At 44.9% G+C, this 1,133,822-nt stretch overlaps 2 protein-coding genes across 4 annotated transcripts in view; both read right to left on the bottom strand.

The window, feature by feature from the left end:
• Positions 1–210,127: 210,127 nt before the first annotated feature.
• Positions 210,128–713,250, bottom strand: SPTBN1 (spectrin beta, non-erythrocytic 1). 3 transcript variants are annotated; one of them, XM_078649481.1, is made up of 36 exons: positions 713,015–713,250; positions 606,016–606,205; positions 503,228–503,379; positions 441,680–441,853; positions 440,138–440,229; positions 437,987–438,067; positions 435,863–435,978; positions 426,590–426,702; positions 424,677–424,864; positions 420,572–420,689; positions 419,044–419,202; positions 418,469–418,771; positions 416,984–417,137; positions 414,789–415,659; positions 414,561–414,698; positions 412,175–412,931; positions 399,910–400,112; positions 376,554–376,644; positions 370,687–370,833; positions 361,916–362,179; positions 353,198–353,422; positions 352,707–352,796; positions 349,537–349,815; positions 349,130–349,260; positions 340,575–340,779; positions 336,207–336,581; positions 308,147–308,391; positions 285,854–285,992; positions 284,133–284,217; positions 264,952–265,148; positions 261,457–261,569; positions 260,535–260,601; positions 252,290–252,528; positions 238,016–238,189; positions 236,071–236,113; positions 210,128–211,520 (listed from the first exon to the last, which is right to left on the bottom strand). In XM_078649481.1, the coding sequence occupies exons 2-36, from the start codon at positions 606,155–606,157 to the stop codon at positions 211,305–211,307; spliced, it is 7,086 nt and encodes a 2,361-aa protein (XP_078505607.1). In that variant the 5' UTR covers positions 606,158–606,205; positions 713,015–713,250; the 3' UTR covers positions 210,128–211,304. The 3 variants fall into 3 exon arrangements, with proteins under 3 accessions (XP_078505607.1, XP_078505608.1, XP_078505609.1); XM_078649482.1 differs by lacking the exons at positions 606,016–606,205; positions 713,015–713,250 and adding an exon at positions 545,396–545,885; XM_078649483.1 differs by lacking the exons at positions 606,016–606,205; positions 713,015–713,250 and adding an exon at positions 506,674–506,692.
• Positions 713,251–1,075,208: 361,958 nt separating this feature from the next.
• The window catches only part of CIMIP6 (ciliary microtubule inner protein 6), a 245,957-nt gene continuing 187,343 nt past the window's right edge, over positions 1,075,209–1,133,822 (bottom strand). The window contains exon 5 of the mRNA XM_078647075.1: positions 1,075,209–1,076,415. Within this exon, the coding sequence (XP_078503201.1) occupies positions 1,075,927–1,076,415 (489 nt within the window). The 3' untranslated portion in view covers positions 1,075,209–1,075,926. The remainder of the gene's footprint in view (positions 1,076,416–1,133,822) is intronic.

Genomic DNA, 1,133,822 nt, shown 5'->3' with positions numbered 1-1,133,822 from the left:
CAGGGTCGTGACTCCTAACCAGTAAGGCTGAGCCCAAGTCTACTAGACAACAAAACAAATGCCAATACTAGATATCGCTTGATTAGTTTAGAAATAACCTATATGAGAAAAACATAAAGGTCCATTTTTTGATTTGCGTCACTAGTTTATTTATTTATTTGAACACTAGTGGAAAATTTGTTTTCATGAATAACCAACTTAATTTTAGTGTATATACAAAAGACAAGCACAGGAGAATATTTACAAATGATTCATGATATACAAAACAATGTTACAAAGTTTTCAACACATCCGAACTTTCACACTGGCCAAACCATTCATCCATCTACAATCATCCAACACAACAGTACAAATCCTAAAGGTCTAATGTCAAAAAGAAAATATGTATATTGGTTTCTTTATATGTACATATATACAATTTCACATTGCAACGTTTGTCCTAAATGTGATATATAGGCTCAAACCCTTTTTGAATGGACCTATTTAGAGAAATTATTTCAATTTTTGACAGAAAAAACCAAACCACTGGTCGACGCGTTTCGAACTCCCCAATGCGGAGTCCTCCTCAGGACCAACAATCTACAACGACAAACAAACATCTTTTAGAACTTATACAGTTAAAAATCCATCGGTGTGCATATGAATTAATCACCCGAGCCCTGAAGGAAAAGGGATAGGGGATCGCGAGTTACTAATATTACCGACTCGATGGACGCCCTTTATTCCAAACACCAAGGTGTTCACTTATCGATAGTTGCAGAAACCCGCATCCGAAATGGAGTTGCATGGTATGAGAAGCAATGTTGAATAACCAGCGCTGTTATTGGACTCGCGTGTGGTTACCTGGTCGCAAGCTCCGTAAGACTTTTAAAGCATTTAAAGCAATACCGCCCGAAATTGAGGAGTTTCAACAAAAACTTTATCGGTCGTATGCTAGTAATGGAGTTGCATCGTATCTAAATGCCATGTTGAACATCCAGCACTCATCTTAAACAAAGCCGAACTTCACGTGATCGCAAGCTCCGTGCGAATAAAGGAGAATTTAAATAACAATTTAAATAAGAATTTAAAGAAATCCCGCCTGTACTTGCGGAATTTCTAGCTATCTTGCCATTGCGGGACCCAAAGTTTTTATGGAGCAATATATTGATGGTAATTGTATACCGTTTATCAAACATTAATCATGTCCAGATTTGCTGTCTAAGCCATTTCCGCAGTTGTATTCAGGGACTGGCCAGGTGACTTCATTTGAATTATGTCCACATTACCGCACAATTAAGTCTGGTATATATACAATATTACCCAATAATGAAACCTGCACCTTTTCAGCCTAAACTCAAAAAAAGCCACTAACTACTAGCGTCCAGGACCTATTGGTGTACTAAGATTTTAGACATCCACCCTCATAATTTCCGAGATTTCATTGAGTCCCGTGATCGCGGTGTTGAATTTCATTATTAGCATGGCTTCTCGTTGGTTCAATCTTTCTTCTATATTGCCTCCACGAGTGTCACTCTCAATTTTCGAAATTATGGTCCACCGCAAATCTTCCTCCTTGTGTTGATGAGTGATCCAATGATGCACCAAGGGTGCATTAGGTGTCTCCTTTCTGAGTCTGGATTTATGTTGCGTGATCCGATGCCGGATCTCCTGAGTCGTCTTCCCTATATACAATTTAGGGCAAGGGCTCGTGACCCCATAGACCACGTTTTTGGTGAGACAATTGGTGAATGTATTGTGTTTCCAATATATACCATTGAAAGTGAACACTGGCCCTTCATTAGTTTGTGAACAACATAAGCAGTTCCCACACTTATGATGTCCCTGAATTGGGGGAAGACCAAGCATCCCTCTAAGTGAGGTTTTTTCTGCTTGGGGCAATGATGCCCTAACAATATGTTGTGCAATGCTTTTTTCTTTTTTAAAAGCAAAAAGTGGGATTTCATTAAGTTCACTGTTTAGGTCCTTAACCAAATGCCAGTTTTGGGTCACCATTTTCCGCAATAAATTGGCATGGGGACTGAAGGTCGACACACAAACAATTCTTTTTTGTTCTGAATGTATCCTCTTCTGGAGCAAGGTCTCCCGTGGTATCCACCACACGCGTTTTAACGTGCGCTTTAGCTATTGTTTTGGGTAACCTCTCAATGATAATTTCTGTACAAGTTCAGTTGCATGATGGAAGTATTCCTCCCTATTGGAACAATTTCTCCTTATACGAAGAAACTGCCCAAAAGGGAGGTTATCTTTCAGGCTTCTGGGATGATGGCTAGTATAATGTAAAGCCTTATTCCGGTCTGTAGATTTCCTGAATAATGTTGTTCCCAATGTACCTTCCGATACATACACTTTTATGTCCAGAAATGTAATGGTCTTATTGGATGAACAGTGGCTGAATTTTATATCCTCCGTCCTGTTATTAATCCAGATCATAAATTCCTCCAATTTATCTTGTGCTCCTGACCAGATGATAAAAACATCATCGATGAATCGAAGGTATTTTGTGATGTACTCAGAATATGGATTGTTATTGTAGATGAATTTCCTTTTCGTACAGGCCCATGAACAATAACGCTAATTCCGGCGCAAAGGGGCAGCCCATGGCCACCCCCTTGGTCTGAAAATAGAAATCCTTGTCAAACAAAAAGTAGTTCCTTTGTAAAGCAAATTTAGCAAGCCGTACAATAAAAGAGGTGGGAACTTGTGTTGGTTGCTCCCTTTGATCAAGGAAATAAGTGAGGGTCTCCAAAGCTTGGTCTTGGGGTATTTGAGTGTATAATGAAGTCACATCCATTGTCACCAAAAGCTGCGTTGATTCCTCAAATGGGACCGATGTTATCTGGTTCAAAAAATCTGTAGTGTCCCTTAGATGTGCCGGGACACTTGCCACCAATGGTTTCAGAAAGAAATCAATGTATTTTGAGACTGGCTCAATCAAAGATGCACACCCCGAACTAATCAAGCGATATCTAGTATTGGCACCTAAATACACCACAGCACCTATAGAACTCCCTAAACGTACCACCAATGGTTTCAGAAAGAAATCAATGTATTTTGAGACTGGCTCAATCAAAGATGCACACCCCGAACTAATCAAGCGATATCTAGTATTGGCACCTAAATACACCACAGCACCTATAGAACTCCCTAAACGTACCACTCTGCGGCTGTAGGGACATGGCTCATGTGCTACAGATCTAAGAAGCAGGGCGGTGTACACCGGAACACACTGTTGGTTTCTCACACAGAGACTACCACACCACCCTCCAGTGAATACATTTGCCTCAACATTTCAAGTAACCACCTACCGGTTTGGAAACTTCATACGTTCTACCACCCCCCAGGAGACAATCTCTCCTTCATTGAACAAATAATGGAAATCATCTAATCCAATGACGACTCGTCAGTGTCACAAATCTTCCTTGGTGATTTCAACCTTCACTGGTCTAACCCTAATGACCATGCAGTAACCTCCCTAGAATCATTCTTATTGGATCACAAGATGACCCAATTCTGTGAAAGGCCAACTCACAACAAAGGCGAAATTCTCGACCTCATCATATCAAAAGGAAACATCATCACAATGGATGACATTACCCTATGTGACTGGTCCGACCATTACATCATCTCCTTCCTTATTAACAGGGATGTAGCACTGAGGAGGATCAACCGAAAAAAATTAGGCAATCGAAAAAGGGACCTCAGGAATATCAACATGGATGATCTAACAACCCACTGCAAATTCGCCTTCTCTTCACAAATCGACATGACAGATGTTCTTGAACTCACTGACTTCTATAACTCTACTATCTCTAATATCACAGATTCCATAGTTACACTACAACAAAAAAATGCCTCTTCCAAAATATCCAAACCCTGGTTCAACTGCAATCTAAACTCAGATTGCCGCAAAGGGCAGTGGAATGATCCTAGAGATCCAAACCTTCCTCGGATCATTTAAAAGTCCTTAGATTAGTAAGGAGTTCCTATAATAAAAAAAATCAAGAGTGCTTAGGCTGATTACTTCAGATCCCAACTTAACCAAGCCACAAATCGCCCCAAGAAACGTTTTGAAATTGTTAAACAACAATCGGTGAAATCACCCAAACACTTTGTCCCAGGAGACGACTCACCTTCATGCCATGAACCGGCTGCTTTCTTTGAGGAGAAAACAAATCTCATCAGTACTGACCTTGAATCTAAGAAGGCTCTTCTGTCACCCTACTAGATAGGGTCTCCTCTGGCTCTTTCTGAGAGGCTCGAACCACTTAATCTTAGCACCAAGAACAATGTCTCATGGGGTACTTTTACTCCCCTAAGCGAAATAGACATCTTCAAAACCCTTCATAGTATCAACCCTTCTAATCACTTTAGCGATCCACTGCCACCAAAGGTATTCAAAGAAATTAAGTTTGCCTTCATTCCCCTGTGGACAAAGATTGTCAACGCTTCATTGTCACAAGGCACGATCCCTGAATGCCTAAAAGCAGCTCAGGTTACACCCATTCTAAAAAAACATAATGCAGATAGAACTGATCTCAACAACCTTCGCCCTATCTCCAACATCCCCACTCTGACTGAGCTCCTAGAAAAATGCGTGCAATCGCAACTCTGCACTCACTTAGAGAATTTCCAACTGCTGGATCAACATCAATCTGGTTTTCGGAGTGGGCATAGCACGGAATCGGCGCTCACTCACATTATGGATGACATTTAAAAAATGCTAGACCAAAACAAATCCTGCCTCCTAATCCTCTTAGACCTTTCTTCTGCGTTTGACACTGTTAATCATGACATCCTTTTATTCATTCTTGAGCACAGGACGGGCCTTTTCAGTCTGGTATTGCAATGGTTCTCGTCCTTCCTGCACAACAGATCCTAAAGAGTCAAGGTGAATCAATCCCTATCCCAGCCCTCTACTGTTTCCATGGGGGTATCACATGGGTCTGCCTTACCTCCCATACTCTTTAACTTATTCATGGAAACATTAGGAAATGTACCAAATTCCACCTCCTGCTCAACACCTCCAAAACAGAATTCCTTCTCATATCTCCGCCTAAACACTCCCCCGAGATAGACCGCTGGATGAAACTCCTCATAGCCTTCAACTGCACTCCTCACATTATTGACTCAGCCAAATCTCTCGGAATCACCCTGGACATACACCTGAACATGAATAATCATATTAGTAAGGTATGGAAGGGTGCTAACCACCAGATGAGGATACTTAGATGAGGATGCTTAAATGCCATCTTTTCCCTAGGGCAGTGTAATGGCGCTTCGCGCAGGTATCTACAGGGTCAAAGCGCCAGGATACCCTCTGGGTGACAGTCTGCGCTCTACAAGTATGCATTACATACATACATACATACATCCATACTTAGGAATCTCAAACCAGTCCTTTCACAAGATGACTTCAAGCAGGTGTTTCAAATGCTTGTTTTGCCGAGGCTAGACTATGGCAGTGCTACGCTCTGTGGCCTCCCCAAATGTACCTTGGCACCACTAAGGGCTTCCTTGAATGCCACAGCCAGATTGATCACGAGTAAAAATAGAAATGCTCACATTTCCCCATCCCTAAAATCCCTAAATTTGTTACCATTTGAAGCAAGATTACAACTAAAGATTGCCTGCATGACTCACAAAGCCCTCCATTTCAATACCCCCCATTACTTGGCAAAAAATCTAGAACAATCAGGAGGGGGTAGACCATCAAGAACTGCACTCGTTCCTCGTGAAACCACAGTTTTTGTGCAAAGAGAGAATGAGGCACAGAGCTTTCTCAGGCTCAGCCCCGAAGATCTGGAACTCTCTCCCACCGAAAGTACACAGAATCTCATCAACGGCTTCTTTCAAAAATGAAAGGAAAATAATCCTTATGAACAAGTTCTTGCCATAAATGACCATGGCTCATCTGTCTCACTCACCGCCCTTGGATTAACTACTATATTAGACTATCACTTGTGAAACCCAGAGTTGTTCCATTATTCTCTCATAAGTTATGTTTGTTCATCTCCCAGCACCCTTTGTATTATTTAAATGTGATGTTCTTTGATATTCCCTCGGTCCCTGTTCCTTGCATGCATTCTCAAATTACGTTGGTTTTACTCTCTTTCTTATTTATGACACTCCAAATTGTGAAGCGCTCTGATACCCATCTGGGTCTTGTTCGCGCTATACAAAACTTTATAAATAAATAAATACATTTGTGTAATAGATTTGATTTTCCATAATCCCTGTAACCATCAGGATTCAAGCAAGCCGGGCCGACGACGCCTGAAATGGCAGAAACCGGTCCCCGGAAGCTTGTGTCCTTCCCAGTATAAGAATTGGCTTGGTAGTTTGGTTTGCCCTGTTCCCATCATGCACTGGAACAGGAACAGACTAATTTGCATATAGCCAAGTTCTGAGCTGGGATGGTGCAGTGAGCTAAAAAACAGTGATGGATCAAGCCCTGATCTTTGGACTGGGTAAGAGTGGTCTGCTTAATTCAGGCACTCTGTTCATCACCACCCCCTTTTCTGAATCATTTTGTCCACCATAAGCGTGGAAGGGTATACTCAGATGTGAGTCCCTTGCTCATTGCACCATCAGGATTCAAGCAAGCCGGGCCGACGACGCCTGAAATGGCAGAAACCGGTCCCCGGAAGCTTGTGTCCTTCCCAGTATAAGAATTGGCTTGGTAGTTTGGTTTGCCCTGTTCCCATCATGCACTGGAACAGGAACAGACTAATTTGCATATAGCCAAGTTCTGAGCTGGGATGGTGCAGTGAGCTAAAAAACGGTGATGGATCAAGCCCTGATCTTTGGACTGGGTAAGAGTGGTCTGCTTAATTCAGGCACTCTGTTCATCACCACCCCCTTTTCTGAATCATTTTGTCCACCATAAGCGTGGAAGGGTATACTCAGATGTGAGTCCCTTGCTCATTGCACCATCAGGATTCAAGCAAGCCGGGCCGACGACGCCTGAAATGGCAGAAACCGGTCCCCGGAAGCTTGTGTCCTTCCCAGTATAAGAATTGGCTTGGTAGTTTGGTTTGCCCTGTTCCCATCATGCACTGGAACAGGAACAGACTAATTTGCATATAGCCAAGTTCTGAGCTGGGATGGTGCAGTGAGCTAAAAAATGGTGATGGATCAAGCCCTGATCTTTGGACTGGGTAAGAGTGGTTGCTTAATTCAGGCACTCTGTTCATCACCACCCCCTTTTCTGAATCAACAATGATGGCAGCACCCCCACTCTAGAAATGGTTGCAGCACCATTGCAGGGAGGTGGGTCAAAACGAGAAAAAGGGGTATAAGAGAAAAGGGGAAAGCAAGCATCACAGCGGTACCTTAGCAGTTGGAGAATGTGGGAAACATGTACAACCATGTATGCAACATATAAATTGTCACTGACAGCTGTTTTTGTGGTCCAATTAATGCCGCAAGTGTTCGTTTGGTTAGCTTTCAGGTGATTCAGGTGTCAGCGGTTAGTTCTATTGGTATCCAAAACCTCAAATCATTAAATGTAAACTGGGTTGCCAACCTATTTTTTAGCATTAGGCTCTTGATGAGTCAGAGCAAAGCCAAAGCCAGTCCCTACATTTTCTCAGGATTCCAACTGTTTCTTTGGGTTTTTAAGGAGCACTGTTGCATTTCAGACCCTGTTGTAATGATTCCCTTTGACCTGACAAATTCCCCTTTTACCTCCAAAATCCACTATCTGTAGGCCATTGTATTTTGCATAAAGCTTTAGGATCGCACTTGCAAAGCTGAAAGAAAAACAGCAACAAGCAATTTCTCTTTATAGTGTGGGTGGGAATTGCTGGCCACTAAAGAGTCCCATCTGTACCTGTTGACCCTCTATATGTCCCTCTTCCCTTTGCCCATCCCCCTTGATATGTCACACACCAGATCTGCTAGACCGCAACACACACTTCCCCAATGAGTCACTCACATACAATACTGGGTTTCTCAGACATCTTGAGAGTGCAGTTCGCAGGCTGTATGGCTCCTTTTATTAGTTAACGTGACAATATCAGGACCATACCATGTACATCTGTAGAGTGGGATAACACCCAGGGTTGGATTGGGATCACAATTCAGCCCGGGCCCTCCCAAAAAGTAGCCCACATTCCTGGATCCCACCTGTTCACTAAACAGCATTTGGCTAGTCTCATCGGGCTCATTTGAGAGAAATGTTTGATAAATTAGGTGCCTAACAGGGACGCTTATGCAAATGTTCCCCCCACCCCCACCACCAAGGCCTGAAAGACACTGTAGCCGAGGTGCCAACGACAGGCCCTCAGGAAGGCCTTTCACTTCTTCACCCCAGCCCAGCCAACTGCAGCCTCAGGGTGATGGCCTGGTAGGGGTGAAGAAAAGCACTGAGCTGCTGCTGCTCCAGGGGAGCCGAGGTGATAATGGCCCACAGCAGGGGAGTTGGACATAGCTTCTGGGCATCTGCGTCGGCCCCACGGGAGGCCAAGATAAAGTCTGCATCAGACAGAAAAATATTGGCCTAGCGACGCTGCTGAAACCAACCCCTTGCTCATGACGCTGCCCCCCCCCCCCCGTGGGCTTGTGGATGACTACTCAAGGCCGCATGACTTCTCCACTTCCCTCAGTTTCTTCATGGTCCTCATTATCCCCCCCCCCTTCTGACTGTCATTGAGTCTCCACCCATGGGTGGGGCCTCGAATGGTACCCAGAATTTGCTTCCTGGATATTTATCCATAAGAAGCACCTGGTCACCGTCATCCAAACAGGACTCTTTAGCCCTACATTGCAGGCTGGATTATTGATTCTTTTGCTGTCGTTAGTTGGCAACATAGTTGTAGTCCATCAGTGTAGGTATGGGGTGGTGTGGTATTGAGTCCCCCACTATTTGCCCAGAACACAATTGAATGGTGACCTTCTGGGTCGTACTGTGAGATGCCTGGCAGTACTTCTTTAGGGAGTTGCGAATCGCCCATACTGTGTGTGTTACCCTAGACAGTGCATACCACTATCACTATGGGGTGCCTAAACATTTTTGCCTCTCAGTTGGCCTTTAGACATGGAGGTCGATTGTCAGCCTGTATTTAATTAATCAGCCCATGCATGGCTACAATTTTCTCTATTTATGTAATCAGCTCATCAGCAGTGGTGCTGCTCGAGATTTCTAGTTGTGGATATTTTAAGTACTCACCAACCACTACTAATGTGTCACCCACGAGAAGGTTGTCAAAATCAGCACTAGCTCAGACCCATGGAGCCTTAGGTGTTTTCTCAGTGATAATGGGCACGTGAGGTTCCGGTTGACTGGTTGCCTCACATCCGGCACCCCTTTACCACCACCTCCACTTTCTCGTCCACCTGTGGGAACCAGACTTAGCTTTGGATGTGACTCTTGGATTTGACAATGCTTTGATGACCAGCATGGGCCAGCTGTATCACCCTCATGGTGATCTGGCAAAGCTTCCGAATTTGGTTCCCACAAAGAAGGCACCCTTCAGGAAACTCCACATGCTCATGCCACACCTGGTATAAGTATGACAATCTTTTCTGGGGTTCCACTCTTTTTCTTAGCAGATCACTTTGTAGGAACAGAATGAGAAAATTCCCAGACCCATATTTGAGCATAAATGCAACAAGAATGTTAAAGATCATGTGGTGAGATCTCGCTTTTAAATTGAGAAACCATTTGTCCAGCAGACTATAGATGGGAAAAATCCCATTGTAGGCAACCATAAATGCATCACATGCAAGGCATGAGATTCAGCCACTGAGACAGAAAGTTTTACCCTTGATTACTATACAGTTAACTTGAGAACGTTCAAAAACTGCAAAAGTAAAAATGTGCTGTATTTACTCCAATGTCCATGCGAGCTAGGCTATGTGGGCAAAACAGCTCGCCCTTTAGCCACACAACTCACTGAGCATCGTTCAGCCATTCACACAACCAAAAGATGGCCCCTCTAGACATGAGGAGAAACTCCAAGCAGCTAAAATCAGATGGCTGATCATAGAAAATATAGAGGGCAAACAAGGATGTGATCGCACAGCTGTGCGCAAAAGAAGGGACGTGTTTTGGACTTTTACCATAGAGACACATAAACGCGGACTGAATAATGAGATCCCTTGGGAAAATGCGATTAGATACAGTGCATCACAATATAATGAGTGGTTGCTTACCCTTTCTTTTCTATTAGCAGGACAGTCACGAGGTCAGGTATCTTTACGTGCACAGCTTCATGTTGCTCAGAGAGAAGCAGCCAGTTTTACATCCAGGTGGACTATCATCTCTTTATGCCTGTTAGGACCCTCACTCCCATGGTATCCTCCTGATATTTAGAGGACACCCTAGAGTATTTTGAAGATCAACCTTCAGCTTTTTTAATTCTCTGTTCTTGTAATCAGGAGTATTGAAAGATGGCCGATCATTGTGACAAGCAAAGGCACGTTGCCACTCAATTTCATGATACATCTTTTTAGAAAGTTTCCATACGCCTGTTTCAGGCTCAAAGGACCCAATGACTATGGATAATGTAGATGTAGCAATTTGTAAAGTATTTCAAGCAGTTCCTTATAATATACATTCAATAGGGTTGATGTTACTATGTACAATTTCCCTATTCTATGGCAACAATAGATATCTTTATAAGGCGCCGTATTCCACTCCAATTTGGCCGACCGCGTGGACGAAGTCGCCTGGATCTGTTACGCATGTCCGGATCACAGCCTGGGGGATCAGCAACCCCTTCCTTATTACAGTCGTGATCCGCATGTCCAGATCTCGGCCCAGGGAATCCGTAACTCCATCTCTATTTTCATTATCCGGTTATTGGACATGCCTTATAAGTCAGACTCCACACAGCGATATCTCTAGTTCCTTTCATTCCTTTTTGGATGTGGCAGTGACTACTAGTTTTTAGAATCTGATGTTTTACACCTTTACGAGCCGGTTACCCCAGGACGGCAAAGACAATATGAAGATGGGTACATTTATAGGATGTGCATGTTGGGGGCCACATTTGGGCAAGTGCCGATATTATTCTCCATATCTGATTACTTCTTACGTCACAGGCTGCGTGACCTTTGTGCATATCGTCTGTTACCTTGGAAGCGGGTTACGGTGGTAATCTCCCTGAGGCTTGCCATCCCTAGGCACTGTTGTCATTAAGGTCTTATAATGGTTTATATTGCTTATATTATTATCACCATCCTTAGCTTTTGCATGGATAGCCATGCCCCTACAAATTTTCGGGGCGTATGTATTCAACTATCGTTCACAGGAATGTGCAACACTGAAAGCTTACTGTGAACTTCGCCGCTTTCATGACCTTGGGTATACCATCCGCACCTTTCCATTTCACACTGTCATTATGCTATTAGGACAATACCATTGGTAATTTTTACTTTGTCCCTCTGGACCTAGGGTGCCTTGTTTCAATCAGCAGAATCGCATAGTGGCACTTTTGGGCTCCCCATTTGGCTATTCTGGCTTATCAGTCAGAGGTAGTTTTTTTTGCAGCATCTTGCACACTATATCATTGCACAGGTTCTGTTTTGTAATTAATCCAGTATATAACTATGTCTCAATTTTTTTTAAGTAACCTACCAATTAATTCCCCTTGGGTGCATATATACATATATCCCGTATATATGCTACTTAATAGCATCACAGCAAGTGAGTAACGTCTCATTAAGCCTTTTATATTATTATATCTTCTATCTTTACTTTTGTTCCAATTGGGGTTTTTTGGTAATTCACTTCTCTTGGCCTCTCCTGTTCAAGGGTTTCTGTGATATGCGCTACTTCAGTGGGGAACTTTTGGTGGTGGAAAATTTAAGATTGCGCATGCTTCTTCCTGGCTGTAAAATACAAGGTGTACTATTTATATGGATGTTTATTCTGGCTGGGTCTAGCTTTGGTGTTTGGCCATTGGTTACAAACCTGGTTATTTAGCTGTAAAGGGTTATCATTTAGTTGTATAAAGGGCTCTCACCAATGTATTGTGTAATTGCAGGTTCCTTTTAATCATTTGATGAAATTGTGGCTTTCCTGATGAAGGTGTTTTACCCGAAACCTGCTTAGAGACCAAATCCACTGGGAGACGGAAAGCAAGAGATTTGTTGTATCAATGTCATAATAGTACTGAATTATCTATATTCAGAATGTATGTGTAAAAAAACAGCAATACTATGTTAAAGAATCAATTGCCACATAAAACTTCATGTAATTTGACTGTATGTCTGGGTGAAACATATATGTTATGTTATGTTATGTTAATAACAATTTCTTAAGCGCACGTACACCCTTGGGTTTCTTGGCGCTGTGGAGTCAAGACACTAAGCACAATTCTAAGCGTAAGCCTGTTGGAAAAGCCACGTTTTTAAAGATTTTCGAAATGCCAATAAATCCTTGCTCTGTCTAATAGAAAGTGGGAGAGCATTCCAAAAAGAGGCAGCCAGATGGTAAAAACAGCTGCCACCCTGGTGTTTCCTCTTAAATGAAGAGACATTTGCAAGGCTTAGATGTGTGGAGCGTAAGTTGCGCTGAGGTGTATAGTTAGTAATGGTCTTCCTGATGAATGTAGGGCCATTATCATGGAGCTCCCTAAAAGTGATACACCGTGCTTTAAAAGCGATTCGCTGGGCCACTGGCAACCAGTGGAGTTTTGCCAGCCCGGCCCTGATTGATTGCCACTTGTGTTGCTTCCAGATGAGCCTAGCCGCCTGGTTTTGAACCATCTGGAGGCGTTTTAATAGGCCATTCAGAAGACCCAAGTAAAGGCTATTTGAAAAATCCAAACGGGAGAGGACAAGGGCAATCACTACTTGAATGAGTGCCGAGTGTGTTAAAAGGTGGGCAATTTTCCTAATCTTCCTAAGTTGAAAAAAACTAGAAGAAACCACCATTCCTACCTGCCCTTTAAGAGATAGATCCTCATTAAGTGTAATCCCTAAACTTTTGACCGAGTGGGTCTTTGTGGGAGGGATTCCCATATCCATAGGCCAAATTGTCGACCCCAACTCAGTCCACTGTCCCCAGGCAAGACCAATTCTGTCTTGCCTGGGTTAAGTTTGAGATGATTTTGAGTCATCCATCTCTGTATGTGTGACATTACGGACGAACATTTGGCCGCTGAGTCCGGGGTATTTAGGGGAATGATTAGCTGAAGATCGTCATCATAATTGTACAGGGTAATTTTATAATTTTTTAAAGAATGAATCAGTGGACGAAGATAAAGGTTAAATAATAAAGGGGAGAGTGACGAACCTTGGGGAACACTACAGGTAGATGACATCCTGGGGGCTGTGAAAGACCCTAATCTCACTGACTGTGTACGATTTGTGATGAAAGAGGCAGTCCAGTTCAGTGCGGGGCCCCTGAGGCCGGCCTGCTCGAAGATAGACGTGATTAAAGATGTGCTGGATAAGATGTGAACCTTTTAACTTCAAAGAGAAAGTATTTACACCTGTAGATGATTTTAGGCTGTAACTAAATGTCTTTCTATGTTTTTTAATTTTGCTAGTTATCAATAAAAAGATGTTTTGACAGTACCCGAGACATACATTATTGTGAGCTCTTCTTTATATAGATAGTTTGCTAAATCTAAATCTTTGAGTTGCCTGAGATTTGTGCACACTAACACTTTGTAGAATAGTCAATTGACCTCTCCTGGCGGCTTGGAGAGCAAACTGCAGACAGTCGTCAGCTTCCATACCTTTCTGAATTTCCTGCAGCGATCTAGTTAGGGACCAAGACCTCTCCATAACCAACCATACATGCTTCACTATGTCCTGAGCCCTCTCGTCCTTCTAAGGGGTGGCCGGAAGAGGGTACTGATAGAGGAAGTCCACTGGATTCTATGACCCTGGCTGGTATTTTATCTTGACTGACTATTTCTGTAATTGTTGGATCGATTGCTTTATCTGTTGGGGTGGTTTCAACGACAACCCCTGAAACAAAGGGATAATGGGCATGTGGTCAGTGAATACATTGAAAGTGTGTCCATATACCAGCCCACAGTAGATCACTATTGCCTCCCACTATATTTGGGAGTACCATTGCTCCATGAGGGTTAAGGCCCTCCTCGCATAGGCCACCGGGGCCCATTCACCACATGGCTGCCTTTAGGCAAATTTCACCCCTAGTCCAATGTGCCTGTCATCTGCTGCTAACTCAGAGTCCTTGGCAGGGTCATAATACATCAATGTTGTCTCTGCAGAGTGCATATATGTATGCCGAAATGCTTCTTCATGTGTCAGCTCCTATGACCATGCCGTGGGGCTGTGAGGGATGTCAAGCAATTTATAAACCTCTTGCAATAATTGACCATGCTTGAAGAAGTTCCCGACATCAGTGACAGAGGAGGGTGGCGATCTCAGTTTGATGTCTTGTACCTTGGCAGAGTCCATTCGCAGACAAGTGATAGCCAAAGAAGCTGATGCGATTCCGGGGAAACTCACATTACTTTCGATGGACAGTAAGGCCACCATCTTTGAGTCTTTGGAATACTTTCCAGAAGTGGACATGATGCTTTTCTGTAGATCGTAGATGACCCCTTCAAGGCCCCCTGAATGGTGTTCTAGGAGGATCTGGTGGTAGACAGAGCAGAATTCCATCTTTCAGAACAAGCATGCTCTGCTGTCTTTGGTGACCCAGTTGTCTACTGTTGGTGTCAGATGCCTTTCTCTCTTTATGGCAGTGTTTCGAAAACGTGTGTCTATACACAACCTGATCTTGCATGGTTGTTTGGGCTTGCAGATGATGATGATCATGGACAACCAAGGGATAGGTCCATCCACTCTTTTGATGATGTCAGCTGCCAGTTTTCCCAGCTCTTTATCCGCCATAGGGCGAAGGTGGAAAGCCACCTGCCAATGCCTCAGATCCATAATTTATGGAGATTTGTCACAGGGCCGGCTTTAAAGTTCATGGGACCCTATTCAACAATCTTTCTTGGCACCCTCCCCCCCAACAAACATTGATTATTTTTATGTTGAGTTCTCAGACACATAGCAAATATATGCTGACAAGGCAGGGAAGGTCCAAGGATTCCAAGGCTAAACAACGCTTAATAAGCTAGTTATATAAATAGATGGAGACACACTCGGAGCTCTGGACCTCTTGAGCTTCGTAAGATAAAACGAGTTTGAGAAAAGGGGAGTGTGTTTTCCGTGAGAGGTCAGCATTATACTTATTGGGATGAATGCCCGTTCTTTCAGTTTTTCATATAGGGGACACGACTACTTCAAATTGCAGTGTGACATCTTTATTGATTTGTTGTGACAGCCGACACGTGTTTCGCCCCCTGTTGGCGAGTTGCGCCGGGGCTCTTACCAAACATCGAGAGCCGCGAGCAGGGACCGGACTGCACTCTTCAGCATTCTGCAATCTCACAGAAGAATATTGCTTTGCGAGTATTGAAACTCTTGTCTTTGGAATTTTGAAAATATGGAAACAGTTGTATTATACGCTGCATTTGTGTAAATAGCCTTGAGAAAGCCCCGGCGTAACTCGCCACCAGGGGGCGAAACACGTGTCGGCTGTCTATGTCTCACAACAAATCAATAAAGATGTCACACTGCAATTTGAAGTAGTCGTGTCCCCTATATGAAAAACTGAAAGAATGGGCATTCATCCCAATAAGTATAATACTGACCTCTCACGGAAAACACACTCCCCTTTTCTCAAACATAGCAAATATATACAGGATCATTTAAGAGTTTGTAAAATATATGTCAAATACCATAAAAAAGGAACACGAAGATATAAGGAACAGATATTAAGCCTCTATCAGTCGAATATAACTTTTATTTTATAGCCTAAAATAATATACAATCTTGTTTATGTAATTATTAACATTTTCTGTGTTAATTTTGTAAAATACAATTTGCAGAAAATGTAAGTAAATTTAACTTTACAGGCTTTCTTTTCTGCAAATACCAAGATTGATACGGATAAGTACAGCTGTTGTACAATATCATTTTCAATGGACAGGAGTGCCAAAGATGATAGACTTTTATCTTTAATTGTTGATCTTAAGCATGTGTTAATTAACTTTAGCTTAGAAAAAAGTCTGTCTCCACTAACCGCTGTCACTGGAAGAATTAAAAGTCTTCGCAAAGCCACTCTAATATTAAGAAAGAAATCTTCCATACTCATGTCTGCAATGCTTCACAATGAATATTTTTACCATCAGGGAGAATGCATTGACCGTGTTTTAATTCTTCAAATGAGTCTAATGCATTTATATCAGAAGACTTGTCATCTGTAAGGGTTACATGGAAATCACAACTTTGTGTGATCACATAGTTGCTGGAAACGTCCTTTTAAAGATGTTAAACCTGCATTGACCATGGTGAGAAAAAATTCTCATTTGAATGTTTCCTCTGGGTTTTATTCATTTCATTGAAACTTTCATAATCAAACATCCTCTTCTTTTTACACCGTTATCTATCTTTGCAGGTAGTGTCTGTTTCAAGAGATGTGGCTAATATTTTTGCTTTTGTATTTGCTTCTTCATATCCATTCTCTCTTTATGAAGACAGTAAGTTTAGAGTACCCTCTATCAAAGCTGTTGCAGTTCTAAGATCTACTTTTTCGCTCTGCAATTGATTGCTAACAATATTGATTGTCATATTATACAGAAAGGGCTATCAGAAATTCCATAAGTTGCTCAGATAGACAATTTGCTTTGTATCGGGTGTATTTCTTGTAAGGCATCCAACATTTCTGTTGTTTGGGTGCATAATGCTTTTACGCTTTTGGTGCAGCTTTTCTAATGAGTTTTACTTAATGGCTTTAGAGTTAGTGTTGGTACATGATTTTGTAAAATCTCCCATCATTGAGTTGGAGCAGAAAACAGAGTGTAAGTACTCTGCAGCACTCCAAAACGTGAAAGAGCTTCTATAGGTGCTACAAGCTTCATCCAATATTACTAAATTCAGGGGATGACAACCTCATGGAAGAAAAAATACTCTTGTATTCATTCTGATTCTTCTTGCCGGGACACCTTTATTTTGACCATTCATGTTGGGCTGTCATCATAGCCTTGACCTCGTAGATCTTGTAAATTCAAGCTAAGGTTGTTCAGCACTCCTAACAAAATTTCTGTTAGTCCTTCACCTGTAGAGTCATTCACCTCTTTAAAACCAATAAAATGCTCTTTTACAGATATGTTTTTTTTGTTATATCAGGACACCGTATGGTCAGTTATAGCTTTTCCGAATGGCCTATGTCAGGTGTGCGGTCTAATATAACAGAAAAATATTGTGCTGCCTTTGCTCGAATTAGAATATATTTAAGCACATAGGGCCAGATGTAGGTAATTCCGATTTACCTACTATTAAATACCGACTCATACCGAATCGATATTTAAGAGTAGGTAAATAGGAAGGAGGCATATGTAGGTAAATCTCATTTCTTATTTACCGATTCTGTAACAGTCGGTATTTACCGATTCTGTAAATACCGAATCGGTATTTCACATTGATTCTTATGGGCCTTGAAGCCCATAGGAATCAATGTGAAATACCGATTCGGTATTTACAGAATCCGTAAATACCGATTCCTGCAAGGGTGCAAGGGGTGTCACTTTGACACCCTCTAGCACCCCAAGTACAGGCTTGTGTGAAATGTGGCACACATACATGCCCTAAGGGCATGTCTGTGTGTCACATTGCACAGGTGTGCATGCACAGATGTGCATGCACACCTGAATTCGGTATTTTACCACCCAATAAGATTAGGTGGTAAAATACCGACTCTTAAGGGCCTGTGGCACTCTTAGGAGTGTCAGCTACATATGGATTTACAGAATCGGTATGTTTACCGAATCGGTAAAATACCGAAGTGGTAAATTTACCCATTCGGTAAATATACCGATTCTGTAAATAACTACCCACCTACATCTCAAAAGCCGTTACCGACCGGTATTTGGCTACCTACATCTGGCCCTTGGTTTGCTAAAAGATTGATTATTTCATTCTGTATGTTTTCTCCAAGATAGTGATCAGTATTCTCCTTTTCACAAACACATCTCAAATGTTCTTGGGTCTAAACATCAAGAAGTTGCACTAATCCCAAGATATGTCCATTATTTGGCGCATGCAGCCTTTCAGAGGATTCCCTGGATTCCCTGAAGGCCCAGTCACACTCCAATAAAAATAAAATGACAGAAGCCTTTCTAGAACACCTCTCCAATTAATCATTTCTTGGTTTATCATTTGCTGATGTGACACATCCACACTTTTATTTAACCGAAGTCTTACCTCTGTTTCCATCCAAACACAATAAGATGTCATATGATATGTTGATTTTTCATACTCATTCTTCATGTGTCAGCTCCTATGACCATGCCGTGGGGCTGTGAGGGATGTCAAGCAATTTATAAACCTCTTGCAATAATTGACCATGCTTGAAGAAGTTCCCGACATCAGTGACAGAGGAGGGTGGCGATCTCAGTTTGATGTCTTGTACCTTGGCAGAGTCCTCTGGGTTTTATTCATTTCATTGAAACTTTCATAATCAAACATCCTCTTCTTTTTACACCGTTATCTATCTTTGCAGGTAGTGTCTGTTTCAAGAGATGTGGCTAATATTTTTGCTTTTGTATTTGCTTCTTCATATCCATTCTCTCTTTATGAAGACAGTAAGTTTAGAGTACCCTCTATCAAAGCTGTTGCAGTTCTAAGATCTACTTTTTCGCTCTGCAATTGATTGCTAACAATATTGATTGTCATATTATACAGAAAGGGCTATCAGAAATTCCATAAGTTGCTCAGATAGACAATTTGCTTTGTATCGGGTGTATTTCTTGTAAGGCATCCAACATTTCTGTTGTTTGGGTGCATAATGCTTTTACGCTTTTGGTGCAGCTTTTCTAATGAGTTTTACTTAATGGCTTTAGAGTTAGTGTTGGTACATGATTTTGTAAAATCTCCCATCATTGAGTTGGAGCAGAAAACAGAGTGTAAGTACTCTGCAGCACTCCAAAACGTGAAAGAGCTTCTATAGGTGCTACAAGCTTCATCCAATATTACTAAATTCAGGGGATGACAACCTCATGGAAGAAAAAATACTCTTGTATTCATTCTGATTCTTCTTGCCGGGACACCTTTATTTTGACCATTCATGTTGGGCTGTCATCATAGCCTTGACCTCGTAGATCTTGTAAATTCAAGCTAAGGTTGTTCAGCACTCCTAACAAAATTTCTGTTAGTCCTTCACCTGTAGAGTCATTCACCTCTTTAAAACCAATAAAATGCTCTTTTACAGATATGTTTTTTTTGTTATATCAGGACACCGTATGGTCAGTTATAGCTTTTCCGAATGGCCTATGTCAGGTGTGCGGTCTAATATAACAGAAAAATATTGTGCTGCCTTTGCTCGAATTAGAATATATTTAAGCACATAGGGCCAGATGTAGGTAATTCCGATTTACCTACTATTAAATACCGACTCATACCGAATCGATATTTAAGAGTAGGTAATTAGGAAGGAGGCATATGTAGGTAAATCTCATTTCTTATTTACCGATTCTGTAACAGTCGGTATTTACCGATTCTGTAAATACCGAATCGGTATTTCACATTGATTCTTATGGGCCTTGAAGCCCATAGGAATCAATGTGAAATACCGATTCGGTATTTACAGAATCCGTAAATACCGATTCCTGCAAGGGTGCAAGGGGTGTCACTTTGACACCCTCTAGCACCCCAAGTACAGGCTTGTGTGAAATGTGGCACACATACATGCCCTAAGGGCATGTCTGTGTGTCACATTGCACAGGTGTGCATGCACAGATGTGCATGCACACCTGAATTCGGTATTTTACCACCCAATAAGATTAGGTGGTAAAATACCGACTCTTAAGGGCCTGTGGCACTCTTAGGAGTGTCAGCTACATATGGATTTACAGAATCGGTATGTTTACCGAATCGGTAAAATACCGAAGTGGTAAATTTACCCATTCGGTAAATATACCGATTCTGTAAATAACTACCCACCTACATCTCAAAAGCCGTTACCGACCGGTATTTGGCTACCTACATCTGGCCCTTGGTTTGCTAAAAGATTGATTATTTCATTCTGTATGTTTTCTCCAAGATAGTGATCAGTATTCTCCTTTTCACAAACACATCTCAAATGTTCTTGGGTCTAAACATCAAGAAGTTGCACTAATCCCAAGATATGTCCATTATTTGGCGCATGCAGCCTTTCAGAGGATTCCCTGAAGGCCCAGTCACACTCCAATAAAAATAAAATGACAGAAGCCTTTCTAGAACACCTCTCCAATTAATCATTTCTTGGTTTATCATTTGCTGATGTGACACATCCACACTTTTATTTAACCGAAGTCTTACCTCTGTTTCCATCCAAACACAATAAGATGTCATATGATATGTTGATTTTTCATACTCATTCGAAAGAACACTAATCTGTCTCGAATCACGAAAACCTGTACTTCCTAGTGAAGTTTGTGACTTTTCTTGTGGATAAAGTTTGCAATAAAAACAATATTCTCAGGCTTAAGTTTTTGATTAAACCAGTCATCTCTGCTTTATTATTTCACCATTGTATAGTGTCCTCATCTAAAACATTTTAGAAAAACAACATTTTGTTGTCTAAAGGAAATGTTAAATTCTCATTTTCAGGTAGTCCTGAAGTTACAATATTATCCACAATTTAGAATTTAATTTGTCTGGCCACATTCCTAGATCAGCTGTATCTTATATGGGGGCTGACGAGGTAAAGTGCTCAGCGGACAGTGTACTAGTTTGACTATTTAGCGCAGTAGCTTAATTGGTTTCAAATTTTTTTCAACTGAAGCTAAAGATTACTCTAATTAACAATTTGTAGAATGCTCACACTCTGAGGAGGATGATGAGGCATTATGCTCAGCAGACAGGATACTAGCAGTTTGGTTACTTAGCATAACTGCCATGTGTTCTTCAACTTGTTTGTCAGTCGAAGCAAAAGATGAATAGAAAGTTATATGTTACTGTTTGTATTATTTTTTAACAGGCCATTCAATGATTGCATAAGATAAATTGTTGAACCAGTCTGAACTTCTATATGCTGCTGAGAGAAGAGCTTGGCTCTCCATGCCACTGCCAATGTCAAGATCAATTAAATGAACTCACCAACAGGAACATTCGCGCAAGACCTTTTCTTCTTCTCTCTGACTCCTGTGCTCACCACATAAGTAAATAATTCACTAGAATGCATGGGCCGACCATAAGACTCTGTCACCTCAGCAATCTGTTAACACTATTGTCTCTCTTCTATTTCTACAAAGACCAACGTTGTGGAAATGAAAGAGGGACAACAGTACCTGCTTATGGGCGATGCAACCAGTTTCGATTTCAGAGCACAAATGGCACCCTCTGACCTTGGCGACCGGTGCAGTGGCACCACTTGCACAGCCCTAAAGACAGCACTGATTTGTCACTATGAACAGGTGGAAATATCATTTCGAAATGAACCCCCTTTCTCGTCTGCAGCCGGTCCTGAATATTCATTCATATACTACAGGTGGCCTATGTTGCCCCAGGATGACAGAAGGGGACAGAATACTAGTGTTGCTCTCCTGCCAGATAAGATGTAATATATCTGTCCCACAAGGGTCTACTTTCCTGCACAATATTAGGGATGCCTTGGAAGGGGCGGGATGTACATAATATAGAAAGTAAAGCTAGCACAGGTGGAGGGTCTCTGTTATTGCAGCGTGCCTTTCCGGAGGCTTGATGGAGATACTGGGTGATCCTAACACTTTAGGCAACTACAAGGACATCCCAAAAGTTAATCTTGACAGTGAAAAAAGAAATCCTCAGGTCACAGGGCATCATTTCAGCAGGACATGACATAATGTGATGGAGCTCCTTAGTGGCCCAAGTAGCAGTTCAAATCCTGAGCAATTGTGTGGACTGTAACCTGGCTTCACTTTTACAGGAGCCTGACTCGAGAAAAGTCTGGAAACCCATTTTATATTAAATGAGCTATAATTAATTTAAGTGCTATTAGTTTGAATACCAACAGGGCAGCTCTATCTTTCTCAGATGGATATCAGCCGTTTGTTGAATTCACCGTATACACCTGGAACACCCGTAAGCTAACCCAACCTCTGTAATCAATAAATTTGCAGCATAAACGTATCCACAAAAGAGCTGTTAGTGTCATTTATTATGTTGCATACACGGTTGTAAGATTTGCATTTTCCCTAAATCCTCCAAAGGCTAGGATAGCAATGCTTTGCAGCCAGCCATGCTGCCCACAGGGTGATATAGAGGGTTCAGAATCTTAGTGTTGCACCCCTAGAAGTTAAGATGGAACAGATTTGTTCAACAAATATCTCCGTAGAAAAGGATGGTACCGTCTTCCATTCCTGTTGCGTGATGTCATGAGGGGTGTGATGCTGGAGCCAGTGTGTGAAGTGGTCCCACAAGGGTGTAACTGGGTGTCACACTGCTTCATAGGTGTAAATTGTATGCTACTGTTACGGCGGGATTTCTGATCTATTTCTATAGGTCTAGATCCCAACTCAGGTCGACTGAACCGTTGATACCTGTCATAGAGTAAAAGGCAATCCGCTACTAGGTCAATCAATTAAGGATTTACACCACTCTAAAGAACCACTTACTACGAATAAGTTTTAAAAATTTATTATAAAGCCAAAGTTAACTGGAGATACAAACATCTCAAAATAAGGTTCAAAAGATATACTGGTATCAATACAAACATAAATTTTCTAAATGCTCTTAGTCGGCAGAAGAATATCACCAAAACCAATTCAAAAATCATCAGAGTTGCAAGAATAGACACAAGCTGTAGCTTATGAGTCATTTACAGAAAGGAAGAAAATCCAGATTAGACTGTCCCTACACTAGACTAAGTGACATCCCTACTTAGTAAAATCTTAACCTAAAAAGGTGTCAGCCGTGGTGACTTCCAAAGAAGGTCACTCACTTCCCTTAGTCTTCGTTGTAAATCGGTGTCTCGCAGTTATCCTATCTGCCTACTCATCCGCTCTCTTAGGTTCCTCAGACCATCTGCCCTAACTCCACCCAGGAGTGCTGTCCCTAATACAAAAATCACATTTACAATAGAAACGCCCTTTAGAGACGCCCCTCACGTGGTGTCAGTTCTGGCATTTTCCATGCTGATACTCCTCTGGGCCCATCGTTAGCGTTGACCTTGCTTCTCAGGCTCTTCTCCGGCAGGATGGTACCCCCCAGGAAATTCCTGAAGCCTCCTCCAGGCCTGTGCCTGGCTCTCTGAACAAAACCCTATTCATCACTCTCTTGATTGGAACCTCCTCGCACCTGCAAACAGACACTTGTACAGTGGGCCCCAAATTCCGGCCTCCACCATATCTTCTAAGTCGTAAACCATCGAGCAGTCTCTGCAATTTAAGCTTAACATGACATTCCTCTAACTAACACATGCAGATCAAAAGAAATGAACTTATCTATTCAGGCCTATTAGAATTACATGAAACGGGCCTGTGCACTCTGTAAACCTTTAATTTCTTAGTCTAAACAGTATTCTAACTCATTACACACAATGGTTATATGAAACAATTCTATAAAACATATATTTCAGTTCTATGATCAATAATACTTTGAATTACAACAACATTAAAATCCATATCATGTGAGAGTGTAACAGCACCCTTCATTCTCTGTGAACTGCCATGTGGCCTACACATTTCTACGTTTAGCAGTATTACATTCTCCTCTACAACAACCACATAACATGGGATTTCAACATTGTTCCAACATCTTTACACACTTCTACATTAGCTTTTCACACAGATATATGCATTCTATTTTAATTAAACACTCTTATGTATTTTCACTCTATAAATTCGACACTCTTATGTAATCTTTACTAAACTAATGCAACGTGCTTGTAAATATGGTGCACTTCTAATTTTTTTTCTCGATTTGCGTTCTCTCAGTTCCCCCTTTGATGACTTTTAGTAGTCATCACCATCACAACACCATCTCTGAAGTATGAACTAAATCAAACTGCACTCGTTGCAGTACTCTCTCGTTTCATCATCTCTAGAGCCCTCAGTCTCCTGTATTGATTATCCTGCATCGCAGCTAATCTCCTCCCCTGCTCTCTCATGGATCTCTGCAACCTATTTGTTCTATACCATTGGTACAGCCGCACCAATCCCCACAAAGTGATTATACAAATCACTATTATGATGATAGGTTTCAGTATGTACCAAATGAAACCCTTTCCTAGGTTGGCAAACCAACCTCCAACCTTACCCATTCCATGACCTACTTTTTCCCACACATTTACCTGTGTCAAATCCTCAATCTCATGATGAATTTCAGTGATGTTCCGTATATACTTTTCTAGAGGTTTTGAATTGTCTGGAATGTAAGTACAACATTCCTGAACCTTCAAAGCCTTACAGACTCCTCCCTCTTTGGCTAACAGAACGTCTAGAGCAAGTCGGTTCTGAAGAACCATTGCCCTTATCGATTGCATCTCTCCCTCCACCAGCATTAATGATCTAGCAGTACTGGCGGACAACCTATCTACAACTGTTGCCAATCTTCTGATCTTGACATCATTCAGTACTATCCCTAAAAGAGGAAACATAGCACCAAATACGTCTCCAACTACCTCCTCATCGCTTACATCCCTTCTTCCTCTAGCTTGAGTTCCTCCCTCTATAATTTCTAAATCCTTAGCATGGTATATTTTGGGGAAGACAATTGCTAAGTAACATGATCCATACCAATTATCCGGTAGTTTCACGTATGCATTTCTTCCACAAACAAAATATACATTCGGGATCACCTGCATTCCCTTCAAGAAATCCTTGGTATAATATTCTAATTGGAAAGCATGTTCACAATTTACTTCTCCCACAAACACATTCTCATCATAGGTTTTACCCCTATATATACACAGTTTCCCTTTTTTCTCTCGATCTAAAGCTATTGGACCATTACTACCCTTTCTTTGGTGTGACCTTTCTTCCTCTGTCCAATCTGTTTTCCATTGGCCTGAAGCTTTTAAGATCTTCTGTCTCCTGTACCGATCATCCACCTGCCCTATAAACCTTTTCTCAATTTCCGACACTTTACAAGTCAAATTATTTCTTCGGGCATGTGAAGTATCTAACGTTTTCCAAGGAATGAAAAATGTCTTTAGTCTATCTTCACTCTTATAATAATCCCACTTGTTCATGTGCTTGTAGTTTGGAACTTCTGGTAAAACAGCATCAAAATTTGAAAAATAATACTCAAAACCATCACGTTCATAAAATATACTGACCAACAAACTACATGTGATTCCATAAGTCAATGGAAGATGATGATATCTAATACCTTCGTCTACAGAGGCTGGCAATTGCATACACACGTAGCAATCTTTTGCCTCCATAGCATCAATATATTCATAAAGCAATTTAGCATATGCATTTGACTTGAAATTTCCCTGTGATTCATCCATATGCAACCTACGAGTCTCTGCTGCTAGTAAAGCTTTATCTTTCTCTGTATTGTCCCCCCTTTGACCAGCAGTAGTAGGTTTCTGTATCGATACAATTGTTGCTTCCTTTGTAGCCTTTTCTTCATTTTCATGTCCCACTACATATGATATAGTAACTACTAAAACTATAAGAAAAATTACTCCCACTAAAAGTGTGCCTACTATGCATTTTGTCCTGCGGTTTGGGTTGCCGGCCTCCATGTTCTCAAGACAGTGTAGTTCTGATTTTTTTTTTTCACAACACAAAGTCTATTTTCTTTTGCTTATTCAGTCTTTCCGAACCACACCTGGAAGCTGATAATCCCTTCCGCAAGATCAGTCTTTAAGTTCTATAGCAACAGACAACCCTAGCCCTTCTCCGTCCACTAAATGGGAAGTCCCTAAATTTCTTCTTCTTCCACTTGGCGCTAGGTCATCTTTCAATTTGTTTATTTACAAAGTCTTTAACAATCTGGAATGATACGTGTTCCAGCGGCTCTAATCACGTATTCTAATATTTCCAAACGAAGAATGATCTCCTCGGGTGTTGGCCTCATTGAACAAAAAGTCGGAAATTCTATTCTGTTTAAAACCAGTTCTCTTATCCTGCTCAGATAAGGAGGGTTAGGAATAGTGAGTGTCAGCAACCCTTCGACCTCTACTCCGGGTATCAACAACACTACTTCCAATGTTATGATTGGGTCAGTACTGATCAATGTCACTTCCCTCACCCTCCCGGATCTCCGTGCACTGGACATCTGCTGCTAGGTAGGTCCACTCAGGAGTAGCGTATCTTCTGCAGGGCACTCGCACCCTCCTCGATCTTCTCGGACCTTCCTGTTCCTGTCTTTGTGCACCTTCGTCCAGATCCGAGTCTTCAGATATAGGAGCAAGAGTTCTCTCCGGAGTTGGCTTCAAGCTCGGCCTCTTCTTTCTTTCAGGCCAACTAGCTTCTCCATGCCTTGTTCTCCTATTTCTTGTCCTCACACTCGGTTCTTGATCACTCTTGTCTTGATCTGTGTCTGAGCCGTATTCACAGCAACTTTCTCCTTCGGTGGCAACTTCAGTTTCACTGTCGTCCGGTCTTTCTTCTTCTGGATCTGTAGCACTCCCAACTTCTTCCGACACCCCCACAGCTTGACTGATCCCCTCTAGTGGTTCGCCGTCCACAGCTGGATTTTCATCTGTGAGAGCAGCTGTTTCTTCTAAGGGTGCTGGAACTCTTCGAGTATGGGAAGCATGAATCCAGTTTGGTAGCCCTCCACACTTTACAGCAGTATTCGTTGTCAGGATTATTTGGTAGGGCCCCTTCCAACGCACGTCTAGGCAGTTCTTCCGGACGTGTTTTTTCACCAGGACCCAGTCACCCGGGCACAAGTCGTGACATAGGTCTCTTGAAGATGGAACTTCAGCAGCCTGCACCTGAAGAGACACAGAATGAATGACATCAGAAAGTCCCTTGCAATAATCCAAGATCAGGTCATCTGTAATATTCAACAAAGCTGTAGTTGGAACAGACGGAAGTCTCATGGCCCTCCCCATTAAAACCTCATGTGGAGAGAGACCTGTTCTCCTGTCTGGTGTGCTACGCATACTCATGAGTACCAAGGGCAGAGCATCAGGCCAGCTTAAGGACGTCGATGAACATACTTTGGCTATTCGGGACTTTAGAGTTCCGTTTATCTGCTCCACAATACCTGAAGCCTCTGGTCGATAGCTACAGTGCAACTTCTGATCAATGTTTAATGCAGAGCAAAGCATCTTCACAACTTCGCTGTTGAAATGAGTTCCTCTGTCTGATTCCAAGGAGGTCGGCACCCCAAAGCTCGGGATCAACTCTCTAAGCAACAACTTTGCTACTGTGAGTGTGTCGCACCTGCGTGTAGGGTATGCTTCAACCCATCTGGAAAATATGCATACAACCACCAGAACATACCTGAGGCGGTTGATTTTTGGCATCTCAATAAAATCTAATTGCATTCTGTTGAAAGGCCCCCAGACCTCCCAATGTGACTCATTGTAACTGGTGTTCTTTTCCCTACGTTCAATTGCTGGCAGGTGACACATCTCCGACACACTGCTTCTGCTGCAATCCTAAACCTAGGATTATACCAAGTCTGCCTAAATAACCTCAGCATGGCATCTCTTCCTAAGTGTACTGGACCATGTATCTGTCGTGCCATTGGACTCACTAGTTCATCTGGTAATACCGCCCTTCCATCTGCTGAAACCCACAAATCCATTTAACTTTTCACACAACCTGCTGTTTCCCATGCCTTTTTCTCAGAATCAGGTGCTTTCTCTTGCATGTCTTTTAAATCATCCCAAGTATCAACTGTTTCTAGCATCATGTTTAACTCTGTCTTTTCCTGAGTCCCACCTACTTCCACTTCCGTGAAAGAATATCCTTGCTCCGCGCAGTAGCGAGCAACTTCGTCTGCATATCGATTACCTTGCGACACAAAATCTGTATTTTTGGTGTGGGCTACACATTTAACGATCGCAATTGCTGCTGGACCTTGTAATGCTTCTAACAACAGTCACACAAATTCCCCATTTCGAATAGGCGAACCAGAGGAGGTCATGTAACCTCTCTGAGACCACAATTGCCCATAATCATGAACCACACCGAAACCATATTGGCTATCGGTATAAATGGTGACTCTAATTTTGCTACCTGCTAAACAGGCACGTGTCAATGCAATGATTTCGGCTACCTGAGCGGAGTGTACTCCTTCCAGGCAAGCGGCTTTTACAACTCCAGTAATGGTGCAAACAGCATAAGCTGCTCTCAACCGACCAGTATCGTCTCTTAAACATGAGCCATCAACAAAGAAAATTTCGTCAGGGTCAGTCAACGGCTCATCCACAATATCTGGTCTTGGCTTGGTGCATAGTTCAGTTACATCAAGGCAATCGTGATCTTCACATTCTTCGCCTTCTATATCATTAGGAAGTGGCATCAATGTAGCAGGATTCAAAACAGAGCACCTCTTAATGGTCACGTTCCCAGCAGCAAGAATAACTTGCTCGTAGCGCGTGAGCCTATTATTGGTTAAGTGATGTGTCTTGGTCCTGGTCATTAACAGTTCTACAGAATGAGGTACATACACCACTAATTGGTGTCCCATAATGATATTTTCACACCGTTCAATGCTGACACCTGTTGCAGCAACGGATTTGAGACATCCGGGCAACGCTGCGGCTACCGGATCTAAAGTAGCCGAAAAGTATGCAACTGGTCTACGGGCATTTCCATGAGTTTGTACTAAAACTGACAAAGCACAACCCTCTCTTTCGCAGCAGTAAAGTGAAAATGGTTTTTCGTAATCAGGCATCCCCAAAGCTGGAGCACGGCACAAGTCCTCTCTGAGCTGTAGGAACGACATCAAACAATCCTTGTCCCATGGTACCGGATCACTCACCTCCTTGTGCGTCAGTTTTTGTAAGGGTTTTGCTTTCAGGGAAAAGTTAGCTATCCACTGTCGGCAATAACCAACCATTCCTAGGAACATCCTGACTTCTCTCTGTGTCGTAGGCGCGTTCATCTTCATTATCGCCTCTATCCTATCTGGTGACACCTTGCGCTTTCCTTTTTCTATCCGGTGACCCAAGTACTGTACTTCTGTCAGACAGTACTGCAATTTGCTCGGAGATACTTTATGCCCATTTTCAGCTAAATGGTTCAGCAAGGCGATGGTATCAATCTTACAAGCTTCTTCCGTTCCTGACGCAACAAGTAGGTCGTCTATATACTGGACCAGAACCGAGTTCTGTGGCAGTACTAGACTTTCAAGGTTTTTCTTCAATAGCTGGTTGAAAATTGATGGGCTTTCTGTATACCCTTGTGGGATACGACACCATGTTAGGACACGATTTTCCAGCTTAAAAGCGAAAAGATACTGGCTTTCCTCATCTAATGGAATTGAAAAGAAAGCCTGACAAAGATCTATCACGGTGAACCACTCAGCTTGGAATGGTATCTGAAAGAATATCACTGATGGATTTGGTACCACTGGACAACATGAAACAACTATGTTATTAATCTTTCGAAGATCTTGCACTATTCTAAATTTCCCACTAGGTTTCTGCAAACCCATGATCGGGGAGTTGCATGGACTACCCACGATTTCCTTCAGTATTCCCTGTTGAATCATAGAGTCGATTACGGGTTTTATTCCTGCAATCGTCTCCGGGGTCAATTTGTATTGAGGCGTTCTTGGATATTCAACATTTGGCTTTACCATGATCTTCACTGGTTCTACTCCTTTGATCAATCCTATCTCTTCTCCAGTAAAATCCCATACCTCTGATGACACTGTATCTCGCAAGTCCCGAGGAAGGTCCTCCACAGTCAGGGTAGGATACAGTTCTACGCATACTCTCGAATTTGCAACTTTAAAGGTAGCATCCTCGTCTGTAGTCTGTACCTCTACTCCCTGAGGTGTGCAGTATATTGTGCAGTTCAGTTTGCACAATAAGTCTCTTCCTAACAGACACACAGGACTAGAATCACATACTACAAACTGATGTTCATAGTTGTGGTTTCCTATTTTCACTAGCACTGGTTCCGTCAAAGGGTTAGTCATTCTCCTATTTGCAACTCCTACCACTTGAATTGTTTCCCCCGACATTGGTAGATCTGGAACCACTGCCGATCTCAAAGTTGATCGAGTAGCTCCGGTATCTACTAAGAATGTTGTAGGACACCCTGCCACTTCAGCCTCAACAAACGGTCCTCTTTGATCCACCTCTAGAACTGCCCCGAGGGTACAGTCCTCCTCTCTACTTACACGTCGTCCCGTCAATGGATCAACGTAGTAACACTCTTCTTCGTCTATAAAAAGAGCCATTTGTCTATAGATCTTTCCCCCTGTCGTAATCTTTGGTGGCTGCGGGAACTGAGCTCGTGGAGCCGGAGTCCCCCCTTTGGCCACCTTACTCTTTGGCACTGTCACCCCTTGAACTGGAACTTCTCGAACTTCCTCCTCCTCCACTTCTAGCTCTCCGTTTTCAGGGTTATAGGGACACTCGCGTTTCCAATGTCCCACCTGGTGACACTGGTGACACTTTGTCGTTTTTTTCAATGTAGCAATGTCTATTCTAGGTCTTGAGTTTTCCTCGCTGTCCTTATTCTGATTATTTGGTTTCCGTCCCATTGTCCCTGTTCCCTGTTGCTGCTGTCCACCCCTTCCAGCCGACTGCATCTGCACCATCATCAGTTTCTCCTTTAGTTTCTTTGCTTTGGAATCTATTTCATCACTGCAATACCTTGCGTATCTCAAAATTTCATCCAATGGTTTGTTTTGCCAACAAATTAAATGTTGCTGAATCATCAAACAAATATCAGGTCTCAACCCCAAAACGAACTTTGATACAAACTGTCCTATATCCTTGGGATCCATTACATCTAATCCACTGTATTGTTTGAAAGTTTTCAGCAATCGCTCATAAAACTCATGAACTGTCTCCTTGGGTTCCTGTCTTGTTCGGTCTATTTTTACCCAATCTATATCTTGTGGTGGCACCTTCTCCTTCAGCCATGTCATCACCCTATCATATTTTAACATTACTGTTTCTGACGGTGCATTAGTACGAGCATCCCTTTCTGGTTCTGCAGTTGGCCATTCAGCACTAACCTTGCATGCTATCCACAAGTCTCCTGGGTCCACAATGTCAAATAGGGTGTTCAAATCAATCCACAATACCTTTGAAATCTTGACAAACCTCTCTACCTGCTTGTACCACTCTACAGGATTTTCCCTTAACTTCGGAAATGAGTTGGTGAATGCAGCCAAATCTCCCCTACTCCAGGGCACATGTACATAACTCCCATTCGCTATTTCTCGCAAAGGGAATGCCTCCATCTGCAGTAGCCTTCCCTCCGGAGACATCACATTTGCGCTCCGCCTAACAGTTCCCTTTTTGGACCACTTCTCTTCCCATTTGTCCAGATCTCTCCATGCTCTTATTCCTGTGATCAGTTCCCTTATGTGTGTTTTTAGTCCAGTTGTCCTCCTCTCATCTAAGTCCTGATCTGAATAATGCAACCTATGGTTACCCTGCAATGCCTTTGTTCTGGACAAATCTACCATATACTTGTCTGCCAGTTCAGACAGTTTCTCATGAGTTGCTCTGGCCTTCCGAGTAACATCCTTTGCTATAAACAGCAGCTCATCTTGTTCGTACATGTCAATCCTTTCTAAAGGCAACACACCATCTATTATCTCGTCCAGGTCAGATTTTAAGCTGGTCACATCGAGTCTTTTGGCTTTTATCACAGCTTTCAGTATGCTATCTCTAGAGAGTCCATTTACATCTCTCCCATCACAGCTCTGAGTCCTACGTCTGGGCTCAGGCGTGTTATGGGGAGTCCTCCCATGCTCCCATCACTCCAGGTCCCATGCAGTTCCATCCTCTCTGGGTGTATAGTGAAACACTTCTCTATTTCCCATAGTCCCACATTTCCCATTCTGCCTGGTTTCTCTCAGTGCATGGTAAGACATTTCATTATTCCCCATGCTTTCGCAATTTGTCTGTGATCTCTGATCACTCGACGCATGGCAAGATCCTTCGCGGTTCCCCATGTTCCCACAATTCCAGTACTGTACGTTATCATCAGGTGCGTGGAGAGTGCACTTAAACCTATCCCTGTACTCTTGTGTCCTTTGATCTCCCTCACTTTGAATGAGACGAGACGTCTCTCCACACTCCGCACTTCTACCTTTTTGCTCCTGCCCATTTCCACCGTCAATATGACGTGTAACTCCTCTATTCTCCTGACTTTTACCGTCCCACTCCTGACTGCTTTCGCTAGCCCCGCAGTGAGATAATGTCCCGTTGCCTCGACTTCCCCATCCAGCTTCTGCTCTTGACCTGTTGCTCGGCGCTTCTGTGGACCTATCCCATTCCTTCAAGTCAGCCCTCAACTCTTTATAGGATTTCGGCCATGGTCCCCTCAGGTCCATCGGTCCTCTCTGACCCCCCTGCTCTGCTACGGGATCCACTGCTGAATCCAATGTGGTGCTCCACGTTATCGGTCCTGGCAATTTCATCCAGGCATTTGTCGTGTTATTCCTCCTTTCCATCTCAACTCTTTCTCTGTCTAGCCGTACCTGTTCTTCCTCTCTCCCTTTCTCTGGGTGATAAACCGACACTATAGGACCTATGGTAACGGGTACTTGAAGAACATCTGGCAATCCATAAGACTCAACCCTCTCTGTTGCTGGCATCTTCTGCACCACAACCCTTCCGACTACTCTGTGTACAGGACTATGTTGAGGTGTCTCCTCACCTTTGGTAGGTACCCAATTCATTATAGGGAGTGGCCTGTTCTCTTCTATGTCAACCCTGTCTTCCCTTGGGAGTTCAGTACCTTCTATCTCCCTATTGTCCGGAGGCGGTCTATCTATCAACAACCTATTTATTAGGCCATCCTCCGACTCGCTCTCGTCATCCTCTTCTATGGGTCTTTTTTCTCCTGTAACCTCTCTCACTGGGTACAACTTATCCACTTCAATCGTCTGTACCCTCCATTTCTTGGCTTCCGCATCCCATTTGGCATCTTGCACTGCCCTTACTGATCGCCTTACCCTTTCTTGGCGCCTGTTCTGATTCCTGTCGTGCGCCGCCCTAATCCACGCATTAAGCGCCTCAAACTGTGTCGGTCTAGGCAAAGGTCTCAATGAGGACATAACTGCTTTCAGCTGATGCAACACTTCTAGTCTAAACGTTCCGTATTTCGAAAAAGTCAGTTCCTCATTCCCCTCTGTAATCTTACTCCAAGTACCAAGCCACAGTATAGTATGCAACCCAACATTCGTTGCCATATAGTGAGCTGGTGTACCCTCTGGCGGTGCCTCTTCCCCGTATTAAGATTCTCTTCTTTTTCTCTTAAAGATCGCTCTCAAACATTTAAAACACTTCATGTTCAAAATCTACAAAATTTCTATTTTCTCCGCGTTTGTTTACTTCCTGATGACAATCCACCAATCCCAGCGCGGTTCTCGCTAACTGGCCTATCACAGCGCGGCTTTCGCTGACGTCACACCAACCGGCCTATCTCAGCGCGGCTTCACACCAACTAGCCTATCACAGCGCGGCTGTCGCTGACGTCACTCCTACCGGCCTATCACAGCGCGGCTTCACACCAACCGGCCTATCTCAGCGCGGCTCTCGCTGACGTCACTCCTACCGGCCTATCACAGCGTGGCTTCACACCAACCGGCCTATCTCAGCGCGGCTCTCGCTGACGTCACTTGTCCCCCTTCGCAGCAGTTCCCCTCCTTTCTCCGCTCGTCTCCCGGTCATGCATGCGTCCCATTCATACTCTGAAAAATTATTACTTCCGACCAAGCGATCACTTTCCTTGACTGTACGCCCACAGTCTAACTGTAATTGTCACCTTAACTGACGAAATGTCTTTCCGTGTACGTCCAGACAATCGCCTTAACTGATAGGTTACTTACACACGGTAACTTTCGACCTGCGTCCGTTACCCACACACTCACTCTTGCGTTCCCCCTATCTCGGTCCTGCGGGCGATCAATGGTACCTCATGACCCCCTTTACTCTGGTCGACAACTACTCTGGATGTTCGATACACCCGAACCACTTAAGCTCTTCCCCGAACTTAAGATTTTCCCCCAGCCAGGTTGCGCGCGCTCACAACCCTCTCTCACTCACACTACAGGAATTCAACTCCGCATGACATTACAATACAGATACAACACAAAACACCGCAATCTGTCAACGCATGACCCTTGTTATACTCACTCTCGTACGACCCTGCTGCTTTTCTCTCGCACCGTCAGCACCTTCTTCGGCAGGCGATTCTTCCGCTGCTCATCTCTCGATCTCTAGGGACCCTGGGGTAATCTTAACCTAGTCTAGATCACCTTCCTCTAGAAGGTAACCATCCTCTGCTACCAACTGTTACGGCGGGATTTCTGATCTATTTCTATAGGTCTAGATCCCAACTCAGGTCGACTGAACCGTTGATACCTGTCATAGAGTAAAAGGCAATCCACTACTAGGTCAATCAATTAAGGATTTACACCACTCTAAAGAACCACTTACTACGAATACGTTTTAAAAATTTATTATAAAGCCAAAGTTAACTGGAGATACAAACATCTCAAAATAAGGTTCAAAAGATATACTGGTATCAATACAAACATACATTTTCTAAATGCTCTTAGTCGGCAGAAGAATATCACCAAAATCAATTCAAAAATCATCAGAGTTGCAAGAATAGACACAAGCTGTAGCTTATGAGTCATTTACAGAAAGGAAGAAAATCCAGATTAGACTGTCCCTACACTAGACTAAGTGACATCCCTACTTAGTAAAATCTTAACCTAAAAAGGTGTCAGCCGTGGTGACTTCCAAAGAAGATCACTCACTTCCCTTAGACTTCGTTGTAAATCGGTGTCTCGCAGTTATCCTATCTGCCTACCCATCCGCTCTCTTAGGTTCCTCAGACCATCTGCCCTAACTCCACCCAGGGGTGCTGTCCCTAATACAAAAATCACATTTACAATAGAAACGCCCTTTAGAGACGCCCCTCAGGTGGTGTCAGTTCTGGCATTTTCCATGCTGATACTCCTCTGGGCCCATCGTTAGCGTTGACCTTGCTTCTCAGGCTCTTCTCCAGCAGGACGGTACCCCCCAGGAAATTCCTGAAGCCTCCTCCAGGCCTGTGCCTGGCTCTCTGAACAAAACCCTATTCATCACTCTCTTGATTGGAACCTCCTCGCACCTGCAAACAGACACTTGTACAGTGGGCCCCAAATTCCGGCCTCCACCATATCTTCTAAGTCGTAAACCATCGAGCAGTCTCTGCAATTTAAGCTTAACATGACATTCCTCTAACTAACACATGCAGATCAAAAGAAATGAACTTATCTATTCAGGCCTATTAGAATTACATGAAACGGGCCTGTGCACTCTGTAAACCTTTAATTTCTTAGTCTAAACAGTATTCTAACTCATTACACACAATGGTTATATGAAACAATTCTATAAAACATATATTTCAGTTCTATGATCAATAATACTTTGAATTACAACAACATTAAAATCCATATCATGTGAGAGTTTAACAGCACCCTTCATTCTCTGTGAACTGCCATGTGGCCTACACATTTCTACGTTTAGCAGTATTACATTCTCCTCTACAACAGCCACATAACATGGGATTTCAACATTGTTCCAACATCTTTACACACTTCTACATTAGCTTTTCACACAGATATATGCATTCTATTTTAATTAAACACTCTTATGTATTTTCACTCTATAAATTCGACACTCTTATGTAATCTTTACTAAACTAATGCAACGTGCTTGTAAATATGGTGCACTTCTAATTTTTTTTCTCGATTTGCGCTCTCTCACTCCTGATTATGTCAAATTAAGTAATAAAAGGAGTCAGAAAGACTGTGAAAAGGACTGTCTTGTTGGCTAAGATATCCAGTGCTGTGTTTGTGTGACTCATTGTGGGAAGCACACATAGCCTAGCGGACCTGCTCTGGGACATAAAAATCACTGATCCAGGATGGCGGAACACTGTGAAAACCTCAAACCAGTGCACATGCTAGAGCACCCAACAGTATTCTGCTGCCTACCATTAAAGGAGGCATGTTGGGTCAATGATGTTGGCAAGCCAAAACGTGGAATCATGCCCACACTACACCACATGGGCGCTGCAGGTGCACAATGCATCAACTTGAGGTTCATCTTCAAACAGTGGAGAAGTGTGGCTCAATGGTTAGAGCGGCAGACCCTGAAGCAGAGGTCTGGCCCGGGACCAGGGTTCAATTCCCGCCTCAGCGGGTCTTGGGCTCAATTTCCTTGGACCTGATCATTCTCGCTTCGGTGCCTGTTCTAATCATGGGTCCCACTCTGCAACTCTGGGCAATAGCTTGCTTAATTTCCACAATGGCCCGAACAGCACTGGGATGCCTGACTTCACCTTGGGGGTGCCCAGGAGTGGGCATTTTACAGGGAAAAACCAGGAAGTGTTCCACAGCGGTATGCGTACAGCGCCAAGACACCTCAGGGTATAAGTGCGCTATACAAGTACAAATTCATTCATTCATTCATTTAAGACATCCTGACACAGGGGTGATCAAAAGAGCTCTCAATAGCTTGAGCGTCGCACATGGAAGCAGCATTACAAAAGTCAATCAATAGCCATTTGATCACATAACACAAGCACACATCACCCTAAAGGGAAGAGGCAGGCAAGGTACAAGAAAGATCTGTAGGTTTTGCAGAGGTCTATTCCCTCACCCATGGGAGTGCCCAGCAGCTGGCAAGAAATGTGCAGCTTGTGGAAAAGGAAACCATTTTGCCATGGTTGTCCTGCCACCGTAAAAGTTTCCAAAAGAAGTCACTGAACACAGTGGCCCAGGAACCCCAAGAAGTGGACATGGATGACCACGAGTAAAGGAAGGGACAGTGCACGTGGTCTACGCCATGGACCGACATCACAAATACATGAGAACGCTGATATGATGGCAAGTGCCAATTGGTGGCCAACCTATAACTGCCATCATAGACACCGGGCCCTCAATCAAGGTTGTGGCAAAAGACAGCTAAGAAAAGCTGATCATCTGACTGCAGCTGAAGACCACGTAAGTCTGGGTGTACGTCTACAGGCAACCCCGTCCACTTCCAGTAGTGGGGCTGTTCAACTACCAGGCAGTCCTCAAGGACGTTAAAGCCACAAGCAAAGGGCGCGTTACGCATGGAGGTATTGGCATGCTGCCCAGTTGTCAGACCGCAGAGAAGCTCCGCCTCATGCAGGTCACATTTGAAGATGACTCATTTTGAATAGATGTTTCTGCTTGTTAGCCTGAGTTAGGCAGAGTTAGGGACACTACTCTATGTCATCCTCAGGTGACCTAGGCCAGCTGCATTGTGCGGCTGAAGATGAGAAAGGGGCCTCATTTCGGATAGATGTTTCCACCTGTCATATACGGGACCGAATGCTGCCATCATGTGCACCCTTACTAAAACCAAAATGAATTCATGTGGTGCACGTTATTTTCTTTTGAATGAAGATAAAATGGTCCTAGGTCCTGCTCAAGGGCTCTTCTAGAACCTGTACATTTTTTGACCTTTCCTTATTGACTTTTCACTCTATCTCTAACTCCTTGTCACTTTATTTCTTGTTCACTATGTGTATTACTCTCTTTTCTTCCCTGTCACTCTTTCTGTCCCTATCACTCTTCTCTCCCCTGTGACTGTCTTTTCCACTCTTCCCCTACAATTGCTCGCTTGCCTGTCTCTCTTGCTGTGTCACATTCTGTAGATTCTTCTTTTCTCATTTTTCTTTGCTTTCTTTTTCCTGTCTCTCTGACTCTTTCAATTTTCCCTTTTACCTCCATGTCACTATCTCTCACATGTTACTGTGATTTCTTTTTTTGCCGCTAACTCTTTCTTACACTACTTTTCCTCCTGTGATGACCTTTTTTACACACCCAAACTCCACTCCACAGTTATCTTCTCTGGTTCAGATCATGTGTATTTGGCCCATGGAACTCTCTTTGAATTGCAGTATTTCATTTCGCATCTCTTCTGTTTTCTGATCTCTCACACATACAAACCTGCATGAGATCACTTGGAGGGGTTGTGGAGGGAGTTATTCCGAATTCCACCACTACTAATTACTAATGATGCGAAACCAAAGCCCTGTCTTCTCCCCAAACATAGCAAATTATGAACTTTCAACATTCATGGTCATTCAAGATTTAAATACAAATATTGCACTCGCACACATTATGAACATATTTTTTAAGGTAAAAAGCAATTATACTGTATGAAAGATGAGTCAACTTTGATAGAAAAGTGGTTTTGTTTTTTAGGAGTGGAAGTTTCTCAAGAGTTGTAAATCTCCTCCTGAAAGATGGGTGCATACATGCAACATTTAAAAACACTAAGAGGGAAATGTAACTACAAAATATCGGGACCTTTAACCTCCTTATTAACTTGCTTTAGAGGGGAGGAAGTCTTAAGCAAGAGAAATCAAAAATAGTCTTTGTTGTTTCAAAAATTGTGTGTTTAGTATGTATGTACAGAATGCTGTGGGTGGGTGGGGTGGAGGGAGTCAAAGAGCTGCACTGGATAAAGGCAATTCACCGAAGATGGGAATTGTCTTCTGACGGAGGGAATGTGCTACAATCATGACTTTTGAGGATGTCTAAGATTCCCATATTCGTACATATTTCTGATATCTCTGGATTCTACCACCCCTTCTTTCTTAGACATATCTTCCTCTGTCTACCCTCATTGTCACTCATTTTTATCTGACAGTACAGTCTATTGTGTTTCTGATTTTTTTCTGTAATTCCTCTTAGTGTGCGTACCTGACCTCACAGTCACAGTGCCAACACACATATTCTCTCCCACTGCATCACGCCATGATCAATGTATCTATCCCTTCCTCACCACCTTCCTCTGCAGCTCATCATATTTCTCTTTGAACCCAGTCTCATGGTCTTCCTCTGCCAGCACTCTGTCTCTCTCTATGCCTGCAATCCATCTGTCCTTACTTGACATGCACTCTCTCTGCCACCCCTCACACTTTCCCCTGCATGCCCTCATTCCTCCTTCCTCCCGCCCTTGGGTATCTTTCCACCTGCCCAAAGTTCTTTCTCTCTGCCCTCAGGTCTCTTTCTGCCTGCCATTGGGTCTCTTTCCTCCTGACCTCATGTCTCTTTCCATTTGACCTTGAATCCCCTACTGCCTGACCTTGGGTTTCTTTTTGCCTGACCTTGGGTCTCTTTCCGCCTGACCTTGGGTCTCTTTCCATCTGACCATTGGTCTCCTTCCGCCTGACCTCGAGTCTACTTCTGATAACCCTCACATCACCTTCTGTGTTTCCTTATGTCTCCTTCTGCTATCACTTCCCCTTCTACCTTTCTCATGCTTCCCTCTGCTGCCCTAATTTGTCCTTCTGCCTTCCATTAGGTCTCTCTCTGTCTGCCTTTAGTCACCTGTGTCTGGGGAGAAGGTGACCATATAGTAGTTGGCATTTCAAATGAATTTCTAAAAAACACAAACACAGTAAATCAACCCCACTATCATTAAGCAAGCCAGACCTCACAAACATTTCTGCCAACTGCCCAACCACTTCACAAAAACGATCATAACATCCACTATTACCCATTCTCACTTAATTTCACCCTGCCACGTATTCTATTCACTCTTCATCCCACCAGCTTTCAGTCTTGGATACTCTCATCCTGCTGGACGTTCCTGTCCTTTCATTAGTCCTGAGCCGGTTAGCTCTCCTACCTTCTTACCTGCTGGGGAAGGCACCAATGGCCTATGTACCCAACCAGTCTTTGTAATCTGAATTAAGGCTAACCACTCAGCGAGTCTACCATTGCTAAAACAAGGCAAGCCTCATTCCTCAGATCCTTGTCAGGGGTGTATCTTCAGGGGAGGGGGTGTTTGGGGTGTTACAACCCCTATATATGTATTAATTTATATATAGTTGGGTACAGGAGCTTTTAGTCAGGTATGATAAGGTGTCTGTCGGATTTCACCTGCGATTTTTAAATACTCACTCAGACAAAAACACACATACATGCTCGTCTCTGTTTTGAAGGTCTTAAAATATGTTTTTTTCCCATAGTGTACTGTGTTTCAAGTACCCCTCGCAATCTGCACTCCTTTCCCTTTCCACTGGCCCTTAAGCCCCCCTCATGTGCTGCTTCTCATATAATGATTAACATGACATGCCAGTGTGATTGTCAGAAAATTTGAAGTTCACCCCTCCCCCACAAGTCTTACTTACCAAGCTACGCCCCTGATCCATGTCCCACTAGTCAATAATCTAAACCTACCTACTCTTCTAAACTTCCTTGAAAGCACATTGTTTAATTTTGAATCTCAATACATTTTTCACATCTGCCTGTCATCAGCTCTCCTGCCGCCTGCTCTGTCCTCAGGTCTCTTCCCACCTGACCTCCTGTCTTTTATCACTTGCTATTGGGTGTCCTGCCCCCGACCCACATCTCCTGCCTATTCTCGCACCTCCTTCTGCCTTTCCTTCTTTCTCCCTCTGCCTGCCCTGATGTCTCCTTCCAGCTTCTTCCTGCTTCCCTCTACCTTGCCCTCACGTGCCACATTGTTTTTTTTAATCCGACCTCGAGTCCCAATTTGATTAATCATTGTTTCTGATCTTAGATGTTTTTTAAAATGTAAATTCCTGTAATACTATAATAAACTGCCAAAAGGAAAATCATTAAAAATGTTATGCCCTCCATCTGCTGCATGTTGACAAAGTATGCATAATTCATCTACTGTAGCCCTCCCCCACCTACCTGTAGTATTAACTCATGTATGATTACTCGTTCCTTTTAAACATACTTGTAATTAAGCTCATGAACCGCTGCGTCATTGATATCAGATTTGTGTGATGAGGTTTTAATGGGCCTTGTGTTTGCCATTATAAAATCAAGAAGTATTTAATTTAGGAAGAGAGGTGAAACGGTAAGGTGGTAGTGGGCTGATGATCAGGAGGGAGGGCCCTTATGGAATGCGTCCGACTGGCCCGCCCTGAGGGGGCTGGGCACATCGACCCCTGAGCCCAGTCAGAAGTGCTGGACATCCATGGGGGTCTATACAAGGGGGGAGGGGTACTCCCCCTGGAATTTTCACTTGCCCTTTAATGAATATGCCCCTGCCCTTTGACATTATCAAAAAGGGTTGGAGGATGGATGACGTTAAACTTATGCCCCCCCTGAAAACATTTCTGCTGACGCCCATGTGGACAGCCGTACCCGTAAGACCCCATTATGCTTGTGAATCCACAGGACACACCAGAGACACTTTTAAGACTGCCACCGGGGAAGCTGGTTGGATAAATGTAGAGTTACAGAGTTACAATGCTTTATTGGTAAATTAGAGCATGTAGTATGTTCAGATGACATAGCTGGGACCGGGTGGGTTCTTTCATGCAGAGCTGTAGGCTACCCGAATGAAAGAGTATGTGCCTAACTGACTGGTACACCTCATGGGAAATGTACTAGTGCGTATACCCACGAAGAGCTATACGGGCAATACCTGCCAATGTCTATATACATTAACTGTATGTGAAAATGAACAACCCACTGTTAACAGTGCAAAAACGACAAAAGATTTTTTAACCTGTTTACTGCGTCGGCCAACGGCCGCCGCGAGTACGGAAGGAGTTAAAAAAAATATTTAATTTAAAATACATTGACATAATTAAAAGTACGTTATTTATAATGGTACACCTTCTCCTGATTATTTACCATGGCTGCTTATAGCCAGTAATAATATTCATATTAATAATAATACTAAAAAGATTTGTAAAGTGCATAGCTACGTCAGCTGATGAGTCCCAGCGCTAGGGTATCAGTCCTACAATGCAGAGCAGAAATGTAAGAACCCTAATATATGTTGATCTGAAAAACATGTTTTTAGATTTTTGTGAAAAGCTGTTTCCGATCTTTCTGGCCTAAGCATAAGAAGAAGGGCGTTCCACATCTTGGCTGCCTAGTAGCTGAATGAGCGGCCTCTAATATGGACTCTTCCAACTCTTGGAATGTATGCAAGAGAAGCATCAGCTGATCTCAGATTTCTTTTAGGAAAGTAAGGTATAATCAGAGGGTGAAGATATTTAGGTCCTTTGTAGTGGAACATTATGTGGCAATAGCACATGGCTTTAAAGGACACCCGATGCCTTAATGGAAGCCAGTGCAACAGTGCCAGAGCTGCGACCGAAGATGAGCGTCTAGGCAGATTAATTAGCAGCTGAGCTGCCATGTTCTGCACACGCTGAATGCCTGTGACACCCCGACATACAGGACATTTTAGCAATCCAGTCTTGACATAATTAAGGACTGGACCACTGTCTTCCTTGCTGCTTTCAGCAGGAAAACAAGGATTTTTTTCAAGGTCTTTAAAATCCCAACGCATTGCCCTGCAAGACTCGTAATTTCATTATCAAAAGATAACTCTGAGTCAAACCAAATGCCTAGGTTTTTTACATATGGCTTAGGTATAGGTAACTCGCCCAGAGATTCCGGCCACCAGGCCGTTGACCAGATTGTAGGTTGTTTGCCAAGGATGAGGACCTCGGTCTTCCTGGTGTTGAGCTTCGGACAGCGAAGTCTCATCCATTCAGCCGCCTCTGACTGGCAGGAGCAGAGCTTCACCGTAGCTTTGGAGCATCTTGAGACATCGTGAATATCAGCCACGTATCGTCTGCAAACAACATGATGGAGAAGTCATAGCGCACAATGATATCAGCCAGGGGACTGCATGTACAGAATGAATAGTGTCAGGCTCAGGGAAGAACCCTGATGCACTCTCTGGTCTTTTCAGGTGATCTTTCAACTACAGCAATCATGTAAGAAGGAGGCTAGCCATTGCAAGGACTGTCCACCAATTCCATGGTTGTGCAGCCATTCAAGAAGTAAGCTGTGAGACACAGTATCAAATGCTGCGCTAAGGTCCAACAACAGCAAAACGGTGGCATCTCCCCTGTCACCTGCCTAACGGATGGATTCAGAGGTAAGCAGGAGCACTGACTCTGTGCTGCATTGAGGCCAAAAGTCAGACTGAGTCTTATGCAAGATGTCATGGGCTTCAATAAACAAAAAAAGCTGTGTATTTATGTATTTTCTGGTACTTTTGACACAAAGGGGAGCAGCAAGTTAGGCCTAAAGTTCTCAGATTTAGTGGCGTCAACATAGGTTTCTTTAGCGGTGCTACTAGAACAGCATGTTTCCAGGATTTGGGAACCTGTCCGATCCTGAAGGAGCTGTTTAAAAGGTCACATGGTACTGGGGCTAGGCATATCCTACCTTGCTCCAGAAAAGTTGGAGGTGCAGGATCTGAAGGAGCACTTGATTTAACAGAAGACATGATCGGAGTAAGTTCCTCTGATGTAATAACCTTGAAGCTAGACAGTGCTTCACGGTCCTCCAAGGGTTCAAACCATGCTTTAAGGCATGTAGCATTTCTGCCTCTTCAGTAAAGGAGGTGTAGATAGAGACAACCTTGTCAAAAAAGTACTGAGCAAGATGGTCTTCGGGTCGAGGGACTACCACAGAGAGGGGAGTGATAAAAAAGAAATTGCCACCACCAAAGCAGAATACTTTGCTGATGTAATTCTGCAGTCAGCTAACAGCACCAAAAGTATTTTCAGAATAGTAAAAGACATGGTCAGCCCTGAATGTATAAACAACAAGATCTTGCCTACACAGGAGTTATGTGATGAATTGGCATCCTTCTTTCAGGAGAAGATCAGTATGATTGTTGAAGGGCTGAAGGTATATGACTTATCTGGCACTATGACGCAGGATGATCATTAAAAAGGGCTTGGGTCAGGAACAGTGGGACTATGCCATTGAAGCAGGAAGGTTTCCTGGACCACTTTGAGTTGCACTCTGATGAGGAATTTATTGGGGTGGCTTCAGGAGTTTCATCTGGATCGCCTTTGGATCCCCTCCCTCACAAAATATGTAAGGAGCTAGGCTCCGAATTCTTTCCGGTTCTTTGCCAGTTGTGCGGACAGTCCTTTGGTAGTGGGGTGGTTCCATCATGCTGGAAGCTGGCGATAGTAACACCCCTTCTGAAGAAAGCAACCTTGGACCCCAAATGCCCAAAAAGCTACAGGACCATTTCTCTTCTTCCTTACCCAGTGAAGACCGTGGAGTATCTGGTGAGCAGGTCACTTCCCCATTTCTTGGAGGTCAACAACAAGTTGGAAGATAAGCAATTTGGGTTTTGCCCGGGACATGGGACGGAAACTGCCTTGATCACTGCTTTGGACGATCTTCGAAGGCATGCAGACAGGGGACAATAGGCTATTGTAATCCTGCTGGACCTGTCTGCCGCCTTCGATATAGTTAATCATGCGATTCTTCTAGCAAGGTTAGAAGAAATTGGGGTGATAGGTGTGACTTTAAGATGGTTGCAGTCTTATCTAGCCAACAGATGGCAGGCAGTGGCCCTTCCCCATTTTCAATCGGACTTTGTTGACACAGAGCTTGGGGTACCTCAGGGGTCCTTAATCAGCCCTATTCTATTCAATGCCTATATGAGGCTGCTGATAGGCATCATCAAATCATTTAACATTAGGTTGGTTAACTATGCCGATGATACCCAGCTCTTTTTGTCCTTGGAAGGCGACCATGCTGGCTCTCTGGAAAACTTCCACGCATGTATGTGAGAAATGGTTAATTGGTTAAGGGACAACTCCCTGCAATTCAATAATGTCAAAACTGAGATACTGCATTGTGGAGTAGGCAGAGTGTCGCCAGTTGTTGCAACCAATTTTTGGCCTATCCCCACGGATGTTCCTTTGGTACCTGTGGGGACGGTGCGAAATCTGGGGGTCAGCTTTAATGATAAGCTGAACCTAGAATCTCATGTCAACAAGCTGGTGGGGAGCTGTTATTCTCTTATCAGAGGATTACGGAAGGTGCTGCCAGTATTAACAACGCAGGCCAGAGCTCTAGTGGTCAGGAGTGTCATTATGAGCTGCATGGACTACTGTAATGCCTTGTTACTGGGGTCTCTGAGATATTTTCTCAAGAGGCTCCAGAAACTACAGGCGATAGCAGCAAAACTTGGCCTTATGAGACCACGTCGGTCATCTTCATCTCAGGCCTTGGCAGAGTTGCATTGGCTCCCGGTGGCTCAAAGGGTACAGTTTAAGTCTCTCTGCATTGTGTTTAAGGCTTTACACAGACTTGGGCCCAAACCAATACAGCACATGTTTGGGTGGTGTGCTCCTATACGAAGCCTCCGCTCCTCAACAGCCAATCTTGCAATCATACCTAAGACAAAGAGAGTAACTATGGGGGGAGAGCATTTGGCATGGCAGCTGCTCGTTTGTGGAATAGTCTCCCCACTGAACTGAGACAGATACCGGACTTGATGTTGTTTTGTTAGAAAATTAAGACCTGGCTTTTTCCCAGAGTATAATCTTAATCTGTCTGTGATACTCCTTCAGGGCAGAGCGGTAACTAGCTTTCTCAGCAGGATTGAAGTTTATACACCAAATGCACTCTAAGCGCTTAAACTTTTTCTTCAGAATAGATAACTCCTCACCAAACCATTCAGCTGATGGCTTCTTCCTTCTAGGAACTTGTTCAGTGGCTGGTGCTATCTGATCCAATGCACCCTTGATCCAATCCGTCACTTGGGAATCATCTGAGTCGATGCAATACTCAAAAGTGGGACAGTTCTCTTCCAGGACTTGGGTAAAAGCTATGGCCATCACTTTGGCCCATCTATTAACCTTGGAAGGCTGATCAGAGGAAGATGTAGGTAGCGAACAGCATGCAGGGATGCGAAAAGGTACAGCAAAATGGTCTGACCAAGGAAGCTGAATAGGAGGATCCACCACTAGATTGGTGAGATTAGCAACAACTGGATCCAACATGTGCCCCAACCCATGTGTCACTGTACCAACCAATTGCACTAACAGAAGTGCTATTAAATCTGCCACTAGAGCAGCAGTCGACTCACAATCAGGATCCTCGACATGGAGATTAAGGTCTCTGAGTACCTTAAGATTAGAGTACCTTTGAATATAGTTTGGCAATATATTGGCTAAGGAGGAGACAGTAAAGAACATTTCTTCCCTTGGTGAAATATTCACAAAAACAGGAGGGGAGACCCCAGACTGAATATCTGAGCCCACCCAATCAAGGATACACTGCGTTACTAAACTGACTAATACACTTCAGCAGCTGTAGTAAAACTCATTGTTTATTATATAATTTCTTTTTTTATATTTGTACAAATACAATCAATTAAAAACAATACATGCCAAATACGTTACTTTAAAATCTCACAGGATGAAACATCCACTCTGTGATACACATGAATTCAAAATACAATATAATCAATTGGCATATGACATTTAGTAAAATTGAGAAATAAGAAAAAGAAAAAGGAGAGACATACAAAAAGACAGTCAACTTGTCAATAGATTTTGCACGTTTCTGGAGTTTCACATGAACACAATCCTGAGGAACTATAATGGTTTGTCTACAGGCTAGGTCTTTACTCCCTTAATCGTGCAGTGGGGCGTCGACGCGTTTCGATGGTTTTATTGTTCTATTACCATCTTTATCAAGACTATAATGATACGTCTCTCCTATTTTATGGCACTGGTTGGTTGCCCGTGGTTTATGTTCTCCTTTTACATGTTACAGGGTTGCACAGGTTTTCAGATTGGATGGCCGGTTTTTCTTCCTGACCATTAGGTCTTCTTTCTTGTTCTGATTCTGGCGAGGTTGGGACGTTGTATCTCTCACACTTTCTTTATGTTAAAAACGAGCCTTCAATTTTAGTCTAGGTGGTGCTCTGTCCCCTTGTTCAATTTTCTGCAAAAAATCAGTCAGGATATTCTCATATTCCTTTTGCGTTGTAGCCAATATCCCTGTTCGTAGCGGTATTAGAGTGTCTATTTTCATCAGGGGCGGGTACCGTTTTGATATCCTCTGTACGTGTCGGTAAAGAGCTGAACCTTCGTCTCCCACGCCCCTCGTCTGCCTCAGCTTCTCGGCGAGTCGGGAACAAAACGTACTTGGCCACGAAACAAGGAGGAGATAAACATTGAGAACGAACCAGATGGCCAATATATTAGAAGCACGTTTTAAGGTAAAGTTGCCAAATATCGCAAGAGAGAAGAGTTTTGCCTCACAACCTGAAATAACAATCACAGAGAAGGTGCCCTGAAGGCTACGCTTGTAAATAATGGCAATCCCACCTCCCCTATGCAAGGGTCTATCCAGTCTGACAATTGAATATACCTGTGGGACAGCTGTGAGGACATCTGGAGCTGAGATTTATGACAGTAACATAACATGTGTATTTGTAAACCACATGTTCACCCGGAGGTATCTTGGCGCTGAATAACAGTTGTTTATTGTTACCCAACTCAATAGTACTCATTTTATCAACCTCAGATGTATGAAAGGCTGAGTGGACCCGCTGGGATTTGAACGTGTGACCATGAGGTCGAACAGAGGCCCCTGAAGTAGACGCAGGCGTCCACTGAGCCACCAGACCCCGACAGTAGAGAAGCCAGTGCTTCTCTATGGATACCACTGTGAAAAAGAAGGCATGAAATGCAAATGAAAAAAGTAGGGGGTCTCTCAGTAATAGTAATTGAGGACAGCAGTGAGGTGTGGAAGGGTGTGATTTTGGGGTTCATATAGTGACTGAGACTGAAATTCTAAAACATGTGGTGTTGGAGATGTTGAAGTACGGAAGATGGCCGAAAGAGATGTGCATTAATATGTGGTTACCATGACAATCACCTTACGGTCCTGGAATCTGTGGCCTAAACTGTCAGAGATTTAGTTGTCAACAAAAGGTTGTGGGGTCTTTAAAATGCTACTGTGTCAAATATTTGGGCACGTTGCACATATAGGAGGAAATAGCAGGAAATCAAGTAGGCGCACAAAGTATCCTGAATTGAAGAGATTTAAGAAAGAGATTATTTCACTGTGTTGTATTCCTGTAGCAGCACACACTGCATCCTTGGGGGGGGGGGGGGGGGTGCATTAAACTACTGAAAGCTAGATAGGGAGTGGATACAAAACTCAGTTATATAAGTTATGCTGATGTTGTGGCCCTGGAAAATGCAAGTGAGATGGTCGAAGGATGTCTGAAGAGGCAACAAAAATGGGTAGTGGTGCAAGTAGGGATACAAGAGAAATGGAGACAAGCTCCTAGGGAAGATGGAGTGATTAATATTAGAAAGAAGGCACTGTTGATCTTCATAATATCCACTATATGGATCGCAGCTGAGTACACGACTGGATAGGTCAAGTTTCAAACTATGGTAAATGTGGCTAAAATGTACCTGAATGTAAGTTATATAAGTGGAAACGACATTCATAGGATGTGTTTGCCTTCTGAAGTGATGAAAGGACACATTAGGTAACTAGTACTTTGGCTACAGAATGGGAGGCGCCTGTTGACGGAAGGTTAGGAGCTAATGTCGGAAAATCTTTTTTTTTTTAACTCTTTTTATTGATCAAAACAGCAAAAGACACTGCTGAACAATTATTAGCTTGACATTGGTATTCCAAACGTTTATGTTTACGATCTGAGACATTCCCAATAGTGTGTGCCTACCCCTTTTCATTTGGTAAGTCTACCAATCTTGCCTCCCTCCTGTCTAGCTCCGCCGCTGGGGACAAGCAGATATCGCCTCTGTATGTATTCCATGTTGTCCATTTCGATCCCATTTTTTGGGGCATCCCCTGTTTTTAAAGACGTCTTTCTCCGCTGTCATAGCCCTGTTCATGTCTGCCACCCATCCTTTTACGAGTGGTGGTTCCCCTATTCCCCATTTTTGAGCTATATTCCATTTTGCGAGAGCCCATCAAAATGATGCCCATGATTTTTCAGTTTGTGTTAGGTGGGTGGCTTCCCATAAGTTTAATAAACAGAGTTTCGGGGTGGCATTGAGCTTTTTTCCCTCCATACTTTCCATTTTTTATCTGACTGCTACCCAATGTGTTTGAATGACTGGGCATTCCTATATCGTGTGAAAGAAGGTTCCCTCATGGAAGCACTTTCGTAAGCAATGCGTGTCAGCTCTCCTCTTCATCTTACCCAGGACTATCACTGATAGGTAGACTAGGTGCTGCGTTTTGAGCTGAATTAGTCTGAGTCTCATGGGAATAGCGATTTCCCGGGGTGAGGTGAGTGCATCTCGCCAAACATCTTGCTCTAGGTCACCCAAATCTATCTCCCATTGTTGCCTTAAACCTATCAGTGGGTATGGTTGATTGTTAAGCAGTTTTTTATATGTTAGTGAGATAGCTTTCTTAGGCTTAGGGTCCAACAGTAATCTGTCTTCAAGAGGGGATGCTTCGGGTAGCAGGCTGCTCTCCGGTATTGCTGTTTTTAGGGCATGGCTAATTTGTAAGAAGGTCACCACTCCCTCTTTAGTCCACATTTCTCTCACTTACAAAATACCTGTCAAATCCCACTTGTCGAATCCGGGGCAAGTGCTCAAACGGCCAGGCCGCTCAGCCTCCCAGAATGGGGTCACTTGTGTAATCTTCTTGTACCACCCAAAGTTTTCTTTTGACTGAGTGCTAAATTTCTATTATGCGGGATGTTGGACCAGTGAGTCGTAAGCATTTAGGGTTAGTATAGAGTGCTCTTCTGAATCCTCCCTTTCACATTAGCCATCTATCGGTATGAAGGCATGGGTCCATTTGCGGGCCATGGACCCAGCGATTGATGATCATCATTTGAGATGCCCAATAATAGAGCTTGAGGTCAGGTAGGGCGATCCCGCCGTCATACCATCCTGCTGTTAATTTCTGTATAGCGATGTGTGATGCCCTTGCATCCCAGAGCAAGGTGCACACTGCGCTCTCAATAATCGCAAAATAGGAATCCGGGATCTTGAAAGGGGAGTTTCACAGTGCCTATAAAAAACGGGGTAGCACCAGCATCTTGCAGAGTGCTGCTCGCCCCAGGAGGGTCAGCGGGTGGGCTCGCCAATGTTTAATGCCTGTTCGCAACCGGGTTAGGGAACCCTGTAAGTTGGTATCATAAAATCATGATGAGTCAGTGGTGACATATATTCCCAGGTATCGGAACCCTTCTGTTGCTGTGGGAATACCGTATTTATGTGCCAGTCTAGGCTTTTCCCCATCTAATAGGAATAGGAGGGATTTAGACCAGTTTATTGTGTAACCTGAGTGGCTGCCAAAGATTCTAAATATGTGGAGTATACAATGGATAGACGATGAAGGCGACGCCATATACAGAATTATATCATCTGCATAGAAGGAGATTTTGTCCTTGTGGTCCTCCATCCATTTGATTCCATGTATCAAGGGGTCACCCCTTACCCATATCGCCAGAGGTTCCAGTACGAACGCAAAAATTAACTGCGATAGGGGGCACCCATGTCTGGTTCCTCTCCCCAGATGAATTGGCTGCAAGGCGTGTCGGTTTACCGCAATCTGTGCTTGTGGCTCGGTAATATAAGAGCTTAATCCACTTAATGAAATTGGGACCAAAACCCATTCGTTCCAGTACCGCGAATAGAAAAGACCATTCGATGGTATCAAAAGGCATCTTGGCGACAGAAGGGTTGCGTCTTCATGGATCGTGTCCACCATGCCAAACACCCCGTGGAGATGGCGCAGTTTTGAGACAAGGGTTTCCGCCTGACATAAAACCGGATTGATCAGGGTGCACCAGATTAGTAATTAGGGGGTTGAGTCTATCAGCTAGCACTTTAGCGAGAATTTTAGCCTCCGATGTTAGAAGTGAGATAGGTTGATAGGATTTGCAGTCCTCTGCAGGCTTACCATTTTTATGTATAACCACAATGGTGGCTAGCTGTATCTCGGAAATTCTATTTGATGGGTTGGTGGATGGGATATACTTTGTTGAGGAGCACTAGGGAAAAGGGTTTGCTATAGGAGAAGGGATAATTTGTAGAGAATTGGCTTTCACTGAATCTGTGGAACGGATTGGGCTCTTAATCAGGATTGAGTGGCTGCTGGTTTTTAACTATTTTAAACCCCACAAACATTTGTAGATCAATGTAAGGGAGCAGGCTTTAACGTACATAAAAAGTTTAGCATAGTAGGAAGAAATTTCAGTTCCCACAATTTTATGGCAATTTCGGCACTGATTGTATAGATAGGAAGTTGGAGCACTTGGTGGGTGATTTGGGTTGTACCTTTTGAATAGTAGGGCAGACAAGAGAAGCTAAGTCTGTGTGAGGAGGAGATCCTGATGAATTTGGTTTTGATAAGGAAGTTAATTATTATTTGGGGTGGATGGTAGCTCACCTCAAATAATAATGTCGCTAACCTATGAGGCCAAGGAAGAGGTTCTAGTAATTTAAGCCTGAGAAGATAACCCCTGGTAGCTATAGCAAAGAGCAGACAAGTTTAACTTAGAGAAATTGTATAAAACATTCACATGTACCAAAACTGTTTTAAATAATAAAAAAAAACATAAAACAATACAATCAAAACCTCACTCCAAATTATAAAATAGAGAAAAATGTAATGAGCAAAATGACAAAACAACAAGAAAAATCCAAAACGGGTATTCCCAAATTCTTCTTCAGAGATTTCATAATAAGTCAGTCTGGACACTACCACGACTCCCAGGACTGCAGAGACAGCACTTACTAGTCAGGACACACTCCAACAGAGGACACCAGCAGGGTCCACTCCTCTTCAAATTGCAAGTCACCATTTATTGAAAAGGGCTGCTTGTAGCTTGTTGTGCCCCTATAGCCAAACAGGAGGTCAACTAACTGGCCCTTGTAGCCACATCTTTGTCCTGTGTGAATGCGGGAGCAGGGCCAGAATTCATGGTTCCTCAAAGATCCCAAATAGGTGCAGTTCTACTTTTCGGAGCCTTATGCATGGTTGGCACTAGCTAGTGGAATGGGGTGACTGCTGGCTCCTCCTTAACCAATAGGTAAAAAGTTCAAAGAGGCAACCCCACTTATTTTATCAGCAGTGTCTGTTTTCCCTACTGCAAACAATTCCCACAGTGCACGACCCAAGATAACAAACCCCTATCTCCCTCCTACATATCCTGTGTCCGCACAGAAGTGTGCACAGGGAAATTAGTACCTCCCTACTTTGCGGTCACTCAAAACTTCTCTTTTCCTTCCCTCCAACCGGGTTTGAAGCCAGCCGGCTTGGGGGAAGAAGGGTTGGTTTCTCCATGTCTCACCTTACATTTATGTGTGCCAGGGCTGGCTCTTTACAAGTTAATACATTTTCTGGAGCTACTCAAGCTGGTCTTCCTGCAAGGGGAAGTAGAACACCTTCCCACACCCAGGCCATTGGCTCTGCACTTTGAGCAGTTTTCATACCTCATTATGGTCAAGAACAGGCTTTGCAAGTGCTGAAGAGCTAATGTAAAAGGTCCCAGAGGAGATTCAGGCAAGGGGGAAAGTAAACTAAGCTAAATGTAACTGGTCACGTTCTCTTGTAAAACTTTGAATCTCAGACTTAATCTGTTGAATTGCAAATTCTGATTGATATGAACTTCAACAAGCTGATCTAATGCTGTTTGCGCATCTTTGTTGGAAAATTCAACTTGTATCTACTGTGATGACAGATGGAATAGGAAGGGTGGCAAGTTTGGGTCTGCAACAGAGACCTCATGCTTTAGATATTGGCGAGGTCATCAGGATTTGGTACCCAGGATGGGTATTGCTAGTGACATGGGCAATAGAGAAATCAGTGGAATGCACTTCTAAATTGCTGGTGGCATCTAAGAGGAAGGTATGTGTTACATCTGAGCAAATACTGCTGAGAGTGTTAAGACCTTATCACATCCACCACAACGTGCTCTTCAATTATAAGGAATCAGCATTAAATTTGTTGAGGCCAAATAATGGGCTTTATATGTAGGGTTTTTGCTTTATCAGCCTTGCCGAAAGAGTGGGCTCATAGAATGAACTGCCTGTTGGGAGATACACAGGTAATCAATGAAGACGAATAAGATGACTTGAACTATGAGCTTGATGTATCAAATCTAAAACTAAGCAAGTAGCCATGTTTTGTATGCGTTATGAGAAGGCCCTTGTATAAAGTGTTCCCATAGTCATGAAAGGAGGCTACCATGGTTTGAATAACCATTATACGGTGCTATAAAAGCAACAGTAGAATTATTTTACGCAGAATTTTAAATGAGGGTAAGCAAAGGTCAGTTTGCAAATTTATGGCCTCAAGCAAAACGTCTTGATCACTTTGGGTCTGACTAAGGACCGATGAGGTTTCCTACACTGAGGGTCTCCGTTTTATTAGCAGTAAACTTAAGAGACTTCAAAGTCATCTATTTTGACATTCCTTTCAAGCACTTTGAAAATCCTGTTAGAAAAATTGATGATTGAGCATTCGAGCAGGTAATATGTTGGGGACCACATGATTCATTTGTAGAATAGAAACCCAAACAAACAGATCAGATGAGCAAGCTACAACAAATACTGACTTTAAACTCTGATTTGACCAAAAACAGCCTTTGCATATTCTAAAAGAGCACGATTTTCAAGAAACTGGGATAACACCTCATTGATAACACCCAGCAAATTCTTAGCTACAAAGAGATTGGGCGATTGTGTAACTTGAACTAACATAGAAATCAGTAGAGTCCTACTTTGGTTTCTGGAACTCCATTGATTAACAATGTGTTCCGACAGGACACCAGTGACATGCACCTATTCTCACCATGACTTTAGGACTGTGTCTAGGATATGCACTATTCACTTTGCTAGGGTGAGGCCATGTTGCATGGTTGGCTAGTGGAGTTTGGTGATTTATTTTGAGACATTGCTTTTATTGTTTGGTGCTGGAAGCTCATCAGCGGAGGCTTTAGTTTCCTGAGTTGTCCATCTTGGTAACAAAGGTTGGATGCATAGACAGACTTGGTCAAATAGCCTACATCTGTATTAATTCCACTAATCCTGAATCTATATAAGAACAAATCTTGTGCAGAGACCTAGACCTGGCTAGTTCAGGAGATCCATGTGCCAACCTGAGTGTAGCCCCATAGTATACATTGTAGATCCTATTTTTAACTATTTGGTTTCCTCATATGTGAATAAAACCCCTGTTCTTTTAATTTGAAGCTCTGGTTGTATGTTCAAGGTACTGAATGCTTTGCTGTCTAGAGAAAGTCAAGTGCCTAATTAGAGAAACTTGGTTGTCTAATTGGAGGAAATTATTTTTGGTAGCCTTGAGACACCAGTGGTAAATTACACCCTTTACATGGAGCCACTTGGTGTTCTACTCAAAGATAACAGCATCAAAACAATATGCAGATGATACACAACTCTCCTTGAAAGTGTGCTATGCATCAGACATGTAATGCCTCAATCACTGCTTGCAGATAATTCAGGTCTGGATATCCAGCTCCTTTCTGAAGTTCAATCCAACCAAGACTGAATTCCTGGTATTTTCCGAGAACAACACACACGATACAGAACAAACCTGGCTCAATTGTATTAACCTTTACGGCCTCAAACCCCAACTCCCACCAAATGCTTGGATTCATCCTGGAAACTAACCTCACTCTCAAGGATCACATTGCCAAAAAAAACACAAGGACAGCCTAGTACCAGTTTCCTCTTCTATAGAAAGTCAAACCAATGCTTCCCGAAAGTGACTTCAGAGCTGCTGTTCAATCACTTGTACTATTACATCTGGGTGGTGGCAATGGCCTACTCTCCGCCTCCCGGACTCCACAGTCACCTTTTAGAGACAGCCCACACTCCCAGTACATTTCATCACATCACATCACATCACCTCCATCCTAAAGGAACACCATTGGTTACCCTTGCTGCTCCCCACCATATTTAAAACCAATTGCATCATTTACAACGCCATCGCAACCAGCACCCCACTTATCTTTTAGGCAAACTCACTATTTCTGATGGGGTTTTTGGCACACTTGTAACCAGGACCCCATCAGACCACTAAGAAGTGTAAAAATGAAAAATGAGACAAGATTCCTTTTCCCTCTATGCAGGATTTGTAACAACAGCTCCATATTCATCAGGACTGCCTCAACGCTGCACCGCTTAAGGAAAGAGTTGAAGACTCACCTCTTTAAAGAACAAAACATCACAATGCATTAACGTTACACAACCCATCTTCCTCTCCTGTTAATTGTTGATGCAAAACTTGCCTTTGACCGTGTACAGTGTTCCGCTGCCTTTGGCCAAATTTGCGCTACAGAAATACCATATACAAACAAGCATGCATACATACATGACAGTAACACCACAATACTGCCTATCAATTGCTGACTACTCGAGTACACCAAGAAAAGGGCAAAAAGGAAGACCAAGACAAAAAGCTTTCTGCATCTGTGCTCACAGGATCTGTAACATTCTCATCAACATCAATACTGTCCCAACTCTTCTGCAATTCAGAAAGATGCTGAATTCCCACCTCTTTAAAGAACACATCCCTTCACAATATGATTTACCGCCCACGCGCATCCATTTTCATTGTAAAGATCTTGAGTCATTGTAAGGATGCTGAGCCCTAACTAAGGGTTCCCATCCTTATTCAGCTGACAATTGTTGTCTAGCAGATGCCTAAACACACTGGATGGCACTTTTTAGCTCGAGCCTAGGCAGAGTGCATGAGCTGTCTGAAAGACATGCTGTATCTCTTCTTTGGGCTTCAAGCACGCACATCGATTTCCATTTGTTCTTTCTTCTGCCATTCACAAATGCTGGGTTTTGATTGGTGCATTGCTTGTAATTGTCCCTCATTTGGGGCTTAGTTCCCGCCCATTGGATTTTACTCGTTGTTTCTTCTGGTTGGCCATCCAACACATTCACGGTTCCTCCAATCATGCCACGTAGCGTGTCTGGATATTTATTTCTTTTTATCTTATCAGCATTCCTTATTTTTTACCTTCCTGCTTGCCACATTACCTTCAACCCTTTGTGAAATTTGGTTGTACATTCCCAGAAACACTACACTGCCAACTCCCTTGTTAATCACTCCTCTCTCACACCTTTTCTGGCATATGACACACAGCTACATTAGGGCACATATTCGGTTGACAGGGTCCGTAGAAAAAGATAAATTAATGCAACTCCCAAGTGAACACACTTAAACAATGATGCGCTGTACCACGCCCTCTTGCTCGACACTTCCCGGCCGGGTTGATCCTTCTCCCACTACTGCACTCTTCAGGTGGGCTGCAGGCGATGGTGGATAGACTAATTCGACCCACCCATGGCCCCACAACACCAAACTAGTGGTGGCTCCAGGAGGTAGTTTTCACATTCATGCCGGGACTTATTTTAATGCGTTGCGCAAAAGGACTTTTAAATTTTATCGGCATTCCCTATTTTCACCTTCCTGCTCGCCACATTACCCTCAACCCTTTGTGGAATTTGTCTGTGCATTTCCAGAAACATTGCACTACCGACTCCCTTGTTAATCTCTCCTCTCGCACACCTTTTCTGGCAGGCGACCCACAGCTGCATTAGGGCACTTACTTTGTAAACGTCATACCGTTATCAGGGTACATAGAAATAGATTAATTAATATAACTCCCAAGTGAATCCACTTGACATTTCCATGGCCAGGATGACCTTTCTCCCCCTTTGGCACTCTCCAGGTGGGCTGCAGGCGATGGTGTATGGACTCCTTTGACCCACCCATGGCCCCACGACCCCATACTAGTGGTGGCCTCCAGGAGGTTGTTTTCACATTCTCGCCGGTACTGATTTTGGTTTCAGATCCAACCTTTTAAACTTCTGGCCATCATTCTCTGAGTATATGACAACCTCACCCAGTTGGTTAGGCACCAGCTGCAGAGATCTGTGTTTTTTGGGCAAATTCTACAATAGAATCTAACTCATGGCACTCTAGTCATGACCTACAGCTGAGACCGTGCTTCGTACTGACATCTCAGCCTAGACTAGCTTCTCATCGCATGCAGGCCAGACGGCCTCACATTTATACTCTCATCAAGACAGAGCATCACAACTCCTTATGCTGCGAAGACTACAATTCACACTTTCACTTCAGCCTAGACCGTGCCACACAGCCCTGACAGCATAGACTGTGGTTCTAAACATTCACTGTTAGGCAGACTGTGCCACACCTTGCGCTGTGGTCAATAGGGCAGCTCAAATCTTCACTGCATATAAGGAGAACCTCACTCCATGCCCGCCAAACGGTATGTACCGTTTACAACGAAATTTTTACAACGCACTACCATTATAACACAGGTATTACCACGCATACCATTACAACGCATTGCGCTGGGGGGGCGCTCTAGGATAGGTAATAAGTTTAATTTTCTATCCAACACCTTCCCTAGTGTCCACGGGGACTGGAGTTGGAATAGAAAATTATACTTACCTCTATCCAGCACCTCTAAGCGCTATGCGTTGTAATGGTATGCGTGGTAAAAACCGTGTTGTAAAGGTATGCGTGGTAAAAGTATGCATTGTAACATCATACATCCCCGCCAAACAGTGCCTCACACCTTACCCCACACCCAGACAGTGTCTCACACCTTCCCCTGCTGCCAGAGAGTGCCACACACCTTCTTCTGCAGACAGTGTCTCACACCTTCCACTGCAGCTAGATAGTGCCCCACACCTTTGTCTGCAGTCGGACAGTGCCTCGCCCCTTCTCTTGCAGCCACACATCTTCCACTACAGCCATACCTTTCCTCACACAGTGCTCTGCTGCCAGACAATGCATTACACCTTACAATGCAGCCAGACAGTAACTCACACATTCTGCTGCAGCCAGGCAGTGCCTCTCCCCTTGTTCTGCAGCCACACATCTTCCCCTGCAGATAGACAGTGCCACATACCTTGCCCTGCAGCCAGACAGTGCCTCAGATATGCTATTGGAGCCAGACACTGCCTAACCTCCTGCAGCAAGACAGTGCCTCACACCTTCACCTACTGTCAGAGAGTGCCACACATCTTCTTCTGCAGACAGACAGTGCCACACACCTTCCTCTGCAGCCAGACAGTGCCACACACATTTTTGCCTGCTGCCAGACACTGTTCTACACATTCCCCTGCAGCCAGACAGTGCCTCAATTGCACTTTCCTCTGCTGCCAGATGTGTGCCCCACACCTTCTCCTGCAGCTAGGCAGTTCCTCACCCCGTCCTCTGCTGCCAGACAGTGACTCACACCATCTGCTGTGTACCTCTCTCCTTATCCTGCAGCCACACATCTTCCCCTGCCAAAGGACAGTGCCACAGACCTTCCTTTGCTGGCAGACACTTATCTCTTCATCTATTTGATGGCTTTTTTCAACAGCATATTAATCATGTCTCCCGCCATTGATTTACCACAAACTTTGATGTGATTAATGGCTAATGTAATGTAATTAATAATGTGCTGCAGGGCTAAACACTTATAAGGTCTCAAAGGCGAGACCTATTGTCTGTGCCAATGCTCGTTACAGTTGAAGAGATTTCCCGCAACTGGAGTTTCAAGCACCAAATCTCTGGGTTTTGTAGATGACAGCATTTTGCTCTTCAAATTACATATAAAAACCATGATCAACTGTGTCATGAAGAAACATAAACACCATGTAATGAAAATACATACAAACAGTAGTGAGGGAACAGTTTTTCCCCAAGACACTGTAGGTTTAACATGCTCCTCCCCCTCTGACAAATGCTACTAGAATTAGGTCAAGGTAGATGGGAAATGCGTCCAGTTCTAGAATGTCTGTTGGCCTGAAGCCCTTTAGATTACTGAAGAGAGTGTATTTATTTTCCACTTGATGATAAGGAATTGAATTAGGAAAGAAAGGCATGGAAATGAAATGCTGAGAATTGACATAGCTGTATAACGTTGTTACATCCATGTACCATGCATTTACGTAAGCAATATTTGCCATACGTGTATTGCTAAACCCATGTACCATGCATTTACGTAGGCAATACTTGCCTTCAGTGGCGGCTCCCCAGCTAAGGCGGAGGAGCGTCACCCCACTGGTTCGGAATGCAAAAAATAAAATGATAATAACGTTTGTTATTATCTTTTTTTTTTTTAACATAAATTTTTATTGAAAGCATTGCAGAGTCAAAATCAGTGTACAATTGACATGGTCAAGCAAAGTCATGGTACATTCACAATAAGAAATTATTGCACAAATCAGCCCAGTAGTCTAGTCTGGCTCACTGCCAGTTCCACCGTGGGGGACTCACAGAGTTCACCTCGGTAAATGTTCCAGTGGCCCCATTTCTTGTCCCACTTTGCAGGGCAGCCACGTTGCTTGTAGACAGTTTTTTCGGCCAACATGCACCTGTCCAGTTCCGCCATCCATCCCACCACTAGAGGTCTATCGGCAGCACCCCACTTCATTGCAATTGAACGCTTAGCAATTAGGAAACTCAAAGCGGCCCATTGCAACTCTAGGTCATTTAGGTCTGTGGCACCCCAGATGTTGAGGACGGCCTCCTTTGGTGACAGTGAAATGGGTTTTCCCAGCGAATCTCTCAATTTTCGGACAGCCCCCTCCCAAAAGCATTGTATTACTTGACATTCCCATAATATATGGTAAAAGGTGCCAGTCAGATTGACTACTAGCACGCTAGCGCTTGGGTGTAGATCGCTTTGCACTGCGTCTAGGACACTTTTTAATATATGTGTTTTTAGCCTGTGTGATTTTAATACTTATAACGTGTGCAATATTTATTGTTACCTTACGAAGCTTAGCGCTGACTCCCCGGTCCACCGCAGCTCCTTTGTGCTGATTGAGTGGAGGGAGGAAGAGTGCTCATACTTCCTGCTTGTCCCTCGGCGGGCGGCCATCTTTAGAGGGTGACGCTCTAGTCTTCCCTCCCTCCCTGATTATTTAGGGCTTGAAACACTCGCGCTCGTGCAGATTGACTACTAGCACGCTAGCGCTTGGGTGTAGATCGCTTTGCACTGCGTCTAGGACACTTTTTAATATATGTGTTTTTAGCCTGTGTGATTTTAAAACTTATAACGTGTGCAATATTTGTTGTTACCTTACGAAGCTTAGCGCTGACTCCCCGGTCCACCGCAGCTCCTTTGTGCTGATTGAGTGGAGGGAGGAAGAGCGCTCATACTTCCTGCTTGTCCCTCGGCGGGCGGCCATCTTTAGAGGGTGACGCTCTAGTCTTCCCTCCCTCCCTGATTATTTAGGGCTTGAAACACTCGCGCTCGTGCAGATTGACTACTAGCACGCTAGCGCTTGGGTGTAGATCGCTTTGCACTGCGTCTAGGACACTTTTTAATATATGTGTTTTTAGCCTGTGTGATTTTAAAACTTATAACGTGTGCAATATTTGTTGTTACCTTACGAAGCTTAGCGCTGACTCCCCGGTCCACCGCAGATCCTTTGTGCTGATTGAGTGGAGGGAGGAAGAGCGCTCATACTTCCTGCTTGTCCCTCGGCGGGCGGCCATCTTTAGAGGGTGACGCTCTAGTCTTCCCTCCCTCACTGATTATTTAGGGCTTGAAACACTCACGCTCGTGCAGATTGACTACTAGCACGCTAGCGCTTGGGTGTAGATCGCTTTGCACTGCGTCTAGGACACTTTTTAATATATGTGTTTTTAGCCTGTGTGATTTTAAAACTTATAACGTGTGCAATATTTGTTGTTACCTTACGAAGCTTAGCGCTGACTCCCCGGTCCACCGCAGCTCCTTTGTGCTGATTGAGTGGAGGGAGAAAGAGCGCTCATACTTCCTGCTTGTCCCTCGGCGGGCGGCCATCTTTAGAGGGTGACGCTCTAGTCTTCCCTCCCTCCCTGATTATTTAGGGCTTGAAACACTCGCGCTCGTGCAGATTGACTACTAGCACGCTAGCGCTTGGGTGTAGATCGCTTTGCACTGCGTCTAGGACACTTTTTAATATATGTGGTTTTAGCCTGTGTGATTTTAAAACTTATAACGTGTGCAATATTTGTTGTTACCTTACGAAGCTTAGCGCTGACTCCCCGGTCCACCGCAGCTCCTTTGTGCTGATTGAGTGGAGGGAGGAAGAGCGCTCATACTTCCTGCTTGTCCCTCGGCGGGCGGCCATCTTTAGAGGGTGACGCTCTAGTCTTCCCTCCCTCCCTGATTATTTAGGGCTTGAAACACTCGCGCTCGTGCAGATTGACTACTAGCACGCTAGCGCTTGGGTGTAGATCGCTTTGCACTGCGTCTAGGACACTTTTTAATATATGTGTTATTAGCCTGTGTGATTTTAAAACTTATAACGTGTGCAATATTTGTTGTTACCTTACGAAGCTTAGCGCTGACTCCCCGGTCCACCGCAGCTCCTTTGTGCTGATTGAGTGGAGGGAGGAAGAGCGCTCATACTTCCTGCTTGTCCCTCGACGGGCGGCCATCTTTAGAGGGTGACGCTCTAGTCTTCCCTCCCTCCCTGATTATTTAGGGCTTGAAACACTCGCGCTCGTGCAGATTGACTACTAGCACGCTAGCGCTTGGGTGTAGATCGCTTTGCACTGCGTCTAGGACACTTTTTAATATATGTGTTTTTAGCCTGTGTGATTTTAAAACTTATAACGTGTGCAATATTTGTTGTTACCTTACGAAGCTTAGCGCTGACTCCCTGGTCCACCGCAGCTCCTTTGTGCTGCTTGAGTGGAGGGAGGAAGAGCGCTCATATTTCCTGCTTGTCCCTCGGCGGGCGGCCATCTTTAGAGGGTGACGCTCTAGTCTTCCCTCCCTCCCTGATTATTTAGGGCTTGAAACACTCGCGCTCGTGCAGATTGACTACTAGCACGCTAGCGCTTGGGTGTAGATCGCTTTGCACTGCGTCTAGGACACTTTTTAATATATGTGTTTTTAGCCTGTATGATTTTAAAACTTATAACGTGTGCAATATTTGTTGTTACCTTACGAAGCTTAGCGCTGACTCCCCGGTCCACCGCAGCTCCTTTGTGCTGATTGAGTGGAGGGAGGAAGAGCGCTCATACTTCCTGCTTGTCCCTCGGCGGGCGGCCATCTTTAGAGGGTGACGCTCTAGTCTTCCCTCCCTCCCTGATTATTTAGGGCTTGAAACACTCGCGCTCGTGCAGATTGACTACTAGCACGCTAGCGCTTGGGTGTAGATCGCTTTGCACTGCGTCTAGGACACTTTTTAATATATGTGTTTTTAGCCTGTGTGATTTTAAAACTTATAACGTGTGCAATATTTGTTGTTACCTTACGAAGCTTAGCGCTGACTCCCCGGTCCACCGCAGCTCCTTTGTGCTGATTGAGTGGAGGGAGGAAGAGCGCTCATACTTCCTGCTTGTCCCTCGGCGGGCGGCCATCTTTAGAGGGTGACGCTCTAGTCTTCCCTCCCTCCCTGATTATTTAGGGCTTGAAACACTTGCGCTCGTGCAGATTGACTACTAGCACGCTAGCGCTTGGGTGTAGATCGCTTTGCACTGCGTCTAGGACACTTTTTAATATATGTGTTTTTAGCCTGTGTGATTTTAAAACTTATAACGTGTGCAATATTTGTTGTTACCTTACGAAGCTTAGCGCTGACTCCCCGGTCCACCGCAGCTCCTTTGTGCTGATTGAGTGGAGGGAGAAAGAGCGCTCATACTTCCTGCTTGTCCCTCGGCGGGCGGCCATCTTTAGAGGGTGACGCTCTAGTCTTCCCTCCCTCCCTGATTAGTTAGGGCTTGAAACACTCGCGCTCGTGCAGATTGACTACTAGCACGCTAGCGCTTGGGTGTAGATCGCTTTGCACTGCGTCTAGGACACTTTTTAATATATGTGTTTTTAGCCTGTGTGATTTTAAAACTTATAACGTGTGCAATATTTGTTGTTACCTTACGAAGCTTAGCGCTGACTCCCCGGTCCACCGCAGCTCCTTTGTGCTGATTGAGTGGAGGGAGGAAGAGCTCTCATACTTCCTGCTTGTCCCTCGGCGGGCGGCCATCTTTAGAGGGTGACGCTCTAGTCTTCCCTCCCTCCCTGATTATTTAGGGCTTGAAACACTCGCGCTCGTGCAGATTGACTACTAGCACGCTAGCGCTTGGGTGTAGATCGCTTTGCACTGCGTCTAGGACACTTTTTAATATATGTGTTTTTAGCCTGTGTGATTTTAAAACTTATAACGTGTGCAATATTTGTTGTTACCTTACGAAGCTTAGCGCTGACTCCCTGGTCCACCGCAGCTCCTTTGTGCTGATTGAGTGGAGGGAGGAAGAGCGCTCATACTTCCTGCTTGTCCCTCGGCGGGCGGCCATCTTTAGAGGGTGACGCTCTAGTCTTCCCTCACCTCCCAATCTACAAATACTCTCCCCCCCCGCGCAGCGGTGACGCGCAGCGGGAGCGCCTTTGTTGCGCCTGAGAGGCGCCAGAGAGAAGCCAGTCTGCGCCAGTCCGCGTCCAGACGCCTCCAGCCCCAGCATTAGGCGTCTTTAGACACCATGGCAGGACCATGGCAGGACCACGCTTCACTTATAGTCCTGCCAGTCTTCACAGGTTATGTCCCCCCATTGATCCCTTATGCCTCCACTCGGTTCTTCCCACGAACACAGTGTCCCACTGTAAACGGTGCGCCTGGAGCACAGCTCCTATCTATACTGTAAAGCCTCAAACTCCCCACAATTGGAGAATGTTCCTTTTGAATTGTCGCTCACTTTCTAAGCACCATCTCGAACTTTCCATGTTGATTGAAGAGTTGAATCCAGAGGCTCTCTTCTTGACAGAGACCTGGCTTCAATTTGAAAGTGATCCTACCATAGTATGGGCGGTTCCACAGGGCTACACCTTTAAACGACTGGACCGTCAGACAGGAAGAGGTGGTGGTCTGGCCATAGTCTATAGAGACACGTATAAATGCCGCACCTCCTCCTCTACGATACCAGGCTGTGAGATGCTACATTTTAATCTTGAATTCTCCCCCAGTTTCACGTTTGGTGGCATGCTAGTTTATCGTCCTCCTGGTGCTCTTAACAATTTTACTCCCAATCTGATAGATTCTGTCACCAATGTCTTTTTAGCGTCGGCAAACTTTACTTTATTGGGTGATTTTAATATACACTTGGATGATCTCAATGATAGTCAAGTTACTAATTTCCGATCTAACCTGCAGTCCATCGAGTTGCACCAAAAGGGCTTTTTAATAACACACAACAAGGGCCATCTTTTAGACCATATCTACAGCAATTTGGATAATCTAAAGGTCGAGACCCCCATTCCTCTATCCTGGACCGACCATTTCTTGGTACCTTTCTCATGGTCCACAAATCTCCCTTCGACCTCCGATAATTTTAGTAAACATAAAGGGAGGAAATGGTCTTCACTCTCGCTCCCTGAGTGGGAAAGGGCCCTTATGAACCACCTACCTGGAAAATCCACCAATCCCAACATGGCTTCGACGAGTTTTGATAATTGGATCTGTAATACTCTGGACCAAGTCCTTCCTATAATCCCCCGGAAGTCTATAGTAAGATCTAAAGTAGCCCCATGGTACACCCCTGCCCTTAGAACCATGAAAATAACCTGCCGCAAACTAGAAAGAGCGTGGAGGCAGAATCGCTCCCAGCAGAGGAAGGATGAATATCGAGCTGCTCAATCTCTTTTTTATGAATCTAAAATTAATCTGGCCGCAAATGCTCCTAAGGAAAATTTTAAAATAGCCAAGTCCCTGATTTCTCCCCCCCCACCGAGCGCCCATCATTAGACGGAGCCCAGACCCGTTGCAATGATCTAGCTCTGTTTTTTTTCCAGAAAATTCAGGCTATCTACTCTACTTTTAGCATTGATAGGCCCACTCCCCCGACTGCTACCAATCATTCTTATCAGCTTGATAAATTTCCACTCCTTGATCTTCCCACTCTAGACAGGTTGATCCCGAAAATCACATCAGGATCCCCTAGCGATCAAGCTCCACCCCGGATTCTTACTAAGGTTATGAATATCATCCGTCCAGTGATTCTTGATGTCCTGAACGCTTCTATCACTTCCAGTCTGGTCCCTCCCTCCTGGAAATGTGCTAGGGTTAGAGCCCTATTGAAAAAGCCCACACTTGACCAGAACAATCTGGCCAATTACCGTCCCATCTCCTTGCTCCCCTGGATGAGCAAACTACTGGAGAGGCACGTTAATAACATCTTAGTGGACTACTTAGAAACCAACAGTCTGCTTCGTGCCTCTCAGACAGGGTTTCGCCCCCAGCAAGGAACTGAAACCGCCCTTCTGGCCGTGACTGAAGAGGCCAGAGCCGTGCTGGACCGGGGAGGAAAGGCTGCCATTATATTGCTCGACCTCAGCGCCGCATTCGACACGGTCAACCATGCCATATTATTACACCGGTTGAATGGCTTGGGCGTGTCGGGTGCGGCCCTGGAATGGCTTACCTCCTTCCTTGACGGCAGGTTCTTTCAGGTGTGCGAAGGGTGAGATAGTCTCCCCTAAACACCCACTTAGCTGTGGGGTGCCTCAGGGTTCTTCCCTGAGTCCCACCCTTTTTAATGCCTACATGGAACCCCTAGAAGGGATAGTCCACCCCTTCGGTGTGCGTATTGTGACCTACGCAGACGACACCCAACTGGTGGTCTCTCTTGACCACCCCGAGGGGTCGTCTTCCACCTTAGGTCCCTGCCTAGAGGCTATTGCCAGGTGGATGCAATCTTCCTTCCTGTCTCAAATTAAACGGGGAGAAAACAGACATCATCCTGCTGGGCAATTCCTCTCCATCTGCCCTTGCATCCACCTGGCCTCCATGTTTAGGCTTGCTCCCCCCTCCCAAATCCCAGATTAAGAGCCTGGGGATTTGGCTAGATAAGGCGCTGGATTTCTCAGCTCAAGCCACAAAAACTGCCTCTACTAGCATTGGACTGTTGAAAATGCTCCGCAAAGTGCTTCCTCTACTCCCATTCCAGGCCAGGAGAGTCATGGTCCAGGCCCTGATTCTCTCTCGCCTGGACTATGGGAACGCACTTTATTTAGGAGCCCCGGTAGCAGTCACCCGTAGGCTTCAGGTCATTCAAAATTGTGCTGCACGGCTCTTATATAACATCCCCCGCCGGCAGTCAGTGAGGAATGCTCTTAAAGAGCTTCACTGGCTCCCGGTAGCGGCTAGAGTACAGTTCAAGGCCATGTGCATAGTCCATAAATCATTTCATCGCACTGGCCCGACAATTCTGCATCCTATGGTTACGCCCTATGCACCGCCTAGAGCCTTACGCTCTGGCTCCCTTCAGCTTGTAACCACAACAAAAATCAATAGGGCTCGCTGGGGTGGTCGCTCTTTTTCCCATTCTGCGGCCAAACTTTGGAACTCCCCGCCCCTCCCCCTCCGAGAAAAAAAAATCTTATGTCCTTTAGAAAGGCCCTAAAAACGTACCTGTATGCACAAACGTGCTGACCTACCCGGTGCTCGCTGTAAAATAATCAATCTAAAGCGCTGCGAGGCCTCCGGGTAGTTACGCGCTATATAAGTGCAATAAAAAAAAAAAAAGCTTGTCCACAACCCCTTAGGCATCCGTCGTCCTCCCTCCTCCCGATTGTGGCTAACAGAGTTTCCGACATGTAGGTCCTATGTAGGATCTTCAGTTGGATCAGTCTGAATCGGTGGTTAATCCCCACTTCCCTGGGGGACATCAAGGCCGCCTGCCACTCGTCCTCTTCCAGGTCACCTAGGTCTGTCTGCCATTTATCTCGTAGGGGCTGAAATGTATTTGGGAGGTTATTGCAGAGCTTACGGTATGTGTAGGAAATGGCCTTTGTCGGGAGGGGTTCTGAGAGTAGTCTATCCTCCAGGGGGGAGGATTCAGGTAAGGAGGCAAGATCAGGGACGGCGGAGAGGAGGGCGTGTTTGATTTGGAGGTATCGGAAGGCCTCTGGTCTGTAAATCTGTAAAGGTTAAGAGTTTACCCTTCTGTATCAGGTCTCCTATTGTTGAGATGCCTATTGTGTCCCACTTGTCGAAACCCAACTGGAAGCAGAGGGAACCAAGCCGCTGTGATGCCCACAGTGGGGTGGCTTTAGTGAGTTTGTTCGACCATCCCAGACGAGCCGTGGCTTGATGCCATATAGTGACTGTGTGCGCCATAGGGCCAATGTATCTATTCTTTTTGGGCTTACTGTATAGGGCCCCAAAATACCCCTCCCGTCCAGTCTGATACCTGTCTAAGGGGAAGGCTGGGTCATTGGGTGAGCCGTATATCCAGTGGTTAGTGGCAACTAGTTGCGATGCCCAATAATAGAGGCGCAGGTTGGGGAGTGCAATGCCTCCGTCATACCAGCTCATTGTCAGCTTTTGCAGGGCAATACGAGCAGCTCTTCCATCCCACAGGAGAAGGCGGAGATCGCTCTCCACCGACTTGAAGTAGGAGTCAGGAATTGGGAAAGGGCAATTTTGGAGGGCATATAGGAAGTGTCAACATTTAAAACAGGGCTGCTCTACCTGCAAGGGACAATGGCAGGGATCGCCAATGTGCCACATCGTTGTGTAGTCTGCGCAATGGGGCGAATAGATTCCGTTCGTGAAAAAGGGCGGGATTTGAAGTGACGAAAATGCCTAAATACTTGAAGCCTTCCTGGGCCACCGGTATAGAGAATCCGCGGGGTTGTGAAGGGGGGGGCCATGCAACATGTATAGAGCCGATTTAGCCCAGTTGATTGAGTAACCTGAGTACTTCCCAAAGTTAGTCAAGACGTGGAACAGACTATTGATAGAAGATTTTGGTGAAGCTACGTAGATTAGGATATCGTCTGCATAGAGGGAGATCTTGTCGGTCACTTCGTTGTTCCAGCGGAGGCCTATGATGGAGGCGTCAGTGCGGATCCATTGGGCCAGAGGCTCCAGGGTTAAGTCAAATAACAGCGGTGACAGGGGGCATCCCTGACGGGTTCCTCTGTGAAGTCTAAATCGTCTGGACGTATGATTATTGACTCGGACCTGGCCCAGGAGGTCCATGTATAAAAGACGCCCCCATTGGACAAATTTAGGCCCAAAGCCAAATCGAAGAAGGACCTCGAACAGATAGGACCACTCTATTGAGTCAAACGCCATAGTGTCGTCGAGGGACAAGATAGCAGCGTCCTCTTGGATATATGGTTGTCTACTCAGGACATTGTTGACTCAGCGCAGATTTAGGGCCGTGTTTCGCCCTGGAAGAAATCCCGATTGGTCGGCGTGTATTAAAGAGGGGAGTATATCAAGGAGACGGTTGGCCAGTAATTTCGCCAGAACCTTGGCTTCTGAACTAATAAGGGAGATCGGTCTGTAGGAGCTACATTTGTTGGGTGGTTTATTTAGCTTGAGGATAACGACCACAGATCCAGCCGCTGGTCAAGAGGAAGGGAGCCAGTGTCTCGACCTTCCTCGAACATCTTTTGTAGGTGGGGGACGATTCCTGGGGACATAGCTTTTAAGAATTCGATCGGGACCCCGTTGGGACCAATGGCTTTACCTGATTTGATGGAAAAGATCGCCGACGTAAGTTCGTCCGCTGTAATATCAGCGTCGAGCATGTCTCGATCCGTCTCTGAGAGCGTCGGTAGTCGCATCTCCGCGAGGAGTTGCCTAGATTCTTCCGAGGTATAAATCGCCCTGGCAGTATAGATGTGTGCCAGGTGATCTGCGAAAGTCTCCGCCACCTCCTGTGGGCTAGAGGTCACCCATCCATCTAGGCGTGTAATAGAGGAAACCCATCTCGCCCCCTGTTTGCGACGCTCCAGCCAGGCCAGCATTTTCCCGGCTCGGTCACCGTGCTCATATATTCGATGTCACGTGTCGAGTAGCCGAGCCTGCGCCTTTTCTTGCGCTAGAGCCCGATAGTTAAGCTGCTGCACGTGGGCTCGGCAAGCCGATTCTGTCGAGCGGGATGCGTTGTGGGCCAGCTCCATCTGGAGGAGATCTGATTCGGCTTGCAGAACCTGTTCATTGTGTTGCCTGAGGTAACCTAGTTTGAGCGATAGAGATCTGCCCTTAATGACCGCCAGATACGCCTCCCATAGAGTTATTACCGACTGAACCGAACCTACATTTTCAGTAAAGTAGAATTCGGTATGTTCAATCAAGTCCTCTTTGATATCTGGAACTTGCAAAATCCAGGGATTAATGATTATGGGGCCGCGGGTAGTGTGATAATAGTATGTCAGTTCTACGCTGATGGGAGAGTGGTCGGAGATACCACGGGGAAGACCCTTGGGGTGGTTGAAGAATCCGATATCTGCTGTCGGACAAAAGAAATACTCGATACGGGACATACTGTTGTGTGCGTTAGAGTGGTGTGTGAAGTAGGGGACAGTTGGGTGGTGGGATCTCCATATATCTTCTAAACCCATGGCATGAGCAAATTCGGAAAGGTCCATACAGGATTTATGTGAGCGGCGTGTAGGTTTTCGTCCATCGTCATATTGAAGTCGCCCCCTACGAGAAGTGTGCCCATAGGAAGGGTCGCCAGGCGAGTCCCTAATTCCCGGAGGGAGTCCCGGCTCAGAGTCGGTGGGAGGTATACAGATATAAGATTCAAGGGACGCCCCTCCCAGGAGGTCTCGACCGATGCAAATCAGCCAAGAGGGTCAGCCCAAGTCTTTATGTCTGTGAGCGCCAGGGTTTTCCGAGCCAGGATCCCAACTCCGCGAGAACCGGACGAGAAACCTGCATGTACCAGTAGTCTATAACCCCCTCTCTGGAGTGCCTGGCATGTGCTGCCCACCAAATGTGTCTCTTGTAAGAACACTAAGTCAGGTGAGTGGCGTCGCAGGTATTGGAGGACTATGCCACGTTTTATTTTATGTCCCAGTCCATTTACATTCCACAACATGACGGTAAGGGACCTGGGCAGGGTCTGTGGATTACCGGTGGACGTCATGATGGAGGTACATATGTGTTAAAAGAAGCAGGATGTTTCGTCTTAAGTGAACGTGAGCAGTATGGGCAAGAGGCGTCTGGACCTTCGGGGGCCGTGAGGTCGCTAGTTGTGGAGGGACAGTGAGCCATGCCACCGTTGAATCTGGCCCAGAGCCTGGACCATTGCAAGAAAGGACTCAGCTAAGGACAAAGGTTACTACAAACAAAAACAAGAACAAACCCTCCCCTCCCGCCAACCCCAGCCCGTCCCACCCTGCCCCCCTGCCCGCGGACTTAGAACTATCCACTCCCCAACTAGGCAGAGTGCCTGTCGCCCTCCCAAACATAAGAGGGGTACTTGGTGAACCGTGGGGGTCCTCGCCATAGAGCATCATAGTCTAACAAATAATCAATAACATTTCGTAACCGACCTGTATACTTTGATATAGCATAAAGGAACATAGCATACGGTTTGGATGAGCGTCTCGTCCCGTGGAAACAACAGGACCACCTATAGAGTCCAGAGGTGAGAGTCATAAAGCATTGTCCACAACGCTACCGCCTCAATCAGGCCCAAGGCAGTCCAAGGCAGTGTTTATCGCAAAGGCTGTTGTCCATCTTTCCTGCATGAATAGTCTCACAGAGCAGCTTGTTCTCCCTCCGGCGGGTCCTCTCTGCGGTCCGGGGGGCAGTTGCGACGTTCACTCATTACGGCGCCATCGCGGTTGTTGATTTTCCAGCTTGGCGCCAACCCTCCAGCCTTTCCCATGCCATCTCCGGGGACTCGAAAAACCAAGTCTTGCCCTCTGCTTCCACGCGGAGTTTCGCAGGGAAGAGCATGGAGTATTTAATATCTTTATCATGCATGGCTTTTTTTACCTCAAGGAAGCTACGTCTTCGGGCCTGCGCCTTTACTGTGAAGTCCGGGAACAAAGTGATGTGTGCATCCTCCAAGCGTAGAGGTCCTCTCGTGCGGGCTGTCTGGAGGATGGAATCCCTGTTGCGAAAATTGAAGACTCTGGCGATAATGGGGCGCGGGGGAGCCCCCGGCCTTGGGCGGCCTCCGGGGACACGGTGGGCCCGTTCGATGGAGAAATATGTGGAGAGTCGTTTAGGTTTAAGATGTTTTTGGACAAGTTCCTCAACGAAGAGGTCTGTCGCCTGCCCCTCCATTCGTTCCGGAACTCCTAGGATGCGAACGTTGTTGCGTCTTGATCTACCTTGTAGTCATCCAGGAGTTCTCCCATGAGGAGTTGCTGTTTTTTTCATCTGGGCCATCTGTTGCTGAAGGGTCGACACGTCGTCGATAAGGGCGGTGGTTTTAACCTCCACATCTTTGACTTTGGAATCTATTTTGCGGAGGTCCGCACGCAGGAGGGTAACTTCAATGTTAACGGAGTCTATGCGCGTTTCCAGGGATGTACGTACGCCAGCGATGGCTTTCATCACGTCTTCAAGTGTGAGGGATTTCGTCGCCGGGGAGGAAAGTGCATCTGGTTGGTCCCCTTCGGAAGGACGGACCTTGTTTTCTCCTTTGGACGTCCAGGTGAATTTAGTGATCTGCTTCTGGGCGGTGGGTCGGTTACTTTTATTACCTGCCATCATGAGGTATCAAGATGGATATGTGGTCTACAGGCGCGCGTCCAAGTCCTGCAAGGCGACCGGTCTCAGAACCGGCCAGGGGATCAGTGAGATGTAGCAGTATGGACGGTGTCCGCAGCCGTCGGAGTTGCACACGCGACTTGGCACACGTATCCTGCGAGGGGAGGCACAGTCAGCGTTGTTATCACCGGCAAACAAAGGCCCTATGGATTCTCTTCAGGCGACAGTCTTATTTCTTTTTTGTTTTCCTTCTATTTTTTTTTCCCCCCGTCTACAGCCGTACAAGGCGGGTTTAGGAAGCCTCGGCTCGGGTCCAAAATCTGGATATGGGGGCACTCAGGTGAACTACAGCACAGTCTAAGGGGCCACAGTTGCGAGTCAGTGGCCACTCAGTGCCTTCCAGGTGGCAGGAGAAAGTCCAATTAGGGTCTTGTGCTCTATCTCACTGGAGCTTATCTGGTGGGGTGGAGTGGACCCTAGCGTATCATCTGTCTCTGGTCTCTTGTAGGGGCCCAGATGTAGTCCTTGCGACGCGATACCCCCGGGGCCCACACGTCGGTGTCGGAGGCACTAGATGGGGAACTTCTCGGTTAGCAAGATGAGCAGTGGGTGACTCTCGCCGAGGGCCTCCAGCCGGGGGCGGGAGAAGAGCGGCCCGTAGTAAGGCCTCTGAAGCGAGTCCCGGCGGCAGGCCAAGAAGCCGGGGACCCGCGTGTGCACTGTGGCCGGCGGCGGGGGCAAGTCAGATCTCCCAGCCCCGGGCCGCCGCCGATTGTTGTAGGGCAGGTGGGAGTTGCTCCGAACACGCCTGGGAGCCCTACGAAGCTCCAACAGCAGACAGGACTCGCGACCCACTTCGGTGGGTCGGGCAACGCGGAGAGTACTAGGCCCCTCGGTGGATCTCGAGCTGAGCTGCCATCTTCCCCCGCGCCGGCCCGGGCTCCGAGACGGGAGCGATCTCTGGAATGGCACGGCGAAGGAGGCTGGAATCACGCTCGTCATCAGGTCGGTTCCTTCTTCGATCCCTTAGGTGGTCATAGGGGTCGATCTCACAGCATTCGGAGAGATTTTTGGGCGGATTCACTGGCGAGGGCCGAGGAGCCGGTCTAGAACACGGCCATTCCTCACGGCTGCAAGCCACCTATCATTTGGTTTTTGCATTCAGCTTTCAGCTGAAACCAGGGGGGCGGGGCTGGGCTCCTGGCACATTACAGGGGAAGGAGTGATGGCTGTACCTAAATTGCGCATGGCGCTTTGACCAGCCCTCTCGGGCCGGCCAAAGCGTCATGCGCACTTTGCATTTTCTCCACCCAGGCTACATTACAGCTTGGGTGGAGTTCATGCAGAGCCTGCCAGGCCCTGTCTGAGCGCTGAACCACTGCGCTCAGACCAATCAAAACAGTGCTAAGGCAGCTTTGTGGTTGGTCAGGGGATTCTGGCAGGCTGGGTGCTTCCTGCCGAGTGAAGAGGAGGACGGAGAATAAAGAGGCGGCGGCCGCAGTCGGTGGAGAAAAGGTAAGTGCATTTTTTAAAATTATAATTTCCCTCTCCTCCCTCCTTCCTCCGTCCTCCGTCCTCTGTCCCCCGCCCCACCACCCATGGTTGGTAGTGGCTGCTACTGCTTGCCTTACTTGTATTGCTAAAACCTCATTTGTATTGTATTGCTGTATGACTGCCTATTCCCTAATATGCCTCTGAAAGCTTAGCAGGGCTGGGGGGGGGGGGGAGGGCGGAGCAACATGTAATCCCATGTCTGCTAAGTAGCCCTCACTGTCAGCACTGGTTTATTAGCAAGCAGCACATCACATGAAAATGTTTTGGATCATGCAGGTCAAATGGAAAAAAAAGCAAAACTACAAGTCCCAGAAGGCAGAGTAGTGCTGGATACAAAGCTCGGACTGGTGAATGTGTCACATCATATGTGCAGTTCGGCAGCACTGCAGACACCTCTCAGAATCCTCTCAGAGACACCAGCAGACTTGTAGCTGTGTATTTCTCGTATTAGCATTAACACTGGCAAGCTTGCTCAGCTGAGAACTAGTCATGTGACAGGATCATGTGTGAGAGGCAGGTAGGGCCTCACACAGCATCACACACACCTCTGAAATGGCGGCTGAGCTGGGCAGAATCAGTCACGTGCCAGTCTTGCATCAGAAAGGGCGTTAGACATGTTCCTTGCACATCTGACTGACTCCACCCCAACACTGCTGCCTCACACAATGACAATTAAGTACACAACAATATTGTAAATTAAAATAAATGTACCTAAAATATATATTTTACTCCTACTTTAACAACACAATTTGAATAAAGGCCTTTTGGGTCTAGGAACTTTATTCAGAATTCCATATTACGAGCTTACTGTTCATTTATCTTGTATACTTTTTCAAACTTACTGTTCTTTTATCTTGTATGTATATAGATTATGTTTCTTGATTCATATGTTTTGGCCTTCATTCACTTGTAAAGCGATCTGGTACCCGTGAGGGTTTGACAAAAATGGGGTGACCCTGTGTCCCTCAGAATCTGGGTATATCTTAATAAACAAAAAATGGTTCAGTCGGGTTATATGTCAGTTATTTCTGTCAGCGCACATTGTATCGCATACGTTATTATTTCCTATTTAACATTCGTATCTCAACTGCCTAAACATAGAAAACATTTTCGCAACCAATAAAGCACATCACTCAAATCGTTGTCTGCTGCTTATGTTTTTATCTGAATTAAATCATTCATATATATTCACATAAATATTCGCAGTTGTCAACACAGGTGAAATATTACAAGTAAGGGGTGATCAAGTGACATGTGTACTCAGTGCCTAGTGGTGTGCAATATATTCATAGTAGTAGAAATATATGTACATGTGGGTGATAGGCCAGATAATTCAAGAATCAAGGACTCTGCTGGCTAATGATTATGCTTCTATTGTGCAGAGCCTTGGTCAATTTGGGCCTTGCGTGGTCGTCGACGTTTCAACCCAAACTGTGGTCCACTGGATAGTCAAAAGCGTGTCTTCATCAGGACAGAACGGGGGATGGGTACTGACAGCCCAAAGAAAACCAGAGTGAATCCTGGTTTGAGGCCTGGAGGTAGAATCAGTGTTGCAAAAGACAAACTGCGATACTTATACAGGACGGATGCCTGTTTACCGGCCACAAGCATTGAATTTTCTGTGTCTAGATGATCCAAGACAATCATCACCTGGGCCAACACTGATTCTACCTCCAGGCCTCAACACAACTAAACACTATACATTTCAATGCAAACTAAGTTGTTTTAAACAATGAGCCTTGACAGAGTTGCGTGGCGGCACTACTCTTAGGTGGTGGCAGCCTTCCAGGTCAGCTCTAGAGAGGTGTTCTGGTGTCACCAAAGAAAAGGTACTCCCGGCTGTCAAGAGTAAGACGCCCACTGTGTTTGCACAATAATCTATCCCTAAAGTGGCATGCTCCTTCATAGGGCCCCCTCCTCACACTGACATGATAAATGCCAAGGTGGGCTACTGCCCTGCTGGGGGGAGCACTCAGTGTGTTTGTCATGTCCACAAGAGGAGTCTCCTACGTTGGAAAAGATGTGGGTGCATTAAAGATCGTATTGCGGGAGCAAAATCTAGGAAAGGTGCAGAATTTAAAATCATCTATTTGGTGGATGGATAATTGTGTTTGTATCCCCAGTGCTAGAATGGATAAAATGGTAATGGTAAAATAGTAGAATGCTGAGGCAGATGGGGTGTCATTGGTGGGAGGCGGGAGAGAAGTCAGCTTATTGGACACAACAAGTAAGCAGCTTACCCAATGTGATGTAGGGAAATTGGTGCAGCGGCTCATGTAGGAAGGTAGGCATAACAGGAGGCAGAAGCACCAGAGCACATGAAGCCCATTCTACAATGGAAACCACAGGTTACACAGAAGTGTTTTGCTTTTAAAGGGGGCATGGCCAAGCATGATACTCACCTCCATCCACCTAAAGGAACCGTAAGGGGGGGATTTTAAAAAAAGTTGCACAACGCAGCGCAGCCCTTCGCGAGGCTACACCCCGTTGCGCGACAGGGAGGGAGCAGGAGAGCACTATATTTTTAAAGATCTGGCTCTCTCCTCCCCTTTCCCTTGCGCCAGCGCTGATTTCAGCTGCCGTGCGCCATGTAAACACCTTAGGGCCGCAGCGCTAGGGTGTGTGCATGAGTGTAGCATAGGTTATGTACAGGAAGGGTACCCATGTAGAAAATAATATGCAAGGCACTATGCAAAGCTTTTCCCACTTTGCATACATGCTGCACAGTGCAGCCTGCATGGAAAGTCGGAAAAGCAGGAAGAAATAAAAGCATTTCTCCTGTTAGCGCCTCCTTTGAAGGGGCGTTAACTTTTGGTGCAATACTATGTTTACAAATATTTGTAAATATGGTTTTGTTTCAAAAGGCATGGGTGGTTGCATGGGAACACCCATGTACCACCCATGTGACACCCCCTCGGCGCAAAGCAATGCAAAGTCGTGCTTTGTGCTGGTTTGCGCTACTTAAAGAGTACTTTCCAGCGCAAAACAAGTTTTGCACTGGAAGGAAAATAGCAACAACAAAAAATTGTGCAGGTTTGCGTCACTTTTGTGATGCTAAACCAGCTCAAAAGTTTTGAAAATCTCCCCCTAGGAGTTAGGAGGACCACTCCCCACAAGTTTCCTTGTCTCAATTATTTTCAACCAAACTGTAATTCTGTTAACCTGCTTTTCCATTAAATAGGTTTTCATTTATTTTGTTTCTTAGAACCAGGTTTATATTATTGTGTTATGTATGAATTTACATCAGTGGTGACCAGCAGTCACGTGGTCTGGAGACCACTGCATCGGAAATTGTTGAAGGAAGGAAGGAAGATGGACCCACAAGGATTTCTTTTATGGAGTATTTACCCTGCTTTTCCATATAATAGGCAGACTGCCTCTGAAAGAGTTTTTTTTGTTTAGCCGTGTATGATTAATGTGTTTGAGACGAATGAGCACTGGCCCTACAAATTAGCCTGTCAGAGGAGATGAGGGATTCTTTTGTCCTTATTCATCTCTTCGAACTGGATATTCTGTAGACAAAGCGTCCACCTTTTTTGTTTCAGTTGACCTGGTAAAAAGTTAATTCAATTATTGGGTCCAGAAGAAATTAGAATATTTGTTCTGCCTCTTTATGCAGGTGGCAGCTCGAATGTACCCATTGTTTTGATGAACCGAAAGAACCACAATTTCATGATGACGCTTTCTATATTTTTTGACATATTTTATTAGATTTTTTAACATTCCATAGATCTCTGCACAATCAAGATAATAAATTAGTAAGGAAAGATGATCAACAGTAAGTTTAGATGAAAATGAGGTTTCATTGCTCTGTGATGCCAGACCAAATATGGGTGTGAAAGTAATCAAGGTATCAGTGTGCGTACCAGGTGAAAAGGAAACACCTACCAGTCCCATGCCACACCAAGGGCCATTTATTTCTAGGTGCCACAGTCAGTGTCCAGGGTGCACACATGCCCATGTCACCCTTCCATCCTACCCTTGATCATGCTTCCTGCCACTGCGCAGTTACCCCAGAAGGTCAACTTAGGAACCTGTCTATTACCCTGTTCATCACAGGTAGTATATATTTCACCCAAATATCTTCAGGGAAATGCTATTTCCAGGTGTGTCTAAGTTGGCTTGTCATCTGAATGTTTAGCCATTTGCATAATCATAGCATCACATGTGGAGGCCAGGTCAGAGCTTTCCATGTGAGTTCGCGATGGTCTCATGCTATGCATTTGGATTTTGTCCTCAGTTTGCCCTTCGCTGTACATTCAATTCTTGTCCTACCATCCTAGGCACTGAAACTGACAGCCATGTCATCATATCTAGCCTATGTTTTGCTAATAGAAACACTAGACCTGCAGTCCTGCTTCTTTCGCTTAGGAGTAGGCTTCATACCCAACAAACATACTTCCTTCAGGGACATCAAAGCTCTACAGGTTACCATAGATACCAGGTCACCCATTTGCAATCAGTAGGTATGAAGGACAGGGCATTTCATGCGGACAAAGAATCATCTTCACATTTCCATGTTCAGCATTTACGAGACAGGGAGGTGCCGCTTTTCTTCAGTCATTCCGCGGGTGGGTACACATGGTGTAGGTAATGAAACTGAATAGGTATGAATCAAGTAGTACAAGACACAGACACTGTCAAGGATATCATCATCATCATCATAACTTTATTTTCGATCACAAAGATCTTAAAAAGTGCATCACAGGGATATCACCTGATCCCAATCCTAACTAAAAAATAAGGACCCATATCAGCAGACCCTATTTGCACCGGTTACTTTCTTTTTTGTTACCTCAATATGCAACTGGGCGTTAGCCTTCTTCCAGTTTTCCAAATCTAACAGCACCCTCACATATTGGAAACGTTCACTTCTGAAAGGCCACAGTCAGGGTCGGATTGGTAACGTGGGTACTCGGGAAATGGCCGAAGGGCCGGTAGCTGAGTTCGGGCTGTGGGCTGCTTTTTTGGACAGCTTGGGGTCTGTCTGTGCTGTTGGGATGCCGCCATCGGCCCAGTGGGTGCCTGAGTGGTCTTTCTAGAGGCAGATGGGCGGAGGTATCACTCCCTCTCTCTCTCGCTGGGCCGGCCCATTAATGTATGCTGATTGAGCGGGGACAAGGGGCCTGAGCAGAAGTGGTCTCACTTGCATTCATATGTGGCCCAGCATTGTGAACTAATCTGTGCATTTTTTTAATCAAAGTGAAATTAATAAAATATGCCCCCTTTCTTTACGCTAAACTTCGCTGATCAATGTTTTGCAGAAAGGCAATACGCAAATGTGGCCCACTAATTTTTAGTGTGCCCGGGCCAATTTATGATCCCAATCCAACCCTGGCTACAATCCCATGCCAGACAGGCCCTCTATTCAAAGTACCCTATGTTAGGAACTGCCCCACTGCCAAATAACGTGTAGAATGCTGAGAAATGTGTACATATTTATGAAATCATAGAGATCTCCTACAGCATAAATGTCAGCCGCCATCCAAACCTCCATATGTGAGACATCCTATGAATTGTGGGTAAGCACCAGGGTACATCTGGAGCATTCACTTAGGGCTCCATGGTTCTGTTCAAACCCCATATCCAGCAATATCAAGTTCCCAAAGCTGGTGTCAGTGGAGGACCATGAAGTCACCCGCAGCCTAGGAGAGCTCACAGTTACATCATTGGGCACAGTTCCCGCTTAACATGCTCAGTCTCATAAGCTTTGGTGCCCACCGCCCATCCGGCCACCCACTGAACCTGAGCCGCCAGGTAATACTGTTAAAAAACAATGACACTCAGGCATTCCGCTGTCGGAGGTAGTTGGATCTTGGCCAGAGCCACTCTTCATCTCAATCCACCCCAGTTCAAGATGATCATCGGGGACCACGGTTCCCTAAAGAATATCTTTGGAAGGATCACCAAGATATTAACAAGGGGATATAGAAATCAATGAGCATCCCCATTTGAGGTGGTTGGAGAGCCCTTTCTAAAATAACACAGACCTACAGAGACTTACAGACCTACAGAGTACCAACATGTTTCAGAAAAAAATATCTGATATGAAGTCTTAGTGATAGACCCTTCTCTTTAAATATTTAAACATGGACTGGCCCCAGGAGTGGACACGGTACAAGGTATTGACACCTTTTGAGTCAACCACTGCCCAAAGAGGAAACAAACAACTATCACTCCAATTTACACAGAGAACCGAAATAAGACTAAAATGATTCATCCCTATCATCGCTGGTGGTAGGGAATTGGTGGTCCCCTGCACTTCAAGCAGCGTTATGTTATGTTAGTCTGAATTTGTAGAGCGCACGTTCACCGCATGGTTTCTTGGCGCTGAGTGCCGCTGGGGAGCCCGTCCTGGCTTTCCCTGTGAGATGGTCCCTGTTGGGCATCCCCAAGGTGAAGCCAGGCATCCCCAGCAGCGAGGGGGCCGTTGTGGAGATTAAGCAAGCTATTGCCCAGAGTTGCAGCGTGGGACCCATGGTTAGAGAGGCACCGAGGCAAGATTTATCGAGCCCGCTGACATTGGTTCCGTACCCTGCCGCGTCGGGAAATGAACCCTGGTCCCGGGCCGACCTCTGCTTCTGGGTCTGCCGCCTCTAACCGGTGAGCCACACTTCTCCACACATCATTAGCATACAGCAATGTATTGTTGTGTTGGCATTGCACATGGTGAGCGTCTATTGAATAATGTCCCCAGACAGACCACAACGGCATCCTTAATGGACAACAGCATGTTCTCATAAATGGTGTCATTAATCTTTCCAGGCGTGGATCTCCTTGCCTAAAAATACTACTGAGTAAAGTTGATTGTGAGGAGATTGGGGTTAGGACAGGCGTGCTCCCAAATATTTGGTGGATGAATGCCCATTTGGATGGTGCACGATCAGTGGATACCGGCCAACTCACACGGTGCCACCGTGTGACACGTGATATCGGCTCCCATCACACAGTTTCCTGGTGAGGAGCTGATATCACAAGGTGGCAGGGAAAACTAGCTGAAAACCACTGTAAATAGTAGTATTCCAGATGTTTTCAGAAGCTTTGAACTGCTGACGTCCATTAAGAGGTGTGAAAACACCCCAGGACATTGGCACCAGTCTCAGTACTTCTGGGCACTAGGGCCCACCCCTTTCAAGGCCCCTCCCCCTTCTCACACGGTGAGATTGGTCAAGTTGACAGGTATGTCAGTGCACTGGGAAAAATCTGATATCAAGCGTCTTCTATGTCTTTGGCCTTACTGAGTCCATCGAAACAGAGCTTTTTTCACAACAGATGAGCGAGAAATCATATGTAGATATCTCATAAACCCAGAAATCTCAGTGCGTCTTTGAGAGTCTACGGATGTGCCAAGCTAGGGTATATTTAAAATGTAAAGACCCAATGCCAATGAAATTCGCAATTTGTTAATTTATCATAATTAAGATGTTCCTGTAAATTCCTAAACAAAGCCTGCACAAATGTCACGTGATCTGGCTGGTAGACAAACAAATTACAAAATATGATTTATGCCCAAAGCTGGGGGTAATGCGCCCTCAAAAAAACGAGGCCCTGGAACAGCAAAAGAAATACAGAGCGCAAAAAAGCTTTTTTAAATATTATTCACTAGTTTGATTTAAAAGAGTGTTAATATCTTGCAAGCACCTCTAACTGAGGCATCATATATCAGTCCAAGAATTTAGGCCTCAGGCACAACTGCATCACAAGCCACCTGGCCTGTGGCTCAGGATTGCCACCTTTCCAAGAGAAACATATTGGCCATTTTTTCAAGAGCCTGGAAAGGCCTGGAAGTAATAGTAAATAGGTCTGTAAACAAAATCCTATTTATCCTTTTATTACATGCCTTTACTTGTTTTGTTTGCTTTAATTATTAGACATTTATTTATTTATTTATATAATTGATAGAGCACATGAATCACCCCAGCCGGGGTATCTCCGCGCTGTAACCGCCTTAGACAACCAAATAGGGAAAGATCAGAAGAGTGAGGTTTTTAACAGTTTTCTGAAAGATAAGTAGTTGGTGCAGGGACGTAGGTGGATGGGCAGTTGGTTCCAAAGTAATGGAGCCAAATAGGAAAAGGATTTACCCCCTAATCTAGCCTGTTTTATGCGAGGTATGAGGAGGAGCTCTTTGGACCCTGAGCGAAGGGTCCCAGAGGGAGTGTATCTGACAGCTTGTCCGTCATATATCTTGGTCCCATATTGTTTAGGGCTTTGAACACCATGCAGCAAATCTTGAAGTTGATTCTTTTGCAAATGAGTAGCCAATGTAGTTTACGGAGTTGGGGAAGTGAAGCTGTTCTGGGGGGGACGTTGGTCAATAAACGAGCTGCTGTATTCTGGACTACCTGAAGTCTGTTTAAGGAAGGTTCCTTGGCTGAGATCAACAGAGCATTGCAGTAGTCCAGACGGCTTAAGACCATTGCTTGTATCAGGCTTTTTCATTTGGATAATGGGAGTAGGGGGAAGACTTTGTGAAGAAGGCTTAATATATGGAAGCTGTCCCTAGTGGTTGAGGTAGCATGCTCCTCCATGCTTAACTTCTGGTCAATTTGGATCCCTATGTTCTTTACCACTTGTTTTGGGGACGGGCTGGGCACAGTTCGCCTGGCCACCAGTTGAGTGTCCGCCTCATTACTGCTTCTTTGAATAACATAATTTCTGTTTTCTCAGCATTTAACTTGTTGTTACTCATCCAATCAGTGATGGTTTTCATGCCCTCCGAGAAGGTAGCCTGAATATTTATGTTATTCTTGTCAAAAGGAGGAAGCAGTTGTGTGTCGTTGTCATGGATTATTAACGCAGTTCTAGAACACATTTAAAAGTCTTTTCTATTAATATTTTCTGTTTGAGGTATGTAGGGATAAAGGCTAAAAATATCGGCTTTAGGTGATTTTTCTTATTTTTGTACCAACCAAGACATTACAATACCAGTGGTGTCGGTAGAAAACCAGCCAGGAGGCAACACTTATACGGTTTGACTGTCGGGGTTGACAAGCAGCACGAATAATAAAAACAATGCCTGCAAAATGTAATAAATAGTTAATGGTCCACAGTGTTAAATGCTGATGGCAGGTTGAAAATGAGGTGGGCAGCCATGCTGTAGGAATCTACCATCTACTAGTGGTCATCCTAGATTGAAATTTTTACTCATTGGGTGCTTTTACTAAGGCAGACACCAGTCTATTTGTCAGAGATGGGGTTGTTTTATTCAAGGAAACCCAAATGTGTATTAAGGGTGCCCTTTCAGTGAGTGTCCTAGGAATGAAAAATTGGCTTTACTTTTCTAAGCCAAATTTATCAAATCCTTGGTTTTCTTTTAAAGTATCGGCTTAATTGGATATTTTAGTTCATTTGGTACCTCTCCAGGTAAGAGGAATGAGTTAAGGGTGAATCTGATTGGATAACAGAAGATGGTTGAAAGCAAGCAATGCAAGGACAATGTTTTTGAATAACTTTGGCGGGCATAGATCAGCTAGTAATCTGGAATAAAAGATTCCTATGGTCAATTCTACAATGTATTTTATGGCGAGCACCTTGAACATGCAGAGTTGCGGTTTAGTAGTTTTGGTACTTGGAATTTTCGAGAAGGAGTTGTCACTGATTGTTTTCGATTGTAAATGAAACTTAAGGCTGTTAGCACATTCACACTCATGATGTCACCAGCGCTGTGTGACAGAAGTCAGGTTGTCCAGGACTGTGGTTGTCACTTGTGTGTTACCCAGTCGTTACTGACCATCACCAGCACAGTCAATACTGTCCTCATGCAAGCACCTCAAAAGCTGTGACCATATGACCCATCTGAGTGGCAGGCTACAGCAGGGTTCAAGGATCTAATACAGGATACAAGGATCCCAGGGTTTGAGGATCTAATATAGAATTCAAGGATTCTGCAGTCTTTAAATGTCACACACAGCATGGTCAGGTGCTTGACTTTTCTTTCTTTAGAGGTGAGGGAGCTGCTAGTTGGGCTCTGCTCTTCAGCTGTGCTCTTTTCTTGAGCTCAGTTCTTCACCGATGGTGAAGCTTCCATTGGTGCAACAGGTGCAGTGGCACTGGGTCCAGAGGCCTGACGGGCCCACTGAACCCTGATTATTGCTGCATTTCACAGTTCAAACAAGGTTCAGGGGGCCATTTCTTCTTTTCACTCAGGCCCAACACATACAAGCTATGCCATTGCTCTTCGTCTATATTCGTGGCTCTCCAGTCGAGATTATCTTCAAGCGAGATGTCAAGTACGGCTTCCCAGAAGTTTTCTGTTTTCGTCAAATCTTGAAATTCCTTCTGCAGAATCACCTCAGATTTTTCTTGCATCCTTGGAAATATGAAAAACCTCTTCCAGCACTGCCTTCTGAGGGCTCATTTTAGTGATAACTAAGGGGAGTAGGGTCTACCTAGTCCTGTTGGGCCCCTGTACTGTCCCTTGCACCTACAGACTGGGATTCTGACATGCCCTTAGATTTCTTTTTTTTCTTTTTTTTTTATTAAAAGTTTTTATTTTCCAATGTTAGAAACCAATAAATGTTACAGCACACTTATAGATTACAAAAACAGGATCATTACAGCACTAATAACATCGTTTGCAGATAAATTGTAACTATATTTTTATACATAGCCGATTAAGGAAATACTAGAAAAAACAGAGAAAGCAAATTTCATACTTTTCACCCCATGTCCACTGGTAACTAACCGTTAGCCACAGACATCCCTTCCTGATTTTTCATTTTGTTTTTCCAATTTGCCACTGGCTGCCAAATCCTCTTACCCAGAGATCTGCCTTTTTACCCTTTCTATCGTAAATTGCTTTTTCTAAATTATAGGTTGACAATAACCGGCAATCCACATCTGATAGGTAGGTGGGACCCTGTCGAGCCATGATATTGCTATGCAAATTCGAAAGACTGCGGCCAACATAAATATAAACTCAAAAGGCGCCTCCTCAGTTCCTTCCGAGACCCCTAGCAATAATAAGTCATCTGTAAGCTTAATTTTAAGACCCAGCGATACATCAGAGAATTTCTCAATCTCTTTTTTGAGGGAAAACAATTGTGGGCATTGCGAAAACATATGTATAATGTCAGCATTGTCTGAGTCACACCGTGGGCATGTTATTCCTGTATTGCCCCCCCACTGTGCAATTCTAGCTGGGGTATGATATAGCGAGTATATAGTTTTATAGTGCTGTGACTGTAAAGTAGCAGAACATAAAACCGTTCGGCCCAGGTCAAGGGATAGCTGAAAACCTTCTGCCTGTACCCCCAGTTTATCCGCCCACTTCCTAGCATATTTCTCCCTGTCATAAGCTTTATATGTACACAATTCTGCGTATAAAAACAGAATCGTACAATGGGAGCTGCCCTCTATATAGTCCATTATGCGGCAATTCCCAAAGCGCAACGTTCCTCCCTGTTTATTTGCCAAATAACTTCTAATCTGTAAATATTTAAAAAAACTTTTATTTGTTACTTTAAATCTGCTTTGGATTTCTCGAAACTGTAGGATTTCCCCCTGTTGGTTCATAAGATTCCCTATCTTCTTAATCCCTTTGTTATGCCAGTCCCTCATCACCCTGTCACTGAATATATCACCAGAGAGAGATCTGTTAGTAAACATTCGTGTATACCTATTGAGTTTTCCTAGTCCCATCTTCTTTTGTAGCACCTTCCAGATACTATAGGCAGCTTTTAGAGTCTTAAAACTAGTATGCTTGAAGTAACTATAGTCAATTGTGTTTAAAAATCCGTCTTCAGCCCCTTCACCCAGCAGTGCAGTATAGACATTAATGTGTCCGTGAGTGTCTTCCTCTCCTACCTCTGTGCCGCCACCCCCTATTAGTCCCTGAAAATATTGCATAGCTGTGGCCCAATAGTAAACACGAAAATCAGGTGCCCCCCACCCCTCCTTTTCTCTTGGTAGTGTTAAATGACGATATGCTCTCCTGGTTTTACCTTGTGCCCAAATGAATTTGTTTAAAATTGCCTCTATTTTATTAAACCAAGAGTGATCAAAGAAAAGAGGGATTGCTCTAAATAAGTACAAAAATTTTGGAAAAGTAGTCATTTTAATCATGTTTATGCGGCCCATCAATGTCAAATGAAGCTTATGTATCCTTTCTGTATTTTCCTTTACTTTATTTACTAATGGTTTCATATTTATCTCTACTAAATTATCTAAATCTGAAGTAATTTTTATACCTAAGTATGTGGCTACTTTAACAACTCTGTTGTCTTGATATATCACATAGAAGTTTTGTACTATTTGTGTTTTCTCGCTATTAATTCTATATCCCGAGATTAGTCCAAAGCCTGTTGCTTCTCTCTCTATCTCAGGGAGAGCTATATCTGGGTTGTTAGTAATTATAGCCACGTCATCCGCATAAGCAAACACTTTGTAGCTGATATTGTATAATCTAATTGGGGAGATTCTACAGTTATTTTCGAGTCTACGCAGAATAGGATCAATGTACAGGGCGAATAACAGCGGAGATGCAGGGCACCCCTGCTTTGTGCCACGTTTGATTTGTACTGGGTCGGTATATGCTCTGTTGATCTTTATTCTAGCATTTGGTTCTGTGTACAATGCCTGGATTGCCTTAATGTATCCATTCCCCAGCCCAAACCATTTCATTACTTCCCATAAGTATTTCCAAGAGACCCTGTCAAAGGCCTTCTCGGCATCCAGAAATACGGCCGCGACAGGGTCCCCTGCAACTCCCATGGCATCTAAGATAGTAATCATCTGCCTTGTGTGCTGCGTGGTCCCCTTACCTGGGATAAACCCGTGCTGGGATGTGCACACCAAATGCTCTATAGTCTTACTTAGTCTTTAAGCAAGTGTTTGGAATAAATTTTGGCGTCTGCGTTCATAAGTGTTATTGGGCGGTATGACCCAGGTTCTAAAGGGGGTTTGCTTTTCTTTAATATAACAATTATATCAGCCCCTCCCCATGAAGGTGGAATTGATTTACCAGCCTGTGCCTGCAAAAGGGTTTCAAACATGTCCGCCCCCAATGCGTCCCAGAAGATTTTGTAGAATTCAGCTGGGATTTGATCTGGGCCTGTGGCTTTTCCAACTGGGAGGGTATTTACAGCTCCCTGTACTTCTTGTGCTGTAAAGCTGAGCTCTAGTTTTTCCTTCTCCTCAACTTGTAAACCTACGCATTGTATGTCTTCCAAATATTCCGAAATCTCTTGATCTGTGCTATTAAGTGTCTGCTCATAAAGTTTGGTGTAGAATTTTCTAAAAACCTCCTGTACTTCTGTTAAGTTATTTACAACCACACCTGCCTCGTTCTTTATCTCCTTTATTTGCCCTGCAGCCAAGTTCTGTCTAGTGCGAATTGCAAGAAGATGTCCAATTCTTTCATTATACTCGTAGCTTTTCTCCCTTTTAGCCAGATAATTAGCTGCTGTTCTCCTCACTATACTTTCGGATGTGTCTGCTTTGTACAGCTCTATTTTTAATAGTATATCTTCCAGAGGTTCTTGGTTAGAGATGGCTGAAATTAGGCGTTCTTCCAAATCCGTTAAATCCCTTAATATTTTAGCCAATTCCTCTTTCTCATTTTTAGACCTTTGTAGTGTATAGCATAGAGTTTCCCCCCTGACGCCCGCCTTAAAGGCGTCCCATACCATACCGGCCGAAGTTGAACCTCTGTTAACCTCCCAGAATTGACTAATCCATATTCTCATTCTATTCAGATAGTTTTCATCCTTTAAGAGCCCTCTTTCGAAAGTCCAATTGTAGGTCTTCCTCCCCCCTCCGACAACCAACGGGAGAGTTAACACAAGAGGGTTATGGTCTGATAATAACCTCGGGAGTCTCTCTAAATGACTATTGCCTAACAAAGAATTGGAAATCCAGAAATAATCCAATCTGGCCACCACTTTATGTGGAGCCGAATAGTATGTGCTCTCCGTCCCTTGTGGGTGTTTACAAGACCAGACATCCGATAATGCATTATGATGAGCAAGATTACAAACTGCTTTACAAACTTTCTTTTTCCTCCCCCCTACCCCCCTCCTCTCGACAAACCCAGACCCATTAACCCATTAACATTAAAATGCTTTATGTATGTTACTATTATCCTAACATGTTAGTGACTATTATACTGCTCCCATTATCTCTGTTCACTCCCACTACCCCTACCCTGTCTTTGTGAAGCGCTCTGATATCTGTAAGGATCTTGTTCGCGCTATTTAAAACTTTGAATCAATAAATAAATAAATAAACAAATAATCGGTTCAGGTCATAAAGATAATTCATGATCTAGGAGTTCAAAAACCTCCGGGTCATCCTCGTTCGAGCCATATATTGAAACAATAGTACAAAATCCTGCCTTTGATTCACCCTCAATCAAAACCCATCTCCCTCCTTGATCCTCTTTTTTCCTCTTTACTATAAACACCCCTTTTTTTGCTAGTATAGCCACCCCCTTCGTCTTAGTTTCTTGTCTGGTATAGGCTAATACCTCAAAACCCATTTGATCTAAAAGATATTTGTTATTACCTTCTATATGAGTCTCTTGTATGCATATTATGTCCAATTGCAACCTTTTTAACATGGCGGAGACTTTCTGTCTTTTTCCTCCATCATTTAATCCACAAATGTTAATAGTGGCTATCCTTATTGCCATCTTAGTTTTTTAAACGTTTCCTTCCTGCAAAACCAGACAAACTTTTTACAAATACCTGCAAAAGATGCTCCCTCCCAAAACTCCCTGTGTTCGTGAACTATGATTACTTCCTCTCTGAGTGCTGTACTTGCCTCCATTACTTCCTCCCCCCCTTTCCCCCCAACCTCCCCCCCTCTTCTCCCCCCCCTCTGAGATCCCACCCCCCTCATTACAGGCGAATAGGTCAATTGTGACCTATGTGTAGCCTCTATAGTCTGTAGTGTCGCCTCTCTCCCCTACCCAACCCTCGTAACTCATTCAAATTACAGTGGTAGTCTATTCATAGCTAACAATTAGCCAATGGTGTTTTAGGCGGGCTTCTTCCTCTATTGTCCCTTCCCTTATTCTGCTCGGTCAGCTCTGCTAGGAATTCACCTGCCTTAATTTCTGAGAAAAACATCCTAGAATGCCCCTTGTTAATAACTTTTAATCTTGATGGGTATAATAGGTATGCTTCTACGCCTTGCTTCTGGAAGGGGGTAATCAATTGCCTTAACTTCCACCTTCTCTCAACCGTGACATGGCAGAAGTCAGGCCTGGCAAAAAATGTAACCCCGTCAAATGTTTTCCTAGACTCTGGCCTGGCCCTGTCGATGATCTCTTGCCTTGCAAGAAAATTCCCTAGAAACACCAGCATTGCCCTGGGTAATGTGTTCTGTTGACCCCCTCGATGTTTCTTCATTGTTAATGGATATCTATGGGCTCTTTGAACTTCCACCTCCCACTGCCACTGGGACTCCGGGAAAGCCCCTTTCAGGAGTTTGATCACATACCCTCTAGGATCTTGCCCCTCCAACCCTTCTTCAAGTCCCAAGAGTCTCACGTTGTTCCGCCTTTGACGGTTTTCAAAGTCCTCGATCTTCCACTGGAGATCCTCCACTATCTTCCCTTGTTAATTTTTAAAAGCCTGCCAATCCGTCACCTCGTCTTCCATCCTCCCCGTCCGCTCTTCCACCTGTGTGACCCTCTCCTCAACCTCTTCATATTTTCTGTTTATTTTACGGAGTGATGCCTGTATCTTTTTCGTATCGCGTCTTGCCCTTCGGCTTTCTACCCTGGCTTCAGTTTGCATTTGTTTAAGGGTGCCAAACAGCATCTCCATTGTTACATTCTGGGAAGTAGACTTAAGTGGCAGCCCGCCACTAGCCCCTTCTCCTTGTCCGCTCTCTTGAAAAGTCCCTGAGGTGGTCGAATAGTCCCATGACAGCTTTTTGTTCATGCTGCACATAGACCCTCGTCCGTTTCTTCTTTCTCCAAGTTTCTTTCTCTTTTGCGTGCTTATGTCTCTTGAGCCCTTACTTGAATCTGAGCCGGTAGTAAGATCGATAGAGCTTCCCTCCTCCTGTTCAGGCTCGGTAACACTGGAAGAGTCAGACCTTTCATAAACTGAGAAGAACTCTGGAGACCCCCCCTCTATTGCCTTTGGTCCCAGCTTGCTCCAAGTCCTGCTCTTGCTGTGACTCGATGCTTAATAAGCTTCCCCATTTAGTTTCTGGAGGTTGGTTAATTTGTATGTGAAGCCCCGCTTCTACAGACAATAAAGCATCCAGCATTTGTATATTGTTATGCCTCTCAGTTTCCTCTAGGGCCCCCAGAGGCTCCACAGCCACCCCCATTGCGTCCTCGCTCGCTTTTGCCAAGTCAATGCTCACCTTTGGAACAGAGTCTCCTTCTCCTCTGAGGCTGGCGTCTTCCGCGAGATGCGTGCTGACTTCTGACTTGTTTGCCGGTTGCCCAGCAACTGGAACACCGCCGCTTGCGTCCTCGAGGACGTCTTTTTCGGCTTCCTCGATTTCAGATTCAGCGCGACAGTGGGCTGTGAATCTCCTTCCCGAATTTGGAGAGCTGGGGGCATTTTAGTGAAGGATTCCTGCAAGGTAGGCTGTCGCATAGCGTCTTTTTGCGGGGGCGGGGGGGTTGTATCCGATGTGATCTGCTTCCCTCGGCGTCCTTCGGGAGTTCTTTTGATATTTTGCTCAGACCGGTCGTGGAAAGCCTCGTCTCTGCTTTCCTTTCGGGTCTGTCACCTTTCTTTGCTTGTGGTGCCTTTGAAGAACGGGCAAGAGCATCCGTCTGCTTTTTGGTACCCATAAGTATTTTTGGCGTTGCTCCAGAGCGTAAGTCATCGCGGATTACCGAAGCTTTACTCGTCCCGGCAGCAGATGGAGGCTTTTCTTTCTCCTGCTTACTGCGCTGTGACATCGTATTAGCACTGAATATATTTTTCTAATAGTTATTCCACTCCTGTATTACTGCTAGAGCTGTCTGGCTTATCCTTCGCTTGCTGATTATTCCAGCTATTAGACAGTGCTTAAGACCGGCCGCTAACCGCATTCCTGCATTCAAACTACCAGCACCATAGTATCAGGGGCGGGAGAGAGAGAGTAGAGTGCGACTTACTCTACAGTACTACAGCGGCCATCTTGCCGCATGCCCTTAGATTTCTTCTGTAACAACTGTCTCTTAGGCCACTGACGTGTAATATGCTGATCCTGTGTGCAACAAGAAAATCTGAAAAAGACCAGCTAATTTCAATTATTTTGGCTCTGACAGAATAAAGCTACTGTGTAGTTGATATGTTGAATGTTTACTATTGTGCATCATTTAGTAGAGTACATCTTATGTACGTCTCATTTCCTTTGCAACGTTACCATCCATGCAAAATCCATGTAAGTGAAAAAACTGTATATTATAAGTAGATGTAAGAGCAGAGAGTAACAGTAGTTTTAGTGTGCAACTACTGTTACTAGTAAGAGATTGGCAAATCCAAGTGAATCTCCATCTGACAAGCTGTGTGACTACAAACCAACAGTGTCTATTTTGAGCCTTTCCATGTATTCCTATCCCTTTCCCACCTCTACACTGCAAGGCACAGTCTTGAACATGATCAGCACTGTCCATGGGGAAGGAGACTGGTGGATTCCTTGTTGTTCCCACAAGCAACATTGGGATCGTAGTTTGATAGACGTGACCCTGGATAATCTACTAAATCCAGGGTAATCTGTCTAGGCGATCCAACATGGAAGACAGTATGAACAATCTTGATACACCAAAGACACTATCAGTGCAGTAAGCCCATGAGGTCCTCTTAGAAGTGGAGTTGTACCGGATGAACCTCAAACATCACGGTAGCAAGTTATTGGAGTCTATCCAGAGGCAGGGTTGTGTAACCTGCAAGAGACTGTGTTGCCGTGGGGCTCCACAATCCAGTGGGACATGTTAAGTTAACTTTCAGAGGATGTGGTGAGATTGGGTCTGAGGGTGAAGAGGTGAGAGGGGCATAAGTTCTGGCTCTTGACCCTATTTACAACTAAATAGGGTCATTTTAAACAGATCATCTAAATGGATTAAATTACAGTCAAAAATGGAAATGTAAGTGAACATTATACAAATACCTCAGCACTTTGGAAGACAAACAATGTAACTGCAACCTTTCCTTTTTAGGGGACCTGCTGTCCATATGGATGTTATAGCTACTCAGCCTCCCTCCACACATTAATCCTGGAGAATGGGGATAAAAGGGAGAGAAAGGAGTGTAGGAATAATCAAACAATTTATATTCAACATAAGATGACTCATGGGCAGTCATTTTGGGGAACACTTCAGGAAGATCTCAAGCCACATTAGGTTGAATTTAAATTCAAGTGAACCTCTTCTCGCCAATCCCAAGTTGTGCAGGATGCCAAAGTGAAGCCTTCAATCCTTCTGCAATAAATTATTTTTTGACCCAAAGATCAAAAAACTGTGTAGCACAACACAAGCCAATAAAATGTACGGTTAATACTTTCCGTTTCGCCACTGCCATTATAAGTTCCTCCCTCTGTTGTGAAAATCCTAGGTCTACAATGATAGTTCTCTCGCCTACTAAGGATCTTGTAATAAGGATCTGGTATTTCTGTGTCTTAAAGAGCCACAGAAGTCTTGCCCTGGAAGACATCTGTTTTGAAGTAGTCTTAAGACAGGGGCACCACAACTTCTTCCAAAGACACCTGCTCCATATGGACCCTAATAATTTCAAAAAGGGGGGTGGTGATGGACAGAGTATCTGAGTTAATAAGAACACTCCTACCCAGTCAACAGATCAGGGCTTGATCCATCACCGTTTTTTAGCTCACTGCACCATCCCAGTTCAGAACCTGGCTACATGCAAAATAGTCTGTCCCTGGCCCAGTGGATCATGGGAACAGGGCAGACCAAACTACCAAGCCAATTCTTTACTGGAAAGGAAACAAGCTTCCGGGAAATATGATGTGAGTCCCTTGCTCATTGCACCATCAGGATTCAAGCAAGCCGGGCTGACGAGGCTGAAATGCCAGAAACCGGTCCCCGGTAGCTTGTTTCCTTCCCAGTATAAGAATTGGCTTGGTAGTTTGGTTTGCCCTGTTCCCATCATGCACTGGGACAGGAACAGACTAATTTGCATATAGCCAAGTTCTGAGCTGGTATGGTGCAGTGAGCTAAAAAACGGTGATGGATCAAGCCCTGATCTTTGGACTGGGTAAGAGTGGTCTGCTTAATTCAGGCACTCTGTTCATCACCACCCCCTTTTCTGAATCATTTTGTCCACCATAAGCGTGGAAGGGTATACTCAGATGTGAGTCCCTTGCTCATTGCACCATCAGGATTCAAGCAAGCCGGGCCGACGAGGCTGAAATGCCAGAAACCGGTCCCCGGTAGCTTGTTTCCTTCCCAGTATAAGAATTGGCTTGGTAGTTTGGTTTGCCCTGTTCCCATCATGCACTGGGACAGGAACAGACTAATTTGCATATAGCCAAGTTCTGAGCTGGGATGGTGCAGTGAGCTAAAAAACGGTGATGGATCAAGCCCTGATCTTTGGACTGGGTAAGAGTGGTCTGCTTAATTCAGGCACTCTGTTCATCACCACCCCCTTTTCTGAACCATATGGACCCTGGCAGCTTTCTCTAGTTCTACCTTGGAATACAGCAACATAACCCATGCAGTGGCAATTTCCGGTCCTGTATTAAAGTCTCATGTTTTTGGAGGTGCTTATCGGTGGCTCCCCCTTTAGTATTTAAGCCGTATAGTTCATGTTTTATGATCTTCCCTATGGAGGGAATCTGTGCTGGAACCGTCTCAGAAATGTTACTGCATGGTTTATTCAGGTCCTGCTGTATCTCATATCCCAAAGGCATTACTTCATGTGAGGAAGTCTGAGCAGGGGTTGATAGGTTCCCAATTGTGTCATCCCCAAATGAGTAGGGTCCATCTATTCTCTGGGAGGATTTACTCTGTTTTCTTTGGGAGGCAGTGGTGAGTCTTGATTGAAGGCAAAACATCACAAATGTTTATTAATTATTTTTTTCCATTAAAGTGTTGCTAAATTTACAAGCTGAACACCATGCAGGACATGATCCGTTAGGTGTTGGGAGCAGTAGCCAGAGCCAATGTGAAGGGATCTTGCCCATCAACCGCATACCTGTCTTTAGGCCACCCTTCTCCCCTTTGTGCCACACCTCACTATTAGACCCATCCACCACAGAGCTCCAGCAGCTTGGTGGTTCCAAATATCAGTAGGAAAGCAGAGCTTTGCAAAAGCAGTACAACCTCTCTGTATAGTGTCAGGGGGCAGTGGTACAGCAAACAGGCCAACGCCTTGCTTAACTCCACTCAGGTGCCGTTTGGGTCAGGTATTGCCATTGTTGAAAGCACACCAGTCATGCCCCCAGGGGCTAGTTGATACTAAGGGGAGTCTGATTTTGATCTGTGGGTTATCACCAACACTGCAACTCTGGGGAATATTCAAAACAGAATGGCAGAGCGCGGTGTTATGCCACAATTGGTAACACCACGCTCTGACATTCTGAAAACGCAGGAATGCCCCGTATTTTCAATCATACGATGTACCCCTGCATTTCCCCTAGTGCTAGTGCTAAATTTAGCTGCCTAGAGCCAACGCAGGTACCTTTGAACGATAATGCAGTACACATAGAAAAAGCAACACGGAGGAGAAATTAATCATTTCTCCTCACTGCGCCAGTTTAGGACCAGGTTTTCCCTGGTCTTATTTTTGGCGTGCCCCATATTTACACCAGCTTTGTAAATAGGGGACAGCATCAAAAAGTAATTGGTATTTCTGTGAGTGCTTGTGACCCTTATATGCAACTATGCAGACCGCTGTTTGGTATCAATAAAAATATTTAATAAAAAAAAAAAAGTAATTGGTATTGTGGTGGAAACCCCGCTGCAACACCCATTGCCCTTCCCTTTCACGCTAAGTGCTGCATGAAAAGGGGCATTTTTTACAAAGCGGCGTTAAGCCACACAAAAAAAGTGACGTTCTGGTGGCGATAACCCTTTGTAAATATGCCCCGAAGTGTCACAGGTTAATGTGCTGGAAACCTTATTTTCTTGCCTAGTGAAACCTCTAAAAGTCGACGATCCGTGCAAATCCAAGGCGGAAACATACAATGAAACGATTTGCTACTTATTAAATGAATTTATTTAGGCTGATTAAAAAGTTCCCATTAAATCCACTATCTTACGCCTGTTTCACTGCACATGCTTACTTAAGCCTTTGATCTAATATGATAGTTTTGAGTTCCAGAAAAATAGGCTTTGATACAAAAAATATATTCTCAACAGTTATGTTTCAACAAAATGACATTGTAGCACGCACACAAGCAAATATTCCTACTGTGGAGACTGTTGAACTTCAATTAACATTGGTTCCCCTCGGTGCACTCCTATCTCATTTCAATTACTGCATGGTCCTAGGAGAACATATGTTGGCAGAGGGCAAAAGGACAAGAATCACAAATTCAATTATATCCATACAAACAGGAGCGGCCCGTGAAGGTAAGAGTGTTGGGGCCATGTTATAAGGGGTTCGACAGACGACCACCTAAAAGGAAAATTAAATAAATAATTAATTTCCCCTCGTCGTCGTCTGTCGAAAACCCCTCCACCCTGCCTCACCGCCTCCCCGCTCTTACCTGCACAGGCCGCTGCTGCATACAAAATGAACTGAATCAGTATCACCTACACAATGTATCTTCTAAACATTTCCCAGTTCTTTACACTAATTTTTTTTAGGCTTAGTTTGGGATTTGCCTGTGTTTCTGTAGCATCTGAAATTTTGTCTATTCCCGACTTGTTGCTGGTAGAAAGCAAACCATAATCTAAAACCATGCTGCGTGTTTCAGAGGACTAGTCCCCACACATCCACACATTTCTCGTGCACGTTGTTGTATTAGTGTAAAAGGAAATTTATCAGGACAGGGTTGATAACATTCTATTAAACTTTATTAACATCAACAATATTTCAACATTATGCATCTTGACATATAACGGGACAGTTCCATGTTTCCTGCACCATTCACCCTCACCAGATTTCAGTACCCCAGATAGTCCATATCCTTGATTCATTCTTCCCCCTTTCACTCACTGAACTCGTTACATATACCCAGTCATTCCTTCACTTGCCCTACAAAACTCCTCCCTTGAAGACCCTTCCCTTGGTCGTCGCCTCCCGCACACCTCCTTCAGTCACCCGTGCTCACTCCCTCCCCCGCTGAGAAATGGATCTGGCAGCATATGACTCACCACCCCCCAAAATACTGCCAACCAGAAAAACCTTGCAGGACGTTTCCTGCCCCACCAGAAACACATGCACCTTTCACCTGTGGAAAAGTAAATTTTGCCATGTTCTGTGTCCCTACGTGTCATCCATCATATGTTATGTGTGCATGATTAAATATGCATATGTACTCCCCATGTCCGATTAAAAGACGCAATTACAGTTGTGTCCACTTCTAGTATGTCAGTTTCCAGTTCTCGTGAATACTACGAATATCAGGCCTATGTAAAGCTACGTTGCCACGTTTCTCAGTGTGCACGTTATTCTATTATAAAGTCCCCGTTTCTAGGCCTCAAAAGGGCCTGGACACTAGATTCAGCTCCTGTCTCCTGAAGCCTCGCTGAGGAGGGATACAGCCCCCACCTGTATCCTCGACCCTTCACTTACTTCCTGCCTCGCAGTGCCCGGTGCAGCCTGGCTCAGTCTCTGAGTCTGCCAAAGAATATGTTATGATTCCAGTTATCAGTTCAGTCCTCCTTCTCTGCATTCCTAAGCTACTGAACTGCATCAATAGTTTCCGTCATTGTCTAGCCTTCACGTCTCCACGTTAGAGAATACTGTATTTAATGGTCATTTAATATTCTTCATCACGCACTACATGTAGAATAATGCATGGTCCAGTCTTAGAATCAAGTTAGCCTTTCCTCTCCTGACTTCTAGTTTATATCAACATGTTCTCTAAACATCAGATACTAGATAGGGTTTAGGTACATGTCGCTCCGACCCTCCAGACTTCAGTCTCTGCTCCTAGCACAGAGTTCATAGCCCCCAGCTTCTCCTAGTGATACGTCATTGCCAGTTTGCGCGCACCATCAGGTTAGAGGTCCCGGCTCCTTAGGTAGCCCCCTCCATGGTTTCCGCCCCATTCATGACATATCCTGTTACGTCTGCACCACATGTCTATGTATACGCCCAGTTACACCTCTTTTCCCCCCTTATCTTTCGCGACTGCTACGCGTCACACCTTCTGCTCCACCCACTGCTACGCCTACTGCAATGTAATGCTATGTGTTTGCGTTATGTATATATGCTCATGTATTGTTATTAAAAGTTAGCGCGCTCATCCCAGATCCAGCCCCAGCAGCTGCTGGGCCCTGTCACCCTGTCATCCTATTCCTATGCAGGTTGTCCTGTTCCTGTCCTTATGCTGTATTAAACCTGCAAAACTCCTACTACCTCGAATCTTGACTCTTATTTATTGAGCTATCTGTTATGATATATGTCTAGTCAAAAAGAGAGGTATTATTTATTTATTTACCACATAATGGCGCCCGAACAGGGACAGTCCAGGTCACTTTATGTATCAGAAACATGGCATAAGTGCCATATTGTATCTAGATTTATGGGTAGAGTATACCAAACAGTTAGAAGAAAAGTATAGATGGCCCGTATCGGGTACATGGGATGCTGAATGCATCATGCGAGTAGAAGAAGCATTATGGAAAAAGAAAGCCAGACAGTCACAGAAAGATGCCATTGAGTTATGGCGTAAAGAAGCTCATAAAAGAACTGAAAAAGAAATCAGAAAATCAGAATTAAGTAGAGAATCCCAAGAGCGAGCCCAAGAAAAAGAATTAATCGAGATAGGTGAACAAGTCAAAACTGAACAGAGAGACAGACAGAGGAATGCCCTTATTAAGGGTATGTACCCTCTTCTTGCCGAGGGCTTGCCAAAAGCGACCCCAGAGGCATCCAGTAATTTCCCGCCACCATTAGTTCCGACCAAGCTACGTCACAAACCGACCGCAGCTGATATTTTTATTTCGTCCTATCTGGACGACACAGTCCCTGAATATGCAGATCCTGTTCGCGCTCCGCCAGTCCCTGTAAATCAGGCACATCCTGCTCCTCCAGACACCGGGGCACCCCATGCAGTACCTGCTACGGTACCCCCGGTCCAGCCAGCATTTCAATTTCCCGCTCCGCCACGAAGAATATCAGTCGACGATTCTAGTCTAGGGACAGGAGGAGGTCCTCCTCAAACCCCGCCGCCACGCAAGCGTTTATCAGCACTCGAATTACATGCTCAAGCATCACAGCGTACTCCTAAGAGTAATAAGTCTGTTGCAGAAATCAGGCAAGCCCTTGGCGAATGTGCTTATGACCCAGTCCCAGGCGAGAATAATAAGGTTTTATATTCAGTACGCGTAAGGAGGGTGACCGAGTATCTAGTCACCCTACCTAATGCAACGAGTGTTTGTTTACACCCCGATTACAAAGATGGAACTCCTCGAAATGAAGAAATTAATTCCCTGTCATGACAAAGATCCAGCAGGGTTCCATAGAGAATTAAAAGACATGCTCCGTATGGGAGAATACACTTACCCAGATATCATTAAAATGTTAAAGGTCCTGTTGCCCGCAGGGGTGTATGAAAAGCTAAAGGAAAAAGAATGGGAGGTGGGAGAGAAAAAGATCGATTGGGCAGTTCTAGAAGCTGAAGATAAGTCACGTGTACCAGGTACTGGTCTAGGAGAGAAATGTAAAGAATTACCAGAATTATTGATTCAAGTTTTACCCAGATTATTGACAACAAGAAAAGAAGACTGGGATGCAATCTCAGCCTGTAAACAGAAGCAAGATGAGGATATTAGTGATTTTTATTCTAGGTTTGAAAAATGTTTCAGTATCAACAGTGGCCTCAAGACAAGTAGTGAGTCATACCCTCACCTTTTTGTTACTAAATTAGTCGAGAATTCAAGCCCACAAGTTAAAAATCGAGTTTTGAAAGTCGAAAGCACCTGGCAAGCTAATACTCCGTCCCAGATGCTCCAGATGCTCCAGTACCACCAGAACAGAATCAGGGAAGAGCAAGAACACGAAAGAAAACGTATGAAAGACACGAAAATGAAAGTATTAGTTGCACAATCCGTTCCTCAAGACAGTCAGAAGAGGGGTCCGAATCAAGCCAGTCATCCTGCAGCTCCCGTTAAAGGGAATTGCAATTATTGTAAACAGCCAGGTCATTTTATAAACGAGTGTGCAGTTCTGAAACACAACATAGCTACTGGTAAGACTAAAGAAAGACCACGTCCGCCTAGACAAGAACAAGTTTCCCAGATTCCTCAGTCACAGAATGCACAACAGACAGTTCCAGCACCGCAGCCTATTGCTGCAACACAGCACGTCACACAGCAGATGTACCAGTATGCGCAGTCTGAGTATCCAGAGTACCAGCAGTATTCATGAAACAGCCTAGAGAGGGAGGTAGGCTTGCCTCTCATCGAGATACCTGTAGATCAAGAAGGTCCCTATGTTCACAGTCAAGTATTAGGGAAAGACAGAAAGTTTTTGATTGATACAGGGGCAAGTAGGACCACAATTAGTCACGCCGAAGTTCCAGGGGCTCCGCTCTCAGGCTCAAGAAATGTTTCCCTTGGATTTTCAGGAAAACCTATCGTAAATGAGATTTCAAAGCCAGTTACTCTAGAAGTAGGTCCATTGTCCCGCACTACTGATCTATTACTTACTAGGTCATGTCCAGAAAATCTATTAGGCATTAAAACACTGAAAGAGTTAGGTGCAGTTATATGCTGTTCCCCAGAGGGAATACGATTGTTCCTACGTGACTTCAAGGGTCACTATGTATTACGAGATTTTGATTTAAGACTGTCTAATGTTCCGCAGCACTTATGGGCGCAAGGTCCAACTGATGTAGGTTATATGCAAATCACACCCTATCGTGTGACTCTCAAGCCAGGTGTAGTGTTACCACGAATCAGACAGTACAGATTGCCACCTGAGGCTGTAGCAGCCTTATCCAAAATTATAGACGAGCTCATCGCTCAAGGAGTAGTTGTAGAAACTGACTCCAATGTATGTAATTCTCCGATCATTCCAGTCATGAAACGTACTGATCCAAATGCACCCCCAGTATATCGATTAGTGATAGACCTACGAGAGCTTAATAAATGTATTATTCCGCAGTATCCAGTTGTCCCAGACATCTCTTCCCTATTGACAGCCATTGATTCCGAAGCCACGTTCTTCACTGTCATAGACCTCAAGAACGCATTTTTTAGTGTTCCAATTCATCCAGACAGCCAGTTTCTTTTCGGATTCTGTTTAAATGGAAGGAGCTATATGTTTACACGAGCTCCTCAAGGTTTCACAGAAAGTCCTAGTATTTACAGTCAAGCACTTAAGAGACAACTAGACAACATTCACATGCCAACTGACACTGCCCTGCTCCAGTATGTCGATGATCTACTGATCACAGCCCGTTCTGAACGTGCTTGCGAGCGAGCATCACTCACAGTCTTGTATTTCCTAGCCGAGATGGGGCACAAGGTGTCCCCTTCTAAGCTTCAATTCTGTGTCCAGCAAGTGGTCTACTTAGGACACTTACTGTCCAAGAGGGGTAGGCAGTTGACACCAGACCGTATCCAGTTAATAGCGAGTCTTCCTCAGCCCAAGACCCAGAAAGAGGTACGTGCCTTTATCGGCCTTACTTCTTATTGTAGACAATGGATTCCTCAGTATGCATTTCTAGCCAAGCCACTGATACAGTTAACGACACAGCAGGCAGCCGCATCGACTGTCCTCCCTTGGACATCTGAACATACACTTAGTTTCAACGAGTTAAAGAAAGCCCTGTGCCAAGCTCCAGTTCTAGCTACACCGAACTACAGTAAGCCTTTTACACTTTTTGTCACTGAACGCGAAGGTACAGCATTATCTGTTCTCACACAAGATCAAGCAGGACAAAACAAGCCCTGTGCTTATTTTTCGAGCACATTAGATCCAGTCGCCCAGGCGTTGCCTGCGTGCCTCAAGTCAGTTGCAGCCACAGCACTAGCTATTAGACAAAGTGATTCCATAGTCTTAGGACACTTCTTGACAGTACAAGTCCCACACTCCGTGGAAGTTCTTTTAAACCGAACACAAACTCAGCACTTGACAATTGCACGTCTAACAGGTTATGAATTGACACTGTTCCAGCCACACATAGAAATCAGACGCTGCAACACCCTGAATCCTGCTACATTGTTACCATCAGCTAATTCAAATTCTGCCACACATGACTGTGTGGAAGTAGTTAACATTACGACAAAACCAAGACAAGATCTGACAGATATTCCATTACCAGACCCTGACCTGACACTTTATGTGGATGGTTCATGTATGAGAACTAGTACAGGAGAACTAGTCGCCGCGTATGCAGTGACTACTGACACTGACGTTATTAAAACACACCGTATTGACACTCTGTCCGCTCAAGCAGCAGAGCTAGTTGCTCTGACACAAGCCTGCATACACGCCAAGAACCTGAAAGTTAATATTTACACAGATTCACGCTACGCATTTGGAGTCGTACACGACTTTGGAGTGCTCTGGCAGGAGAGAGGTTTCATGACTTCTCATGGAACCAAGATTCAGCATGGTCTCCTTATTCAAGCTCTATTAGATGCAATACATTTACCGACATCCATTGCCATCATGAAGTGCAAGGCACACACGAAAGTCACTGACATTATTTCCCAGGGTAACGATCTAGCAGATCGCACAGCCAAGCTTACAGCCCAGACTCCAGACATTCCAGTTAACATGACACATACTCCAGATCCGATTACATGTATGACAGTTAAGGACCCTACTCAAGATGTCATAGATATCCAGTTACATGCTACTCCCGATGAAATCAAGAAATGGTCCGAACAAGGAGGGGTCCAGACAGATCAAGGATGGTTAACGAAGGGTAGAGCCACATGGTTTCTCCCCGACTCTATGGTTCAAGTCATTATCAACACCGCACATAGTCCAGCACATTTAGGAGAAAAAGCTATGTTAGATAGTATCCAGAACATTTGGTTCAACAAGCATTTACGAGCTGCAGCCAAGCAGAAAGTCCGTACCTGTATGATATGTTGTCAGTTTAATCCAGGTAAAAGTGTCCCGGTGGAACAAGGTGGTTTCCAGCCCCCTGATCACCCTTTTGAAGTCCTCCAGATGGATTATATTCAGATGGAGCGATGTCGAGGTTTCAAGTATGTCCTTGTAGTTGTATGCGCTTTGTCCAGGTGGACAGAAGCATATCCAGTCCCAGATTACACAGCCGCGACCACTGCCAAGCAGTTGGTTCGTGAATTCTTCCCTCGTTATGGACTCCCTAGAGTCGTATATTCTGATAACGGCCAGCCATTCTCCTCAGAGTTAATGAAGCACGTTTCCCTTTTGTTAGGGTACCAGTGGAAGTTCCATTGTGTACGCCATCCTGAAGCAGCCGGTCTCGTTGAGAGACATAATCAAACCCTGAAAATCCGCATCGCCAAAGTCTGTCAAGAAAAAGGTGTGGACTGGCTAGTAGCTCTGCCAGTTGCTCTATTTTACATGCGCATGGTCGCACATTCCAGATCAGGTCTGTCCCCGTACGAGGTCGTTTTCGGCCGCCCCCCAAATATGTGGGGTACTCCTAGACCCCGAAGTATTACCGATGTTTCAAGTAATATGCTGACAGATTACCTAGCTTCCTTGATGTCTGCCCTCAACTCATGTCGTTCACAGGTTGCCGCCGCATTTCCAGACAATACCGAGGTGGTACCGCACGAAATCGTTCCAGGATCCATGGTGATGGTCCGCAACTTTGACAGATCAAGTCCGCTGGAGCCTCGTTGGAAAGAGCCCCGACAGGTCCTCCTCACCACCCGTACAGCCGTGAAGTTGGAAGGACGCAAGGGCTGGGTGCACCTTTCTCATATTAAACTTTTTAATGGTCTGAAACCCGCCTTAAAGAACATTTCCCAGGATTCAAAGGATTGCCAGAATATTGTTCTCAAGGACTGTCCCGCAAATGACATTGCTACAACCCCTCCCCTGTTAGAGAAAACTCCGCAGCAGGAGTATAAGTTAAAACTACGGTCTAGTAAAATAAGTCAGTCAGTTTGATTGTCTAAGTCCTCCCCTAGGTGAAACGGTTAGACTGTTTCTGACATGTATAAAATAGACCCCCATAGTGAGAGAGTTAGTCCAAACTCAATCCGATGTATCGTTTTTCTATGTTTCATATTGTTTTCCAGCCTTATGATTTCCTGCACCAGTTATGCATTTTACCTATGTTTCCCAGTTTCACATGTAAATAAGTCTGCAAATGTTACAGTAGAGCACACGTTTAGTGATCTGCCTCCTCATGAACTCTCTTACCGCCTCGCCATGCGTAATAACTCATTTATCCGCATGTTACATTACTCACACCAGTCCAGCAATGCCACTAATTGTTGGGTGTGTGGTCGACTCCCCCCTTTCCAGACACCGAAGGGAGTTCTGCCACTTTTTCCTTATCCTTTTTCACATAATGGTTCGTGTGGGGCATGGTCCACGTTAACGTCATCCTCAACAGATATGTCTTTTCTTAATAGTACATGTTTCCCAGACAAGCAAGGTCTCCCTCACCGAACAGGTTTAGATCTAGAAAATGAAGTGTATAATTTAGGTAATTATTCGTCGAATTTCATGGTCCTGAATGTTCAGTCTGATACTACTCCAGACTTACCTGCTATTTCAGTACTACCAGTCAAAGGCGAATTATGTGTCCGAAATAATGGTTCCATACATGTAGGACATAGTGATTGTACTACTGTTGTCAAGTATAGTGACAGTGGGAAATCCATTTTTAAAGCTTCACGTCATTCATATTTTATTTGTGGTCAGACCGCATATGTTCGTCTGCCCCTCGATTGGGAGGGAACCTGTTACATTGCCTTCCTACTGCCACCAGTTTTTCTAGCCCCACCTGATTATCATAGAAATACACATCTAGTACACATTAGACATAGAAGGGAGTCCCCAATTGTCGATTATACTGAAACTGCTCTAGAACAATATACCGATTTCAATAGAGGTTTCTTCTTCTTTATAGGACCTATCCAGAATAGTAAGTTAATCCGTAGATTAACCAGAACCCTTGAAGCTGTAGTAAATGAGACTGCCTCTGCTCTAGGTAACTTAACTGAAGAGCAATCTGCTATGAGATTTGTCGTTTTACAGAATCGTCTCGTCCTTGACGTCATACTGGCCGATAGGGGCGGGGCCTGTAGAGTCATCGGATCTAGTTGCTGCATTTTCATTCCAAATAACGCGCCGTCTGTTTATTCAGCTATAACCAGACTCCATAAAATTGCCCATCTGTTACACCAAGATCCAGGCACCTGGACATGGTCCGGTTGGTTCTGGAATATAATTTCCGCATGGGGATGGAAAGTATTGTCCTTTCTAGGTATTGCAGTAGCGATCATATTCAGCTGCTGCCTCTGTATACAATGTGGCCCTGCGATTTGCGGCATTTGTGCTACCTCTTGTATTCCTAGTCCCAAGCCCCGTTCTAAATCCCGTTCCAGGATAATTCGAGACGAGCAAATGATACTGTATGAAATGATAGATGGTATCATGAATATTGATGTTTCCTGATGGAAACGTAGTGACAAGGAGGGAATGTGGAAAAGTAAATTTTGCCATGTTCTGTGTCCCTACGTGTCATCCATCATATGTTATGTGTGCATGATTAAATATGCATATGTACTCCCCATGTCCGATTAAAAGACGCAATTACAGTTGTGTCCACTTCTAGTATGTCAGTTTCCAGTTCTCGTGAATACTACGAATATCAGGCCTATGTAAAGCTACGTTGCCACGTTTCTCAGTGTGCACGTTATTCTATTATAAAGTCCCCGTTTCTAGGCCTCAAAAGGGCCTGGACACTAGATTCAGCTCCTGTCTCCTGAAGCCTCGCTGAGGAGGGATACAGCCCCCACCTGTATCCTCGACCCTTCACTTACTTCCTGCCTCGCAGTGCCCGGTGCAGCCTGGCTCAGTCTCTGAGTCTGCCAAAGAATATGTTATGATTCCAGTTATCAGTTCAGTCCTCCTTCTCTGCATTCCTAAGCTACTGAACTGCATCAATAGTTTCCGTCATTGTCTAGCCTTCACGTCTCCACGTTAGAGAATACTGTATTTAATGGTCATTTAATATTCTTCATCACGCACTACATGTAGAATAATGCATGGTCCAGTCTTAGAATCAAGTTAGCCTTTCCTCTCCTGACTTCTAGTTTATATCAACATGTTCTCTAAACATCAGATACTAGATAGGGTTTAGGTACATGTCGCTCCGACCCTCCAGACTTCAGTCTCTGCTCCTAGCACAGAGTTCATAGCCCCCAGCTTCTCCTAGTGATACGTCATTGCCAGTTGCGCGCACCATCAGGTTAGAGGTCCCGGCTCCTTAGGTAGCCCCCTCCATGGTTTCCGCCCCATTCATGACATATCCTGTTACGTCTGCACCACATGTCTATGTATACGCCCAGTTACACCTCTTTTCCCCCCTTATCTTTCGCGACTGCTACGCGTCACACCTTCTGCTCCACCCACTGCTACGCCTACTGCAATGTAATGCTATGTGTTTGCGTTATGTATATATGCTCATGTATTGTTATTAAAAGTTAGCGCGCTCATCCCAGATCCAGCCCCAGCAGCTGCTGGGCCCTGTCACCCTGTCATCCTATTCCTATGCAGGTTGTCCTGTTCCTGTCCTTATGCTGTATTAAACCTGCAAAACTCCTACTACCTCGAATCTTGACTCTTATTTATTGAGCTATCTGTTATGATATATGTCTAGTCAAAAAGAGAGGTATTATTTATTTATTTACCACACACCTCTCAGCAAGATGATCTGCAGCACTAAACAGACTCATTCCCTAGCACGCTCACTGCATCCCTCATTTCCATCATGTAATAAGCATTTACCAGGTACAAAAGGGGCACCCCATCCTGTCTTAAAAAACCTGGCTCCTTTTCTTTGAGCCCTTAATGCGTAATCACCTTGATGTTAGGAGCCTGACAGAAACCCCCACCCCAAATCCTGCGAGTTCAAGTTCTGGCATTTGTATAGCGCATTACTCACCCAGAGGGTCTCAAGGCGCTAGAGGGAGGGGTTCATTATTTGTCGAATAGCCAGGTTTTCAGTTCTTTTCTAAAGGAGATGTGGTTCTGAGTAAGGCGGAGGTGGGTGGGGAGTGAGTTCCAGGTTTTGGCAGCCAGGAAGGAGAATGATCTGCCACCCATGGTGGTTTTTCGGATGCGCGGGACTGCGGCGAGGGCTTGACTGGATGATCTTAGTTGGCGGGTGGGAATGTAGAAGGACAGTCGGGTGTTGAGGCATTCGGGTCCCAGATTATAATGGGCCTTGTGTGCATGGGTAAGAAGGCGGAAAGTAATTCTCTTGTTGACGGGAAGCCAGTGGAGATTTTTTAGGTGTCCAGTGATGTGCTCTTGGCGCGGGATGTCTAATATGAGTCTCGCTGACGCGTTTTGGATACGCTGGAGCTTTTTCAGCAATTTTGTTGTAATTCCGGCGTAAAGTGTGTTGCCACAGTCTAGTCGACTCGTGACCAGTGCATGGGTGACAGACTTTCTTGTCTCGAGGGGGATCCAGCGGAAGATCTTTTTGAGAATGCGAAGGACGTTAAAGCAGGAGGACGATATGGCGTTGACTTGTCTGGACATTGAGAGAGAGGAGTCTAGAATGAAGCCAAGGTTACGTGCATGGTCTGTGGGTGTGGGTGCTGATCCCAAAGCGGATGGCCACCATGAGTCGTCCCAAGCTGAGGGGGAGGATCCTAGGATGAGCACCTCCGTTTTGTCTGAGTTGAGTTTTAGGCGGCTCTGTTTCATCCATTCGGCTACTTCTTTCATACCTTTGTGAAGATTGGTTTTGGCGGTGTTGGGGTCTTTGGTGAGTGAAAGGATTAGCTGGGTGTCGTCGGCGTAGGAGATGATGTTGAGGTTGTGTTGACGTGCGATGGAGGCGAGAGGACTCATGTAGACGTTGAAGAGGGTGGGACTGAGTGAGGAGCCTTGAGGAACGCCGCAGATGACTTCGGTGGGCTCTGAGTAGAATGGGGGGAGTCGGACTCTCTGGGTTCTCCCAGCTAGGAAAGAGATGATCCATTCCAAGGCTTTTCCTTGTATGCCGATGTTGTTGAGGCGTTGTATGAGGGTGCTGTGGCAGACAGTGTCGAAGGCGGCAGAGAGGTCGAGTAGAATGAGGGCCACTGTTTCTCCGTTGTCTAGGAGTGCTCGGATGTCGTCGGTCGCCGCAATGAGGGCTGTTTCGGTGCTGTGTTTGGCTCGAAAGCCGTTCTGTGAGGGACAAGCTCAGTCCATACCACACATGTTCCTGAAAATTTCCTTTTGATTGCCTCCAAGTCCCTCTCCATATGTTGGAATAGGGACAGTCCTGACACTCGGAACAAGTTATTTTGCCCTAGATGAATTAGAAGCATGTCTGGGCAGCCCCTTTGCAGAACCAACTTAGTCAGCCAAGGTAACAAGGCACCCCAATGCATTCCCCACTTACCCCATCAAAGCACCTCGTGGTGGCTGCTCTGTAAGCACAGATTCCATCCATAAACTTGTTGGTCCGCATACTTGACTGTGCACAAAAGAATGTTCAACAATTCAGGTAACTGTTTTGGTCCCTGGACCGCTCACGCAGTCTATGGCAGAAAAAAAGAGACAATTAGGTCTGGAAACTCATCCCACCTCCCCTCCCCTGGGAAAATCGTCCCCAGTATTTTTCGCACGTACTGCTCACAGAATCACTACCCCTACCTGCCAATCTGATGAATCCGTCCCCAGGACCACCCCAAACGTGCGGCCACCATTGCTGCGCCAATCCAGAAAGAATGCATACCAAAATTGGATGGATCTGTATCCAGCCGGGTCAGGGCAATGCGCAACACTGCCAACAACTGAAAAGCATTAACTCTATTGCAGTCAGCAAGGCAGAATACTCCTAATAAACACCGGATAGGCAACAACTGGAAACCACACCATTCCCAGACAGGGGATACAGCCACACCCATTTTCCTCTGCCCGCTTGATTCGTCTTAGACTGCCGTAGCCAAATACCCAATCTCCCCTGTTCCAAACAAACATCTATGTACAACACTCCCCCTCGGCAAGCGGTACCCAAAACCTCAGAAACCCCCAAAAAACATCCAGATCATACACAGACGAAAAACCGCCACCTCAAACTTATCATAGCAACAAACAGGCAGCATAGCCAACACATCCCACAACAGCTCAAACGTAACAGCTACCCGCAATGCTACCCTACCCTTACCCCTCTCCCTTCCCCACCCTTTCAGAACCCGGCCCAAAATCTCATCCTTAGCAGGGTCAAAACCCAAATACAGCTTGCCATAGAAAGAGATTTCAGCCAGCTTGCCCGCAATAGTCGTGGGTGACAAACCGTTATCAGTACAAAACAAAACAAAACGTAACACTCCTTGCCCAGTGTCCAGACGCTCCAGTCTCATACTTTTGGAAGAAAAACCTGAGAACTCCCCAGATTTGCACCATGTCAGTAACTTCTGTAACTTCTCCTGGTGGTCTCTGACAAAGACCTCTCGACCAGTCCCAACACTCTCACTCCCCCCAGGCCCAGATATCTGCCAGCAACTCTGTCTCCTGGTGCCAGGTGGCGGAAATGTTGCCATTGCGAATAAGACAAGGAATCAGCTATATCATTGCTGGCCCCTGGCACATGTTTAGCTCTGAAAACCACATTTAGCCACAAGCACACCAGCATGAACCTCCTCAACAGCCTCAGCACCTTCAAATCCCTTGCTCGCTTCCGGCTCACCAAGTACACCACAGTCATATTGTCCACATGAAAGAGGACTATCCTGTTCCTCAGTTCACCACCCCAAACTGCCAATGCTACCAAAAGTGGAAAAAATCCAATAACGCAGTGCTCCTCCCCTGGGCCTTCCAATGTTGTGGCCATTCTTCTGCACTCCATCTTCCATCTCAAAAAAGGCCAAGGTCCAGTGCCCCAGCTGCATCCTAGAAGATTTGGACCTGCCTCACAGCGTTCTCCTCCAAAAATCCAAAGCCACACCATTGAACTAATCCAGGAATGTCTGCCGAACACACGTCAGCACGCACTGCCATAGAAATCCACACCTTGCTGTGTGGCAGAAATGCCTCCGACATGGCCGTGCTGGTACGCCTCCAAAAACTCCTCCCCGCTCTCACCTCCCGGCATGCAAGTTCAGGAAACCGAGCAGCTTCTGCACCGCCCTCAATTCAATCTTCCTCTCCCTCATCACGTGTCTCAGAAAGACCTGAATCTCCACCACCTTGTCCCTTGGCAAACAAACCTCCCAATTCACAGAGTCCAGCTCAGTTCCCAGAAACATCAACACCACACCAGGCCCTTCCATCTTCTCAGGAGCCAATGCCACATCAAAGTCCTGTGCCAAAGACTCAAAAAACCACAGCGCCCGCACACAGCTCCCAGAAGCTTGCATCCCAACAAACTGAAAAACGTCAAGGTAGTGAGACACTTCCAAGTGGGCACTGCTCTTGCTGAAAACCCAAACCGGGCACAAGAAATGGCACACCCAATTGGCAGTACTTTATCCATATAGATAGCGCCCCCATATTGCATGCCAGGTAGAGACAAATCAGTAGATGAATGGGCAGCAAGCGAAAGGTGGATTGGACATTGCACTTCGCCATTTTAGCCACCAGCCCACATTTCTGGACCAGGCGAATAGCATCGTCTACAGAGGCGTGCAACACTCCTCCTTGGCAATGAAATTGCCAGCCAGGAAAATGGTGAATCATCCTATATTTCCCCACCCCTTTCTTGGGCACACACCCAGTAAAGAGATAATCAAATCCGGTAGGGTCCACTCATAAAATGAACCTGCCACGCTGCCCTCAGCCACCTCCTTGATCAGTTTCACAACTACCCGCCGGGGGAGTTCCTCAGCCAACCTCAAATTGCCTGCCCACTGACACCCCCTGGGACTCTGATACCCCACCTGAAATCCTTCTGTAAACCCCTATTCTGATCGCAGTGCCGCCTCAGTTTCAGGGTACATGGAGAGCCAAGGTAACAAGGCTTCCACCTTAATTGGTGTAGGGGCCCTTAGGTCCACACTGGCCTGACCTCTAGAGGTCTTCTGTTTTTCCGCTGCACTGGTGAGTGTAAAACATTGCGTGATGGGGTTGAGAGTCCTGCGCTTGGAACATTCATGCTTAAATTTGCAGGGGTTTAGTGAACAGAAGCCGTTGTTGAAGTTCCAGCACACCCCAGTGGTGAGTGCTGCTGGCTTTGGAACATATCCTGCTCCCTGCGAAGTGGGACAGGCTGAAAGGACTGGTAAGTCATGGGCAGGCCGCTGGCTGTAACCATGGAAGCCGAGGATTGAGTGGACGACATCCACTGCATCCACAGTTCCGAATCCACCTCTCCCATGGCTTATCTGGGTTAATACTGACCCTAGCCCAAAACTCCTCGTCGTAGCTCAGCCATGCATAGCCCCAAAATGCATCTGGGCCTTGCGAATAATGTCCATGTATTTCAACTGTGCAATAGTCTTATCCAAGGATAAGTGGGCTAAAGAACGGTGATGGATCAAACCCAGATCTTTTGACTGGGTGTGAGTGTTTGATTGGTTCGGATGCTCTGTCCATGACCACCCCCTTTTGTACCGCTTTGGCCGCCATAAGTGTGGCAGGGTATGCTCAGACGTGAGTCCCTTGCTCACTTTGCCACTGGATTCAAGCAAGCCGGGCTGAAGACGGCTGGAATGCCAGAAACCGGTCCTCGGAAGCTTGTTCCTGGTCCAGGGAAGGCATGGCTTGGCAGTTCGGGCTGGACTGTTCCCATGAGGCACAGGGTCAGACTGATTTACATATAGCCATGTCTGAACTGGGGTGGCAGAGTGGGCTAAAGAACTGTGATGGATCAAACCCAGATCTTTTGACTGGGTGTGAGTGTTTGATTGGTTCAGATGCTCCGTCCATCACCACCCCCTTTTGTACCTTTCCCTATCACGCAGCACATCATGGTGACTTGCTGCACTGCGCTGCATGATATAATGATAAATGTGCCCCTTGATATGCAGGTCTGGATGAGGTGCAGGGTGTGTTTGAAGCGTTGGATGTCTGGGGCAAAGGAGACTCATGTAGAATTGTGTGATGTCAGCATATGGTGGATCTTGACACTGTGACCCGTAAGTAGAGCTGCAAGGAGCTCCATGTAGAGATTGAAAATGACAAGAGACAGTATGATGGAACCCTGGGGGACTCCACAGGAGATCTTTTGGGATCTGCAGGTGCCCATGTGAAAAAACTGGTGTTGAGTGGAAAAGCAGCAGGGGGAAAAGGAAGGACATAGCCAGTGAATTCTATTTGAGACAGTAGAATGTGGAAAAGGGTTGGATGCTCGACTGCATTGAAGGCAGCTGAGGTCCAGTAGTATCAAGAGGTTGAGCATGTCCGCAAGAGCTATAAGTAACAGCACGTCTGACCATTGCAAGAATCTACAAGAAGGGATGTATGTTAGAGGAGACATCTTTGAAGGACTTGAAAGGTTGGCATACTCTTTTGGATTGACCTTGGTTTGCTGATTGAATGATGAGCAATGAGATAGGGATGGCAAGGTGATTGATCCAGTTCAGGAGTATGGGTGGTTTGCCATTGATTGCTGGTGATGTTGAAAAGATGGAGCCATGGATGTGGCCTTTGGAGTTTGTTGGCTTGGTGATGTGCTGTACCACATTGAGTGAGTCAATGAGGCTGAGTGTGTCTCCTCTTTTTTGTTTTTGGCTTGTAGTGCACGGGAGGTTGAAGATGCCCTTGAGGGTAGTGTGGTTTTTTTTGATGGATCAGGTGCCGATGAGATAATAGAATTCATTAATGTAGTCCTTGTTCTTCCCAGGAGGCTTGAGATGCAAGGTGGTGGTCTGAGTTGCAGAAAGTGGGAATTGGCAAGCCAGTTGTTCCGTGTAGTTGGGTATGGCTTGCTTAGCTAGGATGTAGGACCAGGAGGACTTATGAATGACAGCGAGGCCTCCTCCCTTCTTATGTGCACTGTCCATGTGATGGATGCTGTAGTCTGTGGGGAGAAAGACATCTAGGATGTGTCTTGATGTGGGAGTCAATTGTTTTAATAATGAAGAGGGCATCAAACCTGTGTTAGGTGATGATGTCTGTGTTATCTGCTGCATGCAGTACTGTAAAGCAAACAGTAATGGTCATGAATTTGAGATTTTGGAGATTGGCAGTATGGGGTGCTGGGTGAGGCACATCATTATATCTTAAATTGTCAGTTTCCGTAAAACCAGGGATTTTTGTCCAAGGACCTTCCTGGCCCTAAAAAAACAAAATAGGCAATTACATTGTCTTTGTTTGCCCTCTACTCCGGGCGCTCAAGCAGTGGGATGCCACGAGGAGTTGACTGAGGTATAGAAAAGGCAGGAAGTGGCGTTACTTCCCCTACAATTGGATGATGGAAAATGCAGTGATGTCCCTTTTTGTGCGGATTGGTGATGGGAAATGAAGTCCCTTTGCCTGACTACTCTAAAGTTGTTTTTGGCAGAAAATAAGTTATGTCGTTTCTTGTGCAGGTGGAGGACAGGAAATTAAGTACTTTTGACTCCCTTATTCTTTTAAACAAGAAGGGTTTTTGAGTGTTAGCAATTTCTCCTGAAGTTAGTCTCAAGACTGCAACACAAATTGATTCCTTATTAGCTGAGCTATAAATTGACAAAACTCACAATCTGCACAGAGCCGAAACAGAAGTGTCAATACCTTCATGCAAAGGCTAAACCAGACTCAGTTGTTAATCAAAGTACAGCTCTAATATACACACCGCATCCTCAAACACTCCATCTCTTCTTCCTCTTCTCCTGCCTCTAAAGGTGACAAATGTTCTAGAACAGCTTGTCCTTAACCCCTAAAATGAATCTTTTGCGTTTAACACTCTCCCTGATCCCATCAATTTCACCCAAATATTTAGTGAATGCCCTTACCCAAATCTTCCATTTAGGGCGGAGGAGGATTTACACTCTGCATATTGTCCATAGGATCAATAAACACTTCTTAACAATGAGGTATGTGGAGGAGCCAAGCTGGCGTCCAAGATGGCCGCCTAGGCTCCCGGCTCCGTCGACCTCCTTCTCCTCCCACAATATCCTGCCACATATCCTGCGCCTATGCCGTGCCCTCGCATAGATGAGGCGAAATGATTCCCAACCGTGTAATCCCGAGTGATTTCCCAGCTCTGAGGACGGAGAAAAGTCGACGTGAAGTTTGCGGCCTACACTGGATTTGGAACCGGGGCCTTGAGTAGTTGGAAGGCCGGAGGCGAGTTTAACAACATCGGCTATATGAGATCGTAGAGTCCCGGTCGGTTCGGAAGTGAGCTGAGATTTGGCAATTTCAATGGCGGACCTCTGATGAATAACAGCTGCAAAGCGAGGTACTATTACCCTGACTGCCCCGGAGTGCTTTCTCACCGATTCAGTCAGTGGAAGGTACGGTGACTGACTAAAGGTCGCCCGAAAGTAACAAGGGTCCACCGGAGATAGACTGAGGAAGCCCGGCCCTTCATGATTTCGATCGTCGGTCGCTAAATAGGGGAGATTGGAAGACCTTGCCTTTGGGAACTGATCCATGTGAATGGAAGCACTACATGGTATGGCGCCCACAAGTGATTCGAGTGCCACCCGGTCCAGGTCCGCCACAGTGCCTGCAGAGGCCCAAGTGAGTTTTTCGGAACTGAATTTCCTGTCTGAGAGGGCTGTGGCGGTGAAGATGACCGCGTATACTGAGTGTGGCTACGCGGGACCAACCCTGAGTACTGTAATGGCGGCTGTGGTGAGGCTTCACTCCTCTGTGAGCATGAAAATGCAAGCCCTGGATGTTAAACTGGAAAATATCGCATCCGGGAGCGGGTTACAAAGTGCGGACCCCATTGATTTGAACGGCAAAATGGAAGTCCTTGAGTTCGAGGTGGATTCTTCAACAGATGTAGGGAACTCTGTGGAACAAGAGGTTTGGGAGTCTGCGGACAGTGAATTCGCGAGCCTTGGGTGTATGAATGTGGCTCTCTCTTTGCTCCTGGACCCTGCTACACTCCTTCAACAGAAACATTTGGACTTCCCACTGATACAGTGCAACTGCGAAGAACTCGGGGTCCGAGGTGCTTTGCGATTTTTGGTGAACCTTAACATACCAGTTCTGTATTCGGACTGCCATGACATTGCTGTGGGCGGGATGGGAATTGTTAATGCTCCTGATCGGTCAGGCCAAGGCTGAACTGTATGCGATTTCTCATGTTATTGGTGACTCGGTGGTGGTATGGGATCTTATCCTTTTAAGTGTACTATGCAAGAGGGGAGGCAGGCGAATGACGATCCCCCCCTTTGTCAGTGTATTATAAAGTTTAATGACTGGATTTGTTAGACGAGGGGAGGCTGAACTGTGGGGGGAGGGGAGGGTGCCGGGAGCCCGTACCAAGACCTCCTCCATTTTCTTCTTTTAGAATAGTTAGTTTCATTTTGGGGCGACGGGCACACTGCTAGTTGGGGACGGGCGAAAGCTAATGCAGGGTTGCAGGGTGGGGGGATGGGGTTTATGTTTAGTTTAGTTCCTTTTAGGCCGTGGCGTGTATATTTTTGTCAGTTATCCTGATCGTATCTCTCGTCTTGTGTGGCCACACACGCCAGCGCTGTTTATTCTTTGTTCATAGTATGCGCAATTATCCTTCGTTTCTCCTGATTTTGTATAGAGGTTTGTACTTTATCCTGGTCACTTTTAGTATATGGGTGCAATACAATGTTTTCTTATCCTGATTTGTCGGTGGGCGGGGTCTGAGGGCTGTGACGTATGGGTGTATCTGACATTGACATAGCGGCATATCTTACTGGTTATCAGTGCTGGGGTCTAAGTAATCCCTCTTGTTGTTTCGTAGATCTATTCTGACCAGACTTGCGTTTCTTGGGGCTGTGAATGCTCTAATATCCTGAAGAATTGAGTGGGCGGATCCCGAGGGCTGTAGCACTTCGATTCGGTCGTGCAATCGTATTGAGTGGTGTAACTTTTAATTGATTGCTAGCGTCTACGTCCTTTTCTATGTCTCCTGTTATTTGAAATTGCCCATCTTGCTTCATGACTGACCGTATTGTTCCTGATATGTTTAATAAAAAATAAAAAAACTATTAAAAAAATAAAAAACAATGAGGTATGTGTTGACACAAATCACTTAAAGTTTATGTAAGTGCTACAGTTCAAAAGTACAACACAACATAATACAACTGGAAATAAAGCAATGAGTGTAACTGCTGCGAAACACAGTGTTTTGTCCACCTGCTTTGCATTTTAAAATCAAATCAAATCCAGTGCTGCAGCACCTATCCACCACTGCCCCGACCCTTAAAGGGAATGTGGCAGAAGATAACAGTTTCTTTCAATGTCTGGACTGCTGACACGGCGTTAGATCCTGCACCGCCCATTGGCCCCAGAGATTACTGTCCTAAGCAGTCCCTGCCTTGGGTCTCCCTGGCACTACTTAAACGGAAGCACTAATGCAAACACTATGAATGTAAATGACACCTGTCCTACAGCACGGGTGACTTGTTTTGTTTCAGGCTCAGAAAATATACCATAAATTGATTAAAACAACAAAATCTTTTTTCACCACTAAAATTAAAGAGGCAACCAGGACCCCACATCTATTTTTAACATATCAAAAATGTTTCAGCAGTCTAAAACACTTTTTAAGAGAGATCCCCCTTCCCAGGCCCTTTGTGATCAGATCGCAACCTTTTTTGAGGAAAAGATCCAGGCAATACAACAGGGATTCACAGCCACCTCCATGACTGATTCTTTCGGAGGCCCGGCATCCAGAAGCCCCCACAATGGTATCAATGCCAGTCTGGCTGCATTTGAGAAATTGTTCCTGTCATTATCACAGCAGACTATCCTTTCATGTAAATCAGGCTTGCTGCACCATCCATTTTTCATGAGGCCATTGACAGGTAAATCCTCCCGTCAATCAAATCCTCAATACCTCCTTAGCTACAGCCAAAGTGCTATTAGCATGGAATCTGGCTGTTGTCAGGCCTCTAGAAAAAAAAGCCTCTAGCGGACCCCACCACTGTGTCCAACCTCAGGCCTATTTCCTTGCTGCCTGTACTAGCCAAAATTTGTGAAAATATCGTGAATCTGCAACTTACCACCTTTCTGGAAATTTACAATTTCCTCCACTCTGGTTTCTGACATAACATTCCACAGAGTCAGCCCTACTCGAGGACTCAGGCCCCATTAAAATGACCATGGATGGTGGGAAGGAAGCGGTATTGATACTGTTGGATCTCTCTGCAGCATTCAATACCATTTCACACGACATCGTCCTCCAGCGAATCCAAGCGGTAGGGATCTCCCAAAAAGCCCTATCCTGGATCAGGTCCTTCCTAACAAATAGGAGACAAACGGTTGTCCTGGAGGAATTTTCCTCCAAAGAAAACTGATCATTAGGGATGTACCACAGTGGTCATCCCGCAGCCCTGCCCTGTTTATTATCTACATTACCCCCCTTATATCTCAGATTGATTCCTATAGAATCGCAATGACTTCTTACATGGATGACACCCAGCTGGTCCTCTCTTTAGACAGAGGGTCTACGGTTCCAGAATTGAATTTCTAAAAGTGTCTATCCAACATTATTTCATGGATGCAAAAGAACCATCTCAACCGCAATTCCGAAAAAAATGAAATTCTTCGCTTTGGAAAATCTAATTCTTTTTCTCATATGCGCTGGTCGCCAAACTCAGTCCCTTCTCCCCAAGACACGTTACAGTAGGGAGTCAAATTGAACACTGAACTGTCTTTTTAACCTTAAGTGGCAGTGGTAGCAAGATGTGTTTTAACCTGATTAAATCTCTTCACAAATGCGTTCAATTCCTTCCCTGCACCACCAGGAACACCATAGCGTTTGCCCTCCTTACGTCAAGACTCAAGTATTGCAACAGCCTTCAAATAAGCAAATTCACAAGCTTCAGATGGTCCAACATCCTGCAGATAGACTGGTGTTACAGCTCCCTAGAAGGAGCTCAGTATCAGCCACTTTAAAAAGACTTCACTGGCTGCCTATGCATAAAAGAATCTTGTCCAAGACCCTGCTGATAGTTTTTAGAGAATTCAAGGCTACAGGCCAAAATATCTAATGGCCAGGTTTGGCCACCACAAGGCAAAGAAGTTTGGAATCAACTGCATATGCACCTTTGATTTATAGGCGCAGAAGATGCATTTAAAAATCCCTGAAGACATGGCTTTTCCATGTGCCTGATGCACTCTGTCATGCCCTCATCTAACTGTGCTATTTAGGTCCATGACAAGGCTCGCAATGCTACTCAGTACAGCACCAGTATGCTCAATTACGAGTTACAGTGCGCTCGAAAAATGCCTATTTCATTCATTCATTATTCACTCAAAATCACTTGACAATAACAGTAGAGAGACAATGACCTTTTTTTGTCAATGACCACCAATGGTAAGCATGCCTACTTCTACACTTGCCAGATAATACCATTCCGATGCACAGTGAGGCTGGGCAAAGCCGGCAGAGGAAATGTCACACAGTATGAAGAGTCTGCTGCACCGATGCACCATGAGGCAGAACACCAAAGCCCAAACTAAAATGGTGTTGCAATGCTCCTCAGATGAGGTTGATGAAGACAGACACCTCATCAAAATGGCAGAGATGTGGAACACAGTCACACCTCTGGTAACCGGACCAAAATGGTAGCGAATTGCTCCTAACGATGTCGCGAAATCTGTTTCTACACAACAGAAACTTTAGGAGAATCTTCATTAAGCAACTTCCGCTAGGAGGTTCCCATGAGATTAACATCGTCGTCATCACAAAATGGTGCTTGGTGTTTCACAGCTCAGACCCACAAGTGAGCGTATCAGTTGCTCCATATCTCACAGCCAGCCATAAGTGCTGCAGTTGTTTCTCTAACTTATGAACACCGCCCACAACGCTCAGAAGAAATGCAGCAACTCTCTCTCTGCAACTTATCTAGCAGCTTCAGTCATAAAGCCGAAAACTAGCAGGAATGAGATGATGGGCAGGGATACTTCGAAACAGGATCAATCAGCGGGACACAACCAGAGCAGGCGTCACAGTTAAAACAAGGCGTGGCTAAGGCTATGGTGAAACTCGTCATCAAATGTGTAGTATTTAACTTTGCCAGACGTAGGTAAGACGTACGTGTCCAGTTATTCACCACAGCCTCTTAGCCCCCAGCCAACTAATTGAAACAGAACACCTGTGGAACTTGAAAGGAAATAATCCAAAAAGAATTATTCATGTGCCCTTGTTTTTAGATGCAAAAATAACAAAGGATGGACGAAATGCTGAATAAATCAAACATTGATCCCAATCGCAGATCTAGGTTCAATCCATCGATTTTTTGCTCACCATGCAACCCCAGTTTGAACCCAGCCATACGCAAATCAGTCTTGGCCCTGCTCCTCATGGAAACAGTCCAGCCCAAACTGCCCGGCCAGGTCCTACCTGGACCAGAAACTAGCATCCTGGGACCTGTTTCGGTGTATCACTCCTCATCAGCCAGGCAAGCTTGACTACAATGTAATGGTGTGCACGAGGCCCATATCTGGGCTTACCGGTCCCAACCTGGGTGACAAATGCAAAAAGAACTGACGGATGGAATGCTGAACAATGTCAAACGTTCACCCTCAGTACAGAAATCCATAGTTGTTTTGTTTTTGCTCACCATGCCATTCCAGTTTGGACCCAGCCATATGCAATTCAGTCTTGATCCTGCTCCCCATGGAAATCGTCCAGCCCAAACTGCCAGGCCAGGTTTTCCCTGGACTAGAAACAAGCAAGCCATGCTGGAGCCGAATTTGGATTATCACCCCTCATCAGCCAAGCTAGCTTGACTCCGGTGACATGGTGAGCACAGGACCAACATCTGGGCATACCCTTCCCACTTGGGGTGACAAATGCAAAAAGAACAATTGATGGACGGAATGCTGAACAGTGTCAAATCTTCAAGCACAGTACAGAGATCTGGGCCTCAATTCGTCATTATTTTGCTCACCATGCCATTCCAGTTTGGACCCAGCCATATATAAATCAGTCTTGACCCTGCTCCGCATGGAAACAGTCCAGTCTTAATGATGTAACTAATCATGTGTTGTACATAAGTATGCTCATATTAAAACATGAGTCCTGTAGCACATACACACACATCTCTTCAGCTGTTTACCCTCCACTGGTAAACCTCTTTCCTTTTTTAATTTTTATTTTTTTATTAAGGAAGTTTTGTATAGCGCTAGCCAGACCGCAAGGTATCGGAGCGCTTCACATAATTACAAGGCGGTGCAAAAGAAAGCAAACAGAGCATAGCAAAGTACAATACAGTGCAAAGAGACATTCAAGGTGCGAGTCACAGTAGGAGGAAGAGGGAGAAATCCATTACATGGTTTTTGGCCATCCCCGTCCAGGCGGGGAGCAGAATCTCTTAGGACACTCCAGGGTGATCCTATCTGATAGTTAAGGAGCGATCAAGGAACGGGATTTTGAGCTGACTTTTGAATTTAGGGAAAGAAGGAATAGTTCTGATGTCGGGGGGATAGAGTTCCAAATTTTGGGTGCATTCCCGGCAAAGGACCGGTCCTTGGTTTTTTGTTTTCGAGTTTTAGTGGGATCAGGAGTAGGGTGTTAGAGCTTCTGAGGTTCCTGTTCTGACCCGCTTTTTTTTAAGTTTGGCTGCCAGATATTCAGGTTTGCCAGTGTGAAGGGCTTTGTGGGTGAGGCAGGCTGTTCTAAAGTTCGCCCGCAATTCTATGGTAACCATTTGAGTTCTTTCAGTGCCGGAGAGCTGTGGTCAAATTTCTTTATTCCAGTGACCATTCTGGCAGCCGCGTTGAGGGTTGTTTTCAGTGGAGCAAGATGTATTTTGGGTATTCCGGAGAGGATTGCATTCCCATAGTCAAGTCTTGATAACACCAATGCTTGGGTGGCTTGTTTGAGATCATTGGGTGGAATGAAAGGTTTTATTTTGCTTAGTAGCATCAGATTAAAGAAGGCGCTCCTAGCCGAGATCTTGATGTGTTTGGTCAGATCTAGTTTGGAGTCAAGTGTGATGCCTACTGATTTAACAGAGTCATCTAAGGAGAATGATTCAAGAAAGACTTATTTTACCCATATGTAAAGATAAATACAGACAGGGAAAACCGGTTATCTGTCTGCATTTATCTGTAAAGAGCTGTAAAAATGCAAAACTGGGAGCCTTAGTTATAATGATGCCCTGCTGACATCAAACCATGCCTTACCTTCCTTTGTGCCCACAATTATCTGGATTAATTGTATCTCACGTGTACTTGGGAAACACTGCAGCCACCCCAGAGCAAACATGTCTGCAAGGCTTGCAATTGAATAATTAACTTGAGGTGGTTATAGTTTGGACCTATTCAATTCGCTGTACCCTATTCATTCAAACATGTGGGGCACCCTATTTATTGGGTGAAGTGTGGGAAGGCAGGGTGGTAGAACAAGTCCAGTTCAGAGCAAATTTCGGTACATGTGACGAAATAGTGTTTCTGCTACACTTTGTCATCTGGAAGGCATTATGGTCAAAAAAGAGGTGCCACTGCTAAGCATGCTGGTCACACCTCCTGGCCTTCTCCAGGTTGTAAAGTTTGCAAAAATGTCTAAAATCACTAGAGATCACGGGTGTCAGCCAAAACCTACATCCTCCTAACAATGGCGGCTTCTCTGCTAAGGTGGAGGAGCGTCGCCCCACTGCCTCGGGTCAGGAAAAGAAAGGAAAAAATAAAATGATAATAACTAATGTTATTATCATTTTATTTTGATCTCCTGCTGCAACAGCTTGCGTGAGGGGGCGGGCGGGTCTGAAGAGCAGGGGAGGAGTGGTGCAACCCTCCTAAGTGCGCAATGACTGTTTGGCCGCCGAAACCAGTCATGCACACTTTCCCTGTTCTCCATTCAGGCTGCATTACAGTTTGTATGGAGAACATGCACACCCCTACAGCCCCTGACTGAGCGCCAGGGGCTCAGACCATTACAGCGTTATGATTGGCTGAGGGAGATTGGGAGTCCTGGTGCTCCCGCTTTCTGTTTCTGACAAGAATACAGGAAGAGGATGCAGGAGAGGCGATGGTGGCGGCTGGCCTAGTGGGCGACTGGGAGGTAAGTGATTTTTTTATAGTGATTATCCGCCACCCCCCGCTCACCCCTTACCCCACACCTGCCTGCTGCTTCCAGGCAGCAGCCACGACTGTCACCCAGCAAACCAGTTTGTTTCCCCCACACTATATACACCGACACACATGGGACAGCGTTACTAATGAGTTGTGTGTGGTAAGACATCGGTTGTCTACACTTGATTTTTTTATAAAATTTGTATCATTTCCAAGTGAGCAAAAAACTAATTTTGCTCAAATTCCCTCATGATCACATGGCTTTATTTGTATTATACATGTATGGGAGACACAAATCCCTCAAATTAAGACTTTCCCTGGATCCATTTGGATCAAATGAGTATCAAGTGTTTTCTAACAAACTATGAAAGCTATATGTCTCTGTGAATGGGGCAATTCTTGGGGAAATAATCGTGATATATAACTGTCAGATATTGGCCTTCTGGCCAGCAATTTCTCTCTTTTCCAATTTATATTCACTTTTTTGAAATCCGATTATAATTTAGTTTGGATAAACTTGGAACCAATCTATACAAATAGTCTCTTGCTAAATTCAGAATCTTGTCTAGTTTTTAGAAGTGTGCGGCTTTATGGGAACACCGTTGTCTTTCACACCTATTTTATACCACTATGTGCTCGTATATAGAATCAGCAAAATATCAACTATTGACTGCAGCTTTCAAATATTATGAAATAATGTTGAAAAAATATTTCTTTTTCTTTCTACCTATTTCAGAAACTTCAGATAAGTTGTATTTTACACAGCCAACAATCTGTTGATGACATTATTAGACAAGCATTTGCAATGCAATAGGTCTCGCATTATTTAAGTTTGAGCTATTATTATTGTAAATGGCAATGTTTTTTGCTTTATGCTATAGTTTTCTTATGTACATAAAAAGCTACATATAAAGTATTTGTTGTTAAAATTATTTATGCAGTATTTAAATTTGTTTGCATAAAAGATTTTTTTTTTGCAGTAGTTATGTTTTGTTTTTATAAAAAGGGACATATAAAATATGTTGCATATTGACATATAATGATGCAGCCCACCTATGACTTATGCAGCAGCAAAATGGCGTCTTCTGCATGATTATAGCCCCTCCCCTCCACATAATTCATCACTTGCCAAATAATGTATCACTTGCCACATAATTCATCGCTTGCCACATAATTTATCACTTGCCACATAATTCATGACACATAATTTATCACTTGCCACATAATGTATCACTTGCCACATAATTCATCGCTTGCCACATAATGTATCACTTGCCACATAATTCATGACACATAATTTATCACTTGCCACATAATTTATCACTAGCAAAATAATTTATCACTTGCCACATAATTCATCGCTTGCCACATAATGTATCACTTGCCACATAATTCATCGCTTGCCACATAATGTATCACTTGCCACATAATTCATGACACATAACCAGAAAATGCATAGAGAAAGATTGCTCGTTTAAAAAATACCATAGGCATGCCACGTCTCCATAACCTAATTATGTATCTACCACCTTTTGAGCTGTGTGCCAAGTTCAGCAATTGCACTTCACACTGCTACGTGATAAAGGACCAGTGCACTTTTACACTTCAGTTATCAGTAATCATAGTGCACGGAGTATGCGTTATGCCTCAATGTTCCAACAGCTGCAGAACCTACATAGCACTGACTACTTGATTATATATATATATATATATATAATATATATTTGTATTTATTTAGTTTTCTCTCTCTCGAGGACACTGCATGGCACACTGAGCAAGTGCTACAGTGGATATTCTGCACTGCACTCGTCTCTTTAATGCATTACAAAGCATTCTCTTATGCAGCCCGTTCCCACATGCTTCTGTCTCAGACCATTCTTAGGCAAAGCACCGCACCCCTAAGCTTTTGCGTATCCTAAGTGTGTGTAAATTGGGGGTCCTTTGAGGGGGAGCCTATTGAACTCAATTGAAGCATTTTTGGAAGGCGAGGAGGTTCCTCTGTGACCCTGTTGAAGTCCAAGGAAGGCATTGCTCGTTTGGAAGGTGAAGATGAGTCTAAGGTGTGTGGGACACCCCCCAAAATGAGGGTGAGTTGAAATGTATCACAGACAGAGTTCTTGAGTTCCCCATGGTCGTGAGTAAGTCATCAATTCAAGGATTTCCTTTGCATGCTGGGACTTGCAGTCCGGTTTACCCCTCCATAAAAAGAACTATTTTAAGTCCCAAAAAGCAAAGGAAAAACTTGGGCCGGGTGACCCACTACTTGCAGTCCGGTTTACCCCTCCATAAAAAGAACTATTCTAAGTCCCAAAAAGCAAAGGAAAAACTTGGGCCGGGTGACCCACTGAAGCATAGACTTAGGAAACTTGACAGCTCTGCATAACCTCCGCTCTTGCATTCCCTTCTCTGCCTCTTCTTGCAAGCCTGCATTGTCCCACTGTCTGTTTATTACAGCCCGGGTCTTTTCATGCACTCCCAGCCGACACACCCCTCCTTCTCTCCCACAACCCCCTTTCTTTCCCCACAGTCACCTTCTTGCTGCCGGCTCCCCTGACCGCCGCCGCCTTGTCGTAGACGTGACATTTGAGGACGGTGCTGCCCACGTCCACTGCCAGCACGTACCGGCCGTGCCCCTGGTAGCCATTCCTCTGCAGCGGCTCCATCCTCTCCCCGAGGTGGCCGGCCCCGGAGTCCACCCCAATCTGCCTTCCGGTTCCCAAGCCTTAAGCATACACTTATGATGCTACGGGTACTAGGTTTCAGTCTGCATCCACGTGACACCGGTTGTGGCCGGAGGAAAAGGGAGGCAGAATAAGAGAAGGAGATTTCCTCACGATCATCTAGTGGCAAACAAATAAGATTTGGATATCACACCACCGCTTACATGTCTAACCGCGGCGCTGCGAGGTGTTTTACTGCAGTTTCTTTTACTTAGCGCCACACCAGCCAGTAGTAGCGCTCTGCAGAAGGAAGGGCTGTACGAGCTTTAAGTCTAACTTCCAAAACATCAGCTGAACCATAGTAACCAATCGCCTTGCGTTTTACAGTTTTCTTCAGCCAATGGCGGTTACGCTGTCTCATCCAGCTGGGTGGCGACCTATGAGTGGGCATCGCATCATGGCATAAACAAGTCAAGACCGTTTATACATTAGAAGCCTATATATGTGACTACTTAGCTTTGTGGACTTATTTATCATTTTAATTGACTATATAGACATACAATTTAAAGTTGTAGAACATGCAAAAACTCACCGCCGCAGCCCGGCTCGAACAGGAAGCCAGGCAACCTGTGTTGGGACGGGGGCGGGGCCGCAAAAAGACAGGAAGCAGACGGGAGCCTACCCCGCGCTCCTGTGCCCGTGAGCCGGAAGATTGCCGGAAGATTTGCGTGTCAGCTAGCGGGGCTCCTGTGCTCGTGGAGAGCCCCGCCTGCTACTAGGATGACCCGCTGCCTGCCGCTGCCTGCCGAAGGAGAGAGGGAAGGAGAGAGGGACACACTAAAAGAACTCGGTGAGTGGGGTGTGAGGGGGGGGAGGGGACATGTGCGCGCGCGCGCATGTGTGTCTGTCTGTGTGCCTGTGTGTGCGTGTGTGCCTGTGCGTGCGCGTGTGTCTGTGTGTGTGTATGTATGCATGCATGCGTGCGTGTGTAAAAAAATCCGATGACTGGTGGGGGGGGTTGCAAAGTGAAAGTAAGCAGCGCGTGTGTATGTGCGCATGCGTGAGTGCTGTGTATGCGTGTGCCTGTGATGTGCGCATGCGTGAATGTTGGTGCGCGTGCAAGCAGCTGAATCCAGCCGGGGAGAAGCGCGTGACAGATTTTTGTCCGTCATTCCCCCGTGTCAGCTCGCTATAAGTCTCCGACCCTGGACGCATCCTTTGGATGCGAATTCCAGGGCGAGACCTAAAAAAGGGCATAGCTTCTTGCACATTACTTAGAATTTTGCATTTTTTTGGCTTTTTTTTATTTTTCGAATTTATATATAGCGCGAACTAGACCTGAGACATCGGGTATCAGAGCGCTTTACATGAGCACCAGTTTCGTTACAGATGGACATATTCATTTTTGTTAGGCACGGGGAGATGAAGCGATTTGCCCAGAATCATAGGATGTTGAGCGTCGTTGCCGAGACTCGAACCCGGTTCCCCAGTTTCCTGTTTATGTGCAGGAAGCGAACCCTTCCTGCACATAAACAAGCTCCCCACGACGCAGGTATCCTTGCACCATGGTGCAAGGGTGCCCGCGCAAACGCATGGCAGCCAATTGTGCGCCAGTGCAGGGGGAAGCACATAGATGTCTCTGGGCTTTGAAAGTGACTCAGTGCTGCGCAGCCAAATGGCTTGTGGCATGCACTGAGTCACTTTCCTTGTAAATATGCTTCATATTTCGGGTGCACCATGAGGAAGCAGCATATACTGAAGGAGACAGGGCTAGCCTATTGGTGGCGTGGCTGATAAAGTAACCATCTTCAAACACACCTATACTAGCCATGCATAGTCGACTGACGAATTAGTAGGTACACAAGAGGCGATTAACACAGCCTTCAGGGGCAGAAACATACACTGATAACACCACCACAGATAATGATGCCCTAGAAAGATTCCTCATGGATATAACACCCCCTCAGGCAACCCACAAACAAATAGAGGCGCTGAGATCACCTATCAATGAACAACAGATAAGGCAGGTGATCTGCTCTTAATCTAGAGGGAACGTTCCAGGGACAGACGAACAACCCATCGAATTCATACCACCTATGAATCGATGTTAGTGCCCAATCTACTTAAGCTGCATGAAGTAGCAAGAGATAGGAGATGCCACCCAGCCACAACCTGGGAAGCATAGTCACGTCTACATTAAAACCAGACCGTGAACCATCCAACATGGTCTGCTATTGGCCATTGCCCATATTAAACATGGACAACAAAAACGCAAGCAACAGCCTCTCTGGGAGGCTCCTCCCATTAATGCCTGGTCTCATACATCCAGATCAAAATGGGTTCATCCCATACAGAAGTACCTCCCTGCATCACATCCAAGAAGCAGCCAGAAAGATCTGGCCTAGCTCAGCATGCCTGGCAATAGATGTTGAACAAGCGTTTGATTCCATCAAATGGGAATACATATACAGAATCCTAAACTATTTCACAATTAGCGAACAAATGAGTTCTTGGATTAAGCTCCTGTACGTAGCCGCCAGAGTGAGAATGGGATGTCGTATATCGGATGCATATGCTGTTCCCTGGAGGACCAGACATGGGTGCCCATTATCCCCTATAGTACTTGCTCTGGCCATTGAACCACTAGCGAGCAAAATGAGGCTGCAAGGTCCAGCTTGGGGATACCACTGCAAGAAATAACACATACCATATCACTATATGCCAATGATAAGCGGCTATATGTGAGAGATGTAAAAATGGAAGTGACACAAATAGCCACTACCATGTCGGAGTTTCAGAAACTAATGGGCGTAATGATGAATTACAATAAGACGCAGGCATGTCCACTGAGGCAATTACAGCTGCAGCAACATTTCACCCTGGGAGAGAGGGTCCTGCACTAGGAGGCCTGCTCCTTTCGTTATTTGGTTCTAGACACCAAAAGTAAGTTGGTGTGATAGAGGGCAAGAAAAGGTGGTATGATCCCAAAGATCAAAGGTGGCCTATTGGCTCACTTTCCCATTTTCCGTGGGAGGGAACATCGAGGTTGACAAAATGGTTATGCTTCTGCAATTGCTATATTACTTTGATCATATGCCCTATGCGCTCCCAGCTGGGATATTCAAAGAGCTAGACACCCTACTGGGAACCTTGATCTGGGGGACTGGAAAGCAGACAGTAACCTTGGCAAAGCTAAAGGTACCGAAAGATAGAGGTGGTATGCGGACCCCAGACTTCAGAGGGTATTGCACAGCAGCTGAGCTCCAGTGGGTCGCGCTGTGGCTAGTGGAACACCACATAACCAAAACAGAATATACAAAAAGACCCCTAGAGAGGGAGCACTCCAAGCACTGTTACTTGCACCAACTAGGCCCAAAAGAGACCTTCCATTGCTGGTCAGAACGGCTCTGGAATGTGTGAAACAGGGCTTTGCCTATGCGAAACCAGCACGATCATACTCTCCGGTGATACCCCTGAGGGTCCTCCAAGCCATGACAGGACGCCTGTCCCACCATGACCTACATCATTAGGATATAGCAGGGTCTGATACTATTGGCCACATATTCGAAGACTGCACCCTCATAGACTTTCAGACCCTGGTGAATGAAAGGGATATTCTAAGGGGGTCAGTTTCTACTATATATATATATTTTTTTTTTTAATTTGTTTATTTGCATAGTAGTTAAAGCATAGCATGTTGTTTCCATCATACAAGTAACAGTTCAGTAATAAGTTCTATGCAGCATTTCGAAGGCATATGATGTATACATTTTCTGTTACGTTGCATCTGTAGGTAATTAAACAAGAACCCCACAACCCCCCCCCCCCTCCCCTTCCCTGGCATCTCCTCCCTAGGCATTCCATACGTAGAATTGAATATGTACATTGGTATTTGGCTACTCCCAAAAGCAGCTGCTGATAGATACAGTAGTCATTGCAATCAGCTAGAGGCATCACCGATATTATGGCGGGGTACCCCGGTTCAGTTGTGTTGTGGTGCACCATGGACGTCCGTGATAATTGACTATACATCACAGACAAGTTGTTAATTCAAACTGTGGGGGATGAGACATTAGATACATCGCCTCTCTCTGCCTCGAAAGCCCCTAGCAATGTGAACCAGTCCAGTGATATCAATATCTTCCCATGACCCCTGCGTTCTTCACGTTGTAGCACCTCTCCCTCCGCCCTGCTCTAGCGTACAACTTCAGACCTCCACATGTCAGGGTCAGGTGGTTTGGGCGATTTCCATCGCATGGTTATAGCACGTTTCGCAAGCAGCATAGCCAAGTCAGTGAAGCGTGTCGACACATTCCTTTTGCGCACCGCTGAACCCAGCCCCAATAGCGCACGTTCCGGGGTGTGTGGCAGTATGGGCGCACCCGCTTTAGTGAGCTCTTCCTGTACAGTGGTCCAGAAGTAGCCCAGCTTCGGGCAGTCCCAGAGCATGTGTAGCAGAGAGGCATCATCCGCAGTGCACCGAGGGCAGGAGTCTGTAGCATCAGGGAACATAGCGTGTATACGGTGAGGTGTGAGATACGCCCTATGCATTATCATCAATTGAATAAACTTGAACTTCGGGTTCCTAGCCACTGTCTTGGGGTATTGTAGGATACGCTCCCATTCCTTATCTTCGATCGGCCGTCCAACGTCAGCTTCCCATTTCGCCTTTAGATGCAACAGAGACGTCGCCCTCCCCGCTCTGATGCCGGTAGTAAGCCATCTAGTCAGGTGGCTACCCGTCCCCATTAGGTATTGCATCGTCAGCAGTGGGTTAATGGGAGGCTCATCACCATTTCGCGTCCACATCAGTGTCACAAAATGACGTAAACCAGCATGTAAGAGGAACGAACCTCCTGGTATATGATGTGCAGTCCGGAAGTCCTCAAAGGACAGCATGTGTCCATCTGCAAAGAGGTCACCAACGTGCATGACCCCTGCGTCGTGCCACGATGTTAGTCTTTGCACCGAGAGCGTTCCTGACTCTAGTGGAATACCCAGTAATGGGATCGTGGGGACGTATGAAGTCGCTGGGGCTGTGTACTTAACCGCCTTCCACCAGTATCGTACTGCGAGTCGGAGGAGAGGGGGGTGTCCCTAGGGAGTTCCGAATGGGGCAAGAGCAGGGCATGGATCGTCCCTTTGGAGCGATCCTCTTCCGTCATGTCTATCTCATGTAGGTTTCGGCCTGCTAGCCAGTATGCCAGCCAGTGTAGTTGACAGGCGAAATTATATGCCCGGAAGTCCGGTACTCCCAGTCCTCCTGTCCCAGTGGTCAGCTGCAATTTGGCAAGTCCTATGCGTCTCCGCCCCGACCCCCATATTAGCTCTGTCAGTAGTGTGTCCAGCATCCTGAAAGTTGGCGCTGGGATCAGGAACGGTAGGTTAGTGAAGAAGTAAATGAGTCTGGGGAGCACCAACATCTTAGAGATCGCTACCCTACCCATCACCGATAGGGGCAGCGATGCCCAAAACTGTACCTGCGACTTCAGCGCCCGTATTGCCCTGCCCAGGTTGCCGTCTATCATCTGCTCTTCACCTATGTAGATTTGAATTCCAAGATAGCGGAAAGTGGTTTCCGCCATTTGGAAAGTGTATGGCGGGAAAAGCAGTGGTGTAGATGGACCGGCAGCATGAAAGCAATAGCCATACGACTTGGGCCCGCTAATCGTTAGGCCCGACAGTAGTCGGTATTCCTCGAAAAGCGTGGGTATGGGGTCTAGGTCACCTCGTAGATCACGGAGGTATAGGATGATATCATCCGCATACGCGGACACCACATGAGTCTTCCCGCCTCTCTGAATGCCCCGGTGAGAAGCTTCCCCCCGTAGCCGGCAGAGGAGCGGCTCAAGCACCAGGACAAATAAGAGTGGTGAGAGCGGGCACCCCTGTCTGGTGCCTTTGAAAATGGCCAAGGGTTCAGAGATACATCTAGACGTACGCACCCGTGCTGTGGGCTGGGTGTACAGTAGTCGGACCCATGCAACATATTCCGGGGGTAGCCCGAATTTTGCAAATGCCGCAAACATGAAGTCCCATCTGAGGGAGTCGAAGGCTTGTTTCAGGTCTAGGGAGATACAACCCTCCGTGCACATGTCATCTCGGTCTCGTGGCATCCATTGGGCCAGTCTACGGAGGTTCATGGCTGTACTCCTACCAGGCACAAACCCGCATTGGTCGGGGTGGATCAACTGGGGGATATATTGCGCTAACCTAGTGGCCAATATCTTGCTCAGTATTTTGTAGTCAGTGTTAAGTAGGGGCAAGGGCCTGTAATTAGCCATGTGCATACCGTCGCTACCCGGTTTCAGGAGGGAAGTTATCAAGGCCTGTAGGGATGTCTAGGGTGGCAGTCCGCAGCGCCTCTCGATAAATAATCAGTAGCCGTGGGGCAAGTATGTCGGCAAATGCCTCATAGAATTCCACGGGCAAGCTGTCCGTCCCAGGGGTTTTATTCCTCGGGAGGGCACGTATAGCCTGTTTAATCTCCGCTGCGGTGATAGGACGTTTCAGGTCATCGCTCTGCCTAACTGTCAGCTGGGGGAGATCTAACCCCTCCAGGAAGTTCTCTAATGCTATTTGTGATACGGGCTGATGCCGGCCGTACAGTGTAGTGTAGTATTCCTTGAACGCAGTGTTGACTCCCAATTGAGTCGAGGTCAACGTGCCTCCCTGGTCCACGATTTCCAATATAGGACGGTGCGTCGGGGAGTCCCGTATGATGCGAGCTAATAGTGGTCCCGACCTATCAGCCTGCGTGTGTTGTCTGGCAGTGTGTTCTCGGTAGTCCAGTAAGCGTAAGTCCTCAAGCAGTTCAGCGTGTCTGATGTGTGCTTCCTGTAGCGGTGTAAAGGGTAGGTTCGTGCCCGCAGCCTCCCGCTCTAGCATGGCCAGTTTGCCCTCTATGTCCTTCAGGCCATCAATCACCTCCCGTTGCATACCCACTCGGGTGGCCATCGCCTCCCCTCTTATGTATGATTTAAACGCGTCCCACTCTATTTGTCTGGAGCTAGCAGTCTCAGCATTCGTATCAAAGTAGGTCTCTATGGCGGACGCTACTGATGATTTGAAGACCGCGTCTTCTAGTAGTTCTACAGGTAATCTCCACGTCGGGATTGGCGTCTGCCCTCTGCCCCATTGTAACGTCAGTTCCACAGGGTTGTGGTCTGAAAGCGTCTTCCCCATGTGTTGTGCCGTGAGGATCGCATCCAAGAGAGGGCGGGAGCAGAACACTCGGTCTATTCTGGTGTGTAGTTGATGTGGCGGAGAAAAGAAAGTGTACTCCTTGTCAGATAGGTGTTTATTGCGCCATGCATCTGTCAGGTCCCAACCCTCTGCCCATTGCGTCAGCGCAGCCGCCTGTTTCCTGCTGTCAGTGGCGTGTAGTGGTGGGTGTGATCTGTCCAATGTAACATCTAGCACAGCATTAAAATCCCCCCAACAATCCAGTGATAACCTGCCCAATCTACTAACACACCATTGAGACTGGCTAAAAAGTCTGATTGTCCTGAATTAGATGCATAGACACATCCGAGTACAACAGCGGCACCATCCAGCATACCCCTCACAAATACATATCTCCCCTCTCTGTCAATTCTCTGCTCCACAGGTTGAAAGGGCACAGAATTGCAAAGCCAGATAGCCGCCCCCCTCGAAAATGCAGAGTAGGACGTGGCAAAGAGTTGGCCCTTCCATTTCTTGGACAGTTTCGAGGCCTCAGCAGTGTTCAAATGTGTCTCTTGGAGGCAAGCTATCACGATCCCTCTTCGGTTGAGTTGTGCCAGTATTCTGTGTCTTTTGTAGACCGAGCCCATGCCCCTCACGTTCCAGGTGCACAAGGTGTAAACATTAAGTAGCCCCATGTCTGATCGCATATTGTGTCAATATTGTGCTCGTGGGTGAGCATACCAAGTGTACCCTACAGTAATGGGAGAGTGCCAGATAAACAGTTAACCCCTGAACAATGAGGTCCCCAGATAAACAGACCGGGGGTCCAAACCTCGGTACCCAACATGGGTGACAGTCAAACATAACCATGTTCATATGATGGGGGGTGCAGTCAATTTGATTCCGATCAGTGCTATGCCGCGGTGACACAGCAAGCCCTAAGCAGGTTTAACCCTTCAGGCCACCCACCTGTTCGTGGCCAATCATACCAGGCATACAGTTCATACTTTACCACCCAGTTAGTGTTCAAGGCGTCGGTGTCGGAATTCCGCAGCCATTTGCGCCGTAATCTTGGGGAAGAGCTGCAGGCTGTCCGCCGATCCCGAGACCTCAGTGCGTGTGCCCGATATGCTGGCGACGTCCCTCTCTGTGCCCGCATCATGAGCAGCCAGTGCTTCCTCCGTGAGTTTCACCACCTCCGGTTGCCCCTCCAATCCGGTCGCCGTTTCCTGTCTAGTCGGGGGGTTCCGAGTTGAGGGGGCTTGGCCAGTGACAGTAGTAGAGCGTCATCGGTCCGGCCGGTGTCGGTGACCGCTGTTCTCACCCTCGGCAAATGGGTCCTGCGATGTTGTTGGTGTGAGCGTTACTTCCATCCATTCCTCCGCTACTTCCGGTGAATCAAAAAAGTGTGATCTGTTGCCATGTAGAATCCTGAGACGGGCGGGAAACAGGAGGGCATATTTCAGCTCCCGCTCGCGGAGCTTGAGCTTTACCCCCAGAAAGGTGGATCTGGCTCGTTGTACTGCCGGCGTAAAGTCCGGGTACACCGACACAGTCTTGTCCTCATAACGGATTGGTGCTTTCTCCCGGGCTGCACGAAGGACTGTGTCCCGATCTTTGTAGTTGAGGAGGCGAGCGATCAATGGACACGGTGGTGCCCCTGGCTGTGGCGGTTTGGATGGCATCCTGTGCGCTCGTTCCACACTGTATAGGGCAGTCAGATCTTCCGGGCCTACCATCTGTTTGAGGCAGTCTTCCACAAATTGGGTAGGGTTCCTCCCCTCGCTGTGCTCCGGAATGCCCAAAATGCGGACGTTGTTGCGCCGGGCTCGCCCTTCCGCATCATCCACCTTGTCCCAAAGTTGTTTAAGTTGTTTTTCCATTCCCTCGATCTTCGTTGAGTGTTCTGTCTGTTGCGGTATCAGGTCATTAAGCGCTATCTTCTGTTCCGACACCCTCTCTGCAAGTTTGTTGTGATCTGCTCGGATCAGGGAGAGGCCCGTTGCCATGTTGTCCATGCGCGATTCAAGCGCTTCCCTCGTAGCCCTAATTTCATTCAGGATAAGGTCCAATTTGGCGTCCTGCGATCCTTTCCCGGTCGGCGGGATAACGTCCACGTTTGAGGAGGCCAGCGGGTCTTCCGAGCCGGTAGACAGCATGTCCATCGATGCGCCCTGGTCCTGGGCTTTGCCCCTGTGTCTTCCCATAGATCTGGTGTGCAGGGCGCTGCTGCGCTTGGCACTCACACCCCTCACAGTCCTCACAACGTGGCACTGGACAATGTCGTAGGGTCGGGTTGTCTTCGCAGCAGTCGGTCTGCGAGGAGATGGGATACCAATGGCGCAGGTGCTCGTGAGTAGTTAAGGAGCTTGCCGGTTCTATGACAAGTGTAGCGCTCTAGGCCGGTGCTGGTGCGCTACGCTGAGTGTCGACTGCGCTACAGTGGCGCGATTTGGGGCAGCGTGAGTCGGTGCAGGCTGGTTCGTCACGCCTAAGGGCAGTAGGAAGGGCCCTTGGTAATACTGCGCAGTAGCCCCTGCAGTGGTGTGTCAGGTCGCGGCGACCTCTCCCCTGTGACTCGACTCAGGGTGGCTCCGGGGTCCGCTAATTCCTGTGCGTGCTCATGGATTCTATGAGTGCCTCGATGTGCCCCTCCTGCCACTGTACATAGCTCGTACCTCTGGGCGCCGCGCCTGGTAACCCCTCTCGTTAATGGCGTGGCGGTCTGGCGTCCCTCAATGTAGATGCGGAGCAGGGTCCTGTCGTGCAGTCGCCGTCCGCCCTCGGGTCGACGCAGCAGGTCTCAGGACACCCCAGCACGTCCCAACGCTGGGCATCCGTCGTGCAGAGTGTCGGTCCCCAGAGGTGCACAGGCCTCGCTGCGGTGGGGTCGCGTCGGTGTGCCGGTCGGGGCCCGCCGTCAAGTGGGCTGGATCCGGTGGGTCAGGGGTAGTCCCTCCAGGTGGTTCAGGGGGGGGCCCAAGATAGTGGGTGTAGGGACAGGGAGTCAGGCGTGCAGCCGCTTCCCGTACCGTCAGGTACCTCCAGCAGTCCCGCTGCGTTTCGCTGGCCGTCCGCTGCAAGTCCGGGCGCGTTGGAAATCGAGGCCGCGGCTCCACTTGCTGGCGCAGGCCCAGGTAGTCAGCACGTCCTCACTCAGTCCCAAGCAGCGTCGGAAGGCAGCTGCCGGTCGTCGCTGCCTCGCCAGTTACCGCGGGGGTTCCCGGGGTGGAGACCGGATGGGTAGCGTGATCAGGGAGAAGGATTAACAGCAGGTATCGCGGGCTACGGACGGAGCTGAACAACTACACGTCCGCCATGATCGGCTCTTAGCCACACCCCCCCCCCAGTTTCTACTATATAATAGGTTTCATCTCTGCATCGTGGGCAGCCGAGGGAGTCTATGGGTATACCCAACCAATCTTGTAGGGGGTAACTTCACCCTGTGCAATATTTTGAACTGGATGTACCTAATGTGGGTGCTTTGGAAAACTTTTTGTGGGTATTCTAGAGCCCTTTAGCATTCCTTGTCATTGAACGCATGTCCCACTTGTCTATAGTGTATACACCACTGCATGAGTTGGTGATTTACTGTATCTATGTTCGACTGCTGCCTGAGGTCGTGTGCAGTTCGCAAATTTCCAGAATATGCTATAGAGCTGCCCAGCATTACAAAATTACTGGTGCACAGTACAAGACATCATTGGCCAAGCAATGGGAAGAAATGACATGAGGAACATAGAAGGTAGCTTATTTGGTATATATGTTACAGTCATAGTGTGAAATCCCGAATTCTATAGAATGCCTAGAAAATGTATAGAATGCCTGAAAATGCCTGAAAATCGAACGTCAAAGTATGAAATGATTGATATTTTATACATCGCCTAGGCATTGTATACTTTGCCGGATTGTCTGCCGGCAAAGTATATAATACGCCTAATCCCGCCATTTTATTCCCGCCCGGCAATGTGTGAAATCCGGCATTCTATAGAATGGCTAGGTAATGTATAGAATGTCTGTAAATCGAACGTCAAAGTATGAAATGATTGATATTTTATACATTGCCTAGGCATTGTATACTTTGCCGGATTGTCTGCCAGCAAAGTATATAATACACCTAATCCCAGAGACAGCACAAGTTATAAGCAAGCGAGGGGTAGAGACAGCACAGGTTATCAGCAAGCGAGGGGCAGAGACAGCACAAGTTGCCAGCAAGCGAGGGGCAGAGACAGCACAAGTAACCAGGCAAAGAGCAGGTGGCAGCCGTGCGGTGGTGTGGGAAGTGACCTGCCTGCAAGCAGGGTCAGAGGTTGTGTATAGCATCCGGCTGAGGTTCCACAGACGCTCTGCCGTCATCCTTTCCCGTGGTTCTTGTATCACCATGTCGGAAGGGAGTGTATTGCCAAGACAGGAATCACGCCATGCTGACATGCAACAACGGTTCTGCGATGAATTATCTCAAGTAAGAGCCAATGCTGCTAAAAACAGTGTTTTCCTAACCGAAACCAGTTACCAAAAGTTAGTGGACAATGTGAAAAAGGCTAAGACGACCATTAAGAAGGAACCACTGAACTATTGGCTGGTGAAACACTATGACGTAATGATGGTTGAGAATATGACTAAGTTGATCTATCCTGTTAAAGAAGGTACGAGTGCTATTCAGTTTTAAGTCGCGGACTCCAAGTTATTTGACGTACTCCATAAGGCCCATTTGGCTATTGGTCATGTAGGACGGGACAGGATGTTGAAAGAACTTTCACCCAAGTATAAGAACATTACCCGTCATAATATTGAGCTGTACATTTACCCTTGTGAGCCTTGCCAGAAGAAGCAAAAAGGTGTTAAAAAAGGTGTTGTGGTCAACCCAATGTTTTTTTCTGAATTCAACTCCCGTTGTCAGGTCGATCTCATCGATTTTCAGTCCCATCCTGACAGAGAGTACAAGTTTATAATGGTGTACCAAGATCATCTCACTAAGTTTGTTGTTCTCAGAGCTCTGAAATCAAAGAGAGCGGAAGAAGTAGCCTACAAGCTGGTCGACATATTTACGTTGCTTGGTGCTCCAACGATTCTACAGTCCGATAACGGAATTTGCAAACAATGTGGTAAGCAGCCTAAAGGAGTATTGGCCCACTGATAAAGATCAATTCAAAAATGGTCAGGCGATTTAGTTGATGTTTTCTAAGTTAAATTTGCCCGGCGTTAAACGCCTCTAATACCATACAAAGTTATCCAATAAAGAGGCAGGCGCTGGAGACAGGAAGACAGGAAACAAGTTTTATTCCGACGGAGCAGAACACGTCAGATCGGACAACAAGGTATCGTCTCGAGGTGCTCTAACAAGTTTCTCTGAGGCTTCGTCTTTTATACACTGGTTTAAGACATGTGAACACTCTTTTTTACAACAGAGACATTGTGAAGTATGAGGATGACATCCCCGGCACCCCCCCAGTTCCGGCCCATTCCAACATGACAACAGTAGAGGCCCTTACCCCTCATACAATAGGAGGGGGCTATCACGCAGCTGAGTGTTCTGCCGATTCCTTTGGAATGTGTGCGCCTGATCGAATCTCATGGGGTGGGGAGGTCATGATCAATAGTAGCTCCGTTGAAGAGGGGCGAGTGCATACAGTAGTGGGCAATAAACTGTATCCTCAGGCTGAGGGATGACCAGCGGTCCGTGCAGACAATCAGGCTCAGAGGTCGGGGTCATCAAAGGAGGGGTATTCATGGAAGGAAAGGAGGTGTTGGTCAGGCGCGGGGTGTGATTCTCAGAGACAGAGTCATGCGTGAGGGGAGGGCTCATGACTTGTGCATGTGAGAGCGGGGGCAGCCAGGGTGCATGGGGGATGCTCGCAGGGTCAGGGAAGTGCACTGACGGGCGATCGTAAACAGGGAGACCATGGTACCTAAAATGGCCGTCACGTTAGTTCATACGTGAGTCTGAGGGATGGGCAAGATGGCGCAGATGATGTTCAGCTCACGAACTAAAATTCCACACCACCTTGAAGATCGTCCATGGTAAGCCGCGTCACTCACAAAGTCAGGGGAGCGTCGAAAGAGCTAATCGGGACATTGAAAATATGCTGTGTGCTTGGATGCAAGATGAAAAAACTAGCTGCTGGAGTGAGGGATTGCGGTTCTTCCAACTTATGAAGAACAGAGCTTTTCATTCTGGGATTAAGAGGTCACCATACGAAGCTCTGTTCGGCTGCAAAGCTAGAGTAGGTCTCTAGACGTCGTCCCTGCCTGATGACGTTTTACAAGACGTAGAGACTGAGGAAGAGCTCGAAAAAATAATAGAGAGCATACAAACAACACAAAAGCAGGAAGAAAAACAAGATTAATCAATGCAAGAGGCACAGCTCCCTGCAGAAGACATAGCTGAGAATGCAATCCATGATGGAGGAAACCAAAACAGTGATGAAGCCATGGTTATCTAAGAGCCTTTCATTTCCGTGGTTACCGAAAATCCTTCTTCTTCCGCTATCTGTTGCGTCTGCTCAAAAGAAACCAGCTGTGCTCATACATGTCGAAAGTGTGGCCGAAACGTTTATGCCATCTGTGGACATTCTCCTAAAGATGATGACGGCGACGAAGTAGGAGGTTATGGGGTTAGCATTTTGTGCAATCTTTGCTTCAATATTGAGAAAGCTATCCAAAGTAAAATGGAATCGAAATCGAACCTTGAGATTCAGGCCCAAAAAATGAAAAGGGATTCTGACAAAAAAATTCCTCCTGTGCCTTTGGGTGCCACTGTGCGAGTTCCGATTCCCGACGTCGACAAAGGGTGGGGTGACTCACGCAATCTTTTGGCAGTTGTTATGAACGTGACGGAAGATGGCTTTTACCGACTTGGAACTGCACAAGGAATCTTGAAGCAACTCTACGCCAGATCACAATTCACCGGATGTCCAAAGAACTTAATGAAAATTGAAGACGTTCCTGACCACGAAATACCTCTCCGATCTGCAGCTACTTCTCAGTCCACAGGAAGCGGCCAAGGATTCGACAGGTGTATGTGCAAGATGAAATGCCAAAATATGAAGTGCCTTTGTGTGAAAAAGAAAATTAAGTGCAATTCAAAATGTCACTCTAGCCTTCCCTGCTGCAACAAGTAGGTCATGCCAGTTCTGCTTTGTGTTTCACCGCTAACAATATTCTGTTTGCATTCTTCTTTCAGTCGTAAAATGTATGTACACGATCAAAGTGCTAAAATTGAAAGGTGTTTTTGTGTTGCAACAAGTAGGTCATGCCAGTTCTGCTTTGTGTTTTATCGGTAACAATATTCTGTTCGCATTCTTCTTTAAGTCGTGAAATGTATGTACAAGATCAAAGTGCCAAAATAGAAGTTGTTTTTGTGCTGCAACAAGTAGGTCATGCCAGTTCTGCTTTGTGTTTTACCGGTAAGAATATTCTGTTCACATTCTGTAGGTCATGCCAGTTCTGCTTTGTGTTTTACCGGTAACAATATTCTGTTCGCATTCTTCTTTAAGTCGTGAAATGTATGTACAAGATCAAAGTGCCAAAATATAAGGTGTTTTTGTGTGAAGAATAAAAGTGAGTATAATTCCACATGTTACTCTGGCCTTTCTTAGTGTAACAAGTACTTCAATCTCAGTTCTGCTTTCATTGTTTTCCGGTAAGAATATCCTGTGCTTTATTTCGTAGTTTTGTTCTTTCAGTTTCAAATGCGTATTAATTAATAAAGGCTTCTTCTCATCTTGTGCCCTTTTAACACTTTGCGTAAATGGTACTGGTCATTCTGTATAATGCCTAGGAATTGTATAGAATGCCTAGGAAAAGTATGTAACATTTTCACAAAAAACGTATATTTTCTAGTTTGCCTCTAAACCATCAGGCATTCCATACATTACCTAGGCATTCTATACAATACCTGGATTTCACACTTTGCAGAATGCCTAGGAATCTCATCTTGTGGCCTTTTAACACGTTGCGTAAATGGTACTGGTCATTCTGTATAATGCCTAGGAATCGTATAGAATGCCTAGGAAAAATATGTAACATTTTCACAAAAAACTTATATTTCATAGTTTGCCGAAAACCATCAGGCATTCTATACATTACCTAGGCATTCTATACAATACCGGGATTTCACACTTTGACTGTAACATATACACACCCTCCAATAAATTGTTACTGGCTACGAATTGTGATTAAAGCTTATTCTGAAAACTCCAGAAGTGAATTACAACTAAATGTGATTATGGAAGAATAAAAAATAATGAATTATATCCAAGGAACACTGTGAGAAATCAGAAGGGTTTAGTTGGGGGCGGGCGGGCCTGCTCGAGGGCAGGGGAGGAGTGGCTAGCCCAATGCTGTGGGCCCTGACTGTTTGGTCATCCCTCTGGGGCTGACCAAACCAGTCATGCGCACTCTATACCTTCCCATGGACGCCTGTGTGTCTATGGGGCGTTTTGATTCGCTTAAGGGAGGGGAGGGAAGCTGCCTGCTTACTGTTGCAGAGGACGGTGCAGGACCGAAGACGCGGGACCGAACCGGCGAAGGTAAGTTTTTTATTTTAAATCAAACCTTCCCCCACCCGACCCCACGCCCCACCCACCCGTGAATCATGCCGGCCGCGACTGGATACTACTTTATAATGTGCGTATATATGTACATATGTGTATATATACATATATGTTTATATATACACATATGTGTACATATATAGATACATATATGTTTATATACATGTGTATATAAACACACACACACACTTACAAGGCTACGTTTACTAACATTAGCTAGGGTAAGAGTCAGACGTGCACCCTGAGCTACCCTCCCCTCCTCCCCACTCTGTCTCCCCTCTGCTGGGAGCATGCAGCTGACCTGCGCTGCAGGAAATAAACAGCTACATTATATCATGCATTAGAGTGGACCAGAGAAAAGAGAGTATACTTTCTATTCTGCTTTGCAGAATGACTTGACCCGTATCCCAAAAACTGGGACATGTATTTAAAGTGAAGAAAAGCATTGTGATGTTTGGAAAGTCCTCTGAAAACTGGAACTGTTACACGAAATCCAGGACGTCTGCTCACCCTACCTTAGGCTGACCAGGCATACCGGATTTGCCCAGACAGACCCAGTTTTTCATGGACTGTCCCAGCATTCTGACACTTTTTGCTGCGACAAAGATATGTTCCAGTTTTGGAGAGAGTCGGATGAGCGTGCATATTAATCACAGTCTGCTGCAGGCTCGCGTTTCCTCCGGCCCTCTCTTCACACCAGGGACAGAAGTTGAGCTGTTTAAAGAAAGAGTCACCTGCTGTGCTGCCTTGCTTCAGTGATGCAGCACAGCAAGAGTTAGTAAGAGGTGAACAGTGTCCTATCACCCAAGACTGGGATCACTAGCAGCCTGCTCCTGGGTCAAATCACACATGGTGGAAGAAACAAATATATGTATATAAACCTTCCCCCTCCTCTGGCTCTACGAGCCCTGGGCACCACCACCACCTCCCCGGGGCTTTATAAGTAAGAAGGAGAGGGGCAGTGTGGACCCCCATCCATTAATCCCCTGGGCCCCGTAACCACCACTTCCCTGGGGCCATGTATATAATAATGAGAGGGAGGTCATATATGCCGTTGGGGACCACCACTTCCCTGGGGGACGGCCTGTGCATTATAAAGAAGTGCGAGAGCAATGTCCAGCTCCTGTAGAAGGCACGAAGCCGGCTGGGACCACGGGGCCTTGAGGCTCCCCCCACAGTCCCCATCAAACCACACTCCACACTGGTTGCCCTAGGTGTGCTCCAGGGCAACCAGGGAGTCGTTCCCGGCCCCTCCCCCAGTGAATTATGGCAGGCCCCAGTGGATGGGGTCCCTGGGTCTGAAATCAGCCCAGGGAGGGGGACCACGTGCGCCACTGGATTCAAGATAGCCTGGCTGATGAGGATTATGAATCAGAAACCGGTCCCAGGATGCTTGTTTCCGGTCCAGGGAAGACATGGCTTGGCAGTTCGGGCTGGACTGTTCCCATGAGGAACAGGGTCAGACTGATTTGCATATGGCCATGTCTGAACTGGGGTGGCTGAGTGAGCTAAAGAATGGTGATGTATTAAACCCAGATCAGTTGACTGGGGGTGAGTGTTTGATTTGCTCAAACGCTCCGTCCATCATCCCCTTTTGTATCGCTTTGTTCGCCCTAAGTGTGCCAGGGTATGCTCAGACGTGAGTCCCTTACTCACTTGGCCACTGGATTCAAGATAGCCTGGCTGATGAGGATTATGAATCCGAAACCGTTCCCAGGATGCTTGTTTCCAGTCCAGGGAAGACATGGCTTGGCAGTTCGGGCTGGACTGTTCCCATGAGGAACAGGGTCAGACTGATTTGCATATGGCCATGTCTGAACTGGGGTGGCTGAGTGAGCTAAAGAATGGTGATGGATTAAACACAGATCAGTTGACTGGGGGTGAGTGTTTGATTTGCTCAAACGCTCCGTCCATCATCCCCTTTTGTATCGCTTTGTTCGCCCTAAGTGTGGCAGGGTATGCTCAGACGTGAGTCCCTTGCTCACTTGGCCACTGGATTCAAGATAGCCTGGCTGATGAGGATTATGAATCCGAAACCGATCCCAGGATGCTTGTTTCCAGGCCAGGGAAGACATGGCTTGGCAGTTCGGGCTGGACTGTTCCCATGAGGAACAGGGTCAGACTGATTTGCATATGGCCATGTCTAAACTGGGGTGGCTGAGTGAGCTAAAGAATGGTGATGGATTAAACCCAGATCAGTTGACTGGGGGTGAGTGTTTGATTTGCTCAAACGCCCCGTCCATCATCCCCTTTTGTATCGCTTTGTTCGCCCTAAGTGTGGCAGGGTATGCTCAGACGTGAGTCCCTTGCTCACTTGGCCACTGGATTCAAGATAGCCTGACTGATGAGGATTATGAATCCGAAACCGGGCCCAGGATGCTTGTTTCCGGCCCAGGGAAGACATGGCTTGGCAGTCCGGGCTGGACTGTTCCCATGAGGAACAGGGTCAGACTGATTTGCATATGGCCATGTCTGAACTGGGGTGGCTGAGTGAGCTAAAGAATGGTGATGGATTAAACCCAGATCAGTTGACTGTGGGTGAGTGTTTGATTTGCTCAGACGCTCTGTCCATCATCCCCTTTTGTACCCCATTAAATTATGGCCAGGCCCCAGAAAATGGGGTCCCCAGGGCCGAAATTAGCCTGAGGTGGGGAGCATGCAACCACTCTCCCTTTGGTTTAAAAAAAAAAAAATCATAACTTCTTGGGCCTGGGGAAAGAAAGAAAGTGTGTTTCCTCTTGTATCCAACAATGAAAAACAATCTGAAATCTTTAATGGGGGTGGCTGCATCGTTGATCTATTGGAACACAATCTTATCTTGGGTGACAGTGACGAGTGAGTTCTTTCTCATCTCTCCTGGTGAGAACAGAGTCCATGATTCTCCCTTTTACTTACCCTGAGTATGCAAATGCTCATAATTATCTGCAAGCTCTGCCGGTTTGGCCAAGTCCCGTTTTCCTTAGTAACCTTTTCCCACATTGATGGACAGCTCAACAAAAGGCCCTAGAGCGTGTTCCCACCAATTTTAGTGATGTGGTATTGATACAGAGGAATACGAGGACACCTCCACCATACAAATAAGCACTTACCTTCTTTAGTTAAGGGGAAGTACCCCTGTTTGGTGAAGATGCACCTCTTTGTTGTCTCATCATCTTCTCTTGACAAGAATTCACGTTATCACAGATTTGTGGATGAGGACGCTCAAGGAACAATCACACTGCTGAAATTACATGCACACCTTGTGATCCATAACAAGCTGTAGTGTAGAATATGCACAAGACGTTTACCCAACGATGTAGCACTTACTAATTAACCACAAGAAAGTACTCCAGTTGGGTAGACGTTTTTGGCAAAACTTCTAGGAAAATATGAGGTTCAATTCTGGCCCTGCTGCTGATTTCACTGAAATTAAACCTGAAAGGTAAGTTCTTACAAATATAAACATAGCAGATGCCCTAGTTGAAGCTCCACTTCAGTCACTCATAAACAGTCCTAACTTCTTGGACTTAGACAAGGCAAAGCAAGTGTGTTTCCTCTCGTATTACACATTGAAAAACGATATAAAATGCTTAAAGCAGGTAAATTCATCATCAATCTATTGGAGCACAATCTGATGTGTAGTGACTTTGATGAGTTGTTACTTTCTTGTTGTCTCCTGGTGAGAGCTGAGTCCATGGTTCTCCCTTTTAAATATCCTAAGTATGCAAATGCCCAAAATGCATAGCACCACTCACACACCCACTCACACACATACTCAGGCACTCATACACTAACTCACAGAGCCATACAGGCACTCACAGACCCACTCTAAGAGCCACACAGGCACTCACACGCCCAATCAGATACTCACACACCCACTCACAGACCCATACAGGCACTCACACACCCACTCACAGACCCACATGGGCACTCATGGACTCACTCACAGAGCTACACCGGCACTCACACACCCACTCAGACACACAAACAGGCCCTTACAGACCCACACAGGCATACAAACAGGCACTCACAGACCCACATAGACACTCACAAACCAACTAACAGACCCACACACGCACCTGACAGACCCACACAGGCACTCATACAACCACTTCCACAGGCACTCACAGTCCTACACAAACACTTCCATACCCACTCACACACACACATACAGGCATTAACATTCCCACTCACAGACCCAGACACTCACACACCCACAGGCGCTCACAGACCCACACAGCCACTCTCAAAGGTGACAGGTTACAGTTAGGATTTTAAAGTTTTTTAAAACGTAGAAATTCACTGGGAAAAAAAAAGGGTACAGGGACGTTATAGTTAGGAAATAGGCGTTTTTTAAACAACCTTAGAAATTCACAGAAAAAATCAAAGGTTACAGGGACATTATTGTTAAGCTCAGATTTCACTTGTACAAAACCAGTGAAATTCAGCAGTTATAGTTACCTGATCTAACTATAACTTACGCCCGCAGTGCACTGCTTATGACCTCACATATTACATCACTCATGACATAGTCAGTGACATCACTGATGACATCACTGATAATATCTAAAATGACATCACTGATGATATTATCGACACACCCACTCACACCCCCATGCAGTCTCTCATACACCCACTCAGATGTCCACATAAGCACTCTCATATCCATTCATAGCCCCATACAGCTACTCACACAACCACTCACTCATCCATGCAGAAACTGATGCACCCACTCACCCACACAGCCACTAACACACACACAACCACTCACTCACTCAGCCATACAGTCACTCATACAGCCACTCATACACCCAGACAGGCACTTACACATGCAGTCACTTACCCATGCAGGCACTCACTCAAGCACTCACCCATACAGACACTGACTTACCGACTCACTCATCCATATAGGCACTCAGAAACTCAGCTACTCACTCACCTACACATACACTGACACACATGCATGCACACACCCACACAACCACTCACACACCCACTCATACACCCACACAACCACTCGCACCCCCACTCACTCACCACCCACAACTCACACACCCACTCACATCCATACAATTACTGACACACCCATAAAACCACTTACACACAAACTTAAAAACCCATACATCAACTCACACACCCACTTACACAACTACTCACACATCCACAGAACCACACACACACCCACACACACAACCACTTGAAAAGCCACTCAGACAACCATTCACACACCTACTCAGAAACACACTCACTCACCCATACACCAACTCACACACCCATACTGGGACTCAGACACCCTATCACACAGATGGTCACACAGCTACTCAGATTACTTATGTTAGAAACACTATCACTCATCACTAGTACATCTAGTATACTAATCTAACTTGTGTAGTAGATTGGTATGTATTTTTAAAATTCTAACTCTTAGAAAACTCACTCACTTGATGTCATTAGTGATTTCATCAGTGATGTCATTTGAGAGGTCATCAGTGTCACTGACCATGTCATGAGTATTGTAATATGTGAGGATAAAAGCAGTGCATTCTGGAGCCTAAGTTATAGTTAGGTCAGGTAACTACAACTGCTGATATTCACTGATTTTGTATAAGTGAAATCTGAGCCCAACTATAACATTCCTGTAACATTTGTTTTTCATTGAAAAAAAAATATATATTTCTAAGTATTTTTAGTGTAGTCCTTTTGTGACCATGATCCAGCCCCAGCCAAAACCTAGTCGTATTTCTATATCTATGGCCGTCCTGGTTTTTCATTCGGAATATCTGGTCACCCTACCCTAACTATACTGAGCGGAAGTAGAAAGCAGAGCTATCGGAAGAACTAGTCCACACAAAGAAAGTGGGGTTAATGGCAACAGACCACCTTAGACTGTAGCAATGCCTACACAAATAGAATCCAGGATGTGGTGTAACAACCAGAGTAGCTGACTTTGGAACTGAGGAACCAGGTTTGAGTCTCGGCTTGGGCTCAACATCCTGTGATTCTGCGCAAATCACTTAATTTCCCATGCTTACAAAAAAATGTATGTGTCCTTGTATAATATAACTAGTGCATTTAAAGCGCTCCAATACCGTCTGGTCGAGTTTGCGCTATATAAAACTGCAAAAGATTTTTTTTTTTTAAATCAACCGAAAAGTCCATGGATATGCGCATGTATAGGAACGGCTCCCAGCAGCCCAGACAACACACTACACAAAAAAAGGAGAAGGAAAAAACACACTGTTGTAACCTTCCTTGTCGCACTCCACCTTCCCCCCCCCCCCCCCTGTCCTCTTCTTCCCTTGGTCTCTCCCTAGAACGTTCAGGTGAAGGCTTTCTTAGAACGTTGACAGTGCTTCACTCAGTTTAACCTGGTGCCAGCTGCTGGGGGTGCGCCTTATGAGTTGAACTTATAAACTCAATTGTGAAACTTGTTCGAAGTGTGGACTTACCTTACTACACTTTGTGGCGATGAGGACGGGATGCTGTGACAGGGACAGCGACGCATCCTCCCCTGTGGTCTTTCGTCTGGCTGGCGGTTCGAGGTTGTGAAGGGTCACTTCCGTCCCATGTCCAGGTGAGGCACAGGACCCAAGGTAAGGGTGGCGTGGTGACTTTCAACGTAGTGGTCCCGGTCTGCTTCATCTTGATTGTGGGACTGTTACCGGCAGCTGTCATCACGAGCGCTCCGCCTCATAAATTTCTACGGTGGTGGTGTGGCGGAGTGTGTCGAGTGTTCACTCGAGCTCCAACTCAGAACCTCTTTTAAGACTGACTTATTACCCGTTTAGTCATCAGTAACTTTGGGTAGTCTGTGCAGTATTTTATTGGCGTTCTGGTTGTCTTCCTTTTTCGTCCCTGCGGAGTCTTCTCGGCAGCGCTGGCGGTATGTTGGCATCTCCGTAGCGCTAGCCAGAAGTTGGTATCGTGTATAAGAATTGGGGACGGAGATTGTGGGTGATACTGCGCAGACAACATTGGCAGAGGGTCGTGGAGTGGCTCAGTACGATCTTGGCAGCATGGATAGCCCCTGGTTGGCGAGAGGAGACGGAGGAAGAGCGGTGCGTTAGGCAGCGTACACACGGCGAGCACTTCAGACACGGCGAGCACTTCAGACACGGCGAGCACTTCAGTTCTTACGGCGATTCCAGAGGGTTAATTCATTCCTGTCTAACCCTGGATGTTTTCAAAGCATTGTTGATGTACTTTAGGTGCTCAGGAAGTCAATAAAGATCCAAGGGCTCCAGGGTCTTCTGAGGAGAACCGTAACGCGACGTGCAGGGACTTCCTTGTTGTTCTCTCCTCACAGAGGAAGTTCCCGCCTCTTTTCTCCGGAGTGCTACTGCAAAAGCATTGTGGGGAAAGTAACAGAAAGAGGACTGGTGCTTGGTTCACGAGCTTACAGAGTGCATTTATCTCCACATGTTTGAGTGGTGTTAAAAAATACATGAAACATAAAGTGGAGATTTACATGGTAAAAACAAAGGAAGAAACTTCACATTGTCATTTGTAAAATTTGTGTGATGCCAAAATTATTTTCTTGCTTAGCAGTGTTACTATCAAGTGGCACTACTTAAAACTATTGTGTTTGCATTTTGTATAACTATTCTGTACAAGGCATTTCCCCATAGTTTTCGTGGTAGTTTTCTCCCAGTTTTCAAATGTACTCTGTCAACATGGCTTGTTCAGGCATGAATCAACCACCTCCTTTCTTAAATGAGTTGGGGGAGCCTGGCATACCGTGGAAAAGATGGGAAGGTATTTTTAAATTATATCTAATTGCAATAGGGGGGAAGAAACTATTCAAACATAAGAAAACAACATATATTATTACACAATTTGGGAATTCATGGCAGGAAAGTTTTTGAGGACATCACAGGAAGATTAGTGGATGATGAACCTTTGGAGGAAGAAGTAGGTGGGGATGTGTATGAGTATACGTTAAGGAAACTTGAGGCACATTTTAGGGTAAAAGTGAATGTGGTCTTGGAAAGGCACAAATTTTTCAAGAGAAGTCAAAACAAAGAAGAGAAAGTGTCTTCATACATTGCTGTACTAAGAGGAATGTCAGCTACTTGTGAATTTGGGCTGTTAACAGATTCCCTGATCAGAGATCAACTAGTCAGGTGTACAAATGATCAGAAGGTTCAAGAGGAGTTACTTACACGTAATCCGGATCTGGAGGAGGCTATCAGTATTGCAAAAGGGTTAGAACACACTGCTCATTGTATGAGAGAAATGAGAGGTTCGGAAATCTCTAAGGAAAAAAGTGAAATGAAAACTCCAAGTAGTGAAGAAGCTGTTTGTAAAGTAGGGGTTAAAGGCAAAGAGGAAGTTAAGAAGACAAGTGAGGGTTTACAATGCTATAGGTGTGGTAGCGTTAACCATTTAGCTAATAATTGGAAGTCCCCTGCTAGGAACATGATGTGCAGGAAATGTAACAGAAGAGGGCATTTCTTGAAGGTTTGTAATGTTTTTGGACCCAAAGTGCATCTGGTTGCGAATCCAGAAGTAGAGAAGGAGGAGTCTAAGAGTTATATTTTTCAGATAAAGGAGTCAGAGTAAGAGGAAAAAACACAGTATCCCACCCACCTGTGAAATTAATTTGGACGGTCAGAAATTTGTTGTGTATGCCGATTCTTGTTCTCCGTTTACACTGATTGATGAAAAAAGTTTCGAAGAGAAATTTGGGGGAAGTGACATAGAAATAGATAAGGCTGACATTTGTCCGGCAGGCTACAATAAGGAACCCATACCATTAGAAGGCATGGCAAGAATAAGGATTTCATTTAAAAACAGGCACACTGTAGGAAAGGTGAATATAACGAAACAGGGTTCCAGTTTGCTAGGGTGGAAGCACCAGAAGGAGTAAGGTATCCCCTGGATCCCAACAACCACAAACACGTTTTGTTGATAGAGCCCCCAGTAATAGGCACAGATTTAGTAGAGAAATTTCCAGATGTCTTTAATGATAATCTGGGAATATTAAAAAATTACATGCATAAAATTGTTCTCAAGGAGGGGGCAGTTCCAGTGGTACACAAAACTCGTTCAATTCCTTTGATGATGAGGGAACCTTTAAAAATGGAGATTGAAAGGTTGAAGAGACAAGGGGTTATTCAAGAAATTGAATGCTCGGCCTGGTTGGCGCCCATCGTCATTACAACTAAGGATGGGGGTCGAAGCATAATACTTTGTGTGGATTTGAGGTCCCTAAATGCCAATATTCAGGTTGACAGACATCCTTTGCCGAGGATAAATGAAATGTTAAGTACAATACAAGGTGCTAAGTTCTTCAGTGTCCTGGATTTATCCTCGGCCTATTATCAAATCAAGTTACATCCGGAATCCCAACCCATAACTGCTTTCACCACCCCATTTGGCAACTTAAAATTTTTGAGGATGCCTTTTGGGCTGGCATCAGCAGCCTCTGCGTTTCAAAGAGCAATTCAGCATGTATTGAAAGATTGCCCTAAAACCCTTTGTTTTCAGGATGATGTACTGATTTATGGCTCAGATGAGAAAGAACATGATCACAATGCACGTACTGTTCTTGAAGAATTGAGAAAGGTGGGATTCACAACGAAAAAGAGCAAGTGCAAAATTGGAGTGTCTTCAGTAGACTATCTTGGTCATACCATATCGGAAGAAGGAATAAAACCCAAGATCGATCTGGTTGAAGCTGTTAGGAGAGCTCCTGTTCTGACCAATAAAGATGAAATGTTGGCGTTTCTGGGGCAAGCAGAGTATATGTCAAAGTACATAAAAGACTTTGCTATGATCTCTCAACCACTCAGAGACCTTATTAAGAAGGATGTGGAGTTTACATGGGCTCAAGACCAAGTGAAGGCCTTAGAAAACATAAAGAAGGCAATTATTTCAGCTCCTTTCATAGGAAAGTTCAATGTGGAGAAGAATACTATAATCACTACTGATGCGAGAGCAAAAGGCATAGGAGCAGCTCTAGCACAAAGGCAGGACTCCAAGATTAATGTTGTGGCTTTTGCTTCAAGAACTCTCTCTGGGGCAGAGTTAAATTACTCCACAGTAGAAAAGGAAGCACTGGTGGTGTTTTGGGCAGTGAGACACTTCAGCTTCTACGTGTGGGGACTGCCGTTTGAAGTACATACAGACCATAAACCTCTATTGTCTTTGTTCAGCAAAAAAGAGGTAGAAAACATGACACCCGGATTGCTAAGTGGTCTATTGGTCTTCAGGGGTATAATTTCAAGATAGTACATGTTCCAGGTCAACAGAATAAGGTGGCTGATTTTTTGTCAAGGGCCCCTGTTCAAAATGACTTGGGTGAAGCCAAGGAAAATTACATGGTATTGGAAGTAAGATTTCCTGCTGTCACAAAAGATCTGTGGAATGTGAATATGGAGAATGATGCTGTGATAAAAAATGTAAAAAAATATGTTAACAATGGGTGGCCCAGTAAATGCAAAGAATTGCCCAGTGACATACAACCTTTTTGGAATGTAAGAGATGATTTATCCATAGTAGGAGAGAATTTGTACAAGTCAGGAAAGATTGTTCCTCCTGAAGGTTCATAAAGCCAAATTGTTGATCTCACACACGAGGAACATCTGGGCAGGAGTCTCTACAAGGCTAGATTAAGATCAGAGTATTGGTTCCCGAAAATTGATCAATTAATGGAAGAAAAGGTGAAAGAGTGTTATGCTTGTGGGCTAAGTGACAAATCCAGAACCATTAGGCGGGCTCCCCTTATTCCGGTACAAATACCAGAAATACCATGGGATAAGCTTGGTTTGGATATCACGGGGCCCATACACGTCAGGGGTACTCAGGAATGGTATCTACTAGTACTGGTTGATTATTATTCTAATTGGATCTCTTCTAAATTTGTAAACAATATGAACACTAAAGCCATTATAGTGTTCTTAAGTGACATCTTCTCGAAAGAAGGTATCCCTTCTACTTTAGTCACCGACAATGGAGTGCAGCTGGTGTCGGAGGAGAAGAGAGAATTTCTAAGAGATATGTCTGTAAATCATCTACGCACACCACTTTACTGTCCCAAGGCTAATGGCAAGGTCAAAAGAGCCAATAGAATGCTGAAAGAGGGCCTACAACTAGCAGGGAGGTCAGGTATACTTGTTGAGCTAGCCATCAGAGACATGTTAAGGTCGTATCATACGACACCCAGTCTCAGCACAGGTTATTCTAATCTTGAATTATTAAGGGGGAGGAAAGCTGGCACCAAGTTGTCTCCCAACTGGTTGTTTCCTAAAGAATCCATTAAAGTGAACAAAGATGATTTTCAGAGGGATGTGGAGTCACGTCAAGGGAGGTACAAAGCTTGGTTTGATAAGAAGTGGGGTACCAAAGAGAGGGTTCTGAGAAAAGGTCAGATGGTTTACATAAGGAAACCGGAAGGAGTGGGAAGAAAAGGTGACAAATACTGTGCCCCAGAAAGGATAAGGGATGTGCAGGAAAATGTGGTCACTTTGGAGAATGGAGGAAAGTGGAGTATGGACAGAGTGGCCACAGAGAACACAAGAGCAGTTCCAAGTGGGGGCAGCAGTTCTGAATCGCTAGATGTGCAGGAGGGGGTGCCTCCCTTGAGAAGGGGAACCAGGTCACGCAAAACCCCTTGGTGGCACAAGGAGTATCACAGAGAATAATGGTGTTGTTTACAGTTTACTCCATTTATTGACTTGTGGTCTACTGCGTTAGACCACTGCATTTCACCATGGTTTCATTCTTGTTTACCTCCTTTCCTCCACCAAAGTTTCTCTCTTTCTATCTCCACCTCACCTTACTGTTTGTTCCTCTCCCCCCCCCCCTGTTTCCTCCTCTCGCTGTGCTTCACCTTGCGCTCTCTTCCTTTGCTTCTTCTATGGGTAGGAAGAGGTGTTGTAACCTTCCTTGTCGCACTCCACCTTTTCCCTCCCCCTGTCCTCTTCTTCCCTTGGTCTCTCCCTAGAACGTTTAGGTGAAGGCTGTCTTAGAACGTTGACAGTGCTTCACTCAGTTTAACCTGGCGCCAGCTGCTGGGGGTGCGTCTTATGAGTTGAACTAATAAACTCAATTGTGAAACTTGTTCGAAGTGTGGACTTACCTTACTACACACACCATTGTAATTAAAGGGCTGCTTGTTACAGTAAAGCCACTAACACGGGAAAGAAGACTGCATGCAAATGGCTCCATAACCAGCACTAATAAGCTACATTAGTGTAAAACCAACATAGTATCTCTACAGGGTATTCATGCTCAGAGGTTGGGGGACAAAACAACCGACAAATAAAGCAAACTATATCACCACATGGCGTTGTCCTTCCTTGGTGATACCGAGGCTGTTGTGCAGTGCTTAATTTGTAACATATGAAGTACAGGTGCTCAAACATTTGTCGGAGGCCACACCCACTTTTCCTGTCTCCACCCACTTCCTCCACTGGCTCCACCCACATCCTCAACTGACAGGCTGAAAGCCAGATGTAATATACAATCTGAATTTCAGCAAGCAAGCCTTCCTCAAATAAGGTTTTGATAGGAGTTTCCTCCACCTTGCGAAAATTTTGAAAAAGATTACATCAAAAGTGCATGTCAATACTGGGGTATGTGAAAAAGTGCTTAGTTTTGTACTTTTCAGCAGAGTCTAATTGTGTGTAATGAGCTTAAAGATACAACTTTTACATACTTGCTAATATATCAGAATGGAATTATTCCCGCTGTAGCAAGTGGCTTACATCCCCCACTCATATTGTCCCCTGTGATGTTAAACACACCATCCCCACACCAGACCCAATCACTGATATCCTACCGTACCTGAACATCTGCAGCTATTATCGAGTTACATGGAATTCCATTTGTCACTACCTTTGCTAGGCTCAACAAGAACATTTCACACAGCCTGCGTCATGGGGAGATTGTTTTTGTGCAGGAAGGGTTCCCTTCCTGCATACAAACAATCACTACAGGCATTTTCCTCTTTGAATGCCTGCTGTAGAATGCAGCACGCATTGAAAGAGGAAAAAGAACGAGGAGAAATGAAAACATTTCTCCTCGTTGCGCCTCCCTATGCCTCTGGGGAGGCGTAGCATATTGACGCATTTCAAGATTTACGATACCTCGTACATCTGGAAATGTGTCTGGTTCCATGGGTGTTGCGTGGGAACACCCATAGCAACACCCATGGAACAGCCCTTTCACGCAAAGTGCTGCATGTAAAGGGGCCTTATTTACAAGGACAGGAAAAGCCACGTAGGGTGGCATTAAGCCACGCAGGTTGGCTTTTCCTGTCCTTGTAAATATGCAGCAGCGAAATATGCCACCAGTACGTCACAAAAAGTGATGCACTGGTGGCGCAGGGGGCTTGTAAATCTGCCACCATTTATTTTAAAAAGATGCAGTTTCTGGTGTTCAGCTAAGTTAGTCATGGATAGCAAGCATGCCTAAAAAGCACGCAGAAATAAAATGATCAACATAAATACAAAGATAAAAAAAACTAAATCAAATAAGTGCCTTGCGAATATAAAACAATCCTATAAAACTTTCAAACTGGCACACTTTATTAGAATAAAATATGCAAAATTTCAGCGTAGCAAGTGGCTTGAGTGATTTTAACATAACAAACAATCGGATAAACATAAAATTACTACAGTTAGTTAAAACAGTTTTCTAAAAACACAGTGCTTCTTATTACGAAAACTTACAATTTAACAGAAGAGCCATGCCACTTTGTAATACTTAATGCAACTCTAATGAAGTTTAAAAATAGCAAAACATACTTCAGGGGTTGCTAAATGTTGTAAAAAAATAAAAAGTAGGAGAAAGTGATAGCGCCTAACAGTGGCAGGTAAACAAGGGGCTAAGAGGCGCTTGAGGGATTAATATAAAGGGTGCAAAGAACGCAAAGTGACTGGTGCTGCGACTGGTCACAAGTGCAAGTAGAAAGTCGATCAAACCAGGTACCCTGGCATCGAAGCAAGCAAGAAATGCAAGGTAATTAATCTAAAGCGAGGGAGAAAAGACCCTTTACGGTGTGTTTGAAATAATCATCAGAAAGGGTGCAATACCATTTGAGATACAGAAAGCAGAATGAGCGGCAACAGACACAGTCTGCAATAATTGCGTCTTCTAGCTAAAATAGAGTTGTTTCCAAGCCACGTCGGACACAGATACCAACGAGAAGGGTGAGTGGTGGTAGTCAGGCACGCCGGTCAATGTGAAGGTGGGATTCATTTACAAAAAAACGGGATTTTTGGACACATGATCCAGCATTAACACATGAATAAAAGTGTTCTTCAAAATCAAATGTCTGGGGAAACTTAACCGCTCCGTCATCAGCGTCGGTTGAGCTGTGCTGATGACGGAGCGGTTCCGTCACGGCCCGCCCAGCTCGATAGAACGCTCATGCGCGGCGCGAATTCCGCGCCTGCGCTGAAGGTTCTATTGAGCGGGGCGGGCCGTGACGGAACCGCTCCGTCACGAGCACAGCTCAACCGACGCTCGTGACAGAGCGGCTCCGTCACGAGCATGCGGCCGCCGCGCGGCCGCTCAAAACCGTTAGCACTGCGGCGGAATAGCCGCCGCAGTGAAGGTGTTAAGCCAGGTTTTGTGCAACAAACGAAACAGTCCCGTGTGTGTACGGCATTGGCATTTGGCAACAGACTGTTGGGCCTGGCTAGATAGAGAGCCCCGAGCAGGCAGCTCTTGTTACTTTATGAAGCAAGCAAGTCCATTCTATATACAAAAAATCATACCTTTGATTTGAAAAGAATTTATAAAGCGCGGCTAACACCATTAGGTTTCTTGGCGCTGTGCTGGGGCGTGTTGAAAATAGATGGAAGAAAAAACAGGATCTAAGGATATGAGATAGTGAAAAGGAAGGATTTGAGGAGTGATCTGAAGCCAGAGTAAGAAGGTACCAATCTGAGGGAAGGAGGAAGGGAGTTCCAGAGGGATGGGGCCAAGAGAGAAAACCTTAAGCCCCCATGTTTTTTCCTCTTGAATCTGGGGACGGATAGCAGGGCCATTTGAGATGACCGTAAATTACGAGACGGAGTGTAGGAGTGGAGAAGAGAGGAGATAAAGGAGGGACCAAAACCAGAGAGAGACTTGAAAACAATGCAACCTAGTTTGAATTGGCAGCGGGCAGAGACCGGCAGCCAGTGAAGGCTTTTCAAGAGTGGACGGACGTGTTGATCTTTAGGCTGGTAGAAAATCAGGCGGGCAGCCTGATTCTGTATCAGCTGAAGTCTTCTCTGTTGGTACTCAGGAATACCGACGTATAGCGCGTTAGCATAGTCGAGTCGACTGATCACTAGCGCCAACAGTGCTAACGTAAGCGCTTCGATGGTGAGAAGGCGGGATATTTTCCGGAGTTTCCTGAGTTGAAAGTGGCTGGCGGACACCACTGCACTGATCTGAGGAGTCATTGAGAGGTCATTACTAATAATGACCCCCAGGCTTTTGGCAGAGTTGACTGGAGAGGGAGGGCTTCCAAGACTGGCAGGCCAGATGGAAGATTGCCATGGATTGGAGGCTCCCCCGACAAGAATTAATTCAGTCTTGTCGGGGTTGAGCTTCAGATGATTTGAGCTCATCCAGTCACTGATGAGACAGAGTGTATTTTGGAAGGTAGAGATGGAGTCCTCGGAAGAGTCAATATTAAAAATCAGTTGGATATCGTCCGCGTAGTTGAACGCAGTAACGCTCAACCCGCGGAGGGCACGGAGTAACGGGGCCAAGTACAAATTAAAGAGGAGAGGGGATAATGAAGAGCCCTGAGGGACGCCACAGGACAGCTCAACCTGAGTGGCAGAAAACTGGGACAGCCTGACAGCTTGTTTTCGTCCCGTCAAAAAGGACTGTATTGAATGCGGGTGCCACTGCCGGCGCTCATACTGCAGTTAACTAAACTGCGCAGTTTATGCTGGGGCGTGGCAACTGGTGGCAGCCTGCCAAGTGAAAAAAAATCTATGCTTTCCCCTACCCCCAACAGAACCTCAGCCCGGCCAAATACATTTGTGCGCGTTCTGAACTTCCGCGGCCCGCCCACCCACTGGCAAACTCAAAGAAACTGTCAACAAGTCTGTTGCGTCCACCATGATGAAACAAAACTTGGGTTACTTGGCTGCGGCTGCCTGGCACATTTGATATTAATATCAATATCAGTACTTACTAATAAATTATAATACTATTATTCGTCGACTCCCTTAGCCTGGGCAGGGGCATCTAGTGCTACTACTACCTAACCTACCTCACGTCACGTGCAGATGAAATGTGAGTTGCAGGCGGCCAGTACAGGTTGCGATGGAGGGGGAGGGGGGGGGGGGAGCTCGGGGCACTCACTCCACTCGACTCGCGCTAGCAACTAACTCGAGTTGCCCTCGCAAAACCGAAAAAACTGCACCCTGGCCTGACGTGACGCCGGTGATGATGACAGACTCTCACACACTTTGACTGCTATGACATGAAAAAACACGCTGCGGCCGCCGGCCGCCGGCCGGGCCTGGGGCCGCAGATAGTACAAGTAAAAAAAGAATAAAAGGTATATACCAATACCATATATATATTTTTACAAAACCTATTCATCCTTTGGGTGTGCGCACAGTAGACCCGGCCCTGACATTTAAGTGCCGGTGCTAAGCACCGGCACAAATTAAACATGATATATATATATACACACATATATATTACATCTCCTAAAATGATTCGGCACCGGTTCAAATTAAAGCTCTATGTAACAATAAGAAGTTCTTTAGGCAAATGGGGTCAGTGATAACCGCGTTCCTCTACTTCACCTAGATTGACTAAGGTTCATAGGATCTCTGTTGGTTGATTTACTTTATTCCCATTTTGCTTGATTTTTTGTTATTGTTTAATGAGATCTAGGCTCCCTTCACACCAGCATCTGTCTCTTGTTGGCTACTGTATTCAACTAATCTGTACCCTTCAGGCTGTAGCAAAGTAATCATATTGTGACGTCAAGTAACTGATGCGACCTTCGAACTTGTCAACTCGCTTTACAGTCCCGCTTGGGGTAGACTAACGGAGCGGATATTTTACATTTGTTAATTATGTGTTCATCAGGAATATGTGTTATCAGAGGGACGGCTCGGACAATATCCGGAGCCGGAAATGTATAGCCAGCGATTGTAAGTAATCGGTTCCACTTTTATTGCCCAGATAAATGAAAACGTTTGCGCATCAAACTCTGCTATAGGAAAAAACAGACCTAACTGGAGATCAAACATGTGACAAATCGAACTAGAAATCCGTTTTACTTTTTTCTGTATTCCTTTAAGTAAGAAGTGCATTATCTGTAAACATTTTCTACTTAAACCCTCCTGCGTATTGAAATAGATAACAAACTTGACAAGCCCGACCTCTAGTGGCCATTCTTCAATTTTACACCCGGGATTCAATTACGTGATTTCATTTGACATTTTCTGAGTTAATAGAAACAATTGTAGATACACTGTTTCTACTACTGATAATACGCATATTCAGTCTTTTTTGTTTTGTTTTTAATCTAGGATAAAACTTCCTGATAAAAGAATTTTGAATTTTTGAATTTAAAAGCATTTGTTCAGCGCACTTCTACCTAGCGGTTTCATGGCGCTATTCGACTAAAAGACTATACCGTGGCTGTCATTTGTACACTATTGCTAAGGACACATGCTACACAGTGAAAAGAACAGCTGAGTGGGGCCTGCAGATAGGGGTGTGACTGGAGTGGGAAGTTTTGTTTGGCAGCCAGGAGCAAAAAGAAGTCCCTGACACACCCTTCTCCTGCGGCTGCCTCCAGTAGTGAAGAAAGAAACAGAAAGGATGATACCTGAAAGGAGGGGGTGGAGGGAGGGGGGGGGGGTGGAATGTGTTCAATTCACACACCTGTGCTGAATGCAGGGCTTTAAGTGGGATGAAAAAACTGTGGGGGTCTCTCAAAGGGGCGTGGCCAGTGTAATTAGGGGCGTTACTTTAAAACACTTAGGCTAAAAATCTGTGTTTAGCATAGTGTTCTGCCCCACTTGTATGTTGCCGTTTCTGTCATTGCATACAGAAATGTGATACAAGTAACATCATACCTACAACAAGTCAGGACTATTGGCCTTGCCAATGGTTATTAGTTGCATAAGATAAATAAGCTGCAACCATGGCTTGTTACATAATATTGAAAAAGCTTACACTTAAAGCCCTGGTGACCCTATCACAATATTGCTGCTCTTGCGTTTCAGAAAGAGAAGGGAAATGCAGAGACAAAATGACTCTTTAAAGGATTTCCCTTCCCCTGTAACTCTCACCTGGCATGACGTCATGGTGTAACCTCCACTAGTGAGAAGTGAGCAGTCTGAGCACACGCACATCCATGTGCCTGCTGTCTCTAAAAGGGTCTCTATCGGCTGTTTTGCGCCCTGGTACTTTTTTCCGGACAGCAGTGACAGCAAACTGCTGTCACTGCAGTCCGGAAAAAAACGGACCACCTGTGCCAGGGCTCAAAACAGAGCCCGATAGAGACCCGTTTCGAGGCCCCCTTAAAAAAACTGCCGGTGCTCAGACCCCTTGAGACCCGGCCCACTTAAAGCCCTGGCTGAATGCGTGACCAGCAACATATTCGTAAAGACGAACATCACCAACACCCTTAATATATCCTGTCATTATTCCTTCGTCTCTGTCAGTTTCCCTCTCTTTTTGGGTTTCGCCTGCCGAAGGCTGCGCTCTGCGCAGCTCTTCAGCGCAGGTGAAATCCTATGTCGTCAATAAGGACTCCTGGAACGTCCCCCGGCTCTCATTGGTTAGCTCCATAAATGGAAGCTAGCCATTGAGTGCCGGATCTGTCCATCAAGGCTGGACCAGATTCGGGGGCGTTCCGGAGATTTTTTCCCAGGGCGGAGTTACATTTTCCCGTTCCCTCCCCTTTCACTGAAAGTGAATTCAGATGCGCTGTCCATTCCCGCCCCCTCCGTGTGCCTTTCCGCCGCCCTTGCTGTCCTGTGCACGTTTCCCGCCGTCCGTGTCCTCTCCCGCCCCCTCCCGCCGTCCGTGTCCTCTCCCGCCCCCCTCCCGCCGTTCGTGTCCTCTCCCGCCCCCCTCCCGCCGTTCGTGTCCTCTCCCGCCCCCTCCCGCCGTCCGTGTCCTCTCACGCCACCAGCGAGTGCCCACCTCGCGATTTCTGCCCGCCTGCCTGCCTAGCGAGGGCCGCCGCGCTGCCCGCGGCGACCCGGAAGTACCTGGCCGGCCGGCCAATCCCTTCGCGGCCGGCCGGAAGTCCCGCACCCGCAGCCCGGGGGAGGGAAAGGGAAGCCTTGCTGTTTGCCGCTTCCCCCTGCCTGGGGGAAGCCTTTGTCGGTGTTGCCGGTCTCCCATGCCTGGAGGGAGACCGGAGAGGAGCCTGACGAGGGTGGAGCGGAGGGGGCGCGGGGCACATTGTGGTGCCCGCCCCCACCGCAAATCCGTACCGGCAGCAAGGAGGAGGGCAGCAGCGATCAGGTAAGGATCAGCCTGGGCCTGCCTTTAGTCACGGCGCTTCCTCGAGCACTCCGCTGCCCCTGGCCACGAGCACAGCGTGGAGTTGCTGTGGCGTGGCGCGCCGCTGACTGACTGCCTGCCAGTGCGGGGCGTGTGAGTCCGGGAGGGATTTGAACCCTGCGGTGCAGAGCGGAGACAGCATGGCTGGAGTCTGAGGTGCCTTGTGTGGAAGAGGGTCCCCTACCCCAGCATCAGATAACGTCAGGAGGGCTTCTCGCCGCTGCAGGGCTGTCGTAGGGAGCATAACCTGGTTGGGGAATCCGGAGAGCAAGGGATAGTTCCGGCCGACAGGCGGCGTCCTGTCCAGCGCGGGAGGGTGCGCCACCATGGCACCCTGGCGCCCACCGCCGCAGCGTGCCCTGCTCTGGCTCACCTTTGGGATCCTGTGCTGCGCGCCCAGACCGGTAAGGGGGCAGCTGATGGCGGGTGGCGGCCCGGGGCACTACTGTCAGGAGGTGCTTGTTTGGCGACTCTGAACTGCCTCTCCAGTGGCATCCGGGATGTACAATGTGTTGTGGGTGACTTTGAGCAAGATGTAAGGGGGGCAGAGTGGCATGTCGTGATCGTGCCCTCAGAGGTTGTCATTAAGACAGGCTCGCATCATGTGCAGAATGTAACCCTGGGTTTGGCATCATGGCCACCTGGCAGAGTTCAGAGGTGTTTAAAGGAGAGGATGGAATGTACCAAGTGCTTTCATGAGTTGTCATTAAGTTAAGATGGCATGCCCAAAGTAGGCATGGGTGTGAATGAGGGCACCATGGCATGTCCTGGGTATTCCTCTGAGGTAGGCATTACGTGCTGAATGTGTCTTTCCAGTTGCCATAAGGTAGGAAGCCACATGCTGAGTGTTACTCTGAGGTTGGCATTAACGAGGAATGGCATACGAAGAGTGTTTTCTGGGTTTGACATGAGAGTAGGCTGGCATGGGCTGAATGTCTGCGTGGCTGGCATAAGGGGCATGTGCTGATGGTGTCTTTGCGGTTGGTGTTAAGATTGTGTCACTTGGAATAGCCACAGGACCGGCTGGTATGTGATGAAGGTGACTCTGGGGCTGGCATCATGACACCGTGGCATTTGTTTAGCGTGACTTGGCATCAAAACAGGATGAAGTGAACTTTTGGAGTTGGCATAAGGGAAACCAGGCCTCTGCTGAGGATCCTTAAGGAGTTGGAATGGGCTGAGCATGTCATTGTGGTTGGCAGCTCCATGGAACAGTGTGCATTAAAATGCGTACATGGTACCTAGCATGGCATTAGAACAAAATGTCACCAAATGTTATGGTTCTGATGCTCACATCGCTGTGTTTGGCATGGAACAGACTTGGGTGTGCAACATGTTGCCCTGAGTTTCACGTCATGACATCATGTGGCGCATTATGGACTTTTAGGGAGCATTTTAACTAGGCAAGGAGGAAATGTGCCAGGTGTGTCACAGGTGTGAGCTACGTATTAAAGGTAATGTCGAGTCCTTCTCTGACGCTGGTACAAAGGTGGGATGACGAACTGAGTCAATCAGTCAAATAACTTTATTCGCATTTCGTAAATGCATAAAAGTACAAGTAGTTATCACAGTACGAATTGATCAAGGAATAATTCAAAACAGTTAAAAATTAATTGTATACATTTTTCCTTTTAAAAGATATCAACATTTATATGCATCCACATTACTGGCGCTAGCAGCTATACATTTATGAGAGGAATATTTGCAGTAATCAATTTATGATGGTAACACCCTCACGTGTGGTTTGTTCAGAATAGCCATGCACTGGAAACATGGCTGTGCTTGCTTCCCTGCCCCCTGGCTGTGCTTTCTTCCCTGCCCCCTGGCTGTGCTTTCTTCCCTGCCCCCTGGCTGTGCTTTCTTCCCTGCCCCCTGGCTGTGCTTTCTTCCCTGCCCCCTGGCTGTGCTTTCTTCCCTGCCCCCTGGCTGTGCTTTCTTCCCTGCCCCCTGGCTGTGCTTTCTCCCCTGCCCCCTGGCTGTGCTTGCTGCCCCGCCCCCTGGCTGTGCTTGCTGCCCCGCCCCCTGGCTGTGCTTGCTTCCCCGCCCCCTGGCTCTGCTTGCTCTCCTGAGTGTGTGTGTGTGACTCTGGGTGGGTGTGTGTGGCTCTCGGTGGGTGTGTGTGGCTCTCGGTGGGTTGCTCCCCCGCCCCCTGGTTCCCCTTACCCTGGTTCCCATTCCCCTGGTTCCCCTTCCCCTGGTTCCCCTTCCCCTGGTTGTGCTTGCTTCCCTGCCACCTGGTTGTGCTTGCTTCCCTGCCACCTGGCTGTGCTTGCTTCCCTGCCACCTGGCTGTGCTTGCTTCCCTGCCCCCTCGCTGTGCTTGCTTCCCTGCCCCCTCGCTGTGCTTGCTTCCCTGCCCCCTCGCTGTGCTTGCTCTCCTGAGTGTGGGTGAGTGTGGCTCTGGGTGGGTGTGTGTGTGTGTGGCTCTGGGTGGGTGTGTGTGTGTGTGTGTGGCTCTGGGTGTGTGTGTGGCTGGCTCTGGGTGTGTGTGTGTGTGGCTGGCTCTGGGTGTGTGTGTGTGGCTCTGGGTGTGTGTGTCTGACTGTCTCTGGGTGTGTGTGGCTCTGGGTGTGTGTGTGTGGTAGTAATTGCTGTCTGCTGAGCTCGTCCGTAGGGTACAATAGGTCTCACATTTGCGAGAGATTAAGCTAATGGCAATGTAAATGACAATGCCATTTTTTTTTTTTTTTCAAAACCAACACATAAATACAAATTTTGTCATTTACAATGCCAAAAGCTCTAACTTTTCCAAAGGCGAAACCATTGCATTGTAAATGCTTGTTAACTTTTGGCAACAGTTTGTGGAGCTCTAATCCTGGGGGATGCTTCAAACTGCATATTGGTGCTTTTTAGGGACACTCTGTCTCCCTACCCTCTACACTCAAATGGGTAGCTCCCCTTGAACCATTCTGCACAAGTCCTGCCTGGTGGAGATAAGAGGCATGGTGGTCCTGGCTGGTGGAGATAAGAAGCATGGTGGTCCTGCCTGGTGGAGATAAGAGGCATGGTGGTCCTGGCCGGTGGAGATAAGAGGCATGGTGGTCCTGCCTGGTGGAGATAAGAGGCATGGTGGTCCTGCCTGGTGGAGATAAGAGGCATGGTGGTCCTGGCTGGTGGAAATAAGAGGCATGGTGATCCTGGCTGGTGGAGATAAGAGGCATGGTGGTCCTACCTGGTAGAGATAAGAGGCATGGTGGTCCTGGCTGGTGGAGATAAGAGGCATGGTGGTCCTGGCTGGTGGAGATAAGAGGCATGGTGGTCCTGCCTGATGGAGATAAGAGGCATGGTGGTCCTGGCTGGTGGAGATAAGAGGCATGGTGGTCCTGGCTGGTGGAGATAAGAGGCATGGTGGTCCTGCCTGGTAGAGATAAGAGGCATGGTGGTCCTGGCTGGTGGAGATAAGAGGCATGGTGGTCCTGGCTGGTGGAGATAAGAGGCATGGTGGTTCTGCCTGGTAGATATAAGAGGCATGGTGGTCCTACCTGGTGGAGATAAGAGGCATGGTGGTCCTGGCTGGTGGAGATAAGAGGCATGGTGGTCCTGCCTGGTGGAGATAAGAGGCATGGTGGTCCTGGCTGGTGGAGATAAGAGGCATGGTGGTCCTGCCTGGTAGAGATAAGAGGCATAGTGGTCCTACCTGGTGGAGATAAGAGGCATGGTGGTCCTGGCTGGTGGAGATAAGAGGCATGGTGGTCCTGCCTGGTGGAGATAAGAGGCATGGTGGTCCTGGCTGGTGGAGATAAGAGGCATGGTGGTCCTGCCTGGTGGAGATAAGAGGCATGGTGGTCCTGGCTGGTGGAGATAAGAGGCATGGTGGTCCTGCCTGGTAGAGATAAGAGGCATGGTGGTCCTACCTGGTGGAGATAAGAGGCATGGTGGTCCTGCCTGGTAGAGATAAGAGGCATGGTGGTCCTACCTGATGGAGATAAGAGGCATGGTGGTCCTGCCTGGTAGAGATAAGAGGCATGGTGGTCCTGGCTGGTGGAGATAAGAGGCATGGTGGTCCTGCCTGGTGGAGATAAGAGGCATGGTGGTCCTGCCTGGTGGAGATAAGAGGCATGGTGGTCCTGCCTGGTGGAGATAAGAGCCATGGTGGTCCTGGCTGGTGGAGCTAAGAAGCATGGTCGTCCTGCCTGGTGGAGATAAGAGGCATGGTGGTCCTGGCTGGTGGAGATAAGAGGCATGGTGGTCCTGCCTGGTGGAGATAAGAGGCATGGTGGTCCTGCCTGGTGGAGATAAGAGCCATGGTGGTCCTGGCTGGTGGAGCTAAGAAGCATGGTGGTCCTGCCTGGTGGAGATAAGAGGCATGGTGGTCCTGCCTGGTGGAGATAAGAGGCATGGTGGTCCTGGCTGGTGGAGATAAGAGGCATGGTGGTCCTGGCTGGTGGAGATAAGAGGCATGGTGGTCCTGCCTGGTGGAGATAAGAGGCATGGTGGTCCTGCCTGGTGGAGATAAGAGGCATGGTGGTCCTGCCTGGTAGAGATAAGAGGCATGGTGGCCCTGCCTGGTGGAGATAAGAGGCATGGTGGTCCTGCCTTGTGGAGATAAGAGGCATGGTGGTCCTGGCTGGTGGAGATAAGAAGCATGGTGGTCCTGCCTGGTGGAGATAAGAGGCATGGTGGTCCTGCCTGATGGAGATAAGAGGCATGGTGCAGAATGGGCTCCCTCCATCTTGTACAAATTATGCAGACATTGCAATATTAATTGGGATCATAACACCATGAACATATACTAAACACTTATCAGTGCACCTATCTTGAAGGTTACCCTTCGCTATTTTCAAAAATGTATTTATTTGTATTACTAGTGGTTGCAAGATGCATGTGTCAGACTCACGGTTGGGTCCATTGCAGTGATGTCTGGACTTTGATGCTGGTACATCTCACACACCTTGTATTCTGAGGAGGCTAAGAAGTCCCTCCCGACAACACAGTGGGAAAGGGGAATCTGGAAAGGCACATGTCACTGTGTAGCACCCTCTCATGAACCTGGTATGAAGTTGTCTTATGCGTTTGCGTCCTGAAGAGAATAAACAAACAACCCTTACTATAAAGTCTTCTTAACTGAACTATTTCTCTCTTTCTAAATACTTTGTATGATATACATTTTAGATTTGGGCAGCTCTCAATCAATCAGGGTTAGTAAAGCACCACTACTCACCCGTGAGGGTCTCAGGGTGCTGGGGGAGAGGGGGGCGGCTCCATTGAGTACTGGGGTCATCCGAAGAGCCAGGTCTTGAGGTCCTTCCTGAACTGGGACAATGTTTGATACTGATGGGGGTGGAGGGAGAGGGTGTTTCACTGCTCCACACTCTGCAGCTATGTGTGCTTGTCATGGGCAGGTCCCCGTAGTGGGTGTTAGAGCGCCACCCCATCTTTATTTTGCTGTCCTTTCCTGCCTTAAATTAAATATTAGAAAACGTAATGGTGATAAAAGACACACACAGTTGTGGCCATAGTAACTCTCAAAACCACACACACAGCCACTCACTCAATCACGCACACACACACAAGCACAGACGTACTCATGCACATGCACACAAACACCTCTACCCCCCTACTTTGCGCAGCCTTTCTTCTCAGGCTGCCATCAACAAACTGCTGGGCTGCCGATCTCACATCCCTGAGGTCATCAGGCCGTCATAGAACTAGCCCCCTGGGCTTAGTTTTGCCCCTTGAGGAAGTTTTATTAAAGTTAGCCCTGGGTGCTTCAGGCTAAATCCCTGCAGTGTCAGGGGCTTCATGTCAGAAAAGGTTTGGAACCATGCCACTTCACCTTTCCCTAACTCACAGGTTGGGGTGGGTTCACGGAGCCTCACGGACCCAACCCGTTCTGTGACAACTTGGGGGAGGGTGGGGCTAGAGGATGCAGGATGGATGCTGAGCACTCGATTCTGTGCAGTGTATCAGCTCGATTTATATTCAAACATATGTCTATTGATCATTGCATTACATACAGCGGCAGCAGAAAAGAAACAAATCAGAGGCGTTCCGACAGTTACACCAGAATGAGTACTTCCAACTTTGCATTTACACTGGGGGGGCAGAATCATTATACATTGATGCACATACAACAGCCTTTTACAATCAGGAGATACATCCCAATCCCTCCCTGTCAGCAGCGTGATACAGCCCAACACAAAAGGTGGCAACACAAACAGGACCACACCGCAGTCCTGCAGCGTCCCCACCATTTCAGTCAACCCCCGTCCTCTCATGTTCCTCCCTCGCTTCTTCTTTGGCGGACTTATCGGACAAGTATGCCCGAAATGGCTCCCAAAATATTTTTAGGTTTACAGCGAGTGGGCATAAGTGCATTGAAGTTTTCTGAGTGTGTGTTACAGCGAGATAGGTCGGCACACCACTCCTCTATTGTGGGTGTGGGGTCCTTCATCTATCGCATAGCAATCCTGCGCTTTGTTATTAGGATACACAGTGCTAATAATTTGCGTATGCCTTTGGGATACTCCATAGTGTAGCCTAGCAACACCTCCAGGGAGTCAATCTAATACCTACTCCCGCTATGTCCTGCTATGCAATGTGCAATGTCTCCCAAAACCTCTGAATCCCCGGGCAGCCCCATGCCATATGCGTGAAGTTTGCCTCTGCCGCCCCACATCTCATGCATTTGTCATCATCGCGGAGCCCGTACCTATGCAGACTAACTGGGTTGTAGTACACTCTCTGCAGAAACTTATAGTGTATTAAGCGATGTCTGCCATTTTGAGATATAGTCTTTGTGTCCCTGCAGCAATATACTTATTGTTCATCAGTAATATCTATCTGTAATTCTGTGCGCCATTCCTGAAGCGATTTTGAGGCAGGAGGGTCTGGCTCCACGTAAGCGAGTATGTACAATATCGAAATCATGTGTTGTGGGGCTCGTGCACTAAGCAAGTAAGTTAGAGGGGTAAATTCAGGTGGTTCTAACATGTCCGCCCCCAGTATTGTTCGAAGAGCATGCCTTGCTCGGAAAAAATGAAATCTTGCTATCAGGGAGGCTTCCAGGGATTCTGTGGAAAGCACATCCCATTGCTTGGCTGTCCCATCCAGAAAACAGTCACCCATAGTGATTATGCCCAACTCACGCAAGGCTGAGATAAATTCTTTCTCTTTTCTCATTGGCAACAACCCGCACATTTCCAATGGCAGTTTGGGAGAATAGAGTAGGGTAAGACCCCGCATTTCTGCCACCCTCCAGAGTAGGCTCCTCGTGCACCCGACTGGATCTACAACATGATAGCGCCTCTTCGGTGTCTCAGAAAGATACTGTGGTAATGAATAGGGTTCCACAGCCGCTTTTTCAATGTATACCTGTGGGCTATCCGAAGCCCCATGCAACAAATAAAATGCATGCATCTGTTGTGCGTCACAGTAATACAATTCAAAGTTTGGGGCTCTAAGCCCCCCTGCTGAATATGGTTTGGTAAGTGTCTCCCACCACACCCATGGCTGCTTCCCAGCCCAACCAGATGGAGCAGGAAGGAAAGCAGTGTGTGGAAGAAGGATTTCAGCATTAAAATAGGAACATTGGCAAAAGGGAACAGAAAACGTGGTAGTACTATCATTTTCAGGAGTGATATATGCTCCAACAAAGACAGTGGCAGGGGTATCCATTTCTCAATGGATTCGATAGTTTATTTATTGCTCTCCGGTAGTTCTCACGAATCACAACCTCTGGGTCAGTGTGGATTTGGATTCCCAAATAGTGAGTAGGTTCCATTGACCACGCAATAGGGTAAACAACTACGACCGGAGCCGTGCATGGGGTGAGAGAGAACGCCATAGATTTATTCCAATTAATGAGTAAACCTGAATGTTGACCAAATCTTTCCACTTCCTGCAGAACAGGCATTACATTCCGCGAGGGCTCTCTGACATATAGAAGTGTGTCGTATGCATAGGCAGCGAATACCAATGTGTACTGGGGGAACCTTAAGCCATGGTGCCCGTGGTACTGCCGCAATCCGCACGCCAGGGGCCCCGCCGCAAGCGCATACAGGAAAGGGGACAGAGGGCACCCCTGTCTTGTACCCCTTGTAATGTGTATTGGTTCTGAAAGTAACCCGTAAACTCTTACCTATGCTGTGGGCTTCTCATACAAAACTTCTACTAATTTGATAAAAAGCTCTCCTACACCAACCCTTCTCAGCACAGCCTTCAAGAAGCGCCATTCAATAGAGTATAAGGCCTTCTCTGCATCGAGAAAGACTGCTGCAGCTTGTGTCTCCGGGTTAATACTAGCCATCGTGCCAAATAGAGTACGCAAATTAATTGTTAGCGAATGGGTTGGCACAAAGCCTGACTGTTCTGGTGCCACCACAAAAGTGAAAAAGGGAGAGAGGCGGTTGGCAAGAATTTTGACAAATATCTTAGGGTCAGTATTAAGCAGCGAGAGCGGCCTGTATGAGGAGCATTGGTTCGAGGGTCTATCTTTCTTTAAGAGAGTGATCAGAGTGGCTTCTCTCAAACTGGGGGGGCATTATCCCATCGGTAGCCATCTCCTCAAATACATTCACCAGGTATGGTAGCAGTTGGTTGAGATACGCTTTGTAAAAAGCTACAGTTAGCCCGTCCAACCCCGGGGCCTTGTTATTGGCCATTGTTTTCAGTACTGCAGTAATTTCAGTAGGGCGTAGTGGTGCCATCAAATGTTCCCTGTGAGAGTTCATGAGCCATTTCATGGCTATATATGTTAAGTATTCTTCAACCGATTCATCAGTGTCAGATGACCGCGAACTGTAAAGTTCTGTGTAATAGGATCGGAATCTGTCCGCTATTCATACAGCTCTGTACAGTGTCGTGCCTTGGTCATCTTGAAACTCCAGCACTTCATTTGACTCATCAGCCGGCCTAGTCAGGGAAGCCAGCATTGTGCCTGGCCTGGCCTCCCCCCTCCCCATACACTTTTGCTGATGCATATTTACCCAGATGTACCACCTCGGCTTGGGCTTCATCGTTATATTTGTTTATCCAATCCCTGATCTACCATAGCACCTCTGGCGATGAGTCCACGGTCGTTTGGCGTTCCAATTCTGCCAATTCAATCTCAAGTCTATGTAGTCAACCCCTGATGGAGCGAAGCACTCCAGCGTGTTTTGAGATGACCACACCTCTAATAAAAACTTTAAATGTTTTCCATATAGTGGTCATCTTGGGAACACTGTCCAAATCGGTGGCGAAAAATAGATCAATCTCCTTAGAGACTTCCATCCTGAATACCTCATCGAACAGGGAATACTGGGGAAAATGCCACATTCAGTCCCTGGGCTGCATATCATCTATTTTCAATTGTAATTTGACTGGGGAATGGTCTGAATATGTAAGTGGACGGTGTGCACAATGTGTTATGAAAGGTATTAAAGCACAGGATACTAACCAGTAGTCTATGTGAGTGTGTATATCGTGTATCGATGAGTAGTGTGTGTACTCTCTGCCCGTTGGCGTCCGGTGCCTCCTTATGTCGACCAGATCGTCAAACCCCGCTATTGTTGCAATTGCTTTAGCAGCAGCTGAGGGAAAGAGCTGAGGATCCCGTGAGCGGCCAGCGCAGGGGATTGCACGCAGTTGAAGTCGCCTCCCCACAGAGTGGGCATTCTAGAATATTTGAGGAGTTTTGTATGCCGTGTGCAATAGAATGAGGATTGTCATAATTAGGGGTGGGCGGAATTTGCGTAGTCGCGCTCCGCAAAGCTCCGCGAAATGGTAAAAAATCTCCGCAAGCACGCCAAAGTTCAGCAAACATGTGGAATTGCTTGTTCTGCCCGTTCGTGATGCTTTTTTTCTGTTCGTGAATGCTATTTGCGTGCTCGGGGAGAAATATCACGTGAACACGCACTTAGCAAGTGCAAACAAGCAAAAAATTCCACGAAGCAGCGGATCGCGAAATTTCGGACAATTCCGCGTTCTCCGCGGAACGCAAAATTACCCAAATTCCGTGAGTGGAACGGAATTTACTGCCCAAGCCTAGTCATAATTTGGGCCATACGCTCCCACCACTCAAATGTCTAAGTTACCCTTGCGATAATGCACTATAACGTAGCAACCTTCGGGGTCCGACGCCACTGCTTGTATTGAGCTGTCTAACCCAAATCAGGACCCCCCCATGCAAGGGAAGTAAAGACGGCTGCCACGCATATATCCTTCTCTCTGACAACAGTCCGGTAGTGGGTGCAAGAGGAGTCTCTTGCAGCACTGCAACATTGATATGATGCCTAAGCAGGTATAGAACCCCCTTACGGATCTTACATTGGTCGTTTAATCCCTTGATGGTCCAGGTTTAGAAAGCTCAGTATGTGATCCCCTTGAGTGTCTGTGCAGTGACTAACCCCACTCATGTTTGTATGCTAAAGTGCCAGATACATGAAATACATAACTATCTGAATAAACACACTGCTCATCATCAAAACAGCCGCTGCACCAAAATGCAAACATTTCCCTCCCTCCCACCCACTTCCCATCCCCCAACATTTGACATGACGATGGAATCCCCTCCCTCAGAACAAAAAACCCCACTATGGAACTATGTGTAATACACTGTGGGGCGGAGAGTGCCCAACCAGTTGTGGTAAACTCTAACACCGCTACATTTACTACTTTCTAGTTGAGTGCTCCCGTGGCAGTCACCATTTAACTATAAGCCAGTAGGACGGTCTAGGTACAGTACATACTACCACTGATAAAATGGTGTACAATCCCAGGCATGTGTTTCCCACCCGTCATTGCCCAACTCGCCTGTCAAGTGCAAGAACAAAGCACAACATCCACAAGAGGTGTGGAATAGAACATCGTAATCCCAGGAGCATGGTACATGTAATGGTATCCAGGCAGGTTCCGCAGGAGCGTCAGGAATCCGAAGACAATTCCACAGCCTTCCCCTACGGCCTTCCGACTCTATCAAACACTAGAGTATCGAGAGGCTCGCCAGGGGAAAACAGGGAGACAAAACAAGGAAAGGTTGGGAAGAAACAAAAGAAGACTTGACTGTAATCTTCTGCGTGATTGGACAACCCGCTGTGAGGAATTCAGGAGGACGTCGGGCTGAAAGAAATATATGTTATCTAACAACAGCTTCTACTATACATAAGCCTTTATGTTTCTCTATATCAATATGACATACCACCAATGTTTTGTCTGATGTTCAGGACAGGTGTACAGGATGTGTAGAAATTCGTCTTGAGCTAAAACTAGAGTGATGGAACAAGATTGAGTGATAACTCTCTTCCAACAATGAACATATACTGTAAGTTCCTAAGCAAAACACTCTCACTTGTTTTGATGCACAAGACTGTCCAACGTATGTGGTACTCAACAGTACACTTGGCAAGCATTCAATGCCAACACCAGCACAGGGCAATGGAAATCTACAGAACAAAACACATGTATGAGAACCAATAATCATCAAATGTCTTGAATAAACAAATAGGCAGCGCACAGCGCTGTTACCGTGATTCTTTGACAAGTATGTGATATCTTGCACCTCAATTTGAATCCACGCAAGTAGCCCCAAGTACAGAAGATAGCTGGCCCAGATGATAGATGATGAAGGGCCAGCTGTAATGCAGTCAAGTACGGAATGGAGGGGACAAAAAAAGTGGACTTGCCTAATGGCAGAGGACAAGCCCAGCCTACAGGCGTACGCTGTGCAAAAATAACCTAAATACCTAAATAGAGGGAAATCCCCAGGCCACCCGGCCTGACGGCGGAGACCAAGCCCGGCCGTCGGGCAGAGTAGCAGCGAGGAGGCAAACGAAGGCAAGAAGCACTTGCTTGGCCAGACAGCGGAGACTAAGCCCGGCCGTCAGGTGAAGCAGCAAACAAATAGGTAAATGAGGGCAGGGATGCGTAGCCCGGCCGTACAGTGGAGACCAAGCCCGGCCGTCAGGCGAAGCAGCAAACAAATAGGTAAATGAGGGCAGGGATGCGTAGCCCGGCCGGACGGCGGAGACCAAGCCCGGCCGTCGGGCGGAGCAACAAACGGGAGTGGGAGCAGAGCAACAGTGCCCGGCCGGACGACGGAGACTAAGCCCGGCCGTCGGGCGGAGCATAGAAAGGGGAGACGAGTTAGTGAGCTCCAACAGAGTGGCAAGTGGGAGCCTAGTAAACACGTCCAGAACACGAAGGACAGAACACTTCCTTCTGAGTACACCAAGCGGAAGAGGACAAAAACCGGAAGTCAGGCACAAGGAACAGGACGGAACTGGAACACGGAGCTAGACGCAAGAACGTAAAGCGTCGCTCCCAGGGCTCATTTCTGATTTATAGTGGCTTGGTCTTAAAGGGACAGTACATGTACTTCTCGGGGCATGATTCTCGGGGCATGACAGTACAATGGAGAATAAGGAGCCTCAATTAACATAGAATCCCCTTGCTAAGAACGACCCCAATACTGCAGCAGTTAGCTCACACGTGCGTATATCAATCATTCTGGTCCAATGGACTTCCGGAGTTTTGGTCCACTTCTGCACCCTCAGTTGACTGGGGATTGTTCTGCACATTAGTGTAGGCTTTTAGTTCCTGCCGAGCACTTCCCGGGTCGGCATATACTTTCAATTTTCCACCAACTGTGATCTTCAGATGAGCTGGAAAGAGTATGGCGTAGCCAATGTTCATCTCTGTGAGCTTGAGCTTGACTGGTGCAAAATGTCTACGTGCCTCGTGAACCTGCGGGATGAAGTCTGGATACAGTGACAACACAGAGCCCTTGTAGTTAAGTGTTCAAAGCTTGTGCGCTCTCCGTAGAGTGGCATCCATGTCCCGATAATTAAGTACTCGGGCTATGATGGGGTGGGGAGGGGCCCCTGGGGGGGACTGGGCACAAACAATCTGTGTGCCCGCTCCACCACAAAGATAACGGAAAAGGTGCCAAGCCCCGGAAGAGTGGTAAGTAAATTCTCTACATAGAGTCCCATGACTCCCAATATGCGCGGATTGTTGCACCTAGAGCGTGCTTCAAGGTCTTCAGCTTTCGCCTGTAGTGACTCCATGATCTTCGCCACCTGTTTGTGTGCGCCCACGTTCTCAACCTGTTTATCTTCCATGTCAAATAACCGTCTCTCCACCATGTCAATTCTTTCTGCATGCTTATCCAGCCTCATCAGCTCGATTTTTGATGACCCATTCCGCAGAATCCAGTTCACAGCTTTCCATGTTTCTGTTCAAAATGCGCAGCCAAGGAAGGAATCTAGCTGGTTAGACTCTACACGAGAGATTGCGCTGCAGAGCTGAAGAGAGCAGTTTAGCTTTCACACTCCGTCTTGTGACTGTGAAGTGCAGGCTGCTTGAGGTGAGCAAATCATCAAATGAACAGCAGCACTGCCAAGTTTTCTGTCTTCTCGTGTGCGACATTTCCGTATTTAAAGTATGTTTGACAACTTCTGTGCCACTGCATTGCATAGGTAATCACTGCCACCGAGGAAATCCCTCACAAATTACAGGCTGCCAGCAATATAATCATAAATGCAATTAAGAGGAATTCCCCCAGTGACAGCAGGTATGGGGAAGTAGTACAATTGCCCCATTTGAAATGGTTTGAGCGGGAATCTGCCATCGTGCAGTATCTGTCCCAAATCTCTCTTCTTCATTCTTGCCAGCACTATAAGCCCATTCTTGTTTACCAATAGTGCTCCATCCCAACAAACACCTGAAGCATTCCTTCCTTTTGGCCTCTAGGGTCCTGCACGACTTGTTCCTTTCTCGAGCTATGGACACACCCTTTCTCATCACTTCTCTCTGCAGCACACCTTTCCTGTCCTCCACACTCCTTTATGCCTCAATCCTGGGGGATGTCACTCTCATTTCACCTTTCATATGCAGGACTTTGTTAAGTATGTACTGTTTTGTAGTGCCCTCCTCGTTCCAGGCATCTGCTGCATTTCTGTTTTCAAGCTCCTGCATTGCTACAATCCTTCCAGTTCCCTACAGTTATTCATCCCTCCAGGCTCCCCTTTCATTTTTCTGTCTCTTCGTTCAAACAGCCCTTTCTTTCTTGGATTTTCTCACAGCACATGCTTGCCCAGGCTCCGGAAGCACTTGCCTTCCTCTGCCCTCTCTCCATGCTCCTGAAACTTTTCCCAACCTGGAAGGCCCATGCTGCACTACTCTTGCGCTTGGCTCCTGAAGCAGCTTTCTTTTTGCGTGCATCCTCCAGTGCTGCACTCTAACAAGGTTCCTGCAGCTCTTTGCTCATTCAGGTCACTGCAGCCCTTGCCTCTTTCCTGGTTATTGCAACCCTTCTCTTCTTCCAGACCCCTGCTGTGCTGCTCCCTCCTTGCTGTAGTCCCCCACTTTTCGTTGTTGTTGCATCTATTTCCCCCTTCCAGGCTCCTATGGTACTTCCATTGCTCCAGGTTCTTGCAAGGTGCTCCTATATCCAGCCTGCTAAAGGGTCCACTCTAAGTTCCTACAACACTTCCATCTTTTCAGGTTCCTGCACCGTTTCTCCACCTGCAGGTTCCTGCAGTACGTCAGATAACGTGGAACAAATTTCCTTCAAGCTCTCAATTCAGTGTCCCACCAGATTCTTGTTTCATCACATCCTCCTTATGGCCTTATTCAGGCCCCCTCTTCAAGCACAGATGTCATACATGCACAGACTGTGTTGAGTGTGCTCTCCTAATCCTTCAGTAGCAGAAGCGTAGCTGCAATAGTGTAGTGGCACATGGGCCCAGAGACGCACTGAATTACTGTTAACTCGGCATTTTACCATTCATCCAGCAGAGTGGGGACCCGTTTTGCTTGCCTCAGTTAGCACCCATCCTTGAACCACCCAAACTCCCAAACACCCCTCTGGACAGTGGCGCTCGCTCAGGCAAAGTCATGCTTCCATTTTAAGCCTCACCAATTTCAAACTTCACCAGCCGCCACTGGTGCTTGTACATATACATGGTTCACTTGCAACACATATTATGAAATGTTAGTTTAACGTCTACCTCTTCTGTGGTGTGATGATATATGCATGCAGTACCTAATCCCTCAACTACCTTGTAAAATATTGAATGTGGCTTAGAATACATTAAGAAAACCAAATCAAATACATGAATCACAGTCTTTGGAAGATTTGGGATATTGATATTCCACAGAAAACAGCGGAATTTTCTTTCAATAGAATCAGTCATTAAATGATACCACTTTTGAAGGCGTCACTCTAACAACAATCAATTCCACTGTAGAAATGTAGCTGATGCCACCTACAGAGGATATGCATTCCAGAGATTATCATAGTATAATTCAGTCTTCAAACTGGGCAATACGCGAGCAGACAAAAACGGCCATTGAGAGCAAGGTGTGCTACAACTCAAAGACAGTCTCCACATTTTAGTTCATATTTGTTCTCGTTTGGAATGTGGATGCAATCATGGTTTGAGATAAATACCAAACGCTCCACATTTCGGCTTCCATCTTAGACGTATAGAACATTATTTAAATCTGTATTCTATATTAATTACAATATATAAATTTGCTAAATGGCAAAACATAGGAATTCATACATGCACTTCATGCCTAGTTCCATCTGCCTTGATTGGCCCCTGTGACAGAGCCTCTCCTACTCTGACCATGAGTAATGCAAACTGGGAAGAAGCTCCTGACAGGATCCTGCCCACAGGGGCTAACAAGGAAAGCTTCCAGGACTATACTTTGAAAATATATAGTGATTGCCACTAAAGCAAGCTAGAGGAGGTTTTGCCTGACTATATGGACTTATGCAGAGGTCACTGCATTTGGTTCTGGGAAGAGGGTCTTGAAGAAACCCTTTTGAGGACCAAAGTTTGATTGGCGGGACTTTTCAAATGTGGAAAGTGCATTGACTCCGATACGCAGGCTCGACTGCCTGGGCTTGGACATATACACTGGAGTGCCGCTTCATAACTGCTTTAGCACATCTTCGGACCAGGCATCTGTGGATCCTGCTGCTGTTGATGTTTCCAAAAAGTGAAATTGAGTACCTCCCATTTCTTCCTGACTAAGAACAAGCCTGAAGGCCACTTCTTAAGCTCATCCAAATTACTTCCTTCACTGACTTTGTCTATTTGGAAGCCCGTGGAGAGCTTAAGGTGTCCAGAGATGCCTTGAACTTCTCTCTACTCATCACCAGAGAGCAGAGGCAAGATACACAGAGAAACTGATATTACAAGTGTTAAGTGAGCTGAGTGCCGGGTGAGCATTCTCCTTCTCTGCAACAAATTTTACTACTTCCTTCTTCATTGACCCTGCTGCTTTGGCAATGTTTTAGCACCCAGCAGGCTAGACAGCTAGCTATATTGATAGAGATCTGCATAGTCTAGAGCCAGCCCAGGTGCCTATGGGTGTGCACCCATTGTTGTAAGTCAGACTGTGGTCTGCTTCCCCACCCGTGAGCGGCAAGCCTATGGCTTGGAACCAATAGGGCTTCCAGTTTGCCAAATGGCTTCATTTTAAGGGTCCTATTCTACCTAACCCTAAATTGCGTGGTTCCTGGTATCAGTAACTCTGTTTCCTGAACTGCAAGGCACTATACATTTATAGTGCAGGTCACTAATACACTGTATTTTCGTTTTCTTTGTTTCTGCTTTTTAGCTGCTTACTTTCAGTGTTTCGCAATAATAGATTCATGAAGACTATAGGTTTGAGATGTGTATCTCCGTTAAGGTGGGAGAATTGTGATCCTCTATTTCAGAGACGGGTGTTCGATACCAGGTTTCCACTGCTGCCAGGTCCTTTAATACCATGAATACTTCATCCAGTGGTGGTGTGCCAGGCAGGCAGTATTAGCAATAATGGCTGCTACAGTATTTTATTTAAATGTTTTGGAAGCCAATCAGTTCCTTTCTGATTCTCTCGAGATCTGCCAATCCGGAATGGCCAATAGCAGAAAAGGCTCCCTTGGCCGATAGGTTTTGTGTCTTTTTTAATGTTGTGATTCGAATATATCTGCAGACCTTCAGTGGTCCAGATATAAATATATTTTGTTAATTAGAACTCCTTGATGCACAACCTACACCCCTCTTTTAAAGATAATTTCTCAAACCTTGCTCAATAGATTTACTTCAAACAACAAAAGCACAATCTTTGAGTACATTTCCAACTTTGTGGCAAGTTTAGTGTAATTCTGTTCAGCTTGTGCTTTTTATATATATATATCAGAGAGCAAAACATCCTATGGGAATTAAAATGGAAAATCTACATTTTGGGACCCGCAATCCCTGCCCCACAAACACACCCTGCCCTATTTCTTCACCACTACTGGACAGATTGGCACAAAACTTTCCATGCAGGAACTAAACTGGGTGACCTTTTTTGGGATAGTTTTGTGCAGATTTTCTGAACAGCACCACAGTTATTAAGAAAACAAAATAATGCCATTTGAATGGAAACTCTGACCTAACCATAAACACTGTGGGGCACATTTACAAGCCTGTTGCGTCACTTTTATACCGCCGTTGCGTAACTTTTGTGACGCAGTGGCAGCGTAAACCATGCGCCATGTTGCACCCTATTTACAACGTGACGCATCTAGGGAGATGCTTCACGTTGTAAAGCCCTGCACCACATGAAACCTGAGTCAGGTTTCATATGGGCGTTCCGGCGCAGGGGGGGGGCGTTCCGGCGCAGGGGGGGGGGGCGTTCCTTCGCAGGAACGCCTCTGTAAAGTGCCTGATTGAAATTTTCAAGATTTCAATCAGTCACTTTTCTGACGCCGCTGCGTCAAAACCTTGCGCCTGCTTGAAGCAGGCGTAAGGCTTGACGCACCATGTTGGACTTAGGCAGGGTTGGAACAGTGCTGGAGTTGCGTTGCGCAACTCCAGCACTGAGCCAACCTTACGCCGGCAGATGAGACACGCATCTGTTTATCCTTGCGTCATGATGCAGCGCATTGTAAATGCGGCTCATCTGTGGTGGCGCAAGGGTAAACTTGCGTGACGCATCTTTCCTGGCGCATCCCTGCTGATTTGCAGGGATGCGTCAGGAAACGTAAATCTGCCCCTGTGTCGCTACTGGCAGTGTAAAATATATTAAATATATGCAAAAAAGATTATAAAGTAGTTTTAATTTCTGGTAATTGTCGCCCTCCTGTTGAGATTTGCCTGACCATGACGATGGATCACTAAAGGATCATGAGACAGTCTGTTTTCACTTTTTATTAGGATGTTTCCAAGTAGCTACAGGTGTACAATGTTTCTTGTTAGAACCAAAATGCATAGGGTCCACCATGCCATTACCAATTTGCTTAATACAAATTTCACTGGCACCCTTCTTGGATATATGTGGTTTGTTTGCTTTTACTACACAAAATGCAGTGGTATAAAAACCTGTATTTCACAGAGAACTGTGAAGTATGGAAAATATTTCAAGGGTTCCATCATCATCACTGAAGAGCTTTACAATTGTAAGAGATTACCTGAACTATGAAAAAAAAAATATTTTCATCTATTTGGACCAGGAACCATATTTTTGTGAATTCTGCAAATTATACTAATATTATGTCAGATATGATAAATCAGTAATAATGTGGTAAATGCTGTAATCACAAAATTGCCTAACTGTTCAAAAGGTAAACATGGGGTACACATTCTATTTCCAGTTAGTGCACATAGTTAACTGCACATTAGGGAAGGCCACTTTTTCATGCTAACTACTCCCAAAGTAAACATGTAATTAAAAACAACATATATATCACATAACATGTGTGACTGGGTTCTGATGACAATGCAACCCACTTATGATTTGATTATTTGAGATGTCACCAGAACTTTCAATCACATCCCCTGCTTGACAGATCACCCCGAAACGTTCCAGGAAGGAGTCGAGGTGGATGAACTTTTTTTAATGGAAAGTTTCATAAAGATTTGGCAAATGGTGTCAAAGTTATTAGCAAAATAAAATATGGTCTTCCTATGGAAATTCTGACTCACATTGCTGAGTTCCGCGGGGTCGAGGCAGTGCAAGTTTGTCTTTCTTTAAGCACCTGTGAGGGCCCTTTTTCATGTTCAGTTCTAATTTCGCACACTCTTCTTCCAGAAAGGCAAATTCTTCTGGCAAATCGCTGACTGTGTCTTCTAATTTACTTTTGAAGGTATATTTTTCATTTATTTTTTTAGAGATTTTTGCAGGGTACCCCTGCTGTACCTTTCTGTATGGGGTGTAAACGATAATCATCAGGGATTTCTATTATCAACAGTGTAAAAGCAACTTGCTCCTACTAGCTTTGATTGAGATTTCTGCTTAGAATTGTCCTTCAATGCTTAAATGTGGGGAGCCCTGAGATTGCTTTAGGTGTTGATTTGGGTTTTTGTGTCTACACACTGGTTGTTTAGAGAACTAGGGACAGACATTGACTTCTGAGATGGTTGTCAAAGTCTTTCCCGATTCCTGCAAGGCTCTTCAGGCCAGCATTTTTCCATTCCACACTGGAGTTGGTAACTTTTAGGCACTGAGCGTTGCGCATCGAGGAGCTAGTTGTGAATGAACTTCTCATTCACAATGGACATTGCAGAGTACTCTGTAAAACGCCCAGGAGAAACACTGATACCGATGATTCTGTTTTACAAATTAGAATAGGAATGTGATTTATAACCCCATGTTCTCCCTTTTTAACATGTTTTTCCCACCCAAATTCATCCAGGGGGAACTCAAAATCTCAAATTGAGTGCAAACAACGTTTGTGTCCAAATTGACATTTACAGAACAAATCAGAATTACCCTTCATTGCCTGCAGACATGTTTTTTTTTTATAACACACTTTTATTGGTTTTTCATATCAGACATACAAACAGAGCATGTCTACCTATCCATGTCTATATACATATCCTATGACATTCAGCTGTAAGAACTACTTGGCATGTCTACACATCAATCATCTGTGTTCATATACAATGTATGAAGAGAGATGACACCATCTTGTAAATGCGATTAACTTCGCACCAGTATTACTTTACACTGAGTATCTCCGATATTGAAGTGGGTCAGTGTGAACACAGTCGCAGACATGTTTCACCAACCTGGAGAAAACAATAAATATCCCTAAGAAGCTGAAAAAATGCTTGCACGGACAAAACATTAACTGACTACATTTTGTGTAAATATATCCCCGAATGTGTTGTTGACCACTATGGCTCACCCCTTTCTCGACAACTTTTACAAAGGTCTGGTCAGGTTTCAGGATATCTAGATAAAATACATTTAAATGCTATTGGTCTAAATTTATAGTGTGCATATCCAATGGCTGTGGTAAAAATCTGACATGGATTTGGCCCACTGGATCTACGCTGGGGACCCCCAGGGCCGGACTTTGAAACCAAAATCAGTCCAGGCAAACATGCTAAAACCAGCACAACACTGCAAAAGGTTGCAACTACTATGGTGCAAAGGAGCCATAACTGTCATGGTAGCCCATCCTCTAGCAGAAGACCAATTTCCTCAGGGGGGGCATGCCAGAGTGTTAGAAATATGCATGGAGGTTCAAGAGCTCAAAGTTCATCAAAAATCAGATGCCTTCAGAGCTGCTCAACATCCATTGTGAAAAAGATAACAGAGGGTCATTTATTGGCAAACAACTTCTTGATTCCTTTCAGTCTGGCTTCAGACAAAACTGCAGCACAGAAATGGCTCTCTTGCAAATTGTGGATGATGGTCTCCGATTCCTCGACTTCGTTATCTACTGTCTGCTTGTGCTTTTGGACCTCTTGGCTGCCTTTGATACAGTCATCCATGGTGTTGGGATTATTGTGCTGGATGAACAGATAGGAATCAGTGGTGCAGTCCTAAATTGATTCAAGTCATATTTGCCAACATGGTCACAAATAGCTAAAATAGGAAGCTTAGTTTCCAGCAGGACTGAATCAAAAAAACACGTTCTACTGGGTTCGATCCTATCCACAACCTTGTTTAATCTAGATGTCAAACACCTGGGAGAGAATCTGAGTGACTCTGAAATGCTTTATTATCAATGTGTGCTTGAAACGGCACTCTCTAAAATGAGCTATGGGAATTCTCTCCGGTCAACCCGAAGCACATATAGCAATCCAGAGAGCAGAGATTCATGTTGCTGCCCACTTTGTTACTGATCACAGAAAATGTGATTGCATTTTTTCTATCCTTCTCACTCTACAATGGCTTCATATTGAAGCAAGAGCCCAGTGTTATACTTCCTGCATCATCCTTGGAGATAGCACAACGCCACCCCATCCTGGTGCCTGCTTGGTCGGAAAACTGAAAATCTCTGGCTCTCAACTGGAATTGTGAAATACGAAAGCTCTCCTGCTGGAACCTCAGACATACAGACAAAAACACTTTATGAAACAGGCATTCTCTGGAACCACAACAAGGACTTGGGCCATGGGCGTAGGAACTGTGGGGGACGCGGGGGACATATCCCCCCCAGATTTTGGAGTGGGGGGGGACACAGGGGACAAGGGTGGGGGTGACGAGGGGTCAAACAAATTTCCCCTCTACCTCCTGAGAGGGAGATTGGCAGGCCATTAGCGCGCGAAAAAAAGTGCGAAGTGCGAGAGGTGATGTGTGTCCTAATGGCCCTGCATTTGACCTGGCGCCTCTCAAATGATCCGATAGTCACAGCATAAGGTGACGTCATAGGCCACTCGCCCCCCTGCCTCTGCTCTTTTGAAGTCTCTGTGTGGCGCAGCACCCCTGAGGCTCAGGGAATTATTTAGTTCTCACCTCAGCTGCCTGTAGCCAGTGCTCTTGCTGATTTGCTGGCTGACCTGACCTCGTCGTCGGACTTCTCTGTTGCCGGCTTGAAGACAGAAGGGCTGCAGGCAGCAGCACCCTCTGACGCTCGGTTAACTTGTAAGTAGGGGCAAGAGCTGTTACACTGCATTGCCAGGAGCGCCTGGTGACATTTGAAAGTGGTGGGGGTGTGGGGTTTACAAGTTGTGACTGAGTGGAGTCTGGAGTGCAGCCTGAGCCTCGGCTCAGCAGCCTCGCCCCCTCACCTCTGCTGCCAGTGCTGCTTTTTAATTTTTTTTATTTATAGTGCGTGAAAGCCCTCTCCTCGTCGCATTTTGTTTAAATTGTGCCCACGTATGTTCTGTCTTAATTCCGCACTTTGAATAACTCCCAATAACAAAGGGCCCTTTCATGCCGTGTTTCTGTAATTATAGATTGGAATTGTGTAAATGTCACCGCGGACTAGTGTTTGCAGGCCTGTCTCTAAATTCAGCTATTCACGGGCATTGTGGCTCAATATTCTTGCTTAAATGTGATACTTTTCTAATTATCTGAATGAGGCTTACAAAGTAGATTTAGTTTTATGAGCGCGGACGTGAGAAATCTAACCTCATAAGGACTGGGAATTAATCAGACGGCCGCTTACAAGGCTTTCAAGGGGCGAATGAAATATCTGCGAGGTAGGAAGATGGGAAAAGATTTTGGAGATTGTTGTGCGAAAATGGACATTCGTGTGTTTTTAACGCATAGGCTAGGGTTGCTAGCGCTACCTTCTGTTCTGTCATTCTTGTCACTGTCCATTTGTGAGCAGCGTCCTGCACCGCTGTTCTTGGCATGCAGTCAGTGCAGTGAGTGTATACATCGCAGCCCCAGGTCACCCCACACAGCCGCAGCTCCGCACACACCTTTGGTTCTCTGGGCACACCAGGTGCAGGTCTCTTCTCGGGCCCGGCGCGGCGCAGCCCAGCCGCAGATTGGACACTTATATAATGCTCTGTGTTGACGTGCTGTAGTGTTCTTTAAGAACTCTGAGGAAGCCTTTTGGAAATTTTCAAGACTTTCTTCCTTAAACTACTGTGATACTTAAGACTGTCAATGTTTTCAGTATAACTAGATTCGTACTGACACATCTGACATTAGGTCAAAGTTTTTTTTTTTAATATTCATTTAGGGGATGGTGCTAGACATTGCTGTATTACATTGTGTATTCAGATTTGTCAGTGTGTTAGATGATATGTGATCACCTTATGCCTACACTGTAATTTTCATTTAAAAGGCAGGGGCGGCTGGTGACATTTGAAAGTGGTGGGCGTAAATACTGCACTGTGATGAGCGCGCGCGCAGCGAGCGAGGCCCAACCACCTATGGGGGATTCGGGGGTTCTCCCACGAGAACATTTTGAAAAAAGAGTGGGCAAATGGTGCATTCTTAAGCACATTTGAGAAAGAGGTATCTTGGCCAATACATCTCTGGGAGAAGCCAGACAAGTCTCTTTGCACTTGCACAGATACATCTCTCTCCCTGCATTCGCACAGTCACCCTGCACTCATAGACCCATTGCTCGCCCTTCCCTGACACATCACTAAGCCAGCATTCACCCATCCACATCACTCACCCTGGACTCACACAGGCACACTGCTCAACCTGCACTCACACAGACATCACCCGCCCTGGACTCACACAGGCACACTGCTCACCATGCACTCACACAGACATCACTCACCCTGGACTCACACAGGCACACTGCTCACCATGCACTCACACAGACATCACTCACCCTGGACTCACACAGGCACACTGCTCACCCTGCGCTCACACAGACATCACTCGCCCTGGACTCACACAGGCACACTGCTCACCATGCACTCACACAGACATCACTCACCCTGGACTCACACAGGCACACTGCTCACCCTGCGCTCACACAGACATCACTCGCCCTGGACTCACACAGGCACACTGCTCACCATGCACTCACACAGACATCACTCACCCAGGACTCACACAGGCACACTGCTCACCATGCACTCACACAGACATCACTCACCCTGGACTCACACAGGCACACTGCTCACCCTGCGCTCACACAGACATCACCAACCCAGGACTTACACAGGCACACTACTCAACCTGCACTCACACAGACATCACTCACCCTGGACTCACACAGGCACACTGCTCACCATGCACTCACACAGACATCACTCACCCTGGACTCACACAGGCACACTGCTCACCCTGCGCTCACACAGACATCACCAACCCAGGACTTACACAGGCACACTACTCAACATGCACTCACACAGACATCACTCACCCAGGACTCACACTGGCACACTGCTCACCCTATACTCACACAGACATCACTCACCCTGCACTCACACAGGCACACTGCTCACCCTGCACTCACACGGACATCACTCACCCTGGACTCACACAGGCACACTGCTCACCCTGCGCTTACACAGACATCACCAACCCTGCACTGTCACAGACATCACTCACCCTGGACTCACACAGGCACACTGCTCACCCTATACTCACACAGACATCACTCACCCAGGACTCACACAGGCACAGTGCTCACCCTATACTCACACAGACATCACTCACCCTGGACTCACACAGGCACAGTGCTCACCCTATACTCACACAGACATCACTCACCCTGGACTCACACAGGCACACTGCTCACCATGCACTCACACAGACATCACTCACCCTGGACTCACACAGGCACACTGCTCACCCTATACTCACACAGACATCACTCACCCAGGACTCACACAGGCTCAGTGCTCACCCTATACTCACACAGACATCACTCACCCTGGACTCACACAGGCACACTGCTCACCCTGCACTCACACAGACATCACTCACCCTGGACTCACACAGGCACACTGCTCACCCTGCGCTCACACAGACATCACCGACCCTGCACTGTCACAGACATCACTCACACAGGCACACTGCTGACCCTGCGCTCACACAGACATCACTCACCAAGGACTCACACAGGCACACTGCTCACCCTATACTCACACAGACATCACTCACCCTTCAATGCACTGCACTCAATAGGTTTCATGTCTTTCAGCCTGTCTAGGCCCGACATTGCCTGGTGACAGACTCCAGTACATAACACCACGTCAGCTGGGGCCTCTGAGCAGCTGGGGGTGCTCAGCACAGACCCAAGAATGCAAGCAGCCCCCCACAGACACTGGTGTTATTGTAGGCTGTTCATCACTGCAACACCCTACACTGTGACTACTTGCCTGCCTTTCTCAATATTTCTCTTCATAACTATGCGATTGTATACGTTTAACGTGCGTACGGTCTCGCACAATGGGCGATTTGTATAGGGTCACTGGAAAGTCCACAAGGTTGTCCCTGTCCCCCCCAGAAATTTAGAGTCTCCTACGCCCATGACTTGGGCCTCCCTCTCACCAGGTCTTCGCACAACCTCTAGTCTTGCCACGTTTATGAAGGAACTTTTTTGAGAAAGTGGCTAGTTAAGGAACTTTCTGAGTGGACAGACACATTCAGTACAGTTAGAGTCCTTTGTCTGCAGAACCATATTTGGACAGGGGAGTGCCAAATGAATCTTTATTGAGGATTGTTATCCGGACTTCTTACTTTCTTCTAAAGCGCTCTGATACAAAGTTTGCGCTACATAAAACCGCAAAAATAGAAAGGGTAACATAAATTGGCAGTTTGTTATTGCAGAAATACCGTCATGCTAACGCCGACAATGCTGCGTGCTTTCTTTTTTTTCCTGAGTTTCGATGACAATTTAAAATATACCCACGAGGTGGCGGTATAGTGCCACAGAATCTAACAGATTCAAGCAAAAACAATACCGATGATCTTGGGGCGGTCTTTACTGAGGCACTCTCTTACCTAACCCACAAAAAATCACTTTAAGCGCAAGTCAGTTTTGGAAGGGAGCAATTGCCAATTTTTGAACTCGATCCAGCTTTCAATTAATTTAACCACAAGGCTCTCCTCAAACACTTACAGGCTCATTAAATACTGTCACCAGAATCGTGCTGTTTTGAGCGACACCATCATTCAGCGACCATAAGTGAGGTCAAACATGAGAAAAGTTCAGAACACAAAGTAGCGCCACAAAAGGAAAACATATGAAAAACATGTATCGAGAGTTTTCTAGGTAGGCTTAGGAAACACGCATTTGCCATGCAATAGGTCTCGCAATTGCGAGATTTTGAGCTATTGGTATTGTAAATGGCAATGCCTTTTATTTGGGTTTAAAAATAAATGCAATAATAAAAGGCCTTGTCATTTACAATACCAATAGGTCAAAGTTTCTAAAATGCGAGACCCATTGCATTGCAAATGCTTGTTGTTTACAAGCGCCCCATGCTGGCTTTCACGTTAATAGAGACCACGCCCCTTTCTTTAGATGATCCTCGGCGGCCGCTATTAAAGTGAAAGCGCGGTCTGGGGCGCTTTTACCAAACAAGCATTGGCATAGCCAATAGGTCTCGCATTTGGGACCTTATAAGTATTTAGTTATGCAGCGCAATATCCTTGGTGCAACAACATTAACTGTTGCATGGTTGAACACTTATAAGGTCCCAAAGGCGAGACCTATTGGCTATGCCAATGCTTGTTTTTTTGTTGTGATTGATTTATGTTATTCCATTTTGTTGGTGCATTCGACTGTATTGTTGTATTGCATTGAATATTTGTCGGTGTTTCAATGCTGCATTGTTTTGTTATTTACACCAAAGTGTGGTTATTCAAGGGTGTTGTAATATGGGTTTGTGTTATCGAAGTATTGCAACTATAGCTGGTCTTCTTAAATATACATACATATTCTTGTCACACATTAAATCCTTAAGAAAATCTGATTGAGGAATAAGGTGGTAAAAGGTGTTTGCACTAGTCACAAGCCTTATTACTCACCATCGACATGCAAACGTGCAAGCCAAAAATGTTTTTTGATCTGGCCCACTACTTTTAACTAATTTCTTTGACAAGTGTACATCTCTACAAGGAATATCCCTAATTTTCATGTATAGCATTCCTTCCGTGGCAAGAAGGGGAACTTGCCTTTCAGTTCTAGAGCCACTGAGTGCAGTGTGTTAGCCAAATGTGGTTTGCAGAGTAGCTCATGGAAACTCAAGATATTTATGCACCCGTTCACTGGAGCTGGATGCCTTCTCACTGCAAGAGGGCAGCGTTTAGTTCAATGTCAGGGTCGGTCAATGACTGCCACTTGAAATGAATTGGGCAACTTTGTAAGTCGCAGAGAAGTTTTTTATTTGCATGCACTGTGTTAAAGAAGATGCCCTCTTTTCTGACCCCAGAGGCAGGCAATTGCTATAAATGTGCCTTTTGTTTTCTGAAAAATGGCGAGGGCGCTCTGAGGTTAATTTTGCACGTGCGTTAGGGAACCTTGCATATGCAAACAGTTTGAGGTCCCAGGGCCATACTAACTATTTTAAGGGCAAGCTTCCAACAAGGGGTGACGCTGTCCATTGCCAACAGAAGTGAAAATTACTTGGAAGGAGGACGGAGACTGCATTTAAGAGTTGTTGAATAAACTGTGATGGGACCTTGGGCCGTAGTAAAGCTGGAAATTTAGAAATGCACAATAAAAATACAGAGAGATTGCAGAGGAGGTAAGTGTGTTGATGATCGTGAAAGCAGGCGCACAGCGAAGATTGAGACCGTACAGGGTGTAAACGTCAGGTGAGACACACAATAAGAACGCAAGATAAGCAGAAGAGACTGGCACCGCGCAAGACACGGAAGAAGACCGAAGCGCCGGCAGGGTGCAGCGGTTTGAATATAACGGATTATCTTCAAAAGCCACTTGCTCCGTTATTTGGAGGGGTTACTATGGCCTTGGGTGGCTACTTGGTACACTGACCAAAAAAGAAAGAAAAGCTGAGCTGTCTAATTGGGATCAACATTTCGTTACCCGCAGACCACGGCATAGTGCAATCTCGAGCGTTTAAAGCATTGAGGTATCTATCCCATCAATCTTGAGAAAAACACGGGCAACTGCTAATGGACCAGGTGCTTCGAGAAGAAAAAACTAGACCCATTGTGATCAACTGAAGGCACGCAGCAATTGCGCTGCTTGCTCGGGAGAGACGGTACGATAAACAGAGTAAAATGTGGCAGGGCGCCTGATACAACGCGTGGAATACGGACTGCCATCGAAATAAGTGCATCGAGATCAGCCCTCATTGACTTGTAAATAGTGCGGAGTGAGAGAAGACCTGCGCCGAGTGTGTCAGACAGGAGGATCACATGCTGACAGTTGTGAGTCAGACAAAGCACTGCAGAGCCACAGTGTGCAGAAGCTGGTGCTTGACTGCAGCAACAGGACAAAAAGTTTAAAAAAAAAAAAACACTGGGAGGGGGAGGAGAAACACGAGAGACGGCCTGTGGCCGTCAAAGTGAAAGTACGAGGAGAAATGCGACACGGCGGGCAGGGGAGGGGGCGGAGCGGGGAGAGCAGCATGAGGGTGTGAAGCAGCAGGGGCCTGAGACGCGGCCGCCTTTGATGTGGTAATGCGAGGCAGGCGGCTGGTGGCATTGTGCACGCGCTTTTTAGGGCTTGCGCTTGCGCAATGACCTAAAAAGCACATGCACTGCAAGAAATCGCCAGTGGAATCGCCAGTTAGGTAAACTCTCGATAAGCCCCTATATATCTCGCTCCCGCTCAATGCGCATGCGCATTGAGATAGGTCGCTCGACCTAAAAAGCACGTGTTTGTCAAGTTGACAAACATGCATTTTTTTTTGTAAAACCGCCCTGTGAAAGCGCTGAATGTTGCAGGAAAGCATGTAGTGCATGCAGCGGGAGAAACTATTAAATACTGCTTCCAGAGTAGGCACTATTATTAAATAACAAAATAATAAAGAAAGTCGTAATAAGACGTACTTTGTAACAACTGAAGTACAAGGGCCAGTTCTCTGGGGAGGTTATAAGTGAAGACAAGGCAGTACTAAGGAGGGACTAAAAAGCCTATTAACGAATCAGAAGCCAGCATTTGGAAAGGACAATGATACAAGCCAATGACAAATATGGGCGGAGAGTGGGCAGGGCTTCAAGTCCATACTCCAATACAGCATGGCTCGCAGAGCAGCGCATGCGTTGCCCAGGCTCAACCTAAAAAACAACTCTTGTGTTACCTTACTCACTGCCAGCTCTAGAGAGGGGCACGATAGGACCTGTGCCCCAGCTCCTTCTGCCCTCACCCCCAACTGACCCCGTGTTACAGCTATTGAAGGCAGCCTTAGTCTGAGTGGTAACAGAGTAAAAAAGAAAAAAACAGACACTGCACCTCGCCACGCACGTTTCACTGCAAAGCATCGATTGCTTGTGGCAACACACACACCTACCTACATGTTAGCTTAACATGTTTAAATATGCCTTTCAACATATGTCTACATACAAATGTGTGTATATGCATATGCATTACCTACTACCGGCCACCAGTAGGTAGTTATAGTTAGGACATAGTTTCCGTAGAAAAAGCGTTTCTTGACTTAATTATGTCTTTGACTTCGTTTGACGAACAAATCTTCGGAAAAGTTTCCAAAAAAGTGTCAAATTGGGTCTTGCTGTGCATAGAAAGTTTCGGGGCAATCCTTAAAGAGGGAGCATGGAAAAAGAGTGGTCCAAAAAAGTGCAGTTTCAATGTTAATTCCCATAGAGATTACGAACACGACTACAGCCCGAACCCCTGGACAGAATTACACCAAATTTGGCAGAAAGCTAGCTCTCGCAGCCCCCCTCCACTTGTTTAAAACAGAAGGATGCAGACTTCCTGAGCTTGGGGAAGGCACAGCAAATGTGTTTCTTCTTGTATTCCATGTTGAAATCTGAAATCCTCAATGGGGGTGGCTGCATCGTTGATCTTTTGGAGCGCAATTTGATCTGGGGTGACTGACAATTGTTTCTTTTCTCATCGTTTCCTGGTGAGAGCAAAGTTCATGATTCTCCCTTTTAATTAACCTGAGAACGCAAATGCCCAACATCATCTGTAAGGTCTTTGGCCATGCCCCGTTTTTCCTTAGCAGTATGCAAAGGTCTTCCCGCCTTGTCTCACATTGATGGACAGCTTAACAACAGGCCCGAGCCCGTTTGCAGCCGATTTTGGTGACACGTTATTGTGCAGAGGAATACAAGGACATCTCCACCAAACAAAGAATCACTTACATCATTTAGTTTAAGGGAAGTACCCCTGTTTGGTGGTGATTAACTTCTTTGTAGTCTCGTCATCTTCTCTTGACGAGGATGCATGTTATCACAGATTTGTGGATGAAAACACTCTAGAACAATCACATTGCTGAAATTACATGAACACCTTGTTGTCTTTTTCTCAGCTTTAGTGTAGAATATGCACAAGACTTTTACCCAACAAGGTAGCACTTACTAATTACCCAAAAGAAAGTACTCTAGTTGGGTAGACATTTGAGGCACAACTGCGGACTCTTCTTGGAAAAAATTAGGTTAGATTCTGGCCCCGGGGCTAAATTCACAGAACTTAAACCTCAAAGGTAAGCACTTCCAAATATAAACAAAGCAGGTTTCCCAATTGAATCTCCACTTCAGTAAAGTAGAAACAATCCTAACTTTTTGATCTTGGCAAAGGCAAAGCAAGTGTGTTTCCTATTGTATTCCACATTGAAAAATGATATGAAATCCTTAATGGAGGTGAATTCAGAATTGATCTATAGGAGCACAATATGATGTGTAGTGACTGTGACGAGTGGTTTCTTTCTTGTCATCTCCTGGTGAGAGCAGAGTTCATGATTCTCCCTTTTAAATACCCAAAGTATGCAAATGCCCAAAATGCACAGCAGCACTCACAAACCCACTCACAGACACACACCGGCATTCACACACCCACTCACACAGGTACTCATACACCCACTCCCAGACTCTCAGACACACACACAGGCACCCACAGACCCACTCATGTGCTAACAGTCACTCACACACCCACTCTCAAAGGTGACAGGTTAAAGTTAGGAGTAAAAGGTTTAAAAAACACAGAAATGCACTGAAAAAAACAAAGGTTACAGAGACGTTATAAACCTTAGAAATTTACTGAAAAAACAAAGGTTACAGGGACGTTATAGTTAGGCTCAGATGTGACTCACCTTGAAATCAAGGAGAGGGGTTTCTGTAAGCCAAAGAGATGGAGCTACCAATAACCATAAAGTTAGAAAAAGGATGCCCTTTGATCAAGGTCTATTTCGCACCATTCACGCCTCAAAGATACTCATACCCACCAACAAGCATCACTCCTCACTCCGAATGTATCAAAGCACTTATATAACACCAAATTATACAAAATATATAAATTTTTAATCAGTAAAAACATGTCTATATGTACAATTTATATCATGACAGTATATTAAAACACTTTAAAAAACACACATACATCAAAGACACAATTCTCAATGATTACAATATCTCTAAAGGAGAATGAAAACAGACAATCTACTTTGTCATATAGACATTATTTTGGATACATTATAAACAGCAGAGGGCATAAGTCTTGATTCCCAGTCTCTAACTGACCTCTGAGTTCTCCAAATTTAACAAAAAAGTTGGGCGTCGACACGTTTCAGACAAACCAGGGCCATGATCTCTTTGAATCGCTTTAGAGCGGAGTCCGCCTTGTCCCCAAAGAGGCAGGTCCCCGTCAAACGGCATGTCCATGAGGGAACTCTGGACCACACCTGAAAAAACAGTGGGCCATAGCCAAGCGTGGTTGTCAGTGGCGCAGTTGAGCTGCTCTCATCAGGTAATGGCAGTAAGGCTTCTTTCAAGAGTCCAGGCTTTGCTCCCAACCTGAGTAGAACCATAACACAGCAGGGGTTCAGTTCCTGATGATGCCTAAACAATACACAACTCACATGGACACTTGGAGGGCCCAGGCAGAAAGCCTGACCTAAGCCAAAAAGCTGTTTTTTAAAAAGTCGAGCACTTCTGCCAGTGCCGGAAACTTAATTTTCCTCTTCATCCTTTCGGTTTTCGAGAGCATACTCTAATATAAGATCACTTTAAACAGGTCATGGGTAAACTGCCCTAAGATGTAGTCAAGCAGAGAGCCACCATTGCTGAAAAATAGCAATCAACCAGGACGGGGCTGAAGGGTTTCCCCCAGGAATTTGCAATAAAAGATCAATTCTCCCAACATTGTAGGAAAGTCTCTTCATTTCTTTACAGTAGGAAGGTATATAGTAATTATGGATCACTCTACGGCATGCCTGCAACATTAATTGAGAGCACTGTGGGCCTTCTTTAGGGGCAACAGATTCATGGACAATGTATCAAAAACTGAAATCTTGGTATTTGGGAAAAGGAGTGTTTCATACAGGTGGTGTCTGGGTCCCATTAATGTATACACAGTTATGTCTTACAACTGTTTATTGTCTTTATTAGAAGGAAGGGTCTGTCAAAAGGTTTGATGAAGAAGCACAAATCAAAAGTGTCCGCTTTAATATTAGTAATGTAATAAACATACTGGAACTTTTATCTCCAACAATGGAGGTCATTTTGCAAGCTAAAGTTACGCACTTCATTTTTTATTGCAGCGGTCTGGTGGGTTGGATGGATGCTCTGTTTTGTAAATGTATACACTTTCTAGTCAACCTTGTCTTATGTTTGTCCTTCATCAAAGCTCTCTCTGTGGACACTCTCTCACCGCTCCTCAACATTGTCAATGGATCCCTCACTCAAGGCATATTCCCAGAAGTTCCTGAGGCTTGCCTGATCCTCCCATTCCTGATCCTCCCATACACTAGACCCTGATGATCTTGCTAACTACCAGCCTATGACTCCCCTACTATTCATTGAAAAGAACATTAAAATAAAATCTGTGTTCAACTCAAAGATGTTATGAATGCTACCCATTTCCTATATGACTACCAGTCTGACTTCAGATCACGCTGCAGCATAGCAACCACTACCATGCCATTGTAGACTATGCCCTCCTGACCACTGGTGAAGATGGCCCCTGCCTCCTGATATTGCTGAACCTCTGTGCTTGCTTCGACAGTCAACCATCCCATATTCATAAGCACCATTGAGTTTCAAAAGGGATTCACTGGCGAGGTCCTTCATAGGTTCTCCTCCCACCTTTCCAACCTACACCAGTTTGTTCACATGAGCACCTCCAGTTTTCAAAAGATCCCTTTCACCTATTAGGAATACCAAAATGGACCTCCATTAGGTCAGGTTTGGCTCAACTTCATTGGCTTCCAGTCAGATATAGAATATCGTTCAAAGCCCTGTGTTTTTCTCACTGGAGGGATCCCAACTACCTCTTTCCCCTGATCCAGGCATACACTCCCGCTAGAGCACTTTGATCGGGAGATGCAGCCCTGGCAGTGATCCCCAGAGTACGCCGGGCACGACTGTGGGGCTGCTCCTTTGGTCTTCTCGCCGCCCAGCTGAGGAACTCGGTAGCACTCAAACTAAGACTTGAACAGTCGGAAGCAAGCTTCCACAGAAATCTGAAGACGTGACTCTTTAGGCAGAGCTAGAGCCCATCTGGCCCTGACATTTTCCTGACCTGGACATGATGCTCCGTTCTGAGTAACCAGGCGCTCTATAAATGCTATATTCATTCATTCACCTGCGGAGTCCCCCAGGATTCCGTACTGTCCCCTTTCATCTTTAGTCTCTACATGGAGCAGCTTGGTGATCTACTCAGAGAATTTATTACATAAAATAGAAACCTGGCGCAACCTGCAGTATATGAAACAATGGTTCCATGTGGAAAAAGTAAATCACATAGCCAAACAATGTATACTTACCATAATGCTTTACAGGCAATGTACCCAGTGCTCCAGTGGCCACACAGTGTAAAGGACAAATATAACATATACAAATGCTTAACACAACCTTAAAGCAAGCAATTGAGGCAATATTGCCTCAGTTTGTACAGAAATTCTGTATCACAAACATAGGTGAGATGAATAAATTACAAGTCAAACTACTGCAGCCTCTATGGCGTTTTGACTGTGGATAATTTGGGGCTAGCATCAGGAATGAGAATGTTTGAGCTAAAGCAGTAGGAGGAGCCAGAAGTCAAAAAGATCCTATGGGCATGATGCTAGTCAGGTAGATGGCCGATCCATAATGTGAAGTTTAATCACAGTTGACAAATCAAAATATTGGCTTAAGGGCCGACGTGTTCAGAGAAATCTTAATGTAGTCCTTAACAGCGGGTGTCACAAGGGATTTAGAAAGCTCCACCACAACCGTCCAGGTCTGATGTCTGGGGATAAATCCAGGCAAACGCACTCGCAGATGAGCCATGTATATTCAGAAATTGACTTGATCATTGAGTTCTCTATATTTGCTAATTATTGTTAACCAATTCAAGCCAGGGCTTATGATTATTATATACTCATTGAGTATGTGATTTAATTTTTCCACAAGGAATCATTGTTTCATATGGTACTCATAGACAACAGCATCAAGATTCACAGATGATATACAGTTCTATCTAAAAGTCCCCCCCCCCGACTCAGAAACACAATGCCTTAAAAGCTGTCTGCAAATCTTCCGGACCTGGATGTTGAGCGCCTAGCTGAAGCTCAAGCCATCCAAGACATAATTCCTCTTATTTTCCAAGACATGAAATAATACAACTCTGGCTCAATGAGACAAAACTTGATTGTGTTAAACCACAAATGTTACAGTGTCCTACATACTGCAGCATGTCTTATCCACTGCATTAAGAACAATGAATCACCCCTATCCTGGTGGAAATCTATTGGCTACCCTTGCCAGGCCTCACAATCTTCAAAACCAGCTGCATCATTTACAAAGCCATCACAACCAGCACCCCTGCTTATCTTGAAGACAAACTCAGCACTTCTGGTCGTTCTCAGCACACCTGCAGTCGGGACACCTTCAGACTAAGAAATGTATAAAAATAAAAAAAGGCATCAGAACTTTTTCATCTATTCACCAAGGAGCTGGAACAACATCCCCACATCTATCAGAAATGCCCAGACTCTACTCTAATTTCAGAAAGAGTTGAACGCTCACCTCTTTAAAGAACACCACATCACAATGCATTAAAAGTCCACCGTCCACAAAGCACCTACCTCTCCCATCACTCATTGACTTTATGCTTTTCTTCGACCCTGTACAGCATTCATTGCTTCTTGACTTGGTTTGCGCTGTAGAAATATCACATGTAAACATAACCTCCCAAACGCTAGCTCACAAGCACAATAAGGAATGGAGCTTGCTTTGAGAAGTTATCAATTTTAGATGATTCCGCATATATAGAATACACTTTTAAACTGTGGAATAAAGCCTCAGATAAACTACAAAAATGCAAGAGTTTAATCCAAGCAACATATATCTGTTAACCTGTTTAAACAAATGGCACCATCTTAAATTAAGTTGGGTTTCAGTATCAGCTTACAGAAACTCTTGAATTGTTATTAAAAAACTGTAATAATGAAGCCATCTCAGGAGGCTCAACAACTGATACACAAAATGCACATAAAGAAATAAGTTTCAAAAATCCAAAAAGAATTAGTATTACAAGAATATCTTTGCAGTCTGTTTATCGTTCACAGATTTTATGAGTTAATGGCATCATGATACAATGCAACCATAAACTCCAAGGCCTGCAGATTTTATAGCTATAGGTTCTAACCATTATTGTATAATACGTGGCTGTGCGCGTTTTTTAAATTAAAATTTTTATTTTTATTTTTGGTGTTTTCTATAGCGCGAACATCACCCTGTACAGGGTATCAGAGCGCTTTACAGGGCCTTAAAACAACCCGACCCATACATATTCCGAGCCATTATTGGTTTGAAACATTTACAACTATGAAAGGCATAGTCAAATGTATAGTGTTTAACAGATAGACTACCATAGAGCCTCTAGTACTACAAACATCAGAGCACTTTACAGGGGCCTTAAAACATCCCGACCCATACCTATTCCGATCCATTACTCGATAGTGATATTACAATTACGAAAGGCATAATCATCTATGTAGTGTTCAACAGATGGACTACCATAACGCCTCTAGCACTATACAACATAATAAGACAAAACATGAATATACAGGTCCCGTAATTAACGTAATAAGACAAAACATGACTATACAGGTCCAGTAATTAACAGTGCGGGGCTTGTGTGAGCATACGAACAGCAGGGGAGCATGACATATATATAGTTCAGCTGCAAGGTATTAGGGAAGAAATTTCTTCATATAAAACAATTTTGCTTCCTTTTTGAATGTTGCGATGGAAGGTGAAAGGAAGTTTTTTTCTGCTGTTTGTTTTTAGAGCTACATTGATTAAAAAAAGGATGAATAAGGCACTTGAAAGTATTTTTGAAGATAAAAATGCAGAATCCATTCGGAAAAAATGCACTATAAGGACTGTGAAACAAAGAAAATAAATGTATTGTATTATAATTGCGATGATCAAATAATTTCAACTGACCAAACTAACTTGGTTTTCGATTCTAAATAAAAGTTACGGATCCATTTTAAATTCGTATATGGTAGTGTTGATTCGCAGATACAATACTTGAGTTTCCGCAGACCAGGGGGGACCCTACTCCGAAAAAAGGAAAAAGACAGAAGACTACATCCACTCAATAAGTGACAGTGGTTTGTCAGAGAAGGGGCAGTGCTCAGAATCTCACAGGCTTATCTTGCTCACATTGAACACCCACAGGGAGAACGCCTTGTGCACCCATGCCCAGAATCACCCAGCGGACGCCCAGCACCATTCACTTGTGTTACTGTGAAAACCTGCAGACAAAAGATATGGAATACATGATGCCTGCACTTGCCCCCATGTTAGGAAAAGTACAATTCATGGGTGACTGGATTGCTCTTTCATGGGGTAAATGAGTAGGCAATCTCCCTACAGTGGAGCAGGTAAAGATGCTCCTGACTCTGAACTAGAATCACTCTGCCAATCACTCATGGGCAGTCTAGACAAGGAATAGAGCATCAAGGCACAGCTCTTCTAAGCCACTTACAGGACATGTATTCACCAAAGAGCAAAGACGTTCTACTTTATCAAATGGGATTGGACCACCCACTATCTCGGATGGACACATGCCCTCCCTCTGCTGTTGTCGGCCAGCAGTGTCATCCTCTTCTAAGTTTCCTTCCAACTTCTGGTTTGTGCTATTGTTTATTTCCAGGTCCATTCTGATCCAACAACGCAAGAGAGAACATTTGTTAACACAACATGGAATGGCACTTCCTGCAGTCACCCAATGGCCCTATAATCTCTCAATTCGATTCCCATATAGGACTGCGCATGTCTCATTCTCGCCCTTTCAGCTCTGCAGACATTTAAGGCCTCATCATGTCCTGCCGGATCTCCATCTGCATATTGATCAACATGCAGTGCTTTTCTGTAATATCAACTGAGTGAATGAGAGCCTTCACCAAACTGGTCATCATTGTGGAGGTATTTAGGAATCTGCCATAACCATTCACACTTAGGCCACCCTGCTGAACCGCCTCTTCATCAACCAGAACCATCTTATCAGGTCTAAGCAAGGCACCCTGATCTGCAACAATCATTCAGCCATGACCATGAAACACCCCTTTAAATGGAAACTACCACACCGGCTCAGTATCCTATTGTACTCTCATACTGAGTGAATATACATGTGTGTTAAGATGGGCCAGGTCATCACGCATCTGTTGAGAGAAACACAGTCAAAACACAGTCGATTTCGGCACACCACAAGAACAGACATGCTCCATGCAACAGATATGTGACGTCTCCTTTTCAGGGGGCTACAACAGTGTTTCTCCAACGCTGGGTGTCGGGATCCACTGATGGGTCGCAAGCCAATGTTGGGTGGTCGCAACAGTCATGGTCTATATGCAAAGAATATTTAAAATGATTAGTCCTGTTTATGCACCGGTACAAAGGTGCGGAACAATGTCTGCACCATCTACTGGCAAGCCACAGCTTAGGAGAGTACTGCGTAGGCTCAACATTCTTTGATTCTGGGCAAATTATTTCATCTCTAGTACTAATAATAAAATTAATCTGACACTGTGTAATGTAATATGGTGCTCATGTAAAGTGCTCCGATGACCTTGGGCCTCGTTCACGATACATAATTAAGTCCAAAATGTCCCACTGGGCCTCGTTTTCACACAAAAATGGATATACTCTGGTGCAGAAGGGGTTTCTCAAATTTGCTAAAATCACTGGTATCAACTACAAGATTTTTCAGAAGCCTTACGATTTTTGTGAACGGATACCACAGGGCAGCACCCCACTTTGAAAAGTTTGTCAGCTCCAGACTCCACCATCTGCCACTTTTATGGGCAGAACAACATCTTGGCAACTGTCCAATCGTAAGACGGTGGTTCACACATTGGTAACCTCCCGTTGCGAAGTCTTTATTTTGGGCCTTCGTGCCTTTCTAATACGCAGACTTCAGTTGGTCCAAAATGCAGTAGCAAGACTGATCCGAAGAGTCCCCTATAAGGAGTCTATACCCCTCATCTGAAGCAACTTCATTGGCTGACAGTCATAAATCTGATTAAATTCAAAGCTCTTACACTCTGGCGTGTAGGGTCTTTTCTGGAGAGGGCCCTTTTTATTTGAAAGACTTCGTCTATATACGCAATGCAGATCGCTTATGTTGAATAATGTCTTATTGCTGCAGGTTCCCAAATTTGCCAAGGCTAGACAAGAAATGAGATCCTTCACGGTCCCAACAGCCAACTTGTGGAATGCACTCTCTGCGAGACTGCATAGGGCTGCCTCTGTTCCGACTTTCAAGAAAGAACTGAAACCTTTCTCTATGACAAAGGTTAGCCCCACCACACCCCTACGCACTGTACTCATTAGCCATCAGCCTTTCACTTGAGCGCTGGGACGCTTCTGACAAAACAGCTGTGGGCTGTACAAATGTATTTTGATTGATTGGTACTGAAGGAAATTATCAAGTTTGTGACGTTTACAATTGATGTTTTTACACAAAAAAATCACCCTGCCTCATGTCAATTAAAGCTAGGTAACCTGCGAAAATTTGTTGTTCTAAACATTGGGTTGTGGGTCTAAAATTTTTGGGATGTACTGGGCTGGGACATACACATATTCAAGTTAATGCGAGTTGTGGCTTTGTTCCTGGGACCGCAGAGACCATGTCGTTTAGTTTAGACTACTGATTGAATCCATAGGATCACTTTTCTGAAACCTTGACTTGAAAGGCCACTGGGCGAAAGACGTCAGCTGTTGTTGCCTTTTTCGTGTGATATCAATGTCGAAAAGAAACAATAAAAAAATGGCAACCTCTGCCTGATGAGAACTACAATACATAACTCTTGGAAATTATTATTCCGTTAATGATATCAGGATTAAGGGGCACAGACCTCCAACCACAACTCACATCATCTCTTTTCCAATGGCTTTTGGGTGTAGCCATTTGTGAGGTATGTGCCATCCCTACACTGGGTAACTACAAAGGTAGCGTGAATCCCAGATTTACTCACCCATCTTATCGTCCTCAACATATTCAAGTTACATGCCCTAGAAGGGCAGGTGAGTGAGGATGCTAGGGTTCAAATTCAATTGAACACTCCACCCTACCCAGAGTTATCTATATATTGAACGGTACTGAATAAAAACTTTGGAGTATTGATCATAACAGAAAGGCAATAACATGTAGCAAAATTATTAAACAAAAATATCCTCCAACCTAAAATTGCATGCATTAAATTGACCAGCTTTCTGAAGCTGCTAGCTTTCACATTCCAGGGGGAGATGGTCTAATCCCAGGACGATTTGCATGAAGTTCAGCTGATTGTGTGCGGAGGATGTCTCATCAGGGCAAAGTAACCCAAGACCTAGGAGATCCAGCAGCACAACAGTCAAGGAGAAGATCCGAACACTACACCATGGAGCCTCAACATTGCCAGGATATGAAAGGCTGGTATCCCTTAAAAATCCACAACCGACTCCATACCGAGAGATATTTCCCTTAGTCACAGAAGAACCAGAAGGTAGTTCTTTTCCCACCCCAGAACTTGGGTCTCATTCTGGCAGAGGGGATCATTTTGATTCTAGATCAATTTGAACTATCATTTAGCACATTTGATTAAAGAGATATGAACCGTTTAAATTGATGTTATGATCCTAACCCCAAGTCCAGTTCTCCGGTAGAACACTGGTGAAGCCGTTGGGGTCAGTGGATGCTTCTGGTCCTGGGTCTGTCTATCCAAGTAAACCTCATGACTGCAATGGGGAGCATCTGTGATAGAGGCCCACAGAGTTTATGCAACCTTTGCAAACCTTAATCGGTTTGGATCCAATAGCACTTCTGTTCCCATCATCTGTATCACTTGTGCAAATCCAAATTCCGTTCATGGAAATGTCCTTACAAGAAACAGGACATCTGATGAGTTATGAAGACCCCAGAGAAGGTTAAGAGCTGCACCATAGGATAGCATGGGCCATCAGCCCATAAGGTCAATGTAATAGAAAATGCTGTGCCTAGTATATGACATATAAAATGTTTGAGATTGCATTTCTGTCCCATAACAATCTAGCCCTCTGGCTTTTTGTGGTGAGCCTAGATGTAACTGTTCTATTTAACCTACTATCTGGTAAAAGTGATTTTTCTTTATAAAGACAAAGCAGTACTTGGACACTGAAGTTATTGAGTGTTATTTACGGTGTCATATTGTACCTGAGCCCCATCACCTTCTATAGTAAGCCTTCAGTGCTCACCCTACTAAGGGAGCCCTACTGGGAGAATGGAGAATGGTACCTACCCTGTAAGCATCTGTTCTGCCATATAGTTTTGGGCTTGGACATTTCCAACTTGTTTTTCTTTAAAGAAGTCTTTTAAGTCACTAGGTCTCAGTGACTCCTCCTCTGGTCGTGAATGTGCATGGGCACTGACACCATTGTTTGAATGTTGTTCACCCAGCGGGTGTGAGTAGGTATATAGTAGTCAGTAAAAATGGAAGAATGTGAAAGGTGAAAGATGCCTGTAGCAAACACTGGCTTCTGGGGAGGAAGTAGCGCATATGTGAATCTACAGGACTACATACAATCAACAGATGCGAACACGGTAACCGCCTCTTTGTAGCATGTGTGACTGTAGATACACATGCTCTGCATCGACTGTAAAGCAGTACTCCCCAAAGCGGTGGCTAGCCACGGACTGATGCAGAGGTCAGAAACAAAGCCCCGAGGACTGTTTCACCAACTCTAGCTTGCAAGACTCACTGTCCACACAATTATGCGTTGTGAATGTGTGGAGTGGACCAAGTGGCAGCTTTACGAATGTTGCCATGGGTATGTTACCATGAAAAGCCATTGTGACACCCTGTTTGCAGGTGGAGGGAGACCTGTGGTGGGTAGGTAGGGTTCTCTTCACTTTAATGTAGCAGATTTGGATGTATTTAATAATCCACCTAGAGATCCCTGCCTTAGAAATGGCGTGACCTTTATGCGGCTGTGAGCAGGGTACAAACAGCTGTTGTGTCTTGCAAAATAACTTAGGGCAATATATTTTCTTGGGGGTGGCACATTTCACCGCCAGGATGATGGAGTAAATTACTCAATCACCCTGGCAGGGATGCCGCCCACCTAATTCAGAAATGTCCTCCAACTGGCCGTCATTTCTAAAGCGCTGGCAGGAACCACCGTCACGGTGGTTGCCGTCAATGCCTTTTGCAGTTTGGTGCTGGGCTCCGTAAACATGTGCACCCCAGCTAGCTAACGATGAGTCCATGGTGATGGTCACCTTGGGAACAGGGTCTGTGAAGGGCATGCCTTGCAACAGATTGTTGCTGTTCCATCACAGCCCCCATCAACACTAGATCTTCCAACGGACCCTCTACTTGTGACTACTGGCCTGACAATTACTTCTGAAGTGGGCGCATATGGAGCCTGGCATGGGGTACTATGGCAATGCATGAGGCCATCATTACTTGAAGGGGCATTACTGTGCACACTGGAAGATGTCGGAGTGGCAGCAAAAGAGGCAGACACTGTTGGAATGCCTTTATCCTATGATCTCTGGGATAAGCTTTGACACGACTGTGTTTAGGACTGAACCAGGAAAGGTTGGACTTAGAGCAGCTCCAAGTGTGGTTTGGGGGTGTTCACTATGAACACCAGGCCATATAGGAGGGAAATTGCAGTCTGGGTGTTGGCGAGCATTCTTGATCAGCCAGTCGTCTAGGTCGGGGAAGACGCGAGTTCCTCCCCTCCTGATGTGAGCAGCTGTCACTGCTACGTACAGTGTGAACACCCTTTGGGCTGTGGTCATGCCAAAGGGTAGAGCTTTGAACTGTAGTTTTGACCGCTTACCGCGCAGGTAGCATTGATGTGCTGGCTGAATTGAATGTGAAAATAGGCATCCTTAAGGTAGAGTGTGGCCATAAAGTTGCCTAGCTGCAGCAGAGGGATGACATCTTGTAGGGTGACCATGTGAAAATGTTCCAAGGTGATGTATCTGTTGAGAGGCAGGAGGACGAGGACTGGTTTGAGAGAGCTGTGTTTTGGGGATGAGGAAGTATAAGGAGTAGACCCCTTTCCCCTGATGCTGAAGGGGCACTGGCTCTATGACTCACTAGATTAAAAGCACTTGAACCTCCTCTTGTAGTAAGGTGAGATGTACTGGGATAAGGGTGTCGGAGTTTGGTGGGATGTTTGGTGGGTTTGAAAGAAGGTACAGGCAGTATCCATGTTTGATGATGGATAGAACCCACTGATCTGTGGTGATTTCTTACCAATGGCGAAGAAACCCTTGAAGTCTCCCCCAGACAGGTGTAGTGTGATCGGGGAAGACATGCTGCAAGTCTGTTTTTGGAAGTAGAGGCTCCGTTACTGGGAGTACCTCTCCCCTGGCCCTGTTCTCTAACAAGCATTTGCACTGCAATAGGGCTCACATTTGCGAGAGCTTAAGCTATTGGCAATGCAAATGACAATGCCTTTTATTGATCTGAATTGCTAATTAACACATACATAAAAGGCATTGTCATTTACAATGCCAATAGCTCAAATCTTGTAAATGCAAGACCTATTCAAAGAAGTGGTCGCCTTTGTCCCGGGCTGCTTGGAAAGTGAAATTACACATGGAGTGCTGAATGTTGCAGGAAAGCATGTCGTGCCTGCAGTAGGAGAAACTCATTAAATAAAATAGTGCTTACAGTCAAAAAACATATGCACTGTGTAACAACCAAAGTAAAATGGCCAGTCCTCATGGGAGGTTACAAATGAAGACAAGGTGGTACTAACGAGGGACTAAGAAGTCTATTAACAAATCATAACCCAGCATTTACGAAGGGCAATGACACAAGCCAATGACAAATATAGGCGGAGAGTGGGCAGGGCTTCTATTCCATTCTCCAATCAACATGCAGCAGAGCAGCGCATGCACTGCCCAGGCTCGACCTAAAAAGAAGCCCCATGCATAACCTCTGCTACCCTGTTGCTGCCTGTGGTAGGGCGGGTTGGTTCTGGGGAAGAGGCTTTGGACCCACTTCTTGACTGCTTCTTCCAAAAGGAGCCCCCGCAGGAAGGAACCTGGAGGGGACTCATTGAATTTGTGGTGTCCTTTTTTCATTTTTTAAAGCATATTATCAAATTGCGGTGTGAAAAGGTGCTCCCCATAGAAAGGCAGGTTGACGAGATCCTGCTGTACCTCCGGCTTGAAGCCTGACACACAAAGTTAAGAGTGGTTACAGAGGATTACTGAGGTGTTCACCCCTCTGGCTGCCATGTCCGCTGAATCCAATGCGCACCTGATGGTAATGTGGGATATGGCTTTTACATCCTCAACTAATTATTTTGCTTTCTTGCGGTATCAGTCAGACAGATGTTGGAGGAGTCACTTTATCTCTTCTCAGTGAGCTCTGTATCATACCAGGAGAGGAGGCCCACCGAATTGGTGATGCATGAGTGCACCCACTGCTACTCATACCTGCAGCATCGATCCACGATCTCCTTGTCAGGAGGCAGAGTGTCACCCGTGACCTGGGCTGCTGCTTTTTTCCTGTCGGTGGTGGCAACCAGGGAGTCCGGTGGGATTTGACTCTGCTGGATAGTGGGTCGGAGGGTGCCAGCTTGTATTTTATTTCAATCCGGGGTGTTACCACCAGGATTTGACCGGATTATTGAAGATTTCAGGAGCAGATTTTATCATCCCATTGAGTATAGGGAGTTATTGGAGACAACGCTTTGTTTTGTAAAGTGTCTCGACCAAACAAATACTCATCCTCGGGGGTGACAAACACTTCCACCATATGATAGGCAGACATGCGTTGAACAATGCTGTTATACACCTTATAGTTATCTGGTGAGGAGGCCCTGACGGGAACGTGGTCTAGATCTGGGTTCCACTGAGTATCTACATCATATTCCTCTCAATGATAATCAGTGGGATGTGGGTGAACCGGGGCAAAGTCATCAGCTGGAGAGTAGAAACTAGGGCTGCCTGTATTGGCGGATGACTCCGGTGACCCCTGAACAGAAATCATAGGAGGAGAGCGAGGAGGTGGTGGTGGAGGAGAAAGTAGAGGTGGTGGTGGAAAAGGTGGAGGAGTAGGGGCAACAGCCTTGTCCCTAGGCCTTTTGAGGAAGGTGGAGGCACAAACGTGTCTGCAGGTGGAACATCTGCGTTTCTTAGGCAGTCTTGTCCGAGGCAGAGAACTTGCCTTTGCATGAATGGATGATGATACACCGCTGTCTCTAATCCAGCTTCTGTTAGTCTTTTGAGGATATGCCTTTTGTAAGAGTCAGTTGCCAATGGCTTTGGAACAGACTGTGGTTTCGGCATCAACAATGGCTTCGGCCTCAAAGGTTTAGTGTTGACATGTGCTTTCCGACTCGAGAGCTGTCTAGTTTTGAGGACCCTTGATGAGTCTCTCCTCTGTTCCGAGGGCTTGTTTTTGTGTCAACTTAACCAAGGATTTGGAGTGAGTCCACGATCGACCTTTGAGGACCCTTGATGAGTCTCTTCTCGGTTCCGAGGGCTTGTTTTTGTGTCAACTTAACCAAGGATTTTGAGTGAGTCCACGATCGACCCCAACTTCTGGACCGAAAATGGACTAGGACCATTCCCAAAGCAGGATCTTCTAATGCATGTTGATGTAGAGCCTCATCTCGTGGCTTAAATGGCCTTTAGATTCATCGATATGCAGTCACTGCAGGAATTAGAGCAGTGAGCCAACTGCAGGCACCACATGTAAACATGTTGGGGATGTGTCACAGACATTTGCTTGTGTCAATCCTTACAAGGTTTTAACCATGTTGTCTTGGGACGTGATATTTCCATTGCACACTACATTTAGAATTTTAAGGTAAACGGGTCTCAAGAGAGACGAGAGGTGGCTCTGGATCCATGTCTAGTGGGGCAAAAAGAAAGGCTGATGTCAGCGCGCTGGAGTGGCGACTATATCGCTTCCAAACATCATTTCCGGAGCAGAAGAGCCTCAGTGCAGAGGCACAAGTTACTACTTGTGTAACGATATATCTGTAAGAGACATTAGTTAGTGATAGATTCCTTACCTTAGAATATCCCCAGGCGTCTGACTGGATCCGGAAAATTTTGCGTAGCAATACCCCTGCGCGCCGGCAGGCGTCGTCCGTGGCTGCGCGTCCGTCGTCGGCGTCATTAGCGCCGGAATGACGTTGTCGGAGTACTTAGACGCCGCCCTCGCGCGCTGACGTCAGTTCTGATACACAGCTTTTCCGCGCCAGATACGCAGAGCCATGATAGAACCAACACTGGTGCCATGAAACTAGGGCCCTGAAAGGGGATGACCTTAACCCTAGACATCGGTTCGCAGAACGGGGAGGATGGGTCGGTCGGTAAGGAATCTATCACTAACTAATGTCTCTTACAGATATATTGTTACACAAGTAGTAACTTGTGCATCTGGAAGAGACACGTTAGTGATAGATTCCTTACCTTAGAATAGATACCCCAGCAATTCCAACCCCGGTGGTGGGTCTGCGAACCAATAATCACACCAGAAAGTCCTGGAGGACTGAACGGCCAAAGAAGCCATCCCTCCAGACTTGGCTGTCCAGGCAGTAGTGTCTTGCAAACGTGTGCAGCGAAGCCCACGTAGCTGCCTGACAATTGTCCTGCAAGGGAACTCCTCGGCCTAGGGCAGTCGTAGTCACCGTGGCCCGAGTGGAATGAGCTCCCAGCCCAACAGGAGGTTCCTTCTTGGCCAAGGAGTAACACGCCTGGATGCACAAGATGATCCACCAAGAGATGGTCCGCTTGTGCACCGCCCGTCCCTTCTTAGCGCCCATGTAACCAACAAAGAGTTGGTCATCCACCCGGAACTGGCGTGTGCAATCAGATAGTAGGAGAGCGCACGTTTTGGGTCCAGACGGTGGAGCCTCTCTTCCTCTTTCGAGGGATGCGGAGGCGGAAAGAAGGTGGGCAAGGTGATGAACTGCCCGATGTGAAAGGCCGTGACAACCTTGGGCAGGAAAGAGGGTCTCGTCCGCAATACAACCTTGTCCGGATGGACAGAGAGGAAAAGAGGTGTGGAAGAAAGAGCCTGGAGCTCACTCATTCTCCTGGCAGAGGTGATGGCAACCAGGAAAGCAGTCTTCAAAGTAAGAAGACGGAGAGGACAGTTATGGAGCGGCTCAAAGGGAGCACACATTAGATAAGTAAGTACAAGGTTCAAGTCCCACTGGGGCATCACAAAAGGAACAGGAGGAAACATGTGTGTGATGCCCTTCAAAAACCTATTTACAATTGGGGACTTGAACAAGGATGGCTGATCAGGTAGCCTTAAGAAGGCGGAAAGGGCAGCAAGGTAGCCCTTGATAGTGCCCAGAGCAGAGCCCTGCTGGGAAAGAGAGAGAAGGAAGAGGAGAACCTCAGAAAGGGGGGGCAGAGAGTGGATCCACAGCCTTTGCAGTGCACCATGCCACAAATCTGTTCCACCTGCAGGCGTATACAGACTTTGTGGAGGGACGCCTGGCTGCCAGAATGACATTACAGATTTCAGGAGGCAAGTCAAATGGCCTCAACTGTCGCCGCTCAATCTCCAAGCTTGTAGGTGGAGACTGGACAGGTTTGGGTGGAGGACCATTCCCTGCTGCTGCGACAGAAGGTCCTCCTGAAGAGGCAGACGAATCGGGGATCGACAGACATGCTGAGTAGCTCTGGATACCAATATCTTTGTGCCCAGTCCGGAGCCACAAGGATAACCTGGGCCAGGTCGCGCCTGATCTTCTTCACCACTCTGGGCAGAAGTGGTATAGGCGGAAAGACGTACAATAGACCTCAACTCCACTCGCGACGAAAAGCGTCTCCGAGCGAGTGCCGCCTTGGAAATTCCAACGCGCAGAACTGATGACATTGCGCGTTCTCTTCTGTGGCGAATAGATCTAACCAAGGCTCTCCCCACTGCTGAAAGAGACCTTGCGCCACGTCCGAGTTCAGACGCCATTCGTGATCCATCATGCACCGACGGCTGAGTTCGTCCGCCCTGGCGTTCAGAGAACCTGCTAGGTGTTGAACCACCGGGGTCACGCCCTGATGTTCCAGCCACTGCCAGAGACGCAGAGCCTCCTGGCATAGGGTCCACGACCCCACCCCGCCCTGTTTGTTGCAGTCCCACATGACGGTGGTGTTGTCCGTGAACACCTGCACTACACTCCCCCTGACAGAGGGGAGGAATGCCTTCAGTGCAAGTTGGATCGCCCGCAGCTCCAGAAGGTTGATGTGGAGCTGGAACTCCGCCGGAGACCAGAGGCCGCTGATCTCCGCCTCTGCCATGTGGCCCCCCCAGCCCTGGAGGGACGCGTCCGTCACAACTACGTGCTCCGGTTGGGGTAGGGAGAGGGATCTGCCACTGACCAAATCGCGGTCCGTGAGCCACAACTGCAACTGTCTTGCAGTGCCCTCCGAGATCAAGACATGGTCAGACAAGTTGCCCTGATGCTGGGCCCACTGAAACTTCAGGTCCCACTGCAGAGCCCGCATCCGCCACCGGGCGTGATGCACCAGAAGGATGCAGGAGGCCATCAGCCCCAGAAGCCGCAGTGTCAACCTGACCGAGACTCGGGATAAAGGCTGAAAGATCGGAATCAGAGCCTGAATATCCCGAACCCGCTGTTCGGGAGGATAAACCCGAAACTGCGCCGAGTCTAGAACCCCTCCAATGAAGAGGAGCTTCTGAGAGGGACACAGGTGTGACTTCGGCACATTGATGGAGAAGATCGGGAGATGCAGGAGATCGGCCGTAGTCTGGAGGTGGCTGACGACTGTCTGGGGCGAGCCTGCCTTCAACAACCAGTCGTCGAGGTAGGGGAAGACTGAGACCCCTAACCTGCGCAGATGAGCTGCGACCACCGCCATCACTTTCGGGAACACCCTTGGGGTGCTGGTAAGGCCGAAGGGGAGCACGGTAAACTGAAAGTGCTCGTGGCCTACCGTGAACCGTAGGTAACGCCGGCAGGACGGGGATGTGAAAATAAGCGTCCTGCAAGTCCAACGCTACCATCCAGTCTCCTGGGTCCAGGGCAGCTAAGACCTGAGCCAAAGTCAGCATCTTGAACTTCTCCTTTCGGAGGAAGCCGTTGACGTTCCGTAGGTCCAAGATAGGGCGTAGGCCCCCTTTGCCCTTCTTGGGTACCAGAAAGTAGTGGGAGTAACAACCACACCCTGCTTCCGGCCCAGGAACGCGCTCAATGGCCCCCATGGCCAAGAGGGCCGTGACTTCCTCTTGCAGAAGTTGCAAGTGATCCCCCGACACGCGGTGGAATTGCGGTGGCATGGCTGGAGGAGTCGCCTCGAAGGGGAGGGAGTAGCCCCTTCGGATGATTTGCAGCACCCACCTGTCCGACGTGACAGTGCGCCAGTGGAAGAGGTGATGGCGAACCCTGCCCCCCACTGGCGTCACATGGGCCAGAAAGCACGGACTAGGAGGGTTTTGAGGCAGGTGCTGCAGGGGAAGGTGTGGACTGGCCTCGCCGTTGTCCCCGACCGCCGCCACGGCGGTTTCCACGGCCGCCACCGCGCTGTGTAGCATTTTGAAGTGCGGGCTGGCAGCACGTGTGGGAGCGCCCCTCCCTTGGCCACGAAAGGAGCGAAAGGCACCCGTTAGCTGGCGTGGGGCCGAGAGGTCCAAGGACTTGGCTGTAGCCCGGGAGTCCTTAAAACGCTCAAGCGCATGGTCTGCCTTGTCGCCAAAGAGGCGACGGACATCAAACGGCATGTCCAGAAGTGTGGCCTGGAAATCGGCCGAAAAGTTGGCAGACCTCAACCAGGCGTGGCGTCGAACCACCAACGTCGATGCCATCGCTCTGCCCAGTGAGTCCGTGGTATCCAGCCCACACCGGATGGAATAGCGCGCTGCATCTCGACCCTCCGCAAGGGCTTGGGCGAGTTTAGCCCGGGCCTCCTCCGGACATTGTGGCAGCACGTCCGAGACCGTGTCACACAGGGTGTGGGTGTAGCGGCCCAAGAGGCATGCGGTATTGACTGACCACAGTCACAAACCCAGGGACGAGAACACTTTCTTTCCGAATTGCTTGTACCTCTTGGATTCCTGATCGGGCGGAGCCGTCGGGAATGTGGTCTGGGAAGTGGAGGCCTGGATGACCCGGCTCTCGGGTGTGGGATGGGTGGACAAAAAGCAAGGGTCGCCCGGGGCCGGGCGGTAGTGTCTGGCCACACTCCTATCTACAGGCTGACCTGTAGCGGGCTTGGACCAAGTGCCCACAAGAACGTCACACAAGGCCTCATTAAACGGCAGCAGAGGCTCAGTGGAGCATGCCTGCAGTTTAAGGACCTCAGTGAGGAGGTTAGTCTTCAAGGCCGCGACGGGGAGCGCCAGGCCCAAGGCCTTGGCCGCCCGCGTCAACACTACACTGTAGGCAGCCCCCTCCTCCGTAGCCACGGTGGGAGGGGAGACAAATCCAGTGTCTGGCGAAGTGTCAATTCCACTGGCCTCCCCAAGCTCATATGTCCAGTCCTGTTGAGACTGGCACTCCTGTGCCAGAGGGTCCACAGACCTCTCCCAATCACCCTCATCACCCATCTCCTGTAGTTCAGGTTCAACAGATGGGGCCGGTTGGTGGAAATAGAAATCTCCATACGACATCGAGAGCAGCGCCGGACCCGAATCGAGGGCAGGATCGGGGGCGGCGCCCGTAGGCGCCGCCGGGGGCGACACCTGCAGGGCCGGCGCCGGTGAGGTCGACCAGCAACGACCCGGATCCGGATCTAGCGAGGGGCGGCGGCGCCGGGACCGAAGTCGCCGGCGGCGCCGGGGCCGGAGCACCCGACGGCGTCGGAGCCGAAGCACCCGACCCGCTAGGCCCTCCAGCCGGGACCGTTGGGCCCGGAGGTGCCACGGAACCCGGCGGAGGAGGGAGGGACCTCATGGCCATGAGGTCCCGCTCGACCTCCTCTGGTGTTGCACCGTGCCCAGGGACCGGAAGGTGTGGGGCAGGTGGCGCCGTCCGCCACTCCGCCGGAGCCGCGTGGGTGGTGTCACCCGAACCCCCGGCCGCGTCGCGCGAGCGTCGGGGTGGGTCGGAAGATCGATGACGTCTGTCCGACCTCTCATGCCTCTTACTTGAGGACCTGGATCCTGAAGACCGATGCAGACTCTCGGAGCTACGAGGGCTCCGATCCCGCGACCGGTCCCTCGACCTCCTGTGGGACCGGTACCTGGAGCGGCCCGGGCCAACTGCTCCAGTCGCTTGCGGGACCGCTCCCGCCTAGCCTTAGACGTCAGGGCCCGGCAGTTGGAGCAGGTGCGGTCGTCGTGGTCGAGGCCTAGACACTGAAGACACGGGCGATGGGGGTCAGTAACCGACATCTGTCGGCTGCACTTCGAACAAGGTTTGAACCCGGGCATCCCTACCGGCACCGTAGGAGTCGAAGACTCGAGTAGAGAAATTATCAAAAAGACCAAAAAGTTTAGTCAAAAAATGACTACGGGGTAGAGCTTCTCCGGATCTGCGCTAACTGGCGCGAAAAAAAGAACTGACGTCCGCGCGCGAGGGCAGCGTCTAAGTACTCTATTCCATTCCGGCGCTAACGACGGACGCGGAGCCGCGGACGACGCCTGCCGGCGCGCAGGGGTATTGCTACGCAAAATTTTCCGGATCCAGTCTGACGCCTGGGGATATTCTAAGGTAAGGAATCTATCACTAACGTCTCTCTTACAGATCTGCATGGCACCACCTGGTGGTGTGCATTAGTATAACAAGTTCGCAGATCCACTCTGATGCCTGGGGACGTATTCAAAAGGTGAAAAATCTGCAGTTAGAAGTCTCTATCAAAAGCATGACCCACAATAGCACCAATTCACAGCAACTACTTTTCAAGACAACTTACAAAAATAGCATTTATGAAACACGTTAGGGAACCCAGGTGCTATTTTACAAAAGCATTGCCAATAAAGTTTTTTGCATTGTGATAGGCTGTATTTCAAAATTACGCTTTCACGCGGTTATTCCAGCAGGCTCTGAGTCACAAAGTCAACATCTTACAAACTGTCAAATGGACTATATTTTGCAGCTTCTATAGGGTTCAAAGTTCATCCTTCTGCCATTGTGGGGTTACAATCTTGTTGGGGGTAAAAAATCAGGCCTCACAGGAACTAGTAAATTAGCCTTTTATGAGAACTTAATGGTGAACATCCGCTAAAGTCCAACTGAGGAACACCAGGCTAGTAGAGGGCTAGGTTAAAACCTCACCACCCAGTTGTGGCAGACTCTTTCGCAAATCTTGAGGTCATTAGCCTACCACAAGCTCAGAACCCAGGAAATATTGGTCCTCAGTTTTCCACTGCATCTTTAGCTTTGGGCTACAGATAAATGTCCCTACTAAAGTAAACGGATAAGAGGGTATTTACTATAGAATTTGTGGAGGGGAAGATGATGAACAGACTTTCTCCCAGTGGCTCTTTTAGTCCTGCCCCGCTAGCTAACAATGTGACACTATCTCTAAACCTGTCAGTTTAGATTTCTTTCACTTTCACCTCCTCCCTTCTCCTGTTCCCAACCTCACCCGTGCCTTAGTTTCTTTCACATTATTCTTTGACCTGAACTCTATGGGCAGAAACACTGTTCAGTCCAGTGAGATCCCACAGTTTTGAAGATCACTTCATCAACAAGGCTGCATCCATATTCTCACGATCGGGAGCTCCCCTTTTCTCTTTTATGGTCTCTCTTTTCCATGTTCCCTCAGTGCTTTGAAGCCACGTATTGTGAAATAACGTGCTAGACAAAAAACCAACATAACACAGCATGGCACACATTATTGTTAACACTTTTGTGGAATTTCTTTCAATATCAATTTAGAAACACTACAGAGAAAGTTTGTTCTTTATTTTGACCTATTGCACATTATATGTTACCATTTGAAACCACAAAGAAAGGTTTCCAATACATATAGTTTTAAAAGCATTTAATGACATAGCATATATTTAACAGACAGGGTAGAAGTCTAGAGGTACAGTTCATACAACTGCAGCCATTGCCAGTACTACTCTGACTACAGGCCCAGTTTTTGTAAGGATTTCATTCCTAATAAATGTAATTTTTGATTGTGCAGTAAAATGAAAATCGTCATTACAATCGTTACAGTGACAGAAATGCACACTATGTATCAAATAAGCAAGGTAATGTAGCAAAATTATAACACACAGTGCTGTAGCTGACAAGCAAGTAACCATTTGAGTAACATTACTTTTTTTCCAGTAAATGCTTCGTTCCCACTTTTACATTTAACATCAATGATTTCAAACTGTTTATTATACATCTAGATGTATTATAGCTTGTACTAGAAGTATCTGAAACGTACGTACAATATGTTTTTCAGCAAAAAAAGGTTTAAAATTACAAATTTAAAATTGTTATCCATACGCAAATCCTTTTTGTGCACCACGGTGTGAAACAGTCACACACGGTGCATACAAAGGTCCAGGGTGTGTGTTAGTAATGGCGCCAGTGTACAGATGAGTGGCCTGTAAAATTAACATGGCGGTGCACTCTGTTACAGGAAAGATAAACACTATCATTTTAATAAAAGGTTAAGTCAGTGGCGGCAAAGTCTACTAGTCGAGGTTTAGCATAACAACCGTAAAGTAGATGACGGTGAACAATTCAGAAACTTTATACATTTGTCTTTAATGTGCACAGTAACTCGCTGCCTTGCATACCAAATGCACGCTATGTGTGGGTTGCTTCCAAGACAGCCTCACAAAATTGAGGAAAAGTTTAAATATTAAGTTCTAATCTACATTAAACTTCATCTTTTTAATAAAAAAAAAATCTGGTCCTCCTCCCTCTCACACAGAAGCTGCCCAATGCACCTCACACCTTTCTATCTGCAGAATTCTTTCTTGGAAACACTCCATAAATAAAAGGCTTAAATCACATTGAGGAACATTAGGCACAGAGAGTAATGTATTGGTTCTGAGCTGGCATGCTGGAATTTTACTGAAAAAAGGTAAGAGAAGTGCAGTGTGTTTCGAGATGAAGATCACTTCTTTTTGCCAAAAAGGCTGAACCTCTTTTCCTTGTCTTTTTCCTTGTCTTTCTCCCGTTTGCCAGGGCTGGACTCGGTGGTTACGGTGACGCTGGCTGGCATTGTCTGTGCCCGGCTCGTGGCTGGAGTGCTTTGTGTGCTTGTGGACAATTCTGTTTTGTCAGTGGTGATTGCAGTCGTGATCGCCTGAATCCAGGAATTCATTTCCTCCTGTTCAAAGTAAATTGTAGAGGGAACACTTTATTAAAATGAAAGTGAACTACAAGCATTTACAGGGTGCTGTATGTTATTTTAGAAAAAGTCGATAAAGGCAGTGATTGTGTTTGTATTTTGTATTGATATCTTAAAGCACGGACTATCACCCTAATTGGGTTTTGTGGTCCTAACCTATAAATACTATTTAAACAGGAAGTAAAAAGACAGCAATATTTAACCCCTTCCATGCGCATGACGGAACGGTTCCGTCATCAGCGTCGGTGCTCCGGTGCTGATGACGGAACATTTCCGTCATGAGCCAATATGATTTATGACCCTTCAGCAGTGCAGCGAAATTCGCGCAGCACTGAAGAGGTTAAGTGACTAAAACATGCTACACTTGTATATTAAGCCATATCTTTGTCAGCTTTCTAAAAGCTAAAAATATTTATTTTCTAGAGTTTCCAGGCATGTAGTCCTATAATATATCCGCTGTTAAAAAGAGCAAAATTATTTGATCTTAAACTTCGACCTGGCTTGTACACTCTACATTTTGTGGATATGTGATTTTCTTTTGTCATTTGAGCATGTGATCTGTTGTCATGCTTTTTGATGTTAAAGATAAGCCAAGCTGCTGCATTCTTTATCAATGGGAGCTTTTTGATTGTTTTTAATGGGAGATCAAGATACATAGTATTACAGTAATACAGACTCGATGATATAAATGCTTACAAGATGTGTATTATTCGCTCTTGGGAGAACAGATTTATTATCAGTTTCAGAAAGCGGATATGGTATAGACAGGACTTGGTTACTGTGTTCACTTGTTCTTCCATAGTGATTGCTACATCAAACTTTACCTCTAGATTATTCACAACTTGAACTGTACTGGGTGTTTCTCCTAAGGATAGAGGCAAAACCCATATTTCAAAACTCTTATCTCCTAAAAGGTCGCTAGTCTTGTATATTTCACCATTCAGCATCAGCCGACTAGTAGTCACCAACTACTGTATTCTGGCGATGCACCTATACAGGTTTTGTGTGTTGGTGGCAGGTCCCCCATCAAAGAAAGGCTATGGATGTCAACTGCATAAATCAAAGGCATACAAAAACTTTTTCCGTATACTTCATCTCAATTCATCAAGGCATTAAGACCAAATAATTGTATCAGATATGCTCCACTTAGACAACGCAAACAAAATTAAGTGGTTATCTTACGTTAAACAAGGTTTTCAGAATATCGGAAGACCAGAGCTCTTCCTTGTGCCAGAAAATATAACCGCAAAGGATGTAGCTTTAACAAAGGTGGCAATGCTACAGAGGTTGTCTTTGTGCAGAGAAGAGAAGGAGCTCAGAAAAACAACCATTAGATCCAGTTTTATGGTTTCAAATCCCCCAGGTCCTGAGCCCTACCTGGTTTTAGTCAACAGACCTTATCATAGATTTCTTTTAACGCGTTTCCGTTTAAATTTGATTTATCTGAATTTAGGTCAACTAACAGCATGGTGTACCCCTGATCAAGCGCCTCCGTGCTCCTGTGATAATTTTTCAAAACAGGATACAATGCATTTTTTAATGTTCTGTGGCCATTATATGGCTGCAAGGAGGAAGTTTCTTGTCCCCAACCTCAAGGAAGCAGGATTTATTCAGGCGAGGCCTGCTCTCCTATATTTGCAACTATTAAGCAGTCCCAGGGTCATCTCTCATGTTGCTAGTTTTTTGGTGGGGGCTGCCAGGGAGAGAAAAAAGATAATGAAACTCCACACTTGAACGTATTTTTATAATTCAAGCACTTTATGTATATAGTGTGTTTTTTAAATATGGATGGGATAGTACCTACTTTGTATATGTACTGACCTTTTTTCTAATATTTTTAATATTTATGAAATTTGTGAACTTTTTAATAATGTAACTAATTTATTTATATTGATCATCACTGTCTTTTTATGATATTGAATTATCGAATAAAGTAATTTGACTGACTGACTGACTGTATCAGATATGCCGGGGGACAATGTACAGGTTTAATAGTACAGGTGGAAGCACTGAGCCTTGGGGCACTCCCAATCTCATGTCATTCGCGTAGACAAAAAACTCTTCACTTATACTTGAACTATGTATCTAACCCAAAACCATTAAGACAATCAAGTAGCGCCTGATGATCAACAATGTCAAACGCCGCTGACAGATTGAGTATGATCAGGATCCCTGATCATATCATCTCAGAGATCAAACACTGCCGTAACTACCATCTCAGTGCTGTATCCTGCCCGAAATCCAGCCTGTAAATAATGCAGATTTTGAGATGTCAGAAAGCAAGATATCTCATTAAAACGGCTTGTTTAAAAACTTGCCCATAAATGGGATTTGGGATACTAGCCTACGATTGTCCACAGTCAGGATCCAGGGTTGCTTTTTAAAATAAGAGTGGACTATGTGCCCTTTTGGATCAGGCATACCCCTTTTTTATTTAGAGATTGATTAATGATTTTCTAGTTATAAGGTGAGACAATAGAAGCAATTCTATATAAAGCTAGCAAACAAGATATCAGTATCAGACCATGATAGTTTATTACTTTTTATCATGGATGCAAAATCTTCAGACGTTAACAGTGTGAACTGGAACAGAATTTCTTTAATCTCAGGGCTATATTCTATAATCCTGTCAGTTTCTTGGCGCGAGGTGACGTCGGCTCTTTCCTGAGATTTAAATTTTACTATTTACTAGTCAATGAACTTATTGCAAATGGGCTCTGACTCGGTTTCCACCCCTTGACCTGAAGTTTGTTTCAATTCATTGTTGCAAAAATTGTTTAGCAAGTTTAAAATCTTATTAGCATAATAGTTTGCTTTAGTCTCTCTAATCAGGTTATTTTAATCTTTATTTAAAAAAATCCATACATTTTTGTAGAGATAGCCTGGTCTTTTCACCAGCGGTCATCTTATTTACACAGTTTACGTTCTTGTTTCACTAGTTCTTGAATATACCACTTATTGTGTCCTCTCGTGACCTCCCTTTGACTTTTAGTCAGGGACTTAGTTCATTACCATTAGTTTCATTTGTTGATTGCACTGCTTTAGTAACATTTGGGGGACTTTTTAATCGGGTTCTCAGTGCTAACCTATTAACCCCTCCCATGCTGATGACGAGCTCAGCTCGTCATCAGCCACGGTGCTCGTGTGCTGATGACGAGCTGAGCTTGTCATGGCCGTTAGAACGCTCACACGCGGGGATAATTCCCCTGCTATGCTGAGCGTTCTAAGGAACGGGTGTGGCCGTGACGAGCTTAGCTCGTCATCCGCACACGAGCACCGTGGCTGATAACGAGCTGAGCTCGTAATCAGCACACAAGCACCATGGCTGATGACGAGCTGAGCTCGTCATCAGCACCGGGGCGCTGTGCGCGCCCCCGCCCCTCAGCACAGCGGGGGAATTACCCCCGCAGAGAAGGGGTTAATATCACTTTGGCACTAATTTTGAACTACCCTCTTTTGGCTCTTTCCCCAGATTTGATTTATATATGTTTGATTTATATATCCGATTTATTTATTTCTAACAAAAAAGTAGAACTATCTGTTCAGGGCACAGTAAAAGCACTTATTGCTGCAAATTATGCCTAATGTATGACCATCCTTGTGTACAGGTGTTACTTCTAATAAATGTAAGTAGCTTTTTTTGCTTGAGTTTATTTAAATTTTTTCTACTAGCTTTTCGGTGGTCTGTGACACAGTAACATTTTTCGGATAGGTTTACCAGGGTCATTCACCTTGGTATGAAGAATTTCTAAACTGGTATGAACGTCTTCAGTTATTTTTTCACATTTTATTTGCAGCTTTATAAATATCGCTAAATCACCCCAACTGGGCCATCCATTCTGCACAAATCATTCGGTGGTCTAGCCATACTAATTCATTTAACATCATCTGACACTCACCCATGTTTTTGTCAAAATGGCCATATCCAGGTTCCTCAAATTGAATCATGGATATTATGAGCTTTTGTCGCCACAAACCGAGAGAGCATTGATGAGTAAACCAGAGAACCCTTTTTTGTTTATTTCAGCCTCACCTCTTTTCGATCATGAATGCTGTGCTCTTTCCTCCCTCTAATAATCAACTGAGCTTGATTTATTGCATAGTTCTTAAATGGCATTAGTAGGCGTAGCTAGTTTCTGCTTTGTTGAAAAGTCTTCTATTTCTTTATTAATATACACATTGAACAGCTCCCATGCAGGATAAATGAGGCTCCCAGTCCCAGCCACTCCATCTAGGCAGAGAAGCATTTCTAGTTCATTGCTGCAGTCCAGGTGCAGCCACGCTTGCCCTCTGTGAGGTTTGTGTGCCCACATGTGTCAGGCCTGCTTAAATCCTCTCCCGGTACCATTCCCCAAGCAACAAGACTACTGCCCATAATGGGGTCTGCTAAGCACAAACAGGAGGGAAAATGTTAGTTACTCCTGTAGGCATCTGTTCATAGCTTGTAGTGCTATAGATCCACACATTCATGCCATCTAGTGTTGAGGTCGGACGTTTGCAGGTTGTTTTTCTTCGACTAAGGTACGGGGAGGGCTTGCATGTTAAGAGTTGTTATGGCACAAAAACTACCACTTTCCACCCTGTTACGAGCGGCGTTGCGAGTAATATACCCGTGCTTCCCTGAGGAACCACCAACTTTAGGGGCACTACAATTAATATACACGACGCAGACACGGGCCAAACTTGTTACTCGTTTATATAGAATTTCACAATCGGATGTTCTAGATGTTGGACTGGGCCCAATGGAGAAATGGAATAATATTTTGCCTCAGCCCTTAGAGGAAGATGAACGGATAGCGTGTTGCAAACTAACAGGCCAACTGACCGCAAATGGGAATCTCCGACTCATTCATTACAAATACATACACCAAATGTATTATACACCTGCACAACTCTATAAGTATGGTCTGAGAGACTCACATTGCTGTATAAGGTGTGGTGTGGAAAACGCCGACTTCCAACATTTGGCGTGGAGTTGTCCAAAGATACATGAATACTGGGGAAAGGTCACATGTGCGTTGACAGAAATTATAGGAGTAAGATAGAATGTACTCTGAAAGTATGTTTATTGGGTACTGTGAACAAGCTTAAAGTTGTTCCTTGACGCCTGGTGACCCTAGCTTTGCTTCTAGCAAAGCGTAGCGTCTCAATTCATTGGGGTGGCAGACCGGGCCCAAACATGAGCATTGGTTAAAAGATGTAGCATACTGTCGCAACCAACTTACATGTTATGCTGAAGAACTGCCAAGCACATCTAGGCCACGTGACATTTGGAGTCTATTCACTGAGTATATGATGACTAGAAGAGAGGACCAAGAACGTTCCATATGTTGACATTCTGCATACTGTATGTCAATGCCATTAACTTTGTTTTGCTATTACTGCCAAACTCTGCTACGATGTATCCAAGTAACGTTCTGTATTCTGTAAACCTATGCCAACAGCGATATATTTTTATGGTTGTTATACTATGAAAATCAATACATAAAATCACTTCTTTCAAAAAAGATTCCACCCTGGAGCGAGGGAACTCAGAGGAATGACTCTCTTATGGCCTTTCATGAAGGCTTTAACAAATAGTATGCAGGAAAGGGAGGAATGTTCCCTGTTTTGCAAATAGGCTGCCATGGCTCCTAAATGGAGACATGACTTTGAGATGCAGCACTTAACAGACGATACCTCAGACTGAAGGTTTTAGAGGGTGTAGTGGTGAACAAATACCTTTCATATTGCTAGATAGCGGTCTAGTGTGGTGGGTCTCCAAGACTCCTTTAGGTTGTCCTTGATTTTCAATGGGAGAAGCAGGTAGACCAACTCGACTGCTAGAATGAGCTGTTTGGAGTCTGGGTGTCTGATCTGACCTGGTTCCTGGTGAAAAGATTCGATCTGTTGGGGAGCTTCTAAATGGGTCGATTGATATCTAGAATAGTGCTGTGGCCCAAGTGAGGTGTACAAGGAGGAGAGTCTGAGATGTCTGTCTTGTTCTTTTGCACCACAAACTGAAGGAGTGGGAGAGGTGGAAAAGTATAAGCAAAGATCCCTGACCCACTGAACCATAGTGCATTGCCCATGGGCTGTGGGTACCTGGGGGTGAAGCTTGGGCATTTTGCATTTTCATGGGCGGGAAATATGTCAATTTGGGGAGTCCACCAACGCCGAAGTGTCGTAATTTAGCAGCGATTAGATTAAGCATTAGCAGAAGACATCCTGTATTTAGAGACTATCTTGTCTTTCTATGGAATCCATTTTGTATTTGGCAGCCATTTTAGATGGCCATGTGCTCACCATGTACTCAGTCCTATCTTGCTGTTCTCTGCTCGGTATATTTAGCCTCTTCCTTCTACTTTGCACATGCTCAGTTGTGCTTGCAGCTGCTAATATTCTGTAACTGTCAGGATGTGCTTGCTAGCATTGGCAAAACTGTTAGCTCCTCCTACTTGTCGACTGTGCATTTTCTGTATGACCATCTATGTGTGTAACTCTTCTTATGTGCACTTGTACTGCCCTTTTTTAGCCCCTGTGAGGGTATATAAGAGATACTGTGGCCTTCAGTCCTCAGACCATCTCATACAGAGTGCTGCGGCTTCTGTGTGACATGGCCTCACTTGTTGTAATTTAATAAATATGTTTCTCTTGATTACAGATTCTGTGCCAATTTTTTCATGCTGCTTTAAAGGATCAGGTGTTAGTGCAAACCCCTGAGATGGGATTTTTGATTTCCCTCATTTGGCGCGCCAACTTGGGGCTCATCAGAGCGGTGACTATCTGAAGGAGCGGTCAGGAGACAGAAGTTTACTGAGGAAGACAAGGCAGGATTCTACTAAAGGAGGTACCAATTCTGGGGGTTCTTAGTCTCTGTAGCCCAGTCTACTTCTGATCTTACTGATTTTTAATCCTCCACATGATGGCACCCCTGACTGAGAACATTTCTGGCGTGAATATTTTAAAAGAAAAGACTGTTAGGTCATTCAAAACTTGGCAGATAGAACCTGGACGCTCGTGCTTGGTAAGAACCATTGTATGGTAATTACTGTGAGCTTATGGTAGCCAGTGACTCGCAAGGCAGTTTTAGGATACGCTTGCTGTGGCTTATGGATATGGATATGGATATGTATGGATGATCGATCATATTTATGATATGGATTATGTGATATATGCGTTGCAACACATGTAGGCAGGTAATGTGGAGATGTTTCTCCATTTATGGTTATGAGCGGCGCAATGATTAAGTGCCATTTTAGATTATGATAATGCATATTTTGCATTCTGTTTGTTTGCATGCCTGTTCCAAACTCACATGTAAAATGTGTAGTTTTATGAGAGGTACCATAGTGAGATATGAATTGAATTAGCCGGCTTCCCCTAGAGGGAAAACTTAAAATAGGTTTTAGGTATGAAAACATATTTCTTCCTTGGTGAAATTTTTCCCCAGAGAATTTAAATATGCCCATAATACACATGAGGATCCTTTGTTCTGTGCAATTTTATGTATGAAGATATGCAGAGCGGTTTTTGGTGTTCTGCCAGCCTGAATTAGTGAATTGAGAGTATTTCTACTTCAGTTTTTAGAATACTGTTGAGAATAGGGTTTCTCCTTGTAAATATGACTTACAACTGGAATATACATAGGTGGTTTGGATGCAGTCTGCGGGCTGTCTTTTGTTTCTGGCTTTAGTGTTGACCCATGGTTTAAAAGGTGTGTTTAAATGTCTAGCTGGTTTGTGGTTTTTTTCCATTCATGTAACTTTTGCTTGTACATTGCGTCGTCGCTATTTACGAAACATGGCTAAAGCGCGCTGTATTGTGTGTCTTTTGTGTTTTACCCTTTTCTGTTTATGTCTGTACTGAGCTCAAATGCATTTTTGTGGGTATTTTTGATGTTTTCAGTCTGTTAAACATAATGTTAGATTACTTAATATTAGGGAAAAATTCGATAGAAATTCAGGAATGACCTATGTGATGTGCTAAACATAACTATATGTTTCTCCTCAAAGTTATAGGGTAAGGACTAGCGCACATGTACAATTGTTAAATGTTTAAGGGATAAACTTAAAATTCTTATTCACTAGGAATATTAAAGGCCTACAGCAGAAAAATGAAATGGTGTGTTTTTGTAGACGACACTCTCATAACATGTTTACTCCTATACATCGCATTAGATGTTAACAGGCAAAACAGTTTAGCTGGAGTGAGTTTTTCTGAACTTAAAATGTGTATTCTTAAACACGCATTTCAAAGCTTGGAATGTCTGTTTTTAGTAAGGCTGCCTCCAGGAAATTTAACACTGGGTAGGGCCTGCCGTCAAGGGCACAGCTGTTATTTTCGCAGGCCTCGTTTATTTAGCCAGGACTTCTTCCTTAGTTAAACGTGCAACTTTGCATCTCAGAGTGTTATTTTGGAAGCAAGGTTTACAAAAATAAGGTTAATTATTTGTATCACAGACAGACATTTCAATTTCGGTTTTCCTTCTCTTTTAGCATTTTTCTCGTCAGCACATGTCTGGCTCTGTTGCTAAAATCATTGTCCTTTTCAAACAAAAGTGGCGCGAAGTTGTCGTATATTTAAAATTGAGCTTATATACTTAGGCTTGTGAATAGGTGCTCTAAAAACATAAGCAAGGGGCAGATTTAGAATAGGGATGCAGCTTGGTTTTAAATATAGGATTATTACAAAAACGAAATATGGAGAGTAATTTTTTAATTATGACATTAAAAAAATATTTTGAAAAAAAATAAGTGCTTTTTAAAATCGTTTTTTGATATTCATAAAGCTTAATACTCATACTGTGACCTCCTAGCATTATAATTTAATTTAAGTTGTGCAGTACTGCATAATGAGGACATTTATGTATGGGACCTTCACTTGGCGCAGGCGTAAGAAGTCATTTTTTTTAAAGATCTATATGAGATATGTCTAAGTCTGATTTCTGCAATCTGTAAAGAACAATCTGAGGATGATTAATATGTAACACAGGTATAGGTTATTTATTTTTAAGTACCTCAAATTGCAAAAACGATATTGAGTTAAATAGACCATTTTAAAAGGCTTTCTTGCCATTTAAACTAGTTTTATAATGCCTTAGGCTTCAGTGAATGCATACATTCAAGTATAATACAAATGTGCACGTTTGCTTTTTCATAGCTTAGTGAGTTAATGTGCCCAGCGCAGAGGCTTATGTTTAATATCAGGGTTGAAAGTTTTTGACTTCAGCGGGGCCTACTGAGCCATTTATTTATTTAAGGTTGATACAATATTGCATGGGATAGTGACACACATTTATTATGAAGCTGGTATGGTGTGTTGTTATGTTCCATAAATTATTCACAGGCTCTGAGAATAAATAAATTGTAGTTCTCTAAAAGAAGTAATATATTTAAAATGTCTTTTTTTTAAATAGGGTTGATTATTGCACAGACTTGCAGAGACTTATTGTCTTTGTCAGTTTCACAGGGGGGTTACAAGAAAGCTTGGTGCTCCAGCCAGATTTTGACCTTTACGTCAGTGTGGTGGGGGCTTAGGAGTATGTGACAACAAATGGTGAAATGATTGCTTGGAAAAGCGTCACGCAAAGGAGCCATTCCCGTCGACATTTGAAGAGTGCATTCCTGACACGGCTTTTTATAAACAGCAGGGCCTAAACTGGGGGGTTGGTGTAAGGGACACGCAGAGGCTGTGAAAGAGTTTTTGCTTAAGATATTTTGTACATTTACAAAAGCTGGGTGGTTCCACTTGAGATTTTGCGTGTTATGTGAAGTATTGGCTGTATGATGAAACAAAGATGTGTTTTTATGACTTCTTTGAAATGAATTATTTGTGCATTTTCATGTTTTTTGCATTTCTTCCATGAATTTTCCCTGCTTTTCCTGTGTGTCTGACGCGACACAGTAAGTTATATTTGACAGCTGATCTTCCCTGACTGCTTGATCTGCTGTCAAAGGGGTGAGGATGGATTAAAAGAAGGTGTTATTTAGGTATAAGTCTGACAAAATTAAAATGGGCCCGAATGTTTTTTTTTAATGTTATTGGAGTGTTTATTGTGCAGAAAGTGCATGAAATGGTGTTGCATGCTATTGTGTTTTTTCTGTGCTTAGGTATACAGCAAAGTATATCTGATGGCTTGGCATGACATGTCCTATATTATGTATGTTTGTGATCCATGTTGGTGCTTTTGTAAGTTTTGCTGTGTTGTGAAGGGATGACATGACGATGTATATCCTTTGAGCAACAGTGGTTAAAACTTGTTAAGTGGTAAAACTTGCTGATACTAAATTATGATATATGATATTGTTATATTGTGAGCAAGAACAGACAGCATTTCACCAAGTGCATGCCTATGTGGTTATAATATATACAGCAAAGTGTGTCACCTTTACTCACGTTACTGCTCTTTTCCCTTAAGGAAAAGGCAGCCTCACATTTATATTTCCTTGATTGGACCTAAGGAAGCAATTATAGATCTGTGACTCTTATCCAAGGTGACCTAATTTCTATATAGTATTAGTTAAATGATGTTCTGTCTTAAAAGGAAACCAGGTTTCATTTTCCCCGAGAAAGGAAGGAATGGGATCACTAGCTGAGATTACCGTAGATGGTGTAGTGGCCAGCGGTAGAGTTATAATATGTGTACTATTTTTGACTTTTTTGTATCACCCATGCTCTTGGCATTATGTCACAAACTTGACTATCACCCAAGTACTTTTTGTCCTTCCTATAGATTTTTCTTTTGCTGCTTCTCCCCTGATTGATGTCACATTGTGCCTAGTTTTTGGGGATTTTAGCTGTGTTCTAGTCCTATTTTCTTTTTCGTTTTTCTTTCACCATTTAGAGGTTTACATTTCCAGACTACAGTGATGTATCAGGTTCCTCTATAATATGTGTAATTCCCTTTTGTATGACCAAACTGGTTTTCAAAATTTCTTCAGGCCTACTCTGATGTTTTCTAGTCTGACTGTTAGGGTAGTGATAGATTATAGTAAGATCAGTTGTCCACCTCAATAGGAGATACTTTCACGAGTATTTAGTATGACAAATTCAAATGCCTATTCTAATTTGGTTTTTAGTTCTTTTCCCCTGCTGCTTTAATTTTTGGTGGGATCAGATGTGTCCTAATGATGGAAATACCAGACCTCTAGTTCTTGTCTGTTGTTTCTACATTGCTATTAGCTTTTGTATTGTATAGTCCACCTGACGCACAATTAGTCTACATGTCCCTGATAATCTGTATTATGTGATTTCTCTTTTTGAGGTGTTCTAGATAAGGAATTTAGGAACACCTACACTTAATAATTGAGGACAGTGTCTTTACCCCCTTAGACAATGTCACTATGTGTAAAAACATCCACTCAAACAGAATTTTCTATGTAGCTGTCTACCTTTAGATGGTAGAGGGTATGCTCTCACATGGAAACACAATTGAAGAGGCTAGAGGTGCTGTTTTACCTACTACCTTTTGTCTTTGTACTCTATGACAATGACAGTATTTTGTTTTAGATCACTATAGTCCCATGGTGTATGGCCACTCCTTTGAAGATTGCAGGCCACCTGCTTGCAAATCCCCTGCAATGAATTGTTTTTTGTATACTTGCCAATAGGTCCAGCCTGTGTTTTTCTTTACTCTCACATAGATAGATGGAAGTGGTTCTTGGGTGCCTTGCTAATATATGGGGCATCCCAAGACTAGGAAGTATTTTCTAACACTCTGTTGATAGACTGTTTCTGTGCCTTGTCTAAAGACAATTTGTTCTGTCCACCAATAGATATTTGCTGCTGTATAAACCACTACCAGAGGGGCCCGGACATCAGATTCAGCCTGGGGAGTCAGTGTCATCACCAGTGCAGCTTGAAGCCAAAGTGAAGGTAACCAGCACAAGCATTGCTGGCAACTAGGACCTCAGTGAAGGCGGAAGCCCTGTGATTAAGTGTGTACCCCTGCCACTGTTTTGAGCGAAAGACGGGGTCACAAATCAGAAAGGAGAAATCGTGGATCATGCCCAGCTGAGAGTCACAGACCGACCAGAATGGCAAGGAGGCTTTTGCTTGAGGTGACCCCTTCTGAAATAAGGGTTGCTTCAGAGATCCTAGAATAAGGCCTCTGATTTCTGGTCCTAAAGTGAATACAAGTTTGCACCTTTGTTTGTTGGTTAAGAGATACCTGGGTACACTGGATGGAAATGTGTAGCCCCAACGAATGAGCAGTGCGCCAGCAGAGCAATATAGGAGACAGGGAAGGACTTGAGATTAGGGTTCAAGTGCTGTGTCTCTGGTGCCTGTTAGATTGAAGTGAAGAGAAGTGGTGCACTGTTTGAGACACTGGACAGGATCGCAAAGAGCATTTGCCTGTTGGGTGACTGCCCTATCCTGAAAGAAGAGACTTTTTTCCTTGAAACTGGACTGTGATTCTTGAGTTGCGAGTTGTGCAGCTCCACCGTGGAAACAACAAGAGCCTGCCTGTGAGGCTCAAACGGACACAGGGAGAAGACTCCCCCTCTGGTTGGTTGTACAGCAGATTCAATTTCCCCAAGGACTTCCTCTTTTTGTTAATAATGTATCCCTTTAGTTGTCCCATTTTTAAAGAGCAGTCCTTTGCAGCTCTTGGTCCTAATTCCTATGGCCCTGTGTGGTCCTCCTGGTCCCAGATATGCTTGATGTTCTAGCCGCCATAAAAGGAAAATGTAACAGTCAATTGGAAAATGTTTTTATTAGATATGAGCTGTTAGCTATTCTGAAATTTAAAATGAATAGTCACTGAAATGCATAGGAGCCCTGAAAATGTCTACTAGATGATTTTAGGATTTGCTTTAGCTTAGGCCAAGAAAAATGATAATTCTGTTTATAATAGTGGCCATTGCTTTCTCCTACTGTCTGTATGTTTATTATGATCCAATGCCCGTTTTTCTTGGATTCCTGCTGATACCCTTAGTGAAATGTTTAGACTGGAAAATGCTCCCCTAGCAATGAATTAGGATATTGATAAATTGTGAAAATGAATGTACAAATATTTTCTATGTTCTTACTGGATCATGGGAATGTCTTCACCTAATGCTGAAAGGGTCGTCTGTCGTAATTTAGCAGCGATTAGATTAAGCATTAGCAGAAGACATCCTGTATTTAGAGACTATCTTGTCTTTCTATGGAATCCATTTTGTATTTGGCAGCCATTTTAGATGGCCATGTGCTCACCATGTACTCAGTCCTATCTTGCTGTTCTCTGCTCGGTATATTTAGCCTCTTCCTTCTACTTTGCACATGCTCAGTTGTGCTTGCAGCTGCTAATATTCTGTAACTGTCAGGATGTGCTTGCTAGCATTGGCAAAACTGTTAGCTCCTCCTACTTGTCGACTGTGCATTTTCTGTATGACCATCTATGTGTGTAACTCTTCTTATGTGCACTTGTACTGCCCTTTTTTAGCCCCTGTGAGGGTATATAAGAGATACTGTGGCCTTCAGTCCTCAGACCATCTCATACAGAGTGCTGCGGCTTCTGTGTGACATGGCCTCACTTGTTGTAATTTAATAAATATGTTTCTCTTGATTACAGATTCTGTGCCAATTTTTTCATGCTGCTTTAAAGGATCAGGTGTTAGTGCAAACCCCTGAGATGGGATTTTTGATTTCCCTCAGAAGGAACTGGCTGAGGACTTATGAGTAGAGTTCCCACTCGTGGACTTGTTTATACTTTCTGTGCAGTTCTGTGAGGTACTTGCCTACCCCCAGAAAGTACTCCACCATCAGTAGGATGTGGAGGTGCCCAACACGAGGTGTTCTGTCCCATCAGGGAGAGGGGTGCCGTCCTGTGACTGTAGGTAGTACATGGCAGTCATGTAGTCCAGTGTTTCCCAAACTGCGGTCCGCGGACCCCCAGGGGTCCGTGACACATTCCCAGGGGGTCCGAAGGCAACAGTTTTAAAAGCACAGAAAAGTTTCTTGTGTAATTAGCAGCTTTCCCGCAACAATAAAAGTGTCAAGATAAAGCCAGTGATTAATGTACCTGCTGGAGAGCGAGGAGAGTTTTGTTTAGTGGCAGCTTTGTCTTAACTAATGTAGCAGAGAGGGTTAATGTGCCTACTGCAAAGAACGTGTAACATGCATTTTAAAAAGCAGCATTTTATGTGCATAGGTTCGTGGTTACTGCTTTTGTCACAGAGATTTTTTTGTTACTGTGCACTTCATAAGTGACAATCGTAATGTAGCAGAGGGACCTATAAACTGTCATCAAAGAGCAGCTTGCAAACTGCATGGTACCAGTTAGTAACTTTTGTTTTTAACCAGTTATTCATTATCCTGATGCTGCTAAAAAGATTTATTTGGGTGGAAATACATTTTTAATGTTAAAGTCACTGCTAGCCACTGTGTTATGTTCTGAATCCTGAGTTTGTGCTTTTCCAGACCAAGCACTCTTTAAACATTTTATATACACACTGATTTACATGTACAATTCAATGTCTCTATATGTGTGTGATGTAAAGTCCTCTGACATCCTACAATGGTATGAGAGATGCTATAAAACAAATGAAATACATGTGACAGAAGGGCTATTACTTCAATATAAACTACTAAGGGCCAGATTTACGATCCATTTTTATATGCGCGAACGGGTTCGTGAACCCGCTTTCACATGCAAAAACGTATTGGGCCATGTACATTGCCTATTTCGCGAGTCGCAATTTGTTTGCGACTCGCTAAATAGGTTTTGCAACTTGCAATTTGGAAGGGGCATTCCCTTCCAAATAGCGAGTCTTAAAACCATGTACAAATGTTTTGCGGTCGCAAAACACTCGCAATTACCATTTACTTTAAGTAGCTGGTAATGCATTCGCAAATGCATGCAAAATTATTTTTTAACGGCAGGCTTTGGTCCCAGGGACCTCTGTCTGCCCTTAGAATGCATGGTAAATGGGCTGCATTTTTTTTTAAACTGCTTTATTTAAAAGCAGTCCCAGACATGGTGGCCTGCAGAGCCCAGCAGACACCATACCTAGGAGGGCTGGCATTCCCAATAGGCTCGCACATTGCGAGAGGCTCATTAATGTTAATGAACCTCGCAATTTGCGACCCCATTGGGAACCCGAAACAGTGTTAAACACACTTGTACATTTCGTTTAGCGTCTCGCAATTTGTCACTCGCAATGTGTCGCCAATTGCGAGGCGCTAAATTAAATGGTCATACATCTGGCCCCAAAATCCTTAGGAGCAGATTTACAAGCCCCTTGCGCCTCTTTTACGCTGCCGTTGCGTCCCTTTCGTGATGCAGCGGTGGCGCAAAAGATGCGCCATGGTGCAGGGTATTTACAACGTGACGCATCTGGGAGATGCGCCACGTTGTAAAGCCCTGCGCCAAAAGGAGGCGTTCCGGCGCAGTAACGCCTCCTAAAAGTGGCTGAGTGAAATCTACAAGATTTCACTCAGTCACTTTGGGGCCCCAGGCTGCGTCAAAACCCTGTGCCTGCTTGAAGCAGGCGTAAGGATTGACGCAGCATTAACCAGATTCGGCCCCCCAGAGCATTGCTGGAGCTGTGTCGCACTTGCGACGCAACTCCAGCAATGCGCCACCTTTACGGCACAGATGCGTCATGCATCTGTGCTTTTTCCCTCTATGAGGCGCAGCATTGTAAATGCGGCGCATCAATGGTGGCGGAGTCATGGCGCACAATAAGTGGCGCATCCCTGCTGATATGCATGGATGCGTCACTTATTCTAAATCTGCCCCTAAGTACTTTGAGTATTTGTTTTGTGTGCACACGTGTGTATTTTTTTCGAATTTCTGTTTTAATATTTGAAATTTAACTCATACAAATTGCTTGGGGGTCCCCGGCTTCCAGTGGTGACTCAATGGGGGTCCTCAGGAGTCAAAAGTTTGGGAACCACTGATGTAGTCCATTCTGATGAGGATTACTTTGCCGTGAATGAGTGGAAGGAAAGTTTGAGGGTGATATGTATGGCGAGGAACTCAAAATACTTGATGTAGTGCCCCTGGTGATGAGGGATCCACACTCACTGCAGCTTGAGAGGCGTCCATGGTAATGGAAACTTGCGAAATAGGTTTCAGGAAAGGCATGCCCTGCAATAGGTGTTGTTCCACCACTGCAGAGAGCGATGTGTACTGGCCTTTACCAACACTACATCCTCCATGTGACAATTGGGCTGAAAGGCACTGCTGCAACAGGATCACATGCAGCTGAATTTGGGGTACTAAGGCGATGCATTACGCCATCATGCCTAGAAGGCACATAAAGTTTCTAAATGTGAGATGACGATTTGAATAAAAAAGAGTTGCTGGAGTATCATGACCCTGTGCGGGCTGGGGTAGGCTTGGTCTGTGATGGAATGGAGTATCACCCCTAAAAAGGCATGGATTTGGAAAGGTTTAGGTGATACTTGGTGAAATTTGCAGGGAATCTGAGGTAAGATGGTATCCTGCGTATGTACTAGGTACTGGTGCTTGCCTGCACTCTTGATCAGCCAATCGTCAAGGTATTGTATTGTAATTGTATTGTAATTGCATTTATATAGCGCTTACTACCCCTGACGAGGCGTCGAAGCGCTTTTTCGGCGGGTAGCACGCTACTACGGGACCCATAGAGGATTAGTGTTGAATTAGTATAGTGAAACATGCAAGTACATTTTAAGTGGTGGATAGGTTAGTCAGTTATTTGGATTTGGAATGATAGCAGAAGGATAGAGTAGGACAATGGTTTTTATTTATTTATCGCTCGCTTGTTGACGCATGCTATTCATGGAGCCTATAAAGGATTAGTGGTGAATTAATATGGTGAAATATGAGGTAATTTCAGTGGTGGATATTAGTCTGTTACTTGGAGTGAGAAGGATAGTGGATGGATAAAAGGGGAAGAAAGATTTGCATTCATATAGCACTTGTTACCCCTGATGGGTGTTGAAGCGCTTTTCTGGCGAGTAGCACGCCACTCCGGAACCCATAAAGGATTAGTGTTGAAAATGAGTATAGTATAAATATGAAGTAATTTGAGCAGTAGATATGTTATTCAGTTATTTGGGCAGTATATTAGTATAGTTGAATATGGAATATGGAATTTGAGAAGTGAACATGTTAGTCTGTTAATTTTGATTGAAAAAGGATAGTGCGGGGATAAAAGAGTGAAGGATTTTTTTATGTCTTAGCAGTAGGAAGAGGCTTTTGGATGAGTAAAAAGGAGTTTTGGAGGGAAGGAGTCAGAGGGGAGAGTTTAGAAATGTTTGTTTTAGGGGATCGGTGTATTATGGTAGAAGGGAGAGGAGGGTGTTTGTTGGACAACTGATGGAAGGATCAATATATATTTGTTAATGATAAAAGGTGGACTGTTAGGTGTAATTACAGCAGGGAGAGTGTGTCTGAGAGGGATGTAGTTATGTATGGTGTTGATTGGCGTTGTGTTAGTAATGAGTGTATTGGTTAGTGGTATAGGATAGAGTTGTGTACTGTTTGTGGGTTATGGTGGATATGAGTGGTAGTTGGGATAGTAGGGTGTGTAGATGTGGTTTGGTTGGGTTGGTGGTGCATGCTGGTACATTAATCTGTGCATAGTGTTGTGCGTGGTGTATATTTGGTGTGAGTGTGTTGCTCTGTTTGTGGTTGTGGATGGTGTGGGCTGGGTATTGTTAAATGAGAAAAAGGGCAGCATTTCTGGCCCTAGTACCGACCAGTCTCGAACAGGCTCAAACAGGCAACTACCCTGGTCCTCTACGTCCTTGACAGACTCAAACAGGCAACTACCCTTGTCCTCTCCGACCTTCGCCTCGACGCCCGGGCTGAGACGCCCTAAGCCTGGCCTTTTTTGTAGCCCTAGTAATCAGGTGACCCTTCAGCCAATGGGAACCCTAGCCCTAACACTATCCAATCACAACACTAGCCCTAACATCTAGAACTAATAGGAGACCAGGACCTTGCAGCCAATCTTTTTTTTTTTTGGTGTAAGACATTTATTATGCAAAAATAGACATAAGATATCACTGCGTCACGCCAACAACCCGGAGGCAGGCCGCTATGAATTATACACACCATAAAATATCATAAAGCATTAGGGGTAAACATAACCCAGCGGACCTTTGAACTCCCTGAGACATACGCAACACAGGAATAATTCGTACGTGAGCAATGCAACCTTAGCACGTTAAGTGGTCCTACTTTTATCAATGCTGTAGACACATAAGTGTAGTAGGAGGTAACAAGGCCGTCTCGGGCAAGCAGCAGACCTCAACCTGTTGGAACAGCAGATGTAAAGGGTGCGTCTAACAGCACATTTTTCACCCAACCTTCCCCAACACAAGAAAGAACCAGAAACAACTTAACATCGGTGCAAGTGTGTAAATCAACTACACAATATCCCACGCATTCATGGGGCTGTGCGTTCCTGCGTTGGACAACTATCAATGAAGGCGAGCAGCAGCGGGGGTGGAAGCGCGGCAGCCATCAAGCTTCCTCCGTAAAGAGGGAGGGGGGGGGGAGAGAGCAGGGGGGGGGGAGGAGGATGTCGAAACAGGGCAATCCAACGGGCCTCGAGGACATATGGGACAGGACGCGCCGAACGCGCAAAGGCAAGGGGGCAGCAGGTTTAGGGCACACCACCGCCATGGCAAGCCAGTGTCATGGCAGAACATCAGAGTTACATCAACATAATTCCGATTCCAAATTATTCAACCCATATCATCTGAAACACCCACCTCAGGCGACCCCCCAGGGGTGTCCGATCCTGCACACTCTCTGGTCCATTGTAGGAATGGTTCCCAAATGTCCTTTGGTCTAGAGGCGGTGGGCATCGTCTCCCAATAGTGAGTCAGTTGCGCATGCCCGTAAGTTACATCACTAATCCACCCTGTGAATAGTGGAAGAGCCTTCCTGCCCCAGTGTATTGAGATTTGCCGTTTTGCATAGAGGAGGAGTAATGCATGTAGTTTTCTGTCGCAGGGTTCCGTTTCTTTGACATAACCCAGCAAGCCTAGAAGTGGTGATGGCGTATCATTCCTATGCAAGATTTGGTTGATAGCTGTGAAGACGTCCGTCCAGTACCCACACAGTGTAGGGCAGCTCCATGCCACATGTATGAAGGACGCATCCTCCCTTCCACATTTCCAGCAGGAGGCATCCTCGCGGATGCCCATGCGGTGGAGCAGCATAGGTGTGCGATAATACCGGTGTAAAAATTTGAAATGGATTAGCTGCAGGCGATAGCTTGGAGACAGTGCCGTCAGCTGTGTACAGCAGTACTCCCATATCTCATCCGACAAAGGGACTTCCAGGTCTACAGCCCAAACCAGCTTGGCAGTGGCTACAGTTATTGGGGCCTGCTCTTGCATACTGTTGTATAGTCTCGACACTAGTTTTTTAGGGGAGGGTCTGGAAAGCAGGTTCTGAAGAGCATCCAGGGCTCGCGGCTCCTCCGGGAATTGGGCCTCAATCTTTTTGCAAGATTCCCTAAGGGAGTGATATAGCAGCGCGTCCGCAAAAGATTCAGGCTGGCCGTCATCTCTCGCGCCCAGCTCCACAAAAGTGCCGTCAGGATATAAATCAGCGAATGTCTGTAGTCTCTTCCCGCGGAGCATTAGGGAGTCTCCTCTGGCACTTAAGCAGGGTAGCATCGGGTTTCCACGCAGTGGACCTTGCAGCCAATCTTAACCCTAGTCCAAGCACCCAATCAGTTCAAAAACCCTGATCTCTACGTCCAATAAAGGCCTTAGCCCTACCACTAGTCCCAAGTCCAAGCAGCCAATGGTACAGGTAGCCCTAGTCCCTACTTCCAATAGAAAGCCTAACCCTACTCTTAGTCCCACAACTGGTCCAACAACCAATCACACCAGAAGCCCTAAATAGCTACTTTCACTTAAAGGTCTAACCCTAGCCCTAGTCCCACCCTACTCCCAACAACCAATAACATAGGAAGCCCTAGTCCCTACTTCCAATAGAAATCCTAACCGTAGCCCTAGTCCCAACCCTGCAATGATTGAATCACAGACCGACAAACCAATCAGAACCCGCAAATACCCAACCAATGAGGACATTAACCCTAACCCAATAGAAAACCAGATACAACCACCAATTAGTGTACACATGGGCCAACCACTAGCACACCATATAAGGTCCCAGAAACCTCAGACAAGGTTTGCTGGCCAGGGAGTTGAAGCTGCTTGCTCCTGTTCAGAATCACCAAGAGGGACGTGGAACAGTAAATGTTCAACATTACTGCTATCCATACCAACACAATTACTGTTACTTTGTGTGTTAAATTGCACAAATCACCTGCCAAATATAAATGGAATAAAAAGTGTGAACTTGTCAATGAGTAAACTGAACGTTTCAGGCATTTAAGACTAAATTTAAATGAAAATTCTTGCTAGCCTTCTCAAAATCAAGAAGGGAAAAAACATCTACCTGTCTAAATTATCTCTGTCATCCGAATCCTTAATCTCAGAGCTGGCACAGTAAGCCAACAAAGTCTTATTGAGGCTTGCATCACATAGAAACCTACTTGTTTTAGTGGCACACATCTTAATGATAAAATAAGACACTGAAGACTCACCTCTTTAAGTGGAGAACCACCACTGCTTGACACTTGGTGAAGACCCTTGGGGCAGAGGTGATGCCAAATGGAAGCACTTCAAACCGATGGTGCTGGCTTTGCGTACTATGAAGAGTAGGTACAGTAGAGCAGGATAAATGGGGATGTGAAAGTAGCCATCCTTGAGGCCTAACACCGCCATGTGGACTACTTGATGAAGGAGAGGGGTGACATACTGTGGCATTACCATATGGAAATGGGATATACCAGCTGAGGGGCCTGAGGCCCAGGATGGGCCTGAGGGAAGCATCCTTGTTGGGGATGAGGAATCTGAGAGAGAGAAAACCTCCTTGCCCTGCTGGTGGGGAGGCACAGGTTCTATGGCCCCTTTTTGAAGGAGAGTTTCGATCATTTCGTCCAGGAGTTTGAGATGTTCATTGAGGGGCGGGATGCTGGGAGGGGGTGTGATACGTTGTTAGCAGTAGATGTAGCAAACCACTGCTCATACTCACTTGCCTGATGTGATTTCCTGCCAGCAAAGGAAGTCCTCCCCCAACAGGTGTTCTGTGATCGGGGCAGAGAGGAGAGTCACTGTTTTGAGCTGGAGGCCCCGTTGACCCGGACGTTGTTGCCCCTGTAGGCACCCTTGGTGTACCCCCTTGGTGAAAGCTGGTGGTACGATTGTAGTTGACTCTAGTAGGAGGTGGAAGGGTCCGGGGAGGTGGCTTTAGAAGTCCCCCAATGTGGTGCCTCCAAAAGGAGCCTCTAGAGGATGAAGACTGGAGGGTGTCAATGGCATTGACAATATTTGTATCTTTCTTGATTATTTCTAACAACTAGTGGGCCAAAGAGATGTTTGCAATCGAAAGGCAGGTTGAGCAGATGTTGTTGGACTTTGGGTTCAAAACCGTATATACGGAGCCATATGTGGTGTCTGATATGGACGCTGGTGTTGACCCCTCAAAATGCCATGTTAGTGGCGTCCATGGCACAGCAAATAATGGCAGTGGAGATGGTTTTTCCTTCTGCCTCTTTTTGAACTCCTCTGGAAGATGCTTAACCAGTTCATGTACCTCATTCCACCGGCCCCTATCATAATGAGAGAGGAGGTCATCTGAGTTTGCTAACCTCCAGTGAATGGTGGATATTTAACTACCCTCTTCTCAGCAGCATCTAGCTTCTTGTTCTCCTTGTCGGCTGAGGGAGCGTCGCCTGTAGCCTGAGCAGAAGACCATTTGCATGCAAAATTGCATACGATTTATCCCGAGCAAAATCAAACAGTGTACAAAGCAACTATTAAATAAAGCATCTCATTCCAAATCTGGTGTCAATCTTCTTCTTTAATGTTCATTCTCTTTTGATTGCTAGCCAACACGTGTTTCGTCTAATTATAGCAGTCTATGCATTTAGACTTCATCAGGGCAGCATGTATATTTACGAGACTGTCTGTACCACTGATTCTTCGTTCCAAGTGGCGCAGTGCTAGTGAATTCGGAGTTTATAGGTCGATTCAGCGAAGAAGTAGCACCTCAATTTATGGAAAAGACGTAACCCACGTCAGGGCAAAGTCCAGTTGTAAAATCAGTATAAATGTCTTGTTCTTAATAACGGTGGCAGCACGAGTACGGCGTACTTGAAATGAGATGCTTTATTTAATAGTTGCTTTGTACACTGTTTGATTTTGCTCGGGATAAATCGTATGCAATTTTGTTGATGTGGTTTTACTACATTATTTATGACGGTAGATAGACGTCATTATTATCCCTAGTAGCAGCCCTGATAAGTTCTATCCTGTACTATTGACAATAGAGCGCGAGCATATAACCTTCTATCTATTGACCATTTGCATGCAATATGGACTACCAGGGACTCAGGAGGGACATGACCTCTGATAAAGGGTGGGCAATTGTGGGGGGGAGCTTGCAGTCTTCCTCAACCTGTGGCATTGCAACCCTCGTCTTGGTGGGTTTCTTGAAAGTGTCCGTGGCAGATTTTATCATGTCCTTCAGCATGGGGAGGAACTGAACTGTACTCTCGGATTTAGATAGCGTCTCCACTAGGAAGTCATCTTCCTCCTGGAGGACATGCATATTCAACATGTGAAAAGTGGCAGCCCTTTGAATCACCTCATGGTAATCAGTGGTGGTATCTAGGGTGATGCCCTTACAAGAAAGCGATCCAGATCTGGATCCCCCAGGGGACCACCATCATAGTTGACCCACGGTTCACTGATGAGCATTAGATTAAATGGTGCATCATAAAGGCCAGTGGGATGGAAAGGGCTGCTTTCGCCATAAGAGGTTTGGGGAACCCACTGGTAAATGTGGAGGTGGTGAATTATAAGATAGTGGTGGGTAAAGAAGAGGAGGAAGAAGGGATGGAGGGGGCTGGTTCCTCTGTTCTTGCACCTTTTGTGATTGAGAGTTGCGAAGTGCTCAAAAGCCAGCTCTTCATGGAAGGTTAATGCAAAGTCTCCATAGGCTATTTTGGAGGGAGCTTTGAAGAGATGTTTCCCTCTTTGGAGATGTATAAAGAGTCTCTTTTGCCTCATGTTAAACTCCTTTAGCCGCTGAAGGATGGGATGCTCAGTTATCGAAGCCTGCCATCAAAGGAGGCTTCGTTGATTGGGTCCTAAGACCCGAAGGCAGTGTTGACACCAATGGCATTTTCAGCACCAATGGCAGATTGAAGGGTCGTTTCAGTGCTGGTGTCAACATTGTATTCAGCTTCAAAGGGGCTGTAAACTTGTATAGGACCCTCAAGCTCAATGACAGCTATAAAGCCTTTGTCCAGAGCCGACCCAAGCCCGAAGGTGGTGGAGGGCTGGAAGGTTGTGCCTTAATTAGATTGCTCGATGCCTGACCCCTTCATAGGCGGTACTCCGCCTCAAATGTGGGCCTATTGGAAGGATTGGTATGTTTCTCACTGCTGGCCATACTGACCGTCGGTGCAGAGGTCTTCATCCGGGGACCAGAAGGCATGGAGGCGAGGGAGGTCACTCGGACCTTTTCTGGATCGGAGTAGGAGGAAAAGGCTGACTCTGGGTTGAGCGACGGCTGGTGGGGCAGAATGCCCCAGGGGCCGGCCTTTCCTATCTCCTCGATATCGAACTTAGAGCCCTGTGGTACATGTCCTAACCTGATGGTGGAAAAAAGCAATTGGTTCCCATGCACAATGCCAACTAAACGAGGAGTCACACTATACCTCATGAACCACAACACTTCTTTACAAAGACAACCTGCCAACATACAAGCCAATACTAGATGGCAGGAGGATTGCATGCAGAGCACGTGTATCCACAGCAACATACGCTATGAACATATGTTTTGCAACTAAACACAATCCAGAAATTTAGTCTGTTGAGACTAAAAATAAACATATTCTATTAACTGCCTGCTTCTGTTTGGCAGAACACATATGAATCAACCCTTACTGCAGGATTGCTTCAGGCTATATGCACTCCCAACTGAAAACATGATTACAGTCTAACACAAGAAAACAAGTTCTGTGTTGTGCCCAATCATAGCTAGTGTGCTTAGAATATCTCCAAAGATCACTTGGAAGATCAGGGTTATAATGACACAAGTGGAGTCCCACCCCTTTGGACATGAGGACAATTGTTGCAGGGAGTAAAAAAAAAAATAATCCACAGGTGGGATCTGTGTAATTTCAATTAGATTTCTAATCTAAACTCCTGTTTCTCTATGAGATCATGAAAAATGTCAAGACAATAAAACAGTATCCCTACAAAAACTTCTGAAGACACACCAGACGCAGAGTAGGTCCACGATGAGTTAATGATCGATCTAGTAAAACCAAGCTGGAGCATGTAACAATGCCACATACCTCCTCAATTGTGAAGTCATGCTGGCTGTTGTCTCATCTGGCAATATGATGCATAAATCAAGTTACCAAGCACCGGTGCTCAAGATCACAGGTAGATCTAGAGTGGTTTACTGTATGAGAGAGGCTAGTAATATAGCATAGGAAATGAACAGTAAATACATTTGTGGAATACTTACTTCGTCTTTGGCTTGGAAAAGGTACTCGTTGCCATCCAATAATCTGCAATAAAAACAAAGAACACTTAATAGTCAGAACAAAAATACCCTTTTCACAAGAATGTGCTCATGAATGCATACCATAGAAGAATAGAAAAATAGTGAAATTATCATGCATCACACTTAATGCTGCACCGTAAATAGTTTTAGGTTGCCATAATTTGCATATTATCCCCTTGTAACATTACGCAGTCTATAAATTCAGCACCTCACCTGTTTACCCAATGTGGCGCTTTACTTGCTCTCCACGGAACCGGGATGCATTGCAGGAGTTAGTGAAAAGTTTTGCAGTCAGAGCAAGATGCTTATCCAATACCAAATGTTGACATCTGTCATAACACTTTATGGATAAGTTAGGAAAAGAGGGTTTAACCTAGAGGTGCAACAGTCATGTCAATCCACTTGAGCAGTGATGGCTCTCTGTGGAAATCGAAGTACTGTTATGGTTAATTTGGGATTTTAGGTCAGCTGCCACCTCCATTCAGAAGGTTCCAATTGAAATGGATTTTTAAGCCAGTATTTATTTACTACTTTTTGCAGTATAGAATAACTGAATATGAAATAGAGGAACATTCAAAGCTGCTTCCTCTATCACTAATCAAGAAAAAATAATTTTTTGCTTGATAACTTAAATATTTGAGCAGCTGAATCTAATCGTCACCTCAACAATTTACTTTCTAATCTTCAAAACTCTGGGGTTCTGTCTGCTGATAGAAGACCTTGCCAACAATATCTAAGCCTCATGCAGATTGTGTGGCCGCCCAGCCCAATTCCAACATTCTGGCCAGATATTTGCTGTGCCTTTAGATGTGCAAGTACCCTGTGCTGACAACTAAAAGTGGTTCTAGAATGTTATTTTGAAACCAAGGAAGATTGAGATAGTCATCAGTTTCCAGTTTCTGTATAAGCTCCTATCCAGGATAATGCAGATGAAAAGTTCACTTTCAAATGTTGCCTCGCCCAAAGTTGTTAACAAGTCCTATAAAAAAGTCTTTAACAAAATGATTCACACTGGAGTAAGCTGCGACTTAATCACGGTTCGCCCCTCGTTGTCATCGGAGTCGTCCTCGACAGCTACGATGTCTTGATCATAGTCTTCGATATCGACGATTTGTTCTTCTTCGTCGATATAGTATTCAGAGTCGTTGTCGGAGTATTGTTCGTCTTGATCCGAGTCTTCGGCGAAGCCTACTTCTTCCTCATCGTCGAAGATATTCTCGGGCTCCGGTGCCGACCTCTGCATTTCTTGCCTCGCCGCCCGCCGATTCCGTATTGTCTTTTTGGATCGGAACTGGGCACAGGCTATACAGTTATCTTCGTTATGGTCTGGAGATAAACATTTGTTGCACACTGGATGCTTATCTGTGTGCGGGAACTTGAAGTTCCACTGCGGGCAGTATTTGAATGGACTTCGTTCCATCGACCGCCGGTCCACGTGTCGTCGAGAAGGCCTTAAGGCCCGATTCGACGACCGGAGTGCAACAAAGTTGTTGAAAGTCTTTCGGCACCGATCGCAAACAATACAGACGCAAGCGAAGGCCTTTTGGCCTTTTATGAAAGTTTTCTTGATTCCGAACTTGGAGTGCTGGAAGGTACATCCGAACCCAATGGCGGAAAAAATCTGGGGATGGAGAGGATGCCCATGCGCACTGTAGTCCAAGGGAGGAGCCACCTATCTCGTGATACTTCGAAGACTCTTCCAGGACAACAATGTGCAATCATCCGGACCAAACACTAGGCGGCGATCTATGCACAGATATCAATTCAGCAGCCCACATGCCTCGAACATACATATATATTAATTAAAATATATCTGAAAAGCATTACGCAAAAATTAATTTTACAATAGTAACATAACTTTAGTGCTGCTAAATTAATAGATTTTTCAAAGAAGTAAGGATCTTACTTGAGCTTAAATACGTGTTTCCTCTTTTTGTAGTCAATTGCAATTTCACAGACACCGTCTTTCAGGCTGACCGGGATCTCATTGTGGTAGGGAATACCTGAGGCAGCGTTTTTGGAATCTTTGTAGAAGCCCATTTCTTGATTGTTAATCACACAATACACATTGTGCCAAGACCTTTAAGAGTAAAAAAAGATTTTACTTACAACAAATATAACATTTCTTAAAGTGTTTATAACGTAACTGTTAATACTTCACCTAGGTATCGTTCTTGGGGAACACCTACTAAAGAACAAGTTACTTACCTTCGGTAACGCTTTTTCTGGTGAATACAGTATCTGCCTGTGGATTCCTCACCTTGTGAATATTCACTGCGCCAGCAGCATTCGGAAATTTTTTGTAGCTCTCCACGCCGACGTCACAGAAGCCCAGCTTCGCTCGCGACTCTGCTGACGTCACTAGAGCCATAAGAGAGCCTCGTTGGCGTGATGACATCAGTTCCGCCCTTTTTTCCCGTGCCTTCGAGGCACACGGACGGACCAACACCAATATGTACAGTATACATAGTACACAGGATTTGAAACAATACACACAGTGTAAAAACAATTCAGAAAAACACTTCCATTGAAAGTACAATTAAACAATATCAACATTGTAGGTATACAAGGATGGACAATGGGGAGGCGGGTGGGTCAGTGAGGAATCCACAGGCAGATACTGTATCCACCAGAAAAAGCCTTACCGAAGGTAAGTAACTTCTTCTTATGAAGAATACATCTGCCAGTGGATTCCTCACCTAGTGAATAGAGTCCCACAGCAGTCCCCACTCCCGGAGGAGGGTGTCCACCTTTCTATACCAAAAAGTCCTGTAGGACAAAGTGACCATCCCTCCTCACCTCGGAATCTAAGCAGTAATGCTTCGCGAAGGTGTGGAGGGAGGCCCAAGTTGCCACTTTACAAATGTCCTCTACAGGAACACCTCTAGACAAAGCAGATGTTGAAGACTTTGCTCTAGTAGAGTGAGCTCTAATACCCTCTGGAGGTTCCTAACCGGCCAAAGAGTAACAGATCTTGATGCACAAGATAATCCATCTTGAAAGGGTGCGCCTGTGCACCGCTCTCCCTTTCCTGCAGCCAGCAAAACCCACAAAGAGCTGGTTATCCACACGATAGTCTTTAGTCCTATCGAGGTAAAAACTCACCGCCCTCTTAGGGTCCAGGCGGTGAAGCAGCTCCTCCTCCTTGGAAGGGTGAGGGGAGGATAGATGGAAGGAAGGAAGGGTAATGGACTGTACCAGATAGAGGGGAGTTACCACCTTAGGCAGAAAATCAGCCCTGGTCCTAAGAACCATTCTATGAGCATGAATAGTCATGAATGGGGGTTTTGAGCTCAGAGCTCACATACCCTCCTTGCCGAGGTAAAGGCAACAAGAAATACAGTTTTTAAAGACAATAGTCTCAAGGGACACTTGTGTAAAGGCTCAAAAGGAGAACCCATCAAGTAGGTTAAGACAAGATTTAAGTCCCATTGAGGCACAATAAATGGAGTGGGCGGATATTTGTTGGTAAGGCCCTAAACCCCTTCCGTGCTCATGATGAGCTCAGCTTGTCATGATGCACGGTGCTCGTGTGCTCCTGACGAGCCGAGCTCGTCATGACCACACCCATTCCTATTATTGTCCAGCACAGGAGAGGAATATCTCAAGCAGCCATGAGGTTAACGAATCATTACACAATAGCCGATTTAAACAAGGACGGCTCATCCGAAAAGCAAAGGAACGCCGACAAAGACGATAAATAGCCCTTCACAGTAGGCACGGCAAAATCCAGACGGGCTAAAGAAAGAGCAAACTGAAGGATGTTGGATAAACGAGCCCTTAAGGGGTCAATGGACTTCTCTCGACACCAGGAGACAAATTTGGACCACCTATAGGAATTAATAGAGTTGGTGGAGTGTCGTCTGGCCGAAAGAATCACATCCACCACGTCAGGCGGGAGACAGAAAGAATTCAGATTGCCTCGTTCAATCTCCAGGCATGAAGGTGTAAGCTCAGGAGGTGGGGGTGTAGAACCTGCCCCTGCGACTGCGAGAGGAGGTCTGCCCTGAGAGGGAGACGGAGCGGAGGGCACGGGGAGAGGTGGAGAAGATGGATTAGTTACTTACCTGTAATCCTAGTTCTCTTCCAGGGGTATACTCATTAAAGTCATAAGCACTGTATAGTCATAAGCACTGAATTATCTCCGCCCATGAGCGGGAACCCGGAACACAAACAAAATACATATATATGTGTAAATATATCAAAAAGTACATAGTACTAAACTAATTATACACATATACATGTATAATAACCATAATATGCAGCCTAACATATATACATAGGCTAATAAAGCCAAACTTACACACGTTCTGTAGCATGAAAATATGCTATATATAAATGCAATAAACAGGCATGAGCCTAAAATGCATTTCATAACCATGAAAACCTTTTATTTTCATCAAAGAACCTGTTATAAACAGTTATTAGCCTAAAAGGCTGCATATGAAAAAATGTCTGTGTACAGAAAATCAGACTGGCACCCTTGCCTTTAAGGCCCCAGAGAATCAGCACTTTGCCTTTAAGGCCTCCAGGAGAACTCTGCTCCCATCATGCCCCACAGGTGACAGTTAGGTCAGTTATTTTGTACGGTACAGTAAACTTTAGCAGGAATCTGCACTTAAAAACTTCATAATACATATTGAAAAACCTCAATGCTACTGCTCGCCCGGGGAGGCGGGAGGGTGCTTATGACTTTAATGAGTATACCCCTGGAAGAGAACTAGGATTACAGGTAAGTAACTAATCCTTCTCTTCCAGGGGATACTCATTAATAGTCATAAGCACTGAATAGAGTAGCAAGCTCATACCCACCATAAGCGGGCAAACAGATAAGTGCATAGCCACACTTTTAAACCATAGTGTTCAGCTAGAATTAGCAAACAAATTTCTGAGGGATACTTGTCCCACTTGTGCATCAACCTGCGCATCAGAATCTAGACAGTAATGGCGTGTAAACGTATGCACTGAACGCCAAGTAGCTGCTTTACATATCTCTGCATAGCCACATTCCTAAGGAGAGCTGTGGTGGAAGCTTTCCCCCTCGTAGAATGCGCCCTAGGTCTACCTGATAAAGACTTGTGGGCTAGCTGATAAGCCAGTAGGATACATGACACTATCCATCTAGAAATGGACCTCTTGGACGCTGCCAAACCAGTATTTGTAGGACCATAGTTCACAAACAGACGGTCCGTGTGCCTCAAAGACTTTGTTCTGTTTAAGTAAAATTTCTAGACCCTTTTCAGATCTAACGAATGTAGAGCCCGTTCAGCCGGGCTCGAAGGGTTTGGGAAGAAAGTAGGCAATGTTATGGTTTGATTAATATGAAAATCCGACACCACCTTAGGCAGGAAAGCAGGATGAGTTCTGAGCACCACTCTGTTTCCATGAAAAATAGTGTACGGTTCCTTGCAACACAGAGCCTGAATTTCGCTCACCCTACGAGCAGAAGTGATGGCCACCAGGAACGCTACTTTCCAAGATAAGTGTTTTAAAGACGCTTTATGTATGGGTTCAAAGGGAGGACCCATTAACTTGGTCAACACCACATTAAGCTCCCAAGTTGGAGAAGGAGACCTGACTGGAGGATACACCTATCTTAAACCTTCCAAAAAAATCCTTCACCACAGGCATCCGAAAGAAAGATATCTGTGTTGGCGATTTTCTATAAGCAGTTATTGCAGCAAGATGGACTTTGATGGAATTAAACTGCAAACCAGATTCAGCAAGGTAAATCAGATAAGGTAAGATCACCTGTTCTTGACCATGAATAGGGTCAAGACCCTTACTCTGACACCAAAGGTAAAAGCGTTTCCACTTAAATCCATAGGATTGTCTTGTAGAAGGCCGCTTTGCCTCCTTAAGGATGTTCATACACTCCGGATTCAGCTGCAAGTGCCCGTACTGGATGACTTCAGGAGCCATGCTGCCAAGCGCAGGGAGGGCAGATTGGGATGAAACACTCGCCCCTCCTGTTTGGACAGAAGATCCGGGCGACAAGGCAATCTCCTGTGTGGCACTTCTGACAACTGGAGGAGATCTGGGAACCACCACTGGCGTGGCCACTCTGGGCAAATCAGTATCATTCTGGAGTCGGTCTTGTACATCTGGTTGATCACTGCCGGTATCAACGGTGTCGGTGGAAAGACGTACAGCATGTTGTGACACCAGTCTATCAAAAGGGCATTCCCTTGAGACCCTCTCTGGGAGAACCTGTACGCGAAGACGGGGCATTTTGTGTTTGCCGCGTCTGCGAACAGATCAATGTCTGGTGTTCCCCAAGCTTGGAAAATGCTGTGCGCGACGTCCTCGTTGAGAACCCAGTCGTGTGCCTCGACGAAGTCTCTGCTGAGGTCGTCCGCCTGTGAGTTGAGAATCCCTGGCAGATGAACCGCTGTTATGGACAGGTCTCGTGCTAGCAACCAATGCCAGATGGTCTGGGCTTCTATGGACAGAGTCCTGGACCTGGTACCCCCCTGCTTGTTTAAGTAATACATTGTGGTTGTATTGTCTGTTTGCACCAGGAGGGACCGAGTCTGTAGAGATGGAGCCAGAGACTTGAGAGCAAGATGGACCGCTCTGAGTTCGAGTAGATTGATGTGATATCCTTTCTCGAAGTCTGACCATAGCCCTTGTACCTGCAGAGGGCCCATATGCGCCCCCCAACCTTGGAGAGAGGCGTCTGTGATCAGAGTCTGCGTTGGTGGGTCCTGATGAAAAGGAACTCCCTTCATCAAGTGTGTCTTCTTCATCCACCACCGGATGGAATCTCTTGCAGACTGTTGGAGATGAATTTGATCCTCCCAGCATCCCGTCCTCTGCTTCCACTGATCTTCCAGACACCGTTGTAGAGGACGCATATGCAAACGTGCGTTCGGAAAGATGAAGATGCACGATGCCATGGACCCTAGGAGAGAGGACACTTGCCGAACTGTCGGGTTTGTGCAGACTGAAGGAGAAGAATACACTTCGCCTTGATGGATAACCGCCTCTCCTCTGAAGGACACACGTTTTCTATTTCCGTGTCCAGTTGAGCACCCAGGTAGTGGATCTTCTGGGTGGGGTTCATTATGGACTTCTTGTAATTGACTTGAAGACCCAACTTGCACATGAGGTAGAGGCATATCGATAGATGTTCTTCCAGTAGAGATGGGGATGAACTCTTCAGAAGCCAGTCGTCTAAGTACGGATATATGAAAATCCGTCTCTTTCGAAGACAAGCCGCAACTACCGCCATACATTTGGAAAATGTTCTGGGAGCTGATCTCAGGCCGAATGGGAGTACTGCCTACTGATAGTGATGAGCAGCTACTTGAAATCTGAGAAACTTGCGATGTTTTCTGGATACCGGAATATGAAAATAAGCATCCTTCAGATCGATGGAGCACATCCAATCCCCCTGATGTAACTGGGGGAAAATCTGGTGAAGAGCTAGCATTCGAAACCTCTCCTTTAGAATGAATCTGTTCAACAGTCTCAAATCCAGAATGGGTCTGAACTCCGTAACTGGACCTTTTTTCTTTACGAGAAAAAAATCGAGAGTACAGGCCTTGATATCTCTGCTGAGATGGAACTAGTTCTATGGCCTTCTTCTTCAGAAGGATGTTCGCTTCCTGTTGTAAACGTTTTACATTCCACTGTAACATCTTTAGAGGACGCATGACAGGAGGTGGCTTCTTGAATCTCAAAAGGTACCCATTCTGAATGATACCCATCACCCATCTGTCCTTTGTGATCTGTTTCCACTCGTCCAGAAACCACACAATACTTCCTCCAACCGGAGTGGCACACAGTTGTGGAGGAAGCCTCCATTCATTGTTTTTGAGGCTGTTTGGTAGCGGATGACTGCTGCCTATTTCCATTTCCTCTGCCTCGCCCAGCTCGCCGCTGTTGGAATTGCGACCTCTGTTGATTCTGGCCTTGGTTTTACGAGGACCAATTCGTCTGTTGGCTCCTCTGCTGGAAAGATCTCTTGTCAAAAGGGACGAAAATTACCCCGACGTTTAAATTCTTTCTTTTTTTAAGACCTATGGCCTTAAGAGTGTCCAACTCCACTTTCATCTTGGACATCTCATCGTCAGCATAAGATCCAAACGGAGTCGAACCATTGAACGGTAAATTCACTATTTTCCTCTCGGTCTCAGGCTTTAGCCCAGTAAGGCGCAGCCAAGCTGAACGCCTAGCACAAATACCGTGCGCATAGCCATGCGCTGCCAGATCCGCCGAATCAGCAGCCGCGCTAATGCTCTGGTTAGCCACCAGTCCGCCTTCTTCCACAACCTCCAGGAAATCCTTTTGATCTTCCTTAGGGAGTTTATCCGCAAAACGAGCCACCGAGTCCCATAGTAGACGATCATAGCGGCCCAGTAAGGCTGCAGCACTGGCCACTCTCATGACCGACCCCGAGGTGTTAGCCATTCTTCGCCCCAAGGAATCCATACTCTTGCTATCCTTTTCAGGTGGAGCAGAAGAGGTAGATGCTGCAGAATGCGCTTTTCTGACTGCCGCCACAATAAGTGAGTCTGGAGGTGGGTCAGAGCGCAAAAATAGTGGATCTTCTTCTGGAGCCTTGTACTTTTTTGCAATCCTAGAAGGACCTGAACCCACCGTGGCCGGAGTCCAGAATGTTCTCATTGCTGGTTCTATCAAACCGGGCACTAACGGCAGAAGAGGTCTGCCAGACGTCTTGTGATGTAGGGTTTCAAAGATGACTGACGATGTCACTTGGGGAACTGCCATCTTGATGTTGAACTTATTCGCACCCACGACATAGTACATCATTAAATGTGCTCAAATCATCTACGGGAGACACTCTGGAAGGTGGAGTAGATGATATAGTGGGAGAATAGTCTCTATATGAAGACCTTGAAGAGGACGCAGATGACGTAGAAGATGGTGAATGGGTTCTACGCCGTCTCTGAGGAGTTGCCGATCACTGCCTCCTACGCTCTCTCACTCGGGATTTCGAGCATGATCTTCTATGCAGCTCCGTCTGAGGGACCGGAGCCCTCATCCCCATCAGTCCTGCATCTGGACGCATCTTCCAATGTCTCAGGCTTTCCAGCCACCTCGATGACATGTTAAGAGGCCGCTCTGCACGCTCAGGTGAAGCCTCAGGTGAAACCTGCACAATATGCAGCCCTGCTGAACACTTGGAGGCTCTGGAGACTACACTCTGCTCAGATTTCGATGAGCCAGATGGAGTCCGTCGTCTGGGCACCAATTGTCTGTCATCCGACACCTGCCCTGAGGTTGAGCCAGAATGCGCCACCACAGAAGAGTCCTGGTGCGCTGTCTCTTGACCCGCCGCAGACCTGTCTTTTTGCTGACCCTGCGGTGAAGACGCCACTAAAGGTTGTGGACTTATTTCTGACCTCGACAAAGACCTAAGTGAGGTCCGAGAGGCTGGTCTTCATAGTCTCGAAACCGACCTTTCATCAGGTGGGGGAGACCTAGACTTTGACACTCCATGCTTCGAGCCCGAAGCATGTTTCGACGTCGACCTACGTCGCGATGGAGACCTCGACCTTCTGTTCTTTTTAGGTCTCGACGTCGAATTCTTCGACGTCGATCTTCTTTCGCCTCTCGACGTCGACCTTTTTCTTGACGACGACGTACGTCTCTCCCTCGACCGTCGTCTCCCCTTCGACGTCGACCGATGACTCTCTCTCGACGTCGACACTGGATCCTTCGACATCGACACTCGATCCTTCGAAGTCGGGCGCCTCTCTTCCCTCGACGTCGATCCCTTACGATCCTTCGACGTCGAACCTTGCACCCCCAACGTCGTCCTTACTGCAATCGACACCAGATGTCTCGACGTCGAAAGAGATTTCGACGGCGACTGTCGAGACGCTGAACCTTGCCTCACCGGCGACGTCCTCGACGTCGATGGAGCCTTCTTCGACGCCGACAAGGCTGACGGCGATCTGGATCTCGACGCTGAGCGCACCTTTTTTGACGGCGACGCTCCCTGGAGTCGATGTTTCTTAGTTCTACCTTCAGGAGAAGCTGTTCTTCGACGTTTGGGTTGAGAATATGGCTTAGCAGATGACAACAAGCTCTTGGAGCCCTTCTCACCACGGCTTTCTCTCTCCAGAAGGCCCAGCAACCTCATTTTCTCCCTTTCTCTTAAAGTCCTATTAGAAAGGTTGAGGCAGTGAGAACACTCTTCCACCTTATGAGAAGCTGGAAGACAAACCACACAAAGAGTGTGGGTCCGTTTTTGACATCTTCTTCCCACAGGAAGGACATTTGTAAAATAAAGGTGGCATTCTGACTAAAAAACACCAACAGTTTAGTCAGAAAAAGGTATTAAACCACCACTAGAGTAGTAAATTGTCAAAAAAGACAAGAAAATACCAACTTCTGACAGAAAAACTGCCAAAAATTAGCTGAGCTCAAGTTCCAGGTTCCTCACAGAACAAGCCGGAAAAAAGAACTGACCTAACTGTCACCTGTGGGGCATGATGGGAGCAGAGTTCTCCGGGAGGCCTTAAAGGCAAAGTGTGCAGATTCTCTGGGGCCTTAAAGGCAGGGTGCCAGTCTGATTTTCTGTACACAGACATTTTTTCATATGCAGCCTTTTAGGCTAATAACTGTTTACAACAGGTTCTTTGATGAAAATAAAAGGTTTTCATGGTTATGAAATGCATTTTAGGCTCATGCCTGTTTATTGCATTTATATATAGCATATTTTCATGCTACAGAACGTGTGTAAGTTTGGCTTTATTAGCCTATGTATATGTGTTAGGCTGCATATTATGGTTATTATACATGTATATGTGTATAATTAGTTTAGTACTATGTACTTTTTGATATATTTACACATATATATGTATTTTGTTTATGTGTTCCGGGTTCCCGCTCATGGGCGGAGATAATTCAGTGCTTATGACTATTCAGTGCTTATGACTATTAATGAGTATCCCCTGGAAGAGAACTGTGTACCACACCCTTCTTGGCCAATCTGGGGCGATCAATATGACTTGGGCCCGGTCTTGGCGAATCTTCCTCAGAACCCGAGGAATCAAGGGTATAGGAGGAAGCGTATAAAGGAGTTGTGAGCCCAACTCAACTGAAACGCGTCCCCAAAGCTCCCCGCATCGGATACTGGAGACTGCAGAATAACGGGCAGTGAGCATTCTCGTGAGTGGCAAACAGGTCCACCTGAGAAGTTCCCCACGTCCGAAAGACGTGACGAACCACCTCCAAATGAAGCCTCCACTCGTGGTCAGCAGAGAATTGCCGACTGAGACTGTCCGCACGCACGTTCAGAACTCTGGCCAAATGATTTGCCAACAGACAAATCTGATGGTCCTGAACACAGGACCAGAGACGCAGAACCTCTCTGCAGAGACAATGCAACCCCACTCCTCCCTGCTTGTTGACATACCACATCGCTGTAGTGTTGTCCGTCAGGACTTGAACCGACTGACCGCGAAGGGAAGGGAGGAAGGCCTTGAGCACCAAACGTATTGCCCGCAACTCTAGAAGGTTGATGTGAAGCAACCTTTCCTCTGGAGACCAAAGGCCTTTGATCTCCAAGTCCCCCAGATGAGCACCCCACCCTAAAGTGGATGCATCCATTATTACTCTGGCCACCGATGGAGGAAGATGGAAGGGCTTTCCTTGAAACAGATTGCCGTCCACGCTCCTCCAAGACAGATCCGCAGCAGCTTCTCTGGAGATCCTGATCGATTCCTTGAGATCTCCGTTGTGTTGATACCACTGCCTGCGGAGGCACCACTGGAGCGCCCTCATGTGCCAGCGTGCATGGTTGACCAACAGAATGCAGGAAGCGAACAGACCAAGCAGGCGAAGGACCTTCAGGACTGGAACGACCGCTCAATTGTAAAACAAGAGAATAATTTCCTGAATGTCGAGAATCCTTTGTGGAGGAGGGAATGCTCGACAGACAGTAGTGTACAGTACCGCCCCTATGAACAGGTTGCACTGAGAGGGCACCAGGTGCGACTTGGGCACGTTTATCGAAAAACCCAATTTGTACAACAGCTAAGTTGTCACCTGCAGATGATGAAGCACCTTCTCTGGCGACTCTGCTTTGAGCAGCCAGTCGTCCAGATGGGGAAAACTGGAATCCCCGATCTTCTGAGATGGGCTGCCATCACTTCCATCACCTTGGTGAAGACTCGAGGTGCAGAGGTAAGTCCAAACAGGAGAACCGCAAACTGATAATGTTGCGACCCCACAGTGAAAAGGAGATACTTCCTGTGTGACCTCCGGATCGGGATATTAAAATACGCATCCTGCAAGTCGATCGACACCATCCAGTCCTCTTGCTGCAGCGCCTGAAGAACCTGCGCAAGGGTGAGCATCTTGAGCTTTTCTTGCTTCAGAAAAAGGTTCAAGATCCTGAGATCCAGGATTGGACGTAACCTGCCATCCTTCTTGGGTATCAAGAAATACCGGAAGTAGCATCCCTGACCCCTCTCCCGCTCTGGAACCACTTCTATCGCACCTTTTTTCAATAATGTTAAGACTTCCTCCTGCAGGAGAAGAAGGTGGTCCTCCGAGCAAACCCCTTGGCAAGGAGGGTAATTTGGAGGGAATTCCCGACAGGGAAGGGCATACCCATTCTCCACAAGATTGAGAACCCAAAGGTCTGTAGTGACCAATTCCCAATCTTGCCGAAAGTGAGTAAGCCGACCCCCCACAGGACCAACATGATCCAGAATGGTGGATCTAGGGCTGCTTCACTGTGGTAAGAGGGGGGGAGGTAGAGGAAGAGGAGGAGGAGGAGGAGGGCTGACGGCCTCGTGAGCGACCTCTGTTTTTGCTCCTGTAGGATTTGTACAAGGTGTTTTGTTGCTGCTGTTGAGGTATGTCTATACGTTCGAAAAGACGACCTCCCAAATCCTCTATCTCCTGAAGGACGAGCCTCTAGTTTGAGCTTGAAGACCAAGAGATTTGGCTGTTGCCATGCTGTTTTTAAATCTCTCTAAAGCAGCATCCGCCTTTTTCCCAAAAAGTCCTGAAACATCAAACGGTAGGTCTAAAAGCATAGCTTGAACATCAGCCGAGAACTCCGAGGACTTCAGCCATGCACTCCTTCTTGTAGTCACAGAAGATCCCATGATTCTGGTGACAGAGTCAGCAGTGTCTAATCCACTTTGTATCACCTAACGTGCAGCCGCCAGAGTGTCATGTAACACTTCCTCAAAATTCTTTCTATCCTCCTCAGACAACTTAGGTGCGAGTTGTTTAGCCAAATCCATTAAAGCATGGATATATCTGCCCATAAGACAGGTGGCATTAGTTGACTTTAGTGACATGCTTGCTAAAGAGAATACTTTCTTGGCAGATTGGTCAAGTTTCTTCGACTCCCTGTCCGACAGAACTTGTGGAAATGCACCTGAAGATCTTTTCGAACAGGCACCCTGAACAACAAGGCTCTCAGGAGAAGGATGGGAAGATAAAAAGTCAGGATCCCCTGGAGCCACCCTGTATCTCCGTGCAATGGTTTTGGAAACTGCAGGAGCTGAAAAAGGCTTGTGCCAAACTTCCATCACAGGGTCAGTGATTGCCTCATTGAATGGCAGTAGAGGTTCAATTACAGAAGAAGGTGAATGAAGAACTTCTGTTAAAATGTTCGACTTAAACTCAGTAGCGGGAAGCTGAAGATCCAAAAATTCTGCTGCCTTTTTGATCACTGTGTGATATGGAACCCCATCCTTGGAAGGAGTATCAGAGGCAGGCGAAGGTTCCCACTCTGGAGAGATATCAAGGCCACTGCTTCACTTAACTCAGCAAAATATTCATCTGAACCTCACCTTCCTCCATCTCCTCCAACTGATACCTCTTTTCTTTTATAACCCTCTGGGCTTCTCTCCTGGATCTTATTCTAGGTGCAGGCGTCGATGGAGCCAAGACCGACTCCGTCGGATTCGGAGCCGGCATCGTGCACGGATCAGAAGGTGCCGCCTGCGTCGAACGAGGTCGAATACAATGCGCCGGAGAAGATGGAAGTGGCGTCTATGTCCTCGGCGCCAGGAAATGCCAAGGCGGCGCTGCTGGAAGAAAAGGCATGGAAGGGGCCTGGGCATAGGCCTGAGGAACCCCCAAATTAAAAGCTAATGACCCATGGGACCCGAAGGTGCACAAGAGGGGTACATAGCCCTGTTGAAAACTCCGTACATAGCATTGAGATAATGCGACGGATCTTGACCCGGACCTGGAAAAGGAGGATAGGTCCCCGGGACTGAATCTGAGGCAGGCGTTATCGTGTTCTGGCCAGCCAGCGCCGACAGCGGAACCAATGGAATCGCCTGCTCATCCGGCACAGGAATCCCTTCTTCTGGAACCGGAGAATGAACCGAAGTCGGTGAGGGAACCGGCGTCGGAGATCAGGGTGGAGAAGCTGCAGGTGAAGCCGATTTTTCAGGAGAAGTTGGATTCGAGGGAGAAGGGGACACGAAGTCCTTACGGCGGCGTCGAGATGGAGAGGTCGACCTCGGGGTGGCTTCATTATCAGAATGGCGTCTTGATGAACGCCTCTTCTTCTTCTTATGCTTCTTAGCCTTCGAAGCATGCCCCTACGTCGACTTTGAGCCCGACCTCGACCTGGAGCCCAACCTCGACCTTCTCCTACCTCTTTTTTCCTTTCTCATCTTCGCCATGAAGAGCTTCACTTCCCTCTCTTTCAGTGCCTTCGGATTAATTTTCCTGCAGCAAGCACATCCCTCGACGTCGTGATAGGACGATAAACACCAAACACAGTCCTCGTGTGGGTCAGTAATGGACATATGTCCTCTGCACTCCCTGCAAGGTTTGAACCCGGACTTCCTCCTTAAAAGGAAACAAGAAGTAGTACAGAAACACAGCCAGAAACACAAAGTAACAAGCGTAACAACGGAGAGTCCTAGAAAAACCGCTAGCGTCGACGGCGTGGAAAAAAGGGAACTGACGTCATCAAGCCGACGAGGCTCTCTTATCGCTCCAGTGACGTCAGCGGAATCGCGAGCGAAGCCGGGCTTCTGTGACGTTGTCCTCGTCGGCGTGGAGAGCATAAAAGAATTTCCGAATGCTGCTGGCACAGGGGAAATTCACAAGGTGAGAAATCCACTGGCAGATGTATCCATCAGAACACAGCTTACTAGCTTACTCGTGCAAATATATGATCGATGGTAGGATTTCCAAAGATGTTATTTTGAAAGTGGATGTATGGGTAGCTGCCGTGCTCAAATCCACACTCACACCCCTATTCTTGCATGCACCATCCCACTTCGAGCTTTAAACACAATACTGTATCTTCCTCATTCCATGGTGTACCCCTCCTCCCCCCCTCAAGCTTGGAGAATACTGTCCTAATGGCCTATCCCATCACAGAGCGATCAACAATGTCACAGGTAAAGAAATGGGTGATGTGAAAGCAATCATCACAATCCAGACAACTTAGCACATTACACTTGCACTGCCAAACAAGTCCACAGCAGGATAGACACAGACTTACTAGGGTGGCAAAAAATAACGGTAACCAGGTGCACAAAAACGGAAATCCCATTTGCAGACCTACAAAGCATGCATTGACCAAGCTTTTCTATTCATGATCACCAAGGGATGACATCCACATGAATATGCGGAAGCATGCAAACAAACTCTTATTGAGGGAGAGCACTTTTGATTGATACTTAAACACAATCATCGACTGAAAGCCATATGTCGTTTAACTTCCCTATGTATACATCACCCTGGACACAATTAGATATCATACTAACTGTGCTCGGGTACAGAAACAGAAAATTAATTGGAACATATATAAACAAGGATATGGAACATATATAAACAAGGATACATATACAACATCTTTCATTCAACTATAAATCTGTAGTCGGTAATCCGGAACTTATGCTGCGGCTTGTGGCTCATGACATCAAAGTCCATCATGGACCTACGTTATCATTTGTGGTCGACATATCTGGGGTAACCTATGTGCATCCAGAAGCCAATATATTGACAGTTCTTTTCTAAGGTTATTTTGTGAATTTTCATCTACACCCCCATAAATAATGTTTCTGGAAAAATTGGCAGGTCTGAGCTGTGCTGAAAGGTTTATGCAAAGTTTTATGGCACTAATGAATAAGCAATAACTTTCTGCCTTAGCATAACAAAGTTATTCCCTGAAAACAACACACTGGTTTTGCTTAGGACGCTGATTTTATACCTGTTTGATGCTTTCTTGTTGTGTGTTTCCCACTCATGTTTACGATTAAGGAAGCCCTCCATTTGAGAAGGAGAGGAGTCTTGGGTTTTGGCTGGAAGGGTTGCAGCAGACTGACCGTGCATGATTGTCTTGGATTTGCGATCTGAAGTTGGTGAAGGAACTGGGCTTGATTCTTTTGAACTGGATCTTTGTTCTGATGCTCCATTGACCATTTCGTTACCGTCCATGTTTTCGGACACCTACAAATGGTAAAGTACAGACGTTAACAACACCAAAAAGAAAAGTCAATGATTTTTTAATTACTAGTTTTACCAAACAGGCTGGGTAGTAACGTTTTATAATTGAAGCTCGAAGTACTGTAAAAGCTCATGTAAACCAGCCGAGTTTTGGAAAAGTAATTAGAAGAAAGGGCTCGATTAGTACCCAAGGAAAAGGAATAAGGGATACCGAAGAAAACCAGCAAGGTATGCTTTACTGTACTTCACTCAATACGGGTATGATTTTGATTGCTTATCTTTTAAAAAGGGGTGGACACCTTTGCCAAACAAACCCTTTCTCCACGTACTTGATCTACCTGGGAGTAGTTCTTTTATTACTGGTGGTCTTCTATGTGGCTTTCCACTAAGCCAGGGGACCGAGTTAGGGGGAGCAAGGCCACTTGGTGGTTCTGCTTGCTACAGACTGCCCAATACCCTTTTCCTCCCCTTGGCATTAGTCAGTGAAAGAACTGCTATCCAAGAGATCGAGTAGTGGTTGTTCAATTAATTTGTTTGGCAAGGGTGTTCCCTAATACAACTGTACAATTCTGCAACAGTGCAGTAAGTACTGGTTGTTATACCTCAGCCATTTTGCATTTAACATTTACACATTTACAGGATGTCACTATTGGAAACAAAACAAATGACATCATGAGTGTAACAGATCCATAGATCACTATTAGAACTGTACACGAGTAGTAACAGTACAACCGTTAAAAAAAAAATGTTTTCCACATTTTTTTCTGTAAATGTTTTTTTTTGCCCCCACAGACACCACATTATCAAAACATGCAGAAATTAGCTAGATTACATCATGCATTTCACTTCCACCACTCCCAGTTAGAAGTTTGGATCTTGGAAAGGGAGAGACAGGAAAACCAGAGAAAACAACAAAATTTGCAAAAGTCAGTCTCAGGCTTCATTATTAAATGGATTTGATTTATGTTAAAGGAATTGGAAAGCCACCACAGTCACGCAACACCACACAGTTTACCCCCAAAGACAAACCATGGCCTTGCCCATCACTTGCTTTGTGGATCGTGTTGCTTGATGTGTGCTCGAGAGTGCTTAGCGAGCAGCCGGGTTTCCAGCAGCTCTGACTGGTCAAGCTGAAGACGTCTTCGGAGCCATGAATCCAAAAATCATTAAAATTGGAATCCCAATGGCTTTAGCTTGTGAAAGGAAACTCGAAACCAGTCCTTATTCACTGCACCACTACTGAGAACTCAGTGTTATGTGTTGCAGCCAATTGGTTACAAAACTAGTGTGTGGGATTAGAAAGTTACTAAAGCTCAACAGTGCTTAACGCTTTAGTAGGTTACAGACATATTGCACCATTTGTATGTGGATAAGCAGGAGTTTGTCAATGGCAAAGTAAAGGATTTTACAGTAATTTAATTCCTCTATAAACTATAGATTACCTATTGCACTGAAAAAAGAACTTCTGACTTGCCTTATTCATCAATGCCTTCTATAACCAAACTGATATGGATGACACTGTCCAAAAGGTGGTAGAATTAAAACTGTAAACTCCATTTTTATAACTCCCTTGACAGGTCAACGATGATCAGGTTGTAGTCAATGGAGTCTTTTATTGCACAAAATTGCACTTTCCCCAAAGCGGCCTCTATCAGTATGTCATGGCAAGTGCTTAACACAATGAGGCAAAAGCCATGTCATTCATGACAAACTCTTTCATAAACAATATATGTCATATAAAATAAAAAATTTCTTAGGACAAAAATTAAAACTGCATTAATTTTGCACATTGTCCCCATTTCAATAAATATTGGCTTCACTTGGTAACAAAACATGGCAGATGCTACCCGATTATGGAGTATTAGCCTGCTGCCTCAATATTTTAGGACACCCTTAAATTCCATTTAAAGGTCTATGATCTCAAGCCAAAGCAAAAGGCAGCTACATGTCTTTAACATGCCTAGACGGGACTCAGTTCTTCAATATCAATTCATACCATGCAGTCCATGATTTTGAGGACAGCTCACAAATACACAGATCCTTCTTTCCTCCCACACTCTAAACCCTCCTGGAGCAAAAAGGCCACCAAGATGCATGAATGAAAAATAATTTGGGTTACACAAATCACCTGGGGCGTATGACCATCTCAATGGCAGGAGAAGCATGATTAAGGTTTAGCTGCAGTTAGGGCCCACAGGACCAGGAACAAAAACAAATGGAAGAAAGTTCTTGGTGCTCTGCTCTAATTGTCTTCTGAAGTGTAGAAAGTGTGCAGGCACGGCAACAAGAGGCTGATGAAGTGCTGCACCTGCATTAATTAAGGCATTCAAGAAGTTTCTCTGGGAACCTTTTAAAATTATGCCAAAATCAGTTTTAAAACCAGAGTGAAACATTTCACACTGACCAAATGGAGAAAAAACAAACCGGCGTAGCCTTTGGCATCATGCAAAGAAAAAGGATGCATGGATTTAAAATCTTTTTGAGTAAAGGCCTCTTTCAAAGGCTGCCATGAATTACTAATCAATGGCGAGGAGAAAAATAAGGGTTTGGAGTGTTATATTTAGTGAAGAGTAATCCACAGGGCGAAATAGAACAGTGGTTCTTAAACTGTGGTCCAGGGACCTCTGGGGGTATGCGACTGCTAAGAAAACCAAATAATATGAACAGATTAATTAAGTGTATATAAAAGAAGTAAAATGCAAAGCTGAAAATTGTAAAACTTTCTGTAAATGTGAAGGAATTTGAAACTGGAGGCTAAAAATTAAGCTTGTATCCTCAGACTGATTAGTGGGAGAATTGCAGCAAACTGAATATAGTATGGATGATGATTGTTCTTAATTGAATTCAGGAAAGCTCCAACCAACCCATTACAAATAAAAGTTTATTATTTTAGTATTTTGTGAATTAAATATAATACTTTATAATGTGTGTATATGTTTAATTAATACCTGTTTCTGTGTTTTGTATGTATTGTTTTGAAGTTCAAATCATCAAAACTATTTAGGTCAGGGACCCTGGATTCCAATAATGATTCAGTGGGTGTCCCCAAGTTCCAGTAATGATTAAGTGGGGGTCTACAGAACTCAAAAGGTTAAACACTACGGCACTTAAGTTTTGTTATCCCGCTTTAAATTATTTGTGGAATCAGATGCTATACCGTGTTGAAGGCTGCCCATTTGGAATTAGTTGCTGCCTAAATCCACTGACTGCAATGGAGCTGTATCTCAAAAAGGTGCGCCCCTTTCAGAAATCCAATCAGGACATGGACTTGTGCCAAAGTTAAGTTGGCACAATCCAGGCTGGGTGAAAAGGAACTTGGTCTATAGTATTGGCACTTAATTTCTGCTGAACCCTTGCCGGGGTATGGAGTATCACATTTTCGAGACATTTGGTAGTCAGATAAAATTGAAAGTCTACTATGACAACCAGAGTAAAACTGTCATGTCCAAGTTTTATTGGAGCAGATATACAGTAAATGTTTTCATTTCGTAAATCAGAAAGTAGAGTTTTCCCAGTTTTAGGAATCTCTAAGTCAACTAATAATGCTAGAAGTTATTTGCTGCTTTCTAGCGTGTCACCTCAAACTATCTTGCTATTTTGATTCCCAAAACTGTGTAGACAGGTTATTTTCTTGCATGCCTTCAGATCCCCCCGTTATTAAAACATAAAAATTTCACAACTGAAGTGCACAAAAATGCCTTTTATCTCCAGATTGGCTGCACAAGGCTGCTTCAAGACCCACTCACCAGCAGCCATTTTGTGTTTCAATACGCTTCATCATGTCCCATCAGTGATATGACCAGCAGTTCTCAAAAGAAACAGCATATTGTCTGTTCACGTTTATGGGCATGCTTTGTCTGCACATAGTTTCATTATGAATCTAATAGCCTTAAGGACGTGCAACCATAGTGCTGCCAGATTACACTGAAATAAACATACTACACTGAAGTGTGTAACATTTATCAAGGCAGGGGGCCCTAAGGGGACAGGTTCTGTCTTGTGGAATAGGAGACAGTTATGGAGGGAGAGGACATTCTTCAGGTTCCTCTAAAAGAGAAGAGTATGGCTGGTTTAATAGGTGACCTTGATTATGCTTGATCATGTGGAAAATAGAGAAAAAAGTGTACACAGAAATTAAGATGCACTAGAAGAAAGGTAAAGTTGGACTACCTAACTCAGCGTTATTACCCTGTTCCAACTGCAGATGGTTAAGGCATACTCATGCAAGAAATATCACCTGCCAGTGATCTGATCTCTAAGCCGTTTGGTTTGTAAAGTTTGATGTAGGTGGATTGTGAAGAGTGTTAAACCTAATGACGAGGCAACACTTCTGTGAGTTTCTGCTGCCCTGAGTCTGATTTGGTCTATTGTCATGTCACTAACGCTGCAACTAGAACATTCAAGTTTATACTGTACTACACTACAGTCTGGCTACAGGTTTACTAAAGGCTCCCACTCTATGAATCCCTGTGCTACTTTATCAGCTATTTTCTTCTTTGCCTATTAGTTTGAGAATAGCCACAGTCATTCTCTGGGTATTGCTGCCCTCAGAAGAGTACTTCTCTCATTGTTTAATTCCACTAAAAGTACAATCAGATGATAGCAATGGATTGAATTATTTACTTCATAGGGGTTTTCAGAACTAGCAACAACTCCTAAATTTAACAAGAATTTGCAATGCAATAGGTCATGACAATGCCTTCTATTTATCTGTTTTACTAATTAACACATAAATTAAAGGCATTGTCATTTACAATGCCAATAGCTCAAACTCTTGTAAATGCGAGACCTATTCCAAAGAAGCAGCCGACATTGTGCCAGCTGTTAGAAAGTGAAAGCACGCATGGTGCACTGAATGTTGCAGGAAAGCACGTCGTGCCTACAGTAGGAGAAACTCATTAATGAAAATAGTGCTTACAGACTAGACTAAACAAAGACGTACCGTGTTACAACCGAAGTAAAAGGGCCAGTCCTCAAGGGAGGTGAACCACTATTATTGGTTATAATCTTACTTATCTGTAGCACAATGCGTAGACCTAGTGAACACATCTGTGTAAACGATACTAAGGCATCTTCAAGCATGATCGCATCTAGTCCTGCAGATATAACCCATATGATGCACAAAGACCTCAAGAACAGTATTACAGTATGGACCTCAATGGTTTCCAAAAGAACTATGGACCTAACATTAAGTCTTTCAGTGAACCAGCGTTGTGTGTAATTAATGTGCTATTTTATATCTAATTGATAGCAATAAATATTTCCACTACATAAAGGTCACTTGCGTAGGTTATTAATTGGCGGAAAAACGGCAACTGAGGAAATGAAATGGAAATATGAAACATAAAAACGCAACATGGACATTTGATACATAAATAAACACAAATGAACAAAGTTCAGGGGAACAAAAAACAAAGGATCAAAATTAACTTTAATGAAAACATGCTTTACACATGCAAAACTGACATACAGTAACACATCAAATGACAAACATCAGAAACTACAGGAACAACTAAACAGGAACAACACAAGTTAATACAGTCTCTTTATGAGGACACTGAATTGGTTAGTTGCAAGTGCTGCAGTGACTAGCTCTCCTCGAGGTATTAAAATCAAGATGGTGAACATGCAACATGAGAAGTGGGGGAGTTCGCATGACTGAGAAAAATCTGGCTATCAAGGTGCACATAGCAACATTTAATTTCAGCAAAAACCTGAGTCTCTGTACCACAATAGAAACTACCAAGGAGCTTTGGACCGTAAATATCTTTTAGACTTAACATGGTTTATAAGAAACTTAAGGAGTTTATTAAATCAGCGAAAAAGCTGACGGTAAAAGGTCAAAATTCAAGTTTTTATTATCTGCATGTGCTGTTTTCTCTTCTATGAATCTAATAAAAGCTAAGGGGCTCCACCCAATTTACATAGCCTTTTAGGCATGAACAATGCTTGTAGTAGATGTTCAAGACACTAGCCAGATAAAGTGCATGATTGTTAAATAGAATAGTTGATTTTAACATACTGTATTGAATTGGGAGGCTTTGGTCAGTGCTGGAGGCTGCAAAACACTCTATCCGGAGTACTACTCAACTTGGTAAAGAGACCCGAGGCTGCTGTTTTCAAACTAAAACAAATGTTCATATAAAGAGGATTTTTGTGTCTGAATGTACATATATATCTATACAGACATACAGATGTAGGGGTGTATATGTTAATGTAAACATATGTATCATAATCCTATTGAAAGAATAAAGAACAGGCATTATGAAAAGCAAATAACTTCAAGGGTACAACTTTTTAGGACATTGTTCTAATTCAGGATTTTGACCCAAGGAAAGGAAATGTGACAGAAGGCATTCCGCAGTCTCTGGGAAGTTGTACTATCTACAACATGGACTTTCTCAGATTTTCCTAGCTAGATATCTGTTCCATTAGCAACTTCGCTTTTAAATATGTTTGTATGTATATTGCAGTAAGATTAATTACCTTTGAAAAAGACGTGTATAAAATAAACATGCACATTTTGATGAATATAAAAATAGTAAAAGTAAAGGTTAAGACCATACAATCATGAAAGACATGGAAAGCAAGGCAACATATTATGTAAACGAGAAAGAAAATCTTGGTTATTTCGTATGAAAAATTCCCTACTATAAAAAGGGTTTGGGGTGTTACAACTGATGCTTCTCAGTCTGGTACCTTAGTAGAAAGTGCTTAGTATTGAAACGCAAACTTTTTGTAGTTATTGACATGACTGCACGTATAACCAAAGGCTTTTCTCTAATGACACGTAGAATTTAATTTAATCTTGGAAGTGTTTTACTGCCTATTCTAATAATAAATTTCACTGTGTTGTCATTAATATTATAAATGGGGTAGTGGTACTACAACTGTAAAGAGATTTTGAAATCTATGAAAATTATAACTTTGGGACAGCTAAGAACTGGAGGCATATATATATATATATATATATATATATATATATATATATAGTCATGTGAACAAGGCTCCGTTGAGCCGCAACGTCTTTGACAGTACCTCTGCAATAAAAGGAAAAGCAGGAGCCCATTTGGTCCGTGTTTCTTTTGTTGGCTGGCGAGACTCGTTGCAGCGCAATTCGAAAGCGGCATTCCTGATTATATATATATATATATATATATATATATATATATATATATATTATATAATCTCATCTGGCTTTAATTCATGGAGGTCTTCAAGAAATGTAATAGAGCAATTCGTACAACAATGAACTTAGGTGATCTGTAAAAACCAGAGGTATATAGACTGGCCTTGTAACTTGTAAAAATATTTTCAGCCAGAAGCTTAAAACATTCCAGTTGTTCAGCACTAGCAAATGAAAAATGCATTATTTTTGTTTGCAATTGTTGATGTTGGTAATGTACACAAGGCACTCTATTTCACATTCAATAAGTACTTGCACACAATAACCTGAGTCCAACAGTTACAAGGCCAATGCCAATTTCTAAGTACCAACCCTATGGCTTTGATTGTGAAGCTAAATTATTATCTGTAGCTGGACTGGTTTCCTCGAAACATATTCCAGGTGTGTCTTAATGTACATACAAATGCATTTGTTTGTAATACACCCATTACCCAGGAAGTTGACGAAGTGACTTTTTTTTTTGTTTACAATTATTGAACGTAATTAAACTCAATAAATAGAGGGAAATAAATATGTCCAATATACAGCAACTTGGCACCCACCTACCATCCTGCCAAGAACGCAGACGTTAACTAGTAAAAATGCAAAAGAGTTAGGATAGCGTGCTCTGACACCGGTCTCTAAAACAAAACAATGAATAAACTGGGTAGGATGAAACGAAAAAAAAGGGAGTTTTACGTGTCGAACAAAAACGAAAAAGGAAAAAAAGAAGTATGCCATGGAAAAGGTCTGTGTTTTACAGTCCAGACCGTGATCGGTCATTGGCTGCTCGTCGGTTATTAAATCTTTTGTAGCTTTGGTAGGCTTGGGAGCGATAACTAACCCGTGGAGAATCCTGGTCCGATGGCAACCCATTTTGCGAGATATGTTCCCCTTCTTTTACTCCATCCCTGTCAAAGACAATCCAAAAAATATCAAAATAGTGGATCTGCATTGTTTATTTTCATGTTTAGTTCATTTAATCATGGCTCGCTCTGTACAGAACAAGCAATTATATAAACATCCTATGAAGACAAAATCACTATGAACTCATCATATTATCAGGCACTTTGTGTAATAACCCAATTATACTACTGCCCAAAAACTTTTTTAGCTGACCAAAAAAGGAGTCTGTATTCAGTCTATTTCCAAATCACACTCTTATCCATTTCACTAATCAATTATTTCATTCTTAGTCCCACTGTACATCCTTTGTTTTCAAGCCCTCTATACAAAAGGACAAATTATACCCATTTAGCTTCTGTCGCCCTACTGAGTGGCAAGGCAGAGCTATTGGGCTCTGCATTTAAAGAACATGGCTTTAATTGCATTGGCCTTCAAGAGCAATAAAAGGAACAAAAACATAAAACGTACCACTGCCCACCTATGTAATCACATAGGCACATGCCACTCAAGTAACAGAATGCTAATGCATTTCTAAAAATCGGTGACTGTAAATATACCACAACTAAACCTGGGGTTCAGAAATTGCATTTCATTTTGGTATTATCTAAATATTATAACAACAGTTTGCCTAAAAACTGACTGACATTGTTCATTCAATGCGATGTTGAACACCTGCCAAATAATTAACTGTTTTAAGTTGGTTGAAATAAGACATACATTTTCATAAATGAGGATTTAATAAACCTAAATCACGGGGATCCTGCTAATCCCCTTGCTATTCCATGATACCTGCACCATTAATCTACACACTCTTTCTAGGTTTACATTTCCCTCTTGCCAATTTTCACCAAAACCCTTACCACTGTTGTGGAGATTCTGACTCCTCTGAAGCCTTCGGACTAGGTTCTGGAGATGGTGGCTGCCTCTTCCTCTCTTCTTCCTCTTGCAGTCTACGCACTTCCAATAACTCCAACTAGAAATCGCAATAACACTCATTTATAGAAGCAGGCAATTAATACTTCTAGGTCTTTCTACACAGCATATGCTAGACATGAATCTCAGCTCCTCATTAACAAACTAATAGACATGTGTTAAAATAATTAAGCAATCTAAAAAACAGGATTATGCCAGAAGTCAAAATGTATTTACCAGTTTTCTATAGCACCACTGCATTAAGTGGTAATAGAGCGCTTTACAATGAACAACAATAAATACATCAGTGTTTATAGAGGACAGTAAAACATAATAAGATGAGGAAAGTTTATAGGGGACACTAAACATTTTAAAGAATTTGATTCATACCAGGAGGGACTGGGGACCGGATTCACAGAGGTACTTTCGGCAGCAAATGTTCCTTCAAGGCAAAAGTACCTTTTTGTTTTTACACATGCCACAAAAAAGTATCCCTGGCAGGCGTTAATGACATACAATAAAATGTGTATTTGTAAAGAGCACGCTGACCCAGAGGGGAATCTTGCAATTAAATCATAGATGTTTCTTGTGACCCAACTCAATGCTATGTATTTTTCTACCCAGGGTAATAGGAACTTATGGGCGATGTCACATCACATTTCCAGGAGTCTGCCTAGAAAGCTGCACCTAGCTCAGCTTTCCAGACATACTACTGGGAACGTTTAGTAATTCTTGACAGTAGCAGATCTCACCGGTACCAAGGAGCAAATTTACTATTTTATTTGTGACGCAGGCCCATATTATTTATGATGCAATATATTTTTATGATGTTATGTCGTGTTGTGAGATGTTTTTAACGGTAAAGTGGCATGATTTGTTGTGGAGTATCTTAGTCATTTCCATCTTCCAATCTCCCACCCCTTTCCCTCTGTTTGTGCTGCTCTGCTCCTGTGTCTGCTCACTCGAAAATCATTTAACATTCACGTTGCCAATTGCTTAATTTTTCTGTTTCAAATACAAAGTAAGGTAAATAGCGGATGAAGCTTATTATTTAAGAAATTTGGCCTAAGTTTGCCTGGTCTCCGAGGGACAGCAGAACAAATTCCAGGAAGATTCAGTTTCAACACTGACGATCCTGCGAGCAACTGGTTTCAGTACAAGCATACAGGTTCAGCTCTAAAAACCAAGACTGATCATTCTGAAGAACGTATTAAATCACCCCATTAGAATACCATGGACAGACAGGATTTAATTAGGCGAGAGTGTGATGTCAGTTCTTGGTAAAAACATATACATGATTGAAAAGTATTCCTTAACCAAGAGCTGGTCTATTACCCATTCACATTAGCTCTGTATTCTCATAAGCCATTTGGATAAACTTAAGGATTGGCACCGTGAATCGAGAGAGGACCAAGTCACCTTGTGTACTCACAAAAAGCAGAAAGGGAGAATCCTGGATTTGGTATCCGATTCTGTTTAGTGAATATGAAGCCAAAAAATAGAAAATGGAGATCCAGCTTGTCAACTTCAAACAGAGTCGCCCATGAGTGTGTACTGGTTTGCACATGTTGTGGAGGAGTGGCTAAGTGAATGTTTGGAATGACTCAATGGTGGGAAAGATGTTGGCTAGTCTTGCTTACCCCCTGACCTCTAGAGTGAAAGTTCTCTTTGTAGTAGGAGAAGAAGGCATCAGAAGCAGGTAGTGTAGTGTGTAGTGCATTTGCTGCTATGTAGAAGCCAACTATGATGAATATACCACATCTCAATCTCGACTATCAAGATTGCTGCTATCAGTAGCAGATTGTTTCTAACCTATCTGTAAAAGTGGTATGTGACAGCGCAGTCACGTTGCTCATCTGTGTTGCTCCAACTGTCTTGCAAGGGTTTAGAGTACATGAATTCCTGGCTCTTGCGGTCTGAAGAACATATAAGTTGTGGTTTTAGCAAGCTTCTGGCTACACTGCTCATCTGCGTGCTGTGAATTTTCCTTCATAATTTTCTTTCCCAACAATCGCTCAGGCTTGATTTTCATGGAAGATTAGGAGAAGTGGAAACTCATTCGGTATGCATCAGGTTGGGGGCTGTATTTTCATGACCACATACTAAGGGTCATAATTGGTGAATAATCCCTTGTGAATCTGGTAGACAGGTGCATAACTGACCTGTTAGCAATGTACATTGAAACAATGCAATAAAGCTGGATAGATCATAAGGCAAGAGACTCAGATAAAACATTTCAGATAGGAATCCGTTAGAAACCGGTTATTTGTGCAAACAGCCTCCTCTCCAGTAGGACAACTGCAAAGTGTTCCGCCAGTTCATCAAAGCTCCAGATAAGGGAAATACTAGAGCACGAGTTTGAAAACCTCCATTCAGCACCGTTACACAGTGAACTTGGTTCCTAGAGAAGACAAACGGGACCTGTATAGGCAGTGAAAAGGAGACCAGCAATACTAAGTATCAGAAAAAAAGCAAATCCAAAGTGGGCACAAACTCAGTTTGCGAGCAAAGGCGTTGGGAATTAATCTTGCAACCCAAAGCGCTCAATTTTCAGTTAATGGTAGTTAAGTTCTGGAAGTTGATAGTGAAAATGTAAAAAAAAACAAATGTAATACTGAGAATGTACGCAATATGGGGTGCTGACTAGATAGCCCCATGGCAGTTCTATAATTGATTAAGTTATAAGGGTATGCTTGTAGCTAACTTGAGAAGGATGGCTTTCTTTAGTAAATGTATGTTGTACTATACACCTTCAAAAAGCCCCAAAATATACTCTGGGGTGGAATCCAGCTACTTTGGGTGCAAACACGCCAAAGGGGATTAGCTGCAAATGATGTTCACATGTAGGTGCCTCAAAAATGTTTGGCAGGGCATCTTTACTGAGGTTAGCCATTGAGTGGATTGTGTCATTACTTCGGGTGTGTATGGTGCATTGTTTAGACGATAGGACATTGTCAAATGATATTTATTTCAATACTAGTGGCTATATTATTAGTTTTGTTCAAGTGGAAGTCTGATTTGATTCCCTCAGTTTCTCAATGGATTTCAAAGATGCAAAAAAATTCAGATCCTGGAAGTTTTGTGTGCTAAAAGAGTGGGGTCCATAGGTCGATTAAACCAAATTTGGAGCAACTGGGAAAGGACATAGAAATATATTAGATGACAACAATTTAACTTACCTTTTTTACGAACTAGGCTCGAAGTGTAATCATGTGGGGAATGTTTGATAGGATATGTTAATGTTTACTATTAAGCAGGTGTTATGCTGTCGAGATAAAAAAAATAAAAATGAAATGGTCTGTAAATGATTTTCCATTTACTGCCTCTCTGAATAAACAAAAAGCAACAAAAAAAAAAGAATGTTTACGCTATAATTACGAATAAAGAAAAACCTGGCAACATATTTACAATATGAACCAAAAAAGTAATACAATTGTACGCACTGTAGTCAACCTTTCCAGCGCTGAAAATCTCTCATCCCATGTTGCTACAGATTTCTCAAAAGCTTCATGCCTCTTGATTAATTTTTCTACTTCGTCCACACTTTGACCAATTTCACGACTTGACAGGTACGGCTCTTGTCCCAGCAGCCACGCCTCTGCTACACTGGCATCTCTCGAAAACTGGTGCACCTCCAGAACTGATAAAGTGATGAAAAATGATTCAATACAGAACAATGCATGTTGTACACACAGTCATAATAAAACCAACAAGTCACATTAAAAAATAAGGGGTGGATCCCTTTGGAGCTCATGTAGGGTAAGAGATAGATTGGTGTGCACTTCAATTTGATCAGAGACATTCTAAAACTTTTTAAACCTAAGCCCATTTTATTTCTATTCTTGAATACCATACACTAAAACATTGAATATTCTGAATTTCATTATAATCCACACTACTGATTTGTTAACTGATAGGTCAAGTGCAACCTTCATGACCATCACCCTTTATGCATGACCCCTGCCAAGGTACCAGTGCAAATAAAAGTTATAACTATTGTACATAGGGAGAGGCAAATGGGCACTTTCCAAATTAGGGGATGCCTAGCAGAAGAGTCACCAGTGGCAGACTGGAAAGAGTACAAGTTGAATATGTACCCCAGACTGTTCTGTTCCATTCAGGGCATACTCAGGATCTAAAATGTGTTTCAACTCTTAGTAAAATATCTATGTGCCATTAAGATCACTAACTAGATCAAGCACAAACTGAACTATTTTTTTAAACTTTACGTAAACTCACCACAAGTACCTAAGAGGACTGTACACGTAACAATACAAGTACATATAACAGACAATCAGTAAATCAGCAATTTTCTAAATAAATAAATACAGAGCCTATGGTAAACAGTGTGTGTGTATGCATATATTTATATTCATATACACACACATATATACATTGTTGGACTTTGGCGGATCCCATTTCCAACATACATACATTTATTTGAATATGCATATTTTTGTATGATTATTCTAAAAAAACTTGTACTTTATAATTTCATAAAGAGCCATAACCTTGAAACAATTTAAAAAAGGAGGAAAGCAACTTCTGTAAACCAACAGGTACATGGTTGCACATAGTTCCGAATATTATTCTGTATGAGCTTTCCGCAAACTTGGAGGTCTCAGGCTGTACTAACAGAAATACATCTTAGCTTGTGGCAACCACCAGAAAAAAACATGTGTCAGCCTGCTAACATGGAGGAGTTGAGTGTCTGATTTAAAAGTAACAGAAGCAATTCTGAAGTTGATACAAACACAGGCAGGTAGCAATAGCTAGTGTAACTTTCAGACACCCGGTTAGCGTATCTCCTGAAATCGGTCTGGCGGCAGAACGAAAAAGTCTTGCTTAGAAATAATGGAGTTAGTGATGGTAGCAAGAAAAGGATCAATGAAACCTATTTGAGAGGCAAGCATGAGACAGACAGAAGTTGAGGAAATGCAGCCTTTGCATGGGAGTAAAACCTACCCATTTACCATAATGCTGATGCAATACCTCTTTCTCAATAACAACTTAATGAAAAGAGTAGGAGGAGTCAATGTGATCACATCGACTGCATTGTGGATGGGCATTGAATGCATCTCGGAAGAGAAGAGGAAGCACCACCTCTAAAAGGATGTCACAAAGTACATAAAACAGATGCACACACCAGCAGACATTTTAAGATGAAAAGCAGGCACCCCAACTAACATTTTTGTAAACATTCTGGAGGAAGTCACTTGAAAGTTTATAAGGAAGGCACTTAAAGCATTTTGGGAAAGTGTGAAATTCTTCCTTAGAGAGAATCCTCATAAATGATCCCTATACTGCTATCCAAAGTACTGTCATCTGCATTTTGGGTATAGGCAATAGGCAGAACTGAATACATGAGGATATGGTCTTTAAATCAATCTAGAAGGTTAAAGTACCCTCAGTCACCCGTCAACAACTGAGGGTGTGAGGTGACGGAGGAAAATTGTGTTCGTATATAACAATGAGGCCAAAGTTCAAGTTCCTTTATATGGCCACAATACATTGAGGTGATGTGCCAATATCATTTGATGGTATGGAAGAAAACAGGTTACTTACCTGTAACTTCAGTTATCCAGTATTGGTATCTTTCATAGATTCACATGCCTGAATCATTCCCCGTCGCCGAGGCTGGAGTCCCACGGTATATAAAAAAGCAGTGCCAAAGGTAAATTACAGTAGTAGGCCTAAGAGAAAGGCCTGAGGCCTAAACACTAGTAGCCTATCTACCTCATTATGCCAAAAGGTCCAAAGACTTTGTCCCAACCAATCAGCTTACAGCGCCCTCTAGAACACTCTCTGCAGAGCCAGTTCTACTCAGATTTTCGTTAGCACAAGTGGGAAACGAGTATCCCAAAAATAGAGAACTGACTCTCCGGGGAGGAGGGTGGGTGCATGTGAATCTATAAAAGATACCAATACTGGATAACTGAAGTTACAGGTAAGTAACTTGTTTTCTTATCCAGTATTGGGGTATCTTTCATAGATTCACATGCCTGAATTAGAGTACCAAGTAGTATGCCAGGTAAGAGTCGGCTTCGGATGGTGGGAGACGTATACTGATACTCTCCCAGATACACCATATTTAACAACTAACAAGTGTGAAGTAAGTACATTGTCAAAGTTAAAACATGACTAGATTCAAAAGGAGTAGTCAGAGTATCATCCAGGAAGAGTAACATCACACCTAATAAGTAGGCAAATTGAAATATGTCTATATACACATAATACACAGTCCATCTATAAATACGTTTGCACCTATATATATATATATATAAATATATATATATATATATATATATATATATATATATATATTAAAAAGTAGATTTTAACCACAAAATGAAGGAACCTGACGTTGATCCTATGGAAATAGATGACGTAAGACCGCTTGACCAACTGCTGCATCTTCTTGACTTGTCGATTGTAGGCAGTTATGTCTTGTAAATGTGTGGACATTCTTCCATGTCGCAGCAAGGCAAATATTTTCCAACGTCACTCTTGCAAATAACGCTGTAGACGCTGCTACAGCTCTTGTAGAATGAGACCTGATATTTCTCCGTAGTGGTCTGTTAGATTTGATATGGCAGAAATGGATTGCTGAGGCTATCCACCTGGAAATTGTGGCTTTAGTGACCGCTTTCCCCAGCGTAGTTTGACCATAAGCCACGATCAACTGATCTGATTTTCTGAAGGTTTTTGTCCTTTGTAGTTAAAACTTCAAACATCGCTTGACGTCCAAAGAATGCAGTGTTCTTTCCACCGGTGTAGTAGGATTTGGAAAGAAAGCTCTTAACTTCACTGGTTTATGTAAATGGAACTGTGATGGTACCTTGGGTATAAATGTTGGATTAGTTCGGAGAGTGACATAATCCTGTGAGAATGCAGGAAGGGTTCTTTTATAGTGAATGCTTGAATTTCACTTACTCTTCTGGCAGATGTTAGGGCTAGAAGTAAGGCGACCTTCCATGTGAGATACTTGAGGTTGGCTTTGTGAATAGGTTAGAATGGGTGTTTCATCAGTTGTGAGAGAACCGTTCCCATTCCGGTGGGGAAGGCCTAACCGGAGGATAAGCTCGGAAAAGACCTCTCATGAACTGTTTTATTAAAGATGAAGAACACAGTGAGGGAATGTTAGCCAGCTTCCTGAACCTGGATAGAGGCGCTAGATGGACCTTTATTGATGAAAAGGAAAGACCAGAGCGAGCCAAATGTAATAGATAAGTAAGATTTTTTTCTGCAGGAGCTTTAATCGGGTGTTAAGTGTTTGAGATACACCAAGAGCAAAATCGCTTCCATTTAAGACTATAAGTCTTCAATGTGCTTTGGGCACGCGCCTTTCTTAAAATGTCATGGCAATCCTGAGGAATATGAAGTTCTTGAAACTCTAAGAAGTCAGGAGCCATGCGTGTAATTTCAGAGATTGAGGATCTAGGTGAAGTATCTGTCCCTCGTTGCGCGATAGCAGTGTTGGAGTCGGAAGAAGACGGATTGGAGGCTCCTGGGATAGTAACATGAGCTCCTGGAACCAATACTGGCCCACCTGGGGGCAATCAGGATGAGACAGCAGCTCTCCAACTTGATCTTGCGCAACACCCTTGGAATCAACGGGATCGGAGGAAAAGCGTAAGCACAAATCCCTGACCATCGCATGGACAGGGCATTCCCTCTTGATCCCTGTTGAGGGTATCTGCTGGCGTAATACCGGCATTTTTTTGTTCTGCTGTGTTGCAAACAAGTCCAATGTTGGTTTGCCCCAAGCCTGGAACACTCTGTTTAATTGAATGTTGTCTAATTCCCACTCGTGGCAGTCTGGTATAGATCTGCTGAGATTGTCCGCTAGAGTATTGTGGAGGCCCTTGACATGTTCTGCTTTGAGAGTTATGTTGTGAAGTGTAAGCCATTCCCATAACTCCTGAGCTTCCTTTGATAGCGCAGCTGATCTTGTTCCTCCTTGCTTGTTCACATAAAGCGTGCTGGTGGTATTGTCTGTGCGGACCAGAACTGAAGATCCTGCGATTCTGGGAAGGAACGCCTGCAAGGATAGAAAGATGGCTCTCAATTCCAGACTGTTGATGTGACATTGTCTGTATTTCTGAGACCATTGGCCTTGTACTTGTAAATCTTGGAGCTGACCTCTCCATCCTTCCATGGACGCATCCGTTGTCAGAATGAAGTCCGGAGGAATCTGCATGAACGTGAGCCCTTGCTTCAGATTGTGCAGTTGCGACCACCATTGAAGAGCATCCACCATGCGTGGGGTGACTTTGATGATGTCGTCAAAGGAGCCTGTCACTTGTTCCCATTGAAGATGTAGTTCTTCCTGTAAAGGCCGCATTTTCAGACGCGCCAGTGGGATGAGATTTATGGCTGAGGAACACATTCCCAGGAGTGAAGCGAACAGGCAAACAGAAAGTGACTTTCTTTTTGACACTTGAATTGCTCATTTCTGTAGGCGGAGTGGTCTTTCTTGAGACAAGAATGCTTTGCACTGCATTGTGTCTAGACGAGCACCTAAGAAAGGCAGGATCCTTTTCTGAAGTAATTGGGATTTGCTTGTGTTCACAGTGAGACCCAGGGATGCAAAGAGATTGCGTCGCGTTGTCATGTCATTCTGTACACTGTTCTTTGAAGGACCTTTGATTAGCCAATCGTCCAAGTACGGGAAGACCTGGCTTCCCCAAGAACGTAACGTCGCTGCTAGCGGAGCCAGGCCCTTCGTGAAAATCCTTGGAGCCGATTTGAGGCCAAATGCGAGCACTTTGAACTGATAGTGGGCGCCAGCCACAGTGAATCGGAGGTACTTTCGATGTTTTGGATGGATTGGGATGTGAAGTATGCGTCTTCCGTGTCCAAGGAAGCCATAAAATCTCCCTCGTTCAGGCAGCTTAGAATCTCTGAAACGGTGACCATGTGAAAACCCCGTTTCTTGAGATACCTGTTGAGGTTGCGCCGGTCCAGAATCTGTCGCCATTCCCCTGATTTCTTCTTTATGAAGGAAAAAAACAGAATAGAAGCCTGTCCGCCTCCGATGAATTGGGACTTTTTCTATAGCATTCTTGAGGAACATTGAATAAACCTCCTTGAACAATAAGTGAAGAGGAGGGGGAGGGGGTCCCTTGGGCGGAGTAGTTGGTGGTTTGGTGACAAACTCTAGGGTGTGTCCATGTTGAACGAGGTCTAGCACCCATTGGTCGGAGGTAATCTGTTGCCACTGTTGTAGGAAACAAGATATTTTAGCGCCCACAGGGAGGGGAGGAAATATGGATGGCCCCCGGCTGATCTCACTGCTTTCTGTGAGTATCTCGCCCTGGATTGTTGGAGCGTTTTCGGCCTCCTTGGCGAGAGAAACCAGCCGTATTAGATTGGCGGTATGAAGATTGGTAATTTTGCCGGTATTGAGGCTAATATTGTTTGTTTTGCTGATGGTAACTTCCTCTAGAGGAGTAGCCACGCCCTCTAGCACCTCTAAAAGACCCTCTCTTGTACTGCAGGGAACCCAAAGACCTTGCGGTATCAGTGTCCGTCTTGATTGCCTGGAAGGCTTTGTCTATATGTTTTCCAAACATAGACTCGCCATCGTAGGCCATATCCTGAATATTTAGTTGAACCTCAGGCCGGAAGGTGGTAGCCTTCAACCAGCCCTGACGCCCGAGAACTGCAGCCCCAGCTAATTGCCTAAAATTTGTGTTCACAATATCCAAGGCGCAGTCGATAGTTTCTGCAGCTGCGCTCTCTCCCTCCATCAAGATCTTCCGAGCCTCTTGACGTTTATCCTCTGGGATTAGGTCAATCAGACCAGCCATGTCTGACCACATTTGGCGATCATAACGTCCTATGATCGCCAAAGAATTTGCTACCCTGATGGAGGCGGCAGCCATGGTAGAGAATTTCTTACCAATAAGGTCCAGACGACGTCCTTCTTTATCTGGTGGCGTAGTGATGGGAGTGGCTGTTTTTTTAAATCTTTGTTGTGCAGCCTGTGAAATGAACGAATCTGGCCGCGGGTGACCAATAAGGCAGGAGCGGCTATTGATCGGAGCACGATATTTTTTTATCAATCCGTGGAAGCACGGCAGGCACAGAAGCAGGATTTTTCATTATTTTGATGCCCTCCTTCCATATGTAGTCTATTATTGGAATGGCTCTGGAAACCTTTCTAGTGTCCTCTTTGACATTGTGTAGAAAACACTTTGATTGTTCCACTGTTACTGGCAGTTGAAACCTATCCGCAGCTCGCTGCATAAGGTTATGAAACCCACCTATGTGTTCTGGTGGTGAGTCAGATGGTTGTGGAGTTGGTGCCGACGGCATGGGGATAACATAAGAATCCCACGGACCCAAAGGAGGATTTTCTGGTAATTCGCCTTCTTCTACTTCCTCATCAGATGTACCCCGAATTTGAGTAGGCAAAACAGGCTGTTGAGGTTCCGTGACCGGAGATATAGGTGCTGGAATCTCAGGTTGAGGAATAGGGTCTGGAACTGCCGCAGGCAGAGGTGGTGAAATGACCTGCTGTGGTGGAAAATGTGGACTATAATCTGCCAACATGGCCTGTATGAAGTTCGGGGGCAGATGGCTGGACTCTGAAGCCCGAGACTGCCTTTGGTATTCTGAACGATGAGAAACAACAATGTCCTCCTGATAGTAATGTTCAGTGTAATCTTCATCCTCCTCATCATCTTGACACTTAATGTTTAATTCCGAAGGATGGTGAGCTATTCCAAAAGCTCCTTCGTAGTCATCATCATCATAGTCATCCCCCTCTTCATGAGCATAAGTGTCGAGGAGGTGAGATGGCGTAAGTGGTGAGATGTAAGAACATTCTTGTCTTTGGAAAGATCTTAGTTGAAAAACCTTCGAGGAGACAGGCGGAGAAATTTTTTGTATTGCTACTAAAGGCTTTGTAGAAGCAATATCTATAGTCGTAGATGTTATGGTAGACAACTGAGGCAGTGGAGACAGAGTTGCTGTCAAAGGCCTCTTTATTTTTTTATTTATTTTCAAAGTTTTATATGGCGTGAACCAGATCCTTACAGATATCAGAGAGCTTTACAAAAAGACAAATAGGGCATGGCAGACAGTGTAGTACAGTGGAAAGATAGGCAGTCAAACAATATTTACAAAGTTTTTGTTCAAGTGCATTTAGCTATAAGGATCGATTTGACTTCCTTTTTGAAGGATGCAGTGGATGAGATAAGTCTAGTTTCTGGAGGGAGGGCATTCCAGATCCTGGGAGCCATCCCTGAGAAGGAGCGTTTGTAAGTTTTTTTCTTGTGGAATCTTTGTGGTTTTAGGAGGAGAGTTTGTGCGTTTCTTGTTGCTCTTGAGCCTCCTGAGATTGTCAATTTCTGAGCAATGTAACTGGGGGAGTTGTGGTGTAAGGCCTTGTGTGTGATGCACGCGATTTTCAGGTGTATTCGGGCTTCGTATGATAGCCAGTTCAGAGATTTTAAGTTGGAGGAGATGTGTGAGCGCTTTTTAGATCCAGTGATGAGCCTTGCTGCCGCATTGATGGAGGCTCTTAATGGTGCATTTGTAGATAGGGGGAGGCCGCAGAGGGCGGTACTTCCATAATCAATCCGAGGGATAACTAGCTCTTGGACTGCAGATCGCAGGTCGTTGGTTGGGAGGAAGGGTTTCAGTTTCCTCAAGGTGTTGATTTGGAAATTAGCTCCCTTCGTTGCATTGCTGATATGTCGTTGCATATTGAGATTGGAGTCGAGGGTTATACCTAAGGATTTTGCAGAGTCTACAATGGTAGGTTGGACGTTAAATGCATTGAGGTGTTTAAGCCAGTCTTGAGCGATGGGGATTTTGGAGGGGGGGTGGGGGGGCTATTAGTAGGAATTCAGTCTTTAGAGCATTAAGTTTGAGATGGTTCTCTGCCAGCTATGCTTGTGTGTTCTTCAGCGTTGCGTTGAGAAGTTTGATGTCTTCCGGGGATTGAAGTTTGAGGTAGAGTTGGGTATCGTCCGCGTACATGTACATTTACATGTAGAATTGTTCATTAGAGGCATGAAGCATTGCGGTGAGTGGCTCCATGACTAGATTGAACAGGGTTGGGGATAAGGATGATCCTTGCGGGACTCCTAATGTTACTGGAACGGGGCTGGACATAGTGTTGTTCATTTTGAATTTCTGAGTACGGTTATGAAGGAAGGAGGTGAACCATTTGAGTACAGTCCCTGAAATACCCATTCTGGTGTTCAACAGATCAAGTAAGTTCTCGTGTTTGACCGTGTCGAACGCTGATGAAAGGTCGAGTAGTATGAGGAGGCAGGTACCATTTTGTTCAAGAATTTGAAGCACGTCATCTATAATGTGTGACATGGCTGATTCAGTGCTGTGGCCTGCACGGAAGCCGGATTGATATCGGTTGAGGAGGTCAAAGTGATCGATGTGTTTAGTCAGTTGGAGTTGAACACATTTTCTAGCAATTTGGCTAAAGTAGGGATGTTGGAGATAGGGCGATAGTTATTAAGCTAGAGTCAGCTGTAGGTTTCTTTAGTATGGGCGATACTTGTCCCACTTTGAGGGAGCAGGCCTTGTTGCTCCCTCAAAGGATGCAGCCTTGTTGAAGGGAGCTATTAATGATTTTGGTCCAGAGTGGGAGAAGCCAAGGGCAGAGATCCTTTACAGCGTTTGCAGGTAGAGGGTCAGATAGGTGGTTGGAGGGCTTCAGGGTACTAAGGATCTTGCCTATGGAGTATTCTGTGTAGGTATCAAAGGATGACCAAGTAGCATCGTTTTCTAGTTAGCTGGGTGTTTTGTTGTGGGGGCTGGAGTAAAGGTTTAGATCCGTGAGGAGATCGTTCTTGATGTTGACTGTTTTTATATTGAAGAAGGTAGAGAATTCTTCACATGATGGTAGAGTGCTGGACATGTTAGATAGTCGTCGTGGTTCGTCCTTGGATTGAGATTTGATTAGTTCAAAGAATTACTTTGGTCGGTTTTTTGCTTGGTCTAGTTGATGGCTAAAGAAGTCAGCTTTCGATCTTTTGATTCTCCTGAAGAACAATAGTTACTTACCTGTAATCTGTGGTTCTCCAGTATTGGTGTCTTTCATAGATTCACATGCCTGAATCATTCCCCGTCGTCGGAGTAGGAGTCCCACGGTATATAAAAAAGCAGTAATAAGCCATTTGTACATAGCAAATAACAGTTATAATAAACCAGGAAGTGAAGTAGCCTCAGCTACCAATGAAAAAACTTCCACATTAGTGACTATCCAAGTCATTATGTTAGACCAAACTGCAGCCAATCAGGCCACAGCTCCCACCTAGGTATTCTCCCCAGAGACCCAGGCTGTCAGATTTTTGTAGCACTGGAGTGTACCAGAGTATATACAGCTATATCATAACAGTCTGGGTGAGACTCTGAGGGGAGGTGGGTGGGTGCATGTGAATCTATGAAAGACACCAATACTGGAGAACCACAGATTACAGGTAAGTAACTATTGTTCTTCTCCAGTATTTGGGGTGTCTTTCATAGATTCACATGCCTGAATCCGAGTAGTTAGCAGTAATACAATATCTCGCTCTTATACGCCAAAAACATAGTTATCATGCATAGAAAGAAAGCAATGCAACATCATAAGAAAGCGTAAAGAGTGCAAAGGAGGTGGGAGAGATCACCAGAGGCTCACCTTACTGAAACAGATTTCGCAGGACTGCTCTCCCCACCGAGGCATCGGTGTCGTTTGAAGAATCCAGACAGTAATGCCTCGTGAATGTGTGTCTGCTGGACCATGTTGCTGCTCTGCAAATATGCGGGAGAGGCACACCAGCAAACAACGCAGTTGAAGAGGAGACTGCTCTTGTAGAATGGGCTCTAGGTAAGGTCTGTAAGGGTTTACCTGCTTGTTGATGGCAGAGCCCTATCGTGGATGAGACCCACCTGGCGATAGTCTGTTTAGTAACAGCACAGCCTTGTCTTGGTCTGCCATATGCCACAAATAGCTGATCCGTCTTCCTGATGGCAGCTGTTCTTGAAAGATCAAATTTAAGGCATCTCTTAATGTCTAATGTGTGTAAAGTCCGCTCAGCTGGTGACTGCGGATTGGGAAAAAATGTCTTAAGTATCACTGGCTCATTGAGATGAAAATCCGATGGCACTTTAGGCATGTACTTCGGGTTGGTGCGTAGTATCACAGAGTCAGGTGTGAATTGCAAGAATGGTGGCTTAATGGTGAATGCTTGCATGTCACTCACTCGTCTGGCTGATGTTAGTGCCAGCAGTAATGCAACCTTCCAAGTGATGAACTTGAGATCGACCTTATGGATAGGCTCAAAGGGATGGCGAAGAAGCTGTGCTAGGACTATATTCAAATGCCAAGATGGAGGTGGCCGGCGTACAGGTGGAAACATACGAAATAAACCTTTAAAGAATTGTTGTATTATCCTTGAGGAGTATAGAGAAGTCTTACCGTCCTGACGGTATCGTGATATGGCGGCTAAGAACACTTTAAGTGTTGAGTGCGCCAAACCTGATTTAGCGAGCTGCAAAAAGAAGGGCAATATCGCTTCTGGCTTCGCAGTCATTGGATGCAAATTCATAGTTTGGCACCAAACACAGAAACGTTTCCACTTTAGTTTGTAAGTTTTGTTTGTGGAAGGCGCCCTAGCATTGGCCAGGACTTCCTGACAGTCTTGTGGAATGTTCAAGTGCGCAAACTCATGGTGTTGAGGAGCCAAGCCGATAATTTCAGAGATTGAGGGTCTGGATGAAACACCTTGCCTTCCTGAATTGTTAGAAGGTGTGGAATTCGGGGCAGTTGGATTGGCTCGCACTCTGATAGAAGGAGAAGCTGCGTGAACCAATATTGTCGTGGCCACCGTGGAGCAATCAGGATAATTCGACACGGTTGCTTTCTCATTTTCTTGATGACTTTGGGTATTAACGGAATTGGCGGGAAGGCGTAGGCAAAGATCCGTTCCCAATTGAGTGATAGAGCGTCCCCGCAAGAGTCCCTGTGGGGAATCCAGCTCGCAAATTGAGTACATTTCTTGTTCTGATAAGTTGCAAACAGGTCCAGATCGGGGAGACCCCACCTCTGGAAGATCCGATCCAGCGCTGGCTGATGCAGTTCCCATTCGTGAGTGCTGTTCTTGGATCTGCTCAGCGAATCTGCCAGTACATTGGCTACTCCCGGAACATGCACTGCTGACAAGTTGATGTCGTGATCCAGAGCCCAAGTCCAGATCTCTTGAGCCTGTTGAGACAACCGGGCTGATCTTGTGCCCCCCTGCTTGTTCAGGTAATGCATGCTCGTTGTGTTGTCTGTTCGAATCAACACTGTGGAGCCTTGTAGGATTGCCAGAAAGGATTTTAGGGCGAGGAAAATGGCTCGTAATTCCAGCAGATTGATGTGCCATTTCTTCTGTTGAGCGTCCCATTTGCCGCTGATCGTCATCCCTTGAAGGTGAGCGCCCCAACCTTCTAGGGAGGCATCCGTGGTTAATATGAATCTTGGGATTTCTGCGAGGAAGGCACAGCCGATTTGTAGGTGGCGTGTCTGACTCCACCACAGGATTGTGTCCTTCATTCGAGGCGTCAGTGTAATGATATCCTCGAAGGACCCCGATATCTGCACCCATTGGTGACTGAGTTCCTCTTGTAATGGTCTCATCCTCAGACGACAGTTTGGAGTGAGAGGGATGCACGAAGAGATCATCCCTAGGAAAGATTTGAATCTCCGAACAGAAACGTACTCTTTTCTGAGGAGTGTGGTTGCCATCGTTCTGATCTTTTTCTGCCTTTCGTTTGAAATGAAGACCTGGGCGAGCTTGGAATCCAGCGTTGCTCCTAAGAAGGACTTTCTTTGAGATGGAATCAGATCTGATTTCTCGAAGTTCACTGAAAACCCCAGGCTTTGAAACAGGCAAAGGCATTTTTGGACATGGTCGTTTGCTGTGGCGTAGGAATTGGCCTTGATAAGGCAATCGTCCAGATAAGGGTATATTTGAATTCCCTGCAATCGTAGGTGCGCCGCTACGGGTGCTAGCATTTTCGTGAATACCCTCGGGGCTGAACGTAGTCCAAAGGGAAGCACCTTGAATTGGAAATCCCTGCCAGCCACTCTGAACCTTAGGAACTTCCTGTGTCTGGGGAAGATAGGGACGTGGAAGTAGGCATCCTGAAGGTCGAGTGTTGCCAAGTGGTCCCCTTCTGCCAAAAACTGTAGGATCTCTTGGAGTGTTAACATTCTGAACGTTAATTTTTTGATGAATTTGTTCAGGGCACGCAAATCGAGGATTGGGCGCCATTCCCCAGATTTTTTGCGTATCAAGAAAAAACGAGAGTAAAAACCTGTCCCTCTCTGGTGTCGAGGTACTCTCTCGATTGCCCCTTTTCGAATCATGGAATTGATTTGGATGAAGAGCTCCTTGAGGTGTGCTGGGGGCGGCCCTTTTGGAGGAGAATTTGGAGGGGTTTTTACAAATTCTAAAATGTGTCCCTTGGATACCACATCCAGCACCCATTTGTCTGTAGTAATCTTGGACCATTTTGAGTAATGTAGGGATATTCTTCCTCCAATTCGTTTTTGGCGGGGACACTTTGGCGGCAGGAAGTGAACCTCACTTCTTGTTGGTGTTATCTCTTCCCCGATATGTTGCTTTTCCTCGGGGCTGTGCGTAAGAGTTTCGTCTTTGGCCATAAGGCTGTTGCTTATATGGCTGGTACCTCTGTGTGTTTTGAGAAGTGGTGTAGTTGCGCTGTTGGTAATATCCTCCCCTATTGGAGAAGTTTCCCCTTCCTCTTGCGCCACGAAAGGAAGATTTTCGAAACTGCAGAGTGCCCAAAGATCGTGCAGTTTCAGTATCCTTCTTTATGGCCTGCAAAGCCTCATCCACGTGCGAGCCGAATAGGAACTCGCCATCATAAGCCATATTTAGGACCTTGGACTGTACTTCATGTCTAAAGGATGTAGATTTCAACCATCCTTCTCTCCGAAGGACCGCGGCTCCTGCCAATTGTCTGAAGCCTGTAGCTGCTACATCCACTGCAGCGTCAATGATCTCTGACGACGCACACTCCCCTTCTTGTAGAATTTTGATAGCCTCAGACCGGTCCGGTTCAGACAGTTTCTTAATATAAGGCGAAATGTCAGACCACATTTGCCTATCGTATCGGCCAAGATTCGCCATAGAATTAGCAACCCTTACTGTGGTTGCTGCAATTGTGGAAACTTTTTTGCCAATGGTATCGAGTCGTCTTCCGTCTCTGTCTGTAGGCGTGGAGATTTGAGATGATGGGTTTTTCGCCCTTTTTTGAGCTGCTTGTGCAATGACCGAGTCTGTCTTGGCCTGTCCAATCAGGCAAGCCGGTGAAGAAGCAGGCGCTCTGTACTTTTTATCCACTCGTGGCAAAACTGGAGGTAAAGAGTTTGGAGTGGCCATGATCTTTAGACCTTCTTTCCAAATAAACTCTATGATCGGTATCGACCAACTCTGTCTTTGGGACAGATTTTTGAAATCATACAGGAAACAATCATCCTGTTTTGTCTCCATGGTAATGAGAAATCGTTTGGTAGCGTTATCCATAATCCTATGGAAATTTGCAATATCCACCGGTGGTGATTCAGCCTTCGGCTGTTCATCTGGAGCAGGGGAGTCAGCCTGATAATCCTCATACTCCGACGAATCCGAGTCATCCAATTCTCCTTCTTCCTGAGCCTCCTCTTCAGAATTTTCATCCACCGGGTGATTAGATGGTACCGGCATGGATGGGGCATGTACCGATTCTTCCATGGTAGGAGGGACTGAATGCGGAGTTCCTCTAGGTGGGGGGGAAGTGATGTGTGATTCGCCCGATTCCGAGGGCGGAAAACGTTGATAGTAATCATCCAGCATGGACATTAAATTTCTAAATAATTCCATGGGCATTTGTGTCCCTGATGGTGGTGCAGGATCCAACACTGTCTGTTGCGTCACCTGCTCCTCTTCCTCCTGTTCCTTAACGTGTATGAGCAAGTCAGATGGACTCGTAGCTGCCGGAAATAATTCTGCACCAGAGTCCTCGTCTGAATCCAAGAGCCTGTCTGGCATCGTGAGTGGCGACATACATGCAGACTGTGATGGGCGTTGTAGAAGCGCCGCAGTGGTGGCTGGAGAAGGCAACGATATGGGGTTGGTCTTTGCAGACCATACTTGAAGATCTGTGCAAGTTGACAGTTTCGGTGTCATTGGATTCCCTTGGGCCACCGGGAAGTCCTGTGGCATTGACTTTGCTGTGAGGGACGAACTCGCCGTCGTCGACGACTGTGGCTGGAGAGGTCTCGTCGACGATCCGTTTTTCGATGTCGACGACGTCGTCGTCGACGGAACACCTTTCGTCGTCGACGGAACATTTTTCTTCGTCGACGGGGCCGTCGACGGGGCCGTCGACGGCGTTATCTTCTTCGCCGACGAGGCCGTCGTCGACGACTTCGTCGACGGGGCCGTCGACGGTGTCTTTTTCGTCGACGGTAGGATCGTCGACGGAGTCTTCCTCGTCGACGATGAGTCCGTCGACGGGTGCTTCATCGACGGTGAAGCCGTCGACGGCAAGGCTTTCTTCGTCGACGGTAGTGTCGTCGTCGACGGGAAGGGCTTTTTCGACGCTGAGGAGGGCTTCGTCGACGGAGGCTCGTCGACGGTAGGTGAAACTTTCTTCGTCGACGAGATGGGACGAATTTGAACATGCACATAAGTAGGTGAGGACACTGAGGACACCACCAAAGAGGGTTTTGGTGAGGAATAGGTCACAGTAGAAGTCACTGTAGTGGCAGTCTGACAGGAAACCTGCAGAGAAGCTGCTGCCTTGGTTGTAGGCCTCTGAGGTGACAATAAAGGAGAAGGTTGTAACTGGGAGAGGGTGAAGAGATGGGGTTACGTTTCTTCAGGTCTCTTTTCCAGGTCTTGGGTTTGGTGGATTGAGCTGGGCAAAATTTCACATGTTCGTTGATGAAGAATGTGATAATGTGGTGGTCAGACCAATCACAGGGTTGGATTGAGTCTAGTTGGGTGGCGTCACCTTTGGAAATGATGAGGTCAAGGATAGAGCCTTTGTGGTGAGTAGGGCTGTTGCAGATTTGGGTGAGGTCTAAGGTGTTGAGGAAGTTTTTGAGACTGTTGACCACCGCGTCGTTGTGATCATTCCAGTGGAGGTTGAAATCGCCAAGGAATATTTGTGTATTTTGTCGACCCTAGTTCGTCGTGATCATGTCCATGAGGTGTTCAGTAAAGGTGAGGTTGTCTCCTGGAGGGTGGTAAATAGTGTGTAGAGAACATACTGGATTGCCCTCACTGTTGACGTTGAGGCAGATGTGTTCACAAGAGGAGAATGTAGGGGAGATAGCTCTGGTTACTGAAAGGTTACTTCGGTGGATACATGCTATTCCACCTCCTGTCCTGCCGGCCCTGTCTAATCTGATGATGTGATAGTTAGGGGGAACTAGAATGTCCATGAGTGGGGAGGAGGATTCTGTTAGCCAGGTTTTGGTGAGCATGAGAAGGTCAAGGTCCCGTGCGATAATGAGGTCGGCTATGTCAGATGCGTGTCTGGGGGCAGATCTGCAGTTAAGTAATGTGCATTTGAGCCTTGGGGTCATGAGGGAGGCGGAGGGGTCCAAAGTGAGGGTGATTTTAGTAAGATTGTTAGAGATGGTGCCTCTATTATTTTGTGTGTGGGGCCTGTGAGGGTTGGAATGGATAGTAGTGATGGGGAGGTGTGTGGTGGCTGTGTGGGCCAACGGGGCGGTATCATAGGAGTGTAGCAGGGCACGTATGTCATAGCGTGTCAGTGGATTGATGCATCGGATGGGTTCAGGTGGATGAGTTGTGGGCAGGGATAGAGGTCCAGTGACGGGGGCTGTGTTTGGGTGAGTGTGTGGGTGGGGTGGAGGGTTCGCGGTATAAAAAGGTATCAGGTGGAGAGAAATGTCTAGGTTGATTAGTAAATAATTCTTTGAAGGTTTGTGGCTCATCTTTAATTTGGAAAAGGGTGGTTATAATTATGTCCAGAGTGGAGTTGGGGACGGTAGTGGTGGGGATGGTAGAGCGAGGTATATGTTGAGGAGATTTGACTCGGTTCGGTGTGAGGACTGATAAAGGCGTGGAAAGAGTATGGGGCGGAGGTGGATAAAGTGTTGGGTATGTGTTTGGGGTGGGTGTAGAGGGGGTAAGGGAGGGCAGTGGAGGGAGAGGAGGTGAGGTAGGGGTTTCAGTGGAGGGCATTTGTGTGATAGCAATGAGAGGGTGTGACCGGGTGGGGTTGATATAGGGGGAGGTTAGACTAGAGGTGGTAAGGGAGGAGGGGTGCAGGAAGTGGTGTGGGAGGAGGGGGGAGTCGAAGTGAGGGGCGGGAGGATTGAAATGAGGAGGTGGTCAGGTGTGAGAGGAAGGGGGGTGGTGATGAGAGAGGGGAAAGGGGGACTAGGTGTGAGGGGGGGAGTGAAGATGTGAGAGGAGGGGGGATTAGGTGTGAGAGGAGGAGGGTGGAGATGTGAGGGGAGGGGGTGGATTAGGTGTGAGAGGAGGGGGGTGGAGGGGAAGGGGTGGATTAGGTGCGAGAGGAGGGGGTGGTGGAATGGGAGGGGGACTAGGTGTCGGGGGGAAGGGTGGTGATGATGCGAGAGGAGGGGGGACTTGGAGTGGGAGGTGGGGGGGTGGTGAGGGAGGAGGGGGATTAGGTGTGCACAGAGGAGGGGTGGAGAAGGAGGAGGGGGTGCTAGATCGGGGAGGGGGCGGGGTGGTGGTGGGAGATGAGGAGGGATGGCTCGATGTGGGAGGGGGCGGGGTGGAAAAGTAGCCGGAGGAGGATGGATTAAATGTAAGGGGAGGTGATAGAAGGTGGGGGGCTAGATGTGAGGGGTGGCAGTGAGGTGGGAGGGGAGGATGGTCTCGATGCGAGAGGTGGCAGGGTGGTGAAAGAAGAGGGGGCTGAGAGAGAGGGGATGTGATTGTAGTCGCCGTTGCTGGCATCGTTGTCGAACTCGCCGTCGACGAACTCGTCGCCGATGGAACCATCGTCGACGGGCTTGACTTCGTCGACGGCACCGTAGATGTCTTCGTCGACGACGGAGGCTTCGTCGACTGTACCTTCGTTGACGAGTGTTTTGACTTCGACGATGAGGCGGTTGTCGATGGATCGTCAACAATGGTTTTCTTCGTCACAATGGAAATCCTAGTTGACAGGATAGGAGAGGTGATGTGATAGATTAAGTCGAAATTGACGCCGTGGACGAAGGAGCTGAAGACGTGACAGAGATGGTCGTCATAGGTAAAGCTGAAGAGACAGAGCAGCTTTAACTCACTGCTTTATGCTTCTTAGAGTCCTTGAGAGCTGAAGCTTCTGAGGAAGATGAAGGAGATCTCTGAGAAGGACCAGAGGTAGAGTGGGAGGTTTTGAGATGTTTTCTCCCCTCACTTGACGAACTATCCTGGGATCTTCCTCTCTTGCTGGAGGTCGAAGCTCTGTCATCATCTTTATCAGAAGAAGATTTGAGCCATAAAAGGACTCTGGCCTCCCTATCCCTTAAGGTTTTAGAAGGGACGGCAAATCTTACAATTTTTTGCCTCATGCTTTGGGTAGAGGCAATAAATACAGTCCTTATGTTGATCATCAACATGGACTCTCTTTTTGTCGCATGTTCTGCAAGGTCTAAACAAGGCCTTCTTGTCAGACATCCTGAAGGAAACAAAACTGAGTAGGAACTCAGGGAGACTCCCTTACACACGACATGCGGTGAAAATCTAAGGAGAACTGGCTCTGCAGAGAGTGTTCTAGAGGGTGCTGTAAGCTGATTGATTGGGACAAAGTCTTTGGACCTTTTGGCATAATGAGGTAGGTAGGCTACTCGAGTTTAGGCCTCAGGCCTTTCTCTTAGGCCTACTACTCTAATTTACCTTTGGCACTGCTTTTTTATATACAGTGGGACTCCCGCCTCGGCGACGGGGAATGATTCAGGCATGCAAATCTATAAAAGATACCCCAATACTGGATAAGGTGGGATTTTTATTCCATATAATACATGTTCACCCCTTCACACTCTAAGCAAAACTTTATTACATTTTTAGTCTCTTTTTCGTTCCAATGATAGTTCTTCTGATTTCAAATATTGAGAACAAATATGGAGTATGTACTGCAAAAAAAAAGCCACCAATGTGCATCTTGTTATTTCCTGAGAAGAAATTTTAAGGACTGTGAGACAAACCACCATCCAAACACTTTTGTTTTATAATGTGAAGCAACATGTATTATCTGCCGTCATGTAGTAACCGAGCAGTGTGATGTATAACAAACTGATCATAAATGTGTCTTGCTCACACAATGACGCTTTAGTTAAAGATATAGCAAGAGTTGCTTTTCTTTTTAATCAAGTGGCACTTGATGCTCTGCTCAGCGAAGGTACTTTTAACACTATCAGCTTTTGCGGCCAGAGTGACATCATTGCAATAAATTACTACAGAATAGTGATGCAATATTTCACGACAGGTGAGTAATGAGGACGCACACATTAGAAAGACAAACAGTGAGATGCTTTTATAGCGGGATTGGAGGCTTCAACTGTTTTAAATTGTTATCAGCTCATAACATGCATTGGCTGCAGAGGAAAATAATGAACTGTCCTTACTCAGTCTAAGCCACTCCCATCGATCTTCCCATTTGTCAATCATTTCTTTTCTCTTCTCAGTCAGCTGCAATAACTTCTCCTTGATCTGTGTTTTAGGGGGAAAATCAAACCAGTTTAGAAAGGAATGAAACCAAGAAGAGCAGGGTCGGAATAGTTATTTAATGCTAAAAAAAAAAAAAAAAAAATTAAGATTAGGACCAATTAAGGAAATCTATTTGTTGGAGAAAGCATGCAATCCACAGTTTTCCCAAACTGAAGAATACCAAGTTCTCTCTTTCTTTTCTACATTACCTAAGCTATAATGGGCACTTTCCATTCTGACATGCATTCCACATTATCTCTCTGTAAACTCCTCTCTATGTGCTCATAATCTACCCAGTAAATCATGTATCACTTCACAAACTACAGAGTATGGGAATAATAGTGTTCCATCAAGACAATGGTGTTGTGGAGAACGAAAAATTACCGGTAGAAGCTCTCGGCTCCGTGGACCAATATTTCTCTTTCTATGTTTCCAGGTTTAATTTAGGGCACTGGGATACCAGGTTACATGGTTCTAACAACATAATATGCATGTGTTTAGAGTTCATTGGTCGCCCTGTCTCACCACATGCGCACATTGCTGCAACTCAGGGCACAGAATTAGTGAATGTAGCAAGCATGCTATAAAATACATACGTACACGTGACGGATGTAGAAATCACCAAACAGATAAGCAGCTATTAAATATGTCCCATTTCAAGAACAGGCTATTTACTTTTTTTATGGTCTCTCTTTTGCACGGATCAGTATTCTGATATCAAAGCAGAAATAACCTAAAACCCCTTAATTTCTGAGCCAAACATGTAGACTGAGAATGTTCCTTATCAAAAAGGCAATGTAAAAAATGTACAGAGAAATGACATCAGGAATATAGATTTGGACAACTTTTGCCTGGTATTTATGGACTCCTTTGTTCTATGGGTAGATTTATTTAGTGGAGTAATTAACATTTGCTTTTATTTTGTACATTATTTCGCTACAATCACCTTCAATATTTCAGTTTTCCAACCTTCTTGTTTGATCAAGTACAGCTCCCTTTTACTATATCCTGGGCACATGTCTTTTATATGAGGACATTATCTCCCGAATAAGGTACATTACAGCATCACGCTTGCCACAAAAACCACCAAAAACACTTATGTCAAGCCACCAGGAAACGGATGTTGGCGGGAATGACACTGTCAAGAAATTGGTACACATGGTTCCAATTGAATTTTTTATACTGATCTAAAAGTATAATTAAGAAGATACTATACATAGAACCTGGAGTTGAACTTCATAAATTAAAAGACACAAAATGCCCTGATTAAATGTAATGGCTGCACCACAAAAAATAACTCAAACGGAGAATACTTGAGTCCACTAAGCAGACATTGAAAAGCAAACAACCACCTGGCTCAGTCCTACAATATTTGTGGAAAAGTATATTGGAGGGTAGATACCAGACATCCTGAGCAGATGTGACAGGTCGCCCATGCTAGTTAAATTAATGTTTTCTATTAGATTTAAGCTTAACCTCAACAGAACTTTAAATTAAACCAGCAATAACCTGCCATAATATGTAAATGCTCACACATCTAGATAGTTGTAAATGACATGCCCAAACAAAAAATGAGAACTGGTTAACACATGATGTAATCAACATAGTGAAGGTGACCTGCGGCCAAGGTTTATATTACCTCCTCTGATGCGTAGTGTTTTCTTGCCAGTAGAGACTTGCCAAGTTCAATGCAGGTAGTAAAACTGTCATTACGGGCATCAATTTCTGCTTTTATGCCCTGATGATTGTTCATCAGTAATTCAACCGATGAAACATCCCTAAATTAACAAATGGATCACTTAGAAACATGGTTCCGCATTACATAGAGTATAATAGAATTTGGATCAGGAATTTGTTTAACTCAATAATATACACGGATTAGCAGTAAAATATACTAACAAACATTAACTACTGAGAGGCACAGCAGAGGCAATTCTCCAAATTAAAGTTACTTACCAGTAATGGCAATTCTGCCTGTCATCATAGTCTTCATTCATAAAACCATAAAACACTTCTTATATCAACAAGGACCCAAAACAAGGAAAAATAAAGACCGTTTTAAGCACGTGTGCATGCATACCGATCCTTTTTGCTAACAGTGACGTGTGTACATCTGCAGAGGGTCCTTAGCGAACAAAAATATTATAAGTCAGTTTAGCCTTTTTTCAAACTAACACTGGCTGGACATTCCTGCCTCTTTGCTATTTATTACCGTAGGGTTTACAGTAGGATAAGCACTGGTCTGCTGTTTTAGTGCAGATCGGCCTAAGTAGCCAGTATCCGACCAACTAGTGTCTAAGATATGCACACTGTTAATTTGCCTTGTGGGTATGTCTGTGGTAATTTGCCTTCCAAAACACAGAGAAAGTTACCAGCAGAGTGGTAATATCCCACTGTAAAGACTGCCCGTCATACGCCTAGTAGGTACGAATGCAAGGAAGCTTCCAGACATTAATAATAGAAATAAAGAAAATGCAAACCAAAATGACTGTGCACAGTATACAGATGGGTATCACTCTTTCATAAAATATATTTATTTTTCTAAGACAACAAGGTGAATGCATGTGGTCTGGACGAGGACTCACCTCATTTGGGAAGGTCTGTGACTAGGAAGATTGATGAGGTGGTAATGGTGGATTTCTAATACAGTCTACTGTTTGTCTGCGTTTCATTGCCTGTGCTTTTTTTCTTATTTGTTCCCCCCCTTCCTACCCCACTCAGTTCATATTTAAAAAAGACAACACTGCTCGGACCCGATTGGTGCTTGCCTGATCGCATGACTGACCTCCAATTGCAACTTAACTTCTCCTCACAGTGCACTGAGGTAAAGGACAGACGTTAAAGTCGAATTTCAGTGGTGATTTCCCTGTTTGGGACCAGAAATTAACTTTTGTCAGAAACCCTGCCTTTTCATCCTCATCACACCTGCTTCCCCAAAATCACCTTAAGGTAAAATACTACTTACCCTGTAAGCATCTGTTTGCAGCGTTTAGTGCTGTAGGTTCACATGCTTTTTATAGCGCTGACAGCTAATGTTGGGCACAGATATTACAGATTTTCAGGCTGCAGCCTACCAGACAGCGCAGCTGTGTGCTATGAGAAAGACATCTTGGGGAGTTTCAGAAAGTTGAGGAGGGAATGCATTCTCCCTGCCGCGTGCCATTGGCTTTGTGATTTGTGACTCCCGTTTTCAGGCTTTCAATTTGCTGGCTTACGCTCCCCTGCTCCAGTTCGTCCCTCCCCATGAGAAAGTTGTGTTTGCAGTATTCTTCTACAAACTTGTTTTCTGTATTAAACAGGCCTGTAAATCTTGTTCTTATCTCGTCACATTTGCAGGGCATCCGAAGACAGTGATCAAATGTCAGACCATGACTTCCAATGGCATTTGCTTACTTTTTTTTTTTGCCTCACCCCATGTCCCTGTGTTTGTGATGGCAAGCACTGGCATCCACATGCAAGTCACCCTGGGCTGTTTGTGCATCTGGGGTTATGCCAAAGCGACACGTCACAATGTATGCAAGTTGTGTGCTATGCCTCCATGTCTGAGAACCGAGCAATGCGTGTGGGTGGCATACTACATTGTGGACCTAGACATAATGATGTGCTGCATGCCCTCCATGTTGTGGTGCTTTGTAGATGTGCAGCACACACTGCCGATGGTGCACAGCTACACTTGGTGATGTGTGTTGAGCAATTTTGGTTTGGACGCCCACTGCATCGTGTTGTCTCAAAACAATGTCAAAGTTGTATCAACGCTCAATGTCGGGGTGGGGTGGGGGGGGATGGTGAGGGCCTTTCAGGGGACTTAAAATAAGAAACAAAATACGACAAAAACGTACCTTACAGCCTTGTCCCTCCGCACTGCCGGAACAGAACAGGAAGCATATCCAGGTAATGCAGCATTTTGATTGGTCTGAACACCGTAGTTCGGCGCAACGCCAGGGAATGGGAGTCTGGGCATGTTCTCCACCCAGGCTGTAATGCAGCCTAAGTGGGGACTGCCGGCCAAACATTCATACACACTTACAAAGTGTGCTCACCACTCGCCCTGCTTCTGTCATCAGAGCAGCCTGCACCGCCCTGCAAAGCTACCTCAGCTTGACAAAATAAAATCATAATAATCTCGAATTATCATTTTATTTTTCCTTTATTTTACTGCTACACAGAAATGGGGCGAGGCTCCTCCTCCTTAGTGGAGGAGCCGCCACTGCTTGCATACCTGAGAGCGATTTGGTTTTTGCCAATGTTTGTTTGTAAACAGGATAGTCATCAACAGATACACCCTTTCTTTCTTGCTGCTTGGCGGGTATGTTCGACAAACCTCCTGCTTCTGTATCCTATTGACGTGGTCTGCATGTCGAGGGGCAGTGTTTTAAAAGCCAGTATGAGTTCAGTAAATTAGTCTCCTGACTACGCATGCTCATTAAAAATGCATAAAGAACAGATAATTGCAGTCAGCAATAATACTGCAAAACCCAGGTTCGATACTATTCCGAAACAAAACAAAAAATAAAAAACAGTTCAAAAGGTGGCGCTGCAAACATTCTATAAAAACAGACATCACATGCTCAAAACATTTTCACAATTTTACAAGCGTTTCAAATACACGAATGGCGCCTGTATTGATGACTACGAATGATTACCATTAGGAATACATATTAATCAAAAACTGTCAAAGCCAATAGGTCTTGCCTATGCAAAATCGATTGACACTGTTAATTTTGGTCAGCTATGTTGTACAGAGTCATGGCTGCTGGGCAGCATGGTTGAAAGTTAAAAAAGAAAAAAAGGTGAAAAGAAAAAACGTGAAAAAAATAAGGGCTATGACGCAGCCAGTGTTGACTGCGTCATAATGTTTTTTTTTAATTTCTTTTTTTAATTTCGGCCACGCTGCACAACAACCACTATACTGTACACCTGGGTAAAATAAACAAGCATTGGCATGGCCAATAGGTCTTGCTTTTGGGACCTTATAAGTATTTAGTTATGCAGCACAATATCCTTGGTGCAATAACATCAACTGTTGCACGGCTAAAAACTTATAAGGTCCCAAAAGCGAGACCTATTGGCTATGCCAATGCTTGTTTAACTGCCCTGCCTGTCATTCTGCCCAGCTCTTGACCTAGCACACATGATTGACAGCAGTGATAATCATCCAGCTGAACAACCTATTTCCTGTATTTTCCTGTATTTTTCCATATTTAATAATAAATACGATAGAAAATCGATTGTTTTCTGTTTGTACTGATCTATACAAATCATTAAAATCGGAAAACTGTGGGCCTTAATTATGAATTAAAAGTAATGGGTACAGTGCCCCAAAGCAATAATTGTGAGGCAAAGCAACACGCACATTGTTCTGGTGGTAGGGACATTCTCCGAGGTGACCCAATGACCCTTGCTACTCAAACAACCTTCAAAGGAAAGCGACGACAGACGTCATAAGAGTGTTTATCGGGTAGCCGGAAGCACTCTCCTGCTTAGAAAAGAGGTCCGCGGAGGAACCACTTCCGCCAGGCGGCCCTCGGTTAGGTAGGAACCAGTTTACCTGGTTCAGAGTTAAGAAACCAATTTTGGGTTCTAGTCCCGTCAAGCAGGGAGGCAGGGGGGAGGGGTGGGTGTTCCTAATGGAATGGGTAATGTTGGGTTTTATTTGTTGGGGGTGGGGTCGTTCTAATGAGGTTACTGCAGCAAGACAGAACGACTGCTGGTATATTGTTCGGGGGGTCTTTGTTATTATTTAATTGCAGCTGGACAGAATGGCATCTTGTATGGGTACATCTCTGCAGGTTTTAACATCCAAAACGCTGATTGCATGCTACAAAACGCGGTATGGTGCTGTCTCACTCATGGGGCCACTCGGAGGGACGCAGTTGAGGGTTCCACTTGTCATGAACACTATGCAGATATTATACCTATGGTAGAGACCAATGGCTGGTGGGAAAGGCCTTAGACTCATGACATGGAATGTCAACGGGTTGGGAGACATAATTAAGCGAAGTATAGTGTTACAATACATCCACTGTCAGGGGCTTGACATGGTGTTGTTCCAAGAAACCCACTTAATAGGCAACTCCTGTATGGCTCTTACCAGGAAAGGATATCGCATGGTGACACACTCCAGCTTCACGACGGGGTCACGAGGGGTGGGGATCCTCCTCCGTAAACGCTGCCCTTTTATAATACGAAACTCGTGGACTGATCCGCAGGGTAGATACGCCGCCTGTACGGGTATTTGGGAGGGCAGAGTCCTCAATGTTTTCTCGGTGTATGCCCTACCGGGGCTTCAACGCATGACATTAACTGAAGTAGGAGCGATGTTACTGCACTTGCCTGTGGGTACATTGGTGATGGGGGGGTGACTTTAACCTGACAATGTATGACCAAGTAGACCAATCCCCGCCCAGACGAGACAACACATGGTTCACAATTACTTGACTTTGCCAACGCCCAGGACTTCACCGATTCTGCTTGCCTCGCGTGAGGAGTGTCGGACCATTCCCCGGACTTGGCAGTTTTCGGTGCACAACGAAGGTCACAACCAGGCCCCATCATGATCCTGCCTTGGGCACTAAAGATACCACACATCCGAGAAAACTTAAGAAAAGATACTGATTATTATTTTGAGGAGAATATAGGATCCGTGGATTCAGGTATTACACTTTAGGGAGCATACAGGGCGGTGATAAAGGGGAGGGCGTAATCCATGATGATGGGCCACAGGGCAGAGCGCAACCGGAGAGTGAACGAACTGGAGACGGAGATCTTGAGCCTTGAACGCGCTACTGCGCAAGACCCTGATCAGGATACTCAACATACCCTTCGTATTAAGAGGCAGGATTATAAGCAACTGCTTTTAGAGGACGCCAACAGGCGTGCTCTCGCCACCCGCCATAGAATATATGAACAGGGCGAACAAACAGGGAAGTTATTGGCATGGCTGGAGCGTAAAGATGGGTGCGGGCAATAAAGGGGCCTGACCATATACTGATTGCCGACCCCCGGTGCATTGCGGAGGCGTTCGCGAAACATTATGAGCAAATATACGGTCTCCCACAGCATTCACAGGCGCCACTAGGGGCGGATCTCCTTGCTACGATCGAGGTAGCATGTATCTCTAAACAGGACAGGGAGACCCTAGATGCTGATATCTCTTTTGAAGAGATTCAGAAAGCTATCCGAGACATCAATTCGGGTAAGGCTATGGTCCCTAATGGGCTTCCGATCGAGCTGTTAAAACCTATGGCTACGAAACTTGCTCCCCCACTTGTTAAATCTATACAATGAATGTTTCGAGACTGGCCTCCTCCCGGCTGATATCGGCGCGGCCACTGTCGTGGTCATCCACAAACCCGGTAAACCGGTGGAGGACTGCTCATCGTATAGACCCGTCTCGCTGATAACCGTGGAGGCCAAAATTCTGGTCAAATTGTTATCTAACCGTCTGCTCCCTTATCTCGCTGACCTGATCCACCCTGATCAGTTGGGATTCATGCCGGGTCGAAACACTGACCGTAATCTACGTCGTATCCATGGTGCACTGGGACGGGTAGAGACATTAGAGGAAGAAGCGATATTGCTTGCGCTGGACGCAAAAATGGCGTTCTACACCGTAGCATGGGATTACATGTTTGCGGCCCTGACTCCAATAGGGCCGGGGCCCAAACGACTTGGGTGGATCAAACTTTTGTATACGCTTCCTATTCCCCACGTCTCAGTAAACAATCATCGCTCCGAATCTTTCCCCCCTCAGTCGCAGTACGAGGCAGGGCTGCCCACTGTTGCCACTCCTTTTTGCCCTGGTTCTTGAACCTTTAGCAGTCCATTAGGGGTGACCAAGGTATCAGATGCATTAAATGGACGGACAAACATGAAGACCGTATATCTCTGAATGCAGACGATATTCTGCTCTATCTAGCCTCGCCAGTACGTTCACTCCGCCATGTGCTCCATATTTTCCACAAATTTGGGGCCCATTCCGACTACCAGATAAACTGGTCCAAATCTCAGATGTATTCCCTCTGGGGAGACCCTCCACAAAGTCCTCGAGGATATAGCATTCCCGTAGTGGCCCAAGGATTCAAATATCTGGGCATCTTCATAACCATTGACGCAGCATTATTTTATTAAAAGAATCTATTGGGACCATTGCAGAGGTGTAAATCGGATGTCATCCACTGGAGGACACTCCCCCTTACTCTTCAGTGACGGGCTTCTCTATTCAAGATGCTCGCCCTACCGCACTTCCTATATGCCCTTCAGAATACTCCCATCCCGGTCCCTAAATCCTATTTTCGGCAGATAGAAGCAAATATCAGAGACCTGCTTTGGGACAACCGGTCGCCCCGGATAGCCATAAACAAACTCACCATGGGATGGTACGACGTGGGTCTCGGGCTGCCAGACATGCATCTTTATTATCAGGCTTCAAAATTAATTGCTATTAATAAATGGGTGTTCGGGTCGCATACCAACCCGAGTTTCCGCACCGATCTCTGGTTAATGGGAAAGGGAGGTTACAACAGACCATTATATACTAATCATAGGAAGCTATGTCTGACTGGCCCTACGGCCCGTACTATAGAAGTGTGGCATGGAGTTCAAGAACGGATGGGGTGGCGAGGACGCCTAACGAAGGCTACCCCCCTGTGGGAGCCTGACGTTCTGGGCCGATTGAGCGCTTGCACACGGTTTGCCAAGTGAGACATGATTGGAATATCTACGGTGGGAGATATGTGAATTATAGGTAAAAAGGGCGTCTTTTGCGGAGCTTCAAACCAAATTTCAATTAGCGCCATCAGAACACTTCCGATATCTCCAAATCAGTCACGCCATGGACTGTGCCCTCCCTAAAGACACCCCCTCCCGGATTCCTCTCCTCTTGAAGATAGATTAATGCTCGACCCCATGGACCATAAAGCCATCTCCCTCACATACAAGAAACTGATCAATGAACCCTGGTATCGAGCGAGACGGCAGACACATCGGACCATTGAAAAATGATGGGGTGTGGACATTAAATAGACACGTTCCACATGACCAGAGTTCAGTGCACACGGAAGGATCTGACTGTCATCCTTCTCTGCGAGGCCACTTATGCCTTGTATACTTTGATGCTGAACATACTAGAAAACAATAAGTAAAGACAAATATTCCTTTTCAAAATAGCCACATATGAAAAGATCATTACTGACAAAACGTAAACCGTGATGGCAATTTCCCTATAAAAAGATTTGTGTGACAACATTGAAATCCGAAAAAAACTTTCCGCCCTGAAGAAGTCCTACGGACGAAACGCGTTGGCTACGTTTCTTCTTTTTAAAATTGGAAAATTGTTAATAAAAGCAAAGAAAAAAAGAATCTCCGGTCCTACTGAAATGTTTCTTCAAAGAATGCACTTAATGTTATTGTAAAAGATATACTGTGTGGGGTGCTGTACCATTGTGTTGCTTTGAATTTTTGGGAGTCTAGGGGTATATGACTTCAGGTTAATAGCACCCACAACAAACTTATTATACCACACTGTATAGGATAAATGTGCAGAGCGTTTGGCCTGATACCCCTGTTTGGTGTTTTGTAAAGAAACTGATCAATAACCGGACAGACCCAATGCAGAAGCTACAAATAAGTTGGGAAGTTGACTTGGGGCCAATAGCCGACGAGGACTGGCTGGAGGCCCTGGCATCCCCCGAGAGGTGGCTATCCCGATGCGTCTTCGGCTGATTCAGCTAAAGATCCTCCATCGGGTGTACTTTGATGCCAAATTGTTATTTAAACTGGGTAGGAGACCAGACACGCTCTGCCTTCGACACTTCAATCAGTTGGCTTATTCATACACATCCTATGGGAATGCCCTCATATACAACAGTATTGGACTAACTTCACCCGACAGTTGGTAATGACGTGTGGCAAACCCATACAGCCATCTCCCAAACTGTGTCTCAACGTCTGGGAGGGAATGGACCTCACCCAAGCGGAACAATCATGGGCCACTATGGGTGGAGCATAGAAAAACGAAATATTGCCCAAAAGTGGGGGGCGGACACGGTACCACAACAGCACGACTGGGCGAAAGACATGGACCATGCAATGGTAGCGGAAAAAACTGTATATAAAGAGAGGCTGCCCACGTAAATGGGATCACAAGTGGGGACATTGGAATAAATACAGGGGTGAAATTTGCATCTAACCCACAATAGAACTTAGCAGGGAGAGGCAAGCAAGGTTGGAGGAAGCGGGGGATGATATGGTAATGTAATATCCGATCTGCCTAAACTGTGGGGGCAGAGGGTGTTCCCTAACCCGAATGGGAAGTTGGTGACCCTCATTACAAGTTTAAGATTCTTGCACGGTTTGATAGGGTGGGCCTCGGGTGGACGGCAGACTAACATAATAATGCCAGGGGTTTGTGCCTCCTGCTGAGATGTCTATATATTGTTGATAACGCTGCTACTTGTTTCTAATAAAAATGTTTAAAAAACAAAAAAGAAACCAATTTTGCACTGGCTGACTGAAAATGGATTTTCATCATTTCATACAACCTGCCCAAACTAGTTAGCCTCTCATGTCACTCCAGTGGGAGGCAGCCTCCTCCGCTGGTCCACCAGATCATGCGGCAGGAGGGGTGTTTGTGTCCACAGTGTGAAACCACATCCGCCGCCGAGAATACAAATGAAAAGTAGGACACACGAGTGGATATGATAAACCCTGTATCTTTACCACTAACCAGTGCCACATTCCTGCAATATTTCTTTTCACTGCAGAAAAAAATTCAATAAAAGGCCCCTGGGTAATATTAAAGAGCACAAGGGCAGACGAAGGAGGGGGTAATATGGAAGAGGGAGATTAGGGGAACTGCACTGCCCCAATGTGCAGAACAGCCTATTTTACGTACAGGTGACAAAAATAGTTAAGGAGTTTCTTCTGAGGGGGTATTCAGAACAACTTCTGACAGCTAGCAATTTTAATCAAAATATTCGGACATCCGTGCTGTTAATTGAGCCAATTAACCCCGTTAAAAAGTCCAAATGTTCCGGATTTGCCCCCTTGAAGAGGATCGACCTCATCGTTGGTGCAATATGACCCTGAATATTTCCCAGGGTAGCTTTGAGATTCCAGTTCGGCCCTTGGGGCTCTCAGGGCTACTGACAGTGCATGACTTAGGTGTGCAGTCCTTGTATGTCATATGGATATAGAGACTTACATACCAAAGCATGCCATTTCTGCCTCATTTGCAAGATGTTTGGTTAAACATCAGAAAAACACACACACACAACATGCTTTAGTAAAGCACCCTTTCACCCACAAGGGTACCTGGGCGCTGCATAACATATGTTAATTGCTAATCAACTCAATGATACTCATTTTATCGACCTCGGAAGGAGGAACGGACGAGGGGACCCGCAAGATCTGAACTTGTGACAATAATGTCAAACGCAGATTCCTCCTATGGATGCAACGGTACTGAGCATAATTTTTAGATCTACTGAGCCACTGGCAAGGTCATTTAGATGTTTTATTGTGCAAATAATTTTGTCTTGGCACCACTTTGCAGGAAGTACCTCACATAAATTCACGGCATTTTTACATGACAATAATTAATAACCCTGGGCAAAGCGCTACGCTTGCGTAGTTTGCGAAGTTTGTGCAACTTCGCACTACGCGAACTGCACGTAGCACAGTGCAAACATGCGTAGCGTAGTGTAGCGGTCATTTTCTGCTTGCTGGCGGTCAACGTCAAGTTGGCGACCGCGAGCAAGCAAAACTACATCCTACAACTACAAGGACTTTTTCCTTGTTCGCGATCAGCAACATCAAGCTGCCGATGGAGAGCATGGAAAATAAACCTCCCGGCGAGATTCTCAACGCGGGGAGGTCAGGTTTCTCATTGCGAGTGGTCGCGACCGCCCGCGATGAGAAACTACGAGTACGTGTTGAGAAAGCTGCAGCTCGAGTAAAAATCTACTCGAGCAGCAGAAAAGTACAGCTCGCACTGTGCAAGATGCCGTTTTCAATGATTGCACAGTGCCGGATGCTTGTCCACACTGTGCGATCATTGAAAACGTCATCTTGCACAGTGCGATCATGCTACTACGCAGTTCGCGTAGTGCTGCGCTTGCTCGAAGTGCACTTTGCGTAGCTACGCGTAGCGCTACTTCGCGAACTCCGGCCACCTTTAATAATAAACCATTTTTCATGTGGAACCCATGAGGAGCCCGGGTACAACTCAGCCATGCACTGGCACTACATTCAACACTGCACACGGACAAAAGCCTTCAGGACAATAAAACGCAGTGAAGCACCGCTCCTAGGCATAGAGAATCAGATGACGCAACACTCAACAGCACGACGGAAGGACACCTGGGGTCAGGAATGAGACAAACTTGAAATTGCCATAGGATAATAGCCCAAGGATTGATCGCTTGATGTCATCGACTGAAATCTGGTGGCGAAAATTAGGCGCTCGTCTCAGCCGTCCATCTTTCCGAGGTCGGCAACTTGAGTACAATTCAACGGGATAATTGTAACGCTTGTTATTTACCGTCAAAACGGTAAATGGCCAAGTGTGGTACAAAGCGCTACATAACAGTATTATTAGTGAAATGACTGACCCAAACACGCATTTGGGTTCGACAAGCATGAACGTGAAAGCTCATTGAGGTATGCAAGGCTTAATGAGCCTTGACAGAAACCCACATGGCGGCTGCTCACGTGAACACAAGCGCTAGGCCACCAAAAGCCTGTGGCAGCACTTTGAAAACCCACACACTAAATTTATCGCACAGCATCGCATGCGCTGCCTCAGCGAGACCTAAAAAACAGACCAAGACAATATATTTCGCATAGGCAAGACCTATTGGCTTTGCCAGTGCTTGTTCTTCGAAGAAGCTTGAAGTCACGGGTTGTGGACTGACTCATTCCTTAGTCCACAAAGCATGAGCATGAACTCCACCGATAGGTTGTTCTTTGCACACTGGGTGAAAAGGAAGAGAAGTATGCATTGTAGTTAGCTAAATAAAGTATGTTGAGTATTAAAGAACGTGAACAGTACTTACCAGCTTACAGGGTACATATTATAGTAGTGAACTACGCTCAATCTTACGTAAGAGAACCAGCCTGTACTCGATCACAAAATTTGTTTATATAACTTTCTTTGAAATCGTCAGTATCCCACATTACAAATAATCAAATTAACAAATCCTAACACACACATTCTATTTTGAAACACAGTCAAAATATCCTATAATTCATACACATTTATAATTGTCCTTGGTAAAGGGAATGCCTAAATATAACCATTTAGGTTTACAACTCAACCTGGTCTACTTTTTCATTCCTCTTTTCTAGACATTTTCCTGCGGCATCAACTATGGGCACATAGTTTCAGTAGTCTTCCATTTAATGCCTTCTTCATCAGGAAGGAAGAAACTTTTGACTAGCAAGGCATGACATTATGTGCTCCCTGATGTGTCTCAAAATATCAGTGACAAGTCAAAATTCATTGCCATCATGGGACTCTACTTCTTGTTATACAGTTTGTGGGCGCCCTTCCTTACAATATCAATTTAGGAATACTTTGTTTATTCCAAATTTTTGATACACATACACCCGCCTACAGCCCAAGGCTGAGGGGCCCTTTCGAAAGACAAAGAGCAATGCCATAAACAGTAATAAGCGTAGAAAGGCATTCCCATTACATCGCTCAATCTTTGATAAGGGCAGTAAGGTATTGATAAAGGAACTAAATCAATGCCCCGCCCCACACACCATCCTGGGGAGATCCCCCCCAAAAACAGGTGCAGTTGAATATAGTGAAACCAGTGAAAGCCCCATGGCTAAAATGAAATATGGGCCTACTCTACTCCTGAAAACCAGTGTTTATATGTGATGCTGGGGTAATATTTAAGACTTGTTGCTTAAGTAAGCTTTCCAGAGCAATTTTAAGCGGTCACCTCTAATTGCCAGCCCTAAAGCGATCATCTCCATCCTCAAAAAGTCCCAGACTCAGAAGATCCAGGTTCTGTAGGTAGGCGCATTCCCCTTACCACAAATGCCCTGTGTAGCGTGTTTAACTGTGATCAGGAGGAAGGAAGTCTGACAGCCTCTGTCAGATTTCAGAGGATAGGAGAGATGAACAATTTACTTACCTTCGGTAACGCTTTTTCTGGTAGATACTATATCTGCCTGTGGATTCCTCACCTTGTGAATACCCCTTGCGTCAGCAACATTCGGAAATTCTTTTTTCGTAGCCTCGCGCCGACGTGGACTCCTGACGTCATAGAGACACGACCTCGCTCGCGACTCCGCTGACGTCACCGACGCCTATAACAGGCCCACGCCGGCGTGATGACATCAGTTCCGCCCTTTTTTCCGTGCCATCGAGGCACACGGACGGACCAATGACAGTAGAAATATACAAGTATACATAGTACACAATAATCAAGGCAAAACACACAGTGTTAAGCAAAAGCAGGAAAGAAATTGGAACATTTCCTTGACAACAAAATATATATATACATTACAATACAGTAACTCTGGCAAAGAAGAGTGGACAACGGGGAGGCGGGTGGGTCAGTGAGGAATCCACAGGCAGATATAGTATCTACCAGAAAAAGCGTTACCGAAGGTAAGTAACTTGTTCTTCTGATAGATACATCTGCCGTGTGGATTCCTCACCTTGTGAATAGAGTCCCACAGCAGTCCCCACTCCCGGAGGAGGGCGTCCACTCTTCTAGACCAGGAAATCCTGAAGGACAGAGCGCGCAAAGTGACCGTCCCTCCTCACTTCGGAGTCTAAGCAGTAATGCTTCGCGAAAGTGTGGAGGGAAGACCAAGTTGCGGCCCTACAAATATCCTCAACAGGCACACCTCTAGCCAATGCAGAGGTCGAAGATTTAGCTCTAGTTGAATGAGCCCTTATACCCTCTGGTGGTTCCTTACCGGCCAAAGAGTAGCAGATCTTTATGCAGAGGACGATCCATCTCGATAAAGTTCTTTTATGGACCGCTCTCCCTTTCTTGCAGCCAGCAAATCCAACGAAGAGCTGGTCCTCCAAACGAAAGTCCTTGGATCTGTCCAAGTAAAAGGACACCGCCCTCTTAGGGTCCAGACGGTGCAGTCTCTCTTCCTCCTTAGAAGGGTGAGGGGGAGGATAGAAGGAAGGTAAAGTAATGGATTGTCCTAGGTGGAAGGGAGTTACCATCTTAGGCAGAAAAGCAGCCCTGGTCCTGAGAACCATTCGATCAGCATGTATGGACAAGAAAGGGGGCTTGTGACAAAGAGCTTGAAGCTCGCTTACCCTCCTTGCCGAGGTTATTGCCACGAGGAAAACCGTTTTAAGGGTAAGAAGCCTCAAGGGACATTTGTGGAGAGGCTCGAAAGGAGCACCCATCAAGAAGGTCAAGACCAGATTCAAGTCCCACTGAGGCACAATAAAAGGGACAGGAGGAAACTTATTAATAAGGCCCTTTAAGAACCTTAAAACCACAGGTGACTTAAAAAGAGAAGGCTGGTCAGGCAAACAGAGAAAAGCTGACAGCGCAGAAAGATAGCCCTTCACTGTAGCAACGGCAAGACCCTGTTGCGCCAGAGAAAGGGCAAACTGAAGAACATGAGATAAACGGGCCTTCAAAGGATCAATAGACCTTTCCCCACACCACGAGACAAATTTCGCCCATCTATAAGAATAGACGGACTTAGTGGAGTCACGCCTGGCTGACAAGATGACATCCACAACGTCAGGCGGGAGGGAAAAGGAAATCAGGTTGCCCCGCTCAATCTCCAGGCATGAAGGTGCAATGTCTGGAGGTGGGGGTGTAGAACCTGCCCCTCCATCTGAGAGAGGAGGTCTGCCCTGTGAGGGAGACGGAGCGGCGGGTGAGAGGAGAGGTGGAGAAGATCTGTATACCACACCCTTCTTGGCCAATCCGGGGCGACCAATATGACTTGGGCCCGGTCTAGGCGAATCTTCCTCAGAACCCGAGGAATCAAGGGTATGGGGGAAACGCGTAAAGGAGTTGACCTTTCCAACTCAACTGAAACGCATCCCCCAAGGCTCCTTGCATCGGATACTGGAGACTGCAGAAAGACAGACAGTGCGCATTCTCGTGAGTGGCGAACAGGTCCACCCGAGGAGTCCCCCACATCCGAAAGATGTCGTGAACCACCTCCGGGTGAAGCCTCCACTCGTGGTCGGCAGAGAACTGCCGACAGACTGTCTGCACGAACGTTCAACACTCCGGCCAAATGATTCGCCATTAGACAAATCTGATGGTCCTGAGCCCAGGACCAGAGACGCAGAGCCTCTCTGCAGAGACACTGCGACCCCACTCCTCCCTGCTTGTTGATATACCACATCGCGGTCGTGTTGTCAGTTAGGACCTGAACAGACTGACCGCGAAGGGAAGGGAGGAAGGCCTTGAGCGCCAAACGTTTCGCCCGCAATTCTAGAAGGTTGATGTGAAGCAACCTTTCCTCTGGAGACCAAAGGCCCTTGACCTCCAGATCCCCCGGATGAGCACCCCACCCGAGAGTGGATGCATCCGATATCACCGTGGCCACCGATGGGGGAAGTTGAAAAGGCTTTCCTTGGGACAGATTGCCTTCCACGCCCCACCAAGACAGATCCGCTGCAGCTTCTCTGGAGATCCTCACTGACTCCCTGAGATCTCCGCTGTGCTGATACCACTGCTTGCGGAGGCACCACTGGAGCGCCCTCATGTGCCAGCGTGCATGGTTGACCAACAGTATGCATGAAGCCATCATACCGAGCAGGCGAAGGACCTTCAGGACTGGAACAACCGCTCCATTGTAAAATAAAGGAATCATCTCCCGTATGTCGCGAATCCTTTGAGGGGGAGGGAATGCACGACATACGGTTGTGTCCAGTACTGCACCTATGAACAGGTTGCGCTGGGAGGGCACCAGGTGAGACTTGGGTACATTTATTGAAAAACCCAACCTGTACAACAACTGGGTTGTCTCCTGCAGATGATGAAGCACAACCTCTGACGACTCTGCTTTGATCAGCCAATCGTCCAGATACGGGAATACCGGAATCCCCGATCTTCTGAGATGCGCCGCCACCACTGCCATCACCTTGGTGAAGACCCGAGGTGCAGTAGTAAGTCCAAACGGAAGGACCGCAAACTGGTAGTGTTGTGACCCAACCGTAAAACGGAGATACCTCCTGTGCGACTTCAGGATTGGGATGTGAAAGTACGCATCCTGCAAGTCGAGTGACACCCTCCAGTCTTCTTCCAGCAGAGCCTGAAGAACCTGAGCAAGGGTGAGCATCTTGAATTTCTCCTGCTTCAGATAAAAATTCAAGATCCTGAGATCCAGGATCGGACGAAGCCTGCCATCCTTTTTGGGAATCAGGAAATACCGGGAGTAGCATCCCTGACCCCTTTCCTGCTCTGGAACCACCTCTATCGCACCTTTTCTCAAAAGTGTTTGGACTTCCTCCTGTAGGAGTAACAGATGTTCCTCTGAGCAATATCCCTGGCAAGGAGGGTAATTGGGAGGGAATTCCCGAAAGGGAAGGGCATACCCATTCTCTACGAGATTGAGAACCCAAAGATCTGATGTAACTGATTCCCAATCTCGTAGAAAGTAGGTAAGCCGGCCCCCCACTGGACCCACATGATCCTGAATGGCGGATCTAGGGCTGCTTTTCTGTGGCTGGGGGGTTGGAGGAGGTGGAGGAGGAAGAGACCTGACGACCTCGAGGACGTGATCTCTGTTTCCCTCTGTAAGACCTATACAAGGTATTCTGCTGCTGCTGTTGTTGCTGCTGCTGCTGAGCGGGTCTATACGACCGAAAGGAAGAGCGACCAAACCCTCTAAACTTCCTGGTCGTAGAACCCCTGACCTGAAGGCCCAGAGATCTAGCAGTTGCCCTGCTGTCCTTGAATCTCTCCAAGGCCGCGTCTGCCTTCTTTCCAAAAAGCCCCTCGCCATCGAAAGGCAAATCCAATAATGCAGACTGCACATCCGCTGAGAAGTCAGAGGACTTCAACCAGGCTGAACGCCTCGTGGCAACTGCCGTGCCCATAATTCTTGCCACAGAATCTGTTGTATCAAGTCCACTTTGGATGACCTGACGAGCCGCTGCCTGAGTGTCAGATAAAGCCTCTTCAAAGTCCTTTCTACTAGCTTCAGGAACCTTAGGGACCAAAGATCTTATAGAGTCCATAAGAGCATGGATGTACCTTCCCATGAGGCAAGTGGCGTTAGAAGACTTGAAAGCCATGCTGGACGAAGAAAAAATCTTCTTCGCGACCTGATCTTGTTTCTTTGCCTCTTTGTCGCCAGGCACCTGCGGAAAAGCCCCAACAGACTTCTTAGAGCAAGCGGCCTGAATCACCAAACTTTCAGGTGAAGGATGCGAAGATAAGAAAGCAGGATCCTCAGGAGCCACTCTATACCTCCTAGCCACACTCTTTGCAACTGCAGGAGCAGAAAAAGGCTTTTTCCAAACCTCCATTATAGGATCCTTTAAGGCATCGTTAAATGGGAGCAAAGGTTCCACTGATGAACTAGGAGAATGGAGAACCTCTGTCAACAAATTCGATTTAAACTCGACAGAGGGCAAAGTCAGACCTAAAAGTCCTGCTGCCTTCTTCATGACAACATGATAAGGTTGGACATCTCTGGAGGGAGCATCAGGTCCAGAAGGCAAAGACCACTCCGGTGAAAACTCAAGACCACTAGCATCTGCCAGGTCTTCGAAACAATCCCCTTCCAATTCACCTTCTTCCACCTCAGAAGATGAATCAGTAACTCTATGCTCCTCCAGAAGCCGTTGAGCCTCTCTACGAGACCTCATTTTGACTCGAAGTGCAGTCGAATCCAACGCCGAATTCGACGGCGCCGGAGCCGACTTCGGAAACGAATCCGAGGGCTTGGAAGGCTGCCCCATAGAATCCAAGGGAGTTGGTGACGCCGGGACCGGAGTCGTCGACTTCGGCCGAGCCGGCGTCGACACCGGCGTCGACCTCGGTGGAGCTTGGTACTGCCATAACGGAGTCGGAGCCGGCATATACGGCATGAAGTGTGCCGGAGCATACGAGTGTGGAACACCCAAATTGAAAGCCATTGGACCCATGGGACCCGAAGGTGCTCCAGAGGGGTACCACGACCTCGAGAAAACACCATACATCGCGTTTAAAAACGCAGAAGGGTCCTGACCTGGAGTCGGGAATGGTGGATGCTCAGGCTGACCACGAGGCACATTAGAATCTGCTTCCTCAACAGGATTCGAAGCCCCTTCCTCAACAGGAACTCCATCGGCGTCTTCCGGAGCCGGAGACTCAGCCGGAGACGGAGTCGGAGTCGGATCTGGAACAGGAGTCGGAGAATGGACCACCGACTCCGAAGGTGAAGGCTCACCTACCGGCTCATGAGGAGGAATAACCTTCGACTTCATCCTTTTGGGAGACTTTGATCTGGAATGATGACGTGATCCGTGTCTCCTCTTCTTATGCTTCTTGTGGGAACCGGAAGCATGACCGGATGATGACTTCGAGGCCGACGCCTCTCGAGACCTTGACCTGGATCTCGACCTCGACTTCTTCGGACGCTTTGAGGATTTTTTAACCTTACTTGCTTTAAGTTTGGCAACAAGAAGTTTAGATTCCCTCTCACGAAGAGCCTTCGGATTCATCTTTTGACAAGATGAACAATCCTCGACGTCATGATCCGAGCTTAAACACCAGATACAGTCTTGGTGAGGGTCCGTAACGGACATCATCTTCCCGCATTCTCTGCAAGGCTTAAACCCGGTCTTCTTTGTCGACATGACAACAGAACAGAAATATCTGAGAACGGAGAATCGAAGAAACGAAGTAACAATGTACTAATGGCTACAGAGTATCCCGAAACCGTTAGCGTCGACGACGCGGAAAAAAGGGAACGGATGTCATCACGCCGGCGTGGGCCTGTTATAGGCGTCGGTGACGTCAGCGGAGTCGCGAGCGAGGTCGTGTCTCTATGACGTCAGGAGTCCACGTCGGCGCGAAGCTACGAAAAAAGAATTTCCGAATGTTGCAGACGCAAGGGGTATTCACAAGGTGAGGAATCCACACGGCAGATGTATCTATCAGAAAATCTGCCACCCCAATATAGAGGGAATTTGATCCCTTGAATACAATCAATCTTGTCTAGGGTTTCCCTCCAATTTCCATGGAGTTTGGGACAGTGTCACAGTAAATGAAGATGTGACCCATAACTACCACAGTTCCTACAAAAAAGGTCACATTTGCCACGTCCCATTGTGTACCCTGATGTGTGTGTGTAATACCAAGAGGTCGTGAGTTTTATTTTTTAAGTGCCTACCCTATAGAAGTGATATTTCTGTGCACTCTTTGTGAGTGATCGTCCAACCAATTTTGGCCTCCTACCTTATCTGGCCCGCTATCAGCATTTTAATGGGTTCACTGTTAAGGGCTTTGTAAAGTAAAACGATTAGCCTTCTCTTATCAGTCTTGAGGAAGACCCACTTCTCAAAAGTGGGCATGTGTCTGGAAGCCCCAGGTTTCACATTCCTCTGGGTTGCCCAGTGTCTCACTTGGACATAACAGTCACCCGTCATCAGGGCAGCCATATTCCCGCCTGACTCGTAGGCATGCCGTGAAGGTCATATAAATCGCCAACTCTTACAATTCCTTCTGCCATTCTAAAAACTGGCTGAAGTTCATGCCAGGGGCGAAGTCAGGGTTTCCTATGATAGGAGGGAGGGGGGAAAGAATAAGCCGAGCCCTTCTAGTCATGATCGTATCTCCAGAGAGTAATGTAGTACGTTTAACAAAGGCGGAATATAGATCCCATGAGGATCTTCTAAATGAGTTCGCCCACAATGGTTTGATCACCAGGCTTGATCCGTGGCTACCTGCCTCTATTCTACCATGAATAGGTGTTGGGCTGCTTGATAATAGTTTATGTGTGGTAACTCCAGGCAACCTACGGATGTGGGAGGCATACATCGTTCTCTTGGGAAGTCTAGCTTCCTTGTCTCCCCATAGAAAGTTATTTACTGTGCTTTGAATTTCTTTTAGGCTCCCATTCGATGACCGCACGGGGATGGACTGAGCCAAGTATAGGAATCTGGGAGGGCTGACATTTTCAGTGCGGTGATATGGAAGAGCTATGAGAGGCCCCCATTATACCATTTTTGTAACTCAATTCACAGAGCCTTCAGGTCTAAATAGTTTACATGGGCTGTGTCTTCCAGAGAAGGATACATATTAATTCTCAGGTATGAGTTATATTTCTTGGCCCAACCCAGAGGATATCGTGCTCTTATATTTTCTGCTGGCTCAGATGAGAGGGTTATCTTCAAAAGGATAGACTTCTGAAGATTGATTTTGAATCATGCAGCCTGGCCGAATTTAGACAACTCATCCAGGATGGGTGGGAGCGAATAGACTGGATCGATTAATGTTATTAAGACATTGTCTGTGTTATAGGTAGCTTTTGTGTTCTTCTCTGACAATGGCCACCCCTTTAATTTCTTTGTTTGTTCTAATCACGTTTGCCAGAGAATCCATGTAATGAGCAAATAGGAGGGGGGCGGGGGGCAGGGGACACCTCTGTCTAGTCCCTAGTGAGTGACCATGGTGAGGGCAAAGGTGAAGTGGATGGTTCATGCTTGGGTGAGATTTAGGTGGAGAAGGTAGGGGAGTTACTTGATCCTTGTGCTTTTTAGGACTGGGTACTGAGGTGCTTCCTTCTATAGTACCTCTGTGAATGTCAGCCTCTTCTTCTTTGGGATGGGAGGCTGCAAGGAATCAGGCCTTGAAAAATTCGGCCTCTGAATGAATAAAGCGATGCTTCTGTGTGATGTTAATTAATCTCTTCTGCCAATCTCCTGAGGATGGGTGCCTCTGAGGTTTTGGAGGTTGGAGCTGGGGTGGGGTGGGGTGGGTTTTGGCTTTGAGATTGGCTCCGAACCTGCATGCAGTATTTTTGGCTCTGCAGGCTTGTTGCCCTTCAGCCAAGAAGGTGCCAAGGTATGGTGTGGATGGTGACTATACTCTGACGCATTTAATCAGGTCTGATCGGAGCCCAACAGCAGCAGTGGCCTGGGGACTTTTAATTTCAGCCAGTTCAGGCTCGATGTCAGACTTCCTCTGGAATGGTGCTCTGCCTCGGAGTAGGGCAGTTTCTGAGATTACATCTTAACCCCAGGGCTGAGATAGGTACTCACAGACTTCGGGGTTCTCTGTGTGTGGTCCTACTGGCATCGACTCCAAAGGGTGTACTCCATCTTCCTCACATGTTTCTGTAAACTGTATCGAAACTGGGCTTGGCTTAGTGAGCGGTGTGCCAGAGAGGCATACCATCCCTTTGTCAACATCAAAGGGATTCTGTTCCCCGGAGAGATGCACCTGCATTTTCAAGTGTGCCCAGTGTCTTTCCCTCTAGTACCACAGCATTTTCTTGCTCTGAAAGGAAGACAGAAATTGCACGTCTACTGCTCGTGCTCAGGAGAGAGACATATGTTACAAACCTCATCATGATCAGCCCAAGTGTATTTTGCGTTACAGAGTGAGAAGAGTCTAAAGGGAGTTTGCTCCATCTGCAGACATTCTCCAAGGCCAAGTCCTCAGTATCTTAAAGTAGATCGGACCCGGTATGGTGTCTCTGGTCATTGAACCAATCACGTGGATTCTAGGTGTAGATAGCAAACATCATTGTTTTCTTTTGCCTAACAAACTGAAGTAGGGCCTCAAGTCACTGTAAGCAAACGAGTCAGTGTAAAACCATAGCTTATTGCGTTCAACCAGTTTAAGGGTGGAATCAATGCTCATGCACATTGTAGGCTAAAGAAAGAATCACTCCATATCTTGTGACTTGAAGCTTCATCGAAGAAAAACTACCTGTAATGTCCAACCAGACGGCAGGAGTATGCTAAGCACATGTATTTACAACCACACATGCAACAAGCATATCATTACCAATTACTTCCACAGTCCTACTGTTTATCGTCTCATCCCCTAGTACCATTACCTTGGGTGACTGTGGTACTTATTGAAAGTCACCTCCACCAAGAGAAACATGACCACCTAAACACACACTGTGGTTTCTGTAGTCATTCCTGTGTTGTGCCACCTCTACTTCTGTGTTGGCTCCTTAGACCCACTACTTTTGTGTCTCTTATTATTCTTGGTATGTGCCATGTCTGCTTCTGGTTTAATTATTGAGCTGCAACTATTTAATATCTACTGCGATGTTTCCGATTAACCTTGGGTTGCGCCAGCATTACTTCTGGGTGGGCCCCTTAGAAGCACTACAATGGTGTTTTATGACCATCCTTGGGGTACACAGATGCATTGGAGATAGCCCTGTGTCTTGAATCAACATGTTCTGTTGTCAGAAGATGCAAACTTGATAAGGTAATTATGGTAGATATGTGCATGCTGTTCTAACCCGACACATGGCTTTGTGCTCCAGGACATGGTTGTCACCGCTACCAGCTTGCTGCAACAAGGTCATGACATATCCACAAATCTCTTGCATGATGCAAAAATTATCCCTACATATAAAATGACAAACACACAAAGCAAATTGAGTAACCTCTTCTTGACTATCCATAATGTGCTTTATGCTTCACTAATACAATAAAATAGCTGCTTACGTCTGGAAGCTCGCAGTTGCATATGTGGGTTAGACCAGCTCTGGACCTTTCAAATTTATGAACTGGCAACGTTAAAAAGTTAAAATAACTAGTGAGATTCTGATTTCAAAGGTTACCCTCAGAAAAGCAGGAAGGACTGGAAAATGAACGACTGAAAAAAGAAGATATCCTAGGAGGCCGTTCTACTTTGAAGCCAAGCTAATTGAGCAATAAATGCTGGAAATTGATACAATTCATGGCAGCTCCTTGAGATCACAAGGTTAAGCAACTTAACACATGCCCTAAACTGGTTACCTTGGCTTTTCTTGGGCCTCTATCTGACGAATAACATCCTCCATCCAAAGCATGAGATCACGCACCATACTAAAGAAACGGAATTTGTCCCCTGTATCTACCAATGTAGCTCTGCGCCCCTCACAAGCATCCAATAATGCTTTCCAGGCCTCCAAAACCTCGTTCTCCCTCCTCTGAATGTCATCAGCCTTATCTCCAGCATAGGCAGCCTGAAGCCGTGCAGCATCCTCTTGCAGCTGCCTCACCTAAGGGGAGAAAACAAAAGAAGCATGAGGAAATATGTGGGCTTATTCTAATAATTTTCTATCCACCTGGATTTGAGTGTTCTCCAACATCCAATGAAAGGCACTTGTACATTAAGTGCTTTGCTCACAATCAAGGTTTATGTGATGAAAAACATGCAGTTGTATAATAATTAACTCATTTTCTGAAAGCTCATTCCAGACCATGTGTAGTATTCACACTCGTTTAGTTCACGTCCTTTCCACATCCATTTATTTTGATTGATTCTCAAATGAAATGTACACAACTCATAAGATACCCTCACAAGTATTCCAGAAGTTAAATGTGACATTTGGATGTATACTCCATCCTAATTCTAAAGAACTTAAATAAGCGTATAAACAGTATTTATTCTTTACATCCTCAGACTATTTCAATTGTCTACAGCATGGTAGAACCTCACCTCAGGTCCTACTGCTTCTGATCTGAAGACTGTGACCTGCCAGCCTATCTTTAAACCAAAGACTGATGGTCCCTCAAATAGATACAATGAGAATACATAGCATGGTAAGAGCTAGCTCTAAATGGCCATTAATGCTTAAGAGAGATGTAAGGTGGCACCAATCTACTTCATCTATGCTGCAGCTTGGCAAACCCAAGCTTTATTATCTCAAGATACCAACATTTGGAATATGTGTGGGAGAAGACACATCTTTCAGCTTTTGATAAGCCAACAGAAGTTGCATCTTAAGCTCGCTTAGGGAGGTCTTGCCCACAAGATACTGTCAGTACCTTTGGAGACTAACCTAAAATTCGAAATCACTTGGTGTATTCCAGTCCTAGACATACAATTTAAAAACAAAATAGGAATTCTCCAATACTGATCGCCAAAACCACCATCAAGGAAACACTCTGATGTCTGCCTAACCGCTTTTAACTCCTGAAGGACAAGATATTTACCTTCAGTAATGCTCTTTCTGGTAGAGACTTGATCTAATTGAAGAATCTTCACTTTTTGAGTATTCCTCAGGCACCAGACTGGTTGTGGAAGATTTTTAGCAGCACCCCTGCACATCAGCAGGAGATGCCGCTGGTTCCACATCAAGGTCATTCGGCGTTGATCATGAGTGCAGGCATTTATGGGCGCCAATCGTGAGAGCGGACATGAGTTTCTTTCGGACCCATCTGCACTTGCAGACGCGGAGCCAAAATCAAATTAACCATGACCAGTGTGCAGATCTCGAAGTTGGAAACTTATTAAATGAATGAGCCCAGCTCAGGGAACATGGGGGCGGGAGGGGCGGTGAGGAATAAGCGGTTAAATAGAATCTCTACCAGAAACTGTGCCTTCCGGATGGCCTCACGTCTCCATGAATTATGCGGCACAGACTCAATGATAATGAGGGCTATGATGCTGGAGATGAGATTGCCCAGCCAATCAAGAAGATAACTGGTACAAAGCCCTTCAGGGCGCCTGCAGACTGGACACCTTCCCGGACACTGCACTAGTTTCTCTTACATGCCCTGCTACACAGGAGAGCATCCAATGCTATACAAAGGCCGGTGGAGGTCCACAACCTTAAGCTTCCTATTCAGGAAGTCAAAACCAACGTCTTAAATGAGGTACTTCAGCCTGGTGAAACAAGTCCTGAGCCTCTTCTTCTGTTCAATGAGGCTCTAACCAAACTTATGGGGAGCTGGGCCAAACCCTCCTCAGGCCTACCTATTAATTAACAGTTTGCCAAGTGCTACTGTCCTGCTCCAGATTTTTCTTACTCAGCACCCTATGCCGAGAACCTTGTAGTTCATGATTTGTCCAGTACGGTTAACCCAAACTCATTTCCCACTACTCCTCCTGACAGCAAATCAAAGAGGATGGAAACCTTTGTAAAAAGAATGTTTTCCTTGACAACTTGGCCCTCCACTCTGTAAATGCCAGCTGCCTTCTGGGCCGCTACTCTCACGCCGAGCATCAACGTCACTTCGACCCAGAGCCCTGGGTCGACGGCGAGCATATAGTAGTCATACCTCTGGACGCCGACCGGGACCGGTGCAGTTTCTGGGCCTTTTCTTCACTGGTGAGCCCCCCCAGAGGCCAATGCACGGACAGTGGAAGAAAATAGAGTTCCTCCATGCCCAGAGGTCCCACCTGCATCCTGATGTCTTCTCTGCTCCAGGCCTTGAAGACGGATCTTCTCCCTGTCACGCAGGGTCCTCCTGGAGAAAGATTGACAAATATCACAGGAATCAGGAACATGTGTTGATGGAAGACAGAGTATGCATACTCTGTGTGGGTCTGACTTGGCCTTCTTCCGAACACACTCAGGGCACTTGTCGAATAAAGCTGGCATTTCGACAGGAAAGAGGTGGACTTGCAGCTCAAAAGAAGCAGCAAACGGAAGATAAAGGCCCCAGACGTCGATTGAAACACTAATTAGATCAAAAAAGCTCCAACATTTGAAGTAACACCAATAAAGGTAGAGCTCAATGCTCCAGAGTCCTGCTAGCAGGAGCCGGAAAAAAGAACTGAAAGTAACTTGCCTTTGGCTGTGCATCATGGGATACCAAGGGTCTCTGGAGGGTTCCTTAAAGGCACGGTGTCCCTTTTCCAGACACATAATGGCAGCCTATGGAGCTTGTCTGTCCAACCCTTCCTCTCTATCATGATAAAGGATTTTTGTGAAGGGGAGTTTCTCTATGTGTGAAACTCTGTAAAATGTGTAAATTACTATATTATTTGGCTATCCTTTTTCACTTCAGGATGAAGTACTGGCCAATGTAGCCTTGTTAATGTAAGGCTGCATTATTTGTCTTTCATTTTCTCTTAAGTGTCTATGCAGGACTGCTGAAGAAGACGACGTAAGAGACTATTTTGATTGCTCCGGGGTCCACGCACATGGGCGGAACTATTCACAGATTAGGACTATACACAGAGATCCCCTACTACAGAACCCATATTTCCAAAAGAAGCGGGTGCAATCCTTTCTAAGGCAGGCAGTTATGTGGCTAATTTCACAATCTGTGGTGGGCTCAATACCACTTATTCGCTGGGAAGAGCTAGTGTGGCTCTACGTGGGTGCAGCGTGGTCCACCAGGTTTTTTGGAGGTGTCCAGACTAGCCTAAAGGACATGCCATTTTCATGGCTCACGCCTTTACAGGGCCAAAGAAAACTCAGCCCTTAAAGTGCTTCAAAGATAGCAGGGCCACAAGGCACTCGCTGGGCCTCTTTGCTCCCACCCGCCAGCCGCAGCAACAATTTTGCCCCCTCTGTGGCTACGTTGGGGATTTCCAGTACTGCCAACTGGCTCAATTGATGCATCAATCACCCTACCCCTTTCCTGGTCATAGCCATGGTGCCCACAGGAGAGGATAACAAGGACAGTGCACAGCCCAGCCTTCCACCTCTCTAGCTGCTGCACCCTCAAACCTCTTTAGCATGTCCTTGCTGGCACATGGACACCCTGTTGGAGGCAGGATCCTACGTTTTCAGCAAGGGCGGCGGGTGATAACTTCAGGCAAGTGGGTCCTGCAAATCTTTCCCCAGGGTTACACCTTACCATTTCTCGAACCACACCACACTTTCCACTATCCTCAGAACGACTGACAGAGGACCATCTGTCTCTTTTACATCAGAATGTGCAGGTTCTTTCGGCCACATGAGCCATAGAGTGTCCTGGAGCCAGACGACAGTCATGGTTGTTGTTCCCGCTACTTCCTGGTGATGAAAAAAGTATAGAATTCTTGCCCATTATTAGATCTTCGACCTCTCAATGCCTTTCTGCGAAGAGACAAGTTCAAGATGCCCACCCTGACCCAGGTCTTGCCTGACCTAGACCCTGGAAACTGGATGGTAATGCTGGGCCTGTAGGACGCTTATTTTCACATTCTGATCCTGTACGGCCAAATTACATGCGGTTCACAGTAGGCCGCGTGCATTTTCAGCCTGCTCCATTCTACAGCCCTGGGTGTTCACCAAAATAATGGCAGTGCTTACAGCACATCTTTGGAGGTCAGGGGTCCCAATTTTTCCCTACCTTGATGACTGGCAGTAGAAGGCAACCTCGCCTCAGGCAGTCATCACCCACGTCTAGACTATGGCGAACCTCCTGACATCCTTGGGGTTCACTACTCACACTTGACTCGTTCACAAACACTTACATTTATCTGAGCCATTTTGGACACAGTGTAGTTTCTCACCTACACCCCGGGAGCAGAGAGTCCTGTACTTTCCGGTTATAATCTGGATATCAGAACCTCTGTACTGGATCTCAGAGAGGACACAGGCTGGTGGGACTGATGGCCTCTGAAGGCTCTGCAGTGGGATCTGAAGTCTCAGTGGGCACAGCACCAGGGAATCTTTCAGATCTGGTCCAGATTTCAAAGTAGACTGCAAAAGATCTGCAGTGGTGGCTGCAGAACCACGAATGGGTCAGCATCAAACACCTCTCCTTACCGCACCCATAGCTCAGACTGGTGACCAATGCATTACTTCTGGGTTGGGGTGGCGATCTGGCACAGGTGAAGATCAGAAGCATCTTGTTTCCAGCAGAGGCCCAACTCGATATCAGCCTTCTGGAGTGAGAGCCAACCGCTTGGCTTTGAAAGCTTTCCTGTCCTCCATCAAAGGGAAACTAGTACACGTGCTCAAAGAAAACACCACCACTGTGTGGTACTTCAACAAGGAGGGCGGGGTAGGATTGTGAGGTTCTTGTGCTTATTGGTTCTCTTGACGTGGCTAGACCGCAAAATAATTTTTCTGGGTACTCACAATCTGATGGGTTTCTTGATCACCAGAGAAGATGAACTAAGCCGCCAATGCCTTGAATAGCAGTTGCATACACAGGTGATTAAGGATTTCTACAACAAATGTCGAGCACCCTGACTCGATCGCTTTGCCACCGCTGAGAAAGCACAATGTAAGCACTTTCGCACATTGGAGTTTCTACGGTGTCTCTCGCTCTGAGACGTGTTCTGCGTTGAGTGGATCTTGGGGCTTCTGAATGTCTTATCGCCGATACCTCTCCTGCACTGGGTTCTGAAGAAGATCAAGACCAACTGAGCCCAAGTCATCCTAGTGGCTCGGAATTGGGCTAAGGGACTATGGTATTCCAAACCCTGGGGCATCAGCATCCATCCTCAGATAAGGCTGCCCCTTCGGGAGGATCTCCTATCGCAGCAGTAGGGAAGGACAAAATCCTTTTGAGGGGTGAGGGGCAAATAATATTGGAAGGTTGATGGATTGCCCAACGTGAAAAGGAGTCATGATTCTTGGCAAGAGGGCCACCCTAGTCCTCACCATCAGTCTGTCTGGAAAAAGAGTGGGGGTATGGCTGTTGCACCCGAAAGCCTGGAGCTTGTTTACGCAACAAGCTGAAGTGAGCGCAATGAAAAAACAGTCTTCATTGTTGTGAGAAGTTAGCCTGGCATATGATGTCCACTATTCTAGTGGGCACCTTGCACCAGTCTAATCAACCCTTATTGATGGTGGTTGTAAAGTAAACCTTATAGACAAGCTATCCTAGTGGTAGCATGGACCCCTTGAATACCAAATGAAAGGACACCACACAAGGTATATATCAAATATATATGTATTTATTCTAAACACAACCGCTCTGCACGCTTTATGAGGTCAGAGGTAAAAGTACATCACAAGTTACTCATTTAGCATACGATAAGTTGCACAAATACAGTTATGCCTTAGGGGCCTCACAAACCATATACTAAAGAAGTAGTAAAAGAACCACGTGAGAATTAGACAGCAGGTCTAGGGCCTGTAGAATCACTGGGGCTACACTAAACAACCAAAGGTCAGGAAGTAGGTGGCACACGGGAGACGCGTGCAGTGTCTAAACACAGTCGCGAGTTACCATTGACTTATAATGGGTAACGAAGAAGTTGCAGAGTTACTGTTAAAGGACACTTCCGGATGGACTACGATAAAACCCCTTTAAACTAGGACACTTCGAGAGTCAAGACCCAGGGGAGCACCGGAATACTCGTGTTACCTCACCCAGGGAAGCTGGGTGCATAGGTTTCTTTTCGTGTCGGGTTTCGTCGACGTTTTCTATGGAGATCTGCAAAGAAGTGCTGCAGGCGACCAGAGGAAAAGTGTCCAGATGGATCCAAGGGTGGATCGGTGATGTGAAGAACCTGAAAGCAGAGGGGACACTAGCCAGTGACCAGGAAGGAACCAGGCGATGTCGCGTGCTTGAAGGGGAAGAAGGTGAGCTTGTCTCTTTAGCCACGAGGTCCAGGAGGCATCGACGATGACCAGGCGCTGGATTCGAGCTGTCCCACGACGGATTTAGTTGACTGTGGTGTCGGTATCCGGATTGGACCCAACAAGCCTTGGCAACCGCAACCCAAGCAGGATGTCGAGATTAGCTCTGTTGCAGACCAGCAAGGTCTGTGGCGCATCTCCATTGAAGGGAAGCTGGAGCAAGCCTGGAGCAACCAGGTAAGCAATTTAGTTCAAAAGGAAAGTCTTCAGGGGGCTCACTAGCCAACGGGCAAGGAACGCGGAAGCCCCGTCGAGCTGAAATGCAAGAGCGGGCCTCAGGCGGCACTCGTGGAGTGTGGAGGGCTGAGCTTCAGTGCAAAAGGCGCTCGGGTCTGGGGCTTCCCGTACCCCAATGCACATCTGTGAGGGTTCCTCGGTAGTCGAGCAGTTAGCACAATGCAGGATGTCCAGGGTGTCCGGTTCCACGTCTCTCGTGTCCGCCACGGGTCTAAGCTTTGCTGTGGATGTGGGTCGGAGTCAGAGAAGTCTGAGAGTCCAGTTCCTGTGTCGTTGAGTGTTCGGGTTCCTGTGGGAGCATCGACAAAGCAGACCTGCAAGTTACTGGTGGTGCCTGTTTGCAAAGGGTGGTCACTCCTTGACCACAAGGAAGATGTCTTCCGTCTTCTAGTCAGAATAGAATGTCGAAGGTCCCAGAGTTCTGTATCAAAGTTTCTTTCCAGGATAATCTAAAGTCCTGGGGACACAGCTCCTATACTTATACTAAGCTAAGGGGCTGGATTACCTGGCTAGGTCCTTCCTATGGGTGGACATGAGAAGGGGGTGGTTACACCCCTTTCCCTTGGTCCAGTTTCGCGCCAGATCTGTGGCTGGAGTGCCCCAGCAACTGGTTTGAACCGGGCTATACATTGAGCACCTTGTTTGCCCCAGGCAATGTCTAGATACATTCAATGAATGCAGCCCTCCCTGCCCCAATACACATAACCCCTGTCCGAGGAGGTGCTGGCACCTCCCTGGACAGCAAACCTATTGTCCAGGCCGCCCTTGCTGGAGTTTCCCCCAGCACCAGGTGGTCAGAGTTGTGTCTGTGGCAGCAGCATCCATTTTGTGATGCTGAGGCTCTGTTTAACTAACCGGATAAAGCAGTAACATACAAGTCTTTTCCCTCTAGAAGGGTGGAATGCTACCCCTACCGCCAGGATTGGGGGTGGGGGGGGGGGGGGGGGTAGTATTCCAAAGTGTTTGACACCTTACACGACATGTTTTGATAAAGCCAAACCAACCCGAGGCATAATGCACTTAAGAGTATATGGTATGGCTAGATCATAGAACAGCTATAAGGAAATGGTTCCGAAAGCTGCAGAGGGGCTCAGCTCATGCTAGGGCACCCTCTCACATAAAGCCAAGCACTCTGCCTCCAGGATTGTCGAGGCCTACCATAGGAGTGGTTTATAGGTGTATATGTGTCTATATGTTAAGGTAGATATAGGTATGCTATATCTAAGTAAGGGGTGCTTACACCACCTTACCCAAGCTACGTGATCAGCCAATGGTGGCAGTTTGGCGGGCCAGCCAGGGGTGGCATAATACATGCTGCAGCCCCTGGTAGGCCTTGGATGCACCTATGCCCTGGGTACTTATGGTACATGTAGGAGAGTAGGGTCTGCAATCCTATGATCACCCAGATTTTTGCTTTTTGCTGCACTGGTTTACGACTTTCCCTGGCTGTGGGCCTGCTAATCAGACCCACAGCCTAGCTGTTCTCTCTATCCAAATTGTACTCAGGTACTGAATTGGCACTGGGCCCTCTCCAAGTCCCTGTACCCAGGGCTGAGGTGTACCCAGAAGTCTCCCAGGGGCTGAAGCATGTATTATGCCACCCCTGGATTGACTAACTAAAACTGACACAACTGGCTGCACGACAGCTGGGGCAAGGTGGTGTACTCACCCTTTGCTTTAGATATAGTATACCTATATCTAACCCTAAAATGGACACACAGATCTCCTATCAGTCACTCCTATGGCAGGCCTTAACAATCCTGAAGGCAGAGTGCTTGGAATCGTGTGAGATGGTGCTCTGGCACGAGCTGAGCCTGTCTGCGGCTTTCGGGATCCATCCCTTAGCCGTTTCCATGATATCGCATACCATATACTCTTAAGTGCATTATAATCCTCGCGGTTATGTGCCAACTCTGGTATCGCTTTATCAAAACATGTCGAGTAAGGTGTCATACGAATTGGAATACTAACCCCTCGCCAATTCTGGCGACGGGGTTAGCATTCCACCCTTCTAGAGGGACACGACATGCCTGTAACCTATAACCCGGTTAAAAGTCAGACAGAGCCTTAGCATCCACAAAATGGATGCTGCCACCGAGACACAAGTCTGCCCTCCTGCTGCTGGGAGTCCTCCCAGAGCAGGAGACAAGGACAAAGGGTTTCCTGCCAGGGGCGGTGCCAGCACCGTCCCAGACAGGGTTTTGTGTATTGTAGGTAGGCAGGGCTTTAGAGGAAGGTGACTGCAAGTAGCACCCCGGTGCTCACTGTGCATAGGCCGGCTTGAACCAGTTCCAGGGTCACTCCAGACCCTGGGCCGGGGAAAAGCCCGCCAAGGAAGTGGGTGTAACCACCCCCCTCCTAGTCCCACCCATAGGGCAGGACTTAGTCGCGTGCCAGCCCCTTTTTACAGGATAAAGGTAGAGACTGGCCCCCTTCCAAATCAGATCATCTTTGAATCCTGAAACTACTTTCCACGAAAGGAACTCAAGACTTCTTCCTAAGATTTCTCCCTTGTGACTAAGGAGTAGTCACCCTGCATCCGCAGGCACCATCTTAAGAACACTGCGGTCTGCTGCAAGTCTCTCCTCCGGATCAAGACTGCCCAGCTCGACGAGAACCGGCTTCCCTGGCACCTCTGACCTCTACCTGCATCATCAGTCACGCTGAGATTCGTGGGTGTGACGAGACCTCGAGGGACCGGCCATCTTCAAGACTGCACGACTTCTTTCCAGCAAGCCCGCCGAGTGAATTCCTGGTGAGTGCTTTGGGGTCCGAGAAGCCCCCACCCTGAGCAGCTCCAGCACCGAAGTGCAGCCCCCCAGCATCTCCACGATCTGCGTGGGGCCCTTCTGCTTTTTGCTGCTCACCGCGTTGTTTGGCTACTAGCCCGCTGGCTTGTGGCCTTCCTGACGACGCCCGACGACATTTCTGCTGCTGGTCTGGTTGCTCCAGACTGGCCCTTGCTTCCCTCCATCGGAGAAGTACCCTGGACCCTCCTGGTCCACCCAAGACGCCATTTTAGGTCCACCGCGTGGGCCTTGCATTTGCCAAGACTTGTTGCCCAATCCTGGGTCCAGCGACGTCGACAGCAAGAACCTTCGTGGGACAGCTCGCACCTCCATCCTGGTCGCCGACAACGCCTCCTGGTCCGAGAGACTGCAGAGCCCAGCAGCGCCCACTCACCTGACTGCGGTGACTTCGCCCGGTGCCATCCTGGTGCCCACTTAATCACTGGCTAGTGATTCAAGAACTTGGTCCCCTCTGCTTTCAGGTTTTCTTCTTCCTTGATCCAGGCTTGGATCCATCGAACTTTTCTTCACTGGTCGCCTGCCAGCAACTTCTTCCTTCCAGGCTCCTGGTCCGGCAACGAGATCCCCGACGTCTTTTCAGACCTATGCAGCTGCAGCCCCTGGGCTAGGTAACTTCGGCACTTCGGTGTCCCAGCATAGCCTCACTATCCAAGGGTCAGGATCCACTGTCGTTTTCTCCCTACCAGGTCGGGTTCGCCCGTGAACACTAACTTTGTGAATTCTAGCTTCCATAGACTTTGTCCCGCATCCCGCGTGAGAGTGCACACTCTGCACCCGAGTCCCCTGGGCCTCCTAGTAGTAATCTAACGATTCCCTAGTCCAGTCCTAGCGATTCCAAAGCCTATTAGAACTGTTACTTACCTGCTAGTAATTCGCATTCCACTTTTAGAGTATATGGTTTTTCGTGCCCCTCGGGCATTTGTGTATAACGTGCTAACTTAAGTATTTTCGTAAGAGTTTTGTTGTGTGCTTAGCTCCCTGTCTCATAAAGAGCCAGGGTAGTCTTGTTATAAATAAATACACTGTTTATTTTCATAACAACTTGTGTGGTGTCCTTTCACTGGGTGTTCAAGGGGTAATGTGATGGTAAAACAGCTGGCTTAACACGCCCTCTAGAGTCTTAGCCTTAGACTGCTCGTATCCATGCTACTAGGATAGCTGGTCTATAAGGTTGACTTACAACCAATCATCAATAAGGGTTGTTTGGACTGATATATAGTGATCACTAGAATAGTGAACACTGCACATCAGGCCAACTTCTCACATTGGTGGCAGCGGTGGGATTTGAGCTTGCTGTTGTTTTACCACACATGCCCTAAGAATATCTTGTGAAAGATCACATAAGTACTAAAGGTACATATAACTTAGCTTAGAATACTCTGAGTTCTACTGAACCAGCTGTTGTAGCTCCTAGGGCCTAGCACACCCTAAACTACAACTCTAGCAAGGGATCAGTAGGCAAACATATAGTGTAGGTAAGTGCACCACTTACACCTCACTAGAAAAGCATGTCGACTCAGGGGGACTCTACTGAGACTCCCCTGGTCAGTGTTGACCCTCCACAGGTCACTTCAAGATATGCAGCTCTCAATTTTCAGGAGATGAGACAACTCTGTGTCTCCAGGAAACTGAAGCAGGGGTCTAACCCCACCCTTCCCTTTCTGATAGGTCTCTTAGAGACATATGATGCCAGAAAGCTCTCTCAGTTACATGAGAGCATGCCAGCCTTAGAGGGAACCTCTGGGGATCCAGACCTCCCCAACACTGATTCAGCAGTTGAGGAGGAGGATGAGGAGGTACTCTCTGGGGATGAGGTAGACAAGGGTCTTGAGGTAGTCAGAAGGCTAACTAGGACCAACTTAGACTTACTTGGGCTAGGATCTGGGGGCCCCCCAGTACTAACCCGAAGTGGGCCTAACCTTGGAGTTAGGAGAGATAGATCTCTTTCTAGGGACTCCAATAGATCTCTGCACTCTAATGCCTCTTCTCAGGGGAGAAGGAATCCTCCACAGAGGAGATTTACTTCCCCTCAGAGAAAGGAGCATGAAGCTAGGATGAGACAAGCTGAACTGAGGATTGAAAGGGAAGAAATTGCCCTGGCCAAAGAGAAGCTTGCCCTGGCAAGAGAGCAGCAGATGAGTGGGCTAGCTCCCACTGGTGGCAGCAATCTCCCAAGAGATAGAGAGAAGGGTTTAGATACTAAACACCTGACTAAAATAGTGCCCCCCTTTAAGCAAGGGGATGACATCCAGAAATGGATGGCTGCTCTGGAGAGGGCCTGCACTGTGCAGAACATTCCCCAGAGTCAGTGGGCAGCTATACTGTGGCTCTCCTTTGATGGTAAAGGTAGAGATAAGCTCCTCACTACAAGAGTGGAGGATGCTAACAATTACCAGGTCCTGAAGAATACACTGGTTGATGGGTTTGGTTTAACCACTGAGCAGTACAGGTTGCTGTTCAGAGACACCCAGAAAACTCAGTCTCAGGACTGGTCTGATTTTGTGGATTGTGCCACTAAGGCTTTGGAGGGCTGGTTGCTGGGTAGCAAGGTTACAGATTACACAGGATTGTATAATCTAATGATGAGAGAACAAATTTTAAACAATTGTCAGAACCAGTTGCTGCACCAGCACCTTGTTGATTCAGATCTGACCTCTCCCCAAGAATTGGGAAAGAAGGCAGACAAATGGGTCAGGACAAGGATCAAGCAGAACCAGAACCAGAACCAGGGTGGTCAGAAGAAAGCAGACCAGAAGGGTAATGTTAAGAATGAGCAAAATGACCAGAAGTCTTCACCAGGTCCCCAACAAACCAAAGAGGGTGGGGGTCAGGCTTCCCAGAAGAAGAAGACTCAAGAAGGCCAGTCAAAAAGGTGGTGCCAGTACTGCAAAAGTAAATCTCACTGGTTTAGTGAGTGCACCAAAAGAGGAGGAGGACAAACTCCTACCACTACAGCTCCTAAAGCAACTGCACCCCCTAGTACAGTCAGTAGTGGTAGTGTCACTCCCAAGGCATTAGTTGGGTTAACCTTGGGTACTGAGGGGTCTGACAACTTAGTTGGCACACTCACTCAGGCTGTCCTTGTCTGTACAGGGGATATGGATATGTCCCCTGAAATAAGTCCCAATACTTTGGGCAAATACAGGCAGACACCTTTGATTAATGGCAAAATGGCTCAGGCCTATAGGGACACTTGTGCCAGTGTCACCATGGTGACACCTAACTTTGTGGACCCTGGACAGATCATGCCAGGTACTGATTTCCTGGTGACCAATGCCAGCAATGTCACTACTAGTCATAGTGTGGCAATTGTAGCTTTCTCCTGGGGTGGAGTGAAGGGACAAAAGAAAGTTGTAGTCAGTTCAGACCTCCCAGTTGATTGTTTGTTGGGCAATGATTTGGAGTCATCACAATGGTCAGAAGTGGAGCAGAGGACTCACATGGAGATGTTAGGCTTGCCAGCACATGTGCTTGCTGTGACTAGGTCACAGGCCAGAAGATGCCCCACTGAACAGGTGCTGGATCCTGAAATTATGGACCAGACACCTCCCAAGAAGAAGAGCAGTAAGGGTAAGGCTTTGCCTTCCCCCTTGCCCCAGGTTGAGGATCAAGTCTCTGAGGAGGCTGATCTAGCAGAGCTAAGGGAAACTGAGCCTAAAGAGCTTGAACTTGATCAAGTTGAGTTTCTGGGCTCAGGGGGACCCTCCAGAGCAGACCTGGGGAAGGAACAGTTGAGCTGCCCTTCCCTTGAACCCCTCAGACAGCAGGCTGCTGCTGAGGCTGCAGGGAATGCCACAGGTGCCCACAGGGTATACTGGGAAGATGGACTCCTGTACTCTGAGTCAAGAGACCCCAAGCCTGGTGCAACCAGGAGGCTGGTCATCCCCTTGTCTCTGAGAGGTTTCCTTCTCACCTTGGCCCATGAGATTCCCCTTGCAGGTCATTTAGGTCAGACAAAGACTTGGGACAGGCTTGTCTCACACTTTCACTGGCCCCATATGAATGAGAATACCAAGGAGTTTTGTCGCTCATGTGTCACTTGCCAAGCCAGTGGTAAGTCAGGTGGCACAACAAAGGCCCCCCTTATACCACTACCTGTGGTGGGGGTTCCCTTTGAAAGAGTGGGGATTGACATTGTTGGTCCAATGGAACCCCAGACAGCATCAGGACACAAGTTTATACTGGTGGTGGTGGACCATGCCACCAGGTATCCTGAGGCTATTCCCCTTAGGACCACTACAGCCCCTGTAGTGGCAAGAGCCCTAGTTGGAGTGTTCTCCAGAGTGGGTTTCCCTAAGGAGGTCGTTTCTGACAGAGGTACAAACTTCATGTCAGGATATCTGACTGCCATGTGGAAAGAGTGTGGTGTGAACTACAAGTTCACCACACCCTATCATCCACAATGCAATGGGCTTGTTGAGAGATTCAACAGGACCCTGAAAGGGATGATTCATGGACTACCTGAACCTCTTAGGAGAAGATGGGATGTCCTGATCCCCTGCCTCTTGTTTGCTTACAGAGAGGTCCCACAGAAGGGGGTTGGCTACAGCCCTTTTGAGCTTCTGTATGGGCATCCTGTAAGGGGACCCCTGTGTTTGGTGAAGGAAGGATGGGAGAGACCTCTCAAAAAGCCTGCAACCAACATAGTGGACTATGTACTTGGTCTCCGCTCCAGGATGGCTGAGTATATGGAAAAGGCATCTAAAAACCTTGAGGCCAGCCAGGAACTTCAAAAAGCTTGGCATGACCAAAAGGCTGTACTGACTGTGTACCAGCCAGGACAGAAGGTGTGGGTGCTGGAGCCAGTGGCCCCAGCAGCTCTGAAAGACAAATGGTCTGGGCCCCACACCATCATTGAGCAAAAGGGAGAGGTTACCTACTTGGTGGACCTTGGAACTCCCAGGAGCCCTCTCAGAGTGCTCCATGTTAACAGGCTCAAGGCATATGTTGACAGGAAGGACATGAGCTTGCTCATGGCCACAGATGAGGGACAGGAGGAAGAGAGTGACCCTCTCCCAGACCTGCTCACTCAGAATCCTGATGATGGGTCAGTTGATGGTGTTGTCTTTTGTGGCAGCCTCACTGAACATCAGCAACAGGATTGCAGGCAAGTTCTGCAATCCTTTCGACATATGTTCTCTCTGACACCCAGCCAAACTGATTGGTGTACCCATGATGTTGACACTGGAGACAGTCTGCCTGTCAAGAGTAAAATCTACAGGCAGCCTGATCATGTTAGAGACTGCATCAAAACTGAAGTGCAGAAAATGTTGGAACTGGGAGTCATTGAGCCCTCAGATAGCCCTTGGGCTAGCCCAGTAGTTCTAGTGCCAAAGCCTCACACCCAGGGTGGTAAGAGAGAGATGAGGTTTTGCGTAGACTACAGAGGCCTCAATGCAGTCACTAAGACTGATGCCCACCCAATACCAAGAGCAGATGAGCTTATAGATAGATTGGCTTCTGCCAACTTCTTAAGCACATTTGATTTGACAGCTGGGTATTGGCAAATCAGGTTAGCTGAGGAAGCCAAACCTAAGACAGCATTTTCTACCCCTGGAGGGCATTATCAATTTGTGGTAATGCCCTTTGGACTGAAAAATGCACCTGCCACCTTCCAAAGGTTGGTGAATCAAGTCCTCACTGGGCTGGATGACTTCTGTGCAGCTTATCTTGACGATATTGCTGTCTTTAGCTCCACCTGGGAGGATCACCTGGTCCACCTGAGGAAAGTGTTGGAGGCCCTGCAAAAGGCAGGCCTCACTATCAAGGCCACAAAGTGCCAGATAGGGCAGTCACAGGTTGTATACCTGGGCCACCTTGTAGGTGGAGGCCAGGTTCAGCCACTGGAGAGTAAGATACAGGCCATCAAGGACTGGACTCCTCCAATCACCCAGACTCAGGTTCGAGCTTTCTTGGGCCTGACTGGGTACTATAGGAAGTTTGTCAGAAATTATGGGTCCATAGTGACCCCCCTTAATGACCTGACAAGCAAGAAGATGCCAAAGAAAGTTCAGTGGACAGCAAGCTGTCAGAAAGCATTCAATGACCTAAAGCAGGCCATGTGCACAGCACCTATCCTCAAGAGTCCAGATTACTCCAAGCCATTCATTGTCCAAACAGATGCTTCTGAGTTGGGTGTGGGAGCTGTTCTGTCTCAACTGAATTTTGATGGTAATGATCAGCCTATTGCTTTCATTAGCAGGAGGTTGACACCCAGAGAGAAAAATTGGTCAGCTATTGAGAGGGAGGCCTTTGCTGTGGTCTGGGCCCTGAAGAAGCTGAGGGCCTACTTGTTTGGCACTCACTTCACCATTCAGACAGACCATAAGCCCCTCTTGTGGCTAAATCAGATGAAGGGTGAAAACCCCAAACTGCTTAGGTGGTCCATTTCCCTACAGGGGATGGATTTTACAGTGGAGCATAGACCTGGGACTGATCACAGCAATGCTGATGGGCTCTCCAGGTATTTCCACTTAGAGCAAGAAGACTCACCTGGTCAAGGTTAGTTTATTGTCCCAAAGTTTGGGGGGGGGTCATGTAGGAGAGTAGGGTCTGCAATCCTATGATCACCCAGATTTTTGCTTTTTGCTGCACTGGTTTACGACTTTCCCTGGCTGTGGGCCTGCTAATCAGACCCACAGCCTAGCTGTTCTCTCTATCCAAATTGTACTCAGGTACTGAATTGGCACTGGGCCCTCTCCAAGTCCCTGTACCCAGGGCTGAGGTGTACCCAGAAGTCTCCCAGGGGCTGAAGCATGTATTATGCCACCCCTGGATTGACTAACTAAAACTGACACAACTGGCTGCACGACAGCTGGGGCAAGGTGGTGTACTCACCCTTTGCTTTAGATATAGTATACCTATATCTAACCCTAAAATGGACACACAGATCTCCTATCAGTCACTCCTATGGCAGGCCTTAACAATCCTGAAGGCAGAGTGCTTGGAATCGTGTGAGATGGTGCTCTGGCACGAGCTGAGCCTGTCTGCGGCTTTCGGGATCCATCCCTTAGCCGTTTCCATGATATCGCATACCATATACTCTTAAGTGCATTATAATCCTCGCGGTTATGTGCCAACTCTGGTATCGCTTTATCAAAACATGTCGAGTAAGGTGTCATACGAATTGGAATACTAACCCCTCGCCAATTCTGGCGACGGGGTTAGCATTCCACCCTTCTAGAGGGACACGACATGCCTGTAACCTATAACCCGGTTAAAAGTCAGACAGAGCCTTAGCATCCACAAAATGGATGCTGCCACCGAGACACAAGTCTGCCCTCCTGCTGCTGGGAGTCCTCCCAGAGCAGGAGACAAGGACAAAGGGTTTCCTGCCAGGGGCGGTGCCAGCACCGTCCCAGACAGGGTTTTGTGTATTGTAGGTAGGCAGGGCTTTAGAGGAAGGTGACTGCAAGTAGCACCCCGGTGCTCACTGTGCATAGGCCGGCTTGAACCAGTTCCAGGGTCACTCCAGACCCTGGGCCGGGGAAAAGCCCGCCAAGGAAGTGGGTGTAACCACCCCCCTCCTAGTCCCACCCATAGGGCAGGACTTAGTCGCGTGCCAGCCCCTTTTTACAGGATAAAGGTAGAGACTGGCCCCCTTCCAAATCAGATCATCTTTGAATCCTGAAACTACTTTCCACGAAAGGAACTCAAGACTTCTTCCTAAGATTTCTCCCTTGTGACTAAGGAGTAGTCACCCTGCATCCGCAGGCACCATCTTAAGAACACTGCGGTCTGCTGCAAGTCTCTCCTCCGGATCAAGACTGCCCAGCTCGACGAGAACCGGCTTCCCTGGCACCTCTGACCTCTACCTGCATCATCAGTCACGCTGAGATTCGTGGGTGTGACGAGACCTCGAGGGACCGGCCATCTTCAAGACTGCACGACTTCTTTCCAGCAAGCCCGCCGAGTGAATTCCTGGTGAGTGCTTTGGGGTCCGAGAAGCCCCCACCCTGAGCAGCTCCAGCACCGAAGTGCAGCCCCCCAGCATCTCCACGATCTGCGTGGGGCCCTTCTGCTTTTTGCTGCTCACCGCGTTGTTTGGCTACTAGCCCGCTGGCTTGTGGCCTTCCTGACGACGCCCGACGACATTTCTGCTGCTGGTCTGGTTGCTCCAGACTGGCCCTTGCTTCCCTCCATCGGAGAAGTACCCTGGACCCTCCTGGTCCACCCAAGACGCCATTTTAGGTCCACCGCGTGGGCCTTGCATTTGCCAAGACTTGTTGCCCAATCCTGGGTCCAGCGACGTCGACAGCAAGAACCTTCGTGGGACAGCTCGCACCTCCATCCTGGTCGCCGACAACGCCTCCTGGTCCGAGAGACTGCAGAGCCCAGCAGCGCCCACTCACCTGACTGCGGTGACTTCGCCCGGTGCCATCCTGGTGCCCACTTAATCACTGGCTAGTGATTCAAGAACTTGGTCCCCTCTGCTTTCAGGTTTTCTTCTTCCTTGATCCAGGCTTGGATCCATCGAACTTTTCTTCACTGGTCGCCTGCCAGCAACTTCTTCCTTCCAGGCTCCTGGTCCGGCAACGAGATCCCCGACGTCTTTTCAGACCTATGCAGCTGCAGCCCCTGGGCTAGGTAACTTCGGCACTTCGGTGTCCCAGCATAGCCTCACTATCCAAGGGTCAGGATCCACTGTCGTTTTCTCCCTACCAGGTCGGGTTCGCCCGTGAACACTAACTTTGTGAATTCTAGCTTCCATAGACTTTGTCCCGCATCCCGCGTGAGAGTGCACACTCTGCACCCGAGTCCCCTGGGCCTCCTAGTAGTAATCTAACGATTCCCTAGTCCAGTCCTAGCGATTCCAAAGCCTATTAGAACTGTTACTTACCTGCTAGTAATTCGCATTCCACTTTTAGAGTATATGGTTTTTCGTGCCCCTCGGGCATTTGTGTATAACGTGCTAACTTAAGTATTTTCGTAAGAGTTTTGTTGTGTGCTTAGCTCCCTGTCTCATAAAGAGCCAGGGTAGTCTTGTTATAAATAAATACACTGTTTATTTTCATAACAACTTGTGTGGTGTCCTTTCACTGGGTGTTCAAGGGGTAATGTGATGGTAAAACAGCTGGCTTAACACGCCCTCTAGAGTCTTAGCCTTAGACTGCTCGTATCCATGCTACTAGGATAGCTGGTCTATAAGGTTGACTTACAACCAATCATCAATAAGGGTTGTTTGGACTGATATATAGTGATCACTAGAATAGTGAACACTGCACATCAGGCCAACTTCTCACAGTACACTATACAGGGGCTTACAAAGGTGACCCAATAACCAATCTGGTATGTACCTAAAGTACATGTTATCCATTTAGAGAGAGAACAGCTGGGCTGTGGGTCTGATTAGCAGGCCCACAGCCACACTAAAGTCGAAAAACCAGAGAATCACAGCAAAAAGTGGGGTTGACCATAGGAAGCAGACCCTACTCTCCTACACCCCCCCCCCCCCAAACGCAGGGACATTGAACTAACCATGACCAGTTGAGTCTTCATGTTCTAAGTGGAAATATCTGGAGAATCCATCTGTATTGGCATGGTCAGTCCCAGGTCTATGTTTCACTGTAAAGTCCATCCCCTGTAGGGATATGGACCACCTAAGCAGTTTGGGATTTTCACCCTTCATCTGATTTAGCCACAAGAGGGGCTTATGGTCTGTTTGAATCCTGAAGTGAGTACCAAACAAGTATGGCCTCAGCTTCTTCAGTGCCCAAACCACAGCAAAGGCCTCCCTCTCAATAGCTGACCAACGTTTCTCTCTAGGGGTCAGCCTTCTGCTAATAAAAGCTACTGGCTGGTCTTGACCATCTTTATTCAGTTGTGAAAGAACAGCACCTACACCCAACTCATGTTTGAACAATGAATTCTTTGGAGTAGTCTGGACTTTGCAGAATAGGAGCAGTGCACATGACCTGCTTCAGGTCATCAAATGCCTTTTGACAGCTTACTGTCCACTGAACTTTCTTTGGCATTTTCTTAGAAGTTTAAGTCACGAAGGGGTGTCACTATGGAACCATACCCCTTGAGAAATTTCCTGTAGTACCCAGTCAGGCCCGAGAAAGCTCTGACCTGTGTCTGAGAGGTGGGAGCAGTCCAGTCCTTTATGGTCTGGATCTTGCTCTCCAATGGTTGAACCTGACCTCCACCTACAAGGTGGCCCAGATATACAACCGTGCTCTGCCCTATCTGGCACTTGGTAGCCTTGATAGTTAGGCCTGCCTTTTGCAGGGCCTCCAAAACATTCTTCAGGTGGATCAGGTGATCGTCCCAAGTGGAGCTAATGACAGCAATATCATCTAGATAAGCTGCACAGTAGCCATCCAGACCTGAGAGGAATGTGGCAGGTGCATTTTTCAGACCAAAGGGCATTACCACAAATTGATAATGTCCACCTTACCCAAGCTGAGTGATCAGCCTGTGGTGTCAGTTTGGAGGGCCAGCCAGGGGTGGCATAATACATGCTGCAGCCCCTGGTAGGCCTTGGATGCACCTATGCCCTTGGTATCTATGGTACACTATACAGGTGCTCACAAAGGTGACCCAATACCCAATCTGGTATGTATCTAAAGTACATGGTATCAATTTTAGGAGAGAGAACAGCTGGGCGGTGGGTCTGATTAGCAGGCCCACAGCCACACTAGCCTCCTACAAGTGTGAAAAGACACAACAAGCAGCTGTGCATCGGTTTGAAGAGAGCAAACATGCGAAAAGTCAGGACCTAATTAAGGTCCCACTGTGGCACCACAAACAATTTAGGAGGGAACGTATGTTAAACCGTTAAGAAACTGAAATGAAGAAAAGCCAAAAGGACCAACAATTAACCTTAAATGCTGCCCACCTTGTTGCCTCGCTGGGCCAAAGACAAAACAATCAACAAAATATCCGAAAGCTTGGCTTGCAGTGAGTCTGTCCTTTGAGAGCCACGCCAGTCAACATATTGGTCTCTGCACCTGGCGTAAATAGACTTCACGGAAGGAAGCCTGACAGCCGAGATTACATCAACAACTTTGAGTGGCATGTCAAATGTCGTCAATGGTCCCCATTCAGTCTACACACACAGAAGTGTAGAGTGCGCAGGCTCAGGAGGAGCACCCTGCCCTGCTTCTACGACAGAGCATCCTCCTGAAGTGGTGAGACGCACATGCCCAGGAGTTCCAGGCCGAATCCAGTGTCACTAGGATGACTTGGGCCCGGTCGTATCTGATCTTATTCAGAACTCTGGTGAGGAGAGGTAGAGGCGGGAAGGCGTACATCACTCCAAAGCTCAATAGTTTGGACACTACGTGTTCTCAGCGGCACCAAAAAGATCTAGCCAGGATTTTGCCATTGTCAGAGGACCTGTACCATCTCAGGATGTAGCTGCCATTCAGGATCTGCCATATAGCACTGGTAAGGTCTTCCCCCTGGTATTTGAAGATCCCATCAAGTGGTTCACAATCAAGGAGATGCCCTGAAGTTCCAACCACATCCACAGACGCAGAGCCACCTAGCAAAGGACCCAGAACCACACTCCGCCCAGCATTTGATGGTGGGGTTGTCCATGAGAAACTGTACCAACCTCCTCTTGATGGACAGTTAACAAGGCATTCAGTGCCCAGTGATTGTCCCGCAGCTCCAACAGATTGATATGGATGCAGTGTTCTGCTGGAGATCAGAATCCTCCGATATCTAGCTCTCCCTGAAGACTTCCACAATCGAGCAGTGAAGCATCAGACACCACCGTCGGCTCTGGTTTAGTAGGGAAGACGTGTTGTCGCTGACCAGCCACCACTGCAGATCTTGTACAGTCTACCCCGAAACCTGGATGACATAAAACAGGTTTCCTTGGTGCTGGGCCCACTGAGACTTCAGATCCTACTTGCAGAGCCTACATATGCAACCTGGTGAACTGTACAAGCAGAATGCTTGAGACCAACTGGCCAAGAAGTCTCAGAGATCCTCTCACCGAGATCCAGGACCAAGAATGAAACATCGGGGTCATAGCAAGAATGTCCTGGACTCATTGAGACAGAGAAAAAGCCCGAGCTTTGCCATGTCCTGAACAGCGACCCACCTACTTCTGAAGTTGGCTCAACCTTCGCTAGCACTTTCATGAACACCTGAGGAGCGCAGGTAAAGCCGAAGGGGAGCAAGGGAAACTGAAAAAGCTCTTGGCTGACTTTTATTCACCGGTAACGTCTATGGAACTGCAGGACAGGCATATGCAAGTACACGTCCTACAGGTCCAAGGCCACCATCCTGTCACCTAGACTCAGGGCAGAAAAGGCCGGTGGGAGCATTTTGAATGTGTTTTTCGACAGGAAGACATTCAGAGTTCAAAGATCTAAAATAGGACAAAAGGTCTCCATCCTTCGGCATGAGGAAATAGTGCGAGTAACAAACAGTATATATTTTGGGGGCCGGCACACTCTTGACAACACCTAAGGACAGTAGAGCTTGCACATCTTGTATTATGATGGATAGGTGCATCTCTGAAAGCCACTCTTAAGTGGGAGGAAGATGGGGTGGGTCATAAAGAAATGGAAGAGCATAGCCCTCCTGGGCAATCTGGAAGACCATTTCTCGGATGTGAATGACTGCCACCCTGGGATGGAATGTTGGATCCTGCCTCCCACAAGGTGGCTGTGAGCTGCCGAGGGCAAACTAAAACCGCTTGAAAGAAGATGTTGCAGGAGAGGGGGACTCAGAAGATCTGTGCCACTGGTGACCTGCACCTTCCCTGCCTGAGGTGACTGCTGTGTGCGTGGGGGTGAAGGGGTCTGGCATTGCCTATGTGCTAAATCTCTGGAGTCACCTCAGAACAACCAAAATGTATAGGGCAACTGTCTGGCAGGGGTCAAAAGACCCAAGGAGCATGCCATGACCTGGCTTTCCTTAAAGAACCCTAGGACAGAATCACGCTTGTCTCACCAAAAAGGCAGGATCCATCAAAAGGTATATCCATAACGGATGTTTGCACATCCCCACTAATGCCTGTCAATAGAATCCATATGTAGCAACAGGGAACCACACTAATGCTGACTTCTAGCCCCAAACAATAAGTAGGATCCAAACCAGCCTCAATCAAGTATTTGGCTGTGTCCTGATCATCTTGAATGGTCTGAGCCAAGAAGGTCCTAAACTCTTCTGGGATCACTGGCAAAATCTCACATGCCATGTCCCAGAGAGTGTGCGTATAACATCTTAGTAGGCATCTTTCAATGTTCGACATTCAGGCCAGGCTGGCCAAAGAGAACAAACGTTTCCGGAATGCCGCAATACTTTTAGACTACCTGTTAGGGAAGGTTGTGGAAAATGAATTCGGATTCATCTTGCTGGTGGAAACTTGGACCACCAAACTTTCAGGAGGTATGAGAAAATCAGAGTGGCCAGGCATCTGGCCACTTAATTGTTCACCAGTGGGCAAGAGCATGGTTTAGATCAAGTACCATAAGAATATCAGTTAGGGCTTCGTTGAACATAAATAAGGGCTCAGAAGAATATGGGGTTGTGACTTTAGAACTTCAGGAGGAACATTTGTTTTAACCTCAACAGAAGGAAGCTGTAGATCCAGGATCTCAGCAGCACCAATGATGACTACATAAAAAGAAGCACTCTCTTCCTTTGGCAGCCCAAGGGGTGAAATCAACCTTGCATCAGGGGGAAGTATACAAGGACACTGGCCTCTTGTAAATCCATACATATACTGTCATCATTATAATGTGGGGATAAATCATCCCCATCATCTCCTAGTGGAGACAAGTTCTGGTCAGAGTCAGAACTGAAAAGCTGGAGGAGCAACTGAGAACAGCTCAATGGCAAAGAGTGATTTATCTGAATCTGAGTGCATGGGAATTGGGTGTGCAAGACTGAAGTTGCAGTACCATCTCATTCAGGGTCAAGACAGTTTCAGCTCAGAGTCAGGCGCTGAAATCAGCAGAGTATCTCCCCTCTGGTGCCAGCGACATCTGAACCAGTATCGATGAAGTGCAGGTCTTGGAGCCAGACAGAACTCGGCACTGGAGTCATTGCAGAACCAGAGCTAGGGCCCAGGGGTTCAGATAGCGCAGAGGACGGATCTGCCCAACTGGAGGCAACCTGATGAAAAAGGGAAAGGAGCTCTGAATCCACTTTCAAAGGTGTGGAAAGAAAGGAACTGATGTCAGCACGCTCAGGTGGAACGAAGCAGATGCGGAATTACACAGTGCCATCTAGCGGTCCGCTGAAGCACTGCTATGAAAACTTCCAGATCCAGTATGGACCTGGGGAATATTTGAAAGGTGACGAATATATGGTTAGTAGTAGCCATCAGAGTAAAAGAAATACCCCATACTAGAACTATCTGCCTGTGACAGACTTACGCTGACAATAAGCTTCCTGAAACAGTGCAAAATAATTCAACAGTTCAGAAAAGCCTTACACGCCTGCTGTCTGGAACTCTAACCCTCCGCACCAAGGTCAAAAACCTACAATTAACCTTAATTCAAATTATTCACTGTCAAATCAGATTCACAGTCTGCACAAACCATAACTATATCTGCCTTCTCTAGCGCATCCATCATTACATCCACTAGAAGGATATAAGTTAGTAGCAGCAACTACTTTTACCTCCAAACCCAAGTATTAAAATTTGCATTACTACTGCCCTGCCAAAACACCAAAAATAGCCTCTCTCTGACGTGTTGCAATAACCAGCAAGAGACTGAAAGCCAGAAAGAAGTCCTGGAGCTTCATCTTCTGGACTTGAAAGTAATTTAATAATTTCCACATCAACCTCAAAGTCATTGTTCATGGGATGAGCCAAAAACAACTTTTGCAAAAATATACAACTTTCCTTTTATGATGTTCCCTGCACTCCTTGAAAAAACATATACTCCAAATCCTCTGAGCACACTGTGAAAAGAGGTAGACAGCATCTGAACCATGGCAGTAAAATGTAGTCCTTAAAAACTTTTTCACGAGGCAAACCAACATCCCTGCAGAAACAGTGAAACCTCACATTTCCTGAAATTATCATGTACCTACTCCATCATGCTTGTAGTGCACTGAAGAAAATTAGTTCATAGAGGATTGTAATACATATAAATCAGCTCACTCAGATGCCAAATATTTCCACTGCCATGTTTGCTTACGTGCAGTATATGCCAGTTCATTCAATGTCCCATTGTGGACATTCTGAAACACAATTTCTTACTACCGGGTGTTTGGGTGAGCCCAGGAACCTGAATTACAATTGAAAAGAGAAGATATTCCTGATAGCAAACATCCTAGTGAGTTATGTTGGTTCTTTATTAATGGGTTAACCTTCATGGACATTAGTGATGTTTAATCTGAGTTGCAGGGAGGCGACAGAGCTGGGTGGCATGCTGCTAGGCCCCTACTTTTCCCCCAGACAAAAGATAGTACGTGCATTAGTGTTCCACATGGTGAGACAGCTTTTAAATGTAAGCAAAGGCCCCACAGTAGGAGTGCTAGAGGAGGTGGAAGTTCCTTCCTGTGTATGCTGAGGAATGACAGGCGCAGCACAAACTGTAAGAGCGACACTGTCTTACTCATGTGGGATCCTCCATCTTACGCCATATGTTGCTGATATTAAGAATGAAGTTGTAATGGTGGAAACTCTAGAAAAGTAGCAAACTGGGTATTGGTATTTTCTCCATTGTGGATTTTCTGTATTTAACAGCAGAGATTAGGCCCCAAGGGGCATTTGATACTCACAGAATACATGGACCCCTCAGTGGTGAAAAGGGCATTCCGACTGCCCTCCAGGGCATACAAGACATTGGCTTCCGCCGTCAGTGGTACAATTATGGTGGCGCTAAACTATCATGAATTGTGGTTATCACTCCTAAAGAGAGCATCATCCTTGAAACATACAGCCTGATTCATCATTCACCCGTTTTGCGAGCCCCTAATAGCGATTCATAGCGAATCGCTATTAAGGACTAGCAAAACGGTATTCATGTAGGAATTGTTAAATAAATAGCGATTCCTACACATTCCTTATTTGCGAGTAGCAAATTGCTAATCGCAAATAAGGAATAACTCCCCATTCATTCCTATGGGCCAAAAGGCCCATATGAATGAATGGGGAGTATTCCTTATTTGCGATTAGCAATTTGCTACTCGCAAATAAGATAGCGATTTAAAGGGTGCCAGGGGTGTCCAAAGGACACCCTGTAGCACCCCTTAAATGCACATTTGAATAGGTGTTGCGCACACACATGTCCAAAGGACATGTGTGTGTGTAACATGCAAAAGAATAAAATGCACTAAAGTGCTTTTTACACTATTTTCGCAATTTACCACCAAGTCAGACTTGGTGGTAAATTGCGACCAAATATTGCGATTTCGCAATTTCTAATTGGTTGATGAATTGCATTTAAGGAATCTCTATTAGAGATTCCTTAAATCCAATTCCTCACAAATATGCGATTTCGGTAATAGAGATTTTTGCATTTGGGATGATGAATCCCAAATGCAAAAATCGCACTAGCAAAGGGCCAGATTCTCAGAATCTGGCCCTTTGCGACCGCAAATCAGCTTGATGAATCAGCTGCAAGTCTCCAATATAACAACCTCCTCTCCATGAACATGACTGTGAAGATGCAGGGCTGTTGATGTCAGCTGATGGTAGTCAAAAAGAAGAATCAATCCTTGGGATTCACAACTCCACTTTAGGTGGAAAAATAGCCATTTATCTTGAGATGACAGGATACATTATAAATAGTTGGGTATCACATATCAGGGCTGTTAATATACGGTGGGGGAATGCACATTACTTGTGAGGTCGCACTATTTTTACATTACTAACTTGCCTTCTTTTGATGTATGCAACAAAAAACATTATTGACCACATTTTGGGTTCCTTTATCTTTCACCCACCTGTGACCCATCCATCGAGAAATCTCAAGAGTAGGTAAGCTTCAATGTAAGATTAAACTGCATGCAAGATACCTCATGCATTACCAGAAATTCCAATGGAGTGGAGGTTACTTTCCTGAAATGATGTCTCTCAAAAAACTGTATATTTTGTGGCTTCAACTCTGTTACAATGGAACAGTACCTTCAAGGAAGATCTGTAAAACCTTCTTCACTGTATGTATAGCTTTGGAAAAAAACACCCTAGAAACACTTCAGCTTGAAAGGTACGGTTGTGCAAGACTGTGTGGGCCAGGGATGGGCATGAAGTCTACCCGCCAGCATGCAAGTTAAGACGGGAGGTGATCGGGGTCTATTGTTTTTAATTTTCTAGACCTAAGATGCTGAACTAGGAAATGTTGATTAACTACTGGTAGCAGAAGGCAGAACATGCATGTCCATTATCTCAGTTGTCATTGCATGCCTGGTAGGCCAAATATCCCAACTGTCCAGAAGACCATTAAGGACTGACTGGTTCTACGCTCTCTCTTGTTCAAATAAATGTTCTCTATTTGTGGAAAAATACAAAAGCGTTCAATGGCACTGTTGGGGTATTATTTATGCCAGGGACAAAAGGAAAGTGTATAAACTTCTGGAAGGTGCTTTAATGAGAGTTAACGGTGAAGACCTCTAATAACACAGTTGTGAATTATAATATTCACCAGGGGTAGGGAATCTAGTAAAAGATGTTCAAAGTCCATTAGACCGATGATGAAAAGGCAATACCAGCACTGCAAATCACCCGAGACATGGGCTCATCAATGGGACAACCATCTAAGAGGCCTCATGTAAATTTAGATGACCTTTCTCAAACCGCACCATTAGAGCTGGCTGGAAAATCAGATAAAGAGACCATTAATGTCTCAACCTACTGACCAGTGCTGAAGGCCAGGCCAGTGCTCAGAAGCCAGTTATCTACAATCCAAAACAAATTACTGCATTCCTCTCACCATGACCCATAAAGGGGGTAAACAAACTCTGTCACTGTTTACCTACATGTTGCATTAGAAGGACCAGCATGATCTTCATATTCACTAAGGGAAAATACCACATTGGCTTCAAAAACTGGTTCTAGGCAACCAATCCCTTAAAACCAAGTATTTCTTCCTTAAACGAACAGCCTAAGGTGAGACGACAGAGCCCATATTGATCCAATAAGCTCTTCTCTGTGATAATTGTTTTCAGCCAGTCTAAGACCACAACAACAATCCAAAGTTTGCCTTCGGATAAGCATTCTATTAGGGTGATACTTCTAGCCCTCTTACTGACCTTTGTACCAATTTACATTGTAAGGGATTTGATCTCTTTATACACTAGGCTGGCAAAAGGGACTCGGGATGCTCCCAATCATTGGATCTGAAACTCAAGCAGTAGTTTGGCTCCATAAAATCAGCGCGCCGGCTGTTGACCTTAGATAGGTCATACAATTTAATTTCCACATCAAGATCTGGAGACCATTTAATAACTCTTCAGAGGGTCCATCTACATCTGAGCTTCCATCCTTGCATCACTCCTTTACTGCACCTGCAAGCTCAGAAGGGACTGAAAGAAGACCTGTAGCACAACAGAAAAATCTTAAATAATTCAAACCTGCTGATGTGCACTCACCTGCGTGCCTAATGCCTGGATGTCATGCTCAAATGTTGTGTGCATCCGTTGTAGTGTTTCGACTGTATTTTGGTCTCTGCCAAGCTCTTCTGGAAGTTTCTTGTGTTTATCCTGAATGCGTCCATAGATTTCCTTTGCATCATGGTAAAATTTGTGAAGTTCATAGGAGGCAGCGAGAATTTGTGTTCTTGTATCAATCAGCTCAAGGAGGTCTGCCCAGGCTTCATTCAGACCGTCCTTCCATTCAGCAATCGTGGCTGCATCAGAATGTCCAGAATTGATTAGTTCATCTGCCATGTGGTTGACTGTATCCACCCGCTCCTGACCAATGTTTCCAGTGTCACGGGCAAATTCACGGAATCTCTCCTGTAACATCTGAAATAAAACCAAAATATGACCTTTAGAAAACACTTGCATCCGTTTTTACAACAGTACGACCTTTAAGTAAAGCATCTTTTTTACTATTAAAATAAAACAAGCCTTCACATAAAGGGGCATCAGTATACGCTACACGAAAAAAGGCAATATTTTATTTAATGGACCTTTTAACTTATTTCTCTTTGGCTATGTTTCCTACCTTTACATTTTTTGCTAAATCTCTATTCCCCTTATCTAATTTGGCCTAAATTATTTACCCAGTAGTGGTTACTACACACAAACCTTATCAGTGTGGACGCAAATATAAATGGATAAACTTATGACCAAAACATACCGTAACTGCATCTCCTCAAGATTAGTTACTAACCTGAACTGAATTCTCAGCTTCCATAAAAGTAATTCAACCTCAAAGAGCTTACACAGATATGTATGACAATTCAACCTCTATATTTTGTGAAATGAGAACGTCTAGCTGCACAGCCAAGCATGCTGTCAATAATCCATAAGAAAACTGTGACAAACACAATGAAATCTAACTCTTTCCATATAGGCCACACCATGCCCAAGAATCTTCCATTCATACATGTGAGCTCTGGCATGACAATGACACTAATAGCCCACAATAGTGGCTGCTGTACCCTAAACAAATAATAATGACAACAGTTGTAGTTCTCTGCTCTTCTACTTGTATGTTCACAACCATTTATTTTGAGCAGTGTACACTTCCTGAATAAGTCAACACTAATGTCTTTTTTACTTTGAAGTGCTCTAAGCAAAGATTACCTCCATACACTGTCTATTTAGTTAAGTATTTTACAGGTCACCATTATCTTTATAAAACTGTAAGTTGCAGCCACACTTGATTGTTTTCTACATCGCATGTAGTTTCATTAGCCATGCAGCAAATAATGAGATTACCGCTAGGCCAGCGTTGTGCAGGCTGCTGTTTTGCGGAGTCTGCATGCTTCGGCTCACTGGGTAAGCCTGAAGCCAATACAGCCGCAGAGCAGCGCCTGCACTGTTGGCATGCACTATGTCACGCATGGCACACAATGCACACATGACAGTGCAGTTTCACGATAGGCTACAATGCACGGGGACCCTGTTTGGGGAGAGCTCTTTGCTCTTTGCCTTTCCGCTAGATTTTTCATGGCTAGCGAAAGGGCAATTCATAATATGCACGGCGGCGCCGGCATTTGCACTGCCTCCATTCACTTACTTCCACACTACCACTTCTGAATACATTAATATCACCATAAGACAAATTTTGTATTTATAAAGTGCAATGTCTACTGAGACTATTATAGATTATTTTTTAATTGTGCTTGTAAAATGTTGGGTTCACTTTAAAAACAACAAAGGAATTTGACATTTTGGGGCCGATTCGGATCGGAAGGGCTCCGAACCATGTTCGGAGCCCTTCCGACCGAATCGGTCAGTGCCGGACGGATTCCATTCCGACCGAGCCATTCCGATGGGCTCGGTCGGAATGGAATCCGACTCGGATTTCCGGATGGCCTACAACGGGCTCGGCGAGCCTGTCTGCAATCCGGAAATCCTCCAGTACTCGCCCGGTCGCCTCTTTATGACCGAAGGAGTACGATGGCAGTTTTTCAGTGCCTTTTCGTGCCGGTCTGTCCGGCACGAAAAGGCAGTCACAAACTGTCTTTGGGGGCCCCAGCAGAGCCCCCATGGGTGCAAGGCTGCCGAATGGCAGCCTGGGGGCACCTATGGTGCCCCTCTGTGGATCCCTGCACCCGGAGGCCGGCACCTTGGGGTGCCGGCCACAGGGTGCAAGGATGAACTGCACCCCCGCTTTTCTCAATGCAGGCATGCATTCCACTCGGAATGCATGCCTGCATTGTGAAGTATACGAATGCGACCGAACCCTGTTCGGTCGCATCGTATTAGCAGGGACGTAACCCACGACAACAGGTCGGTGGGTTACTGCTCCTGACTGATGTCGGACGGACCTAGGTCCGTCCGACATTGGAATAGGTCCCTTTGTCTGTAATCTGTGGAGTGCCTTTTTCCTGAGATGCTACACTGTCACATAGGGGTTTCCAACCTTTTCTGTAGTGAGAGCTACTTCGGAAAATCATTGTGAGCTACTAAAGGTTAAGCCACTCGTGCAATGTTACCAGACACCACCATGCCCAGTTTCATTGATTAAGCCTAATGCCCATAGAAAAAAAGACCATGGTTTGAATAAAATACTTTGACTAAGGGAACTCTGACAGGGCTGCCATGTGTGTCAGTGAGAGTGTGGGCTTTGGGGATTTATGAACATGTGTGCATATGAATGATATATACGTGTATGGGTGGATGAGTATGTAATATGTACTTGTGGCACAGGACATATGTTTCACCATATGTGGCACTGTTAAAGCTATAACACAAACATACAACTATTTTTTTATGGGAGAAATTTGAAGTGCAGAAAACTTTTCTGAAAAACTTTTCATAATATGGAACATTTTTCTGCACTTTAAATTTCTCAAAAATTAAAGTTATAAATAGGACACTATCAGGTAGATTCATCAAGCATTTTTGCAAGAGCAAACGGTGCGAATCGCATAATTCGGCCGTTTGCACCCGCAAAAATGGCATTTGAGATTCATCAATGGTTCATGAACTCGCAATTTGAAAAATCGCAAATAATTGCGATTTATCAAATTGTGATCGCATTTAAGGAATCTCAATTAGAGATTCCTTAAATGCTATTCATGAACCTTTTAAAAATTGCGAATTCGCAATTTTTGGCCGCTATTTACCGCGAAGTCTGACTTCGTGGTAAATAGCGAAAACTTAGAAAAATGCACTTTAGTGCATTTTTCTAAGTTGGATGTTACACACACACATGTGCGCAACATCAGTCTACATTTACATTTCAGGGGTGCTACAGGGTGTCCTTTTGACACCCCTGGCACCCTTGAAATCGCATCCTTATTTGTGATTAGCAAATTGCTAATCGCAAATAAGGAAGCTGTAGAAATCGCAAATAAAATTGCGATTTCTACACGAATCCCGTTTTGCGAGTCTTTAATAGCGATTCCTTAATAATCGCTATTAAGGACTCGCAAAACGGGACAATGATGAATCTGGGGGTATGTCTACTAGCCACTGGGAGCCAGATGCATGCTGTGTGTAAATGCCCATAAGACATGCTGCTATATTTACAACAGAAAAATACAGCGATTTGTTTAAATAGGAGGAATTTAGAGGTAAGAAACATGCTTCATAAAATATTAAGTTGTAATTGCCTTAATTTAAAGGGGAGAAAAACATTGACTCAATGCTTCATAGAAATATTTTTCTTCACTTTAAATTTCACCCATTTGAAAAAAAATGACAGTAAATTTCAGTTATAAAATGTGTCTACTGACCACTGGGGGCAAGAGGCCTGTTGTTTGTAATTCAACACTTTGAAAAGGGATACAATTAAAATGAAGAGTTAACTTCATTATTAAGTTAACTCTTCATTTTAATTTTCACCCATTTAAAAGTATTCAGAAAAATATTTTGTTCTCATGCTCCAATATTTAGTTAACAAAGACTTTTATTTAAGAATTAAATACCTCAGTTCTTCACACCTGTGTTCTAGGTCATAAATCTGACTGCAGCACTGCTCATTATCAAACTTTGCTATCTGCAACCCGAAGATAATAATGGAAAATAAACACAGTCTTCCCTGAACTTTAAAAGAAAAATGTGACCCTGTGCGGATTGAAAAATGAACTCAAGGCTGTGAGCTACTCTGAAGGTGTCTGTGAAATACCGATAGCTCGCGATTAATTGATTGGGGGCACCTGCTGTAACGTCTCAATAAGTGCAGCTATTTCAGCATCACAGAGTAAAAGAGGATGGTGATGAAAGACAAGCTTCCTGTAGCTCAACAAACGTCTAAGAGCAGATTGTGGAACTTACCATACACATGTTAAAGGAAGCCAATGTAGTATGCACTTTTGATAGCATGGCAAAACCACTCACCGTCACATGTTCATAGTCCTGTCCCAGCTCATGCGATCCAGCCACCACCTCCCTCTCGGCTATCCACTGCTCCAGGTCATCCACCTCCCGGTTCAGCTGGAAGAGTCGCTGCCGCTCATCCAGTTTGCCTCTTCGCTCCTCTGACAAATCCTTCAGACCAGCATAGAGCTTATCAACCTGGGACTGTCGCATGCTAATGCGCTCACTAAAAAGTAAATAGAAATGGGACCAGTAAGATTCTTTCATGACCCGAAAAGTTGAAAAAAATAAAGTAAAAGTTTTCCTAGCAAGAATTACCACAATAAAGGCTTTGGAACACTTTTCCTAGTGAAAGGGTTAGCATAAAAAAAACGGAACCCATTGTTTTGTTGCTAAAGGAAATGGATCCCTATTAGTTTAAAATAAGCAATAACTGTTAAGGGTCTGTGTAAAACGTTAATGCACAGGCACATCATTTAATAAATGATGTAGCCAAAGACTATAAGAAAACGAGTTACTTACCTGTAACTACGGTTATCCAGTATTGGTATCTTTCATAGATTCACATGCCTGAATCATTCCCCGTCGTCGAGGCGGGAGTCCCACGGTAAATTATATACAATAGCAGTGCCTAAAAATTTCTTGTAGTAGGCTGGAAAAGCCCAAAGGCCTAACTAGGCCTCAAAACATAGCAGCCTATCTACATCATTATGTAAAAAGAACTGAAATAGTAGCCTTAGCCAATCAGCTGTCCTCACCCTCTAGAACCTTCCCAGCTCAGGCAGTTCTCCTCAGATTTTCCCAGCACAAGTGAGAATGAGTATCCATAGAAAGAACTGCCCTACCGGGGAGGACGGTGGGTGCATGTGAATCTATGAAAGATACCAATACTGGATAACCGTAGTTACAGGTAAGTAACTCGTTTTCTTATCCAGTATTAGGGTATCTTTCATAGATTCACATGCCTGAATCAGAATAGCAAGCAGTAACATCATGTCTGTCGATAGAGGAAGGTGGGAGACAAAGAAAAACATATATCTATCCCCACTCAACCAGGAAGGTAATAGAGTACAAACTTGTTAACACAACACATGCATCAAAACCTTCATAAAACATCACTGATAGGACAGCATTATAAATACTTAAACTTTAAAAGAAGAATAAAAAAGACCATAAGCTATCCAACCTTAGTGAAGAAGATGCTGCAGCACCGCATCACCAACAGCTGTGTCATCATGAACCGCCGACTGCAGACAGTAATGTTCGGTAAAAGTGTGTACACTTTTCCAAGTAGCAGCTCGGCAAATGTTCTCCAGCGTCACTCCAGCGAAAAGGGCCGTAGACGCCGACATCGTTCTTGTGGAATGCGCTTTGACCTTCCTTGATAAAGGTCTGTTGGCCTTGTCATGACAGAAAGTAATTGTAGAAGACAACCACCTGGCAATAGTTGCTTTTGTGACAGCTTGACCCAAGGTGGCTATGCCATAAGCAACAAAAAGTTGTTTAGATTTGCGGATGTCCTTTGTCTTCTGAAGATAAAACTTCAGGCACCTTTTCACATCCAGAGAATGTAAGACCTTCTCCGCAGGAGTTTTCGGATCCGGGAAAAAGGTTCTGAGTTTGACCGGTTGATTAATGTGGAACTGAGTTGGTACTTTAGGAATGAATTTTGGATTGGTTCTAAGCGTAACAAAGTCTTTAGAGAATTGCAGAAAAGGGTGAGTAATAGTGAAGGCCTGTATTTCACTAACTCTGCGAGCGGAAGTAAGAGCCAACAAGATTGCCACTTTCCAAGTCAGAAACTTTAGTTCTGTTTTATGAATCGGTTCAAAAGGCCTTTTTAGAAGCTGAGAAAGAACAATATTAAGATCCCACTCAGGAGGAGGAGGGCGAACTGGCGGAAAAGCTCGGAATAGCCCCTTAAGGAATTGTTTGATCAAAGAGGATGAACATAAGGATGGTTTGTTGGAACTCTTCCTGAATCTGGATATTGCTGCCAGATGCACTTTAATAGAAGAAAAAGCTAGACCGGCCTTAGCCAACGACAGTAGGTATGGAAGGATGGCTTCAGGAGGAGCCTGAAGTGGATGAACCTCATTGTCTCCACACCATGAGCAGAATCTCTTCCACTTGAAATGATATGTTTTGATGGTACTCTGCGCACGTGCTTGCGACAATATCGCCCTGCAGTCCGAGGAGATGTTTAGGTCCTTGAACTCTAGGAAGTCAGGAGCCAAGCGTGCAAGTGCAGCGATTGAGGATCCGGATGATGGATTTTACCTCCCTCCCTTGTCAACATCGACACTGTCGGTTTGAGACGAAACGGAGGTTGTTGAGAGAGCAGAAGGAGCTCCTGAAACCAAAATTGCCTTGGCCAACGTGGAGCAATGAGGATGAGAGTGCAGTGTTCCCTCTTCATCTTTTGCAGCACCTTCGGAATGAGCGGAATCGGAGGATAGGCGTACGCAAACATTCCGGTCCATCTCATCAGGAGGGCATTTCCTCTTGAACCCCGTTCTGGGAACCTGCTGGCATAAAACAGGCATTTGCTGTTTTGTTGCGTGGCAAACAAATCCAGCGTCGGCTTCCCCCAGAGCCGAAAGATCATCTCTACTTGATGTTGTTCGAGTTCCCATTCGTGACAGCCTGTGAACGTTCTGCTGAGACTGTCTGCTAGAGAGTTCCGAACTCCTTGTACATGCTCTGGCTCTGAGGGATATGCCGTGACGCAGGGCCCATTCCCACATCTCCTGAGCTTCCAGTGACAGGGTGAGAGATTTTGTTCCTCCCTGTTTGTTTATGTAGAACATGCTGGTGGTATTGTCCGTACGCACCAGCACGGACGAATTCACAACCCTTGGCAGGAAGGCTTGTAGGGAGAGAAAAATGGCCCTTCGTTCCAAGCTGTTGATGTGCTTCTGTTGGTACTGACGAGACCATCTTCCCTGGATCTGAAGGTCCTGAAGGTGACCTCCCCAACCTTCCATGGATGCGTCCGTAGTCAGGGTGAATTCCGGAATTTCTTGGAGAAAGGTGAGGCCCGGCGACAAGTTGTGTGCCTTTGACCACCAAAGAAGAGCGTGTTTCATTTTGGCAGTGACTTTGATGCGGTCGTCGAATGATCCCTCGACTTGCTTCCACTGACGATGTAACTCTTCTTGCAACGGTCTCATTCTGAGTCTCGCCATAGGAATGAGGCTGATCACAGATGAACACATCCCTAGTAGGGAAGCGTATATCCGAACTGAAAGTGACCTTCTTGCGAATATCTGTCTTGATAGTTTTACGAGTTTGTTTTGTTGCTCTTGTGTCAGGTATGCTTTGCACTGGCATGTGTTCAACATTGCACCCAGAAATGTCAATTGTTGACGAGGTTGGAGCTGAGATTTCCTCGAATTGAGGGTCAGTCCTAGATTCGAGAAGAGAGAAAGCGTACTCCTGACCGCTTCCATTGTTGAGTTTCTGGTTGGACCTTTTAACAGCCAGTCGTCGAGGTATGGGAAAACTTGCATTCCCTGGGACCTCAACATTGCTGCCACTGGAGCCAGGCATTTGGTAAAGATTCTGGGGGGCGATTTTAGGCCGAATGGAAGCACTTTGAACTGGAAATGGACGCCGGCCACTTGAAACCTTAGGAATTTGCGGTGGTTCGGGTGAATAGGGATGTGGAAGTAGGCGTCTTGTAGATCCAGAGAAGCCATAAAGTCCCCTTCGTTGAGACAATTCAGAATGTCCTTCAACGTTACCATGCGGAAACTCTGTTTCTTTAGATATTTGTTGAGTTTGCGCAAATCCAATATTGGACGCCACTCTTCCGAATTTTTCTCCACGAGGAAGAAGCGAGAATAAAACCCCCTCCCTTTTTGAGAAGGAGTGTACTCGTTCTATCGCATTCTTTAAGGCTTCTTTGAAGTGTAAGTGAAGACGAGGGGGAGGGGGACCCCTGGGCGGCGTTGTTGGAGGCTTCTGCAAAAACTCCAGAGTGTGTCCCTTGCTGACCAAATCCAGGACCCACTGATCTGAAGTTATCTTCCGCCATTGGTGGTAAAAGGCGGAGATTTTGGCGCCCACGGGAAGGGAAAGGTGAGTGGCTGACATCCGGCAAAGCTCATTGGCGCTTGTTGGAATCTCGCCCTCGATTGCCTGAGCGTCGTTTCCCTCCTTGCCGAGAGAAAGAACCAGAGGCAGGCTGCCCGTAAGAAGATTGGTAGTAAGGCTTGTTGTAGGTAGATTGATACTGACGATTTTGTTGGTTGAAATAATTGCCTCTGGAGGAGTAACCACGGCCTCTTGCTCCCCTAAAGGATCCCCTCTTGTATTGCAGGGTACCAAGAGATTTAGCTGTATCAGTATCAGTTTTAATAGCCAGTAAAGCGTCATCAATGTGCTTCCCAAACAATGATTCGCCATCGAATGCCATGTCCAAGATTTTGGTTTGGACCTCAGGCCTGAAGGTGGTAGCCCTGAGCCAACCTTGACGCCGAAGCACAGCTGCTCCAGCCAATTGTCTAAAATTGGTGTTTGAAATGTCCAGGGCGCAATCAATAATTTCTGAGGCCGCCCTTTCACCCTCTTGTACAATTCTGCGCACCTCCATCTGATGATCCTCAGGGATCAACTCAAGATATTCCGTGAGCTCGGACCACATTTATCTATCATAACGAGCCAGGATAGCTAATGAATTAGCAGCTTTAATGGAGGCTGCTGCATTTGCTGAAAACTTCTTTCCAATTGCATCAAGCCTTCTGCCCTCCTTGTCAGGTGGCGTTGAAATGGGAGCAGAAGGATTTTTGGATTTTTGCTGCGCAGCCTGGGATATGACAGAATCGGGTCGAGGGTGACCTATTAAACAAGCTAGAGTATCAGATGGTGCTCGATACTTTTTCTCTATCCTTGGAAGGACTGCAGGAATGGAAGCGGGAGTTTTCATTATGTTGAGGCCTTCCTTCCATATATAATCAATAATAGGAATAGCCCTGATCACTCTGCGATATCCCTCTTTAAAGTCATGTAAAAAGCAGTCCGACTGCTCAACTGTGACAGCCAACTCAAATCTATTAGCAGCTCTCTGCATAATATTGTGGAAACCGCCAATATCTTCAGGTGGAGAATCTGAAGGACGGGGCGCAGGTGGAGAAGGCATAGGAATGACATAATCCTCCCAAGGATCCACAGGTGTTTTATCCGGCAACTCTCCCTCTTCCCTGCTTACTTCAACATCATTGGAAGAAGTGTCCGTATCATTTTGAGGAACTGGAGCAGTATTTTGCTGTGGCGACAATGAAGCCCTTGGTGACGGAGGTCTTGGCACGTCAACTGGAACAGGTGACCCAGCGGGTGCAACCTGATTTGATGGAAATCTCTGGCGATAATCCGCCAACATAGCCTGCAAATCCTGTATTAAGGAAGTTGGTAAATGTGTAGTGTCCTCAGACCGAGAAGGTATAGTATGAGGTGACTGATATGGCGTGGAATAAATGTCATGTGTATAATGATCATGGACTTCCTCCTCATCATCCTCCTGATATTTAATATTTAATTGAGAAGGGTGACGGGCAATCCCAAAAGGACCATCATCCTCTTCCCCTTCATCTGACTCCTCTTCCATGTATGTCTCCAAGATGTGCGATGGCAAGAGTGGAGAAATATGTGAATAATCCTGCCTTTGATACGTTTTCATCTGAAAATGAGTGTATTGTATCTTTGCTGGAGGTGAACCGTGCAACAGATGAGCAGATGTCAGTGCAGAAGCCACTGTTACCGGGATCTCCGTCGACGGTCCTGTCAATGAGAAAGATCTTGCCGTCGACGAGGTCGTCAATGGTATCTTCGTCGACGAACCTTTCGTCGTCGGGACTGTCGATAGCATCTTCGTCGACGAGTCCCTCGTCGTCGGGACCGTCGATGGTGTCTTCGTCGACGAGTCCCTCGTCGTCGGGACCGTCGATGGTGTCTTCGTCGACGAGTCCCTCGTCGTCGGGACCGTCGATGGTGTCTTCGTCGACGAGCCCTTCGTCGTCGGGACCGTCGATGGTGTCTTCGTCGACGAGTTCTTCATCGACGAGACCGTCGATGGTGTCTTCGTCGACGAGTTCTTCATCGACGAGACCGTCGATGATGTCTTCGTCGACGAGTCTTTAGTCGACGAGACCGTCGATGATGTCTTCGTCGACGAGTCTTTAGTCGGCGAGGCCGTCGATGGTGACTTCGACGACGACGAGTCCTTTGTCGACGATGTCTTCGTCGACGATGAAGTCGGCTTCGTTGCCGTCGACGGAGCAGAAGATTTAGTCGACGGAGCCGTCGTCGACAGACATCGACGATGGCAACTTGGTTTTAGTCAGCAATGGTTTAACAGACATCAACGGTGAGGTAATAGCTGAAGTGGTAACCGTAGAAGTAGATGAGGAGGCAGAAGTCAAAGTAGTAGTAGGTACAGACACCAGAGAAACAGTCTTACCCTGGGTTGTACTCACAGTTGAAGAAGCCGATGCACTCTTAGAGGGTTCTGAAGCTTTCTGAGAGGTTTTAAGTTTTTTCTTTCTCTCAGGAGAAGCACTTTCTTTGGATCTAGCTCTCTTGCTGGAGGTAGAGGCTTTGTCCTCATCATCAGTGGAAGAAGACTTCAACCACAAAAGAACCCTTGCCTCCCTATCCCTGATAGTTTTCTGAGGGAAGGTACGGCAAATTCTACAGTCCTTCACAATATGTGAAGGGTGCAGGCAATAAATACAGTCAGAGTGCTGGTCATCCACATGGACTCTTCTTTTAGCAGGTCCCACAAGCTTTGAAAAGAGCCTTCTTTTCAGACATTTTAAGGAATAAAGATCAAAAAACTGAGTAGGCACTCAGGGAGACTCCCTTACACACGAAGTGCGGTGAAAATCTGAGGAGAACTGCCTGAGCTGGGAAGGTTCTAGAGGGTGAGGACAGCTGATTGGCTAAGGCTACTATTTCAGGTCTTTTTACATAATGATGTAGATAGGCTGCTAAGTTTTGAGGCCTATTTAGGCCTTTGGGCTTTTCCAGCCTACTACAAGAAATTTTTAGGCACTGCTATTGTATATAATTTACCGTGGGACTCCCGCCTCGACGACGGGGAATGATTCAGGCATGTGAATCTATGAAAGATACCCTAATACTGGATAACAGCTACTCAAAGCTAAAATGTTGTAACTAAACATTTAAACAAAGTTAAACAAAACATTAAAAAAAATAAGGGCATCATATGAAAAGCCAAGAAGTGCCTGTCATTGGATTTCAAGACAAGACACTGAACTTTATGTTCAAATTATAAATAAATGTTAAGATTTACTAGGTCTGGTAAAGCTCAATCATCATGCCAACATTTAAAAAACAGATTTTCAGATAATGCCCTTCTGGCTCCAAATATACAGATCGTCCAAATGAAACAAAATGTAAAATATAGGTTACGAAAAACAAACCCAAAGCTGTTAAAGTACGTTAAATAAACAAGGATTTATCAAAGCAAACCTAGTGAACGTCCAGAGTGTCTCAGTTCCTTATTAGTGTATATCCTGATCTTTGTCTTCATTTTAATTAACTGCTAAGGGGGAGAAACACCTTAAATCTCTATTCTAGAATCAGATAACTAGAGCAGGACCTAGTTAAATGCAGTATGTCTTGTTATAAGGGAGGCAAACAATCTGAAGTGATACAAATGTGATGTGTCTGCCTAGTAGTTCACTTTCTACGCACTTATCCCAGCCGATGATATCCACTAACTCCAGATAAAGGTCACACCTCTGATCAACATATGCAATGCTTGCTCACTTTCACATGAACATCAAATTTAGATCAGTCGCATGGCTGTAGCTGCCTTCATTTATGCCATGTATACACTGTGGTCCACAGTACGAATGAAACATTTTAAAAAATTTAAGAGACTAGAAAATAATGACTTCCAACAGAATGAACTGTTTGACAGATGGTGCGTTTTAATGGTACTTTGTAGTGTTAAGAGATATGGTACATATTACCTTTTTTTTATTACCTTTCTATTCATAACAAGAAAGTATAAATATCATAATGTCTTTAAAAACAAATTGATTCCTAGAGAAGTGGTGCCACTGCCTTCTCTTTTCTCTACTTCCTTGCACTAAAACCTGCTGATCTTGCATCCTCTTATCAGCCGTAACTGCTATTCAAGGACCAAACCTCACATTTTGTCAAGGGCACAGCAAGCAGCTGTGCTATCAAACCCATGACTTCCCTTCAGAGGATCATGCTAAGCAGATTTTTTTTAAGCTGCAGTCAGATGAAAGTGCCCACACCTCGCCCTCCCGATCCCATAAAGGAGTTTCATCTCCAACCTTTCTAGCTCGCGTGTGGAAGCTACTGTTCCTGTTAGATGCTTGCAGAGGAGAAGGAGATGTAGGGCTGTTTTAGTATGTGTTAGGAAAAAAGAGCAGGATTCTTGCTTCTTCGCCACTAGGTTGAGTGATACACCTGCTACCAGCACTGCCTACGATTTCTAAAACAAACCGTAAAGCCCTTAAGTTATTAATCTGTGAACAAAAAACAATAGCTTGACAACACAATTGGAAAATATGAACCTCTCTGGATGGCTATCTGCCACCAACGCTCTACTTGTCTTCGAGAGCTGATGTACTGTCTCTGCATAATCTTCGACTGCCTGTTCCAAAATCTGATGCTTCTTCAACATAGAGACTGCACTCTGTTCATCCTGAAAGAATTGAAGACAATGACATTTTTAAATTTAAATCTCCTAATTTAGTCCAATTCCAGCATATGAATTTGAGAAAAAAATGCAAAATATGCTGCCAGCCAGATAAACAGGCTAGGCATGGAAAGTGAGTTACAGACAGCCATCACTAGGGCGAAACCCTAGCAATATTCAGCTGTATGAGCAAACCTTATACAAACAACTTATGGGGGACTCTGCAGCTCAGGCATTCAATTATTTGCACATTTACTGATGTTAAGCCATCAAAACCTTCACCTTTGCTTTCTCCTCTGACATCATGTACAATTCCTGTTCACTCATCCACGCTTCAGCCTCAGCAGCATCAAAGTAATATTGCTGAGCCTTGTGGGATTCCTCCAGCCTCCTATGGCGTTTCTCCGTTTCCTCAATCAGGAGATTCCACAGCCTCTGGAGATCAGCAAGCCTTTGGTTAATGGCTTCTGCATTAAGGCTGCTATCTTTGAGAATATTTTGGCTCCTCTCGAAAATATCATCATTTCGGTGCTGGTGGCCCTGGATCTCCTTCTGAAGAGTCTGAATGGAAAAGACAACTGGAAGTTAAAAGGGTCTGAAGAGGGTGGAGAGTGCAGCAATCTACTTTAATGTATTCATACAGCTACCCACATCTATTAACAGCACGACATAAATATGCCTACAAGCAAACAGAAGGTATTTTTCTTCCCATGGCTGCAGGCAAGTGTGATCCCATCTAAAACAGATTGTGATTCAAGTACAGGTCAGCATAAAAGTGGGGACATACATTAGACTTAAATAATGGTTTACATAATATTATATTGATAGGTCAGCTGAAGCCAAAGGAGTGGCACTTATAATTAGGACAAATTATACAAGCGGGAGGGCGCACCCAAATAATTATTGACAGAAGATGAAGGTGGGGGTTTGAGGGGTAGTTGAGAGATGTAACAACCCCCAAATCGGCCTGCATCCAAAAAGATAATAAATACTTTATAGCCACCAACCAGCTCCTTGCATAATACTAGGGCTACTTTAAAAAACATTGAGTGCCACTATTTAATGGCTGCCCATTTTGCCCTGGTGCATCAAGGATTTTCTACTGAATTAGAATAGACTGGATGACTATTGCTGAGAGAAAGAACACAAAAAATGTGATACAATAACCTGTTGTATTACATTGAAATTATGAATTGTGCCGAATTTAAAGGTAAATTCACCAAACCAAATATACTGCACCCTTGATGATTTGATGCAAAGTATCTGAGAACAAAATGTTCTCAGGCATGATTTTCTCATGTAATTTATCGGTGGATGTCCAACAAGAATAATTCTGTAAATTCACACATTTCTTTTCATTACTTCTCAGAAAAGCCGTTTGTCAGCTGGTCTAAGGTGTTCAACAGAATCTTCACCTTCAAGATCTAGAGTGCAATCACCTTGTATTAATGACCAAAGTAAGGCACTGCTGGACCCCATGTTGCTGAAACAAGGGCTGTGGGGTGTTAAGCAATTCATAGGGAAAAGGCTACTTGAAAATTAGTGGAAACATGCTGTTTAATTGTACATTGTTTCAGCAATAATTGCATGGATCCTGCTGCTTCACAGACTCTGTTGTTCATTGGGGCATAGTCTAGTTTTAAATTGGTATTAATATTTGATGAGACCTTTCAAAACAACATCACACATCCCATTTCTATTCCCATTCCAAGAACATTCGTCTTCGACATCATTTTATGACCCCATCATTTTAAAATCTGCACCCAGTAGCGTTTTGGACTTTTTAGTCTGTTTAAAGGCAAGCTAAGGAAAGCATAGTAGGAAACACCATATTTGATCCAATGTGAGGCAAGACCCCAGAGTTTTCTCTTTGCATCCACTTCCTTTTTTGTTTTCATCCTTTTACACCTTCAAGAATGAATATTTACTGAAATTACAATTCTTTTAATTGTGAAACGTTTGTATAGAAGTTCTCCTTAATAAACAAAATGTGTAATGTCTAGGAAGGCCTCAAATGTCTACATGTAAAGGTAATTGTAACTATTTGTTTTAACTGATAATGTATTTGGTCAAATATGGCATTCTGTTAATGCCAAAAACCACTGTGCTGCAAGGTTGGGCCACAGGAAAATATTTAGCAAAGGTGAGCTGTAATCAAGTCCTAGCATTAAACAAAAGCAACACACAATTTAATTCTGTGAGAAAGACTTTCCAAATTTGTAAACTGTGACCATTTTCAATACAATGTAGCTTGTGCAATCCACTAAAGTTGACGACGATAATAGGAGGTGACCTTTTTGTGAATGAGTATTCAAATTCAGAAAAAAGGCGCAATAGTAGTTGCAATGCTTCCTTCACAGCTTTACGAATGGTATAAACACCACCAATAGATTCTAAAGCCTCTCTGCAGAAATTTAGATCCAAAATTGAGTATACAATGTACAACAAAACCAAGCATTACATAAGATGAAAAGCTCTCCTTGTGAAATACCTGCCTATAACTACCTAAAATTGTTTTTTACATTATCACTGGAGTCTGTGACTAAAATACAAGATTCCGCTGAACATAAAGTCCCATGGCTTAGACCGAACCAACACCAGCCCTTGCCTGCTACAGTTTACATGCACATGCTCGATCAGAATTCCAGTCAACATCACCATATGCTGGCATTGGGATGTGCACCCTAGAGGCATCTGAAGATATTGAGAGCCAAAATTTGCAATGATGATCACAATTTGCCCTTTTATGTTCAGTAGTTAAGGAGAACTATTTGCATATACTCATGAGTGTAGAGATGATTAACATTCTTTCTACAACAGTGATCACTAATACACTTTTTGGAGTAGTTGGAAAAAATGGAACAGCTTATGCTAGATTCCGCAAATAAATATGCTTTAAATGTTTGAAGCAAACCTGTATAGTTGGAGTGCAGAAGCTCTAGCTCTGATACGAATAATTACAAGAATATACAAGCATAAAGCCTACTTTTTGGGGGTTAAAAAAAGGAGGACTACTAAGGCCCATGAGACTGCCACTCTGAACACAGATCAAATAGCAACAGGGCCCACCTTCATGATCCCAGCTTCCACTGATGAGAGTCTGTGTAAATATATGAAATGGGGTTGGTAGTTTCAATCTAGCACTTGGTGGATGTCCTACGCCTGTTTGGGTGCCACGGGGACAGATATGATGCCATTTAAGGTGCTGCCTTCCAGCAGTGATTAGTTTTGAGATCTTGTATGCACACCAGTTCGGTTTCAAAAATTTGAAATTATACGTCTTTGTACAAAGAATAGCAAAAGCAATCAGCTCAACATAGTTGTAGGCTCCACGTGCTAACAGAGGCTGCCATGGTGAACTAAGTCCTGTACCAGTATTTAAGTTCCCTTTAAGCTATATATTCTTTATTTAGAACAACACTGCATTAGGTGTAATATTAATAATGGTTTACCTGATTTTTCTTGATTAGTAGTTGCACGGTTTGAAGGTTATGACCATGATCTGTAGATGTTGCAATAGGCATTCGTTCTTCAACCCACAGCTGAGAAGGGAATAAAACAGAGTCAAAGCCTAAGCATTAGAATTCAGTAAAAAAAAAAGAGTGTGATCAAAAAATAGATCACTCAGGTTCCATATTTGCCAAGATCGACAAAATTTAACTTTTCTCACATTTACAATACACTTTCTACAACAAAGCTTTAGCAAAAACGCTCTAGGGATTTGAACGTAGAATTAAGAGTATCCACATTCACAATGAACCTATTTAAGACGAGCTTTAAAATATATCTACATTTCTATAACGTTTTCAGGTGAGTTTTAGATTCTTACTGGAAATTTAAATAGGCCGATGAAATGTTAAATAGAATTTAACTAAAATTAATCACATGATAAAAAGAAATGTCCAAATGACTTCTATGGATGATCAATGAGCACTATACTTACAATCTCGTCTTCCACGTCCCTGTTGAATTGATGGATTTCTTTGGAGGCCAGCAGATAACTCTTCCTATCATTCAGAGGGGCCAGTAATTGTACAAACCTCTTCTCCACAATAACCCGCTGCCCATCCACCTCATCAGTGCTCTTCCCCTCCTGACTCAGAGCTTGTGCCTGGCTTTCCAACTCTTCTATTTCCTTCTTTCGCACGTCCATCTGATTTTCCAGCATCTAAACGCAAACAAGAACCAATACATTCAAGGATTAAGACAAACAAATTATTACAAGCTAGACAGTGATTCAGGAGAGATACACTCTTGTCAGGTACAAGGCATTTCATTATTTGCTGGGTATTAATATGTAGGGCATATGAGCAACATGTTCTCAGAGAAAATATTGAGCCTCTCTAGCAAGAATGATACCATTTAGCAAAACATGGGCACTTAAGGATATTTTTTTTTTATTGCAATGTACTTGCTGATGTGGGCATAGGCATTTTATGGTGGTCAGTGACGAAGGCTCATGCATAAACAAGCATTTGCAATGCAATAGGTCTCGCATTAGAAAAGTTTGAGCTATTGGTATTGTAAAGGGCACATTTTTTATTTATGTGTTGGTTTTGAAAATAACGAAATTAATAGCTTTGTCATTTACAATGCCAATAGTTTTAACTTTCGTAAATATGACACCTATAGCATTTGTAATGCAATATTTGTTGTATTTACGTGACTTAGATTTATTGATATTACAAATAACAATGGCTTTTATTTTTTTAATAATTAATACTTAAATAAAAGTTATTGTAATTTATAATGGCAATAACAAACTTTTGTAAATAACTTTTGTGAAGATTATGTTCAGTGTATTTTATTGACACGAAACAGATGTCTATGTCTCATCAAGCCCGGACGAATTCTATTCCCTAAATCTGAAACCCCCGCTGGACCGGTTTAAACGGGATGTAAAGGTGTGGCGCTCCCTCCCTCTCACTCTCCTGGGCAAAGCCGCATTGTTTAAAATGATGACACTTCAACGCTTCCTGTACCTCCTCGAGAACACACCGTTCCCGGTCCCCTCCTCCTATTTTACGGCACTCTCGGCTGCGGTTTCTACCTTGCTGTGGGATGGGAAACCAGCGCGAATTGTGCAATGTAAACTGGTGAAGGACTGGTATGATGGGGGTATAGCACTGCCTAATATGGAACTATACTACTGGGCAGCCCATCTCAAGCAAATCAATTACTGGCTGCATGCCCCGCAGACTGAGCCTGCCTATTTGGCAGACAGGCAATGTTTTGAGTCCAGGGGATTGTTGAGAAACCTCTATAGTCGTAGTGTGCCGTCCGATCTGTTGGGTCCGACTCGTCACACGGTTCAACTCTGGTATAAGGCACATAGACGCCTTCAGTGTGCTAATGTTATTACACAAATGACACCCCTGTGGGACTCACATAGAATAGGATTCATGCGAAACAGTAAGGGGTTCCAGGCTTGGGACAACATAGGCATTTCGGTAGTGGGTGACCTTTGGAACAAGCATTGAAAATGCAATAGGTCTCGCAATAACGCGAGTCTGAACTATTAGCATTGTAAATGATTATGCCCTTTATTTTTGCGTTCTGGTTTTTGGAACATAAATAAAAGGCTTTGCCATTTACAAGGCCTATAGCTTAAATTTGCGTTAAAACGAGACCTATTGCATTGCAATGGTGGTGGTGCTGCTGAGTTTTCTCTGAATCTGCACCCACAATCTGCACCCACAATCTGCACCCACAATGTGTGAGTGGCGTTGCCTGTGCGAGTGGCGTTGCCTGTGCGAGTGGCGTTGCCTGTGCGAGTGGCGTTGCCTGTGCCAGTGGCGTTGCGCGTGCCAGTGGCGTTGCGCGTGCCAGTGGCGTTGCGCGTGTCAGTGGCGTTGCGCGTGTCAGTGGCGTTGCGCGTGTCAGTGGCGTTGCGCGTGTCAGTGGCGTTGCGCGTGTCAGTGGCGTTGCGCGTGTCAGTGGCGTTGCGCGTGTCAGTGGCGTTGCGCGTGTCAGTGGCGTTGCGCGTGTCAGTGGCGTTGCGCGTGTCAGTGGCGTTGCGCGGGTGAGTGGCGTTGCGCGGGTGAGTGGCGTTGCGCGGGTGAGTGGCGTTGCGCGGGTGAGTGGCGTTGCGCGGGTGAGTGGCGTTGCGCGGGTGAGTGGCGTTGCGCGGATGAGTGGCGTTGCGCGGATGAGTGGCGTTGCGCGGGTGAGTGGCGTTGCGCGGATGAGTGGCGTTGCGCGGATGAGTGGCGTTGCGTGGATGAGTGGCGTTGCGTGGATGAGTGGGGTTGCGTGGATGAGTGGGGTTGCGTGGATGAGTGGGGTTGCGTGGGTGAGTGGGGTTGCGTGGGTGAGTGGTGTTGCGTGGGTGAGTGGTGTTGCGTGGGTGAGTGGCGTTGCATGGGTGAGTGGCGTTGCGTGGGTGAGTGGCGTTGCGTGGGTGAGTGGCGTTGCGTGGATGAGTGGCGTTGCGTGGATGAGTGGCGTTGCGTGGATGAGTGGCGTTGCGTGGATGAGTGGCGTTGCGTGGATGAGTGGCGTTGCGTGGATGAGTGGGGTTGCGTGGATGAGTGGTGTTGCGTGGATGAGTGGGGTTGCGTGGATGAGTGGGGTTGCGTGGATGAGTGGGGTTGCGTGTGTGAGTGGTGTTGCTTGGGTGAGTGGCGTTGCGTGGGTGAGTGTGGTGTTGCGTGGATGATAGTGGGCTTGCGTGGGTGTGAGTGGCGTTGCGTGTCTGTAAGTGTTGCTGTGTGGGTGAAAGTGGCACAGAGCCTTTGATGTGGCCTGGCGCAGGAGAAATGCGGCTGCTGCTAATTAAATACAAGAGCGGCCGGGAAGCGGCCAGGAAACACAAGTACGGCCGGCCACATAATTAGGGGAGGAGAAGCTGCACAGCACACGCTGGGAGAAGCCCTTTGATGTGCTGTGCGGCCGCGATGCGCGCTCTGTGCTGGGGGAGGGGGGAGGGCCATTAGCCTGAACTCGCGGCAAGATCAAACGAAGGGTGGGAGGGACATTGAGGAACAGGAACAGATGGCCATGAAAGTGTATGGGCCAAAAGCGCGTGCCTGTATGTGCACTCGAAGAAAGCGCCACGAAAAAAAGCGGTGGTTTGACAATCAGTTCGAGCACTTGAATTCTCGGCCATTTCCCATTCCTTCGGAATGGTAAAGGACGAGACCTAAAAAGCGCAAAATAGTAGACTTCACATTCCTACAAACCAAATACAATATGGCGCAGTCCGAACACTACAGGTACATACAAATACGACATGCACTGCAGACAGTCATCCCGACGGGGACGAAACTACAGGAATCCACTCCTCTAGAGGACAGGCTGCTCACAGAACATATGCCCCGCAAAGCAACATCCTTCACGTATCGGAAATTGGTTAACAACCTCCCTGACATGCTATCTAAGTTGCGTTTGAGCTGGGTGGAAGATATTGGCGACCTTGATGATTCAGAATGGCAGGAGGCCATCTCCTCACCGCGAGAAACAGCGATCCCCTCCAGACTTAAACTGGTTCAGTTGAAAATATTGCAACGCACATATTACACTAGAACAGTCCTTTACAAGATAGGGAGAGCCTCCCACGAGTATTGTCTCCGCGGATGCGGAGAGAAGGGAACGTTCTATAACACCATCTGGGATTGTGGTCGGGTGGCCATGTACTGGGCAGCGGTGATGCGAACCATTTCCCAAACCACAGCTGTTTCCCTGACACCTGACCCCCGTTGCTGTCTGCTAAACATATGGGGTACGGCAGACTTAACCCAGCGTCAGCAGGACTGGGCCATGCTGGGGATGATGTTGGCGAAACGCAATGTTGCTAGACTGTGGGGCTCGGATGTACTGCCTACCTTGAGAGACTGGTGCAGAGACATGGATGCAGCAATGGTGGCCGAGAAGGCGGTGTTTATCCATCGGGGATGCCCTGGGAAATGGGGACAAATCTGGGGGGCTTGGAATAAATTCATCTGTGAACCGCCACGGATTGACTCGGATGAAGCTCTTTCGGACTGAGTGTCCGGCTTGAGTATCTATATGTCAGTGGATATATTTCTTTCTGTATTTTAACTTGCTCTACTGCTTTACAGACGACATAATGTTGTGGACGGGACTGTGAGTGCACTGCAAATGTTAAAAATACTGCAAGTATGAACGTATGTTTTTGTCGCCTTCCAGGTTCGAAGTACTTAGGATAAATTTAATGTTATAAAGGAAAAAGGAAAAACAAGTTCTTTTTTACAATATAAAAACAAAAAATTGCGGACCTAAGACATATCAGACAAGTGATTAGTTTGAATTATGTACACTATGTCTAACTTCGCCGCCGGACCCCAGGGATGTCGGCTAAACGGCTGTGTTAACCAGATAACGGTATTTTGACTGTTTCACTAGTGCAGCCGGCCCAAGGGGTTGTAGGCCAAAAACTGTATTAAAATGAAAGTGTACAATAAAGGTCTTTATAAAAAAAATAAAAAATTAAAATTCCAAGAACCGAAGTGAAATATTAACATCTTTTTGTGACATTTGTAATAAAGCTTGAAACATTGAGAGAACATATTTCGACCAGTTGTTGTTGAATGGTTGCACAGATTGATGACGTGGTGGTGCTGAGTGATGTTGTGGTGGCGACAAGTGATGCTGTAGCGTTCAGTGATGCTGTGGTAGCGCATAGTGATGTTGTGGTGCCCCTGAGTGATGCTGTGGTGATGCGATAGATAGAGTGAGGGCGATAGTAGAGGGAGGGCGGTAGTAGAGGGAGGGCGATAGATAGCTAGAGGGAGGGCGATAGACAGAGTGAGGGCGATAGATAGATAGTGTAATTATGTGGAGTGTAATTATGTGGCCCTGAGTGGTATTTGGAGTGTATGTTGCGTTGAGTGCAGTGTAATTATGTGGCGTGTAATTATGTGGCACTGAGTGGTATTTGGAGTGTATGTTGCGTTGAGCGCAGTGGTAATTATGTAGCATATAATTATGTGGCACTGAGTGATATTGTGTGGAGTGTATGTTGTATTCAGTAGAGTCTAATTGTGTGGCATGTAATTATGTGGCACTGAGTGGTATTGTTTGGAGTATATGTTGCATTGAGTGCAGTGGAATTATGTAGCATATAATTATGTGGCACCGAGTGTGTGAAGGTGCAGTGTGTGTGAGGGTGCAGTGTGTGTGAGGGTGCAGTGTGTGAGGGTGCAGAGTGTGTGAGGGTGCAGAGTGTGTGAGGGTGCAGTGAGGGCGCAGAGAGTGTGAGGGTGCAGAGAGTGAGGGTGCAGAGAGTGTGAGGGTGCAGAGAGTGTGAGGGTGCAGAGAGTGTGAGGGTGCAGAGTGTGTGAGGGTGAGGTGTGAGGGTGCAGTGTGTGTGGCCTAAAGTAGTGTGAGGGCGCAGTGTGCGTGGCTTAAAGTAGTGGGAGGGCGCAGTGTGTGTGGCCTAAAGTAGTGTGAGGGTGCAGTGTGTGTGGCCTAAAGTAGTATGTGGGTTCAGTGTGTCTGGCCTAAAGTAGTGTGAGTGCGCAGTGCGTGAGTGTGCAGTGTGTGTGGCCTGAAAGTAGTGTGAGGGCACAGTGTGTGAGTGCGCAGTGTGTGTGGCCTAAAGTAGTGTGCAGTGTGTGAGTGCGCAGTGTGTGTGTGTGCAGTGTGTGTGGCCTAAAGTAGTTTGAGGGCACAGTGTGTGAGTGCGCAGTGTGTGTGGCCTAAAGTAATGTGAGGGCGCAGTGTGTGAGGGCGCAGTGCGTGTAAGATAGACAAGTTGTACTAAAAAATATTTAATTCCATTAACATTGGGGCAAAAAATGATCACCCCCTCATTGCATGGGTGCTGTGCACTTTTCTCTGATATTTCCAGAGCTCGAGCCCTGTTGGGCCAGAAGAATACAAGCTGCAGTATGTGGCCGCAGTCCGCAAACCCATTGGTTAGAAGCCTGCGTATACATCACAATTAACCACACCCCCACCCACCCACAAGGTACCTGGGAGGGGGTGGGCTCAGTGGGCACTTGTTTGCTTTCTTCCATCTAGCACCACTGTGTAATTATGAGATAAAGTTGGCAGGGGGAGGGGTTACTTTGGACCGAGTTAAGGGAACGCTAAAGACGAGCTATAAGATTTAATGTTTGGAAAGCCTCGCCAGCAGGGACCCTATGCAGCACTCGGAGCTCACCGGCGCACCAATTAAAGAAATTAAGAAATTCGGTATTGTACAGCACAAAAGACCCCAAGGGGAAAGGAACGTTTTACAGGACGGGGAAATAGAACTGCAAAGTACGAAAATAAAAAGAAATGCAAAACCACTGGGCGTGCATGAATATATCAAAAGATATGCTGGTGAAACAACCGTAGAAAAATATGCCCAACAAGTACAGGTGTTTGGACTTGGAACAACAGCTGGAGAGCATCAGAGAGTGCTCTAGCTGAACAGGAAAGAAATGACAGAAGAAACCAGCACAACAGTCGAAGAACGGTGCACGAGTTTCCATAAGAGAAACGCCCCTCTTTCAAAAACGCATCATCACGTGACAAATACGTCACGTAAATTACTTCCCATTTCTGTGCGGTTTAGATAAAGGGGGACTGGGGGTCGTATTCTTATCCCAGAGAGGCAGATTATCTGAACAGCTATACGGACAGTTGAAAGAGGTGTTTTGTTCAAGAAGGAGCTGCAAAGCGGCGTGGCTGTCTTCAGAACGAACTGGTGGTCTTGGCGGACTCAGTGGGCTAGGCTGGGGCGGGGGGGTGGGGGGGGGGAGCTAAGGGAAGGCTGGCAGGAAGTCAGTCTCATGGGTAAGGTCACCATGTGTTTTTATTAGCCAAATCCAGAGGAAGCAACGTTTTTGCTTAAACCAATAGAGAATCACCAATGAGTTTGCCAGCAAGGACATTTGCAGTGGAGTGCAATAAATAGAAAAAATAAATAACAAGCACTCGGCATTGCTGTGGCGGGGGAGCACATTCCTTTCAAGTCTGATGCGGGGGCGGGGGAGCGGAGCCTGTAAGATCAAAGGAAATGCTCGCGAGTGAGCATATGGAGAGTGAGGGGGTGTGCAGCCTGGTTAGCTGAAGTGGCAGCAGAGGCGGAGCGCGGCGCGCGTTCACAAGCGCGTGTTTGTGGTCACATGCACTGTACCCGATCCGCAGTTTGCGTAGACTTTTGAAAGCCTTACTATAATCTCACCAAACAAGCATTGCTAAAGCAATGCCATAGGCTCGACCTAAAAACATCAGCCACCAATCTTTGCATCAATCTGTTAAAAGGTAATGTGTAACATGACATACAGGTGTATACACCAAAGGTTTGCTCTAGTACAACTGATCTTTTTATACAAGTATGGATATTATCCGGGAATCCACATCAATTGTTTTTTTATAGGAAAGCAGTCTGAACCCTACAACCCAAAAAGAACGCTTCCCTCAACTATAAATATGTGATCATCATGTGACATATCACGCAAGAGATGCATCTGCCAAATTGAAATTATCTGAAAAGTCAATGCACTAATGAAGTCTCACATATGACTGAGTCAGTGGAAGAGGCATAGACTTACCTAGCAAAATTAGCCTTAGAGTCAATTGGTACCATGGATTACAAAAAGATTGTTGTCCCAGAAACCAACAATTGTTTAAAGATAACTCGTTCTGATGAAATTACGACTTGGAACAGGTCAATGTGTTTATATTAAAGCTCAAGCGCCCTGTCCGTGAACAGGCAGTTTGGCATGCTCCACAAATAGTATTCATTGGTAAATTACTGAGCTGGTGGCACTGCCCAAGACGCACACAAGCTTTGCTGCACCAGCAGGTGGTTTTCAAATGTAGAAAAGCTCTCCTGCTTCTGGGCATGTAGTGCAAATCTACCTGAATTACAATTTTGATAGCGTTTATTTTTGTTTACATTTTAATTTCTGTTCACATTTTACTTTCCATTTGCTCAATTCCTTAAATTGTCTAGGCCTCCTCTTTATTTGCATCCAAAAGCTTACGGATGTATTCGCAAGCACATCCACATAACTGCTATGAAAATTTAGCTATCAGAGCAAACAAGCTCAAAAGGGAACTTCTTCCACGAGGGCGGTCCTGCTTCTCATGCCTTGTGCACTGTATTTAATAAATAAGTACGCCTACATTTTGTATTTCTACTTAAAATGCTCAGAGCTGAAAATTGAGTCAATACTTTTGTATATTGATGATACATGTATTTGTATCTGTGTGTGTATATACAAATATGTAGTATGCCAAATTATGACAAAATGGCTTAATTTATAAACTAACCAACTAACCCTTAGCAAATGTGGTTTCTTTTAACCAAAATGTAATATGTGTATACCATATGACATTTTTGTAATTATATCAAATGTAATCACATATGTTCATCAAAATTATGGTACATTTAAAACATAACAGTTGATCTAAAACAATATTGGGAATCTCATTAATGGTGAAAATCAATAAGGTAACGGTACATTTTCTTAGATGATTACCTTTCTAAAGGAAAATGATCTTGTATCTTTGCAGGTCTATGTGCCGATGCCTTTCAGAAGGGCACAAACTTTTACGTAATAGTACAAAAAGAGCAGATTTAACAAATTACTACAGTGAGGTTTCTGATTCAAAACAATCAGATTTACATTAAACAAGAACATGGAAAGCACAAAACATGGTTAGTAAATTCTAGCACTCGTTAAAAGAAGGGTTTATCTACCTGCTGTTTCTTGAGGAGGATGTTTACACTGGTCAAATCCTTTCCATAGTCATCTGACTGAATCTGGCTCTCCAGGCCATGCAGCCATTTGTCTAGGTCAGCGCAGCTTTGGGTGAGTAGCTCAGCTTTATTGGCATCAAAAAGACGCTGGGCCTTGGTCTGGGTGGTGGACTCAAGTACTTCCCACATTTGATGGAGGGATGTCAACTTTTCTTTTACAATCGCCTCGGTTTCTGGTTTCTCCGCAACAAGCAAATTCCCTTCCTAAAAGTTAGAAGAAAAATATTAAACAAACCTAAGAAAAAGGAAAGGACTGTTCAAGTAACCTAGTTGCTGTTTCAATTAACTAATTTGTCCATACAATTTTTTTACAATTTAATTGTTTTGTTTTTTCTATTGCATACACTGTCCAAACGCAACCCACCAATGATGCACCCTACCTTGCAAATTGATTTTTTTGCACATCTAAGTCTCCATTAGGTGTGCAGCTAGATTGAAAAATATGGCCCATGTTTATTAACGAAAACAATTTGTGAGGAGTGCATAACACAAAGAAATTACCAAAAAAGTTTGCAAAGTAATCACAACATATGATAAGTGGACATATCAAATGAGCTTCTACGTTTCAACCCAGCTCACACAGAAAAGGTGTTGACAATGACGCTGCTACAAGCAAAAGTAAGTGGCAAGATGAATAAAATATGGTTTGATTATGGTTTTCTAATACCATCTTTATAATCATTGTGCATGAATGTGGTGGTTGCTGTTTAATTTCGAAAAAGAGCTTTCAACTTCCATGAGATGGCCGATTCTCAACCAAAGCGCACTGCACATGCTGCATAAAACTTCACCCTTAGCTGAGTCCTATGGAAAACGGCAAGACCTTGCATCCGATTGTTTGCCTTTAGCCTTCCTGGCAAGAACCAGGCTGAGGATTCAACTATGATTCTGACCACTGGAGTGAATAATACAGCAGAGACGGGGAGCATTTGCAAGCTAAGAAGGGGCACTCACAAGGAAAAGAACTCCCTGGACCTTGAGATGAGGACTGTTCATAGTTTAAGGTTCATTTGAGGCATAGTGAACCAAGAGGAATATACTTTAAGAGGGTTCAGTTGACATATTGAGATACACATAACCTTCATTGGTCTGTAATAAAGCCTCTCATGATCTAATGCACCTGTGTCCCTGACAAATCAAGCAGTGCTTTGTCAGAGATTTCCTTCTCTTATGAATGGGTTCGCCTCTCCCAGGTGCAGAAATGGACAATGGGTACTGTTTTTCTTTTTCATGCCAGAATGTTATCAGAAGTTCATGCTAATGGAATCTGTGTATTATGCTTCTGTAGAAAGCAAGTCATGACCCAAAAGTGAAGGAGGATGCATTGGTCTGTGTTTGAAGAGAGCAGCCATGGTAGGCTGGACAATGTCAGGAGGTTGAGGGTAAACTCTCTCGCTTATATCTAGAATGCAACACTCTTAACGTTCACCTCAAACTAGCAAAAGAGTGACTTGTCATTCTCTCACTGATGAAACACTGAAATAGAAAATAAAACCTGTAAAGCGCATGTTGAGCAACAAGGCATCACAGCACTGAACCAACACTATTTGGGAAAAAATACGTTTATATGCTAAGCTAACAGAATAAAAGTGCCTTACGGGCTTTCTAGAAGGATGCTAACAAGTAATAGTTTTAATCCCAATAGGAAGATCATTCTAGAGCTTTGGACAAAGGAAAGAAGGAGACTGGCAAACTGCTCTGGCTTTGTTGACTCAAGGCGCGACAAAGAGTAACTGAGTGCAGGGGCCAAAGTAAGTCAAAGTATGGAGAATTTTCACAAAGCCTTAAAGACCAGTCTTTGTTTATCTGGAAGGTAAAATACAAGATTCTGGCTTCGGTAACATGCTCAAATCTCTTCTTTCCACTGGCCACTTGAACAGCAGAATCTTAATTCTATGTAACTGAGTCAGAGACAAGTAAGGAAGACCAAGTTAAATGATGCAGTAATAAACTATTCCAGAAAGTATGCAGCTGAGACAACCTGGGCATGATACGGGAGGGGCAGAAAAGGAATTTTAAAGCTACAAAATATGTAAAACGTTAGGAGTGATGGCCCTTAAGTTTCTGAGGAAGGCTGAGACGATTACTGCCTTAATCTGGGCTACAAAAAATAAATAAGTCCAGAACAATTTCTAGAGATTTAACTTCAAAAGAAGGAAGTGAACATCACACAAGGAGCTAGGCCACAAAGAGTATTGCCATCTCTCAATGCAATTGCCTAGAAGTAAGATTCTGTTTTCATAGCATTTAGTTGGAGACAATTATTCAGTTCTGAACAGCATTAAGACAATTCTTCAAATCTCCAGCAATTCTAGTTGTTAGATGGTCCAAAGGGACAATCAACTGACTACCATCTACAAATGAGATGACTAAGCAGTCATGACATTTATTAAGCACTAACAAAGGCTGAATGTAGATCTTAAACAACATAGGAGATAATGAAGAACCCTAAGTGACAACGCAAAATAAAAAAAAAAACGACTGGGAAGTTGAACAAAATGGAGGGAGCACCACTACATGTGTACAGTCAGCTAGAAAAGAGGCAGATAAGCATAAGGGTGAGCCTGAAAGACGTTCATTCCTAAAGAGTTTCAGTAGGATGTCATGGTTCACAGTATCAAAGGCATTGGGTTTGCCACTATTAGGAGTCCTGCAGAATATCCCTGAACTTAGTGTTCGTCCTTCCAGCACACATGCAAGGGCCTCCTCATTGCGTCTATCTTGCCTTAAGACCAGCTCCAAAGAATACATTTGGTTTGGTTCTCCCAGGTAACTAGCCAATTGCTTGACAACCACCTGTTACAAGATTTTGCTCAATGTCGGCAAATGAGTAATGGGTCTAATAATTTTTAATCAGGCTAGGATCTAAGTTGACTTTCTTTAACAAAGGCTTTTTAATGCCACTCTTCCATGCTGCCGGAACAAACCCAGCTGAGAGTGATGTATTACATTTGTTTGGCAGGTAGTGCAAACAAAGATCAAACTTGTAGAGAGGAGACCGGGCAAAGGTTACCTGAGAGACTGACTTTAACTGCCCAAGGAACAGTTTCCACTTAATCCAGGTTGTGGAGTGTGAAAATTAACCAGATGGCCGAGTGGAAACTAGACTCAGCCAGAGGTAAAAATATCATTGAGAGAGGAGAGTGAGTTCCCAATGCCAGAGTAGATCTTAATAAAAAAGATCCTTAGTGACATTAGATGAACCTAAAAAGGCATTACAGAGGTAAGAAGATTTTGCTTTAAAAAGGATTTATGCAACTTCTATTGCTGTTTATAAAATCGCACATTTTCAGTATCAAACTAAGCACACCATTTCCTTTCATATGGTTTTAATGTGAGACTGCTTTTTCTTGCTGAATTTCTGCTAGATGCACGTCAAAACTTCACTCACAGGGATCTCTTTTAGGGGAGGATGGAAGCATAAAAAAATGTATCTATTCTCTGGGCATCTTTTTTTATATAAATGTTTTAAATATCCCAAACTAGACCCGAGAAATCGGGTATCAGAGCGCTTTACATGAGCACCAGTTTCGTTACATGACACATTCATTTTTGTTAGGCATGGGGAGATTAAGTGATTTGCCCAGAATCACAGGATGTTAAGCGTCGTTGCAGAGTCTCGAACCAGGTTCTCCAGCTTCGAGGTCTACCGCTCTAACCATGAGGCTCATCCTCTCTTACTTACTCTGGAGATTTATCCCTTAGGACCTAAAGATGGATTCCAGGAAGGGGTTGGCACCGTCTGCTCTCTAGTTGTTTTGTTACAGAAGTTTTACTGAGCTCTGATTCACCAAGAAGGCTCTTGGGCACTAGGAAGGCGAGACCAGCTTACGGAAGGTAGTACGCAATGGGGGCTTTGACCCTGCTGGCACTTCCTGCCTTTGAGGGGATGGTGCTCTTCAGGTTATAGACAGCAGCCAATTTGTGAGATATTCAACATAAACAAATATGTGGTGGCAACTAAAGATTTAAGTCCACTCACAAAAATACGGGAGAAGAATGTATTTCTGCTGAAGTATAAGCATTGAAGCACAATTATCAGTAATTTTCTTGTACCCAACCGCAAGCAATCACATGCCTGCGAACACCATTCAAACACCACACTCACTGGTGCAGTGAGCTACATGCACATAGCCAACACACTTGAGTAAAGACGTACTGATCATCTGGGAATGGAGGAATTCAAGGAGATGAATCCGAGTTATCTTTTTTCTGTGCATTTCTCAGCCGCTGACAGTAACTTCACCACATTGTCAAACAGGGAGGGAAAACCTTCCATGATAAGGCACTGAATCATCCTGAAATGCACTTCGATGCTTTGCTTCGTGAGTATGTGAGCAGTGCAGCAGCAATGAACCAAGACCTACGTTCCTCTGCAGACCTTTGTTCTAACCAATCTCTAATACTAGTCACAGCCACAACTGCATGAACATAAAATGAAAAGAGAAATGTCCAATACACATGCATATGGGGGTAAGCAGTACAAGTGCTGCACTGCCCAATCGCCTATAACTAAACATGGCTAATCAACACAAACTACACAGATAGGAACATATGTCCACATTTCAGCTTTTCAAGATATTAATTTAGCACAATGGGCAAAGACTGCCTTCTCTTAATAAACTAGCAGATACTACACATGTGGAGACACCTGCTTTGCACAGGGAAGATGATTTATACCTTTAACTTCAGTCTTTCATTTGAAAGCACAGTGCTTCTGTTCTCAGTCAGAAGGTGACTGCAAAAGCACCACAGGAGTGCTTTTGATCTACATCCATACATTAGAAAGTGCACAATATGGGAGCTGCCACACTAGTCACACTGACCATGTTAAGGACATCATCAGTGGATACCATGATTTCCTGAAAATGATTATTCGTAAAAAGGAGATCAGTTAATTCACATTTAGGGTCATTCAGCAATGCATACTTTGAAGACAGTACTTGGCACCCTTATGCAATTCTTCAGCACTGGTATTGTAGGTGGTAAGACATGCTGCATTGCTCCACCCATCTGAAACCCCTACTTAAAGTATATGGATAGACCTTTGCCCATGCATTAGTGACGCAATCTTGAAAAACAACCGTTTAATCCACACCAAAATGTCAGTCTCTTACCATAATTCGCTTGGTGCGGTTTTTCAGGAATGGCAGCTATTTTAGTAGGGAATGGTACAAGGGATGTGGCATTACTGTAATCAAAACCTTCCTCACTTCAAAACATTTGTAGGGAATAGCAAGATCTAACTAGTTTTGGCACAACACTTTCCTTCTAGAGAAGTGGTTGCATCAGCAGTTCAGGAGATATGGTGAGAGTAGGCTAAAATGTGCCACATAGTGTATAATGAAAACACTCTTCTTTTTGTAGGCAGATTTCCTGGAAGATGAGAAAGTGTGTGTGAGATCTGGCTTCCTTCACAAGAAAGAAAACAGAAACTAGCAATATATCCGTAATTGTGCAACCTGCTTTTCCTCAAAAGAAAGGGGAATCTAGGCAAATAACTGGTATCGATAAAACTTAGCTTTATTTAAAAAATAAAATTAAAAAAAACATTTAAATCACTCAAGACAATCTACATCTTATGCTCACAACTAAAGCTCCTTAGCTGCTTAACTTAACACGGCCTATGAGAGTCAATCACTATAATGATATTGGGGGATGTTGGCAGAATGGAACCGGTACGGTGTCAGAGTATGCTAGGCCATTTCCTTAGGAGTACTATGGAAACTGATCAGAGAAAAAAGTACAAAAGAAACCAGGCAATTACTTTGTCAAACCAGTGGTGCTCCAACATTAACACCAATAGGTCACTGGAAGCCCAGAAACTGTGGAATGACAGTCTATGCCTCTTTGTTCGAAATCAGTGAGCATGGAAATTGAAGCACCATCTGGAGACTCGTATCATGCCATGTTTACAAGATCATGCAACTATGCATCTAATGAGGTGCTCATCAGCAAACACAGAATGTTGACATTGACAAAGTCATGCTTAACAGTACCACTTATCAACACAGAAAATTAACACTGCACAGAAAAGTAAATAAAGAGATCCTTTTTATTTGGCAGAAAGGAGGAAACTGACATGTTGGAGTATCCAACATAGGGCTGTCTACTAAATTTACCAATTTAAAGTATTGGGTCTATAAAAGGAATTGCACAACGCTTTAGATTTAACAGTTAAAATGCTGTGCTCATGGCTGCTGTCCATCAAGTGGCTGCCCAGGAACAATCTTGTCCCTTCTTGTTTCTAAATCCAGTACTCTCCACCAGATGCCAAATGCTAACCCAATTTAAGAGTAGAACTAGAACACCCTGTCAGTTTACTTCTTCATGCACCTCTACTCCTCTCACCTTGCTAAGTGCATTATGTCATAATTAACTGCCATGATTTCCCTACTTACACCATTAAAATTTGTGAACTGTGGACAAAGGCTTTTGAAATATGTTACACTAGAGTATGGATTCCTATGGATTCCTACCAGCACTGGATTTCTTTTACATATAAAATTCCACCTAGAACCCTGAATCTGCGCTGGAAATTGGGTCATTCATTCCACTTCTGAATAGATGTCTACAATGCAAGGCATGCATTTACTGTGTTAAATAAAGCTTCTTTGAACAGGAAATAGGTAACAAAATACAATATTCAACATAAACAGATGTTACAAGTACCAGCACTTTAAAGCAGAAACATATTATGTAGTACTTGCTAAACAATACAACCATTTGACTTGTGTGGTTTAAGGCTGGTTTGCCTGCTTACGCAACTTACTTCACTTCATTCGACTATTTTCAGATCACTATAGTGCTGCAAAACTGTTAGAAAAATGCGTACAACTCCAACTGACAAAACCCATTGAGCAGTTTGACCTCCTCAACTCTCACCAATCCGGATTCAGAGCAAAGCATAGCACGGAAACGGCCATGACACACATAATAGACGATGCCCTCCAAATCCTTGATCACAATGAGTCTTGCCTCCTCATCCTTCTTGACCTCTCTTCAACATTTGATACGGTCAAACACGAGAATCTACTGGAGCTCCTAAATACCAGAATGGGCATATCCGGGACGGTTCTCAAATGGTTCACGTCCTTTCTGCACAACCGTTCTCAGAGGTTCAAGATCAACAACGCACTGTCCTCGCCTGTACCAGTAACACTGGGCGTCCCGCAAGGTTCCTCCCTATCCCCCACATTGTTCAACCTCGTCATGGAACCACTCACCACCTTGCTTCAATCTTCTAAGGTACATTTCCATATGTACGCCGATGACACTCAGCTCTACCTCAAGCTTCAATCCCCTGAAGACATCAAACTGTTGAATGCCACACTAAGAAACACCCAAGCTTGGCTGGCCGACAATCACCTCAAACTAAATGCTCTGAAAACTGAGTTCCTTCTGATCTCTCCTCCTGCGAAAAAGGCCATCACCCAAACCTGGCTCAATCATCTAACCGCACTCAATGTCCAACCCACCATCGTGGACTCAGCGAAATCCCTTGGCATCACACTGGACTGCAATCTCGACATGCAGCAGCATATTAGCATAGCAACTAAAGGAGCCAACTTCCAAATCAACACGCTGAGAAAACTCAAACCCTTCCTACCACCCAAGGACTTCCAAACTGTGGTACAAGCCTTAGTCATTCCTCGCATAGACTACGGAATTGTGGCTCTCAGCGGGCTCCCCCTGACAACAACGGCTCCCCTAAGAGCCTCCCTGAACGCGGCCGCGAGACTCATCACTGGCTCAAGAAAACACTCGCATATATCCCCTGACTTAAAAACCCTGAACTGGCTGCCTATTGAAGCCAGAATTCAGTTGAAAATTGCCTGTATGACACACTCGGCCGTACACCACAAGGCACCCAACTACCTCTCTCATAAGCTGACCATATCAGGAGGCTCAAGATCCAACAGAAGCACAAACACTCTCCTCCTGAAACCACGGAGATTCCGGAAGGAAAAAACATACAAACGCTCCTTCTCTGGAATGGCACCTAGGATCTGGAATGCACTCCCACCAGAAACCAGGCTTATCCCGTCCACTATACTCTTCAAGAAAGAGGTGAAGGCCATCCTTATGGCTAAATACACCTGAACACTATTGATACTGGAACAATGACAGTATTTGGCTCCCACATTATCGGCTGTCTGAATACTTATCTATGTCAGTCCATTTTTTGTCTGCTTCTGGATCTAATTCATTGCACGGATGCTATACTATTGATTTCCAACTTGTTTATTGGGTTGTACACTAGGACTTGAGTGCCTCAATAACCTGCAACGCACCCACTACTGACTACTTCTTTGCTTTCAACATTGTGTTTACTCACCCTCTGGGTGCTATAATCTTATCCGTTTAGACATTGTACTGCTTCCATATTATTGTTTCTTGATTGTTATTACTCTGTATACTCTTGTATGATTGATACCCTATTTTTGCATCTCACGGTCTACGGAATCTCATATTGATTTAAGAATCTTGTTTATCCTACCTACTGTTTCTGTAAAGCGCTCTGATATCTGCAAAGATCTTGTTCGCGCTATATAAAACTTTAAAAATAAATAAAACGAAGTGCAAACCCACTGACTGTCACTGGCACAAACACGGAAGAAAACAAGATTGCAACAATTTGTATGCATTAGGCAGCACAAGAAGAACAAAATACATTTGACAATCAAAGCACTAAAATTCTTTCATATTACCTTTTCAATTTTGTCCAGCCACTCCTTATTCGATGCAAGTTCTGCCATAAAGGCTTGATGCTTCAGCCATTTACTGTGCAGATTTCGGGCTTCATCGTAGGACATGTCTTGAGCTGTGAGCATCTTTTCATTGATCCAGAGGGAGAGCTGGGAAACAAGGAAATGCGTCATTAGACAGAAATGCTTTGGGAATTCATTTCAGAGAATATTAAGGTACTTTAAACAATTAAGCACAGCCCACTGCACAGCGGAAATTGTTTTCAGCATATACATCACACAGCTGAAGTAAGCTGCAACTCCCAAAATGATGTGGGCGCTTACAAAGAAAACTATGTTAACCTATAATAAACAGTTGCATATTAACATGGAGTGCAAATTTGGGTACTCAACTTAGAATGCAGAATACATAGGAAGGTAGCAAAATTGTTTCAAGAATAATTACTTTTACTCCATCTTTGTTGGAATATCAGATCCTAGTGTTTGGAAGCTCCATGTCGTAAGAAACACAATAGCTAGACTAAACCTCAGACACCAAAGAGAGGAACCTGGACATAAGTAAAGATAATAACCCATCTGCCACCAATAAGGTAAATCCTTCAGTAATTTGGGTGCAATGGCCCTTCAAACCTCCGGGCATCAAATGTCACACACCTGCAGCGACAATGAATACTGCCACCCTGGGAACGCACAATTCCCAATTAGCACGATATCTAGGCCAAGTCAGCTGAGCAATCATCCTAAATTGCAGACAAGCTAACCACAGAGGTACTCTTCACAAACCGCCTCAACTCTAACGATGTGCTTCCATATTTTTGAAGCTATGTCCTACAAGAATTTTAACTTCCAATTCTTTTCACTCCTCTTATTTGCATATACCCTTCCTATCGCAACTTTTCCAGTATTGAGTGACTTGACCACAAAATACCAACCCTAGGGGTTAACCTAGTTGCTCAAATGTAACTGAAAAAGAAACCATACACCAACTCCAGAACAGGCAATCTAGCATATGTGCGTGTGTATGCATCTTTTTATAACTTTAATCTTATTTATGCCACAAGGTGGATTTAAAGTGCACTGAAAGAGATAACCAATATGCACATCAAATATGGATTTCTAAAATGTTAATTCTTCCACACAAAAAGTACATACTATGTAAAATGTAATTACTGGGCTGAAAGTAGAGAATGATTTTTAAGCAGGATTTAAATAAACATACATGTTTTTGATGAACTAGATGGGATTTTGCTACTTTGAACAGCTGTAATGCTTAGCTCAGGTATTACAAAAGTAAATCAAGGAGGGCCATATCCATGCCAAATATTCAGGCTTTTGGGATAAAATATTTGTTAACAAGTCAGTGGTTATCCTGGAAATCCGGTACAGATTTCTCTTGTGCAGCAGTCCTGCATCCAGAAGGTGTGTATGTCCTGCACAAGCGACATGATTTGAGCCACAGCAAAGACAAGAAATAAGTAGGATAACCTGTGTCAGAGCAGATTACTTGAGGCATACACTGTATGGGTGGGTGGTACGAATGTTTCTGGCAAACTAAGTGAACATTTTACATTGAGTTGAGATTATTTAAACTCCTCCTTGACAAAAAAATATTGTAATATTTCATGCATCTTCTTACATAGTTTGGATGTGGAAAATGACATCTGTTCCACAAACAAAAATACCCACCTATGTACCCTATCCTCTTATAAACCAATGTTTAGGGAGGTAAACAAGCTGAAATGGTTACCATTATGCAATCATTAGTTTTAAGTGGTTCAGACACCTTGTCAGACCACATTTTTTAATCACGCCAATTCTATTTTGTCACTGGAATCAAACTGGCATAAAATGCTTTGCTCAAATTATATTTTTTGCAAAGGCATATGTGTGCACGGACACACACAATGATTCCACCAAATACTGCCCGGCGGCTAACTGGCATAATCTAACAGGAAAATAGATTGCTGATTGTGGTCTGTACAACAATCTCACAGTAAACAAGGGTGTTGAGTGTTTCGGAAGGAAAACTGCTCGAGAAAGGAAAGCTGTGGTCTAGGGATTACTGGCTCTCGGAATCCCTGGATATCCTTTGAGGATCCCCGGCTGCCGCTTTAATCCCTGGAAGTCAGCAGGTCTACAACGTCAATCCATAGGGCTAATGTAAAGAGCATTAGTGTGTCATGTCAGGAAATTCAGTGTTCCAGATTTAACGCTGCATCAATGCTTTTACAGCATGAAAAGGAAAGCGTGCTATCTTTGTCGCAGAGGGCTCGAGCAGGTTAGACAAATTACCTGCACCGGAGGTTTTGAAAAATGGACAAGATTTATGAAATAAGAGCAATTTAAAATTCTTACTTAGAGCAAATCACTGTTGATGTAGAACAAGAATATGTTATTTGTGCATGTATGTTTTCATACTGTTTATTTTAAGAGTTAGATAATGGAACTGCATGATTCTAAATGAGCAGCGTTTCCTCAATTACAATGGATTTTAATTTTCTTCAGATTTTCACCGTCTCAGAATCAAGACAGAGAAACTGTTCCACCTGTGAAACGTGCTACATGGATGTGAAAAATGATTGGCACACTGTCATGCGTGAGCAGCTTCAGTCTAAATCTATTCACTCACCTGCTGGAAGATCCTCTCCCCATATACTGCTACCACTGAAATCATATGAGGTGTGGTTGCTGGTGGCGCCCACCAGAACTCACTTTTGGGAATTGTCAATTATTTTTCCTCATCAGACTTTGACCCAGAGCAAGAGAGGTAAAAACCCAAAAGGCGGGAAGGAGAAGGAAGAAAAAAGAAATGAAAACAATAAATGAAAACCATTGACGAAAGGATAAACAAAGCAGGGGTAAAAAGAACAAACTGGAGTGAAAAAGTGGTAGGAATTGTCTGGCGGTGGAATATAAAGGTACGAGGTGGAATCAAGCCTGTGTAGCGTTAGTGTTTGGCACCCTGACATTCAGTAGCATAAGCTGATGGCTTGTAAGCAAAACTTTAGGCCCAGCACCTATTCTTCTACAAATTAGGCACTGTATACGAAAATAGATCATCTGCTCTCTTCCTCTCTCTCTGAAAGAGCAGTTTCTTCTGAAGGATCCACACACATGCTCCAGTCATCCCAGGACTCAATTCTTGCATCCACGCTAGGGGGGGAGTCTGTGGGAATTCTACCACCCAAAGAACATATCTCCCTACACCAATGTGTTGCTTTTGGGTGTCTGCGGCTGCTCTGCTACGCAGACAACAAGACCATCACCTCACAGACCCACACTTGGCCCTGCTTCACTTCAAGGTACCCTACCACTAGCCTCCAAGTATGAATGAGAATCTCCCGCCCTGTCGGCATTCCCTATGGAGCAAGCTGTACGTAAACAGCGATATTTGGGTATTAATTATACCATTCATCAGCTCAAACTCTTCCTGCCTCTGCTGTACCTGTATTGTGTGCAAAACAATTGCCCACACTGTGCTGTACATGTTCTATGTGCAACTATTGCATAAAGCTACGCCTGCAATAGAAGCATTTTCCGTTCTAAACTGAAATAAACTTGACTTCAACGGTAAACAAATAAACAAATATAGACATACTTTAAAGTATTAGCACCTTTTCAAAAATCTGGCAAGAAAGTGACTGCACACTGCTAACTGTATGCGCCAGTTAACCAACAGATATAGTGCACAGTCAATGCCTTCACCATCGCTCAACAGGTAACGGAGGGTCATGTCATTTAGGTTTGCTCTACAGGGAGCAGTACTTTAAACTAGCCTAAAGCAAAGTGTGATTTTTTCTTCTTACACAAACACTTGTGTTAAAGCTTAATGAACATGATCTGCTCTGGACAGGACTGAAAGGAGAGGCATCCAAATCCCAGCTTCCAACTCCGATTGCGAGTGATCCAAGATAGCCTCCAGATATGGACACAACACATAAAATGATGCATCATGAGGCATGTTTGCAATGGTAACAGTGCCAAATTTCAAGTAGTTAGGGCTCTTCCCTGTTACCCATGTCATAGTTTTACAATGCTCTAGTTGGAGTTTGGAGGGACAGCATGCCTGTCTGTGTTCGTGAATCTTGCATTACTGTTATCCTACTTCTGTAAGCTAAACTCACAAAAGATGCAGTTTGGAATCTTGAAAATAATATAAAACACTAGCAATCGCACTGAGTAGCATTTAAATCCATCAAGCTTCACCTACTATGCTAGTCCAGAGAGAACCCCGCCTTATGCAAATCAGTACTGCCGTCTTAACACCTTTAGTGGCCGCATGCATGCCCAGACGTAGATCCCTAGCTCTCCGTGCCACAAGATCCAAGTAATAGCTCACTGACTAGACCTAATAAAAGGGAAACGGGTCTGGAAATGCGTATGTTCCCTTCTGGAGGGGGGAGCTTGCTGGACATTTCTAGATGGACTGTTCGTGAGCAGGGCCAGAACTGAGTTCCATAGGGGGACCTATGTCTGGGTGAAAATCGATGGGTTGGAAAGCTACCCAGAGCGACTACCAGTGGTTTAGGCTATTGGTCAGTGTTCTTCCCATTACACTTTGGGTGTCTGGTTTAATACTACTTCTGTTTGTGACAGAAGAGTGCAATCCACGTCACCTGTGTGGAATCTTTTCTGTAAGAGAATCATGCACTGCTGCTGATGTTCTTCTACCTGTTCTGTGCCGTACTCAAGACTCAGGAAAACAATCACTTCACAAAAGGCATGACTGGCTTTGTCAATGCTGGTCTTAACTGTGATTAGCCTAGCAATAAACAAGGAGAGATATTCTAATAGTTCAGAGTTTTCTGCATTATCGACAGTAGGACAAGTAAGTCTGATATTTGAGACATAGCTAGGCATTGTTAGGCATGTGCTTGTAAAGCATGCATGTATTATAAAGGGGATGGTCTTACAACAATGTGTCCTTTCTAGGTCCCTCTTCAATAAGTGGGACAATCATGCCTACACTCTGGAAGACGGGTGTGTGCTTCCTGCAACCGGTGCGTTCATACCCACCATCTGTCAATCTTCGGTGTACATGAGATTTTCTTAGCTCCTTCAAAATAACACAAGCTAAAGGCATAATTCTACTTTACCATGCTCTCCCACCTACCCAGCTCTATAGAGAAACAGCTAATGAAATTGTGTGCTTTCCAACACAAACACCTCCCACAGGCAGAGTGCAGGAAAAATATAATTTAGTTATGTAGTAAAACCTACAGCTAAGGACAGTGCAAAAACTCCCAATCCAGCCTTACTGCTACACCTGGCTTCACAAGTCCCCCCTAGCCCAGCTGGGTTAAATCCAAGTCCTCTTCCCCACACGTACCCCAATCCTGAGCTAGAAATGCTTGCCGGTAGCTTTCACAAATCTATGCGGCAGGCCCTTAGCTGAATCAGCAGAAGGCTGTGATGGTGTCACAAGGTGACGTCATGGCAATACATCAATCAAGTCATATCCCCCTTAATAAAGAAAACAGTTGGGCTGGTGCTCTGCAATTTACAAACTTGCACCACTAAGAGAAAATGCAGTTAAGTCAATGAAAACTGTGCATTAGCATTTACCATTTGCCTTCACATGAGCCATTAATCAGAGTGTATTCTGGTCAGCAGAACGTCAAGGTTTAAAATGCCCTACATCTTCCGTCCCGATGCATTAATAATTAATCACATAAGTACCTCTATGCGTTTCTGTACAGTAAGCATGTGACCATATGGCATGTGTGTGTGCATGTATGTATGTATGCATGTATATATATATATATATATATATATATATATATATATATATATATATATATATATAAAATACACTTTTCACATGTATACTGAGCATTCTAATGCTCTTATCGGCAAATAGTAATCAATACCTCTTGGCAATCCTGAAGAAATTTCTGCATTTCTCGGTTGTCTTTAAGCCTCGTCAGAAGCTCGCTGGCTGCCTTACGATTCTTTCTGTGCCTGGTTTAAGATAAAAGACACAAGCGAGCACAAGCATTAAATTATTAAACACAGGAATCAGAATCAGGCAATACAATGATCAGCCTAGACAGCTCAGTATATTTTTCCCCTTCAAAATAGTGCCCGATTGTACTGAATTCCAGGAGGGATACTTTAAGATACCAAATGCAATGCTTTCTAGCACTTCATAATTTATTGTGAGTATGGGAGCACAATTGATACCACGGGATGAGGCCCCATCAGCACAGTTCTTCAATACCACTCCCCCGCTATATCCAGAAAAAAAGCATAGCACTGCACATTCAGAGCTACAATCTCAAGATTTCGCAGGAACACCCTTATCAGGTACTCAATGGACCCTTAAATCTAGCAGTGCCACAACTTTCACTATTAAGGAAGGTTGAGACTCTGCTTTAAGAATGTCCAATATTTACAAACACCTAAAACACATTAGGATTATACAAAAAATAAATAGCACAGTGTCATGCATTTGGTTATGAAAGAAGCGTCTGTAATGTATTCCTGGCGCGTAATGTAACCCTTTGCCCACAGGCAGCACACCTCAGCACAACAGTTGTGACACTGTCTCATGTGACCTCCCTTACAACCCATCAATTCGTCCATTACACATCTATGAATTCTCCATTCTCACATAAAAGAGGACCCTGCTGAAGCAGCATAAGTGTGGGGACCAAAGACTATCCTCCATTGCCAGCGTTAGAGGAACTAAGTCAAAGTTACATGGGCATGGGACTAGCATGAGAATAAAAATGTAAGCAAACGCAACCTAACTACACTGCTTATTACCTCCTCATTAGTCTTCTTCATCCCAATCCTTAATCTATAAGGGTGACTCTCACCCTGGAGATAGGCAACTTATTTGCTACCTCTATTTTGTTTGTCATACAAAGTAACCTCCTATCTCTACCACTTCTGTCTTTTTTTCTATTTCGAGAATGAATTCCTGGTTCCTTGGGGATTCTTTCTATGGGCTATGATGTTAGTTTCTGATAGAATTGTCTTCTTACTTTGCCGTTGCCGGAAATCCCTCCTCTGTCAAGGCCTCTTATGGACTTGAGGCATTATCGTCGTCGTCCCTAGCTGCCTCTGAGGTCCTGGGGTTGTTAATCCCAGTTGGTCTGCACATTTTGCTATTGTTGCTTTTTGACTGCACGAGTCAGTGTCCTGCCACTTGGATCTCTGTGGTGCCCATTCAAGCACTTGGTAGGTTGTTTGGGGCTGGTGGCCTGTATCTATTCTCATTTGGTTGCTGTTTGCTCTGGCCATTGGGCTCCATCTGTGTTAGACCTGTCTGCCCCTGTGAGTTCCCTCACAATTATTATTTATTTTGTCCCCTTTGGCATTCCAGTGAATCCAGTTATGTATTTTCTTTTTTTAATGTCCACCAGAATTTTTCCAGTGTTCTCGTGGGGGCTAGGTGTTTCTTGGGCCTATTGTTTTACCAAGGCCTAGTTTTCCTCACAGAAAGCAACTGTTAAAACATGATTCCTAAAATGGTGGCTACTAACTGCCATAACGGTCACCTAAGGGTGGCAGACCCATAGGCTAGCATGAGGAAGGTTCCAGAACCAACTAATAGCTTCCAGGGGTCTGAGGCCAGCCTATAAAAGTCCAGTGACCAGGGAGCCATTTTGGGACAATATTGGAATTGACCAGTGCGGAGAGAGGCGACTTGAGGAGGAGGATATCACACTAGTAGTGACAAGATCGACCTTTGGGGCCGGCTGTTGCTCTACTGGGAAGTGACCCCTCATAGGCTGACCAAACCCCACTGCCACAGCAACCATATTAAGAAACATGTGGAAAAGTAAATTTTGCCATGTTCTGTGTCCCTACGTGTTCCCCATCTTATGTTATGTGTGCATGATTAATATGCATATGTATTCCCCATGTTTGATTAAAGACGCAATTACAGCTGTGTCCATCTCTAGTATGCCAGTTCCCAGTTCTCGTGAAAACTACGAGTATCAGGCCTATGTAAAGTTACGTTGCCACGTTTCTCAGTGTGCACGTTATTTCATTGTAAAGTCCCCGTTTCTAGGCCTCAAAAGGGCCCGGACACCAGATTCAGCTCCTGTCTCCTGAACCCTCACTGAGGAGCGATACAGCCCCCACCTGTATCCTCGACCCTTCACTTACTTCCTGCCTCACAGTGCCCGGCTCAGCCTGGCTCTGCCTCTGAGTCTGCCAAGAGTATGTTATGATTCTAGTTATCAGTCCAGCCCTCCTTCTCTGCATTCCTAAGCTACTGAATCGCATCAATAGTTTCCGTCATTGTCTAGCCTTTACGTCTCCATGTAGGAGAAATACTGTATTTATGGTCATTTAATATTCTTCATCACGCACTACATGTAGAATAATGCATGCTCCAGTCTTAGAGTCTGTTAGCCTCTCCCCTCCTGACTCTTAGTTTATATCAACATGTCCTCTAAACATTAGATACTAGATAGGGTTTAGGTACATGTCGCCCTGACTCTCCAGACTTCAGTCTCTACTCCTAGCGCAGAGTTCATAGCCCCCAGCTTCTCCTAGTAACACGTCATTGTCAGTTTGCGCGCACCATTAGGTTAGAGGTCCCGGCTCCTTAGGTAGCCCCCTCCATGTTTCCGCCCCATTTATGACATATTCTGTTACGTTTACATCACATGTCTATGTATACGCCTCCTGTTACACCTACTTTCACCCTTATCTTTCGCGACTGCTATTGACCACACCCACTGCTCCGCCTATTGTATGTATTGCAATTGCAACTGTTTTAGTATATATGCTTGTGTATTGTTATTAAAGTTAGCGCGCTCATTCCAGATCCTGCCCGACAGCTGTCGGGGCCCCCCTGTCAGGCCCTGCCATCCTGTTCCCGTGCAGGTTGTCCTGTTCCTGTCCTTTATGCTGTATTAAACCTGCAAACTCCTACTACCTCGAATCTTGACTCTTATTTATTGAGCTATCTGTTATTGTTATGTCCAGTAAAACCTAGATCCGGTATTATTTATTTATATACCACATAATGGCGCCCGAATAGGGACTTGCCCTTTCCCCACGCGCCGGTGAAGCCACGCCGGCCCCCTGACCCTCTGCAGCCGTGACGGAACCATACCGTGCACGTGCAGATATTTCTGCTTCAAGTATCCCTCAGGCCCACGGAGGAGACGGAGGTGGCGGTCCAGCATCCAGACGAGGCGGTGGAGGAACGCGGCGAGTCCCGACCAGAGCCCAAGCCGAGAGTCCAAGGTCCGAGGTATCCGGAGGCCCACCCGTAACAGAAGTCCGAAGTTCGTCCGTCCGGCGTCGAAGCAGTCCAGTCCAGTCCGAGGCCTTCCGTTCTTGCTGCCCGGTGAGTACCGTTGCTGGGGTAGTATCTAGACAGGGTCAATCTAATTGTCTCTGGTCCGTGGGGTTTGGTGGTACACAGATCCCAAAACGAAGTGTCCACTTCGGTGGATGCGGGTCCTGACGTGTCTCTTTATGAGACCGGTAAGTTTCGTACTGTTTTAGCAGTGCATCTAGTTTCTGTTCTAGTCAGTTCTGTTCTCGAGAAAATTCATGTATTCTGTTTTCCGTATTCCAGGTAGTATTCTGTTCGAACTGTTATTTTAAATGTTCTTCATGTATTTTAATGTCGTGGTATGAATGTGGAGTAATTATCGTGTTTATTGTGTATTGTAATTACGTATTGTGTCTAGGTTACAGTTCAGTCATGCCCTTATTTTCTAAGCTACGTCAGTTAAAAACCAGAAAAGGTCTGCTAGAAGCAGCAGTTCCTGTCCCGCCTAGGGACAGTCCAGGTCATTTTATGTATCAGAAGCATGGCATAAGTGCCATATTGTATCTAGATTTATGGGTAGAGTATACCAAAGAGTTAGAAGAAAAGTATAGATGGCCTGTATCAGGCACATGGGATGCCGAGTGCATCATGCGAGTAGAAGAAGCATTATGGAAAAAGAAAGCCAGACAGTCACAGAAAGATGCCATCGAGTTATGGCGCAAAGAATCTCATAAAAGAACCGAAAAAGAAATCAGAAAGTCAGAATTAAGTAGAGAATCCTTAGAACGAGCCCAAGAAAGGGAACTAATCGAGATAGGTGAACGAGTCAAAACCGAACAGTCAGACAGACAGAGGCATGCCCTTATTAAGGGTATGTATCCTCTCCTTGCCGAGGGCTTGCCAAAAGCAACCCCGGAGGCATCCAGTAATTTTCCGCCACCCTTAGTTCCGACCAAGCTACGTCACAAACCGACCGCAGCTGATATTTTTATTTCGTCCTATTTGGACGACACAGTCCCAGAATATGCAAATCCTGTTCCGCCAGCTCCTGTAAATAATGTAAATCCTGCTCCTCCAGTCACCGGAGTACCTGCTACGGTACCCCCGGTCCAGCCCACATTACAATTTCCCGCCGCGCCAACACGAAGAGTATCAGTCGACGATTCCAGTTTAGGGGCCGCAGGAGGAGGTCCTCCTGGTACCCCGCCGCCACACCAACGTGTAACGTTGGTCGAGTTACATGAATGTGCGTTACAGCGTACGCCCAAATACAAGTCCGTTGCAGAAATCCGACGAGCCCTTACTGAATGCCGCTATGATCCAGTTGCAGGTGATGATAGTACGGTTATATATTCCATCCGTGTAAGACGGGTGACCGGGTATTTGGATACCCTACCGAATATGAAAGAAGATCTAGACAGAATATATCGTTTCATCCGTACAGGGGGATGATCCAGAAAGTATTGGCGAAGCCATGTCTCAAAGGAAAGCTGAGATCCAGCTCATGTTATTAAAGTTTCTGATTAATTGTTTAATAAGAGAACAAGATTATCCGACCAAAGATCCGGCCGAAATGAGAATCCTGACAAGGTGGAGTGATAATATAGCCGAGGGTAAGCACAGAACCATCAGTAGTATAGAGAGTATGTACAAGAAAATCCGTAAAGAAATAATAAAGTTACACGAACAACGTAAAGCAGCACAAGTAAGCGAGAAAGAAAATGACTCTTCTACAGAAGAGGTAGAGGACGAGAATCCCGCCAGAATAGCGTATGTAGGAAAATCTAGATTTCCAGACCGACATTCACGTCTAGACTACAAGAAAACTGTTCCTCATCCAGCACCAGAGCAAGGTTCTCTAGAACAAGTATTTCAAGCTACCGATCATATTCTGAAATCACGAATTGGTTATAGTGAGCTAAGTACTATGCATGAACAAGAACTAGTCCGATCAGCAGTCCGATGGATTACTGATTCTACCACTTTTCCAGATGAAATAGTGGCACACATGTTTCTGAAACTGCCCCCAGCCGAGCAGCGACTGGTGGGTATGTATATGATCCAGCACCTCATTACTCTGTATGAGGGTCAACATTCTGATCCAGGTCCGTTACATGATGTCCTGAACGAGTTACTCCAGTATAGATGGAAAGGTCTAGGTACCGATTTAATTAGCGTCATCCTAGAACAGCGCCACAAATATAGAACGTTCCTGAACCCGCATTTTGTTCATGTCTCACCCCCAGAAAGTAAAACCCTTTTACATAGACAGACAGAATCCGTTACGAGAAGTACACCCAGTCAGGACAACAGATGGTGAAATGCAAAGAGTATTTGTTTACACCCCGATTACAAAGATGGAACTCTTAGAGATGAAGAAATTAATTCCCTGTCATGACAAAGATCCAGCAGGGTTCCACCGAGAATTAAAAGACATGCTCCGTATGGGAGAATACACGTATCCAGATATTATTAAAATGTTAAAGGTCCTGTTGCCCGCAGGGGTATACGAGAAACTCAAGGAAAAAGAATGGGAGGTGGGAGAGAAAAAGATCGATTGGGCAGTTCTAGAAGCTGAAGATAAGATACGAGTACCAGGTACCGGTCTTGGAGAGAAATGTAAAGAATTACCTGAATTATTGATACAAGTTTTGCCCAGATTATTAGCCACTAAAAAGGAAGACTGGGATGCAATCTCAGCCTGTAAACAGAAACAAGACGAAGACACTAGTGATTTTTATTCTAGATTTGAGAAATGCTTTAGTATTAACAGTGGCCTCAAGACAAGTAGCGAGTCATACCCTCATCTTTTTGTTACTAAACTAGTAGAGAATTCAAGTCCACAAGTTAAGAATCGAGTTTTGAAAGTCGAAAGTACGTGGCAAGCTAATACCCCGTCCCAAATGTTACAGATGCTTCAGTATCACCAGAATAGAATCAGAGAAGAGCAAGATCATGAGAGAAAACGTATGAAAGACACGAAAATGAAAGTACTAGTTGCACAATCTGTTCCACAAGACAGTCAGAAGAGGGGTACGAATCAAGCCAGTCATCCTGCAGTTCCCGTTAAAGGGACATGCAATTATTGTAAACAGCCAGGTCATTTTATAAACGAGTGTGCAGTTCTGAAACACAATATAGCTACTGGTAAGACTAAAGAAAGACCACGTCCGCCTAGACAAGAACAAGTTTCACAGACTTCTCAGCCACAGAATGCACAACAGACAGGTTCAGCACCGCAGCCTATTGCTGCAACACAGCATGTTACACAGCAGATGTACCAGTATGCACAGTCTGAGTATCCAGAGTACCAACAGTACTCATGAAACAGCCTAGAGAGGGAGGTAGGCTTGCCTCTCATCGAGATTCCTGTAGATCAAGAGGGTCCCTATGTTCATAGTCAAGTACTAGGGAAAGACAGAAAGTTTCTGATTGATACAGGGGCAAGTAGGACGACCATCAGTCACGCCGAAGTTCCAGGGGCTCCGCTCTCAGGCTCTAGAAATGTTTCCCTTGGATTTTCAGGAAAGCCTATTGTAAACGAGATATCTAAGCCAGTTACTCTAGAAGTAGGTCCATTGTCCCGCACTACTGATCTGTTACTTACGAAGTCATGTCCAGAAAATCTGTTAGGTATTAAAACACTGAAAGAATTAGGTGCAGTTATTTGCTGCTCCCCAGAGGGAATACGATTGTTTCTACGTGACTTCAAGGGTCACTATGTATTACGAGATTTTGATCCGAGATTGTCTAATGTTCCGCAGCATCTATGGGCGCAAGGTCCAACTGATGTAGGTTATATGCAAATCACACCCCATCGTGTGACTCTCAAGCCAGGTGTAGTGTTACCACGAATCAGACAGTACAGACTGCCACCTGAGGCTGTAACAGCCTTATCCAAAATTATTGACGAGCTCATCGCTCAAGGAGTAGTTGTAGAAACTGACTCCAATGTATGTAATTCTCCGATCATTCCAGTCATGAAACGTACTGATCCAAATGCACCCCCAGTATATCGATTAGTGATTGACCTTCGAGAACTCAATAAATGTATTATTCCCCAGTACCCAGTTGTCCCAGATATCTCTTCCCTATTGACAGCCATTGATTCCGAAGCCTCATTTTTTTCAGTCATAGACCTCAAGAACGCGTTTTTCAGTGTCCCCATTCATCCAGACAGCCAGTTTCTTTTCGGATTTTGTTTAAATGGAAGAAGCTATATGTTCACACGAGCTCCTCAAGGTTTCACAGAAAGCCCTAGTATTTACAGTCAAGCACTTAAGAGACAACTAGACAACATTCACATGCCAACTGACACTGCCCTGCTCCAGTATGTCGATGATCTACTGATCACAGCCCGTTCTGAACGTGCTTGCGAGCGAGCATCACTTACAGTCTTGTATTTCCTTGCCGAGATGGGGCACAAGGTGTCCCCTTCGAAGCTTCAATTCTGTGTACAGCAAGTGATCTACTTAGGCCACTTACTGTCCAAGTGGGGTAGGCAGTTGACACCAGACCGTATCCAGTTAATAGCGAGTCTTCCACAGCCCAAGACACAGAAGGAGGTACGTGCTTTTATCGGCCTTACTTCTTACTGCAGACAATGGATTCCTCAGTATGCATTTCTAGCTAAGCCACTGATACAGTTAACGACACAGGAGGCAGCCCTATCGACTGTCCTCCCTTGGACATCTGAACATACACTTAGTTTCAATGAGTTAAAGAAAGCTTTATGCCAAGCTCCAGTTCTAGCTACACCGAACTACAGTAAGCCTTTTACACTTTTCGTCACAGAACGCGAAGGTACAGCATTATCTGTTCTCACACAAGATCAAGCAGGACAGTACAAGCCCTGTGCTTATTTTTCGAGCACACTAGATCCTGTAGCCCAGGCTCTGCCTGCGTGCCTCAAGTCAGTTGCAGCCACAGCACTAGCTATCAGACAAAGTGATTCCATAGTATTAGGACACTCTTTGACAGTACAAGTTCCACACTCCGTGGAAGTTCTTTTAAACCGAACACAGACTCAGCACTTGACAATTGCACGTTTAACAGGTTATGAACTGACACTGTTCCAGCCACACATAGAAATCAGACGCTGCAACGTTCTAAATCCTGCTACACTGTTACCGTCAGTTAATTCGAATCCTGCCACACACGACTGTGTGGAAGTAGTTAATATTATGACTAAGCCAAGACAAGATCTGACAGATATTCCATTACCAGATCCCGACCTGACACTTTATGTGGATGGTTCATGTATGAGAACAAGTACAGGAGAACTAGTAGCCGCGTATGCAGTGACTACTGACACTGAAGTTATAGAAACACACCGTATTGACATCCTGTCTGCTCAAGCAGCAGAGCTAGTTGCTCTGACTCAAGCCTGCATACACGCCAAGAACCTGAAAGTTAATGTTTACACAGATTCACGTTACGCATTTGGAGTCGTACACGACTTTGGAGTGCTCTGGCAGGAGAGAGGTTTCATGACTTCTCATGGAACCAAGATTCAGCATGGTCTCCTTATTCAAGCTCTGTTAGATGCCATACATTTACCGACATCTATTGCTATCATGAAATGCAAAGCACATACGAAAGTTACTGACACTATTTCCCAAGGTAATGATCTAGCAGATCGCACAGCCAAGCTTACAGCACAGACTCCAGACATTTCAGTTAACCCGACACATATTCCAGATCCGACTACATGTATGACAGTTAAGGACCCTACTCAAGATGTCATAGATATCCAGTCACATGCTACTCCCGATGAAATCAAGAAATGGTCCGAACAAGGAGGGGTCCAGACAGATCAGGGATGGGTAACGAAGGGTAAAGCCACATGGTTTCTCCCCGACTCAATGGTTCAAGTCATTATCAATACCGCACATAGTCCAGCACATTTAGGAGAAAAAGCTATGTTAGACAGTATCCAGAACATTTGGTTCAACAAGCATTTACGAGCTGCAGCCAAGCAGAAAGTCCGTACCTGTATGATATGTTGCCAGTTTAATCCAGGTAAAAGTGTCCCGGTGGAACAAGGTGGTTTCCAGCCCCCTGACCACCCTTTTGAAGTCCTCCAAATGGATTATATTCAGATGGAGCGATGTCGAGGTTTCAAGTATGTCCTTGTAGTTGTATGCGCTTTGTCCAGGTGGACAGAAGCATATCCGGTCCCAGATTACACAGCCGCGACCACTGCCAAGCAGTTGGTTCGTGAATTCTTCCCCCGTTATGGACTCCCTAGAGTCGTATATTCTGATAACGGCCAGCCATTCTCATCCGAGCTTATGAAACACATTTCCCTGTTGTTAGGGTACCAGTGGAAGTTCCATTGTGTACGCCATCCTGAAGCAGCTGGTCTAGTAGAGAGACATAATCAGACCCTGAAAATCCGTATTGCTAAAATATGTAAAGAGAAAGGTGTAGACTGGATAGTAGCTCTGCCAGTCGCTTTATTTTATATGCGCATGGTCGCACACTCCAGATCAGGTCTGTCCCCGTATGAGGTCGTATTCGGCCGCCCCCCTAACATGTGGGGTACACCTAGACCTCGAAGTATTACAGATGTTTCAAGTAATATGCTGACAGATTACCTAGCTTCCTTGATGTCTGCCCTACACTCTTGTCGTTCACAGGTTGCTGCCGCATTTCCAGACAATACCGAGGTGGCACCGCATGAAATCGTTCCCGGATGCATGGTTCTCGTGAGGAACTTTGATCGTTCAAGTCCGCTGGAGCCCCGCTGGAAGGAGCCCAAACAGGTCCTCCTGGCCACCCGTACTGCCGTCAAGCTGGAAGGCAGGAAGGGCTGGGTCCACCTGTCACATGTGAAAAGATTTTTTGGACTAAAGCCTGTTTCTAAGAACATTTCCGAGGATCTTAAAGACTGCCAAAGTACTATTCTTAAGGACTGTCCCGCAAAAGACAATGATACTGAACCCTCCCTGTTAGAGAAAACTCCGCAACAGGAGTATAAGCTCAAATTAAGGTCTAGTAAAATAAGTCAGCCAGTTTGATTGTCTAAGTCCTCCCCTAGGTGAAACGGTTAGACCGGTTTCTGACATGTATATAATAGACCCCCATAGTGAGAGAGTTAGTCAAAACTCAATCCGATGTATCGTTTTTCTAAGTTTCATATTGTTTTTCGGCCTTATGACTACCTGCACCAGTTATGCTTTTTATTTGTGTTTTCCAGTTTCTCATGTAAATAAGTCTGCTATTGCTACAGTAGAGCACACGTTTAGTGATCTGCCTCCTCATGAACTCTCATATCGTCTCGCTATGCGTAATAATTCCTTTATCCGCATGTTACATTATTCACACCAGACCAGCAATGCCACTAATTGTTGGGTGTGTGGTCGACTCCCCCCTTTCCAGACACCGAAGGGAGTTCTGCCACTCTTTCCTTATCCATTTTCACATAATGGTTCGTGTGGAGCATGGTCCACGTTAACGTCATCCTCAACAGATATGTCTTTTCTTAACAGTACATGTTTTCCAGACAAGCAAGGTCTTCCCCACAGAACAGGGTTGATCTAGAAAATGAAGTTTATAATTTGGGTAATTATTCTTCGAATTTCATGGTCCTGAATGTTCAGTCTGATACTACTCCAGACTTACCTGCTATATCAGTATTACCAGTCAAAGGTGAATTATGTGTCCGAAAGAATGGTTCCGTACATGTAGGACATAGTGATTGTACTACTATTGTCAAGTATAGTGACAGTAGGAAATCTATTTTTAAAGCTTCACGTCATTCTTATTTTGTTTGTGGTCAGACCGCATATGTTCGTCTGCCCCTCGATTGGGAGGGTACCTGTTACATTGCCTTCCTACTGCCACCAGTTTTTCTAGCCCCACCTGACTACCATAGGAATTCCCACCTAGTACATACTAGACACAAGAGAGACCTCCCGATTGTCGATTATACTGAAACTGCTCTAGAACAATACATAGATATCAATAAAGGTGTCTTCCCCTATTTAGGTACTGTTGTAAATAGTAAACTGATACGTAGATTAACGAGAACCCTTGAAGCAGTAGTGACTGAGACTACTTCTGCTCTAAGTAATTTAACCGAAGAACAATCCTTTATGAGAATTGTCGTGCTCCAGAATCGTCTCGTCCTTGACGTCATACTGGCCGATAGGGGCGGGGCTTGTAGAGTCATCGGATCTAGTTGCTGCATTTTCATTCCAAATAACGCGCCGTCTGTTTATTCAGCTATTACCAGACTCCATAATATTGCCCATATGTTACACCAAGATCCAGGCACCTGGACATGGTCCGGTTGGTTCTGGAATATAATTTCCGCCTGGGGATGGAAAGTATTGTCATTTCTAGGTATTGCAGTAGCGATCATATTCAGTTGCTGCCTCTGTATACAATGTGGCCCTGCGATTTGTGGCATTTGTGCTACCTCTTGTATTCCTAGTCCCAAGTCCCGTTCTAAATCCCGTTCCAAGACAATTCGAGACGAGCAAATGATACTGTATGAAATGATAGATGGTATCATGAATATTGATGTTTCCTGATGGAAACGTAGTGACAAGGAGGGAATGTGGAAAAGTAAATTTTGCCATGTTCTGTGTCCCTACGTGTTCCCCATCTTATGTTATGTGTGCATGATTAATATGCATATGTATTCCCCATGTTTGATTAAAGACGCAATTACAGCTGTGTCCATCTCTAGTATGCCAGTTCCCAGTTCTCGTGAAAACTACGAGTATCAGGCCTATGTAAAGTTACGTTGCCACGTTTCTCAGTGTGCACGTTATTTCATTGTAAAGTCCCCGTTTCTAGGCCTCAAAAGGGCCCGGACACCAGATTCAGCTCCTGTCTCCTGAACCCTCACTGAGGAGCGATACAGCCCCCACCTGTATCCTCGACCCTTCACTTACTTCCTGCCTCACAGTGCCCGGCTCAGCCTGGCTCTGCCTCTGAGTCTGCCAAGAGTATGTTATGATTCTAGTTATCAGTCCAGCCCTCCTTCTCTGCATTCCTAAGCTACTGAATCGCATCAATAGTTTCCGTCATTGTCTAGCCTTTACGTCTCCATGTAGGAGAAATACTGTATTTATGGTCATTTAATATTCTTCATCACGCACTACATGTAGAATAATGCATGCTCCAGTCTTAGAGTCTGTTAGCCTCTCCCCTCCTGACTCTTAGTTTATATCAACATGTCCTCTAAACATTAGATACTAGATAGGGTTTAGGTACATGTCGCCCTGACTCTCCAGACTTCAGTCTCTACTCCTAGCGCAGAGTTCATAGCCCCCAGCTTCTCCTAGTAACACGTCATTGTCAGTTTGCGCGCACCATTAGGTTAGAGGTCCCGGCTCCTTAGGTAGCCCCCTCCATGTTTCCGCCCCATTTATGACATATTCTGTTACGTTTACATCACATGTCTATGTATACGCCTCCTGTTACACCTACTTTCACCCTTATCTTTCGCGACTGCTATTGACCACACCCACTGCTCCGCCTATTGTATGTATTGCAATTGCAACTGTTTTAGTATATATGCTTGTGTATTGTTATTAAAGTTAGCGCGCTCATTCCAGATCCTGCCCGACAGCTGTCGGGGCCCCCCTGTCAGGCCCTGCCATCCTGTTCCCGTGCAGGTTGTCCTGTTCCTGTCCTTTATGCTGTATTAAACCTGCAAACTCCTACTACCTCGAATCTTGACTCTTATTTATTGAGCTATCTGTTATTGCTATGTCCAGTAAAACCTAGATCCGGTATTATTTATTTATATACCACAAACAGAAGACTCCGTGGCAAGTTTTAAAACCATCAGTGACTCTCGCAGCGTGGCTCTCAAGTGACCTGTGAAGTCCTGCCCTGAAGGCACGTGTGCAGTGGAAGCGAACCTGGACACAGTGACACTCTGAATGGTAAAGGAATCAGGGGTCAAGGAGTTAAAACTGCCGCGACTGCAGCACATGAGCCCGGAGTCCACATTGTGAAGAGAAGCGGCGGAACCGGCTGTTGACCTTACCCGAAGGAAGCGCCACTGCCGTGTGGGATCCCTGTCGTGGGATCGGAAGAGGAGGAAGAGCCCAGCTGAACCGTGTTGCCATCCGGAGGAACCTGAGGTAGAGTCGGAAGAGGCGGGGAGACTGCAGGAGGAGGCCGGACGGGGGCGGAGCCTTCGTGCCTGAGGAGAGCGTCTGCGAGGATCAGGAAGCGGCGGACTGAGGCAGCGGTAACGGAGCAGCGGTTCAAGGGAGAGACAGTGGCCGCCGACACTCGTATAACGCAGCACAAGTGGGCAGAGAAGCCAAGACACCACAAGTAAGCGTGGGAGAGTGGTCGGGCGGGGAGGAGCAAACGAGTCCCTGCTGGAACTTACCCCAAGTAGCTGAACAACCGGGGACACGTAAGGAGACAGCAAATTACCTGTGTGACACTCATTTAGGAGATATAGCAAACCCGAGACAATCCTCTTAGTGAGGGGGTGATCCATGTGAGAAACTACCTGCCCATAACGGAACTTGTGAGGGAGAGTAAGCTGGAAGCCGAGGGGCTTCAGGGAAACGGGAGGTAGCGAACCAAGTGGGGATCACCAGAGAGTTCTGGGGGAACAAAAGGTGATTGGTGGTGAACATCCTGGAGGGTGGAGGACACGATATCCGAAAGGCTGGCAGCACCCGTGTTTACTCTGATGGGCTCAGTGGTTTAATAAGTTCGTAGGGTGTTGAGAGCTGTTCTTCAGGGATGTAATATCTTGCTTGTCTTCTCCAGTAATTCAACTACTCGCACCAGAGCCTAATCGTGATTGTATGAAGCTGTGCGGGGGGAGCTGCACCTGGCGAAATGTAATGTACCAGATATGATTTATTGTAAAGAAGCCTGTGTAATTATCAACCCGAATAGATGGGGAATGTAAGAGATTGCAACTCTAAGTTGTAGGGATTTCTCAACGTGACCTTCATACTTGGGGGTAGAGAAATACTGAAAATGCCAAATGAATTTTGCGATGAACCAATAATTGAATGTGATAAGGTTAAATGATCTGAAACTGAAACCCGGCTATCAAGAAAAGAAAGATACATCAAAGAATTTTATAAAAGGAACCGGTATTTTTCTAAACTGGTGTGGTGTCATTATTTTGGTTGGTCATTCACTGGGTTACTGTGGGTGAGATTGTAAGCACTACACAAAGCCTCGAGGGGGTTTAGCTGATGCTGCTCTGTGCCAGGCTACCCTATGTAGTCTAGAAAAACCTAGGTCTAACATAATTGGAGCTTCAGCGGTGGGATAACGGGTTTGTGCTTACAACCACTTATTAGTAACACAGAGCTTACCACAGGCCTACACCTGGAGTTTTCTCCTGGCGGACTTCCTAATTACTACTTTTGTTTTTTCCAAATTTACTCCTGGTGGTGGGTGGAGGTGACCCTCAGAGTTTCCTATCCTTGTAACTTACTTCGGGGTGGTTGTCCACACTTTTCACTGACAAGATGGAATTCGAAATGTCAGAGCTGGAGACCTAAACTGTGGCACAGCTCAAGGATTTCTGTCAGGAAAGGGGAGTGTTCGTTAGGCGAGGGGCCAAAAGAGAAGAGCTCCGTACTAGTCTGCGAGCCTGGGTGGAAGCGCACACGGAGGGAACTGTAGAGGAGGAGGAATCGGACAGAGGTACTGTCATTGATAGGACTGCGGAATGTCCCCCGGGGGTGGGTGAGATGTCAATCAGCCCCAAGGCAACCTCAAGAGAGGGCAGCAGTGTGTCATCGAGAGGGTTGTCAGAAACCGAGTTAGCTGACAGGAGAGAGGAAAGACTGTTAAGGTGGGAAATAGCAAAAATGGAGTTGGAAGAAAGGAGGGAGGGGAGGAGGTTGGAACATGAGTTCAAGCTACGAGAACTCGAATTCCAGGCCCCTAACAACACTCCAAATGGTGGCAGCGAAATCAAAGAATTAACCAGGGAATCCAGACCCTACCTACCTAAAGACATAGTTGCCAGCTACAGCCAAGGGGATGACATAGCCAAGTGGCTGGCTGCCTATGAGGTCTCCTTAAGTGCCCATGGGATTCAGGAGAAACACTGGGGGGTGGATTATATAAGTATATGCCTCCCACTGGTCGGGATACATTATTGGCACTAGAACAAGAGAAGCAGACCCACTACCCCACCATGAAGATGGCGTTAATCAAAAAGTTTGGGCTAACCCCGGAGAAGTATCGCCAAACGTTCAGGGGGAGCCACAAGTTAAGCACCCAGAACTGGGTGGATTTCCTGGACTATGCAAGAAAGGCATTGGAGGGTTGGGTGAAAGGCAGCGAGGTAGGGGACTATGAAGGTTTATATGACCTCATACTCAAGGAACACCTACTCGAGAAATGCTTTCCCGAGCTGCGACAACACCTGGTGGACAGCAAGCTGACCAGCCCCAGGAAGCTTGCTGAGGAGGCGGACATCTGGGCTAGTACCCGGGTGTCCTCGAAGGGGACTGGAGGGGATTCCCAAAGGGCCGGACAGGGCAACCCCAGAAGAAAGAGGGGGGAGATAAAAAGCGGGAGTTCTCTAAAGGTCGCCAAAACAGTTTCCAGGTAAAGGGAACAGGTTTCACCCCTAAGGCTAACCCGCCCAGAAACCCTCATCCTGGCCAAAGCCAGCAGCCAAGGGTTGTCCACTGCTTTGAGTGTGGTGGTGTTGGACATTATAAGGGAGATGTCAGATGCCCAAAGAGACCACCCCCTCCCACCGGAGGTAAAGCCCCAGGAGTAGCCAGTGTAGCGCTCGGGGAGGAGTTGCCCTTAGATAAGGGGGGTGAGTGGGCGGGTGTCACCTTAGTGTCCCTGGGAGAACGGGAGATGGTTCCTAAGATTCAGGTTCCCCCAAATACTACCAAGTATGGGCAGTGGATCACCATCAATGGCCAGAGAGGGGAAGCTCTGAGAGATACAGGAGCCAGTATGACTATGGTGAGAAGTCAACTGGTGTCTCCAGAGCAGGTGATTCCCAATGTACTCCACCCCGCCGCGATGGCTGACGGCAGAATGGGCCACTACCCCGTGGCCGAGGTTCCCTTTGAGTGGGAAGGGGTTGCAGGTTCACTTCGAGTTGCCGTAAGCCCTGCCGTGCCAGTTGATTGTCTGCTGGGGAATGACATGGAGCACAATGCTTGGAGGGAGGTGGAATACCGGACTCATTCTGAGATGCTGGGTACACCTGACTGGGCCTGTGTCAGCACAAGGTCCGCGACTACCCGGAGGGGGAGTTCGCTTACGCTGGAGCCTGGAACAATGGCCCAGCCAGCTGCCAGAGAAGAGAAGGACAGTAGGCAGGAGGAACCTGCCTCCACATCTCTACCTCGTGAGATAGATAGGCCACCTGCGAAGGTGGATCTCAAGTCCACGGAGGAGAATGTTACTTCCTTGAAGAACCTACCCATCCCTGCTGAATGGCATGTGGAGGGAGGTCCTTCCAGGGAGGAATTCTGCAAAGCTCAGAAGAAGTGTCCTACTCTTGAGGGGCTGCGGCAACAGGCCAAAGCCCAGGCAGCAGGGAACGTTGTAGGGAACTACCAGATTTACTGGGAGGATGGACTCCTCTACAGTGAGCCCAAGGCACCCGGACATGGTTCATCCAGGGCCTTGGTGGTCCCTCAATGTTTTAGAGCCTTTCTTCTAGAACTGGCTCACGAGATACCCTTGGCAGGTCTCTTGGGTCAGGACAAGACCTTTGCCCGGCTTGTCCCCCACTTTTACTGGCCTCGGATGAGAGTGGCGTCTGATACCTACTGTCGGACGTGTGTGTCTTGCCAAGCCAGTGGGAAAACAGGGGTGAAGCTAAAAGCTCCCCTGGAACCACTTCCAGTCGTTAGCACCCCCTTTGAAAGGGTGGGCATCGACATTGTAGGGCCATTAGATCCACCGACTTCAGCTGGTCACAGGTTCATCCTGGTTCTAGTGGATCATGCCACAAGGTACCCAGAGGCAATTCCTCTGAGGACCATTACTGCACCTGCAGTGGCAAGGGCTCTGATGGGGATCTTCACCCGAGTGGGTTTCCCCAAGGAGGTTGTGTCCGACAGGGGGACCAACTTCCTATCAGCTTATATGCGGGCTATGTGGAAGGAGTGTGGTGTTACCTACCGGTTTACCACTCCTTATCACCCACAGACCAATGGTCTTGTGGAAAGGTTTAATAAGACCTTGAAAGGCATGATAAGAAGTCTGCCTGACAGCCTGCGGAGGAAATGGGACGTCCTCCTACCATGTCTCTTGTTATCCTACAGGGAAGTGCCACAGAAGGGAGTGGGCTTCAGCCCCTTCGAACTTCTGTATGGGCACCCAGTACGGGGTCCTCTCAGCCTGGTGAAGGACGGATGGGAAAAGACTCCCTGGAAGCTTCCCCAGGAAGTGGTGAGCTACATGCTGGCCTTCCGGAGCCAAATGGCCAAGTTGTGGAAGCAAGCTTCTGACAACTTGGAAGCCAGCCAAGCAGTAAGGAAGGAGTGCTATGACCACAATGCTCACCCAGTGGAACTGGAGCCTGGACAAAAAGTGTGGGTTATGGAACCTGGAGAGCTAAATGCCCTCCAGGATCGTTGGACAGGCCCCTTTGAGGTATTGGAGAAAAAGGGTAAGGCCACTTACTTGGTGGACCTTAAGACCCCGAGACAGCCCCACCGGGTGCTTCATGCCAATCGCCTCAAGCCACACCATGAGAGGCCCGAGGTCGTCTTGATGATGGTGACCGATGGAGCAGAGGAAGAGGAAAGCGAGCCTCTCCCTGATCTTTTCTCGTCTCAGGAAAAGGATGGGTCGGTGGAGGGAGTGATTCTCTCACCATCCCTGACTCCTGAACAGCAGAGAGATTGCCGCCAGATCCTGGAGCAATTTTCCTCACTGTTCTCCCTTGTCCCGGGAAGGACCCACCTGTGTACCCATGATGTGGACACAGGAGACAGCCCACCTGTGAAGTCTAAGATCTACCGGCTGTCAGACAAGGTGAAGGCCAGCATCCATGGTGAAGCAGCCAAGATGTTGAAGCTAGGAGTGATTGAATCTTCCAATAGCCCTTGGTCCAGTCCGGTCGTTTTGGTACCAAAAGCTGCCCCACCGGGCGCCACACCTGAATTAAGATTCTGTGTGGATTACCGAGGACTAAATTCAGTAACAAAGACTGATGCTCATCCGATCCCCAGGGCGGATGAACTTATTGACCGGCTGGGAGCTGCCCAATACTTAAGTACCTTTGACCTTACTTCCGGGTACTGGCAGATTTCCCTTACTGATGGAGCAAAGGAAAGGTCAGCCTTCTCCACGCCTCAGGGTCACTACCAGTTCTGCGTGATGCCCTTTGGGCTCAAGAACGCCCCTGCCACTTTTCAGCGGCTGGTGAACAAGGTCCTTTCTGGTATGGAAGCTTTTTCTGCTGCTTATCTGGATGACATTGCTGTCTTCAGTAGTAGCTGGGAGGATCATTTGCAACACTTGCAAGCTGTTCTCCAGGCCCCGCAACAGGCTGGCTTGACAATCAAGGCCAGCAAGTGTCAGATCGGTCAGGGGTCGGTGGTGTACCTAGGCCACTTGGTGGGCAGAGGGACGGTGCAGCCCCTCCAGGCGAAGATCGAGGCTATCATGGCCTGGGAGCCCCCCAAGACCCAAACTGAGGTCCGAGCCTTCCTGGGCCTCACTGGTTACTACCGTCGTTTCGTGAAGGGGTATGGCACCATTGTGGCACCCCTCACTGAACTTACCTCCAAGAAACAACCTCGACGGGTAGTCTGGACGGAGGCTTGTCAGCGAGCCTTCGTGACTTTAAAACAAGCATTGTGTACTGCTCCAATACTTAGGGCTCCTGATTTTTCCAGAGAGTTCATTGTCCAAACAGATGCATCAGAACATGGCATTGGGGCAGTGTTATCGCAACTAAATGATGAGGGCTTGGATCAACCCGTGGTCTTCCTATCCAGGAGACTACTCCCCAGGGAACAGAGGTGGAGTACTATAGAGCAGGAAGCCTTTGCGGTGGTTTGGGCTCTGAAGAAGTTGCGTCCATACCTGTTTGGCTCGCACTTCCTGGTTCAGACCGACCACCGACCCCTTCGTTGGCTGATGCAGATGAAGGGGGAGAATCCCAAGTTGTTGAGATGGTCCATCTCCCTACAGGGAATGGACTTCCGGGTGGAACATCGGCCTGGAGTGGACCACGCCAATGCAGACGGTCTCTCTAGGTATTTCCGCCTTAGTGATGAGAACTCCCAAGGGGTTGGGTAGCTCTCCCCACTTTCAGCTGGGGGGGACGCGTGTTAGACCTGTCTGCCCCTGTGAGTTCCCTCACAATTATTTTTTATTTTGTCCCCTTTGGCATTCCAGTGAATCCAGTTATGTATTTTCTTTTTTTAATGTCCACCAGAATTTTTCCAGTGTTCTCGTGGGGGCTAGGTGTTTCTTGGGCCTATTGTTTTACCAAGGCCTAGTTTTCCTCACAGAAAGCAACTGTTAGAACATGATTCCTAAAATGGTGGCTACTAACTGCCATAACGGTCACCTAAGGGTGGCAGACCCATAGGCTAGCATGAGGAAGGTTCCAGAACCAACTAGCAGCTTCCAGGGGTCTGAGGCCAGCCTATAAAAGGCCAGTGACCAGGGAGCCATTTTGGGACAATATTGGAATTGACCAGTGCGGAGAGAGGCGACTTGAGGAGGAGGATATCACACTAGTAGTGACAAGATCGACCTTTGGGGCCAGCTGTTGCTCTACTGGGAAGTGACCCCTCATAGGCTGACCAAACCCCACTGCCACAGCAACCATATTAAGAAACAGAAGACTCCGTGGCAAGTTTTATAACCATCAGTGACTCTCGCAGCGTGGCTCTCAAGTGACCTGTGAAGTCCTGCCCTGAAGGCACGTGTGCAGTGGAAGCGAACCTGGACACAGTGACACTCTGAATGGTAAAGGAATCCGGGGTCAAGGAGTTAAAACTGCCGCGACTGCAGCACATGAGCCCAGAGTCCACATTGTGAAGAGAAGCGGCGGAACCGGCTGTTGACCTTACCCGAAGGAAGCGCCACTGCCGTGTGGGATCCCTGTCGTGGGATCGGAAGAGGAGGAAGAGCCCAGCTGAACCGTGTTGCCATCCGGAGGAACCTGAGGTAGCGTCGGAAGAGGCGGGGAAACTGCAGGAGGAGGCCGGACGGGGGCGGAGCCTTCGTGCCTGAGGAGAGCGTCTGCGAGGATCAGGAAGCGGCTCGAAGCGGCGGACTGAGGCAGCGGTAACGGAGCAGCGGTTCAAGGGAGAGACAGTGGCCGCCGACACTCGTATAACGCAGCACAAGTGGGCAGAGAAGCCAAGACACCACAAGTAAGCGTGGGAGAGTGGTCGGGCGGGGAGGAGCAAACGAGTCCCTGCCGGAACTTACCCCAAGTAGCTGAACAACCGGGGACACGTAAGGAGACAGCAAATTACCTGTGTGACACTCATTTAGGAGATATAGCAAACCCGAGACAATCCTCTCAGTGAGGGGGTGATCCATGTGAGAAACTACCTGCCCATAACGGAACTTGTGAGGGAGAGTAAGCTGGAAGCCGAGGGGCTTCAGGGAAACGGGAGGTAGCGAACCAAGTGGGGATCACCAGAGAGTTCTGGGGGAACAAAAGGTGATTGATGGTGAACACGATATCCGAAAGGCTGGCAGCACCTGTGTTTACTCTGATGGGCTCAGTGGTTTAATAAGTTCGTAGGATGTTGAGAGCTGTTCTTCAGGGATGTAATATCTTGCTTGTCTTCTCCAGTAATTCAACTACTCGCACCAGAGCCTAATCGTGATTGTATGAAGCTGTGCGGGGGGAGCTGCACCTGGCGAAATGTAATGTACCAGATATGATTTATTGTAAAGAAGCCTGTTTAATTATCAACCCGAATAGATGGGGAATGTAAGAGATTGCAACTCTAAGTTGTAGGGATTTCTCAACGTGACCTTCATACTTGGGGGTAGAGAAATACTGAAATTGCCAAATGAATTTTGCGATGAACCAATAATTGAATGTGATAAGGTTAAATGATCTGAAACTGAAACCCGGCTCTAAAGAAAAGAAAGATACATCAAAGAATTTTATAAAAGGAACCGGTATTTTTCTAAACTGGTGTGGTGTCATTATTTTGGTTGGTCATTCACTGGGTTACTGTGGGTGAGATTGTAAGCACTACACAAAGCCTCGAGGGGGTTTAGCTGATGCTGCTCTGTGCCAGGCTACCCTATGTAGTCTAGAAACACCTAGGTCTAACAATCTGTGAGACTGTAGTGGTTGTCTATTTATATGTAACCCTCTCCTACTCGTGCCTTCGAAGTGCGGGGTTACCTGTGCGCAACTTAATTTCTGGGATGCTGCTATGCGCCGGTTTGACCGATTGGGGCTGTATTTTAATGTCTAACATTAAGCAGGCTCTGGTGGCTTCCCTTTTAATTACTATGGACAGTCTGCTGTTCAGCTGAGAGTTGCCATCCAACTGCTTCTTCGTATTCGGTGCTCAGAGTGGTGTCCTCGCAGTGAGAATCCTGGTGATGGTCTTTTTGATATACTGGTCCTGGTGAATTCTGTTTAAGAAAACGCTCACATTTGGTTTAGGTCAGGATCAGTACCTTGGTATTCATGATATTATTTGTTCCTGTAGATGTTGCCTTAAGACTGTCTTCAATTGTCACTGTTTCAGCCTTTCCCGATGGGTATTATAGTTTGCTTAGTACCCTTTTGGTGACATGGTTCCACATCAGGTTAGTCTGCCATGGTGTTTACCTGCTTCTGTTCAGGGTATCAGGCCTATTATCAGGGTAGCAGTGATTGCCTTCTCTGTTTCCTGCCCTCTGGATATCCTCACAGATTAGGACTAGGACAAGTTAGTTGGCAAGGAGGTAATGGCTCAATTTACCAGTATCTTCCTTACTCTGAGAGTCCAGGTCTGGTTGTCCTCCTCCGTACTTTTTTTGTTTGGTATTATTTAGGAAGTTGTAGAGGTAAGAAGTCACTTTTCTAGCCACTGGGCAGAGCAAAAAAGATTTGTTGGGGTAGCAAAGAAGTTACATCTATGCATAGGAGATGCTCACCCTCAGAGTAAAATATAGGATAAGGAACACCTAGAGTGATGTAATGAAGATTACCGGTGAGTAATCCATCCATGAGACGACATGAACACACTAAAACATTGCATGGGCATGTAACTGTGTTTGTATATCTTTTTCTCAAATCAGTATTTCCAAGTGTTAGTGTTTCGGTTTGAATTTGCCATAATTGCAATTTGACCTTCTGAGAAGTGTACGTTTGTCTTTATAAAGACACACTAAAAACTTTAAGGACCACCAACAAACATACTCATCTTACCACTCACTGCCTTCATTACCTTTTCAAATAATGAAAATAAAAGAAACCAAGCATATACCTGAACTCATCCAACATTTGTGCAATGTTGTACCCCCAAAGCAGATGGCAGAATACTAAAAAAAACAAAAAAACTCAACTTTGATTACATACTTTTCTTCATAAAACGACCTGGAGCTCTAGGGTTTTCGTAGTTTGAGAACACACATATGGATATTTCTGACTTCAATACTAAAGTGAAAGGCACTTAGCATGAGCAGAGGAAGCCACCACACCCACAGGATTAAGGCTATGACCAGATGGCCTGCTTCACAGGGGAGGAGATCTGAAAAGCCTCAAGCGTGTTGTGCTATAGAACACACAGCAAGAGTGCTAGGAAGCTACCACTTTGCTACACAGAGGGACAATGTTCAAAAAAGGCAACAATCCCAAATATATCCTTTCCTATGTACTTGAAGAACAGACACAGACAATTTCTCTATTTATATTGCGTTGTTCCTGCTGAAATTTTAACTTTGATATTACAGCCTAACAAGACCTCCTTTCCCTCTTGGACTGAACTCTGATTAGAAGTGCTCACTTTTGGATTTACTTCTGTTAACATCACTGACTATTGTGCCATCAAAAATGTTACCTGCTGTCAATTGAGTCCACTTTCTCCTGGATCTTGTCTGCATTAATGTTGCCATCGCTGACCAGCCTTCTACCCGTCTCAATGACAGCATTTATTTTTTCTTCACTTGCATCCATTGTGGTCATGAAGTCCTCCTGCTTTTTAATAGCAGCTTCAGCTGCTTCCAATGTAGTGGGCAGTTCAGTGTGGGCCAAAACGTATTCCTTTGGGAAAAAATATCATTAGAAAGGCATGCTGTATGTTCAGACAACTAATGGATGCATTCAGTATTACAGTAATGAAAAAATGTGTTTTTTGCCCAACATGTTTTCTTTGATATGCAGACTAGACAGTATTCGAAATAGTTTAGATTGTTCAAGGTAGGGTGCATAGCTTTAATGTCCCATCAATAGGGACTGCAGATAAATATAACATGCTACTACACCGGCTGGACAGGAGCACATAAAATACAAAAAACACAGAAGGATTCAGATGTTTATCATTGAATAAGCAATACAAGGGTTGGTTTCAAATCCACAGAAAATAGTTTGGCACTGTAATTGTTGGGTCTCACATATATATAAAGTCGCTGTTTTAACCCTATTTGCTTCTCTCCATTCAGCTAATTTATTGCTTGCTTTCTGCTTTTATTAATTTGTTTAGCTCTTCTTTTTATTCCTCCGTCTTTTTCACTTTCATCCAAGTCTTTCTCTTACTCAGACTCATCCCTGTCTCTTGAGTACGCTCTCTATTTCACCATCACCCCTCCTACCACCACCACCACTGGTCTCTAACTCCATTTTATCCTTATGTCTGTCTCAGCATTGTTATTATTTCATGTCTCCATTGGTCCCTTTATCTTTCTGTCTCCAGGTGATTTTTAGCTCTCTCGGCTTATCTCTCGCTCACTTTAATTTGGGAAAAAAGGTGTAGGGTAAAAGCCTTTGGTTCACCTGAGAACTCCCAAGCGTGCCTGACATTACACACCAATGGTTCATCTGGTTCTAATGCTCTGGTCAGAAAACCTTTCTTTAAATTACTTGATTCTAGTAAGAGGTAAGCGGTGTGGGCAGAACACGCAGAAACTGACTCTGTGAAGTTCAGCTGAGTTGCATAGAAAATCCGCGAGACTCTGTGGAGTTCTACCAACAAGCAGGAATAGGCCCGTCACACTGCTCGTGCTATGATTTAGCACCTGCACTGAAAAATCACGCGGCACGCCAGAGGGTGCAGTTTGAGATGATTTTGAGGCCCAGCAAGTAGACTTTATACTCCAGCTCCAGCCTTCTAACCGCAATCAGTTGTGACCGCCTGGGTTAGAAAGATCTCACTGGATGTCCTCCTAGCAATCGGAAATCGCACTAGGGGATGCCAAATCTCATGTGTGGTTGCCAACTTACCATTCTGGAGCCACGCACGAGAAAAAAAGTATGCCACACCGCAATCGGTGGAATTTGGACAGAACGCAATTCCGCCAATTCTGCTGGGGGAACAGAATATTTCAATCACCTCTAGTAAGAACCCTGCAACTCTGAGCAAAGAGGGGTTCCAATAGGCATGGGCCAGGTCTAAGCAACACTTGGAAAACAAAATAGTGTAATGCAAACAGAGGTAACAACTAGTGGGGTTGGATGGAAAGTGATAAATCATTCATCGTCCCTTATTTACAAGAATTAGGATGTTGCTCTATTGCAACAGAACTGAATGTGAGGAACCCCTCATCTTTTGGTTTCTTACATGTCAGAAAATATGGAAGGTGCATGCAGTAAAAGCATGCACAGTGGCGTCAATTCCATATGGAGCCTTACTTATAAAAAAATAACATATATAGTGCACTAGTTCAATGGGTAAATTAGATCACATGCAGAGGTTGGGCCCTTTAGCTTGTACCTACTGAATTTAGGATAGGATAGGCTAGTAGTTTATAGGTCCTAATATCACCTTTGGAGTCTGGCAAACATCACTTTCTGTCCAAGGTGAATCACAGGTAACAGCAAAGGGTACTTGTGGAAGAAGTACATAGGGTCCGCTTTGCGTAACACAGATGTGTAAACGTTAACTGTGAATCCTGAAACGTTTCTCTAGCATGCTGCAACTACTGTGACAATTCCAGGTGCCTCACTCCTCGAACTGTTTCATTTTTGATTAGTAAAAAAGTGGACATGCTTAACAGTTCATGAGATAGTTAGGAACAAATAAGACATCAAAGGCTTATGTTAAGAGCTCTTAATTAATTGCCGATCATTTAGTCATAGAAAGGTTGTAAAAGGTCAGAAGAAACTAGCTGTTTACCTATAAAAAAATAGTTTTGAAGCTTGAGATGCTTTAACAATCATATCCTGTGCCTTATTCTGCCAGCTAGCTGTTGGGTCCAGAGGTATTCTCTAAAATATAAATGTTTTTACTGTGGATTTTGACCATAGGCAGAGTCATGACGTCTCACTACGATACAGACTGTAAGCGCACAATGCCAATATACTCAAATGCTACTTTAGATTCTTTTTTCCACCAATGGGTTTAAACATTTCTTTTGGTTGCTGGATCCCTAGGACTACTCATTTAAGAACATTTCAGTACATGTTAAATGTTCTGGGTTTTTCTGGGCACTTAATACATCAACTCTACGCCAGCCCGATGTCAATAAACTTGGGACATCTTTCAACATTGGGGGAAGGCATATGGCCCACGAAAGGACTTCAAACCACACCCTAGAGTGCACGTGTTGCTCTTGCATGCCCATATTGGAGCGTCACCGAGAGGAAGAGAGGTCACGCAGATTTCAAGGTATGAGAAAATGCAACTGACTCTTAATACATTAATACAGAAAATGCAACTGACTCTTTTGTAACATTGGTTAGTTGATAGTCCAATAACTTCATATTCATGCATGATTGTGATCCTATTATGCTACTCACCTACTACCCATTACTATACGGTGCACATCAGTTTGTTGAATCTCCCCCCTTGATGCCCCTACCCCTTGTTCTCTGGATCTCTAAGTAAGTGATATAGATATCCTTATAACCTGAGCCCTCCTGATTCCTTCTGCAGCTGGATCAAAGACTCTGCAGCGTCTTATATTATTGTCTATTTTGAGTGTGTATTGGTATCTACTGATCTATATTGTAGCTGGATCAAAGACTCTGCACCGCCTTATATTATTGCCTATCTGAGTGCTTACTGTTATCTTATCAGCACATGACTGCTATCCTAGTATGCTATCGTTTACTATATTGTACCCAAATATTATGTTTATTCACCCTCCTGTTGCCCACTCCCCCCCCTGTGAAGCGCTCTGATATCTGTAAAGATCTTGTTCGCGCTATATAAAACTTTGAATAAATAAATAAATAAATAAATAATACTTGTCCATCCGCTTGTTCTATTCCCTGCCACTTAGAGGAGTGACGAGAAAGTGTTATAAGCTATACAGCCAATTACTTCTATGGCCTTGGTAACTTACTAAAGCAGGTGCACAACTTCACCAGTTTCCACCTTAGGAAAGGAGCCTCGCATCATCATGGCTCTGACCAATTGGAAAGGAAAAGGCGGGAGGACATTGGGTAAATATAACTACAAAGATAACTATATCCTCCTACTAATTCCTGGCTCTCTTAATTTTTAAAGTTGTTGCTATATTCCAAAGCAATATTTAAGAAATAATGAGGTGATGAAAGGCAGTCCTATTCACTCAACACCTCCAGCAAACAGATCCTTTGTCACATATTGCATCAATACGAGTTCTGAAATTTCTGCTCAAGTCTGAAAAGTTCAGTCATGGTACCTCATGACGAGGCAGGTGTTTATGCATCATGCAAAAGTATCAAGGAGGTCTTGCTTGGATATCAGAAGCTCCTGCAAATCGGCAGACTTGCCAGAGTCAAGCAAGCTTGGTTTTCCCCAAAGAGCATTTCCTATGGACTGCAAGGTTAAGAAAATGAAGGCACTGGCAGGAGTACTGTGGCAGACGAATCCAGTTGTTTGAAGGGTTGAAAAGCCATTGCTTTAGTGAAAGGAGGAATGGGCTTGGCTGGTACTAATTTAATGCAACTCTAAGTACTGAACATGGCCAGGACCGCACTTTCTCCATTGTGCGGGACAACAAATTCTCCCTCATCGAGCAGCAAGTCAATGACTTCTTTCTGAAGCGCCGGCTTTTAACTCAAAGCCTTCAAAAAAGCTTGGATTTTCATAAAGGGAAATAAACGGATATGACATTAACAGGAGACTGCCTGTGAAAAACCACGAAACCTGGCTCGTCTAGACAGTATAAATCACAGAAGGAGAAGGTCCTACTCCTGAAAGCTGTTTCTAGTGGATATTCTATCAAACAGAAGATTCCCCACCTTAGATTATCCGTCCCAGGCACCCAAATGGATCTAGAACATTATTCCAGCAACACCACGGAGCACTGCTAGGTGGCGCTATGTGCCTTCATGCTGTCTTCATACTGCCCCAGAAGTGAGAATGGAGCCACCTTTAAGAGCCATCCCTGCACACTGACCTCAGATTCTTATATATCTCTGCCCACGCCCTCAGACGCAGAGTTTGAATAATTTATACCAGTATGCAGATGTCTAACTTGAGACCTTTTTAGATGCTAAAAAGGTCACTTTATACCTCAAATTATACTGTTTTCTCTTATAACTGCACACTTGGCACTTTCCTCTTGTGCACTTTTGACTACCTCATGTATTTTTGGTTGCTCACAATTTTTACTCAAGTATTTTGTTTGCTCACGATTGTCACTATTACCTTTACTACCTCATGTATTTTTGGTTGCTCACAGTTTTTACCACCTCATGTATTTTGTTTGCTCACAATTGTCACTATTACCTTATGTAAGTAACGTATGTTTTTGCAATCTGTTATTTTGTAATGTTTCTCATTATGTTTCATTTCTGTTCCTAATGTGAAGCGCTCTGACGCCTTCGGGTAAAGTCCGCGCTATATAAAAATGCATAAATAAATAAATAAATAAACTTTACAGAAAGGGGAGGTGGGAGGGCAGAGAGGAAAATGTGTATGTATTGGTATTAATACGGCGCAAACCTAGCTAGGAAGCAACGGAGCGCTGTACATTACCTGGGATGGGGTGTGGAATGCGAGACAATCTACAAGATTGTGCACATAGGGCGAGGGCATTATACAAATTCAATTGATTTATTCAACATTTTAGGCATAGAGAGATGATGTGTATATGGTGATGTTGATGCAGGGAAAAAGTGAACCATCTGTTTGTAAACAGTAGAGTCAGTAAACCTATTCGAGTAGTATGTGACATACAATTCCCAAACCACCTAAGAAATATGTAGCTGATCACATAAACTTTATTACAGTCTTTCATGCGAGGCCATTGTTGCCATTGCCTCGGTCTAGCATTTCAAAGATGAAGATGTAGTTTTCTTCCAAATACTTACTATACTGATTTTTGACATCGCTAAAGCAGAATTCGGCCATCTTTTCTTACGTAAGTGACTCCGCGTATGTCTGGAGTATAATGAAGGTGAGCAAGTTCTATAAATGCCTGCGCAGATAAAGTCACTTAAGGTTTTCACGTCAGTCCATATCGAAGACCAGAACACTTGCATTACTCCAGAAGTGGATAAAATATGTATCACCCTAATTTCAGAGACATCTCTATCAGTAGACATTTTCACCCTTATATGGCGACCAGTGGCAATGATGGATTACCTTGAAGTAGTTGAATTTTAATCTCGCCGCTTGATGGCCATGATCCTGGGTCAATAATAAGTTTAACCATTCTTGGCCAGTTAAGTTAGATAACATTTAAAGTAGATTTGGATAACTTTTCATCTACCAGCATTTCAGAGATAACAGATCTTAGTATTTTATAGCTGGCCTATCCAAGTATGTATGTATGTATGTAGCATGGAGTCCTTTAAAGCCATCTTCTTTAGTTTAAGGCGGTCTATTAGGCAGCCTCTGAGCTGGGGGTATTGTAGATTGGATGTACTATTCAAGTGGAATTCTTCACTTAAGCCCAGATTTCACAGTTCCTTCCCAGGTGAATTGATCTAAGGTGAGTATTGCTTTCGGTTTCTAACAGGTTCTGCTTATCATCTGGCCTCTAATGACGATCTCATCGTTGTTCCAGAGAGGTGCTTGGAGACTCTTGGTTGAAGAGTCCATGTGCATTTGCCCAGACCTGAAGTGAGTTAGAGAGGACAGGATTCTACTTTGCTCCATTAGGGGTGTTAAGTAGGTATGTCTAGTGTGGGCCTGTTGATCCTCTCTGGATGTGGGTTTTGATTGTCACCCAATGTCTGGCTTCAAGCTCTTTGCTAGGATAATATGCTAGCTGGGACAAATGGTACGTATTGTAGTATATATGTATATTAGAGAGATATAAACCACCGGTAGTTGTGGGATAGCTGACTGGGGCATTTCATTTTGCCAAATATAATTTTTGATCTGCTCATCTATTTGCTGGAGTTGGAGACACAGGTTAGCCATCTGCAGCAAGCCAAAAACAGCTGAAACTGGAGGTCATTTACATTTTTCCTGTTTGCCTCATAGAGATAGGTGTAGCACTCAATTATGAGATATCGCATTGCATTTAATCAATGAGGATCGAAAGATCATCTTTGATTATTGTTTGAAATTGATGGCTGATCTTCATGCTGAGATACTGCACTTTGTGCAGTTTACACTAAAAATGGAAATTGACAAGAGACATTTGCAATATGTTTTGTTATCGGCCTCGCTTTTCGGCCAATTTATCTTTTATCCAGAGAAGGATTGAAAAGGTTGATAGTGTGTCTGTGCTTTAAAAGTGACGTTTCAGGGGAGGCTATAGTTAGTAGCATATTGTCTGCATACAGCATGAGTTTTAATGGGCTAGAAGCCATATCACCTTTTTGTGGTTAGTGCATCGAAAAGCGGTTGCTAATATCTCTAGGGACCATAGGAAGAGCAACAGCGACAGCCCTGCCTCGTTCCTTTTCTAATGCAGAGTTTACTTGAGTTACAATTAATGACTGCTGTGAGATCAGTGGACAGCCATTTCATCATGGATAAGAATCGCCAACCTATCCCCATTCTGGCCATGGTTAGGAATAAGTAGCCCCACTCCACTTGATCAAAAGCTCTTCCGCCTCGAGTGAGAAAACCACTTGTGCGTCATTTTCAGTTCAGGTTCACCACAGTAGGTGTAATATGGTATGCATGTAATTCTAGGATGTACGTCCAGGAACATATGCAACTTAATTTCATTGTATGTTTGACTTTTTTCAGACTGTTTGCCAGAATTTTGGCTACATTTTATGTAACTATCAGGTATATCTGCTGATAGTTGCCCCAATGCAGAGGATCTTTCTCCGTTTTGGGAATCAGAGTGACAGAGGTTTTGTTGAAGTCTGCTTTCAAGTTACTCACTTTAGTAGTTTCCGTTAACATGTTTTTCAATAGACTAATTGAATGCTCTGCATCAATTTTGTGAAATGAGATCGATAAGCCATCCTCTACCGGGGTTTTATGTGTTGGCCTGTTTTTGATTGTGTCAACAATTTCCTCTTTTGTTGTTTCACAGTCTAGTTCTTCTTGTAGCTCCGGAGTAAGCTACAAGATTGGTAATGGTAGATGGTACATGAACTGTTGTTCAACTGATGTCTTCTATGTTGTCTCTCTAGTGTACAGTGCAGTGAAGGAAGCAAAATATGTATTTATTTTTCATGGTTTTGTTAATAGACATCCTTTATGACCATAAAGTGATCGTTGTAATCGATCTAGCCTTTCTCTGTTTCAGTTGAAGAGCTAAAGGTCTACAGGCTTTTTTGCCATGTTTGCAATGGGTACTCTTGAGTCTTTGCAAGGCCTTCTCAGCATGTTCCGAGAAGCTATTATTCTGTTCGGATTTCTTTAAGATGAGGCTTTTCAAGTTGGACTCCGAAGGGCATCATTTGTATTTTTCATAGATATCAGCTATTCCTTGTTCAAGGTTCTTGATATCTTTTTGGGTAGGCTTGCCTTAATTTACCATAGTTGATTTTTTATCTTAGATATCGAATATAGGATTTTCCTGCTGCCCATGTTTGCAAAAAGCTTAGTGAGTCTTTTTTAGTTCCTTATAGTCTTTGAATCATTCTTTCAATTTCTTTTTCATCCTGCATCTTATATCGTAGTATATCCATCCTCCATGTTCTGGCAATTGATCACAACAGTTTTAGAGCTAGATTTAAGTAACTGGGGCATGATCTGAAATCTAGCTGCCCAGTTCCACAGTCCAGGATCTTAAATAATCATACAGTGTGGTTTAGGTAATCTTCAATTCTTGTTTCAGTGACATGCAGACACTACAGGAACGTATACTTCCTGGCCTTGGGATGGTGAAGTCTCCATGGGTCCACCAAGGCGTGGTAAGGCATTAAGGTCCTGATTACAAGTTTGGCAGACAGGCTACTCCGTCACAAACATGACGCATACCCCATCCACCAAATTACAATCCCATTATATCCTATGGAACTTTGTAATACAGAGGAAGGGATATCCATCACGTTTGTGATGGAGTATCCCATCCGCCAAACTCGTAGTCAGGACCTTAGTCTTTCAGGAGCACTCTCCTTCTTGTTTATCAGGTCTGGCCTGAGATCTTTCTCGAACATGATCGATGGAGACGTTCCAGTCTCTCCCAATTATCACTGCTGTACAGTGAAAATACAGTCAGATTTCCATGCAATTGATTAAAAAAGATGTTTTTGTTGTATTTGGGGCATAGATTGAGCCTAACAATATGGTCAGATCAAATATTAGGAGTCCGGAATCTGATGGTGCTGTTATACCAACTGTACTTGAGCCTATTTCAGTTTATCAGTATATGATTGTGATATGTGGGTTTCTTGGATCAACGCTATATCCGGTGTTCTAGACTTTAGAGTGGTCAGTATCTTTTTTCGACATACAGTTAGTCGTTAAGTTCATATTCATAGTCCATATTTTCAAGGATTTTGTGACATCACCACCATATTTTTCAAGGTAGTGAGGAAGTTGCAGGAGTCACTGCAGAAAGGAGGTTTGTGGGAGAGGTCCTTTGTCTCGGTCTCTTTATTCGTGCAAGTTGTCTTTTCTAGAAGGTGGCACCCTCTGCCCCACTTTATGTCTGTCCTAATTGTGCCTGTGTTTCCAGATGGGCAAGGAGGGAGGGGCTCGACATGCACTCCATACACTTGGGATATACACTATGGAGGGTCTCTTTAATGAGGGTGCAGTGAGCGGCTGGAAGCTCATTCTGGAGACAGCAGGCCCAACAAACAGACTGCATTGACCCCTCATCGACTTTCTATACAGCAGAGTTGTGTGGAATCAATTGGGATTCACGCTGCAGGTTGAACCCAGAACCACCAGGTTCTCTGGAGTGTTAAGTGAAAAAATCAGAATCGTCAGGCACTGGTCTGTGATGCCTAGCCATCTGCCTATTCACACAGGAGCAAGAACAGGGTTGTGACCAAGTGCCCATCAAGGTATGATTGAGGGCCTCGTTAAAGGACAGCAAGAGGGAAAGACATGGCTGCCCCATGCTGCAAAATTTCCGTAAGCCACTTAGTATTGGTCTCGGTTGAAGATTTGAAATTACAGGATCCCAGCTGCCCATAGAACCATAGCTGCAAATAATGCACACTATTTGGTTGGTGCTCTAATTGGCTAGTCCAACCCACTATTAGGGGAAGTATCAAGCACACTGACCTCTAAGTCCATGTAAAACTGTCATTGTCATAATAAGGAGGTAGATCATCATATCCCTCCTTCCCCATCATAATCGCCCTCTTGGGGTGCACCTTAATCAGAACCACAGCAAAAAGATAACAGAACCTTTGCTGGTGCAACCGCTCTAGTAGAGGTATTGTTAGAGTCAGGCTGTATGTTGACCAGTTGTGCTTTAGTAATTTAGTAGCACAACTTCAAGTACGATCGGGCTGAAGTTAGTTTGGGGTCAGACATCGTAATCAGCGCTGGATCCTCTTCCAGCACCAGTGGCTTTAACACCAGTCAAAGAGGAACGGTAAGTGCCGGTCCTGGAACTGGAGTAGATTATGTAATGGAGTCTGTACAGGACCCCAAACATGTCATAACAGTTCGGATGGTGCTCATGACGGGCTAGAGCCCCTTGTGGTTCCTTGGGGTCTGAAGGCTTGCCAAAGGAAACCGGAAATGTGCAAAAAATCTGCAGCAAGGCATCTTTAAAGGCCTCAATCTGCTGAGGTGGTGCAGATGGCCTGGAAACTGTGAATGATCAGTTGGAGAATAGGCTCTGCGGCTAGGGATCCTGATGGAGACCAACTGATATATTGACGTCCTTCCTGGGATACAGAGTGGTGGGATGGAATCGAGTCCCACTTCACTTTTTTATGCTTCTGCTTGGGCTTCGATTTGGAATTACTGGAAGAATTTGATCACGTAGTTGACATCTCACAGGAACGGCCCAGAGAAGTAAGAATGAGTCTACGTCCTCTCCCTGGAGCGGGAATGAGAAAGTTACGGGAAGGCTTTGACAATCTCTTATGTACGAACACATACAGCTTTGCTTCTTGGTCCCAGATCACCTTCACGTGCATAAGGGCACACTTATCGCACATCTTTGAGTGAGTCATGTCCTGAGTCCATACAGTAGAGAGCCACCTTTTGCAGGTCCATGACCGGCATTTGTGTTCTGCAGTCATAACATGGTTTGAAACCTGCAGTTTTAAGGGAGGAGACAACATTCCCTAGCACACAAGATTTAATTTCTTAGGAGTCATTTGAGGCCAATGAATTTGGGGCTCTTCACAAACGGGGCAGAACAGTATCATCTAGAATAAGAGAAAAAATGCACAAAAATAACACTGGAATGCTCAATGCTGCAATGAAAATGGAGGAGCACTTCACAAGTCTGTTGTTTTGTCCAATTCATTGCCCTAAACTACAACTTCTTCCCTTCCTTAGAATCCTTGGAATATTGCATGGAGTGCGAGTAGTTGTGGAAAGAATGCTTCCTGTCTTTGCTCACTGTCATTCAGTGACTGCCAGAGGTGTGGGAGAGATTTGCCTCAGCAGCCCCAGTCCACCCAAAGTCCTCAACTACTAGTTCTTCATATCCCAGAGGGGCACAGCCAAAATTCATGCTGAATATTTAGAATAACCTCTAAGTAAACTGCTTTTATTAAGCCCAGTTTTGTGCAAATCCATCTAATATAGATACCCCAAAAATCTGTCAAACATCCAACATTCATGGCTACCTGGGGATAAAGGGTGATGCAGGGTCTGTGATGTCTGCTCCTCCACCATAAGTAACACATTCAATGACAGCAGAAGAAACTGTTGAAGAGGGGGGAAGCCAACAGGAACCAACGAGCTGCTTGCACTGTCAGAGCCAGCCAGGGTGTGCTTTTTAAGTAGAAAATTCTGCTGTTAGGGTTGAAAGTTTAAATAGCCTTACATGCCTCAGGATTACACCGATCACAAACACCCACTACCTTGTAAATTGCCATCATTTTTGGGGAGTGCCAATAACACTGCAGCAGCCATTTAATAATCCATTAAGCTTGCTACATAGGTGATAGATATGAGGTAATATTGCAGTGCTGAACGCCACAAAAGCTTTGTCTAAGGCAATGCAACAAATTTGGAGTATGTCATGAAATACTATTCTCCACGGTGAGACGAGCACAGGCTGGCCCCTGCACTTTCAGGCCCTGCCAATACACGGATGCACCCGCCCGTGTTTCTTTCGCATACTTTAACTGCCCCATCCGCGGCTCCTAATTGTACGCGTAGACCGTGTCGGAAGTATCACCGGTTCATCGATGAACGCATAGTGCATTTACCAGCCCTGAAGAGTCACAGGTAGTTAACTGTTGACAAAACATGTGTCGGCTTTTACGAATACTGCTTACATAAAACAACTTTCATGCAACTACCGGTGTCGACCTCCAGAAAATTTCAGTATTGTACCAACTGTATATCATATATATGTGCCCAGGACTTGTTTCATGAAATACTAATTACAGTGAGAACCAATTGGAATCCCAAGCTTTGACAACAATGTAGACAGGGTTATAAGATTCTCATTCACTAACAACACAAAGAAATAAAAGTGTGGCAGAACTGTGCAGATTTACGGAAGGCTCTGTATTACAGAAGAGATGGGCATATCCTTTATCACTTTCTTATACATTTCCCAGGCATCCCTAAGTTATACCACTGGGAAAAAATTATCAGTGTGGGTCCACGGCGAAAACATAATTCGCAGTAACTAAATATATATTACAGTTTAAAAAATGCAATAGTTTACCTGGTTGTTGAGAAATGCTTCAGCCTGCTTAGTGTCTCTAAGAAACAGCTGGTAGGCGTGAGATTGAGACAGGAGATTCTGCCTGTTCTCCCACATTTTGTGAAGCTCATTCCATCCGGTGTCCAATGCCTGAAGACGCTGCCGCAGAAACATGTACTGTGCATCAGTCTGACCCTGGGTCACTAATTCACCCATGTCCCTCATCTTTTGATAGTCCTCCTCATAGTTGTGAATTTCATTCTTTATGTTCTCATGCTGAGTAAGAAGCTTTTCGGCCTCCGCCAATGTGTTTGGCATATCTTCCGAAGCAATTGCTGTTTGCGTTCTAGAAAGCCAGGATTGGAAGTCATCCAAGTCACGTAAGAACTGTTGAAGTTTGCTGGCCTCCCCCAGAGATTCTTCACGATTCTTAAGGGTGGTTTTCATTTCTTCCCATACATCACCAATTTCACCAAGTCGCTCACTAATCGCCTGGGCCTGATCAGGATGTTCTGCTTGCAGTTTCTCTGATTCTTTTTGCAGATCACTTAACTTTGCCTCAATGGCTGCCAAGTCCCGCTCCATACCAGTCAGCTTCCTCTGCAGGGCCATTACTCCAGCAAGGTCATTCCCCAGTTCTTGCGTTGATTCAATCACTTTGGTCTTCTCTCTAATCCATGACTTTGTTTCATTACATTCAAGATGGTAGTTCTGGATACTTAGGGCGGAGCTGAGAGCATCTTTGGTTTTGTCCACTAGTTCTCTGAATTGACCCCATCTAAGAAGCACAAGCAGGGACAGAAATGAAAGTCAGAAACATAATGTCCATAATAGAAATAGTTAATAATAAATGATTCTTCTTTGGAAAAATGTATGCCGAGAAGAGTTACAAAAATAATGCAAACATTAGAGAGACAATTATTATGTATAACAGGTTCAGTGCAGAGTGTGGTTATCATAGTACGGTAATCAATAAGAGGCAGCTTGAAAGAGCTGAGAGACTCAAAAGTATCACTTACTTGGTACTCTTACCCCAGATCTACAGTCCCCTTACCTGCTTCTTATTGATGCAACCCGAGTGGGACATTGACCAAATGCAGTAAGAGTCCACTGCCCTATTGCATGGCGCACGCATTGACAAGAGCTTAGAATCACGGTGCATACATTACCTCAAGTGTAATCTGTCCCTCTCAAGTAGCAGACATGTGCAAAAGCTTACTAAGAATCCAATTTCTATTTTCTCTACACTCTCGCAACACTTTCGAAACATATACATGGAACAGGTCTGGAGGGTTGGATGTCTGCACCAATGGAGCACAACAGTCAATTTTGTGACTGCTTACTATGTATTCCACCCATTCTAAAGCCAAGATTTCCAAACATCGTAAGACAATCACTCAAAGCGGGTATCACGGACAAATCTTAAAATCTAGGCATACATTTTCCAAAATATGCCCACCGCTGATGCTCATGTCAAACGCAGCATGCATATTTTTGTGCATTGCATGCCGCATAAAACATTTTTTTTGCATCTTTCTCCACTGTTCTGAACCCCTGTCAAAGACAGGTTACTAAAATAATTGACATAGGAACATGTCTAGGTAGGCAAGCTCATTTCCCCAAATCCATCCTTATGACGTATGCACTACATAAGACAACTGGCGGACAGGTTCCTGAATCAATGGAAACTTTGAATCTCCTCTTTCAAATGCCCTAACCAGATTGAGGATTATAACAAGTCATACATTGGCACTAACATTTTACACATGTAGTTTTTGCTTACAGTGTCATTTGTCCAGCAGTATTACCTACAAAACTGTATCACTACTCACACATCATTGGATACAATTAAGTGACGAGTTTTGTAATTCATGCGAACAATCTGGGTCATAAGTTACCAACACCAGATAATATTCTATTCCCTTCGTTAACTATTAAGCTCATTATAAGCACAAGAAGAAGTGCATTATTGAACACTTAGGGACATATGTAGGAATTACCTTTCTACTAATTACTAAACGCATATCTCGGTCCTGACTTTTAGTTTACTTCCTTGCTGATGGGGGCTGAAGGTGGTGAAAAGATGGATAAAACTGTTCTAGTAACCAACTATTGCTGAAAAACTGTCAACAGAGGCGCAGCGCATCGACAATTAAATCATTTCTCCAACTTTTCAACTTCTTGGCTTACTACACATGTGATCAAGAGTTTAGATGAAAAGTTGGTATACTTAATTACAAAGAAGTCAATTGTCAGGGCACTGGAACATTGAATTACATAGTGTTTAACAGTTCATTAGCTTTGTAACTTTGCAGACTATAATAGAAAAGGAGTCCCAATGTATTTTAAACATTCCAAGCAAAGACTGATAGGAAATGCATTTTTACGTTCTTTCCTTCTGCAATACCTTGTATTCAACTTATCTTGCTGTGCTTTGATTTCTTTCTCACTTGGATGTCCACTGTGTATCAACTGGCGAGAAATTTGGTTTACGACAGCCACACGGGATGCCTGGTTGTTCATTTCAGGCTCTAAGCTTTCAAATCTGCAATTAGTGGGAAAAGTAATGTTAAACAACTGGTAAAACCTTCAGCTATAAATGGGACCTAGTTACTGAAACATGTTGCTTGTTTACCTGTGCTGTATAACTTCGAGGTCTTCCAGTTTTTCTGGAATTTGCATATTATTTAGCCACTGCTCCTTCTCGTCAATCCAAAGTTCACAAGCATCTGCTTCACTGAACATCTTGTACAAAGCAAGAGCATCCTGCAAAGCTTGCTTACGAAGTCGTGTCAGTTCAGCAACCTCCTTGAACCTCTCCTCAATGCCAGACAATCTGCCTTGCACCTCTGGTGAATCAACATGCTCTGCTGGGAGAGCCTGAGCTTGTTCATGTAGTGAGTCAATGATTGCTCGATAGCTTGCAATTTCTTCTGCAACATCTTTGTGTTTTTTGACCAGGGACTGAGTGGAATATTCATCATGGCCAACATCATTACTGGATACAATTTTGAGGATGTCCAACATCCAAGCATCAATATCATCTGCATCAGCTTGGAACTGATGAAGGCTGGAGGCCTCCTTTAGATGTTTCTTCCTGATGGCAGAGAGCTGTTCAAGGTTGGCCCACTGTTCCTCGATGTCATTAATTCTCTCTCTAATTTTCTCAGATCCAAAATGATCCTCTTTGATCATTTCTTCACCCTCTCGAATAGTCTGCCTAAAATTACCACTGCGCCCACTCATTTCATCTTCAAATGCATTGTGCTTGCTGAGAAGACGGACCACACTTGTCAAGTCCCTGCCATAATCATCCGATGACAGGATCTGTTCTTTCTCACGTATCCAGCCCTCTTCCTCTGCCATTTCCCAGAAGAACTTCCAAAGGCGCCTCGACTCCTCCAAACGAGCACGTCGTTCCGCTGCCAGCTGACATAACTCTTGATAACAGAACTCCATGTGAGCCACACGATCACGTATAACTTGAGGGTCACAAGGTTTGTAACCTATCAAGATAAACATAAATATGTTTGAGTGGAAAACAGGACACAAATATAATTTGCAAATAATTGTTAAACATTTTTACCAACTGACGAAGGAAACATTGCTCCAAAATAGATTCTAAATTGCTAATTAAAATGTTAATTTATAGCAACAAAAAAATGGTCACAGCTTGTTGGCATTCCACGATCAGGAACGCTCTTGCCTTCAAACATGAGAGAAATTATGACAATGGGGAATTCAAAATTCCTCAAAAAGGACGAGCATTTCCAAATATTGCAATTTAAACATTCATGAGCCTGTATAAAATTAATTTCTGTTCACTGAAGAAAAGGGTTGTGAGATTGCAACTACATACCCAACTTTCACTTACTCCTTACCACAAGCACTTTCATGCATACATGGTTTCTAAATGCTATATTGTCATAAATGGTTCTAGGCCCTATAATGTATGTCTGCATGTATGTATATATTTAAAAAAAAATTATGTTCCGTTTATAAATCAATAGCTTTCCCTCATACTGCTTAGAGGTATCTAGGTGAAGTGGAGGCACTACTTGAAGTCACACTTAACTAACAAATTCAGTTAATATTTGTTTTTATCTACATTGTACTGCACTGAAGAGTTGATTCTACTTGTCCTGGGGATACCAGGGGAGTGGGGTACCCCTGCCACCATTTCCCAAATTATCTTAGCTGAGGACAGAGAAAAAGTGAACAAATTAGGATGTGTGAGACCCCAACAGCATATTTAGTGCAGTCCCTCCCCCAAGAAATATTAAATGAAGCCCCTAGATCCTGGAAGGAGGTTTCTCCCTAAGTGCTCTGTTGAGTACTGCACAACCTCAAAGTGTTGTTGAGGTGGTCCTGACTGCAAATAATGACAGTCATGGTGACGATCATCAAGATGGCTGATCTTCTCTAAATACGGACTAAGGAGTCCTCTCTCAGAGTGATTATCCCTGGACCTGCAACGGGGGTAGGAAACTATCATTGCTACTGGACGGCTGTCTAGGCCAAAAGGTGTGACTGCTTCTTTTAACCTACCGGGGCACGAGTGTTAGCAACTATTACATCACTAGGATGCCTAACTTTTCTCCTACCTCACAGAAAACCTGTATGTATATATTTTTTTTATTAATACTAAATAAATACTCCATGTGTGTGCTAATGTAGTGGAAATACATTTTGCATTTGAACAGTTAATGAGACCTGTACTTCTTTTGCTCTGAATACTCACAAATACTTCCCAATACACTTAAGCGACCCATTATCTTCTATTGTAAGTCGACAAAACAAGGCGAATCTGTGTGCACAATCACACTTTACCTTCTCCTTCCATAGCAAACTTCTGGGCAGAAGCATTGACACCTCGCACGCGTTCTGACTGAATTGCAATGTCTGCCTCAACCAATGCATGTTTCTGCAGCAGGTCTTCCACTCCCAAGAGATGCTTTCCATAATCTTGAGACAACAGCAGCACCTGAAAATGAACGAAACACACATTAAACAAGAGGAGAGCCACATTGTTTCCACCAAACACCAGCAAATGCCCAGGATTCAGCTTCACTTAAGAAATCGCTTCAAAACATACAATCTTTAAATCCAAACTAAATTTAGTATGTGCTTGTTTCCAATCAACTGCACACGCATCACTTGCATAGGTCTGTTGCTGGCATTTCCTTATGCATATTCTATTTGCAAACCCTATCACCTTGAGAAGAGGATTCAGTTTAAAGCAGGCGGCTGGTAAGAAAATGTTCACCATGGAGTCTGCAGACTCATGGCTTTCATATACCACACTGAACGATATTTACAACAGGACTTACCCCATTAACTGTGGAGTTGCTATGTAGATCAATGCCCTAATGCCACAGCGGAACTACTGTAAACAAAGATTGAATTATCAACAGTCATACCAGTCACTACCTACAGGTTCAGCCTAGTAGCCACTAGCCATTACATTTACTGAAAGTGTAACGTATATGTTACCTGCACATTTACAACTAAAACAGAACCTACCATATACATTGTGTGCACCTCTTATCAGAAAGACAGCATATGCACTAAAAGACAGAGGGCACCCACACAATAAAAATGCATTCTGGACGGCTGCAATATGGGCAATTTGTGTGTGCGGATGAATATGAAATATAATTATTCTTTTGACCGCTTCTATTTATTCCACTTACTGCTTACTCACTTAACACCCCTCTCCCCCCCAAAGGAAAATACACTACTGTGCCTGTTTCCTACTGGGTCTGCTTGCTGGCAGCAGACAATGGAGCACAAATCAATGTAGCAACATCTAATGCAGAGAGGATGTGGCTTTGCAGCTAGACGAAAAGCACAGGCCATTTGGCTCACAGCTGGGACCCTTTTACAAGGCAACCAACAAGCTACACACTCCAGAATGCTGTTGCAAGACGATAATGGTAATAAAGTCGGTGCTGGAGACACCTAGAGTTTAGACAGCATTCTTTGCTGAAGCTTTTGTCATTTTCGTTTCAGGAGCTCTGGCACTGGATCAAATCCAGTGCAGACGATCAGCACTGTTCAGTGGAAACGAGTAAAGTAAGGTATGTTGACAGACAGCAACATTTGTTTTGCATGATCAATTGTGAGGGAAAGAAAAGTAAAGCTTTCAACAATCAAAACATTATCTCATACAGAATATATAACACATGATGATACATCTTATATTTCCTAAAGGAAGATCTAATAACAAAACATGCAGGAAAAGGCTGAATGGAGGGGTGAGGCTGGTCCCATATTTGCCAACCAATCTACACATTTTATCTTCACAGTACTCACCTTCATTTCGTCCATCCAATCCATAATATAGAGCATTTCCTGGAAAACTTTCTGCAAGCCAAGGTTCATCTCCAGTCGCTGTCTTCGTGCCCTGAGTAGCTCTAGAAGGTATTCCCAGAGGCGGATGACGTTGTCTTTTCTTGCAGTGATGCGCTTGATGTCATGATAGTTCTCTGCTTCCAGTTCTCTGGCAACAGCAACCACTGCTTGTACGCGCTCCTCGTACGCTGCAATATCGGTTTCAATTGCTTCATGTTTTTTGGTAGCAGCTTCTACTGCTGGTAGGTCAAAACCAAAATTGTCCTGCAATAGCATTTAAGAAACCCATCACATATATTTTCTTGTGCAAAACAAAAAAAATGAATGTATTACAATGCAACTGCAATTTGAACCTCTATAAAGTTCCCCTTGCTCACGAGTGATGGGTGTTCTGACTGACAACTGTGTCAGAGAACAATGAGCACATATATACAATCCCACACAAATATGAAACTAGTGACATTACTACCCCAAAAGCTGTGTAATTGTATAATGAATTGTTTCTACATGTGATGGTAAAAGTCTGAAACAACAACCTGAGAAACTAGTCGCTGATTTTCACTAAGCCACGTTTCCCTCATAGCTGCCTTGCGATCGAACCGGCGGGCCAGCTGTTCCAGTTTCTCTTGCCTTATGAGCTCATTTCGCAGTGCCAGTTCACGTTCGTGTTCTGCTTTTTCCAGTCTTTCCCAGGCCTGAGGAGGAGAAAATATTTTGTTTTCACCCATCTCTGCACCGTTTGAACTACATATCTAGGCTACAGAAAAATATTTGGGCACACAACAGTCACAATTAATTCAAATACAATTTGATAATGTTAGATTTGACTTCGAACACTGATGAGGCTAAAGTTAGGTTTTTGCTGTTGATACCGCCATTACTCTGACCCAGGTGCTAAAATGGGGGATTAGGTCACATCCCATGGTACTACGTTCAGGAAAAGATAGCGTACAGTTTGGCTCATTGAGCAATCCCTCTCTCACTGTGAATGAAGTAAATATGACGTAGTTCTCTCCGACATCCTGGTCATCGAAAGTGGAAGTAAAAGGAATAACTTCACCGTCAGACTGCTACATTAACAACAGTTACAACCTATAAACACGGAAAGCTCAGCTGCATGGTTAAACCAACATTTAACTTTGTCAAAAAAAAGTACCACAAGAGACTTTATCTGATGCTCAAATGGAATAATTTGAAGTTCTCAATATGTCTATCATACCCTCGTTTTGAAAAAGGCAGTTCTTTATTCTCAGACCTTTAAAACTTACCTAAACCATTACTTGTACGTGTTAATACAAACTAGTAGAATGACAGTTTTCTGCCATCTGTAAACTACATTCTAGCTAATAAACATGCATAAACTTTGCTGAGCAAGTTCATAAATGTCTATAATCGTCCACAATCCTGCGCTTATTCCAACCACTAGCTTATCAGGGGTGGGAGTTGGAGAAGAGGATTAAATTAAGGCGGAGTGGACTAATTTAGTCCAGTGGTCTCGTACAGCGATGCTTTTCGACCACGTTTGCTAACTTAGTAACAAAAGACTGAGAATCTCGATTTTACTATACAGCTCAAACTGGTTTGTAAAGTAATGCGTTAACATCTATAGTTGTTATATGGGTATATTCAAAATGCGATCCTTTAACATTTTAAGTATTTCATATATTTCTAGTAATCCGATGTCATGTGTAGTATCGAATGAGATGCATATGGATGAATTTCAAAAGAGGACTGCCTAACATCAAAGTTATGGAAGAGGGCAATACAGAAATCACTGTGTGCAATTTTGTTGGTACCAAACCAGTACACAGTTTGTGGAAGAAACCAAAGACATGAAGTGCAAACAAACAAGGTAAACAAATATATGTTTGTAAATGCTTTGAAACAAGGGATGAAAAAAAAGTGTGACTAGTTGTCCAGAAGCCAAGTTTACAGGAGTAGGGATTGAATAGCTAGCAGACATATTTCAAGAAAGAGTGAATCAAGTGCTTCCAAATACAGACAGCCCAGAACAAACAATTTACAACAATATGAGCAACTGCAAGGAACAACTTACAGACTCACCTTGTTTATGTCTGAGATGAGTTTACCCTCCCGCGGCATGTACACCTTTTGATTATTTGCCCTCATTTTACTTTGAATTGTGAAAAGCAGCACCTCTAAGTTTCCTTTTTCTGTAAATCTGCGAAAGTAAAATCAGTAGCGTAAATTAGAATACATTTTACAATGTGAGGCAATACATCTTTAAAAGCAGAAACATGGTCTACGAGTGGATGAGTGAAACAACTCTCTAACTGGTTCACAGCCAACAAAATTTTGGGGAAAAAACACTTTGACAATTGGTCTTTATATGTACCACATACAACTGAGTGCCACTGTCCACAAGACTCTGGCTCAAGTCAGACAACATAACGAGAAAACAGCAAGATTCCTCTAATAGTCGGGAATAGGTTCATGAGGACAAACAAGCCACTCTCCCATATAATATGTTATAGTATTATTACACAATATATATATAAAATAGGTAGAACATATACATCCGTGGGACATTTCAGCAAGAATTTATTTAGAATACTGAATTAAAGACGCCCTTCTTTCAGCAGTCTAGGAGCATTAGATGTATATGATATGCCCCAGCATTTAGAACAGTTCATGATTTCTACACACTGATTTACTTATATTTATTATTCCTAAAACTACTGCAGCATCAGCTACCCCACCCTCAACTCTCAGCATGTTCTCCCCTGTAAAAGGAACTATAGCAACAAATATTTCACTTGTTAGCAAATTAACCCCTCTTTACCAGCTTCCTCCAAATCACACATTGTTAAACAGGTTTATGAATGTACTTTTTTTATATAGTGTCAAATAAAGCCTACCAGTAATTAAAGTCATTTTTACTAGATTAGACCATCCCGGGGAATGGCTTGGGACACAGTGAAAGGTGAGATAAAAACTAAAAAGAACAGAGCAGAACAGGGTGCCTAACAATGAACATGTAATTTAATCCAAGATGTTTCTAGAGCCTAGAAGTGTGACTGGTCTCTTTTTGTAAACATGCCTAGATACAAGTTCAGATTGGAGATCCTTCAACAAATAAAACCTGACCTACTCTGTTATGCTGGCTTTAGGGACAGGGAATGAGCAGTGAGACAAAGACAGCTGAGTTGTTAGGATGTGTCTTTGGTTGTTGATCACTGGGGCTTTCCATTCAAGACACTGCATCTGGCCACCAATCTGCAGGACAATGCACTTCCTTAATATGGTTCAGACTGGTCCTTCTAAGCCATTCAATAGGCTTACATGTAATGGAGTTTGTATAAAATGCGGTATTTATGATAGCTGTTTTTGGGCTGTCAATTGAGTTAGCATCAAAGACACATCTATGAAAAGAGTAAGTGGCTCTGTGACTCAGCTGACATCTCAATGTAACACAAAGGTGGCGAATTACAATCCCAAAATGGTTGGCACAGTTTATCGGCCTGGCCAGGTTGATAAACCGTGTGCCAATAAATCTGATAATAGTACCTCCTGTTAGATGCTGTGAAATTTAATGGCATAACGATGGTAGAAAGATGTATTAACATTGCATTGTTTCTCTAAATAAACATTCACTGGACGTCCAACATAAAATGCAGGCTTCAAACACAAGGTAGTTGCTTTGTGTCAAGCAAACATTTGTGGATCCCAGGTCATTGTTGGATCCTGGACCTAAGATATTCAGAAAGTCAACTTTGACACCAGACAGTGATGCTAGTACCATAACATTATTACTAGGATTGTTGGGTGTCTAGCATCACAATATTTAGTAACTTGGAGGAAGCTTTAGATAAAATTGGCAAATTAGAAACTGGTCTGTAATTTGAAAGAACAAAAAGAGAGAAAAGATATTACTGTGATTTGTTTCATAAGTATTGTGGGCGGATCTGTGCACCAGGCTGCAAATAAAGACCACCGGCTTAATAATGCCAAGTGAACAACATCACAAAATTACCAATGTTATTTAGGCATTCTTCTCTCTCAGTCTAGGCCACAGTGGAAGACATTGGTCAAAAAAGCAGCCTGGAAAAGTACTTATTGCTCTGTAGCCTGTAGGAACATGAGCAGATCAAAGTAAAATGAACGTTTCCCTCTGGAAAAAAATACTATGTAATAGCTATAATGGTAATGATTGGATCTGCTGGTATGAGGAGTCCACGGACATTCCCTGGTTTGTGTAAGTATAGTAAAGTGGTTTGTGGCGTGGAGGTTTTCCCTATAATAATGCTCTTCTGGGGACACTTCTTGCAACCTGCAATGCTATCATCTAGGACTGTCAAACATTTTCAGTTTTTCTGGCTGAGTTCTCTGTAGTAGAAGATTTGGATCTTTCAAACTCTCAACTAAACCAGGTCAGCTAGGTCTGTGACATTTAGTTGCTTTTGGAGTCTCAGTTGCCCGTTTGAAATGAATGACCAATTCTAATTGACATCAATGCTGAAACAAAGTTGTTCCTTTCATGCCAAGCAGTATGTAAACAATTATTCAGCAGTACTTCCTTCTTCAGGCTCTCCTCCACAAGAGGAAAGACATATCTGAACAGTCAATACTTAATATGCGAAGCTAGAAGAGATTTATGCTGCAAACTAAATCAGTTACATACCTGTAACACAGGTTTTACAACTTGAAACTTTTCTGGAGTCACAATCCACCCTCCTATTTACTCAGTAAAGGAGGAGGAGTTAGTGGCAAAACTTAACAAATATAATAAAAATGGAGGTCATCATAGGGGGCAATATGGATCAACATCACAGTAAGTCGTACTGATTATGGTTAGGTCGACACCCAGTGGGAAAACCTTGTAAATTAACACTTTTGGACTCCACTACTAGATGGAGGAATAATGCATGGCATGTGAATCAAGAAGAGATTTAAGCTGCAAAAAATAAGTATTGGAAAAACAGTCCAACTGCAAACTTCCCAAGTGTTGGCTCATATAACATGTTCAATGGCCCATATATTTTCTCCATGCAAATATAGCTAAATTGTGTACATGCGTGAATATTATTGATAAACAGAATGTGAAAGCAGTGAGGAGAATGTAATTTGCCCATTTACCTTGGTCTTTAAATGTGGGCTTACTTTCAATTACCTGTATCCCATGTTTTTCAAATTTTACAGTTTCTGCTATATCAACCTTGTGGTAGCATTGTGTATTTATTATGATAAATTTAGGTTAATATGTTATAGATGATTTCCCCTGACAGTTGGAATAACAAACTATAGTCAATTCTGCTTTATAAAAATCAGTCTATGTGATATCCTCTTATGGTTTCTAAGGGGAAAACGAAAATCCGAAAGTATATGTGTAGGAAAAATAGCTGAAATCTTTAATGCTAGTTTCAAACACTAGTCTAAACAGTTTCGTAGTCCAGCATGTGCTACTGGTTGCAATCATGCTTTACTATAGCCGTAGAGCTTGGCGTGGCACCTTTACCGGCCATTAAAGGCCTGCTGCCGTTAAAGGCCCAAGCCGAAGCTGAGGACCTTTAAGAGGGCCTTTAATGGTTGGTAGAACCCGCTATGGAGGGCTCTAAGGCCATTAGAACATTCCTCCCCTAGAGGGCAGAATGTTCTAATTAGTAAAACAAAGGCCTCACGTAGCCCAAGGGATTGGAATGTTGATGGTTTGGGCTGCTACCAGCCATTAGAAGCCTGTATAGCACTTCATTGTCTTCAAAGGAGCACTCAACATTCCAATGTTCTAATGCTGATTTATTGTCAAGTACCCTTTATCCTATAAGAGTTCTTCTGGAACCTTGAAAGATGCCCTCTAAGAACTGAGACACAGGCTCTCCTGACATTTTCTAAGCTTTCTTTAAAACGACCACAACAATCCCCTAAGAACCATAGAAATCAATATGGATAACAAATAAAGCCAATTATTTGTATTTGTTATTTTCAATACAACATACCGCAATGCTCAGGACAACCTGGGCTTCATGCTATTAAGTTTTTATGTGCCTACAAAGAAAACTGATATGGTGCTGTCACGGTATGATGAATAACTGTAATTTGTTGTTCTCATAAACAAAATAAATATTTGATTATTTCACACTTGGCACACTTTGTTCACATACAGACAGGAGAAGTTCGATTCATAACTTATATGTTGGGTGTACAAACATACTTAGGAGGTTTCTCCACAGTGCGGTAAGTGTTGAATGCCTGAAGCTGCTGCTGCACACCAACCAACGAGTTGGCAAATTTGCGATTATTCAAAATGATGATGGTTTGTTCAATCCACTCTAGGAGGTCAGAAGCCAGCGATTCATACTTTTCAATCATTTTTTCAGTTTCAATGGCATTGTCGAGGACCTGGAACAAGCAGTAGATGCAACAGTTGAGCAAGAGATCCAACTCTACCAAACAAATCCAAGCTGTTCCAATCACATCAAGGACAAAACACAGTGTTAGTGTATGAAGGGGAAAATACTTCAGAAAGTATTACAGGGCTTAGTACTCTAAATGTATCAATGAAATAAAATAAATTAAAATGTAAGATTTGCAGGCTAGTCAGATTATTCTAACAACTGTATGCCATGTAACTTAGAAGTCTATATGTTATTGTTGTGAAAGCCTGCAGATCTGTAGCAAATAACACCCACAGCCTCCACTTCTCGCTCTCCTTCCTACCTAATTCTCAATTATTCTAAAACGTCCATTAGACCTGTGCTCATGAACAAGGCGGCGAAGTTGGCAAGCAGTACAAGTAATGCCAATACATCGGCAAAAAATATGCTCGGCCACTTGTATCAGAGATCTTCCACGTGGTCAAGTACAAAACCTGTGAGTATGTCCTTTTCCAGAGATAAGTACTCAACTCCTTGAATCGTGCAATTATCACCACTCACTCTAAATCATCTCACTGCAATCCCAATATTTCTTGTCAAGCATCTTCAATATGAACCTTCCCCATCTCTCATCAAAATTCTACAAATGGGTATAACTGGCAAGTATAGTAGTATATGGAACATAGTATTCTTATACGTGATAGGTCATGTTTTCGATAGGCAAGAAGAACAAGACAAAATGAAAAGATCTTCTAATTCTCCTAAATTAAGATCTGAAGAGCATGGGGAAAGTTTGAGGGATGCCCCTTTGTGATCTCTATAGGGAGAGGGGAGGTAGCTACAAGTGCATCTGAAAAGTGTATGTTTCAAGGAAACATTAGGCAATTTGTTATCAGGGACTTAAACATATAGGCTGCAGAGGAAGGTTTTTCATCGCCTTGGGGTCCCTACCCAAAACAAGCATCACCTTTCTGGTGGTTTCAATGGAATGTTTTTTACTTTTTTTCTTTCAACAATGGGTGTTTCACTGCAGAATCTAGCAAACAAGCTTCATCTGTCGCTGCAGAGCTGAGTATGCATGTGTATTATGAGTTGAGGAAGATGACTAAAAAAACAGGAGTTTAGTACTGTTATGTTCTCTGGACTAAAGTTATTCCTCTGTAAACTCCAAATATATATATATATATATATATATATATATATATATATATATATATATATATATATATATCAGAAATGTGTACATGTAAATTTGTAAAAAGTAATGTAAATGTGTACATATACATAGATCCATGCTCCTTAATACTGTATAGAGAGATTCACACATGCATAGACTCAACCATTCATTGAGCACATTATTAATTTTTAGGATCAAAGCAAAGTAACAAAAGGTTGAGTACACTCAAACTTATCAACTCATTACTTAACACAACCAAATTCACTCATGTTATACTTTTAAAAACACACACACTCAAGACCTTTTATGCAAATTAAGCAGGAACTGAACAACATCTCTAAAACGATCAATGCATCAAGGATCAGGAGAGCTAAAATAGTGTACCGAAATGTATTCATTTCACATATCACATGCCTACATTCCTCACTCCTGCAGATATACACTAGATCTTAGCAAATCTTCTCCAAGTGTCTGCACCACATGCCATGAAATGCGGCTTATGGTAGATTAGGGCCACAGTACTAAATAATTAGTGAATTTAAGTCACATGAACAAAATGATGTTCTTACTTACCTTTCCAATTCGTTTACCTTCCACAGCTAAGGCCTTCATCTTGGAGAAGTAGTGGTAATATGTCACCACATAGGTAATGATGGATTTCTCATCGGGATGGTCAACGCTGATATCTGGAAGAGAACGAAGAGCATTACTAAAATATGCTCAGAGCGAGCAATAGTGCTACCAAAAGGCTCAATTTTAAAAAGGTTCTTATGTACCCTTTTTTGTGCTGCCAATTCTGGAAATTTATATTTATGTACATAGAAAAACATAGTACTGAAGGAGAAACTTGGTCTATTGCATTCCCCCAACTATCATAGCTTAGTTGCTCTCAAATTATCTGATGGGAATGCACTATGTATTCTAAGAGTCCCATCAGAATGAAAAGCACTTATTTAAAAAGTCTCCTTTCAAGCACAACAATCCACATTTTACAGTCATGGCACTGTCAGCGGGTTACAAATTATATTCTTTAAACTACAAAGCACCAGCATGAAGATTCAGCTCTGCACTCATTAATATGACTGCCGCTTTTATCAAAATGTCTTTAATAACACCCACTATTACAAAACGTATGGCAAACTTGGATTTCACAAGTAAGCTGCAAAACGGTGTGTCTCTGTGCAGAAATACTCTTCCATGTAGCTTTGTGAGGCCATGACATCTCTTATGCAAGGCACTTTTTACTTCTGCAACCTGTGTAAGAGTAGTCAGAACACTGAATAAGCCTTAATCTTAAACCAAGTAAACATCTCTTAGGATAGTGGTTATTAACCTTAAGAGATCTGAGGACCCCCCACTTAATCATTACTGGAGTCCGGGAGTCCCCACTGAATCATTTGGATCCGGGACCCCCACTAAGAGAATATTTGAATCTAGGCACCGGGTAGAAGTAATTTGATGACAATACACAAAAATCATCCATCGTCAAAACTATATTCTGTTCAATACACTTGCACTGCTCCCACGAATCATCTGAGAATACAAACTTCAGTTTTAGCCCCTAATTTCAAATTCCATAATTTTTAAAGAACATTTAAAAATGTTCAGATTTACATTTTGCGTCTTTATTAATGTACACTTAAGCAGTCTGATAATATTATTTAATTTTCTATGCAGCCGAAAACCACTGAGTAGATGTCACAGACTACCATGGGACCACAGGTTAAGAACCAATGGCTTAGGGTAAGAACAAATCAGTTACTTACCTTTAGTAATGCTCCTCCTAGTGGATTCTCTATCTAACCACAGATTCCTCACCTTGTGAACATTCCCCCGGGCATCAGTCTGGATCCCAAAACTCAAAAGCAGTATTCCTGAACACCGACCGGTAGCACCCTGTGGCTCCACACAGATGTTGCTCTGCCCCAGAATTGACAAGCGGGCTGCATAGAGGCACCACCCAGGTGTACTGATGTTAGTTGCATTCGTAGGCTGGTCAGTGCACTCAGACCCAGAGCCTATCTGCAAATTGGGTTCACCAGTGTGTAGATCTCTACTTTGGACCTTTTTAGATGTAAAGGAGTGTTCCATAGATAGGAGAGGTGGGAGAGGGGCGTAGAATCTGCGGTTAGATAGAGTATCCACCAGAAAGACCCACAGAATCCTCACCTTGTGAATGGATACCAAAGTAGTACCTCCCATGGTGGTAGGTCTGTGGAATGTCTCAGACTAAAAAGTCCAGCAGAATCGAAAGGGCAAAATGCCCATCCAGATGGACCTGACTGCCAAAGCAATAGTGCTTCATGAATGTGTGCACTGATGCCCACGTAGCAGCCTGAGACATATCCAGGACAGGCACTCTGTGGGCCAGCACAGTAGTAGCACCCTTGGCTCGAGTGGAATGAGGCCTCAATCCTTCAGGTGGGTACCTCTTAGTTAGCGTGTAGCAGATTTTAATACAGAGGATTATCTTCCTAGAGGTGGCTCTTTTCAGCACTGTCTTGGCATTCGTTGCTGCTGAAAAACCCATAAAGAGTTAATCATCCACTTAATGGTCACCAGTCTGATAAATGTAGAAACAAAGGCCTCTCTGGAGGTCCAAACAATGAAGCTTCTCCTTGTCTTTGGAGGTACGAGGTCGGCAAAAAAATGTCACCAGGGTGATCCGCAGTCCTACGTGGAAAGGTGTTCCTTCTTTTGGCAGAAATGCAACTTGAGTTCTCATTACTAGTCTGTCTGGAAAAAATGTTGCGCAAGGCAGCTGGACTTAAGAGCATTTGCAGCCCAGTCACACAACCTGAAGTAGTGAACAGTCGACTCACTCAAATCGAGTGCCCATTAATAAAAGTGAGAACCAAACTCAAGTCCCATTGTGACTTCACAAACAGCTCAGTCATAATCATAGGTTTTAAAACTTTAAGAAATCTCATTAAAACAAGGTAGGCTGATCCTCCAACTTTGATGCAAGTTCTTGCTAGGCCAATGACAAACAACACTTCAGACAGCTTAGCTTGCAGCGGGTCTATCTGGAGAGTGTCACACCAAGCCACCAACTTGTCCCAGTGCCAAACGTACACCAATTTGGTAGATGGACATCTGGCTACCAAAATAACATCAATGATCGCGGGAGGAAAAATGAAGGAAACTAGCTGCCACCGCTTTATCTCCACGCATGGAGGTGCAGATTGTGGTGGCCCGGGGACAGGACCCTGCCCCATTGCTGTGACAGTAAATCCTCCTGAAGCGGCAGCTTGATCGGAGGATAGATGTTCATACTCAGAGGTTCTTGGCACCACACCTTCCTAGCCCAATCTTCATCAGAACTCAAGCCAGAAAGGTTAGAGGAGGTAAGGCATATAGGAGTCCTTAGGTCCGCTCTTGGCGAAGTATGTCTCCAAGAGAGTGCCTTGTTGGGAACTCTGGCTCGAAAACATGAGGACTCTGGGTTCTTTTGGACGCAGTCGTGCTCTGACCCAGGCATACTTCGTGGGGATACGCCATAAATGTTTGCTTGTGATAGCCCCTACAATGTTTGAATGAACTTGGTTGTTTGGGAGGTTACATATTTTCATTGTACACTTGAAAAAAGAAACATTTTTGTGAGCAAGTCCTTACTCCAACGGTGTGGAGAGCCATATTCACAATAAAGAACGGTGATTAAACCCAGATCAGTTGACTGGGGGTGAGTGTTTGTATTGTCAACGCTCCGTCCATCATCCCCTTTAGTTTTTCTATATTCACAATAAAGGCGTGGAAAGAAAGGGCCGGATGTCAGTGTGCCTGGGTGACAGTTATATGAGCCAGATCGTCACTTTCGGAGAGAAGCGTGGTAAGTGTTGAGCCGCACAACGCCACCTGTCCATGAGCAGGAGGTCTGAGTTTGATTTTTCGGATCCAGTCTGACATCTTGAGGAATATTAACAAGGTGTGGAATCTGCATCTAAAAGTATCCATCAGAAGCATATTTGGCTAATTCTATTGACTTGTAAGGGACAATCATCCAATGAAACTATATGAGCACACTGACCAACAAAAGTAAATCAAATAAATGATGATAATCTTGCTTATTCTGAATATCTGCCCGATATGCTGTCAGCAATTCTTCAAAGTTCTTATTACCTGTTTAATGTCTTTCGTGAAATGGTGATGGTACATTCCTCTTTGGGTTTAATGAGCTGCTCGATACTCCAGTTTACATATGAAAATTCTGTGGAAGCAAAAATATGCCTGTAGTTCTAAGTTTTGGCAAACCAATGATGCAGCACAATGGTTTGTTTTTGCCTTTTTTACCACTGTGTGTGGACTCACTAATATTGGCTTTCTGATGTGCTCACTCAGACATCAAAAGACTGGTATCTTTGAAGTAGTGGGGGCAGCTTATGTTCAGCCCAAACTTTATCCTCACTGCAAGGGTGATAACCAGATCTGGTGCACTCACACAGGTAAGGTGCCAGTGGCGACCCAAATGAGGTCTGAAAGCACCCTACTGAGATAAGAAATGCAGCTACTGCACAACAAACTTGAAAAGCCTGGAGAAGTCCCTGTTTGCAATATGCTGCCATTTTGGTGTAGTACTGCAGTCATGCAATTTCTACTAAAACCTGCTGTATAAGTGCCCAACACCACAGGCACTGGACCTCTGTCGAGAGCAGCTAGGAGTTCATGCTCCATTGATTTCTGCTGTAAAACATGGAGGTCATAATGTCTGTCCTAAACTCGATTGCTGCATCTTGCTTCAGAGGTGGTAAAGTCAGAGTTCTAAACTGAAAGCATGCAGCTACAGAACAATGATGGACAGGAGCGTTTCCTGCCTTGGCCAGTGACACTGGGCCGATGAGCCTGGGAGCTTTGCTCTAAAGTACCTAAGGAAGAATCAGCACAAAGAGCAGACCTGGCCTCTAGAAGAAGAGTCCAATCGGCATGTTACCAGAGGCACTCAACCGGGATAGTGGTTGAACGAACTGCACTTTGTCACTCCTGTGTCCCTCAACCTGTCGTCACTGTCTCTCTTGCTGTTGCTCGAAATGTCTCTTATGTAGACGACAAAACAAGAGGATGTAGTCCATAACCGCACATTATATCGCCATAGCGAAGGTCACCGGAACTGACGAGTTTCTGTGCTCTGCCTTCAGCTATGAAAGGCCCACCAAGAGACGCCAAAGAGTCCCACAGCAGGAGTTACACCAACTCTTAAAGGAACGAAACAAAAATACTGCCTGCAAAGAAACATCATTCTTTAGAAGTTCTTTTCTGAGCGTATATGTTCAATCTGAAGAATGGTTGCCTCTGGAGAGAGAAGCTTTGACCACATTCACTTTGACTGAGTGCAGGCTACTTATACTGCTCTATTAAATGACAGCAATTTTATACAGCAGCTGTGAAAAAATGTACTGGGGATTCACAGCCTGACTGACTAATGATGAATGCACGTGAATCTATGAAAGATACCACGTTGGAGAACGCTGCACTGGCAGCTGGAAAACTTCAACAATGGTCAAAAGAAACATCCATAGTTCTCATATAAAGTGCCACATAATGATGCCAGGGAAGCATTAGAACTTCACAAACTAAGTGGAGACGTGTTTTGCTTTCACTTGAAATGGAGATGCTAGTTTTTGGAATAAAGTATTTGTGATTCCCACGTAGCTATACAGTGAAAAATTGAAAGTGGCCAGATTCTAATGCATAAAGTGCTGCCAACTCATTTATACTGCCCATTAAAATGTGATCAACTAAAATCTAGGTGTTTGACACAATAGATTTGTGAGCAAAGCTAATTTGTTTTAATCAATATATAACCACTGTTGATTGGTGAATATGAAACATAAAAATGCTCATAAATTGGTATATATTTAATTACAGTCATTGCCTTTATAGCAGTACATTAATTATTGGCATCAGCCTCTGAGGGCTTAGTGGGTAATACTGAATGACGGTGCTTGTGCTCCAAAGAAGCCAATTTATATTCAACACTTGATAATCCAATTAAGTAACGAAGCCTTACAGTCGAGGCCCTACGGTAAGATGTCATGTGTTCAAAGGCAGATATCCAGGCCGCTGCTTGCTCCATCCTGTGTGCCTTCAATAGCTATTTGGTTGGAGTGAAGATGGTACTGGCTTCATGGTTAGTGAAACATCCTTCTAAAATGATCATGGGATGGTCTAATAACCAGATTCAGAAGTCACTATGAACCAACCGTAGTAGACACAGGAAATAATGCAGGATTTCACATAGGTGCCATCGCAGAACGGATGCTTTAAACTCCCTATGCAGTCAATACAATGAAATGTTGGTATTCTGGGTATTTGTAGCCCACAGAGGCCTTGGCGATTAATAATAATCCTCCAAGCCCAGGCAGCTGCAAATACAGTGTTACCTGTAGCAGCACAAAGGGCCAGGAACCATCTTGAAGCAAGCATTTCCCTTTACAGAGGTCTATAAAAGACTGTATGACATTACAATGAATATGTTTACAATGCATGCCTTTACCACGCATTCTTTGCAACACAATGCCTTTACCACTCATATACCTTTACCAGGCATGCATTTACAATGCAAGATAAGTATATATAATGTAAGTAAAAACCCTACGTGTGTGTGTGTGTGAGACTCCCCAAGCAACATTTTTGTTTATTATTGCACGTAGACCTCCAAACGCCCCCATTTTTAAAATGATTATACAAATATTTTTTTCTTTTTGAGGTGGAAACTCCCCATCCCCCCTTTTTTGTACTCTTACCACCCTATTCCCTTACCCACCTCATAACCATAAAAATATATTTACCAATCTATACACTTACCCACCCCATAACAATAAAAACACTGTTAATATTCTATACCCTTATTTGCACCAAAACCCTAAAACACCTGTACCACCCTATACCCCTACCTACCCCTAATCCCTAAAAAAAGTACTGTTACGACCTTTTACCCCTACCCCCCATAATCACCCTTACCATTCAATATACTTACCCCCAAAAACCTTAAAAATACCTTGCCACTTTTTACCCACCCACCCCTAGATTTACAGAAAACACGCTTTACCACCCAATATCCACCCATAACCTCTAAAAATACCCTTACTACACCATACCATTACTCAACCCCTTAAACCCTAACAAACTTAAATTGAACTCCTACCCACCCCTAAACTATAAAAACACCCTTACCACCCTAAGCCCTTACCCACCCCTTAAACCAGAGAGAGAGTAATATATAATTACCCTTCATTATAAAGACATATTTTTGGTGAAGGTATATTTGTGCTGCAGGATGCATGGTTAAAGGCATCCTGTTCTAAAGACAGTGTTGTAAAGGCTGTCTCCCCCGTAAAATAACCCAGCAAAGGGTTAATTCCATTACAGGGTTAATGCACTATTCCCATGCACCGGGTGAGCTGCTGGATTTAAAAGGCAGCGGAAAGCAGCTTAGTCTGCAGTTTATGAGCTGACACTCGCAGTTCCAGAGAATAGCCTGCTCAACGAAGCACTGAATGCAGAATATTGTTTTCTCTTCACACCTATCCATTAGTCACCAACTGCACCAAACTGAAAGGAACTTAGAAGAGGATACAAGAGCCTTTTACAAAACAAGTCTAGTAGATTTGCTTGTGACCCACGATTGCCTATAATGAAGCTAAAAATCATCTTTTCTACGTGGCATTTAAAATGAGTGCATCTGAAAATGGCCAAGAATGGAAAGGGGTATTTGCCCCACAGGTGTCCCTGCTTCAGTACAGAGGGGGACCCCACATCAATCTAAGGCAGGTAGACGGGGAAAGAAACATCAAATGCGGAACGGGTACCTGCCCTATGGATTTGGACAGAAAGGCCTAGGAGAGGTCCAATGTATTGATATAGAAACACCTAAGCCCAGGCAAATTACACCACAAAGACAGATTTATTCGTTTTATATCAAAATTTATTTTTCATGAGTAAATTTATTTTAAAGACTGCCTTTTATTGCAGATACATAAATATGATTCGTGGGTTAACCTACACCATAATAAATAGACACAATAATAAAAATAAGTATATAGCCGTTAGGCCAACTCCTCTATACATTTAAAAGGTAAAAGAACCGTGCCAGCAAAGTAGTCCCTTGTGGGCGTGTCTGCGTTGTGCTGTGGGCGTGGGCTGGGGGCGTGACTTACGCTGGGGGCGTGTGGTACAGCCATCACATCGTGGGCTGTGGGCATGTGCTGGGGCGTGACAAACGCTGGGGGCGTGTGTCCGCCCTTCATGACATGTGAGTCGTACATTAATCAGAAGATCGTCTGCTGTGGCCGTGTGCTGGGGGCGTGACAAACGCGTTCACCTGGAGGCCTGGTAAGTAACGTTACTGCAGCCTCTCCTGTGCGCTCTTACTGAACTCTCTCATTCAACGAAATTACACGCGCCTGCTACCATCAACCAGGGCTCTAGCCGGGCTCAGGCGGCGGATCAGTACACTAATTACACGCGCCTGATAACATCAACCAAGGCTGCAGCTGGGCCTCAAGCGGGGGAACACGCGCCTGCTAACATCAAACAGGCCTGCATCTGGGCCTCAAGCGGGGGAACATGCAAATGAGCGTGTCTGCGGGGACAATTACTGCAGCCTCTCCTACTCGCTGTCACTCAACTCTCTCATTAAACGGATTTACCCGCGGCTGATAACTCTCTCATTCAACGACATTACACGCGCCTGCTAACATCAACCAGGGCTGTAGCCGGGCTCAGGCGGTGGATCACTACACCAATCACATGCGACTGCTAACATCAACCAGGGCTGCAGCTGGGCCTTCTCCGTCCCTATTCTAATGAAACAAAAAATGTTGTCTACCGCGAGATTTTAAAATAAATTGCCCGAGCCAAATACACACATTACACACATTCTATTTCATACCCGGACAACGTCGGGACGGGCTGCTAGTATAGTATAAGATAAGCCGCTACAAAATGTGCAAACATGTTTGAGATAAAAAAAAAGTGCTACCAAAATATAGATTTTAGTTATACCCACACTGTACATAGTGCAATGTGTTTCATACCTGTACTTTAAAGGCACACACTTCACAACTCAGCTGGTAACTTGCAACAACACCACTCAAAAGAATAAATGTGTATCATCAGGAAGCTTCAAGTGCTTCAAACAATTAAAGTCAATACCGGCTTCCAAGCACCCTTGACATCTGCAGATTAAAAAGTTGTGCGCATCTGCATTTCTTCCAGGCAAGCAGGCACCTCGGCAAGGGTTGTTTAGCTGTCAGTCCTTCCTTTGGTTTCACAGCACAGGAGACTCCAAGCCTTACTTACACTTCAATTGAAGCATTTGAACTCTAGGCATTAAAAGTCCTGGGACGGTTGTCTTTTCACAAAAGCAGGGGAACGCTTTTTCATAATATGGGCATGTCGACCACAGGATAAGGTGGATTCCAGGTTCGCGGCTGTGGTATTCGGGCCGCCTGCATTTAATTGCAGCGGCTGCGATCTTCAGAGCAGAGCTTTGTACACAATTAAGCTCCGGACATGCGTTTTTTGCGAAACTCGAACACCAGGCTGGTGTTTTCAGTTCACAACATGGAACATTGCCTCTGTTGGGGGGGAAAGTGCTTCGGCAGCATTTTCCTTTCTGCCCACTCGTGGCGGACTCGGTCATTAACAACAATTATCTGGCCATGGGACCAGTCAGGTCAAGCAGAAAAAAAAGGGCTCCGAAAAGTCCGCATGACATACTCAGCGATGCACATTAAATTTCTCCTTTCAGATCTTGCAGCTCAAACTGGACAGCTTTTATGTAAAAATAACGATTTGTAACTAAAAATAAAAACCTTCGGTAACGATGCCATTCATTGCAGTTCTTACCTTCAGGGTCCAGAAGCTTGGTCAGGCCAAGGTGTTGCTCCGCAAGGTTGAAGGCATTTTGCAGATTGTAGTGCGCGTTAGATTTTTTCAATTTATCAAAATCAATTAAATCTGGCCTGTGATCAATAAGAAGACATAAAAAACAGACTAAGCATAAGATTTCAAAATAGCTCAAAAGGGTCTAACATCAATTCAATGAATTCAAGGAACAATACACCGTTTATGTGTCAGGAACGCAAAGCCCTTGGTCACGGGTTCAAGACCTAGCAAGGATGGCTGAGCACTTCACCTGCCAGATGCCAATAATTTGATTGCTTATTTTGATTTAACACGTTCAAAAGTAGGCTGTTGTCGACAAAATGATGCTTCTATTCCAGAATATAATTTGTATGATGATAGTGGCATCTTAATGAATTTATTGAATTCTAAATACTCGAAGAGCCATAAATACCCTTGGGACCGTTCATATGAAGATGAACAGATGTGCTGGTTAGCGAGTTTATTGCAAATGATGTTTGGGTGGCAAGGCATGGGCACACAGTACATTTGTCTCATATTTACAGAGCTTTACATGTGCATATGTCAGTGAAAGGCCAACAGGGTACACAGTGCAGGGTTAGACCTGTGGTGGGGGCGAGGGTAGGAGGAGTAGCGAGTTAAGGGTATAAATAGTTGTGTTTTGGGGCTTTCCCGTGACAGCAGGAAGATTTTTAGTGATCAACTGTACTGTAGGAGAGTGGAGGTGACTTTAGCCTTAAGAGGCCTGTACAGGTAGGAGTAATGAACCTTGAGGGGGGCGATAGGAGGTATACCTAGGAGCAAGAGAGTGAAAGGGGTGGGCAGGCTACGGCATGTAGCCAGCTGAGAAAGGAAAGGTGGTGCCTTGCTGTGAATGGTTTTGAACACCCAGTTGCTTCTTGGGTACCCTGAATCTGGTAGGCAGCCATCCAACCCGGTGTCTGTGAAGAACGATAATTCTTTGTCCGAACAAGTAATATAGTGGCATCCTGGCTATGATAATGATTTTATCAAATGGACAAAAAGCAAATTGGGGTGGCTCGGTCAAACTGTTCTATGGCTTATTCTTAACCAGTTTATTGGCCAAGGGCTCAGCTGCATGAAAGAGGTGGCACAGGCTGGTTTACGTCTCAAGCTGGAACCAAATAAGACATTCAGGGAAAGGCAAAATGGAAGGGAGGCTAGTGGGGACCTGAGACATGGACATAGTTGAGTTCGGACTTTCTAGAATTGAGCATAGTAGAGACGAACCAGTCACTGTATAAGGACTGTGAGACCATCAGACATTTTAGGTTTTAGGGGAAGCCTTGAGTGAAGGAAAAGATGGAGAAAAAGGATGTGTATACTACTTCCATACAGATGGCAGGTGGACGATATCACCAAGGGAGGTGGCGTAGAGGGGAAATACAAAAGGTCCCACAATTGAACCCTGAGGCATGGCAGTAGTGTGTACACTGAAAATGAAGAACACCAGTTGGGCTACACTGAGCAGTGGGAGAAATAGGAAGAGAACAATTTATATATTACACCCATGACATCTTGGACAGTACATGCAGCAAGCATGGTTAGGAGGTCAACTGTGTTAAAAGCCTTTTTGGATATGCTATTAGCAGTCCAACCATACATTTGGGTACTTCACTAGGTTTAGACATTCATTTGGTTTAAATAGATCTTGCCCACAACGTGGTCTAGCATTTTCAGTATATCTGAAAAAAAACCTACATGGAGTTAAGAGGCGAAATATATTACAGATTAGAGGCAGATCACATTGAGTTCATCCATTTCTGCAGAATCATATCCATTTTAAACACATCTCTTCATTCCCCGCAAATTAAACTCTTGCTTGCATTGGAAGGGAATTAATGTTGCCTCCTCTGTGGTTGTATTAAAATAATATGTTGAACATAAAAAGGGAAACATTAAGCTGTCACAGTACCAAGTGCTGCAACACATGGTTTTTAATCATTCCAACACTTCAAGCTGTGCCATGAGACGAACAATGGAAAAACTGCACACGGAGAAAGACCAGAGTAAGGAAAGTTCAAAATATCACAGGTCCTACACTCTTTAAATGGCCGGTGGATAGTGCACAAGGCACATACCTACCTGTGTTTGTGTATCAGTGCGTTGAAAGCCATTCCATCCCTCCAGCTAGTGGTGAAGTTGTGGATGTTCACGTTGGGATAACTGTTATCAGCAAACAAAAAAATTAAAAATACAAGTCAGAACAAGATTCATCATACAACTTCCAGTGAAGAACAACTGTCCACTGCCACCTTGTGTGGTTTGTAAAGGCAGATGCAAAAAATACAGACACCGCCCGCTTTGAGTTTGCCATACCCAAGGTTTTTTTCTTGTACAGGGGTGAGATCCTCACATCCTCAAATTATTAAGTACAACAAACATATGAAGATGAATCCATAAGACAGCTTTAAATCCCTCCATCATTTATCTGCAGTATTACAGCTGACATTTCTCATCCTTCCAAGATTGTATATCTTTATACATTACCCAACCAAGTCAAAGACTAGAACTCTCAGTCTGGAAAAAAACATTATATATAATAAAATGAAAAACTAAATTACCGTTGAATGGGATAACAGTTTGACAATGAATGTGCCAACAAAGTTAGAAACTAACCAACGTGATTCTACTGCATCATTTTGTAACCACAATTGTTTTTTTGTTTCTGTAATTATACTGTGACAGTAAGTGAAACTATCTTTGGACGAGGCATAGAAACAAAACAATACCTGTGGGAGTGAAGTTACTCCAATAACATTAAATGCAGTGGGTGATGGGGATATTTAGTTTGAGTCAATCAGACATCGAAAGCTGTCTGGTTTTGCAAGACAACTTTGAACATACAGTGGGCTTAGAGCCCACCCACTGCTTAATTGTTTACCACTGAGTTGACTTTACTGTCACATTAGCTTCTTTTTGATTCATTGCCTGTGTGGGCTTGCCTTTAATTTCGTGTTTGTCCCTCCCCTGGAGTGTAGCCTTTTTACTTGTGTCCTACCACTGCTTACTTTTCAGGAACAACATTTTTCATTTTGGTTAAGCACTCCAGCTGTCTCCCTCGTGTACTTCTTTTGCCCCCCTCCAACACACTCCATGGTTCTCTTTTGCATCTGTGGGCTTTTCCCCCTGCTCCCTCCTCCCCAGTTGTGTGCTTGCCCTTGTGTGCTTCTCCACAGCATTGCTTTCTCACTCGTGTGTATATCCCTTGAATGCGGCTTTTACCATCCCCACCTGCTACCCGTTGCTTCCCCCCACTCCCAAGTGGCTGCCCTCTACCATCCTGCAACCCACTGTTCCTGCCCCTTACCCCAACCTGTGTTTTTTTTTAAAGTAATTACGTTATTTCATTTTGCAGAGGACCAGGTAGCAACCTGCTTCCTGGTGCTTCTGCTTTAAAAGCAAATTAGTGCTTCTTTTTCTTTTAGTTTATATTTACAGAACATGCAAGGATAAATAAAAGATGGCACCGCATCATTATGTAGGCACGCATGGGTATCTACAAAATGGCGCAGCCATATCATTGTGTCTTTTTATCTATTCATTATTTTAAGTAAAGCTTTTCACTATGAAGCACAGTGTCTTGCCGATGCTTTACAACATGTCCAAAAGGCACTGGCAACGCTAAAAGATACCAAAGGCAAGAACTACTGGCTTTGCCAATGCTCTTTTTTTTTTTAAGTCGAGCCCCAAGCAAGGAAACAAAACCATCATTGTCTGGTTATAATATAATCCTCGCTCATGCTAATTGCATGTTTGTTTGTAATTAGTGGCCTTTGATTATTTTTTTTCCAAACCAGGTAATAGAGTTGCTGGCTAATTTACTACTCTGGGTGCTGTCTAGAACAATAGTGACAAACTAACAGAACCTGTAAGATAAAAAGCATGAAAAACATGTTGTGTGTAAAGGCACCCATAAAAGACTTAACTGCTACAGTAGCAATAGATTAGTGTTCGCAGCATACCTATAATCTGGGTAGAGCCTCTTACCACACCATAAACAAACATGCACACCATAAAGAAATCTACATTCGGTGTTTAAATTTTTGTTTTTTGAAGAGTCACAGTAAAAAGCGGATATGCTAGTTGTTGGTAAGAAAGCCTATTCTATACATAATAGTTATTACATTTTTCAATTCAGGTAAGAGACATGTTTGCATATCCCAAAATCACTGCAATGAAATCTTTAAACTCTGTAAGAAGAGCTTTCTCTGTAATCCTTTAATCCACACTCACCCAGCTGTCTTCATCTGGCACCACAGCAGCAAGGCATCCTTGGCAGATTTCTTTTCCTTGTTGTCCTCCGTTTCTACGCTGATGTCTTGGATCTAGGAAGAAGAGCGTGGTTTCAGCGAAAGGTGTTTCACGCCTACCCACTTCCATGTGCAAGTCGGCGAGGGCTCCACCAAGAAGAGTGATAGGGATGGTCACCAGTACGTGGCTGAGCACAGACAGCACTTCTCGGACCTTAGACTATCATCATTTGGATGAATAAACATCAGGCTACTTCCATGAAGCATTATAAAAGAGCAAGAACATTTTTAGCAAGGTGACAGAACTTCTCAGTAGCCAGCTTTAAATTACCCCAACCCTGTTCTGTTGAAAATGGTAAAAACCTGCACTTTTGGAAGGTTTGATGAGTTTATCAGAAAACGAGATTACATTTCTGACACATTTAGGAAAACACTCGTTCATACAGGTGCAGCTAACCCCAGCACAGAATACTTCTCTCTGCTGCCTCAAACCACCCGCAAAGCCCGCTTTCAGGCTTTGAACAACAAGATGCTATGGCCTTGACCTAGGATAAGCTGGTGCCAGCATCTCCAGTCATGGATTCCTTTTACTTTTCTGCAGAAACAGATTGAAAGAGGACGTGACTTGTCAACGAACCAATCGTAAAACACAGTCAGGAGCCAGAGGAGTCAAGAACATGTACAACTACATCGAAGCTAAATATATGCAGGTCTTTCTCGTACATTTTCATTGAAGATATGAAAACGTTACTGAATTTGACTGTCCAGAAGGGTTGAAGATCCTAGCTCTGCCTGAACAAATGAAAAACAAGTGCATCTACAAAGGATTCCATTTCAGGGTGCATATGAACCAAATAAGGAAGATCGCGCACAAAGTTACAGAAGACCATTCTACTCGTGTCCATTTCATTGAAAACAACAAAAGATGCCTTCACCACAAGCAACTTACCAAAAATGTCATATTAACACAACAGTGCGTGCACACTGCAACCATAAGGAAAAACACTTCAAAAGAAAGGAAATTAGGAAAACCAGCTGAAGAAGGCAGAGAGAACAAGAATTTAATTAGAATATGGATGTGAGAATAAAGAAACAGACATAGAAAGATAGCAACATGCTCAGAACACAACGATCATCAAAACACAAAATTAAAAAAACAAATACGTAAACAATAAAATTTAAGGAAAAAATACAAAAGTCCTCATGATTGTAAGCATCATGGATGGCAGATTTGGAAAACAATACTGCAACTCAGAAAATAAACATCCATTCTGGAATTTGGTACATAAAGGGCTGTATGTAGTAAGAGCAAGAGCAGTACTTGTGAAGGAATTGGAGGGGAGCTGCCAAGTGCACTGAGAGATGCAAAGCACTTCTGAGCAAAAACATTACATTTACACGATGCTCTCGCCATTGAGAATGAACAATCCATACAAAAAATCCAACGAACACCATAGGTATCATCAATCACATTCTAATGAGACTACTCCTCATGGAAGTACGCTGCATCGAAGAGCAGACTTACCTGGAACCGGAGAATGATGGTCCAGATCAGACCCAGAATCAGCCTGTGGTTCCCATCCACTATGTCATGCGACCCCATGTTCTCCAAATGCACCCGCTGCTCCTTCAGGAACTGCAGGGCTTTGTCCACGTTCTCCAGGCAGTGGATGCGCATCCTCCCCTTGGTGGGCTTGGGCTGTCGGAAACAAGCAAACAGTTAAAGGGGGATCGGAGACAGTTAGTTCCTTTATGAAACAGTTGCTATTTGAGTGAAGGAGCAATGTTTATTTGTATTTAAAAGGCCAATTAACCAATTTAAACTGTGGACAACACTGCTGCCTTTTAACTGGTTTACAGAAGTCTGAATATCACAGGTAATCAATCACTCCAGTTTAGAGCAACATGTTCACCTTTCAATTTCTCCAAAATCTTTCTCATCAGCCAATTACTCCTGTACTCTGGGATTAGGAGAGGTCTAAGCAAACTGATAAATCAATGAAAAATGGAGTGCCCAACACAATGCGACTGTTCTTCGACTAGGTTTGGCTGCAACTTCTAATTCACAAGCTAAACAACATGCATACAAGAGTGTATCCCACGCTAGCTTTTTTGTACAACAAATTTCTCAAACTGGTCTACAGCCTCATTTGCACCATCTAGAATGGCTTCATCTGCAGGCTTTGCTACATATGGAAATACTGGAATACAGTGAACAGATGTAATGATTTGCCTGGATATGAAGGTGCTTGAAAATTGGAGACGGGCCTCAATGGAGACATCCCTTAAACTTTTGTACAGTAGATTCTGTAACTTGGTGAACACTGTGGAGTGGAGTGCACATAGATACAACTTGGCGCTCCATCATCTCTCAACACAGAGTAAATTAGCCAGAAAACTCAGGCCTACAAATCTCTTTTATTTATGCATTCGCAAACTGCAACCAGAACACATAACAGATACTCTTACCAACAAAACATTTGAAAAAATCATTCCATTGATCAAAATAACATTTCATGTCAAGAAGATGCCCTCTAAATAGAGTAGTAACAAACTAATGTTATGAGGATATTACAATGCAGCTAAAGGCTGAAACACCCAAAGGTGATTTCCCCCTCCAGGTGAGGTGAAGTTCAGTGGGTAGTCATCATATTCATCACATGCAGATGTGGAGGTAGCCTGCCTTTACCCAAGACTCAAGAACAACAAAAGCAATTACCTGCCTTCCAAAGCTACAGGGAAGGCAAGCACATGCTCAAAGTAGCAAGCGGTGTGGAAACAGCAGCAAAAAATAACACATAAACCTTATGGTCTTAACATAGTACAGCAGATATCTTTTTTCATTGTTACTGAAGGCGTTCTCGCATAACATGATAAATATTGGTACCTGGTCAATTGGGCTTGTGCCAGCGTCAGACAGGTTGAATTGGCCAATGCAACTTGGAAAGTGACCTTCAGAGCTAGAAAGAAACGTAGCTTAAACCCAAATCCTCCTGGGTCCAAGAACACCAGCCTATATAGACCCAAGTCCTCCTAAGCCTGGGAAGCATCTTAATAAAATACTGTAAATAGCGAGGCAGGATATGAACTATCTTTCAACCAGGCTTTATTCATGCGATACCAGTAAAGGAGGGATGGCTGTTCAGCAGAACCCAGGTGTCATAAATGTAACAACGGCAATGGTGGGAAGATGAACTGCACTGCACCCTTTAAAGATTAGGTGCAGCAAAGCAGGACAAAGGCAGAACGACAAAGACACTAAAGTCCAGAGCAAATTTCTGCACATATTTACTGCCTGTCCTACATAGGCATTAGTTCTGGAAAACCTCTCTCCTGTTGTGTCCCAGCGGTAACGCTGTAGGTCACTTGTTGCTGAAGTGAGACGTCATATGAATTTGCATCAAGTCTGGAGATTGACCTTACAAATTTGTACAAGGCGAGTGACATTAGCAGTGGTATATATTCACTCAGCGACACTGAATGGATGTCCTCCAGCATGGAGTGCTTTAAGATGGAGCGTTAAAAAATAAATTTGAAAAAAACATGAAATTATCCAGTGAGTGCTAAAGATTTCCAAAAGTTTACCTGGAAGGCATTGCTACCATTATTGAAAGAGTAAACAAATATGACTAAGTAATGTGGATCATGAAAAGCACAGACTGCCTTCCTCGGAGGAAGAAGAGAGGAAAGGGGTGAGGCCAAACCAAGAACTGCTTCAGCGAGTACGGAGACAGCAGTTTATTCCACATTGAAGTAACAGGACTAGAATCTTTGTTTTTACTGGGATCAGTTTGACGGTATGCAGCTCCAGGAGTTTCTGAAATTTATTCAGAGCAAATGAGCCACCTGCTGTATCACTGAGTCACTTTGTCAGGAAACATATGAATAAGACATTTGCAGCCTTGATAAACTAATGTGAGAATATAAGGATTAAGTGACTACATACCACTGGCAACTGTGTGCTTAAGTTATATTTTCCGTTGAGGTTAACTGTCCTTTCACCAATATAATGTGCAGCTTAAACAACCCATCTAGGAAATCAAATGCCCCTCTGATGTTGGAGCTTGTGATATATACATTAGTCAGGAGAATTCCCGGATCCAGAAATGTTTTATGGACAGTCCTTGCTAAGTTTCTTCACGAAGCTCCACCGTGAGCCTCATGTAACACATCAAGCTAAACGAGGCAGGAAAAAAAGAACAGACATAGCAAGCATGGATCACAGAACCTGATCATGTCCTTAACGGGTGGGCTATGTCGTGTCCCCAAGTTTGGCTGAATCTTTCACAAAGTTTATGGCCCCATGTGGATTTTTGGGTAGGAAATGTGGACCATAAAGAAACATTGTCTAGTGGGAAGCTGCATATGTTTGATCCTGTGGACGTGGGTTCAAATGCTGACCAAATCGCTAGATCTCCACGTGCCTTTAATGTAAAAAGTGGCATGTAACTGTAGGATGCAGAAATGTAAATTTCCGCTTTCAGTATATGATCCAGTACTTTCTGCCAACATTCCCTAGAATGTACCGCCCTCCGTTGCTGCTCAGCTAAGTAAACGTTCTATCACCATTAATGTATAAATACATAGATAGATGTAGGTTGAGAGTACTAGTCTGCAAATATTTACCTCATGTATGGCTGACATTTATTCCTGCAGGAACTAAAGGATGCCTTGCTTGCTACCATAAGACTTCCAAATACTTATCCGTAGATTTGTAAACTGTGAGATAAGTGGCACCGGGACAACACTCAACCACTTCAAGGTCAACTACATCAGGTGGCATCAATGCTTTGACACTCAATCTGCAGGTTGGTATGTGCAGACACTTAGGGACTCCCTAGGATGATATTCTACAGAGGGGTCTAAATTAGTTTCTCTATATGAAGAGACAAAGAAATGAGAATTATTTTAGAAAGCTTCAATGTGATCCGTTTACAGAATGCGTGCGGCCTTGCTGATTTTATAGTAGAATCTAAGTTTAGAAACGGAAATGGCAGGCCAGATACAAACAACAAGGATCTTGACATTTTTTTCATCTATGTAATTGCAGATTCAGTATTTGGGTGCCACTAATTGATATTACGAAGCTGGTAAAACACTTCTAATTCACTCTTTCAAAATGTGTCTTCATATTCCTGAAGCCTCGTCTACTTCAAGAGACGTCTGCTTCTCATCTCCACCGCAGGATAAGTATTAAACAAAGTAAGAATGAGTAAAGAAAAGAAATTTAAACTGTAGGGGGGAAACCTTTGGTAGCATACATGCTTAGATAATTAGAATAAAAGACAAACCTGTGCTTATATGTCAAGAAACCCCACTTCCGTTACAAATAGCTCAAAGGACACTAAGAGCATTGGCAAAGCCAACTGGTCTTGCCTTTGGGATTATTGGCTTTGGAACATGTTTTTTGCTGATGCTGTGCTGCATCGGGCCAAATGAAAAGGTAAAGTGCATCCAAAAAGCCAAAAAAACACAGGGGGGAGGAGAAGGGATAAAGGATGGGAAAGGAGCATACAAGGGAGAGAGTAACAAAGAGCACAGGGCCGCTATTTGACGGTGGGGAGAAGCACACGCGAGAGAGAGTTGGTAAACAAAGGCACTTTGTTGGAGCACTTAACCTCTTCTATGCTCATGACGAGCTCAGCTCGTCATGAACTACGGCGCTCCGGAGCAAATTAGAGTGACAAAGCCAACCAATGAAAAACAATGGGTGGGCTCCACGCTCACTGTAAATGTTTGCCATAGTCCATAAAAAGGCTTTGACTTAGAGACAGCTAACAGTTGTCTGCTAAGCTAAACTAACTACACACCAGCTCCCTGACAAAGTAAACAAGCATTGGCAAAGGCAATAGGCCTCACCTACTCAGATCTATTGTCATTAGTAAAAAGATTTAAACAAACTTTGACAAATCCAGCAGATCTTGTACTGTTGCATGTGGTCAGTGCAAATATCAAAGCAAAACTGCACTGACAGCATGTTTCTGAAATACGGTCATATGCTGTGTTGTATAACAGCAGAGGAGCCAAAGTATCCATCAAAAAATGCAGACTATTAAATGTAGACTTTGTCAAACTGACTCTCTTGCTCAAAAAATCCAAATGATTCAAATGCCACAATTAGTGCTGGAAAAACAATAATGCGCTTAACACCCAACTATGTTAAATAGTCTGAACTGTCACACTTGTAGGAGTGTGATGGTTACTAGTTGTGTTGATACTGTCATTTGCAGCGCTGGAAGGGGCAATGGGTGGTGCAAGCTACTGAGACCCCTGACGAGGGCCCTGATACTTTTTCTAGGTACTAAATAATAACAGTAAATCATGCGGCATCTGTGTTCCCATTGACAGTGGTTGCAACAGAATTAGTTTGAATGACACCAGTGTAAAGAAGTGGTCCCTACAAATGGATGTGCAACTGTACCAACAGAACAACACAAGTTGTACTATGGAGGAGTGTGCTGAGATGCTGGTTAGTAAGGTGCTGAATAATGATGATGTGGCCATAGACTAGCACACTGTGAAAGATGCAAAGGGACAAGTATTCAAAACTATAGTACCAGTGCACTCTGGGAAGTGGTGCTGTATTCATTCTGGAGTATAGGAAATGTGTATAACAAGAGTCCTGTAGATCTGAGTACAGGAGATAAACAGAAGAGACCTCGGGGGTAGAGGGAAACAAAAAACTGAGATGCTGGGATATTTTTTCGTACAGATTCGATTTAAGACTAGATGTATCAAAGAGGGGCGGGTGCACTGCCAGGAATGGGAGATCTATTCTGGAGTAGGTTGATAATATGTTTGAAGATGGAATGGGAACCAGGAGTTATGGACAAAATAGTACTGTGGGCATGGGCCAGAGACTGGATTTGCGGGCTGCTGCAACCTGGGAATTCACCAATAGGCGGAGAAAGTTACATTGTTTTTATTACAAACTTGTGTGTGTGAGATCAAGTACCTATAGTTCATACGGTCAGGCATGTTCTGGTCAGTGAGATAGTAAGAGAGCAACTGAAAAGCGAAATTGATAAAATGTGGGCTGGAGGTGTGGTGGAGCCAACAGAGGAATTTAAGTATTTATCCCCCATAATGGTGCACAGTGTTATAGGATAATGTGGTTGAAGAACATGCAATTAGAAGGAGAAGTTGGCTGAGCCTATTTTGAGAGATCTGCTGCCAAATACTACAATTTATATAAAAAAAAAAAAATGAACAGGTTCTTCCCACTGGATGGGTGTGAATTGTTGCCGACGTTGAACTCAATGAGACTTTCCCACCCTCTGAACCATTTAACCATTTAAATTAGCCAAGTATGGATTCAAGCGCATGTCCTGCATGTTACATGCATGTCTTTGCAGCAGACTCGTAAAAATAGAGTGGGTTATATCACCATCATTCGAACTTGTAATCCTGAGTTGAAAACACACCAACCTTGTGAATATTTTAGGACTATTAAAGCACATAAATATGTCTACAGTGGAAACGTAAACCCACTGAGGAAATCTAGCCAGTAAGACAACTCAGTGAATCAATGTTCCTACTGAAGATATGTTGTGGCCAATTCGTTTTTCATTCCACTGATCTAGATTAAAAAAAATAGAACTGCTGAATTGTGAAGTAGTAATATTTAGAATATGCACAGTTCTTGTGGCAGCTTAATGCTAGCAAAAAGCAACAATATACAAATGAGTATGCGCGCCAGTATTTGCGTGAAATGTGCACTTTAACGTTGGGTGTGGGAGCAGTAGTAGCTTCGGGTATCAATTTCAAATGCAGGCACCTCTGTGTGGTAGTGTGACGTATATCCATTGCTTTTACGGTGTTGAAGGAAACAACGTTTAAATAATCTTTTGTAGAATGGAAGCCACTGGCTGTGAATTGAGGCTTAGTACATTCTTGAACGGACCCGGAGGTAGGGGGGGTTGCGCTACCAATAAAAAACACATCACAATTAGTTAATCCCCACAGAGACGCTGGTTTGGCCACCATAACAATAGAAAGATGGTCAAATACATAGCCGGCAGGGACTGCTAATAGGCAGACATATTGCCGGATGCAGCCGTGCAACGGAAGCTAGGAACTGGAATACGATGACAAGGCAGACGACAGATGGGTGAAAGCCATGGGGGGAGCATGAGAGGAAAAATCTGATCGAAAAGCAAATGGCGTCAGTGGGTGTGAGACGTTGTTAACTAATGTTTGGCTGCACAAAGTGGACTTTTAGGATGGTGTGTTAGGGATAAGTTAATATAACATCCTACCTGAAGATTTAGGGTAATTGACAGGACATTAAAATAACACTTGGGCCCTAGAATTACCAGAAGGGTACTCCTACTGGTGATCAAGGACGACCTCTGTAAAGAATGTTATAAAATGTTTTAAGCTAGTTTCACTTCCCCTTTAATATCGATGTAAGCAAACATTTGGTATAATTAGTCCCATATAGTTATTTGGCAAGTGATGTTCCATTTGGAGGCCGTTATGGATAATGATGAAGGTAAGACATGCCAGAACAAAATGATGTCCTGTGTGAGTGGTTAAGGTTTAGTGGGTATTAAAGCTATCCTTCACTTTCTTTCCGGTGTCCTGGTCCTTTTCTATCGCTTAGGTGACAACCCACACCTGGACCATTTTGAGGCGTCCATAAAAATACATGCAGAGTAGACAGATGTGAAAGGGTTGCTATGACTGAGGAAGGACCAGGGTCTTACTGGATGTAGATGTTTATGATCACGAAAAGAGTAACACATGTAAACAATACTGTTTCGGAAAGACAGGTCTTACATTAGTATAAAAATAAAAACAAGATGGTGATCCAAGAGAGATGAGACAAGGAACTAGGCACATAATATCCAAATAGATAGGTAGCCTGAAGTCCACAAATAAAATCGGTCAACATTTGTTAGTACCTCACCAAGTTCTGATTTATTAGCAAGGGCGTAACATTAGAGGAGCGGATATTAAACATTGCACAGCCTGTCCGGTGACACTTTACAGGTGTATCAACAAAAAATACGAGCTTTAGCGGGAAACAAAGTTATGTACAGGAATTGCACATTTGCTCTTCGTGGGATGCCCAAAACCCATCCAACCTAAAGGAACATTTGAACCCGAACCGGTTAGGATTAGAAGAGTGATTCTTTGGTGCGCAAAAGTCAAGGAAAGAAAAGGCTATTTCTTAACATGGAACCCCAATCAAACCCCTCGCAAGCAGGACATGTAGCCCTAATATAGCTGCTCTCCTTTCCAAAAAGCTTTCGACACCAAGAAAGTACAATAACCACTAAAGCATAGATTGCATGGCACAGGTCACTACCACATAGCCAAGCGGGAGCCCATAGTCCCTTCACTGCAGCGCCCTCCCCTTCACTGAACACCTTTTAATAAACTTACATATTCACTACATTCTCCTCTGCAGCCGCCATCTTGTTAACTTTCCTTCTGAACAAATACTGTGCATGCAACTGACTCATCTTCGATTACAGTAAACGCCATTTTAGATTGGGATGTTTGCCTTTTCAATGCTGTACATAAACTCTGTTTATAATCGAGCTTCTGACTGATCTTCACATCTTATTGGTACGAGGCACCATGTTGAGAGTGCCCTGCAGACTATGACACATTCACACAGAGGAAAATGGAGTGAAAACAAATCCTGCATAGCAATTTTGCGATTGGAACCATAAACCTGTAAATAGGCTGCCCATGTCTACAGTTTGCGCAGATAAACCCTCTGCAAATGAACGCAGAGTCCACGAGCAGCAGCACACTATCAAGGCATGGCTACCGAGTGTCTGTGTGCCCCCTAGAGTCCAGCTTTAAATCAAGCAGAGTACATATATTAATGCAATACGGGCCAAGGGTCAGCCAGTGTTGAACTGGTTATGCGTGCTCCCTCCCAGTGCCTCCTGTATTGAAAAAATCCTATCGCAGAGCCTCCAAAAACTGCTACAATGCTGACAGATATAGCGCAGTGGCTGTAAAGCGGGTGGGAGGGATAAATGATGCATTAAAATGCAAGCAGCTATGGGCGCCGAAGCTGAACACAGGCAAACAGTAACACGAGCAGGAAACAAATAAATAAATGTATTCCCCAAACGATCAGATAAACAACTAACTTGTAAAGATACAGTACTTGGTACCTGCTCCATGAGGAAACAAAATACAAAAGGGAGAGACTGAGAAGAAGGACTGACCTCTAGCATGCCAGGATTCTAAAAGGACACAAACAAATGAAAAGCAGTGGGCAAGCTGTAAGCCCACAAAGAAGAATACACAAAGTATATACAAAAATGTCACGAAAGCTCAACCAAACAAGCATTTGCAATGCAATAGGTCTCGTATTAGGAAAGTTTGAGCTATTGGTATTGTAAATGACAAATTTTTTATTTAGGTTTTGTTTTTGAAAATAGCGAAATTAATAGCTTTGTCATTTACCATGCCAATAGTTATAACTTTCGCAAATGTGACACCTATAGCATTTGTAATGCAATATGTGTTGTATTTACGTGACTTACATGTATTGATATTAGAAATAACAATGGTTTTTAATTTTTTTTAATAATTAATACTTAAATAAAAGTTATTGTAATGTATAATGGCAATAGCTTAAACTTTTGTAAATAACATTTGTGAAGATTATGTTCAGTGTATTTTATTGTGACGAAAATCCAAGAACATATGTCAAATATTAACATCTTTTTGTTACATTTGTAATAAAGCTTGAAACATTGAGAGAACATATTTGAACCAGTTGTTGAATGGTTGCACAGAGTGATGCTGTGGTGGTGCTGAGTGATGCTGTATGCTATGCTATGTTTTGTTTTGCTATCCTATGTTTTGTTTTGTTATGCTATGCTATGCTGTTTTGGTATGCTATGCTATGTTTTGTTATGCTATGATATGCTATGTTTTGCTATACTATGCTATGTTATGCTATGCCATGCTTTGTTATGCTATGCTATGCTTTGTTTTGCTATGCTATGTTTTGTTATGCTATGCTATGTTTGGCTGTGTTTGGTATGCTATGCTGTGTTTTGCTATGCTATTATATGTTTTGTTATGTTTTGTTAAGCCATGCTATGTTTTGTTATGTTTTGTTAAGCCATGCTATGTTTTGTTATGTTTTGTTAAGCCATGCTATGTTTTGTTGTGTTTTGTTATGCTATGCTTTGTTATGCTATGCTTTGTTTTGGTATGCTATGTTTTGTTATGCTATGCATTGTTATGCTATGTTTTGTTATGCTATGTTTTGTTATGCTATGCTAAGCTTTGTTTTGTTATGCTATGCTATGTTGTGTTGTGTTTTGTTATGCTATGCTATGCTTTGTTGTGTTATGCTATGCTATGCTATGTTTTGTTATGTATGCTATGGTTTGTTGTGTTTTGCTATGTTTTGTTATGCTATGCTTTGTTATGCTATGCTTTGTTATGCTATGCTTTGTTATGCTATGCTTTGTTATGCTATGCTTTGTTATGCTATGCTTTGTTTTGCAATGCTATGCTTTGTTATACTATTCTATGTTTTGTTTTGCTATGCTTTGTTTTGTTATGCTATGTTTTGTTATGCTATGGTATGTTTTGTTGTGTTTTGTTATGCTATGCTTTATTATGCTATGCTATGTTTTCCTATCCTATGCTTTGTTTTGTTATGCTATGCTATGTTTTGTTATGCTATGCTGGTGAGGGTGAGTGAGGGTGGGTGAGTGAGGGTGGGTGGGTGAGGGTGGGCGAGTGAGTGAGTGAGGGTGAGTGAGTGAGGGTGAGTGAGTGAGTGAGGGTGAGTGAGTGAGTGAGTGAGGGTGGGTGGGTGGGTGAGGGTGGGTGGGTGAGTGAGGGTGAGTGTGTTAGAGCGAGGGTGAGGGTGAGAGGGTGAGAGGGTTGTGAGGTTGTGTATCCTATGATTTTTTTGTTATGCCATGCTATGTTTTGTTATGCTATGCTGATGAGGGTGTATGAGGGTGAGTGAGTGAGGGTGAGTGAGGGTGTGTGAGGGGGTGAGAGGGGGTGAGAGGGTTGGGAGGGTGAGGGGGGGTGAGGGTGAGGGTGTGAGGGTGAGTGAGGGTGTGTGAGGGTGTGTGCGGGTGAGGGGGTGTGAGGGTGTGAGGGTGAGGGTGAGTGAGGGTGTGTGAGGGTGAGGGTGTGTGCAGGTGAGGGGGTGTGAGGGTGAGGGGGTGTGAGGGTGAGGGGGTAAGGGTGTGTGAGGGTGTGAGAGGGGGTGTGAGGGTGTGAGAATGAGTGAGGGTGCGTGAGGGTGTGAGTGAGGGTGTGAGGATGTGAGGGTGTGTGATGGTGAGGAGGTGTGAGGAGGTGTGAGGGTGAGTGAGGGGGGTGAGGGTGTGTTAGGGTGGGTGGGGGTGTGTGAGGGTGTGAGGATGTGTGAGGGTGAGTGAGTGAGGGTGGGTGAGGGTGAGTGAGGGTGAGTGAGGGTGTGTGAGGGTGTGTGAGGGGTGAAGGTGAGTGAGGGTGTGAGGGTGAGTGAGGGTGAGTGAGGGTGTGTGAGGGTGAGTGAGGGTGTGTGAGGGTGAAAGGGTGTGTGAGGTGAGAGGGTGTGTGAGGTGAGAGGGTGTGTGAGGGGGTGTGATGGTGAGTGAGGGGGTGTGAGGGGGTGTGATGGTGAGTGAGGGTGTGAGGGGTGAGGGTTGTGAGGCTGGTGCGGGTGTGAGGGTGTGTGAGGATGAGGGGTTGAGGGTATGAGGGTGTGAGGGTGTGAGGGTGAGGGGGTGTGAAGGTGGGTGAGGGGCTGTGAAGGTGAGTGAGGGTGTGAGGGTGGGTGAGGGTGTGAGTGAGGGTGTGAGGATGTGTGATGGTGAGGGTGGGTGAGGGTGAGTGAGGGTGAGTGAGGGTGAGTGAGGGTGAGTGAGGGTGAGTGAGGGTGAGTGAGGGTGTGTGAGGGTGTAAGAGGGTGAGAGGGTGTGAGGATGTGTGAGGGTGGGTGAGGGTGGGTGAGTGAGGGTGGGTGAAGGTGTGTGGGGGTGAGGGTGTGAGGGTGTGTGAGGGGTGAAGGTGAGTGAGGGTGTGAGGGTGTGTGAGGGGTGAAGGTGTGTGAGGGGTGAAGGTGAGTGAGGGAGTGAGGGTGAGTGAGGGGGTGAGAGGGTTTGAGGGTGTGTGAGGGTGAGGAGGTGTGAGGGTACCAAGTAAATAGTGGCAGGGCAGACATCGTAAGAGAGAGAAACACAAATGTTAAGATAACAGTGCTCGAAGGGGTTGTGAGAAGGTGCGTGCTGAAGTCAGACAATGAATCCTATACATGGAACCCATTTCTAGAAACCACAGATGCGGCCTTTGCTGTGTTAGAGGGGGCACGGGTTTAAGCCTGACGTCCTTGTGAAGACTTAACCCAACATGAAACAAGGATGGGGTAAAACAGGTCTATCTATGGTCGTCTTTCTAGACAGGCAAAAATACTTGGCATGAAGCTGCTGCATGTCCAAAGCCACAGCACATTTCCGTCTCAAAATAAACAAAGATCGCGCAATGCTACATATAAACTGGTGGGTTGTGGCGCTCAGCAGCAGCAGACAGTTGCCCTCTGATAATAGCCCTCGCACAGGTTTCCTTTCAAATTACGCAGTAGAAAAATCACTGCAATTAATATAGTTTACATTTTTAGCTTATATGCCCTTCGTTCTGCTAATTAAAAAATAAATACAGTGTAAAGGTGCTGCCTCATAAAAGCACCGGCCTTTTATTTCTTGCAAGTTATGTACTAGGACAGCGGCTGTAGCCGAGTGTTTGTAGGTACACATACATAGAATTGGTATTGTGGCTCCACTAAAGGCGATATTTTTGGATCATGTGCATTTTTTACTCAGTACTGCTATTCCCTTAAAGTAAGAAGCACACAAAAAACCTTTTTATTTAAGAAACAAAACAACAAATGTAGAGTTACATGCATGTTTGTTGTAAAATACATATACAATGTAAAGCTGCTGTCTATTTACAACACCAGCACTTCTTTTCTTAAAAGGAAAGCTGAAGCTACGTGTTTGCAACTAAACTCAAATTGTTTGGGGGAAAAACGCAGACTGAAAGTCTACTGGAGTGTGACTTTATGTGTAAATCCCTACACTTGAGAAAGGAAACCAGGCAGGCTAATTAAGGGTGAAGTAGCTGAGTGAGAAAGATTGTAATCTTTCGTCTGCAGCATCTGTGGCATGCAAATGAAGGACAGCAGGACGCTGAGGTTGTTAAAGTAACAAAAGGCACCACTAAAGTCTGCAATGCAATAGGTCTTGCATTTACGCCTTTGAGCTATTGGCATTTTAAATGACAATGCCCTTTATTCATGTTTTGATTTTAAAAACATAAATAAAAGGCGTTGTCATTTAACAATGCCAATAGCTCAAAGTGCAACACCGTGAAAAGTGGCACGTGTAATTTAAAAGACTGGCCATTCAATTAAGAAATCTAAAAACGGCGATGGGAGTAAATTAATAAGGACAGAAAATAGTAAATCCAACAAATAAAGCGATTGGCGCTATTGCAGGGCAAGGAGTTTAATATCCGACAGCATAATACCCGATCTGATGTAAGTTCACTGTTAAAGCACGAGGGCGCACAATCTAAGGGAAAAAGAGGAAAGGAAGCATCACTCTTCCATCCCGATATTCAGCAAGGTATGGTATATACATTACAAAAGTGAAACAGTAACTCAACGCTCCTCTGCGGTCACGTTATATTCAGGCTGGCAGCCCCGTGCATGAATCTAAAATGTTATCATTGAAACAAAAGGGCGCGTTACCTATTTGTCATCAGAAACATGATGGCACTATTGAAAAGTTTAAACAAATGCACAGCCTAACGTGCGCTATAGATGGGCTTACCGCGAGGAAGGTGCTGCCAGTCTCTGAATAAATCGTAGGAACAGAAGCCGGTCCCGAAACTCTGCTTATGAGCGCGTGCGTGTGACACGCGAATGCTTGCAGCCGCTAAGTGCTGGCGAGGAACCGCGTCACGGCGGGCCGATTCTCATGGACCGGGACAATAGACTAAGTTAAATGATCTGGGAACAACTCAAGTTTCAAAGTTCAAAGATGCACCTAGAGGCACTGTGTGTAGAGTAAGACAATTGTCGGTGTATGTAAAGTCGGGTGAAGAGTCCCAACTGAGTTGAATTCACCATACCATTTTAAAAAATCTATGCACCCACCGGAAGTCAGGCAATGTCGCCTGTGACGGGGGCGGGGCCGCGTCAGGACCGGAAGAGGAGGCATGCGTATCGCGGCCCGGGGCTCCTGTGAGCAGTGGAGAGCCCCGGGCCCGCCAGCAGGAGGTTAGGCGACTGTTGCGGGGCTCCCTTGACCAAGAGGGAGCCCCGTGAAAGGAGCTGGCAAGAGCTGCAGCGGCGGAGTCCCCCGAGATTGCCCCGGTAAGTTAGAAAGGGCTGGGGGGTGCGGGGGGGGGGGCGAGGGGGGCAGCACTCGTGTGTCTGTGTGCGTGCGCGTGTGTATGTGTGTGGGGGAGGCTGTATGTGCGTGTGTGCGTGCATGCATGGGCGCTTCTGTGTGTGTGTGTGAGAGAATGCAGCGAGCGTTCGCGTGCGCGTTTGAAATCGCCTCCAAGGCGATGCACGCGGCCAGGAGTGTCTCCTAGAAAGGAGACACGGCCACAATAGGTTCTCGGCGGACACGCGCTTCCGCGCGTTCAGCCGAGACCTAAAAAAGGAGGGTGGCAATGAATAAGGCACGACGTGAGAAAGGGAGAATCTTAAAAATGGGATTATGGTAAGCAAAGGAGGAGGTACATGCAATTAACATGTAACACTAACTTAATCTAACAGAGGGGGATCATGGGCAAGGAGGCAAATTAAACCATGTGCTAGAAATGAGTAATGAAGTATATGCATTTTCTTTTACAGTGACACTTATTCCAAGCATCCATTCTCAAGGTAATGTATAACAATATTTACACTAACCAGCCTCACATTCCTAGGCCATAAAAATCAAGTACAGAAATAATAAACAAATCCTATGAAAGTAGCTAGGTTGCCTTGATGGATCACAGAATATGACAACGCTGAACCTAACAGCTGTTTCATAGAAAGATGATACAAAATGTCAGAAAAAATAATTTGTAGTTAACACCTAACCTGGGCTTTCTTAAAAAAATACCCAATATGATTTACAATCCTATAAATTGATACATGGTATGTTGGCCTAACTGGTGCAGCAATAGATCTCGGGAATTGCATGCTTAACAGCTGCTGGGGAACACGGGATACTATCAACTTCTCAACACAGACTGCATGTATTTTATTGATAAGATCAAAACAGTGCTTAGTAACAACTAGAAGACAATACAGTGCTTGCTAACAACTAGAAAGCAATACAACGTTTGCTAACAGCTAAAGGACAATGCAGTGCTTGCTAACAACTACAAGATAATGAGTATTTGGTGGCAAAAGGGCAATACTATGCTTACAAAAAACCATAAGACACTGTAGCACCTACTAACAACTAGAGGACAATGCAGTGCAACCAACAACTAGAGTACCATTCAGTGCTACTAACAACTAGAGGACAACATCAGTGCTTACTAACAACTAGAAAACAATACTACACAACACAAAATACAACTCAAGTATTCAGTTAATGGATAAGACTGGGGTGGATGGTGTCGGTGGGATTGTTGCTCATTTGAGGTCCGTTCTGGATTGTATTTTACATGCTTCACAAGAGGATTTTAAATTGAAATGCAGACAGTGATGATGCTGTATCAAAAGCCTTATGTCACCATTTATCTTTCACGTTTCTCAAACATAATTGGACTCCTACAACTTATGCAGTGGCAAGATGTTGAAGTATGATTTTGCCAATTTTTAAAATTGCACAAAGTACTGTATGTATGGTGAATAAATGTTTCTGAGTCTGGTTTTGCAATCTGTGGCTTTAAGGAGGGGATGACAAGTAACAGGCAAGTAAAAAGAAATTCTACACAATTTTCTCAGTCATCATAAAACAATTCCAACCAGTCAGGTAACTAGTAAAATAAATGACAAAATGGTTAACCGTCAAAACCGTAGTCAAAATACTGAAAGCCTTGCTCTGCACATGAACCTGACTGGGCCACGCATTCTTCCTCAGAAAGCAAGCACTGATACAAGCTAACTGAAGATTAGGGTTACTTGACGTGGATAAGGAGGGATGGGTGGGACAATTGGTGCACTGGTCACTTAACACAGTGGCAGACATCTGGAAAAAAAATAACAGTAAGATTTTACATATTTCTCATTTTACTTTAACTTTTGAAAACCATATTTAAAATGAATATGTTACTTACTCTGTAAGCATCTGATTGTGGCATGTAGTGCTATAGATTTGCATGCTCTGCATAATTCTGCCATCTAGTGTTGGATACAGAGTTGTATATGTTATTTTTCTTCAAAGAAGTCTTTCAAGTCATTAGGTCCAGAGACTCCTCCTCTTGGTAGTAATGTGCAAGTGTATCGACTCCACTGTTAGATTGTTTTCCCGTAGACAGGTGAGAAAGGAGTGCAAGTATGTGCAAGTAATACAATGACCATGCTAAATGTATAAATAGTGAAATCTAATAAATGCAAGGGACTACAACAGCCACAGGTGTCCGGGGAGGAGGGTGGGCACATCTGAATCTATGGCACTACATGCCACGAACAGATGCTACAGAGTAAGTAACATATTCCATTTGATAGCATGTGTGGTTATAGATAGACATGCTCTGCAAAGACTGTAAAGCAGTCCCTCCTGATACGAGGTGGCTAACCTTTGGATGTTGCAGTGGTTTGAAAAAGAGTATGTAGCACTGCCTGTCCTCCATTGGCTTGTTGACGTGCTAAAACATCCACACAGTAATCTGTGGTGAAAGTGTGTGGTGTGGACCATGTAGCTGCTTTACATATGTCAGCTATGGGAATTTTTCCTAAAAAGGCCATGGTTGCTCCCTTTTTGTGAGTAGAGTGTGCTCTAGGAGGAACCGGTAAATGTCTTTTGGCCTTAACACTTTACTGTACATCTGGCTATGCCTGCTTTGGATATAGGGTTACCTTTGTGTGGTGGTGAAAGGGTGACAAAAAGTTGCTTAGACTTTCTGAAAGTTTGAATTCTATCAATGTAGAATATATGCGCTCTTCTGACATCTAATGAATGAAGAGCTCTTTCTGCAACAGAATCAGGTAGAGAGAAGAAAACTGGCGATTGAATGGATTGATTGATGTGAAATTGTGAGCCTACCTTAGGTACGAATTTAAGGTTGCTAAAAGAACCGCCTTGTCTTCGTGTATTTGGAAGAATGGTTCTTCTAAGGTTAATGCCTGGAGCTCACTAACATTTCTGAGTGAAGTTATGGCAACTAAAAAAGCCACTTTCCATGATATGAATTGAAGAGGGCATGAGCGTAGAGGCTCAAAAGGAAGTCCATGAGTCTCAAGTACTATATTAAGGTTCCAGGAGGAATTCTGGGTGGAATAACACGTTTCAGTCCCTCCATGAAGGCTTTAATGACTGGAATTCTGAAAAGGGAAAGGTGCTGTCAATTTTGAAGATATTTAAAAGAAAAGAAGTCCCTGAGCATAAGGATATCCCCTACGTCGTAATACCACATTCCAATTTTTTTTTTATGGAGGGCAGTACTCGACCCAAAGAATAACCGTGCAATCCAGTTAAAACTCTATTACCTCACTAAGTCTGAAGTTAGTGACTAACGTCGGTTTAGGAACTATGCGTAAGGTACAGTACATCCATGCAATAATTAAGAACAATATACTCTAAAAAACAGTTAAAACCATCAATTTATTTCTCAATAACGTATCCAAGCTTCAAAGTACATGATACAGACATACCCTTTGCATAGTTTTAAATAGCGCGAACTTGATGTGCAGCTGACTGGCAAAGTGCAAATTGCCCATGTCTCTGCGCAATGCTTTTGGAAGTTGAAGGCTCTACGAAGCTTCCTTCACCATTTACCAATGGACTGTAGGAAGACTGTGGTGCATTCATTGGTCACTTCCCAGCTTGACTACGCAAACAGCCTCTATCTGGGGCTCCCTGAGTATTAGCTCATAAGGCTGCATAATTTTCAGAATGCGGGGGCTAGGCTTGTTCGGAATGTGCTGATGCGACAACCACAAAACCCCTCATCTGCTCAGTCTACATTGGTTACCAGTGAAAAGAAGAATAGAATATAAAGCACTCACTTTGACCCATAGAGCAATGAATGATACTGGTCCGCAGTATTTGAGGCAACGACTTCAGAAATATAGTAATAACAGAGTATGCAGATCAAATGACCAGAATCTTCTGGTCATTCCACGATTTGTTAAGGCCAGGACTGGTGGCCGGGCTTTCTCGGTTATAACTTCTACTCTCTGGAATTCTATGCCGTTCAGTTTAGGAAGACCAAATCGGAGTCCATGTTTAGGCGAGCATTAAAAATACGGCTCTTCGTTCTTCCCTAAACACTCTGCTCTTTTGACCACATGCCTAGGTTAACTGCACTACTAGCGCCGGGACACCTCCGTTGGAGTTAGCCGTGCGCTCTACAAGCTGCAATAATTATAATAATAATAATAATAATATGCTGGAAGCAGGCTCTGCAACTGTTATTGAGCATACACCTCTGCAAAGAACACACCCACAGACCAGCTGAATCTCAACGATACACAGGGTCGTCAATCACCTAGCTGGATGACTGGCTCAAGGGTTTGGGAAGTGGAAAGAGAGCTCATAAGTGATGGGAAAGGTTTTCCATGGCCTTGGCTGTCCTGCAAGACTATTCTGAAGGAAGTAATTTTGCTTCAGCGAGCCACGGGGGAAGAGATTCTATACCGGGGCATTCTCATGTTCTTGTAATCAAGTACGGTTGCAGAAAGTAGGAGTCGTCTGCAAGAACTGTATAAATCTTTTATTGATTTAAGGATGCAAGTCAGTGTTCCGTTTCCAGCAGAGTTGCAGATAGTGGGTGGTGGAAAAACGATGCTGTTCACTCAAAGGGAGGCAACAATAGTATTCTTGAAAGTCCTCCAGGCCAATCTGACTTTTGAGGTGCATGATTCAGGCCAGGTCCAATTACTAGAAGGCACCAAATGGATCAGCACACTTCTCTTTTCTACCTATATCTCAGCATCTGACTAAATGCAACTTCAACTCAGGGACATGTACAATATTGCCGTGCAGCTTCGACATTCCAGCCTCAACAGAGCGTTTTAGAGCATACAAGAAAACAATAAAATACAGTGAACATATAAAAACAAATGTGGCCATTGTTTCAATGGAGTGGACCCACGTAAATGAGTCTGAGTGCAAACATGGCACAGGCCACGAGGCTGACAAAAAGTTCATAGTGTGGATGAAGGACAAGGAGGCCAGATGCAGAGCCAGTAGCGAACAACACACGTCTCCAACCCTCATGGAAGAACTCTGGGTGACGGCAAAAAGGGTAATGGAAGCTAGGGACATTGGTGGCTGTCCACGCATTCATTTTTGAAGTGATGGGAAGATAGGGAATGGTGGGAGTTAGGAAGGGGAATATTGGGCACCCGATGAGTAGGGCTTGATCTCCTCAAATCCTTTTTAGCAAATTGTAGTTAAAAATGATCAACAATAAGGGAGCACAAAAAAATTAGAACAAGCTGTTTTTCATAACAATTCAATATAGCGAAATATTGTGAGCAAGATTTAGGACAGCCAATAATGTTTGGAGAGAACAGAGTTTGTTAAGACATTTCCTACTGGACACAATGTTGCTTGTATGCAACTCTAAATTGTAGCTATTAACCGATGATAGGAGGGAGACCAGATTTTGAAAACCAGAATTTGAGACATGCTGCTGACACATAAGCGAGATTGATATTTTGCTTAGGCAATGTTGCCAATGCTTTTCGCTGGTCGTGGGAGGGGGGCAGGTTGGAGACCATTGTGACAGGAGGTACAGGAAAACAGGGGTGAGAGAAAGGAAACATGATCTCCAAAGGACTGCTGAGAAATAAAATAAGAATAGAGTTCCTTGAAGCAGCAGACAGATTCAGCTCATCCAGTTAGATCACTGTGAATAAAATGCTTGCAAATACAAGAATAGGTAGTAAAGCCATCCAATTAACAAAGGTCAAATGGATAGACAAAAACAACATTAATTGATCAGCGGCCGGACTGGTGCTTTCGGGCACCGGGCAATCCCCCGGTCGGCTGGAGGGGGTGGGGGGCCGATTTTGGATCAGGGGGCCGGTTTTGAAAGTGAGGGGCCGATTTTCGGTCCGACCCGAGTCTTAGTCTCCGTCTGTGTCCAAGTTCCCTTCAAGCAGCAGGTGTGCGCGCCGCCCATACTGCAGCAGCAACAAGCCTGTGACCGGCGGTGTGTTTGCACACTGTAACTTAGTGCAACCATCTAAAAAAAAGCGGAAGCGTTTCCAGGAGGGAGGAGGGAGGTGCCTGTGCGCAGCGCGCAATCATGCCCTGCCTCCTCCGGCGCGTCTGCGCGCCGCCGCCTAGGGTGCAACTGATGTTCCCGCACGCGCATTGCACTGTGCACAGTGGGTGCGCATTGCACAGTGGGCAATTAAAACTGCGCAGACAGTCAGTGTGCCCTACAGCCAGGTTGCAGGCAGCCATCATCAGAACAGACGTCACGAGAGCCAGCCAGGAGAGGACCGGAGCGGCCACCATAATTTAACTATTGTACTTTGGTGGCTAGGCCGCTCGCTGCCCTGCCACCCGGCTGCCCGCGGCCGCCCCTGGAAGTAGCCCTCGGCCGCCCTACTCCTGTGGCTGCCAGTGCCACCAGCCGGCGGCGGCCCGATGACCCGCCGTGTCCGTGACCGTGAGTAAGGATATTTTTTCCGGGCCCCCGTACCGACAATTAATCATTCAAAAGACATTCATTCATAATCAGAATCATTAGCACAAACACTGAAGTTGGCGGGTGGGGCGTCGCGCAGTGGTGGTGGTGGTCTGGACGGAGGGACCAGGCCTGAGCCAGGCATGTGATGCACTGCACACTTTTAAAGCTCTGGACTGGGGCCCGCGTCGGACTGCAGAGTAGGATGATGTTAGAGGGCCCACGTGTTTACACAGCGCCCGCCCTGCTTTAACTAGTCTGTGAATCAGATCCGGGCCGGCACAGCCAGGCTTTTGAACATGAGACACGAGTTATGCTGCGGAGGTCACTGTGACGTTATTCGCCACATTTTGTTAACGTTTTACTTAATCATTTTGGTATGTTTAAAGTTGTTAACACTGTCTAGGCATTAGTTGCAACTTGCACCTCATTAGTACCAGTTTAACACACAACAACCTTTGCAAAGGGCCTTCCACTACCAACACGTGTTGCTGCTGCACCAGGAGGAAGCATTTCGGACCACAGAGACACAGTGCTTGAAGACAATGTCACAGGAGCTTAAATTAGGCCATTCTTCTGAATTGGTGGTGATGGTGTGCTTATGTGGACACACCTGCTGCAGTTGGTGAATAAGACGAACCTCAAAAAGTGGCATATCGTGGGTAGAACAATTTAATCAGGGATGGGTGTGTGTGCTGTTGAAATGTATTTGCATACGTTAAATAAAACTATTGCACTACAATAAAATAAAAATTAAAAAGGAACCATTGTTCGTGACATTTAAAAGTTTATATAAGTGCAATTGTTTTGTGCCGTCATATGACTTGGGGCAGTTGTCGCTCTTGTTTCACTGCGACCAGTCCCATAGGGGAGTGCCACCCATCTGGCTCTTCGCTTTTCCAGATCTTGTTTCCTTTCCGTTCTCCTCGTGGGTACTAGTTCTCTCGTAAAGTGCTTGGGCTTTGCAGCTTTATTGGAAATTATAACAGATTTTTTGTGGGTTATGGTGCAAATGTTATGTGCCGTCATGCGACCCAGTGGCTTGTTCTGATAATTATTTTGCTCTGCTTTCGGCCCCGGAGGAGGATGACACCTGTCTGGCTCGTCGATTTTCAAATCTGCCTTCATTCCTGTCCTCCTCAAACACCACGTTTACTGTCGTTGGTATTAGGGATGGGGTTATGTCCTAATATCAAGTTAAGGGCCCAGTCCCGAGTAAAACATTAATCTTGTTTTGGCTGAAAACTCTAAGGGGCGGGATTAAAAGTTTCTAGGTTTTACCCCGCCCATCATTGCAAGTTATGGTAAAACCCAGACAGAGTTCTGCCTTTTAAAAGCAGGTTAAATTCATGCTGTGTAAATGGGAAAGTATGAGGAGACACAGGCAGTACTTTAATATTTTTATGTTATTCCTTATTACCAGGTCAAACACAGAACTGCACCGAAATGGTGGAGTCATAACACACTGAAATAGCAAATTGGGATACAGACTTGAGACTTACCATCCCATTATTACTGCTCAAATCGTGGTTAGCCCCTATATGGGAAACGCCTTGTTTAAGTGCGCTAAAAGCTTTCAGAATTGGGCCCACAGGAAACAATATAAATATGTTTTCATCACAGTGACTGTGTATGTGAAACAATCACATATTGTATGCATGCCAGCACCTTTTAATAAATTCCGCATGCTGCATTATTGAAAGCGAGACTGGCGAGTGCCCATGCTGACAAACCAAACTTGAGGCTGGCAGTGGAACGCAATTCTGACACAGTATAATCTGCCCTTAATCACTCTCAGTTCATTCATTCACCAGGGCATGACGTTAGAGAGCACTGGTCTGCCTCTTACTGACTGGCATAAGGTCAAGAACTTAAAGCATCTCAGGGCACAGAGCCTTTAATGAGGGTGGCACTCTGCCCCCAAAGAAAAGCCCCTTGTAACTCTTTGGAGTTTATGCACCAAATGCAGCCAGGAACATTCTCTATTTCTGAGGAAACCCTCAGAAATCAACTCGTGATTCTACTGGTTACTCTGTGGGTGGGAAGTAATACCAGGCCGAATAGCAGCCATCTTGGATTTTGTTCCACAGTTTGATACAAAGGCTATTTATTGCAGCGTTTCACTGTGGACTGTGGACTGTGACTGGTTGGGCACCAGGTTAATTAGTTGCTCTTGCTGATGTTAGACGGACCGAGAGTCACACAAAACGGAGCCGTTCAAACAGAATAGCCCACTACAAGGTAGAAGATTTGCTATATTTTTGAAGACAAGGGGCCTGATTGAAACACTTGAGAAGGAGGCGTATTACTGTTGCTGTCTCTCCTGGGTCCTGAATAAGAGGTGCTTTACATAATAGGCAGTGTCTGTGATTATTTGACAATTTGTTTTCGCTTCTAAATTGGAAAGGACTATGAAGTGTAGGCTGTTGCTGACCTCAGTACAGTGAAATGCAGAGTAGTGTTCCAAATTGAAATACAAAGAGTCTCATAGCTTGTCCATGGCGAGCACGGATCTCCGAGCAATAAGGCAGCGCATGCTCAGAGCGGAAAGTCTGTCAGAAACTTTAGGAAGGGCCTTTTTTTACCCACCGCCCATTTCCACCACCACCACCACCCCTCATAGTCAATGCCAGCCGCGACTGCATACCACAGTACCTCACTGAACAGAAGGGAGGACTGGGCAAGGGAAATACCATTACGATAATGTTATAGAATAAAGTGTTGGATTATTTTAAATGACACGTGTGCACAGAAGACAATAAGGACTGTGGCATGTGAGTTAGGATCTTTAAAATGTGCCAGAGCAACATATAGTCTTAGATAGCAGCTTCAAAGACCCATATGTATCTAGATATACAGGCGTAAGCATCGGTGGCTGAGTAGAACGGCAGGCCTTTCAACCTCCTTCTCTCTTACCTCTCCCCCTCCCTCTCTCTATCTCTTTCCATCCCTCTCTATCTCTTTCCATCCCTCTCCCCATCTTTCTCTCATTCCACTCCTTCCTCTCTCTCATTCTCTTCCTCTGTTTCCCCCTCTACTTCTCCCTTTCTCTTCTTCTGTCTCCCTCTCCCCCCCCCTCCCCACGTAAGAAGCATAGCCAGATCTATTGCTGCAACTCAAGCTAAATCCGGGCAAGACGGAATTAGTCTTGTTCGGCAATAGTCAATCATTTTGGGGCCCTCATTACTGGCCTTCTAAATTAGGTCCTCCACCTGTCCCCTCTAAATCAGTCAAAAGCCTAGGGGTACTCATTGACAGCGAGCTCTCCTTAAAACCTCAGGTCAACTCTGTTGTGTCCACCTGCTTTTTTCTACTGCGGAAAATTAGAAAGATCTGTCAGATCCTCACTCAATCAGCACGGACCCAGGTAGTCAGAGCACTGGTGCTGTCTCAATTAGACTACGCCAACGCCATCTTTCTCGGCCTCCCTGTCACACTCAGTAGAAGTCTGCAGATGGCACAAAATCAGGCGGCTAGACTGATACACCGCCTCCTGCGATGGCAGTCAGCCAGACCTCTGCTGAGGCAACTTCATTGGCTCCCTATTCAACACCGTGTCACCTTCAAATTGGCCTGCATAGTCTTCAAATCTCTTCACACTCGTAGTCCTAAGTTCATTCAGAAACTTCTTCTTAGATATACCCCCTCCCGTAGCCTCCGGTCTGCTTCTCATACCCTTTTGATCACTCCTCGTTATAAGCTAGCACGCAAGGGAGGCCGCAGGTTCGCCACCCTTGCACCCAAGCTGTGGAATTCTCTTCCCTTGGAAATTCGTTCTTGTACCTCTCTTCTTCCATTCAGGAAGCTATTAAAGACATGGCTGTTTACCCAAGCGACGGCCTAGTGTAGGATGGTCCCCTCAGTAGTGTTTGCGTCCTGCTGGTTAGCGCCATGAAACCCTTGGGTGTGCGAGCGCTTTATAAGATAAGTGCTTGTTCATGCGCCGGACGGGGGCTGGCTAGCTACGCGCCGGACGGGGGCTGGTCTGGCAAAATTTGCCAGGGCTGCTTTCAGTTCCCAGTCCGGCCCTGAAAGGGATACTCCAAAGCCCTCAGTAAGTATAGGTTATTTATTGGAAACAATAGGTCGGTCTACAAACAGGAAATCTTGGCTGCAGTATACAACGAAAAGCTAGGACATGTGGCCCCTTTACAGTAATTTGCTGGGATGGACACTGGAAAACAGGGACTCTACTGACCTACCTGGCCATCCTATACTCTAACCAACTCTATGGACAACGAGTTAAACTGCCAGCCTCAATCTCCCAAGATGCACCAAACTACCTCTTCAAAACAAAACTAAACATTGTCACGTATTTCTTTCTCTTTGTTTTGCTCTGACAGGCAAAGGTTCAGGTAGGAGAGAAGTCAGACCATTTTATATGGCCTCAAACATGTTTATACACCTCCTCCAACTTTCAGAAATCTTTTGATTGATGGTTTATTGATTAGCTCACACCACAATGTGCCATTCAATTACATAGGAACTATTTGTACTGTTCACCTACCTCAGTGAATCTTTAATTGTTTCTATAAAACATTAGATGCTGCAATCGCTGTAAAAAAAGCCAGTCTCTAATTTCCTTATTACAGATGACTTGTGATGCACTTAGTTGCAGGTAATAAGGAAATGACGTAGCCGCTCTAGTCAAATGATTTATTACAGTTGAGTAAGGTGTCAATGCCAGTTGCCAGAGGCAGCAACAGAGGGGAAATGCAGGGCACAGGGAGTATTTAAGGCGGCAGTTTAAATAAGCGCTGGCAAAGCCAATGGGTCTCACCTATGCGGGCACTATTGGCTTTGCCAATGTCTTTTAGCCGTGTTGTACATCAGCGCGGCTGTGCAGCATGGCTAAAAGTAAAGTTTGGAAAAAATGTATTATGAGTCGGCCAGCGCTGGCACTGCATCAGCACTGTTTAGGTCTCGCCCTGGAATGAGCATCCAAAGGATGCGTCCAGGGTCGGAGACGTATAGTTAGCTGTCTCGAGGGAAGGAAGGACGAGAAGGTGTACGAGCTTTGCTTGCATTTCACTGCCTGCACGCGCACCGCCACTCACGCATGCGCACATACACAGCCACACCGCCACTCACGCATGCGCACATACACATCCATACACAGGCACACACACCCCCGTCGCCGCCGCACCTACACGCATACACAGAGACCCCTCCACACACACCAGCCCCTCTCCTCCCGGCTCCACTCACCGGTGTCTGGCAGGCGCTCCCCGGGTCTCCAGGCTCCTTCCCTTCCTCCGCAGCTGCAGGCTCTCCCCACATCACGCGGGACTCTCTCTCCACATGGGAGCCCCGCCTCCTCAGTGCGCCCGCTTCGCCCCACGGGTCTTCACCCGGTCCCCCATCTCGGGACCGGGACTTAAAGGGAAACAGTATCCAGGGCTCCTTCCTGGTCACGGGAGCCCCGGGGCCGCAATGCTCACGCCACTTCCTGCTGCCGGCTCCTCTTCCTGGTTGCACGTCAGGTCCCGGGCCAGCAGCCAATCAGAGCGCGGCCCGGGAAAGACGTCACAGAGGTGTCCCGCAGTACCGCCCCGGCCTGCCTGTAACGAGGATGTTTTGCGGTATTTATTTATTTATTTAATTTTGCATTTTTATATAGCGCAGACTTTACCCGAAGGCGGTATTTATTTATGTATGTATTTATGCATTTTTATATAGCGCGGACTTTACCCGAAGGCGTCGGAGGCTTCACAACAGGAACACACAACATGGCTTTACCCTTGCTCCCACAGCAAAAGTTCTCAAACTCCTGCAATGAGCCATCTCCATTCACCCGATATGTGGGAGATAGCGAGTGTCGCTTCAAGCATGTCACAGAGAAGATAGTGCACATATACATAGTTCCTATTCCTTTGGCTCAGGTACCCTCGCCTTATGCTAACTCTCATTCGTTATTCCGGTGCTCCTCTCTAGGGGTTGAGGGCACACAGAGTCCCCGCCCTACCTAAGCAACACAATTGGGGGCCAACTCAGATAGGCCATGTTTTACTAAATGGCTTTGGTTTGGAATACACACTGAATATCATTGAGCATTACAAACACCCTGACAGGTAGTCGAATGATGCCCAAACTGAAATTCAAGCTCCAATTCAGTAATTTGAAGAACTACACTGAACTGGACCAAAACAGACTTTTGGTGCTTTCTGGACTGCAGGTGCATTCTGCATGTTTACCCAGACTTTGTCTCAACCTTAAGCTCCTCATGTGACCCTGCTGATGACTGCTGGAAGTACTGCCTGAGAGGAGAACCCCCCCCCCCCGCAAACTGCCCTGCAAGCCAACTAAACAAACAAAGGCAACATGAGCCACAGAGAGAGCTGGAAGGCTTCCAGAGACGCTCAAGAACAGTAAAAATAATAAAATCCAGGTGAGCTTGCACATAGAATGGGAGTCTCTGTAGGCGCGCTCAAAATCCAGCTTCGTAGAGATCTTTTGTTTAAGTAGGGTACCCTCTTTCTTCATCAACCCCATGATTCACTAGCCTCCGTCAAGCGCAAGCAAAGATCGCTACCAGCCTTGGTCCTGAAAATGCACCCTTCGAGCCATCATTAAAAGACTGCATGACCCTGCGTTCCTGTGCAAATATCAAACAGCCACCACCTCCACCACTTACCTAGATCCCATGAAGTCCGAGAACTAGTCCCACTATGTGAACTCTAGGTCTAGCTTGGTCAGTATTACAAAATGTTGTTTGAGCTGGAGCCACTCCAAAAACACACCAGATTCCAGAAACCAGGATTGTTGACTCGATGTGATTAGCACCTTCAGGGGCAGAGCTACACAATCCTAGTGTCTCTAACAGGAAGGCAGCCAGGTTCACAACACATATTGCATTGCAAATGCTATAGGTGTCACATTTGTGAAAGTTAAAACTATTGGCATTGTAAATGACAAAGCTATTACTTTAGCTATTACTATAGCTATTTTCACAACCAACACATAAATAAAAAAAATGTAATTCGCAATACCAATGGCTCAAACTTTCCTAATGCGAGACCTATTGCATTGCAAATGCTTGTTTTTATGTAGGACAGGAAGCAAGGATGGGAGAAGAAGGTAGGGGCACAGGCCAGCAAATATGACAGAAAGCGGTGGGGAAATGTGGAGGGCGGGGGAGGGCAGCAACACAGAGAAGGGTTAGGTGGGCGGAGGGGGATAAGCAACCCTGGGAAGAAGTAGTAGAACCTCAATGATAGTGCAAGCAGCAGGCATACCTTAATCAAGAGGAATCAATCTGTACTTGGTCCATGCTCCAGAGATGGGAAAAGAAATGATGCCCGGCATGCTCTGGCTAATTAGGAAGCAGCAAAGAAGAGTGACAATGAAGTCAACTAATGTTAAGTAGTGTGCATGCTCCACGCCTTTTATTGTTACAACCCCACAACAACGTATGCACTGTCAGTAGACAAGCAGTAAAAACCTAAGACGAAACCTGTCTTTTCCTTCTTCTGATGTTTTTCTATATGAGCAGTGACGAGCAGAATTACTATATTTATTGCAGACATGTTTATTTTTTGCACACTTGGAAATTATAGTAAGAACAGAATCTCTCTGCATGTTTCTAATGAAATAGAAATTAAAATAAATTGTATAAAGTGCTCGAATGCCCAAAGGCGTCTTCGAGCTGGTAGCATAGCAGAGGGATGGTTATGGCAACTAAAGCAGAGGTTATAAATGAAAAAGATTACTCCTAAAAATGGACAGCGAAGAGCTGGTCTTTAAGTTGAGGGGTAGGCCATTCCAACGTTTGGTTTTGCCATAAACAAAACTTCTACCCCCACAAAGCATTCCTCAATACTTGGGCACTTTAAGGTTGGCTGATGAGGATGATCAAAGTGGCCTAGCGATAATAAGTCTGGTCAGTTGATTTTTAAAATAGTCAGGGCCTTCTCCATGCAAGCCCTAATAGGCAATGCACAGCGCCTTAAAGTCAATCCTCTTATTGACTGGCAGCCAGTGAAGCTCCACTAGAGCCTCGGGCACTGAGCTTTGTCTAGTTATTCCCAGCAGTAAACGAGCTGCGGAGTTCTGCAGAATTTGTAGTTTGCTAAAGGGTCGTTTCTGTATGTTGATACACAGACCATTACAGTAATCTATTTTGGATAGAGGAAAAGCAGTTACCACTAGTTTCTTTAGCTCCAAAGGAATAAAAGGTAAAACCTTTCTCAGAATTTTAAACGTAAAAAAGGCGCTAGAAGTAATGGTAATCACCGGTTTGTCAAACAACAGATTGTTATCAAAAATCACCCCCCAGCAAGAACTTCTCGTTTTTTTCGGAATTCATATTCAAACAGTTGCACGTCATCCAGTTGTTAACTTGTTGCATGCAATTTCTGAAGGTGGCCGCTGACTCTTTGTGGTTGCCAGTAACCAAGACAGTAATTTGCGTGTGATCAGCATAACAGACAACTGAAAACCCCAAATTTCTCATCAATGTGCCTAACGGAGCCACGTAAAGTATAAACAGGGTCTGATGATCCCTGTGAAACCACACACGGGCGAGAAAAATAATCTGTGCAGTAGCCAACCAGAGACACTGTCTGCACTCTGTCTGTGAGGAAGGAGGCTAATAATAATAGAGCTGAACCACGAATACACAGAGATTCAACACGGTCAATCAGAATCTTATCATTGACAGTGTCAAATGCTGCCGAAAGGTCAAGAAGGATGAGCACTGCTGAGTTCCCCCCATCAAACAAGGTCCTTAGTTCCTCTGTGGCAGCAATAAGTGGCAGTTCCGTATTGTGTTGGTGGCGAAACCAGAACTGTGGATGATCCAGTACATCATTTGATTCTAAGAACAAGATAAGCTCTTTATTAATTGCCTTCTCTGCAATTTTGGCTGTAACAGGAAGCTAGGAAATAGGGCGATAATTATTAGCATCTAAAGGGTCCAACCTGAGTTTCTTTAACAGTGGGAGTACTGAAGCAACTTTCAGGTTTGGTGGAAAGAAACCCTGCCTGAACATTTCATTAATAAGTGCAGTTAAGAGACCTGCTAAAGTTCCAGAGACCGGGTGTAAGATATCTGGAGGACAGGGATCTGATGGAGACCCCAGACTGGTATTGAGAATTAATTCATACACTTGTCCCTTCAATAATGGCGAAAAAGCTGAAAAAAATGGAAAAGTAAGATTGGCAGTACTGAAAGCTGGAGTGAGAGCTTGAAACGGCCCCTGAATCACCCATTTTGATGGTTTTCGCTGCTGTGTAAACTCTGTTCGAGGAGCTGGTGAAGTATTTAAAAATGTTAAGAACTTTTTTTTGGAAAGCTAGCTCAATCTCGGCACAAAGCGATTGACTGCTTTCCGCTATCCTTTGATCACAACAGTTAGCCAGTTTTTTTAATTGTAGAGTACAGTTCTTTGCTAGAGTTTTTTGCTGCCACAATTTTCTGAGAAAAATAGGCCAATTTTTCCTTCATAACCTGATTCTTGTATTCCGCAATTTTTTGTTTGTATTTATCTTTTTCTAATGGGTCATAATTAAGTCTCCAAACACGCTCTTGACATCTACAGGACTGCTTCAATACCCTTAAGTTTGAGGGGAACCAAGGATGTGGGGTGATAATCTATTACTATTAGAGGACCTTTTAAATGGGGCTAACAGATCTAAGGCTGAAATAATCCCATATATCCTGGTCTAGATTGCCATTGAGTTAGGAGGAGGAGATTTCTAAAGTACTTTCTAGCTCAACTGAGTCAATTTTATGCACAAGACGACAGTATTGAGATAACCTAGGATTTCTATGATTGGCATTCTTAGCAGCAATAGTTCAGATGTAAAAAACACTACAACATGATCGGACCAGGGCAACCGTACAGATTCTGGAAAAGTTAATGCAGGGGTGTCCGTAAAAATCCCATCCAGAGTATGACCAGCTGAATGGGAAGCAACTGTTGATGTAAGCAAACGCTACTCATCATATCGATCAGTTTTCAGGTATCCCTATCTACACATTCAGAGCTACAGTGCGTTTTAACATCTGACTTTTATTAAACTTATTCTAATATTTTTTTACAACAAACGCTTCTCTGCTTTTTGGTATGTTTAAATTTGCACTAATGATTTTACCTAAATTTCTTCATATTTGCAAGCATTCTATCTCTATCATATGAAAGAGCAACACACCAAGTATGTAAGCGATTTGTAGGATGGGTGATGGTGTAACTATGTATTATAAGCAATAGAGAATGTCATAGATTATAAGGTTATTGCAAGCCACCTCGGAGTTCCCTGACGTTTAAATGAACTCTTCCTTTGAGCTTGTTCCTCTATATAGTCACGGAACTCCTCAGTGGCTTGCAATATCTTTGTAATGTGTGGGTAGTGGTACTTAAACCATTATATATCTTGACACTCCTGCAGTATCTGAACAACTCGCAAATAGTGTTTTCATAATTTTTGAATGTTATAAACTTTTATTAGTTAGAAGAACCAAGACATGTAACCTAATAATTTAGTAATAGCGTGCCCCGGCTGGTATATTTGAATATTCACAACAGTTGCAATCAGGTCACCAGATTAATGCTATTCCTAGGAGAAGCCTTCATAATTAAGGGTTACCCACACAGCGTTCTGAATTTAGAAAAACACGATTTCTAGCTCCACAAATTAAAGGAAAGCCCTTAAGTGACGCACTCTAACAAAACAAATGAATTTGAACATCGTACATACAGCCAACAAAGGCTTAAGACAGTATGTAGGTGTACATCACCAATCTCACCAAAGCACTCAGCTGATTTTAAAAAACTACACTGCTTCAAGACAAAACAACACCTACCCAACACCTCACAGCTAAAGTAATATAAAGGGATAGGGTGGACACTAATGTCTCAGCAATCTACTACAAATACCTCAAACCAGACAATGCGCCTACCAATACTTCAGATGATAGTGTCAGAATTGTCAAATATCTCGGTTTAAACACACACAACAGTACGACCAAAGGCATATGCGAAATACTAAACACACTCACTCAATTGATGATCCTATTCACCGAAACAAGAGACACCGGCCTGTAACTGTACCCTCAATATCTGTGATAGAAAGTACTAGAACCAGGCAGCACTGCGACGTTAGATTAGTGCCAATAAACCGTTACATAACTCTGTTTACAGAACATCAGATCAAGGAAAACCACCCAGGACCGAGTAAGCAGGACATGTATATTTAAAAATGCAACATGCAAGGCCAAAGGGGAAAATTAAACGGAAATGCAGAAACATAAGTGTCACATTAACTGCTAACTATTTAAGAACACCTTAACAGCAGCTAAACAATTACAATATTTAAAAGAACAAAGATGAAAACAGTGAATGAGACAAACGTCTTTAATTCATCCAGCTACTAGCAATAGCAGGGATACCAGATATTTTCACCTAATATAACCAACAAGGAAAAGTTAACAAATAGATGTTATACACAAATGATTTAAGCAAATTCTAGCTGGAAAATAACTGCAGTAGTATGCTACGTAATTTAACAACACAGGGAGCAAAAGTTGTTGTGTTCCATGTTTTTAGGTCCAGCCTAGGCAGCGCATGGGGCTGTCTCTTCGAGGCATGCTGTATTTACTCTGCGGGCTTACAGCCCGCCCATTACCTTTTTAGGCGTCCCTTCGAATGTTGTTAAAAAATGCTTGCTTGCTAGTGGTTAATCCTTCCTCTTTTCCCCCCTTTTTGTGTTTGGTTTCCTCCCACAGAGCACCGCCCAGTTACTGTTAACATTACGCTTCTGTGTTCATTTGGGGGACAATTTCTTTCTTTGATTCCTGCTTGTGTCAATGTTTGTCTGTCTTCGGTGGTTCAGCATCAGCGTCCCTCACTTAGTCTCACAGTCCCATTCAAATACCGTGATGAAATGTCAGGCGCGGTATTCGAAATCGCCTCTATATTTTCTCTGATTTCAAAGTGGGCAGATTTCCCCCAAACCCATCCCACTTCGCTGCTTGCTGCTTTAGTGAGCCTCGGTCACTGGACCTTCAGCAGCCCAACCTTGCAGCACAGTTAAGGGGAAGGCTTGGGAAACTCCTGCTGCATTTTCTCGGACGCTTGTTTATATAATGTGAACTCTAGCGACCCAAAGGTTTTGGTGCACTTTACAAGAGCGCTAGTTACATTACGCAATGTCAGATTACATGTTGGGGGCATTTTATAGAGAGTGAACTCGACTGACACAAAGGTATTGAAGCGCTTTACAAAAACGGCAATTACAGCACACAAGGTCAGGTTCATTTTCTTTGTTTTTAGGTGCAGGAAGGTTAAGTGATGCCGACGCTGCCCGTTCGTTCATTATTTCCCCTCTACCTGACAAATGGGAGCAGCATTCATCCCTCCCACCTCCTGCCATGTAGCTGCATGCCCACCCCACTGCCTCTTCCTGTCATCCTCCTCCTATCAGAGCTGTAATTTCCAAGCACATTCACGGCAGCTCCCCAGGGACTGTGAGGCATTTATTTTTATATAGTGTTAACTCGAGCGACCTGAAAGTGTTGCAGCGCTTTACATAAGCACTAGTTACAGTACACAATGTCATATTAGTTTAGTAAGAACTCGACTGACCCGAAGGTATTGGAGTGCTTTACAAAAGTGACATTTACATTACGTATTAAGTGATGCGGTCCCTGTTTATTCATTATCTCCCCGCTACCTGACAAATGGGAGCATTTTGTTGTTGTTGCTATGTCCAGTGATCCTCCAGAGCTCGGACAGAGGGCAGGCCTGGGGCTTGATGGTAAACAAATAGTGAGGGCAGTGTTTTTAACCCCTTTAGTGCTGCCGTCGGCCGTTGGACGTTGCGAGCACTACCTCCGTAGTGCTGCGCACGTCCAACGGCCGACGCAGCCCCACCCGTTTCTTAAAACGTTCAGCACTGACGCTGAACGTTCGAAGCAAGAAACGGGTTAATGGAAAACTCTGGAGAAGGGTGTCTGGTGAATAGAGGCCTGGGGGAGGAGGGATGGGAAGTATCCACCATTGGAAAGTACTTCACTGCCTTTTTCCATAGGCTGTTCAATACTCTATTGATGCAGTCGCACACAGAATGTTATAGTGCTGTTGACTTGTATCGAGGCACTTGTCTTTCTGTCCATGCGTTAAAAAGCCTTGGAATGTGTCCATAAATGTTTCCAGAGGCAACCATGTATTCCTGAATCACACTGCATGGCACAGTTTATAGTAATTGTATAGCTCTTCAATCACTGGCGGCACAGCACCCAGGACAATGTGTTACATGGCTAAACACTTTAATGGTCCCAAAGTAGAGCCCTATTGGGTGTGCCAATGCTTGTTTTGTTTACTCTACTTGGCAAAGAATTGTCTCTTTGTGCCACATAATCAGCAATTTCTTTGTGTCCTCTGCACTTATGGAACTGTAGCTTGGAATGCAATATATTGGGTATGATGGATATAAAAATATTATGCAAAGTAAAGAGAAAACTCAAAGAGGGTGTGCACTGTCACACCTCAATACTTCATAGCTACGGTATCAGGTATGCTACTGTAGCAAACACTTATCTGGGCAGTGGTTTTGTTTGGTTATGCTTTGCTGCTTTCATTTACAATAAAGGTGGAGCTGAAATAAAACTAAACCCCACCCACACCTTCGCAATCACATTGTGCTCAATAGGGAAAGAAGGACAAACACAATATTTCCGCAGATTAATTTAGACATACCAAACACCAAATGTAATTAATTATGTAACTAGAACAGCCCTACAAAGCACAAACTGCTTAGCAATACACGAACTGCATACTTTACATTCAAGCCTGATTCAAAGGGCGTGTAGTGTGCTGGTTAAACTTAGATGGCCACTGAATAAATGCAGAAGGAAAACGTGAGTGAAAAAGCATTTGCAAAGGGTTTAAAGTTCTGACACATGCAGTGTAACCAGATTATAGTCAGCAGGAGCAAAATGACAGGCTATAGCTATAACACAGTCCCTCATGCAGCTTAATGCAACACTCAAGTAGTAGCATTAGGCTACACCAAAACAACCACTAGCATTCGGTGCGAAAAATATTCCACTGCGCTAAGCAAAGAAGTAATTGATAGTCTCTAGTCATTGGTTAGAAAATGAGGCTAGTCAAAAGAAGTCAATGTTTGAAAGGGGCGGGCCCAAAGCCCACTTTTTGTATTATTTGAGCACGAACAAGACCCAGACGGGTATCAGGGCTCTGTACAAAGAGGAAAACTAACATTGACATGAAGAAAACAGTATAATTACAAAACAATCAAGCAACATAATAGGAACCTGACACATGAAAGTAAATGTGGATGCAAGGGAAGAAGAGGTAGCAAGTGAGCAAACAGGTAAAAAGCCCAACTAGATGGGGTCAAGCAGTTTTAGCATCAAACTTTTTCAAAATAGCATTGAGCTATTTCCAAATAACGATGGAATACATTTTAAGCCCCAAGTAAAAATGATTGTCAAGTACATATATCAAACACATAATTGTCGCATATACATTTCAACACACACAGTATAAGTGATTGTATATTGTAAGAAACAGATTTGTTGACAGCTGGGCTGTCAAACCTCATATTTAGGAAGCATTAGAAAAGCTAAAACGTCTCGCCATGCTAAACTACTGGCTTTGTCAATGGTTTTTGCTAAATGCTGTGCAGCATCAGTTGTGGAAAAAAAAAAAGAGAATAAAAAAAGCATGACGCCGCCGCCGCCATTGTTGGCAGCAGCCATATTTGTGTGAGACATTCATGCATGGTAGCGCATGTGTGGGTCTACAGAACAAGTGCCCCTTTCTTTTCTTTTTTTAAATGTAATGGTGCATACTTCTGGGAAGATTTTTTAACCAATGTATTTAAATGACCGCGAGGTGCGGGGAGCAGAGGAGGAGGGATTAAAGGGGTTTGAGGGGGGGAGCAACGTGGGAGGCAGTTATTTGGGTGTGTGCGTAAACAGCACACAAGAAAACCCATGCACTCTCATTGAGCGCTTAATGAAAAAGAAAAAAGTATTTACTAAATGAAAGCAATGGAAGTGTATAAGTCAGCCAAAAAGTATAGTAAAGAGGCCGCGCTCTATGGGAAATACGAAAAGATGAAGACAAGTAATTGAAACAAGCATTTGCAATGCAATAGGTCTCGCATTAGGAAAGTTTGAGCTATTGGTCATGTAAATGGCAATTTTTTTATTTATGTGTTGGTTTTGAAAATAACGAAATTAATAGCTTTGTCATTTACAATGCCAATACTTTTAACTTTTACAAATGTGCTATATTTTAGTGATTTTCTTTGTTCCTTTCTTCGGAATCTACAAGTCTAGAGTGCTTTTGGAAACACTAGGATGTTGGAAAAAAAGGATGCAAATTCAGCATTGATACTTTTTTGTGGAAAAAGTTGAGTTTTTAAGCACTAGCTACCCCTAACATCCCAAAAAACGGTTTAGCACTGGGAGGGTGATCGAGACTAAGCCCTAGCACTTAGTAGGTAAAAGTGCTGCTTTGGCATGTGGCCAGGTGCACGTTCTCAAATCAGCAGTCAAATATCTGTGAGGTAACAGCAGCTTGCAATTGACATATAGAGAACACCAGTTGCTTTGATTTCTATAGCAATACACATACCTCTGGAACTTTCACTCGTGGACCCGCATGAAGACAACTTTTTAAGCCTTCCTTAAAACAAGGAGCCCTGCAAGTTTTCTGGGTCCATAATTGATGTGCCACGGTTTCTTCCTTTGAATTCTGGGACATGTAGTTGTGTATAGTCCATCATAAAACAGCACCACAAGTCCCAGAATCCGAATAAGAACTTGGAGTAGAAAAATGAGAAATTGCAGAGCCTTTCTAAATGCAACAATTTACAGTCTTTGAAGAATACATCCGATGTAATTGGAAACTATGCAAGGGAATGAATATTAAAACATTCCGAAGTTTTAAATATCGTGATAACGTATTGTAAAAGTGCAACACTCAAGCATCGAATGATTTGTAAATGTTTACAAACACTTTTGGACTTCTGGGTACGAGGTCATATGAAACTTTGCTAAAACACAAACATCATGAACACTTTGATTAATGCACAGTCCGTCTTCTATGTAGATGATCGTGGGCACTCCCTTTGCCACTCTGTCATCTGATGATCTGCAGACTCCTCTAACCTGCGATCAGGAACCCGGCTCCAGTACATTTTAGACTTGCAGAAAGAACGCCGAAACTCCTGGCTGCGGTACTGTGCGAGGATTGTCCCTTTTCTAGGTCTACCCAGAGAGGATGAGTTGCCAGGCTGTTGCGGTCGGAAGAAGGCAGAGAGCTGGTGAGTTAGTTCCCTTTGTACGCTGTTTAATTATATAGACCGGTTGTTTACAGGACTTCTGAATGTCGCAGGGTACTTTGCATTTATACATTATTAGGAAAGGAATTCAAGATTTCGCCACCACATTGATTATTTGATTATGCAAGACAGCAGTTTGGAATGTGTCCCTTGGCTATGTAAATATCATTGTGCTGCTGTGTGAAGGTAAATACCTTGTTTTCTCAGACCGTTGGTAACAAATCACACATCTCGTGGGTGGATAAGTGATCGAAAACATTTGCTTTTCGTTTAAAACGTTATTTTCCAGTTTCGATAACAGAACCCCCCAGAACGTATAACAAGCTCTTGGCATTGCTGTGGGGATGGGGGAAGGGGGGAGGAGAAACGAGAGACACGGCCTGGCGGCCGTGAAAGTACGGCCGGCCGTGAATAATTAGGGGAGGAGAAATGCCTGAGGCAGAGCGCACAGCTTCAGATGCCTGTGGTAGGGAGGCTGGTGGCAATGAAGTGCACGCGCTTTTTTCACGGTCACTGCATGCAATCGCCGACGATGGTTAAGCTCTGGTTAAGCCCCTATATTCTCGCAAGCGCATTGACAGGCGAGACCTAAAAAAGTAGGCAATTGAGAGTGACAAAACCAAACAATGGTAAGCAATGGGCCGGTTCTAAGCCCACTTAAACTTTCGGTACAGATCACAAGAGGTCTTTCGCAAACATACAGCTGTCAGTGTGCAAGACCTAAAACGAATCAGTCAGGTTTGTGTAAACTGATGGCTCCATGATATTTTCATAGCAGACCAGAACAGCCTGAACGTTCATATTAATCCTATTTACTAGAGATGCTTGAGACATGCAACAGCATACCTAAGTGACTGATCTGAGCCTCCGTATAACAGTAAACGGACAGTTCCCAAACGGTTGCAAAAGTGTTCCAGAGCAGACTATGGGTTGGAGAGAATACTTCATAAACTACTAAGCAAAACGGAAATGCTGCAAAATGTGTTGTTCAAAAACAACAAACTTTATATTTCGGGACACACTCCACTTCATAGAAATATAGTGTGAAATGTGCAAGTCAGTCACAAGGCTATGGTCGATGAAAGGGTGCAGGGCCCTGAACGGCGACAGACGTTTCCACACAGTGTCTGGTGATAGGCAAAACCACATTGTCCCAACCAAAAACAAATCCTTAAGGATGAAGCTGCTTGAATATGAGGATACTTCGGAGGCACATCTAATATGCAGGACCAGAGACTCCAGACTGACAGAAAACAAAGTGAAACATGCATAGGTTCACTGAAGAGTAAATCACCAGCGAGTCCATAGTACCAGAGATGTCTAAGGAGGAAGCTTGACAGTGATCTAAATAACAGATAAATGACTGGAAATAGTCTAGGTGATTAACCCTAATAAAATACCACACATATAAGGGACAGAATCCTCTAGAACCTCAAAAACCGCCTGAAATAACCACAAACATTCCTGTGAAAAGGCACCAAAACTATCCCCCAGTTAGCATAAAAACTCGTCCTAAAAGTATGTTGGATTACGCAATCCTTTAAGAATTTAGCAGTTTATCAGGTCACATGGGAATTATTTGGAGTATATGCAACTCTGCAGTTGTAGAACATTTGACTGGTACACCAGGTGCATTCTATGAAGCCCAAAGGCCACCTCAATCACCTGCAATGTTTTTAGGTCTCGCGACCTGCGGTGCACTGCGTAGCAGTGTCACGCAAGTCGGGTGAGCTATTGTAATCAAAAAATGGGGATTGTGAGCTGACCTAGGAATCGCACACGCTCGTGCATGTGCGATTCCTTTTCAGCTCCCCCATTGGCCTTTGCGTGCGTCTTATTGCAATTGGCCCGAAGCACGCGCATAGCTCCTCCCATGGCCTATTGGTGTCTATTACGCGCACCAAGCGCATAATCGACACCAATAGGCCGTGGGAGGAGCTAAGATTGTGCCTACACAGGCGTGACGTGCGCGCCACTTGTTCTACTTTGTAGCCCCTGCACAAAAGGCGTAGGGGCTGCAGTTTCTCATGCAGCCTTGTTTTAATTTACAAGAGCAGCCACTTATTGTTTTCATTTTCGGTGCGCTCTCAGTTAAATAAAACCTTTTTCATTCAGTGCGCCATGTGTGCTTTTAGTTTGACAATGACAGCCGGCTCCGCACACAGCATTCGCTGGACGCTGTCCTTTTCTACTGTGTTTTTTGTGCTTTAGGTCCATCGAAGTCATCATGAGTCTCTATGATTGGCAAAGTAGGAATTGAAAAAGTACGGCGCATTTTGTCTCCGCAATGGAGCAAGTTGAGAGAACTGGAGCCTGGAAGATTGTGCCGGCGCATAGCGAGTGTAGTGTACCGGATCGCCACTGGAAGTGGCGATCCGTAGCCAGTGAGCTTAAATCAGGACAGAGCAAGATAATGAATTCAGCATAAGTAAAAACATTGCTCTTCTGCGATCGCTCTCCGATGACATGATTTTTTCATGTCTCTGAATTCCCCCTTTCCTTTTGACTTCACCTTCTCTGTTATAGCTACCTTCCTTTGCTTAATCCCACGTTCTCATTTATCTCCCACTAATTGCTATTCTCTCTATTTCGATCTCTCATTGCAATCTTTTCACTCCTGCGTTGACATCCCCCGGTATCCTTCTGTGGGTGCCTCCTTCATTTGTAGCTTTCGATCTCATTTGCCTTTTTATTCATTTATGTATTTTAATGTAGTGCAGACCTTATCCAAATGAGTTAGCGTGCTTTACAATAAAAATGCATCATTACATGATGTGTAAATTTACGAAGTCCTGATGTGATGTAACTGGTTCGATTACACAGCACTCTAACACCTTCGGGTATAGTCAGCGCTATATAAAAACGCATACATCTAAAATATTGTTGCAAATGCACAAAATTACATTACACCTTTCTTGGCAGTGAAATGCATATCAATCAATAAAGGGTGAACGCTTCAGGGTACTAACGCTGATGTTTCCTTCACGTTATTTCTGCATTGTGTGTGTGTTTGGAAGGCGGGGGCTCATCTAGAGTTTTATCACAATTTCTGTCATTTCTCTGGTCTGCGCTTATCGGTCGTTGACCGTTGTCACCAGAAGCTCCTTTAGCTGCACCTCCCACAAACAAGCTGGGAATGGCTGGGATTCTCCCTCCCCCAGCCCCGGAGAATAATAGACGCTCACGCACATTTCTGCCCTTCCTCCCAGGCTAAAGGTGGAAAAATGCAGAAGCTCCGATGTTATACTATTGCATTAAGCGTTGTGGGATTTATTCTGAAGAAATACAGCCTTTTTATTAGGACACTTTATACAGCAATTGTAAAATGGGATCTTTTTAATATTGGGGAATACTAAGGTTTGGGCCGCAACGATTCATGTCTAAACCGTCAGCATGCGAACAATTTTGCTGTTTTTACAAGCTGGACTGACAAAACGCAAAAGCAAGTAAAAGCCAGAAATGTTTTGGTTTCTCATGCCTAACATGGGGATACTTGGGATGTTTGCACATGATCAACTTTTGATAATCTGTTGTCGATAGCACTATCACATTGAATGTAACATAGACAGGAATCATTATATATAAGCACAGACTAAAATACAGGAATTACACATGCATCCACACATAACAAAACTTTGCTGTTCTGCCATTAACATACTCCTATTCTTCCAATCTATGGTGAACAGCCATTGTGTGACATGGTACTCACAACCAATCAAGTAAGCAAAAACATATATTTTTTATGATGGAAAAAACGTGATGGTCCTGGATTGGCTGCGGGACCTCATGTCAGTAGTTTGGCTAGAAAAGTTCCTGCCCGTCATTCACTTGCTCTAGGAACTTGGAGATAGTACAGTGGTTTGCGATTGGTCAGGAAACAGCCTTTTATTATCTGCAGGTTCTCAACCTGTGCACTTGCTACAACCTAAAACAAAAAGCATTTGCAATGCAATAGGTCTCGCATTTGCAAGAGTTCGAGCTATTGGTATTGTAAATGACAATGCCTTTTATTTATGTGCTTTGAAAACTTGCAAGCAGTGCGTAAGCATGGACTTTGGACTTAATAGTCTTCGCTTATGAGAAGCAAGGCTGGCAGTAAAAGTGTGTATTTACGCATCGGCCTGCAGGTTTTTCAAAATACATCAATAAAAGGCATGGTCATCTACAATGCCAATAGCTCAAACTCTCACAAATGCGAGACCTATTGCATTGCAAATGCTTGTTTTGAGTTGTGGAGAAGCGCTGCACTACCAACAAATGTGTTTTCCCCAAAGCACATTCTCATAGTGCGTGTCCCGAGACAAAAATAGAATAGGCATGCCCTATGCATCCAGGAGCCACAGGTAGGAGGAGTATGTCCCCCCTGCACTGGCGACAGTAGTAGGTTAAACATTGTCCCAAAGAATGCACATAAACAGCTATTCACCACCCACAGTATGGTGCAATCAGGGCTTTGGGGTGCAACACATTGAAATCAAAGGTAAGGCTTTTGACAAAAACAACTTTCTACCTGAATGCCCAGCAGAAAATATTTCAATGTCATGTTAACAAAAAAAGAATGGCAAATATGTTGTGCCTGGGCAATTTGACAGATTTTTCGTATTCTAACACGAGTGACATATAAGAGGATCCCAGATTTCATACACGTCTCATTACCATATCCGCTGTGCAGGAAGGACCTAAAGTATTGAAAGTACTTGCTGTGAACCTAGAAATGTTAATGTCATTTCTCAGAGAAGATTGAGATCGAAACTAGAATTTCAGCGCCATGAACAATGAAGAATAATTTTTTAAGAAATCCAAAAAGAGAGATCCTCACTAACATGTCAACTTCTCACATATCTAGAGTAGGATATTTGTCCAATTCTTAAGGTCGTTCAGTTCATATTAATTTTATTTTCTGAGATCAAATCTCATCAGCAACCTTTGTAGCTGATAAAGTCGAGGTCTTTCCACTGATGATCTAACGCATTTAGGATTTGGGTGTGAAGGTGAGAAAGAGATCCGTAAATAAGATTGCTTAATAGCACGAACAATACACTATCTACTCAAGTACCCATCCCTCCTTTTCACCGGTCCAAGAAATGCAAAAAGAGAAAGACTTGTCAGGTTGTATAGCAATATTCCAACTGCCACCGCTGTCAAGCCTATAATTTCTAAAATATGCTAGAGGGCAGAGTATATTTCTTTCTCACTGGTCAAAGCACCTTCCAGGTAACTTATTAGCCATTTACTGACCTTCACTTTTCAAGGACGTGACTACAGGCATTATTACCAGACTTGGGGACCAAAGTCCCGTGCATGGCTTGAAAAAGCTTTTCCGCTGCCGTGTACATTTTCATGCTCTGGCTTTCTGCACCTTCTTCTAGTGATTGCAACAACCTGAATCCAGTTGAAGTGTTTTACTGCTTGTTGGTATAAATAGGCTCTGTGTAGTTGGCATGCACGCTAGGTGTATATTTTTTTTACTTGAGACAACCGTGCTGACAAATAACCACAAATGCATTTTGGTGACATTTGTCAGTCTCCAAAACTTTTAACAATGAAAAGAAATGCTCAATTAGCTACTAGTGCAGTAAGGAAAGCTAGTAAAGAATCACCCTAATTGGCGCTGCCAAGCGAACTACAAAAAATCCGAAAAAATTCCAATGATATATAAATCTAATATCTAGTGGCTCAGATGAGCTTTCTCTTAGCTCAATTAGCTTTTGCAGCAGCAAAGAGGAGCAACATGACCGTATATTCGGATTCAGTGGGCACTGTCCAGGCACAAGTTTCTCTTACAGCACGAAACCATATCCAAAAGAAAGGGAAACAAGTAAAGGTAGGATGAGAAGCAGAAAGTATATTTGCCCTGTTAGTCTGAAATCTCTAGATGTTAAATTGCACCTTCCCTTCAACTGTTTCTAACTTAGCTTATTTCACCAGAAGCACACAACACATCAGCAATAAAAAAAAAGTAAATGGGACAAAAACGGAATAGAGTGCCCATACCGCTTCTTCAATTAAGGTCAGATATCCCTCAGCTTTTCAATAATTCAAAGCAGTTTGTGCTTGAGAGTTTAAAAATAGCATCACACACAACGACTGAGTAACAGCAGCATCTATTCAGTACAAGACCTGGGAAATGAATTAATGTGCAACGCCCCAAAATAAAATCCAAACACATTATAAAACCCTTCCAATGATCAGCCAGACACTGAGTTGTACAGGCGTTTTACCATCTGCAAACGAAACACCTTCTAAAATGTTAACCATACATAAAGCCTGAAAACACGTGGTAACTCAAATCAATAAAACAGGAATTAAAAATATGTGAGGAAGGATTTGTTAAAGGAGTATTGGTCTCCCCTGAAGCATTGCCTTTTTAACATCCTTTTCATTGGTTGACATCCTTCTATTGCTCGCATTCAGGGAATGACTTGCTTCTTTTAATTTAGGCACTGCAAGAAAGTGCATGTGTTTTGTTGTCTTTGTGTACTGTCTAAGCATCCCGCCTATGCTGCTTCCCCTTCACCCAACCCCTCTGTTACTCCCCACTGCTGTTGGTCAACGGAATAGTCTTTTAGGTCGAGCCTGAGCAGCACATGAGCTGCTCTGCAAGGCATGCTTTATTAGAGTATGGACTTGAAGCTCTGCCCAGATTTTTATTGGCTTGGGTCATTGACCTTTGTAAATGCTGGCTTATGATTCGTTAATTGGCTTGTTAGTCCCTCCTTAGTAACGCCTTGTCTTGATTTGAAACCTCTTATGAGGACTGGCCCTTTTACTTCTGTTGTAACACAGTATGTCTTATTTAGTCTATACGCACTATTTTCTTTAATGAGTTTCTCCTACTGCAGGCACAATATGCTTTTCTGCAACATTCAGCGTGCCATGCACACTTTCACTTTTCAAGCAGCCTGGGACAAAGGCGGCCGCTTCTTTGAAGTGAAATAGGTTTCGCATTACAAGAGTTTGAGCTATGGCATTGTAAATGACAATGCGCCTTTTATTTATGTGTTAATTATCAAAACGGATAAACAAAAGGCATTGTCATTTACAATTCCAATAGCTGAAACTCTCGCAAATGCGAGACCTATTGTATTGCAAATGCTTGTTTTATATACAGCTGCCGTTTTATGCTGCGTTGCTTGAAATTCCAAAACACCATTTTGTGCATCCCTGTTTGCTTCCACATCCACTCCATTGCTTTCCCCGCCATGCCCTTCACATTCCTGAATTGCTCCCCCAACTCGCGTAATCTTTTAAATCTTTTGGGGGTGGGGGGGGGGGGGTCTCAGAACCTAGCATAAGCTGCTGGGCTGCAATCACACTGCAAAATGCACTGTTGTGCTGGGGAAATGTGCTTTTTTTAAAGATTTTAGATATTTGTTTTTAAAGGAATGGTGGATATGTGCACGTATATGGAATGGCATGGTTGTCAACAGTGACAAATGATCATGTATTTTCTTTTTTCGAAGATGCTACACCACACAGGCAAAAAGCACTAGTATAGTCAAAAGTCAAATGACCTTACCAGTGCTTATATTCTTCGGATAAACAAGAAACCTAGGAAGGCTATGAAACTTGGAAACTCCAGATACTATTACTGGTACAAAACCATACCAAAGGCAACCTATATTTACGGAGCAAAAGTACTACAGGTATTGCTAAGCACCAGGTACGTCACCCTCCCACTTGTACTAGTAGAAGTTCCCTGGTAGAAACTTTATTAAAATTGTGAATTGTCAGGGAAAACCTTCTGCAAACATCAGAATAATATATCTCCAATTGCTCGTCACTTTTAGGTCCTTCCCAACTTTAGTTAGAACAAACAGCCAAGACTTCCTGAAACCACAAGCCATGGCATGGGTGCACAGGGAAGTGGAACTCTGATGACAGGGGAAGGCGAAAGGAAGGGGAGAGAGGAGAAATGAGAGGAAGAGGAAATAAAAAGAGGGCCGAGAGAAAGAGAACCTTTAATTTATTTTAACAAAAAAGTAGTTGGAACACATACGCCAGACAAAATTACTTAAAAACTGGAGCATGTTCATGGTGAAAAACCACTAGCGGGGACCGATATATAAAACAAAAAATCTGAAAGATAGAGCAATATAACGCTCTACCAAAAAGCATGTTCAAAGAATCACTCAAAAGAAGTATTCTAGCTTTTGGAAGTTCAATACTCAATAGATTACTTTCATTGTCAAAGATTAAAAATAATTATAAAAACAACCCGACCTCATAAAACCCACACTTTACTGTCTTTGCAAATGAGTAACTCTAGGCGAGATAAAACAAAATCATTATATTCAAGGTGTCAAACATAAATCTGCTAAACAGCATCAATCCTGGGCCTGGCATTTAAGATGGTCATTAAAAAGGGGGTGGGAGAATGGGCACTCTGGAAGCCAGTCTGCTGAGAACACAGTTTACTACTGTCAGCAAGATGGTACTAGGAGAACAGAATACAAAATACAGAAACAATCACATATGTGAGATCCAATAGAGTTCAAGGATCTTACGTCAATTTTTGTCACACCTCAAGACACGGAAGGATCCAAGGACTGCACATACACTAGTGACTTCTAAAGTTTAATTGGCTCAGTTTTTGTTTTTTTAAACATAAAAGTCATGCAGCACATTCAATTTGAGAATGCTATGAAAATGTTATTTTAAATGTTATCATTTTAAACTGTAACCTGCTAAGGAAACCCGTTATAGAATCAAATCAATAGGAAAGACAAAGCAAAAGGTAAAGGGCTGGCAAAACACACAACTCTGGCTGCCTCCAATATGAGTAAACACAACTATGACCTTATGTTTTAGAACATTTCGAACTACATAACAAGGGTTGGTACTCCCCAATCCTAATGCAGGACTAATATTGGCAAGAAAGGAGTTATGAAAACCTAGCACGATAAACTAATTAAAATATGTAGGCATTAAGGTCTGAAACCTTTCTCAAAGACTGTGGTTTGTTGTGAGGTTTGATTGCCCAGGGGAATCTCCCTCAAAACAGGGCAACTAGCATTTACCTGGGCCATGTAGGGAATGAAGTCCCAATATAGCTCAAAACCAAGATGACATTTTCAAACAAAGCAACATTTTACAGATGTAGGACTAGGTAAAGAACTGTGTTTTTCCTCTACACTGGCTAGCTCATTTAACTAGTTTAATATTTCTATTTTCTCAAGTATAATATTTTAGTAGCTGGCCCTTTTCTCTTTGTACATAAATAACTTTATATTGTAAAGTAAAGAGGAGTGTGGTCCTTCAAATTGCAGGAAGGAGATGAGAGGTCATTAGGTGGTAGAAAGGTAACTGGGCGAAGGGGTTCAGAACATAATACAAACAAGCACTGGCGTTGCCAATAGGTCTCACCTGCGGGACCTTATAAATGTTTAGCCAGAGCTATTGGCTTTGCCAGTGTCTTTAAGTTATGTCATAGAGCATTGTGACTGCTGTGCAGCATATTGAAAAGTTATAATAAAAAGTGTTAGAAGTATATTTATTGCATTATATAGAACTAAGAAGACATTATGTACAACTGAACGACCCTGTTACAAAAAGAATGAAAATAAAAAATTACTTCTAGTTTTTTTCTCCTTGCAATGCTATTAGCTTCTTCCTGTCCCGCCTGTTCTAATGCTTGTTGATTATAGCTTCTTTTGTTTGTTATGCGGAGGGCGGGTGGTGCTGAGTTGCTGCTGAGGTGGGGCTGCGCTGGTACACTTATGCAGAGGTTGCGCTGTGCTGATGCTGAGATGATACTGTTCTGATGTTGAGGTGGTGCTGAGGTAGTGCTGCACTGATGCGGAGATGGAGCTGCAGTGGTGCGCTGATGAGGAGGTGGTACTGTGCTGATGCGGAGGTGGTGCTCAGGTGGTGTTCTGCTGAAGTGGTGCTGCACTGATGCTGAGGTAGTCCTGTGCTGATGCTGTGCTGGTGGTGCTGCACTAGTGCGGAGTGATGTTGAGGTGGTGGGGTACTTGTGCGGAGGTGGTGTTCAGGTGGTGCTGAGTAATACTGAGGTGGTACTGAGTGATGATGAGGTGGTACTGAGTGATGAGTTGGTGCTGAGTGATGCTAAGTGGTGCTGAGTGATCAAGAGCTGGTGCTGCGCTGCTGCTGAGGTGGTGCTGTGCTAATGCTGAAGTGATGCTGCGTTGTGCACGCAGGTGCTGAGGTGGGGCTGTGCTGGTGCTGAACTGGTGATGGTTTACTGATGCAAAAGTGGTGCTGTGCTGTTGCAGAGGTGGTTCTATGGTGGTGGTGAGGGATGCTGAGAAGGTGCTGAGGTGGTGCTGAGTGATGCTGTGGTGGCACGGAGTGTTGCTGTGCTGGTGCTGCGCTGATGCTGAGGTGGTGGTGCCTCACTGATGCAGAGGTAGTGCTGTGCTGGGAGTGAGATGGTGCTGCACTAGTGCAGAGGTGGTGCTGTGCTGGTGATGAGGTGCTTCTGTGCTGGTGATGACGTGCTTCTGTGCTGGTATTGTGGTGGTGCTCAGATGCTGATAAGAAATGCTCAGTTGCTGCTGCGGCAGTGCTGCTGAAGTGGGGTTGAGTGATGCTGACTGGTTCTGAAGTGGTGCTGCACTGTCTACTTGCAGGATACATTGTTGAGTAAACCTCCCATTACATGCCACGTTTGGAGAGCACGAGGAGGCATCCCTCAATATTCGTTTTATTTTACCAACAATTGAAACCAAAAAGAAAGCATCAAAAGTTGAAACCACGCAACTTACAACTGCTTTCATTTTCAGAGCAGTAACAGCATGTTTACCTCTTTAATCGTATCCAAATAATCACACTGTCAAAAGCACAATGTAAATAGGTTGATTCTGTCAGCCATCTTCTTAAACTACACTTCCATGAAGGAAATATAACATTTTGACATTTGAGCTTATGAAACTAAAATTTTTATAGGGTGAAAAATAATATTGCCTGTGGCTGAAAAAGCGCTTGTGAAACCAAAGACAGAGAAAAACAAGATAATGAAATGATTTGCAGCCCTCGGCTGAGCCCGTTCGAAAAGCCAAACAAGCCTAAGCAAAAGAAAAAGTAATGCGCCAAAATTAACTTATATGGTCGATAGTGAAGTAATCCATGTAACAGGGCCAGTCTCCAAGGCGTGACCAAAATAGAAAAAGGAATGGCAGATGTAAACTATTCACCAACGAAAACAAAGGCATTTCGAAAGGCACATGAAGGAACGAATGAAAACAGATGGGCGTGCTGAAAATCCATACAGTAGATGCAGTATGTCTTGAGAGAGAGTGCATGCCCAGCATAGGCGAGACCTAAAAAGTATGTTTTGATGTTTGACAGTAGAACAAAAACAAAAGAACAACAAGGAAAAATTGTTACAAAATATATTTAAAAAGGAATAGGATTAACATAATTCAAATAAATGGAGTCCTCTCTCTGCTGTGCAGGAACTGGTGCAAAGCAAAACCTATATCTTCCATCTACAATCAACAAGCATTTACAATGCAATAGGTCTCGCAGCATTGAAGTTTGAGTTATTGGCATTGTGTATGACAATGCGTTGCATCAATTTTTATTTTTATCTTTGAATTGGTGAGTGATGGGGCAAATCTTAATGTGCATAGAAGTAGTCATTGTCATCCTTAACATATGAGGGTAATCTTGGCAGAAATGTGCCCTGTTTTGCATAATGTTTGTACCTACTTAATGACACTGATTATACTGAAGCCACTCTGGGAACAACAGTGATTGCCTTTGGTACAATGCATCTAAAGGCAAAATGCTGGTAATTATTTCAAATGGGACGACCTGGTGGCCTATCCCATTCTTCCCTGAGGTGAAAGGCGACACCTCACGTTCAGGGGGCACCTTAACATTTCTCTAATACAGGTCCGTAACCCAGGCCCCTGCGGTCCCCGCGCCTCAAACCTTAAATGGTTCATTCAGTCCAAGGGTAATGAGTATATGAGAGATATGTGAGACACTAGGGTGCCCTCATTACTTTTTCCTTAGGGTGGTGGTACATTATTTCGTGTAACACCACTGCTCTAAGCCTCCGGGATCTACGCCCATCATTTCCTTCTGCTCCTGATGTGATAGTCACTCTGGGGTCATTTCGCCTAGAGTGAAAGGCTAGCACTAGGCCGAAGAGGGCGGTTGGGGGTTTGCTGCGGCCCTGAGAGGTCGAGGCCTGCTGCTAACCCCTCCCTCCATTCCCAGCACTATTTGGGGGTCTGGGCGCTATGGGCTTTGCAGGGGCCTCTGTGTGCTATGGGATGTGCGGAGTCCTGAGAGCATGGCTCTGGCCTAAAAGCAGTTCTGTAGGGAGATCTTTGAAACTAAGTGGGGACTGGGGACCTTGGAGAACTGTGTGCTGTGGGGCAGGCACTGGGGTGCGGGATAAGGAAGCGGGATGTGGAATATGGCAGTGGGGTCTGGAGAGGGCTATAGGCTGTCAGGGAGGCGGATCTATCTGCGAGGACCCCGGAGCCCTGGAACATTATGCCTAATGTGTGAAGAGTACTGGTGTGTGAAGAGAACCCAAGGCGACGGGGCAGGGCGGGGATGGGGTGGTGGTGTCACGGGCATTGGGGTGGCTGTCGATAAAGCATTTTTTATTTACCTTTTCTGCTGTATTTTTGTGTCATGTGATTTGCACTGTGCAGGTTGTTTTTGTTTGTATAGCATGAAATCCATCCTACCCACCTTACACACCCTCTCCTCGCTTCATATAAAATCTATTTTCAACAGGAAATGGGAGATGTGACTTCCTGTCAATGGCTTCCTGTTACTGCGCCAGTGCCCGTGTGGTTCAAGGCCGTGTCTGTGCTGTCACTGCAGTTCAGTGTAGAAATTGCAACTCGGTTCTCGTGTGGGTTCAGCCCATGGTTTTGTGTGAGTGAAGCTGGTGTACCTACCGCACAGGAATTGTGTTAATGCAGCTCAGAACTTCTGCCACTGCAGTGCAGAGCAGGGCCTCTGCGGCGCTGGACAGAGGCCGTGCGCTCCAATGTCGCTCGGGGCGCGGAGCAGTGTAGCGCTTCGCGGGCCCAGCTCAGTTCGGCACCAGCGGAGTGCACGGCCATTGTCACGGTGGCTCAGAGGCAGCGCAGCTCGGGACTGACGTCCTTGCACCTCAGTGTCACTCTGGCCTCGGGCGAGGCTGCAGTGCAGTCCATGACTGACTGATGTCGCACGGATTGGCACTTCAAGAGAACGTTGTTTTTTGTATAGCGCTTCTTTACACCGCCATAAGACCGCTGACAGCGCTAAGGGGGCAAGCCATTTGGGACACCGTGACTTAGACGGGGAGAGAAGAGACACATGAACGGAATGAAAGCGCAGTTTAGTGGCTGGAGTGGTCTTCGCTGGAACTACTAGAGAGAACATTAGTGCCTTGTGGGCAGCTGGTCTTTGGCGTCTGGGGGTGGGCAGGATGTGAGGGCAACATAATGGGAGGGGTTAAAGGAGTCTGGGAGGAAAGGAGGTTGAAGGCGGGATGAAGGGGTGAGCGTGAGCGGTGACAGTGTGAGAGTATTCGTACCCGACATCGTGGTAGACTGTGTGAGTGACACCTCGGCAGGCCAGAGGGAGTCCATAGGAGGGAGCGAGCCGCTCACACTCCACGGTTACCAGGGTCAGCCGTCTCGCTCCTGCTTCCCCTGAGAATTTTTTTTCGGTAGGCCCGCAGCTGAGGAGGGAAGACGCGTGTCTGGGGCACCCGTTCCCCAGTAGTTTGAGCATCCATTTTATCTATCTATTTATTTATTTGTTCATTTTTATATAGCGCGAACTTTACCCAGAGGTGTCAGAGCGCTTTACAATAGATTGATTAGTTTGTGCTATAAGAAATCTTTAACATAACACGTCGAGCTCGACATCAGCAGAGCAATGGATTTAAACAGATATGTTGATATGCTTCTAAACTGAAGAAGTGTCATAATGAAGACCACCATATTGCACCTTAGGCAGTCTCAAGCTCCTCCAGGATATTATTGCTGTAAGAAAGGTGTTTTACTTTAGCATTTTTATATTCTTTTTGTATCGTAATATAAAGAAAACAACTGGTCATGCACATGTGCAGGGCTATCTGATTTGAGCAGCAGTAAAGGAAAAGCGACTTTCTTTACAGGACAAGAAGATTTTAGCATTATTTTTCCACTTGGACGGGTAGATAGCTTAAAAAAATTCCCCACCCTTGTGCCACTTGTCCTCTTCATGAGTTGATGTCTTGAGTGAGCTGTAACAGGGGTTGGGTCCCTAGGAGGATAGAGCCTGTGGGAGGGAGATGGAGAGTTTAGGTTGCACACTTTGTATCATATTGTGCAAGCGATCCAGCTTCATTTTGCATTCGAACAGTTTCTTTTTAAGAGTGGATAAGAGATGCGAGCTGTTAGCAGTAGTAAGTTGCTGTAATAAACAAGTATTATGGAAATAAAGAAAGGACTAAGGTGACTGCCTGCCGCTGCCTAAACTGCAAGGGGTTAACAGTCAGCAAACACATCTCATGAGGGGCGGACCTTCGAGTCCGTGACGGCGCCCTCGAGCACACACTACACACTACACAGTACCTGGGTCCGGGATGCCGCGGACAATGCGGGGAACAGCTGTGGACCGGCAGGGCTCAGCAGAGGCCCGGAGGTAGGTCCGGCTCGTGGCAGCGTTGAAGAGATGCGGCGCTGGAGCGAGGCCTCCGAGGGGCTCTGCGGGCCGTCGGGGGTGCTGTCTGTTGTCCGGGCGTAGGCGGGGCTCCTGGGGCAATCTGGCGGCTCTCCTCCGGTGGGGCTCTGTCCGGCCCGTGAAGGCGTCTCTAGCTGAGGCGGGGGCGCCCACGTGTGTGTCTGTGTGCGAGGGGGGGTGGGGGGGCAGCACTCGTGTGTCTGTGTGCGTGCGCGTGTGTATGTGTGTGTGGGAGGCTGTATGTGCGTGCGTGCGTGCGTGCATGGGCGCTTCTGTGTGTGTGTGTGAGAGAGTGCGCGAGAGTGCGCGTGCTCGTTTCAAATCGCCTCCAAGGCGATGCGCGCGGCCAGCAGTGTCTCCTGGAAAGGAGACACGGCAACAATAGGCTGTCGGCGGACACGCGCTTCCGCGCGTGCAGCCGAGACCTAAAAATGGGTGTGATGCCAAACTTAAATTACCACTTGGAACATCAGTAGTTTTCTAAATCCTAAATTATTACTCTATTATGTTAAATATTTACCATTAGATTTAGGAGATGTATATTCTGCATGTAACTCATGGGCACAGCCTAAACAAAATATGATGAATCATAAATAAAGTTTTAAGAGCTAATAAATGTTCTATGAAAAGGGGTTTTCTACCATTAAGCAACAACTTTTTATTTCAGATTATCCAAAAAAGCATGGATAAAGTTGAGAGTTGGAGCATACGATCCCTATATGGAGGATGACAAAGATCTACTGAAATTCCAACTTGAGCGCATAACGTTCCCGAAATAAATTCCCTCACAAAAAATGTAAAGCTTACAGACACAGCGGAGGAAAGCAAAGAATAATACCATATATGCTAAATTTAGATGATGACATATAACGATATACACATATATCTATGTCTATATGTATACACATACATACAGATATTTTTCAGAGTTTAACCTTATCCACTTAGGTACTATCCCATAAATGATGGAGGGCCCTTGTTACAGATGTCTATTTCAGACTGAGCTAGTCTGGTATGGTACCTTTAGAAAAGGTCTCACTTCTTTAGTGGCATTTAATTTACAGTGGTAATATATAGTAGATACATTGAAAGCCCTGTAACACTGCACCTCAGAAATAGCTTTGCTCTCTAGACCTTTCGAGGTCATGGCCTCGTTGAGATTTATGCTTGGTCCAATCTTGCATTCCACAAGAGCTTCCGAGTGGATCAATTACTGTATCTCCTGTGTTCTGAGGGAACAATGGTGACTATCAGAGGCTTTCAACCTCATGAATCTGATGTAATGAATAACAGTGAGTTGGTAATAAAATATCACATTATTATGCAGCAATGTGCAGTGAGGTATGAGGATGGTTACACCCATGGTGAACATTGTTATTATGAACATTGTTTTTTTAATGTCCTATTCAATAGTACCAATGTTCAAAGGAAGAAATGGGAGTTTATTGAACGTCTGCGCTGTCCAGAAGAAATTCAAACAGTGTTATCACCCCTGTGTTATCACACTACTTGTCAAGCTTTTTCTATACCAGCTATGACTTGCATGTCCCAAAGCCTAGCGGTCATTGAAGGGATTCGGTCTATTCGGATGTCTCCAGGTTTTGCTATATAGGATAGTCCTTCCATACTGCAGTATGGGAAGGACAGTCACTAGTGAAATGTTTTCAGCACTGGCTTTTAGGGAAACATTCCGTCTCCCTACACGTCTGTCCATTAGGAAGCAAGGTGGACAGACAGTCACAGGGCACATACAAATTACGTTTGACAGACAGCAGTCCAGGTCTACCGGGATTTGAGAGGCACAGGCCTTTAAGGAAACCTTTCCATATACACACAGGCTAGTCCTTCAACTTAAAGATTGCTTGATGGGTCAAGCTACTGCAACAGATGTCTTTTTGCAACCTTCACACCACTGCTTGGAGAGTTATTGTGCCTGCAGCTGTAAACCAAGAGCAATCTGTAAATTATGAGACCATGTAGGGCCTCAGCTGAGCCTTCCATTCTATAAAGGTCAAAATAATTAGCCTAACTTAGTTGGTCTAATTATATTATCTGAAAACCTCGCGGCTCGATGACAGTTTAACATTTCATATTGGATCTTTACTCGATTCTTTAGGATTAACAATAACAGATTTAATTTTAAATAGATTGCTCGGAAAAAGCAGCCCGCCAAATATCCAGGTTAGGAAAGGAGTCTCCCTACACTACATTTCACAATCTCAAACTTCACTTTCAACTTAAATTATCTCATAACAGATGATAGCTTGTTTCTCAGATAATGTGCCTGCGTACCAATTCTAACTTCTCCACTTCATAAAGTTGTGTATTCTTGGGCAACTCGCTTCAACTTCCTGTGCCCTCTTCGCCTTTCCTGACAAACACGCTAGTAAGAGCTAAATACAGGAGTGCTAAACTACAGAAAATTAAAATGCACCACATGATCTATTTGTTCATTTTTCCTTCATGCCTGTTCTCTACAATTGAATCCTTGCTACCTTCTGCAGACCTGAATTATCATGGGCTGCCTCTGCTTGCTGAGAATGTAAATGTATTAGGTTTTGTCAGATGCTTCAGAGTTGTGTTAAACTTTAATTGTCCTCACAATGAGGAACACATGAGGACTAAGGGGCTTTTTCATTATATTTCACTAGCCCTACCGGACAACTTCGCAATCCACTTTACTAATCTAAAGGCAGTTGGTCTATGCCTGAAGCTAGTGTGCCTATGGTGAAATTGAACCCTGCAATTGAAGCCAGATCTTGAAGGACAGGACCAGAAAAAACCTCATAAATCTACACTTTCTGTATGCTCAGACACTAAAAGGCTTGCCTGAAGGAGATATGCTTTTTGGCAAGTAAAGCCAGTATTACCACAATTACACTATTAAAATTGAGTCAATGCACCAGTCTGATGGTGCAACAGTGATCTTAATGGGCACGTAGGTAAAGGTTTAACCTATATAATATAGAAAAACAAACAATAGGACTCTAGTTGCATATGGATTAAGGAAACCGAGACAAGCCAACCATCTGATTTCCTCGAGTCAGAGATGCATAGGCCAGGAGGGTTTGGCAAGAAGCAATGTGACTCAACGTGAAAATTATAATATGAGTGTCAAACTATTTCCACCTAAGGCAAAAGGATGGCAAGCACAAACAGGACCGTGTGTGAGGTTTGCAACAAAACACCTACTGTAATAAACATTAAGTCACTGGCATTGCCTTCTACAATTTATAGGATTTATCTTGTAGGCAATCACATTCATGAGGAAGAAATACAAATATCGCTAAATTAATTAGCCTTCCTTAATCTACCAGGTGAAACTTGTGAGATATTAGCAGACATACCTACAAAAAAGGGAGACACGTTGATTAATTTAAAAACACAAAGCAACCATACCAAAAGTCTCGGATGGGATTTAACTTTAAAAAATCATCAATGAAATTAAAACTGATTTTTAAATATGAGTTACTTAAGAAAGGCTTATAATTCTTGGCAAGAAGCAACAGCTGTGTTTTAGTACACTGTAAACTTGTTTGTCTTGTCTACCCCTCTCCCTCTTCTAAATACCAGCCTTGATGATTATTCTTAGTTCAAGACCTGCCAGTTTTACATTTATAGAACATAATCAAAACTCAGTAGAACAATATGTTGTGACTATTATTTTCTGGATGAGATTTGAACAAATAATATCATATTCGTTCTTTTCTTGAGCATGTACAAAGAACAAACATCTAAAGGACTAAAAAACAGATATATTAACTTATTTTACATCATTCACAAATTAATTCCCCCAAAAATGTTCAGAGTAATTTAATTACCCTACTAGGTTTTACTTACAGGCTTGATCAGACATATGGTTTCTAAATCCAGATTATCAATAGAGGCACCCAAACTGGGCCCATCACATAACATCTATATGGTTGTGCTGGAACTAGCAACCTCAGCACAGAGCCCTTCGGTAATGTAAAAGCACAAAACAAAGCCTATCACAGTGGTTCTTAATCTTTTTACTTTTGCGGACCCCATTAAATCACAACTAGAAACCAGGGATGCAAAAGATATTTCTACGGTTTGGACCTCAAATTTAATGCACCAAAAATACACAAACAAGTGCACATTATATGAACTCCGCACATCTACTTTCCTCTGCAACTGTGTGTTTAAATCAAGGAGAAACTAACTACACACCGGTATAAGACACAGGAAATATTCACAAATCAATAGGCAGCCGTGAAATCAGAGCTCTTGGCAGAAGTGGTGGGACAGAAGTAATAGCTGGATTGGCATTGGCATCGGAGAGACACAAGGCAGCAATCTATCTTGGTATGGACAGATCCGGGGGCCATGCATGATCTTTGTGTCACCTGGTGACAAAAACTGTCCTTGCATAGAAGGCCAGGTGCTCATTATGCCAGATGACATGCTGCCTACTGTGAAGTGGTTCTCTGCCTGTGGCGGTATTTCAGTACTGCTGAAACTCCAGGTCTCGCCACTTTCCAATACAAGAAGTGGAGGTGCTTGAAGTTTGTAAGTGCCTGAACATAATAAGAAGTAGATGGGACAGTGTGCAGCCATGAAGGGCCTTTTAGGCAGTCTACTACCTGTGTATGTGTTCATGAATCACATTGCGTTTATAACACTGGCTCCCAGAGTTTGCAGCCACATATGACTTTCAAGAAAAACATAAGCTATTCTAAAGCTTTTTGTCCTAAGCTGAAGGCTAGTTCAGATCACAGCTTGCCTGAATGCAAACAGTTACTGTGCGCATTCACACATGCACCATCTGGAGCCAGCAATCAGTCCTAGGACTCCAGATGGCCACAGCTTAAGAATCACTGGTCCAGCACAACGAGATTTGAGGTGATATGATTTCCAATAAAACAAGTTTTTTGTAATAATGCTTTCGACACCGTATCCCACTGAACACTAGCCACCAGCCTCCACGACGCTGGCTTCCGAGGAATAGCCCTAGACTGAATACGATCTTTCCTCTCAGACAGAACACCGAGAATAAGACTCCCGTCTTTCCTCTCAGAACGGACAGTTCGATGTGGAGTACCCCAAGGATCCTCACTCAGCCGCACACTCTTCAACATGTACATTGCCCCCTTACAACCGTTGTCAGAAACCACGGACTCAACATCGTCTCCTATGCCGATGACACCCAGCTCATCCACTCCCTCACCAAGGAACCCGACATCACCAAGCGCAATTTCCAAGAAGGGATGAAAGACATCACGACCTGGATGAGCAACAGCTGCCTGAAGCTCAATGCGGAGAAAACAGAAATCCTCATCCTCTGCTCCACCCCCTCCGCATGGTATAACACCCGGTGGACCCCACCCACGGAAACCCACCCACGCACCCCAACAGACCACGCACGCAACCTCTGCATCATACTAGACTCTTCACTCACAATGAATTGCCAGATCAACGCTGTATCCTCCGAATGCTTGAACGCCCTCCGCATAGTTTGCAAGTCATTCAAGTGGATCCACCCTACCCCCCCCCCCCCAACCCCACCCCCACTCCAGGAAAACCATCCCCCACGTACTCATCGCCAGCAGACTGGGTTAAGAAAACACCCTTTAGGCAAGAATCAACAAAAAACTCCTCCGGAAACTCTAGACCGTCCAGAACGCTGCAGGCAGTCTTATCCTCGACATCTCAAGACATGACCAACCAACACCTCTGTGACCTCCACTGGCTCCCTGTTGAAAGAAGAATAACCTACAAACTGCTCACACAAGCCCACAAAGCCCTCCACAACACCGGACCCCAACACCTTAACGACGGAATCTCCTTCCACGCCTCCAAGAAAAACCTCAGCTCAGCCGACCTCGCCTTAGCCACCTTCCCTCGTTTCTACAGGACCACAGCAGGCGGAAGGTCCTTCTCCTACCTTGCAACCAAGACCTGGAACAAACTCTCCCTTCACCTCAGATGACGCCCGACACTTCACCAAATCAGAAAGGGTCTCAAGACCTGGCTCTTCTTATGACCTCCAATAGAGTGGCTCAACCCCCTCCGCCTCACCCCCCTTCAGCACCTTGAGACCCTCACGGGTGAGTATCCGCTCGACAAAAACCTTTTTGGGATGTTAAAAAATGTAAACCTTGCCATCGGAAAATTAAAACAACCTAATAAATAAGATATTGGATAGCATGAGTAAACCAATAGTAATCAGAAGATGCATCTTCCGATTTCTATGACACCTGAAATGCATCGAAAGCATGACTAGTCAAAATCAATCCACAATTAATAAAAATCTTTAAAAAAAATCTCTTTTTTTAAAACAGGGAATTAATTTGACATGCAATCTATAAATATCTACTCTAGTAAACTGAAACCCAACATTATACGTTATGAAATTTATATAACGCTTCAGAAAACGGAGCCATACACATACGGAATGTTCGGAGAGAACGTTCTCATCACTGAAGTAGGAATAAACATCCATTTGTAGAAACTAACTTCCTACTGGAAGCAGCATTCTCAATCATCAAATGTTTGGGTGGGGAAAATGACCGTACCTAATTATCTCACCTTTCCAGTATAGCCCTCCTGCTAGCAAAAGTAATCATTGCGAGAGAACGAAACACTCCGAATAAAGAATGGTGGGCAGGACTGTCTATGAACCATTACAAAACACAAAGAAATATTCGACATCTCTGGAATAAAAAAAAACTAAGTGGGCATTAGGGGAGCTGGTGCACTACACAGCAAAAGCTAAATGAAGCAATTCTACTCGTTTTTAAACTAGCAATTTTGTTATGTCGTTTGCTACTGTTTTTTTTTTTGTTTAGGTTTCCCATGTTTAATCCTTTGCTATTTTAAAAAGATCTTTCTCAAAACTTCAACTAAAATATAAAAATGAATGACAAAAATGAAACGCCAAATAATTGTGTAACACAATGTTGCTTCACTTTATGACATAGAAAGAGCATGTACCAATTACCTATTGGTGAGGGAGACTAGCTGACCGAAAGATGGCAAAGTTATTTCTCACACAGACCTCCTGGTTTCGCCTATTATTGTCATCAAAACAGTGGCCACCGAATTAACCAATGGGATAAAGGAATAAGATTAAAACAACAGTTGGTGCTGTGTTTCTAGAAGTCACAGAGTGAAAAAGAAGTATCCTTTCCTCTATAAATAAATAACATTTACAAACAATGTACAATTTAGTGAGGGTTTACGAGCTCTGTAGGAGATTTGCATTGCTTGACCTATTTGTGGAAATGTTTTATTTGTGTCATTTATTTTAACTGATTTATATTATGTGTCTACAGCATTATGCTACCCTTGGGTTAAGCAGACACCATAAAAAAGAATACAAGGGGTTGGCATGAACCAAATTCCCAACATAAAAATATTATGAGCACAGGACCACCCATTAACATTGGAATGATATACAATAACTCCCAGTCTAATAACCTCCCTTTAGATGCAGTATGGGAGTACAAATTAGTGTTTAAGGGTCACTGGAATTATAAAGCAGGGGGATCATCTAAGTACACGGCATGGTTACCCAACTTATGCAGCAGAAAAAGGCAAATTATATTGCCTTTTTATTGATAGTTTTACTACGTTATTTTGTCATTTTTAAACGAGGTAACACTATCTGTGCAAAGATTTTACCTCATTAGTACCAGCTTAACAACCAAATACAGAAATAAGTAACTGAAAAATTATTAATTTCTTTGCGAAGGGCCTTCCACTGCATGAATACGTTGCCACGTTTAGTAACGTTTGAGCTAGAAATATTTTTTTTGTTAAAATCTACAGATTAAGTAGCAGATGGTGGATTATGTGGCAAACGTATAATTCCAGTGGCCCTGATCATGTATTTCAAATCCATAATCATGCGAAAAAGGCTGGGACACAGAATTGCATAATTTCAGTGGCCCTTATTATGGATTTCAAATCCATAATTATGCGAGAAAGGCTGGGCCACAGAATTGCATAATTCCAGTGGCCCAGGTCATGTATTTAGTTAATCATTGACCTGGAAACTAATGGTGATGAGCATGCTGTACCCCGCCTGGGTTAGTTATCTCCGTAAAGTACAACACTTGAAAGCTGGAGTTTTAATAAATGCAACTTTAATCTAGATAGATTACCTTCCTTATGTGTGATATATATATATATATATATATATATATACACACACACATCTTCCATGTACTTGTGTATCCATATATTTATTACTTTGCTTCTAACTCAGCATATCCAATGCACTACCCTATATTTCACCCTATATCTCTCGCAATATATCCTCTACCTTCACTCTGACTCATCTCAAACCTCATGCACTACTCTCTTCAATGCACTACCCTATTTCTCACCCTATACCTCTATCAATACATCTTCTCTACCTCCATTGTCTCATTCATCCCAAAACCCATACCACTACTATGATCCCCAAAACAACCCTTACTAGAATCTTCCCTCCTCTAACCATCATTGCATCATCTCATACCTCTATTACTATTCAGATCTCCCAAACAAGCCTTTCTAACTACCTCCCTCTGACTCTTCCCACTCCACCTCTCCTTTACTCATCCCAAACCCCCTCCTACTGCTATAAACTCAAAAAACGGAGAAAAAAAACATTCTATATTCTTCTCCTCTTCTATCCCTCCACTATCCTTCTGAACCGAAATAACAGACTAACATATCCAAAGCTCAAATTACTTGCATATTTCACTGTACAAATGCACACTAATCCTTTATGAGTTCCGGAGTAGAGTGCTACTCGCCAAAAAATCGCTTTGACGACTCGTTAAGGGTAGTAGGTGCTATATAAATGCAATTACAATTACGGCTAAGTTATTAGAGAGGCATTTCAATTGTGTCAAAATTGAGGAGAACAAAATTGTAAGACTGTAAAAAATGTACATGTTTTATGGATCGGGCCAAGAAAATGTTCAGTGTTCAAGAAATTAGAGGAAAGTAGAATGAACCACTTTGTATTCTCTATTCGAGGTGTGTAACTATTATACCTTTATGTTGGAATTCAAGTCTAATTATTTCATAAATAATGTGTCCACCTGGTCCATCACTTTTATGCATCAAAGACGAAACCAATGGAAGATGACCGACCTCAATTCCTACAAAATGTACCTTCAGGTTTATCTTACGACGGCTACATTGCCTAAAGAGACAAATGAGTATATAGTCTACCACAAACTGCTCTATCTGACTCTTTCCATCTGTGAATTAACTTTTCAAATCAGTTGCAATTAAGTCATTTTTAAATGAGTTCTAGACATATTGCATGGAGTGGATTTTTCTTAGAAATAAATCTGGATGTCATGACAATCCTCCATGGAGCTGCAAGAACCACATTAGCATTTAAGCCAACTCTTAAAGCACTGGTAAACTGCATAAATCTGATGGCTGCACTCCCAACTACCACTGCACAAAGCGTATGGGGCTTTCTTAATTGACCTAAGTGAATGGTATGGCCTTTGACAAACAACTTCATGCCTTAATCAGCCCTTAATTTGTCACACAAGTTTTAAAGCTTCTATTGCGTTTCAGGGGATACCACCTTTGACAAGTGCTTGATGGAGGTTGACTCCTGGATGTGTATGATTTTCTTAACGTCTAATTGTAAAAACCGAGGCTAGCCAATTTAGCATGGGTCATGGAAGTAGCCATGACTATTTGTGGAAGCCAGTTCTGGGTCAGGTTTCTTCTGCATATGCCCAAGACCATGTAATTTACCACACTTGTGCTGATTCTTGGAACATTAAATCACTAAACAAAAGTTTCTGTTCTCACTACTACCTGTCCACCCTTCCATCTCTGCAAAAATCACTTCTAGTGAACGCAATTAACAACAGGATGCATTTGTACTCTATGTCAGAATGGCTGCTCTAATCCTATTGCCATTGTCCTTTCACCCTCCATCACCCTTAACAAACCTACACTTATAAAATAGAGAAGTGTTAAAGGTAAACATCTAAAAAGTAGAAACATTTTGGCCTTCTAAAAAAAAAATACTCTAGACATTGCATCAATCAAGACTCTGAATAAGCACTATCCAAACGATACGTCTGTTGCATCAGGGATGTTGCAACGTAATGTTCTACTGCTCCCATTTCTGCCATTAATCAGGAGAGAAAATATGCCACGGGTGTTACTACAGGGTTCAGGTATTGTGTGGTTAAACAGCCATTCTGTTTCTGCCACACCCAATTACACAATCAGTCTTCAGTGCCCTCTTACCATTTCAATATTTAACTTGACTTTAATGGATTATACATCTATTTAAGTAAACGTGGGTACTTACAAGCCTCTCTCCGGAAAGCACCTCCAGCAGCTTGATGAGCATTCGTCCATCACGGAGGTCTGTGTACAAATCCGTAATTCTGCATGACACGCGTGCCAAGTGCGAGTTGACCCATTTTGTAAAGGTCTTCTTTTGCACCGCCTCACGTTCATCTGTGGGAGAAAAATACAGGTTGAAGGTGTAAAATAAATTGGTATTTTAGCATTAGAAACTCACTGAGCAGTTACAATGAGACCAAAAAACGAATTGAAAAGGGAACACTGTACACAAAATCAATCACAGTTAAAAATAACTTAAATAAATAAGACTATATAAATAGCACGGCCTTTCAAAATCAAAAGTTAGAGTTGGTCTATTGCAGTGTGATGTGTTATGGCAAAATAGCAATTGAGAAAAAAATCTAAGTTACAAATAAACATTTGTGACAGGAACATGGTCACATAGAACTTATCCCTGAGGACTACCCATCTTTTGTGCAACTGCTCACTACCTTTTCTTCTCAGCCCTCTTCGTCTTACAAACTTTAAACACCTTGTAATTATTTACGTGCTCACCTTCCACTTCGTAATCAGGTTTAAGGGGTTCTGCTGGAAAATACGAGTCTTATGACCAATCATCTAGTCTACAATCGCTGCCAGAGGAGGTGTGGCGTGCATTCATCTCCTAACATTTTACAAATGCACACCCAAATGGCCTTGGCAACTGCCGATGTGCCTTTGGTTATAATTTACCTTACACCACGCTCCAACAAAGCCCTGTGAGATACAGACTGCTTTGACACCAGACTATACTATCAAATAAGCTGAAATAGGGTAAATTTAGAAATGGTAATCAGATGGGCCTTATTCTAGAAAGCTAGCATGTACAATTGTGTCAGTTTCTATTGACATATCAATGTCTTTTTCAAACGTGTATCTGGGGACTTTGACGGGTTTGTTTTCTAAGAGGGAAATTATAGGCCATGCCCATAACTTGGGATTTTAGAAATTTAGGAAAAGTACTATTCAAACAAGCACTGGCGTTGCCAATAGGTCTCACATTAGGAAAGTTTAACCTATTGGTATTGTAAATGACATAAACTTTCCTAATGCGAGACCTATTGGCAACGCCAGTGCTTGTTTTTATTCCATTCCCTCACTGCCTGGACGAGCCCAGAAGTGCTGGGGTCGGAGGCAGAAAATCAAGGAGTGTGGCAAATGGCCGGAGCGGAGGAGAAGCCGCAGAGCGCACGCTGGGCGAAGCCCTTTGATGTGCTGTGCGGCCGGGGGCAGGAGAGCTGAGATAGCGTGTTAGGGGAGGAGAAGCCGCAGAGCGCACGCTGGGCGAAACCCTTTGATGTGCTGTGCGGCCGTGAATGCGCGTGCTTGTTTGCTCACGTGATTCACGTGAACTTAAAGAAAACCGCACTCGTGAAACCCTTGGTTTCACGAGTTTTTTGAGGACTTGAATTCTCGCTCCCTCAATGCGCTTGCGCGCATTGATAGGTCGCGGGACCTAAAAAGGTGTGGTACCCATGTCTGAGAAATGCAAGAAGAAGGAAATGATGGTGATGACATTTTCTCCAAAACTTCAAGTCTGAGTCCCTAAAAATCCAACTGGATTATCCAAAAAACACAAATATGTTACCATACAACTGAAAGAAGATGCACCTCTAACTTTTATGATCCTCCTTCCTCCCTTTAGTGTCTACTGCCTCCAGCAAAACCTCTCTCACCAAGCCGGAAGACGAGATGGGTGGTGGCACTTGGCCCTTTTATGCATTTTACTTAAAATTGCCCTATGATGGTCCAAGAAGAGATTGAAATGTTTCAATGTCCAATACAAGGATATGTTTAGCTGCAGCAAAAAAAGCCTCATACTGCTCAATCTGGCATTTCTCAGTCCTGCGTCAGTGCCCTAGCCAACGTTATGGACAGTCAACTTCTCTTAATGGTTATCACCTGGAGTTATTCTTTCTCTCCAGTGTTTCTTAAGGGTTCACGACCAAGTTGTGTTTAAGTGGTATACACACAATGCAACGCTACAGAGTATAGGTCAACATCATCACTGATGGTGACTTATGCAAGACACCATGATCTACTAAGGACATTCTAACATACGAGCAGCATCTGGCTAGATACTTTAACTTCCTGTTTAGGTAAGAGCCTAAATGTACATTAATAAAATCCGCATCATTTTTATTTGTAAATTGGAAGGGATCTCAAGCTAGTCAAGTTGCTTATTAAGGGGAAGCCACAATCTTCATTAGTTTCCTTCCCAGAAAAGACATAAGACCTTCCAGTTCAGAAGGCACCTACACAACTAACTGACTTGGTCTGATACCCCTCCTTCTCAGGGATATTTAACTGTAACATTTTGATCATCCACGGTTTAACTATTTGTTTGACTTTTCTCACCCCTTTCTCCTAGGCAAATGTATTGTTCTTCCTGCCATCTGTCTCTCATCATCCCCTCGTTTGCATTGATCCATCTAACTTGTCACTTGCTTCAGTCTTTTCACCTCCCCTTCTCCTATCTTACTTACAATTGAATTGTTGTCTGTAAATATGCTTTAACTACAGTTCCCTGTAAAACACACAAAGATATACCAGTGCTGCGCCACTACAGAAGAATACGCAAATAACATAAAAATATACACAAACAAAAGGTGCAGAGCTTACTGCTCTTGCAGGCTGGGTAAAGTGACGACCGTGTAAGCATTGAGGTGCTGAGGCCTCAGGAATCTTCCTAGCTCTGCATTATTTTCAAAGGCAGCACGTATTTGCGAGCCAGCAAAATCGATCAGTGCACAGAGCTCCCGCCCTAAATATCTGCAGTCCCAGATTCAAACCCTCACAACCCTCAGACTCTATTTCCTAAGTCAGTACAATGAGTATATAGAGTGCGATTGCGAACTGACCTTTTTATCGGCATGACCAGTATTGTAATTTCCTAGCCAGGACAAAAATTAGGGAATTCACTTCAAGACGATATTTTGCCGTATCACTACCTACTTTAATCAGTAATTATAAGATGAAATCACTTTAGGATTCCTGACTGATAATTAAAGTAAACAAAGCCGGGAAGGCCAAAAAAAGTAACATTGAAACAGACAATTTCATATAAAGTTGTGGTTAAGTATTAGGATATTTGCAAAATCTTAAAACCTGAACAAATAGCCAGTATTTGTATCTGGGAAAGGTCGAAACCTAGAATGGCGTGAGCAAAAACAACCCCTATGAGTACTGTGTTCATGTCACTGTGTAGTATTTTCGAGTTTACATGTACATTCAGATCGCATATGCATGTTATACCATAAACTGAAATAGCAACAACCATACAAGATGAACACGAAATAACTGCTGTGGTATTCCATAACAACTCACGCCTGAACTAAGTCCAATTCTTGTGTAAAATGTACCCCACGGTTGTCCCTCCCTGCAGGCAATATATTTTTAGATAATTACACATCGAATGAGAAAGAGAGGATATGGGTGGTGTCTACAGAGGCCAGTAAAAACATCCCTCTAGGGCAGCGACGAAAGCGCATCATGCGGAGGACAGAAGGCCGGAGGTTCACCCCAAACGGTGCACATGATAACACACAATCGAATTGTTATCTACAACCAACAGAAGCACAGGGCACTTCCTTGGCGGAAGCACTCATGACAATACCATCCGAGAGCGAGCCTGTGGCGCTCCATGTACACAGTACACTGCTCGGTTTATTTTTAAGGCGCGCTTCACCTCGCAGCAGTCAGGCACGTTAGTTATTTGACATACATTTACGCAACCTGAGAAAGCTGATCAGAAGAATAATTTATATATATATTTTTTTTATCTGGGGCGCAATGGTCTCTTCCACTGACATCACGCGCAATCTTCAAAACTGAAGCCCGAGATGATTCCGCGCTGTTGCCAGGCAACGGGTCTGCGTCCAGCGCGCGAAGAATCTCGCACTAAGGAACGAGCTCATTTCCGTCACTATGAGAACGTTGCCGAGTATTTCGCACGTGTGACACACGAAAATCACGGCATGCTCTGGCAGGGCCAGGCAGTGAATCATCAGCACCACATGGCAGAAATCAGCGCAGCCCGCGGCCCACCCATGCTCAGGAGGAAAGAGGCCTGCCAAGGCGTGGGAGAGCTGGAGGGAGCATTGTCACGGGCAGGGTTCGCCATGTGGTAATCTTAACCAAATAGTCAGTGATTTGCTACCATAGATTCTGTACACACTGGAGCTTTCCTGTTGTGTGTGGCCGTAATGCAGTATACGCAGGGTCACTGGAATTACGCTGCTGAGGAGAGTTACATTATGTGGCAGGGTTGACTAATTTACACTGCAAGAAAGGGCAAATTATGGAGCATCATATTTCGTGACAGTGTTACTTCATTATTTTGGAAAAGATTCTATTTTATTAGTACCACTTTAACACCCAAATACAATAATAAGCAAATGAAAGCAACAAGTCATCCTTTGCGAAGGGTCTTAAGAGTGTGTAGGGACACGTGTTGCAATGTTTTTAGTAGCTTTTAAACCGTTTGAGCTAGAAATGCCCTTACTAAATTTGTTCATACAAAATCGCAACACATCCCAATTTCTTGGAATTGTTACTATATTCAATGTTATTCTCATGAATGGCGATCTATAAATGCACAAAAGTAGGAAGTGTATGTTTAAACATGCCACACAAAGTTAATTTGCCAACTTTTCCCCCATTCATCTATTGGAGATTTATACTTTTATCTGTGAAGAAACAATTTTGGGGGTGTTTGTATCCCTTCCCAGCCTAAAAATTAATTTACTTGGGTCTCTGACAAGAGTGAATCTGCAGGAAAAAGAGGGCTGGTTGATATTGTAACAAACTAGCATTACTATTACTCATGCTAATTTTACTTAATCTGTGGAACCCTGAATCTGGATAGTTTATATGAGGCACCTGTTAGAATATGCTTACAGCAGTTTCTCCTTCGTCCATGTTGCGTTTGACTTCATACATTCAGACACTGGTTCAAACATATGTTCGGCAACTATACGGAGTGGTTCGTAGACTTCTTTATCACATTAAGACAGCCAACCTCCATTTATTCAGCAGTCTTATCAATTAGAAAACTATTTTTAGATAAATGTTTGATGAGATACCTTTTTGGATCTGGGGAGGTATCAGATTCAGATCAAACGTGAAAGTTTTGAAAACAGATTGGCTTTCATGCTTTCAGTTTGGTCACATTAGAAAAAGTAAGCTAACAAGACTGTGGCCCATTTTTTGCTTAAGTATGAGTCTAGCTTGTGTGATTCTGAAGTGGAAGGGATCAATTTATTTTCTGTTTCAGATAAATTTGACTGTGTGGGTTTTGAATAAAGGCAAGAGTGCAACATAAACGTAATCAACATAAAGCTGGGATACGGATTATCAATCAAGATTCAAATGAACACGACACCTTCATTTGTCATCTTTTCTATTAGGAAGCAAATGTTTTATCAAATTGAAAGTCCAATGGGTGTTATTTACCAACTTCGACGTGATCCAAGAGTTTTGTTGCTGTTTGTATAAGGAACTTTGCAGCTGCGAATACAATCCCTGGAGAGCCAGGGACTATACTTTGATGCCTTTGAAAACCACAGCAGTTTCTATGAATCGCAAGTTCAGACTGTGTTTCTTTGTGACCTTGCGACAATGCAGTATATCTTTCTATTGATAGAAGAAGGGTAAAAGGAGACCAGCTTGTGGCAAGCTGCGGTGCCTTGCAGTCATATTTACCTACTTCGAGATAGAGTTTTAAAAGATTTCGGAAATGGAGTCTACAAATCAGGTAGCTACAGAGACAGCTCTGTGCGCCAGCTGCGCACTACTGGACAGTGACCTCCAATCGCACACTGGCATAGCTATCAGGGACAAGAATGTCAGATAACTTCCAATACTGGTTTTTGTTGTATATGGCACCATTATTTCTTTTGACTGCAGTCACACACGTTCATGATAAATGCCTTTCCCATAAGATGGAACACTGTGGCTATTTATAAATTAAGTATTTAGTTAGAGGGTGTGCAGTTAAAAAAATACTTTTAGTTACACCTTTTTTATTCTAGTTGGCTGGAGGTTTGACTGTAGCCCCACCCCAGCTTGAGCTCATTACGCCAGACCTCCATCGATATGTGGGAACAGCGAAGTAAGTGATAATTGTGTTCTGTTGCAACACATGAAACTTACACAAAGGGCAATGAGGACATGCGCAGAATCCTGCCAGGCGTCCATTTTGAGATTGGCAACACAGCCGACTTGTCTGTAGTAACACTGATATCACTGTAGGATAAGCCAACTTTGAGGACCCCAGCTCCCACAACTCAACAACATGTGGCATCCAGAAGGGCTTGCGTTGGGCGGGACAGCACGTCCGTCCAGGGCAGTCAACTCATTTTAGGTGTCACAAGTCAGTGCAGGAGGTTGCACTTCTACAGCCACTTCCCACCACCTTCTCTTTCTCACTCAATACACCATCGTCTTCCTTCCTTTACCATCCCCACCCTGTTCGTTGAAACATTGAAAATATGGATAGTAAAGCAGATACGTCCCAACAGGCCCTTGCAGTCTACTAGCTTCACAGCCCAATCTTGAAACACATACTTTGTGTGGTTCCAGTGTAACTATTTATTTCACAGACAGATTAAAGTATACCCTACTTTTTTTCAATGTAATGGTTATTCCACTGCTGCATTTTAGAGGCTGTTCTGTACACTTTAAGGAAACTGTGCTTATCCTATTTCCTGTATTGAACTGCATTTCCAGAAGGTACACTTCTGCTAAATAATAGCTTAACTGCCTTACGCAAGTGTCTCATATTGCCTATCCTATCGCTCCTACAATTATCACAAACGGCCTCCTGAGCTGAAGTTATAGGACTTCGGTCTCTGCTACTATTTGCTAGTGACTTTAAAAACTATCTCCTTTCAGTACTTACTATTTGGAGAATTGGCTCCCAGAATTTGACAGAAAACTCTAGAAGCGTCTTGCCAGTTATGTACACAGGGTTAATGAATGGTTCACAATGGGTCCTGCCTGAGTATGTGCTGGTGTGCTTGGATAGGAAGAATATTGGTGTGCATGCACTGGTGGATGCATGCAGGAGTTTTGCACCAAGCATTAGGGCTGCCAATTGGGCAGCTGGGTGGGGGTTGCCAAATTACCAGGATCAGGGATGGACTCGGAACAGCAACCAGCCCTGGCAGATTGCTGCTCGACCAGCCCTGGGAGCGGGGGGCAGAGGGGGTAGCAATAAGCACCACTCCCGCTTTTGTTACAGGTGGTGATATTGCTGCAAAACCGGCCCTCAAGGGCACAAAAACAGGCCCCACCCCTCCGGGGAACCGCCCAGTGCCTGCTACGGACAGTCCGGCCCTTACCAGGATAAATTGTAGTGGATGTCTCATGCCATGCTACAAATAAAAAAGATAAAACCCAGAACATAAAAGAGTATGAGGTGTGATCAGATCTAAAACCTCGACCACAGAAGCCACATATTTTGGTAAAGACAATGTTATCGGTACAACTACCAGTAGAGATGAAGGCAGATTAAGAAGGAAATGCGAGGCTGTGACATGCTGGTACCCAATTGAAAAGAGATGCATGTGGTTCCAGAGAGCGGGGGAATTCATGTAATGAAGGCTTCGGTAGAGCCACCCAAGGATGGAGGTTTTTTCTTGCACAGACTGGTATAGTACAAGATCTAGAGCCAGGTGCCTAGCGTGGAAGCAGACGTAAAGCTTATGCCAGCGAGGCAAGAACCCTGTGTGAATGGTGGGCAGGAGGGAGTGTCTGGTCTGCTTTCAAACTATGGCAGGTTTCTAGCTATTCTACAGCCAGGGGTTAGGACTAATCCAGTCACGTCTGTTGAATGGACACATGGAAGCACAGAAATAAAGGGCACGTCGCTGGGCCTGCTCGTGTGGTCATGTGCGAGTGGGGAACTTGATACATTTTAGTGCAGTTTGAGAATGTCGGCTGTGCAGGTCAGTTGTTAGCTCTCGAACATTTGTCACTTAAAGGAGCTTGTTTTCAAGTTAAGCCTACCAGACAGCGCAAGCTGTCTGGTTATGAAAGTCATACCGTGGGCTTACCAACAACACACAGGGGCTTGCGGCCTGCATATTATTTTCCATTTCTTGGCTTTACGGTCACTCTTCTTTGCTAACTTTGTTGGAGCCTGTCCATCTTGTGTTCCTCCCTCCCATGAAGGTTAGCCTCTTTACCATCCCTTTATTTGGCTGCTCTTGTTCACCCATGTAATCTCCAATGTTGCTTCTCCTTTACCAACTGTGTTGCATCACCCCCCACTGCCCCATAACCTGCTCATCCATTTAAATTTTTTGGGGGAGTATTTTTATGCTTTAAAAGAGAGCTTTACTGCTACTTTTTAAATTTATCAATCCACAATCTTATGGGCAATACCTATTGGCTATGCCAATGCTTGTTTTAAATTTGTGCAGTTAGGAGACAGTCGTGAACCTACAGCTAGGAAACTTTTGAGGGCCAACTGTATGAAGTCAGTGTGAACATTTCTACATGCAGGCAAAGGTCAAGTGGCAGTACAAGATGTAATGTTGACCACGATTTAAGACCACTTATCGCATGATGGTCAAGTGTACGTGCACAAACTATGCTGCGCACAAGTAAGGCGCAGATTTGTGCTGGGCTGCGCCATTGGTAGGTGCATGTGCATAACTGTGGTCTAAAGTGAACTGGGTATGTCACTCCCTCAAGCCCCACGAGAGTGGAGGTGCTTTAATGCTGAAGTTGTCAACATATTCCGACCACAGGACACGTGTAAGTGAGGTATGTTAAATTTTAGTCGATTTACTAACGTGTGTTTCCGATTACAGACTGAGTTTCCATGGAGCCATCAACGGGGAACATCCTTTTCAACGCAACTTTTACCACGCAGTGCCTTTACGACGCAACTATTACAACGCATGTTATTACAACGCATAGCGCTGGGGGACGCTCTAGGATAGGGAATAGATTTAATTTACTATCCAACACCTTCTCTACTATCCACGGGGACTGGAGTTGGAATAGTAAATTAAACTATTCGCTATCCAGCACCCCTTAACGTGATACGTTGTAACAGCATGCGTTGTAAAAACTGCGATGTAAAGGCATGCGTGGTAAAGCCATGCGTTGTAATGTTATACATCCGCCATCAACTCCACACTATTACTCCTTGGTGGGATATTTGGCTCCTGATTGATGGTAGCACAAAGCTTGGGTTCCCAACTTTTAAATGGCTCTGTGTGCCCCCAGCCAGTGGATTTATTTTGCGTAAGGCTCAGCTCGTTTACTTTCAGTGATAGGGAAGGAGGGCATTGATGAGTGATGTCAGTATGTGTTATTTATGGTTTGAGGTCATCTGTTGCAGGTTATGATTGGTATTGGGAGGAGCACAGCAATTTATTTTTAGGAAATGTGATAGCCAGTTCTTGTGACTTTTTCACCTGCAAAGGTATGGAAGTAACTGTGCATGGTATGCTTCCTGTTTGTTGCATAATGTGGTAGTGCAAAGTTCTGTTTGACAAAGTAGAACCTTTAATGTGCTGATATTTAAATTATGTCGCATACAGTTAGAGGCATGACGATATTGAGTCTGTGAACGTGAGTAACCCCGGGTGTAGTGTGTGTAGCAAGGCTACGCTTAGGCCCACAGAGTTGCAAACAAATTCTGGGGCGCTACACTACACCGCCCGCCTCCACCCCCCTATTAAGAAGTAAGTTAACAGGAATAAACAACTTAAAACCACTTACCTCTTTACTGCGGTGTCCCCGGGCTTCCCTCCCCCTCTTCCTCGCCATAACGGTAATACTTCAGAAAACAGTGCATACATGCGCGCCCGCGCATTTCTCGTGCACACGCACCGGCCCGCGCGCATGCGCAGTTCTCTGAAGCATTACCGGTATGATGAGGAAGAGGAGGAGGGCAGCCTGGAGACGCCGCAGTAAAGTGGTTTTAAGTTTATTTTTCATTCCTGTGAACTTACTTCTTAAAAGGGAGGCGGAGGCTGGCGAACTCCGCTCCGGAGTGTGCGGAGATTTGCCTTCTCCGCGTTCCGCGAAGGCAAACTTCCGCCTCCTTCATGGGCGTAGCTGAGATTTCGGCCCAGGGTTAAACGTCTAGTCGATGGTAGGATATGAGGTGTGAGAGTTCATGGTTAAGACCATTTCGGTAGCACGGCCATGGAGTCATTACGCTCACAAATTCGTTTTGAAGAAGTATTGCTTTAACACCATACTTAGCATGTATGCGTGCATGAGTGCGTGGTACTCTGTCACTAACATATGTCGCACTGTGCAACAACCTATATTGTTTGGATAGAAGGGGGAAAAGTGGCATCCCGGCTGAATCAGCATGCTGGAACAGGTTGTACGAGAAGGTGTGTGAAATTCTGGCATCATTGACTGGAGTGAGGACAGTCACAAAGGGTACTCCAGTGGAGATGCCAAACAAGTTCTGCAAATAAATCTGAAAGTCCAGACTCCATCAGTGTGTCTTTTGAGGGTACTAGTAAGATTCCCAGCACGGGCGCTGATACTAGAACAAACCACAGCTAGGGACCACAAGCTCTTCTCGCTTTAGAGGCCACTGGATGACCTACCCACAATTATAGAAGTCACTTCTGCTGCTCTCCAGAGTAGCATGTGAAAACAGACCGCAGAAACAAGTTTACAAAAGCAGAGTCCAAAACAGAATACCAAAATCTCGATATAACATTAACATCTCCCTCAAAATTTTCTCCTCGCACCCGAGCCCAGTATCAGACAATTACCTGCAAATATTCAGTGATTGGACTTAAACTAACAAAAAAGAGAATTAGGTTGGATTCAACAATTAAATGCCTGTCGATTTTTTAGCAGCTTTGTACGGTCGAGATTTTGGTAAAGATTATTTATGAGACTACGCGAAAGATACACAACAGTTTATATTTACACAGGAGACCGACGCAGGACCATGCAGCCCTGCCTCACTCCGGAAAGCGCGGTGGCCTTAAAATAGACATCTCGAACATTAAGGATGCTGCGTGGAAGGCGGCGGCCCAGCTACACATCCGTTTATCTATCGTGGAATGCGCGCACGTGCGTACACAAGAGCACGTGACATCGGAACACAAAGGCAGGAAGGTTGCAAGAGACATCAGCGCTCTTTAATGGTTTGTGCTTGTGTTATTTAATCTCTCAAACTTCCTAGAATTCTTACCTCACCAAAACACATGTCAGGGGTGCACTGCTGCACACAGAAGGCTTCTGCAAAACCTTTGAGGGCCGCATGCCAACACACGTTCGGGGTACTACGGAATTCGAACTTATTATAGATATATATATGTATATATTTTTTTAACGGATGTACAGATTTAAGCCTGACCTGCCACTAACAAAAAACTTCGGCAGGAACCCATTCAAAGGAAAGGCATGATTTGTATGAAAACGAATATTTTCAAAGTACCATCGATCAGAACACCAAAGGGCGGTGCCACAGGAATGGTGCAGTTTCGGGCGTGGCATTTTCCGTATAACTACGGATTGGTCACATTTGCCACATAATCCATCATCTGCTGCGTAACCTACATATTTTAACCCCCCAAAAAACAACATGTTTCTAGTTGAAATGGATGGAAAGTTACTAAAAATGAAGCAACGTGGCTTTTTCAAAGGTTGATCATTGTATCGCTATAAGCAGGTGTTGATTTGCAGCTAATGAGGTCAAGCCTTTGTCCAACAGTGTTGACAAATGTTAAAATCACTAAATAATATCACAAAACGTGCAGCATTACAACGCATAATTTGCCTCTTCTTGCTGCATAATTTAGTTAGTCTTGCTGCATAACAAGGCCATCACCTGTCACGTAATTCCAGTGCGTTGCCCAAGGGTTTGAAATTGCTGTTAAACATCAATTGTTTGCTACCCATGTTTTCAGGGATCAACAGAAGGCTCTTTGTTGACTTACAAATTCTTTTGTGCATCCCTCAAGTGTGCACGCTATTGCCATCACTGGAATGCTCAAATTCCGTTTCATGGATGCATGAAAAATTCAGCCCTAAATTTACAGTTTTTATCAACATAAACCCACAAATACCATGAATTTCTAAAGTTGTAAAGTGTGGAATTAAGAACATCCTCGTTCCAAGAGATTCACATATTTAAGGCCGCTGCGACTGCAGTGAAGACCTCACAATTTCTTAACTTCCTGGCTATTGACTAACACAGCCAATCTTTTATTTCATCCCGCTAGATCATGCAAATTAACGCCGAAGCATTATAGAGTAAGATGTATTAATGAGTAAGAAGGGCTCCCCAACTTCCAATACTTTCTCAGCACATGCAAATGTTGTGCTGTGACAGCATTGTGTCTGTAACGTAATTGGTGCTCATGTAAAGCGGTCTGATACCTCCAGGTCTAGTTCGCGCTATATAAAACTCCACAAAAATAAATAAATATTTCAGGTGGAGAAAAATAAGCGAGCAAATGCAATTAAGCTACACTTATGTACGAGGAATGTCACCCTGAGAATATGCCTAAAAGTAAATGAAGGGCTGCAAAAGCACACGCACTAATCTAAAATATGCATACATTTCCAAACGACATCCTGGGGATTTCTGTGAACCTCCTAAAAGTCAGAAGTCCATGCAAATTACAGGAGGGACCATGCGATGCGTTAGGTTTCCGAATTTATATGAAGGCCCTTTATAAGCACAAGAAAGTTTTAATTTTAAATCGTGATTAACAACCTATGTCCTTATCACCACAAAGGGATGGGGCTTCGCACCTTTTAATGCTCTGCTGTGACGCTTCTTCCAAACACGTGATAGAAACAATTGTGCCGCAACCTGTTTTTAACCTCACAATCGTCGTTTATGCCTAGCGCGCGACCCACGGAGATGCCTTTCTCAACTGTTTCCTGATGTTTGCTACAGTACATGTCCCAATGCCCTACCGTGACCACTTCTTAGAAATATGTTTCTCATGCTGACAAATCATGCAACATCACATGCTGCAGATTAGGAAACCAACATAAAATACGAAAACCATTAAGAGGCACAAACTGTTATTTTCCTTTCATGGCAGAGGAACACTCATCTTTCATGTCAAGTTAATGTCTGAATATATATATAAAGGCGTGTTGCAGTGTTTGCCATCATGCAAATGATACATTTCATTAACTTGCCTTGCTCAAGTAACACTTACTGATATTGAGGAGAAACCGGATGCTCATTGGTCCACAGGCTCCACGGCACCTTTAATGAGCGTGGACATACCTTGTTAAGGGTATCAGCATTCCCATTCACATTAAGATAGACTTTTCTGACGTGGTCATGCACTGACTTACAGCACAAAACGAAGGCATGGACTTGGTAGTCTTGGACAAACCCCTACACACGAAGACAAAATGGCATTTGGCTTTGAGTTGAGTTCATTTGAGAAATTTGATTGGAAGAGGCCCAGATAACAAAAAAACTATATATATATATATTTTTTTTGCAGAGTTTTATATAGCGCAAACTAGACCCGAACCGAATCAGGTATCAGAGCGCTTTACATATTTTCCAGTTACATTACATGAGGACACACTTTCATTTTAGGCACGGGGAGATTAAGTGATTTGCCCAGAATCACAGGAGGTTTTGGCGTCGTTACCGAGACTCGAACCCAGATCCCCTGGTCCGAGGTCGAGCGCCCCTTTAAGCTAAAACTGCAACGAACATTTAATGCTGAATTACTAAAAGACGCATCTAGTTCTGCAGAGACCAACCCTTTTTGAGTGCTCTGGCTGTAGGCCATTCACCTAGTTCAGATGGTCGCTCTCACGAGGCTGCAAGAAAGAGCGCCAAGGAACTTTTAAAGTGGTCACAATCACAGACTTCTCAAGGGCAAACTTTACCATTGTTTCTGGTGGGGATTAAATAAAGGCACAGTGTTTGCTCCAACCATTAAAGTAAAAGTGGAACACCAAGCCTTTCCCTCTCAAAGATAATCACATGAACTAATTTCGGCTTGCTAAGGTGGTTTAAACTCCCAATCTCAAGCCTAACTAGGTCTGTGAGTGAGCTCAGTTTATCTGTTCCTCTGATGTGATTCTCTTGAAAATATCCGGTCAGTACCTAGTATATCCCACTGCTCTACTTCGTTCTTTCTGCTCAAATGGCAGAATTTCCTACATGTTTAGGAAAGGGACTCATTCCCTGTCTGAACTGTGCTTACTGTAATTACATTACTACATGAAATAGTAACCACAATCCCATAAATGCATACATTTACGATTGGACAGTTATGTTCAATCCCATGTACAGGTGAAAGACAGAGCAGTAAATACAGAAGCATGAGCAGGTGTAACATGCTGTTGTCAACCTGAAGCCTAAACGTGGTTTTCCCCTGTTAACTGCATGAATAACTATTTAATGTGTTTTCTTCACTATCCCCCAGGACCCTGGGGACGGTCTTCTGTGGCTGATTCAAAGATATATACAAATTATTTTATTGGAGGTATTTATATATTACAGATCTGTCTACTGCGAGCAGTGAAACGATTTACATAGGAACAGAGTGGTGATTCAGGCATGCATTTCTGTAGGGTGTCTACAAGAGAAGATACATAGTTCAGGGCTAACATGGCAATAGCTTTGAGGAACAGTGGGAAGAATGAGCAAGGCTATGACCTGGAACCGTGTGGCGATGCAATCAGTAATCACGTATCTGGTGAGAATAATGTCTTACAAGATAGTCTTGTTTGCAACTTACTTCTTTTTATTCCCTCTAGCCTTTCAAATTTTGGAAGCAAAGAGCTGCGTGTTTAACAGAAGTGCGTATGCACAGCTTGTCAGAGAGAGTCCGACATGTCAAAATGGACAACCATGTAGATCATGAAATTGGTTCTCAATCGGATTTGAGCTCAGTCGAGTAGTTCTATATTGAGGAAGACAGGATTTCAATTTCGCAGTTTCAGGAAAATGGTGGAAGCAGTGTGGGGGACTGCCTCAGAGGAATGAGGTTTGTGCCAGGAGGCAGGTGAGCAGGACAGTGACATCAAATGTGGGACACGCAAAGCCTGCTCAATGGGTGGCAAGAGCGGGTTGAGTCTCCTTGCAGGACCTTCCTTCTGTATTCTTTGGAGGTTAAATCTGAGCAGTGTGGAAGCCATGGGATTTGGCAGGGGTCAGGGTGAGGTAATCCAGATTGTGTATGCCTAATTATTTAACCGGTTCATGGGTGGTCGCATACAGTAATTACATGCTGAAGACCCAGTCGAGGAATTGGATTTGTTGTGTGTAAGTTCAAGCTGCCTGAGGGTCACAGTGTTAGGTTGAAGCTGTGCATCTCAATGGTTGCTGGTATGGTCGCCTCGGAGATTGAAGTCTCAGGGAAATATGTGGTTCGGATGTTTGACAAAGGCTGTAGTGATTAGGTATCGGAATTTTTCAATGAAGCGCTTATTGGTGCAGAGGGGGGGTCTGTAAATTACATTGAAGATGGGAGTATAATTGGCCGAGTTGTGGAAGTGGCATTTGAGAAGCTCGATGGAGAAGAAGGAGAGGAAACTAAGTACTTCACTGCTTATGACCCAGGTGGCCTAGGCTATGGATGACTGCAGGTCCTTCCAGCCGGTGAATAGCACTCATGATGGTGGAAGATGAGTAGGGGGTGGCTAGGATACTGTGGCAGAAAGTGCATTGAGATTATAGAGGATGCCTGCAATGCTGGAGGTATGCTCTACTACAGAGTGAGCATTTAGAGAAAAAACTGCTAGATGGTGTGAGTGGTGATTAACTGTAAATGTAGGAGATTGTGCAGGTTTGCTGTCCACTCGTGGGAGATAGTTGTGCAGCATGAGGGTGTGATTGTGGAGATGGAAAAAGGTAAGTGGAATCAAGCTCACAGTGATTTAGAAGAGCAGGAAGCACTGGCTCTGGGTCCGTATTGGATCTCGTAGGCCCAAGTAGGAGCCACAGTTGTTTAATCCGCCTGTAGAACACTGTGGCTGCTCTGCAGACATAAGTTGAAGGGAATGGGAGGCTCTGTCACGTGACGATTGAAAGAACAGTGGTGGGTACATTTTCACAACCATTGGCTTTTTACTTGTCCTGTTTAAGGAAGCATGAGTTTAGAGGCTTTTAAAATGCTTGCATTTCAATTTGCCTTACATAGTGCTGCTTCCTTGGGCAGAATTAGGTTGCAACCAGTCGTGAGATAACCTGTCACTCCATTTCCAATGGTTGGTTATTTCATGATAGTAACATACAGCATAACTCGAATGAGCAGTGGTAGCACAGATCTGCAGTAGTAGCAAGGTACAACAGGTTTACGGTTTACTGCACTGACATAGCAAATATGAATACAGAAGACACCCATGGTGTACATTTATTATAATAACTTATGGACTATTCTATACTACAGACTTGGTCGTTTGTAAGCACTGAAAATAGTGGATGATATTACCAAATGTTTTGATTTCTGATGAATGAATGGCTGAGTTTGCGGTCCCGTGATTCAAACATATCACCTGATGATTACAGCATGTGTCAACAACAAGCATTAAGTCGCCTAATACAGATTTGCATGAAAGCGTGGGATAGGTACTTTTTTGTAGAAATCATTTTCTTCAACCGATTACTTCTGTGTAAAAAGGCCATGAAACCTATAATAACCAAGAAGTGGAGAACAGTGAGGAGTAAAACAAACTGAAAAACTCAGCCTTTCCCAAATGGGACAGAAAACAAAAAGTGTTGCAATGGTGCATTGATGGGCCACACAAGAGGAGGCACGCAATGGGGGTATCACCTTTTCACTTGAAATCTGTTGATTCAACCGTAGCCCCCCTCCCCATTCCCCAACGTGGCCAAAGTCCATGCTCACTCAGCTCTTGGGGTAAGGGGCACTGAGCTCAGGATTTTGCCATCAACCTATCTCTGCAACCAAAGCCCACTGACGTGCCTACGCCTCTGCATGCCTACTCCCTTGCCCAGGAGTGGCTAGAAAGCCAGATCCTGACCCAGCGCCTTCTAGGCCCAGTTAAAGTGCCTCTGTCATCAGCACCCTTTAGCATATCAGCTGACCATAGGCTAGATACTGCACCCAGAGATATTGGGTATGGTTGATGGTTTAACCACTCCAATGAAGTTAATGATGTTGTTGCTGAGGTCAATGATAACGTTATGAGTGGTCTCTAGTGATGCCATCAATTATGTTATCTGTCAAGTGTAAGGTCATAACAAAAGGAGGGACCTGAAGTATTGCATACCGTGTCAGCCAAACAAAATATGAATATATTATGCTACAATTTGCATATGCGCAAGTTAAAATGTACAGTCCCAGTAGTACAGTGTTCTCCACGTACAACGCATACATCAAAATGTATCTATCAGCAGCACGATGATCTGCATGCACAATTCACAGTACCCATTTCGAATGCTACACCTTTTCACTGAACATCTCTGCACAAACTCAGCCATGAGGCAAGAGAGATAAAGTCGCCTGTGGAAGGCCTGTTCAGCTGGGGTGGAATCCGTCTTGCCACATCGGTGCCTCAGAAAGGCCATTAGGTCTGGCGCACCACGGATTAAAAACCCCTCCCCATGCAGATAAAAATCAGGCAAGTGCATATTTGAATTTGTGTCAAACCTCCAAATACATATATATCAAAATAGTTGCTGAAATAATTAGGTCTACTCAATTTTCCACTCATTTTATGCTGGCTCAGTCACAAATAAGATCAAATACAAACTTCAAGAAAACAGCTCACGAATGAAAAGCACACTTGAAAATAAGAGCTAATGAAATATAAAAGATTGGCTGCATTACATTTTTTCAAACGCACAGAGCACTTTTTGCATTATTTGTCTGTCACAAAGTGCGCGATACAACAGCGCTCACTTTCCATCAAGCCTCTTTTGCAACCCACTCAACTCTCGTGCAATGTGAAAAATGTGACATTAAATATGACTACTGTATAATATCTTAGCAACCGTTTGAAAAAAAAGTGTTTCTCCTCTTCTGTGCCAACCCTAGTCTGGTAAACACCCTTAGTAAATCATTCTCCAGAGAGAATTCCAGTGCAGATAAAGGATTTCACAATGAAGTGGAAACATTCATGTGCCGTGCACTTTGTCATAGTAGGGTGCAGTGCCAATACATCTGCCAGAGTGGACACAGGACAGACGCAGACAGACCAGCAAATTCCTCGAATCCCACTAAAAATTGGGGCTAGCCTCTGGAACCATCCTACTTTCCGAAGTCAATCTCCTATTTTGACGATTATAAATATTGGCCAATCTTGACTGCGAGAACGCAAACCGTACAAGGTGATGTTTTACGAATGTGCTAATTCCCTATGTTAACGTTTAACAATGGTCCTACTATTCATACACACACCATGATCTGGTATTTAAGCACTTCTATTTTCTTCATACAAAGGTGGTTGTGGTCCTCTGCGTGCTTGGAGGCTAGAACACTATATATTGAAGTTACTAACGGTGCTTAATTTGTTAAAGAAGAAGTGCCAGGGCCCAAGTGTTTTCCTCGGCAGCCCGCTGCTAGTGCTGTCGAATGTCGAAGCTGCGTATTATCAAGGCTGTCTGGGCTTTATTTCACCTCATACCTCTTTCATCCACCACACACTCTACTGCTTTATCTCACACTTTTCAGGCTCTCTCCCCTTGTGAATGTTTTCCGGTCTTTCTCCTCCTTCTTCTTTCCCCTTTATCTACCTTTGTGTCTCCTGTTTTGACTCAAAGTCTGATGATGAAAAAATAAGCACCAGTCCCCGTAAATAAGTGCCAGGATCCCCACCTGGAACCACCGGCTCAAATTAAGCACTGGTTATTAAATATACAACATCCAAAAACAGACCACTGAGTCATTCCATCACTATGAATACTGATTTTTTACATCAGATTGGTATAAGTTCACAGTCGATTTAAAGCTCTAGAGAAGATCAAAGGAATAATGTTTCACCCCTAACTCTAAGACAGTAAAACAACAACAGCTGCATAGTATTCGCTAGCCCTCAGTAGCTAACTCCACAAACACGCAAGGAAGTCAGGGTCCAACTTCCAAAGATCAGTCACCTCATAACTTCCCACAAACAAGGTAACACTAGACTATACATACTATATAACCAAGAAACCACTAAAAGCAATCAATGAACCAAGTGCTGCTCAGTTTATTTGAAATGGTATTGTATTGTCTTTATGTAGCACCTACTACCCGTAAATTGGAAATTACAAATCAGTGCTAAACTCCTGCTTTCTGGAAAGAGTGCAAGCAGGGACATAAAACTATAAATTACTGAGTATCGCCATTCATCACCTATTATGTAAAAGACCATCCTTGCGCTCAACCAAGGGATTAATAACGACAAAAAAAACTATAACCACTTTGAAATTAACCAGCCCCTATGCAAACTATCCATTTGCCTTTATGACAACACAAACCTTCTACAGCAGGTGCTTGCTCCATGTACCTGTCTCAAGATAAGAATGCGCCTGCTTTGCCAAGAAAGGCCAAGTAGCCTAAGGCCCTCATAACAAGTGGGTCCAGTGATTGGTGCGATATTTATTGCATCAGATAAAGAATGATGCCGTAGAGTTCGTTAGTTATCGGGTGCGATAAATTACACCTTTTAAGAGCTTTTCCCCTAAAATTAGGCATAGAAAGGAGATTTTGGCACTTATAGCAGCAAATCTTCATGTCCCGTCATTCAAAGGGCGTTTATTCACTGATAAATATAATCAGACTTCACCTGCTGAAATATAGTCATGGATGCCGTTTTTAATCACACCCACTATGTACCAGGTCCGATTAAAAAAGAAAACAAAAACTTCTAATTCTGCAATGTGGGGGTAACTCCAAATGTATCTCTTGTAGTAAGGGCCTAAGTCACTTCCACCCCTATCTATGGCTCAACGAGATATGTGCTTGCTGCTCCTTTTGGTGTGACCTACATGGCACATGTGTGAATCCTGGAAAAGCCATGTGAGCTTTCATCCTTCAATGGCCGAGAGACTCAGTACCATGAAATTAGGTAACAGTAAGCTGTATATAGATCTTAGAAATCGCAATAACATGGGTGTTAAAAGCTATTTAAAGTAATAACAATAATTATAAGATACTACTACATAAGTATTACCCAAGGAAACAGGCAAATTAGGCAGTCATCCCACAAATGGTGTAAATTATGAAACATCTGTACTGTGGTTTGAGGACACGTTCTGTAGAACGAAGAAGCAGAACACGCCTCTTTGTCCAATCCAATGTTGTGGCAGCATTTCAGTTCTTACAAACCTCATTCAACATTATGGAGTCCTGGATGCGTATTGGTGAAACGGGCCTCCCTTGGTTTTTCATATTCTTGTGTATCCGTGCCAATCCCATTTGAAGTCATTACACCTGTCTCAAGAGTATATTTCAAGGCAGGTTCCAAATGCCCATTCCAATGGGTTTCTCCTCTACTTCTATATGGATGGACCCTAGAACATAAGCTACAGCTGCTCGTATAAAACCCAATCCCATAGATTGTTCCACTGCCGCTCCTGAATAGAACCTCAGAGCATATGCAATGGCTGACTCCTTATGCCCATTCCTATGGGCTGCCTTCTGTCGCTCCTTGGGTACGCTCTGTTGCTCCTTGGGTTTATGGCTAGTTGAATAATGCCCATTCCTATGGGTTGCCTTCTGTCGCTCCTGGAGTAAGCATAGATTATGGATGACTGCTTAATGCCCATTCCTATGGGTTGCCTTCGGTCGCTCGTGGGGTAAGCATAGATTATGGCTGATTGAATAATGCCCATTCCTATGGGTTACCTTCGGTCGCTCGTGGGGTAAGCATAGATTATGGCTGATTAAATAATGCCCATTCCTATGGGTTGCCTTCTGTCGCTCCTGGGGTAAGCATAGATTATGGACGATTGAAAAATGCTTATTCCTATGGGTTGCCTTCGGTCGCTCGTGGGGTAAGCATAGATTATGGCTGATTGAATAATGCCCATTCCTATGGGTTACCTTCGGTCGCTCGTGGGGTAAGCATAGATTATGGCTGATTAAATAATGCCCATTCCTATGGGTTGCCTTCTGTCGCTCCTGGGGTAAGCATAGATTATGGACGATGGAAAAATGCTTATTCCTATGGGTTGCCTTCTGTCGCTCCTGGAGTAAGCATAGATTATGGATGATTGAATAATGCCCATTCCTATGGGTTGCCTTCTGTCGCTCCTGGGGTAAGCATAGATTATGGACGATTGAAAAATGCTTATTCCTAAGGGTTGCCTTCTGTCGCTCCTGGAGTAAGCATAGATTATGGATGATTGAATAATGCCCATTCCTATGGGTTGCCTTCTGTCGCTCCTGGAGTAAGCATAGATTATGGATGATTGAATAATGCCCATTCCTATGGGTTGCCTTCTGTCGCTCCTGGGGTGAGCATAGATTATGGCTGATTGAATAATGCCCATTCCTATGGGTTGCCTTCTGTCGCTCCTGGAGTAAGCATAGATTATGGATGATTGAATAATGCCCATTCCTATGGGTTGCCTTCGGTCGCTCCTGGGGCAAGCATAGATTATGGATGATTGAATAATGCCCATTCCTATGGGTTGCCTTCTGTCGCTCCTGGAGTAAGCATAGATTATGGATGATTGAATAATGCCCATTCCTATGGGTTGCCTTCTGTCGCTCCTGGAGTAAGCATAGATTATGGATGATTGAATAATGCCCATTCCTATGGGTTGCCTTCTGTCGCTCCTGGAGTAAGCATAGATTATGGATGATTGAATAATGCCCATTCCTATGGGTTGCCTTCTGTCGCTCCTGGGGTAAGCATACATTATGGCTGATTGAATAATTTCAATTCCTATGGGTTGCCTTCGGTCGCTCCTGGGGTGAGCATAGATTATGGATGATTGAATAATGCCCATTCCTATGGGTTGCCTTCTGTCGCTCCTGGAGTAAGCATAGATTATGGATGATTGAATAATGCCCATTCCTATGGGTTGCCTTCTGTCGCTCCTGGGGTGAGCATAGATTATGGATGACTGCTTAATGCCCATTCCTATGGGTTGCCTTCTGTCGCTCCTGGCGTAAGCATAGATTATGGCTGACTGAATAATGTCCATTCCTATGGGTTGCCTTCTGTCGCTTCTGGGGTGAACATAGATTATGGCTGATTGAATAATGCCCATTCCTATGGGTTGCCTTCGGTCGCTCCTGGGGCAAGCATAGATTATGGATGATTGAATAATGCCCATTCCTATGGGTTGCCTTCTGTCGCTCCTGGGGTGAGCATAGATTATGGATGACTGCTTAATGCCCATTCCTATGGGTTGCCTTCTGTCGCTCCTGGCGTAAGCATAGATTATGGCTGACTGAATAATGTCCATTCCTATGGGTTGCCTTCTGTCGCTTCTGGGGTGAGCATAGATTATGGCTGATTGAATAATGCCCATTCCTATGGGTTGCCTTCGGTCGCTCCTGGGGCAAGCATAGATTATGGATGATTGAATAATGCCCATTCCTATGGGTTGCCTTCTGTCGCTCCTGGGGTGAGCATAGATTATGGATGACTGCTTAATGCCCATTCCTATGGGTTGCCTTCTGTCGCTCCTGGCGTAAGCATAGATTATGGCTGACTGAATAATGTCCATTCCTATGGGTTGCCTTCTGTCGCTTCTGGGGTGAGCATAGATTATGGCTGATTGAATAATGCCCATTCCTATGGGTTGCCTTCGGTCGCTCCTGGGGCAAGCATAGATTATGGCTGATTGAATAATGTCCATTCCTATGGGTTGCCTTCGGTCGCTCCTGGGGTAAGCATACATTATGGCTGATTGAATAATACCCATTCCTATTGGTTGCCTTCTGTCGCTCCTGGGGTAAGCATACATTATGGTGATTGAATAATGCCCATTCCTATGGGTTGCCTTCTGTCGCTCCTGGAGTAAGCATAGATTATGGATGACTGCTTAATGCCCATTCCTATGGGTTGCCTTCGGTCGCTCGTGGGGTAAGCATAGATTATGGCTGATTGAATAATGCCCATTCCTATGGGTTGCCTTCCGTCGCTCCTGGGGTAAGCATAGATTATGGCTGATTGAATAATGCCCATTCCTATGGGTTGCCTTCCGTCGCTCCTGGGGTAAGCATAGATTATGGCTGATTGAATAATGCCCATTCCTATGGGTTGCCTTCCGTCGCTCCTGGGGTAAGCATACATTATGGTGATTGAATAATGCCCATTCCTATGGGTTGCCTTCGGTCGCTCCTGGGGTAAGCATAGATTATGGCTGATTGAATAATGCCCATTCCTATGGGTTGCCTTCCGTCGCTCCTGGGGTAAGCATAGATTATGGCTGATTGAATAATGCCCATTCCTATGGGTTGCCTTCCGTCGCTCCTGGGGTAAGCATACATTATGGTGATTGAATAATGCCCATTCCTATGGGTTGCCTTCCGTCGCTCCTGGGGTAAGCATAGATTATGGCTGATTGAATAATGCCCATTCCTATGGGTTGCCTTCCGTCGCTCCTGGGGTAAGCATAGATTATGGCTGATTGAATAATGCCCATTCCTATGGGTTGCCTTCCGTCGCTCCTGGGGTAAGCATACATTATGGTGATTGAATAATGCCCATTCCTATGGGTTGCCTTCTGTCGCTCCTGGGGTAAGCATAGATTATGGTGATTGAATAATGCCCATTCCTATGGGTTGCCTTCTGTCGCTCCTGGGGTAAGCATACATTATGGTGATTGAATAATGCCCATTCCTATGGGTTGACTTTTGTCGCTCCTGGGGTAAGCATAGATTATGGCTGATTGAATAATGCCCATTCCTATGGGTTGCCTTCTGTCGCTCCTGGGGTGAGCATAGATTATGGATGACTGCTTAATGCCCATTCCTATGGGTTGCCTTCTGTCGCTCCTGGCGTAAGCATAGATTATGGCTGACTGAATAATGTCCATTCCTATGGGTTGCCTTCCGTCGCTCCTGGGGTAAGCATACATTATGGTGATTGAATAATGCCCATTCCTATGGGTTGCCTTCCGTCGCTCCTGGGGTAAGCATAGATTATGGCTGATTGAATAATGCCCATTCCTATGGGTTGCCTTCCGTCGCTCCTGGGGTAAGCATACATTATGGTGATTGAATAATGCCCATTCCTATGGGTTGCCTTCCGTCGCTCCTGGGGTAAGCATAGATTATGGCTGATTGAATAATGCCCATTCCTATGGGTTGCCTTCCGTCGCTCCTGGGGTAAGCATAGATTATGGCTGATTGAATAATGCCCATTCCTATGGGTTGCCTTCCGTCGCTCCTGGGGTAAGCATACATTATGGTGATTGAATAATGCCCATTCCTATGGGTTGCCTTCTGTCGCTCCTGGGGTAAGCATAGATTATGGTGATTGAATAATGCCCATTCCTATGGGTTGCCTTCTGTCGCTCCTGGGGTAAGCATACATTATGGTGATTGAATAATGCCCATTCCTATGGGTTGACTTTTGTCGCTCCTGGGGTAAGCATAGATTATGGCTGATTGAATAATGCCCATTCCTATGGGTTGCCTTCTGTCGCTCCTGGGGTAAGCATACATTATGGTGATTGAATAATGCCCATTCCTATGGGTTGCCTTCTGTCGCTCCTGGGGTAAGCATACATTATGGTGATTGAATAATGCCCATTCCTATGGGTTGCCTTCCGTCGCTCCTGGGGTAAGCATTGAGCATGGCTGACTGCTTCATGCCCATTTCTATGGGTTGCCTTCTGTCACTCCTGGGTAGAGCACAGACTATGGCTGATTGGATAATTTCCATTCCTGTGGGTTGTTCCTTGGCTGCTGTTTGAATGGACCTCAGAACATATGCTATGATCGCATAAAACCGGTCCCATACATTGTTCCACTCCAGGGTCGACCCTCTCAGAACGCATGCAATGGCATAGACTGCTTAGTGCCCATTTCTATGGATTGCTCTTCTGCTGCACCTTGCGTAAGCATAGATTCTGGCTGATTGGATAATGCCCCTTTATATGGATTGCTCTTCTGCGCTTTCATACTTAAAGTGGATTAAATTGTATGATACAGCTCACTTTAAAGATGGTAGAGGTCTGCATGCCTTCTTGACTGCATCTATTCTCACACCTTGTAAACAATGCGCATGCGCAGTCTCGCCTTTGCGGCAACATGGCTTTCAACTTCCTGCCACACACACACGCCATGAAACACTTCCACACAGGCCACACTGACCTCACACACGTTAAACTTGTTCTAATACTGGAGTATCAGTCACTTGCTCCTTTTTGCTTCACATTCAAGGAGTACTGCGCTCTACGGTACCGTTCGTTGTGTAATGCAGTCAGATTGTTATTTTCGTTTTAAGTACACCAGTACATAACCATTTATCATGCCTAACACCCGCCCATAGAATCGAAAGAGGAACTTCAAATGTGTCATCCCTCGGGAATCAAAGGGTGAGGCAATATGGTAATGAACACTAAAAAAAGACAACACAGTTGAAGTTTGAAAACGATCAAAGATTCAGAAACAAGCCTAGAAAGGGTCCACGGGTAGAGACAAAAGGGGACGGGGATCTAGCACCGAGTTTATACAGAAGGGTACGTGACCCTATTTTAACAATATATTGAGGAGTAAAAAGGTCTTCAAACTGCCCGCCCGATCTAAAAACAGTTAATAAAAACAGTGAAATCGTACATGTTGAGAAAGTCGATGTCATTTAGCTACGCTCGAGTGGCCGGATTTGGAGAGGAAAGCACGGCACACCACCCCTTCTCGAGGAGGCTGCTGGGTTTGAAAATATGAGCTCTGTGGCCAGTAGGTCAAGGGGTCATATTCAAACGGCAAGTAAAAGCCCTAGAGACTTGCACCCCCATCGCAGGTCACTGAAGAGGTGATGCAAAAACCTCTTCCCCTTCATAGCCATGAGCGACAGATCGGCATGGAAACGCCATATAACAGAACACTGATGCGGGGAGAGTGGGGGCGGGGCTCCTTAGGTACAGACATGTTCTTTTCAACTGCCTTCATTTCAGAGCAGAGAAAGGAGTAAGAAAAGTTCCCAACACAAATCACACTGTGAGGGTAGATTTACACTGCCTCTCGGCTCTAAAACCAGCTAGTTGCTGCAGAGCCAACAAGCACTGTCAAAGCCAATAGGCCTCGATTTAACGTGCATTGGCACATTACAGCGAGGCACATAAGACGAAGCCACCAGGATCGGATGGAGGGGAGTATCGTTCTCAAGTAGGCCTAATGCAGTGGAGGCGGGAGAATACACCGAAACAGCCAATAGCATTATCTGAGAGATGAATACTCCACTGGGCTGAGCAGAGAGGTGATTGACAAAGTCCGAAGCGAATGGCTGAAGGAGGCTGATCGAAGAAAGCCAATGGTTAAACTTAATGATTCAAAGCCCACTCTATGTATATGAGAATGACCACCTCACCTCCAAGTCATCTGAAGGACTTTCTACCTTCATATTACTGATTTAAGGTGTGTTAGGCTAATTAGTACAATGAAAGCACAAGCAGACTACTACAACCAGAAAGCATAAGGATATCACACAGAAAACCAGGACTGGAAATAGGGTGCCTCCACAGCCTTTCAAGAATGATGAAGTTGGTTATTGAGTACCGCCCTCTCTGGAACAATTTTATGCTAAACTTGTGGAAAAGGTTCCAGTTTAGTGGATACACTGAGGAAAGGGATTCACTGGGTTGTCCATATATTTACGTATAGGGTTGCTTTCAACTATACTCCTGTTTTTATGTTATTACCTGCTTACTCTTATGGGTGGATTGTGTTTTACTTTGTCTTCTCTTGAGCCACAGGCAGGTGTATCCCTGCTTTCTTTCAGTTATCATGTAACTATATACTTTATATCTGGTCTTTTTTTTAAGAAGATTTGAATGAAACGGCCTTTCTGCCCCCAACAAATCCCCCTCGGCTGCAGTTTGTTGCTTGAACCCAGAAGAACAGAGAGAGGCTTCATTCTCTTACTGATATGAGAGCAGAGGCTAGGCTCCCAAGGGGCAAGGCTGCATTTTTTGGTAGAAATAAAAACGTGAACACGATATTTGTGGGGGAAAAAACTAAGGAAAGCCTCGGGTCGCCTGAACACGTACCACCTTCGCCTTTGAGACAAGGAATTATTTTCACTAATATTACTACTATTATCATGAATGTATTCCCCTGATCATTGTCTTCTGCAGCAAGGGAAGCTCTTGGTGTGATGCAACAAGTTCCATAAAGTATTTACTCTTACTGCACCATTGTAGGCTAAAAAATAAGAAAAAGATTCAGAACGGACAACCAGTGTCACGAAGTCTAGAGACTGCCAGAGTCATCTCAGTTTACACCTTGGAAGCGTTAAAAACATATAGGGGTCTAAGATAGTTGAGACACTTGGTAAAGTTCCAGCACAACCTTTCTGAGGTGAGCATTCAATGATGTCCAAATACGCCTGGCTCCAGGAAGAAACAAGCAAACTGTGTCTGCCCAAAAGAAATCAGACTTACAGATAGTTACAACAAATACTTCACTGAAAAAGAGATCAAACAAATTAACTCGCGGAGCAGATGAGGAATTCTACTCCACGTACAATCATACACCAGCAAGACTCTGGAATAGGGTGTGAAAGTACTTCTCCAAACTGATCAAAGACCAAGAAACTCTAAATTACGCCAAATGTTTTTGAAAAACGTAAATCATAGAATTTACACAATATGAAATGAGATAAAAGCATCTTTAAAATGATTTATTATATAACTCAAGTAATAGAAATGTATCCCAAGGTCCTGCTTGTGGAGAAGCTTCCAGAAAGCTCAGCCTACCCTTAATAAGGTACTGTGTTGGTATTTTTTTTAGCACTTTCCAAACCCCTCACCCCAAGCAACACCACAGCCTTTGCAGTTCCTACACTGCTTAAAGCAAACAAAATCTACAAGCTGTGCCAGCTGATGTCACCAAGCAACATCAACGGAGTCAGAGCAACTGTCAAACCGCACATGAAGTCAATGTGGCTAGGTCAACAGATGTCCTGAAAAAGACCTTGATGACAGACCACAAACACCTGCACTTCAGAAAACTCTTGTTCTTCAGACTAACGTTTGACTAAGGTTTAGACTTCTTCCTCTAACTTGACATATACAGTACTCCGCGGTTGTCGTAAGGTGGTGTGCAGCCTTTGATTAAACCTACAAGTCAATAAAACTACAATCAGCAATTTGGCAAAGCGGTACACCCTTGTACGCAGCACAATAAATGGAGGACATATGCATGAACCCTAGGGGATTTCTCCCCTTGCAAACATGGTGGTGTGACATGACTCGATTAAGTGAAGCATGGAGTGGTCTTCCATACCATCCAGGAACAACAGGCCAGAAAGGGGTCATTCATCCAGTCATAGGGATTAACTGCGGGTCACTTTCTATGTTTATAATGAAACGTATGCTACAACATACACAATGTGTGCACAGGATCGAACTGGTCCACAGGGCAATTAGGCAGTGCCCAATGGGCTGGTCTCATTGATCTGTTTGTCGGCCGGATTTTTAGCAGTGTGTGAGACGATGTTCTGGCCAGGTGGGCCGGTTTTTACAGTTGAGTTCCCAGACATTGCCACAAAACATTACCTGCAGCAATCACAAATCCATGCGGTCTCACTCTCACATACCTTGCAAAATACCCATACATCGTGTCTTTGCAAGTTCCAAACTGGTCTGATTTGCAAATAAGGACACATTTTTTTGTTGCTATTTAGCTTGTTAATGGGTGACACTTATTTTGGTACCCGGACCTATTTGTTGTTCCAGGTCGCCCTGTGTGTGCAGTGAACTTTGCTCGCTCTGCTTGCTGTTCTTTGTAACTGCAAAGTCTATTCACTGTGGGAAAGGGGCGCTCCCTCCCTTCACTGCAACTTCCCACGGTTACGTGGATCTTTTCCTGTCCACATTAAGAACATTTGGCCAACTATTGCACATTCGGTACTGGGCAGTCCACGGGGGCACATACAGGTGGAAGAGAGCTGAACGATGAAGACGAAGTGCCACCAGATTGCAAAGTGTCCAGAGGTCAAGATAGGGCCTCGCAATTCAATCGATTAAAACGGCCATTCTGTAGCGCATCCTTTTTATCTGCATATGCTGCCCCTCGGATAACAAGAGAGCAAACAGAGCGGTCCCTTTCGACAAGGTTTGCCTTTCATTCGAGTAGCAGATGAACTATGGCATTGGGACAGCTTCTATAAACACATTCCGATTCCACCAAGTGCCAAAGGGCGAGTCGCAGTTATTACCATGTAAATCGTTTTCAACAGATTCATTTTTCTTCCCGCCAAAAGAAGATGCAGCTCCTATTAATTAATGGTGATGAAGAACAGAATTCAATTTCTATACGAGAACACCCTTTCCATGGCAACCGAGCGCATTCAATCAAAGGTCAGAGCAGACTATGGATCCAGCAGCTCATGCTCGCCTCCCTTGTCTGTATCACTTCCTGTGACATGCTGGGGTAGATGCAGACCTCGGTTCTATCCACCTTTAGCATTGTATCTGTCTCTAGATTTGGGTGCTCATAAAAGATAAGTGACTCAAAGCACTGCTCACAAGCAACCATCCCAGTGAAACCAACCTCTAATCAACACATTCCGGCTTAACACAGTGGCAGTGTGCAGTGACCAGCAGCCTGCCTGCAACTCCAAAGACCAAATGTGTCAGGCACAGAGCCTTAAAAAAAATCACTCGAATACAGCCTGCTAATTTTGGGAGGCCCAGTTCCTTGTTTCCCCGTTCCAAAATTCACGCCCATGCATCTTGATCATTTCAAGAGGCCCTAGAACCACTAAAGTATGTCCCACAAGAAAGGTACAGACAGCTTAAGCCAAGTTCCAGTTTTAATACGAATGAATCTGCTTTACAAATATATGGACCTCTTGAATATAACACAAGTAATAACAGGTCTCGCCATTTTATTTTGTGTAAAACTGAATTTCGGCTTTTCACTGGATGAACCCCAAAGCTTTAAATATGCTAAAGCCCTATCACTGCCGATGGAAATTATCACAAAAGGGGGGTATTCTAAATGACCCCCAAGAAAGGGATCTCCGATTAAGTTTCTAAGTTATAACCACTATCAAGTGCCAACCAGTTATGGTCGTACATGATAGTGCTTTGAGACACTTTCTCCAAGTAATAAAAGTGTTTATACCACCTGCGCAGAACCCTATTTAAATGCTTAAGACCAGTGCTTAAAATGGGCCGGTAAGGCACGGAGTACTGGCACTTTATTATTTTGCGAGGGAGAGTACCAGCACTTCTCAAAAGAGACGTAATACTTTTAATTGTTGAGTACCAACACTTCTCATAAACAAGCAGGTAATCTGGTACAGACTACCTTGCACTTATAGTTTTCCATTTCAAGCACTGCTTGAGGACTGCAGGTAAAGTTAAACACTCGTTAGGTACTCCAAGCCAGACCATTTCTACAAAAAAAACTTGGTTAGGGCCGCCCTCAGAACATTCACTCCGTGCCTGGAGGAGTTACCACAAGGATGCAAAGAAGTAAAACAAAGATGTAAAAGTACCAGAAAAGCAGAGAAGGAAGGAAGCACAGCCGGTTGGTCAAAGAGGCCCAACTTCCCGTCTATAGAAGGTGTCCAGTAAACTTTCTCATGTGTGGTTTAAAAACCATGTTTGAGAAATCATTAAACTCTAAACATATACTGTTTAAACTGCAAAGGAAATCGCAGCCTTCCCTGCAGCATTTTGCACGCAGTGGAAAGTTCTAACACACATGAGCCTTTTTCACGAACATAAAAGTGGGCATTACCAAGAGGCCGGCTTACATATGGACCTCAAATACTCTAGGCTTCGGTACATTTCTCCTCAAAGCTGCCAACTTCCAGGACGCATTATTCTAGAGTTAAAATAGCATTCTGGAAAGGACATAACTCTGGCTAAAATTAAAAGCAAATGTAAATATACCCTTTCACAACTGCAACCAGACAGATAAGCATCACCTTAAATATTTGTCTACGCCGGTCCCCATTTTAATCTTTTTTTTTTTTAATGCAAGTGCAAAAGCCTTTTTTCCAACATAAGAGGGCAAATCTTCACGAACTGAGCACCAACAACGCCACCTTCCCAGCACGATGTACAACACCAGTTCTGGTGTCCTGCTGAATGGTAGGGTGCAGCCACACTCAGGCACTTGATTTTTAAGGGTCGACTTCTGTTTCCAATGTCTCCCTTTTCCGAATGCTGACCCCTTCCTTAAAGACAGCGCTGATGACGGAATTGCCAGCACAGCAATCCTTGTGCTCTGTGCTGCACCCATGAAGGGAGAGCCAAGGATGAGAAGGAAATTATAAGTTATGCTGTGGAAACAACAGATGCAACCACTAGGTAGTCATTGTGAACTTCACCTGGCCCTGGTGAGAGCACTCCGATGGAATTTACCAGGGCAATGCAGAATTCTATGCAAGGCTGTTAAACTGCAGCTTAGCTCACATCAATGCTCCATCAGAATCCTTAATGCCTTCAGGGCCCATCCCTTATGTAAATCACAACATGTCGCAGACATGAGGCATCCAAGGAGAGTGGTTCAATGTGCATCTATTTGTGCACTCAATGACACTCGATGGTGTACTTCAAGTTAACAGGCGGCAGAGGCAGTTTCAAACACCATAATATCTGCAAAGCTTTAGGTATGCCGACGAAAGTCTGTAAAATGGGCTGAAGCTGCAAGCCCTGTGGCTGCTTCCAAACAAAGCAGTCAATGCAGTTTATTTTCTGGGAGGCAGCAATCTTTGGCTGAATGCGTAACAGATCATTGCTCAAGCATGGTCTACACCCACAAAATTATTAGTCAGAAGTACTACTCAGGCTGGGTACAGAGTGTTCTGGAACCTACTGAAGGTATATGGTCAACGGAGGCAGTCATGCCTCTTAGTCCGGTGGCCAATGATGTATAGGGACAGCTATGATCACACAGTTTTGCTCTGATTTGCACAAGCTTCCATCGTTTTCTATAGTAACCACAGAAGTAGAACTATGGTGCATCTTCATTCTAGACTTGGGTGAACCTCAGATGAACTCCCCATCACCTGAATCTTTATAAGATTCAGAGTTTGCTTGAGTGCACACCAGGAATGGCCAGTGAGCATTTGTAAGCCCCGCAGAGATGGAGAAAAGTCTTGCAAGGCAATGCAATCCCTTTGTCATTATTAAAACTCATTGGTTGAGCGCAGGGTCTCATAGGGCATTGCTACAAATACTTGCAGGTCAAGCTTTCCCCAGGACTAGTCAGGACTTTAAACTGCGCAGGCAAGGTAACAAACTGTGCAATGCATACCTACTCTGTAAATCCATGAGCCAAGGGAATTATGTTGTTGTACCCTGTGGTAACTCTGAGTCAGTTTGACGTAACCACAAGTTGAAAATGAAATCACCAAAGCAGTCTATCTCTGAAACATCCATGCTGCTACGCAAACACAGACTACTGGGATATGTCGGAGCATTTACTCATATTCCAATAGGTGGCTGAGCCTAAATACATGACCGTAGGATTCCACTGTGATGCATGGACTCTCAAGACATGTTAATCAAGCCTTGGACTCTTAAGCCACTAACATGCTGACGATACCTAGATATGGAATTTTTCCCTGTGGGGGTGGGAGAGACTACCTCTGCCTGGTCACAGATGGTACCAGAAGTCACTTCCCCGGTGGGGAACTATGGCCCAATATGAAGTCTGAGTGTGACTAACATGGCACAAGGTGAAGAATCTCTCACATAACTCAGACTCATACAAGGATGTGTGACCAAGCTATGAAAACATTGGCACTGTATTAGCTTGAAGATGAAACATTAAAGTAAAGACTGCACTGTTTGTGTCTTACTTCCTCACAATGTTCAACATTTTCAAAGGGCACTTTCTATCTGCTAGACCCCTCAAATTATTAATCTAGATCATCAGTTAAATCAAATTTGTTGACCCTCCTCGGTGCAGAACATGGAAGCTACGATTTCTCAGTGATTTGGGCAATTCACTGATCATGGTCAGGTCTGTTCCAGGAGCAGACTGCTTCCTTCGCATGAGTGCAGATTCACTTCCATTTTCCTGAATTGCCCCTATTGAAAAGATTTTTTTAACTATGCTTTTCACATGCCGTGCTCCCTTTAAAGCGGATGATATGTCCTTACCTTGTAATCAATGACTAATTTACATGACGATGCGAAGACACTTGCACCCCGACAAAGCCTAAGTGACCATAGCCAGGTTTAATGAGACCTCTAATAAGTAATTGAGAGCACTAAAAAGTGTCTTACCCGGTACCAGTACCGTTAAATACAACGTGTTGCCTCTAGTTCTGACTCAAAGACCAGTGATGCCCCTCAACAGATAATCGCCTTTTACGTTTATCGATGTCACTCTGACAGTACGGTTTTTATCCATGTTTCCAGGTCATTCTATTCCAACCCGGATTTTATGGCTATTCTCTCAAAACTCAACCAATGTCATCCACCGATAAATGCAAGTAATGCCTCGCTGTGAGAAAAAATGTGGCTCAGATTAGAGAAAAGCGGATACAATACACAAGAACATGAACTGGAGAAATCCCAAGAACAGGACTTAAAGCAGACATGCGATATGCAGCTAATAGCACAAAGACCGAAAATAGGTTTTGAACACGCTCCTTGTTTCCAACTACACTTGTAATCCCCTTGGTCTTTTCTTGCGGCAAGGTGATCTTAGCACTAGTGTTCAGAGGGACAAGGTGTGGCATTGGAGACCTGAAATCTATTTTAGCTTCCCTATTTGACCAAAAGCATGACCAAATGCATAAACTTTACCTCCTTCTGTCCAAGTTTGTCGTAAAAAAGGATGGACACTCAGAAGCAAGCTAAATATCAGTTGTACGTATTACACAAAAATGTAAGATTTACACCTCCCCTTTCACAGGATCATGCAGACCAGTTTACAGCACCTTTGTAAAACCATGATTACTGATTGGGTGTAGCTGGTACTGTTATTAACCAGTTCAACGCGCAGACTAACCATCTTCATCACAACACAATGTAGGCTTAATCAATGGTGTGTATTAAAATTACACATTGATGAGATAATTCAAAAACTATAATTTGCAAATCAGTTATGCTTCAATTTGGTTATGCAAAAAACACAGTTGATGGACAGAATGTAGAACAATGTCATACATTCACCCCAGTACAAGGATCTGGGCCTAAATCCATAGTTTTTTTGCACTCCACACCACCATGGGTTAGACACTGGCTATATGCAAATCAGCTCTGACCCTGTGCCTCATGGGAACAGTCCAGTCCGAACTACCAAGCCATATCTTTCCCAGACCGGAATCAAGCATCCAAGGACCGGTTTCTGGCTATCAGCCTTCATTCAGCCTGGATAGCTTGACTCCAGTGGTGTGGAGAGCCTGGGACTCACGTCTGAGCATACCCAGCCCACTCGGGGTGAAAATTGCAAAAAACACAGTTGATGGACAGAATGTAGAACAATGTCATACATTCACCACAGTACAAGGATCTGGGCCTAAATCCATCGTTTTTTTGCACTCCACACCACCCTGGGTTAGACACTGCTGATTTGCATATAGCCAGTGTCTAACCCAGGGTGGTGTGGAGTGCAAAAAAACGATGGATTTAGGCCCAGATCCTTGTACTGGGGTGAATGTATGACATTGTTCTACATTCTGTCCATCAACTGTGTTTTTTTCAATTTGGTTATGAACACACTATCCTCTCACCAGCCTCCAGAGAGGAGCCTTTTTGTTTGAAATGAAATCTGTAATGCGAAAGTCAGTCACACATTTGGTTTGCATCATTATCTTTTATGCTATGCCTAATCCACTTTGCATTTTCCTGCCTGCAGTGTAGAAACCCTTTGCGCAATCAAGTAACGTTGAAATGCTCTTGGGTGGAAACATCTACAATGGAAACCAGTAAAGACTATCATCTGCGTGGCCCTCTTATGATGGGTGACGGCCATCAAATGATCCAATTTTGCAGTTGTATAGCTTCAGGAAACGAAAAAGAACTTAATAAGCCGGACCTTTCACAGGACCATGAAAATCTAGACGAGCGCCACTTGGCCATTGTGGCTATATTTGATCTTAAAAAAGTGCAGTCTCTTCGAAAAACTGAAAGACTCTTTAGTTCAACTTTGCTGTCTCCAAGAGAAACAGAGGGGCATTCAGCAGCTCCATGAAGACTGGTTAATATTAGTTTGGCTACAGTAGACATTCCTCACAATGGATGCACTCATCACAGGCAAGCACGGCTCCGGCGACTTCTGCACAAGAGCCTTTGTTTCAGAAAGTACTCTCCCACCAGCATGACCTCAAGTCGGAATCAATGTCACACGTCAGAGCAAATACTATCCAGTTCTCACTGTCCAAGTATTAAACACAAAATAATAAATAAGATATGACTGAAGAACTGGAGGAGGTGCTCATGGAAGTCCAGTCGTGTGGAATGATCTGAAAATATGGTTATGCAATTGCTGCATTTTAGCATCTATGCTGCATCGAGAAGAAAAGGGTAAAACTAAAGTTCACTGGATTGTAGTGGGCACTGCACAACACAATCTTGTCGAAAGGATTTGTGGCTAAGAATTATTTCTGGAAACACAACATATTTCCTTGTTTACAGGCATACCTCTCAGCTATATTTCTTTCCCAAGTACCTGCATTTGTACAAGGATGCAGTGATACGTACAAGGGAACTGCAGCAGCGTTTCATCTCAAAGTTGCATGCTATCAGAGTTGCTGTAGGAGTATCTGCAGCATTTGTAAGCAATGTGTGTTCCAGCAGGGGAATATATGTTCCTTTCCCGCATTCATTTTCCCCGCAGGGAATCACAACGCGGTCGTCACAATGACCGCGTTGTGATTCCGCATACCTTTACTCCGCAAGTCTGAACAACGACTTGCGGAGGGTGGGTGCTGGAAGTTGGAATAGTATAATTTACTATTCCAACTCCAGTCAGTGCGGACACTAGGGAAGGTGTTAGATTTTAAATCCAACACCTCCCCCCACCCCCCTCCGCAAGTCGATGTTCCGACTTGCGGACTAATGGTATGTGGAATCACAACGCGGTTGTTGTAACGACCGCGTTGTGATTCCCTGCGGGGAAAATGATTTGTGGTAAACGCTGTTTACCCTAGCAGGGTGATGGAACAGATCCTTGTGTGCTGTTAGACATGGAGGGCTACAGGAGGACAGAGTATAGTGCACACCACAACCAACTACCTCTTGATACTGTCCACTGGTACCAAAGCCTTTGATATCAGGCTGCAGGCAGGAGTTCACCAGTTTGGGGCAAAAGTCTATAAGGTTATCGTCTGCTGATCTGAGTAGGAAGTTAGATGGAATTGTTTTCGAGATACAGTTGTAAACTCAACAGAAGTCCTTAAAGATTATGTGGCTGGTACAGGTAACCAATGCACTGTAGGCCAGACTGAGATATCAGAATCTTCTCTCCTCAGGCAAGCTATAGCTACTTTAGTCATGGAAGGAGATAACTGTGGTTCCCATAACTAGTCTGCAATGATAGATATGAATAATGTGTAGCATGTTGTTGGTCCCGGTCAGCGAAAAAAACAAGGTCACCCTGGAGGATTGGCATCAAAGCACCGCAGGCGATGGAAGACACGAACACTGGGCCTGGCGGCTAGGTGCATTAATGCATTCCCTGCTTGGATCTCACCCTATGGTAAAAGGTTTGTTCACTCAGCCCCCTCATGCTTCTGAGGTTGTCAAAATAAGTACCACTGAGTCGAGTATAAACATGCATCCGTTATCTGTGCACAACTGAAAGATACTCTATTGGACAAACGTGTGCTCGACGAGTTGAGGGAGGAACCAAAGAGATGGAATCGAAGCCCACCTTGCCTGACCCGTCACAGTGAAAAAGGAAGTTAGTGGAGGGAGATGGGCAAAGCTCTGGTGAATTACATACCATGTTCTAACTTGCAAAAGATTCAAAAATTGCAGGTAAAAAAAATGTTTACTTTCTACATCTCTTCACAGAAAATGATGTACATAGATGCAAAGCAGTTCTCAACTTTAATGTCCACAAATCAGATAAGTAATTGTTCCATGCAGGACTTGTTTGGAGAAAGTTCCATCAGTGGTGAAAAGACACTTCACTGCTACTTATTTCTAACCGTTTAGAGTTCTAGCATGTTGAAGGCCATGTAATGATACATCCCACAAAGCAAGCCAGAAGACCAGTAACCTAGCCTAGCTTTCCATTATTTCTAACTTTCAGACAACAGAGAGCACTTCTGGCTTAGGCATCCACTGACAATTTGAAATAATGGAGCAACCGGTGCCATCAGGAACTTGAGTGGGCTCAACGGATGGAAACTTTGCCTTGCTAGAAGGCTAGTACCGTAATGACAAAGGAATCAAGAGCAGAAGAAACACAGCAAGTTAATTTTCATACCCCATAGGACAAGCTCTGCCACCCAAACACCACTGGCTGTACAGAGGTAAAACAGAGTAAGTATGGAGGCAGGGGAAGAAGACTGCTGCTGTGTCACTTCCTTTCACCTAACGCTTTCCAAAGCTGTAGTGGTCTTGAACGTTGACAGCAAGTATTAGATGCCACTTGAACCCCTGTGAACCGATGGCTAAAACAGGTTCTGCTCCAATAGGACATTTAACTAGGTACCCTCTGAGGTAAATGTTTAATCATGACGGTCACAACCTTAACTAATGGAGAAAAAGAAGTGGTTTATAGCACCCAATCGCTTATTGTCACTGTCTTAGCCCCTTGCATGCTTGTGACAGAACCATTCAGTCACGAGCCACGGTGGTGCTGTGCTGGTGACGGAATGGTTCCGTCACGGCCCAGCCGCAGCGCCTGTGCGGCGCTGGTTACGCGCCTGAGCTGAGCGTTCTATTAGGCGGGCGGGGCCGTGACGGAACCATTCCGTCACAAGCACAGCGCCACCGCGGCTCGTGACGTAGTGGTTCCGTCACGAGCATGGCAGCGCCGCGGGGTCCCCCTCCCCCCTAGTGCCGCGGAGGAATTACCGCCGCAGCCAAGGGGTTAAGGAAGGCTTTTCATTGTAGGTAGCTCCTTGCTCACATGCGCTCTCCATAAAACAGGGGATAAAGAGAACAAAAAGATCCCTGCTCTTGTTGAGAGTTCAAGTGAAATGGCTATCATGGGGTAGGTGATGAACTAACAACACTGTTATATGAGGCGTCCCATTGCCAATGAAGTCATGAACGTTTACCCTACATTCTCGCTCTTTCATCGCTTATGTCTCTCCCTAAAAGCCTCATTTGAGGCCCAAAGCGAGGTTTCTTGGCAGGGCACAGATTGATATCCCTCACCATTTGCCACAAAGACCCGCTAGCCCATTGTCAATGTTTTCTAAAGCAGAAATCGCGCTGGGTTTAATAACACCATCCAGATGTTCCAAAAGTGAGAGTCCCGAGTACAAAGGTGCAGTATCCTTTTCCTGCTGTTCCTTCATCCAAGACACTGCAACAGTTTTTAATTAGCAGTTCCTGTGAGAGTTTCAATAGCAAGAGTTGCAAAGCTTTTTATTATTATTACTTAATATGCCGAGCATATGGTAGTAATAAGCGTCCTAGACGCCGAGAATGAGAAATTGACACTGTGGGTCAAGAAAAAACATGCAACATCTTGAGCATTCGAAGAATTTGACTTTCTACCCAAAAGTAAACGTCCCAGTTCTTGTGCTTTCAGTAGTTTGGTTCATTCCAAATACTTTGCACAAAAAAACACAAAACCAAAAATGAGAAATACATTTCGCAATGTATGCTGGAGTGTGCAAGAATCTAGCCTCTGATCATACCTTCTTGTTGCACAGTCAGAATTGTTCCTCCTACCATGCCTCACAAAATAATTATACTGATGGCTTTTAACAACAACAAAAAAACAACTGCACACAAACAACTAAGGAAAAGCAGCCATTGTCAGGAGTCACTCAAGCACAATAAAGGTGTACTTTAGAGAAATAAATGAGAGTCTGACATTGGGCTAGGTTTCAGTGTGACCTTCCTTGTGTTTTTCTTTTTCTGTCTAATCATGTCCACCGCTTCAAGAGATGTGGTGGAATCAAATCAGCACTGAGATCAAAAAGGCCTCCCACTTGCGCACATTAGTCACAGCTGTAGAGCAGCGAGTTGGATCGATACCCAACAGGGTGTGGCCCATATCTAGCAATGATGTATACTTGCCTTTGACCCTTAAGAGCAACCCGCTGCCATTTTGCTAGGCTCGGCCAATACAAATCATGCATACAATTTGCTGTGTTTGCCTTGGACAACTAAGCATCTGTCATCACAATTGGAAAAGGTGCTGCCCTCAACAAATCCTGGATAAGATCTTGGTGGGTGAGATGAGTTCTGTAGCCTACTGAAGTCTGGCATCCTTAGGGTAAAGCAGGGAATCTGGAACTCTCTGCGACTGCCGATTCTCGCCTGCCGGCAAATAAAAGGCATCATTCAGAAGAGCCTCTAATGGAGTAGTAGAACATGGCTGGTAGACGGGTACCAATTGTACACATTGGGTCTCAAGACCGAACTTGAAGCGTGACAAGGCACCACCCTCCATCTGATGCTTGACCCCAGGACTGACGATGTGTGACTGACTATGTGTGTGGACATCGAGAGAAATCTGTGCGCTGACAACAGCGTGTGTTAACCTCCGCAAAAGCCGGCGCAAGCCCTTGCAGCCTTTTAAAGCACATTTATTGCATGAAAGCATGGAGCACTGTTGAGGTATCAGACCAGACTGAACAATGGATCACTCTCTAAAACTACTCTTCACTGGAACCTGGTTCTCAATTGAATTTTTTACCTAGTCTGTTTAAGTATGTTCTGCTCATAGTATTGGATTTAAATCATCTTAAAATTGTCCTGAACAAAAACTATTACAAATACATCTTTAAAGCTTAAGGGCTGCAAGTGTATGGTGTTTGTGGTGGGGGTCAATTGAGATAATAAACCAATGGGGGGGAGGGGGGATTATAGCTTAAAATATGCCCAGGCGTGGGCACGTTGGAGAAGACCTCGTGACTTAATAAGAGCAACTACCCCCAGAACTATGGAGTGTGCTAAAAAGTGAAACACAATCGCCTCTGTGGACACTCCCAAGCACAACCAGAAGGGAGTGCAGAAAAGGCTACAAAATGTAATGACCACTTGTGTCAAACGAGCAGTGAAAGTTCACGACAGGACACTGAGCTTCAGACCACAGAAACCACAAGATGTCGACACCAAATTAGTCCATCTTGACTTGAGGGCCTGCCACCCCGCCCCCTCGCCTCCCCCAACACTCAAAAAAACACCTTGACCGCGTTTCCCTGGGAAGCCTCTGGTAAGGCGGTTAAAGAAATGCATTAGTGAGGTAACAAGTCCTATATGTTAATATGCAGATTACCATAGCCGCAGGGGGCGAAGGACTAAAGAGAAAACATTTCCTGTCGCCTCGCCCCACCCCGTGCAGCATCTCTGTCAGCGCTCCTTCCCAAACAGCCCGACTCCCCTGCAGGGAGCATCGGGGCCTTTTGTTATGAACGGGTGACTGCGCGGCTGCTCCCCGCAACGCCCCTCTGCTTTCCATTATCCACCCCCCTGCCCAAGTCAACTGCTGAGAGCCGATCTGAGCCCCCACCCTGTGATGTATTTCTACAAACAGGCACATGTATGTAGCTTCCAGGAAATATATATATAAAATAAATCCACATGTCTGCTTAACACAAGCGCTGCAGAGGAACTAACTCCGCGAATGCGTTCTGCCTGGCTGGAGCCTAGCTTTCATCCGATGTAAACAGCCCTACACAGAATTCCCGGGGAAGTAACATTTTTCCAAACAAAACCGGCCTTGTTCAGGTCCGTCTGAGCGCTGCCAAAGGCGAAGGGGTGCAAGGGGGGAGGCAATGTGGACGACTCATCGACTATTCATTTAAAGTTCCATGGCGATTAAATCTGTTGTCAATCAATGTACGTCAAAAGGGACAACAGATGTAAAAAAAACTAGATGTTGTTCGCTCGTTATGACCCTTTGAAGATATTCACTTCACGCAATTAACGTAGGACCATTTCCACACAGACAAACAATGTGGTGTTACACCGTTCAATATACACGGCATGTACTGAAAGGTCCTGCCTGCTTTTATTGGACGGGATAAGTAGGAAGTGAGTAAAAAATAAACAGACACGGAACACACTCGCCAATGTTCTTTGCTCTGCTCTCGGGGTGGAATCACATTTGTGGTGATGGTGCATGCAACAAAAATGATAAACACGCAGAGAGACTAGAAATTACAATAACCGCGAAATACAAACATCGTTGCACAAGGCCCTTCCCGCTCGGTTGCGCAAATGCACTGTCATGTGAAGATGGGGTATACACAGCTGCATGGAAATTGCCAGAGAAGATGCACGTTGTAGATGGCCTGGTAAACCATACTTTTCTGGATCTTGAAATGTGTTTAAATGTCTATAAAATGCATCCACTTGGCTTTGCCAGCATAGACAACAAACATTGTATTTGTTTTTTTGTGGACAGTTTGCTCTAAAATTCCACAAAACACCCCACCGTCACACTTCACAGACAAATCTGATGATGGGGCACGCCCTGTGGCGCTAATATAGCCCATCACAAAAACTTCGCGACTGTAAAATCAAAGACAACCAAACACTGGATGGTGAATAAAAGAGGACAACCCCCTGAACCGCACCCATCTGACAGACCAAGGCCATTGTTGTGCACGCCTTAGGCTACGGTGGTTCAGCTCTGGGCAGTGGGGCATCACATAGGCAGACAGTGGTATGCGCTCGCTCTGTATGCATTCCATAACATATTTATACTCCAAGTACAGCATTATGTATGTGCACACACAACACAAGTATATGCGTAAGCAGCATTATCTATCTACACACCCGCTCTCACACAGAGCAATTCTCCACAAATGTTCACTTGCCTTCTACAGATCTGCGCTCATAAAATCACCACTGAATTAATTCCAATCTATAGAATGCGCATGCAAAGACATCACGCAGCCGAGGCGCCCGCTCCCTGTGCCATAGCAACGCCGACAACAAAGCGGCGGGCGTGCAACTCACCTTGCAGCTGCTTGAAGCGCCCCTCCAGCTGGTTGTAGTTGTAGGGGACCTGGGCGGTGTAGGCTGGGGACATGGGCCCGGGCATGCTGGTCGCCCGCTGTAATTCCATTTAGGACAGATGTCGCGAGGGTGGCATGCACGGACACAAGCTGCTCGCGGCGCGCGCGGCCACCGGCTTCCTCGGACCTTCCCCGGGGAGACTCTTCAGCCTTCTGCAAACACAGCGCGCGCTTCAAAATGTGACACGGGGAGGCGAGCTTTGTGCAAATCAATCAATGCTGCAGCAGCATGCTCTTCACAGTCCGGGCAGGGGGAAGGGTGCAGCAATACAAAAATAAATAAATACTATGTACACATATGTATATTTTAGAAAAAAGCTTCTAGAGCATGCTGCTGAGAGGTGTGCCTGCCTTGCGCTCGTGCTCTCGCCTCAGAGCTCCCCGCGCGCACACCTCCCCAGCCCTTCCTGCCGGGGTGTAATTCAATCAGCAGCCACTCACGGTGTATTTAGTGCTGATGTCACTCGATTAGCATAAGGCATTGTAGAGGAAACCCAGAACGTACCAAGTTGTAGTACGAGTAGGGGGGGAGAGGTGGCAAAAAGAAACAGGAATCCACGTCGGACGGCTGCAGGCATATATTTCACGAGGTCGGTCTCTCACAAAGTACTGTGATGAAGAAGTACTGCGCGCTTTCAGAGCCCTTGCACGCATCAGTATGCACACTGTAAAATAGTACGCCCCTGGACAAAAGTGGTGGAATTACAACCTTTTGTTAAGAGCCTCATGTAACGGGAAAGTCTCAGATTACCGTCAAGGGGGAACGAGAACGCGTTTGCTTGAGGTACCTTTCAGATGGGGTTAGGTTTGATAAGAGATCATTGGAGAATGGGCCCCGCTTCATTTTAGAAGGCTGTACTGGAGCCACAAATCCTATGCAGATTACTGAATCTTTATGGATATTATTATCAAAATACTCATTCACAGGAATGGACATTTCTGTTAATTTCAGATTTAAATCTGACCAAAGTAGATTTTTTTTTTAAACATAGCATATCATGTAAAAAGTACATAAAGGGTAACTTGTAGTTGTGACCAATAATGGTGTGCCACATTTTAATTTTTTAAGTCATGTCACCTACATCAAACATCAGTATTATTAATGGACAATGGTCATTAGTTATCTTTGAGGAATCCTCTATAAACAGCTATCAGGACCACAAAGAATTTATGTACATGAAGCTATTAATCATATCATATACAAGAAAAAGACATTGGCAAAGCCAATAGGTCTTGCTTTTTTAATGCAAGTGCCAAGCTAATGCCTTTGCACATGCTGGACTAAACAAAAAAAAACAAATGGAAACTGGTGTGCCGCAATGTATGCGTCATGATGCTCCAGCAGCCATTCTGGAACAGGTTTTCTCAAACAAAATGCGCGTATCAAGAGAGAGAGAGGACTAGAAAGCTAGTCCGAGTCCCCGTAGTTTATATGTGTTATCAAAAGAGACTATCTTAAATATGACCAATATTGTTAGGACTCTGATTAGATTTGTCATGGGCACCTCGTTGGTGAGTTCATGAAGCCCTCACCCACCAACCTGGTTGGTGGCATGCTTCATCATTAGGCCCACCCAGTGACACCTAATGTGTCCCGGGTGTGCTACGACGCCTGATTACAGCGGAGCTGGTATTTTACTGAGAGTGCAGTGTGAGGTGTAAAATGAAGTGTGAGTTAACACTAAGGTGTTTCTCTAAGTGTGAGAGGGGGATTCCCTTCTCATATAATCGCTTAGATTTTGCAGCCAATGCTTCCAGGAGTGAAGCGGTGAGGGGTTGACCAGCTTTTCTAGTCAGAGCTTCCTTGTACCTGTTGCACCGTCCTCGTACTCCGGTAGAAACACTTATTACACTCCTTTTTAACCTGCACTACACTCTATTTTTAAAAAGGTCCTGAGGAAAGCCAGATTTAGTTTAAGGCACTGGCTGAAACATGTCGACCAACTGATGGATGTAGGAGGTAGTAACTCGCCTCCCTTAAACATCCCCAAGCCTTATTTTAACCGCTGACGGGGGCCCAGTTATTAAAATTTAATTTACCCTCGGGTACTGGGACCCTCGCCAAGCCGTTTTAACTCACACTTCATTTTACACCTCACACTGCACTCTCAGTAAAATACCAGCTCCGCTGTAATCAGGCGTCGCAGCACACCCGGGACACATTAGGTGTCACTGGGTGGGCCCGATGATGAAGCATGCCACCAACCAGGTTGGTGGGTGTGGGCTTCATGAACTCACCAACGAGGTGCCCATGACAAATCTAATCAGAGTCCTTTCTTAAACAAAAAACATACCAAGATGGCTGCCATTGGATGCTTGTTTCTGGTCCAGGGAAGACCAGCCTGGCAGTTCAGACTGGATGGTCAAGACTGATTTGCATTTGGCTGGGTCTAAACTGGAATGGCGTGGCGTGCAAAAAAAAAGGATGGATTTAACCCAGATCTGTGACAGGGGGTGAATGTTTGATTAATACAGCATTCTGTTCATCATCTGTTCTTTTTACTTTGTGACATAATCCTTGCGCTAGCATTCGGAGGCTATAGTGTCATTTTGGACTCTGGTTTTAAGTTTCATTTATTGTTCAAAAATGTTAGGCAGCCATTTTCAAGCAGTATATTAAAGAAAAAAAACCTTCGCTCGAAAACAAAAATATAAGAAGTGAGTGATCTGGTGGCAGTACAGCTTCCGAGCCCGCAGATTAGAAAAAATAACTTTACAAATAAAAATAGAAACAAATTAAAAATCAAGCTAAGACTGGAGAGGAACAGGAAAGCAAAGGATAAGCAGAGGCAAGAAGGGCGGTGAATATGTGAGTGAACGGATAGGGGAAAGCAAAGGAATATATGCTCCTATGGAGTGCTAAAAATAAAAGATTAAAAGCACGAGGAAGAGTCGGGGTGAAAGGCACAGCAGAAAGAGGAAAAAAATGTAAAACAAGTACACAAAGAGGAGAGAAGAAATAACACATGCACTCCAATAGAGTGTTAAAAGAGAAAGAGAAAAGTAGTTCCCCGATTGTAAGCAATGGAAGGATATAACTCATCCAATCAGAAACACTGTAATAAAAACCTATGCTCCAGGGGAACGTCAAACACAATAAAAGGAATGAAAGCAATTGAATAAGAAGAAAGGAAATGAGCTTGATAAACAACCCCACAACAATAAGCAATGGGCTCACCTGAAGCCCACTTTAAGTTTTGGCATTGAACACAAGTATTTTGGTAACAAACAGCTAACGCGGTCAGCACAAGCGGCCTCATCAATTTTTTTTCTGGGAAGAGGCATGTATAGATGTCCATTTTCTTCAGATTGTGACAGTGGCTTTCAGCCAGTCTTGTTTTTCAGCCTGCAGAGAAGCATTCTGGGACACATAGTTACATATTCCTTAGCCTTGGTGTGGGTCTCATGAGGGGAGGCCAGTTGACTGCAACAGAACAGTGTTTATTCATTGTACCATTGTTTTGAATTTATATAGGCATAATCAGCTATAAGTATGGCATTGCAGCCCTTCTGGTAGTCCATAACAGTTATAGCTAATCTCAGGGACAGCCATGTAACAGGAACTCGAGCATGAATGCCAACATCAACGTACCTTCCTGCCGCACACGTCTTTCTTGTTTTCACCTGTGCCAGACATTGTCAGGAAGCATGCCATATGGAAAACATTCCTTTACTCGTTCAGTCTCTTCTGCCCACGCAGCATCCAAACCTCCTCCAACCCGAACCGGTTTTAGGGATGTTTGTCCTGCATTACTTTTGCGCCTCAGGCTAATTTTGTTCAGGTAAATATTTGTTTGTGAGAGTTGTACAGAGCGCAATATGAACTGAATTGACTGGAGGATTTGTGGACAGCGAGCAAGAGATGGACGGAAATTGTTCAATCGTACAAACCACTTGCAGCTACTAAGGCCAAAAACCCCTCCATTGGTCTTTAAGGTAATGCGTGTGTTTGTGTGTTCGTATGTCATGCATTTTGGTATGACAATCCTAGCTGGGAAGGAACAGGGTGCTGTATAGGACAGTAGGAAACAACTGGTGGTCTACAAGGAAAATATTAGCATATTCGGCCGAGTTCTGTCTTTTATACAGGCCTCAGATAGAAGGAGCTAGGTCTTGAACGATGGGATTTCCACAAAAGAGATGAGCTTCAATTCTACAGTGAAGTGTAGGAGTTCATAGGCCCAGGAGGCTCCCAGTTATGGATCCCGCCCCCTTCCAACTCAACAAAATGAATGACATAACGGCAAGCGCTCTTCATACATACAGGTCATGTTGATAAACAGAAAGCATAAAATCAAAACAAACATTTGTAATCAAGCATTATCAAACAAAAATTAGAATTCTTAAGGCATTATCATATTATCAGGCCACAGCAAATGGCACACTTTTATCTAACAGATTCATCTTCATAAATAAATAAAAAATATTTACATCCAATTACAACTTTTTCGATTACAGGATACGTTGCACAGCACTTGGACCCATTTTGAGCTCATTTATGCCCAGATCACACAGGTAAAACCACCTGCATTCCCGGGGGGCGGTCCCGGCCTTCAGCCCAGACATTAACACATGCCATGACTCCGCTCCTCCCCCATTTCCAGATATCAAAGAGGTACATTGCATTGCATTTTAGCCACGGGGTCGGGAAATTAAGTGATTTGTCGAGAATCACAGGATGTTTTGCTGATGCTGGGAGTGTGTTGGGATGGCGTTTTAGATAGTGGCCCAAGAGCTTGAAAAGATTTGCCTCCATTACAGACTGGGAACGATTATGGAACCAGCCCTGGCATGTCCCAGCAGGGACATTTCAGTCAGTCAAGAAGTAAAATGTGCTCAGATACACTTACCAGCGGCTCAGACTGATTCAAGCATTTCCGTCTAACACCCTGTGATGTCTAGTATTTGTAGGCATTTTCACACGGCTAGCAAAACACAATCCCTATCCTGCACATGTATTACATTTCATTATGATAAAATGAGTGAATCAATTGCCTGTGTTCCAGTCCACAAAAATGAATAGCAGTTCTTGAAATGCCACCTTCCCTGCACCAACTGTGGGTCTCCACAGAAAGTGATTTGAAAACAGCTGGGCCGCAATCCCCACGCAATGTCCAACTGCTTCTGTGGCATACTACAACTCCTCACATGCATGTTCATTTGACTTCACCTCTAACATTTCATTTGGAGACAATATTAAAAAAAAAACAGTAGGTAATTAACTAATCGGCCAAAAGTATAGCAAAATATTTTTAAATCATTGCGCTACGCATTCATCATAGTGGTACTTGTCCATTGAATCAGGATTGAGGCTAATATAAGGTCAAATCGACCTTATCCAGTTCGTAGGCAAAGTTTGGCCAATGGCAGGAGAGCTTCTGCATCCAACAGTAGATGAAGGCAACCTGAACAATTACAAGACAGAAAATATCCAACAGGCAACCTCGAAGCCCATTGCTTCCAGCCGCTCGATTCATACTCGGGGCTTAACTTAGACCAATGCATACCTACCTCTGCAGAGACTATATTTTGTGAAATTTCTCATTACCACCACTGGAAATAGGTAGGTTGTGGTAGAGAAAGACTCTTAAAATGCTTCTAGTCTTGTGTCAACCTTACTAGGGTAGATAACAGACCTATGCACTGTAATGCAAATAAGGAAAAACAAGCTCGCCTGTGCCATTCTTGGCTAGCGAAAGGCAGCCAGAATTGGGATGCCGTGGGCCCCTCACACTGTTCACCATGCAGCACTAATGATTGGTAGTTATGTACCTGATCAACCTTTACAGTCTTAGTCAATGCCTTTGCCGAGCTAACCCTATCGTTGTTTTGAAATTAAAATATTCTTATCCTGGTCAAGCAATAAACTCACTTTGTGGAGGGGGCTCAGGATAATTCTTGAAAAATCTCGGAGTGCTAGCTTGCTCGCCTCAGTGCTTTTGCTCAAACAGCATTCTCAGGACATGCCAAGAGGGTACCCATCCATCGCGAGCATTGGTTGCAAGGCACAAGATTGTAAGATCTACATTAGGAGAGTGAGAAATTGGTTCAGAGTGAGAAAACCCAAATAAATTGAAGCGAGGAAATTGATGACGATGGCGAAGATCCATAACGAATGCAAATAAGACAGGCCAGATCTCAAACTGGCAATAATACAGCAAACAATTCTTTGAAGGATGTAATGGGTTCACGTCTTCCTTCAGAAACTCTATCAGGCCGATGCGGACAATTGCTGGAGGAAATTTGTGATGAAAACATTTGGGATTGCATGTTTACAAGAGTCAGTATACAGCACAATTCGAAATCTACAGCCTGGAAGTGTAAGTGATCCCTTTCAAGGCATTTACCATCATCCTATTGGTAAGTAGCAGAACAGGGCGTGTCATAACCGGACACTCAGGATGTTACTCAAGTTTTAGGATGAGAAAAGGAATAGCAGTGTAGATGCCTTCTCATTGATTCAGAAACCTTCCCAACTGGCTGCTATGGAAAATGCACACTTTAAATACAAATGCACAGGAAATGTTACTTATGTTGGAAGATAGGGTATGCGTCTTCCGGTTGAAGGTTTTGATTTCCATTCAGACTCAAGTGCCTTGAACTCCATGGGCGCAGTTACTGACACTGAAATCCCTTCTTGGTGGCTTCTGCTCTGTTGAAGATGCACACCACTTCAGCGATTGAAGAGCTCAGTTAGGTATACTCTACATATCGGAACAGAACAAATCGGATACATGCTTATGCATGCAATAGCCTCCCTAATCAGGTATGAAGTTAAAGGAATAGTCTCGAATTGGACTACCTAAGGGGAATCAAGTGCCTGTCCAACACTTGGCACCTGCGGCAAAGAAGAACATGGCTCAAGCATCTATTCCAGTGAGTGCAAGCTGGTTCCTGCAGTCCCGTAGCAAGACAATCACCCATGTTGCTTCCCCATGCTTCTCCATTGTGTGTCCCTACCACTGCCTCCTCTGAAGTGCCTTTAGAGCAAATAGATATCACCAAGATAAGTTCCCACCAACATTGAAAGCAAATGCTGTTCTTCAATGCCAGCATCACGTACCACGGAAAAAACCCAGTACGATCACTGAGAGTTGGGTAAGATGGCGTGTCCACATGCAAGCATGTGTCTGGCACAATGAATAGCTTCATTGTTACTGAAGCTTGCCCAGTGGTATGGGCAATTTATCATGATCAGCAAAGTGTGGGGGTTTGGGAGCCTATTTCATGTGTGTTCTCTACCATACAGGGCTTTCAAAAAGTACCTATTTGTATTGTATGATTAGCATTCATTTATGATACGGAACATAAGAGCAGTCATCTAACAAAATTTTTTTACAAATTCTGAGAAGCGACACCATCAGCAAGGTTAATACAGATTTGTGGGTTTAATCATGCTGATAAAGTGAACTGGGAGAAGGCAGTTAATCAAAGACTCGTCCGCAGCAGGGAGCTCTTGTATTTTCACATTTCCTTGGATCGGATTTCTTATATGGGGTTTCCTGTGCTAGATTTGCTCGGGCCTATTGATATGGGTACCAGTCTCTTTTGGTGATCTTCTAGGGGGAATGTGCTTACACTAAACATCACTTGACAATGGAAACAACCTCCGGGTTCCCAAGGAACACAAATAACCAGGACAAAGTTCCATAAACAAATCTAGTATCTAAAACAAATTTGAAATGCGCTAGAAAACGTAATAAGTTAGAGCTAAACCTGGCAGAACTATACGTGGTACATGAAAGACGGGCCACTTATAACGATCTACCGAATGATACAATTAATGCTGCTATGGTCCTTTATGGGAAAGTGTTCAAGAGAATTTAGGATAAAGCGTGGCCATCACTATGATGAAAATGCTTATTAAGCTTGTGAATAACAAAAGAGTGACATTGTTAAGACACCAAAAACCAGAAGAAGAAACTGAACAGTTTATTCCACCTGAGGTTACGGAAAAAATATTAAGACCGTAATTGGGTAATGAAGGAACAACCACCGTACCACAGGGAGAAGAAATCTAGAAAGCATAGAACAGACGAAAAGGACTACAAATGATTGCGGTGTCTTTTTTTACTTTTCCATGAAAATATGAAAATGTAGCAATTTCCACAAAAAAGCTGAGAATTGGACAGATAGAATAAGACTTTGTTTAATCAAGCTGTAGCTCAAACACCTTTAGCACAGACGGAGAATAGGATACTGCTACAAGAGGCACACCCCAAATACCCACTCAGTTTTTCAAAAGTAGTACAAAGGTTTTGTATAGCAAACTAAAACTCGCCTACATGGCTTCAATAGAAGGTAAGAAAAGAGAAGAGGCAAGAAAGAGAAAATACCATAAGTGCCAAGTTTGAAGGGATTACCACAAACATCAGAGGGGAAAGAGAGCCACCCGACAATAAAGAGAGAAACAGATGATATTGATTCTTCTACCATGAGAGACTTGAATGATGTATAAAATGCACCTTCCAAGCGAAAAGTGAATACTGTTAACATATGGGGACAAGCCTTTGATGAGAAAAAAATAACAATTTGAGCAAGAGACTTCTTTTCTGTCCATCACAGTTGTGCGATTTCCCACAACTACATATTGATTTCTCCAGATTCATAAGGAAGTTTAAATTAACTATTTTTTCAATGAAAAGGACAATATTAAACAGACCATTAACAATTTATGGATATGAAAGCACTTATCTATTGAATTGTTCATCACAAAAAGGGGGGGTCTGAGGAGATTTAAAGAACTGCAAGGGTTGTCTCCCCAAACTATACATAAAACATAATCAAGAAACTCTTGGGTCTAAAAAATAGGCAACTGTCAAAAACAAAGGCCCAGACAAAAAGGGATATCCCTTTAAAAGGACGATTTACCTCACCCACCGAAGTTGGTATGTATCATCATTGGGATTCTCCTTGTGCCTTGGTGCCTAGTCACAGCATGACCTACAACCCCCCTCTTAACGAGGGTGAGCTCAGGGATGGTTTTTTGTGGCGGAGGGTATGCCAAGGTAGTGAGGGTAGCAGAGCAAGTGTTGTGGCATGAAGGACGTTTGACTCTCTGCTACCAGGATGGTGAGTCCCCCTGAGCCACTTGCCAGGGTGAGGTGAGGCGTGTTCACCGACATCAGCGGGTACCACCAGTGAATCTACCACTTTATGATGACCTTAGAGGATCACTGGGTGGTTTGTGTATTTCATATCTTTTTTTCACTATTGTTTTGATTTACACACACTGAGCAGCAGCACTAACAAGTAGGTCCTGAAGAAAGCCGCTACACCTCTAAGTGAAACCTATCGAACACATATTGACATGAACTGCGGGTATATGTGTTTCCGCAAGTGCCCTGTTTTTAATCCTAGCCCATGGAAGCACGAATAAAGGGCTATTGCATACCTTGAAGCTTTGAGCTCATCACTGTGGTATTTAGCACACCATCCCTTACAAAAAAAATCCATGAACTCCTCCCTCACAGAAAGGGGTTGTAGTCCTTGCCGTGACTAGGCATCATGGCAAAAGGAGAATACCAACGATGAAGAATGCAACCTTTGGTGGGTGAGGGAATTCATAATTTTACATGGATATTCCTTAGTGGCTAGGTCTTTGTTTTTGACAGTTGTTTATTATTTTTCAGACCCAAAGGTTTCTTGATTGTGGTATACTTATCGAGCGAAACCTGAATGGATGACAACCCTTTTATAAATAATTGATGAAGGAAGGCCTTATGTAGCAACTTGTACATTGAATTGCGTACATGTGGTTAAACATGTCTTATGTATAATTTGAAAAAATCTCTCACTGACACTCATTTTCAGAAATCAAGAAACTTTGAAAAGTTGTCATCATAACCACAGTTAAAATCTCAGACTAGCATTGTATGCACATAAATATATGTGGTAGGCACCCACCTACTCTGCTGTGCCACAGGCAGTGAAATGAGGGAATGGCCAAATGTCCTACTCTGTGAGGGAAGTGTCTTTCTCAACATGCGTGTGGTAGTCTGATTCGTAGATGGAGCCAGGCCCGGTTCCAGGAATTTTTATTTGGGTGGGCCAAGGGTGCATTCAGGTGGGCCACTGCGGACCAGATTTGTCTCTTATATGTCTAGCCAGGCCTGCTTCCAGGCTCTCCTTTATCTCTTCTTAGTCTTACAAGGCCCAGTAAAATGCACTTTTTTTTACAAATCTCTTTCTAAATGTTATCACTCTCAAAAAGTGTTTTTTTTCCATGTAATGTCCCTTTAATGGGAAGAAGAGGTTTCTGAGGTGGGAGTAAGAGAGAAGTGACGAGTACTCTGGCTCTCTCTCTGCGAGCCTCCAGGGCGAATCCCTATTCATTACTACCTCCACCTGACCCTGGACTCTGCAGCACACTCTTACAGGCTTGATTAGCCACTTTTCTACCATCCCTCTTTAGTGCACCTCATCTCTTAGCTGACCTTGGGCCCCAGCCCCATATCAGCCACCATCCGGTTCCACTTTCAATGTTCCCAGAATTTTTTTTTTTTTAAATCACCTTCAAACTTGAAACATTGAATATAGCAGTAAATGTAATTAGCATGTACTTTAAAGCATGTTCCACAGTTGCCCTAATGACCTGACTGTTAATTAAATAACCAAAAACAGAAAGGCCATTACAGGGCCAGCTTTAGCGCTGGTGCAAAAGTCTTTTTTGGCACCCCACCAATGACCGCTTTGTACGTAGATACCTTTACTACCACCCTCCAACAGTGTCCCTCATCTCTACGTAGCTCCCCCCACCCCAGGACCTCCTCCTTGGATTCCCTCTTTGCCACCCTCCAACAATGCCCCTCATCTCTCCGTAGCCCCTCCCCCTATTGACCTCCTCCTCGGATTCCCTCACTGCCACACTCACCTCTGTAGCTCCCCACTCCCCCCTCCCCCTCTCCCCATCTCATGACCTCCTCCTTGGATTCCCTCTTTGCTACCCTCCAACAATGCCCTTCATCGCTCCATAGCCCCTCACCCTATTGTCCTCCTCCTCGGATTCCCTCAATACTACCCTCCACCGGTACCCCTACTCTCTGGAGCTCCCCCCCTCCACCCCATGACCTCCTCCTCGGATTCCCTCACTTCCACCCCCACCAGTGCTCTTCATTTCTCTGTAGCCCCCCTCTCATATGAATTTCATCTGTTGTATAGTGCTACTCACATCAGTGTAGGGTGTCACAGTACTTTACATCATGCACACATTATACAGAGTCAATAAATCAGTCTACAGGGAATGTCACATAAATGAATGAGGATTACAGGGTGTAGGAATCACGTCATCTGTACTGGTGGGCAATATATTTTAAGAGGGTTTAGTCTGGAGAAGTACAAACTCAGGATTTAAAGAGTACTCCAGTGGTTACGGGTTGGCTTTACTGATAAAAATGTATATCTGCCCGAACAAACTCCTTTTAGCAACATTAGAATATTGAAAGACTGGGGAAGTTCTAACTATATCACAACACAAAAACCGCGAAGTTTGTTTGAAGCTCTTTGATGACACTTCAGAGGTCACTGTCCTATTTTAGGATTGTAACTTCTGAAATGCAAGTAACTCAAAGATCTCAGTGACAAAGGCAGTAACCCACTGAGCTATCCACATAAAATACATACAGTTTATCTGCATTTAAAAACTACCAATAGTCAAATGACTGCTCTCCAGCAGGATCATAAATCACCAGTTATCTGAACATTTTATATTGTTGTACATCGGTGGCAGAGTCACTGCTAGGGCCAAGGCTTATGTTTGGGTGGGTCAACCTCATCTTTGGTTGGGCCTGGCCCACCCACTAGAACCCAGCCTAGATAGACCGCCACTGCTATCCTGGCTACGGCCTGGTACTCCTGTGCACTGTTCAGCACGTGAGTTTCCGCACGGCTACTGGTTTTCTGCAGGCCAGAGTGCGGATGGCAAAGATTAGTGTGTTGTGATAAGTTTGACACTGGGCGTGCTGGGCTGTGTATCCTAGAAGCTGCTTGCCTGTGATGGGCAGTGGTTTATGAGTTGAGATCTGCTTGGGTGTGCCAAGTGTCTGCTGGAAGGCGTTGTTGGGCATCTGCTCACTCGCTGGAGCCTCAGTGCTAAGGTTGCCAAATACTCGGCTGCCTGGTTTTGATCCAACCTCAAGCTGCTCTCTTCCATGACCCTGCACTCCCAGTCGCCTTACATCTCACTTGTAGATTCTTTTTCATCCTGAAGTTCTCTGTTTCCCTTTCTTTCTTCCCTTTCCAAGTTTGTCTCCCTTGCTTTGGGTTGAAGTCTGAAGATGAAAAATAAATCCCCATCTCCAAAAATGAGTGCTAGTTCCCACCACATTAAACCACTGGCACAAATTAAGCAGTGACTACTTCTGTAGTACCTCTCTGTAGAGCCCTGGCTGGACTTTGAGAGGCACATTAGAAAAGAGGGCCCAGAGGTGTAAAATATCCTCAACCTCAGAAACTGGCCAAAAAAATCCACGGCCAACTTCATGTTTTATTTGCCATGGGTTGTTTGAAAGAAACATTAGTCATCACCCTCTTAAGTGCTTTTCAGCGCGCGCTTATAATAACCCGCTTGAATGCTTCCCGCTATACACCTGTGACGGGTCTGCCCAGAGCACGCTGGGAGCCCGAGGGCTGCTTCCGGAAGAAAGCCCGCATGCCATGGCAGGCTGCGTGCAATTAGTGTAATTCCGTCACTCCTGCTTCTGTGCTAATCCCGAGCTTTACGCACACCATTTCCGAGCCGGGAAACCACGCGGCACCTGCTTTGAGATAACAGTGCGTACACTACACCCACAGGGCCCCGCCCTCGCCAAACAGGTGTTGCTATAGCTGCTGTGCACGCCTGAGGTGCAGCCAGAGATAAGCGCGAGGCCGCGGCTCACCTTATCAGCCGGGCCCGCGCGACGCAGCCCTTCTGAGCCGACAGCGGCCCTGACCAGGGTGGAACTTTCACGAGCACTGACAAAGCCAATAGGTCTCTCGTTGGCGTGCCTTTACCAATGCTTGTTTTGCATTGGTGTTTGCAAAACGGTATTGTTGGGAAAGTTACTGTGCTCTCATCAATTAACAAGCATTTGCAATGCAATAGGTCTCGCATTAGGAAAGTTTGAGCTATTGGTCTTGTAAATGACACATTTTTTATTTATGTGTTTGTTTTGAAAATAGCGAAATTAATAGCTTTGTCATTTTCAATGCCAATACTTTTATCTTTTGTAATTGTGACACCTATAGGCATTTGTAATGCAACATGTTTTGTATTTACGTGACTTAGATGTATTGATATTACAAATAACAATGGCTTTTAATTTTTTTAAATAATTAATACTTAAATAAAAGTTATTGTAACTTATAATGGCAATATCTTAAACTTTTGTAAATAACTTTTGTGAAGAATATGTTCAGTGTATTTTATTGTGATGAAAATCCAAGAACAGAAGTGAAATATTACCAACTTTTTGTGACATTTGTAATAAAGCTTGAAACATTGAGAGAACATATTTGAACCAGTTGTTGTTGAATGGTTGCACAGATTGATACTGTGGTGGCGCTGAGTGATGGTGTGGCGTTTAGTGATGTTATGGTGCCCCTGAGTGATGCTGTGGTGCCCCTGAGTGATGCTGTGGTGCCCCTGAGTGATGCTGTGGTGCCCCTGAGTGATGCTGTGGTGGTGCCATAGATTGAGTGAGGGCGATAGATAGGGTCAGGGCGATAGATAGGGTCAGGGCGATAGATAGGGTCAGGGCGATAGATAGGGTCAGGGCGATAGATAGGGTCAGGGCGATAGATAGGGTCAGGGCGATAGATAGGGTCAGGGCGATAGATAGATGTGTGCGGTTGTGTGTGTGCGGTTGTATGTGTGCGGTTGTGTGTGTGCGGTTGTATGTGTGTGGTTGTATGTGTGTGGTTGTATGTGTGTGGTTGTATGTGTGTGGTTGGGTGTGTGGTTGGGCGTGGTTGTGTGCGTGGTTGTGTGCGTGGTTGTGTGTGTGGTTGTGTGTGTGTGCGTGGTTGTATGTGTGTGAGGGTGTGAGTGAGGGTGTGTGATGGTGAGGTGTGAGGGTGGGTGAGGATGAGGCTGTGAGGGTGTGTGATGGTGAGGTGTGAGGGTGAGTGAGGATGAGGGTGTGAGGGGGTGTGAAGGTGAGTGTGTGTGGGGGTGTGATGGTGTGAGTGAGGGTGTGAGGGTGTGTGATGGTGAGGAGGTGTGATGGTGAGGAGGTGTGATGGTGAGGAGGTGTGATGGTGAGGAGGTGTGAGGGTGAGGAGGTGTGAGGGTGAGGAGGTGTGAGGGTGAGGAGGTGTGAGGGTGAGGAGGTGTGAGGGTGAGGAGGTGTGAGGGTGAGGAGGTGTGAGGAGGTAGGAGGTGTGAGGAGGTGTGAGGGTGAGTGAGGTGTGAGGGTGAGTGAGGATGAGGGTTTGAGGGTGAGTGAGGATGAGGGGGTGAAGGTGAGTGAGGGTGGGCGAGGGTGGGTGAGGGTGCGAGGGTGGGTGAGGATGTGAAGGTGTGATGGTGAGGAGGTGTGAGGGTGAGTGTGTGTGAGGGTGTGAAGGTGAGTGAGGGTGTGAGGGTGGGTGAGGGGTGTGAGGGTGGGTGAGGATGAGGGGGTGAGGGGTGTGAGGGTGGGTGAGGGTGTGAGTGAGGGCGTGAGGATGTGAGGGTGTGTGAAGGTGAGGAGGTGTGATGTGAGTGAGGGTGGGTGAATGAGGGTGTGAGGGTGACGAGGGTGAGTGATGGTGTGTGAGGCGGAGGGTGTGAGGGTGAGGGTGAGTGAGGGTGAGTGAGGGTGTGTGAGGGGTGAAGGTGAGAGGGTGTGAGGGTGAGTGAGGGTGGGAGGGTGAGTGAGGGTGGGAGGGTGAGTGCGGGTGTGTGAGGGTGAGTGCGGGTGTGTGAGGGTGAGTGCGGGTGTAGGAGGATGAGGGGGTGAGGGGTGAAGGTGAGGGGGTGTGAAGGTGAGTGGGGGTGTGAGGGTGATGGGGTGTGAGGGTGAGTGATGGGGGGGTGAGGCTGAGGGTGTGAGGGAGAGTGAGGGGGGGTGAGGGTGAGTGAGGGTGTGTGAGGGTGTAAGGGTGAGTGAGGGGGTGAGGGTGTGAGGGTGAGGGATGGTGTATGAGGATGAGGGGGTGAGGGGGTGAGGGGGTGAGGGTGTGTGAGGGTGAGGGGGTGTGAGGGTGTGAAGGTGAGTGAGGGGTGAGGGTGAGTGCGGGTGTGAGGGTTGTGAGGGTGAGGGGTGTGTGAGGATGAGGGGGTGAGGGGGTGTGAAGGTGAGTGATGGTGCGTGAGGGTGGGTGAGGGTGCGAGGATGTGAGGGTATGCGATGGTGAGGAGGTGTGAGGGTGAGTGAGGATGAGGGGGTGAGGGTGTGAGGGTGGGGGGTGTCAAACTGAGTGAGGGTGTGTGAGGGTGAATGAGGGTGTGTGAGGGTGGGTGAGGGGGTGAGGGGGTGTGATGGTGAGGAGGTGTGAGGGTGAATGAGGATGAGGGGATGAGGGGATGAGGGGGTGAGGGGGTGTTAGGGTGTGAGTGAGGGTAAGGGTGTGTTGGTGAGGGTGTGTTGGTGGGTGAGGATGTGAGGGTGTGTGATGGTAAGGAGGTGTGAGGGTGAGTGAGGATGAGGGTGTGTGAGGGTATGAAGGTGGGTGAGGGTGTGAGTGAGGGTGGGTGAGGGGCGAAGGCGAGTGAGGGGGTGAGGGTGAGTGAGGGTGTGTGAGGATAAGGGTGAGGGGGGTGAGGGGGTGTGACGGTCTGAAGGTGTCTGAAGGTGTGTGAGGGTGTGTGAGGGTGTGTGAGTGAGGATGAGTGAGGATGAGTGAGGATGAGTGAGGGTAGGGTGAGGCGGTGTGAGGGTGAGGAGGTGTGAGGGTGAGGAGGTGTGAGGGTGAGGAGGTGTGAGGGTGAGTGAGGGTGAGTGAGGGTGTGAGGCCTGCAGTTTTGGCCTGCAGGTGGCGATAGGCGACCACGTCCCGAAAGAAGGTTCACATCACAGGAGGGGGATAAAAGTTTGCGGCATTTAAAAACCAGTGGCTTACATAATGTCATCGACTTTCACTTAAAATAGTCACTCTCAGTGAGAGACGGGTAGATTCCATGTGCTGCAAGAGGGCCTGTAAGCCGACATCACAGGGTGTGGATAGAGGGGAGGGTGTAAGTAGGGAGGGAGAGCGAGAGCAGGGAGATGAGAGAAGAGTTGAAGAGAAAGGCAGAGGGGAAAAGAAATTGTATTGAGGCGGTTGATATAAAGCAGAGAAGAGAGAAACAAAGGGGCAATATGTAGGAAAAAAGGCTTCATTTGTGTAGCTTTCGTGAGTGTCTGCCACCAGGACAATTAAATTCACTCAGTGAAGGCGCTGTTTAACAGTGGGCTATACAAAACTAATCTATCAGGTTTTTTTTGCGTAAAGTCCAAAATCATTGTGTTGTTTGAAAGTTTATTTGTTCAGGCAGTCCTGTATTTTTAGTCATCGCCACTTGTATGTTGGACCGGGGAAACCCATGCTTGAATGGGAACAAAGCTAAGTGCCTACTGTAACGCACAAAGGAATCTATTTCTTATATTCATTTTATTACAACGACATAACTGCCGCCTTCTACTCGCAGTGAAGTGCCTCTCAAAAAGTTTCATACGTTATCAAAATGTCACTCATATAGTGAGATGCGTGATGAGAGATAGCATATGCGGGTATGGGATAAGAGAATCAGTGCATAGGCTAGTAATAGTGTTTATAAAAAAAAAATTTAAAAAGACATTTACCGTAAACCTCTTGTGCTCGTCTGATGGCTCTGATCGTCCAGCGGCTGTTCCAGCGAAAGCAGGCCGGGCTGGGCGGAAGTCAGGCAGCCCTCCTCGAGACAGAGGCGGGGCCTGACCAGAAGCAGGAAGTCGACCGCGACCGGAGCTTCCCAGGAGGCAGGCTGCAATGGCTGGCGCAAGGCTCCGGAGCAGAGAGAGGAGAGCCCTGCGTGCAGCCGGCGTCCGCCCGGGAAGCCAAGGAGCGGAGTGCCAGTGTCCCTGTGCCCGTTGACGCCGGAGGGAGCAGCCCGGAGCGGGACGAGTAGAAGTCCGGGTGAGTGGGGCTCCGTGCTTGCGTGTCTGTGTGTATGCAGGGGGCGGCAGTGTGTATGTGTGTGTGTGTGTGTGCGCCTGCCTGTGCGTGCGTGCATGCAGAGGGGTGGGGGCCACTCATTTAAATTTAAAAGTAAATATGACGCCAAAATAATAAATAAATAAACCAGCAGCTTGACCCATTTATTCACTGTGATGCTTCCGATAATTAAAAATGTGCCTTTACAAAGAAGTGTTTTAAAAAGAATACCAGCGTGCATGTTCATTACAAGACGGCTAGAAATAATTACTCATGATGTTCAAAGCAAGCCTGTTCATTTCAAGCTACCCTCAGCCAGCCTCGGAAAAAACGAAAGTAATACAAAAGCGAAACTGACACTGCCACTGCAGACAATGCTGCGCGCTCCCGAGGTGAAATCCGGCACTGAAAACGCTCGTAACACTTTGGTGTCCACTCTCCTAAAAACGGATCACATTAGTTGTCGAGCTGACAGCATTCATGCTTCGCATGAATGCTAACGTCAGCTCGACCTAAAAAGGTAAGGCTGAAAGTGAAAATATTTATTGGGTTTCAAAAAAGTACAAATTACAATAGTAGTCCCCTCACTGAAGAGAACTACTTTCTATGGGGATTATCCTCTAGCGATAGAGCAGAATGCTGTCACTCACAGTGAAGTTAGCCAATGGCTGAAGTGGGCTGGCCCACTGCCCCTACTGTATACTGCAGTCAGCTGAAGAAAAATGTGAACGACACAACAAAAGACCAACAGATGAAGTGGATTAGCGAAAGACACTATTAGTATATTATACTTAAAAATGTTGTAAAATTTAAATGTCTTGGGTAAGACCATACTCAAAAAAAGAATCCCGTACAGGCTCGGAAAAGAGATGAAGAAAAGCCACTGTTTTATACTGTTTTCCTTTTTGATAATCAGACAGTTTAAGTTTAGTTAAACGATACCCTCTGATCAACTGGAAGAGAAATGTAAATAGAAAAGTTACCACCAAAAATCCCTCAGCAATCTTTGTCCATGGCCATTAGTGTGGTGGACAGATAAGGGAGGAGAGTATGTCCTGGGAAGAATTTGACAAATTTAGCATGGGGCGTTGTTGATCACAGAGAAGTATGCATCAATGAACTTCCACAGCTGCCAAGTGGCCCATATTTAATGCATGAGACTTTCCAAGGTATTCATGGATTTCGTGTGTGTCTGAGCGGGAGGAGTGTATGTGACTGGTTGTTCCAGTGAAGGTATTTAAGAAAATACTCGGGTCAAAGGCTGCTTAGCGAATTTCTGTTCTGTTTTTTGCATAAGGGCTTACTTGGGTTCTCTAGCCCGGTCAAAATCACAAATTCCTTGCAATTGCTATTGGTCAAGCAAAACTATATCGGGTGTTACACCTCGCCCCTTGTTCCAGGTTCCCTTATCAACCTGTTCTCTAGGGTGCCTGTTCCCAGGATTATGTGGTCATTCTAAGGTTACTAGCTTTATGTTTTTAATACATTCTGCATCATCCTCTTCTTAGCATGGTTACAGTTATGGGCTCATCTGTCCGGTCCATGGCGTGGGCTTGTGGTTTAACAGTCCATCAGCCTGTTAGTATCCAGAAAAGGAGGGATTCAAGCATGTTCCAGGTTGTAGGCGTGCAATAGATGATAGACACATAAATGTTTATGCGATTGCATGCTGTCCACCCTCGTATTGATCTATCACAAGTGACAGAGGAGGATGTTTCTATTCATGTCACAGGTGATGTTGAGGGTGTGAGTGATATACTTGTGAGGACATGCAGATGGCAGTGCTGTCTGGTCTCTCTGGGTAGTTGACCTGTGTTTTTAGTCTATCTCCTCTGATCTAAGTGGATATGATGGGTTTTCAGGTTGTTATAGTCTGGGTTGGTCTGGACCCATGTTTTAGCAAGTTATGCACTGTCAATGGAGTGAAATGTAGGGCTTGTGGGTTGTTTGGTGTGGTTACGTATTATGCTACGGTTGTGTTTGCCGTGACTTGTGGTGATTGTTGTGAGTGGTGAGGTGCATTCTAAATGCTGTGTCAGAATGTTCTGTGGGTGGTGAGCATGGATTGGTGCAGTGTGAGTAGGATTTCTTCCATGCAGTGCGATTAGGTGAATGGTGTTTGATTGCTGGTGTATTAATGAGTTTGCCTTGTGCCTTGTTGGCGGGTTGACGTGTAATACAATGTTGTGTAGTGTTGGCGGGGTGTTGGGATGTTTTAGGTGTGATGTTTGTATGGAATAGCGAGGCACATTTGTGGTGGAGTGCTTATTAATGTGGAGTCCTTTGTCAGTGACATTTGTTGTGCTTGACAGATATGGGTGCATTGTTATGAATCGTTGGGCATGTGGTGTGTGGAGAGTAAAGATATTAACCCTTTCGGTGCGGCGCGAATTCCGCCGAGGTGCGGGGAGCTAGGGGGCGGCACTTCAGTGCTCATGATGGCACCACGCCGTCATGAGTCACGGGCGGAGTGTGCTCATGACGGCGTGGTGCTGTCATGACCCCGTCCGCTCATTAATTCGCTCGCACAGGCGGGGAAATTAGTGCCGCGTGGGTGGAGTGGCAGTGGCATGACGGCACCACACCATCCTGAGCACACGCCGCCCGTGACTCATGGCGGCGTGGTGCCGTCATGAGCACCCAACATGTTAAGATATGAATGCTTCCAAGACAAGGATGATTCCGGGCTTTGTGGATCCTGGTATCCTCCTATTCCAGGCTCGCGGGTCTTAGCCCAATCTCGCATCCTCAAGCAGCAGGTCAGAAGTATGCGAGCAAACCTCAATGCCACAAGTGAATTCTACCCCAGAGTCAGCCGTTTATCTCCCAAGCATCCTAAGTGGAATCCTCACTTTCTTCTTGACATCCTCTATAGGGCAATATAACCAGAAAAAATAGTTGCCCATTAAATGAAACAGAACCCAGTGGGACACTCTACGATTGTGCAACTTGTGCACGGACGTACCGAGAACACAAAGCAGCCCTGGCAATATTATTAGTCGGGGGGGGCTGGGCGAGGATGCAAGTGTGAAGCACTGCTGCTTAACTAAACCGGCCACCAGCACTGCTGCTTTTGTTACTGGGACCGATATTGCAGCACTGTTGCAAAACCGACCCTCAGTAACCAAACCGTTCCCCACCCTTCCAGCCTCAAGGGGAACCCCTGATGCCCGCTTCGGCCAGGGCCGCTCTTAACTTGTGGCAGCAACTCCAATTAATTTTCTTCAGGTACCTCATTGGTTGGGCTCAGACACCACACCTAGCAGTGTGCTCCTGTCCCCACCCCATCACCCTGATAATTGTGCATTCCATGTTTAACAACTTCAGCACTGTGGACATTTCCTCTATGTCTTCTTCTTACCACCTTTTCATAATATCATATTGCTGGTGGGGACACTTATCTTCTTTTTAGGTCATGACTTGACTTGGACCAGTTATGCTGGCGTGTGACCAGCTGGCCTCCTCCTCAGCATTTCAGCCACAGTGTTCGAGTTCTAAATAATTTTCTGTTCTGATGACACCCTCACGATTTTGTTTAGGTGTTAAAACACTGTAAACAGGATGGTGAACTGTCATGAGAAACCTATGCCCCTGGACAAAGGTCAATGCTGTCCATGTTGCGTTTTTATTTATCCTGTTAGCCCTTTTTGTACATACATATGCTTTTTATTTCACAATATCACACTGCGTGATCACTGGAACATTGAACACCGTGGCTATATTTATTGATTGTTTCATATATGCGCTAAAAGTGTTTTATTACAAATTTGTATTGGCAGAGATTATATTTGTTATTTTTCTCCAAGACGGATTTGCTTTGGAGATAAATTAGAAAAGCTCAGATGATTTTATCCAGTGAAATTTATTAACTTTGGAGATTAATTATACCCTATATATTGTTATTTAGTCTTTAATTATACTACGAAGAGCCACTGTCTTCTTTTGAGGATATACAGCAGACTTTTCTTATTCTGTAGAGTGCGCTGGTCTTGGGGCGGCCTGCAGTCCCGCTCAGAAGGGACCTGTCTAGGCAGGGCGGATTGGACTGTTCCTGTGGAAGCAGGACCAAGGCTGATTTGCATATGGCTGGCTCCTGTCCGAACTAAACGCGAGGTGAAGGGTAAAAGCAGAACCATAAAAAAGGCTAGACAAAATCATTGAAGCTTCCAAACAGCTTCAGGTACAAACACAGAAGAGGAGAGAGAGAAAAATAAAGAAAACATGTTTTCATATAATTAAAACGAAGACGATGGGGTGGGCCATCATGACATAAGAGAGACTGCAAAAAAAGTATATTTTGGAGGGTATGGAGGGTGTGGAAACACTAAGACTAAAAAGAAGCCAAACTAAGAGGACTATATAGTACTCGATAGTAGAGGATGGTGTGCATGGTGCAAATGCAGTACTAACATCAGTGCCACATAAAATATCCATGTTCCAGACAAAAAGTGTACAATAACATTACAGGTCTCTCGCGATACACACACTTCTCTCTGTTCTCTTTCCAGCTTCACCGGGTAAGGGAGCCACGAATATCATAATATTTGCTTGGTGCCTAGGCCATGCTCCACACCCTGTTTCTAAGGTATCCCTGCCAAGTTGTGCAACAGATTATACAGACTTGCCCTTTAATGTTCACAATCGGAGGACAATTGGTGAGATCGCACAAGCATTTCATCAGCTATACATGTAAGCATATCTGTGTCCAACAAAAAATAAATCACACAAAACCACATACAATAAAAACAAAAAAAGGCTAATTACAATTGGGTATAGCGAATATACATTTGATTAAAGACGTGCATAGCTAATTATAGGTTCAGATACAGATGCAAATGATGTACACAGACACACATATAGACAGCCATGTATAGTAAAACCACAAAACAATGTAGAGAGGTGGGTGCTTGCAAAGAAATTTGGCTTGATTGGGAATTTTGCTATTAGACTTTGCACCCACTATTGCAGTGTTGAGCCTGCTCCGCTAAAGGGGAGGAAGAAATCCATCCTATTTGGATTGCTCTGCCAGAACAGAGGTGGTTTCTCCACCAAAGCGTCAGTATTCACCGTATGAGGAGCATCTTTGGAGGGTTGAAGGGGAGAACCTCTAGCAGAAATTACACCAAGGTCCATGTGGAGTGGTGAGATGTCTGCCACCAAATGTAGGCACTGGAAAAGAACCCCCAAAGTTGGCTTACAGTGCCAAAGCCCAGATACTCCGTTTCACTCTGCTGTTAGCTAACCAAAGAGGCGTTTTTGGCAATGACTGTCAGATGATAAATTTGCTTTTTTGACAGATATTCGTCTCTTTTCGAATTCAGGTCTTTTGTGTCAAATGAACAGAGAGCAATAGGTCATGATGGCTGTGCACATATATGCATAAAGACTTATTGCCAAATTTTCGGGTAAACAATGCCACAATAAAGAAACGGAGGTAGCAAATTTGATGTAATCGTCTAACAGGTCACGGAAGAAAGCAGGGTATTTATTATAAGTGTCGTGCTAGGGACAACTGTTTTCAAACTAGAAGAATATTACGTTTCCCTTAAATGCAGCAGACTTGCAGCATTACACTGCGAGGTGAGACTTGTAGGCTCTGCCTTTGATATGGAGGAAAGAATATCCAATGTATCTTTCCACTTCAAAAAGATCCAAATAAAATCAAGACTTCAGACTATGTTCATAAAGAAAGAAAATCTCGGCATGAGAAGACAAGATACAACAAAGGGTACCAAAGCTGTTCTCAAGAAGAGTGGGGCGCGGTCTGAACACACTATGCGAAGATGGGTCAATGGCTGAGGAGACTATGGATTGGCATGGTACCATTTTAATCTTTTTAAATTAGTTTTGAAAGAAGTCTCAGATTCTACCCATTGAAGGAGCAACTAGGGGATCGGGAGAGAGCATTTTAGGACAGAACGGACAGAAATTTTGCAAGAGCCATTTAACTCAGACAGTAACGCAGGGAGAATCGTATGAAAAGTTAACCTGAACATATGTATGTAGGCACGGGTAATTGTGCATCACAAACCTCAACATAAACCAATGGAGTGTAATCGTGTAGCAAGGTGTGCGGTGCACTCTAATCTAAGCAGAGAAACAACCCGTGGAGTTGGTGGGCCTCCCATATCCCGGGCTCTGGTGCCACTGAGCCTGCTGCACTGATAGCTAAGCCCCTGATTTAGTGATGTATGTGGTAGAACGGGGTGCACATTAAGGCTGCAGACAGAGGGGAAGGTCTTCCATTGCTGTCTGGCGCAGAGAGGGTCTGTCGGTGGTAATCGGATGCCACACACTTCTTATAAAGGTGACAGTCATGTGACTAGGGTCCTAAAGACTGTCGATAAATTAAACAAAGCCAGCCTGTTGCTTCACCCTAGATCTTCGCGACTCTAGTTCGCCCACGAGACACTCATCTGACTTGTTTCCTTCATGCAGGGTACTGACAGTTTCCTTTTCAGAGGCTTGGAAACAATAACTTGGCGAATGTGTTTTCTACTGACCCCATTGCTGGCGAGTGGGGTATTTTGTTGACTGGAATGTTATGTACAGAAGCGCTGTCCTTCCCTCCATCACAAGGTTTTCATGTGCAAGCCCTGCAGCTGTTTTTGAACGCCGCATTTATTCCGAAGTTGAAAGGACTGTGCGATAAAAGTAATCCTTAACTAATGTGTTTTTAGCATTACAGAAGCAGAACAGCACTCTTTCCAACACATAAACAGCTGCAGATTATAAAAACCAAAATATTTTTGGAATGTATGACGACACAAGCATAGATAAAATGCTTTCATGATTTCTACTTTAATGATGGCATCTACATCAACTGTTGGACGATCTGGTTCTACTCCTTCCTGCAGCAAAATCCCATTTTGCAGCCCCCAATTCTGTTCATTTTATATCAAGCCACTAACTTTTCAAGAATGGTTTGCATTGGATTTTTTACTTTACTGGTTTGGTCTAGCTGAAGTCCTACAAAGTATGAAGTTGATTGGTTTTAGTTTAAAACATGTTACCACAAGGGGTAAGAACACACATCAGCTTTACTTGCCACAAAAGTTTAACAAGTAAAGTCGGAACTGTTCACTATAGCATGCTCATAATATTGTAAGGGAATGCCTCATTTTGCATTTCCACCCCCTCATTTTAGGTCTGATTTCTGGACTGAGGCTGCTGTTTTTTTTTACATTGAGAATGCACGGAGGGAGGCCTGCTAACCAGACCGCAGTGCCATTTGTATGTCGAATTGTCTACCACAATTGGCAGAGGCAGAGTAACTTATAAGTCCCTAGTATATGGTACCCAGGGTATGTACGGCAGAGTGTCCACCCAGGGCTGTTGCACTGATTGTCCCAAACTGTGTGTGACAAAATACAAAATGTCTGCCAGCCGCTCTGCACACTGGAATGGCAGTGGTGACACTGCTAGTTCGACTGTGCCATTCAAACTAATGGCAAAGCCCCCACTTCCCTTAACAATAGATGTAAGTCTCCCCTAAGGAAGGCCTATCGAGCCATAAGGCAGGGAGCGGTGTATTATTAAGTAGGACATGTATCTTATATCTGTGTCCTGACAACAACAAATCGTAGTTTTGCTGAGGAAGTGTTAGTAGCTCCATTGGCTAACACAGAGTTACCGGCTGACCACACAGCTCGGCTCACTTCTGAATGGGACTTAGATGGGTACTGAAAGGTATCAAATAATTTGCAGCATTACACCAGATTTGATGCCCAAGTCGAATTTAATATCACTTTTAAAACAATGCAAAGACCCAGTTTGTCCGTTGGCCTCACACGGTCACTGTCAACCAGACAGATTTTTGCCCTCCTGGGGAGTAGTGTGAATGACTCCCAGGCTTAGGAACAACAACAACCTACTATAGGGCAATGTGTTACCTCCCCTTCGCAGGAAGCCTCTCAGGCTGTTGGCCCAAAAGGTGAACTGCAAATGCAAAACCGCCTTTGGTGGGCAAATATCCATCACACTCTTGAGATACAGCCCTTTGGACAAGTAGACAGGCTGGCGGCGGGGACAGAGAGGGGAGACCAATGCCCAAATTGGTATCCCCATGGGCATGTAGCCTACAGGTGACCACACCTCTAGGGTAAGCTACCAAGCTTCTAACATCCAAGGAAGGGTTCAGGCATCTTTGGAGTGGGCAGAATAGTGCCCACTGGGATTGCTAGATGCCCCACATAGCCAGAAAGCCATCGATAGGGTCCACACCATCCCCTCAGGGCACTTTCGAGGGATAAATATGGCACCCTGAACCTCAGATCACCTTGGAACTGGTAAGAGGACCGAAGAAGGCCTGCCTTGTTGACCCCAGGACTTGGAAAAGAGAGTCTGCACTTTCTGCTGGACTGCACCTACTGCATCTTGGGCTAGCATAGAGAGGACTGTGCCTGTGGCTCCTAGCTTGAGGAAAAGTTGCTCCTCAGACCCGGGAAGTGACTCCAAGAGTCAGTCAGCTGACCCCCTAGAACCAGGGCCAACAAAGCTGAATTAGCCCAACTCAGCAAGTCAGTAGCCACTCCAGAAGAATCCCCGCTGTCTGCCGTAGGGCGCTCCAAGAGACCAATCCTCGATGCCCCAAAGTTTCTCCTGAGTCAGCCAGACCTAGGAGTGTTGTCTGAGTCCAGATTGGTCACCCAAGAGGAAAAACAGCCTCCACAAAGGAAAATCGCTGGCAGCACTGTGGATGGAGATTGGTAGCCCAGATGCAGCTGGACTTCTACTGTCTCAAAGAGGACTTTGAGGAAAAGTGACCTGCGGCCAAAGTCACCCCACCTGACCCGTGGCCTGAGGAATACCCACAAAGGCACCCCCACCGACTGCACAGCACCCAGGACTTCCTTGAGCATCTTCCATCTCCTGCATCCGCAGCGTCACGGCCACTCAATCGAAGTCTATGGCGGTCGTCCTGTAAAGTTTGAAACTGGAATGGAAAACACCTTGGTCACCAAGGAAGTGTCCAAATAATCCTTCCCCTTCCCCTCAGGCCTTAACCCTGTTGGATTTGGTTGCCAGAATAGCCGAGCTCCACATTTACAAACTTTTCAAAAGTTTACAAAAAATGTACATTTACCAATGCTAGTTTGAGGCGAAACGAAATTTAATTTTCAAAAATATGTATCTCCAGAACCCTCAAGTGGATTTTGCTCATCTAGGACTCTAAAAATGAATACAAATAAAATCTATTTTTTTAAACTTGTGTCAGATTTCATTCTTTTGTGTGGCTTATTTCGTTGTTTGGTACTTTAAATGCTTTACACTAGTTCCTTTGTTTAAGCCTTGCTGCTCAAAGCCACAGCTACCCGGGGCTGATCTTGAGGTTTTACAAACAAGTCTGACTTGACTCAAGACAGTGTTTTGTGAGTGTGTTACACGTAAGACTGCACAGCCATACCATATAATACACCCAAATCCTCATATTTTCATATTAATAAATGTAAGTAAGTTAGAGGAAGTCAATAGGTAAAGCAGGCTGAGAATGACCAATGGCTAAGATGGCTGGAAGAGTTTCATCACTGGCAAGATTAATGATGCATTTAGTGTTGATGAAGAGTATTATTTTTTTAACACGTTTTTGGAGCACCAGCACCCTTCTTCTTGACATTTCACACTAGAACAACCCTTCACAAGGGTGTGGAGCCAAACTCAGGATTAGGACAATCAATTACAAAAAGAAACATGCATAAAAGAGTTGAAGAACCTGTTGTTGCAGCATCTCTTTCCCCTATAAATCTAATCTCTTACTTCAAAGATCCCTGCTAAAATGTCTGTATGTTTTTTTCCCGGTATGGACCACTGCTTCTCCCCCACACTGCGATTAATTTGATTCTGCATTATTGCATTTTATGATGTCTGTGGGTGCAACTATTATTTTTAACTTACCTTGTGAATCTTACTCTACATTAAGAGTTCTGCTACCCCTGGGTCTTGTCTAAACTGTATACAATGCTAATTAACTCAATATCAGGATCTTCAGTGTGTAAGGGAGTCCTATTAACATCCTCTGGCACTATGTCGGGTCACATTAATAGAATCATTAGGGGCACATGTGAGAAATAAATAAAAGCCAAACTAAGAATGGAAACCTCGCTAGCAACAGCACTAGATAAAGGCATTGGAGAGAATAGATGTTAAAGAGGCGATGCTTTGTCAATCCATTTCAAATTAATTAGCATGTTGGAATGTATACTAAGCAGAATGCATATCTAAAATGTGCATGTTTCAAGCTTGGGACCATCCTCTCCCCAAGTAACACTCTACAAGGCTCTTTACACAGCGCAAGCCAGACGTGTTGGCATTGCCAATGCTTGTTTCAGATTAAGTGGCTAACAAATCCCTGTCAAAAATGAATGGTACATCATGGCCCTCATGATTAGGAATTCTCTCCACCCACTAGAAGTCTTGTGAGCTTTTGGAAAGCAGGACTGAAATGAGGTAATGCAGGGATGACATCAGCTAACAAGTTAATGCGTTAGCTAGACTTATTCATCCAGTGTCTGTTACCGCCTTAGTTTTTGTTGCCATGAACTGGACTGCTATCAGGACTTCCTGCAGTCTAGAGCAGAGTGGAAATGTCATGCCAGCCCCAGACATTATCCATCAATGCTCTGACTGTTGCAATAGGCTTCAACGGTTTAACAATATAGGTCATAGAATCATTGTGGAGGTAAGCCATGATCAAGCCCAAAGGTACAGTCTCAAAGGCCTCAACATCCCAGGAAATACTATTCACATTAAATGTGTTTGCGGGGAACGGCCAGTACAGAAGAACTCTGTAGCCCTCCTTTATATCACTATTTAGTCTGGTCTTGTGTTCTGCCCTCAACATAGGCACACACCAAAATTCAGACTGGACGGAAGTCCTACGCAGAGCAGCAAGTTAATTATATGACCCATCCCAAAATTAAATAATTACGTCATCAGATGAGTTAACAGGTATCTTACGTTGCGCTAGCAAAACAGGTGGATGTGAATTTCCCTTTCAGGATCACCTCAGCATCACCCTTTCACAGCTGCATCTAGAAGTAATTCAGGATATAGCATGCACATAATACAAGCAACCAACATAAGGAAACAAGATGGAATCTGCTCTTTCAATTCATTCATCGAGTCTGCACACAGTGGGTGCAGGTGCAACAGTCACTCACTTTTAGACATTTGCAGTGGGCCTCTGCTTTGAATGCGTGTCCTCAGTGCTCAACTGACGAGCACTGAACACGTCAATCAGGTGGGGCTCACCTGCACTCATTTATGGAGACTGACACTTACTTCTCCATTTCAGACTTTGATCCAGAGCAAGAGAGAGAAAAACAAAATGGGGCAAAAGGATGAAGAGGAAGATGGGAAAACAGTGACAAAAAAAGTAAAGTAAAGATGAAAGAGAACCTAAAAGAGTGAGATAACGGGGCAGGGAGTCTTTGGTGATGAATGAAAAAGACGTGAGGTGGAATCCAGAAGACACGTCCTTGATATTCTGAATCCTCTAAATTCAATACCCCTGGCTGCAGGCCTCTCAGCAAAACGTTAGGCACCAGCACTTTACAAATTAAGCACTGCTCGTCATTCTAAAACTTATAAATTCATCAACAATTTTTCAAATTCTCACTTATAAAATTGTTGCAATGAATGTCTGCATAAGAAAGATGGTCGTTACTATATAATAAGTATAGTTCTTCAGAAAGTTACTTTGTTTGAAAAACAAACGCACAGGATCGAGAAATACATTAAAACTTTTTGAACATTAGTTTGTGGCTGGTAAAATATCTCCTCGACTGGTGTCTGGACTACTGCCAACATATCTAGAGGTATAACAATATTACAGCTCAGGTCATAATATTTCTCTCTTACTGTTTTCCCTGGCTTCTGGGAGGCACAAGTGTGAAGCAATACATGATTCTTTCAGCAAAATCTGTACACGAATGAGTATTAAATGATCCTTGTACTCAACAATGTGATTTTGTTACAGCAATTTACCCAAAACGAGGGACTAAAGAAAGGCATAATGTATTCACAGATTTGATAGAATCCTTACACGGACAATGTGCACATTACATGCTTTGCACGACAGCCAATAGGTCAAAACGCTCAAATGTTTGATAGAAGACACAAAAGCCATTAAAAAGTTAAATGAAGCCATAAGGAAAATTCAAAATGGAAACATATGAAGAGAATGGGTGATAAAATAAAAATAAAATATCGGCCTTGTTTGGACACAGCTCTTAAAAATACTTGCAAGCCAAGTTTCTTCAGAGCACTCTTTAGCCAACTGTTCCCAACAGAGCCGGAGGATCAAACTGACCAGATTCTCAGTCTGCCTTCTTCTAGGAGGTCAGGGCAAACCCTGAAATATTCGCAATATGTTCAACTCTTGTAAGCGCTCTCTCGCTGGAATGGATTTCATACAGTGGAAGGAACCTGGACTTTACAATAAGACAAACTGCATCTACCAGGCAACTGGAAGGAAGTTTTAATTTCAGCAAATGCATCAAGTGCTATTGCCAGAAAGAAATCTATGGGTTCTCGGTCTCTGTCCATCCAGTATAACCGTGAGGTTTTGTAGCCTTAATAGCACATGCCAAAGGCGGGCCATTCTCTAATGTGGGCGGGAGAGAGGTCTGGTGGGTGGAAGACGCAGAAGGATAATAGGTCAATGGGGCGATCTGGTTTGAAGAGCCATGTCTTCCAGGTATGCTGGATAGCTTGGTGGTCCCTTGGTTAGATATTAAGATAAATGAAGAAGTATTCCATTCTTTCACTCTCTAGAATTTGGGGGCTCAGCATCTTCTGGTAATTCTGCAACTCCTTAAAATTTTTAAATGGATAATTATCGGCCACTCTTCGAAGCTCGTAAGTTATTCCAGATGAACCACGTTGAGTTACAAGAGTTATGCTCTGGTTAGCTGGAATAATGGCTCTAACCAGGCGTGCAACACCTGTTGGGCTCAAAGGGCTTCAGCACTCCCCTAACCCCCCCCCCCCCCCATCATGTGTGTCAGCCCGGGCTGAGACAGCTTTACGGGCTGGCTGGTCTGGTGTCAGTCTTATTGCAGCCGTACCCGAGTACTTCACAGGTCTTTAAAATACCATTTACTTTTTAACGAGGCTGGGCTGTGTTACACCCCTTCCTAGAGCCCCTGCATCTACACCCCTTCCTAGAGCCCCTGCATCTACACTCTGCCTATTGCTGGAAGAATTAGATCCCCCCCCCCCCGAAATTTTTATCAGCCCCCTCGAATTTTGGCTCTAGTTGCGCCTCTGGCTCCAACCAGAAGAACAAACTGAGCAATCCATCACAGTGTGGGCTCTGCTAGTTTTAAGAAGCACCCTAATCAAGATGCAACATGCCACTTGCTTTGCAGATGTAGGTCTGTGAAGACTTTTTTTTAAAACACAACACCGTACAGTTTGTACGTTACATGTCAAACGTACAGAAATTTCAACTTTACAGTGTACATATCTGGTTTTTGGTTGGAGCGATGCTGCTACATTCCCCGTCGACCATGGAGACGACCGCTACACGCGTCCCCTGACTCAGCAGCGATGACCGATCGCTTGCCCATCTACAGAGAACATGGAAGGGAAACCTCGGCTGCCCCGGCCATACTGCCCTGTGCCCTGGCATGCACAACTTGCGTGGTGTCCAGCACCTGCAAATGGAGTCACTCTTGCTCCCCCAGCCCTACCATCTTATTACCCTGTGCGTGGTGTGCAGGCACGTATTAACTTTGAAGAACAAGCATTTACAATGCAATAGGGCTCGCAGCATTAAAGTTTGAGTTATTGGCATTGTGTATGACAATGCGTTGCATAAATTTTTCCGAAAACTTTGAATTGGTGTATAAAGATTATTTGTAAACTGTCAGATGTTGCTCAATAATAAGGAGAGTTGGGAATAATTATGCTAGGCTATCTTTTGCTATCCTGTGCTTTTTTATTATGCTGTGCTGTGTTTTGTTATGCTATGTTTTGTTATGCTGGTGAGGGTGAGTGAGGGTGTGTGAGGGTGAGTGAGGGTGTGTGAGGGTGAGTGAGGGTGTGTGAGGGTGTGTGAGGGTGAGTGAGGGTGTGTGAGGGTGAGAGAGGGTGTGTGAGGGGGTGTGAGGGTGAGGGGGAGTGTGAGGGTGTGGGGGGGTGAGGGTGTGTGAAGGTGAGGGGGTGTGAGGGTGGAGGGGTGTGAGGGTGAGGGGGTGTGAGGGTGAGGGGGTGTGAGGGTGAGGGGGTGTGAGGGTGAGGGTGAGGGGGTGGGTGAGGGTGTGTGTGAGGGTGAGTGGGTGTGAGGGGGTGAGGGTGTGAGGGTGTGAGGGTGTGTCAGGGTGTAAGGGTGAGTGAGGGTGTGTAAGTTTGAGAGGGTGTGAGGGGGTGTGAGGGTGAGGGGGTTTGAGGGTGAGGGTGTTTGAGGGTGAGGAGGTGTGAGGGTGAGGGGGGGTGAGGTGTGAGGGAGAGTGAGGGGGTTGAGGGTGGGGGTATATGAGCGTGAGGGTGCGTGAGGGTGTAGTACGGATAGCTTTGCATGGGACTTACAGACAACTCTATTGTGAGGTGTACAAAGACAGAAGGTAAAGAGTAATACACAGGAGCTTCTGAGCTTCTCATTTAAAGCCAGCACACCAGACAAAGTTGTCCTTCTGGTCGTTAATTGTTGTAACGAAATGCTTTTTTTTCTGCCACAATTTTAGAACAACGGGGCTTTCCACTGTACATGTATTCACTAGTACAGACGCAAAGCTGAAATTTCAGGTTGTTACAAGAGTTCCGCCTAATTATTGTGGGAAAACACTGCTTACTGCCTCATGCAGGTTGCAGTGATCGAACAGGAGAACAGTACTCTGATGAAGCTCAAATGCTTTCCGGTGTCCCGTTTTGCTTCGCTCATTTAACCCATTCTGTCTCGATGTTCTGGTAAAAATACCTTCATTTATGACTTTTGTGCCTGAAAAAGGAGCGCTATGTGAACCATGTATGGAGAGCGATTGTTGAGGGAGCGGAATTCAATATTCATGACCTTCTCATGGTTCCTCCCCACACTCAGCAGTGGTAATAAATATCGTATTACACTCCGGGCATCTGCATACCTGTCAATGAATATAATCATTAATTCGCTATTACCTAAATACCTGTCAGTATCAGTAGATGTAAGAAGTGACTGAACTGATGTCAGAAAAAGATCCCGGGTGTGGGTTTAAATTCGCGTCTGGTGTATGAATTCTCGTGGGTTCTTGAGGAATACTTCATCTTTGCCCCCTCGAGTTGCTGTATTTTTATTGTAACTTCTCTGCGGGTCCCACCCTCGGCTCCAGTTCTCGGGTACATCTCGCCCCCCGTGGGCACCTGCTGCCACCCCAGCTGGCACGCCGAGGCGGCGTTCGAGGCGCTGCGCAAATTAATTTTCTCAGAACTGTTGGAAAAGCAATTAGCAGCCGCTCCGGATGAGGCTGGATCGTAAAACTATACACGATGTGGAAAAATGGCACACGCAGCCGCATCTTGTCGGGCTAAGGGCTGCTGTAATTTTCGCTAAGTAGGTTAGGCTAATTAGTGTTTTTGTGCTTCTGGGAGCGTGGCGCTGCACCATGGCTGCATACTTTTAGAGGAGTTATATTTGAGTTGTGTGTGGCCTTTTGAGGGTTGGAGCGCATACTAAGTACTGCGTCCTCTGATAGCGTGAGAACTGCCCCCAGCAGTGGTTTGGTCAGTTTCGAATCTGCACTGTACGTGCCATGACCTGTTTGGGACCGGTTGAGACCTGTGCAGTGCCCCGGTCCCCACCCCACCCCCAGGCCGCGTGCTTGTTCTCACCCGGTCAGCCCGGGGCTGATCCGTTGATCGGAGCATGAATAACAATACAGCCAGCCTGCAGGGCCTGAGCCTCGGCTTCCAAAACACAGCACCTTTAAATTGTTGCACGACGTGAGGCACTTCATGAAAGCTAGCCATTGATTCTTGAAGCGTAACTGACAGCTACATGTCATGGGAGGGGTCGCTTTCTTCCAAATGTGGCCTTAATTTGCAGGAGGTGCATGCTGGGACTTGGAGTTCTACTTTCTCGGATCAAAGTAAGGCCTACAAGTCCCAGTATGCAAAGTGTTGATTTAATAAAAGAAAAAGGACAAATTGACTACTTAGCAACGTGGCATACAGCATGAAGGATGGCCTCCTCTGCTGGAAACGGCCGCGCTCTGCTTTGGCAGTGACAGGGCAGTCACCTCGGGCCTTTATACACTTCGTGCTTGGAGCTCCGATCTGTGTGTTGTAAAATGGGCGCGGCGGTTGCAGACCGGGCCAGGTTGATGTGCTGCACACCAAAGTGTCTGTTTCCTCAACAGCGGTCAAAGTCCATTAACAAGACGTAAGCAAGCAAAAACGAAACCTCAAAAACGAAACCTGTCGTGGGGCGGGACTTCCGTCTTCGGAAGCCCGCGCCCACGGAGTGCCTGGACAGAAGAGCAGTGCTGGTGACGCGGGGCTCCCATGCTCGAGGGAGAGCCCCGCGGAAGATGCAGAAGTCCGGAGTGGCGGTAAGTGGGGCTTAGTTCTAGGGGGGAGGGGGGTGCGCGTGTGTGTATGTGTGGGGGGGCGGGGGTCTCTGTATGTGTGTGTGCGTGCGTGTGTGTAGGTGCGCTCGTGTGTGTGACTTTGTGTGTGTGCATGCGTAAGCAGGGGGAGGTGTGGCTGTGTGTTACAGCTTTCCAGGAGACAGGAGCTGGCCACAGCGAGCGCGTTCTCGTGCGCGTGGCCTGCTCAAATCGCCTTCTGCCAGAGTAGATGCGCGCGGCCAGGTACTGTCTCCTGGAAAGCTGCCTGGGTAACAAAAGGGTCTCTGGCGAGACCGCGCTTTCGCGCGGTTAACGCCACGAGCCCTAAAAAAGGATAGAGAAAGAATGCACCAAGAGTAACCTACACTTTGCTAAGATATTTCGCAATAATGTCTCAAAATACAATCACTACAAAAAACAATCATGTACTCACAAACAAATTTCAGGCTGTGTCTATGCCCATTAGCAGTACATCAGACTGACCCTCATGAATGTTTTAATGTTTTGTGCACAATAATTTTGAATCGTCCATCCTACCAATGAGTATGCTACTTCTTTGCTCTGTGACCTCCAAGAATATTATAAACTACACTTAAGGGCAGAAATAGGCTATTTTCTGTGAAGTGGTTGGTGATTCCAAAGCTGAGGGTGCCATATTTGCATCTAGTGGTCAAGGGCCATGGTATCAGAATACTGCCATGTAATGTCTGACGAAAATAATGTTACTTAAATGTTGTTTATAAAAATAATCTCTCCCACTGGAGTTAATGATAAAGAATCTACACCCAGTGGTGCAATATTTTTGTCATTGGTATTTTGGATACAATATTTCTCACATGATATTTTTGTTAATGTTATTCTGACAAAGCCTGTGAGGGTGTAAGGAAGACTTGGAGCCTGATTTAAATGTGGTGGCATGCATACTCCATTGCAATGGCGAGGAAGTGTGCTTACCACCAACATTATGTCCACCCGCTGAATTTAAAAGTTGCCAGACCTTAGTTTGAGCACAATGGAGAGGACTCCGTCTCTGCTGTGGTCAAACTGCTTTGGCGGCCCAGTAGGAAGTTATATAGCCATTTTTTACTTTCCATCATCGCCAGGCAAATCCTGGGGTTATGGGGCAGTTAAAGACAAAGAATGCCCCCTTGTCGTGGGAGATGACTCCCATGGTGAGGGGGTGTTTTGCTTTTTTATTTTCAAAAAGGATTTTCTGTTTGAAAATTAAAAAGAAAACAGTTTGATGCACAGAGCCCTGCATAAAACTGTAAAAAGGATTGACAAGAGCCACCGTGACGGCAGTTCCTGGCAATGCTCTAAGAAATGACCACCAGCTTGGCAGTCATTTCATAATTTCGCAGGCGGAGTTGCAGTCAAGGCGATGGAGTAAATTATTCTGTTGCCCTGACTGCAATACCTCCGTTTGGCAAAATATAAATCGCCCACGGGACATGGAAACCAATATCAGAAGGCACGTGCATGAATCCTGAGACAAAGAGACATGCACAGTATGACAAGGAGACATAGATTAAGATACCAAGACAATGACAAGGGGACTTACCACTAGTGGTTTGAGAAATTCATGTCATTTTCTTTTGTATAAATATGATACATTTTGGGTAATGGAGCAAAATTGAACAAAATATTCAAGATGCAAATCTGGCATTTAGTACTATATTTTAGCAGTACATGTGTCCCGTGTCCAATTTGGATGCGAGGGCACTTTTGCCCTTAAAAAAGTACGAAAAAACATTTGTCACAAAAAACAGGTACTCACGTTTTCTTTGTTCCCGTTGTTCCTGTGCTCCCGCAACATGATTTTTGCCGGTCCGCACTTGCATTACATGGTGTGACGTAATAGCTTAATTTCAGGGAGTTCGCTGAGCAAGTGTAACGAAAAACTGACGAAAATTATGAGAGATGTCATTACGCCTGTGTAACGAGCATTTCACCGGGGCCTAGTCACCACCAAGAAGGTAAAATCACCCAACCACCCATCAACTCGAAGTCTTAGGAGTCGGACGCTGTGGCCAGACAGTGCCTTTACAAATACCACCTAACAATAAAAACGACATTCGATGTTCTCTGTTACATGAAGGAGCTCCTTGACATTCCAAAGAGCCTTCTTCTTTGTAGGATTTCGCACATGCATTTTTAATCAGGATTTAATTTCATGCAGATCTATCATTGCTTACAGCATGGCAGGGAAGTCCCACTTGAAAACATATCCTCTCTCCAAGATCTTCTTAAACCGCAAGACTTCTGTCTCTACCCATAGAAATCAAGTGCTTGTTTATGCGGTAAGACAAACCCGACAAGAGCCGATTTATGACAAGAACGGCCATTTCGTTTTCAGTTTCGTCGAAGGCTTCCATTTATTGAGGAACAATATCCGGGTCGCCCTTACTGAAAAACAGAAAGAATGCAAGCACATACCTATTTGACTTTCCGATGTTTAATAAAATCAGAATTAGAGGAGCTGTATTACATCCCGGAAACTGCCTCTCTAGACTAAGCTGAGCAGTTTTGTCCGCCTTCAGTGATGCGCCTTGCTTTATTATTTGATTTCAAATTTTATAATGATCGTTCTTCGCAGCGATATTGAAGTGGCGCGTGCATGCGCTCTCAGCGCTAATGAATGCAGAGCGTGCTCCCAAGCGCCGGATGACTTATTCATGAGGGGCAGAGCTTGGATCTCGAACCTTGAACTAGTGAAACAAAATAGAAAACCCTGTTGCTGGACAAACGCAGGCTCAGTCCGTTTCCCAGTCTAATCGCAAACTTCAATTCATTTTTTACTGGAAATGACCTTGTTGAAGGGAGCATCAATATACAGTGCAATATCGGAATAAACAAAACAAAAAAAAAAACAGCCGATAAAATATAAAAACACGAAAGAGAAATGACGCCGAGAAACGCCAGCCTCGCATACATAAAGGAACGAGCCCTGGGAATGCAGCGAGCGCGTTCGCGTGCTCCTTTCGAATCGCCTCCAAGGCGATGCGCGCGGCCAGGAATGTCTCCTTGAAAGGAGATACGGCCACAATAAGTTCTCGGCGGAGACGCGCTTCCGCGCGTTTCAGCCGAGCCCTAAAAAAACGAGTTTTATATAGCTCAAACTAGACCCGAAGATGTCAGGTATCAGGGTGCTTTACATGTGCACCAGTTTTGTTACAGATGGACACATTCATTTTTCTTCGGCTCGGGGTGATTAAGATATTTGCCCATTATCTATCACAGGACATTGGCGTCGATGCCGAGACTCGAACCCAGTTCCCTTGCTTCGAGGGCGACCGCTCTAGCCGTAACATCCACGGCTACACACACAAGCGTACAGCAGTGCTGACGCTCCGTCCTATAATCAGCATTAGGATGTCCCACCATTGTCAGGCCTAATGAGACCCTTACATCCAGATGTGGGGCGAAACGCTGTCAACAGTATTAACAGACAAACTTGCCTATTTCTGTATACTATTGAGATGATCAATCATTTTGAAGAGTTGTCTGTTGCTTAACAACAACTTTTTCTTTCTGTATATACTCTGGTGTGTGTAATTTGTTTGTGTTGTGTTTCTTAGCAATTAGGACTTATTATATGTATTTGAATGCACACTAGACCTATCAATAACATTAAATGGGGTTCTAGGTTAATTATGATTTACACGTAAAAACAATAGAGAAATAACGGAAATTGTTTTGCGTCCATTTGGACTATTTTGTATTTTTTTTAAATCTTTTTTTGTGGTCATTATATGTGTGTGACTTGTCTGTGGCATTGGCAAACTCGGTTTGGTGAGTGTCATTTCACAAACCCCTTTTACCTTTTCTCACATCCTAATTTTTTTTAAATTATTTATATATATATATATATATATATATATATATATATATATATATATATATATATATATATATATACACACACACACACACACACATACACACACACATACACACACACTATATTGTATGGTTGTCTACGAAAACCACTGTAGCACTTTAGAAGAGCGACATTTTGTACAACTGGCCCTTTACAGACCAGAGCAAATGATCACATGCCACTATAAGCACGCTACCAGCATTGTGTAGAAATGTGCAGAGTGGGAGGCGGTGTTTATTCAGTGAAAAGCACAGTCTTTCGCAAAGCTCACACACACACACAGCAAGTTCATAAAGGAGTGCCTGCATGATTACCAAAGAGCATGCCTGCCACAGCCACTGAATCACTGGGCAAAGCAGAGGCACTCTCTTAAAATCCTGGTCTGCATATGAATCACGGGGAAACATACTGTGAAAAGCCATCTTGTGGATTTGTAATAATACATTACATGGTATGTTTCACCAACCTTGATTTCAAAATGATATGTTGAGGGAGGACAAAAAGAGAAACCCACAAAAACAAAGTTCTTGGCTGTGTGTTTTTCTAGGGTTGGTTCATACAGATAGGAGGTTGCCCGTACTCTTTTGAAAGGCAGAAAAAACCAAAATGGTTCTATATTGTAGGTCAGAGGTGCACAATGTAGGCCCAGAAGTGCTAGACCAAGACCCGCTTTTACATCATATCCACATAGATTATATTAACACTCAATTAATCCAAATTATTTACATAGCGTGAAAACCTGCAATGGAGCCAATCCTACTGGAACCACGCTCGACACCCATGTTGTGGGTTGTTTTGGATGAAATGCAAGAGGTTATAAGCAACCAGTGGCACTACTGTAGTGCCGCATGTTATTAGAAGAGCCAATAAGCAGTGCTGCCAATGGCGAGCCTTAGAAAGAAGAATGGCCGATTAAGGCAGGAATAATCATCCAGCAGCAAATCAAGAGATGCACCTTAAAGTGGCAGCATCGAGGTACAGCAGAATAGGAGCCCTATTAAAGAATGGACGCTTGTTGACTGAACCAATTGGGAAGTAGATTAATTGTTACAGAGCACCTCTGAAAGCACTCACACAAGTCAACTCTTTTTAGGTCTCGCCTGTCGATGCGCATGCGCATCGAGCAAGGCGAGAGTATTGCGAGTTATCCACTCTTTATCCACACTGCAAGGAATCGTGGCGATTCCTTGCAGTGCCCGTGACTTTTAAGGTCAATGCGCATGCGCATTAAGCTTATGCGCATGCGCATTGACCTTAAAAGTCACGGGCGCGTGCATGTCCGTCTTTGTTTACCCGCTCCGCCCCCTCCCCTTCCCGCCGTCTCGCATTTCCCCTGTCGCACTTCTCCTCCCCCCTCCCCTCTCTTCCCTCCGTCTTGTTTCCGGCAAGCTGCTCCCAGCCATGCCGCACCTGGGACCCCAGGCACCAATAAATCACTCCTCCCGGCCTCCTGCAGAATCCAGACGGCCTCCCTGATGTCCTTAAGCCCCGCCATGTGAAAGGAACTCCGAGCAGGGTGAGTGACGTCGTAAAATTATCCCGACGCCGAACATAAACTCCTCCGCTCCTCCCGCCTCCCGAGGGCACAGTAGTTTTCCCGCCCGCCCTGCTAAATAAATGTAGCCGCCGCACGCCAGCTGCCCTAATTGACCCCTGCCCCCACCTGTGCGCTGCTCCCTCCGCGCAAAACAGCCTGGGGGAGACCGGCTTGTGCCCTGCTCCCCATGGGTCCCCCCTTTTTATTTCCATTGCAACCGTATTAGAACGTCACTCCTCCCGGCCTCCTGCAGAATCCAGACGGCCTCCCTGATGTCCTTAAGCCCCGCCATGTGAAAGGAACTCCGAGCAGGGTGAGTGACGTCGTAAAATTATCCCGACGCCGAACATAAACTCCTCCGCTCCTCCCGCCTCCCGAGGGCACAGTAGTTTTCCCGCCCCGCCCGCCCTGCTAAATAAATTTAGCCGCCGCACGCCAGCTGCCCTAATTGACCCCTGCCCCCACCTGTGCGCTGCTCCCTCCGCGCAAAACAGCCTGGGGGAGACCGGCTTGTGCCCTGCTCCCCATGGGTCCCCCCTTTTTATTTCCATTGCAACCGTATTAGAACGATGGAGTGTGGCCTTTAGTATTGGAGTTATGGTAAACATCAATGATGCCTATAAAGTTGAAAGGAACACTTTCTAATTTGTATCGTGACCGTCCCAAGCCTGTCTCTTTGCACCCCCGCATCTATGCACAAGCAGGGGCATTAGTTGCAATTGTGTGCACAGACTGAGGGACCTGCAACACAATATGAAATGTGAACAAAACACCCAGTGAGAAAATAAGAGTGTCAAAGTTAGATGGCCTGTGAGAATGTGAAACCCCCAAACCTAAACCATTACAACCATTTTGGTTGAGAGCTAACTAGTTCAACTAGCAAGGAAACACACACGTCTACACTGATGTCTACTCTGTGAGCACATTGTGCAGCTGTGGGCTTGTTGCTAATGATTATACTGATACAACTTGGGAGTTCCCAGAACAGATCTGCTTGCTCAAACTACCAACTATGCAGACCTTGGACGTCATTTAGGGGTGCTGTGGCTTACCTTTGCTGCTACCCTAGCACTGCCTTTGTGTCTCCTGGCATAAGAGGTGGCAAATTCAGTGCCAGAAACACAGGGTCAGCTGGTGCTCCACTCACTTGATTTTCTGTCAATTTTTTGTTACACTAATAGTGAATAAATAAAATATATTATTCACTAATAGTTAAATTAAATTAAAAGGCATTGTCATTTACAATGCCAATAGCCTTAGTGTTCTCACACGCCACTCATCCACGCAACGCCACTCATCCACGCAACGCCACTCATCCACGCAACGCCACTCATCCATTTGCAAAACGAAAAAAGTTAAACTCTTCTATTGCGAGACCTATTGCATTTTCAATGCTTGTTTAAATATTATTGGTTTGACCACAACTTGAGTCAAATGGCTTCCCAATCATCAGCACTTCCACAGACTAGAGGACTTTCTTCTACTTTTACAGTAGGTGCTTGCACAGCCAAGGTAATAGTAGGGTGAAAATCAGAAATAAAACAACAACACTGACAAGGCCAATAAGTCTGACTTTGTTTGCGGATGTGTTTGGTAATAATTTGGCCAGGGCCGGGGGGGGAGGGGGGTTTGGGGGGGGTAGGATGGTGTCTGCATGTGATGCCAGCCAAGTGTAGGAGATAAAAGCAAAATAGGCACAGAAAGGCTCAAGATACCGTTAACTGCATGCAGATGAATAGATTTGTTATAAATATTTAGGTAACCACTATTGTGGAACAGTCAAGAACATAGTATCTTTGAGAGCTAATATATCACAAAGAAATCAAAGGAAAATAACAAAAGCTAATAGGTTATTTTTTTATTTTATTTTAGCCACTGTTAACACGCTATAGGTAGAGTTGTTGTGAAGGATTTTTTTTAATTTTGAAGTTATTTTGGTATGTAAATAAAGGCACATTGTGTCATGATAAGAAGTCTTATGAAAGATAGTGGAAACGTGTTATGGAAGCAAAGGTGGTTGGGAAAGTGTTATGGAAGCAAAGTTAGTATTATACAATAGGCAAATGCATTTATATGTATATAAGAGGGTATTTGTTTAGAATTTGAAAGTGATATTTATATAGTAGAGCAAGGCCGTTTGTTGTCATAGGATGGAAATAATGTGACAATAGAACATAGACCAATAAAGAGTATTTTGTTGCATTTGTAAGAAAACATGCGTGTGTACTTTACATTATCAAATGCCGGTAGCAGTGGAACATGCACAAAAGGCCAGTATTTTCGTTGCGTTTTGAAGAGAGCCTTGGTGCATACATGTCCTTAATTTGTGAACAAAAAACATAGATCCAGAATCATGTTATGACAAGGAAGCAGAACATTCAATGGGCAAGGGTGATCAGTGACTTACACTGCCTGTTTATAATAGGCTAGGGTATGCAAACAGCATCCACTTCCCGAACAACATGGCCACGAATCAGCCATGGAAATGTAGCGGCAACGTAAATACATCAGAGAACTTACTGGCCTCATATGCAAGATTCACATCTTGCAGTGTCTGCAGTTTTAAAAAAAAGGACTACTTGAGTCTTCAGTATCAAAACCTAATGGGAAATTGATGGGATAATGTAACTATTCACAAAATGCCATGGCCTTCATGGAAAACCCCTTCCTAGCAATGGCAAACCATAAAAACAAAAAACAAAGCCAACGGTTGAAAACGACTGACCTAAACCCCAGCCACTCACTGACGTGCTTCTTTTTTAACTGCTTTAGAAGAAATGATGACACAAGGGATTCAAGCAGCTAAAGCGGTTTCTAGCCAGACCCACAAACAAAGCACGAAAACACAGGTATCATGAATAACTGGTAAAAAAAGAAAGCATTGGCATAGCCAATAGGTCTCGCTTTTGGGACCTTATAAGTATGTAGTCATGCAGCAAAATATCTTTTTTGCAACAGCAGCAACTGTTGCATGTCTAAACACTTATAAGGTTGCAAAGGGAGACCTATTGGCTATGCCAAAGCTTGTTTTCTAATTGAATGCCTTTCAAGTTCCTAATTTCACTTCATTTCGTCTGTAAATAAATGCTTCCTGTTTATTTTATACATTTATGACTATTAGTGCTTTGTAAACCAAACAGCAGCCTAGCGCTACTGTTCAACTGGGGGCTTCATGTAAAGGTCAGCGCGTACTATGAGATTCGATGGATTACATTGAGTGGGAAAATCATGCTGCTGTTTCGCAGCCCTGTACAAAGAAAGTGGTTTTAAAAACGTGAATGCATTTGCATCGACTTGTGTATGGAATGAAGCACGTGTTTTATTGACTCCAATGCAGTCGGCTGACACTGTCCAATGACCAGAAATGTTAACACGTTAATGCAGACATAACATACAAAAAAACAGTAAACAAGTGTAACCAAGCTACAGTGGTAAAAGAAGACTGGACCACAATAACAGATGGAGCCATGTCAGTGCTTAATTTGTAAATAAAAAAAACGAGTGCCCGGGATCTCGTCAGGAGACCACAGCAGCTTGATCCACCCATTGTGTCTGCCAGTGATGCAAATGACAGTACTAACCATCACACTCCAACAAGTGCGACAATTCAGACTATTCCTGGCCCCCAAAGCTATAAGAGTGGATTGGAGGGGGTGTGGGGGGCAGGTATTCGCTATTTTAATGTACATTGTATTAATAATAAACTGTCATTGTGCTAATTTAGAAACACAGCGCCACCATATGGCAGACTGCCATAAGTGCCGGTGTTGACGATTAATTGCTGGTGCCGGGCACCAGAAACCCCGGCTCAAATTAAGCACTGAGGCATGGGGACCAGGACATGAATGAAGGAAGTGGTGGCAAAAGACCATGATCCTTGACTGAGGGAGACATGAATGATGGAGTCAATAGAAAAGCTGCCCTTGTATACTCTAGGTGAATTATGGTATGTTATACAATGTCTTAAGTGCAACAAATACCTCGAGAGGCATCTCCAGTGCTAAGCAGAGCTCAGAATGACAGAAAAGAGACTTTGCTCTTAAAAACCCAGGTAGGTTTTCGAGGCTTTCCTGAAATGGAATAATAAGGGAATCTTACGAAGAGCACAAAGAAGCTCTTCTGAAGTTTGGCAGCCCTGGCAGAGAATAATTTACAGTCAAAGGGAGTCCGCCTGGTGGCACCTGCGACGCGTGGAGACAGAGGATGGGGGAGTTGCATCATTATGTGGCGACGCAGACAAGAAGCCTGAAGAAGGGTTCGCGAGGATCGAATGTGCGTGCGTGCGTGAGGGGCACACTTTGCCATGTGAAGTGCACACATCAGCTGGAATCGTTTGCTGTGACTATCCTCCCTCTTTTTACACCGACTTGTTTAAGACACAAGAGGGTGGGGCGGAAGGGGGGGTGATGGAGCGTGATGAGGGCGGGGGAGTACAGTAAAAGAGGGAAGACATAGGTAAACGACGTGCAGAAGTTAATTTTGGCAGGGACGATGCAGGGCATTTAAACGATTAGAGAGAGGGGCGTGAATTGAGTGTAGTAGTGTAAAGAAATGCTTTGTTGGAAAGAAGGGTGCCGGTGAAAGACGGAGAGCTGCGGCGTCGGTGCTGCAACGGAGACCAGAGTACGCTTGGTGGCACGTGAAGCCCTGAGGTGAGCGGCGGTTGGGGGCCGACGGGGGGGGGGGAGAAGGTGTTTGCTAGAGCGAACGAATGTGAAAGCGCAAGCAGTCTGCTCATTTTCAAGCACTGCACTTGTGCTTGTGGCGCTCCCCTGCTCGCTCCCACAAGGTGGATACTGCCACAAGCACAATTGTGTGCTTGAAAAATGAGCAGAGCAACGGGTAAAGGCCCTCCTATGCAGGGCATGTGCACTGCGTAGGCGAGACCTAAAACAGGAAACACAGAAAAGTGCTTTTACTACTAACTCAAGTCCCTTGTTTCTTCAAGCAGATGCCTTTTCAATGAGCAGTTCCTTATGTGGCAAAGAAGCACTACTAGTGGGGGTGGTGGTACAGGCGTTTTGTTCGCCAGCCTAACATTACTGGGGAATGCAAGCGAGGACAGACTTGCCACAGATATGGGAAAAGAACAATGCCATATATAAGAAAAGTTGAAATTGTGGCAAACAGCATGAGTGAAGATGAAAATAGTACAACACTGATTAAAGAGGAGGAAGCAAAGCTAAGAGAGGGTTAAGAGAAGGCAGCAGTATACAGAAATGAAAGGGGCGGAATGGTAAACCGAATCAGTGAAGAGAGGTGGGAAAAGGGGAGAATAGGCAGGCAATTATGTTATGTTATGTTATTTTTATTTGTACCGCGCACAGCTGCCCCAGCAAAGGGGCGTCCTGGCGCTTTGAAAAGGTAAACACAACACAGCATTAAAAGCAAGCAGAGGGAGAAGAGACACCTCAAAGGGGCTACACATGAACAGGTGGATATGCTAGCGGTTCTGGAAACAGATGGAAAGAAGGGAGAACACAGCAGAGGAACAAGCCAGAAAGAGTAGAGTGTTCGGTTTTCAAAGGGGGGAGGGTGCACAGAGGTCAAAGGGCAAAAGAAGACGTGTGAGGGATTAAAAAAGCAAAAAAACGGGATTTCAACAAAGATACCGACGTTAGCAACTCCATAATGACAGAACAACAAAATAACAGCTGCTCGTAAAGGATGCACTCATTAATTATTCTCTTTTCATGCAACTCAGTTAAACAGCAATGAAATGTCACAAAGGTTTTACACCCAGATAACAAGACAAAGCAGATTTGCGCTACAGCATACCTCTGCGTTTAATTTGTCTTGACATTCATTTGCCTTTTGTGCATTTCATCTCCAATTTCCAACAGCAACTGGGATTAAGGAAAATAACTTCTCTGTTAGGTCACAGAATTGAAAGGAAATCCAGAAACCTAAAGTACCATCAGAGTTCAATGGTAGAATATTTGTTTCCTGCATGGACACAGAGGGGTCTTTACCTTCGTGTGATCACCCGAGGGTTGGCACTAGAGCCTTGGGTTGGGACCTCTCGATTATAAACCATTAGCACCTAGTAAAGGATCCTAATCCAAGACAATTCAGGGGAATTAACCAGAGGCACATAATGGTGTTATAGGACCATTTCTCTAATGATTGGCCATCAATGGTGTCACTAAATAGTTTATACGAGATGAACTGAAAAGTTTTAATGGAGTGAGGTTGATAGTTTTATCGGTTTATTATTAATCAATGCACTGAAATCCATCAAGTTAGTCCTTTGGGATCAGTGCCTTCAAAGTTGGCTGCTGCATACCCAGAACATATAGACATCAATCCACCATATGTTGACAGAGTCAGAAGTGCACTAAATTTTTATAGATTCAAATGTTTTATACAATGTCTACGTACGAAGAGGACTATTTGCAACAAACGCAGGTTCACCAATCATTAAATACTCTTTGCTTTGCCCTTTAAACATATCTTTTACAGAGTTTACAGAGTCTCACTCTGGCTTTGGACGCAGTTTAATATGACAGTCAAATAGTTACATCATTGAAAGGAATCAGCGCCATTTCATTTACAATGGTTGGAATGTCTTAAATAGAAGATACTGTTTGCATGACTTGCTAAAATGTTTCAGCTTCTACTGATAGCTGTTGAAGTATCTGAGACAAACACTGATTTGTTTTCTCACAGACTTTGCCCATGAGTGATGCGATTTCAACGTGTCTATTAATAACTGTGAGGGGAAAACATTGGCCAAAGATCTGCAACATATGCAGGTTTATATCTACTCGTCTCGGTGGTATGCCTTGATTCTAGTTACATCTTCATTTTGATGTAACAAATCAGTAATTCTCACATTAGCACAAATACTTGAAGGTGGACATGGATGCTGTGCTCCATCTTTTTGTCTGACTATATTAGCCATTTTGGCTGTGGACAACTACAAACCTATCCAAAAGCAAAACGACCAACCAAAATATTCTAATTGCAATACTTTTTATTGCAGTGAAAGACATTACGTTTCACTGATCCAAATTCTATCTAAATCATTTGACTTACTTCGGTTTCTTAAACTGTTTATTCGGGTTCTCTGCATTATTGTGGTTGTTGCTGCGCACCTCTGTTTCCATTGCTATGCTGGTATCCTCAATCTTGAACCTTTTGTAAATTTACAGTTTCAGCATTTCAGCACTAACACGAAATATGGAGGTCTTCCATGCAGAAAGTAGTCGCTTACTCATAAAAACTTGGTATGGCGTCGACGCCATACCATGGAAGATGACTGGAAATATACTAGTGAACATTCAATGGTGCAAATAGAGAGGTAAATCTCAGGCAGAGAACTTCTCTGCATGCCTTTGTGCGAGCCCTTGGTAAAACACTTTAGATATAACTAAAGGCAGCTTCTCTATTTAAATTGGCAAAACTTCAAAAGCATCCGGCATTGCCAAAGCCAAAATTGTTGAGCAGATTGGCAAAGACCGACTGGTTTTGATAATACTTGATTTAAAATGATACATGACTGGTCTGGAGAGATCATCATAAGTCTCTGTAATCCTTTGCCTCAAAGCGTATTGTTTCTGTAAACACAAGTTCCCAGTAACCAGAAGGAATCTGAACAGGCAAAGCAATCATCTTGTTCTTCTACTAACAAGGATCCTTCTACATCGATCATTAAGAACTTTTCAGTTACTTGAGACTTCATTGTGTAAGGTCAGAAGTCTGGTGTGCCCTGGCCTGGATTGCCTCTTTAAGGCTGGAGCCATGAGTTCCAGCAGCATTGGGGTCTTGAATATGGATTTTCCCTTTGGTTGTAACCTGACTTATCCAACTAAGAGAACACAAGGACACAGAAGGATGGCAATTTGACATACTGCGGTGCAACGCTTATGGGGCATCCTGTCAGACTATGTAGGCAGCACTGAGCGCATGGGACCAAGACTGAAAGCATGCCTGCCCATTGTGCCGGGCTCCTTGGAAGTGCAGCGTGACAACTATCCAAAACCCTCACCGACAGCACAAAGATGCACTCATCCCTCCCCTGTGGAAGACTTTGCCAGGATTAAAGGCAAAATTAAAGAATTAAACCCCAGGTTTTATTCACATGCACAAGACCTAATGGGGCAAAGCCCCGGGTTCGTTACTCAAACTGGCTACACATTACAATACTCCTATCAACCACCTCCAAAGGTCACAAGCTTTAGATCCACATATCAGGGGTGAATTCGACCACCTATGACTCAGAAAACTCTTGAAAGCAGAGCTGTTGAAGCAGTTCAACTACGCTCAATCTAAAGAGTAGCAGCAAAAGAGTGCTGGCTACAGACCTCTCGCATTCAGCTCAACACTAACCACCCTGCAATTCATAAAGTATCTGCACCGTTTCCCCTTCCAGTAAATAACAGGCCTGCTACAGCGAGAACCTGCTGGTGTTGACCACTCTAAGAGCCTGGTCCTCATGGACTAGAGGATGCCACCTATCCAATTCTTTAGCCATAATTCAGCTGGAAGCCAAGTAAACAAATCAGTTAAGCTACAGACTGAAAGAGGCGCTGCTTTCAATGATTCAGGGAGGCTGCATAGCTCAGTACAATTACAGATCATAAATATGAAGCATACCAGGAAACACAAGGTTGAAATAATGTATAAGTGCTCCATGACATTCAATCAATCACTCAATCAATCAAGGATTTGTACAGCGCTGGAAGGCATCCCTGAGAGTTTCAAGGCACCGGAGAGGGTAGGTTACGGAAATATTCTGTTCATTCAAACAGCCAGGTCTTGAGTTCCTTCCTGAACTCATGGAGCATTGAGGTGGCCCTGAGGTGCAGTGGTAGGCTGTTCCAAGCCTTGGCCACAAGGTGTAAAAAAGAGCGTCCTCTCCTGTTGCTGGTCCGGGAGTGTGCCAGCGATGAAGAAGGTGGCGGATCGCATGTGTCTTGTCGGTGGAAGGTCATGAGTTTGTTGCGGTTTGCTGGTCCTTCATCGTGCAGGGTATTGTATGCGTGGGTCAGCATCTTGAAAGGTCATCTCTCCTGAATCGGCGGCCAGTTTAGTTTCTTTAGGTGTGGTGTGATGTGGGTCTGTTCGGGGAGGTCGAGGATGAGTCTTGCAGCTGCGTTGTGTATTGTCTGTAGTCTTTTCAAGAGGCGTGTTGTGATTCCTACTAAGAGGCGTGTGGTGATTCCTACTTAGAGTGTGTTCCACAAGCCAGTCTGCTGGTGACGAAGGTTTGCGTGACTGTCCTGGTGTTGACTGATAGCCATCTGAAAATCTTGCAGAGCTGATGTAGGGTGTAGAAGCAGGCAGATTATACTGCATTAACTTGATTCTTCATAGATAGCTTGCTGTCAAGTAGGATGCTCAGGTTGCGGGCGTGGTCTGTCGGGGTGAGGGGTGAGCAGAGTTCCACAGGGGACCAAGCATCATTTCATGGTGAGGTGGTGTTCCCGAAGATGAGGACTTTCGTCTTGTCTGGGTTGAGCTTGAGACAGTTGTCCTTCATCCTTTCTGCGATGTTCATCGCGCATCTGTGGAAGTTGGCTCTGGTGGTGGAGGGGTTTTCTGACAGCAAGAGGATGAGCTGGGTGTCAGCGTAGGAGATGATGTATAGTCCATGCGCTCTGATGGTGTTTGCCGGGGGGTAATGGACGTGTTTAAAAGGGTGGGACTGAGGGACGATACTTGCGGGATGCCGCAGATGATGTTCTTGGATTCCAAGATGTACGATGGAAGACAGATTCTCTGGGTTCTTCCGGTTAGGTAGGAGGCTATCCATTTAATTTTTGGATTCCGATGTGGTGGAGTCTGTTGATAAGGATGTGGTGGAGATGGTGTTGAATGCGACGGACAGGTCCAGGAGGATGCGGGCTGCAGTTTCTCTGTGATCCAGGAGGGCCCTAATGTCAGTGGCTGCGATCAGGGCTGTTTCTGTGCTGTGGTTGGCACGGAGTCTGGATTGAGAGGGGTCCTGGAGATTGTTGTGTTTGAGGTGTTGCTGGTTGATGGCCTTCTCGAGAAGCTTCACTAGGAAGGGGAGAAGGTAGATGGACCTGTAGTTCTTTGGTTCTGCAGTGTCGGCAGAAGGTTTCTTCAGGAAAGGCCTTATTTTGGCATGTTTCCAGTCCACAGGGAGGGAGGCCGAAGCAATGGAAGTGTTTAGGACTTTGAGTTTGTCGCCAATCGTCTTGCTTCCGAGGTTGAAGATGTCCTGGGGACATGGGTGCTCCAGAGTGTAGGGAGTTCATGATGGCGATTGTGGCCGGAGTTGAGAGAGGAACCTAGTGGGTGAGCAGGTGTTCGCTTTTGGTGTTCCAGGGTGTGAGCAGATTGATGCAGTCAGCGGTGGAGGGTTGGTGTTTGACGTTTTTGCAAATACTGAAATCTTGTTGTGGAAATAGTCCACCAAGGTGTCACATAGTTCTTGGGAGGGATTAATGTGGTTCTTGGCGGCTGCAGGGCTGGAGAACTTCACAATGGTGAAGAGCTCCTTGCTGCAGTTTGTGCTGGCTTCTATGCTATCTGCTAGGGTTTTTTTCTTTGATTCTTTCAGGAGGTGGTGGTACTGGTTGAGTGCAGTCTTGCAGGTGGTGTGGTCTCCATCTCTTTGCTGGTGCGCCATTTCCTCTCCAGTTGCTGCCAGTTGCATTTGGTGGATTTCAGCTCTGCAGAGAACCAGCAGGCTCTTCTGGCGGGTCTTTTGGCTTTGGCTGGCTTGGTGGAGGCAATAGTGTAATTGGGAGAAGTTCTTCAAGGTTGTTCTAGGTTGGATGTGGTGTGTGGGCATTGAGAGCGTTGTTTCACTGGTCTTCTGATATCTTTTTCCTGTTTCTGCACATGGAGCTGGGGGGCAGGAGGCCAGTGCTGGTGGGTAATAAAATGGTGAAGTGGATGCTGTAGTGGTCGGTCCAGGTGAGCTGTGAGACATGGTTGTACTGGACCCGCTTGCTGGAAGTGAGGATGGGGTGGAGTGTGTGTCCTGCGATGTGAGTAGGGTAGGTAACAAGTTGCTTGAGGCCAGTATTGCTCATGCTTCCCAGGAGGTCCGTTGCGTTTGTCTCTGTCGGTTCATTGAGGTGAAGTTGAGGTCTCCTAGGAATATGTAGTGCTGGGAGTCGATGGGTTGCAGGGCAATGAGGTCTGGGATGGCGTTGCAGAAGCTGGGGGGTGGTCCTGGTGGTCTGTAGCTGATGGTCGGTGTAAAGTTGGAAGTTTAGGTGTTCATTATTGAAGTCTAGTTGCCCTAGGAGTTCACGCATCAGATGGTGTTGTTATAGATGATCTCAATTCTACTTCAGTGTTTGTTTATTCGGTCCCGTGCATTATCTTGTAGCCTTAGGGGGTGGTGAGAGCAATGTCCAGCGTGGAGGCAGGGTTCAGCCAGGTCTCTGAGGAAAAAGACATCCAGGGCAAGGGATGAGATGGTGTCCCAGATCTCTGTGATGCATTTTCCGAGAGATCGTGCATTGATTATGATGCACTGAAGTAGCGTCTCGGTAGGCTTGGGGGATGCAGTCGTGTTTACGGCGTCTCTGGCATTGCTGGGGGCTTCGGTGCTGCAGATGAAACGGCAGTGCATGAGGGCGAATGGCCCCCTGGTGCTGCGTAGTGTTGCACAACAGCAGCTGTCTGGAGTCCAAGGCTCAGAGATCTGTGGCAGAGTAGCTGTGTGGGGTGTAAGATCCAGGGTTCCTCGCACTGGGCACAGATGGGTGCAGACAGGTTTGCCTTTGGTGCGCCAGCGGTGCGGTCTCCATTAAGAAGGTCCTAGGGAGAGGGCAGGGCGGGAAGCGGGAGCACAGGAAGCAAGCGGCGAGGCCGGCAGCAGAAAAGTAAATGGAAAACAGAGGCAGTGCAAGAGTAACAGCTAACTGAGCTAAAACGGGCACTAACAGGAAAGAAGGTTAGACTGCCTCCTCTACCTAAAACAGAAGCGGAGAAATACAATTACAATAACTGAAGAGTGGCAGCAAGCGGGGAAGGTCAGCTGCACACAAGCAGCGGCAAAGGGGACCTGGTTGCAGCAAGGGGAGCTGGTGAAAGGACCTGCCCAGTGGGGGTTGCGCATTAAGTAGGTCCTGGAGGGGGCGGGACGCTGGGTGGAGGGAAGCGGGGTGGACAGGATCGTGGGAAGCAAGCGGCGAGGCCGGTGGCAGAAAAGTAAACAGAGGCAGTGCAGGATAAATGGCTGACTGAGTTAAAACGTGCACTAACAGGAAAGAAAAAGGTTAGACTAGCTCCTCTACCTAACTAAACAGAAGAAGTGAAATACAATTAGAAAAACAGTGAAATGTGTGCTAAACTAGGAAAGGAAAACTGCTAATACTGGCGGCTGAAAATACCCCAACATGGCGGGAGTGGCGGCAGTACATAGGAAGAACATAAAAGACCCCTCTTGGCCAACCATGGGTATGCAACCCCATGTCATTTATAAGGCTTTTTGTCAGCTCTAATTGGCACACCTTTATGCAAACTTTCCCCAGACATATATATCAAAACATAAGTTCTTCGGCCACCCTCCTCAGAAATAAACATGAAAGAATGACCATAAGTGCAAGTTTATAGACTTCATTTCTATCGCATTCTTATTTCGAGTTTTATCGCTGGGAGCTATAGCAGAGAATCTAACAGCTACTGCGTTTGCAGCACAGTGGAAAATTCATCAGGCATTCACTTTCACTCAACCCCTTACTGCCTCCCATGCAAGAGGCCAAGGGTCATTTCACCAAGGTACTGACAGGGCCGGCTGTAGGTGGTGTGACCAGTGCAATTTATAGGCAACAATAAAAATGTCAAGATAAATCCGTGATTAATGTTCTTCCTAGAGAGAGATTGGGGTTTTGTCCAATGGAAGTTTTGACTCCTGGTAAGGAAGCGCAGAGTGTTAATGTGCCTGCTGCAAAGAACCTGTACCCTGCAGATAACAAAGTGCATACAATGTAAACAGGTCAGTGGGTTACTGCATTTGTCAGAGAGATCCTTTTGTTACTTGCAGTTTATGCGTTAACTCCTTCCATGCGAAGGACGGCCCCCGTCCGTCCCACGTGACGGTGGGCGTGTGCAGGGGACGGCCGGGGCCATCCAAACTCTGCCCACTGATTAAAATGCCCTCACCGGGGCGGAATTCGCGCCGCGGTCAACGGGTTAAAATCCTAACATAGAACAGTGAGCCATTAACTGTCATCAAAGAGCTGCATGCAAACAGCAAGGTATTAATTAGAGCGTTATGATTTTTCCCCAGTCTTTGATCATCCTAATGTTAAAAAAGGGTGGTAGCGAGGGAATGACTGGCGGAGGTGGTCATTGGGGGGTGCCAACAAACATTGTTGCACAGGGTGCCACCAGTGTTAAAGCCAGCCATGGCACCTGAAACCTCAAATGCCTCGTGCCTTGATGGGCGAATTTTTTTGTCCTCAAATAATTCACCTTAGAACTGACATCCCTTGTTTATGTTAGGAATAGTGCCGTATTTACAAGCACCATCAAAGTCAAAGGTGTTTACGCTATTGAATAGCTTGCCTCCACATAAGCTCAGCACAGATATGGTCCTGGAAGATGGCATTCAAAATGCCCTCTTTGGAGAAAAGGCTAAATGAGAATACACGTTGAGTTGAAACACTAAAAGGACATCCATTTACAGGGGAAATATGCCTTGGTTTTGGAAAACTGAATCTACAACATGACTAATAGAGGGCTCCCTCCAGATGATGTAATCCAATGTGTTCTGTGATACTTATTAATGATAAATTCTGAAACAATTTTTCAGGGAATAGCACCATGTTGACTTTGGAGAAGTGTTAGAGAAAAGTCTAAAGTAAAACATTACATCTACAATGCCAGTGACTAGGATTTTAATAATTTTCTCCTAGACTAGTTTTTTTTGTTTTTTTTTATCTTAGCAAATTATTTCATTGTGCGCTTTTAGTTCAAAGACAAAAGAACAAATATTACAAAGGCGCTTCGTGCAATGGACCTCATTGTTTTTTTTATTCAATTTACTGTTTCATACTATTTTTCATGTCATACTGCAAGAGAGAGATTCATCTTACTCCAGGCGACTTGTTTAATGCATCTATAGAGCCAGGAAGCATGCAAGGAAAAACAGGGATTAAAAAAATGCTGGTGCAGTATCTGAATCAAGGATTGCAGTGCAGTATTATTGATGTGCCCAAGCATGCCACACGAGTCTTTGCTAGCATCCACTTTACCAGCTCTACAATACATGTGGTATTTGCTAGGAGTCTTGAGACGTTCATCCAGAGAAAAGAAAAAACACAGATCGCTTTATACAGACATGTTCACTAACCATCACCAAAGCAGGCCTTCTAGAATGGAACTATGTTTGATGATCTAGGTATGGGATTTTGACAACTATTGTGACATCATTCACTGGACGGCCCCTTTAAAATGACTGCTCATCTCAAGGACCAGACCGCAATGAGCCAAGAGGCCTGGGGATGGTTGAATGGGCGCATCTGTTAACTTAGCGCTGCCGGTTTTAGGTTTCTCCTCTTCTGTATCAAGTGAATTCTCTTGGCCGTCCTTCCCCTGTGACCTCCATTCAACGGTGTGCTCAGCAGTCCTGGAATCTGCTCAATTATTTACCAGCCTCTCTCCAGCTTCAGATCTCTCTTTGTGAGGCTGCTCTGCTGAATCAGAGCACTCTCAAGGTGTCAACCCTTGGGAAGCTTTCGTTAACTGGGAGGCGGGTTTTGTAAGGCATGAAAATTTACACCACACCTCAGATCACATTTGTGTTTATCGTACATCTCCCAACCTACAAAATACAATCACCATTACTGGATTTCATTGACTGTTTAAAGTTCTGGAAAAAGAATTTGCAGGATCATTTGTTTTTAATTCATATCGTCTATCTATCTCTGCGTCAAAGTTAATCCAGGCTTCTAGAAATGGCCAGTCCAGAAAGAGCTAAACATCTTGTTTAATGGGTGTGTTAATCAAAAACGACCATAAACTTTAAAAATAGGTATAACATCAATTCAGGGGTTCAGGTGTCTCCAGTAATCAACCAGTACATGTAGCGGGGCTTTTGGTATGACTGTTTCAAATTTCAGTGCACAATCCCACCCATCTATCGCCATTCCTATCCGAACAACAGCAAAACTCAAGGACTGACAGACCTAGTTAACCCCTGCACCTCAGTACTTGCTGGCACAATGGTAAGAGATTGGCATATCCAGGTGCATACACCAGGTGCATATATATTTCAGTCACTCATGGGCACCCTTGATACTCAAACACTGCTCCAAGTCATCCTGGACAACAGTCCCTCTTTGCATCTAATCACAGGGAACCCTCCGTGATCTATTTGCACAGAGGCAGCCTCGGCACACATCCAGCCCCCCTTTCCCTGTAACCCAGCAGAGCTTCAGCCCCCCAGACATTCCCACTCAATTAGGCTCCCAAATCGAACATTATTTTCTATTCTATCATTCCACATCAACCAGACATTGGGCCCTAGGCCACACTGCATGGCCCAAACAGGGTGCAAATGCAATAACAAATCCTGAAACACATTCAAAATGGGCACCATGCGGAGGAAAGAAGAGTCATGAAGTATAACAGAAATATCCCATCCTCCAACCATACAGATACCCCAGCTAGACTTGTATTGAAGAGCTACTAATAGCCCAGATGTGTCCCACAGAAACACCCACTCTCGGAAGAGATGTCAGTCACCCCAGAGTCAAGCCACGTTTGCCTCCTCAAAATGTTTAATGGTCCAAGTCACTGAGAAAATATGATTCTTTGAAATATCACCAATAAATCGCTCCAGGATTATAATCCACCTTTGTGGGAAGTGGTGTGTGGGGGATTGGGAGGGAGTGAAAGGGAGTGGTGGATGGGGGGATAGGGAGGGAGTGATGGTTGGGGATAGGGAGGGAGTGATGGTTGGGGGTAGGGAGGGAGTGAAGGAGGAATCCAGGGAATGATAGCAGTGCTAGTCATAATCACAGCAGGATAAACATTCTGTACTATACTATCGTCCTTCAGGCTCTCATGTTAAACGGGGGCACATTAAGTCTCCTCCGGCATGAACAGCCTTGTTCCTCTAAGAACAGAGGCAGCAGGCGGCCTTCAATATATTGCAGCCCCCCAGGTAACATTCAAGAGCAGCGCCCATGTTTAGGTCTGGGTCCAATCATGCATGATGCTACACAACTTCAGATAGCTAAACCCTGATACAGTCCTTGAGAACATGCAACAGAACAGCATGCAACACAATCTAGGTATCGTTACCGACACGCCGACGGGCTCCAACAGGCCAAAAGATATCCCCACTATTGAACATTAGAACTAGTGTGTCCCTGAACAAAATGGAGTGCAAAATGAACAATACTTGCAGACAGCCTAGGAATTGAAGTAAGAAAAAGAGCAATCACCGCTTGCATTAAATACGCTGCCCTCCTTGAGAAATCAATAGCATCCTATCCCTAGTCACGGACATTCGTGGTTGTACAATCCAGTTTAGAATGATGATACAGATCCATCCCTTTTTATCGTTGCAGACCTTCATACCATAGACCAAGGTCCGATCTCCCTCCTCTTGAAGTACGGTACATTATCTACAGGACCCGTCTTGAGAAAAACACCAACAATGTCCAAGGATTCAAAACACCAGAAGCTAGACGGAGAAGGCTGGTTCAGAGCCACCGCTAGCATAGGTGGTCTTGCTGGCTTCAGGTTCTAGAGAAACATGCTCTGAAAACTAGCTACATTAATGTCAAATAATCTTGCATGAAGGGCTCATTTACTACTTTCTCAGATCTACCCATGCCCATTAAGTCCTTCATCGGCAATATCCCTAATGTCTCTGCAAACTGGAAATCAATGCAACTGCCAAAACCTCTCGCACCACTTACTTCACTCCCAATAATGTTTATTAATCAAGTAAGAAAAACAGCTAACAGCAAGGAAAAATGCGCCAACATAAAACAGACAAAAATAAACACCAGAGGCTATGTTACTAACCATTTTAAAATGTAGATAACAATTAGGGTTTTAATTTTGAGATTACACAGAGACGAATACAAGTTAAAAGAATATGTCTAACTTAAGTGTTGAACAACAATGCATACCTGTTCGGTGATGGTCAAATTAAAACGCAAAAAAGTGCTACCAAATCAAACATGGCCACAGGAGAAGAATAGCATACAGCAGAAGTTTACCTAAAAGGACATTTGTTTAACTCTTCAGCTCCTGTGCTGCAAACATTTTGCCTTGCGAATAGGTACACGTCCTTTCTATAGCATCTAAGCATGAAAAGTGTTAAAACGTTAAACACCGACTCAACTGCACTATTGTTTATGGCTACACTGTAAATCCCATCAGGTAATTCCTCTGTACTAAATATAAAGACTTGGTAATCAATGAAATTTAAGGAATACTTCTTTGTTCCCTGAATATGTGCCCACTGCGAAGTTGCGATGAATCTGGGTGAGAAACATGCACTACACATACAAATGCTAAAAACTACACGAAGCAACAAGGCAGCCTAGGAGTGTTTCGGTCATAAGACCACATTTAGAACGTTAAGGATGGTTTACTCAACTCTAAGTTACTTTGCAATGCTTAAATTGTTTTTTTTCTTTCAGAAATAGCTTGTAGGCCCTTTCTAGGATTTAGCCACTCGAAATTCCTTTAACATGTAAAAGGAATTATGGGAACACAGTGGATTCAACTTTAATGTCAACCACATCCTTCGGAATAATGATCTTCTCCAGAGGGAAGGAAGTTTTACTTTACTTAACTAGGTCAATCTTAGGCGCCGCTAAGGGGACTTCCTGTTTATTTGAAATGGCCCTTGTACAGGCTTGGGAGAGATGTGCAAAAAGGAAATCTTCCAATTTTAAGATGGCCAGAGCAAGGAAATAACCTCCCTAACGCTTTAAAGAAAAGAGACCAAGAAAAATAGTCAATGTGGAAGTGTCTGTGAGCGACAGCGCCCAACGGGAAATGGACAGCGTCATATCCTGATGATAGAATTCCATAAATAAATGGCCCCTCAAGTGCAACATTTGGAATTATGATGACCACAGAACAGAAGCACCATTAATGATCACCTCATTATGTATGCTTTGATCTTCTTAGGAATTGTATCCCTGAGTTGAGGGAGGACCAACTCATTATTTGCAACATTTTCAAGCGATAACAAAGGACAGAGCAGTAAAAAAAGAGGAGTCAAAGGTGCAAAACACTTAGCATGTTGGTAAAGTGAGCACAATCGGTGGAGAGAAGCGGTGGCATTAGCATGAAAGCCCATAGCGTACTTCATGTTTCCAAATAAATATTTGTTGAATTACCATTGAAGTATACGATGGTTGAGAATGTGGCTGAGTGAATACACAAAGAGCGACTTGACTGGAAGTGGAGATCTTTTCAACTAGGCATTGAAAAAGAGCAACTAAATTCCTGATCCATGTGTTACCTCTTATATTGCCTAATGAGGCCAGAGTCCAACAGGTCAACAATAGAACGTGTAAGTGAAAACAGGTTTTATCAAAGTGATGTTGAGATAGTACCCTTGTTACAGACCAGTGGTTCAACTAGATCTGTAAATGAGGCATGTTTTCTTCTATCAAGCTCGCTATAACTCCCTATTAAGGCACGGATTACTGGTGTTACTTCAGAAGTGCCCAGCTGGAAGAAAATACAGAATTTGCATTTTGCCAGGTACTCGGTATGGGAAATTGATTTCTAGTGTTGTGTGGCCACGCTTTCCACATAGTCACCATCTCCAGCAATACCCCATCATGCAATACCATGCGGATTCTGCTTCAGTCGCTAGCCTTCACCTCCCAGCTTCCCTCTCTTTACATTCCGCAGGACTCTGGCACCTCTCCTGCTCCCAGAGATCACCTATACCCCACATTCTCAAAAGCTTCCTGTTTCAGTGACATCCCCAAGACTACCAAGTGCACCATACCCATTACACCCCAAGACGAAAAAAATCACATAGGATGAAACCGAGAATGGTCCAACACTCAGTCGGGAATTTACACAAGAATGCACGAGTCTAGTCAATCTGAAATAATGTCTCAGAATAACTTTAATAACGAATTAAAAATTAAATGAAAAAGCAAGTAAACAAAAATGACAGGCTTAGTATAACAGGTGTTACCTGTTGGAAAGGCAGAATCGCACCTCCACCTGAGACAAACACCAGCTAATGTCAAGCGATGTGAATAATTTAGCATCACTGCGTGTATTAAATATCCGACAAGTGCTTATTGTGTCTGTATTATTTATTGCTCAGGAGGAAACGCCTTGAAAAAGCACTTGAGCGTTTCTAACGCGGAAAGACCTGGTGACTGGACGACAACACTAGCCCTCCTCCTCCTCGGACATCGAACTGAGCGCTCCATGCCACTGCAGGAGGACCCGCGCATCAGAGGCATTATGGAAGGCAGAGAGATAAACAGTGTCACGAGAACTTCCGGCCGTGACCGGAAAGGGCGCGCTTGGCTCGTGGCTGCCGGCAGCACGCTATGTGCCACAGCGATGAGGCATTTCATCCAGAGGTCAGGAATGTGGGCACGCTACCACGGGATGCTCACGATAATTTACTAAACACATAAACTGCTCTGCAGCTTTACACTTCCTCGAGGAGAACCCCGCCGGAGGTCATTTGATGCACGTGACACAAGCCGTCTTCTATTTCTTCTGACCTTCAAATGGCTCTCTCTGTACGCACTGCAGAATTAAACTTTATATTCCAGGGATTTGTAACCTGCATAGAAGCCAGGGTGATGTTTTCAGTGTGTTACTCTTCAGCGCCTTCGGAGTTAGGAGACTTTCTAGGGTGAACCGAGCGTAATGTAGCCTAGGGACAAAGGAACCTTAAACCAGAACCGTCCCTCTGTGTAGAAAAAAAGGTCAGTGTTTATATTTTCAAAAGAACAAGCGGAATCATAGCGCTGAATTCCTTGTTCATGAAAAAGCGCCAGAGAACATACAGCTCAGTACAGGATAGGAGGAAAAATAGTGGAATGGCCGAGTTTCCTCAGTGTGTTTGAGCTGACCGGTCCAAATACTGGCAAAACAAGTTTCATTCGCTAACCTTCACCTGCGAGATACTATAGGACTCAAGCGCTTTGCCTTTCTTCAACAGTTGGTTTTGAATTTGGGTGGGCGTGGATAAGAGTTATTTTCATACAAACGGATTATTTTCTCTTTTTGAATAACACAGTATTAGCAGCTAACTAGGAAAGAAGAAAAAAGAGATACAAAAAAGTAATACTTTTTTTAAGGTCAGATAAAAACACACACATATACACACGCGCGCGGGTAGTGGTGTTTATTTTGATCCTGAAAATGCCTTATGTGTAAAATCTTCACAGGAAATAGTATCTGAAAAGGCAACGAAGGCGTGGGACAACTTTTAAACAAATACTTACAGAAATGAAATTAGGGAAATAAACACGTGTGGCCGTTGAAGACTGTTTTACTCCAGCACAGGCCGGCTAGCTCACCTGACACTCTAGTTGAAAAGTGTGCTCGTCAGAGGGAAGGAAAGCGCAGAGTAGGGAGTCAGGAGACCTATGTTCTCAAAACATTGTACTGATTTTGATGATGGCTGTAACAGCAATGTATGCGGCACACACTTGGAACCATGAATCTATTATAGATTTCTGTAGGTCTTGTTTATTGTTACTTATGATAAAAACCTCAATAAAATATTTTGAAAACACACACAACCAGAATTGAGTATTTTTAGCGCCCTAGCTGGAATGTGGGAAGTAGCTGAGCCAATTAGAATGCTAGAATTAACTACTGTGATCTTGCATTATAATGTGAGACCACGCCTGAAGAAGGGCTCATAGAGAAGACTGTGAAAGTTCACTTGTCTTTCTGTAAGCAAAGAACTTGGTTTCTAGAAGGCTTGCTGCCTGGAAATGAAGTGTTCTGCCAGGCCTGCACAGGAGCAATCTAGGAGGCGGGGAGACTAGGCACAAACCATTAGACCTCTCTGCAGAAACACCGCAGACCTGCCTGTGACTGCACCATTCGCGGGAAACTGCCAGGAAGATTCAACATCGTATTAACTGCACTTCACAAGTTCTATCCATCACAAACCTTTCGAAGGAAACTTCCAAGAATTCGCAAATCACAGACAAGAACAGTCTCACAAAAAAATGATAATGTTCAAAGTTTTCCCAAAGTGCTTTTAAACATTTATTTTCTAGCTCTTAGCACTTTGAGGCTATTTCTTTATTCCATGATATCTCCTCCAAGAGCTTAATGCAATTTTTCTGAGGTCTACATCAAGGTACTTCCTGACAGATTTGATTAAAATTAGAAACAAAATAGAAATATAATGTTCACAATTTGCATAAACCTGAAAATGTTCAAGGAAAGATGAAATTATATGAATCGTAAATCAAAGGGCAAATAATTCAGCATGAATAGGTAGTCTGTGGACATCTTTATTAAAGAATAGCAAACATTCTGCAGCAAATTGTCACACAGTGCCCTATTTCCACTCCTAACACATAAGTCACAACCAGCGGTTGAGAGCTGCCTACCTGCTAAAGCCTTGATGCGCGATCGCTCAAACAAGCGCGCAGAGCTGTTCTCATTGTCCCACTCATCCTCCCAGCGGTTGTTGACATCGGTGTACTGTTGCTGGATTTCCATGTGGTCGTAATCCGTTGCCACTGCCGTCATATTAACTTTCTCTAAACTCTCTTCGTCATCAGTTTAGGCCTCCAAAAACTGTAGAGAAAAGACAAACACAGGGCATTTAAATCAAATATAAGTAACTCCAAAAAAACAGCATGCTTTCATAGAAAAATTACTCCAACCAACTCCTTGTGAAGGGTAGAATGTCGTTTCCAAGGCCTATGTCTCGCACCCAAAATGCCTCTGTGACAAGATCAAAAGTCAAAATCCCATCCACCCAATCTGCTCAGATGCAACCCATCTGCGCCTTGAAAAACAAGCATTACCAAAGCCAACTGATCTGGCATTTGCTGCTAACTTTTGACTTTGCCAATGTTTTTGGAATTTTACAGCATTGAGAGGGAATTTCAACAATCTTATAATAATGATACTGGAACCAGTTTTGCATACCAAATATAGTATATTAAATATTTGCACAGCTAAATTAGCACTACAAGTGCAATGAACATTAATTACATTTGAATTTGGCGTTCGTTTCAATTTAAATATTTCTTGGTGAAACAAAAACAGAAATGCCAATGTTACAAAGTATAGTTTCAGGACAGCTCTGACACCGACAGCTGAGATGTTGCAATTTCACTGGCTTGGGTTTCAAAGTAACCATTTGAAATTTACACAGATGCAGTACATTTTCAGTTTAAGCAAGAAAAACAATATCTGTTTTAATGTGGGAGGAGGTTTAACAAAAATAATGTTCTTTGGAACGATTATTCGGTCAAAAGTTCAAATCAAACGGTCAGACCCAATTTTCGAAACATTTAGCCTGAAAAAACAATTGTCTAATACTGTTGTGATGGAATAATGTTTAGACAGGGAGTGAAACTTCACCTCACTGAAGGCATAGGGGCTATTTAACAGCCTGTCTTTGGAAACACAATCAATATTGTCAGGAAAAAAAACACTTGAGGAGCCCCTTATTGTTCATCCCCCCTCTAAATTCTTTTAAGTTTTTCGGGGTGCTGCAACAGCCCCTAGCTCCAATGCCACTGAACTTTAACAGCAAAAAAACTTGAATTAAAAAAAAAACGGAGTCTGAACAAAGTGTCTGAAAGTGCGAAGATATTTACATTGTAACATTTTTTCATGATTAGTTCCAGGCAGGGAAAGGATTGGTGTGAGGTTAAAAGAGACACAGGTTAGGAAAAAAATATTTTACAGAAAGGGTAGGAGATGGGAGAGGGTGGCCTAATGGGCTAGGACGGTGGATCTCAAATCTGGGGACCTGGGTTCGAGTCTCGGCAATGACACTCAACATCCCGTGTTTCTGGGCAAATCACTTAATATCTCAGTGCCTAACAAAAATGAATGTGTTCTTGGGCAACGTGACTGGTGCTCATGTAAAGCGCTCGGATACCTTCAGGTCAAGTTCGCACTATATAAAACTCTTGAGAAAAAAAAAAAAAGGCTACGCACATGTTACTACGTGGTTCAACATTAGGGTACAGGTCGGTGAAATGGTTTGCTTCACAGTAAGTGGTATGGTTGGGCGAGGGAAATGTCTATGTTATTGTAGGGTAAAGATATACGGTTCAAGTTCAAATAATCTTTGTTCGGTCAGCAGTATGACCATAAAAGCACATTGGAAACAAGTACAAACAGATCACACAAATCAGTATCACAAATTTCAGTTACAAAAATGTACATCATCATTAACCTTCGGTATCGTCATAGCTGGATATAGATATATGGTTTAATGTCGTTTTATGGTAATAGAGTTGGAGCTAGGTCGAGGGATAGAAATAAGGGTAAGGTGGGGGCTGGTATAGGGTTGAGTTAGGGGTAAGGTTTGGTTATGCCTTAAACTAGGGTTACAGATTTTGATAGGGAATAGATTAAGACAGGGGTGGGGTTGGGTTAGCACTAGGATTCGGTTAGGATGACATTTTGACTATAGAGACAGTGATGGAGACAGGTTTAGGTTTGGGTATAGGTAGGGTTATGGCAATCACAAGGAGATGATGGATGGAGTGCTGAAACTGCTCAGAAGCTCACCCTTGTCACAGATCTGGGTTTAATCCATCATTGTTCTTTAGCTCACTTCGCCACCCCAGTTCAGACCCAGACATATGCAAATCAGTCTTGACCCTGTTCCTCATTGGAACAGTCCAGTCCGAAATGCCAGGTCAGGTTTTCCCTGGACCAAAACAAGCATCCTAGGACTGGTTTAGTGTTATGCCTTGCACTAGCGTTCGAGATTTTGATAGGGACTGGACGGTGATAGGAATGTGCTTGGTTTAGGATTATGGCACGGGCTAGGGTTCGCTATTGTGATGGATACAGGGTTTGATTAGGGCACAGCTAAGGTTATGCCTTGGGACCAGGGTTAGAAATATTGATATGGAAAGGATAGGGTTAGATTATGGATAGTGCTTGGTTAGTGTTAGGGTTCCATTATGATTAAGTGGTGGAATAGGGTTAGGGATAGGGTTAGTGGGATTACACAGGTTAGGAGTGCAGGTAGTGTTGGGTTTGGAATGGGGCTGAGGTAGGGATAGGGTTGGATTAAGATTTCACTTTGAACCAGGGTTAGAGGGTGTGTTTTAAGGTACCTCATAAGAGGGCCTTGTGACTTCTGTGGACTCCCACATAATTATTGGAACCAGGAGACTCCCACTGAATCCTTACTAAAATATGGGGAAACCAGCCTAAGCATTTTCGATGATTTGAACCGCAGAACAATACACGAAAAATAAACAAACAAGAATTTATTTAATGATTACACTATTGTTTAAATACTTTATTTATTTCACAAATACATTTTTTTTAATGTAAATTTTAATGGTAAGGCTCGAGCTTTTCTAAATTCAATTAAGGCCACTCATCATCCATACTATATTCTGTTTGATGCACTTACGCAGCTCCCACAAAACAACCTAAGGATACTGACTTCATTTTTAGTCTTCAAGTTCAAATTCCTTCACATTTAATATTTCAACTGTGCATTTGCCTTCTTTCATTTATATACACTTAATCTGGTAAATATTTTTATTTTTTAAGCACTAGCGGGCCTCCAGAGTAGCCTTCGCGTACCCAGAGGGGTCCCGGCCACAGGTAAAGAACCACTGCCATGCACAGTGGATTAGTACCTTTAAAAACAATGTATATGACTGGCAAACTTGATTTTCGAACTTATGAACTAATTGCGTATTACATCAACTACATTAGTTTCAAACTGCATGTTTCTCACATTGCGATACAAACGTTTGGCTTGCCTAACTTCAACTTTCAAACAGTCAACAAACAAACCTTCGGAATGCCCAGATTGTAATATAAAGTAGTACGACATGTTTCGGAAGTTACAATTGTGTAGATCATTCAATTGACCTTAAAAATATTCTGAAGAGGATTTATTAAAACCAGTTATTAAATCCTGTATTTGTGTACGTGCCTCACTATCTAATTCTCGTTACAACAGGCTGTGGTAATGCCAAATGCTGCTACGCCATCTTATGTAGATATCTGGTGCCCCCTGCTGTACGCAGATAACATTGCACTTAATTGCACTGAACACCAATATTTGACTAGGCGTCTGCCTGCTTGCTTTGAACTTAACATTTCATCTGTTGCCTCCAAGTGCTGTAGCTTACACAGGCCTAACTTTGTTTCTATATTATCCGTTACAAAAATCGCAGAGCCCAATACATGTTCTTTTCCCAAAACTACCGCCACGCCCTGCTTCCCGTTATAGGAAGAGAGAGAACGCTGTCATTTGCATGCATGGGTGTTAGATAAACAAACACACGACCGGTCTGGAACGACTTTCAAACCTTTACATGTAGCAATGAAATTCTAATGTCAGCCTCCTTAATTTTATGATGTTACTGGCTCGACCTCTAGATAGGTAAACATGGTTGTGTTACTGTTTATGCATGCAATTCAATACCACAGCTCGTTACAGAGTACACTTCCTAACAAAGACACGGTAGAATCCTGAACTCAAGCCATAGGACCCTTTTACGGTACAGTTTTTCTCAAATCCATTTGCTAAAGTAGCTTCGGCTTTCAAAACGGCGCCTGCCTCGGGAACACAGCTCTTCTAAATTCTCTGTTAACGCCAGCCTTTCTATATTTACAAAGTGCATTATACTGATGTGTGCGCCACAAGACCAGTGCAGGCAGACCTCATTGATAAGGACGGTGAGGAAATATACTGATCGAATTTACATGCAGTTCTCATTCAGTTAGACAGTGTGTGTTTTTTAAAGAGGCTGCTCCTTGCATAAAAAACATTGATTTTGTTTTACAATTTTTTAGATTTTTTAAAAAAACCAAACCAATCGAAAATGCAATTTGATTCCGTCATTATTACGTTTAGGTGCATTCTAAACTGGGCACGCATATAGTGGGCACGCATACCACAACTGGTTGCGGACACTAAGCCTACAGTTTTGGAACACTGGGGTTTAAGGAGGGAGGGGCCAAGCTTTAACTGTATGTCGGAACTGCTGGGTGTCTTCAAGGTTAGAGACGTCATTAGGCAGGGCATCCCATAGTCTTCACTAAAAAACGCAGATATAGCAAGAAGCATGTAAGCTTGTGATGCAAGTGTGCACTTCCGGTGGTTCGTTGAGGAAAAAGTCTCGTACTGCAGGTGGTCTGGAGGGGTTCTCCCAAGGCCGGCTTTTGCGCTGGTGGCACCCAGGGCGACAATCACTTTTGCTGCCCCCACGCGGGCCACGCCCCATGACGGCCTCCTCGGATTCTCTCACTACCACCGGGTAAAAGTGGCTCTCAACTCTCCAATCATAAGATATAGCTAAACACAGAGACCCTCCCCTGAGGTCAGCTCCCCCCTCCACATGTCAGCGCCCAGTGCGACCGCATCAGTCGCACTGCCCTAAAGCCATTCCTGGCCATTCTCCTGCCAACAGGTCTTTGCAAGCAGCCAGTCAGCCACATTTTGCATGCACTGTCATCTGCCCAGTAAATCGTCTTGGAGAACTCAATACTATTGAAATAATTAGACTGGAAGGATATAGCCTTACAGTATAAAGCAGACATTTTTTCAGGTGGAAAAAGCCAAAGCTAACCAGGTGTGTCTGATTCCGAGTACTGTGCCAGGCATGTGGGATTGACCAAATCAATAGATTCTCAGGAGGGATCATTGAAGCAACGCTGATTGGGTTTAAGAAGAGATGTTCCAACCGAGACCAGGCACTGGGAAATTAACATGGTTTCAAGCTGTGCCAGGGCATCCGGATGACTTCACCTAGCCCACTGTGGCGATCAACGAAATTTGATTGGTAACAAGCATTAAGGCTAGTCTGTACACTCAATACATTAATTTTTTTGACATACGACTAAACACTCCTGAAGTAGATCGAGTCTTTTTGAACAAGATGATTAACATCACAGCGTAGGCCTAAAGTTGAAAACCAGCACACGCTCACACAGCCTTATAGCTTATACCAGCCATTATAAGCCCGGAGCTACTCCATTGTCTTCATGGAGCTCCCAACATTCCAATGTTCTGATTCACATTATGCCATCCACTCCTGAACAGGGTTTTCATATTTATGCCCACTTTATGAATCCAGCAAGGTCAAGAAGGTTTGCGCTTGCTTGGGGGGGGTTGAATATACATGATGAATGGCATTTCTGGCCTTTATACTGAGATATCCTGCATCATGCTTCATTCTTAGGCCCAGAGAGGATAACGGTACGAGCATATGGAGGGCCACTCGAGTTTAGAAAGCTGTGATAACAGTATATTGATGACTTCTTATATAAACTCCGATTGAGCTATGCTCCACATGGCATCTATAAATATGTGTTGATTTAAAGCAAAAATAAGATATGCAGGTTTAAAGATTAAGTAGTGAAGGGGTGGCAACCACTGTTGCTCTGTACAGCCGATACCAATAGACCCTTTCCTGAGTTTTAGCAAAGTTAAGCAGTTAATACCCAGTTCTAAATAGTGTGGAGACCGCTATGAAAAACAGTGGCTATGGCTGGTTGATCATGTTAATACTACAGGTTGAACAGTGGCAGTCTCCCATCACCATAATTATGGAAGATGCAGTGAAATGTGGAGTAATGAAGATTTGCAGTAAGTAACTGTGACATTACCTCCTCAACCCTGCCTTGTACCAGTCCTCACTAAAATGAGGGTAGGCCAAAGCAGTATATCACAACGTGATCCTACAAAGAAATACATCACAACAGTTTCAATGGGACACATCTAAGCAGACCCCCCAGGATATAGCGGCATGGATTAGCAAATTTAGCGGCACAAAAATGGAAATTTAGCGGCACAAATATGGAAATTTAGCGGCAATTTTGCGGCATTAGATTTGGCCATTTTTCCTACAACAAACACAGATATCTTAGTTTTCTTTAGTTATTTAACAACTTGAAGCTATGTATATTTGGTTTATTTACAATGTAGACACTTTGTTTCCCTCGAAAAGCAAAAAACGGCCCGTCAGCAGCCCAGGGCTGCACAACAGCGTTACAAGCGTCCCGCGTTGCATGGGGGGGGCTAGAACCGTCGTCCCACCAGGAGCTACCAGCATCATTCACGGGAGGACGGCAGAAACTGGTCCGGCTTATGACGTTGGAAGGTTTGCCCAGTGATAGAATGGCATGGAGTTTCTTCAGGGGGAGATGCTGGAGTTTGGAGGTTCATCACTCAACAATCATTTGCGCCCTCAGCTGTTCCTCAAGACCAGCGACGGTGCACTACAGCAACTCACTCTATACTGGAATTCACACTCCAACCAAACACTTAAGTTCAGCTGCTGCATTTAAAATGAAGTTGTAAAGACAGAGAAATTAGTTTTTTGGTGCAAATCTGGCTCGTTTTGGAACACGTAGGGCCTCAAGAATGCTGTGTTATGGAGTGGGAGCTGTGACAGTCAGCAGGCACCGTGATTGCTTCTTCCAATCTAGGGTGCCACCAATGACCATAGACCATAGAATATGTTAAATTGGAGAGAATCACAAGATATATAATATAATAAAAGTGCAGATTTCGCGATTTTTATTCCTCATAGATTCCGCCCACTTCTACCTCTGGGTACATTGTAATTCCAAATTGTAGTATCCAGACATCTGTAATTGGGATTATCCTGACATCTGCAGACCCCTATTTCTTTGATAGCATTTCTTCTTGCTGCACTCCACCCAGAGGTGGACGAGCCACTGAAAGGGGGAGTCAGGCTCGAGCCCGATGCCTCACTCTGGCTGAGCTCGAGGTCCTCTTGGGTTCTGGAGCCCTAAACGATCCGAACTTTAAAATGTTTTCTGCCTACCACTCACGCTCTAACTGAATACTCTAAGATGAGAACATTATCCTTTGATGTAAAATAGGAAAAGGAAATACTTACTCAATGTCTGAATGGCACAATGTGGAATCAGGAAACCTAGAACTTTTCCTGCCTTCCCTGCTTGACCAAACTGTGATGTGATCCTAGACAAATATTTTATTTCACTGTGCCTCCTATTTTCTTTATTGCATTTAAGAGTGCTTTAAAATACATGAGTTCAAGGTGTGTACTATCTTGTGTCGGATTGAAAGACTATAACGTTGCTCCATGAAAGAATCAAGGCCACCTACATGGTGCACATGGCAACTGACTTGCCTTTTAATTCACTAATGGCAAAGCAGTCATGGCTGGGGCCAGGCGGCATGACCATTTTGAAGTTCATGTTTAATAAATCCCTCGCAATGCAGTGATATCATCTGATCTACTATGTTGAAACACTTCTATCTGCTAAAGAAATGCACTCTTTGGAATGTTGAAGTGCAGGAGCACTTAAAACCCAGACAGGGAGTCGGTTCGGCTCTTGCAATTAATTTGGTTGTAAATGTGTGTTGCCTCGCCCGCCCGCCCCTTTGTGCGAATATGACGCTGAAATCTGCAATGATTTGTATACACAGCCTGCCCAACGTGATGCATATTTACTCCCCACGCCCATAGCCTTATTAATGCAATAGCAAACTATAAAACCCAAGGAACGAAACACAGAAGGAAGGGAAATCCATTCTGAAAGGGTCATCTGAACAACACTGGCAAAATCACAATGTAACTATTCAGTAGTGTTCATAGCGCCTAACACTGAGCCCCGTGTATGCATTTATTAAGTGTGGGCTGTTTCCAAAACCACAGGACATGATGTCGGACTTTCCATCAGAAGGGGGCTCCTAGGAGCAATATACAAAGACCTATTTAGATGAGACAAATGCACCCGCGGTCCCCGGTGATTGAGTTTCTAATTAAATGATTATGGCCTAACTGTGTCCCATCGTGACTGCAGCTGCACCGCGCCGTGTCACCCACACAAACAGAGGCAAATGGGAAGGCGGATGGCCTGCTTAATTACTCGCTCTTTAGGGTTATCCTCCTGTGTAGCAGCACCGCCCGGCCATCCGCTGGGACATTAACACCCCGTCTGGACTCACAATACCAGGGTGTTCATGGCTACCGGACTCACAATACAGACCCTCCCAGGATCATTAGCTTTTGTAAAAATGCAGCGATTTCTACATAAGTGCCGATTTCGCGGGCACTTTAGTAAAAATCGCGGCATTTTTACAAAAGTAAAGATTTCGCGATTTTTTTGCAAATCGCGAAATCGCGATATCCTGGAGGGTCTGTCTAAGTAATTATCAACAATACAACAGTTGCTTAGTCTAAACCAGCAATCGCCAGCTCACGGGCTCCAAATTCTTCCACATCCAGTCTATAATAGAATAAAATAGGAATTTGGAGTTCGGGCTGGACTGTTCCCATGAGGCACAGGGTCAGACTGATTTGCATATAGCCATGTCTGAACTGGGGGGGTGGCAGAATGGGCTAAAGAACGGTGGTGGATTAAACCCAGATCTTTTGACTGGGTGTGAGTGTTTGATTGTTTCAGATGCTCTGTCCATCACCACCCCCTTTTTTACCGCTTTTGGCTGCCATAAGTGTGGCAGGGTATGCTCAGACGCGAGTCCCTTGCTCACTTTGCCACTGGATTCAAGCAAGCGGGCTGAAGACGGCTGGATTGCCAGAAACCGGTCCTGGGAAGATTGTTTCCGGTCCAGGGAAGACATGGCTTGGCAGTTCGGGCTGGACTGTTCCCATGAGGCACAGGGTCAGACTGATTTGCATATAGCCATGTCTGAACTGGGGTGGCAGAGTGGGCTAAAGAACGCTGATGGATTAAACCCAGATCTTTTGACTGGGTGTGAGTGTTTGATTGATTCAGATGCTCCGTCCATCACCACCCCCTTTTGTACCGTATTATACAATGCAGCACATTTTACCTGTGTGCACTGGTCGCACCTTTCAAAAGGGGCACATGGTGCAAACATGAAGAATGCACCATAATCAAATGAATGTGCTGACCCCAGGGCAGCTGTGAACTTGCGCTAGCAAGAGGGCAGCGCATTTAAGTGAAAGAATGGGCTGCTACGTGTTTCACTGTGTACGCGGGATCCCGGCTTCACTTTTAAGAGGGGTGAGGGATCCTCTTGCAGGCGGGTGCAGTGAGTGCCTGCACCCACCTGCAAGGGGATGTCTGGGGGGAGTCCAGAATACCCCATTCACCCCCTCTTGAGGGCTGCCATCAGGGGGAGCACTGACAGTGCATCACCTTTTTGTGGCACACTGTCAGTGTGCCTCCTGATGGCTTCTTTGCCTTTGCCTTTGAACCTGCGTCTATAATACGGCACACCAGAGGAAAAGAGATTACCTCATTTGCATGGGGCCACACCGCGCAAATGCCAGTTGTGCCCAGAGGCACTTTGGATAATATGGCCTGAGTAAAGCAAAGGATGCCTGGACTGCCAATCATGCTGCTGATTGGCGATGTATGTAAACTTTCCCCACAGTATGGTCTTTTGTGATCATCCTTGAGTGTACCTGAAGAGGTGTAAAATGCTGCATGGCTCTTTAAAGTAAACACAAGGAAAGTGCCACCAACTCTCTCAAGTTCGACAATTGATACCTCCCAGCACAAAGCCACCGTTCTTGTGTTTTGAGAGAACCCAAAGTTGTTTCACACTCATGACTGTTGGCATCTGGTGTTGGAACCACTGGTGGGGAGGGGGACAGTGAGGCTGCCTTGGGACATCACAACTGTAATGCCGTCTGTCCATTATTGTAATTGGAATCTCAAAGCTCTTGGATGCCGGTTTCCAATGATGAAGCAAACATCGAATAAGGCAGGACTGTTCCAAAGTTTTGGATTTAGCTTTGTACAAATGAATGTAGCCTGTATTTCCATATGAAGTAAAAGCTCAGAGCAATCCTTATCGGCCTGATAATCTGTAGACAATGCTTAAGAGTCATTAACAATTGGAAAGCAAAACTGGCCACTCTAGTTGTCATTCACTGACTTGTCTACAGGATTATGGACACAAATATACTCAGAGACCACCTAAGACTTCCCAGTCATATTGACCAACATAGGATCCAGGGTAACTGAAGGAGAGAGATCAATTCACCTCTGACCAGGGGATATAGTTGTGAGAAATCATGGCCTCCAACCCAGACAAAGGACAATTGGAAGACGTCTATCTTTTGGCATATTGCGCACTGTGGTAGATCCTCCTCAAGCCTGAGATGTGCTCTAGAGGATAAAGCCGCAGAAGTGCAAGGACCAGCTGCTGAATCTTTTGCTTGTAGGTGGGCAGATGGAAAGGACAATTTATGAGGTTGGTTTTCATGTTGTTGGCTGGAAGGCATTGAAGGAAACTTTGATTAGATATGCAACAGTGGAGTGCAGTACCTTTTTGGGCAATGCAGCAGGTCTTGAATTGTGTGGTATCTTTAAACTTAAATCAATCTACAACTTTTGCAGCAGGTGAGATGTGGTCAAGAAGTTTGAGTCTGAATATGGACAGTGCAGTAAAGTTCTAGGTGCTTTCTCAGTTATTCCAATACTTCAGTACTGTACTTTCTCCAGTCTAACGCATGCCCATAGAAGAATGAGCACTGCTTTCGTGAGACTGCCTTACGTGCTGCGTAACCGGAGGACAAATGAGCCTATCCAGTGCTGAAAGAAGCCAAGTGGACATATCAAGCGGTTTAGACTGCCCTGCCCTTACCCTAAGTTGAGAAGTCATAATTAGGTAAAGGTAATTAGGTAAAGGGGACCCAGACCTTTGGGCCCCGATGACCCTGCACCTGCTGCACTATTGATAGCTATGCTTCGGACCAGGCATTATCTGCGGAAGCAGACACAAAAAACAGACTGTCTAGAAGGTCTAAATGATCCTTTATGAGCCGAGACAGGGCTAAAGGATTCCCAGGAGAGAAGTGTTGGATCAAAGTTGGTGTAGCAGGGAGCCTATTCCACATGCTCCAGTTGTGGGTTGAACCAGCCATAGTGCTCGTTTGCCTTTCTTAGAGACTATAGACAAACACTCTTCGGGTGTTAACTTTGGCCTCACTCTTCAGTAGGAGCGGGTTGTACCCATTCCTCTAAAGGGGATTAATGGGAGTCCGATTTAGTTAGGGAGGAGACCAACCCCGCCCGGACCGCCTCTTCCGGGGCCCCCTACCTATGCTCCCTGCCCATGGCCGCCATGAGCCTAGAGCCGCCCCTGCCCCAAAGGCACAGATACAACCCCCAATCCCCCCCCCCCCCCCCCCCCGCCCCTCCATCTCTGCTCCTCCAAAACAAAATATATATATAAACGTTTGCCGAGGCTGCCTCCGATATTTTGGAGTGTTTCCACACCCTTTAATTGACATCGACTGTTCACTCTGTCCAGTGGTTTCCAGCTGTCTTCCCCGCACCATGTGATATCAGCCCCACCCCCAGCCGACTGCATAAAGTTAGGCGAAATTGCCAGGCACACCCGGGCACCATGAACAACAGCAAGAAAAATACCAAAACAACATTCGAAAATTATTATTTAAAGAGTATTTCAAGAAATTAAAATGTAGATGTTTACAGTTGCTGAAAAAATACATCTAACTGGTGCGTAATTTATGCATCCATTTTGGTGCACGCAAGCAATACAAATTTTGTCACACCGCAGCTAGTTCATGTTATCGCCCCTAGATGGCGCTGTCTCCATTTAAGTAACAGGAGTCAATTCGGGTCTCTTGTCACTAGAAACGCCGACGAGAGGAAGCATTTTGTCTTTAAAAACCCAGGCTATTTCAAGGTCTAAGCAGCAACGATGAAATAATCAATATCCAGGAAGGTGCTAGCCTTTCTATTATTTATAGGAAAACGAGAGTGGATTTTGTTTTCCTCACAGAATAGCCTGCATTTAAAACTCTTATAAGTGCCTAAAAGTCCGGTTTCACGGTCTCAAATCTCTTGACACATGCACTGATTTTCCTTTTTTTTGGATGTTGCTGCCCCTTCAGACACTCGCCTCATGTTCAGTATTCGAGAAGTCTTAGACCCCCGCTGAAAAACCACAACGGGGGCCACGGGGAATGTCTGCAGCAAAGCATCTTTTGTTGTTCGTGGATCATGGATTAGGAACACTGTACACAGTACACTTGTACTGCATCATTGCACCAGGCAGCTCAAAAGAAGCATTTCCTGTCATTCATGCACAGAACACCATTGTGATCAGGTTTCATCCAGAATGAAGAATGTGGGTATTATGCAGACAAGAAGTATGCACACGAGAAGTATGCACACAAGAAGTATGCACACGAGAAGTATGCACACGAGAAGTATGCACACGAGAAGTATGCACACGAGAAGTATGCACACGAGAAGTATGCACACAAGAAGCATGTCACTGACTGACATGGCCAAACTTCTGCTTGATACGGACTGGGCTAAAGTATTGAACTATCCCCATAAAGTATCCAGGGGCTGCCATTTTAAGTATATTGAATGTAATATTCTGAACTGAGTCTACCATACACCTGCTTGAATTAACAAAATATATCTGGGAGCCCCAGCTGCATGTCCTCGCTGTATGCAATTCGATGCTGATTTGCCTCATATGCAAGCCCCCCCCCCATGGTCAGATCTAGAGGACCCTACCAATTCGCTCAGGCGGAAGGCCCCATAGAAGGCTAAGCAGAAGGCTGCTCCCAGCAAGACCTCCTCGAACGGAGAATCGCACACCGACGGTAAGACCCTTAAGATTTCCGTCAAGGTAGGGAGATCCAGTGGCCTACGACAGTCCCGCCTTGGTCCCTCCAGTCTGGCCCACCCTGTCAGCGCCTTTCTGATGAGGAAGGAAGACCCAGGGTCCCGCACCCCTGCTACCTTGGCAAAGAAGGCGATGGCCGACAAATTTGCCCTTGCGTAGGCCACCGCCCTCCCCTGATCCCTCAGCCTTTGAAGGAAACCATGTACCGCCTCTGTAGAAAAAACGTTTGGAAAGCCTGACTGTTTGGCGAAACACAAGTACACATTAAATTGCTGTTGATACGACTGTTTTGTGCGTTCACTCAGGGAGGCACCTACCAGCCCCGCTAAAGCGGGGCTCCAATTGTCCACAGTGACGTAGGGAATATCGTCATTCGCTCCTCTGCCTGTGGGTGGAACCTCCGGAAATCCTGCAACTTGGAACGAGACAAAGCATCAGCTGCATGGTTATCAATACCTGGTATATGTGCCGCCTTGAAGGTTAAGTTTAATTTTAAGCACGCCAGGACCAACAATTTTAACAAGCGCAGCACATGGGGGCAGGTAGCTCCCTGCCTATTGATGACCTCTACTACCGCCATGTTGTCTGACCAGAAGGTCACCGCCCTATCCCTGAAGTGTTCAGCCCAGATAGTCACCGCCACCCAAATGGGGAAGAGCTTCAGGAAGGCAATGTTCCTTGTCAGGCCACTTTCGTGCCAGGCCGGAGGCCAGACCGCCCCGCACCAAGCGGCGCCCAAGATGGCGCCAAAGCCGATGCTACCTGCCGAGTCTGTAAACAGGCCAAGCTCTGCACTGGTCACCGGAGGGGCGGGCCACACCACCCGCCCATTGAAATCCGCCAGGAAACCACGCCAAACCCTCAGGTCCTCCTTCACACTAGCCTGTAACCGCACCCTGTGGTGTTTTTGGGTAAGACCCACCATGGCGCGGGCGATAGACCTGGAGAAAGGACGTCCCATTGGGATGATACGAAGTGCAAAATTCAACTGCCCTACCAGGACTTGGAGCTGATGTAGGGACACCTTTGGGCCTGCTAAGGCCGCCTCAATTGCCCGGGAAAATGCCACCACCTTGTCCCGGGGTAATCTGCACTCCCCAGCTACAGTATCAATTTCAATCCCCAAGAAGGACATACAAGTCTCAGGGCCCACTGTCTTGCTGGGCGCCAAAGGGACCCCGAAATCCTGGAACATGTTCACCAATTCGTGAAGCGCCTGCGCGCACTTACCAGACCCCGCCGGGCCCATCACCATGAAATCATCCAGGTAGTGCACCACATCAGTGCACCCAGACCTGTACGAAAAAACCCACTGCAGCATGGAGCTGAAGGTCTCGAAATATTTACAAGATACCGCGCATCCCATAGGCATGCATTTGTCATAATAAAACTGGTGCTGGACCTGAAATCCTAGAAAATGGTAATCGTCCGGGTGCACCGGCAGCAGGCGGAAGGCCGATTCTATGTCCGTTTTAGCCAACAAGGCCCCTCGCCCTAGCTCCCTGACCTTCTGAATAGCGGAATCAAATGAGGAGTATGTCACTGTACACAGTGCCGGGTCAATAGAGTCATTTACTGAAGAGCCCCTAGGCGCAGACAAATTGTGGATCATCCTGAACTGCCCAGGCTCCTTTTTTGGCACTACTCCCAGAGGTGAACACACATAGTTTTCAAGGGGGGGGGAGGGAAAAGGTCCAGCTACCTGGCCCAGCGAACACTCTTTTTCCACCTTAGTAATTACTACTGACGGGAGAGTCCTGGCTGACAACAGATTGTTGCACCGACTAACGGGAGGTACATTCACCGCAGGGATCCGGAACCCAACTGAAAAGCCCTGAAACAAAACCACGGCCGCCCCCCTATCAGGGTACCGGTCGAGCCAATAAGTCAAACGTACAATGTCTACGGGGGTAGGCAGGTCAGGCCTGCGGGGGTTTAACATCTCTTGCCGCTGCCCCGCCTCCCCGCTCTCTCGCTTTTTTGTTGCACTTGAACTCGGGATGGGAGGGATGGCCGCAGAAGGAACAAGCATGTTTAAACTTGCATTGTCCGGGAGGGTAGGTGCACGCTTTACTATTAAAGGTCCAACAAACTCCTCTCTTCTCCCCTGGGCCCCCCTGGGATGTCCAAAAGGGCTGCCTGGCAGGCTGCTCCCTGCAGCTGGTACTTTCCAACCAGGCATTCACCTCCACCTGGTCCCAACCAATACCTGGGTTTTGCTCCTTGGCCCAGCGGAAATCCCTGTCATAGTTCAACCATACTAAGTTACCTTGAGTAGCATGCGCTTTCACAATTTTATTCATATAAAACACCAGTGGGATAGCTAAATCCTGTCTCTTTTCCAACAGTACTGAAACAAAAACATGGAACCCAAAAAGCCAGTTGGTCAGAGTCTCTTCAACCCGGGGCCTCCTCTCTTTAAAGGACCCCTCCTTGCCTTCTCTCTCCCTGAGGTCTATATCCCTCCTATTGGGCCTGATCAGGGAGAAGATGTCATTGTAAGCGCCCTTCCAAATGTTTTCCCGCATTTCTGGGGACACATGAGTGGCCAGCATTCCTGATTGGGACAGCACGTTCCCTTGTATTCCTCCCAGGGATCCCCCAACTTTGCTGGCCCCCCCAACCCCGTTACCTAGCTTACCTCCTAAGGGTCCAGCCGTCTGTGTGGCTGCCTGGGATAAGGATCCACTCGCTCCACTTGGAGTCGCTTTGCGCAATTCTGCTACCTGCGCGAGCTGCTTCTGAATGGTCTGCAGTGCCCCCTGATCTACTGCCTGCTGTGGGACCCATGGCGCTGTCGCCCCTGCGCTTGCTGAATCTCCCCCTTTACTTGAGGACGACAATTGCCCTACCAGGGTGGCCACTGATGCTAGCAGACTTTCTACGGGGTCTTGCACTCCTGCCCCTGCGGCCACTGGCTGCGGCGGAGGCGGAACCGGCGTGCCCCCACCCGGGGCTAGTGTCTGTAGTGTCTCCCTGATTTCGGACAACAGCGCCCCCACCGGGTCTGGAGGGACAATGGACTGTGGTACCCCAGTTATTGGGGTGTGGGCCACAACTACCTCGGGAACCATAGGGGTGGGGCAGAGGACGGGACCTACTGATCCCACGTCCTGCTCCTCCACTACGTGCGTCTGACCACGCTTCTTGCCCTTCTCTGCCCTGTTATTCTTAGGTACTCCTCCCTTCTTACGCAGCGGGGGGAATGCCGCTCTAGGCGCTACCCCTTCCCTACGTGGCCTCTCCACTACAGGCTCAGGCTGCCCGTCCTCGCTCCCCGTCTCGCTGTCCGGGGTGTCCTTGCTAAGTTTGCGCAAAAGTAATTTCATTATCTGGGCCAGCTCCGGGTCAGTGCCCTTCCTCTTATGCCCTCCTTTCTTGGGGGCCATCTCGCTTATCAAATCTGGCCGCGTCATCTGCGCTGCAGGCGTTCCCTGACCCTCCTCACCCCCAACAGCTATGCCGCTGATCGACCTACATGCTTGGAGCCTCAACGCCTGCGCACCCCGCGCCCCAGAGCCACCGTCCACACCGCCCGGCAGGAGCCCGCACCCCGAGTACAACCCCACGTGCAGCCGCAACCCCGAGCACGGAGCTGGAAACCAAGTTAGCGAACCCACCACACACCCCCCGCCCGTGAACCACGGCTGCCCGCGAGGTCCCCCGAGGCACCCGACTCCTTACCTGGCCACGTGCACGGCACCCTTCTCTCCTCGCTCCGCGCCCGACACCAGATCCAGACGACCGCTGCACTCCCTCGATAGCCGGAGTCCTCCGACCAAACCCCACTCTCGGTGCCGCTCTCCCTCGACAATCCAACGGGAGACGCGGGAAGAGTTAAAAGGAAGCCTCGGCCTGGAGTCCGAGGGTCAGCAGCGGGGTCCACACAGTCCAGCAGGGGCGACGGGAAAAGAGACCCCGGCCAGGGGATCTTGACCTTACATAGGCCCGAGGTCTCCGCCCCTCGCCCAAACCGGATGTGCGTCACCCGGGACCCAGAGGTGATCACACTGGAGAGAGGGGGAGGCGGCCGTCTGCCATTGGCCGCCCGGCCGCCCCCCTGCTACCACTGGGGGCGGGGGCCGGAGGGGACGTGCCCTAAGTGCGCGCCTCGTGAAGCGCGTCGCTTGGCACACTTGTACTGCATCATTGCACCAGGCAGCTCAAAAGAAGCATTTCCTGTCATTCATGCACAGAACACCATTGTGATCAGGTTTCATCCAGAATGAAGAATGTGGGTATTATGCAGACAAGAAGTATGCACACGAGAAGTATGCACACAAGAAGTATGCACACAAGAAGTATGCACACAAGAAGTATGCACACAAGAAGTATGCACACGAGAAGTATGCACAAAAGAAGCATGTCACTGACTGACATGGCCAAACTTCTGCTTGATACGGACTGGGCTAAAGTATTGAACTATCCCCATAAAGTATCCAGGGGCTGCCATTTTAAGTATATTGAATGTAATATTCTGAACTGAGTCTACCTTACACCTGCTTGAATTAACAAAATATATCTGGGAGCCCCAGCTGCATGTCCTCGCTGTATGCAATTCGATGCTGATTTGCCTCATATGGTCTTGCCCCACACACCTTTCATACTGGCAGAGAGTTCTCGAGATGCGGTTGACCTCATGGGCCAATCCCCTGAAGTTGTCCTCTTGGGCGTATTTCCCTACCCTAAGTTTGAGAAACCCTAAACCAAGTTCCTCGACCTGGCTCTTCTTCTCGCAAACGAAATATCACACCTCACTGGAAGGATTCGCTTTCTCCGACTATCGTAAGTTGGACAAAGGTCTCGCTCTCTTGGTTCGATCCGAGAGCATCATGTAAAAGAGACAAATGAGAAGGTCACAGAAAATGTTTTACTACGCAGATGTGGGATATTTTGGTGGAGGGCTTTTGAAGACTGCACCAAGGATGATACACCCCCCCGCCCCCCTCCCCCGCCGCCCTATAAACCACCCAGACACATACACTCAGATTCTAGTTGTTCTTGCCACATCTAGGCACCAACACAAGGCAGTGGTCTAAGGCACCTATTTCTGACACACTGTCATTTCCCCACTAAAGCACCTCCTTCTAAGCACCACAGGGTTCATTGCTCTTCTTCCCTATGCTGATAGGTAAGGCAGCGGCAACTGGGCAAGGGGTTGTGGAGGGACAGTTTATATCGATCAGATTGTAACACTGAAAAGTTTAACAAAATGTGTGCTAACTCTTCATAAATGTATGTAGCACAGCACTGTTCTTCTGCAAATGTACGACTGAATCTGTTGCTACATACCTGGCTGCTATCCTGCTATGTAACCTCTATCGCCATAAAGCAATAACATATTTTTTTTTAAATGAATGGTGTTTCAATTTAGTATATTGCATCACAGCATTGTATTGACCTTTATATAAAGTCAAAGTTTCTAAACATGAACCTTAAAACATTCATTAACCCGCCCTCTTGACAACACCACAAGTGAACAAAGTGAACCAATTGTCTGGTTTCCCTTACACCATGGGCAATATTATTGTAATAGATGGTGGAACATTACAGGCTAATAAAACGTACAAGTGAGATTTTTGTACACAGTACGTCTCAAACTGAATTACTTGAAAGTTTTCTCAAATGTCACTCTCAAGTAAAATAGACACAAAGTACATTGGTTTGACTTGGATCAGACTATTTAGTCATGCAGGAAATCTGGTATTTGAACCCAGGCTTTCCGGTCACACACAGCGCAGTAAAAGCCAGTGAATAGGTTAATTTATTTTCGCAATCCCTTTTAAAACCAGAAGACCGTGTTTTTGTAAAATTCTGTAGGATGAATAGCACACTGTTAAACAAACGGATCACAGGCTAATCTGGCACAATATCTAAAAAGGAACGAGTTATATAATGAAGGGATGGGAAGGCAGGGCATCATATGCTAATATCACTAACTTTTTCAGGTATTATATATAGCTATTCAATGCAGTTGTCAAAGTGCATTAAAAAAACGAATAAATGCTGCAGTAGCGACAGGGTCAATGAGCACGGAGGCGGAATCAAAGGTGAGGCCAAAAAGAACAAAATATTCTGTAACCATTTTGTTGATCTTTCACCATTAAGTAACTACATAAAAAATAACACACACCTTAACACCTTGAATGCTATGGGGATTTTTCCCCTGTGCTGGAAATCCATGAACATCATTATTCATGACGAGCTGGGCTCGTCATCAGCGTAGCAGGAGGCTACTGCATGACGAGCCCAGCTCGTCATGAGCGTGGAAAAAAAAATGAAAGTTAAACTAAAAAGTGTAAAATGCACAACTTTTAGGTTATGAAACCTCTATTGGTTAATGTGATCACTCCAGATGTCTGTGTGTGCAATCAGAGGCCCATAGAATTAAATCCTGTTTGGTGCAGCAGGGAAAGTGAATTGTGTATTTTTAGTTCTATGAGGTCCCTAAAAGCACTTTGAAAGTGCAAGTCATTTTTTTAAACATGCATTATACACTAGGCTGCCACAAAATGCGCATATAAATTTAGGTTAAAGATACAAAAGGCTTCTAAAATACATCAGAAGAGTTTTTAAAACTTGACATTTCAAGAAGGTTAAAAACACTAAGGATATCATTTGATAACTAAATAGGTTCAATTTTAAAAAAGGAGGGTGGAAGGCGTACGGTGCAATCACAACACATATACATACAAGTTTGTTGAAAGTGCATAGTGCTTTAAATAAATAAATAACTTAAGTAAAACACTTTAGTAAAAACGACAGGAAAAACCCTTCAGTTGAGAAATGTGTACCATAGTACAGAGGGAGATTTTGCCAGATGACAATACTAAGCTTATCATTTACTGTAACTTATCCAGTGGCTCGTTGGATGCTTTCAAAAATGCCCTTCTTGTGCACCACATAGAAAAAACAGGAATCCTGCGACTGAGTAGACAACTGGGATATTAAGATCGTAAATGAATGTTTTATATGCTGCACTTTTTAGGTCATGTTGACCGAAATAAAGTTATTTTGACTTGACTTGCTTCTAAAATATAGATTTTGATAATATGCAGACTATACTCAGTGCAATTTTTTTATATAGCCGTCCCCTAGAAGCACGCACTCCACAGCTCAGCTTGTAACACACTTACAGTACCTGTCAAAACGAAAATATCTTTGCCATCAGGAAGCTTCAAGTGACTCCATCAATTATTGCTCCCAAGCAGCCTCTATATTAGCAGATTTACCGGTTAGGCACATTTGCCTTTCTTTCGGGAAGCAGACACTCTGGCAGGAAGGCGTGCTTCTTCTTGGTCTGCCCCTCCCTCAGCATCACAGCACAAGAGACTCCCTGACTTCCACCCTAGCTGGGGAATCGGAATTGTCGCAATTAACTTTTGCCCTTTAGCAGAAAGGCTAATTATATAGACAAATGCCATGCCACCCATTAAACCATCTATCACGGAAAACGGACATTAGGGCTAAATTACGGACAGTCCGTGGAAATTACGGGTGGGTGGTCACCCTAAGAGTCATTGTTACACAAGAAGAAGGGGATAAGATATATTTGATATGGAGGGGTAGAGAAGAGAGCAGAGTTAGAAAAGTAACAGTCCCTCTCGCCAATCACGACACACCATAGAATGCTTACTGCATTACCAATTCTAGTATAACAAGCATTAGCAAAGCCTAATGGTCTGGTGTCAGCTCACTGGTGTAACGAAAAGTGAGGGGGCCTCCCTGCACGTGAATTAGAGGAGCTCACTCCAGGCTCAATCAGGAGCTCTCCGGCCACAGTGCAGTGCCGAGGGGGCCCCTTGGAGCTAGAGGCCCTGCGTGGGCCTGTGTTACGTCCCTGTGTCAGCGGTCTGCCTTTTAGCTTTGTCAATGTTTGCAATAGTGTTCGTAAAATTTGATGTGGAAGGAGCTTTCTTGCCCTCTGTAATATAATTTTTTTTTTTTTGCCAAAAGCAAAAATCTATTTTTGGTCTAAAAAACCACACATTGCCACAATGATCCCTGTAACTAAAGGGAACTACTTTGTGTGTGGAAGTGCTCCTTGTGCTAGAGCAGAATGCCATCAATCACATAAATGAAGTTAAGTAATGAGCGAAGTGGGCTAGCCCACTTCCCCAAGCTGTATGCCATAGTGGAGGAAGAAAAATAGGAATGACAACAACAGACCAATGGATGAAGAGGGCTGAATGGACATCCCGTTATTAACCCCTTCACTGCGGGGCTGATTCCCCTGCTGTGCTGGGGGGAGAGGGGGGCGCACAGCGCCCCCATGCTCATGACGAGCTCAGCTCGTCATGAGCCACGGTGCTCGTGTGCTCATGACGAGCTTAGCTCGTCACGGCCACACCCGTTTGTGTAGAACTCTCGCACAGCAGGCGAATTAGCCCCGTGCGTGAGCGTTCTAACGGTCATGACGAGCTCAGCTCGTCATGAGCATGGGAGGGGTTAATACATGTATCAGACATATAATTTTAGTAACATCTGAAGGTCTTAGCTAAAGCCAAACCTAAAACAATTACAAAATGTGCAGTCTAAGGCTGCAAAGGAAGTTACAGATGAGGAAGTGCCAGGAGGTGAGGATCTCCACATAATAACAGAGGCCACAGCCAACACTCCCCCGCAGGAGTACTGCAAGCAGAGACCAAGGGCATGAGGATGCACTGGGCTGAAAATGTTGGTTTTGACACCTACTTTACATAAATGAGCAAGCGACTATGAAAGCTGCATGTCAGACCGTTGGAGGGAACATAAGTGGCAGACGCCCCACAGATGTCGCTAGGCCTCCTGATGGACAGCCACTACTACTCCACGAATATGAAGGACACATGGTAGAATACAGGGATTCTGAAAGCAAAGGAGGCTGCCTGCACCCTGCGATGAGTCTGTGGATAAGAAAGTAGATGTGATGAGTTTGTATGGCAGAGATGGTGTTTTTGGTCATTTGATGTCCCTGTGGTGCAAGAGAGAAGTTGGAGCCCACGATCGCTGCCCAGTCCTCACTTCCATCAGAGTGTGAGTTGGCGGGTGGGCGAGACCCATCTTCCTGAAGAAGGCTGGCAGGGTAACGCTTTGTCAGGTTCCACAAACAGGAATCTCAGTTTTTGTCAAGTGGCTGTGTAGCAACCAAAGGACCACTTCTTGTTGGCGGTGCCTTTGCTGCCTGTACTGCAACCCCATTCAAAGCAGAAGTGCCTTGAAGCACTGAACTGCATTAAACAAGCCCAGTCATGCTAGGTCCAGTCATGCAAGTCCAGTCATACTAGGTCAATTTTTTGCCCAAAATGTGAGACTAAGTAGTCATTCACAGGCCCTGGGTCTGATGCACGAAATCGCATTTCACCAGGCGAGCAAAACTCACACAGTGTCACTATGTTAGACAAGATCCGCGCTCTTCACGTGGTTACTGGTGAAGAAGAGCGGATGTTGCAAAGTGTGCGCGGGTTGAGTTGGAAACCCCAACACAATGTAAGATTGAACCTACTAAATTGGAGGCTTTCCACCCGTGAAGTCCTTTATGGGTTTTGTATTCTTCCCAGGTGAAAGAAGGCATGCTCACTGTTTGTAATTTTTTTTTTAACATGGTAAGAGCAGTTTCTTGGGCCATGACTAGCTGTAATCCCCGGCCCCACTCCAAGTCACGCCCCTTAAATGGCCACTCCACTGCTCTGTAGGCAGTGAGGAGCTGTAAGCTCCACCCCGTTTCCAAACCCCGCCCCTCTCGAAGAGTGAAAGTTTTCTAAGATGAGCAGATCTGCCTCACACAATGGTCACGAGGACACTGTGTGAGACACTCTTCACCGGAGCCCTGTCTCCTAAAAACTGACATCAACAGGAGCTTCAAAAAGAGCCCACTTAAAATAAAACAAAAAAGGAGACGTTTATGTCCAAAAGAAAAATACGGTCTTAACAAAACACTCATAATAAAGGCAATTTCCTTTGCGTTCGCGGATTAAAAAGATAGCTGCACAGTCCACCAACACAAGAAGAAATTATCTCATATTTTGCTAGCAACATAAAAAAATTAATTTGAAGCCTGGCAATTGACGAGCTGCATTCTCCTCTAATGGCAAGTAAAGGTCACCCGGACGAACAGGCATCGATTTTCTCTTCAGAATCCGATCTAATGTATTCCCGGCAAGAGGCGGGGCGGAAATATGCAAGTGCAGCATCTGTAACCAAGACAACGAAGAGCACGGAAGACATTATTAGCCAGCCTCCATCTTCAATCACTGCAGGACGTTTAGAAACGCTAAAATATTTAAGAGAAGAAAGTCGTAAAGAGATGGATGGGTCTGGGAAACGTGCATCTAAGCAGTGCATTCAGCACTCATAAATACCGCGATGATACAATAGTTTTATACTGCACTTTTACAACACACATTTCAATATTTTAAAAACTGAAAATAACCTTCGTTTTTTTGCTGCAGGTCAATCGAGGTAGAAAAGTGAATACTTCTTAAAGTAAAGTTTTGTAGCCCCCTCCATTGTTTTGGAAGACACAATGCTATCTAGGGCTGTCGTTTTAAAAAAATATATACTTTTTTTGCATGAAAGCAGTGAAGTTAAGGTTTACCAAGTGGAACACAAAATACAGTTTTTGCCTGAATCAAGCTATTATATCGCAGAACAGGCCTTGGATACAAATCTCCAGAGGTCTCAACAAACCTGGCAGTTACCTGGACATCTAAGAGGTGTCATGGGACATTTTACTCCTAATCTCCCCCAGCTCCCAAGGTTTTTCGGGCGAGTCGCGCTGGCCGAAGGGGGACAGGTAAAAAGGATCGATCACCATGGGAGTGGGGCTTAGGTAGCCTTTGGCAGCAGGAGAGCTGAGGATTGGTCTTTCACTCCAGCAGAATGTGCAGATTAGTGGTTCTCCTGTCGGGTAGGTCAGGCAGGTCAGGCATTGTCAGATAGGGGAGTTTAAGCGGTTTAACTATGGAAAACAGTACCAAGGTGAGGGAAACCCTGTGTGCACTGCTCAGGCCATGATGGAAGACCATGCTCAACTGGGGACCTATGAACAGGCATGGGTGGGGGTTGGGTAGAGTCCCAACAAGTGGGAGGTCAGTTGGGTAGCTGCCGCGGTATTAGCATTTTAGCACCACGGAGGGAGTAGGAGCTGGCAGGTACTAGGTGTAGTAGTGATCACGTTTTTAGGTCTAAGTCTACTAGACAGCACTTTTGTCTGGTTTGCTAAAGACATCTTAGGGGCAATCATAAAGCTTCCTTGGGAATGCATTCTGCACATTGCTTACCACTGCCTTTATGGTTTGTAACTCGCATTTTCTGGTTTACTGTTTGCTGGCTTTGATTTAGACTATACAGCTTCAGTTCGTCCCTCCCAAAGAACAAAGCCTTTTCACACTACCTCTTCTTGTACTCTTCCACGAGTGCTCCTTTCTGTAAACAGGCCTGTCAATCTTGTTCTTACCTTGTCACATATGGTGTGCATTGAAAGATAGAGGTGAAATGTCAAGCTCTATCTTCTGAGGGCACTTGGTGTTTACTTTTATTTCTCTGACTTCAAGGTGAGAGGATTTATGGGGTAATCTTGCTGAATACTGGGGTTAGGAAAGGTTTTTTTTCTAGCACATAACATTTAATTGAACTGTGCAAGTATTTCAGAGTATATCAGAATTTGGAAAGCACAAATGAAGCAATTTGTTTGTGAATTCTGAACTGTTTTGGAAACAAATACTTCTAATATGATCAACTAGGTGATTTCCACACATTATCGTTTGGGCGCTGTATACTTTTATCAGTAAAACTGTATGTTTGTGCAAATGTAATGATCATTTCAATTGAAATCGTGCTGCCAGTAATGGCAGTGTGCTACCACACCATACATACTCCACTCCACTGCATTCTACACCACTCCATGCCACTGCATTCTGCGCCACTGCACTCTGCGCTACTTCACTTTGAGTCCGTCTACTCTACTCTATGCCAATATACTCAACATCGCTCTTCTCTACACCACTGCACTCTACACTATTCCAGTCTAGGTAACTCCACTCTACTCTGCACAACCCTACTCTACACAACTCCACGCCATTGCACACTATGCTAATACACTGTACGCCAATACACTCTAATCTGTACCACTCCACTCTATGCCCCTGCACTCTACGGCAATACCCTGTACGCCACTCTGATCTACTCTGCACCACTGCACTCTACACCACTTTACTTGATGCTATTACACTCTACAGCACTGCACTCTACCCTGGACCACTCAACGCCACTCTACTCCACTCTAAACCACTGTAAACCACTGTATTCTACATCACTGCATTCTACTCAACACCACTGTAGTCTACGCCACTGCTCTCTACGCCAATGCACCCTATGACACTCTACAACAGTGCACTCTCCACCAATGAACTCTACGCCACTCTTCTATTGTAAAGAGGTGTGCCTTCGAGCATTTCCTAAATCTGGTACAGGCACTGTCACTCTCAGGTGGCTGGGTAGAGGATTCCATAGGGAGAAACCCTGGTGGCATAATGAAAAACCTCTGAATCCTTATCTTTGGCTAGTTTGGGAGCCAGCGAACCTGAGATGTTGGGTCAGATGGTATGGCACAAATAGGTTAGAGATGTATTTTAGAGTTTGGGCATGTAAGCCTTGTGAACAGCCTTTTTAGCAATCGAGAGGGCGCTGAAGGAGGTCCTTTCTTTCTTTCAGCAGCAGTCAGAAAGCAGCATCAGAATGTGTAACAATTAGCAAACTCTGTCATGAGCATTTGTACGACTCCAATCTTTAAAAGGAGGGAGAGAAAATGTAGGAGTGGAAATTAACCTTGGAAGTATGCACTGAGGAGAAAGGTTATCATACTTTGTCAAAAGCCAGGAAATGTATGCTTTCCTAGTGACTGAAACACTTACTAACAATTACAGTTCTATGAATGAACTCGGAAGAGGCATACTTTCTTTTGCATGTTGACTATTCACTCTGTCCTATTAGAGAAAGTGATGTAAGAAAAACAGCCAAGTTATAATCATGTTTACATAAAAACGTAATGCTGCAATAGACCAATATTTAACACATCAGTACATGGGTATCAAGTTGTCACTAGAAGATTGATACATCAGTTTGCTGGTTAAAAAACACTAGCCAGAGTAATGGCAATAGCAGAAAAATTCGAATCAAGCCAAGATATTTACAAAGCAATTCAGTCATCCTAACTTCATCTGATGAGCAAGGAGCAAAATTAGGCCCTTCTTTTTGTGACTGAAGAAACACGGCCCTAATCCTTGCCACCTTCCTACCACAGCGGTCCGCAGTAAAGATCTCTCCAAGAACTGGGTTGGCTGTGCTGGGCAATGGTGGGACGGAGGTGAATATCAGTGTGGCTGTGCAAACACCTCCAGACCAATATTCCTGTTGTGCCTGGAGCAACCCTCATCTGCCAGAAATCCCAGGGCACTGTAGAATTACAGGGATTACTCAGTGCCCTGTGGTCAAAGATACAATGGTACCTTCCCTAGGGTTTGCAAACAAGTCCCCAGCAAAAAGGGAAATCTCTGGGATTTCCCTCCAGTTGGAAAGTGCTTACATGCACCAGGGAAGGTAATCCATGGTCCCTTGGGGTGATAGAGCTATTTCTGCAATCCAGTGGCTAAATGAATCAAACGATATTGCCTGACCCCTGGGGAGGGAGAGGCAGAAACTACCAAAGTGGCACTACTTGCAGACCCTACCGTCACCCCACCGACACCCTTCTTCCCCACAAGCCAATGTGAAAATCAGCCAGCAAGTACCACCCCTCAATTCTTGCAGGGCAGATGTTTGGCAGACTGCTGGTGGGAGACATTGCTGTCTAATTGGTGGCATCCACATTCGTTCCATGCCTTGTAACTGGCAGTGAGAGGACAAACCTTGGTGATAGGAAGCTACCTTTGCAAAGGTTTCACAAAGACCACATGGGGCAATTCTGAGAGATGTGGGGGTAATCCTTGGAGGTGGCTTTTGGGAGGTGCAAAGTTAGGGAGGAAACGTGGCTTAGAATGTGGGATTGCTAGAGGCTTGTATCTTGCTAAAAATGGTCTACTACTTAGCGGCCAAGATTACTAATGAACATCAGTCGTGGTCAGAAACGTTAGCTATGAAAGGCCAACATGTTACTGAAATCAAAGTTGTTCAGTAGTGAGTCATGGCTAAGGATGTCAACATGTGAGCTGGTAATGAATATGTAAAAAAAATAAAAAGAAACGTGCGCATGCAGTAAACTAAGATTCGAGGTGACTACTGGGAGCTAAGGGTCTACTACATTAGTACAGACATTTGCGACTGTGCTAATATCAATTAATATGTCATTAAAGATTGGTTCAGTTCCCAAAATATTGAAGAAAAGTTGGGTCAACCGCACTGTTGAAGAAGGACACCAAATTCAAAGGAATGCAGTAAATCTCGTTCATCCCCCAACATCCTGCTGTTAATGAAAATTCAGGAAATGACTCCCCAACCTAGTTAAAAAAATTCCTTACGGTTGACAAATTTCTTGGATAATGGCATTATTGGGTCGAAAACAGTGGTGGCACATCTGCTTTTCCTCTTGAAATGTAATAATGCAGTAATGTTGGTAAAGGAAACCCATGTTACTGTTGTGATATATTATGGCAACTTTTCCTACCTTAGACCTCCACCTTCTTCTGCAGGCACTGATAGACCTTTATTTCCAACAGACATTTCCCGGGAGGGCTGAAGCCATTAAAGGTTGTTTTTTTAAGATTGGCGGCTGCTGCCTGTACCTCTACAGAGTGTATTTATTTATTTATTTATTATTTGAGCTTTTAAAGCGTGACAGCTACCCGAACAGGGTTTCCCGGCGCTGAGATAATGCGGTTAGAGAAAGATGGAAGGCCAAGAACAGTTATTGGTCAAAAAGCCAGGTCTTGACGGCTTTACGAAAGCGAATGTAACTATCCTCAGAACGAATAACCAGGGGGAGGGAGTTCCATATTGGGCCCCAGGTAGGCGAACGAGCGGCCGCCCATTCTGGAGAGTTTGACCTTGGGAACAGAAAAAAGAATTTGGGAAGAAGAGCGAAGGGAACGCGTCGGGGAATAAGCATGCACCAGAGTCTGTAAATAGGTAGGTGCCACTTTATGCTTGATCTTATGCATATAGCTAAGCGCCTTGAATTTTACTCGGTTTTCGATCTTCAACCAGTGAAGATCGCGCAGGCGACTGGATATGTGGTCGGTTTTACGACATCCGCTAAGGAGACGTGCTGCAGCGTTTTGCACCAACTGCAGGTGGCGAGTAACTGCCCTGGCCGCCCCCAGGTAGAGTATGTTGCCATAATCCAACCGGGAGGCGACCAAGGCGTTCACCACCGACCTCTGAGTGTCATCTGGCAGCATCCACAATATCTTTCGCAGCCAACGTATAATGGTGAAACATGTGGATGATACTTTGCTGACTTGGCATTGCATTGTCAGGCCCCAGTCAATTGCAACTCCATGGTTACGAACCTGTTCCACTGGTACAGGAAGAGGGCCCAGTTCAGTCGGCCAGTGTCTTGAAGTCAAAAGATTAGATTTGTGCCCCAGGACAAGGACCTCCGTCTTACCACCATTCAGTTTGAGGAGATTGTGATTCATCCATTTAGCAATCTCTCCAAGTCCAAACTGAAGGAGGGAGGCGGAGGCCTTTTCAGATTTAGTGAGCGAAAAGACAACCCGAGAGTCATCGGCATACGTGAATAGGGTAAGACCGACGCTGTCTGCTCTGTGGGCCAGGGGGGGTAACGTAAAGATGAAAAAGTAGGGGACTAAGAATAGAACCTTGAGGGACACCGTGAGGCTGGGAATAAGTATTGGGGGTGGCGGAGTGAGAGAAAATTTGAAAAGTGCGATCAGAAAGAAAAGAGGACAGCCAACCCAGGGCCGAACCTTCCACACCCATGGTAGCTAGGGCGTCCAGGAGGATTTTATGTGAGATGGTGTCGAACGCCGCGCTGAGATCAAGTAGTATCAGCGCGGCCGTCTCCCCTCTGTCAAGCAAGGTCCGGAGGTTCTCCAGGACGCCCAGAAGTGTTGTTTCCGTGGAGAAGCCAGGCCGAAATCCTGACTGCGAAGGGTGCAGTAGGTTATTAGAGGTCACAAACTGAGTAAGGTGATGATGTATATGACGTTCGAGAGCCTTAGAAAACGCAGGTAACAGTGAAATGGGGCGATAGTTGGATAGGAGTTCGGCATCTGCCGTTGGCTTTTTTAACAGGGGTGTGACCATTGCATGCTTCCAGATGGCAGGGACGGTGGCCGTTTTAAGAGATAAGTTCAAGGTGGAACAAATCGCAGACAGTTGCGGAGGATCCAAAGACCGAAGTACAGCAATAGGTAGGGGATCCGAAGGGGAGCCAGATTTTATTTTGCAGAACAATTCGTGGAGACCATCCGGATGTAGATCGGGCCAGAATTGTAGTGGGCAGAGGATAGGAGCCACGTAACGATTGGCCTCCTTTACAGGATTAGATTGGGTCATTTGGATGTTTTCGCGAGTACAAGTGGAGATGTCCTGATGGATCATATCCACTTTATTAATAAAAAACTGAGCAATTTCGTTACATCTGCGACTCGACAGGGGAGGAGCTTTTGCTATGGCGAGAGAACCTGCAAGATTCTTGCCCAAGCCAAACAAAACTTTAGATTTGTCAATAGCATCAGTTATGGATTTCATTACAAATTTAGCCCTAGCAACGGCACAGGCTTTATGGTAAATTTTTAAGGCGGTTTTATAAGCAGAAGCAGCAGGCTGGGAATAGTCTTTGCACCAGAAGCGCTCAAGCTTCTTGCAGTGGGATTTTTCAATTTTTAGCGCCTCCGAATACCAAGGAGCTGGAGTCTTGTGAGATGCATCCTTCTTTAGTGATGTAGGGAGACAGATGTCGATGGCGTTTTTGAGCCAGGAGTCCGTCAATGTGGCCGCAATTTCCACATTGACTTACGTAGACAGTTCTGCAGGAAGGTGAAAAGCTAGAACTTTGTTTAAGATGCCCGTATCAAGTTTTTGTGATAGTAGGCTAAAGGAGAGAACGAGAGAGAGAGAGAAAGAGCCAGAGAGGGACAAAGACTAGACAGAACAAGATCAGTAAGAAAGGCAATCAAGGAAGGGGCTAGTTTGAGAATTGGCAAGATGGGTCATCATACCTATACTCCCAAGAAAAAAATAACTTGCTACATTGAGCAAAAATCATTATAAAAACCCTAATGAACATGATATTAGATGTCAATCTCAAAAACGAGGAAACTAAAATAGTGGCAACAAAAATATTTACTAAAATAGGTAATATTAAGACAAATGTGGAGGAAACCTCAGTAGTTTCCCTAAAACAATTTAAAACATTTCCCCTAAAAAACATGTCTAAAGATTTAAAATAAGTAGGGGCATTGCCACTATAAAAACCCTAATAAAAATACAATAACTACTGACAGATGTTTACACATGGACGGGAATTTTGTCATAGCCACAGAGTTGAAGATATCCACACATTCAGCTGTTAGAAATTGATTGAAAACAACACTCCAAGCAAGCGCTCTCTCAAAAAAGTACAAAACGACAATACAAGAATAAATCTATCGAACATTTTAACAGCGCCAATTACATCCTTGTCCCAAAAGATCATTTTCAGCATAAATCGACAGCGAAGAAACCACAAAATGTTAAAGTTTACTGAAAAATAAAACAATTAAAATATTATAACATGTAGTATTTCTTTTAATATTTTAGTTTCATTATTTCTATTATGTTATTTTTTATTGCATAGTCTACTGGATGTTCCAAATCCACACATCTTTTTCCACAAACAATTAGCAAGTGTGCTGACCTCTGTACAAAAGCCACAAAGTCTGGGACCTGCCGCACCAAACACACCCACAAAGGGAAGATTATCATTAAAGCAGGAAAGGGCCACTTCAATGCAGTCGGCACCTTAGAGGGCCACTTCAAATTAATCTGGAAGCCCAAGGAATTCCAAGTCATCAGTAGTTTAACCACAATAAATGCCATTTTACCTTCCATTGCAACTCGCTAATGAATCAGTAGCTGGTTTTATTTGGTGAATTGTTCGGTAGTCACACAAGCCGCTCAGTTTATTATTGATTTGGTTCTATATAGCACCCACAAGGCCCTTGAAGCAGCACAGTACTATACATAAATTAGCAGACACCAAAGGGATATAGGAGAATGGGATAAAACAGCATAGCAAAAAGCGGAAGATTCTATGCAACAACTTACAAGTTTAGATTTTTAGACATTAGGCCTGTCACGCCACCGTTCCTTAGAACCAAAGTGGCTGATTGGTGTTTCTTCCTTCATGCTGCCCAGCTGTATAATGATTTGCTAGATTCTAACACACCACCACACACATTAAACATATGTGTGCATACATATGTAACACATATATATATATATATATATATATATATATATATATATATACACACACACATACACATATACATATACATACACACACACACACACACACACACATACATACATACATATACCCACGCTTTTTCTTTTAATCTCGGAGGGAATGACAATGTGATCTGTTAAATTTAATTCAAGTAGGACTGGTTGTTTCAGAGGATAATCTAGGATCCAGCTGAATGAAAATAAGCAGAATGCACTTAATTTCTCTGCAGGCGTTACTGCTAAATTAAGATGAGGATTCAAGTGAATGAAAAAGGGACTCAAATAGAGCATAAGAGTGAAGTTTAATACCTCCAACAGCGACTGAGATCATAGACAGGGTCTTGTAGCCTCCACAAACAGGGTCACGATGATTTAAGGTGAGGCGGTATGATTGGCAAGGGGAATATGCAAGCACTGTTAGTGAAGTCAGTAGCCGCTAGGCTCAGGAGATAGTATTTATAAAGGCCCTGCATTGAATGTGAAAGAATTTAGAAGAAGTCTGTGAAGGGGGTGTGAATACAACTCTGGGATATTGAGCACAATAAGCAACTCAAAGCTACACTAAAGAGAAATGTATTCAGTAAATGCTGGTGAAGTTCTCTGTTGTATTATTGCTTCAATCAATCAATCAATCAGGGGAATTGTAAGCGCGCTACTCACCTGTGAGGGGCTCAAGGCACGGGGGTGGGGAGGAGTAAGCAGCTCTGTTCAGCCGAAGAGTCGGGTCTTGAGTGTCTTCCTGAAGATGTTTAGGGAGGGGGCGTATCTGATGTCGATCGGGAGCTCAATCCAGGTCTTGGCTGCAATGCAGGAGAAGGTTTTTCCACCTGTTCTGGCTCTGCGGATGCGCAGGGTTTCGGCGGGGGCGATGTCGGCAGAACTGAGGTTTCTCTTGGGTACATGGAAGGAGATTCTCTCATTGAGGTATTGGGGTCCAGTGTTATGGAGGCATTTGTAGGCGTGGGTGAGTATCTTGAAAGTGACTCTTCTCAACAGGGAGCCAGTGGAGGTTCCGTAGGTGTTGGGTGGTGTGTTCGTGTCGAGGAATGCTCCTTCTCCACAAAACTTCTTAAAGGCCTCAGTAACAAACGTGCAAGTGCAGAGAGGGGAGACCCGATAGAGAGTTGTGGAAATCTCTCTTCTCAATCAGAATTTATATCTTCCACCATTCATGGTCAGAGTATTGAATCTTCGCTAAGAAACAGTCTCCTGCAAGATGGAATTGATCAGTTTTTCGTTAGAGGCATGTCTATTCTTATTCTTTGTCGAGACTTGTGAAACTCGACTAAAATAATTTTTCATCTCCTGCCCTGTCTAGGTCTATACTGCTCATGTGATGAAGCCCTTCTTTTTCCAGTCAGCCTCGTCATTACTAATGTCGATACATCATGCAGAGTGTCATATTGTATTGTTTACGAAACAGACTTTTCGGACAGAACCCAAGGTATTATTTTTGTGCTACACTCCGCCAAAGGCCAATCTCCAGAGAGGGACATTCTTGGATGTATGCCAGCAGTGCTACAGCGCCATAGAATGTTTTCAATAAAAATGAATTGCTAGCCGACCATTTTACACTGATGACGTGTGAGAGAGAGCCTTTACGCACTTTCAGATCCCACCACAATGAGAATATTCTCCAGCACATGAGTGCGTATAATTACCCTCATTTGCAACACCTTTCATCAGGAGGCCAACACACTCCCTGGCAAAGCACAAAACAGATATAATTCAAAATCATTCATCACGTAAAGCCTCCCTTAATAGAACTGGAATTTTCTCAAAGGCAACATTTTAATTCCAAAATTAATAATTATAAAAAGTCATTATTAAGTCAGACTCCTTTTGCACCTCCCTCGCTTACTGCTTCAGCAAAATATTATGCTGGACATTTCAAACCCTTATAAATCAAATAAAGTATACGTGCAAGAATGGTCTACGTTCCTATCCTTTCGAAATTCGGTTAGGCTAGATGTTGTCCCTTAACGTTCGGAGTTGTTCAATTGTTCAATGAGTTTGATCATTTGCACAAAATAATGTACGTTGCTGGAGAGAAGACTGCAGCATTTTCTACCGGGGCTTTTAAATGTGGGAAAAAGTTTACTCAGCCCATATTTCCTAATCATAGCTCTTGATTTCTGTGTAAACAGAGCATGCTTAGAAGTAGATGGTTAGCCTTCCAAAAAGTTATGCAACTAGAAAATTCGTTTTGAAATGTGCAGAGCACTCTTGTACCACCCACTTGTGCAAATATTGAAGCGCTTGACAGCTGACCCAGAGGAGCCTTTCTTGCAAGATATTGACCGTCTGAATATATATATACACATACATATATATGTGTATGTATATGTACGTGCGTGTGTATATATATATATATATATATATATATATATATATATATATATATATATATATATATATATATATGATTTGGGGGGGGGGGGTTCTTGAAGATTCGTCAAACGGAGCCAAAATTATTTGAAACCCCAAAGCAAAATTCCTATGGAAAAGTGGTTCTAACTATACCTACCCAGTGGGATATATATATATGCCTTGACACATTTTTTTTTTAATTTTGTAACTAGTGCGTGCAAAATATAGGACAATTCCAACTGTTCCAAAGATAAACTGTGCAAACCACCAAACTTGTGTGGCAATAACAGGGAGAGGTTACAGAGAGATAACCAGATTTTCAAATAACATCAACCAGGATTGTTCTGAGTTAGCTAAGTGCAGCTTTTTAATGTAACTTAAGGAATGCATTCCTAGACAGCAGTTGTGCCATCCACGCATGGCTTTGGCGTAAAGTCTTTACCACCTGAGGCGGTGCAGAAAACAAAACTCTGAGAAGCGTATAACAAAGGCAGGTGCCAAGTGAAGTCATGGAATGGGAACATGTGTTAGCACAACTGAAGAATTCGGGGACTTCAGTGGCGAGGCTGGCAGTGTCAGCTGGGGCCACAGCTGTCCCTGACGGCGGGGGACTAGTTAACACCCAATAACATAGGTCACATTCACAGCATTGCTGACACCCCTCACAGGCCAGAGGTATTTGCACACTTGTCCAAGCTCCACAAGAGCAATTCGCAGACACAACCGACCGAACTACATCCGGACCAATAAATAGCACACCACATTTAATATAAAGAATCTGAGAAAAGAGAGATTAAGACCCTGTGAGCACATTGCTTCAAGTTACAGGACCAAGGCGTATTTCAAGCTTAACGCTGCATTTTGTACCCATATGTTGCTAGCAAATATGCATCACAATATACTGGAGAAAAACAGAGTTAAGCATGTTTGTTCATCACCAAGATATACACAATGTGTAGTATAACAAACACATGAAAGAATGTCACAAATGTCACTTACGCACATTACATTATCCATATCCAATTTATTGAAGGGCTCAGAAGAGCATAGGAGGGTGCATCATTTTATTATTGAAGGCTGATTTATTTTCTTTTTACTTTGCCTTTGTTGTGTTACTCTTTGGTTTACATCTGAAGCACTTCTTGAAGAACTAGATGCGTGTGTATTTTATTATTTAAGGCTGATTTATTTTCTTTTTACTTTGCCTTTGTTGTGTTACTCTTTGGTTTACATCTGCAGGACTTCTTGAGGAACTAGATGTGTGTGTTTAATAATGTTTATGGAACACGGCTGAAATTTGAGATTTGTTCTGGGTTGCAGGAAGGTCAGTGGCACCAGCCTCTCTTGGTCGCTCATCTGCAGCCACCCACACAGAATGTGGTCCCAGCTGCGGCCCAGAGAGGCTCAAAGGGCCTCATTCCTGCCACCTCTGAAGGACATTCTGTTCTCCCTTCAATAATGCCCAGATACTCACTGGCATTGGGTACGTCATGCGTTATCCGGTTCATGCAACTAAACTCTTATCGTGTGCTCTTTCAAGAGACTAAAAGGCCACAAGTCACTTCCACAAGAGAGCATCAATCGAGACATTCATTAATCACCGTTTCAGAGGTGCAGCTGCGACCTAAACCTTAAGAGCACAGGTGGCACGGATAGATTATTCTCAAAAGAGTCAAATGTGTGTGAAGACTTATAAAGCAGTAGAGAATATTTACAGGTGGCAACATCTACTGAAGAAGCCAGTACTTCCCCAGTAAAACAAACATGATCGTTGATGTCATGTTGGGTGAATTTATTTTTTAGAACGACTCACTATGAAAATCGCCATCTTTAGAGTCTCCTACCGAAGTATGAAGGCGCTTTACCAAACATTTACTTTTTTTGCATGTAGCGTAAAGATAAATTTGTCAGGTGACTAAAGGCGGCTTGAAAATCCCTGGTTCGAAGGAGTCGTCCGCATGATTCGTACCCCATGCTGCCAACCAGCAGCAAAGCATGAGATGTCAGCACCTGGGGCAAGACAAGTATCCTTCCACTTTTCTTTTTAAATTTTGCACCCCTAATAATTTTGCGCTCGGGCAACCGCCCCTGGGTCCACCGCCCTCGGTACTGCTGCCAACGCAGGGGTCACGACTGAACCCGGACCTATTGACTGTTCATTTCTGTCTGGTCTGTTCTAGACTCAAAGGTCAGCAGTCAGTCTGGGATTTCCTCAGCTACATTGTGTTGGTGCAGAATAGGATATTTATGAAGTGTTCTACGTGCAGGCTTTACATTGCTCTGTTGTTGCTCAGGAGCAGCAGGTTTGGATTAATCAAGAAATATATCTACAAACAATACCTCTGTGGCATCTACAGCAGAGAGGTGGTGCCATCAGACTGCAGATTCCAAGGCATCAATATTAACAAGGTTCGTTTCTCCCAGCTTGTTGGCTCATTACCAGTTCTACCAGACATGCTCATCCATGACTCCATAACCTGGATCCCAGCACACATGAAAATGTGTCCTTATTTAAAAAGTCAAAGACTCATGATCTAGAATGCCAAAAATATAAAAATGTACTTAATGATGCGCTCAAATGTCGGTTGTAAAAACCCAATTGAGCAGATGCCATATTATTAGGTCTGCCATCAGCCACAACATTTTGTTTGTAAAAAAAAAACACACACACACAAACCCAAACTCACTAACCCACCCACCCACTATATCTACTTGCATACATGAACCTTGAGCCTACTCTCTCCATTCATTGGCCTGCTTAAATGTCATTCATATTTTGCTTCCTCCAACCATAGCACAAAGCATGAGACACAGGGTAAACCCACATAAGCCAATGGCTTCCCTGACTCTGAGCGGCAGAATTCTTCCCTTGCACAATAAGTAGTCCGCTGCAGTGCCCAGGACTACTGGTGCAATATGAGCTTTTACATAAAAAATTATTAAAGTGTTATTAATAAAGCTGGTTTTACTTAGGCAAGAGCATAGCAGCTCCCCAACGCTGCTACCAGGCTATTAGCTTATCACCTGTCTTAATACAAAAACACATTTACAAACAAAATAAGTTCGGACAAAGCTAAAAAAAATCAGCAGCCAGTGCCAGGCGTATTAGCACTGGCAATGCTGCAGCTTTGTATACTTTTCCTTTTAGTTGGACGACCAGTGTTTGTTTCCATCCCTTCTACTGCTGGTTAAGGGGGATGCACATTTGCTTCCTGGAGCAGTTCCTGCAGCCTTTGTTTGCTGTTGCACATTGTCATGTCCCAGAAGAAAGATTGCTTTATTGCCTAAAAGTCTTGTTGCCAAAAACTTCTTATGTTGCAGTTGTTTCCTCTAAAGGTCGTCGCTGGGTTAAACCTTAAAACATCTGATAAATGCAAGGATTCCTTTGTAAAATGAGAATAAAGTGTTTATTTAATCGAGGACACTACGAATACCAAATGTTGGTCTTAGATCAGAGATTGGTGTGGTCATGTTTAGGCTTGGAGCCACCTTAGCATTTGTGACTAACACAATGACAGTTTTGTGTGCGTTACTCTATGCAAACGGTGGAGAGGGTTGTGTGTCGAGATACCTCCAAGCTCTATGTCCTCAATGCAAATTCACGTTCTAGAGCGCCATGGTCAATGCTCCTGACTTACCAACCTCGCAACACAGCAAATCACTACTGCTTGCATTGGTTGGTAAACATGTTCATAGGTGAACATTCCAGGTGGCCAGTTACAAATGGTTTAATCAGGCATAGCTTTTTCACATTGGATAATGCATTTCGAGTTGATAACAGTGGGAAAATCCCACAGGTCAGTTAAAAGTTCACAATGAAATGAACAGATGTCCAGAGACGCCAATAACCATTTCCAAGAAGTCACTGGACAGAGCTATAACTTTCATCACTCTAGTTTAGTTGAATTCGATAAACACATCTGACAAAAAAGTGGAGCCAACAAATACCATCTGGATCTGTAATTTCCAAATGGCTTATGAGTTTGACATGGTCCCAGTGAAAATTGAAATTCGGGAACATGTGTATCCCTTTAAGGAAAGAAGCCCCGTATTTTGGACGTTATTGTCTTATTGGTACCCAGCAGAAATTATTGTGTGATTTTGAGTGGACATATACTTATCCATAGGACTTCTGGTGGGGTATGTATTTGTTATGAATAACAGCCTCACATCCGGCAGTGGCTGTGTGGGCTGAAAAAAGACTCAAGAGTGAGGTAGCAGGTGTGATTCTGTAATTGACAACATCAAGTCACACTCCTTCCGGGATTTACTATTCCCTAGTCCCCATTCCTACCCTTCCTATGGCAGATCAGTCTTCAAAGCAATGGTTACCTTTTCTCCAGATTCATGAGCCAATACTCATTTTGGCTTTTACCATGCATTTTGGGAAAAATGCAAACATGTTAACTGATGGCATGCAAGCAGGAGTGGCGTAAGAATTTTTTGCATTCGTTGCAAAATAGCGTTTTGCTAAATGGAGCACACACCAAGTGCATGGAAAAAAAGAATATTTTGAGGGCTTTGGTTGTAATCTGGTTGTCCTCATGGGTGGCGCCCTAATGCTGCTGCATTGTAGATGGGCAGCACTGTAAAAGAGTACAATCCATGCCCATGTGATTTGTCCATTTCTTACTTGTTCAGATGCCACATCGTCCCCAGCTTTATCTTGCTATGCTCAGTACTGTTGGTCTCCGGCATTTGTACCAGACATTTTCTTTATCAACTTACTGTTCCTTCAAAAAGACTTACTTGACATTTTAATGGCAAAATGCTCTCATGGTAACTAATTGCTTACCCTACAGTTACTGACTGGGTCTAGTCTCCCATGAGACGTGCCCACCGGACCGAGCAGACTGTCAAGAAGCGGCATACTGCAGCATAAAAGGCACAGGACCCAGGAATAATAGTGGTCTTGTCCTTTGACCAAATTAGATATGACGCGGATACAAACGTGGGTAGCATACACGTCAAAGGTATGAATGCCAGCAATGCCACCTTAGCATTTTATCATTCCACGGCCAAAAGAAAACGAGTAGCATTGAATTGGAACATAAAACACTTGTTATTTAAATCGTAAGATGCACCTCGGTTGAAAGTTGGTGCAACATCAATGGCCTATACTATAAGGCACCCTCAGGAAAACGAGTTAATGCCTGGAGGGCGGCAATTCATAAAAAAACCAATAAAAGTTTCAAAGCAACAAATTACAGCAAACGAGTTTTAGAACTTGGGTCTTTACTTCTAGTTTTTAACTGTCCTCAACTTCTCAATTTACGACAAATAGAATCTAAGAACTTCCCAACTTAGGGCAAAACACTGGCTTCTGGAGGTTTGTGAGGGGCTACATTCACCCCCTCAAGGTGACCTGCTCTACCAGGACTTTTGATTTTTTGCGCGTTGGCAGGGCAGCAATTTTTTAAGACCTGTGACAAATTATGCTGAGAAAGGCCCATGATTTCACAATATGACACTACTCAAACATTTCAGACCAGACACTTCTCTAAACATGGAACTAAGTAGGGCGGCAGCAAAGGGTTCAGAGAAGAAGGGGTGACTGCAACGGCACCGGTGAGATCCCACCACCCAATCAGCCAAATCTGAAAGCACCAAGACCCTCCTCGCACAAGAGGCTTCTGGGAGACAACTGTTGAAGCAGTACCCCCTGTAACAACATAAGCAGGTACCGCAACCCTCCCACTCTGGATCCAGAGGGCCGCCATGTGCAGCCGTCAATGGCGTCCAGAAACACATTATTGTCCAGGGGCTAGCAATATGTAGGCAACGGTCCTAACACGTATGTCCAACTTCGAAAGAAATGGTTTTGAAAAATCAAATTAGGTACTTACATAATCCATTTGTGCAAAGATCCCAATGGTTACCTCCTGCTAAATTCTAATTCTTTAAAAACTGCATTTTAAGTGGAAAGCTAAAATGGAATAACAGTAGGACTCTTTTCTCATTTTGTTAATTGCCATGCAGCCGGGTCCGCAGGCTCACTTCAATCCGAAATGCACATGGCACCTGTAGGCGAGCCTGCCCTTGGAAAGAGTATATTTAATTAAAGAGCAGGCCCAAAAACAAGCTCTTTCCTCCGTGTTTCGTGCGGTGCCCTCCCCCAAACTCCTGGCATCCAAGGCGCTCTCTCACCGAGGCATGAAGACATGCAAAAAAGTAAACACGCCTTCCCTGGTAGTACAAATGAATACTTCACATGGGAAAATCAAAAGAACAGCTTTGAGGGCCATGCCCTGCCATGCTAACAATTTCCATCTCTCACCACCAGCTGTTGGTAGCCTCGCATGCCCCACATTCCACAACCAGAGACGGGAGACAGCCTACGCACTCCGCCAGGCGCAAGGATGAACCAATCAGAATCTCCCCCTGACGCACGACGTCTTAAGGTCTCGCGCACGCTTTATATGAAAGCCCCTAGCGCACGTGAGGGAGCCTGGGGTGTGGGGGCGTGCGAGTTGCTGCCAGTGGAAGAGTGGGAGGAAGCGCTGAAATTAATTCAAAATCGAGCAGCTGAAGCGAGTGGCACCGCAGCTCTCCAGGCAACAGCTTATATTTAAAGTGTACATTAGAGATCGCACTGTTTGCATTAAGACATATATTTCTGTTCTCAAGATACCAAAGCATATGACCTTCGTACATTTACCACCAGAAGCCACACAAGAATAATGAGGGTTGCCATGTATTATAATGAATAAAAACCCACCTCTATATTAAAGACAACGTATTTCAAATTATGTTAGGAATATCGCTTAAAAATGAGTTTTTAAACGCGAAATAAGAAACAGTCCAGCCACCTCCCTGATAACAGTGCTATTTTTTAACTAAGAGGCGAGCCAGTTTTTGTGTACCCTATATGTGGCCTAGATTCTTATATTCTTATTGCTGGAGAAACATTCCAGGTTATTAAATCAAACATGAGGCGCTCCCATATGTGATAATGAACAAAAAGGGGCGTGATGAATCAAAGTATTTGCCTAGGATCACACAATATGGTCAAGTAAGGAAATCGGGATTTATCCCAGATTTTCCAGCAACAAACAGCAATTCAAGCACTGGATGGGCGTCTCTGACATCAAAGGTAAAAGCTTTGTTCTTAATTCTTAGAAGATGAGATTAGAGCATGGGTGACTGACAGAATTCACATTTTATTTTTGCCAATTTTTAGCCATAACTTGCTAAGGATATAAAAGCTCTTCACACTAGACAAAGACAGTACGCGTTTCTTTCCCCGTACAAGATTTGCCGTGATTCACAGGATGCTGCCCCAGGTTCTTATTCGAATATGGTCCCCCACGTTAAATGGTCAGCACCTGTAGGCACTAAACCACAATGCTTCCTGTGCAAGCTCGGCTTGTTTTTGGGCTTGAGTTTCCATGAGGACTTTGAGCTGAGCTAGAGCCAGGCCTCTAGTTAGAACCTGGCTTGAGCTTACAGTGGCTCGCCTACCTCTATACGTAACCGGACCAGACACGTGCCACTGCATGACAAGCTGTTGAGCCTTTTTGTGTTACTTAACCGTGCCAAGATAACTTTCAGTACCCGTAGCTTCAAAAAGCTTATGCAATAGATATATTAAATAAACCTCACACTACCTGGAACCGATGTGATACGGTGAGGCACGTTTCTCAAGACAAACTGGGCTCCTACTCCCACTGGAAGTACAAATTAAAAGGTATTCGTGATGGAGTGGTGAAGATGGGCGAGTGATGGAGAAGTGGAAGCATTACAGTATATTAGAGAATGACTGGGAATTAAAAAGGGAGGTTGAGAGATGGTGGTGCTCACGTTATAACCAATCAAATCCCCTCAATTGCAATTTAAAAGGCTAACTGCACATCATCTCAGAGCGTGATGAATTAATAAAGGTACTTTACCCGTAGCATCTATATGATCACAGTGTTCCTTGGACACTATTAATATTCTTATAGTTCTATAATGGATTATGTATTCTCAGATACAATTAAATAATCAGTTGAAGGGACTTAAGTTTGATCCAAATTGTCATCAAATGCTATCTGCGGGGAATGGCCACAAGCAGGGCTACGCGCGACCAGAGCGGTCTGGCCGCTCAGTCTTGAAATTGTAGCCAGACCGGGCCTGGTGATGGCCGCTAAACCCCCATGTGAGCCAGCGCATGGAAATCTGTCTCCTCTCTGAATGCACCCAGCCCCACAGCTGCATCGCCTTTGTACCTCAAACGCGTTGTGTTTGCCAACATTTTATTTGCACTGGCGGTCATCCAAAGTGTTACTATTATGAACTATTACTTAAAACCGAAGCAAGGGGAGCATCTATCCAGCAAGGCCTCCCAATTGGTTACAGATGACGGAGGTTTACCAAAGGTACAATCCCCAGCCTTTTCAGTTTATTTTACCATTCATCGGTTTTCTGAACATTCAATTAGAAAACTATAAAGGTCGCATTCAACAGCAGACAAAATAAAGAATAAGCAATAACTTTCTCCCTAGATTAAAATGTACGGTTGAGAAACAGTCAAAGTATACTTCATTAAACTGTCTCATTATATTCAAGGAAGCCGCAAGCGTGCCGCTAGCTCTCATCGCGCCCATGTCCACCACTGACCAAGCAGGGATCCATCTAGAGACAGCTGGGAATTCACATTGAATGACAACTGATTTTCCTTTATAGACAAAAAACTTCTATGCAGCACCCTTGAAAAGGAGTGACATCCCTCCCACTGGAGTTTATGGAGGGGTTGTTCCTGTAGGCTCTGTAATCATTTCTAGATTAGGTGATGTCAGCTCATCGTAGCTAGCTGGACACTTCATCAATGCATGGGCTTCGACAAAACACAGAGGCGCAAGAAAACGAACACACATCGCTGCAAGCATCCTTAACCTGTCATTTACCTTCTTATTTCAGGAGTGCTCGAACATTATAACGGACCTGTAATAAGAAAGTGTCACCACTACTCTCTTGTAATCATTTATTACAAGCGTAACAAGTCAAAATGGCACCATCATGCAAGGGGGCACAGAGTAAATATTTGCTTTCACTCCGAGCTGTGAGTGAAGACTAGATGGTGCTCAGTGAAAGGAGCATAGTTTCCCTGTGCCGCAGGGAGTTCGGTGCAAATTAAAAATGAACTTATTCCGTTTATAGGGTGCTGAAACTGAACAGGATGCACTCACAAACACCACTAGTACCTCTACTTCTGTGCTGTATTCCTCATCCAGAGCTTCCAAAGACAAACCAGTGCCAGCCACAAAACCTATAAAATACCTGCAGTGGCAATCCAAAGGCAATATTTCTGCTGTCGGTCTCTCACTTTTTGGTTTTGCTAACGCAGGTTTTGTTATGCCATCATTTTTGTAAAACTTTATTGTTGGGGGACCTGAGGGGCCCTCACCAAGATAAAAAATAAACATTGGCTGAAAGCAAAAATATTGTTTGGTTTTAATAAAGGACACATTGCCATAGTAGTTCCTGGTACTTAAGGGAACTACTTTGTGTGCAATGTGTTTCTTGTGAAAGACCAGAATGTCATCACTCGTAGTGAAGGCAGCCAATGGATGAAGAGGACTGATGCACTCTACCGTGCTGTATGCTGTAGTGGGCGAAAAAATACGTGAACGGCACAACAACATACCAAAGTCTAAAAGGGCCAGGCTAAAAGCCTATTTATAAGTACATTATATACATATAATTTTAGTAAACTCAGTAGGTCTCGGTCCGTGCCAGACCCAAAAAGTATTTGGAAAGCAATCCAAATCTACAGCAAATAAGCATTTGTTAAGTTCAGTTAGGTTTCAAAATTATCTAATCATGTCCCAATCGCGATTGTTGCAATCTGATGTGCCCTCAAAACTATTAGTCCAGGGGCACTTTAGAAACAGATATTTAAACTCATTACATTCCTCAGTGGGTGTCGGTGCCTGGTTCTAAGATGGAGTCCAGGTCTGCTGTCGGGTGACAAAAAATCGCTACACAATGTGACCCGATTTGTGGCATCATTGACAAACTATCTCCCCTGGCCTCGGTTCTTGCATTTACAACAAGGTTATGTTTGAGAATTGGACTACTACATTGGACTGACTGCTCTGGTCAGCAGGTCATCTCAAGCGGGACCCACGCTGCTCCGGCAGTCTGCTTTCTATGCTCCTCATTGTGCGTGACTCAAGGCTGCCTTCTAAACACTGCATGAAGGACACCAGCTGTCCATGGTATGCAGAATCTCTGCACAAAGTGGCCTTGCTCTGGAATGCCCTGTGCATTTCTCTTATCCAGTTCTTCTAAAATCCTTGTGCTGGAGAACATAGACCCTTCTGAAGAAAAGATTGTAGAAACTGCGGTCAAAGAAAGGGGGGGGGGTTGGTTAGACACAAAATTAGAGTTTAAAACACTAGGAGTGATTTAACTTATTTTCCCAGTGGAGCAGCACTGTGCTCTAGAATACTTAGAACGGGTTCTTGATGCAGCCTGGCAACTTCAAGGTGTTTTCACGATTGTACGGCGGTAATTTAGTAGATAGAGGAGGTATATCAAGACCGAGTGAGGCTAAGACCTGCAATCACAGTCGTTTAGGGTATCCAGACCAAGGGATCCAGTTATCGCCTATAAAAATGCTAGTATACTGCCTGGGCGGCTCTCACCTTGTTTGACACATGCATTACTATTACATAAATCTCTACTGGCCTTTCCCATAACTATTAAAAAATTTGCTGGTCATTATATACTAGTTTCTTTTGCATTATATACAACAGCATAACTTGATGGGTTGCGCGCTATTAAAAGGAGGGTGTTAGGAGTTTGCAATGCCAGCAGGGGACAGGTTTTAACTCGCCAGACTGGCTCAGCATTTCATCTTTGAAGTTCATACAATGAGTGCCAAAGACCGGATGTGACAGAGCACCTGAAATTTACAGCTCTATGAAGCTGAAAGCCTATATCGATAAGAACAGTATAAATAAGTAGTATCAGGGCTCATGTGAAACAATCCCTCCTGCTACCAGTCGGTGCTCACCAGGCCTAATGGATAGAATGAGATGTTCCTGAGCAGCGTGCATGGCTTCCACCTCAGTAGGACTCCTCGGAGGGATAGAGTTAGGGTCAACACTTGACAAACAGCGGCGCCATTTCGAAGCGGTGCAGGCCTTATACTACTCCATTGGAATCTCCGCACTATAAAAAAAAAATGTGCATTTCTATTGCCACATCTGGCCACCACATTTAAAATTGTGCCTTGGGACTAAACAGAAAGGAATAAATATCGGCTTTTACCAGTCAAATGTTTTATACATTAACAGGCTTCGGGGCACAGGACTGCAAGTGCTCAACATTTAAGAAGAATGAAACGAACACCTGCAAAATGGCTAATCCTGACCCATCTGCTAATATTCCATGTATAATGGTCTCTCTCACATAAGCGACATCTGAGATGTGATTGAGCACAACAGATTAGTCCTATTTCTGTGTCTCAAGGCAGGGGCAGGCTGTTGAAGTGTCGGCCAGAAAGAGGCTAGATCTATTGATGGGGTAGGGCTTCATGCTACAGCAGCCATAATTGTTTCAAAGTATCTCTTTGGCTCTATTAAATATTGTATTCCTGCTTATTGTCATACATTCGGAATTTAGGACAAATGTTTGTGTTCAAATTAAATTAAATCTGCTACATCTGGCCAATTAAAGAACCACTAATTTTCCTGCAAGGTCTCTAAAGAAGGCGGGCGGGCACAATATGGCGGTCATTGAGAGACAAATACAAATGTGAGATTTAAATCTGTGACTGGATTTGGATGATTTTTGTGTTTTAATTCATGGCATGCAGAAGCGATTTGCAGTGAAAATCAGCAGGGGCGGCCTTAGGCATGTGCAAGCTGTGCACCTGCACAGGGCCACCAAACCCCAAGGGGCCACCACGCCAATATATATCCATAATATAATAATCCTCTGAGGATGGATACATATTTACGTGGCGGCCCCTGGCAGGGATTTGGCGGCCTCCGGCTCTGTTCCACTTCCAAACACCCTGACCCCCCCCCCCCCCCCTCTTTACTGGCCTCTGCGCTCCGCCCGGAACCCCTCTTCCGGGGCCCCCTACCTACGCTCCCTGCCCAGGGCCACCATGAGCCTAGAGCCGCCCCTGAAATCAGCCATTGTTACTGGATCTACTTCCCTCTTTAACTATGCAAACATGTATTAGCAAAGCCTAAAGGCCTTGTCTATAAGACCTACTAGAAAAGCTAGTAGCCCAAAACAACTTGAAAAAGAATATAAAACTGAAGCAGGCAGTCCGGGAGGGGGGGGCGGGGGGGGGGGTGGAGGTGAGTTTAGGTGGAAGCTAAGCAAGCAAAGCAAACTGCAGGGGAGACGTAACAGAGTGAGCTAAGATAAAAAGCAACGACAAGGGAGGGTGGGGGGAAAGCTACAGGAGTGGAGGGTGGGGGAATAACAATTAAGGTGGAGGGCAGGTAGAGATTAAAAGTAACAGAAAGCGGCGTTGTTTGCTGAATGTCTGGGAGCCGTCTGATTTGAATGTGAACCCAGAAACAATGGGTGACATTGGCGTATATGGTGGCCAAACGTAACATTGCCCAGCTCTGGGGCGCTAGCCAGGCGCCTGGGGTCACCAAGTGGGCGGAGGACCTGGACTGGTGCATTGTGCGGGAAAAGTCGGTATATGTGGCCAGGGGGTGCCCTCGTAAGTGGGGGAAGATCTGGGGAGCGTGGAACAGTCACAGGGGAGATATTTGCACTCCCCCTGAGCCCAGTCCTGATAAGGGTGCCCGAAACCGTTGATCCCTGAGATTTTATGGTGGATCATGTTATTCTGATGCTTCTCTCGTAAATGTAAATGTAAATGTAGTATACTTGTAAAGCGCACAGCTGCCCCAGCAGAGGGGCGTCCCGGCGCTGTATACCTCTGGGGAACCCGTCCTGGCTTTCCCTGTGGGATGGTCCCTTGCTGGGAGTCCCCAAGGTGGAGCCAGGCATCCCCGGAATTGGTGGGGCCGTTGTGGAGATTAGGCAAGCTAATGCCCAGAGTTGCCGAGTGGAACCCCTGATTAGAGTAAGCACCGAAGCGAGAATTATCAAGTCCGCTGACCAAGGTCCACGACCCTGCCGCGTCGGGAATTGAACCCTGGTCCCGGGCTGACTTCTGCTCTCAGGCCTGCTGCCTCTAACCAGTGAGCCACACTACTCCACTGTATACTGTATTGTCTTGGTTTCACCGAGATATTTCTTATTTGTTTTGTATGTGTGATTTATGTTTTAATAAAAAGATTTTTTTTTAAAAGTAACAGAAAGGGGGAGAGAGGGAAAAGTAACAGGAAAAAAAGGTCGGGGGAGTGGTAAAAGCAATGGGAACGGAGGGCGGTGGGGGGTAAAAGCAACGAGAAATTTGATTGAGGGAGGGGGGAGCATTACGAGAGCGAGAGTGATGAACGTGGTGAGGTGGAAGGGATACAGAAGGCCACAGCAAGAAATCGATAAGCAGTGCTTGTGGAAGAAGCACAGTGGATGAAGGGGAAAGGAAGCTAATGAGGACTCACAGAGAGGAGATGGGAGGGCAGGTGTGGGGAAAAGCATCAGCAATGGTGAGCGGGAGAGAAAACGCGCATTGGCAAAGCCAATAAGCCGCGCCTATGAGAGCTATTGGCTTCAGCAATGTTTTGTAGATGTGCTGTACAGCAGTGTAGATGATTTGCAATGCGGCTAAAACTAATTTTAAAAAACGCTGACGAAGCTGGGCTAGTGTGTTTTCTTTTTTTTAAGTGCATTAGCACTGGATGCATCATAGACCCTTTTTATTTATTATTTTTTTTAGCCATACTGCACAGCAGCACCACTGATTTTCAGCATGGTTACAAATCATTACCAAAGTTGGCAAGACCCATAATGTACAGCATGAGCAAAAGGTAATGGCACAGCCAGTAGTCTCAAAGGTGAGACCTATTGCCTTTGCCAATGCTTTTTAGGTCTCGACAATACCCCTGTGATTCTGAGCAAATCATCTTATCTCCATATGTATGAAAAAAAAGATGGTATTTGGCAAAAGTACTATGACGAAGAAAGCAATTGCACCCATGTCCACATCATGGTGAAAACACATTTGGAAGCAGATAACATCTTTTGTCACAATAAACATCCATTTCAAAGGAGAAAATGGCTTTTTTGGAGTGCGCGTGGCATAGTAAAATATAGCTTAAACAAAAAGGAACCAGCATTGGCAAAGCCAATAGGTCTCGGCAATGTAGAACTATTGGCTTTGTCAATGTCTTTTAGCCATGCTGAATAGCAGCATGGCTAAAAGCCATATAAACAAGCATTGGCATAGCCAATAGGTCTCGCTTGTGGGACCTTATAAGTATTTTGTTTTGCAGCACAATATCCTTGTAACTAAATACTTATAAGGTCCCACAAGCGAGACCTATTGGCTATGCCAATGCTTGTTATGTTTTGCAGCAGGTCTGTATATCTTGTCAGTGGATATCTTGGGTAGATCTGCATGTAATACTTTGCAACGGGCAATGATTGTGTTTGCTCAGATCTATGTTCATATAGAATTAGTTGCAATCCTTTGTTGAGCAGTGATAAAAGGAAATTGTTTCCTTTCACGGTACCTGACTGAATGAGAGTGAATATGAAATTGTAGGATTCATTCAAAACAGGAAATATTTATTTTCTACTAAGTACTGCAGTTGAGAATTTTTTTTTAAACATTTTTTTAATTTTTTTACTGTAGTTATTTGAAATGTCAGTTTCCTGCAACCGAGTGGCACTAACGTGATTTATTTGATGTATAAAGCACATTTGTACGGGTCGTACAATATACGCTTGTTTTGAAATATAGAGATTATGGTGGTTTGCATTCACGTACTTTGAGAGGGCTACAGTTGGATGAGAGATTTAAATTTGCGCCAGTAAGATAGTGTGGTCGGCTGTGCATCCGTTTTACAGAACTTTGGTCAATCTGTAAATTGCATCTTCAAATAAAAGCATTTATTTATTTTTGTGTTTTTAAAGCGTTGTTGGGTAAGCTTTTCATCATCACAGTGTTATTAAAATAACTACGGTTGAAAAACTTCGAGATTTAAAGTAAGTGATATTTGTAAAAATAAATTATTTGCTGGGCTACATTACGGTGTGCATACCTTCTGCTGGACATGTATATTTATTCACGTTCTGTGCTGTTTCGCATCTGAGGCTGTGCCTTGTTGGAGCTTGCCTGGCGTTGAGGCGACACATGCTCCGACCAGCCCCTTCCCTTACCCACCCAGATAAAGCAGTCTGGACAGGAAGCTGCGAAAGGATAGAATAAATCAAGATGGCGAGGGAGCCACCCGAGCGTGGCATTGTTTCAGGGGTTACCAGGGCAGAGCGCGCTACATGGGGAGCACGTGCGGGTATAGTCAGAGCGAAGGGACACGTGTGGGTTTCTCATGCTCTGGTGGGAGGCCCATGGGCTGTGCATGGATCTCAATGCGACACTGCCATGTGGCCGTGTAAACCGTGTCATCGCTTTTGTTAGTCCGACATAAGAGTGATGGCAAGATTTTGCAGCTGGTGTCGAGCCTTGATCCTTAGAGCAGCTCTTAGTTGTAAGCTTAAATGACAAAAGCGCCTTGTTTCATTTCTCCGGGGAAAAAAGCGAAGGTCCTCGGGCCTGGGGCGTGAATGCGAGCGAGCGAGGAGGGAAGCCGGGAAGCCGGATGGGGGTGGCAGAGCCTGGGGAGTGAATGCGAGCGAGGAGGGAAGCCGGATGGGGGTGGGAGAGCCTGGGGATGTGGCCGTGTAAACCGTGTCATCGTTTAGTTAGTCCGACATAAGAGTGATGGCAAGATTTTGCAGCTGGTGTCGAGCCTCGATCCTTAGAGCAGCTCTTAGTTGTAAGCTTAAATGACAAAAGCGCCTTGTTTCATTTCTCCCAAAAAAAAAAACGAAGGTCCTCGGGCCTGGGGCGTGAATGCGAGCGAGCGAGGAGGGAAGCCGGGAAGCCGGATGGGGGTGGCAGAGCCTGGGGAGTGAATGCGAGCGAGCGAGGAGGGAAGCCGGGAAGCCGGATGGGGGTGGGAGAGCCTGGGGAGTGAATGCGAGCGAGCGAGGAGGGAAACCGGGAAGCCGGATGGGGGTGGGAGAGCCTGGGGAGTGAATGCGAGCGAGCGAGGATGGAAGCCGGGAAGCCGGATGGGGGTGGGAGAGCCTGGGGCGTGAATGCGAGCGAGGGGAGGCAGGCAGATTAGGGAGATGCGCGTGCTTGTGTGGTCACGTGACCCGCTTTGTGGCCACGTGACCTCACATGCACTGTGAAGAAACGCCAGTGGTTTCACTAGCCGATCGAGCACTTTAATTCGATCCTATCCATTCCTGCGGAATGGGACAGGCTCGACCTAAAAAGTGCTATGTCCCAGCCTGCACTGTATAACGCAAATAGAATATGATGGGATACTATGTGGGATATTATGATTTCAGACACTAGAGGGATCCACCACACTGTAAAACAAAGCTCAAATTGAAATGCATAATGCCATTCATGCACATATTGTGTTTGTTTTTGTTTTTTTACAAAACACAGATCGATACTGTTAAAATAGTGAGGATCCTTTTACTTTTGTTGGCTATAGTGAAATCCGGCCAATGTTTAAAAAAACACAAAGAGGAAAAAAAAACAAGAGCTGTTCGATATGAAGCCCAGGTGGGAGGTGGCACAGCTTGTAGAAACACAAGCACTCGTGTGGAGTGCTCACACACAAGACACTTGTACTTGGTCCATGCTCTGGGGAAGAGCTAAACACAAGAAGAGGCATGGCGCATGCACGCCATGGACAAATGGGGGCAAAGGATACGAGTCCGACCATGGAGTGAGCAAATGGTAAGCCTATGGGTGGGCTGAAGCCCACAGATTGAACACAACACGTCTCTTTGAGACAGCACATGTCTAGCCGAGACCTAAAAAGCAGTGCCTGAAAATGGAGTAGTAGAAGGATACAAGTAATGGGTCCATGCTCCAAGGGAGGGACAAGAAGAGGAAGTGAAGCCCCCATTTCAATGAATCAGAAGCAAGCAAATAAGAGACAATGAAGCCAACCAATGGTAAGCAATAGGTGGACATTAAGCCCATATTAAGCTAACAAAATGTCTTGCAACAGACACCGTCGTACACAGACCTAAAAAGGACATATTGTGCAGGCTGCCATTTCACAGCACTCAATGGACCATTGTGAAAATTACTAGCAAGTGAAGAATAGTAAGCAGTTGGCAAAGTTCACACTAGGACCCTGCTGCCTGACCATCACCAGTGGATCAGAATGGATCTACTATATTCTCCGTTCTTGGTTGGGAGCCAAATGGGAACGTGATGTTGGGAGACCGATCCCTGAATCGACGTGACCGCAGCTGGTGCGCCGCGCGTGGAAGGGCACTAGTAATGCCAGGTTCCAATTGGTCCAGTTCTTTACGCTGCACCATGCATACCTGACACCGGTTAAGATTTCGCAATATTTTGAGGGCGCATCGTCGCTCTGTCCCCGTTGTGGGACGGCTGGAGCGGACTTCGCACACATGTTTTGGTCCTGTGGCAGGCTGACTGGCTACTGGGGGGCGGTGCTGGCTTTCCTGAATGCTGTCACGGATAGGCAGATAGAGGTGGATATGGGCGCTTGCTTATTGTTATGGTTCCCTCACACCTCCCGAACTCGCGTCACTAGCAAGTTCTATGATTTGGGCCTGATTTTAGCCAAAAGAGAGATCACAATGCACTGGAAATCCAGCCAGGGTCCCAGCTACTTGCGTTGGAGGGCCACTCTGCTGCGATGGGCGAGGGCTGAGAGCACACTGCGATTACAACAGGCCAGGCGCCTAGACAACGACAAGGCCTTAGAGGTAGCTAGAGCATGGGAGGCCTTGGTGGTAGCACTCCAGCTGCCTGAGAGTGATCTAAGTGAGGAAGAGGATGGGGCAGCAACATAGGAATGATACTTTAGTAGGTACCCTACTTCCAACGAAACACACGATTACTACATGCACGACATGGGTTCTGGAAGGTCGGTTCCCCCATCAAATTAGATTATATATTTTACTAGAGGGAAAGTTTCTGTTGGTTATAAGCTCACTGAGGTAGGACATGGGGCGCACTGACAGGGGCGGGTGGGAGGCAGGGTGGGTACTGTTATGGGGATTGTTCTATAAAAGGCTTCATGACTGAAAAGTATTATCATCCTGAATTGTCATTTAAAACTGCATTATTTTACTGATTGTACCGTCACTTATTAGACTTGAATGCCAATAAAAAGTGTTTTTACAACAAAAAAAAATACTATATTCTCCGTTCATTGAAAGGGTGACAATTCCGATTGTGAAATCACAATAAATTTAGCAATTACAAAGTCAACCAATCAGAATAGGTTATGTTATGTTAATTTATATTTGTAAAGTGCCAAATCACCAACGGTCTCCAAGTGCTACAAACCATATACCCATGAGTGCCATAATGCTTGCAAACAGAGGAGAGCTTGGGGTCAGCTTATCCAAATGCCTCAGTAAATAAAATAGTCTTAAGTTTCTTCCTAAATGCAATGCAAAGGCCCTTGACTCTGATCCTCTGCTTAATAGGGAGCCAGTGTAGCTGCTGTAACAAGGGAGTGGCGTGAGTTCTTCTTGGCAATTTAAGAATCATTCGTGCTGTGTCATTTAGGACCACCTGGAGTTTCCCCAAAAGTTTATCGGGGAGTCCTATATATACTGCTTTGCTGTAATCCCGGTGTGACAGGATTAAGGCCACCACCACAGTACGCGTAGTCGCAAAAGACAGCAAGGGTACAAGTTTCCGCAGTTGCCTCATCAATCCCACGCAACTTCCCATTACCACAGCTACCTGCTTATCCATCATTAGCATGGAATCTAACCTAATACCCAGGCTCTTCAGAGCTGTCACCGGTATCCGAGTGGTTCCGAGCTTTGGCGGCCAGAAGAGGCTAGACCAGGGATTAGCCCCTGGGGCAACAGCAAGGACCTCCGTCTTGTCCGGGCTTACTTTGAGTGAATTCAAGGTTATTCAGTTTATGGTAAAGCAAAGGATGTTCCTGGGGGGAATGATTACTGTGAATGATTATCTGGGTGTCATCGGCGTAGTTGTATACCTGACAGCACAGTTTGGCCAGTGCTCCTGTCAGAGGCTGGAGATAGACATTAAAAAGCAGGGGGGACAACGCAGAGCCCTGCAGAACCCCACAAGGTCCTCCACAAGTCCTGGTTATGGTTCCCTTATATTGTGGGGGGCGATTTTAACTTAATGTATGACAGTTTACTAGATAGCATTCCTTCTACTAAATGTAGGCCCCCCCAAAGCTTTTTATGTGCTCAAATCCCTATTTAAAACTACCAAACTTGTAGATGTATAGGGCTTACGCTTTCCTACACATAAAAAGTTTACATTTTTCTCTCATTCTAATAATTCATATCCACAAATTGATTACCTGTCCTCTTCAAGAAACTTACTCCATTCAATGTCTGACCTTATTATTGGAAACATTGATATTTCGGATCATGACATCTTTCTAACTACAACTATACACACTGCATACCTCTCACTCAAGATGGCGTATTAATGTGGATATTGCTTTTAGTGAAAACAATAAAATGGTATCAGCTATTGAAGAGTATTTCTCCCTCAATTCTGATAGTATAAAGTCTATCATTGTCCGATGAGATGCTTTTAAAGGCATATATTAGAGGTGACAATTTATATAAGGGCACATGAAAACAAACCATCTTTTACTAGAATTTATGATTTAGACAAGCAAATAGCCATTTTTGAACGTTTTTTTAATGACTTATGATATTACTTAAAAAGCTCAACCACAAAAACCCCATCATGAATATAACCCATTTAAGTAAAGCTGGTATACAGGTCTCAAATAAAAAAAGGTAATATTATTTCAATGCTAATAGAACTAATAAATTACTGGCAAATTATTTCTGTATTAGAAAAGATAAGAATCAAATGCATGCGATTCATGGTACTAATGGCAAAATAGCACATTCTACTAGTGATATTGTTAATGAATTTTTCGAATTTTACTCTTCATTGTATAGCAAGACTCCATCTATTCACAACCATTGTATTGATGATTTTTAATGTCCTGTGGTTTGCCACTGATATCCCATACTGACTGATCCTCCATAGAACTGGGTAAATCTAATTTAGAACTTCAAATAGGCATTAAAACATGGAAACTACATAAATCTCCAGGACCAAGGATATTCCAGCAGAATTTTATAAAACGTATTTCCCTCACCTTGCCCCTTATTTATATCAGTCAATTACTGAATTTAGCAACATTCATATTGTCTCCAGCTCATTTACTTACACATTGATTATTGTACTCCCTAAACCTTATAAAGATTATACTGAAGTCTCTAACTATAGCCCTATATCTTTAATTAACTAAGATTGTAAAATGTATGCAAACATTCTTGCCACCAGATTATCTCATATACTGCCAACTATAATCATCCATGCTGATCAAACACGTTTTATGAAAAACAGACACTCAGTCAATAACACCAGACTTTTATTTCATGTAATTGAAGTTATCCCAAATGTATCCATCCCTTCTGGCCTTCTTCCACTTGATGCTGAGAAAGATTTTGATAAAGTTCATTGGCAAGATTTAATTTGGGCTTTGTCTGCCTTTAATTTTGAAAACTCATTTATATTAATGGCATCTGCCATATACTGCTTCCCCTTGTCAGATTATTCTTAAATGGGCATTTTTTCAATTTGTTTCAACTTTATAGGGGTACTCTACAAGGTTGCCCATTCTCCCCTTTACTTTTTTTTATCAGCTATTGAATCCTTACTTTCTAATATTAGAAACTCTAATTACATTAAAGACATCAAAATAAAAAACATTACCATTAAAATATCTGCTTGTGTGGATGATGTTTTACTATTTATTAGCAAACCAGAAACGTCCATCCCCAATGTTCTAAATCTTGTACAAAAACCTTCTCATGGTTTCAGGATATACCTAAAATACCAATAAATCTGAGTTCCCTCTGTAAATGCTCTCTGTACCCAATATGCTTTTTAGTACTGATATTATATGGCAAAATAAGAAACTAAAATATCTAGGTATTGAATTCTCACATTCAATTAAACACTCTATTACAATGAATTGTGACTTCCTTCTTTCTAGAATAAAAACAACATTTCATGCTTAGTCCCCCTTATATCTCTCTTGGCGGGAGAAAATATAAGCTAATAAAATGGTTATTGCTCCTCAAATACTTTATATTTTATCTATGCTTCCACTTCAGTTACCTCTCATATATATTTTTGGGAAACTAGACAACCTTCTATCCCAATTTATTTCGAACCAACCACACCCCCTTTTAACTTATAATGAATTTAAACTTGTAAAAACTGAATGTGGCTTTGGTTTACCTGATTTTCAAAACTATCATAAAGGATTTATTTTAAAACAAATCATTATGGTTTAAAGAGATAGACCCTATGAATCCCCCCAAATGGCTTTTTATTGAACAAGGACTGGTTTTACCATTTACTTTATCTACTCTATCGTCTAGGTCTAATTCTAATGTTTTGCTACAATCCTTTGCCAGTCTCAAAACCACTACATTAATTTTACACAGTTTTGATTATTTCAATTACCCATTTCAAATTCTATAAAAATGTATCTCTGGCACAACCCTTTGATAAAACTTCAGAAAACCATCAAATTCTAGAAATCAAGAATAGATGCGGGTATTTTTTAACTGAGTGATATTTGTAAGAATGATGCCTTTGTACCTTTTTCAGACTTACAATATACATTGTTATTACCTTCAACAGATTTTTATAAATATGAAATTCTGTGCAAATCATTTCTCAGAAATTTATCAATTCTCTGCCTTACTGATTTCTTTCTTATGACATGCTTATTTGTAAATATTCCTCCTTATCCACTCCATTATCTGATGCACATAACAAACTATCTGATTTCTTGATCTCCTCAGCACTCAAATCAATTGCATCTAATTGGAATATTACATCCTTAACATCAAAACACACTTGGTGGTCTTGGATCACTTTTACCCGTCGTGGTGCCCTTTTATCTCTTAAGAGTGTTATTTCTCATCCCCCATCTTCTCTATTATTTTGGATACAAGGTCATGAGTATATTGCATTGTAGTCATAATATTCATTACTAATATCTACAGATTGTTGCATCATTAATACTTTAATTTTTATGCATTGAGTAATTTTTGTTCTGTTTCTTTTCATTTCATTTTCATATTACCTGTATATTAACTCCTTTTTTATCAACTATTCTTAAGGTACAATAACAATTGAATATATGTAATTTTGACCCACAACTGAATATGTACTATTTCAGTATTCTTTTTGGTATTGTCACTTTCACTTTAATACTCAATAGAATATTTTGAACTGAAAAGAATAGGTCCTGGTGTTAGGGTCATTCTGATTAGCTGCGGACGGGCAATTACAGTTGCTGTGGGCAGCCCACTCCTCTCTGTTTTTTTTTCTTTTCTGCAGTCTAGGGAAGTACGGGCAACCTATATATGGAAGATGGTTTTCTGTGTTTATGCCACAAATCTGCTTATTTCTTTAGGTTTCTCAGAGGATTTTGGTGCTTTTTTAACCCGATTTCGCGTTTACAGGCAGACTAAAAAAATCTTGTTTGCTTTCCAAAATCTTTTTCATCTGTGTCTGCAGAAGAAATCAGAAAACATAAGCCAAATAGATTTTGTAAATGATAACCCATAAACTTGCACTTGCACAATTGATGATGGACATTGTTACTTTTCATAGATTTTTCTCCAATTTGTACATTTTCATCTTTGTTTTATGGACAGCGTCCCAGTACACTAATATTTTACTACTACTAGCATAGGAAAGGCAAGATGTAAATTCCAGTCCCCTAATAACAGGCCGAGAAAAGTCAACTTGGTTATTTTGTTTTGATGCGACAGGGCCTTCCTTATAAAGTTTCACTTGTGTGTACATCTCCAGGCAATGCGAGCCATGGAGTCAAAAACACAAGGTTCTGTGTATGGCGGCACAGACGGCCTGCAAGGAAGGAGAAATGTTTATACCCGAATAACTGCAGCAACAACAAATTACGGATTTACTGTCTGCTTTCAAACGTCTCTGAAGTTTGTTATTTTTTCGTCTGTGTTTAATAAACCAAGAGCGACACAAAGCAGAGCAGGGCTGGCAAGCTCAAGAAGAAGGGGGACAGGGAAAAACAATCAACCACTGGTGCAAATAAAGCCCAGGCGGGGTCACACCCGAGAGTAACACAAACACGCTGTCACACTGCGCAGCGGAGCACCAGCCAGGCAGACAGCATGAGAGAGAGTCTGTGTTACTTTACTGCAAGTAAACTTAAAGCATGAACGGTATTATGTTAAATGTTAAATGTTGTATACTTGTAAAGCGCACAGCTGCCCCAGCTAAGGGGCGTCCTGGCGCTGTATACCGCTGGGGAACCCGTCCTGTCTTTCCCTGTGGGATGGTCCCTACTGGGAATCCCCAAGGTGGAGCCAGGCATCCCCGGCGTTGATGGGGCCGTTGTGGAGATTAGGCAAGCTAATGCCCAGAGTTACCGAGTGGGACCCCAGGTTAGAGTAGGCACCGAGGCGAGAATTGTCGAGTTCGCTGACCCTGGTCCACGAACCTGCCGCGTCGGGAATTGAACCCTGGTCCCGGGCCGACTTCTGCTCCCGGGTCTGCCGCCTCTAACCAGTGAGCCACACCACTCCACATTACAAGCTGCAAAGTACAAGTTATATATGTGTAAATTCAGGTTGGAAGAAACATACTGATGCGAAGATTGTCTTAACTGCATCTCAATTATATACGAACGATGTTCATGCGTAAAAGAAATGTAATACACATCTAAAGTTGAAAACAGTCAATATTAGAAGACACCGTTCTGTAACTTTCTCAGGACATACAAGCAACTTCACATACAAACCCGCCCCATTTGAAAACCAGGCTCATCTATTGTTCAACGACACTCAACGACACCATTAGAATCACACATTCCATTCCACCCCAGTCCACCCCACCCCGCTCCAATCCACTCCAATCCAATCCAATCCAATCTAATCCAATACGCCCCACTCCAGCCCAATCTACCCCACTCCATGCCACTGTACTCCACGACACTCCCCATTACCGGAGTACTAAACTCCCCTCTACTCCAAGACACTCTACATCCGGTATACAACCTTTACAACGCAACTTTTACAACGACCTACCATTACCACGCATTTTTTACAACGCAGGGTCCATTACAACGCATACCATTACCACGCATGTATTTACAACGCAGGTACCTTTACAACGCATACAATTACAACGTAAGTATTGGTAAGTATATTATTTTATTAAAAATATTATAAGTTTGCGTTTTTGGGTAAAGGGGTATTTTTAGGGTTCAGGGTCAGTTTTGGGTTTTTGGGTAAAGGGGTATTTTTAGGGTTCAGGGTCAGTTTTGGGTTTTTGGGTAAAGGGGTATTTTTAGGGTTTAGGGTCAGTTTTCAGTTTTTGGGTAAAGGGGTATTTTTAGGGTTCAGGGTCAGTTTTCAGTTTTTGGGTAAAGGGGTATTTTTAGGGTTCAGGGTCAGTTTTCAGTTTTTGGGTAAAGGGGTATTTTTAGGGTTCAGGGTCAGTTTTGGGTTTTTGGGTAAAGGTGTATTTTTAGGGTTCAGGGTCAGTTTTGGGTTTTTGGGTAAAGGGGTATCTTTAGGGTTTAGGGTCAGTTTTGAGTTTTTGGGTAAAGGGGTATTTTTAGAGTTCAGGGTCAGTTTTGGGTTTTTGGGTAAAGGGGTATTTTTAGGGTTCAGGGTCAGTTTTTGGTTTTTGGGTAAAGGGGTATTTTTAGGGTTCAGGGTCAGTTTTGGGTTTTTGGGTAAAAGGGTACAAGGTAAAAATTAAATATAATTAAATTTAAATTACATTAAATTAAATTGATTAAATTAAATTAATTAAATTAAATTAAATTACATTATATTAATTTAAATTAAATTAAATATTAAAAAATATTATATACTTACCAATACTTACGTTGTAATTGTATGCGTTGTAAAGGTATATGCGTTGTAAATACATGCGTGGTAATGGTATGCGTTGTAATGGATCCTGCGTTGTAAAAAATGCGTGGTAATGGTAGGCGTGGTAAAAGTATGCGGCATCTTACTCCACTCTATGACACTCTACTTCCCCTACTCGTCTCTACAACACTCTGGGCCACTTGCTTTTAGCCACGCTGAACAGCAGCCACACTGGTGTACAACATGGCTAAAACACATGGCCAAAGCCAATAGCTCTTGCATAGGTGAGACCTATTGGCTTTGTCAATGCTTATTTTCAGTCTTGATTACAAGCTCCTAGACTTGGAAACTGGTTGTTCTACGTTGCAGTACGCACTGAAAGAGCATGGTATAGTCCAGGTCTGCAAACCCTGTATAATCTGAGCGAAAAGAGGCACATGTAAACACTTCCCCAGGTCCAGGTGAGGACGCGTCTGGTCTGTCGGACCTTTCTTTCCAGTGGGCATAGTTAAGCCCCCCAACTACCATTCAGTTGCCTAGCAGCGTCCCCCAAAGGGAAGCTCGAGACCTTCTAGGCACTCGATCACAATGTTCAAATGCAGTTTTCTTCAATGTCGCTGGGTGGTTTTGGCTTAGAGATGCAGTGCTTCACAACATAGAATGTTAACTTTGTAAAAAACAAGTTGTGTCCACACCTAGCAAGTAATACATACACAAAATACCTATTGAACCAGAGGAAGGTTACGAAACAGCACTGTTCTTACTCCTTATATTTGCATAAACATACCAACGGGTGTAGTCTTACTACAAAGGGAAATTATCCTGTGCCATTGGTGGGCTCAACATTATATTAGATGTTGCAGTATCCATAAAAGGACAGGGACTTCTCACCACACTTGGGAGGCATGCTTCAAGTTATGAGTCAGCTCCCGATCTCTTTTATAAAGGATTTTGGATATATTTTGCCCTAAACGGACCTCTAGACATCTAAAAGTTTATCCAGTGGTACCAATTCCAAAGTTTTTTCTTTAAGTTATTTACTACAAGATTAAAACAAAATGGATGGGATGGAAATAAGTTTACGAAAACACACCCATCCCTATACTATGGTCGACATGTTTCTGTCCAAAATCTAGTGCCAAATGGTCAAGGGGTATTCTTCAGGACCCTACGATTGTACCCTCAATGTGTAATGGTGACAGACATATGGCGAACTCTGGCGCTGTCATCCAACAGCTCTGTGTATCTAGTGGAGCCCTGGCGTGACCTTGTCTGAATTTGCCATCTGCCTATCACAAATAAGATTGTATTATCTTGAAAGAATAAAAAAACATGGAAAGTGCTCTATAAGTACCAATACTATACAATAGTGACATCCCACAAACTGAGCTAGATAAAGGGCCACTGTGCAGTGTCTGATAAAACTCCCGCGCACTTATCTCCTTAACCTAGCAAAAGACAACGGCACACCCAGTGGAGGGAAATGTCGCACAAGAAAATGCTTGCTGAGCATGCAGCAAAAGGACAGTTATTCAAATTTTAACATGAGCATTCAAGGTGTAGCGTAAAATACCCTGTTACCGAGTGCTTCAAGAAGACGAACAGATCTTCTGGTAAGAAAGTGAAGGGAAGATCGGGCAGGGACCAACAGTGGAAAAGTGACTATAAGCCAGGTACGCCAGACAGCACTCAGGTGTGGCTGGGCCTATATTCCGCCTGGAGGGAGCGGTAGCTCTGTGATGAAATCTTAATTTAGATTTGTCTGAATTACAAAAGGTTCAAGGAAGATGATGGGCCACATCACTAGTCAGAAAAGAAGATCTGGTAATAAAGAAAAAGTTAGGGAATGAAATAATAAAGGGGTTGGTGGAGGAACAATGGCACATGGCAAGGCTTATTCACCATCCATCATAGCCTAAACAACTGATTGTGAGAGGCTGCACCGCACACCAGGATTCTTCTGTGTGTTAGTCAAGAGTGGGTCACGAAATACCAGGTGCTGATATGTGAAGTGCAAGCAGGTACAGCTCCCAGAAAGCGCCATCTTGGTGTTCAGCATCTTGCACTTGGAGAACTTCAGCACCTTCCTAAGATGGCCCCCGAATCGGATCATCCAAAGCACTAACAGTGCGATTTTCTTAGCTGTCAAAGGAGAAACTCGACAGAGGAGAATGCCTGACGCATTTCAGCAGGTGGACGGCAGCTTTGACATTCCTTTAGCCCCGCAGACGTAAGAGGGCACTTTCAAGGGCACTGAACTGGATTTAGTAAATGTTTCCCTTGGGTTAAAGCCGTGAAGATTTATGAACTAACTGAATGTGCAGACGTTCTAGTTGAGAAAGCTGCAGTGGCTGCAAGACCATTTGAACTTTGCACGGAGGGCGATGATGAGAGGCCCGACATTTTGTAGTGACTGAAGTTCAGCGGCAGGACAAGTAATCTCTCGAGATAGGGAGCAGAGTGTGTCGTTTTTTTGGCTTTTTTTAAACTGTAGGAGCAGGTGGTTTTGGTTGTGTTTTAGCGAAGCAGGTGCCATGGAGAGGAAAAGACCGAAAATGAAGAAAGAAAGGACATGTTCTTCACATTTATTGAAAAAGTTCCTTTGGTGGGGATAGTGGTGCTTTGAGGCAGACATTTGGTGACAAGAAAGTCAATTTCTTTGTCGCCGAGTTAGGGTGGCAAATAGGTTGGTGACAGAGGATAGTGTTAAGAATATGCAAACGGTGGAGCTGTCTCCACGACCTTATAAAGCTACCGTAAACTGTGCAAATTCTATTCAGACTCCTAGAAGTTGCAGATTTTGCCTTAATGCTCATCTCATATCTGATGTTCCTATAATAAGGAAGATGTACACAACTGAAATATGAATCTGCCCAAGTGTATTAGGTTACATTCAGTTGCATGTCTTTTTGTTGCCCACATTTGCCCTTCATTGACCTCCCATATTAATGAAGTCAGATGTCACGTCACCTTCACTGAAACAGAACCCGGGGTTGCAGATACTTACTCCCCATCCCTCTGCCTGGACCTCTCAGTTGATACTTTGAAATGTATGAATCCATGGAGAACTGAAAATGCGAAAAACTCGTATACATCCCCCTGACGATGAAGGTGTGGAACATCTGCTCTATCCCAAAAACCATCCTCAACTTAATGATGTCACAAGAGGTGAAGTTTAATACAATTCTATGCAGCACATCTTATTTATTTATTTATTTTATTTATTTACATCTTGCACAAAAGTTTACATTGTTACACTACAGGCCAAATTAAAGAAAAAGATAAGACACACAGGATACTGTATTTCCCTGTACTGGGTTTGGCCATTTTGGCAGGTGTTACATTTGAATTCCTCTGTACAACTAGGATGGATAAATCATCAATGGTAATCTACTCCACTACTGAAGCGGTCACACCGACCTGTTACTAGGTTAAGTCATTTTCACCCTCATCTTCCTCCTGCCTTCAAAGCTGCAACCATGTCCTGGGGCAATAAGACACAACCCACTCACTCCAATACAAGTACACAAAGTGTTACAACAGGCTTGCAGTCTCATGGCCTGAGTCACAAAGGTAACTTGCACACCATTGAGCAAGTTTACACTTTTGAGTAAATTAACTACTTTTCGGTATTCACAAACTCTGCTTCTGTAGTAACTTACACTTTTGCAGTAATTTACAATTTTGTAGTGGGTCCAGCACTGCACGTGGCCAACCACTGGCACCGGAACACTCTTCTCATAGAATATAATAGAACTAGGCATGTACTACAAAGGTGTAATTTACTAAAGAAGTACAGTTTGTGAATACCGAAAAGTAGCAAACATACTCAAAAGTGTAAGTTACTACAAAAGTGCAGTTTGTAAATACCACTTAGTTGTAAGTTTTTATAGTACTACAAAAAGTACACCAAAGTGCAGTTTGTGAATCAGGCCCTAAATGATTAGCTAAATTCGCAATACAAACAAGAAGAAGTACAAGCCAACACTTACAAGCAATATCCGAGGTGGAAAGCAGCAGTAATAGAACTACAGAGTAACACATGGGCTATTCTCAAAATGCACATATGGATTCCCTTAATGGGTAATCCGAACTAGTTAGTAACTTTACTAAAACGCTGATCCAAGCTTTATGCACTGATTGGAACAACTGTATGCAATAAGCTTGCAGGCTGCACAGGCATCCTACACACCGTGTGAAGCCAATAATACTTTCTGCACTCCGAGGAGGAGATAAGGAAATTCCACCCTGGCCATCCTTTACGGGGAGATAAGATTATGGAAGCTTCCAGGGTCTGGAATGCCTGAGAGCACATAAGTCTGGCTTATCTGCACCCCCACGCTTGGCTCTTACTCATTTCCTTAGTTGGGTTCCATAGCTTACCAAGGCTTACCCTGTCCATATCCTGCTTAGACCCAATACCGTGCACGTGCAAATGCTAGGTCGCCAAAGTTGTAGATTCAATATGTTGCAATAAAAATGAATTTGGAGTATAAAACAAAATAGATAAACAGAATATATCCTTAGCTCAGGATGTATTCTGTTTATTTTCTATATGTGGTTTTGTGTGAACATTACCCATTTGGGTTGATGGTGGGTGACCGCAACCTTATCCTTTGAGCTCCTGATAGACTGAGAATTCTAACTTTTGTCATACCCCAGCGCAATTAACACTCATTCACCTGGTCTATTGTATTGTAAAAAACAAAATAGGGCTATATTTAAGAAGCATGCGCTATGGAGCAATCCTATTCGGCTAAATTTAATAAAAGGAGTTCTGCATTCAATGTGAACTCAATGGCACAGCATGTTAAACACAGGGCCGACAGGGTGGTGTTGATTCCATTTACCTGTCACAGGTAATAATGCAAATAAAGGCAGAACCAGCTACCAGTTCTAGACGAGGCAGCGGGGGTTAATCTGTGGCTGCTGAACTAATGTGAGAGGGGTGTCTTCACCTGATGCCGTTGTGTGGAAAGTTGAAAGATCATAACTTATAACCCGAGTCGGATACATACGTTTGCTTGCAAATCTCCAAAGACGAGCTGTCCTAAAGGCTAGAGCTGCTGACTTTGGCACAGCGGAACGGCTTCCGCTCACCATTCTCCCAAACATCTAATCTCCCAGTGCCTAAAAAGGAGCAATATTCACTTGTAAAGTGCCCTAATGCCCTTCAGACCAAGTTCGTGCTGTGTAAAATTGCAATAACAAAAAATACGTAAAAAGCATAAAAATTGCTGTGAAAACGTACATAACCGGCACTTATGCCACGATTCTGAGGCTAAATCACCAGTTAACAGCTGATGTGCAGAGCCAGAAGGTAGGAGGATAATCATTGCAATTGTAAATATATTTATATAGCTCTTACAGACACTGCCGAGGCATTAAGTGCTTTTTCAGCGAGCAGCAGGCCACTGCAAAACCCAAGATTAGTGGTTAGTAAAAAAAAGAATGTTTTTTTTAGTTGATCGTTGTGCATGCTCCCATAAACACATCGGTGTGTAACACCCCTGTACCTCGGAGGAGGCATGTCAAAGTAAATGCAGCAGTGATTAAATGTCACCCCCCTGGTCACCAAGATTAATTTGCAGCTTGTTGGTCTTGGTTTGAAAGCTTCACCGGTTACCAGCGCGGTCAGAATACATCACATGCAACTCCTGTGTAAAGCTCTGTTAAAAGAGTATCCTTTTCATGACCATGGGCAGGTTCCCCTAGTGTAGGGCAATAGGAAACCGTTTATTTTTTTTATTTTTTACAAAAAATACTATCCCTTCTAGCTTTTCTGCCCTCATTTTGATTGTGTCTGGCTAGTTACTGTAACAAAAAATTACTAAGATTTCCATTCTACGAATCAGGTTTCTGACATTGACTATCCAACTCATAACCACCAAGGACAGTGCTTTCACCAAGAACTGCCATGCCAGGAATAAGACATCCTAAGCTATGAACTGTGCCCAGGCCCTTCTGTGCTATGAATACTTCCTAATGGCACCCAGATCGCAGCTTGGGTTGCACACTACCTGGTCCTTAGCTGTTACTCCGGTATACAAAGAAGTTATGTCGTAGTAGGTAGAGCAACACTCACTGCACACCAGGGCGGGTCCATCTTTTACCTGGAACCATGGAGTAGGAGCCGCTGTGACTGGAAGGAGATTGGCCTCTATTACTGTTAGATGCCTTGTGACTGGTTGATTTTCCCTTCAGTCCTTTCCAATTGGCCTGCGCTGGATAGAAGGCATGTTACTGGGCACACTCTTAAGGATGGCACAGAAATACAATTAAAAGTGTGCATGTTGCATTGCAGAAATGCAATAAACACTGGCAAAGTCAATAGGTCTGGCCTTTGCAAGAATCGACTTTTTAAAATTATTTTGCAAGAACATACTACAGAAATGTAAAGTAAAAAAAAATGAGTTAATTAAAAAATTAAAGGAGTGACTGGCCCATCAAAAATAGACCTGAAATGCACTACTTTTTAGGCAGACACGCACATGAGATCAGGCAAAATTTTATCATTCAGTGTGCAAGCGGTTGAAGTAAGTTGCCCCACTGCCTCATGCAGTATGCCGGGGTTAGTGAAAACAAAATGTGAACTACACCTCAACAGCCCAATGGATGAGGAGGGCTGACCCAGAACCCTCTCAAATATGCATTTCTATTAATGATTGTTGTAATACATGAAGCTGGAGAAATAACTAAAGCTGCTCTAGGCTAGACCTAACAAGTAAATGTGCGATGCAGGAGTTAAACCAGAAGCTTATCTTTAAATACCATTTGAACCCTGTGCTTTTAAGTGAGGCTGCTGTAACAAAGGTATGATTTAATTTAAGGGTGAAAACACTGAAATCCGACGAAGGTCCATTAAAATCCTAGAAACAATATCTCTTGGTTGCTGCATTATGGCAGAAATCAGTCCCGTAATACCACAACAAACGTGAATGCGCCTAGTTTTAGAAGGCGAAAGGAAAAGCAGGCCTGATCTCGCTCAAGCGCCCTAAAAGCTTTTGATGGTAAACACAACTGAAGGAGGCAGGCTTTTGTGCTTTCTTTGAATGAAAGGAAGGTGGAAAGAAGAGATTACTGTTAAGATGTCTATAGTCTATAGAAGAGAACCGTTGCAGTCTGAAATAGTGAAAGCAGCAACGTGTGCATGCATAAGGGCTGTAAGCTCCATTGGTGTAGCAGGTGCAGTTGCACCAGGACATGAAGCCATGAACATTTGCAATTACACACTATTTATATAATATTTCTTTACGATTAAATTGTTCAACGAGGTTCAAATGTCACGAATCGCTCGCTCCTAACAGAGTAGTTTTCAGATAGGGTTCAGACTTCTCCTGGCTGGCCCAGGCTTTGAGCAGACATCAGACGCAGAACGTGCTACACGCGCGGCAGGTCGGTTTCCGGAATGCGTAGTGACGCTGTCCCCGCGGCGTTGCGTGCCCTTCAGGTGGCTGCTGACAGTGTGCTAGTGATGAGGTGGAACCGAAATACCGGTGTATTCCGGTCCATAACGGCCGAGTCCTAACAGGAACTCGCCATGGAACTTGGCACCAGCAGAACCTTTGTACTCCCAGTGACTTTGAGCACTAGGTATTACCCGGCCTGCCGTTGGGGAAAGTTTTAGGCATTGCATTGTCCCATATTGAAATATGTATTCAAGTAGTTTTCCTAAGGCGGGAACGAGGCCAGATGGTGCGACAGAGTTTCAACTAAAAAAACAAAAAAGCCGTAGTTGAAACTAACAGTACAATAACCGTGGAGTGACACAGAACAGAGTAATTAAGAGAGAAAATAATGGAAAAGCGAGGTCAAAGGAAAGTTAAACAAGAAATATATATACACCTTACCAAAGAGCAGGTGATAGGAACGTGCTCTTATCGCCATCAATGTCTTTTTCGAAAAGGGAACGGTTGCCTAGTACAAAGTAAAATACAATAAACATGGAATGGTACAGAGTAATTTAAAAAACGAAAACTAAAAATACATTTGAGAATGGGCAGGGATATAAAACAAGGGATATATATTTTTCTAGGGGTAGGTGCTAGAACCTTCAGTAGGGGGGGCAATGTAATAAAACATAACAGCAAGTAGGAACCATCCAGATTGGTAAGGATAGAGAGAGGTAGTATGAGAACTTCGATTTTGGACACAAGAGAAAGTGAAGATCAGAAAGTAAGGGAAATCCACTGTTGAGGGAAGAAGGTGGAAGAACAGGTGACTGAAAGTTAGGTGCAGTGTGGTGAAAGAGTTGTGAATGTCAGAGTTCGAAAAGGGACAGGTCTGAGAAGAAGTGTCTTTGGAAGGATAGTAGTTTAATGTATTTGCATCACGTACGCCGGCCCAGCCCCCGTTGTACCATCACAAAGAATACATGTGCATAGCACATTGCATTTTACGTGCTGGATAGTCACTTGCGTTGATCACAAGGCAGTCTGTAACTAGCGGTACAGGGCCTCAGATGAACCTTACAAAGCAGGAAAATTAGATTTTAGAAGGACCAGAGAACATGACAGCAATGACACACGCACATCCATATTCTAACCGTGTTATTGACTTTGGAGTTAATGCAGTAATGCTAGTTTTTTGCCCCATGAGTTCAAAAACACATGGCGTGGTCTAGATCCTTTACTAGGATTATGAATTTAATGCATAGTCCACATTACCAATGCTTTCATCACAACTTAAAACATTGGCACAAATCCTACAGAAAATAGTGCAGGGCTAATTAGCATATGCAGTGATGTCACACGCAGCGTTGTCACCAGAGGTGATGCAACATTCCTATGAAAAACCTCATGGAAAAGGAAACGAGTCTTCTTTACAGATAAACCCGAGATAGTCTTTGCTTTGTTAGAAAGTAACTATAGGTATGTAATATAAAAAAATATATTTATATATATCTAAACCCAACATACACTACAACACGTCTGTAAACGCAAAAAAGTCAATGTCACGGACAATAAACATCTACATTTGAGCATTATGCATGCACGAATAAACATTTAATCATTTGTAGAAAGCAAAACCAACATATTACAAACCTAAACGGACAGTAAAGAGAAGAAAGTAATCCAGGGGAAAAAATGGGCCCACAGCTGACTGGTTGCCTAATGACATCTACCGTCCCCGTTTCAACTTTACATTTAAAAGGGATATCTTCCCTGGCAGATCAGGACCAGGTGTTTTCAACCACACTGCATACCTGCTGGCAGGGCGAACCTGCGCAATCTGGATGTTGTGCCGGAGCGTGAGGATTTCCAAGCTCTATACACGTATAAAGTCCTGATTCCTTCATTAAAACACCCACAATGCAGTGCTGAAATGCTCCTTGCTGAAGGCGCAGTGGTGAGGATGCAGGCCCAGAAAAGGCATTGCCTCCAAAAATCGCTGCGGGCTCAGGCAGAGTCGGGGAGGAATTTCCTCTGGAAAGCTGTATTCAGAACCTCTCATGAAAAGCAGTGCCTTTTTGGTCGCACGAGAAAGTCGAATAACCTATGAATAATGTATCCCTTTGGGATAGCAAATTATTTGTTAGTAGCCCACAGAGTAAAGAAAAAAACCCTCCACAAAATATTGTAATTACATTCGCACAAAAGGACGAGCGCACGACGACGTCGCCCACAGGATGACATTAAAGGCCAGGGAAACCCCCCTTAATGCTTCCCGCGTCCCAACAGCTAGGAAAAGAAGATCATTTCTTTGGTGGCACCTGGACAGCCCAAACAAACAATGGTTACAGGTCTCTAGTTCTGAGAACTGTCGGGAGCAAGAACTAATTAGCATATAATGACATCACAGGAAGTGAAGTCACACAAACTTTGACTCAGTGACAACACGGGGAGTGATATTAGTAAAATGCTAACACAAAACAAAAATAACCAATATTGCTAAAGTGGACTCCTGGCTAAAAAAAATGATATGACCAATACAACTCCTTCCTTCAATAGAAATGGTTTGTTTAGGAGGGTTCCCGCAGTGGTGGGCTTGCTTCCAGGAGCTGTTGTGCACAAAGCATAGCTCTGAACAGAGTCCTACTGAAGTTCAGCTTCCAACCTCTCTCACAAAGTGGAACATTTTGCCCTATGTGAGTTAGAGCTCAACCCACGCTCCAAATGAGCAAGTCTCACTCACAATGCGTGAGACTTGAGGTTTCTGCACGGCTGGCTTGGGCTCTGCTCTCCTCCAAGCACCAGGTAGGGTATATCAGGGTGCAGTTCTGCCAGAGGGGGGCATGGGGACAATTGCGTGTGTTGCAAGCTGCAGCGGACCCTCATTTCTTCTGAAGGCACATCAGGGCAACCCTGGGTCACAGAATGCCATGCAAACCTTGGCGGAGTAACAAGGCCACCCTAACTCACAAAGTTGAAAATGGCACAAGAATGGGACATATGACTGCAGACGTGTAGTCCTCAGGATAGGTGTGGGGCAGGGGAGTGAGTGAGTGTGTGTGTGTGGGGGGGGGAGGGGGGAGCGCAGTGAAATACTTGCAACTCGTGGTTGGCTTTAATTCCTCAGTATTTCACTGGTGCAGCAGCTCAAGAATTAAATGGGGTCGCAGCTCCACTTATTAAAAAAAAATAATAATAAATAAAGCACTAAATGTGGATGTATTATGAATAATATTAGTATTCCCGGTTTCTCTGGCTTGGTGTTCAGGATGCGTGTCAGCTATCAAAACTTAGGGAGCACTGAATCCCTTGATCATCCGCGAGTTAAGCATACCAACCAGTGTGTCATTATGACTAATGCATTAGCAACAGTTGTTCTCTACCAAAAATGTGTGTAGTTTGCTTCGTGATGCATAAAATATAGCATCACTAACGTGATTTCCAATAACAGAAAAGGCTCAGGTGTAAACGATAATCCCCAGTACATTAACACGGGCACATTTTCACAGTATAACACTATTAAGCCAGTCCTTTTTAGGTCAAGCCTGGATAGTGCATGCGCTGCTCTGCGAGGCATGCTGTATTCAGGTATGGACTTGAAGCTTCGCCCATTTTCCGCCCAGCCTTTCAATTGGCTCCTGTTACGGTCCTTTCAAAATGGTTGCTTTTGATTCATGAATAGGCTTAGTAGTCCCTCCTTAGTACCGCCTTGTCTACATTTGTAACCACCCATGAGGACTGTCCCTTTTACTTGTGTTACTCTAAATGCTTTATTTAGTCTGTGAGCACTTTTTTCTTGAATGATGTCTCCTATTCCACTCATGACATGCTTTCCGGTAACGCAGCACGACGCACACTTATATATTTTTTTTAGTAATGGCAGATGCTCATATTTACAAAACCAGCTTGTTTAGTAATAGCGGCCGCATCATATTTATAAAAACAGCTTGCACCTTTTCGACATAAACAGTTTTTGGAAGCGTGGTCTGCTTTAACTATAGCGGCCACGCTCTTTTCTTCATTTACGTTGCCAGCACGGTTCGCTTTGACTATAGAGGCCACACTCCTTTCTTTATTAATGTTGCCAGCGCGGACTGCTTTAACTATAGCGGCTGCGCTCCTTTCTTCATTTACCTTGCCATCGCGGTCCGCTTAGAATATAGAGGCCACCATCTTTTCTTTATATCAGAGTACTAGTCAATGGCTGTCACACGCCTGAAGTGGGGAGGCATGCATTTTACACATCAAGGGGTCGGGCCACAATTGGCTAGTACTCCACAATACACAGGGAAGTCATTGAGCCTTTTTATCGACCACTTTACAGAAGCACTGGTTTCATTGCACAAGGTAACATTCTTTTTTTTGTCAGGTTTTCCATAACTCATCTCCACGATTTCCTGGATCTCCCGTACAGTGCCAAACACCATCTCACCCCTCCTACTTGCCTACCCCACCACCCGTCCGAGGTCGAGACCTCTTTCCGTTGTATATTGATTTCCCACACCTGTTTATTAGGTCTCCCCTGGCGTTAGCAGAATGCATGCGCTGCTCTCGCCATGCGAGGGCCTTTTGCGATTGATTCAGCCAAAGCTGAACATGCACGCCTATGGATGGACATGGCTGCTCTCGCCATTGACGCAAAGCAAAACATGCACGCGTACGTACGGACAGTGGACAGTCCGACGCCATCTTGTTTTGTTTGTGCCAATAGCTTTCACACGTGCTCACATGGTGGTGTGCTTTTAATTAGCGTGGCCTTAGAGTGTTATTGGGCCCCCTTAGACAAGAAATATCACCACCGCGAAGCACACTGTTTACTCTGAACTGTCGGTCTCTCTTGGAGAAGGCGTCCCCTTGCCTTCACATATGCCCCTCTCTCTCCAGCAGTCTCAATCACCACAGGTGCCTAGAGTTGGATTAGCTCAGTGCGCCTGCTCCCTGACCCAGCCTACCCTGCAACCCGTCTCATGCACCGTCAGAATAATCTGCCGTATCTCTGCTCTCTAGCCTATGGCATGCCTTCCGTGCAGTCTCTTTCTACCGATCCCCTCTGTACAACTACTATGCCTTCGGTGCAGTCCCTTACTACAGATTACTCTACCATGCCTTCGGTGCTGTCTCTTTCTATCCCTCTACCCCATAGCATACCTTCCGTGCAGTCTATTTCTACTAATCTCACTTTACAATCTGCCTCCCTTGCAGTTTTGGTCTCCCCTGAATACGCTATCTCCCAGGCCCCACCCACGGCTCTGAAGTCTTGGCCCCACCCATGCCCCTGAAGTCTCGGCCCCGCTCAAGCCGAGCTCTTGCAGTAATGCTTAAAGGCGTGCCCCCACCACGCCTCTCTGCCCTGTGGCTGTCCCTATCCAGGTCCTGTACTGTTGTCTGCCCCACCCCCGCATGTCTCTATCCCACAGTATTACCCCCTCCTCCCCCACGCGCTATCCTGCAGTCTCTTTACCCTCCATTTCGCCTGCCGTCTCTACATTATAGTACTCTGTCTCCCTTACTAGTTTCCTACCATGCCGTCAGTCTGCTCAAGCCTGTATCGGTAGTGCGGCAGGTGCAGCGGCACCAGGAGTCTGAGCGGCACTGCGCGTCCAGTACTGTGCCACCGCTGCCAGTGCATTCTGTACCGTGCGCTCTCCCAGGACCTCGGTGCACCCTGTATGCCTCTCCCCCTACCTGTCGGTCACTCTGCCGCCGTGTCTACCCCCCTTACTGTCCGCATGGAGAGGCACCTCGCTCCTGGCTCCGAGGATCGCCTCTCCCATGCACCCGTTACCCGCACTTTTAGGGCAGACCAGGAGTAGGGCCCCCTTTTGGTACTTTAGGCGCTTCTGAGAGGTTCGGTGTGCTCCTCCTACGGCTCAAAGGCGGCGCCTATAGGCTGCGGATTCCACTACACCCATGACGTCACAGCTTTCAAAAAATGCCGAGGAGGAGGGGCGTGGCAGCGATATGAGGAAAGAGGGACGTTTGTGACAGGGCGATAGAGACAGGCTGCAGGGGTCTGGGCGGAGAGCAGGAGGCTGGTGAGGGAGAAATGCATGCGAGGAAGGCCATGGAGTGGGAGTGAGAGAGGAGGGAGGGTAAAGATGGAGGAGATGTACGATAAGGAAGAGGCATCAGAGAAAGGAATAAGAGTGAGGGGATAGGGTAAGAGGCTGATAGTGTGAAATGAGACGTAGAGAAACAGAGAGCAAGATAAAAGGATGAGAGGCGAAGAATGAAGGTGGAGAGGGGAAAGGGAAGCAGATGGAGAGAGGTAGACAAAAGATAGGGTGAGAGAAGAAACAAGGAGTGAACATGCAATAGGTCTCGCCTTTTGTTAAGTTAAATCTATTTACTTTGCTATACAATACCATTAGCAAAGCAAATGGCTTTAACCCCTTCCATGCTGATGACGAACCCCAGCCGTCATGCACTACGGTGCTCGTGTGCTGATGACGGCTGGGGTTCGTCACGGCCCCGCCCTGTTCGTGTGTTTACCGCACAGCAGGGGAATCGCGGCCGCATGGAAGGGGTTAACTTGGCGAGACATATTGCATTTCCACTGCTTGTTTTTTCCCATCTTTATACAAAGCGATCTTCACCGCTTTACATAAGCAATGGCTTCATTATACACAGTAACATTCTTTTTTTGTCAGCTTGCCATACAAGTGGCAAAAGCGCTGTGCAAATGTAATCACAAATGTAAATTTGCAATGTAATCGGTCTCGCATATGCGAGAGTTTGCGCTGTTGGCATTGTAAATGACAAGGCCTTTTATTTATGTGTTAGCTTACAAAACAGCTGAATAAAAGGCATTGTCATTTACAATGCCAATAGCTTAAACTCTCACAAATGGAAGACCTATTGCATTGCAAATACTTGTTTTGGTTTCTTTTACTAATCGGCACAGTGAAGCTTTAGCACTAGTTATTGAATCACAATCGCTCCAGCTTTGCAGCAAGGGTGAAGGATGCACCACGTGCTTACATCCTGCCTCTGCATCATGCCGCAGTGCTTTAGCATGGCACGCTGACCCTCTTCTATGCATATTGTGTTGCAGGCACATGGGGGAAGGGAGCGCAGAGACGACACTGTCTGCGGAGTATCCCAGGCAGGAGCAGGCAGTAGTGCTCCTCTCAACCCCCCGTCAGCCCCCTTTACCCACCTCCCTTCCTCTCCAATAAATACCCCTTCTTCCCTTTCACTCAACCAAGCAGTCCATCACACAGAACACAGAGGCACCTTCCTCTCACAAAAAGCTGTCAAATTGTGGTGACGTTAACCCAGCCAGAAGGCCTCCAGCTCATACCTGCACCCCTGCAGCACAGGACTGATTCCAGTACCAGGAAGAAGTCACGCAGAACTGGGCCCCAGAGGCGTTTTAGGGCATGGGCAAAGTGGGCAACCTACCAGGGCCACCACCTTCCAAAGGGTCCCTGGGAAAGTGAACTTCCCTCCCTATTAGACCTCGGTCTATTCTATTTCACCCTCTAAACATCTTTCTCACTGCTTATATGCACCTCTGATTCTCACTCTCTCTCATTCTTTCTCTGTCTCGTCACTTTAAGATTTTTTGGAGTGTAGGGTAAGACATATTTCAACAGTTTTTTGTGACCCTGTTAAAGTTTAACATATATATATTTTTTTATTCTATTTATTGAATTTTGCTGCAAGCAATAAAAACAAAGGCATAAAACAAAAGCAGCCACAGTGTACAACAATGATGGTCAGACAATGTTTCTTAGCACAAGCGTATAAACTTTAGGATTACACAGACTGTGAGGTAGCATGTAATTCACCCGGAGCATTATACACCCAAGAATGGGCGTCGATGGATTCCTGAACATCAATAGGCAAGGTATGTCGCTCACAAAGCGATAGAATACATTGCAAATAAAAGATGGCTTTTCAAAGAAGGGCCCAGAGAGCATATGTATGTTCTTGCAATCACCTTAGGGGAGTCCCCTTCACTCAGACACATTCGACTCCCTTCTGGCTAAGTAGCTAAGATATATGCCCCAAAACTTTTGGAGCGGTTCTGAGGGGGAGAAGCTCACTGTGGTTACAATTTAACATATAATTCAGTATTTTTTGGCACCATGCTTTCTTGAATCAACAGAAAATGGGTAATAAAATGTAATTTTTTTTCCATACAGGGCCCCCTAAATATCTCTTGTCCAGGGCCCCACAATCCTTAACATGCCACTGGGCAGCAGTGGTGGAGATGAGGCAGACCCAGGTGAAGGAGTGGTGCAGCATCCGCCGGGATAAAGGTGGAACTCAAGGAAAAAAGGAAAACAAGATGAGCATCAGAGGTGCACCGAGGATGTCTGCTGACGGGCAGTGCTGCAACACTATTGTCTGGACAACCTTTGTTATGTCCATCACCTCCCTGACAATTCCCATTATGCAGAGTTACTACTTCCAGCCCATTTTCTTCTGGCTGACTTGCAGCATGCATTATCAACAGATCAATTTCCAATATGACCAGTCAACACAGTACGGCAAGTTTCAATTATGCCCCATTAGCTCTTCGTGGACAGTTTCCATTATGTCTAAGTGAAGGCCGTCATTGTTTCCCAGGATTCACAGTTAGGCAACCATGGCTAGTTCCTGTAATGCTCAACGAGTACGCAGTGACCAGTTTCCATCCAGCCCGCTTCACAAACCGTTGCCATTTTCCATTATGTCCACTTAGCACACTAACAGCCAGTTGCCATTCTGCAAAAAATATAGGCCCATTCTGGCAAGTTACCATAGTGCCCAATGATCACAGACAGCATGGCTACTTTTGACTGCGCTTCCATAATGCACAATGCATAGTTTTCTTTAAGTCAAATGAGTATTATCATGACTAGTCATTAGCTCTAGTTAGCACACCAAGGCCCATTTCCACAAAGCTCAGTTAGCACATCAGTCCCAGTTTCCATAATCAAGTTACCTCATTACAGCCAGTTTCCACTAAACCAAACTAGTGCTGCATGGACCGTTTTAGTCATGTTCATTCACAAAATCCAGGAAACTGACGATGTTCAATTAACATATAATGTGGTCAATTTTCACACAAATTACATTTCCAAAACATAGTCTGTTCCCATTTGGCGACTTTAGCACTCCATGGTCCATTTCCACTGTGCCCAATTATTCATTTATACCCAGTTAAAAAAAAATCTAATCATTATATAATACCCAGTTTCCATTATGTCCAGTTTACACATTCTCTTGCTAGCATGCACTCTAGCACGCCATGGCTAGCCTCCAGTATTACCATAATTGAGGATTTCCATAATGCCCAGTAGGATATTCAATTTAGCACGTCATCACCAGCTCCCCTACATCCACGTAGTAGGTCAAGGAATGTTTCTAGGAGGCCCCTCAAACTAAGTTTCCAAGTTGCCAGCTAGAGCATTCGGATCATCACATAATGCCGCCCTAGTTTCCACACCTTGGTAATTTTTCACCATGCTGAACTACCACCTCGCGAACACTTTTCATTAAGAGCGGTTAATATACAATGGGCAGACTTCATTATACGTAATGACCACACCACGATGCCCACTTAGATAATCACAACAGTTCTCATTATGCCCGGATGTCGCATCATCTGGACAGTTTCCATTACACCCACAAACCACTTCATTGCCAGTTCCCTTTGAGTCAGGTTCTACCATGGCACGTCACAGCCACGATTTAGGATGACCAGTGACCTCACCGCAGGCTTCTTTAAATCCAAAGACTCTCCATCACCTCGAGGTATACAAGCCACACCATGAGGTTCCCTGCACACATGCGCAGTCCTCCACGGCTGCAAAGGGCACCCTCCCATTTGAGCCGGTGCCACAGGTACCTGGCCTGCGGTACATGCACAATGCAACCTAGTCCCTGTGCAATGGACACGGCCAACACTGGTTCAATGCATGCTCATGTACTAACAACTTCCACACTCAACAGCTGCAGCAACTGTGCACAGAGTTGAAACACACTTGTTGCACACCGCACAAATCGGGGTTATAGACATTCCTGACAGGACGTATAGCTCCTGCGCAGGCCACCAGCTGTATGTACGGATATAGGGCTAACTGCACCTCGAAACTGAAACTCACCCCACTAAACCCACTTATTCACCAAACTGAACAAGACTTGGAGCCGGACAAGGAACTAAGAGCAGCCCTGGTAAAATTATTCAAACCAGCCCTGGTCCCTTCCTCCTCTCTCCCTGCCTGTCTCTCTGTTCCGACCATCCATCCATTCTGTCTTTCTCTTGTCTTTTCTCCCTCTCTTATCTCTCTCTTTCGCTCTCCTGAAGCTCCTGCTGTACCTCCCGCTGTACTAAACTTGGGGAGCTGGAGAACATGACAGAGGCACCAGCAGGGACTCTGGACCTCCAAACACCAGACTTCAAAGGCACCAGCCGACCGGGGAAGTGCACAGTGGGATAAATGGCCAATCCGGCCCCGATCGGACTCCGGTTTGAGATCGAAACGTTTAGAGAGTCATACCACAGATTGCCAAAAAGGGTCTGCGAAGCCCAAATAATGCTAGATCGTGTGCTACACAAGTGGTAATTAACAATAATATAATCAAACAAATGTAGAAATCTTTCAAAAGTGGAAGCGCTGTAAATCTGCCTGAATAAACCTTTCTAATTTAAATACATAACCCATTATCTTCAACAAAAACACAATACAATGAAGATATCAAAAACAGAAAACTCACTTACAGCCATAATATTTTCCAGCAATGGACTGGAGCCTCCGGAAATTTAAAACATGCCCCATTGTGTCTGAAATGGACCCGCCCCATGACATCCTCACGCTACAAGGCTACTTTATGTGTAATCACAGAACACAATAGTGCTATTGTTTAAATATTGTCCTGTTCCTGGAGGTGGTTTTTATGTCAATATGCACCGTGGTACACATCGAGCACCACCTCCCCTTTTTGTCATTTTTTGTAATGAAGTTACTCATCTATTTCTTATTTAACCCATAGCACAATATTATTTCCCTTCCACAATGTACTGTTTTAGGATCTATTGGTTTCAATGAAGCGGGTGCATCAGTTTTTAGGGTCACCTTCCCAGTGCATGTGGACAACGTCACTCTGGCCCATCCTCCCCCAGACAGAAGCTCATCTGTGTTGGGTATGTTTGTGATACGCTGTGTGTGCTTCTTGTATCAAGGAGTGGTAACTATAAGCTTCACAGAGACACTGCATGGATTTCAAGCTACAAGCACCGGTCACTGACGCTGGCTGTCTGCATCTCAAACCTGCCTATTCTGACACCACCTGCACTGAGGAGACATTCTCCAAGCCCCGCACCCAACCAGAGGATAGCTATCATGACATTGTTTCTGAGGCACAACTGGCTGCGCTATGTGCTGGATAATGAAGTGCCAAATACAGATGCTAATCCCTGTAGAACTAGGGGTTCCTCTATTTTAGGTTTAGTTGAATCCTCGTTGGTGCTGGGGCTCACTCTGCCATCGGCTTCGTGCTGTGATTAGTTAAGGGCCAGAGTTAGGATTAGCCAGGCCTCCCCCGTGCCGGGACGTGGCCAGGGATCCCCCGCGTGCCGGGACGTGGCCAGGGCTCTTGGCCAGGGCTCCCACGCGGGCCGGGACTTGGCCAGGGCCAGGGCTCCCACGCGGGCCGGGACTTGGCCAGGGCCAGGGCTCCCACGCGGGCCGGGACTTGGCCAGGGCCAGGGCTCCCACGCGGGCCGGGACTTGGCCAGGGCCAGGGCTCCCACGCGGGCCGGGACTTGGCCAGGGCCAGGGCTCCCACGCGGGCCGGGACTTGGCCAGGGCCAGGGCTCCCACGCGGGCCGGGACTTGGCCAGGGCCAGGGCTCCCACGCGGGCCGGGACTTGGCCAGGGCCAGGGCTCCCACGCGGGCCGGGACTTGGCCAGGGCCAGGGCTCCCACGCGGGCCGGGACTTGGCCAGGGCCAGGGCTCCCACGCGGGCCGGGACTTGGCCAGGGCCAGGGCTCCCACGCGGGCCGGGACTTGGCCAGGGCCAGGGCTCCCACGCGGGCCGGGACTTGGCCAGGGCCAGGGCTCCCACGCGGGCCGGGACTTGGCCAGGGCTCCCACGCGGGCCGGGACTTGGCCAGGGCTCCCACGCGGGCCGGGACTTGGCCAGGGCTCCCACGCGGGCCGGGACTTGGCCAGGGCTCCCACGCGGGCCGGGACTTGGCCAGGGCTCCCACGCGGGCCGGGACTTGGCCAGGGCTCCCACGCGGGCCGGGACTTGGCCAGGGCTCCCACGCGGGCCGGGACTTGGCCAGGGCTCCCGCCAGGGCTCCCACGCGGGCCGGGACTTGGCCAGGGCTCCCACGCGGGCCGGGACTTGGCCAGGGCTCCCCCGCGGGCCGGGACTTGGCCAGGGCTCCCCCGCGGGCCGGGACTTGGCCAGGGCTCCCCCGCGGGCCGGGACTTGGCCAGGGCTCCCCCGCGGGCCGGGACTTGGCCAGGGCTCCCCCGCGGGCCGGGACTTGGCCAGGGCTCCCCCGCGGGCCGGGACTTGGCCAGGGCTCCCCCGCGGGCCGGGACTTGGCCAGGGCTCCCCCGCGTGCCAGGACTTGGCCAGGGCTCCCCCGCGTGCCAGGACTTGGCCAGGGCTCCCCCGCGTGCCAGGACTTGGCCAGGGCTCCCCCGCGTGCCAGGACTTGGCCAGGGCTCCCCCGCGTGCCAGGACTTGGCCAGGGCTCCCCCGCGTGCCAGGACTTGGCCAGGGCTCCCTCCGTGCCAGGACTTGGCCAGGGCTCCCTCCGTGCCAGGACTTGGCCAGGGCTCTCTCCGTGCCAGGGCTCCCTCCGTGCTAGAACTTGGCCAGGGCTCCCTCCGTGCTAGGACTTGGCCAGGGCTCTCTTTGGCTGTACATCAGGTACTGAATAAAGCAGAGATCTGCCAGATGGTTTCCTTTTCAGATTGTGGTTAGCATATTCTCGCGGGTCTGTTTGCCACAAAGCGTATATTTATTATAGAATAGGCAGAAAGTGCATAGAACACCAACATCGGTTCAAAGCACTAAATCAGTTTTATCACTGGATATTACGTGATAATCACAGTTCGTTACCTATGTTGGATTTAGCAAAGGTTCGCCGATTTATTACACAAAACATGCAAAACATTCCAGCTTAGAGAGCTAAAAAAAACGAGGCCCTGCAGATAAACCACAAAACATCCCATTTATCCACAGCCAAAGCGTCACATCTGCAACTTAAACAAAACCATGTTCACGGAAGTAAGGAAGAAGCCGCGAGATTCCATCACACTGGCACCTTATGAATGCACTGAAATCTTGAACGGAATTCAGAACACTTTCTAGGGGGCTTCAAGAATCCGCGCTTGGCCAACACTCCTCTCGTGCATAATCCCGGCGCGCACTGCTGCCAACTATCCTGCCCTGGGCAGGCCCAGGATAGTCAAAGGTTGAAACAGAACCAGCTGCGTGGAGCCACAGCGCCGGGGGGGTTAGTGGGGGGGGGGGGCTCTCGCACGTCCATCGTGCCACAGGCCTCAAACTCAGCCAGGCCGGCAATGCGCCCCTCCCGCCTCCCTGGCTTTGCAGCGCACTGACACAGAGCCCAATAGGGGAGGCAGCTGTAGAAACAGCTCCGAGTGTGCCCTCTCTATAAATCAAACTCTGGAAGAGAGCACCGTGGACCGCGCTCTGCGCCCTCACCTGTTGGCTCTGAAGTAGGCGTGCCGAATCACCCGGCCAGGCAGGCGGCACGGAGGAGAGAGAGAGGGGCCTTCTGGGCTCAGAAACAATGGGAACGCAGGGTATTTATGACTCTGGGTCCAGGACATCCGGAAGGGTTTGCAAGAGCCACCACCAGCTTCACAGTGCGCTCACAAGGTCGCAGAACTGCCCCCGCCCCCCCCCCCACATAACCATCCCATCCTCAAGATGTGAGAGGGGCACTCAAATTGCCTGGAATAACCAAGACGTGGCTGCTTAATCAAGCAAAACAACCCTAGCCAATGAAATGGCAGTCATCAAGGAAACAAGGAAGGCAACACACAGAGGGTCCAGCAAGTGTCTCCTGAGATACATTTACCTAAATACATTTAGCCCCGATTCCTGAGTCCACTGATAAACAGTTCACAAATGTACTGTAGCCACTGGATTCTTTCTATTTACATCCCCCGCAGGAGCAGGCACCTGACGCCAACAAGTCTCGTTCTCGTTCTCCATCAAGGGTTCTTGGGCAAATAAGCTCATCCATATTCATTTATACAAGCTTTCACCTCTGACTAGGGGAGGTATGGAAAATATAAAGAGTTTGATCCATACCATACAACTCCAGGGCACCGTACAATGCACCGTCCCTGCCAGCATAGGTGTGGTCTGACCAGCCTCCAAGCGATGCCCCCATTCATAAGGCAGCCCTTGGTTGAGCTGAACAGTCCAGGACCCCCAGCAGGCCAGTCCCCCCTCCAGCCAGCTCCGTGCTGTCAAGATAATTTACCCGTCAAGGGGTAAAAACCAGCCAATCAGTCCAATTTCTAGGGTAGAACTGTTCTCTTCCGTGCAAATGTCTGCCACAGGGCGATGAGGTCAGGGGCAAACTCACCCTCCGCCCCCGTCTGCACCTGCATTTCTTGGATATAGCCCCCATGATTGGTTGCATGAAGACTTACTGGCCTGTAAAAGATAGGTGCATCCAGTCACTATGTAACAGCTCCCACCTACTATGCTGGAGCAAGTTATACCCGTTAGTACCCCTCGAAGACCAGGAGAGTATCGTTTGAACGGAGTGATTGACTTCCTATTTTATTAATTAACAGCTTTAATGGGCAAGTTGTTTTGCCAACTGACCATGGTATGATATCGGACCAAAAGTCTGATGTTCCCGGGAGCCTACTTTTGACTTTCGAGAGTAACGCAGAAAGTAAGTCCAGAAGTACCCGGCTCGCTAGGAGGACTTGCCATTACTCCCACATGAATAACTGGATTATCCAGTGAATCGATAACCCCAGAATCCAAAGCCTTATGCAAGTGGCCGAATAGGTGCTCCAACTGCAGCCACCACCTGTTCTACGAATAAATGAATGGCTTCTCAAGACTCCCTTACCTCACATATCTGTTTTTGGATCGCCTCACAAGTAGACCCATGGACACTGCACAGCTGACTCCACACAGTGAGAGCCCGATCTCTCATGGAGACAGCTCATCCCATTTTGACAATGGATGCCGCTGTAGAAAGGTTATTCGCCCTTGCTTCCAGACCACCTCCTAAGATGTGGCAAAGATTGATAAGCTATTTACTCAACCGCTGATGTCAGTCATAGGTATTTTATCAGTGCATCCAGAAAGTGTCCCCCCCCCCCCCCATTTGTGTCGGCTGAACCAGATCTGCTATGATGCGTATGCCAGTCCTGTCGATAGCCCCCTTTGCAGCAGCTCAGGAGGACCATTACTCTCTCATGGACACCGTTCAGACGATTCTTTTCAAAGAAAGCCATATCATTCATGTAGATATGCATATCCCCCACCGGGACTGCTACTGAGCTAGGTAATGATGCACCAATAGGAAACACCGTGCACCTTTGCTGGAAGTACCAATGTGCCGGGATCATGAGCTGCACTCCTTCAGTCCTGGACTTGCCCCCTATCTCTGCTTACCTCTTGAAGGCTCAACTGATAGTATATTGGAAGCTCGAGCTGAATTTCTACAACTAGTTGGTATAGGATAGTCATACCTCTGCTCCCAACCAAAGCCCATAGTAACCCACAGGGCAGAATATGTAGGGGACTTACTGGTCTACATTGGTGAGGAGCCATCAGCCAAATCACCCCTCGCTTTGCTCACAGTGTCCCAAAAAGCAACACTGTCTTTCAGACCAACAGAGTGTAGGCTAGCCCCTAATTACACCCAGGGCCACTGGAATTATGCAGCAGGAGAGAGCGAAATTATGTGGCAGGGTTGAGTAAATTATGCGGCAAGAAAAGGAAAATTGTGTGGCGTAATGCAGCAAATGTTGTGGTAGTATTACCTCATTTTGTCATTTTATTCATGTTAACACTGTCTGTGCATTGGTTGCATCCCATTAGTACCCAAATATAGCGATAAGCAACATAAAAGGTGACCAGCCAACCTTTGCAAAGGGCCTTCCACCAGTGCTCAATTTGAGTAGGTGTTTTCCGGTGCTCAGCACCGGCAAATAATCCCCAACACCCGCGCTTTTCATGAGCACCAGTCATGGACACATTCATTTACAGGGAGATTAAGTGAAGTGCTTAGAATCACATGCTGTTGAGAAAACCAAGGATTTAAACCAGCTCTGAATTCGGCACCTCTGGCCATTACACCACATTCCCTTCCCACTTTCATGGTTAGTAGTTGGTTCTGTTTTAGGCTGCGCTAACAGCAGAAATGGGCTGGTGCAAGATGCCTCCCGACGAGAGCCCTGGCACTTATTCATTTTTTTTTACAAATTAACCACTGCCTTCCACTGCACGGCAACATAAGTTTCTGCATTTTTATTAACGTTTGAACCGTTTGGGCGAAAACATTTTTTTTTGTTAAAATCTGCAGATTATGCAACAGATGATGGATTATGTGAAACATGCGGTAAATCTATAATTATGCAAAAACGCCGCAGCCACACAATCTCATAATTCCACTGGACCGGATTACACCCGAGCCATTTGTACTTTGCGTGAGGGACACAAGCCCGTCATAGTTCACTCCTGGGTTTGTCTTTTTTCCTTGCCAACTCTTGAGACTTCTGATCATAAAACTGTGGTAACTCAACTCTCTAGTCCTTTATTATAGCCAAATCTATAAGTAATGCTATACAGCATACGAGCAGTGGGTCGGACCCTGACCGATACCAATCTCTGCCTTACCAATAAAGGCATGGCAGCGCCAATGAGGTGCTGTACCCTGTGGTTTGCAAAATGTCCCTTCAATAAGTATAAATGTGAAGTCAATGAGACCTTCAAAACCTATATCGCTAGCTTACTTTCGTAAAGTCTAATATGTGCCTTACAAGGCTGATCCCCTGTGAAGTTACCTCAATGCAGTGAGGGAGAGGTGTGGCGCCGTGGCCAGGGCGACTGACGCTGGAATCTGGGGATCACGGTTCGATCCCCAGCTCCGGCGGCAGGTCAGCCCAGCACCATGTGACTCTGGGCAATAGCTTGCTTAATCTTCCGGATGGCCCCCAGCGCCTGGAGATCCTTACGGGTGATTGTTCGCGCTTTACAAATGTGGATTATTATTATTATTATTTGATGTGAGGACGCAACGGAAAAGGTATGCCCTGATAAGTACCCAATACTTAGACTAGACTAGACGGTCTCAGACCAGGTACCCCTACAGAACAGAGGTGATCAAGCCCGCGCTTTGTGAGAACCCATGTCTTCCCTACGGCGGCCCCAGTGCCTTCGCGAGGAAGTGGTGAGGTACCTCACAACTGCACGACACCTTCAATTACATTTGCTTTCAAGTATTGAGGCAATTTGAGGGTTGCTGAGACCAGCCAAATTTACAAACATGACGTCTACGGACCTCTTCTTTCGCAGGAACTGGATGCTGCAACTCCCTTGACCAATCCTGTCGCTGCTCAACCAGCATACGAGCAGCGCCCTGATTGGAGGAAGGGGCCTCACTCGGCTAACATCTCTAACCCAGCTGTCTTAAGACAGCTGGGTTAGTGATGTTTAAAGTGCGCACGAGGGGTTGGCCTCCTCCCTGCTGCTGTCACTCAGCAGGCCCTGTCCTGAGACTCTGTTCAGGACGGGTAAATAAAAAATAAAATGGTAATAGATTACCATTTTATTTTTCATCGCTGGGTCTTTGGGGGGGGGGGGCTTTTAAGTGGGGCGACGCTCCTCTGCTAGCACGAAGGAGCCGCCCCTGCTCACTAGATGGCACAGCCACATTCGGGCATGGTTGCCAACACTGCTGCTTGTTGACTTTGCCCCTACGGTTATTGCCTGCGGGATTGGAGGATTATGCCGGGTGGGTCTCAGGAACCCAGGTTGCATATCTATCAGCCACATCACTTTGCGGCCTATTCTGGCCAGCCGTTCGCCTCGTCCAGGACATGAGGCAGACGCAAGACAGACGGTTGACGCTATGAGGTATGAGAGCACAATACTATCTGCCTTGGACATCTAATACAAGCAGGAGTTCGCGGAACACTCTGAAAACCAATCCATGGGATCTAAAAACGCATATACAAGAAACATATAATTATCAAGACTTTTCTGAGAATAGAAAAACAAATGTCCCAAGGGCTTGCATCAGTTCCGGCCATAGGAAGAGCCGTGTGCCAATAGTAGGATAGTCTAAGACTAACCAGATACCCCTTTAGTTGATCCACCAGTTTTAAGCTGATATCTCAGGTGGTCCCTCAGAGGGTGGTCTTGTAAATAATTCTCCCACCAAAACATACGTAGACTGGAGTGAACAGGATTCCCAACCCACAACAGTTGAAAAAAGAGTCTGTTTCCGTTGCACATGAACAGTGATTGTAATGAGTGGTTGGGATAAGTATGAATATGAAAAGCGAGTGAATGTGTGTGTGTGCGCAAGGAGAGAGTGGTGCTTGAAACACATGGGGGTGCTAGTATGATTAGGACAATGGCCAGAAGTATTTGTTTCCTTCAAATATTTGTCTCTGCATAGAAATATGTCTCTTTGTCCCTTGTATGTTTTTTGGCATAAGGGTTCTTCGTATCATCTCTAAATATGAAGTAAAAAGTATCGATCAAAGAACCACTTATTTTGTATATAAAATTGAATTGCATATACTGTAAGTATTTATGCATAATCAAATTTCAATTTGTAAACTGTATAAAGTAAGAAAATAAACTCAAGAAATGAAAACAAATTAAATAGATTGACACAAAGACTACATGTATTATCTTAAAGGGAAACACATATAGGGCCAGCTGTAGGAGCTATTCACAGCCCGTAGGAAGCAAACGAGGTCGTGTGGGACGGTGTTTTTCAATGTATTGTCTTGTTTCCCCTCCCCCTCGTCCCAGACCTTGCATAGTGTACTTTCAGGGGGCACCTTTTCCTTTATATAGAGTACCAGCCACATCAGTCCATCCCACTGAAATGCAGCTCCGTGTACCGATGATGGGAACCGAGAAAAACAATACCCACTGTGGTTATTTGCGTTACACCATTGCCGTTTATTAGAATGACATGTATTGACTCTTCGCTTACTGAATATACCTGCACATGTACAAAATACATCAAGGCCCCCAGACCACTCAGGCCACAATGCTCTATGCAATACTGCTAAACAATCAAAGTGCCTCGTGCATAATGTCCCTAGCCCCTTTAAAAGGGCATAGTCCTGCCAGGGCCCAATTTAAATAAACTACTCTTAACTTAATACGGCCACTATAATACAGTGACGCAGCCATGATGGCATGGGCCCTGGTGCAAGTAAAGGGCACCCCTGGATGCAGTTTGAGTGGTAAGATACAGCAATAACCATGATACAATGCCTCTGTGCCCCAGCACCTGCTGCTCCAATGGGAACTATCCCCGGCACTATAAACTCTCATGATGCGTGCCCGTCAGGCCAAGGCTCTGACCGAGAGGCTGATCATGAACTTGCCCTGCTATTTGGGAGCAAAAACTAGTGTTGCATGCTGCCTGAAAGTCTAAAGCCCCTTCAAAAGTTAGCAAATCCTTCTAGAGAGATGTATCCAGCATGCGATCTTCTGATCGGATATCCACCTCCATTGTTTGCCACTTAGACAGGGAGGCATAGGTGACCCATTTTCCCCAGATTTATTTAGCTACCGACCCAAAACGTCAGCATGCGAGGATCTGCTTTCCTTCATGCAGGTCGCCCTACAGGAAGTTATTGTAGCCATACAGCAGAACATGGGGGCAAATCTCCGGGGCCAGATGGTGTTCCCATAGACATGATCAAATGCAATCTGAACCTCTGGGCCCCTTTGTTGACCAATGTTTCCAATAGTTTAAGTTACTCCACCACACGCAGCTCCTGGATGAGCCATGTTATTGGCCCAATTTTCAAAAGAGGGGACTATTCCAAAACCCATTGCTACTGACCCATTTCATAGATCGATATACCTCCTAAAATTCTTGGGCGGTTCCTTTCCAATAGGATAGGAGACTGGGTCATGGACAACAACATCTTAAACACTTGTCAATACGGCTTTCATTCCGGTATTGGCACAGTAGAGCAATGCTTAAATTTGAATTTAGTCATTGGCAAATACACAGTGGCAAGGCAGACATCACTACATCTAGCCTTCATGGACTTGTCCATGGCTTTTGACTGCGTAAATCAGTCTAAGCTAAGGAAACTCCTCCTTGAGATGGGATGTGGCAATTGTGCATTCATTAGTTTCATTGCACACAAACACAAAAGCCAGGGTCAGGTTTGGCCAAAATGGTGAGGTGTCAGATGAAATCAGCATTGGGCGCAAAGTCCGTCAAGGACATATGTGTGCTTGCCCCATTGCTATTTATCCTATACATTAACAAGCCCAGCACTCAGTTAACCCTGAGCACTTCCGATGTTCCAAAGATAAATGGTGTTCACCTCCCGGCACTACTCTATGGGGACAATATCATTTTAATGGCTCGTACACCTAACGCCCTGCACATACTAGTCAACTGTTTTGTGCACTTTTTGACCAACCTCGACTTGTTAACAAACTTTCCTTAATCATTTATAATGACTAGTAGCCCAAAGGGGACTCAGCTTTCAAGCTTTTCAGTTGTCCTAAATTCTTTATCAAGCACAAGCACTTTTTCTTATTTGGGCGTTATGTTTTCCTCATCAGGTTCCAGTGATGGCTCCTCCGCAATGGAAGAGAAGCATTGTCTCACTGCCTTTGAGCAGTGTAAAGGGAAGGAAACATAAAAATGATAATAACTGAGTTATCATTGTATGTTTCCTTTGCTGACGGGCGGGAGGCCGGGGCTGCTCTGCTCACAGAACAGGGGAGGAGTGGTTTGCCCACTCCTAAGTGCTCAATGACTGTTACATCGGCCCTCTCGGGCTGCCCAAACCAGTCATGTGCACTTTCCCCGTTCTCCATGCAGGCTGCATTACAGCCTCCATGGAGAACAAGCCCAGGCCCCCATTCCCTGGTTAAGCTTCGTACCAGGACGCTCAAAACCAATCACAATGATATATTGCAGTGTTGCGATTGGTCTGGGGAGCCTGACTGTTCTTCCTGGCTTTCTGTCCCACGAGGAGAACAGGAGCAAGGAGTAGCGATGCAGACCCGGCGGCAAGGTAAGTCTAAATGTTTTTTTTCTTTGCTCAACTTTACGCCCCCTTGTTCCTCCTCACACCCCCACCACCCGCTAGTCATGCCGGCCATGGTTCATGGGGCCCACACATCTCACACTGAAGGGAAAAGTTATCCAGAGCGGTTGGATCACTCCTTAATCTCCCATGTCCTTCAGGTGGAAGGGCATTGCCCCACCCATGTTAACGATATATGCCACCCAGTGCGTTTCCGATAGCTTCTTACAGGGCCAGAATCTGGGGTACTACAGAATGCATGACCTTACAGACGGAAGAAAATGTTTTTTCCCAGGAAGATCTTGGCTACCCCATATCTACTTCCCAATTCATCTGCCATAAGGAGCTGGGTCTAACTTATTTGAGTGACCTCATTTGCCCTAGAACCCCTCCACCCCTGGCTATTCATTTCGCAGACAGAACAATTGTCACTAGCCAGAGATATAATTACCGACTGTCTGGCCTATGACAAGGGCCTATCTATCCCGTGGCCGGCGCACGTTAAAAAAATTATTTGAGAGGAGTGGCTTCTCACGCAGCCCTCAGCAAAAATCACGTGCTAGCACTGTTACTAGCCCTGTCACAAGCGGATGGGATAAGGGCCGAGTCCTTTAAACCAACTGTTGCAAGTTACCTGTCTATTTAAGCCCTGAGGTCGCTCCCGCTAGCTATTTATGGGAGATTAGAGGGAATTTGGAGCGCTCCTTGTTATTTCGCTTCAGAGCTGATACGATTAAATACTTACTCAGTTTCTCTCTTGTGTATCAGCACGAACTTGACTCTAAAGTATGTCCACGTAAGGATGTCTCCAATCAGTCAATGTTACACCTTTTTTTCCCTGCGACTTCTATAAAAACACACACGAAAAATGTCCCACCTCCTTTTATGAGGCTCAGAAACCTACAGCACTGTATCCCAGCTTACCATTATCTCCAACAATTATCAGATGAAGAGCAAGTATTTGTGTAAGCTTAATTCTCCGAGAAGCTGTACGTTCACGGGGCACTGTGCACTTTGATTAAACCTAATTGTATGTGCTTTTTAACCACTCCTTTTAAGGACTGTTAAAACAAAAAACAATTGACTGATGGTTACGTGATTTTTATTTTTTTTATTTTTTTTTTTAGTTCAAAAGATTTTTAGTTCAAAAGATTTTTATTAGGAGCTGCAAAGAGAATCAACAGTACAGGAATAGACGGTTCAGTACGAATAGTTACAGTCACATGGCTAGGAATACAGAAAGTTGGTACCAATAATGCAATTGAGACCATAAAACCATGAGTCCAACATGTTACATAAAATACCCCTTAAAATGACCACATACATTCCGATGATAACTGGTGTCATGTAAGGCCTGACCTTGATGGAGGTAGGCACCACCCCACTATCGCAGAGGCTACATAAGATGAACATTTACGTATCCCAAACCTGTAGCACATGTGGGAGCTGGAGTCATCACTCTGTGGTTAAGAAAGTACAAAAACATAGACTGGCTAACAATCAGAATGAAACATTGTGTGATGACGCGCTTTAGGACCTTGTAGGCAAGATTCAAGGAGGTTTGTAAGCATCAAAATGAGCGTCCAGCGAGGACCAGATTTTCCTCGATGGGGGTCTCCACGGAGTGGAGGTCAAGGATATATTGTCAGCACCTCTCAAGTACGATACCCAGTTCAACCAGTGAGGAAAGGAGGCTTTGCTCGTGCTTTTCCAGTTGTTAAGTATGATTTTAACCCCAGCCGTCAGCAGCAGGTCCAGTAGGGCTTTATCATTTTCATTGAGAGAGACTGCTTTGGCAAAACCTAGTACAAGCGACGAGAATTCTCTTGGTAGAGTAATATGGAGGACTTCCTTCACGAAACCAAAGATCTTGTCCCAATACGAGATAACACTGGGGCATTTGAAGACTAAGTGCTCCAGATCTCCTCCCACCCCTGAGCAGTTCCAACACGTGTCATCGTCCTTGATTTTGTGAAGAAACAACCTCCTGGGAGTCCAGAATGCTTTATGCAGAAGCCAGAACTTGGTTTGAGACAGTGTAGGGCATATTTTGTGGCGGGTGGTGGATTCCCACGTTCTGGCCCAAATTGTGTCCGAGTTCGGTACGGAGGAGAAGGAGTCCCAGTATCGATGGATGGGTGCATTTAGGGAGGACGCTTGCGGACGCATCAATTTGTACAAGCTAGAGACTTGGTGTCCTTGTTTGTTAAGGGAGGGGAATAAATCTAGGAGGGAAGGAGTGGCATCATTCAGATTAGCCTTTGTTAGAGCTACTTTAATGTGTAGGAAGTTATAAAATTCAATGTTATTGAGGTGGAACTTAACCTGAATTTCTTTAAAGGTTAGGGGTAGCGCGTTTCCGACGAGTTGGTGGGGGAATATGACGCCCTTGTCTATCCAGGCGTGGTAATTTTTTTTATTTTAATCGGCCTTTGTATTTTATGAAAATCTGGAAGGATAGTTGGACTGGCATTTCAGTCTGTCTATTAATGTATTTTTTGTATGCTTTTATGGTTGTTTTCTCAACCAAATAAAGGTTATTGGTTGATTGAGTTCCCGAAGGAGAGAAACATTTCCCTGAAGTTGGCTACGATGCGCTACCACTTAAAGTAAGATTCTCCCACAGCCGTCAACAGTCACATATAGGCAATCTCCAAGCATCTGAGTGAATGTCACCACTGACTGCAGAGCCAGAGATGACCTGAATCACTGGTTGCCCTGAATAAATTGCACAATGTGATGAGTACTACAGAACATTAAAGTTGCTATACAACCAGAAATATAAAAATGCAGACATTTTCTTTTTATATCAAAAAACAATACCATGTGAAGTACTGTGCATCAGGGACAGTACCCCAAAGTACGTTCTGCAGCCAGTCAACAAAGGGATACGCCCACATATCGCCCTTTACAGCTTGTATAAGAGGCAAAAAAGATCAGACTTCAGTCAGTGTACGAGACAGCAGGGCCTACAGTGATCAGACTTTCCAGTCCATGTACAAGGCTGGAGCCCATAGTAACCAGACTCTGCAGCCAACGTAGCGGGCACAGAGGCCGACTCTGCAGTCTATGTACGAGGCAGGGGCCCACGTAAATCTCCTATGATGTTGTCCAAATATCCTTTATTGCTAAAAGGCTTACGAGTCCTAATATTTCATACATACAGAATTTCAAACACGACCACGCACCAACACCCATAGAATAGAGAAAGACATATCAATCTGTTAATCCTTTCTGTGCCAGAGGCGGGTGAGGTTTCCTGTTAGGTCAGCAGCTCTCTAGATCCTGTTGGTGCTGGTGCATGGTCGTTCTTAGTTGGTGGAGCAATTTGTCTGGTTAATCCCGATAACGAATGAGACTCCTCCAGGCTATCTAGTGACGTGACCAATAGTGGATGAAGATTTCAAAATCTTGTAAGCATGAAATATTGGCCATAAGGAACTTTGGTGAACAACAGAGGAGATGTATGTGTTACTGATAATAATATTTTGGGTCTAAATGTATCATGCATATCCTACTGGATAATACTTAGTAATCTGTGCTCAAAGCAGAGGGGCACAGTGGCCCTACTCTGTAAACAGTGTGTGAGGCAAGAGGGACCACAGTGGTCAGACTTTTCAGTCAATGCATCAGGCATGAACCCGTGTATGAGATGGGGGATGCAGCAGTGGCTAGTCTGTGTACAAGGCAGAGGTCCACGGGGGCCAGACTCTGCAGTCCGTGTAAGAGGCACAGGGGCCCATGGTGGCCACTCTGCAGGCCGTGTAGGATAGCGAGGGGCTCACAGTGGCAAGACTGTTACCACGATTCCACTTACTACTATACTACTCAAAGTCAGAAACAAGACTGGAGCCCGCAGTGGCCAGGCTCTGCAGCCTGCGTACCAGGCAGAGAGACCCACATTGACCAGACTCTGCTGTCCATGTAGGAGACCGAGGGAGCTGGACTCTGCTGTGTATGAGGCAGGGTGGACCACAGTGGCTAGACCCTGTACTCCATGTAGGAGGAAGGAGCCCACAGCGCGTGGAATCTGCAGCCAGCATACCACGCAGAAGGGTCAACAATGGGCAGATTTTGCAGTTTGTGTACGAGGTTGAGGTCCACAGTGGTCAGACTCGACAGCCAGTGTACAAGGAAGAGGGGCCACAGTGGTCAGATTCTGCAGCCGGTGTATCAGAAAGGTTGCTCTCAGGGGCCAGCTTAGCTGCAAACACAACAGGTTGAGCCCCTGCCTGCCAGGAATGAGAGCTCGGGAGAGCAAGAATCTATGGCAGCCTAAAAGGAGATGTTGTTACCTCACAGCCAATAGGGAGCAGAATGATGTCCATCATCACACAGTGATGCAATACAGGATGAGGATGTGGCATAACAACCAGAACTACCAACTTTGGAACTAGGGAACCAGGTTCAGGTCTTGGTGTCGGCTCAACATCCTGTGATTCTGGGCAAATCACTTAATTTCCCTGTGCCTAAAAAACAAAAATGAATGTGCCCTTGTGTAATGTAACTGGTGTCCATGTAAAGCGCTCTAATACCTTTGGGTCGAGCTTGCGACACATAAAACTGCAACAACAAAAAAATCCCATACCTCCACTTTATCTTTGATGAAAAGACTCAATTCGTCAAATGAACTTCAAACTAAACTACAGGGTACAATGGAATCTTTTCACCTGCATTAATTCCAGATGACACTTCAACAAGTCAAATCTCACATGGCACATACGTTCACATTCTGTGACTCGCATACAAGAGGAATCCTAGAACATGCGCGTAAAGGGACCAACACATTTAGGTGTGGTACACAATATATAAAACTGTAAAAAATGATTTAAACACCTTTTGCTGTCGTAATGTCATCAGCTCAGACAACAGGAAGAGAACCCTCCCAACAGGAAGAGAAACCTCCTATAATCAGACCCCCCAGGATATAGCGGCATGGATTAGCAAATTTAGCGGCACAAAAATGGAAATTTAGCGGCACAAATATGGAAATTTTGCGGCAATTTTGCGGCATTATATTTGGCCATTTTTCCTACAACAAACACAGATATCTTAGTTTTTTTTGTTATTTAACCACTTGGGAGCTAGTAAACAAACCTCCCCAGTGCTGCGCTGTCCATTATCCGGTGCTGAACTGGACGTCCAGCGGTCGCACGCAGCACTGGGGAGGTAGTGCCCGTGACGACCGTTGGCCGACGGCAGCACTTAAGGGGTTAACAACATGAAGCTATGTATATTTGGTTTATTTACAATGTAGACACTTTGTTTCCCTCGAAAAGCAAAAGACTGCCCGTCAGCAGCCCAGGGCAGCAAAACAGCGTTACAGGCGTCCCGCGTTGCGTGGGCGGGGGGGGGGGCTAGGACCGTCGTCCCACCAGGAGCTACCAGCATCATTCACGGGAGGACGGCAGAAACTGGTCCGGCTTATGACGTTGGAAGGTTTGCCCAGCGATAGAATGGCATGGAGTTTCTTCAGGGGGAGATGCTGGAGTTTGGAGGTTCATCACTCAACAATCATTTCCGCCCTCAGCTCTTCCTCAAGACCAGCGACGGTGCACTACTGCAACACACTCTATACTGGAATTCACACTCAACTGGCCGGAAGAACTGGCCGGAAGACTTAAGATCATACAAAAATCAGTGGTCAGGCGCACTCTGAACCTCCATCCCTGCATTCACAAAATCCCACACCTAAAAGAGCTCCACTGCTCCTAATTCACAAAACAGCACTCTTCAAACTCCTCATGCACACATACAAAACTTACACAACATTGGCCCCATCTACCTCAAAAACTGCATAAACTTCCACAACCAACCAAACACTTAAGTTCAGCTGGACTTCTACTTGCAATCACACTCCACATACACAGAACCAGATCCTGAAGTCGTACCTTCTCCTACCTCGCTCCTAAAGCCTGGAACAACCTGCTCTGCACATCAGACCCGCCTCCTCAGAATTCTGCAAGAAATTGAAGATCTGGCTCTTCGCCTAGCACCGACCCTGGTTCAGCCCACACAGCTACTGTTTCAGCTTCAGGGTACCCTCCGGGAGATATGTGCGCTATACAAATACACATAACGTAACAGATGCTGCATTTAAAATGAAATTGTAAAGACAGAGAAATTTGTTTTTTGGTGCAAATCTGGCTCGTTTTGGAACACGTAGGGCCTCAAGAATGCTGTGTTATGGAGTGGGAGCTGTGACAGTCAGCTGGCACCGTGATTGCTTCTTCCAATCTCCAAAATAGGGTGCCACCAATGACCATAGAATATGTTAAATTGGAGAGAATCACGAGATAAAAATATAATAACTGTAAAGGCATAGATAAAAAGATAATGGAGATTGGTGACTTGCTAAATAGAAATCGTCCAAGATAAGTTAATAACACTAACAAGGAATGTAACAGGCATCGTAATATGCAACACATCTACCAGCACATGGAAGTAGAAAGAGGGCACGCTAACTAACATTAGTGGCCAGGCCCGAACAATCAGAAGCGAAGGATTACTACATGGAACAGAAATGTTTTTTAATTCGGTGTTTTGTTAACAGGACCGCACTTTGCTGTACATAACATGCTTCCGCACGTTCTATGATACAAGCTGCTTAATCCCATGATTTATCAGCAGGCCAAACCCTTGTTCCACATAGGGTCACCACACACACGCCCACCCAAATCAAAACAACACCCAGATTTTACCAAACACTTCCTGGATCGGACTCTAACGTTCATAGCGTGGAATATATAAACAAATGCCTCGGTTTACACGGGGCTCCTCTTTCCGTACAGCCAGTCACACTAAGGCATGTTGAACCTGGTGACTGCTTCTTCCACACTCTGTGCGCGCCCGCTCCCTCAAAGCAGTTCCCACTGACCTCTCTCACCCTTGTCATCTCCTACGCCCCTACTGTGTGAAAATTAGCACAGGGAAGAATTGGCAGCTGCCGGGTCAACTAAGGGTAATTACTAGGCGACTGTGTCGCACTTCCTGGACACAGCTTTCTCTTTCTAACCAATTGCAGCTTTCACCGAGGCTGCCTGGCTGCCAAGCCTTTAGATTGGTCCTTTTCGCTGTCAGTTATGGAAAACTAGCTTTCCAATTGGCTGTCCCGTTTTACTGTCCCGTTTTACCTGTTGACAGCCACTGCTCAGACCCCCCAGGATATCATTAGCTTTTGTAAAAATGCCGCGATTCTACAAAAGTGCCGATTTCGCGGGCACTTTAGTAAAAATCGCGGCATTTTCACAAAAGTGCAGATTTCGCGATTTTTTTGCAAATCGCGAAATCGCGATATCCTGGAGGGTCTGTATAATGAGCCCAATAATGCTGTGGTCCTGTGAGCAGCACCATTTTAGTCCCAAAGCATCCACTAGCCAGAGATGGAAAATTTGTATGGGATCAGAAACGAATATATGACTTTACCACGAATACAAATACTCCGCATGGCATTACCACACGAATTTTACTTCGCAAGTGGCTTTACCACGCAGCTTTTTAGAACGCAAGTTCTAACATCGCATTTAAAAAACGTTACGTTCAGCAGCTCTTACTTCCATCCACCATGGAAATATGCGTCAAAACACGTCTACCAAAACTAAAAAAGGACTACAATTATGACGTACACGCCACGTCTTTGGTGCGGCTCTTTTCTTTTACTTTTAAATGACACTGTAGTGCGTTTTTTTAATGTATGTAGCCTGCTCGTTTTATTTTTTATTTTTTTATGGGGGGGGAGACCCCCCCAACCCCCCAAGGCCACGCAGAACTTACAAGCAGGACGACCAAAAGGAATACCACTTGCGTGGTAAAGACGGTCGTGGAAGGCACCCGCGTTGAAGAGACGTTTGCGGGGTAAGTGGATCGTTGATAACGTCATGCGTGGAAAAGACTTCGTTGTAAATTATGTTTCCCATCAGAAACCAGTCCACCCAGAGACAGAGCAGACTTCGAAGACCAGCTGAGGGGCAACGTCTTCAGGAGACCGAGATCACGCCCCCTGTGGTGGCTGTGAGTGTTGTTTTAGCTTTCCTCGCATTATATAATGTTTCTTTAACGACTAATCTACAAAATTGCTGTAGATTCACCATAAACTGGTTAAACAGCACCAGCAGGCAGAAAGCGTGGTTTCAGTTAACTGGGAAAAGAGCACGCGCTCCCAGTCCTAAATTATAAAATTATTTAAAAATATGAATGTTATTTGTGATGGGCACAATTCTTCTCAAACAAGTAACATAGGATCTCGCTTAAATGTACGCCGGGAAAAAACACAACATGAAAAGTTTCTCAGACCCTTAAAAACATCCAGCCTACAATTATATCGCTAAATCAATAGGGCGCCTAATCAGTCGGGCCGTCAGATCCGATTTCAACCACAGGAGACAGGGGAGGAAAGGGATTTCGACGGAATTCCAGATCTTTGGTCCCTTTAAACGCGATTTCTCGCCCCCAACCCCCTTCCCGCCACAACCCACTTAATTTGAAGTGAGGTTTGGTTTTTAGGACCACCCCAGCTGCCTGAACCAACACAGAGAGAATCATCTCACAGCGAGAACCCTTCCCCTGCTCCCACATGGTTACCAGATGCCACGAGGGTCCTGAACTTTGCATCAACACGAGACACGCGCTTGAAAACTTTACAAGAACATCCGCGGACTATTATTTAACGAATTCACACAGGGAGTGAAAGGGTGTGACGCCACACATCTGTTGTGGAAAAATACCGGATTCAAGAAATGCGCCTTTCCTTTCCTTCCTGGAAGCAACTGGTCACGCAGCGGTGGCTTTTGGTGGCAACAGCACCCAATAACGTGTTAATGTTTACACAAACACACACCGCTCGGCACTCCTGCTGCATTCCAGCCTGAGTGCAAATGGCCGCTTAATCAGGCACCTCCCCCCCCCCCCCCACCCCTGCGCGTGGGCAGGAGGCTGAGCAGACCGGGACATGCTCTCCAAAATTGGAAGCAAACGCTAATTTCATACAATAAAAAAAAGCATGTTTCTATTTGGAAGTTGTATATAGCACTACGTGTGGAGTAAACAAACCCAAACGTCTACGGGTCATGACCTCTAAACAAAAGCCCTCCCTTGCAACCATCAAGTCGATGACCTCTGACTAATTTTTAGGAGTTTTCCCGAACGGGGGAGGGTGTTGGAGGGTGTGTGACAATTGTAGTAATTAGCTGGCAAGGAACTGCATTGCAGCCTATCTGATCTACCCCTTGCAGCATGTCTCCCTTATACAGGCTGCCTTAATTCAACCCAAAGCCATCCTCCAGAATAAGGGCAGGAGAAAGTCACAAATCAACACAAATCCAACACAAATGTTGACACTACACGGCTGACAACGCACACTAGCAGAAACCCATGCTGGTAGCACATGACATGATAACAAGCAGTTCTTCTCTACTGGGCTCCACATTTGTGCCCCTGCGCTTTGTTGGAAGACGACAGGCGGCAGCCCCCATAGCCTTCCTTAGCGTTTCTTCTCCCTTGCTTACTGAAATCTCACCTTTTCTATAGATTTACACCACTTTGGGTAGCAGACAAGTGACTATAAACACTTAGCTAAGTGCTTCACTTTTTAAATATGTTTACTCTTAGAAGAACTCATAAAGGCCATTTAGGACGTCTATTTTTTTCCGCAATGTCCAAGTCACAGATCTGCATCTTTTTACTTTGGCGCTACCTGTATCATGTGCGCTCGGAACAGAGATGAAAAGGCCTCTTTTGGGCCTTTCATGCCTGTCACCTGTTAGCTTATGTTAAGGGGATTTTTAGAGCGCGCATATCACCCAAGGAAGGGTATCCTGGTACTGTAGTAGAGATTTGATGGACCAGCGTGTTGCAGAAGTATGTGTAATCAGAAGAGGAGAAGTTTAAGAAGTTTGTTGTGCTGTTTCGTGGTCTTGTATGAGAAAGATGTGCCACTGAGAATGCTAAATGGATCAATGGGATGCGTGGTAGAAAGAGGGAGGACAACCAAAGGGTTAGCTGGCACCCACATTGTGGAGGGCTTTGAGGGTGTGACATAAAAGTTTAAAACTGCACATTCATGTCCAAGGGGCCAATTGAGATTTTGAAGCTGAATAGAGATGGAGGCTCAAGCTGGTACCAACCAGTATGGCTGCTGCATTCTGCACTATTTGAAGTTTCTTCATTAGATGATCAGAGGTGCCAATATAGAGTGTGTTCCCAAAGTCCAGTCTGCTATTGATGAAAGCGTGAGTGATGGATGGATGTGAACAAGCAGCCAGCGAATGTTTAGCAGAGTTTAAAAAAAACGAAAAAATAGGAGGCTGCTATTGTTGAGATCTGATTGGCCATGGAAAGTTGGGTATCAATTATGATATGCGGGATTCTGGCTGAGGGGGTTGGACAGAGAACAGGGCCTAGTTTGCTGGGGCACCAGTCTCTGGACCAGTGAGCAGTGTTCCTCCAAAACAAAACTACCCCGATCTCATCTCCATTCAATTTTAAGCAATTATCTTGCATCCAGCTGAGGTATCATGGAAGCAAGCATTGACGTTAAATTGTGCAGTACGGAGGTCTTCTGAAATAGAGACGATTATCTGTGTATCATCATGGCGTATACAAGATGACCTTGAAGCCTTTGGGTCTGTGTATAGCAGCAAGAGGGGCTACGCAGATATTGAACAAGGTCGCGTTGAGCCCATGTGACTCCAGTATAGTGTGACTGGACAGGATCAATGCAGACAGACGTATTGAGCGTGATGGGATGAGAGGAGTCAAACCAGTCCACGGCAGCAAGGCAAATGCTGGAGCCATGCAGGGGCTTGAGCAATGCACTGAGTTAAATGCTGACAACATTTCCGATTGGACGAAGGCAGCAGCAGCTCTCCAATCCAAAGTAACGAGTATGTCTTCAGTGGCAGCCATGAGGGCAATTTTTGTGCTGAAAGTGGATCAAAGTTGGTCTGGGATGGATCCAAAAGCATGTTGGATTCAAAGAAAGTTGGTTGTTGATAAGTTCTCTAGAACCATAGCTGGATAAGGCAATAGAGACATGGGCCTGTAGTTGGACAGGTTTTTCAGGTCCACTGAAGATTTCTTCAGGAGCTGAAGGGGTCTGGAGTGCTTCCGTCCGAGTACAGAAAAAGTGGCCAAAGTAAGAGAGTAGGTAAACAATAAAGTGAAAGCGGGGTCAAGAGTGGCATACACAAGGCTGAAGACAAAGTATGGTCATGGGTCATTAGAGAGCTTGACCTGATGGAGAGTATAATAGTGATATGCTGTGAAAATTGACAGGTAAAAGAAGATAGCGCTGCCCCCGAAACCCCTCCCACCCGAGACAGAAGAGGAAGAGGAAAGGCAGATCATTTAAGGCTGGCTGAGAGTCGAATTTAGAGTAGATGTTGGAGATTTAAGACAGAAAGTAATCCGCTAAAGAGGTGCAGAGTTCAGCGGAAGCAAAATCGTCTGAACACAGGGGCTTAGATGAGAATTCTTTTACAATGGTAAAAATTCTCTCAGCTGAATTGAGTCTTTCTTCATTGAAGGCAACAAATGCAGTGCGTCTGGCAGTGTGAAGATTTTTGTGCTATTCTCCAAGTATGGATTTATAAGCAAGTCTGTCCTGTTCTAAGCAGTAATGCCTCCAGTTACACTCCAACTGCTTGCAGCATTGTTTGTAAACCTTGAGGTTCTCCGTATAACAAGTCATGGATGGGTTTCTTCAGTGCAAGGGCAGATGTGGGGTTAGCAGGGGGTTGCGGAAAGTGAATACTGAAGCCTGGCATATAGTGGTCTGCCCAGGTCAGAGGAAAATTTTACTCCAGGCTGACAAGATTGGCACTAGCGAAAATGGGGTCAAGAAGTTGCCCAGCATTGTGGGTATGGCCTATCACTGCCTGGGTGTGGCCAGTGGTATTAAAGTTCGCTAGCAAGTGGCAGGCCGCTGTGTCTTGGCGATCATTAAGATGCTGATTTACATTACCGAAAACCAGGAAGTTATTGTATTTCATGGCAAGAGTGGAAACAAGTTCGGTAAATCTAGTGCGGACGTATTATCTGGGGGTGGGAGAGTGGTAGATAAGAGTGCCTGCAAGGATAGGGGAGCTGAAAACGTTTAAACATTATATATTTTAGCCTTTCCTTGGTTTGGGAGGGCAGAATGGAGCAAGAGAGGTTAGTTTGGTGAATAATAGCAATTCCGCTGCCAATCCTGAGGTGTCCGCTGGTGATCTGGGTACCCGGAGAAATGGCTACGGCTGAGTCCAGGCTGGTGGTGGAATAGAGCTGACAGGAATGATACACCCAGGCCTTCAGAGCTCGGTATGTTCCAGATTTCGATAGAATCTTTGGTGAAGGAGTGGGCATCACTGTACATTGCAACGGAGGTCGTTTTGGATAACGTCAATTACATTTTTGGGCGGGGAGGGGGGGAAAAGGCGGGTTGAGACTGGGCATGTCTGAGAAGGGGCCTAGAGTGTGGGGATTGGGATGGGCATCCTTTGAGGGGCTACGAGGTAATGTGCTGGTGGAGAAGTGGCTGTACGTGCAGCTGAAATGGTCAGAACCTCTAAGTCGAGGCTGAAAAGTGTAGGTTATCCTTCAAGGAAAGTCCACAAGATTTTTCCACTTTTCCATCCCATAATCTTCTCTAGGAGACATTAGTCTATTTTCTCTTGTCCTGCTTTCGGAGATAGAGTAAAACTGCTACTACACAGGACCTAAAAACAGCCAAATGCCGGGTTTGTCACTCTGAGCTTCTTACATTGACTAGAACTGCACCACGTCACGTACGTCACCACCAGTCAATTCTCAAATTATGATCAGCACTGCATAGTGTCTTTTAGACCTGGCATGGCCAATGTGAAAGTAAGGCCCAAGCACAAAGTGTGACTGAAGTGGTCACACATTCCATGTGAACAATTAGCTGCAGCAGGTCGTGCCATCCAACGCCACCAAAGCAGTGGAAAGAAGAGGTATCATAACTATATAGCCCCTGACAAGTTGGTTCAGAGGGGTATTCACCACCATGTTCCTGCTGAAAAAAAGTAGGCTTGCCTATCACAAACACTTCTGCGCACAGGGCTTCTCCGCCAAAGTGTGCGGCCCTGAGCAAAAGCCTTTAACTCCAGATCTCCATTCCTCTAGAACCCGTGAGCACTTATAAACAGTGCAACCACCAAAAGGTTAAAAAAACATACAATCGGGACACTTGGTCGAGCAGTACATGCACTACAGCTGTTGTTGCATTAGATGAGAGGCGGGTGGTGCACAAGATGGGACGAGAAGAAGGTGTGATGGAGATGACCCAAGGTGTCAGAGAAGGAGAGCACGGTTCCTGCTATTTAAGGAAGCACGAGTCTTGAGAAGTTGTTGGGTAGGCTGCGAGGTGGTGGAAATTGAGAAACATTCCAACAAGTAAGTCCCAGGACACTTATCCACTGCACAAATTGAGGCAACTCTGTTATGCTACAGTTACACCTAGTTCAGGGGTGTACATCATAGACTCCGGAGGACCAAATCCATATCAAATTGTCAAAGCATTTCCATAGAATAAATGTATATAGAGTGAATCTAAATGGAGATCATGTATGTAGTGGTTATACTGAAAACCCAGCATGGATCCAGCCACCTGGACCCAAGTTGTGCGGCTCTGGCCTACTTGATGTCACAAAGGACCATTCAGCCAACCCTCTGCTGTCAGCAGGCGATTCATAAAACAGGATCAATTATACCTTATTCTAAACTATTGCTCTTGCAAATGTATACACGGTACTGCTCAGCTTCCCTGGCTGAACTGTAGCACTCCGCCCAACCCCTCAACGCTCATTTCAGATGTTTACTTGCACAGCACTGAAAGGAGAGGTGAGTTTGTGCGATGGGACATATCGATGGAAGCGGCCTAGGTCACCTTCAAGAAGTGCATCTGTTCCCAGAAAGGGAGTGGCGAATTAGGGTTCGAGTTCTTCTGGGCACTAATGTTTCCCGAACCCTCAATGAATGCATTACCTTTCTGTACCTCCAAATTGCCATTTTATCAAACCCATAAAAACTTAGAATAACTTCTCTTTTAGAGTTGGTCGCCTAATCTACTTTTCTTTGAGAGTTTCACCCTAATCTGTTGGTGAGGCTTTCAAAGTCAGTAGTTTCTTCCTGACACAGCAGATACAAACTTCTACATAAAGAAATAAAAAAATCTCCCAGCTATTTATGTTACACAAACATCTGCATTTGCTTGAACTCTGCCAATCTATACCGTTTTCTCAACAAGGAACCTACTGTTTTGTCAACATGGATCTACTTTCAATTTGTATTTTCTTTCATTTCTTGAAATCTACTACAATCTGCACTGCTTTCTCGACATGAAATGTACTTTCAATTTGTGTTTTCTTAATTTCTTAACAAAAACATTTATAATATTGTTTTCCATAACATGTCAGCGCCATTTCTGCAGTGAGAACTATCAATCCATCCTTTATAATACCAAAATTAGGATCCGTTCACAAATACATAGTGCTGAAGCAAAGACAGCCAAAATAGGGCGTGGCACCCTGTCTTTTGAGAAGAGCCTGGTTTATTTTCAGAAAAATATAAAGAATTTACATAGTGCAGCCAAAACGTGTTTACCCTTGAAAGTATGGTTGGTAGTTCCGCCCGACATCAGCAGGTATGTGAAAATAAACAAAATTCCCTATTATAAATTAAATCATCAACCAGATTGTAAACCGTACCGCTGACTTTGAATTTCTTCATACAACCTATTAATAATTCAAGACCTCCAAGACAAAAAAAATCAAAGGCACAAAATAATTGCCACCAGAACCGTAATACATGGAAAGAGTAACCAAAAAAGTAAATAAATAAAACAAAAAGATAAAAGCAGTGTCCTCAACCCAAAATAACAAAACCAACACACTTTTAACGTTACTTGCAACACCCCACATGTACCACAGTGGTCACTTCCGGTCGGAAAGCAAGGGGATAACATATCTGAACTGGATGACACAAAATGGGAAAGAAAGGATGGATAAAGGTAATTTTTGAAGATGGAGACCAGAACTATTTGGCTAACTTTTCGGAATGAGAATGTGTTCGGGATTCTTGTTTTTTTGTTGTTTTTTTAACCTAAGTACACCATGAGGCTAACAATTCAACCCTCACACCTCACCATGGCTCTCTCACATTCAAAACATGCCTTGATTCTGTCACAACCTACTATGATTATCTGAAAACCCAAAACACATTAGTACAAATTACAAAACAACAAAGAACGACCAAGAGGTTTTTGATTTTTAGGTATAACAAACAAGTAGAATTTCAAGATAAAATGATTTAAGAACATCAGATTTATATTAAAAAGACAGGAGCAATGATATCAACACCCAGAGAACATAAATGTCCAGAGTAATAAAGTCTGACCACAACAGGTGTGATGGCCAGAAGATCTCTCCAATTCACAGTAGAAGCGCGCACTTGGGTACCAATTGTTTGGGATACACTTGTTTTGACTGAGAAGATGAAGATTTCAATGGAGCAAGAGCTTCTTCTGCTGACAGTGACTTTTTACGGTCCAGTTTTTATAGAAAAGCTAAGACAGATCATAACAAGTTTGCGTTTTCCCCATAGTTCCTCTCAACAGGAGGACGAAAAGCAGTTCCATAAATGCAGGGGATCTTCCTTAAAAATTCGGTCTAAAAACCTTGTAAAGCAACAAACAAAATAAATGGCTGCACCACTCCTCCAGCTTTTGTTTCAAGTTGTATTTCTGCATCCACAAGTCCCAACAAATGCCAAACACAGCTGCAAATATGGCTTTCTTAAGGTCTCCTGGCCATGGGATCCACAGGCAGCCATTTTGAAAAGCTCTCCCATTTTCAGGATAGATCCTTAGCTCACTATGCATTTCTCAGTGACCCCACGCTATTGATAAAAGGTCAATTCTCAATTTGCAGCACATGCCTTTCGCCCAATTAGTAATTCCTCTGGAGAGTGCTGTGCAACTTTGAAATTCCACTTGCTTGCCATCTTGTTCACCACCCGATGAGCACCTTCTTGCATATCATGCACAGCACTAATGCCACACTTTCCATCATATTTTAGAAAACTCATTAAAATTGTGCATTAAGTATAAAGAAGTATTGATCCACCTTGTAGAGTGCTGAACGCGTGGTTTATCGAATAGATGTTGGAGAAGGCCTCATGTTTGGTGCTTTGGAAAAGTCTTCTCACTGAGGTTTTCGAGGTGCCTTTGCTATTTGCTCCTAGACTTGGTTGCAGAACTCTGTTTGAACACAACTCCAAGGGATGAAAATTGTTACATTACTGGAAGTTCCAGAGGTTACGTTTTTGGAGCAAACCAATTTGCTTCCTTCAACACAAAATACCATTCTGAATGTTACTCACTGCTGGTGATCCGTTGAACAAACACAACAATAAGTCAGTTTAAGGCAAATCATCAGCACTTAACAAGGGTTGTAGGTGTGACAGGTGAAGAGGCATCAATGTCAACAAGTGTGGACGGCTCCCAATAAGCTATTCTGACATCCACCTTAAATCTGTGAGATGAAACAAACTAACCAATAGAGATTGTGAGCGCCTTTGCCACACAATACTGGGGAGGGCCAAAATTAGCAGCCTACGTCAACCCACAGACAAATTAAGGCATATCAACCACAACAGTGAAGAGAAAGAATGGTGACCATGTACCATAAAAAGCAGAGTCCATAACCAGGACTCTTAGCTGCCCAATACAACACCAGGAAGTCAAGTCCTGATAAGTCTAAACAAGAGACACACATTCAGGTGCACAGCATCTTACATGTTGTTTCAATAGCATTTTGTCATTCATATTTGAAAGGTACCCGTTTGACGGACTAAGAATTGTTCAAATAAATATTTTCACAACATTAAACCTAAAACAAGCACTGGCAAAGTAAAAAGGTCTGGCTTGCATTGTCAGCCAAGGACTAAAACATAAAAAGGTATGCTACAATGAAAACTTTTTTTTGTTTTTTTTACATACAAATTATTCTATTAGATAAATAGATTTAATTATGATGACTCAATGTATTTTTGAGATGTAAAATAGTCCTTCATACATTCCAATACACGCACTCTGTAGAATGTGGAATGATACAGCCAACAGCATGGGGTGAGTGAGTGAAACACCGTGCTAGGCGGAGCATATGCCCACTCTGTATTTCAAAGACTTGGTATTAACAGCTATGCTGACAGTTGCGCTGTCACCAGACCCAAAAAAGCCAATCATAGCGCCTACATGCAGTCTTCACAGCCCTGTGAGCACTCCTCTCTTGTAAACAATTAATAGAGTTGGGAACTAAAATGGTTTGAGTTTGTAAATTACACCTTTCTATTACTGAAATGCACAGAATTCAGATGGTCTTGCAAAGGCACAGAGTTCATAAATGGCTGAGGACACCTATGTTTAAGAGATTTTTAACTTAAAAGATATTATCGAGCCAATCATACATCAGAAAACTAGTGCTGCAAGATGTGCTGTTTCCCTAAGGTCAGTACATGCATCCCCGGGATGGCAGGACACATACAGCTTCTTCCCACCACGCTGTGCACTGCAGTTGCTGCATCAACGTCTCACAAACCTGCTGACACTTCTGCACAGCTGACACTACACTCCAAGGGCAGACTGCAGAGCTGTGCCCGCCAGCGGAGCATCCCACTGCCTGGCGTCAGATACACTTCACCGAGCAATCACGCCCTCTCAGCTCCTTCAAAGGCAGCACTACTGTTCAGAAAAAAAACAACTTTGAAAGGGAGCATTTGGGTACACTGCGCATCACGATTGCCGAGTGCTGGGATGAAAAGTGGTAAACACGCGGACTCGCCCACTCCCCTGAGAGGGGTGTGTGAACGTCTCAGTGCATGCAAAATGGGCGCCGTCCCCGCACAGCCCCATGGACATCCATCCAGTCTTGGCGCGGCCCCTCCCTGAGGGCCGCTGCGCCGCCGCAGGCTGCACTCAACTGACCGCATTAGAGCTGCAGGGCTGCCAGCCGGCCTGCACCGCCCCCCTGCATCATGGCAGCAGAGGCCGGGCGCCAGCAGGGCTGACAGACCCTTGCATAGCTGGCACGGTGCCCAAGCAGGCCAGCAGCATCCCCCGCAGTACAGGTAGAGACCCCACGAGGCAGACCCGCCCTCAATAACACCCCCACCAGGGGCCCAAGAAAAGACAACACAGGTACTGCCCCTGCTATCCGTGCCCCGCCACATAATGGGGGTGCCCTGCGCATCTCCGTGGCCTCTCGTCATCACTGCATGACATCAGCTCGGTCATGCTGCCACAGCACACCTTCCCAGCATCACCACCTAGACAGGATGCCCTCTGGGAGGCAAACTCGGTCCTGCAGGCGCAATGTTGCTGCATCATCACCAGCCCTGTGGCATTTCCTGCACCCCCCACAGCAGGGCGAGCCCGCAACCCCCTCTGCTCGTACCTGCTGTGCACCATCCCACCCAAAGCCCCCCTCGTGCCCTTCCTCGCCCCACACGAGGCCGCTGCGGCACAGCTGAGACTCTCACGCCGGCACCTGTTTCACAACAAGACGTGTTATACGAGCGCCGACGTGTTGCGGGGTCTCCTCGCCGCCCCCACCTCCCCGACACACACCCACACCCACCATCAGGCTGCGCCCGTGTAAGTAGAGTGCATCAGCAGGCAGAGGGAGGGGGAGGCTGCAGCAGGACCACGCCTGTGTGCAGCCAGGCGCGCTGCACCGCTCCATCCCTCCCAGGGCCGTGATCTCACCAGCAGCATCAACACCAGCAGCCCCCTGCTAACCCGTGCAGCGTGCGTGGGGGGCTTCGAGAGTGTGCGTGGGGGTCGTGACTCACCCACGCTCCCATCACTCTCATATCACATCCCCAAGTGCTCAGCCGCATACAAATGCACTTGGCCATGATGGAGACAGGGCAGCAGCTAACAGTGCAGAGTTCCCTCGAGGGAGGGAGGAGGCTGTGAAAGTGCAGAACAGGGACCCCCGCCCTTCCTCCCCAGCTCTCCTCTTAATCCACCTCTAAATCCGTCCAAGGGGTGGGGGACCGGACCCTACGCCTCCGTCCCTATGTGGATTTTTGCACGCTCTCGTCCTCGCCATCCTGATCCTGGGGCGAGCCACACAAACAAATAAATAAACACACGAGAAAACCTCACCACCTCGGGCCTTCAGCGAGATGCGTGGGTCGCCCCCTCCCACCACAACTGGCCTCCATCCCCCTCAGGAGTGATGCCAGAGCAGCTCTTACCTTGGCGTGCCTGTGGGTCTCCGGGCCGGCTGGAGGGGGGATGCGCGCGGGAGCTCGCAGGAGGGCGGCCGCTCGGCTCCGGGCAGAGATGAGAATGAAGCTCGGGGTGAGTGGAGGAGGAATCCGCAGCCTGCCGCCGCCCGCTCTCCGGCAACAGCTGCACTGATTCCTGCAGGAGGAGGAGAGGGCGGAGGAGGCTCAGCAGCGACGCCTGCAGGCCGACGCGCGCACTGCGCTCCCTCCCCTCTCAGGCAGGATGGCTGCTGCGCACCAGCCCCCGCACCGGCCGCTGCCCCCACCCAGGGACGGCAGCTGGAAACCATCCAGCCCCTGACAGATAACAGTGACACATCAACCCTGTCAGTGTCCCGCCCTCTCCCTGGGTAGTAAGAGCGCAGCCCAACAGGTCTGTGACAGCGGCCGCTTCGACCTCTCCACAGCATGCACCATTTGTGTGGTAAAAGGATAGCGATTTACCAACCAACAGAAACAAAATGCAAAAATTCCGCTTCTATTTCTCGGAAAAGTACCACTGATCTCCAGGGTTGGATTGGGATTAAAAATCAGCCCGGGAACGCAAAAAAAAGTGGCCCACATTTGCATATTGTCTTACTACAAAACACTGCTTCGGCGGAATTTTATTTAAAAAAGGGAGGAGGGGGGTTTCAACAAAAATGCACGGTTAAGTTTACACTGGTGAGTCCATTTCTACTCAAGCGTCCTGCCTCCTTCCCCCCAGTATGCCCACATTAATAGGCCGGGCCAGCAAGAAAAAGGGAGTGACACCTCTGCCTATTGATAAAAGCAGGGCACAAGTCCTAAAAAAAGAAGTGGGGGGACGCTGTCGCCGGAAGTGACTCCACAACAGGAAGTGACGTCACACAAGGTGGCTTACACCATCAGGCTCATTGCCTCCCCTCGCTCACCCCTTAGATGCGACTGCATCTGAGAAGCCAGCGCGTGAGCAGCGTGCTGTGAGCTCCGATCTCGTCCCAGAGAGGCCAAAGAGTGAAGTCCAGCTGTTTGGCAGGGGGGATGGGGTCCACCCGGTAAAATAAGTGGGTGGACGCCGTCCACCCGCGTGGTACCCGAACTCGAGCCCTGGATAAAAGGGAGGTAATGGATGACCATCTGCCTCCAGAAAGGCCACTCAGGCACCCACTGGGCCGCTGGCGGTATCCGGACAACGCAGAACCCACCCAAATTGGCCCCCCAGACTGCTAAAAAAGCTGCCCACAGCTGGAACTGGACACCGGCCACTCGGGCATTGCCCGAGTGCCTGCGTTACCAATCCGACCCTGCTGATTACATCTTCATATACAGATACCCACGAAAATGTAAAACTTCAGATTAATAGATTTAAGCAGGTTTAATTCTGTTTGGCACCCATATTTTTGCTACTGATAGAGCCCTAGGCCCTTCAATCTAGTCTTCTCTGTGGTCGATTAATCTTTGTAGTTGCGTGAGAGGTAAAAGGGAGTTATCGGCATCAAAATCTCAATAAACAGTGTAACTCGTTTAGTCACACAATAAGGCCAGAACTACTGAGTAAAGTTAAATGGGTTTATTGCAAACTCAGAAATAAGCTAATGAAAATGAGTCTCAGAAGCATATTGTAGAAGTACAAAATTACCAGCATAAGACAGAATCTCCTAATGAAATTCAGTCTTAACAATAAGAAGCATACAAGAAATTCTATTACTGTGAGGCAAAAGATGAGGAAAATAATATGGAGATTAAATTGCAGATTTCGATCCTTCGGCATAGTCACAAGTAAATCTAAAGGAATCTAATTTACCCTACTCTGTACTAAATTGGGAAACCATAATTAGTCCGAGAAGCAAGGAAAGGTGTCAGCATAATGGAGACTTCAGTACAAGTGCTCCAAATCTAAAGAATGTATAGCATAAAGCCACACAATGAGAGATATAGCAAAGAGTTCTGTACCTCTTTATGTCCTAAGGTATCTTCTGTCCAACTAACAACGTAACACCAATTAACACACAAAGCCTTCAAGGTAACCCACGTCATCATCTCCAGTACATTTCAATCTTCCACAGTAGCAACTGGCAACTTTCTCCTTGTGTCCCACATCTTCAAATTGGAACATTTAATCGACCTTGAGCATTCCCTTCTCAGTCATGAGAACCTGCCTTCAACTTTCTTAGCGCGTCTTCTTCTTGCCAAAGGTTTCCTCCTGTACCTTACTATCACTACAATACACAATGCCTTTTCACTAGTTAATGAGGCCTTGGGTCTGAACCTGCGGAAGAGAGAACATGCAAGCAAGCAACTTTCACGATGAAGGTTAAACATTAAAACCCAGGAGTTTAAGGCTTTTGGTCCCAGTAAGTTAGCAAACAATTAATGTGCACCGACATTTGGATGTATGTGCACAGATGGTCACAAAATGAAATGCAGCAGTATGAATACACTTTTAAATGATAAATCATGGTTACATGTGTATTAAACATTAGGCTAAGTGTTACATCTTGAAACATTTGTGTAGTTATGGGTGAGTCCCTTGCTCACTTTGCCACTGGATTCAAGATATCCATGAGGGGTGTTGCCCTGAAACTGGTCCCAGGATGCTTGTTTCCGGTCCAGGGAGGATCTGGCCTGGCAGTTCGGCCTGGACTGTTCCCATGACACACAGAGTCAAGACTGATTTGCATATGGCTGGATCCGAACCGGGGTGTCAAAGTGAGCTAAAGAACGATGATGGATTCAACCCAGATCTGTGACTGGGGTGAGTGTCTGAAAAGTTTCAGCACTCAGTTCATCATCTCCTTGTGTTTTCTATGGGTGAGGACCACAACTTCATGAGAAACCTAAACATTAGTCAGCACATATTATACGTTTGTATTGTTCTACCATGGAGCATTTCAGAATTACATTTAAAACTTCATCTTTTATTAATAATATTAGATCACATTGAGTATACAGAGTGCTAACTGCACTGAATCATTAGAAATTGGTAAGTATGGGGCCAAAATTAATCTGCTCCCATACCGCAAATCTACTTTATTAGCACCTCCAGCTTTTACTTCAGAAATTACCTTGGAAGATACCATTGTAACGTTGATAACATCAGTGCAACCGTCCAGGGACCCGTGGCCAAATGGAGTTTGAGAGAGGTCTTTAAAGCTAACCCTCAAGGATAGTGAAATCCCATTAGCTATTTAGTTTTGAATTATGTGTCATCTGGGGCAGTCCTCAGTCCTGGTGGGGCGCTACAAGCCATTTAATGCATAATGTGTGGGTGTACTTGTAAAGCGCACTGTGACTCCAAGGAGTATCCTGGCACTGAAGACCGCTGGGGAACCCGTCCTGGTTTTCCCTGTGAGATGGTCCCTTTCTGGGTATCTCCAAGGTGAAACCAGGCATCCCCGGCGTCTGTGGGAGGCCGTTGTAGAGATGAGGCAAGCTTAATGCCCAGAGTTGCCGAGTGTGTTCCCTGGTTAGAGTAGGCACCGAGGCGAGAATTATCAAGTCCGTTTTGACCCTGGTCCACGACCCTGCCGCGTCGGGAATTGAACCCTGGTCCCGGGCCGTTCTCTGCTTACGGGTCTGCCGCCTCTAACCAGTGAGCCACACCACTCCACATAAACAATCATTGGCAATAGCAACAGGTCTGGCTTGTCACTGAAAGTAAAATAAACACAGGAAGATCACCAGTGAGTCTCCCACGGGTGAGGCAAGAGAATTTTGTAAGCGGAAAGGATATGTTCTCCCAACACTATCAAATACATACACAAAAGGGTAACCTCGCCCGCTGTCTTACATCAGGCCTCTTGGACTGATCACTGTCTGCTCCAGAATTACAAGTGGAGGGATCCAGCAGGAGTGGGGCCAAAATAAGTTAATGGGTAGCGTGACACCCTAGATGAATGTGTTGCTACAGGAGCATGCACTCTTCCTCCTTCCATGCCACTTAATGAGTTAACTGCTTAGGAAAAGAAAGTGGAGGTTTCCGTTATACACCACAATCGAATGTCTGCTTTTAAGTCTCGTCCTATTCCATTCCGCAAGGAATGAATAGGACGAGACTATTGGTGCTAAACTAAGAGCTAAACTAAGCTCTGAAAAATGCGGATTTCCAGAAGTGCATGTGGTCTCGTGAACGCGCTTCTATCCGCCTGCCTCGCATCACCACATGAAAGCCATTTGTTGCTTGTTCACACTTCTTTCAAGGGCGCGAGGCCGTGCGTGCTACAAAGGGATCCGCTCACTTCTCCTCCCCCCTCGCCGAGAGCTTCACATTTCAAAGAGCTCTCCCCCGCCTCCTCTCCCCGCCCCACTCTGACTTCACATTCTTTCTTCGTCTTTTCTTCCATCATCCAATTTACCTTAATCAAACTATGTTCCTCATGTACAGTTTGCAATTTATGTTTACTTGTAGGTTCATCGCTAGAGTTCTGATTACTTAATGTCCACTAAAAATATACATACTGCACAGCAATGACAACAGGGCAAATATGAATGTGATCTACAGAAAACATTTAAAAGTGAACTACACTTCCTTTTACTAGGTGTCACACCAAGGAATGCCACCTCAGCACAGCTTTCCTCTATGGGCTGTAAGCTACAAGTATTCCACGTAGGGTATCTGCATCCTGCATAGCTTCTTGCTACAACTAGAAATTAGAGGGCGTGTATCATTATGGTTCTCATTTGTTACTGCTGCCCTATAGTAAATGTTATTCCCTTTGTTTTAACTTGGATTTCTTACTTTAGATGCAAAAATGCGAATTCCACACGCTTTGTTCAGAACTACGTAACATGTTGCTTTATGGAATTTTTATTTCAGAACTGGTAAGACTGTTAACGGGGAACTAACAACATTGAATTTACCTTACTTGTGCACTTATAGCATGAAATTCCAAAGAATTAAATGATATGCAGCAGACTGAAAACTAAGCTCTAAAGTTCTAAGTGGCGGGCTATCAATTCACAATGTAGCAAACCCAATGTGAGCAGTTCCATGGACGGAAAAGCGCACTGGGTTTATGCTGAGCTCAACTGAGCAAATCCAATCTTATGCTTTGATACGTTCTGTTTGTAGAGAAACTTATGAAACCCTCAGATCTAGTGAAAGGGCTCCATCCCAGAGTTTAGTTTATACTTAGACTGGTCGACGCCTGTTTTGCCTAAGTATGGTGTTACACCCTCCGGGCATCTTATAGCACACAGGGTTTCAATCCTTCAGTAGTCCTAGGAGACGGGCCTCTAACAGTGGTACAATGAAGTGTCCCCAAAGCACCCCAGCGATACGGTCCTTTTCAGTTGTTCATAGACTGACCCCTCTCACTTAAAACAGAACAGCCCCACACTTTTACACTGGGTGTCACTTAGAGCGTACTAGGGGATAGACCCAACTTATTGCTCTGTCACTTACTCAGAACTCCCCTACTACCATGTTTAAAGGGAGCTGTTCTCTGTCACTTCCTGGTTGAGAGGACAGGGTGGATCCGCCCTCTCCATAACGAAGTAGCCCTACCGGCCCAGATTCAGAGTGCAGATTCAGAGTGCAGAGTGCAGATTCAGAGTGCAGAGTGCAGAGTGCAGATACAGAGTGCAGATACAGAGTGCAGATTCAGAGTGCAGTTGCAGAGTGCAGATTCAGAGTGCAGAGTGCAGATTCAGAGTGCAGAGTGCAGATTCAGAGTAAAGAGTGCAGATTCAGAGTGCAGATTGTGAGTGTAGAGTGCAGATTCAGAGTGCAGAGTGCAGATTCAGAGTGCAGAGTGCAGATTCAGAGTGCGGAGTGCAGATTGTGAGTGCAGAGTGCAGATTCAGAGTGCAGATTCAGAGTGCAGAGTGCAGATTCAGAGTGCAGATTGTGAGTGCAGAGTGCAGATTCAGAGTGCAGAGTGCAGATTCAGAGTGCAGATTCAGAGTGCAGAGTGCAGATTCAGAGTGCAGAGTGCAGATTCAGAGTGCAGATTCAGAGTGTAGAGTGCAGATTCAGAGTGCAGAGTGCAGATTCAGAGTGCAGATTGTGTGTGCAGAGTGCAGATTGTGAGTGCAGATTGCAGATTGTGAGTGCAGAGTGCAGATTGTGAGTGCAGATTGTGAGTGCAGAGTGCAGATTGTGAGTGCAGAGTGCAGATTGTGAGTGCAGATTCAGAGTGCAGATTGTGAGTGCAGATTCCGAGTGCAGATTCCGAGTGTAGAGTGCAGATTCAGAGTGCAGAGTGCAGATTCAGAGTGCAGATTCAGAGTGCAGATTGTGAGTGCAGATTGTGAGTGCAGAGTGCAGATTGTGAGTGCAGAGTGCAGATTGTGAGTGCAGATTGTGAGTGCAGAGTGCAGATTGTGAGTGCAGATTCAGAGTGCAGATTGTGAGTGCAGATTTTTAGTGCAGAGTGCAGATTGTGAGTGCAGAGTGCAGAGTTCAAATTGTGAGTGCAGATTGTGAGTGCAGAGTGCAGAGTGCAGATTGTGAATGCAGAGTGCAGATTGTGAGTGCAGAGTGCAGTTTGTGAGTGCATATTGTGAGTGCAGATTCAGAGTGCAGATTCAGAGTGCAGAGTGCAGATTCAGAGTGCAAAGTGCAGTTCAGAGTGCTTGATATGTCGGTGTTGCAGCATGTTCCCATATTCTTGAGATTGTCACAACATACTGTGTTAGGTTTAGCATGGTGTAGTCTATACTGCCTTCGATGCATTCCTGTGTGTTCCATGGAGTCACATTTGCCGTCACCTCCTCTCACTGAGTTTAAGGTGGAAATAAGAGCTGCACAGTATCCTCCTCACTCTGCTGCATTTTTAGATCTTAAACTCTGATATCAGCATTCTAGGTTCCTCTCTATATAAATTCGAAAAGACAAACAATAACACATTTGTGATTAAAGTCTCTTCTCTCTGTAATACTTAAAACGGCTATCAGTATTCGAAGGATGAATATTTGTAAGAGAGCCTGAAGTCCAACTTGATTGTCTCTGTTCAATTTCCTGGGCTGTTGCACTTACCAAAATGATTGTTTTGGACCCTCACGTCTCAAATTTATATTGTTCTGCTGAATGTTTTTTAAAATGGGTCCTAAATAGTGGGTGAGGCAAACATTGTGATGCCAATTATGCTTGATCTCTTTATGGTGCTTTATATGTGGATGAAATGTTGCTAGGCGAGGGCTTTAAAGACACCCCAAACGTGGAAAAGACTGCTGTTTTTCTTTGGTTTTGTCTAATCTTGTCCAGACGGTCACGCCTAGTATGTTTACAACTATCTTTTCTCCTAAAACATTAATATGCAGGATTGCTGAGGGGTCTCCCTTGTCAGTCCTCGTGGTTGTTTTTTGTGAAGCCCCTGCAAGAAATGGCCATAAAACAATTGGCTGTTTCAGTTGTCTAGAAACACCACAGATTCTGCTTGACCTGGGCGTGCTCCATGACTTGCAAGTGGAAATTCACAGACAACTAGATCAAAAACAAGCATTTGCAATGCAAGAGGTCTCGCATTTGCGAGAGTTTAACCTATTGGCATTGTAAATGACAATGCCTTTTATTTATGTTTTAAATACCAACACATAAATAAAAGACATTGCCTTTGTTTTTGTGGAGTAGAGCCCGCCCATTACTTACATTTACTTGGCTCCCATGCCACTCTACTTTCCTTGCTTTTATTGGACGGCGCCTCTGGCTTCCTCGTGGAGTTCCTTGTGAATCCCTGCGGTGGAGCCTGGAGCAAGTACTGCTTCCTATTTGTGCCTGGGCACCTGCAAAGGTACTTTATTATTTTGTACTGTCGACTCCATCAGAGTGAATCACACCCGCATTTGATGATGCTTGCCCTAACCTCCCCCGTCACTGCTTGCCACCTCTTACCTCCTGTTGCTTGCCGCACCCACAGATTTCCTCCCAATTACAGCTTTTCCTTGCACTGCTTGTTCTATTTTCCCATTAGTGCCCCTTTTCATGATTTCTGGTATAGGTGAGGTCGGGACATCACACTCTTAACGGCATCCATTATTACTCGCCATTTGGTGCTTTTTAGGTCTCGTTGAGCCAACGCGCATGCGCTGCTCTGCGAGAGTTTAGTAAGGGGCTTTCAAAAGTGCTCCCAAAGGCTGCAGGCGGATGAGGTACAGTGCATGTGCGCCAGGTGCGCACACCATTTGTCAGCCTGCAGCCATTGGGAGCACTTTCATGGTCGCTTTGATGTTCTCAGTGAGCCGCGTGGCCACTGAGAACATCAAAGCGGCCGCGAAAGTGCTCACCATTTGCCACCTCCTCCCTTACCCCACTTCCTGCTTGTTTGTCTTTATCTTGCCCTCCTTAAAGGGCCTACCGTGTGTAATGAAAGGACCCATATCTACAAAAATGTCTTAAGTTTCAGCGTGTATTTTTCTATCTATCTATATCTATCGCCCTCACTCTATCTATCTATTGCCCTCACTCTATCTATCTATTGCCCTCACTCTATCTATCTATTGCCCTCACTCTATCTATCTATTGCCCTCACTCTATCTATTGTCCTCACTCTATCTATTGCCCTCACTCTATCTATTGCCCTCACTCTATCTATCTATTGCCCTCACTCTATCTATCTATTGCCCTCACTCTATCTATCTATTGCCCTCACTCTATCTATTGCCCTCACTCTATGTATCTATTGCCCTCACTCTATCTATCTATTGCCCTCTCTCTCTCTCTCTCTCTATCTAGCGCCCTCTATCTATCTAGCACCCTTACTCTATCTATCTAGCGCCCTCACTCTATCTATCTATCGCCCTCACTCTATCTATCTATCTATCGCAACAACAACTGGTTCAAATATGTTCTCCCAATGTTTCAAGCTTTATTACAGATGTCACAAAAAGACGTTAATATTTCACTTCTGTTCTTGGATTTTCGTCACAATAAAATACACTGAACATAATCTTCACAAAAGTTATTTACAAAAGTTTACGCTATTGCCATTATAAGTATTAAGTATTAATTATTTAAAAAAATTAAAAGCCTTTGTTATTTGTAATATCAATACATCTAAGTCGCATAAATACACCACATATTGCATTACAAATGCTATAGGTGTCACATTTGCGAAAGTTAAAACTATTGGCATTGTAAATGACAAAGCTATTAATTTCGCTATTTTCAAAACCAACACATAAATAAAAAAATTGTCCTTTACAATACCAATAGCTCAAACTTTCCTGATGCGAGACCTATTGCATTGCTTGTTTCTCATGCTTTATATATTTAATGTTTGTCTACCTTCTGTCCAGAAAATCAACATAGTCAATGTCACAGAGGACCCGGGGTAGGCTTTTGTCTTGATGAAAGCCCAAAGACCTCTAGTGGCCACAATCTATGGACTGAAAGATTTCGACAAGTGAATAGGGTCATTATTCCCCACTGTTACCCACCATATAGTTTTTAATCATACCTGAGTAACCACCAGTAGAAGGGAAACCTGAGTTGCTCAAGGTATTTTGTATTCTTTAAGACCCTGGCTGCTAACTATTATTCAAAGTGCTGCCCAAAATATTGTCATGCCCATCCTGGATTTTAGGGACCAGGATGAGACCTAATGATGAAGCATGCCACTATTAGAGTATGTGAGAGTCTTTAAAATGAAATATGTAGGAAACATTCCTATTGGTGATGTAACATGGAATGTTTAGGGGGAAAGATCTGGAGCTGGCAGTTGGTTTTAGCTGTGGGCTGCTGGAGGTTGCAGTACTATTAGACAATAAAGAAGATTGAATTTACACATATATATGTGTAAATTACTACATATTTTGGCGACAAGCGACCTAGCAGGGGGCAGACATCCTAACCTATGACCTTCACCTCTGGAGAGCTTAAGGAAAGCTCGCTGAAGCCGACTGGCAAACCATAAGTCACTTGCCATTTTTTTAATGGGCAGAGTCGACCAGCGAGGATCCATTGAAAGTAACTGTTGTGAGGATCCATTGAAATGAACTGTTAAAACAGCATGAGAAACATTGATAGCGTATGAAACAGAGCCAAAGTCTATTTGTGATAAAGACTGTTGCACAGTGAGGACATTTCCGGTGTAATTCCGTTGTGTATTAAGGATTGAAGTGAGGAAGTTTGTTGGAGAAACCCAAAAGTAGAAAATCACAATTTCCTCAAGTTTTCTCAGAGAGATGGGGATTGATGAAAGGCTTTACCCATAGAGTAATCTTGAAAGAAAAAGCTGTACCGGTTGTGTACAAAGTAAGATCTATACTGTACTTGATGAGAGAGCCGTTACAAAAAGAGTTCGATAAGTTGCTTGCTGAAGGAATCATAGAACCGATTGAGTCATCGGAGTGGCTATCTCCAGTGGTAGTGTCTCGAAAGGATGGTGGGAAGATTCGTCTATGTATAGATTTGAGAGAACTGAATCAGAATATATGGGTGGGCAGACAGGCACTACCCAATATTTATGAATTGGTAAGAATGAAGGGTGGAGGAAAATGGTTTAGTGTTCTTCATATGTCATCAGCATACCATCAGGATTTTACATGGAGAATCGAGACAGTTGACTTAATTCATAACTCCTCTTGGGGCTTTCCGTATCGAAAGATGCTATTTGGACTTGCTTCCGCATTGGCTGTTTTCCAGAGAATGTTGCAGGGTACTTTCCATGGTATGCAAAAAGTCCTATGTTTCCAGGATGATATATTGGTGGTTGGTGAGTCCGAGAGAGAACATGATGAAATGTTAAGTGAAGTATTATCAAGAATAGACAAGCATTGGCATAGCCAATATGTCTCGCTTTTGGGACCTTATAAGTGATTAGCCATGCAACACTTTATGTTGTTTAATGAAGGATATTGTGCTGGATAACTAAACACTTATAATGTCCCAAACGCGAGACCTTTTGGCTATGCATTGGGGGGCCTTATAAGTGGTTAGGTAGAGCTATTCACTTTGCCAATGTTTCTAACCTGTGCTGTAGAGAAGTGTGTTTGCTGTGCAGCATACTGAGAAGTTGTAATTAAAAATGGGAATGGCGAAAATGTAGCGAGAAAATACAGGGCGAGAGGCGGCCGTCTAGATGAAACGGCGGAGGAGATGTCGCCAACCGCGTGGAGAGAAGTGAAAGAAAAATTAGAAAAGTGCATCCCCAAGGGGCATGTTTATCTGCACTTGCCTTCGAGTAGAAAGGAAACCTGGTTATCACAAAAGGTCCTATTACTGGAGCATATCATAAGCCATACATGCGGCTGCTGCACTTATAAAATACTGCATGTGTAAGGTGATGACGTGTGTGTGATAGCCGCAGCAGGGCTGCCATAATGTAGTGACAGGTATACGAGAGGAGGATGGCCCAAAAATTCACCAATTATGCCAAAACACACCGTCCTATCATATAAGGGGACTACAAAGAGAGTATTAACGTCCCCGTGTGATAATGTAATAAGTCCCTGATCACCCGATGAGTCTCTGGTCATGTTGCAACAATTAAACAGGCATTGGCCGCGTGGCCATGAAAGTGATGCGGCCTCGCCGCAAACCTATTGTGTAGTTTCATATAATTATATTATGTTATATTGACACACCAGGGTGCAGATAAGGAAAGTGAGGCAGTCGGAGGCAGTGGGAGACACGGTTAGAAAGACAGAAGGAAGTAACAGTGAGAGGCGTCGAGATACAGAGTTGGAGGAGCAAGAGACAGAGGTGAGGGGAGAGAGACAACGAGAGACAGAGTGAGGCGAGACACGCTCTGTGGTGGGGGAGGGGCATTGAAGCAAGGTGCGCGCGCTTGGTCGAGCGAGAGGAAAGCCATATGGTGCCTCTGCTCGTGCCTGTGTGCGTAACCGCACACTGTATGCCACACAAAGCTGTGGTCGGACTTTTAAAACTCACTCCTAAATGTCTCGCAGAGTAGCGCATGCACTGGCTCAGACGAGACCTAAAAAACATAGACTGACCATAATAAAGGAAAAATGTCAATTGAAAAAAGACAAAGTGGATTATTTAGGACATGAGATTTCTTCCATGGGAATTAAGCCTAAGTAGAGCATTGTAAAGGCTACATCCTAAGTGCCCAGACCTCAGAATAAGGAACAATTAAAGTACTTTTGGGGGCTTGTGGAGTACTGCTCTAAATTCATAAGTAATTTAACTAGAAAAGTTGAACCCATGTGGATGTTGTTAAAGAATAAGTCTGTGCTCGAATGTGGAGAAGAGTGTGAATGTGTTTTTATTGATGTAAAAGATTCTATTAGTAGGTCACTGTCGCTGTGTCACTTTAATGTTAACAACAAAACAATGGTTACCACTGATGCCAGCAATATGGGATTGGGGTCTGTGTTGTACCAGAGGGTGGATGTACAAGAAAGAGTAATAGGATTTGCGTCCAGGAGATTGCAAGGGGTGGAACGGTCCTATTCTACCACTGAGATTGAGGCATTTACATGTTGTTGGGGGACAAACCATTACAGGTATTATTTGTGGGGTTTACCCTTTACAGTCCGTACAGATTACAAGCCTTTATTGCACATATTTAAATGTGGTAAGGGACTAGAGGGTGGTGTGACACCAAGAATAACTAGATGGTTGTTGTCAGTAATGGATTTTCATTTTGTGGTGGATTATGTCAAAGGAAAGAAGAATGTCGTTGCAGATTGCTTGTTCCAGATGACATTAAACAAGGGTTTGTATAATGGGGAAGAAGAAGAACAAAATAGGGTGAATGTTTGTGAGGTAAGTGGATTTGCATTGACTGAAGATGACTGGTGTCAGGCTGTGGCAGAAGATGATCGGTATGGAGAGTTGAAAGATTTGCTAACCGGTGGTTGGAATCAGTAGGGTGGTGATAATGAGAGAATGAAACCGTACTGTGTGGTCAAGGATGTATTGAGTGTTTGTGGGTGCTACGGTGTAATCCTGTGGTTCCCCCAAACAGTTTGAGGACAAAGTTAATTGATATGGGACATGAAGGACATTTGGGTAGAAGGTTAACCAAGAGAAGGTTGAGACAGTTTTACTCGTGGCCAGGAACAGATAAAAAAGTAGAGGCTACCGTAAGAGATTGCACTGCATGTGCTAATAGTGATAAGAGCAAAGTAGTTAGGGAACTGCCTTTAAGTTATATGGAGTTACCAGAGAAACCTTGGGATCATTTGGCAATGGACTTTATTGATCCAGTGGAAAAATTAGGAAGACGGGGCGATTTGTACTTGTCGTTGTAGATTACCACAGTAAATGGTTTGTTGTAAAGACTATGGAAGACATAAAAACAGAATGAGTTATGAAAGTCTTAAAAGACATTTTTATGGAGGAAGGAATTCCTAGGGTGATTACCACCGACAATGGAGTACAGTTTGTTTCGTGGGAGATGGTAAGGCTTTGGAATCATCTGGGCATTAAGCATGAAAAGGTGGCACTGCTCAGGCCTCAGGCGAATGTCTTAGTTGAAAGGGTGAACCATATCGTGATGGAAAACATTCAACTTTTCTTGGCTAATGGATTGTCTTGGAGAGATAAGTTGAACAAAATGATATGGGCTCACCAAGTTACTCCACATTCCAACACAGGAGTATCACCCTTTATTGCTCTTAAAGGAAGGGATCCTGCTACTAAATAATCACCAATATGGTTGCAAGATCAGAAATGGGTCTGGGTCGATTGGGAAGCCATGACATTTGTGAGTGAGAGAAAAGCAGAATGTGTGCAAATGAGTGTATAATTACAAAAAGGGTGTGAAATCAACCCACTGACAATGTGGAGACTGGGTGGTAACAAGGAATGGAGGGATTGTAAACAAAGGGGAGAGTAAGTACTCCGAACCTAGTAGAGTGATTGGGTAAAAAAATGTGGTTGTATTGGAGGGTAGTAAGGAATGGAGTTTTGGTAGTTTTAGCAAAGTGATTGGTCCTGATCAGCCTTGAGAGAGTTATACATTTTACTCTTGAGTCATGTATCAATTCAACGTTGTATGCCCTGTTGACTTTAAGAGTGAATATTGTAATTTTACGTGTCAATTGATTCTGTAATGTTTTATAGGTTTTTGTAATTTTGATAAGTGGGAAGATATGTAGGAAACATTACTGTTGGTGATGTAACATGGAATGTTTAGGGGGCAAGCTCTGTAGCTGGCAGTTGGTTTTAGGTGTGAGCTGCTGGAGGTTGTAGTAGTATTAGATAATAAAGAAGATTGAATTTACACCTGTGTAGGTGTAAATTACTACAACATACTCGTGTTTCTGGAGCAGACAGTGATCAGTCAAAGAGGCATGGTGTAGGACAGTGGGTGAGGATACTATTTTGTGTATGTATTTTTACTGAAAGTGCCTCTCCAGTAGCTGGAGAGTTTATGCACTCAAAAACTCATCATATATTCACTATCACTCATCCTTGCACTCACACATCCATTCATCCTCCTGCTGACTCATTCTTGCATCAACCTACGTACCTTTCTATAATAATATCACAGAAACTCAACAAGCATATGCTAGAAAATGTAAAAGATCCGTAAATGCTTCCATCTAAATGTGGCGGACATATACTTGCAATAAAAAAGTAAAAAATTAAATATAGAAGAGTGCAGCTATCTTGGAATCATATTGTGCATTTAGTATCATTGTTTAAAAGTTCCAACATAGACGCCATATTTAGAAGCAACATGTGGGCCACTTTGAAACAGTAAAACAATAATGCACTATTTATAATACTGTTCCAATATGGCTTCAAAGTAAACACAGAATTAGCCAGTTATAGCACCGTGGATGAAATACGCCCTTTCAGCATTGTTACTGTGCATTTTTCATCTTTCTTTGGATTTTGTTTTGCTGACATTAGTACTTTATGGACTGTGATGCTGCTATTCCGTGCCACAGGGCATGTGCTTTTGCCTAAAATGGTACTGTCAAAACTAGTTTAAATTTCCTATATATTCATGGTAAATGGCACATAAAATGTACCAGTGGAATGGAAGGCAAATGTCGTATGTGGGATACAGTGTGCATTTACAACACCCACATATGACACAAATATATGGCTGCAAGGAGCATCACTGTGCTCTGGCTGAACTGTAGTTTAAACACACTACATTGACACATGAAAAGAGAAAGTGCCTTTGTCATGTAGGAAAACCTGTTCCTATTTATGAATTATGGTGGAATCAGATTTTTGATAACTTTAATGGAAAAGTAACTTTGAAAACATGGTTTGTGCTGTTTGAGGCAGAATTGGCTTATAACTGGTTTTGCTGTTCATCTCAACTGCAGAGGCTCAATACAGATTCCTTGCTGAAGTTAACATCCCTGCTCTTCAAAGGACAATCGATTGGCCTTTGGGCGCAAGGAAGCACAGGTGTTATCAACAACTGGCCACTTAGCAGGGATTAGTCATCTGGGACGGTTACAGGAACAACTGGCAGAGCAAAGGACAGCCAAAACACTCTAGACTTACCTACCTCTTTTGTCTCTGTAGAGGCCAAATGGTGTTGACAGGATTTGCTTCCAATCATTCCCAGGGCCCTCCTAGATCTACACCCCCACAAACCCCATCAGGAGGAAGAATCCGTTTGGATCCTGACAGATGAGCGGATACCTCATTGAAATAGGGGTGTCGTTTGGGAGAGTCAGAGACCTTTCTGGTAGAAGAAGGGATTAGCCATTTTGTATTTAGAATTTCTGGGAATGTTTACTGTAAAGTGAAGAGGAAGTGCTGTAAAAGGAGGTAGACAACAGGTGAGAAAGTAGACGTTATTTGGAAGAGAAAATACTCCAATCACTGACTAGTGCACAGGATAAGAGTGGCACCTCATCACCTCCCCTTTACGACATTCCTGAACCGGGGAAGACTACAGCTGAAGATGAAGGGTATGTAAGAAAAATAAACCTCAAGGGCTTATGACTCAAGACACTGGAACAACTTCCCTCCAAGAGTCAAGTGGTGGACCTCATGTTTATCTGCTAAAGGGATACACAAACCAGAAGGGCCCCTGACTCCAAGAGGGCTAAGCTGACCACCGAGGAATGAACCTTGCAGGAGCTCTGTCTGGAGAAAGACCATGTGTCTGGAAGCCTGACCAGAGGACCTGGGTTTTCAGAGCATGACATGCACTAACCTAAATTCCTGATCCAAAGGGAGGGAAGCACTTTTCCACTCTGTCCCTATTCATGACAGATATATGTTGGTTAGCAGTAGACCTGAGGAAAAGATAATTGGATAAGGGAGACAAACAGAGATATTGGATAGCACCACTCTGAATCATCCCTCTGCTGGACTCTATTATCTATCACTGTACTGGACACTATTACCTGCTGCGGATGCTGATGTCTGCTGGTTCACAGTTGATATTTAACCCCTTCGCTGCGGCGGCAATTCCGCCGCAGCGCTAGGGGGGTGGGGGGGGCCATGCTCGTGACGGAACCGCTCCGTCACGAGCCTCGGGTGCGCTGTGCTGATGACGGAGCGGTTCCGTCACGACCCCGCCCGCTCAACAGAACGTCCAGCGCAGGCACGGAATCCGCGCCGCGCAGGCGCGCCGAGCGGGCCGTGTCAGAACCGCTCCGTCATCAGCACATCGCGTCCGTGGCTGGTGACGGAGCGGTTCCGTCACCAGCATGGGAGGGGTTAAAGACACAATTAATTTCTTTAGTTCATATTTCTTTGGCTTTCTAATTATGGGTGATTCGTGACTCAATTCAAGCTTATAGCTGAGAAGGGATAGGCTTTAGAGAAGACCCATTTGGGGCTTCTCACTTTAATATGTGGAAATCAATATTTCATCTACTATATTAGTAAGTTCCATCAGTTAATGTTTGAAGCCGTTCGTACAGACAAGGTGCTATCTTCTGACTTTTGATCAAGGCCTAAAGGAAAAGTTGCAGACGTCCTCACTTTGACTGTGAATAAACCCACTTCTACCAGAGCACTCATCGATTTGGCCCTCCAAATCAAAGCCAAGCAACAGAGCAGGAAGACAGAGAAGGGAGGGTTTCATTATATCTGGCATACTCACAACGAGAAAGTTTTAGAGGAAAAATCCCTTAGTGTGGAAGCTATATAGGAAGGAGATTAAAGAAAGATTCTGACCACAGAGGACAAGTATTGTCCACGGAAAAGGAACTTATATCTCTATTGTGACAATGCAGACCATTAAATGCAACGGTGTCCTTATCTGTTGAGAAATCACTTGTCCCTAGAAGACAGACCAAAGGCATGAGCAACTAACCTACATGAATCTATACTTTCAAAGTCAAATTTTTTTTCCAACAAGTGCTAATTACCACTCAAGGAGATGCCAAAACCCTCCATGCTTTATTTTGTTTCCATGTCTCCAACCTTTCCCACTAAACTGGGATCTGTGTGCCTGAGGCTCAGTAATCCTGTGAAAGATTGCAGACTACATGCATTTTGTTTTACACACCTACTCTTTAAAGAAGTGCTAACACCAAGAGTTGCAAACCCTGAAATTGAAATGTTTTACTCTCCAAAGACAGATGCCATCAGAAAGGGAAGGGTCAAAATCAAAGAGAGATCATTTGTCGGCACATATCGACTTTGCTGATGTCTTCATTAAAAGAGAAGCAGGCACTCAGCCTCCTCTTTGAGAACATGTCTGTGCCATAGATCTTGTACCAGGAGCAATGATTCAGCACACATAGTCTACTACTTGACAATTGAAAAAGACAAACAGCTTCATCAATATTAAAAAAAAAAAAACAGACAAGGGATTCCATCAATTCCATGCCCTTGCTGGGCCTCCATTTTTGTCATACCTAGTTTGCTGTGTGCTGACTGTTACTGCACTTTGGAGTTGGTACAGTCTCCCTCTCTTCTCAGTGTTATTACTTACTTATGCCTGCTACCCCTCCTGGGATATAGGACGTCAAACAGGACTCCCCAGTCACCTAAGTCCTGGGCTGTTCTTTCACTTTGACTCCAGGTGTAACCCAGCCCCTTGCCGGCAGCCTCTAGGCCTCAGTGCTATGTGTTTCTTGGCCTTGCGCTTTTCCTTTTCTCTTGAGTGTTCCAGGTCTGGCCTTCCAGGTGGAGTTTCATGCAGGCTTGTGTAGGGTGTGACCTATCCAGCCCTAGCATCTTTTCAGAATTTCTTCAAGAGCAGGGCGTTGGAAAGTGTGCTGTCATAGGTCATTGTTGCTGATGATGTTTGACCAGCAGATTTGGAGGATTTTCCTCATGTAGGTGTTAATGAAGGTCTGGAATTTGTTGGTGGGGGTCACTGTCATCCTCCAAGTTTTCGCTCCATAAAGAAGGACCAATTTTATGTTCCTGTTAAAAAACCTGATCTTTGTGTGCAGTGTTAGGTCCTTGGAGCTGCAGATCTTTAGCTGAATGAAGGCAGCCATTGTTTTGCCAGTTCTTGCCTTGACATCGGTGTCTGTACTGTCCCGCTTGTCTATGATACTGCCCAGGTAGGTGAAGGCCTCAACCTCTTCCAGTGCTTCTACTGCAAGAGTGACTGCAGTTTTGCTGCCTTTGTTAGCCTTCAAGATCTTGTTTTAAAAAAAATAATAATAATATTAATTTTATAAAGGGCATGGTTACGCCATCTCGGCGTGTCCCCGCGCTAGGGTGAGAAAAGTGTGGCAGTGCCCTGCTCCATGGTGGTGCCCTGCTCCAGGGCACGCAGCAGACCTTAGCTAGAGAACAAGTGGGTTTTAAGCGCCTTCCTAATCTAGTTTCATAGGTCTCCATCCGGAGGTTTATGGGGAGTTTATTCCAGTTCTGAGCTGCCAAAACCCGGAAGGATCTACCTCCCATTCTGGCCTTCTTCACTTTAGGCACCAGCAATAGGCCAGTCCCACTGGATCTCAAGGATCTTCCAGGCACATAGCTGGTAACAAGGTCCCTCAAATACGAGGGGCCTATGCCCTGGGTAATGCAATGGCAAGTACACAGTGCTTTATACATAATTCGCTTCCTAACTGGAAGCCAGTGCAGAGTATCAAGGGCTCTTTTGGAGGCCGCTCTCCTTGGCTGCGCCAGCACCAGTCTCGGCGCGGCGTTCTGCACTACCTGCAATCTCCCCAGGCATTTAGCAGTGGCGCCCATATAGAGGATATTGCCATAGTCCAGGCGGGAAGTGACAAGAGCGTGCACCAGCGTCTTCCTCGCTTCAATAGGAAGAAGGTCCATAGTTTTCCGTACCTTTTTGAGGACTCCGAAACATTTCCCCACTACACGTCTGGTGTGTGTTTCATAGGAGAGAGTGGGGTCCAGCCAGACTCCACGATTTTTTGCCAGCGTACATGGGACCGAGGTGGGGCCCAAACTGGGAGGCCACCATGCCGACGTCCAACTGGAAGCATTTCCCCCCACCACGAGCCCCTCCACCGTTCAACTTCAGGCAGTTCTTCGCCATCCAGGAGGCAAGCTCCTGCATGCATGCCCTGAAATTAGAGGCAGCAATATCCGGTGCCCTAGATAGGGAGATCACCAGCTGGGTGTCGTCTGCATATGAGACGACCTCCACTCCGAAACCCTGCGCTATCTCAGCCAAGGGGGTGACATACAAGTTGAACAGGGTGGGGCTCAGGGCAGAACCCTGAGGCACCCCCTGGTCTTGACATCCTAGGAATAGTGCGCCCCCGTCTGTCCTGAAAGCTGCGTTCTACCAGAAATGATTTCAGCCATTTCAGAGCCGGGCCAGAAACACCCCTTTTATTCAGACACTGCAGCAAGGTGTAATGTGCCACAGTGTCAAAGGCGGCGCTAAAATCTAACATGACCAAGGCCATAGTGTGCCCAGCGTCTGCCCCCTGTCTAATGGATTCCTTGGCCAAAAGTAGTGCAGACTCCGTAGAATGAAAAGCCCGGAAACCCGATTGAGACGAGTGCAAGAGGCTGGATTCCTCAGCATAGGTCATCAGCTGTTGATTGACCACCTTCTCTGCTATTTTGGCCATGTCTGGTAGAAGCGAGATAGGCCGCAGGTTATCCAGTATATCTGGACTGATGTTCGGCTTCTTCTGGAGGGGGAGAACAATGGCTCTTTTCCACCTACCAGGCACTGTGTGAGACCTAAATGAGACCTCCAGATGAGGCCTGATATAGGGCTCCAGGATATCCATACTACCGCCCAACACCTTAGGTGAGGCAGGGTCCCTGGGAGAACCAGACTTAATGCTGCAACATATTTTCCTGAGAAGCTCGGGGGGGGGAATAATAAAATTAAACAACCTCCGACCCACCTCAGCTTCTCCAGTCTTTTCCTCAAAATCCACACCCCTCATTCCAATCCCTGGAAAGGAGAAGTACATTTTCTCCACTTTCTCCGCGAAAAAGTTCGCAATTCTGTTGCAGGACTCATCCGAGCCAGCCACTGGTGCGGCTATAACTGCAAGAGAGGAGATCTCCTTATATATTTTAAAGATTTCTCTGATGGAATTATCTGCGGAACCAATTATCGCCTGGTAGTAAGTAGCTTTTGCCCTCCTAATAAGGCCGTAGTACTTTTTTCGTTCCACAGTGTATTTCACTTTATCATGGCATTGGAAGCCCTTTCTCCACTGCCTCTCCAGGCGTTTACATTCAGCTTTGGCAAGATGCAGAGCTGATGTGAACCACGGTGCAGATTTCTGGGCCCTACCAGTAGATTTTTGGGGGAGTAGCGGGGCCACCGTATTAAGGGCATTGTCTATGCGCCTCTCCAGATTTACACAGGCACTTTCAATATCTGTGCCGCCTGGGGGCCCACCACTTATCAGTTCTTGGTTGAAATCATCCCGCGGGAAATTTTTCCATCTCCGGCGTGGGTGATTGCATAGCACTTTTTCCATACCTACGGTCTCTGGTACCCTCACCATGAAGAGGATCAGACAATGATCCGACCAGGGAACCGGGAGGGGGGGATTACTTCTACACCCTCCCAACTAGCAAACACAGGTTCTAAGAGGTGTCCGTGCCGATCTGTGGGGGCGCAGGATTTCAGGCTCATATGGAGCGATAAGAGGTCCTGACAAAGGCTAGAGGCCTCCTTATCCAGAGGATCTTCCAGATGCAGGTTCAAGTCTCCCAACACCAGAAGCTTATCATGTCTTACTGCCAAGTGGGTGATTCCCTCAACCAAGCTCGGGAGGAAACGTGTGGGGGGCCCCGGCGGTCTAGGAGTCCTTTCACCACAAAATTAGCATTAATTTTAAGCGAAAAAGAGCCCGCCTCACTTTCACAAATCATAGTTGGTTCGAGGAGGTATTCAAGGGGGGGTTTAAAGATAACTGCAATCCCTCCTCCTCTACCTGTCGGTCTAGCTATTCTAGCTATAGTGTAGCTAGATGGGAGTGCTTCTAGGATATCTGGCTCAGAATCATTGTCCAGCCAGGTCTCCGTCAGAAACAAAATATCAAGCTTGTTCTCCCCGAGCAGGTCATGGATCTCACTCTTGTGCTTACATAGGGATCTACAATTCAGTAACCCGCAACAAAGGACAGCACTCTCTAGCTGCCTTAAACGCTCGGTGCTCACCCTGAACGGACAGTGGCAGCAGGCCTCTAGGGTGGCCTCCATCTTATGCCTGCAGTCGCTAGCCATAGGAGGGCACAGTGACTGTAGTTCTGTCGAGTTATATTGGATTTTTATCGCTGTCAAAGCAGGGTTTCTGGCCCCAGTCCCCGTACGGCCGGGGACGGGCGCAGACAGGCTTGCCAGCGACGCGCCCGCTGCGCGTGGCCGCTTTTGCATGTGGCCTTTATCCCCGCTCTCCGGGAACAACTAGACCGCTACCCGTCCCACAGGAAGTGTCTTGGCTCTCCCTTCCTCGCCCTCCGCGCAACGGCGCTAATCGCCGCGTCGGACCAGGGCAGGAAGGCTGCAAGAACGAGCCCAAGCACCGAGTAAGCCCAAGAGCCTCTCAACCTGCACTGATCCCCCCAGGTAGGATTCCTGATAATATCTTTAAAAAAAACTCAGTTGCAGTTCCCATAAAAAAGAAATGTAAATTCATACATAAAAGTGCAGTTTTAAAACAGTAGTTCGATAGCCAAGTTGAGGAAAATGATATTTTGCCTGACCAATATGTCCCCTGCGTGTACCCTATGTTTAATGTATGTGCATGTCATCCATGCATTTTCCCTTAAGTGGCCTGAATCACAAGGCCGCTGCATTTACGTCCTGCATTAGGATGCCAGTCTTCAAGTCTCCCATGTAAGAAATATTAAGTTAGCATTTAAGGCCCATGTATTTGCATTGTGCACTTTTAAATAAGTCACGATGAACCCGTTTTGTGGCTCAGCCGAAAGAGGTGCCAAGACAGTGTTTTGCAAAATAGTTATCTGCTTGTTGTACAGAATCACATTTCTGCCCGGTGAAGAAGGTAAACAGAACCCGTCTGCAGAGATAGGACCTAGCCTTTCTGTCTCCGTTTAAGTAAATCACAGTACTTGCATCCGTAGAAAACCCACGGCCCCCATGCAATGCACGAAGAAATATATGCCCCCTCTGGCTTTTAGTGATGAGCAACCTTTGCTTCAGATAAAACATCCCCGGACTCAAGATATCAGATATTACAAGACGTGCTGGTCGCCCTGACACTAAAGGCCTCTCTACTAGACTGAATGTCAGCTTTCCCCCCAGTCACACGTCAGCTGCACGTCATGATCAAGTTGCATGCACAAGTAGGGCAAAGTTCCAGACTGCCATGCAACCCCCTCCATGTATCCACCCACCTATGACTCCTCCTCTAATGCACGCCCATATTCACGCCCACATGCTCTTATCTCTCCTTCTCTTGCTCTGCCTGGAACGTTTCACCCTATGTACAAAATTGCACGTATAAATATGTAATCAGAAAATAATGTTTTAGAAGACCCTTCCTGAACCTTAGAGGTGATGGAACAGATTCTCCCTTAACTCGAGTTATTGGAATAAAGCCATTTGACTCGGATACCACGGACTCTGCCTCTCATTTACTGCATGATGCATTTGTTTAATTATAGAAATTATGACAGGGTAATGTTTTATTTACCACATTAATCTGGCGCCCGAATAGTGGACTAATCCCTTTCCCCACGCGCCGGTGACGTAGGTCCAGCTTTTGCCCCCTTCTACAGCCGCGACGGACTTTAAAGTGTACACGCAGCGGGACTTCCTGCTTACTCCCTCAGGCCCACGGAGGAGACGGACTGCGACCAGGCGTCCACACGAGGCGGTGAGGATCGCGGATCATCCCAACCAGAGCCCAACCCGTGAGAGAGCAAGGTCCGAGGTTCCGGAGGCCCACCTGTTCCGAGGCGCATGCGTGGAAGTAGAAGTAGACGTGGTATCAAGTATCAAGTTTCCGAGGCCTTCAATTCTGCTTCCCGGTGAGTACCACTATGGGGAATGCATAAAGTTCAAGACGGGTTCATTTTATATGAACACGGTAAAGACGGGTTCACGTTATACGTGAGCACGGTAAAGACGTGTCTCATTTCTATGTGCACGGTAAAGACGTGTCCATTCACATGTTCACGGTAAAGACGGGTCCACGGTAAAACGTGGGCACGGTAAAGACGGGTCCACGGTAAAACGTAGGCACGGTAAAGACGGGTCCACGGTAAACGTGGGCACGGTAAAGACGTGTCTCATTTTTGGGACCGGTATGGTTGTACTGTATTCCAGTGCATATAGTTAACTGTTTTCAAGTACATGTTTTATTCCATGTATTAGGTTAGACTGTATCTGTTTTAGTGTTTTAATGTTGTAGTATGAATGATTGTTGATTGTTTCAGTCTATTCTATGTGTATTGTGTTTCCATTGTGTTGGTTTCAACATGCCACTGTTTTCAAAATTGCGTCAGATAGGGACCAGAAAAGGTATACTAGAAGAGTCAGTTAACATCCCGCCTAGAGACACACCTGGTCATTTTATGTATAATAAGCATGGGTTAGACGCCACTTTGTTTTTAGACTTATGGGTAGATTACATGAAAGATTTAGAGGAGAAGTATAGAGGGCCTGTCTCGGGAACATGGGATCCTGAATGCATTATGAGAGTAGAGGAAGCGTTATGGAAAAAGAAGTCAAGACCCTCTCAGAAAGATGCCATTGAATTATGGCACAAAGAGTCACATAGGAGAACAGAGAAAGAATTTAATAAAGTAGAGAGAACTAAACAGGCAGGGGAAAGAGCCAAAGAAAAAGAATTGCGGGAGGAGGGGGAACGGGTCAAATTAGAACAGGTTGATAGAGAAAGAAATGCCGTCGTTACTGGTATTTATCCCGTCCTCTCAGAAGAACTAGCTAGAGTGACCACCTCAGAAACACCCAGTAGGTCGTGAACGCCACCACCTGTACCCTTTAGAGTATGTAGAAAGAAGCCGACAGCATCAGAGGCTTTTTATTTCCTCCTATCTAGAAGAGTCCCCATATATATAAGTTTACTGTGTAGTTCCTTGTAAATAGCTCCTTGTAAATATGGTTTATGAAGAGCATGTCATTATTATAACTTGTTGAGTTTCTTGTGAATATGGCTTGTGAATAGCGCCATGTGGTTATGGTTTGTGCAGAGCATGTTATCATTACGTTAGGCAGGAGAGAGCTGGATCTTTTTCAAGTGCTTGGAGAAAACGTTTTGGAGATGTGCGTACGTGTTATGTGATAACGTGGAGAGATGGGTTCATGACTTTCCCATGTACTGCAGTCATTGGGGAAAGATTGTGCTTCAGCTGCCAAAGAGTTAATATCTTGTATTGAGAAGGCAGTATTTGTTTTAACATGCTGTTTAACATGCATGGTTATGTGAGCTGACACTAAAAGTCAGTGAGTATTTAGTTGATTGATGGTTTGATTTAACTTTTTCATTGGTTGCTGGGTCTGCCTATGTGCTTTGTCAGTTTGCTGACTGAAATGGTAACGTCTTGCATGGAGAGTAAAGAAGTGGTCATTTAACATTCTATTTCAAATGCGTCCGTGTATTTGTGTGGGTTTGCCTTGGAACACTTGATTTAATGTGTTTGACTCAGAGGTCGGTAAGTTGTAAATAAACCAGTCAGATTGAGATAAGGGTTTGCACGGAGGGTGCTTTAATGTTTTCACGGTTGAGAAGGGAATATAAAACAGACCCATCATAGAATGTGCTTTTAATTAGTATAATGCAACCATGTGTTGTTTTTTTTAAATTAAAATTTGTTCTACAAAATATACATTGTTATTGTTCCCAATACAAGCTGCCCTTTAGTATAGCGTGTGACAGTTAATCCACTCAATTAGACAACATGGTTTTTTGAACCTCAATTAGAAAACATGGTTTTTTTGGAAATGATGAATCTGGCCCTTTTAATAGGTAGAATAGAAGAGCTTGCACACTTAATTACGAAAATCTTGGTTCTGCAATGCAAAATTATAGTGTTTCACATGTTATTTTCAAAAAGTAAAATGTGATGTGTTTCCATGTCATGTTGTTCTGTTTCTTTTTTTCCTTTGCAGCTAGTAACAATATTTTATGATAATTACTGATTTTAGGATGCTTTTTATCACGTTTTAAATTTGCTTCAGTTAAGTTAGAGAATGTTGGTTAGCTCTCTGGCCTGGGTACAGATGTGTTTTGAATTGCAGAGAATGTGTTTTTTCAACCTTGAGGTGGCCTGACTCCCGGGGAAAGATATTTTGTAAAGGGAGGGCTTTTCCCTCTTGGAGCGCCGAGCAGTGCCTGTCTTGTTATTATTGGCCATACTCCAATTCTTTTCCGCGGACAAGTTGTTGGCAGTCCTCCAACTGACTCAGGCTTCCTTCGCATGCAGATAAAGGATGCTTGCAATTTGACCAAGTTCTCTCTCCAGTAACTTGGCAACTGTTCTTAGCTCTCGGAGTTTTGAAAGGGTGGAGGAACAGCCCTGTGGGTGACATCACTATGAAGGGGAAGGCAGTGTAGAAAAAAACGAGAAAAAAAAACTTGATGAGCCGCAGAGAAATGTTTATATAAGGAGGGGGTCAAGTTGCTCTTCCTTACAGCCAGCACTGAAAGCTTCATTGACTTCAGATAAGAGCATGCTTGCAAATGAATAGTTTTTCCCTCGTAGTGTGAACAGAATAATTGGCAGGAGTTTCGCTCTTGCAATGAGTCCTAGCATTTACAGTCAAGCATTAAAAACACAGCTGGACAGTATTTATATGCCTCCCAACACTGCTCTACTACAGTACGTAGATGACATCCTAATTACAGCACGTTCAGAACCAGAATGCGCAAATGCATCACTGACAGTTTTACACTTTCTGGCTGACAAGGGGCACAAGGTGTCCCCTTCAAAGTTACAGTTCTGTGAACAGCAAGTGGTGTTCCTTGTACACTTGCTGTCCAAGGATGGGTGACAGCTAACACAAGAACGTATACATAGCTCATTTCTGGCCTTCATTGGCCTCACTTCATACTGTAGGCAATGGATTCCCCAGTATGCCTATCTAGCCAAACCACTCATACAATTGACAACACAGGAGGCAGCCACTTCGACTGTCCTCCCTTGGACACAAGAACATACCTTGGCATTTGAGGAATTAAAAAGAGCATTATGTCAAGCGCCAGTTTTAGCTACTCCATGTTATAGTAAACCTTTCATGCTTTTCATAACTGAACGGGATGGAACAGCATTATCTGTCCTCACACAAGATCAAGCAGGACAACACAAGCCTTGTGCTTATTTTTCTAGTGCCTGAAATCGGTTGCAGCAACAGCCCTAGCCATAAGACAAAGTGACTCAATAGTGCTTGGACACCCCCTGACAGTAAAGGTACCACATGCAGTAGAAGTTCTCTTAAACAGGACACAGACACAACATTTAACTATAGCAAGACTGACAGGATATGAACTGACATTATTTCAACCACACATAGAGATCAGACGATGTAATATTCTAAACCCTGCTACACTTTTGCCCTCAAGTACAGTAAATGCACCACCACATGACTGTGTGGAAGTAATGAATAGAGTGACAAAACCAAGACAAGACCTGACAGATATTGCACTTCCAGACCCTGACCTAACACTCTATGTAGACGGATCATGCATGAGAACAAGTAAAGGAGAGTTAGTAGCAGCATATGCCGTGACCACTGCTACTGAAGTCATAGAGACACAAAGAATAGACACACTGTCAGCACAGGCAGCAGAGCTCATCGCTCTGACACAAGCCTGCATAAAAGCTAAGCACTTAAGAGTGAACATTTATACAGATTCACAATATGCCTTTGGCGTAGTTCATGATTTCGGAGTACTATGAAGGGAGAGAGGTTTCTTGACCTCTCATGGGGCCAAAATTCAGCACGGCCCGCTTATTCAAGCCCTGTTGGAAGCAATACATTTACCTACAGCCATAGCTATCCTGAAATGCAAAGCTCACACCAAAGTTACAGACACCATTTCCCAGGGTAATGACCTGGCAGACCGAACTGCTAAACTTACAGCCCAGACACCAACAGACACGACAAGGACAGAGGTACCATTACTGACAAAAAGTATGACAGTCAGAGATCCTTCTCAAGATATACTAGACATACAGACACATGCCACTACAGATGAAATAAAGAAATGGACTGAACAAGGAGGGATCCAGACTGACCAAGGTTGGATGACTAAGGGAAAAGGCACATGGTTTCTTCCAGATTCCATGGTACAAGTAATCATAAACACAACACATAGTCCAGCACACTTGGGAGAAAAGGCAATGATAGACAGTTTACAGAATATCTGGTTTAACAAGCACCTGCGTGCAGCAGCGAAACAGAAAGTACGAACATGTATGATCTGTTGCCAGTTCAATCCAGGTAAAGGCATCCCGGTGGAACAAGGCGGATTTCATCCTCCTGACCACCCTTTTGAGGTCCTCCAGATGGATTACATCCAAATGGACAGATGTAGAGGTTACAAGTATGTCTTGGTAGTTGTGTGTGCACTAACTAGATGGACAGAAGCATATCCAGTTCCAGATTATACTGCTGTGACAACTGCCAGGCAATTGGTGCGCGAATTCTTTCATCTACTCAGACAATGGTCAGCCATTTTCCTCTGAATTAATGAAACAAGTGTCTCTTCTGTTAGGATATAATTGGAAGTTCCACTGTGTACGACACCCTGAAGCAGCAGGCCTTGTAGAAAGACATAATCAGACAATTAAGACAAAACTAGCGAAGATCTGTGCCGACAAGGGCGTGTATTGGATGGTAGCCTTGCCGGTTGCCCTCTTTTACATGCGTATGGTAGCTCATTCCAGAACAGGCCTATCTCCATATGAAGTAGTTTTCGGTAGACCGCCAAATATGTGGGGTACGCCTATGCCTAAGAAAATAACTGATGTTGACAGTAACATGCTGACAGATTACCTGGCTTCCTTGATGTCTGCACTACTCTCTTGTCGTTCACAGGTTGCTGCCACCTTCCCTGACAACGCCCAGGTCAAGGAACACGCCATAGTCCCTGGAGATTTCGTGTTTGTCCGGAATTTTGATCGTTCAAGCCCCCTTGAGCCACGTTGAAAGACACCGAAGTTAGTGTTACTGACCACGAGGACTGCGATTAAAGTAGAGGGAAGAAAGGGATGGCTTCACGCTCATCACTGCAAGAGATACTTTGGACAATCTGGAACTTTTGAAAAGAATAAAGACATTAAAGACTTCGCGCCGCTTGCGCCGCCTTTGCTAGAAAAGACTCCACAGAAAGAGTATAGGTCTAAGTTACGATCTAGTAAGTCAGACGAGGTTTAATTGTTTAAGTCCACTAGGTGGTGAATCGGTTAGACTAGATTTCTGACATGTATAAGATCACATATGACCATGATAAGAAGAGCATAATGAAAGAAAAATATTGCAAGCTATTACATAGTAGATGTATAGTTTCTTTGATTATTTTGTTTTTTCTGTGTATCGTTATCATATGTGTAAGTTTAATACTACATGTTTTCTTTCCTCCTATTGCCTCACATATGCATTCTTCCCGTAATAACACTGTAGAGCATACATTCAGTGACCTGCCACCTCATGAACTGTCATATCGACTTGCCCTGCGTAACAATACTTTCATTCGAATGTTACACCGTTCTCATCAGACCAGCAATGCGACTGATTGCTGGGTATGTGGCCAACTCCCACCTTATCAAAAGACGAAGGGAGTTCTGCCCTTCTTCCCTTTACCGTTCTCCCACAATGGTTCGTGTGGAGCATGGTTTGCCTTAATGACATCACTAGACAGAAAGTCCATAGTTTACAAAGATGAATGGATATATGGAAACCTGAATAAAGTAATGAATAAGGCATGTTTTCCAGACAAAGACGGATTTCCCCAAAGGAAAGGAACTGATCTAGAAAATGAAGAGTACGAGCAAGGTAATGCATCTGTTAGTTTTGTAATGCTGAACGCTCAGCCCATGCAAAATATAGGTCCACCATTTATTTCAGTCCTACCGGTAAAAGGTGATTTATGTGTTAGAAAGAAAGGTTCAGTACATATGGGACACAGCGAGTGTAAAGCTGTAGTAGAGTTTAACGATAAAGGACAGTCTTCTTTCAAAACATCACGCCATACCTATTTCATTTGCGGTCAGACAGCCTATGTACAACTGCCCCCAGACTGGGGTGGGACATGTTATATAGCGTTCCTGCTGCCACCAGTCTTTCTGGCCCCATCCCATTACCATCGAGATTCACGACAAGAGCATGTTAGACAAAGGAGAGAGACCGATGCCTCAGAGATCGATCAGACTGAAACAGCTTGGGAGCAATATACAGATTTCAACAAAGGATTCTTTTTCTTCATAGGTCCCGTCCAAAACAGTAAACTGATACGCAGGTTAACAAGAACTCTGGAAGCAGTAGTGAATGTGACTGCTTCTGCTCTGGCGAATTTGACCCAGGAGCAGTCTGCCATGAGACTTGTTGTTCTTCAGAACCGCCTTGTTCTTGACGTCATCCTGGCGGATAGGGGCGGGGCTTGTAGAGTGATCGGCTCTAGTTGCTGCATTTTCATCCCTAATAACGCGCCATCTGTGTACGCAGCGATAACAAGACTCCACAAGATTGCTCATGATATACATCAAGACCCAGGCACATGGACTTGGTCCAGTTGGCTCTGGGGTGTAATATCGGCTTGGGGATGGAAAGTGTTGTCGTTCCTAGGAATGATACTGCTTATGATATTCGGCTGCTGTCTCTGTCTGCAGTGTGGCCCGGCCATTTGCGGCCTGTGTGCGACTGCCTGTGTTCCACACCCACGAGTACAAAGGATCAAAGATGAACAAATGATGCTGTATGATCAACTATACGGTCTCATGAATATAGATGTGTCCTGAAGGGTAAAAGTAGGGGACAAGGAGGGAATGAGGAAAATGATATTTTGCCTGACCAATATGTCCCCTGCGTGTACCCTATGTTTAATGTATGTGCATGTCATCCATGCATTTTCCCTTAAGTGGCCTGAATCACAAGGCCTCTGCATTTACGTCCTGCATTAGGATGCCAGTCTTCAAGTCTCCCATGTAAGAAATATTAAGTTAGCATTTAAGGCCCATGTATTTGCATTGTGCACTTTTAAATAAGTCACGATGAACCCGTTTTGTGGCTCAGCCGAAAGAGGTGCCAAGACAGTGTTTTGCAAAATAGTTATCTGCTTGTTGTACAGAATCACATTTCTGCCCGGTGAAGAAGGTAAACAGAACCCGTCTGCAGAGATAGGACCTAGCCTTTCTGTCTCCGTTTAAGTAAATCACAGTACTTGCATCCGTAGAAAACCCACGGCCCCCATGCAATGCACGAAGAAATATATGCCCCCTCTGGCTTTTAGTGATGAGCAACCTTTGCTTCAGATAAAACATCCCCGCACTCAAGATATCAGATATTACAAGACGTGCTGGTCGCCCTGACACTAAAGGCCTCTCTACTAGACTGAATGTCAGCTTTCCCCCCAGTCACACGTCAGCTGCACGTCATGATCAAGTTGCACACACAAGTAGGGCAAAGTTCCAGACTGCCATGCAACCCCCTCCATGTATCCACCCACCTATGACTCCTCCTCTAATGCACGCCCATATTCACACCAACATGCTCTTATCTCTCTTTCTCTTGCTCTGCCTGGAACGTTTCACCCTATGTACAAAATTGCACGTATAAATATGTAATCAGAAAATAATGTTTTAGAAGACCCTTCCTGAACCTTAGAGGTGATGGAACAGATTCTCCCTTAACTCGAGTTATTGGAATAAAGCCATTTGACTCGGATACCACGGACTCTGCCTCTCATTTACTGCATGATGCATTTGTTTAATTATAGAAATTATGACAGGGTAATATTTTATTTACCACAAAGTAAGCGCAGCTCCAGCAGTTCACGGGCTCTGCCACCGCCCACTCACCACAGCACGCCCGCACTTCCAAGCGGCCTTTATCCCCGCTCACTGGAAACAACTAGACCGCTACCTGTCCCACCGGAAGTGTCTTGGCTCTCCCTTCCTCGTCCTCCGTGCAACGGCGCTAATCGCCGCGTCGGACCAGGGCTGGAAGGCTGCAAGAACGAGCCCAAGCACCGAGTAAGCCCAAGAGCCCCTCAACCGGCACTGATCCCCCCAGGTAGGATTCCTGATAATATCTTTAATAAACCTCAGTTTCAGTTCCCATAAAAAAGAAATGTAAATTCATACATAAAAGTGCAGTTTTCCCTGGTAAATGTTGAGGTCAAGTTGTGCTGATGTGGCTGCCACCTTCTTAGGCTTCTCTTGCATCTTCTGATGGGTATGGGACAGTAGGGCCAGGTCATCTGTAAAGTCCAGGTCGTCGAGCTGCATCCAAGGTGTCCATTGGGTGCCATTTCTTCTCTTTGCTGTGGATGTCTTCATGATCCAGTCTATGGCCAGCAGAAAGAGAAAGGCGAGGGCAAACAAACATGGCGGATTCCGGTCCTCACTTGAAAGGCTTTTGTGAATTGTTTTGAATGGAGTATGATGCAGATTATTCCTTCGTAAGAGTTCCTGATCATTCTTGTGATGCACACCATAGTGATGTAGGAGTTTTCTAAGAGTCACTTTGTCCACGCTGTCGAATGCCTTCTCATTGTCAATTAAGTTGACATAGGGTGAGGAAATCCATTCCATCAACTTCTTAATGGTGATGCACAGTATTGAAATCTGGTCTGTACAGGATCTATCTCTGCAGAAGCCAGCCTACTGAGCTCGCAACTGAGCTTGACTTGTTCCTTCATTCTGTTCAGAATGACTCTGGTGCACACTGCCTGGCGTTGATAAAATATTTATTCCTCTGTAGTTTGTGCAGTAACTCAGGTCCGCTTTCTTGGGGCTCTTGATAAGATATCTCTCCTTACAGTTGCCAACACCTTTTCCTCTTCCTAGATTTTTCCAAACATGGGGTAGAGCACATCTTCTGATGTTTCAATGTCTGCCTTCAGTGCCTCTGCATGAATGTTGTCGGGTCCTGCTGCCTTCCTATTTCTCAGATGTTTGATGGCTTGCCATGCTTTTTTCTTGGTTTGTATGCTGCAGTTGATTAGCATGTCCTTGTCAGCTGGCTGTATGTCTCATAAAGACTGCAGCACACTCTGGTTCAGCAGTTCTTCAAAGTGCTCCATCCATCTTCATTGTTGGCCTTCTTTACCCAGGATTGTCTTCTCAGCTTTGATCTTTCTGGCTTGCTATATCTACCAGAGAGTTTCCTTATTATGTTGTAGAGTTCTTTCAAGTTGCAATGGCTTGCACCTTCCTTGGCTTCTGTGGCAAAAGCACTAATAAATCTTCACTTGTCTGCTTTTAAGCTTCTCTTTGCTTTCCTGTTGGGTTTGGTTTATTTGCCTTGAGCTTGTACTCTTTCTGCTCTTATTCGGCTAGTGTTTACTGCAGCTTTCTTTTCCTTTCTCTGTTGGATTTTGCTGAGATTCCTGTTGGAGATCCATTCTTTATGCTGGTGTTTCTTGGGATCCAGTACCTCCTGGCAGGTTGATGTCACTGTTTCTTTGATCCTCTACCACTGACTTTCTACTGGGTCTTTCTTTTCTGTAGTAATTATTTTGGATTTTCAATATAAAAAAAAGAACACAGACTCATCTGAACAATACATACAATGACATGGGAAAGTGCAGAAAACAGCAAATGTAGCGCTTGGAAAACAGTCTGACCAATATCCCAGCACTTCAACTCCAATGAGTCACTATAAAGAGGAAGAAAGGAAGGAAGCGGCCGGGAAAGCCTGCTGGGGAGGGAAGCCAGGAAGGAGGTAGAGGAACCCCAGTAGTGTGTTGTAAGGGGGGTCGCAAAGCCTCCAGCGTCACTCTGGGGGATGATGACGACTGCCCTGAATGCGGTACAAGGCACAGGATACCCTCGGTTGAATGCCCCCGCCCAATCACTCATCATCAGTTAGGAATGGTCCCATACCTGCAGATAGACATCCAATGTATCGTTGGGCATCTATATGATCCAACCATAGGATGCTATCTTAAGCACTTCTGCCATCCATTCCTCATGTGTGTGTATGTCTAAGCTGCGCCAGTGCTGAAGGATGCACAGCTTTACCGAGGTCAAAGCCTTGCCGAAGGAACGGCGCTCAAGATGTGACATCTGGGGGGCATTCATTTAGTCATGGAAAATTAATGTGTGGTGGGGGAATAGGGTGGGAAGTGGTGTTGTCCGAAACAATGTGGCCTTCACCTCGATCCACAGTCCTCATATATCTGGTCAGTCACAGAGTATGTGTGGAACATCACAGCGTAGGAGGTCACATCGCCAACAGTGCCAGTGGTGCAGGTAGCCTGCACGTTCCAATTTGGGGGGAGTCCAGTACCAACCCAGCACCATTTTAAAGGGGCAAAACTTCATCCTGCCCTCCGGCACACCATACAGGCCATCCAGGACCTCCGCCCAGTCCTCCTCATCATTTTCCATCTGCAGGGTCACTTGCCATGACGTACACTGCTGGTGCAACTAGGGTAGGGAATATTTGTGACGTAAAATTAGATTATACAGACCCAACATCACTCCGCTGTAGCGGCTCCATACCCATATGTAGGCAATAACAGGGGAGGACCCCAGGTCCCACGGGAGTTGCCTCCGATGGCTGTAAAGACAGTGAGTGGTGGAGTTGTAGGTACAACTAATACTGACATGGAGGCAAGTGGAACTCATCCTCCCAGGGCTGCGAAGGACTTGAGGGAGACATTATCCAGTATCTGGGAGAGTGTGTCTATGCCACCTGCCGCCACGCAGGCCAGTCAGGTAAGGAGCCCCCAATACAAATGCTGGCATTCCGCCAAAGGGGCTCCTTAGTATGCAGGCAATGGTCTCCCGATAAAAGGACATGTGCCTGCTATTGCCCGGATCATAGTGTTAGCAGAGCACACCTTAAGGGCACCAAACGTAAAGAATGGTCAATGGCCAGATGGACTATAGGTCTGCCTCTGTTATATCAGAACCCAAAGGGGGAGTTCGGCCACTTCCCACCTCATATATACGAGCTGCGCCAGATGGAACGCCAAAGCATAAAGCTTCACTTAGGGAATACCTAGCTTGGCATACTTTTTATGGGCATTCAGTATGGATATCGCCAGCCTCGACTGAGCAGTGCTCCATATAAAATGCTCGACAAACCTGTACATGGATCGAAGGAGGGAGGCTGGGACCTAGAAAAAGCACTTTGACGCCTCTTCAGGGGTAGTAAGCGCTACATAAATGCATTTACAATACAATACAATACAATACTGGAGGTTATTTTGAATTTACAAAGAGTGTGTCACAGCGCAGAAACCACTGAAGGGCGAGAATTGTACAAAGGGCACTACAGGTCCCAGCCTGCACTAACAATGGAACTTACTAGAAAGGCCCACCAGAGGGCAATACATTTGAAGTAACACGAGTGTCTTTTGTTTCTACGCAGGTGCACCAACAGCCTGTGATCAAGGAGAAAGACAGCTCCGAAACGCGTTAGGCAACTCACTATGTGGATGGCAGTGCCGGTTTGCCTAAATAAAGAATTCAGTGGAATGACCTTGTTGTGGAGTGCGTCTTCATGCAGTGGATAAAACTTTGTGATATGTATATATATATATATATATATCTATATATATCTATATATATATCTATCTATCTATATATATATATATATATATATATATATATATATATATATATATATATATATATATATATATATATATATATATATATATATATATATATATATATATATATATATAGTTTCCCAAATCACTCCTGCCGTCCCACTGTTAGGGTGGTTCCAACAGAGCACAAACTCCACTTTTCTTGATTGTAATATTTACTTTACCCTTCCTTCATGCCATAACATTTCGGTCACCATGTGACCTTGTTCAATATATATATATATATATATATAGACTAAGCTTTCGCTGCCAGCCACTGCAATCTTTTAATCCAGCGCCGTGCCTCGCTGCTCCTATGCTCCCGGCACTGCAGTCCCTATGAACACAGGCTCCCAGACTCGCCATGCAATCCCAGTGCTTCTCTCATGCTATTACTCCCAGCATAAGAGAAGCAATGGGATTGAGAGGAGCAGGCCGGTTTCACGCTCCAGCAGGGATTGGGAGCCTGTTTCCCTGAACACTTCGGATATCTCCAAGGAACAGCCTGCAGATATCCAAGTGCGCATGTCGATTTGGCCCTCCTAGAAATGGCTGGCCAAATCGACATGCACGCTTTCTCTTCCTCCTGCTGCTGACGCTGCCTCATGGCCCTGCCCTAGACTACCCGACTGGAAGTGAAAAATAAAATGACAAAGAAATTGTTTTATTGTCATTTTATTTTTCTTTTGTGTGCTGCATTTTAGCAGTGGGGCAACGCTCCTCCGCCATAACGGAGAAGCCACCCCTGGTTATCATGCCAAGTAGGTGGTCATCTATTTATGGAGACATTCCTTGTATGCTAAGTTGGGGAAATGTCTCATTGAAGTGTCAGAAATCTTGTTTCAGGGCTTTCAAATATCTGAGAAAGGTCTTAGAATTTGCAACTCTAAAGTACAAACAACACTGCAATGGCAAAGTCTTACTAATGCCAAAACATACAGATGTTTTTAGGCTTTAACAATTAACACTTTAGCCAGGATTTGTCCAACATTATTAGGCTGACTACAGATCTGACTAAGAAGGGAAATATATTTCAGTGGGAAAAGGAACAAGAAATTGCCTTTTCTGCATAGAAGAAGGCTTTCACACCTACTCTCATTCTATAACATCCTGGCATCTAGCTTCTATACATTATAGAAACTGATGCTTCTTATGATGCTCCTGTTATGAAATAGGGAGTTTTGTTATCCCACATAAATTCAAAAACAGAAGTTCTACATTCTGTAGCCTATTAATCACAGATGTTGTCTAATACAGAAAGAAATTATCCTATATATGACAGTGAACTACTGGCAAATAAGAAAGCCATTTCACATTGGTGGCATTAATCAGAAAGAGCTAATTTGCAATCATTGTAAGGACCAAACACAACAATCTATCCTATTTGACAACGATGAAATGTGCTAATTTTCTCCATGCCCATCTTTTCTAGATTCTACTATATTAGATGTCATCCTGGTAATTGACCTGGTGAGGCGGATTCCTTGTCTAAAAGTCAGAAAAAGAGAAAGTGTCTTTACCACTGAGCATATTAACTGTAACCAGAGTATCAAAGAATGATTGGTATTTCTTATTGGGGGAGGTTGCTAAAGTCCAACAATCAGTGAATGGTCCTCAATGGAACATGAATCTCAAAGACAACTTATTGGGACTTTGCTATATAGGGGTGAGGCCATATACCTCTCGTCTAAGAAATTACAAATTAAAATGAGGTGGTGGTGTCATGACTCGCTTGAAACAGGTCAACCAAGAATGATACAACTAATCAGGCATCATTTTTGTGACCAGGACGGAGTTACAATATCTAGGAGTATGTAAGACAATGTATGGTTTGTGCTCAAATTAAAGCTTCTCACATGAGACACATTGGGTTATTGCAACCTCTACAATTTTATTCAGTTATTTCAATGGATTTCATTGTAGAATTGCCAAAATCAAAGGGATATACCACTATCCTCGTTGTCATAGACTGTTTCTTGAAACTAGGAAACTTAATTCAATTAAATAAACTACCTAAAGCATCTGAGTTATTTCAGATTTTTCATTTCATGATCATATATATCTTCATAACGGCTGAATACTGGCCAGAACGTATGACAAATACAGGTATCACTCATTTCAAGTCCACCAGTTATCACCCTCGGAAAGCAAATGGAGAAGATTAACAAGGCAGCTGAATAATAAAGTAGGTCCTACTTTTAAAAAAAACTTTATTTACAATTTTAGTACAATGAAGAGAAATCGTCATGAGAGGTATCTGTCATTAAATTACAATTGCGATAAATGTCATGGAGCATCGGACGGTATCACAATGACCAACATGAGTAATGACTAGAGATGTCCACATACTAGCAAAGCATAAAAGGAATACAATGCAGAGGGCCCATCCCACCACATTAAGAGCAATCCCCCCCCCACCACATCAAGACCACATGTTAGCCCATACCCAGCTGCCTAGAATCAGGTACTATAAGCTAAAGAACAAACAAGAAACCCTTTGAGGTAGCGTGAAGTGGAAACAATGAATTTGTCGGAAAGAATGAAGTTAAATTACCCAAACCCTGTACGGACAATTGTGGAAAAGTAAATTTTGCCATGTTCTGTGTCACTACGTGTCATCCATCATATGTTATGTGTGCATGATTAATATGCATATGTATTCCCCATGTTCGATTCAAGACACAATTATAGTTGTGTCCACCTCTAGTATGCCAGTTTCCAGTTCTCGTGAATACTACGAATATCAGGCCTATGTAAAGCTACGTTGCCACGTTTCTCAGTGTGCACGTTATTCCATTATAAAGTCCCCGTCTCTAGGCCTCAAAAGGGCCTGGACACCAGATTCAGCTCCTGTCTCCTGAAACCTCGCTGAGGAGCGATACAGCCCCCACCTGTATCCTCGACCCTTCACTTACTTCCTGCCTCACAGTGCCCGGTTCAGGCTGGCTCTGCCTTTGAGTCTGCCAAGAATATGTTATGATTCCAGTTATCAGTTCAGTCCTCCTTCTCTGCATTCCTAAATTACTGAATCGCATCAATAGTTTCCGTCATTGTCTAGCCTTCACGTCTCCACATTAGAGAAATACTGTATTAATGGTTATTTAATATTCTTCATCACGCACTACATGTAGAATAATGCATGGTCCAGTCTTAGAATCAAGTTAGCCTTTCCCCTCCTGACTTCTAGTTTATATCAACATGTTCTCTAAACATCAGATACTAGATACTGTTTAGGTACATGTCGCCCTGACTCTCCAGACTTCAGTCTCTGCTCCTAGCACAGAGTTCATAGCCCCCAGCTTCTCCTAGTGATACGTCATTGCTAGTTTGCGCGCACCATCAGGTTAGAGGTCCCGGCTCCTTAGGTAGCCCCCTCCATGGTTTCCGCCCCATTCATGACATATTCTGTTACGTTTGCATCACATGTCTATGTATACGCCCTGTTACACCTCTTTTCACCCTTATCTTTCGCGACTGCTACGCGTCACACCTTCTGCTCCACCCACTGCTACGCCTATTGCAATGTAATGCTATGTGTTTGCGTTATGTATATATGCTCATGCACTGTTATCAAAAAGTTGTTCCCCTTGTCCCGATCCTGTCCCCAGCAGCGCTGCTGGGCCTTACCATCCTGTTCCTGCCCTTTATGCTGTAATAAACCTGCAAACTCCTACTACCTCGAATCTTGACTCTTATTTATTGAGCTATCTGTTATTCATTTATACATTCAAAAATAGGGTATTATTTATTTATTTACCACATAATGGCGCCCGAATAGGGACTTGCCCTTTCCCCACGCGTCGGTGAAGCCACGCCGACCCCCTGACCCTCTGCAGTCGTGACGGAACTCTTCTGCGCACCGGCAGATATTTCTGCTTCAAGTATCCCTCAGGCCCACGGAGGAGACGGAGGAGGCGGTCCAGCATCCAAACGAGACGGTGGAGGAACGCGGCGAGTCCCGACCAGAGCCCAAGCCGAGAGTCCAAGGTCCGAGGTATCCGGAGGTCCACCCGTAACTGAAGTCCGAAGTTCGTCCGTCCGACGTCCAAGCAGTCCCGTCCAGTCTGAGGCCTTCCGTTCTTGCTGCCCGGTGAGTACCGTTACTGGGGTGGTATCTAGACAGGGTCAATTTAATTGACTCTGGTCCGTGGGTTGGTGGTACACAGACCCACAAACGAAGTGTCCACTTCGGTGGATGCGGGTCCTGACGTGTCTCTTTATGAGACCGGTAAGTTTCGTACTGTTTCAGCAGTGCATCTAGTTCCTGTTCTAGTCAGTTCTGTTCTCGAGAAAATTCATGTATTCTGTGTTCCGTATTCCAGGTAGTATTCTGTTCGAACTGTTATTTTTAAATGTTCTTCATGTATTTTAATGTCGTGGTATGAATGGGGAATAAGTATCGTGTTTATTGTGTATTGTATTGTGTCTAGATTATAGTTCAGTCATGCCGCTCTTTTCGAAATTACGTCAGTTAAAAACCAGAAAGGGTCTGCTGGAAGCAGCAGTTCCAGTTCCGCCTAGGGACAGTCCAGGTCATTTTATGTATCAGAAGCATGGCATAAGCGCCGTACTGTATCTAGATTTATGGGTAGAGTATACCAAACAGTTAGAAGAAAAGTATAGATGGCCCGTATCGGGTACATGGGATGCCGAATGCATCATGCGAGTAGAAGAAGCATTATGGAAAAAGAAAGCCAGACAGTCACAGAAAGATGCCATCGAGTTATGGCGCAAAGAAGCTCATAAAAGAACTGAAAAGGAAATCAGAAAGTCAGAATTAAGTAGAGAATCCTTAGAACGAGCACAAGAAAAAGAACTAATCGAGATAGGTGAACAAGTCAAAGCCGAACAGTCAGACAGACAGAGGCATGCCCTTATTAGGGGTATGTATCCTCTCTTTGCCGAGGGCTTGCCAAAAGCGACCCCAGAGGCATCCAGTAATTTCCCGCCACCATTAGTTCCGACCAAGCTACGTCACAAACAGACCGCAGCTGATATTTTTATTTCGTCCTATTTGGACGACACAGTCCCAGAATATGCAAATCCTGTTCGCGCTCCGCCAGTCCCTGTAAATCAGGCACTTCCCGCTCCTCCAGACACCGGAGTACCTGTTACGGTACCCCCGGTCCAGCCCGCCATACAAGTCCAGCCTGCATTTCCATTTCCCACTCTGCCAGGACGAAGAGCCTCAGTAGACGACTCTAGTTTAGGGGCCGCAGGGGGAGGTACTCCTCAAACCCCGCCGCCACACAAGCGTTTAACGACAGCCGAATTACATGCACAAGCGTCACAGCGTACGCCCAGACATCAGACTGTAGCAGAAATAAGAAAATCCCTTGCCGAATGCGGCTATGATCCAGTCCCAGGCGAGGATAATATGGTTTTATATTCATTCCGCGTAAGAAAGGTGGCCGAGTATCTAGTCACCTTACCGAATATGAAAGAAGATCTAGACAGAATATATCGTTTCATCCGTACAGGGGATGATCCAGAAAGTATTAGCGAGGCCATGTCTCAAAGGAAAGCCGAGATCCAGCTCATGATATTAAAGTTTCTGATCAATTGTCTAATAAGAGAACAAGATTACCCGTCTAAAGATCCGGCTGAAATGAGAACCCTGACAAGGTGGAGTGATAATATAGCCGAGGGTAAGCACAAGACCGTCGGTGCTATGGAGAGTATGTACAAGAAAATCCGTAAAGAAATAATAAAATTACACGAACAGCGTAAAGAAGCACAAGTAAGCGAGAAAGAAAGTAACTCTGATCCTGAAGAGTTAGACGACGAGAATCCCGCCAGAATAGCGTATGTAGGAAAATCTAGATTTCCAGATCGCCATTTACGCCTAGAACACAAGTCTATTTTTCATTCTCCAGCACCAGAACAAGGTTCTCTAGAACAAGTATTCCAAGCTACCGATCACATTCTGAAATCACGAATCGGTTACAGTGAGTTGAGTACCATGCATGAACAAGAATTAGCCCGATCAGCAGTCCGATGGATTACTGATTCTACCACTTTTCCAGACGAAATAGTGGCACAGATGTTTCTGAAAATGCCCCCAGCCGAACAACGACTGGTGGGTATGTATATGATTCAGCACCTCATTACATTGTATGAGGGTCAGCACTCTGATCCAGGCCCGTTACATGATGTCCTGAACGAGTTACTCCAGTATAGATGGAAAGGTCTAGGTACCGATTTAATTAGTGTCATTCTAGAACAGCGTCACAAATATAGAACGTTTTTGAATCCGCATTTTGTTCCTGCCTCACCCCCAGAAGGTAAACCATTTTACATGGAGAGACAGAATCCGTTACGAGAAGTCCACCCAGTCAGAGGAACGGGTGGCAAACTAGAACGAGTGTTTGTTTACACTCCGATTACAAAGATGGAACTCCTCGAGATGAAGAAATTAATTCCCTGTCATGACAAAGATCCAGCAGGGTTCCATAGAGAATTAAAAGACATGCTCCGTATGGGAGAATACACGTATCCAGATATAATTAAAATGTTAAAGGTTCTGCTGCCCGCAGGGGTGTATGAAAAGCTCAAGGAAAAAGAATGGGAGGTGGGAGAGAAAAAGATCGATTGGGCAGTTCTAGAAGCTGAAGATAAGGCACGAGTACCAGGTACCGGTCTTGGAGATAAATGTAAAGAATTACCTGAATTATTGATTCAAGTATTACCCAGACTATTGACAACTAGAAAAGAAGACTGGGATGCAATCTCAGCCTGTAAACAGAAACAAGACGAAGATATTAGTGATTTTTATTCTAGATTTGAAAAATGTTTTAGCATCAACAGTGGCCTCAAGACGAGTAGTGAGTCATACCCTCACCTTTTTGTTACTAAATTAGTCGAGAATTCAAGTCCACAAATTAAAAATCGAGTTTTGAAAGTCGAAAGTACCTGGCAAGCTAATACCCCGTCCCAGATGTTGCAGATGCTTCAATACCACCAGAATAGAATCAGAGAAGAACAAGAACACGAAAGAAAACGTATGAAAGACACGAAGATGAAAGTACTAGTTGCACAATCTGTTCCTCAAGACAGTCAGAAGAGGGGTCCGAATCAAGCCAGTCATCCTGCAGCTCCCGTTAAAGGGAACTGCAATTATTGTAAACAGCCAGGTCATTTTATAAATGAGTGTGCAGTTCTGAAACACAACATAGCTACTGGTAAGACTAAAGAAAGACCACGTCCGCCTAGACAAGAACAAGTTTCACAGATTCCTCAGCCACAGAATGCGCCACAGACAGTTACAGCTCCGCAGCCTATCGCTGCAACACAGCATGTCACACAGCAGATGTACCAGTATGCACAGTCTGAGTATCCAGAGTACCAGCAGTATTCATGAAACAGCCTAGAGAGGGAGGTAGGCTTGCCTCTCATCGAGATACCTGTAGATCAAGAAGGTCCCTATGTTCATAGTCAAGTATTAGGGAAAGACAGAAAGTTTTTGATCGATACAGGGGCAAGTAGGACCACAATTAGTCACGCCGAAGTTCCAGGGGCTCCGCTCTCAGGCTCAAGAAATGTTTCCCTTGGATTTTCAGGAAAACCTATCGTAAATGAGATTTCAAAACCAGTTTCTCTAGAAGTAGGTCCATTGTCCCGCACTACTGATCTGTTACTTACTAAGTCATGTCCAGAAAATCTATTAGGCATTAAAACACTGAAAGAGTTAGGTGCAGTTATATGCTGTTCCCCAGAGGGAATACGATTGTTCCTACGTGACTTTAAGGGTCACTATGTATTACGAGATTTTGATTCAAGACTGTCTAATGTCCCGCAGCACTTATGGGCGCAAGGTCCAACTGATGTAGGTTACATGCAAATCACACCCTATCGTGTGACTCTCAAGCCAGGTGTAGTGTTACCACGAATCAGACAGTACAGATTGCCACCTGAGGCTGTAGCAGCCTTATCCAAAATTATTGACGAGCTCATGGCTCAAGGAGTGGTTGTAGAAACTGACTCCAATGTATGTAATTCTCCGATCATTCCAGTCATGAAACGTACTGATCCAAATGCACCCCCAGTATATCGATTAGTGATTGACCTACGAGAGCTTAATAAATGTATTATTCCGCAGTACCCAGTTGTCCCAGACATCTCTTCCCTATTAACGGCCATTGATTCCGAAGCCACGTTCTTCACTGTCATAGACCTCAAGAACGCATTTTTCAGTGTTCCTATTCATCCAGACAGCCAGTTCCTTTTCGGATTTTGTTTAAATGGAAGGAGCTATATGTTCACACGCGCTCCTCAAGGTTTCACAGAAAGTCCTAGTATTTACAGTCAAGCACTCAAGAGACAACTAGACAACATTCACATGCCAACTGACACTGCCCTGCTCCAGTATGTCGATGATCTACTGATCACAGCCCGTTCTGAACGTACTTGCGAGCGAGCATCACTGACAGTTCTGTATTTCCTAGCCGAGATGGGGCACAAGGTGTCCCCTTCTAAGCTTCAATTCTGTGTCCAGCAAGTGGTCTACTTAGGACACTTACTGTCCAAGAGGGGTAGGCAGTTGACACCAGACCGTATCCAGTTAATAGCGAGTCTTCCTCAGCCCAAGACCCAGAAGGAGGTACGTGCTTTTATTGGCCTTACTTCTTACTGCAGACAATGGATTCCCCAGTATGCATTTCTAGCCAAGCCACTGATACAGTTAACGACACAGGAGGCAGCCGTATCGACTGTCCTCCCTTGGACATCTGAACATACACTTAGTTTCAATGAGTTAAAGAAAGCCCTATGCCAAGCTCCAGTTCTAGCGACACCGGACTACAGTAAGCCTTTTACACTTTTCGTCACTGAACGCGAAGGTACAGCATTATCTGTTCTCACACAAGATCAAGCAGGACAATACAAGCCCTGTGCTTATTTTTCGAGCACATTAGATCCTGTAGCCCAGGCTCTGCCTGCGTGCCTCAAGTCAGTTGCAGCCACAGCACTAGCTATCAGACAAAGTGATTCCATAGTCTTAGGACACTCCTTGACAGTACAAGTTCACCATTCCGTGGAAGTTCTTTTAAACCGAACACAAACTCAGCACTTGACAATTGCACGTTTAACAGGTTATGAATTGACACTGTTCCAGCCACACATAGAAATCAGACGCTGCAACGTTTTAAATCCTGCTACACTGTTACCATCAGTTAATTCAAATCCAGCCACACATGATTGCGTGGAAGTAGTTAACATTACGACAAAGCCAAGACAAGATCTGACAGATATTCCGTTACCAGACCCCGACCTGACACTTTATGTGGATGGTTCATGTATGAGAACAAGTACAGGAGAACTAGTCGCCGCGTATGCAGTGACTACTGACACTGAAGTTATTGAAACACACCGTATTGATACCCTGTCCGCTCAAGCAGCAGAGCTAGTTGCTCTGACACAAGCCTGCATACACGCCAAGAACTTGAAAGTTAATGTTTACACAGATTCACGTTACGCATTTGGAGTTGTACACGACTTCGGAGTGCTCTGGCAGGAGAGAGGTTTCATGACTTCTCATGGAACCAAGATTCAGCATGGTCTCCTTATTCAAGCTCTGTTAGATGCCATACATTTACCGACATCTATTGCTATCATGAAATGTAAAGCACATACGAAAGTTACTGACATTATTTCCCAAGGTAATGATCTAGCAGATCGCACAGCCAAGTTTACAGCACAGACTCCAGACATTCCAGTTAATCAGACACATACTCCAGATCCGACCACATGTATGACAGTTAAGGACCCTACACAAGATGTCATAGACATACAGTTACATGCTACTCCTGATGAAATCAAGAAATGGTCCGAACAAGGAGGGGTCCAGACAGATCAAGGATGGTTAACGAAGGGTAGAGCCACCTGGTTTCTCCCCGACTCTATGGTTCAAGTCATTATTAATACCGCACATAGTCCAGCACATTTAGGAGAAAAAGCTATGTTAGACAGTATCCAGAACATTTGGTTCAACAAGCATTTACGAGCTGCAGCCAAGCAGAAAGTCCGTACCTGTATGATATGTTGTCAGTTTAATCCAGGTAAAAGTGTCCCGGTGGAACAAGGTGGATTCCAGCCCCCTGACCACCCTTTTGAAGTCCTCCAGATGGATTATATTCAGATGGAGCGATGTCGAGGTTTCAAGTATGTCCTTGTAGTTGTATGCGCTTTGTCCAGGTGGACAGAAGCATATCCAGTCCCAGATTACACAGCCGCGACCACTGCTAAGCAGTTGGTTCGTGAGTTCTTCCCCCGTTATGGACTCCCTAGAGTCGTATATTCTGACAACGGCCAGCCATTCTCATCTGAGTTGATGAAACATGTTTCCCTTTTGTTGGGGTACCAGTGGAAGTTCCATTGTGTACGCCATCCTGAAGCAGCCGGTCTCGTAGAGAGACATAACCAGACCCTGAAAATCCGAATTGCCAAAGTGTGTAAAGAGAAAGGTGTGGACTGGCTAGTAGCTCTGCCAGTCGCTTTATTTTATATGCGCATGGTCGCACATTCCAGATCAGGTCTGTCCCCGTATGAGGTCGTTTTCGGCCGCCCCCCTAACATGTGGGGTACTCCTAGACCCCGAAGTATTACCGATGTTTCAAGTAATATGCTGACAGATTACCTAGCTTCCTTGATGTCTGCCCTCAACTCATGTCGTTCACAGGTTGCCGCCGCATTTCCAGACAATACCGAGGTGGCACCGCATGAAATCGTTCCAGGATCCATGGTGTTGGTGAGGAATTTTGACAGATCAAGTCCGCTGGAGCCTCGCTGGAAAGAGCCCCGACAGGTCCTCCTCACCACCCGTACAGCCGTGAAGTTGGAAGGTCGCAAAGGCTGGGTGCACCTTTCTCATGTAAAACAGTTTAATGGACTGAAACCCGTCCCAAAGAACATTTCCCAGGATTTGAAGGATTGCCAAAGCATTGTTCTCAAGGACTGTCCCGCAAATGACAATGTTACTACACCCCCCCTGTTAGAGAAAACTCCGCAACAGGAGTATAAACTCAAGTTAAGGTCTAGTAAAATAAGTCAGTCAGTTTGATTGTCTAAGTCCTCCCCTAGGTGAAACGGTTAGACTGTTTCTGACATGTATAAAATAGACCCCCATAGTGAGAGAGTTAGCCAAAACTCAATCCGATGTATCATTTTTCTATGTTTCATATTATTTCTCAGTATTATGATTTCCTGCACCAGTTATGCGTTTTACCTGTACTTTCCAGTTTCTCATGTAAATATGTCTGCTAATGCTACAGTAGAGCACACGTTTAGTGATCTGCCTCCTCATGAACTCTCTTACCGCCTCGCTATGCGAAATAATTCCTTTATCCGCATGTTACATTACTCACACCAGACCAGCAATGCCACTAATTGTTGGGTGTGTGGTCGACTCCCCCCTTTCCAGACACCGAAGGGAGTTCTGCCACTTTTTCCTTATCCATTTTCACATAATGGTTCGTGTGGAGCATGGTCCACGTTAACGTCATCCTCAACAGATATGTCTTTTCTTAACAGTACATGCTTTCCAGACAAGCAAGGTCTCCCCCACAGAACAGGTTTAGATCTAGAAAATGAAGTGTATAATTTAGGTAACTATTCTTCGAATTTCATGGTCCTGAATGTTCAGTCTGATTCCACTCCAGACTTACCTGCTATTTCAGTACTGCCAGTCAGAGGTGAATTATGTGTCCGAAATAATGGTTCCGTACATGTAGGACATAGTGATTGTACTACTATTGTCAAGTATAGTGACAGTGGGAAATCTATTTTCAAAGCTTCACGTCATTCTTATTTTATTTGTGGTCAAACTGCATATGTTCGTCTGCCCCTCGATTGGGAGGGAACCTGTTACATTGCCTTCCTACTGCCACCAGTTTTCCTAGCCCCATCTGATTATCATAGAAACACACATCTAGTACACATTAGACATAGAAGGGAGTCCCCAATTGTCGATTATACTGAAACTGCTCTAGAACAGTATACAGATTTCAACAGAGGTTTCTTTTTCTTTATCGGACCTATCCAGAATAGTAAGCTAATCCGTAGGTTAACCAGAACCCTTGAAGCAGTAGTCAATGAGACTGCCTCTGCTCTAGGTAATTTAACTGAAGAGCAATCTGCTATGAGATTTGTCGTTTTACAGAATCGTCTCGTCCTTGACGTCATACTGGCCGATAGGGGCGGGGCCTGTAGAGTCATCGGATCTAGTTGCTGCATTTTCATTCCAAATAACGCACCGTCTGTTTATTCAGCTATAACCAGACTCCATAAAATTGCCCATCTGATACACCAAGATCCAGGCACCTGGACATGGTCCGGTTGGTTCTGGAATATAATTTCCGCCTGGGGATGGAAAATATTGTCCTTCCTAGGTATTGCAGTAGCGATCATATTCAGCTGCTGTCTCTGTATACAATGTGGCCCTGCGATTTGCGGCATTTGTGCTACCTCTTGTATTCCTAGTCCCAAGCCCCGTTCTAAATCCCGTTCCAGGATAATTCGAGACGAGCAAATGATACTGTATGAAATGATAGATGGTATCATGAATATTGATGTTTCCTGATGGAAACGTAGTGACAAGGAGGGAATGTGGAAAAGTAAATTTTGCCATGTTCTGTGTCACTACGTGTCATCCATCATATGTTATGTGTGCATGATTAATATGCATATGTATTCCCCATGTTCGATTCAAGACACAATTATAGTTGTGTCCACCTCTAGTATGCCAGTTTCCAGTTCTCGTGAATACTACGAATATCAGGCCTATGTAAAGCTACGTTGCCACGTTTCTCAGTGTGCACGTTATTCCATTATAAAGTCCCCGTCTCTAGGCCTCAAAAGGGCCTGGACACCAGATTCAGCTCCTGTCTCCTGAAACCTCGCTGAGGAGCGATACAGCCCCCACCTGTATCCTCGACCCTTCACTTACTTCCTGCCTCACAGTGCCCGGTTCAGGCTGGCTCTGCCTTTGAGTCTGCCAAGAATATGTTATGATTCCAGTTATCAGTTCAGTCCTCCTTCTCTGCATTCCTAAATTACTGAATCGCATCAATAGTTTCCGTCATTGTCTAGCCTTCACGTCTCCACGTTAGAGAAATACTGTATTAATGGTCATTTAATATTCTTCATCACGCACTACATGTAGAATAATGCATGGTCCAGTCTTAGAATCAAGTTAGCCTTTCCCCTCCTGACTTCTAGTTTATATCAACATGTTCTCTAAACATCAGATACTAGATACTGTTTAGGTACATGTCGCCCTGACTCTCCAGACTTCAGTCTCTGCTCCTAGCACAGAGTTCATAGCCCCCAGCTTCTCCTAGTGATACGTCATTGCTAGTTTGCGCGCACCATCAGGTTAGAGGTCCCGGCTCCTTAGGTAGCCCCCTCCATGGTTTCCGCCCCATTCATGACATATTCTGTTACGTTTGCATCACATGTCTATGTATACGCCCTGTTACACCTCTTTTCACCCTTATCTTTCGCGACTGCTACGCGTCACACCTTCTGCTCCACCCACTGCTACGCCTATTGCAATGTAATGCTATGTGTTTGCGTTATGTATATATGCTCATGCACTGTTATCAAAAAGTTGTTCCCCTTGTCCCGATCCTGTCCCCAGCAGCGCTGCTGGGCCTTACCATCCTGTTCCTGCCCTTTATGCTGTAATAAACCTGCAAACTCCTACTACCTCGAATCTTGACTCTTATTTATTGAGCTATCTGTTATTCATTTATACATTCAAAAATAGGGTATTATTTATTTATTTACCACACAATGCCCCATTCCAGTTGGGAATCAGTGGCCCATCTAGCTTTTTCCACATAGGTCCTGTAGGGACCCCAGATGTCTTTGGGGCGGGAGGAGCCAGGTAGCGTGATTGAATATATTTCGCTGTTGACGTTGTAATAGGCCAGACTGTTCAGCCAGCCTTGTAAAGTGGGAGAGGACCGATGGCCCCAGTGAATAACTATTTGCCGCTTGGCGAACAGCAGGTAGAGAGATGCAAACCTCCGGATTTTTTTAAGGAAAGTTAACCACATACCCCAGTAGTGCCACTTCAGGTGTGGGGACGAGGGACAGCTCAGTCATGTCTCCCAATGTGCTATGCACCCCCTCCCAGTATGACTGTAGTTTTGGGCAGATCCAAGTGAGGTGTGCAAAATCCGCATGAGGGGCATCGCATTTATGGCAAGTGTGGGGTCTGGACGGGTCCAGTCTGTGGGTCTTGGCAGGGGTGATGTATATCCTGCGTAGTGTAGTAGTTTATGCCTGCTGTTGAGTGACACTTCCTTCGTGACCTCACAGCATCTAGCCCACTGGTCGTCAGTGATGGGCGGCCCAAATCTTCCTCCCAAGGTTTGGGGATCTTGTCGTCATTAATCGGGATAATTGCAGAGCATGTCTTATATAATTTAGATATGAGGTGAGCCCCACTCTCGTTTTCAATGATGAGCGAGAGCGGTGCGAATGAGTCTGGTTCAATCGGGAAACCAGTAACAGTACCACGAAGCGGCGAACGAATCCGGCCTAGAACAAAGCTGTCCATAAATGTGACGTCATGGACACGGGCATCCTCTGTTGTCGGGAAGATGTGGCCATTCGGATATAAATTACCCAGTTTATAGATGTCGAATATGGGCAGCGTGCGCTGCACCAGTTTTTCAACGGTGATTGGCAACCAACGGGCGCTGGGGATAGGGAGAGCCGCGGAATACAGTGTAGCAGTGCCGAGGACGCGTCACAGCCTATCCCAGGCCCAGCTGGTGGTGGAGATGGTCTGAATATCGTTAGAGTCTCTGAGTATGCCCTTAGGTAGCACAGTGGCTAACTGCTCGAGCAGGACGAAATCAGCCTCTGGGCGGAGAAAGGGAATCCTGGCGTCAGGATGGTACCATGCAAGGCATAGCTGTATTGGGTTACCAAATAGTACAAGTGGAAATCCGGAACGCCAAACCCTCCCCTTTCGTATTTTAGAGTGAGCATCTGTCAGCGCATGCAGGCATGTTTGCCCCCCAAACCAATCTGATAAGGTGGGACCGTAACGTTAAAAAGAAACTGTTTGGGAGGGGTATGGGAATATTATTGAAAAGATATAGAAATTTAGGGAGCACAACCATTTTAATAATTGCCACCCTGCCGGCAATAGACTGTGAAGTCGCAGCCATCTGTCCACTGGGGGCTCGAGGGCGCTGATCGCCCACCCGTAATTAAGGCGGATAATCTGAGTGGTCTCCAGATAGATGTGTATGCCCAAATACTTGACAGTGTCTGTACACCACTCGAGGGGGAATTCAAAGTCCCAAGAAGTAGTGTTGGATGTTAAGGGAAAGATAACCGACTTACCCCACTGGATTCCCAGGCCAGAGTGTTGACCGAATCGGATGATCTCTCTGATGAGAAGCTCCAAATTTACCTGGGGCTCTCTGACGTATAGGATGGTATTGTCTGTGTTGAGCGAGACCAGGAGAGGGCTGGTGTTGAACTATAGGCCTCTCTGAAGATGCTTTTCCTAAAAATGACGGATTAAGGGGTCCATAGCCAGGATGAACAATAAAGGGGACAAAGGTCAACCCTGCTGGGTGCCGCATGAGAGAGAGAAGGGGTGGGAGAGCATGCCGTTTAGGCGAAGTCTCGCCGTGGGGCGGCAGTATCATAGTGCAGTGGTGGCTATGAATCCGACAGGCATTCCCATATGCCGCATAACTGATATGAAGAAAAGCCACTCTAACAAATCAAACGCCTTCTTGGTGTCCAGTAGGATTGCGGTGGCCGGGATCTCAGATGTGGTCCTGTGGAGGAACAAAAAAAGCATCCTGAGATTCAGGGAGGCTGATCTATGGGGGATAAAACCAGACTGGGCTGGCGAGATGATAAATTCCATCAGTTGGGATAGGCGGTATGTGATTATCTTAGCTAAAATAATCCAAATTCAGAAGGGGCAATGGCCTGTAGGACCCGCATAATGATGGGTCTTTGCCGGGCTTAGGGAGAAGTATGACCACCGCCTCACGCAGAGTGGGGGGAAGAATTTGTTTCTCGAGGGCTTCCACGTACACTTTGATAAGTTGCGGCGCCAAGAGGCCTTAATACACCTGATAGAACTCCCCTGTAAAGGTGTCCAGCCCAGGGGCAGAGGAGCATCGTAGAGTATGGATGGCACCAAGGACATCAGCCTCAGAGATTGGCTCTGCTAAGAAGTCCTGCATGTGCTTTCCAGGTAAACCAATGCGATCTCCGATAAATAGGCTTCCTGTGCAGAGGGGTCATGCCCCACCCTGGAAGTATAAAAGGATGTAAAAAAGCTCAGTAATGTAGGCCCTGCTGTACGGTGCCCGAAGCATCTGAGTCCGTACACGGCCTGGACGCTCACCTCTGCTGTATCGCCTGGTGGTCTGATATTTGCCAAGATAAAGTATCTCACGATCTGCAGTGTCCTTGTACTCGGTAAGAAGGGCCAGACGTTTACCCGCCTCATCTGTGTCAGGGGTGTGTGTTAAAGTGTTGTCCAGTGCTGTCAGGTCACGCTCCAAGCGTGAAAGTGTAGTACGGAGATCCCTGAGCACCCCAGCATGTTTGGCGATGCAAACACCTCTGATGAATGCCTTGAAGCCCTCCCATAGGACCACCCAGGTGTCAACTGCGCCAGTTTTTATGGTGAAGTATTCTTCAATAGCTTTGCACACTTCTGCATGGAAAAGGTTGTCATTAAGGGCGCGAATTGGGAAGCGCCATTGTAGTTCGAAACCTTCTGGTCGGGGAACCTTAAGAAGCAACTGAACCGGGGAGTGGTCCGAATAAGTTCTCGGCAGAGTCACAAGAGACTGGACCCAGCTGGAGATGTCAGGGGAAACAAACCAATAGTCTATTCTAGTCCAGGTGTTGTGTTGGCCAGCGTAGTGGGTATAGTCGGTGTGGGGTGGGTTGCGCCTGCACCCAATGTGTAGGAGAGAGAAGTTCTATCTTGGAAAGCTGTGTGTGTGAAGAGTGAAAAAATTCAGTCGGTGTTTGGGGCGTATATGTACACCAGGGCTGAGCTATGATCCATTAGATACCCCATGACAATCAGGTATCTGCCTTCAGTGTTCGTAACGACTGAGCGAGGGTGGAATGGGACTCTCTTGTGACTTAGGTCCTATTTAATGAACCATCTGAATGAATGGTTCAGCTGGACTGCTCCTGCAGAATTTGCTTACAATAACTCCCAACATAGCTCTTTAGGAACATCCCCTTTTATTGCATCTATAATATTCATTCCCACATGCTGCCTATATTCATTTTACCCTTCAAAACACCTTAAATGTTGACTTACTGCATCACATACATGGCATCATGAAGACAGTACAGCAACATCCAGTGAAGGCCAAGGCAGATTACAAATGTTATGCTGTCCTAAACTCCCTCCTTCCTCCTTCCTATTATCTCAGGAGCATTTTGTGTGGCTCCGCTAACTTTCTTTTTATTTATGGGTCTCATCTTCAGTTAGATAAGTTCTGCTACTGAAATGGGGGATACAATCAGTTGTACACATCTGAGTTAAACCTGCTAATAAAGAAACAAGGATTTTTCCTCTTAATCTTTTGATGGATGAAATCCCGGAGTTTGACAATATGTCTGTTGTTTGTTTCAAAATATGTCATGGCCAACCAGAGTATCTGGTGGTCTGGAAAGATTGTGAGACTCTTGAAGATTCTGGGAAAGAGCTTCATTAGTGCTTGCAACTGGATTGGTACATACATTTCAAAAACATTTTCCTAATATGTCTGGAAGATCTGCAAAGCCTCAAGAGAGGGTTCTGGGAGGATTCTTCAGGGTGTGTGGGAGACAGGGGTACTGTCAGATTCCAGTTCAAAAGCACAGAGGCAAGGGGCCATTGCCAAGGGTTAAGTCTGTTGCCCTTCGTGTTAACCTTTGAATCAGCCGATTCAAGCAGGGAAGAGATTATAGACCATGGAAGACTGGGCAATGATGAGTGAGAAAGCTAGACTGATAACCACCACGTGGAAAGGAATTTCCAGACTGTCAATTTCAATTACAGATCACTACTGGTAGAGTAAATTTAAATGCACAGGTCTCTTTGCCTGATGATGATTCATAGTTGCGTTGGGTCTCAACTTTCGTATAGTTCCCCCACCTAATCCAGCATCACACACCATAGTTTTTTACTCTTTTGAGTTCCCTTACGTAGTCCTAACCTAGAAACCATTTTGAATTGTCCCTGTTTGTCTGTGTTATGTCTCATTGGAGCACTTTTGCCTTGTGTTGTTCAGAGGTCTCAGTCTCCTGGGAATTCTGGGGTGCGCCATCGATATGTAGGTCAATGGCTGTTCTCATGAATTTATCATCTGCCCAAGATTTGGGTAGGCCTGCTGAAACTGTTAGGGCTAAATTCTTATTACAACTGACATAGTTTAGTAATGTTTGTGTCTTGTAGTTCCCACTAATCTGTAGGACCTGCGCATTTGTGGACAGCATAAACTTTGGGTGAGGTGCCTAGACTGATTCCAAGCACCCCCGCAGGATATGTTGGCCTAGAGACCAGCTAGCTCACAGTGCCACTATAAGCCCCCCTAACATAAACCAGGAGCAAATGGTTTCTGGCAACTACTGAGCATAACAATCCTGACCCCTCAGGGATCATGCTAACAGATCAGAACTCTTCCACTCAGTCACTTGGGCTCTTTTGTTCTCAGAAAAATATACAGAGAATATACAGTGGGACGTTTTCAGTATATTTATTGAACCAACGGTATTCTTGTATAAAATACATGTGCTGCGATAATTAGTAGACAGAAGCAGATCAAAGTGATTACAAGCACCAAAAAATAGTAAATAGCAGATATAGTTCTACCATGGTGCTAACGCAGGCATATAAAACAAGGTAGTAATCAGGCATACTCCTACTATGCAAAGCTTACTCTGTGTATGTCTAGAGTCTGCGTAGGTGTAGAGCCAAGAAACCCCCCATGGAATGATCCAACCCCATTACCTGGCAGAAGAGAATGTAGGACCCCATCCTGGTCACAAACTGGGCACCCCTCACAGAGATGTCAGACTGGTGCGTGGTGAAGTCTCAGCATGCAGCTGAAGTGCCTCCTCTACTAATCCTCTAAGATGCCTATTATTTATAATAAAAAACATCCTTGCAAAGTGCGTATAGATTAGTAATGTTATGGATATTTAGATAGCCCTGTCGCCCCGTGGATGAAGATAGAAGGACATTTGTACATTGTGCTTAGAGAGGCCTTGTACTTTATGTTTGAGACATTGTGATAATGTTATGTGAAGCCAAATGTGTAAACAGAAGTTGTTTCAAAGAAACGAATCCAACATTGTCACACACGCGAATATGTGCAAAAGGTCACTGCAGTCATGTTATTGTGCAGAAAGAGGACAATGTAAGAAAATGTGCAGCTAAGTTACATGGCCCTAACCCAGGCACATAACATCTGCTTACTGGTCCATGCCTCTTTCTCATAATCGTTCAAGATTCGCTCAATACACCACCTGAGAATGAGTTAGTGTATTAACCAAGATTCATGTGTTTGTTTCTTTTATGATACTGTAATACCGAAATAAAGACTTGATGATGATGAGTTAGTGTACTAGTCCTTAAGCAGACTCTATTCCGCCCAGGTTTTGCCAACACTGACTTGTGATAGCAAGCGCTTATCCGGGGTAAGTATTCGTAGTGACGGCTTCAACACTTTCTTGGTTCAACCACCAACAGAAACTTCAGGATCCAGGGCTGACCAGTGAGACAGAAATTACTAAGGAAGTCAATTGCAGGTGCTACGGAAAAAATGTAAACTATAAAAATACTCCCAAGGGGCTCAGGCCAACAACAAGATAGTAGACTAGGACAAGAAAGGTGCGGAAATATATGGAGAAAGAATTCCACACAGGTCGAGCGAGCAAACAATACTCCATGTGTAACTGTGCTACTTTTGAGTCACCTTTTACACTAATCTTCTGGAAGTGAACCTTGGAGGAAACAGGAAGTAATTCCCATCCACGATGCCTTGGTTAACAAAGAAGGAAAACATGGCTGAATCTCAAAAAGGGGGATAGAACCTACAATTATTAAATTTCATGATAGGAAAAGAAAAAGTTTTAGTACCTGTTGATTTACAGAAACACTGCACAAACCTTAAACCATGCCTTTTCCCTGCACGTGACTTCACAGAGTTGCCACATGTAAGGAAAAGTCAAAACTCGCTCCATAATGCTGTGTGCGGCTCTCAGTAGAGGAAACATGAGCTGTGCACTGGAAGGAAGACACATGAACACCAGAGGTGTAGCTTCAACAGTAAGATTGGGGGGTGGTGAGCTTCAGATTTCCCAACAATCACGCTAGCACATAGATGTCTATTTATCAAATTCTCATGCAGTGTAGCAGCCAAAAATACTGCACTGCGTGAGAAGGAGGGAGCATGAGAGTGCCATATTTACAGAGATATAGGGGCACATGCATCATTGTTTTTTTGCGGTCGCCCCTTTGCAACCGCAATTTTTGCATTTGTGATGCATCATCCCAAATGCAAAAATCGCTATTTAAATAATCGCAAAATTTGCAATTACTTATATGTAGGGAATTGCAAAGTGCGATTCCCTAAATGCAATGCAACAAAAAAGAATTGTGATTTCGCTTTTAAGAAACGCAAATTACCATTAACTTAAAGTTGATGGTAGTTTGTGAAAACTTTGAAAAATGCAGAAAAGTGCATTTTTCAAAGTTCTATGTTGCACACCGACATGCCTTTGGGGCAAGTGTGTGCAACATGTTTTTTAATTGCACTTTCAGGGGTGCATCAGTTTGTCCTTTTGGCACCCTTGCACCCTTGAAATTGCATGCACAATTTGCGAGTACCTATTTGGTATTCGCAAAGTGCGCATGCAATTCCCATTGATTCCCATGGTTCTCTAGGCCCATAGGAATGAATGAGAAGCTATAATGTAGCAAGTACGTTCCATGCGTAGAGGTGACATAGCAGACGTAGCCGAGTAGTGTCTTTAAGATATTTATTTGAGTCCATAACATCAATGGTAGCAGCCCCACCAGGAGCAGCCTGCCTGCTGCTCAGCCCATCTTCCAACTGTCAACACTTACACCAGGCACCCAAGCATTCCACTCATGTCCATCACACCAACATTCCATACAGAACACTCACACAGGCTGAGCAGCTAGGAACCAGATTACAGATGACATTATAAACATAACAAGAAAATACTACACATTCCTTATTTGCGATTCGCAATTTGTGAGTCGCAAATAAGGAATGTGTAGGAATCGCACATTTTTGTGTGATTCCTACATGCATAAGGAATTGCAATTCCTACATGCATAAGGAATTGTGATTCCTAAATTGCGATTTCTTAAAAATTGCAATTTAGGAATCGCAATTCTTAAGTTTGATGCATGTGGCCCTAGGTTCTCTTCTCCTCACTCCCTGCCGCCACACAATCAGGTGGCCATTCGCCCTGCGCACACCTTTGCGCCATAGTGCAAGGGTGTCTTTGTGAGTCTAGCTTAGGTTTTGTACTGGAAGGATTCCCTATCACTACAAACTACTATGCTTAGACACTACTATCCCCCTTATGTTCAAAAAGTCTCTGTTGAGCCAGTGGGCGACAAGCTTTTGGAGATGCACCTGTGCACCTGGAGGTACTGAGACCTAAGAGGTTTGTGGCAGCATTCTCAGCAACCCCTGATAAAATGTGTTTTTTATCTCTGCTGATGAAGGATAAAATCCAATGCTGCTAAAGATGAGCAGCATTACCTGCACAAACTCTTGTGAAATACTACTACTAATAATCAAGTAAGTGCTAAATGAGAACTGCATTCACCATAATGTCAAGGGGCAAACTGTGGTGTGATGTGAGGCAGTGTGCTCCCATCCCCCTTATGCTTAGACAAACTTTAACACTTTTCCCACTTTGTATGTGTGCTGTACAGTGCAACACACACGCAAAGTTGGAAAAGAAAGGTGAAATAAAAGCATTTCTCCTTGATTGGCCTATTTGAAATGGGGGTTATTTTTTATGCAAAACTCTTTCTACTTTTTTTAATAAATAGGGCTTTGCATCGAAAATCATTTGTGGTTGCATGGAAATGCCCATGTACCACCAATGGAATGCCGGCTTGGTGCTAAGCAATGCAAAGCAGTTCTACGCACTCCTTTGCATTACTTTCAAGGGGATTTCCAGCCCAAAACAAGTTTTATGCTAGAAAGTAGATTGGGAAAAAAGATTCTGCGTTGATGTGCATCTCTTTTGTCTCTTAGTAAATATAGCCCATAATGGTAAACATTAACAAACGACAAGCAGGGGGCACGAGAGGGGCTTAAGGGGAATGAGAGAGGCTTAAGGGGCAGTGAAAAAAAATCGTAGGGATACTAAGTGAGTACAAACACATTATTTTGTGAAATAACTAACATTTTTTTCATTCTCTTTTCAAACAGAGGGGAAGAAGTTGTGGGAGCGTTTTTAGTCTGTTTGTGTATAAATTCTGACAGACACCTCACCATACCTGACTTAAAGCACCTGTACTCACCTATTCATCACAACAGACATTTATTAGGGGTGGTGCAAACCCCTCCCCCCCTTTCCCCCACCCAAAAGCTACACCACTGATAAACACTGCAAAATGCAGTCCGCGCCCATTGCGGCATTTCGGACTGGAGAATCACTCCAAGCACTTTTATGGCAGTGCACTACGCCAGGTGAGTACAAAGACTAGAGGTGCTCCTGGGTTTTCTGTCTCCTTCTGCTTTTCTATCCTTTCTCTTGTGAGTTATTTCAGTAATTGATTACCAATGAGATTTGGAGACTGCCTGCACTTCCAGCATACCCACGTCTTTGGCTGAACCATGGCAGAATGCATTATATACTCAAGTTTGTTTCTTATACTACAGTATAATTAAATATTCATCAGTATTCTATAATTCAAACTTAAATTCATGAATCATCTTATCCCAAAACATGTATCCCTACCTCAATACCAACATATATTTTGTGAAATATTTCAGTAGTCTTAAAGGTGTATGGGAGCCTTCCAATTTATCTCGCAGCTTAATATAAAAATGCAACAGAAATATGGTTTAGGCCCATAAAGATTTATCTCTCAAAGGATTAAAGTTTGTTTTCAAAGTATGATGAAATTTCTTAAAAAACTACTTTTCGACTTTAATTTTCAAACACCCTCCATTCCACATGAAAACAAACAGGCTTCAAGGTAAGGTGTGGCAACAAGATCTCAGTTAAAACAACAAAATATCTTGATTGCCACATGAATTAAAGTATGTTATTGTTTGTATAGAGATTTTAAAGATACACTTTTGGATGGGTAAATACAAAAATCTAATATATGGAAACATATCAAATATATTTAAAGAATTAATAGCCAGCTAGGGGTAACATGCAGAACAAGATGACATTACAAAATATTGTTATGGAATTGAGTTTTATACAAGATTTGCTCAAGTGTGAAGAGCTCTCTTATTTTCTATATGCTAAGGATTCTTATTTGACATGTTCTTGTTAGGCACATTTAAGTAGCAAGACAAAATAAAGTTTGAAGAAAACCTTCTCACGGTTTAATGTAAGTTATATACCTTTGCACCAATTTGAAGGTAAATGGCAAACTAAAAGGTATCTTACTGCAAACTATAGAATGCGCAACAAGTATACAGACCATGTTTTAAAATATCTCTCCAGCACTGAGACAAATAAGCCTAAAATACTTGCAATCAATATTTCATGAAAGCTGGCACTCAAATATTATGTAAGCTATGGACTGTTTTCTAAGCCTGTTGATTAAGTACATTGTTTGTGCTATGACATTTATACAGTTAACATTCTGCTTATTCAATGGATCTTTCTTTAACTCTTTCTTGTCCCTAATGTAAAATAATTAGAGTCTGGCCCAAAACTTTAATTAACATGTTTTTTAGATTCTGCATTTTGCAGGATATTGTTAATTTGAGAGATGACAATTGTCCTGATTTTTATTTTATTACTTGTGTTATTGTATTTGATTCTATTATCAAAACCATAAAAGTTTAATTTCAATAAGGTAATATTGATCAGAGATACAGTTTTGTGCCTGGCCTTAAACTTGTTCTGACTGTTGCAATCAAACCTCTCAGAGGAATCAATAGTGTAGGCTTGACCATTGATGCACATCCAAGTTTATTTTCAGGTGAAGTGTCTGGGCTTCCATCTATGAGATTGTTGCCCGGCTGTTCTCTCAAATGATGATCTTTTCTCCTTTCCTGTGCACTTTTCCACAGCAGACACATTCAATATTCCTTTTCATCAAAGCGAAATACTACTTCGATTTGAGAAATGCTATAAGTAGATTAAGGAGAACCGGTCAAATCAAACTTTTGCAGAAGGGCTTTGCCTTTTTATGTGTAGTGACAACAGTGGTCACAATGGCAGTGTTGTAGTTGTTGTGTAAATGGTAGTTGTAAGATCCCAAGACATGTTTGGACACAGGAGATCAGGGACTGGGAAAGACTACATTTCTCAGATTCATATGCACAACTGCAGCTACTAGAGGAGAAGCACATGTATAGAGTTCCCTTGACTGGCAACAGCGGCTGTTATGACTTTTCACTATTTGCTACAGTTTGCTTCTGGCTCATTTAGTCCCTTCACCTTAGTTGTTTTCTCTCTTATATGGTTCCTTTTGGTCCTCAAGTTCCCTCTAACTGTCCTTGGTTACCTTCCTTGTCACCCTCTTCTCAGTTTGTCTACTTGTCCAGGTCTCCAATCTCCTGGTGCAGCATGGACATTTCATCTTTGACTCCTGAGTGGGGGATACAGTACGCTAGGAACTAGGTATATAGTCTACTCCGCTTGCACCTGTTAAGTCCCAATTGTTGTTACCTTTTAAGTCCAAGTCCTATCCTAATGTGTTGACCCTTTAGTAACTGTTTTCTCTCATCACCAGGTGGAGACCCTGACATTCATAATTTAACCCTGGGATATTGTGCCTCCGAAATCCATTCTGGGTTTTCTGAACACAGCCTGCAGGAGTGTGCCTCTCTCTCTTACCCCTCTCCCTTACCATCTGCCTGGGTCTTCATTAACATCCTTGTCCCAGTGAAAGGGGTTGAGTCGACCTTGGGGGGAGATGAAGGGATTGGCGTTGACATCTACACTTTAGAATTTTCTGTGTTTCTGACAGTAAGGTTAGCACAACTTGCTGCAGTAGATTCAGTCGTAGAGATAGTAATATCTGTAGAAAGATTGTCATTTTGCTATTCCTTATTTTTTATGTTAAAGGATATAAACACATTCGGATTAGTCACAAATAAGTAGTCTTTCACCACTGTAGGATGTAGGGGCATAATGCAGCAATAATAACAGTGTAGCAGTAGTGCTGCAGAAGTTCTGCGAGTATTGCCACAGCCACTGTGGCAATGTCTGTTATAGGTAACTGGATTTTGTAGTTATAATTTGAATAGTACTATTATCTTCAAAAATATTTTTCAAACATCTTATGGAACAAGGGAAAAGACAACAGCAACAAACACAGAACAACATAATTTAACGTCCAACAGACTAATTAGTAGTGCAATAAAAACAACACTTCTCTTAAAACCTATAAATCTCTGACTGGTTTCATTTCCCCATCACATCCGAGTTCAACAAAGCTTATATCAATTCCATGTACGCTGTATACGACATCCAGATTTTTGCCTTTTTTTTGTCATCGACCTCCTACGTATACCTGTTTTTCAGTCAACATGCACCAATCCATTTCAGGCATCCACATGTCTAGGTTGGGTCCCATGGTTGTACCTTATTTTCTGGGTATATTCCTTCTTGCCACTATGAGTCTAGTCTGCAGAAAGTGTTTTGGTGCCTCTGTAACATAAAATTACCCCATACATTCAATGCACACAATTTTGGAGGTGGCATCACCATGAAGGGAGTTAGACTCACAAGACAGTTTATAACTTCCTCCAGAAAGTTCCTAATCTGGAACAGTCCCATTTTGTATGAATAGAGCTGCCGTTCTGCCTGCACCCTTTTAAACAACAATCATTTGTCTCATGCACTATCTTCACCAGTAACTCTGGTGACGTACACTCTGTGCAACTTTTTATATTGTACCAAATGGAATCCCACCCTTATGGATACCTCTCTTGGGGAGCGGATTGCTTCCTCCAACTCCCCTTCCTGGAATTCCACTAGGGTTCACTCCCTCCTTTCCTTTAAATTCACTAGTGGGTCAGTAGCCTGACTAATTATCTTGCTATATGTCTACATATAAGGGACATTGCTTCTCGCAGGAGGGGCTCTGTGAAAATCCAATTCTTATTGGAAAGAGTCCTCAATTATTGTTTGTTTGGAATATAAGATGTAATTGAAGATATCTATATGTTTCCGTGCCTGCATATCCATAATCTCTGTTGAGGGTCTCCAAAGAGATTGGCCCAAATTTCCCCCATACGTCCCCCAGCTTTCTAACCCCCATTGTGTCCTATTTCTTAAAACCTTGCAGGTTGCCAGCTTCTCAGAATAGGTCACTCACCCGCAATAGCGTATCCTTGATCAGAATCTCACCCTCATTTTAAATATTATGTGAGTTTATCCTAGGCCTTAAACACCAAGTGTGTGTACTTCAGTATGGCTTCTTTGGTCCACTTCCTAGACAAGGCAGCAAGATAACAATATGGCTCCATTGCATATCTGTCTATTTCAACGCAGGATGTATCAAGAGAAGTAGTGGTCCATTCATTGACTGTCACCATCTGGGAGGCTCAATAGTATATTTGCATATTCAGGAGGACAATTATGTCCTCATACACCCCTCTTAACAACTTGTTGATCACTATTGTTGGTGGCCTCCCATCCCACAATAGTGTCCTTATCTTGGCTTCCATCCTTCTAAAGACCTCTGCGGGAACCCAAAACAGTGTGTTCTAGAGGTCATACATACATTTAGGCAGCACGATCATTTCAAGCGTCACTTCACTGATGAGAAGGGACAATGGCAGGCTGCCAATATCCAACATCCTCCCAAAACATGCTCCATAGCGTGTATAAGTTTAGTCTCAGGAAATTTTCCTGATTGCAGGTGATATAGATGCTCAATTCGTGAAAATCGTCTGTGGCAATTTTGAAGGGGCATCTAAATTCTCTAACCAGCAGCCACGCTGAAAGTGAATACAGCACCAATTTTCCCCTAATTTCTGCTAAAAATATCTACCAAAGATTGTAGGTATTTGAAGTAGACGATCTGATGTCCAGTTAAGGCTCTGCTGTATAAAGTACTATTTCATCTGCATATTGCGAGATGCGCTTTTCCTAGGTATTGGCCGATTGTAGGCCATCATTTCATATCCAACATGCTCTGGCATCAGCATCAAAGCGTATATCATGGGAACAGGTGGCACCCCTGCTGTGTTCCTCTCTCTATTCTACATGGAATGGACATGTTACCATTGACTCTTACTCTAGCCAGAGGCTTGTTATGGAGCTTTCGCCTACAGGCCATAACATTTGTGGCGAACCCCATGTATAGAAGGACTTCAAACATATTTGCCCATTCTAGTGTCTCGAATGCCTTAGTCACACACATCTAGTGACAGGACTTTATTGGTTCCTGCATGTCTTTACAAATCATAAACAGTTAAAAAGTGCTTTTGGTCAGAAGCTGATTGGCAGTTCTGGTTGGAAAATGTTTGAATGCAAACAGTGACTGTCTACATTCATGTGTGCCCTGTCCTGAATCAGCAATCAGATTCTGACTAAAATCATGTTTGAAATGCTTATTAATATTTTTTCAACATATTTCTAGTGATTGTATTACTTCAAGTATTATTGTTACTTGATGAATCTCTTATCCTCATAGGAGGAACCACCTATATGCAGTTATTTACCTAAAAATGCTTATGATTAGTGACATAAAATGTTAGGTTCCAGGTAAAAGGTGTATCCGTTTCTTGAAGACTTCGTTCTGGGCCAAAGTTCTTTTTCCAACTCTAAGTAATTTACTTCTGAATTATTGAACGTTTAAGAATAGAAAGCTATGGAATGTACCTCATTTCCATTGTTATGAATGAGAACTGCTCCGCCAGTCTGGAGATCAGTTTCTAATATAAAAGGTTTTGTAGGATCTGGTTGTTGAAAATGTGGAGCCTTAGTTCATTTTTTTTTTTTTTTTGTGTGAAAACCTTTATTGATATCAAAAGAAGACAAATCGAGGCCCACAACCAAGCCGGCCGGCCGCAGTGTATAAAACAGTCAGGAGTCATCAGGCAAATAGTACATAATCAATCAATACAAAGCAGAGGCCGTACAATCGCAATAGGGGAGAAGAAATACAAAAACTAAAGGGCTAAAACACAGGAGTAAATAAGGCTTAATTTTACAATAAGGGGAGAGGACATATGACAGGCACACCTGCAATACGGAGGCATCCGACATCCCGTAATCAACCTCAACATTAAGAAGGGGGCATGAAGCAAAATATCAGGGGGACAACACAATGCAGTCAAGAAATCAGGATATGTGAGATACAGTCAGCCCCTGAGCATTATCCTCGTAACACGCCCACCACCCGGGACACTACCAAACCAGAACAGAGGGATCGGAAGACAATAAATGAAAACCCGCCCGTCACAGTACCCTCTGGGACGCAGGAAGGAAAAAGGGAAGAAGGACTAGGTAGGGGGGGGAAGAGGAGGGAAAGGAAAATGGAGGGAAGAAAAACCAAACAATAAAAGGGGAATAAGGAAATATGAAAAAAGAAGGTAAAAGACACGCCGACACGGCTCCCCGTGGTGGGAGGACAGGAGACAAAAGGATTAGCGGCCCAAGTGGGGCATGGCAAGCGGATGGAAGGACAGCCGAAATGTAGCAGGAGGAGTAACGATGCCATACCCCCACCCGAAACACACCATAGGAGGTCGGGACAGACGCGGCCTCACGAAAAAGAGATACAAAAGGGCCATAGAACCAGAAGACAAACAAAAAATAGAACCCAACCCACCCGTCCCACCCTGCACCCCTGTAGAAGGCTACGGCCTACCCTTCAAACAGCGTGCCTGTCGCCCTAAACCAGAACCCGAAATATAGCAAGAAGAAAGAAAGAAAAACGAGACAAAAAGGCCACAAAAGCGGAGAAAGAAAACAGGAGGGAGGAGCAGAATAACTATAATACAAATGGTAGGCTACAGCCCTCCGCCCAACCCGACAAGTACAACCAAAAACAGACCAGGACGACACCCCATCACGCGCCACAAAATATTAGGAGAAGGGGACCTCCCACCCCTCTACGATCAGAGACAATTGTGCAACAAAATCGCATACCGGGAATCAAGCAGAAGTCGTACATTTCACCCCCAGCCCTTCCGAGCGACAAACCCCACCCACCACATGGCAATGTACAACCACATACTAAATACGAAATCAGCATATAATCGAGTGGAATGGTGACTAGCATAGTTATGTGGGGGGTAGATAGATCGACAAGCGAGCAATAGTCCAAACTGAAAGTATCGATGCATCAACAATCGAAGCACGAGCCATGAGAAACAGGAGTTCAGTTGCGCCACTGGAGCGGGCGAGGTGGTCCCAATTTTAGACACAGGCAAAGTCATCGAAGCAGGCGCAGGAGGAAGTCCATCCATAATTCCAGGCAACAATGTCGAACAGGGTCGCAGTACAGCATCCGAGTCCCCGGGGTCCGAACCTTGAAAAGCAGGGCACCCCAAAGTCACCAGCACACTACACGATCTTCGATCAGTGGTGGAGACACTCAGGTCAATCGAGGGGGGTGAGGCAATGGAGGCATCGAAACAAGAGGGCGACAAGAAGAAACGGCCGCCCAAAATGGCGGCGGATCGTGGCGGACCCACCGAGACGCCCAGAGCCAGAGAAGCGTGCAGGGATCTGAGGGCTTCCAGGATATCTCTGACTGTCGGCTCACGCCCACCAGACCCGATCCCCACACAATCAGGCAACTCGGGCCCGCCGCCACAGGGTGACTCTCGTTCCAGAGGGCCGGCCGCCATTTCGTGAATCAGCCCAATCTCCGCCCACGAGGACCCCCGGAAAAACCAGTTCTCAAATGTAGGACTTTACAAGCGCCGGGGGTCCCCGCAAGGGCGGCTTCGATGCCAAAAGGATGTCCGCCCAAAACGGGTCTCCGCCCGCACCAGCACCGGTGCCCCAAACAAGCGGAGTCCGGGCCCCGAGGACCAGGGCCGCCGGACAAAGCAGCGGCGGGGGGACCCCCTCTCAGAATCAGGTCCCGGGGTTTCTCACCCACGTCGGCCACGCGACCACCAGGGCAGGTCCGGGTCAGGATCGCCGGGATCTTCGCACATCGGCTCCCAACACTGGTTCTCGCTCTCGGCCGGGGCCGAGAGCCGTCGGATCCCACCGGCCAGGTCCCGGTCCAAGTCTCGCAGAGGCCCCGATCTCTCGGAGGCCAGAACTCCGGAGCCACTGCACGTCGAGACCCCGGGGTCAGATGGTAAGTACAAACAAGCCGTAATGTTTCCAATTCCCCAAAAGTGTGCCGTCCCGGGACAGGATAAAAGACAGGATAGGCAGTCAGGATGGAGGGCTGCGGGAGCCGAGCTAAAGGGCGACCATCACGGCCGCGAGCTAGGCTCCTCCCCTCCCCTTAGTGCATTTTTATTCCAACTTTTCAAATGCCTTAGAGACTTCTGAGTCGAACACATTCTTTACATTTCTTCAGTACGTATCTTATAGGGAGTAACTATCTCTGCATAGTTTCCTATTAATATCAGTAGCAGGAGCTGACAAATTTGGAACTGTGAAACTAGGTTAAAATCCACCCTGCGATTCTGTGCAAATCACTTAATATCCCATTGTCTAAGAAAAAAAATCTGGGCAAAAAACGTAATCTCCCCATGCCTAAAAACAAAATAATCTGTTGTGTTAGGTAATATGATGCTCATCTAAAGCACTTTAATATCATTGGACATAGTTTGCAAGATATAAAACTACAAACATAAATAATTAATAATTCCTAAGAAACATTGGGTTTGTTTTAGAAAAGTTGGAGACTTCCATTCTAAGATTGTTGGAAACATCTCTCTGGTCATTCGCTGGGCTTTGAGTTCACAAATCAAAACTCAAACAAGTAATAGAAAGCGCATTTTTCTGAACGAGCCAAGAGCTAGTGTTGCCTTAATCTTGAAGAACAAACTACTTACCTTTGGTAATTCTCTTCCTGGTGGATACTCTATCTAACCACTGATTCCTCACCTCAGAATACTTCCCAGGCACTAGACTGGATCTGGAAACCTTTATCCCAGGCACTAGACTGGATCTGGAAACCTTTACCCCAAGAAAGAGACACAGAGCAGAGAAAAGTTAATCAGCCACTCTATAGACCTTGGTACAATCACTGTAAAAACTTAACACCCTTTTGAGGTCCAGCTGATGGAGTCTCTTTTGAGGCATGGGGGAGCAAAAAAGGGTGGCATAGTAAATGATTCCCAAATGTGGAGGGGAATCACAACTTTTGCAACAAAATGCTGCTCGAGTCCTCATAACCAACTTATCCAGGAAAAAGGTGGTGTAGGGTGGCTGCACTGAAAGTGTCTGAAGTTCATTCACGCAATTAACAGATTTTATCGCAATGAAGAAAATGGTCTTTCAAGTCAGTAGGCACGGTGAGCAGCTATGCATCAACTCAAAGGGCATAAACATCAGAAATGTCAATACTAAGTTAAGGTTCCACAGTGGCATCACAAACAGTTTGGGAGGGGAGTTGTGTGTCAAACCTTTAATGGCGCTCATCACAATAGGTGAGGATTGCTGGTCCAGCAAACGTAGAAAGGCTGAAAGGGCCGACAAATACCTTTAATAGTGCCCATTGTGAAACCATGCTGGGCCAAAGTTAAAACAAACAAAAGGACTTCTGGCAGCTTTGATTGTAAGGAGTCAATTCTGTGAACACCTCACTAGGCCACATATTTGGCCCAGCCTGTGTCATAAATGCATTTGGTGGAAGGGTGCTTGGCGAAAGGATGCTATCCACCACTTCAAGTGGCAGATCAAATACAGTCAGATGCCACTGTGCAGTCACCATGCATGTAGGTGTATATTGGGCACATTGGGGAGAAGGGCTCCACCCTATTGCTATGACAGGAGACTCTCATCAGGTGGCAGCCTGATGGGAGGACAGATACTCATACCACACTGTCCTCACCCAATCTGGAGCCACCAGGATGACTTTGGCCAGGTCATTTGTGATTTTCTTCAGAATTCAGGACAGGAGAAGCAGGGGCTGGAATGTCTGCATGAGTCTTTTGTGCCATAGCAACCAGAAACTATCTCCTAGCAAGTGTTCTTGTGGAAATTTCAAAGTGCAAAACTTTCAACACTCCACAATCTTGACAGCGATGAAAAGATCTGACCAGGGTTCTCCCCACTGTTGAAAGATGCCCTACACCACCTCAGGATGGAGAAGCCACTTATAATCCGCTACCGCCTACTCAGTTCATTCACTCTGGCATTAAGGGACCCTGCTAGGTGGATTGCAAATTAGGAAAATGCCATGGCATTACAGCTACATCCAGCGGCATAGAACCTCTTGACACACTTCTTAACCGAGAACCCCACCCCACTCTGACCTGCTTGTTGTAATACTCTGTGTTGCTTCACTTCCACCTTACCCCACACTGACGCTGCCAGTCCTGCTCGGCAATTTGTTTGCTTTTTTTTCTCCCTCTCCTCGGATTCTCGATTGATTACCCGTCCTACCCTTTTCACTGTTGCTCCCAGCCACTCGCTATCATTAAGTTGCATCCGTCCCTCTCCTCCATTGCTTCTTTGCCCACCTCCAATTAAAATTTTTATTTCTTTTTTTTTTTTTACAAAGTGTCCTGCAGCTGCAATTTGCTACTATGCCACTTCTGGACAAACTTTTTCACATACTTTTCCTTTTTTATTTTTATTTTTTATTTCACCATTCCAAGATGTCCATTGGCCATCTTAGAATGGTAATTCAATGTAAAACAATGTGGTGACACTTCTATGCACATGCGTGGTGAAGCATTCATCACACCGGGATGGCCATAGAGTAAAAAAAAGCCATTGCAGCATCATGACGCGTATGTGTGCATCTGTGGTGATGTATTAGTGCTTGTATGTCATAATGCTGGAGCCTGCCATTCTTGGTTTCTTTTTGTTTTTGCTAGGGCTTTTCAATATTGGCAACAATGTTTTCCTTTTGCCGATGCTATTCAGCACTGGTAAAGGCAAAATGTCAGCTAATGCATTTCACAGGCGAGACCTATTGTCATTGTCAATGCTTTTTTAGAGAAAGTCTCGAAATTCCTTTCTAAGTAACAATGTTAAAGCCAATACGTCTGGAGCTGGCTGGCAGCCTTTTGGCTTTGTGAAAGCTCGTTATTTGTCATGAGTTTTTAAAAAATTTAATATGGGGGATCTCATCTATATAAAGAACAGACATCGGCTAAAAGCAAAAATATTTTTGGGTATTATTATCATAGTATTTCCAGGCCCTGAAGGGAACTACTTTGTGAGTGGGTGTGCTCCTTGTGAAAGAAGTGAATGCCATCACTCACAGTGGAGTTAGCCAATGATTGAAGTCAACTGACCAATTGCCCCACACTGTATGGTGTAGTGGGCAAAGAAATATCTGAATAAAACAACACAACTAAATGGACAAATAGGGCAGACTAAAAGCCCCTCCTTGTAAGTATATATTATATACAACATTTTTGTAAAATCAGAAGGTCTTGGCTAATGCCAGACCTAAAAAGGTATTTGGAAAGCAGTTCAACCCTATAGTAAGTAGGCATTTGTTAAGTTATGGGTGCAAGAAAAATGTGCATGACGCAATAACAGACCAATGGATGAAGAGAGCTGGCTGAAAGTGCTTATAAGTATATTTTACGTATAATTTTGATACAATCAAAAGGGCTTGGCTTTCGAAAAAATGTGAAATACCGAGCCAAAATACTTCCATGACTAAAATTGTTAAGGATAACCTCCAAAGGAAGTATATGTAGTTAGGTGGTGTGAGACAGAATGTTTTTGCCTTCTACTTTTTAAGCCTGAGAACAAAACGCAAGACCGGGCAGCCAGTTTAAATCTAGACACAAAAGTTCGGGGAGTGACCCAGAGAGAGGTTCCAGGGAAAAAGTGTCCTTCAACAAGTTTAGAAACATTTCCGACGTTACCGAGCTTAAAATGATATTCTTCAAAAACAAAGCAATCTATTGACGCCTTTGTCTTCCTTGCTCCTAATTTTGGGTGGTATTTTATTTTTGCTTTTTCGGCTCTATTTCAAATGTTTCACAATGACTTAACCAGTGCATTTAGCACACAGTCGCTGGCTTTATCTTCGGTGGCAGACACGTGTCAGCCCTCATCACAGCCCCATCCAAGGCCTTGAGGCCTCAACCTGCCCTTACATGCAGCCTCAGGACAGTTTCTGCCCTGTTACCTTACAGCCTCAAGCCTTGAGCCCTCCACAATAGTTCTTCCATTTGTCGTACACACACATCTTGCCCCATGAAGGTTACAGACCTTAGGCCTTGTCTCTTAAGGAAGAAAGATTTAGCTCTAAAAGAAATATTAAGCAGAAATTAGCTGGAAGCCCATGATGATTTTCTAGACAGACACAGTTCATATAACTCACTGAGGCTGGATAAAGTGTTTTAAGTTGAGTTCAGGTTTCTACCAGGAGTTCTCATCTTAGATTTGTACAGTGTTTCTGTACTTCAGTGTAACTTTAACATTACTTTCAGACGTGGCAGAGGCTTGCTACTGCTTCTGCACCATTTCACTATAGTATACCATTTTCTCACACAACGTTTAAAAGCAGCATGCATACTTATGCAGCAAGCAGCATGCATACTTACACAGCACGCGCCAGGCTTATTTCGCTCACTCTACAGCACCCATGCAATCAGTATTAGTGCAGTGTAGTGAGGGATTTCTCCTAGATCAACATGACACACAAGAGTTTTCGCTAAAAGCACAGAGCCCCACCACTCTCTAGAGGTTTAAAATAGGTAAAGAAGGCAAATATATAGAGGATGCAGAAGAGGATATTTGTATCTCTTACAATATTATTTTTATTTTAAACTAAAAGCAAATCTAATGTAAGGTGGAAGTGACAGGGGCTGACTGATTGTATGCAAGCAATGAGATTACCTTATCGTGTTATAGTAATTCTTTTGTAGGGTGCAACTTAAAGGTAAGATTGTCTCTTGGCCAATATCCATTGTCAGAATGATCATCCAAAAGGTAGGCTAAGAAACAACATTGAAATAAGTAGGTTTTAAGAGAGTGTATGAAAGTGACTAGGGCTTCAAGTATCTTTACGTACAAGAGGAGAACATTCCAGATCTTAGTGATACAAATCGAAAAGGCTTGACCACCCATTTAGATGTATTAGCCCTTCATATCTGGAGGTGGTCCTGAAGCGAACTAAGCCTAAAGACTTAAACTGAACCATAAGCCATTGCAAACTCGTTATAGCTACTGACACACAATGAAAGCCACAAACTATGTCCTGCAGTCTACGAAGTGTACACCTTGGATACCTGTCAATCTTTAGATACACATTGTTTGAAAAGTCAAGTTGAGAAATGTCCACAGCAGTAACAACTTGAACCTTTGGTAGAAAACTAAAGAATGTAGGAATTTCTCTAGGTAGGTGTAAAAGGTGTTTTGTTATAAATGACTGAAAAAAAAAAAAGAATGTAATGGTCTAGAGTTACGAGTTACCAAATGGTCGAGAAAGCGCTAGCTCCATGCTGCGTATCAGGGGATATTAGAAGCTACTAAATAGTTGTGGCTCTAACTTCATGCTGCTCTTCAAGGCTATGAGCTACCAAATGGTTGAGGAGGCTTTAGCTCCAAGCTATCCATCAAGGGGCATGATGAACTGCAGATGGTGGAGGAGGCTCTAGCTCCATGCTGCTTAGCAAGGGACATTACGAGGTGCTAAATGGATGAAGAGGATCTACCTCAGTGTTGCTCATCAAGGGACATTACAAGCTATTAAGTAGTCGATTAGAGACTTTTTAATATTTGCTATTGCAGTTTTTGTGCTCATCCCCTTTCACCATAATTCTATAAGATGAATGGTAATTGGAGTGAGGTCTGTATTCAAAATGGACTTGGGACTGTGGCATTCAGAAGGAATACTTAAAGTAGTTAACCCTGAGAAGCAGAGGTATCTTTGAAGGCCCAGATTCAGCCATGAACATTAAAAAAACAGCTTTCAAAGGCTCCTGTCCCTAGGGGAAATCCACAGTAGGTTGAAAGGCTAGTCTAGCTAACTTTTTTTATCTGAGTGAATGAACTGGGGCTAGATTGGAGCTTGTTTTAATGGCAGGAACAGTATTACATATTGCTATACTTTGTTTGACGATTAAGTGGTTTAACCATATGCAGAGTTTAATTTCGCTATTTTTGTCTCTATGATACATGTAAAAACTGAGGGCCGGATTTAAAGATCTAGAAGTTGGTGGGCGGTACTCCATCAATCACGATGGTGCCACCCTGATAGACTATTGTCTGACAAATTTAGATGTCATCATGGGCACTTTGATCCCCGTGGTGGTTCCTGTGAAGGTGCAAATTGTTGGGTGAATGGCCAACATCGGTTTTGATGACCGGGCCACCAAACTTTAAGAAACATTTCCCCTTGGTCTGGGGGTCATTATTTCTTTTTCTGACCCTCAGCAAAAAATCACATCACACTCTCCACCCCAATTAGGTGGGCTGTGTAACAATCTTCCTTCAACAGCCCCTGCCCAGTCAGGCTGTCAGAGGAAGCTCTCGATCGATGGAGCAATCGGGGTTGTTCGCCAAGGAATGCTGGCAGCCCTCCCAACCATAAATATGGGCAGGTGGACTTTGAATGTCTGACAAACTATAAATCACCTCCTAAATCAAGTGTGTGATTCAATTTAGGCTCTTTCAGTAATGAGTTGAAGCTCAGGGTCTCCAAGCTCCCTATCTGGTCTGTCACTCATTCGTGCTCAGGCATGCTAATTCTGCCTCGCTTCAAAGGGAATCACAAACACAGAAGATCAAGAGGATGGTAGGGCCAACGACAGACCTCTTGGCTAGAAAACATTTAAGCAGCGAACATCCTGAACCAACTGCAGCGAGCTGATGACCATAATTTCATGGTTCCAAACTAACATTGTTGTGGGCTTTAAATTTGGGATTGTGTTTATTGAATTGGGAAGGGCCTTAAACACAGTTCATTCAGCCTTTAGCTACAGCCACCTTATGATGACTTTATGTTGTTGAGGGAGTGGTCTGGAGTTCGTACTGAGAGAAAAAAAATCCTTGGAAGTGACAACTGCCAACTTCTTTATAATGGATGTGTGACAGGGACTAGAAAGATGACTCGAGCCTTTTTGGTACTCTAAAACAGTAATAATGTCAGGTTCAGATATCAAAGTAGACCCTGCTGTTAAGCCAGACTACCTGTTAATGTTTTTTGAAAACCAATTGCTAAAGAGATTTTAGAAGTAATCAATACCATTGTTGGCAACATGGCGGAGGGTGGTGCAACGGCACCTGTCTGGAACTGGTGTCATCTTGCACTGCCCTCCCTCTTCCCCTTCTGTCTCAGCTCACAAAAAGTTACAGTTGCACCATGTGAGGCAGGAGTAACAGGGAATAAAGGCCATTGAAGTTCACTGGTGTTGCAACCCCCCTCAGTGCCAGGTGATCATCTGCAGCCTTTTACGTTTGGTGTCTGGAACTTAATGCCCTGGAGACCCTGGGGAACAGGTGGTCTATTATCTCTGAACAAGTATGCAGTTCCTTTAGAAAAATCAGTTCATAAAGGATCGGACCCCTTGTCTGTCGACTTCAACATTGACCAACCACTCAATTCCTCCCTTTTCCCCATTTTTTAAAGGAACGTAATACTTGCTTTGAGATAATTTATCTACATTTTTTTTTAACAGATTTTATTTGTCAAGTATCACATATGAGGCAGAGCTCTGTACCCCAGAAACTTCTGCAAAATAAGTTTACATCATCATGGCTTTGACATTTACAAAAAACATAATCAAGGAGTGATGAAGAGCAATACATCTATAGAGTCTAGAATAATGAGAAAAGAAAACATAACACCCCCTCAGTACGCACTAATGTTGTCTTTGAAACAACACACCATGTGAAAGAGCCCACGCCAATTTATAGAGCACGTTATAACACCTAGATCTGTACAACACTCCTGTATAGGAACTTCAACTGAGTTAGGTATATCCACCGTTGAGATGGGGTCCAGCTGTCGACCTCGATAGTCCGCCCATGGCTTCCAAATTTTAAAGCGTTTTTGCAGACACTCCCTTGCTGTGAAGATAGGAATCTCCAAACCCCATGCAAAAGTCCAGGCCATTCTTCCACGCAGTTTGGGAAGGTGCTCCCCCCGCCTTCCATGACCTGGCGATGTCTCTTTTGGCCAAGGTGAACCCCAGTATCATAAGGTGACGTTTATAGATGTTGCCCACAACCTCATCCATGATATGCAAAAGAACCAGCTTCAGTGAGCGGGGAAGGCCCCAACCTAATACCTCTGAAATACAGGCCATCATCCCCCTGCAGAAATGCGCCAGGGCAGGACAGTGCCAAACCATATGCAGAAGAGTTCCCTCTTCCTGATTGCACCTGAGGCACGCAGGAGAGGCCACCAATCCTGCCTTCCATAATCTAACTCTGGTGAAGTACACCCGGAGGAGGTACTTGAACTGGATAAGGCGCAGGCGTACCGCTATTGCAGCGCCCCGCGGGGAATCTAATGCTTCCATCCAATCCTCCTCTTCCAATGGGCCGACAACACTCTCCTAGGCCTCCCTAAGCTTCTGCAAAGAGGGGGAGCTATGTGTAACTAAAGATTGGTAAATTTTGGATATCTTGTGTTCCTGGAGATCGCCCATAAAAACTTTCACCTCAATCGAGCTAAAATCTGCTAGTGACTTCAGACCCTCCAGGCTAGGAGAAATGGCATGCCGGAACTGGAGATACCTATAAAATTGGGTCTGTGGCATCTGAAAGTCTCGCTGGAGATCTCGAAAGCACTTTAAAACCGGTCCCCTCATAACATCTCCCAGAGTAGAAATATTAATACTGTCCCAACCATGAAACCCTGATAGGGTAACCATCTGTGGCGATAATTTATATTTTTGAGGGGTAAGTAGCCTAAATCTACAAGCGCCCCTTATCCCCTTTCTTTGTGATAGAACTAGTGGTCTAGCCAACCTGTGAAGCTCTGTGCTGTGAGAAAGTGTCTACTGGCAGCCCTCTGATGGGGACCACCAGAGGCTGAAGTGGGATGGCGTCAGAAGGAGAGTGGCCCTGTTGCAAACACATTCACTAGCTAACTAGCACGGCAACACTTAGGACCAGGTTTGTTAGCCCTCCCCTGACACATATCTTCACAAATGATGCTCGCTGTCAACTAATTATTTTACTTGAATTCACGCCATTCAACTTAACTTAGTGCCAGGAGTTATGTTGGGGTGCACCAGCTGTGAATGTGTAGTGTTCTAGTGTTTTTGGAATGTTCCTTGTGGGTTCCACCTTAGTGTTCCGAATGGAACCTGGTTTTGAAGGAGTGTTTTACAGTTGCTGTACTTGCTGTTGGCTGCTGCGCAGCACTTGTGCCAAAGAAATAAACACATCCTGTTTCAACCTCAACTATATTACGGATGTAATTACTACAAAAATACATGGCGACGAGGATGGGATTCCACTATCTTCTGAGTCTGAAAATGACCGTGTAGAAGACTATGAAGATGAGGATTGTTTTGTAGCATACTTAGGTTTGGATGACATGTGTTCTATCAGTGAAGATGAATGGAGAGAAGCTCTCTCGAAGGATGTTCTTCTTAGTGAGGTTATCAATTGCATTAGGCATGGCAGGCCAAGGGAGAATAGTGTCCATTATTCTCTTCAAACTTTTGTGAAGGTTGGAGATGAACTTTCAGTTGAGTGCGGACTTTTAGTTCGTAGTGACAAGTTGATACCTCCGGAAGTGCTTAGAACAAGGATTGTGAAAGGTGCACATGAAGGGCATTTGGGTAAAACTTTAACCAAGAGAAGGGTCCGTGAGCATTTCTGGTGGCCGCAAATGGATAAAGACATTGATCTGCTCATTGATGAATGTGTGGTGTGTTCAAGTGCTGAGAAAATTTTTAAGATACGGTCTCCGCCACTGCAACCTATTCCTCTTCCTACAAGACCCTGAGAGAAGTTAGGTGTTGATTTGGTTGGTCCATTTTATGCATTGCCTTCTACCTCTAGATATGCCATTGTGGCTATTGACTATTATTCAAAGTGGCCAGAGGTACGGTTCATTGGTGAACCCAATTCTAAGAATGTGATAGACTGTCTGAAAGATTTGTTTTTGCGTGAGGGTTTTCCTTCTTCCTTGGTGAGTGATAATGGGGTGCAGTTTGTGAGTCATGAGTTCAGTTTATTTTTAAAACAAGGTGGCATCAATCACCTCAGAAGTGCTCTTTACCATCCCCAAACCAATGGTTTGGTTGAGCGAATGAATAGGGTGCTCAACAACTGTGTGCAATGGGCCTTGTCTCAGAAATGTAATATTCAAAATGCAGTCAGATCCAAGTTATGGTTCTATCGCACCACACCACATTCCTCAACTAAAGTTTCTCCGTATGCGCTTCTTCGTGGGAGAAAACCGTGTTCAAAAATTTGTCCGGGATGAATGTCGCATTGAGTGAAAACTAATTCCTTAGAGAATATGGATGAAGAAGTGAGGCACAATGTGTCTCACGCACAGTTCAAACAGAAATTGTTTTTTGACTCTAGAAAAAAAGCTATTTCACAAAAGTTTTTTGTGGGGGATAAGGTTCGCATTAAGATACCTACTCATAGAAGCAAAGGTGATTTTAAATTTTCTGATGTTTTTGTGGTGGACAAGGTATGTGGGAATGCTGTGAGAGTGGATGGTAAGAACTGGTGGAATGTCTCAAGAGTTGTTAAGGTCAATAGGCAACCTGTTGATTCTATTTTTGCTGAGAAGGATTTTTCCTGTTTTCCTGGTCCTGGTACTGGGGGGGTTTCATCTTCTTCTTCTTCTCGAAATGTTGAGCCGCATTCTGCCAATGGTTTGCGCAGGAGTACGCGTCAGTGTCGTGTTCCTGCAAGATATCGTTGATGTTTGTTTCTGGTGTTACGTCTTTCTAGTTTATTTCTCTGTTCTTCCTCTTCTTCCTTTCTTGGTTCCCTTTTCTTTCTTTTACTCTTTTTATTGCTCCTTTTCTTCTTTGCATCTGTTTTCCGCGTCTTTATGCTGTTGTATTGGAAGGGAGGGGATAATGTAGTGTTCTAGTGTTTTTGGAATGTTCCTTGTGGGTTCCACCTTAGTGTTCCGAATGGAACCTGGTTTTGAAGGAGTGTTTTACAGTTGCTGTACTTGCTGTTGGCTGCTGTGCAGCACTTGTGCCAAAGAAATAAACACATCCTGTTTCAACCTCAACTATATTACGGATGTAATTACTACAGAATGCTGGACACCTCAACATGGATTTCACTTCAGACAGATTGCAGGAGAGACTGTGCTCTGCCTGGTGCTTTTCCCTGCTGTTCTCTCCCTTTCACGCACTACCCACCCTTGGACAGTGTGCGCAGGGCCCCTATCTCTTCCTTTTCTTGATTTAGAGTGGGCAATTCTTCTCATTGCACTAGAATTGCATGTGACTGGAATCCCTTGGATATCCTTGATACCCCTTGGAATGCAGATAATAAAGCCAGATGACGCTTACCCTAGGAAACTTATCAGAGAGGAACAACTGGCCATCTACCCTCAATCTCCCTACTGGTTTTGTTTATAACCACTGGACCAACTTGGCTTTGTCAACCTTTACCACACAGACTTCTGCAGCTATTTCCTTATGAAATTGACATTTGTCGCTTCCTGATTCTGGAGTACTTGTCCCATCCCATCTCCAGTTATATGTAATCCTGTCTGTCTCCAGTCCAGAATCTGCTGCCTGTTTTGCAAAATGCCCCATTCAGAGTTTGAGCTGCCTCTACGTCCATCGGCAGTGGCCAATCTGATACCTGTTCTTATCCAGTGATGGTGGACATCTACCCGTCAATGTACCCCCTTCGGGTCCTTTCTGGCTTCTCCTTTTTCCTTCCCAATCGCTTGGGCACCACCGATGAATGTCGCTGCATATTTGCTTCCATGAAATTGAGAACAGACCCACATCTTTCCAACCGCCAGAGCCAGTGAGCAAAGAAAGTTCAACAAAGACCTGATTTTCCTCACCTACGCAGTAGTCTGTGGAGTCGCGTACCCAGAGTACCTTTCCCAACCTGGCTCCAGTAAACGTCATTCAGGGTCCTGAAATCACCCCCCCCACCGTCCTCATGCTTGCTTCCCTTCCTTCCTTTTTGTAAGCTGTGTGTCTTTTTCATAAACTCCCTATCTCTTCATATGAAGGATTAGGCAAAACTGCATCACACATTTCGCACATGACCTAGGCAGCCAGGTATGCGTATAGTTTTTTCCAGCAAAATCACAGCAAACCAGCAAAACAATACTGAACCAATCAACCCTTTCTGGGATTTTGAAGAGGAATAACGTCAGACGCCAAGCTGCGTCACTTATTAAAGGCGGGCTGGATTGTTTAATGCCAACTCCAAACCAGGGACTGCCGAATAGCCTAAATCGCAGTATTTGAAACAGTTCCCAGGTGCTGTAATTGGCACAGAAGTCTTTAGTATTTCCTCCCTCCACCCCCATCCCTTCCAGCCTCATTAGAGCACTTCTAAAGCCCGCCGGAGAGCCGGCCGCGGAGCCCGCGCAGGCGAGGACGGGGCCGCGAGTGAAGTTTTCGCGCCTCTCTCCCAGAGTTCTCCGATGACATCCTGACAGCCGCGTGCACTCGCCCGCGCCGCCACATCTCAGACACTTATTAAATCAATTTCTCTCAAATTGAATAATATCTAAAAATAAACGTGGCGCTGCCACCAGTGTTCTCTCCCTGATGTTCTCCTGTCAGGATGCACGCTGTGTTGTTGACTCCAGACACCCCTGGTTGGCGGCACTCATTCAGATTAACAACAAAATATATACATGTCTTGTTCTATTATGTAGGGCTTGGAAAGGCGGCTTGGAAAGGCTGCTCGGACCGACGTAGAAATTGTAAGATATGAAGCCGCTGGCCCTGTCGTGAACCAGAAATATGCCTTTTTACCCACAATTCAATTTTATTTAGTTTTATCTAGCCATACTCGCAGTGCATTTTTATTTAGTTAGTTTTTTTATTGAGGATAGAACCATGGCACGAGGAAAAGCAAATGTTCACATGACCACATCATTCCCATAGTATCTTCTTAGTATCTAAGAGCAGGCAAATATGCTTTATTGATTTCAACAATGCAACGTTTCTTAACCAGATACTCTTTTCCTATATTTTCGAATGTGCAAAACTGAGGAATAGATCTCTGTACTGGGGTGAATGTATGACATTGTTCTGCATTCTGTCCATCAATTGTTGTTTTTGCATTTGTCACCCGAGTGGGACGGGTATGCTCCGACGTGAGTCCCGTGCTCTCCATGCCACCGGAATCAAGCTATCCGGGCTGATTAGGGCTGAAAGCCCGAAACCGGTGCTAGGATGCTTGTTTCCAGTCCAGGGAGGACCTGGCTTGGCAGTTCGGGCTGGACTGTTCCCATGGGGCACATGGTCAAGACTGATTTGCATATGGCTGGGTTCATAATGGAATGGTATGGTGAGCAAAAAAACCAATGGATTTAGGCCCCGATCTCTGTACTGGGGTGAATGTATGACATTGTTCTGCATTCTGTTCATCAACTGTTGTTTTTGCATTTGTCACCCCTGATTTGCATATGGCTGGGTTCAAACTGGAATGGCATGGCGAGCAAAAAAAACAATGGATTTAGGCTCCGCTCTCTGTACTGGGGTGAATGTATGACATTGTTCTGCATTCTGTCCATCAACTTTTTTTTTGCATTTGTCACCCTGAGTGGGACGGGTATGCTCAGACGTGAGTCCCGTGCTCTCCATGCCACTGGAATCAAGCTATCCTGGTTGTTGAGGGCTGAAAGCCCGAAACCGGTCCTAGGATGCTTGTTGCCAGTCCAGGGAGGACCTGGCTTGGCAGTTCGGGCTGGACTGTTCCCATGGGGCACATGGTCAAGACTGATTTGCATATGGCTGGGTTCAAAATGGAATGGTATGGTGAGCAAAAAAAACAATGGATTTAGGCCCTGATCTCTGTACTGGGGTGAATGTATGACATTGTTCTGCATTCTGTTCATCAACTGTTGTTTTTGCATTTGTCACCCCTGATTTGCATATGGCTGGGTTCAAACTGGAATGGCATGGCGAGCAAAAAAAACAATGGATTTAGGCTCCGCTCTCTGTACTGGGGTGAATGTATGACATTGTTCTGCATTCTGTCCATCAACTGTTTTTTTTGCATTTGTCACCCTGAGTGGGACGGGTATGCTCAGACGTGAGTCCCGTGCTCTCCATGCCACTGGAATCAAGCTATCCTGGTTGTTGAGGGCTGAAAGCCCGAAACCGGTCCTAGGATGCTTGTTGCCACTCCAGGGAGGACCTGGCTTGGCAGTTCGGGCTGGACTGTTCCCACTAGGCACAGGGTCAAGACTGATTTGCATATGGCTGGGTTTAAACTGGAATGGCATGGTGAGCAAAAAAACGATGGAATTAGGCCCAGATCTCTGTAATGGGGTGAATGTATGACATTGTTCTGCATTCTGTCCATCAACTGTTGTTTTTGCATGAAGTCACAGGGTGGCACATTATTTATTCAAAACAGAACAGTAAAATGAGTTCCAGGTTACATTGAAAGCCTCTTCCAGTGAATGGGCAAGGGTGACCCCATAAGGAGAGACATAGGCTTGCACAGGGTTTTAAGTGGGATAAAAAAAACTGGGGGGCTTTCAAAGGGGCGTGGCCTATGCAATTAAGGACATGGCTTAAAAACACCTAAGCTAAAAACCTGTGCTTAACTCTTTCATGTGCTGACTAGGTAGGATTTCTGTCCTTGAGCCTGCATATATGTATCATGTCGAAGACAATATAATCCGTAGTCTCACTGTTTTGATGGTCAGTCCGAATGCCTTCCATAATGGTCTTAGATACTTGTTGCTTCAAAAAAATATAAAAATAGTTAATTTCAGGAATATATATTTTTTAAATTTCATTCATTCAATGCCCTTAAATTCAATCTTCAAACATAAACTTTCTTTCTCAATTGTTCACAATCAGTGTCCAATACATTTCAAACTTCTTGTCCTTCTTCAGGGGAAATATATATAACTGATCAAGAAACGAACACAACTCTAATCATATCTCTCATATGTTTTATGCCACCTCAAATCTACCAAAGTGGCTCTAACAGAGGGATTAGACACGCTACAGTAATCACTCCCAAGTGTGATTCAAAAAGGTGAAACTCATGTGTTTGTCAACATGCTTAAACTTTGTGTTGTGGGGCGTAACCAAAAAACTCTTTATAAATTGGTTGCCCATGTGCCAAAAACCATTACCCTCAATACCCAGTATGCTCAAGCCTCTGTTTCATATTATAAATCCGTCCACCAAAGTGAAACTGATGGAATTGCAGACTAATATTTCACAATCACCAGTGTACAAAAGCAAATAGACCCAGTGCCAAACAAAATCGCCAGACAAGTCAAACATCTCAGAAACAAGATAACTCTCGTCACCTTGTGGTAAAAGTTTACCCTGTTTACTGGAAATAACTACTGAAAATATCCTTGACTACGTGTGCCACTGTCGTCATTATTCTGCTATGTATAGGGTGTGAACAGATGCTGGAGGCTCATAAAAAGTCTCATGTGTGGTAATCGTATCACATGTCTTAAACCTGCCAGTGTGGCAGCCATCTTCAGTATTGTAAAACACTACTAATCCTGACTGATTAAGGGTACCTAGTCAAGAATTTCCAATCAATGAGACTAGCTCAGTGTAACTTTGGTCAAATCAGTCTTAATTTTTTTTTTTTAAACCTAGTGCTCAAATATTCCTAATCATGTTAGGCAAAAAAAAAATGTCCCCCTTGAAATAGAATAATATCAAGGTCTATTAAAGTTTTACAGAACAGTTATGCTATGAAAAAACACCATATGAAATTGATACACTATGTCACACATTATCCCTAGAGGCTAAGATAAAGAAAAAGAATATTAGGATCTGCCAGATCTTAGATAAACAGCTCCATAAGGTTCAATCTTTATTCACCCCCCCCCAAAAAGACATTTCAGTCCTGTTATTGAGACCTTTAGTTGTAAAGTGACCAGTCTGTGTATCCAATGTAGTTACCTTTGCAGGAGTCTCTTACGCATGTTGATTTCAGGACTCTGCAACACATGTTCTAACACTTAAAATCTCAGTTATTAGTTTGACAAATATAATTTGGAGGGATTTAGGAGCTTATTTACAGGCCCTTTCCGCCACCGTTCGTCACTTTTTCCCATGTTAAAAGTGACACACCTGCGGCGCAAGGGGCTTGGAAATAAACCCCTTAATTGTTAAAATAGGGATTTTTTGTATCATGATTTGTGAGTCTGTATTCTGCATCTAAGCCTTTATTGCAAATTCATACATTCTCTGTATCATTTTTATGAATAATTATATAATATATCCTTTTAAGTCATTTTTTTTACCTAGGCCTCAGGTATTAACGGTCCCAGTATTTCTATTTTGACTTAACAGCTGCTAAATTATGATTGTATTGATCATCGAGAGATCCTGGGGCTGAACTGCATCAGGTAAAAATGAGGCTGCATAAATATTGGGGTTCAGACAATTATTGGGGTTGGGCTCCCACATATTTTGGTAGCAGAAAATGGTTTGCATAAAAGCACCTCCTCTTTAAAAGGTTCCTGATAGGTTTTTGAAGTTTTTGAGCTTTTAATGCCCAGAAGGAAGGGGAAAAGAGTTTTGGAAATTTGCCAACTTTTCTGTTTCGGATCCAACTGAGAAGTAACTAGCTGTATTGGCTGAGCACTCCTGAGTGAACTTGGAATGTAAGTATGAACAGGGAGAAAGTGAGTTTGTGAATGTATCTTAGAGAATGAGTTTGTAATGAAGGCTTACTGTTTCTGTGCTGAGTAGTTTAGATGCATGTTGATGATCGTGGATTCACTTGGTGGAATGATTACCCCTTTGTTGATGTATTATTCATATTTGTAACCCATTTAAAGATTGTTTAGTTATTGTATTGAATTGAGTTGCTTATCAGATTCGTACAAAATCCAAGATCTCGAGCTTTCTGATTATTTGTCTGTATTGTGGTGTGTAGAGCAAGGAACCACATAAACATCTGTAGGGATTCTGAATTAATGATTTGCTTTTCAGGTTTGAAAGTTTAACTTGAGTTTTTGTGCTTACCGTAAGTGCACACGGGAGTGCACATTGACTTGGAGGTAGGTTTCTGGTGGTCAGAGTTTGCCTAGCAGGAACTTCTGCAGTTTATTGTGATGTTATGTTATGTTATGTTATGTTAATTTGGTCTTTTATAGCGCGCGGCTACTCCATAGAGTGTCCCGGCGCTTTTATTGGGAGAAAAAAACCTGTAGCAGAAATACACAACACGGTAAAATAAAACAGACCCAGCTAAAAGAATAAAAACATACTAACTGGCAAAAAGCCAAGTTTTAAGGCCCTTCCTAAAGGACAACAGATTGGGGGTGCTGCGTAATGCCAAAGGCAGAGTGTTCCATAGCTGTGGCGCCAACAGCCTAAAAGAACGACCTCCGATGCGGGCCCTTTTTACTCGAGGGACCACTGCAAGAAACATTGATTCAGATCTCAGAGATCGGGCCGGATGGTAAAAGGCAAGCCTCCTTTGGAGATACTTTGCTCCCGAGGCATGAAGAGCCTTATGGGCCAAGGTCAAGGCCTTAAAAACTATCCGCTTCCGGATAGGCAGTCAGTGAAGCGACTGCAAAAGGCCAGAGACTCTGGCACGTCTGTAAAGGCCAAAAATGGCCTGTGCGGCGGAGTTCTGGACCACCTGCAGCCGTTGCAGGAGATACTCTGGCAGGCCCAGATATAGGACATTCTTTTTTTTTTTTTTTTTAAAAACCTTTATTGGAGTAAGCAAGAAAATACAAGGATGGGCCTACAACCACACAGGCTGGCCGCTAAAGAGGAGTCAAAATACAACATACATGCCCGCAGAGGCAACAATCGACCAACAATGCAATACTCCCCACAAAATACAGGACAAAACAGATTTTATTTTATATGAAAGAACAAGCACACAAAAGGCGGAAGTATAGTACTGACAGTCGGCCCAAAGGACGTAAAGGGGGTATAGCAGCAGGAGTACATAAACGGAGCTCCAAGCTCCAAGGAGATCGGGGGGGGGGGGGGAGGAGGGGCGAGGAGATCAGAGGGGAGAACTGGAAACACCAGTACAGCCCCTATATGAAAGGTTCCAGGAACGCTCGCCTAGGGAGACAGGGTAATCTCAGCAGTGCCTACAAGGGGAGGAGTACAAATGTCGCCACGGTAGTCATTCCATTGACCCCAAACCTTCGTCCACGCCCTGGGTCTGCCCCTGGCCACATAGACAGTCTTCTCACGGAACATGGACCAGTCCATATTATCCTCCCATTTCGAGATGTCAGGGGGCCTAGAGGCCCCCCAGAGTTGCGCAACATCCCGTTTCGCAACCATATAACCCAGGGTGGCCCATCTGGTCTGGGCCACCGAATAGTCAGTGGGTTCCCAAACATTCAAAAGACAACGACGAGGTTCCGGACACAAGGACACACCTGTCACCACAGCCATCACTTCAAGCACAGCCGCCCAATAAGCAGCCACCATCGGGCACTCCCAAAGAATATGCAAAAAAGTTGCACTCAAACCACAGCCACGCTTGCATAACCCGTCGGAGGAAAAGCCCATTACCACCAGACGCGGTCCCGTAACGTACACCCGATGAAGGATCTTAAGTTGAACCAGACGGAGACGAGCCGGAATAGCCACCTCCTTCGGGGAGGAGAGGGCCGATTGCCAGTCCTCATCATCAAGTTCCAACCCATCGCCCACCCACGCGTCCCGAAGTCGGACCAGTAGGTCGGCCCGATTATTAATCAACTTTTTATAGATCAGGGAGATAGTGCTATCAGGAAGATGCCCGTCAAGGATACGGTCTTCAAGGGGGGAAGAATCAGGCGGAATCTCACCAGGAGCAAATACCGAAGCAAGGGCGTGTCTGACCTGTAGATAACGAAAGAATTCCCGACCATTCAGGCCATAGTCAGCCTGGAGGGCCTGAAACGACCGCACAGAACCCTTAGAGTACACATCCCCCACCTTACAAATCCCAATCACATCCCAACGGTCGAAACCCTTGGTAGACCAGAGACCGCCCAGACGTTCCGAAGCATAAAGCGGTGTCGCCAACGTCAAGCGATCTTCCCAGCCCAAGCTCACATTCGCAGCACGCCACACAGTCAAAGCAGTCAATGTAGGTCCCACAAGATGGCGCCCAGCGGAGCGAGAGTAAAGCACTCTGTTAAAATTACCTCCCGGAAGCTGAAGTTTGTCCATCTCGAACGCCGGATTGCGACCCGGCGAAAACATAACGTGATTGATAGCAGACAGGTGTGAGGCCCAATAATATCTCTTAATGTCGGGGAGCGCCATGCCCCCGTCATACCACGGGATGGAGAGTTTCGCGAGAGCAATGCGCGGACGCCCATCCCAAATAAGCTGTCTCTGAAGGCTCTCAATCTCCCGAAAATAGGTCTTAGGGATAGGATCATAATAGTTCTGGAGAGCGTAGAGAAATCGCGGCAATGACATCATTTTAAACAGGGCCGCCCGACCCAGGGGAGATAAGGGAAGTTTACGCCAGCGGGCAACGTCCAAACGTAGTCTAAGCAACGGGGGAAGGAGATTACGATCAAAGCGAAGGGACGAGTCCAAAGTAACAAAAATCCCCAAGTACTTGAAGCCATCCTGGGCCACCTGAATGGGAAGTCTACTCGGCAACGGAGGCAAGACACCAGATAAAACATATACACAGGACTTGGTCCAGTTAATTACAAGGCCCGAGTTAGCACCAAAGGACGCGAGAACATCAAATAAAACGGATAAAGACTTACGAGGGGAGGTAAGATACAAGAGGATATCATCTGCATAAAGCGAGACGCGGTCTTCGAAGTCCGGGGCCCAACGAATCCCTTTAAGGGACGGTTCCCACCGAAGCCAGGCCGCCAATGGTTCAAGAGCGAGTGCAAACAGCAGCGGAGACAAGGGGCAACCCTGGCGGGTGCCCCTGCCCAAGGAGAAGGGAGCCGACACCCTACCATTCACCACAACTTGTGCCAGAGGTTCCGCGTACAACAATTTAATCCAGCTAATAAACTCGCACCCGAATCCGAATTTCTCAAGAGTCGCCCATAAATAGGGCCACTCCACAGTATCGAAGGCCATGGAGGCATCCAATGACGCCAAAATGGCCGGTTCCGTCAACAGCCCCGCCCTCGCTATCACGCCGTGAAGGCGACGTAGATTCAAAGCAGTGTTGCGATGCGGGATAAAGCCAGATTGATCTGGATGGACCAGGTCACCAAGAACCGACAGAAGACGGGACGCCAAAAGTTTAGCCAAAACCTTGGGTTCAACATTCAACAGGGATATAGGCCTATATGAGGAACAAAGGTCCCGTGGTTTACCATCTTTGGGGATGACGACTATCGTCGCCAAACGCTGATCGTAAGGGAGGATGTTCCGCTCTCGGGATTCTAAAAACATATCGCGGAGACACGGCGCCATCTTATCGGGACGTAATTTGTACAACTCAATAGGCAACCCGTTCGGGCCCAATGCTTTGCCCGAGCGGAGCGAACGGATAGCAGTAGCTATCTCATCAGCCGTAAAAGGGGAGTCCAAAGCAATACGGTCCAAGTCGGAGACACAGGGCAGAGTTATATCACGCAACAGAAGGCGAGAGTCAGCCACATCCCTCACAGACACGGGAGCATACACAACACGGAAGTATTCAGCAAAACGATCAACAATGGCAATCGGGTCAGTCACATTCTCACCACTCGCAGACTGAATCACGGGCACCACACGATTAACTCTTTCTTTCTTGTCCAACCACGCTAGGAGTTTACCCGCTTTATCACCCACATCATATAACCTGCCTTGTTGTTCTCGAAACATCACCTTTGCAGCGTCCGTGACCAGGGATTTATAGGCAAATTGTTTCAAACCCAGGGCGTGAAGTTTCTCAGGCGTGACACCAGAGTCCAGTTCGTCCTCCAAAGCCGAAATCTCCCCCTCAAGGTCTACCACCTCCCTCTTCCCGGCTTTCTTAGCTTCAACAATCAAGGAAAGGGCCTGTCCACGAATCACCGTTTTAAAAGCTTCCCACAGGGACACAGCCGAAGAGACCGACCCCTCGTTGTCCAGGAAATACGCATCCATGGACTTGAGCAAGAGGCTACGGGTCTCAGGGGAGGAAAGGTACCATGGGTTAATGGGAGCTACTCGGCCCGCTGCCTCTACCCCAACCTCAAAACGAAGCCAGAGCGGCGAGTGGTCAGAGATACCCCTTGGCAAATGCAAAATCTCAGTGACCGCCGACGACTGGGCCGCGGGCATCAGGAAATAATCCAGCCGAGACAAACTGCCATGGGCCCCAGAGTGGAATGTGTATTGAAGCTGAGTAGGATGCAACAGTCGCCAGCAGTCCACAAGGCCAAAGGTATCTAGAAACCCACCCAACCACTGCTGAGCAGCCGGAGTATCCCTAGGGGGATGGCGATCGTGAAGGCCGGAAAGCACCGAATTAAAATCACCGGCCAGGAAGAGAGTACTATTAGGGAGATCTAACAAGACGCGGCCCAAATCAGTGAAAGTAGAAGTCTGCAAACCGGGGGGACATAAACATTGAAGAGAGATAGGGTGCGGCCCTCATATCTACCCACCAAGACCGCATACCTCCCTCGGTCATCTTGAATCACCTCATCAATTGCCAGGGGGAGGGAGGTTCGAACAAGGATACCCACACCCCTGGAACCAGAGGTAAACCCCGAGTGTGCCACAAGGCGGTAGCCCCACCTATTCATTGCATAACAAACATTTCCAATCAAATGAGTTTCTTGCAGGAAAACAATGTCCGGTGATAAACGTCGTATACATTTCAAAACTACACTACGCTTAATACGATCTCCCAGACCGTTAACGTTCCAGGGAACGAATTTTAACCCTCTACCCCCCATCCCATCCACCCGAGCCAAGACCCCTCGTCCATGAGCACGACATCAGAAACAGCAGCAAACACAGGAGCAATCCGCCTTGAAAACAACACACAGAAAAGAAAGAACTTCCCAACCCCCCTCCCCCAAACTGAAAAGGAACACCCCCCACCCTGCACCCCTGCAAAAAGCTAAAAAGCCACCCCAACCTGCAGTGTGCCTGTCGCCCTAGAACCCCTATTCTACACAAAGACCCCGGAGGAGGAAAGGCCCCCGTTCCACCCGCCCCCCGACCACACCAAGAACGAAAAGAAACAAACTAAAGACAGAATAATTATACTGTAGAGGAACGCCGGCCAACCCTCCTGTAAGCGTATTCAAAGTAAGACATGAGAGTCGAACAGTCAGATCTCCGCACCACCTTCGGCACCACCAGGGTGAGCGGCGGGCTCAGTCTCAGGAGGATGGTCAGGCAAGGAGTCCAACCAGTCATTAACAACATCTGGTCGATCAAAGAAAAGGGTACGTTCATTATACTCGACCCGAAGCCTGGTGGGAAAGAGCATAGCATAGCGTAGGCCCCGGTCCCGAAGACGTTTCTTGGCACCACGAAATTCCATCCGTTGTCTCTGAACTTGTTGGGAAAAGTCCGGGTAAAAGTTCACCGTGGCATTTTCAAAGGCCACCGGGCCCTTCACCCGCGAAGCCTGCAGGATAGCGTCCCGGTCTCTATAGTGGAAAAGCTTCGCCACAATAGGTCTCGGCGGGGCTCCCGGCTTACCTTTGCCCCCCGGAACACGATGTGCACGTTCCACTGTGAAAAACTTAGTAAGACCAGAAGGGGCAAGATGGTTCAAGACCAGATCTTCAACCAGGAGATCCACCGAGTGGGGTTCTGGGTTCTCCGGTACACCAACCAGACGGACATTGCAGCGACGTGCCCTATTCTCAAAATCCTCCAGGCGTCGGGTCATGAAGTCGTTCACCCGACGGAGATTCCCGACCTCCGTCTGGAGCTCCGATATGTCCTTCGTGAGGCTGGATGATTTAATATCCAATGATTGTACCCTTTCATTCGTCTTGCCGAGATCAGCACGAATCAGATTCACTTCAATAGCCACAGTGTCAAGTTTATGGGCCAAGGCCTCGTACTGTAGGCCGATGGATTCCCTCACGCCCGAAATGGCGCCCATGATGTCCTGCAGGGAGGGCTCCGCCGACTCCTCCAAAACTCGATCGGACGCTGTAATAGGACCAGGCAGGGCAGCTCCGGGGGACCCCTTAGAATGGGTATAGCGGTCCATAACATTTGATTGAACCGGAGCTCCGCGCAGAGGTGTTTTCGTCTTGCGCGTCTCCCTGTCCCCTCTGCCCGCCATTTTGAAGATGCGTTACAAGGCGAGCCACCAGGGTCAACGGGCCCGACACCCAAATCGCAGGACCAAAGGTTCCAAAAAGGGCACCACTCGGGTAGAGGTCGCCAAACCAGCAAATAGTCCACAGGAAGGCCCAACAGCCGATCAGCCTCCAAGTATCAGCCCCTGCACGACACGCACACTCGCGGCCCAAGTCGAAACAGAATCGAAACCGAAACTTAGGAGGGGGACCCACAAGGCTAGTTCTCCTGCCGCTGTTGTTCAATTCCAGGACGGCCACAGAACCGCACCCCGTCCCGGGCGCACCTCAAGGGCGGAGCCCAAAAGTTCAGATCACCATATCTCAGGAATCCGATGTCCAAATCGATTTCTGAAAAGTGCCAGGGTCATCAGCCAAACGTCCTCCACATGAATTCTTGCAGGAAATCAGGATTCAGTCAGGATAAAATGCCGGGAGCGGCGAGGGTCCGGAGAGCGCTGTGCTCAAGCGGCCATCTCGGATGCCCGCCAAGCTCCTCCCCCATATAGGACATTCTTGTTTTTGATTCTGATTTCTCACATTGCTCATTTTTGAGTTTCTGTTTCTACGGTTTGAAATTGAGTTGTTTTACGTAATATGCTGACTTTTATTTCCTTTCTAGGATAAACAGATATAAAGTTTATTAATTTTAGCTGGTTTAATGTGGTTCTGTAATTGTTTTCCTGTTCACAAAAAAGTTGCGCTGTGATTAATTGCTCAGCCTGGGGTCTGCCCTGGGATTGGTGAGACATCACCATAAAGCTGTGCTCTGATTGGTTGGTTGCTGGTATACTCGTGCTGTGATAGGTTGACCTTTGACAGAGCTGCGCTGCTATTGGTTGTTGTTTGCTAAGTTTGTTTATAGTGTTTTATTGTGATTTTGAAGTTGTTTTGAGTTTGTGTAGGTATAAACATGGGTAATGTATTCCAAAAACCCGAACCAAAGAATGATAAACCTAGAAAGGGTCAGAAATTGGCAACTGAAGGAACACCAGCATATGATGATAGAGTCCAGCCCGAACTGCCAAGCCAGGTCCTCCCTGGACTGGAAACAAGCATCCAAGGACCGGTTTTGGGCTTTCAGCCCTCATCAGCCTGGATAGCTTGATTCCAGTGGCATGGAGAGCACGGGACTCACGTCTGAGCATACCCGTCCCACTCTGGGTGGCAAATGCAAAAACAACAGGTGATGGACAGAATGCAGAACAATGTCATACATTCACCCCAGTACAGAGATCTGGGCCTAAATCCATAGTTTTTTTGCTCACCATGCCATTCCAGTTTGAACCCAGCCATATGCAAATCAGTCTTGACCCTGTGCCCCATGGGAACAGCCCAGCCCGAACTGCCAAGCCAGGTCCTCCCTGGACTGGAAACAAACATCCAAGGACCAGTTTCGGGCTTTCAGCCCTCATCAGCCTGGATAGCTTGATTCCAGTGGCATGGAGAGCACGGGACTCACGTCTGAGCATACCCGTCCCACTCGGGATGACAAATGCAAAAACAACAGGTGATGGACAGAATGCAGAACAATGTCATACATTCACCCCAGTACAGAGATCTGGGCCTAAATCCATCGTTTTTTTGCTCAACCCTTGTAATGCTACAAAACATAAGAAAAGAAATGTCATCTAATGCAGAATTCCAACAAAATAGTATGATTTTTGATGTTGGGATGGCAGGAAGTAGTTTGCAATAACATTGCCTGGGGGGGTGGAGGACTGCTTCCTTGAAGCAGTCCTGGAGGTAGATAAGAGTGGTCCATATACCGACATAGAATTCAATGGCCTTTGTATTTAATTTCTGACTGATATGGGGGCTACCCCATTCCACAGTGTGTTCTGTGGAAGTCCCAAAGCTACCCCTCTTGAGAACAGAAGTGCAAGTTGTAGGGATCAGCAATTAACATATTGTTAATCAGGTCACAGCAGATGTCCTAGTTAAAATAGGGCAATTAAAACATAAATATCAGTTTATATTATGTGATTCGAGTCCTATGAATTTACTGGGAATGGATATTCTTTGTAAGATAGCATATCGGATGATGCAGTGATTGAAACGTAAGATGAGGATTCCGATTTTAAACTAAGTTTAGAAGATGATAGAATTGAGTTGTACCCAGTTCTGACAAAAGAAGACCTACCTCTGGATTAAAGACATGCTGACAAAAAAGAGGTATAGAATTACACCGGTAAAGAGATTTGACTGATTATAAGAGCAGGAACAGTAAAAATTAAGATTAATCTTCATTTTTACTGGTGCAATATTTCCTAGGACTAGGCAGTATAAACATACAAAAGAGTCAGAAGAGGGAATGAAGCCAGCGATTGAGAAGATGATTGAGCAGGGGATTATTCGAGAAGTGCTTAGTAGTTCTCGCAATTCTCCTGTGGTGGGAATTAAACAAGTTGAATGGCAAATAGAGAATCGTACAGGATCTCTGAAAAATTAATAACATTGTTGTCCCTTGTTGTCCGGTGGTACCGCATCCAGCAGAAATAATGTTTTAAACTTCATCAGAAGCAGCATGTTATACAGACTTTGACTTATGCTAAGTGTTCTTTTCAATTCTACTGCATGAGGCATCACAGTTCCGATTCACTTTTCAACTATTTTTTAATAAAGTTCTCGTGTGGTGTAGGACTCACAAAGTTATACTGAGAGTTCATCAATTCTCTCTCAAAAACTGAAGGAAGATCTAGAAAGTCTAAAGTTGTCAAGTAACTCAGTCCTAGTCCAATATATTGATGACTTACTAATATTAGCATCCAAAATAAAAGAAAACTGTAAACTGGATGTGAATGCCTCGTTGAATCACTTGGCTGAAATGTCATTGACCTTGGACGCAATATTGAGAAGAGTGTTAGGGAAGTATCTACATAACACGTTTCTGCCATTCTGAAATTGAGTCCACTAACCACCCAGAAGGAGGTTTGATTGTTTCTTGGATACTATTGTCAGTGTATTCCAAACTTGTCCTTGATTGCAAAACCTTTAGTAAGGTTAACATGTAATGATGTACACGATCCGGTATCAATTGATGAGGAGTGCATCGATGCATTTAAGAAAGTGAATGAGAGTTTGTGTCATGCACCCGCATTCAGGATGCCTGATCACAATATGATATTTTTCCTATTTTGCCATGAAAAAGAGGGATGTGGACCTTCAAATCTCAGTCAGAAAACACGCAGGACTTACGCTCCCAGTAGTGTATCTTTCAAGTATATTGGATCCAGTAGCTGTAAGTTTTCCAGGTAGTTTGAAATCGGTTGCAGATGTTTGTTTGGTGAATGAACAAAGCGAAGAAATTGTGATGAGTCATACTTTAATTGTTTTTGTCCCTCATTCAGTTGAAATCACAGCACATAACAAACAGTATATTAACACATTATGAGCAGACCATATTTTCAGCAGAGAATATTTCCATTCAAAGATGTAATGTCCTAAATCCAGCAAAACTGCTTTCAACTTCAGACAAGAATTGTGAAGACAGGGAAGATGAAAATGATAGGGATCTCGATCATGATTGCATTGAAGTGGCCAAATTAGGCACACAACCAAGACCAGACATTAAAGAGATTCCATTGGAACTAGCTGAACTGACATTATTTTGTGATGGGTCTTGTCTGAGAGACCAATATGGAGGATTTAAGTCTCTCTATACAGTGTGCTCTATCAAAGAGACGCTTGAGGATCTGCCTCACCAAGCAGTGCTATTGGCAGAATTGATTGCCTTAACAAGAGTTTGCTGCTTATCAGAAAATTTGAATGTGACAATTTTTACAGATCGCCAATATGGTTTTGGTGTTGTTCATGATTATGGACAGCTATGGTCACAAAGGGGATTCGTGACATCTTCAGGTGCTCCAATATATAGCATGAATATATTGGATTTGTTAAGTGTACTTCAGAAACCAAAATAGGTAGCAGCTGTCAAGTGCACAGTCCATAAGGCTGGCAAGGATATGGTTACATTAGGAAGCAGAAACGCTGATCAGATTGCCAGGTACAGTGTCTTACAAGTTCTTCAAGGGAATGGAAATGATGATTGCACAAATGATGCTGTACAGCGTTTCAACAATGTGAATTGCTTAATTATGAATTTAATGCAAACATCTTTGAGGAAGTTAAGAGATTTGTAGGAGGATGCTCCTGAAAAGGAGAAAAGGAAATGGGAAAAGAATGATCAGGATCTGTATGTAAATACAGAGCAAAAATATGTCCTGCCAGAGCCAGACTTAATGTTGCAGCAGACATGTAAATATTTCCATAATGAAACCCATGCAGGAAGAGATAGTCTGGTCAGGACATTTAAGAAGTATTGAAAAAAAAACTGGATTTTGACATGTTGCTGAAGATATATGTATTGGTGTTTGATATGCCATTTAAATAACTAAGGCAAGAAAACTGTAGTGGTCATGAGTCACATTTGCAGATAAGAAGGCCCAGTTATGAAATTACAGGCTGATTTTATTGAGATGCCACAGTGTAATAGATTGAAATATGTCTTGGTAATAGTCTGCCTATTCTCATGATTGGTGGAAACATAAAAGCAATCTTCTATTGAGACTGACCATGGTGCACACTTCAAAAATTACGTGTTGTAGATAAAATGCACAGCTTTTGAGATCAACCCGAGATTTCATTGTAGCAATGCCCCACAGTCCTCAGGTTTAGTGGAAAGTACAGATAAACTGGCAAACCTCTGTGCTACACCTGGTTTGAAATGGACTGATACGCTTACCCTTGTTTTACGAATATGAGAAGTACCCCTGACAGGAAGAGAGGCTACCTGACTGAGTGGAGGGCAGAGCAATGATACTCACATATGTACCTTCAGCTGCACTTGCCTCAATAACTGATTGCATTGTTTTTGATTACTGCAAAAGTCTGGCGGATATGGTGAAATATGTCTTTCATCAGGTGAATGTCTCAGCAGAAGATTACAAAGATAAACTTTGCCACGGATTGATCCTTGCTGATTGGGTGGTAATTCGAAAGGACTCTTGTACAGGCCGTCTCAACAAAAGATGGAGAGGGCCTTTCCAGATAATTTTAATGATAGATAGTGCTGTCAATGCTGTCAATGGTACGGGTGTGCCTCAGTGGATGCACACTGCTCAAAGGAAAAGAGGAACAGTAACCGAAGAAGTGGATTTGGCAAATTATAAAAATATACAGTCTGCTAAACAAGCTCAAAGTAAAGTTCAAGTTTGATGTGTGTATTCTAAAGAGGTTGAAGATTTTTCTGAAACTGGTGAAGATAAAGTGCAAAAACCAAAGCCAAAGTTCCATGTGAGCAAAAGTTCAGATGACAAACCTGAAACTATTGATGCCCAGTGACAGAGTTATAGAAGTGAAAAGCTGTTACAATGCAAAAGGGCAAAGCATGGGTGGCAGCAAGAAGAAGTAGTCTCTGTATAAAACAGTGCCAAGATACAGTTGTAAATTAAAATGAAAAAGATCCCACGTGATTGTCTCTAGTACTTCAAAATGAGACACATCCTAAATGTTAACTTCTCCTAACGTATCAAAATGTAAATATTACATAGACCTTTATTAGTCACATTCTATGCACACAATTATAAATCTCATTAATTTTTACGAGGAGTTTAAATATGCAATACTCCATCTTTTCTTAGTAACATAAATCACACAGAATATATTCTAGTGCTGACTACGCGTGATTATGATTCACTCCTACAGTATCTCAGGATGGATGGGATCAAAATGACACTGTTCCAAGAATGACTCCAGGCGCGCTTGCCCTCCTTCTCCCGAGACTCTGTAGGACTCAGTGGCACGCAGCGCGCGCAGGTTACGTACCAGCTGTGCAAAAGATGGCTGCCGATCCTGTGGCTGCTATCACAAGTCTCCCGGGGCAGACTAAGTATCTCCGACGCTAACTGCACAACGAATGAGTAAAGAGGCAAAAAAGTTTCTTTTATAATATGATTAACTAGTACCTCTTGTATGTCTGACCCCATGGTCAGAATACTCTGTTGCATAATCAGGGTCTAGGAGGCTTGCTCTAAGCAGTTAAACATCAGAGCCAGACCAGTTTCATACGTACTAGTATTTGAACGTATGAGTTTTTTGACTCAGTTCTGTTTTTTTGTCTAAGGCCTGGTGAGCAGGGTGAAAGTTATTTTCTTTCCTGAAATTTGCATTGAGTTGTCATTCATGTAATAGTTCCCTTGCAAAAGAAAGTACTGATGTAGAGTGCCATCCAGCCTCTTCTATATTATGTATTGTGCATGCAGCCGGCGAGCCAGGTGAGGCCCGAAGGTATAAATAAATGCCAAGTGATTGCTTGTGGTCACTTGGAGGTACCCAATATATAGTGTACATGTATTCATTTATCACACATCCAGCGAGCCATACCTCGAGTGGCCTGTCCCCGTGTTGCTAGACCTCACAGTACCAAAAGAAGCTAGCATAAAGGGGAAAAGCAAATTCCTTCCAGAAAGGCATTTATCGACCAGGACTTTAACCAGCACACAGGCCCACTGCTCTGCCTTAGTGATGGTTTAATCCTAGGCTTGCACTAGTGATTCAGCAGAGATAAGCTCCAAATACCATTGCAAGCATCCTTTGGCTGCTTGCTGGGTCAGCAAGGTATTTCTGGCAGTGGTGGCCGGGCGTGGGGAGGCAAAATGAGAAATAAATAAATAAATAAACACTTACCTTGCCGCCGGGTCCTGCGTCTCTGCTCCTGATCTCCTCCGTCAGACTCCAGGAACAGGAAGCACAACCAGGCTCCTATGACCAATCACAAAGCTGCAATGCAGTGTTGTTATTGGTAGGCACCCAGGCCCCCCAGACCAATCATGACTCTGCATGCAGCGTTGTGATTGGCCTGAACGTCGTGGTTCGACACTCAGCCAGGGAATGGGAGCCTGGGCATGTGCTCCACGAATGCTGTAATGCGACCTACGTGGAGAACAGGGAAAGTGCTCATGACTGTTTGGCCGGTCCCAGAGGGTCAGCCAAACCGTTATGTGCTTAGGAGTGGGCACTACTCCTCCCGTGCCATGCTTCGATAGCAGGGTAGCTAGCCTGCCTGCCCGCAAAGCAGCACAGAAACATAAAATTAAACTAACTCAAAAGTATTATCAGTTTATGTTATATTTAATCTATGTCTCTTTCTCTGGCTGGGATTTCCCTGTGGCTCACATGGTGTCACTGCTAGAATGCTTGGTGACATCGTGGAATGTTGGGGGCTTGGCTTGTGTCTCAACTGGCAGTTGGTACCAGGCAGGCTGAGTGACAGGGAGGTCATTCCTGGTGGGGTTATGTATTTCCATCTTAATAACTTGACCTGCAACTCAACTTGAATAAAGTAACCTGATTATACTCCTGGCTCAAGGACATCTATTTACAACAGTTTACGTTTCCTTTGTTTGCACTGCTTAAAAGCAGTGGGGCGATGCTCCTCCGCCATAGCAGAGGAGCCGCCACTGGTTTCTTGTAACACACCGCAGGGTGAAAGGTTTTCAGCTGTGCTGTCCCTTGTTTCACGGAAGTCAGACACATTGATATGCCAAGACCCCGTCGGTGTGCGGTGGGAGAGAAACATCTGCCACCCTCTAGAGTGACGTGATGGCGGGGTTTAGCAGAAGCAATCCTTCAGGACAATTGTTTCATCCTCATCAGGAGTTGTCAGGGCCCACGGTGCAGCTGATGAAGCTAAAGCGGCTCGTGGGAGGGTGGAATTTAATCAGCCCCTGACAGCAGATGCAGGGACGTGCATGCCACCGCTCCAGATCCCCGTGTCCAAACACTGAAAGCAGAAATAATTGTTTCTGCCAAATTACCATCAGTTCTTCCTCTCCCCTGAGGGACTACAAACCTACACTCCCCCCGCCGCCGCTCCTCGAGCATTTGAAGTGATCACTTACACAAACCCTTCACAACAACAATAACTAAAATAAGCCACATAAAAAATGGCTCCCGCCTTTTCAAGAATCAGAACAGCTCAATACCCTTGTTGCTATATTGTCTGTTTTTTTGAATGCCACAACACTTTATTATTGCGATTACATTGTTTGTTTCAGGGAGACCAACCTCCTGACGAGGTTTCAATCTTTCTTCCTTCATAGCAGTTAATATGGGGTCCTTCTTTCGAGCCCCACTGATCTAGACTGTGGGGTACCACAGGGTTCCTCAATCATTCTACAGGTAGGGACTGTTATTCCAGCACTGCACCAATGACCCCTTACTTCTAGTAGGACAGGATGACTTCTCAGTTATTATGACACCATGTAAGCCTACCAGAAGGAAACAGCAGCTTCCTGCAAGTTTAAACTGCAAGGCAGAGGCCGTGCTTAATTTGAGTCGGTGGTTTCCTGTGTTCAGCAGTGGCACTAAATAATCAACACTGGCGCTTTTCATGGGCAGACTCATTTATGATAGCCGCGGGGAGATTAAGTGATTGGCCCTCAATCACAGGATGTTGAGCAAACACTGATACTCGAACCTGGTTCCCCAGCTCCGATGTACGCAGATCTGGCCATTATGCCACATCCGCCCCCCCACTTTCATGGTTAGCAGTTGGTTCTGTTTTAGGCAGGGCTAAGAGAGCTGGTGCCAGCTTCCTCCTGACAGCCCGGGCACTTTTTTTTTTTTTTTACAAATTAACCACTGGGCAGAGATGATGCCACTAAGCACCGGAGAACCCCTTGCCTAAACTTGATATGTAAAATGGCTGTTTCTCCATTCTTAGGTAAAAAGCTTCCCTAACCAAAGAAGTGAAGAATCTCAAGGTCATAAAGGGCAAACATATCAGCATGAAGGTGTGGTAGACAAAGTTGCATATATTTCTCTTCCAATGGTGCAGTTTGTGTGTTTGTGGCGCGTAAACAAACCCATTGTCTAGGGTCCACAGTGCATTTTATCCCCCTTCCGAGGGGTTGTCATAGGCCCTGAACCCAAGCGTCTCGGGTCTGTAATCTGGGAGAGAACCTTTAACAACTGGTAATCTGGGAGAGAACCTTTAACTACTGGTATTGCCCAAGGCAGAGGGACTATAAGGTTATTAGAACATTTCTCCCACTGAGGGTAGAATGATTTAAATTAAACAGAGAGACACAGAAAAACAAACAATCCGGTGTTGGAGGAGAAGGCCTATAACAGCCGTTAATGAGGTATCTGTTTCTTCTAGCTATGACACATTTTGACAAATTGCTAAATTATGAAGCACACAAACTGTAAACAATTTTGCATACTTTCTCTGGTGCATGCATTGAGTCACTACTAACTGTAGGAAGGCAAAAAAGCGGTCCTTTGGAAGGCCAGATGCTTATTGTGTGCTTTTTCTTGTTCTTATTGGGCGTTTACATGATATTTCGCTTCTTGCAATTTTGAGGATAAAGTATATGTCTAAGAGAATAAACATTGTTATGTTAAAAGAGCATATGGGTCTTGCAAGGTGGGCATATAGAAAATGCTAAACAAACACAAACACATAAAAATAAATGTATGGACACACTTACCTAACAACCCACCATGATCTTGTGTTGAGTAGGCCACTGGCAAGTGTATTCCACATCACAAAAGAGGCAATTGTTTAGAATTATGCTTTAATAACTGGTGACTCTGCCTCCATTGTTTCAAAAGCAGTGCAGATACCCAGGTTGCAAGCAGAAATATAAAGAACTACACAGTACGCTTGAAAACCCCAGCTAGGAGATGCCTGCTGAAAATGTTACCGTTTGCTGAGGTCTAGCTAAAATGCAATTCACTTAGCAATTTCTGGGGTTGTTATATTGTACCTCGTGGGCTACACTTCTTCAAGATCGTTGTGCTTAGTACACAGCAGTCTCATTATTGTTTTATTAATAACCCTGTGTAAATTGGGTGCCTAACTCTCTGAAAGCTCAAATATAGATTCTCTGTTATTTTATCCTCGCTTTCTATGACCTCCAGTCCACGACAGACCATAGACGTCTGCAATGTGAAGCTGTTTCTTTTCCCCTAGAAATAACTTTGAGACATCTACAATTGTAGCAGGCACAATGTCAAATCTAGGGCAAAAAGTATCAAAACAATTATTATGCATTCAAGCCCTATTTGGCTGCCTGTGAAGCACAGACATCAATACAAGCCAAGCCACTTTTTTGCTGCTGTGGCTGATCTCTGCAGTGTTCCCAGAAAACCCCATATGTTTGATTTAGGTCGTCCATCTCCCCTTACCCTGCTCATAGCAACATCAGCAGGAAAATGCCATAACAACGCAGAGACCCTCAACCCTCTTGCAGCTGAAAAAACATCATGGTGCAGTGGATGGGCACATGACAGTAGCGCATGAATAAGAAAGGCGCGCGCAAGGTGAGTAAAGCTTGTTCCCAATGGGCATTCAAGATGGCTGGCAGAGGATGAAGACCAGACCAATATGCTGGGTTTGCCTTCCATTAAGCTTTCTGCGCTTCTGATGCTCAGAGTGATTAAGCCATATACTGGCCGACCTTCAGCTCAACACCCGGGTTCAAGCTTCAGATCTCGTCACACCCATAGGTAATATCAGAATCCTTTCTCTAGCTGGTGCCTGACATGGGTGTATCCTGGCATCACCCCTTTTTAAATACATGTCTGATACCATCTTAGTTCCAGTTTAATCCTTCCCTCTGAGTTTAGGCACTTGTAAGGTTAGGACATTGTACTTCACAACCGGCTTGCTAATTTGAGATCACACATCTACAGGTTTGCAAAGCTTGTTGAACACATTTGCAGGCTATGCTTGACTTAATTCACGCCAAATCAATTATAGTAAATGCCAAACCATAGTGTTTACCATAAACAAGCGTAACAGTAATTGGTGTGTATTGGGACACTGTTAATGCAATCAGTGGGAGTGAGCCACGAAAGTATTTATGTGTATGGAAAGTAGTTTTACAGGATTACTCTTGTACATACTCTTACATACCTTTGTCAATCATTCCTGAAATGTCCAACTCCCTATTTTCTAAAAATTCAAGAGAGTACACTCCTCTGAATGTATGGCGAGGTGCTTGGGAGAGCAGCACGTGGCTCCACTCCGCTGAGGGGATGGGCCGACTCTGCCTTGTGCGGGCGGTCGCGCTCCCACGAGGGACCAGATGATAGCGTCCTACGGGAGGCGGGGCAGTAGGTCCCCACCAGACCCACCCCGAAGGGTCAAGATGGCCGCCGGGAGACGGGGGTGGAGGTCCGGAAGTGCTGATCGGGACCCTGGAGAGGAGCGGGAAGAGAGGAGAAGGGAGAGTGTGGACTTGGGGGAACTGCTGCATACTTGTAGGGAAAGGGCAGGACTCAGCCGTCTGGAGCTCGTGGAGGGCTGGCAATGGCATGATTTGGAAGGTGTTGCAGGTGTGGATCTGGAGGAGGGGAGGTCCCAGCTGGATTATAATGAGGACAGCACGGAGGAAGGGGAAATTCGGGAGGAGCGGGGGAGGGACGGGACGGGGGTGCGGAGTAATGCTGTTACTAGTGTTTTGCAGGCCCAATGGTGCGGAGCGAGAGAGTGGCAGCCCCCCCTGCTCAACTGGTTAGGCGGCGGGATCCAGTGCGGACGCCGGCCTTCACGCCAAGTAAGGAAGGTTGCAGAGCGGGGAGCGGGTCGGGAGGGGCCCGAGGGGGTACGGTGTCGGTTGGGACAGATGCGAAAGGGGGGAAGAGGGGGTGCGGCTTAATAAGGGAACGTAAGTGAGGGACACAGGGGTGGGCCCGGACGAGGTGGGCATCGGCGGAGCCGGGGACTCTAAGCCGGACGGGGGGAGCAAGGGGGGCAACGAAGGGAAGGAGAGTCACGATCTACCAGTGCGCCCTATATGGGCATCACAAAACCACTGGTGGCACACCTGTCTCTGGCCACCAAGGAGAAGATTTGGAAAGGGGACTATGTGGATATTCTGAAGCTCTTACACTGTGAGCTAACAGCGAAGGAGGGGTCGAATGAGGGTGAACAGGAGCTGGCCGAGCGGCCAAAAGTTCCTCTGAACATAGAAAACTGGTCGGCAGGGTTTTTGATATTCGCCAGCGTGTACTGCGAGAAGTGCGGAAATGGCGGTTGCGCTTTTTAAGTATATGGACGTGATCCGGAGGCGCAGGTCATGTATGGGGGTTACGTGTGGTCGCACTATGATGAGGAGTTTTGAGCACGCTTGGCGGCGGACCCGGAAGCAAAGTGGGGGGAGATTGATTCTGACTTATATCAACAGACCATGGGGGGGGCGAATTTTGGTAAGACGATCCATACGTTCAGCGGCCTACCGCTAGCACCCCGCCCCTTTCCGGCATGCCCCACCTGTGGGGGGGTGGGGCAGGGAGAGGGGGTCACGAACACCACAGTTGGAGCATGTTGGGACTATAACAGGGGCGCGTGAGGCAGACAGTACTGCTGATTCCGGCATGAGTGCTCAAAGTGTGGGAAACGACACCCGGTGGTACAATGCTAGGAAGTTGGGCAGTACTCTGGGGCAGCAGCCCATGATGTCAGGGGCACAGAGTGGGGTGGGAGAGGAAAAGGGGGGTTGGGAGCTCTGGGAAAAGGCTCATACGCCGGTTAAGCAGGACAGGCTAGAGACCCTCCTAGCGTCTTATCCACGGACCGAAGACGTGGGTGTGCTGCGGTGGGGGTTCCGGGAGGGTTTCCGGCTGGGGTACGAAGGTCTGAGGATTGCCAGGTGGGCCGAGAATCTGAAATCGGTCAATGCGCACAAGGCGGTGGTGCGGGACAAGTTGTTCGAGGAGGTGCGGGAGGGGCGGATGGCGGGTCCCTTTCGGGAAGCGCCCATTCGGGATTTGATTATCTCTCCTATCGGCGTGGTGCCAAAGAAGGAGTCGGGGAAATTTCGTCGGATTCAGCACCAGTCGTGGCCGGAAGGGACGTCGGTGAACAATTATATATCGGCGGAGCTGTCATCGCCGTCTTACTCGTCCGTGGATGTGGCGCGGAGGCTAGTGGTGTCGGTAGGAGCGGGTGCCCTCATGGCAAAATGCAACATTAAGTCGGCATTCAGACTGCTACCGGTACATCTGGATGATCACCAGCTGTTGGGGATCCAGTTTAAGGGGGACATATTCGTGGACAAGGTGTTGCCCATGGGGTGTTTGATCTCGTGCGCTTTGTTTGAGCCCTTCAGTACCTTTTTGCAGGGGGCTTTTTCCTGGTGCACAGGCAATGAGACGGTGACGCACTACCTGGATGACTTCTTCTTGGTGGGACGGCCTGGTTCGGCGGATTGCCAGCAGCAGCTGGACGGTTTTACGGAACTCATGGGCTACCTGGGTGTGCCCCTGGTGCCAGAGAAGACGCAGGGTCCCAGTACAGTGCTGTCATTTCTGGGAATAGAGCTCGACTCCTTTGCCATGGAAGCACGCCTGCCAGAGGACAAGCCATTGCATATGAAGACATTGGTGAACAACATGTTGAGGAAGCAGAAGGTGACGGTTCAGGAGGTCCAGGTTCTGCTGGGGCATTTGAACTTTGCATGCCGTGTCGTGCGGGCAGGCCGTACTTACTGCAGATGGCTGGGTCTGGCGCTGTCTGGATTAACGTTGCCACATCATCACCTCCGATTGTCGGTGGGGACGAGGGAGGACCTACGCATGTGGCGGGCCTTCTTGGAGCGCTTCAATGGTGTGCCAATGGCGCCCCCCGAGGACTGGGAATGGGATGTGACCATCTCGTTGGATGTGGCAGGGATGGGCGGTTTCGGTCTGTACTGGTGGGGGAGGTGGTGTGCGGAGGAATGGCCGTCACATTGTCAGGGCGGGGGGCGGAGCATTGCGTTCTTGGAGCTCTTCCCGCTGGTGGTTGCGGTGACGGTGTGGGCCCGAGAGCTAGCACACAAGCGGGTGATTTTTAAAATGGACAATATGTCCGTGGTACAAGTCAACAGACAGTCAGCCAGGGACGTCAACAGACAGTCAGCCAGGGACCCGCAGGTGCTCAAGTTGATGAGGGTGTTTATACTGTGATGTTTGGAACATGACATTTTGTTTCAAGCCCGGCATGTGCCAGGGGTGGACAATGACATTGCGGATGCTTTGTCTTGTTCACAGTGGCAGAGGTTCCATGGGCTAGCCACGGAGGCGGACAAACACAAGACGCCGGTGCTGTTGGGGCTGTGGTCAGTGGGAGAGACCGGGTCGGACAACTGGTAAGAGCGTTGGTGGCCGTTTCTACCTGGAGAGCGTACGAGCAAGCATGGCGGGAGTTTTTGGAAGGTGGGGCGGTGCGGCAGGACGATTGCTGGTTATGGGGCGAACAGGTGGTGCAGTTTATGCTGCGGATGATGGACAGGGGGATGTCGAAAGCAACGATCGCCGGCAAGTTGTCAGCAGTCGCTTTCATGGGGAAGTTGTGGTGGGGTTACGCGCCGTCCGTGGGCGAATTGGGAGCACGTCTATTGGAAGGTTGGGTGCGGGAGAGGGGTGCCAGGGTTAGTCAGCGCCAGCCCATCACAGCGGCTATGCTCGTTAGTTTGATACAGCTGTTGCTGATGATTTGCCACAACCGGGAGGAGACCATTCTGTTTTCCACACTCATGTTGTGGATGTACTTTGGGGCCTTTTGAGTTTCGGAACTGGTGGGGCTCAAAGGGGGGCCAGGGGTATCTTGGGGGGAGGTGGAACTGAGGGCTCGGGGGGTGGTGGTGCTGTTATGGCGTTCCAAGACCGACCAACGGGGAGCAGGGAAGTGGGTTGTGATGGGTCCGGTGGAGGCAGGCGCAGTATGCTCAGCGGGGTGGGGGGGGGCCTGCTGCCGTCCGAACAGGAAGCAGGGACGGGAGAAGTTTTCTGCTGGGTTGACAAGGGCAGGGTGATGGCGGCTCAGCTGTTAGGGGTTCTTTGACACGCCCTACGCGCCATGGGTGAGGACCCGAGGTTTTTGGGACACTCATTCCGCATAGGGGCGGCGACGGATGCAAGAAAGGGTTGGAGGAGGGAGGAGCTTATGCGTTTGGGGCGTTGGAAGTCAGATTGCTATAAGACGTACATAAGGTTGCGGGGGGTTGGGATGGAGGACCAGGTTTGATGGTGTTTTGCGGCCTGTGGCTTTTATGTGTGTCTTTACAGGTGCGGTGGCGGGGCCGGACGAGGCTGTCCTGTCTATCTTCATTGTGGGACATTCCTTTGTGAAGCGGGCGGAAGGTGCAGAGTGGGATAAGAACCGGAGTTTGGATTTGGGCTTGGATCCTGGGTTGTTTGTATGTCATTGGCATGAGGTGGCATAAACTGTTGCCAGCGTTGAATAAGGGTGTCAGGGGGGGAGTGTGTCCGGATGTGCTAGTAATCCACCTGGGGGAGAACGATGTGGTTCAGTGCAAGGGCCTGGCATTGGTGAAGCAGATGAAGAGGGATTTGTTGGAAGTGCAGCGCCAGTGGTCAGGCTGCCATATTATCTGGTCAGAGTTCCTACCTAGGCGGATTTGGAGAGGGGCGGAGCGGCCGGCGGCCATAGATAGGGCGCGCACGAAGATCAGCAGGGAAATGAGGAGTTTTTGCGCAGGAAGGTTTGGGTAGGATGGAACATCCGGAATTGCACTATGGGGCAGTGTACTTTTTTAGGGAGGACGGGGTCCACTTATCGCGGTATGGGATGGAATTATACATTGTGCAATTGAAGGAGGCCCTGGATAAGGTCATATGGGTACACAGATATTCAAAGAGACAGGATGCCTGAAGGGGGTGGGGGGTCGGAAGCCGTCAGGATGACTTCTGAGTGGCGTTTTTCCTAAGTACTTGGGGGATTTTATGAGATCTGCTTTACAGTTGGGTTATATAGTTAGGAAAGTTGGAAATTGCAAGTTGGTATTTATAATTGTTGTAGGGGGAACCATGTTTAGGGGAGGAGTGGGGTATGTTAGGAAGTATATATTTAGTGAGGTTTAGTTTTGTACGGCACAGGCCAAGGGAATTTATTTGTAAGGTGCACCTGTTTCCAATAAAGCGGCCTTTTTCACACCAACAAGCTGGTCTGTGGTATGTGTTGCCCCCCACCCATTGTGGGCCCAATAGGGCTTTGGGAGGGGCGGCCAACCAGCGGGAGGCCTGCTCCTCCTGGGGAGTTTTGGGCCGGAGGGGAGGGCACCTCAGTTGGGCTGGTTGGGCTCCGTGGGCTCTTTTTCGGCTGGGTGGGCTATCTTTGGGCTGCATTTGGGCTGGTGGCATATTTAGCCAGCCATTTTAGGGTACTACCCACCATTTTGGTGGCAGTGACCCAGCAGCCGGTTTAGGTGTCCTGGGAGGTTTACTAATTTTTCCTTCCCTCCCACCCTCTTTTACTGACCCCATTTGGTTATTTTTTGTGGTGGTCACTGGTTATCAGAGTTGGTAGGCTGTGGCATGGCAAGGTGGTCTTGTTGGGAACGGGTGCATTAGGGAAGTATTTTGTGTGGGATTTTGTCACTGGAGCAGGTGCTGGTGTGTTTGTACAAGCCGTTGTGGTGGCTTTTTTCCTAAGTACTGGGGGGATTTTATGAGGTTTGCTTTACAGTTGGGTTAGATACAAGAAGTTATATAGTTAGGTAGTTAGGAAAGTTGAAAATTGCAAGTTGGTATTTATAATTGTTGTAGCGGGGAATCATGTTTAGGGGAGGAGGTGGGGGTATGTTATGAAGTATATATTTAGTGATGTTTAGTTTTGTACGGCACAGGCCAAGGGAATTTATTTGTAAGGTGCACCTGTTTCCAATAAAGCGACCTTTTTCACACCAACAAGCTGGTCTGTGGTATGTGCTGCCCCCAAACCATTGTGGGCCCAAATATCTATTGAGAAATGTTTTTTCAACCTTAGCAAGTCACCAAATAATGATCTAGCCTATGGGCTGTGTTATGAGTTAATGAGTACTAGTACAGGGACACATAGGTTCTATTCGGAACTCTGTTCAGTATGGGTTGAGCATTTAGGTCACAGCGAATATCTTTCTAACTTGTCAACCTCACATACCTTGTTTAACTCTGTGGCCAAAACGGTATTATGTATTGTCACCAAAAGCCAATATCATTTCACTATTTATTAAAAGGGTCTACTGCCAGTAATTATGTTGGCAAACCTACATTCAGATGTCGCAGGGAGTTCAAAGACTTACGTAGATCAGGATTGGTTTCCTCCCTCGGTTAGAGACAATGGGCGCATAGGACAATTTTGCTCTTGGCAACACGACATACCGATTATGGTAAAATGGGCCTATTTTCTTCTCTTGTAAATCGGTACATCATTTTAGATTGGACAAAAAGGATGCATTGTTATTTCATCAGTTCGAGGATAGTACAAAGACTACACTGTTTAAAGATAAAAAAAATTGCACTGATAAAATTTTACTGGCTTATTGTGTCCATTATCTCAACACAATTAGTCGTTTGTAATAAGTATTTTAATATGTAGGATAAGCTCAGTTTATATTGATTTCAATAACTCCATTCAACCATTATGTGAAATAAGATGAACGTTACTACACCTAAGGGATAGATGAGTCTACATTGAAAAAAGAGCACATCAGCATTTCTTTAAAGCCTCATCGTTGCAAGAAGGGTGCTATAGCATGGCATGACCCATTTTTTTTTTTTTTGCAGAGTTTTATATAGCGCGAACTAGACCCGAACCGAATCAGGTATCAAAGCGCTTTACATAGCACCAGTTACGTTACATGAGGACAGACACACATTCATTTTAGGCACGGGGAGATTAAGTGATTTGCCCAGAATCACAGGAGGTTTTGGCGTCGTTACCGAGACTCAAACCCAGATCCCCAGGTCCAAGGTCGAGCGCCCTAGCCATTAGGCCAACTCCTCTCATGATCTGATCGAAGCACATGCCTCCTAAGACACTGGTGTACTCCATATATATTTATATATGATATTTATATAGTCATTAGATGCTGCAGGTTGATGGAGAAGGACCACTGTGTTGGTCATGATACAACAAAGGTCATAGTACACTACATGGACTCGCACTTCGGAAATAACAAGCAACTGGAAAAATTCACCATCCATGCGAGAGACAACGACCTTTAATACAACACCCATGACAAGCTATGTTGTCTTTGTGGAATGCAGTGCCTGCAGTGCTACCTCATACCACTGCAACTGGCACTGCAGTGCCTTCTACCGTGCTTCGCTACATTAGTTGTAGTTTTCCATCTGATGATTTTCCATTCATTATTGTACACCTTATACAATCATTTAACACAAGCCTCCTGCGTCTTCCTTGACTTAGATAGTTTCTATGAAAATCCATAGCAGAGGAGTATTACTGCCCTCTAGTAAATACCGTCTCAGAAATATGGGTAATTCCAGGTGTGGTATTACCATATCAGGTTTCTGAGGGGTTGCATAATGAGGGCCTAAGTGGCAGACTACAATGGGAAACAGTCTTCGTCCTTTGGATTTTGAAAAAAAACCTAATTAAGGAACCTCACTGCTAAAGGTATTCTCTGGCCTAAAGCAGTGATTCTTAACCTTTTGACTTCTGTGGACCCCACTAAATCAATAGTGGAACCTGGGGACCCCTCACTAAATCAGTATTGAAATCAGAGTACCCCCACTTAGTCATTACTGGAATCCATCGGCCTAAGCATTTTCAATTATTTGAACCGCAAAAAACAGAAAATGAAGCATTCATCAACATACACATGATGAAAGGTTTTACTTAATTCACAAACATATATAAAAAAACTAAATTGTAATTTTAATGGGAAGGCCTGGGCTTTCCTACATGTAAATTAGTCCACTCATTGTCCATACTATAGTCTGTTTAATTAACTTGAGCTACTCACACAAATAAATCTGAGGATTCTAATAGAGGGTCTGGTTCACAAAGGTAAACTTACACTTTTGTGTGAGTTTACGATTGTTTAGTATTCACAAAAGGATTTACAGGTAGTATCTTTACAGGTGCAGGGTCGCCACACATACAAAAATTGGACTGTCCTATATTTTTTATGTGCGGAGACTTAGCACACGTAAAGACACTACTCGTAAATCCCTTTGTGCATACCACACAATTGTAAACTTACCCAAAAGTGTAAATTTACCTTTGTGAATGAGGCCCTTAATTTGTATCCTCAAATCTCAAATTCCTTCCCATTTACAGAATGTGTTAAAAATGTCATATTTACATTTTGCTTCCTTGTCTATATATACTTAATTTAACCTGTTAACATTATTTAATTTTCTAACAGTTGCGAACCCCCTGAATAGATGTCGCTGACCCCCAGATTCCCCGGACCACAGCTTAAGAACCACTGGCCTAGAATACGCAGGATGGCAGCACCATATAATAACCTCTGAAGGATGAAGAGAAACTTGCAGTGGATGAGAGTGAAACACAAACCCAGCATGGTTCACTGACGTCTGTGTATCAGGCGCTAAACCAACGGAGATATTTTTGTTTCTAGCATAGATGAGGGTAGATTTGTGCCTATTTAACTCAAATTTCGGTCTGAAACCCTACTGTAGTCAGGCCTGGTCTGGCCATAGTGGGCACCGGGCAATCCCCCAGTGCACCGCAAGGGTGGGGGCCGATTTTGGGCCCTGAGGGCCGTTTTTGTTCAGGGCCGTTTTTGCAGCATAGCTGCAAAATCGGTCCTGTAACAAAATCGGCCGAAAACCGGACCCGGCAAAGAGCTCGGTCGCACCCCCAGGGGGCTGGCCCAGCACTTTGCCAGGGTTTTTGGTTCTCAATCCGGCCCTGACTGTAGTTCAGTGCTTTCCAAATGTTTTAAAACCACATCCCACTTTTTAGTTTGACAAACATTCGCGACCCACCCAGTTTTAATGGACGTGAAGCTGGAGATTTTTTAATGTAACTAAAGCTTAGTGCATTGTCGTTTACAGACAGCACATTTTCTATTGAAATGGTCACTACATTTGCACAAACAGTTTTACTGCTAAATCTATATTGTATACTAACTAATGTGTGGAAATCGGGTTTCAATGAATATTTAATATTTGTGCATCAACAAGTAAAGTGTCGTGATTTGTTCTGACCCTATTAAAATCTTTGGGTCTGATTACGAGTTTGGCGCAGTGGCAACGGCACAATGCCACCCCTGCTGCGCCAAAGCCGAGCAAGCACCTCCAACCGTATTATGAGCTGCATATGTGCAACTCGTAATACGGTTGGCGGTTCTTTGGCCTTTCCCATTGCAGTGCCTTGAAAACAGGCACCGCAATGTGAATGGCCAAAAAGTTCCATGGATGGTAATGTGCATTCTGTGCTGGAAAGGGGGTGAATACAGACACGGGGGCACATGTTGTGCTCCCCTTAATGTATCCCCATGGCTTGAGGGCCCTGTAGGACCCCCTTTTTTCTTTCACCACCAGCTTTTTCATGACAGGGCTCCGCCATGAAAAGGCTGGCGGTGAAAGAACTCAAAATATGCTGAGCGAGACTGTGCCAGTCCCTGCTCAGGATAATGCGTTGTGGCACTCCTGCACCACCGCCAGGGAACAACCGTCAAATCTGGCGGTCGCAAGGCGGTCAGACTCGTAATCAGGCCCTTTGTTTCCATCACACTTCAGAATTACAAAAAATGTGCTTCATTTTTGCGTTCCTAACTGCTGAATGTGTACAGTTTATTTACTGGTTGTTGTGTTTTATGAAAAAATTACACCCTACAGCCTTTCTTTTCACACTTCATGTACCAAGACAAGATTGTCTCATAATTCCCTTTTGATTTCTTTCTCAAGTGCTAAGTGAAAGGAGTTTGTAAAGACCGGTCCTCATGTTAAAAACCATAAGCGGCAGAAGACATAGCCTGACATTTGACCTTTGTCTTTGAAGAACAGCAAATGAGGCAAGTTAAAAACAGAATTTAAAGGCATCTTTATTTATTGCTTGGACTTTCGACGACCTTCAAATAATTAGCTCCCGACCCACCAGTGGGTAACGTCTCACAGTTTGCGAAACACTGCTCTAGGTGATTAAAAGTCACTATTCATGCTACATTACATAAGTCATAAAACAGACCTATCTAGTGGCTGAAGTGCATAAAGAATAGTATGGGAACTGTGATCCTGAGAATGATGGGGATATGGCCAGCGAGTGATGGGGCAAGATCAGCGATGTGGCTAAAAGAACAAAATATTCAGTAAATATTTTGTCAGCCATTCACCTACTGGAAACTGCATATAAAATATAATGCCCCTGACACTAATTTGAACGAAGATGCAACTTTAATTCCTCTAGAGGAAATGCATTTTCTGGTATGACAGTTCAGTTGCTTAATACCATCATTTCAGGTATCTGTGGGTGTACCCGGATGGGCGGTCACTGAACTGAATCCTGGTTGGTGCCCTGGGTAAATAATTGCATATATTTATGTTGATAAGAGGTCCAAGCCTGTGACAGAAAGCACAGTGAATAAGGCCATTCGTTTAAAATATGTATCGCACACAGTATAAAATTGGTTGCGCACAGACTGTCGCAGTACCTAGTGCAGACTTTTTTAGAGGTTTCCTTTAAGAGGAAATATTCCAGATTCTATCAATAAATTAAAAACTATACTGGCTCCCAAGTAACCTTCAGAATTCCCAATTCACCAATTGCACACATTTACATTTCGTTCAGGTAGCAGGTAGCCAAGATAGAGAAACACTTGAAAGGGGTTTTTAGAGATTCAGATTATTCCGGCGCGCTACCTCAGTTATACGTTACAGGGTTTAGATTGACACGTAGGTATGTAGTGCGTGAAGAGCAGGCGGAAAAACACCCTTAACCGTCTAAAAAGTCAAGGGACTAAGCAGATATATACAGTTACGCTCTCGCTACTACAGTACCGTACCGAGAGACGGCGACCGGGAACCTAAGGAGGAGGGAGACCAAAATACGGCGCATCGCCCGACAAGAAACGCACCCGTTTCTAGTGTGCTTTCGACCAGAAGGATCCCCTCCCGGTTTCTGCCTGACGCATACCAATAGTCAGAAAGTTGAAGATTCCTGACAATCAACTAGGCAGACTGCCTAAACATTAGTGCTTTCTTCGTGACTACCCTTAAAGAACGCACAGTTTCTATTTAGTCACTGTTACACTAATCATCGTCTCTCTATGACATAAACGTCAAACACTTGAATACCAGTCCAGACCTAATCGCCAAGATTATACTGAGCTTTAAGCCCTGAAGAGTCGTGTTGACTCAACTGTACACGACGAAACACGTGTCGGCTGGCTTTGTATGAAATTCCAAGAGTCTGGAGAAAATAAAACATCTTCTTGCTGTAACCAAGAACACACCAAAGAATCTGCTTCTGTCTCTATGAATAACTACCAGTCATTGTACTGTTTGTGTGATAATTTACTGTAGTAGCGAGAGCGTAACTGTATATATGCAGGTAGCCAAGATAAAAGACTTGTTTCTTCTTTAGCTGCCTCTCCTTTCTCTCACTTAACGGTAAAAGAAACCCATCTTCTCCTTTTTGTGGCAACTCAACCGTTCAGGATCAGCTGTTTTTTTAAAATAAAAAGTATGGGAACTATTTTGATGAAATTGATAAACTTTGGGAACATCATTCCCCTGCCCACTTCGACCTTTGTATGTACATTGTTTAAAACTTTCTGCTGCATTCTCTTAACATCTTTGCTTCCTGACTTCAAAATCCGTTGGGCACCCACATCCTTTAAATTGTGAATTAGGTAGGACTCTTTATATAAATTTTATGATGTGTATGGTAACCTCGCCACAAAGTTCTGGTTGCACTCCCTTGCTGTCAAGCTTAATTCTTACTTATCCCGTTTTCCCAAACTGTCCTCTCAATTGGTAATTTTCAGACTAAAGGCCCTATTAAGATGTGATTCGGAAAGCTTCCTACGTCAGGTCAGAGGCTTTCCGAATCACATCTCGGTTTCATTTCCGACCGCCTAATTACATTCTAGGGGGTAGAAAGTGAAACCGGCAGGTCATTCTGGCTGGATTCCGATGGGATCAAGGAGCACGTCATCCAGTCGGAGACCAGCACGTAATCCTAATGGACGGAGTTTCTGCCGTTGGGATTACGATGCTTGGTTTCTGACAGGCTTTCCATGCCGGGCTTTCTGACATGGAAAGCCTGTCGCAAAGCAAGTTTGGGGTCCCCTAGCAGGGCCCCCTTCTCCCTGTGGACTTCGGTTGGGGTGCACCGTGTGACAGGAACCCTGAGGTGCCTGCCACATGGTACAGGGATTAACAGAATCTCCAATTTCTCAATGGGAGCTTGTGCTTTGGCTGATTTATGTGCGGTCGCATTGTGATTGCGGTGGCAGGACTGCTGACCGGAGGTTGTTCGGTCCTGAGACCGCAACGGTGTAGGTCAGAGGCAACTCCGACCAACATCTTAATTGAGACCCTAATATACCTTGCTCAATATATATCATTAGTCTTGTCCTTTTTAATTCCCCTAAACACCATTCTTTAATCACTTTTGTGTTTTAATTACTTTATTCATCGCCTTCCAATTTCACTGTTTTATTTTGGATCCACATTAAAAAGAATCCATAATATTTAAGAAGACCCAATTCATTTTGTGGTGAGTTTGCACTTTGTGAAGGGTTATTTCTGTGAATCAAATCTTAAAGGGAAATGAACATTTGATACAGAATGTGTTTATGTCACATTTAATAGTTTAATTGACTTTGCAGCAGAATTAATTTATCATTCTACTTCGGGCAAAATTACTACCAAGGTCTACCCACATTAATTAACAATTTCAGTTATTAATCTAATGCACATGCCCAAAGACATTCATGTATCTCATTTTGAAACACAAGCACTTAAATGTGCTTTTAGTAAATCACCCATTGTGTTTTAAGCAGTCTACATCTAAGTTAATTTTACATTCTGTGCTTTTATGTCTCTGTTACTGTGCGATGTACTTAGTTTTCCCCTTTCAGTCGTGTTTCACCATGTGTTTTATCCGGTATGTAACCATTACTTGATATTCCATAAGGTGTTACTATGTGGTCACCCATCTACTGTCTGTTACATATATTCGTATCTCACCACCAAAGTCTTTTGATCTTCTTTTGATGTTAACTATCAGACACAGTGGTTTCTTTTTCACCATATGTACTGTAAAGGTAAAATCCAGGATCTCATGTATTACAGTGTCCATGTTAAACTACAACAAACAAGACTCATTTAGGCTATTGATATTTTAGCATTCCATCATATCTAAACTATATCTCGAGATCACTAACCTTCTGGTTCACTCATATTGCCACTTCTCAAAACAAACAGAACAATAATTGACCACTGTTGAAGTTCAAATACATGGTTTCTATAGATATGTGCACGTTTACATGTCTCAGTACAGGCCCACTCAATCTATCTCCATTATTGCGGTACATTCTTGGCTGGATTATGTTGCGCTCATCTCCTGTTCAGTAATCTAGATCACTCCAACTGAGTGTCGAAATTGGTCAGAATTAGAAGTGAATGTCATGAATCCATCATCTTTCAGCCATCCCTTGGTATGGGTGTTTCTTCATCATAAATGTTTGCTAGCCAGTATATCCGTTCCATTTCATTTCTATGGTTAGTCACTGGCCACTTGGATATAATCAATTGCCCTAACTATCTGCATTGAATATGCTGTACAAAATTAATGGTTATAATTATAAACAGTCTTACTTTCTATGCCTGTCCATTATTACTCCTCTAATTTTTTTATCACAATATTTACCAATAAGCTGAATTGACTTTAGTTGAATTTTAACCCGTTAACTGCGGCGGTAATTCCGCCACGGTGCGGGCGTTTCCTTGCGCGGGCGGGGCCGCGTCGGACGTTGAACGTGCGCAGCACTAGGAAGGTAGTGCGCACGACGTTCAACAGCCGACGGCAGCACGCAAGGTGTTAAACAAATGTATACAAAACATTTAATTTAAATCTTATCATCCAGTGCTACTGGTGTCAGAATGTTCAAATGATAGATCCAGAAGTATTCTCTTATTGCTAATAAAATATTGGCATGTCCTTCTCTCTTGGGGTCCAGACCTGTTCCAAGATTTGGAATCTTATTTGACTGATATTGTGCCCTTCAGACTTCCTCTTTATTGTCTCTGTTGCCTTCGAGTGACTGTTCAATTTTAAACAGTAGAAACTTGGCTCAATTACATGATGGCCTTGAACCCCAACTTTCATCAACTTCTAGGGCATGTGGATTGATCCTGGATACCAGCCTCACACACAAGGAGCACATTGTCAAAAAACAAAAATACGGGCTGGTACCAGCTCTCTCTTCTAAAGAAAGTGAAAAAATGTCTTCCAACAATGATTGCAGAACTGCTGTTCAAGCCTTCGTACTCTTGCTGCTCGATGGTGTTAATGGTCTGCTCCATGGTCTCCTGGACTCAACATAAGAACTTGGCAAAGGCCACCTAAATGCCATAGCATGTCTCATGCAGGGTCTGAAGAAAGATAATCACATCACCCCCATGGTGATGGAACTCACATGGGTCCCTTTGCTGACTAGCAACATCTTCAAAACCAACGGCTTCATTTACAAAGCCATCACAACCAGCACAGCAACTTATCTTGCAGAAAAGCTCACTGTCTCTCTTGGTTCTCAACATACCCTCAGCCAAGACACCATCAGACTGCAGACTAAGAAGTGTAAAAAATTAAAAAAATCAAGGTAGCAGGCCTTTTCCATCAATGCACTCTGGATCTGAATCAACCCCATATCTCTCAGGACCACCCCAACACTACTCAAATTTAGGAAAAAGTTAAAGATTCACCTCTTTAAAGAATGCTATAACACAATCCATTACCAGTCCACAAATGAGCTTTATCTCCAATCATTCGTTGACCTATCTTTGACTATATACAGCAATCTGATGCATCTTGGCTAGGTTTGCAGTATAGAAAGACAACATGCATACATACCACATACATACTGTTCCTTATATTACTTTTATGTTCCGTAAATAATATTTTGGTTCTGCATTTGTTTTTCCAACACAGGCTTGTCTGAAAGAGACTGAAATCACATATATATATATATACACACACACAGATACACACACACACACACACACACACACTTTGTAGTGTCATATGTTCAGGTGATTAACAGGTGGACCTTCGATGATGTTGTTACAATGAACACACTTTGGACAAAGGAAAGTTCCATTTTTGTAACCATTTTCAGAGTATTTTACATAATTTCTTGTGGTGGCTTTGTGTAATTACCATTACTTTTATAATCATGTTTCTGGAATTAGTGAACATTGACTTCTCAAGCATTAATCGTTAGAGATCTTGGCATTTGTCAATGAGTTTCCAGATGATTAGGATAATACGTTTGATAATGTCACTTTGCAGTGGATATTTTTTTTAAACCTTTTTTCTGCTCATCCTTTTTCTCTACCTTAGGTAGCTCTTGTCTCTCTCTATTTGGTGTGTTAGTTCTAGTGCACGTTTTCGTGTCCTCTCCTTGTATCATCTTTTCAGGAGTATTGACAGCATTTTAGTTTCTTGTTGTTAATATTACATTGGTTCTGAAACAATTTTCTAAACTCTTAACAATTGACAGCACAGTTAAAGACTACATGGATGTAGTAAATTATTTCTATCCCTAGGATTCATTTGTAGCACTGGACCCACTTGTTGTTCATTAACCTGATGTTTGATGTAAATTAATATCAAGGAAATATAGTACTTATTTTTTAATATTGTTAGTGAACGTAATACACTCCAGTCTTGTGTTCAATTTGTGACATTATCTTTTAGTTTAGATTTTGGTCCCTGCCATACCAAAAACAAATCATCAATGAATCTTACACTTAGGGACCGATTATGAAAGTGGAAGTGAAAGTCCATATGCTTTTCCACGGCGGACAAGCCGCCGCGGAAAAGCATGCCTTTTACACCATCCTAATATGGCTGACAGTGTCTGATAGACACCGCCAGCCATGTTAAAGCTCTTCCGCCGCGGTCGGAAGGCGACCGCGGCAGAAAAGCTGCGGACGGAATGCCAGACCCACCAGCCATCCTAATATGGCGGTGGGTCTTTCGAGGCTCCGCAGCAGTTTTCCCGCATCCTCCGGGCCGGCGGTGACTTCCGCCGGCCCGGAGGATGCGGGAAAACCGCAATCATAATAGGCCCCATAGTTTGGTGTTACTGTTCCACTCTTGATTTTCCACAATATACTTTTCTTTGAACCTGCGTGTGAAAGTGTTTGCATTGGTTGGTGCCACAGAGAAGCCCATAGATGTTCCTGATGTTTGTAAATAGTACTTGTTCAACACTTTAAAGTAATCATGGTAAAGAAGGTATTGCATCAATTAATTAAAAAACAAACAAATAGCTTCCAGTTAAGTTTTTATCACCAAATAGTACTCCAGCCCTTCTTTGTATGGTATAGGTGCATAGAGAGTGGTAACATCCATCCCCGGCACATTTTCTAATAGCGATTCGCCACACCCCTGCAGTTCAGCGTATGTCACCCACTGATATATCAGTTCGTCTGACACAATTACACTGGCAGTTACACGTAGAGATCGTTTCTCTCTCCATTTCTTTTGTCCCTCTTGTTCAGGTTAAGGTTATTTTACATATGTATACGACTTGATGGAGCTATGGCCCGAGGAATAATGGCGGATTCCCCTTTGGTTATCCTGATTTATCTTAACAATTTATACTTGATCTATACCGCAGAGTGAAGCGGCGAGCCAACCAACAAGGTGGACTTTAATGTACCATAGCTGAGTCTCTTTCCCTGCACCCCACCCACGCCACTCCGATTATTGTTATTTGGCAATGTCAGTGTTGGATTGAATCATCATGCAAACGTTAATGATGTTTTTTTTTCTCTCTGTTAAAATCAATAAAAATAATTTACAAAAAAATATAGAGAGCTGTAACATCCATGACAAGTGAACATATTTCTTTTATGTTTTCAATATTTGTTTCAAGAGCAAGGCGCACCGGGAATATCTTCGGTCTGGAAGTTCTTGATTTGAAGATGGCACAATCTCCTGCAAATGCCACCTTGGCAGCCAGTGATATGGAACATAAAGCTGGAACATGCTCTCTAAGGAAACCATCAAAGAGAAAAAAGCTGATGCCAGGAATTTAACTCCAAATATCTGCCCGACCAACAACAGGACGCGGACAAAGGCAAGCAAGGAAGGAAAATATTAAGGAACGGGACAGGAACCCGACTAGCACCCGGGTTGAGTTGGTACACAGTGAGTGCTGTTCCATTGCTTGTCCAGGAAGGACACATGGTGTCCCCATGCACCCCAACATTTTGATGGACATGTCCCGTGGATTTGCCTGATTGTTCTCAAAGGACACGTTCTGTGGGTGCACCAGCCAGTATACCCCCCTCCCAAAACTCTAGGTGTTTCAGTGTGTAAACGTGGCCCACGTTCAGGATATTTGTGACACTTGTTATGTTTGTGTGAGACTGCTGTTTTTTGTTAGCTAGGAAGGCTATTCTGTTTGTGATCAATCATGGGATCCAGCCTCAACCTATCTTGTTCCAAAGTTGATACAAGTTTTTCTGTCAAATTAGTACTGCCAAAGTGCCAAAGACATCTGTCATCACCACAAATATCTTTGCAGAGTCTGGCTGCCAAAGTCCTGGGGCTATTGTGAAGACTTTTTTAAAGTTTGAAAACCAATAAGGTATTTCAGACCCTGGCTCAGATTAATATTGCGGTATCAAGATTGATGTGGTGGCAACTACTTAAGCTTGAGCTTCTCAGACACATTGTGATAGTCATGCTAATGTTCATGAGGTGAAGTAAGATTGGCAACAACCATCTCAGACCGTTCAGAAGAACTCAACACCCCTTCATCATCAGTTTGCTCACAGCGTAGACAATTCTTTACACAATATTCAAAGCTGAGAGACAGAATCTTGGTGGACATATTTATATATGGATTATGGAGAACCAACCAAGGTACTCCAAAGGTTATTGGAAGGTTAGGTTAAGTTATCAAGTCGAACTCCAATTTTTCTTGATTTTTAAACAAGACAATTTGTAAAGAGTTGGTACACTGCGTGACTGATCTCAAACGTAGTGGAGAATACTCCACTTTGTACCAAATCCACCTTAGCCTTAGCCTAAATGTGAAAGTTATTCTTCAAGGCCCACACCTTATCCATGATCATACCGGTAGCTCCCCTGTCCAAAAAGGCCAAAACAGGAATGCTAGGAGATCCAATTGCAATGGAAATCGGTAAAAAAAGAGCAAATGGATGTTTCCAGATGGTTAAAAAGACATGATCTGAGGAAGTGATGCATCATCCATACCTTCCTTCCTCACAAAGTATGGGCTTATTTGGTTCGTGCTGCCTTCTTAGGTCTAACGTGGCACTGATGAATTAATTGCCCACTGTCTCCACAGTAAAAACAGAGACCTTTCGTCTCAGTTTCTGCCCTTTCTCTTCGAATGAAGGACCTTTGGTAATTTCTATCTGCGTTGGTTCTTTGGAAACTGGATTTAGAAAAGAGCTTTCAGCCCTTCGAGGTGGAGATACCATTGGAGCTGTGGCAAATGATTTATTCTGAACACCACTCTGTTACTTCTTTCTCTCCTTCAAGCAATATTCAACATATAAGGACATGGATTAGTTAATCTTTAGTCTCTTCTTTCAGCCCTTTATGAAACAGAGCTAAATAGGGTTGTTCCACCCAAGGTCCTTTTGTAGCCAAATGTTAAAGCATGTTACCTAGGACAACACGTCCTGTGCGCCCTGTTGTATCTCATAGAATGCTTCGTCCACACAACTCTCCAAATCTGGTCTTTCAGACATGCAAGGAAAGGCCAACAGAAAGGCAGAATAATTATCCTAACTTGAGTCAGTGGCAGTCACTAGGGTTACCCAACCAAGGCTCTTCCAAATAGACAATGGATGAGATATCCCACCTTCATTCTATCTGGAGAAAATTGGGTATGCCGGAAGGCAAAACAAATAGTCAAAGAGTGCAAAAATGTTTTCAATTGGTTTGGATCTTTGATGTAACTCAAAGGCTCCCCTGGTGGACATAACCAGCAGCTAGATCACATTTTCATTGCACAAATAATCTAACTCTGCAGACTGTTGTTGTACAGTATTCTGCATTGCTTGATTTGGACCAATTTCTGAAGAGCAACATTGGCGTCACAATCTGCCAAAAGCAGAGGGAACTGAGAATGTCTTGGGTTTGAAAGTTCTTGATGTGAAGATAGCGCAATCTCTTGTAGGAGCCATCTTGCCAACCGGTGATGTGGAACTTAAAGCTGGAATATGCCATGTAAAGAAACCATCAAGGATGAAAATGTCGATGGCAGAAAAAATCTCCAAAGAATTGCAGAGAACAACAGCACAACAAGTACACAGAGGAAGGCAAGCAAAGAAGGAGAATACCAGAAAAGGAATCAGACTAACACCAGAAACCTTTGCAACGCACTAGGGCCATATGTATGAAAGTACCGAATTGTGAATCTTTTTTTGCGATTTTTACTGAATCGCACAATCAGATTCGCAAATCGGTATGTATGAAAGAAATCGCAAATATTTAGCGATTCCTTAGAAATCGCTATTTATTTGTGATTTTCCCGAGTGCAATTCCTTAACCTTAAGGAATCGCCAAAATTGCGAAATCGCACAGAAAAATCGCAATTGTGCGAAAAATCGCAATTTCTGCGAAAAATCGCAATTTCTGCAAAAAATCGCAATTTTGCGAATTTTGCAATGAAGCCAATCAGGGACTCTGGTGCAGCATGATGACATCACAACCAGGAAGTGATTGACTAACCATGCTGCACCTGAGTTCCTGATTCAGAGGCAGAGTGAAGGTGTGTTTGTGAGAGTGTACTGTGTTCCTGGAGAAACATGGCTGAAAGCGGAGACACGCCCAGGCAGGAATCCCAGAAGCAGGAGATTGAAAGCTCCAGGAAAAGAAAGCAAAAAATTTCTGAGGCAGAACTGGAGGCTTTGATACATGAAATGGTGTCAAACCATGAATTATTATTTGGAAAAAAATCCAGGGAGGTGCCAGAGCGCCGCAAAAGGAGAATTTGGGAAGAAATCCAGCATAAGGTGAATGCTGTGGTTGTGACACCCCGGAGTGTGGAGGACCTCAGAAAGCACTGGTATGACCTGCGCCTGCGCTCCAAAGAAAAACTAGCTGCCAGGCTGGAGCAGTCCAGGATAACAGGTGGTGGGACCTCATCTGTTTCTGACTCCACACCCCATGAGGAACTGGTGGAGGGGACCCTGCAACCAGAGAGTGTGGGAGGAGTGGCTGATCTTGACAGCTCTGACCAGCCAGCATCTGGAAAAGGTAAGAAGCATGCCCTCACACCCCTTACACCCCCCCAACACCCCCCAGCAGTGACCAAGGGTCAGGAAACAAGATAGGTAGTGCAGAGCAGGCACACAGGCAGACGTAGCAATGCATCATGGGAGATGTAGTCACATGTAAATCAAAGTGCAAAAATTGGTGTTAAAATAGTCCAACATATATTCTGCAGGTCATGACAGGGTAACAATACACTAATGTAAATGAAATAGGTGTGAAAATATTTATTTATACAGTGCAAGTTAGTACAGTCAAGTAATGTGTGCTGTTCTGTCCACAGCACCATCATCAACACAGCCCTTAGGCAGTGGGACAGTCGGTGAGAGTTTTGACTCAGGAGATGCCGGCCAAGATGTGAACACTGATGGGGAGGACAGCCCTGTGACCACTCACAGGCAAAAGAGGAGACACATTGTAAGACCACTTGCGCCAATACAGGATGAAGCAGATGCAAGTGTTGAAAATGTTACCAATGAGGACACACAGCCACAGCAAGAGGGACCTGCAACAGACCAGCTTGTCCCATGAAGTGCAGCCAGGCGCAGATGGCACACGACCAACAATGTTGAAGGGCGAGGCGAGGGTTCTGTTTTTGCAGGCCTGGAACTCAATATGTTGCAGGTGCAGCGTCTGCAAGCCAAAAACATTAAACTATTACAAAGGGAGGTGAGGGAAGGTTCAGGGGACTTAGGAATGACCTGAGGGATGGCCTACAGGCAGTTTGTGAGGAATTGGGCACAGAGGGTTCTGCTAGGCGCAGAGCTTTGCAACGCCAAGATAGGTATACCCGGGCCATCAACCGCTTGGCGGCTACAACAAGCATCCAGGCCAGGTGCAGCATTGAGATGCAGCGTCAATTCACACATGCTGCACAGGACATTGCAAATGCACTTTTGCAAGTAACAACTGCTGTGGATGAGTTGCGCCAAGTACGCACAACAGGGCCTGGAGTACTAACTCCAAGTGAGGAGGATATGCAGTCAGGTCGGAGCAGCACCACCCCACCACCCACCTTAGAGAGGCGCCGTAGTGGCAGGACCAATAGGCCTACTCCTTCAAATTAGCATCAGGCTGTGCATCATCTCACTCTAAAGTCACTCCTTTATTCTTCTGAGCACTGTGACTGAAACATGTGCCACACATATGTAGTATGACTACTATGCATGAACATTTTCTGTTAATATATATCCTGCAAGTAAGGATTAAAAAACCACATTCACTCGTACATGATTTGGCATTGTGTCTTTTTTCTTACCTAGAAATAGTTGCGCGTAATCTCATCACGCCTCTGGCGGCCAGCCGCTGCAACAGCTCTACCAGCTACCATACGTCCAGGTCCAGGCCCCTCAACGTCAGAGGATCCTGAGTCACTCAGCTCCACTAGTGTCCCTTTTCTTGTGGCAATATTATGCAGCTTGGCACAAGCCACCACTATTTTGCAACACGTATTGGGGCTGTATTGAAGTGCACCTCCACTTTTATGGAGGCACCGAAATCTGCTTTTAAGGATCCCAAATGTCCATTCGATGGTGCCTCTGGTTGCAATGTGTGCCCTGTTGTACCTACGTTCACTAGCATTGGTGGGATTGAGGTAGGGAGTCAAGATGAAATCCCGTACTGCATAAGCACTGTCACCTGTGGGTTTGAAATAAAAGGTTTGTCTGTGAAATGCACATGGTGATTGTTACAAATTATCCCTATGTCTGAAGGTATTTACTGAGTAGGTATCCCTCGCCAAACTCCCCTCTTGAGAGTCTACGGTATATCCCACTGTGACGGAAGATGAATGTGTCATGTGTGCTGCCAGGGTACTTTGCTACAATGTCAGTAATGATGTGTTTGGCATCACACACCACCTGAATGTTCAGTGAGTGGTAGCATTTCTGGTTCCTAAAGATGTATTCATTGCTTGAGGGGGGATATAGCAACATGTGTGCCATCTATGCATCCTATCACGTGTGGGAAATGCGAGATTTGATAAAAGTCCTGCTTTGTCTGTGCTATTGCCTGTGGTGTGCTGGGGAAGTAAATGTGATGTGACATCCTTTGAACCATGGCATCTAGGAAGGCATGGAAGAATCGCGAAAGGGCACTTTGTGACACCCCTCCTGCTGAAGCAAACACCCCCTGAAAACTTCCAGAGGCCAACAGGTGTAATGAACACAGGACCTGTATTTCAGTGGAGATGGCATTTGTCCTGCGTGTGGGGTGTTCAAGGTAGGGTCTGAGTTCTGCAATTAAATCATTAATGCTATCTTCCTCACGCCTGTAATGGGTGTAGAGCTCCTCCTCAAGGCGCTGGGAGATGCTGATGCGCAAACGGAATATCCTCTCCTGGCGTAGCCTCCTCTGTGCAGCAGCTCTCAGACGCATCCTCCTAGCTATGAGGTAAAGCGCCGCCATTGTGGTAAACAGTTTGTGGAATTCAGTTGCTGCTTAAATAGTTTGCACCTGGTTACCACCTGATCCTACTTGGTGGTAATTGCTATTCTGTAAATTGCAAATTTTTGAAAATTGCTAATTGCGATTTTTTCATACATATCATTGCGATTCCTTATCTTGCGAATTTGTCCAAACTGCGATTAATCAGCGATTCCCTACATTAGCGATTTTTCATTTGCGAATTTCACAAACTGAAAACTCGCAAATGTAGGAACTCGCAGATTAATCGCAGATTGGCCAAATTCGCAAGATAAGGAATCGCATTTTTAGCGATTCCTTAAATTCAATTCATTTTGCATTCATACATACCCTTGAGCAAATTCGCATTCGCAAAGGCCAAAATTCTGCGAATTTCGGCCTTTGCGTATGCGAATTCGCTTGATACATATGGCCCAAATTTGGACTGCTTTCTTCAGGATATCTCCCATATATAGATGCCTAGTATTAGAATGTACCTGCATAAAAAATATATATACAAGCCCCACAATTATCCTTCACATGATAATTACAATATTCTTTTAACAATAAAAATTCATTGTCTAAAAGCAATCTTTAATCGGCATAACCCTAATATGAAAACTCAATAAAGAAGTCTTGGGGTCTCTCACTTAGGGATGGATGGAATAAATGAGTGACCCTGAGACATTTTTATTGATTTTTTGTATTAGGGTTATGCCAAATAAAGATTGCTTTTAGACAATGAATTGCATGATGGCTTCTTTCACAATCCACACTCTTACTTGTGAATTGCCTAGGTTATTGCACACAAGAAGTTAAGAGAATATGGGTCCAGAACAAAAAAGCCCCAAACTTCACAGTGACCAAGGTAGCAGCACAAAACAGCCTAAAACTGCAAGACCTGTGTAAACTCACACACAAATCAAACAAAAACCCCACTAGCCTGAGAATGTTGTGTAATTGTAGCACAGCAACATCCCCCACCTCATACAATTCAAAGGTTACTATTTGCTGAAAATATCAAAGTGTTGGACCTTAATTTCTTCTGTAGTAGACAGATGGTGATCTTGAACACTCCAAGAATGAAAGTTTACATTCTTTCATTTTCAGCATGGCGACTACCTGAGCAGGCTTATCACTTCTTTATTGGCTCCTCTTCTAGAGTCTGTGATGGCTTGCAACATGGGAGTGGCGGCTATCAATATAGTAGAAGGTTCAATGGCACCAGGGGCTGGGGGGGGCCTTGAGGGACCTATGGCACCCCAATTGAAGGTGTTTTTTACTACAAAGCCATGGAATGGGGCAAAGCTAGATTGTTAAATAAGGCTTTATGCTAATGATAACAGCAAGTTTAAGCAAGCATAACACAAATCGAAGGCTTAGGGATAGCTGTGCTGTAGAATAAAACTATTAGTGAAGTAGAGAAGCGCGATTTCAAACATGAAGCGTAGCCAGTCGCACAAGTAAGGGAGGATGTGCCACTTGAGATCGGAATAAGAGAGAGACATGCTCAAAGATAGTCACCAGTACGTCAGAATGCAACCAATGAACTGCAAAAATGGAGACTAGTATGAGGCACAAGAAATTCAGGGCAAAGGACCACTGAACTGATTAAGAACACATTTCTCCCAAGATGGCCACCGGTAAGCATGCACCTGGCAGGTAAGGAACCCTCATGCCAAATGTAGACCAAGTCGGAGCATTGACCACCATCTAGCATCAGCCCAGTTAATAAGCACAGGAGAAATATGGGGGTGAGGGAGAGAATGGGGATTTCAGGTAGACACATTGTCGGTGATGGAAGCCAAAATTAAGCCAGAGGACACATGGGGCAGGTTTTTATATAAAATGTTATCCCTGCTTGCTGACCTGAGGTTCATTGAAGCAGCGTTGCTTCCTGCACATGATACAACAGGCACGTAAATTAATTATGGAGCAAAGGGACTCCATGCACCTTTGGGAGTTTGACAGTAAATCAGTAGTGTGGGCAGTCACTGTATTTATGCACTCGCATGTGGGTGCTATTCATCTGCAAGCGTCACTTGGGCACTTGCAGTCAGGACAACACATCAACTGACAATAGACGGTTAACAGGGTGTGGACTGAAAAGAAGAAGACAAGATAAAAGACAAAAACAAGAAGACAAGAAAGAAGAACATCAGCGAATGAGGAGTTACTGGATGGTATCCGCATGTGATATCCCCAGTTCCTTACCGCGGAGTCTGCCACAACACCATACAATGGAATTATGGATGGTGCAACTCATCCTCATGCTATCAGCTTCAAACCAGATGGATGGAATGGCCAAGAGGTCTCTGCTAGTGCAGTGCACTGGTGAAAAGGTTCTAAGATGTTTTCATCCTGCTGAATACAGGGACTGGTTGAAGCTGCAGTGGATAATGTGAAAGTGCACCTTGCCTCCCAATTAATGCTATCAAAATGTCCATGGCATCAGGCAAGGGAAAAACCACATGAATCGGTTGGCGCCTTCAGTGCAAGGTTATATAAAATGGTGAGCACATGGTCTGTTGTTGACCCCGATGGAGAACTAAAGGCCCAGACCATAGCAAATTGTCACCCATTAAAGCTCCAGCAGCAGATCATGACTAAAATTAGATAACATCTTGGCCCCCAGGCGGTCTTCTGAGCTCTCTCAAGCTAGGGTAGCTAACACTGAGGCAGTACATACTAGTATGTCCATCAAAGTAGAGCCCAACTAAAGGAAGAGCAGGAAATTATAATCCCTGCAATGGACCAGACATGGAAGTAGGATATTGAATCATACTGCATGTGTAAGGTGATTGGGTCATGTGACACCCAGCATCACAGAACAGCTGAGGAAATTGCTCATTTGTCACTTCCTGCCACATTTTGCATCCCGGGGAAGCACAGCTCATGTGCTCCACCACTTTTGGCAGTTCATTCTGAACAGTGGGCTGGTGTTATATCTGGGGTTACACCACTAGTTTATCTGAGGGTTGGCACTATAAAGCTCACAGACTGCACTCGCCTCATAGTATTCTTCATGTTGCCATTCCTTTTTCACCATCCCCACTTTTACCCTAAAACATTCCCTCTCTTTAATTTCTTCTTCAATGTCTTGTCTTCTCTTTTGCACTCTGACTTTGTTCTTTTTAGCTCTCACTCGTGTTAATTATTGTTCTTGCTTTCTCTCTCCTGCTTTTTTTCTGTCCACTCCCTCCTTTTCTTGCTTTATCCGTTCCTTTCCCTGGCTGCTTCTAGCTATCAACAGTTTTTGCGCCTCTATCCTACACTTTAAAGTATCTCTTTTTTTGAGCCTGAAGCAGTGGTGGGTGGTGAAATTTGAAAGTGATGGGTCATAAACTTTGGTGAGGAGAGGTGTTCAATTCCTGTAACATTTTGGAAAAACTATGTCAAATAATGCATTTTACGGTCCTATATTTAGCTTCACTTTGCTTAAAAGCTCAAGGACTCGAGGTGAAGCTGTCCAGTGTAATGCCACATTGTGCAGAGTCCGAAGGGGCATCTTTCTCAGTCCTCCACCAGAATGTATAGGGGCACACTGACCAGGGTGTATTTAATTATATCTGCCAGGGCTTTGATTGTCTGCGGCAGGGGAATGTGGGTGTGGTGGGTTTATTTTGGACCTGCTTCTCTTCCAGAATTTGGATTATTAAACACAGCTCTCCTAATGTATATCTATAATGACCTGCAATCTTGCTATTCTTACCAGCATCTACAAACTGTCCTTTGGTTTTAACCAGCAGCTCCCTAGATATTAGGTGCTATCTGTAACATAAAGCTGTAGTGAAGACGTGCCATGCTGCCGCAAGCAAACTCTGTGATATGATACAATTAAATTCATAATCCAGACATAGCCTGGCCAGCAGTCTTGTGCTGAGGCCTTTACCTGTACTTCAGGCCAGATCTGTTGGTTCAACTGCAGCCTTAACAGCTGTACAGGTGCAGCCCAATGGGACCAGTTTAATGGTGACATAAGATGATCAGTATGTATGATCTTAGATGTGGTTGAGCTGATTAAAGCTCGAGCCAGATGCCAGGCTCTGGCTCAGCTCAAAGTTCTCCTGGAACCTCAAGCCCAGAATGATCCGAGGTTTCATGTGGCTCCTGCCTGCCACCCTTGTTCTACCTTTATGCACAAAGTTAGAAAAAAAGCATTAACATTTGAGGTATAAAGAACAGACAAATAGATATTTAGTTGCTGATACGTACAACGTGAAACCAGAAAACCTGGGATTAATCCCGGTTTCAGGGCCGGTTCTAGGATTTGCGAGGCCCTGGGCTAAAAGGGAATGTGCGAGGACCCTCTAATGTAGATAAGTGGCCCCTTGCAAGGAGACCATTCACAGACACTTTGGGAGGCCTATTGTCCAGCATTTTGTCGCCCCCCCACAGCTTTAACTTTGAGCCCACAAGCATTTCTCACACCTTCAGTCCGATAGGTGTGAGAATTGCTTGTGGGCTAAAAGTTAAAACTATGGGGGCGCCAAAATGATGGACAATGGGCCTCCCACAGTGTCTGTGAATGGGTCTCCTTTCAATTGAAGGGAGCGTCTCCCTCCCTTATGTATCCAGATACCATCCCTGAGAGGCCCGGGGAGGGGGGCCCCTCCATTTCAAAGAAAGGTGACACCTTTCTTTGAAATGGATCGCCAGGGAACCGACAGAACACATCACCAGTGCGTGGCCCCATGCTGGTGGGCTGAGTACGAGGCCCTGGGAAGCTGCCCAGGCTGCCCATGCCTAGCGCCGGCCCTGCCCGGTTTACCCGACTAACCAAACTGCATGATTTTAGGAAAATATTTTATTTCACCAATCCCCCTTTTTTCCTCATTACCCCTCAATGAATCAATTGTGTGACTTATTAATAGTGCTAGAGCTGCCACATGCGAATTTTTTTTGCAGTTTTTAATTTTGAAAAGACTTTATCATATGAGATTTTTTTTTTGCATGTTTAACTTGGCAAACACTCCCAGGGCTAGCCTTGGCTCTTGCAAGGGCTCTCAGAGTACATCCAGACCTTTAGCTCAGCTCTGGCCCATTTCTTCCTCTTAATTTGCTTGCTCGCCCACCTTTATATGAGTACAGCAGTACGCTGTAAAATATATGTACAATCTTACATTTTTTATTAAGTGCATATGGTTTACATTAACCTTTCGTTCCCCACCAATGCTCCAAAGGAGACACCTTTGATTTCAAAAATACTTTAAAGCTGAACTTTCTGGCCCCTCAAAATCAAACAGTAGTCCCTGTGCAAGAAGTGTGCTTATGGGCCTCGAAGCCCCCTCACTTGGCCATAGTGCAGCAGTGTTAATTAGACTTAAGCCAACTGTTTTGCACACTTGCTTTAATTTTGATTCTGTTACTCTTTATGTGGCAGTGGAAGTGTTTGTGGTGAGAGACTAGGGGGATCTGGGTATTCTGAACAGGATACAAGGGCAGACTTTCCCACCATATAAATTGCTGCAAACATGGAGCACGAATCCCTGCGATTAGCCCTGTGCCAGCCTGCAGATTGTAGTGCCAACTGGACGCAGTGAGACTGAACCCACCTCCACTGGCACTGCAGTGCCATGTTACCTACTGTTCATCATTATCTGAATATCGGTCCATGTTGGGCCTCTTCAGAGCACCTCCGCCCCAAGGCCTGACTGGGAACCCAAAGCAGCCCTAGCAATTTTGTCGGACCAGCCCCCGGGGGGGAGTGGGGAATGCAAGTGAGAAACGCTGCTTCTTTTGTTACTGGGGGCTGATATTGTAGCACTGCTGCAAAACCAGTCCCCAGTAACAAAACCAGCCCCCACCCTTCCAGCCTCCCAGGGAAATGCATGATGCCCGCTACGGCCAGTCCAGCCCTGCCCAGGCCGGTCCACACTAAACGCCTCAACTGAGGTGACGAAAGGTACGAGTTCTTCCTCAGCAACGTGCTCCCTCTTTAACACTTCTTGAGTATAAAACAAACAAACAAACCGAAAGTCGGTATGCCAGACTCCTCCTCCAGCCTGCTCCCTAACATTGAAAATGAAACCAGCAGTGGGTGAGAGGGGGAGAAGGCGGAGAAGGCGGAGCCTTCACCTAGGTGGTTCCCACCTACTTTTCACTTGTGCTCATCGGCTGCACTGGGCCGCAGCAGTCAACGCCCAAAGTACAACCTATTCACAACTGCTAAATCTTGCCTCACCCATCACTGTGATGTCACTGCCCTGGCTTGTGCCTTGAGGGCCTAGTGACTTCCTCACCTGGACATGCGCAGGGTTCCTCAGTCCTAGCACTAATCCCTCAATCCAAAAACAACAACACAACCTATGCTGGTACATCACAAGCATCCGGTACCCTTTCTGTTAAAGTGCTTCGATTTTCTTCTCCTCCTCCCCCATTGTGAAAGGGCAATGCCCCTCACACTCTTAAGCACCAGCTGCCACTTGCCTGAGACTTTCTGTCAATTGGCTGTGCTGAATACTGTATTCCAATCACCTTCAATCGCATGTTGACCTGTCATTTAATTTGTTCGATACTGCTCCTCACTTGGTGTCCTTGGATCCTATTCACAGGAAGACAATACATTTAACAGCTTTTCTGTCCCTTCCATAGAACCCTGTTATATCCGATTTTGATGAATTAGGCTTTCAGGAGAGATAATTGTATGGACTGGTTGAAGCATGAGCTGTGTCAAGATCCTGTGAAATGTGATTTTCTGCACTCACATCCTAATAATGTCCCCAGCCATCAGGCAGAGAGCCTTGGAACTTTCAATTTATTTTATAGACTGATTGGCACTGAAGAGTTATAGCCCGTGACCACCCTAAGATGTAATTAGTCCCAGTCACTGTCTTTATCTTTAGTTTCCTTTTTAGGTCTGACTTGGCAGCGCAGCTCTCTGCAATACGTATTGTTCACAATTCTCTAAAATATACATAGATTGGACTTGGCTCCACCCACAGTACTATTACTCTCTCACCTCATTCTAATAATAGCCAAACAAATAGTGTTATATCATTCCGTGGTTCAGGAAGTGCTTCCATTTGGAATGCATGAGGTACTTTTTAACATCTGAAAAGTACACTCAACTGTTTACCCTCAATCCTTCGGGCTCGATTTATATGTTGGGGGTATGTATACTGAATTGCAGCGGAGTATACATCGCCAATATGAAGGTCCGCCCGCCCAATTCAAATGCAGATGGATCTTCGGTTTGGCTATGGTGGTGACTAATGAGGGGTGAAACTCTGAAACTGGTCCAAGGATGCTTGTTTCGGTCCAGGGAAGACATGGCTTGGCAGTTTGGGCTGGACTGTTCCCATGAGGCACAGGGTCAGACTGATTTGCATATGGTCATGTCTTAACTGGAGTGGCAGAGTGAGCTAAAGAATGATGATAGATTAAACCCAGATCAGTTGACTGGGGGTGAGTGCTTGGAATGTTCAACACTGTCCATCATCCCCTTTGATTTTACGGTGCTGACTACTCTGTCACTGCTATAGACAAACCTCTCCAGCGGTCCAACAGAGTAACCACCGTCAGAGAAATGGCGACATGTCTACTGGTCCAATCAGGATGGGCGGACATGTAGTCATTTTTCATACTGTCCGTCACCACCAGGCAAACCAAGGCGGTGAGGGACAGTAAAATGTAAATAATCCCTCCCCCCCCCATGGGCGATGACTCACAGGGCAAGGGGAGCATAACCTTTTTTTATTTTCGAAAAGAAAATCCAGTTTCGGGATTTTTTTTTCGAAATAAAAAAAGAATACTATTTGATGCAGAGTTGCGTCACCCCCAGTCACAGATCTGGGTTTAATCCAATCGTTATTTTGCTCACCAAGCCACCCCAGTTCAGACACGGCCATATGCAAATCAGTCTTGACCCCGTGCCTCATGGGAACAGTCCAGCCTGAACTGCCAAGCCATGTCTTCCCTGGACCGGAATCAAGCATCCTAGGACCGGTTTCTGGCTATCAGCCGTCTTCAGCCAGGATAGCTTGACTTCAGTGGCTTAGTGAGCACGGGACCCACGTCTGGGCATACCCTTCCCACATAGGGTGAACAGCAAAACACACAAGATGATGGACGGAATATTGCACAATGGCAAAACATTCACCCCCAGTCACAGATCTGGGTTTAATCCATCATTATTTTGCTCACCAAGCCACCCCAGTTCAGACATGGCCATATGCAAATCAGTCTTGCCTCATGGGAACAGTCCAGCCTAAACTGCCAAGCCCTTGCCAAGCCCTTGCGTCATGATGGCACTGTCCTACAGCAAGATACACTGAAAGGTACCACCGTGACTGTGGTTCCTGCCAATGCGTTATAAATGACCGCCAGCTTTGCGGTCATTTATAAATATGGCGGTCTGGACCTCCACCAGGGTTACAGAGGTATTTGCTCCGTTGTCTATACAGAACGATGGCCTGATAGCCAATATATAAATGTGCCACTTTATCTCTTATACACATTGTTTGCAGAAAGCATTCCTTTTTTTCCACTTGTTTCTTCAGCATTAGCAACGCCAGTAAGGCAGGCTTTACTGTAATAAACAGCATTACAAAGTATTTCTGTGAATACCTGTGTTTACAATCATTGGCACTTTAAAGTTACACCTATTGTCTTAGCCAATGTTTGTTCTTCATGCTCCACTACAAGTATTTGTGCACATTTCAGACTCTCCTAGCCATATCTTAAATGTTGCAACAGTGACAAGAATATTTTGCAGTATGCTGTGCTCGTTTGCTACAGTGACGCTGCACAGTCCTCCACAGTGACACTCTCAGCCAATGGCCCCATTCAGTGCTGTCATATTTCAGCTGCTTCATGACTCATTGTTTTGCTGTTGCTTGGTGCTGCAAACTTTCCCTGGAGCAGCATTCTTCACAGATCTGGAAAGTTTTTCAGTCGAAGCTGCTGGGCCATTTGTCCTTGACTTCATCTATGTTTCCTGACATTTCAGACTGACCCTCGCGCATGGAAGTCACTGCGACCATTGAGGAAGAGTGACCACGTTAGGCGGCAGCCTGGACAGGCCAGACACAGTGGATTGATCACGCTCACACAGGGATTAATATAATGCTGGACCCTAAAGACCCTGTATGGGCACCCCGGTCAGCCTTTTTGTTAAATGAACCCACCCCACAGGACTCCACCATTCTTTATCTTTTAAACAGGGGGGAAATGTTCAACAGAGCCAGCTGACCAACAATTATTTATTTATTTTTATTTATTGAGTTTTATATAGCGCCAGCTTGACCCGAGGGCATCAGAGCGCTTCTATGCATGCTCAACATTGCACTTGGGAAGTGTGCCCAGACTCAACAAGGAAAAGAGCTCTCACCATTGTCAGAGCTTTACTTCCAAGACTTGGAGGGAGATGCCGAAGCCCATCCATTGCCAGGTAGAGATGGTATGGGGAGCTTGGAGCTCCATCGGGCTGCGTCTCCTGCTTATCCATTTGTACAAAAATAATAGCACTTGGCCACAGAAAGGAAGATTATGAGAATGAGAGTGAATTTCTAGCATCCTTGCCCCCAGATTCAGAACCTCTCATTCAAAGAGGTATAAATCCCTCTGTCAGATGAAAACATAACTAGAGTCTGGAGATGTAGTTCTAAATTTTTTGTGCCAGTAAATCTGACTCCCAAAAATACGCCATTGGTGTTCTCTTTAGCAATAAGCTCTTCAGCGTATCTCGGGTACGATTGTTCACTTTGAAGGTTTAGTGAGGATTTACTTGGCAATAACAACACTGGCGTTGACTGGTTCTGTTGCACCTACACCATCAAGAGAAGCCTCTTGTGAGGTGAACACCAGGTGAAGGGCTAAATTTGGGAACTGTGAGCTTGAATCCGAGATTCCCAATCCACGTGAAATTTAGGGGCATATTATCAAGCATGCCATTATATTTATCGCCACTTTAGCGGCAGGAAACTGCAGCTAAAGCGGCGATAATAGGCTTGATAATATGCCCTTGTGAATTCCCATCGAAGCCCATGTTCTGGTTTGAACATGGGCTTCTGTGGGAATTCTCTACGGCATATTGTCAAGCCCATTATCGCCGCTTTAGCAGCAGTTTTCTGCCGCTAAAACTGCGATAATTATAACGCCATGCTTGATAATATGCCCCTTAGTTCGCAGAATAAACTTGAACTCTGCTCTCTCATCTTAGATGGTACACAATATAATCAGAAATGGGAGGACTGCTGGGTATGTTTTCTGTATGATGATGTTTCATGTTGGGTCTGATTATATATTTGCTTATGCTGGGGGAATGTAGAAACCGTGCACAGTGACATTTTGCCTCTTGCCAGGACAATCTGATATAGCCTGCGTGCGGCGTTCCACAATAGGTCCTGCCATGGTTGTGTCTTGACCATAAAGTCCCTAGGACAATACAAAACACTGCTCTGTGAGTCACTTGTTCCCCCACAAAAATCCAGGAGCCTGACAGTGATCTTTTTCAACATTTTTAACCCCAAGTTTCTTGAGCTTCAGTGGTTGTACATATTTCTGAAGCTTTCTAATGCTGTTTTCCGGTTTTAAACCTACATGGTTTCTGTTTCTGTGAAAGGACACAGGATTGCGACCTTATTCATTGAGCACATTGCTTCTTTTTCTCAGTTGCAATTTGACGGACACTGGGTCTGTGAGGAGGAAAGGTGCACTCCCAAGATTTATTAGCTCTTAGCGTAGGCAACACAATTCTTATCTTAAAGATGGTAGGCCGGAAGGCTAGTATTTATGTGGAAAGGAATTTTCTTAGAGAACATACTAACCTCTTAAACCTAGAGCCACCACTGACGTGCCTGACCTAATTTCTATGCATAGCTTGCAACTGTCATACCATTCAAGATGGCTTCCTAACTCATGATGGCGGCGGTCAGCCATCAGACCGAGCAAGTTTGAATTGTTCTTTGATCTCCATAGCCATATTTTGTTGCTATAATGAGTACATCAGTAAGAATTGCATTTTGGCTTTTTGTGACACAAGATGAAGTTAGACGCACTGCTTTGCGTTCTAGAGGATTCAGCAAAGCTCTTGAAGATCTCTTCCATGAGCTGATTGGTCCAGATCCGCACATAGGCTTGCCTTTATCCAACTCTTGAGAAAAGACTTGAAGTTGCCTAAAAGTTTTGATTGGTGGGGGGCTGGTGAGGAGAGTTTGTCAGACTGTCCTTACCTAAAAGGACTTTTGTGAGTACGTCATTGGGGGGTGAAAACATTGTCTGGGGGGGTTTCCTGCTGGCTGTGATGTGACCAGGATCATGGACATTTCTCATGACTCCTGTTTTCCGTGGACGGCTCTTGCTGCAAGAGATTGATTCCTGGCATGAGTGAACCTCGACTCCTTGCAGGGTTTGGATGTGTGTGCTCTGTAGGCCGGAGCCTTCCCCAGAGAAACAGCACTTTCTGCTTGAGCCTCCTCAAGCAAGCCGCGTGTGTTGAGTTCCTCTGCAGCTCACTATGCCAATCGGTTGGAGACCTGGGAGTCCTGCTCCACAGGGCTCTGATAGTAAGAAAGGGACATTGCCCAGATTTCTTTTTTTGTATCTTCTGTACATTCTGGACACCCTGCCCACCACAACCCGTGGCTGCCTACTTCCCTCTGGTACAGACCCAGTGCTGGTTCTTCTCAAGGCCCCTCACCAGCCGCGCTTTCTTTGGCACTGTACCCCTGGGGTTCCATACATTCTGCTCTGCCCGGTCAGGGAGAGAAGGTCCAATCCACCTCACGGACACTACAAGACTGCCCATTCTTCACAGTTTCCTTCCAGACTGCCTTACCCTATTGACCCTCATGACTGAACTGCTCTTCTTGCTGCAGAAACATGTTCAAAATGCTGGTATTTGTCGATGTAATGCTCTTCCCAGAGTGAAATCAACTGTTATCCTGACCTTCTCGTCCTGTCTTTACGTCGATTCATATTTTGGTGCCATCCCAGGTGAGTTCACTCAGAGCGCACCAACACAAGAAAGTGTTTGAGGGAATAATGCTCACTCAAGAGGAAGAGGGACTTAGCCTGGAGCTGCATATCTGTCGACAGAAAATCTTCATATATTGTTTCATAGAGTTACATGTTAACTTATTTTCATTCCTGCTTTTGCATGGAAGTGGGGAAAGAATACAAGCCTCGGTTTTCCTTTCCCATTCTGTTTCTTTTTCTTTTTCCCTCCCACACTCTTTCTTTCACGCTCTCTCTCTCTCATCCACGTCTCTCTCCGTCCTTCTGTCACTTCTTTTCTCCCTCCCTCTTTTTCTCTCACTCACTCTGCCTTACTTCTCTGTTTCATTCTCAAATCCCCTTCGCCCTTCCCCTCTCTCTCTCTCTCTTTCTCTTTTTCTTTCTCACTCTCACTCTCTATCTCTCTCTCTCTTTCCTTCCTCTCTCATCCTGTCCCTCTACCCTCTTCTTTTTCTCACTCGTTCTCTCTTTCCCACATTCTCTTGAGCTCTCTCTCGCACACACACACACACTTACATTCTTTCTATTTTTCTCTCACTTTCTTTCTCTCTCATTCTCTCTTTTCCCTCCCTCCCACTTTCTTTCTCTCTGTCTCTTTGTCACTCCCTTACCGCCTCACTCTCCTCTTCTTATCCCGTACCCTCTTCTTCTCTCTCTCCCACATTTTTCTCACTCTTTGGCCTGCATTATGTCTGGCTTGCTGTTGGAGGCAGATTGCTAAGATCCCATTTCATTTTTGTACACACACTTTTCATTAATCACCCAGATGTTCCCTCGTGAGAAGGCTGTCCTAAAGGACAGGATCCATAAAAAACACCTGCTATTGGACAATAGCCTGGGGGTCACGATAATGCGAGTGTATGTTGCAGAAAGGAATTTCAAAAGAAATACCCGACCCGGAGTATTTGTCAGCCTATGTGCCCTGGTTTTTGTGGGGACATATTTAGCCCAAGGATACCAAGAAATCCGCCTTTCTGACTGTCCGCAATTAAAATATAGATCCAAGCCATACATACCACTGTGTGAGCCTCAGTTGTGGAATAAAGAGGGAGAATTAGAATCGTCAGCAGCAATGTTTAAAGAGGGAGAGGAACCTTCAATTGTAGAAGTTAGGTTAATAACTATTATCAAACATGATAAAATACCTTGTATGGCGTTTAAAAATGTCTTGCTTTTATATAGAGTTTTATATCGGATTTCTGCCATTTCGACGCACTGCAATAACAGGTGCCAGAATGACCCAATTACTGGTACTCCAGATCCGTTAAAACAACTGTGGCAAAATGTGAACGCCATTTTGTAAGAGTCACATGTTCTGTTTCACATCAGTGCATCAACATCAGTGTATCAGGCGTCCATATTGGATAGGGAAATCTACAAATGACATTATTAAGGCTTTGTTCGTCCCAACAGCCCCACTGTCTTGCACTAGGTATGTCAAGAAAGTATGTTAAAAAACACAATCATTTCATTCTATATACTACGATAGTTAACGTGTAACAAGTGGGCCAATGTTAAGTAGCACAACAACTATACAATCATATGCTTTGGTCTCAAAGTACCACTTGTTTAAGTTTAATTAGACGTGGATCACACCCACACACAACGGGCCATATGACGTAGCCCTTATACATGGTAATACCCTGTTTCTGCCATCCCATTCATGGCATTGATATCACGGAAGGTAAGGTCTGGCCTGTGAATGTGCCACCACCGAGACTGCGTTAGTGTGGAACACTGAAGAAGACCTCACCCCCTCTATGTCCAGTCACAGGGATCTGCAGACCAGGCATCTTACCCACCACTACAATCAACAACAATAAGGTTACATTTGAACCGAACATGGTGGCATTTATTTCCTATATCTGAACTCCTGTTTTCTCTCAAAACTTTCCTAAAAGCAGCTGCCACTCTCAGTACTGTGCGCTGCAAACCCTCAAGTTACTTCCTGTTAGGAGGTTCCTTACCATTAGCTACTGAATTTTGTCCTTGATTTTTCCTCAGAGAATTTCTAAGCTCCAGGATCTCTTCTTCAGCTCTCATTCTCCTGGAATTCTGTTCCGGCTGGATCCGGTCGGCTGCGACTCTGGTTCAGGGGTTGTGAGTGCCTGGCTCCACCACAACATCCAGTATGTGATCTCATACTTGCTTGTCTGGAACTGCTTTTTGCCTTATGACTTTTTCATCCATTTAATGACCCCCCCCCCAAAAAAATAGAGGCAATTGTTACTTCTCACATGATAGTCAAGAGTTAAGCAATATAGCGGCTCCAGGTAGGAACCATTCTTACTTCTGGCAATTCCAACAAGAGAAGATGGTGCAACTGTTGACTCCTGCAATTGACACAAAATACACGAAGATCCATCAGTGATAATGGGGATTGCTGGAGAGGAAGGTATTTTATGGTGATGCAGGCTTAATATATTCATAGTCCTTGGACGGATCCTGTAGATCCTTATCCTGTTGCAAAGCAGATATTTATGATTTTATTGTGGCAATTAGTGTTGCAAGGTCCTCATAGCTCATCAGTGGCTCATTTTCTCTAGGCGACTGCCATGTACGCTTCCGTCAGCTGCTCATTGCTCAATGTCCTCCTGGTGAAAGGTCAATGGTAAGCACTGATCAGTGGATCTTGTTTCTCCAGGGCAGTAGGGGTTCCTCCAAAACCTAGAATTGTTCTCAGAATAAAGCTAACAGCAATTATCAGAGCTCAGTTCCTGTGTACGGTAACTCCGGTGCTGGTACAGCACAGCTTATCAAGATGCACCAGCAAACACAACATATTAATGAAAGAGGAGTCAGGATATGACTAAAACCAAGGACACTGATAGGAAGCCAAAGCCGCTCAAGTTGGAATGCAAAGTTCAAAAACTATAACATTAGCCAAGAACCTTCTTCTCCTGATTTTGCTCCTGGCCTTTCACACAAGTAGAGCTGGTACCCAGTGTGGCCTTTTTAAAACGTTTCTGACAGTCTTTGCCCTTCAGTGGCGTAGCAAGGGGAGGGCAGGGACGGTCCGCCCCAGGCAGCATTTGTTTTGGGGGCTCTTTCAGCCACCGAGGAGAGGCAAAGGCTTGGACCGCCACGACGGCAAAAGGCCTCACTATGCGACTGTTGTCCTTGCTATTGGGTTAAGGTCTGAGATGACCATCATATGTGGATTTGGCTCCAAACAAGCCAGGTATGCTGATTCCACGCAGAGCTGCAAGCCCAGTTTTCATGAGGGTCTTGTAATAAGGCAGGGAAGCCAGAATGACCCTAACATGTGAAGTGGAACCAGCTGTTTTAACTTTGTGCCATATGTTTTCACAGAGGACACAAGACATGCCACAGTCAGTCTCCATGCACACTCGAGCAGCTCTAACAAACTCACAAAATGTTCAGATAAAGCACTCGTGCAGCTAGAGGGAAGATCTCAAGTTATGGAGAAATTAGCAGATTTTATCGGGAACTGGTACACCCTCTTCAAATGGGCACAGGCAAAAGGCTTTAGCCACTGAACTAATGATCTGGCTGCTAACACCCATCAGTCTCCCAAACACTTTTGAACCAATGTGTGGTCAGCTGAATCGGGAGCTCTGTTGGGCATGACAAAAGAAAATATGGAGCACCCTCACCCCTTTGACTAATTGTCAAATGAAAAAAAGGTCAGAACAAAATACCATGGCAGGAAAATGTGCAGGGTGGCACAGCTGATCATCTCAGCAATTTTTTCTGTACACGTGTGGGAGGGCCATCTCTCTGGAATGAGGTAGACTAAAGATAAATGTTAGATGGCTTAACAGATTAAATGAGTATACTGTACTGGAAAGCAGGTACAACACCAGTGACGTTAGGGTTTTGAAGAAGTTGAGTGGCAAGTCATTGCTCTTTTTAGCTGATATAGGAATAACACAAATTTAGTAGAGCATTTAAAGTAGAAGCCTGAGAGGACAGAGTGGTAAACGGGGAAGGGAGAGCCATAACAAGACACTAGATAACAGGGTTTTTATGTGTCATGGCTTGGTGCAGGTGGTCGCCCCCACACCCATTCACTTATGGTCCTTTGCATTATTGCCCATCCCTTCTACCCCTTGCTTTCGACATTGCCAACAAGGATGTCCACCACACTAGTGTCGCTAAGTTTTGCCACACATGTGCTGTCCAGTTCTGACCCCACCTCCCCATGACGAGCATAGCCAATCCTGACTACATGCTGGCACCCTGGAAGCTGTGACAGTATGCCCCATCTGAGTGGCAGGCTACAGTTGGTTTTGAGGATTCACTGCAGGATTCGAGGATCTACCAAAGGATTCGAGGATCTACCAAAGGATTCGAGGATCCTGCTGTCTGTAAAAGTCAACCTCAGGGTGTGGCCAGGAGCTTGACTTTCCTTACTGTTAGTGAGTGGAACTCTGTTTGGACTGTGCTCTTCACCTGTTTTTCTCTGGTGAGATTCTGCTTTTCACCTCTGTTCTGTCTTTCAAGCTGAGGCAATCTTCAAGCCAGATGCCTGGTTCATCTTCTCAGATGTTTTCTGCTTGTCGCGAATCTTGGAACTTCTTTTGCAGATTCACTTCAAAGAATTTCCTTGCATTCTTGGAATTTTTCGAGGAATTTCCTTACATTCTTTGAACTCTTCAATCCCTTCCAACGCTTTCTTCCGAGACCTCAGATTAGTAGCTAACTGGCTAGAATTACATTTATGTGTTTGTATTGTGAAGCTACTGCTGGAATCTTGAACTACCCTTTTCACCTATGTACTGAGGACTCCGTATTACCTTCTAAGTTATACTGCAAGAGCTGTCCGTTGGACCTTTGCAAATCCTAAGTGCACTTTTGTTTCTATTCGAGGGCGCTAGGGGTGGAGCTGTAACAACTATGTACAGCACATAGGAATAGGACCAATCTCACAACAATTTTCTTGGCTCAGGAAACCTAAAGGTACTGTACCATTAATGTGTTGAGTGTTTAATATCATATGCCTGATGCTTCAGTGATTCTTCGGTCCATTTTTAGTTTCTGTAGAAAGCTACATTAGGAAGTTTACTCTTTTTGCAGGGCAGATTTTTTTCCTTTTGCTGGACCATACTATTTTGCTGGCTGTAGAACTTTGGGTCTTTAGACCCTACCCCCACCTACTCCCACCCCTTTTGTTAACCAGTGATAAGATGCCTGTGCTCCCTTTTCAAAATGATGAAATTGGCATACCCCTAATTGGCACTTTTAGCTTAACTATAAGTTGGTAGTAAAAACACAGAAGGAAGGGCTCGGACAGCACACCTGTAGTCACTATTAAGTCAGCAAAATATATATTACAATCAATTGGTATAAATATCACCCACTACAACCCAGTAGAGATAGCATCAATAAAAATAATAATCAACAAAATATAAGGATCCAAAGCATGTAGTAGTCTTGATAATCTTTATTCCAAAAATGTATTAAAAAACTTCCCAGCACACGACTTGCCGACACGTGTTTCGTCTCAAAGAGACTTTTTCAAGGCACTAATAGCAGTCCACTGTCCTGCAGTCTGACTCAATAGGCGTATAGATTGATCCCAAGTATGGACTCTCATTCATATAGGGCCACCCTACGGGCAAACAATATTATAAAGCGATCAATATTAAGACATTGGAATGTTATTCAGTAAAGAAGTCGTCGCATTTTACATGTTCCAATTATACTTCAGAGCCAATAGCGTCACCAAGAAAAACAACAATAGCTTAGAACATTGCAAGGATCCCAAATACGATTACTGTCAAAGCTGAGGGTATTCCTGTAGTATTCTTTAACTGGTGAAATCAAAAAGTTATAAAAGACGAGTGGAAACTCAATATTCCATCTTGTGCAAAGGAGGCCCTTCTTTTACTGTTGTCCGATCAACCACAGTTGCTACCAAAGTGACATATATCCAAGTTATCCTCTCCTGTAGAGTGTACAGGGTCGTATATGATTAACCGCAGCATAAAAAGGGAAGTCAAGAACCATAATAAGTCCCGACCACAGTGGCGCTCGCTCCCACAGGCCCGGTATGTCCCAACGGAGAGTAGTATTTGGTGCAAAGTGTCCCCAGGGCCTGTCAGTGATTGTTGAGTGATCTTCAGCACCCATTGTGCCTCCCACTACAGTGAGAGTGCAAAACGACTGCGGATCTAGCAGTTGTAACTTGGCTGTTGCAGTTTTAAACATCAAATTTAACCTGTCAGAAAATCCCTTTTGACAGGCTAAAACTTTCTTTTTATATATTTATAAGCCACCCTGATGTTGGCATTAATGCCCATAAGACAAGGTGCATTGTATTTAAAAGTAAAACATGTAGTAATTTAATGGCAAACATGTCATTACAGTGAAAAACTACAAAGCTATTTTCACTGTAGTAAGGCTGGCTGTTCCATAGGAAAACTCTGGGTCACATTATCACATTTAATAATGCTAATGTTGATTAGGAAACACCTAGAAAAATAAATAATTAAACAACTATTTTAATAGTTATTAAAAATCCATTTCAATGAGTAAGTCAGATATTTGATAAACATCGAGGAAAAGGTACTTTTGACATAAAGTCCCCAGACTGGATGTTAGTGTTAGATGTGAGAGGACACGGGTATTACCATAGTGTACTCATCACACTCACCCAAGCCCTCAGAGGCAGGTTTTCTGTGGCTAAAGACTTCCTTCATATTGAAAATGGCCAAGGTGGGTAGGTTTGGCCCCATGAACGTTTACTCCATTTGTTAGGACATGCCCAGTAATCATTCCCACTGACTAGCTAATGCCAGGCATAAATGTGGCATCTGCAGGCACCCACTTCAGAACACTTGTGAACATGTTTCCATTGTTTTGGGTTGCATGTGTTCCGGATCAGGGAGGACGTCGCTTGGTACTTTGGGCTGGATTGTTCCTATTGGAGCAAGATCAAGACTGATTTGCAAATGGGTGGATCCAAACCGAAGTGGGATGTGGGCGAAAAATCGATGGACTGCGATACGACCGCAAGAGATTACCAGTGGCTAAGATTAATTCAGTCATTCCAACCATCACCCTATTGTTGCTGCAGTTGACACCCTAAGTACAATGGATAAGCCTAGATGTGGGTAGTATGTACACTGTGCCTCTGGAACCAAGCTAAACCTGACTGATGAGCCCTAATTATAGCAAACCAGGTTTTGGGTTGCTTATGTTCCGGTTCTGAAAGGACATTGCTTGGCCGTTTGGGCTGGAATGTTCCTGCTGGAGCTGGGTCAAGACTGATTTCCATAAGACTCAGTCCAACCTGAGATGGCATGGTGGACAAAAAAGGATGAACTTGGGTGCGGCCTGAATGATTACCAGTGGCTGATATTAATTCAAGCATTCCATCCATCATTTTGTTGTTGCAGTTGATTCCATAAGTGCGACGGGTATGCTCAGACGTGTGTCCCATGGTCACTGTGCCACTGGAACCAAGCTGTACCCGACTGATGAGCCCTAATCAAGGTGCGAAACAGGTCTTGGATTGCTTGAGTTATGGTTCAGAAAGGACCTGGTGTGGTAGCTCGGGCTGGGCCATTCTTATTGGAGCAGGGTCTAGACTGATTTGCATATAACTGGGTGCAAACTGAGGTGGCATGCTGGGTGAGAAATGATGGAATGGGATTCAGCCTGAGGGACTGCCATTGGCTGAGATTTATTCAGGCATTCCATCCATTACCTTGATGCTGTTGCAGTTAACCACCTAAGTGAGATGAGTATGCCTAGATCTGAGTACCATGCTCACTGTGCCACTAGAACAACGCTGTAACAAACTGATGAGCCCTAATCAGGGTGAACAGAGTCTTGGATTGCTTGAGTTCTTGTTCAGGGAGGACCTGGATTGGTAATTTGTGCTGCTCTGTCCCTATTGGAGCAGGGTCAAGAGTATTTGCATATGGCTGGGTCCATACTGATGTGGCGTAGTGTGGGAAAAACGATGGATTGAGATGCGGCCTCAAGCAGTTGCCAGTGACTGAGATCAATTCAAACATTCTAACTATCACCTTGTTGTTGTTGCATTGACTGTCAACAGCACTCAATGCTCCTTGGTGCTATTCCTACCTAACACTTTCAAAAATGAAAGCTCTGGTTGCACTTATTGGATTTTTACCATTGTGGTGTCATTTTGTTTATACAAGTTTACTCTGTTATTCTAAATTCATTTGGGAGTTTTATTGTTTTGTATTTTAATTGTATTACTGTTTTGGTACTGCATACATATCTTACTCATTGGCATAAGTTAAGTGTGGGCTCTGTGCCATGGCAACCAGAGGTTTGAGCTCCGATTGTTAGTGTATTTAAGGGTACACTCTGACAAGGATTGTGATTATTCCTTGTGGGGGGTAATAACCCGCTTCACTTAATAATCCATTTTCTCACAGTTACCATTCCATTGACATCCATGGAAAAGAAAAGAACCTTCATGAAATTGAAAGTGATGTAAGAGTAGAGAGAGGCAGAACTCTTGTGTTTAGTATAAAAGAATTGTCACTCACGAGACACTGCAGAACACCCACAGAGCTGATGTAGCCACGTGTGGGGTTATGTTCATTGGGGTTGAAGATCTTTTTGTCGCTATCCACGTTTTCTTGGGTTGCTGTAAATGCAGGCATTCAACCTCTAACAGACTGATTGTCCCCTTTAAACTTAACTAAACACTGACAGTTTACTAGGAGGCACTCCCATGAAGAACATACTTTTACTATGCAACAGAACCAAGAATTCAGAATCACTAGTAGTAAAGACGAAGTTCCTGTAATCCTTTTATTCTTCTACCCGAAGGGTCCGAGCTTTCTCATCTTTTCCAAATGGACTTTGTACCCCCGGCAAGTCGATCTCCATTCAGCTGCTCACCCCACCTTCCCCAAGATTCTATACTGTAAGGCAAATGCAATAAGGTCTCTCGGGGTGCCCGTAATCTTCAAAGACTCGGGGAATTTGCAGTTGAAGGCACAAAATTACTTGAAGTCTGGGCTACTTAGACAACGTAATAGTGTTTGGAATGACCCCAAAAGAACTTGAGCTGAGGTTTGTGAAAATTCTCAATTGACAGAGAGAGGGAGAACTCAACCTAGACGAATGAAGATCTGTTGGACAAGCCCAACATACATTGGCGACTTTGCCTCCAATCGTAGAATTGAGATAGATTAAGTGTGAGCTGAGGTTGTCAAGTCCTGGCTTGTCCTACCGACCCGAAGGAACTAAAGAGTTTCTTACGGATTTCAAAATGCTTCTAAAGCATTGCAACCATTGGAGTAGGCCAACCGAAGCTTGTTTAATGCAGAAAGAAAAGACTCAATCTAGAATTTGGAATCACTAACTTTCAATGAGGGAAATTAAAAAGTTTTATGACTAAGGATATGATTTGCTGTGATGGGGACAACAACCTACAAGCATACATATTCATGATATCCACTTTGGATAGTACAGGCCACACTTGTTACTTATTTCCCTAGTGTCCCAAAGCAAACCTCGCTTCATAATTAACATTATCACTACAATATATGAATCACAACATCCCACTTCTGTATGTATAGGCTGTCTCCATTAATCACATGTGAAATCCATATTATCCTAAATCTCATTTATTGAAACATATTCTATTGGCTGAATAATGTGTTTATTGAATTTGATATGTGGACATAATGCCTGTACAACAAGATCAAGTTTTCCATGAAAATCACCACGTAAACTACAGTTTTTCAAAAATTATCTCATGCAATGTTAATCACTAGAATATGTCTGGTAGGCCACCTCCCCCCATCCCCATTGGCCCTACACGTTTACTGAATGTCACATTTGCCTTATGTGCTGTCTATTGCCCTTATTTAATGTCCACGACTGAGCTTATATTCCAGCTATTGGCATATTTTATGTTCAACAATACATAAAAAAAGTTCGCCAGGGATACATATGGCTCCAACAATCACACCACACTTGTTTTGTAATTTTAGCCTAGTCATCTTGAAGTGCAACTGCGGAGATAGAGCCATTATTCAATGTGTGTGAACATCTAGCTTAATTAATAAGCTCACATTGATTTGAAAGGTGAAGTGAACTATGAAAATGTCCTGGCTGCCTAGTAAGATAATTGGATGTCATTGTCAAAAATGGCTTTGTGCTACAGGCACTGGACCACACTAGGGACATTTTTCAACCCTATGTCATCTGGATTTACATGTAAGTACTAGATCCCAGAAAGTCCTTTTCCAATCATCAGAATTCGTACAACTATTGCCACAGGAGGTGAATGTGTCGTCATACTGAACTCTTTGTTATTGAGTTCAAATTTGTGCCTCTGTAATTTCACACGATATTTCCATATCTTTTTCCTCTACAGTAGTCACATGTTCATTATAAAAAGCAGCAAATAATTTCAAAAATCATTGGGCATCGTATATGTAATGATCACCAAGTTTCATCAGAGCAGCCGACGCCTGCATAGAGTTAGTACAAAGCAGATGCAAACTATCCATTATAACATATGGTCTCTAGGCACTTAGGTTCTTACTGCCCTAAACCACTGCTGTCTTCTCAGCCACTGATGTATTGCTCATTGTTCACGCCACAGGTGGTTTGTCGCTTCATCAGCTTACAATACTCCGCTCCAGTACTGCCTGTGAGGGTGACCATTGAAGGTAAGGCTCTGTTAGGAAGCCCACATTTAAGCCTCTGAGCAGTACTGATCGGACAAAAAAGGGTGACTTCTCTCTGCGACCCTACAGCAACTCAGCCACATCATGTCTCAATCACTAGCATGTGGCGGAGGGTTCAGAGTCTCATTTGAAGCCATTCCAGCTTCATAATCAAGCATCACCAAAGCGGGTGCTACGCTTTTGCTAAGGATGCAGACAGATGACCTATAGCCAGTGTAAATGAATGATCAGGATACTAATGGTGCAGTGCTTCATCCTCAAGTGTTAACCAAGGTTGCCCAATCTGTGTATTAAACTCACCTGAGACTCTTATCCTAGTAAGGAGCAGGGACAAGCTTCTTGTAAAAAGTTGAGCCCTTTCCAAAGAAGCAAAAACTTAGCATTTCATTCATATCACACATGTGGAATCTGATCTACCCAGCAGCATTATCCAAAAACAATTCTCCTAGCCCAGGCTGCACAGCACAATTGAAAATATTTAGGAAATCCTCCCAAATCCTCTGCCCTCCTGGTGTAGTCCATGAAAGACGTTACAGAGGAATGTAGCCTGCATAGATAATCAGAAATCCAATGCATCAATGGATTTTGTGTGCATCAAGTTTATATCGATGTCGCCAGATTGTCAAGACATTGAAAATGTGTTGATAGTAACAGCCCATTTCAACAATTATTCACATGACTACCCAATGAGAGATAAAAAAAGCAAGCACTGTTGCTTAAACACTCTACAAGAAGTAATATTTGGCCTATGGATGGTCGGTCAGACTTTGGTGAGACTTCATCCTGGCCAAGAAGAAAAAGTTAAAAGCCTACTCACTTGTGAAATGTTCAGGCTGGTCAATGTCAAGATGGCCCAAACCATCCCATTGCTTGGTGGCAAATGCAGAAATTTGAAATAGTTGCACATCTTCACTACAGAAACTACAAATGCAAAGGTGTGGCTGTCTGATAAAGGTTTGTGTTACCTAGTTATGTTCTGCCTCGTTATGATAAAAATCCATGAGTTGTGCACAAATTCCACATCAGCACACATGCTGCAGAACCCTCACCAACTTAGTGAGGGATGCTAATGAAAGGGTTCTCCTGTCTAACCCTAAGCAACAACCTGTATGATTTGTTACCTGACATTCCTGGATCAGTCATCTAGCTGACCTCCTGCCTGGGGATAGTAGTCTTCCTTTGGTTCCAAACTGCATCCTTATTGCTCCCTAGTATTTGGTCAAAATGTTTCCATTAGGCCAGATTAAAATTACGTTAACAGTAGGCTTGATCTGTATACTCCTCTGGTCTAGTCTGTCGACATGTTTCTGAGCTCTGGTGATTGACTATAACAGGGCAGGTGCATTCATCAGGACGTATGTAATATAGGTTCTGGTGAAAATGTGAAATGCTCCTTTAGCAATAATAGTGGTACATCTGTCACTGATCATATCCCGAATTGTCTTTGTCCAGTTTCTTTTTTTTCTTTTTTATAAGTTTTTATTATATTCTCATTAATCTTACAACAACAATGCAGGCTTTCAATAGTACTCACCTCAAAAAAGAAACTGCAAGTTATATCAATGACCCTGATGATTAGTACAGTACATTACAAGTTTTACAGTGTATCCAACTGAGTTACAATATCTCACTCATTAGCTGATGTCACTACATTTGGATGAGTTGGAAGGTAGTCCGTCAGAGTTATCCAATAGTCTCTTGGCCTAGATCTAGGAGGGAGTTCTTCTCCATACGTCTTCAAAGTTTCTCTACAATATGCCATGTCCCGAAGCCATTGTTTACTACATGGATATCGTTTACCCCCCAATACATTGATACTTTCCTTTTCGCCAATAGTAACGCTGTTATGCAAAGTTTACGTTTACGTTTGACAGCCCATAAATTGGTCAGCCCTAGTAAACATATCTGAAGTGTACAGTCTGTTTTGGTTTCCAACATATCACTTAATATTCTAGTAACATCTTCCCAATATGTTCTAACGTAAGGGCACTGCCACGCTAAATGAATGAAGTCAGCATTGTCTGTGCCACATCTTTGGCAACGTGCGTCAGGTTGAAGCCTCCATTGGTGTAATGTAAGTGGCGTGTTTTTAAGTTTGATGAAGATATTTATAATGTATGATGCGCAGATTACCATTAGGGGTGAGCATTTCAGTCAGGGCACAACAGGTAAACCATTCCTCGCCAGTAAGGTGTACTTCCAGTAGTTTATTCCACCTATCCAGTGCTTTAGACATATTGCCCTCTAACTCTTCTGGAAATAGTATATATAATTTCGTTACAAGACGTATATTATGAGGATTAGTGATAATCATTTGCAACGCTTTTAACATTGGTGGTTCATTGGGAAAAGTGGGGTATAGATTTTTTATGGCACCTCGTATTCTATGATACGTAAATTTAAAGAGCAGTGTTTGGTTGCTAATATAGTTAAGTGCATCAGCTTCTATGAAAGTGTCGTCTTTATAAAGATCTTCCATTCTATCTATTCCCACATGTTATAGTAATTCCATTCCAACTTTTTCTTGAGTTACTGACAAAGTTGGATGGTGTTGTAGTGGCATTGCTGGCGCATACAATGGTAATTTACGTGCCAGCTTTCCCATTCGCTGCCATTCCAAGTTTGTAGTGCGAATTGGATTTATTTTGTGTTTATTCACACAGGTGTGCTGATGCGGCAGTATATTGTGTAGTGGAATTGGATGTGCATCGCCATCCTCAACCGCCATATGTGGCAGATAACGGATCGGGTGGTACCAATAGTGTGCATATTGCGCTTGAGCGCATTAATAATATAGGAGAAAATCCGGTACTTCAAAGCCGTCTTTCGAATAAGCTAATGTTAGTGTGCGCATTTCAATGCATGCTTGTTTACTGGCCCATATAAGTCGGGTGACCGTGGTCAGCAATCTTTGAAATACAGCCGCCGGTGGTGTTATGGGGATGTTGTTGAAGAGATAAAGAAATTTGGGCAATATGACCATCTTAACAATGGCTATTCTACTGTCAGCGAAAGCAGTAACTGGTTTTGCACCTTTTCACTTTCTCTTCTAGTTTATTGTTAGCTGACCTATAATTTGCCCTTATGACTACCTCAGGGTCCCGTGGTACCAGATCCCCAGGTATTTAACCGGGTCGCTCTGCCAGTCTAGTGGAAATTCTGCAGGGTGTGGTCTGTTAAGGGGATAATAGTTGATTTATTCCAATTTATTTGGAGTCCCGAATGTCGTCCAAATTTAACATATTCCGGTATCAGGGGGGATAGATTAGCAGTGGGATTGCGGACATATAGTACCATGTCGTCTGCATATAATGACATATTTAAAGGGCTTTGAGGGAATTGTAGGGCCGTACTCTTGTGACACTGCCTTATTTTGCACCCTAGTGGCTCTATCGCGATTGCGATTAGAAGTGGCGACAGGGGGCATCCCTGTTGTGTGCCATGCGAAATCTGTATCGTATCTGATACATATTGATTCACTTTTATTCTCACTACTGGTGCTGTATAAAGTATTTTAATCCATTGCAGGAGGATTGGGGGCAGTCCCATTTTTTGTAATATGGTGGAAAGATACGTCCATTCAACTGAGTCGAACACTTTAGCTGTGTCTAGTAAGACAGCGGCTGCTTGCAACTTTGGGTTTAACTGATGTGACGATGCAAAGAGGGTACAAATAATATGGGCTGTAGAGCTATGAGGTATCAATCCCGACTGATCCGGCAATATCATATTAGTCATCAGGGGTTGTAGCCATTTGGCAATTAGTTTAGCTAATATTTTTGTGTCCGTGTTAATTTATGATAATGGCCTGTAGGGTTCACAGTTTTCTGAGTCTTTGTCAGGCTTCAAAAGAGCTATAATCATAGCCTCTCTCAATGAAGGCGGCAGTATCTGTTTGTCGTGTGGGTCACCATACATTTCTACAAGATGAGGGGCTAGCAGGTCAACGTATTCTTTATAAAAATTTACTAGTAAAGCCGTCTGGACCAGGGTCTTTACCATTGGGCAGCGTCTCGATCCCTTCTGTAATTTCTTCAATGGTGACAGCCTGCGATAGATACTCCCTTTGAGCATCCGATAGCCAGGCTATTGCAATATCATCTAGATATGTTGATATTTCTTGTGAATTAGCAGTGTCATGTGAAGCATACAACTCTCCATATGTATCCATGAAAGCGTTCAGTATTCCTTCTGTGTCATAATGCAAGGTGTCATGACGATCTTTGATTTTTAGTATGGTCTGGGTGGTGCGTCCACTACATATTTTATGTGCCAATACACTACCTGGTCTACCGCCTTCCCCATATGTTCGAGCAATCTCTTTGAAATGTATTTGAGTTCATCTACAGCAAAATCTTGATATTCAGATATCACATTTCTGATGTCACCTAGTAGAATCATGTTTTGCGTGCGTTCAAATTCTTGTTTTAGAGCCCTAATCTTGGTTTCGTGTTGGGTGAGCTGCTGACGAATGTCTTTTAAAATGCCAGCATTTGTGCAAATACATACTCCACGTATGGTTGCCTTAAAGGCTTCCCATAGGAGGCTAGGATCATCAACTGAGGGCTGGTTCAGTTGAAAATATTCCTCAATAGCCTGTCTAATGGTGGTATGATAGGAAGAGTCTAATAACGCTTTAGCATTAAAACACCAGATGTATGATGGTGGTACATAATGGGGGGGTTCTATTAGTAATAGAACAGGTTTGTGGTCAGACAGTTTTATTGGCAGGTGTTGTATGTCTCTTGTCTATGTGACAACCCCCTCAGTCGCTAGCCAGTAGTCGATGCGCGACCAGCTATTATGTACTGTAGAGTGGTGAGTGGCTTCCATGTGATGTTGATGTCGCAGTCGCCAAATATCCAACATTTTAAAATCTATCATACCATCTTTTACAATCTTTACTGCCCACTTGTGCGGTTCTTTAGTTACCCCTGACTTATCTAGATCTTTATTTAAGGATAAATTCAGGTCGCGACCCCACAGCAATTCCATTTCAGGTAGGACCCGTATTTTCCGCCATATGTTCTGGGAAAACTCGGGATCGTCATGTTTGGCCCATACATATTAACCAGTACAATATGATGCCCCTGAATATGCCCTATAATAATAATAATATATCTGCCCAGGTCATCAGTTAAGGCATGATCTATGAGGAATTATACACCCTTCTTTATCAGTATAATGACTCCGATAGAGTAGTTGGAATACGAAGACGTTATCACTGTCTCAGCCAACTTACCGCCTAGTGGACATTTGTTTGTTTTTGCGAGGTGGGATTACTGCAACAGCGCTATATCAATGCAGTGTCTATCCAGATAGGTGAATACCTGCCATATTTTTTGGGGGTTATTTAGACCTCTTATATTCAAGGATAATAATCGAATTTGTGACGATTTTAATCGAGTCTCAATATTCTAACACAAAATATCTCGATGATTATGAAATACCTTCTCCTCATGTATCCTCAAAGTCCAATGTACATCATTTCCATGGTTGCACACGGAAACCTATTCATGACATGAATTTTTGTAGTGTACTCTGTTTGTATTGGCATGTCAAAAACAATGAACTCACCCTAAACCCCCCACCCACTTCAGCATCCCAATCATACCAAAGACACACCCTTATAAACAACAGTACCATTGTACTAAGAGTTACGAGGAGCACCCTCGGGGGGCCGCTGAGTGCTCACATCAACATCCGTGAATACAGATGTGGTCGGGTATTACCTGAGTATTTTGGTTTAATATACTTGGTAGGAAGACTACAATAAGCATTTTTGTGAAAGTCTAAACCAGTGTCCCATTGACACTTGCCAGCATAGAATCTTAATACACCATTCACCATATACATTATTTGATGATATCTTACAATCATGTCACATTATCAATCCTGATCTTCTACATAGGTACATATCCAATATGTATTTGCTCATCACTATTTGGTGAATTTTACAGCATATAACAGTTTATATCAGATAATATAAATAGGTCCAGTAATATTCTCAATGTTCGTGCACCCAATAGTCTATACTTAAGTTATGCACCTACCATATGGCAAAAGACAAATCTAGGGATAGCTATAAGCAAACATATACAGTTATTCAGTGCATCCTTGGTTATTAAGCTCTACCTATACAATACCACCGGTCTTAGCTTTGTCAGTCTTATTCTGGGTCAGAGTTTCCATTGCCTTGTGGTTTTCGTCTGGAGAGAGTCTTTTTGACGAAGTCCTGGGCTGCCTTTGGCGTCGGTAATATTTTTGCAAGTCCACCTTGGATTATGCGCAGTCTTGCTGGGTATAACATTGCATATTCAATGCCCATGTCTCTTAGCTTCTTTTTAGCAGAATGAAAGTCTTTACGTGTAGTTCGCACTGCCACCGTAAAATCAGGATAAAACGACACATTATTGCCCTGTTGTTTCTTTCTTGCCATACGTAAGATCGCATCTCGATCTCTGTAATTAGGAACACGGGAGATGATGGTTCTCGGTGGGGCTACCGGTGGTGGCGCGGGTGCCAGTGATCGATGGGCTCATTCGATAATAAGCACGGGGAAAGGTTTTCTGCTTCAAAGATGCTAAGCAGCATATCCTCCACATACGTTTCTAACCACCCCGTGTTGGTGCTCTCCGGAATCCCCATAATGCGCACATTATTTTGGCGAGATCTCGTTTCTAAGTCTTCATTTTTATGTTTGATGACCATCAGGATCTTTTCCATCTCTGTGCATTTGCGAGTCGTCATACTGGATTTGTTCTCGACCGCTGATATCTATACTTCTTCAGCGTGCAGCCTTTCACCCTGCTTGTCAAGCTTGGCAGCCATGTTGTCTACTCTCTGTGTAAGTGAGTCCAGTTAATCATTTATGGCTTGTAGGCTCAGTTGTATGGCATGCAGGGCACCTTTCATATTGGATGTTTTTGCTTGTTCCGTGTCCAATTCAGTGTCCGAGTGCGCCGTTGTTACTTTAGGTGTGAAGCGCTTGTCAAAGGAGAGTTTTGGTTGCTGTTTGGCCGTTTTACCCATGTCACCAGTAATTCGAAGGGGCGCCTGGAAGTGGCACCCATGGTCGCACCGCTTCACGAGTTGTAGATCTCTTACTCTGCCACCTTGCTATATGCTATTATATCACGGGGCCAATTCGGGAGCAATTTGTATAGTCTTTATATGTTTCACTAGCTAGTCCACACTCCCTATGGTACCATCAGTGAGTTTTTGCTCTGCATATCTAAGATGAGCCAGTTAACTCCTGGTTCGCAGCCCGCGCCACTCAGTATTCACTTCCAATGGAGTGATGAAGATATATACTCTAGTTCGCTGTGTCGCCTTTTTAGTGTGAGGATCACTTAATAGTTAATGCGGAGTGCACAGTATACATTGATTAGGTGTCTAGAACCAGCTACCTATGTATCAATGTTCAGGCAATAAAAAAAAGGGTGTTGTCGTAAATTTAGATCAAGCGATAGTGAGTGGGTATATTTCTCTAACTTCACTGTTGAATTGTGTCAATGGCAATTTCACATTTGAGGAGCTGCTGGAGCGCAGGCCAGTAGCGTATATTGAGCTCCGCGTTAATTGGCAAGTGTAGTGTGGGTAGCTTTTATATGCAATTGCCGGTCTGTATATGTGCCAGTGTGTCATCCGCATTCATCAGCGTAGTATCCTTAATAGCTGTAGTGCGCACCATGAGAGCCGGCCGTACGAAGTGTCGGGGTTCGCTAAACGGTATGTGTATATCACTTGCCTGAACAGTGCGGGCGTCGTCACAGGTGTCGCATCTCAGGGCATAGCGCCCAAAAACAACGCCGTTGCACTCCCGCTATGCGGTTTTCCGATGGTGCCATTCACTGTTGCTGCCCTCCGCTATCACTTATGGTTATATCGCTCTCTTCAGCAGGGCAGAGGTGAAGGGGTCACTCCCAAGCGGGCATTCAGCAGCGCAAGAAAACTTCCAGTAAGTCTCCGGTGGCTCTGGTATCGCGCATATACAGTAGGTGCAATTGGTTTCGTTTTCGCCTATTCCACGGCATAAATCACCGCCATTTTGTTTAGCTAGAGAATCCAGGGGATTTTACCTTCCGAGTTGATTTTCTCTGCGATGGCATGATATTTTGTGTATCCAACGCCAGTACCTTGTCGTGCAGTCGTTCCAATGCTTTTTTCTGTGCTTATTTCACGTCGAAAATCCCCAAACGCTGCATTTTTTATGCAGAATTGTGCCCCGACCAGTGGGTGGCACTAGCGTGCAACCATTCTGCAGCGCACCCTCTAGCGCCCCCCTTTGTCCAGTTTCTTTCCAATTAGGTATCTACAATTTAGAATTAACTAGGGATAACATGTCAAGGCAACATAAAACTTTTTCATACTGTAATTTATTTACGAACCCCAAACCATCTGCAGACCCATATTTAAGTACAACGTTCGCACTCTACTATAGAAAACACAGACACTCAAGTTACATTGAAATTCCAAATGCAACGACCTTGCAACTTTTATGTTTTCATAATGATGCCAAAATAATGCCAGCTACGGGATTTGTGCCACATCCCTTGAAGTTCAGGAAGAACGCCAGACAGCCAGTAGGCACTGGTTTTGGTACAAATGATGGCAGAAGCAAGAATTAATCATGCCCAAGCTATATCTAGCACCTGAAGCAGCATTTACAAAAACCATATGAACTTGTGTGGAAGGTGCCTCATAGAAAATTGAAAGGAATAAAGCTTGTTGGGATTGGCTAGCCCACCAACGGGAGTCAGACTACTTTTTAGACGCCTCGACCAATCGGAAGCAACAAGAATGGAGGTTGGTGGAACCGCACGCCTTAAATTATCTTTATCAAATTATGTATTTATCTATTCCCCATTTATGTCTACAAGGACAGGAAGAAGACTGATGTAAGAGCTACGCAAATGTTTTTAGGGACAATTGTCTACCCATAAGACGTTCGCAAAGTTGTCTGATTTACATAAAAAAAGGAGATTCCGCTAAAGCCTGTAATTCAGTCAGCCAACTCATTCAGAAGAGGGAAGGCAGCCAATTACCAGCCCAAAATGAAAGATGATGTTCCTCAGAAAACAGATTTTACTTGGAACCTGAGGTGCGTGACTACGCAGATGTCGGATGAGACTCACGTCTCACTAGCGACTCACACCTTCACAGAGCTGCACACTCTGCTCAGCTCAAAGATCTTCTACCCAATTATATATTTTTTAAATATTTTTTTTTATTATTGGAAGAGATCATACAAGCCATCAATTCATCTTAAAATACATGAAAAACCCAGTTCTTATTGCCCACTCCAGCGAATTGTAAAGCCAGGTGTAACGTCTTGGTATCTTCTCCTTCTAACTTATCACTTATACATAAAAAATAGAAGAAGATATTGCACATTGTCCCGGGAGTTTAGCAGCTATAATTTCAACCCTTCCTAACCCAAACCTTCCCATAGCCTCAGAAATGTCTTATATGTGCCTGACCTCAGCGCATGGCAATGTTCGAGTTCCTTCATTTTTAGGGCTCGCCTGCTAATGCGCTTGCGCATAGCTGGCGAGCTATATTGCGGCTTAACGAGAGCTTAACCATCTCGGCGATTTGTTGCTGTGTCCGAGAAAAACAAGCTCAATGCGCAAGCGCAATGGCAAAAAGCGCGTGCACATCAAAGCCACAAGCCTCCCTCCCACAGGCATCTCAAGCTTCCCCCAGCATGCGCCCGGCCTCAGGCCGGCATTTCTCCTCCCCTAATTATTCACTGCACGGCCGGCCCAGTACATCAAAGGCTGCTGCTCCCCATGCGTCTCGTCACCCTTCCTCCCTTGTAATTATTTACTTCACTTTTCACGGCCGCCAGGCCGTGTCACCCATATATATATATGTGTTTGTGTGTGTAAATATTGCTGCTTGTACTGCAGATTCTTACATGCAGATGTTTGTTAATTCCTGCATCTTCTTGTACCACTTAGAGAGATTTAACTTCCGTTAATTCTGAACTGTTTTCATGTGCTAGTTGTACTTCAAGGAGGACTCTGGCCTGCCAGTGATGTACATAACCTTCATTTTTGGAAACATAGCTAACATGCTTTTACCCTAAACCCTCTCTTAACGCACATGCTTGTTCGTTCCTGTCCATGTTTTGTTTTTAGTAATACTCGCTACTAATGGCAGTTGCTCATATAATGCACTGGCCTTATGTCGATCATTCAGGGGCACAAACTATCTCCTATGCATCTTAGAGCCCTCTGTGCCGATTGGCGAGTTGATAGTTGTTGTGCGTCGCAAATGTGTAGGGTCATCCATTGAACTTTAAACTGTGAAGTCTTATGCTTCTGAGAAAAGATTGCTGTTGCATGAGAATGCAGATAACCTTCTTCTGACACTCTTTTTCTGATAACTTTATGACCTCTTAGCTTTTATTTTCCTTCCTTTGTGTTACTGTTTCACAGTGTGAATCAACATTGGATGCTGCATGTTCTGAAGTCTTTCTTTGAGGAATAGTTTCCTGAGTGTGTCCGTAACAATGCACAGGAGATTTGGGATAACAAGCAGAATGGGTATTAAGCTTTCGTTGAGTGTCTGCAGTTTACCTCTGTTTTGTTTTTGCCATTTTTGTCTTTGTTAAAATATTTTCGCTTGCAGGTATTGTAGAACTCTGAATTGTCATGCCACCACTTAGGAGAGTCCTTTTTATTTTAATTGAAAGCCAATTGACTTATAATCCGCATAGCGCAAGCCTTTTGTTTTTAGACAAACATACTTAAGTCAAATGTTTTTGTACTGCCATCCTCTTCCTTTGTAGCATAATCTACTTATGTGTTCACACTTGTGTAAGTCTCAGTGTCCTGAGAATAATCTCTACATATGGTAGTCGTGTACGAAAACTTCAAATGGAAGACTGTGACTTTCAGTACGATGCCTTTGTACCAGTCACCGTTTCATGTACTATGTCACTCCTGTTGACAGAGGACATCCATAAGCCTGCAGTGTTAATAATTTCTATGAGGAAACGGGAAGGCTAGAACAAAGATGTACATCAGTGATAAACCAAAGTTAAGAATACATGGTGAGTTTTTTAAATGTTACTTTAAGTTGATAGTTAACAATCCTTAATAAAAATTAAAAAAAATAATGCCATAAGGCAGCAACCCTACCATAAACTTCACCCTGAAGCAGTGCTTACAAAGGTTTGAAAAACCAGAACCCAACTTTTAGACCGAAAAACTTTTTTGACTCACCTAGCTTTAATGGATAAAATAAATAAATAAATTATTTAAGTATTAATTATTCAAAAAAATTAAAAGCCATTGTTATTTGTAATATCAATACATCTAAGTCACGTAAATACAAAACATGTTGCATTACAAATGCTATAGGTGTCACATTTGCGAAAGTTAAAACTATTGGCATTGTAAATGACAAAGCTATTAATTTAGCTATTTTAAAAAATAACACATAAATAAAAAAAATTCATTTATAAGACCAATAGCTCTAACTTTCCTAATGCGTGCCCTATTGCATTTCCAATGCTTGTTAACATTTTTACCAGCCGGGGTTGAAAGTATTGTGTTTTTATCCAGGAGCCTAAATCGATATTACTATTTTATGCCCTTGTTCGGTTATAATCAAAAATATCCCTATAACGGCATAATAATCATATCCATATTCAGTCGTAGCACATGCTGTCACATTAAGCAAGGCTACTTCCCCGGCCCCCTAGAAAGCACAACGAGTTCTCTAAACAAACCAAACCTCCAGCAACCTGGGAAATCCCCCTTGCTTTTGTTTTGATTTCATCCTTGAACTCCTATAAAGCACTGTAAGAACGGCCAGTTCTTAGTGACATCTTTATTGACGTCTTATGTCCAACCTTACGTCAAACCCGGCACCTTTCAGGTATAAATATCCCAACGTTGCCTTAAGCAAACACACGGTGGTGATTTTGGAGCAGAGCAGCTAACTACTTGCCCGAGAGCCCAGCTGATGCGAGAGCCCACGGACGCTGCCCCTCCTCTTTTGACGCATTGAGAGAGACGCTGTCTTTTCTCCTGCCGAGAAATCCAGCTCCGGTGTTTCCAGATACCTTCGCGGGTTACTGGGATATCGAGTCCTGAGAGAGAGATATCAGACCTCCTGCTTTCTAATACCCAGGTACGGAGCTGACTAAAACCTTAGAGAGAATTCTTGAGTCAGATTCTTGGCAAAACAAACTTAACTCAAACCTCTACTTACTTACTCCTTCCCACGTATTAGGCTTAGGTCAGGTACACCGGGGTAGGCGTATTTAGAAGCACCAGTTGAGTACGTTAGTCAATGTATATAAGTATGTATATATTTTATCTATTTTAAAGTATCTTATGGCTAAGAAACCATATCAATACTTTTACAGTATTATTTCTTAATCCTCCTTTTACTGTACGCACTTTACTTTACTATGAGTATTGCAATTGTGGCAATTCATTTCTCTTGTATGAGAAAGAAGACTGCTCAATAAATAACAACCTTTTATTGAAAACGCCCGTCTTTCTTTTCTCTGCACTCTGGTGAAACTAAGTATGCACATTTGACTGAGCGAAATAGCTCTCTATTGTTTTCACACGACTCTAGAGATACACTCTTATTCTGAGGGAGCAAAGTTGTCATGTTATATGGTTGTCAGAAGCTAATCCCTTCTTGTCTATCCAGGGAGGTTAAACTCCTCCTCGTTTATTCGAGAAAGTTTCTAGTGACCTCTGAGCTAGCTGGCAAAAACTTAAATCTAATATAGTCAGTAGAGACCTAGTTGAACTCAGTCCTACGTCTACACTGCTGAATATATTATTCCAATGCGCAGAGCCTATTGGAACTATAGGAACTACACTACATGGCGCCCAACGTTTGGTAAGGCGATAAATCTAACGCAAGACGTTAAAGTAACTCAGTCGTGCTTTTTCACACAGACCCCTTTTTTCCCGTAAATACTCCAAAAGACGTCTAGAGTGGGTAAAAGGTTAAAATCCGCCGGAACTTAGTAGAAAGAGATTTCTATGTATTGTTTTTGGTATAGTCAATGTTGAAGGATACAGTGTTCCAAAATATTGTGCACCTAATCTTTGTTTCCTTGAAACCTGATCTGCAACCAAAAAAATCTTCTGTCAGTAAAATGCCTGACGGAGACGAAGAAAGAGATGCTACAGCGTCTCAACTGTTGTTGGAAGACACAACTCTCCAACAGAATGACCCGAATGCTATACTCATTCCGGTCAACATAAGAAGAACTATAACTCTTAAACTTATAGAAAATGGATTAACACCAAGAGGTGGAATAGTCGTATTCGTAATTGAGGCTCATGAATATCGGCAGACAGAGGTATTCTATTCATGGATAAACTTTCCAGCAGCAAACGCTGTCACACACGACTTCCACTATTACAAAATAGAGAAACCTCCGGATGAATACACCCCTTTCGAGTAGGTGGAAATCCCACTAAAATACCAAGAGCACCTGCTCTGATTCAAAGGCGCCCTAAAACATAATAATCACATCACCAGGCTCGGTCCACTAGGTAGACCAGGCGCAACGTGGCCGGTTCTAGCCAGCTACACACCACATCCAGACATCGAAAAAATGTCAGTACCAGAACTTTTAGCACAGCTAAAACAACTGATTAAAATACATAGACAATTAGTCCAATATGTAATGCGGACTTCAACGGTCCAACCAGCTATCAACATTCCACAGCTGACCCCTCATCAGGGGAACACAAACAAAATTACACCACAGAACATACAATCCTGTCTTGGTAAAGTACCCGCAAAACGGGAACAAATTCCATTCTGGTTAGCACAAAAAATCACTCAAATAGAGGCAGTATTTCCGGATACTACCCCTACTGAGAAACACAGAATTCTGACTATCTGTCTTCCAATGGGGATCGCACCGCATGTGGAGGACTGTGACACTTGGGGCACAGTCTTTGCTTCCATCTTTGCAGTACAAAACTCACACAGTGCAGCACTAATAAATAACATCGTGCGCAAAAAATACAAAACAACATTAGACATCTCTAATGGTTTCTTTTGTCAAAACATTGCACCTGAAAGCAGGTATTTGACCGCTTTCTCAATAATGGGGTAATAGAAAATTTCTGTCGACTCCCACAGGGATTCAAGAACAGCCCAGGATTGTTCTCAGCAAGAGTAACAGAGTTACTACAAATATATGATGATGAGGCATTATCTTATGTCGATGACATCTATCTCACAGATGATGACTTGGATACTCACTTGAAAAGAGTGAACACCATAATACTTGGGTTCGCAGCAGAGGGTTACAAATTCAACTTTAAAAAGTCACGAATTGCCCATCTAACTGTCCTGTTTTTAGGATATGAATTATCAAGTGAAGGCAAAAGCCTAGCGGACACTTTCTTAGAGAAATGCGCTGTCCTCCAAGCACGAAAAACGCGGAAGAACTTACAATCAATACTAGGTTTCCTGAATTTCGGAAGAACATACATTCTAAATTATGCAGAGAGGGTTAAACCTCTCTATGAATTAATAAAACCTGATTTTAAACAAATCAATTGGACTCAAAAACACACAGAAATTTTGAGATCATTGCAAACAGACATGTTAGCTAAAACAAAATTGCAAACTCCCGATAACACACGCAACCTTGTAATCCGAGTCATCCCAGGAAGATGCGGATTCACGTACCTGACCTCTAATGAGGGAGAAAAGGTACCAATAGCTTACAAATCACATTTGTACACACAAGCTGAAAAAACATTCAGTATTACAGAAAACATGGTAAATGCGGTTCAAACTGCTGAGGCAAAAGAAAGAGACCAAGCTCAAGGTAAAAGGATAACTGTTTTAACAGCAGAATCAGCCTTTGAGGCACTAACAAGCCCACGCAATTCGACTAACGTGGCATTAGATCCAAAATGGATACAATGGGAAAATTCTCTTGCTACAGAAAAAGTGAAATACTATTTTGACCCGAACATGAAAAAACCGAAAGATCTAACGTATGAAAAAGAATATCCTCTGCCAATCGAAATTCTGCCCCTACAACAGTACGCCTGTGTAATATATACAAACGGATATGCAGAACCCTCAGTTTGGGGAAAACAAGCTTACAATGCTACGTGCGAAGTTGTTAGATGCCGGTAAATTGAGACCACTGGTAACTATGTCTCAATCTGTAAAAGACAATTCATGTCAACAAACTGAATTAATAGCTTTAAAAATGGCGCTCGATATTGCCGATCGCGAATTCCCGACACTAATAGTGTGCGATTCGCATTCCTGCGTCAAGTCTTACAATAATGACTTGCAGAACTGGGTTCAAAATATAATATCTACTGACAGAGTTTTCTTCGTCTGGGGACACACCGAGCAACTGCCAAATATCTCTGTCAGTAGATATTGGAACAACTCGTCCATGGGTTCTGAAAAACCATACCAATTGTAACAGCGAAAGGGTTATATACCAGATCACCTGTCCCTGTTCCCTACGCTACATAGGGATGACAACGAGGAAAGTGAAACTAAGGATACAGGAACACAAGAGCACGATTCGATGCAGCAGACAAGCCACACGTCTGACTTCCCATTTCCTCAGCAAGAAACATTCTGCTGATGATCTGGAATGGGTGATTTTGGAACAGCCATATATACCCCCCCATGTCAAAGACATCTCACATTTCCTACTCAGGAAAGAACAAAAATGGGTCTTTAGACTTAAATGTGATACACGGGGACTGAACGATGATATTCCTTGGTTACAGCTCTAAAACCACCTCCTATAACATTAGGCTGATGAGATCATGTCTTTCTAACGATGGTACCTTCACCTTCTCTCTTTCTATTCTGTTGATACAGTTAACTCTGCCCTGTACTAACATTTCAGTATGAAAAGAGATATAAACTATAAATACATTATGGTGATATATGGTGACAATGACAAGTTAACACACCTATCATCAGAATGCGACGTAAATACATCTATCTGACGCATTCATTTTCAAACCGTAAGTCATGACAATAACCCACAGCTACCTACACTGACACGTAATGTTTGAGTATACGCAGAAACATTCAAAAATATAAATAGTCAGCAAGATCCAGACAGCACATGGTCAATGATAGACTGTGTATCTATATCTCTACCTGCTGCCAAGGTTGTTATTACACTGTATCATTCTTATGCCAAATTGTTTTGGTTTCCGTGTCCATCTGCCACTGAAACCTTATCGCCCTGTACTTTACACTTTTTTAGTCTTTCCAGTTACCTGGACAACCCGCTTCCACTAATAACAGAAAGGAACCGAAGTGGCATTTTAACTGGGACTTATTTCCTTAATCCAGTTAACCAATGCAAGACGCATACACTTTCGAATGAATCCTCTTTACATTACTAATTACGCGGTTCCCACATGATTATACGAGTGTTTTTCATTCCGATCGCCTCGCATGGCCATTGGTAGTCTATCTAACCAATGAGCGAGTTTCAACATCAAAACTAACACAGACCGGGACCATGTATTTCCGCTTCCGGTTTCCTTCACCTATCAGGATATCGCTGCCATTCTTCCCTACACGGCAACACAGCAAGGCACACAGCCCCCGCGTTGCCGTTTTACTATTGGTTGGGGTTGATAACTACTGACCAATCATAATGCAGTTCCTCTACAAGTTAGCTGCCACACAGGTCCGCTTGAGTCCCTTTTGACAAGCTCACACAGGCAGCCTCACCACCTTCCCCTCGGCTCAGTCAAACGACCGAGGCAACGACGGATAGGTGGGTGAGCGCTGCGTGTGTGTGTTTTTTCTGCAAATATTATCAGCTTTGTAAAGTAGACTTTTGGGTTCCCACGGACAAATGCATGGAGCTATATTGAGCTAGTCCATGTTATCTGTGAGTTGTTTTGACCCAGTGAATGTGCTTTTAGGTTGCTTTACAGTAATTTACGCTCAGCAACCACCCCTCTTTTATAAAAAATTTTTTTTGCTTTTCTACACCAGTCCTTCGTTTTTCAGGGATTTTAAAGATATAAGATCATGGTGAAAGGTTCATCATTTCCCTAAGGGGTACAGTGAGGAGTACTTCTCATCTCCCCATGTGCAGTGTTACTTCTTTGCCATGTCTGTTGTTTGTTTTTAGTTGTTAGCTCCTCACCAAGTATATAAAATATAGATTATATGCATGAAATTGCTATTTCACACTTGTTTCTTGTTCATTCAGAGCGTGGCCTCTTTCTTCCTGAGCGAGTGCCAGGAGAGGTGAGGCCCTTCCTCCCTTCATCTATGGGTGAGTAGTCGATGCATGACTATAAACTGACATTTACAATGATTGATAATCAGTCTGTTTACACTGAGATTCCGTATACATTCTGAAAGAATACTGGATACAGACTGTTCTGTCTTTTTGTTTTCTCTTTTCTATGTCTTCTGACTTCACAGGAGAGCTCTTGGATTGAAGCGACCATACCATTGGTAGGTCCTCTCTCTTTTTTTCATATATTGCAGTAGTGAACTCCATAGGTCCTGACGAAAGCCCGTAAGGGCTGAAACATGTTGACCACTTTACATCCTTGATGGTTAGTAATATTTTTTCAAAATACTATACCCACTCTGCTTTTAACCATACCGTCCTGATGGTCACCCCTAATAAAATTGCTCTTTAGTCATCACAACAGGTATTTTTAACTTTTTCACATTATTCTTTTGGGCACTGCAATTTTTTCCTATCAGCTTTTCATAACACCCATCTTCTGTGTGATGGTTTGTGTCTTGTGCGTTTGATGACCCACACTTTACAACCCTCATTGAATTAATTGAGGTGTTGTTATATGGGCACCATTCGCAGTTACAAAACCCAGATGATGAGGTTCCACCAATTGGTGTGCTGATGGGTCTCCTCATTCACGAATTGAGATTGATCTGATTGCTCTCCTGTGTTTATATAGATAACCACTTGGTATCTACTACTCTGAATTTCCATAATAAGGATTACCTATTATGATAGTGTACTAGACCTACTGTATCTTCCGTGTTTTTTGATAATTGAGTTGGGGGACAAGATACCAATAGGTCTTTAAAATGTATTCCCCTAGGACCCCCCTCACTTTTCTGTTTGTATTATAAGTAGGCCATGACAAGCATGGGCATTGCATTGCAGTACTCTTGTCCCTTCCATCCTGAGGGAAATGGGATTGTGGAAAGAAAAAACCAAGACATAAAGCAATCTATAACGGCGAGGGTATTAGGTTCGGGTGAAGGGTGGGTCCAACATTTAACAAGTGTCCAACGTAGTCTTAACAATCTGCCAAGAAATTCTCTAAAAGGTTTCAGTCCGTACGAACTATTGTTCGGGACTAGAATGCATATTCAGGACTTAGATAGTCAGACTTCAGTGGTAGAAGAAAAATGCTTTGATATCAAAGATCGTTTGGCTATTTTACAGGACTTAAATGAAACAAGAAAAGACCTGAGCAACGTAAAGCTAAAACAGCAGCCAACAGCCACTGAAGATAAACCACCTGTCCCAGCAAGGCCTGTCTGGATTCCAAAGATTGGGGATCTGGTCAGAGAGAAGATCGCGGTGAAGAAGGAATTTGGGCCTCTTACAGAAAAGCAGTACCTGTCTTAGCTGTCAGCGGAACAAGATCAGTTGTACTACCGCCCCTTGCTGGTAAAAAGGAGAACCGAGTTGCATCAATCGACCTGGTAAAACCACAATCATGTGGCCAATAATAAGTAGTAGGCCCAGTGGACTCCCAAGATGTAGCAGAACACCAAAACTCGCTACAATACAAGAGGTTCAAACTGAGAGACTAATCACATTTGATAAACCTACAGTGAATAACAAAGGACTATGCAGCAATGCCATGGAACTTGTGCCTCTTGAAACCCACATTTCAACAGTTCGTCAAGAAACACCAGTCTACAACGATGTAGCCTCAGACTATGCTAATGAAACAAAGAAAATTCCAAAAGCAGATAAAAATCCGGAAGCGATTCCAACAATTGACAGAACTGCTTCTGGCTACTTCATCAATTTCGATGACTTTTCTGAGGATCCAAGCGAACCTGAAGAACAGCCAACAACAAAAACTTTTAAAGACAAAGCAACAGAACTCTTTCATTAACTCAAAGAAACCTATCTGATTTCTCCATGGATTGAATTTTGGATTGTGTTAGGTGTACTTTTCCTCCTGCTTTGGCTCATCATGGTTCTTTGTTTAGGAAGATTTATTGAGGGAAAATACAGTACTCTGGACACAGCAAGTCAGAACATCAACTTGGTCCTAAAGCCACACAAGTCATCTCACATCGAGAAAAGAGAACTATCATCAGTGAATGTCACAGCCTATCCAATACCCGGCGGGGTAGCTTGGGACAAAACAGATTACGAAATCTATGGCCCGGTCGAGCTCTTGAAATATCCACACCAGTTTAAGGTTTCATTAAGTGACTTTGTAAAACCGAGTACATTCTCTGATGATTCAGACTTTGAAAGTATTAATGATATGATGTCAGATTTAGTTATGTCAGTAAAATTTACAGAACATGATTACTTACAAGGTTCATCTAATTTCGAAGAAATGTACTGTTACAACCACTTTGCACATCACTATTTGCACAAATCTGCTTAACCTAGAAATGTTTTTAATTATAATCAATGGGAACATTGTGCAACTCCACCAAAGGGCAGTTCGAAAACATTTTATGAGAAATTCCCATACTTCTCAGAGTTTAACACAAGTGATGCAGAAACATTTTATTTCAAACTGTTAAATAAGACAGGGATGAAAACAATGCTGACAAACACTAAATTGATCTATTCGGAAACATTTTTTGAAAAATTAACTGCATTTGGTTTCGATTTTTGGGAAAATAACATTGAAACAAAAACCATCTGGGGTACCAGAGATTGGCAGGTCCAAGGTTTAGAAGCATTATTTAGGGCCTGCATGATCCCAGAACAAATTATATTCTTGAATGACACCATTCAACAGACAACCTGTCTTGGCTTAGCCAAAATTAAAGACTTAAACAAACCGTCTATTCCAAAGCCAACACCTGACAGTAATAACACTACAGATGTTGAGATAGACGTATCCCATATTTTTAACCAAAACAGAACACATCCTAATTGGAAAAAATGGTTGATCTGGCCCACAGACACAAATAACTGTCAAGATAGATTCCTGAACAAAATACAGGGGTTAAAAATGAACAGGCCAGACCCTAGATACTCCCAGAGACAACATCCAGGGATAGTTACAACATACAGAGTAGGAAAACTCTGCCTCGAATGGTTACAGACATTCACACTGGCAGAAATTAAGCAACACTTGACTTTACTTAAAGACGGTGCTGACTTGCGTGATTTCATAATGGGACCACACAAACAGCGTCAAAAACGTTTCATAGCGGCCGGTATATACGCTACTTACAACGAGGCTTGGAAAGTGATGCAAATTAAAACAGCAGAAAAATACGAGAAATTGATCGTATTAATTTGGAAAAATCATTTTCTGTTGTGGACAATGGGTTAATGACTCTGTCCTCCAGAATATATTCACTGGACAGTATTGTATAATCTGCTATTGATATCATAGAACAAGACTTACTAATGTTACAACACGGTCAGTCCCAATTACGTTCTATTGTACAGCTTGGCTGGACGTTGCAAAATCTGCGTTCAGGCTACGTGCCCTGGCGTTTAATCAACACAACGTCATTATTCCCTATCTTTAACCTTACTGATACACAAATCAGTTTGGCACAGAAAGGAGCAGACTATACGATTCTGAGCATTGAAAAACTTGAGATATTACCATTGACAATGTCAGAAAGACCGGTCATTGAATGGATAATACATGGAATAATAACAATTCCGATAACAACTTTCCAATTTAAATACTGTCAAGAGTATATACCAGCGGGCCAGTATTGAAAGGTTGGGTAAAGGGTACATTAAGTCATCATGGAAATTACCTTACACACACATGTTATAGTGAAAAGAAACAGAATGTATTTCTTAGTGGGAAAAATTGCAAACAATCACTAAGCGGTATACTTCTGTGTCAAGGTATTGACCTGCATGGGGCCTGTGAGGGGACTTCAAATAACCTTTCATGTCACCTGCATGGCACACCTGCAACACGAATAGAGCCATTCTTTAGACGGCTTTCTAACGGGAGCTATATTCTAACAGTGGACCACAGCTGTTGTGGCATGGTGCCAGGAAAAGCTTATCTTGTGAGCGTTAGTTCCATGGTCACTTGCTGTAAGCAAGTATTGTATCCAAACAGCACTCCAGACACGGAGGCAAAAATTGGGCCTTTTTTTAATATCTCTTCTATTCGAATTGATACTTTAAGCAGAATGAAGTCTGTTCTTTTACAGACAACTGTGCCTTTGACGTCATCAAAAGAAACGTATGATCTGCAAGTTGCAAGGACAACGGCGGAGATACATACCCTTTTATCATCAAATTGCCCAGTGCATTTTGCAGAAATGCTAAGCCAAATTCTAAAAATGTCTGATACCAGTGGTATCCCACATATATTTAAGACAATTTTTTCGGGACTGTTAACACCCTTCGAAACAGTTCTGGGCATTTTTCCTAATTTTGACCATTCTGTCTTTGGCGGCCTACCACTTCTGTTGGGACTCGTAGCAGGCATTTTATTTTTGCTACTACTGCTTCGATATGGCAAGCCAAGTCGCAGACAAGACTCCAGCAACAATGGAAGAAACGATCCTGGCTATACGCTATCGGGACCGCATAACTAAAGTCCTTGGATTAGCCCGGCTAAGAGATCTTAATATGACCTGGTTTCTTTCATTCAGACCCATCTGGCAGAACTGCATCTTACCTGTGCTTCGATGTATGTTATGCGGAGAAGAATGCGTGTTGGACGTCTGTCTTACACTACCATCAGCAGTACCAATGGATATAGATACTTTGCTAAGTCCTGTAACGGCTCATGCATCGTGTTGTCCCCAGCGGTTACCCATCCTGATGACGGCATTCGTTGAGACTTCGCCACTACGATTAGGTGGTAGTGAAGCACAAGAGGAGAGCAATATCACCCAGGTACGACCTTCTGTGAGCATTGCTGATCCTGACATCGACGATAGCAATCATGCTCGAGACTGCTCAGTTGCGGCATTTTCGAACTTAATCGAACTTTCACCTGAAGCCGTAGACAACTTTTTTGCGAGTCTGTCTGAAATGATGTTCTCCCCTGAACAAAAAGAATAACTTTTAAGCAAACGAGCACACAGCATTCCCTGAACTCTGAATTCGGCCTTCAGCTTTGATAAACAAAAGCTACTGAAAATATTTGGAACTATTTTTCTCCCACTGAAAGCAAAATTATTTTTTTTTCTCTTCGATTCCAAAATATTTACCTTTTTCATGGCACTTGTACTCTGCTTAAAGTAGAACTATTCTTAGAGACCAGAGCTTCCATTTTTAGGAACTCTAGAGACAATATATTACCTCAGCCTCTAGCACATTTACAGCGACTGTATTTATATGTGATGGAATGGTCTCGACCTTCTTTTCTGTATTTAGAGCCATTTCATGTGTAAATTTCGCAAATCGTTCAGCTAATCATATATATGCATCGTTTTAACTGAATGATTACACTGCTTGAAAAGCGTACAGTACCAATATCATTTTCATGTATTTCGCGTACACCATTTCAAATGCAAAAAATGTATTTTGGGGTGGGCTGGAATACACATGCACCTATAAATGTTTACTATTGCTTAGTTTTAGTAATGATGGACATTAGATCGTGGAGTGGGTATTGTGTTTTTATCCAGGAGCCTAAATCGATATTACTATTTTATGCCCTTGTTCGGTTATAATCAATAATATCCCTATAACGGCATAATAATCATATCCATATTCAGTCGTAGCACATGCTGTCACATTAAGCAAGGCTACTCCCCCGGCCCCCTAGAAAGCACAACGAGTTCTCTAAACAAACCAAACCTCCAGCAACCTGGGAAATCCCCCTTGCTTTTGTTTTGATTTCATCCTAGAACTCCTGTAAAGCACTGTAAGAACGGCCAGTTCTTAGTGACATCTTTATTCACGTCTTATGTCCAACCTTACGTCAAACCCGGCACCTTTCAGGTATAAATATACCAACGTTGCCTTAAGCAAACACACGGTGGTGATTTTGGAGCAGAGCAGCTAACTACTTGCCCGAGAGCCCAGCTGATGCGAGAGCCCACGGATGCTGCCCCTCCTCTTTTGACGCACTGAGAGAGACGCTGTCTTTTCTCCTGCCGAGAAATCCAGCTCCGGTGTTTCCAGATACCTTCGCGGGTTACTGGGATATCGAGTCCTGAGAGAGAGATACCAGACCTCCTGCTTTCTAATACCCAAGTACGGAGCTGACTAAAACCTTAGAGAGAATTCTTGAGTCAGATTCTTGGCAAAACAAACTTAACTCAAACTGCTACTTACTTACTCCTTCCCACGTATTAGGCTTAGGTCAGGTACACCGGGGTTGGCGTATTTAGAAGCACCAGTTGAGTACGTTAGTCAATGTATATAAGTATGTATATATTTTATCTATTTTAAAGTATCTTATGGCTAAGAAACCATATCAATGCTTTTACAGTATTATTTCTTAATCCTCCTTTTACTGTACGCACTTTACTTTACTATGAGTATTGCAATTGTGGCAATTCATTTCTCTTGTATGAGAACGAAGACTGCTCAATAAATAACAACCTTTTATTGAAAATGCCCGTCTTTCTTTTCTCTGCACTCTGGTGAAACTAAGTATGCACATTTGACTGAGCGAAATAGCTGTCTATTGTTTTCACACGACTCTAGAGATACACTCTTATTCTGAGGTCGCAAAGTTGTCATGTTATATGGTTATCAGAAGCTAATCCATTCTTGTCTATCCAGGGAGGTTAAACTCCTCCTCGTTTATTCGAGAAAGTTTCTAGTGACCTCTTAGCTAGCTGGCAAAAATTTAAGTCTAATATAGTCAGTAGAGACCTAGTTGAACTCAGTCCTACGTCTACACTGCTGAATATATTATTCCAATGCGCAGAGCCTATTGGGACTATAGGAACTACACTACAAAAGGAGGGGACAGCTTCAGACCGCCAATTTTGCAAGATTATGGATCTTGCTATAAGAATAATCAGGAAAAGTTTTTTCTTCAGCAGCGGTTTCATGTTGGCATCTGAAGAATAGCCCAATAGTGTTGCCTGCATATAATTTGAAAAATGTATCTTTACTGCACGTGAGCAGTATTCCTTCATAGCGGCCCAGTACTTCGTAATTGTTGGGCAATTCCAGATAATATATGTCCAGTTACCTTCACCCTTCATCAAACACCTGAAACATCTTGCCAATATCCGAGGAATGATTTTATTCAGGAAAGGCTAGTGTTCTGTAAAGCAACCATTTCCTATAATATTGCATGCAGCAGAGACTCAACCTTTAAGTAAGAGAAATTAAATAAATTGATCTTATTCCAAGACTCCTCCAAAATAAGAAGGCCTTCCTTTGACTGCTATTTCCCTCAAGCTTTGCTAAAAACATTGGCTTCCTTGTGTTGTCTAAAAGTAGCTGCCCAATATCTGATAGATCTATGTGTTTTGGACTCAATCAGATCTTCAGCAAAATCAAGGCTCACCATTATTCTTCAGGGGTCTAGTTCTGTTAAAAAGTGCCATATGAGAATAAACGATCACTCAATCAAAATGTTTGAATGTCTAATGGTAGGTTTGATTTCAGTCCATCCTTTCCATGTGGTAAAGTTTAAAAAATCAGATATGCAATAGTAGCCTTTGCTCTCCCACCTGTTAAGGAAAGCTGTCGGCTAGTAGTATCAATTAAGCGAGTTACGCTACTAATGGCGGGTATGTCATAGAGTTCAAACAATTGCTCTTTACGTTTTAGGGGCCATTGTAGCACCTCATATCTAACCTTTTTGGGCCCTTTAGAGAGGTGTAGAAATCATCAATCTCATATTCCTGTAAGATTAAATTTAGAAAGAAATTATACATCAATTTTAGAGCTTCTTGGGCCTTAACCCCTTCCGTGCTGTCGTCGGCCATTGGCGCGAGCAATACGTCCCTGGTGATGCGCACGACCAACGGCTGACGCAGCCCCGCCCACTCCGTCGAACGCCCGCACTGCGGCAAAATGTTTGCCGCGGTAAACAGGTTAAAAAAATCTATTACAATAATGCGCAAACCTTTCAAAATAGTATTCTTTCAAGTCGGCCATGGAAAGTCCCCTGTGTTTTACTGGTCAGTATAAAGCGCCTAGTGCCAACCTTGGTGCTTTATTAGTTCAGATAAAAACAGAGAACATTCCCTCTAAATCTTTACAAAATGTTATCTGGAGGGTTCAGGGAATCGCAAAGAATAAATAAGATCACATCACTCTTTGAGGCAGAAACAAAGACCCGGATCTTGGACCCCAAACAGATCCAAGAAAAATTCCTGAAACACTATGAGCAGGTGTATAGTATGGAGCAAGGGGTTGACCTTGCTCAACTCAGACGCTTCGTGAGCCAAATATCTATCCCGAAACTAAAACAGAGACGGGCACAGGCGCTGATGGCCAGGTTCTCCCTAGAGGAAGTTGGAAGGTTATCAAATCTTTAGCTAGCGGGAAGGCATGTGGGGAGGATGGCATGACGGCCAAACTTTACAATAAGGTTTCACCCATCCTGAATCCTAGAATACTAAAGCTTGCCACTCATATAAGTGGAGGTAAAATCACCCCATCATTTCACACAGCAATTGTGGTCAGTTTCTTGAAGAAAAATAAGTGCAGGGAAAACACTAATTCTTAAAGACCTGTTAGCCTTCAAAATGTCGACTATAGGATATTGATGAAACTGTTCGCAGATAGCATGAATACAATTGTTGGCACAATCATCAACCAGGATTAATGCGGTTTCATCCCAGGTCGACAACTGTCCTCCACTACAAATTTCATGGTTGAGGCTCTAGGTTCCTGCCAAAGTACTGCTGCTAGACGCCTTGAAGGAATCTGACCTGGTCAGTTGGGAGAGTCTTTTTGGTATTCTTGAGGAGTTTGGTTTCCCTACTGGTTTTACACAGATCAGATCTGTGCAATAGCACGACTAATTATACATTTAGTTGATATAGGCTCCTGTAAGGTCAAAAGAGGATCGAGACACGGTTGCCCCTCTCAATCATACTTTATGCTCTTTTTATAGAAACCTATGCTTTAGCCATACAAGCAGACAGGAGAATTGAACCCCCATAAGCGGAATGACTAAAATTCAACAATTTGCTGATGATACTGCCCTGTTTTTAAAACCTAGTTTGGGGAATCAGAAGAAGGTTTTTCTGTGCAACTTTTCATTCTCTGTGATTCCCTGTGCCTAACTATGTAAGTATTTATCTACTACTGATCTATGCTATCAGTCAAGGGGTTCTCTTTATTCAGGCTCAGAAAGGATTAATAAAATAGTTCCTTAATATCTTTTCTCACGGCCTGCACAATTTCACAACAAATAGGCAGGCTTAATCTTATTGCACAATATGCCCACCTAATGGCTTCCCTTCCCAATAAGGGAACTCATGGTGAGGATTGTGAAAGGGGAGGGATCTTTCCTCACTGTGTAAAGGGTTTGAGTATTTAAAATGGTGGACACAATCTGTGTGCAGGAGTACCTGCTCCTATCTATTCCTTCTTCATTTGTAGGCTAGTGAGCTAATAGCAAGAGAAGGAGGGTGGGTGGAGACTCATGTTAGACCCTGGAGTTCCTACTCCAAGCTGTTCCTACTCCATTTGCAAGACCTTCTATACAGATCCCTTATCAATTATGTGAGATTTGGCATTGCATTACTGCAAACCCAAACTTTCCATTATATCCAATATATTGAATAGTGGTACATTGCAATACGCTGTAAACATGCTGCTAGGCTGTGCTTGTGGTACATTTCCAACAGACACAATGTTACCTGTTTTCCTTCATTTTATGCTGCAGACATCTGCTCATTCCTCCATTTCTGGTGGTGCTTCTATCATCGCAAGAATGGCAAACCCTGGGCGGACATTAACTGCCCCACACCCTTGGTCTGTGCCCAGCAGGGGTCTTGCTTCCATGCTATGTTTATGTTGATATACATATTAGGCCTATATAGCTCAACTAAGAATAACAATAGTAAACAAGCATTGGGAATGCTAATTGGTCTGGCCTCTTCAGTCACTGCACACTCAATACGTCATCATACATGCTCTCTGTCAGCCATTCTTGCTCTCATGCATTCATTTATCTACCAACTGATGTATTCTTGCATGCACCCACTCATGTATCCACAATAAAACACATACACAAACTCAACAAGCCTTTGCACAAAACTGCTGGTTTCTAAATACAGCAAGAATATGCATGCTAAGTGCAAAAAATCAAACATAGCAGACAGCTGTTTAAAAAAATCAAGCATAATAAAAAGGAGCAATGAATAAGTGCAAAGGGACCTATAAAAGGAGGAAACAGAAAGATACCGGAATGGTCCACCAGCCCGCTCTATTTTAGGGAGATGTGCATTATGAGGCAAAATGCCATCACTCTAAGGGCAATTGAGCCAATGGCTTCAATATGCTGACCCATTGACCATCGTTATGGGCAGTCTTCTACCCCTCTAGGTTTGTTAGAAGGCATAACCAACAATACAAGGCTTGCCTACTATGGTAATCTGTGAACTTCCATGTAACGAGATACCTGTCTATAGGCTTTAACACAATGTAATAGCCAACCACCCTAATGGCCAATTGACTATAACCACTGCTTTTCACAATAAATAATTCAAACCTACTACCTTTGTTGTACCTTTTCATAATAAACAGATCACAACTATGGGTTCTGAGATAACCTGTCAGGCACATAGTGTTTGTCAGTGGTTTATTAGGATACCTAGCTCAGTTCTACTGAATTATGGATACACTTTCCTACAATACAGCTATCAGGGATGCAGCAATAAAATTGCAAATAGGTACAGAATTACAGTTGGCAAAACAATGTGCAGCCTCTCCTATGAGGATTATCTCAGTGGAAATCTTTTACTCCCAGGGTTTATGAGAGGGCTAACCCATATCAAAACCCTTGCCAACTAAGGCAATCTGTGAGAATATGTGTACTACTTTGAGGGATAATTGAGAATTGTGTTGGCTTATCCTATCCACATTTACAAAAAATTAATACACAGAGCCTTACATTCAGTAAGTCAGTGCTTAATTTGTGCCAGTGGTTTCCGGTGTTTGGCACTGGCACTTATTTCACAGGGCCGGGGCTATACATTTCTTCACCTGCCTGTCCTTCCCAGTGAGCCCTACCCGAAGCCAGCCTCAAGACCCCAATTAGCTGTGAGAACCAGATCCAACTATCGGAAACAGACGTGTCATGGGAAATCGGGTGCTGTCTTGCCAGGCCAGTGCATCATCACCGCTTTTAGTACGATGAATGGTCCCTCAAAGTAGTGAAAACTGGCAAAACATAAGAGCCTTTTCTTTACAATCATTTCATTTGTCCTTTTTTTAATATACATTGTTTTAACTGATCATTAAAAACTGTGTGTGCACGTGCTTGCACGTCAATATGTGCCTCTGTGTGTGGTGAGTGTGAGTATGAGGCATCTGACTGTATCTCTGTGCTTGTGTTTAAGTGACAGTAGAAGACTGGCTAGAATGAAGATGATTTCCTTCTGAATTTGAAGACTCTTTCAAAGTTTCAAACATTCACACAAGAACCTTTGCACACTCCACCCTCCATCAGTAGACCACCCCAAACTTTTCTTTGCCTCCAATTAAAGAGTTTTGCTTCTTTTACTTTTCCGGTCATAGCTCCCAGCGCTGGCATCCCACGCTCCCTAACACTACCCGGTTATGGAGATGCTAAGAGAACTCTTTTTCTGATCGGAGGATTTTGACCTGTAAGTGAAATATTAAATCACTAGTGGTTGATAAGAGGATTTTCGCCACAGGCAAGCCCTTTACAGAGCTGACATTGACCAGTTCTGGGCTCATCGTTGGTTCTCTCGTAGCATAGTGCTTCGCTTTGAGCCAGTGGTTGCAGGTGGGGCCACCAGCACTTATTTTTGGGCATGGGCACTTATTTTTCCTCATCACACTTTGACCGAGAACAAAAGAGAGAAAAACACAAAGGGGGATGAAGAGAAAGGAGAAAGGTGGAACAGTGACAAAGGGAGGAAGCAAGGACGACAATGAACATACAGAAGTCAAATAGAGAAGCAGCAGTGTCTGGTGGTGTGTTAAAGATGCATGAAGGGCACTCAAACCTACCCAGCCTTGGTATTCAGCACCACACCCTTCTGCAGTGCTGGTGGCAGTAGCTTCTGAGCAACATTTTGAGCCCTGGCACTTAATAATTTACAAATTATGTGCTACCGTAAGTCTCTCAATCCCTAACTCTCTAAAACTAGCTTTGGCTTGAATGAACCCCTATTGAAGAAACCATCTCTGAATCCTGTGGACACAAGGGGCCAGATGTACAAACCTTTTTTGCGCTCGCAAATTGGAGATCGGCTTATTTGCGACCGCAAAAAAGGCTAATGGCATGTACAAACGCTATTTTGCGAGTCACTGATTTGCAAAATAGCATTTGTGACTCTCGCTATTAGGAAAGGGCGTCCCTTCCTAATAGCGAGACTCACTGCCTTCCCTTAAATAATGAAACTGAAATGTTTCACTTTTCTTTTTTAAATGTATCCCATTTTCCTCTACGGAAAACTGGCTGCATTTAAAGAAAAAAAAATGCTTTATTTAAAAAACAATCCCAGACATGGTGGTCTGCTGACCCCAGAAGGCCACCATCCATGGGAGTGCTAGCCATTCCCAATGGGGTCCCAAATTGCGCTTGCCTCATGAATATTGAAGAGGCATGCAATTTGCGACCCCATTGGGAATATCTAACAGTGTCTGTGACACTGTTGTACATTGCATTTTGCAAGTTGCAAAGCGACGCAATTTGCGAGTCCCAAAATGTAAGGGTCGTACATCTGGCCCTAGAACTATCCTACTTCCAAAAGCCTTTCTTAATAAAACCACCTGAAAAGGTAGACATTTAACACCTACCAAAATATAGGGAGCTGCAAAGTACAAATGACACATTTTGCTAGCTCTAATAATTCACCCTCAGAGAATGCAAAGACACGTAAAATGATATTTTACTCGAATTTGCTATGGGATAAGCAAGTCCTCACTCTTATATCCTCTTCTAATTAATATCTCAAACTGCTGAGATGGATACATCCTTTTATTTCGGAATGTAATTGATCTATTATTGCAAGAGCCATCATTAGTTTACAGACTGATTATTGTAATTTCCTTCTCTTGGAAAGCGCAAAAAATAACATCTGGGAATCCAAAGGCCGCAGAGCCTGGCAGCTGAATAAATACATATATCCTTGCCAAGACAGACGCATACAATGCCTATCCTGTGAAGGTTTTACCACCTTCAAGTGTACGCGAGGATAGATTTTAAAGCCATTCGCGACTTGGCAGCAGCATGTATGTATGTATGTATTTGAGCTTGTAAAGCGCACTGCTACCCGTAGGTTTCCTGGCGCTGTATAACGCTGGGGAACCCGTCCTGGCTTTCCCTGTGGGATGGTCCCTGCTGTAGGTCCCCAAGGTGGAGCCCGGCATCCCCGGCGTTGATGGGGCCGTTGTGGAGATTAGGCAAGCTAATGCCCAGAGTTGCCGAGTGGAACCCCTGATTAGAGTAGACACCGAAGCGAGAATTATCAAGACCGCTGACCCAGGTCCACGACCCTGCCGCGTCGGGAATTGAACCCTGGTCCCGGGCCGACGTCTGCCGCTTCTAACCAGTGAGCCACACCACATCCAAAAACAGATGCATGGTATAGGACCACATGTAATGCCAGTCTCAAAGAGAAGAGTCTGCTGGCTAAGCCTAGGGTAAGTATGACCAGACCAGGAGTGAATCTCTTCCCTTGGTTTGTTCTCTCCTTTCTGCTGGGGTCTGTGCAAGTGAGCCTTCTGGTGCTCCAGGGTGTGCTGAAATTGGTCTTAATAAAATCACATTATAATTTCTAGTAGATGAATACATTTCTCGAAACAAAAAGTCCTGTTTTATGTGAATGTTTGCATGTAAGTATTTGGACTTGTCTGGCGCAAATCCAGCTAGCAAGGAATGGAGTAATGTACACGCATTGAGTGGGAGGGAGGATTCAAGATCTAGCTGTGTCCAAAGCTGCAAGGAGCACAAGGCGCTTTACAGTAATAAGGACAAATCTATACCCAGGTAGGTTGTAGTTAGGTGGTACTACTGAATAAGGGGTCCGAATATATCGAGATAGAAAAATATCGTGGACAGAATATTGAAAGGTAAGTGCATATAGAGGAAGCTTACATTTACTATTTCTAACTCTACATCTGTGTACCGTGAAAATATATATTGTCAAGGTACTTATATGTGCAGTTAGGTATAGAAAATCTATACTTACCTTTCAATATTTTGCTTTTAATATTCTGTCCTCGATATTTGTATGCTTCAAATATTCTGGCTTCGACATTTGGGGGCACACACTCAGTTATGGTGGGAATATCTTACTGGTGCTTACCAGACAGGAATAAATAAGTGAGAAGACATTACATCTATACGAAAAAACACTTTATATGACTACATAGATTGATTACATACTTTTCTATTACAATTGAGCTAACCAGTGTTGTGTGCTGCACGCTTGGGATGCTATAGATGCCCTAAGCCAACTAAGAAGATAAATTAACATTTATTAAGTCTTATTTTAAACACCTTTATTTAAATGTCACTAGAAGCAATACATCTGGATTGCAGATATTTTAACAGATCATTCTTTTATACCAAAACAAACTGGGCTGCTTAGTATTAGCTACAAAGTATGATATACAGTTTATTATTGCAAGCAGCAGTATTACATTTGAAAAGCCACTTTCCTATAATTCATGGGATGATGCCATCAAGAGAAACATGGAGAGGTCTCCAGAAATGCCTGTCTGAAATTGCTGCAATTTAATTATGTCCTCTGGACCTAACTGACCCCAGCCAGGTTCCATCAGGTGATTGACACTGCTCTCCACAAAAGTCCTAGATGTGATACTGAGCAGGCAGACTGCTTTACACATGATGTGGGAATTCACTAAGCTCCAGCCTTTTTGGAACGAGATGTGCAAGCTACTTACGCAGTTAACAGGGAGGTGTCATATCCATGGGAGGTATCAAATACGCAGGGGGAGGGGGTAAAGGCGCTTTGCTGCCCCCGTGGATTTTCCACTTGCCCTTTAATGCCTAAGCCCCTGCCCTTAGACATTGTCAAAAAGCGTCAGGGGATGGATGACGTTAAAATCATGCCCACCCTCTTAAAAAAATGTCTGCGGACGCCTATGGTGATATCCATATTCATATTCTGAAAACTGATGCCTGAAGACGACAAGGCCAGTAGCAGATTAATTACCTCCACACTTGCACTTGCGAAGCACTCATTTGTAATGCACACTTTAAATAAAAAGACAAACATGATGATGTGAACATACATTATCTATTAAGTCTCTCATTAATATCAAGTTAGCTGAACAGCCACCTGCCTTGCGTAGTATATCAATAAAGGATATGGAAGGAATCTGTCCAAAATCTAAGAGTAGATTGTTAATGCCACAATCTACATCATGCCATCTGAAATTTCAGTTAAATGTGGGAGATGTTGCATCACAATCTAGTCTTGGATCTGGGATTGTTTAGAGTGGATGACTATGAGGATACATTTGATCTTCAATGGGTTTAATTTGAAATAGGTGCTGAACATCCAGGGCTGAATAAGGGTGAGTCAGGTAATATCTGTACTTTCGCCTATTTGTAACTTAAAGGGGGTATAATCAGTGTTTTAATATAACCTTAGAGCCCACTGCCGGAGGCTATACCGGTTGTTAAAGGTCCTGAACCCAAGTTATAGGCCTGCACCACAGGCATGGGCCTATAACGAGGGAGAGGGCCTTTAACAACAGGTATGGATTGAGGAAAAAGGGCTAAAAGGCTATTAGAACATACCACATACCAAGGGTAGCATGTTCTAAATTAAAAAGAGAGAAACATGAAGACATACGTTGGAATATTGGAGCAGAAGGCTTATACAAGCCATTTGTAAGCCCAGAGCTACTCCATTGTCTTCAATTGAGCTCTCAACATCCCATTGTTCCAATGGATATTAATTCCATGGTTTGCCAGAAGAACTTAAAAAAAAATCATGAAGAGATTGAGAATTATTGTCAAGATGATCCTTGAAGTACTCTGCAGGTGAGTGGTTATTATTCATGCCTGGAAGGTACCATATGAGTTGTTGACAATTTTCCAGTCACGTCAACAGAATTTTCATCAGGGTGCGCTTGTCAACAATGATGAGTGCTCCTGAGAGTTCAAGCAATAGCACAAGCTGGAGTAGTAGCTTGAAGAGGTGTTATCTCAGTCCTACAGTGTGGTGTGGAGCCACACCAGACGTTGTGATCGTTGGATTTTGATTTTGACTTTGTAGTTGGATAGTAACTCGCTTCTCAAAGATCATTCCAAAGAAAGGTTGGTGTTTGACTAGGTGGTAGCTGAATTAGTTATCAGAATCAAGATTGACCGTTTTGAGTAATGTGATAATCTGAGTGTCTTTTATGATGTGGCTAGGTAGCCTTATCGTGGCATACACTCAAAAAACCTTTATTGGGTCCAGTTAGGCTCATATGTAAACCTCAATCTCAACCCAATGTAGCTGTGGTTTCGAGCAGCAAGGCTTAGACAAAGGAACTTAGCGTAAAGCATTTATTAGCACCAGACAACAAAATCAGGAAGCCAAACAACACAAAATAAATACAACACCAATTTATAAAAATAGAGTGTATTTTAATGAATTTTTGGAGTCCTTGATGAGCAAAATCCACTGGAGGGATCGGGAGATGCATATTTTTTATAATTTTATTACTTTTAATTTCGGTTGAAAACAAGCAGTGTTCAACAAAAACTTTGCAAACTTTTCAGTAGTTTGAATCAGTTTTGTTACTCCTGTTGGATTTGAGCGACCAAATTCAGCAGGATAAAGGTCCAGGGGGCCAGTGAGGATATGTTGGACAGTTACTTGGCCACTAGAGCATTTTCCTGTCCACTCCTTTACAGCACGACCACCATAGAAGCCAAGAGAGTGGTACTGATGCAGGGGATGCAGGATGAAAAGATGCTCAAAGATGCTCTTTTTGCGGTGCAGTCAACAGGGGTGCCTTTGTGGTTATTTCTCAGCCCATGGGTGCTGTGGGGTGACTTGGGCCACAGAGGTTAGGGTTCCATGATCTTCTCTTTCCGGGGGTGGAAGGGCAGCAGCAACTGGCCTATGGATCTTCAGATACAGTGGTTAGAGTAAAATCCTTTAGTGTGGGCTAGTGTCCCTCTTAGGTGACCAATCTGACTCTTGCAGACCTCCCGGGTCCGGCTGACTTGGGTACAACGTTTGGCCATTGAGAATCTGTATCATGGGGCACCCAGCGGCAGCTAGCAGTGAATCTTCTCCAGTGGGTAACAACTTGCTGGTTTGGGCTTCTTCAGCTCTTTTGTCCCTGGAGCTGGTTCCCGGAGATCAGCAGGCAGATTCTTCGAGACACTTCGTTGTTCTAGAGCCGGGAATCAATGTTTCACCAAGCTAAGAGCCACAGACACCGTTCAAACTTCATTAGCCCAAAGTGCACCAGGTGCAGTCCAGCAGAGAGGTGCAGCCTTTTTCGTACAGTTCCAAAGGCAACAGGGCAGTCCTTCTTCAGTCCTCTTTCCACATCCAGGGTGATCTAAACATCAAGGGTGCCATGTGTGCCTTATTTATCCAGCAAAAGTGCCCTAAGGGGACCATGCGGTTGCTAGCCAGTAGGCTACTAGGTCCCCACTCTTTAGATGATGAATTTCTGGCAAGTTGCGGCATCTGGCAATCGCAGAGTGCACCATTCTGGCCACTCTAAAGATGTCGGGACCCTTCCTCAGATGTTATAGCTAAGTAGTCCACCCTAGACATGGGATACCTGGAGGCTAAATGCCCAGGAAAAAACTGGTTTGGGGACAGGTTTTCCGTCTCTGGCCCTGTCTCCAGGTAGTCTAGGTGAACAAAGAGCAGCTCCTCAGGCGTGTTATCGCAATTTGCCCATCAAAGGCAGCTTTCCCTTTGAAGCTCACCTTTTGAGCTAACACCCTGAGTGGCTTCCTGCTAAAGGGAGGTAACACCTCACCCTGCAGCAGGCTGAGGTGATCCTAAACTGGGAATCATTCACACGTCTCCCCAAGTAGGCAGAAAGCTGTCTGTGGGTCGCAGCCTGTATGAGGCTATTGGACCACTGGCACACAGAGTGAGCAACTTTCTAAAAGTTGCCTAACTTTAGTAGTGACATTAAATTCGACATGGGCATCAGGTCAGGTTGAATGCCTTGAGATACCTTACAGTATCCAGTTATGTAGTCCCATTCAGAAGTTAGCCAGGCTGTGGTGCCAACCGGTAACCCTGTGTGAGCCAATGGGGCGACTAACTAATCCACAGCAAAACAACAATTTTAGGGGCTTTGCTGCAAGGACATACATGAGTATACATGTCTTACTTAATAATACATAGCTCTGTGCCTTAGGGCTCTCTATGCATTCCTTAGGGGAAACTTATAAATATTGTTAAGGAAATAAGGAAATTAGGGCCCTTTCCAGGGCCGGACTGGCTGTAGCAGGCACCAGGCGTTCCCCCGGTGGGCCGGAAGGGCGGTGGTCGGTTTGGACCCCTGGGGGCCAGTTTTGTTACAGGTGGTCGGTTTTGCAGCAGTGCGGCCTATCCGCGGTGCTCCATGCCCCATCAGCCTAAAAAGCAATATTTATCCTTCTGATTCCATTAAAAGAAACTCAGAGGTATTAACAGTGCATTCAGTTTTCAATAAAGCAATGAATTGATGGCGAAACAGAGGGATGCTTTCAGATTCAGCAGCAGGTTGCACAAGAACTGCAGCAACTTAAGACGGTGTGGGGTGAGCTGACCATTCCTGACCAGGTACAAGGCAACCGGAATGCGGGGTGAGCAGTGAGCACGTGTGCTCTGGACCCTCTGCGGGTGATAATGGTGGGGGATGGCACCATGATAGCTGACACCTAGGCAGTAGGTGCAGGTGTGGCGTGAAAGTGCTGAACTTTGGGTAAGCAAACCCTTGCATCAGCTTGTACAAAAACTTCAAGGCACCTCACCCAACAACTGGCCACCCAGCCTTGTATTACTGCAGTGAAGCCAACTGCAAAATGGGGCTGTGAGGAACTGAAGTAAGCCAATTGCAATTTGACCACAAGAAGTCCCCTAAAATGGCAAATGAAGTGGGGGCAGAGGAGGAAAATGGGACATCTGAAGTCCCGATCCCCAAAAATGAGGATGCCCAAATGCTACAACTTGACATGAAAAGCAGTCTGAAATCAGCAGATGTGAAAAGAGAGGCTCTATCTCATTAGACCATATGCAAGAGGGACTGGACAGACATTCATTTAAGCTTTATAAGAGTGGCCACCGAATATTGGATCTTGAGGATGAAGCCTTAACCTCCTCCCGTGCACCACAGGCCATAAAAAAGGCACTAGATGCTTATCCCCAATAAAATGAAGTCATGGAGGCGAGGCGGAATAATTGTAATTGTAAATGGTGCTTACAACCCCTGATGAGGCATTGAAGCACTCTGCAGTGAGTAGTATGCTACACTGGAGACAGAGAGAAGAAGTTAATAGTAAGAAGGTTGGTAATTATTTTTTATGTGTGCATTAGTTGTGCTAGGTTTGTGCTCTTGATTTCTTGTGTGTTTAGTACAGTTTAGAGTAGGCATAGAATGAAGGCAGTGAATTAGAAAAGAGAGGTAAAAGGTTGTTTTTTGTAAGTATGGGTGGTGTGTGTCTGTTAGTTGGGTGGCAGGGCTAAACAAGCATTGGCAAAGCCACTAGCTCTTACATGTCTGAGAATGAATGGCTTTGCCTATGTTTTTGTAGTTGTGTTACAGCAGCGTGGCTGAAAGTGAGAAGAAAAAACACTATGATGTAGTCAACGCTAGCTGTGTCATCATGGTGTTATTTTACATTTAGTTTGTGGAAATATGAGAAACTATCAACATAGGCAACGCGCACAACTTTGTGGAGAACATGCTGACAGAGCATTTTGACTGAGACAACATCTTGTTTTTTAGTGATAGAGTGCACACAGATCACTGGGCTGTGGAATCACCCCCTGGGGGCCCTCCTTGCCCGACCATTGAGAGATTGTTAAACTACAGAGACCATGAAGGTGTCCTTAGGCTTGCAAGAGGGCACTACAGGATATGGAGCGGTTAAGGTGGTATTTTATGTAGACATTACAATAGCAGCACAGGAGGCCAGTGAGGCATTCTTAGCAGTCAAGAAAAACCACAATCCATGTCATAAAGTGAGTGGACTCTAGACAATAGTGTTGGAATGGGGAAAATAGAGGAGTGCCAGGACCCTTATCGCAGACCCATGAAAGATGAACGTGTGAGAGAAGAGACCCTTTGATTCACTACACTGGTCCCTTTGTTAGCCCCTTTTGGCATACGCCCAGAGAAAGGCTGAAGGCAAGGGGTAGTTGGGTGTGCTTGTATGATACCTTTTCTCCCCCTCCTGGAGATCAATTAGAAATTTAACTTAGGGAACCCTTACCCTACTTTCCGTTTCCTTCCTACTCCCTCCACGAATGAGCTGTGGGCACAGGGCCAGCAGACCCTTTCTCGTTTACCATGTATAAATGAAGAAGTAGTAATACGGTCAAAAAATTCTAAGCATAGCAAACCTCCACTGAAAGGGACCTGCTATGGACCACCAATATGGTAAAGTCACATACAAATTTCGGAAAGAGTGGGTGGGACTCACTAACGAGGATGGGAAGAGATCTATTTCTGAACAGGGCACTTTTGATCTACACTGTTTGGGTAACTTAAAAAATAAGTTTAAAGGTCCTAAAAATAAAATAGTGGTCAAACAATGCCCTGCATTTTTACTGGTGTAAGGAAGCCAACAAATGCAAACATGAATCCCAACTCCATACCAAGTAAGCCACGCTAGAGAAGGAGACCGAGTTTGTGCCACTGCTCCTCTACCTCCTCCCTATTTATTCCCCTAGGTCCCGGAACCACAAGAGAAAGAGAAGGAGAGAAAGGACCCAAAGGAGGACGTTTTGCTGGATGTTTTCCTCATGCTGGCCAATGTGCACCACATTTCTGAACCTGTTTCAATCATCGATAAGACAAGGCGTGGGTTTACCATTTATCATACGTCTTTCGCTCATGACTGAATGGGATTTACCCACTTACAACAAAGTAATTGCAGAGAGCCCATTGGCCCACCTGAACAACTGTTGGACAGATAAGATAACCGAATAATGAAACATGTCTCTTATGTTGGTAGGTGAGGGTTTGTCTTAATTTTTTATACAAATCCCCTTGACACACTAAACCATAGGAACTGCGGTTTGCCCATTCATGAAATTCATGGGGTATACCCTCCAGCCCAGAAAGCCTTGTAATTCTTACATATTTGTATACTATATCTGTGTGAAATGAAGAGATTTAGGGTTCGATTTAGAGTTTGGCAAAAGGAGTAGAGTCCCCTCGGATGGCAGAAAACACTACCTCTGCCATCTTGAAGGGACTCCACCCACAAAATTTAGAGTTGCCTGCTGACACAGTGTACCACAATTAATCAACTTGGATTTATAGAGCGTGGCTAATCACCCGAGTGTATCCAGGCGCTAGGTGTGTAATTCCATCACAGCAGTTCCTTTCAATGAACGAAACGTTTGATGCATGTCCACCGTTGGTTTTGACAGACATACAGCAAACTTTTCAAAACCTTTTGTTTTTCAAAAACAAACTCCCAAAGTATTAGTTTGTTACTGAAAAGCAAAAAATTAATGACCTCTACTCCCTGGGAGTTATTTCCCATTTCTTTTCCTGTCTCTCACCACACAGTCTGGTGGTGATGGACAGGAAAATAAGACGTTACTCTGTCCATCATAAATAAAGTGCACAGTGTTATGTTACTCCTCTGACTAAACCTACTCTATCGCAGAAAGATTTCCATTGATGGAGCAGATGGGGGCTCTGTTGGCGGAACTCTGGTGATCCGCTTGACTCTAAATGAGGCAGACAGACGGATGGTTTGGGGGAAAGGGCACTCCCTTGCATTTTCAACAGAGTGCCCTGTAAGCCAAACTCCAAATAAGGCCTTTAGAGCCTGAATCAGAGTTTGGCGGATAGGATACTCTGTCACAAATGTGGCAGATGTTGTCAGCCATATTCCAAGTGCATTATAGCCTACGGCACATGTAACATGGAGTGCGTCATATACTTCTTGTTTTGACATCCACCAAACCCTAAATAAGACTCTTAGACTAGAGTGTCTTTTGCCATAAAATATGTTATGCTCTAGAATTAGCTGCTGACTGACATTGTGAATGTTAGAACTTTGAAACATTGTTGGGCAATTATGTCAAGGTGATTAATAGCTAGTTTTTAGTGTGCAATCAAAATACGTCTCTAGGCCACATAACCAAATGCTCATATGAACTACTAATCAGAATCGTTGTTTAGATATTTTTCGATTCTTTTTTTCAGCCACGCGTATGATTTTTAAATATGTTTATGAAATTCATTGTCACGCTGCAGTAGCTGAAAATCGTACTCAGTGTGAATTGTCAATAAGAACTACTATTGACAGACAAAGTTGTAATTGGTGTCTGCCCTATATGAAGAGCCAGGTCTTCAGATTCTTGAAGGATTCACGAAGTGAGGAGGCAGCTCTGATGAGTTTAGGGAGGTCATTCCATGTCTTGAGTTCAGTGTAGGAGAATGTACTTATAACTCTGTGCTTTACAGCCTGTCTCCAATACATGTCTGGGTTGGGCGACAGCTACACTTTGTGCATTCCCTCTATACAACCACAGCATAGGTGTGTCTGAGTACCCATCTACATACATCTGCATTCTGATGGCGTTGCCTGCTCAGGATGGAAGGGCGTGGCTAACACTTCACTTGAACTGGCAGTGTCCTGTCCCCACACAAAGGACTGATTAGCCCCTACAGATAGCTGGGCAGTCAGGACTGCAATGAAAGGGATACTTGTGCACTTCAGAGAGCTGCTTTGCAGTCACTCCCACATCTAAGGCACTTTTGGGTATAAGTACTGGGTCTGGTGGCTCAGTGGACTAATGCATCCACTGCAGGGGCCTGTGTTTGACCTCATGGTCACAGGTTCAAATCCTGGCGGGCCCACTCAGCCTTTCATCCTTCTGAGGTCGATAAAATGAATACTATTGAGTTAGGTAACAATAAACATCTGTTTCTCAGTGCCAAGAGACATATGGGTGAACATGCTCTTTGCAAACACACCTGTTATGTTATGTCTCTGAACCCCTAAAATCAGACACTTCCGGATCTTGAACTGAACTTCTGTCAGAAGGAATGCTGTGCTGCTTAAAGGACTCAACTGGACTGCTTTTCTGCTGGTTGCCTGCCTGCTGCTTCCTGACTCTGCGGAAGGACTGCTGGACTCTGCCTTGCCTCCAGATGATCTCCAAGTGTTTGCTGGCTTGCCTTCTGTTTTTTGAAGTCTCAGGGTCTCAGGGACACAGAAGACATTCCTAAATTCCACTGGTGCTACTGGTCTTTCCCCTGCAAGTTCTGGGCCTCAGAAGTGGGTTCTGCAGCTGTTTTGCAACGCAGATGTCGGCGCACCTCCTGTCTGCCTGTAGCAGAACAGGTGCATCGACCCAGTTGCGGGAGTAAAATCGCACGCTGAAACCAGCGCTTTGCCTCCAGAGATCGACGCATCACTCAGCGTATTGCCTACGCTGCAACTTGGTGAGATCGACACATCCCCTTGACTACGTGGCAGAATCCGGCACATCGCTCACCACCTCTCAACTCCGACACCCTTCTTCGGTACTGACGCAGCACCTTCACTGCGTGGAGCAGATTGATGCATCCTGCACCTGCGGGACTCGACATCCACGCATTTTGCTGTTCGCAACTAGGAAAGGTACTTGCGTGGGTCCTGTAGCCAGTTGGCGCTCCATCGTGGAGAAGTGTGGCTCACTGGTTAGAGGCGGCAGACCCGTAAGCAGAGAACGGCCCGGGACCAGGGTTCGATTCCCAACGCGGCAGGGTTGTGGACCAGGGTCAGCGGACTCGATAATTCTCGCCTCGGTGCCTACTCTAGTCAGAAACCACACTCGGCAACTCTGGGCATCAGCTTGCCTCATCTTCACAACGGCCCCCCCAGACCGCCGGGGATGCTTGGTCGCACCTTAGAGATACCCATCAGGGACCATCTCTCAGGGTGAGCCAGGACGGGTTCCCCAGCGGTCGAAGCGTGGAGATACTCCTCCGGGAGTCGATTCCTAGCGCTATATAAACCCACAATTAAATTAAATTAAATCGTAGTCGGCCCAAACTTTGAATTTGCCCTGGTCCAGCACGACCTAAAGTAACATTTTTAGCGCTACTTGCTTTTAAGCTCTTTACTGCATTTATTCCTTTAAAATTCAATATCTCAACTTCCGTATATTACATTTTAGTGATTTTGGTCTTGTTTTGTTTAAAATATATTTAACTATTTTCAAAACCTATGTGGAGTCTTTTTGTGGTGTATTCATTGTGTTACTGTGTGTGTGTTGCATAAGTATTATTATTATTATTATTATTATTATTATTATTATTATTATTATTATTATTATTATTATTATTAAGTACTTTACATATTGCTTCTTTAGATAAGCCTGACTGCTCTGTTCTAAGCTTCCAGAGGGTGAGCACAGGTTATCTTTTAGTGTGTATATAGCTTACCCCGACCAGAGTGGTGGTTCCTGCCTAGCCTGGGTGCATACCTCAGCCAACCAGGAATCCCATTTCTAACAAGGTACATAAAGAGTAGAACAATGGGACAACCATTTTCACCCTGATAAGAGATATATATACAGTCATGCTCACATGGTGGGCCTGGTATGGATGGGCCAAGATGGCTGGCCCGAATGACCTATACTCACAGCTAATCTCACTGACAGATAATCCATGCATGCCAATGACATGTGAGGGTGAGGCCAAAACTATATGTACTGCACTATAACTGTAGCACTGGGTGATATGTTTCCAAATACTTTATAGATTGTAAAAGCGACACCCCTCTTGCAATATTCTAAGCAACAGAGACACACAGGGAACTCGTTGACTAGCCAATGCTCTGTAGATTCCAAAACTCTTTCTAGCTCGCTCAGGAACATTTTCTTTTTGCGACCCACAGTAGATCCCTAAAATCAGATTGTGCAGGTGTGTCCAAGAAAAACATTCATGTTTTTGTCTATAACGCAAAAGACGTTTCTCACGATACTCAAATATTTCACTGAAAAATATGCTAAGAAACTTTGGGTCACATTATCAAGAAAGGGACATACATTATTGCCGCTTTTATCGGCAGGAAACTGCAGCTAAAGCGGCCATAATGGGCTTGATAATATGCCCTTGTGAATTCCCATAGAAGCCCAGGTTAACACCTTAACCTGCGCTTCTATGGGAATTCACAAGGGCATATTATCAAGCCCATTATCGCCGCTTTAGCGGCAGTTTCCTGCCAGTAAAAGTGACGATAATGTATCGCCCTTTCTTGATAAAATGGCACATTGTTTCTAGTTCACAGATTCTTTGTAGCGTTTTTGTGTAACTTCCTGGTTACCCACGTCAAACTTTGACCACCTTTGTAAAGCCTACATTACATCTTTAAAAAAAAGAGGGTTGACCCTGCCAAGAAAAAGGAAATTAATATTGTGCGAGCAGAGCACACGCCCGGGTTTTTACTGATGGGTTTACCACACTTTGACAGATTTGTCTGGTGAATGGTGAAATGTCATCCCAACAGCTGCCGCATTAATAGGACACAATCACCTCCACAGCAGGCACGAGGCGTTCTGTTTCATTTTATTAGAATAGCACACATGCTAAAACTGCTCAACTTGAAATGCTACAAAAAAACGAATGCTTTTCAATTGTATTTTTTCTCATGATTCTAGCTAGACCAAAAGATACAATGTAATAAAAATCCTGCCACTTAGAGGCACATTTTTTCAGTGACATGTCCTTGCCTCAGCTTGTTTACTCCCAGATGCAAAAATAGTGGGGTATTTGAACGGGGAATATAGGGAACATTAGAGGGTGAATAATACAATTAAGGATAAGGGCTTGACAAATGTGATGGTGTGGAGAAAGGAAAGTGATATGTGAAGAATGCAAGTAGATGTTAAGCGTGATGAGTAAAAATGTACGAAGGAAAAAAAATTAAGGTTATGACGAAGGTCTGTACCCCAAAATATTGCCGATATGAATGTAGGAATAATGATAACTATACAAAGCCAAAATTCATCTCACCTGGTCAATCTCTTAATGGTTAATTACACCCACACAAACACATGGCATCTATTTCAACACAACATTACTGTTTAAAGAGCTGGTGATGTAAGTCAGAAGAAATCGTGGACTAAAATGATGTTTTCTGTAAGAAATAAATGATCGTTGACTCAAATTGAACTTTATAATTTGCATAAGTGGCAAATAAATCAATTTCCTCGAACTGTTAAATCTTTATTAATATATGATAGCTTGGATCTGTTTGCAGCTGGACAGAGAGCAGTTCTAAGATGGAAGACATCCTTTACAGCGCATGCGATACATCGTTACAACGACTTGCTGTAGGGGGCAGAAGGTGTTGCGTAGACTGGAGTTGGAATAGTAAATGATACTATTCCAACATCCAACGCCCCCTACAGCGAGTCGTTGTAATGACTTGCGTTGTAATGGTATGCGATGTAACAACGCGGTCGTTGTAACGACAGCGTTGTAATGGCACAAGATGTATCGCATGCGACGTAACATCGCATATACTTCTTAGATTTCAGAGGAACACTCAGATTCTTCTAGAGGGGGCTTGTTAAAATACATTAATATCCAAGGTTTAGCTCAACTTTCTTATGCACCTGGTCTTCAGCTCTCTGCACTTGGGCAGGCCTGCCGGCAACCTATTCTGCTAGGTCATGAAATTATTCAGCGCACCTAGGTCTGTGCGGTCCACGAGGGCGCCCCTGCTCGGTCCTCTCATGTGGGGTGTCACCAGGGTGTCAGTGGCGGCTCCTTCAGCAGTGGCTGCTATCTCTGAATGGGAGTGGTTATGAAAAAAAAAAAATGCCTGCTTTGCTGCCGCACTCCTCTCCTCCGTCTTCTTCACGGCTGCTGCATGCAGCCTGCACCGGAAGCAACCAGGCTTCGACTCTGTCAGCCAAACAAGACACTGCAGAAGCAGTGTCGTGATTGGTCTGAGTGGCTTGTTTGGCCACTCAGGCAGTGCCTGGTTAGGCTGGACATGTTCTCCACTGAGCTGTGCAACACTGCCCAATAGAGAACATAAGTGGAGAACATGACAACAACGCATGACTGTTTGGCCGGCTCTAGAGGGCTGGTCCAAGCATCATGAGCATGTAGAGAGGGAGTGGGAACCACTACTGCTACCTCTGTGGCTAGCCAGCCCCGCCCGCCCGGAGACGCAAATAATTTTTTTTTATAATAACTTCTTGTTATTATCATTTTATTTTTATTTTTTATTGCTGAATGAGCAGTAGGGCAACACTCCTCTTAGCGGAGGAGCCACCACTGCCTCCAGGTCTCAGTCGGATGACTCCTTTACTCAGGCCCTGGTCGAGGATTGCCTGTACGCAGCCCACCGTCTCCCGTGTTCCAACCTCACCATCGGAGCTAACGCTTCTATCTATGACTTTTGGCCCCCCAGTGCGGGGTCCCTTCTCGCGCTGCCGCTCACCCCCAGAGCCCCAAGGCACCCCTCTCTCATCATGGCTCTCCCCGAGTGTGCGGTACAAAAGGGGGTGGTAATGGACGGAGCATCTGAACCAATCAAACACTCACACCCAGTCAAAAGATCTGGGTTTAATCCATCACCGTTCTTTAGCCCACTCTGCCACCCCAGTTCAGACATGGCTTTAGGCAAATCAGTCTGACGCTGTGCCTCATGGGAACAGTCCAGCCCGAACTGCCAAGCCATGCCTTCCCTGGACCGGAAACAAGCTTCCGAGGACCGGTTACTGGCATTACAGCCGTCTTCAGCCCGGCTTGCTTGAATTCAGTGGCAAAGTGAGCAAGGGACTCACGTCTGAGCATACCCTGCCACACTTATGGCGACCAAAAGCGGTACAAAAGGGGGTGGTAATGGACGGAGCATCTGAACCAATCAAACACTCACACCCAGTCAAAAGATCTGGGTTTAATCCATCACCGTTCTTTAGCCCACTCTGCCACCCCAGTTCAGACATGGCTATATGCAAATCAGTCTGACCCTGTGCCTCATGGGAACAGTCCAGCCCGAACTGCCAAGCCATGCCTTCCCTGGACTGGAAACAAGCTTCCGAGGACCGGTTTCTGGAATTACAGCCGTCTTCAGCCCGGCTTGCTTGAATTCAGTGGCAAAGTGAGCAAGGGACTCACGTCTGAGCATACCCTGCCACACTTATGGCGGCCAAAAGCGGAACAAAAGGGGGTGGTAATGGACGGAGCATCTGAACCAATCAAACACTCACACCCAGTCAAAAGATCTGGGTTTAATCCATCACCGTTCTTTAGCCCACTCTGCCACCCCAGTTCAGACATGGCTATATGCAAATCAGTCTGACCCTGTCCCTGAGTGTGCAGCAAGTCACTCCACAGTGGCTAGGTGCCGCCATTTCCTGTAGTTTGGCTGCCATTACCGTGGTCCGCTCCTCGTTGTTTGGCGAGCCACCCCTGTGTGAATCAGGGACCTCCCACAGTGGCCAAGACCCCAAGAGACCCAGGGCCCCATATACGCTCACTCTGATATGGGCCGCTTCAGGATCTTATGCCAGTGGGGCCTTTGGTCATGCAGCTCAGTAGTGAGCGCCCTTCGCCATTGCCATCCAGCCCATGCTTTATCTGGGGCCATTCACCAATCCATGCTGAGACCCCAGTTTTTGAGTGTAGAGGCCCCTGAGGCGACTCACCTTTTGGTTTCGTTCTCATGTTCTTGGCCTCTGGAAATGAAATGCTCAAAGTCATTATTAATCAATTGCCTGAACTAGGATACACTAGCGCAGCCATTGCCACAAATATTTGCATTGCATGGGCTCAGCAGAGAATCTTACACAGTATATATGTCTCACCAACTGGCAATCTCCCTACATCAGGGTTATTCTCATAAGCAGGAATGAAGAAGTCTCTGAGGTGCTGTCCACCATTTACTGGTAAGTAGATGTATTTATCATGAATATTGGGAAGGAGCAATTGGCACCTGATTTAAGGTCAAGAAAAGTGAGGTACTACTTTACAGGATTGTAGCAGGGACACACTATTAATTGTTATGTTATACAAAAATGGAACAATAACACATATAGGGCCACTATAGCTATGGTTGTTTTAGTGTCCATGCAAGGAGCTGTGACTGCAGTATCTGCAGGGTTTAGCAGGATACCGTGTGGACCACTTACAGGTCTTGGAAGAAGGTTACAGTGTATCCTCTTCAGAAAGGGAGGCTTATGCAAGTGGTGGTAATGTAATGGATTCCAGGATAATTCACAATGCCTTCTGCAATCTGATGGCTGCTGGTGAATGTGCTAGGATGTATAAATAAACAGAACTTCCCATAGAGCTCAAATCTAGGTATTGTTGTCCTATAGCCAGCATTCTGCAAGCAGGTACTGAGGTGTGCTGCCACATTTGGGGTGGCAGTTCGGCCAGATTCAGCATGAAGGGTAAGGAACGGCCATCTCCTCTCTGGGGGATACACTGAAAGTCAGAGGGACTCTTTTGGGGATCTGGGCTCAAGGGTTAGCAAGCAAGCCTCTAGCCCCAGGGAGCCACTCGTGGGCAGATTTACAGAGAGTCTCTTTGTGAGCAGACTACTAGTGTCAGATATACATCCTTGTGAGTCGCAAAGAGGTACAGAGGATTGTCAGACCCAGACCTGCTAATTCCTTTGAGTAAGAACTAAGTGAGTGACATGCAGCCAGTCACCGGTATTGCCTTCTAACCCCATGGGTAACTTCAGTTCAGTATAGGGTAAGCAGAATCTGCTCAAAGTCTTTTGCCCATATCTGTTGCCGCAACCTTCACCCTTTTCTGGCAGGAATTTAAGGCATCTTCAATTAATACAGTTTATTAAGACAACAGTGCATCATGTCAAACTCCTGGTAAGTGCTGGCCAACTGACCAACCCCCCAGCGTTCTAGAATGCTGACCATCAATACAAAGAACATTGGAATGAGTAATCTCCTAGAATGTAACACCTACACTTAGGTGGCCCCAGGAAAGACCTAAGGAGGACTGAACCCTCACCTGCTTGATGGTACTAGATGCTTTCTCACCATATATTGACCCTCTGTCTCAGGCAGGTGTTGAACACTTCTGGACGTACTTCTCCAGTCTGTGATGGAGAAAAGAAAGAATGTTATTTCACTGTATGGGAATGAAGCAAAAAAAGGCTAGAGTGCATGCATTGTGATCAGGATAGGATTGGTAAGGTGGGCACTCGGGCAATGTGCCGGTATCTGAGTTGCAGTTGTGGTACATTTATTTGGCCAGCGTGTTAGCCGATTTGGGCTGTGTGTTGGATTAGAAAATTGCTTTTCCTGAGTTTCCCATAAACTGGATGACTTAAGTTAGCATTCGCTGCACCATTTTGTATTTATCCCCTTTTGAGCCGTGATCAAAAGCTAACTTCTGTATCACTTTGTGTTTGCCTCACCGAGAAGCAGCTGCCAATGTGTCCGATGTACATGTATTTCTCCAAGGCTGAGTTTGCTGTGCTAAAGAATAAAATGTTTTATTAGTGCATACCTTTCTGACTAGATAGGCTTGCTCCCACTGCTCAGAGCGGTGAGGGAAGGAAGAGTAACCTTGAATATAAGATAAAGTGTGCCCGGTCTCAGGATTGTAACTCATCCTTCTGTACCTCCTTTGTACTTTCGCTCCCAACAGGAAAAATTCAGTTCGGAGCGGGTCTTTAGGGGTGCTGGAAATGTACTTTACACCTTACCATATTGTCTGAGGTCAGTCCCCTCTGCAAAAAGGAGGCTGGTCAGACTGGGCTCCACACAAGTGTATGACTAATAAATAACTTTGGTTTGTATTCTCTACTGTCTGACTGACTCTTCATTTGTGTGGAAGGCTGAGAGGTGGTCGTGAGTGACCCAGGTGGCCCTAATCGAGACACTTCCTTCAGTTGGCACCCGAACAGGAACCCCATCGGGTGAGTGACCCATCCTTGCCCGCGGACCGGTGAGGAAGTCGGGGCCAAGTCGAGTCTGATGGTCAGTCCGGGGATCCCTGCACGAGAGAGTCTTGTACTCGCAGCTGCCCCGTATGTCTGACTGGGCGCTGCCTCGTCCAGTGGTCATCCTAACTGGGGTCCTGAACAGCGAAACCCTTGGATCTGACCGTTCGGTCCGAAGAGTCAGCAGTGGAGAATAAACCTGTTTGACCTGCGTTCACCAGGTGAGTTTATTTTGGTTCCTCGTGGATGTTGTGCCACTTTGGTTTGGTATTTGACACGGTTTGAGGACTGTCTTTGGAACAAGCGCTTACATATGTTTGAGTTCTATATGGAAATGAATCCACTTTGATTTGTATTTGATGAGGTCTGAGGACTGACTTTGATAAAGATATTTTCAAATATCTGCTCGGCATAAATAGTGGACCCGTTTTCTTTTGAAAATGCTGTGTTTTAGCGGGTTTCTGTGCTTAGGCTGTCGTTGTTGTTCTGCTGATGCCCGACTGGAAGAAAGCCAGCCAGCGAATCCAGAAGGCACTCCGAATTTTGACATGTATGTTAAACATGGCCATTATGGCACAAATATATGAGTGGTAATGCTGAGTTACAGTGGCCGTTGACGGGCGCTTTTGATGAACAGAAAATTCATTTCCTACAGGAAAAAGTGTTTGCGAGAAGGAGTAGGCAGTCGATGTTTGATTCCCTCAGAACATGGCAAAAGGAGGCTAAACAGAGACGAATCAAAGCAGAGAAAGAGATCCGAAACGGGAGAATGCAGACAGTATCTCAGAAAGCTGTAGCGCAATATAGAGAGAAAATAGAGAAAGGAATAGAGTGTGCTGGCAGGAGATTTCGATTACAGTGTGCAAAGTCTTATGTAGCTCGAGAAGAAAATTACGCTTTTGTCGAAGAACTGCTAGATGCGCGACCCCCACCTCTGTATGCCCCGCAGAGGGTATACCCAGCTCTTCCCCTACAGGCCCAGCTACCCGGTTCTTCTGCTTCTGCTGTCTCTGTCTCTGCTACTGTTGCTCAGTCTGCCTTGGCCAAGGCACCTCCTATCTTTTCTTTGTCTTCGCCATCTGTGGCAACTACGACTGTTAGCATCCCGGCAGCACCTATTGCTTTGGCGTCCCTCTCACCAGCTCTTACACCCACGACCCAGTCAGTAGCGACATTATTGCCCGGTAGCTCTATTATCACTCCCACTGTTTTCCCCTATTCCCCGATGTTACAGAATATTGAGACACCAGTACGTGCCCCTGAGGACGGGGACTAGACGAAATCCAAGGACCGGCTGGGACGGACGTTAATACGGTCTGATGTAGGGGAAGGTGAGAAGAAGGTGGTGGCTAGTCAGGCTGCGCAATGGGCTCGTAATCCTATTTATGGTGTGGAAGATGTGTGGGATGTGATGAAAGACTATGAGCCATTTGTGCAGCAACATGCCCTTAAGCACATGTCAGCAACGTTGATTGGACTGTGAGAACAATGTTTCAATGATGTAGCACCCCAAATTACTTATGATATTAGGGACCATGTATATGCTGCTGGTATGGCACGTGGTGAGGCTTTTGGTAATATCACGACAATGGACGCTTATCGAAGTAGGCTGCTTGAAAAGAGCCCAAAGACAGTATCCCAGTTTCCGATGAGGAAAGTTCATCCCATATACCACCCTGAATTACCGGAGCTACGGGATCAGCAAAATACTATTAGACCGAGGGTAAAGGACCGTTTCCAAGAACAATGGGTTTATACTCTGTGGAAAAGGAGTGAGGTTTTGTCCCTTAAGACTCAGTTACCTGACCCAAGGAAAAATCCCACTGCATATTATAAGTACCTGACTGAGGCTGCTTCATCGACGGTGATGATGCTTGCGGATATTGAAATGTTCTTTGGTTTGCTGGTGCCTGTTGATATTTGGAGACAGGTGCACACGCAGGACCATGCTGTGGAATCGGGTGGTACCTGGGATCAGATTAAAGCATGGGATCAGGAGAGGAAGCCTGGGGAGGGGAAATGCCTAAGGCCGAGATACTAGCTTTGCCTGTCAGAATTATTACGTATCTGCACTCTCTCATTCCACTCAGAAGGGTAGATTGGGACAAGTTAATGACATGTCGACAGAAGAAATATAAAAGTGTGTCAGATTTCTTCACCCGGTTTGAGGGTGTCTTTTTGGATTTTAGTGGACATGATTTGTTGGTGGAAGGGGGTGTTCGATTGTTTGTTAATAGATTTATTAGGAACTTGCTTCTTGAGAAGGCAACTCAGAAGCAGGCTTTGGAGAGCACTTGGACTCCATCCTCCCCTTCTGTAATATTGAGTATGGCACATTATTATGAGTATAGGGAGAATGAGGAGAAGGAGAAGGTGGAGAAAATGCATGAGGAATTGAAAACAAAGGTGTTGTTGCAGCAGGCTTCATGGGGAAATGGTAGAGCACGTGGTGGTTTGGACAGGCAGCTTCCGCACACCAACCAGGCTACTACGCCTGTAGGGCCAAATTAGTGTGCATATTGCGAGGAGGAGGGACACTGGCAGAGCTAGTGTCCGGTGTTGTTGCAGAAAGTCGCGACTCCTGGAAGACGAGGTTCTCATGGACGGGGTCCTGGAGCTAGTGGACAGGACAGAGCGCAGCATGCCGCAGCATCACAGAATAGTTTGAGTGGTAACTACATTGATGACACTAGGGGTGAACAATATTATCATGATAATTACGACATGGATGAGGTGACAGGGATGTCTCACAGTTAGGACAGCCAAGGGTAGAGTGAGGGACCAGTTCAGATACCTGTAGATAAGCGCTGTCCTTATGTTACTGCGGATTTGCATGGCTCAGCCAAGGAATTTCTGGTGGATTCAGGTGCATTGAATAGATCTATTTCTCGTTCACTGGTCCCCGGGGACGCTCTGTCTGGCCAAAATAATGTTTTGTAGGTTTTTCCGGGTTTCCGGTTGTAAGCCCCAATTCTCAACCTCTTGCACTGACAATAGGTCATTTTACTGTGGACTCGCCGGTTTTGTTGACATCTAATTGCAGAGAAAATCTGATGGGTTTAGATTTCTTCAAAAAGTTGCATGCAACAATTTGTTGTTCCTCTGAAGGTGTTTACATGACAACGGGTCCTAATGTGGTCAATGCTAAGCAGTGTCTGTCCAAGGATGCACCAATCCCTGCTGAATTCATAGACGTCCCGCCGGCGTTGTGGGCAACAGGTGACACAGACATAGGACTATTGCAGATTCCCCCGGTTTCCATCAAAATGAAAGACAATGCCATGTTGCCCCATATTCCTCAGTACAAGATACCCCAGGCTGGGGAACGAGCCTTGTTGCAAATTATACAGGACTTGGTTGACTCAGGGGTTGTTGAGGAGACCCCTGCGAATATATGCAATAGCCCTATTCTTCTCATCCTTAAGAGGGCCCCTTCGGGTTCCTCTGATGATCATCGTTTTGTGATTGACTTGCCCGAAGTTAATAAAATAGTGGTTCCTCAGTTTCCTGTGGTCCCTGACATTACTGCCCTTCTGACGATGATACCTTCCTTTGCTAAATACTTTTCTGTCATTGATCTGAAAAATGCATTCTTCAGTATTCCAATACATCCAGACAGTAGACATTTGTTTGGTTTTACACTGACTGGCAGGGACTTTAGATTCTGTCACGCTCCTCGGGGCTATACTGAGAGCCCCAGCATATATATTCAAGCTTTAAAAGCCCAATTAGATTCCCTCACACTTCCCTCAGGTAATGTATTGCTCCAATATGTCGATGACCTTCTCATTGCTTCTGACACTGAAGAGGGTTGCACAGACAGCACAGTCAAATTGTTATTGCATTTGGCACATCATGGACATAGAGAGTCCCTTTCTAAATTTCAATATTGTCGACAGGAGGTCACCTAACTAGGCCACTTACTGTTCAAGGAGAGTAGGAGAGTGACTCCTGAGCGCATGTGTGCTATTGTTAAAATGCCTACCCCCAAAACTCAGAGGGAGGTGTGAGCTTTCATTGGCATTACTTTCTATTGTCGGCAATGGCTTCCTAACTATTCGTTTTTGATAAAGCCCCTGTTAGCACTAACCACTAAAGGTGTGCATGGTCCCCTGCCTTGGATGCATGAATGTCAGCAATCTTTTGAGCAATTAAAAGTCACACTTTGTTCTGCTCCTGTGCTTGGCACTCCTGATTACGTGAAGCCGTTTGTGTTGTATGTACACGAGACAACCAGTTGTGAGCTGTCTGTCTTGACACATGCCTTTGGAGGTAAGCAACGGTTGTGTGCTTATTTTTCTACTTTGCTTGATCCTGCTGCCAGAGCCCTCCTGAGCAGTCTAAGAGCGGTCACGGCTGTGACCGTCTCAATAGGACAATCGGCTGGGCTCGTACTTGATACTGAGCTCACAGTTATGGTGCCCCATGCTGTGGATACCCTTTTGAATAAGACCAAGACGCAGCACCTTACCAGTGCGCGTCTGACCAGTTATGAGCTAACTCTCTTTGCCCTGCGTATCATGATAAAGAGATGTGCCACTCTGAACCCAGCCATGTTACTACCCCTCCCTTCTTAGAGTGAGGAAATTGACATACATGTTTGTATTTTTCGGACAGAGGAGGAGACGAAGGGACGGGTAGACCTGACTGATGGTCCCTTATCAGACCCCCAAGAGGAACTATATGTCGATGGCTCTTGTTTAAAGTTACCAGATGGCACTACAACAGCTGCGTATACAATCACGACACTGCAAACTGTAGTTGAGACATCACAAGTTCCCTATCAGTTGGCTCAAGCTGCAGAGCTGGTTGCCCTTATTCGAGCCTGTGAGTTGAGTGAGGGACTGGCTGTCAACATCTATACTGACAGCCAGTATGCCTTCAGAGTTACCCATAATTTCGGGCGGCTCTGGGCAGAAAGAGGGTTTCTCACTTCCCATGAGATGAGTATCCAGCATGACCCCCTGACACATAGGCTTTTGTCTGCCCTGACACTTCCCCAGAAATTAGCGGTAGTGAAGTGTAGCACCCACAAGGCAATAACGGATGATGTGGGCAGAGGGAATGAATGTGCAGATCAGACAGCTAAGGAAACAGCTTGAACAAAAATGAAAAGGATGTTTGTAGTAGGTCCCGCTAGGTGGGTGCCCGAGATTACCATGTTCGGAACACGTTGGCAAACATCAAGGAGATTCAGAGTGAGGAAACGATTGAGGAATTAGCAATATGGCAGGAAAGAACAGCATGTTTGGACAAGGATGGGTGTTGGACTGATAAGCCAGGAAAGCAGAGATGAATGTTACCAGGTGAATATGTTCTTCCCGTGGTTGCCATGGCTCACGGGCCAGCCCATATCAGTGCAAAAGGCATTTGCAAGTTGTTAGACCCCGTGTGGCAAAATGACAACATCCCAAAAACAGCCGCCCATTTGGTTAAATATTGAATGGTGTATATGATGCACAATCCTTGGGAAGGGTACCCCTACACCACCTGGTAATTTTGCACCTCCTGCTTTTCCTTTTGAAGATCTCCAAATAGATTTTATTGAGATGCCAGTACAATATTTAGTAATGGGAGTAAGGGATTTACAGATGTACCACAGGATTGGAGACACGCCGGGTTGGTAGTGTTTCACAAGCCAGGGCAACACCCAGACCGGCATGCATCTTATTGCCACATTTCATTGCTGAATATAGAGGTTAAGATCTTAGCCAAGGCCTTGGCTAATAGCCTTCAGCTGCATATCGCCTCAATAGTTCACCAAGATCAGGCTGGCTTTATGCCCCAGAGGGCAACGAGGCATAATATCCGGCGTGCTCACATTGCTATAGACACTATTTGGGGGCTTGATGTGCCAGGTGCACTCCTCCTTGCGGACATGGACAGGGCGTTCGGCTCCCTTAGTTGGATGTATTTATTTGCTCTCCTAGACCGGCTAAATATGGGTCCACGGTTTTTATCCTATCTGGGATTGTTATACACCGACATCACAGCCTTGGTACGCATTGCGGGGTCTGCCTCCTTCACCTTCCCGGTGGGCAGGGGAACTCGTCAGGGGTGTCCATTGTCGCCGTTTCTTTTTGCCTTAGCCATGAAGCCCTTGGCGGCATGGGTGTGAATAGATGCACAGGTTGCCGGCTTTGAGTGGGCGCAGGGGTTGTTGGACCGTATTGCCCTATACGCCGACAATGTCCTGTGTTTTTTTGACAGACATTAATAGGACGGAACCTAGGTTGCTCCAGATCATGGAGATTTTTGGGGAATCATCCGGTCTGTTTATAAATCCATGTAAATCTACTTTGTGGACTTTGGGGCCCGAGTAGAACTCGGTCCCTGGGCCTCAGCAGTACAGACAACTACAATAGGGGTGAGATACCTGGGGGTTTTCTTGTCAGATACCATGGATGTCTCGTGGGAGCGTCATATTCAACCAGTGTGGGGGCGAGTGCACGAAGAGTTGAAGGCCTGGTCGCATATGCCCCTATCTCTCCCTGGTCGGTTGGCCTTCTTCAAGATGGTGTCACTACCATGATTGCTTTATCAACTTCCCTGTCTTCCCGTTGTGGTTTTGCCAAGTCAATTCGGCCCTGGGGCAGTTTTTATTAGCAGGAAAGGCCTCTAGAGTGGCACTGCGGATGTGCTTCCAGTCGACCTATTGTGGCGGATTGGCCACCTCGGATATCCAGTCATATTATATGGCCTCGCATTTATTCATATTGAATGATTGGTGGTACGGAGACAGGTCCTATCCTGACTACATGGTGGAGCGGAGATGTATGTGGCCAATACTATCCATACTATCTTATACACGGCATCGGTGTGTACGGCCCTGTCCTCCGCCACTAGAGTGGTATTTCAGGTGTGGAAGCAGGCGCTGCGGAAGATAGGGTGGTGGGACAGGTTGACCAAGGAGACTGCACTTTCGTCCAACGGAAGGTTGCCCCTGCTTGCTGGTCTGGCAGTTTCCACGATTGGGATAATATAGGGATCTCCACCCTTGGGGATGTGATGCGAGGTACGGTTCTTAAGTCTTTCCAACAGCTCCAGCTGGATTTCCAGATGCCTAAGACTCAATTCTATAAATATCTTCAGTTTAGACATGCAGTTCTTCCCAGTGTTACTGGTTTGGAGTCTCTTCCGGACTTCAGCCCCATTGAAGCTAAATTGTTTTTAGGGGGGATTTGCACAACCATAAAATTTCCCGGACCTATCAGTCTCTTGTAACGAATAGCCCCACTTCGCTGGATAGACTTAGGGAGGCACGGGATGAGGACCTTGGTCCATTGGAGGAAGAAGACTGGAAGGAGGCACTGACCTCCCCCCAGGAAGCTGCAATAACATTGCGCTTCCGATTGATTCAATGTAAGTATTTACACCGGGTATATTATACTCGAGTCAGATTGTGGAAGGCTGGCCTGGTGGCTTCTCCACTTTTCTTGTGATGTAGTCAGGAGGGTGGTACCCTCTTTCATACAGTATGGCTGTGTAGTGTGATTGTGAAGTTCTGGCGGGGAGTGATGGCCTGCCTTGCGGAGGCTTTGGGGTGGGAGCTCCCCCTATTAAACCAAATTAAGACTGTTGCATATAATGGAGGGGGTGGGGGGCAATATCTACAAGCGCTACTTGATGTTATTAGGATTTACAATAGCTACACGAGACATTGCATGGAATTGGAAGGTAGAAGCGTCACCCTCTTTAACAGCATGGAAGAATGGGCCGGACTTTAACATGGGGCTGGAGCTCCCTATCTTTAAGGCCCACAAAAGCATGTAAAGATATGGAAAAGGTGAGCAGAGTATAGAGGTCTTCCCCTGGAACCTGTTTCTACTGAAGATGAGACAATTTGGGGATAGGGTGCCAGAATGAAGTGCAGGATATCAATGTTGCAGGGGGATTTGTCAATGATGCAGTGGGAGTGGAGGGATTGTATGAGATATGGTGCAATGACAGTGCATGGGGGTCTTTGTTGTATATTCCTATGTTATTTTGTAAATTTTATTTCTTAAAAGTCAACACAACTTTCGTATTGTAAAATGTAGCAGTTGGTCTCTGGGTTTCAGAGCTCTGCATAATATTTGACGATTGACGCAATAAAAATTGTTTTAAAAAAAAAGAGACTAACAGATGTAACTGATGGCCAGATAGGAAGTAAATAATAGACTGACGCTGATAATGTTTACCTTTATCACATACACTTTTTTGGTATTTTTGCATATTCAGCTAGTAAAACAAGGAAGTAAGAGCAAAATTGATATGCGTTACACATTGATTTTATACTTGCTGTTTTTTACACACTTTATGATGATTTTTATTCTGTAAAATGTTAACTTGTTTTACATTTTTGAGTGAAGGATGTTGTTTTATGTAAAATCGTTATGGTTTTAACTAACTATACAATAAACTGATAATAATTATTGAGATGGACAGGGTCAACAATTTAAAATATATGTTTGTGTTTGTTTGCGTATTCAGTAAATGGGTCGAGGCTTACCCCACTAAAGAAAATACAGCCATGGCGATTGCAAAGGTACTCATCAATGAGTTCTTTCCTCACTTCGGCTTAACCCCTTTGATTTGGAGTGATAACGGAAGCCACTTTAATGCAAGAATGATACAGTTGGTTTGCGAGGAACTCCACATCAAACAAAAGTTTCATGCTGCAAACCACCCCCAGTCAGCAGGCCTGGTCGAGAAGTACATTGATAGTCTCAAACTGAAGTTGGCAAAGATACAGGAGAATACGGGGTTGCAATGGCCAGATTCTTTACCATTAGCCCTCTTGTCAACAAGAATGACAGCCCACTCCAGAACGGGGCTGTCACCCTATGAAGTTGTGTTTGGGCGCCCGGCGAATGTCTGGGACGTCCCACGCTCCAAAATGTTTTCTCAAATTGAATACCCTCTGTTGGTGGACTATCTCTATGAGTTAACTAAGAAAAAAGTCTGCGTTCTATTCACCAACAAGTCCAGGATACCCTAGTGCCTGCACCTGAGGGGCCCGGACACGATATTTGGCCTGGTGATTTTGTCATAACTGACAACTTTCAACACAAGAAAGCCTTGGAGCCAAGGTGGAAGGGGCCAGTACAGGTGCTCCTTGCCACCCGAAGCGCAGTCAAAGTCGCTGGCCGAAAGAACTAGATTCACCTACAGCACTGCCGCCGGGTACCTCTTCCCTTGCCTTACGACCAATGGGCCATTGAAGGTATCGTGGATTTTGAGGGGGAGCAGGTACCTTGCTTTATCCCCTTTTTGGATGCCCAGCTAACTTGGACCCAAACTGAGGAGGAGAATGAGGCAGAGTTAAATGAGGCGGTCCCATCTGAGATCAGGGTTGTCCAGGATTCCCGTTCTGCTGGTCCATCTATGCTTGAGGCCCAGTCCATTGGCCCCTCTGTGTCTGAGTCCCCTGAGCCCCTCTTTCCCAACCCCTCTGTGCCTGTAGTGACTAGGTACAACTTGCGTCCTCGAAGGAAGAATGGTGCACCAAAGGGGAAGTCAGACTAGTTAGGGATTTGTTTTTTTATTTGAGAAGTTTTATATAGCGCTGACCTGACCGGTGGGTATCGGAGCTCTTTACGTCAGTTACAGAGCATGGTAAAAACTTAGTACAATGATGCATAAAATCGCGTAATATAAATACTGATAGATGACAATGACAAAGAGATCAGGTTTGAGGTCTCGCTGGCGAAGCGTCAGGGCGAGTGAGTAGTTAATTTCAGTGCTCCAACTGCTCCTATCGGTTCACTAGGGATTGATCGAGGAACAGGATTTTGAGCTGGCTTTTGAATTTAGCAAAGGAGGGAATAGTTCTGATGTGGGGAGGAATAGAGTTCCAGATTTTGGATGCATTGCCGGCAAAGGACCTGGCCGTGGTTTTTTGTTTTCGAGCTTTCAGTGGAATGAGTAGTAAGGTGTTCGAGCTTCTGAGGTACCTGTTCTGGCCTGCTTTTTTGAGTTTGGCCGCCAGGTATTCGGGTTTGCCAGTGTGTAGGGCTTTGTGTGTGAGGCAGGCTGTTCTGAAGTTCGCCCACATTTCTACTGGGAGCCATTTGAGCTCTCTGAGTGCCGGTGAGATGTGGTCATATTTCTTGAGTCCAGTGACCATTCTGGCAGCCGTGATGAGAGTAGTTTTAAGAGGAGCAAGATGTGATTTTGCAATACCCGTGAGAACTGCATTTCCGTAATCTAATCTTGACAGCACCAATGATTGAGTGGCTTGTTTGAGATCTTTGGGTGGGATGAAAGGTTTTATTTTGTTCAATAACTTCAGGTTGAGGAAGGCGCTCTTAGCTGAGTTCTTAATGTGGTTGGTCTTGTCAAGTTTCGGGTCTAGCGTGATACCTAGTGATTTAACAGAATCAGCCAGGGTGAGATTTCCATTGAGAGCATCGATAGCCTTTAGCCAATCCACCATTTGGGGGTTCTCTACTTTGTTCGATATGAGGAGTAATTCAGTTGTGTCAGGATTTAATTTTAAGTGCTTGCTTGACAACCATAGTTGCACTTCCTTCAGTATGGCATTGAGTCTTTGAATGTCGTTAACAGAGGAGATTTCTAACTAAATCTGCTTATAGTCAGCATACAGGTGGAAGGGTACATTAGGTTTTTTGAGTAGTGTGGTGAGGGGTTCCATGTAGATGTTGAATAGTTGAGGGGAGAGCACTGTCCCTTGAGGGACTCCCCTGTTGACTGGGTGAAGGTCAGACTCAAAGTTTTTGATTTTGATTCTCTGGGAGCGCTTGTGTAAGAAGGAGGAGAACCAATTGAGGACCACCTCATCAAGACCGGCCCTTTCTTGAAGAGCCTTGATGAGTAGTTTGTGATCTACTGTGTCGAATGCTGCCGATAGGTTGAGGAGAATGAGGAGACAGCATTGATCTGAGTCCAGTGATTTGTGGATGTCATCGATGATGTTGAGGATCGCGGATTCTGTGCTGCAGCCTTTCCTGAAGCCAGATTGATGGGAGTCAAGGAGGATGATACTGTCCATGTGTTGAGTTAATTGTTGTAGTACACATCTTTCTAAGATTTTGGATAGAAGAGGAAGTTTGGAGACGGGTCTGAAGTTGTTTAAATCAGATTAATCCAGGCCAGGTTTTTTAGGCAGTGGGGTAACTTGTCCCACTTTGGGGCAGTCTGGAACGATTTCGCTTTTTAGGGAGCTATTTATAATCTTCCACCAGAGTGGGGCTAAGGCGAATTTCAGTTTTTTGGTCAGTTACGCGGGTAGAGGGTCTAAGACGTGAGCGGAAGGCTTGGCGTTGGAGATCAAATTGACTATCTCGGCTTGAAGAATGGGGTGGAAAAGTAACCAGGATTTGGTGTGAGGTAGGGGAGCGCTGCCATGCATTCCAGCCAGGATGCTATTGGGAAGGGAGGGGCTGTTGAGGACTAGTGAGTGCTCGATCTTGGAGATCTTGTCATTGAAGAAGTGGGCAAAGTCATCGCAAAGTTCTTTGGATGCCTGCACTGTGCATGTAGCTGGTTTGGACGTTTGTTGTCTGATGATATTAAAGAGCTCCTTGGGTCTGTTCTTTGCGTTATCCAGTGCGGAGAGGAAAAACGTGGATTTTTTTGTTCTTGGTGTGTCTATTGTACTTCTACCGGATTGTTCTGAGTTGGTCTCAGTGGATACGAGTAGGCTTGTTCCTCCAGCGTCTTTCTGAGGCTCTTAATTATCTTCTTTCTTCGTTTATGTCTGAGTCAAACCATGATCTAGATGGGGTAGCTCAGCTTTTTCTTTCTTTCAGAGGTGCTAGTTGATCAAGCAAGACCACCGTATTCGTATTGTAGAGCGATTTGAGATCTGTTGTGGAGAGATGCTCATTGCCTCTGGGGAGGAGCGAGCTTAGCCTTTCCTCCATGGCGTTAAGTGGAATCTTGATGAGATTTCTAGACCATTTGGGTGGGTCTTGTGCGGGTGGCAGGGATAGCACTCTTTGTTTGATGTGGAATAAGATCATGTGGTGATCCGACCAGTCCACAGGTAGAATGTTGGACTGTATTAGGTAGGGTGTACCATGCTGCAGTACCAATGGAGTTAGTTGAGGGAAAGGCGCAATTGATGCACCGTTAGGACATTAGACAGCATAGATAGAATGTGCTCCCCCAGAGGGGGGTACATTATCCTGAGCAACGTAGGATTTCCTGCAAGAGCTGGTCAAACAGCTCCACCGCCAGTGCTTAACAGCGCCAAAGTAGATGAACAATAGGAGTCTGCAAGCTAGGCTGTAACGGACGCTGGGAACTTTCCCTTTTTGCCCCTAGTTTGCTTGCATTCTTTCCCTTGATTTTACAATGTACCCATTTGGTCGACCCATTTCCCAAGAAGCATAGCCATTTGCAGCCACGCGTTCAGAACGGAATGAGTCTAGTTGGTCCATAAAGAGTAAAATAGTTTTCGTAGTGATTGTTGTGATATTTTTAGTAACTGTACTTGGAATAGCATGGTTCTTGGAGGAGAAATATCCAGTGCATTCCCTGATTGGTACAACACCTGTCCCCCCACCCCCCGAACACATGTTTATTACTTTGGCCCCTCACAAAGGGGAACATCGCAAAACATATGTTGACAATGTACTCTTGCAGATGTTGCACCAGGCACATGGTACGTCTAATGTTACAGATTGTTGGATATGCGGACTACCGACCTCGGTAACACATAAAAGTGATGTCCTGATTTTAATGCCATTTTCATATTTAGGAAACTGTGAGGGTTGGTTCACATTGTTTACTATGGTGTATCTTCATTATCACTCCTCTAGTATGGATATGACAACAGCTTAATACCACACAGTGTTGGAATATATACGTGTCCATCAAGGGTTTACTCCAGGAAGGGAAAGGTCGCTGATACATTGTCCCCGATGGCTTGTATGAACGTATATGAGCAGCAGAAAAATGCAACATGGCTTCAAAATAAAATGTCGGTTTTCCAGGGGTTCAATGCTACTCAATATTTCACGTTTTCAGTCGTGTAATATTACCAAGGATAAAGCAATGCCAATACCAATAGTTAACACAACAGCTGATTTTTGTGTTCAGGGAATGGGTCCGGTCAAAGTAGAAGAGAGCAACTGTAATTACACCTACATTTTAAAGCCATATAGTAGTCCACCTTTGCTCCCACCACCTAATGTTTATTTTGTCTGTGGGTCTCAAGCTTATGTTTGGCTTCCAAGGGGATGGCCAGGTACTTGTTATCTTTCCTCTCTTCTTCCCCCAGTGTACATAGCACCATCCACTTATCCAAAGGGATCATCGATTACAACGTAGAAGTGCATACCTGCCTTAAGTTAGAAGGGTAATAAACACAGAAGATATAGATCAGACAGATACCATTTTGCAACAGTTCACAGACACAATGAAGAGTATCGCACCTTTTTGGAGCCCCATGTCAAACAGTCTCAATATCTCAAGCCTCACACAAGTAGTAGAGGGCGTCATTAATACCACATGTGGTATTTTTTTTTTTTTTTTTTTTTTTTTAAACTTTTTATTAATAGGAAGGAAGAGTGATTAATCAGTTACATACATGTTCATAACATTCGTTACAGTTAGTACCTTTCAACTTTTCCGTTTTCGATAAGAAATGGCATCGGATCAAGGACCTTGTTACAGTAAACCTTAGGAGATTTGTAGACACATTAACCAATGTTCCTTTGACTTGTATTGAGTCCCTCCGTCCCCCTTCCCCTAGCATACGAGGCAATGATAACATCACTTGTAATATAAAAAGAAACAACAAACTCCCCTCCCCCCCCCCAACCACGTGTCATCATAGCCGTTATGTCTCCACCCACAACCCGTACCATCATGTGTCCGAGCATGCACGCCGGTATATAGCCAGGACAGAGCCAATATTGTCATAATGTGTAGTGACTGAGGTGACTATCCCTTATTCGTTCCGCTATTCCTCCTCCCCCTCCGAGTCAGGGTCTTCTCCCTCTGGTAAGGGGTCACAGATTTCACCTCTGTAGACATTCCATGCCGCCCACACATTGTTCCATTTGCGGGGTGCTGCACGCAGCACGTATACTGCCCTTTCTGTTATCATTAGGATGTCCATGTTCTTAGCCCATCTACTGGCGGTGGGTAGGTCTGGTGCGCCCCACTTCTGTGCTATATCCCGCTTAGCCACTGTCATGGCCAGAGTCGCCCAAATCAGTTCGTACCTATTCATGTCATTGGGGTCCCAGATGTTCAAAAGGCACTTGCGTGGTTCCGGTAGAATAGAGAGTTTAAGGGCTTGGGAGATCGAGCGCAGTATTTGCCTCCAGAATTCCCGTATTTGCGAGCATTCCCATAGTGTGTGCAACAGTGTCCCCTCCTCCCCGCAGCCTCTCAGACAAAAGGGATGTGGTGCTCTTTGTATTTTATGCAATAGTGTCCTTGTATAGTAGATGCGGTGCAGGATTTTAAGCTGTACCAGTCTGAGTTTACTTGAGATTCCCACCTCCCTCGGGGAGGCCAACGCCTCATTCCATTCAAATTCATCTGTCCCACCTAGTTCCCCCTCCCATTTTTCTTTTAGTTTCAGCGTTGGGTCTTTGAGATTATTAACCAGTTTTTTATACGTAAGGGATGTAGCGCTGTGGACCATGAATTCTGTTAGCAGTCTATCCTCTAACGGGGAGGAGTCTGGTAGAGTGGTGCCTGCAGGAATCGCCTGCAGTAACGCGTGTCTGATTTGAACATATCTGAATGTTTCTGTGGGTTGAAGGTTATACTGTTGTTGCAGGTGTGAAAAGGGTATTACTGTGTCATTGTCCCAGAGGTCCCCTACCGTAGAAATGCCTATGGAGTCCCACCGCTCAAATCCCTTACAGCCTCTGAGGTTCCCCAACGTCTTCGTGTCCCATAATGGTGTCATTTTGGTGATTCGACCCGCCCATCCCAGTCGGGCCTGTGCCACGTGCCACAGGGCTGCCGTATGTTTGGTCGGGCCAAGTAGGGTTTTAAGTTGTGATTTGTTGTAGAGCACGGACAGCATGCAGTCCGTTCCAAGTTGCGACCAATCTGCCCGATAAGCAGGGTCCTCTTTCGGGGCGTGGATCCAGTAGTTTATAATTTTCAGTTGGGCCGCCCAGTAGTATAGTTGAATGTTGGGGAGCGCTATTCCCCCCTCGTACCAGCTTTTAACCAGCTTGTCGTAAGCAATACGCGCCGGGCCAGTATTCCAGAGCAAGGTACTGACCAGCGCCACGATCTGCTTGAAGTAGCGTGGTGGCACCAGGTGCGGAGTATTTTCCAGAACATAGAGGAGTCTCGGGAGGGCCATCATCTTATATAACGCTGCCCTACCCAGTAGGGTCAGGGGCAGGGCCACCCAGTGCTTAACGTCCGCCCGTAGGCGGTCTATGGGTGGCTTTAAGTTGCTGGCAAAAAAGTCTGCTTCCGCACCTGTGATGATAATACCTAAGTATTTGAAGGAGGCCGTCGTCGAAAGCAGAGGGCAGCTCTCCTGCAACCTCGGCGCCGGGCCTTTCAATGTATAAATGGTAGATTTCGACCAATTCAGGGTGTAGCCCGATGTGTGTCCGTGAGTGTTACAGAGGTCTAGCAGGGCCGGGATGCCGGTTTCAGGTGCAGTCATGTAGATGAGCATGTCATCTGCGTATAAGGAGACTTTGTCCTCCCACCCCTCCTCCCACCTAATGCCTGCGAATAAGGGCGTAGACCTGATCTGAATCGCCAGGGGCTCAAGCACCAGTGCGAAGAGCAAGGGGGACAAGGGGCAACCCTGTCTAGTCCCCCTGCCTAATAGGAACTTCGGCGATATATGTCCATTGGCTACTACCTGCGCGACGGGCTTCGTATAAAGCAGCCGTACCCATGCTATGAATTGCGGCCCAAATCCCATACGTTCTAGTACCGTGAAGAGATATTCCCACTCCACAAGGTCGAATGCCATTTTAGCGTCGAGAGAGAGAATCACAGCCTGTTCCGTGAGGAGGTGCGCACGGGCCATCACCCCATGAACTCTTCGGAGATTCAACGCAGTGCTTCGGTGGGGCATAAAGCCCGACTGGTCAGGGTGGATCAAGGTGCTGAGGTGGGGCATCAAGCGGGTGGCAAGAAGTTTAGCTAATATTTTGGCCTCGACATTCAGTAACGATATCGGGCGATATGAGGAACATTCAGTCGGGGGTTTCCCTGGTTTGGGTATCGCCACAATCGTGGCCGTGCGCTGATCCAGCGGCAGCTCCGCTTTATCCCTGCTGTCTAAATACATGGCCAGTAATGGGGCACTGAGTTCTGGAGCCATGGACTTGTACCACTCTATCGGTATCCCATTCGGCCCCAAAGCTTTACCCGACTGTAACGCCTGTATCGCCAGCTGGATTTCTTCCTCCGTCGGGTCTACTTCTAGGGCTTCCCTGTCTTCCTGTGCAATGCTGGGGACTGCAACATCTGCTAATGTTGCTGCTGCCATCTGCTGTGTGACCCTTCGGTCCGGTGTGTAGATTGTGTGATAGTGTTGTGCCAATGCGCAAACTATGTCGTCTGGGTGTGTCAGTGACTGTCCGTCTTCTGTGTGCAGCCTCTGAATACCTCTCGCTCCAGTCCCCCTCTTGTCTAGCCATGCCAGCATGCGACCCGCTTTATCTCCCACATCGTATATTCTATGTTTGGTGTGCGCAATGTATCCCTTTTCCGTCGTTTTAAGGTGAGCCAGGTATTGTTGCTGTCGAACCATCAGGGTGTGCGCCGTGGACGGGGAGGGGTCTGCCATGTGTGCAGTGTTAGCCGTGTTGAGTGTAAGTTCCAATTCTGTGAGTTCTTTTCGGGAATCCCGCTTGTGCCCCGTTATTGTTGCAATGGCCGCCCCCCCTGAGAACTGTCTTGTACGCCTCCCACAGGGTGGATGGTGATAACACTGTGCCTGTATTTTCAGTAAAATACTGCGTTGTTACAAGTTTGAGTTTTTTTCGAATCTTGGGGATTTTCAAAAAGTTGGGGTAAATTGGGTAGAGCCGTGCGCAACTTTTCCCCCCGGTGGTAAGCGACAGGACAATTGGAGAATGATCGGAGATACCCCTGGGCAGTATGTCCACCTTGTCCACCATGTCTAGGCCCAACCCCAGTGCCATGAAGTAGTCTATACGGGATAAGCTATTATGCACAGCTGAGTAATAAGTGTACTGAGTGGCCTCGGTATGCAGTTGTCGCCAGACGTCTACAAGACCTAGAGCCTCTATAAAATCCGATAGAGGTGCAGCACCTCGCGTTCGGGTCCTAGAGGGAAAGGCGTCCTTAAGTGGATCCACGATTGCATTAAAGTCCCCCCCAATAATCGTGTCGCCATCAGGGAGGTCAAGGAGGAGCTTGCCTAGTGCAGGCAGGGCCACAGAGTGTAGTGCTGGGGGGATATAAACCAATATCACATTCAGAGATCTGCCCTCCCATTGCCCATGGACCGCAGCAAAACGACCCTGGTTGTCCGCCACCCGATGCGTTATAATAAAGGGAGATGACTTTTTCACCAGTATACCCGTCCCCCTGGAGCCAGCAGTGAATTCTGCGTGTACCGCCATTGTATAGCCACGCCTATCAAGTGCCTTGCAGGCGGACCCCGTGAGGTGGGTTTCTTGTAGGAGTACCAAATCCGGACTGTGTCGTTTTATGGCCTGCAGGACCAAGCCTCTTTTAATTTTATCACCCAGGCCTCTGACATTCCATGTTAGCATGCACAGTGGGGGCATCCCTCTAGTCACTGGGGAGCCCACTGTGGGGGTATGATTAAGTGACCTGGCCATTAGGTTGGTAAGAGAACAGTGCATACAATGTGCACTTCGGACTAGTGCACGTATCGTGTCGTGTCATGCCGTGTAGGAGACAGATAATCGGCAGGGTGGTAAGACAGTGTAAGTGCTGAATGATGACTATAAACAAAAACATGAGTACGAACAAGAAAACTTCAGTCCCAACCCCCCTCCCTGCTACCCTGCTCCACGGACCAACCCCCGCCCGTTTCCCCAACTGTGCAGAGTGCTTAAGTCCTTCCCCAGTCATCTTACTTGCTTGTGGGGTTGGTGAGTCTCCCACGGGCACTGCCTGTGCCCACCTTACTCAGCCGCGTCAGATCCGCGGCGTCTGCGGCACACCCAGTCTTATACTAATATTGTTTGGTTTCAAGCCGGAGCCAATTGTCCAGAGCCCAGCGGGTCTTTCTCCAGATCTGATTCTGTCTCTTCCGCGCCTTCCTGACGGGGCGATTGGGAGGCCTGACTGTGCGGAGCCATGTTGGTACGATGTCGCGGCCGGTCTCGATGCGGGCGGTGTCGCTGACCCACCGGTCTCCAGCCCTCCAGCCATTCCTGTGCCACCTCTGGCGTGTCAAAAAACCAAGTTTTCCCCTCGGCCACAACTCTTAGTTTAGCGGGGAACAGCATAGAGTACGGCAGTTCCCTGTCCCGTAGTGCTTTTTTAACCTCCGTGAAGGACTTACGGCGCCTGGCCACCTCAGCCGTGTAGTCGGGGAAGAAGGCCAATGTTGCATTGTGGATCCGCACCGGTGGAGAGGTCCTTGCCGCCTGTAGGATCACATCCCGGTCCCTGAAATTGAAGAGCCGAGCTAGCACAGGTCTTGGCGCTGCTCCCGTCTTGGGCGGACCTCCCGGGACTCTGTGTGCCCTCTCTACCGAGAAGAAGTGGGACAGGCCTTTGGGCTGCAGGGTGTTCTTGATGAGATCTTCGACATAGAGGTCCATGGCCCCCTTCCCCTCCGTCTCCGGAAGCCCAAGGATGCGCACGTTATTGCGTCGCGAACGCCCTTCCTGGTCGTCCAGCTTGTCGTGCAGGAGCTTGGTGACTTTCTGCATTTTTTCCATGGCTACTTGGAGTTCTGAGGTGTCTTCCACAAGCGACTTCGTGACCACCTCCACTTGCGACACCCTTTCCGCCATTTTGTGAAAGTCCGCTCGCAGCAAGGATACTTCAGAGGAAATGGCGCCCACCGTAGTTTTGACCTCTGAGAGTGTTTTCATGATGTCTTCCAGCGTTACTTTTGTCGTTCCCTCTGTGTCATGGGTGTGGGTATGGCCAGCGGAGGATCGCCCTGTATGCTGCTGTTGCCCTTGATGTCCATAAGCAAATTTGTCCAATTTGGCCTGAGTGGACCCGCTCCGAAGGACTTTGCCCGCCATTGTGCTGGTGCTCGTGAATGTCGGAGTCTTGCCCAGTGTATTCGCAATGTGTGCCACGGCTGATTCCACCGGTTGTAGGCACCAGCCCGGGAGTAGCAGGTCGATGGGCCTCGCACAGAGTTGCGCCCTCCGTTTGATGTGCAGGTCTCTCGGGTCAGTATGGTGGCGTAGGACAGTTGCGGCGGTGGCTGTGTGGGTTTCTGGCGAGTTGCCGTATTCCGCGTCTCGGTTTCCGCGCCCTCGCCCTTCGATCCTTACACCGTGAACAGGAACTGTTGCTGCAGCCTCTAAGTATGTTCATCCGAGGCGTTCCACCACCCTCGGGCACACCAGACGGCACAGGGTCTGATCTCGGGCAGCCGCCCACCCACCGGCCAGGCAGGCCTCAGAGCGCCGGGTCTATGGCTGCACCAGGTCAGGGCTGTCGCTGTTATCAGGCGGTGTGCGGGTCCTGAGGCTCCCCTTCGAGCTCCGCAGTTATGTCACAGTATGGCGCCGTCCCCCGGGGGCACCGATGCCTCTCACCCCTGTTCGGAGCCGGTGCGTCCGTCTATTGCGTCCCCACGGTCAAGCGGGGCTCAAGGATTGCCACAGCCGTCGTCAGCAGCCCGCCAGACCCCCCAGGGGTGGGGGGGGGGAAGAGGTCGAGATCTCAGCGCCGTTCGGCGCAGCCAAGGCCGGAGCCGTTCTGTCCGGTGCGCTGCGCCGGCCCCCGTGTAGATGAATTACCAGAGGGCGCGTTGCCGGATGATGCCACCAGAATTGTCAGGCCGGCTGCGCGCTGGTAGGCTGGTACCGGGATGTGGTCGTCTCTCTCGGCCGGTTCGGTCGCACTTCCGTCGGGGCCTGGGAGGCACGCAAGGCCGGTGCTGCTCCTCCGGCGGTAGGCCCAGACCTGCCTCCGGGAATATTACAGGCTCCGGTCCTCCGATTTGGTCGAAAGTCAGACCTGTGACACCGCTTCGGCCCCGGATCCGAACGCTGCCGCTTCAGGCGGGCGGGGTAGCGGATAAGTGTGTCGGATTTATTGTAAGGCTACAGGGCCCTCAGGAGCTCTCACGCTATGCGGCCGCCATGCTTGGCTGCTAGCCACGCCCCCACATCTGGTATTTTGACGAATATTACAGTTGAGCTCCAGTCTACGAGACTTGTTGCTTTGCAAAACCGAATGGTGTTAGAGGTCATCCTTGTTGATCGGGGAGGGGCCTGTCGCGTCATTGACAGTAGTTGCTGCATCTATATAGCAGACCATGCCCCTAATGTATACTCTGCCATTCAGAAGTTGCACAAACTTGCTTCCGACATTCACCAAGAGAATGGTACTTGGTCCCTCTCTGGATGGTTCTGGGGTCTGTTCGCGTCCTGGGGTTGAAAAATTCTCATTTTCTTAGCTGTAGTTGCTGGTCTACTCTTCATCTGTTGCCTGTGCATATATTGTCTCCCTGCCTTCTGTGATTATTGTGCCAAGACTCTAACGCCCAAGCTGAAGGGTTTGGTATCTGACCCTAAGATAACTGCCATGATGATGCAAGATATACAAGATATCATGTCAATAGATGAAGGTATTTTTGAATATTGATAATGCACATATTAGCTTGCAATTGGTAGTCATTCAGTTCTGTAGGGAGTCGTTTGCTCCAAATAGTAGCAAAATGTATTAGCAAATGCTAAAAGGAGGGGCTGTAGGATTAGAAAATTGCTTTCCCCGAATTTCCAATACACTTTGACATATATTAGCATTTGCTGCACCATATTGCATTTAGCCGCCATTTTGAGCCGCGATCAAAAACCTAACTTCTGTCTCTCTTTGTGTTTGCCTCATCAAGAAGCAACTGCCAATGTGTCCTCTGTATGTGTATTTCTCCAAGGCTGAGTTTGCTGTGCGTTATTAGTGCATACCTTTATGACTAGATAAGCTTGCTCCCACTGCTCAGAGCGGTGAGGGCAGGCAGAGTAACCTTGAATACAAGATAACGTGTGCCTGATCTCAGGATTATAACTCATGCTTCTGTACGTCCTTTATTTATTAGCTCTCAACTGGGAAAGTCCAGTTGGGGAGGGTCTTAACGGGTGCTGGGAATGTACTTTACAGCTTACCATGTTTGAGGTCAGTCCCCTCTGCAGCAATGCAAGGAGGTTGGTCAGACTGGGCTCCACCCGAGTGTATGACTAATAAATAACTTTAGTTTGTATTCTCTACTGGTTGACCGACTCTTCATTTGTGTGGAAGGCTGAGAGGTGGTCGCGAGTGACCCAGGTGGCCCTAATCGGGTCACTTCTTACACATGTCTGAGCTCTTCAGATGCTGCTAGTGGGCCAGTGGCGGCCTGAGCGGCCTTTCCAGAGGCAGATGGGCTTCTATTACCTCCCTTTTACCAACTGGATGGAGGTGTCATTCCCGGTCTCTCGCTGCGCCGGCCCATTAATGAATGCAGCTTGAGCAGGGGTAGGGGGCCTGAGCAGAAGTGGCCTTACATTCAGGTGTCATTGCCCATTGTGAACTAATCCTTGAACAATTAGTCCTGGCAACATTTGCCATTTTTTTTATCTCAGTGAAGTTAAAAAACATGCCTCTTTTAGAGAACCCCTGCTTCTTTCCATCATACTTAAAACACTGAAGCACGGTTTTGAGAAAAGGCACAATCTACAAATGTGGGCCACTTTTTTTTTAGGGGGCCCGGGCCTATTTTTGATCCCAATTCAACCCTGGTTGTGATATTATTGATTGTATGCTCTGTGGGCAAAAGTTGATGTACACAGCTTTGTGGAGATCCACGGATGTGAATACGTTTCACCATTCTGTTAAAGGTCACTATTGTAAATAAACTTTCAGTCAGAGTATGGCACCCAGCCGATGTTCGTGTTTGATGTGAGACTCACACATAGGGAGAGTTCCTGGAACATTCAAACAGGGTGGAGGCTTTCGCTTTACATCCCAGTAGTCCACAGACTTGATGACGAGAGTTTAACATTTTAGTGCCAAACTAACTCAAAGAAAGAGGTTAGCGCCTGACACTGATAGGGCTCGATTCACAGAACCAACTTAAGACAAAATCCTAAACTTACTACCATTTTGGTATTCACAGAAGTTAGGAGTCCTAACTTTAGGACTCCTAAATGCCTTTTGCGAATACCGAAAGTCTTAAAGTTAGGATTTTTCTCCGTTTAGGAGCAGTAAAGTTAGGACTCCTAACTTTAGGACTCCTTAAATGCCTTCTGTGAATACCGAAAGTCTTAAAGTTAGGATTCTTCTCAGTTTAGGAGTAATAAAGTTAGGACTCCTAACTTTAGGACTCCTAAACTGAGAAAAATCCTAACTTTAAGACTTTTGGTATTCACAGAAGGCATTTAGGAGTCCTAAAGTTAGGACTCCTAACTTCTTTGAATACCGAAATGAGTAAGTGCCTTCTGTTAATACCAAAATGGTAGTAAGTTTTGGATTTTGTCTTAAGTTAGTTCTGTGAATCTTGCCCATAGTGTGTAAGTGGTGAAAGTAGGGCAACACGCGCCTGAGAAAGGAGGACGTGAACACAGTAGCACTCATCCCCAGATGTTATGAGTGTTATGGTATAGGCGAGCTCACAGACAAGTCTTCCGTGAGTGGCTCAAACCCCCCCCCCATGCACGCGCGCTGGACAGCAGCCACGTGCATTACGACAAAGGGTGCCACTCTCCGAGCTGCTGAAAGGGGCAGTTATACGACGTAAAAGTGACTTCGCTTGGTACCAGACAGCCTGGCGAGCCAGATATGTAGGCTTATCCAATTCCACGCCTCTGCGTGGAGTCACAATTGGAAAAAAGTCATTCAATGCTTATTAATATGCACGATCAGGGATGGGCCGCCCTACGGTGGCTCACACGCCTCAGCACAAAGGGCCGGTCGGCACAGAACGTTCTTTTGCTTTCTTTCCTGTAGTGACTGCCTGGTCTGCCCCCCCCCCCCCCTCCCTTGGTCCCCAGCAGGCGTGCAGGACTTTTTATTGCTTCCCGCGTTTGACACAAAAATGTTGAACCGGGAAACTGAGATCACCGGAATGTTATTAATGAAAAATAAAGTCATGCCATATCAATGCGAGTATCCACCCAGACTGTTTTTTTCCCTATGACTTTAATTTAAAGGCATGTGAAAGCCCCTGGCCAGGATAATAGTTGCTATCTGCATCTTACTGTGATATGCAGCTTACTTTTAGAACAGATGCTGCAATTATAACTGTTTACATCAAGGAGTAGTATACAATGTGAGATGTTAATGGGCCTACCGTTTGCTTGCTAACGCTTATATGCCTTTCCAAATTCGCACCACGCATTAGAGGCATTAGAGTACCGGAAATTACAAGTACGCCATTGTTTTCTTCCTTTTACACTGACAGAACATCTCTAGAGCGAGGCCCAGTTTCTCCTCTGCACAGCATTAACGACTCCTGCGTGTAGAGTATGCAGGGCAATAAACAAAACAACTGCTTCCATTGAAAGTCTGCACTGGGTAGAGCTTTCAAGTTTCTCAGGGTGGTACGTACCTCTGGATGAGCTACTCACGCAAGGAAGAGGGGCACTTAAGACATCAACGTCAGAAGATGAGTGTGAGTGAGACAACCTTCTAATCCAAATAACTGACTAACTTATCCACCTCTTAAAATGTACTTGCATGTTTCACTATACTAATTCAACACTAATCCTCTATGGGTCCCGGAGTAGCGTGCTACCCGCCGAAAAAGCGCTTCGACGCCTCGTCAGGGGTAGTAAGCGCTATATAAATCAATTACAATACAATACAATACAATGAGGCAGTGCCTGAAGAAACATCAGAGAGGCTATGGGAGTGAGTGTGGTTGGGAGACTGCGAGTGGATTGAGCTTGCTGATGCCTCTTTGGAAGCGTGAGACCTCATTGGCCAAGGCAAGCGGTAGAGCTGGTCACACTGGACCATAAGACACCTTTGGCATCATCTCTGCATTCAGATTCAGATTTCGGTGCTGCAATCGTCTGGGATAGTATGGGCTCATTGTCCTATTTGGGCCATGTTTGGTGGTATGGGATTCAGACAATCAGAAGAGAGTCCATAGCTGTACGTAAATCGCTAAGGCATGTTGGGATGTCCAGATATCAGGTGAGACTCTCAGCTGACCAGATTAAAAAGAAACAATCTCAGATATCCTAGAAATAGCTGCAGAGCTAAAATGGAGCAGAGTCCTATATGCATGGCCATCTGGCAGCAAATGTCCAAATAAAGAGCCATGCTAGGAACACATCCTATGAAGGCAATTTACATGTGTAAATTGGTTTACTCACAAATAATATTACCCTAGCAGGGTGCAATATCAGGCGAGGAGGATCTGCTTCCATGGACAGGTATTGGACGCTCTAGTGTTGAAGATGCTATGAAAAGGTTGCACATACCCACAAACCTATGAGCATGTAGATATTCACACACTTTTTTATCAGCCCATTATCATCCTGGAGACAGTCTGAGATTTGCATTTATTAAGGGACTTCACTGATGTCAATTATTGTGATGCCATCAGTGTTAAGGTCACGTAACATAGTTTCATGGTACAATTCGTGGTCAAAGGTCATATGACGTCACTTTCTGGGATGCCACTAAGGTCAAAGTGTCTGTGATATCACTTCCGCTACCGCTAGCATTTTGGTGATTGCTGCTGTTGTCTCCTCTGGTATGGCTGTCATGTTGTCTGCTGTTATGTTGTCCTTTATGGCAGCTGTTATTGATGCTGTTGCTTCTGCTTTGGATACTGTTGTGGTCAATGCTGCTGTTGCTACCTTGCTGTAAGCTGTTTTTGCTGCTTTTGTAAAGCAATGGGGGCAAGTGTGGTCACTGCTCTGGTTACAGGAGTGGTAGCTGCTCTTGTCCCTTCTGTGCTGGCAAGTATTGTTGTGCCTTCCATGGTGGCAGTTTTATTCACTGCTGTTGTAGCAGCCGTGGTCACTGCTGGTGTGAAAACTATTGTGGCTGTTGTGGACCCTGCTTTGGTGGTCTAGCTGGCTGCTTCTGTAGTCCCTGCTGCAGATGTATGCAGCCATCACAGGGAGATATTTTTTTTCAGGAAGCTCCCTCAAGTCTCACGGAGAGGGACTATTTTTTCAGTCCCTCACCTATGCAAAACCATCATGCTAAACACATAAAAACACAAATAAACACTGAAAGGGCCTCTTTATATTCTCTATTTTTGCTTCCGCACAGGTCCTGGCAACCAGCTATGGCTGTCATTAGCCAAACCTAAAAAGTGTAGGAACTCTATATATCTTTCTAAGTGATACCAGGTGACAATTGGTGGAAGTCTCCTTTAGTTTTCCATCAAATTTTGTCTGAAAAGTGAGCTTTTTTTTGTTTCTTCTAGAAAAATATATACTTAGAGTACGTTTTCCATTGGAACACGAGTCAAAAGTGGCCAAGTGACGGTGGAAGTGACCTGGTAGGTGTAATTTCATTAATTCATTCTGGATGTTCTCAATGGAAATATGGAATACTTGACTGCGGTCTATAGAAAATGGAAAAAATGGAAAAAAATGGATGCATCATAACGGCACTTTGTGTGTAAAAGCTTGGTTCACCAGCACTTCACATGTGTCATTCATGGAGCAGACGATTCACAAATAGCAGAGCACACTAGTGATATCTATGGAATCTGTGACTACTCTAGCCAGTTCTACCACCAGTAGATATAAATCATGATAACTACCATTGCTCCCTGTGGTTGCAACCAGTGCAGGCCGCATAACCCGCAGACTTGCAGCAATCTTCAGAGTTCCAGTGCTGCATTCTGACTGAAGACATACAACTTCAGTGTCCCTGTACTCATCAGGGACATTGAATCCTGGATACACTCACCTGATACTGATGTCTGCATAATTTGTTTGTTTAAGTAGTCCACCATTTGAAAGAAAGCATTGTCTACTTACGTTTCCTGGTAACAAAGCCAATGTTTTGTTACCAAATGGGAAGGTGGATACCACATAAATGGGACATACCCCATCTCCTTCCAATATGCTATGCCATGTCTGAATGGTTTGCAACCACAACTTTAGTCGCAAACCATTTATCTGATGCCGACTCCCAAAAGGGGATGATTTCTCTTTGCAAAGTAGCATCTGAACCCAAGAAACAGATTGCCCTTAGTGAATATTGACTGCATTCAAGGGAAAAAACAATCGCCCACGAGATCTCTGCATGCACCCCCAATGCACCTTTTTTAATGTATCCATATCCTTTAATGGGACGCGGGCTGCATGGAAATGTTAGCAGTCTGTGAATATAATGCCGGGAGGGTATTCTGCTGTTCCTCACAGACCACATACCCTGCATTCTCTGCGAATCCTACCGAGTGATAATTTGGCACTATGACGGATTTGTACATCTGTCGAAGCACAGCATTGAGGTTGGGTCATGCAGTCAACAGGGGTGGTCTGGAAACCATATTCAGCCCTAGCACAAGATTTTAGCCCCAGAAATCTTGAGGGTCACGACTAGAATGAGGGCATGGGGCACAGGTTGAGTTCTGGCAGCCCTTTCTGCTCTAAAACAGCCTCTTAGATTGCAGTCCACCAGAAATATGCCAGCGGCAGAATAGCCAATCTGCCCCTGGAAGTAAACAGTTGTGCAAAATCACAGAGGAGCAGTGCCAGCTTTAGCGCTGGTGGTGCCCGGTGTGACACTCTGTGTTCTCTCCAAAGCCCCCTCTCACATTTATTTAATTTCTTTTATAAAGCTTCTCCTCCTACTGTATAGTGTCAGAGTGTTGTGCATCAGGCACACAGAGGCAATGAATCATACAGGTGTATAAACAATGTATGGAAAACGTTTAAGACAGGGGGTGAATCAAGGGACAGGAGTGGCAAATCATCTATTTATTATTTATTTATTAACAGTTTTATATAACGCGTACGTGACCCATGGGTATCAGAGCGCTTAACATCATGTGATATAGAAAACAAAATGAAGTATACAAAAAGCAGAAAAACATGCTGACTTAATAAATGGCGATTTAGACATAGTAATTCCTATAGCTTAAAAATCTTGATAAGCAACATGTAAGGTATTGATTCAAGACCTGAGTTAATAAAGTTCTGAGGTAGAGATTTATGATGTTACACAGATCCTATGGGAATAAAATCCATGAAAGTCTTCGGTTTCGAATTATCTAGATTATGGGAGGAGCTTGTTCATTAGAAAGATCTTTATTTCTTTCTTGAATGTTGTCGTGTTTCTAATTTTTCTGATGTTTGCAGGGAGGGAGTTCCAAATCCTGGGCGCTACACCTGAGAAGGTCCTTTCATAAGTTTTTTTCTTCTTAAAGATAGGCGGTTTCAGGAGCAGATAATTGGCATTCCTGAAAAGTCTGTTTCTTCCTGTGATTTCTATTTTGTGGACGAGATATTTAGGTGTGTTGTGACGAATCGCTTTATGGGTTATACAAGCCATTTTCATCTGTACTCTGGCTTCAAAAGGAACCAATTTAAGGCCTTCAAGTGAGGTTTTATGTGGTCAAATTTCCTCGAGCCTGTAATTAGCCTTGCCGCTGCATTGAGGCAGGCTTTTAGAGTGAGGTTGACATTTTTGGTAGACCAGCCAGTGTAGTGCAGCCGTATTCGATCCTGGAGATAACCAGAGAATGCACCGCTAGTTTCAGATCTGTCTCCGTTAAAAAAGATTTGTATATATCATGCTCCATGTAAATATATATTTTTGTATACAATAAAAAACTACAGAAATAAAAAAATAAAAAGATTTCATCTTTCTCAGATAGTTCAGGTGGAAACAAGCGTTTTTTGCCATGGAATTAATGTGCGGTTTCATATCCAGGTTCTCATCCAGAGTGATTCCGAGCGATTTCGCCGAGTCCACTAGGGTTGGGATGGAATTTAAAGCTGTAATCATTTTGGACCATTCTTTCACTAAGGATTGATTTTTATGTGGTGATATGAGCAAGAATTCTGTTTTGTTAGCGTTAAGCTTGAGATGGTTGTTCGTTAACCATTTCATTGATAGATTGAGGGCATTGTTCATTGTGGATATGTCTTCTAAGCTAGCAATCTTGATGTACAATTGCGTGTCATCTGCGTACATGTGGTAGGATATTTTTGATTTCCGTAGAATTTCTGTAAGAGGTTCGATGTATACGTTAAACAGAGAAGGAGATAAGGTGGATCCTTGCGGCACTCCGAGTAAGTTTGGGCAGGAAGGCGATAGTGCTTGGTTTACTAGGAATCTCTGAGTTCTGTTCTTTAAAAATGATTCGAACCATTTTAGTACCGTGCCTGACATTCCCATCCTAACTTGTAGTCTGTTCAGTAATTTTTCATGATTGACTGTGTCAAATGCTGCTGACAAGTCTAGGAGGATGAGTAGACAAGATTGATTTCTATCTAGCGCTTGAAGTGCATCATCGACAATGTGTAGGATAGCTGTTTCCGTGCTGTGGTTAGCTCTGAATCCCGATTGGTAGTCATCTAGTAAGGAGTAGGTGTCAATATGTTTATTCAACTGATTTTGTACACATTTCTCTATGAGTTTGGCGAGAAAAGGGATATTGGTCACTGGGCGATAATTGTTTGGATCTGTTGGGTCCGCTGTGGGTTTATCATCCTTATTAATGGGCATTATATGTTGATATTGCTTGCTCTGGAGAAACACAAAGTCAAGATTTAAAATGTAACAGAGGTTGGGGTTGTCTGTCCTAAAAAGATTATGTTGCACATCCTTTGTAACAGGCCCACTAACTCCCTACTCTACCTTAAGGTGACTCAAAATTTCAACTTCACAGCACTCAGATCTCTCCAGCAAGGACATTATTCACCAGTATTATCTTGACATGTTTATTCCCGCTTGAAGATTGTTCACAATGAAGAATTCAGCAGCAGGTTCTTATTGGCTTGTAAGATATTTTAAAATAGAGCATCCTCCCACTACACCCTCCAGACCCTCCCCTGCTTTCTCCCGAGCTTGGCACCAGGTGCAGTGGCACCAGTTGCACCACGCTACAGCTGGTACTCCAGCTGGTAAAGCTGAGGAGTCAACTCACAAAACCATTTTTGAGTACAGGATTTAGTACTTCCTAGGTACTCTTATTCGTACCCTTACACACCTTTCTGAATTGTCCAACTTTATTATGTGCAAAGATGTAGCCGTCCTTTCTGGTGTAACTGGTGTGATATGGAAAAGCAGGGCTGGTAGTATAGTGGTGGTGCTGAAAAAAGTGAGGGTTTTGTGGTTAGGTGATCCTGCTTACCACTAAATCTGCTTCACTGTGAGTGACCTGCGTACATTTTTCTGCCTGTGCATTTTGCTACTATGTACAGGCCTGATTCACATAGGTAAACTTAGGTGTTTGGTTTGTTGAGAACTTACAAAGGGCATTTACGAGTCGTATCTTTATGTGTGCACTCAGGACATAAAGATACGACTCTAAGTTTAGACCACACGTCTAAGTTTACCTTTGTAGCTCGGGCCGTGTGGTTTTTTTTGTTATAAGTGGTAGTTTATTTTTTCCTATTTTCAAAGAGTGGAGGTGTGTTGTGTCTGCAGTACTCCCTGCATGTGCACACCTCGGCCTAATGTTCTGTCATTTACCATGTACCCCAAAGATCTAGTGTTCGTAATAAAGTTTGACGGTGGGGAGCAGTTGGGGAGAGAAGCTGTGGAGGAAGGCTGTTTCCTTGGGTTGTGAATAAAGAATGCTTCAATCTGCTCGGTGTACATCTCTAAATGTTTCTCTGAAGAAATAATTCACTCGCACTTATTGTCCATGTCTGAACTTTCAAATTATATCTCACAGTCCTCAGCTTTTTTTGTGTCTAAAAGAGAAGTTTCTCTATCGGTGTAGGCTCATCGACCAACCAAATAGTAAATTTTGGGCCCATTCTAACCATGTAAACGCTCAATTTATATGAGGTGCACACACATGCAATACTTTCTGTGGGTCTTAATTGCATATTTTTGGTCATTCTGAAAATCCCATCAGGTGTTGTTAACTGGTGGATTGACAACTCCTGGTTTATTTATATGAACCTCTTTCTTTGTGCCTAATCTGAAATGTAGAACACTTTCAGAATTGGACAGTAAACCAAACTCTGCACATCAAGTTGAAGCAGTTCTTTGACTCGTCCTGAAAAAATGATCTTATCACAAATCTACACCATCTACCCCTTACCCCCATCACCACCTACATTGCGCTTATCTTGCCTTTCGCTATAGGAATAATAAAGAATTATGTTCCAGGTCCAGAGATCAATCAAATAGATTTAAGACCCTCAGTCTGGACAGACATGTGAGGGCCCTGTTGTTTTTCACCATATATAATAATGCAGTCAAGTGGACAAAAAGTCATCACTGTCCTTTACCAGGTGCTACTACAGTCGTTCCATGACCTAACCAAGTCACTTCTGCAGCAGGGAGTGTTGAAAATTAGTACGTTTTGGTGAACATTATCTGCGCCATCTTGCCTCTTCCCCTGATGCCACACTTTTGTCGTGCGCGCCCGCCATTTTTTAAGATGCCCCGATCAGAACGAACCCTTTTGCATGCCGCTGGCCCCTGGCATAGCCCTTCGCCTTCACTAAGCCTGCACGCTGACCACCCCCTGCTTGCACCTGCCTTGAGTCATAAACCCCTCTTCGGCGCTGCTCTGCCCCAGGCCCTCATCCTGTTCCCAGCGCGACACCTCCCTGCTTCCCTTTCATGATCTCCGGCCCTTAGACGCAAACCCCCTTTTTTCCCTGTGTGCCCGTTTTGTCTTCCCCGTTCCCAGGCCGACACCCAGCTCTGCCGATACCATTCCTTGCCCCTCCCCGTACAATAGAAAGCTTCCCCCATCAAAGGATCCCCGGGTTGATCAAAGCCCCCACTCCATGAGATCCGATCAAACCCCCCACATTCCGTGAATCGGCGGAATATCCAGCTGCGTGATACTCATCACCTGTTGTGACTAGGGTGGGGACTTCGACTGTAAATGTGTGTGGGTACGGGCCCAAAGGGGATTTCCGGGAATGTCTTTTCCATACATCAAAGCTTTAACATGAATGTGTAATCTACAATAAAGTCATAAAACAGTGTATAAGAGGCCAGGCCTCAGAAATGTATCTAGAGCACCTCAGAACGATACCTTCTGCCGGTTTTGTTGTGTTCTCCTCCGGAGAGAATAAAAACCTTGTTTCCTGCTTTCCAGTCTCCAGCGCCTGCCTCTTCATTGATTAAATAACTAGAGGGTCACAGAGGCAATACCGCCGGGCAAATATCGATTGTCCCCGACCCGACTCAGTTTTCAACAATTGGCGTCCCAAACGTGGGGCCCATCAGCGACTCGTGGATCCAGTGGGAGAGGTCCCGACGACAGAGTGAACGACTGCAACGATCGGGAGAGCTCTTGCCCAATAGACCCTCGTCTGGCAGCCGATCATCCGAACTTCACTAGTTCCGAACAGACCTCTCTCGAGTGATCTACGGTCCTGACTGGGGACCATCAGGAGTGCCGTGAGAAATACGAGAAAAAGAGGACGATCGGGCGCTGGATTCGGAAGACAAGAAACTGTCCACATGGTCCGGGTAAGGTCGTGTAATCACGACAAGTTGCGAAATGATTGCTTGATTGTTTGATTGTTTAAAAATACTAGTATTGCTCTTTATTTATTTGGAGATTCACTGTCTACAAACGGAGAAACAACGGGCTCTCTCTTTGCAAGCAGTGGAGGATAGGTAGGGCAGCAGCCGTGCTTATTTTTTTCTCCCCCACTCAATAATTACTTGAAACTGAACTGTTGTTCGCAAAACTATTGTTTCCTGGAGATTCCCTGTCTGCAAACAGGGAAGAGACCACCCTTTTTGCAGATAGTGAAAAGGGTAGGTAACGCAGATCTTTGCGGACCTACTCATTCTCCCCATTGTTATTTATTGGTCTTTTTGTTATTTTTTGATCCATGAGGTATTCACTGCCTGCAAACAACGTTGAATAGAAATATTCTGTCCAGTCTTTGCACCTAGTGATAAGATAGGCAGTGCTGACTTTTTAGTCCCTCGTTACGAGCCGTCATGTCTGTCTTCTCCCCACTGATTAATAGCCTGTTTAGCCCGGACCGTGTATTAGAGGTGGACCATATAGCCCCACTAGAAGGCACCCCTAATAAGGACATGTTCATAAACTATGGATTAGTCACCATAGCCTATAATAAATTGTGGCACAGGTATACCGAAGAGAGTCAAGACAAACAGTGGCCACTGGCAGGATCCTTTGACCTTGATAAAATAGAAACGTTAGAAATAGCCCTTCGAAATAATAAGACAACGCCAATTATGCTCGACAGTCTCGGTATGTGGCGCAGAGAGGCTATGCAACGACAGAGAAAAGACGAGGACAAACCAAGTAGAGAAATATACCGACAGGACAACCCCAGGACACCGCTACCCACAACTTATCCCCCGACACTATGCAAAAGACGACCAGACTTAGGGCCAGACCAATGCGCTTTTTGTAGGTATGTCGGACACTGGAAAGCCCAATGCCCGACTCTACTGAGCGTGAGTAAAGGCAAAGGGCCGACAGGAACGACAGACCGGCAGTACGAGAAAAAGCGCGAGACAAAGAAGAACCCGACTTACACAGACAGACCAGACAGAACCACCACGTTTGATTATGCCCGATGGCACAGATTTCGCCAGGACAATTTCAGCGGCATGCTCAAGTTCTCCTAGGTCGGGCAACGTCAAGACGGGAACCCAGCCTCGTTTCAAATTCACAGACGGAAAGAGATAATTATGACCAATAACTGTTTTATGTTCGTCTTGGGTCTTTGTATGTCGTACTTGTACTGTCCCCCGTCTGAGTTTGTGTGTATGTAATGTACAAATCCCCGTCATCCCTCTACACGTGTTTCCGTGTTACTCAACCTCTGTTAGCAGAAACTTAGCATAAAAGCAACCTGGAAAGAAAGAAATGGTAAAACAAAATCCGTAGACCATTAATGAACTTGAACTTTTAATTTAGCACAACAAACAAGGAATAATAACGGTAAACTGTAGAAAATGAAAGTCAAACAGAACATTCGCCCCCCCCCCCATTCTGGAACCTTCCAAAGTAGGGCAGGGTTACGGCTACGCCCAACCAACGGCAACCCATATAAGGCGGGCCCGGCCGCCAACTCTTGGTCAGGAAATCTTAACGTATGGGGGAGCCGGAGGAGAGGCAGGAGCCAGCAGCCTGGGCAGTTGTAGGTAGTCCCGCCACATGTCTCCTCAGCCAGCCGCAACGGGCCTGGATAGACTTAAGTAGTCCCGCCACATGTCCAGAGAAGAACGAGGCACCTCTTTCTTTTCCCTTCCGTAACAGCCGCAGCAGCTCTGGACGGCGGGATGTCCTGCACGTACCTCCACAACAATTTGTCCAAGTTGGGCTGGGAGGGAGAGGCGACGCGGACGAGCCTCTCCCACCTCCACCGATAGGAGGTCTCCCAGCCCCCGGCCCGACGCCGAACACCCCCAGTCAGGCGATGGTGCCAATACTTCCACAGCACCGAACACACCATGGTGGCACCCCAGTACTTGCGCAGCACCGAACGTGCAATGGTGGCCATATTTTCGGAACACCGAACCTGCAATGACTGCACTGATACTCGTGCCGCGCCGAATGCGCGCCACAGGTGGCCATACTCCCACAGCACTGAGCACAGGACCTGGGGAACACCGGATGTGGAGAGACCTTCATGCGGGGCGATGAAAAGGAGCGGCATGGAGTGCACCGGGAGAAGGAGACGATGCGAACGAGTCTCCCTCGCCCCCCCCCCCCAGGTGGGGGCATCACAGCTGCACCCCAGCTGAACGTCCCGCTTTCACACAACAGGGACCTCTTCCGTTCACTCCGAAGGATCTCTCCCACTCTTGCAAACTCGACGAGAGTGGCCCCTGTAGGGCCTCAAAATGGCGTCTGGGTCCGCTGGAAGGCGGGCCCCGGCCACTAGAGTAACTTTGACCAGCAATATAACTCGAACATTTGCCCCCTGGAGCACGAGCCCCCATCTCCGACAGCATCTCCGCAGCCTTGAAGATCCTACAAAGGTCCCCGGCGGAACCTTCGGCCTTTGCAGGCTTCCGGTAAGGGACGGCTGCCTTGATCGCCAACGAAACAAACATGACATTGCCACTCCTTCTGTTAGCATGAATTCTAGAACTGCCGAAAAGGACTCTGGTCCAAACTGCCAGTAATGGGAAACATTTCCCCCTGATGCTGCTTCCGGACTGAGCCGGCCCCGCCCAAAATGGCGCTGGTATCAATCGGAACTTACGAACACCTCGTGGTGTTCCTTCGCACTAAAATAAACTTGATGTTCTGAGATTTTATATGATCCTTTGTACACTTGGCTAGAAAAGACAAGGAGAACTCACTCGACGAACAGTATGAAAGGATCCCCGTTACAAATGTTGATTACAAATGTACAATGTATTATATTTTTTATAACTGATGTAAACCTCATTTACGACGCACACGTACGGTATGCATATAGGAAATCTGATTACAACTATTATGATTATGCTTCTAAATTATGAAAATAAATGCCCCCGAACCCCCAGCCAATTAATAGACGTTTTAGTTTCTTACAAATGAATGAGTAAAACTTTCCGATGTTTTTATTGCTGCAAACGACACCCCCCACTGTACGCACTTTAGCCATTACCACGACCGGCCAAATACGACCGCACCCTCATAATCCACATGCTGAAATGATTTTGCAAAATAAAGTTTTTTTGAAACTATGGACGGGTATTGCATGCCTTATTTTAAAAATGTGGGATCGGTGGGAAAGTTCTTTTCTGTGCACCCTACTCTGCTCTCTCTTTAAGGTTAAAAGAAGATGGTTGCCCAGCCCTGGAGGACGGATCGGATCGACAACACGACACTCCGCCTTCAACGTACGCGACTGACCCATGAACTCTCGCGTAGAGGAAGACCTTGACTTCCAAGGATGGGTAAAACGAACGGTGTAAATGAGGGAATGTAAAAGGAGGGTGAAATGAAATAATGTAAATGTTATAAAGTACAACGTTCCAAAGTATCAGGGAACGGAGCTGACCCAAGAACCGAAGAACCTTAGAACGCCACAGCGTTGAAAGAGGTTTAAGGATCCCGATAGTGAGATACGTCCTTTGACTAGATACCTCGCACTAAGCACCTCTGGTTTCCTTTTTACGTTTCCCTGCACACGACCTATATGGACACACTACCCCCCTCGACTCCAGAAACCATATCCCCGGGGACCCTGCCCCGAGGAGGAAAGACGAGTAAGAGGTAAGTAAAGGACTTATGAATCCATGTATTTGAATATGCGCGAATGCTGTCTCCCCCACCCCCTTTTTTTTTCCTCCCTCTGCAGGTTACATCAGAGATTACAGCCGAGGTGTGGCGAAGATCTGAAGTCTTGCCATGTCTAATACACGAAGCGGACTAGCGCCGCAAGGTGGTGTCTAAGCGCGCCTGCAAACTACTCACGTATCGAACAAACCCGAAAAATTAGCACAACCTGATAAAAAGTGATCACCCTTAAACCAGACCGGACGAATGAACCCATGTCACGTATGATGCGAAACTATGAGGGAATGTGTGTGTGTGACTGAGGCGTCGACCCAACTGGTCGAAGGACCGAGAATGCGAGAAGTGCGACAAAATGGTACCTCCTTTCTTCTTTCCTTTTTCTCAAGGCACGTCCCCTCTACCCTGTCTAATGCTCAAACTGCATGATTACAAGATTCTAACGCAGACCCGTGAATGCCCTTTACTGTGTAATGCACTAAATAGCCTTTCTTGAATACCCTGCCACCCTCCCTGTTGCACGTGTACTATTTAGCCTGCCGTTGCGCTCTCTCTCTCTCTCTCTCTCTCTCTCTCTCTCTCTCTCTCTCTCTCTCTCTCTCTCTCTCTCTCCCTCTATTTTTGCACTCCCACTCTTCCGAGTGATTAGCCCCGAAATTGGCAGACTGCCACCCCTAGCACACCACCTAATTGGCTTCAAATACCGTCAGTATTTGCACAAAAACTTGTCTTTAATACAATCACCCTGAGGCCGCGTCCTTACCTCTCCTTTTCCGCTAGAAGTCAATGAACCGAGGTTGGGCCATAAGGGAAAGGACAGGCAAGACGACAGAGGTTCCCTAATCTGGCCCGAAATAAGGGAACTACATGTCAACGGCTCCTATGGTATAAAACAAGGACCTCAGAATACGCGACCCTCCCCGCCCCGAATTGTCACAATACCCAAACCGGAAAAATGATCACCCCTGTTACCTCCCCTGTATCAGCCGCCCAAAAACTGGAATTATGAAACTACCCCTCATTTCCGGTTGTGAGAGATGGGTCGATTTATGCCCTTACCACAAGTTTCCTATGTCCCTGGTTGTTTCCCATAAAACCCCTGTCCTTCCTAATTAAGTAATCGGGCTGTAAAAGGTTACGTAGGATCCAGAATGATGTTTTACAAGGTTAACAGACTAGTCCAGGGTAAAGAAATCATCGAAATGAACCCCGTAGTAGTTGAAAAGCAGGATGCATCGATAGAAAGGAAATGTTTAGCCATGTTCGTCTCTCAGCAAAATACCTGTGTAGTACCATGTTGACGACTCACAGTACCCTTTGTAAATGTAAAACTCTAGAGAACGGCATATCTTTGCCAGGTTCGTCTCACGAAGGTGGGTCACCATCAGATGAACTGTCGTGACTGTAATAAATAATTGTAAAGGAAAGTCATAGTAAATCCAACAGGCCCGTCACCGGTCATTCATATGCCAGTTGTGAACACTAATATAACGGGCATTTTTCATTCTTTGCCTGGAGCTGGGAGAGAAATAGACTTTTTGATTATCTTCATCTGCAAATTCTCTAAAGACTGTCTTTTCAAACTTGTTTAAGGGTACTGCTGTTGGAGGAGAGAAGGACCGGATGTGGGAGCACGAGGCCTGACTACAGACTAAGGAACACCTGCGACATTAACCAAGGCGAGACCACGACAGAAAAGAGCTGCAGGACGAGGCACTGTTTTCGACAACATGAGAAGAAAGGGTCGACCTGATGCCCCTGCTCGATGTCCAGTGTTTGTCGACAAGTCCCCGCTCTCTGGATTCGGTCACACGCCCGCCTATTTGAAGTCTCTCGTTCCCCTAGTTTGTTCCTAATTTGGCCTTGCTCCATCCCCCTTTTCCTCTGACCTACCCTATGGACTGTTTTGTGCGCTCTTCTTCCATCTGAACTTTCTGACAATCACCTCAAAGGACACAGGGCGAAAAGGACCTTTCCGACCAGAAACGCGAGGAAAGGGTCGTGCCCTGCAACGCAGAACTTAGAACAGAGCTGGACTTGTAGCTCCACCGCCGGTGCTCAACAGCGCCAACGAAAGGCAACAAAGAATGATGAGAACTCGTTAAACTTCGAACATTTGACATCCCCAATCGCCGTTCCTGCTAGACCTCATTTCTCTCCCAGCCGCCATTGTATTGATCATGCTCCAATCCGAACCTGATATATATGTAATCACCTGCCAGTATGAAATATACTTGCTGCTCTCGCTACAGAATCGTTTTTGTATTGCATTCCTATGACTTTCCTGCTAAACAAATTGATCAAAGTTTATCAAATAGGTCCACCTCCTAAAAACTAGAAATGTTAAAATGTATTGTTTACAACTCTTTTCATCTAGGGTTCCTACCGTTTTCTTTCTCATGCCCACCACAATAGAACCGAGTAGAAAATGAACCAGCAAGATGTCTTGAATATGTTAAAGGGAGGACTGTTGAAAATTAGTACGTTTTGGTGAACATTATCTGCGCCATCTTGCCTCTTCCCCTGATGCCACACTTTTGTCGTGCGCGCCCGCCATTTTTTAAGATGCCCCGATCAGAACGAACCCTTTTGCATGCCGCTGGCCCCTGGCATAGCCCTTCGCCTTCACTAAGCCTGCACGCTGACCACCCCCTGCTTGCACCTGCCTTGAGTCATAAACCCCTCTTCGGCGCTGCTCTGCCCCAGGCCCTCATCCTGTTCCCAGCGCGACACCTCCCTGCTTCCCTTTCATGATCTCCGGCCCTTAGACGCAAACCCCCTTTTTTCCCTGTGTGCCCGTTTTGTCTTCCCCGTTCCCAGGCCGACACCCAGCTCTGCCGATACCATTCCTTGCCCCTCCCCGTACAATAGAAAGCTTCCCCCATCAAAGGATCCCCGGGTTGATCAAAGCCCCCACTCCATGAGATCCGATCAAACCCCCCACATTCCGTGAATCGGCGGAATATCCAGCTGCGTGATACTCATCACCTGTTGTGACTAGGGTGGGGACTTCGACTGTAAATGTGTGTGGGTACGGGCCCAAAGGGGATTTCCGGGAATGTCTTTTCCATACATCAAAGCTTTAACATGAATGTGTAATCTACAATAAAGTCATAAAACAGTGTATAAGAGGCCAGGCCTCAGAAATGTATCTAGAGCACCTCAGAACGATACCTTCTGCCGGTTTTGTTGTGTTCTCCTCCGGAGAGAATAAAAACCTTGTTTCCTGCTTTCCAGTCTCCAGCGCCTGCCTCTTCATTGATTAAATAACTAGAGGGTCACAGAGGCAATACCGCCGGGCAAATATCGATTGTCCCCGACCCGACTCAGTTTTCAACAGGAGTTGTTTTTTGTTTCCAACACGTTGCTGTGACCATTTTGGCTGCCATTAGTAACCGAAACACCAGTTTCCGTTCCCTACCCATACTAGATCCCACTCGATTGCCCTTACTCAGAATGACCAAACGTGGGAGAGCTGATAACGAGACTAACACCATATCCTGTATGGCAGCCAGCAACACTATCCAATGTTCTGCCACCAACGGCCAACTCCACCAAATCCGTATTGAATTTCAACTTAGCCCATATCATCTCCAGCACACATCAGCATCCCGGGGAAAATCTTAATTTATCTGTCACCACCTCAATCAATGATTCTCTATGGTGTATATATAGATTTAATCAATCTTGTGATATCCTTCCGTAACCTCCAATTGCATTTCCTCCCCAGTTTGTCCTTCCCACTTAATCGGGTATTTTCATCGCATTACGGCTGGCGGTTCCGACAGCAGTCGATATAAGGTGGAGATCAAGCCTCTACTGTCTGCAAATAACAGGATCATCTATTCAAATTGAGATTTCTTCCTAGTTACAGCTGATCTACTTACAGGGAGGTGAGCCCAGTTTTTCATTTGTTGGTATCTGAAACGCTCTTCTTTGAATATACCAAACATTCTGTTACAGTAGATGAGCAACCTCATAGCAAGTTTGTACATCAGGAAAGCCTAACCCTCCTTTGTGCAAGGGGCTCTAGGTAATTTACTGAAGTGCATTTGATGCCTTCCAAGCCACACAAAGTCCATCAGGTGTCCTCCCCTGAAATCTTTATCTGGGGTCCTGGAACACATACGGCAATTTGAGAATAGCATGCATGTTAACTGCTGCTACTTTGCCCATTCAGGAAACATAAAGAGATTTCCACCCTCTCAAGTTGACTTTTATGGTCTAAAGTACCGCCTTTGCATAGGTTTCATAAAGTGTGGATACCAGGGGCTAATATGAATGCCTAGATATTTCACATTGCCTAGGTTACCTGGATTGAAACCGAGGACTTCAATGCCCTCCTTTCATTTCTACCCAAATTAATTTATAAAAGAACATATTTCTGTAAATCTTTTACCTGGAGGGTGCCCATACTCGTTCAAAGTGGTTCGAAGGTCTACCATTGAGTGGAACGATCTGACATTGCTATTATCACAGTATCCACAATGATCCTCCCACCTCGATGCACCTTCATGATGCCACAGTATCATGGAAGGCCATAGGAAATGGCTCAACAGCTGACACAAAGAGGAGTGACCTCAGCGTGGCGGGCAGCACTGTCTTGTACCCTTGTGATGGTCAAACCAGGTTGACTCTGTCCCGTTCACCAAGATTCTGACCTTTGGCAAGTAGTGAGTGGCCAGAACAATCTCAAAAGAAGCCTTGCCAATGACAAATCTCCACATAGTTTTTTCATGAAGGACTAGCTAACCCCGCGAAAATGCCTTTTCCACATTCAGTGCAATCAAGTCTGTCTTCAGTTTTCTTACGTTAGACTTGTTCAGAGTAACTGGCATTACAACACTTTTCTGAAACCTGCATTGTCTTCTCCAAAGCACAAGTATTATGGGGCTTATTTATGAGCCCTTGCGTCACTTTTGCACCGCCGCTGCGTCTCTTTTTGTGACACACCAGGGATGTAAAAAATGAGCCTTGTTGCACCATATTTACAAAGTGACGCATCTAGGTAGATGCGTCACTTTGTAAACACCTGCGCCTCATCATACCAGCACAGGTATAATGTATACATAGGGGGCGTTCCGGTGGAAGAAAAAGTCGTAGAAGTGATGCAGTGAAATCTATAAGATTTGACTGCCCCTCTTCTAGGACACAAACGCGTCATTATCTTACGCCTGCCTCATGGCAGGCAGAAGACTGATGCAGGCACATTTCACATGGGACTTGCCCATGTGTAATGACCCATTGCTGAAGTTGCGTCACTTTTGTGACACACTCCAGCAATGCGTCATTTTTGCAACTACAGATACGTCAGAAATACTGACGTATCTGTAACTCATTGAGACATGATGCGTCATACTGTAAATATGACGCATCAATCATGTCGCAAGGAGGGCGCACTGAGAAGTCACGCATAGCTGGTTTCACCCAGCGATGCGTCACTTTTCATGAATGAGGCCCTCTGTATTTACATTTTTAAAACACCATCCACTTTAAGGGTAAACAATTTTCATTTGGAGAACAGAGTCCCTTCAAAAGAGTCCTACAGCAGGCTTCAGGCCATCTTTAACTACTTGTACCTGATTATTCAAATAACACAAGCCCTATGTCGTACAGTGTTACCATTGCAAACAATAAGATGTCACTCAACAGCTTTAAAATGTATACACGAGTACAGGCTTCCTAAACCTGTACATAAGCACCTCTGCTATGGAATACCGTTGTCCAGGAAGGGCTCTGACTCCTCAGATTCAGCAGAACAAACTCAGCTCCCAAAACTCTGCAATCCTCCTAGGTCCCTGGATTACCTTTGCAAATATATTTCCCCCTGGCCATGTGCACAAAGGCATCCTCTAAGGATCAGCAACCAATATTCCTTATCGCTGAGCATAAATTGAACATTTCAAAAGTGCAGTGTACACCAAAGTTTGCCACTTAACTCCGTGGAAAGAGAACGAGAACAAGCTGCTGTAGAGTGAAAGTAAGGACACAAATACATGTTCAGTGCCTGATGAACGCTTAAATGCTCCTCGACATTTCTAAGGGGAGTAGGAAAATGATTCTGGAGCCTTCTAGCCTGGACAGGAAGGGCAGCTTTGCAAGCGCAGATCTTTCTGAATTTGAAAATAACTTGTTTTTGGTAGGTGAAGGCATTTTACTGACTGAGGACAATAAGCTTCTTTTGCCAGGAGATAGTGCCATATTGATTTGCAGTTTTGTCAACATTTCAAAATGCTTTAAAATAAAGTATTTGGTGCACTGGTAGCCAGTAAGGAGATTTGATTGAAAGGGCAGCGTTGTCCCAGGCTCACATGTGACACAAAAGATGGGCCGTTGCATTCCACAGTGCTGTTTGCGTGGCTGATGTAGTGAAACTCAGACAGGACTAATACAATAAGAAAAACTCAATAACATCAATAGCATTTTTAGTAGTTTCTGTTTATAAAAACAAGATTTAGAGGTCTAGGCAAACTTTGGTTCGCGTCATTTCCACGTTTTTGAGTGGAAGTATATAAGCAACCCGTTCAGAAATCAAAAGGGAAAAAGACATTCACGAATTTTCAATTATCAAAATCTCCATTGATGCCGGGTTCATTATGAGAAAATTAAGTTACATCCTTTGTTAAAGGACTCAAAGCAATTACCTTGTCTGACTAGATCAGCTCCCATCATTGTGCAGAGCATAGGCAGTAATTGGGTATTATAGACATATGTGTAAAATTAATGGTAAGTGATTGGGTCAGTTTGGCTGGAGGGACCAGGTAAGCATTAAATAGCAGAAAAGACAGTGCCAACACCTAGGCACAGAGGGCAATCTCGTTTTAGAGTGCGCGTGAAATGGGGCATTTCCACCATTTGATACCATTCATCGAAGAAGGGTCTATTTAACCCTGCGCCACAGGGGCTGAAGTTCGAAGGTCTTTGAACAATGGAAACTTGTTCAACAATTAGTTGACCGCTGGCCAAAGGTCTAATAAAATCAGGACCTACACGACTGTCATACAGTTCTGTTCTTAGGCCAGCAAAGATGGAGTTAATGACAGAATCTGAATCCAAGCCTCATCTGAACCCAGCCTGTGCCAAATCTATATTGTCATGTTCCTCAAAAATTAGGATCTAGTAGATTAATAATTTCCAATCGAATGGACGTCATTTTGGGGTTGCCAGTGGTAGGAGCAACCCTTGACCTTCCTGGTAGGTCGCTCCCCCTCCGCTGCAGCGCCACCTGCACTTGTGCCTTCCTGCTGCCTCCTGCCTGCTGACTCGCTCCTGGTGCCCGCACCCGACCTCCTTCTTCGCCGCTGCTGCCGCTCTTCTCCTGCTGCTGTGTCCCTGTGCCCTGCCCGTTTTCTACTTCTGTTTCCTGTGTCCCTGTGCCCCTGCCCTTTTTAGGATTCGACATGGCGAAAAGCTGCGCAAGCAGCGTTTCGCGCAAGGCGAAATCTTTTTTTTAGAGTATGTGGCTTGGGAATCCGCCCTCTGTTCCATTGGCTAGCTCCATTAATGGAGGCTAGCCATTGGAACAGAGATCTGTCCGTCAAATGGGGAGCAGATTCGGGGGCGTTCCGGCCATTTTTACTCATCCTGCCCCTTCTGACAACGTCATGCGGCCGTGGGCGGGGTTTATTTTTTGTTGTCCTCCATGTTTGTTTTGGCGATTCCGCGGCCGACCGCTGCCGGAGGAAGTCCAGGTCCAGGTGAGTGCTGGCCGTTCCCGCCGCCCCCCCTCCCGCTGTCCGTGCTCCGTGCCCCCTCCCACTGTCCGTTCCCGCCCCCCCTCCCGCTGTCCGTGTGCCCGTAGGTGCTTGTTTTAAACAGCAGTTTGCTAAATACTCTAGGAAGAATCTCAGTCATGCATCAAGCACCTAACTCCTCCGAAGCACCAAACACTCAACAGGGGCACCTATACACCAGCTGGGTGGCACAATGTAGGCTGCGCAGCAGGCTCCCCCTCCTCACCTCAGAGCCGCCCCCTGCAGTAGAGAGGTAAACACACCTCTCCTCTATCGGCACGGGCGGCCATGAGTTGCTGCACGCGCCACGCTCGGGCTGTAATGTTTTCTTGACTCGCTCTGTGCAACAGATGCCTGTGGTGTCATGTGAGCTCCTGTTTAAAGGAAACCTGTGTCATCCTCCTCCTCCACTTTGCTTCATTTTACGGAGCACCCATGAGCTGGCTAAGATATTTCCTGCCTCGCCGCTGATTTCCGTTCCGGCAGATTAGCAACATCCGTCCGAGCACAGTTCTAAAGGCTCTCGAGTGACTGATTCGGGCATTAGATATGATCGTGTTAGACTGAGCTCCCCGACGCCAGCCGTCAGATGAGTGTGCGCCCTTTTCAGGTTGTCTCACTCTAGCGCTTTCTACAGGCTCAGGGCGGACGGAGGGTGTCCCTTCATAAATTTTCCTCTAGCGCGTCTCACTCGAGCGCTTGTTTTTTAAGCTCAGGAAAAAAACACAGTCGGCTCCTTCTGATCTGGCAGTCGGTGGCCGTACTAATGTGATTGCAGCTTCCTTGTTTGTGAGGAAAAGGTGCAAACGTTGTTGCTCGGTCCTTTTACCTTCCAACGAGGAGCCTGTCGTTTTCCACTCCCTGTTGTTTCTTCCGGTTTGAAGGTTATGAAACCCTGCGCTAACAGGCAGCAAGGCAGAGCTTGTGCGTTATACCTACCGTAATTGCGCCAATAAGGAAAGGGGCATGAAAGACATTGGATTGTGAACTAAAGCCATCCATATCTCTCCCAAAGTTCAAGTCGACCGGTGCATTGTTTAGTCATTTAAATGAAAAAAAATGTTGTGTTTTATTTTTCAGTTTTTAACTTCTTAAATGTATTTTTCCGATTTGGTTCACTGAGGTGGGTCAATAGATAGCAGCTGCAGGCTCCGCAATATTTTAGATTTAATTCTGTCATTTCTACCTGCAGTGGCACAGCTTAAAATGACAGATCCTTTGCGAAATATACCGAGGTGTCCCTAAGATTCCCGTATGTCACTTACTTAGGTCTTGCGTACACACCAACATTTGAAAGCAGGGAACATGAATATTTTGAATACAATTGACTTGTTTTTTAAATCTCTACCTCTAGTGAACCATTCACTCTCCCCCAGCACCCTCCCCTCCCTCACAGACACACACACCAAGGTGCATGGAGGCAGAGTGCGGGCTATAGGCAAAACGCAGAGCCTGATAAAAATGTATGAAATGGGACCACTTTCCGACAAGAAACTTCGGCCTCGAAGCTGAGGAACGGGGTTCGAGTCTCTGCACGGACACCCAACAACCTCACCTGTGATTCTGGGCAAATCATTTAATCTCACCGTGCATAACACAATGAATGGGTCCCTCTTTAACGCAACGGGTGCTCATATAAAGTGCTCTGATACCTTCGAGTTGAGTTCACGCTATATAAAACTCCCTCCATCCCCAAGAAAGACTGACAGAATGGGTGGGAATAGAAGGAGTGGTTGCGAGAAAGATGGAAGAAGGGGCGAAGGTAAGGTTTGAGAGGGCAAGGGATGAGAGAGTGAGGGGCAAGAAAATAGGAAAGACTGGAAGGGGAGAGATGTAGGAGGGGGAGGAGAAAGGAAAGGAGATACGGTGAAGTGACAGGCAATGGGGGGTGAGAGCGTGTCTGTGTGCACACACTGGGGAAGTGATTGAACAGCTATTGGTGTATTGGTGCTATAGTCGTATATAGCGCCTATGCACCAACAGTTGCTAGGATGCTTTACATATAACCCTGGAGTTACACACAATTACAAAAGACATGCCTGGAAACAAGCAAGCAAGTTGGGAGGTGGAACACAGACCAGGTCGTGGCTTCTGAGTGGGGAGAACATTTGTTGAACAATGGCAGTACCTACACAACTACTACTAATTAGCACACTGCAAGTGCGACAATTCAGTCTATTCCAGGCCCCCAAAGATATAAAAATAGCTTGGGCAGCAGGTATTTGTTGTTTTTAAAGCGTACTGAATTAATAAACATTTGCTGTTTGCTCATCTCTAATTTATACAAACAGCATCATAATGTGGTGGCTGTCATAAGTGCCAGTGTCGGCAATTACATGTCGGTGCAGACAATTAAATGCTGGTGCCAAACATTAAGTGCCGTTACCGAGCACCGGAAACCACTGGCTCAAATTACGCACTGGGGAACAGATGTGCTTCTAGGTGCTTCCCCGAAGCAGAGAAGGTGGGCTCAATTCTGGAGCCGAGAGGTGAAGTGTCCAAGCAACAGTAGGGCTGCACAGCGTCCCTCGAGTATACCAAGACACCCTCACCGCAGCACAGCACAGAGTGACAATCATTGTTACTGCACTGGAGAGACCTCACTGCAGAACTGTAGAGCCTGACCCTCACTGCAGGGCTGAACAGCATCCCTCCAGTATACCAAGACACCCCCACAGCAGCACTGCACAGAGGGACCACCATTATTACTGCACTGGAGAGACCTCACTGTAGAGCGTGACCCTCACTGCAGAGCTTTACAGAACAGCCCTCCGTGCAGTACTACATAAAGAAGCGCTTAATGGAGAAATGCACAGAATAATCCTCATTACCACACTACAAACAGTACCCCCCTCAGCAGCACTGCACTAGAGGGCAACACTGCAAGGTGATAATCATTACATCATTGCCCAGACCGACTCTAATTACAGCACTGCACACTGTGGCCTCCTCTGCAGCACTGCACACTGTCTCCTCCTCTGCAGCACTGCCCACTGTGGCCTCCTCTGCAGCACTGCACACTGTGGCCTCCTCTGCAGCACTGCACACTGTGGCCTCCTCTGCAACACTGCACACTGTCTCCTCCTCTGCAGCACTGCACACTGTGGCCTCCTCTGCAGCACTGCACACTGTCTCCTCCTCTGCAGCACTGCACACTGTGGCCTCCTCTGCAGCACTGCACACGGTCTCCTCCTCTGCAGCACTGCACACTGTGGCCTCCTCTGCAGCACTGCACATTGTCTTCTCCTCTGCAGCACTGCACACTGTGGCCTCCTCTGCAGCACTGCATATTCACCCTCACTGCAGACATGTGTGTGTGTGGCTGGCTCTGTGTGTGTGTGTGTGTGTGTGGCTGGCTCTGGGTGTGTTTGTGTGGCTCTGGGTGTGTGTGTGTGTGCTAGTAATTGCTGTCTGCTGAGCTCGTCCGTAGGGTACAATAGGCCTCACATTTGCGAGAGATTAAGCTAATGGCAATGTAAATGACAATGCCATTTATTTATCTGTTTTCAAAAGCAACACATAAATACAAATTTTGTCATTTACATTTACAATGCCAATAGCTCAAACTTTTCCAAAGGCGAAACCATTGCATTGTAAATGCTTGTTCACTTCGGTACCCAGTGTGTGCCTGTGCCCCTACCCGCTTTTCCAGTTTTTATTGCCTTTCCTTTTCTTCAGCTTCTTCTCCGGGTTTGTCTTCCTGCCGCTGCCCCCGGCGGCCCTGCCCCCCCCTTGCCCATTCGCTGCCCGGTCAACCCGCCTCCCGCCTTCCAGCTGATCCTCCCTGCCCACCTCTCTTTATATGGGGGCCGCTGCGTGGCCGCGCGCAGCGGGCGCGCCTAAGGTAAGCCCGTCCACACCTGGACCGCGCCCAGCGCCAGTACCCCTGGCTTCCCCACCATCCGTGATGCCCGCCTCCGGTATGACGCCAGCACCCTCCTTGCTCTCAACCATGGACGGACCTTCGACTGCTACAAGGCCACCCCCAAGCGCACCCACGGCCCCTTCACCTGCCAGAACTGCAACTTCTCCTGCAACAGCGACGCCGAGACGCCCACTACCGCAGCAACAGAACCCACCCGGCTGCTTTGCATCCTGCTCAACACCCGCTCCGCACGCAAGCACGCCGTCGAGCTCTGGGACCTGCTCACCACCACTTCACCAGACGTCGCCTTCCTGACCGAGAACTGGATGAACGAAGCCTACGCCCCAGACATCGCAGTGGCCATCCCCGTCGAATACAAGATCTCGCGCAGAGACCGCACAAATGGAGTCAGACGAGGCATCGCCATAATCCACAAGAACACCATCAAGGTCTCCACAAACACCGACGACACCCTCACCGCCACCGAGCACATGCACTTCAAGATCCACACTGACCCCAAGACCACCCTCAGAGGCACCCTCATCTACAGACCACCCGGCCCACGTCCCCAATTCTGCAACTCCATCGCCGACTTCATCAGCACGCATGCCCTGACCTCCACCAACTACATCCTGCTCGGCGACCTGAACTACCATCTAGAGAACAACAAGGACAGCAACTCCTCCACCCTGGTCGACAACCTCGCCACCCTCGCAATGAAACAGATCGTCACTACCCCGACCCACATCGCCGGCCACACGCTCGATGCCATCTTCACCGCCAGCCCCCACGTCGCCTTCAGCCACGCCACTGAGCTCACCTGGAATGACCACCACTGCGTCCACTTCACCTTCCAGAAACCCGTTACCCACCACCGCACTCTACAGATCCCCCGCCGACGTTGGGGCAAAGTCACCAAGGAACGACTGGAAACACACCTCACACTCCCCCGAGGAGGGGGCCCGCTCCGTCAGACGCTGGATGGAGGACTGCGCCAACACCGTAGCACCCATGAAACAACCCACGACAGAGACACCAGCCAGAGAGCCAGCTGGTTCACCCCGGAGCTCCTAGCCTCCAAGCGCACCTGCCGAAAACTCGAGAACATCTGGCTCAACGATAGAACACCCGCCAACCACACAGCCCACACAGCCCATCCGCAACCGTTCACCACCTCATCAGGACCACCAAAAAGCCTCATTCAAAGACCGCCTCGACAACAACGCACACAACAGCAAAGAGCTATTCAACATTGTGAAAGAACTCTCCACTCCCAGCTTCTGCACCAACGACATCCTGCCTTCACAAGCCCTGTGCGACACCCTCGCTGCCTTCTTCCACCGCAAGATCACCGACATCCACAACAGCTTCAACCCCCGGATGCACCCCACGGACCCCGCCACGACGAACACCCCGAGCTCCCCCAACCACGATCCCCTGACCTCTTGGACCAACGTGAGCACCGAAGACATAACTAAGACCATGAGCACCGTCCACTCAGGCTCCCCATCTGACCCGCTCCCCAACCACATCGCCAACAAAGCCGACAGCCTCATCGCACCCCACCTGCGCAACATCATCAACCTCTCCTTCGAGACCGCTACCTTCCCGAAGAGCTAGAAACATGCCGAGATCAACGCCCTCCTGAAAAAACCCAAGGTCGACCCGAGCGACCTCAAGAACTTCCGGCCCATCTCCCTGCTTTCGTTCCCGGCGAAAATCATGGAAAAGATCGTCAACACCCAGCTCACCAGCTACCTAGAAGACAACAGCAGCCTGGACCCCTCCCAGTCAGGCTTCCGCAGCAACCACAGCACTGAGACCGCCCTCATCGCCGCCACCGATGACATCAGAATCCTACTCGACAACGGCGAGACAGCGGCCCTCATCCTCCTGGACTTCTCTGCCGCCTTCGACACCGTCTGTCACCACACACTACGCACACGCCTCTACGACGCAGGAATCCAAGGCAATGCCATGGACTGAACCAAATCCTTCCTCACCGACAGAACCCAGAGAGTCCTCCTCCCCCCATTCCAATCTGGAAACATCAAAACCATCTGCGGCGTCCCCCAGGGATCCTCCCTCAGCCCAACTCTGTTCAACGTCTCCATGGCCCCCCTCGCTCGCATCGCCAGAATAGACGACCTCAACATAATCTCCTACGCTGACGACACCCAGCTAATCCTCTCCCTCACCAAGGAACCCCTCACCACCAAATCCAACCTACACTTGGGCATGAAGGTCGTCGCCGACTGGATGGAGGCAAGCCGACTCAAGCTGAACACGGACAAGACGGAGATCCTAATCCTCGGGCCCAACCCCTCAGCGTGGGACGACTTCTGGTGGCCCGTATCACTGGGAACCCCCCCGGAACCAACCAACCACGCACACAACCTAGGGGCCATCCTCGACTCCAAGCTCAGCATGACCACCCTTCGTATGCTCCACAAGATCTACAGATGGATCCCGACGGACACACGGAAAACCATCACACACGCCCTCGTCAGCAGTCGACTCGACTACCGAAACGCCCTCTACGCCGGAGCCCCGTCCAAACTCATCAACAGACTCCAAAGAATCCAGAACGCCTCTGCACGCCTGATCTTCAATGTCCCACGCCGAGACCACAACCTCCCGCACCTAAGAGACCTGCACTGGCTCCCCGTCGACAAAAGAATCACATTCAAACTCATGATCCACTCACACAAGGCACTCCACAATACCAGCCCTGCCTACCTCAACAACAGACTCTCCTTCTACATATATAGCACACAACAGGTTGCCGGGTGAGGTGAGGCTTTCACCCACATAAAGCTGGGTGAGTATCACTATGAGGAAATGCCTCCTTGTGATGAAGTTAGTATGCTTCTTGTAAATTTGCGGAATACAAATTATTCGCGCAGGTGTGTTTACCTATACGTTTTCTGTGTGACTGTGCGGTTGCATGTGTTTACTTGGTACTTTTGTAAGAAAAATTCTTTTGTTTTTTGACAGGAAGGAGATATGTCTCTCTCTCCCTCCAGTGGACATTGGAGCCCAGAGTCCCTGGTAGATATGTAACTTTTTTGGTACATTGTTTTTATTCCTCTTTCACTCACCAGTTTCCAGTTGCAGTAGCTATTACATATTATAGGTCCTGATGAAAGCCGGGGTATTTCCCCTGTAGGCTGAAACATGTCGACCGCCCTGCGAAGCGCCACAGAGTAATATTTAACTAGTCGGCGCATTTTTAATCTTTGACACATAGACTTCTATTTGTACGTTACTTGAGTCTTTGCAGTTATTTTTACCCATCACTTTCACTTGAGCACTGCACTCCAGCAACATTATTGTTTGAGGAACAACAAGGCTATGATCTTAACTACCATTCCTGACACTACATGGTCAGGATCTGAATGTTTAGCAAGTCCCACATGACGAAATTCCACCATAAGGGTGGGCGGATGGGACTTGACTTAGCCGTTGCGATTCAACAGTATTTGTCCACACATGTGCCTCACTGTTTCACGGTGATCTGTATGGTTTCACACCATCTAGAGACCTGATCTGTTCCTGTTGTGTGCTACATATCTTGATATTAGGGGTATGAGCAGACAGGTCGGTAAATATTCCCCTAGACCCTCCACATACAATTGTTTTTTGAGTATTTAGAGCAACTTCTGGTTGCGGGTCTGTCCTGGATGTAAAGGCACCCATACTTACATCCTACAAGCTCACCTAACTCAATTGTGCATGTCACCTCCTATTTTGACCCTGTCTTACCCACATCGTCCTCCTTGACATCTGATGACAACAACATTCCACCCACTTCATGTTAGAAACTGGAGGTTCTTTATGGCATCAACCATGAATGTTTCTCAGCTACTTACAGGTTTACTCCGCATGGACATAAAAAAAATGTTTCCCTATGAAAAAGTTCTGTTATATTATAAAGATTTCTTTGTTATAAACATGCTGCTCAGTGTCCTTTACATGGGCGCTAGCCCAGATAAGAGTTTTTCTGCATGACCACGATTGCCAGGTCAGGGTGGACACTTTACCATAAAGGTCGATATGTTCAGAATAGGAGTACCGACTTTAATAACAAGTCCCTTTTAGTAGTGCCTTTTTTACACACACCCTTCAGGATTTAATAGGTGAGCCTGAGACAGGGGTCTTGTTTGCACTACTATGTGTTTTACATCACGGCTCCGTGTTAGTATGCACATGCGCGTAGAAATGGTGACCACTATCTTGTGAGCGCCCCCCCTGTAGACTGCGCAAGCGCGTAGGAATAGTGTCTTCCACCATACGCGAGCGCATCTGCTCTTTTGATTCACGGCCACTCAGAAGCCGCGAAACTTCTACTCCATTCGAATGCCGTAAATGGCTCCTGAGGGGTGCTGGTCTGAGGCCGGTTGTCCAATGTGACTTACGATCCATTTATCGTTTAAACTTGTTTAAAAAGGGAGGAGGGCGGTATTGTGAGCACCTCCACTTCCGCTTGGCTTCTAATTAGGGGCACCGACGGACAGGTGAGACGCCATGTTCCCTTGCCGTGTTCACTTAATTTAGATCGAGCTAACTAGAATTGAGCCTTTTTGGGTTTTAAATTATATAGACCGTGTCAAGATACAGACTTTGTTCTTTCACTACTGTGTTGATATTCCGAGGGTATTAACAGTGTGTTGAAATTAGATACTATGGGAGGGGCACTATCAAAGAATTCTGTGTTAAATTCATGGGACTTAAGCTCACAGGTAGAATTCAGCCTTCACTTACCTACTTCTGGTTATGTGATTAGCCTCCCCGGTGGCTGTCTAAGATAGTTTTCTGTTCAATGTAGGTCGATGTTGGGTTAACTGTGGTCTGATAGTTGGTGTACTATCACACATTTGTTGGGTTAATTGTGTAGAGCTATTTGGCTGAACATAGTAAAGTTCTGTATTTACTATGTCCTTTTTCTACACTGCAGAGCGGGGCCTCATTCTCCCGAGCGGTTGCCGGGTGAGGTGAGGCTTTCACCCACATAAAGCTGGGTGAGTATCACTATGAGGAAATGCCTCCTTGTGATGAAGTTAGTATGCTTCTTGTAAATTTGCGGAATACAAATTATTCGCGCAGGTGTGTTTACCTATACGTTTTCTGTGTGACTGTGCGGTTGCATGTGTTTACTTGGTACTGTTGTAAGAAAAATTCTTTTGTTTTTTGACAGGAAGGAGATATGTCTCTCTCTCCCTCCAGTGGACATTGGAGCCCAGAGTCCCTGGTAGATATGTAACTTTTTTGGTACATTGTTTTTATTCCTCTTTCACTCACCAGTTTCCAGTTGCAGTAGCTATTACATATTATAGGTCCTGATGAAAGCCGGGGTATTTCCCCTGTAGGCTGAAACATGTCGACCGCCCTGCGAAGCGCCACAGAGTAATATTTAACTAGTCGGCGCATTTTTAATCTTTGACACATAGACTTCTATTTGTACGTTACTTGAGTCTTTGTAGTTATTTTTACCCATCACTTTCACTTGAGCACTGCACTCCACCAACATTATTGTTTGAGGAACAACAAGGCTATGATCTTAACTACCATTCCTGACACTACATGGTCAGGATCTGAATGTTTAGCAAGTCCCACATGACGAAATTCCACCATAAGGGTGGGCGGATGGGACTTGACTTAGCCGTTGCGATTCAACAGTATTTGTCCACACATGTGCCTCACTGTTTCACGGTGATCTGTATGGTTTCACACCATCTAGAGACCTGATCTGTTCCTGTTGTGTGCTATATATCTTGATATTAGGGGTATGAGCAGACAGGTCGGTAAATATTCCCCTTGACCCTCCACATACAATTGTTTTTTGAGTCTCCTTCTACATACCCAACAGGAAACTCCGCTCCGCCGACCTGTCCCTGGCCACCGTCCCGCGCATTCACAGAACCACTTCTGGGGGCAGATTCTTCTCCCACCGCGCCGCCAAGTCCTGGAACGCCCTTCCCCTCCTTCTACGTCAGACCACAGACCTCCCGGCCTTCAGAAGACTGCTCAAGACCTGGCTCTTCGACCACTAGCTACAGCCCCTCCTCCCCCCATGCCCCCCAGCACCTTGAGACCCTAGCGGGTAAGTAGTGCGCTCTACAAATTCTTGATTGATTGAGTGATTGATAGTAGCTCCTACCCCTTGTTTGGCATTTGCTACCATAGCACTGCCCTTGTGAGAGCGGGCCTAACAGTTTGAAAAAGCACTAACAAGAACAGAAGGTAAACAAGGTCCTGAGGAATCCTATTTAATTTCTGCACCTCACACTGGCACCCTGGGGATTTTTGACGTTATAACGCATACTTTTACAACGCCTACCTTTACCACGCAATTTTTACAACGCAGGATCCATTACAACGAAGTACCATTACAACGCATGTATTTACAACGAATATACTTTTACAACGCATACCATTACAACGTAAGTATTGGTAAGTATATAATTTTTAAAAAAATGTAAATTAATTAAAATTATTATAATTTAATTTAAATTATTTTAATTTATTTTAATGTAATTAATTTAATTTAATGTAATTTAATTTAATTAATTTAATTTAATGGAATTTAATTTTAATTTTTCTTAATTTTTATCCTGTACCCCTGTACCCCAAAAACCCAAAACTGACCCTAAACCCTAAAAATACCCCTTTACCCAAAAACCCAAAACTGACCCTGAACCCTAAAAATACCCTTTTACCCAAAAACCCAAAACTGACCCTGAACCCTAAAAATACCCCTTTACCCAAAAACCCAAAACTGACCCTGAACCCTAAAAATACCCCTTTACCCAAAAACCCAAAACTGACCCTGAACCCTAAAAATACCCCTTTACCCAAAAACCCAAAACTGACCCTGAACCCTAAAAATACCCCTTTACCCAAAAACTAAAAATTGACCCTGAACCCTAAAAATACCCCTTTACCCAAAAACTAAAAACTGACCCTGAACCCTAAAAATACCCTTTTACCCAAAAACCCAAAACTGACCCTGAACCCTAAAAATACCCCTTTACCCAAAAACCCAAAACTGACCCTGAACCCTAAAAATACCCCTTTACCCAAAAACCCAAAACTGACCCTGAACCCTAAAAATACCCCTTTACCCAAAAACTAAAAATTGACCCTGAACCCTAAAAATACCCCTTTACCCAAAAACTAAAAACTGACCCTGAACCCTAAAAATACCCTTTTACCCAAAAACCCAAAACTGACCCTGAACCCTAAAAATACCCCTTTACCCAAAAACCCAAAACTGACCCTGAACCCTAAAAATACCCCTTTACCCAAAAACCCAAAACTGACCCTGAGCCCTAAAAATAACCATTTACCCAAAAACCCAAAACTGACCCTGAACCCTAAAAATACGCCTTTACCCCAAAACCCAAAACTGACCCTGAACCCTAAAAATACCCCTTTACCCAAAAACCCAAAACTGACCCTGAACCCTAAAAATACCCTTTACCCAAAAACCCAAACCTTGCCCTGAACCCTAAAAATACCCCTTTACACAAAAACCCCAAACTGACCCTGAACCCTAAAAATACCCCTTTACCCAAAAACCCAAAACTGACCCTGAACCCTAAAAATACCCCTTTACCCAAAAACTAAAAACTGACCCTGAACCCTAAAAATACCCCTTTACCCAAAAACCCAAACCTTGCCCTGAACCCTAAAAATACCCCTTTACCCAAAAACCCAAACCTTGCCCTGAACCCTAAAAATACCCCTTTACCCAAAAACCCAAACCTATAATATTTTTAATAAAATTATATACTTACCAATACTTACGTTGTAATAGTATGCGTTGTAAAGGTATCTGCGTTGTAAATACATGCGTTGTAATGGTACTTCGTTGTAATGGATCCTGCGTGGTAAAGGTAGGTCGTTGTAAAAGTTGCGTGGTAATGTTTGTATACCGCACCCTGGATATTAGACTTTTATTTAGCAAAATAAACAAATCAAGCAGAGCAATGCACATACACTTTTTTGCTATTCCAAAACCTGGTGGTAACCTTTGAACCTATGAGCTCAATGGGAATGTACTGGGGAACATTAATTGCTACAAAAAGGTAACAAATAGCAGTATGCATTTATTAACTTTTAATAGGGGTGGGAGGAACTCATTGAGTTTTACTTCATGGAATTCCGCAGAGTTACATGAAAACTCCGCGAAATTCTGCCGTGGTCCACGAACAGGCGGAATCAGCACGATGCACGGATTTTTAGCGCTGTAAAATCAGCATGAAAGGGACAATGGGCCGTGCCAAAAGGTGCTGCTTCTTTGTTACCACTCGAGTAGATTTTCTACTCGAGAAGCAGCTTTCTCACCGCAAACGGTCGCGACTGCCCGTAACTGCCTATGTTGAGAAAATCTCGCCGGGTGCCATCCTACTGCCCAAATATTGAGCTAGGGGAAGCCAATTCTTGCTGTTGCCGAGCCACGTACAAGAAAAACTTTGCCACCTGCCGATTGGTGGAGTTCCTCCTCGATCGCCCCCTGCCCCAAGTGTCCCTGGCCCATGTCCACCTCCTTTCTTCTGTACTCTCACCTGCTGACCTTACTCGTACCCCTCCCTTACGTTACCTCCTACTTTTCATATTTTCCGCAGCTTTTCTGTTTCCTGATAACAATAGAGGTTTCTCTCCAGTGCACCTGCACTGCATAACCCTCTCCTCAGAGTTTCCAGTGATCACCTCCATGCACAAGTTTCCTCTCTTCAGACCTGTCCTTCGAGACCTCTTTCCCTTCTCTCTGCTATGTGTTGATGTCCCTGCTGACTAGGCGCCGAGGTTACCACAGCAAAGACTGTAGCCAATCCCCAGAGGCAGTAAACAACCTACAGCAGGGTGGAATAGGAAACATCAGCTCAGCTGCCCCGAAGGACACCCTGGTTGCCACTTTCAGGCAGGTCATTTTGTCCTCATGCACATAGCCACAAACAGGTAGGCATCCACATACAGAGTCAATAAATATGGGCAGTAATGCGTATATGCAACAACACACACACAGGTGCAATTTTATGTAACATTTTCAGCCACTTCTTGGATTTTTTAGCCAAAAACATTTTGCATGGCAGCATTTTTAAGCCAACACCTATAATGCTAAAATCAAAACTACAAGTTCAAGAATGCAAATATGCAAAACATGACACGGCCCCCATGCCCATACACATATGAACTAATTAAGAAAATTAAAACACATACATTTAGTCTTTACGATATCACCAATTTGACTTGTTTTTGCTTTTGCAGCTTCCAAAGGAATACATCTGATTTGGCATTGTGCAGCAAAGTACATGAAACTTTCCAGATATTTAACTCTGATGGGCGATCAAACCATTCCATGAGCCTTTTAAAATCGGACCATGAGTCCTGTGTGATAAATCTTTGTAAATGAACATCAAGCATCCTTCTTGTGGTGAAGCATTGCAGAATAAAAATATTGAAAACTCAAATATTCTGTCACAGCAAATCCACGACTCAAATGATTTCTGTAAAATGATGGCATTGCTCTCTCACTCAATTAGTTGCAAATCCAGAAATTCCTCTTCCGGGACATAAATTCCAAGTTCTCATAGTTCCAAAAGATTGGTGTGAAAGAATGGCACACATGTCATTCATTGGACCAAACCTAAAAACAGTTCAGCAATGAACTCTATTTAGACTCTTCACAGTTGCGTGATTTATTTTGAGTTTAACAATTTTTATTAATATTTTATATAATTTATATAACTATAGTACAGCATCAGTAAATAGAATAAAGTCATAATAAATGTAATAACCTAACAATCTTTACAATAAGATAACAATTTGATTACAAAGCTTAAAATGAAAACTTGATAATAATATGCTATTCACAATAACAATATATATGGTATTCAGGTAAATAGTAAGACTAGATAAACATTGTAGGTTTACATATTAATAAATATATTCATAACGAGTATAATAAAGGAAAAGAAAGTCAATTTACAGTGGAAGGTGTTCAAAATATATGCTGTCAAGGGATGACATGAGTTCCTAAAAAGGACAGCATTACAACGTCAGTTTAAGGATTTTACTTGTCTCTTTATTCACAAATAAAGTGCACTGTGCTAGCTAGTGCAAAATGTCCAGAACACATAGGGGCATATTTATGGGGATTTGGCGGAGGACAGCGCAGCAAGTCGCCTTGTGTCACTGCCCTGCATAAAAAGGAAAGGGTAGGAATCCTCCATTTCCATGGCATGCGGAGCATCCCTGTCCTTTCCCCCTGCACTGGCACCGTTTATGCAGCCTAGCCGAACGCAGGCAGTGCATGCATTGCATGAAGGGTTGTATTTTGTACAGGAAGGGGCTCCTTCCTGCCAAAAACAATCCTGGGGGGGTTCCTCTTTCCATAGAAAGAGGAAAAAACTAAGAGAAGTCAACATATTTGTCCTTGTTGGGTAAGGTGTTGGCACAACCCCAGGTTTACAAGGTCTTTTAAATCTGGGGATGCATCAAAATCCATGGGTGTTGCGTGCAACACCCACCACAACGCCCATGGAAGGCATCCCTAGCGCAGAGTAAAGAATGCAGCGATTTGTGCTGCCTTGGCTTACGCCATATCTATTAGGCCATTCAAAGCAATGCAAAGTGGCTTTGCTTGGCCTCATAAATATGATTTGGTGGTTTGGGCCGCAGCTGTGCCACAAAGAGTGATGCAACGGCAGCGCAAAGGGCTCGTACATATGGCCTACAGTCAGGGCCACTGGAATTATGCGATTGTGTGGCCGCTGTGTTTTTTGCATAAGTATGGATCTGCTGCATTTGTTAAATAATCCAGCATCTGCTACATAATCTGTAGATTTTAACAACTACAAAAAAACAAGCATTTGCAATGCAATAGGTCTCGCATTAGGAAAATTTGAGCTATTGGTCTTGTAAATGACAATTTTTTTATTTATGTGTTGGTTTTGAAAATAGCTAAATTAATAGCTTTGTCATTTACAATGCCAATAGTTATAACTTTCGCAAATGTGACACCTATAGCATTTGTAATGCAACATGTTTTGTATTTACATGACTTAGATGTATTGATATTACAAATTACAATGGCTTTTAATTTTTTTAAATAATTAATACTTAAATAAAAGTGATTGTAATTTATAATGGCAATAGCTTAAACTTTTGTAAATAACGTTTGTGAAGATTATGTTCAGTGTATTTTATTGTGACGAAAATCCAAGAACAGAAGTGAAATATTAACATCTTTTTGTGACATTTGTAATAAAGCTTGAAACATTGAGAGATCATATTTGAACCAGCTGTTGTTGAATGGTTGCGCAGATTGATGCTGGGGTGGCACTGAGTGATGCTGTGGTGGTGCTGTGGTGGTGCTGAGTGGTGATGCTGAGTGATACTGGGGTGGTGCTGAGTGATGCTGGGGTGGTGCTGAGTCGTGCTGTGGTGGTGCTGAGTGGTGGTGTGGTGGTGCTGAGTGATGCTGTGGTGGTGCTGAGTGATGCTGTGGTGGTGCTGAGTGGTGCTGTGGTGGTGCTGCGTGGTTCTGTGGTGGTGCTGAGTGATAATGTGGTGGTGCTGAGTGATGCTGTGGTGGTGCTGAGTGGTGCTGTGGTGGTGCTGAGTGATGCTGTGGTGGTGCTGAGTGATAATGTGTTGGTGCTGAGTGATAATGTGGTGGTGCTGAGTGATAATGTGGTGGTGCTGAGTGATAATGTGGTGGTGCTGAGTGATGCTGGGGTAGCGCTGAGTGATGATGTGGTGATGCAGAGGGTAGAAAGGCACAATAAATATTGCAACACCAATTGCAACAAAAGTCTATAAATTGTAGGACAAATTTTTTTTTATTTATTTTTGTAGCAATGGTGGCATTCTGCACTTTAAATGAATATATTTAAAAGTAAAGTGCACCATACTGCGATTGCTGTGTGGATGCGTTAACAATTGATGTGTGCACTGATGGCTGATGGTGTGTGTGCCTGTAGAAATTGTGCACTGCCGGCTGGTGGTGTATGTGCCTGGTGGAAGCGTGCACTGACAGTTGGTGGTGTGTGTGCCTGGTGGAAGCATGCACTGACGGCTGGTGGTGAGTGTGTGCCTGGTGAAAGCGTGCACTGAAGGCTGGTGGTGATTGTGTGCCTGGTGAAAGCGTGCACTGACGGCTGGTGGTGTGTGTGTGCCTGGTGAAAGCGTGCACTGACGTCTGGTGGTGTGTGCTTGGTGGAAGCGTACACTGACGGATGGTGGTGTTTGAGCCTGGTGAAAGAGTGCACTGACGTCTGGTGGTGTGTGCTGGTGAAAGAGTGCACTGACGTCTGGTGGTGTGTGCTGGTGAAAGCGTACACTGACGACTGATGCTGTCTGTGCCTGGTGAAAGTGTGCACTGACTGTGTGGATGCGTTAACAATTGATGTGTGCACTGATGGCTGGTGGTGTGTGTGCCTGTAGAAATTGTGCACTGCCGGCTGGTGGTGTATGTGCCTGGTGGAAGCGTGCACTGACGGTTGGTGGTGTGTGTGCCTGGTGGAAGCATGCACTGACGGCTGGTGGTGAGTGTGTGCCTGGTGAAAGCGTGCACTGATGGCTGGTGGTGAGTGTGTGCCTGGTGAAAGTGTGCACTGATGGCTGGTGGTGTGTGTGTGCCTGGTGAAAGCGTGCACTGACGTCTGGTGGTGTGTGCCTGGTGGAAGCGTACACTGACAGATGGTGGTGTTTGAGCCTGGTGAAAGAGTGCACTGACGTCTGGTGGTGTGTGCTGGTGAAAGAGTGCACTGACGTCTGGTGGTGTGTGCTGGTGAAAGCGTGCACTGACGACTGATGCTGTCTGTGCCTGGTGAAAGTGTGCACTGACGGTGTGGTTGTGTGTGTGTGGTTGTGTGTATGGGTGTGGTTAGGTGTGTGTGGTTGTGTGTGAGTGTGGTTGTGTGTATGGGTGTGGTTAGGTGTGTGGGTGTGTGGGTGGTTGCGTGTGTGGTTGTGTATGGGTGTGGTTGTGTGGTTGTGTGTGTGGCTTTGTGTGTGTGGTTGTGTGTGTGTGTGTGGTTGTGTGTGTGGTTGTGTGTGTGGTTGTGTGTGTAGGGTTGTGTGTGTGGGGGTTGTGTGTGTGGGTGTGTGTGGGGTTGTGTGTGTGTGGTTGTGTGTGGGGTTGTGTGTGTGGTTGTGGGTGTGGTGGTTGTGTGTGTGGCTGTGGCTGTGTGTGTGGTTGTGTGTGTGTAGTTGAGTGTGTGGTTGTATGTGTGGTTGTGTGTGTGTGGTTGTATGTGTGGTTGTGTGTGTGTGTGGTTGTATGTGTGGTTGTGTGTGTGGTTGTATGTGTGGTTGTGGTTTTGTGTGTGGTTGTGTGTGTGTGTGGTTGTGGTTGTGTGTGGTTGTGGGTGTGTGTGTGTGGCTGTGGGTGTGGTGTGGTGTGGAGCAAGCAGCGCATGCGCTGCGCTAGGCTCGACCTAAAAAGGGGAGCTTACTCATCCACACAGGTTAGCTTAGAATGGCTCTGATTTTCTGATAATCAGACCAACTTGTAAAGCATATTATAATTATAGGACCATGAGTAAAACCAACAAGACCTATTGGCTATGTCAATGCTTGTTTTAAATTGCTGGCCCTCTGGGAATGTTTGCAGAGGATGTCACAGACCCGTGACTTTAGCCACAGTGTATTCTGCACATATGTCAATGCACCACTAAAAAGTGGAAGTTGTAGACTCGTGTAAGTCAGTGAATAAGTGTGAGTGACTAAACACACGTACAGTTTAAGAGCTCTTTAGCATCCTCGGAAGCTTCCATTGTGTAAGTTGGTCCCTCCCTCAGCACACTTAAGTTACAGGAGGTGCAGTCTTAACTCGGAAGAAGCCCCGATGTTATCATTCCCAGGGGTGGGGGGTCAGAGGAGTCTTTCTATGTGGTAACAAATGGCCAGGATGGGGGCAGGCTCACAGCGCACGTCACTACCCCAAGGTACCAGCTGATGTTTATTGCACACTGCTTTGTGACAATTGAGACAAGCATTGGCCGCGCGCACGTGAGCGGCCGCGATATGTGGTGGGGGAGGGCATACTACATAAAAAGAATTAGAAGGTAATGAATGTTATTGTCATGCTCTATTTAGCTTAGTTTGTAGATTATTATATAATTAGGAATGATGTGGATGGTTACGTGATCAGCAGTCAAGTACTGACCGGCGCGAAAGTGGAGATCTGTGGTGGGGGAGGGGGAGGGAATTGAAGAGTGTATTTACACTGCCCGGCAAGAAGTAAACAAGCACCTCTCCACACGATAGCGGCTGGAGGCACAATCCAGGCTCCAGAAGAGTGGTATCCAGTGGAGGTGAATGCACATCAGTTCGCACGGCAAAACTGCAATTTCATGCTCCCGCTGGCAAGCAGAAGAGGCACCTCTTGCACCACCTCGGCCTAGAGGCTCCGGGACAGACATTTTCAGTATTTGTTAACTTAAAAAGCCATTTTTACAATTGAAATTGGCCACCTTTTGTGTGTGTGTGTGTGAAGTCGCAAACCGTGTGCTTTGCAGAACTGTCCATTTCATGAAAACTGTCAGCTTTGTAAATGTGGGCAGTTAGCAAAATACTTTGTCAGACGTGGAGAGGCCAAAACACTTGGCAGGGCCAAGTTTGGAAAATTCGTGGATGCAACTGTTGTGTTACAGATACTGTGGCAATGGCTAGGGGAGGGAGAGGAGAACGTTGAAACGTAATGAGCGCTTCCACAATAAAAAGGCGAGACCTATTGGCTATGCCAATGCTTGTTTCCTGTTTATATTCTGCTCGTTTCACTGAGCTCGTGTAGTTCAACTTGGTCGGTTTCTTGTATAACTTGGTGAACTGTGTGTACAGTTACATTTAAAGCCATTCCCCATCACTGCGATTTTAAAGTGTTTGCCGTGCTCGCTCATTAATGTAAAATCCCACAGTTGCCCTGAGCAACGGCTAACAAAGGCGGACAGCTCCCTTCCACAGCGTAACGACGGCCCGCAAGACAAAGGTGTGACAATTAGGCTGCAGAATGAGTAATGGGGGCTGTGGGGTGAAACGGGGTGAATGCGTGAGAACTTTTGAGACAATGTAGAAGGAGTTTGTGGCTCCTGGTTGGCGTGCTGTAACTCTGTAGAGTATAAGAATGCCCCCCGTGATTTAAAAATAACCCCTCATAATTTAGCCCTATATAAGCGCTCAGGAACATTGTGGACGGAAGAAGCAACGTCGTTAAGTGAAAGCATCCCCCCTCACTACCACACACACACACATTCTCGTGGTGAGATAATAACCAGATATGAAGGGGGTAGGGCCGCTTACCGTTGCCACGGGATTTGTAAAAAGAATCGAGGCCATGAATATTTATCAGGTACATTCCTCTATCCTCATTACATGTGACAATCATCCGTCCAAAGATTTGACACAAAAAATGTAAACTTGAACACCATTCAGCATGTTTTACCACTGGAGATTTCCAACTTTAGGCCAGTGATGATGAAAATGATATTTAAGAGGCAAGCCGTCTGGGTCGGTGTGATTGTGGTTGGAAAGTGGCCAAACTGCACAAACCACCACATTTGGCTTTCACACTGGCGATTCCAGTGATGAAGCAACCTCTAGCCACCAGTGACTGCAGGAGTGCGGTTGCCAAGATACTCTTACTCTGGAAATGTGGGTTTTCAGAAAAGCAGCATAGGCAGTTTAGAAGCATAGTCTAGGTGGAATTAGATGTGGCGTAAATAAGAGTTCTTCCTTCTTTTTAAGTGTGTCAAATTTGCACTTTTCTCCCGATTCTACCGCTTCAGCTCTATCATGAGAAATAAACCCTGTTTGAAGCGCTTTGCAGTGATATAGCACATTGTAAGTCTGAGGTTACTCGCTGCCCCCTTTATTTAGTGTGCTGGCTGGGGAGGGGAGGGAGGAGAAATGCGAGACACGGCCTGGCGGCCGTGAAGTGTGAAGCAGTGGGCGGGGGAGCGGAGCCCTTTGAAGTGAAGCTGTGAAAGAAGTGAGAAGCGCGTTCACGAGACCACATGCACTTCTGGAAATCCGCATTTTTTTCAGAGCTTAGTTTAGCTCTTAGTTTAGCCCCAATAGTCTCGTCCTATTCATTCCTTGCGGAATGGAATAGGACGAGCCCTAATAACAATTCTAGCTCAAATGGTTCAATAGTTACTAAAATCACAGCAATACATGTTCCCACCAGTGCAAGCCCATCTGCAATGTTTGACTGGTTACATTTCTGTTGCTTATGCCATAGTCAAGTCTGCTGCTGATGAGAGCGTGGGTGACCATCTTCCTGGCCTCAGTGGGAATCCATCTGAATGTCTTCTGAAGCAGGCGAAGAGTGTTGAAGCATGATGAGATTACAGCATTTATCTGGTGGTTCATGGTGAGCGATGAGTCCAGTTTGATACCTAGGTTTCGAGAGTGGTCAGTGGGTGTGGTCGAGTTCCTAGCTCGGCGTGCCGCCAGGAGTCTTCCCAAACAGAGGTGTTGGGCCCCAGGTTGAGGACTTTGGTTTTGTCCGAGTTGCACTTGAAGCAGCTGTCTCTCATCCAAGTGGCGACGGCCTTCATCCCATTGTGAAAGTTGTTTCTGGCGATGGTCGGCTCGTTGGTGAGGGAGAGAATCAGCTGGGTGCCATTGGCGTAGGAAACAATGTTGAGTCAGTGGCTCCTGACTATTTCTGTGAGCTGGGCCATGTAGATGTTGAAAAGCGAGGGGCTCATGGAGGTGCCCTGAGGCACTCTACAGCTGATCTCTGTGGGTTCCCAGAGGAGAGGGGGAAGTCTGATTCACTGTGTTCTACCGCTGAGGAAGGAATGGATCCAGTCCAGGGCTTTGTCGTGGATGCTAGTGTTGTGAAGTCTCGTGATTAAGGTGAAGTGAGAGACAGTGTCGAAGGCGGCCGAGAGGTTGAGGAGGATGAGGGCTGCTGTTTCTCCACAGTCGAGGAGGGAGTAGATGTTGGTGGCGGAGAGGAGGTTGCTTGAGAATCCGAATTGAGAGGAGTCCAGGACGTGGTTGGCTTTGTTGAACTCGGAGATTGGGGCGTTGATGGCCTTCTCCGTGACCTTGGCTGGGAAGGGGGAGCAGGGAGATGGGTCTGAAGTTCTTTCGGTCTATAGGGTTGACTGACGGTTTCTTCAGCAGGAGGTTAACCTCGGCATGTTTCCAGTCGTCTGGGACATTAGCGGTCTCAAATCCTACTCAATAAAAACAAATTGGAGTTTATGTACCTATAATCTGGTGCACCTTTAATTTGAAAAACATAAATAAATAGGTGCATGGGCCCAAAAGGTTTTTGTTAGCCAGCATTACCAAATGTCAGCCAAACAGCAAAGATGAATGCCTTTTTGTTCCACGAATCTTCCACTGTCTGTCTCACCGCGATTTCTCACCTTTGTCAGGTTTTCTTATCTTTCTCTTCCGCCTTCATTCTCCGTTTTCTGTCTGTCTCTTGTACCCCCGGACTGGGCCGATGATGAAAAATACGTCACGGTCCCAAAACTGTGTGACAGTGCCCGCCACCTACAACCACCGTCAGAAATTAAGCACAAGGCAGGACGCGGCAACCTTTCGGACAGGTTTAGAAATATTTGTGTTCTCCCATTCCACTCTCCTCCGGCGCATTCAAATAGAACGTATGTGAAATGAAAGTTTCTTCTTTGTACGTTTCCAAGAAAACATTTTCATGCGCCTCCATTTTACATTTCATAATTAGAGATGCAGTGTACTGTATTTCATCACAAGATTGGCTGCCAGTATCTGTTTTTGAAGGTTGTATGAACGTAACTGGTATTTTCGGAAAAAAAGTGACATGCTGCTGTCTCACACCGACTGGAAAGTACAGAGACTCCCAAGTGACCTCTCCATTAGAGAACTCAAAATAGGCCGTGAGCTCAGCGCGGGAGAGGCGCAGGGACGTCGTTTAGTTGTTCCCTGGAAACACGATTACCTCATAAGTCACGTTAACAACGGCGCCTTTCACAAGGACAATCGACTGCCGTAATTAACGCTCTTATGTTATGAATGTGACCTCAATGTCCTGGTCGATGGAATTCTTCAATCTTCAGCAATTACGGGGTTAAACCCCACTGCTGCAAGCAAGTGCTGTAGGTGGAGACTGACAGGTTATCTCCAGGCTCTGAACTAACTGAAGAGCTACAAATAGCATCACCTACCTGGTGGTAGGCAACATGAATAGGCCCTGTCTGGTCTCGAAACAGAAGCAAAAACAGGAAGAATAAAAGTCATACGTTTTATAGTGACAGGAAATAAAGAAGGCGCTTGTGTGTTTGTATGTATGTGTGTGTGAAAACCGCCGACAAAGGCGGCAACCTTGTTATCTGGCCAAAAACAGACTATATCCAGGAGGCACAAAGACAGCTACAGGACAATGCATGCTATGTTAAATCCAATCTTAAAGAATACAAAAAGGCCAATGAAAATTTGAACAAATTGTTACTGAAATGGTGCCGGGAAGGCCTCATTTCAGGTGATGAACTCAAATTTATGCTCAATGAATTTCCTGTCTTACCGGTTTTCTATTTAATACCAAAAGTTCACAAAGGAATATTACCAATACCTGGCAGGCCAATTATCTCCGATATCAACAGTAGTGGGGAGAATGTTGGGCGTTTTATTGACTTCATTCTGCAAAATCTGGTAAGCGTACTGCCTAGCTATGTTCGCGATGCCAGTGACTTTTTGGAAAAAATAGAAGGCCTGGAATGGCAAGAAGACATGCTACTTATAACTTTGGACGTTGAGCAATTGTATACAAGCATAGCCCATAGCTGTGGCCTAAATGCGACAGCTCATTTTTTAGGGCAAAGGCCATTGGAATTTCACCAGCACAATAAAATGATTTTGAGCTTAATGGAATGGTGTTTACATAATAATTACTTTGCATTTGGAAAAGAGGTTTGGAAACAGCTTAGAGGTGTGGCGATGGGGGCCTGCTTCTCCCCCAGCTACGCGTGTTTACACGTGGGCTGGTGGGAGGAGCAGGTTCTTAACGTTACACACCAGGTTTGGGTCAGAGAAAAAAATGTTAAATTTTTACGCTACATAGACGACATTTTTATAGTTTGGCAGGGAGACGAAAGGGAAGCTTGTCAATTCATTGATGAAATTAATAACAATTCCCTTAACTTAAAATTCACGTCCCATATTAGTGTCAAACAAATTGAATTTTTGGATGTCAGTGTATATATAGACAAAGACAACAGATTACAAACAACCCTACACAGAAAAGCCGCTGCAGGCAACACAACTCTGCATGCTTCTAGTCTCCATCCCATTCACACTATTGAAAGCATACCTTTGGGAGAAATCCTGCGCATCAAAAGAATCTGTAGCTCCCATGAAGATTTTCTCAAATGTATCATGGATTTAAGGATACGATTAAATGCTCGAGGGTATTCAGATCAGGTGTTTGATCGTGCTCTGGCTAGAGCCGACAAACAACCAAGATCTTCCTTATTTCCAGAACCTACTGATAATGTTTTAGCAGTGGCAACCTCAACAGTGGCAGTTTCTAATGACTGTCCGAGATTTATTACTGCATTCAGTAGTCAAGAGAAAAAAATCAGACAAATTATTAACCGTAATTGGCAAACTATTCTTACGGACACAGTGTTAGGAAGCATGTTGCCGAACAAACCACTGGTAAAGTTTCGGAAAGCACAGAGTATGGGAACAGCGCTGGACCAAAGCAGTCCAGAATTAAAGCAAAAAGCTGTCTGGCTACAACCGGCATCTGGGTTCCGTAAGTGCTCTAACTGTAGAGCATGCCAATTTGGCATCAGTAAAACTCACTACAGTACCCCATTTAAGTCAGTGGATACACCTATTATTGGCAACCACACATGTAAAACTGAAAATGCTGTATATGTCCTGACGTGCACCTGCGGCCTTAATTATATAGGCAGCACTAAGCAGCAGGTGCACGTCAGGATTCTGCAGCATGTCAGGGCCATTCTTCACTGTGACCAATCATACCCGGTGGCTCGTCACTTTCAGAGTACACATAATAAAGATGTTAACTGCTTAACTTATTATGTGGTAGCCTCAGTCCCCACACTCAGGCGAGGTGGTAATCGAGAGCTTAAACTGAGGCAACTAGAATCTCGCTTCATTCTAGAATATGACAGCAAATGGCCAAATGGGCTTAATAATACTGAGGATTTGCGTAATTTTCTCTGAAGTTATCTCTAGCCCCGGGCATTAATAATTCAAATTCCTTAGGTAGTCAGGTTCCCTGTTACCTGAGATGATCTCTCCCGCTTAGACTCTATATCTCAGTTTTCTCTAATTATATCTGTTTTTTGACATCTTTTATCTCCGTGGCTAGTCAAGTTCCTTGTTAGCCACGGCAACATAAGTTAACCACTCTTCACATCCTTGTACATATTTATATTTATCACCATTTAGGATTTTAGCACTTTTTATCTATGGGTGTTTTTATCACTTTTTTAACATGATAATATTTTTATACCTGTATAAAATGTTTTAAATGATGCTTTTTAGAATGACAAAATTGTGAGTGTATCCTAATTGTCGAATCAAGCATTTATGCATTTTTTACACAGGTCACTTTATCATGTATTTGCAATATTTGACACTGTTACTCCCTGTAGCACGCGTGATTGCACTTTACGCACATTTAGACATTGATCTAGTTCAGCACTGTTATTTGCACTTTATATCTAGCCTGCCTTGAAAAATACTTGAATACTCATACAGACTTTGAGACACAGTATTTAAATGGATTTATCCTGTTATTTGTTTACAAACTCGCATTAAGAGACACTTTATGAATTTTAAAATCATGAAATTGTGATTGTTATGTTTAAGAATACAGTTAACTAACATATGTATAAATGTGTTTAACTTATTTTGCGTATTTGCACGGATAATTGTTACAAAATACACAAGATGTTGTCTATGTCTATAGGCATGTGACTATTCGAAGGGCGGAGCTTATGCTACTCACTAAGCATTATAAATAAAAATAAAAAAGTTGCACTAGTTCGTTGCATGTGAACAAGGGCTCTTGAAGCCCGAAACGCGTATTGCCCTCCTGTTTTACCAGCTGCAATAAAGTAAGAACCTGTGAATCCAGTGGTCCGTCTCTTACCTTGCCTGCCTCGCCGGTCCTGGGTGGATTAGGAAGTGGCGTTTGTGGAGTTCAAAAGCATATACATATATATATGTTGGGTGAGAGACTTGCCAACAATGTTGAAAACATGCCCATATTTTTCTGTGGCTGAGGCTCCCTCCGTTCCAGTGAGTGCCCGCGATACCAAGCACTCAGGATCCGCCCAGCAAGCGGCGGGGCATCTTCGCGGCTGGACTGGCCACCAAAATTACAAACACAAGGTTGCCCCCTTAAAGATACCACACACGGAAGGGTTGCAGCACAAATCACCACAGGCAGCAATGATTACAGCATGTTGCAGGCTTCTCAAACTGCCATATGCGTTTTGAGCACCTTTTCTGCTCTTGATCACTGGCAAACTGACGACAAAGCGGGCTGATTAGGAACACCTGTTTTATTGAAGTAGCGAGTCCCGGGGCAACCTTGTGTTTGTAATTTTGGCGGCCAGTCCAGCCGCGAAGATGCCCCGCCGCTTGCTGGGCGGATCCTGAGTGCTTGGTATCGCGGGCACTGACTGGAACGGAGGGAGCCTCAGCCACAGAAAAATATGGGCATGTTTTCAACATTGTTGGCAAGTCTTTCACCCAACAGGGCATGACATTTTTACTGGCTTTGGCAGTGGTGTCCACTTGGTATGTACGAACATTGGAGTCCAGTGGTATTCATTGAAAACTACTTATCCCAGAATGCCACGCGCCCACATAGGGCGGGACTCGCTACTTCAATAAAACAGGTGTTCCTAATCAGCCCGCTTTGTCGTCAGTTTGCCAGTGATCAAGAGCAGAAAAGGTGCTCGAAATGCGTATGGCAGTTTGAGAAGCCTGCAACATGCTGTAATCATTGCTGCCTGTGGTGATTTGTGCTGCAACCCTTCCGTGTGTGGTATCTTTAAGGGGGCAACCTTGTGTTTGTAATTTTGGCGGCCAGTCCAGCCGCGAAGATGCCCCGCCGCTTGCTGGGTGGATCCTGAGTGCTTGGTATCGCGGGCACTCACTGGAACGGAGGGAGCCTCAGCCACAGAAAAATATGGGCATGTTTTCAACATTGTTGGCAAGTCTCTCACCCAACAGGTGATTTGTGCTGCAACCCTTCCGTGTGTGGTATCTTTAAGGGGGCAACCTTGTGTTTGTAAGATATATATATATATACACACAAAATTCAGGTTGCCCTGCCAAAGAGACGCCATCACAGGTAAGGATTCCTTTCTTTATTGCAGGTAACAGACACAGCAATATGCCTCCTCCATCGGTAACGCTGCCAAACATGTTTCGGGCTCCTCCGCCCTTGATCACTGGTCCTGTGCAAAGAGTTACTACAGCTGTGAGGACTATTTCAAGGCTCGACCCCACCTACTTGGGTTTTTTTCATTGCAGCTATGCTTTCTGGGTCTTGAAGTCCTTTGCCTTCTCCACAATGGATGCTGTATAAAAACGGGCTCCATGCACATAAATGTCATTACCCACAGTGGGTCCTCAGGAGGGGGAACACCGCTGTCACTGCCCATATGACTGCCCCGCAATCGAACAATTGCGGGACAATATGATATGTAGTAAATTACACAGAAAGGTGACGGCTGGAAACAGCCTACTGTTAGCCCAAAGCTGTCATCCAAAAAATGTAATCAACAGTATTCCCTACGGGGAACTGTTACGTGCTAAGCGTAATTGCAGTTTACAAGATGACTATGACAAAGAAGAACAAGTCATGATAGCTAGGTTTAAAGACCGTGGCTATAGCTTTGCAACTATTCAATCAGCAGTTGATAAAGTGGCTATTATAAAAAGGGACAAGTTGCTTAAAGAGAAAGAAAAAGAACAAACCACAGAAAATGAGATGAGATTCATTACTACATACCACAACCAGGCTTGGGAGGTACGTAGGAGCTTAAAAAAGTTTTGGGATGTTCTTAAAACAGATGATGATTTGAGGGACAATCTTGGGCAACATCCTTCGATAACTTTTAGACGAAGCAAATCACTAAGAGACACGTTAATGACAAGTGACATTAAGGAAATGAGAAGAGCGAATCCTATACAGGGTTTCTTTACTTGCACTAAGTGCAAAATTATTTACAACAAGGGGTGGTGATGGACAGAGTCTCTGAATTAAGCAGAGTACTCTCACCCAGTCAAGAGATCAGGGCTAGATCCAACACCGTTTTTTAGCTCATTGCACCATCCCAGTTTCAGAACCTGGCTGTATGCAAATTAGTCTGTCCCTGGCCCAGTGCATCATGGGAACAGGGCAGACCAGACTACAAAAGCCAATTCTTACACTGGGAAGGAAACAAGCTTCCGGGGACCGGTTTCTGCCATTTCAGGCGTCTTCGGCCCGGCTTGCTTGAATCCTGATGGTGCAATGAGCAAGGGACTCACATCTGAGTATACCCTTCCACGCTTAGGGTGGACAAAATTATTTACAACAAGGGGTGGTGATGGACAGAGTCTCTGAATTAAGCAGAGTACTCTCACCCAGTCAAGAGATCAGGGCTAGATCCAACACCGTTTTTTAGCTCATTGCACCATCCCAGTTTCAGAACCTGGCTGTATGCAAATTAGTCTGTCCCTGGCCCAGTGCATCATGGGAACAGGGCAGACCAGACTACAAAAGCCAATTCTTACACTGGGAAGGAAACAAGCTTCCGGGGACCGGTTTCTGCCATTTCAGGCGTCTTCGGCCCGGCTTGCTTGAATCCTGATGGTGCAATGAGCAAGGGACTCACATCTGAGTATACCCTTCCACGCTTAGGGTGGACAAAATTATTTACAACAAGGGGTGGTGATGGACAGAGTCTCTGAATTAAGCAGAGTACTCTCACCCAGTCAAGAGATCAGGGCTAGATCCAACACCGTTTTTTAGCTCATTGCACCATCCCAGTTTCAGAACCTGGCTGTATGCAAATTAGTCTGTCCCTGGCCCAGTGCATCATGGGAACAGGGCAGACCAGACTACAAAAGCCAATTCTTACACTGGGAAGGAAACAAGCTTCCGGGGACCGGTTTCTGCCATTTCAGGCGTCTTCGGCCCGGCTTGCTTGAATCCTGATGGTGCAATGAGCAAGGGACTCACATCTGAGTATACCCTTCCACGCTTAGGGTGGACAAAATTATTTACAACAAGGGGTGGTGATGGACAGAGTCTCTGAATTAAGCAGAGTACTCTCACCCAGTCAAGAGATCAGGGCTAGATCCAACACCGTTTTTTAGCTCATTGCACCATCCCAGTTTCAGAACCTGGCTGTATGCAAATTAGTCTGTCCCTGGCCCAGTGCATCATGGGAACAGGGCAGACCAGACTACAAAAGCCAATTCTTACACTGGGAAGGAAACAAGCTTCCGGGGACCGGTTTCTGCCATTTCAGGCGTCTTCGGCCCGGCTTGCTTGAATCCTGATGGTGCAATGAGCAAGCCCCTTTTCTGTACCGTTTTTGGCCACTATAGGTGTGGCAGGGTATACTCAGACATGAGTCCCTTTCTCACTGCTCCATCAGGATTCAAGCAAGCCGGGCCGAAGAGGCTGAAATGCCAGAAACCGGTCCCCGGTAGCTTGTCTCCTTTCTGGTGAAGAATTGGCTTGGTAGTTTGGTCTGCCCTGTTCCCATGATGCACTGGGCCAGGGACAGACTAATTTGCATATAGCCAGGTTCTGAGCTGGGATGGGGCAGTGAGATAAATAATGGTGATGGATCAAGCCCTGATCTTTGGACTGGGTAAGAGTGGTCTGCTTAATTCAGACACTCTGTTCATCACCACCCCCTTTTCTGTATCGTTTTTGGCCACTATAGGTGTGGCAGGGTATACTCAGACATGAGTCCCTTTCTCTCTGCTCCATCAGGATTCAAGCAAGCCGGGCCGAAGAGGCTGAAATGCCAGAAACCGGTCCCCGGTAGCTTGTCTCCTTTCTGGTGAAGAATTGGCTTGGTAGTTTGGTCTGCCCTGTTCCCATGATGCACTGGGCCAGGGACAGACTAATTTGCATATAGCCAGGTTCTGAGCTGGGATGGGGCAGTGAGATAAATAATGGTGATGGATCAAGCCCTGATCTTTGGACTGGGTAAGAGTGGTCTGCTTAATTCAGACACTCTGTTCATCACCACCCCCTTTTCTGTATCGTTTTTGGCCACTATAGGTGTGGCAGGGTATACTCAGACATGAGTCCCTTTCTCACTGCTCCATCAGGATTCAAGCAAGCCGGGCCGAAGAGGCTGAAATGCCAGAAACCGGTCCCCGGTAGCTTGTCTCCTTTCTGGTGAAGAATTGGCTTGGTAGTTTGGTCTGCCCTGTTCCCATGATGCACTGGGCCAGGGACAGACTAATTTGCATATAGCCAGGTTCTGAGCTGGGATGGGGCAGTGAGATAAATAATGGTGATGGATCAAGCCCTGATCTTTGGACTGGGTAAGAGTGGTCTGCTTAATTCAGACACTCTGTTCATCACCACCCCCTTTTCTGTATCGTTTTTGGCCACTATAGGTGTGGCAGGGTATACTCAGACATGAGTCCCTTTCTCACTGCTCCATCAGGATTCAAGCAAGCCGGGCCGAAGAGGCTGAAATGCCAGAAACCGGTCCCCGTTAGCTTGTCTCCTTTCTGGTGAAGAATTGGCTTGGTAGTTTGGTCTGCCCTGTTCCCATGATGCACTGGGCCAGGGACAGACTAATTTGCATATAGCCAGGTTCTGAGCTGGGATGGGGCAGTGAGATAAATAATGGTGATGGATCAAGCCCTGATCTTTGGACTGGGTAAGAGTGGTCTGCTTAATTCAGACACTCTGTTCATCACCACCCCCTTTTCTGTATCGTTTTTGGCCACTATAGGTGTGGCAGGGTATACTCAGACATGAGTCCCTTTCTCACTGCTCCATCAGGATTCAAGCAAGCCGGGCCGAAGAGGCTGAAATGCCAGAAACCGGTCCCCGGTAGCTTGTCTCCTTTCTGGTGAAGAATTGGCTTGGTAGTTTGGTCTGCCCTGTTCCCATGATGCACTGGGCCAGGGACAGACTAATTTGCATATAGCCAGGTTCTGAGCTGGGATGGGGCAGTGAGATAAATAATGGTGATGGATCAAGCCCTGATCTTTCGACTGGGTAAGAGTGGTCTGCTTAATTCAGACACTCTGTTCATCACCACCCCCTTTTCTGTATCGTTTTTGGCCACTATAGGTGTGGCAGGGTATACTCAGACATGAGTCCCTTTCTCACTGCTCCATCAGGATTCAAGCAAGCCGGGCCGAAGAGGCTGAAATGCCAGAAACCGGTCCCCGGTAGCTTGTCTCCTTTCTGGTGAAGAATTGGCTTGGTAGTTTGGTCTGCCCTGTTCCCATGATGCACTGGGCCAGGGACAGACTAATTTGCATATAGCCAGGTTCTGAGCTGGGATGGGGCAGTGAGATAAATAATGGTGATGGATCAAGCCCTGATCTTTGGACTGGGTAAGAGTGGTCTGCTTAATTCAGACACTCTGTTCATCACCACCCCCTTTTCTGTATCGTGCACTAAGTGCAAGGCGTGTCGATTTAGCCAGAATTGTAAAACGGTTAAACTTTGTAAAGACAAACCTGCATTTAAAATCATGAAACATTTTTCTTGTGATACAGAATTTGCGATTTATGCCTTAAGGTGCCCTTGCAATTTATTCTACATAGGGAGCACTATTAAAAAGGTAAAACTACGTATTTTAGAGCATCTGCAGGCAATTGCTAAGCATGACAGACAGTATCCGGTCGCCCGGCACTTTAATGAGAAACATAATTTGAACCAAAATCTCCTTAAATTCTGTGTGCTGGATGCAATACCCCTAAGAGAAAGAGGAGGAAACCGCACACATTGAATTAAGGAAACTTGAGTCAAAGATGATTATAAGGTACAACACAGTGATTCCGTTTGGTTTGAATTTTGATGATGAGATATCAATACATCTGAGATAAATGATTAGCCCATTATCACACCCTTTCTGACTGAGTATCTTTTAAAGTTTTTAAAGTTTTCGTTTTGATTTGTCACTAAGGGTTCAATTTTTTAACATAGAGCTTATTTGATTTTGTTGCAGAAGAAAAGAACGCATAAAGATGACTGTAAAGAACTTATGGAAAACAGCTCACTGGAGCAATATCATCTTTGATTATGAGATAGCCCACAAGGGCGGAATTGTGAAGATCAATTTTGAATTTTTTTTTGAAGGCTAGCAGCGAGTATAACATGAATATGTGTGTATTTATTATGAATTAACACTTATTGAGAATTTCATCATTGAATATGAGTTAGCCCACTAGGGCGGAATTACTATGAACAGTGTTATTTCTGTTTGAAAACTTTATTGATTTTCATGGCGAACAGCCAGTTCTATACAATTACGTTGCATTATAATATGATAAAAATCTAATGAAGTTCTTTTATGAATATCGGTATATACTTGGAAAGAATGCATCGAATTCAAATACTAAAGTATGTTTACTATGTTTATGAGAATGACGTAAATGAACCCTGCACCTTTAAATATGTGTATTGCACTTTATTAAATCACCCGTGAGAAAGCAGTGAGGTTAACTGCGAAACGCGTCGGGTTTACCCGTTGTTGAAATAAATACCGTTTTGAGAATTGAGGCCACGGTACCAGTGAGTTTATTTCTCGTGTGCTGGGGTTGTTGGGAGATATATATATATATATATATATTTCAGCTTCAAAAAACACCAGGGCGCCGCACTCCCAGGCGGGTGCTTCCGTTGCGAGGGTGCACTCGCAAATCAGGTACTGCTCCACCTCCCAAAAGCGTGTCTCCCGCAGAAGAAGGAAAGCACTCACGGAGGTACTTTAAATTATTTATTTAGAACTCCAGCAAACTAACTGACGCGTTTCGGTCGGAACCTTTGTCAAAGTTTACCGAACCGACAGAGGCGAGCACTATAAGTACATCCGGGTCAAAAAATAATAACAATAAACAACGGACATGCTGTGTGGTGAAATGGGAGAAAGAAAGGGAATAAAGGGAAACGTGAGCACCATCTTGGAGTTGAAAACCATAATCCAACACAGTACTAGCGCTTTCAAAATTACATGTGCATATAAACATATAATCAGACAGCGAATGATAAATAATTAATTCTACACTATATTGTGAAGCCCTTCTCACCCTTGTCATAATTTATACAAAGATGCACAACATTACGAGAAAATTCACATTAAGCTCTCCCAATTTCCTTCAAATTCATTAGTATTAATAATACACAAGATGCAATTATGCCCTGGATGGGCTCATAAACTGATTCGGCTAATGAGCCTAGGAGGACCCTAACTCCACACACTAAACCAAACAAAAAAGCAAAAACAAAAGCAAAACCATACAAGAGCACCAGGTCTCGATCCTCTCAACAAACACAAAATCTGTACCATATATAGGTAGAGGAGAGTTCCTCGAATGCACCTGCCTACGAAATTAAAAAAGAAAAAATTGATAAATTTCAATCAAATAAGCAAAAATATAAGAATAAAGAATAATGTTGATGGGTAATTAAATGCTATTTCATATATCCAAGGACATTCATAGTACATGTGTAGATATGCCCTCGTGTTCATTTCAATATACAAGGAAAAAGAAGAAAAACAAGAAAGAAAAACAAGAAGAAATTGTATAAACAGTAGATGTAGCTCACTACACTTCATTTTCATTATCACCCCCACTTCACGGATAACCAGGCCTGCAAACGTTTATAAATGGAGAGATGGTAATCACTCCCCCAAATGGGATGATAGTTCTTCATGCATATTCATACCCATTGGTATTTTCGTTTGCATGTCAATTATATATCTGGATTCGAGTCTGCGGAGACGGACAAGCCTGTCCCCTCCTCTAGGATTCAAAGGTACATGGTCAAGACCGAAAAAACTTAACAGATCCCTGTTTCGTTTATGTGCTTGGTCGAAATGGCGTGCCACCGGGTACGCCTCATCGAAATTGGTTATCGCACGCATGTGCTCCAAAACTCGCAACTTCAGGGGATTGACCGTGCTGCCAATGTATCGTAGCCCACAAGGGCATTCTAGGCAGTAGACACAGTAAGGGGTGGAACAAGTTATAAATTAATTGATCTTGCGTTGTATCCCGGTGTTCGGGATGACGTAAGATCGCACTCTCTTACTGAATTTGCACGCCTTGCATTTCCCACAAGGGGAAAAACCACAGATTTCACCAAAGGCGTTGGTCTTGGGGGATTCTAGCATATGACTCTGTACCAGATCGTTCTTGATGGAACGAGCTTTCCGATATGTGATTTGGGGGTGGGCTGGTAAATCATCCTTAAGAAGATGATCCGTCTGAAGGATATGCCAACTTTTCTTGATGGTTTTATTCAAGAAAGCTGCCTCCTGGGAAAAAGTAGTGATAAGCCTGAATTTGCCCCCACTCTTCTTAGATGTTTTTGTATTTTTCTTGTTTTTTAACAGATCTTCTCTATGTGTCGAGTTTGCTCTTCTATAGGCATCATTGAGGATTTCCCCCCCATACCCTCTCGACTTGAAACGGTCTATACACTGTCTGGCTGCCATTTGAAATTCCTCATTGTCCGAGCAGTTACGCCTTATCCTCAGTAACTCCCCATAGGGGATACTTTTCACAAGGCTCACAGGGTGACTGCTGGTGGCTCTCAGGACACTATTTCCCGCTGTGGGTTTCCGGAAAAGTTTACTTTTCAGTGTGTTACCTTCTACATAGATGGTTATATCGAGGTAATTCACGGTGGTTTGGCTTACCTCACCTGAGAATTCCAAATTCACACTGTTCTCATTTAGTACCCCCATATACTGTTTAGCACTTTCAGTTGTACCGTTCCAGACAATAAATAAATCGTCTATGAAACGATACCAACTGATCAGGTTGCGGGTCCAAGATGCATTCTCTGCCCCCCAGGCCACCTGCTCCTCCCACCAGCCCACGAACAGGTTCGCGTAGCTGGGGGCGAAGCAGGTTCCCATCGCAGTCCCTGATAGCTGCCGGTACAATCCTGTTTGAAAAAGGAAAATATTATTGGTGAGACAGAATTGAATAAATTCCAATAGCATTTGACTATGTCTCATAAATTTCAAAGGTCTCTGGTCTAGAAAGTATTTTATGGCCAGCAATCCATCACCATGGTCAATAGCGGTGTATAGGCTGGTGATGTCCAACACCATCAGGGTATAGCCTTCCTTCCATTCGATGTTGCTCAGTTTTTCCAGAAAATCTGTAGTGTCACGAATATGTGACTTCAACGTCAGAACAAAAGGTAACAAAAAATAATCCACAAACATAGATAAATGTTCAGTGAGACTCCCCTGAGAAGCAACAATAGGTCTCCCTGGAGGTGCAGCGGGATTCTTATGCACCTTGGGGAGGTGATAAAATGTTGGAGTAACGGGGTTAAGACGTCTCAAAAACATAAATTCTTCCATTTCGAGTAGGCCTTCGTTGTGCCATTTAGTGATCAGCACATGATAATCCTCGATACTTTTGCGATATTCTCTCTCAGTGATCCTCTGGTACGTGGATTTACATCCCAATTGTCTGGCTGCCTCTTTGTTGTAATTCTCTTTCGTTTGCAGCACAATATTCCCGCCCTTGTCTGCAGGTTTGTACACTATGTTCTTATCTTTGCACAATGATTTAAGTGCCACATTCTGTGCGTTAGAGAAATTACCTTCTTGGTCCGATTTGACAAACCGCTTTTTCTTGCGAAATGTGTTCAAATCCTTTATCACAGCATCCGAGAACACATCGATCACATCATATGCCAATTGCGGATTAAAAGTAGATATGGGTTTAAATGGAGTAGTATCTCCTTCTTGTGCCACACCTGTGACAGACAATTGCTGTGACACCCTCAAGTCAGTGTGGGTCTCCATTTCATTCCCATCACCTAAATCCTCCAAAACCATCAACGCACCCAGATCTCTGATCGCAAGCCTGTCGGTCTCCAAAGGTCTCCTCGTTTTCCTCTTTTGTGTTGTGGATTGAACTTTAGTCTTAAATATCTAATATATATATATATATATATATATATATATATATATATATATATATATATATATATATATATATATATATATATATATATATATGTTTTATTTGTAGGCTAGGGCAGGCAATTTTGTCTCATGGTCGAGGCAAACCTCACTTAGCACTAGTCGAGGAAGCCGGGCGGTGAGGTAATAGTGCTTTATAAAGTTCCTTGTGTGATCAGGCAACAGGGAGGGTCTGAGTTGTTTGTTGAAGGCTGGTGGCATATGCTGATTGGACTGTGGGTAAACATTATTTGAGGGTGATGTAGGTATTTGCCAGCTGAAACAGTAAGGTGTCTTGAATTTGAAGAAAATAGGAATTGGTAGGAATGACTTGGAGATGGGACATAGGATAGTTTTGAAGAATATATATATAATCCTTCTTGATATCAGAATTGTAGAAGGCTTCAGCTATAACAGCTGATTGTGGTAGGTTATAAGTGCATCGATTGTTTAGACGCTGGAATGTTGTTGTTTATCCATTTAGTTTGGTTTATCACTACGGCTATGCTGTTTTCAACCTTTTTTATAGATAGGTATTAAAGACCTCACATACAAAGGTGTTTTGTGGTTGCAAAGTCTGCAATTTGCAAAAACATAGGGCTTGTGACCACAAAACACTTTTTTACATTATGTCGCAGTCGGTCCGGACTGGGAACGCAAACCAGCCCTGGCAATTAGGTACGACCGCTCCCGGGGGGGGTGGGGTGCTGGCGGGAACACTGCTGCTACGCGTGCCTTTGTTACAAGGGGACGATTTTGCAGCACTTTTGTAAAACCGCCTCCCAGTAACAAAAACAGCCCCCACCAGTCCAAAATCGGCCCCCATCCTTCCGGCCCACCGAAGAAACGCCTGGTGCCTGCTACGGCCTGTCCGGCCCTTTGTCGCAGAGCCTTTAAGAGTCAGTAAAACTTTCTGACTCATGGACAAACTTTTAAAATCCATTATGAACTACAAATAAGAGGGTGCATGAGACCCTTCTGTTTGGAAGTCACACTAGAATGTATCAATGATTTGTGACATCAAATGCAGGTGCAAATCATTGATCAGTTACTGACCCCCTAAATTGGGGTGGTAACTGAATTGCAAAGGTGAAGCTGTCCCCTTGCAACAGTTTCCTTTTTGGGACTAATGTTATGGCCTCAGGGGAGCAGGCAGTGATTCAGATGACCACTACCCGCTCCTTGGATGTGATCCCGCATGAGAAACATTTTTTTGAAAGTAGCATTTGTTAATTTAAAGGACACAGGCTGCTTTAAAAAAATGTTTTCACTTTGGAAATGCAAATGCAGACAAGATCTGCTGTTGCCTGGAGGGCCCATCTGTGCATTTGCAGTCAATAAAAACAGATTGACAATTGCTACCTGCACAATTAATATTAATTAGGCGGGTCGTTTTGTGAACCCCCTGTATATTGACTATTTGTGAAGATGCAACTTATTAGAACAAGTCACATTGCAAATTGTATTCCCACCTGTAAGCCAGTCAATTTGCAAATTGCACATTCCTGGTTTGTGAAGGAAAAAAATGTATCATATAGCTATACGTGCCATTACAATCACACTAATTTAGTCTCCTCTATAGCCGCTTCTCCGTGCATGCTAATAGTAAGCTTCTTTTATAGACTCAGCAGTCTGACCATCTGGTCCAGTTCTCCTCTCAAGGAGTCTGGTATGTTACTTTTCATGATGAAATAATAGAAATAGAAATACCAGCATTTGTAAAGCGCACAGCTACCTCCAGAGAGGTGTCCCGGCGCTGGGGGCCGTCGGGAAGATTAAGCGCGCTATTGCCCAGAGTCACAAGGTGCTGGGCTAACCTGCCGCCGGCGATCAAACCGTATGCCCCATTGTTCCAGAGTCAGCCACCCTGGCCGCTGCACCACACCTCTTCTCATTTATATTATCTCCTTTCCACTAAGAAATCATTAGGGTCTAGCAGTTATTTCTGTGCAATGCAGTCCTGAACAAGGTCTTGTTGACTTAATGCACCAGAGACCGAAACGTCAACGGTAGTTCTACTTCTTACTCCAAATTTTTCAATAAAGGAAGATCTAATCCACAGCTCAGATGTTATATTCCATGGACTATTTCCCTGATGAGAGTGGGTGATCATAATTTATCAAAGGCTGTCACTGGATTCATATATGTACACACACACACACACACACACAGATTTATCACTTATTATCTGTACACAATGAATGTATGATTTTTGCTAGTTTATGTACCTCTTCTCAATCGATTCTGTTCCCATCATAAAGCTCATTTACTAAATGCCTATTTTCTTGTATGTACTCTTTGATTTGTGTTACTGTTGGAAATTGGGTTACTAGTTGAGGGGTGAACCCCTACTCAAGCAGCAGCCACAACCTCTGTCAGGGTGAAACACAATCAAACCCCAAATAATCCTCTGCTTAACCCTCTGGTAGCTTGGCACAAAAGCAGTAAGGTTAGCTTAACTTGGCACAAAAGCAGTAAGGCTTAGCTTAGAGGCAATGTATTTGGGCAAAACTTCAAACAGTAATAAAGTGAAAACACAACACATGAAAAATCCCACATCAATCTAGAACAATAGAGCAAAATTAAATACATTATTTGACACCAAAACAACAAAAATTCTATCTGTAGAACCAGAAATAAGCAATTTTAAAGATGTAAGTAAGACTAGTGCCTAAAAGCACAAAGCATCAACTGTGGCTATCTGGTCGTGGACCGGGATACAATCACAAGTTGAGGCTGACCACGATGGAGTGCAAGCCGGATATAGGTACCAAGTTAGGCCTGCTGAACAAAGTACCTTAAATCCTGGTTTGAGGAACAATGCAAGATTTTGCATTGAGGATGCATCACGCAGGGATGGTCTTGAGGAAGATGCAGGGCTACGATTCAGAGTCCTGCATCATTGTCGAGGATGTCATCCACAAGTGGCTTGCAATGCGAAGTCCGGCGTAGTGCACAGGCAAATCCAATGAAGTTGCGGGGGTGCGATGCGAAGTCCTGCGTCATCATTGAAAATGCCGCCAAAGAGTGGCTTGCGATGCAAAGGCATGCTTCGAAGATGTGTCGCACAGTGGGGGTTACAAGGAAACTGGGGGCTGCGATGCGAGGTCTGGCATTGGGGAAGTGTCGCGCTGTGTCGGTTCCGTGCAGCTACGAGGAGAGGCATCCTGTGTTGGTTTGGCTTACAGGACCACAGCTGGGCTAGCAGAGCACATTCAGGCCCTCTTCTAAGGGTCCAGGACTGGCGTGGCATCACTTTGGGGGCAAGACTCACAACAGGCAGTCTATGTGTTGGGTTCAATGTGCGTGGAGCCTTCTCTGTCCCAGAGGCTCTGATCAAGAGGTCATCCAACTTGCCCATGGAGTGCCTTTGGTGATCATGGGATCAAGGTACATGTCCAGTCCTTTTTCTCAGGCAGCAGGGCAGCAGACAGCAGGGTAGCAGTGTTGCCCGTCAGGCCACTGTCACCCTTTTCCTGCCCTGAAAACTATAATGACTACAAGTCCCAGAATGCCATATAGTCGGTATGCCTACCCAGGATACCTTGCTGGCGATCAGCTGACTAGCTTCAGCATATAGGCGGTCAGTTCAAGCCATCAGATGCCTTGCATCCTCTTCCTGTTTTGGACCACGCCTCTTACCTGCTTCACTTGAGAGACTGGGAGACTTTGATTCTGGAGACTTCTGTGCCTGTCCTGGTGAGGCTTTACCTGGAATTGGATTTCGGTTTTCCCCTCCGCTCCTTTTTTCTGAATCTTTTGTTAAGCAGCTTTTTTATGTGCTGCTTGTTTTTCGTTTCCTAGCGCGTCCTATGGTTTTGCTCGGGACGCAGGCGCCTCATTCTTTAACGCGTTGTGGTTGTTCTGACTCCACCTTTAGCCGCCTAGGATTCAAGCGCTGCAGTCTTTTTTTTTTATTTGTCTTTATTGTCAGCGCGAGTTATGCAACTCGGTTTTGGCACACTTCTATTTTCATTCCTCGCGCATTTTCCTCATTCGCGGAGGTCAGTCTAACAGGATGATTGAGTTTGCTCTGTCCTGACACCCTGGACAGAACTCGAGGTTCGTGACAAGCAGGGCAGCATAATGACAGTCCTTCTTGCACAGCAGCACAGTAGTCCTTCTTAGTCTTTCACAGGTTCAGAGGTGTACTGAAGAGTTAGGTCTGAGGGCCAACTACTTATACCTGGTGCCCACATTGAGTTAGGAGAGGTTTCTAGAGGATTCCCTTTGAAGTTCCTGGAGTTTTCTGCCTTCCCTGCCCTGGCTTCAAGCTGGCTGCATGAACAATGCAGTGATGATAAGTCCTTTGTGTGAAGGCAGGGAACAGCCTATTCAGTTGCAAGTGGGGCTGTCCCAGCTCGGCCCCCATCCTGCCAGTAGATGGCCCATCCAAGAACACCTAATTCCTGTATTGTGGGGCTGTCTGGAAGGAATAAACAAAACCCATCTGCCAGCTACACCCAATCATGTGACCAGGAACAGCCTGCAGGAACTAAATAGGGCAGGAAAAGGAAACTTTCGATAAGTAGCATTTTAAAAATTGTAACTTAAAATCGGACTTTAGCATTAAAGAGGATTTTTAATAATTTCTCAGACACCAAATATGAAAGGTTATCTGTCTCTAATCAAAAGTTAGCACTTATTAAATATAATAAGGCATCCCATTGTTATCCTATGGGTGAGGTAGGCCTCACAGTAGTGAAAAACAAATGTAGGAGTTTTTCACTACCAGGGCATATAAAACTTAAAAATACATGTCCAACGTTTTAGATACAATACATCCTGTCCTCTGGGCTGTGTTTAGGGCCTACCCTAGGGTTGATTATATGTATTGAAAATACATGTTTAGGCCTGGCAAAAGGTTTGTTTTGCCAGGTCAAAATAGCAGTTTAAAATTGCACACGCCAGGCTGCAATGGCAGACCGAGACATGTTTGAAAAAGCTACTTATGTGGGTGTTACAATTGGTATACAGTCATAATATCGAGTAAAAAATGTAGAATTACCTTAATATCGAGTTAAAAATATAGAATGGACAGAATATCGAATGGACAGAATATAGACCACAAAAATATTGAATGAAATGGACAAAATATCGAATGGACAGAATATAGACAACAAAAATATCGAATTTGAGGTAAGTAAGTTAATATCGATTTACATAAATATAGAAAGTCAAAATATCGAAGTATTTAATATAAATGTAAAATATATTGATTTTTTTAATAATATCGAATTTTTTAAAGTGTTTATCATGTTAGTATATGTGTGAAAAGTGTATATTTATTTTATAATTTATTTTAAGTATTGAATTTTATGGTATTTAATTTTTGCGTAATTTAATTCTGTAGCGGGTTGTGGGTTTATAGGGGAATAGGGTGGGAAGTAATTTAATTATAATTGATTACATGTTTTAATTTATTTATTGGTATTTATCTAGAATTCATTGTTAATTAATTTTTAATTGGTAATTAATTAAATTATAATTGGTAATTCATTTTTATTAATTGATTAATTGATAATTATGTTAATTTTATTAATTTATTTTCTGTAGCGGGTTGTGGGTTTATAGGGGAATAGGGTGGGAAGTAATTTAATTATAATTGATTAAATGTTTTAATTTATTGGTATTTATCTAGAATTTATTGTTAAATAATTTTTTATTGGTAGTTAATTAAATTATAATTGGTAATTAATTTTTAGTAATTGATGAATTGATTATGTTAATTCTTTTTTTGTTCTGTAGCGGGTTGTGGATTTATAGGGGAATAGGGTGGGAAGTAATTTAATTGTTATTAATTAAATTTATAAATGTATTTATTGGTATTTATTTTTAATTATTTGTTAATTATTTTTCATTTGCTAATTAATTATTTGTAAATTGGTAATTAATTTGTATTAATAGGTAATGATTATTAATAAATAATTTTTATTTGTATTTTTTTAACTAATTATTATATTATATTAAATATGTACTTATTTTCAATTAATTTTTAATTGGTGTTAATATATATATATTTTTTTATTAATATATGAAGTATTTACTTGCCCTACTGTTGCACTCACTGGAGTGGGAATAGTAATTTTTACCCCTACACTATCCTAAGCTTTCTCTACTGTTGCACTCACTGAAGTGGGAATAATAATTTTTCCCCCTACGCTATCCAACGCTTTCCCTACTGTTGCACTCTCTGGAGATGGAATAGTAATTTTTACCCCTACGCTATCCAACGCTTTCCCTACTGTTGCACTCACTGAAATGGGAATAGTCATTTTTACCCTCCCACTATCCAACGCCTTCCCTACTGTTGCACTCTCTGGAGTGGGAATAGTAATTTTTACCCCTACGCTATCCAATGCTTTCCCTACTGTTGCACTCACTGGAGTGGGAATAGTAATTTTTACCCTTCCACTATCCAACTCCTTCCCTACTGTTGCACGCTCTGGAGTGGGAATAGTAATTTTGACCCTCCCACTATACAACGCCTTCCCTACTGTTGCACTCTCTGGAGTGGGAATAGTAATTTTGACCCCTATGCTATCCAACGCTTTCCCTACTGTTGCCCTCTCTGGAGTGGGAATAGTAATTTTTACCCCTACGCTATCCAACCCTTTCCCTACTGTTGCCCTCTCTGGCGTGGGAGTAGTAATTTTTACCCCTACGCTATCCAACGCTTTCCCTACTGTTGCACTCTCTGGAGTGGGAATAGTAATTTTTACCCCTATGCTATCCAGCGTTTTCCCTACTGTTGCACTCACTGGAGAGGGAATAGTAATTTTTACTCTCCTGCTATCCAACGCTTTCCCTACTGTTGCACTCTCTGGAGTGAGAATAGTCATTTTGAACCCTACGCTATCCAACGTTTTTCCTACTGTTGCACTCACTGGAGAGGGAATAGTATTTTTTACTCTCCTGCTATCCAACGCTTTCCCTACTGTTGCACTATCTGGAGTGAGAATAGTCATTTTGAACCCTACGCTATCCAATGTTTTTCCTACTGTTGCACTCTCTGGAGTGGGAATAGTAATTTGTACCTCTAGGCTATCCAACGCTTTCCCTACTGTTGCACTCTCTGGAGTGGGACTAGTAATTTTGACCCCTATGCTATCCAACGCTTTCCCTACTGTTGCACTCTCTGGAGTGGGAATAGTAATTTTTACCCCTACGCTATCCAGCGTTTTCCCTACTGTTGCACTCACTGGAGAGGGAATAGTAATTTTTACTCTCCTACTATCCAATGCTTTCCCTACTGTTGCACTCTCTGGAGTGAAAATAGTCATTTTGAACCCTACGTTATCCAACGTTTTTCCTACTGTTGCACTCTCTGGAGGGGGAATAGTAATTTTTATCCTCCCGCTATCCAATGCTTTCCCTACTGTTGCACTCTCTGGAGTGGAAATAGTAATTTTTACCCTTACGCTATCCAACGCTTTCCCTACTGTTGCACTCTCTGGAGTGGGAATAATAATTTTGAACCCTACGCTATCCAACGTTTTCCCTACTGTTGCACTGTCTGGAGTGGGAATAGTAATTTTTACCCTTACGCTATCCAACGCTTTCCCTACTTTTGCACTCTCTGGAGTGGGAATAGTAATTTTGACCCCTACTCTATCCAACGCTTTCCCTACTGTTGCAGTCTCTGGAGTGGGAATAGTCATTTTTACCCCTACGCTATCCAACGCTTTTCCTACTGTTGCACTCACTGGAGTGGGAATAGTAATTGTTACCCCTACGCTATCCAACGCTTTCCCTACTGTTGCACTCTCTGTAGTGGGAATAGTAATTTGTACCTCTACGCTATCCAACGCTTTCCCTACTGTTGCACTCTCTGGAGTGGGAATAGTAATTTTTACCCCTACGCTATCCAACGCTTTCCCTACTGTTGCACTCACTGGAGTGGGAATAGTAACTTTTTACCCTCCCGCTATCCAACGCTCTCCCTACTGTTGCACTCTCTGGAGTGGGAATAGTAATTTTTACCCTTACGCTATCCAACGCTTTCCCTACTGTTGCACTCTTTGGAGTGGGAATAGTAATTTTGACCCTCCCGCTATCCAACGCTTTCCCTACTGTTGCACTTTCTGGAGTGGGAATAGTAATTTTTATCCCTACGCTATCCAACGCTTTCCCTACTGTTGCCCTCACTGGAGTGGGAATAGTAATTTTTACCCCTACGCTATCCAACGCTTTCTCTACTGTTGCACTCACTGGAGTGGTAATAGTAAATTTTACTCTTTCCGCTATCCTACAGTAAAAATATTTTATATTTTTTATTAATATTACGTTCATATATATCTATGTATTAATAAATCAATTTGTATGTTTTTTTAACTTACACTAATTATGTATTAATTTTAATGTTATTTAAGTATTTTAAGTATGTTTAAGTTAATTATATTGATTATTTCATTAATTTTTAATTACTTTACATAAAGCATTTTTAAAAATTCGATATTTTGACTATCTATATTTTTTACAACGATATTTTTGTACTTACCTGTTTGGAGATAGGAAGTCGATATTTTTGTATTCTATATTTTTTACTCGATATTTAGGTAGTTCTATATTTGTGTCATCGATATTGTTTCTGTGATCCGTTACAATTAGTGCAGGCCCTGGGTACATGTAGTACCACTTTGCTAGGGGTTTATAAACAGATTAAATTATACCATGTTTAATGGCAAAAGCACAAGCACGTTAGCACTTGTTAGCAGTGGTGAAGTGTACAGAGTCCTAAATGTCAACAAAAACAGTTTCAGAGATCAGGAGGGTGAAGGCTAAAAGTTTGAGGATGACCCTGCAAAAAGGGCTATGTCCAACAGTTACTCTGATTAATTCTTCGATTGATGTAAGCTGTTTTATTTTTTTAAATTAGAGCAGGCAAAACATTCAGTGGTTTTGTAGACAACCGAGTGTATGCTATGCTTTGGGAGATATTAGTCCAGGAGATGTATCTGAATGGGGAGGGGAGCCAACCTCCATTGTTTGCAACAGCTAGGCATGAACCAGGGCCCAAATGTATTTAACAACGAGCTGTAGGGTGTAGAAGATCTGAGTGTTGTTCTGGCACATCACAATAGTAGGACATGCCCTGAAGCCAAACTTTAGTAGTTGTGGATCTCTTTTGCATCCAAACCATGGCGATCCATCTCTTAGCGTGCTCCAATGCAATGGACGCCAATTGCCTTCGCAGTGGGTAGTATCACCCAGAAGAGCAGTTTGAAGTGAGGGTTCAAGAGGCAATTCCAACATGTCTTAGAGCATTTCGAATATATCATGCCAAAACTGAAGAACAGGATAGTGGTTTCAGGACATGTGCATAGAATCTGCCGTACTATAACCCCATCTTGTACTTTCACCTGTGCCAAGGCCGGCAGTGCACTCCGACGTGTAGTCAAATTGATGAAGATGTTTTGAAATGTATGCTTATAAATGAGCACCGTGTTCTGTTACCTGAGCAGCACAGTATGTCCAGAGCTTAACAGTCAACTGGCAACCTAGCAAATCCTCCCGATGCAGTAAGGTTTTGATTATTTCACTGATTGATTCCATATGTCTTCTTGGTTGGACAAATAAATGTAGTTAAAAATGATTTCCTGCTGTACTAGTGAATCAGCCCCTTGTTGGCCATTTACTTCAATATATAGGGAATAATACGCTGGGTCCTTAATTTGTATTCCACTGCTATACATACAGAATAATTGTGATGTCTAATTTTACATCAACTATTGTATGGATCATGGAAACATTTAGGTTAAAAAACAGGGTATATATAACTCAGAAGCTTGAGGTACAATGGGACAGATCTTATCATGTTATTTCTATGTGCATTGGGTCATTGGTAGGACAAATTGACTTGTTAAGTGACAGATGAGGCCCCTTGGTGCTGCCTGCTCCGAAGGTATCAGGCACACGAAGGGCAGAGTGAATAGATCCTAAACCTGGGGACTGATGTTTAAAAATAAGTTACCTCCAGGAAAATCTAATCTTAGCAATAGGAATCCCCACTCCTTGATGTTCCAATTAGTATCTGCTACCTACATTGAGATGGGGCTGGGTAATTGGGCAGATTACTTGTCAGGGATTCTGCAAAAAGGAAAATAACACCAAACGCTTGTATATTGTGGTAAATAAATACTCCTAGCATTAGAATGTAAATAGCGAACATATATTATTTCAGTTGCTAGGGAGGAAAACTGAGCTAGACGCAAACATAAATATATAGACATTAGACTTATCTGGAAAGCAACTATCACAGGGTTTTCAGAGTCAGGCACAATACTGAAACTGGCATCAAAAGGTGGTGAACAGTATCCTATGAGCCACTGATGAAGCAGATGCATGCCTCCTTGTGCTGCTGGATTTCTATGGAAGGCTTGACACAGTTGTACATGAGATACTGTTCAAACCCACGAAAGATCAATTTGGAATAAGGGAAACTATGGGGCATATTACCAACAAGTAGCGATAATTATCGCTAAATAGGCTTAGCGACGATTTTTTTATCGCTGCCTATCGCTGGATATGTTAGCGGAGAAAACATGCTATTAGCAACATTTTTCTCGATTGTGCTAAAATATCCAGCGATAGCGGCGAAATGCGTGAATATCTCTGAGAATACAGCGATATTCACGCATTAGCGACAAAATGCTCTTAGCCATGTTATCCACCTCCCATTGGATAACATGGCTAAGAACTGGTCTGAGCAGGCGTTAGTTTTTGGCGATAGCGGGAATATTTCCATCGCTACGCCTGCCTTGCTAATAGGCGATAGCGGCGTTAGCGACTGCTTTCAGTCGCTGACAGGTTGGGTACGCCCACTTTTCATGTCATTAGCGATAAATATCGCTGACATGCAAAGCGGGCCCAAACCGCTCGCTATTGCCTAAAAGCTGTCGCTAACATCAGTTAGCGACAGCTTGCTAATAGAGCGATAGAACTATCGCCGCTTAGCGGCCAAACACTGCTGCTAAACCTGCGATAGGCAATCGCCACCCTTGGTAATATGCCCCTATATTCTGGTGAATCTCGGAATCCTCCACTGGGATTTCGGATGATGGATCAGGAATTCTTCAGAATACTAAGAGCCAAACGAGCAAGTGGTGACTAATAGCCAGTGCTTAATTTGGTCCGGTGGTTTCCAGTGGGGAATCCGGCACTTATTTATCTGCACTGGACGAGAAAGACACAAACACAGTCACATAGGGAGAAACCAGGAACCTGCAGAAGTGAGATACATTTTCTAACAGACACCCCATTCACCTGTAAGATGAATTAGGTGGATTTAGGAATACACAGCCTTGGAATTCCGTGCATGCACATTTAATTGTACCAGCCACCTGTTGCAGAGCAGAGCTTTGAACACTGGCACAATTTCATTTACAAATTAAGCACTGCTAACAGCAATGCAAAATCACTCTTATATACAAAGTTTCTTTCCATAACGATCATTAAGCTACTTCCTTTTTGTAGTACCAGGAATGTAGAGGCGTTCTTAGGAATGTAATCTGCAAAAAAGTAAATGATCTAAACTAAATTCAAAAATATTATAGAATATGCGCTATAGACAGTTATTGCAGAACCAACAATACGCCATCTGCAGAGTGTACTTTGAAAAGTACCAAAATGTTGAGTCCAGTTGGTGCACGCGATGGTGAAGCGTGATGATGTAGTATTCACACCATTGCTGAAGATGAAGGCAAGATGACGATGTTTCAAATAGCATGGGTGGAGCAAGGAAGGCGTTTTTGCACAATAAGAAACCATTTAGTAGGAAGGATATTACCATATGGCAATAAGGCTGGGCAGTCAATGCTCTGTGTTGTTCTCAACGAGCACAGAACAAGGACTTGGCCAAGCAGTAGTGGCTCTTCGGCTAGGGCGAAGGAGCGTTACCCCACTGCTTTGCAGCAGTGAAAGAAAGGAAAAATAAAATGATAAAAACTCGAGGTTATTTATAATTTCATTTTTACCTGCTGCTGACAGCTTTGCGGGTGGGGCGCGCTGCTCCTATTACAGACGAGCAGAGAAGGAGTGGTTTGGCCACACCAAAGTGTGCATGACTGCTTTGCCAGCCCTTTCGGGTCGGCCAAACCGTCATGCACACTCTGCATGTTCTCCATGCAGGCTGCATTACAGCCTGTGTGGAGAACACCCCCAAACCCCCAACCCTTGTCTGAGCACTGAACCACGGCACTCAAACCAATCCCATGGTTGCATTGCAGCCTTTTGATTGGCTTAGGGAAATCAATCACTATGCTGCATTGCAGTGTTATGATTGGCTCAGGGGAGCCTCAGCGTGGGTGCTTCCTGGTTGGAAGTCCGGCCAGGATAGAAGTGGGCGGGGCATCGGTGGAAAGGCGCAGCAAGGGGGTATGTTTTTTTTCTTCTTTTTTTACTCCCACTTACCTGAAGGGAAAAAAAAACATTCCATAATTTCACTTTTTACCCATCTGTACTTTTATGTAATGTATGCCCCTCCCCAAAAAAATTGCCTGCCCCTGCTTTTCATTCCTACACATAGTGAGAGGAGTAATGAGGGAGTCATACATAACATAGCCTCTCTTCTGTGTCCAAAATATAAAAACCTAAATACTTGCCCTTCTGTCACCCAGCCCCACCTTCTTTGTGGCTTCTCCTCTATAAGATGTGCTACTAGCTTTCCAGCACTGCTGTGATAGGCTTTCAGAGAGTCCTGCCAGAGCAGCCTGGAATTCCTTTCTGAGGTAGAAACAGTGGGAGCAGTGAATTACAGGAACTATGCGTAACAATAGCCAAACATAACAAATGGGCTCTACATTTTAATTCACAAGTCAGAGACCTGACAAAAGCACCAAGATTTGCATTCTGCTAAATCTTACTTAATAAAGGGCTGGAGAACAAAATGCCTAGAAATAATCCGATGAGAGTGCTCAGCCATCTGCTTGTAACAATTCATTAATTATTAGTCATGTATAAAGCAAGTCATGGGGTTTGTTGTTCTAGCAGAAAAGAATCGGATGTGAAGCCAAGGAGTGGTTTGTTGTCGCATAAATACATTACTGACAGTAGAGAAAATGGCATTATTAATTTAATAGATCGTAAATGTGAAAGTATAACAATTATATCCATGGTAACCTGCAGCATTTCTAATTATTGTGCATAATAAATGAAACACACATAAAATGGATTCCCAAATATATTTTCTTTTTAGAAACATGCCACATACATGTTGACATAAATGATTTGCATAGCCCTCTCTACAATTACAAATTGTTTTATATTGACTATAAATAAAGACACAGCTTGAGGTTGCACCCTCTGTGGATTACTAAGATTGGATCCTCCAATCAGAAGTCTTAGAATGTAGGCATTTTCTACTGGTGCCTGCTAAATTGTGAGTTTTCTTGAAGTGAGTAACAGCACAGAGCAGGAACCTTAAGCAGACTGTAACAGTGAGTGCTCACCCACCTAGTGCTCAGACTCTATGAACACTGGTGAAAATCATTTGAAATCTCGCGAGAAGAACTACAGCGGGATATGTTGGCACCCATTTTGGGCTGCCACATATCCAGGGCGTAGTTCAATGCTTTGTCTGTTTTGAACAGTGCGGATTAATGGTGATGAGGCCTATTGGAGACAAAAGGAACAAAAAGCTAGACACAATCGCACGGTACACTATTTCTTAAAGTATCATTTGAATCCCTTGCTCACACGTATTCTTCTGTTATTGAGTATTTTGTCTTCCTCCATGCTCCTCAATGGATAACATAACCCAAAATGCCTCCCTACTTACTGTTCCTTCCTACCACTTCCACGGGGGCAAGAAATTGTCATTTTCCAAGGAAGGGGTATTGTACAGCCAGTGACCCTTTTACAAGGTTGTAGTCCCTACTCTATATTGTGGCCCTATTGTCCCTGGAAAAGACCTCTTATTTCTCTTCCAATCGCAGGTTTGGGGTCAGACTCTAGTAACGGAGGCCAGTAGACTCCCCCAGAAGGAAGACTCGAAGCTTTGAATACGGTGATCAGACCACTCGCCAAGGATAGTACATCTGAGTGGACTATGTCTGAGTGGACTATTGGTAGGTTTACAGAAAGCATAACGATTTCAAAACTGAGCTTTAAAGAAATATAGGAATAAATGAAAACCTTGGAGAAATGTTACCTTCATAACCCTAAGGGGCTTGTTTAATGATTACTGATTCAGGAAACATCACAAGAAAAGAATAAGTGAAAACTCACTGCTCAAGGAATAAGAGCATATTAAAAAGTTACTAGATTTTTTAGCCAATACAAATGGAGATCATAAGGTAAAAACTCTAATAATGACAGCGTCCTAAGGTTAGCACTGTTGTCTGTTGTAAATATTATTCTCTTGTGTACACAGTTCTATTTAGCCCTTTCTTTATGTTCAACTTTAGATCTAAACTAGTTCCTTCTTGGTTGAAGAACTATGATGTGGGAGTTTCAAGTAACTGTACTCAAAAAATGTACCCTGTTTCAATATCAGTGGGAGATTTGGTCAAAGTAAAGCCAGGTATAATTTCAAAAAGTCTTTCTAAATACAGGGGACCATTCTTTGTTGAACAAGTCCATCAGCACTATGTTGTGTTGAAAAATGGTGAAAAATGGAATTATCGAAGAATTGCTCTGTATCAGAAGGGAACCTCAGGAAATGTTGAGAAATGTGACAGTGCTATGTGCAATAGTGGCTATGTGTTGTCAACCCAAGATGATCTTGCTAATTTTAATTCTTCTAGGTGTAGGAGGGAGGAAGGTGATGGCGATGCTTCACATCATCTGAGTGGTCTAGATTCACATACAGACTTACATGCAAATGATTTCTCTGTGTCTAATAATGTCAGGAGTTTAAGGTCTCGCCGACCTCCTGCTTATTTGAATGACTATTTGTGTTAGTCATATATATATTGTTTCAATGTCATTACACTCCAAGGGAAGGAGATGTGTTGTAAATATTATTCTCTTTTGTCCACAGTTCTATTTAGCCCTTTCTTTATGTTCACCTTTAGATCCTTATTGTAGAACTCTGTAATGTTCTCTTCCATGTCATCAGGTCTTGAGGATTCCCGTTTGGTCAGTTACAGTCTGGACAGCTGGAGAGATGTGGCGTTTTTTCTACTCTCCATTAAACTTACCTGTTTACCTGCATGAAGCCTCCTGAAGGTTCATTCTTCTCTACAACATTGTCTCAATTAACTTAACTAGGGAGTGGGACTGGGCCTCCCATCAGCAGGTTGGACGAGACTGTGTAGCAGTGGCTCTGATCTAGGGGGTGAGATAGACATGGGAGTGACACCTGACTGCTGCTCCCTGCAGCTCAGCAGGCAAGATGGTTTGGAGTGGTTTCACATGGCACAAAGGGTGTGTGACAAAAATAGTTAGGTGCTATTAAGGATCCTACATCCTGAATATTGGACAGAATCTTGGCACCTTTTGCTTGCTATGAATATTAAACTAATTGAATATTTAAAATAAGTATGCACAATTTCATACATTTCTTCTGAATCACTATTCCCTGCTACCGCAGTTAGAGACCATATCAGCAACTGCCAAAGCAACACTAATAGATGTACATTTGTTAAGTGCAGAACCTTAGTGTTAGAGGAGGTGAGGTTAAAGACCAGCTCAAGTCACATACTCACAATCACATTGCCCTATGGAACAGCGGAGAATAAGCTGGGAAGCAGGCATGAGCCACCTAGACCAACATAGGTAGAGCAACATGTTAAAGGGACAAAAAGAGGTATTTCTGTTAACTAACTTTGGACGCATTCAATTATGCAAATGCTGATTCTGTATCACATCCGAAAGGATGAGCTTTTTTGCCAGAGGATTTATGTTTGAATCATGTGTCACGATATTTGGGAGATTAGCTAGACTTGATGGAACAGGCATTCTTTTTTATATATATATTTTCAGTATTAAAGTAATTTTATTGATTTTTAGCAAACAAAATTGAACAAAATGTGGTGCAAAAGTTCACTTTTCGAAATCCAGTCCCCAAAGAAATACACTGTCACATTGCAGGCTGGCTCATGCAGGTCTCCAGTGGTCCATCCTTAGCCTCTTGCTTTCATTCCAGACCGGTCCCTTTTTTATGTACTCTGCCTATAAATGAAAGGATTATATGCTTTTTCTTACACCATGGGCAGCCTGCAGTATCAAATATTACCCTTTCTTAGGAAATGCACTGGTTCATGCCACTTTAGCAACTTTAAGCAAAACCCCGCCTAAATTTGCACATGCCTAAAAAGGATCGAAATTGCTCTCTGTCTCTGTTTGTCTTTTATTACACAATCTACCAACCTAGGTGTTCATTTTACCCTAGAACCGGACAACATGTGACTTAAATGTTCACTTTAATTTTTCCTGAAAACACAGGTACCTTTTCGTAAAATAACTCCTTTGGCAAGCAAAGTTTCAAATACACTTCCAACCTCACCATCATGTTGCTGAAAAGTATCTGTACAAATCAAGATGTCTTTATGAAACGCTATGACATTCAGAACGCTTGTCTACATTTAAAAGTACTCCTTTGAAAAGCTGAAGGGGCTGATGTCAGGCCAAATGGCATGCAACAAAACTGGAAAGTCCCTTTGGATGTAATGAAAGTGGTAAAATGCCTTGAATTGCAAATAAATAACTCAAGGGAAGTCTACAGCGTCTTTTCATTAAGAGATTCGTCAGCTTCTCGCAACACTCAACGTATGGGTGTTACCGTAGTTCTTAAGGATATGCAACTTCGTTGTAGGTCAAGGCCTCACATTCAACCCTAGAGTTTTTGGGACCAACCATATTTTCTGTAATGTTTATTTTGGTACCTGCAAATTTGTATCTTCTGGAATGTTTCTATTGCCACTTGCAAATTCTGTGAGTGTGTTCACCTCATCATACATTTTCTCCCTGGTATTTTCAAATTCCAAATTGTAGTCTTTTCCCGGATCCCTTCCCCTCTTTCCCTTTTATTTTATTTGTGTCTGTTTTGTTGTGTTTCTTCACATTCTTGTGTTCTGTTGTTGAAAAAGGGGAGGTGTATGGTGACTTCAGTGTCCAGAGAAGAAAAATGTCATCACAGAAAACTCCTATATCATCTTGAAACTTTGCTGGGGGGACATCGATTGTAGCGACAGTAGGGAGCTTGCCTGGTTAAGACATCCTCTCGAGTAGTTGTCGTGCCACAATAAACTACGTTCCACCTTTTCACTATGTCACGGCTCATCCCATTAATTCATGTTTTCATGGTATCTTCATCTGTGCATGAGCTGTTTGCCGTAAACTTTTCTTTTTTTAAAGGTTTTCTATGTGTGATTCTGACTTTAAGAGTGTTGTTGTGGCAAAGTGAGCAATCATCTAGGTGAGAGTGCGGAGTTCCTTTACATCCAAGAAGGATTGCCTGGAAAGAGGATGCATATTTTATCAAGTTTATTTGCTAATTCTTGGTTCAATATTAGCAATGGACATGTTAGAGAGATTTGATATTGTTTCAAATGTTAATGTTTTGGTACAGGAGTTTGACTGAGGTCCTTTGTCCGAAAGAGATGGATGCGGATCCTCCGTTGAGGGTGTTTTTTTTCCGGATGTAGCTGTAGGTCCTTTGTTAAGAGAGTTGGTAAGGATGTAGAGTAGAGGTGTCTGCCGATTTCTAGGGTGCCGGGATCTCTCTTGGTAAAGATCTCCTTTAATAGGCATGTGCTGATGATTATTTGAGACTCCTGATTAGTGGGAGTGTTGGGCTGGGTGGAGTTGGTAGGGTCAGATAGGGTTCCAGTATTTCTTAGAGCTTAAAAGTAGATGTTAAGGATGCCTGTGGGAGTTCCTGGGTAGGCTCATACAGCTGAATTGCCACTACTAACACTGCTAGATGCAGTCAGAACATTGGGGGTTAACAGTGGGAGATGTATATTGGAAATAAGTAAAGTTGTAGTGGTAGCATTAGTAGAGGTGTCGTGGTGTTAGTCACAGTTAGGAGAAGTGAGATAGCAGTTGCAATCCTGAAGTCATGCTGGCTGTCATTTTACCTAGGGGATGTATTTCTGGCCCGGTGATTGTTTTCAATTGATAAAAAAGAATGGGAGCGGGGAAGGAAATTTGGAGGGTTGGGAGAAGGGTGTAAGGAGCGAATCACTGAGCCAAGGGTATGGAATCTGGGGATAGAGGGAGAAGATGGAATTCAGTGGTGTGAGAGGGGAGCAGCAGCAGATGGAGGCGAGGAGACGTTAATGATGTTTGGTGTACAGGAATTACTTGGAGACCTCACCACATTATCTGATCAAGTAATGACCTCCATTAACGGTCACATCGACATACAGGAAATAGAGACTGCCATTAAGAAACTAAAAATTGCCAAAGCCCCGGGCCCCAACGCTTACGACACCACCTTTAAAAAACATTTGGTAACCAATTAGCCCAACCACTCTTGAATCTCTTTAACCACTTTGCGTCCACAGGACAAGTATCAGGCACACCAGCAGAAGACATCTAAACAGTCATACCAAAATAAGGTAAGGATCCTCTTCTCATGAAAAACTATAGAACAATCTCCCTTATAAGTGACTGAAAAAAATATGCCATGATTTTAGCTAAGTGCAAAAACATATCTCCAAACTCATTCTCCCATCTTAGGTGGGTTTTCTGGAAGATAGACTCTCTAGTGACAATACTAGGATGTTCTGCTATGCAATCGAAAAGGCGAAATCTCCCCCTGTTGTAATCACCATGGACGCAGAAAAAGCATTTGACAAGGTTGATTAGACATATTTACAAAGGACTCTAGAAAAATGTAACCTAGGTGACACACTAATTCATATGATTATGGCCGTTTACCACGATCCAAAAGCTAAAGTCAGACCCTGTGGCCCTATCTCCTCTTCTTTCTCGTTAAGATAATGGGACAATACAAGGCTGTCCTCTCTCCCCATCACTTTTTCTATTAGCCATAGAACCATTCCTACAACACTTAGGGCCAGATTCTGATGTGGTTGGAATGTTTCCCGACCGAATCGGTTTGGAAAGGGTTTCCGATCCACTCGGATCGGAAGAGTCCGACCGACCGAGTATGATGCATCCGGATGCTTCCAGATACGATTTGGGCAGACTCCCATTGACTTCAAAGGGAGCCTATGTTTTTAACTGCATCGTAATTGGGCCCTGGGATGGGAAGAGATGTTCCCAATCTGACTCGGAAGGAGCAAATGCCGTTAGGAGGCCTTCCTAACCCCATCGTAATCAGTTCCTAGGTGGGAATGCTTTCCTAACCGCATCAGAATCAGGCCCTTAATAGAGAATCAAGATATAGCGGGTATCAAATTTGGTAACATCACCTTCAAAGTAGCCACCTATGCGGATGACATCCTGATAGTCTCAGAAGATGTAGGCACGGCTATCCCTGCCTTAATGAACTCAATACAAAATGTTGTCGAAGTGTCAGGTTGCACGCTCAATAAGGAGAAGACAGAAGTCAAACTACTTAACAATCGGGGTAATAAAGAGATAAATCAGAGACGCTGGATTAGCCTGGCATTCAGGGACCATTAAATATTTAGGCCTAGAGTACACTAATGATCTTATTCCTACCCTGGAAGCGAATAAAAGTGCCCTCTATTAAAAAAATCCCTGCGCTACTAGATGGATGCTCTCCGAAATATTTATCATGGTGGGGAAGAGTAGAAACCCTAAAAAAGATTATCACAACGCTAATCAATTATCTTGGTAATATGCTACCTATGACCCTGTCGGAAAACTTTTTCAAAAAGATTGACAAAACTTTTAATAATTTCTTATGGCAAGGGAGGAAAGCAAGAATCTCTCTCATGAAACTTAAAGTGGCCAAAGTTGGAGGAGGAGTAGACCTCCCCAACTTTAGGAACTATGAAACAGTATTCCTCTGCAAACAAGGAGCTGCATGGTTCGTCGAAAATTCAGAATACCATCCACCATGGTTGAAAGTAGAAAAAAACCTTATAAATAATATTTCCCTTCCTGACAATGCATACTTCTCTACTCTTGCACTCTAAATGTATTATGCAGAACACAAAACAAGTGCTCCTACGCATAGACACACTCCCCAACTATATATTAGGCCACTCTAATATGGCTGCAATCTGGTGCAACCCTAGATTAAAAATAAATGGCAAACTAGCATTATGGCAGGATTGGTCATGGAGAAGTATTAATATGATCAAAGACCTATATGATGACACCTCCCCTAAACCCTTCTATAAACTGCAAACAGAAATGGATCTTGATAAAATAGACCTATACAGATTCTTGAAACTTAAACCCCAAATTTCTATACACCCCATAAAACCAATCTGTCCCTCATTACCCCTCAAACTGGCCCAATTAACTAAAGTGGGGCACTCAGTATCTAGAATATATGAAGTGCTCCTCCCAAGCCACATAAAACCCATACGAAAATGAGAGGAAATGGTAAGCAGAATCTAATACCAAGTCTATTGGATTTGATTGGAAACACATACACATGATACCCTTTATGAATAAGATCTCACCAGCGCTCTCCCAAACGAAATATATGATTATTAACAGAGCTTATTGGACCCCATCCAGACTACACAAACTTAACCTTAACCAGATCCCCCAGTGCTGGAACTCTAATTTACTAGTTGGGAACTTAGCACACATGCTATTTCACGGGCCAATTATACAACCCTTCTAGGATAAGGTTTTTGATTCTATTATACACACCCTCCATATCGACCCCACTAGAGAATTCTCATACATTCTTCTGGGCTTCATGGTACCTCAAGTACGGAATGATATTGACCATGACCTTCTAGACTTGATGCTGGTATGCAACATAATTCTGAGAGAATGTAGCCTAATGGCTAGGGGGATTGATCGCTAATCTGGGGAACCAGGTTCGAGTCTCAGCAATGACGCTCAACATCCTGTGATTCTAGGGAAATCATTTTATCTCCCCGTGCCTACAAAAAATGTATGTGTCCTTGTGTAACGCAACTGGTGCTCATGTAAAGCGCTCTGATACCTTATACCTTCGGGTTAAAGTTCCCGCTAGATAAAACAACGGAAAAATAAAAAACTATCGGAAAAACTCTAAAATAATCTATTTCAAAATGTGGTAGGAATGGCTAACCTTCCTTAGAGGTGCTGATAACATAAGTTTACAACTCTCTCCATGGCGCCCATCATGCAGAAAGATGTAGGGCTCGCTAGATTCCTCCTCCTTTGTCTTTAAACCATCCTGATTGATCATGGCCCACACTTATCCCAACCCGGTCACAGACCCTTACATAGCCCGTCATCCTCTATGAGCCAGCTAATGATCCCCTACAAGTGTTTCTTTCTCTCACTGCTAAGAACCATAGGTCATCACTGTTTTCTTTTAGTTTGCTATTTCTGCCGTGTATATGCTGCATTGGAATAGATGTATCATTATTAGGTCACAGCTATATCAGCATCTGTGTCAATTATCCCGTTATCTGCTAAATATATATACTACCACATTGTTGAGATTAATGGTCTGTTGGTCTGTATGTACATTGGATTCCTCCCTTATTAGTGTATCCAGTTATCGAAGGATAAGACAACATTGCTTCCCTGTTTTACTTTTATCCCACCTCAGTATGATGTATGTTTACTTTGTTCTTATTCTGTTGTGTTTTTTCTTCTAAAATGCACTACAAATTAGTTGAAATAAACAAAAATTAGGTTTGGTGTAGGATGCAGTGCTGTCAGTTTCTTGAGGTAAGAAAGGAGTGTGGAGAAGATGATTGATGTCAGATTTTATAGTATAAATTTCCCATTGCTATAGAAGGAGAAATAGAACTCGCAGTTTTCATACTGGTAACATGAGAGAGCTAATTTCTTTCTGTGGAGAATCTCATTATTTTTTGAGGGTGTGAAGCAAACTACAGTTAATTTGTTCCCAAGCTGCAGTTTTTTAGAGTAGAAGATGAGGTCAGTTTTGATGTCTGCCTATTCTTGACTGCGGTTTCTGTTCGCAAAAAGGGGTTGGCCAATTAGAGGTGAGTGCATAGTTCTAGACACTCTTAGATTCATTCTACGAGAATTTCAAGGTGGCAAATAATGTCAAAGGTGTGGTAGCCTATGAGAATTCCAAGGTGGCAAATGATATTAAAGATGAGAATTGCAGAATTCTAGGGTGGCAAATGAATGTCAAAGGTGTGGTGGCCTATGAGAATTCCAAGGTGGCAAATAATATTAAAGATGATAATTCCAGGGTGGCAAATAATGTAAAAGGTGTGGTGGCCTATGAGAATTCCAAGGTGGCAAATAATGTTAAAGATGAGAATTCCAGGGTGGCAAATAATGTCAAAGGTGTGGAGGCCTATGAGAATTCCAAGGTGGCAAATACTGTTAAAGATGAGCATTCCAGGGTGGCAAATAATGTCAAAGGTGTGGTGGCCTATGAGAAAATCCAAGGTGGTAAATAATGTTAAAGATGAGAATTCCAGGGTGGCAAATAATGTCAAAGGTGTGGTGGCCTATGAGAATTCCAAGGTGGCAAATAATGTTAAAGATGAGAATTCCAGGGGGGCAAATAATGTCAAAGGTGTGGTAGCCTATGAGAATTCCAAGGTGGCAAATAATGTTAAAGATGAGAATTCCAGAATTCCAGGGTGGCAAATAATGTCAAACGTGTGGTGGCCTATGAGAATTCCAAGGTGGCAAATAATGTTAAAGATGAGAATTCTAGGGTGGCAAATAATGTCAAAGGTCTGGTGGCATATGAGAATCTCAAGGTGGCAAATAATGTTAAAGATGAGAATTCCAGGGTGGCAAATGTCAAAGGTAAAGTAAAGTCCACATTTGTAAAGCGCACAATCACCCGTAAGGGTCTCTAGGCGCTGGGGGGCCGTCGGGAAGATTAAGCGAGCTATTGCCCAGAGTCACATGGTGCTGGGCTGACCTGCCGCCGGAGCCGGGGATCGAACCGTGGTCCCCAGATTCCAGCGTCAGTCGCCCTGGCCGCGGCGCCACACCGGCCTATGAGAAAATCCAAGGTGGCAAATAGTGTTAAAGATGAGAATTCCAGGGTGGCAAATAATGTCAAAGGTGTGGTGGCCTATGAGAATTCCAAGGTGGCAAATAATGTTAAAGATGAGAATTCCAGGGTGGCAAATAATGTCAAAGGTGTGGTTGCCTATGAGAATTCCAAGGTGACAAATAATGTTAAAGATGAGAATTCCAGGGTGGCAAATAAATGTCAAAGGTGTGGAGACCTTTGAGAATTCCAAGGTGGCAAATAATGTTAAAGATGAGAATTCCAGGGTGGCCAATAATGTCAAAGGTGTGGAGGCCTATGAGAATTCCAAGGTGGCAAATAATGTTAAAGATGAGAATTCCAGGGTGGCAAATAATGTCAAAGGTGTGGTTGCCTATGAGAATTCTAAGTGGCAAATAATGTTAAAGATGAGAATTCCAGGGTGGCCAATAATGTCAAAGGTGTGGAGGCCTATGAGAATTCCAAGGTGGCAAATAATGTTAAATATGAGAATTCCAGGGTGGCAAATAATGTCAAAGGTCTGGTAGCCTATGAGAATTCCAAGGTGGCAAATAATGTTAAAGATGAGAATTCCAGAATTCCAGGGTGGCAAATAATGTCAAACGTGTGGTGGCCTATGAGAATTCCAAGGTGGCAAATAATGTTAAAGATGAGAATTCTAGGGTGGCAAATAATGTCAAAGGTCTGGTGGCCTTTGAGAATTCCAGGCTGGCAAATAATGTCAAAGGTGTGGTGGCCTATGAGAATTCCAAAGTGACAAATAATGTTAAAGATGAGAATTCCAGGGTGGCAAATAATGTCGAAGATGTGGTGGCCTATGAGAATTCCAAGGTGGCAAATAATGTTAAAGATGAGAATTCCAGGGTGGCAAATAATGTCAAAGGTGTGGTGGCCTATGAGAATTCCAAGGTGGCAAATAATGTTAAAGATGAGAATTCCAGGGTGGCAAATAATATCAAAGGTGTGGTTGCCCAAGTCTTTGATTTTGCCTGGAGATGCTTTGGATATTGTACCTTGGATGAGTAGTTAGGTAATAGGAGAGCAGCGGGCAAGGTGAAATTTCAGGACGCAGTAAACAATGAATGGTACATGTGGCAGCAGGATTCAGAGTCCATCAGTCAATATTTTTCATTTAGCACACTTTGGCCTAGATGGTAGCAGGAATGGCGTGTAAATGTTGCATTAGCCTGTCTTTCTTAATTTGTTGTTTTCTATGAAGGGTACTGGCCTCGTGAAGGGGGGGGGGGTGATGTCATTTGTGAGTGCGAGCATGACAATTTCTTGATTTTCATCTATTCATCAATATTTTCAACAATTGAGGAATCTACCAAACGCGTTTGTATTTGTCAAAAAAGTGCGCTCAAAACACAATGTACCCCCTTCCCTTCTGTCTTGCTGGGAGGAGGAAGCGTTTTTACACATACGATGGGTAAAGAAACCAAGGGGTGACCTCGGCACCCTGAGACTCCCTCTCAGATGACGGTGACGACAGAAGCTATTATTAGCCACATGATAAATGCACCTCGGAGGGCCAGGGCTGCATCTCCGAGAACTCAGACTGCACGATAAAGAACTGCATCTGATGAGACTGCATCCGAAGGAACCGAGTCAGCATCTCACAGAAGTGTGGCCACAAAAACAGGTGATCGCAAAACATGAAAAACGCCTGTTTTACATATACAGAGTAAGTACCACAATTCTTAGTAACAATGAGACAGACCAATATTTTATTGCGTCATCTAAAAGCCACACAATATAACAATAACAATCTAAAAGAGTAAAACTTAATTCGGTTTAGCTAAAATGTCATTATTACAGCCAATAAAACTTAAAATCTTAGAGTTGTCCAAAAAGAGGTAAAAAGGTTTCTTTACAGCCTTTACCTAATTAATAAAAACAAAACATGCTGACCAAATATATGGTGTGACTGTCAAGGGGGTGGGATGGTAAATTAAGGCTAACTCAGTCCTATAATAAAATGCCATCCTTTTTTTATAGCATATGACTCCTGCACTTTTGAGTACAGGCAGCATTTTTCTCTTCTCAGGCAGTTTTATGAGCAGTCCCATCAATGGTTTGTGTACCTCCCGTTTCATAATCCCAGATACCGACCACATCCTTTTTCAGAAGCACCAACCTAAATTTAAAAACCAAGGGGCATATTTACAACAAAGTGACACATCTGTAGAGATGCGTCACTTTCCCTGCGTCACAATGAGACACCCTTGCGCCACCATGGATGTGTCGTATTTACTATACGGCGCACCTTGGCACAAGGATTGACTGATGCGCAGAATTTCTGACGCATTTTTGGGGCAAAAGTCACGCATTGATGGAGTCGTGTCGCAAGCACGACGCAACTCCAACAATGCATTTTGAGTCCTATCCCACTACACTGCGTCACTCCTTATGCCTGCCTCAAGCAGGCGTAAGGTTTTGACTCAATGGCGTACCAGAAGTGATGCAGTGAAATCTTGTAGATTTCACTGCGTAACTTTTATGAGGCTTTCCTGAGTGGGAACGCCCACCCTGCATACATTATACCTGACGCAGGTATAATGTGATGCAGGGCTTTACAATGTGACGCATCTCCCTAGATGCAACACGTTGTAAATTGGCCGCATTTTTTACGCCGCCGCTGCGTCACAAAAGTGTCACAAGGGGCTTGTAAATCTGCCCCAGAGTTCATTGGATCTCAGGCATTATTTCATCTCAGTATGATTCAAAACCAGGCCTCGTCCTAAGTTATCCAGCCAACAGTGAATGGTCTTTCGCACTATCTAGCGCCTTGAAGCATTAACGTTCTTAATAGTGACAACAGAATGCATGCTCACTGATGAGGGGTGGTCCCAAAAGACTCCACATCCGATTTTAGCCTGTCTGCCACCTGCACTACCTGGACATTTCCTCTAGTAACCTGTCTCTCTAACACCACACATCTCTCTTTTACATAAATCAGCGTAGAAACTGGCGTCACCTGGCCCAAGTATAACTGGCAATATAAATATACTTTATGCAACTTTCACCTACTGTAGAGGGGCACCTGTCCACAAAAATACAGAAGTGAGTTATAAACAAATACAAATAAATCTCACTTCTATGGATCCACAATATTCCCACAAGTTGCTGCCCCACCAGCCTTCATGTGTACACTTGTAGGATCCTGCATAGACCATCACGACCGATCATGCTGTAACATCAAATAACAGCATGCACATTTTGCATCATAACACATATCATTTTCACCTTTTTTGGATTTCCATAACAGTTGTCAAATCTAACTCCCAAGTATTCAAAGCACAAAACTCTAGTTGATTCCCCTTGATGCTAATGGTGCGCTTCAGCCTATTCTAGGATTAATGATCATAAACTTGATCTTAGTTACATTAATAATCAGTTTCTTATAGGAGCAAAGCTTGACAAATCCCTCCAGCAGGTGCTTCATCAGGGTCTCAGCAAATAATAAGAATGCAATTGTATCCCCTCCCAACTTTAGCATTTCTAAATCAGACAAGCAAAGGTAAATGTAATTGCACGGCTCTGATGCACATTGAAAGCTGCCAGGAAGCTGTTGGTGCATTCTCTTGCCCTTCCATATCTGACACTTGCTGTCGCTCTAGGTATGCAAGCAAAGGCTCTGGCACCCCCTGTTGCTTTAAGTTAAGACAGAGCAAGCTACAAACTACCATGTTACTTTCAAGTCAGTAAAAGTCAAGTAAAATATTGATGTTTTCATATACATATGTTTTGTGCTGATCAAATCTAATCTCATCATATGTTCTAGCCAGGGGCGCAACTAGAGCCAAATTTCGGGGGACGGGGGGCTAATACTTCCAGCAATGTGTTCTTGTATAATGCAACTAGTGCTCATGCAAAAGTGCCTCAATGCATCTCGGGTGGAGTTTGTGCTGTATAAAACTGCAAAAAAAACAAAGCCTGAGGTTACTTTTCCGGAAACACGTTCTCACACTGTGGCAGAAAAAGTAATTTGCAACTTTAAGGAATAGGCAGAGTGGAGATGCAGGAGCTCTAGGACCGGGTGGAAAAACAACAAAGCCTTGTTATCAAGTAAATGGTCCTTTAAAGACCTGTGAAATATTCAGGTGTGGCTGTGATAAGAAGCCAGACCAGCCAACCCACAGCAGCTCAAGAACTGTGTGTGTGTGGGGAAGCTGTCTCAGCCCACGCTGACACACACAGCGCCTCGTTTTAGGGTACCTAATGCTATCCTAAAACCAGTCTGAATTCCATTCAGGAACTCATTACTTTCTTTCAATACTTGAATTTGATTGTCTGCCCGTATGGATAGAATCTACTATCGCCAATCTCCAAGAACATGGGATACAGCCACTTCCACTTATGGCGTTAAACACCATACATAGATCAGTCGCCCATACTTGTACACTGGTGGGATATACATCAGCCTGGGGCCGTGTTGGGCTTTTGACATGGGATGGCAGATAAAACCTCATCTTCTATAATGAACACGTTGCTTACCTTCGGTAACAATATATCTGGAAGTAACATTCGTTAGTGATAGATTCCTTACCTTAGAATTACCCCCAGGCGCCAGGCTGGATCCGGAAAGTTTTTGTCAGCAGTACCCCTGCGCGTCGGTAGGCTTCGTCGTGCGGCACCGCGTACGTCGTTGGCGTCGTAGTCGCCAAGATGACATCGCTGGAGCTACTTGGAGGCGCCCACGCGTGCTGATGTCAGTTCTGTACGTGACTTTTCGCTCCAGGAACGCAGAGCCATGCAAGATACTGACCACTGGTGCATTGAAACTAGGGCCCTGAAAGGGATGACCTTAACCCTCGAAATCAGTTCGCACAATGGGGAGGATGGGTGGGACGGTAAGGAATCTACCACTAACTAATGTTTCTTACAGATATATCGTTACCAAAAGTAAGTAATTTGTTCATCTGAAAGAAACATGTTAGTGATAGATTCCTTACCTTATAATAGATACCCCAGCAATACCAACCCCGGTGGAGGGTCTGCGAACAAAGATCACACCAGAAAGTCACAGAGAACATAACAGCCAAAGAATCTGTCTCTCCGGACTTGACTGTCAAGGCAATAATGCTTAGTAAAAGTGTGCAGCGAGGCCCACATGGCTGCCTGACAGATGTCTTGCAGGGGAACACCGTGTCCCAATGCAGTAGTAGCTGCTGTCGCCCTGGTAGAATGGGCGCGCAACCCCGTCGGAGGTTCCTTTTTAGGCAGAGAATAACAGGCCTTGATACACAAGACAACCCAGTGGGAGGTAGTCCTCTTGTGTACAACCCAGCCTTTCTTAGCGCCCACGAGGCCAACAAAGATCTGGTCATCCACCCCAAACTGTTGTGTGCGATTCAGGTAAAATGAGAGTTCACGATTTGGGTCCAGACGGTAGAGCCTCTCTTCCTCTCTAGAAGGGTGCGGAGGTGGAAAGAAAGTGGGCAAAGTGATAGTTTGCCCGATGTGGAAGGCAGTTACAACCTTTGGCAAGAAGGAAGGATGAGTGCGAGGCACAACCTTATCCGGATGGACCGACAGAAAAGGAGGCTTACACGAAAGAGCCTGGAGCTCACTCACGCGCCAAGCGGAGGTGATGTCAACCAGGAAAGCAGTCTTCAAAGTCAATAAACGAAGAGGACAGTTGTGAAGCGGCTCAAAGGGAGCGCACATCAAATAGGTAAGAACCTGATTCAAGTCCCACTGTGGCATCACAAACGGAATAGGAGGCAAAATGTGAGTAATGCCTTTGAGAAATCTATTTACAACAGGGGCTTGTTGCAATACCAAATGGCGGTGGTGTTGTCTGTGAACACAGACTCTCCCTTTGACAGAGGGAAAGAATGCTTTCAGTGCAAGTAGGATCACCCGGACCTCCAGAAGGTAGATATGGAGCCTGGACTCCACCGGAGACCAGAGGCCTCTGATCCCCGCCTCTCCCATGTGGCCGCCCCATCCTAGGAAGGATGCATCCGTCACCACTGTGTGATCAGGTTGGGGAAGGGAGAGGGATCTGCCGCTGACCCAACGCTGGTGCGTGAGCCACCACTGCAACTGTTGCACAGCGCTCTCCGAGATCTGGACATACTCGGACAGGTCCCCTGGATGCTGCGCCCACTGAAACTTCAGGTCCCAGTGCAGAGCCCGCATAGGCCATCTGGCATGATTGGTCAGGAGGATGCAGGAGTTCATGAGGCCTAGCAGCCTCGATGTAATCCTGACCAAAACCAGGACAAGGGCCAAAAGATCAGAATCATAGCTCAAATGTCCTGGACTCACGGTGTGGGAGGATAAACCCAAAACTGTGCCGTGTCCAGAACCGCTCCGATGAAAAGGAGAATCTGAGAGGGAATCAGGTGCGACTTCGGCACGTTGATGGAGAACCCCAACAAATGCAGTAGGTCGTGTTGTGTTTCTATCTAGGACCCTAATTCAATATTCCCGATTTATGCCCTTATGTGGTTATAATAAATAATATCCTTATAAAGGCATAAGAATCATATCCATATTTAGTAATAGCCCATGCAGTCCAAATACTGCAAGGCTACTCCCCTAGACTCCTAGAAAGTACAACGCGTTCTTTAAACAAACCAAGCCTCCAGCAGCCCGGGAATTCCCCCTGCTTTTGTTTTGATTTGCACAATAACTCCTGGAGTCCAGAAAGAACTGTTAGTTCTTAGTGACGTCTTATGTCCAACCTTACGTCAAACCCGGCACCTTTCAGGTATAAATATACCAACGTTGCCTTAAGCAAACACACAGTGGTTTGGAGCAGAGCGGTTATCTACGTGCCCGACGCCCAGCTAATGCGAGAGCCGAAGGAAGTCGACCCTCCCTTGACGCACTGAGAGAGACGCTGTCTTTTCTCTTGCTGAGAAATCCATCTCCAGTGTTTCCAGTCACCCTTGCGGGTTGCTGGGAGATCGAGTCCTGAGAGAGAGATACAAGACCTCCTACATTCTAGAACCAAGGTACGGAGCTGACTAAACCCTTAAGAGATTTCTTGATTCAGATTCTTGGCAAAAACCAACTTAACTTAAACTGAAACTTACTTACTCCTTCCCACGTATTAGGCTTAGGTCAGGTACACCGGATAGGCGTATCTTAGAAGCACCAATTGAGTACGTTAGTCAATGTTTTTATGTATGTATATATTTTATCCATTTTAAAGTATCATATGGCTAAGAAACCATATCAATGCTTTTACAGTATTATTTCATAATACTCCTTTTACTGTACGCACTTTACTTCATGATAAGTATTGCAATTGTGGCAACTCACTTCTCTTGCATGAGAAAGAAGACTGCTCAATAAATAACACCTTTTATTGAAAACGCCCGTCTCACTATTTCTCTGCACTCTGGTGAAACTAAGTATGCACGATTGACTGAGTGAAATAGCTGTCTATTGTTTTCACACGACTCTAGAGATACACTCTTTATTCTGAGGTAGCAAAGTTGTCATGTTTATACGGTTGTCAGAAGCTAATCCCTTCTTGTCTAAATCAGGAGAGTTAACTCTTTCCTGAACATTCGAGAAAGTTTCTAGTGACCTCTGAGCTAGCTGGCAAAACTAATTAAGTCTAATATAGTCAGTAGAGACCTAGATGACCTCAGTCCTACGTCTACACTGCTGTTTATATTATTCCAATGCGCAGAGCCTATTGGGAATATAGGAACTACACTACAGTCGGACATAGTCTGGAGGTGGGAGACAACTGCATGAGGCGAGCTGGCCTTCAACAGCCAGTCGTTGAGATAGGGGAAGACTGAAATCCTTGATCTGTGCAGTCGAGCTGCGACCACCGCCATCACTTTCGTGAACACCTGAGGGGCGCTGGTAAAGCCAAAAGGAAGCACGTTGAACTGAAAGTGCTCGTGGCCTATCGTGAACCGCAGGTAACGCCGGTGGGCCGGCAGGACGGGGATATGAAAATAAGCGTCCTGCAAGTCCAACGCTACCAACCATTCTTGCGGGTCTGGGGCAGACAAGACCTGAGCAAGTGTGATCATCTTGAACTTCTCCTTCTGGAGGAAGCGATTGACGTTCCGAAGGTCTCAGATAGGACGCAGGCCCTTGTCCTTCTTTGGAACCAGGAAGTAGTGGGAGTAACAACCAAGACCTACTTCTGGCGTCAGAACGCGCTCAATGCCCCCCTTCTCCAAGAGGGCCGTAACTTCCTGCTGAAGAAGTGTCAAGTGATCCCCCGACATGCGGTGAGACGGAGGTGGCATGGCTGGAGGGGTAGTCTTGAAGGGGAGGGAGTAACCCTGTCGGACTATCTGCAGAACCCACCTGTCCGAAGTGAAGGTGCGCCAGTGGGGAAGGTGATGGCGAATCCTGCCACCCACTGGTGTTTGGTGGGCCTGAAACACCGGACTAGGAAGGTTTGGAGGCAGTGGCGGCAGGGGAGGTGGTGGACTGACCCTCCTGCTGGCCCCGTGACCCACCTCTGTGGGTCCCACATCCGCGGCTGAACTGAGACTGTTGCTGTGCGGGCCTACGGCTCTGAAACAAACGTGTTTGGGTGCCCCTTCCTTGGCCACGAAAGGAGCGAAAAGCAGAAGCGGAAGGAGAATGCGTGGCCGAAAGGCCTATGGACTTGGCCGTAGCCCGTGAGTCCTTAAAACGCTCCAACACACTATCTGCCTTGTCACCGAAAAGGCGAGTGCCATCATAGGGCATGTCCATCAGAGTGTTCTGGACATCCCCGGAAAAGCCAGTTTTGCTCAGCCAGGTGTGGCGGCGGAACACCACTCTCATGGAAATTGCACTGCCCAGCGAGTTGGCGGTGTCAAGGCCACAATGAATTGTGAACTTGGCTGTTTCTCTCCCCTCCGTAATAGCTTGAGAGAGCACCGTCTGGACCTCCGAACACAGAGGGAGCACCTCCGCAACCGTGTCCCACACAGGATGGGAATAACAGCCCAAGAGGCATGCGGTGTTCACAGACCGTGGCACTGAACTGGCAGAAGTAAAGTTTCTTCCCAAACTGTTCCAGTTTCTTGGATTCCCTGTCCAGAAGTGCGGAAGGGAATGTGCTTGGGGACGCAGAGGCCTGGACAACCAAGCTCTCAGGGGGTAGGTGTTGGGAGAGGAAAATGGGGTGGCCCCGGACCGGGTGATGGCGTCGGGCCATGTTCTTATCCACAGGAGCCTCTGTGTTGGGCCCGGACCAGGTGCCCAAAAGAACATCCAAAAGTGCGTCAATAAAGGGCAGCAGCGACTCTGTAGAGGAAGACGCTGGCCGGAGCACTTCTGTCAGGAGGTTAGTCAGCCACTGTAGTGAGCTTGAGGTGGAGCGCCTCGGCTGCCCTACACAACACCACATAACATGTGCCACCCTCCTCCGTAGCCACGGTAGAAGGAGACAGTGTGCCAGGCTCTGGAATAAAATCCATTTCACCTGCATCCTCCAACTTCTCTTCCCAGTCCGGGTCTAACACACACTGAGCTGCGAGAGGGTCCTCAGACCCCTCCCAATCCGCCCCTTCTTCCCCAACCTGCCGGGCAGGCGGAAAAGAGGGAGGCAGATGGAGAAAGGGATAGAAATTCCCCATCAGCGTCGGTATCAGTGTCGATCGACACCGGTCCGCGCCGTCTCCACGTCGGGGTGGAAGCCGGGGACGTCATCGCCCATGGAGCCGGCCGACGCTTATCTTATCTTATCTTAAAAGGGTTTTCTATAGCGTTCTGTCACCATAGGTTTCCTGGCGCTGGGTGGGTGCTGAGGAATGTGAAAGAGGGAAACTAGCCAGACTGTGTGAAGAGACTGGTTTTCAGAAGTTTTCTGAATTCCAGAAGGGAATTGGAAGATTTAAGCGAGAGGGGCAGCTGGTTCCAGAGTTTGGGAGCCAAGTGAGCGAATCTACAGCCACCGTATTTTATTAGCTTAATTGGAGGTGCTGCCAAGAGTTGGCGATGAGAGGACCGTAAGTTACGTACCGGACAGTAGGGAGTGACTAAGGATTTGAGAAAGGCGGGAGAAGTTCCAGTCACAGCTTTGAAAGTCAGGCAGCCGATCTTAAATGCGGCTCTCTGTTCGACCGGCAGCCAGTGGAGTTTGCGAAGTAGTGGTTTTGCAGACTGCCACTTCGGGATTTTATAGGCCAGTCTGGCCGCCTGGTTCTGCACGATTTGAAGCCTATGATGAAGATATTTGGGTAGGCCATGGTACAGGGAGTTGGAAAAATCCAGGCGGGAGAGCATCAGGGCGATCAGGACTTGTATCTGGAGCTCGGGTGTGAGGAGGTGGGAGACTTTCCTGATTTTCCTTAGCTGAAACATACAGGATGACACAGCAGCACCCACCTGAGGCTTGAGGGAGAGCTCTGTGTCTATGATAACCCCGAGGCTCTTTGCTGACTTCGCCGGGGTAGGCGGGGAGCCAAGCTCCAACGGCCAGAACTGTGGGCCCCAGTAAGTGGGGCTGTTGCCCGGAAGGATTAGCTCTGTCTTCCCCGGGTTCAACTTAAGCTGGTTGAGGTTCATCCATTGCTGGATGTGTAGCATGACCGCCTGACAGTCAAGAGCTGCATTAGGAGTATTGAGAGGGAAAATGATTTGCAGATCGTCTGCGTAATTGAAAACGGTATTTTCCCATCTCTTCAGAGAGTGGATAAGCGGGTGGAGATAAAGATTAAAAAGCAGGGGGGACAGAGAGGATCCCTGGGGCACTCCGCAGATGGATGGTTCCTTAGCGGCCATGAAAGGGCCTAGGCGAACCGCCTGGGTTCTGCCTGTCAAAAAAGATTTGATCCAGGCCAGAGCCAGGCCCCTGATGCCGGCTTGTTCGACACGGTGGAGAAGGATGTTATGGTCCACCGTGTCGAACGCTGCTGACAAATCCAATAGGACAAGCGCCTGAGGAGACCCTTTGTCGCATTGCCCCTGAGAGAGTCCATGACTGCCAGACTCACAGCCTTGGTAGAGTGGGCAGGTCTGAAGCCAGCTTGATTGGGTTCGAGGTAGTTGGAACACTCGATAAACTGAGAAAGGCAGCTGGTGACGTGTGCCTCCAGGAGTTTGGATAGGTAGGGCAGGAGAGAAATAGGCCGATAGTTGGCAAGGTCCTCCGGGTAAGCTCCAGGTTTTTTCAGCAGAGGTACCCAAACAGCCGCCTTGAAGGAGTTAGGTACCGTGCCGGCCTCAAGAGAGGTGTTTAACAGAGGCAGGATGCAGTCCGGCAAAGCCAAGCAAATGTCTCCGAGAACGGAGGGAGGACAGCAATCATTGGGTGAACCGGATTTGACTCGAGAAGCATGTTTGGCCAGGGTGGAAGAGTCGAGGGCGGGAAAGCGTGATAGTGAGAATGGATTTCCAAGAGAAGAAGCTGGTTGGACAGCGAGAGGGACGGGGGGAATGGTATTCTTAATCTTAATGATTTTTTCAGTGAAAAAACTATTTAAGGCGTTGCAGGACTCTTGGGTGGGGACCTGGGAAGGGAGGGTTCTGGCGTCAGACGTCAGCTCACCCATAATTCTAAAAATCTCCTTAGACTTATTAGGGGCAACGGAAATCCTATCGGAGAAGTGTGAGGATTTCGCTGCTGTGATTGCGCTTTTATATTTTTTTCGTGACGCTGGTGGCGGTGCCATAGACGTCGGTGGTCGGGTCGCATGCGGCCACCTGACATAGGCTGGGATCCATGCATGGATTCATGGGGGTCTCGCGGCATCGAGACCAGAGTTGTTGACGACGTCGGGCCGGAGCCAGCGGCGATGAAGAGCGAGGACCTCCAGTCAGACCCTAGGGTCCCGAAGGCATACCGGCGGGGCCCGATGGGCCAAAAAGGCAGGCCGTGGCTGACAGGAAGTCCTGTAGCTGGGCCGGAGTCGCCGACGGACACCGGAAAGGTGGGTAGGCCGTTGGCAACTGTGCAGGCTCCGCCGGAGCCGCAGGTGTGGCACCACCCGCACCCTCAGCCATGACACGCGACAGGCTACGGGAAGGCAAAGAGCGACGGTGCTTCTTCGACTTCTTGTGCTTCGCCTTCCCTGAATCCGAGTGCGAAGACTTCGACGAACCATGGTGGTGGTGGCGGCTCCGCGACCGGTTCCTCGACCTTCCATGGGACCGGGACCTTGAACAGCGTGGAGCCGACTCCCGGGCCTGCAGCAACTTTCGGGACCACTCCCGCAAAATTTTCAGAGCCATGGCCCGGCATTCGGGGTACGACTCGGAGTCGTGGTCACACCCCAGGCAGTAGAAACACTCATGGTGCGGGTCCGTCACCGACATTGTGCCGGGACAAGCCGCGCAAAACCGGGCATCCCTATACACTAGGTGTCAAAGACTCAAAAAACAAGTCCCAAAAATAACTCCGTCAAAAAGTGACTGGGGGTACCGCTCTCTCCGGATCTGCGCTTGCTGGTGCGGAAAAAGAAAGAACTGACGTCAGCACGCGTGGGCGGGTATAAGTAGCTCCAGCGATGTCATCTCTGCAACTACGATGCCAACGACGTACACGGAGCAGCACGACGATGCCAACCGACGTGCAGGGGTACTGCTGACGAAAACTTTCCAGATCCAGCCTGACGGCTGGGAGTAATTTTAAGGTAAGGAATCTATCACTAACGTGTTTCTTTCAGATTCCTAGATGCACTCTTTTGGACGCTTCGTAATCCGTGCATGTTTTGTGATTGTTGCCATCTTTTATCAAGAACAGTTGAGTGAAATGTCTCATCCGCTCTACTGCCCCACCCCTGAACCTCAACAGGCACAGCACAGACAATTATTTCTCAGAATATTTTGGTGTTTCTAACCAACAAGGCAGAGTTTAAGGCTACCAGATCTTGTGGCTGCCTCCCTCTTTTTGTGTTCTGTGAGTTTCTTATACTTTCATTTTCCAGTCCTTCAATACTTGCTCCCCATGTCATTTGACACAGATTCGATTCTCTATTGAATTCAGCGGTCTGGTCCTGGTATTCCCATCCCCAATTTTCCTTGCATACTTCCTTGCTAACCATCCTTTGTATGAGACTCACATTAATGTCTCTGCAAATCAGAATGTCACTTTTATTGCGTCCAGAATGGTCATCCCTAAACAGTAAGACTTACTCCTCAAGCCCTATCAGATAGAGGTGGGCGAGTCACTGAAAGCTCAAGCTAGGCTCGAGCCTGAAACCTGGTTCCACTCGGGGTCCTGTTGAAACCTCGAGCTGAGCTTTTATGAGGCTTCTGTCTGCATTCCTCCCTCTACCCAGGATGTAGCATTACGGACAGAGCTGCAGACCAGATTACAGTCTCTGCATCGGCTCAACATCCTGTGATTCTGGGCAAATCACTTAATATCCCTGACTGTAAACAATGAGTATTACCTTTTGTAATGAAACTAACGCTCAAGTAAAGCCTCAGAAACTGGTAGAAAAATGCACAGAGAGGTCAAAACAAAGCTGTAACATAAAGAAAGGCAAATAGATACCCATTACCTGGCTGATTTGTAAAAAGTGAAATCAGAAAACCTGAATAAATCGCATATTCCCTGCTTAAATTGTGTGATCTTAAGCCATTATTTCATTTCACCAAGATTCCTTTTTCTTCATTATCAGGTATGAAAGCACTTTCAAATATCTGAGTTCAGAATATCAATTGTACAAAAACCTACAGTGCTTGATTTAATAGACTCTGATGTTGCTCTATAATAATGTAGACCATGTACAGTGTTTACATGACAATTGTCTTGCTTCTTAGGGCACTAATGGTTGATGTTTAAAAACTCACTTTTACTTCTAGGTGCAGTGCTATAAAGTGATTTATTCATGTCAAAGCTACACATGTTTAGGAAATACACATTTTTGAACTCTGAAGCAGCTTTATTAGACTTCACCTGGCTTGTTATGTGATCTACATAGCAAACATTTTCAGGGTTCCGCTCGTGCATGGCTCTAACCCCCAGATGCATCAAACATCCATTTTGCGATTCCTTATTAGCGAAAAAAAAGGAATCGCTAATAAGGAATAGCAAAATGCTATGCAAGAAGAACTTGCTAAAAAAATAACGATTTCTTAAAATTCCTTAATTGCGACTCGCAAATTGCGACTCGCAATTAAGGAATACCTCCCCATTCATTCCTATGGGCCAAGAGGCCAATAGGAATGAATGGGAAGACATTCTCAATTTGCAAATCGCAATTAGCGAATTGCAAATTGAGAATGCAATTTCAAGGGTGCAGGGGTGTCCAAAAGACACCCTGTTGCACCCCTGAAATTGATCTGTGCACATATGTTGCACACACACATGCCCTTAGGGCATGTGTGCGCGCAACATGAAACTTTGAAAAATGCACAAAAGTGCATTTTTCAAAGTTTTTGCAAATTACCATGAAGTTGAACTTCATGGTAATTTGCTACTCCTATTAGCGAAATCGCAAATTTTTTAACTTTGATGCATTGCATTTAAGGAATCTCAATTTGAGATTCCTTAAATGCAAGTAATCGCAATTTAGCTAATTCTTAATTTGCGATTTTTGCATTTGGGATGATGCATGCCAAATGCAAAAATACCGGTCGCAAAGGGGCAGATTCTGAGAATCTGCCCCTTTGCGAGCAGATTTTACCTTGATGCATCTGGGCCTAAGGTCCGAGTCAGACCCTTGGAATGGCTCTGGCTCGGCTCTCCGGTTAATCTGTTCGCTTGCCCACCTCCACTATCAGAACAGGCTTTCCCTCTTTACTTGGCACATATGTATTATAAACATTGAACACATTGGATTTTTTTTTTAACATCCACCACATTTACATCACCTCCATCCAATTAAATGTGCTAAATTTTACATGAACCTACTGGAAGACCATTAACAGACAAATAATTGGTACCCAAATTGTTAAGCTTCCCATTGATCCTTCTTGTTCACAGTTAGGTGCAGGCATACAACACAGCACAACTTCATCAACTGAAATCTCTTCCGCAGCCCATATTCTTGGAAGCAGCAGATACCATTGTCTTTTACAACTCCAATCCAATCAGAATCCTCAGACTTTTGGTCCAAGCCAGCTACATTGTTGCTTATTGTCATCTGACGTCAAGTCTACCAGGTCCAGAACAGCTTTCATAACCCCCAGAGTGCTACTTCAGTCCAGTATACCTTGTGAGTTGTACAACAGCATAAAACAGTTATTAGACTATAATCTCTCTCTTGCTAATAATGCATGTTCTCAATCATCTCTCCCTGTCTTCTGTTAGCCTTTCAGTGTCAGATTATACTTCTGAGTATCTGACAATAGTATTGGACTTTCAAGCGCCCATGTTACTGGGCTGGGGTCCTCTCGTGGAAGTGGCCCTTGGAGCTTTTGTTCCCTATGATGGTCCTCTATGAGTTCATTTGTCGTATCTCTGAGGGGCGGCTCCTCTACTAAGGAAGAGGAGCGTCACTCCACTGCTCGCAGCGCAGAAAAAAACTGAAAAATGAAATGATATAAAATATAATTTTCTTTTTCTTTGCTACAGGGCTGGGGTAGGGCAGGGTGGGGCTGGGGTCACAGGGGGAGGAGTGGTTTGCACACTCCAAGTGTGCATGACTGCTTGGCCGGCTGTCATGGGCCAGCCAAAGAGTCATTCTCACTTTGCATCTTCACCACCAGGCTGTAATGTACTGGTGAAGAACATGCACAGGCTCCCTGTCCCAGTCTGAGCATCGAACCATGGCGCTCAGACCAATCACAATGCTGCATTGCAATCACAATGCTGCATTGCAGCATTGTGATTGGCTATGTGGAGCCTGGGTGCTTCCTGGTTCGGACCTCGCCAGGAAGAGTGGCAATGCGACGGATAGACAGTGGCTGTTTAAGGTGAGTTTTTTTTTCTTTTCTTTCAACGGCCCACTCCTCCCACCCTGCCACCCCCGTTCCATGCCAACCCCCACTGATATCTCTTGTTGTTGATCACATGGCTCAGATTCAAGAAGCAGCCCTGCCTGGTTGTTGTTTGAATTATTCGACATCTGCTCTTAGAATAACATTGGTCGGTGGTGGTTGCACCGTTGGTCGATCAGATGTTATTATACTGTGTTAAATGTTGATTTAGTGTCACAGATCTCACATATGTTTTGTTTATCAGGTTGTAAGTCAGGTGCTATCTGGGGCAATACTTTCTCAGATTCCTGTTGGGACTCTCTGTATATGGGCATGCAGCTTACAGGCAATTTCATGTAAAAGACCATTGTCCTGGTTTATTGTCTGAACTTTTGGAGATTCACATACTTGGATGTCAGTACCAATCTTCTGTCAGTAGTGTTTTGTCAGGCTTCCCTTTTCTTTTTCACACCCTATAAAGCATGTGTAGATCCATTACCCACTGGGGCCTTTTACTTTAATCAACTCCTCGGTATGTTGACTCCTGGCCATCATATAACCTCAAACTTTCCAGCATTTTACAACTGCTCCCACAGTACAAGCTATCTATAATATTATCATTTAAAAATAAGACTTTTCAGGCAGGCAAAGGATTGAGCAATGAATGAATGAAAACCACTACACTATTATCACTAGGTGAAGGGAACTGGTGTTCTCTGAGGTAATCACAATGTCCACTTGTTGGAGATTTCTTCCCCTCTGGGGGATTTCCTGCCATTCCCAGGAGGAGAGGGCATTAAATTCATTGTACAGCACTGTTTTTGACCACTGCACATTCACCAGGCCAGAGTGATGTTTTACCGCTTTGCACTTCCATTGTCTTTAACAATGGTGTGTGGGTATTGTATCAACATATTTTATAGTGAGTAAGCAATTGTTTACCTGAGTAAGAAGCAATCAAAACTGCCATCGTTTTATATTATCTCATTGTTATTTGTATATTGCGCTTTCTACAAATTACTATGCCACCATAGTAAATTCTTGGTCAGGGTGGGGTCTGTGGGGTTTTGAGTGAGACATCGGTCGATTGTGAATGTGATTTGTTGGTGTTTGGTTGTGTGAAGTTAACAGTAAGTCTGTTAAATGTTTTAGCTTAGAAGTTTTTATGTAAGTTTGTGTGAACGTAAAATGACTTTGGTCTAGGTAAAGATCTTTACAATGCCTTATTTTTTTGTTTAACTTTGTTTTTATTATTATTCTTGTTACTATATTCACAGCATACATTACATTTGAACGCGGTTGTGTCACCATACAAATTGAATCTTTGCTTATACAACTAATACAGTTATGGGGTTCCTCATTTCCAACATTGTTAACTTTTATAGGCACCAAATGTGGGTCCTTAGCATGCTGTCTTTGCATACAGATTTAAACAATGAGTAGTTAGATGAAAACATATATAACTCTTAACAGTTTACCCCACCGCCTGGAATATTCACAGTAAATCCATGCGTCGCTGCATGCCCCACGCCCTTGACTCTTCATGCGCCCCATAGCAGCCCGTCTATCTATTACAGCTGTACATAGCGTGTACCCCGGTGTTCTGTACCTTCTAGTATTCGATGACCACCGCTTAGATTGTGTGTGTTGATGCTCGGGGGCTGAATGTGAGCCCGAAAAGAGAGATCAGGCAAAGTGCTGGGGAGAAAGGGGGAGAGGGTGTGGGGGAAAAGGACAGGAGAGGGGAGGGGGAGGGAAAATAGCATTTCCGACACCCAAACGCACAGATAAAACATGATAAAAAGCAGGGCGTCTCCCTTCTATACGCGTCTTATAAGTTATTTGCTATTGCCCAGTCGTTATCCGCCGCAGGTTCGTCCAAGCGATCACGCCAGGTCGTGCGGAAGTCAGCCAATATCGTGTCCCATGCCTCTGCTATTGGCTGTTTTCGCAACCCTGTGGCGTCTTCTCTGGGAAGCGCCACACTTTTGCCCAACATAGTAAGGATTGATACCAGACTACTGCTACTGGGGGGACAGGAGACTTCTAATGACATGTTAGTAGAACTTTGGCAACTAGGAGGCCCAAATCTATGTATCTAGAAGTCACTTTGTGTCCCATGGATCCTAGGATTAGCGCCAGAATACACGCCTCCCACGACCAGATCAGGGTTTGTTCCGTGCACTGGGCCAAACAACTGATGACGGCTCCCCCAAACATTTGAATAGAAGGGCATGACCACAGCATGTGCAGTAGGTTAAGATCTTTACAATGCCTTATATGTTTGGATAAGTGTGTGGAAGAACTTTTCTGTTCTTTGGATTACGTGGCCGGTCAGAGTTTTTTATGTATGTATCAGGTAGGTAACTATGATGTGCTGTTGTGTGAAAGGGGATGTGATATGTTAATCGTAGTTTTATCTAAGTGCTGCTGATTTGGCATAGCTTTAGCAATTATGTGCCTTTGGTACTGGGTTGTCCCCAATACAGTGAAGGGTTCTGTCTAGCATGTACTATCAGAGGATGACAAGTTATTGGTGAGGTAGCACCTGTGATTTTGGGTATTATGCAGGATTATGCCAAATCAAATACAGTGTGGCATACCAGGGGATCAGCATAGAAGAATATACACTGATAGAAGTAAGGGAGGGCTACAAGTAACCATAGCATATGCCGTAAGCAGTACATTATTGAGCAACCGATTTGAATCCCTATCTGACTCAATAGCAAGTTGCGATGATAATATAATCAGAGGGTTGAGTGATCTGGATTAGGAAATGGTGTATTCACACACCCTATGGATATTGATGTGGAACATAGGGGGATATAAGAGACAGTTAACCCGAGATACCCTTAGAGAGGTGTTGAGAAGCTAGGAAATTATGTGCTTCCAGGAGACTTGGCTGTGCGAGGCACCTGGCCCAATAGATTTTTTTTATTGGTTTCTTCAGGGTCCACTGGGAAGGGTCCTTCTTCTTTAAAATTGCAACCGTGACATACCCATTGACTTGCATTGATCCCGTGGTCGTGTTCCCACCCTGTACACGGCCTCCGTGGGACTCTTGGTTACTTACCTTGGGTGGTTCCTTAGGTCACCTGCACTTCTACGTGTTCTGGGTATAGCCTTGACTTGAGTCGTGATTCGCATATGTTAAGTTATGTTATGTTATGTTAATTGTTGTCTTTTATAGCGCACGGCTACTCCGAAGAGTGTCCCGGCGCTTTATTGACAACCAAAAGAGACAGACACAACCACGAACAAAAGAAGGAGACTGTTAAAAAGCGGGAAGTCTAAAGGGCAAAGAGCCAAGTTTTCAGGCCCTTACTGAAAGCCAGAAGGCTCGGGGTACTGCACAGTGCAAAAGGCAGAGTGTTCCAGCATACCACTATTTTAGATTGTGGTTTGGACTCCTACTGGTGACCACTGTGTATTACATGCTACTTACCTCTTTCTGTTGAAAAGTATTGTGTGCATTGTGTATATCTCCAGCTGGGAGATATCTGTATGTGTTAGTGAGTGTTTCATAATAAATACATATTTTTATGAATATACTGTGTGGTTCTTTTTCACTTAATCTATATCAATAAGATTATGTTCTGGTAAAAAAAAAATCTGCTTTACACTCCTTCTGGACTAAGCCTGAAGGCTGCTCTCCACAGCTACTACTCATAGAGCTTTCTAAGGTTATCTAAGACCACTAAAATCCCCATAAGGGTTGTCTGGATTGGTGCAAGGTGCCCAGTTACATAAGTGTACACCATATACCAGTCCCGCTTGTCACAGTGGAGGAGCTGCGGTACCATGAAAAAAAAAACATAGAAGGACGGGTTCTGCCCTTTTCAATTTTTATCCCCCCCCCCCGGGCAGGCCAGGGCCGGAAGGGGGGTCACCTCTTTAATATTTTAGGGGTGGGACGTGTGGTCCACCTCTGCAAAACATTATATTGCCCTGGGGACCACATCCTGTTTTTAAGGGGAGGAGTTGTGCTGCCCACCTCTTCGAGCCATTACATGGTCCTAGGGGGGCCCCCACCCCATTTTTCTTACCTAGTATTATAGAGAACAAACTTGAATGGAAGGTATCGGGTATCAAAGAGCTTTACACGAGCACCAGTTGTGTTACATGAGGTCACATTCATTTTTGTTAAGCAGGGGGAGATTACATGATTTGCCCAGAATCACAGGATGTTGCGCGTCCTTCCGAGACTCAAACCCAAATCCCCAGATTTGAGGTTGACCACCCTAGCCGTCAGGCCACCTACTCTCCCCATGGGGCTGCATCATGTTTTTAAAGGAATGGGTATAAGGTCACACTTCCTGAGCCATTATCTGGCCCGGGAACTCCATCCCCGGGGTCTAAACAAACAAAACGTTGCTGTGGGTGTGCCAGCAGCAATTAGAGGGCATGGGGCCACAGGTGAAGGCCTAGGGCTCTCATGGCCTTGCTGTCTCCCCTGCCTGCACCCATCTCTTGTGTGGCCGGAGCTGGCTGCAGTGGTTTGCTCACACCCAGCGGGAGCAGCTTTTCTCTCTGCTTCTGTAGAGCGGGAGCAAACTTATGTTCTCTGCCCGGGAGAATGTATGGAGGGAGTTGCATTACTGTTCCCTGCCCGCGTTCCCCCAGGCAGGGGACAACTCAGTGCCCTGGGAGATGGATACCTTGGGCCACTGCTGCCATCGGGTCCTGAAGATGGTCTCCCCTTGCCAATATTATTGATGGGGCACTGTGGCCTACGCCACCATCTTAAAATACAACGGCCCAAGGGGAGGTGGTCCCCAGGACCTTCCAAAGGTTCTGGAAGGGGAGTAGCATGCCCCGCCCCATTAAAAAGAAAATTTGGCTCCAGGGGATGGGGTTCCAAACACCTTCAACAGGCTTGGGGAGAAGGGCCGCATTCCTCCTCCCCATTTAAAAAGATATCAGCCCAGGCAGGTACGGTCCCCAGGGCCTTCAAAAGGTTCAGGGAGGGGGGCCCCACACTCCGCCATCTAAAAAATGCATCGGTATTCCATGGCCATTAAATTGAAGAAAGAAAAAATGATAAAGCAGGAATGTGACATGAGCAGAGTAGTCACTCATTCCACGTTCACTGGTTCAGCAGGGGAGCGCCCCATAATGCTCTGCAATGTTTTTTGGTTAAAGATTTTTTTGATGGTCGTGTTGCCCTAGAAAGGGCAGGGGCACCACCAAGCTTTTTTTAGGTCGAGGACCAAAGGCTGCGCTTGCGCAGTCTCCGGGAGGAGATTTAATGATTTTGAGTCAGTTTCAGTACGGGGGCTTGAACCCGCCTCTCTCCTCCATTGGCTGGCTTCCTAAACGGAGGCCAGCCATTGGAGGAGACAGGCGTCACTCCAATAAAGCCCAGTCTCTTTCAGATTCGGGGCGGGTTTTTTGCGTTCTTTCGACTGGGGCGTCATCCGTCACTCAGAACGGCCAAAACACGCCCCCGAATCCGAAATTTGCGGAGTTGCAGTCGCCATTTTGTGTTTTTCTTGTTTGCTTTCCTGGTGGCTTCACTAGCGCTTGGGAGCGCTTTTAATTTCCACAAAGCGCTGGGGAGCGCTTTCCGTTCATCGCGGCTGCCCACGCCGCACTTGTGCCAATTCTCGTTCTTGTTTGCTTTCCTGGTGGCTTCACTAGTGCTTGGGAGCGCTTTTAATTTCCACAAAGCGCTGGGGAGCGCTTTCCGTTCATCGCGGCTGCCCACGCCGCAGTTGTGCCAATTCTCGTGCCATACGGGTGCCACCCCGCCTTGCAGCGCAAGAAGAGAGGGTGAGAGGAGCCGGCGCCCGCACCTGACGGTGGGCGGGGCCGGCTGGGACAAAGAAGAGCCTCGTGGGCTCCATTTCCGCTTCCCCCAGGCGGGATGAAGCTGTTCCCCAGCTCGCGGGCAGCGCTGCGCAGCTCCGGTCTCAGGAGCGGACCAGGCCAGAGATCAGCACCAGCGGGGGCTCTCCTGTGTAAAAAGAGCCCCGCTCACCGCCTGCAGCTTACCTGGCACGTGACGGACCGGGCTGCGCAGGAGACCTCCGTCAGTGCCACACCAGGAAGAGTGGTGCCGCCCCAGAGGAGACAGACCGGAGGAGACGTCCCCCAGACATCCGGTGAGTGGAGCCTGGTGTTGTTTGGTACGGAGGGGGGCGTCGAGGCATATTGCCGGTGTCTGCCCCCCCCCCCGGCTAAAAGGGTACCTGCATTTTGTTTACTTGTAGCCCACTAGGCTCACGGGCAATTGCGAGTACCAAGTCCCCAGTGGGGGACTCCTACGACGGGGGCATTGAATCCTTTAGAGCCCGAGAGGCTCGGGCCACATTTGTTTATTTCGAGTCCCCCCACGAGGGACTCCAACGATCTAGGGTGCATTTAGGGAGGTAGATTGACCCCAGCTGGCAGCGGGCCGCTCCCCCCACAGTTGGCAGCAGGTTGCTCGAGCCCACGAGGCTCACAGGGCCACGAGTGTTCCTGGCCGGAGCCTTCGAGGCTCCCACGTGCCCATTGGATTCAGCTGCCCAGCACTGAGTGGGCAGCTGCCACGTGTAGGCTTGGCGCATTTCTTCTTGGCTGCCTACAGCCTGCCCCTACCATTTGGACCTGCCCTCCCGAGTGTAGCCACCCCTCCCCCTCACACTCGTGGTCCATTTTCCATTCCACCCTCCGAGAAACACCTGCCTCGTCTCGCCGCAAGCGACCCACCCTTTACACCACCTCACTCTGGCACTCCCACAGATCCACGACCGGGGAACGTGATCCCGCTGGAACGAACATGGCAGCCTTGGCGGAGCCCCTGGGTCTGGAGAGGGGTGAGCGTCGCAGGGTGTGGGTGTACGTCGGGGAGGAGGGAGAGGGGTGCGGCAGAGCGAATGGGTGAATGAATGGATGATGACATGTGCGGGAATTGCTCTTGTCACAACCCTTCTTCCTGGAGGTGCCTCTACCCAGGGCTTGGAGGTGATGAAAGATGCAAGGGACAGGTGGGTGGATGGCGTCATTCACAGATCACTCCCTTCTGTCCGTTTCAGGGCCTATGAGGGGGTACCGTCTGTGAGTAGTGTTTTATCAGGGGTGCCCCTCAAATTGGAATGTTCCATACTGTGGTTGGAGGAGGCGAAGGTGTTACGGAAGCAGCAACCGTCCAGCATCTAGAAAGTTACTCTGTCTCTCTCTGTCTGTCTCGCTCCCTTTGTCACCCTCCTCCCTCTGTATGTCTCCCTCCCTCTGTCTGTCGCCTGTCTCCCGCTCTCTGTCTCCCACTCTTTGTCTCCCTATCTCTGTCTCCCTTTGTTTCTATCCCTCGGTCTCCCTATCTCTGTCTCCGTTCCTCTGTCGCCCTCCCTCTGTTTCTCTCCCTCCCTCCCTCTGTCTCCATCCCTCTGTCTCCCTCCCTCTGTCTGTCTCCTCTCTCTGTCTCCCTCTCTCTCCCTCTGTCTCCCTCCCTCGGTCGGTCTCCCTCTCCTTTCCTCTGTCTCCCCACACATCCATCCATCGGTTCTCACGTTCACCCTTTATTCATCCACATTTGCATGCTTCCTTCATTGCCCATCCACTCGTCGGTATATGCATGCATCCATTTATCTTTTTAGCCATTGATCCAGTCACTAGCCCATCACCTATCCTTCCACCAATCCTCAATTCACTCTGCTACTCATCATTCCATTTCTCCATCCATCACTCCAATTGGTTCATTCTAAAGTCCATCCATCCTTCTATCCTTCACCATTTCTTCCTTTATAGTTTCGAACTTTCCTTCCTTCTTTCACTCTTCTTTTCCCCTTCCATTCTTGTCTTGTATTCTGCCCATCTTACTTTTTCCTCCTGTGTAGATAGCTTTTTTTGTAGGTGGCTCTATGAGTAGGTGACTCTGTGTAGGTGGCCCTGTGTGTGTGGGTGGCTCTATGTGAATGACTCTGTGTGTGTGTGGCTCTGTATGTTTGTGTGTGTGGCTCTGTGTGGGTGTAAATGCAATAGGTCATGCATATGCGAGCGATTAAGCTATTGCCATTGTAATGACAATGCCATTTATTTAACGATTAAGCTATTGGCAATGTCAATGACAATGCTATTTATTTATGAGTTAAAAAATTTTTTATAAGCAATGCCAATAGCTCTACCTTTAATAATGCCGAGACCATTGCATTGTAAATGCTTGTTTTCAATGTTGTGGGGGACTGTAGGGAGCGCAGCAGCCCCCTGAGAAACATTTTAAAAAATGTAAGTAAGTCTCCTGGGTCATTGAATTCCTTACTCCAGGAGTGCTTACCATATTTATTAAAGCACTATGAGCTGAGACCAATTGTTATTAGTCTTATGACTGTTAGTTTGTGTTTTGAAAGATGGTAAAGAAAGGCTTAATGCATGTTTATGATAGGTTTTTATTGTTTGTCCTCATTCACCTCAGAAATAGATGTCCATTTTTTCTGCCCTTGTTAATGGAAGAGATGCCGACCGCTACCGGGCATACTACAATAGGCACCAACCTTTCTGCGGCTGTCTCTCTCACACGGTATAACACTGATTCTGCTTAGATAGGGGCCTTGTAGCAGTCCAGGAGTGTTAGCCAGTGTAATCATTGGACATCATTATACATTTGTATCAGCAATTTACACTCAAAGATTTTTTCACAACCCACCTGGGCTCTCCAACCATGCTAATAGGGGGTTCCAGAAGGCTTTCTTCTTTGACTTTTTCCCTGCAAGATCCAAATTGGACATATATATGAATGATTCCAACCATTCTGAGTGTTGTGGAGGTATGCTGCTCAGCCATTTGCGACAAACTTCCCTTCTGGCCAGTAATATTGCATAAAACAACAAATCTCTGATGTTACCTACAAGTTCATCAACCACCCCAAATATAACCAAATAAAGGCTTACCTTCATTTATTGACCCAAAAAATACCTGTCTTTGAATGTTTATGATAGTTTTTGGGAGAAAAAAAGAATAATGTATTTATTATATTTCAGTGATAATTATTATTCATTGTCATGTATATACATGGAAATATTATAGTTATTGATAAGTTATTGTTTGATTTATTGATAAAGCCAATAGGTCACCTTGTTTTATGTTGATTTGCTAACCCTTTGATAAAGCCATTAGTCCCACTTTTTATATTTTTGTGTTCTAACCCTTTCACAAAGCCAGTAGATCTGCCTTACTTAAAATGACACCCTTATGTTTAATAAACTTCATAAATTCACTGACAAAAAAACAAAGGTGAAAGTGGCATTGTAGTTAGGTGAAAATGTCCATGAAAGGGTAAGATTTTAAATTCAAAAATCCATTGAAATTCATCAGTTGTAGTTATCAGAAGTAACTATAACTTGTGCCCTAAATCAACTATAACTTACGCTCTCACCATCCACTGCTTATACCCTCACTTATTACATCACTTACATGTTCAATGACTGCATTAATAACATCCCTAATGAGATCTGAAATTACATCATTGATAACAACGCTGTGCTGGCTGCTGCCCTGGCCTTATACCAGTGACTGACCGGTGTCTGTCCCCCTCTGTGTCAGCTTCAAAGCTTTGCCCAGTGATGCGGAGTGCTAGCGACATGTCAGAGCACAAAATGCATCACAGTTACCTTTTTTTAATTATATCCTGTCAGTTGTGAACCTCAGTAGCACCACCATTACCTTGTTTACCTTGGGAGTCATTAAATGGTAGAAAGTGTCTTTGCTTTTGTAGTATGTTGAGAACTGGAAAACTCGTATTAATTACTACACTGGATATTAAAATACAAGTAAAACAACCCATAACATTATGTCTTGGTTGATATCAGCAGAGGCACACCAAGAATTAAAACTCATGTCCACTGGTTTGCCCTCGTCAGTTCAAAAGGGCATTATTAATAAAAAACAATCAAAACCTCCTTCTTTTATAGAATGCCTCCACTGGTGGGGTCTATTGAGAACTCGACTATTTACGGTGGTAAAGTAGACTTTTCCTTCCTTGTAACTAGAGAACTTGTTGCTGTTTTGCCCCTGCCTCAGAGTAAGTAATCTGCTCAAAAGGCCTCCCTGCAGCCTGGTTCAGTCGCCCTCAAAATTAATTTTGGAGCTTATATTATTATTAACGAAAAATGTATAAGAAATGTTGAAAAGCTGAGCAGTTTCACCTCATGAACAGGAATTGCAAACTTTGCATTTTTGTCAATTAGTAGGCTGTATTAATGAAAAATCTTTAATTCGGCTACTCATATCAGGCTCTGCAGATGCCAATGTAAACCCTCCTCGCCATGTCGCCGTCTGTCACACTGAGCACCTCTCCAGGGTGCATACACACGGTAGTGAGAAGGAAAACCATTATTCAATGAACAGTCATAAATTAATCACTGGCTGGTGTGCTATTATATTTTACAAGGCTAAACATAAAAATGCAATGGAGATTTCAAATTGAAATTGATAAATATTGCTTCTAATCCATCACAGTCTATTAGAACATCTGCAGGTCTCTCATTATCAAACCTGAGAACCTGTCTTTATCAACCGAGAGACTAGGAAAAGGAAATCTTGCATCAAATAACAATTTTTTCTGGGATCCACCCGCAGGAGTGGTACTTGACTGGAGTAATTATGAGCAGCATACCAAGTACCCCAAGTCTAAAGAGTTACTCTCTGCTGAGGAATGGCAGCTACCACACATCACATGTCCAGAAATGTCCAGCGCTGGCTACGCTAACTTCAATGGTGAACTCTTCTTTCTTTGGATTACTTCAAATACTATGAACATAGAATGCAATGCACGGGATGGCGGAAATCAGCACTGCCTGTACCCCCAAGAAACAAGCCAAACGTTTGGGTGTCATCATATTCAGAGTTATTCCTGAAACCCCAAATTGGAGCAGTAATCTCCTCCTGCTTCTTATGTTGAGAAGGATCCAGACGATAGCTACGTTTCTCACTCAAGATGCTCTAATAACAGTGATAATGGTCTTAATCATATGGAGACTGGATTATGCAAATTCAATATACATTGGCCAACAAAAGACTCTACTGCATAGACTGCAGATTAACCACAATCAATCAGCCAGACTGTTTTATAGACTGCCAGAGAATTACCACGTCTCTTCTCTGCTAAAGGACCTTCCGTGGTTGCCACTGGAAGAGAGAATTATATTCAAAAGCTGCTCTATCTCGATGGCGACAGTCCCCAATTTGTAACCAAACAAATTATCAAGTATTCTCCAGCTTCGGAGCTTTGCTCCTTGTCCTCTAATCTAGTAATCATTCCAAGACTGAGAAAGATATGGGTGGACGTAGTTTCTTGGTACATGCACTTTTAATCTGGAATTCTTCATCAATGTATGTCTGTTCTCAACTATAGAAGAGAACAGTGGGAACTCTGCAGTGCGCTGTAGTACGAGATCTGTGAGTGTAGTAGGGGATTCAGCCCCTGAATGATACCGCTGAAGAACAATTTGTATTCTTCTGTCAGTATCTAATAAAGAAAAGATCTGGATCGATCCGGACCACAGTTCCGGGGTTCATTGGAATATCAAGGAACCCCAGAACTGTGGTCAACCCGTGCTGAATCCTGCAGATCCCAGAGGCTGAATCCTGCTCCCAAGTTTCTCACAACCAGGTATCACTTTCATTGACTCTGGGATAAGACAATACTGATAGAAAATGATTTTCAAATGGAGCTTAGAGGATTTGAATTATGCAACTGATTGAGATAAACTCCATGTCCTGAGTATCTGAAAGTTCAAAGAACCATTTTGCGTTGGTTGTTTCACGAAAATGCGATCAGAACTGTAGAAACAGCTAGCATTTTTGTCTTTGCTGTAGACAACTCTCAAGTAGTCTTAGCAGCTCCCTTGTTTAAAAAATAATATTAATAATTTTTTTTAGAATATATCAAATGGAGTAGTTGAAACAAGTTGAAATTAACTTGCTGATGTGTTCTTATTGATTTTAAGTGTGTTTCTGTTATTTTGGCCTGTAAAGTTTTGTAAACTTGATGTTGAACTGAAATTGACCACTTGCATTATTACTGAACAATCTAATATTTATGACCTCCAAACGTTGTGTAAATCTTCCCATCCTCGCCTTGAACCTTTGTTGTAAAGGGCTCTGATAGACACCGCCAGCCAAGTTAGTGCTTTTCCGCCGGCCCGGAGGATGCGGGAAAACCGCCATCATAATCGGGCCCTAAATGTGGATATTATTTAACTTTAAACGTCTGGCTATGGCCTTTACCATTTGGGGTGGAGGGTGGATGTTCAGGCCTGGTGTTGTGATATGTATTATCACCTCGTTCTGTAGTGCTTGCCTCCCTCGTGCCGTTCAACTGTGCCAGGTGGTGTTGCTGTGGTTTCCGTGCAGTGCTTGCAGCATTTCAGGGAGATTAAGGATTCTTGGAGGGACGGTTACAAGAGAGGCAGGCAAGTATCCCTGTGGCTGTTGGTTGGACTTTTAATAAGCGTACCGTTCTTCACATCCAGGCTCCAGCGGTCGCCATTTGCACTTCAACATTTTGGCGATGATCTTCGTCCAGTTCCGGCTCCTTCCAGCGGCGGGGAGTGAATCCACGGTGATCCAGCCACGTTGATGCCACTCACCGATGTTTCAGCAAGTTCCGCTGATCTTCATTCTTGCAACCTTCTTGGGCACTTCTGTCTTTTGCTGGACATCAAGGTACTATTTTTTTTGTTGTGTTTGTGGTGAGCTGTTTGCACTCACGCTCTGAGCCGTTGCACGCTCATGCTCTTCGCCTGCCCGACTCGTGCCTGCCAGTCGCCTTGAAAACCGCCCGCTCCTGCTGTGAAACGCACTGCGCTACGCTCGGTGCGTCACCATCAACATGTACTCGTTGATGTGACGCCATTTTGGATACATTGTTGCACGATTACTCTTTGTCATTTACGTCGGCTTCATTCTATGTGCCGAGTTTCGTTCATTGTTGTGCCGCAGAATATTACGGTGATCTGCACACCATTTCTACAAGTTGTGTTGACATCATGCTGCAGAGTATTACGGTGATCTGCAAACTATTGCTACATGCTGCTTTGTTTTTGTGCTGTAGAGTCTACAGTGATCTGCACACCTTTGTTACAAGCTGTGTGTCTTCGTGCTGCAGATCGTTACGGTGATCTGCACATCATTTCCACAAGTTGTTCCATCAACATTGTTCTTGCATCCAGTATTGGCGAACTTTACGGTGACTTGCACACCACTATATTAAAAGTTTGCTTTCTTGTGGTAATTGGTAATTTTCTTTGCTGCAAATCTCTACGGTGATTTGCTCATCATCTTTCTTCTCAGGCACCTTCACTTTTCTTCAGACTTCACCCTTGATGTACACAATCATTTGCACAAATGTTTTCATTTTGGTGCGATTTACATGGTGATTTGCACACCTCTCCATTTTTTGTTGTTGTTGTACAGATTTACACAATGCTTATAATTTGGTGCTGATCTTTACGGTGATTTGCACACGTCTTCTTACAGTTTACATACGTTACACAATTCTGTTTTTAGGTATTGTTCTGTGTGAGCATGGCAGCCAGTCAAATGGTCACACCTCCTCCTATTTTTTATTAGAGGGGGAAGCTCCTTCTATAGAATGAGAAGAATGGATTGGCATTTTTGAAAATTATATTGAGGCTATTGATGGTCTGAGATTTCAAGCTTCAAGGAAAAAAGCTCTATTGTTAAATTCCTGAGGTATGAGTGCCAACACTTTTTCAAGTTTTTCACTGAGGTTATGGGAGCGGATGGTGAACATATCAACAATCCCTCTGTTGAAGCGAAGAACAGACTTGCAAAGTACTTTGGCAAACAAGTTAATATCTTTATGCAACGTCACAAATTGTATTCGCTACCACAGAAGGAAAAAGAAACAGTGGACCAAATGATCACCCGTCTACGCGAATTGACGCTTAAATGTAACTTTGGTCTCATGACTGATCAAATGATCAGAGACCAGCTGATTGTAAAATGTAAAAACAAGAGAATGCAAGAAAAGGTGTGGGCCGTCAAGAATCCTACCCTGCTAGAAGCTATTGCTATTGCCAAAATTATTAAAGCATCTGACAAGTGCATGAGAGAAATGCAAAATCTAGAAACAAAAAAAGATGATTTGGTTAATGTTATTAGTAAGAATGATAATCCTATTGAAAGTGAACACACACCCAAGTCAAAAGGCGATAGCAAATCTAATGTCATAAAATTCATACCTAAACCTGCAGGGGACAACAGAAGCAAATTCAGTGGTTGTAGTAGATGCGGCAGTTTGGGTCACGCTGCCGACTATGTAGGATGTTATGCCAGAGACAAAATATGTAGAAAGTGTGGGAAAAAAGGCCATCTTAGCAGAGTTTGTAGAGATTTCTCCAGAAGTAGGGTTGCATTTGTTGATGAGTACTTTTTTGCACCGGATATTGTACTTTGTGTGGAGAACGAATCAAATAAATTACAAAGACCCAAGGCATTCTTTTTAGTCAATGGGGTTGCTTTACAACTCATGGTGGATCCAGGCTCCATGTTCAACATCTTACGTTTTTTAGGGAGCATTGGCCTGATGTTTCCCTCTCTGTCAGTGATGTTTCTACCAAAGGGTACAGCAGTGAATATATTCCTATTAAAGGTTATATGGAGAAAATTATATGTTTCAGACAGTGGTCCTGCTATATTAGGCTGGGTACAACAGCCCGATCTCCATGTAGTCATTGATCCCTGATCCACCGAACAGGTCATGGAGGATAGTCTCTTGCTCGATGACAACCTTGCCAAACACTCATATGTTCAGAGTGGATTTAGGAATGTTGGTGGGGTAGATGCTTGAGATTATTCCTAAGGACAATGCCCAACCAGTTAAGCATGCATTGAGGAAGATTTCCATTTCAATTCGAAGTGAAGTCAAAGAAATGTTAGGTGACATGCTGAAACAAGATATCATAGAACCTGTGGAAGCCTTGGAATGTATTTCTCGTCACCAAGAAGAAGGATGGTAAACTTAGTTTTTGTGTTGATCTCAGGTCACTGAATCAAAACATTGTCGTTGACAGTTTCCTCTGCCAAATATCTCTGAGATGGTTCTATTAATGGACAAAGCCAAGTTTTTCCCCAAACTCGACTTAAGGTCAGCGTACCATCAAATTGTGCTACACTCTGATTCAAGGAAATTGACTGCGTTTCTTACTATGGGGGGGCTTTCCAATTCAAAAGACTTCCTTTTGCCGTGCATCGGCCGCTTTTGTCTTCCAGCGTATGATGCACAGTTTGTTTAAGGGTGTAAAAAATACTCACTATTTCTAAGATTACATCCTTATAACGGGAAAAGAAGAGTCTGAGCACAATAATATTTTGTCTACGGTCTGGGGTTTTGGAGAAAGCTGGGCTTACTTTAAGGAGGGATAAATGTAAATTTGTATTAAAAGAGGTGGACTATTTAGGATATACCATCTCGGAGAAGGAATTTGGATAACCTCTCTCGAGAACATAGAGAAAAAATTAAGGAAACAAAAACATCGATTTCCCGTTTAATGAGAGAAATACAGCTGGACCCTAATGAGAAAGTAAATCATAATCATCTTCAGATATTGAAATCTGCACTAAAAAAACTGAAATGGGAAGCAAATAAAACAAAGGAGGAGAACTTGTGGGCTAGACTTCACGCAGACATCAAACAGACCGATGGGGCAAGGTTCTGGAAAAACGTTAACTCCGTAACGCGTCCAGCAAACTTGGGGGTTTCATCCAACATCACAGAAGAAACATGGGCACTCTATCTTGGTAAGCACTTCAATCAAGAGTTACCTAACAATCGGGTCTTATTCAATCCTAAGATCATAACAGATCATAAAGTTGATAATGCGCAACAAATACAATTGTGCTCACACAACAAAGACAGTTATGAAACAACTTACTGCCCATTATTGCAACATAACATCAAATGCAAAATCAAAAAAGGCAGAAGAGAAGGAGCTCCAGGATCAAATGGGATCCCACCTATCCTCTTCAAACAAGATGCGGGTTACTGGGCAGCAGCTCTCGAACCCCTTTTTTTGGAAATCAGGAACTCGAACATCTTGCCAGGCTCTTGGAAGGGCTCTATCATCACACCAATATACAAGGCAGGGGATAGGGCTCTCCCTCAAAACTACCGGCTAGTGGCCCTAATTGACAATGAGGCGAAGTACTTCGCAGGCCTTCTGCTGGAAGAACTACAGGCATGGGCCAAAACGAATTTTCTGATACCGGTCAACCAAACAGGTTTTGTCAAATCTGTGGGCACAATGACCAACATACTAACTATGGGCATGTTAATTGACAAGGCAGAGTAAAAAAGCTGCCCCTACACCTCTGCTTCATAGATGTTATGTTATGTTATATTGGCTCTTCTATAGCACACGGCTACTCCAAGGAGTGTCCCGGCGCTTTGGCGAAGAGAAAAACAAGGAAAAGTATACAACATAGCAGTGCTCCAAGAGCGGGCAAAAAAAATTACAGGGAGAAGAGCCAGGTCTTTAGCTCCTTTCTGAAGGCCAGCAGATTAGTAGCTGTTCTTAAAGATCGGGGGAGATTGTTCCAACAGCGCGGTGCTAGGTACCGGAAGGAACGACCTCCAATACGAGTGCGCCTGATAGAGGGCACCACCGCCTTGGCCTCAAGAGCAGACCTGAGAGTTCTTCTAGGGACATAGAAGGCAATCCGTTTTCCAAGGTAGCATGGGCCAATTCGGTGAAGCGCCTTGAAAGCCACAGTCAAGATCTTAAAGGTGACTCTCTTGGCAATCGGAAGCCAGTGAAGTTGCTCTAAAAGCTCCGAAGCTCGCGCCCTTCTTGGGAGTCCAAAAATGGCTCTAGCCGCCGAATTCTGCACGACCTGCAGACGGGCCATTATAAAATTATATATAGATTATAAGGCGGCCTTTGACAGCAGCATCAACCGTAACCTGCTATGGTCAAAACTAAATGGCTGGGGGATCGCAAAACCACTGTTGGACTTGTTAATAAACTTACACACTGAAACTTGGATACAGATAAAGGTGGGGGATGGCTCATTGTTGTCGAGGCGCATACAGACCAACAACGGCCTCAAGCAGGGCTGCGTCTTGGCCCCCACACTGTTTAACCTGTATTTGGGCGATCTGGCTCCAATTTTGAACAGCTGCAATTCACATTCTCCCAAATTAGGAGGGCTTAATCTACCATGCCTCTTATATGCAGACAACATAGTCCTAATAAGCCACACCAAAGTAGGGCTTCAAAATCTTTTGAACAGCACACAGAGCTACTCCAAGTCAAATGTCCTAACAGTAAACCTCGAGAAAACCCAAACTATGACCATCGGCAAAAGAAAAAATAAACTTTTTTCGTGGTTCTGGAACAACTCGCGCATTAAAGGCACATTGACATATAAATATCTAGGCGTGCAGATTGACAACGGCAGTCGATTCAGCGTGCAAAGGTCTAGTATCAGAGGCAAAGGACTCGCATTGGCAATCGCCTTAAAAACACAAGCTCTCTGGGCCATCTCTAACACCTTTGCTACAAGTTACTCGTGCCAAACTGCTGCCCACATTAACTTACAGGAGCGAGGTGCAGCGAGGCAGAGACACAACAACACTTGACAGCACAATTGTATCCGCATACAGAATCATCTTTAGCCTCCCTAAGCGAACCTCGCCATCACAGATTAGGCTGGAGTTTGGAATTCAGCAACAGCTCCTGGCACGACAGGGGGCCTACATTTGTTCGTGGGACAAAGTGAGGAAATCTGCTGAAGGAACCTTGAACGAATTCCTGTGGAGGGAGTTAGAGCAGTCTCCGACTTCACCGGCTGCAAAATACTTAGCAAAAAGTCTTGTAAATACCGGGCTGGAGCAGCTCTGGACTTCCTCCACAAATCACAAAACGTTTAAAAAACTGACCAAGAAGTCGATTAAACAACAGTCGTGGGTCCAAGATAAAGCAGACTTCTCAAAAAGATCTCACGCTTGGATGATCCTGAACTCATATTCGGCACAAGCTCCCCAGATCTATCTTGGGTTGGGCTACGCCAAAACGACCAAAATGTGCTTCTTACGGTATAGGCTAGGACTTTTACCCTGTATTCGGCATCTTCCGCATTGGCAAAAAGAGAAAGCAGGCACACTATGCCGGCTATGTGGTGTAACGCAAGAAGATATGCTCCATCTGTTATGCTCCTGCGAGAAAATGCTGGAAGAGCGGAAACTCCTCTTGAAACGCCACTTCATCAGACACGGGACTCGCACACGAAGGAGTGTAGCTCTTACCTGTTTTTCATCTCAGGACCCTCAGCTGAGCTGTAGCCTTGTAAAATTTCTAAAGGCAGTGGAAAAAAAAATGCCCGGACTTGATTCCTGAACTTGTTTAAAACCAAACAAAAAGCTAAAAAATAAAAAACTGATTTTTTAACCTGTTTTTAACACAGTATTTAGATTACTGTCAAAAACTATTGTGCGATACATGAAAGGCTAAATATGTTTACAACCAGGATGAATAGTACAGTATTGTTCAAGTCAGGTTGGTTTTATAACACATCTGTTTTATACTGCGTTTTATCTTTGTTGTTTTTTATATTTTGTAACTGTACTGCATTGGTTTTAACTAACTGTGCAAATAAACTTAAACTATCTCGGAGAAGGGGGTTCATCCAAAGGAAGACTTGTTAAAAGCCATCAAGTTAGCCGCCACTCCCAACACTAAAGATCAACTCAGATCCTTTATGGGTCTGATCGAGTATTACTCTTAGCTTGTTCTTGGTTTTCCCCTTAAAACTGAAGCCTTAGGGGAGTTATTAACCCCTTCCATGCTCATGACGAGCTGAGCTCGTCATGAGTTGCGCCGCTCGCATGCTCATGACGAGCTCAGCTCGTCATGTAACGCGGCTTTTTGTAAATTGCCGCACAGCGCGAAAATCACGGCCGCACGCATGCGGTTAAGGAAGGGTGGCCCCTTCAATTGGAGCTCTGCTCAAGAAGAAGCCTTTCAAAAGATTAAGGATGACATAGTCAATGCTGATATCCTCACTCCTTTTGAACCTGGCAAGGTTACCCCCATTACTGTTGATGCTAGTGCCCATGATGTGGGTGCTGTGCTATCTCAAGTTAAAAATTGCGTGGAGAAGACTGTAGCATTTGCTTCTGGCACATTAAATAAGTCTGAACGCAACTATGCAGTCATAGAGAGAGAGGCCTTAGCTGCAGCTTAGTGTTCGCACTTAATGTATGGGGTGCACATTTCATTTTAAGAACCGACCACAAACCTCTCATCAAAATGTTGAGTACCGGTTGAGCAAGCAAAGGTTCTAATCGGTTGATGAGGTTTGCAGCTAGACTGCAAGAGTACACATACAACTTAGAGTATATTTCAGGGTGGAAAAATGTCCAAGCGGATTGTTTGACAAGGTTACCGCTGGTTGAGGAGGGGTGTGAAGAGTCTGAGGAAGATGTGGTATGCGTCGTGGCCAGTGTTGATGATGTGTATTAAAACGAATTTTAATCTCTTACCAAGGATGAATGGCATGAAGCTGTCAAGAACTATGCGGACTACAAAGAACTTGTTATTTCGATCAGATCGGGTTGGAGTTGTGAAAGTGAACTCAAACCTGCTCTAAGATAGTTTGCCAAATTACAAGAGGAACTCAGCATTGTCGTCATAGATGACTTGGCTTTAAGGGGTGAAAGATGTATACCTCCCAATGCTCTTAGGAAGAGGCTTTTTCTTTTGGCACACGAAGGTCACCTAGGGAAGACCATCACAAAGAAACGTCTCAAAGTTTGTTTTTGGTGGCCTGGGTTGGGTAGAAAGTTGCTGTTTCTGCAAAGAGAGCGAGAAAAGGCTCAAAATTGGTTCTCAAGGCATCGGTTCTATTTCCGGAGAGTTTGATAGTGCAGCATGGGAGAAAGTCTGTCTCAATTTCATTGGCCCCATGGACTTTTTACCGGGTGAGAAGTGCTTTGCCATAGTCCTTGTGGATATTTCTTCACGTTGGGTTGTTGTTGAATTTTTACGTAACATTACCACTGGTACCTTTATCAAAAGTCTAGAGTTGATTTTTAAGAGAGAAGGGTTTCCCAGTGTTTTGGTGACTGACAATGGCACCCAACTAGTTTCTCATGCCATGCAGAGTTTTTTTACAAGGAAGCGGCATAAAACATCTTTGAACGTCATTATGTAACCCACCAGGTAATGGCATGGTGGAACGCATGAATAGAGTCATTAAAGGCACGATTCAGATGGCCGTTCAGGGCAAGCAAGATGTTCAGAGGTGTGTGGACAATATGGTTTGGTCGTATAACGCTACCATTCATAGTGTCACCGTCGACATATCGTTCAAAAGGATGAGGGGAATGGTTCCCAAAACCAAACTCACTCTGCAGTGAATGGTTGCTACTCAGGTTAATGTCAGTACATATCATTTAGCCAAGGGATGTAACGTTGATGTTAGTGATCTGGTCAAGGTCAAGCTTGGAAGGAGAGCAGGGAGTCAATAACTTTTCTGCTCCTAAGGAAGTGAGAGAAGTGCATAAATGGCATGTGGTCTTGGTGAATGGTCAAACGTGGAACAAAAGGAAAGTTGCTTTGTATTGCAAGAAAGGTGATATTAGAGTGAATGGTAAGGAGGGTGTTTCCACACATGTGGGTGTGGACCAAAAGGGTGTTACAAAAGATTTCAGTTTGAATTTGTTCCTAAGTGTTGTATCTAGAGGTGAAGGACCTCTTCGTTCACATTCCTTCCATCAAGATTCAATGATTTTATTGTGGGGTAGGGGTGGATGTTTGCCTTCCCTTACTGTATTCTTTGCTCTGCATTTGCTTATTTTTTTTGTTTGTTTTTCTTTCTTTCTTTCTGTTTGTTTTTGTTCTGTTGTATAAAGAAAGGGAACATGTTGTGATATGTATTATCACCTCGTTCTGTAGTGCTTGCCTCCCTCGTGCCGTTCCACTGTGCCAGGTGGTGTTGCTGTGGTTTCCGTGGAGTGCTTGCAGCATTCCAGGGAGATTGAGGATTCTTTAAGGGACGGTTACGAGAGAGGCAGGCAGGGATCCCCGTGGCTGTTGGTTGGACTTTCAATAAACTTACCGTTCTTCACATCAAGGCTTCAGCTGTATTCATTTGCACTTCAACACCTAGTCTATGAACGACAGCTCTGTAAATTGTTTAATACTAGCCCAGTCTTCCCATAGATTTTACAAGTAGTTATGAAGAGTAACTTATGAAATACTCCTGTTCTTCAGAGTATAGCACAGTATCCAGGTGCATTGTTTTCTGCACGATTCAAGTATGCACGCTGTCATGCCCAGGACAGGGGCATTAGGACCCTGGGGCACAGGGCAGAGGACAGGGGACACCGGACACCAGTTCCGGTCAGGGGAGGGAACAGGAAGGGACAAGGACACAACAAGCAGGACCTCGAGGCAAGAGGTCAGAGGACATATGCGCTGTACTAGAAATGCTAATAAATAAATACCTGAAGCACCAATCGTTTCCTGTGTGTGCCTGGGGGTCGGAGAACACGACATCTGGTGACGAATGTTTGAAGAAATTCATGTGTGCCCATCGACGAATTGACAGCGATTGAAACCAGGAGCCCACCCTGGATCGCGTCGTGCCGAGAAAAAGGAAGAGTAAAGTGCCCATTGAGGAAGCGCAGCGACGCGGGAGCCCACCCCGACCGCTGCGAAAAAGAAGACTGACTGCCCGGTAAGCACCGTGTGAAAAGCGCAAAGTTAAGAAATTGGCGCGAGCTCTCGCGAGAGTCTCGGTGGCCATATTGATGTCAGGCGCGAGAACCAATCAGAGCAGAGGAAAGTCCGGCGGTCATTTTTAAGACAGGCGGCGCCCGCGATTGGCTAAGAAGTCTTGCGAGATCACCGTGGCCATTTTGAGGTCAGGCAAATTGACCAATCACAGCAGAGAACAGTGCGGCGGCCATTTTAAAGGCAGGCAAAGACGAAAAAGAGGAAAAGAGTGCCAATTTAAGCACTAAAAAGAATAATAAAGCACAAGCAAAGACAACAGAAGAATAATAGAGCACAGGAAAGGAAAATAAAGGGCAAAGACAGAAGAATAAAGGATTTTCAGAGGAAAAGAATAATTCATGGTAACAACAAAGTGCCTAGAAGAAGAAAAAGAGAGAAATAAAGAAGCAAGCACAAAGGAAGAAACAAGTGAACAAGGCAGAATGGCAGAACCAAAACAAAGTGCACAATATAGAACGCCGCCACCATTCAACATATCGGAGCCACAAGCAGGAATCAGATGGGAAAAGTGGATCAGACGCTTCGAGAGATACATGGAAGCGACAGATGCGACAGCAGCCCAAAAATTAGGTTTATTCCTGAACTTAGTAGGTGATGAGGTTGAAGATCTATTAGTGACACTGCCAAAAGAGGAGATCGCCACCTATGACAAACTAAAAAAATGCCTAACTGATAAATTTGATCCTCAGAGAAACTTCGACTTTGAACGATACACTTTCACGATTGCATTTCAACAGCCGGATGAAACGCTAGATGACTTTGCAACAAGACTGCGGAAGCTTGTAACACACTGCGAATTCGACAAGTTCGATAATGAACAAGCAATCAGACTGCGTATCATTGAGGGCTGCCGTGACACGGAGTTCAGTGCGAGAATCCTAAAAGAACCAACGTCACTAGAAAACATCCTGGCATTAGCAAGAGCGGAGGCTAGAGCAACAGCGCAAGCAAAGGAAATGGAGCGAGGAAAGGAACGACGAGTGGAACAAGCTCACCGCATAACAAATAACAACCGCTCGAGTGGTTGGAAAAAAGATAGAAATGAACCAACAACAAAGAAAGTACCGGAAGCAACATGTTACAGGTGCGGACTTGAATTTCCGCATAGAGGCTCATGCCCGGCATTTGGCCAGACGTGCAGGAAGTGGAATGGGAGAAACCACTATGCCAGCGTATGCCAAGGGATGAATTTCAGAAATGACCGAGGAAGAACAGGAAGACCACGAATGTCCACAAGCAGGCACGTCAGGCATGTTGAGACAAAAACCAGGAGCTCCTCGATAGAGTCAGATGAAGAAGAGGAAGAAGAAAAGACGAAACGACTCTATCTCATGACGGATGTCACCACTGAGTCAAGTGATGAATGTGAAGACAGAGAAAGAATATGCCTTGTGGACAAAAGCAAAATGAAAAAGACAGAATCTGTGACCATCGGTGTAGGGCCACACAAGGCAAAGTTTGTCCTGGACAGTGGCGCAACATGTAATATCATGTGCGTCTCTGAATACGAAAAAATGAAAATAAAACCAGCATTGAGGCCATCCCGAGTTGAAGTGTTCACCTGGGGGTCCAGGAAACCGGTAACAAACATGGGAAAATTCATGGAAGAACTGACATACAAAGATCTAAAGACAAAAGAGGTAATACACGTGTTGAAGGGTGACATCCCAGCACCATGCTTATTGAGCAACATCACGGCTCAGTGGATGGGTCTCCTGGAGATGACTTACAATATGTCAGAAAAAAGAAGCATCCTGAAGGAATACCCCAAGCTACTGCAAGGACTAGGAAAACTGAAAGGGTGGCAAATAACGCTCCACATCGATGAAATAGTAAGGGCAATAGCGCAACATCATAGAAGAGTGCCGATACACCTGCAGCCACAGGTAGAGGAGGAGCTTGAAGCACTGCTCAAGCAGGACATAATAGAGCCAGCAGAAGGACCAATGCCCTGGGTGTCGCCAATAGTGGCCGTCCCAAAGAAAGACACGTCAAAAATAAGAATCTGTGTCGACATGAGGATACCAAACAAAGCAATTGAACGTGAAAGGCATCCCGGACCACATCTAGATGATATGATCAGCTGCCTCACAGGCACAAGGCGTTTCTCCAAATTAGATTTGTGTAAGTGATACCATCAACTAGAACTAGATCCTCAGTCTCGATATATCACAACGTTCTCCACCCACCTAGGTCTTTTCAGATACAAACGTCTGAGCTTTGGGATCTCATCTGCTGCGGAAATATTTCAGGAAACAATAAGACAGGTAATAAGGCCAGTAAAGAACAGTTTAAATTACAGCGATGACATTCTAGTGTTTGGAAAGTCAGACGAGGAGCACGACAAAGCTCTGAGAGAAGTATGCTCTCACCTGGAGCAGGCAGGTCTGACACTGAATGAAGACAAATGTGAGCTAGAGCGAGAAGAACTAGTATTCTTTGGCCATATTTTCTCCAAGAAAGGAATGCGCCCGGATCGCAGCAAGGTAAAAACACTGGAAAGAGCAAAGCAGCCAAATGATGTGGCAGAAGTGAGGTCATTCCTTGGTCTTGCTAGCTACTGTGCAAAATATATTAAAGATTTTGCTACTGTAAGCGCACCCCTAAGAGAACTGACAAAACAAGGCCAAATCTTCAAGTGGACTGAAGAATGCAGCAAAGCGTTCGAAGAAATAAGACATGCTGTGACGGCAGTAGATCACCTAGCATATTTTGATCCAAGACTATGCACCGAGCTAACGGTAGATGCGAGTCCAGTGGGACTAGTGTGGCTCAGTGGTTAGAGGCGGCAGACCCGGAATCTGAGATCGACCGTGGACCAGGGTTCGATTCCCCGCCTCGGCGGGTCTCGGGCTCAAAATTCCACAGACTCGACAATTCTCGCTCCGGTGCCTACTCGAATCACGGGGTCACACTCTGCAACTCTGGGCAATAGCTTGCTTGATCTCCACTACGGCCCCTCGCGGCGGGATGCCTGGCTTTCACCTTGTGGACACCCTGCCGGGGTTTCTCACAGGGGAATACCAGGACGGGTTCCCTAAGCAAGCGCGGAGATGCCCCAGGGTAAGTCCTGCGCTATATAAGTTTCATACACTAGGGGCAATATTGGCGCAACATCAACCAGGAAAAGACTCCCCAAGAGACGTAGCAGCATATGGAAGCAAGAGCCTGTCAGACATGGAAAAGGGATACTCCCAGCCGGAAAAAGAGAGTCTGGCAGTAGTATGGGCATGTGAACACTATCACATGTTCATCTACGGAAAACCGTTTACAATCATAACAGATCACCAAGCACTCATAACAATATATGGAAATCCAAATGCAAAAATACCACCCCGGATTGTCAGGATCCAGCTGATGCGCCTGCCTAGATCGGAATCAAGACGTCCGAAGAACTAGGGACTACAGGTCCCAGAAGGCTTAGGGGCATAGGAGGAGATTATTTAGGCAACACGCGCGCACGTAGGCGTGCGCGTAATTTTGTGACTGGAGTCCTCGGCGGTCCAGGTGGAAGACGCCGACTTGCAGAAGATTGCCGTTCGTTTCATCGTGGTTCAAGAGAGCGAGGATGCGCTCTAATTCCAGAGACAACGAACACGACTGAAAAACGGCAGCAGGTAAGAGAGAGGAGCGGCTGCTATTATTCTCGGTTCGTGGAGCATTGCCGCGCAAACAGCGGAACAGCTGGAGACTGCTTCGTGAAGTAACGGAGGGTCCGTGTACTTACAGAGCAGTTAAGCCGCGCAAACAGCGGAATTGCTGGAGACTGCCTCGTGAAGGTAACGGAGGGTTCCAGTGCCTTAATTGTTTTTCACTGAAAGTATATCAAAGACTTACCTTAGTGGAAGCGTGTTGATCTCCTGGAGAGGAGGAGCGCTTGGGATTAGGTTTGATTTGTTCTACAAACCCATGGAATGCGTGTTGATTCCCTCAGAGGAGGAGCGCCAACTTTTGGTTATTTAACAAGCAAGTAGTACCCGTGGAAACATTGTACTCCGGCTTATGCCTCTGCAGAAGTTCCACAGGGAGAACTTAAAGTACACTGGTTTGTGACTAGGACCATACGCTTGCTCAGAACTTGTATTTACAAGAAAGGATAAAGAAGGAAAAAACATTGTCTACTCTGATGAAGTAATCAGAGAGCAGGCTGTGCAAGTTGGCTAGAATCACTGGAAGTGATCCTGTTTTGATAGCTGTTTTGTTTGGCAGAGGATCTGCATTTAAGGTACTTTATTCTAGCGAGAACTATTGAGAGTAGCAGTTGGTGTGTAGAATGAGAGGTGTGTGCTAATCTTGTTCTGCTTGTGTTTTGCAGATCCTTTGTCCCTGCTGTCCCTTCCCGTCCTTTGTCCCCTGCCCGATCCGACCTGAACTCAGTGTAATTCAGATTGAGTTCTGAACGATCTGGAAGCGGAACCCATATAGCATCACATCGATCCTGAGGAGCAAAACAGAATTACGCGCTCACGAATAAGCCGCTCCTCCTGGTCGTGTGGTGGCTATAATGACGACGCTTGAAGATGTAATGCAGGCCTTAGAGGTAATGCAACAGGAGTTAGCGTCCTCACGATTAGAGACAGCGGCCTTACGCGAAAGAGTGGATAGAACAGCTCGTAACCCTTTTGATGTTAGCTCAGCTGCACTACCCCTATACAGGTTTCGGTAGCACCCCCTATACCTCTGGCGACCCCTGAAAGATATACCGGGGACCCGCACAAAGCACAAGTGTTTATCACCCAAATGTTGATGCACTTCTTGTGTCGTCCTTCCTCTTTCCCAACCAACCACTCAAGAGTAGCGTTCGCCATCTCATATCTCAGCAGGGATGCCGCTAACTGGGCGGTACCATTAGTGAGAAATAACAACACTGTTTTGTCGGATTGGGACGAGTTTAGAAGCGCTTTTGAAGGGGTATTCGACAGGAGAACTACATCATTTAGTGCGGACAAAGAGCTGTTGTCCTTATGTCAAGGGAGGGGGGATTTGGTCACGTACCTTACACACTTCAACAGACTGGTAGCGGAGGCCGCGTGGCCTGAAGAGAAGCGCATGTCGCTTTTCTATCAGGGTCTATGCGGAGAGCTTAAGGATGTGATAGCCAGAATCGACCCCCAACCTCGCACTTGTGCTGACTTAGTCAGTCTCTCGTTGCGTCTGGACGGGCGCATTCATGATAGAGGTACCGACAGAGGAACTAAGAAAGAGACACCCACTAGTGAAGCTGGACCCGAGCCCATGGAGTTAGGTGCACTTAGGGCGCCGCTATCGCGCACAGAAAGGGAGAGTAGGCGGACACAGGGTCTGTGCATGTATTTTGGAAAAAGAGGACACTATGTGCGTGACTGTCCTTCTAAACCTAAGACACAGAACCCATCAGTGAGACCTAAAAGAGCCGCAGTTTCCAGTGTGGGAGCCGAAGTAGAGAGCCCTGAGAAAGCACGCTCGGCTGAAAGGACAGGCATGAAGATACCTTCACTAGCGTCTGACCTTCCGTCAGCCACTGAGGCTCACATAGTGATGCACGGAAGTCTGGTGGTAGGGTCTCAGGTCCATGAAGTACTGGCTATGCTAGATTCAGGGGCTACTGGAAATTTTATAGACAGTGGATTGGTCAGGACGTTGTCATTGGGGATAGTAGACAGGAAGTTCCCGGAGGAGGTGGTGGCGGTAGACGGCAAGCCCCTTAAGTCTGGCCTGATCACGTCACAAACGGAGGTTTTGGAATTGACACTAGTAGGGGGGAAGAGTGCCCATGTTGAAGAGATTGTACTGAACATCATAGACACACCACAATACGAAGTGATTCTGGGTATGCCATGGTTTTGTAAGCATAACCCGGAAGTAAACTGGGCAGAAAGAGCAGTGAGCTTTACATCCAAAGTCTGTAGAGTACAGTGTCTTAGAGAAGGAGGATCGATAGCGACTGCTTTGGCTTCTTCTTGGTGTGTGGCTACAGTGGTAGAACAGGAGGTGCCGCTTCCAGAGGAATATAGGAGATTTGCTGAGGTTTTTAGCAAGACAAAGGCAGAGGTTCTTCCCCCACACAGGAGATACGATTGCAGGATAGACCTGATAGACGACAGCGTGCTTCCTTCGTGCAGAGTGTATGCTCTCTCTGAACCCAAAATGCAACACCTCAGTGCTTACTTGGAGGAATATGTCAAATTGGGGTTCATCCGTCCCTCCAGGTCCCCGGCAGCCTCCCCTTTGTTTTTTATCTCAAAAGCAAATGGGGATCTTAGGGTGTGCTGTGACTATAGGATGCTAAATATAAACACTGTCAGGAATAGGTACCCTCTGCCCCTCATCAGCGTGTTGTTAGATCAAGTCAGGGAAGCTGTTATATACACCAGATTAGATCTATGGGGCGCACACCATTTGGTTAGGATAAGGCAGGGGGACGAGTGGAAGACAGCTTTCAAGACCAGGTATGGTCTGTATGAATATCTGGCCATGCCGTTCGGGCTCTGTAATGCCCCAGCGGCATTCCAGTTCTTTCTGAATGAGCTGTTGTCTGAGCTAGTGGATGTCTCTGTTATTGTGTATCTAGATGATATACTTATTTATTCTCAAAGAAAGCAAGATCATCATAAGCATGTGTGTGAGGTGCTTGAGAGGCTTCAACAACAGGCCCTTTTTTGCAAGCTGAGCAAGTGTGAATTCGGAGTCAATGAAGTAGAGTTCCTAGGGGTCAACCTTAGTCCATCAGGACTATGCATGACAGGACGCAAAGTAAAAGCAGTGCTGGACTGGCCTGAGCCCAAGGATGTTCGTGATGTCCAGAGCTTCCTGGGGTTCGCGAACTTCTATCGAAGATTCATTGGGGGGTTTTCTTCAAAGGCGGTACCCATCACGCGACTGCTAAGGAAAGGAGTAGAATTCAACTGGGACTCCGAGGCAGATAGTGCATTCAGTGTTCTGAAGGAAGCATTCACTTTGGTCCCGATTCTTAGACATCCAGACTTAGAAGCTCCCTTTGTGGTGGAAGCAGACGCGTCTGATATGGCTATAGGCGCGGTTCTTTCTCAAAGGGACAAAGAAACCGGTCGTCTACATCCAGTGGCGTATCTGTCAAAGACACTGGACTCTGCTGAGTGCAACTACACCATAGCGGAGAAAGAGCTCCTTTCCATCAAGAAGGCATTCCAGGAATGGAGGCCTTATCTGTTAGGGGCACGCCATCGGATAACGGTGTATACTGATCACCGGAATCTTCAATATATGCAGTCGGCTAGGCATCTCACCCAGAGACAGATGCGGTGGACATTGTTCTTTGCAGAGTATGACTTTTTCATCACGTTCCGTCCAGGAGTGGACAACCGCAAGGCGGATGCCCTTTCTCGTCAGGAAAGCACCGAAAACCCGAACAAAGATGCGCCCATGTCCATCATACCTACAGATAGAGTGGTCAGTGTGGTGAGAGTTGAAGAATTCCTCACCGACATACAAAAGAACCGTTCACCGGAACAGTGGGAAAGATGGGTAAAGGCAGGGGAAGGAAGGAAACTCCAAGACGGTCTACCGTTCATCAAGGACGAATTGTATATACCCACTCTGGGGTTACGGAAGAAGGCGTTTCGATGGTGCCACCACTCTCCGTTAGCTGGTCATCCGGGAGTCAAGAAGACCATAGAACTGTTGCAAAGACATTTCTGGTGGGAAGCTATGACGGTAGCAGCCAAGAAATGGGTGTCGGAGTGTGAGACGTGTGCACGAGGTAAAGCGGATCACACGAGAGCTAGAGGAAAGCTCATTCCTCTGCCCACACCGCCGTTCCCCTGGCACACCATCAGTCTTGACTTTATCACAGGATTACCTGTAGAAAAAGGGACTTCGGCAGTTCTGGTGGTGGTGGACAGCCTGACTAAAGTGGGCCACTTCGTGCCTTGTAGGAACCTACCCACTGCTGGGCAGACGGCACAGCTGTTGTTGGAAGAGATAGTCCACCTACATGGGCTGCCGGAGGTGATTGTTTCGGACAGGGGTCCACAGTTTGTGGCAAGCTTCTGGAAAACTTGGTGCAAGGCGTTGCAGATCGAGGCGGCCACATCCACGTCGTTCCATCCTCAAACTGATGGGCAAACCGAGAGGCTTAATCAGTCCCTGAAGAAATACTTGCGGTGTTACTCGGAGGAGGCTCAGGAGTCCTGGGTTTCGATGCTGTGGCTGGCCGAGCTATCATATAACAACGCGGTGCATAGTTCCATAGGGGTTTCTCCTTTTATGGCCAATTACGGATACGCAGCGAAGACACTTCCAGTAGCGATGCCTGAGGAAGTGAAAAACCAGCCCACGGTGCAGGAACGCATGACATTTCTGTTGCTGCTACACAAGAAAGTAGCTAGGAATCTACGGAAAGCGAAGGGAGTGTACAAGACATGGGCGGATCGACGGCGGGTGGATGGGCCTGATTACAAGGTGGGTGACCGAGTTTGGCTGTCAACCAAGAACATTAAGTTCAAACTCCGGAGCGTTTTTCATCCCAGGTTCATAGGCCCGTATGAAGTGGTGAGAAAAGTGAACCCCGTGTCTTACAAGCTTCGACTGCCGGGTAGCCAGAGGATTCACCCGGTCTTCCACTGTGGGTTACTGAAGCCGGAGGGTCCGGTGAGAAGAAAATCTGTTCCCCCGATTGACACGCCGAGGGGTTTGGAGTACGAGGTACGGAAGATCAGGGACTAGCAGTACCGCAGAGGGAAACTATGGTTTCTGGTATCGTGGAAAGGATACACGGAGGAGGAGGATTCGTGGGAACCGTGCAGTGGTGTACATGCCCCTCGGGCGGTTCGTTCCTTTTACAGACGGTGCCCGGAGAAGCCGGGCTGTAATAAGGCGCTGGGAAGGGGGGCCTACTGTCAGGATCCAGCTGATGCGCCTGCCTAGATCAGAATCAAGACGCCCGAAGAACTAGGGACTACACGTCCCAGAAGGCTTAGGGGCATAGGAGGAGATTATTTAGGCAACACGCGCGCACGTAGGCGTGCGCGTAATTTGTGACTGGAGTCCTCGGCGGTCCAGGTGGAAGACGCCGACTTGCAGAAGATTGCCGTTCGTTTCATCGTGGTTCAAGAGAGCGAGGATCTGCTCTAATTCCAGGGACAACGAACACGACGGAAAAACGGCAGCAGGTAAGAGAGAGGAGCGGCTGCTATTACTCTCGGTTCGTGGAGCATTGCCGCGCAAACAGCGGAACGGCTGGAGACTGCTTCGTGAAGTAACGGAGGATCCGTGTACTTACAGAGCAGTTAAGCCACGCAAACAGCGGAATTGCTGGAGACTGCCTCGTGAAGGTAACGGAGGGTTCCAGTGCCTTAATTGTTTTTCACTGAAAGTATATCAGAGACTTACCTTAGTGGAAGCGTGTTGATCTCCCGGAGAGGAGGAGCGCTTGGGATTAGGTTTGATTTGTTCTACAAACCCATGGAATGCATGTTGATTCCCTCAGAGGAGGAGCGCCAACTTTTGGTTATTTAACAAGCAAGTAGTACCCGTGGAAACATTGTACTCTGGCTTATGCCTCTGGAGAAGTTCTACAGGGAGAACTTAAAGTACACTGGTTTGTGACTAGGACCATACGCTTGCTCAGAACTTGTATTTACAAGAAAGGATAAAGAAGGAAAAAACATTGTCTACTCTGATGAAGTAATCAGAGAGCAGGCTGTGCAGGTTGGCTAGAATCACTGGAAGTGATCCTGTTTTGATAGCTGTTTTGTTTGGCAGAGGATCTGCATTTAAGGTACTTTATTCTAGCGAGAACTATTGAGAGTAGCAGTTGGTGGTGGAATGAGAGGTGTGTGCTAATCTTGTTCTGCTTCTGTTTTGCAGATCCTTTGTCCCTGCTGTCCCTTCCCGTCCTTTGTCCCCTGCCCGATCCGACCTGAACTCAGTGTAATTCAGATTGAGTTCAGAACGATCTGGAAGCGGAACCCTTATAGCATCACTTCGATCCTGAGGAGCAAGAGGAGCATAACACGGATAGAGAGGTGGGGGGATAAGGCTCATGGATTACAACTTCAAAATAATACACAAGCCAGGGAAGGAGCACAACCCAGCTGACTACGTATCAAGGCACCCCCTGCCACAGGCATCACAAGCGACAATGATGGCAGAGGAATATTTGAACTTTGCGCTGAAACATAACACACCGGCAACATAACAATAGAGGAGCTAGAACAGGAAACAAAGCAAGAACCCACCCTGCAAGCAACAATGGAGATAACAAAACAGCAAAGGTGGAGGCACGTAAACAGCAACTGCAGCTGGAAGAAAGGGGTAGAAAGAGAAGAGTTGCTGGCGTTCAAAAAGATAAGTGAAGAACTCTCCGAAAGTGGAAATGGAATAGTGATGAGAGGCACTCGAATACTAATGCCCCGGACACTGAGAAGGACAGTAGAACTAGCGCATGAGTCGCATCGAGGGATAGTAGCAACAAAAAAAATGCTACAAGAAAAAGTGTGGTTTCCGGGACTAGAAGAAAATGTGATGCACTGTCACATCTGCCAAATAACAGGGCCTTCATCAAAGCCGGAGCCACTGCAAATGGCCCAACTCCCAAAAGCTGTGTGGACAGAGCTGGCGGACGACTTTTATGGCCCCCTGGAGACAGGAAATTACCTGCTGGTAGTAATAGATGAATTCTCCAGATTCCCAATAGTGAGACAAGTTGCATCAACATCAGAAAACGCAACACTGCCGGTCCTAGATGACATATTCGCAGCATGGGGCTCGCCACAGACACTGAAGACAGATAATGGTCCACCATTCTCTGGCGAGGAATTCAAAAGATTCATGGAATACCTTGGGATCAATCATCGAAGGATAACACCGCTGTGGCCACAAGCAAACGGGATGGCTGAACGGTTCATGGGAACCATCAAAAAGGCGATACAGAGAGCAAAACTAACACAGATTTCAATTCGACAAGCACTATGTCAGGTGCTGAGAGATTATCGGAACACCCCTCACAGCTCCACAGGAAGGTGCCCTGCTGAACTGGTGTTGGGGCGCCCAAGCAGAACGAGACTGCCACAAATGAAAGAGGTGGAAAGAGTGGAGCAAAAGGACATTGCTGCAAGAGACCAAGCAGCGAAAGCAAAAATGAAGGCCTACGCTGATCAGAGAAGACACGCGACAGACACCAAAATAAAAGAAAGAGACACTGTGATTGTGAAACAAAGACAAGTGAGGAAATCTGATAGCGCATTCTCAAGAGACCCATTGACAGTGACAGAAGTAAAGGGGCCAATGATCACGGTGTCATCAGGCCAATATCACATCACTAGAAATAGCTCACACTTCAGAGAATTGAAAACCAAAAAAGAGGAGGTGCCAAAGCAAGGGCTGAAGGAAGACACACAAGAAGAAGAAACACTACCTGACATCAAAGAACAGCGACCAAGAAGAGAATGCAAGAAGACAAAAAGACTAATAGAGGAGATGTAAAGGGACGGAGGCCTGTGGAAACCGCTCTGTCATCGTATCTCTCTCTCTCTCTCTCTCTCTCTCTCTCTCTCTCTCCATATCTCTCCATATCTCTCTCTGACCACAGGCAGCATCCGGCAAAATGTTTGTTGCGAAATGTTTGTTTTTCAACAAGGGGGGAGATGTCATGCCCAGGACAGGGGCATTAGGACCCTGGGGCACAGGGCAGAAGACAGGGGACACCGGACACCAGTTCAGGTCAGGGGAGGGGACAGGAAGGGACAAGGACACAACAAGCAGGACCTCGAGGCAAGAGGTCAGAGGACATATGCGCTGTACTAGAAATGCTAATAAATAAGTACCTGAAGCACCAATCGTTTCCTGTGTGTTCCTGGGGGTTGGAGAACACGACACACGCCAACACAATTATGCACCACACCATAGGGGCTGCTTCAGGGCTGAACTGGCTGAGGATGGCTCAGTCCTCCCAGTCGTCATAGCAGCTAATTTTCTACTAGCCTGCTGGTGGTTTACTGTGTCCTTTATGGCCAGTCTGATGGCTATGGACGTGATCTACTAAGCTTTTAAAACGTTGGTGCCCCCTGCACTTCCCTTTTCACACCTGACTTCCGGCGGCATGAAGAGGCGGGAACCAGCAGGGTTCTTGAGCACTCTGTATTTTCTGTAGTTTTTATCCTTTGCCCCTTCCCTAGTTGGTAAACCCAAGTCCAAGGAAACTACTCCTGAGGAAAGCACAACTAAGAATGCTTTCCAGGGTGGAAAGTGAATGGAGCACACCCATGTTAGATGGGGGTGTAGGACAAAGGGTATATGCACGGAAATAATAATTCCCTATTATGAAGAAAAGTTCAAATGTGTTATTGCACTTTCCTGCATGAAGCTACCTGATTAACAACACACATGAGTGCGTAAAATACCGTAGGTGTACTCATGAAAATTTTGGCAAAACAGAATGAAACCAACCTATAAGTCAATTTTCGACTTTCAAAAATATTTTTGTGAACCAGCTTGTTGGCTCATTTCCAAATAATTCTAGATCATCAAATATTTTTCTCTCGCAAAAGCTCTGCTGTACAAATGAAAACACACAATGATATATTTTTCGATATTTTGTACTTTATTGATGTTACCCTTCCCTTTCTTGTTGCATGCGGGAAAATATCCCTCTACATGCGTTACATTATTTCGAGGAGTCATGCAATGAATTAAAATCGTCAGAAGAAACAACAAAAGGCAAATAATTCAAAAAGGTTTTTTTAACACCGAAATCATCTTTCTCAAATCGGGCAAGTACTCTTCTTAAAGGGTAAAGTGAGCAATCAAATACATTCTGCAGTGGATGTCTTCCTGGGCTGATGAAATAAAGCAGGCATCCTATATATTCTGAACATTCGAATAAACAGCGACCTTTACTAATACTGTACGTGGCATTGTTTTAAATATGTAATAGTGCAAATAATAGCGAGAAGACGCCAAGCCACCATACAGAAAGTGTTCTCCACACAAATACTGTATTAAAATACCATAAGAATCATGTGAACAAACTTATAGAAAAGGTACATAGTTATTATTTTAGACATCACAGCACGGTGCAGCCTCTTTACCCTCGAGGGGGTACGGTGTTCTTTCCTCACAACTTAGCTGAGCCAGGTGATGTTGTGGCCATTACTATCAGGAGGTGAACAAGTGTCGCTTTTTGTGACGTCTAAAGAAGGCTTGTGTCGTATCTACGCTGCATGCACTCTGCAGCCCAAATAAACACGCAGGACACTGGTAGGTGCAATCACAATTCTTTATTGTTATTCTCCTTGCAGCTGGTTACACGCGTCCATCTCTGTCCTCGTCCTAATCCAAACTGTCCTCTTCCTGTCCCCTGACCGGATGTGGTGTCCGGTGACCTGGTCACCTCCCTCATGACCCACAGGGTCCTAGTGTCCTCGGTCCCTATTTGTCAGGTCACTACATCTCCCCCTTTGTTGCAAACAAGTGTTCATGATGCCATTCTCCTGCTCAGTGTCGTGGTGAGAAAAGAAAAGAGAGAGAGAGAGAGAGAGAGAGAGAGAGAGAGAGAGAGAGAGAGAGAGAGAGAGAGACAGTCTGTCAGTCTCGTCGACCCTTCTCCCCAGTCTCTGTTTCCTACGTTTTTCTACGTAGTCTCTTTGTCCCCTTGCATCCCTTCCTTGGTCGTCGTTTCCTGCCATCATCGTTGCTTCTGCCTTTCAGTTGTCCTCCGTCTGCTCTCTTTCTGTCAGCCTCTCTTCGTGTTGATCGTTGTTCTCCGCCCTCCGTTTTGCTTCTTGCTCCTCTCTTTCTACGGCCGCCCTTTGTTGTGTTTGTTCCCTCACTCATTCTTTTTTGTTCTCTTCCTCTTTCTCTGTTCCCTACGTCTTCTCTTCGCTTGCTCTCAGCATGTCTGTTGTCTTTTTCATATGTCATCGTTATAAGGCCCATCGTTTGAGCGGTGCTGTTGCTCATCAGGCATGGTCCAGGGACATCGCCTTTTAGAACATGAATGTCCTCCTTGTTTATTTTGTCCTTGTACCTCAGTTCCTCTGTGAATTTTCCCAAGTTCGTTACCTCTTTCCTTGCCCCCCAGGTAAAGACTTTGACCTTGGACGCTCTCAGTGTCGGCTTTACTTCCATTTTCTCGTACTCTGATACACACATGACGTTGCACGTTGCACCACTGTCCAGTACAAAGTCTGCTTCATGCGCTCCTACTCTTATCTTTGCATTGTCTGTCTTTCCTTGGGTGCTTTTGTCTGCTGGCTCTGTGTGCACCTCCGACATGTGGTATAATCTTTCCACTTTCTCTTCTTCCTCTTCTTCGCTTGACCCTCGTGACAGACTTCTCCTTTCGTTGTCGACATACCCGACGTATCATGTTGTCGACTCCTGTTGTCTTCCTGTTCTTTCCTTGTCGCCTCTGACTTGTGCACCATGGCACATACTGCCGTAGTGATTTCTTCCACCACATCTTCTGCACGTCTGGCCAAACGCTGGGCATGTGCCTCTGTGAGGAAATCCCATTCCGTACTTGTAGCATGTTCCTTCAGGTTGTCTCCTTTCCTTTTGTTCCCTCCAGTCATTCTTCCATCGGCCTGGGCGATCTCTGTTTGTCGTGAAGTGCGCGTTTTCGATTTCAACGCTCTTCCCTCTTTCCATTTCCTTGGCATGTTCCGTTGCTCTCGCCTCTGCTCTCGCTAGTGACAGGATGTTCTCCAATGAGGTCGGTTCCTTGAGTATTCTCGCTCTGAATCCTGTGTCGCGACAGCCTTCTATGATTCTCAGCCTTATTGCTTGCTCGTTATCGAATTTGTCGAACTCACAATGTGTCACCAATTTTCTCAGCCTTGTCGCGAAGTCATCTAGTGTTTCGCCGGCTCGTTGACACGCAACGGTAAATGTATATCGTTCGAAGTCAATGTTTCGTTGTGGGTCGAATTTAGCTGTTAGGCATTTCTTTAGTTGTTCATATGTTTTTGTTTCTTCGGTAGGCAGTGTCACCAGAAGTTCTTCAACGTCATCCCCTGCTAAGTTCAGCAGTAGCCCTCGTTTCTTTCCGTCTGCTACATCGGTATCTTCTACGTATCTTTCAAACCGTCTGATCCACTTCTCCCACCTTATTCCTGTCTGTGGCTCCGATAAGTTGAACGGTAGTGGGCTCCTGTATTGTGCGCTGGGCTTTGGATCTGCCATTCTTGCCTTCTTCCCTTTTTCTGCTCTTTCTTCTTTTGTTCACCTTTTTCCTTTTCTTCTTTTGATCACCTTTTTCTTTTTCTTCTTCTTTAGTTTTACTTTATATTTACCTTTTCTACTTTCTTTTCTCTTGTGTCCCTTTTATTTCCTTTTTTTCTTCTTCTTCCTCTGTTCTTCTGCTTTGTTTTAGCCTTTTCTAGGCTTTCCTTGTCCTTTTCTTGTCTTTTTCTGATCACCTTTTTCTTTTTTCCTTTCCTTCTTTTGTTCACCTTTTTCCTTTTCTTCTTTTGATCACCTTTTTCCTTTTCTTCTTCTTTAGTTTTACTTTATTTTGACCTTTTCTACTTTCTTTTCTCTTGTGTCCCTTTTATTTCCTTTTTTTCTTCTTCTTCCTCTGTTCTTCTGCTTTGTTTTAGCCTTTTCTAGGCTTTCCTTGTCCTTTTCTTGTCTTTTTCTTCTTCTTTATTTCTTTGCCTGGCTTTGTAATGGCCGCTCTGTTGATTTCTATGCCCTTTCTTTCTATTGTCCTTTTCTTTAAGATGGCCGCTCTCTTCTCGCGAGATTTCGCGATCGAACTCTCGCTCGCCTGACTCAGAAATGGCCGCTTCCCCGATCTCGCCTCTTATTGGTCCAGCCGCCTGATTCCAAAATGGCAGCCGAGACTCTCGCGAGAGCTCGCGCCTCAATTTCGAGACCTTCGCGCTTACCGCAGTTTGCCGGTTGCTCATCAGAGGCGGTCGGGTGGGCTCCGATGTCGCTTTTTTTTCCCTTCTTCTTCCTGCACATCCAGGGTGGGCACCTGGTTCTTCCTGATAGCGTTGCCTTTCCTCGTCGAGATGCACGTCGGCTCGTCTCTCAACCTTCGTCGCCAGTTGTCGTATCTACGCTGCATGCACTCTGCAGCCCAAATCACACGCAGGACACTGGTAGGTGCAATCACAATTCTTTATTGTTATTCTCCTTGCAGCTGGTTACACGCGTCGATCTCTGTCCTCTTCCTGTCCCCTGACCGGATGTGGTGTCCGGTGACCTGGTCACCTCCCTCATGACCCACAGGGTCCTAGTGTCCTCGGTCCCTGTGTGTTCCTGGGGATCGGAGAACACGACACACGCCAACACAATTATGCACCACACCATAGGGGCTGCTTCAGGGCTGAACTGGCTGAGGATGGCTCAGTCCTCCCAGTCGTCATAGCAGCTAATTTTCTACTAGCCTGCTGGTGGTTAACTGTGTCCTTTATGGCCAGTCTGATGGCTATGGACGTGATCTACTAAGCTTTTAAAACGTTGGTGCCCCCTGCACTTCCCTTTTCACACCTGACTTCCGGCGGCATGAAGAGGCGGGAACCAGCAGGGTTCTTGAGCACTCTGTATTTTCTGTAGTTTTTATCCTTTGCCCCTTCCCTAGTTGGTAAACCCAAGTCCAAGGAAACTACTCCTGAGGAAAGCACAACTAAGAATGCTTTCCAGGGTGGAAAGTGAATGGAGCACACCCATGTTAGATGGGGGTGTAGGACAAAGGGTATATGCACGGAAATAATAATTCCCTATTATGAAGAAAAGTTCAAATGTGTTATTGCACTTTCCTGCATGAAGCTACCTGATTAACAACACACATGAGTGCGTAAAATACCGTAGGTGTACTCATGAAAATTTTGGCAAAACAGAATGAAACCAACCTATAAGTCAATTTCCGACTTTCAAAAATATTTTTGTGAACCAGCTCGTTGGCTCATTTCCAAATAATTCTAGATCATCAAATATTTTTCTCTCGCAAAAGCTCTGCTGTACAAATGAAAACACACAATGATATATTTTTCGATATTTTGTACTAAATTGATGTTACCCTTCCCTTTCTTGTTGCATGCGGGAAAATATCCCTCTACATGCGTTACATTATTTCGAGGAGTCATGCAATGAATTAAAATCGTCAGAAGAAACAACAAAAGGCAAATAATTCAAAAAGGTTTTTTTAACACCGAAATCATCTTTCTCAAATCGGGCAAGTACTCTTCTTAAAGGGTAAAGTGAGCAATCAAATACATTCTGCAGTGGATGTCTTCCTGGGCTGATGAAATAAAGCAGGCATCCTATATATTCTGAACATTCGAATAAACAGCGACCTTTACTAATACTGTACGTGGCATTGTTTTAAATATGTAATAGTGCAAATAATAGCGAGAAGACGCCAAGCCACCATACAGAAAGTGTTCTCCACACAAATACTGTATTAAAATACCATAAGAATCATGTGAACAAACTTATAGAAAAGGTACATAGTTATTATTTTAGACATCACAGCACGGTGCAGCCTCTTTACCCTCGAGGGGGTACGGTGTTCTTTCCTCACAACTTAGCTGAGCCAGGTGATGTTGTGGCCATTACTATCAGGAGGTGAACAAGTGTCGCTTTTTGTGACGTCTAAAGAAGGCTCGTGTCGTATCTACGCTGCATGCACTCTGCAGCCCAAATCACACGCAGGACACTGGTAGGTGCAATCACAATTCTTTATTGTTATTCTCCTTGCAGCTGGTTACACGCGTCCATCTCTGTCCTCGTCCTAGTCCAAACTGTCCTCTTCCTGTCCCCTGACCGGATGTGGTGTCCGGTGACCTGGTCACCTCCCTCATGACCCACAGGGTCCTAGTGTCCTCGGTCCCTATTTGTCAGGTCACTACATCTCCCCCTTTGTTGCAAACAAGTGTTCATGATGCCATTCTCCTGCTCAGTGTCGTGGTGAGAAAAGAAAAGAGAGAGAGAGAGAGAGAGAGAGAGAGAGAGAGAGAGAGAGAGAGAGAGAGAGAGAGAGAGAGAGAGAGAGTCTGTCAGTCTCGTCGACCCTTCTCCCCAGTCTCTGTTTCCTACGTTTTTCTACGTAGTCTCTTTGTCCCCTTGCATCCCTTCCTTGGTCGTCATTTCCTGCCATCATCGTTGCTTCTGCCTTTCAGTTGTCCTCCGTCTGCTCTCTTTCTGTCAGCCTCTCTTCGTGTTGATCGTTGTTCTCCGCCCTCCATTTTGCTTCTTGCTCCTCTCTTTCTACGGCCGCCCTTTGTTGTGTTTGTTCCCTCACTCATTATTTTTTGTTCTCTTCCTCTTTCTCTGTTCCCTACGTCTTCTCTTCGCTTGCTCTCAGCATGTCTGTTGTCTTTTTCATATGTCATCGTTATAAGGCCCATCGTTTGAGCGGTGCTGTTGCTCATCAGGCATGGTCCAGGGACATCGCCTTTTAGAACATGAATGTCCTCCTTGTTTATTTTGTCCTTGTACCTCAGTTCCTCTGTGAATTTTCCCAAGTTCGTTACCTCTTTCCTTGCCCCCCAGGTAAAGACTTTGACCTTGGACGCTCTCAGTGTCGGCTTTACTTCCATTTTCTCGTACTCTGATACACACATGACGTTGCACGTTGCACCACTGTCCAGTACAAAGTCTACTTCATGCGCTCCTACTCTTATCTTTGCATTGTCTGTCTTTCCTTGGGTGCTTTTGTCTGCTGGCTCTGTGTGCACCTCCGACATGTGGTATAATCTTTCCACTTTCTCTTCTTCCTCTTCTTCGCTTGACCCTCGTGACAGACTTCTCCTTTCGTTGTCGACATACCTGACGTATCTTGTTGTCGACTCCTGTTGTCTTCCTGTTCTTTCCTTGTCGCCTCTGACTTGTGCACCATGGCACATACTGGCGTACTGATTTCTTCCACCACATCTTCTGCACGTCTGGCCAAACGCTGGGCATGTGCCTCTGTGAGGAAATCCCATTCCGCACTTGTAGCATGTTCATTCAGGTTGTCTCCTTTCCTTTTGTTCCCTCCAGTCATTCTTCCATCGGCCTGGGCGATCTCTGTTTGTCGTGAAGTGTGCGTTTTCGATTTCAACGCTCTTCCCTCTTTCCATTTCCTTGGCATGTTCCATTGCTCTCGCCTCTGCTCTCGCTAGTGACAGGATGTTCTCCAATGAGGTTGGTTCCTTGAGTATTCTCGCTCTGAATCCTGTGTCGCGACAGCCTTTCTATGATTCTCAGCCTTATTGCTTGCTCGTTATCGAATTTGTCGAACTCACAATGTGTCACCAATTTTCTCAGCCTTGTCGCGAAGTCATCTAGTGTTTCGCCGGCTCGTTGACACGCAACGGTAAATGTATATCGTTCGAAGTCAATGTTTCGTTGTGGGTCGAATTTAGCTGTTAGGCATTTCTTTAGTTGTTCATATGTTTTTGTTTCTTCGGTAGGCAGTGTCACCAGAAGTTCTTCAACGTCATCCCCTGCTAAGTTCAGCAGTAGCCCTCGTTTCTTTCCGTCTGCTACATCGGTATCTTCTACGTATCTTTCAAACCGTCTGATCCACTTCTCCCACCTTATTCCTGTCTGTGGCTCCGATAAGTTGAACGGTAGTGGGCTCCTGTATTGTGCGCTGGGCTTTGGATCTGCCATTCTTGCCTTCTTCCCTTTTTCTGCTCTTTCTTCTTTTGTTCACCTTTTTCCTTTTCTTCTTTTGATCACCTTTTTCTTTTTCTTCTTCTTTAGTTTTACTTTATATTGACCTTTTCTACTTTCTTTTCTCTTGTGTCCCTTTTATTTCCTTTTTTTCTTCTTCTTCCTCTGTTCTTCTGCTTTGTTTTAGCCTTTTCTAGGCTTTCCTTGTCCTTTTCTTGTCTTTTTCTGATCACCTTTTTCTTTTTTCCTTTCCTTCTTTTGTTCACCTTTTTCCTTTTCTTCTTTTTATCACCTTTTTCCTTTTCTTCTTCTTTAGTTTTACTTTATTTTGACCTTTTCTACTTTCTTTTCTCTTGTGTCCCTTTTATTTCCTTTTTTTCTTCTTCTTCCTCTGTTCTTCTGCTTTGTTTTAGCCTTTTCTAGGCTTTCCTTGTCCTTTTCTTGTCTTTTTCTTCTTCTTTATTTCTTTGCCTGGCTTTGTAATGGCCGCTCTGTTGATTTCTATGGCCTTTCTTTCTATTGTCCTTTTCTTTAAGATGGCCGCTCTCTTCTCGCGAGATTTCGCGATCGAAATCTCGCTCGCCTGACTCAGAAATGGCCGCTTCCCCGATCTCGCCTCTTATTGGTCCAGCCGCCTGATCCCAAAATGGCAGCCGAGACTCTCGCGAGAGCTCGCGCCTCAATTTCGAGACCTTCGCGCTTACCGCAGTTTGCCGGTTGCTCCTCAGAGGCGGTCGGGTGGGCTCCGATGTCGCTTTTTTTTTCCTTCTTCTTCCTGCACATCCAGGGTGGGCACCTGGTTCTTCCTGATAGCGTCGCCTTTCCTCGTCGAGATGCACGTCGGCTCGTCTCTCAACCTTCGTCGCCAGTTGTCGTATCTACGCTGCATGCACTCTGCAGCCCAAATCACACGCAGGACACTGGTAGGTGCAATCACAATTCTTTATTGTTATTCTCCTTGCAGCTGGTTACACGCGTCCATCTCTGTCCTCTTCCTGTCCCCTGACCGGATGTGTTGTCCGGTGACCTGGTCACCTCCCTCATGACCCACAGGGTCCTAGTGTCCTCGGTCCCTGTGTGTTCCTGGGGGTCGGAGAACACGACACACGCCAACACAATTATGCACCACACCATAGGGGCTGCTTCAGGGCTGAACTGGCTGAGGATGGCTCAGTCCTCCCAGTTGTCATAGCAGCTAATTTTCTACTAGCCTGCTGGTGGTTAACTGTGTCCTTTATGGCCAGTCTGATGGCTATGGACGTGATCTACTAAGCTTTTAAAACGTTGGTGCCCCCTGCACTTCCCTTTTCACACCTGACTTCCGGCGGCATGAAGAGGCGGGAACCAGCAGGGTTCTTGAGCACTCTGTATTTTCTGTAGTTTTTATCCTTTGCCCCTTCCCTAGTTGGTAAACCCAAGTCCAAGGAAACTACTCCTGAGGAAAGCACAACTAAGAATGCTTTCCAGGGTGGAAAGTGAATGGAGCACACCCATGTTAGATGGGGGTGTAGGACAAAGGGTATATGCACGGAAATAATAATTCCCTATTATGAAGAAAAGTTCAAATGTGTTATTGCACTTTCCTGCATGAAGCTACCTGATTAACAACACACATGAGTGCGTAAAATACCGTAGGTGTACTCATGAAAATTTTGGCAAAACAGAATGAAACCAACCTATAAGTCAATTTCCGACTTTCAAAAATATTTTTGTGAACCAGCTCGTTGGCTCATTTCCAAATAATTCTAGATCATCAAATATTTTTCTCTCGCAAAAGCTCTGCTGTACAAATGAAAACACACAATGATATATTTTTCGATATTTTGTACTTTATTGATGTTACCCTTCCCTTTCTTGTTGCATGCGGGAAAATATCCCTCTACATGCGTTACATTATTTCGAGGAGTCATGCAATGAATTAAAATCGTCAGAAGAAACAACAAAAGGCAAATAATTCAAAAAGGTTTTTTTAACACCGAAATCATCTTTCTCAAATCGGGCAAGTACTCTTCTTAAAGGGTAAAGTGAGCAATCAAATACATTCTGCAGTGGATGTCTTCCTGGGCTGATGAAATAAAGCAGGCATCCTATATATTCTGAACATTCGAATAAACAGCGACCTTTACTAATACTGTACGTGGCATTGTTTTAAATATGTAATAGTGCAAATAATAGCGAGAAGACGCCAAGCCACCATACAGAAAGTGTTCTCCACACAAATACTATATTAAAATACCTTAAGAATCATGTGAACAAACTTATAGAAAAGGTACATAGTTATTATTTTAGACATCACAGCACGGTGCAGCCTCTTTACCCTCGAGGGGGTACGGTGTTCTTTCCTCACAACTTAGCTGAGCCAGGTGATGTTGTGGCCATTACTATCAGGAGGTGAACAAGTGTCGCTTTTTGTGACGTCTAAAGAAGGCTCGTGTCGTATCTACGCTGCATGCACTCTGCAGCCCAAATCACACGCAGGACACTGGTAGGTGCAATTACAATTCTTTATTGTTATTCTCCTTGCAGCTGGTTACACGCGTCCATCTCTGTCCTCGTCCTAGTCCAAACTGTCCTCTTCCTGTCCCCTGACCGGATGTGGTGTCCGGTGACCTGGTCACCTCCCTCATGACCCACAGGGTCCTAGTGTCCTCGGTCCCTATTTGTCAGGTCACTACATCTCCCCCTTTGTTGCAAACAAGTGTTCATGATGCCATTCTCCTGCTCAGTGTCGTGGTGAGAAAAGAAAAGAGAGAGAGAGAGAGAGAGAGAGAGAGAGAGAGAGAGAGAGAGAGAGAGAGAGAGAGAGAGAGAGAGAGAGTCTGTCAGTCTCGTCGACCCTTCTCCCCAGTCTCTGTTTCCTACGTTTTTCTACGTAGTCTCTTTGTCCCCTTGCATCCCTTCCTTGGTCGTCATTTCCTGCCATCATCGTTGCTTCTGCCTTTCAGTTGTCCTCCGTCTGCTCTCTTTCTGTCAGCCTCTCTTCGTGTTGATCGTTGTTCTCCGCCCTCCGTTTTGCTTCTTGCTCCTCTCTTTCTACGGCCGCCCTTTGTTGTGTTTGTTCCCTCACTCATTATTTTTTGTTCTCTTCCTCTTTCTCTGTTCCCTACGTCTTCTCTTCGCTTGCTCTCAGCATGTCTGTTGTCTTTTTCATATGTCATCGTTATAAGGCCCATCGTTTGAGCGGTGCTGTTGCTCATCAGGCATGGTCCAGGGACATCGCCTTTTAGAACATGAATGTCCTCCTTGTTTATTTTGTCCTTGTACCTCAGTTCCTCTGTGAATTTTCCCAAGTTCGTTACCTCTTTCCTTGCCCCCCAGGTAAAGACTTTGACCTTGGACGCTCTCAGTGTCGGCTTTACTTCCATTTTCTCGTACTCTGATACACACATGACGTTGCACGTTGCACCACTGTCCAGTACAAAGTCTACTTCATGCGCTCCTACTCTTATCTTTGCATTGTCTGTCGTTCCTTGGGTGCTTTTGTCTGCTGGCTCTGTGTGCACCTCCGACATGTGGTATAATCTTTCCACTTTCTCTTCTTCCTCTTCTTCGCTTGACCCTCGTGACAGACTTCTCCTTTCGTTGTCGACATACCTGACGTATCTTGTTGTCGACTCCTGTTGTCTTCCTGTTCTTTCCTTGTCGCCTCTGACTTGTGCACCATGGCACATACTGGCGTACTGATTTCTTCCACCACATCTTCTGCACGTCTGGCCAAACGCTGGGCATGTGCCTCTGTGAGGAAATCCCATTCCGCACTTGTAGCATGTTCCTTCAGGTTGTCTCCTTTCCTTTTGTTCCCTCCAGTCATTCTTCCATCGGCCTGGGCGATCTCTGTTTGTCGTGAAGTGTGCGTTTTCGATTTCAACGCTCTTCCCTCTTTCCATTTCCTTGGCATGTTCCGTTGCTCTCGCCTCTGCTCTCGCTAGTGACAGGATGTTCTCCAATGAGGTGGTTCCTTGAGTATTCTCGCTCTGAATCCTGTGTCGCGACAGCCTTCTATGATTCTCAGCCTTATTGCTTGCTCGTTATCGAATTTGTCGAACTCACAATGTGTCACCAATTTTCTCAGCCTTGTCGCGAAGTCAGCTAGTGTTTCGCCGGCTCGTTGACACGCAACGGTAAATGTATATCGTTCGAAGTCAATGTTTCGTTGTGGGTCGAATTTAGCTGTTAGGCATTTCTTTAGTTGTTCATATGTTTTTGTTTCTTCGGTAGGCAGTGTCACCAGAAGTTCTTCAACGTCATCCCCTGCTAAGTTCAGCAGTAGCCCTCGTTTCTTTCCGTCTGCTACATCGGTATCTTCTACGTATCTTTCAAACCGTCTGATCCACTTCTCCCACCTTATTCCTGTCTGTGGCTCCGATAAGTTGAACGGTAGTGGGCTCCTGTATTCTGCGCTGGGCTTTGGATCTGCCATTCTTGCCTTCTTCCCTTTTTCTGCTCTTTCTTCTTTTGTTCACCTTTTTCCTTTTCTTCTTTTGATCACCTTTTTCTTTTTCTTCTTCTTTAGTTTTACTTTATATTGACCTTTTCTACTTTCTTTTCTCTTGTGTCCCTTTTATTTCCTTTTTTTCTTCTTCTTCCTCTGTTCTTCTGCTTTGTTTTAGCCTTTTCTAGGCTTTCCTTGTCCTTTTCTTGTCTTTTTCTGATCACCTTTTTCTTTTTTCCTTTCCTTCTTTTGTTCACCTTTTTCCTTTTCTTCTTTTGATCACCTTTTTCCTTTTCTTCTTCTTTAGTTTTACTTTATTTTGACCTTTTCTACTTTCTTTTCTCTTGTGACCCTTTTATTTCCTTTTTTTCTTCTTCTTCCTCTGTTCTTCTGCTTTGTTTTAGCCTTTTCTAGGCTTTCCTTGTCCTTTTCTTGTCTTTTTCTTCTTCTTTATTTCTTTGCCTGGCTTTGTAATGGCCGCTCTGTTGATTTCTATGGCCTTTCTTTCTATTGTCCTTTTCTTTAAGATGGCCGCTCTCTTCTCGCGAGATTTCGCGATCGAAATCTCGCTCGCCTGACTCAGAAATGGCCGCTTCCCCGATCTCGCCTCTTATTGGTCCAGCCGCCTGATCCCAAAATGGCAGCCGAGACTCTCGCGAGAGCTCGCGCCTCAATTTCGAGACCTTCGCGCTTACCGCAGTTTGCCGGTTGCTCCTCAGAGGCGGTCGGGTGGGCTCCGATGTCGCTTTTTTTTTCCTTCTTCTTCCTGCACATCCAGGGTGGGCACCTGGTTCTTCCTGATAGCGTCGCCTTTCCTCGTCGAGATGCACGTCGGCTCGTCTCTCAACCTTCGTCGCCAGTTGTCGTATCTACGCTGCATGCACTCTGCAGCCCAAATCACACGCAGGACACTGGTAGGTGCAATCACAATTCTTTATTGTTATTCTCCTTGCAGCTGGTTACACGCGTCCATCTCTGTCCTCTTCCTGTCCCCTGACCGGATGTGGTGTCCGGTGACCTGGTCACCTCCCTCATGACCCACAGGGTCCTAGTGTCCTCGGTCCCTGTGTGTTCCTGGGGGTCGGAGAACACGACACACGCCAACACAATTATGCACCACACCATAGGGGCTGCTTCAGGGCTGAACTGGCTGAGGATGGCTCAGTCCTCCCAGTCGTCATAGCAGCTAATTTTCTACTAGCCTGCTGGTGGTTAACTGTGTCCTTTATGGCCAGTCTGATGGCTATGGACGTGATCTACTAAGCTTTTAAAACGTTGGTGCCCCCTGCACTTCCCTTTTCACACCTGACTTCCGGCGGCATGAAGAGGCGGGAACCAGCAGGGTTCTTGAGCACTCTGTATTTTCTGTAGTTTTTATCCTTTGCCCCTTCCCTAGTTGGTAAACCCAAGTCCAAGGAAACTACTCCTGAGGAAAGCACAACTAAGAATGCTTTCCAGGGTGGAAAGTGAATGGAGCACACCCATGTTAGATGGGGGTGTAGGACAAAGGGTATATGCACGGAAATAATAATTCCCTATTATGAAGAAAAGTTCAAATGTGTTATTGCACTTTCCTGCATGAAGCTACCTGATTAACAACACACATGAGTGCGTAAAATACCGTAGGTGTACTCATGAAAATTTTGGCAAAACAGAATGAAACCAACCTATAAGTCAATTTCCGACTTTCAAAAATATTTTTGTGAACCAGCTCGTTGGCTCATTTCCAAATAATTCTAGATCATCAAATATTTTTCTCTCGCAAAAGCTCTGCTGTACAAATGAAAACACACAATGATATATTTTTCGATATTTTGTACTTTATTGATGTTACCCTTCCCTTTCTTGTTGCATGCGGGAAAATATCCCTCTACATGCGTTACATTATTTCGAGGAGTCATGCAATGAATTAAAATCGTCAGAAGAAACAACAAAAGGCAAATAATTCAAAAAGGTTTTTTTAACACCGAAATCATCTTTCTCAAATCGGGCAAGTACTCTTCTTAAAGGGTAAAGTGAGCAATCAAATACATTCTGCAGTGGATGTCTTCCTGGGCTGATGAAATAAAGCAGGCATCCTATATATTCTGAACATTCGAATAAACAGCGACCTTTACTAATACTGTACGTGGCATTGTTTTAAATATGTAATAGTGCAAATAATAGCGAGAAGACGCCAAGCCACCATACAGAAAGTGTTCTCCACACAAATACTGTATTAAAATACCATAAGAATCATGTGAACAAACTTATAGAAAAGGTACATAGTTATTATTTTAGACATCACAGCACGGTGCAGCCTCTTTACCCTCGAGGGGGTACGGTGTTCTTTCCTCACAACTTAGCTGAGCCAGGTGATGTTGTGGCCTTTACTATCAGGAGGTGAACAAGTGTCGCTTTTTGTGACGTCTAAAGAAGGCTCGTGTCGTATCTACGCTGCATGCACTCTGCAGCCCAAATCACACGCAGGACACTGGTAGGTGCAATCACAATTCTTTATTGTTATTCTCCTTGCAGCTGGTTACACGCGTCCATCTCTGTCCTCGTCCTAGTCCAAACTGTCCTCTTCCTGTCCCCTGACCGGATGTGGTGTCCGGTGACCTGGTCACCTCCCTCATGACCCACAGGGTCCTAGTGTCCTCGGTCCCTATTTGTCAGGTCACTACATCTCCCCCTTTGTTGCAAACAAGTGTTCATGATGCCATTCTCCTGCTCAGTGTCGTGGTGAGAAAAGAAAGAGAGAGAGAGAGAGAGAGAGAGAGAGAGAGAGAGAGAGAGAGAGAGAGAGAGAGAGAGAGAGAGAGAGAGAGAGTCTGTCAGTCTCGTTGACCCTTCTCCCCAGTCTCTGTTTCCTACGTTTTTCTACGTAGTCTCTTTGTCCCCTTGCATCCCTTCCTTGGTCGTCATTTCCTGCCATCATCGTTGCTTCTGCCTTTCAGTTGTCCTCCGTCTGCTCTCTTTCTGTCAGCCTCTCTTCGTGTTGATCGTTGTTCTCCGCCCTCCGTTTTGCTTCTTGCTCCTCTCTTTCTACGGCCGCCCTTTGTTGTGTTTGTTCCCTCAATCATTATTTTTTGTTCTCTTCCTCTTTCTCTGTTCCCTACGTCTTCTCTTCGCTTGCTCTCAGCATGTCTGTTGTCTTTTTCATATGTCATCGTTATAAGGCCCATCGTTTGAGCGGTGCTGTTGCTCATCAGGCATGGTCCAGGGACATCGCCTTTTAGAACATGAATGTCCTCCTTGTTTATTTTGTCCTTGTACCTCAGTTCCTCTGTGAATTTTCCCAAGTTCGTTACCTCTTTCCTTGCCCCCCAGGTAAAGACTTTGACCTTGGACGCTCTCAGTGTCGGCTTTACTTCCATTTTCTCGTACTCTGATACACACATGACGTTGCACGTTGCACCACTGTCCAGTACAAAGTCTACTTCATGCGCTCCTACTCTTATCTTTGCATTGTCTGTCGTTCCTTGGGTGCTTTTGTCTGCTGGCTCTGTGTGCACCTCCGACATGTGGTATAATCTTTCCACTTTCTCTTCTTCCTCTTCTTCGCTTGACCCTCGTGACAGACTTCTCCTTTCGTTGTCGACATACCTGACGTATCTTGTTGTCGACTCCTGTTGTCTTCCTGTTCTTTCCTTGTCGCCTCTGACTTGTGCACCATGGCACATACTGGCGTACTGATTTCTTCCACCACATCTTCTGCACGTCTGGCCAAACGCTGGGCATGTGCCTCTGTGAGGAAATCCCATTCCGCACTTGTAGCATGTTCCTTCAGGTTGTCTCCTTTCCTTTTGTTCCCTCCAGTCATTCTTCCATCGGCCTGGGCGATCTCTGTTTGTCGTGAAGTGTGCGTTTTCGATTTCAACGCTCTTCCCTCTTTCCATTTCCTTGGCATGTTCCGTTGCTCTCGCCTCTGCTCTCGCTAGTGACAGGATGTTCTCCAATGAGGTGGTTCCTTGAGTATTCTCGCTCTGAATCCTGTGTCGCGACAGCCTTCTATGATTCTCAGCCTTATTGCTTGCTCGTTATCGAATTTGTCGAACTCACAATGTGTCACCAATTTTCTCAGCCTTGTCGCGAAGTCATCTAGTGTTTCGCCGGCTCGTTGACACGCAACGGTAAATGTATATCGTTCGAAGTCAATGTTTCGTTGTGGGTCGAATTTAGCTGTTAGGCATTTCTTTAGTTGTTCATATGTTTTTGTTTCTTCGGTAGGCAGTGTCACCAGAAGTTCTTCAACGTCATCCCCTGCTAAGTTCAGCAGTAGCCCTCGTTTCTTTCCGTCTGCTACATCGGTATCTTCTACGTATCTTTCAAACCGTCTGATCCACTTCTCCCACCTTATTCCTGTCTGTGGCTCCGATAAGTTGAACGGTAGTGGGCTCCTGTATTCTGCGCTGGGCTTTGGATCTGCCATTCTTGCCTTCTTCCCTTTTTCTGCTCTTTCTTCTTTTGTTCACCTTTTTCCTTTTCTTCTTTTGATCACCTTTTTCTTTTTCTTCTTCTTTAGTTTTACTTTATATTGACCTTTTCTACTTTCTTTTCTCTTGTGTCCCTTTTATTTCCTTTTTTTCTTCTTCTTCCTCTGTTCTTCTGCTTTGTTTTAGCCTTTTCTAGGCTTTCCTTGTCCTTTTCTTGTCTTTTTCTGATCACCTTTTTCTTTTTTCCTTTCCTTCTTTTGTTCACCTTTTTCCTTTTCTTCTTTTGATCACCTTTTTCCTTTTCTTCTTCTTTAGTTTTACTTTATTTTGACCTTTTCTACTTTCTTTTCTCTTGTGACCCTTTTATTTCCTTTTTTTCTTCTTCTTCCTCTGTTCTTCTGCTTTGTTTTAGCCTTTTCTAGGCTTTCCTTGTCCTTTTCTTGTCTTTTTCTTCTTCTTTATTTCTTTGCCTGGCTTTGTAATGGCCGCTCTGTTGATTTCTATGGCCTTTCTTTCTATTGTCCTTTTCTTTAAGATGGCCGCTCTCTTCTCGCGAGATTTCGCGATCGAAATCTCGCTCGCCTGACTCAGAAATGGCCGCTTCCCCGATCTCGCCTCTTATTGGTCCAGCCGCCTGATCCCAAAATGGCAGCCGAGACTCTCGCGAGAGCTCGCGCCTCAATTTCGAGACCTTCGCGCTTACCGCAGTTTGCCGGTTGCTCCTCAGAGGCGGTCGGGTGGGCTCCGATGTCGCTTTTTTTTTCCTTCTTCTTCCTGCACATCCAGGGTGGGCACCTGGTTCTTCCTGATAGCGTCGCCTTTCCTCGTCGAGATGCACGTCGGCTCGTCTCTCAACCTTCGTCGCCAGTTGTCGTATCTACGCTGCATGCACTCTGCAGCCCAAATCACACGCAGGACACTGGTAGGTGCAATCACAATTCTTTATTGTTATTCTCCTTGCAGCTGGTTACACGCGTCCATCTCTGTCCTCTTCCTGTCCCCTGACCGGATGTGGTGTCCGGTGACCTGGTCACCTCCCTCATGACCCACAGGGTCCTAGTGTCCTCGGTCCCTGTGTGTTCCTGGGGGTCGGAGAACACGACACACGCCAACACAATTATGCACCACACCATAGGGGCTGCTTCAGGGCTGAACTGGCTGAGGATGGCTCAGTCCTCCCAGTTGTCATAGCAGCTAATTTTCTACTAGCCTGCTGGTGGTTAACTGTGTCCTTTATGGCCAGTCTGATGGCTATGGACGTGATCTACTAAGCTTTTAAAACGTTGGTGCCCCCTGCACTTCCCTTTTCACACCTGACTTCCGGCGGCATGAAGAGGCGGGAACCAGCAGGGTTCTTGAGCACTCTGTATTTTCTGTAGTTTTTATCCTTTGCCCCTTCCCTAGTTGGTAAACCCAAGTCCAAGGAAACTACTCCTGAGGAAAGCACAACTAAGAATGCTTTCCAGGGTGGAAAGTGAATGGAGCACACCCATGTTAGATGGGGGTTTAGGACAAAGGTGTATATGCACGGAAATAATAATTCCCTATTATGAAGAAAAGTTCAAATGTGTTATTGCACTTTCCTGCATGAAGCTACCTGATTAACAACACACATGAGTGCGTAAAATACCGTAGGTGTACTCATGAAAATTTTGGCAAAACAGAATGAAACCAACCTATAAGTCAATTTCCGACTTTCAAAAATATTTTTGTGAACCAGCTCGTTGGCTCATTTCCAAATAATTCTAGATCATCAAATATTTTTCTCTCGCAAAAGCTCTGCTGTACAAATGAAAACACACAATGATATATTTTTCGATATTTTGTACTTTATTGATGTTACCCTTCCCTTTCTTGTTGCATGCGGGAAAATATCCCTCTACATGCGTTACATTATTTCGAGGAGTCATGCAATGAATTAAAATCGTCAGAAGAAACAACAAAAGGCAAATAATTCAAAAAGGTTTTTTTAACACCGAAATCATCTTTCTCAAATCGGGCAAGTACTCTTCTTAAAGGGTAAAGTGAGCAATCAAATACATTCTGCAGTGGATGTCTTCCTGGGCTGATGAAATAAAGCAGGCATCCTATATATTCTGAACATTCGAATAAACAGCGACCTTTACTAATACTGTACGTGGCATTGTTTTAAATATGTAATAGTGCAAATAATAGCGAGAAGACGCCAAGCCACCATACAGAAAGTGTTCTCCACACAAATACTTTATTAAAATACCATAAGAATCATGTGAACAAACTTATAGAAAAGGTACATAGTTATTATTTTAGACATCACAGCACGGTGCAGCCTCTTTACCCTCGAGGGGGTACGGTGTTCTTTCCTCACAACTTAGCTGAGCCAGGTGAAGTGTCGCTTTTTGTGACGTCTAAAGAAGGCTCGGTGCAGGTTGAGGTAGCAGGAGGCAGCTGCGGCAATCTGGCAGCAGACGTAACACGACGACTACAAAGTGCTTTATCGGGGGACCCTGTGATTGGCTGACACACGTCCACCTCCGCGGGACACATTCCATCCGCTTCCGGTGTCTGAGAAATGCGTGGACCGCGCTGTCCTGACGCAGGAATTCTGGGATAGGCCCTGGCGGCTTCACTGAGGTCTGTTTTCGATAAGTGGGCGTCGGAATCAAACATCTGCTGGGAATGCTGCCGGCAGCCAGTGGGTGAGGTCATGCTGTTTTCCACGCGGTTTCCTTTCTCCCCGTTTGGCTCTTGGTGTGAGCATGACCCCAGCGCACTCAGGAATACTTTGCTTCCCCTGGGACCCGTCGGCCCACTCGACGGTTTTATCTCTCTCCACACGAAGGCTCCATGGCGCTGGAAAAAGGGAAACAGGATTGATGTTAAACAGGGGATCATAAGCAATTGGTAGATGCAGCTGTGCGTGCTCTGAGTTCATTTATTAGCTAAACTGCTGGCATGGAATCCACTTGTTTCTGTGCCTTTTACCTGGCTGTTAGCCAGCTGCCTGATAGCCGAAAGCAAAGGGGAATAATGACTCGTTTGTCAGCCAACTGAGGCTCCCCAGGGCGATTCGGAGGGGAAAGAGCAAAAAGTAAACCAGAATGTACATCCCCCCCCCCCCAAATTAGATCCATTCAACAACCCCCGCCAACTAGGGTGTAACTTGCATATGGTTCTCTTCTTACAGCAGGCGATTCGGATCACATTTCATTTCTTAAATCTCCTGGTTACCATAGATGCAAACGTAACTGCTGCTTTTATAAGCTGTCCGATTTTTGACTAATCAGCCATGTTTGTCGGTTCACACAAAAAGTATTTGTGAGAAACACCCCAGGAAATGTAACCCGGACCACGCACATTAATGCTTCAAACAATAACTGGAGAGAAGCAGAAGCAAGTGCAGGTGTGCAAGCGTACCAGTAAACAACAAAAGGTACCAGAGGGTCTCAAAAAAAGCGCCCAGAAGTATAAAGAAGTTACCCAAGGCACCCGCACCTCTAAATTGTTACGGCACAGGAGGCTCTCAAAGGATGAGGAAATTACCCATCAGTCACCATACGGATCCGCCCTTCATCATTTGGGATTTTATCCGGACCACCCGTCTGAGAAAATCAGTGCCACAATCAGAGGTCAACCCGGTGGAAAGGGGTCCCTCAGAAAGTGTAGACACTAACAGTGTGGTCTACCACTCGATGTTAATGAGTGGACTAAGAAAATGGGACTGGGGTGTGCAGTGCAAGAAAAAGTGAGTGAGAAAGAAAACCAAGACAAAATGTGTATTAAAATTGGTTTAAAGAAAGCACAAGATAATATTTATTCTATGTGTGCCTGAAATACCAAGATTAAAAATATGTGCGACCTTAAGCAGTCTAATTATGTAGACTGCCTGAGGTAAGGGTGGTCGACATGTTTCTGCAATATAGGGACTATTACGTCCTTGCATTCATCAGGACCAGAACTAAACAATTAGAGCTACTGCACAACGTGAACTAATAATAAGTGAAGTGAAAAGAGTGACACAAGGAAATGTAAAACAAGTGCTCGCAGTCACCTGAATAATCCGAGTGCCCTTACAGTCTGTGTCGATCACTGTGGAAAGAAAAGAGGTAGGGGGTTTGGGTATAGCTATCAATATCTCATGGACTATGAAGTAAGTCCATAATCTATGGATCAATCTTAAAATCACACTCAAGAAGTTGATCTAAATGCTCTTAATGTTAATAGAGCCAAATGTTATTCATTTGGAAAGAGACTTCAAATGCCAAATGTCGTAAGTCCTTACCTTGATCTGTAAGGTAGACTAGCCTCACCCCACCTGGCAGCGGCTCAGGGGAAGATGAAGCACCGCTCTAAAAAAACATGTGAGACACATGCTAATCACAGTATGCACACAAAGAAACAGAACACTTCTCACTATCGATAGCCGGTTGAAAATGGGGCTTGCATCTATAGTAAATGACGCCATTCCCCGGAGTAACGGAGAAAAGGCTCCGCCACATCCAAAGAACTCGTGCCTAGATGCAGCAGCATAGCGGGAAATGGAGGGGCTCGTCTTACCTATCCGTCGGTACTCCGAGGCCGGCGTCCTGGCCGACTGGGGAGGTACCGGACGGCAGGCGCGAGGCTGTTTATAAAACGCGCTGCCGTTGGTCACATAGTCACGTGGGTCGATTTAGCGCACATTGTCATTGGTTCTGGTGATATCAACAATGCAAGGTGCGCACTCATTGGCTACCTAACCAAAGACCAAGAAAGGTCATTGGTCGATTATCGGGTTTGTAGTAAAAGAGGAACCACGTGGGGAACGAAGGTAAACATAAACAAGCACATCACGAGCGAGGTCAAATGCGGGAAAAATGTTTGGGAAGATAAACAAATAAATCCCGTATCAATATTGCTGGCACTATTAAAAAATTATGGTCAGGACCACCGTAATTGATGTACACAAGCAGATTGCACTGGAAAGGTAAGAATAACTGCACAGTGCGTTGTCACATAGGTGTCAGCAAAGTAGGTGGACAGATGTAGAACCCTCAAGGAGGTGTAACTCAGACCAGCTTATGTATTGTCAAGTCCAGCTATAATGACTTTGGATTAGATGTTATACTGAGGAACATCGGTTTAAGGTATCAACTGAGAGTAACTCATACAGTATAATGGACAAAACATTTGAGGTATGGTATCAGGCCAAGGTGTTTATATGAAGGGGGACGGATATATGTATCCAACTGCTAGTAATGGTATATCAGTGGCAGTAGATACAAACAGTAGCACGGTATTTAATGACCTGTTGATATCGAGAGAAAAATTAGAGAGAAAAATTACAGTGTGGACCACGGGATATCATCGTTAAGACCCTCTTTATGTGTCTTAAGTTTTAGTACCCATCTTTGTTCTTTTTTCATAAGGTACTTAGACACATCTGCTGTATGTGTAGGAATGAAAGGTTGTTCCAAAACAGTCCACTGAAATTCCGTGGCTAGATGTTTAGCCTCCAGAAAGTGAGCAGTTAGTTTTGTGGCCTGTCTGGCACAGCGAATGGTGCTCTTATGTTCTGATATCCGTATGCGGACCTTTCGTGTGGTCATGCCCACATACTTATGGTCACAGGGGCAGGTAATTAGATAGATCACATGATCACTGTTGCAGTTAGTAAATTTAATCTGCTTCCAGGGTCTTGACGTGCCAATATCGATCTCCAATGATTTTGTAGTCAGAGCACACACCTGACAATTACCACAGGGGTGGTGTCCCTGAACAGGAGGGAGATTCCACAGTGAACCTATGGCTCTTGGTAGATCTTCACGTGGTCTGGTGTGCACCAGTTTATCTCTAAGATTCGGGCCCCTCTTGAACGAGACCAGGGGGCGAGGAAGGGTTAAACGTCCCGAATTCAGTATTGGCCAGTGCTTTTTGACCATACTCTGAATACTGTTGGAGAGATTGCCAAAGGTATGAACAAAGGTGAGGCCCTTTTCATGGACCTTTGCACAAGTCTTGGGGGGTATTTGCAGGCAACAAGCTGCGTGCTCAATACATTGGAATGTTTCTTACAAGCTGCCTTTGTTGAGCAGTTCCTGTGAACCCGTAAAAACTGGCTGAAGGGGAGGCTCTCCTTCAGTGCTTTCGGGTGGTTGCTATCGAAAAGTAGCAAGGAGTTCCTTGCAGTGGGCTTCCTGTAGAGCTCAGTTTGTAGGCCCTCTGGTCTAGCAGTGATTAAAAGATCAAGAAAAGCCAATTCATGTTGACCAATTTCGATGGTAAACTTGAGGTGGTTATTTCTGCTGTTCAGCCAACCCAAGAATTCCAAACAACTATCGCTAGACCCTCTCCACACAACAAAGACGTCATCGATATACCTTTTCCAGGTCGTAAGGTTATCGATGTAAGGATTCACGTCATTCAGTACATGATTTTGTTCAAATGAATGAACGTATAGGTTTGCTAAGCTGGGAGCATAAACGCTCCCCATGCTGGTACCCGATGTTTGAAGGTAAACCTGTTCTTCGAATTGAAATTTTTTTTGTTTCATGGCCAAAGTGGCACAGGCCATTATAAATTGGACAGGAGTGATGCTGTTCATTTCCCTGGCATCAAGTAGTTGGTGCACAACGTCCAATGTCTCATCCTGAGGGATGGAGGTATAAAGTGCCTCTACGTCGAAAGAGACTAAGAGGTCAGTGTCCATATCAAATTCGATGTCTGGTATTAGTCTTAGCAAATCCGTAGTGTCCTTGAGATAGGTGGGCATTTCCTGCACCAAGCGTACCAGGCCACCTTGACGTAGAAAAAAAAGACAGTAAACATTAACGTCACAGCATTTAGGGATTATACGGTGATTATTGTCATATAAGTTCATCTGATGTGGACAACATCGGCTTTGCCACATCTCTACTCTAAGATTAGGTTTCTACAAGCTCACAGAAAATAAACAATAATGGGCCTGCACAAAAAACAGGCTGTCACAGGCAGTCCACAGCCGCAGGCCAGAAAGAGGGGTGGACCACAAGTGCAGCTCTTGGGCCAGCCCTCCTTGCATATTTGAGGAGTGGACATACATTTGCAGGTCTAATATGCATTGGCTGCCTGGAGCCACGCGAATATGGTGACAGCGGCCTGTTAATGTCAACAGGACCCAATTTGGTCACCCGCGACCACCATGGGTTGGTTCTGGCAGGTCGGCCCTGCGAGTGCTCATACATGGTCTTGCACTGATTGGCATTTCTACTCCTAGTTTAGAGGAAGAACTGTAAATATGTACTAACCCTGGGCGTAGTAGCGCTACCCATAGCTATGCGAACTGCACTACGCGAACTGCATAGTGCACTGTGCAAAATGCTGTTCGCACTGATTGCACAGTGCAGGATGCTTGTCTGCACTGTGCAATCAGTGCAAACCACATCTTGCACAGTGCAAGCGGTCGATTTCTGCCGCTCAAATAGATTTCTATTTGAGCGGCAGCAGCTTTCTCAACGCAAACTGGTAGGTTCTCATAGCTTAAACTTTTGTAGGTGCAAAAGTTGAGGAACTCGGGATTGAATTTTCCCCAGATTAAAGTGCTCTGTTTTAACAAGAAGGGATTCAATTATAGAGTAGTTTAAAAAAAAAAAACCAAGCACTGGTTACTGTCCTAATGCTTAATTAAAACAAAATACTTACAATGAATGTTTGAACTAGAATTGGGTTCCTAGTAACTAATATAGTGTAAAGTTCCAGTGGCTCTGTGATGGAAAAATTGAACATTTCAAAACATTTGGGGTCAGTCACATTGATCATTACTACGCAAAATGTAAAGCCCATACTGAATAGACATTAAGAAGTCTGCCACAAGGTATTTTTCAGCAACTTATTAAATGCCTTGGAACAGTGACATTGGACAGTCCCTGGACAAAATTAAAAACACGTTATTTACGTGGGGCACCCAAGGCAACGTCTGAAGAAGCAGCTGAATACCGAGATGTAGAACTGGAGTAATGTCTTACTGAGGTGTGCCCCCATCTTCACAAGCCCAACCTCGGTCTCAGAATTTTTTTCTTTTAAACACACCTCACACTGTCACTGCTTATCTCAACTCCCTTACGACACTATTACTTGTATTATTTAACATCTGTGCATAACTCAATAGGATCAAAACTCATTTGGGGGCTTTGTGAGTAACTCAGCATCGAGTGCTCATACATGTTCTTGCACTGGTTGGCATTTCTACTCCTAGTTTAGAGGAAGAACTGTAAATATGTACTAACCCTGGGCGTAGTAGCGCTACCCATAGCTATGCGAACTGCACTACGCGAACTGCATAGTGCACTGTGCAAAATGCTGTTCGCACTGATTGCACAGTGCAGGATGCTTGTCTGCACTGTGCAATCAGTGCAAACCACATCTTGCACAGTGCAAGCGGTCGATTTCTGCCGCTCAAGTAGATTTCTACTCGAGCGGCAGCAGCTTTCTCAACGCAAACTGGTAGGTTCTCATCGCGAGCGGTTGCGAGCATACATCACCACACGCAATGAGAAACCTGACCTCCCCTCATTGAGAATCTCGCCAGGAGGTTTATTTTCCACGCTCGCGATCGGCAACTTGATGTTGCTGATAGCGAACGAGGAAAACGTCTCGCCGGGATGTCATTATGCTTGCTCGCTGTCACCAACTTGACAATGAGGACCGCGAGCAAGCACAAAATGACCTCTACGCGTGTTTGCACTGTGCTACGTGCAATTCGCGTAGCGCGAAGTAGCGCAAACTTCGCGAGCGTAGTGTAGTACTTGGCCCAGGGTTAATATGTACACCATCAAGCATGTTACAGGCCCAGTAAGGCTCACAGTCCCTGCTATATAGGAAGTGGATATTTCTATCTCCTGTCAGCTCTCTGCATTTCCCTACACCAGCCCTACATAAGCATAACTGGCATAGGGAAATGGGACTTGCAGCAGGTGCACATACATCCTGCTGCATTCCTTGGTGAATTGAAAATGCTGTGCCTGCTCCCTTCGGAAACAACTTTCAAGTACATATTTTGCAACACAGACACTTCAAATCAAAAATGTTAATAAAGTCCCAGCAATCTTGGAAATGTGCATGAAAACAATGCATTTTTTCCCCTACAATGAAAAATATTTTAGTGATTAATTCTAGTTTCTAGGGTTGCTACAGTTCATTTTGGGTTGGAAAAGTGTTACAAAATGTTGTGTAAGCCTAAGAATGTTACCATTTGTTTGACAAGAGAAGCAGTATTTGAAGTACTTATGGACACTAAAGGATGCTCTTGGAAGAAAATAGAACTCACCAGAGACAGGATCGTCCATGTGTGGGCTCGCTGGAGGAACCTAGTTGACACAGGTATGCCTGCACAGGTTCCATGAGGGTATGGCATCCTTTGCGCCCCTTGTCAACTAAATAGGGGCCTCTTAATCCCCACACTGACACCAAGAGCCCAGTTTGGCTGGGCATTCCCTGGAAGGCAACCAAGATGGCTGCCTAAACGAGAACTCACAATCACTTAAGCCCGTGCAATAAATTCAACTTAATTCAGAGCTGGTTCGTGGCCGACAAGGGCATCTACTCATCGGCGGCCATCGACAGAATCATATTTAGCGAGAGCCAGCATGGCTACAAACATTCTTCAAAGAATGACCTTTGCTCCTGCGAACTTCAACAGGAAAGACAAAATGGCACACAAAAAAAAAGATAGGTAGCAGTCTCCTGTCTTGTCCCCCGCAGCGAATCAAACTTGAAACAATTTGGCTTTGAGAGCAGAAATTACAGCACAACAACACTGCAGGGGGAGAAAAAATTAATTGAATGACGGAGAAAGAGAAAAACACTACCATAATCTTTAGGTGGAGAGAGTGTTAGCGTCTTAGAAACTGAATGAAACATAATTAGAAAAGGTAGTTTACTACTGACCAGAGTAGTACCATGATCTGTAAGATGTAATAAGGAAACAGCAATTAAAACAAGCATTTGCAATGCAATAGGTCTCGCATTAGGAAAGTTTGAGCTATTGGTATTGTAAATGACATTTTTTATTTATGTTTTGTTTTTGAAAATAGCAAAATTAATAGCTTGTCATTTACAATGCCAATAGTTATAACTTTCGCAAATGTGACACCGATAGCATTTGTAATGCAATATGTGTTGTATTTACGTGACTTACATGTATTGATATTACAAATAACAATGGCTGTTAATTTTTCTAATTAATTAATACTTAAATAAAAGTTATTGTAATTTCTAATGGCAATAGCTTAAACTTTTGTAGGTGCAAAAGTTGAGGAACTCGGGATTGAATTTTCCCCAGATTAAAGTGCTCTGTTTTAACAAGAAGGGATTCAATTATAGAGTAGTTTAAAAAAAAAAAAAAAACAAGCACTGGTTACTGTCCTAATGTTTAATTAAAACAAAATACTTACAATGAATGTTTGAACTAGAATTGGGTTCCTAGTAACTAATATAGTGTAAAGTTCCAGTGGCTCTGTGATGGAAAAATTGAACATTTCAAAACATTTGGGGTCAGTCACATTGATCATTACTACGCAAAATGTAAAGCCCATACTGAATAGACATTAAGAAGTCTGCCACAAGGTATTTTTCAGCAACTTATTAAATGCCTTGGAACAGTGACATTGGACAGTCCCTGGACAAAATTAAAAACACGTTATTTACGTGGGGCACCCAAGGCAACGTCTGAAGAAGCAGCTGAATACCGAGATGTAGAACTGGAGTAATGTCTTACTGAGGTGTGCCCCCATCTTCACAAGCCCAACCTCGGTCTCAGAATTTTTTTCTTTTAAACACACCTCACACTGTCACTGCTTATCTCAACTCCCTTACGACACTATTACTTGTATTATTTAACATCTGTGCATAACTCAATAGGATCAAAACTCATTTGGGGGCTTTGTGAGTAACTCAGCATCGAGTGCTCATACATGTTCTTGCACTGATTGGCATTTCTACTCCTAGTTTAGAGGAAGAACTGTAAATATGTACTAACCCTGGGCGTAGTAGCGCTACCCATAGCTATGCGAACTGCACTACGCGAACTGCATAGTGCACTGTGCAAAATGCTGTTCGCACTGATTGCACAGTGCAGGATGCTTGTCTGCACTGTGCAATCAGTGCAAACCACATCTTGCACAGTGCAAGCGGTCGATTTCTGCCGCTCAAGTAGATTTCTACTCGAGCGGCAGCAGCTTTCTCAACGCAAACTGGTAGGTTCTCATCGCGAGCGGTTGCGAGCATACATCACCACACGCAATGAGAAACCTGACCTCCCCTCATTGAGAATCTCGCCAGGAGGTTTATTTTCCACGCTCGCGATCGGCAACTTGATGTTGCTGATAGCGAACGAGGAAAACGTCTCGCCGGGATGTCATTATGCTTGCTCGCTGTCACCAACTTGACAATGAGGACCGCGAGCAAGCACAAAATGACCTCTACGCGTGTTTGCACTGTGCTACGTGCAATTCGCGTAGCGCGAAGTAGCGCAAACTTCGCGAGCGTAGTGTAGTACTTGGCCCAGGGTTAATATGTACACCATCAAGCATGTTACAGGCCCAGTAAGGCTCACAGTCCCTGCTATATAGGAAGTGGATATTTCTATCTTCTGTCAGCTCTCTGCATTTCCCTACACCAGCCCTACATAAGCATAACTGGCATAGGGAAATGGGACTTGCAGCAGGTGCACATACATCCTGCTGCATTCCTTGGTGAATTGAAAATGCTGTGCCTGCTCCCTTCGGAAACAACTTTCAAGTACATATTTTGCAACACAGACACTTCAAATCAAAAATGTTAATAAAGTCCCAGCAATCTTGGAAATGTGCATGAAAACAATGCATTTTTTCCCCTACAATGAAAAATATTTTAGTGATTAATTCTAGTTTCTAGGGTTGCTACAGTTCATTTTGGGTTGGAAAAGTGTTACAAAATGTTGTGTAAGCCTAAGAATGTTACCATTTGTTTGACAAGAGAAGCAGTATTTGAAGTACTTATGGACACTAAAGGATGCTCTTGGAAGAGAATAGAACTCACCAGAGACAGGATCGTCCATGTGTGGGCTCGCTGGAGGAACCTAGTTGACACAGGTATGCCTGCACAGGTTCCAAGAGGGTATGGCATCCTTTGCGCCCCTTGTCAACTAAATAGGGGCCTCTTAATCCCCACACTGACACCAAGAGCCCAGTTTGGCTGGGCATTCCCTGGAAGGCAACCAAGATGGCTGCCTAAACGAGAACTCACAATCACTTAAGCCCGTGCAATAAATTCAACTTAATTCAGAGCTGGTTCGTGGCCGACAAGGGCATCTACTCATCGGCGGCCATCCACAGAATCATATTTAGCGAGAGCCAGCATGGCTACAAACATTCTTCAAAGAATGACCTTTGCTCCTGCGAACTTCAACAGGAAAGACAAAATGGCACACAAAAAAAAAGATAGGTAGCAGTCTCCTGTCTTGTCCCCCGCAGCGAATCAAACTTGAAACAATTTGGCTTTGAGAGCAGAAATTACAGCACAACAACACTGCAGGGGGAGAAAAAATTAATTGAATGACGGAGAAAGAGAAAAACACTACCAAAATCTTTAGGTGGAGAGAGTGTTAGCGTCTTAGAAACTGAATGAAACATAATTAGAAAAGGTAGTTTACTACTGACCAGAGTAGTACCATGATCTGTAAGATGTAATAAGGAAACAGCAATTAAAACAAGCATTTGCAATGCAATAGGTCTCGCATTAGGAAAGTTTGAGCTATTGGTATTGTAAATGACATTTTTTATTTATGTTTTGTTTTTGAAAATAGCAAAATTAATAGCTTGTCATTTACAATGCCAATAGTTATAACTTTCGCAAATGTGACACCGATAGCATTTGTAATGCAATATGTGTTGTATTTACGTGACTTACATGTATTGATATTACAAATAACAATGGCTGTTAATTTTTCTAATTAATTAATACTTAAATAAAAGTTATTGTAATTTCTAATGGCAATAGCTTAAACTTTTGTAGGTGCAAAAGTTGAGGAACTCGGGATTGAATTTTCCCCAGATTAAAGTGCTCTGTTTTAACAAGAAGGGATTCAATTATAGAGTAGTTAAAAAAAAAAAAGCACTGGTTACTGTCCTAATGCTTAATTAAAACAAAATACTAACAATGAATGTTTGAACTAGAATTGGGTTCCTAGTAACTAATATAGTGTAAAGTTCCAGTGGCTCTGTGATGGAAAAATTGAACATTTCAAAACATTTGGGGTCAGTCACATTGATCATTACTACGCAAAATGTAAAGCCCATACTGAATAGACATTAAGAAGTCTGCCACAAGGTATTTTTCAGCAACTTATTAAATGCCTTGGAACAGTGACATTGGACAGTCCCTGGACAAAATTAAAAACACGTTATTTACGTGGGGCACCCAAGGCAACGTCTGAAGAAGCAGCTGAATACCGAGATGTAGAACTGGAGTAATGTCTTACTGAGGTGTGCCCCCATCTTCACAAGCCCAACCTCGGTCTCAGAATTTTTTTCTTTTAAACACACCTCACACTGTCACTGCTTATCTCAACTCCCTTACGACACTATTACTTGTATTATTTAACATCTGTGCATAACTCAATAGGATCAAAACTCATTTGGGGGCTTTGTGAGTAACTCAGCATCGAGTGCTCATACATGTTCTTGCACTGATTGGCATTTCTACTCCTAGTTTAGAGGAAGAACTGTAAATATGTACTAACCCTGGGCGTAGTAGCGCTACCCATAGCTATGCGAACTGCACTACGCGAACTGCATAGTGCACTGTGCAAAATGCTGTTCGCACTGATTGCACAGTGCAGGATGCTTGTCTGCACTGTGCAATCAGTGCAAACCACATCTTGCACAGTGCAAGCGGTCGATTTCTGCCGCTCAAGTAGATTTCTACTCGAGCGGCAGCAGCTTTCTCAACGCAAACTGGTAGGTTCTCATCGCGAGCGGTTGCGAGCATACATCACCACACGCAATGAGAAACCTGACCTCCCCTCATTGAGAATCTCGCCAGGAGGTTTATTTTCCACGCTCGCGATCGGCAACTTGATGTTGCTGATAGCGAACGAGGAAAACGTCTCGCCGGGATGTCATTATGCTTGCTCGCTGTCACCAACTTGACAATGAGGACCGCGAGCAAGCACAAAATGACCTCTACGCGTGTTTGCACTGTGCTACGTGCAATTCGCGTAGCGCGAAGTAGCGCAAACTTCGCGAGCGTAGTGTAGTACTTGGCCCAGGGTTAATATGTACACCATCAAGCATGTTACAGGCCCAGTAAGGCTCACAGTCCCTGCTATATAGGAAGTGGATATTTCTATCTTCTGTCAGCTCTCTGCATTTCCCTACACCAGCCCTACATAAGCATAACTGGCATAGGGAAATGGGACTTGCAGCAGGTGCACATACATCCTGCTGCATTCCTTGGTGAATTGAAAATGCTGTGCCTGCTCCCTTCGGAAACAACTTTCAAGTACATATTTTGCAACACAGACACTTCAAATCAAAAATGTTAATAAAGTCCCAGCAATCTTGGAAATGTGCATGAAAACAATGCATTTTTTCCCCTACAATGAAAAATATTTTAGTGATTAATTCTAGTTTCTAGGGTTGCTACAGTTCATTTTGGGTTGGAAAAGTGTTACAAAATGTTGTGTAAGCCTAAGAATGTTACCATTTGTTTGACAAGAGAAGCAGTATTTGAAGTACTTATGGACACTAAAGGATGCTCTTGGAAGAGAATAGAACTCACCAGAGACAGGATCGTCCATGTGTGGGCTCGCTGGAGGAACCTAGTTGACACAGGTATGCCTGCACAGGTTCCAAGAGGGTATGGCATCCTTTGCGCCCCTTGTCAACTAAATAGGGGCCTCTTAATCCCCACACTGACACCAAGAGCCCAGTTTGGCTGGGCATTCCCTGGAAGGCAACCAAGATGGCTGCCTAAACGAGAACTCACAATCACTTAAGCCCGTGCAATAAATTCAACTTAATTCAGAGCTGGTTCGTGGCCGACAAGGGCATCTACTCATCGGCGGCCATCCACAGAATCATATTTAGCGAGAGCCAGCATGGCTACAAACATTCTTCAAAGAATGACCTTTGCTCCTGCGAACTTCAACAGGAAAGACAAAATGGCACACAAAAAAAAAGATAGGTAGCAGTCTCCTGTCTTGTCCCCCGCAGCGAATCAAACTTGAAACAATTTGGCTTTGAGAGCAGAAATTACAGCACAACAACACTGCAGGGGGAGAAAAAATTAATTGAATGACGGAGAAAGAGAAAAACACTACCAAAATCTTTAGGTGGAGAGAGTGTTAACGTCTTAGAAACTGAATGAAACATAATTAGAAAAGGTAGTTTACTACTGACCAGAGTAGTACCATGATCTGTAAGATGTAATAAGGAAACAGCAATTAAAACAAGCATTTGCAATGCAATAGGTCTCGCATTAGGAAAGTTTGAGCTATTGGTATTGTAAATGACATTTTTTATTTATGTTTTGTTTTTGAAAATAGCAAAATTAATAGCTTGTCATTTACAATGCCAATAGTTATAACTTTCGCAAATGTGACACCGATAGCATTTGTAATGCAATATGTGTTGTATTTACGTGACTTACATGTATTGATATTACAAATAACAATGGCTGTTAATTTTTCTAATTAATTAATACTTAAATAAAAGTTATTGTAATTTCTAATGGCAATAGCTTAAACTTTTGTAGGTGCAAAAGTTGAGGAACTCGGGATTGAATTTTCCCCAGATTAAAGTGCTCTGTTTTAACAAGAAGGGATTCAATTATAGAGTAGTTAAAAAAAAAAAAAAAACAAGCACTGGTTACTGTCCTAATGCTTAATTAAAACAAAATACTTACAATGAATGTTTGAACTAGAATTGGGTTCCTAGTAACTAATATAGTGTAAAGTTCCAGTGGCTCTGTGATGGAAAAATTGAACATTTCAAAACATTTGGGGTCAGTCACATTGATCATTACTACGCAAAATGTAAAGCCCATACTGAATAGACATTAAGAAGTCTGCCACAAGGTATTTTTCAGCAACTTATTAAATGCCTTGGAACAGTGACATTGGACAGTCCCTGGACAAAATTAAAAACACGTTATTTACGTGGGGCACCCAAGGCAACGTCTGAAGAAGCAGCTGAATACCGAGATGTAGAACTGGAGTAATGTCTTACTGAGGTGTGCCCCCATCTTCACAAGCCCAACCTCGGTCTCAGAATTTTTTTCTTTTAAACACACCTCACACTGTCACTGCTTATCTCAACTCCCTTACGACACTATTACTTGTATTATTTAACATCTGTGCATAACTCAATAGGATCAAAACTCATTTGGGGGCTTTGTGAGTAACTCAGCATCGAGTGCTCATACATGTTCTTGCACTGATTGGCATTTCTACTCCTAGTTTAGAGGAAGAACTGTAAATATGTACTAACCCTGGGCGTAGTAGCGCTACCCATAGCTATGCGAACTGCACTACGCGAACTGCATAGTGCACTGTGCAAAATGCTGTTCGCACTGATTGCACAGTGCAGGATGCTTGTATGCACTGTGCAATCAGTGCAAACCACATCTTGCACAGTGCAAGCGGTCGATTTCTGCCGCTCAAGTAGATTTCTACTCGAGCGGCAGCAGCTTTCTCAACGCAAACTGGTAGGTTCTCATCGCGAGCGGTTGCGAGCATACATCACCACACGCAATGAGAAACCTGACCTCCCCTCATTGAGAATCTCGCCAGGAGGTTTATTTTCCACGCTCGCGATCGGCAACTTGATGTTGCTGATAGCGAACGAGGAAAACGTCTCGCCGGGATGTCATTATGCTTGCTCGCTGTCACCAACTTGACAATGAGGACCGCGAGCAAGCACAAAATGACCTCTACGCGTGTTTGCACTGTGCTACGTGCAATTCGCGTAGCGCGAAGTAGCGCAAACTTCGCGAGCGTAGTGTAGTACTTGGCCCAGGGTTAATATGTACACCATCAAGCATGTTACAGGCCCAGTAAGGCTCACAGTCCCTGCTATATAGGAAGTGGATATTTCTATCTCCTGTCAGCTCTCTGCATTTCCCTACACCAGCCCTACATAAGCATAACTGGCATAGGGAAATGGGACTTGCAGCAGGTGCACATACATCCTGCTGCATTCCTTGGTGAATTGAAAATGCTGTGCCTGCTCCCTTCGGAAACAACTTTCAAGTACATATTTTGCAACACAGACACTTCAAATCAAAAATGTTAATAAAGTCCCAGCAATCTTGGAAATGTGCATGAAAACAATGCATTTTTTCCCCTACAATGACAAATATTTTAGTGATTAATTCTAGTTTCTAGGGTTGCTACAGTTCATTTTGGGTTGGAAAAGTGTTACAAAATGTTGTGTAAGCCTAAGAATGTTACCATTTGTTTGACAAGAGAAGCAGTATTTGAAGTACTTATGGACACTAAAGGATGCTCTTGGAAGAGAATAGAACTCACCAGAGATAGGATCGTCCATGTGTGGGCTCGCTGGAGGAACCTAGTTGACACAGGTATGTCTACACAGGTTCCATGGGGGTATGGCATCCTTTGCGCCCCTTGTCAACTAAATAGGGGCCTCTTAATCCCCACACTGACACCAAGAGCCCAGTTTGGCTGGGCATTCCCTGGAAGGCAACCAAGATGGCTGCCTAAACGAGAACTCACAATCACTTAGGCCCGTGCAATAATTTCAACTTAATTCAGAGCTGGTTCGTGGCCGACAAGGGCATCTACTCATCGGCGGCTATCCACAGAATCCTATTTAGCGAGAGCCAGCATGGCTACAAACATTCTTCAAAGAATGACCTTTGCTCCTGCGAACTTCAACAGGAAAGACAAAATGGCACACAAAAAAAAGATAGGTAGCAGTCTCCTGTCTTGTCCCCCGCAGCGAATCAAACTTGAAACAATTTGGCTTTGAGAGTAGAAATTACAGCACAACAACACTGCAGGGGGAGAAAAAATTAATTGAATGACGGAGAAAGAGAAAAACACTACCAAAATCTTTAGGTGGAGAGAGTGTTAGCGTCTTAGAAACTGAATGAAACATAATTAGAAAAGGTAGTTTACTACTGACCAGAGTAGTACCATGATCTGTAAGATGTAATAAGGAAACAGCAATTAAAACAAGCATTTGCAATGCAATAGGTCTCGCATTAGGAAAGTTTGAGCTATTGGTATTGTAAATGTCATTTTTTATTTATGTTTTGTTTTTGAAAATAGCAAAATTAATAGCTTTGTCATTTACAATGCCAATAGTTATAACTTTCGCAAATGTGACACCGATAGCATTTGTAATGCAATATGTGTTGTATTTACGTGACTTACATGTATTGATATTACAAATAACAATGGCTGTTAATTTTTCTAATTAATTAATATTTAAATAAAAGTTATTGTAATTTCTAATGGCAATAGCTTAAACTTTTGTAGGTGCAAAAGTTGAGGAACTCGGGATTGAATTTTCCCCAGATTAAAGTGCTCTGTTTTAACAAGAAGGGATTCAATTATAGAGTAGTTTAAAAAAAAAAAAAAACAAGCACTGGTTACTGTCCTAATGCTTAATTAAAACAAAATACTTACAATGAATGTTTGAACTAGAATTGGGTTCCTAGTAACTAATATAGTGTAAAGTTCCAGTGGCTTTGTGATGGAAAAATTGAACATTTCAAAACATTTGGGGTCAGTCACATTGATCATTACTACGCAAAATGTAAAGCCCATACTGAATAGACATTAAGAAGTCTGCCACAAGGTATTTTTCAGCAACTTATTAAATGCCTTGGAACAGTGACATTGGACAGTCCCTGGACAAAATTAAAAACACGTTATTTACGTGGGGCACCCAAGGCAACGTCTGAAGAAGCAGCTGAATACCGAGATGTAGAACTGGAGTAATGTCTTACTGAGGTGTGCCCCCATCTTCACAAGCCCAACCTCGGTCTCAGAATTTTTTTCTTTTAAACACACCTCACACTGTCACTGCTTATCTCAACTCCCTTACGACACTATTACTTGTATTATTTAACATCTGTGCATAACTCAATAGGATCAAAACTCATTTGGGGGCTTTGTGAGTAACTCAGCTTCGAAGACTCAGAACTACGAATTATTGTGCAAAACTAGAAAATCGTAACCAAGACAGCGCTTGAAGATTAGTCTGAGATTTTACAACGGAGCCATATCCAATCAAAATACCAGTAAAGAGAACAGATAAGTTGTCGAGCTTTGTTGAAGTAGTATACGATACCATACCATCTATTTTCTTCATATACAGACTCCCACACCTCCGCCGTTAACAGGCACCCTGCTTTCAAACCCCACTCACACAAACAGGAGTTGTTGTCACCGATCGAAACCTCGAACCCTCAATACTGTGCGAATAGACCGAGCCCGCCCATATGCCACATCAATTGGTTTCGCTCTTGGAACAACTCTCTGATTGGTTGGTGGCCATGCTCATCATATGTGTTAATCGAGTGTTTCCGCTCAGTTTACACACCCAACAGGGAAATGTAGTTTCTTGCTTTGAGCAAGCACTCGTGCCGGGCGGGGCGCAGGAACCTTACCAATAGTAAACAAGCAAAACAAGTGACGTCAGGCGGGCGCGTGCACTTCCGCGCAGGCGCAGAGTGTTCTTGGTCGCTTCTCCGGCACCCGCCCGCCCATCCATCGGGAGCCGGGCAGAAGGAGCCCACATGAAAACAGGACAAGAAAAGAGCCTGGTGAGGTGAGGTAAGGGGGGGGGAGCGTGTGTGTATGCAGTGTGTGTGTGTATGCGACGGCGGGGGTGGGTTCTCTGTATGCGTGCGTGTGTGTATGTGCGCTCGTGTGTGTGTCTCTGGTGAGGTAAGGGGGAGCGTGTGTGTATGCAGTGTGTGTGCGCGCATGTGTGTGTATGCGACGGCGGGGGTGGGTTCTCTGTATGTATGGGTGCGTGCATGGGTGCTCGTGTGTGTGTCTCTGGGTATGCGCATGCGTGTTGGTGCTTCCGAGGCAGGAGAGGGGCACGGCGCCGTGCGCGCCCACGAGGTGCAATCTGCGCTCGTGCACCCTCTCTTGTCCACATTCCCAGAAACGGGTGACAATAGATATCATCGCAGACTAAGCAATGCTTCGCATTGCTTACGTCTAGCTCGACCTAAAAAGTGAGGCAAACTTCGAAAATGGTGAAAGACAAAGGGGGAAAGTGTCAACACACAAGAAGCTGCGAAAAGTTGCATTCCAGCTAAAACCACTTGCCCAAGAATAACAGGAAAACCCTCAACAAGAGTTGGCAGCAGTGCCAAAAACCAGGACACTACGCTTAAAGATATACTGGCAGCCGTACACATCACCAAAGTAACAAATACAACATAGACACAAACACCACTGATCTCACACAACTACCAGCAACAATGTGAAAATTATCTGACAGTCGGAAAAGTGGAGCAAGTGTTTTAAATGTCCTTTGAGGAAGCGGTGGCCCAGAAAGGGACAATGACTAGACTGCAGACCCTCACAAAATAACTAGCTGACAAGGTGAAAGATGCAGAGTTGCCTTCACTGCAGAATAATATCCATTTGGTGGGGGTCGTAGATCAAATAGAAAGACAACACATGGAGTTGTTTCTAGAGAAATTGATGTTAAACACATTAAAGCTCAAATGATTGTCCAGGTTTTTTTTGGTGAGAAGGTTTTGATTTACGTGACACAATTTTGGTTTACAAGCAGACACAGAAGAAGGGTGCCTTAGTACTGTCTTAAACGAAACAATGTTGAATAGTGTACTTATTGCACAGCAGGGACCAGATATCCTGTCAAGGAAGGTGAACAGACTGGGAAGGAAAGTAAAGAGTGGGTTTATGTTCCCATTATTACAGAGACATAAGCCTCACCTGATGAGGCTACAAGAAATCCATCTGGTGGGGAACAGATGCAAATGTATAGGGAGGAATACATATACACTAGTCACACATGCTGGATTCACCACAGATTTAAGAGGGGCAAGACTCCTGAAGAAATCAACAATTCCTCATCCCACAGACTCCAAGATATAGAGGATCCCATGGGATGCTACGCAGCAGTACTGGGTGCTAATAAAGGTAAATAACTAGGATTTGTTTAAGTGTACCTGCTACTGTCCTTGCAGGCGTGCACGCTGGAGAAGATAGGGCATCTCCCAGTACATATTCCAGCTGATTTACTTATAGCAGAATGCAACTTTAACTTAGTCATGAACACTGGATGAGATAGAATCGGTGCACGACAAGGAGCGATGAGGGAACCTCGAGACTAGGCAATTCCAAATTAGCACTGGGGTTTGCAGACTTGTGGAAGGAAGTAAATTAGAGAGTCAGGCAATTCTCGTTGAGTTCAGAGGCTCATAAAACATTGGCCAGTAAACTTATATGTACAAAGAGATAAGGGAAAAGGGATCTCTATCCCCAAACTTGTCAAACCGGGTTAGCAACCTGGTCTTATAGACCTATCTTGTTGCTGACTGGGGAAAACAAGATGCTGGAAAACGTCCTTGCAAACAGACTGTACAAGGTGGTAGAAAGCTTAGATCACCTCGATCAGTTGGGCTATATGCCAACAAGATCTACAAGACACAATTGCAGACAAATGCAAAGTATATTAGCATGGGCATTTGGAATGAGAGAACTGAGGGTAGTTATTTCGCTAAATGAGGAAGAAAACAAGTTACTTACCTGTAACTACAGTTATCCAGTATTGGTATCTTTCATAGATTCACATGCCTGAATCATTCCCCATCGTCGAGGCGGGAGTCCCACGGTAAAAATATATACAATAGCAGTGCCTAAAAATCCTTGTAGTAGGCTGGAGAAAGGTATAGGCCCGAACTATGCCCAAAACCTAGCAGCCTATCTACCTCTTTTTGTAAAAAGAACTGAACTATCAGCACCAGCCAATCAGCTGTCACCACCCTCTAGAACCTTCCCAGCTCAGGCAGTTCTCAGATTTTCCCAGCACAAGTGAGAAGTAAGTATCCGTAAAAAAGAACTGCCTTGTCGGGGAGGAGGGTGGGTGCATGTGAATCTATGAAAGATACCAAAACTGGATAACTGTAGTTACAGGTAAGTAACTTGTTTTCTTATCCAGTATTGGGGTATCTTTCATAGATTCACATGCCTGAATCAGAGTAACAAGCAGTAAGACTATATATGTTGTTAGAGGAAGGTGGGAGACAAAAGAGATTGTACCTATTCCCACGCAACCTGGAAGGTTATAGAGCTTATACATGTCTATATAACATATGCAGCAAAAAACCTTCATACAACACAGTATAAAAGAAGACAGTATTTGAAAAGGACAGAAAAACTACAGTGAATGTATATATGGCTTACACATCCCAAATAATGAGAGAGACCATAAATGTCTAACCTTAGTGAAGAAGATGCTGCAGCACCGCTTCCCCCACTGCTGTATCATTGTGAGATGCCGACTGCAAGCAGTAGTGTCTCGTAAAGGTGTGGACACTCTTCCACGTAGCAGCTCGGCAAATGTTCTCCAGCGTCACTCCAGCGAATAGGGCAGTAGACGCTGACATCGTCCTGGTAGAATGCGCTTTAACCCTTCTTGTCAGGGGTTTGTTAGCCTTGTCGTGACAAAAGATAATTACAGAAGATAGCCATCTGGCTATAGTCGCTTTCGTTACAGCCTGCCCCAGTGTGGCTTGTCCATAAGCAACAAATAGCTGGTTAGATTTACGTATGCTCTTAGTTCTTTGCAGGTAGAACTTAAGGCACCGTTTCACATCCAGGGAATGCAATGTCTTTTCTGCTGGAGTTACAGGGTCCGGGAAAAAGGTCTTTAGTTTTACCGGTTGATTAATGTGAAATTGCGATGGTACTTTTGGAATGAACTGCGGATTCGTTCTTAGCATTGCATAGTCTTTAGTGAAATGTAAGAAAGGTTCTGTGATCGTGAAGGCTTGCATCACGCTGACTCTACGGGCCGAAGTGAGGGCTAGAAGGATAGCTACTTTCCAAGTTAGAAACTTCAGCTCCGATTTGTGAATAGGTTCAAATGGCCTCCTTAACAGTTGGGATAAAACAATATTGAGGTCCCACTCAGGAGGTGGAGGTCGAACTGGAGGGAAAGCTCGAAATAACCCCTTAAGAAATTGCTTTATTAATGAGGAAGAACACAGTGATGGTTTGTTGGAACTCTTCCTGAACCTGGAGATAGCGGCCAGATGTACCTTAATAGAAGAGAAAACTAAACCTGCCTTGGCCAAGGACAGCAGGTAAGGTAGTATGTCCTCTGGTGGAGCTTTGAGCGGATGAACATTATTTATCTCACACCAGCTACAGAATCGTTTCCACTTAAAACGGTATGTTCTGATGGTACTTTGAGCACAGGCTTGAGTTAAAATTGCCCTGCAATCTGTAGAAATGTTAAGATCTTTAAATTCTAGGAAGTCAGCAGCCAGGCATGCAAGTAAAGCGATTGAGGATCTGGGTGCAGAATCTGGCCTCCTTCTCTTGTCAGCATCGATATTGTCGGTCTGAGACGAACTGGAGGTTGTCGAGACAGAAGAAGCAGTTCTTGGAACCAGTACTGCCTCGGCCAGCGAGGAGCAATTAGGAGAAGAGTACAATGTTCCCTTTTCATTTTCTGCAGTATTTTTGGAATAAGGGGATAGAGGAAAGGCGTATGCAAAGATTCCGGATCATCTCATCAACAGGGCATTTCCCCATGACCCCTGTTGAGGAAATCTGCTGGCGAAGTACAGGCATTTGCTGTTCTGTCGTGTCGTGAACAGATCCAGAGTTGGTGTGCCCCATGTTTGAAACATCCTGTCCACTTGATTTTGCTCGAGCTCCCACTTGTGGCAACCTGTGAGAGACCTGCTGAGGTTGTCGGCTAGAGAGTTCTGAATACCCTTCACATGTTCCGCTCTGAGGGATATGCCGTGTCATATGACCCACTCCCACATTTCTTGAGCCTCTTGCGAAAGGGAGAGAGATCTTGTTCCCCCTTATTTGTTGATATAATACATGCTGGTGGTATTGTCCGTACGCACCAGCACTGAGGAGTTTGCAATCCTTGGAAGGAAAGCCTGCAGGGATAGAAAGATGGCTCTCAACTCCAGGCTGTTGATGTGTTTCTGCCGATACTGGTGAGGACATCGACCTTGAATTTGGAGGTCCTGGAGGTGACCTCCCCAACCTTCCATGGAAGCATCTGTTGTTAAGGTAAATTCTGGCATGGTCTGGAGAAATGTGAGGCCTAGAGATAGATTGTCTTCCTTCGACCACCAAAGAAGGGCTCGCCTCATTCTGGATGTTACCTTTAAGCGATCCTCGAATGAGCCGTCTACCTGCCGCCACTGTCGCTGTAATTCCTCCTGCAGAGGCCTCATTCTGAGTCTTGCCATTGGGACTAGACTGATTGCAGACGAACACATCCCTAGAAGGGAAGCATATGTTCGGACCGAAAGTGACCTTCTTGCCGATATTTGTTTTGCCAGCTTTAGTAGTTTCGTTTGTCGTTCCTGAGTCAAGAACGCTTTGCATCGGCACATGTCCAGTAATGCTCCCAGAAAGGTTAATACTTAACGGGCTTGCAATTGAGATTTATTTGAATTGAGGGTGAGTCCCAAATTGGAGAATAGAAAGAGGGAGCTTTTGACCGCTTTCCTTGTGGAGTTCACTGATGGACCTTTTAGCAGCCAGTCGTCCAGGTACGGGAAGACTTGTATTTCCTGTGACCTCAGAGCGGCAGCAACTGGGGCTAAACACTTCGTAAATATTCTTGGTGCCGACTTTAGACCGAATGGGAGCACCTTGAATTGAAAATGGACGCCAGCCACTGTAAATCTCAGGTATTTGCGGTGTTTTGGGTGAATAGGGATGTGAAAGTAGGCGTCTTCTAGGTCCAGAGAAGCCATAAAGTCCCCTTCGTTGAGACAATTCAGGACATCTGTCAGCGTCACCATGCGAAAACTCTGTTTCTTTATATATTTGTTGAGCTTGCGCAGATCTAAGATTGGGCGCCAATCTCCTGATCTTTTCTCTATGAGGAAGAAGCGAGAGTAAAATACTTTCCCTTTCTGAGAGGTGGGAACTTTTTCTATCGCATTCTTGTGCAACATCTTTAAGGTCTCTTTGAACTGTAAGTGAAGACGAGGGGGAGGGGGACCCTTGGGCGGTGTTGTTGGTGCTTTCTTCAGAAACTCCAAAGTGTGTCCATTCTTGACCAGATCTAGAACCCACTGATCTGAAGTTATACTCTGCCACTGCTGGTAAAATGCGGACATTTTCACGCCCACAGGGAGGGAAGGATGATGGACTGGCGTCCGGCAATACTCATTGACGCTTGTTGGAATCACGTCCTTGATTGTTTGATCGTCGTTTTCCTTCCAAACGAGAGAAATTACCAGAGGTAGGTTGCCTGTAAGACGATTGATAGTACGGTTGTTTGTATTGAGACTGGTACTTTCTATTTTGCTGGTTCTGATAATTTCCTCTAGAGGAAAATCCACGGCCTCTTGCTCCTCTAAAAGATCCTCTTTTATATTGAAGAGTACCAAGAGATTTGGCGGTGTCGGTATCCGTTTTAATCGCTTGTAAAGCATCGTCTATGTGCTTACCGAAAAGTGAGTCACCATCATAAGCCATATCTATAATTTTCGTTTGCACCTCTGGCCTGAAGGAGGTAGCCTTGAGCCAGCCTTGTCGCCTGAGGACTGCTGCGCCTGCCAATTGTCTGAAATTGGTGTTAGAGATGTCTAAGGCGCAGTCAATGATCTCCGATGCTGCCCTCTCTCCTTCCAGCGCTATCTTGCGCGCTTCCTGTTGTCGATCTTCAGGTATTAAATTTATGAATTCCGACAGGTCCAACCACATTTGGCGGTCATAGCGGGCAAGAATTGCTAAGGAATTAGCCGCTTTAATGGATGCTGCAGCATTCGTGGAGAACCTTTTCCCTATTAAATCCAGTCTCCTGCCCTCCTTGTCAGGGGGTGTTGAAATTGGAGTCGAAGGATTCTTGGATCTCTGCTGTGCAGCCTGAGATATTACTGAGTCTGGACGAGTGTTTCCCAAAAGACAAGATGGAGTATCCGATGGTGCTCGATACTTCTTTTCAATCCGAGGAAGGACTGCCAGGATAGAAGCTGGCGTTTTCATGATGTTAAGGCCTTCCTTCCATATATAGTCAATAATTGGTATTGCTCTGGTAATCTTTCTGTACCCCTCCTTGAAGTCATGCAAGAAACCGTCTGACTGCTCTACCGTTACAGGCAGTTGAAAACGTGCAGCAGCCCGCTGCATGATGTTATGAAATCCACCAATATCTTCCGGTGGAGAATATGAGGGCTGTGGTACTGGCGGTGAAGGCATAGGGATTACATAGTCATCCCATGGATCTGTGGGAGGCATAATAGGTGCCACTGGCGTAGGTGGAAATGTTTGGCGATAGTCTGCCAACATGGCCTGCAAGTCTTGAACTAAGGAAGGGGGAAGATGACTTGCCTCTTCGGAAAGTGGAGGCCTTATAGATTGAGCATAATAAGGCGTTGATACGTCTCCTTGATAATAATGATGTTGCACATCCTCTTCATCCTCCTCCTGGCATTTGATATGTAATTGTGAAGGATGACTTGCAATTCCAAATGGACCCTCATCCTCTTCTTCTTCATCAGAATCCTCCTCCACATATGTTTCCAAAATATGTGATGGTAGAAGTGGAGAGACGTGAGAATAGTCTTGTCTATGATAAGATTTCATTTGAAAATGTGTATATTGCACTCTTGATGGAGGTGTTTTATTCATCAGATGTGCAGGTGTAATCGCCACAGTTGAACTCGTCGTTATGGAATGTGACGTTGTCGACAGGCCCGTCGTCGACGGGACTGTTATCGATGGTATTACCGTCGACGTGGCCGTCGTCAACGGTTTTGCCGTCAACGGGGTTTTAGACGATGATGCCGTCGTCGACGTGGCTGCGGACGAAACCTTCGTCGACGAGGCCATCGATGGTGTCTTCGTCGACGATGGACTCGTCGACGAAGACACCATCGACGACCTCGTCGACGAAGACACCATCGACGGCCTCGTCGACGAAGACACGAAGATGCTGTCTTCGCCGACGAGGCCGTCGATGGTGTCTTCGTCGACGAGTCCTTCGTCGATGTCTTCGTCGACGAATCCTTCGTCGACGAGGCTGTCACTTTTTGCATCGACGGAGTTGCTGTCGATTGGTGCCGTCGACGACGGGCTCCTCATAGACGATGACTTCGTCGTCGACGGGCCTTCCGTCGTCAAAGGGCTCTTAGTCGATGACGGTTTCGACGTCAACGGGGCTCTAGTCGACAATGACTTTGACGTCGACGTGGCAGGTTTTGTAGAATAAACCTAAGCTGACACCCTAGGGGAGGTAATAGCAGCTGTGGACACCGTAGCAGAAGAAATTGAAGAAGTAGAGGTGACAGTTGTAGTGTGAGCAGACACCAGACTGACAGTATAAGTCTCGGCGGTACTCACAATTGTAGATGAGTGTCCTGATGGAGACGATGACCTCCTTGAGGGTTCTGAAGAGCTCTGAGATAGTTTATGTTTCTTCTTTCTCTCAGGAGAAGAGCCTTCTTGGGATCTGGCTCTCTTACTGGAAGTAGAGGCCTTGTCTTCATCATCTGTGGAAGATGACTTAAGCCATAAAAGAACCCTTGCCTCCATGTCCCTGATGGTTTTGGCAGGGAAGGTGCGGCAGATTCTGCAATCATTCACAATGTGTGAGGGGTGCAGGCACTTGAGTCGGAGTGCTTGTCATCCACATGGACCCTCTTCTTAAAACAGTTCCCACAAGCTTTGAAAAGAGCCTTCTTTTCAGACATCCTGAAGAGAAAACAGAAAAAACTGAGTAGGCACTCAGGGAGACTCCCTTCCACACGAAGTGCGGTGAAAATCTGAGGAGAACTGCCTGAGCTGGGAAGGTTCTAGAGGGTGGTGACAGCGGATTGGCTGGTGCTGATGGTTCAGTTCTTTTTACAAAAAGAGGTAGATAGGCTGCTAAGTTTTGGGCCTAGTTCGGGCCTATACCTTTCTCCAGCCTACTACAAGGATTTTTAGGCACTGCTATTGTATATATTTTTACCGTGGGACTCCCGCCTCGACGACGGGGAATGATTCAGGCATGTGAATCTATGAAAGATACCCAATACTGGATAACGTGCCTTTCACGCTATTGAATGGTCCTTCTTTTTCAAGATATTACAAAGAATGGGATTTACTGAAACGTTCAGAGAATGGGTAACATTCCCTCTATAAAGCAACAACTGTCAGGTTTAAGATCAATGGGACGCTTTCTAGACCATTTCAGTTGAAGAGAGGAACGAGGGAGCGTTGTCCTCTCTCATCCATCCTTTTTGCCCTGGCAATAGAAGCCCTGGCCTGCTGGCTACGAGGGGACTCCTTAATAAGAGCGCTCAGCTAGACAAAGGACTGGGAGGACAGCATATCTTTATATGCGGATGACTTGCTTTTATACTTAGCAGGCCTGGAATCATGAACGACGACTCCTATGTATTTGTAAGCTATACATCCATTACATTAAGATACTGCATTGCCCCCTAAAAAACAACCCACAACATTTAAATATGTTGGAATACACATTACAAGTAAAACAGAGCTAGTCATAGATCTAAACTTACAGACAGTTATTGCAAAATGTATACAGTAGAATGACACTGGATACATTTGCCCCTCTCAATGTTGGGGAGAGTGCCTATCTTCAAAATGGTCATGCTACCTAAACTGTTCGCTTTTATTCTGGATCCTCATCCAGTCTGGACCCCTGAGACACTGTTCAGAGAGAAAAACAAAGCATTACATACCTTGCTAGAGGACAGTGGAACACCTATCGTTGGAGATGTTAGAGGGGGGAGTACGAGGGTGGGATAGCCTTGCCTAATATGAGAAAATACTAATGTGCCTTCCAATTAATGGTAGTGAGTGACTGGTTCGTTTACCTTCCCACAGGAACTTTTAGAGAAAGGACAGAGAAGCAATGAGCCCACAAGGGTACACAGTCTAATTATATGTTGCAAAAATACCTCCAGTTACCTGGACCTAGGTAGGCAGTTATTAAAGTACGGCACACTAACACAACAAAGACTGGGTGGAAAAAAAAGTTGACATTGGAAATACCCCTCTGAGAAAGTTATACATTCAAGGACATGAGAGACATAGGGGCATGGCCAAGATGGTTGCCATTGCAGACTTGCTTGCTTGAGCTTCATCCTAGGTCTGGCTGTACTCTCCTTACCTGTCCTGGGTAACTCGTCCTGGTGAAGTCTGTCCAGGTGTGTAGGACCCCCTCTGGAGACACCTGCAGAAGGTGCTGCAAGCAATTGCTGGTGGCAGCGGCGGCGCGGCCAAGCTGGGGAGCCAGGCGGTCTGCAGCTGCGGCATGGATCCTGCCCACGGGGCTCCCTGATGGAGGCTGCCGTTTGACAGTAGTGGAGCGCAGCTGTAGCGGTGCTGAGAAGCTGTGCCCTCGTGACTCCAGTGGTTCCGGGCACACAGGTGTCTTGGGCCCAGCGCTGTGCCAAGAAAGTGAGACGGCCTGATCTGGGTGGCTAGGAGCAAACACTTGGCAGCTGGTGAACATCTGCTGCTCCTGCAGAGTGGGCCTGAAAGGAAAGGCTGCCCACACTGCAATTGGGCCCGCCCACTCTGTCCTGGCCAGCAGTGTCGAGTGGTGTGACATTGCTCCTCCTATCAAGCGGCCTGGGACGGACCTGCTGAGTGCAGCCTGAATCCTGAGGAAGTGAGGCGAAACACCTCGTAATGATGAGGTCCAGAGAAGCCTCCTGCAGACTTTAATTCCACACAGCGCGGGGAGGGGTGTGCTGCTCCCTCCCCCACCCATGGTGACTCTGGAACATGGCACGTGGTGCTGGTGAGCAATCTATGCAGGTCTGCTGCATTAGCACACTGTGGGGGGCCAGGTTGGGTCAAAGTGACACAGCTCAGTTGCACTGCCTGCTAGAGATTGAAAGAGTGGACTCACATGGCTTATGTTAGTGAGGGGAAGATGGTGAAGCCTAAGCCTAATACAAATCCACCCCCCCCCCACCAATGGGGATTTAAAAGACCACCCCGTTCCTCCAGCAAGTGGCAGGGGAGGGGGGCTTCCATGAGCCATCTTGAGGCCACCCTTGACAAATACTTTGGCCTTTTCGACAGCATACTGCAGGTAATCCTGGACACTAAAACTACACTGGAATCTAAAATAGATGCAGTCTCCTTGGACAAGAACCTACCCTGCACCGATCACAGGATGCTAGTGGGCCGTGTGGAGGATGCTGAATCTGCAATTATCACTATGCGCTCCATGCTCCAAGATATCCAAACCCAGCTAAAGAATATGTGCACCAACATAAACTCTTTACAGCGGAAGGCGGAGGATGCAGAACGTAGTTTGAGGCGTGATAATGTCCGCTTCCTGGACTTCCCGGAGAGCTTGGAAAGCCCCAGCATGGAACTCTTCCTTGAACAGTGGTAAATGTCAACGGTGCTGGCCGGTAAGGTGCCTACTTTTTTCTCAGTAGAAAGAGCACAGCACTTACCAGGGAAGCCTCCGCCACCGGGGACCCCGCCGAGAACTGATATTGGGAGACTGCTTACTTATAGGGACAGGAACGTGATCCTACAAGTGTTCCAGACGAAAGGCCCCATGCAGGATTCAAGCAACAACTGCATGAGATAGACTTGAAATATGCACTTCTGCATCTCGCAAAACTTATGGTGATAAAAGGCAATTCAACTAACTTGTTCCTGAATCCCAAAGAAGCGTGGACATGTTTACACAACAAGGATATGGCAGTGTCATTGACCACGGAGCTGCACAATGGGGAATGACTGACCCTGAGACGCAGGAGACTAAGGAGGGTGAGTAATCATCCCACAAATAAACAAGTGGCCATGAAGCAAGCACAAATGGTGGCGGAGGTGCTGCACTACAGCAAAAAGCGAGCAGAAATGGTGGCGAAGTTGCTGCACTACAGCAAACACACATTTGGTATCCTATAACCAAATCATGCCTCAGACTCTGGCTCAGACACCAATATTACTCCCGCCTCCGGTGGGGAGGACCATCGAGGCCCAGACCTGACACCTAGACTAATGGATGACTTGATTTGATAGGTTGAACATCTCCTTCATTGTGAGGTTACGAGGTGTGGATTGCTCACATGGGGTTTGGGGGTGCACTGTGGGACGGGGGGGGGTGGCATGAGGGCTGAGTACCAAGCCCATTACTCAGGGCTTAAAGGATCCTCTGCTCACCTTGTTTCACTGTAAAGTACACTCATCATACTTTTCAATTATATAGTTGATGTTTACTTGCTGTATTGGTATGGCTGGAATACCCAGACAGGGAGGGGGAGGTGGTTGAAAATGTTGATTACACTGCTGCTGCACAGTTGGAGACGCCCATACAGAGTCGCCCAGAATACATCAACACCATCACATGCATATGATCATAAGGGAGACTCTCGGGGGGGGGGGGCATACTCTAGGGCTACCGGGAGGATAGAATGACATACTGATATCAGTGCACACATATAATGGGTACTCCCACAATATAACCTACTGACATGAGGCCACTTTAATCAATCAACCAGGGAATTTTAAGCACCCTACTCACCCGTGAGGGTCTCAAGGCGCTGGAGTGGGAGTGGGGGGGTGTCCGTAAATCTGTTTAGCCATTTAGCTGCTTAGCTGAAAACCAGGTCTTGAGGGTCTTCCTGAAGGTGTTCAGGGAGGGGGCGCGTCTGATGTCTGTCTAGGAAATAGAGAGTCCACACTTACCTTAAATGCTACACACATAGATAGCTTTTTACAAGAGACACACTTAACGCAGGCTGAGCTACAAAAAGCCCAAGTGAAATGGAGAGGACAGGTGTATGGTACTACTACATCGGCATATGCAAAAGGAGATATAGACATTAACAGTGCCTTTGCGGATTACTATTGGTCCCTATATGTGGAGGTTGACTGTCCCGACATTGATAGATTACGGGAATACTTACATGGACTCGAATGTCTAAATCCGATCCAAAGAGCAGAAGTAGACGGATCTCTCCAAATTGAGGCGATCCATACAGTCATCACTCAAAAAGCACGAAATAAGACCCCAGGCACGGATGGCCTCTGCATAGAATATTATGCTACCTTTAGTGCCTCACTTTCCTTGAAGTTACTGGAACTCTACAATGAGGTGAAGGAGTAAGGACAGCCACCAAACACACTCCGGGAGGCCTTGATAGTGGCGTTCCCTTAAACAAGAGGAAAAGATGGCGGTCGCTTGAGACCGTAGGTGCGCACAGACCATTCAAGAGTTGGAAGTTCAAAATGCTGCACTGGGAAGCACGGAGCGATGAACCCAGCAATCTGTAACGCAATCTGTAGAGTGGAGTTAGAGCACACCCCAAGGACCTGCAGGAGCTATCTACATTTACTGGGAACCGCGATTGGGCTGGCGGTGCTGCGGCATTTCAGTAAAATAATATCAGAGGTTGCCACAGACCACCTCAAGGAATCTTACCTGGCAGCGGCGTCCGTAGCTGGAGCTAGGACTGCTGAAATGGGTCCCAAGACAGCAGCAGGGGCTGCTAAAGCGAGAGAGGCCCAGCTGGCTTTGAGGGGAGTATCGGAGGCTGGCTATTCAACCGTGGAGACCATGGTATCGGTAGCGAGGGGGAGGTCACCTGCGTAGACGCCGAGACAGGGGCGCCGGGGGACAGCAGTCGACCCAAACCCAGAAAGGAGAGGAAAGAGGGGGGCTGCTCTGGAAGGACATCCGGCCGGCCCTACAGTGGTTGAACTGCTGAGAAGGCCGGCCGGGAAACCAGCTCCAGGTCACGATTGGTTGATTCAGGGCAAGGCCGGCCCGAGACTGCAGTGAACGCTGAGGATGTGCCGCGGGAGGAGCGAGAGGAGCGGAGCGAGGAAGAGAATATCCTCGCATTGGAGACTGACGGTCAAGACTGGCCCGGTCGATACCAAAGGTAGGCCTGGGGACATCTCCCCTCTCCCTGTGACTGTTAATTGGGGCGAGGAAAATAATATGCCAATTGCTGGAAAGGTTGGAGTGGTATCTAATACAGACAATACAGACAAATCAGGCGAGGCTGAAACGGGTGGGGGTGAACAGACTTACATGCAGGATACCTCAACCACACCCCTCCAAGAGCAACCATCAAGCGCTGCATATATAAATCAGCCTCAATTAGCTTCTAAGGCTAATAAGTACGATAATGGCAATATGGAGAGATATTTAAATAAGGAGCCTAGTGACTTTTTTTTTCTGTATCGCATAGTGGCGAATGGTCAGAGGACTCATCAGTAAACACTACAGATTTGAGTAATAGTGATCTGGAGGAGGATGATGGCGGTAAGACTAAAACTATTTTGAGGGGAAAAAAAGAAGACTGGGAGGCAAGGATCTTACTTGGGATTATACCTCTATAAATCAACTCACCAATCCTATGTCCAACGGCCAACCTGTTTCTGATCCATCTGGGTCTACTCCAACGCTTGAGGCTATCTTTCAGGCCATATCAATGCACTGTGAGGAAATGCGCCAAGATGGACGTAAGGCCCAGGCAGCGATGCGAAAGGTGCCAGAGGTGGTACGAAAACTGACTACGACCTGCAGTGTATTTGGGGAACGGCTGACGGATCTCGAGTCTAGGATAGTCTCTACTGAATCAGACCTTGCAACAAATCAAACTTTAGTAAATTCGCATGAGGCACAGTTAATTGGCGTCAAGTGGAAGCTGGATCAGGTTGAGAACTGTCAGCTGAGAAACAACCTGCGGGTTCTTGGGGTCCTAGAGGGGGTTGAGGGGGCTGATGTTCAGTTATATGTGGTGGATCTGTTACGAGATACTCTCCCGAAGCTTACGGATTGGAACTGGGCTCAAGAAGTGCAACGTGCCCATCGTGCAATACAATACAATTCCCTTTGTACAGTAACAGCCAGCAAGGGCAGGGGCTCTTCTACGTGCCACCCTGGTGTATTTTGGCAATTTCTTACTGCACCAAGCTGTGTTTGAGAAAGCTAGGCCAGAAGCAAAGAGAACCAGGAATGAGTTTCGTATTTTGTCCGACCTGATTTTTGCCACTCCTCCGTCAAAAGGTGGTGGATGTTGCGGCAGCTTATTAAGCCATTTCAGGACAAGAATGCGCAAGCCTTCTTTAACAATCCAGCCTGTCTATAAGTGATTGGGGGGGGGCAAATACACATTTTTGTGTCGAAGTTAAAGCTTAAGAATATGTGGACGGTTTGTCTGGCTAGATGCAGACCAGTATTCAATTTAATTAAGAGAACATGAATTTGAATTTAAAAAATTTGAATTTAAAATTTCTTATAGAGCGCTCATATACCTGCGGTTTCTTGGCGCTATTACTGACAGGATCCTAGTTAAAAAGCTGGGGGAACCGGAGAGTTATTATTCGAAGGATTTCGTGAATAGGTAGGTCTTAAGTTGTTTACGGAAATGTGGGTAAAGAGAGATGGTGCGGAGTCCGAGGGGAAGGGAGTTCCAGAGGGTAGGGGCAAGGGTGGCAAATTTAGAGCCTCCCCACTTCTTTCTCCGGTAGCGTGGGATGGTGAGGAGGGACTGGGAGGACGAGCGAAGTTCCCTGGTGGGGACATAGGAGACAATCTCGGAGGAAATGAATTCAGGTGCGAGTCCGTGTCGGGCCCGGAAGGTGATGGAAGCAAGCTTGAATTCAATTCTGGCTCGCACAGGGAGCCAGTGAAGTGATTTCAGAAGCGGGGTAGAGTGGTGAAATTTGGGGAGTTTAAAAACCAGGCGGGCCGCCTGGTTTTGGATCTGTTGCAGGCGACGCAGACTGTAGGCAGGGATGCCGGCATACAGGGCGTTGCCGTAGTCCAGGCGGGATACCACCATGGCCAAGATGATGAGCTTTAGGGCAGTGAAAGTGAAGAAACGGGACACCCTACGTATAGTGCGCAGTGAAAGAAAGGAAGAAGATACCACAGAGCTAACCTGGGAGTGAAGGGTGAGTTGAGAATTAAGTTTTATGCCAAGTGTTTTAACTGAGGAAGCAGGGGTAGGAGGAGGGCCAAGAGCAGGGGGCCAAAAAAGAGGGGACCAGGGGCTGGATGAACCACCCGTCAACACCAACTCGGTTTTGTCGGGGTTGAGTTTAAGGTGGTTGTGGTTCATCCAGTCCCTGATGTGAAGCATAACAGATTGAAAGTTTAGAATAGAGGAAGGAGAAGACAGATTGAAGACAAGCTGGAGGTCGTCCGCATAATTAAATACGGCGACCTCCATCTGTTGAAGAGAAAAGATTAGGGGAGCAATGTACAGGTTAAACAAGAGAGGAGAGAGGGAGGAACCTTGGGGAACCCCGCACTGAACTTTCCGGACGTCCGCCGTGAAGTCACCCAGTCGAACAGCCTGGGTGCGGTCGCTCAGGAATGAGGACAACCAGACCAGGGCGGTCCCCCCGATCCCCGCCGCTCCGATACGGGAGAGGAGGATGGTATGATCGACCGTATCGAAGGCGGCTGAGAGATCGAGGAGCACAAGAGCCTGGTGCTGATTGGTGTCCATACCCTCCCTGAGGGTGTCCAGGACCGACAGGACAACGGACTCCGTAGAGTGTGCGGGGCGGAAACCGGCTTGACGGGGGGCAAGGGCATCATGATTCTCCACAAAGGAGCTCAGAGCGCAGGTGACGTGGCGCTCGAGCACCTTGGCCAGGAATGGTAGGAGGGAGATAGGCCGGAAATTGGCGGGGACAGAGGGATCTGCCCCGGGTTTTTTTAAAATGGGCACAATTACCGCGGATTTCAAGGGTTTAGGGACGATGCCTTGAGCGAGAGAGCTGTTAAGAAGATGAAGGGGAGGGTCAGGACAGGAAACAAAAATATGGCGGAGAATGTGAGCGGGACAAGGGTCAAGAGGAGAGCCGGATTTGACCAGGGGAACCAAGGTGATCAGGCTCTCCCTAGTGATAGGGGGAAGTGAGAAAAGCTCGCCCTTAGGGGGGGGGCATTGGGGGTCGACAAAAGAGGAGGAGGGTGGCGGGATGTTAGCCTTGATGGTGATGATTTTGTGAATGAAATAGTTGTTGAGGGAAGAACAGAGTGCTTCGGAAGGGGCCGGCTTAAGAGTAGTTCTGTCCGAGAACGCTAGGTTGTGGACGATGGTGAATATCTCCTTTGACTGGTTTTCCGCGGCTAGGATTTTGGAGGAGAAGTAAGATGTTTTTGCCTCCAAGATGTCTTTTTTATACTGGCTCATGATGTTAGTGTAGACCAGTTTCAGGGTGGGGCAGTAATTCCTTCTCCATGCCCGCTCCGCGCGGCGAACTGTTAATTTGGTGGTCTTAAGCTCTTCGGTGAACCACCGATTGGCGTCCTTGTCGCGTTTGGAGGTAATGCGCTTGAGCGGGGCAAAAACGTCGCGTCCGTTGGAGAGCCACTGATCTATGGCGTCGACCTGGGAAAGAGTGGGAAGACCCTGTAGGGGGGGGAGGGACAAGGTAAGGAGGGAAGAGAGATTCTCCAGGTTAACACGACCCCATGATCGGACCCAGGTGTTTTTAGGCCGGGGGGGCTTAGCTGGAGGGTGGATAGGAAGAAGGAATGAGATTAGGTGGTGGTCCGACCAGGAGCAAGGGGTAATAGAGAGTGAATCCACAGGGCAATTCAGGGACCAGATCTGATCGAGTATATGACCTTTGATGTGGGTGGGGGAGGAGACGTGGGGAGTGAAGTTGAGGGAGTGAAGCGTTTCGCAGAATTCCTTGGAGGATGGGCACTCCGCGGGATCGGAGGGCCAAAAATTAAAATCGCCAAGGAGCAGAATGGAAGAGTTGTTGATTGTGATGGTGGCCAAGACCTCCAAGAAATCGGGAAGAAACTGTGAGGGGGACTGAGGGGGACGATAGGTGAGAAAGCAGGTCAGGGGGGGGGGAGGTGGAAACCGTGCGGATCACCAGGAATTCTGTTGTCGCGATGTCGGGTAAAGATAGCATTTGGAAGGGGAGACTGGTGCGTGCGATGACCGCCACGCCACCCCCGGCCCTGCCCTCAGGGCGATCCGCCCTGAGGGCATAGTAGGTGGCCGGTAGAGTGGATAGTAGGGCAGGGAGGGAGTCATCGCAGAACCATGTCTCAGTCAAAAAGAGAAGGTCTGGAGCATGGAGATCCAGTAAGACTGAAAGTTCATGTGCATGGGCAACGGCAGACCGGGTGTTGAGATAAAAGGCTGTGAAGGCTTTGGGGGTTGATGGGGGGGTGCTACGAGACCCGGAAGGGGTGTCGACTGTAGGGAAAGGACAGAGAGAGGAAGAAGCAGAAGAAAGACCAAGGGAGGAGATGCGAGAGCAGATAGAGTCCGAGATGGGCCAGGGGCCCTGGCAGCAGCGAAGTTGGTCGGGGGAATAGATGATACGCGGGGCAGAGTGACGAGCCCCTAGCCCCGGCCGATCGCGGACGAGCGCAGACGAGCTTGCCTTAAGCGCGCCTTCGGCGCGCAATCGTCGCGCCCGCTGCGCTCGTCCGCTGCGCTTCCTGCCAAGACACATGATTTATGGAGAAGAATCAGGGAGTGGCGAGGGGGCGGGGCCAACCCAGGGGGCGTGTCTGGAGGCGCGCCTCGCCCTCGTGAATGGCGGCAAGAAGGAGGGGGTCGTTGCAGCGTGGAGCGCTGTTTAGATGATGTCAGCAGAGGTAGGTAGAGAGCAAAGTTGTAAAAACACAATATAACATTCAAGTTTTAAAAAAAAGATTTCAGCATCTAGCTCCCGGCTTTCCGCCTCAGGAGTCCGTTGTCAGTGCAGCGCCCAGCGTTTGGCGCGCACTATTTATAACGTGGCGAGGGGGCGTGGCCAACCCAGGGGGCGTGTCTGGAGGCGCGCCTCGCCCTCGTGAATGGCGGCAAGAAGGAGGGGGTCGTTGCAGCGTGGAGCGCTGTTTAGATGATGTCAGCAGAGGTAGGTAGAGAGCAAAGTTGTAAAAACACAGTATAACATTCAAGTTTTAAAAAAAAGATTTCAGCATCCAGCTCCCGGCTTTCCGCCTCAGGAGTCCGTTGTCAGTGCAGCGCCCAGCGTTTGGCGCGCACTATTTATAACGTGGCGAGGGGGCGTGGCCAACCCAGGGGGCGTGTCTGGAGGCGCGCCTCGCCCTCGTGAATGGCGGCAAGAAGGAGGGGGTCGTTGCAGCGTGGAGCGCTGTTTAGATGATGTCAGCAGAGGTAGGTAGAGAGCAAAGTTGTAAAAACACAATATAACATTCAAGTTTTAAAAAAAAGATTTCAGCATCTAGCTCCCGGCTTTCCGCCTCAGGAGTCCGTTGTCAGTGCAGCGCCCAGCGTTTGGCGCGCACTATTTATAACGTGGCGAGGGGGCGTGGCCAACCCAGGGGGCGTGTCTGGAGGCGCGCCTCGCCCTCGTGAATGGCGGCAAGAAGGAGGGGGTCGTTGCAGCGTGGAGCGCTGTTTAGATGATGTCAGCAGAGGTAGGTAGAGAGCAAAGTTGTAAAAACACAGTATAACATTCAAGTTTTAAAAAAAAGATTTCAGCATCTAGCTCCCGGCTTTCCGCCTCAGGAGTCCGTTGTCAGACATGATCATGTATAAGGGAAAAGAAAGGGGAAGGGGAAGGAAAAAAAAGAAAAGAAAGAGAGAATTGTATATAAATAAATGTAGAAGTAAATATATATATAAGGAAAATGAATTAAAAAAAATCTGTGATTAAGGAACAGGTGCGGGTGGGGAAACGGGGCAAATGGGGAAGCGGGTTCACTGATCCTCCGTTCTGGGGGGAGGGGGACTTGGGATTTTGGAAGCAGTATCCAGTTAAATAGCATAGGAAGGTCCGAGTATCAGGACTCTCGATCTGTGCAGCACACTCATCATGTACAGACTCAAGATTGGGTCTGGGCACCTCGTGTGGGGAGGTGGGGGCACTAGGGTGGAGGGTGGGGGGGAGATGGAAGGGAGGAGGGGGATAAGGGAAGGGTGGTGGACCAAAACTTGGGGTAAAAAAAGCACATCCAGGAATGATAACGAAATAAAAGTACAGCCAATGGAGAAGAATAAGCAGAAACAGATCATGAGACGAAAGATGGAGGAGAGGAGTAAAAGTTACTAAGAGGAGGATTCTAGAATTTGATACTAAACCAAGATGGGAGGATAACAATTTGCTCATGGAATATTGCAGGATTGATTGATAGGGCAAAAAGGGCAAGACTTACTAAACTCATGAGGCTGAATACCATGGATGTAGTATGTCTACAGAGACTCATATTCCTTGGGAGAAAAGAGAATTACTGAGGGTTGGTGGGTATAATATTTTGTCATGCACATCTCAGACTTTGAATATTCGTGGGGTGGCCATATTAGCAAAGACAGCTTTAGGTTTGTCCAAACGCAAGGCCATGGATGCGCTGGGGAGGTGGGCTATAATAAAACTTGCAGTGGGAGGTATGGTGTGCTTGATCTATGGATCAAACCAAGATGATCCCCAGATTTTTGAAGATTTGGAAGTAGAACTTGCTACATGGCGAGCCCTTTAATTTTATGTGGAGATTTTAATATCTCTCTGGATGTTGGGTCCGGGCAGCGGAGACAAGGGGATATTCTTGTCGAAAGCCCAGAGTTTTTCAGGGCGTTAAACTCCCTTAAAGAAAGCCATGGTTTGGCGGATATCTGGGTTATAAAAAATCCAAATAATTCCGGATACACGTATTATTCCTGTCCCCATAAAAAATATGTCAGGATTCATTATTTTAATGGTACAAGGGATCTATTAGAACGAGCTGGTATCAAAAAACTTCCTAAGATAATATCCGATCATAACCCTTTAATTTTAGAAATTGAAATAGCGCGCTTTAAGAGACCACGGAGTAAATGGACGTTTAATAGGAAACTGCTAGCGAATAGTGAATATATCGAATTTATTAAAAGGTGGGTGCAATTTTTTTTATATAAATAGATACAGCGCTAGCAGAGGTATTGTCTGGGATTCTTTTAAGGATGCTCTTAGATGTGAAACTATTAGCTTTGTTGCCAGGGCTAGGAGGCAGCGGGAGATCAAGAATCAATAACTAATGTGGGACTTGGCCAGGGCAGAGGAGGAGCACATCTCGATAATAACGCAGGGACAAGAGGGGGGTCAAACTCAGTACCGAATAATCGCTTTAAAAGCGGAACTAAATAGCTGGTTAACACTGAGATCTGCAGTCACATGAGGTACGGCGACGGGAGCCCGAGCTAGTCACCGGTATGCCACACCCACCAACCTCTCGTGGGGCCTCCCCCCCCTAATGGCTCCACTGCACGGACGACCCGCACTTTCCCGCGCCCCGGCCCCCCCGACTACCTACCCCGCGAGACACGACTGACACGCTAAATCAGACTTCCCCCCTCTCGACACTAAGGCGAACTCCACACGTACCTGCCCCTACCTGCCTCCTATGAACCCTTGTCCCTGTTTTGTAGTTAGTTGTGGATTTGGTTTCATTTTCCCTTAGACCATGTCCGTACACATACAACTTCATGCTTTACACCATCTTGTGGCACGGGACGCCCTCGGGTGTGACAGCCGAAGATTGGACACCCCACCTGGGCACTGAGGTGTAGAACATCTCTTTCCGCTGCAATGGACGCACGAGGAGGCTACACGCCCCAAATGCACTTAGCCACTGAGCACCCTCAACGCTCCCTCACATGACGCCAAACCCGTCTGAGTGTCGACCCACACTGAAGCACTCACAGATGACACATACTGGACAAGATGGGCACGCTTATCATTGCAGCCACTGCTGAGGGTAGATTCGGCACAGCCACTTCGAGCCACTGAATTCATACAGAAAAACCCTTAGACCACACACTTACTAGACATTAAATGTATACATGCTATGGTGTAATGTGAAATGCTGATATACGCTGCCGGACCCCAGGGTTGCCGGACTTGAAGCTGTGTTCCTTTACTTTCTATACCGTAACGTTCATTACCTGCAGCTGGCCCGACTGGGTTGTAAGCTATGATGCTGTGTACACTGTATGTTGGACAATAAAGGTCTTTTAAAAAAAAAAAAAAAAAAACACTGAGATCTGCAGAGGAATATCAATCCCATCGGAATAACGCTTACGAAAACAGAGAGCAAGTTGGTAGGAGGCTAGCTCTTCGTACTAGGCAAAATATATCTTTGAGTTTAATACCCTCTATTAAATTAAACGGACAAGTACATACCGATCCAGAAGATATCATCAAAGGGTTTCAGAACTATTATCACATTTTGTATCAGGATAATGTTAATAAAAGGGGAGCTGAAGCCGCGCAGCATATAGCACGGTTGGTGACTAGCATCGAACTCAGAGGGGGCCTGGATAGGCCAATCAAAGAAGAGCTAAAAGAAGAAATCACTCTGGAGGAAGTTCACTTAGCATTGCTAGGAATGGCATCAGGGAAAGCTGCTGGTCCCAACAAGATACCTTTGGAGGTTTACAAGATCCTAGGAATAGCTATAACACTTCTTCTACTTGATCTGTTTTGGGGTGTATAGTATATGGAAGCTCCCCTGAGTCCAGGAAAGAGATGGACAATATAATCGTTCCCAAAAAAGGAAAACCAGTAGATAATTCATCTTCCTATTGGCCAATTTCCTTGATTAACTCATACACAAAAATGTATTCTAAGATTCTGGCCAATCGGCTAGGGAGGGTTATAGAACATCTGGTCTCCCCCTGGCAACACGGTTTCATCGCTGGTAAAGAAACAACAGACCATATTTGCAGGGTTATCTCTCTTTTTGACATCATAACCGGGTCGGGGGCCAGAGGGCTATGATTCTTCCCGATGCCGAATAGGCTTTAGACCGGGTGTCCTGGGAGTTTTTATGGGGAATACTGGAGCTGAAAGGTTTTGGTTCCCAGTTTATGAAGGCAATCAAGGCAATGTACTGTCAACCAAGAGCTCGACTGCAACTCATGGGGAAGGAATCTAGTAATATATCAAGGGGGACCACGCAGGGATGCACCTGCTCCCAAATTCTATTTGCTTTATATATTAATCCTCTAGTGGTTAAGCTCCTACAGACCCAGAAGATTAAACCAATAATAACGAGGGGGTATGAGACCAAAGTATTGGCGTACGCTGATGATGTTGCAGTGTTAACCACGAATCTAGCTGAGGCACTCGAGGAAATAGTTAAGATAGCTGAGAGTTATGGGCTCCTCTCTGGATATGCACTGAACAAAGGGAAAACGATTGTTATATGCACAGACAATATAGATTTTAATGACCCTAAGCGAGCTGATTCAGCGGTTTATCTTGGGGTCCGAGTAAGTGCTAAGGTGGACGAAATTGTCGAATGCAACTTTGAACCCCTGATCAAATCAATAGCAACGGACCTAAAAGACTTTCTGTCTGTCTATTATAGGGAGAGGGAATTTTTTTAAATGACCATGCTACCGAAAATGTTGTATTTGTTTCGTGCTATACCGCTTGCTGTGGAAGATAGTATATTGAGGGCGTTGGAGTCAACTTTTTCTAACTTTATATGGCAATACGGGAAGGTCAGGAGGGCTCTAAAATATCTGGTGTTACCACAAGATAGGGGCGGTCTTGCAGTACCCAATATTACCCTATATTACCGGGCGGCCCTTCTTCATCAGAAGGTCTACCTGTTTGTAGGGGATAGTAATAATGAATAAGAGCAAGGCCTGAGAATACCTACAATTTATGAACTCTATAGGGAATAAAGCTCTGGGGCTGCTAATGAGACAATTGGAGCCGAGTTATTACAAGAAGGTTCGCTTCAAAGTAATCCGCAGCTCATGGAAAATATGGAAACAGGTCACTAACAGCCTGATTCATCAAGCTAAATTGCACTTGCAAAGGGCAAGATTCTCAGAATCTTGCCTTTTGCGAGTGCAATTTTTGCATTTGGGATTCATCATCCCAAATGCAAAATTCGCTATTAAGGAATTCGCACATTAGCGAAGAATTGCATTTAAGGAATCTCTATTTGAGATTCCTTAAATGCAATTCATGAATTATTTTAAAATTGCGAAAATGCAATTTTGGGCCGCTATTTACCGAGAGGTCAGACCTCGTGGTAAATAGCAAAAACTTAGAAAAATGCATTTAAATGCATTTTTCTAAGTTGCATGTTACACACACACATGTCCTTTGGACATGTGTGTGCGCAACCCCTATGTAGATTACATTTCAGGGGTGCTACAGGGTGTCCTTTGGACACCCCTGCACCCTTGAAATCGCATCCTTATTTGCGATTAGCTAATTGCTAATCGCAAATAAGGAATAACTCCCCATTCATTCCTATGGGCCTGTAGGCCCATAGGAATGCATGGAGAGTTATTCCTTATTTGCGATTAGCAATTTGCTAATCGCAAATAAGGAACATGTAGGAATCACAATATTTTTTGCAATTCCTACATGAATCCCGTTTTGCAAGTCCTTAATAGCGATTCCTTATGAATCGCTATTAGGGGCTCGCAAAACGGGAGAATGATGAATCAGGCTGTAAATGTATAGCAATCCCAAAAAATTGTAGATATACCCCTCTGTGGCGTTCATCGCTATTCCCATCCCAGGTTAATGATGCTATGGGGAAGAAATGGGAAAGGTTCGGGGGAGGAACGATTGGGGACTCCTGCGGGGGAGAGCAAGACTTTCAATTTTCTAGGCTTCAGCAGGTTTTTGGTATACCAGATAATCAATACTTCATATTTGTTCAGATTAGGAGCATTCTTACCTTAGCAAAATTCACGATTAAAGTAGACAAGATACCATTGATGGAAGTTATAATTAGGAAATCTAGCAGAATCAGCAACATTTATAGTCTGCTATTTGAAAACGCACCAGTTGATCTGGAAAAAGATGAAACAACCTGGGCAGCAAAACTGGAAAACCCAGATGTGGATATCTATATGAGCCTATCCTTAACCGCCCAAATACTTTTATCTACAAATGTAAGAGCTCAACTCTATAAAACTATATATAATCTATATTTTACACCTTTTAAACTGTATATATGGGGGAAAAGGATAGATGATAAATACCCTAGATGTGGGTTAGGACCAGCCACACTGATTAATATGCAGTATGATCGTGACGAACTTGCACTATTAAAAGAAGGGCTGCTAGGTTTCTGGGAAGAACTATTTGGTCACAGACTAGAATTGACCCCTACTCTGCTGATTCTGGGGTATGATAGCTCCCTGGGTCTTAACACCGAACAGGAATAGTGTCTTTTCTTTGGGACAGCGATATTCAGGATGATGCTAGCCGCCAGATGGAAAGATGCAGAGCCACCGACATATTATATGTGGCTTGCTAGGCTTCTCGGAGTTTATAATCAATAGATGGCTATCTATGCCTGCAGGGGCAGGCAGCCCAGAATCAGGGGGAAGAAGATATGGGCACATATCGCAGAATGGAGCAGAGAGGCAAAGGCGGTATAAGAGAGAATTATTTTTTTAAAATTTTTTATAGAGTTCCTTGTGTTCCAAGATTTTAGGCTTGAGTATTAGTTGGAGAGGGGGATTATTTAATAATATTAAACTAGGTAGGGCTATAATGAACTGCTTTGCTTTTAGATCTCCCCTAGGTATAGTTCCGGATTAACCAATTAATGATTGACCAAGCTGATCTTTTACACTAATGTATTGTAGAAATTGTCAAAAATTCCTCCTGCTTTTTGAATCTGCTTTATACTTTATTAACGTTTTTATGATCTGTTTAACTGATAGTTACCCTTTTGTACTGTATTAACTGTTGAAGATCTGATTGTTGATTGGTATCTGCTGTATTTGTGAATGGTACTTTCTGGATATGTATTATAAAAAAAAATATTTTTTAAAAAGATAGTGGTGTTCCCTAACCAGGCCACGACCCATTGGATGCCCGCTCTTACAAGCCACTCTTATACCTCAATTATAAGATATTGGGGTAGGTGTTAGCCAAAAGATTACTCCCCATAGTTAGCACACTAGTACATACCTACAAAAAGAGGTTCATACCAGACTGTAACATCTTCCTCAGTGTCCCCCAGCTAATCAGAATGTTCAGAGCTGACGCAAGTGACATGGGCAAACAAGTGCCGGTATCACTCAATATAGAAAAATCGTTTGATACTATGAGCTGGAATAATTTACTTGCGACACTGGAGAAGATTGGCTTAGGCCCGAGGTATCCTAGTTAGATACACACACTATATAAAAACCCAATGGCATGAGTTAAGCTTGAACATTGCCAGTCCTGATGGAGACCCTGGTCGAATTTGGGACCATGTTGGGCCCTAGGAAGGTGAACTGGACTAAGTCCTGTCTGTTCCTCCTATATCCGGTCCTGGAATATAATAGAGGAGCCCTGCCACAATCCAGGCTTGAGTGGCTTTATGACATGTTCAAGTATGTGAAACAAGAAACAATTCCCAACGGGTATCAATAGAAGTCAGTTAAACACTGTATGCAGTTAGCATTACAAAAAGCAGGAAAAAACAAGGAGTCTCAAAGACGTTTTGTAGAAGCTTATTATTCAGCAATTGTGCAGGGTCTTTCACATGGCTAAATACAGTTAAACAGCACTGTGTCGAGCAAATCATGTGACAACCAGAGGGCACTTGGTGAGTGGTGATATATACAATAGGTGAAAGTGCAAGTGCTAAAGTGAGCGGCGTGAACGACGCATAGTGACAGAGTATATGTACAGTGATGGCTCCACAATTTCAAGTTGCAGTTACTTTAGAGCAAAATTCGATAGATATTTTTGGAGCACAAAACGTAAAATGCGCCAACAAATAATGCTGCAGTGTCGACGGCGTTTCGATCCTCGTAAGTCGGTATCGTCATCAGGACAAGGTTGTCGGTGAGGGCAGTGCTGTAAGGAGAAAGGGCGGGTAAGCACGGGACTTGAACATGAACAAGTCAGCAGGGGTGGGGTGGGTGATGGATTGGCTACCGGCCGGTGATGGAAGGGGTTGAAAGGGTGGGATACAAGCAGTGACTGGGATAAGGACTATAGCGCGTGGCTGATCAATGAATGGGGTAAGGACAGAGTCTATCGAGTATTTTACCGCGTGGACTATAGTGCTATATGAATCACACTGGGGAGGAGGGAGTGAGGCGGTTGCGGAAAATTGCTGTGAGCGATGCTGCACCTACCCGGACACGCACACAGCAGTTGCGTGAGAGAACTGTGCTCCGGGCTGGGTCAACGGAGGGGCAGGCTGTTAGAAGGAAAGGACGTATTAAAACGGAATTCGGCGGATTAGTTACTAAAGCCAGGATCGGTGGACAGTTAGAGAGAAGGATTTACCTGATCGTAGATTCGGGTAATCAGCATGGGGAAAGCCTGTGGGAAGGAAAGAGAAGGAGCCTTAGCGAGCGGGTCGAGGAAACACAAGTCGTGAGCGCACAGCGATGTGCGAGTCTAAGAGATCAGCCGGCGCTCAACATACCTGTTGCAATTAGGGCTGGAGAGGGCGGTGAATGCTCTCCATGTACGGCAATCTCGCAATCAATGCAGGAGCCACAAGTGGCCCGCAGCCTTGGAGCAGTAAATACGGATTCGGGCGGTAGCGAGGAGGGATGGGGGCGTGGGCGGTAGGTCGGGGGCGTGGCCGGGAGAAGGGGTGGGAATGGGAAGCGTGTCATCGGGTTGCCGTGGCAAGAGGAATAAACGGGAAATGTCGAAGTGAACAGGGGACGTCTCAAATGCGCTGGCAAATGTGGATACAATGCACACGTCTAGAATAATTAATTAGCAGGCAAAACCTATGTGGATAGGTAAAAGTAATTAACGAGTTCACATAAAAACGAATTCACATAAAACGGCAGTAAAGGATACAATACATGTTTGACTGGGATGTGGTGAATCAGTTAAGTAATTAACAAGGTTTCAAAGTCACGTGGACGCCTTATTGAGCTGGATTACAGAGAGGTGGTGTCCAGGAACGTCTATGGTATTAAACCAGAGGGTTAGTATACAATTTAATGTATAGGGCATACCGGGGAATGGGAGAAAAAAGGGGGGGGGTTTGGGGGTTTGGGGGGAGGAAAAAGGGAAGGGGGTGAAGGAGGGAGGAGGGGAAAAGGAAGAGAAAAACGGGTTGGGGAAGGTGAGGGTGGGGAAAGATGGAAGGAATGGGGTAGGTAAGGGGTACACTTCAACAAGAGTGAAGTAACAATTACCAATCAACTGTTTTAGTTTATACCGAGGTTAAGAGGTAAAGAGCGCACTGTAACAGTTGTATGGATTATCATAGTTATACAGTAATGGTGCTGTTCCATTCATCAAGGGTGTTGAGTCCCCGGTTGACTGAGTCAACACGTGAAATCCATTTGCATTCGGCTCTGTTTAAGAGGTGTGTCATGCTCCCACCTCTAACGGGTAATGTGGGTTTCTCAATAACCATCCATCGCAAATCTGAGTCAGCATGTTGTTTTTCAAGGAAGTGCATGACTAGTGGAGCGGTTAGTACTTTACAGTTAATTCTGCTCTTGTGTTGTATTATCCGTTGTTTGACCATTTGGGTCGTTTGGCCAATGTACAGGAGATCACATGGGCAGCGGATAGCGTAGATTACGTTTTGAGTCTTGCAGTTTGAGTGGTGGTTCAATTTGTGGGATATTCCATTGTAGTTGAATTCTTTGGTGTTAAAAGTTAATTCACACACGCTGCAGGATTGGCATTTATAGTGGCCAACAACAGGGTCCAAGCCCCAGGACGTCGTGATGGTATGTTTCTCCTGAGGTTGGTTGGGCCAGGTGATGGCACGTACAAGGTGTTTTGCGATGTTGTTGCCTCTTTGATATGAAAATAATGGCGGTTCCTGGAATTGTTCTTGGCAGCGCAGGATGGGCCAGTTTTTTCTGATTATTTTAGCAACCATATTGCTGTCAGGGCTGAAAACAGATACAAAGGGTATTCTGGTCGTTGTTTTTTGGTTGTTGTTAGGAGTCAGCAGATCTTCCCGGTGGTTATACCAAGCCCTTTTCTTGGCTTTCGATACTAAACGTCGTGGGTATCCTCTGTTGATGAGCTTAGCCACTAATACGTCAGCTTCTCTGAAGTAGTCTTTTCGCCATTTACAGTTACGGCGAATCCGTAAAAACTGGCCATATGGAAGGCCATCACGCAAGCCTCTAGGGTGATGACTAGAGTACAGTAGTAGCGTGTTTCGTTCCGTAGGTTTGCGAAAGAGTGATGTCCCAAGGACACCATCTTCGGCGTGAATGGTCACGTCAAGGAATGGTAAATCATTCAATTTATATTCGCAGGTGAATCTCAAGTGTTCCTGTGCGGTGTTAAGCCAGTTGATAAAGGGTGGAAGAGTATCCGGGATCCCGTTCCAGATGAGGAAAATGTCATCTATGTAGCGTCTCCATAGATGAATCTGGGGACGATATGGATTGACAGGGTTGAGAATAAGTGATTTTTCCATCTCGTGGACAAAAAGGATGGCAACATTTGGGGCAAAACAAGCACCCATAGAGACTCCTTTCACTTGTAAGTAGTAGGTGTTCTTGTATAAGAAATAGTTATTTTGAAGAGCAATCCGGAGGAGATCCATGATGAAATCAGTTGGGATTTTGGTGGGTTGGGGTCTTGTGAGTAGGAGGTTTTTGATCACTTCGAGTCCCTCATGGTGGGGGATGTTGGTATAAAGGGACTCGATGTCCATACTGGCCAGCAATTGAGTGTTCGCAACAAAGGGTTTGTCCTCTATGGTGTTGATCAGATCCATGGTGTCACGTATATAGGTATCAGTGATAGGTACGAACTCCTTAATAATTGAGTCCAGATATTTCCCAAGGTGTTCTAGGATAGAACCACACCCGGACACGATAGGGCGGCCTGGAGGATTCCTGGCATCCTTGTGTATTTTAGGGAGGATGTAAAGGACGGGTGTCCTCGGGTGTGGATTGTTCAGGTATTCGAATTCTTTTTTAGTGATTATATCACGGTCCCTTGCTGCTGTTGTAGATAGAAGATTTTTTTCTCTGATGTCAAGGAGGGGGTCCTTTGAGAGAGGGCGATAGTGTTCAGTATTGGAGAGTTGGCGTGTAATCTCTTGATCGTATTGAGTGTTATCTAATACCACAATACCGCCCCCCTTGTCGGCTGGTTTGATGACAATTTCGACCTTACTTTGAAGAGAAATAAGAGCCTGTTTTAAAATGAGTGGAAGGTTGTAAGGGATGAACCGGGGTATGGCCTTCAGGTCCATAACTTCCTTCATGACTAGCCGTTCAAAGGCCAGTATTTCCGGGGTCATGTGGTTGGAAGGAGGGTTAAAGGTCGAGGGCAGCCGGAAAGGAGAGATTTGATTAGGCATAGAGTCAATTTTGTCCGCGAAGAAATGTTTGAGGCGAATTCTACGGAAGAATTTCAATAGATTGGATTGTAATTCTAAAAAATTGGTTCTGACGGTAGGTACAAAAGTAAGACCTCGAGATAGAAGCGTAGTCTCTTCATGTGAAAGTGTGTGGTTAGACAGATTGTATATGGGAATGGTCATTTCAGTTCTGTTAAAGGTTGATTCTTCAGCTACTGTGGTGGGCCCCATTGGTAGTAGCGATTGCGTGTTTGGCGGTTGCCTGGCACCTGAGGTTGATATTGTCTGCCTCTGGTTGGGCGGTTTTGTGGTGGAGGTTGGCCGCGGCCTCGGGCTAAAAAAACGGGTGGTAGGAGTGGTTGAGGTCCAGAGGTAGAGGCAGACGAAGAAGCGTCTGTATCTTCAGCGGAACTATTGGAAGAGACTGAAAAGGTAACCCGTTGGTTGTTCCTAAATCGTCCCCAGTTGCATGTGCTTTGGGGATTTTGTTGAGTGTTAAAGAATTCCTCGTTGAGGTAAGGGTAAGTATTTTCCACTTTATAGTTTTTTATGTCCTTTTCAATTTTATTGACTTTTTTGTTGACTTCAAAGGTGTTGAAGGTGGAGATAGTAGCGTTGATTTTGTCTAGGAGACTTTTGGCATCAGTGAGGGAGGTGTCTGCTAGGATCTGTTTCTCCAATTCGTCGATTTCCTCCAGTTCCAGTCGACTGTGTTCAATGGCCGTATCTATACCTAGGACCATCCAATGACGGGAACAGGTCGTTGCTAAATAGCTAAAATTTGTTCTGAATTTAGGGTCTTGGGTGAAGATGGCTGGCGTATTGCGAATTTGTAGGCCCACAGGAATGACACCTGAGCGCAAGTAGTCTGTCAGCCTACGGGCATGTAGATCAGTCCTGATCTGTTTCTTCTTCAACTTTTCTAGTTTATCCAAAAGGACACGGGAGGTGTTAGGGGCAGTGGGAGTAGTCGTGGAGGTTGACGCTCCCGAGAGTAGAGAAGGGCCAGTCAGTCGCGACTGGATGTATTCCTCAGAATAGGTAAGAGACTCCTTGGACATCGTGTATATGCCAAAGGTAATATACAGATAGGTGCCTTATTGGCTGGGGCACTAGAAGTCTGGTACCGAATGGTACGACTCTCGCAGCTGTGCAGCTGCTCACAACATATGTAAGACAAGCATTTACAATGCAACGGTCTCGGCATTGCAAAAGTTAGAGCTATTAGCATTGTACATGAACGCAATGTGATGCAGCCATTAAGAACATGACACACGAGGCCTCAAGGACTTATTTATAAAAGATTTAAACAAGAAAACTTTAAACAAACAGGTAGAAATGCACAGTAAGTAGCACAGTGTAAATGACTCTGGTGTGTGTGAGACCACTATATATCCAAATATTTTGTGACACGCTATTTGTATGATAAACTGGTGTGCATATCACCGATGCATGCGCATTGAATAATAAGTATGGACTTGCTGCTTGTAGATAAACAGGTGTGTAAGTCACTGCTGTAACTCCCAGCAATAATTTAATTCTGGCTCTGGTGTGCATAACACCACAGTATATGCTACCAAATGGCTTGTGGCAAGCTGTTGATAAATTTAAAGGGTGTGCGTGTCACCGCTGAGCTTGTAACCAATAGCAGCACAATGTAATATTAAATGAAGACGTGGGAGAGACACGCGGCGCGGACAGACGGAAACCGTGAAAATTCAGCAGACGAAGAGTCTGAAACTCAGCAGAACAAAAGAAACCCACATAAAGAAAACACAGAAAGGCAAGAAACAAGAGAAATACCGAAACACCTCAGAGGAACAGGCACGAAAACAGGTTGGAAGCACAACGGATGAAAAGACGAGCGAGTATAGAAAATACACATATTGAAAACGCAGAAGGGAAAGGGGCCCTTGACGAGGCTAAACACGCAATACATTTAGAGATAGGGTGAAACAAAAAACCTCAAGAGTTACATACTGAAAGAAAGCAGGGTTGGAATTCACAAAAGAACAGAATAAGGAATAACGAGGAGCCGGTAAAGACAGGCAAACGGGGGCAACTGCTATCGAGGAAATACTCTACTAAAGGAGAGGGCGAGCCTTCTTCATATCTGAGTGATGACTTTTAAAATTTTCTTGCTGAAAAGGTCGACGGTACTCTACCAACATTCATTCGAGCGAATTCCATAATTACAAAAGTGCAAATTCAGGAAGTGTGTTCTGTTAAATATATTCAGTTCAATAGTGTGACGAATATTCGAGGAAAGGGCAGTGAGTTTCAGAATTGGGGCGAGTGGGGTACTACTCATGAACTCATGGGAGAAGAAATTGCACGGCCACCGACTTCCCAAAATAAATTCATCTGCACCTGCAGAGGGCTTGTTAAACTAACCACTGTGCAATGTATTTCCTTGTCTCGTATTTAGAGACTATATTGAATTAAACAGAGACGCCTACTCGGCTGAATAACCGCAAATGTGATAGTTCTGTGCTCTTTGCAGCTCAGTAGAGGGGAGCGATGGCGACATCACGGGACGTGCTCTTCCTAGTGGCTGGCGGGGCCGGTGTTGAGTCATTCAGTGCCCTTGGAGGGAGTGGCTTGACGAGGCTCAGGGCACTGGCCAGTCACGGGAACCTCAAGCACCAATGTCCACGAATAGCCATGCGCTACTGCCTGCTCCGAAGAGCGGCCCTGATCACTGGTCAGTCTGAGAGACGCAAGCACCAAAGCCTCAGGTTTGTTTGGTGCCTGCTGCGGCTCCGACCTGTCAGCGCTGGTACAGTTCCCGGTTTTATTGACCAGGGATTGTTTTTCAAGTGAATTATTTTGCCCGCGCCTATGCGTTCAGTTTTTGTATTCTATTTTTTGTTGTTGTCAGGTGTTTCATATTTAAGGGTTTCTTATTAACTGTTTTCACAGAGTTTTATTCACGGTTTTACTAACTTTTTTTTTAGATTTCAGCTAGCAGCTGGTTGTTTTAACAATCGTGTAATTCCAATTTTACATCTACATGCATGTGTATATTTCCTCGGTGGTTTCGCCTCCCCGCATTTCCTGTACTTTCATTCGTTTACTGTCACTCTGAGCAATTAACCCACATTTATACCCAGATACATATATATTTGCATTTAACACTTTTGTACGCGTCTCGGTACTGCAGCCAGTGTTAAATTCGCAAGCCATCTCACCTGACATTGATTAGCGCGAGGGCAGCATTAAGAAAAAAAGGAGCGCCCACCCCGTAAGTGTCCCCCAGTGTACGCGCTCGTCTGCACCCTGGAATAGAACCTTTGATATGTGACGTGGCTGTTAACATCCCAGGTACACATACCCCGTTGGCCCTCGCTGTGGCACGAAGATAGTACTGCCAGCGTGTACCGAATGCCTCGTTGCTTCATGGCGCACTCCTGCCATCTCTAAATCCCCGATAGATCATATATCGCCAATACCCGATTTAATGGTAATTTACAGACCTGAGAAGAATTGAGCCCAGCAGCCTCACCGGAAGTCAGGCAAAGTCGCCTGTGACGGGGGCGGGGCTGCATCCGTACCGGAAGAGAAGGCGGAGTGAAAGCGTCTCGCGACGCCAGAAGGAGAGCAGGGTCCCTCAGAATTCACCTGGTAAGTTGAGGGGGGCTGGGGCTCGGTTCCCTCGTTGTGTGTGTGTGTGTGTGCGTGCGCGTGTGTCTGTATGCATGTGTGCGACGGTGGGGGAGAGGGGGGGTGCACTCGTGTGTGTGTGCGCGCGCGTGTGTGTATGTGAGCTGGGGGGGTGTCTCTGTATGTATGTGCGTGCGTGCGTGGGCGCTTGTGTGTGTGTGTATGCGCATGCGTGTGTGCTTTTCGGGAGACAGCACCTGGCCGCAGCGCTCGTTCGCGTGCGCGTGTCACTTTGAAATCGCCTTCAGGGCGATGCGCGCGGCCAGGATTGTCTCCTGGGAAGCACACACGCCGACAAAAGAGCTTCGGCAGAGGCGCGCTTCCGCGCGTTCAGCCGAGCCCTAAAAAACAGGAGTAAACCCATGAACCGTGTTGGGATGGGTGAGTAATGAAACAAGAAACAATTCCCAACGGGTATCAATAGAAGTCAGTTAAACACTGTATGCAGTTAGCATTACAAAAAGCAGGAAAAAACAAGGAGTCTCGAAGACGTTTTGTAGAAGCTTATTATTCAGCAATTGTGCAGGGTCTTTCACATGGCTAAATACAGTTAAACAGCACTGTGTCGAGCAAATCATGTGACAACCAGAGGGCACTTGGTGAGTGGTGATATATACAATAGGTGAAAGTGCAAGTGCTAAAGTGAGCAGCATGAACGACGCATAGTGACAGAGTATATGTACAGTGATGGCTCCACAATTTCAAGTTGCAGTTACTTTAGAGCAAAATTCGATAGATATTTTTGGAGCACAAAACGTAAAATGCGCCAACAAATAATGCTGCAGTGTCGACGGCGTTTCGATCCCCGTAAGTCGGGATCGTCATCAGGACAAGGTTGTCGGTGAGGGCAGTGCTGTAAGGAGAAATGGCGGGTAAGCACGGGACTTGAACATGAAGAACAAGTCAGCAGGGGTGGGGTGGGTGATGGATTGGCTACCGGCCGGTGATGGAAGGGGTTGAAGGGGTGGGATACAAGCAGTGACTGGGATAAGGACTATAGCGCGTGGCTGATCAATGAATGGGGTAAGGACAGAGTCTATCGAGTATTTTACCGCGTGGACTATAGTGCTATATGAATCACACTGGGGAGGAGGGAGTGAGGCGGTTGCGGAAAATTGCTGTGAGCGATGCTGCACCTACCCGGACACGCACACAGCGGTTGAGTGAGAGAACTGTGCTCCGGGCTGGGTCAACGGAGGGGCAGGCTGTTAGAAGGAAAGGACGTATTAAAACGGAATTCGGCGGATTAGTTACTAAAGCCAGGATCGGTGGACAGTTAGAGAGAAGGATTTACCTGATCGTAGATTCGGTTAATCAGCATGGGGAACGCCTGTGGGAAGGAAAGAGAAGGAGCCTTAGCGAGCGGGTCGAGGAAACACAAGTCGTGAGCGCACAGCGATGTGCGAGTCTAAGAGATCAGCCGGCGCTCAACATACCTGTTGCAATTAGGGCTGGAGAGGGCGGTGAATGCTCTCCATGTACGGCAATCTCGCAATCAATGCAGGAGCTACAAGTGGCCCGCAGCCTTGGAGCAGTAAATACGGATTCAGGCGGTAGCGAGGAGGGATGGGGGCGTGGCCGGTAGGTCGGGGGCGTGGCCGGGAGAAGGGGTGGGAATGGGAAGCGTGTCATCGGGTTGCCGTGGCAAGAGGAATAAACAGGAAATGTCGAAGTGAACAGGGGACGTCTCAAATGCGCTGGCAAATGTGGATACAATGCACACGTCTAGAATAATTAATTAGCAGGCAAAACCTATGTGGATAGGTAAAAGTAATTAACGAGTTCACATAAAAACGAATTCACATAAAACGCCAGTAAAGGATGGAATACATGTTTGACTGGGATGTGGTGAATCAGTTAAGTAATTAACAAGGTTTCAAAGTCACGTGGACGCCTTATTGAGCTGGATTACAGAGAGGTGGTGCCCTGCTAATTAATTATTCTAGACGTGTGCATTGTATCCACATTTGCCAGCGCATTTGAGACGTCCCCTGTTCACTTCGACATTTCCTGTTTATTCCTCTTGCCACGGCAACCCGATGACACGCTTCCCATTCCCACCCCTTCCCCCGGCCACGCCCCCGACCTACCGGCCACGCCCCCATCCCTCCTCGCTACCGCCCGAATCCGTATTTACTGCTCCAAGGCTGCGGGCCACTTGTAGCTCCTGCATTGATTGCGAGATTGCCGTACATGGAGAGCATTCACCGCCCTCTCCAGCCCTAATTGCAACAGGTATGTTGAGCGCCGGCTGATCTCTTAGACTCGCACATCGCTGTGCGCTCACGACTTGTGTTTCCTCGACCCGCTCGCTAAGGCTCCTTCTCTTTCCTTCCCACAGGCTTTCCCCATGCTGATTACCCGAATCTACGATCAGGTAAATCCTTCTCTCTAACTGTCCACCGATCCTGGCTTTAGTAACTAATCCGCCGAATTCCGTTTTAATACGTCCTTTCCTTCTAACAGCCTGCCCCTCCGTTGACCCAGCCCGGAGCACAGTTCTCTCACGCAACTGCTGTGTGCGTGTCCGGGTAGGTGCAGCATCGCTCACAGCAATTTTCCGCAACCGCCTCACTCCCTCCTCCCCAGTGTGATTCATATAGCACTATAGTCCACGCGGTAAAATACTCGATAGACTCTGTCCTTACCCCATTCATTGATCAGCCACGCGCTATAGTCCTTATCCCAGTCACTGCTTGTATCCCACCCTTTCAACCCCTTCCATCACCGGCCGGTAGCCAATCCATCACCCACCCCACCCCTGCTGACTTGTTCATGTTCAAGTCCCGTGCTTACCCGCCCTTTCTCCTTACAGCACTGCCCTCACCGACAACCTTGTCCTGATGACGATCCCGACTTACGGGGATCGAAACGCCGTCGACACTGCAGCATTATTTGTTGGCGCATTTTACGTTTTGTGCTCCAAAAATATCTATCGAATTTTGCTCTAAAGTAACTGCAACTTGAAATTGTGGAGCCATCACTGTACATATACTCTGTCACTATGCGTCGTTCATGCTGCTCACTTTAGCACTTGCACTTTCACCTATTGTATATATCACCACTCACCAAGTGCCCTCTGGTTGTCACATGATTTGCTCGACACAGTGCTGTTTAACTGTATTTAGCCATGTGAAAGACCCTGCACAATTGCTGAATAATAAGCTTCTACAAAACGTCTTCGAGACTCCTTGTTTTTTCCTGCTTTTTGTAATGCTAACTGCATACAGTGTTTAACTGACTTCTATTGATACCCGTTGGGAATTGTTTCTTGTTTCATTACTCACCCATCCCAACACGGTTCATGGGTTTACTCCTGTTTTTTAGGGCTCGGCTGAACGCTCGGAAGCGCGCCTCTGCCGAAGCTCTTTTGTCGGCGTGTGTGCTTCCCAGGAGACAATCCTGGCCGCGCGCATCGCCCTGAAGGCGATTTCAAAGTGACACGCGCACGCGAACGAGCGCTGCGGCCAGGTGCTGTCTCCCGAAAAGCACACACGCATGCGCATACACACACACACAAGCGCCCACGCACGCACGCACATACATACAGAGACACCCCCCCAGCTCACATACACACACGCGCGCGCACACACACACGAGTGCACCCCCCCTCTCCCCCACCGTCGCACACATGCATACAGACACACGCGCACGCACACACACACACACAACGAGGGAACCGAGCCCCAGCCCCCCTCAACTTACCAGGTGAATTCTGAGGGACCCTGCTCTCCTTCTGGCGTCGCGAGACGCTTTCACTCCGCCTTCTCTTCCGGTACGGATGCAGCCCCGCCCCCCGTCACAGGCGACTTTGCCTGACTTCCGGTGAGGCTGCTGGGCTCAATTCTTCTCAGGTCTGTAAATTACCATTAAATCGGGTATTGGCGATATATGATCTATCGGGGATTTAGAGATGGCAGGAGTGCGCCATGAAGCAACGAGGCATTCGGTACACGCTGGCAGTACTATCTTCGTGCCACAGCGAGGGCCAACGGGGTATGTGTACCTGGGATGTTAACAGCCACGTCACATATCAAAGGTTCTATTCCAGGGTGCAGACGAGCGCGTACACTGGGGGACACTTACGGGGTGGGCGCTCCTTTTTTTCTTAATGCTGCCCTCGCGCTAATCAATGTCAGGTGAGATGGCTTGCGAATTTAACACTGGCTGCAGTACCGAGACGCGTACAAAAGTGTTAAATGCAAATATATATGTATCTGGGTATAAATGTGGGTTAATTGCTCAGAGTGACAGTAAACGAATGAAAGTACAGGAAATGCGGGGAGGCGAAACCACCGAGGAAATATACACATGCATGTAGATGTAAAATTGGAATTACACGATTGTTAAAACAACCAGCTGCTAGCTGAAATCTAAAAAAAAAGTTAGTAAAACCGTGAATAAAACTCTGTGAAAACAGTTAATAAGAAACCCTTAAATATGAAACACCTGACAACAACAAAAAATAGAATACAAAAACTGAACGCATAGGCGCGGGCAAAATAATTCACTTGAAAAACAATCCCTGGTCAATAAAACCGGGAACTGTACCAGCGCTGACAGGTCGGAGCCGCAGCAGGCACCAAACAAACCTGAGGCTTTGGTGCTTGCGTCTCTCAGACTGACCAGTGATCAGGGCCGCTCTTCGGAGCAGGCAGTAGCGCATGGCTATTCGTGGACATTGGTGCTTGAGGTTCCCGTGACTGGCCAGTGCCCTGAGCCTCGTCAAGCCACTCCCTCCAAGGGCACTGAATGACTCGACACCGGCCCCGCCAGCCACTAGGAAGAGCACGTCCCGTGATGTCGCCATCGCTCCCCTCTACTGAGCTGCAAAGAGCACAGAACTATCACATTTGCGGTTATTCAGCCGAGTAGGCGTCTCTGTTTAATTCAATATAGTCTCTAAATACGAGACAAGGAAATACATTGCACAGTGGTTAGTTTAACAAGCCCTCTGCAGGTGCAGATGAATTTATTTTGGGAAGTCGGTGGCCGTGCAATTTCTTCTCCCATGAGTTCATGAGTAGTACCCCACTCGCCCCAATTCTGAAACTCACTGCCCTTTCCTCGAATATTCGTCACACTATTGAACTGAATATATTTAACAGAACACACTTCCTGAATTTGCACTTTTGTAATTATGGAATTCGCTCGAATGAATGTTGGTAGAGTACCGTCGACCTTTTCAGCAAGAAAATTTTAAAAGTCATCACTCAGATATGAAGAAGGCTCGCCCTCTCCTTTAGTAGAGTATTTCCTCGATAGCAGTTGCCCCCGTTTGCCTGTCTTTACCGGCTCCTCGTTATTCCTTATTCTGTTCTTTTGTGAATTCCAACCCTGCTTTCTTTCAGTATGTAACTCTTGAGGTTTTTTGTTTCACCCTATCTCTAAATGTATTGCGTGTTTAGCCTCGTCAAGGGCCCCTTTCCCTTCTGCGTTTTCAATATGTGTATTTTCTATACTCGCTCGTCTTTTCATCCGTTGTGCTTCCAACCTGTTTTCGTGCCTGTTCCTCTGAGGTGTTTCGGTATTTCTCTTGTTTCTTGCCTTTCTGTGTTTTCTTTATGTGGGTTTCTTTTGTTCTGCTGAGTTTCAGACTCTTCGTCTGCTGAATTTTCACGGTTTCCGTCTGTCCGCGCCGCGTGTCTCTCCCACGTCTTCATTTAATATTACATTGTGCTGCTATTGGTTACAAGCTCAGCGGTGACACGCACACCCTTTAAATTTATCAACAGCTTGCCACAAGCCATTTGGTAGCATATACTGTGGTGTTATGCACACCAGAGCCAGAATTAAATTATTGCTGGGAGTTACAGCAGTGACTTACACACCTGTTTATCTACAAGCAGCAAGTCCATACTTATTATTCAATGCGCATGCATCGGTGATATGCACACCAGTTTATCATACAAATAGCGTGTCACAAAATATTTGGATATATAGTGGTCTCACACACACCAGAGTCATTTACACTGTGCTACTTACTGTGCATTTCTACCTGTTTGTTTAAAGTTTTCTTGTTTAAATCTTTTATAAATAAGTCCTTGAGGCCTCGTGTGTCATGTTCTTAATGGCTGCATCACATTGCGTTCATGTACAATGCTAATAGCTCTAACTTTTGCAATGCCGAGACCGTTGCATTGTAAATGCTTGTCTTACATATGTTGTGAGCAGCTGCACAGCTGCGAGAGTCGTACCATTCGGTACCAGACTTCTAGTGCCCCAGCCAATAAGGCACCTATCTGTATATTACCTTTGGCATATACACGATGGCCAAGGAGTCTCTTACCTATTCTGAGGAATACATCCAGTCGCGACTGACTGGCCCTTCTCTACTCTCGGGAGCGTCAACCTCCACGACTACTCCCACTGCCCCTAACACCTCCCGTGTCCTTTTGGATAAACTAGAAAAGTTGAAGAAGAAACAGATCAGGACTGATCTACATGCCCGTAGGCTGACAGACTACTTGCGCTCAGGTGTCATTCCTGTGGGCCTACAAATTCGCAATACGCCAGCCATCTTCACCCAAGACCCTAAATTCAGAACAAATTTTAGCTATTTAGCAACGACCTGTTCCCGTCATTGGATGGTCCTAGGTATAGATACGGCCATTGAACACAGTCGACTGGAACTGGAGGAAATCGACGAATTGGAGAAACAGATCCTAGCAGACACCTCCCTCACTGATGCCAAAAGTCTCCTAGACAAAATCAACGCTACTATCTCCACCTTCAACACCTTTGAAGTCAACAAAAAAGTCAATAAAATTGAAAAGGACATAAAAAACTATAAAGTGGAAAATACTTACCCTTACCTCAACGAGGAATTCTTTAACACTCAACAAAATCCCCAAAGCACACGCAACTGGGGACGATTTAGGAACAACCAACGGGTTACCTTTTCAGTCTCTTCCAATAGTTCCGCTGAAGATACAGACGCTTCTTCGTCTGCCTCTACCTCTGGACCTCAACCACTCCTACCACCCGGTTTTTTAGCCCGAGGCCGCGGCCAACCTCCACCACAAAACCGCCCAACCAGAGGCAGACAATATCAACCTCAGGTGCCAGGCAACCGCCAAACACGCAATCGCTACTACCAATGGGGCCCACCACAGTAGCTGAAGAATCAACCTTTAACAGAACTGAAATGACCATTCC

Source organism: Lissotriton helveticus, chromosome 6 (genome assembly GCF_964261635.1).
Source record: "Lissotriton helveticus chromosome 6, aLisHel1.1, whole genome shotgun sequence".
Lineage (NCBI taxonomy): Eukaryota > Metazoa > Chordata > Amphibia > Caudata > Salamandridae > Lissotriton > Lissotriton helveticus.
The sequence above is the reverse complement of the archived record's forward strand: the minus strand, read 5'-3'. Positions and strand labels throughout refer to the sequence as shown.

Bases quoted from the DNA above. Each gene is read 5' to 3' on its own strand.
- SPTBN1 (XM_078649481.1), bottom strand. From the start codon at position 606,157: ATGACGGCAGTGGCAACGGATTACGACCACATGGAAATCCAGCAACAG. The intron at 336,582-340,574 runs GTGAGTGGTTTT...GTTTTATTTCAG, and splicing joins AGGACTATGAACATGTGACG to ATGTTACAGGAGAGATTCCG. The intron at 308,392-336,206 runs GTGAGTGCACAT...TTCTCCCCTTAG, and splicing joins TCCAGGCATTAGGCACGCAG to GTGAGGCAGCTGCAAGAGGA.